This window comes from Bubalus bubalis, chromosome 3 (assembly GCF_019923935.1).
Source record: "Bubalus bubalis isolate 160015118507 breed Murrah chromosome 3, NDDB_SH_1, whole genome shotgun sequence".
NCBI classification, from domain to species: Eukaryota; Metazoa; Chordata; class Mammalia; order Artiodactyla; family Bovidae; genus Bubalus; species Bubalus bubalis.
Genome location: NC_059159.1, coordinates 160,993,300 through 162,146,732, shown reverse-complemented (window position 1 = coordinate 162,146,732; position 1,153,433 = coordinate 160,993,300). Strand labels below are relative to the sequence as shown.

At 41.6% G+C, this 1,153,433-nt stretch overlaps 7 protein-coding genes, 2 long non-coding RNA genes, 2 other non-coding genes and 1 pseudogene across 33 annotated transcripts; 7 read left to right on the top strand and 5 right to left on the bottom strand.

Moving 5' to 3' along the window:
- Positions 1-52,247: 52,247 nt before the first annotated feature.
- MUSK (muscle associated receptor tyrosine kinase) lies at positions 52,248-151,476 on the bottom strand. Of its 6 annotated transcripts, XM_044940426.2 has the most exons (17): positions 150,999-151,476; positions 138,026-138,152; positions 133,479-133,630; positions 128,152-128,279; positions 126,603-126,744; positions 116,755-116,784; positions 106,476-106,505; positions 96,270-96,394; positions 89,551-89,710; positions 78,616-78,622; positions 71,674-71,937; positions 66,403-66,578; positions 65,702-65,725; positions 61,076-61,277; positions 60,373-60,564; positions 58,867-59,015; positions 52,248-57,607 (listed from the first exon to the last, which is right to left on the bottom strand). In XM_044940426.2, the coding sequence occupies exons 1-17, from the start codon at positions 151,075-151,077 to the stop codon at positions 56,925-56,927; spliced, it is 2,670 nt and encodes an 889-aa protein (XP_044796361.2). In that variant the 5' UTR covers positions 151,078-151,476; the 3' UTR covers positions 52,248-56,924. The 6 variants fall into 6 exon arrangements, with proteins under 6 accessions (XP_044796361.2, XP_044796363.2, XP_044796362.2 ...); XM_044940428.2 differs by lacking the exon at positions 116,755-116,784 and having other exon boundaries at positions 150,999-151,475; XM_044940427.2 differs by lacking the exon at positions 65,702-65,725 and having other exon boundaries at positions 150,999-151,472.
- Positions 151,477-232,149: 80,673 nt separating this feature from the next.
- SVEP1 (sushi, von Willebrand factor type A, EGF and pentraxin domain containing 1) lies at positions 232,150-436,748 on the top strand. The gene is made up of 48 exons (XM_044940425.2): positions 232,150-233,280; positions 268,058-268,313; positions 271,926-272,102; positions 303,909-304,067; positions 305,011-305,190; positions 309,719-309,898; positions 318,540-318,737; positions 322,057-322,175; positions 324,463-324,592; positions 330,195-330,302; positions 331,047-331,178; positions 331,827-332,021; positions 333,256-333,377; positions 335,513-335,621; positions 340,095-340,259; positions 341,081-341,314; positions 343,161-343,322; positions 344,578-344,739; positions 355,763-355,924; positions 356,663-356,754; positions 358,109-358,205; positions 359,917-360,030; positions 360,862-360,975; positions 361,765-361,966; positions 366,550-366,707; positions 369,373-369,574; positions 371,440-371,615; positions 375,167-375,291; positions 376,468-376,591; positions 377,393-377,563; positions 378,939-379,112; positions 379,535-379,654; positions 381,526-381,702; positions 382,119-382,203; positions 383,281-383,472; positions 384,778-384,945; positions 397,893-398,565; positions 400,544-403,335; positions 405,294-405,519; positions 408,087-408,242; positions 413,998-414,061; positions 415,609-415,782; positions 416,956-417,132; positions 422,101-422,271; positions 423,469-423,564; positions 425,272-425,367; positions 431,212-431,305; positions 436,363-436,748. Exons 1-48 carry the CDS (start codon positions 232,744-232,746, stop codon positions 436,382-436,384), a joined length of 10,719 nt encoding a protein of 3,572 aa, XP_044796360.2. The 5' UTR covers positions 232,150-232,743; the 3' UTR covers positions 436,385-436,748.
- Positions 434,815-434,886, bottom strand: TRNAC-ACA. Its single transcript has one exon. It is a non-coding gene; the product is annotated as a tRNA-Cys (tRNA).
- Positions 436,749-464,677: 27,929 nt separating the features above from the next.
- TXNDC8 (thioredoxin domain containing 8) lies at positions 464,678-497,999 on the top strand. Of its 4 annotated transcripts, none has more exons than XM_044940424.2 (5): positions 464,700-465,108; positions 468,409-468,513; positions 475,635-475,694; positions 479,455-479,520; positions 496,971-497,759. In XM_044940424.2, the coding sequence occupies exons 1-5, from the start codon at positions 465,085-465,087 to the stop codon at positions 497,097-497,099; spliced, it is 384 nt and encodes a 127-aa protein (XP_044796359.1). In that variant the 5' UTR covers positions 464,700-465,084; the 3' UTR covers positions 497,100-497,759. The 4 variants fall into 4 exon arrangements, with proteins under 4 accessions (XP_025138000.1, XP_044796359.1, XP_025137995.1 ...); XM_025282210.3 differs by lacking the exon at positions 496,971-497,759 and adding an exon at positions 497,782-497,879 and having other exon boundaries at positions 464,730-465,108; XM_006048675.4 differs by lacking the exon at positions 496,971-497,759 and adding an exon at positions 497,894-497,999 and having other exon boundaries at positions 464,731-465,108.
- A 21,963-nt stretch (positions 498,000-519,962) lies between these two features.
- Positions 519,963-534,945, top strand: TXN (thioredoxin). The gene is made up of 5 exons (XM_006048676.3): positions 519,963-520,119; positions 524,203-524,307; positions 524,757-524,816; positions 534,213-534,278; positions 534,733-534,945. The coding sequence occupies exons 1-5, from the start codon at positions 520,096-520,098 to the stop codon at positions 534,793-534,795; spliced, it is 318 nt and encodes a 105-aa protein (XP_006048738.1). The 5' UTR covers positions 519,963-520,095; the 3' UTR covers positions 534,796-534,945.
- On the bottom strand, positions 526,994-582,189 carry LOC102408483. Of its 3 annotated transcripts, none has more exons than XR_006550152.2 (3): positions 581,919-582,189; positions 557,476-557,741; positions 526,994-527,217 (listed from the first exon to the last, which is right to left on the bottom strand). It is a non-coding gene; the product is annotated as an uncharacterized LOC102408483 (long non-coding RNA). The 3 variants fall into 3 exon arrangements; XR_326686.4 differs by lacking the exon at positions 581,919-582,189 and adding an exon at positions 559,203-559,469; XR_006550153.2 differs by lacking the exon at positions 581,919-582,189 and adding an exon at positions 559,203-559,469 and having other exon boundaries at positions 557,476-557,738.
- Positions 582,190-582,557: 368 nt separating this feature from the next.
- C3H9orf152 (chromosome 3 C9orf152 homolog) lies at positions 582,558-587,647 on the top strand. The gene is made up of 2 exons (XM_006048678.4): positions 582,558-582,761; positions 587,094-587,647. Exons 1-2 carry the CDS (start codon positions 582,569-582,571, stop codon positions 587,603-587,605), a joined length of 705 nt encoding a protein of 234 aa, XP_006048740.4. The 5' UTR covers positions 582,558-582,568; the 3' UTR covers positions 587,606-587,647.
- Positions 587,648-588,517: 870 nt separating this feature from the next.
- LOC123332950 lies at positions 588,518-593,177 on the bottom strand. 2 transcript variants are annotated; one of them, XR_006550155.2, is made up of 2 exons: positions 592,440-593,177; positions 588,518-589,282 (listed from the first exon to the last, which is right to left on the bottom strand). It is a non-coding gene; the product is annotated as an uncharacterized LOC123332950 (long non-coding RNA). The 2 variants fall into 2 exon arrangements; XR_006550154.2 differs by lacking the exon at positions 592,440-593,177 and adding an exon at positions 591,534-592,431.
- A 20,433-nt stretch (positions 593,178-613,610) lies between these two features.
- PALM2AKAP2 (PALM2 and AKAP2 fusion) lies at positions 613,611-1,128,730 on the bottom strand. Of its 12 annotated transcripts, none has more exons than XM_025279197.3 (12): positions 1,128,575-1,128,730; positions 988,173-988,218; positions 905,061-905,141; positions 898,656-898,786; positions 853,149-853,263; positions 852,063-852,084; positions 845,541-845,642; positions 833,583-834,278; positions 767,679-767,764; positions 645,817-648,223; positions 628,262-628,440; positions 613,611-617,561 (listed from the first exon to the last, which is right to left on the bottom strand). In XM_025279197.3, the coding sequence occupies exons 1-12, from the start codon at positions 1,128,577-1,128,579 to the stop codon at positions 617,463-617,465; spliced, it is 3,969 nt and encodes a 1,322-aa protein (XP_025134982.2). In that variant the 5' UTR covers positions 1,128,580-1,128,730; the 3' UTR covers positions 613,611-617,462. The 12 variants fall into 12 exon arrangements, with proteins under 12 accessions (XP_025134982.2, XP_045021096.1, XP_044796349.1 ...); XM_045165161.1 differs by lacking the exon at positions 1,128,575-1,128,730 and adding an exon at positions 1,007,729-1,007,747; XM_044940414.2 differs by lacking the exons at positions 988,173-988,218; positions 1,128,575-1,128,730 and adding an exon at positions 984,520-984,564.
- On the top strand, positions 708,523-708,625 carry LOC112584061. The gene has a single exon (XR_003108417.2). It is a non-coding gene; the product is annotated as a U6 spliceosomal RNA (small nuclear RNA).
- LOC102409575 lies at positions 958,604-959,161 on the top strand (annotated as a pseudogene).
- Positions 1,111,209-1,112,673, top strand: LOC102405076 (U1 small nuclear ribonucleoprotein C-like). Its single transcript, XM_044940582.1, is given in 4 exon segments — positions 1,111,209-1,111,237; positions 1,111,906-1,112,252; positions 1,112,255-1,112,278; positions 1,112,281-1,112,673. Coding segments are annotated over 4 exon segments (564 nt in total). The 3' UTR covers positions 1,112,445-1,112,673.
- Positions 1,128,731-1,153,433: the final 24,703 nt, after the last annotated feature.

The following is a 1,153,433-nucleotide window of genomic DNA, read 5'->3' as shown; positions in this document are numbered from 1 at the left end:
TAGTTGCTACCTCTGATATACCTACAGGGAGATCTATTTACCCCTGAACATAGGGCTGAGTGTGTGTTAATATGTTTTCTTATTAAAACATACTGCTTAAAAAACAAATACCACTTTTGTATTTGTTATAGTCCCTTCTCGGCTATAGCCACCTTGGGCTTCCCAGGTGGCTCAGTGGTAATGAATCCTGCCAAGCAGGAGACCCAGGTTTGATCCCTAGGTCAGGTAGATCCCCTGGAGAAGAAAATGGCAACCCACTCCAGTATTGCCTGGGAAATCCCAGGACAGAGGAGCCTGTCCTGGGGTGGCAAAGAGTGAGACACAACTTAGTGACCGAAACCACCAGTGCATATTCCCTTCTCACTATGAATGCATTGATATTTCTTCTATTTCCTCTACTTTTTAATTAGCTTTGGTGGAGGATGTCAAATGTATTAGTATTTTCCAAGCGATAACTTTTGGGTTTTATTATTCTTCCTACTGTCTTCTTATATATGAATTTAGTAATTCTTGATCCTATCTTTGTTAATTCTTTTCTTCTCATATCCTTGCCTTATTTGAGGACACATGAGTTGAATGCTTCATTCATGTAAACATTTGGGCATGTTGAAGATGCAAATTTACCTTGAACCCTGAATTCAGATTTGGAGCGATCTATTAGATTTTGTTTACTTTAAAGTTACTTTACTGTATAAAATTTAAATGACCATTTCAAAGAGAATAATAGAGAAAAGAATGATGTATTCAGAATAATGATATCCGTATATGCAGATAAATTAGCATATTTTAGTTTTGAAACTATCAAAAATAATAATCATTAAGAAGTATACTAATTGTCCACAGCATTCATTTATACAAGTATACTGGAGCAGAAATGGCATGGTAGACTTCAAGTATCGCCTATACTAGTGAGGCATTGGCCCCACCCAGGCCATTAAACAGGAAGAGTTCCGGGACTTCCCGTTATGCTGAAGCCAAACCCAACTAAAGTCCAATGTCACTGTCACTATTGAAGATATTTTCTCTCCTTAATGTGTAGAGCACAGGTCCATAGAAGCAGCAGAATGGTGCAATATAGCAGCTCTCAGTTTTATCAGAGCCAGTGCCTACCTTTATTAACAATTTTTAGTTGAAAAAATTATTACTGTCTTGAAATGAGATTCTTAGTAATGCAATCTACCTAGTCATATTTCTTTTTAAAAAAAATCAATATTCTTAATTCTCTAGCAGTAATATAATGGAAAACATATGAAAGGAAGCTAATTTACAATAAAATAATTCTTCAATATGTAAATGCTCAGAAAAGTGCTATAGTAGAGGACATAAAAAAGGTAGTCAGATGTTTGCATATTCGGATGTTGAATAAGTCCAGATTTAAGAGAAACAAGACAGTGCTCAACCAAATATTGTAAATCCCAACACTGAAGTCCAACAAATGTAATTACTTTCAATGCAGTATCAGGTTATTTAAAGGTCAATGAAATGATTAAGACAAGCTGCAGGGAACCTTCTGAGATTTCCTGGGTTTGCTGCACGGGTCAAAGCTGTTGCATCCCTAGTGTCCTTTGGAGCCTCCTGGTGGCAGTTGCCCTGCTCCAACTTAATACTGATGGGAAGAATTCCAGATCCTACTCTTTCAATTTTCCTTTTTTACTGGGTTGTAACATCTTACTGGTTCCCTCATGAATTAATGAGCTAAATGAAATATTTGCTGTGTGTTCATTTTATTTTTGGATGAGAGTCACGCTTTTTTATCTCCTAAAAAACTAATCACTTGGCATTATCATCCCCCCAAAAGTCATGTTATATTCCACAAATTGAGTGATGTGATGGATGGGAAAAGACTGAGGATCGGGGATGGAGGAGATAGAATGCACAGGAATTCGTGGCCTGAGTACCTGTCAGAACCACAGACAGCAGCAGGGCACACTGCAAACGCACAAAAGCAAGGCATGACTGGCTGCTTGTATCTGGTGTCAATCCTTAGACACCAGGTGGGATAAGCCTGGAATCATTGCAAGTCTCAGAGACAGACACTATTTCCAATGCCAGGAATTCCATGAGTTTCCTCTTAGGTGAGAAGTTTCCAAGAAAAAAATAGAGAAAATGGAGTGAGAAGTTTTCCAAACCAAACAGAGTTAAGCTTCAATAAACTAAACTTTAAAATAATTTTCTAAGTTACTCCGCATGAGTGAGTGATTTTTTTTCTACCACTGAATGGAAATAGAACCTCAGAAGATCAAATTCAGTTATCAAGAAAGTTAGATTTTTGCACCTCCAATATGTAAAAGGTATTTTTGTAAGGCAAACATTGGATTATGGCATACATATTATAACCTGTTTTTCTCCCTTATTTTGGACTGCTTTCATGCATATGGATATACACGTATCTCAACTTTTAAACTGCTGCATAATATCCACTGAGTGCATGAACTGTAATTAAAATAATGCTTGGTGAACATTTAACTGGAACAAAAATGCTGGAATAAAAAACTCCAGAATCCTTAAAAAATGCTGGCATCCATATGGATCTTTGCACACTTTTCTACTTCCATAAGATAAATTTCTGGAAGTGAAATTGCTGATACAACAATTGAATATGGGCATTCGATTCTACTTAACTGGATGTCCATGAAGATGTCCAGTTAGAGGGCCTATTTCCCGTGCATTCATAAATATTGGTCCTTAGGCATCTTTTGATTCTTAGCAAAATTGTAGGTGTTTAACCATTTCTAACTTTAATTTTTATTTCTTCATTTACTGATGAGATTGATGGTTTTTTCCTAAGTTTCTTATTTTTCTTTGCATACCCTCTTTCAGTTGCTGGTCATTTTAATTTGGAAGTTATTACACTAACCTTTTGTCTTTTTGTCTTTTACATATCAAAGCTAAATTTTCCTAGCTTTGAATGTAATGTCTTTGGCTATATTCATTTTCCCTTAAACAATTCTGTATTATTTTCATTTATAGTTTCTGAATTTTGTGACAAGATTAGAGATATTTTGTCCTCCATCATTTTGTAAATACATCTGAACACCTTTTGTTCCATGTACTTTGTGCTTCTACTATTTTTAGTGGTAAAATACTTAATCTTACTGCAGTTTTTAAGTGTATGGTAGGAACTGAAGATGCACCTTTATTTTTTTCAAAAATAAAATCAACTTTTGTAACATCAATGGTGCAATTGTTCATATATGTACAAATAAATATATGCTCTATAAATATACATGCACATGGAGAAAGAGAAAGGATGAGAAAGAAAAAGTCTGTTGCTCTTAACTCTTTTAGTTAAATAATTTATATATAATAATTTAATATTTGTTTTAATTATTACAATGTTAAATGTTTTAATATAAGATGTTCACACTATTCCTATGTCAATATTTTCCCAATGTTCTTGAACATTTTTTCTATATACAACTTAGAATTAACGTGTCTAATCCCAAAGTACCTTGAAAAGTATGTGAGATCTTTGCTAGATAGAGATCTATGTTTTCTTTCTAATTAAATTTGTGACTGCTATATTTAATTTAATATAAACTATCCTCTTTCACTTTAGGTATCACATTAAGATGGTTTGCTATTGTGTCCTGTTATTATTGTGATTTTGGCCAAATTAAATGTGTATGGCGTAGACATTGTTGGACCATTGTTTTATATCAACTTGATAGCACAGAATTTTTTGTTTGTTTGAATTTAGACTTCTCCAAATGTTAGTATTTCTGGGCCTGCTGTTTCTTTATTCGTTTTCTAGCTCTGCATTATTTTGTTTTGGGTATGCAGTTTATAGGAGCTTTCCAGGTGGCTCAGTGGTGAAAGAATCCACCTGTCAATGCAGGAGACACGGGTTCCATCCCTGGGTCAGAAAGATCCTCTAAAGAAGGAAATGACAAGCCACTCCAGTATTCTTGCCTGGAAAACCCCATGGACAGAGGAGCCTGGCAGGCTACAGTCCATGGGGTTGCAAAGAGTCGGACGCGACTGACCGTGCATGCACATACAGTTTATAAACAGTAAAAACTTTAGTTTTGTTTTACTATTCATTCCATGAAGTTTTGTATAATAGAGTTATTTAGTTGATTCTTTTTATTTTTCTTTACTATGCTTTTATATATCCTTATTTTTCTTTGTTCTAATTTTCCATCTTGAAATTATAATGCTTTTCTAATCTCTTTGAAGTTATATGTTTAAAAATATTTTTAAGACCTATTAACTTTTATTAATAAAAAAATACATGTTTCTCTTTTCCAAGTTCAGAAGTTTATTAGTTTTACTTCCTTCCTACTCTTTTCTCTGAAATTCTGGATCTATTAAAAATCTGCATATTTATTTTCAGATCTTTTTCATAATGCAGTTTTTCTTTGAAGGATCTTTGCTAACATATGCCAACAAGTCCTTGGAAAGTGGTATTTGCTAATTATATAGCTCATTGGGTTTTTAAATTTTTATTTATTTTTTTCTGGGCAAATGTTATTTATTTTTAATATAAATTTATTTATTTTAATTGGAGGCTAATTACTTTAAAATATTGTATTGGTTTTGCCATACATCAACATGAATCCACCACGGGTGTACATGTGTTCCCCATCCTGAACCCCCCTCCCACCTCCCTCCCCATCCCTCAGGGTCATCCCAGTGCACCAGCCCCGAGCATCCTGTATCATACATCGAGCCTGGACTGGTGATTCGTTTCACATATGATAATATACATGTTTCAGTGCCATTCTCCCAAATCATCCCCCCTCCCTCTCCCACAGAGTCCAAAAGACTGTTCTATACATCTGTGTCTCTTTTGCTGTCTCACATACAGGGTTATCGTTACCATCTTTCTAAATTCCATATATATGCATTATTATACTGTCTTGGTGTTTTTTTATACTATGTCTTCCTCTTTCTTTACTTATTTGTGCTGAATCATTTTTCTTTGGACTTCCATGAATGATATTTTTCTTCCTGGAGGTGTACTTTGTACGTGTGAAACCATGTTTCATTTTTCCTCTCACATGAACATTTTTTTGGCCAAGTTTACAATTCTTGAGCAATAATCTTTTTTCTTAATAAATTTTTAAACATTTCTCAGTTATCTCTAACATAGAGTGTTGTAGGAGTGATAAATGATGCCAATATGTAACATTATTATTAAGTGTAGGATATAATCTTTATTTTAGAATTCGGAAGTCAGGAGCCTTTATCTTAGTATCTTTTTTCTAAATGTCTTTTGTAGGCTTGAGAAGAAATCATATTTTCTAATAGTTGAATGCAAAATTTCATGATTTCTCTAGGTCTACCATATTCATTATATTTTAATATATTTGATATTTTGCTGTTTTCTGCTTTTTCTGTCCATAATTGAGAAAGATGTATGGAGGTCTACTTTGATTGTGTGTTTTTCCTGTGGCTGGGGGTGGGGTCTGTCCATTTCTACTTTATGTATTTTGAGGCTATTTCATATTTAAAAAGATCTTCCTAGTGAATTAAATCTATCAGTATGTAGCAATTTCCCCCCAGTAGCTCAGCAATAAAGAATCCACCTGCAATACAGGAGACCCAGGAGACATGGGTTCAATTTCTGGGTTGGAAAGATGCCCCGGAAGAGGAAATGGCAACCCACTCCAGAATTCTTGCCAGAAAAAATCCCATGGATGGAGGAACCTGGTGGGCTACAGTCTATAGGATTGCAAAGAGTCAGACATGACAGAGCATGCACGCAATAATGCTTTTTAACGTGCGTTTTTACATTTGATATCGAATGCTTCTTTACCATTTTTTCTCAGGATTCAGTGAGTCTTTCTAATGTAAACCTCAGTTAGCTCAGATAAAATTTCTTCTATTGTTTTCTTCATGCACTCTGTAGTTTCCTGACAGACCTAATTATACAAATGTTGGGCCATCATCATCTATTATTCATATTACTGAGCATTTCTCTTAGGATTCACATAATGTCTTTTAGTTGCTCTAAATTCTGTAATAATTCTACTAGAATGGAGGCTCTATGGGAGCAGGGATTTGTTTGCTTCTTGTATCCCCAGTGTCTGGATATAAGCCAGAAGAGAGAGCAGAGAAAATGTTTAAATAATATCTACTGAATGAATTGTTGGTGTGCTTAATTTGTTTTCAGCAGTCTAATGTTAACTCTGATATTTCTGGCCTCTATTACCTATTTTTAAATTTGATCAATCATCTTTTTTTTTTCCCAACAAGAACTCCTTCTTGTTCTCTGATTACTCCTTTTCCCATAGAACCCTACATTAATTCTATGCATCCATATAATCTATTAACTTGCACTGAAAATACACTTTATGGTTTTTTTTTTAAGTTTTTTTTTCCTTTGCATTTTTTGTTAACTATTTCTCCAGGAGGAGTTGCTTAAACACTAAGCTAGTGATCCACTTTATTGCAAGGTACTTTGATGAATATCTTTATCAGTGAAGGGTGAGCTTGGTCTGACCTGTGCTCTTTCAAGGATTGTACATGTCATTTTTTGTGTGTGTGTCCGGGTGTGGCTCAGTCTGATTGGCTACTGACTGAAAGAGTCTGAGTACAAGCTTTTCTCTGGGTATGTTTAATGGAATGAGATTCTAGAATTCATGCAGTGTCAGTTTCCAATCAGAATTATTGAACTTCACCATTCCTCTAAGTCTTGCTATTACAATAAAGTTGAGGAAAAGGAGACAATAAATTTTTGAGGGCATAGGGTTCTTTAATGAAGAGAACTTCATGCTGGGATAGAATGTTAGACATGCCTCTACTCTTTAAAGACGGAGGACTTGAAAGAGAGGTGTCCGGGCCTTTCGCTGCAGTGGCCTCTCCTGCTGCGGAGCACAGGCCCAGAGCATGGGCTCAGTAGTTGCTGTGCATGGCTTGGTTTCCCTGCTGCATGTGGGATCTTCCTGCACCAGGGATCAAACCCTTGTCCCCTGCACTGGCAGGTGGATTCCTACCCCACTGGACCACCAGAAAATCCCAGTAGCCAAGCTCTGACTCCAACTTGTATTTCTAATTATTCCCTGAGAGGCTCTATCCACATAGACATTCTTTCTCCTTTATGGTCGCAAACCCAGAGGTGTGGTGGAGACTCATTCCTTCGTGTAGACTGAGGAGAAGAGGGACATCTAGTGGTAGTCTGCAACCAGGAGGACTGTTGCTGAAAGCATTAGTTGCTCAGTCCTGTCGACTCTTCATAACCCCATGGACTGTACCCACCAGGCTCCTCTGTCCATGGGATTTCCCAGGCAAGAATACTGGAGTGGATAGCCATTCTCTTTGCCAGGGAATCTTCCTGACCCAGGTATCGAACCCAGGTTTCCTGCATTGGTAGGTGGATTCTTCATCATCTGAACACCAGGGAAGCCCCTATGCTATGCTATGCTATGTCCGACTCTGTGTGACCCCATAGACAGCAGCCCACCAGGCTCCCCCATCCCTGGGATTCTCCAGGCAAGAACACTGGAGTGGGTTGCCACTTCCTTCTCCAATGCATGAAAGTGAAAAGTGAAAGTGAAATTGCTCAGTCGTGTCCGACTCTTAGCGACCCCATGGACTGCAGCCCCCCAGGCTCCTCCGTCCATGGGATTTTCCAGGCAAGAGTACTGGAGTGGGGTGCCAACTGTTACTTTGGTGCCAAATATCAGAGAGCTCCTGGAATGATATTCCATTAAATACTGAGCCAACTGTGTCTGCTTCTCAGAAATTTGCCCATCCACCAGCATCAAGTTGAGTTGAGTGGAGGGAGCTGTGGTGGTCCACCTGGAAGCCTCCAGAAGCACATGACAAGGCTGAATCCCAATCCCCAATAGAAGAGAGGGAAAGCTAGGTTGTAAATAAAAAGAACTTCTGGGATGCCCACTTAATATAAGAATTTTCTTGTGTATGTATATATGTGAGTGTTGAGGGGGGTGTAACTTTGACAAGGAGGAAGAGAGACATAGTAAAAAATTATTGGTCTATGTAAATCATTTCCAAATCCCATCTTACCCAAGAGAAAGCTCTTATCTCACTTGGTTATTCCTGATCTTCTCTCTGAGAAGCATTTTTCTCTGTATTACCAGCTTCTGGAAAGAGTGAAAGGGCAAAGAAAACTCTCAGGGTGGGAGATGAAGAGGGGAGAAGAACTTGGGAAAAGATATGAAGTTAATCTCCATAGGAAAAGAAAAGATACACATTTTGATTTGGGTACAGCTGTTTGCTTTTCCTCTGTTTTGAGTTGCATGTTTAAGATTGAAACTTTTTAATTATTGTTTTTGGCTGTTTTAAGTGTGTTTCCTTGAAGATGACATTGTATCCAGGAGCCAAATCCATTTGGGTCCAAGATTCACATTAGTTTCAGCTTCTGTGCTTGCTGCCATATTCCCACTGCTGCTTATTCTTAACCTGAGTTCAGAACTCTGTCTCTTTCCAGAAATGGTTCTCTAAATCTCAGCACACGGACCTCTGACTCTGACCTCTTTGTCTCTATCTTAAGAAGAGCCTGACCCTTGACTCCCCAGCTCTCACTTTGGCCCATCTCCAAACTCTTCCTGCCAAATCCAGTCCTGATCCTCTCTTCTCTCCATTCTACTCCCAGTGTTTTTCTTCAGACTGTTCTGTAGGCTCTGGAGGGTGAGAGGCATGTTCCTGTCCCATTGTTTTATGATTTTACTCTATTTCCTTTCATTAGTCCCCAAAGAGAATCTTTTCTTAAAAAGCACTCTTTTTAGCAAAGTTCTTTTCTAAATAGCTGTTTTGTTATTCCTACAGCAATCTCATACTAATTCCTTTGTTATTAGAAGCTGGTTGTTCTGTAAATAGATTACTTCTAATCTGTTATTTGGAACAGATCTCTATTAGCACAAAGATTGTATTGATTACATAGCATTATGCCAATTTTGTGATATCCCATAAAAGGAAATGACTTTGGAAGAGAAAGATATCTTTGCTTTCTTCCTCTCCCCATGCCATCTACATTCTGTCTTACAGACAAGTGATGCTGGGGATTGATGCTGGGGATATTTGCATCAATATTGAGTATTCTTTTTCGATAGCTTCAGTTTAATACCAGTGGGGAGCTATTCACAGGTATTCGAAAAAAAATTCATTTCTCTCCTGGCAAACAAAACCTCAGAGGCAAAGCCAAACAGAGCAGGTGAGTTCAATTTAAATAAAAACGCTAATGGACCATTTTAACATCAAGCCTGTGAAGGGTTACATGGGATTGGGACCAGCTGCTTTCGCTCATGCTTGTTAAAAAGCAGGAACAGGAGCAGATAGTACGGGGTCTACCAAACAGGAAGGCTTGGCTTTGGAGAAGCAATCTGAAAATTCATCCTCTGCAAAAAAAATGAAAAGGAAGTTTCCAGTCTCTGTGTATAAGCACTCAGAGTACTTTTTCTGATGAGCTATTTCAAGACCTTCGGCTGAACACTCAGGTATGTCCCGTGTTTAATCAAAACAAAACAAAAAGAAACAGTCCTCAATCTGTAACTGGCATGTAATCGAAGTAAACAGTCATCTTCTCAATTGCAATGTGTTGGAAGAATGGCAGTCTGTGTGGAGTCCAGAAATTGAAAGCCAGAGAGTGAGTCATGTATCTCCAACCCAGTTTGGAGATGGGACCACATCGACTGAAATGAGAGAAGTGGAGTCCTTGATAGGAGTATCTCTGTGGGGAGACTTCACGCTTCTTTGTTCTGGTTCAGTGCTCACTGAGAAACTTTTTAAACTTTCAGCGTTTACTTGTAGATGCTGCTTTATGTGAGTTACGTTTTTACATGGACTGTTTTGAAAAATAGAAATTTTGAAACTGACTCTTCGCTTCACTTGTCTAACAGCTATTTTGGGCATGTATTTTTTTTTTTTTTTTTTTCCAGTTTGTTTTCTAGGAATATGTGTGAGCCATTTTGTTTTCTGTTTTTTTTTTTTTTTTCCATTGGATGTTCTATCAGAAGCATGTCCCATACAGCCAAAACATTTTCATAACTACCGCTTTAAATATCACTGCACAAATATCACAAAAGAACTCCGGCAAATACACAATTTTTGCACCAGCACATGACAAGTTTCACGCTAGAGGTTGTCCATCTCAGCGTGAGTCTCCCTGTGCCTGGGGCTAGCTCCCTGAAGCAAGGCAGCAGTGACGCTTTATGACTCTTAAGAATTGGGTACCGAGGTGCCTGATGCCAAACTCATTCTGGGGGTCCTCTGCTTGTGTATTCATCCGGGTTTGGTGATGAGTTTGGACCATGACTGATCTTTTTGATTTAGCATCTCCACAAAACAGTGCGTTGGAGATTTCTCCTCTCACTGACAAATCTCCAAGCTATCATCACCCTTGCAAGATACAGACTTTTTGGAATACTGAGAGCTCATTGGAGTCTAATGCCCAGCCCCTGACCTTGTGGCAAGGACAAGCTCAGATAAGAGAACTAGGAAAATAAAAGTATTTTTGCTTGTGAAGTTTTTTGAGTTACTCCACACTTCAAAAGAGCTGGGATCCCTAAATAACCAAGGTTAAATTAGCTTTTTAATGGCAGGAAAGTATGTTTATTCACTTGATTATTGTCTATAAATAAAGGTTTGCATATACATGTAGGCATCAGTCTTGTAAAAGTCAAGGGTAAAATTGTTTTGAATAGAGAGTTAATAAACTAGAGAGCTCAAGTCTTCCTGTATTTTTTCAAGTTCACTCTTCCTAGCAATGCTAGGCAGGGTGTTCTTGTTTTTAAAAAATTATTTTATTTATTTTTGGTTGCGCTGGGACCTCGTTGCTGTGCGGGCTTTCTCTAGTTGTGCGGCGTGGGGACTACTCTCTAGTTATGGCTCAGTGGTGTGGCACACTGGCTTAGTTGCCCCAAGGCATGTGGGGTCTTCCCGGATCAGGGATTGAACCTGCGTCTCCTACACTGGCAGGCAGATTCTTCATCACCGAGCCACCAGGAAAGGCCCTGTTCTTGGCCTTCAAAAACAACTTAGAATGCAAAGAGGAGTTTTTTCCCCTCTGGCTGGAGTCTGTGATACGCTTAGTGGTAATACTGGCAGCTGGGCCATTTTGCTTTCTTGTCTTGGAGAGAAACAGGACAAGAGTGTGCAAGGATGCTCTGAGAGGACAAAGAAGAGACAAACCACACTGGCTTATTAGTTAATCTATTGCTATAATGCTGCCTAACAAGCACCCACAAAATCTCACTTCCATTTAACAGTGAGAACTTATCTCGCAGGTCTGTGGGTCCTCTGAGGGTTAGCTGACAAAACTGGGCTCGGATCAGCTCACTGCAGAAGTCTGACTCCATGAGTTTCTCCTGCTGCTATGGAAACAGGGTCAGACATGTTCTTCTTGTACTGATGTCAGAAGGTTTTTTAAACGGACAAGGAACTGTCCCATTATCATCTCTGCTTCTATGTTATTGGCTGAAGGAAGGCACAAAGCTGCCCTCAGAGTTAAAGTCCTTTGTTCATGCTGAAGCCATGGCAAAAATGTCAATGGACAAAATGGTGAAGAACTTTGAGCAGGAATGTAACCTGTCACACTGAGGCTAAGGGAAGACTTTTTGCTAAAGGGATGAATGAACTGTTCTAGGAAGATGAGAGAAGAGTAAGCTTAGGGTTTTGGAATGAGATTGCAACAGAAGGAAGAGAGAGTTGGTGGACAAGTGTGCATGGAACAGCATGATGTGTTTGGGAAAATAGAGGTAATCCCTGGAGGGGCAAAGAAATGTGGGTAGGTGACTACAGATGAAGTTCTAGAGATAGGATGAGGGCAGACCATGCAGGATCCGGTGTACAAAATAAGGGAGCTGAAATAATTATAGAGCCATGGAGAGACAATGAAGAGCCTTAGATTTGCCTTTGATAAAGTTAAGGAGTATGAGGAAAAATTAGCATGGTCCAGAAAGGTGTTAGAGAGATTAGCAGAGAGAAGATGTCATAAAATCTTGAACTAAGGCAGTGGGGTGGGGATGAGGAGGAGTAAAAGGATATTAACAAGGTGGAATTCACAAGACTTGACAGTCTGGTTGTTGGGACTGTAAAAAGAGGCCTTAATTCTCAAACCTGGCTATTCAAAGAACCATCCACTGGCCAGCAGCATCATCCTCACCTGGGGAACTTGTTTTCAGATTTGGACAGTGTGGGAGGCATGAGGGTAGATGTTTATTTAGTTTATCTGGGATCTGTTGTGTTCTAAGTCTCTATGGCTTGTTCCAGTGGAGATATCCTGTCTACCATTCTGGGTCTCAGGATAAAGATCTGGGACTTGAATCTGTGAATTTGGATGAGGCTACCTGGAGAAAGCGTTTTAACCTAAGTAACTGAGTGCTGAAGTCAGATCCTCGATGTGAGAAGTGAGCTAATGAATAAGAAGAATCATCTGACAGATGGGAGGAGAATCAGAAAGGTGAAGGTCTGTAAACCCAAGGGAGAAAGGGGATCGGCAGGGTCCAGAGCCATGGAAAGTTTTAAGTGAGATTTTTAATAAAAGGATCTATTATACTTGAAAACTGGGAGGTTATTGTTGACATTTATGAGGATAATTTTAGGTGAATGGTTGGGGGGGTGGGTTAAGTGGCTCAGCTAAGATTATACATGTGTTTAAATGGATAGTCTGAGATTCAGACTAGGGTTCTCACCCCAAGTCAATTTTCATCCTGTGCACCTCAGCTATTGATCTGTTTCTGAAGGTAAATTAATATATTGACAACTTAGCACAGAAGCTTTTATGGGAGGGAGGAGATAAAGATGCATAAATGACAATTTATCAAAAAAATATTTGGTAAGTTCATTAGTTCGAAGCTCTTGAAAGTCCTAATTGCCTCTAGTTGAACAGATACGTTTGGACTCCAGGACAGGCAAAGCCATGGATTCCCATCTGTCTGGATCCCTAGTGATGCCAGCAGTCTGTAAGATGTTTCAAGATATTGTCACTCTGTAGCTTCCTCAGATACATGGAGATTAAAGGAAGGGCCCTTTCTCTACGCTCCTGGAGGTTTTAACTAGTAAGTCAGGGAAGAAGGGAATATGTATTGTTGCCCCTTAGCCTTTCCACTCTTCCTTTGCAAAAGTTCTTCTTTTTCCACTTGGGTGATAAATCCTGTAACTAATAAAATGTCTAAATCACTGTAACTTAAAGATTCATGAAAAATCCTCTTCTCTTCCTTCTAGCTGAAATACTGAAACACAAAAATAAATGATCCATCTAACATTGTGGTTTCAAGTATTTTTCTGGGCAAAATAAACAAGGAAAAAGAATGTAAAGAATCTTAAATGGGATGCATTCTTGTGAGGTGAAGCAGGACTTAATGATTACAGGGACTGTACAGGCTGAAAGACAGATTTGAGCCCTAAGCTGACTCTCAGGCCAATCCCACACACATTTATCCTGTATTATTTTTCATAATGTTCTGTGAAGTTTCTTAGATTACTGGAATGTTGTATTACTGAAAATGATTTAGAAGTTGATTTTCTAGTATTTTTCTACTTATGTAATCTATTCTCTAGAAATAATTTTTTGCATTTTCTTTTTCAAAAGAAAATTCAATTTTTTCTTTTTACTGACTTACTGCACTGGATGAAACTTCTAGAATAAATTTATTAGGGTAATGATAATGGACATGTTTTATTCTTTATTACTTATGTATTACTTCATTGTGTCATTATGAGGTATTGTATCTACTTGAGATGGTGTGTAAGCATTCTTCTATGCTTGTTCAGGAATTTTTTCAATCTTTTTTCCCCACTGGAAATGGATATTCAATTCAGTTCAGTTCAGTCACTCAGTCGTGTCTGACTCTTTGCGACCCCATGAACCACAGCACGCCAGGCCTCCCTGTCCATCACCAACTCCCGGAGTCCACCCAAACCCATGTCCATCGAGTCGGTGATGCCATCCAACCATCTCATCCTCTGTTGTCCCCTTCTCCTACTGCCCTCAATCTTTCCCAGCATCAGGGTCTTTTCAAATAAGTTAACTCTTCACATCAGCTGGCCAAAGTATTGGAGTTTCAGCTTCAACATCAGTCCTTCCAATGAACACCCAGGACTGATCTCCTTTAGAATGGACTGGTTGGATCTCCTTGCCATCCAAGGGACTCTCAAGAGTCTTCTCCAACACCACAGTTCAAAAGCATCAATTCTTCTGCACTCAGCTTTCTTTATAGTCCAACTCTCACATCCGTACATGACCACTGGAAAAACCATATCCTTGACTAGATGGACCTTTGTTGGCAAAGTAATGTCTCTGCTTTTCAATATGCTGTCTAGGTTGGTCATAACTTTCTTTCGAAGGAGTAAGCGTCTTTTAATTTCACAGCTACAGTCACCATCTGCAGTGATTTTGGAGCCCAGAAAAATAAAGTCTGACACTGTTTCCCCATCTATTTGCCGTGAAGTGATGGGACCAGATGCTGTGATCTTCGTTTTCTGAATGTTGAGCTTTAAGCCAACTTTTTCACTCTCCACTTTCACTTTCATCAAGAGGCTCTTTAGTTCTTCACTTTGTGCCATAAGGGTGGTGTCATCTGCATATCTGAGGGTATTGATATTTCTCCCGGCAATCTTGATTCCAGCTTGTGCTTCTTCCAGCCCAGCGTTTCTCATGATGTACTCAGCATATAAGTTAAATAAGCAGGGTGACAATATACAGCCTTGACATATTCCTTTTCCTATTTGGAACCAGTCTGTTGTTCCATATCCAGTTCTAACTGTTGCTTCCTGACCTGCATACAGGTTTCTCAAGAGGCAGGTGGTCTGGTATTCCTATCTCTTTCAGAATTTTCCACAGTTTATTGTGATCCACACGGTCAAAGGCTTTGGCATAGTCAATAAAGCAGAAATAGATGTTTTTCTGGAACTCTCTTGCTTTTTCCATGATCCAGTGGATGTTGGCAATTTGATCTCTGGTTCCTCTGCCTTTTCTAAATCCAGCTTGAATGTCTGGAAGTTCACGGTTCATGTATTGCTGAAGCCTGGCTTGGAGAATTTTGAGCATTACTTTACTACCATGTGAGATGAGTGCAATTGTGTGGTAGTTTGAGCATTCTTTGGCATTGCCTTTCTTATGTGTTGGAATGAAAACTGACCTTTTCCAGTCCTGTGGCCACTGCTGAGTTTTCCAAATTTGCTGGCTTATTGAGTGCAGCACTTTCACAGCGTCATCTTTCAGGATTTTAAATAGCTCAACTGGAATTCCATCACCTCCACTAGTTTTGTTCGTAGTGATGCTTTCTAAGGCCCACTTGACTTCACATTCCAGGATGTCTGGCTCTAGGTGAGTGATCACACCATCGTGATTACCTGGGTCATGAAGATCTTTTTTTGTACAGTTCTTCTGTGCATTCTTGCCACCTCTTCTTAATATCTTCTGCTTCTGTTAGGTCCATACCATTTCTGTCCTTTATCGAGCCCATCTTTGCGTGAAATGTTCCCTTGGTATCTCTAATTTTCTTGAAGAGACCCCTAGTCTTTCCCATTGTGTTGTTTTCCTCTATTTCTTTGCACTGATGGCTGAGGAAGGCTTTCTTATCTCTCCTTGCTATTCTTTGGAACTCTGCATTCATATGGGTATATCTTTCCTTTTCTCCTTTGCTTTTTGCTACCCTTCTTTTCACAGCTATTGGTAAGGCCTCCTCAGACAGCCATTTTGCTTTTTTACATTTCTTTTTCTTGGTATGGTTTTGATTTTTGGAATAATTCCTACTTGTTCATGCATTTTAATTTTGTAGTATAATGTGGTGACGGTGGCATTATATCATGGTTAAGAGAAGTGCTCTGAAGGCAGTCTGCCTAATTTAAGTCCCAATTCTACTGCTGGCTGGTTCTTTAAACGTGGGCAAGTTTCTTAACCATCTGTGGCTCACGTTTCCTTTATCTGTGTGGGGGAATATTAGTCCCAATCATGCAGGGTTGTTGCAGAGGTACAATCGATTTGGCGTCAAATATTTTGTCTAGGGTGATTGGTGGAGGTGGGTGGTGACAAGTAAAGTGGACTTTCTTTTTGGGGTAAAATGAAAATGTTCCGAAATTATTCGTGATGAAGGATGCACATATATGTGAATATATTAAAACCCGTTGACTGGTACACCTTAAGTAGCTGAATTGAATTGTTATTGATATGTTGGTGCCCAGTAATTGTTAGCTAACAAGAACTTAACATTAAATACTGATATCAACATTAACACTGTTAGCTGTATTTTTGTTTTGTTTGTTGTGAAGATGAGGCATCCCGCACAGGGTGCTACTGGTGGTTGGGTGATGCCGGGTTTTGTATTCAGGTGGTTTCCTTTGTGTGAGTTCTCACTGTTTGACACTCCCTAGGGTTAGTTCTCTGGTAGTCTAGGGTCTTGGAGTCAGTTCTCCCACTCCAAAGGTTCAGGGCTTGATCTGTCTCCCTTCTCCTCCCTTTGGCCTTTGCCCTGAGATTCTCCTTCTGTTACCTGGTCACTGTAGACTCATTGGTCTGTTTCTAGAAGATACCTTTGGAGTCCCATCTCCAAATAGAGCCACAATGGGTTTCAGAGTTTCAGCATGTGAATCGTTTTACACCTTCCTGCGAAAGGAAGAAAAACGAAACCCTTGTCTGTCAAATGGAACTAGCGCTTAACCTTTTTTGCGTGTTAGGTTCCTTCATGTAAAATGAAAATAACAGTGTTTACCTCTTTGGTTGTTATAAAGAATAAATATATTAATACATTTAAAGCACTAAGAATAATGTCTTGTCAAATAGTACATTCTCATTATATGTTAACTTATTAAAAATATTTCTTAGCTAATATTTTACTTAGGATTTTAAAAATCTTTATTCTAAATTATATTGATTTATCTTCCTTTATAAAAAGGAACCTTCTTTTGTAATAAAAGATACTATGTTGTTATATATCCATTTTAAAGTTATAAACAAAAACAAACAAACAAAAACAAAAAAAATAAAGTTATAAACAAGGTAAAAGAAATAAAAGGAACCTGTAATCCCATTGTTCTGAGATAGTCAATGTTATCATTTTGGTGTATAACCTTTTTTCTCTTCACTCTCATTCTATTTCCCCAAATAAATATGTGTGTGTGGTGTGTGTTTTGTTCTAGAGCATCAGTTGAATATATTACATATATCTATTAATGAGTATAACACAGTTTATAGGAATATTTCACAAAATAGAATTATACTCCTCATACTCTTTTATCTGATTTTAAAATTCAGTGACCCCACTGTGAATATCTTTTAATATCATTCATTATCCTCTAATTCTTTAAATGGATGCCTGACAGTCCACATGTATACCATAATTAGGCTATTTCATACTGAGATATTAGGGCTTTTTCCAGTTTCTATTAATATGTATCACATTGCAAGTCACAGTATATTTAAATATATCTGTATTTTGTTCTACTTTCTAACTTGGTTCTCTATTTGCAAATTCTCTGAGGGTTGTTTTGGTCTGTGTGAACTGGTTTCTCTTCCAATGCACCTCTTGCACTGTACATGTGGGAAAGCTAAAAGTCCCCTAGTATTTATTCACTTCCGTGTAGCTTATTCCTTGAAAAGAAAGTTATGACCAACCTAGATAGCATATTGAAAAGCAGAGACATTACTTTGCCAGCAAAGGTCCGTCTAATCGAGGCTATGGTTTTTCCAGTGGTCATGTATGGATGTGAGAGTTGGACTGTGAAGAAAGCTGAGCACCGAAGAATTGATGCTTTTGAACTGTGGTGTTGGAGAAGACTCTTGAGAGTCCCTTGGACGGCAAGGAGATCCAACCAGTCCATCCTAAAGGAGATCAGTCTGGGTGTTCATTGGAAGGACTCATGCTGAAGCTGAAACTCCAATTCTTTTGCCACCTCATGCGAAGAGATGACTCATTGGAAAAGACCCTGATACTGGGAGGGATTGGGGAAAGGAAGAGAAGGGGACGACAGAGGTTGAGATGGCAGGATGACATCACCAACTTGATAGACAGGAGTTTGGGTAAACTCCGGGAGTTGGTGATGGACAGGGAGGCCTGGCATGCTGCAATTCATGGGGTCGCAAGGAGTCGGACACGACTGAACTGAACTAAACTGTGTAGCTAGTATTTCTGATGTGATTTAGGTTTTGTGAAAGAGATGTACTTGTATAAGACTTGACTTTGCAAGTGAATTGAATGGGGAGAAAGGTAAGGTATACTGCAAGATTTTACCAATAAAGAAAATAGCAAATGTTGTACAGTTTTAGATCTGGCAATAGTAGAAGAAATTTAGCAATTTGGCACCAACTCTCTTAGCCTAGACCCTCCATGTGGCTTTAGTAGTTACTCCCAGAAATATAGCCCATGTTCTATTTTTTTTTTTTTTTTTGCAGTACTCTTAATAATTCTTTAAGCCATTTAGTATTATGCAATAAATATGCTTCTGCTTAAACTGGCTAGAGAAGATACTGGGTTTTTGTAACCAAATGTAACAAATACATATTGGTTCTAACTGTATTTATCTCAAATATAATTTGTTAGTAGTTCTTTCTCTTCCCATTGATTTATAATCTAACCTTTGTCATATGCATGGCATATATACATGTGTGTGTGTGTGTGTGTGTGTGTGTATACTCTTTTTCAGTCTGTCTTTTTTTTTCATTGAATTTTTTTCTGTTTATTCTACTGCCAGTACCACCCTTTTGTGATTACTATAGCCTTATGGAAGTATTAGTCACTCAATCATGTCTGACTCTTTGCAACCCCATGGACTGTAGCACTCCAGGTTCCTCTGTCCATGGAATTCTCCAGGCAGGAATATTGGAATGGGTTGCTGTTCCTTCTCCAGGGAATCTTCCCAACCCAGGAATCAAACCTGGGTCTTCCACATTACAGGCAGATTCTTTACCATCTGAGCCATATAGTATGCTGGAGTAGGCATCCTTTTGATGGATGAGCTGTGGACATCAGTGGGACCATAAGAAGAAGAAAGCCTTATGGGTTGGGTGATTTCCTTGAGACCCAAGAGGTAGCTACTGTGTTATGTATCTCTTAGCCTCTGACACAGCACACACTCATCCACCCTTCTGTCCATTCATTCCAAAATCCCCTTGTTTAGCACGATCTTACTATCCCATATTTAGCCACAGATGATCTCATAATTTTCCCACCAGAAGATAACACACATTTATGTCAATAGGAGTGCTTGTTCCCTAAGTCCAAAAACTCTCCCTGATATCCATTCCTTCTGTATTTCTATGGCAAAGCCATCAACTGCAAATGCTATTTTTGCAGATGCCAGCCATTAGAATATAAAAGAGAGTTTGTAAAGATTTGAAAGAATGGAAATATCCAGAGTTAGTAAGAGTGGAGGAAAACAGACCCTGTTGTTGGATAAATGAATCCTGATGAACTTTCTGGAGAAGGACTTGGCAATTTGCTTCAGGGTCTTTATAAGGAGCATGTGCTATGTCAGTTAAAATTCTTTGGTTGCAAGTAACAGGAAGCAACTGGAGTTGACTTAAAGAAAAGGGGTCATGGAGTTTATTATAAGAATACAGAAGTCTCACAGGCTATTCAAGGGCAGAGTTGCAGTTGGCCTTAAAACAGTATGAGAACCAGGATTAAGGAGGTGTTAAGATCTCAGCTCTTGAGCCTCATGTCTCCCCACTCTGTGCATCTGTTTCTTTTATCTGTACTTGTCTGTTATTGATATTTGTTCTTGTTATGGAGTTTGCTTCTCAGATTACTCTGCATGGCTTCTGACACCCAGCATGTACTCCTTTAAATTCTATGACCATGGCCTTAATTTTTTTTTTAATTGAAGTACAGTAAATTTGCAATGTTGTGTTAGTTTCTGGTATACAGAAAACTGATTCATTTTTATATACATACATACATACATACATATATATATATATAGTGATTCAGTTATATAAATATGTGAGGATGTATATTCTTGGGTTTCCCTGGTGGCTCAGATGGTAAAGAGTCGCCTGTAATGTGAGAGTCCTGAGTTCGACACCTGGGTTGGGAAGATCCCCTGGAGGAGGGCATGGCAACCCACTCCAGTGTTCTTTCCTGGAGAATTCCATGGACAGAAGAGCCTGGAATGCTATATAGTCCATGGGGTTGCAAAGAGTCGAACACGACTGAGTGACACAGCGCAAGGAGATATATATATATATATATATATAAAACTGAATAATTATATGTAAGGGTATATATATATATAGATTCACAAAAAGTCACAAAGAATAAGACCTGACTGAATGACTAACTACACAGTCCATGGAATTCTCTAGGCCAGAATACTGGAGTGGATAGCCTTTCCCTTCTCCAGGGGATCTTCCCAATCCAAGGATCAAACCCAGATCTCCCACATTGCAGGCAGATTCTTTACCAGGTGAGCCACAATGGAAGCCCAAATGACTAACACACACACTCACATACAAATATATCCTTCCATATATTAATATATATTATTTTTCAGACTCTTTTCCATGTTAGGTTATTACAAGATACTGAATAAAGTTCCCTATGCTATAAAATAGCTTAGCTCCCTATATTTAATTATTTTATATACAGTAGTTAGTATCTACTAATCCCAAACTCCTAATTTATCCTTCTCCCACTCCCTTTCACCTCTGGTAACCATAAATTTACCGTTATATCTAGACCATTATATCTACTACTGCGGGCAGGAATCCCTTAGAAGAAATGGAGTAGCCATCATGGTCAACAAAAGAGTCTGAAATGCAGTACTTGGATGCAATCTCAAAACTGACAGAATGATCTCTGTTTATTTCCAAGGCAAACCATTCAATATCACGGTAATCTAAGTCTATGCCCCAACCAGTAACGCTGAAGAAGCTGAAGTCTAACGGTTCTATGAAGACCTACAAGACCTTTTAGAACTAACACCCAAAAAAGATTCCTTTTCATTATAGGGGACTGGAATGCAAAAGTAAGAAGTCAAGAAACACCTGGAGTAACAGGCAAATTTGGCCTTGGAATATGGAATGAAGCAGGGCAAAGGCTAATAGGGTTTTGCCAAGAGAATGCACTGGTCATAGCAAACACCCTCTTCCAACAACACAAGAGAAGACTCTACACATGGACATCAGCAGACGGTCAACACTGAAATCAGATTGATTATATTCTTTGCAGCCAAAAATGGACAAGCTCTATACAGTCAGCAAAAACAAGACTGGGCCCTGACTGTGGCTCATATTAAGAACTCCTTATTGCCAAATTCAGACTTAAATAGAATAAAGTAGGGAAAACCACTAGATCATTCAAGTATGACCTAAATCAAATCACTTATGATTATACAGTGGAAGTGAGAAATAGATTTAAGGGGCTAGATCTGATAGACAGAGTACCTGATGAACTATGGACAGAGGTTCATGACATTGTACAGGAGACAGGGATTAAGACCATCCCCATGGAAAAGAAATGCGAAAAAGCAAAATGGCTGTCTGGGGAGGCCTTAAAACTAGCTGTGAAAAGAAGAGAAGTGAAAAGCAAAGGAGAAAAGGAAAGATATAACCATCTTAATGCAGAGTTCCAAAGAATAGCAAGAAGAGATAAGAAAGCTTTCCTCAGCGATCAATGCAAAGAAATAGAAGAAAACAACAGAATGGGAAAGACTAGAGATCTCTTCAAGAAAATTAGAGATACCAAGCGAACATTTCATGCAAGAATGGGCTCAATAAAGGACAGAAATGGTATGGACCTAACAGAAGCAGAAGATACTAAGAAGAGGTGGCAAGAATACACAGAAGAACTGTACAAAAAAGATCTTCACGACCCAGATAATCATGATGGTGTGATCACTCACCTAGAGCCAGACATCCTGGAATGTGAAGTCAAGTGGGCCTTAGAAAGCATCACTACAAACAAAGCTAGTGGAGGTGATGGAATTCCAGTTGAGCTATTCCAAATCCTGAAAGATGATGCTGTGAAAGTGCTGCACTCAATATGCCAGCAAATTTGGAAAACTCAGCCTTGGCCACAGGACTGGAAAAGGTCAGTTTTAATTCCAGTCCCAAAGAAAGGCAATGCCAAAGAATGCTCAAACTACCACGCAATTGCACTCATCTCACACACTAGCAAAATAATGCTCAAAATTCTCCAAGCCAGGTTCAGCAATATGTGAACCATGAACTTCCAAATGTTCAAGCTGGATTTAGAAAAGGCAGAGGAACCAGAGATCAAATTGCTAACATCCACTGGATCATGGAAAAAGCAAGAGAGTTCCAGAAAAACATCTATTTCTGCTTTATTGACTATGCCAAAGCCTTTGACTGTGTAGATCACAATAAACTGTGGAAAATTCTTCAAGAGATGGGAATACCAGACCATTTGACCTGCCTCTTGACAAATCTGTATACAGGTCAGGAAGCAACAGTTAGACCTGGACATGGAACAACAGACTGGTTCCAAATAGGAAAATGAGTACATCAAGGCTGTATATTGTCACCCTGCTTATTTAACTTATATGCACAGTACATCAAGAGAAACGCTGGACTGGAAGAAGCACAAGCTGGAATCAAGATTGCTGGGAGAAATATCAATAACCTCAGATATGCAGATGACACCACCCTTATGGCAGAAAGTGAAGAGGAACTAAAAAGCCTCTTGATGAAAGTGAAAGAGGAGAGTGCAAAAGTTGGCTTAAAGCTCAACATTCAGAAAACTAAGATCCTGGCATCCGGTCCCACCACTTCATGGGAAATAGATGGGGAAACAGTGGAAACAGTGTCAGACTTTATTTTTCTGGTCTCCAAAATCACTGCAGATGGTGATTGCAGCTGTGAAATTAAAAGATGCTTACTCCTTGGAAGCAAAGTTATGACCAACCTAGATAGCATATTCAAAAGCAGAGATTACTTTGCTAACAAAGGTCCGTCTAATCAAGGCTGTGGTTTTTCCAGTAGTCGTGTATGGATGTGAGAGTTGGACTCTGAAGAAAGCTGAGCGCTGAAAAATTGATGCTTTTGAACTGTGGTGTTGGAAAAGACTTTTGAGAGTCCCTTGGACTGCAAGGAGATCCAACCAGTCCATTCTAAAGGAGATCAGTCCTGGGTGTTCTTTGGAAGGAATGATGCTAAAGCTGAAACTCCAGTACTTTGGCCACCTCATGCGAAGAGTTGACTCATTGGAAAAGACCCTGATGCTGGGAGGGATTGGGGACAGGTGGAGAAGGGTATGACAGAGGATGAGATGGCTGGATGGCATCACCGACTCGATGGATGTGAGTTTGAGTGAACCCCGGGAGTTGGTGATGGACAGGGAGGCCTGGCGTGCTGCAGTTCATGGGGTCGCAAAGAGTCAGACACGACTGAGGGACTGAACTGAACTGAACCATGAATTTGTTTTCTATGTCTGTGAGCCTGCTTCTGGCTTGTAAATAAGTTTGTCTTTTGTTGTTTTTTTTTTTAATTCTATATGTAAGTGATATCATATGGTATTCATCTTTTTCTTTTTACTTCACTTAGTATAATAATCTTAGGTCCATCCATGTTGCTGCAAATGGCAATATTTCACTCTGTTTTCTGGGGAGCTTCCCTGGCGGCTCAGATGGTAAAGAATTTGCCTGCAATGTGGGAGACCTGGGTTCAAGCCCTATGTTGGGAAGAACCCCTGGAGAAGGAAATGGCAACCCACTGCAATATTCTTGCCTGGAGAATCCCATGACAGAGGAGCCTGGCAGGCCACAGTCCATGGGGTCACAAAGAGTCAGACACTACTGAAGCAGTTTGGCACAGCACATGGCCAAGTAGTAGTCTCTACAGCCTTAATCTTGAATGTCCCACTTTGACCATGGTGTCTAGACTTCCCTCTATGACACTTGGTATTCTGAGCTCTTCATTTTTTACTTCGGTCTGTCTTCAGCTTTTGCTCAATATTTACATATTGCCATTCTATTATCTCCCAGGTGTCTGACCTTGGTTGCAAGCTTTGTTCCAACTGGTTTAGCAATTAGCTATATCGGACATTTTATCACTAAAGTGCCTAAAACTACTACTTCAACATGGGGATAAGTGATATTTTATAACTTCTCTTCCTACTATACATCGATCCTCAAAATAAATTACTGGCCCCTTCTGTAATGTGAAAAAGTGTTAACAGATTTTGTACCAGTTTTGATGTGGAGTCTACTTGAAAGGGAAATGGAACCAGTTCAAGCATCATTCAGGTTTGGGGTTACCAGGCTTTGCCCCAGGCTAGTAAGGATGCAAGCCAGCTGAGTCTCCCATTTCATCTTTCTTGGCTTATAATAATGAAGTGACTCAGCCTGGGATTTTATAAAACAATGAGTCATCCCAAACTATGAAATAAAGTATAACACCTTTGTTTAACAACCATAATCATCACAGCCTACTCCCTACCCACTTTCTCTCCACAGGAATATCTGTATGTCTCTGTTGTTATCAATTCTTGTCATTAGGTTATTGATTAAACCCTAAACCTAGGTCTAGGCTGGTCTTCCCTGGACACCATGTCACATGGGATGTACCATGTTAGTTACCTCTTGAATTCAGATGAGACAAAACGATTTCACAGCCCAAAGTTGGTAACAGACCAAAGTTTAGTCTTTAAGAAAATTTCTGCTGTGACTACATGATTTTCATCAACTTTTCCCATTACTTTGGCTCTTTGTGAGTTCCTTTTGTTATCTATGAAACGTAGGGACGCTGGAATTCTGTCTGTTCCATAATGTTAATGATTCTGGGAAGAAAAAACAAGCTGTTAAAAAAATTCCTGAAGCTGTGATGGGGAGGGTTTAGTGACTTCTCTGACTTAAGGCGGGGAAAAGAATATCTTTCAAGTAGGATGTTTCCTGAAAGACTTGCTCCCATTAATCAGAAGCTTTTCTTCTAGGATTGCTTTCTGTTTACAAATATTTAACAGCCCCTTCACAGCAGGAGGTAGGATTAAAAACTCTGTACTTGCAACTCTTTTATCCATTTCTCAAATAATGCTGCTGGTTTTCTAAAAAAAGGAAAAAAGTTCATTAGTTAACGTCCAACCTATTTATGGTTTTAATCATTGTATTATTGTGTGGGCTGATGTTTCAAATGTTCACATGTATGGGGAAAGATATTTCTAAGAAACAGGACATTTCATACAGTGATGATAATCTATCTTTATGCATGCTTGAAGCAATGGGATGTAACAATTTGAAGTCATTAAAAATGTCTCTCATTCATTTTCGATAGATTTTCCAAGAGACTGTTAGTAGTTATCCTTGTCTGTTGAGTAAAAGAGCATTTAGAGAAATTAACCATCACTCTCTTTAAAAATTGTCTTGAACAGGTTTTCTTCTTTTTTTCAACCAAAAAAGTGACGTTTTATAATGTTGATTATTTTAGTTAGTAGTTAACTCGCCCTTGCAGTTAACAGACATTTGGTATGGAAAGTTAACTGGTGCATTCTTTCAATAAGACTTCTTCTCCATGACCTGAAAATTAAAACTTTGTTTTTTGGTTTTGGTGAGCTATTTGGTACACATTCTCTCCTAAGCTTTTCATATGTGCGTCAGCTGCTGGTTCCTATCCAAATGTGGAGTTCATTTAACTAAGCCCTGCCAGGGCCTTTTCTGTGGGATTCCCCCCCTCCCTCCCATTTCTGGAGACTTCTATTCCTCCTGAATGCCCCTGTCTGGGAAAGATTATCTTGGCAGAGAAGGGGGACGTTGGGAAATAGAGAGGGCAGCTCTTTGTTGCCAAGAAGAAGCAGTGGCTCACTGACTTCAGAGAAATATGAGCGGGTGAAGTGGGGAAGAGTTTTCAAGAAGTGAAAGTGACCGCGTTCTTTTCCTTAAATGACTTCAATCCTTTAAAGCAAGAGCAGTGCCTGAGAGCGTGATGCTGAAGCTCAGCAGTCCTCGTTTTACATTGCCACCGATATGAGATCCAGGAATAGCATTGGAGGATTTGGGGGTACCAAGGTGATACTGCTGACCACTCACAAATGAGTCATATGATGTATTTGTCCAGTTTATGGAACTTTGTTACTGTCGTACAGTTCCATTGCTGTCCTGATCACCAGAGTCATCTTCAAAATGTGTGTACCAGAGGCTAACTCAGTTGTTAAAATATTAAAATACAGTAACACACCCCCCCACCCTTATCCAAAAAGGATATATTCCAGGACCCCCCAGTGGCTGCCTGAAACTGTGATAGTACAAAACCTTACATCTGCTATGTTTTTTCTATACACACACACAACCCACTATGATAAAATTTAAATTTAAAAATTAGGCACAGTAAGAGATTAACAACAATAATAAAATAGACAGTTATAACAATATACTGTGATAAAAGTTATGTGAGTGCTATCTCTCTTAAAATAGTTTATTGTACAAATTTAATGCTTTTCCACCGTAACTAAACACTTACGCACTGTGGCCATAGCTTCTGCTGTTTAAGGTAGAACCGCAAAAGTAGCACAAACTTCTCTTCTTTGCAGTTTCACAGCTGGGAGATTTGTCCTCACTGTGGATCTTAGCAACTTCAGCATACGATTTTTTTCTTTACTTATCAAGTTGATAACTTGTGTGTGTGTGTGTGTGTGTGTGTGTGTGTGTGTGTGTGTATACACACACATACTTGATTTAAGCACTTTACAGCTTCTCTTTGGCATATTTGACTTGCCAGCATCGTTACTTTTGCACTATGGGATCACAGTTAAGTAAAATCAGAGTTACTTGAACACAAACTCTGCCAAGACATTCTATCTGATAACCAAGACAATGAATAGTCCTGGACACTGGACAAAAGGATGAATCATGTCCTGGGTGGGACAGAGCAGAGTGGTGTGAGATTTCATCACTCTACTCAGAACATCTTGAAATTTAAAAGTCATGAATTGTTTATTTCTGAAATTTTCCGTTTAATAATTTAAGACTGCAATGATGGGGTAACTAAAATCAAGGGACGTGAAACCACAGGTATGGGGTGGCTGCTGTACTTGAGGAATTCTCTGGATCTTCTGTAGATCAACTAAGTGTCATTCATCTAGTAAGAGGGTGTCCTCCAGGTATCCTGTGGATGGTGATCTCCCTAATTTGCCTAATATGGCCCATATCAGTTGGTAAATATTTTGACTATCACTGCTAATAACCAGTCTTCTTTCCAGTTTTTCTTTCTGCCAACTCATTCATTCATTTTAAAATTCATTTATTTAAGAAATCCTTACTTATGACCTGCTAAATGCAAGACACTGTTGTGGATACTAGAGAAACACTAGTGAGGAAGATGGACAAGGTCCTTGATCTGATGGTGTTTTCATTCAAGTAGAACAATCAATCAACACGAACACAAAGATATAGACAAGGTCATTGAGTATGATGGATCCTCTTTGAATAGTTGGAGAATGCAGTGGCACCCCACTCCAGTAATCTTGCCTGGAAAATCCCATGGATGGAGGAGGCTGGTAGGCTGCAGTCCATGGGGTCGCTAAGAATACAATTATGTAAAGTTTAAAAATAAAATAAAAAAAAAAGGCATTATTTCAAAAAAAACTAAATAAATAAAATTAAAAAAAAAAAGAGTCAGACATGACTAAGCAACTTCACTTTCACTTTTCACTTTCATGCATTGGAGAAGGCAATGACAACCCACTCCAGTGTTCTTGCCTGGAGAATCCCAGGGACGGCGGAGCCTAGTGGGCTGCCATCTATGGGGTCGCACAGAGTCGGACACAACTGAAGCGACTTAGCAGCAGCAGCAGCAGCAGCAGCAGCTTTGAATAGTACCTTTAGTGATGAGTTAAAATTGCCCAGGAGGGATTCATCAGGTGGAGATGTCAGGAAAAGCCTTCCTAAGGAGGAGTGTTATCTGAGACTTGAATGGGCAATTCTTCAAATGTCAACTGAGCTTGATAGTGTGACCAAGAGTTGGCAGGCTACCAGCATGAAGCCCTGCCCATGCAGCTTTCTCATACACCCAGAAACCTAACTTAGACATTTCTATGGCAATGGTATAAATGGAAGTAAGGGAATACATGTCTCTCAAGATTCTTCCTATGTTGCTTGTTAGCATCCATGGCTAAGGGAATGCACCTGGACAAACCCAGAGACAAATAGGAAAAGTCATCATGATATTAAATAGCAAAGGGTGTGCATAAAATGAGAGATGAAGAAATGAGATCATTAATTAATAAATTGGTTTATTAATTCAATTATTCAACCATATATTTTTTCTGTTAACTTTTCTCTTTTAGCTAAAATATTTTTAAAACCCCATTGTTTTTCTCTCCTTTTCTATAGCAACTGTTCATATAGTTGTTAGTTTTCATTCCAATTCCACAGAAGGGTAATGCCAAAGAATGGTCAAACTACTGCACAATTAAACTCACTTCACATGCTAGTAAGGTAATGCTCAAACTCCTTCAAGCTAGGCTTCAACGGTACATGAACCAAAAACTTCCTGATGTACAAGCTGCATTTAGAAAAGGCAGAAGAACCAGAGATCAAATTGCCAACATCCATTGGATCATAGAAAAAAGCAAGAGAGTTCCAGAAAAACATCTACTTCTTTTTCATTGACTATGCTAAAGCCTTTGACTGTGTGGATCAGAACAAACTGTGGAAAATTCTTAAAGAGATGGGAATACCAGACCACCTTACCTGCCTCCTGCAAAACCTGTGTGCCAGTCAAGAAGCAACAGTTAGAACCGGACATGGAACAATGGACTGGTTCCAAACTGGGAAGGAGTACTTCAAGACTGTATATTGTCATCCTACTTATTTAACTTATATATACAGGGTACATTACATGAAATGCAGAGCTGGATGAAGCACAAACTGGAATCAATATTCTTAAGAGAAATATCAGTAACCTCAGATATGCAGATAATACCACCCTAATGGCAGAAAGCAAAGAGGAACTAAAGAACCTCTTGATGAAGGTGAGAGTGAGTGAGTGAGTGAGTGAGTGAAAGTCGCTCAGTCATGTCCGACTCTTTGCGACCCCATGGACTATACAAATCCATGGGATTATCTGGTCCAGAATACTGGAGTGGGTAGCCTTTTCCTTCTCCAGGGGATCTTCCCAACCCAGGGAAGGATCTTTACCAACTGAGCCACAAGGGAAGCCCAAAGGTGAGAGAGAAGAGTGAAAAAGGTGGCTTAAAACTCAACATTCAAAAAACTAAGATAATGACATCCAATCCCATCACTTCATGGCAAATAGAGGGTTAACAATGGAAACAGTGACAGACTTTATTTTCTTGGGAATCACTGCAGATGGTAACTGAAGCCATGAAATTAAGTGACACTTGCTTCTTGGAAGAAAGGCTGTGACAAACCTAGACAGCATATTAAAAAGCAGAGACATTGCTGATAAAACTCCATAGAGTCAAAGCTATGGTTTTTCCAGTAATTATGTACAGATGTGAGAGTTAGACTATAAAGAAGGCTGAGTCCTGAAGAACTGAGGCTTTTGAACTGTGGTGTTGGAGAAGATTCTTGAGAGTCCCTTGGACTGCAAGGAGAACAAACCAGTCAACCCTAAAGGAAATCAACCTTAAATATTCACTGGAAGGACTGATGCTGAAGCTGAAGCTCCAATACTTTGGCCACCTGATTTGAAGAGCCAACTCATTGGAAAAGACCCTGATGCTGGGAAAGACTGAGAATAGGAGAAGGGGACGACAGAGGATGAGATGATTGGATGGCATCATCGACTCAATAGACATGAGTTTGAGCAAACTCCAGGAGATAGTAAAGGACAGGGAAGACTGGTGTGCTGCAGTCCATGGGATTGAAAAGAGTTGGACCTGACTGAGGGACTGAAAAACACCACCTCAGTATCATTTCAAACTTTTAAGAGAAAACAAATTACAGTATCTTTTTTCTTAGATTTTTCTCAATTATGTGAAAAATGACTTTTTCCTCAAGGGTCATTATTATATTTTAGTAATTTGCTCATCTTCAGTTCAGTTCAGTTGCTCAGTTGTGTCTGACTCTTTGCAACCCCATGGACTGCAGCATGCCGGGCTTCCCTGACCATCACCAACTCCTGGAGCTTACTCAAACTCATGTCCATCAAGTCATTGATGCCATCCAACCATCTCATCCTCTGCCGTCCCCTTCTCCTCCAGCCTTCAATCTTTCCCAGCATCAGGGTCTTTTCCAATGACTTAGCTCTTCATATCAGGTGGCCAAGCTATTGGAGTTTCAAATTCAGCATCGGTCCTTCCAATGAATATTCAGGACTGATTTCCTTTAGGATGGACTGATTGGATCTCCTTGCAGTCCAAGGGACTCTCAAGAGTCTTCTCCAACACCACAGTTCAAGAGCATCAATTCTTTGGCGCTCAGCTTTCTTTATAGTCCAACTCTCACATCCATGCATGACTACTGGAAAAGCCATAGCTTTGACTAGATGGACCTTTGTTGGCAAAGTAATGTCTCTGCTTTTTAATATGCTGTCTAAGTTGGTCATAGCTTTTCTTCCAAGCAATAAGCATCTTTTAATTTCATGGCTGCAGTCACCATCTGCAGTGATTTTGGAGCCTCCAAAATAAAGTCTGTCACTGTTTCCATGTTTCCCCATCTATTTGCCATGAAGTGATGGGACTGGATGCCATGATCTTAGTTTTTTGAGTGTTGAGATGGTGAGACAAATCCATGTGTTTCCTCTTCCATTTTGAACTGGAAGGTCATGGAAACCTTGAAAATTCTACAACAAACCCCTTCCAAATGAAGATTACCAAGCATTAAAATTTCAAGTTGAGGAGTATAAGTAAATCAATTTATACATTCATCCTTCAGGATCCATGGAGGGTTGGCTCCAGGACCCCCACAGACACCAAAATCTGAGGATACTCAAGTCCCTTATGTAAAATGGCTGGTCTAGTCAGCCCTGTGTATCCATGGATACAAGACCCACAGATATGGAGGGCTGACTGTATTAACATTGTCCATTTTCTATCATTTATATTACCTTATTGTTCAATTTCTCCTTTACAACATCAACAAAAGTGATATTAATTTTAAAGACTTCTTTTCAAAAGGCACATACTCATCAAATTCACTCTCTGTTGCCTTTTGTTGCTAACTATTTCAAGACCAAATAAGTGAAAGTGAAGTAAAGTCACTCAGTCGTGTCCGACTCTTAGCGACCCCATGGACTGCAGCCTACCAGGCTCCTCCATCCATGGGATTTTCCAGGCAAGAGTACTGGAGTGGGGTGCCATTGATTGCAGGTTTCATTTAACTTTAACAGAATAGTCTTTCCCTTACTCTTCCACAGCCCTTAGCAGCATCTTTAATCTAGCTGGGAAAGCTTCATTTAGACATGAATGAGGATTGTTTTGAAATCTCTCTGCTGAAGAAAAAAAAAACCTCAAGTAAAGTAGACCCTTCAGTCCTCCACCCTCCTCCACCTGCCCCCAGCAAAGATATTTCCTGCAGATAAACTTTTGTCCAGCCAAGGGTTCTGCCCAAGAGATTCCAGGCTCACAAGTGCTTCAGGCAAATTGCCCGTCATTCAGGGCTGGTCCGCAGCCAGGGGTTGTCCAGCAATACAAAGCTCTGGTTTAGTTGTGCCCATCTTGAAGGTTTAGGATTTATGGAGGGTGAGCAATTCTTTCATCCCTTTGCCTTAAAGTTTTGATAGGAGGCTTCTCACTGTGCCCTGATTTGAAATAAAATGAAAGAAACTCTTGATTATATATACACGATGTCATTGTCAATGGGTCTAAACACATATAAAATAGCATGCCTGTTTTTTCCAGAACTTTGGAAAACTTATTGCTGGCTGGAATTTTGTTTGACCATTGAATCATGAAAGGCATATAATCATAATTCCTAGAATGTAAACAGAACATGTTTGGGCTTGTTTTGGAATCTGTTCATTTCAATGAACCAGTCCATGCTGATGGAAGAAAAGAGCATATAGTAAACCAGTTAGGCCTTCCATTAATATTGTCATTGTAATACCCTGTGGACACTCTTGTGCTATGAATATCTCCCAACATTGTTCGTTCATTTGTACTATTTCCAATTCAACTACTTTATTCAATTGAACTTTTTTCCCTTTTATTTACAATTGGTATAGAGTGTTTGAGAGGGGGCCAAATGGCTTGGACCGTCTTCTCTGGTTTTATAAGATACTATATAACCAGTTGTGCATAACTCAGTGGTCACTAGTCCAGGGGACACATACACAAGCTTTCTTTGGGGACCAGCAAAGATCCAGGGGTGCAGCATGCAACCTTGGACCCCCTTTTCTTGCTTTCATGAGGTCAGCAAATCTCTTTGCCATTTGCTCAAATACCACCCTGAAGAGGGAGGGAGGTTGGGTAAAGTCATCTGACAGGTGATGCCAAAAGTTGGCCTCCGTGCACTGGTGCTAAATTGAATTCTGGATACAGAATTTTGGGAAAAGTAGAAAAGAATAGCTTTATTGTTTTGCCAGGCAAAGAGGGACACAGGGGTCTGATGCTCTCAAAATTATGTGTCCCAACTTGGGGGGGATTTGGTGAGAAGTTTTAGAGTGATAGTTCCAGGGTAGGGTTGCTAGTAAGGATCAGGATGTGTGCAGGGCCTGCATTCCTTTAATCTGGTCTCAGGGGTCTCCTGATGAGTTTCTGTGGTTCTTGAGGTCATCAAACCGTGAACTTCTCTCTCGAATGAGAAATGCTTGATCAAGTAGTTAATATCTTCCATTTTTGGGAGTTTTAGTTCTTCAGAGGAGCTCGCAGACACTGTTATGTGTGTCCTAGAGGTTGAACCAGGACCCTGGCCCAAGGCTGCAGTAGTGTTTCTTTTTCTTAAGCTTATTTAGTTTTTTATTTTATTTTTGGGGGGCTGGGTCTTCATTGCTGCATGGGCTTTTCTCTAGTTGCGGCAAGTGGGAGCCATTCTTGCACTGTAGTGCACGAGCTGCTCATTGCAGTGGGTCCTCTTGTTGTGGGGCCCAGGCTCCAGAGTTGTGGTGCTCGGGTTTAGTTGCCCTGTGGCGTGTGGGATCTTCCCAGATCAGGGATCAAACCTGTGTCCTGCCCTGGCGGGCAGTTTCTTTACCACTGAGCCACCAGGGAAGCCCTGCACTGTTGTTAATTTATTTTTTAATCTAATAAAAATATTTTATTTATTATTTTAATTTTGGAGAATAATTGGCACAGGGAACACAATATTCTGGGATAACCTTTTTTTCTATATGTATATGTATAACTGAATCACTTTGCTCTACCCCTGAAGCTACCACAACATTGTAAATCAGCTGTGCACTACATTTGTTTCTTTTTAAAACAGTTAATTTATTCATTTTAGTTGGAGGCTACTTACTTTACAATATTGTGGGTTTTGCTATACATCGACATGAATCAGCTATGGGTCCACATGTGCACCCCCTTCCTGAACTCCTCTCCCACCTCCCTCCCCACCACATCCCTCTGTGTTGTCTCAGAGCACAGGCTTTGAATGCCCTGCTTCATGCATCGAACTTGCACTGGTCTCCTCCTCCCTTGTCTCTGCATCCGCTCCATTCCTGATTAGCAACTGATTAGGATCTGCTCTTTAGACCTCAGGGAGGGTCCTGGAAGCTGAAGCCTATTCCCTACAAATAAGAAATGGGGGACACAGAAAGGCTTCCATGCCCAGGAGCCACAAAGGGTCCTGCTTAGTTTCACAAACTAAAGAATTTCATATGAGGTGCCTACATTCCTAAAGGGCTATCTAAATAATGTTATTGGGCCAGGTTTACTATGGTAAACTAAACCATAGGTTTCCCCTCTATTCAGCTGATGGGAATACTCAAGAAAGCAATAAAGAATTTACATTTTATCTATTTTCTCTGCACTGCATGTGAACAAATCCATGATTCTGATAGTGTGAATATTTAATAACCTATTTCTCCAGCTTGGGGTGCAAATACATTCCCATTTCTTATTTTTCCAATCATTAATTCAAACCCCCATAGATTCTTCCTCTTGAGTTCTCTCTTCTTAGGTCCTCAATGGTCAAGGACCCCAAGCAGAAGGGGCCAGCTCTGTCTTAACATTCCAGAGGAGGCAGGAAACTGGAAGGATGGATTGGTCCATCAGTTCTGCTGCAGTTGCTGCTGATGGAGATCTGGCCTGCTTGTCCACTAGGGCAGAGGCGTCTCTTCTGGTCCAAACACATCTCTGTGCTTGGGCAAGAGTCTGAATTAGCAAACCTTTATGTGTGTCACTGACACAGAACTGCTTCCTTCTTCAGCCTCATGCTGTACAGAACCAGCCTCCCCTACTACATTTCATAGCTCTACGAGGAGGTCTGATACCATCCCAAACTTCCCTTCCCTCCTGGTGGGGGCAGCAGTGACTTTATTATTCTTTCCTGATGGCAGAACTTGGTCAGACCATCACAATCCATCCTGAACAAGTTCTCCAAACTTTGAATGTCAGGCATAAGGAGTTGAGTATCTTCCAGGACACCCCTGGCTTCCACACAATTGGTCCATCTTGCCTGTGGGGTGTGTTAAAGTTGCTGTTCAGTTGCTAAGTCGCGCCCAACTCTTTCCCATTCCAGGGGCTGCAGCACACCAGGCCTCCCCTGTGCTTCAGTATCTCCCAGAGTTTGCTCAGATTCATGTCCATTGAGCTGGTGATGCTATCTAACCATATCTTCTTGGAAAAGCAAATTCAAAGGACAAAAAGTTCTCTTTGCCCTTCAAATGTGAAATCAATGACCTCATTCTCTATTTGTTTAACTAAGAAGGACCCCTCAAATAATATCTCATATTTCTGCTGTTTGAAATCTATCCCAAGAATATAGGCACATATATTCAATACAATGAATTTTTATAGTGTTGTCTAAAATAATGTAAATATGTAATAAGTCAAATATCCTACATGATTGTTGAGGTACTACTTTGCATTTTCTTTTTGCTGCTGGAAAACTTAGAGATATTTGAGATGGCTTTTCCCTCTGAAATTTGTTCCTAGTCTAAAAGCCATCGTTTCCTTTGCCACAGATATTTTCTCAGTGACTAAAGCCTGAGCTGCTTGTACAGTCTTTCTTCTTGGCCCTTGAGAAAGCCTAAAATAATTGGAGAGATTAGGTGTAAGAAATCAACAACAGAAATGACGAGACTCTCCAAGGCTGAGAAGGGGACCAAAGTCTTTGGTTTCTAACTGTGATGGAGACCCACTCTCTAGATGTCCTGGTGAGAAGGCAAGACCCCTAGGGTGAATGGTGCTTAGAGAAACTAAGAACATTGAGCTGGAATGATTCTATGATGATTGGAATAGATATAATTAATATATACTAATAATGCTAATTATAGTATTCTGTATTAATGCCATTACACAAATGCACACAATTAGAATTCTGGAACTCTTTGGAGCTCCCTTCTAGAATGTGATAGTATGGGAAGAACTGAACTCTGAACTGTCATCTTTTTTTCTTTCCCATCCTGGAGTCTGCCCAGCACATGAAGTATCTCATGCACACATCAGTGTTAATATTTTCAGAGCAGCTGCGCTTTGGTGCATATACCAGAACTGTCCAGTCTGGATTAGAGGAAGTGAGAAAAAGCGTTGTGCCAGCTCTGAAATTCTAGGGTGTCTGATACCTGGAACATGGTTTAAAAGGAGGGAAATTTGACTCTAGGGAGGCATATCTCCTTGGCAACTTGGACTCCTTACCCCATGAGAAAGGTCATGTTCAGAGAAGAACCAGAGTGGGGCCCAAGTCAGGGCCCCCTTAGTCCAAGAAAAAATTGGTACTGATCGTGTTGAGTGAGACTGGCTGGTGCCATTTGATAGATTACATTGTTTAGTGCCAAGCTTGGAATTTTCCTTGCTGAGCAAGTTCTTTTGTGGTATTTGCAAAATATTGTCAAATCTGTTCTGAGAGCTTTCCCAAGTGTGAGCGAGGCTGTGAAATCCTTGACAACAGGAAGAGTTATAGTTAACTAAACTTGAACTGGGATACTTCCCCTTTTGTATTTCCAGCACGTAGAGGCATAGACTCCAGAAATTACATATATATCAGAGCTACAGAAAAATTTCTCAATTTCTTCTTAAAATGCTGACAACACAGTTTGGATCCAGGACAGAAATTAGGGACACGTGATGGTTTGTAAATAATGAGGAAGGTAGAAGATTCTCTCGCTACTTCTTCTCATTTCTCTTTCCTTGTCTCTTATTGGCAATTGTGGTACTTTGAGGACTCCAAAAGCCTGGGGGAATGCACCCTTCCCTGACTAGGAATCAGTGGAAGCGTTCTTGTAAGAAAGAAGTCCAACGGATGGGCTAAATACATGCTATTAGTATTGCGTAGAGAAAATGGGCAGTAGGCAGTTTCTATCTCATTCATTTGGTAGCCAGCTAAGGTTGAATTTGGATCATTCTTTCTTTCTCCTCAAGTTCAGCTGGTGCTTCAGCAAGAAGGGAGGGCTGGATCCTGAACCATCTTAAAAGGTAGATTGTGTTACCAGGATTTATGTCACACCCACTAGCAGTATGAGGGGAAGTGTTCAACATAAAAAGTTAAGGTGTCATGATACTTAAACAAGATTGCATCTGCCACTTCCCAGTGTGCCCAGGGGCAGCTTCTAGCCCAACGCTGATCAAAGCACAGGTTTAAGAGTACATTGCCTTTATCACTGGGTAGGCCAACCTCTTGGGCTTCCCTGATAGCTCAGTTGGTAAAAAATCCGCCTACAATGCAGGAGACCCCGGTTCAATTCCTAGGTTGGGAAGATCCGCTGGAGAAGGGATAGGCTACCCACTCCAGCATTCCTGGGCTTCCTTTGTGGCTCAGCTGGTAAAGAATCTGCCTGCAATGAGGGAGACCTGGGTTCAACCCCTGGGTTGGGAAGATGCCCTGGAGAAGGGAAAGGCTACCCACACCAGTATTCTGGCCTGGAGAATTCCATGGACTGTATAGTCCATGAGGTCACAAAGAGTTGGACACAACTGAGCAACTTTCACTCACTTCACAGGACAACCTTTGGGATATACTTCATGCTCCAGACCTCCTAGTGAGGTCAAGCTGAGTCACACTTTAGCTGAAACCACCCCATTTGCCCAGTTCCTTTGCTGCCCAATTCTGCTTCCTTCCCTCCCTAAGGATTCCCTCCCTGCCCCCCACCCCTGCCCCAAACATTTCCTTAAAAAATCAGTGGCACAGGAATCCTCATCTTCAGTGTGACTATTATGGAACCTGACCTAAAACAGTGGCCTAGAAGTGGTACCAGAAAGCATCTCTAGGGATGGGAATCTAGAGTTGCACTGTTTGCCGATGGTGATGAGATCTCCATCACTTGGGGTAGGTGTTGTATACACCAGGGGTCTCCAATCTCTGGGATCTACTGTCTGATGACCTGAGGTGGAGCTGATGTAATAATAATAAAGTGCATAATAAATCTAATGCACTTGAATCTTCCTGAAACCATCCTCTGCCACCCAGTCCACGGAAAAATTGTCTTCCATTCAACCAGTGCCTGGTGCCAAAAAGGTTGGGGACCACTGGTATAAACAGCCCTTGTAATGCTATATATATATAGTTAATATATTTATAATATATATGTATAGTTAATACATTTTGACTATATGTATATAGCTAATACATTTATTTGTGATGTATGCACAAATTCTCTGCCTTCATGGTGCTTACTGCTATTTAAAATGATCACCTTTATGTCTTTCTTTTCAAGTTTACTGTTTTCCATTATGATAGAAACTACCACCTCCAAGACCTTGCGCATTTATTTGTTCACTCCTGTTTCCCCAGCATCTACAACAGTGCCTAGCATTTAATAGCCAATCAGTGACTCCTGGTCATATGAATGAAATAACAAATTAGTGGGTGGGTTAGAGGAGGAAGGAATGACTGAAAATTTGTTATTAGGTGTGGTGGTCAATGGCACCCCACTCCAGTACTCTTGCCTGGAAAATCCCATGGATGGAGGAGCCTGGTAGGCTGCAGACCATGGGGTCGTGAATCAGGCTGCCGTCTATGGGGTCACACAGAGTCAGACATGACTGAAGCGACTTAGCAGCTTAGCAGTGGTGGTCAAAATATTTACTTATAGGGCCCAGGTACTGACAATAGAAAGATCACCATTCATACAGCCTGAATTACCCTCTTTGCAAGGTAATAACACTTTAGTTAGTAGATCTAGGGAAATAGTCACAAGGGGTGAGCCAAGAAGAATGCTTACCATGTCTACTTCATCCTTCTTTTATTTCCTCTGTTCTGTTTTCTGTCAGCATGACTCCATCTGCTTTCTGTCTTCCAGAAATGTATCAAAATCTATAGTCCACGGAGACCCCAGGTGGTTGAGGCAAAGACATGTGCTCCCTCTCCCATCTTGAGCAGGAAGCCCATCCAAACCTTGAAAATCCCACGATCACTGCACTTCATATAATTATTAACATGCTAGGGCTTAAGTCTGCCATTTTGTTTGTTACTTTCTGTTCTATTTCTTCTCTCTCTTTTCTTTTCTCACTTCCTGTGGGTTACTTGAACAATTTTTAGAATTCCATTTTGATTTACCAGCAGTGTTTTCAAGTATATCACTTCATATAATTTGGTCAGTGGTTGCTCCAGATATTCCATTATATGTTTGTATGTAACCTGTCACAGTCTATTGGGGTTGACATTCTACCAGTTCAAATGAAGCATAGAAACTTTGCCTCCCTTCACATTCTTGTAACCTCCCTGGTTTATAGTTTACTTGCCTCAAATGCTTCCTCTGCACACATTTAGAATCCAGCGGGAATGAAAGTCTTAGTTGCTGGCTTGTGTCAGATTTTTCCAATGCTACTTCTGCAGGGTTTAAGCCCCTCATTATGGACGGGTGAGGGTGGAAATATAGGCCCCCTTTCAGCCTTTGCGGGCCTTGATGGGAAAGGACTATATTTTTTCTGTGGTATGGAGGAAGAATAGAGCAATTATTGTTTCAAAGTTTTCTGTCTTAATTAGTCTGCCCTTTTTCCTGGCTATAGAGAGCAGGCTTTATTTAGGGCCTTTAGGGGTGTATGTGCATTGATGCTTCTGGGTTTCCAGCTTCTTCAGCTCTGAATCTGAGATATTTGAAGCTAGATGAAAATCTAGGAGACTCACCATGTGTCATTCCTCCTTCTGAACCAATTTGCCTACTTTTCTAGCTTTTCATAGTCTTACCTTTGTTTTCCATGTGACGGTCAAGGTTTTTAGTTGTATGTAGTGGGTGGAATAGGGAAAAGCATACCTCCTCCATCTTTCCAGAAATGAAAGTCTGCTGTATAGATTTTTATAACTTCTAGAGGTGGATTCGTGTGAATATATTATTACTAAAAATAATTCAATAAAAATAATAATGCAATAGAAATAGTTAAAAGCAGCTTGGCTCTTTACATAAGAGATGTAATGAATGAAAATCATTTATCCTATCCCAGAGGAAAATGATATGAAATTAATACAATGAGAGTAAAGATAATGAATATAAAGTTATGCGTTCTAAGAGATTCCAAAAAACCTGGAACAGATGAAAGACAATCAGTTGGAAAGAAAAAGAAGTGCGTACTTGACAATTTACAAAATGACCAAAAAAACAGTTGATAAGAATATGTGAAAAAAATTTGCAGTGTCTCTAGGAATTAAAAAAATAAATAATATTAAAGCAAGGAGATAAAATTTGTCCCTTATCAAAATGGATAAAAGGTACCCTGTATAAGAAAGTGTTACTTACATGTGTTGCTGTTGGTTGTGTAAATTGTTGCAAGATTTCTGGACTCAGGGGTGGATTGGCAGGTGGATTCTTTACCACTGAACCACCAGGGAAACTGTTGTATTCTTCGGAAACAGTAAAAAGATATGTAAAAAGGTATGTGCAGTGACTTAGCTATACTTCATGGTGCTGCTGCTGCTGCTAAGTCGCGTCAGTCGTGTCCGACTCTATGCGACCCCATAGACGGCAGCCCACCAGGCTCCCCCGTCCCTGGGATTCTCCAGGCAAGAACACTGGAGTGGGTTGCCATTTCCTTCTCCAATGCATGAAAGTGAAAAGTGAAAGTGAAGTTGCTCAGTCGTGTCTGACACTATATTTCATGGAAGCTATACATTTAGCTATGATTTATGGCAGCTTCCTATGTAATAGTAAATACTAGACACATATTAGCAAATTCTTGGTAGTATATCCTATGTATCGGGCACTTTTCTAAGTATTGTCCATTTTTAACCCATTTAATTCTTCAGCAAGCTAGGAACTAGGTCTTATTCTTATTTTATAAACGAGGAAAGTTGAGGCATAGAAGGCTAAAGTTAGTTGCTGGGACTTGAGTCAGTGCCTGCATCTGTGTCTTTTGCTGCTCTCTCTCATGTCCACCTAGATAACACTTGTGAGTGTGTTCAGTCGCCCAGTCATGTCAGACTCTTTGGGACCCCGTAAACTATAGCCAGCCAGGCTCCTCTGTCCAACGAATTTTCCAGGCAAGAATGCTGGAGTGGGTTGTCATTTTCTACTCTAGGGCATCTTCCCGACCCAGGAATCGAACCTGAGTCTCTTGTGTCTCCTGCATTGGTGGGCAGGGAAGCCCAGATAACACAACATGTATATAATGGTTTATTATACAAGCATTAAAATAATGTTCATATTTAAAATATAAAAATATTTTCCCAATTTGTCTTAAAATGGAAAACCGGCGGGCTACTAAATAATACAAGGCAATCTTAAGGAAAAAAAAGTCTACATGGATTTTTAAAGTGAAGAATCTAAGTGTAAAAGATTCATGTCAAAGGGTTAATCATTTTAACTTTTAAGTTGTGATATATTAAGGTCATCTTGATTGTGCTGTAGATACATTGATTTACCTAGTCATGATAAGTTCTGGGCAAGTGCTAGCTAAATTCACATGTACTGCAATGAGAAAGGAGGCTTTTCAGAAGAAAAACTGAATTCTCTCCAAGGTTTTGAGAAAATTGGCTGAGTAGAGGCATGCTCCCTTCCAAAACTGTCTTGTGTTTGAAAATCGAAAACGATGATTTCATCAAGCTTTGGAAAACTGATCTCATAATTGGACACTGAATTTTTCAGCCATAGAGACTGAGGTAAAGAAGTTTTTCCTAAAAAAAATTAGAGACTTCTTATTAAAACTTAAAAATTATAGTTTCTTAGGCATTTCCTGGTCTTTTTTTTTAGCATCTTAGACATTGAACTTACCTGTGGATCTTTGCTTACTCAACGTCACCCCTCTGCAGACTCTTCTTCAGTTATTTTATCCCTCATTGCCTGTCACTGCTGAGAGTGTGGGGGATAGACTGAAAGCACAGTGATTCTTACTTCAGGTTGCCATAAGCAGTGACCTGAGCAGAGTAGTGTGGACAGAATGATCCTGAGATCTTTCTTCTCTCCTGAGAAAGGTGACTTCAATGAGTGAAGACACTCCATAGACTGTCTTTAGTCAGTCAGTTCAGTTGCTCAGTCATGTCCAGCTCTTTCCGACTCATGGACAAAAGCACGCCAGGCCTCCCTGTCCATCACCAACTCCTGGAGCTTACTCAAACTCATGTCCATTGAGTCAGTGATACCATCCAACCATCTCATCCTCTGTTGTCCCTTCTCCTGCCTTCAATCTTTCCCAGCATCAGGGCCTTTCCAATGAGTCAGTTCTTCACATCAGGTGGCCAAAGTATTGGAGTTTCAGCTTCAATATCAGTCCTTCCAATGAATATTCAGGACTGATTTCCTTTAGAATGGACTGGTTGGATCTCCTTGCAGTCCAAGGGACTCTCAAGAGTCTTCTCCAACCCCACAGTTCAAAAGCATCAATTCTTCAGCTCTCAGCTTTCATTATAGTCCAACTCTCACATCCATACATGGCTACTGGAAAAACCATAGCTTTGACTAAATGGACCTTTGTCAGCAAAGTTATGTCTCTGCTTTTTAATATGCTAAGTTTATCATAGCTTTTCTTCCTTAAAGCTAGACTTCCTTTTTAGTCTTTAAGCTAGACTTCTTTAAGATCCTTAAATATTGGATTGGCCCAAAAGTTCATTCATTTTTTCCATAAGATGTTATGGAAAAACCTGAATGAACTTTTGGGCAAACCCAGTATGATACATACCACTAATTTAAAAAACCAAAATAGAAAAAGCAGAGTTGGCTCTAAATCATATGTTTGGTTCATCCTTGAGTAAAAAAACATCAAATGAAATAATAACGAGCATCATACAAACCACTTTGGCGCTAACACGGCTGAAAAAGAAATGCAGAAAGCAGCGTCATGCCTACACTTCTAATTTTAATCACAGCTCCAAATAGTTAAGAGCACACCCAGAAAATAACAGCGTGTGTCTCAGTCTGGAGTGCTTTGTGGTTAGATCTCTCTGACATAACTTTAGGTAGTGCAGGTGGCTCCTCTTAAGGGCACTGCTCGAAATGTGGAGTATACTTTCCAGAGCCTGTGGTTTGAAAGGGGAGGAGTGGCAGCTACTTGCATAATTACAGGTATGAGGATGAAGTTTGTATGAAGAAGTACCTCTTTCGGATCTCTTAGAAGTTTTAATTAAGAAGGACCCCATAAGGAAGACATGTAAAGGTTGAGAAGTCATCATTATTTCTCTCTACTTTAATTTTGTTTTATATTCAGATAACATAGTCTTTTAGAAGGCAAAGCAAACATCTAGACACACATATGTCTTTGTAAGAAATGCACTGGCAAAGACTTTAAAAATGTAAAAATTTGTTAACTTTATTATTTTTAAATTATTTTTTATTGACGTATAGTTGACTTACAGTGTTGTGTTAGTTTCAGGTGTACAGCCAAGTGATCCAGTTACACACGCATGTCTATTCTTTTTCAGATCATTTTCCCTTATATGTTATTACAAAATATTAGGTATAGATCCCTGTGCTCTGCAGTAGGTCCTTGTGGTTATCTGTTTTACATGTGTATATGTTAACCTCAGGAGAAAGCAATGGCACCCCACTCCAGTACTCTTGCCTGGAAAATCCCATGGACGGAGGATGGGCTCCTGGTGGGCTGCAGTCCATGGGGTCGCTGAGTCGGGCACAACTGAGTGACTTCACTTTCACTTTTCACTTCCATGCATTGGAGAAGGAAATGGCAACCCACTCCAGTGTTCTTGCCTGGAGAATCCCAGGGACGGGGGAGCCTGATGGGCTGCCGTCTATGGGGTCACACAGAGTCGGACACGACTGAAGCGACTTAGCAGCAGCAGCAACATGTTAACCTCAAACTACTAGTTTATCCTCCCTACCTTTCCCCTTCAGTAACCGTAAGTTTGTTTTGTGTCTGTGTGTCTATTTCTGTTTTGTAAATAAGTTCACATATATCATTCTTTTTAGATTCCACATAAAAGTGATATCATATATTTGTCTTTCTCTGATGTACTTCACTTGATATCATAAGCTCTAGGTCCATCTGTGTTGGTGCAAATGGCATTCACTCTTTTTTTTATGGCTGAATGGCAAAGACTTCATTAAAAAGCAGACCCTCTTAGCCTATGAGTCTTTCCTGCTGATGTAGATTCCAACCACATCTCAATGTTTTGATGACTCACGTGACTGAAAGTCACTAAGCGAGTGGCACCATTGTTTCTATGCTCATCAGCACCCAAGTAAAAGTTTATGGGTGCATATGTCTTGATATCTGTGCCACTTAAACTTGGTGTCTGTGCTACTTAAATAGATCTAAAACAAGTAAAAGAGTGATGACCTGAAATACATTTGCTGTGAAGATTTGAATCTACAAGAAAGGGCAAATTGTCCCCGCAATAAGGAAGATTTTGCTTAAAGTGGTGAAATGAGCACAGCATCAAGTTCTCCCCTCCCCAGTTTTCCTAGTGTGACAAATAGACCATGTTTTTAAAAAATGCAACATGTACATCAGCACTGCAAATCAGAAATGAGAAACAGCTCACTGCAAAAAAAAGAAAAACTGGTAAATTTCTGAAGCTGCAGTAGAAGTGGGAGAGGGTATTGGAAGATATTGAAATGCTTCCTTGAGAAAAAGTACCAAGTCTGCTGCAGTGTCTGGACACGAAGTGTGCTCTCATTTAGGAGAGGCTCTGAGACTCCTTGATATGAGAGGCAACACCAAGCTGTGAAGCACTTTTCACCTTTGATCATAGATCATGCACAGAAACAGGCCAGAGAGCCAGGCGGGCGGGTGGCGGCAGCGGGGATGAATTTGAAGCTCTCATCTATAATAGTTTGTTAGAAGTATGAGTATGAATCTGGGGAGAGGGGTTTGAGCTAACGCTAAAAAATTTGGCTCATAGGTGGTATTTATAGCCATGAATGAGGTGACTGGATGTGATCATTAAGGGAGACAATACATAAAAGAGAGATCCACCCCAGGGACAGAACTATGTATGGCATGGCCCAATCTTAAGAGGCTGATAGAAGGAGGGAACACAGAATCAATGAAGAAGATTGAGAAGGAGTGAGCAGGTAATTCCTAAACTGCAACTCCTCCAGAGAGGCTTCTTGATCAAAATGGCAGGCTGACTGAACTCCCTCTTTTCCTTTCCTTTCACTGATATGACAGTAAATGTGTGTGCATGAGAATAAATCTATAAACATGCCCAAACCAATCTACGTCCCATCATGTCGACAAATATGTGGACAGCAGAGGGTATCTAATGTTCTTATTCATAAATAACACAGAAAACCATCAACTACAGCCTGCAGCACACAGGAGCCAGCTGTTAGGGAAGATGGGGAGTGACCTCACATGAATAAAGACTCCAGGCTCCAAGTCAGCAGATGCAGTCAGGGATGGGCTCTGGGTTGTCAATCAGAGTGATCACCTCGAGGCTTGGATATAGAATAGGTGGACGGAGAGGCTTCTCCACCAGTTGGAGCTGCAAGAAATTGCTCTCTGAATAGACTGGAAAATTTGCCTGGGAAGGGCACTTGTGTGTTGAATCTAGGTACAGAGGTAGAGTAGAATACGAGGAAATCTTAGACTCTCATAGGGGATGAAAATGTGAAGGAATAATAGTCCTCTCCAGAAGTGAAATATACTTAAGTACTGTACCCTCAGAGTAGAGTCCTTTTTTTTTTTTTTAAATCACTTTGGGGATTGTGGAAGTTCTAACTCAGCTTGTCTATGCCCTCCTCATGAGCCACGTTCGCAGAGCCCACAGGGAGCCATCCTGTTAAAGAGAGGCCATGCTATGTACACATTCCAATGAAATTGCAGAGGAACTACCCTCCTGCCACCAATATGAGTCCAAACAATCTTCATTTGCAATGGTGTATGTTAAATTAACCATCACCATACTTTCATAGAAAACAAAAACGTGAGAAGGAGGGAGAAGAAAGAGGATGACAAAAATAATTTAAAGAACAGAAGAGAACATAAAATATTGTGATATTTTAAATTATATTTCATCCATGACATAGAAGAGGTAAAGTGTTAATGGATATTAAAATATTTTATTAAAATAAAATAATTACCACAATTTGTGTGGCAATGCTTAAGTATTAACATAATCACACTGTTGTAGGTATTTTGTTTTGTTTTTTTCCCATGCTTAGAATCAACCTACAGTCAATACTCAAATCTTTATTCATTGCAGAAAAAAGTACAAACATTAAAGATCCTGACAGCATAGAAACAGCTGGACAGCCTAGAAACACATGCTAGAAGATGAAGGAGAGGGAAAAAGTGGTAGAAGGAAGTGTGGAAGCTTTAATTGCATCTTCCATAGTCCAGAGTCAATGGGTAAGCTTTGTTTAAGTGTATTTTTTAAATATTTCTTTTATTGATGTATAGTTGATTTACAACATGTTAATTTCTGCTGTACAGCAAAGTGATTCAATTATACACAGTCTCTTTCATATTTTTACGGTTTATCACAGGATATTCAGTATAGGCTCCTGTGCTATCCTGTAGGACCTTGTGGTTTACCCAGTCTCTATGGAGCAGTTTGCATCTGCTAATTCCAAACTCCCAGTCCAACCTCCTTCCCCTCTTTCTGGCAACCATAAGTCTATTCTCTATCTCTATGGATCTATTTCTGTTTTATAGATCTGTGCATTTGTGTCACATTTAAGATTTCACATAGAAGTGGTATAGGGTATTTTTCTCTGACTTACTTCACTTAGTATGATAATCTCTAGGTGTATCCATGTTGCTACCATAGCATTATTTTATTTCCATTTTATATAAATATATATACACATATACACACATATATATAAAGAAGCTATAGTATGTATGTGTACACACACACACACACACACACACACACACCATATCTTCTCTCTCCATGTGTCTGTTGATGGACATTTAGCTTGTTTCCATGTCTTGCTTTTGCAAATAGTGCAACAGTGAACATAGGCATGCATGTGTCTTCACATTATAGTTTTCTCCAGATACATGCTCAGGAGTAGGATTGCAGAATCATATAGCAACCCTATTTTTAGTTTTTAAAGGAACCTCCATATGTTTCCCATAATGGTTGCACCAATTTACATTCCCCCATCAACAATGTGAGAGGGTTCCTTTTCTCCACATTCTCCCAAACATTTGTTAACTGTAGACTTTTGAATGATTGCCATTCTGACGGATGTGAGGTGGTGCTTCATTGTACTTCTGATTTGCATTTCTCTGATAATTAGCGATGTCGGACATCTTTTCATGTACCTGTTGGCCATCTGTATGTCTTCTTTGGCAAAATATCTATTTAGGTGTTTTGCCCATTTTTTTGATTTTCCTTTTTATTGAGTTGTGTGAGCTGTGTGCATAGTTTAGAAATTAGCCATTGTCAGTTATATAATTTGCAAATATTTTCTCCCAGTCAGTAAGTTGTCACTTGGTTTTGTTTATGGTTTCCTTTGCTGTACAAAAGCTTGTAAGTTCAATTAGGTCCTATTTGTTTATTGTTGATTTCATGTCTGCTGTCTTGGGGAACTGATGTTTAAGTGTATTTTTTAAAGTTATAATGATAAATAATTTAATTAAAATAAAAGCTAACTAACAATTCAGAAAATTGAGAGATGTCTCAGTAAAAGTGCTCTAACCTGCTCATTTTTTGTGAAGGGAGGTATTACATACCTTTTTTAACTGATGAATTCAGAAAGAGATTTAAGCATATTTGTTAGAATTGCTGTGGTCATTGTCAGCAGAACCGAAACCAAAAGGGGGTAAACTACTAGTAAGTAGTTTTTACTTAAGCTGGAACTAGACATTTGGAAGAGGTGACTTTTTTATTTGTATATTTCTTCAGCTCAGTTCAGTTCAATCGCTCAGTCGTGTCCGACTATTTGCAACCCCATGACCCACAGCACGCCAGGCCTCCCTGTCCATCACTAACCCCCGGAGTTCACTCAGACTCACGTCCATCGAGTCCGTGATGCCATCCAGCCATCTCATCCTCTGTCATCCCCTTCTCCTCCTGCCCCCACTCCCTCCCAGCATCAGAGTCTTTTCCAATGAGTCAACTCTTCTCATGAGGTGGCCAAAGTACTGGAGTTTCAGCTTTAGCATCACTCCTTCCAAAGAAATCCCAGGGCTGATCTCCTTCAGAATGGACTGGTTGGATCTCCTTGCAGTCCAAGGGACTCTCAAGAGTCTTCTCCAACACCATAGTTCAAAAGCATCGATTCTTCGGCACTCAGCTTTCTTCACAGTCCAACACTCACATCCATACATGACCACTGGAAAAACCATAGCCTTGACTAGATGGGCCTTTGTTGGCAAAGTAATGTGTCTGCTTTTGAATATGCTGTCTAGGTTGGTCATAACTTTCCCTTCAAGGAATAAGCGTCTTTTAATTTCATGGCTGCAGTCATCATCTGCAGTGATTTTGGAGCCCAGAAAAATGAAGTCTGCCACTGTTTCCACTGTTTCCCCATCTATTTCCCATGAAGTGGTGGGACCAGATGCCATGATCTTCGTTTTCTGAATGTTGAGCTTTAAGCAACTTTTTCACTCTCCTCTTTCACTTTCATCAAGAGGCTTTTTAGTTCCTCTTCACTTTCTGCCATAAGGGTGGTGTCATCTGCATATCTGAGGTTATTGCTATTTCTCCCGGCAATCTTGATTCCAGCTTGGGCTTCTTCCAGCCCAGCATTTCTCATGATGTACTCTGCATAGATGTTAAATAAGCAGGGTGACAATATACAGCCTTGACGTACTCCTTTTCCTATTTGGAACCAGTCTGTTGTTCCATGTCCAGTTCTAACTGTTGCTTCCTGACCTGCATACAGATTTCTCAAGAGGCAGGTCAGGTGGTCTGGTATTCCCATCTCTTTCAGAATTGTCCACAGTTTATTGTGATCCACACAGTCAAAGGCTTTGGCATAGTCAATAAAGCAGAAATAGATGTTTTTCTGGAACTCTGTTGCTTTTTCAATGATCCAGCAGATGTTGGCAATTTTATCTCTGGTTCCTCTGCCTTTTCTGAAACAAGCTTGAACATCTGGAAGTTCAAAAGACCCTGTGTATGTATTGCTTTTATTAATAAGACTGAAGCAACTTAGTAGTAGTAGTAGTAGTAATACTTATTTTTAATAAACTTACAAAGATCTAGAAGAAGAAACTCCTAAGTTTTGGAAACTATCATAATCAATGAAACTAAGCCATGATGTGTGGGCCACCCAAGATGGACGGGTCATGGTGGAGAGTTCTGATAGAATGGGGTCCACTGGAGAAGGGAATGGAAAACAACTTCAGTATTCTTGCCTTGAGAACCCCATGAACAGTATGAAAAGGCAGAAAGATAGGACACTGAAAGATGAACTCCCCAGGTCAGTAGGTGTCTAATTTGCTACTGGAGATCAGTGGAGAAAAAACTCCAGAAAGAATGAAGGGATGGAGCCAAAGCAAAACAACACTCAGTTGTGGATGTGACTGGTGATAGAAGCAAGGTCCGATGCTGTAAAGAGCAATACTGCATAGGAACCTGGAATGTTAGGTTCACAAATCAAGGCAAATTGGAGTGGTCAAACAGGTCAAACCATGGCAAGAGTGAACACTGACATTCTAGGAATCAGCAAACTAAAATGGACTGGAATGGGTGAATTTAACTCAGCAGACCATTATATCTACTACTGTGGACAGTAATCCCTTAGAAGAAATGGACTAGCCATCATAGTCAACAAAAGAGTCCGAAATGCACTACTTGGATGCAGTCTCAAAAACAACAGAATTATCTGTTCATTTCCAAGGCAAACCATTCAATATCATGGTAATCCAGTCTATGCCCTGAACAGTAATGGTGAAGAAGCTGAAGTTGAATGGTTCTATGAAGATCTACAAGACCTTTTAGATCTAACACCAAAAAAAGATGTCCTTTTCATTATAGGGGACTGGAATGCAAAAGTAGGAAGTCAAGAAACACCTGGGGAAACAGGCAAATTTGGCCTTGGAATACAGAATGAAGCAGGGCAAAGACTAATAGAGTTTTGCCAAGAGAACACACTGGTCATAGCAAACACCCTCTTCCAACAACACAAGAGAAGACTCTATACATGGACATCACCAGATGGCCAATGTCAAAATCAGATTGATTATATTCTTTGCAGCCAAAGATAGAGAAGCTCTATACAGTCAGCAAAAACAAGACCAAGAGCTGACTGTGGCTAAGATCATGAATTCCTTATTGCCAAATACAGACTTAAATAGAAGAAAGTGGGGAAAACCACTAGACCATTCAGGTATAACCTAAATCAAGTCCCTTCTGATTATACAGTGGAAGTGAGAAATAGGTTTAAGGACTAGATCTGATAGACAGAGTGCCTGATGAACTATGGACTGAGGTTCATGACATTATACAGGAGACAGGGATCAAGACTATCCCCAAGAAAAAGAAATGCAAAAAAGCAAAATGGCTGTCAGAGGAGGCCTTACAAATAGCTGTAAAAGAAGAGAAGCAAAAAGTAAAGGAGAAAAGGAAAGATATACCCATTTGAACGCAGAGTTCCAAAGAATAGCAAGGAGAGATAAGAAAGTCTTCCTCAATGATCAGTGCAAAGAAATAGAGGAAAATAATAGAATGGGAAAGACTAGAGACTAGAGATACTAAGAGAATATTTCAGGCAAATATGGGCTCAATAAAGGACAGAAATGCTATGGACCTGACAGAAGCAGAAGATATTAAGAAGAGGTAACAAGAATACACAGAAGAACTGTACAAAAAAGATCTTCATGACCCAGATAATCACAATGGTGTGATCACTCACCTAGAGCCAGACATCCTGGAATGTAAAGTCAAGTGGGCCTTAGAAAGCATCACTACAAACAAAGCTAGTGGAGGTGATGGAATTCCAGTTGAGCTATTTCAAATCCTGAAAGATGATGCTGTGAAAGTGCTGCACTCAATATGCCAGCAAATTTGGAAAACTCAGCCTTGGCCACAGGACTGGAAAAGGTCAGTTTTAATTCCAGTCCCAAAGAAAGGCAATGCCAAAGAATGCTCAAACTACCACGCAATTGCACTCATCTCACACACTAGCAAAATAATGCTCAAAATTCTCCAAGCCAGGCTTCAGCAATATGTGAACTGTGAACTTCCAAATGTTCAAGCTGATTTTAGAAAAGGCAGAGGAACCAGAGAATAAATTTCCAAGATCTGCTGGATCATGGAAAAAGCAAGAGAGTTCCAGAAAAACATCTATTTCTGCTTTATTGACTATGCCAAAGCTTTTGACTATGTGGATCATAATAAACTGTGGAAAATTCTTTAAGAGATGGGAATACCACACCACCTGACCTGCTTATTGAGAAATCTGTATACAGGTCAGGAAGCAACAGTTGGACCTGGACATGGAACAACAGATTAGTTCCAAATAGGAAAAGGAGTATGTCAAGCCTGTTTATTGTCACCCTGCTTATTTAACTTATATGCAGTTAAATACATATAACTTAAATACACATAACTTATACACATCATGAGAAATGCTGGACTGGATGAAGCACAAGCTGGAATCAAGATTACTGGGAGAAATATCAATATCCTCAGATACACAGATGACACCACCCTTATGGCCGAAAGTGAAGAAGAACTAAAGAGCCCCTTGATGAAAGTGAAAAAGGAGAGTGAAAAAGTTGGCTTAAAGCTCAACATTCAGAAAACTAAGATCATGGCATCCGGTCCCATCACTTCATGGCAAATATATGAGGAAACATGGAAACAGTGACAGACTTTATTTTTTGGGGCTCCAAAGTCACTGCAGATGGTGACTGCAGCCATGAAATTGAAAGATGCTTGCTCCTTGGAAGAAAAGTTATGAGCAACCTAGACAGAATATTAAAAAGCAGAGACATTACTTTGCCAACAAAGGTCTGTCTATTCAAAGCTATGGTTTTTCCAGTAGTCATGTATGGATGTGAGAGTTGGACTATAAAGAAAGCTGAGCACTGAAGAATGGATGCTTATGACCTGAGTTGTTGGAGAAGACTCTTGAGAGTCCCTTGGACTGCAAGGAGAGCCAACCAGTCCATCCTAAAGGAGATCAGTCATGGGTGTTCATTGGAAGGACTGATGTTGAAGCTGAAACTCCAATACTTTGGCCACCTGATGTGAAGACCCTGATGCTGCGAAAGATTAAGGGCAGGAGGAGATGGGGATGACAGAGGATGAGATGGTTGTATGGCATCACAGACTCAGTGGACATGGGTTTGGATTAACTCTGGGAGTTGGTGTGGACAGGGAGGCCTGGTGTGCTGTGGTTCATGGGGTCACAAATAGTCAGGCACGACGAGTGACTGAATGGAACTAAGCTCTAACAGAGAAAAAATTGATAAACTTTTAATTCCATGAATTTATATATATTGATGCGAGTAAATGTTAATAAATCAGATTTGGTAGTAAGTCAAAAGACTGATATGACACCCAAAGAGAGTTTATTCCCAGAACATAACAATATTTCAACATTAGAAAATCAGTTCTTACATTTCTATATAGTAACAGATTAAGGAAAAAGCCACAGTCATTTCAATAGACTGAAAATGCAACATTCCTTCCTGATTAATAAAATCTTTTACTATCTTAAAAGACAAATAGAAGTGTCCATTTTTAACATGATAAAAGTGGTTGAAACATGTATGACAAAATTTAATTCCTTAATATATACAATGTTTTTATAAAGTAGCAAGAAAGAAATCTACCCAAGAGAAAAATAACAGTAGGAGGCAAATCACAGAGTAAATCAACTATCCTCCAAACACTGAAAAAATTTTCAATCTTATTTAAAGAAATGTAAGCATAAGCTACAAAAAAATAAAAAAGAACCCCTTCAACTGTTATACTGGAAATTATTAAAATGCTCATGCTCAGTATTGTTGAAATTGAAAGAAAAAGACTCTTATCTGGCTGGAAGATTGTATACTGATAATTCAAGAAGGTAGTTGGTCAGTGTACTAAAAGTTTTGAAAGTATATCCTTTGATCTAGAAATTCTATTTGTAGGAGTTATATATAAAGAAATCACTTGAGCTGGATGCTCACAAAATTTAACTATAGGATTATAAAAATACTGTATTTTATAATGAAAAACAGAAACAAACCAAATGTCCAACCTTGGAATAATAGTTAAGTAAGTTGTAACTTCATATAACAGAACATCATGTTACACATGACTATTTGTTGATGTTGAAGATGTTTGATACACTCTGATAAAAACAAAGCTTTAACCAATAGAACAGACTGATCTTGTTTTAATTTAAAATGGTTATCTGTCAGTCTATATCTCTCTCATCTACTCATCTACCTTCTTACCTACATGAAAAAGACTGGAACTATATTCATCATGAGTTAATGTTAGTTACCACTAGTGGTGATTTTTCATTTTCTTTATTTGTATATTATTGATTTTTTTTTCAAAAAAATAAACAAATATGCTTTTTCAATAATGAAGCAAATGCTATTTTAAAATAAAAGTTATATACATATTTTTCTGTTTTGTGCAAAGTATAACAAAGGTTTACTATTTATTAAATAAAATGACTTACAAATCAATCAGAAAATGAACTATGTCATAGAAAAATGACTTATAGATGATTCCCAAAAGAAGAACTATAAAATGACCTAGAAACAAGGAAAGTGCAATCTCATAAGTAATTTAAAAATAAAAATGAGATCATCTTTATTTATAATCAAGTAGACAAAAGCCTTCTAAAAAACAGAGAATTAATTCTCTGTGTATGACAGCATATGTTTAGGGCTATGACATCCCCTGTACAATGCAGAGATGGGAACAGTGTTTCTAGAGGATATGACAACACGTAACAAAAGCCTTAATTTTGTGCATGCCATTTGGCTTGGATATTCTCTTTCTCAGAATTTCTATAAGGAAATAATTAGGGCATGTCCAAATGAAGATGACCAATGCAGTATTGTTTGTAATAGTGAAAACTGGAAAAAACTGAAATGTTTTCAGTTCAAAAACCCAAATGTTTTAAAAATAGGAAAATAGCTAAATTATGGTACATCCAAAGAAAGGAATATTATTCGGAAATTAAATTGTACTCTTAGAAATACACCGAATGACATAGAACAGGTTTATAATATCCTGCAGACTGGAAGGAGGGCCCCTTTCCTGCTCAATTGTGATACCAGCAAATGCATTCTTTTGGCACTATGCACAGTCCCTGGAACTCATCACATTTAATATTCTGCCACTTAATATCACTTGCGGGTGCTTTACTGCTGCCGGTCCTGTCCATTGGTGACAACAGCCCTGTAAATGTCTCTCCTGATCTCTCTCTTTTTCAATTTATACACTGATTTTACAATGGAAAAAGAAATCTGTATTTACAAAAGAAAACAATACTGGTAAATACTGGGCCCTTGTCCCTGAGATACAGAACCTTGGGACGAGCACCAAGGAAATAAGACAGTGATCCTGACATAGCCTAAAAATGCATTTAGAGCTCACAAAATATACACATTTCATCATTTGGATTTTTTTTTATAAAAGCAACAATGCTAAAATATACATTTTGTTATTCAGTGAAAAGAATGGGATAGAAAATTGGTGGTAGAGGGATATACTGTATGCTTTGAAACCAGATGCAAATTATAAATCATCTCCACAGAGTCATCAAGTTTCAGTTGTTTCCTCTGGAATCATTAGAAGCACCTTGGTATGGTGACTGAGAATTCAGCCTCTTGTCACAACCTAGGCTCTGCTGCTCTGTGTGCTTAGGCCAGTTACACAACCTCTCTGTGCCCGTGTCCTCACCTAAAAAAGGGCATAATGATGCTACAACATCACAGGGATGTTGTGTTTTAAGTTAATACATTTACTTTAATTGAAATAAATACATATATTTAGAGGCCTTAGAATATATGTGGTAAGTATTCAAGAAATGCTAGCTGATAGTATTACTAAAATTATTGTCATGAGGATTCTAGTTGCTATTTTAGTTTTCAGTTCCTTTAAATATTTAATAAAATTGGATGGGTTCTATTATAGTTACTTGCTTGTCCACTTATTCATTCACTATATTTACCGATATATCTATGATTATTTTTGCTTTGAGATCTTGAACACTAGCACCTAAAGGGCACACAGACAGAGAATCTGTGAGGCTGTAGAAGGCGTGAGGAAGAGCCAGGAAAGTAAGGGCAGTTACCCTGCAGTGGGAAGGGAAGCAAAGCAAGCTCAAAGTGGCAGACAATGGAACAAGCCGGTGGAAACCTGGCTCTGAAGGGCAGCACAATCTCGGCTGCACCAGCCCCATGGCAACTCTCACTATCCTGACTCTGCTTTCCTTTTCTTTGTTTTAAATTTATTTTCATTTATTTCATTTGGCTGTGCCATGTCTCAGCTACAGCAAGTGGGACTTTTAGTTGTGGCATGTGGGATCTAGTTTCCTGACCAAGGATGGAACCTGGGGCCTCTGCATTGGGAGCTCAGAGTCTTAGCCACTGGACCATCAGGGAAGTCCCCCTGCTTTTCAATAGAGTAGCTTTTCTGATTGGCCTGACTTCATGGCTTTTCTTTTATAATAAAACTCTGTCAGCTGAGGAAAAAGATGTCTTTGAAGTTTTCAGAGCCTATATGACACACGTGTCACGCCATAGATGTCTACAGGAAAGTTCCAGACTTGATGGTGGCTCACCCCAAGTTTTCTGCTTTGCTGGCCTCTTGGCCTTCTGTCTTAGACTCATATTGCAACCTCATTCCTCATCAGCTCTTTGGATGACTGTCTCAAAGCACAATTTGAATCTAAGGCACCTCTCAAGGTCTCAGTCCTAACTCCTGGCTTCCTTATTTGTAAATCAGAATTGCGAGTCATTTTGTTTTGTCATAGCCCATGGAATCTTATCTGGCCTGAAATGGGAGAAAGATGAGAGAAGAGACAACAATAGGGTTTGAACAGTGGGTGGTCGCTTCGAAGGGGAGGTGGTGTGTGCAGGAGGGCTTTAGAAAGTAAAACTGGTAGGGTTTTCACTGGTGAAAGAGAGGGAAACTGTTTTTGTCTCGGTGGCCTGCAGTGACTATGAACAAGGCATTGCAGATTTTCTAGAAAAGATAACAAAGTTGTTGTTTGCAGGTGCAATTGGAGATATCAGGTAGAGCCCTCCAGAGGACAGCAGGAAAATCTACTTTCAAGAATTCAGACCATTTCTCCACTGTCCTTACTACCAATTAGGTTGAATCAAAGTCAACTGGCCACAGAGTAGCCTGCTATTTTCTCTTTCCCATTTCTTTGCTTTTCAGGAGACTCTGTGTTATATAATATCAGGAAGAAACTCATATCCATGTTGGCCTCAGATAAAGATATATTTTCTGGACTCCATTGGGAAATCTTGTGCACCAAGAATCTGAGTTTCAGAGGGTTTTGTTTTGTCTTGCTTTTTTCTTTTTAAGAATCATAAGATGTAACAAGACAAGCGAACAAGTCATGCAGAAAGTTGGTGAATAGCACTATATTAATCCTGCTACCTATCAAATTGGTTTCTAGAAGGGAAAAAAATGTCAGAATGAACAAAATCAGTTGGAAATAACTCAGTCACATGAGCATCTTGTGAATTCCCATGTTATAAACTGTGGAATACTCTGTGGCAATAAAATTAATGAATGACAACTTTGAAATGGGTAATTTCAAAAGCAGGTACAGAAGAAAATAGTAATAGTAATATACTTTGGAAAAGGCATATATGTAACAGTCCATAATGTTACTTAGAAAGTTATTATTTCTGCCAAGGTGTTTGTTGTATAGGTGAAACAAAAGGAAAAAACAGCCAAATAACCAAAAAGGAACCAAGTCCTAAATAAAGAAAGATGAGACAAAGAAAAAGGTACCAATAAAATTTTCAAAAAGAAAAGGTAAATAGACACAAAGACATTTTCAGAAAAAAAAAAAAAAAACCGTAAGAATAAAGCAAGCAGATTAAATTCATGACACGTGTGCACAAAGGAAAGCTTCTAAAGAAACAAAGAAAAAGAGAACTAAAATTCACAATAAAAATATAATCTTGCTGATTATCACTTTATTCCTTGGAAACTCTCTATCAATAAAGTAAACCACAACTCTGTCGAATACAAACAAATATAAAAGTGTGCATTAAACTCAAGAAAGAAATTGAATAAAAAACCAACACCCATCTTTGGGTGAGGAGACAATGAATGGTTTTTCCTTCTTCGGAGTTTTCTGTGCTTGAGCTAAATTTCTTACAGGAAAATACACTACTTTCCTAATGGACAGGAATGAACTCTATTAAAAATGAAGCTCTCAACTGCAGTTCATATTAATTTTTAATACAGCAGAGCCTTATTCTGCTGCCAGCTAATTCAGGAACTGAACAGGATGGCATTCTTTCCGGTACAATATGTAATACAAACTTTCCCCGTGAGGAACAGTAGTTACCTCCGGTTATTTGACACGTTTTCTCACCTGCCTTTCCCTTCACCCAATTTCCACCCACTCCAGGAGTTCTGCCCAGTCTTTTTTTTTTTTTTTCTTTCTGAAAAACAAGCAGCATGGTACCCTTGTCTGCTACTCTTTGCTATCTGGGTCTCCTGGGGGCTCGGGCGTTGCACTCCTCTGGCTCCCAGAGTCTGAGAAGAGACTGGAGATTTCTCTTTGCCCATCTTGGACCTCAGACACCCCCACTGCCCTCCGCCCGCTCACACATGCGTTCCAGGATTCGGTGGATGCTGCTGAAACTGGGTCTATCTGCAGGCACCTTGCTCCAACACAGACGCATGAGATTGTACAGTTCCAGGGGGCAGTTCTCGGGGCAGGAGAGGATGTTGCCATCCCGCACGTAGTAGATGACCTCCTCGTGGGCCATCCCGTAGTAGGGCTGCAGGCCGTAGGAGAAGATCTCCCAGAGGACCACCCCGTAGGCCCACACGTCAGACTCCGTGGTGTAGCGGTTGTAGAAGATGGACTCGGGGGGCATCCAGCGGATGGGGATGGCGTCATTTTCATTGGCTTTGTAGTAGTCCGCCGAGTAGATGTTTCTAGAGAGGCCAAAGTCGGCGATTTTCACCACCATGTTCTCACCCACCAGGCAGTTCCTAGTGGCCAAATCGCGGTGGACGAACTTGCGCTCGGAGAGGTAGGCCATGCCCGCGGCCACCTGCCTGGCAATGCACAGCTGCTCCGCGCAGGAGAGGGGCGGGGGCCCGGGGCTGGAGGCCTGTGAGCCGGGGGACAGGTCGCTGGGACTGAGGCCGCGCCCGGGGTGCGGGGCCATGCTGCGGAGGAACTCATTGAGGTCTCCGTAGGCCATGTATTCAAAGAGTAAGCACATGGGCTTCCCCACTGCACACACTCCTGCAACCAAAATAGGCCCCTTGTTAGAGGTTGCGTTTCTAAAGTCCACATTGGAAAACATTGTCCAAAAGCAAATGACCAGATCAGAAGAAGTGGGGCCTTGGTTTTCTATTGACAGCATCATAGTCGAACCCTGACCCCCTTTCTTTGTGTAAACATCTACTTCTCTTTTAAGATTCAGTTGATTTATCCCTCCTCTGAGGGGGCCTCTGTTCCTGACCTTTCCTGGATCAGATTTTCTTTCCATTATTCTTTATCCTTACTTAGTCCTGCGTCCTACCTACCAGCCTGTTATAATTATCCATTCAGCTGAGGTTTTTTCCCCCCAACATTTTATCCCTTTAAAAATAGAGGTTATGTCTTAAGTCTTCTTTCAATTCCACACACCTACCACGTTTCTGGCAAGTACTCCATAAATATTAAGCAAATGAATTTATGAATAGATGTTTGCTTTGAGTATGTAATACAATTGCTCTGTTTTTCTGCTTCCTTTCTGAGGAACGATGATAAGGAAACTATTTTGTGAATTTGAAAAATGGGAAAAAAGTCAAAGATCTTAGATGAAATATTCAGGTTACTGCAGTTAAACATTTAGGTAAATTTACAAACGTTTATTTTCCAGAAAGAAAAAAATGTTAATATAAATAGAACCTTAGATTTAGTACCAGAAAGTTCAGTTCAGTTCAGTCGCTCAGTTGTGTCCGACTCTTTGTGTACCAGAAAGGCATTTGTTAATTCTAAAATCTTTCTGTATTTAAGAGGGAAACTGGACAACTTGAAATATTAGGTCAGATGGTCACAATTTCACAACAGCATACAAATAGATTATTAAAGCTATTATTTTTTCAGGCAAAAATTAGAAGTCTCTGTTCAAAAAGGAAAGGAAATGAGAATGCTGTTATCTTGGCTTGTTTCTTTTGGTGTTAGCTTTTAATTCTAGGGACTTTAGCAATTGGTATATTTATATGAACTATATAAAATAAATGAACAATTAAAATATAAAATTGGTAAATGACAGTTAATGAAGTGACAAAACATTTATCTGAGAAAATTTTTAAAACTCCAATTCTTTGAACTTAGGTGATTTAAGGAAATATTCTACTCCCTGGTACAGAAAATATTCTATGGGGAGGAACAGAGGCATCTCTCTGATCAAGGAATGAAAGAATAAACAGAAGTGAAGTTTAAAGGAGAAAAAGCTTGCAAGTCTCTCTTTTCTGATGCATACATTTCTCCACTTGTACCTAAGAGTTTCATACCTAAGAGTTTCACAATATTAGGATGATCAAATTCTGCCATGAGGGCTGCCTCCCTCTGAAAGTCTGCTTGCATATCTGCTGAGGCTTCTTCTTTGAGCATCTTCACTGCCACCATTGTGAAAGGTTCATAGGGAAGTAAGCCTGGGGCCCTGAGAGATACATTTAATGAGCAAGAAATCAAAGATCAGAAGTATTACACATAGTCACATGATAACTACGCATGTTTGTACACATCCCCCCACTCATGCAGGCTTTCCCAAAGCCACGGAACCAAAGAAAGATGGTCACACTTAAAACTTCTTGACTCCAGTTAAAAATCACTAGTGTTATTTTCAACACAGATTAAGGTTGAAGATGCGTTATTTATAAGTAACAGGAAATCAGAAGTGCCCAGATGATCATTATCATTGTAATCCCTTAATCGCTGGCTAGAATCTAAATTCCTAGAAGGCAGGAACCATGACTTTTTCCTCTTTATATTTACAGGCCTATAAGTGCGCCTTTCAATTTTTTGCATTCATGCTAAGTAGCTCAGTCGTGTCCGACTCTTTGTGACCCAGTGGACTGCAGCCCTCCAGGCTCCTCGGTCCATGGGGTTCTTCAGGCAAGAATACTGGAGTGGGTTGCCATGCCCTCCTCCAGGGGATCTTCCTGACCCAAGGATTGAACCTGCGTCTCTTTCGTCTCCTGCACTGGCAGGCAGGCTCTTTATCACTAGTGCCACTTGGGGAGCCCTTCATTTTTTTTTTTTTTAGTTCCCAATAAATATTTGTGTGAGATTTTCATTAATCATGTAACCTCCATACTAGGGCTACTATATGTAGAGGTAATGTTGTGTCCTGCCCAAGAGCAACAGGCCAAAGTGACATCGGTGATTAAAACCAAGTCTACATTTTGTAGTCAAGCTGTGTGTCTGTGGAGCTACATGAAGAGAAGTTATTTTATTCCAGCTCATACAAAGACATTAATTGGGCTAGCATTGGCGCTAATACATACTCCTTTCTTGAGCACATTGTTCTCTGCCATTTTTACATTATTTTTTCCCTTTTCTGTCTTGCCATTCTGTGAACATCTATTTAATATCTACGCATATCAGGCTCTGAGTTCTTAAACTGAAACATTAGTTCAAAGAAAATTTTAAGTGAAGACTATAGCAATTGAAAATGGAAGAGATTTTAGAAATAATACTAAAAGCAATGCAAGAAATTGATTTAAAATGTCTGACAAAATTCTCTTCTGAAAAATATTCAATTTTGCAAATTGCTTATCATGAGAACACTCTATAAAGATTCTCTCCATAAATACAACCCTGTTTTCCAGCAAAGAGGGAAAATTATCAAGACTCAAACTACAGTACCCAAACCAATAAGGTGAATGATGTGAAGATTTAGCTAATTTGATAATAAATATATACATAATTACATAGACATCAAATTTACGTCCTGGTAGCTGTTCAGACACAAGGTGTTTTAGTGAATAGATTTTTTTTGAAGTGGATAACTTTACCTTGCTTGAAAGACCCTTCCAAATGCTCCCTCTCCGATATCTCTCACATATTCAATGTTATTCCTGGGATACTCCAGACTGAGCAACTTGGGATTCAAAAGGAGTGGCATCCTCTGGTACATGGGGTTGGGGTGAAGTCTGTCTAGCAAGAGCTCAGAAGGAAGAGTGGTGAGGGTTACTGCTGCCGATTCTCTGCAGGTAAGACAGGTAAGATCAATAATGAGCTGAGGACCAGGTGAGAGCTTTGTACTCAGGTTCAACAGACACATAGGAGTTTAGGAGGAAACAAAACAAATTATGCCAAGTTTATGAAAGATCCTTCTGTTTTAGAGCAACAAAGGATTTTGGATTGGAGTCTAAAGAAACTTTTTTTTCTTTTTCTTCAGAAATTTTGTCACCATCCAATCTGGTAGTGGCAGTGGGGCTGAGGGAGCTAATGGGGAGCAGGAGCAACCATATTCTTGCAAATTGTGGTTTAGAGTCTATCTGCTGCAAGAAACTAACCTTAGGACAAGGGATCCTATGCAAAAAGTCATTGACATTTTTAAAGATCGTGATGGGGGTGCTTAACTTTAAAACAAGGCAATGGGTGTCATAAAGAGACTGTATATATCCTTCCTCCCATCTCCAGCTTCCTCCCATCTCCAGTGAAATAAATAAAAATTTTAAAGTGTTAAGTGATTAACTTAAACTAGAATCTCACCTTTTCTTATTTTTCCATTGTTTTCGTCTTCGGCAGCAATAAAGAGTAGTTATGGTAAGAAGCACAAATATGGCAAAGCTAGACATGATGGAGATGATTACGGTCATAGAGTACGTAGGTGAGACAGAGAAGGAGGGCGAGGAGGAGGAAGGCGCATTTGGAATGTCCACACTCGGCTTTGAGGACGTCATTGGCGGGAATGCTGTAAGTCAACAACAGTGTTTTCATTCATTCTTAAATGTTTAAGAAGCAACTTTTGTATTTAAGAAATCAGTAAACTAAACTTAAGACCATGTGTTTATGTATCAGGTTCTCCCTGGTTTTATATCTATAAAGTGCAATTGTAAGAATCCAGTGAAGTCCAGTTGTAAATAAATCCAGCTTATGTGTGTTAGCCACTCAGTCGTGGCTAACTCTTTGTGACCCTACAGACTGTAGCCCACCTGACTCCTCTGTCCTTGGGATTCTCCAGGCGAGAATACTGGAGTGGGTTGCCATTACCTTCTCCAAGGGATCTCTCCAACCTAGGGATCGAACTCGGGTCTCCTGCATTGCAGGCAGAGTTTTTACTGTCTGAGTTATCCAGCTTATAGGCTCATAGAATTTTAAAGATAAGACACAGAGAAAGAACATGTTTTATCCAAGACAAATGCAGATCCTGAGCTAGTGTTCTTTACAAGCATCATATTGTTTATGACCTGACAACAATCATGGAAATTGTTATTAAATAAAATATTTTTATGAAATTAAAGTCAGGATTGTCTGAAGCTGAGCTTTTATATATATGTATTATTGCTTTACAAAAACAAATGGAAGAATGTGGAAAATGGAAATAGTAGGACACAATGAGAAAGCTGGTTCATCTAACAAACTCATTTCAAACTCCTTTTAAAAAGGTCAGTGCAACATACAAATCAGGTAAAATCTGCATTACTGCTGGAAACCAAAAATATGTGTGTTAGTCACTCAGTCGTGTCCAACTCTTTGCAACCCCATGGACTGTACCCCACCCCCCCAGGCTCCTCTGTCCATGGAATTCTCCAGGCAAGAATACTGGAGTGGGTCGCCATTCCTCTTCTCCAGTGAATCTTCCCACCTAGGGATTGAACCTGGGTCTCCTCAGAATTGCAGGCAAATTCTTTACCATCTGAGCCACTGGGAAAAGCCCTGATCTCATACTAAATCTCACTAAATCTCTTTTCCATCTGAGCCACCAGGGAAACCAAAAGATGTCATACTAAATCTCTCTGTTCATGGGGTGCAAAGTCCATTGTATATCTATTAAAATCACACTGTCAATTATATTTTAAATCCGTTCATTTGATTGAGTAAAGACAACACGGATAGAAAATATTTTAATAATCAACAAGAATGTCTTAATACTAAAGAATGAACTTTGTACCCTAAAAAGAGAGATAAACTTTATTTTTAAATATTTGTGGGATACCAATAGACATAATCTTTTTTGTCAGGTCATAATTACTAAGATTATGTATCCAAGTAAATTTTAAAAGAAGAAATTATGCAGATCTATTCTTTGATCAAAATGCAATTAATAGTAGATTAAATAAAATCCAATAAGACATTAAAAAAAAGAAAGAAATTGATAACCTTTCAATCAAAGAGTAGAAATGAGCCATAGTTACAGATTACAAAATAACTTCCTAACAGTGTTTATGAGATTTGGCCAGAGGTGTGCTCAGTGATAAACTCATAGCATTATCTCCTTCCATTAAATTAAAAGAATGAAAGTGAATGAGCTGAACATCTAATTCAAGACATTGGAAAAGAAACAAAATCGACAGAAAACAAAGAAAAACAGGTGATAAAGTAACAGCCATGTACAAGCAGAAATTAATAAGTTAGAATATACATAACACAAATGATAGACTTAAAAATAGGTCAATAGTCTTATAAATATTTATCAAGTAGTCTAATCAGTGGCATTTTAATTTTAAAAGAAAGAGAAAGGCACAAACATACAAAATTAGAAATGATAAAGTCATTTTAACAATAGATTCAAAGGTCAATAAATATGAAGTAATATATAACTGTGGAGTTACATTTTAAAAATCTTGAGGGAAATGATAGAAACATATTAATTACCAAATTGAAGAATTAAAAATCTGAAAATAGTCATAATCAGGAAATTTAAGTCATTATGGTATTATTATTACATTCTTTCCGTCTTAGAAGAGATAGAGTTTTATAATATGTTCCAGTAAGAGACAAATCTTTCAGGTTGTTTCAGGAAGTTATAATACTAATATCACAACCTGAAAATGTTAGCACAGAAGAAAAGTGCAGACATAGATTATAGAACACAGATTTAAAAGATCCTAAATGAATATTAACAATTAACTGCAATATAGTAAACACACACACACACACAATGATTTCATAGAGGAGCTATATTAATATAACACATCACAAAGTCAAAGGAAAACTTTCATTGCTGTCAATGCTTGAAGCCGTTTGAAATAGGATACTTGTAAAAGCAGAGATTATAAGGGATGCCCATGTATGACTTTTTAGTCTAGTTGTGGACACAGTGATTTTTCCCTGAGCACCAACAGCTAAGTAAGTGGGTTTTAAAGCGTATGGAGACCGAGTTTGGTCACCCCTGTGACTCCAGCAGGCACCTGGAACTAGAAGAAAGTCCGCACAGCAATAAAATAAAATAAATAAAATATCTGTGCAGGACCAATGATAGCATTTCTCATCAAGCGTCACAGCAGTGATGGACATTACAGACTTCCCAGGTTCCTCTGTGATGGTTTGAAAGCTGCTCTGACTTTCTTTGGACTGAGACACTCAAAGATTTAAAAAATCAGTCCAAGATGAGTGGGAGTGAAGTGTGAGTGAAAGTCGCTCAGTCATGTCCGACTTTTTGCAACCCCATGGATTATACAGTCCATGGAATTCTCCAGGCCAAAATACTGGAGTGGGTAGCCTCCAGGGGATCTTCCCAACCCAGGGATCGAACCCAGGTCTCCCACATTGCAGGCAGATTCTTTACCAGCTGAGCCACCAGATGAGTGGGAAGGGGGATTTAAATCGGAGAGCTAACCTTCCTGCTAATAAAAAAGCAGGACCAATCATTAAAAGAGAGAAGGGACTATTATTGTATCTGCATTTCACCACAGCCATTCATACCATATTTAACATGTGAAGGAATGTAATAAAATTTATGAAATTGGCAGTGTAGCCTTATTAGTCTATAAAAAGGTAATTTTTTATCAATACTATCAGAAAATGGAATTAATTGCATAGTAAGAGAATAAGCCATGATGATTTAGTAAGATTTTTTTCAAGATGAAAAATTGGCACAGGTTCAACAAGAATTTTATGCATTTAATTGTTTATGGGTTTAATTGTTTCTTCTTCCAGGAGAGTTTTACTTTCTCAGTTCTTGTTTTTTGTTTCTGATCGACTTGCCCTCATCTTCCCTAGAGCAATATCAATTATCTCTTTGGGTCCACATTATCGATTTCAGTCTCCAGTTCTTCTCTCATCAATTTTATCTCTTTATCCTTTGCCTTTGAACATCAGAGGAGTCTTATTCACTCATTCATCCACATATTAATGGACTTATTAAATGAATATTGATTATTAAGTGTCAAGGACACTGTGGTGGACATGACAACTCTCTATGTTAAAGTACTTAGCTGGGAAGCAATTAGAAAACAAATAATTACAATAAAATATAAAGAGTGTTACAAGAGTGGTGAGAACAAGGATGTTTGTGAGAATCCAGGGGTAGCCCGAGTCCAGGTTTCGGCATTCTGGCTAGGTTTCCTAGAGTAACTTTTAAGTTAAATATTAAGAGTGAGTAGGTGTAACTGGTTGAAGGTATGCGTGTGGGTGTGGCCATGGGGTATTTCACAAAAAAGGAATAACATGTGCCAAAGCCTGAATCAAGCAGTGCCCCTGCTTTTCTAAAAGGGTACCTACAAGTTTCATTGTTGAGTTGGGGAAGGTCTATAGATAAGACTGCAGAATTCTTTCCTAGAGATTTTGAGATGACCCCTTTAAAACCATTTGACCCTGTAAACTATATACTGAAAACTAGCTGTTTTAAAAAAAACACCTATCTTCCAAAAGAAGGACCAGTTGTCACAAAGAAAGAGCATGAATTGGCTCAATGAAGAGAGACTGTACTTTAAGAGAAACTATACTTCTGTCCTAGACATCATGAAATATGGATGTAAATAGATGTGCATGAATCCAGTTACATACACATAAGGTTTCAAGGGCACAAAACACTTTTTTCCTCTATAAAGAATTAGGTGATATAAAAATCATGAATGTGAAATGAAAAGATGATAATTTAAATTGGCTTATTTTATGGCCATAGAAGGGACAACGCTGCTCAATAACTTTGGGATGGAAATAGGATTTATATCATTCACTAAATATCGTGCTCTCCATGGCCTAATTAGGAGCTGTAAACTGGGATCTCCAATGATCTGCCTTCATATTCTACCCTGGATGAGTATAGTGAAAAGCCTTTAAGAGAGAGAAACTGTACTTTGTCCTAGACATCATGAAATGTGGGTGTAAATACGCATGCATGAATCCAGTTACATACACATAAGGTTCAAGGGCACAAACAAAAATACTTACTTGATAGGTTTTCTTTTTTATAATCTGAAGGGGAAAGGATAAAAATTTGTTTTAGGAACATCCAGATAGCTCCTATGTTCTGTGAGAGAGTGCTAAGAAATACAAGTTCCCTTTCAGCTTTTTAATATACAACGGGAAAACATTTTTTGCATTCAAATGTGAAAGGATTGCGTCTTTGGAATGAATCCAGCTGTTAGGGCTAACCACATAGTTCCTTACAAATGAAGTTCATTAAAGCAACATGCAGCCATTCAGCTTTGTTTCGTGAGATCAGCATTTTCAAACATGTGGCTTATTTTTGCATGCTGAAAAATCTGCTTCCTTGGCTAAGAAAGAGGACTTTATTTCTTTATTCCACTTCTCTGACAAAATATGAGATGTTTCTTAGCCTTTGCTCTGCATATTCCAAAAAATGTTATAAGCTGTCATCAGATCTGCTTATGAAGTAAGGTAAGATCTTCAACAGCTCTGAAAAGTACTCTTTAATTTCTTTTAGAACAAATGGAATAAATCCTTATGCTGCTAACTGGTGCAATTAGGATAGCCGTAGGATTCTATTATTAGGTATGGAAGGAAGGCAGAACTAAAAAAAAAAAAAATTAGAAATGCCTAGAAATGATAGGAGATTTAAATTCACATCTCAGTTTCCTCAAAATAGTACATTTCTCTGAATCTCCAAGGTCTCAAGAGAACTCTGTTACCTAAGTATGGCAGTCTGGTACAGGCCATGGGGTCCCAGTGCATGCTGGGGAGTTTGTTGCAGTCTGGCATGGAGAACAGAAGCATCCCAGATCTGTAGAGTTCCCTGTGGGTCTTTTCTTCCACCACCAGCCATTCTTTTGCACAGAAGAGCTCCTTTACTGCCAAGCAGTATTCTCTAAAATGATTTAAGGAGAACAAAACTTAATGAATCATAGCACCCTGAAGCCAAATTGGAGCCTAAATCCTGTATTTTCAAAGCATCATTGTAGTATACTCTCTGTTCTTGCAAAAGTGTCCATGTATAGATCCTTTTGTAAATAACATGAGACTTAATGAAATATATAGTATATTATCCTGTGAGATGAAATACTATCTTGTTTTTAAAACATCACTAATGCTACTGGAGGAAAGAACTTTCAAGTTCAAAAGATAAAAAGATTAGAAATCCCCGGTATGTTTTCTCTCAACTTCATATTAAAATCACTACAAAGGTTCAGAAACAAGTTATACAGAACTTTAAAAGCACACACACTAAAGTCAGGGATCATTGTCAAGCAGTCTCCAGCCTAAGAGGTTTTTCTATAATCTCAGGGCTGATGGGCAGGGCTTGAGGAACACAGTCAGTGTCTCTGTGTGCTTTGTCCTTTGAAACAGAGTAACAGCACCTTCCTGGATGGTTATAGAAGAGCTTGGGGGTCCATACCCTGCCCTGCCCTGCCCTTGGAGAAGCTGAGTCCTGTGCCATTGCTGTGCGTGCTTTGATCTGAGAGAGCTGGAGTAACGTCCATGTGAAAATGAAGCTGTAACCGTCATCTCTGTGTTGCACTGTGAGTGGAGACTCTTCAGAAGGAAATGACTACCCACTCCAGTGTTCTTGCCTGGAGAATTCCATGGACAGAGGAGCCTGGTGGGCTCCAGTCCATGGGATCTCAAAGAGTCAGACACGGCTAAAAGACTAACACACACACAAGTGAAGAGGCTGAAGAAAGACGAGATAGACTAGTTGGATTCTATAGAATTTTGTGGCTTAATATTTGTTTAAGTTTATCTTATAGAAAATAAGATAGACTACACAGGAGAAACCAAGTTAGTTCCAAATTAAGATATTTGGGATGCATCATAAGAGGATATTAAAGATGAATGAAATTAAGGATAATAGCAGTGTTATTCATTCAATATTTGAAGTATAGAGTAGGAAAGTATGTGTCCATACATGTGTATGTGTACCTACATATACATATGTGTTTTTTAACACTCAGGCCTACACTCCCACTTTTCCAGGCAACCACTTGTCAATATGGACCAAATGAACATGTGTGAAATGACTGGGCTGTGCATACAGATGTGATGGGATACAATGAGGGTCATGAGTATAACAATGAGATGTAGATTCTTAATATGTCTGCAAGAGAAGGGGAAGCAATGGGACTTTCAGCCTTCTGAGAAGCTGAAGAACTGTAGAAACCTTGCTTGGCTTGCTTCTAACTATGCTTGGTTCCATCCTTGAGTCACATAAGCGCATCTTTTTGTGTTCAGATGTTATAATTAAACTGTGCAAAAGCAACATGGGACATATGAGAAAACTAGCCCCACATTACGTGGAGAAAGCAAATACCTGGGCAAGTTGTTTTTTATTATAAGTTAAAAAACACTAGAGAATTAAAAAATGTTTTTTTGTTTTCATTGACATGAAGCCTTTCACTGAAGCATAGCCTTTACAGAAGAGTTTTGCACAAGGGAAAAAATCAAAAGGAAAAGGAAAGTAGACTGAAAACTCGGTTAAGTTAAACATGACGGTGACTGAAGAAAATAAAGACTACAGAAAAGTAAAAACAACTTGTTTCACTGAAACGTGAAATCTCCATTGAAAAAGAAATGACTTGGCAAGATATTGAACAAATGATAGAGGAAAACTTTAGAAGTTCTAACTGAATGCAGAAAGAAAGAATGAAAGATAAAAATGGTGGGTAAGACGATGAGGAGAGTGAGAATCCAGCAAGAAATTCAAAGTACAAATTAACAATGTATCCCAACAAGAAATTAGAGCACATAAAAAAGATAGAAAAATGTTCAGAGATACACTATAAGAAAACATTCTTAAAATGAAAAGGATATAAATCTGATGAAGAAAATATATTAGCCATTACTTTTATATTACTTATAGGAAAGAAATCTACTCCCAGGTGAATTTTACAAGTATTTTGAATCTCAAGAATTAAAGAAATAATCTTACTACTATCTGGCAAGAAAAAAATATTCCCCACAAAGGAACAAAATTCAGGATTGCCTTATATGGTCTTCATTACCGCGCAGCCCCCACAACTGGTCCGTATGGAAGAATTTTAAGGAAAACTGAAGGTAGCACAAGACTTAAGTACCAGTCAAACACACATATATGTAAGGTTATAAAAAATAAGTTTTTACATGTAATGTGTAAAACCTCTATTCTAGCTGAACAAGAGGTGAATCAAAGTTGAGAACTTAACAACAACAGGATTTTTCTATGGAACAAATGACTGAGATCAGGGATAAATAACACACAGAATTCTTCCAGGTACTTGCTGTATACGTGACTATGCAATTATGTAAAAGCTAAGAATATTCCCAGAATGCAAATACAACATAATTGACTAACACTAACCTGGTTTATAATTCCACAAAATGTTTCAAAAAGCAAGCATGGAGGGTTCAGTACAGTTACCCTAACTAATTAGAACTACCTGTAGCGCTCTGTTTTTAAGTTTACTTTTGGAACTTCCTAAATACGACTGAGCGACTTTACTTTCACTTTTCACTTCCATGCATTGGAGAAGGAAATGGCAACCCACTCCAGTGCTTTCGCCTGGAGAATCCCAGGCACGGGGGAGCCTGGTGGGCTGCTGTCTATGGGGTCTCATAGAGTCAGACACGACTGAAGTGACTTAGCAGCAGCAAATATAACTTTTGGCACTTCTGGGGCACTTTTCCCCTTTCCTATGACACTTAATACCTTCTAAGGTAATATATAAATTGTCTATTTATCATGTATCCTTGCTCACTGACTTCTGCTGCTGCAATATACACCCCATGGACAAATGCCCTAGAATAGTGCTTAGAGCCCAGTAGGAGCGCAATAAATGTTTACTGAATAAATGAAATTCCTTATCATCCATTGAAAGAGGCACAAGTTATTGTTTATGATTAGAAAACCAGGATGAATAGTATATGTTTTAAAGTCTTACAAATAAGTAGCAGTAAAATATAACGTGGTTGGAGACTTCTGAACCACCTTGAAATATCAAGGCAAACAGAAACTATTATAAAAGATATAATACAAATGCAAGGAGACAAAATGAGAATATCTGAAGAGCAAACTTACTAGTTATTTACAATGAGCCCAATTTTAATCCTAATGTTATTGGTACAAAAAGTAGAAGTTGCCAGGACTGCAGGAAAATTTTCTTAGGAAAAAACAGTTATTGTGGAAGGGTTTACTGTGTTGAATCAGACAGGCAAAACTCGTTTAACAGCAGAAAGGATCGAACAACTTAATTACTCATGACACTAATACCTATATAATCTATATGAATTTTGTACCTTAAAAGCAGAGACCAAGTCTCTTTAAATGTCTAATTTTTAAGCAATTATTAACTATATTTGAGAGAAAAAACAATAAAATGTGAAAATTTCTAGACTTATTTTTTTGATCCCAATATTAATAAATTGTTTATAAGGATTAAAAAATTGAAACAATTTTCAGATTAAAAATACTTGTTTAAATAGCAACTGGAATTAGGAAAAAACATTTAATGGCTTCCAGATTTAAGAGATAATTACGCTATTCTAATAAATTTGACATCTCAATGACAGAGATTTTTTTTTCTGAAAAAGAACAATTTTTTTTTTTTTAATGTAAATTATATTCAACCCTGAGAAAGGACATCTGTGGCCTAAGCATGTAAACTGGTCTAGGGCGTAAATGTTGAAAAGTTACTCAATAAATTTAGTTTGCTCTAGCGTACGAAAGACACTTCAATTTAATTCTGGTTGTTCCCTAAGAGATATCTAGATGTCATATCTGATGAAAACATACTCTTAACTGAAGAAATAACAAATTACATTAGTCTTAAAATGTCTCCAAACCTTCAAAATCCACAGTAAGTTGAAGAATGGAGCACTGTGTTTTAATAACTTCTCCATAGTCCTTGTGTGCTAAATAGAGCACTTAAAAACTATTTAGTATTTAAATAGTTCCTGGTTTTATTGAAACAGATGGAAATGGTCTATGTTGATAGTCTTCCTGTTTCCTTGAAAAGTAAAAAGCATCTATCCAGTTTCTAATATATGCCATGGATGCAGTTTATCTTTTAATCTTGTCAACTCTATCTTGCGAATGAGGAAATTGAATTTAGCCCAGATCATATACATCTAGAAAATAGTACAAACAGTATTTGAACTTTGTTCTAATTAGCTCAAAATTCATGTCGATTCCTATCTTTGCTATATAAAATGTAAATAGAGGCAAAGATAGTTCTATTGAACTTGGATTTATAAATGTCAATGCTTAAAGAGTATGGGGGATTTAAAGAAATATTTATAACTACTTCCACCCCTCCCATGAGACAAGAGTGTCAGTACTTAAATTAGAATATTGGGTGGAATGTGTCTTGATATTCTGAAAAGCTCACGAAGATCTCATGTTTATTGGCAAATAATGTTGAAACTCTTTATAGTCTTTATTTTCTCTATCTGGGTTTACCAATGAAATCCATGTTAGTTTGGGATTTTGTTTTTTACTTCCTAGAAAGTAGGGATATCAGTGAATATGAAAATGATGTAAACAATAACAAATATCATAGAATATTATACCTTTTATGACATTTTCTAGCTCAATGTTAAAGCATTAGTTGCTCAGTCATGTCCGGCTCTTTGTCACCCCATGGACTGTAGCCTGCCAGGCTCCTATATCCATGGAATTCTCCAGGCAAGAATACTGGAGTGGGTTGCCAGTCCCTTCTCCAGGGGATCTTCCTGACCCAGGGATCAAACCCAGGTCTCCTGCATTGCAGGTGGATTCTTTACCATCTGAGCCACCAGGGAAGTCCCATGTATAATGTTGTATCAGCCATCAGAGATTTACAGGGTAAGAATTTTGTCCAATTAATTACCTTGTAGTCTGGACAAAAGCTAGCTTTTGCCTTTACTCCTGTACATGACAACTTCCTCTTTTGAAAACTTTCCCTGTTTGCAGACAAACAGAATTTCCCCATTTATTTATTTGTTCATTTTACCTGCAAATGGGCATAGGAGTAGGTACCACCCCAGGGTTGCATTCTTGGAAGATGTGGTTACACAGCAAAGCTTCAGCAGCTGGCCGGCAGAATGGGCTCACTGCTTTCAGTTCATTCCAGGCAGCATGAACCAGTAGTTCTTGGGCCTCCTCAGGGTCTGCGTAGGAGTTGTTGAAGAAAACAAGAGCGTCTTGTGCCAGGACAGCATTGCACACCTCCCCTCTGTACTGGCTGCAGTAGCCTTTGTTATCTTTCTGTGGCTTGCTGAAAGAAGCAGTGAACAACATTCCGGATCACATGCTGTTTCTGAGCATTCAATCTGCCTTTTTGTTTATTTTCCATTTCCACATCTGCATCACAGAAATAGAAGATTGTCCTGGCAAATTGGTTGAAATGTTCCATCTGAATATTGTCATTTCCAGCAGCAATTATATTACCTCTAGCTACTCCAGAGGTTATGATGAAGATTCAAATTGATAACCATGTGGAAAGCTTTGGAAACTCTCAAGGCCAGAATGTGTGGGAGTATTTTTTATTAGTTCCATCATAAATAAAATTTGACTCCACATTTCTTAGAAATAAGCTGACGTAGCAATAAATACATCTACAAAACACATTCATCATGATGATTAATAAGTGGTTGAGTGTAGTAATTGGTCCGATCCAAAAACTTGCAGCTTTATGAACGTGAAAAGTGAAAAGTGAAATTCACTCAGTTGTGTCTGACTCTTTGTGGCCCCATGGACTGTACTGTGCCATGCTCCTCTGTCCATGGGATTCTCCAGGCAAGAATACTGGAGCAGGTTGCCATTCCCTTCTCCAGGGGATCTTCCCAACCCAGGGTTTGAACCTAGATCTGCATTGCAGGCAGACTCTTTACCAACTGAGCCTCTAGGGAAGCAAAGCGATAGTTGCTCAGTCATATCCAACTCTTTGTGACCCCATGGATTCTAGTCCTCCAGGCTCCTCTGTCCGTTGAATTCTCCCATAGTTTATTTAAATGTTATGATAAGTAAGCATTTTAATTTTGTGGCACACATCTTCAATACTCGGATCCTACCACCCACACATCTTCCCAACATTCCATTAAAGAATAAGAGGAAAGGCACACAGGGAGGAGAAATCACTGGACTCTCAGATGAGAGTCTCTAGGACTCTCAGAGGAGCTAAGTAGCATCTTCAATTTTGCTATTTTCTCACCACATGTCTTAGGGAAAGTCATCTGGTCGCTTAAGATGCCATATTCTGTAAAGTGATGTAAATAATTATTCTGAGCCCAGGTTATTGTGTATTCATGGGTAGTAAAAGTACTGGCATAAAAATAAGATTAAAAACTTATCTGTTATAATTATTGAAGAGGACAGTAAGGAAAATGAAAATACTGCTGGTGCTCTCTGCACATATCCACTGTTCCTTTAATGCAGGGCTGAGAATTATAGCTCCTCAATGGCACCCCACTCCAGTACTTTTGCCTGAGAAAATCCCATGGACGGAGGAGCCTGGTAGGCTGCAGTCCATGGGATCGCTAGAGTCTGACATGACTGAGTGACTTCACTTTCCCTTTTCACTTTCATGCATTGGAGAAGGAAATGGCAACCCACTCCAGTGTTCTTGCCTGGAGAATCCCGGGGACGGCGGAGCCTGGTGGGCTGCCGTCTATGGGGTCGCACAGAGTCAGACACAACTGAAGTGACGCAGCAGCAGCATACTCACTTGACAAATATTTATTGAGCACTTGTTATGTGCAGGCCCTGTAATGGTCTCAGTATATCTTTATGCCTTCCATCAGATATATTGTTAACAGTGATGGAAAATTCAAATTGCTGTCTCATTTAGATTTGTACATCTGTTGGAATTTAGCATTTCATTATCTTTATATAAAGGATTTCAAGAAAAGAAAATTAAACAACTGGAATTTGTTCAATTGAAGTGTTTTAACTGCTAAAAGATCTCATCTGAATTTGAAAAATTGATTAGAAATTATCATTGACTTGTCTTTGAGGCAAATCTATTAAATGAGATACAACTCATTTAGGTAAAGCAATGAACTTCCATGAAATATTATATTTTAAAATAATGTTTTCTAATATAGAATCATTTTCTAATTCATATTAACATTTTACTAATTAGTTAACATGAATTTTATTGTATTACTTGTAGTTTATTGGGGGTTTTAAAAATGAAGGTTTTGAATAAGGGAACGCAAAACTCCCAAGAAAACCTGGGCCCTATAAGGTTGAAAAAATACCAGAAATACCTCATTACTCAACTTCTGAGGAAACCCAAGGTAGGATGACACTAAGAAAGTTCGAGAGAAGCAAGGATACTGTGCTTTAAGAAACTGAGTAATAATACCTAATAACTGGAAGTAACTCAAACTGTTTTACAAAATGGTCATACATATTGATAATCCTTCCTTAAGAGAGGAAGGTGACTATTTTCACTTATAAAAAAATGTATCATGTAAAAGTTAAATATTTATTTCTCCTGGTCTGAGTTGAGAATTAATCATCTATGTTTCATTGTCATATGATAACTATTCAATAACACTCCTTTATTTTTCCACTAATATTTTTAAATAAAAAGTTCATGATTTTGTTCTTTAATTACATAAGCAAAAACCATTTAAAAAAAATTGGAAACTAAGAAAAATTACACAAAGGAAAAGTTATAAAAGTAGCCTTAGAGATAAGAGTTGTTAATAATGAATTAACCAATTATTTTCTCTGATTTCTGCTGCTTTTCTTTTAAAAAGCCCTAGAAAAATCTTTAGAACAACCTCAGTGTGAATTAATAGTACTGAGTCCTCATTGATTTTTGAGCACTAGCTACATAATGCAAAAGAAAAAAAAAAAGGCAGAATAGGCTTTTAATAGAAGGGAGAAGATCTTGGTTTTAATTTTGGTTTGTCTTCATACCAGCTTGACGATAACTAGCCTGTGAAAACCATTTGCATCCTGGAAAAAACCATACAAAGTGTATGGTTCTTGCTAATTTTCTGTGTCTTGTTGATGTTTTGGGAGCATTAAAGACCGCTTTTGTAGATTATCGTTGCTTTATTAGCCCACAAGGCAAGGGATATTTAGCATCAAATATATATGTGTGTGTGTGTGTGTGTGTGTGTGTGTATACTATGTAATATATCTCCCTTATTTTGGCAACTTATAAACCTCAAATTTTATGTGATGATCAAATTTCAGAGGCCAGATATAGAAGCCAATTGGGCCATTTTTTTCCCCCTCAACCTCCTAACCTCATCACTTAAAAATTTCTTTTAAGGAGCTCACAGCAAAACCTAGGGAAAAAGATGAATGCAAAAAATTTCCACTGGTGCCCTCTGCCTTTTGCAAGTGATGAGTCCCCTTTCTGTCCAACTGAAGTCATGTTTCTCCACATGTAGCTCTTGAGACTGCAGATGGAGTGACAGCAGAGGCAGCCAGTCCTGTTGCCCATTCAGCAGTGGGACAGAGGTTGCAGGGATCTGTTCACAGAGTGCTAGTCGTTTCGGAATAATCTGCCAAACTTCCTCCAAAAATTCTAGTTATATGTTAATATGCCACTTGCGGTCAGTCCCTCCCTTGCCTCCTGACAAACTAAACCTGACTGACTTCTTTTTCTGTATAGTTTCTTTTTTGGAGTCAACAACTGATGTTTGATCCCAGCCTTGCTAGTTTCTCTTGTAACAGACAAGTCTCCTTGACCAAATGAAATATTTGAAGGGTTCTTACTGCATTATCGCTTTTATTTTCTCTCTGCTTTAGCACGTATGACTCCCTTTCAGTAGAATACAGTTGACCCTTGAGCAACACAGGTTTGAATTACTTGGATCCACTTTTACGCAGTTCTTTTCAATAAATACTACAGTCCTATACCATCCCATGTGTTGAATCCAAGGATGCAAAATGTGAATATGGAGGAACCACATAGACATAGTGCCGACTATAAGATACTGATTGGTGCCGCTAACCACTGAATTGTTCAAGGGTCCACTGTTTAAAATGTGATGCTCCAGTTTCTATGAGAGAGACATCTACTCCCTTTGAACACATAATACATTGTCCAATGGCACATTCAGATGACCAGGCATGCCATGGTTGGTGGGGACAACCCCACTACCTCAGTGGAAATGCCACACCTTCTTTTCCTGCCCTCCCATGTGAGAACTGTACCTCTCCTTCGATAGTGACACACCTTTGTTATACAGCAACTGCCCAGCCTCTCATGGTACTTATGCCATGGTCAAGGCTCTACATCCCTCTCAGTCTCCAAAGCAAACTGGAATTGTTTTTATCCTTTCACGTCTAATGTCTTTGTGTATGATTGTGTGGCTCGGAGATAAAGAATCTGCCTGCAACGCAGGAGCTGCAGGAGACGCAAGTTGGGTCCCTGGGTCAGGAAGATCCCTTGGAAGAGGGCATGACAACCCACTCCAGTATTCTTGCCTGGAGAACACCATGGGTAGAGGAGCCTGGCATGCTGCAGTCCATAGCGTCGTGAAGAGTTGAACACTTAGCACACAGCATGCACATTCTCTAAGATGGGGGTCAGCAAATAGAAGCCACAGGTCAAATTTGGCGCTCTGCCTCTTTTTATATCACCTGTGAGTTAAAAATGGTATGGTTGAAGAAATCAAAAGGAGTGAAAATTACATGAAATTCAAATCTCAGTATCCAGAAGTTAAGTTTTATTGGAACACAGCCCAGTTCATCCATTTCCAGATTGTCTATGGTTGCTTTTGTGCTGCCATGAGTAGTTACAACAGTGACTGTATGGCCCACAAATCCCTATACTTACTGTCTTGTCCTTTACAGAAAACCAAAAGTCTTTGTGTTATCACAAGCGAAAAATGGTATGGGAGTTTCTTTAGTTAGCATTTAGTTGACTGTAATCAGTTAATAATTTTCATTTGCATTTAGTTCTATGCGAATGATTTCTGTCCTTGAGCCCTTAGGGTTTGTGCATGCTTCCATTATTACGAGGTTCTGTAATTTGTGTAGGGGTGTGTGTATGTGTGTGTGTGTGTGTACACGTGCTTAATCGCTCAGTCATGTCAACTCTTTGCAACCCTTTGATTGTAGCCCACCTGGGTCTTCTGTCCATGTGGTTTTCTGGGCAAGAGTACTGGAGTGGGTTGCCATGTCCTTCTCCAGAGGATCTTTCAGACCCAGTGTGTGTATGTATATGTCCCCTAGTAAAACATCAATTCCTTGGGTGCAGGGAATACATAAAATTTCTTTTATTCCTCCACTTTCCAATATAGCGCCAGAATTAGAGTTAGTGTTGTTTTTTAACAGCGTAATAGTATGTATTTATATTTGGCTACATCAGGTCTTAGTTGTGGCATGCGGGATCTTCATGACATCGTGTGCAGCCTTTCATTGCAGTGCATGAAACTCTCTAGTTGTGTCACATGGGTTCCAGAGCACGTGGGCTCAGTGGTTGCAGCACGTGGGTTTAATTGCTCTGTGGCGCGTAGGAACTTAGTTCTCCATCCAGAAATCAAACCTGCGTCCCCTGCATTGCAAGGTGGATGTTTAACCACTGGACCACCAGGGAAGTTTCCTAGAGTGAGTAGCTTAAAGATGCATAGAGAAGACGTGTGCTAAAGGGATGAATGAATGAAAGATGACATCTCTTCTATGGGTGACCTGCATTTCAATTTACCTTTTTCCACGTATATGCCACATATCTCTTCAGTAAATATTCAGCTTCTCTATTGTATCCTTCAGGTCAGTATGCTGCTGTGATAGCCACCTAATTCTCAAATACCTGATAATTTTATTTATCAGGTAAACAAATGCATCAAAGCTATATGACTTGGGAAAAAGATTGGGAACACACTACATTTTCTTAGGCTATGAATTATTATTTATGCTATGAATGATTTCACTCCATGGAATTACAATCAATGGCTTGAGTTGTAGGTCCTGTTTAGTTGCTGTGTTGAATGGGTTAGCACTATAGTTATGAATCTGTTTTTGACTCTGACTGTCTGAGCTCAGATTGAGGTTGTGTAGTTAGCTATGTGGTCTGGACAGCTCTTTGTGCCTCAGGTTCCTCAGATAAAGAAGGAGGGATGATAGTTCTTGTCCCATAAAGTTGCTGAAATATTAATATGAAAAAGTGGTGCTTTAAATGTCTGCAGAACTTAACTATTATTATTATTTTAATTAACCATTTTGATGGGGGCTTCCAGGTACCACAATGGTAAAGAATCCACCTGCCAATGCACGAGACTCAAGAGACACAGCTTCTATCCCTGGACTGGGAAGATCCACTGAAGTAGGAGATGGAAACTTGCTCCAGTATTCTTTGCTGAAAAATTCCATGGACAGAGGAGCCTTGTGGGCTACCCTCCACAGAGTAGAGTACAATCCAGAGTAGGACATCGCTGAGCAACTGAGTGCACACAACCATTCTGAATCTTGATTTCATCATTTGTAAAGTTAAAATAGTTACCACATATCATAGAATTTTTATGAAAGTCAATTTATGTAAATAAAACATTGTAAATTTCAGAATGTTATAAGGTGTTACTTTCTTATCTGCAGGATAAAGCTATGAGGGAGAGTTTGAGAGTCAATGGTGTTTCTCTTTTCCAAGCCTATCATTTACTTGATGTATGAGTAACTTATAGTCTCCAATTCCAAGTAATTGTCTTAATTTCTTTTCCATACAGTAGGGATAATAATAGTACCTATTTCATTGGGATGTCCCAAGGATAATTTTTTAAAATTTATGTAAAACTCTTAGCATAGTGCCTGATACATAGTAAGTACTCAATAGATACTAGATATCTTCATCATCATCTTTTTGTGAAAGTATTTAAAGGATTAGAAATTAGAGAGTTTCTGAAAGATTATAGTGCTCAACAAATAATAGATAATAAATAGCATGTCAAACAAAGCAAAACAAAACATTGGTGTAATAGCAATACCTTACCTCCATTCTAGTACCAGGAAAGGGAGTTTCCACAGGAAATCAAAGTAAAAGAGAAAAGAAACAAAGGTTAGTGCATTTTCATCTCAAGGCTTGTAAGAGATAATTTTGATACCTCTAAGTTTCTGAAAAGTTCTCTGCATCTTCCAGGAGGCCGGATCCTACATTAACAGGCATATTTGGAGAAGGAAAGTAAGAAAATATAAAATGTCTCTAAGAACTGAGTTCTTTTTAAGATGAGTCAACCATGGCATCATTAGCCTAGGCAGGATCATAGTCCGATTTTCCCTCTGTTGGCCACCCAGGGACTTTTCAACCAGAAAGCAAGGAGTGGAGGGCTGAACAGGAAAAGGAAAGAGGGGATGGATGGGGGAGCTGTTATTTTCGCAGACCCACTGGCCTCACGTGGTCATACAGGGGCTCACACTCAGAAGGGCTCCATGCTTAGTGTCGTGTTCTGCTGTGATCGTCTTGAAACACTTAATAATTTTCTAACAAGGGGCCCCACATTTTCTGGATAGAACAGATGGAAGAAACATGAGGAAATTCTTAAAGAGAAAATGGTATGTAATTCAGAAGGGGTAAAGACAGAATCTAATAGCAGCTGGACAAGGAAACCTGTTGAAACATGAAAAGACCAAGGTTCTGTATATGAAAAAGCCCTCAATTTAAGAAGAGAGAATTCTATACCATGGAGATGAACCAACACCAAAGAGAATCCAGCCATAGAACTTGGGAAGAGATATTAAACTTAGACGGGCTTCTATTTCAATGGCAAGTAAGAGGACAAAAAAAACCAAAGTTGTTTAAAAGTGCTCAGTCTTTTCAAGAATATTAAGAGAATCAAAGGATGATTCACTAGACTTCGTGTGTTTTATACAGAAATTTCTCCAGTCACATTTTCTTTGTGGGGGTGGGGGGTGGAAAGGGAAGGGCTTCAAGAACCTTGCAATTATAAACAAGTGCTTTTATCTCAAAAATAGTTATTTTTAAAATTCTAAAAATTTCCAACAGTCATCAATATTTGTAGTATCTTTTCAATTATCTGGAAAAGCCAATAAAACTTTGGCTTTCTTTTTAAACATACAGCCAATCTAATATGAAAAAGCTGCATGATTATAAAAAGAATGCTTACCTTGTGGTACTAGCTGTGGGACAGCTGGTAGCAATTTAGTGCAGCTACTGGCTGTTATTCATTTATTCTTTTCTCTTTTATTAAAAACAAAAGCAAACACCTTTAATCAGTTGGAAACCAGATGAAACCACCATAAAATGCTGAGGGATGGGGTCTGTTTTGTTGCTGAGAACACTCTCTGCCTATGGTGGGTGAAGCACTGGGTGGGAGAGGGAGTTGTGTGCTCCTGCTGCATTACCCCAGGTCTCACAATTGTGGAGAACATTGCAAGGGACCCAATAGTGTGACTATGAGACATGACAGAGAATGTGAAACATGATGGTGTATTCAATTAGCTATGGTTATTATGAAACAGAGTCCAAAGTTTTATTTTATCTGTAATAATGTGAAACATCAGCTCAAAATATAGAAAATAAAAATATGAAATGACTGGATAAAGATGTCATATATATACATATATATATATATATATATATATAATGGAATAATACTCAGCCATAAAAAAGACTGAAATAATGCCATTTTGCTGCAACATGGATGAACCTAGAGATTATCATACTAACTGAATTAAGTCAGATAAAGACAAATATCATATGGTACTTATATGTGGAATCTAAACTCTGATACAAATGAACTTATTTACAGAACAGAAATAGAATCTTTTGCACATGGTTATCTGGTTTCCCCAATACCATTCATGGAAAAGACTATCTTTTCCCCATTGTATATTCTTGGCTTTTTTGTCATAAATTAATTGACAAATATATGTGTCAACTCACATATTTGTGTAAGTTTATTTCTGGGATCTTGATTCATTTCCATTTGTCTAGGTGTCTGTTTTTATATCAGTTCTATTAAAAAGCAGAGACATTACTTTGCCAACAAAGGTCTGTCTAGTCAAGGCTATGGCTTTTCCAGTAGTTGTGTATGGATGTGAGAGTTGGACTGTGAAGAAAGCTGAGCACCGAAGAATTGATGCTTTTGAACTGTGGTGTTGGAGAAGACTCTTGAGAGTCCTTTGGACTGTAAGGAGATCCAACCAGTTCATTCTAAAGGAAATCAGTCCTGGGTGTTCTTTGGAAGGACTGATGCTGAAGCTGAAACTCCAATACTTTGGCCACCTGATGCGAAGAGCTGACTCATTGGAAAAGACCCTGATGCTGGGAGGGATTGGGGGCAGGAGGAGAAGGGGGCAACAGGGGATGAGATGGCTGGATGGCATCACCAACTCGATGGACGTGAGTTTGAGTGAACTCTTGGAGTTGGTGATGGACAGGGAGGCCTGGCGTGCTGCGATTCATGGGGTCGCAAAGAGTCAGACATGACTGAGCGACTGCACTGAACTGATAATGTTTTGGTTACTATAGTTTTGTAATATAGTTTGAAATCAAGAAGCGTGTTGCCTTCAGTTTTTTCTTCTTTCTTACAATTACTTAACTATTGGGGATCTTTTTTGATTCCATACAATTTTATAATTGTTCTATTTTTGTGAAAAATGTCATAGGAATTTTAATAGGAGTATATGAAATCCATAGATAGCTTTGGGTGGTGTAGACATTTTAACAATATTAATTCTTCTGATCTATGAACACAGAATGTTATGTTAAGTCACTTTAGTTGTGTCCAATTCTTTACAACCCCATGGACTATAACTTGCCAGGCTCCTTTGTTCTTGGGATTCTCCAGGCAAGAATACTGGAGTGAGTTGCCATTTCCTCCTCAAGGGGAATACAGGGTATCTTCTATTTATTTGTATATTTAATTTCTGTCATCAGTGCCTTGTAATTTTCAGTGTACAGATCTTCTTCTTCCTAAGTTAAACTTATTACTACGTACTTTTTTTGTTTTTGGTGCTATTGTAAATGGATAATTTTCTTTATTTCTTCTTCATATGTTAGTGTATAAAAAAAACAACTGATTTCCGTATGTTGATTTTATATGTAGAACTTACTTACTTAATTCATTGATTAGTTCTAACAGATTTTGGTGGAGTTTTTAGGATTTTCTGGGATTTCTTTGGAAGGAATGATGCTAAAGCTGAAACTCCAATACTTTGGCCATCTCATGTGAAGAGTTGACTCATTGGAAAAGACTCTGATGCTGGGAGGGATTGGGGGCAGGAGGAGAAGGGGACGACAGAGGATGAGATGGCTGGATGGCATCACTGACTCGATGGACGTGAGTCTGAGTGAACTCCGAGAGTTGGTGATGGACAGGGAGGCCTGGCGTGCTGCGATTCATGGGGTCGCAAAGAGTCAGACACGACTGAGCGACTGAACTGATCTGATGTATAAGACTGTGTCATCTGCAAACACATGACAATTTTACTTCTTCCCTTCCAATTTGGATGCCTTTTATTTCTTTTAATTGCCTGGTTGCTTGGGCTAGGACTTCCAGTATGAAGTTGAATACAAATGGTGAGAATGGGCACTCTTGTCATGTTCCTGATCTTAGAGGAAAAGTGTGTAATACTTTGCTATTGAGTACGATATTGGCTGTGGGTTTGTTATATATGGCCCTTACTGGGTTGGAGCGCATTCCTTATATCCAATTTGCTGAGAGTTTTTATTTTTAATGTATGTTGAATTTTGTTAAATGCTTTTTCTGCATCTACTGAGAGGATCATATTTTTATCCTTAAAAATATGGATATATGTACATATATTATATATGTACATACATACATATATAATGGAATAATACTCAGCCATAAAAAGACTGAAATAGTGCCATTTTGCAGCAACATGGATGAACCTAGAGATTATCTTACTAACTGAATTAAGTCAGATAAAGACAAATATTAACTGATTTGTGTATGTTGAACCATTCTTGCATCCCAGAGATAAATCCCACTTGATCATGAAGCATGATTCTGTTAATGTGCTGTTGAATTTGGTTTGCTAGGATTTTACTGAGAATTTTTGCAACTATATCCATCAGGGATATTGGTCTTCGGTTTTCTTGTATTGCCCTTATCTGGCATTGGTATCAGGGTAATAAAGACTGCTGGTAATGCTTCTTTAAATGTTTGATAGAATTAATACCTGTGTCTATTTTGATGGCCTTTGGCTCGTCCAGGACTGTGCTCATTACAGGGATCATGGGCTGTCTTGCTGGTCTCTGTCACAGGGCTGAGGGTTCTGAGGACAAAGCTCAGGCATCTTGCCAATAACATGGCATCCTGGTGAGTTTAAATGACAACTTGAGCCTTTTGAGATTGTGACTGAAGGGGAAATGGAACTTCCTGGTTCATAGGGAGAGGATCCAAAAGTTTTTCTGGCTCCTTTTGATGACCAGCAGCAAATGTAAATGAGTCAGAAAAAGTATATCAGGTTTCTCCAATAATACATATGAATCTGGGCATATGCACGGAAGAGTTTTGGGACAATGAAGGATGATCTTTATTTTTTTTGTTGTTGTCTTTCAACCACTAGAAATATCATTAGACATAATCCTGAGCCCTAGAACAGATTTTTGCATTTCCAGTTTTCCTGCTGGGATAAGTAAATAAACAGATGGAGTAAAAGCTTCAAAGTGAAACACAGAGAATGTGACAAAAAGTACCGTTGACTGCAAAACACCAGGGGAGGATGGGGGTGGCTGAAATGGGAGAAAGGAGAGTTTGAGGTAAGGAAGCATTGCCAGAGTGTCAAGGGGAAGCATCAGGCTCTGGACCTCTGAGGCTAATGGAGAAAAGAAAGAAAGAAAGTGAAGTCACTCAGTTGTGTCCGACTCTTTGCAACCCCATGGACTTTAGCCTACCAGGGTCCTCTGTCCATGGGATTTTCCAGGCAAAAATACTAGGCGGGTTGCCATTTCCTTCTCCAGGCGATCTTCCTAACCCAGGGATTGAACCCGGGTCTCCCTCATTGCAGGCAATGCTTTACCGTCTGAGCCACCAGGGAAGCCCTAATGAGGCTAATGGAGAGAGATGCCAAAAACAGAAACAGAGAAAGCAGATGTCATGACTAAGCTCTGAGAGATCTGGGAAGCATAAGACCATGCTTTGATGTGATTCTGAATTAATGTGGTTCCGTGCATCCCTTTTACACCAGAGTGGCCTCACTTTCCTGGAATATTGGTTCCCTATTTCCTGAAATAGGGAGCACCCTAGAGCTGAGATGTAGTTTCCTCAATAATGACAAGGGGGCACTTATGAGGCATGTAGCAACTTTGATTGGAAAGAACAGGTTCAGTTCAGTTCAGTTGCTCAGTCGTGTCCGACTCTTTGCAACCCCATGGATGGACTACAGCACGCCAGGCCTCACTGTCCATCACCAGCTCCCAGAGTTTACCAGAGTTGCTCATGTCCATTGAGTCAGTGATGCCATCCAACCATCTCATCCTCTGTTGTCCCCTTATCCTCCTGCCCTCAATCTTTCCCAGCATCAGGGTCCTTTCAAATGAGTCAGCTCTTCGCATCAGTGGTCCAAGTGTTGGAGTTTCAGCTTCAACATCAGTCCTTCCAATGAACGTTCAAGACTGATCTCCTTTAGGATGGACTGGTTGGATCTCCTTACAGTCCAAGGGACTCTCAAGAGTCTTCTCCAACACCACACTTCAAAAGCATCAATTCTTTGGGGCTCAGCTTTCTTTATAGTCCAACTCTCACATCCATACATGACTACTGGAAAAACCATAGTCTTGACTAGATGGACCTTTGTTGGCAAAGTAATGTCTCTGCTTTTTATATGCTGTCTAGGTTGGTCATAACTTTTCTTCCAAGGAGCAAGCGTCCTTTAATTTCATGGCTACAGTCACCATCTGCAGTGATTTTGGAACCCCCAAAAATAAAGTCTGACACTGTTTCCACTCTTTCCCCATCTATTTGCCATGAAGTGATGGGACTGGACGCCATGATCTTAGTTTTCTGAATGTTGAGCTTTAAGCCAACTTTTCACTCTTCTCTTTCACTTTCATCAAGAGGCTCTAGTTCTTCTTTACTTTCTGCCATAAGGGTGGTGTCATCTGCATATCTGAGGTTATTGATATTTCTCCCAGCAATCTTGATTCCAGCCTGTGCTTCATCCAGTCCAGCGTTTCTCATGATGTACTTTACATATAAGTTAAATAAGCACGGTGACAATATACATCCTTGACATACTCCTTTTTCTATTTGGAACCAGTCTGTTGTTCCATGTCCAGTTCAAACTATTGCTTCCTGACCTGCATACAGATTTCTCAAGAGGGAGGTCAGGTGGCCTGGTATTCCCATCTCCTTCCACACAGCCAAAGGCTTTGGCATAGTCAATAAAGCAGAAAGAGATGGTTTTCTGGAACTCTCTTGCTTTTTCAGTGATCCAGCAGATGTTGGCAATTTAATCTCTGGTTCCCCTGTCTTTTCTAAAACCAGCTTGAACATCTGGAATTTCATGGTTCATGTATTGTTGAAGCCTAGCTTGGAGAATTTTGAGCATTACTTTACTAGCGTGTGAGATGAGTGCAATTGTGCGGTAGTTTGAGCATTCTTTGGCATTGCCTTTCTTTGGGATTGGAATGAAAACTGACCTTTTCCAGTCCTGGGGCCACTGCTGAGTTTTCCATATTTGCTGGCATATTGAGTGCAGCACTTTCACAGCATCATCTTTCAGGATTTGAAATAGCTCAATTGGAATTCCATCACCTCCACTAGCTTTGTTCATAGTGATGCTTTATAAGGCCCACTTGACTTCACATTCCAGGATGTCTAGCTCCAGGTGAGTGATCACACCATTGTGATTATCTGGGTTGTGAAGATCTTTTTTTGTACAGTTCTTCTGTGTATTCTTGCCACTTCTTTTTAATATCTTCTACTTCTGTTAGGTCCATACCATTTCTGTCCTTTATTGAGCCCATCTCTGCATGAAATGTTCCCTTGGTATCTCTAATTTTCTTGAAGAGATCTCTAGTCTTTCCCATTCTGTTGTTTTCCTCTATTTCTTGGCATTGATCACTGAGGAAGGCTTTCTTATCTCTCCTCTCTAATCTTTGGAATTCTGCATTCAAATGGGTATATCTTTCCTTTTCTCCCTTTTTTTTTTTTTTTGCTTCTTTTCTTTTCACAGATATTTGTAAAGCCTCCTCAGACAACCATTTTGCTTTTTTGCATTTCTTTTACTTGGGAATGGTCTTGATCCCTGCCTCCTGTACAGTGTCATGAACCTCTGTCTGTAGTTCATCAGGCACTCTGTCTATCAGATCTAGACCCTTAAATCTATTTCTCACTTCCACTGTATAATTGTAAGGGATTTGATTTAGGTCATACCTGAGTGGTCTAGTGGTTTTCCCTACTTTCTTCAATTTAAGTCTGAATTTGGCAATAAGGAGTTCTTGATCTCAGCCATAGTCAGCTCCTGGTCTTGTTTTTGCTGACTATATAGAGCTTCTCCATCTTTGGCTGCAAATAATATAATGAATCTGATTTTGGTGTTGACCATGTGGTGATGTCCATGTGAACAAGTTAAGGAGAGAAATAAAAATGGCAGGTGTCTCATGGGGTTCGGATGTCTTATTACATTGCACTCATGAGATACCCTTTTAAAATGTGCATGAGGAAATTTTAGGAAAAGTAGAGGAGCTTGAAGTCTCATAGTAAGTGTGATGCAACAGGAAAAACAGATCAGGGATGAACAAATGGGTCTTGTGGCTTTTCATGAATTAGCTACGTAAGGGAGTGTTATTCAAAAACGGTACCTCATACTTTCCAAACTCATTGACTAAAGTCAAATCATTGCTGGTTTCATTCTACATGAAATTACAGAAAGGTGAAGATAGGCGAATTAAGGTACACATTTTATAGGTTCCTTTCTCTGGACCAAAATCCTAGAAGACAGGATATTCATAAATTACACAAAGATAAAGCAGGAGTTTTTCCTGCTTCTTATTTGGGACTCCAGAAGCAGAGAATCTTATAAGGGCCCTTTAACCTGACATGTGATCGGCCACATTAATGCAAAAATGGTAGTATGACACAGTTGGGTAGACAGCAGGACTGAGTTAGTGGTCTAAATCTTCTTTGGATTTTTTATAACATGAAAGTGATTCAGAAGTTTCTACAGGCCCCAAGAGGGATAAGGAAGGAGCTGACTTGGAGTTTAGCATGTACGGCATTGCAGAGAGAGCCAAGGGCAAAGGTTGCATAATAGACTCTAGAGAGGGAATTGATGAAGGATTTGACCGAGATGTGGAGGATTGTACTGCTACAGGAAGAGCCTCAATGGGGCTGAGCCAGAGAGGGAGGTCCTCTGGGTTCCAACCAAGCCAAGAGATGAGCTCACTAGTTCTCCAGCTGTAGACTTTACCAAAGACTAGGGTGGTCCAGAGGACACCACTGCATAAATCCAAGACTCCTTCTCTCTTTCCATGTAAGGAAGAGAGAGAAGGAGGAAAGAGAGGAAGAGACATGGCAGGGAATTGATCTTTGAATGCCTGAATAATGACCAGAAATGAAACTTTCTTCATGTTAGCAACACTTGTTTTCTCCTCTAACCAGGGGATGTGTAGGTTAAGCTAGATTAGATCAGTTTATTTTCTTGGATTTGAGTATTCATATGTAATTATTTCTCCTTCTCTCTGCACATACATATGTTATCAATATGTAGTTATATAAATATATGTTTACTGAACACTGGCTCCTGATCAGTTAACAAATAAAACATAAGATAGTGAGACTAGAATCATTCCAAGTAATTTAAAGGCATCAAAAATGTAATCATTTAATTATCTCTTGAACCTTCTCATGTTCTGTTGTTTTATCTGTTATTGTTTGTCCTAGACATTTTTCTTAAAATCTCAGACACATCTAAACTCCTTGTACCACATTCAGACACTTTCAGACCTTATCTTTTCTCTCCTGACCTGCTGTCTACCTAATAGGTTTCATGCATCTCTCCTCTTCTCTGTTTACCAACTGTTGCTGTTGCCAGAATTTCATAACTTTTCCAGACTCCTTGAATAACCTAACTGCATGCCATGCCCCTTCATCTTTTGACACCTGACATCTGTTGATTTGATAAAGAATATATCTGACCATATTCACTTGTCTCCTCTAAAAAAATTAAATAACTTCCCATTGATTAAAGAGTACAGTCAGCCTGCTCAGGCTCTTCATAATCCAGCTAGATCTCACATTTCAAACCTTTCTTCCTCTCCTCCACCTCATCTCAGTCTCCATCATGACTTGCTATTTTCTGGACTCACTTTGACCTTGTCATCTCTAACTCAAATGGTACCTCTTTTCAAAGGATTCCCTTAAACTCTCTTTTTTCCTGCTGTTGTACTTTGTGCTTCTGCATAGAACAGTCTGTGCTGTGATGTCTGTGACTGATAGGCTTCCTTTTTAGATTGAGAGTCCCTGAAAGACTTGGACTCCATTGTTGATGATCCCATTCATGAATTAAGTTTGCATTCTTTACCTAATGCATTGGACTGAACCTAGTGTACTTAATAAATGCACGTAAGAGTGCTTCATAGACAACAAATGGTATGTGAAGAGTAATCAGTTTATTATTTGTTAAAGTGAGTTGACTTTACTTTTAAGCATCTCACCCTTCTCTGGGAGTATGACTTCCCATCAGTGGAAATTCTTGAATAATTGATGTAATATCTCAAGATACAAATATATTCTTGGAGGAGAAAGCAGAAGGAATCTGGTTTTGAAATCTCTTTCCTTCGTGGGCATGCCTCAGAGGACCAGCCTTGTCCAGTGCTCCCTATGTATTTCTCTGTGTCCTTATTCACCTCATGCTAAAAATCACAAGCATTAAGAGAAATTTCCTCATCAGGGAAGATCAAAGAAGTGGCACTGTAGTAAGAAATATCAGGCTCTGGGGAACTGGCTCTGCATACCGGTTCTACCAGTGCTTACCTTACATGTGAGGCCAAGCATCTCTCTGCTGACCCTTGGACGGTAGGCATGCTATGAATATTATCATGCCTGGCATTTCCTGATACAGGGATTATTTCCATCTCTAGGAATTCCACAGATGTTCTCAGAAGCCTTTGGGACATGTAAGTTTTAAAAATAAACCTTTATAACTCAACACAAATATCCTAGAAATCCATGTGTCAGCCCTTTTCCTTGAAAATATCTGTGGATCCTGTTATCACTTGCATGAAACAAGGGGAAAGGCCATAAGGTAGATAATATATTTATAAGTAAAAATTCTGGCACAAGCATGTTAAATGTCTGCCAACTTATTCTTTGAGAGCCTTGGAAAGCTTGATTAACCCTCAGAAAGAAAGAGGAGAAAGAGAAAAAAGAGGATGGGAAGGAAAGAAAAAAAAAGGGAGGGAGGGAAGAAGGAAGGAAGGAGAGAAGGAAAAAAGTAGGGAGGGAGGGCAAGAGGGAAGAATAAGAAAGGGAAGAAAAGAACATGAAAGAGAAGGATATTGAAAGAAATGAACTCCTGGAAGCTGTTTCATATCACTTAGGCAAGCATTTAAGAATTTAATTTTTGAAGCAATGAATTTCCCCAAATCAATTATTTCAGTCAACCTTTGGAGTATCCCTATGGAGGAAGAAATATCCCAAATGGGCCTGGAGTAAGAGATTAAAAAAAAAAAATATGTTCCCTAGTGAAGGATGCTGTGGCATAGTACCAACTCTCTCGTCTCCTCAGTCAGTCAGTCAGTTCAGTCACTCAGTCATGTCCAACTCTTTGTGACCCCATGGACTACAGCACTCTAGGCTTCCTTGTCCGTCACCAACTCCCAGAGCTTGCTCAAACTCATGTCCATCGAGTCAGAGATGCCGTCAAACCCTCTCATCCTCTGTCGTCCCCTTCTCCTCTCCTGAAACAGTGCAATTGCAAACAGCCATCCTACCTGCTATACTTAGGGTGGCTGCAGCCTTGGCAGTACTGAATTTCTCTCCATGCTTATTAGTAGCTATGCATGTGTAAAGTCCTGGCTTGGTGATAAACAGCTGCAGTCTTGAGTCAATTACTCGGTCTTTCACACTTTCTTGAATAGACCCAGAAGAAACCTGGTGGAGTCAGGGGGAAAAAGAAGATAGAATTAGGTCAAGAATTTCTAATATGTTGTATAAAGTAGACTGGAAAGAAAAAGAATTAGGATCAAAAGGCATGTGGTAGATTGCGAAAATTGCCAACAACTTTTGTCTCCCATCGCCCATGACCTTACAATGTGACTTTGTTGCTTTTCCTTTCTGAGGTGGCTTCTTTCCTCATGCTTTGAGTCTTGATTGGCTTGTGACATGTTTTCAAAAGACACAGAGACTTGCAACATTCTTGTACACTGTGGCTTGCTTTCTTGTTTCTCTTAGAACCTGTGACCGCCTGTGAATAAGCCAGAGCAGGCCTGATAGAGGATGAGGCACTTATGGCCCAGTTATCCTCACTGATGCACCTGGCAGCCAGTAATAACCCCGAGATATATGAGTAAGGCCATTCTAAACCCACTAGCTCCTAGTCAACCTGCCAATCACAGGAGCTAGATCAGAAAGATCAGGCAATCCTAGCCCAAATCAGCAAAACCACCCAGTCGAGCCACGGACTTGTGAGCATTAATAAATGGCTCTTGTTTTAAGTGATCAGGCTTTGGGACATCTGTGATGTGACTGTAGATAACTAACACAAGCTAGAAAAGATACCCTGTGTGTATCCTCCAAGATACGTCTCTATGTCTTAAAGTTAGAGACAGTCAATTATGAGAGGTAATAAGAGTTTTAGACTCATTTTCATAATTCTTTTCCAGTTTCCCCCCTAAATGCGCAACAAATAGTGCATGGTTAACGAGAAAAAAATGGTTGTAAAGTCAGTCCTGTTTCTGCATCATGAACCATATCAGAAAATCAAATATCCTTGAAGAGCCAGGCTACCAATGCCATATTAGCACATAATTGACAGGTAATGTACCTAAGTGGTCTTTAGTCATCAGCGTGCCAACTCTGAGAAAGACAGCTCCCAGTGCATTCTTTTGGGTTGCAGAGTTCCAATTTACATGCTAGTTTGTCTGACCCCCAAAGTCTGTGGTTTTAATCTTTTATGTTTTACTGCCTTACCTAGTCCTAAAATTGAATAGTCATTAGAAAAGAACAGTAACAACAAAACCTCAAATCAACCATGGACAAAATAAACGTCTGACTTAAATGTCATTGTTAAGGTGGTGACATTTATTAAACTGGTGATTCTTTCTTCACTGTTTTCTTAAGCGCTCTACCATTAAAAAAAATTTTTTTTTTAATTATCATTGCTTATCTGAGGGGGAAATTGCTAATTTGAGAGAAGTGTGAATAGACTGACAATCAAGAAATCAGCTAATGGTTTACCTTGAGCAGGAGTAGGAGTGGGTACCTTGGTGGCCTTGAAAAAGATCTTTCTGTCTAGTAGTAGAGAATGAAACTAGGAGTAAGAAACTTGGAGCCAATATATTTTACTGTTTCACCTGAGGGAGGATTCACATTTAGATCAGCAAGCGGGAGGGAAGCCCCGAGGTGAGACCAACTTCCCATGCTTCTGCTGCCAGGTAGCTGGGTGGCCCCAGAAGCAAGCAGTCTCCAGCGCAATTAGGCAGTGAAAGTTTGTCCAATTAGCTCCTGTCTTTTTATTCTTTATCTGCACTATGAGTCTCCATTCTTTTAGAAACATTGGTTTATGTGAGCATCAGTTTACCTTAACTGGGGAAACTTCCCAGCTCAGATCAAGTATTGTGGCATTTTCCCCAGATAAGCAGCCTGGACGCTATGAGAAATTAACAAGGCAGAGAGAAAAATATCTTTGAGAGACACACATGCAGCTGGGAATTCAAACCGAATGCATCATTATATTTATCAGAGGTGCAAGTTCCTATGGATTTGAGTGTCCAAGTTAGATGGAAAGGGCTGAACAAGTTGAAATAGAATTTGAAAAAATTATTGGGGTATAGTTGATTTACAAAATTGTGTTAGTTTCAGGTGTACAGGAAAGTGTTTCTGTTATACATATTCATAGGTCCATTTTTTCCAGATTCTTTCCAATAAAGGTTATTACAGGACATTGAGTAGAGTTCCCTGTGCTCTATAGTAGATCTTTGTTGGTGAAATACAATTTTGGACTCTCCCCAGGTTTTAATACAAAGCAACAATGAGAAAAAAAGCTAAAGAGCTCAAACCTCTGTCAGTTAGTATGTTTTATGTTCTGAGGATATTTTGTTTATAAGTATAATCCCTTCCCAGTTTATACATGTGAAATCTGTAGAACAGTTACCTTCCTCCTTTGCGAGTTCGTTTCTTCTTTTAAGAAGTAGATCTGTAGTGCCGATGCCTAGGAGACAACTCAGAAATGAGTAATCCCCTAAATGCTGACTAAACCTGCACTATTTTCATGTTCACACCTAAGAAAGTCACTCCTCAAGGTCACCAAAAACATTCTTGGGAGGAAAGCGAAATGAGTTTTAAGCCGCCTGACCCCCGTCCTCCTGGACACCATCCAGGTGCTGACATAGTCCAGCGGGTAGACCATCAAGTTCCAAGGCTCACTGCCTGATGATGATGTGGTTCCTAAGTGCTTTTCCTCCTGTTTCCAGAGGCCTGGCTTGATTCCGTTTGTGACTCATGCACAGCAGGCCTTGTTAGTCATCATTTGAATTTGTTTTTCTTTCTTCATGGAGCAATCTGACCAACAGTTTAGTATTTTTGATGACCTAAAATTCAGAACACCCCTTTGCCCTGCATTTTGATCATTTGGCCTTTCAGATTTAAAAGCTCAAAAGGATGAGTTCAGATTATGCCTGGGAGCTTTAAGCAAGGTGTGCTGAGGCAAAGTGGAGGACTTCATTGAGGTGACTTTATCTGGTATTACAATAAATATGTTTTTTCTCCAAGTCACTCAGGCATACTGACCTGAAAGCTCTGGATAAACAGTTCTCTGTTGTGTGTGTAGGGGTGAGACTGTGACCTCAGATGAGGCCATTGAACAGGAACTCTATTAAAGAGGCATATTAGTTCACACCTGATAAAATGTATGTAAAAGCCTTCTGAAGGAGACAACATAGGTGGAATACTTTTTACATATCATTAATAATGCTGTTTGGAGAAAATTTACCCCCAGTTATGGATCCTATAACTTTATCATAATTTGACCTCTGAATGGTATTCTGGCTTCTATGACCTTGTCATGCAGCAAATAGTCCCAGTTGGCAAGGACTATCTCAGGGAACTTTAGGATGTGGCCTAATATGGTCCATGTCTGCTGCTAAGTCACTTCAGTCGTGTCTGACTCTGTGCGACCCCATAGATGGCAGCCCACCAGGCTCCCCCGTCCCTGGGATTCTCCAGACAAGAACACTGGAGTGGTTTGCCATTTCCTTCTCCAATGCATGAAAGTGAAAAGTGAAAGTGAGGTCGCTCAGTCGTGTCCAACTCTTAGCGACCCCATGGACTGCAGCTTACCAAGCTCCTCTGTCCATGGGATTTTCTAGGCAAGAATACTGGAGTGGGGTTCCATTGTCTTCTCCATGGTCCATGTCTAGGGAGTTGTAATAATGTCTGTTTATGCATCATAGAAAAAGGAACAGGTTGACTGAGAAAATTTCCCATTCTGTTTCTAATCAACATAGCCATGAATATTGACCCCTTTCAATCTGGCTGCTGAGATATCCCACATAATATATTCCACTTGATATATGTAATTATCTTGGGTTTACATAGTCAGTAAGAGAAGATGTTTCCATGGCTCATGTCCTTTAAACCAAAAAAACTGCCTCTTAAAAATATGTATAAAATATAAGTGAGCTTCCCTTTAAGGAAATTCAAAAACCACAATCTTCAACACAGATTTGGCTGTTCATTTTGAAAACTCTTCTAATAAATTAAAATGATTGAACTTTTAACATGTTTTAGGAATTATAAATATATCTTTTGGACAAAGCAAGAGAGATGTGCAAATTTTTTATTTGAATGCCAAAATAATAGAGTTGGATTTAATTTTAAGTAAATCTGGTTATCAAAATATGAGGATATTTTCTTTTAGAAAAGTAATCTCTTCTGTAGCCATACCAAAGTATTATTTCCAATGCTATAAAACAAAAGGGATATTACTGCTCACTCTGAGTTCACCTAAGACTACAAATTTTCATGAAAAATGAATGATATCTCCATAGGAAGAAAGCAAAAGAATTTTTTATTGCTCTGGGCCAATTTCCTTGCCTTTCTCTTGTTCTTTGGCTGTAAGCATTCAGGGTTTTAGTTTACTGGCATGTTCATGTATGGGGATGAAGGCTCATTCACATCTTTTAAAGTACTTATGGTACTTTAGTGTATTAGTGAAGTTAGTTCACTGCCTTATAGTTAGTTAAAGGGCACAGTTCAAATCCTGTCTTATTCTGTGCCAAATTGCTCCCTGCTCTGCATTTGTGTTAATCCTGCCCACCCAAAATGATCCCAGGTCTGTCGACTCTTCCCTGTTCTCAATAGACTTCTCTGGTTGGCTACTTGTCTGACATGAAATGCCTAAAATTGCCTCCATTTCCTGTGATTTGCATCAGCACAGGGCAGGCATCTCAGTTTCTAGCTGGATTCGGAGAGTAGCACCAAGAACAAAACTTGGCTGTAAGAGCAAACCCTCTCTGACCATGAGAACTGCAGATGTCCTTTTGCTTTCTTTCTGGAAGAAAGTCACTGTTCGTTTATTTTATTCCTGTTTTAGAATCTCCGGCAAAGAATCTATTTTGCTTTCTGATTTTTTGTGAATCACATTTTGAAAGATGAAGTTGGAGTCTCAGTAAGACCAAAACTAACTCAAACCATCTGGCTTTTAAAAATTATTCCTCAACTCCAACAGAGAATAATCATATATCTTCCAGTTCTAAACTCATACAAGCCTTTTAAAGAGTGAGACAGTTGGAGAGGGAGAGGGTGGGAAGATTTGGGAGAATGGCATTGAAACATGTAAAATATCATGTATGAAACGAGTTGCCAGTCCAGGTTCGATGCACGATACTGGATGCTTGGGGCTGGTGCACTGGGACAACCCAGAGGGATGGAATGGGGAGGGAGGAGGGAGGAGGGTTCAGGATGGGGAACATATGTATACCTGTGGCGGATTCATTTTGATATTTGGCAAAACTAATACAGTTATGTAAAGTTTAAAAATAAAATAAAATTAAAAAAAAAAAGAAAGATATTAGAAAGAGAGAAAAAAAAAAAGAGTGAGACAAATTAGTAAAGTCATATTGTCAGTTCCCCAGTTTTCTTAGGGCATCTCTTTATACTACTTTGAAAGGCTTAAGACAGCTCCTACAGCTTCATGGAAAAGCCACGAAATGTACTGTCAATTAAGATTTGAGTTGTAAATGATACCTGAAGTTTAATTAGAGAGCTAAAGAAGAACAAGATTACAAGTTACTTTAACAAGTTTAAGCCAGTCAAAGATTAGTAGTAGCCCTTGGTCCCTAGCAGAAACAAACAAAAATTCTCTGGAGAAAAGAACCTTTATCTAGACCTCAAATTAACCTCTGACATTTTTTTTTTTCCTCAAAACAATGAACGGGTAGTCAAAGGTAACTAGGCACACAAGGAAACAAAACACAATGAAAGAAAGTCAGCAGTAAAACAGACAACAGAAGCAGACCTACAGAGGCATTCCATTCCACCCAAATAAAGTCAAATGTATCCATGACCTAAGTAAGCCTGTAGGATCTACAGTCCTTATACACACCCCTTATCTCTTTCCTCTAGCCACACTGACCTACTTGCTGTTCCTCTGACATACCAGGTGTACCTTTATCTCAGAGACTTTGCCTGGTTGTAATTCCCCTGTTATGTACATAGCCTCCTCCTTCAGCTCTTTGCTTAAATATCTTCATCTTAATAAGGCTTCTCTGACCAGTTTATTGAAAACAGAATCTTCGTTGTACTTTCTCACTTCCCTGCTTTATTTTTCTCCATGGCATTGGACAGTATTCACACAGAGTATAGATTCTACTGTCTGCTTATTTTATTGTTTGTTTTTTTCCCCATGTTAGTGTAAGAAACTTGAGGATAGGAAACTTTACTTGTTCTGGGTGAGCCTGTATGTACAAAGTCTAGAATAATGCCTGATGCCCAGGAGATGCTCAATATTTGTAGAATGAATAAATGAATGCTTTTATGTAAAGTGCTTAGAACAGGGCCTAGTCATAGCAATCACATACTATATATTAGCTACTATTACCAGTATTAGAAATGAAAACAAAATGTTGCACTAACAGACATGTATTCTAATTGTGGATTGCTTTTCATCAAATTAGGCTCCAGCAGTGAATTAATCCTTCAGCTGATGACTTTTGTGCAGGAAGGAATTATTACCACTTCCCTTTTACACAAAAGTGTAAAGAATAAATTTGTTTTTTTACTATTCCCTATGATATAAGGAAAGAAGTAAACTTATGGAGTTCAGTTTCTAGACAGTGACTTCTAGAATGAAAATATTGGAAGATTTTGAAAAATAGAGATGCAGGTGAGACCAATGACAGAGATCATGGTAACTCTACAAATATGTGCTCTGCCCTCAAATTCACCACCAGTGGGTCTCCCCCAGACAAGTCCCCATACAGATGGCACTCACAGAATTTCCATTTTCAATCCAGGTGATGGTAGGCACAGGGATGCCTGTGGCTGTACAGCGCAGGGTCACAAAGGAGCCAAAGGTGACATTGTGGGATTCAGGAGCCCGCAGGATTCTGGCAAAAACTGTTAGGAAAAGAAAAGTGGTGAGCGACTCTCCCACTGGGGATGGTCAAGCTGGGGTAGTCTTGAAGAAATGCAAATCAGATCATAGTCTCCTGTGAAGGATCCTCCACATTCCTTCTATCTTAAGGATAATAGCAAATGCTGTGCCCTGGCTTCTCAGCCATTTATGCTGTGACCCTATGCTTCTCACAACTCCAGGATACACCAAGCTTGTTCCCAACTTAGATGCTGCCCATGCCATCCCTCAGCCTAGAACATGCATCCCGTACATCTTGTAGTAGTTTTCTTGTATCATCTAAGTCTCCATTTAAGTGATACTTTCAGAGAAAGGCCCTCCTGGACTGCCCAATGTAAAGTCTAACCTTTCTCCCATTCACTTTTTCATCATCCTATTTCATTGTCTTTATAAACCTTACCATGATCTGAAGTTATTTATTTTTATCTATTGTCTATCTCCCTGAAGTAGATTGTGAGTCGTCAGCAACCAAAAACCTTGCCTGTTTTGTTCAGTATCTAGCAGAGTGCCTACCAAAGTAATAATATTTAGTTGAATTAATGCTTTATGTCTTCAACTATATCATGGTAGAACGACAGACAAAATCTGTTCAACTTTTACGAGAGTGAGATGAGCATGCAGGGTCAAAAAGAAGAGGAATATTTTAGACAAAGATGGACAGAATAATGAGTAATTTTATTCTTTTCTAAGGCTGAATGCCCACTTATTAGATAAGAGGAAGTTCTTTTGATGTGAAAAGAAATTTTACCTTTGATTAAAGAGTGGAAATGAAGTTCAGAATGTACAATAAATTGAAGGATACTTAGAATCACAGAATCACTAATCTTGAGAGAGACTTCAGAAATCAGCTAATTTCTGCTCTTATTAAATAGATGTAGAAATAAAATCCCAGTTAATTTGTTTCCCCAAAGTAATAAAACTAATGGGTGAGAAATCTGAACTCAAGTCTTCTGACTTCAAATCCAGTGTTCTCTAGATCCTTATGTAATCTTTTTAATTACTCATTGATTGCAAATTTAAGTTTTTTTTGCTCTGGCCTTTTGTTTTCGAGGACTTAAGTACAAAACATAATATTAGACGGTGAAATTCCCTTAGTTCTTCTAAAATTGTAAAAAATTTGTGGATTTTGGATTCTAAAGGAAGGTACAGAAGAGGCAGTATATACTAAACAGAAGATGTACAGGACAAAGAAAGATCAAATTCAACTGCATTAAAGGTTGGTCTGATTTTTTAATAGCTCTTTAAAAGGATTGCATAATTCAAAGAGATACAGGAGGACATAATTTGTTTGACAATTGGATGCTTTTTGCAGGTTCTAATTTCAGATTTGCCTGCTCAGATTAACTCGCTTTCCTATCTTTTGATGTGGAGGACTCTAAGAGATGAAATCTGAAAGAACATGCTAGAAATACAAACATTGAATCCAAAAAGCCAGGAGAGAGAGAAAGCAAGGAAGGTACCAACTTCAATGCAAAAGTGCCAACTTTGGCACCTTCCATGCAAAGGTGCCAACTTCAATTAAAAAATAAAAAAGAGTGGATTTAATGTTTAACCTTGTGCCCCAGGTGAAAACAAAATTGAACCTGATTTTAAGTACAGGATTCTAATTACCAATATACAAAAGAATAGAGGGTTGAGGAACATGTTAGACAACATTATGAGAGGACTTCCCTGGTGGTTCAGGGGTTAGGACTCAGTATTCCCAATACAGGGGGCACAGATTCCATCCCTGGTCGAGGAAGATCCTGCAAATCGCATGCCATGTAACACAGCCATAAATAAATAAAGTAAATAGAAAGAGTATTTAGTTCTCTTAAAAAAGCCATTATGAAGATACAATTCAATCATATCACAAATACAGACAGTTGAACAGGGCAAGATATTTTGTTTCCCCCCAAAACAAATAACACTGGAGAGGGAAAAAAAGAAAATGAAGGGACTATTATAGATTGAGAAAGATTTAAGAGGCATAGCCCCGAGTGTAATGTGTGGATTCTTGTTTGGATTCTTATTCAACAGATCAGATATAAAAAGACATTTTAGAGACAACCAGATAAAAATTGCACAATCCCGGTAGTAAATGGTCTTAAGAAACGAGTGCAAATGGGGAATGGATGGTAATGTGACTGTGTTAAAAGTCCTTAAAGTACATGGGCACTGATTGAATTTATGTCTGAGATTTACTTTAAAATAAACTGGCAGCCATAAAATGGTACTTGATTAGATAAAATGGTAGACTATTGATCACTGTTGCTGTTGGATAATGGTACTGTGAGAGTTTACTATATTACTGTGTCTACTTTTTTACAAGATTAAAAAAATTTTAGCATTAAAATTTTTTTAAAGCTGCAGTGGAGCCTACCCCACAGCTCCAGAGAAACATGTCAGGGGACACATACTTCTTCTGCCATTGAAATAGTGTAAGTTACTAGAAAACCTAAAACCTGAAGAAGGGTAGGGTTCTGAGGAGAAACACTGGACACAGATCTCAGTCCTGAGAGTTCAGAAGTAACCACAGCAGTTTTTCTTTTTTAACTGGAGGATAATTGCTTTACAGTGTTGTGGTGCTCTCTGCCACACATCAACACGAATCAGTTATAATTTTATGTGTATATATATCCCCTCCCTCCTGGGGCGTCCCAAGTGGCTCAGTGGTAAAGAATCCACTTGCCAATGCGGGAGCCACAGTGAATTCAATCCCTGAATCAGGAAGATCCCCTGGAGGAGGACATGGCAACCCACTCCAGTGTTCTTGCCTGGAAAATTCCATGGACAGAGGAGCTTCAGTTCAGTCGCTCAGCTGTGTCTGACTCTTTGCGACCCCGTGAATTGCAGCACGCCAGGCCTCCCTGTCCATCACCAACTCCCGGAGTTTACCCAAACTCATGTGCATCGAGTCTGTGATGCCATTCCAGCCATCTCATCCTCTGTCGTCCCCTTCTCCTCCTACCCCTAATCCCTCCCAGCATCAGGGTCTTTTCCAATGAGTCAACTCTTCGCATGAGGTGGCCAAAGTATTGGAGTTTCAGCCTCAGTATCAGTCCTTCCAAAGAACACCCAGGACTGATTTCCTTTAGGATGGACTGGGTGGATCTCCTTGCAGTCCAAGGGACTCTCGAGAGTCTTCTCCAACACCACAGTTCAAAAGCATCAATTCTTCGGCGCTCAGCTTTCTTCACAGTCCAATTCTCACATCCATATATGACCACTGGAAAAACCATAGCCTTGACTAGACAGACCTTTGTTGACAAAGTAATGTCTCTGCTTTTGAATATGCTGTCTAGGTTGGTCATAATTTTCCTTCCAAGGAGCAAGCATCTTTTAATTTCATGGCTGCAATCACCATCTTCAGTGATTTTGGAGCCCCCAGAAATAAAGTCTGATACTGTTTCCACTCTTTCCCCATCTATTTCCCATGAAGTGATGGGGCCAGATGCCATGATCTTCGTTTTCTGAATGTTGAGCTTTAAGCCGACTTTTTCACTCTCCACTTTCACTTTCATCAAGAGGCTTTTTAGTTCCTCTTCACTTTATGCCATAAGGGTGGTATCATCTGCATATCTGAGGTTATTGATATTTTTCCCGGCTATCTTGATTCCAGCTTGTGCTTCTTCCAGCCCAGCATTTCTCATGATGTACTCTGCATGTAAGTTAAATGAGCAGGGTGACAATATACAGCCTTGACGTACTCCTTTTCCTATTTGGAACCAGTCTGTTGATCCATGTCCAGTTCTAACTGTTGCTTCCTGACCTGCATATAGGTTTCTCAAGAGGCAGGTCAGAGGAGCTTGGCAGACTATAATCCATGGGGTCCCAAAGAGTCAGACAAGACTGAGTGACTGAGCACACACATGGTCCCCGCCCTCTTGAGTCTTCCTTGCCCACTGTACCACCCCTCTCAGTTGTCACAGGCCCGGGCTTCCTGTGTTATGCAGCAGCTTCCTGCTAGCCGTCTGTTTTACATGTGATCGCGTATATACGTCAGTGCTACTTTCTCAATCTGTCTTAGCCTCCCCTTCCCCTGCTGTATCCACTAGTCCATTCTCTGTATCTGAGTCTCCATTTCTTTTCTATAAATATGTTCATCAGTACTATTTTTCTAGATTCCGTATATATGACTTAATATATGATATTTATTTTTCTCTTTCTAACTTACTTCACTCTGTATAACAGTCTCGTTTCATCCACCTCACTACAACTGACTCAAATGTGTTTCTTTTTATGGCTGAGTAATACTCTATTGAGAGTGTGTGTGTGTGTGTGTGTGTGTGTGTGTATATATATATGTATATGTATATGTACAACTTCTTTATTCATCTGTTGATGGGCACCTAGCTTGCTTCCATGCCCTGGCTATTGTAAATAGTGCTGCAGTGAATGATGGCACCCCACTCCAGTACTCTTGCCTGGAAAATCCCATGGATGAAGGAGCCTGGTAGGCTGCAGTCCATGGGGTCACTAAGAGTCGGACCTGACTGAGCGACTTCACTTTCACTTTTCACTTTCATGCATTGGAGAAGGAAATGGCAACCCACTGCAGTGTCCTTGCCTGGAGAATCCCAGGGATGCGGGAGCCTTGTGGGCTGCCATCTATGGGGTCGCACAGAGTCGGACACGACTGAAGTGACTTAGCAGCAGCAGCAGCTGCAGTGAACACTAGGGTACTTATATTTTTTTGAATTGTGGTTTTCTCAGGGTATATGCCCCGTAACTACAACAGTTTTAGATCAGAGGTCTGTGGCAGATGATTACAAGTTAAAACAAAATGTAGGCTTGAATTTTTTTTTTTACAGGCAGTATTTACAACCTGAAAAATTCCATAGCAAGAAGAATAGCAGTCATCATGGTGATCAGTAGGGTCAGTTGCAAGAGTGAGTCACCTGTATACTCTCCCAGGGCCCCATGCTTAGAGGGCCCCATACTTGGTTTATTTTTCTTCTGCCTGTGTCTTTAAAAATTATAAATGATTTTTGAATGAGAAGCCCTGTATTGTTGTTTGCAACCAGTCCACAAATTATGGAGCCAGTTCTGAGAGCCTGGTAGTCAGGGCTAAAAATGCTTGCTTAAAATAGGGAGTGAAGGCTGCACTTGTGCTGGAATTCCAGAAAAACAAGGCTTTAAGGTGAAATGGGAAATTAAAAATTGCAAATATGCTTTATCGGTTTATAGGAAGTGTCAATCAAGACTAGGTGACAGAGGCTATACCCACCGCTGCTGCTGCTGCTGCAAAGTCGCCTCAGTCGTGTCCAACTCCGTGCGACCCCATAGACGGCAGCCCACCAGGCTCCCCCATCCCTGGAATTCTCCAGGCAAGAACACTGGAGTGGGTTGCCATTTCCTTCTCCAATGCATGATAGTGAAAAGTGAAAGTGAAGTTGCTCGGTGGTGTCCGACTCTTCGCGACCCCATGGACTGCAGCCCACCAGGCTCCTCCGTCCATGGGATTTTCCAGGCAAGAGTACTGGAGTGGGAAGTCTAAATATCTCAAGAGGACAAGCCAGCTGGGAGGCGGTGTACACTGCCTTCAGAGGGACAGAAGTAGTGCTCCATCTGACCACCTGGTCGAGATTTCTCCCAACTTGGTCCTAATTCACAGGTTGTGGCCCCCTGGTGACTAATACAGAGTGATGGGCATCTGAACGAGAGTCCACCCAGGGATTCTCTTCCTTTCTCCTGTTTTCACAAAGATAATGGAGACTTAGATGGCGCAAAATACTTGAGTCCACATTTATCATTTGGCTAAAATAACTCTTGTAGAGCTTAGGGCTATACTTGTGTGTCCAGAATTTTGTGAGTGTGAGACTCCTGTGATGATCATTTTATAGGTCCCGTTGTCTCTGAAAATCTGGAAAGAAAAAAGGTAGGATCCTTGAGAGATTAAGAGGAGGATTATTTCAATTCCATGAATGCTGGAAAAGTGTGGACAGCAGCTGCTAAAGATGACACTAGTCAGTGTACCCTTGAACCTGAGTAAGAAGCTTCTGGCTGAAGATGAGAAGCATAAGAAACTGCAAAAGTATGAAATTTAGATTTTTTTCTGCTTTAATTTTCAAAGGCAATCATTTTTATCTGGGACTTTAAGCTCTTCCTGGAAATTTAGTAATAAGGGAAAGTTTATTTATTTATTTATTTTGTAATTTATGGCTTTTGCTTTTGTTTTTGGCTGGCATTACATTATTTGGAATATCATTCAGGCTCATTGCAAAACCTCTGATGACCTATATTGCACAACACAGCTAAGAATTATGTGAGATGGTAAATGAAACAGTCCATTATCATTCTAGAGGTCAACATAGCCTTGGAGTTCATTTAATTAATGTGCTGCCCTGCCCTGTATCAGAAACTTCTGGTCCAGTGAGTCACAGGAGGGTCCAGAAAAGACCACTGCTGGGACTGCAAGTGGCTTCATGAATGTAGGGTTGTGCGGACAAGCTGTTGGTCTCCTTCTCCACGGAGACAGATATACCCTTGGTTGACCATTGTTGAGCCTTATGGGATAAGAGGAGGGGAAAAGGCCAGGAAGTAAAGGGAAGCTGGTCTCTCCTGTACTCCCATCTTCTTGCCAAAAGATAAAATAGAGTGAAAGTGAAGTTGCTCAGTCATGTCCAACTCTTTGAGACCCCATGGACTGTAGCCTACAAGGCTCCTCCATCCATGGGATTTTCCAGGCAAGAATACTGGAGTGGGTTGCCATTTCCTTCTCCAAGGCATCTTCCCAACCCTGGGTTTCAACCTGGGTCTCCCGCATTTCAGGGAGACGCTTTACCATCTGAGCTACCAAGGAAGCCCATGAAAGTCGTTCAGTCGTGTCCGACTCTTTGAGACCCCATGGACTATACAGTCCATGGAATTCTCCAGGCCAGAATACTGGAGTGGGTAGCTTTTCTCTTCTCCAGGGGATCTTCCCAACCCAGGGATCGAACCCAGGTCTCCCACATTGCACGTGGATTCTTTACCAGCTGAGCCACAAGGGAAGCCCAAGAATACTGGAGTGGGTAGCCTATCCCTTCTCCAGCGAATCTTCCTGACCCAGGGGTTGAACCAGGGTCTCCTGCATTGCAGGTGGATTTTTTACCAACTGAGGTATCAGGGAAGCCCATATAAAATAGAAACTTGCCTCTTTTTTCAGTATTGAAAGATAGCTTTCACCTTTTTTCCGAGTTTACCTCTCTCAAAGAAGACGTCAAACAGCTTTTGGGTTTTGACCCAACTGTCTTCTCATAATCTTTTCTTGACCCATCCCCCTCACACCACATCATAATTTGTTTTGTTTTGTTTTGTTACAGTTTTTTTTTTTTTAGTTTTTAAAAAATATTTATTTTTAATTGATTGATGATTGGTTTACAATATTGGTTTGATTTCTGTCATACATCAACATGAACTAACCATAGGTATACATATATCCCCTCCCTCTTGAATCTTCCTCCCACCTCCTGCCCATTTCCCATCCCTCTAGGTTATTACAGAGCCCCAGTTTGAGTTCCCTGAGACATATAACAAATTCCCCTTAGCATCTCTTTACATATGTTAATGTATATGCATCAATGCTGCTCTCTCCATTTATCTCACCCTCTCCCTCTTCTCCCCAACCCTTGTCCAAAAGTCTGTTCTCTATGTCTGCATCTCAATTGCATAATTTGTGTTTTGGCTGTCTCTTCTCATGGAATGTAAGCATCAGAAGGGTGGAGCTTGCTTTATTCATTAACACAAGCTGATTGATAGATAATTGATTGATTGATTCATTGATCAATCAATCCTGAACCCGGTGTGGTACATGGTGAGCACTCGATAGATATTTGTTGAATGAATGAATAAATGAGTGATTCCTCTGATTAGTGATATTGGGAAAAGGGACTTGTCTACATGATGAATATCTCAGTCCTCTTTGGGCCATCTTTCTTCCAGCTATCCAGTGAACAAGAGGGGTATGGGGTTAATGTCCCATAGGTAGTTCCCCAGGTCGGGTTTTTCCATCCTACAATTCCAGGTGAAATGCGGAGGCTGTGGGGAGGAATCGGAAGTTACATGAATCTAATTTTTGGATGAAAGGAGAGAAAGCTTTCTTTTTCAAACTAGCTTTATCAGCAATAAAGCTGATATTTTTATACCCATCAGTATTTGTTACCAGTTCCAAGCATAAAAGGTAATGGGACAGGGAAAGAAATTTCACCACATGTATCAAACATAAAAAACAAAAAGCCAGTTGCCATTAAAAATAAGTGTCAAACTGCTCCATGGATAACAATACACCTGTAATAATAAACTTAAACATAGTTCAATAATAAACTCCCATTGCTTCAGCAGTAGCCACAAACTGAAAATTCATTTTAAGTCATCCATTTTAAAAGTAATGTGATAGGTTTCATATCAAAAAAATGCCCCCTGAATATCCCTATTTCACCTTTTCTTTGCATGAAAGACAATATAAAAGTGCTTTGTTACATAAACAAGCTGTTTAGTAGAAAGGGCGTGGAATTACTTGGTCATCTGGAAAATGTTGATAATTGTTTTGATATGGATTTAAAAAAAAAATTATTCAACTCTTATTTCAATAGATAGTCTTATTGTCATTCTCCAGTTCACCATGAGCTCTTTCCCATTTGCTTTCCTGTGGGCAAGCACATTACTATTCATTTGCAACATGTAAAACAGACATGGGCAATCTATTTATCCTTGGGTTTTCTTTCATGGTGTCTAGTCCTGAGTTTTGGGCTTTACTTTCTCTGGGATAAGTTTACTTTAATAACTTCAGGTTGAGAATCCTGTATTCAAAATGGGACTTAAGCAGCCCGTGATTCCAAGTCCTTTATAACATAACCATATTGTATTCTCATTTCCTTTATCTCTCTGTCTCTTTTTTCTCCCTCCCTCTGTCTTGTCCTCCCTCCCTCTACCCTGCTCCCTCTTTCTTGTTCCATTTTTCAAAATACTTTCAGATATATAATAAATTTTGTCATTGGTTGTCATTTTAAGGGGTAATCTGAATTTGTAATAAGGAGATGGAACATTATTCACTCTGAAATTTCATTGGTGGTGTAATGGAAAGCCTAACAGGCAGGGGGCCCAAATTAAATCTTGAAATTAATAAGCAGTTTGACTTGAAATGAATTGCCTCTCTTTTCTTGGAAAGGGAGTAGGACCAGAAGAATATTTAAGTCCCTTGTAAATTGTATTTCTCAGCAATTACTTCAAAGGATGTAATGAGCTTGCATGGATTTGCACATTTTTTTTTCTCATTCTTTTCTTTCTTTCTTATTTTCTAGCCTCTCTTAAAGAGATCTTTTGTTACTTGATTCAAACCAGCACTGAGAAGAGTAAATTGAAAACAAACAAAAACTGAAACTAAAAATAAAAAAACCCTCAGAATCATACAGATGCAGGTGAAATGATTTTATCTAGATTTAGTTATAAGCAGCGTGATGTTTAAATAGGAAAACATCTCAGATACCTTATTTGAAATACTTAGATAAGGAGGGGCTGTTTCAAAGAATACCAGCCTAGGGTTTATTCCTAAAGCCAAACTGTATTACATGAGCACTTGTGAATTTCATCCAAAATATACAAAAGTTAGAACAGTTTGATTGATTTGGTTTGGTTTGGAGCAGTTGTGTAATACTTGTCCACTTGAAGTAATAACAATAAAAATCTAAGCTGGCACCTTGACATTTTTACAAGTCTCCAAAGATTGTAACACCCTCACCTCCTGTCCCCCCACCCCCAAGGCTTTTGGTCAGAGGAACTTTCTGTTCTAGTCTGTGTGACATTTATATTCTCATGCTGATTTATGTCATTTCATTTTGTTTGCATTTTCAGAGTCTAGGATATAGAGTTTATTTCTGTTCATTCAAGCTTTTCTTAATACACGTAAATCCTCAATAACTATATTATATATAAAGCAGCCCATCTAATAACACTGTTAAATGCTGAATTAATATTCCCTATACATTGTTTGTTATTTCCTTATAAAATCATGGCACTCAGAGTTGTTTGTAAGGTCAGAGAACTAAACAGTTGAATAGAACCATACGTTTATAAAAGAAGCAGGGCAGAAAGAAAAAAAAATACCTTTAGTATCTTGCTCAGGTTCACTCTCTTCTATTAATAGGAACAAGACAAACAAACACACAAACAAAAACAACACATTATGAAAAGGAAAATCTTTGAGCACAGGAATGTTACTGTACAAGATGAATTAGGACCTGCTTGTTTCTTATTTCAATAAGAAACAAATGCAATCAAGGGAAACCACTGACCTTTTAAAAGCAAACTATCAAATGACATGAACTTTCAAACTATTGCTTTTAGGCAGGCAGTACCACACAGAAAATGAACTACAGCATACCCAGCAACATAGCGCATTCATGCATTTTCATTTCATCGTTGACAATTACCCTTTCTTTCAAGGCAACAAACTGCCTACTATTCTGATAATACTGGTAGTGATTGTGTTTCTCCTTGTTAGTGTGGCTTCTCCTCTTATGAGGCCCTCATGTGAAGGCAGTGATGTTGAATCTGGGATCTCAGCTATCATTTCTATGGCAATAGACTCCTGTTGTGGTAAACAGAGGATTAGGGGGTTTCTGCAGAACAGAGCCTACAACCAAGAGAGATTCTCTCCTCTGTATTGACTCCCAGAGGCTGCCCAGAGAGCAGAGAGGAGCTCATCATTATCTTTCAGGGAAAAAGAACAGAAAAGCAAGCTACAAAGAAAACTATAAAAATGTATAAATTGGGTATATGGAATTGAGAATTTTTCCATTTTTAAAAATCCTAGAAAAGAGACAACCACTAAATTAATTGTTCCAAAATGTTTAATACAACCAAATCAGAGATAGATCCCACATGAAGTTTTATCTTTCTATCATAAAGATGTATTTTGTGTCAATTTAGACCTTTTTTTTTTAATTGATGTATAGTTAGAATAGACCTTTCTTTGATTTAGTGATAAGCCGGGTGCAATATTTGTTTATAGTATAAAATAATGATGCTCTTGTTAATCTACTTTTAGAAATAAGAATACAGTGGTATGGTTCCTTACAGATTATGGGTATTTTCACACACATTGTACATTATCTCATTTAACTCTAGCCGTTTCCCTGTGATGATACATATCTGATATTATTCAGCCCATTTTTCAGACAAGAAATCTGAAACTCACCGATTTACTGCAGATGCAGAGCCAGAAATGCCTCTCCAGCTTTCAGACACAAAGTTTTCTGTTCTACCTAGCATCACAGTGAGAAAGCCTCATTTTTATATTTAATGCCCAATACTCTTAAATTTAGGTGAACTTATAACTTTCCAGTTAGAGTTTACTCTATCTGTCGAGTCCATGACACATTCTTATTTTATTTTATTTTTTTAATATCAAGGTCATATTGGATAAAAATGAGATTTTTCCATACTAAAAACTGGTCCATCTGGACACTAGAAAATTGCAGAGAGTCCCTGCTTGGAACAAAGACCTTAATCAGAGGAAATAAGTGAAGGTCCATAGTTGGACCAGATTGGGCCTGAAAAATTATACCTGAATGTCTTTGGGCTGAGCATGTCTTTCTAGTTCCTTAGCACAATTGTGCTTATTTCTAAGCTTGCGGGGGGTGGGGGTGGGGGGGAAACAACTGTTTTTTTGGAACCAGCAAAATAACTATGGGTGCCTGAGATGGGCAGGGGACTTAGATGGGAACGTTAAGTATCTGTGTTATTTGACTGCTATACCTCCAAAATTTTGCTCCACTAAAGTTGAAGGGCCTCAGTAGTTTTGAGAACCTTATTTGCTCATCTCTTACACTACTCTTTTTAGGGTAAAGTGCAGTGCAGGTAAACCCTCAGCCTCCTTGTAATTTTACACCAATGGTCTTTTACTGGACTGGACTATATTTTGAAGTAGACTCTGAGGTAAATGCTGATTTTTCCTTTGCTGCTTTTCACTTTATTGTTGTTATTGTTATTATTACTCATTTTGCTTGATTTGTTTGGAATTGGAAGCAGTCTGAAACAAATGCACCCATTTCCTCCACTGCAGATGTATAGAACCAATTCAGGGGATCAAAGAAGCTCTAAGATTTGTCATTTTCCTAAAAGGAAGTCTGGAAGTCCCACCAGAAATTAAACTTTGATATATCGACTCTCAAAATTTCTTTTTACACACAAATTCAAATATGTATCTCATGTGTTGTTGTTCTGGTCATGTCCGACTCTTTTGTGACCCCGTGGACTGTAGCCTGCCAGGCTCCTCTGTCCATGGGATTTCCGAGGCAAGAATATTGGAGTGAGTTGCCATTTCTTTCTCCAGGGGTTCTTCCCAACCCAGTGATTGAATCTGCATCCCCTGCACTGCGGGCAGATTCTTTATGTATATAAATATATACATATTTATATACACTATGTATTAATATATACACATATGTACACACATTCACACACATGCATAAACAGTTGAGGTTACTTTAAATTAGAGAAATTGCACACTATTCAAGTTTGCATACACTCACCCAGTGTATGAGATTATTTGTTATTTTGAGGTCAAACTGTAGTCCTGGTTTTACTGTGTATCCTGCTTGCCTACCCTACCGCCACCCCTCTTGACTTGTGAACCGACTGTTTTACCCCTTACCAATTTTACATATATTCTGTTTCATGGTCTTTATTTCTACTTAATTGATAAATTCTCTTTTAATCACTTTATGTATAACGCATCGGTCTTGTCTTCCAACGTGATTTGTAGTCTTCTTGGGGTGGAGGAGGGAGCAACAGAGCATACTTTACTTTTGTTGTGTCATTTTTTTCCCCTAAAGTCCAGCACAGCCTCTTGTAGAAATAATTGGAAAAAAGTGTTGGATAGTGATTCATTTTCCTTCTCTACTTTCTTGGGATTGTTCAGTAGAACATTTAGAATGGAGAGTCTGAGATTTCTCATATTGGAATAGTCTGAGATATAATCAACATCCAAGTTACACAGTATATCCATCATTTTCTTGAATAGTTTGATTTATGGAGAACTTAGTTTCATTGTATCAACCCATTTTAAACAGCTGTGTTTAAAAAACAGGTACATATATATATCCTGAATCAAACCAAAATCAGTCTCCTTATAATTACTACCCACAAGACCCAGTTCCTACTTCTACCTACTGGACAGAAATGAAAATAAAATCCATCAAATGTTTTCATTTTCCCAACATGCTAGCCCCAGTTTACCATCCTGACTTCTCACTTTTTTCTCACTTCTCACTTAGCTTTCCTTCTTTTCTTCAGTTATCCTCTTATCTGTGGTACCTGAAACTAAAACTAACACACCTAGAGTCTCACAAATTTGTGAGTAGTAAGACTCTTCTAAATACTCTACCTCTATGAATATAAATTTGCACAAGTTTTTATTTGCATTTCATATAATGATGCAGATAGGTCATTGATTCCACTAAAAGTCATGAATATCCAATACTCACTTTTATGTTGCTCTTATTAAAGTCTATCTCCTCAGTTTTGAATGTATATCTGTGTGAATATGACTTGATTCTAAAGAGGTAAATTAAGTTTTTCCTACTCAGTTTACTGTATTAGTTGATGGAGAGGAAAGCTGGCAGGGAGGACGGGCGGGTGGGGAATGTATTGTTATATGGGAGGAGGGAAAGCCATCAAAGTTCTCTAGTGGAGATAAAAGGAATATATTTAGTAAATTAATACAGGTCATGTAGATCTTACAGAAAGAAAGATGTGAAACCAGAAGAGAAAACAGGCACACGTGTGAGATGATTTCCATCCTTCTAACTGGAAGAATGAGGAAAGTCAAGAAATAACAGGAATTTGGCCACCTAGACTTGAAGTCTCAATGGAGGCTGAAATAGTACATTATTTGCTTTTTGTAGCATGACATTTATAATTTTCTTCTTGGGCAATATCCTAAGAAAATCTCTGACCATCTGGTACTGTAAGAATACCGTTCTAGGACTTTTTCTAAAAACATAATCAGAAATTGGGAACTCAAAATAATATTTCCTTTCAGTTGTGTACTGTACCCCTTATAGGAAACCAGGCAGGCGGCTCTGAGTTTGGGTCCTCACTCTACTGCTTACTAGCTGTTTGATCTGTGCTACTCTGGACTTCAGTGTCTTCCTGCAGAAAATGCAGAACCTGTCAACCCCCAACTTGTAGGATTATGGAGAAGAGTAAGTAAAATGATCTGTACAAAGAAGTTAATATAGCAACTGACACATAGCTAGAAAGTACTGAAGGCTGACTTTGAAGCCATCTCCTCTTGCTCTTCCTCCCTCCCTTCTTCCCTCCCTCCTTCCCTTCCTTCCTTCCTGTTTCTGTCTCTGTGGTGTCTTCCTGACTGAGGACAGCTGTTCTTCCAACTGACTTCAAAGGTAGAAGGCTATTTTATCTTATTTTAAATTTCAGTCTTCCTTCGCAGGCAGCATCCCATATATTGTAGGTGTCAAAAGCATGAGCTTAAATCCTTTCCTCAATTATCTGAGAAGAATCACTCTCAGAAAGAGAAATTCATTCTTCAGATCCCATTTTAAAACATAGATGCTAATCAATATCAGACTATTTGAATCTATGCTTAAATAGGTTAGATGTCTCATCTAGCATTGTATTTTCAGAATTACGGAGTCAGAGATGCCTGTTAGTAGACAACTACCACAGAGAACAAGAAAGATCATTTTAACTTTTAATTTTTTTACTTAAAGAAAAGTGGCTCAAGGGTGGTTGAAAAGTAATCATAGTGAGACTCTGGGGTACTTTGTTTCTGAACAGATTCTTCTTTTGTCTTCCAATCATTAAAAGAAAGCTTGACAACAGTAATAATGAACCTAAGTAAATACCTGATTTTCCTTCCTGACTTCTTGATGGCTACAGCAAAGGAACTTGATCCTGGTGTGCTGCCACTGTTTACATTTCTGTCCCCTTTGAAGCTGAGCAATGCATAAAGAGGTTTATCCACTGTGGCTCCATCTCTGGAGGAATTGGAGCACAAGCTCCTTTAAAAAAACATCCACAGTACCCTCGCAAACAGTGACTCCCACCTCATAATCAGGCTGGCCTGCCTCTGTGACATTCCTATTCTCTAAAGTGGCTTGGGTTGGGAACATTTCTGTGGCCTTTGAGATAATAACATTTTCTTAGCTTGTAAATATGGATGGTGAATAATGACTGTGAGTAAGACGTGTTTACCAAGGAAATCAGGCAAGAGCCACACGAAGTCAACTTGTTTTGATTTCAGTCCTAGATGTAACGAGAGCAGCTATTAAGAATATTTTTGTTAAAATGGTCCTGAAAAATATATTACAAGTTTAACTGTAAGTGAAGAAAAAAGTTGAATTTCGGCTCCGATTCTCTTTTTTCATTCTTAAAATATTTTCTGGTTTTAATGGGAGGAGATGCTAAACTGCTTAATGATGAGGACAGAAGCCTTTTTTAGTTTACCCTTTCCAAACGTTTTTATGTGGGAATAAATTTAGATTTACAGAAGAGTTGTCAAGGAAGTGAAAGAAAGTCTGCAGGTACTCTTCACGCAGTTTCCTCAACTGTTAACATCTCACATAGTGTGTGCATACTCAGTCGTGTCTGACTCTTCGCGACCCCATAGACTGTAGCCAACCAGGCTCTTCTGTCCATGAAATTTTCCAGGCTAGAATTCTGGAGTGGAGTGCCATTTCCTACTCTAGAAGATCTTCCCAAACCCAGGGAGTGAACCCAAATCTCTTGCATCTCCTGCATTGGCAGGCAGGTTCTTTGCCACTGGCACCACCTGGGAAGCCCCATTAACACCTTACATAACCACAGAATGTATCAAAATCTTAGCTTACTTTTAAATAACATGGTGACCTAATCTTATGAAAAGGAAGATACCTGAGCTCTGACAGCAGGCAAAGAAGCTGAAGTTTAATAAGAACCAGAATTTTCAAAACGTTTATTTATTTATTAGCTAGCCAGAAATTTTAAATGGGAAAAGAAACAGTAGTTATAACTTTAATCTTAAGTGACACCATAATATCCTGGTTGTCTCAAGTGGCTCGGTTTGGGAACATTTTGGTAGGCTTTGAAATGGAATTCTGGATACCCCAATAGGACCATAGAACCTCCAAACTGTAGGTTCCCACACCAATGAGATGGTAGATATAGACTCATTTTAAAATTATGTCCAACAAAAGATGACACAGAATATCAACTCAAATAGCTTGTGAGTCAAACTGTAGCTTGTTCTGGTTTTCATAGCACCTCTGGTAGGTACTAACCAAACTCTCTAGACCATCTTCGACTTCCTAGTTAGGAGTCGGTGTCAGCCTGTGCTTGCATGATAAATCTGCATTTTTCCCTCTCTCACTAATGCGTGGTCTGTAGCGTGAGCTGCTGTTCATCAATCAAAGCCCTGTTGGACCTCATCTCTCAAAGCTTTCCCTCACCTCTCACTCTCTCCACTGTCCTACGTGTATATCTTGCCCAAACTTCTATTTTTGCAAATATATTGAACTCTAATTATTGTAATTCTTTGCTTGCATGCCTGTCTTTCTCACTAAATTTGGACACTTTTCAAGAAATGAACCATGTCTTATTTATCTCTGTATCCTTGGGCTGTGTGTTTAGTCGCTCAGTTGTGTCTAACTCTTTGTGACCCCATGGACTGCAGCCTGCCAGGCTACTCTGTCCATGAGGATTCTCCAGACAAGAATACTGGAGTGGGTTTCTGTGCCATCCTCCACCAGAGGATCTTCCCAACCCAGGATCGAACCGAGGTCTCCTGCTTTACAGGCAGATTCTTTACAAGCTGAGCTACCAGGGAAGCCCAAGAATACTGGAGTGGGTAGCCTATCCTTTCTCCAGGGTATCTTGCCAATCCAGGAATCGAACTGGGGTCTCCTGCATTGCAGGCAGATTCTTTACCAGCTGAGCTACCAGGGAAGCCCCTGTATCCTTGGATTTCCCTCTTTTCGTGGAATATAGTAAGCGCTCAACAAATGAATAAATTTGAAGCTGTCCTAATATTTGTCATGCAAATTCTGAATAAGCTTACTTTCTCCTTGAATTGTTAAGCTTTCATCTGGAATAAAGACATTCCAGGTATAAATTCTTAAACCAATGTTTCTTGAAGTGTGGTTCATAGACTACCTATGTGAGGATCATCTGGGAGGTTGTTAAAAGGCCTTAACAGAGACCCATCAGGTCTGAGTCTCTGGGGAATGCAACCTAGAGCTGTGTCTTTTAAGAAAATCTGTGGTTGCTTCTCATGTGCACTGATGCTTGAAAACCACTACCTTCAAGCGTTCCATCAGTCCATCAACTTAGTTATTTCCATCTCTTTCCATAGAGGGTTTTGAAGTGAGTGTAATCAATGATGTGATAGTAAATTAAATAACAACACGTTCATCTCAAGAAAAGGAGACCTCTTGCTGGTTTAGTGGAACAAATATTATGACCAAGCTTCAAATTGGATTCTGAAAAACATGCAAGGTAGGGCAAAAAATAAAGTATACAGTTCTCACTACAGGAAGGAGAGCAAAAGGCCAGTTTCTCAAGAGAGACCATTTATTTTCTCCCCAGGCAGAAAAAAAAATTTAAAGCAGTTTCTTACTTAAGATGTTTTTCAGAACAGTGAGTGATCGAATGATCAATATTTTCAAGAAGGTTTTTGGCAAACAGCGATTTCTGTAGTGAGCAAAATATGATGTAAGCTTGGGATATTGCACTAAGCCTGCCTTGACTTTCATGTTGTTACACTGTTTGGGTAGGGGACATGCTGATTCTATATAGCCTCTTTCCAGTTTGCTGGTAAAGGCATATCTTCATATAGCACCTTAGATAAGCATCATTATGTCACTTGTCACAATAGGGCTAAACCAAAGTTATTAATCTCTAACAAGTATCAAGAATGCAGGGACAAAGCATTGCTGATTGAGAGTAGATTTACATTCTTTGGAAGCAAGAGAAGCAGTTGGTAATGTTGACATTCTATTTCTGAAACTTGAGAAGACTAACCAGCAATATTCTCTGGATAGAAGTCGTCCAGCTTCATAACAATGTAAACAACAGACAACAATACCAATAGCAGTATTTATCAAAGAGCTGGTAGACACATACAGTATTTACATGGTATCCCAGCTCCTTTTGAGAACCCTATGCTCCAAGTCATATTGCACCCATTTCACAAAGAGGAAATAGACTCAAAGAGGTGACATAAATTACCCAACCTCACATAACTAGTAAGTGGCAGAGTCAGAATTAACACTCTGGTCTATCTGATGCTAAAGCATGTCAGTGCTGCAGAATTCTCATCTGTGTAACATAAACATAGAGAAAGAAAAGACTCAAGAATGGGGTTATGAAAGATGTCCTGGTTTAGGGGGTAAGCCATCCTTGTTCTTGGCTAACTTGGGCAAAGTAATCATTTTTCTGGTCTCAAGTTTCATTAACTGAAAATTAGGGGATTGAGCTGTAACTTCTAGGGCCCCTTTCAGGTTTTACCGTGTTTGGTTACTCTTCTAATAAAACCAAAGTTAATAAAACATCAACTCTATTTTAAATAAAAATTTAGTTTTTGCCACTGAACTTGATTGCTTCTACCTCAAAGATGAAGACGGCATGTGAAATAAAGAGCTGTAAATGTCTTCCCAAGTGCTTAAGTCATTGCTTTTGTTGTACTAAAGTTTCATTAGTCCTAGAACTACATTGATGACCATTATGTGAGTGATCACTCTGTGCCAAGCACTCTTGTAAGAGCTTTAAATGTAGTATTTGGGTTAATCCTTTTGCAACTTATGGGGTAGGACATAGTGTTTACCTTATTTTATGGGTAGGGTACCTGAGGTACTATGAAAGGAAGTAACCTACCTGAAGTTACACAAGTGGTAAATGCTGGAGCCAGGATATGAACTTTAGCACCTGCTCTAGACTCTGGAGTCCAGACAGTTTTCTACAATCTAGAGCCCATGTTATTAGCCAGTATACTAAGTTCCTTAACTTTTCAATTTCATTTCAAACAATATACTGTCAACATTATATCAATTCTATTATCTTAAACAGCTGAAGATAAATCTTTGAAGCACATTTTTTCTTCAGAGCAATTGAAGAGACTCTAACTGTTCTTGACCTGGAAGAAACACAAGCTGGAATCAAGATTGCCGGGAGACATATCAACAACCTCAGATATGCAGATGGCACCACCCTTATGGCAGAAAGTGAAGAGGAACTAAAAAGCCTCTTGATGAAAGTGAAAGTGGAGAGTGAAAAAGTTGGCTTAAAGCTCAACATTCAGAACTCGAAGATCATGGCATCTGGTCCCATCACTTCATGGGAAATCGATGGGGAAACAGTGGAAACAGTGTCAGACTTTATTTTTTTGGGCTCCAGAATCACTGCAGATGGTGACTGCAGCCATGAAATTAAAAGACGCTTACTCCTTGGAAGCAAAGTTATGACCAACCTAGATAGCATATTGAAAAGCAGAGACATTACTTTGCCAACAAAGGTCCGTCTAGTCAAGGCTATGGTTTTTCCTGTGGTCATGTGTGGATATGAGAGTTGGACTATGAAGAAGGCTGAGTGCCGAAGAATTGATGCTTTTGAAGTGTGGTATTGGAGAAGACTCTTGAGAGTCCCTTGGACTGCAAGGAGATCCAACCAGTCCATTCTGAAGGAGATCAGCCCTGGGATTTCTTTGGAAGGAATGATGCTGAAGCTGAAACTCCAGTACTTTGGCCACCTCATGTGAAGAGTTGACTCACTGGAAAAGACTCTGATGCTGGGAGGGATTGGGGGCAGGAGGAGAAGGGGACGACAGAGGATGAGATGGCTGGATGGCATCACTGACTCAATGGACGTGAGTCTGAGTGAACTCTGAGAGTTGGTGATGGACAGGGAGGCCTGGCGTGCTGCAATTCATGGGGTCGCAAAGAGTAGGACATGACTGAGCGACTGAACTGAACTGACTGATTATATGTTTAGTGCATAATCATACAACTTTTTTATCCTTAGAGAACATTACTGACAACTCTTCAAATAAAGGACCACGTTACCATTGTTTTCTTGAAAGCACTACAGAACTTTTCAGATGAGAATGCAGCATAATCTCCCCTAAAGTGGAAATCAATGGGTCAAACCCTTTTCTAGAGCATGCACCCTATTAATCATGCAGATTTAATTTTCCCTATGATAGCCCCCAGGAATATCAAAGGTTTATGCCTCTTTTCTTTGGTTTTTAAATACACAGTGTAATCACGACAGCAAATCAAACCCGTTAGTGGCATCAAACAGATAGAACCGATGCCAGGAGCAGGGTCACTGCAAATTCTATTAAAACTGCAATCGCTGAGAGCACAGCACACACTGGGGGTTTAAATACCTCTCTCTGTGGCATTTGTCATATTAAGAGCTGCAGTATAAACAAAGGAAAAAGGCAATCAGATGTGTGTAAACATTACATGTTCACTTCCACTTTTCTAGATGCAGTAAGAAAATCTGATCTCTGGCAAAGAAAATGGACAGAAGTCTAACATTTCTGAAAACAGTCCTGATCTTTTAGATCTCTTGACATTTGCCTCGGGGTCATCCTATATAGATATGTATTTGTTTGGTCTTTTAGAATTCTACTTATTTTATATACTATGTATATCTGTAAAAAATCAACAACAGAAGCTTCCCACAGAGCAAGTTATTCCTAAGGATATACGGTGAAGCTTTTCAGACTGCAGAGAAAGGGACAGACAGCAGCAATAAGGCACCCTGACCAGTGTTGGGAACTCTTGCTTGGGAGCCAATTAAATTTGCCAGGTGGCTCACCTTTCCTTCTTACTCCCCAAAATGCCTCTCCCAGGTGTGGAGACATGGGTCTATTTTTGAGGCCTCCTGCAAACAAGGAGTTGTTTAAACATTAGAGGAGCCTACAATAACCCTCGACCCAGACGGGTTCTGTTCTCTTCTAGATCTGCTTCTACGGCTCTCATCTGCAGCTTTGTACTGGTGCCAAGTACCCTCTTCCCACTGGTGGTCACTGACTGAGAACCCTTGGTTTTAGCCTCTCTTCTGCCCAATCTTTTCCTTAATGGCTTAAAGCTCCAAGGGAAAACGAGGTAGTAATAGAAAATGCCATTGCCAGGGAGCCCAATCCATTCCAATATCCATCTATTTTAACTGGGATCTCAAGTCTTCTACACTTATCCAGTTTCTACACACAAAGCTTGATTTGTCTGAATGTTACATTCACAGAATGCATAAGATCAGTGCTCATCTCCAAATACGTAAATCATTTCATAATAATTAAATTGAAAGATATAAGGGAAGTCTAAGGGAAATATGTAAGAATGTGAGGAAAATATAAGAAAATTAGCTATTTGTAATTTTTTAAATAGATCTTTCCTAATGATTAAAAAAAATCTCAAAACAATAATCATTCTGTCTATAAAAAGACTAATATTATCATCTTAAACAAATTTAATTTCTGTGATGCTTATGAAACATATGTTTTAAAGGAAGAGTATCCCTCAGGTCAAAATCAGGAAGTAAAATAAGACTGGTACTTCAGAGGTCATTCGTAGCCTCCCTTGGTGGCAGCCTCTCCTTGATAACTCCAGCTCTGTCACTCAAATCATCATACCTCAAGGTGGTATCGCTCTGCCACTGAGTACTCAGGAGTACTGAGTGCTCTGGAGTACTTGAGAGTACTGAGTACTTAGGAGTACTCAGGGGAAAACTGTTTTAGTTAAAGACACGTAGGACAAATGATATGAATCATTCTTTGGATGCTCACATGCCTAAGATAGAACATGAAGTAGGTTGGAAAGGGAGACAAGGCTGTCTCTTGACTTACAAGGTAATTCTTTCTATAGGGCCCTGAGAAGTTACTTTGTCCATTTTCAATCAAACAAAACTAATGCAGTAAGAATCTTTGTTCAGAGGTGGCAAGTGGGGGTGAGGCTACATGGAATTATGCTGCTGAAAAAGATATTTTTACCTCTGTGAGGAACTAATTAAAAGAAGTGATCTCAACAGAAGCAATATTTGAAGTTAAATATAAAGAAATCTTTCTGGGAAATATGATTGATTTATCTTTGTTCTATAATTGTATATTCATTCTCATATTTGGAGACAGCTAAGGAACCTTCTTAGCTAAAGGGCAGAAGCCACAAATGAGGTAGGATTGCCTTTAAGCTGGGTAAGACAAATCCCAATTCCTGATATATTGAAATGCATGATAAAGAAACAAGAAATTAGCCAATGCTTGTAAGAAACCAATGGCTGGGAATTCACTCCAAATATGGTAAAATATTTTAAAATGAGCACTTAGCAAATGGAACTTTCTATGAAACATGATATGTTTCATATTTCTCTGGCCCTCATCTATCCTGCCATGAGGCCTGTCCTAAAGCCCGTTGTCACAGAGGTACCTGAGAGAGGGGTTAACGTTTCCAGGGGAAGAGCCTCCATGGTTGTGAGGTTGACATCTCTTTTCTGCCTTCCAGGTTAATATGGGATCTGGGAAACCAAAGACTTCCCTACCAAGGGCAAGTCAACATACCTATATAGTTCTCAGCCAGAAGTACTTCACTTTTCTATGGAAACTTACCTTTATTTTACCTATGAATCAATAACACCTAACCAAGTGTAGAAGATGTTCATTGAGAAATCAGAACCCAAATGGGATCCTCCAAGCCACTATAGAATCATACATTTTAGGTTTCTGCTCATAAGTAAGAAAGAAGAGTCAAACGAGAAGAGAATTCACTGCAGCCTCCACTCTCTGAAACTTTTCACTTCCATCTAATTGGCTCCCTTACTTTCTCAACTTACTGTCTTTATGGATTAATTCCTTCCCTAAGGAAATGGCAGTTTCCATGTTCTGTTTATTATGACCCCACCCTGAACATTCTTTGGTTCAGTACCCCAGTGTAGTGAATATCTAATCAATATAGGAATCAATTGCCTTTGACAAAACTTTTTCCATCCCTGAATTTGTTCTAAAGCAGAGTGGAGCAACAGAACTACAAAAATAGTATATCAAACCAATGAACAGAAAGGTTGATGTCACTTGATTAAAATAGTATATTTGGAAGAAGTAATTTTTTCCAAAGTATAAATACAAGCTTTCATTCTTTGTAGTTATCAAGGTCTCTGTATAAAAGTTCAGAAAGTCTAAAGCTATAGAAAGTGTATGATGGAAGGTAACCACCCCTCATGTAATTCTGTATGCAGAGACGATGACAGTTAACAATCTGCTACTTCTACTCCAATGTATGAAAGTGAAAGTCGCTCAGTAGTGTCTGACTCTTTGCAACCCCAGGGACTATACAGTCCATGGAGTTCTTCAGGCCAGAATACTGGAGTGGGTAGCCGTTCCCTTCTCCAGGGAATCTTCCCAACCCTGGGATCGAACTCGGGTTTCCCACATTGCAGGCAGATTCTTTACCAGCTGAGCCACCAGGGAAGCCCAATGTATAATATATACCATACTGTTCTTTGACTTACTTTTTTTACTTATGAGCACATTAATATTTCTAATGGGTTAATATTTCTAAAGAAATAAGATAGTGCCTTGTATATGGTCGCAAAGAGTCAGACACGACTGAACAACTTTCATTTTCTTTTTCACTGTACACGGTAAGCACTATATAAATATTAATTGTTATAAAGACAGCTGATAATTATATCATGCTTTCTGTGTGCCAGTAATAATTCATGTAGTCACTACAACAATGTAAGAGGTAGGTGCTATTTTTACCCCTGTTTTAGAGATGAGGAAACTGAAATTCAGAGATAGGAAACATACCCAAATTACATATATGGTGGATAGTTATAGAAGTTACTGCTGCTGCTGCTGCATCACTTTAGTCGTGTCTGACTCTGTGCGACCCCATAGACGGCAGCCCACTAGGCTCCTCTGTCCCTGGGATTCTCCAGGCAAGAACCCTGGAGTGGGTTGCCATTTCCTTCTCCACTGCATGAAAGTGAAAAGTGAAAGTGAAGTCGCTCAGTCAGGTCCGACTCCTAGCGACCCCATGGACTGCAGCCTACCAGGCTCCTCTGTCCATAGGATTTTCCAGGCAAGAGTACTGGAGTGGGGTGCCATTGCCTTCTCCGATAGAAGTTACTACTTATAGATTGATCTCATCCTTTTTAATGGTCCACACGAACTTCATCACATAATGTCAGCCTCTTATTGATGCAAATTTAAATTATATTTAAAAATTTACTGTTATAAACAATTTTGTGATAATCTTACTTTGGGTAATATACCATTATCCATCCACTGAATTTTAACTTTATATTTTTCACTTGTTAAAATTATATTTATTCTTTATCAGACTTGCCTTTCTTCTTCCTAATGTATTTTTCTTTTTTGTTGTTCCTCCTTTTGTGTGTTTTGTTTTAACATATTCATTTGAGAGTATTTGTTATATTGTGTTGTTAATTGGATTTCCTGGGGCTTAAATCTCTTTACATATTGTGTTAGCTACCTCTCACTCAAGGCAGGTTGTTTCCTGTGGATGTGATAATTTTGCATTGTGAATGCATCCTCAGTATGGCTTAATCTAAACCCTAACCTGTGTAAAGTGTTTTGTTTTTCAGCTTTTTTGTTGTTAAATTTTTGACCTGAGACTAATTTTTTCCTTTAAATTATAGTTTATTTACAATATTGTATTAGTTTAAGGTGTACAGCAAAGTGATTCAGTTATTTTTTTCCAGGTTATATTCCATTATAGGTTAAAGCTTTGAATGTGATTTGCCTATGCAATACAGTGAATCCTGTTGCTTATCTATTTTATGTAGTTTGTTAATCCCATACTCCTAATTTGTCCCTCCTTCCCTCCTTCTCCCCCTTTTTTTAACAATAAATTTGTTTTCTGTGTCAGTGAATCTGTTTCTGTTTGTATGTAGATTCATTTGTATTATATTTTAGATTTCACATATAGTGCTTATCTTCCTCTGTCTGACTTAACCTCACTAAGTATAATATTCTCTAGATCCATGTTACTGCAAATGGCAATTATTTCATTCTTTTTTTATAGTCAGGTAATATTCCAGTATGTATACACCACATTTTCTTAAGCCGATTATTTGTTTATGGGCACTTGGGTTGCTTCCATGTCTTGGCTATAGTAAACAGTGCTGCTATGAATGTTGGGGTGCATCTTTTCACACTGGGGTTTTCATTTTTTCTGGATACATGCCCTGGAGTGGGATTGCTGGATCATATAATAGTTCTATTTTTAGTTTTTTTAAGGAAACTCCATACTCTTTCTCCATAGTAGCTGCACCAGTTTACATTTCCCTCAACAGCATAGTAGGGTTCACTTTTCTCCACACCTGCTCTAGACTTAATTATTTGTGGACATTCTGATAATAGACATTCTGACCAGTGTGAGGTGGTACCTCATTGTGGTTTTGATTTGTATTTCTATATTAATTAGCAATGCTAAGCATCTTTTCATGTGCCTGTTGGCCATCTCTATGTTTTCTTTGGAAGACCTAAGACTAGTTTTTATGTTAATTTCTCTAGCTGGGGATTTCTAAACTGGCTGTGCTGGCAGCATGAACTCAAAATCAAGTATAATTGAGATATAGTCCTGAGTATTGGATATTCATTCATAAGAAAACTTCTTTTTTCTTCTTATGGAGAGATAGACAAGCCTCTGTATTGCCTTTCTTTGCTGATGGGTAGAGTATTGCTGGCTTACCTTTTCACTTCTATGGTTCTCAGCTTTATACAAGGTATCAATGCCAGCTTCCACTTCACAGGGGCAGAAGACTTTGACTTCTGTCCCTTTAAGAGTCTTAAAAACTGACCTTACACATTAAAGAAACGGGCACCTGTCTTATTACATGGAGGACAAGGTCCAACTGCCCCATGATCTTACTGCTCTGCTTTTCAAATTTCTATTCATTCCTGACTTCAGAAAATTTACGTTGTTTCCTTACGAGTTATACAACTAAGCTGGCATTTCTGAATGTCTGTAGTAGGAAGATTTTCATGTTATCTTGTCTATCATGTTGCTGGAACTCTGTGTTGGATCCCAGGTGTGTATTTAGTACATAAAGATTCCGTGAGTCATCATTTCAAGCATTCTCTCACAATATTCTCAACTTTCTTGCCCTCTTTTCTTTCCTGGCAAAGCTCCAATGCTTATATCTTGCCTTTGGATTTGGCTTTCTTTCTGACTTATACTGCTGGGCAACCCTGCAGGAAAAACCTAGAATGAAGCAAATTGCTGCCAGTCCGTATTCCTAGTCCTGTTCTCTGCTGAAACCTGCATGTTGCTCAGCAAGCTTAGTTTTCCTGTGACTCATCTCCCCCATTACCCACAGCTATTTAAAAACCTCCTCATCCCTCTGCCCCCCTTTATAGGAGTATTTTCAGAAGATAATCTTACTTCCTACTTCCTACAGGAAACAGAACCCATCAGAACAGAGCTTTCTCAAATTCCATCTACCCAATTTATGAACTCATTTATACCGGAATATACCCACTTTCTCCTTTCTCCCTATTACAAGGAATAACGTTTCTTTTTCCTATCTAAGCACAATAATCATGTAATTTACCATTGAAGCCAAGATATTTTTGAAAGTAAAAGAGGGACTCTATTAATAATTATTCTAGGATGACAGGTGTAAACCAGAACAGGGTAAACTGGGTCATGTGGTCACCCCCATAAAAAGTTTGTTGCCGAATTCATCTCTTTTCCCTTCTCCAGTACCACAGCCCCTTGAAAATTCAGCCTCTTTCCTGTATATTCAGATTTTTCTTTTCTCTGGGTTCCTTCTCATTAATATTTTAACACTGCCAATTTTTAAAAAAACATTTCAATCTTTTTTAAAAGAGAAATTATGCAAAACCACACTACCTGTGTGCCAACGAGGCCTCCAACTACTGCTCACTTTTTGGACTCATCTCTTTTCTCTGCCAAATTTATTGGGAAAAAATAAATCTACGTCTACGATCTCTCTTCTTCAACTCCCATTCTCCTTTATTCACAGAATTTTGGCTTCTTCCCCCATCCCCATTCTGATCCTAATCTTGACTATGTCACACATGATTCTCCTGTTATTTAGCAGAACAGACTGTACTTGGCATTACTCCATTACTTAGGTGACTCTATCTGTGCAGCCTTGAGTGAGTTAGTTACCCTGTGTGTTCCTCGGTTTCCTAAAACGGTACAATGATAGGCCCTTCCTCACTGACTATTAGTGAAAATTAAATAAAATAATCCCTGTAAAGCATTTAGTGTTTTAAAATGTTAGACATCGCATTGTTCATCCTTTTAGAAAGATATCCATGTTTGGTCATGGTTAAACTGGATTGTTCCATCAGTAATTTTGCATGTCACTCTTTGAACCTGTTAAGGCAAGGCAGAAAGATGGAATCTTTTTTAATAAGATAGGATAGCAAAGAGCCTGTTTGGTTTTGATTTATTTGACTGCTCTTGGTCTTAGTTGCTGCATGTGCAATCTAGTTCCCTGACCAGGGATCAAACCCAGGCCCTTGCATGGGGAGCACAGAGTCTTAACTTCTGAACCACCAGAGAAGTCCCCTAAAATATCTTTACATTGCCATTCCAGTGACCCAGCAGCCTGAGGATGGGAATCTAGAGAGGGAACTTCACTTCCGTGTCCAAGGGTATTTCTTTCACCTTTATTATGGCTGCTAAAGTTTAGTGAACACACTGTACCAAATCTATATAAACTGGCAAGGTTAACCTCATTAGATGCTCATGACAGCAGACAAACCCTGTCTTTTCCTGGCATACCTTTTTGCCATAAATGTAGCCCAACATCAAATAGCTCTTACAGGGCTCTTGTTCTGATTTGCTTCAACTGATTTGCAGCGTTACTGATGCAATATGTAACAAATGATCATCTCTCCTGAGTGACCCTGCTTCATCTTCAGCTCTCATGGTTGTCAAGACAGCAGGCATTTGCAGGCATATTGGGATTCTTCCAGTGACTTCTTAGTTGCCTTTTTACCTGCTCTGAGTTGTTGGTTTAATTGACCCTTCTTTTAAATAGGTCGTGTCTGTGTTATGTCTTGTGGACATGCCTCAACTATTTCTTTTTTTTTTTTTTTTTTTATTTTATTTTTAAACTTTACATAACTGTATTAGTTTTGCCAAATATCAAAATGAATTCTTTAAGTGGAAGCCAACCTCACAGAAAATGGCAACCCACTCCAGTACTTTTGCCTGGAAAATCCCATGGATGGAGGAGCGTGGTAGGCTACATACAGTCCATGGGGTCACAAAGAGTCGGACACGACTAAGCGACTTCACTCACTCATTCAACCTCACAGAGCTTCAAGAGTCCAAACACATTTGCTGCAATATTTATGTTCTAATAGTAATAATTTTAGTTGATGCTATTTTCTAAATGCATAGTATATACCAGCAGTTGTGCTAAGCATGTCACATGTTTCCATGTATATTGACTACTTTAATAGGGACTAGAATGAAGTAGAAATAGACATGTGTGCTAAAATGAGCTTATTACATCCTGGTAAAGTACCTTTAAATGATATTATGAGCTTTCAGTACTAGCAACTGGAATAAAATGTCTTGCATGTACTAATTGTTAACACAATGAACATGACTTTAAATGTTAGGAAGGAGAGCGTTCAGTTTTAATGATAGGCATGATACAAAAGTAAATGGCAAGGCAAGACTAAGCTGTGTAATTGAACTCCAACTAATGAAATTTGTGATAATTTTCTCTAGGCTGAAAGTAAAGCAAATTATTCCATTATCTGTGAAGACAGTAACCTAAACAATCAATGTTTTATGTCATGAATCAGAGGGCTCATATTTCATGCCTTGAAGAGAAAAATCTTCATGATATTGTTTATAAATGGCTAGCATTTGTTCTGTATCCCTCCACACATAATCCAAGGAGACACTGAATCCAGGCAGACATTCATTGTGTCTGAAAGTGTGACCAAATGTGTTTGTATGTTTATTTAATTTTCACTCAGTGAGTTACATCAGGTGGTGGTTGCATCTGAGCTTTAAATAGCATTGATCATTTATAAGATATTAAATTCTAGCAGCTGTGCTAAAAATATATCTTTTTTATGTCTGACAACCACAGTTTCCTCCAAGTTCATTCTTTTCCATGAACAGTTAATAGAAATAAGATCATTAAAGCTGTGAGAATAGCTAGCTAGGCAATAAAGATAATCTTACAGGAGCTAATAGAAAACTGTGATTGAGAAGGAAGAAATGTAGGAAGGGGTCAATTTTGGCTTAAGAGAATAAGCTAGGGGAAACTGAAACCTTTCCCAATTGAAATATAATTTGTGTCAATGTGTGATAATCACTTTATTGATCAGATAACAGTAAAGCAGAAAAGGAAGTGATAATTCTGATAGTTAACATTTGTTGAATGTTTATAAAGGGCCAGACACTGTGCTAAGTACTACCAGTACCTTATCTCACTGAGTATTCACAATAAACCCCACTTTGCAGATACGAAAATTGAGAACCAGAGAGGTTAATTCTAAGGCTTAAAACAGGAAAAGGTGGAAAAAGTTTTGCATTCCGTTTCTTCACCTAGTATAAGCATGCTGAAAGTTTCTCTTTTTAAGCAAAATTGATATAATTTCAGGTCAAGAGGGAGCTAATGACCAAATGGATAGAATCCCTAGCTCAATCTGGATTCTGATTTCTCAGTGAAGATCTTTCACAACCAGCTGTTGAATTAATTGACTTCAAGGAACATTTTAAAAAGTGTAAAATATCTTGACAGTATAACTCATAGAAGTAGGACCATTTGGAGTTATACATTTTGAGTCAGTATTTTATTTTTCTTAACCTTTGTGACAGAATACAGTCTGGAAGGAAGTTACATTTTTCTTTTGATACATTTTTAAGACACATCTTTTATGCTGATAAAGATGAGTATCTTCAAATTGGTAAACAAGGGAGAGTTGTCCAAGCCAGGAAGATATTCTAAAATGGTATCCTGTTGTTTTAGTACTATAGTCTGTTTCAGTCAATTGATGGACTATAGATGGAATATGACCTATTAAACAAAGGAAATTTTTTCCCCTTCTTTCAATTTTTGAGTGTTGACTTGATGGCCTAATATCTGGCCTAATAACTGAGGGCACTAAGCTCCCTACTGCCTGTTTTGCAAGATGAAGTACAGCCTGTACAGTAGAGCGTGAGGCCTTCTGCTAACACCGTCATGAGAAGAAACACAGCTCCTTACCCTCCACTTCCAGCTTCACCAGTTTGGAATATGCCGTCCCAAGGCTGTTTTTTGCCACACATCGATAATGTCCTGCATCTTCCTTTTGTACATTATGAATCCTTAAGCTCCCAGATTCAAGAACCGCAGTCCGGGAATTTTCCTGCCAGAGATTGGTACGTGAATTTTCCATGAACATGAGTCTGCCAAGGATACATTTGCTATTTTTCATCAGGACATCATTTTCACTCATCAGAAATATTATTTTAACATTTATTTGACATTTATTATGAATAACATAATAATAAATTAGATAGTATAAGATTCCCTTATAAAAATAAATTTTAATAACAATATCATAAGATACAGTTATTTTTATTTTCTTTCAATGCATGAGGACCCCAAGCCTTATTGGATGTCCTAAATCAACAAGCCTTATTTTATAATTTGATATCTAAAAATATCACACCTAAATTTGTTTGATTAAAAGCATTGCTCTTAACAAGCGTACTTACTGCCTATGTGGGATCCTTTTAAAAGTTGGAAAACTCTACAGAAAATACAAAGACTGGCCTTTATAATTAAAATATTACATCTATATTCTCTTTGGGGGTCTAAATTCAGTAGTATATATAGAGCCACTCCTTTTAGTGTAGAAAACATAACAAAAGGAAAGCCAGAAAATTATATAGATTATCATAAAAATGAAAATTATTTGTTTTATTTTAAATAAAACAAAGCTAATTGATACTATGTTGTATTTCAGTGAATTGATAGAGATCAACACCTATGTATCCCCCCATGGAATACTCTGAGTATAGTTATATGAAAAACATATTGTCTGTGACCTCACTGAGTTCATAGTAGATTATGCAAGGATGGAAAGAGACAATGATGATGCAGAATAGTAATTTATCAATAAATGTAGATATAACATACAAAAGCAGTACAAAATAAGGATGTGAATAATGTATTTCAAGTTTGACTACTGTATATGATTGAGGTCATTGTCAAGGTCACCAGTCTTGAGTCTTGATGCTCTAACTTCACTCCAGAATATTCTCCTTCCTCTTCTTCCAAATCTCATTTCTTTCTCTCTCCTTCTAGAAGCTATTTATCAGGTCTAAAACTTGAACCTTAGTTCCTTTTTTTTTAAAAAATCTCCTGCGTCTCAAAGATTCAATGTTAAAAAAAATAAATGATTCAAATACCAACCAACTGACCAACCAACAAAGAAGACTCTAGCTTAGCTTTGCTCTGCTTCTTTTATCATCCTTAACACTACTGGTACCTATCTCTTTTCTCTCCTACTCAGCCCCAACTGGAATGCCTTATAATTTGCATATATATATATATATATATATATATATATATATATATATATAGTTTTGGTTGCAATATTGTACATGGAAAATATTTAGATTTGGTTAAAATATTTAGGTTTGGTTAAAATGTTGTACATGGAAAATATTTTATACTAGAAGTTTGTAAGTGTGTGATTGCATGTGCAAAGGATTGTTGTATTTGAAAATATGTTGTGTATACATGCTTTAACATAACCCTCACTTACCCTGAGAGCACTGTGCCCCTTGACCCATGACACTGAGGGTTTGGGGTTGCCCATTGTAGCACATGGTAGAACTGCCTTTAATCCTTCTGTTATTTTTACATTTATGGGAGGACGAGTTATTTTAGGTTCTAAAGGAAAATAAAGGAAAAAATTAAAAAGGCAATTTGGATTTACTAAACTTGGAATTTATAACTTTATGCTTAATTCTTAATATCTATTAAAAATATTCTTAGATGTATTATAATACAGAACCCACCAAGTGCTGAGCCATGTTTTTAGTGGATATCAAGCAGAAATAATTTTTTTAAATTTAGATTACCTCTATTTTATCTTACTTGGAAAAAAATCAATTTGTAAACATATTAGGAGTATGAAATTATCATAATGATCTGCACTTTTAAAAATAGTTAATAAAAAGTTAATTAAAATAAGCTGTTGCTATAACAACTCACATTAATTCATAGCAATAGACATAAAAACGTATGAAAATAAAGGTTTGATATGTTTACATTTGTATACAATTCTGAGTTATGACCTACTGCCCCTTTAGTTTCCATCTTAATATGACCATTAAATTGATGATTAAAAATTAGATACATTTGTCCTCTAGAAAATAAATCAGATATTACTGTATTTATAATCAGAAATTCTGTAATACAATTCAGAGTAACTCTACTCTGCAAAGCAAACTTGTATATACTGTGAAACACTCCTAAATTAATTTTTTCAGAAGAAATAGTTTATGTCAGTTAATTTTTAGTCCCCAATACTGAGCTTTCAGAGGAAGAACTTATTAAATCTAATGTATAGAAGAATTGACAAGTTCACGATGCCAGTTATTTTACTATGTGAAACATTCATAAAATAGTGAAAACTAGATTTATTTCCTTAGGGATTTTATGTTACAGATAACAAAGAGAGAACTATCAAATAGAGTCTGTCTAGCAGGACAGACTCCTGAGAAATGGATGCATTTTACTTCTTTCAGGTCATGTGCCATAATCACTGTGTTTCTTTGACATAGAAGAGTAGGAAATAAGGATTTTTTTCCTCTTCTACTTCAACTGTGTCTGTGTGTTTGTGTGTATGTTGAGTGTTGAGGGGACATGGTTTGGTTGGATTTTTAATCTAGTTGTTTATTGCCATTTACAGGTGGTATGATCCTGTACTCTGGCAAAAGTACAAGACAAGCTGAAGATGACACCACCCTTATGGCAGAAAGTGAAGAGGAACTCAAAAGCCTCTTGATGAAAGTGAAAGTAGAGAGTGAAAAAGTTGGCTTAAAGCTCAACATTCAGAAAACGAAGATCATGGCATCTGGTCCCATCACTTCATGGAGAATAGATGGGGAAACAGTGGAAACAGTGTCAGACTTTATTTTTTGGGGCTCCAAAATCACTGAAGATGCTGACTGCAGCCATGAAATTAAAAGACACTTACTCCTTGGAAGGAAAGTTATGACCAACCTAGATAGCACATTGAAAAGCAGAGACATTACTTTGCCAACAAAGGTCCGGCTAGTCAAGGCTATGGTTTTTCCTGTGGTCATGTATGGATGTGAGAGTTGGACTGTGAAGAAGGCTGAGCACCGAAGAATTGATGCTTTTGAACTGTGGTGTTGGAGAAGACTCTTGAGAGTCCCTTGGACTGCAAGGAGATCCAGCCAGTCCATTCTGAAGATCAGCCCTGGTATTTCTTTGGAAGGAATGATGCTAAAGCTGAATCTCCAGTACTTTGGCCACCTCATACGAAGAGTTGACTCATTGGAAAAGACTCTGATGTTGGGAGGGATTGGGGGCAGGAGGAGAAGGGGACGACAGAGGATGAGATGGCTGAATGGCATCATTGACTCGATGGACGTGAGTCTGAGTGAACTCTGGGAGTTGGTGATGGACAGGGAGGCCTGGCGTGCTGCAATTCATGGGGTCGCAAAGAGTCGGACACGACTGAGCAACTGAACTGAACTGAACTGAAGACAATATCATCTTTGTCACTTTGCCTGCTATGTAAAGCATACAATGCTCCTTCTTATCAATGACAATGAATGTGTACATTTAGATAATGACTAGGCACCTTGATTGTGGGTAGAGTTGTCATACAGCTACTGATCAAAGCTTAGCTTGGGAGTTGATATGCCTGTGGTATAATCAAAGACAGTATTATTTATTCCTTTCATTGGGCTCCCTGAACTGATCCCTATGGCAGACCTGATGACAGATAATGTCTTAGGCAGAAAACCTTTGTTTAAAGCAAATAACTACTATCTTCCTCAGTGAAAAAGTTATCTTTGCCATCTGTTGATGAGAGGTCAGGAGAGCCTTTGTGAGAATTGATGATGAAGTAAACTAGAAATGAATTGAGTACTGATGTGGAGTGATGGATTCCCCACTCTAAGGGAGCATGATTCAGGTGGAGCCATGAGCATTGACTAATCAGAACTGGTTATCTGTTGAAGTTGGATGCTGGAGGTGTCCTGCTATGCCAAAATTGAGCCTTTAGTTGTTGGACCATAAAGAATCTAAGGGCAGGAGCCCCTAAAGAGGTCCTAGGTAGTAGGAGTAGCAATGGGGTAGGGACCTTGAGGGTCTCAGGAAACAGCTCTTAGCAAGCAGTGCAGAAGCATTCCAAAATGACAACTGGGATGGCCACACCAGTGTGTACCCACACTAGGCGAGCCTTCCCAAAGAGAAAGTGGAGAAAGAAGAGGAGAGAAGAAGAAAAGGGGGTTTGGGATGGAACCTAAATCAAGAACATTTAGTGCCAGAATGAGTACGAACAATATGCAGAGGAAAAGTAGTACCACAAAGCAGTGAAGTCCTTAAACATGCTCTTTCTGGGGAATCACACTTTCATTCATCAGCAAAATAGACCCTTCTTCCTTACTTGGTGTTCTTACTGCCCCACATGCTGAGAGAAAGCCTATTTGTAGGTACATCCTGACCTACTTACTCTCAGAATCTCCAGATCAGCTTTTCCCATGATGTCCTCGCTACTTACCTATTACAGTTAATCTCGGACATCATTTCTAGGTGTGATGAACATAAAAGATTAACAGCCCTCTGAGAAAGGCCATGAACATGAAGGAAAAGAACCAAAATAAAATCTAAACTTAGCATGAAGAAAACAGAAGCAAAGCAGGGGAAAAGAATGGTTTTAAAAAATGTATAAATAGTATCCTTAGATAAGTGAATACTGCACCATGCAACACATAGAGTTGGCTATGAAAAACAGAGCAATCAGGGAAGAAAGAACACCTGGAAATTAAAAATATGGGTTTTTAGGTCAAAGTATTTAAAGATAACAGAATAGCAGCATGATTATATTGAAGACCAAATACATGAAATAGAAGGAGAAGTCAAGTAAATCTCCTATAACATAGAATATCAAGATAGAAAATATGAGGATAAACTTGGAGTTCTAAAAAACTGAAAAAAGAAACCTAATATTGGTTGATTAAAAGTTTAAGAATGAGATCAAATGAAGAGGAAGAAAATAGATAAAAAGTGTAGCTCACTTGGGGAAAAAAAGAAACTTTGGTTTTTAGAGCAAAATGGCTCACCTAAGACTAAGTAGAAATAACAAAAGAAAACACAAGCCTGTTGTATCCTTGTCAGTTTGAAACATTAAGAATTCAATAAATAGAAAAATCCAAAAAAAATTAGGATAAACATCAGATTTATGTGTAAATAAATAAGAGAAAGATTTCTTATCTTCAACCTAAAATGTCATATGGCAATGAATTATTTTCTATTAAAATCCAAAGGAAAACCTTTTAAAACTCCCATCTCTACTGAGACAAATTATTTACTCAAGATTGGGGGCAAAATAAAGACTTTCAGCCATGCAAACATTCATAAAATACATCTCATGTGTTCACATTGAAAAGAAGCAGCAAGTGACTTGCTCCAGCAAAACAATAATAACAAAACTGAAAGATAAAAGATGAAAGAAATAGTGATGAAAATCAACAATAAAAAGTCACGATAAAGGTCACAGGCGGAACTGGATTCCACCATCCTTTGTATGGTGCTAATATGCATATTTCTGTGATTTTTCCCATCAATAGTGTGATGTCAGGGAGGAGAAAATAAAGGTTATGTCATTATAAGGTTGAGAGTTGACAAGCAGCAGGTGTTGGGGCACAAGGGTTCATGAGATTTGAGGATGCTAGTAAGGTCCGCATGATGATGTCACACCAGGTAGGAGAGCGAAGTGAAGAGAGAACTGAATGAAGTGTCCATTGGGGGGTCAATGAAACAGAGAGCAGAGAGGACTTAAGAGCAGAAGCATGGTCATGATGGTGATGGTTTGGAGTGGGAAGAAGGGCACGAGGAAGCTGGACTCTGTTCTTAGCTGAGAAAGAGACTGATAAAGTTTGTCCCTTCTGTTTGGAGGCAAGTCCTGAGTGTGAGAAACCATTTCCCTCATCAGACAGAGCTGGAAATAGAAATGTCCATGTTCAGGATGTGACCTAATGGGGTTTAATATTTGAAATATAGTCTATTTCTTGGGGTACCAAGATCATAGATTGGATAGACTGAAAAAGAGTTAAGGTTAACATCACAGGACTTGTGAAGGTCAAGGGACTATAGGATGAAGTGAATAGTGGTTCTGTTTCATGGCTGTTAAAATCCCTTAGGATAATGGAAGGAGTAGGAGTGGATAGAAAGATAATAAACCTGGAATCAAAATCTTTGAGAAATATGGGAGAGGACCTCAAAGTGAGTAGATGATGAATAGAGTTAGAGAGATTGGTCAAAATAGTATAAGCCTTCATGAAAGGAAAGGTTATGCACAGGAATACAAAATATAATGGCTTAAAAGCAGCAATGAACCCTCAGTACCTGCTACTCTTGTTGACTTGAAGTGGGTAAGAAATAAACAGCCTCCCTTTAAACAGAAAAGTCATTCAAGTTTAAAAAGTCACTCAAGAAAATAAAGTTTGAAATAAGGCAAAAGGGTAGAATAAGTGTCTGCAAAGAAGTTAGAGATTAAAGGGGTGTCTAGTTGTAATGAAACAGCTTTAAATTAAAGATACAGGGTAAAGATTTTAAAGAGGAGTTCCTGGTGAAAGATTTCATGGTGGTGCAAATAAAGAGTCATAAAAAAGGCTAGAAAATGGGAGAAGGCAGAAAACGATGAGGTTTGCCTGTAGGGTGGTGGGTGATGGCAGGAATAAAAGGTGTGGAACTGTCTCAAGGCTGTAATTTAACTTGAACTTGTCTGGCTGCCCAGCCTCCAGATATGCAAGAGGCTCTGTTTACTCTCTGCTTCAAAGTGTACCAAGTCAGCTTAGAAATCAATGGATGGTTCTCTTTCCCACTCACTCATCTTCACTTGTAGAGCTCCACAGCTCTCAGCAGCTCCTCCCACACCATTGTTGGCAATGCAGCAGTAAATGCCATCGTCACTGTCTTCCACGCTCAGGATGGTGAGGAGCTGACCATTCTCCCGAATGCTGTACCGGGTATCAAAGAGCCTGTGGGTCACAGACGATTATGGCAGGTTAGGGCCCCATCTGTGATTTTTTTTTTACTATGATTATATGATCCAGCAGATGATTTACCAGTGGATGAAGCAGATTAAAGGGAAGAGGAAACTTGAGTAAGTTCTGAATAAAAGAATAAGCTTATTTGGGAGTAGAAAGCTAACATTTTCTAATCTTTCCTAGACTGCAGTAATCAAAGCAGTGCTGAGTCCTTCAAAAATAATTTCGAAAGGTGATGTCTATTGATAGGACCCACCCAACATAAAATTTACTTTATTTAGGAAAGTATATCATTACCCAAGATATGAGTCCTCTCCCATATTTACTGGGAATAGCAGCTAGATAATGAACACACAAACACGCACATACATGTGACTTGCAGAAAGGGACTAACAGATACACACTACTATATATAAAATTGATAAACAACAGGGACCTGTTGAATAGCTCAAGGAAATATATTCAATATATTATAATAACCTATCATGGAACAGAATCTGAAAAAGAGTATACAAATACACAAACACACACACACGCACACACACTGAATCACTTTGCTATACACCTAAAACTAACACGACATTGTAAATCAGCTATGTGTGTGCTGTGCTCAGTCGCTCAGTCACGTCCAACTCTTTGTGAGCCCCTGGACAGTAGCCCACCAGGCTCCTCTCTCCATGGAATTTTCCAGGCAAGAATTCTGGAGCAGGTTGCCATTTCCTGCTCTGGGGGATCTTCCTGACCCAAGGATTGAACCTGCATCTCCTGTGTCTCCTGCATTGGCAGGAAGATTCTTTACCACTGTGCCACCTGGTAAGTCCCAAATCAACTACACTTCAATTTAAAAAATAGAAAAAAAGGGAAGGGTTAAATATATATATATATTGAATTAACTAACAGTTGACTAAGTATTTGTTCATTTATTAATCAAATGTTTGCTGAGTGCCTAACAAGTGCCAGGCACAATTCTAGTTCTGTGGGATACATAGGGAGCAAAAGAGGCTCAAACCGTAAAAATTATGTTTTACATATATTATCTCACTAAATGGCATGCAACCTGATCATTAAGAAGGGAATTAGGACAATGGAAAGAAATATGAGGGGAAATGTCAACCTAAAAGTGAGTTTTATGACCAAATAAAAATGCTTTATGCAACAAGTATATATTAAGCAGAGTAACCCCCCCTCAAAGATCCATGTCTTAATCCCCAGAACCTGTGAATATGTTAACCTTACACAGCAAAAGGGATTTTGCAGATGTCAAGAATCTTAAAATGAGTATCATGAATTATCCAGATGGGCCCTATGTAATCATGCATACTTGCATGCTACATCACTTCAGTCATGTCTGAGTCTTTGCAACCTATCAACCAGGACTGCAGCCTGCCAGGCTTCTCTGTCCGTGGGATTCTCCAGGCAAGAAAACTGGACTGGGTGGCCATGCCCTCTTCCAGGGGAATCTTCCTGACGCAGAGATCAAACCCACATCTCTTAGGTCTCCTGCACTGGCAGGCAGAGTCTTAAGCACTCGTGCCACCTAATACTGAGGGTCCTTAAAAGATGGGAGAGGGAAGCAGGGGGATCAGAGAATGAGATGTGATGAGACTGGAGTTATGCAGCTGCTGGCTTTCAAAATGGAGCAAAGGGCCAAGAAATGCAGGCAAGAAGTCAGATTTTCCTCTAGTGCCTCCAGAAAGAATGCAGCCCTGTCAACACCTTGATTTTAGCCCAAAGAGACCGATTTCAGACTTCTAAACTCCAGAACTGTGAGATAATAAATTTGTGTTGTATCAAACCACTAATTTTATGGTAATTTGTTACAGTAGAAATGGAAAAAAAATAATACAACCTGAAAACAAAAAATGTAAAGGAAATGGATTCTTGGTTTCGAATTTGATGGATGGCCCCCATCACACACTGATCTTAAAGAGGAAAAAGAGATATAGTAATTTTTGGTCTATGTGACTAAGGATGATATAATCACTGGGTAGTTCATTAAATCACATTAAATAACGGGATAGCCAAGATACTGACTCTCATGTAAATTTTGCTTTGCTTTTGTTTTTTGCTATGTTTAAGTTTGCATAGAAAATGTGAATATTGAAATATTTTGCAGATGTGCTTGTGAACTAAGAGTCCAGCCACTCTGTGAAATAGAAACTTTCAAGATTTATAATCGGTTGGATCATTGCTGCTTAAAGTATATAAATTGCTTGTAGATTTGAGGGACATAAGTATTTATAATTTTCAAAATATAAATTATTTTCCTCTTTCTTATTGAAGTATAGTTGATTTACAACATTATATTAGTTTCAGGTGTACATGGCCTAGTGATTTAGTATGTTTACAGATTATACTCCATTAAAAGTTATTACAAGATAATGGCTATAGTTCCCTGTGCTATGCGGTATATCCTGTTGCTCATTTATTTTCTACATAGCAGTCCCAAGTGGGGCTAGTGTGAAGAAGCTGCCTGCCAGTGCAGGTTGGATCCCTGGGTCAGGAAGATCCCCTAGAGAAGAAAATGGCAAACCAATGCAGTAATCTTGCTTGGAGAATCTCATGGACAGAGGAGGCCGGTGGGCTGCAGTCCGTGGAGTTGCAAAGAGCTGGACCTGAATGAAGCAACAGTATACACACACGCACACACACACACACGTATCTCTTAATCCCACACGCCTAACTTGCACTCCCCTTCCCCTTCCCTCTCCCCTTTGGTAACCATTAGTTTGTTTTCTATGTGAGTCTCTTTCTGTTTTGCACATACATTCATTTGTATTACTTTTTAGGTTCCATCTGTGGGTGGTAGCATAGTCTTTGCGGTTCTCTGACTTATTTCATTAAGCATAATATTCTCTTAAACCCATACACCCTGGTGCAAATGACAGAATTTCATCCTTTTTTATGGCTGAGTAAGATTCCATTGTAAATATATACCACATCTTCTTTACCTATTCATCTGTTATGGACACTTGGGTTTCTTCCATATCTTGGCTATTGGAAATAGTACTGCTATGAATTTGGGGTGCATGTACTTTTTCAAATTAGTGTTTTCATTTTTTTTTTGGATATATACCCTGGAGTAGAATTACGAGATCATACAATACGTATATTATTAGCTTTTTGAGATGCCTCCATACTGTTTTCCAGAGAGGCCACACCAACTTGCATTCTCATCAATAGTGTGTAAGCGTTTCATTTTCTCCATATCCTCTCCAACATTTGTTATTTGTAGACTTTTTGATGATAGTCGACCCAACAGGTATGAGGTGATATATTGTTGTTTCTCTAATAACTAGTGATGTTGAGCATCTCTTTTTGTGCCTGTTGGCTGTCTGTATGTCTTTGTGAAGGATGTCTAGTCAGCTCTTTTGCCCATTTTTTGAGTGGGTTTTTTGTTTTTATTTTTGGATATTGAGTTGTAGAAGCAGTTTATGTATTTTGGATATTAACTCCTTATTGGTTATATAATTTGCAAATATTTTCTCCCATTCTGTAGGTTGTCTTTTTATTTTATTGGGTATTTTAAATTGATTTAATAAACTGTATTTCAAGCAGCTTAATTTGGTTTATAAGCCTTCCTATTCCAGGATTTCTGAGATAGCTTGCCTGATAGAGTACTTGAAGGCTTCCATAGCCCAGGGTAATTTCCCACATTACAGCATATATAATAGGAGGAAATACAAAATTTCAGTTAGAGTTTAGTGAAAACAAACACATAATTTTTCCCCATCCAAGTTCATGGACCCCAGCCTATGGAGCAGTTAAACAGTCTAGCCCTAACTCAAGGTATGTGGCCTTCTAGAAAGCTCGTGGTTCCCTTTGTTATGGATATTTTGGAGTATTTTTGGTGAGATAGCTATTGTAATGAGGAAAGGATAGCATAACCTTTATATGCCAAGTAGAAATTTTACTGTTTGAGAGGTTACCTCACTATATACATCAGGAGTCCTTTCTGACTTTCAAAAGAAAAAGTAATGGTTACCTAGAGGTCAGATTCCTAGACAACATGCCTGACTTGATTGGGATATTGAAAGTTCAGGAAATGAGGCTGATCCCTATTAACTCCCCAGAATGTCCTGGAACATGTACCCCCAGAATTAGTATACCATGGTGTTTTCTAATTACTGTGAAATTTCCTCTAGGACCTAACCTGGAACTAGGAAACAGCCCTGACTCTGCCATATCAGTTAAATCACTTTCCATTGGACAACTCCCTTAACCTCACTGAAGTTCAGATCTTACATTTATGAAATGTGGGAGTTACATTTTAAATATTCTAGAAGGTGAACTTTAGTACTGCCAAGAGCTGTGATTGCTTTTACGACAAAGATAAATCCCAAGGCAGCCTTGGTCATTCTTGGTGAAAAAAGGCAGAATACTTACTTAATGAGAATTTTATTTCTGGTCCAGGAAATTTCAGGCTGGGGGTAGGATTCCACCGCACACATGAAAGTAGCAACTTCTTCAACTAAGGCATCCACTGTTTCAAGAGGAGTGGTGATGACAGGGGCTGAAAGGAGAGGAGACGTGAAAGGCGAGCATTCTGCAATACTGTCCTAACCCTTCTGTAAGCAGTCAGGCTTCCTTATGGCTCAGCTGGTAAAGAACCCGCCTGCAATGCGGGAGACCTGGGTTCAATCCCTGGGTTGGGAAGATCCCCTGGAGAAGAGAACAGCTACCCACTCCAGTATTCTAACCTGGAGAATTCCACGGTCTAGATAGTCCACGGGATCACAAAGAGTCAGACACGACTGAGCGAATCTCACTTTCACTGGAAGCAGAGGCCACAACGGACCTGAATAAGAATGATGTTGCCCCAGAGCAAAAATTTGCCAAAAGGGAGGAAGGATTTTATACAGAGGATTTTGTTGCTTCTTTCAAACTAAACATTTGAGAATCAAAAGAGGAGGCTCTCAGGAGAGTTGGGCTTAGAATTTATTATATGTGAGTGGAGGCAGAGCCTGGTTTTGTGAAGCCCAAAGTTAATATAATTTAGATATCCTTTTAAGGAAAAAATATATAAAATTATGGATACAAAATATCTGTTGCCTCCCTGACATCAATCAACTGGAAGGAAAGTGTCACTGATGGGAAGTTAGTGTGAAAAGACGAAGCCATCTTAACAATTCCTGTTTAAAAATAGTATTTTCCAAATTTCAATAAAACATGTTGATGTATATTGAATAAAATACAATATGAATACTTTACTAGAGACCTTTGGAGGTCTTCAAAGGGGGCTCCTGCGAATGAGAGGCTTTGAAGCTAAAGCTTCATTGGATTTATAGAGGATCCACATAGCTACAAACAAATAGATTAGGAAAAGACTCAATAATATAAAGGCAAATAATCCAAAATAACCCAAACAAAAAAAAATGAGCAAAGAAGCTGAATCAACCTGTTTCCAAACAATATGTACAGATGGACAACAAGCACATAAAAGGTACTGAACATTATTAGCCTTTAAGGAAATGCAAATCAAAACCACTCTAAGATACTACTTTACATACTGTAGAATGGTTATAAATCAAAAAATACATAACAATAAATGTTGGCAAGGATGTGGAAAAATTAGAACCTGTGTGCACGGTTGGTGGGAAAGTAAATTGGCACAGCCCCTTGTGTAAAGCAGGATGGTGGTTCCTCAGATAATTAAGCAGAGAATTAATATGTGTGTTAGTCACTCAGTTGTGTTTGACTCTTTGTGACCCCATGGACTGTAGCCCACCAGGCTCCTCTGTTCATGGAATTAATATATCATCCAGAAATTTCACTTCTGGGTATATGTATGTCCAAAATAATTGAAAGCAGTAACTCAAATAGATGGGGCTTCCCAGGTGGCACTAGTGGTAAAGAATGTAGGAGATGTAAAAGATGGGGGTCCAATCCCCGGGTTGGGAAGACCCTCTGGAGGAGGAAACAGCAACCCACTCTAGTAGTCTTGCCTGGAGAAAACCATGGACAGAGGAACCTGGCAGACTACAGTCCTTTTAGGTCGCACAGAGTTGGATACGACTTAAATGACTTAGCACACATGCACTCAAATAGATATTTGTACACTGATGCTCAGGCGGCCTAGTGGTAAAGAACCTGCCTGCCCATGCGGGAGACAATAGAGACGCAGGTTGGTCCCTGGGGCGGGAAGATCCCCTGAAGGAGGGCATGGCAACCCACTCCAGTGTCCATGCCTGGAGAATCCCATGAACAGAGGAGCCTGGCAGGCTACAGTCCAGAGGGTCACAAAGAGTCAGACATGACTGAAGTGACTTAGCAAACACGCAGAGGGTGAAAACTCCATGAAATAAGAGCAAACTGGTGCACCGGCCATAGAAAATGCATCCATAGTGGCTGGATCAGTTTACATTCTCACCAACAGTGCAAGAGGGTTCCCTTTTCTCCACATCCTCTCCAGCATTTATTGTTTGATTTTTTTGACAATGGCCATTCTGACTCGTGTGAGGTGGTACATCATTGTAGGGGAAAAAAATGCATTCCGTTTCTAAATGAAACTTATCTTTTCAGTAAACTCAGAGGCTGAGGGTCCCTTTTAACCCATATCTCTTCTATGAGTGTAAATTTTTTCACGAGGTCCAGTTCAAGTATCATCTGCTCCCAATCTCCCTGACTTGCTAGACAGAACCATATACCCTTTTCTTTACCCTTGGGTCATCCTATTTATGTCACTCTTATAGTGCTTGCCACACATATGCTCTTAGAATGATTTGTTTATGTTTCTGTCCCATGCTAAGTTATAAAAACCTTGACCTTTGGGTCAGGAACCATGTCTCAGACCTCTCTCTCTCCGGAGGGCTAGCACAGTGACTAATGTATTGTTTAAATAAACCAAACTCTATTTCTGAGACCTTTATAAAGGGCATAAATTTTCTTTAAGATTGAGAAGAGAATAGCTGAAAGAAGAGGGCAGAATTTTTAGGTGAGATGACATCTTTTATATTTTGTATCTCCTCCAACTTTGCACTAAAATAACCATTAAAATATACAGAATGCAGTACAAAGAAATAAAGAATGAAAAGTATTAATAGTTAAGAGACATAAAGATGGACAAAAATTAATAAACTTCTAATAGAAGTCCAGAAATAGCATAGAAGTAATATGTAAAAGGGTAAATTGCTGATTATTTTTCAAACTTGAAAAATAAAGCAGAATCTTCAGGTTGAAAGTTTCCACCAAGCATCAAGCCAGATAAAGAAAAATTAATTCATTCTTAGATACACTATATTAAAACTGTAGAAAATTAAAGATAAAATATTGAACCTTACTAGAAAGAAAAGATCAATTACTTTAAGAAGAATGCCAATTAGGCTCACTTGGTATTATTTGGCAACAACTGATACCAAAAGGCATTGGAGTAATAGTTTTAAAAGGTTGAGAAAAAAAATAATAACTGCTAGCCTGGAATTCTATAGCCAGCTTAGATAATCATTTTTAAAATGAAGACAAAATAAACATGCAGACAAATGTTTACCACTGAGACCTTCTCTGAAACAGTTACCCAAAGTATATAATCTCTGTAAGAAATAACTTGTACCCAAAAGAAAGGGGCCAGGGACAAGAAACTATAGTAAGCATTTGTTGTTGTTCAATTATTAAGTTATGTCTGACTCTTTTGCGACCCTGTTATCTGTAATCTGCCATGCTCCTCTGTCCATGGGATTTTCCAGGCAAGAATACTGGAGCAGGTTGCCATTTCCTTCTTCAGGGGTCTTCCTGACCCAGGGATCGAACCTGCGTCTCCTGGATTGGCAGGAGGATTATTTACAACTGAGCCACTATACTAAGCATGCTGCTGCTGCTGCTAAGTCACTTCAGTCGTGTCCGACTCTGCAACCCCATAGACGGCAGCCCACCAGGCTCCCCCGTCCCTGGGATTCTCCAGGCAAGAACACTGGAGTGGGTTGCCATTTCCTTCTCCACATAGTAAGCATAGATGGTGGTAAAATATAACTGCAATTTTAGATATTGTGGAATATATATTTTTAAAGCTCAATAATTTTTATGTTTAAAAAAAGCAGAACTAGAATTCTAGATAAACAATTATAAGATGAAAATATAGGGAAGTAGTTCAGCAGATTATTAAAACACTCTAAGTTCTTTTCTATAAGCAGGAAGATGACAAATACTGAATAACTACAAACATGGGGAGATAATATAAAGTTAGAGGCATACTGTTAAAATTTCCCTAATTCTTACCACCAAAATAATAGATTAAAAATCAAAATTTCCAAAGCAGCAGGAGAACAAAAGGAACTAAAACTGTATCAATTAAAAAAAAAAATAAAGAAGCAGAAAAGGATAAATGAGCCAAGAACATGTATGGTTAACAGAAGATACAAATTAATTTGTAATAAACATGCCCAAATACATCCGAAATCACAGTAAACACCCATGGTATGAACTGATCTGGAGAAAGACAGATACATGATTAAAAAAACACAAAAGACATATCTAATTATTTTAAAACAAATGTTGCAAATAAAGAGAATGGAAAATATATATGAAGTAAAAACTACTCAAAGTGATAAAGCAATAGAGTAATAGTACTAATATAAGATGAACTTCAATATAAAGTGATAAGTAAGCATTTGAAGAGTGAAGAAAGACTTCTTAATGATAAAAGAAACAATCCATCAACAAGATAACAATCATGACATTTAATTATTTAAAAATATAGACTCAGGACTTCTGGTAGTCCAGTGGTTAAAGAATCTGCCTTGCAATGCAGGGGATGCAGGATCAATCCCTGGTCCAGGAACTAAGATCCCACATGCTGCTGGGCAACTGAAGCCCATGCACACCACAATTGCACTGAGCCTGCAACACCACAGCTAGAGAGTCCATGGGCTGCAAGGAAACGTCCCAAGTGCCACAGCTAAGACCCAACACAGCCAAATTAAATAAGTAAGTAAGTAATTTAATAAATATAGACTCAAACAACTCAAACTTAAATTAGTATTACCAGGAGATATTATAATGAAGTAATAGGCTCAGATGGAGAAGGCAATGGCAACCCACTCCAGTACTCTTGCCTGGGAGATCCCATGGATGGAGGAGCCTGGTAGGCTGCAGTCCATGGTGTCGCTAAGAGTCAGACACGACTGAGCGACTTCACTTTCACTTTTCACTTTCATGCATTGGAGAAGGAGATGGCAACCCACTCCAGTGTTCTTGCCTGGAGAATCCCAGGGATGGGGGAGCCTGGTGGGCTGCCATCTATGGGGTCACACAGAGTCAGACATGACTGAAGTGACTTAGCAGCAATAGGCTCCAAAAATTTTAAAGAAAATTATACACACATACACACATAGGAGAGAATGGAAAAATTGATGAATTCCAAGATATTATTATCATTTATCTCCTAGTTGTGAGCATTATGTATAATTTTTTATGATTGTCTTGCTATATCTTACAGCAAAATATTATAAGACATATTATATAATATTAAAATATATAAAATTAGTATATATTATTGGGCTTCCCTGGTGGCTCAATAATAAAAACCTAACTGCCAGTGCAGGAGATGCAGGCTCAAATCCCTGGGTGGGGAAGATCCCCTGGAGAAGGAAATGGCAACCCACTCCAGTACTGGATATTCTCTTACCTGGGAAATTCCATGAACAGAGGAGCCTGGCAGGCTAAAGTCCTTGGGGTCACAAAGAGTTGAACATGACTGAACACAGACATGAATATGTATTATCTTCATAATAAAAATGATAGGACATAATCAGAATGCCACAGAAATGTTAATTTTCCAATGCAATGGAAGCAAATTTGTAATGGATAAAAGTTTTCGAAAGTCAACCTCTTAAAAAAAAGGTAGATTTTTCTAAACAACTGATGAACAAAATAAGTGATCAATTGCATAATCACATACATAGTGATTAAAAACATCATATGATAATAAGGTTGTAGGTGATGATGGGCCTGAAGGATAATGGATAATATTGAATGCTTTCATTGTTTAAAAAGAAAGACAGACTACTGAGGAGTTGCGTCCCTGGTGGCTCAGTGGTAAAGAACCCGCCTGCCAGTACAGGAGATGTGGGTTTGATCCCTAGGTGAGGAAGATCCCCTGGAGAAGGAAATGGCAACCCACTCCAGTATTCTTGCCTGGGAAATCCCACAGACAGAATAGCCTGGCAAATTACCGTCTATGGGGTTGCAAAAGAGTCAGACATGACTTAGTGACTAAATAACAACAAAACTGAGGAATTAGACAGTGAGAAGCTCTAGCCCACGGATTGAATCCAAATCCCTGCTCCATCACTTCCCATCTCCACTGAGACACTTAACTAGTTGCCTTGGCCTCTTTAGCTGTAGACAGAGATAACTATAAAACCATTGTTTAAGCTTGACATCAAGATTAAGCGACACTCTTGATGAAAGTGAAAGAGGAGAGTCAAAAAGTTGGCTTAAAACTCATCATACAGAAAACTAAGATCATGGCATCCAGCCCCATCACTTCATGGCAAATAGGTGGGGAAACAATGGAAACAGTGACAGACTTTATTTTCTTTGGCTCCAAAATCACTGCAGATGGTGACTGCAGCTGTGAAATTAAAAGATGCTTGCTACTTGGAAGAAAAGCTATGACAAACCTAGACAGCATGTTAAAAAGCAGAGACATTACTTTGCCAACAAAGGTCCATCTAGTCAAGGCTATGGTTTTTCCAGTGGTCATGTATGGATGTGAGAGTTGGACTATATAGAAAGCTGAGCACTGAAGAACTGATGCTTTTGAAGTGTGGTGTTGGAGAAAACTCTTGAGAGTCCCTTGGACTGCAAGAAGATCAAACCAGTTAATCCTTAAGGAAATCAACCCTGACTATTCATTGGAAGGACTGATGCTGAAGCTGAAACTCCAATACTTTGGCCACCTGATGCGAAGAACTGACTCATTTGAAAAGACCCTGATGCTGGGAAAGATTGGAGGTTGGAGGAGAAGGGATTGACAGAGGATGAGATGGTTGGATGGCATCACTGACTCAATAGACATGAATTTGAGCAAGCTCTAGGAGTTGGTGATGGACAGGGAAGCCTGGTGTGCTACAGTCCATGGGGTGGCAAAGAGTCGGACATGACTGAGCAACTGAACTGACTAAAGCTTGACATGATGATTATGTACAGTAAATAAATGTACATAATGCATTTAACATTGTTCTTGGCTAATAAGGAGTAGTCTATGTTATTTTATTCCATAATTTAGAGACAGAAACCTGAACTATTGAGTTATTCTCCTGGTTTCTGTGGCTCAGCAGGTAGAGAATCCACCTACAATGGAGGAGACACAAGAGAGGCAGGTTTGATCCCTGCATCAGGAAGATCCCCTGGAGGAGGAAATGCTAACCCACTCCAGTACTCTTGCCTGAAAAATCCCATGGACAGAGAAACCTGATGGGCTACAGTCCAAAGGGTGGCAAAGAGTCAGACATAACTGAGCAACTAAGCATCCCCCCCAAAAATCTCAAAATAGAAAGGTATATAGATGAATTTCACTGCACAAAACAGAATAATTGTACTCCTAACTGTACAGAAGTGGAAAAAGAGGCTCACAGCTTTGTCTTCTGTGGTCTGCTGGAACTGGCTTATACTGGCTTGCAGGTGTCAAGTGTTAATTTTTCAGAAATTTAACAAGGCAATTGAATAGAGCCATTATTTAAAACTAAATTATATAAGTTTATGTTTAAAATAACTATGTTAAAAACAAAGAAGTAATACTCAACATTTATCACTTCCTGATTATTTTACTACATTTTTGTATTATCCATGTTATTGGGGCTATTTACATCTAATATCTGTAGAAATTACATACACAGCTGTGCTACTGTACATCTCCCAACTCCGTCTTCGTTGGTACCTTGAAGTTGGCTGTGATTGAAGCATTTGCACAGCAGTCAACAAATGCAACGTATCAGGGCCTTTTTTTTTCCTCAGAGAGGCACTAACCCAGGAGCATATTCTACATTATCAATATCTTCAAATCTTACCATTTACAATGTCTGTATAAATAGCATCCTGTTTATATAACAGTTCCTGGTAGGCAGCAGAATTGCATAAACAATTATATCTATTTTTTAGGGTATTAATATGTTAATAGTCCTGAAAGTATGGGTGACTTTCTCTCTTAGACTTTTGCATATCTTGTTTTCAGTTATCATTCTTAATGCCATGTCTTATTTTTACTAAAACCCACAAACTTGATTGATTAATTTCTTCTCATTCAATATGCAGATCCAGAAGTGACAGAGGAAGCAGATATACTATTGATATTATCTTTCCAGGGAGGTGGTAGAAACTCTGTTGAGGTCAGTTAAAATCGAAATAAATCTTGGAATGTCTTGACAAACTTAAACACAGAGAAATATATGAGTTGTCACTGAGAACAGCTTCCCTTAGTGTTCAGTGGCATGATGGTTTTATGTGAGGTTTGATTCTGTTTTTAATAAGGTTAACATCTAAAATGGATTAAGAACCTACCATCAGCCACAAGTCACACTTTGCATTCATGATCTTATTTATTTATCACAATATGCATAAAGGCAGATACTATTATTATTCTCATTTGCAATTGAGGAATGAAGGCTATGCAAGGTTCAGTAACTTATCTAAACAAAATAAGAGCAGGAAGTGATAGAACTGAATTTCATGGGTAAGGTTGATTTAAAATTCTTATCTTTTAACTCTAAGCTATACCATGTCTTCAGTGTAGTACTAGTTACTCACAGACAAGGGAAAAAATAAGACTGACATTAATATCAATTTCTATAAGCAAAATATTGTTGGTTAAGCCCACCTTGCCCACACTCCAAAATTATCCAAACAAATCGCTTTTAAATTTTTACTGACACAATCACATAGTTGTATTTAATGATATTTATAGAATCAGCAGACTGTCTCTGCTTTCTTTCTACTGGCCAGTTTTCATCTCAGCCAGGGCCTATTTAAACTGGGACACTATTTCTCCCCTCTTTTCAAGGACCACATGAACAACAAATACAAAAAAATAAACCCAGTGCTCTTCTGTACCCAAAGAGTAGCTGAACTTGAATACTGGCTCTGGATGAGTTGTAATGTTATCCTTTTATGGACTGTAACGCACAGTCGTTGCCATACCAACTTCAGACTGACCATTTGTGGATTGACATAACCAAATAACTGAGTAAACAGTCAGGTGTATTTGCTCCTTTCTGATCTAGTAAAATTAGGGCTCAGACTTGGAACATATTCATGCTTTTCTAGCATCATGAATACAGTATTGTTTTTTCAGTATGAGAAAACACATGGGTATTAGAAAATTTTCAAATCCCCCACAGAAAGAGGATATTCAGTATTGCTCATCATTTGTCATATCTTAGAAAAGACACATACTTCTGGTGATGTAATCAAATATGTTATTTTTTTATTATGAAGTCTCTGGAACTTATATATGGTTCATTGATAATCTCAGTAGTTACTGTGCTATGTTGAGTCACTTATTAATGGCATATCATTAATTCTTTGTCACAGAACATACTCTTGGTCTTTGCCTTCAGAAATGACAGTGAGGACAGGAAGGTAGGAATTCTGGGTCGGTCTGTTAGAATTTCTGAAATGACCTTTCCTAGGGGCATCCCTTCGGTATTAAGGTATGATTTCATAGGGACTCATCTGAAATGTGCCTGTTCCCCAGGAGGGGTCATTTCCCCAGTGGCTGACAGTCCTCAGCATAGTGTATAACATTGTAAGCTGAACACTGGTAGGTGCTTCATCTTAGGAGAAAACTGAGGCTCACAGTGAAGGCCTCTTTTCCTGAAAGACACACAAAGAGGCATTGGGGACTAGAAAAAGGAAGTTGATCTTAACATTGTTTTCAAGGCCTGAAGTATCCTCCTTTCACTTTCTTCATTTTTTGGCTTAGACTGCATGCTTTGTTGACATATCCTCTCAGCTCCCTTACCCTCTAGTCCTTCAGCTGCACTGACCCTGGAAAGTACCAGTCTTGAACTAATCCAACCAGCTGTCCTCACTGCTCCTATGTTCACAAAGTTATTGTTGAATAAAGTAATACAAGGGTGAAGATCAGGACCACTTATGGGGGTGCAGTCCCCAACCCCAGCATGGACATGTGGTCCTTCTACATTCTCTGGTCCACTTCTCTCATCTCTCTGAATGGGATCACTTCCTTTAGGTCCTCTACTCATCCCTCACTTACCACTTTCCCCCAATAACGTCATGTCCTATTTCACCGAGAAATTGCCTACTTCACCACTGGATTTGTGGTAAAAATCTTGCCATTTCTGCACTTTGTCTGTTCTTTAAAGTCAATAATATTTAAAGCAACCGTTGTTTCCCCAAACATGGGATGAGTTAGTCTTCAGTGTATGTCAATATAAAACATTCATCCAGTACTCGGTGTCCCGGATTTCAGTGACAGCTATGTCCGTTCTGACTTAGTCATATGTCAAATCTGTGAATCCTATCCCTGTATACATATGATTTAGAAGAAATTCTTACTAACATATATCTAAAGATAAATCACTTAAGACTCAAGAACCTCTAGGTATGATAGTAATGGGATAATTTTAAGAGTGGAGTTTAGACAGGAGTTCTTCGTGCATAGAACAGATTCAAAGCTGTTTCATGAACTCCCATACTCCTACAGAAAATCCCACTCTACACTTAGTACTCCCTGATAAAGTGTTAAATATTTTTGAAAAATGTGGTTAACACGAGTGTTCAATGAAATGTTGGCTATTTTCATACATGACTGTTTATAAAATCCTCTGCCTTGTGGTTTGATACTGAGCTCATGATTGAAAGTATCACCAGATGAAATGATTCAGAAAGACAGTGAACGTTCCCTTTGTCTTTGAACATTAGGAATCTCAATTAAACTAAAACTATAATAATAATAAGCTCTTCTACAAAGTTGGTTATTAATTTTATTGAAGAAATCATATGCTGATGATCAGATAAGAATCCACGGAATACTCTTGCACTATTTTAACTGTGTCCGTTTACTTTATGATATATTATGGTGCAGATGTCTTGATTCATTCACAATAAGGGACTTAGGAAAAAGGAGTACCACCTAAAAAACCTCTTCCCATTATTGGCTTCTGCCAAGAATAGAGAAAACAACTAGAGATATTTTGTGTAGCATAATTTCATTACTGTTGATAGTACTGAAATAATCACATATTAATGTGTTTTTTGTACCAACATATTCCATGCGCTTCAACATGTAAAATGTTAAGGATTGTATTTTCATGATAGTGTTTATTCTCAGAGCTGGTAAGTGTAGTTAATAAATGTTGGCTCTTCCAGGCCTGGTGTTTTGGCTAAGGCTGATGTTAAACCCATATTAATTTAGTTTTTTCAATAATACTTAAATACTCTGTTTGAGTAGGATAGGCAAAAATATTGCTTTAATTTTTTGAGTTTACATTCTCATTAAAGCAGTAAATAAATTATAAACAAATAAACAAAGTTAGGGTAACAGTCTGGCTATTTTATTTGGGGCTCAGGATTTTGGCTTTGTTATGTTTATGCCACTATATTTTGTGACGTTTTCAAAATAGAAACAGTGCGCTTTACCTATAAAGTTTGGAAACTACAGATCATCTCTTTATAGATAGAAATTAGGAGGCTGGGTTTGGTTTTTCTCATGCATGGGATTCTAATTTGAATTAGAAAATCAATTGTCGTGTTCCTTGTAAGACTGAATGCCAGTACATTTTAGCATCTAACCATGTCATTTTTATGTAACTTTATGGTTTAGAATAGCACAAATAAATTTACAACAATCCGTAAGTCCAAACATCCAGGTGCTGCCCTTCCGGACATCCGTTGTATGATCAGGAAGTATTAAAATAATCTGAAGCCAATGTTAAGTCTTTCTGGCTATTATTAGCTATTTGAAAAGATATAGATTCTCTTTTATCTGGAGGTACCTTAAAGTATTAGTTGACAAAAGTTTAAATGCATTGAACAATACCCTTTTGTGCAGATAAAATAGAAAAAGAAAGCAATGAAACAACATAAATCTATGAAATCAGACTGTTGGTGAAAAAAGCTCTATCTTCTTAGTATGTGAATTTTGACCTTGTGGTACCAGAAATTCTAGTGAACCACAAAATCTACACTACATTTTCCATCTAACATACAATATGACTACCTTCGCTTATCTACACAATACAAACCCATTCAGTTCTTTGGTAAAGTAATATGAAGGGAAAATAATTCATTTGAATGTGTCATAAATTAACAGAACTCTTTTACTCTAGTGTAATGTGTTTAATTCCCTGGTGGCTCAATGGTAAAGAATCTGCCTACCAATGCAAGAGACGGGGGTTCAGTCCCTGCGTTGGGAAGATTCCCTGGAGAAGGAAATGGCAACCCACTCCAGTATTCTTGCCTGGAGAAGCCCATGGACAGAGGAGCCTGACTGGTTCACAAAAGAGTTGGACATGCCTGAGCTACTAAACAACAGTCCATTTAATCAGAAATCTTTTTAATGTTATTCCATTTGCTTTCTCATGTCTTTGTAAAAAGACTTCAGTGAAGCTCTCAGTCACTTTGCAAATCACCTATTTTCCTGTCTTTCTTCCTGATTTGAAATACACTAGTCTCAGTTTCATAATACGCTGGCCAGAAACTGTGGACATTCTTGCTACTGCAACAGGTGTTTGTCAGTTTCTTAAGTTGCTTTCCTTTCCCCTGAGGTGGTGTTATTTCCGGTACATTCCAAAGCCTCTGAAAAAAAAAAAACCTTTCCCAGTCTCTTGCCAAACCAAATCATGACTCCAGCCTCCTATGGAGAACCCGTTGTTCTTCAGACTTTTATAGGCAATTTGTGTGCGTCTTTCTCTAATTTTTATTTGGGCGGAACTCAAATATTGATTAAGAGTTTTGCAAAGCTGAAACTGAAAATGGAAGTGATTTTTGTTCAGAAGCAAACACTCTGGATGTCTGGGAGTGGGATTGATACATTCCTGGCAAACCTGATGTAAAAAGGTTTTCATCATCCCTTTAGACCACCCTGAAGTTTGACATAAACATAAACAAACTGACCTCAATAACTTGCAGTCTACCTGTTAATGTTTCCCTTACAAGTGAGGACTCTGTATGCACTGAGCGGCTAAACTTTTTATTGTAGAGCTTAAGCAGGGGACGGATAGCAGTAGAATGGAGACCATCCATCAACTGCTTATTTATATAGCTTTCTCTCTCTCCATATACTACACCCCCACTTCACCAAGTAAAACCCAAGCCTGCCCTCATGAATCAGTCATGATCGGAACACACGCATGCAGTTTAGAACTGTCACAAGGCAACAGGAGACAAGAGTGCTGAAACCAACCTTTTGGAAGTTTCTCAGTCCCGCTGAAGGCAACCAAAGTAAGAATATGTACCAGTGGAATGTTGACGAACTCTCTCATGATTAATCCAGGCTCAGGCAGCAGAAAGTTCTTTCTGGACAACGCAAGGAAAATGCCTCCACCGTTTACATTTTAAAGCATAGTTTGTTCCAAAAGGGTCGTCTGCTAATGACTGTTTGTGTCAGCAGCTCCGCTGGCTCTAAGTATAATCAGGAATTCTCAGACTTGGCTGTAATGATAGACACGGCCAGCTGGTGAGTATCCCCTTAGGCCAGTAATGCAAGTGTACGGCTGGAGGAACAAGGGAAAGAAAATCCCTCTAGAATCCCTTTTAAGACAGTAGCAGAAGGACAATACCAGATGCCTTTTGTAACCATCATTGTATTCCCTGAAGTATAGTTTTCCTGATCTTCTGAGTCAGCTCATCATCTCTCCTGCACTCATCTCAGAACTCTGGATGTATCTGAACATGATTCCTCCCCAGTTCTCACTCCCCCACCTGCATCCATCCCATAATTAATTCCTACAGATTGTACCAACTTGATATGCCTTGATTTCCTCCCTCCTTTGATTCTCACTAGTCTCAGCCTACCCCAGCCTCCCTTTCAGACATTCATCTTCTTGGAATGATGGTAACCTCCTATCTGTTCTCTCTGCCTGTGTCTTACTGTCCTCTCGGGCTACCATGGTGACTCAGACGGTTAAGAGTCCGCCTGCAACGCAGGAGACCTGGGTTTGATCTCTGGGTCGGGAAGATCCCCTGGAGAAGGGAATGGCTACCCACTCCAGTACTCTTGCCTAGAGAATTTCATAGACAGAGGAGCCTGGTGGGCTATCGTCCATAGGGTCACAAAGAGTCGGACACGACTGAGTGACTAACACTTTCACTAATCTCTTTTTAGATCACCTGTCCTACTCAAAAGTCTTTAGTGGCTCTTCATCACATAAAAAAATTCAAATCTCTCTAATATGATAAAAGAAGGCCTGATGGACCCTGCCTATCTGTTCAGCCTCTGTTACAATCTCTGTCTCTATTTTAATATGTAGCAACCTACTGATGGTTCACTGAATACAGCTTTCAAGCCTCCATGAATTGTTCCTACTGTTTCCTCCTCTTGGAGTGCTTTCTCCTCCTCTCCACCTGGTTCCCACCTATCTCAACTTGATCACCGTCTCCTGGGAGCTATTCCAGACTAAAACCCCCACATCTTCCCAAAGTTGCCTTAGGTCTGCCCCCTCTGGGCTTCTCTGTTCTATTGTGCATTTCTCTATCATTGCACTTATCGCATGGTTTTAAGAGTTTTTTCTGCTTGTGTTGGTGTCTCCCTTATTCTTTGGTCTCATGAGTCCACTGAGTCAGCAGTCATGAGCTGTCAGTTGCAGCAAATTCTTCCAAAACATTCTCCTAGGCAAATGGCCTTTTCCCACTGAACAGTCTGTCTTAGAGACTTTTACATGGTTAATATATAGCACTATATCATTGCTTCTGTTGGCTATGTAGATTTCCAAATCATGGATGTATAATGGTATATTTAACCACACCTCAGGCTCAGACAGTAAAGAATCTGCCTGCAATGGGGGAGACCTGGGTTCAGTCCCTGGATTGGGAAGATCCCCTGGAGAAGGGAACGGCTACCCACTCCAGTATTCTTGCCTGGAGAATTCCATGGAAATAGGAGTCTAGCCCATGGCGTCGCAGAGTCGGACACAACTGAGTGGCTTTCACTTTCAGCAATGTATAAGAGAATCCATTTCCCCACAATCTCATCAACACTTACCGTTGAATTTTTACATTTAAGTGGAATAAAAAGGGTATGGCTTTGTTTTAGTTTACTTGTGTTCCACTCTTACTGTTGGTAATGAGAATTTTTCATGTATTTGTTATTCATTTTCCTATTCTGTGACTTTTGTCTATTTTCTTCTTAAATCATTTTTTTCTTATTAATTTATAGGAGTTTTAAAAAATACCCTGGATGAAATAATTTATATCATTGATCTGTTGTATATTTTGCAAATATAACTCTACTACCTAGACATAGTGAGATGGGCTTACGCCTCAAGCTGGCTTATAGCTCAAGGTCTCCTGTTATTTTACTGGACGTAATACAAAATAAGCTCCTTCTTTTTAGATCACCACCTGTCAGGACTGGCTAAACCAAGGCTGTTGGAGGCCTCCTGCTTCATTAATAGGAAATAAGGAAATAATATGCAAAGTCAGATGTAGCCACTGATTTTCCTTGTTTTGGGAGTTAATAACTTCCTTTATTCTTTTTTTTGGCTTGGCTAATATGAATTTGATTCCTTAAATTGTGACTGAAGTGATCCTGATGCAATTTTTAATAGAAGAGATATACATTTGATGTGGTTTCTGTTCTGAGAATATCCTGTGAATGCCATGTATCTCATGCGAAACTTTGACATTAGCTGAATGAGCACTTTTTTACTTTAATGTGAAATTCAAGGATCAGCAGGATGAAAAGACTTCAGCCATTCCCACAAGTAGCACTAGAGAGAGCACGGATTTCTGGAGATTTGGATGACTGTAGATTTGTGAGCTTAAACTCAGGATCACCACCAGCCATTAAGAAAGGGAAGTCTAAGGTGAGCAACTTAAGGGACCTCTTTTTTCAAATGCCCAGGAGGAGGATTTGGGGATGAGCACTTTCATTCTCTTTCCCTTTTCCCTAAAATACAGAACCAGCGTTGATGGTGCTCACTCTGATCCAGTAGGAATGGCGTTCTCTAGACCAGTGTGACCCGCCTTCAGATTCCACCGTGACCTGAGCCTGAAGGTGGCAATAACACCATGTGAAGCTGGGGGAGACCAAACTCTGTGAGGGAAAGCCAGCATGTGTGGACGAGGGCTGGTTTAAGGTGAATCAGTCTATTTCTGTTTTGTACAGAAGTGCACTTGTTTCATTTTTACAGATCCCGCCTATAAACAATATCATATCATATTTGTCTTTGGCTTACTTCATTTAGTATGATACTCTCTAGGTCTATCCATGTTGCTGAAAATGGCATTATTTCATTCTTTGGATGGCTGAGTAATATTCTGTGGTACAAATATACCACATCTAAAAAATGATACAAATGAACTTACATACACAATAGAAACATACCCACAGACATAGAAAGCAAATTTATGGCTACCAAAGAGGAAGTGGGGGAAGGATAAATTAGGAGTTTGGGATTGACATATGGAAACTATTATATGTAGAATGGATAAACAACAAGGACTTACTGTATAGCACAGGGAGTTATACTCAATATTTTGTAATAACCTATATAGTAAAAGAATCTTAAAAAAAATGTGTGTGTATATTGAACTGAATCACTTTTCTGTATACCTAACCTAACACAACATTGTGAATCAACTATACTTCACTTAAAAAATTAGAAAAGACAAAACAATAAGTAAAATTAATTTGTTAGTTAATCTGTTTGCTAAGAGAATCCCATGAAGAGTGTGGCTTAGGGCTGAACACCGCATCAGACCCCAACATGTTGTAGCTGGAGGCTGTCAGCTAATTATGGTCCTTGCAGCAATTTCTTGGACCCTGGATACAAAATGGCCTTCCATCCTACAATACAGGCAAACCTATTCCTTATAAAGTAGGCTCATTCTGCCACAGAGAGTGGAGATGGGGTGGCAGTCAATTATTTGACTTCTTTTTGGAGCATGTGGAGAGACTATGGGGCTGATGGTGAGTCTTCCTCTTCATAAAATGCACTCAGACACCAAGTAAATTTGCCTTGCCACTTCTGCTATCTCTGCTTCTTCATCGCAAGGGCTGGCCGAGACTCCAAGTAGCACCATGCTGAGCCATATCTTGAACTTGACACTGGAATTCAAGCATACAGCAGCTGAAGAGACTGGCCTCATTCCTGCTAGAATCAACACATCACCAAGTTAGTGCTCCTGGTCTGCACCCTGCTCTCATACATCTGGTGACGTTGGCAAGGAGCCCCTTCTAAGGATCACAGAGGGCAATGACCTAGTCTTCTGCCTCACTGGTCAACAGTGGGTCGGAAATGCCATGTGGATTGCCCTTTCTAGAAAACTCCTGGGAAGTCAGAGTTCTATGTTCACAAATGAATGTGATGTCTTATTAAATATCAGGATGGCAGTTAGAAGTACATCAATGTGCTGGAAACCCATACCTTATAAAATTGGGAGGGACTCTTAAAATGATTGTTCAATGAATGAGGGGATTATACTGAACATTTGGCAGAAAGCAATGGAGCAAGAAAAAATGTCTGGTGATGGAGTTAATATTATATGATTCCATCAGTAATTAGTTCGGTTCAGTCACTCAGTCATGTCCAACTCTTTGTGACCCCATGGACTGCAGCATGCCAGGCCTCCCTGTCCATCACCAAGTCATGGAATTTGCTCAAACTCATGTCCATTGAGTCAGTGATGCCATCAACCATCTCATCCTCTGTTGTCCTTTTCTCCTCCTGCCTTCAATCTTTCCCAGCATCAGGGTCTTTTCAAATGAGTCAGCTCTTCACATCAGGTGGCCAAAGTATTAGAGTTTCAGCTTCAGCATCAGTCCTTCCAATGAACATTCAGGACTGATTTCCTTTAGAATGGACTAAAGGAAATAATTAACTAAATAGTAATCTAGAGAGATACATTATGCTGTGAAATTATACAAGAATTGAGCCTGATAGTCTGAGGGCTTGAGAAATGCTTCTCTGAGAAGGTAATAAGGAGGCTAAATCCTGCAGAATAAGTAAAAGCCAGATGACTAAACTAGGGAGGTCTGGGAGTGGACCATAACATTTAGTGGGTAAAGAATATGGAAATGACCCAGAACATGAAGGAACATGGTGATATGATGGAAATGAAAGAGGGTCAGCATGTTTGAAGTATAGAGTTAGGGTAGAACTTATAGAGGCAGGTAGACAAAGTCATTCAGGATCTTTTATGTTTCAGTAAGGCCTTCATTCTTGGAGAAGGCAATGGCACCCAACTCCAGTACTCTTGCCTGGAAAATCCATGGACAGAGGAGCCTGGTAGGCTGCAGTCCATGGGGTCGCTAAGAGTCAGACACAACTGAGTGACTTCACTTTTACTTTTCACTTTCACTTTTCACTTTCATGCATTGGAGAAGGAAATGGCAACCCACTCCAGTATTCTTGCCTGGAGAATCCCAGGGACGGGGGAGCCTGGTGGGCTGCCGTCTATGGGGTTGCACAGAGTCGGACACGACTGAAGCGACTTAGCAGCAGAAGCAGCGAGGCCTTCATTCTAGGAGCAGGAAATTGTCATGGGAATGTAGACCACAGTTAAAGCTATAAAATGAATCAGCTGATGCTAAGGGGAGAGTGTAGATGAAGAGGAAGCCCCAGAATTGAGCCTTGAAATATCCAACCCTTTAAAAGTCAGTAGAAGATACAGAGTTAGAGAAAAAGATTGGCAAGGAGCAGCTAGTGAGACAGGAAAAAAAAAAAAAAAAAAAAGAGTGTAAACAAAGGGAAGGGAAGGGAAGGGAAGAGAGCATTTCCAGGACAGCCTACTTTTCAGGAGTGTTCAGAATGCTACTGAGAGGTTGAGTAAGAAAGGTTTCCATTGAATTTAGCAGCATAGATATATTTTATGATATTGATGAAGGATAATCTCTGGGATATGGGGAATGAGGTAAGAAATCAGAGTGGTATACAGTGATTGAGAAATGAGTAAGAGGTGTGAAAATGGCGACAGTATGTGAATATGATACTCTCAAGATGAGTGATGTTGAAAGAGTAGAGAAAGTAAAGCAACTGGAGGGAGAGGTTGGATGAAGACAGAATTTTTACTTTCCATTTATTTTGAAGGTGTGCTGTGAAGTATCCTGTAGAGAGAAAGAGGTTAAAGACACAGAAGAGAAAAGAGATAATAGACAAATCAAGGTCTCAAGAAAGGCAGGTGTGATAGGATCTTATAATAGAAGATGATGAGGAATGGGGGTGTGTGTTAGTTGCTCAGTCATGTCTGACTCTTTGTGACCCCATGGGCTGTAGCCCACATGGACTGTAGCCCAGACTTCTGTCCATGGAATTCTCCAGGCAAGAATACTGGAGTGGGTTGCCATGCCTTTCTCCTGGAAAGGGTAAATATGGAAATTTATAGGCAGGAATGACAAAGAAGTTACTGAGCCCTAATCTGATGACTTCTATCAAATCTATCAAATAGATGAGGTTGAAGGAGAGTTAAAACAGTTATTCTGGAGAAGAGAGCACACAGTGAGGTTGTTCATATAGAGTTGTACTGATTCTCATATACGCTGGTGTAATTATTTTCTCTAGCACGTCTCAGCTTTCTGCGTAACAGATGTTGAATGGTTTAGGTTTATTTTGGGGATGGGGGGAGGAAAGGGTATTTGTCAGTGATATATTAACCCAGGGAAGCAGCATTCCAGAAGACAGAATGGAGTATTATGATAGGCAGCAGAGTGGATGTACTGAGTGCGCATCCATGCGTGCTGTGTTGTTTCAGTCATGGCTGACTCTTTGCAGTGATATGGACTGTAACCTGCCAGGCTCCTCTGACCTTGGGATTCTCCAGGCAAGAACACTAGAGTAGGTTGCCATGCCCTTCCTCAGGGGATCTTCCTGACCCAGAGATTGAACCTGTGTCTCTTATGTCATTTGCATTGGCAGGCGGGTCCTTTACCACTAGCACCACCCGAGAAGCCCCATAATGCGTATAGACACGATCATTAAACAAGTGGTGATACTGGCAGAACAAAGAAAGTAGGAAATGGACAATGGGAACAAGCAATGAAAAGGGAGGTATTCAAGAATGTAGGTTGGTAGGTTCAAACGAGTTTAGGAGTTCACTGTGGGAACTTAGCCCATGACCCTGGGCCATTTTGCTTATGTGTCAGATTTTTAGAGCAGAGACCAGCTCTGAAGCTGTTACTATTCACATGATGGACAAAGGTTTTAATAGTGTGGATGGAGAGGAAAGGATAGATTTAGGACAAATATGGAAAGGAGAATCAGATGGATTTGTTCATGAAGACACATTTCCAACTTGAAATAATTGAGTGAATATAGAAAATGGAGTATTTCATTATATGCTAGTAGACATCCCAAGAAGAAGAAATGCAAAAAGGCAAAATGGTTGTCTGAGGAGGCCATACAAATAGCTGAGAAAAGAAGTGAAAGGAAAAGGAGAAAAGGAAAGATACACCCATCTGAATGCAGAGGTCCCAAGAATAGGAGGGAGAGATAAGAAAGCCTACCTAACTGATCAGTGCAAAGAAATAGAGGGGAAAAAATAGAATGGGAACAACTAGAGATCTCTTCAAGAAAATTAGAGATACCAAGGGAACATTTCATGCAAAGATGGACTCGATAAAGGACAGAAATGGTATGGACCTAACAGAAGCAGAAGATATTAAGAAGAGGTGGCAAGAATACACAGCACTATATAAAAAAAGATCTCAATGACCCAGATAATCACATGGTGTGATCACTCACCTAGAGTCAGATATCCTGGACTGCAAAGTCAAGTGGGCCTTAGGAAGCATCATTATGAACAAAGCTAGTGGAGGTGATGGAATTCCAGCTGAGCTATTTCAAATCCTGAAAGATGATGCTGTGAAAGTGCTGCACTCAATATGCCAGCAAATCTGGAAAACTCAGCAGTGGCCACAGGACTGGAAAAGGTCAGTTTTCATTCCAATCCCAAAGAAAGGCAATGCCAAAGAATGCTCAAACTGCCACAGAATTGCACTCATCTCACATGCTAGTAAAGTAATGCTCAAAATTCTCCAAGCCAGGCTTCAGCAATACGTGAACCGTGAACTTCCAGATGTTCAAGCTGGTTTTAGAAAAGGCAGAGGAACCAGAGATCAAATTGCCAACATCTGGATCATAAAAAAGGCAAAGAGAATTCCAGAAAAAAAATCTACTTCTGCTTCATTGACTAGCTAAAGCCTCTGCCTGTGTGGATCACAACAAACTGTGGAAAATTCTTAATGAGATGGGAATACCAGATCACCTTACCTGCCTCCTGAGAAATCTGCATGCAGGTCAAGAAGAAACAGTTAGAACCAGATATGGAACAATGGACTGGTTCAAATTGGGAAAGGTGTACATCAAGGCTGTATATCGTCACCCACCCTGCTTATTTAACTTCTATGCAGCATCATGCGAAATGCCAGACTGGATGAAGCAGAAGCTGGAATCAAGATTTCCAGGAGAAGTATCAATAACCTCACATATGCAGATGATACCACCTTTATGGCAGAAAGTGAAGAAGAACTAAAGAGCTTCTTGATGAAAGTGAAAGAGGAGACTGAAAAAGCTAACTTAAAACTCAACATTCAAAAAACTAAAAGATCATGCCATCTTGTCCTATCATTTCATGGCAAATAGATGGGGAAACAATGGAAACAGTGACAGACTTTATTTTCTTGGACTCCAGAATCACTGCAGGTGATGACTGCAGCCATGAAATTAAAGGATGCTTGCTCCTTGGAAGCGAAGCTATGACCAGTCTAAACAGCATCTTAAAAAGCTGAGACATTACCTTGCCAACAAAGGTCTGGTATAGTCAAAGCTATGGTTTATCCAGTAGTCATATATGGATATGAGAGTTGGACCATAAAAAAGGCTGACAGCTAAAGTATTGATGCTTTTGAACTGGAGAAGTTGAACTTTTTTTTTTTAATTTTTGAAGTTGGAGAAGACCCTTGAGAGTTCCTTGGACACCAAGGAGATCAAACCACTCAATCCTCAAGGAAATCAACACTGAATATTCATTGGAAGGACTGATGCTGAAGCTGAATCTCCAATTCTTTGACCACGTGATGTGAAGAGCTGACTCATTGGAAAAGACCCTGATGCTGGGAAAGATTGAAGGCAGGAGGATAAGGGGACAACAGAGAACGAGATGGTTGTATGGTATCACCGATTCGATGGACGTGAGTTTGAGCAAGCTCAGGAGACAGTGCTGGACAGGGAAGCCTGGCATGCTACAGTCCATGGGTTCACAAAGAGTTGGATGCAACTAGCAACTGGACAACAAGGCAATGTATGTCTTATATATCTTGGGATGCTTGTCTGGGTCCCAAAACAAAACAGGTGGCCCACTCAAACAGAATAAAGGAATATGTACAAAGGTGTAAAATGTTGGGAAACCACAAGTATTAGTGTGGAAACTGTAAACCACTAACAGGTAGTTGTCCTTTGCAGTCTCTAGGCCTTAGGGCTTAAGGGGCATGAAAAGCAGATACTGGAACCTAAGAGGCAGAGATGCCTGTGTTGAGACAAATCTTCTAATAGGAGTGAAGACCTTTGATTGAGGGATTCAGCCAGCTCATGAGAGTGCCTTTGATTTTTGGTAGATTCTTGCCATTGGCCAAAACCAACAGGAAATAGGAGGGCAAGAAAGCCCATTGGTAGAGTCCAAAGAAGTTGGTTTCCACAGACACAGAGCAGGGAAGAAAAGGATCTAGAGAATAAATGGGAGGACAATCAGGTGGCCTCTTGAGGAAACCCAGCTTTTCCTGGAACACAAATGGGATAACCGGTGAGTGAAGTATGATGCTATTTCCATTTGTTGCAACAGTTTCTTTTTCGAATCAATCGTCATGTCACACTTTCACCCACCTCTCTACTTGTTCCCGAAGATTGATTATACTGCTTCTATATCAAATATCCTAGGTCCATTTGAAATACATCTTCTGTATTCCAGTGTGTTACAGGGGTTTTTCCAGATTATGGATCTACTTCTCTGGTTTTTCTAGACTATGGAACAAAAGTCTTCTCTGGGGCTTCTAGCCTGTTCATATTTCTGAATTCAGCACTTCTTCTTGGTTCATCTAACCCCTCTGGGCAGCATTAAGAGATCAGTCTGAAAGTCTATGGAAAATTCTAATATGGCTACAGTTCAAGGACCCTAAAGTTTCTATATATGACTTAAGTGGCACTGGGAGAAGTCTTCCACCCTGCCTACTGGGAATGCCAATTTCATCAGTTACCTGCTAGAGAAATGTGTGGAGCTGCGGTTGCTCTTCAGGTTTTGTCTACCTTGCTTGCCTCAGTCTTCCGCCATAGGCTGGTTAACCCCTTAATCCTGCTGCCAGTGGGATTCTCAAGTACTTTAAATAATTATCTACTGCACGCCTATTAAAATGGCCAAAATCTGGTGAGGATGTAGGGCAACAGAAACTTACACCCACTGCTGATGGGAATGCAAAATGGTACAGCCATTTTGGAAGACTGTGTGTGGTTTCTTGAAAAACTAAACATACTCTGACCATATGACCCAGCAGTTGCAGTCCTTGGTATTTGCCCAAAGGAGCTGAAAACTTATGTCCACACAAAAATTTGCACACAGGTGTTTGTGGTTCATTGTCCAGTCACTAAGTTGTGTCCAACTCTTTGTGACCCCATGAACTGCAGCACACCAGGCTTCCCTGTCCTTCACCATCTCCTGGAGTTTTCTCAAACTCATGTCCATTGAGTTGATGATGCCATCCAACCATCTCATCCTCTGTTGACCCCCCACCCCACCTCCTCCTGCCCTCCATCTTTCCCAGCATCAGGGTCTTTTCCACACAGGTGTTTATAGCAGTTCTATTCATAATTGCCAAATCTCAGAAGCAATCAGGCTGTTCTTCAGTAGGTGAATGGATAAATAAACAGTGGTATATCTAGATGATGGAATGTTATTCAGTGCTAAAAAGAAATGAGCTATCAAGTCATGAAAAGACATGGAGTAAACTTAAATGCATATTACTAAGAGAAAGAAGTCAACCTGAAAAGGCTACATAATGTATGATTCCACCTATATGACATTCTAGAAAAGACATACTTATGGTGATAGTAAAAAGATCAGTGGTTTTGAGGGGCAGGGAAAGGAGGGAAGGGATGAATAAGCAGAGAAACAAGAAATTTTGGGGTGGTAAAGATTTTCCATATAATATCATCATGATATATATATATCATCATACATCTGTTCATTTAATGTACAACATGAAGATTGAACCCTAAGGTAAGCTACAAACTTTGGATGACTATGATGTGTCAATATAGGTTCATCCTTTTTCCAGAAAAAAAATTAGTTTTGACTGCTCAGGGTCTTTGTTGCTGCATGCAGGCTTTCTCTAGTTGTGAGCAGAGGCTACTCTTCATTGCGGTATATGGGCTTCTCATTGCAGTAGGGCATGGGCCCTAGAGTGTGCAAGCTTCAGTAACTGCAGCACATGGGCTCTGGAGCTCGGGCTCAGCAGTTGTGGCACATGGGCTTATTTGTGCCTTGGCATGTAGAATCTTCCTGGACCAGGGATTGAACCTGTATCCCCTGCATTGGTAGGCAGATTCTTATCTACTGCACCACCAGGGAAGTCCTAGAAACTACTCTGAAAATACCAAGTCTTAAAAAAAAAAAAAAAAAAAGAATTTATGTAAAGAGTCAAGTACAAGACTATTGTGTTTTGATTAAAGTGATAAATATTAAAAAATGATAACTATAAATGTCCTTTTATGACCAGGTACTAATTATAAAAAACATCTTTTGCATGAAAGATATTATCTTCTAAAGTGAAATTTTGTTTTTGTTTTCAAACTCTGTATTTGAACCTCTTCCTGTGTTTGTGTGAATTCTGGTAGGAGGCAAATCTCTGCTGTCCCTGTAAACGCTAAGAAAAGTGAATACTTACTCCTGTGAACCCTGCTAGCTGGATATGGATAAGTGACCTAAGCTTAGACAGTCAGACGCCTTTGCTGGGACTGTGAATCTGGTGCATGTCTCACAAAGAAGGCGGTAGTTAGAATTCATTCCAGTGGTGGTGGCATCCAGTATTTGGTGGCAGGAGTGCCAAGAGCAGCCTGCAGCCATGGCAGTGCCTCAGCAGTATCCAGTGTCCGGTGATGGCGGTGCCAGCAGCTATGCCCATGTTCAAGTGCAGAGCTGTGTCACCCTGACCAGGCTGTTCCTCTGCTGAGATCTTGGCCTGAGTGCTTGCCACCTGACTGCCGTAGCTTCCTGCCTGACTCTTCAGTGTTCCCAGGGATTCCATAAGCTACTCAATATCCTTCCCCTAAATTCCTTTGCTCCTAAATTAACCAGAGTCATTTTTTGGTTGATTGCAACAGTAAGTGTCTACTTTGCAGATAAGAACATTAAAGCTTGGAAAGGTTCAAAACGGGGCCAAAGTTTTGCAACTAGTGAATGATGGAGGCAGAATTCTAATGCAGGTTTGTCTGGCTTCCAAGTATGATTCCCCCTCCAACCCTCAAACCACTGCATCTACATTGTAGATAGAGTACATACTTCATATGATAGGTGGTGTTTTAATGCCCAGACAAGCTTAGGGGTTAAACTAGTCAAGGTTAAGTGATCAAGTTAAGGTGATCGTTATCTTCTCTAATGAATACAAACTGAGAAATCGGGGAAACAGCAAACATGGTTATCCAGTGGCTCTGGAAGAAGGATGGAGGTGGCAAATGCTGTCCCAAGATCACTTTAGACGTATCCTGCTGGATGGAAGTGAGTCATCCGGGCTTCTTTACAAATTGCTGTGAACCGTCATGGCTAGCAGCTTGGCTCAGATGGTGATCCAGTACATCCTCATAACTACTGATGAGATCAGTCAGGTTTCTGGTGGGATTCAGCCTAATAAACCTGAAGGCAGGTAAGTGTAGGGCTTCTCCTCTCTGGGACCAAGAGTAACATCCTTAGCAGGCAAAGCTGAAATATTCCCGAACTTCTAGGAGACCAGACGATTCATGCAGGGTTTTCATCCAAGTCACTGCTTCCCTTCTACTTCCTGGTGCCTAGTTAAAAACTAAAAACAAAAACTGAGTTCCAACTGCCTTTAAACCTAATCTCACCCCACAAAGTATTCTAGTTTTCTGGGGCGATGCAGGAGGTAATGACTTCCCTGTAAGAACAGGAGATGACAGCATCCGAGATTGGCCCTAGAAACCCGGGAGTTTCTCCACCAAATTTCTGTCATTTGTGTTTGCCCATTGCTTTTGTCACTCACAGGATTATGAATGGGAGACTTCGTTATTGGATTTTAACTACTTAGCTCATCATCAGTATTGAATATGAACTTCTTGTACATTTACCTATCTTGGTGTTTTAGTGAAACCAAGGGCATTAACAATAAACTAACCTGCTTTCACCGGATCAAACGTAATTTTTTTTTTTTTTTTTTACAAAACTCACATTTCCTTCAAGCACCTTGTAGCCTAAACAATGAAAGCTTTGCCCAAGTTGTTTTTTCAAAAACCTGGAGTCAGCTGTGTCCAGTTTGCGCTCAAGCCAGTTAAGACTGGTTAGGACCGCTGACATGGGCATGCGTGGGTGTCTGCTCAGTGGCATTTTGACTACAGGGAAATCAGGGAACCTGGAGCGCCACCCTCAGAACGTGCCGCTGCCACCCTTCTGAAGCTGGTAGCTTAGCTGGCGCCTGTGCAGAACAAGGAGTGCCTCACCTTTTTCTTATCTCCATTCACCTTTCCCCATGTTCCTCATGTGCCAGCTTTATCCCAGAAGTATCCTGAGCCCTTCAACTTTGCCAAGACAGATTGGAGATTTGTTTACCCGTTTCCTCATTTGGCTACCTCCTAAATAAACCCTCTCTTGGCAGCAACTTTTGGCACCTCAGGGTCTGGCTTATTGCACCCAGGGCAAGCGAACCTGGCTTGGTAACATTAACACCTATGATGTCAGGCAAGCACACAAATGATGGAGAGGTTTGGAGGTTTGTTTTGTTCTTATATAGAAGTATGCATTTCTCCCTGCACTGGAACCTCAGTTTTACATCAATCCTATGCCTATACCTTTAGTTTCGGTAATCCTGCTTAAAACGGGAGGTCTAGACTTTAAAGGAGAATTACTTGATAGCGTTTCACTTATTCCTACTGCAGTTTGTCAAAAAGAAAAAGAGCAAGTCACAGTTTTAGCAGAACTGTTGCTCCCCAAGATAGCATGTGGCCTCTAGTTTTAAAATAAACCCAATAAAATTCCAATAGTATTTTTGGAAGTAGAGAAATGATTTAGAATCCATATATAGGAAAATGGTCAAGGAAAATTGCTGAAAAAATAGACTAACAAGGGGTAATATGTCTAGAAATGAAACATATTGGAAAGCTATAATAATTAAAAATTGTATAGTACTAGACTATAAATAGATAAATGGAAAATTAAAATGATAAAGATGATGTTTTAAGTCAGTGAGAAAAGATAACATTATGTCAACTGGGTAGCCATCTAAAATTAGTAATTTTATATATATATATATATATACTTCATGTATTACACCAAAGTAAAATTCGGGAACAAGCAAAAGTACTATAAGAATGCATGAAAAAAATAGATGTGTATATTTATGTGGAAAAGTCATATGATACATAACCTACAAGTCATATAAGGATGAATACATTTGATTACATAAAGTTTTCAAATACACCTTAGAAAACATATTGCCAAAAGGCAAAATATAAAAAAGAAAAAACAAAACTTGCTAAGCTAATAGTTATCTCAGTATGTTGCTTGAATTTTCCTCAGCATTTGACAATACTGGCCAGTTCTTTTTACTTGAAGGTCTTTTTTTCCCACTTGGTTTTTCTGTGTAGTGCTCTTTCTTGTTTTTCTTGTCATTCATTGGTGTCTGCTTCATAAAACCCTTTCTCTACCATGTAGGAATTAAATATTGATTTTTCCAGCATCAAGTCCTTAGCACTCCTTTTTTTGCATACATATTCTGAGAGTAGTTTTAACCATTTTACAGCATTAGATAATATCTATGCACATACGACTCCTTCACCTGTATCTTTAAACTAAACCTCTTTTTGGAGACATTTGTATATCTGGTCGCTTATATGACTGTCCCTCAGCAACTGAAACTCAACGGTTGAGATACAGTATTTTTTTTTTTCTGAGATACAATATTTTTAATCTTAAAAACATTTAATATACAACTATAATTAACAGTGAGATCAGAGAAGCCAGAAACCTTCAGACTTTGCTTTCTCTCCTCATCCCTGCAAGGGGCTCTTTAAGACAAAGCTGTCATTTATAGGCCATATCTCCATAATGGCTTTCTACTGTTTTCATTGAGCTAAAATATTCCTGGAAACCCACACATCTCCAGAAATAAGACTTAGTTCCAAAGTCTTATAAATGAAGATGTCAGTGGAAATTTGGAGAATACGTGTTTCCTCTAATTGTTGAGTTCTATGAAGGCAAGGTCTTTAGAAGAGTGACTGGCATATGGAATATGTCTAATAAATAAGAGTTGAACATAAATTAAGAACTTTTTCAGGCAGAAATAGAGATGCAGATGTAGGAAATGGACTTGGACATGGGGGAAGGAGAGGGTGGGGCAAATTGAGAGAGCAGCATTGACATATATATGCTGCTGCTGCTAAGGCGCTTCAGTCGTGTCCGACTCTGCCCGACCCCACACACGGCAGCCCACCAGGCTCCCCCGTCCCTGGGATTCTCCAGGCAAGAACACTGGAGTGGGTTGCCATTTTCTTCTCCAATGCATGAAAGTGAAAGTGAAGTCGCTCAGTCGTGTCCGACTCTTCGCGACCTCATGGACTGCAGCCTGCCAGGCTCCTTCGTCCATAGCATTTTCCAGGCATGAGTACTGGAGTGGGGTGCCATCGCCTTCTCCGATATGTACACTACCATGTGTAAAATAGCTAGCTAGTGGGAAGCTGCTGTATAGCTCAGGGAGCTCAGCTCAGTGTTCTGTGATGACCTAGATGGATGGATTTTGGAGGATGGGAAGGTGGTTCAAGAGGGAGGGGATATATGTATAAATATAGCTGATTTGCTTTGTAGTACAGCAGAAACTAATAAAATATTGTAAAGCAATTATACTCCAATCAAAATTTTTTTCAAGTTAATGTGGCTCTAAATTACCTGTAAAACATGACTTTCAATGTTAAAGTCTCTTTAGAGTAAGTTAATAAGAGACAAAGAGCTAGTCCTATACAGCCATCTGTATCTTTGAATAAGATAGTCTCCATTGTTTGACCCCCTATATGCTCTAATCCCTATTGGAGTAGTGGGAAGTTATTTTGGGGATTGTGGGAAGATAACTTGGGAAGGTATTATGATTTCAGAGATGATCAAATCTAATTCAAAACATTTTTACAAAGCTCTCAAAACATGGAGTCTAAATTCCTACCGACCAAAAGATCTGTCTTTAATTTAAATGAATCCAAGATCCTAGTGACAGAGGAAATTGGTCCTAAGTCCCCATCACATCAATATGTCCGATACTAAACTCATCATCTTCCCTGAAATGTGGGAATTCCTTTATCTCCTGTTTCGGTCAGTATCACCATCTTCTACTTAACTTCCCAAGTCATTAAGCTGTGTGTGGCTCATCCCTGACATCCTGGTTTTGTTTTTTTTTTTTTCCTTTAACCTTAAACTGAATGTGAGACTTACCAGATTTACATTCTGAAGGCCTTTCTAACTTGCCCCTTTCTCAATGCCCTCACTGCCTTTTAAATGTATTATCTGTTCACCACAGCAGCCCCCTGATGGGTCTCCCTGCCAGTCATTTCTCTCCACTGATGTCAGAGTTCCTTCTAGCATACAAAGTTGGCCGCATTATTTTCCCGCCTAGAATGTTTTATGGCCTCCCACGGATTTGGGGGATAAACTTCACACTCCCTAGCAACGAAAACCTCTGTTCACCTCTCCTCCCGTCCTCCCTTCTTCACACTCTTTGGGGAGTAACTGTAGTACCTTGAAATCACCACATTCTTTCTGGCCTCTCTGCTTTTGACATGGCTTCCTTTCCTATGAAATGTTTCTCTTCTGCTTGCCTTTTTTTTTTTTAGCCTATCATGGCTTGTCTTTCAAGAATCCACCTGGTTCTTATCTCCCTAAGAAGTCTCATTTGATGACTCAACCCAGGTAGGATCTCTTCTCTGTTCTCATTAGCGCTTCAACCCTGTGTTCCCCTCTCTGTCATAACACACTGTACAATAGTATTTTTATCTGCTCATGAATGTGAGCTTGTTGAAGGCTGATTTTTGTATCTTTTATTTGTGTGACTCCTATGCCTAGCAGAGTTCCAGATGTATTGTACCCTCTGGTACCTATTTTATGATGAGAAATGAATAAATGAAACAGTATCCCTCATTTCTCCCTAGGAATATTGGCCTTGGCAATAGATGCTTTTGATTAGGGAGTGAAGCATTAAGAGGCATTTCCTTGGCTTACTTTCATAGATCTTAGTTTTCTCTTTCCTCTAGAGTAGTGTTTGGAGTGTTAGGCCATGCAGAATTGCGTTTTGCAGCTTAAGAAATGATGGTTTGAAGCCATCCTTAACACCAGAGAAAAAAGCAGGACTGAAGTCCTCCGGCTAGATGCTTGAGTCTATACCTTTTGTAGAAAAGAAATATTATGTTATTTTACCCAGATCATTGGGGAAATGACAGGCAGGAATTCTAGGCATACTCTGTGTACAGGAAAAGAGTGAATTTGATTTGGGCATTCTCTGGCCTTTATCATTTGGGAGCCTGAGGAAGGTGGTAAGCAAATGTTCTCCTTCAGTTTCCTTATAATAAAGCTGGTACTTGAGTGTCCTGTAAGCTGCCCTTCTGTCTCCTCATCTCTTCTGCTTTCCCCAATCTTAAACTTCATCTGGAATTTCCTGAGACAGAGAGATGCTGAGAAGACCAAAAACCATCATCTAAACCCCTTGCAAGGATGAGAAAGTAATCCCTATTTCCCACCACTTGTATCCTTCCTTCTTCCTCATCATTGTAACTGGTGTATCCCAGATTCCTACCATATATTCCTCAAAAACATTAGACCTGTTTTCAGGGCCCTGTGGAAAAGATTGGAGAACGCTGAATTAGATCATCTCCAAAGGAAATTCAGAACAGTAAATTAGATTGCCTCCATTTTATAAGCTTTATTTCTCTGTTGAGTTCCAACCATCAGCACTGTTTACATATTCTGACCATGGCTTAGAGACATACAATTCAATTCAGTTCAACAGGTCATTACGGGGCCTCATGCCAGGCACTGGAATCCAAAAGAAACATCGACAACTGCTTCCACTGAGCCATGTGGCAATGTAAGGAGAGAAGCTCTTGGCAGGGTTTGGAGCACTGAAGAAGAATCAGGGCAATCCTTACCAGGCCTGGCCGAACAGCGTGGAGTGTTTAGACAGCCTCTTAGATAGCCCACAAACGTGGAATGCCCCTTGGTAATCCCTTTTCCTTGAGTGTGGTCTGGATTTAATGACTCACTTCTAATGGATAAAACACAGCAGAAGCAATGGTATGTCACTTCCGATATCAGGTTATAAAAAGACTGTTCCTTCATCTGGGGTGTGAGAACAACAGGATTTGGTGAATAGGAGGAGGAACAAAAGTGATGTTCATGGTTTTAGACTGAATAACTGGATGGATGTGGTGTCACTAAGATGCTGAAGATTGGATTTGTTTTTAAAGGAGAAAAGCAGCTTAAGAAGGAAAATATTCTTATTTATGATTTTGAATTTGGATGTGAAGTTTGAGATGTCTTTGTGACATCCAAATAAAAATGTCTGCTAAGAAGGTTGGATTTAGGGCCTGAGGCTCAGAAGAGAAGGTTGGGCTTCCATATGCATTTGGGTATTTTCAGCATGTTGATGTTTATTCATTAGACAGCAGAGATTGTCATGGGAAAGCACAGATGGAACATACTTGAGGCCCCAGGACTGAACTATTAGGAATGCCAACTTTTAGGGGCTATATTGAGAAGAGTGAGTTAATAAGGCAGAATAGAGTGAGAAATGATTGCCAGACAAGCTAGAAATCCTGATGTGTGTATTCTTGTGGGAAGAAGGAAGTTCCTGAAGCTGGTGCTCAGTAGCGTCTGACTCTTTGCAACCCCATGGACTGTAGCCCACCAGGGCCCTCTGTCCATGGGATTTCCCAGGCAAGAATACTGGAATGGAGTGCCATTTCCTACTCCATGGGATCTTCCTGACCCAGGGATCGAACCCACATCTCTTGTGTCTCAGCATCGGCAGGCGGATTCTTTACCATTAGCGCCACCTGCGAAGCCCTCCTCAAGCAGGAAGGAGTGGTTAACTTGGTCAAATGCCACTGGGGGTGAAGCAGTTGAGGAATGGGAGGTGTCCATCTGATTTGGCCTTGTGGTGCTTGCTGGTGACCTTGTCAGGAATATTTCAAACATGCCAATTTAAGTGCTAACATGAGCATAGAAGAAAATTTCAGACAATTTATGTGCTAAATTCTTAGGAGATCTTTATGTGTATTAAACTCCCATTTGATTTAATCTGATTTATGAAATCCTTGTTTCTGAAAACAAAAGCATGATATATTTGAACTGTTGACACCATACTTAAAGTAGCTTTGGCATTTGCTTCCCAAAATTACTAGCCCTTATTTTTGCCAGGTGACTAAACAATCAAAAAAGGAATACAGTCAGCTCTCCATTCTCCTTGCCTAGCGATAATTGCTAGTTGTACACACAGACTGTGAAAACGCTTCTCTGTGTGATTGAATTCAATCATTTTAAACGAAGTGGACAAGATGCTAGATACATCTTCTAGCATTAGCATTTCTATAAACAACACAGTACCCTTATAGTGATGTACTGGATAAATAAGGGCTCAGGAAGTGTGTACTGATGTCCAAGTGGCCTGGAAAGAATTTTCCAGTTCTGAAAAACATACCACCCCAGGGAAAGAGAAGCCTTCATTTAGCCCCTCAGCAGCTCAGCAGCACAAAATAACACTTGGAAAATTACACTGCAAACTGAATCATTATGATGTGGTCAATTTATTCATAGTCTATTTTTGTAGTGATCTCTTTGAGCTGATGCAAGGATTAATAAATGTGGCTTATGCATAACCCTGACATTCTCAGGAGATTTCATTTAATAAAAATATAAACCCACAGATAAGTCTTATTTTGTAATGTCCTGGTAATCACCAGCATTAGGGTAGACAAACCAACCGTACCTCTGGCCCTCTTGCAAAACCTGCATGTGTGTGGCCTGTGGACCAGAGGAGAGGTTACTTTTGTTTAGCTCAGTGCAAGGGCCGGACTGAACTGCGCAGACTAGGGCAAGTTCTGGAGATTCCGAGCGGCAGTTTACACAGGGCTTTAGGAGTTGCTACAATACATACTCAAGGAGACATTTTCAGTGGTTTTTTAGCTTTGGTGTGAAGTAAGATTTGGGGGATGTTTCTTTGTCAATGGTTGTACTTCTCTGGATTATGAAATATTTGAAGACTGCAGTAGTCTGATGTGATTTTTAGATACTTTGCTGCCATTTTCTTTTTAAAAATCATTTTCTTTTTTTAGCCATTTGTAGCACACAAAAAAATAAGAAAAGGAAAACAATTATAAAACCTTGAGAACAATAAAAACAATAGTTGATCACTTAATAGTACTTCCCAGACTTAGCAAACAAATATTATTGCCATCTTCATACACATTTCTCAACTTCCTTCATGTTACACGGTATAGAAAATATGTTAACATTTGAAGGATACTGCATATTGTTTTGTGTACGTATCTATGAACATTGATTATTACAGATTTTATTTTAATATACAGATATGCTGTCATCTGTGCAATCATTCCATTTTTGTTATTTTCAATTTCTAATCTTAGAAGTAAAATATCAGCATCTCATCCATTCTTGTTCATGTGATCCTCTGGCCTTTAGATAAAGAAAGAGCATGCTGCTGCTACTGCTGCTAAGTCGCTTCAGTCGTGTCCGACTCTGTGCGACCCCATAGACAGCAGCCCACTAGGCCCTTCTGTCCCTAGGATTCTCCAGGCAAGAATACTGGAGTGGGTTGCCATTTCCTTCTCCAATGCATGAAAGTGAAAAGTGAACAGCATAACTGAGTCTAAATATTTATGAAGCCTTTGATATAAATTTTAATATTTCCTTCCAGATATTTTACCAGTGTCACCAATTTTCACTCTATCATGATATCATTTTTGAACTATCTATGATAATTTTTCTTCCAGTTTTCTTGAGACATAGTTGACATACAGCACTGTATAAGTTTAAGGCATACAGCATAATGATTTGACTTACAGACACTGGGATGTGATTTTCACAATAAGTTTAGTGACATTCATCATCTCATACAGATACAAAATAAAAGGAAAAAGTTTTTTTTTCCTTTTGATGAAAATTCTTGGGATTTACTCCCAGAAACTTGCATATTTACCATATAATGATATTAAGTATATTAATCATGCTGTACATCACATCCCTACCACTCACTTATAACTGGAAGTTTGTACCTTTTGATCACCTTGATCCAACACCCCCACCTCTCCTCCTCCCCCCACCTCTGATAAGCACAAATTTGCTCTTCTTTTCTGTAAGCTTGTTTGTTTTTGAAGAATAATTGACCTACAATGCTATGTTAATTCCTGGTACACAACAAAGTGATTCAGCATTTCTATACATTACAAGATGATCACCAAGCTAATTCTAGTTACCATCTGTCACCATCCGAGGACATTACATTATTATTGACTGTATTCCACACATTGTACATTTCATTCCCATGACGCACGTATTTTGTAACTGGACGTTTGTACCTCTTAATCTCCCTCACCTATTTCTCTCGCCCCACCACTCCCCTCCCCTCTGGCAACCACCTGTTTCTTCTCTGTATCTATGACTCTGTTTCTGTTTTGCTGTGTTTGTTCATTTGTTTTTAGAATTCCATATATAAATGAAATAATAGGCTCTTTGGCTTTCTGTCTATGATAATTTTATGGGTAAAATAGGTATTTTATGTTTTTTTATGTGTGAAGTGTAACCTTTTGCAATATGTATATTGGTTGTTAATACTTCTATTGTAAACTATGTGAGTTTGTTCTTAGTCTATTTTGCCTCTAGGATGTTTGTCTTTTTCTAATTTATAAAGACCTGTAATATAGTAAGATCTTAAGTATTATATGGGCTTACCTTGTGGCTCAGCTGGTAAAGAATCTGCCTGCAATGCAAGAGACCTGGGTTCCATCCCTGGGTTGGGAAGATTGCCTGGAGAAGGGAAAGGCTACCCATTCCAGTATTCTGGCCTGGAGAATTCCATAGACTGTATAGTCCATGGGGTCACAAAGAGTCGGACACAACTGAGCAACTTTCACTAAGTATTACATACATTGCCAAACTGTCCCTCATTTATTTAGCTTGCCTTTTATGACTAAAAAAAGATTTTAATTTTTATAAAACCTAATCTATCAAACTTTATCCCTAGGCCTTCTACTGGGTCCTGCTTTTATGTTTGTATCTCTGGATCCCAGGGAAAGATAATAACCACCTATATTCTCTTCTAGACCAAATAGGAGTTTGTTATCTTTATATTAAATTTTGTGATCAATTCAGAATTATTCTTAGTATGATGAAAAGTGGAAATATATTATTTTTTAAAGTATCAATTATTAAATGATTTCTTTATTAAACAATCCATTTATTAAATAATAATCTCCATTTAATAAATTAGATTGAATAATAGATAATAATCTCCATTTATTAAAAAGTAATCTCTTACCCCTCCCATTGACCTGAGATTTCATCTTTTTATTGTATTCAATTCTTGAGGACAGTAAAATTTTGGGGAAGGAAAAGGCAAAAAGGAATTGCCTTGAGGGGTGAATTGATGGTTTCACAGAGTACTATGTTAAACATATTCTGTAACAACTTCAGGATCAGGATAGAGGGCCATGATTGATTGCCAAGGTCTCCCATGAGCACATATGTGAGAGAGTCAAAATAAAGATGCTTTATATTACATTGTGTTTCATTAATGTCTACCCATTCTTCACCCACTACCATATATTGTAGTGTCATGCACCTGATATATATATATATATATATATATTATATAAATAACATATAGCATAGGCATAAATTATATAAATACAAAGCAAAAATTTCTAGAATTACTATGAAAAATTTGCAAATCCACATCCATTGTGGAACCATTCCAACCACTGTGAAGATTTTAACACATCTCTTTGTAATTGATAATTCAAATGGAAAAATTGTAGGTTTTTTCCAGCTTTATTGAGATATATTTGACAAAATTATAATTATTTAGAGTGTACAATGTTCTAATGTGATATATGTATGCAATGTGAAATGATTTTCATTACCAAGTTAATTACATATCCATCACCTCACAGTTACCACTTTTTTGATGAGAGAGTTTACAGCTTACTCTTTTAGCATATTTCAAGTCTACAGTACACTATAGTCATCATGCTGTAAATTAGATCCTTATAACTGATGCATCTTACAACTGAAAGTGTGTTCTATTTTACCAACTTCTTCCCATTTTTCCACCCCTACAAATACAGTATTTTTCTTTGTCTGACTTACTTTACTTACCATACTATCCTCCAGGTTCATCCAAGTTGTCAAAAATGGCTATATTTCTTTGTTTTTTTTAAGGCTGAATAATGTTCCATAGTATCTATATACCATATTTTCTTTAATCATCCATTGATGGACACTTAACGTTGTTTCCATTTGTTGACTATTTTAAATGATGCTGCAATGAACATGAGAGTACAAATATCCCTGACATTCTGATTTCATTTCTTTTGGATAAATATCCAGAAGTGGGATTGCTGGATCATATGGTAGTTCTATTATGAATGTTTTGAGTAGCCTTTGTACTGTTTTCCATAGGGATCGCACCAATTTACATTCTTACCAACAATGTAAAATTGTTCTCTTTTCTCCACATCCTTGTTGGAACTTGCTATTGCTCGTTTTTAGCTGATAGTCATTTTAATAGGTGTGAAGTGATATTTGACTGTGGTTTTGATTTGCATTTCACTGATAATTAGTGATGTTGAAAACATTTTCATGTACCTGTTAGCCATTTGTATGTCTTCTTTGGAAATATGTCTACTCAGTTCTTCTGCCAATTTTTTAATTTGTTTATTTTTACTGAGTTGGATGAGTTCTTTATATATTTTGGATATTAACCCCTTATCAGATATATGATTTGCAAATATTTTTTCGCATTTGGTAGGTTGCCTTCTCATTTTGTTAGTGGTTTCCTTTGCTGTGAAACTTTTTAGTTTGATGCAGTCCCATGTATTTATTTTTGCCTTTATTACCACAAAATAAATACACGGGATTGTTGTTGATCAAGTGCTCAGTCGTGTCCAACTCTTTGTGACCCCATGAATGGCAGCACACCAAGCTTCTCTTGTCCTTTCCAAAGTTTTCTCAAACTCATGTCCATTGAGTTGCTGATGCCATCCTACCATCTCATCCTCTACATCCCTTTCTCCTGCTGTCAAAGCATCAGGATCTTTTCTAATGAGTCCTCTCTTCACATCAGGTGGCCAAAGTATCAGAGCTTCAGCTTCAGCTTCAGTCCTTCCAATGAATATTCAGGGTTGATTTCCTTTAGGATTGACTAGTTTGATCTCCTTCTTGTCCAAGGAACTCTCAAGAGTCTTCTCGAATACCACAGTTCAAAAGCATCAATTCTTTGGTGCTCAGCCTTCCTTCTGGTCCAACTCTCACATCCCTACATGACTACTAGAAAAACCATAGCTTTGAGTATATGGACCTTTGTTGGCAAAGTGACGTCCCAGCTTTTTAATCTTCTGTCCAGGTTTGTCATAGCTTTTCTTCCAAGGAGCAAGTGTCTTTTAATTTAATGGCTGCAGTCACCTTCTGCAGTGATTTTGGAGTCCAAGAAAATAAAGTCTGTCACTATTTCCATTTTCCCCCCTCTGTTTGGGGAAATAGGTGAAATTAGGGCTTCATTTTTTGAATGTTGAGTTTTAAGCCAGCTTTTTCACTCTCTTCTTTCACCTTCATCAAGATACTCCTTAGTTCCTCTTCACTTTCTGCCATAAGGGTGGTGTTCTGCATATCTGAGGTTATTGATATTTCTCCTGGTAATCTTAATTCCAGCTTCTGCTTCATCCAGCCTGGCATTTCACATGATGTACTCTGCATATAAGGTAAATAAGCATGATTACAGTATACAAACTTGATGTACTCCTTTCCCAATTTGAAACCAATCCATTGTTCCACATCAAACTGAAAAGTTTCTGCACAGCAAAGGAATCCATCAGCAAAATGAGAAGGCTACCAAATGGGAGAAAATATTTCCAAATCATGTATCTGATAAAGGGTTAATATCCAAAATACATAAAGAACTCATCCAACTCAGTAAAAATAAATAAACAAATTAAAAAATTGGCAGAGGAACTGAGTAGACATTTTTCCAAACAAGACATACAAAAGGCTAATAGGTACATGAAAATGTGATAAACATCACTTTGTTTTTGGTGTCAAATCTAAAAAAATCATTGTCGAGATTGGTGTCAAGGAGATTTTCTCCTATGTTCTCTGTTTCCTTCTAAAAGTCTTACCATTTCAGGGCATACATTTAAGTTTTACTCTATGCTATGCTAAGTCACTTCAGTCGTGTCCAACTCTGTGCGACCCCATAGACAGCAGCCCACCAGGCTCCCCCGTCCCTGGGATTCTCCAGGCAAGAATACTGGAGTGGGTTGCCATTTCCTTCTCCAATGCATGAAAGTGAAAAGTGAAAGTGAAGTTGCTCAGCCGTGTCTGACTCTCAGCGACCCCATAGATTGCAGCCTACCAGGCTCCTCCGTCCATAGGACTTTTCAAGCAAGAGTACTGGAGTGGGGTGCCATTGCCTTCTCCGAAGTTTTACTCTACTTTGGGTTAATTTTTGTGTATGTTTTATTCTGATTTCATTTTTTTCTAAAGTGAAGTGAAGAGAAGTCACTCAGTCATGTCCGACTCTTTGTGACCCCATGGACTGTAGCCCACCAGGCTCCTCCACCCATGGGATTCTCCAGGCAAGAGTATTGGAGTAGGTTTCCATTTCCTTCTCCAGGGGATCTTCCCAACCCAGGGATTGAACCCAGGTCTCCCGCACTGTAGGTAGACGCTTTACAGTCTGAGCCACCAGGAAAGCCCTATTCTTTTTCTAAAAAATTTATTGGCTGTGCTGGGTCTTCGTTGCTGCCTCTTGGCTTTCTCTAGTTGTGAAGAGTGGGGGCTGCTCTCTTATTGTGGTGCACAGGCTTCTCATTCCAGTGGCTTCTCTTGGTGCTTAGCACAGGCTCTAGGGTGCTTGGGCTTCAGTACTTGTGGCACGTGGGCTAGTAGTTGCAGCTTCCAGGCTCTGGAACACAGGCTCAGTAGCTGTGGCACAAGGGCTGAGTTGCCCATTGTACGTGGGATCTTCCTGGATCAGGGGTCACACCCATGTCTCCTCCATTGACAGGCAGATTCTTTACTATTGAGCCACCAGAGAAGCCCTAATTTCATTCTTTTGCATGGAAATATCATCTTCCCAATGCCATTTATTGAAGAGACTATCCTTCCCTCATTGTGAATTCTTATCTCTTTTGTCAAAAATTATAGCTGACTGTATGTGTATGGATTTTTTTCTTATCTGTCCATCACTGGTAGATCGATGATTTCCTTGGTTCTTGCCCTCTTAAGGGAAAGAATTGAGTTGAGAGGCATAGAGCAGTTTTAAGTAGCAAGATTTTTATTAAGCAGAGTGAAAGTAAGTTCCCAAGATAGGATGACAGAGGCTGTTTGGAAACCAGAAGCAGCTCCCCAGTAGGGTAGAGTTGACTTTTTTAGAGTGATGGTCCCTCTCTGTGTTTCTGTATCACTGGACTGATAAATTTATTGACAACTTTAGCTTATATAACATTTCTCCCAGCTTACCTAGAAGCATTCAAGCAAAACCCACAGAGAGTGGATGTGGGAGCAAAAACACAATGCTAATTTATTACAAATACAGCATTATGAATGCTGGGTTGCTTTGAGTCACCTTTTAGATCTTGAGTATGCCTCTGCCAAACTGCACCAGCAGTTTTTTTCTTGCTTGGTCCTGATATGGCTAAAAATTTAGCAGTGGTCCTTGACTAGAAGAGGGAGAATCTCTGTGCATGCTCTGATCACCAGTGCCCGGGTTGAGGAGAAAAAGATGACCCTGTCCAGGATGGGGCATGACACACTCATGTTCAACTGGCTACCTAACATGTTATTCTGTTCCATTGATCCCTGTTTCTGTTTTTTATGCCAGTACAATACAGTTTTGAATCCTATAGTTTTGTAATATAATTTGTGTGATGCCTTCAGCTTTGCTCTTTTTGCTTGAAATTGCTTCAGTCATTCAGTTCTTTTGTTGCACATGAATTTTGAAATTTTTTTTTTTTGTATTTCTGTGAAAATGCCATCTGAATTTTGACAGAGTTGAACTGAAACTATAGATTGCTTTCGGTAATATGAACATTAGTATTAACTCTTCCAATCATGAACGTGAGCTATCTTCTCATTTATTTCGGTCTAATTTCTTTTATTAATATTTTAGTGTAGTTTTGTTTTGCTTTGCTTCTTGTAAGAAGAAACTCAGCAAAGAAGATCTTTGAGTTTGGTCCAATTCTGAGACTCAGTGCACTGATTTAGTCTGTGGAATATTCATGGTTAAAATCTTAAGGACTGAAAACAGCAGAGTTCCTATATGAAAGAATAAGAAAATGAAGATTCCCAACATGGAGAAAAGGGACAAATTAAGGCTTAAATATAGAAAGGCATATCAGAAAGGCCTGATTTAGCAGGCCTGATGGTTTGCTAAACCCAAATCAGGAACTTTAACTTCCTTAAAGTTAAGGAAGGAGCAGGTTTTAATAAATAAATGTATTTTCAAGTAAAAGTACTCAGTTGTACATGAAAATAACATGAAATAGCTCTTTGAATAGGACCTACAGCTAGTGATCAAAGGATACACTTCATGTGTATATAGAGTGAGGGGGAAAAGATAGCTGTTTTAGCAGTACATTCTCATACATCATTGTGTGAGACTCTGACAACCAGGAAAGTTTTGCCTTTTAACATTATAATATATAGTTGTCCAATATGGCACATACCCCATGGTATTTATCAGTAAAACCTTTAAAACAAATGAATACGGTAATGATTACCTCTGTTGTAACAGAATTTAGTGTATTTATTTTGTTTTTCCTCTTTCCTTCCTAAATTTTACACCATGTTCACCTTGAGTATTGTTGTCCATAATTCATTGTTACAGAGGTGGCTCTTCCAAGAACTCAGCAATGAGAATAATTCAGCTGCCATTAGTTAATCTCTGTTGCTCGTGCGTAGTGGATCAGTGAAAGTGAAGTGAAGTCGCTCAGTCGTGCCCGACTCTTTGCGACCCCATGGATAGTAGCCTGCACCAAGCTCCTCCGTCCATGGGATTTTCAAGGCAAGAGTACTGGAGTGGGTTGCCATTTCCTTCTCCAGGGAATCTTCCCAACCCAGGGAATGAACCCAGGTCTCTCACATTGTGGGCAGACGCTTTACCATCTGAGCCACCAGGAAGTGGATTAGAACATATACACAAAACATCGTGAGAAGATAAAATGAATTCCAGGCTGGAGGGGCTTGGGGATGGCTTGTTTTAATATATCCACATATTTAATAATAAAGGACTTTTTTTTAATTTTATTTTTAAACTTTACAATATTGTATTAGTTTTGCCAAATATCGAAATGAATCCGCCACAGGTATACATGTGTTCCCCATCCCGAACCCTCCTCCCTCCTCCCTCCTCCCTCCCCATACCCTCCCTCTGGGCCGTCCCAGTGCACCAGCCCCAAGCATCCAGTATCGTGCATTGAACCTGGACTGGCAACTCGTTTCATACATGATATTATACATGTTTCAATGCCATTCTCCCAAATCTTCCCACCCTCTCCCTCTCCAACAGAGTCCATAAGACTGTTCTATACATCAGTGTCTCTTCTGCTGTCTCGTACACAGGGTTATTGTTACCATCTTTCTAAATTCCATATATATGCGTTAGTATACTGTATTGGTGACTTTTAAATTAAAAAGATGGTCTGCTAAACCATGGAAACATAAATAAATATCTTCAGAGATTAGTATTGATTACATATATGTCCCAGTAATGTCCCAGGGACATTGAGTTTTAGCAACCAATCTTTCAGTTTTTCCTAGAATTGTCTTTTGAAAGAAACTATTAAGAGCTAAGCCTGATTGAGTGTTTACTGTGCCAGTCCATGTGCCGAGTAATTTACATCTGTTAACTTATTTAATCCCCATTAGGATGCTGTGAGGCAGGCATGCTCGGTGTCCTCATTTCACAGATAGGGGCTCTTCTTCTGTAATTTGCTCAAGCTCCCATAGTTATTAAGAGGCAGAGCCAGCATTTCAATCTAGGGAGACTGAATCCAGCACCTGTGCTCTTAGCTATGACTCCACACAGTGTGGGGATGAACATCCATTTATTCATTTAACAAATATGTACTGAATGCTTACAGAGGTGCCAGGCACTATGGCTGGTGCTGAGAACCTTGTAGAACTCAAAACAAATATGGTGCCTGCTCTCCTGGAGTTTACGGTCTACAGGTAGACCGGACTTAGAGCAATAAATAAGTAGAGAAGCACAAACTGAGGGAAGGGCTATAAAAAGAAATTACAGAGTGCCCTGGAGTGTACAGTGAGGCCCCTTCCTTAGATAAGAAGACCAGAAAAGGTCTCTCTAAGAAAGTGATAATTAAGCTAAGATTAGATGGATTAGTAAAAGTCAGTGAAGAATGGGGGAAGAATGTACCAGGCTTTGGGAAGAGCATGGCAAAGTGTTTCTAATCTCTAACAAGACCTCATAGGGAGATGGGCATATCAGGCTCTCAGTGCCATTACTAATCAATTTCTCCCTGTCCCCTTGTTCTGACTTTATGTCCATTAAATACATTATTATAATTTAGCTTCACATAGGGCTTAATATGGAGAAGGCAATGGCACCCCACTCCAGTATTCTTGCCTGGAAAATCCCATGGACGGAGGAGCCTGGCAGGCTGCAGTCCATGGGCTCGCTAAGAGTCGGACACGACTGAGCGACTTCAATTTCACTTTTCACTTTCATGCATTGGAGAAGGAAATGACAACCCACTCCAGTGTTCTTGCCTGGAGAATCCTAGGGATGGGGGAGCCTGGTGGGCTGCCGTCTATGGGGTTGCACAGAGTCGGACACGACTGAAGTGACTTAGCAGCGGGGCTTAATAATAAGAAGAGAATGCAATTATAGGCAGACTTTTAGTGTTTTGGTTATTATCAGAGTCCTTTCTCCTTGTAAATTAATAAATTCACATTTATATCAGTCTTCAGTATGTTCTCTTCTTGTTACCAAATCTGTCAACCTCAGACCCTGAGCCTTCAAAGCAAAAACCCCAGATCCCCAGATGGAATGATCTGGATTCTGTGTGAGTTCTTGCCCAACTTCCTGCCTTTCCTTGGACAGTTCAGATGTATACACCTTATCTCTCCCATTGTGAAGTTTTATTAGTATTTAATATTTAGTGAAATGAAAGAAAGATGAATGCTCTAAGAAAAAAAATGAGTCCATGATCCATGATTATTCTGATTAGTTTTACTGAGAAGAAAATTCATCTGGGAAATGGTCTGAATGAAATCACATTTTGAATATTTAGGGGATAAAACAAACACCATTTTGTCTTAGCCGTCATGTGCTGAGTGAGTAATCCTGGTATTCTTTTACGAGATTGTTTGAGTATAAAGCTGTAGTAAACCATGCTAGTAAGTGTTTCCCCACTACAAGCCTGGAAACGAGACTTACTCATAATATTTATTTCTTCTCCAGAGTGCTTTTACAGACCTGAAACATCTGAACTAACAAAAGGCCTCCAACTTATAATATAACACAGCTGCTCCAAGACTGCGTGCGTGCATAATGTGTGTGCACGATGTATTTATTCATTTATGTGCCCTCTGGAGCAGGGGCAAGTTCAGCCCAAATGGAATTCGAAGTGTCTTTTACTGGGCATTTGTTCGACGTAAAAAGTTGGCTCATGTCTAAAGCATCTTCCAGGCAGGGTGCAGCTGAGAGCCATAAAAGACAAGACTGTATATTGTTTAGGAGCCGTGAGGCTGATGGGTAGCTCTTACACAGCGGACAATTCGTTTTTCTAATAATAAATGCAGAATAGTGCCTTTATTATAAAGAAATGGGAATTATATAGAAACTGTTATCAAAGACTATGTTTATATACTTTATTTGCTCTTGGTAACTATTTACAATGTGAACCTCTTACACATGCATTCTACTTTTAACAGAATAAACAGAAATAGTTATCAGCCCCATTATCTAGCTCTTTCTTCTTTTTTCTTCCCATTTGTCCTCCCACACTGGTTGAACAAAATGTGAGAGATCTTGCATGTTACCAATTTAGGAATAGTCTAGAGGTTCAAAGAAAAGTTTTCTTCTTGTCTTTGCTATCTCTTTCCCAAACCTGTTCATTCATTTCACTAACTCAGCTTGACCTTGGGGATCCAGCAACCAGTAACTCTAGCAGAGAGTTCACAGTCTGACTAGGGGGATGGGTGAGTGCATGACAATGATGATAGACATGAGAGAGGTGAGTTTAGAGCACTGTGGGGGTCACTCTGCATGCTGATGGAGGTCACACAAATGGTGAGGCCATTCTGAGATCATCCCTCATAGAGGAGAGCTCTTGAGCTGAGCAGTTGTTAACTAGGTAGATGGGAGAGCAGGGAGAGAAGTAAAGCTCAAGGGCAACCGCCTCTCCAAGATGTGCGGCTACGAGAGAAATGCACTACTTTTCTCGCCTCATTCGTTTTGGCCTCATACCTTTTTAAGAATGCCAAGAGAAAGCAGTGAGACAAGAACTCAAAGGAAGAGGTGAAATGAAATATAAAAAGAACAAACAGATCTTGTTGCCATCTGTGGGAAGATAGCTACTTGACAACAGATATCTAATTTCTCTTCCCAATAGCTAGTGAAATGAGCAAAGAAATGGAGAAACAGTTACATTCATATCAAAAACCAGGGCAGGTGCCATCCAAATGTTAGAATTTTTGTTAACTATGACACATATGCTATGCTATGCTAAGTCACTTCAGTCGTGTCCGACTCTGTGTGACCCCATAGATGGCAGCTCACCAGGCTCCCCCGTCCCTGGGATTCTCCAGGCAAGAACACTGGAGTGGGTTGCCATTTCCTTCTCCAATGCGTGAAAGTGAAAATGAAAGTGAAGTCACTCAATCGTGTCCGACTCTTAGCGACCCTATGGACTGCAGCCCACCAGGCTCCTCCATCCATGGGATTTTCCAGGCAAGAGTGCTGGAGGGATCTGCTTAAAAATAAATAATCGGGATTGACTTGCAAATCTCTTTTGTTAGAAATTAGAGGCTTTCAAAAATGAAGAAGAAATCCTAAGTTCCATAAATATACATTAGTTTATATGGTCTAGGGCTTGAGTTGGAAATGGACCATCAGGTCATAGATCAACCCTCTTCCTCGTATGTCTTGGGCAGCTGCATTGCCCAGAAATCTCAGAAATGAGGTTTATCTACCAAGACTGCCCACTGCCTGGATCTCTCTGCACTCAATTTGGGCTACTGGAGGAAGGAGGTGGAAACCAGCCTTCCTTATGAAGACCTGGGAGAGTTTGGGGAAGTCCAGATGTGTGTCAACACCCTATTAATGGGAAGATATACCAGGCCCCTGTCAAAAAAAATGAGTAAACAAAAAATATTTCTCTCACAAAAAGTGGAAGAAATTAGACCTTAAGAAATAGACTTTTAAAAACAAATTATTGCAGAAAACAGAAATAGATGTTTACAAAAAATATTCAAAATGTTGAAATTTCAGGTATAGATATTCATTTTTGGTATATTTGTGTGTGTGTGTGTGTACACGTGTGTATGCGTTTTGCTACCTAACACCCAGACTCCTTCCCCTCCTATTCTCAACATCTTGCTAAGGCATCAAGACCGAGCTTTACATTAAAGAAGCCCAAGTTTCCAGATTCTCCCCAACTTGCCTCCAAACTTAGGTGGGCACATGACCGGGATCAGTCAATCAGATGTTCCTGACCATGACTTCCAGTCTTAAGTAAATCAGCAAAAGCCAAAGGCACTTGAGAATTCACTCACTGACATGGCACATGGCAGCCACAGTAGAGGGTAGAGGTGCTGGTGAGAGACCTCACCAGAGCCCAGTGCTCCTGGGGTATGGCTTTGACGTAGTGCCTCCTGCCTGACCTTCCTGGGTTTTTACCCATTTTCCAAGTTTGATTCATTAGTCTTCCCGCTGATTCGGTGAACTTCACAATATTCTTCCAGCAATTACTTTTCTGCCAAGATTAGGCATAGTTAGTATTAACCAGTGGCATCTAATACAACTAGGAAGTATATTTTTAAAAAGCTCTGACTAAAGAAGAGGTCCATTTGCACTCTCATGTGGCCTTTAGGGTTTTCACAAGGATAAAAATGTGAAAACTTGCTTTTTTATTGAAGGACAGTTGATTTATAATGTTGCATTAGTTTCTGATATACAGTGAGGTGATTCAGTTATATATATATATATATATTCCTTTTCATATTCTTTTCCATTATGGTTTATCATAGGTTATTGAATATAGTTCCCTGTGCTATAGAGTAGGACCTTGTAGTTTATCCATCCTGTATATGCTAGTTTGCATTTGCTTGTCCTGAACTCCCAGTCCTTCCCTTCCCCACACCCCTTCCCCCTTGGCAACCACAATCTGTTCTCTATGTATGTGAGTCTGTTTTTGTTCCAAAGATGTATTCTTTTGCGTTGTATTTTATATTCCACATATTTGTTGTTGTTTAGTTACTCAAGTGTCCACCTCTTTGTGACCCCATGGACTGCAGCATGCCAGGCTCCCTTCCCTGTCCTTCACCATCTCCTGGAGTTTGCTCAAAGTTATGTCCATTAAGTCAATGATGCTATCCAACCGTCTCATCCTCTGCCGTCCCCTTCTCCTCCTGCCTTCAGTCTTTCCCAGCATCAGGGTCTTTTCCAATGAGTCAACTGCCATAAGGATAGTGTCATCTGCATAACTGAGGTTACCATAACCTCATATTCCATATATAAGTGATATCATATGGTGTTTGTCTTTTTCTTTCTGGCTTACTTAGTATGATAATCTTTAGGTCTATCCAGTTCTTTTCAATGGCTGAGTACTATTCATTGTAGCATTCCATCTTCTTTATCTATTTATCTGTAAATGGACATTTAGGTTGTTTCCATGTCTCGGGTGAACTTTCCAAATGGCTCAGTGGTAAGAATCTGCCTACCAATGCAGGAGATGCAAGGGATGAGGGTTCGGTCCTTGGGTCTGGAAGATCCCCTGGAGTAGGAAATAGCAATCCACTCCAGTATTCTTGCCTGGAAAATTCCATGTACAGTGGAGCCTGGTGGGCTACAGTCAATGGGGTTGCAAAGAGTTGGACACAGTTGAGGACGGAGCACACATGCACACGTCTTGGCTATTGTAAATAGTGCTGCTATGAACAGAGGGGTACATGTATCTTTTTGAATTATAGTTTTGTCTGGATGTTTGCCTAGGAGTGGGATTGCTGGGTCATAGGGAAGCTCTAGTTTTAGGTTTTTGAAGGACCTGCGTAGTGTTTTCCATAGTGGCTGTACCAATTTACATTCCCACCTACAGTGTAGACAGGTTCCTTTGAAAACTTTTTGTCATTACTCATGAAGGTTCAGTACTGGGGTCTCCCCCAGGTTGATGTCCTACTGACTTTTGCTCAGCTACCCTGTATTGTTCATGCCCCTCTCACTGCCCACGGACACATCTCCTGGGTCACAGCTGCTCTCCCAACATAGCCTTTGGCATCAACCACCTTCTGCATTCTTAGTTGGTGCTGTATTCCTCTTACCTGGTGGACAACCCTAGTTCCAACAGTTTTAATCATCATGACTTTAATGCTCGGCCCTGCGCTACACGTCACAGCTCAACTGAAATGTAACCTAATTAATTGTGTTAGAAATGTAACCTAATTAATTGTGTAGAAGAAGCAGGTCTAAAATCTCTTTTTGAATGCAAGCCAGACTCTCACAAATGGGTGTCATAAAAGCTTTAGTGAGACTTCTCCTGGCTCAAAGAGAGACATGCCTGATTTATGATTTCTTGTTAGCACTTAACATTTTATTTGGATTTAGAGATAACTCTAGACACATCAATCAAGCAAGCTGTTTTCAATCTTTATTCTCAGCTGTTCCTGGTGCCAGATTGTCTAACAAACAGAGGCACAAACAGATGTAGTTTGTGACTGGTGGAGACCATTCTCAGTCATGGAGCAGGCCAGCTGGTCGTGCAAACCACAGTCCAGTCCACGCCTGATTCACAGGCATGAATAATGTGTAGATATCACACTTACAAAATAATAAAAGTTTATTGTAGGAGATTAACATTTGCTAGCAAATTTGATAGTCAAAAATGGCATTTTATTATAACATGTATTCATACAATGAGACTGTGCAAAGTTGAACTTTCCTTGTTGTTCAGTCTCTCAGTCGTGTCCAACTCTTTGTGACCCCAAGCATTGCAGTACACCAGGCTTCCCTGTTCTTTACCATCCCTCAGATTTCCTGTCCTTCACCATCTTCCTTACCTAATAAAAAAAATATGAAGCTATCATAATTGGAAAATAGAACTTTGGCAAAAGGATCAACAGGGTATATAATTGACAATCCGGAGACATGACATATACTAATATGTAATAAACACACAGATAGATGAATATATGTATGTATATATAGCATATGTATGTGTAGAGGGGTATTGTTTTCCTTGGTTGCTTTATTGCATGTAACAAAGATCACCAATCCAATCTTGCAATGTCAAAGAAACTCAGGCTCCCACCACACAGCTCCACCACTACCACCTCCCGTGACCCTTGGTGGGGTGGGGAACACCAAAAGACCCTGAATTAGAACGACAGTGGCGAGTCCCTCACTACATGATCTGGTACATTAGTAGTAGTCGCTGAACCCTGATGACCATCAGGCAGGTATGGGGGGACACATCACAGCACATGATGGAAGAGATCTCAGGTGCCAGGAACAGCTTGGCTACCTTGGGTAGATGCTGGCAGATGGGCCATCTCAGTGCTCATCCATCACTGGTGGAGGGGAGAGAAGTTTAGACAGAGTTTAGCTGCTGTTCTTACATCTCACCATGTACTTCCGGCCCCCACTGATGGGCTGCAGCCGCTGTTGGCCATTGGCTGTGCCCACCAGCACCCAGTCCTCTCAAAGGTGGGGGTATAGGCTCATTATCTGAGACATGAGTTGGTGTTCCTGGGGCTCCCTGGCCCTCCTTGGGTCTCAGCACTGCTGGCAAGAGTCTAGACTGCCAGGTCTAGGTGGTCTGATCTTTGACACAATGCTCTTGGTTCCACTAGAGTTACCCACCGGCTCCTTACCACACCCTGGTCCTGCAGGTCCCAGATCCTGATAGTGCTGTTGGTGAGGCCATGTATACATATTTTGTAGTTTAGTATATGATAAGGTCATTGCAATTTTGTGAATAAAAAGGATTACTCAAAAATGTTCTGCCAGGCTGTTTTCTTAATTATTTGGAAAAGAAATCTGCACTTTACATCATGTTCATAAGATAATTTCAAATTCCCTGATGGCTCATATGGTAAAGATTTAAACAAAAAACCAAACTATGTAAGTGCTGGATGAAAATGTAGATAAATCTGAATGATCTTAGCATGGGAACAGATTTTCTAAGGATAAAAGCAATGTAAGGAATAAAGGAAAGCAACGATAAATTTGACTTTATAAAAATTAAACTACTTTGTATTATTAAGACACCACATCATTAAAAAACAAATTATTGGAGTTATCAAAGTTTCATAAATAGTATCCTTCTTCCCTGCCCAACAAATGAACCAGTTGAGATATAAAGGAAATGAGTCAATAGATTGAGGCCAAATACCGCATTATTATTAAGCTAATTTTGGAGAGTATTGCCAGAGAGGGAAATAGACAAGTGAGTTTGCTATCACAGAGCCCCTGAATTGGTTTATGTACCTGTCCACTCTGGAGAAGGAAATGGCAACCCACTCCAGTAGTCTTTCCTGGGAAATCCCATGGACAGAGGAGCCTGGCAGATTACAGTCCATGGGGTCGCAAGAGAGTCAGACATGACTTAGCAACTAAATCACCACCACCTGTCCACTCATAGGCAGCCTTGGAGCAACCCAAGTCTTCACATTTGGGGTTTGCACCTGTTGAACCTACAGTGTGAGAAAGCAGAAAAGAAGCTGTTCCTTTTGTCTCAGTGGGGGGGATGTTTGCTCTCAAATTAGAAAAGACTTGAAAGGGGTTGCTGTTTAGTCACTAAGTCGTGTCCAACTCTTTTGGGACTCTGTGAACTATAGCCTGCCAGGTTCCTCTATCCATGGGATTCCCCAGGCAAGAATACTGGAGTGGGTTGCATTTCTTTCTCCAGGAGATCTTCCTGACTCAGGGATCAAACCCACATTTCCTGCATTGGCAGGCAGATTCTTTACTGCTGAGCCACCAGGGAAACCCTTTGAAAACAGTACTGAGCTATGTATGCATAGATTTAGCTCCCAAACTCATCAAGTGGATCATGATCCTGCTTCTCTCTTAGGAAAAAGTGATAGCAAGATCAGAATATGTCCAGGAATCTAATGCACATAGAATTCATTATAGATATCAGGAGTGAGATAGGACCATTCTCTACCTAAGATAAATTAAGGTAAATATATGTTACAGAACTTGCAGTTGATTACTCATTCCCAAAGAGCTCATATAAACTAAAAAGAAAAAGTTTCTAACATAAAGTTCAACAAAGGACATAAGTTGTAGAACTACAAAGACCTAATAACATGAATAACATACACATTTGCACTCATCTCACACGCTGGTAAAGTCATGCTCAAAATTCTCCAAGCCAGGCGTCAGCAATACGTGAACCATGAACTTCCAGATGTTCAAGCTGGTTTTAGAAAAGGCAGAGGAACCAGAGATCAATTGCCAACATCCGCTGGATCATCGAAAAAGCAAGAGAATTCCAGAAAAACATCTATTTCTGCTTTATTGACTATGCCAAAGCCTTTGACTGTGTGGATCACAATAAACTGTGGAAAATTCTTCAAGAGATGGGGATACCAGACCAACTGACCTGCCTCTTGAGAAACCTATATGCAGGTCAGGAAGCAACAGTTAGAACTGGACATGGAACAACAGACTGGTTCCAAATAGGAAAAGGAGTACGTCAAGGCTGTATATTGTCACCCTACTAATTTAACTTCTACGCAGAGTACATCATGAGAAATGCTGGGCTGGAAGAAGCACAAGCTGGAATCAAGATTGCTGGGAGAAATATCAATAACCTCAAATATGCAGATGACATCACCCTTATGGCAGAAAGTGAAGAGGAACTAAAAAGCCTCTTGATGAAAGTGAAAGAGGAGAGTGAAAAAGTTGGCTTAAAGCTCAACATTCAGAAAACTAAGATCATGGCATCTGGTCCCATCACTTCATGGGAAATAGATGGGGAAACAGTGGAAACAGTGTCAGACTTCATTTTTGGGGGCTCCAAAATCACTGCAGATGGTGACTACAGCCATGAAATTAAAAGACGCTTACTCCTTGGAAGGAAAGTTATGACCAACCTAGATAGCATATTCAAAAGCAGAGGCATTACTTTGCCAACAAAGGTCCGTCTAGTCAAGGCTATGGTTTTTCCAGTGGTCATGTATGGATGTGAGAGTTGGACTGTGAAGAAGGCTGAGTGCCGAAGAATTGATGCTTTTGAACTATGGTGTTGGAGAGTCCCTTGGACTGTGGTGTTGGAGAGTCGCTTGGACTGCAAGGAGATCCAACCAGTCCATCCTAAAGGAGATCAGTCCTGGGTGTTCATTGGAAGGACTGATGCTAAAGCTGAAACTCCAGTACTTTGGCTACCTCATGCGAAGAGTTGACTCATTGGAAAAGACCCTGACGCTGGGAGGGATTGGGGGCAGGAGAAGAAGGGGACGACAGAGGATGAGACGGCTGGATGGCATCACCGACTTGATGGACATGGGTTTGGGTGGACTCCAGGAGTTGGTGATGGACAGGGAGGCCTGGTGTGCTGCGATTCATGGGGTCACAAAGAGTCGGACACGACTGAGCGACTGAACTGAACTGAATAACATGAAAATTCTCAAACTAATTAGTATTCAAAGAAATGTAAATAGTAAATGTTAATGTGTATATAAAGTTTCTTAGAGTTATCATTCCACCTTGGAGAGAAAAACAGGATCCATCAGCTTCTGTGCAGTTGGTATGGTGATGATAAAGTACAAGCCATGACTTGGTACCAATCAGCAGCCGGTGACTGCAAAAATGACTTAATTCCTGATATTATTAAGGCTTATCTCATCAAAGCATTAAATCAAATGTACCAGTAAGAATTGGTTCCCCATTTCTAAATCGCAAATTGAAGGAGAATGTTGGTCAACGGGCAGCATGTAATACACAGTTGTTGTTGTTCAGTCGCTCAGTCGTGTCCGACTCTTTGTGACCCCATGGAATGTAGCACACAAGGCTGCCCTGGCCATCAGTTTCTCCCAGAATTTGCTCAGACTCATGTCCATTGAGTCCATGATGCCATCCAACCACCTCATCCTCTGTCACCCTCTTCTCCTGCCCTCCATCTTTCCCAACATTAGGGTCTTTTCCAGTGAGTCAACTCTTCACATCAGGTGGCTAAAGTATTGGAGCTTCAGTTTCAGCATCAGTCCTTCCAGTGAATATTCAGGGTTGATTTCCTTTAGGGTGAACTGGCTTGATCTCCTTTGCTGTACTCCCACCCAAACCCTAACTTGCTTTACTTCAGTCTATCTGGTGGATCGTGCAATGATAGGACATTAGCTCAGGGCTGGAAAGAGCAGTGGATGGGCTGGTAAAAGTGGGTCTCGTTGGTTGACGGGTGTGTGCAGTCGGGATATAGACAAGTGTGCTGAGATAACATATCAAGACAGAACATTTACTGCCTGACTCCTTGGCCGATCACATTTACCCAAGGAAAATGTCCCAGTCTGAGTTTCCGTGAAAGCTATAAGGTGGACGTGCATGCTAAATCACTTTAGTTGTGTCTGACTCTTTTTCGATGCTATGTTGCCCCCAGGCTCCTCTGTCCATGGGATTCTCGAGGCAAGAATGCATGGCAGTCCATTCCAGTATTCTTCCTCAGAGAATCCCATGGACATAGGAGCTGGGTAGGCTACAGTCCATGGGGTCTCAAAGAGTCGGACATGATTGAAGTGACTTTGCACACACACATGCCTTCCTAATTGGGAAGTTAAACTTTCTAAAGATAATCATTGTTATTGATGACATGGTGAGACCAATACTTTCCTACACAAATGCTGGTTGTATAAATTAATTAGGATTTTTTAATTTTTTCTCTATTTATTTTTGGCTGTGCTGGGTGTTTGTTGCTGTCCAGGCTTTTCTCTAGTTGGGGCCTGCGGGGGCTATCTCTAGTTATGCTGTGCAGTCTTATTGCGATGGCTTCTCTTGTTGCAGAGCCCAGGCTCTAGGGCTTCAATAATTGCAGCACCTGGGCTCTAGAGCATAGGCTCAGTAGTTGTGGTACATGGGCCCAGCTGCTCCAGAGCATGTGGGATCTTCCCAGATCAGGGTTTAAACCCTTGTCCTCTGCATTGGCAGGCAGAGTCTTTCCCACTGAGCCACCAGGGAATCCCTTAATTGTAAATTTTTATCAAGAACTTTATAAAGATAATATCTTTTAACTCACTAAATTTCGTTTTAAGGACTCTATCCAATGCAGAGATGAAAAGACATTTACATCACTTTATGATCTAATGGCTCCCAAAGGAAAATCTTTTGAAATTATGGGATTTCAGTAGAATATAATACTATGTAGAAGTATTAAAAATTATATTTTTAGAAATTCAGACTATTATATTTTATCTATTAAATTGTCAAATGTAAGAATAAAACTTACTTATAGTATGGTTTGCAACATGCATATCCCTAGCTGGAGGAAATATTCTGTTAAGATTTTTTTTTTCATAAATAGAATTACAAATAATTTTTTTTTCTCTACTTTTTTGACTACCTAAATTCCTCACCATAATTTTGTGTTACCTTTTTTAAGAATTTATTTTATTGAAATATAATTCATCTATAATGTTAATTTCTGCTGTATTGCTTTTAAATATACATCTGCATGTATAAATTAATAAATAATTTTCACATTTATACCCATCTTTGTAGCTATGTTCATAACACTCTAGGCAATTCTATATAGTATTCATGGGTTTTTCAGTTCTGTGTCTCAAAATCATCTTGTGAATTTTGATTCATTTTTATGTTGAGTGAAATATTTTTCTTTTCAAGTAGTAGATGAAACACATTCAATAGTAGATGAGTTTGCTGAAGTTTGTATAATCAGAGAGTATCTATTGAAGTCTCCACAGGTGAAAGGCAGTGGATCTGAGTGTAGACTTTTCTTCAGTGTTGTCTGGCATCTAATATTACATAGAAGTTTGAGGCAAATCTAATTTTTGTGCCATTGAAAGTCACCTGTTTTGTTTTGGTTTTGGCTAGTTACTCTTAACAGAATTTCATTTCGTTATCATCAAAATTCAAAAATCTTTCAGTCCATTGGTCACTAATTTCACCCCTAAGAGAGACACTTATTTTTGGTTGAGGGTCAGTGTTGCTTGAAATATGGGAAGTTTGTGGTCACCAGAGGTGTCTGTACCAAGACTCTCGGGTGTATGCTTTCCCTAAGATCACCCAGGGCTTCAGCTCTGCAGGTGAAATGATAGATATCCACTCTGACTAGTTTAGTAATCACTCATGAAAAACACTATGGTGTGCAACCCATGGGTGATTCTTTTTTAAATTTTTTAAAAATGTTGTTTTATTTTCGGCTGTGCTGGGTCTTCATAGCCATGCTTGGGCAGCTCTCTAGTTGTGGTATGTGGGCTTCTCATTGTAGTCGCTTCCCGTTGCAGAGCATGAGCTCGAGGGCTCACAGTTATGGCACATGGGCTTAGTTGCCCAGTGGCATGTGGAATCTTCCCAGATCAGGATTTGAACCTGTGTCCCCTGTACTGGGGCTTTCCTGGTGCCTCAGATGGTAAAGAATCCACCTGCAATGCAGGAGACCTGGGTTCAATCCCTGGGTAGGGAAGAACCTCTGGAGAAGAAAATGGCAACCCATTCCAGTATCCTTGCCTGGAGAATTCCACGGACAGAGGAGCCTGGCAGGCTATAGTCCGTGGGGTCACAAAGAGTCAGACATGACTGAGTAACTAACACTACCCCTGCATTGGCAGGCAGACTCCTAACCACTGGACCACCAGGGAAGTCCCATGGGTGATTTTTTTTAAATCCTGTGTCAGCTATGTTCCAAGCCCTATTTTTATCATTTGCAGATGCTTTCGTGAAAAGACTTATAGGATCAGGATAACTGGATCTAAGCCATCACAAAGCATTGCAGGTCATGTATGAACTGTGGCTGTGTACACCAGTCTTTTGATTTTTGCAAATGTAACTCCTGCCAAGTAGATTATACTGCCTTTGCTTTGTCAGTAAAGCTTCTCCCCATCCCCACAGTAGAGTCCTATATTTTCTAGGCCATACTAGCAGACAGGTTGTTGTTCAGTCACCAAGTTGTGTCCAACTCTTCACAACCCCATGGACTGCAGCATGCCAGGCTTCTCTATCCTTCACCATCTTCTGGAGTTGGCCCAGACTCCTGTCCATCAAGTCAGTGATGCCATCCAACCATCTCATCCTCTGTCACCCCCTTCTCTCCCCACCCTCAATCTTTCCCAGAATCAGGGTCTTTTCACAATGAGTCAGCTGTTCACATCAGTGGCCAAAGCATTGAAGTTTTAGTGTCAGTCGTTCCAAAGAGTATTCAGGGTTGATTTCCTCTAAAATTGACTGGTTTGATCTCCTTGATGCTTTCAAACTGTGGTGCTGGCAAAGACTCTTGAGAGTCCCTTGGAAAGCAAGGAGATCAAAGCAGCAGACAGCTAGAAGTAGGACAATTTGTCAAGAAATAAGCAAAATCTTCTGCTTTCAACTTCACCCCCTCCTGTGGCATCAGGTCCTTTCTGGAATCTATCATGTTCATTGGAAGTCCCCAGGGGACAGTGTGTGTGCTTGAATTCCCAGCTGAGGCTAGACCTGCTCCTTTGCGATCATCTTCCTGTCTTGCCCCAGCTTCCTGGGTCAGCACCTTGCTCAGCCTGTCGTCAGTGCCCCTCATCACTGTCGCTGTTTCTATTGCCCACTGTAATAATGTCGCTAGGCCTGCCTGAGGGACTGTCTCCTAATACTCCCCAACCTGTGGAAACAGTCTTCACTGTGGTAGCCAAGTGCTGCCACTGGGCACCCCAGCCACCAGGTGCCAGCGATGCTGTGCCACACACTGTTGTCTTACAGAGCCTTAAATAAAATCAGCACATTAAGTTTCTATTCACAGGCCTCTCTCTCTGGCTTGGTTGTGGAATTAAAACCACAAGCTCAGATGTTTTTGCTGTGTGGGTTTGGGTCCTGGCTGTGTTACTGTGGGCAATAACTTAATCTTGCTGGTCTTCATTCCTAAAATGTTGTAGTAGAAGTAATAATAATAATAATATCTGCTTCATGGAGATGTTTTGATGAGTAAATACACCTATCCTGAAAACTCTGTCATTAAGTGAATACGATTATTTTTAAAAATCCATTGAATTACATGAGAACTATTCTATTGCAACTAGGCAGCTCCCTAAACATGAAGTGCTTAAGAGACACATCCTCTTTTATAGCATTTATATTATGGAATTAAAATTCTATTAATTTATAATGCATGTGTGTGATAAGTCACTTCAGTCATGTCTGACTCTTTGTGACACTATGGACTGTAGCCCCCAGGCTCCTTTGTCCATGGGATTCTCCAGGACAAAGAATACTGGAATGGGTTGCCATGCCCTCCTCTGGAGTTCTTACCACTAGCACCACCTGGGAAGCCCAAGACCTGCGGGACAGTTTGAAGAAGCCATTGAAAAAACTTAGGAGACATTATGAGTAAAATGTTTAAAGCTACTGAAAAGATCAAAAGTTTCTACCACTTTAGAAGCATCTCTTAACTAATACATTAATAATGTACCAATTGATGTATTAATTGGGTATACTAAGTATAATTTGAGAGCTTTTTTAAAGAAACAATTGAAATAGGTAAAAGACTTTAAGCTGAAATGCAAAATCCATTTCAGCTTGCAAAATCCATGCAAAACTAAACGTATGAGTTATTAACTTTAATGTATCAAATAATAATATAATGATATAATATATAAAGAAAAAACAAATATAACTGAAGAGAAACATAACTGTTGAAAATTTTGGCCTCTCTTCTCCATGAGAAATCAAGTAGTCAAAAATAAATAGCATTATATAGAGAATAAGAGAAATATAACAGGACTGCAAAATATACAATTATAGACCAGCCCTTTTCATAACCCCTGGGGATATTTATTAAAATTAATTATAAAACAATACTCACAAAATGTAATAAATTTTGCAGATAAATATATTTTCTAAAGTAAAATGATGCTTTCTTAAATAACTCTTGAGCTAATGGTACTGAGATATTTAGTGGCAATGATAACCTTAATATATACACAAAAGTGAAAGTCACTCAGTCATGTTTGACTCTTTGCAACCCCATGAACTGTATATTCTGGCCTGAATTCCCCAGGCCAGAATACTGGAGGGGGTAGCCTTTCCCTCCTCCAGGGGATCTTCCCAACCCAGGAATCGAACTGGGGTCTCCTGCATTGCAGGCGGATTCTTTACCAACAGAACTATCAGGGAAGCTCTAATATAAACAGACTGCTTACAAATTAAGCAGAGAAATCATGATTATTCTATTTTCCAAGAGGTGTAAAAGACTTGAATATGAATTTTCTAAAAATCAAGCAGATAATAAGCCTATTGAAATTTAGAAAATATTTAATAAAAGACACTTTTTAAAGTTAATTTTTGTACCTGCTGCTGCTGCTGCTAAGTCTCTTCAGTCGTGTCCGACTCTGTGCGACTCCATAGACGGCAAGCTCTAGGGCATGTGGGCTTAGTTGCCCTGTGGCCTGTGGAATCTTCCTGGACCGGGGATTGAACCCATGTCCCTTGCTTTGGCAGGCAGCTTCTTAATCACTGGACTACCAAGGAAGTCCACCAAGGCTTTTTAATATAATATTCAGTGTATATAAGGAAAGCACAAAGGAGAGTGTAAACTAGTATAGCCTTTCTTGTGATCGATTTGAAAACAATACCTTAAAAATGTAGATATATTTTGAAACAGAAGTTCTACTTCTAAAAACTGGGGAGACAATTCTGTTGTAATGTTTGTGACCACGGTATCAGGCACAAGGATGTTCACAGCAGTGTCATTTATGAGAACCAGAAATTGGAAATAACCCAAATAGCAGACATGTTATTAGTTAACTAAATTATGCTATAGTTTTACAGGCGTAAAACATCATGTTGCTGAGAAAAATGACATAACAATTTGTTTAAAATACCTTGTTCATTAAAAAAAAAAAAAAACCTAGTCACTAAGGTTTTGCAGGATATATTCCATTTTTGTTTAACATGTGACTATAAAACCTGGCCGCAAGATGATCCAACCAGTCCATCCTAAAGGAGATCAGTCCTGGGTGTTCATTGGAAGGACTGATGTTGAAGCAGAAACTCCAATACTTTGGCCACCTCATGCGAAGAGCTGACTCATTTGAAAAGACCCTGATGCTGGGAAAGATTGAGGGCAGGAGGAGAAGGGGACGACAGAGGATGAGATGGTTGGATGGCATCACCAACTCAATGGACATGGGTTTGGGTGAACTCCAGGAGTTGGTGATGGACAGGGAGGCCTGGCGTGCTGCGGTTCATGGGGTCACAAAGAGTCGGACACGACTGAGCGACTGAACTGAACTGATATACTAAAATATTCACAGTGATTTTATATGTTATTTATCTAATTGTAAAATTTCTTCCATCTGCTTAACTTTATTTTCTCATTATTATTCAATACTCTAGTACAATGAAAAAAATTGTGACTGTAAATAGTTTGTTTTTTTTTAAGTCGCATCTCCAATTTTTAATTCATCTAGGAATTAGTTCCTCAAGTTAGCAGTGCCATCTGCTGATCATCTTGGGGCTGTTTCCTCAGAACAACAACAACAAAATGTTTAGAACTCAGGAAAGATGGTAGTTATCAAAATTAAACACCATAAAATAAGAAAAAGAATATATATGGGGAATCTTATGGAATTTACTTTGTGCTGCGTATTTCCGGTGCTGTTAAAAACAGTTTTCAAAATTTTTATTATGGAGTCTGTCATTCTTTCATTCCTTCATTTTATTTATACTTTTATCATCTTTAATTTACAGTCATCCCTTTTCATAGCAGTAATCAAAGAGAGAATATGAATTCCAGCCAAGTGTAGCTGCTAAGCCAGCAAATTGTAATGAGCCACAGTTCCGAGCCTCATGATAAAGTCATAAATGGGAAAATGAATTGGGTCAGAAATTGGGGTAAAATAACATGAAACAAAAAAGGAAAATTTGTTTAGAATGGGGTAAAAAATGTGTTGTTGGACCTCTTTTGTAGTGAAGTGAGCACCTAACACAAATAGGTCTGCTAGTTTAGAGCAAATAAGAAAAAGATGATATTATAATACAGCCTATATTTTCCCATCTTGCCCGAAAGGGTGTAATAAAAGATTTGGCAAATGTCTTTTCAATTCCAGATTCATTATAATTCACATTATTCCCAAATTGACCCATCCTGTCAAAAAGAGTAGTCTAGCTAACCTGAGAAGGAAATGGCAACCCACTCCAGTGTTCTTGCCTGGAGAATCCCAGGGACGGGGGAGCCTGGTGGGCTGCTGTCTATGGGGTCGCGCAGAGTCGGACACGACTGAAGCGACTCAGCAGCAGCAGCTAGCCTGAGAGTACTTCTTCACAATGAACCCCTGTTCAACTAGTGCTTCATCTGAGTAACTCCAAATGCCTTCTGAATCATCCTAGAACACTACTGCTGCTGCTAAGTCACAAGAACACTGGAGTGGGTCGCCATTTCTGCTAAGTCACAAGAACACTGGAGTGGGTCGCCATTTCCTTCTCCAATGCATGAAAGTGAAAAGTGAAAGTGAATTCGCTCAGTTGTGTCCAACTCTTAGCGACCCCATGGACTGCAGCCTACCAGGCTCCTCCGTCCATGGGATTTTCCAGGCAAGAGTACTGGAGTGGGGTGCCATTGCCTTCACTACTTGGGCTCAAAGTCAAAATTGTTATAGTTATCTCGCATAGTCCATTCTGTGAAAATCTCAACAGGATTTACCCACTTGCAGTATCCTTGCAATTTCCACATGTTCCTTTGGTATCTCAAAGGTCATTAGTAGTGATTCCAGAATCGTAATAGCAACTCTTTTTGGTACACAGGCTTGAGCAGAAGTCTTAGATGTCTTCTGCTGTGAAGCATCTCATGCACTTCACAGGATGTTTTTCTGCTTTGCTTTAAAATATATATATATATATATATTTACAAAGTTACTTTTAATGATGGTAATATATTAAAATGTTCCACTTAAACTTGGGAGAATTTAGGGAAGCTAATGTGAGAGTTATAAAGAAAGCTGAGTGCCAAAGAACTGATGCTTTTGAACTGTAGTGTTGGAGAAGACTTTTGAGAGTCCCTTGGACTGCATGGAGATCCAACCAGTCCATCCTAAAGGAGATCCGTCCTGGGTGTTCATTGGAAGGACTGATGTTGAAGCTGAAACTCCATACTTTGGCCACCTGATGCAAAGAACTGACTCATTTAAAAAGACCCTGATGCTGGGAAAGACTGAAGGCGGGAGAAGGGGACAACAGAGGATGAAATGGTTGGATGGCATCACTGACTCAATGGACATGAGTTTGGGTAAACTTCAGGAGTTGGTGATGGACAGGGAGGCCTGATATGCTGTGGTCCATGGGGGTCACAAAAGAGACACGACTGAGCAACTGAACTGAACTAAACTGAAGGCAATGGCAATGATGTAAATTCATATCTCTCAACATATCCTCTTAAAGTCAGAACAACAAGAAGAAATAAAACTATACAAACTCTAGTAGTAGAGAATGTCCAAACTTTCAATCACTTGTAAAACTAGAAAAATAAAAAACAAAATACCAATGACTGCTCACACTCCTTATAGAAGTGTCAATGGAGAGCCAAAGCAGTTCTATTAAAGCTTGAAAGTGAGAAAACAGAAACTGGCAGTGGGCTTAAGGTTAATCTAGAAATTACTTCTAGAAAAAGAAAACCACACCTAAAAAGGAGTACTGACCTCATGGAAGGGACTGAGAGATGTACAGAGGATCCAAGGAGGCAATTAGAAAAAGGTAAGTTTGGGGAGATATAGGGGTTAAACAGATGGGGAAAACATCCTGGAAAATTCAGAATAAATGAGAAAAAGATGCAAGAGGGAAATTTAAGATCTTAGAAGACAACAGGAAATTAAAATATCAAAGAGCACATAATCATTCTCTTTACCCCCTATAGAAAAATGAAAACCATCTAGAAAGTTCTATTTTGCTAGACAGACTGAAGAAGATACTTTTGAATTAAGAATCTTATAATATACCCCTTTGAATGCAGAGTTCCAAAGAATAGCAAGGAGAGATAAGAAAGCCTTCTTCAGCAATCAGTGCAAAGAAATAGATGAAAACAATAGAATGGGAAAGACTAGAGATCTCGTCAAGAAAATTAGAGATACCAAGGGAACATTTCACGCAAAGATGGGCTCAATAAAGGACGGAAATGGTATGGACCTAATAGAAGCAGAAGATATTAAGAAGAGGTGACAAGAATACACATAAGAACTGTACAAAAAAGATCTTCATGATCCAGATAATCAGGATGGTGTAATCAGTTACCTAGAGCCAGACATCCTGGAATGTGAAGTCAAGTGGGCCTTAGGAAGCATCACTATGAACAAAGCTAGTGGAGGTGATGGAATTCCAGTTGAGCTATTTCAAATCCTGAAAGATGATGCTGTGAAAGTGCTGCACTCAATATGCCAGCAAATTTGGAAAACTCAGCAGTGGCCACAGGACTGGAAAAGGTCAGTTTTCATTCCAATCCCAAAGAAAGGCAATGCCAAAGAATGCTCAAATTACCATACAATTGCATTCATCTCACACGCTAGTAAAGTCATGCTCAAAATTCTCCAAGCCAGGGTTCAGCAATACGTGAACCATGAACTTCCAGATGTTCAAGATGGTTTTAGAAAATGCAGAGGAACCAGAGCTCAAATTGCCAAAATCTGCTGAAAAATTATTAATGATAAATAAATAAATAGATGTATGTCCAACTGGCAATTGAAAAGCCTACTGTTAAACGAGTTCTGCTTAATGGGTCAAAAGGGAAAAACAAACTGAAATTACAGAATTAATGAAAACCAGTAGCAATGAAAACACTATATATCAGAATCTGTTGAAGATATTTAAAGTACTGGTGAGAGGAAAACTCAAGCCTTAAACATGTTTAGGAATAAAAATAAAAGAATGAGGATAATTGAGCTAAATAGCCAGCTCAAAATGCAAGAACAAAGTAAAGCAAAAACAAGAAAAAAATAAAGGTAAACAACAAAAATAAACCAAGGAGATAAAAGTAAGTGTTAGTAAGTAAATGTTAGTCGCTCAGTCGTGCCCAACTCTTTACAACCCCATGGACTGCAGCCCACCAGGCTCTTCTGTCCATGAGATTTTCCAGGCAAGGATACTGGAGTGGGTTGCCATTTCCTTCTCCAGGGGATCTTCCCAACCCAGGGATGGAACCCATGTCTCCTGCACTGCAGGCAGATTCCTTACCGACTGAGCTACGAGGGAAGCCCTAATCAGAGACATAGGAAAGGTAAAACAGGAATTATTGAGGTTCAGAGTGGAAAATAATATCTCTAATTCACAAACAAAATCCTTATTTTGAGGTGAAATAAAATAGACAAAATACCTCTAACTTAGAAAGTAAAAGGCAAAAAAGAATGGAGTGAAAACAAAATTGAAGCAGAAGGAATTACAAATCATAAGAGACCGTTTTATATATAGACTTCTATACAAGTAAAATGTTAAAGCCTTGATAAAATGGATAATTTCCTAAAGAATGCTAGTTTCCTAGGGCTGCCATAACAAGAGTACCACAAACTTGGCTTAAAATAATTTCTCACTGTGTTCTTGGTTCACTTCTGTTGCAATAAGAATGAAAAACATCCCAGTTTTTTTTTCTTTTGTGTATGTAATCTCCATAACAGTTTTGTGTTCAGGAAATCATATTAAAGTATAATACAATTTGAACTTTAAGGCATAATTGAATTCGGTTAAAGGCCTCATGACAAATCATGAAAGTTGGGATATTTTTGGTTCTAGATTAAGATAATAACAACCACACCACAGATAAAATCACATCAGTCAATCCCGCTACTGGGTTAACTGATAGAAGGTTTACTCGGAGGAAACCAGAATTGAAAGAGATGCGTGTACCTCAGTGTTCACTGCAGCATTGTTTGCAGAGGCTCGGATATGGAGGCAACCTGAATGTCCACTGACAGATGAATGGATAGAGAAGTTGTGGCACATACATACAATGCAATATTACTCAGCCATAAAAAGGAATGCAGCTGAGTCAGTTCTAATGAGGTGGATGAACCAAGAACCTATTATACAGAGTGAAGTAAATCAGAAAGAGAAAAACAAATATCGTATATTAACGCATGTATATGGAATCTAGAAAGATAGGATTGATGAACCTATTTGCAGGGCAGCACTGGAGATGTAGTCAGGGAACAGACTTGTGGACACAGTGGGGGAAGGAGAAGGAGGGATACATTGAAAAAGTAACCTTGGGACATATACATTCAATTCAGTCGCTCAGTTGTGTCCGACTCTTTGCATCCCATGAACCACAGCACACCAGGCCTCCCTGTCCAGCACCAACTCCTGGAGTCCACCCAAACCCATGTCCATTGAGTTGGTGATGCCATCCAGCCATCTCATCCTCTGTTGGCCCCTTCTCCTCCTGCCTTCAATCTTTCTCAGCATCAGGGTCTTTTCAAATGAGTCAGCTCTTTGCATCAGCTGGCTAAAGTATTGGAGTTTCAGCTTTAGCATCAGTCCTTCCAATGAACACCCAGGACTGATCTCCTTTAGGATGGACTGGTTGGATCTCCTTGCAGTCCAAGCGACTCTCCAACACCGCAGTCCAAGGGACTCTCAAGAGTCTTCTCCAACACCACAGTTCAAAAGCATTAATTATTTGGTGCTCAGCTTTCTTTATAGTCCAATTCTCACATCCATACATGACTACTGGAAAAACCGTAGCCTTGACTAGATGGACCTTTGTTGACAAAGTAATGTCTCTGCTTTTTAAAATGCTATCTAGGTTGGTAAAATAGATAGCCAACAGAAATTTGCTGTAGGATACAGGGAGCTCACACCCGGTGCTCTGTGACAACCTAGAGGGGTTGGGATGGGATGTAAGGTGGGAGGGAGGTTCAAGAAGAAGGGGACATAAGTATATCTATGGCTGATTCATGTTGATGTATGGCAGAAACTAGCACAATATTCGGAGAAGGCAATGGCTCCCCACTACAGTACTCTTGCCTGGAAAATCCCATGGATGGAGGAGCCTGGTAGGCTGCAGTCCATGGGGTTGCGAAGAGTCGGACACGACTGAGCGACTTCACTTTCATGCATTGGAGGAGGAAATGGCAACCCACTCCAGTGTTCTTGCCTGGAGAATCCCAGGGACGGGGGAGCCTGGTCGGCTGCCATCTATGGGGTCACACAGAGTCGAACACAACTGAAACGACTTAGCAGCAGCAGCAGCAGCAGCAGCACAATATTGTAAAGCAATTATCCTCCAATTAAAAATAAATGAAATCACTGTTAGTAACTTAGGTAATATTCTTTCAGACATGTATGTGTGTGTATACGTAACACATAAAACATACACACAATACCCCATGCATATCCATTTGTAAAGTGCAAAAAAATACTTTAAAATACTTTAAAATTTTAACTCACAAAATGTAATTTTATTTTATTTTATTTATTATTTTTTTTTGGAGGTGGTAGATACGTTTATTATCTGATTGTGTATGCATACAGAATATGTGTATGTATGCGCATATATCACAGGTGTATGCATATAGACTTGTAACAAGCAAATGAATACTTAAATAAAACATAATTTTAATTAGTGAATATTATTTCATTTTATGATATTGAATTTATATAATGCATCTCCTTTGATGGACATTTATTTCAGTTTACATATTCTTTTTAAATGCTTCACTGTTATAAAAATGCTTTGGTGAGAAAATTATTCTCTTAGGATTTAGTTTTAAAAATAATTTTTCTTTTATAATATTCCCAATATATTATTAACTGAAAACAAGTTGCAAAATTACTGTGAAGTAAATAGCATATTCAAAAGCAGAGACATTACTTTGCCAACAAAGGTCCATCTAGTCAAGGCTATGGTTTTTCCTGTGCTCATGTATGGATGTGAGAGTTGGACTGTGAAGAAGGCTGAGTGCCGAAGAATTGATGCTTTTGAACTGTGGTGTTGGAGAAGACTCTTGAGAGTCCCTTGGACTGCAGGGAGATCCAACCAGTCCATTCTGAAGGAGATCAGCCCTGGGATTTCTTTGGAAGGACTGATGCTAAAGCTGAAACTCCAGTACTTTGGCCACCTCATGCGAAGAGTTGACTCATTGGAAAACACTCTGATGCTGGGAGGAATTGGGGGCAAGCGGAGAAGGGGCCGACAGAGGATGAGATGGCTGGATGGCATTGTTGACTCGGTGGACGTGAGTCTGAGTGAACTCCGGGAGTTGGTGATGGACAGGGAGGCCTGGCGTGCTGTGATTCATGGGGTCGCAAAGAGTTGGACACGACTGAGCGACTGAACTGAACTGAACTGAAAAAGTAGAAAAATTATACAAATGTTAAATAACCCCAAGAGCTTATTAAAACATTAATAAAATACACAAAATTCTAATAATGTAGTTGATACTAAGAAAAATTAATAATGTAATTGAAACTAAGGAAAACATGAGTTTGAGCAGACTCTGGGAGTTGGTGATGGACAAGTAAGCCTGGTGTGCTGCAGTCCATGGGGTCACAAAGAGTCAGACACGACTGAGCGACTGAACTGAACTGAACTAAGAAAAACACAAATATTATTATGAAAGATAAATGGGACATACATACCAAGGGGGTAAGGCAGGGTGGGATGAAATGGGAGATTCGGATTGATATATACACTATTGATACTATGTATAAAATAAATAACTGATGAGAAAATACCATGTAGCACAGAGAGCTCGCCTCAATGCTCTGTGGTGACCTAAATGGTAAGGAAATCCAAAAAAGAGGAGAAATATATATATATTCACGATTCACTTTCCTGTCAGTAGAAACTAACACATTATAAAGCAACTATGTTCCAATAAAAATTAATTTTAAAAATAATATAATAAACGGTCAGTGAATGAAAGCCAAAAAAACCAAGAACGTTTAAGAGACTATTATTCAAGATGATAGATGGTAGGTGAACAAAAAAAATAAATAAATAAAGAATCACATCACCTAGAGACATGGTGGCAGACTAGGAAGGAATTTAGACACTTCCTTGGTTAAAACTGAAAGGAAATTCCAGAAGAACTATAATAACAAAAGAAGGTAAACATTTAAAGGTTCGTTGGAGATCATTATCTAAAACTCCAGGACAAGGCCTGAAGCACAGGCGATCTGGCAGTTAGCTCACAGCCAATGTCAAAAAATTCTTTTTTTTTTTTGGAAACAAAAAGGTTTTCTCTTGCACCTACTCTAGGATGTAATTCTCACAGGCCAAGACAATACAAAAATTCACTTCTATAGCTCACCCGATTGCAAAACTGATATTTGTGATAGTATTTGCTAAGTTAACATTTTTATATATGGCACTACTCTTAGATTGCATGTAAGTTTAGCATCCCAGGCTGCTTTTAGCATGTATCATTTCTTTAAACCCTCATGCCTAAAAGCATATAACACTACCACCCTCTTTTCGTACCAGCGGAAGGCCAGAGCTATTTCTAATATTAATAAAACAGCTGCAATTACTGTTGTCGTTTTTAAAAATTCATTTATTTGACTGTGCTGGGTCTTAGTTGTGGCACACAGGGTTTTTGATTTTTATTGTGGCGTGCAGGATCTTTAGTTGAGGCATTTGGGATCTACTTTCCTGACCAGGGATAGAATCCAGGACCCCTACATTGGGGGAACAGAACCTTAGCCACTGAACTACCAGAGAAGTCCACCACTATTTCTTATGGGGAGTTTTATGTGATTACAAATGAAAAATCTATATAATCTATGAATGTACAAATGTTACTACATATTGATAACATCTGTTATTACTGCTAAAATTAAGCCTTCTGTAAATAGGAGGAGATGGATCATGTATTTGGTCTTGGGGCTTTAGTCTTGATGCACCAAGGTGGTATCTCAGAGAACAGATGCAAAACTGCCCAAGAAAACTGCCAAGCTTCCAAACCTGAACATTCATACCCCTCAAATAATGATCTGGAAATAGAAGTCTTTCAGAGTTAAGTCATTGAGCCACTGGAGGGCAGCAGAGACAGGATTTTAATACACAAACCATTTATTAATAGTATTTGTTGACCAATTGATAGATTTATTCATTTAATATTTCATGAGTACTACTGTATGCAAGGAATTTACCTTTTATTATGACTAAAGTCAGATGTGAACTTTTTCATTAATTATTTCTGTCATGATAGAACATTTTACAGACATTTCTAGGTGAGTCCCTACTGTATATAGGATGGATTGAAATCTACACATTTTTACATAGTACAATTGAGAAGTCATAAAATTATAGAATTTAAAGGTAGCAAGAAAGTCACAGATCACCCATACTACTAATCTGTCATTTGAACAATGTCATTATCTTTTCTGTTTCCTGTGTGTGAAAGTGTTGATTGGTTTCCTTTTTGACCTTTTCATTGTCAATGTTTAGGAATATATGGGAGAGTTAAAAAATGAAAGTAAAATTCAACCAGGAAATAATTTTTGTTAGTGCAATTCCTTCTTACTCTGCTTTCAAAAAGGAGGAAAAGAAAATACATTGAAGTTGATTTTGCAGTTGCCTTGTATTTTGACTCATCATAATACATCAAAGCAAGAATCAGCTCTTACTCTTCTCAGTAGCAAAGACTGATTTCAGTACAAAACATTTTAATAGTAAATTAAAATGTGTTAAAAGGGAGCATATGCTGAAGTCTGTGCGTTGTTGTTTTGTAGTCGATAAGTTGTGTCCAACTCTTTTGTGACCCTGTGGGCTGCAGCCCGCCAGGCTCCTCTGTCCATGGGATTCTCCAGGCAAGAATACTAGAGTGGGTTGCCATTTCCTCCTCCAGGGGATCTTCCTGACTCAGAGATTGAACCCATGTCTCCTGCTTGGCAGGCAGATTCTTTACCACTGAGCTACTTAGTGGAAGGAAACACCGAAGTATATGCATTTACCATCAAATATTTTAGTCCACGTAGTCAAGTAATGAGGCCAAGAATAATTTCCCTTACTTCACTCACAAGCCACTATAAAATGACCTCATGAAAATAAATTGGAAAAAATGTATTTCATTTTTCCATTTACTCATTCAGCCAATTATCACCAAGGCCCTATTTCACACAGCAAGATTTCCAGAACAAACAATTGTCCTTGAATGGTAGCCAGTCCAGTAGGAGAGGCAGAAAAGTTAATAAGTTTCTGTGTTAGGTGCTCAAGGGTGGAAAGCATAAGAGACTCACCTGATGGGTAGAACTCAGGTGTAGAGCATTTGACTGCATAAGAGGCTCACCTTACCAGGTTTTATTGCTTAGAGAAGTTTTAGCTAAGGAGATATTTAAGCCAGAAACTAAAAGGCAAGGAAAAAAAGAGACAGACAAGGAGAGATGCAAAAGCATTTGGGCTGTGGAAATGCCTACCTGCTGTGAATGCTTAGTCATTCAGTGTGGCCGGAGGTCAAGGTTGAGTGCAAGGCAGAGAGGTAAGTAATTGTGAAAGCATCAAGTCTCTGTAAACCACATTAGGGAGCTTGAACTTTATCTTAGATGTAATTTTAACTTTACAAAGTTAATTCTGGTTAGTATGTGAAAAAATTGGACCCGAGAAGAAAATACTGAAGGAAGGGAATCCAGGTGCATCTCTAAGATGATGAATCAATTTCATTTAAAATTATTAAGAAAATTATTGATTCATTACAGAAGCTAGTATAGAATCTAGACACAGCTAGTGTTTGATGTCGGAGAAGGCAATGGCACCCCACTCCAGCACTCTTGCCTGGAAAATCCCATGGATGGAGGAGCCTGGTGGGCTGCAGTCCATGGGGTCGCTGAGGGTCGGACACAAGTGAGAGACTTCACTTTCACTTTTCACTTTCATGCATCGGAGAAGGATATGGCAACCCACTCCAGTGTTCTTGCCTGGAGAATCCCAGGGACGGGGGAGCCTGGTGGGCTGCCGTCTATGGGGTCGCACAGAGTCGGACACGACTGAAGTGACTTGGCAGTGTTTGATGTATGTTGAATAATGACTAACAGGATAAATATGCATGCATGCATGCTAGGTTGCTTCAGTCGTATCCGACTCTGTGCTATCCCGTGGACAACAGCCCACCAGGCTCCTCTGTCCACAGGATTCCCCAGGCAAGAATACTGGAATGGGTTGCCATTTCTTCTCCAAGGATAAATATACTGGTAAACAACTTCACACCCACATTTGTACTTCTCTGAGAAAACTGTTGACCTATTGCTATTTCTTCTACCACAATTTCACCATCACTATCTTAATGCTGCTTCTTTCTATTTCTAAATCAACATCAGACTTGAGTTTGTACACAGTGAAAAAGTGAGCCACTTAATCTTCCATTACTGCTGTCCCAAACTGGAGGAATCTGATTCATAGAGGAAGAGTCTGTTTACTTTATCAGATTTATTTTGCTGGAATTATTGCTTTAGTCCATCTATGTCCTTTGGAGAATTTATTTTGGTAATCTAGTCATTTGTTAAGTGTTTATCTATAAAATGAATGAGACTACATGGAAATTCATCACATTTTGTGGTTCAGATTATAGAACTAGATCCACATATTTTAAGGTAAAATTATTGCACAAGTTGTGTATACAACACATAAAATACTGTTTCTTCAGGCACCATATAGCTATAAGGTCATGGGGAACATCAGAAGGGACATGTCTGATTATAACAAAAAATATGTGGCTCCATGTTTCTTGAGTAATTCATCTGATGTTTGTTAAGAAACAAACTAAGAGGAATGGAAACTCTTGTTCCAACTGACTTCCTTTAAGAAACTTGCATGGAGATATTTTAAAACTGCAGAGTCTGGGAATGAAATTTTTAAAACATGGCAAAGTACTATAGAAGCAGATGGTGCTAAAGAATTTTTTTTAATGTTGAAAAATAACGTTAAGATAAGATAGTAAGTCTAGGAAACATGTGAGTCATCTACAGTTATTAATGTTTTAATTTGATCATTTGGTATTTGTGATGTTCATTTGAAATTGTTTAAATATAAGCTTTTTCAAATTTTTCTTTAAATTGCAAGTTAGTTGTAATACACTCAGGAAAACAAAAAGGAAAAGCAATTTAGCAAATAACATTCCTGAAATAATTTTTAAAGATAAGTATACAATATAATTTCAAATATAATTATCAAAAGTACATGCTATCTCTAAGACCCAGATGACTTGAGTAAAAATATTACTGTTTTCTTAGCCAAAAGTTACAAACTTAAAAGATGGAATATTTTGCATTGTAAATTCACAAAAATATATTTGAACAAGACTTGAAATAATTACAAGACTACTGCTGAGATAAGTAGTTGTTCTTCTTCTTACTTATATAAATATGCAGAAAATGGTGATGAATGAGCGAAAAGACCACATGGATCAATGATTGTAGGTGATTCTGAATTTCACATGGATAAGTTAATGCCAGTGGTTATTATGGGGGTAATGACAAACACTGGAAGTTAATTTGGGGGGGTGTGGATAATAGGAGAGAAATGGTTGGGACAGGAGATTGAAGGGTTGTCGAAGATGATGACTTCATTTGGACATGCTGAGTTTGAAGATGCCCATGGTGATCAACATGTTGTTTGGAGGAAGGTCTGGACTGTCAGTGGAGATTTGCATGACATGGATACTTGAGAGTGGATGAGGTCACCAAGGAGAATGTGTGGAGTATGACAGTATGGGGCCAAAAAAAGGAATATGCATAAAGGAAGCATTTAATTGGTGGAAGGAGAAGGCAGAAGCCTAGAAAACTAAAAAAGAGACAAAGAGATGATCACAGTATGAGTAGTGTCCACTACCTATTGACATTTTTCAATACCCATTGACTTTTGTAACAAACATTTACCAAATAAGCTGATGATAATTTTTATCATCTATCTGTGTAATGACATTGAAATTGCTGTTGAAAACTCCCTCCAAATTGGTGCTTTGGTACTAATTTTTTTTCTCTCACTCTTTTCACAAAATCGTTTTTATTTAAGGAGTACTCTTAGTAGTTGACCTCCTATACTCTAATCTTTTGCTATAATAGTGTGGCCCAGAAGACACAGCCCTCCCTAAAAACCAGTGGCAGAGGGGCAGAAGGAAGCATAAAGGGAGGGCTGTATGTGGATGTGTTCATGTTTATCTTGTTGTTTAGTTGCTCAGTCGTGTCCGATTCTTTGTGACCCCATGGACTGCAGCACACCAGGCTTCCCTGTTCTTCACCATCTCCCGGAGCTTGCTCAGACTCATGTCCTTTGAGTCAGTGATGCCATCCAACCATCTCATCCTCTGTCATACCCTTCTCCGGCCTTCTGTCTTTCCCAGCATCAGGGTCTTTTCTAATGAGTCAGCTCTTCACATCAGGTAGCCAAAGTATTGGAGCTTCAGCTTCAGCATCAGTCCTTCCAACGAATATTTATATTTTGATGATAACCACTGATGTGTGTGCATCTCTTCGCTGTTCTATAGGAATACATTGTTAAATAATTAATTCAATGGAAACATACATCCTTGCTAATACTTAAATAGTTTCGATTAGATAATGAATTGTCTTAGAAGCATTATATTTTGTGTATTCTGTTGCTTTGTCTTGTCTTTAACTGAACATTAAGGGAATGTAGCATTTTAATCAAGACTCTGCCAATATCTTTATCTAGAGGCCTGTTGCCATTTGTGTCTTCTCTGAAATTTCTGTTGCCAAATAAGGCAGGATTATAATTTTTTCCTTCCAGATTGAGTTGCTGTAATGTATTCTTAATTATCAAAATACTCATAGTTTGGGGACTTCAAAATGGTAAATATTCATGATGTGTGAAACAGCATGATACATAATTGTATGATCTTAATTACAGAAAAATGGATGTTTAGTTGTGAAAATACACAAATAAGATCTAGAAGGGCACATCAAATGGTAAACTGCTTGTGATTATGAATGACTTTTTTAGTTATTGTGTTTTTGGGTTTCCAATTATGCACATGTTAACTTTTAAGAAATAAATGTTATTTTAAAAACCTTAAAAAAAGAAAAGTGTGGTACAGGAATCAGCATTGGTATCATCTGAGAGTGCATTAGAAATGCAGAATCTCAGATCCAATCCCAGTTGTGCTGAAGCAGGCCTACTTTTTAACAGACTCCTAGGCAATCCACTCCAGTTGCCCAGAGAATCCCAGGGATGGGGGAGCCTGGTGGGCTGTCGTCTATGGGGTCGCACAGAGTCAGACACGACTGAAGCGACTTAGCAGCAGCAGCAGCAGCAGGCACAGAAAAGTGATTCAGATGCACATGAAATTTCTCTGAAGCAGCGGTTCTCAAGTGAGGTCTCTGGAACAATACCATAAGCTTCAGCTGGGAGCTCGTAAGACGTCGCAATTCTCAGGCCCCCATCCAAACCGACCGAATCAGAAACTCTAGCAACCTATGTTTTATTAAATGTTGCTGGTGCTTCTGATCCTGCTGAAATTTCCTACACGATAGAGTCCCTTCGGTGCACAATACAGTCACCTGGGAAAATTTTTAAAATCTTGATGCACAGGCTGCAACCCATACAAGTTAAATCAGAATCTTTGTGGATGGGATCTAGGTATCCAGTATTTTAAAACATTTCTCGGGTAATACCAATGGCCACTCAAATTTAAAAATCAGTATTCTAAAGGAGAAAGACTAGGCACATTTATTTTAGTGATTACTCAAGCTGGCTGCAGTTCTCAGAATTTAAGCTATGGGGCGACATTATGTTTTATCTATAAAGAATCATTGACTGGCATTTTGATTGATCTATCACAGATGAGTTTTTTTCCTCCTTCATTCCTCTCACTTCATTTGTTTTCTTCACTTAATCTAATATAAATCCTCTAGTGACAGTCACGCCACGAGTGGGGGAAACATTTCAAAGTGCAGACCAAGTCCTAGCATTTATACTCCTAGGGATTTAGAAAGGGAAACAAGAGAACAAAAAGAAAAAATACCTGTTTAGAGAAGGGGCCGAGCATAAAGAAAGAGGCAATTATGTGAAAGAGAGGATAGTAAGCAGAGCCGGCTGCTGCCAAAAGGTAGGAAAGAAGTGAGTAGGAGTTATACTTGCTTAGAAAGCAAGATGAGCACTTGCTGATGCTGGTTCTGAAAGACAAACAAAAAAGATGGGGCAAGCTAGTGGGAACCTGTTGTACAGCACAGGGAGCTCAGCCCAGTACTTTGTGATGACTTAAATGAGTGGGATGAGGGGGTGGGAGGCAGATCTAAGAGGGAGGGGATACATGTATACTTATGACTGATTCATGCTGCTGTACAGCAGAAACGAGCACGACATTGTAAAGCAACTATACACCAATTAAGGGGGGGAAAAAAAGATAGGTTTAGGGCTCAGCTCAGGGAAGCATTGGTGGCAGCATTCATGTTTCTGCCAAGGTGGGGATCACTTTACTGAGGAACTAGTCAACATGTGACCAACAGGAAAAGTCCAGTTTTGTCGAGACCATAAACACCATGACCTGCTGGTCTTAAGGGAAGGTCTTGGATGAGAGTTAAAATTCCCAGGGAGTGTGGGAGAGGAAGGAAGCCCAGCTCTGGTGGTTTAAAGAAATCCATGTTAATTATGGGGGTGGCTCTTGGGAAGTTTAAACAGTATAACTTCATGGCTTAACTAGTGAGTCTATTGCACACTCCATTGCTTTCGTATTTTCTCAAAAATATTGCCAGGAATGCACCTTGTCATGCCTATCCAGATGCTGGCAGTTGCTGCCTGGGAACATGTTTGTCCCTCACAGGCATTGTTAGTTTGGGAATACCGCTCCAAAATTATAAGAAATCGGTAAAAACAACTTTTTTTTCACTTTCAGACAGAATTGAGAACTATGCTTTTAGGTTATTTATTTTTCATTTTATAAATTAACACAATACTAGCTGAAAAGCTGACAGGAGAGGAAGGACCCTAGGTGTTAATGCGTAAACCATAAATCTACAGACATAAGCTGTACAAAACACAGCAAGTTCTCCCTTAAATTAGAATGAAGAGTTAGAGCAGATATCCTCTGAGCATCCTAACCTTGTGTCAATTTTTCGGGCAAGGAGCTTAGTTTCTCTGAGGATTCTATTGATCTTTTAATTTATTTATTGAAGGATACTTGCTTTACAGAATTTTGCTGTTCTCTGTCTCTATTGGTCTTTTAAAGCAGGAAATAAAACTCATGAGAAAAGTCACATGCTACTGAAAACTGGTTGATTTGGGGAGAAGGGTTGCTGGATGAAGAGAGCTCCTGGATTGAGGTCATGTCCATGAAGAGAGAGGCAGGCAAGTGCTTTGGATGTGTATTAATACAAAGTACATAAATCCTGCTGTATTTAGGATTCCTGCTGAAAGTTTAAGCAGAGGGCAATGGGCACAGGGGCTCCTAAGAGAGGCTAATTGGATTCTTCAAATTTTTCTGCAAAACCTAACCTATCCAAAGTTCCTAAAAATTGTATTAATTCACCTCTCAGTAAAGAATAGTCTGGGAAGGGAAGAGGGTAGAATTAGAGGCTTATAGCAAGTGTGGACCAGTGAAAAAAAGGACCAAGATTCAGGACTAAGCTTTGATGGTAGCTGGAGCTATGGAGATGAGAACTTATCCTGAGTTTGGACAAATTGCACTCTGGGAGCAGGCTGGTCCTGAATAAAGCCCTGGAACATTTCCTGAGATAGATGCTCTACAGTTCCCCCAGTTCGGTTTGGGTGAACTTTGGTAGTTTGTAATTTTCAAGAAATTGGTCCATCTCATATCAGCTGTTGAGTTTGTGTGATAGAATTGTTTGTAGTATCCCTTTGTTGTCTTTGTGATGTGTGTAGGATCTGTAGTGATATCTCCTCTTTCTGCTGATGCTGGTAATTTGCAACTTTTTTCCTCTGCATGATCTGTCTGGGCTTGAGTTTTAATCAGAGAACCAGTCTTTGGTTTCATTGATTCTTCCCTACTGTTTTTTTCTGTTTTCCACTTCATTTACTTCTATTCCTTTATTTAGAGAGTATATGCCCCTAATAATGCAATCATTATTTCCTTCCTCTACTCATTTTGGGTTTAATTTTTTTCTTCACATGTTTCTTAATATGAGGTTAGAAAATCAACTTGAGACTGTCCTTCTTTTGAAATATAAGCATTTAGTGCTATAAATTTCTCTCTAAGTACTGCTTTAACTGCATTCCATATATTACAATATGGTGTATTTTCATTTTCATTTAGTTAAAGTTACTTTCTAACTTCTCTTGAGATTTTTTTCTTTGCTCCATGGGTTGTTTCTTTTCCAAATGTTTGGTGTTTTTCCAGATGTTCTTCTAATTTTTGATTTCTGTTTTAATTCCACTGTAGTGAGCATACTTCATGTGGTTTCAATTCATATAAATTGATTGAGGCTCATTTTATGGCTCAAGATACCATCTATGTTGATGAATGTTCTATGAACACTTGAAAAGAGTATGTATTCTGCTCTTACTGTAGGGAATGTTCTATAAATGGCAGTTAGTATTGTTTAAGTCTTCTTTATATTTGCTGATTTTCTGTCAAGTTCTTCTATTAATAACTAACTATAGATATCTCCAGGCTTCCCTGGTGGTTCAGATGGTAAGGAATCTGCCTGCAATGCAGAAGACCTGGGTTCGACCCCTGGGTCGGGAAGATCCCCTGGAGAAGGGAATGGCAACCCACTCCAGAACTCTTGCCTGGAGAATTCCATGGACAGAAGAGTCTGGCTGGCTACAGTCCAAGGGGTTGCAAAGAGTTGGACAAAACTGAGCAACTAACATATACGTATGCATGCATATATCCAACTATATTTGTTAATCTATTTCTTTATTCAGTTCTATCAGTTTTTGCTTCATGTAGTTTGAGGTCTGTTGTTAGAAACATATACTTTTAGGATTATTTTATCTTCTAGAATTCACCCCTTTATCAATATTTAATGTCTTTTGTCATCCCTAATAATATTTCCTTGTTCTAAAGTCTACTCTGTGATAAAATATAGTGTGTTAGTCACTCAGTCGTGTCTGACTCTTTTTGACCCCATGGACTGTAGCCTGCAAGGCTCCTCTCTCCATGGGATTTTCTAGGCAAGAATACTGGAGTGGGTTGCCATGCCCTCCTCCAGGGGATCTTCCTGACAAAGGGGTCAAAGCTGGGTCTCCTGCATTGCAGGCAGATTCTTTACTGTCTGAGCCACCAGGGAAGTCATTGGTGATTTCACAATGTATCTCTTACCTTCTTTTTACTTTTATCAATCCACTATATTTACTTTTAAAATGAGTTTCCTATAGTCAGCATAAAATTGAGGCTTTTTGAAAATCTAACCTAAAAGTCTCTGTTTTTTATTGAAACATGGAAATGTAGAAGCCTTACATCCACTTAAGTTCCTTATATCAAATTATTTATACTATAGATGTAACACACATTAAAAGCCCTATCAGACAATGCTGTAATTTTTGCATGTGATAGCTATACTTATTTGAAAAGAATGTGTAAAAGGAGAAAAACAGTCTACTTACCTTCATAGTTACCATTTCTGTTGTTCTTCCTTTATTTGTAAATTTTACCCCTTGGATAATTCCTGGGTTGGGAAGATCCCCTGAAGGAGGAAATGTCAATCCATTCCAGTATTCTTGTCTGGAAGATTCCATGGACAGAGGAGCCTGGAGGGCTATAGTCCATGAGGTCACAAAGAATTGGACACAACTGAGTGTGTGTGTGTGTGTGTGTGTGTGTGTATATAAAATCTTTGGGTTTTGATAGCTTGATTATGATGTGTCTGGGTTTTTTTCTTTTCAGTTTATCCTGTGATGGGTCTCAGAACTTCTTCAATCTGTATATTTATGTCTTCACTAAATTTAAGTGTTCACCTATTATTTCATATATTTTGTGTGTGTGTGTGTGTGTAGCACCAATCTATTTTTTCTCTCTCCTGGGACTTTAATGACACAAAATTAGAACTTGGATATTGTCCTACAGGTGCCAGAGATTTTGTTCCTCAGCCCCCAATCTTTTTTTGACTCTGTTCTTCAGATTGGATAATTTCTACGTGTCTATTTCAAGTTCACTGAATATTTCCTTTGTTATCATCATTGCCTTCTGCCACTGAGCCCATTGAGGAATTTTTTTTTAATTTCTGATATTACATTTTTCAGTTTTTAAATTTCTATTTGATTCACTTTTATAGTTTCTCTACTCAAAACTTCAACTTTTTAAAATACATTTTTAGAGTGTTCACCTTTATCTTATGGGACATATTTATAATAACTGCTTTACTATCTTTGATAATTCAAATATATAGACCATCTTGGGGTCTGCATTTGTTGATTGTCTCTTCCTAGGAAAAAGTGATCCAAGTTTTCTTTTTTCCTGTTTTTTTTAAAATTGATTTTGAGATGTATCCTGGAAATTTTGAATATTATATTGCAAGATTCTAGGTCTTGTTAAAATTCTCTGGAGACATCCACTTTTGTCTTTTGTTTTGTTTTTATAGTGAATAAACCCAGTTAGGTTTAGACCACACATCCTATCTCTCCTTCTATGGATGGCAAGTCTAATGTAAGGTCAATTTTCAAAACCCTTACTGTGCTGTTTAGTCTGCTTCATGCACATACCTCATAGGACTTAGTCTAGAATAATGGATACCATTATTATTGTAGTTTCATTCTCAAAGCTATGGTTCTTTGTGTCTGTTCTTGCATTTCAGCTCATGACTAAGGGTTTGGGTCAGTTCATACATAAAATTAGAAGATCTCTTTCTCCAGATCTCTTCTCCCTAAAATATCCCCTATCTGCTCTGTCCCTTATGGTTCCTCTTTCTAGTTTTTGGACTGGAAAGCCAGGGTTCCTTTCAGGTTGTGTAGCACATGCTACTGAGATGGCCATCAGGATGAAGTAGCAAGAGAAAAGAAAGAAAGAAAAATAACAGTGATTCCCTTGAACTCTTTGACCCACTGGGGCCCTTTTATTTATTCTTCTTATGTCAAAGACATAAGCTTTCTTTATGGGCTTTAGGTGCCCACATTGCCACTGTCATGGTAAATTACCTTAAAATATAGTAGATTAACACAATAAACCTTTTGTATCGAACATTCTCTGTGGCTCAGGATTCCAGGTGTTACTGGATTATCTGGCTCAAAGTGTCTAGCAAACCTGCAGCCATGATGTTGCCCAGGGCTACGGTCATCCTAGGGCTTGACAGTGGGAGGATCTGCTTCCAAGTTCACTCATATGACTGTTGATAGGCTTCAGAAGTCCTACTCTGAAGCTCACTACCCGGCTGTTGACAGACGGCAGGCCCCTGTTGGCTGTTGGCCAGAGACATCAGTTCTTTGCCCTGTGGGCCTCTCCATCAAGCATCATTAGTTACGACATCGCAACTGGCTTTCCTCAGAGCGGGAAAGGGAGAGAGTGAGCAAAATGGAAAACAGGGTCTTTGTGACTTAATCTTGAAAGTGACATCCCAACACTTTAGCCGTATTTTATTGTTGGAAGTGAATCCTTAAGAACAACCCCACATTCAAGGCGAAAGAATTACAAAGATCCAAAATGAATATCAAGAGGTAGGGATCATTAGGGTTTGTTTCAACGGTTGTCTACCACACTTTGTTAAATCAAGTGCCTGATGTGCATGATTTTTAAAATTGAAGTGTAATTGATTTGCACTGTTAGTTTCAGGCATGTAGCACGATGACTCTACTTTTATAGACTACACTCCATGTTAAGCTATTATAAAATATTGGCTGTATTCCCATGTGTACATTATACCCTTGTAACTTATTTATTTTATATGTATTTGTCTATATCTCTTAATCCCTGTCATATATCTTGGTTCTCCTACATCCTTCTCCCCTCTAGTTTGCTTTCTGTATCTGTGTCTGTTTCTGTTTTGTTCTATTTTTTGTTTTACCTTTTGATTCTACATATAAATGAAAACATACAGTATTTGTCTTTTTCTGTCTAGTTCCTTCACTAAGCACTTATTTCACTCACCCTCCAGGTGCATCCATGCTGTTGCAAATGGCAGAATTTCATTCCTTTGTATAGTTGAGTAGTATTCCATTATATGTCTGTGTATATTGAATATATATTACATCTTTTTTACCTATTCAGCTGTTGATAGATACTTAGGTTGCTTCTATATCTTATCTATTATAATGTTGCTATGAACGTTGGGGTGCATATATCTTTCTGTATTAGTGTTTTCATTTTCTTCATTTACCTACATGTGGGATTTCTGAGTCATATGGTAGTTTTATTTTTAACATTTTGAGGAACCTCCATACTGTTTTCCATAGTGGCTGTGCCAATTTACTTTTCTACCAACAGTGTATGAGGGTTCTCTTTTTTTCTGCATCCTTACCACCACTTGTTATTTCTGGTCTTTTTGATAATAATCATTCTGACAGGTATGAGGTGATATCTCATTGCTGTTTTGATTTGCATTTCCCTGATGATTAGTGATGTTGAGCATCTTTTCATATACCTATTGACCATCTGTTGGAGAAGGCAATGGCACCCCACTCCAGTACTCTTGCCTGGAGAATCCCATGGATGGAGGAGCCTGGCGGGCTGCAGTCCATGGGGTCACTGAGAGTCAGACATGACTGAGCGACTTCACTTTCACTTTTCACTTTCATGCATTGGAGAAGGAAATGGCAACCCACTCCAGTGTTCTTGCCTGGAGAATCCCAGGGACGGGGGAGCCTGGTGGGCTGCCGTCTATGGGGTCGCACAGAGTCGGACACGACTGAAGTGACTTAGCAGCAGCATTGACCATCTGTATATTTTTGGGAAAATGCCTCTTCAGCTTTTCTGTCCATTTTTTAATTGGGATGATAGTTTTTTTGATATGGAGTTGTATGAGTTCTTTATATATAATTTGGATACTGACCCCTTATCATTTGCAAATATCTTCTCTTATTCAGTACGTTGCCTTTTTGTTTTGTTGATGGTTTCCTTCACTGTGCAAAACTTTTAAATTTTGCTTATGTCCCATTTGCTTATTTTTCTCTTCTCTAAGGAGACAGATCCTAAAATATGTTTCTAAGACCTGCATTACTGACTGTACTACCTATGTTTTCTTCTAGGAGTATTATGGCTTTGAGTCTGGAGATACAGTCTTAAAAACCATTCAAACTAGCATAATTTTAAGAATATATATCTTTAGGCCTTTCCCACATAACACAGAAAAACATAAAGTGCAGTCACATGTTTTGTTTTCTTTCTTTCCTGACAAACATAGATTCCATCTGGGTTCAATAGAAATTAAGGATGTTGAAAAATGCAAGACAGACCTAGAAAGAGCCGAGGATATGGAAAATAAATCTGGGTATGTGGTTCATCATTTGAATGCTAGAATGGTTTTCTAGTCTGAATGTTGTTAGGCAAATTAAGCATAAGAAACATCTGGCTGGAGGAAAACAATGCAAGAATTAACAGGATAAACAGAAATTAGCGGAGTATGTTGCTTCATTTTAAACTGTACATGTTTGCAAACATTGTAAGTCTGAGATCAAATCACATTCCATAAGGGATAAATTGTGCTACTGCAAACTGGTTCTTTATCAAGTAGTGAAATAAGAGAGAAGTTCCTATTTTTTAGACTTTACATTAGCTTAAGACCCACTGAATGTATTAAAGCTCTTTGAAGAATTAGAATTCTCAAGTATGAGGCTGCCAATTGAAAGAGCAGGTGGGAGATTCCCAAAAGTTACAGATTTGCTTCTATAATTGAGTGACAATATATTTTTCAAAGAGGTCCATAATATTTTCCTTCCACATGATTTTCTGCCATGTGGTCTTGCTACTCCCCTATGATGAGTTAGAGTCTGTCTTTCCACCCCCTTATATTATATTATCATTATATTTTTATAATGAATAAAAGAAGAGTTGATAGCTACTGCTCTAAGATAAACATTATTACATATTTGTATGTTTACTTTTGTCATGGTTTTCTATGTGCATATTTTTTTAAAAATTCACATAACAGGGTTTTCAGCCTCCCCAGCCCAATTTAACAGGATATATTGAGTATTTTTATAACATTAAATTTTTTGAAAATACAAGCATAATATTTAGATTTTCCTTTTATGTATTTAACATGCTTTAACCATTCTATTATTATATGTTAGGATTATTTCCAATATCCCCAACATTTTACTTTTATAATTGGTACTGTAAATTCCAGCCTTGTACATAAATGTGTGTGTGCTCATTTCTGATTATCTCCTTCGGAAGGAATCCTAGGTAAAGGATATATGATCATTGTGCTGTGCTGTGCTAAGTCACCTCTGTCGTGTCTGACTCTTTGCAACCCTATGGGTGGTAGCCTGCCAGGCTCTTCTGTCAATGGAATTCTCTAGGCAAGAATACTGGAGTGGGTTGCCATTTCCTTCTGCAGGGGATCTTCCCAACCCAGGGATCGAACTCACCTCTCTCAAGTCTCCTGCGCTGGCAGGCAGGTTTTCTTTACCACTAGAGCCACCTTGGAAGCCCTGTATGATCGTTATTATACCTTAAAAAAATCATATTATTGAATCAGACTGCAAAGGGCTAACCATGTAGAATAGCTCCACTTTTATCAAACTTTAGGAATGGCAAATACATTCCATCTAGAGTTAATAGTGGTGACCTGGTACTCCTTGATGGGAAGGACTGCAAGACCACATCTGGATCCAGCAGCAAAGAATGCTAAAATAAATAAGTGGTGTTTAACCTCAGTGAGGGAGGGAAGAATGGAAGCACATGTGCTTTGTGTCTGCCAACCCAGCCTTAGCCAGTTCCAAGGTTGAATATATATTCATCAATTTTTGCCAACATGAAATGCAAAAAAAAAGCAGCTTATTGTTTTTGCTATAATGCATATTTCCATAATTATAAATGTGGTTCCATAGCTTTTCATATGACTGGTGTCCATCTGCATTTATTCTTCTCAGAATTTCTTTTCATTATCCTTTGTCTATATTCTCAATTGCCTTGCTAATGTAGACTTACAAGAATGTGTTATATATAAGGACGATAAGATATTTTTTATGCCATTTTCCAATTTGTCATTGTCCTTTTAAATTGTTTATGATATTTTATGATGATAAAAGTGTTAATGGCTATGTGGTCAAATAAGAGTTCTCTTTGTGATTTCTTCCTTTGTTTACATGCTTGAAACCTTTTACATGCTACAATCTTAGAAATGTTCATTTATATCTTCTGGTTTCTTTATGATTTAATTCATACTTGTCTCTTTAATGCATCAGATGCATGGGGCTTCCCTGATAGCTCAGTTGGTAAAGAATCTGCCTGCAATGCCGGAGACCTGGGCTCCATTCCTGGGTCAGGAAGAGCCACTGGAGAAGGGATAGGCTACCCACTCCAGTATTCTTGGGCTTCCCTTGTGGCTCAACTGGTAAAGAATATGCCTGCAATATGTTAGACCTGGGTTCGATCCCTGGCTTGGAAAGATCCCCTGGAGAAGGGAAAGGCTACCCACTCCAGTATTCTGTCCTGGAGAATTCCATGGACTATATAGTCATGGGGTCGCAAAAAGTCAGACACAACTGAGTGACTTTCACTCACTCATTCAATGCATCAGAATTCTAATCTCCTCCTCCAAAGGCATCTCAAAGAGAAACAGACTAAAAAAGGAGATAAAAAAGGCTGAGTAAGGAAATAGCAAGCAAACTAAAAACAGTGATGCTGATCATGTTGATGATAATAATTATAGTGAAGCTGAGGCATCATCCAGACACAGTGAAATTCAAGGTAAATGTATATATTCAGTGAATAGAGGCTGATTTTATGTTGTTGAAATTGTAGTTAGCTTGTTTATGAGAAGATATTTATTCACAGCGAATACAACTTTTAAAATATTTATGGGTAAAATTTAATATATCACAAAAATACAAAGCAAACCCTGAAAATATTTAAAAAGTTGTCGAAAATGACTGTACCAGATTTTAACATACTTTCAGTCTTAAACAGATGGACTAGATTAAAGTGAATGGGGATATGGAGTGTTTGAATAATGTATACAATAACATTGATTTAAAAGACAGAATAATTTATATCTTACAACCAAAACTGCTTATCTTTTTTTTCAAAATCTAATGGTATGTTTTACTGTTTGTCATATATTAGGTCACAAGAAATTTTAATAAGAACAAAAATGTACAGTTCTGTTTTCTGACCCCAATGAAGTAAACTGAAAATTAATTTTAAAATAGTTTAACAAAATACACAAACAAATACTCAGAGTTAAAATAATAGCATGAAGAGAAAAGAAATTTCCCACTTAATAATTTCTGGACCAAAGAGGAAATAAAAATCTAAATAAATGTTGCATAGGAAACAGTGGGACTTCCCTGGTGGCTCAGATGGTAAAGAATCCGTCTGCAATGCAGGAGACCTGGGCTTGATCCCTGAATTGGGAAGATCCCCTGGAGAAGGTCATGACAACCCACTCCAGTATTCTTGCCTGGAGAATCTCATGGACAGAGGAGCCCAATGGGCTACGGTCCAAAAGGTCACAAAGAGTTGGATACAACTGAATGACTAAGCCCATACACGCACACAGAAAACAACAACACCGCACATGAGGTTTAGCTGAAGTTACACTCAGTAGGAATGTTATCTTTAAGAGCTCTATTTAAAAGATAATACATGATAATGATAAAGGACTCAAGGAACTATAAAATATTATTCAGGATAAAAGCATAAATTAATGTATCAGAAAACAAGGAGTCCAAGCACTGGGTCCCTAAAAAGCACCACAAAATAGATAAAATGTTTATGAAAGTATCAAGAGAGGAAAAAGTAAAATGGCCAATGTATAACATTGGAAAGAAGCTAAATAATACCATTTATATGGAGGAGAATATAATAATTGAAAACATATGCTATTTAAAAATTTTAGTTAATAATTTTTAAATCTACATTTAAATTAAGGACAATTTCCTAACTTAGAGTGTAAATTACTAAGACTTTCTTAAGAAGAGTGCAAGTTTAAATGAACAGATAACCTTGGGAAGAGTAGTAAAGGAAAATAAAATTGTTATTTAACTGTAAAGTGAACAACTGAGCATGTAGACACACAATGATCCTAGTTCTAAGTAGGAAGATGGTGTAAGTATATCCCACCCTATCTAATGACGACTGTAACATCTTGAGGGTGCATGTAACCACTACTTGAGGACTCAGAAAAGTTAATAAAGCAGGTGACTTGGGGGAGAAGACCAGAATATAAAATACCACTGAATCAACAGTGAGTTTACCATTTTCTCCGCTCTGAAATCGCTTGCGGCTCAGTGCTATAGTCTGAAGCCACAAGTAGGCATGGGCACACAGAGAGAGATTCACAAGAGGCATTCAGGTTCAGGCTTAGCGTGGAAAAGCGCGAGCCTGTGTGTTTCCTCACCTCGTTTTTGTATTTCCCAAACCTCAGGCAAGATATAAGGAAGAATCAAGTGAAAATTGTAGAACTGAAAAATATAATAACTGAAATTTAAAGTTTACTGAATGGGCTCAATAATGGACTCAACAGAAAAAGAGGAGTACTATCAACCGAGAATCATGTGAATAATATATATGTACCCAAGCAAATAGGTACATGTATGCACACACATACACATACCAAGTGGTGAATGGGATGCTGAGCCATTAGAACGCATACATTTCTATTGTGAGTGAGCAATGCTACATGCAGCACCCTGAAAAATATCGTGGCTCTTTGTTATAGCACTGAACATACTTTACCATATGACCTAGTAACCCTACCTCTGGGTATTTATCCTAAGTCAATAAAAATTTAAGTTCACACAAAAACCTGTACACAACCTTAGATGAATTTCAAAGTTATTTTGCTGAATGAAAAGAAACTAATCTCAGAAAATTGCATACTATATGAATCCATTTATATGATTCTGCTGAATGAAAAGAAACTAATCTCAGAAAATTGCATACTATATGAATCCATTTATATGATTCTTGAAAAGATAAAAGCGCCGTAATGGAGAGCAGATCAGTTGGGTTGCCAGGCATTAGGGGTCAGGAGACAGTGTAACTACAAAAGTGAGCTTTTTCAAGTGATGGAACTATTCTGTATCCTGATTGTGGGTGTGGTTACATGAATCTGTATATGTGTTTGAATTCATGGAACTGTACACCCACTAAAAGTCCATTTTACTGCATAATAATTTAAAACTAAATTTTAGAAAGTAACTATAATTATGGCCGCCTCCACATGGGAGTGGTGGTGTCATAGTTTGTCAATAGGAAATTAATTATCTTTTCTGATCTTTCTGTATTCCACATGCTGGTGGGAGAAAAAAAAAGAGATCAAGATAAAAAGAATGTGCCTTTTAAACACTTTTATCATTATTACTGTTTGTTTTTAGCAGAGCAACCTCAAGAATTATGGTGGAGATCACAAACTGAGTTTGGTTCAAGCCTTGACCTTGGATATAATATCTATAAATATAAATGATGCTGTTTTATTTTTTACAGGTTGAAAATGATGAAAGATGAACACATTAAGCTCTTACTTCTAAGTGGGCATGAGGGCTTGTCCAGTCAGTGAATCTAGAGTCCTTCAATGCATGTCCTTCTGGAAGAGAGTACCTTTGGAAAGTTGGTTTGTAAATTCAAGGATACAGGCAATGTTTTGGGCATGCTGTTTTGTGGATGACTATCTCTGAAGGAGTAAAGGCATTCGTCACTGTAAACATAATAGCCCAAGAGCATCCTAGAAACTGGGGGTGCCTTTTGTTACCACGTGAAAAATTCTCAATCTATGTGCCTTTCACCAGTTCAAGATGTAAGTCCTTACAAAGTTTAGCTGAGGATAGTTTCGAGGATAAAGGGTCAGGTTCGAGATCAGGTTATCTAAGGCAGTGCACTATAGATACAGATGCAGTGATGGACACAACTGATGTGTTAATTACCACCTTCACTGCAAGCTTGCATTGCTAGCAAGAGCCAACACGTTAAACATGCCAGGCATTAAAATGTAATAGCAATAAACCATTTCTATTTCCAGACATTATGGCCACCTCATACAGCTCTATTTCTTCACCTATAGAAATGGAATGCCCATTATATTTACTTGAGGATTTATGGCAAGATTAAATTAAATAAGCACATAAAATGATACATATTTAAACATTTTGTAAATCTGTATTTTGTGTTAAAAGTGGGCCTCCATGGTGGTTTAGCAGTAAAGAGTCTGCCTGTAATGCAGGAGACATGGGTTCAATACCTGGGTTGGGAAGATTCCCTAGAAAAGGAAATGGCAACCTACTCCAATATTCTTGCCTGGATAATCCCATGGAGAAGAGCCTGGTGGCTACAGTCCATGGGGTTGCAAGAGAATCAGACAGGATTTGGCGACTAAACAACAACTACCACAGGGTGTTAAAGCCAGATTGATAACATTTATTTTTATTTATTTAATTGTTTAACTGCTTACAATGTCCACTGCTAGGACTTTTCCATCATGAAATCCATCTTCAGATAATTCTACTTAAACAGTCACTGTACAGGGGAGAATGTTTTTTATTAAATTCACAACTGAAAGATCAGATCAGATCACTCAGTCGTGTCCGACTCATTGCGACCCCATGAATCGCAGCACGCCAGGCCTCCCTGTCCATCACCAACTCCCGGAGTTCACTCAGACTCACGTCCATCGAGTCAGTGATGCCATCCAGCCATCTCATCCTCTGGCGTCCCCTTCTCCTCCTGCCCCCAATCCCTCCCAGCATCAGAGTCTTTTCCAATGAGTCAACTCTTCTCATGAGGTGGCCAAAGTACTGGAGTTTCAGCTTTAGCATCATTCCTTCCAAAGAACACCCAGGGCTGATCTCCTTCAGAATGGACTGGCTGGATCTCCTTGCAGTCCAAGGGACTCTCAAGACTTGTCTTCTCCAACACCACAGTTCAAAAGCATCTGTAAGATAGTCTTATAAAATACAGTCACCAGGTGGCATCTTCCTCCTGTCCCTCCTGCCTGTCGCCGTGGTTCACTAACACTGTGTGATAGATTTTAAAACAAGACTGCATGCCCAGCATGCATGGAAAGTGAAACTTTTCCTCCCTCTGCTTCCATTAACTGGACTTGATTCTTGACATCTCAGAAGGACATTTTGCTAGCACCAGTCTCTGCTTTCTTCCTTCTCCTTCCCTCTCCCCTACCTCAAATCCATCCTGTCTTTTTAGAGCACCTGCTTTAATGCAGGAAGATGGTTGCTGTGAAGGGTGGAGTGGAGGTGAATGTCCCTAATAGAAGTCCCATTGGATAGGCAGGGATTGAGGTTCAGTTTCTTGTTTATAAGTGTGCAGCTAGCGAGAGAAATATAATGTATCCCCCATCCCTTACACCACCAACACACATTGCTTTCTCACAGAAGTCTTTATGTCATGAGATGAATCCCAGGTCATTTTTCTTAGTCTGGCTATGGTGTCATTTCAGTACTTTTAGGTTGCTTCTCAGTCTTAATTTTTGCTTGAGCGAAAGTTTTTTTTTCAATTGAAGTATAGTTAATTTACAATGTTGTATTAATTATTGCTGTACAGCAAAGTGATTCAGTACATATATAACATGCATTCTTTTTAATATTCTTTCCCATTATGGTTTATCATAGGATGCTAAATATACTTCTTTGTGCTATACAGTAAGACCTTGCCGTTTATTCATTATATACATAAAAGCTCACATCTGTTAACCTCAACCTCCCCCTCCATCCCTCCCCCAGCCTCTTGTGTTTTGCTGCAAGTTTTACTTTTGTTTGAGGTTTGAAGGACTCGTCAACAAAAGAAACCACTTGTCACACACATAAACAATTTCAATATTTAGTAGAGGGTTAATTGACTTAATTTTAATATACAGTCATTAAAAGAAGAGGAATAGAAACAATAATGAATAGTAACAGCACATATATCAGCAATTGGGCTGACCAACATACAGATTTAAACAGCGCTGGGAAGTCCCTCATTAACAGCAAACTGGAGTCTCAATTGGGAAAAGGTCCCAGGCAGTGTGTTGACCCAACAGGTGAGACTTCCGATTAAAGTTTGGTGGGCTCCTGCTTATAATCCCAGACTGCAGACTGATTTATGTGCAAAACTTCAGCTCTGTTTTTACTTGAACCTTTTTACAATGCTGTGTGTTTAACCTTGTGAATCATAGCATTTCGTTAGAACCCAAGGGGCTGGCCAGACCTCCAGGGGCTCAAGAATTCCAAGACCCACTCCCTTTCTCACCTAAGGTGCTGCCTGACTTACTATGCTTGCATGTAAGCATGGAATCCAAGCAGTGTCCAGGCAGAGCAGAAGCATGTCAAAGGCTTGCTCTCCTGCTTCTGAAGGCTTTTCCATTTTAATTTCCCTAACACTTGGCAGCCAGCAGTCTGTTCTCTATGCCTGTGATTCTGTTTCTGTTTCATAGGTAAGTTCCTTTGTGTCATATTTTGGATTCTACGTATAAGTGATATCACATGATATTTGTCTTTCCCTCTCTGACTTACTTCCTATAGTGAAAGTTTATCTTGTCTTGTGTCTGTTAATTGTTGTACAGGCCAGGGTTTCTGAGCCTCGGCACTCCTCACACATTGAGCTGAATGGTTGTGGGAGCTGTCCCATGCATCGTAGGATGTTTAGTTGCATTCCCCACGTCTACACTAGATGCCGGTAGCACTGTCCCCCCCATACACACAGATCTCCAAACATTTCCTGGTCTTCCCCGATGGTAGGGGTAGGGAAGTCGGTGGGGTGCAAAATCACCCCCCAGGAGAATCACTGCTTTAGACCAAAGAGCTTAACACACTAGAGAGCTCTGGGGAGCAGTGCCAAGCACAGAGCAGTAATCTTGGTTACATACAGGCAAGATTTCTCTAAGTCTCCACTCCTTATCACAAGCATAGGTAATGTAGACCTGACTGTTTAGCTCATTGGAAATATACAATGCCAGAGTATGTTGGTCTTATGCTCTTGCCCCTAGGGCATGTGTCAGAATTATCCAGGAAACTTTAAATGCACTTAGATCCACAGCAGAACATCGTTACTTCATCAATACTTTGAAAACAAAGCATTTACTAGAATAGTTGATTGGTAATATTATTTAATAGGGTCATGAACAAGTACACATTACTATATGACAAATATAAATTTAAAGAACATTTTAATAACTATTTTAGTATAATTGGGTGGTTGTTTTGGTGCCAAAAAAAGACAAAGACTCCAAGAAGAGCTGGGATGAAAAATGTAGAAAAGAAGAATTTTATCAAATACCCACAGTTGCTCAATTACAAACTTCTGCTAGAGTTCACCACTCCTAAGTACTTCACCATAGTTATAGGTAATATAGCAGGCACCAAGTGAATTTACTATCCCCAACTAAAGATCAGAAAGTCCTTGCGAAAACTGATTTTTAACTCTTTTCTATAGGAATCTCCTCAATGTTAGGGCAGATTAAGCTTCCCAGAATTTTCTCGATTCTTCTTTTTGAACTCAGCTGTTTTCCCATTTCATATGACTCAATATTGTAATTGTTTGCTGTGTTCACCAAATGTTTCTAGCTTTCTGATTTCTAGAGCAATGTTAAGATTGTACTTCACAACCTTTGGAATTTATACATGGCCATACATCTTTTTTTGGCAATGAAATGAAACAAGTGATGTGTTTTGGACTAGTGAGTAATTCATTATATCCTCCTTTCTCTCCCATAGCATTTATGAAAGCATGTATTGAGAGGATAGCTCCCATGGCTCCAGGTTTGAGTTTATTATACAGGATCAAGTTCAGCTGAATGTAATAGGAAAACTCAAAAGGGGGTAGAGAGCCAGTCTGAGATGAGTATGGTGGTTCTGCTCTGTGAAGGGTGCAGGAATCCATGCTCTTTCTAGATTACTACTCACCTGTTGCTTGAACGTGGCCATTATTCTCATGATCCAAGACGGCTGCTAGAGGTCTGCCGCCAGATTCATGTTCCAGGTAGAAAATGGAATAAGGGATGAAAGGAAGAGACAGCAGACAAAAGGAGCAGGTGTCTTTTAAAGAGGTTTTCTGAAGCTGCCACACAAAACCAGGATCTGTATATCATTGTCCAGAACCTAGCTACATGGCTGCATCCATCTGCGATGGAAGCTGGGATGTGCAATCTTCATTTTGGATAATTTTGTGCCCAGCAAAAACTCAGGAGCTCTATTTCTCTTCTAGACCCTTCTAGAAGAGATGTACTAGATAGGTGACTGAGAGTCCCTGCCACAGTAAGCGTATGACCTCAGTTAGGGCCACCTGACTTGCCTCTTGAGAAACCTGTATGCAGGTCAGGAAGCAACAGTTAGAACTGGACATGGAACAACAGACTGGTTCCAAATAGGAAAAGGAGTACGTCAAGGCTGTGTATTGTCACCCCGCTTATTTAACTTATATGCAGAGTACATCATGAGAAACGCTGGACTGGAAGAAACACAAGCTGGAATCAAGATTGCCGGGAGAAATATCAATAACCTCAGATATGCAGATGACACCACCCTTATGGCAGAAAGGGAAGAAGAACTAAAAAGCCTCTTGATGAAAGTGAAAGTGGAGAGTGAAAAGGTGGCTTAAAGCTCAACATTCAGAAAACTAAGATCATGGCATCCGGTCCCATCACTTCATGGGAAATAGATGGGGAAACAGTGGAAACAGTGTTAGACTTTATTTTTGGGGGGTTCCAAAATAACTGCAGATAGTGATTGCAGCCATGAAATTAAAAGACGCTTACTCCTTGGAAGGAAAGTTATGACCAACCTAGATAGCATATTCAAAAGCAGAGACATTACTTTGCCAACAAAGGTCCGTCTAGTCAAGGCTATGGTTTTTCCTGTGGTCATGTATGGATGTGAGAGTTGGACTGTGAAGAAGGCTGAGCGCCGAAGAATTGATGCTTTTGAACTGTGGTGTTGGAGAAGACTCTTGAGAGTCCCTTGGACTGCAAGGAGATGCAACCAGTCCATTCTAAAGGACATCAGCCCTGGGATTTCTTTGGAGGGAATGATGCTAAAGCTGAAACTCCAGTACTTTGGCCACCTCATGCGAAGAGCTGACTCATTGGAAAAGACTCTGATGCTGGGAGGGATTGAGGGCAGGAGGAGAAGGGGACGCCAGAGGATGAGATGGCTGGATGGCATCACTGACTCGATGGACTTGAGTCTGAGTGAACTCCGGGAGTTTGTGATGGACAGGGAGGCCTGGTGTGCTGCGATTCATGGGGTCGCAAAGAGTCGGACACAACTGAGCGACTGAACTGAATTGAACTGAACTGAGGGCAATTATAATGGCCCATGCATTCCACTGCTTCCCTGGTAGCTCAGACAGTAAAGAATCTGCCTTTGCAGAAGACCTAGGTGCAGTCCCTGGGTTGGGAAGATCCTCTGGTGGAGGGCATGGCAACCCACTCCAGTATTCTTGCTTGGAGAATCCGCATGGACAGAGAAGCCTGGCGGGCTACAGTCCATGGGGTCGCAAAGAGTCGGACAGGACTGAGCAACTAAGCACAGCACATGTCCTCCCTAGTGCTGGGCTAGGGATGGGCATTTAACCCATGCATGCTTCAGTGACATCTTTCTCTAAGGTCATGGTGGTGATTTTACTGAATTGTTTTTAACTTGAGCTCCTGGGGAAAAGTCTTTCCTTTTCAGTTCATAAATCTGAAGACACAAACTAAATCTAACATTCTAAGAGAAACAGAAGCGAGAGGAAAATGGAAGACTTAGGTCGTTCTTGATTTCCTTTTCCAAGCTTTTTTGAGACAAATCCACCCTTGCCCTTTCTCCAGTTTAGTTACTGAGCCAAGCAATCCCTTCTTGTTTACAGTGAGGAGAAGCTGGGTGCCTATTGCTTGCAAGCAAGAAGTACTAAAACAATCGTCTACCTCTCTGGGTTTTCGTGGGGAACATATGAGTGAGTACACGTAGTAGTTGCCATGGTGCCTGGCACATAAAGGTCCTGAAATGTTAGCTCTTAATGATGTATTTGAAATAACACAGAGTAGATGAAATTTGGACAGACTTTCTCTTTTTCAACAGTCTCAGCTCAAATGAGGTCTTGCTTATTCCCCGGGAAGATCCAGGAAGATTGAGAATTTTTTCTTCTTGCTCCCTATTCCCCATCCTTGCAATCATCCTACTGCTCTATAATTGTTTGCAAAGTCTGTTTTCTCTTCTGATAGCCTTTGAACTTCTGGAAGATTAGAACTGAGTCTTATTCAGCTTTAATACCTCAGTATCTAATATTCTGGCATGGTAGATGGTCAAGAAATATTACTAGGAAAATAAAGATCTAAAGAGTATTCATTATTAAATGTGGAAATAATAGCAATCAGCATTTGTAGACTACATGCTATATTCTAAGTGCTAGTCTAAGAACTTTGTATGATATCTTCACAATAACTTTAATATGCTATTATTTAATATCACTCCATTTTACAGATGAGCAAACTGATGTCAAGGTCATACAACTACTGAATGGCGGAATCCAGATTTCATTCCAGGCAAAGGGACTCCAGAGCCCTAAAACTCCAACCATTATATACGCTGTGAAGATATTTCATTAAATACAGATGGAATTAAATCATCTGACATTAGGGACAAAGGAAATTCTGAGATTATTGATTTCCATCATGAAACAGATACGGAAACTGAAGCTAAGACTTGGAAGTGTCTTGGTTCAGGTGATTTATATAATTGCAGAAACGTATCTGCACAAGGCTCCTGACTCCTCACTAGAATTACTTTTGCAAAGTTTACTCCATCTCTTCTGCAAAGTTTCCTCCTTCTTTGCACTTGCACTACCCCTTTCAGGGTTTTGTTTTGGAAAAAAAAAAAAAAAAAAAAAAACAACTACCCCAAGGTGGCAACCTGTGTAGGTATGTAGTTATGTGTTAGGTGCCATTTAAAGTCAAGGAGGTAGGCCTCTGTGAGTCTCACCTATTGAAACAGGCGGCCATGGGCATATGAGAGAGGGCTGGGGGATAGAAACTCTTACTCATCATCAGATTTCAGCACAAACTTCACGTCCTCAGTGAAGGCTTCCTTGATCTTTCCAAGGTCAAGTCTATCTACCTAAGATCTTCATAGAATTTAGCATGGTCAGATGTAATTATATACATTATTTCTGAAATATCTGGTTAATGGTCATCTCACTTGTTAGCCTGTAAGTTTCTTGGGGACAAGATCTATGTCAATTTGTGTTCCTCCTTATATTCCAGGTGTCCTAGCACACAACAGGTGCTCAAAAATATTTGCTAAATGAATGAAGGGGTAACCAAATGGATAAATAAATAAATGCATGCGTGCAGCGCCACGGCAGTCATTCTATGGGCTGCATAGGGGTAGATGCAACCCCTATATATTGTGATCAGAGGGGACCCTCAAGAGGACACACACACACCCCACCACAAAAGTCGAATAAAACTTGCAGTTGGAGAAGGCTTTGAGGTTTCTCCGGACAGGGGGAAAGAGACACAAAAGGTGAGCAAGCAATTTTCAAAGGATGCTTTCAACTCCCTGGCCAGTCCGTGTGTGTTTTCCTCTACAAAGTGTTTCCAATTACTGTGGCACTCTCGGTATCTGGATCCATCTCCAGTGAATTCCTCTGCGGCTCCTGCCAGACATATGGGATCAATCAGGGCTTCGGCGCTGGTGCGCTTGCTGCGGGAATGTTGACAGCCTGACAGACGCGGGGTTCTGGTGTCATGGAATCTCCGAGAGTCTTTGGCTTGAACCCGGGAGGAGAAGGGGGAGGAGAGAGATAGAGGCAGAGATAGAGGAAGGCGAGGGGAGAGGGAGAGACAGAGGAGGGAGAGAAGGAGGGAAGCGGGAGATTCTTCTTGACTGCCCCCTTGCCTTCAAACATTTTATAGGCTTCAGGGAAAGCGAGGAGGAGGAGGAGTAAGGGGAGAGAAAAGACGGGAGCGAGAGGGGTAGCGAGCGCGCGCCTTCCCTCCCTAATCCTCGGGCTGCCGGAGGAGTCTGGACTGTGTCCCCAGTGTCAGATGAGAGAGCGCTGAGGCTCGCGGCCGCCGTCCCACGCCCCGCGCCGCGCACGCCCCTCGGCGACCCCGGCGCCCGAGCATCTCTCCGCGCTCGGCAGACGCCTGCGCTCCGGGCGGCCGCTCCGTCTCTAGCGCAATGTGGGCGCGCCTGGCCTTTTGTTGCTGGGGTCTGGCGCTGGTTTCAGGCTGGGCGACCTTTCAGCAGCTGTCCCCGTCGCGCAATTTCAGCTTCCGCCTCTTCCCCGAGGCGGCGCCCGGAGCCCCCGGGCTGCTGCCGGAGCCGCCCGCGCCCAGCGAGGACGCGGCGGCGGCGGAGAGCAAAGTGGAGCGGCTGGGCCAGGCGTTCCGGCGACGCGTGCGGAGGCTGCGGGAGCTCAGCGAGCGCCTGGAGCTCGTCTTCCTGGTGGACGAGTCGTCCAGCGTGGGCCAAGCCAACTTCCTCAGCGAGCTCAAGTTCGTCCGCAAGCTGCTGTCCGACTTCCCCGTGGTGCCCACGGCCACGCGCGTGGCCATCGTGACCTTCTCGTCCAAGAACAACGTGGTGCCGCGCGTCGATTACATCTCCTCCCGCCGCGCGCACCAACACAAGTGCGCGCTGCTCAGCCGCGAGATCCCGGCCATCACCTACCGAGGCGGTGGCACCTACACCAAGGGCGCCTTCCAGCAAGCCGCGGTAAGGTGCCCTTCCCACCCACCACCGCCTGCCCGGCAATAAGCCGGGCTCAGCCTCGGGCCAGCCATAGCACCCCAAGTCAAGCGTCCCCATCTCCAAAGTCAGAATCATACCTATCCTGTTGTGGAAGGGAGGGGGTTCCCTTGGAAGGATGGATTTTAAAGGCTTAAGGAGATGTCGGGCTCTTTAAGTGGCCTTTGAGAACTCTATTAGGAAGGAGTCATTGAGATGCTGTTCACATTCACTGTCGTGGGAACAAACTGTGGGCAAACTAACAGGTGAGTATGTTTTAGGAAGTGTCACTAAAGGTAAGAGGTGGAGCGACCTGAACATTTCCCCAATTCTCTGGGATGTGATTTTATACTTTCATTATGCACTTCGTTGCTCTGAGTCCTTTACCAGACTTTTAAAAGAAGGAAGTCAGTTTCAGATGCTGGACTTTTACTTTGCCAAAATTTAACTTTTTTTGATTACAGTGTAATGCATATTCATTTGAAGAAAATTTAGAGCCTATAGAGATGTTGGGCGCACGATAGCAAGCCAGTGTGTGTGAAATGAATGAAACCAGTGGAGGAAAAGGGGGGAAACCCTCTAATCTCATCACCCTTAAAAAGCCACTGTTTACATGTTGTTGAATATTTGCCCATTATGCACATCTGCTCATACTTTAAAACAAACTAGTGTCTTGCTGTTTTGTAGCCTACATTTTTCACTTGTTATATCATGAAATGACCTATATCATTATATATCTAATATAATGTAGTTATTATATACCCACCTTTCTTGCTAGATTTTTATAGTTTATAATCTATTTGACCTGTCATCTGTTGTCGAACAAAGGCTTTGGTAAACACAAATATTTATAGACCCCTTTGATTACTTTCTTAGGAAGAATTTCTGTAAAGTTGCTAAATTAAGAGATGTGAACATCTGTGAACTACTTGATACATTTTGTCCAGTTCTGCCTTGGAGGGTTGTATAGATTTACATTCCCATCAGCAGAGTTCCCATACACCCCATAGCTCAGTTTGTAAAGAATCTGCCTGCAATGCAGGAGACCCGGGTTGGATTCCTGGGTCTGGAAGATCCTCTGGAGAAGGGATATGCTACCTAGCCCAGTGTTTTTGGACTTCCCTTATGGCTCAGCTGGTAAAGAATCCGCCTGCAATGCGGGAGACCTGGGTTCAGTTCCTGGGTTGGGAAGATTCCCCTGGAGATGGCAAAGGCTACCCACTCCAGTATTATGGCCTGGAGAATTCCATGGGCTGTATAGTCCATAGGGTTCCAAAGAGTTGGACACAACTGAATTACTTTCATTTCACTTCAGCAGAATACCACAGCAGTAAGTTTGCCACAGGGTCACCAGTAACATGTGCCAATATTTTTAATGTCTTTGCCTATTTGGTAGGTGAACAGAGATATCATTTTAGCAAATTCAATTGTTTTCATTTTATTGTGGCATGAGTATTTTCTAATACATTTACTGGGCATTTGTATTTTTCCTTTGATGATTACCTGGTCATTGTTTTTGACCATTTTGCAACTATGGTGTATGTTTGTTTGTTGGTTTGATCATTTGTAAAAGCTCTTCATATAGTAAGACCGGTAACTATTTGTATACATGCTACAATTGTTTTTTTCCAGCTCACTGCCTTTTGCTTTTGTTTATCACAGTGTGGTTAAATGGATGATTTAAATTTGTATATAGTCAAATCTATCAAACTTTGTCTTTAAGATCCTACATTTGCTTATATTCTTAGCATGGCTTTCTCATTTCCCATATCAGAGAAATATTTTCCCATCTCACAGTTTAATCTATCAGGAGCTTATTTTAGTGTATGGTATGACAAAGATGTCTAACTGTATTTTTTAATAGTTAACCAGTTTCCCCAGCATCATGTGTTTACCAGCCATTCATCCTTTTCCAACTTAATTGAATGCCTCTTTTGTCATACACTAAGAGTTTATGGGTATTTGAGCTTCTCCTGGCCTTCTATGAATTTTGTATTATCCTGGATAATAGGATAGTTCATCCTATTATCTATCTATTACTTTTAAGCTTTGCAAAAATGATTTAATTATTATAACTTTACAACCTATTTAAATACCTGATCATGAGAAGTCTCCATTTTCTTATTTTTTTCTCTTTAAGTCAATTCTCATATATTTATTAATATGATGTTTTAATTCATTTTCACATATTACAAATGAAACCAGCCAAGATTTTGATTTCATTATAGAAAATATAGAATTAACTTGGGAATTATTTACATTTTATAATTATAGTCCTTCCAAGTCAAGACTACAGTATGTCCATTTTTAACCAGTTCTTTTCATATCCTTCAATAAAGTTATAGATTTCTAGTAATTAAGTCCTGCATGTATTTTTCAAATTTAGACTTAAATGCATTCCATTCAATATTGCTATCATGAATAGCATCTTTATAAATTAGATATTAAACAATTATTCTTTTTTAAAATTAAAAAAATTCTATTGTAGTATATTTTATTTACAATGTTGTGTTAATTTCTGCTATACAGCCAAGTGACTCAGTTATACATGTATTTTCATATTCTTTTCCATTATGGTTTATCACAGGATATTGAATATAGTTCCCTGTGCTATGTAGTAGGACCTCATTATTAATCCATTCTGTATATGCTAGTTTACATTTGCGAATCCCAAACGCCCAATCCTTCCCTCCCTGACTTCCCTTCCCCGTGGCAAGCAGTCTTTTCTTTATATCTGTGAGCCTGTTTCTGTTTCACAGACATGTTCATTTGTGTTGTATTTTAGAATCCGTGTATAAGTGATATCATACGGTCATTGTCTTTCTCTTTCTGACTTACTTCACTAGGTATGATAATCTCCAGGTCCATTTATGTTGCTGCAAATGGCATTATTTCATCCATTTTGATGGCCGAGTAGTATTCCATTGTATATATGTACCGCATCTTCTATATCCATGCATCTGTTGATGTTTAGGTTGTTTCCATGTCTTGCTTATTGTAAATAGTGCTGCTATTAACAGAGAGGTGCGTGTATTTTTTCAAATTATAGTTTTTCCTGGGTTTATGCCCAGGAGTGGGATTTCTGGCTCTTAGGGCAACTCTGTTTTTAATTTAAGAAGCCTCCATTCTGTTCTCCATAGCACCTGCACTGATTTACATTCCCACCAGGGGTGTTGGAGGGCTCCCTTTTCTCCGCACCCTCTCCAGCATTTGTTGTGCTGTGCTAAGTCACTTCAGTTGTGTCTGACTCTGTGACCCTATGGACTGTAGCCCACCAGCCTCCCCTGTCCTTGGGATTCTCCAGGCAAGAATACTGGAGTGGGTTTCCATGTCATCCTCAAGGGGATTGTTCCCAACCCAGGGATCCAACCCACATCGCTTATGTCGCCTGCATTGGCAGTAGGTTCTTTACCACTACTGCAACCTACTTGTAGATTTTTTGATGATGGCCATTCGGACTGCAGTGAGGTGTTACCTCATTATAATTTTGATTTGCATTTCTCTAACAGTTAGTGATGCGTGTCTTATTGTGTGCCTATTGGCCGTCTGTATGTCTTTGGAGAAATACCTATTTAGGTCTTTGGCACACTTTTCAATTGGATTGGATTTTGTTTTGTTACTGAGTTATATGAGCAGTTAAACAATTATTCTTGATGTAAAGAAACATTGTTAATTTTTTAAACATGACTTCTATATCTAGATTCTTGTTTTGCTCTTTGATTCATTTTTTTAAAACACATTTTATTTTACTTATAATAAGTGTTTATCTTAGAAGATAAAATAATCAGAAAAATTTTCTGAAAATACACTGTAATATTTTGGCACATATCTGTCTTGATCTTTTTGCAGTTGTCTAGGTAATAGGTATATATTCATACATGTACATATATCATGTATAAATAATGTTTACCCAAAAAAGCATCATATTGTATATTCTCTTTCTTAACTTTTCCATCATATTTTGCAGTCTTCTTTCCATAATAAGAAGTACATTTCTACTTTATCATTTTTCATGGCCACACAGTATTCCATTACAGAATGTGTGTTTATTTGTATCATGTAATTACCTATTATCATGTAGTTAGGCTGTTATAGGCTTCCCTGGTGGCTCAGATGGTAAAGATTCCACCTGTAATGCAGGAGATCCTAGTTCGATCCTTGGGTTAGGAAGATCCCCTGGAGAAGGAAATGGCTACCCACTCCAGTACTCTTGCTTGGAGAATTCCATGGACAGAGAAGCCTGGTGGGCTACAGTCCTTGGATTTACTGAGTCAGACACAACTGAGCCACTAACATACACACAGGCTGTTAAGAGCAACATGGCAAGACCAAATCTTTGCTCATATCTCTAATAATTTCCTTAATACAGATTTCTGAACTGGTGGGTATTATTCCTTCAGAGAAGATGCCTGTTTTAAAGGCCTCTGATACCTGTGCCAAGTGGCTCTGCAGAAAACGTGTACCAAATTATACTTCTACATGCAGTGCCTAGGTCCATATCTAGGATGCAGCCAATACAGGTTAGTATCATTGGAACATGACCCTCTAATTTATATGTGAAAAATAGAATCTTATTTTTATATTGCCCTTTATTAGTGAGGTTGAACACTTTTTTCATACACTTTTTGAATATACTGGCCATATATAGCTTTTTTGAAAAATTCCTATTAAAATCCTTTGGGGTTATTAACAATTTTTTATTTGAAAGTGGTTCTTTTTCTTACTGATTTGTAAATACTCTTTAAATTTTAATGATATTAACCTTTCTGTCCCCAAGTCTGCGGCAGGTATTTTTTCTCTGTGTTTCACTTGCCTTTGAATTTTGTTTATGATGACATCGTCTACCATTTTATCAGTGTATTGAATCTACTTTTCATTTGTGTTTTTTTCCCTGTCTTGTGATGTTTGAAAGGCCTTTATGAGAGAAAAGAACTCACTAAAGATGCCCTTTGTGTATTGAACTATTAACAGTTGCCCCAGGCAGGATTCAGTTTTATAGGCTGAGTTTTCTGCTGGCCTCCACTCCTAAGTGGAGAAGAACCTCGCGGCATCAGGAAGAACTTGCCATAGACCAGCTCCTCTGTTTGGCTTGGCCAGGTCTGCCCAGGGCCTCTCAGTATTGTTGATTCAAAACAGTTAAATGCATAATGAGTCAAGTACGGACTGCTCTCCTCAAAACCTACTCTGTCTTCAGCTTTCTCCTTCCAAATACTACATCCTGTCTTGGAAAGTAGAATTGCCAAAGGGGTTCCAGTGCCTTTCTTCAGTCTGGATCCATTTGTAATCCAACAAGCAGGGATTTCTCAAACGTTTGTGTTAACTGAACTTTCCCTTGATTTTATTTTCCTTTTCTCATTTTGGATGGGTTATGAGAAGGTGCAGGAGAGGGTCAGCTGGATTCAGTTCCTGTCTAACCTGGCAACCTGCGTGTCGTTATTGTAACTTTGCCAGGCCTCTGATGAGCATGCTTAGGTTTAAATGAGATATTCATGAAGAAATTTGATAAAAGATGATCAGTGTTTAGAAATGGCATTAGAAGAAGTTTCAATGGGAATTTTGGCAAAGGGATCAAAGCCTGTTTTATCACAAGATTAGTTTGAAAATGATAAGCTGTGTGGTTTGATTTGGGAATTGAGACATTTTTTCATGGAGATGAGACAGTTTTTTAGGTTCCCCTGTGTGCATAGAATGGTGATATTGGAACTGATTGTGGTCTAGCCTTGATGTGAAATTGAAAATCACAGGTACATTTTTGAGGTTTTTCAAACCTCAAAACCCCAGGAAAATGAGTTTTTCAAACCTTTTCCGTTTGAAACTGAATGACCTCACAACTATCCACAGCCACAAACACAGGCAGACAAATATACAAACACATAAACATACACGTATTGACACACTTGCGAGTACATGGCTACCTCCCAATTCAGACATCTTATTCCTCTTATGTAAAATCTCGGGATGGAGAATTTTCTTTACCAACTTGAAATTTGCTGTTATCTGTCAGTACATATGATTGACCAAACAAAAAGGATAATGGTGTTGCTTCATTTTTTATAGGGTGTCAGAGTTGTACCACTTAATGAGAGAATATATGCTTGGACGTACTTTATTTGAATGGATGAACTGCAATGTAGATGTTTTTTTCTTGGGGACCACCCCCAACACTTATCAAAGAGTACAGGACAAAAGCAGTGAAATTGGCAGTTAGTACAGATCTTTGCAGAGACACAATCAATAGAATAGGGGAAACATTTAGCACCTTGAACTTAATTACATGAAAGTCTTTTAAAAAATAAACGAAATGCTCTTCAGCTTTTCCTTTCCAAGGGATGACTATTTCAGAACAACCTTTCTTCTTGGTTTTCCTCTCCATCATGTATTTATAAATTGCCTTTCCTCAAGTGTGTTTTGGGGTTGACCCCTTTCTGCATGCAAAACTCTTCAGCATCTAAATATTTCACATTATAATGAAATCAGAGCCCCTCCTTCCACTTCACTTTTGCTATCTGTTATACAAACATAGTATGGAGCCTCCTTTGGAAAAAAGTTCTTTTTTGCTCCAGAGTTCCAGAAATATGATCCTCTGGTGGGGAATATGCTGCCTCTCCAAAAATCTGTGCTTTAGAGGGACAGAAGACTGGGAATAGATAGGCAGAAACTCCTCCTCGCTTCAAGGAAAGGAGATCATCGTTATATGTCCATACTGGTGCGTGTTCACGCCTTTACCTGGGGAGTATTCTGCTGTCAGCCTCGTAGGAAAAAAGTATCTGCTTTTATGTTTCTGATAAAACCTGGAGTTGTGTGAGAGGCTAGTAGATTAGAGCTATTGTATTTTCATACAATGAACCGATAATAGTCTGTGCAGCAGTCTTTCTGATGACCTGAATGCTGAAGGAATAAGGAAGGTGTAGGTTCTCCTTCCCTGTTGGAAAGGGTGGGAGGGAGTCATTCAGTCTGCAGTGGATTCAGCTGCTCCAGACTCAGAGACTCTTGATTTAAATGTCGAGAATTGCTCACTGTTGAGGGAGCTAAGTTCTTTTCTGATGCTAGAAAGATGAACTTTCTAAATGGGCCTCTGAAAATGGCCTATCTTTTGTGCTTCTTAAAATTTTAAACAGTTTTCATATTGCCTTGGTCTTCTATAAGAACTTCTTTTGTAATCCCATCAGTACGTTAGACATGTGAATGAATGCGTGAATGAAGCCTCAGTGCTTAAACTGAACCAGACCTCTTATATATTTCCCAGGTAAAGATGGTACTGAAAATCATCTGAGGGAGAGAGAGAGGAAGAGAGGGAGAGGGAGCACGTGCACAAATAATTATCAAATATTGAATTCCAGTTTTTTCTTAGTGTAGTATCTGCATATTTTATTAGTTTTGTTATTCCCAGCATACAGGGCACTGTGAAATGTATTCAGAAGGTTTATCTGTGTTACTATTAAAAACACATCACTGTTGGCTACCAGTATTCTATGAAGTTTGGTCGAAATGCATCATGAAGATACTTGGTCAACGACTTAAACACAGAGGAAGAGTAGACTGCTCTTTCTACTTCACTTCTGTGGTCCAAAGATAGGAAAGCCTCCCCCAGTGTCCTCGAGGTAAAAATGTTCTAGAGAGGATTTCTCTTAACAATGACTGTGAAGGAGAATTATTAAGTGTATTCATTCTTGACCAGATATACCTTTAATTTGTAAAATGACCTGTAATTTACAAAGCACTTTTATGTTATGATTTTACAGAATTAGTTTTACAGAAAAGACATGGATACAAGGAGAGGTTAGGTAACTAAATGCTACTTACAAGGCTAAGTAAAGGCCAAAGGCAGAGTCAATAGAGATATCTGATTTGTCATCTGGTCTTTCTCCTCCCCTCGCACCACCGCCCCCCACCCACCCACATCTTACTATATTACCTTCATGTGTTGAGTTGCAGCAAAAGCCAGGGGGAAGCAGGGAATTCCATCTCCAGAGCTTTGAAAGTGTTGCAGAAGATATAATGCCAGTCTAACCCAGAAGACAAAAACTGTGGCTTTAAAGCTATATTCATTCCATGGCTGCATTTCTTTTGGCCTTCAATATGTGTGATCTATATGGCCTATATGTGTATGTGTGTGTATGTATTTGTGTATTTTAAAATATATATGCATATTTAATATATGTTTTAATTTTGGCAGGCATTTTAAAATCAGGAGATAGCATTTTTTTTGAAAAACCTGAGTTTGGAGATTTACTCTTGATAGACTGGAATATTTAACAGTTCTGGGTGTGATTTCTCACAACTAATCAGCACCTGGCACTTGGGCTTCCCTGGTGGCTCATTTGGTAAAGAATCTGCCTGCAATGCAGGAAATCACCTGCAATACAAGAGACAGACCTGGGTTCCACCCCTCGGTCGGGAAGATCCCCTGGAGAAGGAATTGGCAACCCACTCCAGTATTCTTGCTTGGGAAATCTCATGGACGGAGCCTGGCAGGCTATAGTCCATGGGGTCACAAGAGTCGGGCGTGACTTAGAGACTAAACGCTACCACCTGATACTTAGAATTTCATTTTGTGATCCTTGATTGTGTTCCACACTCTAACACAGACAAATCATTGGCAGACCCTGAGATGGTTTAATCCCTTCTAGTTTGTCTTTTGCGGAGAAGGCAATGGCACCCCACTCCAATACCCTTGCCTGGAAAATCCCATGAACGGAGGAGCCTCGTAGGCTGCAATCCATGGGGTTGCTGAGGGTTGGACACGACTGAGTGACTTCACTTTCACTTTTCACTTTCATGCATTGGAGAAGGAAATGGCAACCCACTCCAGTGTTCTTGCCTGGAGAATCCCAGGGACGGGGGAGCCTGGTGGGCTGCCATCTATGGGGTCGCACAGAGTCGGACACGACTGGAGTGACTCAGCAGCAGCAGCCACAGCAGTTTGTCTTCTGAGCTTGCTTTTTAACCCAATAAATTAGCTAAGATTAAATTTAGCTGGATGTAGTAGAAAAATCTAAAGTACCACTGGCTTAAACATGATAAACAGTTGGTTCTCTCTCACATTAAGTCTTGAGTAGAAAAGTCAGAGCAAATATGGCAGCTCTGTCTTTGGGGATCCAGAGTTCTTGCTTTCAGCCCTCTGCTCTATCATTTTCTGCTTACCTCATGGTCCAAGATGGATGTTGGAGCTCCTACCATCGGGGGCTCATTCCAGACCCCAGAAGGGAGAAAGGACAAAGATAGTCACATTGGTCTTTAAGAAGACTGTACCAATTCACACAGTACTTTCACGTAGATCTCATTGCGGGGAACCTGGTCTCAATCCCATCCTTAGCTTTATGGAATTTTATTACTGAAGAGGAAGGAGAATGTGGATACTGAGGAAGTGATGAGGGGTCTTTACCAAACCAGTGTGTCAGGAAGAGTGTGTGTGTGTGTGTGTGTGTGTGTGTGTGACCAAAGAAATGTCTGGAAATCCACTTTGTTTCTTCCTCAAATGGCCTAACCCAGCTCAAGATGGCAAAGCCAGGCCTTGCCTCACTGCAGAATACCTTTGTCCTTGTGATAGATCATACTTTTTTTTCTTTAGAAAAAAGCTATCAAAGTTCCTGAGCAATCCGTTTAAATTTTGGCAACAGAAACTTCTTATCTTAGTTTCCCAGAAGCTTCTAAATAATACGGTGTTCACCCCCAAGTAAAAGATTATACTGAGCATCCCGGAGAAACAAATACATCCTACAAAATGTAATCAATATTTTATTGTCAGTTTACGAAACCCAAATGAACCTTTCTCAGGAAAATGTGGTTCTCCTTTGACTTTTCAGAGGAAGCTGTCAGGTTAAGAGACTTCTACATTAAAAGGAATTTCCTGTTCTGTATTATCTTGGTCTTTCCCATAGATTTTTAAGACTGTTCTCTAAATCTCCCCCAGCCGTATGAAGAATGTATTTCTGGCATAGGATCTGCTTACATACAGTAACCTGCTTTAGCCTGGGGGCTAATTGTGGATAGGAAACATTCTGAGATGTTGTTGGAGCCCATGGATGTTGTTACAGTGCTTCACTTGAAATGAATGATAGTGGGAAGAAAATGAAATCTGCAGCCCATTAGTAGGTGCATTTTCTTAATCTATTTTGATGAAAAGATTTTTAAAATATTCATCTTCCTTGCTCTCTGTCTTTGTCATGGGGTCATTCAAGCAATTGCCATTTTCTTTGTGTAAAGGGTCAAGCAATAACAATTTTTCAGATTCAGAGCATACTTTCTTCTTAGCTTCAGTGAATGTGAAAGCTATAACCTTGAGGAGAGAGTCTGATAACTAGATATGTTGAGATAGTGACAGCTACCTTGTTCTGTAGCTTGTTTTGCAAATAGATGTCTTTCAAAATTAAGGACAAAACTTCCTATGAGATTAATAGAGAAAAAACATTTGAAAGAAAGTTCTTAGCAGGGCTTATTATAAGGCTGAATCATTTATGGAGTAAAGTAAGTTTATAGAGTAAATGTACTTAGTCATTGTATGTGTGTGTGTGTGTGTATCTATCTGTGTGCATGTGCCTGTTCTCAAATCACTCGGTCATGTCCAACTCTGTGACTCTGGAGGACTGTAGCCCTCCAGGCTCCTCTGTCCATGGGATTTTCCAGGCAAGAATACCGGAGTGAGTTGCTGTTTCCTCTTTCAGGGGATCTTCCCAACCCAGGGATCAAACCCATGTTTCCTGCATCTCCTGCACTGGCAGGTGGATTCTTTACCACTGAGCTACCTGGGAAGCCCACTTAGTCATTTACTAAGTGAAATTCAAGTTGGGTATTTTTCCAGTTCAAGAGTGGGTATAGAAAATATATTTTGAGGTACATGAGTTCGATGCACTATTAATTCCCTCCAAAATGATCCTGGAAGTTTTCATTGTTTAATGTCCTTCCTGCTCTACTGGTTATAGGATATCCTGGTTGCTACTGTAAAATACAATTTTATAAAATTTCCAGTGATATTTAAAATGTATGTAATGTGTATACAGTTGGTACATATACTTCTAATTTTCTCAGATATGAACTCTTTCAAATTTCTAGTAGTTCCGTCTCTGTGTTTAACCATACTTGCTTACCTTTGTTAGAGTTAAGGGTCTCTTCCCTCAGTCAAGGAAGACCTTCTTCAGAACATTTCTTTCTTCTCTCTTCAAGATCTTTCTCTTAATAGCTGTGTTTCTCTTCGTATAGACATTCCCAGTACATCTGTGTATTTAAACATTGGCAGTATGTTTCCAGAGTGATATGGTAAACTGGCAGTATGTTTGCAGTCTTAAAAGTATGAACAGTAAAACTAAGTTATTACCCATCAGAGAACTAGCTTCTCATAAGAAATCGTTCAAGAAACATACAAAGATTCCTGTAAAAGGCTGTTCATCCCAGCATTGTTTGGAATAGGAATTTAGAAACCATTTGGCTTTGATTTGGGAGGGTTTAATAAATGACCCATCTTTCTTGAATTCTAAATCTGTTGAATTATAATGCAACAGTTCTAAATCAGTTGAATTATAATGCAATCTGGCTGTGATTTAGAAGAGTTTAATAAATGACACCTTTTCCACCTCTGAGTTCTGAATCAGTTGAATTATAATACAGCAGAAGGCAGGTGGAGAATCAAGAATGCCTTCATCAGGTTAATACAGAATGTGGCTCCCTAATACTGAATCTTTAAATTAGATTGACTTGCATCCCCAGAAGCAGGCGGTGCTGGACACATGGAACCTATCTTTATAAAACACAGACAGGCTGCCAAAGGCAAAATAAAAGGGGAGAGGGAGAGGCTGAGGAAGCCCCCTTCCCAGGGGAAGGATGAGAATGGGGGTATAGTGGGACCAGAGGGTAACTCTGATGACTGACGCTACGTCCAGAAACTAGAGGCAGAAAAAACCAAGTTCCAAGTTTAACAAAATAAAAACATATTCAGTGAAATATATTCAATAACATCCTATCTTTAAAGGCTATTTAATGGCCTTGTAAATTGGCCAAATATCATATTAAATGAGCCAAAACTTTCTGTGTGTTTATATGTAAAAGTCCAGTTTCATAAAACAAATTTACTCAATAAAACTGGGAATAAAAATGTCAAAATATTAACCATAGTTATCAATACGTAATATATTTATTCATTTAAATAAATCCGTTTCTTCTGCCTTTGAAAAACTAGTTATAATGAACATGTGTTACTTACTGGGAAGTGACATATCATTGCTCATCTGGACACAGATGATTGAAGACATGCCTTTGGGGCATCTGGAGGTGTAGCCTGAAGCGATTGGTCTCAAGTATAAAAATCCTTTTAAATCTCAGCTTTTACCTAAATTGTCATAAGAACTTTATATTCTATCCCACATTACAGCCCAGATTTAAGAAATAAAAATGATACTTTAGCTGATTATCAGGAAATTGAAGTAAAACAATCGAATTTTTTTTTTTTTTTTTGTCAAGCACCAAATGCTGTTCCACTGAACCCATCCGAACTGGAGCTTTGTCCTGGGTTGAAAGCGTTGACCCTACACATTCTGTTATGCCCTCCAGCTGTCCCCTTTCTCCTTCCTAGTGTCACATTGCCTCTTGAGGATCGAAACTCACATAAAAATCTGCACACAAATGATAGCGGTTGTTTCAGCGTTTGCTCAGAGGAGTTCGGATGGCTGGCCACGATGTGACACAGAGCAGAGTGCTGAGGGTGCAGCTGGTGGAAACTGACTCCATCACTTGCTGAGAGGTTAGGGGAACATGGCCCTCCTTTTGGCTTGTCACACACGGAGAGGGGTGCTGACCCACTACCCCGTCAATCCCTCTTACTTTCACTCATCAAAGACATTCTTGACAGTAACTGAGGCCCTAGCCCACTGTGCCCCCCCTTTGCCTGGCAAAGAAATAAAGCCACTCTTTCCTTCTCCTTCATTAAAAAAAAAAAAGACATTCTCAGTGCAGAAAGATGTTCTCTAATCTGTTAATTTCCTCGGAGAAGGAAATGGCAACCCACTCCAGTACTCTTGCCTAGAGAATTCCATGGATGGAGGAGCCTGGTGGGCTGCAGTCCTTGGGGTCGCGGAGAGTCGGACCTGACTGAACGACTAACACACACAATCCATTAATATCACCACATGTAAATAAATGCCTCAAAGGACCCAGTTTCCATAATCCATTCTTCCCTAGCTCTCAAAGTTCATTTTTTTTTAATTGTGATTTTGTCCTATGCAGAAACTGGCAGCCTGTTTGCTTGCCATTGTTGGTAAAGGGTGTTCAGCCGCATTCAGCTGTGTTATTTGATAGACTGTTGATAATGGCATCTCTTTCAACTTGGCTCACTCATTTTGACCTACACCAAGTGAGTCATGTCTGCAAATACAGCCTCGTCTTGATTCTGTTTTGTAGGTTTTACCTTTCCCGATGAATCTGTCATTGACTTTGAAAGAAATTAGGCAATTTTTATTTGTGTTTTTCTCAGTACTTTTTCTAGCCAAGATTTCTCTCTTTTTAGTCACAATTTCCTTTAAAATATGCATGCTTGGCTTTTAAATGTTGTTCCCAAAGTGATGATTCCAGGCAGTTATTGTTGGAAGTTTCTAGCAATAAAGATACCAAAGTTTAGGCTGTTTGTATCTAATGAGTAGTAAAAAGTCTTCATTTTAAGTACTCATCGGCAACAGGATGTGATGTAGGACTTTCTCTGTGGTCTCAGATTTGGCACTGGGACCCATGGTTTAAAGTAACAAGCACTGAATAGTCCACATTTTAAGGAGAGCCACTCACCAGCTGTGAGTGATACAGTCCTCAGAGTTTATGGATGCTGTGCAAGCCTACAGGCTTCCCAGGTGGTGCTAGTGGTAGAGAACCCAATGCTGGAGATGGAAGAGACGAAGGTTCGATCCCTGGGTTGGGAAGATCCTCAGGAGGAGGGCATGGCAACTCACTCTAGTATTCTTGCCTGGAGAATTCCCTGGACAGAGGAGCCAGGTGGGCTACAATGTGTCCATAGGGTCACAAAGAGTAGGACACGACTGCAGCGACTTAGGGCACACGCATGTGCAGCCTTAACCCAATCTCCTTCAGCCCCTGCCTAGCTCCCTCCTCTAGTTTATACCATCAGAGAGCTGAGAAGTGGAAAACTGAGACCCAGAAACAGGACAGGCATTGGAACCTTTGCCTTTGGGAAAAGGACAGTTCCTACTGAAAGGCTGATCTCTGCTGGTCCATTTTTTAGTCCTAGATACTTCTACACCATGTCTCAAAATGTCATGCTGTGTAAACTTAAGTCTGTAAATTTATTTGCCAAGCCTCAGTATAAAACATGGTCTTCCAACTAAATTAATTTATCCTGATCTGGGATACTCAGTGTTCCTCTGCATAATTACATTCCCCCCCGCCCTTTTTTTTTTAATATGCCATTCCAGCTCACAAAAGAAAAACAATCACCCTTAAGACTATTTTAGTAGTTTCTTCAGATAAGAAAACCTCACTTTAGCAATTGGCTCCATGATCGTCAATGCTTAGACAAATCTTTCTTCAGGTACCTTAGGGAATGAACTGGATTCATTTATATATTCACTGCATATTTAAGGAACATTGTCAGTGTTCTAAGCATGTATTTATATGAATTGTTTAATTCACTAGAGACTATACTATAGTAATTTTAAAAGTCAACACCTTTGAATGATGATGGATGTAAATATGACTACAGTCTTTGATTAATCACTTAAATATATACATATGATAAGTCTTTTATGCAAACTCAACTGTAAACCATTTGGGGTCTAATTACAGTTTTGTTAAAAATATGAAACACTTACAGGATAACAAGTGGGAAGCTGCTATATAGCACAGGGAGCTCAGCTCAATGGTCTGTGATGACCTAGAGAGGTGGGATGGGGGAGCTGGGAGGGAGGCTGAAGAGGGAGGGAATAAATATATATATATACAAGTGATTCACTTGGTTGTACAGCAGAAACTATACAACATTATAAAGCGGTTTTATTCCAATGATAAAAAAATAAAGAGATTTGCAAAAAAAAAAAAAAGAAACACTGTAATGGCAATTAATGTAGATCTTCATACAAGTTGAAATACAGAGCAAAACAAAAATATGTTTTAAAAAAAGAAAAAATAAACTTCCAAATGTCATTTATTTAGAATGCTAATAAATGTTACAATTAAATGTGTTTTTTGATAAATTTAGGCTGATTTAACCAAATACAATACCCAGTAAGTTCATGAACTGAGAATCTCCTCTCAACCTCCACCGTCTTTGAACCTCCCATACATCAGTGCAGTTGATGTAAAATATGTCTGGCTTTTTGAAAAGTTGGGTTGTTCCTGAAACCCCAGATATTTACAGTAGAATGGTTAGATTCTCTGTGTGTTTAGTATATTCTAAAGGCAATGGCACCCCACTCCAGTACTCTTGCCTGGAAAATCCCATGGACGGGGGAGCCTGGTAGGCTGCAGTCCATGAGGTCGCTAAGAGTCGGACACGACTGAGCGACTTCCCTTTCACTTTTCACTTTCATGCATTGGAGAAGGAAATGGCAACCCACTCCAGTGTTCTTGCCTGGAGAATCCCAGGGACGGGGGAGCCTGGTGGGCTGCCGTCTATGGGGTCACACAGAGTCGGACACGACTGAAGCAACTTAGCAGCAGTAGCAGCAAACTCCTGCTAAGGGCTTCCCAGGTGGCACTAGTGGTGAAGGACCTGCCTGCCAATGCAGGAGACGCAAGAGACACAGGTTCAATCCCTGGGTTAGGAAGATCCCCTGGAGGAAGGTATGGCAACCCACTCCAGTTTTCTTGCCTGGGGAATCCCATGGACAAAGGAGCCTGGCAAGCTACAGCCCATAGAGTTGCAAAGAGTTGGACACAACTAAAGTGACTTAGTATGCACACATGTACAAGCTCCTGCTAAGCTTTCCTTCATAGTTGAAATACCTGGTATTTCAAATATATTCAAATACCTATTGAAATACCTGGTAAAAAGACATCTTTCCTGACAGCTTTGAATCATAAATAATGTGTTTCTACTTTCTCAGTTACATGTTTACACTTGAATTCTCTACACCATGTTTCCTAGGATTTGGTGATTTTTTGGAAGGACAGTTTGACCTGATAAATTTCCAAAGCACTTTTTCTGCTGGACAGGTCTAGGCACAGCATTGAATTCTTCCTTTCCCTTGTAGCTCATTTCTTCTGTAGTCCATGTCAACATCCATTTTCCCCTGAGACTCACACCCATATTCCTCCTCAATCCTTTGTCCCCCTGCAGAGATTGTCCCATTCTGGATGGATTGTGGGTGGCAAGCCAGCGTTTCGGATGGATCATTTGTAATCTTTCTCCTGGGAACTTGGACTCAAAGAACTCTGAGAGAGTAGAACTTTTTTCCCAGTAGGTAGGAAACAGAGGTAAGACTATGCAGGGAGAACCAGAGGAATCCTGTCAGGGTGGCAGAAGCTGGAACATGATACAGCATGGCCCCAGCAGGAAAGAGATGGAAGGGTGGAGGGAGCGGCCACCTCGGTTCCTGCGGCTTGATCATTCCTGGTTCCAGTTCTTCTTAAAGCCCATTTCCTCTCCTGGCTCTTAGGTTTGGAGAAAGATTTTTATATACTTCTAATAACCCCCCTGCTTTTCTCAAGCTAACTCAGTGGATATCAAATCTTTATTGACTACCAGGCGTGGTTAAAATACCCTTCATCGATTTTTATCTTGAAATAGTCCACATACCTTTAATTCAAGGGTAACCATTGAGAGATTTTACTGACTTCCATTTGCAAGTGCTTCTCTACAAATAATTTTTGTATCTTTTCCTTATTATGTAAATAATAGATCAATTAATAGTTTTAGGTGAAACAGAAAAATATAGCTTATTATAGTTTTTGTCTTTTACTCTTTTTTTATATGTGTATGAGAACATATATAATTATGTAGTGAAAGAATGTTTTTTAAGTTTTATTTTTAAAGCTGCAAATTGAAAATTTCCCCATACAGTAAAATTCTCCAAAAATTGCCTTCCTATTTTATCACAACTGAATTTTTAAGTATTACCAGTAAGTTGTCATTTCAGAACTTTGCAGTTAAAACAGTCATCCTTGCATGCCTCTTTATCAACATTTCTCAGTATTTCCTCACAATTTAATTCTGTTTCATCTGAAAAAAATATAAAATTTTTTAATTACACATTTCCATTTCTTGCTTCATTATATTAGACTTTCCACATAGAAGTAATGAGACAGTCTAGCCTTGTTATTAAATTTAATGAGAACACTTTAAGCATGTTTTTGCCCATTGGTTTATTCTTTCTGTTATATTAAGTCAGTACCCTTGTATTCTTTGCCTCAGTCATTTGTAAAACCATAAACTGATACCCAGGTATCATTCGAGGTTGCTTTCTGCTCTGACCACTTGATGTGAGCAAAAGAATAGACTCCCTAATATCTCTGACTTTATGGGCTAACAGCTACTCAGTTATACTGTATGGACATTTAACATGTCAGCTGAAATCACTTTATAAGTTGATTGATAACAATGTTAATCATAAATTTGAATTTTTATCTTATTATTTTGTAGTAAATTAGCAGTTTGAGTGACATGTCATTTAGCCCTCTTTTGCTGTCATTTGGATTCTGATAAGTACACTTTTTGCTATCCACATTTTCTTTATTCCCGGCATGTTTTTAGAACGGATGGTGGAATTTGGCATTACTGAAAGATTGTTTGATCTTTTGCGTGTTTCTTCTGTTGATTTTTTTTACAGTCTGGATTAAGTCTACTACTCATCAACTCCCGTGCACACCATTTCTCAATTTGATATACTGTCCCAGTGGGTCCACTTTAGAATGTTTTGTGTCTGTGTTTAATAACTAAAGCATGTATGTGGGTGGAAAAACTCTGTGACCATGAATCTGAGATTAAGTTCTTCTTTGACCCTCGGGGTCATTTCTGATTTGGCTGCTGCTGCTGCTAAGTCGCTTCAGTCGTGTCCAACTCTGTGAGACCCCATCGACGGCAGCCCACCAGGCTCCCCCGTCCCAGGGATTCACTAGGCAAGAACCCTGGAGTGGGTTGCCATTTCCTTCTCCAGTGCATGAAAGTGAAAAGTGAAAGTGAAGTCGCTCAGTTGTGTCTGACTCTTAGCGACCTCATGGACTGCAGCCTACCAGGCTCCTCCGTCCATGGGATTTTCCAGGCAAGAATACTGGAGTGGGTGGCCATTGCCTTCTCTGCTGATTTAGCTAGACTTATAAAAAAATAGCCTAAATCTTACTCAAGCCAACATTTTTTTTTCAGCCTAGAAAGCCTGAGTAAATAAGACTTACTGTATATGATTGATTTTATATTAAATTATGAATAGGAAAGCTCAGTTACTGCAGAATAATCTTTCGGCTTGTGCTTTTGTCATTGCTTTATTTTTGGCTTGTTTGTTTTTAGTGAGTGGTTCTGTTGTATCATCAAATAGAATGATTAAAAATCTGTAGCACAGTGCTTGGTTTATAGTAGAGGCTCAATATAGGTTTGGTGGATTAAGTTTAAACTATAACATTCGTAAGATTTTTTCATTTCACAATTGCATAGCAAAATTACTGTACCAAAAATTTTGGCCTTTAATTTATTAGCTTATTTTGCATGTTGGACGTATAGCTAGTGAAAATTAAGACATCTGCTTGTTTATTGTTTCATCCACTTATTTCATAGTTATTTTTTGATCTTCAGTAGAGTGAAAATATGAGTCAGCCTTGCAGTAGAGTATCTTGCTAGCTTGGGATATGGCCAGATGTATGTGACTCATTAGAAAAGACCCTGATGCTGGGAAGGATTGAAGGCAGGAGAAGAAGGGTATGACAGTACAAGATGGTTGGATGGCATCACTGACTCAGTAGACATGAGTTTGAGCAAGCTCCGGGAGATGGTGAAGGACAAGGAAGCCTGGCCTGCTGCAGTCCATGGGGTCACAAAGTGTTGGACATGACTGAGCAACTGAACAACAAATGTGTTAACTGTAATTATGATGGGGTTGGTGTAATGGAAGGTAGTGGAGGACACTGAGGTGGGTTTAATGTTTGGGAAAGTTTCACTGAGGAGATGAACTTTGATCTGGCTTCCAAAGAGCTGGTACAAGTGGAGATATTCATAGTGGGAGATAAGAAAGAGTTGTTTATTTCCAGATAGAACAAACAGAAGGAAAACATGATATGTCTTAATTAAAACTTAATAGAATGATGTAGCAAGAGTATGGTGTAAGAGGTAGGTTGGGAAAGTAAAAGATAGGGATGAGGTCTGGAATATGACTGGGAATGTTATTTAAGACTAGGTGATAAAAAGATTTGTAAAGAAATTTTGACTTTATTTTGTAGATGGAGGGAAAAATCATGGAATTTTAAAACATGATTGGTTCAGTATTTCAGATGAAGAAGTTGGATGGCAGGTCAGACAATGGATCCAAAAAAAACCAATATCTGGTACCTACACCAAGCGGGGGACCCTAGGATCATGAGGCAGGTAGATGATACAGAGATAAATAGGTCTGGATGGGTTACAATAAGTGATGGATCACAAAGAAGGCATCACAGATTACTCCAAGGTTGCAGATTTATAAAATACAAGAGGAGGGAACCATTATTTGTTCATGAGAGGATATATTGAGTTTGAGGGACATATGCCATCTTCAGGCAGAGGTGTCCACTGGGCCACTCGAGCTTCACATTAGAAGTATGAGTTTATTTGAATTGATTTAGGAGTCATTAGTCTATAGGTGAGACTCAAAATTCTGAGTTCACATGACATTCCCTAGGGGAAGAATAGAGAAAAAAAGAAAGATAAATTTTGGAAATGATACAAAAGTAAAAAATAGAGGTGAATGAAACCCCGTAAATATACTACCAAGAGAGTTAACATTTTGATGTACATGCTGTTAGTCATTCTCATACATATGTGTACATACATGTATTACCTTTACACACACATGCACACTAATGTAATAAAACCATTATTTTTGGTTAGCTACTTTTTCATTTAATATTATTCAACAATATTAGTATAAGGATATGTCATGATTGCCCTGTAATTTATAAACCAGTAATCTTTGGTTGAAATTTCATGTTGTTTGTATTTTCTGTTTTTCAAGTTATTCTCAGATATTCATCCTGTTGATCACTTTTTATGAGTTTCCATGGTTATTTCCTTAAGATATTCTTAGATGTATAATTGTAGTTCAAATCACATGACATTTTTGCAGCTATGGTCACTTAGTCATGCTGTACTCCCAGATATTACCAGTTCAGGTGGCATTCTCAATAGAAGTACTGTTTCCCACATATTTTACAACTTTTAACTTAAAAAAATCTTTGACCATTAGAGAAGTGAAAAAATAGTGTTTCTATTATTGAACTTTATTTTGGTTGTTAGTATAATGTTTTTCACATTTTCTGACAAATATAATTCATTATTTGGGGTCTTTATTTTGTTTAAAAAAAAACCTTTTGTTTTAGTTATTTTTCAAAATCTTTTTGTTTAGAGATATAGAGAAGTTTTCTCTTCTATTTTAAAGGCCTTAATGCTCTATTTGATAAGCTTGATTTGATGAATATATTGTCTAGTTTTTCCCTTGCTTTCTAATTTTGATTTTTTGATACAGAGCAGAAACTTTAAGAAATGCAGTGCTAATTATGGTTTTGTCTTATTGCTTTGGCTAGAAATTTCAAAAAGATTTTAAATAAGAGTGAAAACGATTAGAATTACTGATTTGCTCCTTATTTAATTGGGAAATATGCTGGGTTTTCACAGCTGAGCATGACTTACAGTGTTTCTTTGAGATCAATACTCTATCATATTACTGAGTTATCTTTTTATTTCTAATTTTTATTCATAAAAAAGCGGAAAATTTTATTGAATGCCTTTTTAGTGCCTTAGATTATTATTTTCTTTTAATTGGCACAATTATCGTGTTGCATAATAGCAAAAGACTTAATTTTAGTCTACTTTTGCATTTGAGAAATGAGCCTTATCGAATAAAGGACAAAGATTTTTTGAATCGTATTTTTTATGTAGATTAACTTTATTTTTATTTTTATTGAATTATATTTAATTTACAGTGTTTCAGATATACAGCAAAGTGATTGAGTTATGTTGTTGCTGTTCAGTCACTAAGTCACATCCGACTCTTGATGACCACATGGACTGCAGTACTCCAAGCCTCCCTGTTCATCACCATCTCCCGGAGTTTGCTCAGATTCGTCCATTGAGTTGGTGATGCCATCCAACCATCTCATCCTCTGTTGTCCCCTTCTCCCGCCTTCAATCTTTCCCAACATCAGGGTCTTTTCCAATGAGTCAGTTCTTCGCATCATGTGGCCAAGGTATTGGGGTTTCAGCTTCAGCATCAGTCCTTCCACTGAATATTCAGGATTGATTTCCTTAAGGATTGACTGGTTTGATCTCCTTGCAGTCCAAGGGACTCTCAAGAGTCTTCTCCAGCACCACAATTCAAAAGGATCAATGCTTCAGCGCTTAGTCTTCTTTATGGTCCAACTCTCTCACCCATATGTGACAACTGGAAAAACCATAGCTTTGACTATACAGACCTTTGTTGGTAAAGTGATGTCTTTGCTTTTTTTTTTTTTAATTTTATTTTATTTTTAAACTTTACAATATTATATTAGTTTTGCTAAATATCAAAATGAATTCGCCACAGGTATACCTGTGTTCCCCATCCTGAACCCTCCTCCCTCCTCCCACCCCATACCCTCCCTCCGGGTCATCCCAGTGCACCAGCCCCAAGCATCCAGTATCGTGCATCAAACCTGGACTGGCAACTCGTTTCATACTTGACATTATACATGTTTAAATGCCATTCTCCCAAATCTCCCCACCCTCTCCCTCTCCCACAGAGTCCATAAGACTGATCTATACATCAATGTCTCTTTTGCTGTCTCGTACAGGTTTGTTATAGCTTTTCTTCCAAGGAGCAAGTGTCTTTTAATTTCATGGCTGCAGTCACCGTCCGCAGTGATTTTGGAGCCCAAGAAAATAAATCTGTCACTGTTTCCACTTTTTTTCCCACCTATTTGCCATGAAGTGATGGGTAGGATGCCATGAACTTCATTTTTTGAATGTTGAGTTTTATGCCAGTTTTTTTACTCTCCTGTTTCACCTTCATCAAGAGGCTCTTTAGTTCCTCTTCACTTTCTGAAATTAAAGTGGTATCATCTGTGTATCTGAGGTTATTGATATTTCTCTCAGCAATCTTGATTCCAGCTTGTGATTCATTCAGCCTGGCATTTCACATGATGTACTCTCTATATAAGTTAAATAAACAGGATGACAGTATACAGCCTGTCATACTCCTTTACCAGTTTGGAACCAGTCAGTCATTCTGTATAAGGTTCTAAGTGTTGCTTCTTGACCCACATACAGGTTTCTCAGGAGACAGGTAAGGTGGTCTGGTACTCCCATCTCTTTAAGAATTTTCCACAAGTTGTGATCCACACAGTCAGTGTCAGTTATACATATATATTTTTTCTTTATACTTTTTAAGATTCTTTTCCATTATAGGTGATTGCAAGATATTAAATATATTCCCCTGTGCTATACAGTAGGACCTTGTTGTTTATCTATTTTATATATAGTAGTTTGTATCTGCTAGCCCCAAACTCCTAATTTATTCCTCCCCACCTTTCCCCTTTGGTAACCACAAGTTTGTTTTCTCTGTCTGTGAGTCTATTTCCGTTTCATAGATAGGTTCACTTGTGTCATATTTTAGATTCTATATATAAGTGATATCACATGGTATTTGTCTTTCTCTGTTTTGAATATTATTTGTATTCAGTTTGGAAGTGTTTATTTGGAATTGAGCATCTGTGTTCTTAGGTGAGACTAATCAGCAGGTTTTTACTCTAAAATTTGTACTAAACTTTATTAGTTTGGGTTTTTGACATTTTGTCTCACTACCACCAAGGTGGATTTCTGTCTTTCATTGCCTTTTTGCTTTCCTGGCTTTCCTTTCTTTTCAGATCCTTCTTCTCCTGCATATTTCTGTTTTCCTCTTAGCCTGCTCCCTTTCTATGACTTTCAGTTCCTGTTTTCAGGATGCTAAGGCTTTCTAAATCCTACAGAGAGAAGTGCTGTTCCATCATGTTACTTTCCTCTTTTTTTTTTTTTTTTACTTTCTTCTTATTTCAGTATTAAATTTTGTATTCATCTGAATCTTCAAATTGATTTTGCAGGTCTTGAGTTGACAGAATATTTTTATGAGCCTACTTAGACTTTCTGTGTTTTTCCCTCCGGGGATGAGTCTGTATCTAGGCTTGACCTACATGGTCCAGCATTGTGGACACTAGCTAGATGTGGCTATTTAAATTTATACTAATTAAAATTAAATATATGAATCATAAAATTCATATGATGCATAAAATTATGAATCTGGTTCCTTAGTTGCAGTTGCTTGCTTTCAAGTGTTCAGTAGCCACATGTGCCTGGAGGCTACTTTATTGAACAGCAAAGGTAGCATGTCAGTTATCACAGAAAGTTCTATTGGACAGTGCTGATCTAGACCCTCTGTTTCTAGGCACAGTGTGTGGTTTATTTTTAACCCTCAATGGCAACCCACTCCAGTATTCTTGCCTGGGAAATCCCATGGACAAGAGGAGCCTGGTGGGCTACAGTCCATGGTGTCCCAAAGAGTCAGACACGACTGAGCGACTGACACTTTCTTCTTTCTTTCTTCACTAATCACTTCAATTTGTTTTATCAATAATAATACCAATAATAGCAAATGTTATAGCCATGTATTCCAACACTGATTTTACCCACTTGATCATTTGCTGCAAACACTTTGACTTGATATACCTCTTCACTCATGGATGAGGAAAAGGACAAAAAACTCCTATCTAGTTTCTTTGAATTTTTTTGGTAAGTAAAATAAAAATAGAGTATAACATACAGATAAAGTTCAGGAATTCACTATGAAAAACAGAACTAAATCCTCGAAAGCATTTGTTATATGTACTTACCATATGTAAATAAAACACTGAAATGGTGATGAGAAATGAGATAAACAAAGGGGAGAAAAGAAAGAAAAACTGCCTGAGAAGCTAAAAGGAATCAAGAGAAAACTATATGAAACAAAGAAACATTGTAACAAGAAAAATAAATGCAATGCTAGAATTCTTTTTTTAAAGTGCCAGTTTTTAGGTGATTTTTAAGGAGTTTTTTTTAGTTGAAGTATAATTAATTTACAATGTTGTATTAATTTCTGGTGTACAGCAAAGTGATTCCATTATATTTATCTGATTTTTCAGATTACTTCCCACTATAGGTTATTACAAGTTATTGAATATAGTTCCCTGTGCTATACAGTAGGTCCTGTTTATTTTATATACAGTAGTGTGTATATGTCAATCCCAAACTCCTAATCTATCCACCCCCTCCCCTTTGGTAGCCATAAGTTTATTTTCTATGTTTGTAAATAGATTTCTATTTCGTAAACAAGTTCACTTGCATCATGTTTTTAGATGCCACATATAAGTGATGTTATGATATTTGTCTTTATCTCCTTACTTCGCTTAGTATGATATCTGTTGATCTGGGATTCTTTTTTAATTGGAAGTAGAAGAGAAGCAACACTGCAGAAAACCAGTGATATGAAAGAAAAGCTTGAGACATTTCCACCAAATTCAGAAGGAAGTAGGATGAGATAAAAATAATAGAATGTGTCCAGAAAAATGATGAAAGAACAGATGAATAACTTTTTTCCCCAGATATACTATTCATCAATGTAAAGCAATAAACGTTCCTTGAACTGAAGAATATTTGAGTATTCAAATTAAAAATGTTAACTAAATAACAGATGAAACTTGCTGAAATTTTGCAATTTGAAGGATGAGGAAAGTAGTATAAATAGCTTATGGTATTTTTTAAAAATTGAAGTATAGTTGATTTACAATGTTGTGTTAATTTCTTCTGTACAGCAAAGGGATTCAGTTATACAAATATATGTATAAGTGTGTGTATTCTTTTAAAAATTCTTTTTCATTTTGGTTTATCACAGGATATTGAATGTAATTCTCTATGCTCTCTAGCAGGACTTTGTTGTTTATCCATTCTATATATATTTCTGGTTTGCATCTGCTAACCCCAAACTCCCAATCCATCTCTCCCTCACCCCCAACCCCTTGGCATCCACAGCTTGTTATCTATGAGTCTGTTTTTGTTTCATAGATAGGTTCACTTGTGTCGTATTTTAGATTCTACATATAAGTGATATCATATGGTATTTGTCTTTATCTTTCTGACCTCACTTAGAATGGTAGTCTCCAAATCCATTCATATTGCTGCAAATGACATTGTTTTGTTCTTTTTATGGATGAGTAGTATTCCAGTGTGTGTGTGTGTGTGTGTGTGTGTGTGTGTGTGTGTGTGTGTACACACCACATCTTCCTTGTCCATTCATCTGATGAACATATAGGATGTTTCCATGTTTTGGCTATGGTGAATAGTACTGCTATGAAAATAGGCATGCACATATCTTTTTGAATTACAGTTTTGTCTGGGGAGGTGCCCAGTAGGATTCCTGAATCACATGGCAACTCAAATTTATTTTTTTGAGGAACCTCTTTGCTGTTTTCCATAGTGGCTGTACCAATTTACAATCCCTAGGGTGTCTTGTTTGTACTTAATGTTTCCTAACATGGAAAAAAACATACATGGAAAACAAGTTGAAATACTGGCATAATTTACTAATTTTCTGCTCCCTGGAGGAAAGTGGCTTTGATAGAATCATAATAGGTATCGATTCACAGAATCAAATTTTTATTAAAAGATGGCTTATGAGTTTCTCCAGTTGCTGTCTTCAGTCAAGGTTGGCCACAGTGAGTAATTGCAGCTCAGGTTGTACTGAGGTTGGTGTTATATCTACATGTGGTTTAATTAATGGAGCCCAAGGGCAAATATTGTACCCAAGTCAGCATTGTTGTAGCCTCTGTTTTTCTTTCAAGATCATTTTTCAAAGCAGTTCTCTTATGGTCTAACTTGGAGGGTGTGGGGAGAGGGGTTGCAATCTTGTGTAATGGTGATGGATCTCGGGTGTTAGAACAGCGTTACACAACCCTGCATTTTTATCATTCTAATGACTCTTACTGGACAAGGGAAGCTTACTTCCCTGCCAGATATTTATACAAACTAATCAGAGCTTGATACAATACAGATGGTGATAACCTTTCGCTATACAAAGTTCACATTGAGTTTCTTGTTGGCTACAAAGGGTTTGCCTCATTCAATATTCTGGACAAAAAATTCCATTTCTTAAATGCTTTTCAAAGGATTGCAGATGATGTAAACTATTTCAGGAACACTAAGAGGAGAATCAAGAGTTGGTCCTCTACCACATTCCACCAACATTACCACAGATCTATTTACTTCTTAAATCTGTGGGATGAAAAAATGTTTTTATTGAATTATGTTCTTATTCAAGTATGATGAAGCCCAGAGATTGGGGGAGGGGTAAATTATTTTCAGTAAATCATCCACTCCCCCACCTCGATGGTTAAAGTACATTCCAAACCCAGATCTTGTGTAATTCTTTACTTGGACTTCTAGGCCTGCTATTCTTCTTACTATTTTAAGCTTAATATATTGTCTTGCCAACAGATATAATGGTTCCCGTAACAGCAGTTCTGTGCAAGAAAAGAAAAATAGAATCACAGCTTAAAGAATTTTATACGTAATAAGTAGTACAGCCAGAAATCTCTGCAAATCCTAACCTGGATATTAAGGAATGTTATTGACAGGAGTTAAGATTAATATTGCAAGATGGTATTTGTGTCAGAAGGATGATAACAGCACACAAAGAAAGCTTTATCTTTTTTGTGCAAACCTATACAACATACAGCACACACACATACACACACACATGCTGTATATTCCCACTGCTCAGTTAAGACCAATCTACTCAAGTAACTCTTTCCAGAAAATCCTCTAGTTAATCTGCTTCACTTATTCATTCATTCATTCACTGGATATATATTTATGAGCATATACTCTGTGCCAGGCACTGTCAAGAATATCATACAAAAAAAAAAGTTTACATTTTTTCCTCTTCTCCTCGCCATTGTCACTTTTTCAGCGTCTTGCTTACCATTCATTGCCACAGCCTTATAGAAGGGAGAGAGGAGATAAGCAAAAGCTTTTAGGGGATGTCCATAGAGGTTAGGTTATGATTTCCAAGTGGAACAACTCAGAAAGACTTTATCACTTTAAGTGCAAGGGCAAGGGTGGTGTAAACACAACTTGCCCGCATCTTGACGTACTAGAGCTAGGGGTTACCCTTTGAAATATATGTATAACTTTAAAGACACACAATAATGTCTCACTTCATGCCATCCAAAACAGATAAGTGGATTTTTTCCAAGAGGTGACACGGAACTAGAAAATGTGTGTGTGTTTCAGTTTATTTCAGTTATTATTTATATTGAGAAGACTTTTTGCTTGAGTTGTGTGCTGCTGCTGCTAAGTCGCTTCAGTCGTGTCTGACTCTGTGTGACCCCATAGATGGCAGCCCACCAGGCTCCCCCATCCCTGGGATTCTCCAGGCAAGAACACTGGAGTGGGTTGCCATTGTAAGTACACACACATTGAGTACACACACACACACACACACACACATATATATATATATATATATGTATCATACTTGATATATTTAAATTCAACTCCAATTATTATTTTTACTGATACACTTCTTTGGCCGGAAGGATAGAAGGAACTTTCTTCAGACTGGCTTCTGATTCACTTTGTTGTGTCTTTATAGCGTTTAAGTGCTTCTTTGCTTTCTGTCATGACAGAATATTCCAAGCTCATGTTGTATATTTCTTGACCTGAATTAATCATTTGTTCAAGAATTCTTGGTTCCTCTCAGTGGTAAGTGGTCAGGGTTCTAAGGATGGTCATTTCTTGTGAGGCTGGCCCTTGATTCTGTCTTTTTGCTTTTTGACCTCTGTGTCTTTGAAGAATTTGATAAACTGAGTCTCAAGCTGTATTGGAGAAGAGAATTTTCAAGGTTGACTGCAAGCTTTTTAAAAGCAAAAACAAAAGGATGTTAGACTTCCCTCACCAGATATGAAAAAAATACTATGAAGGTATGGTAACCAAAACTATGTGGTATTGACCAAGAGTAGGCAAAGAAGTCAGTAAAACAGAATAAAAGAGGCTCTAGCCAGGAAAATAACAGGTCAGTCAGTAAATGATTTGAGGAAAGTGGCTTATGAAGTTGGATAAAAATAAAGGGAGTATCTACTTCACATCAAAGAAAAGTGTATGGATTTAATAATTTTTTAAAGAAAAACAGAAGTATTAGATAAAAGAATATGAGAATATTTTAGGGAGGGGAAGCTTTCTGAAGCAGTATACAAGAAGAGACAACAGGTAAGATGACACCAAGGCTTTTGGACTGAGCGCTGGCTGTACTATGGGCTGCTGTTTATTGACTGCTGTTCACTGAGTGGAGCTATTCCAAATCCTGAAAGATGGTGCTGTGAAAGTGCTGCACTCAATATGCCAGCAAATTTGGAAAACTCAGCAGTGGCCACAGGACTGGAAAAGGTCAGTTTTCATTCCAATCCCAAAGAAAGGCAATGCCAAAGAATGCTCAAACTACCGCACAATTGCACTCAATCACACGCTAGTAAAGTAATGCTCAAAATTCTCCAAGCCAGGCTTCAGCAATATGTGAACCATGAACTTCCTGATGTTCAAGCTGGTTTTAGAAAAGGCAGAGGAACCAGAGATCAAATTGCCAACATCCGCTGGATCATTGAAAAAGCAAGAGAGTTCCAAAAAAAATCTATTTCTGCTTTATTGACTATGCCAAAGCCTTTGACTGTGTGGATCACAATAAACTGTGGAAAATTCTTCAAGAGATGGGAATACCAGACCAACTGATCTGCCTCTTGAGAAATTTGTATGCAGGTCAGGAAGCAACAGTTAGAACTGGACATGGAACAACAGACTGGTTCCAAATAGGAAAAGGAGTTCATCAAGGCTGTATATTATCACCCTGCTTATTTAACTTATATGCAGAGTACATCATGAGAAACGCTGGACTGGAAGAAATACAAGCTGGAATCAAGATTGCCGGGAGAAATATCAATAACCTCAGATATGCAGATGACACCACCCTTATGGCAGAAAGTGAAGAGGAACTCAAAAGCCTCTTGATGAAAGTGAAAGAGGAGAGTGAAAAAGTTGGCTTAAAGCTCAACATTCAGAAAACAAAGATCATGGCATCCAGTCCCATCACTTCATGGGAAATAGATGGGGAAACAGTCTCAGACTTTATTCTTCTGGGCTTCAAAATCACCGCAGATGGTGACTGCAGCCATGAAATTAAAAGATGCTTACTCCTTGGAAGGAAAGTTATGACCAACCTAGATAGCATATTCAAAAGCAGAGATATTACTTTGCCAACAAAGGTCCGTCTAGTCAAGGCTATGGTTTTTCCTATGGTCATGTATGGATGTGAGAGTTGGACTGTGAAGAAGGCTGAGCACTGAAGAATTGATCCTTTTGAACTGTGGGGGTGTTGGAGAAGACTCTTGAGAGTCCCTTGGACTGCAAGGAGAGCCAACCAGTCCATTCTGAAGGAGATCAGCCCTGGGATTTCTTTGGAAGGAATGATGCTAAAGCTGAAACTCCAGTATTTTGGCCATCTCATGCAAAGAGTTGACTCATTGGAAAAGACTCTGATGCTGGGAGGGATTGGGGGCAAGAGGAGAAGGGGACGACAGAGGATGAGATGGCTGGATGGCATCACTGACTCGATGGACGTGAGTCTGAGTGAACTCCGGGAATTGGTGATGGACAGGGAGGCCTGGCGGGCTGCGATTCATGGGGTCGCAAAGAGTTGGACACGACTGAGCGACTGATCTAATCTGATCTGATCTGATTCACTGAGTGTGTACTATTTGCCAAGCACTGTGCTAGACATTGGGAATTAAGGAATTGAAAAGTAGACAAAAATGCCTGCCTTCAAGGAAGTTACATTTGGGGACAAGACTAGGCTTTTGTCTGAAGTTGTCCTCGCCTTTGTCACCTCTGAATACATTTAAGCTGGGCTGCAAGGAGGTTGAATCAAGTGACCTCCTTCTCTCCCTCCCCCTGCCCTTCATCGCTAGTCTTTGTCTCTTCCTCTAAATAAGGTGTGGATGGTAGAGTTCTAGAAGAGTTTGTCCTATCTATTTTCTAAGATATCACAAGTTTACATCAGGAAGAGAAACTGTGTTTATTAAAAAAGAAAACATTTTCCTATCCACCAATTAAGATCTTTTTCAAGTCTTTTTTTTTTTAAATACCAACTGTCATTTCTATTTTGAAACTTCACCCGATGACAGAAAACTTCAAACAAACTTAAATCAGACATTTCTCAAGCACTTCACTGTTGGAAACTGAGCCACATTCAGGAAGGTTTTCCTCTTCCCTTTCACTCTCTAGTTGAATCTAAGCTTTGGAGCTTCTGCAAAGTGGCAGCATGGGAGGAGTTGTCCACCCCTCAGTCCTGACATTCTCTGCATGTCCATCCTCTGGAATTGTCTCAGTTCTCTCATCAGTGGTCCCGATGACCATCGTTGGTCATCTGCATATGGGTTTTTCATCTTTGTCACCCTTGGTGCAGTCATATCCTAGGGCTTCCAGGATTTCTTCCAGGATTTTTCCTCTCAGGCAGTCTGAGAGAGGCATGGCTTCCATGGTCCATGCTGTCAGCCACTCAGTTCAGTTCAATTCAGTTGCTCAGTGGTGTCTGACTCTTTGTGACCCCATGGACTGCAGCACACCAGGCCTCCCTGTCCATCACCAACTCCCAGAGTTTTCTCAATTTCACGTCATGAGTCGTGATGTGACGTGATGCCATCCAACCATCTCATCCTCTGTCATCCCCTTCTCCTCCTGCCTTCAATCCTTCCCTGCATCAGGGTCTTTTCTAATGAGTCAGTTCTTCATAGCAGGTGGCCAAAGTACTGGAGTTTCAGCTTCAGCATCAGTTCTTCCAAGGAAATCTTCAGGACTGATTTCCTTTAGGATGGACTGATTGGATCTCCTTGCAGTCCAAGGGACTCTCAAGAGTCTTCTCCAACACATCCTAAATATTGCAGGACTGCTCAGGTCCTCTTCCCTTGATCACCCCACATAGTTACGTTCTGTTGCCTCATATCACTGTGACCAGCGGCGCTTCTGTGGGACTTAGCACTATCCTAAATAAACACATGGAATGAGGACTCATACATCCCTATACCCATCCCCATAAAGGGATGTCAGTCATACTCCTTCTGTGACTGAGTTGGGAGATATGGAGAGATTGGTGTAGAGCAGAGAACCTCACAGCAATATCTAAAATTTCTTGTTCTCGAGCTCTCTTTCTCTCCTTGGAGTTTTTTTTTTCTTTATTATTTTTTACTTGTTATACAACTTTTATAGGTTACATTCCAGTTCCAGTTATTATAAAATATTGGTTTTGTCCCCCGTGTTGTACAATACATCCTTGTAGCCTATCTTACACCCAGTAGTCTGTACTTCCCACTCCCCTAGCCTTATATTGTCCCTCCCTTTGTCTCCCCACTGGTAACCACTAGTTCATCCTCCATATCTGTAAGTCTTCTTCTTTTTTGTTATATTAACTAGTTTGTTGTACATTTTAGGTTCCACATAATATCATATAGTATTTGTCTTTCTTGTCTGACATTTCACTTAGTCTAGTGCCCTCCAAATCTATCTTGCGGAAGATGTCAAATTTTCTTTCTTTTTTATGGATATGTAATATTGCAGCCATGAAATTAAAAGACGCTTACTCCTTGGAAGGAAAGTTATGACCAACCTAGATATTATATTGAAAAGCAGAGATATTACTTTGCCAACAAAGGTCCGTCTAGTCAAGGCTATGGTTTTTCCAGTAGTCATGTATGGATGTGAGAGTTGGACTGTGAAGAAAGCTGAGCACCAAAGAATTGATGCTTTTGAACTGTGGTGTTGGAGAAGACTCTTGAGAGTCTCTTGGACTGCAAGGAGATCCAACTAGTCCATCCTAAAGCAGATCAGTCCTGGGTGTTCATTGGAAGGATTGATGCTGAAGCTGAAACTCCAATACTTTGGCCACCTCATGCGAAGAGTTGACTCATTGGAAAAGAGTCTGATGCTGGGAGGGATTGGGGGCAGGAGGAGAAGGGGATGACAGAGGATGAGATGGTTGGATGGCATCGCCGACTCGATGGACATGAGTTTGAGTGAACTCCAGGAGTTGGTGATGGACAGGGAGGCCTGGCATGCTGTGATTCATGGGGTTGCAAAGAGTTGGACACAACAGAGCGACTGAACTGAACTCAACTGAATATTGCATTGTGTATATATACCACTTCTTTTTATCCATTCATCTGTTAACAGACACTTAGATTGCTTCCTGATCTTGGCATTTGTGAATAATGCCGCTATGAACTTTGAGGTGCATGTATCTTTTCAATTTTTTTTTTTTTTTTTTTTTTTTGCTTTCTTCAGCTGTAGACCCAGGAGTAGCATTGCTGGGACATATGGCAGTTCTGTTTTTAGATTTTTGCACAACCTCCATACTGTCTTCCACAGTGGTTGCACCAATTTACATTCCCACCAGCAGTGTCCATGTGTTCCCTTTTCACCCCGTTCTCACCAACATTAGTTACTTCTGTTCATTTTGAGGAGAGTCATTCAGAGGTTCTTTCCTTGTCTAGAGTGAGGAATTAGCTCTCATGTACCGAGTATTCATTCCACGGCTTCTGTCACTCATCAAGAGGGTAGATTTTTAAGCTTTAAGAGCCAAGCATTTTGATGTCGACAGTAAACAGATCTTATTATTATTAGTTTATGCCAATAAATTTGAAGCTAAATGTGGGGGGGAAGCACTAAGAATTTTGAGACTCTCGTTTGAGCCCCTTGGTATGTGTCCTTGGTTAATGTCTCCATTAGTATCTCACGTTATCCTGCAACACACACCTGTCCTCAGTTCCTGTCTTCAGTATGGCCCCTCGGCACTATTTGCTTTTCTTTATTTCACTTTTTTTTTAATTCAAGTATAGTTGATTTACAGTGTTGTGCCAATCTCTGCTCTACAGCAAAGTGACTCAGTTGTACACATGTATACATTCTTTTTTTCATGTTCTTTTCCATTGTTTTTATCGTAGGATATTGAGTATAGTTCCCTGTGCTGTACATTAGGACTTTGTTGTTTATACTTCACTTGGTTTTGGCGAAGGAGTGGAGTGAAGTGTTTGAATACCTTTTCTCAAAATGCTGGCTTTCCAGATGTTTTCCAGAGTAATTTTTAGTTTGTTTATAAATTCAGATTTAACAGCATTATCTTTTGCTCATAGACTCTAAAACAAGTTGGCAGCAATTACTGAATTAGAATACTTCTTGATTATGTACCAATGAAATACGTTTTCTATAGATATGAATCTTAAAATCTGAGAATCTAGACCTTATAGCTGAGTCTGTCCCCTAAAATGAATTGAGGCAAAGTTATTTTTAAGATCATAATATCTCCTTTTAACATTAACAGAACCCTAGGTTCCAGTGTTGCTCTTCTTGAATCACTGCCTAAAAACATGGAATTCTTTCTAAGGACTTTCCAGAAAATGTCCCCTGGTGCTTCTTTACCTTTCTGACCCATTTCTAATGAACAGCAACATCAGTGAGTTTAATTATAAACCAGGCTAACCATTGGATCTCAAAGCATCAATGGCAATAAAATATACACCTTTTTTAAAAGGTTTGGGTTTTTTTTCTTTTTATCTATGAGAAGAAATAGCTTATAACACTATAAAGCGTAACTCACTTATCCTAAAACATTAAAGCCCAACTAACAAATTGAGTGAAGCGGTAGTATTTTCTCATGAAGATAGGACACGACTGAAAAAAACAGCTGATTTTTGTGCTAATACTGGGTGGTCCAAAGAAGACGAAGTGTTGAAGCAATTCTCCAATTTTGGAAGAACAGTGGAAAAACAAATAGAGGAAGCAAGTGAGCCATGGTTAACTCTGGAAAAGATGTATTCTGCTAAATTTTCTTCTGGTCCAGCTTTTACTGTTTGAGCATGAGGTAGTTCAGCTAGGTAGGTAAATGGGTAGCTAGCTAGATATGCTAGGAAGTAGATATATAGGACTCAGATTTGGTCCAAATTTTGAGCCTGAAAATCAATTTAAAAATAGCTTAACAATAATTGATAATACAAATTCATTCCATAAACATTTGTTGCTCTTTATTAGCAAGCTCTATGCTAAGTAATTTTTATGGACTTCTACAGTGGCTCAAAGAGTAAAGAATCTCCCCTCAGTGAGGGAGACCTGGCTTCGATCCCTGGGTTGGGAAGATCCCTTGAAGGAGGACATGATAATCCACTCCAGTATTCTTGTCAAGGGAATCCCCATGGACTGAGGAGCTTGGAGGGCTACAGTCCATGGGGTCACACAGAGTCGGACATGACTGAAGCAACTTAGCACGCATGGCAATAATCATAGTGATGATGAGGATGCTGATGATGATACAGAATGCTTTTGAATTTTATTATGGTTCTGTGAGAAGACCGTTGTAGGCACTTATCTATGCCTGTTTGTTTTACCGTCACTGATCAGTGTTCCATTCCTCACGCTGTTAGAATGTTAATGCTCAACACAAGCACTCCGTTGCCTAATAAGGGAGGCGCAGAGTAGGACACACAATACAGACTCATACTAACTTTCTCTGTTTTATTACAGCAAATTCTTCGTCATTCTAGAGAAAACTCAACAAAAGTTATATTTCTCATTACGGATGGATATTCCAACGGGGGAGATCCAAGACCCATTGCGGCATCACTGCGAGATTTTGGAGTGGAAATCTTTACATTTGGCATATGGCAAGGAAACATTCGAGAGCTGAATGACATGGCTTCCATCCCAAAGGAGGAACATTGCTATCTGCTCCACAGTTTTGAAGAATTTGAGGCTTTAGCTCGCCGGGCGTTGCATGAAGGTAATGGAAGCTTAATGGCATACCACCATGCCTTTATATGGGATTTCCTTCTTGCTTACTGCTTGAAACCCACCCCGCAGGGAAGGCAATACCAAGCCCTATGGGGTCTTTGCTGAGCATGCTAGCCATGTGCCCCTTGTGTATTATGAGATGTGTTGAACTTCATACGTAGAGATGACACTCTGACCTTGCAACAGGAGTATTGTTTTGTTTTTTAACAGCTGTGATATATTTTCACTAAAATATCCATATGCTTCCACCCAGGACCATTAGAATCAGGGGAATGAATGGAGGTGTGTTTTAAGGCCACACACGGAGTCAGAAACCTTGACTTAGATTTCATCTACAGTTATCTGGAAGGATGAAGTAAACATTGAGAGACAGGCTTCGTGAATCTCACCAGAATGTTTCCAGAAATATTCGTGAAGATTAGAGGGATAATAAATACTTAACACGTATTTATTGACCTGACAGTTTGAAGAGTGATATGATATGCTTATGGGTAAACTGAAGAGCAGTGAGAGCAACAGAGGATAGCATCAGTAAATCCATTCATTAAGTTCTTTGTACACTGTTTATAGTGATGTTTAGTTGAATGACTTAAGTCAGATGATGAACTTCCAGGTGTAGTATGGGCATGTATGTTACTGTGATCCAGAAGAGAAAGTGTAGATTGGAAGTAGGGGATCGAGGATATAGCCTCAGACCAAAGCCATAGAGCAAATTAGGCTTGATCTTTCAGATATCCACGTAAAAGATTCAGTTTGATGGGTAAATCATGGCAACACAAGATTTCCTCACAATTAGTGATAAGCTTCCCTGGTGGCTCAGATGGTAAAGACTCTGTTGCAATGTAGGACACCTGGTTCAATCCCTGGGTCAGGAAGATCCCTGGGAGAAGGGAATGGCTATCCACTCCAGTATTCTTGCCTGGAGAATTCCATGGATAGAGGAGTCTGAGGGGCTATAGAGTCCATGGGATCACAAAGAGTTGGACGCAACTGAGTGACTAATATACACACAAAATAAATGGGTCGGCCCTACTGTAGTTCCAACAGAAGAGTTTGGAGCAGCATCTCAGGCTACCTATGGATATAGCAAAAAAAAAGTCCCAGTCAGTCAACTAGTAACTGAGTGGCTTTGACCAAATTATTTAGCTTTTGTACTCCTTAGATTTCTTACTGATGAAATAGGATAGAAGAAGACTATCTACTTCATAGGTTTGTTCCAAGGAATACATGGATTAATACATAGAAAGTGACTAGAAAACTTACTGAGGGCTTATAATACTAAGCTGTCAATGACTGTCCATTATTGCTATTATTTTAGGCAATTTAGCTAACATCTGTGACCTTCAGTTTTCTCTGCTTTTAAAATGGAGCTATTATAACATGTGCCATATAGTTTTGTCAAGAGGATTAAATGAAATATTTCAATTTCACCAATGTAATATTTGGCACATGGCAGAAGTTCACTACCTGGGACTTTTTTTGTTTGTCCTTTTCTCTGGGAAAAGTGATATGATGAGTGGGAAGACAGAATGGCTGTTGCAGTAGCTGGGATTATGAAATTATGAGTGTTATTAGCTTAGAGGACTTGTTTCCAGTCCTACCAGCCTTCTGTCTTGGAGGATGGGGGCCTTCTGCCCTAATGCGAGTCAGAAACTGGATGGGACAGAGTCTTCAAGGAAAGGATTTTGGTTACCATATTGCAACAGGGTTTTGAAAGGCGTAACTTTTATTACTGTAAACTAGTATCTAAAATGTGTACTACTCTGATGGAGTTTCCAGATTCTGTAATAAAAGATCCTGTTTTTTTCTGAAAAACGTGATCAAAGCAAAAGAAATTAACCTCATTTCCCCTGTCTTGATGTTCTCTGAAGTTGCATCCTTTTTTTTTTTTTTAATAGTTTTTTATTTTCATACAATTGTTAAAGGTTACTTTCCATTTACAGTTATTGCAAAATACTGGCTGTATTCCCCATGTTGTACAATACATCCTTGTAGCGTAATTCACATCCAATAGTTTGTGCCTCTCACTCCACCACCCCTCTATTGCCCATCCCCCTACTGGTAACCACTAGTTCTCTGTATTTTGGGGTCTGCTGAAACTACTTTCAATTTGGATGGATCCACTTTTTAAGATTCCCAGGGTGGCTCTAGTGGTAAAGAACCCACCTGCCAACACAAGAGACTTAAGAGACACAAGTTCAATCCCTGAGTCAGAAAGATCCCCTGGAGAAGGAAATGGCAACCCACTCTAGTATTCTTTTCTGGAGAATCCTGTGGACAGAGGAGCCAGGAGGGCTATAGTCCACGAGGTTGCAAATAGTTGGATATGACTGAAACAACTTAGTGTACTTTTGGCCTCAAGACTGTCCATGTTTGTGGCCATTCTCAGTGGACGTAGGTTCTAGAATAATAGCTTTCCCTATATACAAGTTGTTCACTTATCTCTTCCAGACCTAAATGCCAGTGCACCAATTTTACAGCTCCATTTTTCTTGCTCCCTAGACTTCCAGATCAACCTGTGTCTCAGAGGTAATTCCTAGGTGCCCATGTTGTATACCCACACCACAGTCTATTGCGTGGGGCTTTAATAGGGTACTTGGCTGTACTAGTCTCTTTCTCTTAGGGCTGGAATCTTCCTTTTACTTTGTCCCTGTCTATTATTGTTCGGGTCTTAATGCGTTGAGAGAGATGTTCCATAACTGAGGCCATCACCTGTCTCTTTTCTGGGTATTCATTAGCAGTTCATGTGTGTTGCTGAAACTCACCCATTTGAGTTCCTACTGTGAGCCCATCACTGTATCTGGGCCTACCACCATGGACCTAGTACTGAAATTTAGGCTAGGACTTTTGAACCTCTTCCATAGGGTAAATAGAACTTACTGTGTGCCTGATTCTAGGCCATCGATTCTTGGTAAGTCATAATCAACTTTACCCTGCCCTGTTAAGTCACTTTCAGAACAGGACAGCTCTGCCTGGGTTCTTGAATTCCCAGCATGGCTCACTTCAGAGCATGGCTCGAGTAATCAGTAATGGTCACCTTTTACATGTGAAAATTTATTTAGAATTGAGAGACAAACCAGATCCTAGTTCTGTGATTCAACTTGTGTGGTGCCATTGTTTCAGTCTTTAATCACATAATTATAGAAGTAAAGGTATGTGTTTTAAGTCAGTTGCCCGTAATCAACACTCTTAGGCAGCAGTCAGGGCTGCAGCTTTATTTGTTTATTTGAGCAGGGACTCTAGAAATCTGGTTACTGCTGCCTGACCTCATGCTGGTGGGGAAGCCAGGAGACTGACCTGGAGAACCGACTGCATAACTTCCTGCTGCATCTGGAGACTCCTCGCTGAAACAACTCAATTTCTGCCTGACCCTGCCTGGCCTGGAGAACTGAGGATGAGGTCCCAGACTGAAAGAGCTTAACCGGCTGCACCAAATCCCCAGCCTGTGCTTGTGCAAATCACACACTTTGCTATTCGGATGGGAGTGGGGAGCGATTGGGAATTTGACGGAAATGAAAATATCTTTCCTCGTAACAAGAGAATGTAACATTCCACTGCTCATTCCTTTTTTTTATGACCTCCCTGTCCTATGTGCTTGTAGATCTGCCTTCTGGGAGTTTTATTCAAGAGGATATGTCCCATTGCTCCTATCTGTGTGAAGCCGGCAAAGACTGCTGTGACCAGATGGCAAGCTGCAAATGTGGGACTCACACGGGTCAGTTTGAGTGCATCTGCGAGAAGGGCTATTACGGGAAAGGTCTCCAGTACGAATGCACAGGTGAGTGTCTGGTCTGTGTCAACTATATCAGTTGCCTTGTTTTGCTCTGTAGGAAAGGAGCCCCAGGCTCAATGGCTTAACCACTAAGAATTTAGTTTTGGTTTTAGATTTTTTTTTTTAATGTGGACCATTTTTAAAGTCTTTCTTGAATTTGTTACAATATTGCTTCGTTTTTTATTTTGTTTTTTTGGCCACGAGGCCCGTGGGACCTTAGTTCCCCGACGAGGGATGGAACGTGCACCCCCTCCATTGGAAAGCAAAGTCTTAACCACCGGACCACCCGGGAAGTCCCAAGAGTATTTGATATTGCTCATGAATCAGTGAATCAGTTGGGCAGCACTTTTGGTCCTCAATATGTCATTGACCCTGAGTAGGGTTGGCTGCCCTGCTGATCTTACCTGAGTTCTCTCACCTGTTTACACATCAGCTAGCTGGGGACCTGGGGACTTTCCCAGGCTTGCCCAGGACCTCTAGGGTGTTGTTTATGTGGCTTCTCAGACTCCATGAGGCCAGCCCAGTCTTGGGCACAGAGTTCCAAGAGGAAGTGGAAGGCTTCAAGGACCTCTTGAAGCCTAGATCCAGATCCGGGGAGGGGGGAAGTTTGGGGCTTTTTATGTGTAATCAGTCAATAGCCAAATCGTCAAAATATGCTTCAGCCTCTGTGAGATTGAAACAAGTGGGATTCTGGTCCTCAGGGCACCTGGGGCTTGTGGGATTGTCACCAAAAAATGTAACATTCACTTCATGGTCTTTTAGCTCCTCATAGTCTCCACAAAGGAACATCAAAAAGCTCTTAAAAAAAAAGGGGGGGGGGGGCTCTAAAAGTGACATCACTTCAAAATGGAATTCACTTCTTTGACATCTGTAACGTTACCTCTAGGTTTCCTTACCACAATACCTTTGTAATTTTAGTATTTTGTTAGAAAAACAACTTAGGATTCTTGTGTTTTAAATTACATTTTAGGAAATATTGACTATTTAGAAGTAGTGTGCGGTTTTTCTGTGACAGCATCTTATTTGTTCTACTTTACTTAAAAAGCAGCATGGTTTTTAGAGGGTCTTTTTGTTTCTTTTTAAACAACTCTTCCGTGGTTTGCTGCTTGGGAAAAATGTATTCCCATGGAAATTAACACCCACCAGGAGAATTTCCGGGCAGTAGGTTAACTTTATAGTGTCGGGTGTGGCTGTTCACGGCTTGTTTCGAGTGAACGTTGTTTCATTTTGACATTTGGAAGGTAGGTAGGTCTGCTCTGTAACACAGAAACGTGGCTCTTCCAGGGTTGAACTTCCCAGTTTTGACCTTATCTGTTTTTCTCTCTTTTCTTCTCCTTGTGGAACATTTCTTTTTGCTTTTTCTACTTTCTGTTATTTGTTTTTTAAATTTGAAGTGTAGTTGATTTACAATGTTGTTCGTTTCTGCTGTACAGCAAAGTGCTTCAGTTATACATGTATACATTCTCTTTTTTAATCCTCTTTTCCGTTGTGGTTTCTCACAAGACATTGAGTATAGTTTCTTGTGCTGTACAGTAGAACCTTGTTGACCCTTGCTATATATAAGTGGTGGCATCTGCTGGTCCCAGTCTCTGATACTGACTTTCATTCTCATTGCCCCTCATCTCCCTTCCCTCAGTTTCTTCTCCTCCTCCCCTCCCCCATCCCACTGGCTCTGATCCCATCTGGCGGGCACCCTTCCTGGGTGCAAGCATCCACGCTTGCCCAGCAGAATCACTCCTTTCTTGGCCCCGTTCCCATTCCACCCAGCAGGATTTCTCATTTAAGCGGGGAAAAAAGGGGGGTTGTAGAGAGTCAGCCCAACTGCCTCTGAGTTGGCAAAACGCCTCCCCTTGAGTCTTCCCACACTTCCATGAACAGCGCAGCTTGGCAGCCTCCCTGACGCCCCCTCCTTCCCTCCACCCGTCTGAGCCCACCAAATACAGTCAGAAGCTCTCGTTTTCTTTGCTGCATGCTGTAGTCAGCACGTCTGTTTCCGTGTGGTCCAAGATTGAGCTGCTCCCTGCCAATAAGCCGCTGCCGAGTGGCTGCCCAGCAGCCTCAGCCATGCTGTGCCCAGCCCCTACCACTCCTGGGCACTGTAATCTTGCATCCCAGGGGACAGGCTGCACGAAGAGAGGGAGGCAGTTCATAAACCCACTGCCCCCAGTTACCCAAATCGCTGTGGCTGCCACCAGTTATGCATTCCAGGCTGAAAGGCACAGCTGTCTTTAAAATGGATGCAGTGGGTGGGCCCATCAGTGCAGCCTCAGCAGAGGGGACAGAAGCACTTTGGCTGCTGGTTCTAGCCAGGAACACCAAGCACAAAAGGATTCATTTATCCATCCCTTTGCTTCAGTTAGTAAGCCTTCCTTATGTGCAAGATTTCAGCTAGATCCAGTTCATTGATATAAAAGTTGATGTTATCATCTTCGATATTTGTGTCTTGAGGATGGGAGAAAGTGGTATCGGAACTCTGAGTTGTGCTTTGCACACTTGTGGTAGGCTCTGCTCATCACTGGTTTCTCCTGCATGCTTCGAGCTAAGCAAATAAATTATAACCTTCCCATGACCTGAAAGACTCATTACTAGACTCTTACCACTTGGAAAGGCAGAAAGAAATATTAGCTCTACATCATCCAGTACTGAACATCTGGAAGCCGTGAGCCCCTTTTAAAATACAGTTAGTTAACAGATGTTCCTGAGCACTTTCTCTGTGCCAAGCCCTGTGCTAGGCACCAGGCAGGGGTTCAGTGGACTGATAGACATGGTGCCTACCTTCTAGGAACTTACAATTTAGCTACACAAAGCAATTTGTAATCGCAGACTGTGCTGTGTTAATACAATATGAAGGAGGGATCCCAGGGAAGGTTAGACTAATATCCTACTCTCTAAACCAAGATCTGAACAATGGCTGAACAATAGTTATTTTTTGCTTCAGGAGAGAATGTTACCTTTTGTTCAGAATAGTTGGAATTCTGAGCATTTATCCTCATCGTAGAAACAATGCCTTTCCAAAGCAAATCATTTCTCTTTAGAGCCAAAAGAAACCTTAGAGATTATCTGCTCTAAACTCTTCATTCTACAAGAGGAAATTGAGGTCTCAGGGAAAGGTGAGTATTTTGCTCAAGAGGGCATATCCCACCCGCAATCAGCAGGACCCAGGAAGGGACCCAGGACATTTTTCTCTAAATCCTATACCCAAGATATCATACTGCTTATTTTGCATTTTTTTTTCCTGAAAAACTTCTTGGATTCATTGCTTTTCAGAAACCATAAACACTGAATTGTACTCAAAGTGTTTAAAAATGCAGAAAGACTGGCTCACTTTCAGCCTCTGACACAAACTATGTCACTTTGAATGATTAATTCCTTCTAATTCTCTGTTCCTTCTGTAAAATGGGCTCCGTAATGGTATAGTTTTATGTGTGTGTGTGTATGTGTGTGTGTGTGTGTATTCTTTGTCATCTGAGCCATCTGGGCATATGTATTTATATGTGTGTGTGTATATATATGTGTGTGTATATATATATTCTTTGTCATCTGAGCCATCTGGGTGTATGTATATATATGTGTGTGTATATATATATGTGTATATATATATATATGTCATCTGGGTGTATGTGTATATATACATACACACCCAGTGACTCAGATGATAAAAAATCTCCCTGGCTCGGGAAGATCCCAGTGGAGAAGGGAATGGCTACCCACTCCAGTACTCTTTGCCTAGAGAATTCCATGGACAGAGAAGCTTGATGGGCTACAGTCCATGGGGTCACAAAAGAGTCAGTCAGACATGACTGAGCAGCTAACACTTTTAGTTTCACATATGTGTGTATATACATACATATATGTATGTATGTACATAGTGGGTTGGCCAAAACATTCATTCAGACTGTTCTGTAACATTGTATAAAAAACCCAAACAAACTTTTGGCCAACCCAATATATATGTATACTTAAGTATATCTGTAGACATGGGTATGTATATACATATGTATAGATAGATAGATGGTTGGGTAATTGAGAGAATACACTTGGAGTGCCTAGGACAGTATCTGGCATGTCAGTTCTCAATCAGTGGTAGTTACTGTTATGAGATAATATTGTGAGAAAACTAATGAATAAACACTAAAATGCTACTCTCAAGAACGAGATACTGGAAGATAAAGGACAGCATCTCTTTTGTAAATCCTGCTCTTCTGGGTGAGACTAGTGGCCTTCACTTGAGAAATCGTGCTGTCGGGAGGATAAGGAGAATCCTTGCATGCAGGTGAGTACCATCAAGAAGCATTGCAGCTGCTAAAAGTGGACAGCATATTGACCTAATGAGTATCCAATGAAAAGCAAGAATCCTGCATGAGAAAAGGCGGCAGGATAATGTGCCATTGTATACTGAAGTAGAGATTGTTGGCTTGACTGGGGAAAAGTTACATGCTGAGGCAAACTGTATTTGTTAATTAACTTCGTAGAAAGGCAGAATACTAGAGCTAGCTATAAGGGTCTTTCTCAACATTCACTTAGGAGATGAGGAAAGTACATCCCACGAAGGAAGTTTTTCTTTTTTGGTTGTAAGTCAGTGCTTTATGAAAGGCTGTTGATAGTTTGTCTTTAAAAAAAAAAAAAAAAACTGACATAACTCATTTTCATTTACTGCAGGTATTTTGTATAATTCAGAAGTTCAGGTATGGGATTTTAATACTACATGAGCAGGTTTAAAAGGTTGAGGAAATATCCTTCTAGGATTAGTTATTGAACTTAAGCTAAGGGAAGAAGACTGAAAACCTATGGAATCTAACAAAAAGAAGGTGCTTCCAGTTTCTAGCTCTGGGTTTACTTTCCTCATTCGTCACAGTCAACAAAGGCATTTGAAAGTGATGAAGAGGCTGATGCTGATGATGATGATAATAGCCAATATCAATATTTTAGTGGCACTTGCTATATCTCGGGCTTTCCTGGTGGCTTAGCTGGTAAAGAATCTGCCTGCAATGCAGGAGACCTCAGTATGATCCTTGAGTTGGGAGGATCCCCCGGAGAAGGGAACGGCTACCCACTCCAGTATTCTGGCCTGGAGAATCCCACGGACTATACATCCACGGGATTGCAAAGTCAGTCATCCATGACTGACTCTCACTTTACTGTGTCTCAAATACCATTTCAAGCATTGATATATATTAACTCCTTAATGTTCAAAATAACTCTCAGGAATAGTGTTCCACTTTAGAGACAAGGAAACTAGAAGTCTGAGAAGTTAAGTAACTTATCCAGAGTCACACAGCTAATAAGAGCTGATTTATGAACCAAAATTGTCCGGCTCTGGAGTGTACCATATAGCCACAGAGATAGACATTTAACAGATAAACACAATTAAAAATATAATTGCAAAGTGCTGTTATTTAATTTGACCCTTATGAGAGCATCAATATTTGTTTACTGTCAACCCACGAGGTAGTAGTTTCATGCAGTTCAATCTTATACAAGGCAGGAAAAGAAGAGAATGAATGACAGAAAGGACTAACCCAATCTTGCCACTGCTTACAGTTTTTTAACTATTACTCATTATGGAATAAGCTGGGCTTCCCTGGTGGCTCAGCTGGTAAAGAATCCACCTGCATTGTGGGAAACCTGGGTTTGATCCCTGGGTTGGGAAGATACCCTGGAGAAGGGAATGGCTACCCACTCCAGTATTCCAGCCTGGAGAATTCCATGAACTCTATAGTCCATGGGGTTGCTAAGAGTCTGCGATGACTGAGTGACTTTCACTGCATGGAATAAGCTACAAGTTCCTTAGCAGAGCACAAAGGTTGTATGATTTGACCTCTCTTTACCCTTTGAGCTAAAAGCTGGAACTAGTTATAGTTCCCCCAAAATACCACATGATTTCATCTCTCAGACCTTTTTTCCTGCTTCTTCAAGTCCCCTTTCCCACCACAACTGTTTGCCTTGTTCTACTTCATCAGACTAGTGATTTAATGGGCAGTGATTTTCTAGTTCACTGTGCATCCCCATTGCCTGCTTTCAATGCCCATCAAGAAAACAGATGTAAGTATGAGGCCAAGTTTAATACCAGAATCTTGAGCAAACAAAGAATTCATTATCTAAATCTGAGGCAATTGCCTGGTGTCCACATCCGCCTTGGGCAGCATGGGATCCTTAACACAAAGGCTCGTGATAAGACTTTTTAAGAATGTATTCAGTTTACTTGAATGCAAAATATTGACATTTGGTTAACTTTTGTCAACAATTAATCAAATACAGTGCATGGTAATGGTTAATTCCCTGGATGAGTCATTTTAAAAGGCTAGATGTGCATAGCCAATGAACTCCTCTTGTAAATCCAAGCAGCTGCAGCTGTTGTGAATTTCCCCTCAAGGGATTCGAGAGACAGTATGGAGACAATAGGCATCTTGAGGACACTGCTTTGCAGGCAAGGCTCCGTTTCAGTGAATTTGGAATGGTGAGCAGTTTGAAAATTATACCTGGATGGGGGCCAAGGCCGAGGACCAGATAATGAGCCAAAGCCCCAGTTATATTATTTTTCATAAAAGGAGGATACACAATAGAAATGGAAACACTGAAATATTTACATGGAAATATCTTATTACACATGTAAATATATGCTCACAAATCCCCACCCTCACCCTGCACACACATTTTCCTGTCTAACTACTATATCATTTCTTTGGAAAGAGAAAGGACAGAAAGCTGTAGACATTCTTGAATAGAAACCAGAACATTTGGAAATCTTGTTCTCTGAGCAGAGCGTAGCTATTTTTTTCTCCCAGAAAACTTCCCCGGCTGTGCCTAATAATGGATTTGTAAGGTGTAAGGAATTTGTACAATGTATTCCTATTCACTTTTTTATGAGGGAATGTTGCTGGCATGTTGACAGTGACTCTCATCAGCTTGAGGAGGATGGGTCACTGCTGCCTGGACGGGGCTAGTTTGGTTTGCCACTGAATGAGGTAGGGATTCAGTCCTGATGGTGCATTTTCCAGTCTATCATAATTGTTAAAACAGGACAACATGTGTTATTAGACTGTAGGTGTGAAACACTACCCAACTTCAAAGTCAGAATACCGTGTTTCAGTTCACTTATTGTCTTCTGCAGCTCTGTGACTTCTGTTTGGTACTTTACTATAGTTTCTATTTCTTGTTGAAGTTCTCACTGTGTTCGCTCAGTTTTCTTTGAGTTTGGTGAACATCTTTATGACCGTGACTTTGAACTCTTTATCAGGCAAATTACTAATATCTATTTAAGGTGTACTATTTTTTTCCCTGAAGTTTTGTCTTATTCCTTTGATTAGAACATATTTCTCTGTTTCATTTCCCTTGTCTCTCTCTACATTGCTTTCTATGTGTTAGATAAAACAGACAGTTTTCAGTCTTGAAGAAGAGGCCCCATATAGGGGATGACCTGTATCTTTCAACCCTCCCCAGCTCTTGGTTGTCTCTTGAACTTTTGTGGTTGTCCAAGCAGCTTATTTTATTGTACTTTATTATTTTTTTAAAAAATTTTACTGGAGTAGAATCGCTTTACAATAGTATGTTAGTTTCTACTATAGAGTAAAGTGAATCAGCTCTACCCGTACATATATCCCCTCTTTTTTGGATTTCTTTCCCATTTAGATCACCATAGAGCATTATTGTGGAGAAGGAAATGGCAACCCACTCCAGTATTGTAGCCTAGAGAATCCCATGGACAGAGGAGCCTGGTGGGCTGCTGTCCATGGGGTCGCACAGTCAGACACGGCTGAAGCGCCTTAGTATGCATGCATGCATTGGAGAAGGAAATGGCAACCCACTCCAGTATTCTTGCCTGGAGAATCCCAGGGACAGAGGAACCTGGTGGGCTGCCGTCTGTGGGGTTGCACAGAATCAGACATGATTGAAGTGACTTAGCAGCAGCAGCATAGCATTACTGAGTCGAGTTCCCTGAGCTATATAGAACAGCCTATTTTTATTTTTATGGCATCCGACTTCAGTACTCTTGTCTGGAAAATCCCATGGACGGAGGAGCCTGGAAAGCTGCGTCCATGGGGTTGCTGAGGGTCAGACACGACTGAGAGACTTCACTTTCACTTTTGACTTTCATGCATTGGAGAAGGAAATGGCAACCCACTCCAGTATTCTTGCCTAGAGAATCCCAGGGACGGGGAACCTGGTGGGCTGCCGTCTATGGGGTCGCACAGAGTTGGACACGACTGAAGTGACTTAGCAGCAGCATTTTTATTTTTAATGGCTCCCATTAGTTGAGGGTGTGCCAAAACCTGCAGGTGTTCCAATGGGGAGGGATCTCAGTCAGCACCTAGATTCAGGCTGTTTGGAATTCATACCTTCAGGCAGCAGCTTTTAAAGTATGCAAATACATACAGTCTACAAGTGGAAGACTCACTGGCTGCCAGAGCCAGGCCATCTGGAGGTGTCCCCAGAGTGGTAGTCACAAAAATTGGGGCTTCAGATGAGCGTCTAAACTCCTCTCCAGGAGGCCATCAGCAAGGTGTGGCGAGAGGAGAGAGCAAATAAAGATGGCATCCAACTGCTTGGGTTCCCTGAGAGCACCTCTCTAGGCTTCTGTGTGTTTGGCGAACCTGAGGCTACCCCCCAGGCTCCAGAAGAAGCAAATAGGCCTCTTTCATAGAAAAATCAGGGCAGTGTTTCAGTCTATAGTCTGTGCAGTGTCCTGGGGGTGCTAGCCTGCCAGAATAGTCTCTCCCATTGTTATAAGGCCCAGAGGACTCCAAAGCAGTTAACCCCCACCCCCACCACCATCTCCAGAGCCTTGCAATTCAGCAGCATCTCCTGGGAGGCAGCCTCAAAACCCGGCCACCAGAAGCGTGTGAAGCCTCCCTCTGGGAGATACTGGCATTTTGGTTTGTCCAAGGAGAGCATGAAGTTAGCACCTCCCCTTGGAGAGCTCTGGAAAGGATTGTAAATAGCATTTACACGTGGATTTAATTAGAAACCTGCCCTTTGGGCTGCAGCTAGAATGCTTAATTAACAGAGAAAGTCTGTGCTCCCTGGAGCTAAAGCCTCTTCCTGTCTCTTGAGGGTGGAAGCGGTTTAAGAACTTTTTCTCCATTGGTTGCTCTTTCTCCTTTGGGACCTACAAGCATAAGTCCCACCCACTTCCAGAGCCGAGCAATCTATGGGTAGCTGCTACTGAGCAGCCACAAAAACTGGGGCATTGGCCATGTTTGAAAGCTCCCCTTTTGGAGGTACTGTGGCTCTAGAGCATAGCAGAGGGAGAGAATATAGATGGTGCCTGTTGGGAGAAAGAAGGAAATAATAAAAAAGATGGTATCCACTAACCAGTGTGAGGAAGAGGAAGAGGGTAAAAGATGGTGTCTGCCAGCCGGCAGGCCTCTGTGTGGGTCTAAACTCAGACGCTTAAAGATGAGCAAATGAACTTTAGTCATATCAAATCTGGATGCCTCTGGACCCTCTGTCTCTGCGTTGAGCCCTGTGTCAGGTGAGTCATGAAAGACCCCATTAAGAGGCGTTTCTCATTTCCTTACAGTCTGTGGGTTTCTTGGACTTGAGCCCTGTTGGATTTCAAAGCTAAATGTTTTGGGGTATTGTCTCTCAGATGCAAGTGTTACAAGTTGGGAGCCCACTGTGGGGTTCAACTCCTCCCTCCTCAGGGAGCAGCTCCAGGTTTTGAGTTCTCTCTGATTTGTGGGTGGCCATGCTGGGATGGAGTTTATGATGAGGTTTTGTCCCAGCTCCTCCTGCCTGCTTCTATGAGGGCTTTGTCTCCTTGGCTCAGTGTGTGTGTGTGCATGCTCAGTGGTGTCCGACTCTTTGCGACCCCATGAACTGCAGCACGCCAGGCCTCCCTGTCCATCACCAACTCCCGGAGTTTACCCAAACTCTTGTCCATTGAGTCAGTAATGCCATCCAACCATCTCATCCTCTGTTGTCCCCTTCTCCTCCTGCCTTCAATCTTTCCCAGCATCACAGCTTTTACAAATAAGTCAGCTCTTTGCATCAGGTGGCCAAAGTATTGGAGTTTCAGCTTCAACATCAGTCCTTCCAATTATCACTCAGGACGACCTCCTTTAGGATGGACTGGTTGGATCTCCTTGCAGTCCAAGGGACTCTCAAGAGTCTTCTCCAACACCACAGTTCAAAAGCATCAATTCTTCTGCACTCAGCTTTCTTTATAGTCAAACTCTCACATCCATACATGGCTACTGGAAAAACCATACATAACCTTGACTAGACGGACCTTCTTTCTCTGGGGAATCTTCACAAATCAGGGATGACACCCGCATTGGCAGGCAGATTCTTTACCACTGTGCCACCTGGGAAGCCTTGGCCAATGTGTTGTAGTTGCTTAGATGGCCTTTAGGTTTTTTCAGAGGAAATTGTCCCATATGTATTATAGGTGCAGATTCTGGTGTGTTATGGGAGGAGGTGACCCGGGGATCCTCCTCCATCACCATCTTGAGCGGAGATCTCCCAAAGTCAGTATGTCGTTTTCTTTAGAAATATGCATAAAAATATACCCAATATTCTGAAATTGTCAAAAAAAAGGTTATAAACAATTCCTGCTTCTCATTGTAAAATATTCCTTGCTTCCTTCTTCTTTCCCCTAGTCACACTATAAGTAACTTTCCTATAGCGGTGAAAGGGAGACAGAGGGAAAACAATTAACACCTGATAAATAAGTAATCTTCAAATATTTTTGCTCATATAAACACTGAAGAAAGATTGAAAATGCATGTGCCCCTCATTGCTTTTTAAGAGGCCATCCAAACTTTTCAACAGGGTTTTTAAAGATGGCATTTCCATAGTACTGTATTGATGTTTAAAAACCATTGTCCAATTATACTCCAATAAAAATTTAAAATAAAATAAAACTGTTGTATTACTGTTAAACATTCCCACCAAAGTCTAAATACTAGAGCAAATTTGATTCTTTCTAGTAGTATCCATTTATGAACAATCACTTAAATTTTTTTATTGAAGTTTAGTTGATTTACAAGTGTTGTGTTAGGTGTACAGCAAAGTGATTCAGTTATACATATACGTATTTTTCATATTCTTTTCCCTTATGAAAGTGAAAGTCACTCAGTCCTGTCCAGCTCTTTGCAATCATATGGACTATACAGTCCAGGGAATTCTCCAGGCCAGAATACTGGAGTGTAGCCTATCCCTTCTCCAGGGGATCTTCCTGACCCTGGGATCAAACCAGGTAGCTGAGCTACACGGGAAACCCGCTTTTCCCTTCTAAGTTATTACAAAATAGTGAGTGTAGGGCCTTTCCTGGTAGTCCAGTGGTTAAGACTCTGTGCTTCCTCTAAAGGGCACAAGGGTTTGAACCCTGGTCAGGGAACTAAGACCCACATGCCTAACAGTGCTGCCGAAGAAAGAGGAAAATATTGAGTATAGTTCCCTGTGCTATACAGTAGGTTGTTGTTGGTTTTATATATATTAATAGTAGTGTGTATATGTTAATCGAAACCCCAGTTTATCCCTCTCTCACCCTTCCCTCTTTGGTAACCAAAAATTTATTGGTCTGCAAGCACCTTTTTTTTTTTTTAAGTGCAGAAACTTTCCATGTTTTATTAGATCTTCTTACTCCACTCCCACCACATAATTCTGTTCTAATGAAAGTATTTTTATGTCCTAAAGCCTTTTGTTGATTACAGACGTCTACTTCTCTGCTACAAAAATTGTTGATATCAATTGAAATTTTCACATGTTCTGTGACCAAAATGGCTAACAGATTGTTATTTTTCCAATTGTTATTTGTATATAATGTGTCAAACATTATTATACATTTTTATACTTATTACATATAAAAATAAGATACTGTTGGAGATTCATCTGCTAATAAGATGGCTTGTTCATTAATTCATGGATCCATGGATTTGTCATTCACTGTTAGAATAAGAGACCTTACAGCATTCATTTCAGTGTTTTTCATTTTTGTAGCTTTCAGTGCTGAAAACCTTCATACAGAAATGTAGATGGGACTTGAAAAAGTTGGGCTAAATTGATGTCACTTAGTTCTAGGAATTCCTCCTGAGTGGCATGCCAAAAGTAAATGAGTTATCTGTTATCAAAAAGTGATTCTAAATGATCTCTCAGCTGACAATTCCCTTAGGTCCTTTTTCAATTCTATTGAAACTAAGGAGTTGGAAGACTTTTCACCAGCAAAAGGAATTTTTAGCCCATCATTCCAGTCATTCACTTCCTCGAATTTCTGGGAAGCCCCCAAAGACTGAAGGTTTACCAGGACTTATTAAAAGACTGTCTGTTACTATTTCATTTGGAACCATTTTTGCTTAACGTAATCAATTTTGGGAAAAACAAAATAGTGCAAAGTTTAATAAACTTTTTGCCATTGAATAGTTTTTGATAAAGTAATTTTACCCTAAAATGTGCATTAATATATTCTTATCAAAATCTTGGAGCCATAGATTTAGCTTGTTTAATTTCTGAACAAATATCTACCATATCTATTTGTTAAAATATTTCTAACAGTCAAACCTATCCTCCGAATCAGATTTCTTTTCTGAGAAAAAAGGCTACATAAGCTAATGAACATTCCACTGGCAGTCATATTACTTTAGAATTCTATGATTGACAGACGAGGCAGAGATACTGCCCTGAATTTGTCAGCTGGATGAAATAAGCTGCAGCCACCTTCATTATTTAAGGTTATTTTCTCCTTTGTTTTGCCCTTGTGGGATTTTTCTTAAAAAGTGACATATGCTTTGACAGTAGTCAGGGGTTTGAAAAGGAAAAATGACGAACAGCGCGTTTACTCCCACCTCCCCGCCCTGCAACATACATGAATTTGAAAATCCCAGGAATGAACCAAAATGCCCCATTTCCGGTGTCAGGAAATGTTATTGGAAGATACTTAACTGAAATATGTGAAAGACTAGAAAAGTTTCTTTAGGACTTGTGTTGTGATCCAATGGCTATGACTCCACGCTCCCAATGCAGAGGGTCAGGGTTTGATCACTGATCAGGGAACTAGATCCCACATGCCTCAGCTAAGAGGTTACATGCTGCAACTAAAGATTCCAGATGCTTCCAGGAGGATCGAAGATCCCCATGTGGCAACTAAAACCCAGTGCAGCCAAATAAATAAATGCTTTTTTAAAAAAAAGACGAAGTAAAAAAATGTTTCTTAGAGGACCTGCTTATTGTGCCTTAATCTGAAGGGTCTCCAGATACAAGATTTCGAGTTGTGGTGGGGATTTATTGCCTTGGGGCAATATAAAAAAGATTTAGAAGAGGTGAAAAGTACATGTTGCTTTTGAAAAGGGAATGAAGGGCAGTTGTGACAAGGTGCAATAGATGCTTTCTCTGGCACATCAGTTTAGGTAAGAGTACATAGGGACGTGGAAGTCCTGGAAATTGGCTAAGAGAATTCATGCCATACCCATATGCCTCTTGCAAAGTCTTCGCCTGCTTATGTTCCTCATTTGCAGAACAGGAGACAATGGGAAAGAATGTTAAATTTTCCTAATGTCATTCATTTCTGAAGATGTCAGCGTGCAGACCCAACTCTCTGGGAGCCCAGAATCCAGCGCTCTCTGCTCCATTTTATTGCCAACAGTCATTCCATAGCACTCATTGCACTGTCCTTATCTGTCAAAGAAATGATTCAGAAATATTTTGCTGCTCTTTCCAGGCTACATTTAACATAAACCGTTGCTTCTCAGTTGTAGCTTAGCATCTCCCGTGTTTGGTTCCCTGGGCTCTGCATGGAGTTGGTGCTCACTAAATATGAGATGATGAGCCATGTTTGGATGGTAGCCAGAGTTAGCAATTTGAAAATGATAGACCAATCTAGACAAAAGGACTGATGCTGAAGCTGAAACTCCAATACTTTGGCCACCTGATGTGAAGAACTGACTCATTGGAAAAGACCCTGATGCTGGGAAAGATTGAAGGTGGGAGGAGAAGGGGATGACAGAGGATGAGATGGTTGGATGGCATCACCGACTCGATGGACATGAGTTGGAGTGAACTCTGGGAATTGGTGATGGACAGGGAGGCCTGGCGTGCTGCAGTCCATGGGGTCGCAAAGAGTCAGACATGACTGAGTGATTAAACTGAAGCTAGACAAAAGTCAGGCTCAGAGAAATAATGGACCCAGTGAGCTTGCTGTATGCTGGCAATACTGAGATATGTGATTGAGTCCTTATGTGTGCGTGTGTGCTAGGTCACTTCAGTCATATCCGACTCTTTGAGACCCTCTGGACTGTAGCCTGCCAGGCTCCTCTGTCCATGAGATTCTCCAGGCAAGAATACTGGAGTGGGTTGTCATGCCCTTCTCCAGGGGATCTTCCTGATGCAGGATTGAACCTGTGTCTCTTATGTCTTCTGCATTGGCAGGCAGGTTCTTTACCATTAGTGCCACTTGAGAAACCCTTATACAACCTTGTAAATCCATAAATCTATAAATAAATTGTTACAGATTGCAGTTAGTGACATGAATGCTAGTGATGAATTCTAGTTCTGTCACTTCCTTGCTGAGTTTTTATGCACAGTTTTTTTGACCTCTGTGAACCTTAGTTTCTTAGTCTATGAAGTGGGGTTAATAAAGTAGGATTGTTACAAAAATTCAATGAGATAGTATGTGTAAAAAGCATATTACAGTGCTTGGCATATAGTAAGTCCTTGATTAATTTAAATCATGATGCTTTACCAGTGGTGGTTCTGAACAGAGAGAGGTTTTGCTCTTTGGGGACAGTTGGCTTTGTCTGAAGACATCGTTGATTGGCACAGTTGGAAGAACTACTGTTGCCTACTGACTAGCAGCCAGGGGTTGCAAAGAGTCGGACACGACTGAGTGACTTCACTTTCACACTTCACTTTCATGCATTGGAGAAGGAAATGGCAACCCACTCCAGTGTTCTTGCCTGGAGAATCCCAGGGACGGGGGAGCCTGGTGGGCTGCTGTCTATGGGGTTGCACAGAGTCGGACACGACTGAAGTGACTTAGCAGTGACTAGCAGCCAGGGACGCTGCTAAATAGCCTACAGTACACCAAACAGCTGTGACAAGTTCCAAATGTCACCTTCTACTGAGGTTGCAACACCTGCTCTGTATTGACAAAGTGAATTAATGGTTTCATGAAAGACTGAGAAAACATTTTATCTCTCTTGAAAGTTTGATAAAAAAAGATGAAAGCCATGCGATTCTACCAGGCTTAAATAATCTCTCGGGTATGAACATTACAGTATCTTATGCTCCAGCCTTCCTAGGCTTAAAGCCCTTTCATGGCGCCAAATTTATCCTCCTTTGCTTAGAATAGTCCATGTCTTGTCTATCTGTTCAGTTTTACCAGTCCATCAGGATTCATAACAAACTCACGTTTCTTATGAAACTTTCCCTTTCATTTCTTGTTGTCCTGGCACACTTTGATCTAGATTTTTTTGCTTCTCATAAATATCTTTTTTTCTGTTAACACTTACCACACAGTATCACCATTTGTGGTATGTTTTTTTCCTTTGATATTCTCTGAATCCCTTTAGGGGAGGGATGTCTCTCTCTCTCTCTGTCCCCCACTTTATCGCCTCTGCTACATGGCTGTGAACTTGGAGTCAGCATTAATACATTTTGAGTAAATGAATGAATGAGTAAATAAAGTAAATTGCATGTTTAGATACTGGAACACAGCATATGGAAACTCTGCTTGGTTCCCAATTTCCTGGGAATTTTCCATTCCTTTTTTGGAGAAATGAAGGTGAACAAGTCTACTGACCCTTAGAAGCACTGGCTAAGAATCAAAGTCAGCCATCTGGAAGCTCAAGTGCAACAGTAGGAAGTGGCTAATCACACATTTATGCCTTTCATGTTATCTAGTTACACTGAGATTATTTTACAAATTTAGCTCTAAAACCATGGTATTGTGTATATGTATGTCTGTTTGTATGTGTAAATCTATTTGCATGTATTGATGATTCATAGTTTGGGTAGTGTTTTAATTCATAGCACAGTCAAGAGAACATTCCAGGATATTGTGGAGTTTTACCACTTAAGCAGTAGTTAACAAATACAAAGCAAACCATTTTTGCTATATGTAACATATGTTGGTGGTGGTTGAATCCCTAAGTTGTACATGACTTTTTGTGACCCTGTGGACTGTAGCCCTCCAGGCTTCTGTGTCCATGGGATTTCCCAGGCAAGGATACTGGAGTGGGTTGCCATTTCCTTCTCTAGGGGATCTTCCTAATCCAAGGATCATACTCAGGTCTCCTGCATTGCAGGCAGGTTCTTTACCAACTGAGCCACCAAGGAAGCATAGGTTCATGTTTGGGAAATTTTTCATAAAACCTTGACATTTATAGATTTTGTCAAAATATGGAAGCAGTTGTAGGAAAATAAATCATGAACTATAGAATAAGTTATGAGAAAAAAGTAATCAAATACACATTATATGTGAAATGTGAAATATGTAAAGGCATAACCATAAAGGTTAATAAGGCATGGTTACTTCTTTTCACCATTAATATTTAAAACAAAAAAGAGCTGTTTTACTATTTGCATATGATGTTATTGCTAACCTAGAAAATCCAAAGAAATCCATGGAAAACCACTAGAATTAATAGACTAGACTTGTAAGGTAGCAAGATAAAGACCTCATATCAGTGAAACATTAAATTTTAAAAATGTCATGAAATCCAATTTATAGTAATAAGAAAAAAAAAGTGTTTCCTAAGAATAATTTCAAAGAGAAATGTGTGACCCTCATGGACAACTGTAAAATTTTATAGAAACCGATAGATGCATAAGAGGTCAAATAGTAAATTTCTGTAGGAGGAATACCTCTCTCCAGTCATTCCAATAGGCGTGCATACTCTTCGTCATATTCTGTTCCATATATAAAGCAATATCCCTGGCCTGCAATCAGTCATACCTCTTTAGTGACTCAGATACTGCAGGCTCCGAGGTAAAGTTTCTGTGTCTTGGGTATTTCTGGATGCACCCTGAAATTTTTGCTTCTCTGCCTTTCACTTTTTAAATTTTTATTACACTTTTGAGATATTATTGTCATGTGCAGCTTTAAGAACTAATACAGAGAAATCCCCTATTACCATTTTCCTAATTTTTCCCAATGGTATCATCTTGCAAAGCTATAGTTTAATATCACAACCAGGATATTGACATTAATACAGTCAAGCTATAGAACAGCGTCACCACCATGAGTATCCATAACATGTCCTTTTAGAACCACAAACACTTCCCTCCTACCCCTGATTGCCCTACTTTAACCTCTTGAAACCACTAGTCTGTTCTCTTGAGTCTTTGATTTTGTCATTTCGTGAGTGTTTATAAACATTCCTCCAGCAGGGGAAGAGGGAGGAGCACCTCCAGGTGAATATAGAAACCCAGGTTCCTCATTTGCCCTGTTGACTGACACTGACATGTATGTGCGTGAGGGGATCCTCATTACTGCTGGATGTGGATGGGAGTCCATGCTCTTTGCTAGCCTCCACTGGTTCGCCTGGGATGGAAGGGGTCTGGATGCCTGCTGATTGCTCTCCATGTGTCCTCCATTGACACTGCGAGGAGGGAACCTCGTCACTGCTTGGGTGTAGTGCAAGTTCTCATATACCACTGAGCCTACTCTTGAGACCCACTCTAGTGGAGCAGGGAAGGAATCTTTGTTACTTCTGGGTGAGTATGGAAGTGAGACACCATCCTCACCCCTTTGGTCTCCATTGATATGAAAGACCCATCTCTCTGCTTGGCTTTCTCTCATACCAACCCTGGCAGACATGTGTGGGTGCCTTTCTAGATCTTTGCAGGAATGGAAATTAGGCTGTCTACTTGGCTTCTGCCTGGTAAGGTTCGGCTTGGGCCACAGGTTTTTCTGCAGTGTTTGGCTAGAATAGGGTTGATTGATTATTGTCCAAAAGTGATCTATTTTGCTAGCCTGCCCCTTTCTTCATCCTTTGGCTGATAGAAGTGTGTTTTGTTGTTTGGGGGCTTTTATATCCACCTCTGTTGGTGTTTTGAGGTTTCCAGCTTCTTCAGCTCTAAGTCGGGGCTATGTGAGGGAAAAGAAAGCGCAGGGAACTTACCAGCATGTTGTTCTTTGAATCTTGAGGTCCTTGGGGGGTCTGCCTTATCAGTGTCATTTTGTGTTTATTTTATATATAACATCTACAGGTTTTAGGTGTACTTTAGCAGAAGGACTAAGGAAAAATACATCTACTCCATCCTCCCAGAAACAGATGCCTCTACTTTTCATGTGCATCATTTCTTTCTTTTCTGTTGACACTTTTTTCCATGATGGCTGTATCAATCCAGTGATACTGTTCTTTACATGTTGTGTCTTTAGAATGGGTGGTGTCCGTTTTCCTCATATTTTATGCCCAGTGATAACTTCTATTTCTAGAAAACCAAAAATAGCCAAAAGGAAAATGGGAGTCATGGAGAAAAACAGTAAAGCAGTTAAGCAAAAAAAAAAAAAAGTTAACTATAATTAAGTTCTTAAATCATCCTTATGTATAGACATATGTGGGGGTGAGTAAGTCTTTCCATGTTTGAGGATGAATGTTATTGCCTTTCAAAATCATTCTCCAAAAGGCATCCAAGGTGATCTCTTCAAACGTCCTAACTTATTGTCATTTTTCTCATTGTTTTAAGAATAAATTCCTAGCTTTTGAAAGTGACCTATTCAGCCCAGTGGTTCTTGCACTGACGTTTCTAACCTCACCCGCCATTTCTTCCAGCTAGAGAGAACTCGGAATGTTTTCAAGCTTGTCCTCCCTTGCCTTTGAGTCTGCACATGTTGATCCCTCTGTCTGAAATGCCATCACCCTGTTTCTATATCCCCTCACTTTTATTCATGGTTCTGGTCTCACTTCTGAAATCTCTTTGACCAACAAAGCTTACCTGACCACCCACTCCTGCTTCAAGTCTGGATAACATCTCCCTCATGTTTTATTACATAACATGGTACTTTGGCCCTTTATAATCATCTGTTGAAGACTTCAGGCAAAGCTCTATCTCACTCTTCTATCCTAGGAATCCCATTACCTGTCATATCCTTTTCACCCCTAGAGAGGCTCATAACATTTTAGTTTTACAATTACTTGGCTGTAAACTTGATCACCCGTGTGTCATGGTAGAAAAAAACAGTTCTCCAATTGGTTACATAACACAGAGAAGGTCAGACAGTGTCATAGCCAGTAGTAATTAGCAGAATTCTCATCCAGGGATTCTCCCTTGTGGCTTTTGCACCACACCCTCCTTTAAGGGATGGAAAGGGAGAAAGGTGGTGTCATGGTGAAATTTAACATGTTGAAAGCATTGTAGTTGCCAAAGTAAAATACTTGCAATTTTCTTTACATGCAGATTAAAATTCAGAAAATAATCCAAACATTTGAATATGGGAATCTGAAAGGGAAACAGTGACTAAATGAGTGGAGTATTTCAAGGTGCAGTAGATTAGACCACGCAGATCATCAGAAAGAATACCAGGCAGAACGGGTCATTCTGAATCAGGTTTTGTGGAAACTATAGAAGGAAATCTTTTAAATCTGTCCATTGACTCATTTAACTATTTATTGAATATCTTTTAGGTATTTCAGAAGGTTTGATTATTACATAGTACTTCCCTTAAAGGAACTTCATATAAAGTAGGGCTATAATTATTACAAAGAAGTCAGAATGTGTGCCATGAACCAAGAGTTACATTTAATCCAGTTCTAAGCAGTTGAGGTGGAATAAAAATAAAATGTGATGTACAAAATACACATATGTGATATGTAAAATGCTATGGCTATTCAAAAAAAAATTACTTTTAGTTGTGAAGATGAACTGGGTTTGAAAAATAGGATTAGCACAGTTAGAAAGGGGATACTATTGTGGACGATGAAAAGTATTTGTGATGGGGATTGAAGTTAGCTTGTATGGATGGGAAAGTAGGTTAAATCAATAGAACAAGTGGGATTTAGGTCAAGAACGGTAAGGAGGCACTAAATTGTACTGGGACTTGAATTCCAGGCTATAGAGATGGCCTTTGGTCAACTGGCAACGATAAGCTCTTGAAGATTTTTGAGCAGGAATATGGCATTTTGAGAGGCATGTTATAAGAATATTAATTTGGTATCTGTGACAGAAATCACTGACTCTGTATATATCCTAGAACAAGAAATGTGTTTATAGAGGTTACAGCTAAATCAAGTCATAAAATAATAAGGTCCAAAATTATCACAGCAACAGTGGGCATAGCAACTGATATTTATCTGTACTTCCAAACCCCCAAAGTCCTACTGAATCGAGGTAGAGGAGATGAGGAAGGAAAACATGAAAGGCGACTATGGCCTGTGACTTTACTCATCCTCATCACTCTTTATTTGACCCAAAGGGAAACAAGTCTGACAACACCAAACTATACTCAGAATCTTCTTCCTTTCTGACTACTAAGACAAGTGTTACTAGGTCCAAATGTGTATTGTTTATCTTGTTCCTTAGGACAAGCTAATTCATAACACGTGTCTCAGTACGGTTATAAAAGTTGTCAAAATGTTGAAGTACATACATGCTTGTTGGTAAAAATAGTGTTGCCCCCAAGTCCCTAAATGCCCTTTTACTGATCTGACCCCTTTCTCTAGGCTCATTGATCTCTCCTACAATCCAGCACCTAGAGAGGTCTCATCTACAGATTAGTGTGTGTGTGTGTGTGTGTGTGTGTGTGTGTGTGTGTGTGTGCTGTAAGTTGCTCTGCTGCTCAGTCGTGTCCAACTCTTTGCGACCTTGTGGACTGTAGCCCACCAGACTCCTCTGTCCATGGGATTCTCCAGGCAAGGATACTGGAGTAGATTGCCATCCCCTCCTCCAGGGGATCTTCCCAAGCTGGGCATCAAACATGCATCTTATGTCTCCTGAATTGGCAGGCAGGTTCTTTACCACTAGTGCCATGTGGGAAGCCCAGCAGATTAGTGGGCATGCCAGAACTCTGCTTAATGCTACAGCTTATGTATGCTCTTGTTGATCAACGATCATGCCATCTTGGTAACATTTTAAATATTACCCTTAGCACAGATAAACTTTTCACCCAGAAGGTTCTCAACTTTTGTAAGCAAATAGTTAGACTTCTGTTGGGCCTACACATGTTTGAATCTCAGAGAGAGATTCGCCCTAAATTTAAGTTGAAAGTCTGTTGCATTAAAATTCTTGGGACTTCACATTTTTTTAAACTTTAAAAAATTGTATGTATTTATTTATTTTTGACTGTGCTGGGTCTCTGTTGCTGTTTGTGGGCTTTCTCTAGCTGTGGTGCACAGGCTTTTCAGTGCAGTGTCTTCTCTTGTTGCAGAGCACAGGCTGTAGGGCACACGGGCTTCAGTAGTTGTGGTACATGGGTTTAGTTGCCCTGCGGCATGTTGTCCTTGCTAAGTCACTTCAGTCGTGTCCGACTCTGTGCGACCCCAGAAACGGCAGCCCACCAGACTCCCCCGTCCCTGGGATTCTCCAGGCAAGAACACTGGAGTGGGGTGCCATTGCCTTCTCCGATGTTGCCCTTAGCTGCCCTTCTTGGACCAAATCTGGGTGCCCTGCATTAGCAGGTGGATTCTTAATCGCTGGACCACCAGGGAAGTCTGGGACTTCACATTTAAATAATGATTAATTGGTAATTTAAAAAACTGTTAATACCCAGTGGTAATGAGACTACAGTAAAATATGTATTTTTATTCTTGTTGATGGGAATATGCAATAATTTGACAGTACTGCTGCTGGGCTTAGTTGCTCAGTCGTGTGCGATGCTTTGCGACCCCATGGACAGTAGGCTAATGAAATACTTAGTAGTATAGTACGAATTTACTCTCTGAAGATCAGTGATTTTCTAGATAATCATGAAATTTAGCTTAAAGAGAATTGTCCCTTCGTTGTAGTCTGAGATATAAATGCTAAGGCTTTCAGGTTTTTTGGTAGCATTATGTTGAACACTAGGCCAGTTGACTTGTTTCTCAGGACCAATATCACAGGTGGCTCAATGGTCAAGAATCTGCCTGCAATGCAGGAGACTTGGGTTCAGTCCCTGGATCAGGAGGATCCCCTGGAGAAGGAAACCTACTCCAGTATTCTTGCCTAGAAAATCCCGTGGACAGAGGAGCCTAGAGGGCTACGGTCCTTGGGGTCGCAAAGAGTTGGACATGACTTAGTGCCTAAACAGCAACAGGCTAATGAAAAGTTAATATTATTTTGCTAAGAAAAAAAATATAGTGGATGAAAAATGTAAAGAAACAAGATGATTGTAGGAAAGTTGTTTTTAATTGTAAAAACACTTGTAAATTGTAAAAACACTTGGAATCCAACTAAATATTAAACATTTAAAGCATAGTGAAACCAGAGTTCAGCTTCCCTGGTGGCTCAGACGGTAAAGCGTCTGCTGCAATGCGGGAGACCCAGGTTCGATTCCTGGGTCGGGAAGATCCCCTGGAGAAGGAAATGGCAATCCGCTCCAGCACTCTTGCCTGGAAAATCCCATGGATAGAGGAGCCTGATAGGTTACAGTCCATGGGGTCACGAAGAGTCGGACACAACTGAGCGACTTCACTTTCACTTTAAACCAGAGTAGTATAGCTTATGGTAAATTTTATTTTCTTCTTTATACAAGTCTGAGTTATTAACTATTTTAGGAGGAATAAATAAAATTAAAGATAATTCTAAAATCTCCAGAGACCTTTCGTCAAAGTGATTACACACAGAGTTTTGTTATAAAACTCAAAATGATGTCACATTTCTCACCCAGACAGTTCATACCTTAAAACAATTAAGAATACAGAGTTTTCAACTAAAAATACTTTGCATAAATGTTACGTACTCATCCAGGTTATATTTGTGTGTGATATATGTGTTTATATGTGATATGTATATATTATGTCTATATGTGTATGTATGTGTGTACACATATATTCGTAACGTGACTCTTATTTCACTGTCTTCTTTTGCACACAGCCTTTGAACGTTTTGCTTTTTTGTTTTTGTATAGACTTGTCCTAATCCATCACTAATCTCCTTTCTAGTCAGAGCAGGTGTTTACATTTGCAGCATGGCATCCTGCAGCTAGGGTGCCATTTGCTGCTATGGCACCATGCAGTTGCCCATAATTTTGTCCAGATAACCTGTGTTCCAGCCAAATGAGTTAACCAATCACAGGGAGGCTGGCAGGATGCTAATTCATTATACACAGATTCAGATGTGCAGAATCCAGGGCAGTCAGTAGTCTCCTCGTCTAATCCTTGATGAAAATGGAAAGGATCTTGACTCTTTAATAAGAAAGTCCCTCGTATGTATGCCTAGGTCCTTGTCTGGTACTTGTGACAAGGACTGACTTAGCCTGGGGAAGCTGGTTCTTTTCTAGTGCAGTGGGTCCCTGTGTTCAAAACCCTAGCACACTATTTATAGGAATTATTGCTTATTCAGAATGAATCCATAAAGTTGAGAAGAAGCATAATATTGTAATAATAAAGAACTTTCTTCCAGGGGCCCCCTACCTAGATATAGCCAAAATGAAAACTTTTGATTTCCACAATTCCCAGGTATATTTTCATCTTCATGAATGGGCGCTCTTGGAGTTGTGTACTTCACAGCCTGAAGGGAGCTGATGCAACTGCCCTAAAACTATATTCTTTAAAGAAATTCATTAAGCTTTAAAGGGGAATTGTGCAAAGAACATAGGCTCTTAATATTTATGGAGAGTTTTAAAATTAATCTTAGATTATCAATGAGAAGGAATTTTATAAAGTGTAAGTTACTGTATAATAAATATTATTAACTGAAATAGTCATCTAAAGAATTGATAATTAAAGAATGGAGACTTCTTTAGATTTTATGAATTGCAAACTGGTTGATATTTTCATTTACTTCAGTCAAAAAATTGTGTTGGCAGAAGGAAAATCTAATCTTAGCATGTGATATCTTCAAGAAACACCCTTCCAGTAATCGTAGCTGATAACTGCTAAGATGTTTCTGAAAGGAGAAATTTTATTTTGACAACAAAAAGAACAATTTAAAAAAATACTTGGTACATTTCCAGGAAGGGAATCATTTCATACAATAAAGAAAAAAACTGTGCCCTAGTCTTTACCATCACTTGTAGAACTTTTTCAAACCAAACTTTTTCATTTTTCAACTTTTGCTTGGTTTTAGATGAGGAATTTTCTCCCTTGGGAATCAAAGAAATTGATTACACCTCTCCCACTAGAATTGTGCAATGCCTTTAAATAGTTCTCAAGTCTGTTTTCGATTATCATTATGAATTTCACAATATACTTCCAAATGTACTTTTGGATATTTTTATCCAAAACACTGTTCTCCAATGTTGTAAATTCTTTATTACTTAAAAGGTTTTGGGGAGTAACAGTGTAAGATTAATTCCTTTTTGTGTAATACCATTTTCAAATAAATTATAAAATCTGTAGATAAAATCTGACTGCTCATGTGACAAGTTTCTTTAACTTGCTTTTTAGTATTAGTCTATTTATAGAATCATTCAGTAATAGCATCAGAAAGGTCACAACCATCATTAAATGTAACTTCTGTATTTTGTAGGAAAAGAAAAAAAAACAAAACAAAAAACCCTTGGCAGTGACCCCGTAGCTTGTTAGTGGAGCAGCCAAGATAGCAACTCAATTGTCTTGACTCAGAGTCTAATGTCCTTTCACATTGCCCTGGTTGTTAGTCCCTCTGACTTCGGTCCTTCCTTCACACTAACCCGTCCTCCACCTTCTGTCCTCCTTTGCTGAGTGACTGCTGGCTCGGGCAATGGGATGAGCAAAGGCTGAGTCAGATGACCAGAAGACTCCCTAAACTTACAAGAGTGTGTTCCCCATGGAGGGACAGAGACAAGTGTGTATGTTACATACAGTGTGATAGGTGCCAGGAGAGGTGAGAGTAACATTTTCCGGGGCACAGAAATGAAGGTGACAAAACCCATCTCAAAAAGTTGGGGATGCTTTGAAGAACGAGTCATTGAGGGGTGCAGGAGTTTCACTCAGAGAAAGGACAGCATATGCCAAGGCAGAAGCTAAGTGGAAGATAGGAGAGGGAAGAGAGGGAGATAATATTTACCAAGCACCGGAGCATTTACTGGGCACAACAAGCCTATAAAAGAAGTATAATTAGCGCTTTCATGGTTAAGAAGATTAAAAGTTGGGGGCATTATTATCACATTTACTGAATGCCAACTACATGTCTGGCATGTTTCTTTACTTACATTATTTCAGTTAACCCTAGCAACAAATTTATAAGGGAATTGCACACGAAGAAACTAAATCTCAGAAAAATTAAGTAAACTGGTCCAACTGCCAAGTCCAGTATACTGAGGTGGGGGAGGTGTGGTGCAAACTAGTCTCTGCTTGAGACTTCCCTGGTGGTCCAGGGGGTGTGGGTTCAATCCCTGGTCTGGGAGCTAATATCTCACTCGCCTCATGGCCAAAAAAATGAAACATCAGACAAAAACAGTATTGTAACAAGTCCAATAAAGGCTTTAAAATAAATAAACAAACAACTAGTCTGCTCAATTCTGAAGCAGCTTCTGATCAGGATATGGAATTCACGCATTCATTGTAGTAGACTCACAGGAAGGTTACAGGTGGATCAAAGATGTCTTTATAGATCTAAGTAAAGAGAGAAGATGGACTTTCCTGGTGGCTCAGACGCTAAAGCGTCTGTCTACAATGTGGGAGACCTGGGTTCCATCCCTGGGTCAGGAAGATCCACTGGAGAAGGAAACGGCAATCCACTCCAGCACTATTGCCTGGAAAATCCCGTGGACAGCGGAGCCTGGTAGGCTACACAGTCCATGGGGTCGCAAAGAGTCGGACACGACTGGGCGACTTCACTTTCCTTTCACTTTAAAGAGAGAAGACTTCATCCTGTTGGTGAAGTTTTTGGTAGAAAGTGATTTGCTCAAATTTTATTTCAGAAAAATGTTCAGGCAGCAACATCTAAGATGGGTTAAAGAGTAGAGGTGAAGACTGAGGAGGGACCAGTGAAATGATTTTGTGAAAAATCTGAAAGAGAGGTGATGAGTTGAGATCTAAGATAAGAGAAATGCAGATGGAGAGATAGGTGAAACTTGGAGGGTTTTTAAGGAGTAAAATCCAAACAACATGGTTTTCATGTCAATATTGAAAGAGATGGAAGGAGGACGAGGAATCAAAGTGATCTCTGAGGTCAGAGAAGTAGTAACTGTGAAATGAAACATATACGTTTGAGACAATGACTTTCTCTTATACATAGTTTTCATTTACTTTGAATGTTTTGGCACAGTACCTATTCAGTGTAACAAAACAAGAAAATGTAGATCAGCAAAAATAAACAACTTGGAAGCCTCGTAATTCTGTCATGAATATATACCGTGTGTGTTGGTTGCTCAGCTGTGTCCGACTCTTTGTGACCCCATGGACCGCCAGGTTCCTCTGTCCATGGGATTCTCCAGGCAAGAATACTGGAGTGGGTTGTATTTCCTACTCCAGGGGATCTTTCTGATCCAGGGATCAAACCTGGGTCTCCTGCATTGCAGGCAGATTCTTTACCACCAGAGAAACATACCGTGTGTACATAACCTTATAGATTTGTATACATTTATTAGCCAAAAGATCATACAACACATATGGTATTTGAGACATGCTTTTATTTACACTTGACTACACAATTTTATTGACTTTCCTTGTCAACAGTTGTATTTTTATGGCTAATATGCCACTGGATGGATGTGTCGTAAGAATTTAACAGACCCTTCGAGTCTTGACATTCGTATTATCTCCAGTGCTGTGTAATGACAAACAAGAACTATACATACTTATGTGTATAATTAACAATTATACGTACTTATATGTGTAGGTAAGAAATGTTGACTTTCACTTGGACAAATTCTTAGAAATTAATTGCTGTATCAAAAGAAGGGCTCCATTTGAGGGTTTTAGTGTATACCCTCAGGTTTCCCTACAAAGTGGGAGAAAATCTGTTTGACCACATGCCTGCCAACAATAGGAATGGCTATTAATATCCTTTCAATTTTTTTCAAATTAAAAAGTAGTCATCAGTTTGCATTTCTTCATTATAAGTGAGGTTAGACTATGTATGCAACAATTATTGGTCATTGTCATTTCTTTAATCTCCAGCTTTTTTGTTCTTTGTTAACTTTTCTGTTGAAGTTATCCTATTTTCATATGTTAGAAAAAGCCCTTTATGTGTTAAACTTTTATTTCTCCTTGAGGTAGTAACTTGTTTGCTTCTTGCAGATTTTTTGGAAATATTTAACATGTCTTGGTACATCCAATTATTTTTAACCTATTTTTCTGGCTTGTTTTAAGTTTATATCTTATCAACAGGGTTAAATTATCCCATTACTCTTATTGATGGTAAATAATATGGTTGGTTTTACTTCCATTAGCTTAGTTTATGATGTTTTGTTATTAATTCTCTCTGCTATTTTCTTGTCTTATGTTTTTATATCTTTGTTATTAGTGGTTTTTTCCTCCCCCACTGATTTGATGGTTGTGCACTTTTTCTATTCATAGTTTTGTGTATTCTTTGTGTCCAAATTTAAACCTGTTTTTCTTTCAGTTTTATCATATTGGTGTATATGAAATGAGAACTTCACCTTTTCCTGTTCCCAACCATCTCCCAGTTTCTCTCAGATTTTAAATCTTTTTTCTTTGTAATTTGTAAAGATTATTTTTTTTCCCTTGGATTATATATCTTTTTAAGAAGGGGCTTTATTTGACACTTGTTTTCATTTTCGCAATTATTTTAGCAATATACTACATGTTCCACTACTTTCTTAATCTCAAGTAATTTTTTCAATACCATTTTTCTCAAGTATGAATTCTTTATTTTGACTTCTTTTCAATCAGTGAAATACATATTGATTTCCAGAAGCCATGCACATTCTCACATGTCTTTCTCTTTCCTCATATTTGCCAGTAGTTTGTCCAAATACAGAATTTGGGGTTCAAAATATTTTTTCCACATAGCTATATTTCTTATTCTTTTTCCTTATATTTGTTTTTGCACAGGAGAAGTGAAATGTCAGTTTGATTTTTGTTTCTTTCTTAGTTGCTTGTAATACTTTTCCTTTATTCTAGGTGTGAAATACTCTTTAATTCTGCTTGGAACTTGATGAGTTTTTATGGCACTAAAATTTCAAGTAAAGAGTATTTTCTTACATTAATATTACAACTTATCCAAGATCTACTCAATTCTGTTGATTTGGAATTTTATGGCTACTTTTTACTGCCTCCAATGACAACTTATTTTGCTGTTACAGTTTGTTTTCTTTTCCATCTTTGTATTTCTCTTAATCATTTTCTCCTACAGCTGCTGACTTCTGTTTAAGGGAGACAGTGTTGTCTTGCGTCTTTGTGAAGATCTGTGCAAATATTTACTGAACTTTTTATAGAAATGAATATTCAGAAATATGAATAATTCAATATTTAATGTTATGATGCTTTGAAGTCATGTTCCCCTTTTTCCTGCTGAAGTGCTTTTTATAAGTCACACATCATTATAACTATTTATAAAATAGTTATAAATTTATAAAAACATTTATAAAATGTTTCTTTCATTCTTAAATAGCTACAGATTTATCAAGTTCTGGAATTTTCTACTATGTACATGGGAAAATGTTCTCTTTCATTTTTAAATATAATCAAGAATGTTAGAAACATGAGTACTTTTTCTAAAACTAACATTATGAATCTTCTATCTCAATGCTGATTGTTTCTGGTTTTAGCATTATAGTTATTGAAACAAGGACTTTTACATCTAGGAGACCTGGGTGTGAGACATAGAACATGTAGTGATAAAAAACGTGGCTTCTGGATCCAAATTATCCTAGTTCAGATCTCAGTTTTGTCACTTACTATATAATTTTGGCTAGTTATTTAACTTTTAAGTGCTTTAGTTTTCTCATCTGTCACTAAGTCACTTCAGTCGTGTCCGACTCTGTGCTCCTCCGTCCATGGGATTTTCCAGGCAAGAGTACTGGAGTGGGTTGCCATTGCCTTCTCATCTGTAATATGAGATAAATGATACTTCATAGTGTCATTTCTATGATACTTCTTAAAAAGATTAAAAAGATAATTTACAAAATATGTGGAACAGTCCCTGGGACATAGTGAATGCTGTATAAATATTTGCTGTAAAATTCTAGCACAGATTTTCATCTCAATTTTGTTGTAAACCTTAAAAAAAAAATCTTTAAAAAAATAAGCCAGAGCTTATCTACCTAGAAACAGACCTTAAACAAATGATAACAGGAAGAGGAAAAGTTTAAATGTATTTAATTAAAAAATATTTGCTTGCTAATTACAACCAAGATTAATGTGATGTTGAATTTTCAATATAAAAATATAATAAGCCAATGTTCAGTTCAGTTCAGTCGCTCAGTTGTATCCGACTCTTTGCGACCCCATGAATCGCAGTACGCCAGGCCTCCCTGTCCATCAACAACTCCCTGAGTTCACTCAAACTCACGTCCATTGAGTCGGTGATGCCATCCAGCCATCTCATCCTCTGTTGTCCCCTTCTCCTGCCCCCAATCCCTCCCAGCATCAGGGTCTTTTCTAATGAGTCAACTCTTTGTGTGAGGTGGCCAAAGTACTGGAGTTTCAACTTTAGCATCATTCCTTCCAAAGAACACCCAGGACCAATCTCCTTTAGAATGGACTGGTTGGATCTCCTTGCAGTCCAAGGGACTCTCAAGAGTCTTCTCCAACACCACAGTTCAAAAGCATCAATTCTTCGGTGCTCAGCTTTCTTCACAGTCCAACTCTCACATCCATACATGACCACTGGAAAAACCATAGCTCTGACTAGACAGACTTTTGTTGGCAAAGTAATGTCTCTGCTTTTTAATATGCTATCTAGGTTGGTCATAACTTTTTTTTCAAGGAGTAAACGTCTTTTAATTTCATGGCTGCAGTTACCATCTGTAGTGATTTTGGAGCCCAAAAAAATAAAGTCTGACACTGTTTCCACTGTTTCCCCATCTATTTCCCATGAAGTGATGGGACCGGATGCCATGATCTTCGTTTTCTAAATGTTGAGATTTAAGCCAACTTTTTCACTCTCCACTTTCACTTTCATCAAGAGGCTTTTGAGTTCTTCTTCACTTTCTGCCATAAGGGTGGTGTCATCTGCATATCTGAGGTTATTGATATTTCTCCCAGCAATCTTGATTCCAGCTGGTGCTTCTTCCAGCCCAGCATTTCTCATGATGTACTCTGCATATAAGTTAAATAAGTAGGGTGACAGTATACAGCCTTGACATACTCCTTTTCCTATTTGGAACCAGTCTGTGTTAAGTACTAAAAAACAAACAAACAAACAAAACTCATAGCTCTATAACCTTTTAACTGAGTAACTTTAGCCTAATCATCAGGTTGCTCTAAGCCTCCATTTTCTCTTTAAAATGTACACAGTACTAATAAAAGTAATGTACTTATTCATAAAAATATTAGTAATTATTAATACTAATTAGTACTGTGAGTATTAAATGAGATCATGTATATCAAATAGCATCACACATAAGTGTACATTCCTTGGTTGTTACTTTTTAAAAATGGTCTAATGCGTGCTTGACAATGCTACATTTATTTTGCTTCACTAGGCACTGCAAGTTCTATTTCCACAATTTCTTCTATTATTGAATTCTTAATTTTCAGTTATTTTACAGAAGTGTAACTCTAGAGAGAGTAAATACAGGTTCAAAGCCACATTGTTGGTGCAAAGAGAAAATATGAAGCAAGGTCAGTTAGATCTTGCTTTCATCTTTTTTTTTTTTTTTTTTTCCCCTGAGCCTGGGAAAAGCAGAGTCTGTGATTCTCTTTCCTTCAAAGGGCCTATTTCTCATCAGTAGGATCATTTCCCTCAAGCCCTTTACTTTCTCCTCATCCTTTGTCAAGTACTTTGAACCAAAACAAAGGGCACAGTAATTTTTGCATGTCTACAGTCATTCTGTTCCATTGGGAGTGAGTGTTAGCAGCGCGGTTCTCGAGATGCAGCTGCAGAGGTTGGGGTGGGGGGTGTTAGAATATGGGTATACAGTCTTTAGAAGATTTTTTGAAGCACTGAGCATCATTGATTCCTTTCAGTCCCCTCAAGTGCACTGTTTTGAGTTTTCCCACAAATCAACCCAGCCATATCATGCTGCAGTGTGTTGTGATTGTAATTGTGGGACATTAAGAGGCTACTTCACCCACTCCAGTGTTCTCGCCTGGAGAATCCCAGGGACGGAGGAGCCTGGTGGGCTGCCGTCTATGGTGTCACATAGAGTCGGACACAACTGACGCGACTTAGCAGCAGCAGCATCAGCAGCAAGAGGCTACTTCATAACCTGCAGGTTGCAAACTGCTGCTGCTGCTAAGTCACGTCAGTCATGTCTGACTCTGTGCGACCCCACAGACGGCAGCCCAACAGGCTCCTCCATCCCTGGGATTCTCCAGGCAAGAATACGGGAGTGGGTTGCCATTTCCTTCTCCATTGCATGAAAGTGAAAAGTGAAAGAGAAGTCACTCAGTCCTGTCTGACTCTTAGCGACCCCATGGACTGTAGCCTACCAGGCTCCTCTGTCCATGGGATTCTCCAGGCAAGAGTACTGGAGTGGGTTGCCATTGCCTTCTCCGAGATTACAAACTACATCACTCTAAAAAAGAAAAAAAAAAATCTTGGTTTCTCTCCTTGCTTGAATTGTACGATTATTTCTATGGAAAGCTATTGTTTGGGATTCTTTTTCCCCCAATCAGTTTCCAGAATGTTGCTCACTATCTACTGACATATCACATAAAATGGACTTCCCTGGCTCACCCACAGCTTGCCCATCCGGGACATACAAACCAGAAGGTTCACCGGGAGGAATCAGCACTTGCCTTCCGTGTCCTGATGAAAATCACACCTCTCCACCCGGAAGTACGTCCCCTGAAGACTGTGTCTGCAAGGAGGGGTACCAGGCCTCTGGCCAGACCTGCAAAGGTAAGGATCCCACTGCTGGCAGATAGGAAATATAAAAGCTGATCTCTTTTAGGGAAGTAAGGCCAGTGTTTTCATGCAGTTCACTGGGCATGATCCTCTAATCTTATTTGGGGAAAATTCTTTGTTTTTATTATCTAGCATTTCTTATCACTGAACATAGCCTTATCTTGTTCCAGAGAAAGGAGGTCTGAGACTCCAGAAGTATCAACTATGAAAACAGACTTAGAAAAGATTTAAAATGAATGTTAAGAGAGGAGTCATAGTTTTTTTTTCAGATAAATATTTTTGGTGGGGCCATGGGATGCAGCATGAGGGATCTTAACTCCCCGACCAGGGATCAAACCTGTGCCCCCTGTGGTGGGAACAAGGAATTCTCAAACCACTGGACCACCAGGGAAGTCTTGAGAAGTCTCAAATTTAACAGCAAATTTGAATAATAAATGAGCTATTTTGGACCCTGGTGATGGTTAAATCAATTTAAAGAAAATATTTTTATAAGTAATGTCCCTTGAAATTATTCATACCAAAAATTAAAAATATTTACTTAGCCAATAATTTGTACAAGAAGCTGTGGGTCCTGGGATTGTGACAGACATGTTTTGCTGGCCTTACTCATTCCTTATTTTATGCTGCTTTAATTGAGAAGGAAAATAGCAAATGACACATGAAGGTCAAGAACTAGAAAATTTCATATTCACATGGATAAAAAAATTTTCAGGCTTAAATATTTAGTCTGTCTTTAATTAGAAACAAATACCTACTAAGCATAAGATGTAAGTGTTCTTCTAAATATGCACTTGCAAATTCATATGCAATAAATGGGAATGCTGGAGGTAGTTTAGCTCTGTGTATAAAATGTCCTCTTAAACAGGAAATGTGGGGGGAGGATGCTTTATAGACAAAGGCTAGCTTTGCTTTTTAATTTTATTTCTGTCAATGTTAGTTGTCCACTGCCCTGCCCTGAAGCCTCCTGAAAACGGTTACTTTATCCGAAACACTTGCAACAACCACTTCAATGCAGCATGTGGGGTCCGATGTCACCCTGGGTTTGACCTCGTGGGAAGCAGCATCTTCTTGTGTCTCCCCAGTGGTTTGTGGTCCAGTTCCGAAAGCTCCTGCAGAGGTATGCAGACAGCCAATTCACATTGTTTATTGATTGTCTTGCTCGATGTCCTTGATTTAAACTCTAATGGACCAGTAAATTCTTTGTTGCTTTTGATTTCATGGACCACGGACCACAGAAAGAGAAGAAATTATAGGAAGTTTAGTCAGAACTACTAATAAGTTCAATTGACCGCATCGTCATAAACTGTGCCTTCTGTGTATCTTTTATGAACAAGCAAAGGAAAGGCCTGCCTGGGAAGGAAATGGACAGGTTACCTTAAACCTCAGATTTCAGGCAGCCAAGACAGGGTCCAGGGAGAGCTAGAGGATGGTCAGCATGGGGCTTTGATGTCTATTTTGATGGCAGGATTTGGGGAACCATGCCAGTATCCTGTGCCAAGAGTAGTTAGCCAACATATACATCCCCAGCCTTGACTTTGAATAGACAGCATGCCGTAATAGTTTTGCTGAGGCTTTGACTACTCCAAGACCGCATATCACCTTGCTCACTGCAGTAGAGTGAGAAGTTCTGTCTTCTTGGCTTCTCTCAGCTCCCACACCCATAAGGGAAGCCAACCTACTCACAACTTCAGGGTCACTTGTGAACCCCAGGAGACATTCATCTTTGTATTTATCAGCTACTAATACTGAACTCATCTACAAATTTTCTTAAATCCAGGTCCTAATTCAGACTCTTACCTGTATTTACAAAAAGAACAGATTGAACAAAGGAGACTTGAAAGTGAAGATGGGGGTAATGGAATCAGTGAGATTCAAAGGCAGCTGCAATTGCATTGGTAAAGTAAGATTAGGAGTCCAAGAACTGGGATAAGCCTGAGATCGCAGTTAAAAGCCAAATTAATAAGTTAGAAAATCGACCCCAGAAATCTTTCTGAGAGTAGAGCAACATTTGAAAGATTAGAAAAAAGGTGAAAGAATCAAATGACATGAGAACAGTCAGAGGAAATAGACTCTTTGCAGACTAGGAATCCAGAGAGAAAATCGAGCAGAGGAGAAGCACTCGTAGAAGATCAAAGAATGTATCTGCAAACTGAAATCTTGAAAATACACGTGACTGAAATCCTTGATACTGAACTGAAAACCACTTACTGAGTGCCAGAAAACAAATTATTGCAAACAGGTCCATGTCTGGAAATGATCTTACTGAAACTTCTGAAAGCCTTGGAAAAATTAGAAAATTGTGCCTGTTTCACAGTTAGAAATGTTTAATAACATTACCTATGAAGGAAGGGGAATCAGACTCTCCTTGAGCCCATTACTAGCCACTCTAAATTTTAGAAGATCGGCGAATTTTCCCAAAATTCTGAAAGAAAAGAATTAGACTCTAGATCTCTAAACTCTGACAAGTGATTGTTTATGTGGGAAAGCCAAGATATTCTCAGTCACATAGTTTCAAATGGTAAAAAGCCCATTCCTGAAAAAGTTAATCATAAGAACCTCTTAAATATATTCCTGTATAGTTATTAAGTTCTATGTATAATCTCTACCCCTGCTCCTAAATACCTCATGGCAAAAGGTGGAAAGCCTGACATTTTAACTTTCCCCTTACTGGCCTTCCAAAGGAGAGTGAGAAAATCAGGCAGACAATCCCTTTAGGATAAGATCTAGCCCCTGCCTCTTTAACCCTCTACAGTCTCTATCCTGAACCTTGAATCCTATGCTAAAGCCTTAAGAAATGGCCACACCTGTCAGGAAGCCATCCCTTTGTAAGTTGTTTGAACAGCCTTGATCCTCTGGTCTATAGGGACCTGTGGCCCCTATGGATAAGCCCTCCCTATCACCCATCTCCTTTGGGATGGGATGACCTCTAACCTCCATATGTGCATACACAGACCTGTTGTGCCCTCATTCTAGCCCTTATGCTCCGTGTGTCAGGGTTAGTCAGGAAAACCCAGAAAATACCCCGTCTGTGTTATGGGACAAGAAACTTATTTTAAGAATCAGACCTTACACAATTTTAGAAGGAGCTGGAAAGTAGAAGTTTCAGAAAGAGAAACTGGAGCCTCAGAAGAGTTACTACCAACCCAAGAATCCAAGCCCAGGCAGCTGCTGTAGTAGAATCACAAGAGAGAAGTGTGTTGGGAAGCCCTCTGGCTCCTCATTAATAGATTTTTATAGGCATACTTCATTTTACTGCACTTTGATTTATTTTGCTTTGTTGATGTTATATTTTTTACAAATTAAAAACCCCACATTGTCAGATTATGTTGAACATTTTTAGCAATAAAGTTAGTTTTATTCATAGTATGGAGAAACTAGCATTTTAAAGATCTAATTTAAATCTGATTAGAAAGACAGGATAATTTTAGTTGTGTTTTTGTTTTCTTAAAAGTCTTTCTAAAAGTGAGACAGAAATGAAAGATTGGTATAAAATGTAAAACTTTTCACAAATTTCATGTTACATCCTGAATGTTTTGTAGTGTTAGATAATAACTAATTCTTATACATTCTTCATTAAGGCTGTCACAATTGGGAAATGGACAGAAAATGTGAGTCTGAGAAAAAATGTAGCAATTCTTTCAAATGAGAACCAGAACATGTTCTTAAATTGTCTGCTACCAAGTAAACCGTTCTCTTAAAATATTAAATTGCTGTTTTCGAAAGGCTTAATAAATATTTAAGGATTGCTTTAATATGAATGTCAAACACTCATTGCAGAATTTTCCAGCTTATTGAAATAAAAAACGTTTTTGAAGTTAAAACTCATATATAAGCATGTTCCTATCCAAAATGATTAAAATGATCATTCTTGGTTGAAAAGGAACATAAAATATTTAAGAACTAAATAGGATTTATTACATATGCTTTTTTTTTCCCCAGAGGAGCAATGAAAGTTTATTAAAACCAACACTTTTGAGAAGCAATATAATTTGTATGTGTATGAAACATCAGGTCTCATTTACTATCAGTTCTCTTGAGACATGTTGCCAGTTCGTTTTGTCCCAAGTTGGAAAGCTGGAATCATTTCAGCAGTTTATTGAATCGAAAAGCAGTTGTTTAATGTGATTTTCTAGATTTTATATTTCTTGATCATAGTAATTTATCTTATTCACTTTTAATCCTACCTGGCATTTGGCATTGTGCTACCCCTGATGATTACCCCAAGAAAAGTCAAAATATGAAAGGCAAAATATTTTCTATGCACTTGATGGACAAACTTAATAAAACTTCTACTTACGTGATGGACCCACTCAATAAAAATCAAAACATAGAAGGCAACATAATTATACTCATTTGTCAACTGACTTCATTTCAAACTAATTGAAAATCTAGGGCTATGGTTTAACTTCTAATTCTTGAGTTTTCTCTAAAGAGTAATCAATCTTAAATATATCTTTCATGAAATCAGAATTTATATTCTGTCAACTCACATAATTTGAATTGGTTTCTTTTGAGTAGATTCTGTCAAACCATGACTTCAGTTGAATATGCACTGAATATTTTACCCCAACTTCCTTTCCTATTATTTTAAAATTAAACTTTCATCATAAGTAACTACTTGCTTGATAAGAAAAATTGACAAATTCATAAAAGAAGGAAAGACATCTTACCCAGAGTCCCAACAAAGTTCTTGATTACTATATGGTCTGCTGGATCGGAGACTGCAATTGGGTGTAGAGTTTGATGGAGTTGAAGCTCTTGTGGGAGTAATCTGGGAAGACAGGTTGTTGTCAGAGAGTGGGGTTCTTGGATTGGTCATGGTCAGGTCTGGAGGATTTAAGACTTGGAGGGGGTGCTGAAATAAGGGAAAGGACATGATTATTGGAGGAAAAGAAGTGAGGAAAATGACTCTAGGGTACTGGAATGATCATCTATATAGATAATGAAATCACCATCGTGTGTGTGCATATGTGTGTAAAAGAGAGAGGGGAAGAAAGAAAGGGAAGAGAGAGAGAGAAAAAGAGAGAAATATAAAATTGTCAAAGAATGAGAAATGGCCTAGAAGTCCGCAGACAGTTGGGGGAAAGGGATGTTGGGTATATAATATGATACTTGAGGGGAGCTGGAGGTGTTCAGGAAGAAGGGAGAGAGAATGACCTGGGAAAGCAATAAGGAAAAAAGATGACCACTCTCTTACCTCCAGCTCTGTCTATAAGAAATGACAAGATTTTTTTTTTTAAACTAGGATAAGAAAGTAAGGAAAATTTCATAAGAGGTCTGAAAACTGAATTGAACCTGAACTCTGTCCCAGAAAAAGACCCCTTCCTTTTGTTAGAACGTAGCCTGGAGAATCACAGTAAAGGCCCATTAAGAGCTGAAAGTCCCTCCCTTTGTCAGCCATCCCCAGTCTCCAGCCATCATCCCCCGGCCAGGGCCAAACTCCTTCAATAGCTTAAGTTTCCCACATGTAGGCAGAGGCAGACAACAGGAATATTATTTAGGCAATGCATTTGATAAAATACATACTTTTAATTATCCCATTCTAATTTTAAAAAAGTATTATTTATTGCTTGCAATGTGTAGGCATTATTAAATTTATAATTTTTTCTCTGTCTTTATTGAGTGATCTAATTGTTTTTATATAGTGAGAACATGCCCTCGTCTCCGCCAGCCCAAACATGGCCGCCTCAGCTGTTCAGCTGGAGAAATGTCCTACAGGACCATGTGCTTGGTCACCTGTGATGAAGGCTACAGATTAGAAGGAAGTTCTAGGCTTACCTGTCAAGTAAACGCCCAGTGGGATGGTCCAGAACCCCGGTGTGTGGGTAAGTTCTTAGGGCATGGTGCCTTGGATGGGTCATTTCTGTAGCTCTCTGGTTTCTCCTGTTTTCTGTGAACTAAAAACTGGAACTAAAAACTGGCTCATGATGAGTATAAATACACATCCATCCTGAACACCTCCAGCTCCCTCAAGTATCATATATGTATATAGATATACATTTATACTCAAGATGAGCATAAACACATGCATGTGTACATAGAATGACGAGTATAAATACACATGCATATGTATACAGATATACGAGTATAAATACACATGCATATGTATACAGATACGAGTATAAATACACATCTATATATAGATATACGAGTATAAATATACATCCATATGTATATACATATATGAGTATAAATACACATCCGTATGTATATAGATATAGAATGGGTACATACATGAACAAGTTTGTGGTTTTACTCCTCACCACTGGTAAAAAGACTTCTACACCAGAATCCAATTTTCCAACTCCCTAAAGATTACAGCTTCTAATAATAATGAATTTTGTTATACTTGGGGCACATTTGGGACAGATTTGTTTTAAAAGCAAATGCCATGTAATTCCCTCACTTTTCAGAACAGTTATTGAAATGATGAAATTATGAACCAGTGAATCTTGGCTGTAGAATTCTGTTTCATCAAAAGATTTTTCTTCATTGTCCTTCACTAAGAGTCGTGACACTCCCGTAGTTGGGTCCAGAATGGATGCAGCTTTTCCAGTTTGCTGCTGCTTATACACCATGGACACTTGAGCAATGGTAACAACAATGATCATGATCATAATGATCATGATGAAATGATGACAGCCACCGTTTAGTGAACCTTAAAAGATGTCACATACGGTAAACCTGGGAGCACTAACAGCTATTTCATTAAATAACCAACTTCCAAAATAGAAAGGAGAATTATATGTAGGGAATAAGTTGTAATATGCCAGGATCCTAGATGGGAAGGCTTTTAAATTGGTTTCTAGGTTTGTTCTAGTATGATCTAATAGGATCCAAGGCTAAGCGAGGGTCTCCAGGAAGGATGTTGGGCTTTACTGAGGGATTCAAAAACAGTCGTAGCATTGACCCTCACTGTGCAGGCTCAGAAAGCTTATAGGGGGGTATAAAATATTAAAAATAAGTAAAGTTTATTAGCAATGAGATAGCTGTTATGGCCTACTAAAAGACGTAGGCCTGATAGGCATTGTATTTCCCAGAGGCAGAAGCTACAAGGATTCCTAAACCGTAGACAGACTTAGTTGTAGTTCAGTTCAGTTTCTCAGTCGTGTCCGACTCTTTGCCACGCTATGGACAGCAGCATGCCAGGCCTCCCTGTCCATCCCCAACTCCCCCAGTTTACTCAAACTCATGTCCATTGATTCGGTGATGCCATCCAACCATCCATCCTCTGTCATCCCCTTCTTCTCCTGCCCTTAATCTTTCCCAGCATCAGGGTCTTTTCCAATGAGTCAGTTCCTCACATCATGTGCCCAAAGTATTGGAGTTTCAGCTTCAACATCAGTCCTTCCAATGAATATTCAGGACTAATTGCCTTTAGGATGGACTGGTTGGATCTCCTTGCAGTCCAAGGGACTCTCAAGAGTCTTCTCCAGCACCACAGTTCAAAAGCATCAATTCTTCAGCATTCAGCTTTCTTTATCGTCCAACTGTCACATCCATACATGACCACTGGAAAAACCATAGCTTTGACTAGACAGACCTTTGTTGGCAAAGTAATGTCTCTGCTTTTTAGTATGCTGTCTAGGTTGGTCAAAACTTTTCACCCAAGGAGCAAGCATCTTTTAATTTCCTGGCTGCAGTCACCATCTACAGTGACTTTGAAGCTCAAAGAAATAAAGTCTGTCACTCTTTCCACTGTTTCCTCTTCTATTTGCCATGAAGTGATGGGACCAAATGCCATGATCTTAATTTTCTGAATGTTGAGTTTTAAGCCAACTTTTTCACTCTCTTTCACTCTCACAACAGGCTCTTTAGTTCTTCTTCACTTTCTGCCATAAGGGTGGTGTCATCTGCATACCTGAGGCTTTTGATAACCTTAGATTTAGTTGGCATAAAACTAAAATAAAAGGAGTTAGCTTCTCCAGATATTTCACAGAATTAAATGAAAATGATGGATCTGTTCATCATAAAAAGGATGGTTTAGCAATGGAACATTAAATCTTAATAAATCCCTTTTGTTGGAAAGTTGTCTTCCTGGATTAGATGTTCAAGCTGGTTTTAGAAAAGGCAGAGGAACCAGAGATCAAATTGCATACATCTGCTGGATCATCGAAAAAGCAAGAGAGTTCCAGAAAAACATCTATTTCTGCTTTATTGACTATGAGAAAGCCTTTGACTGTGTGGATCACAATGAACTGTGGAAAATTCTGAAAGAGATGGGAATACCAGACCACCTGACCTGCCTCTTGAGAAACCTGTATTCAGGTCAGGAGGCAGCAGTTAGAATTGGACATGGAACAACAGACTGGTTCCAAATAGGAAAAGGAGTACGTCAAGGTTGTATATTGTCACCCTGCTTATTTAACTTATATGCAGAGTACATCATGAGAAATGCTGGGCTGGAAGAAGTACAAGCTGGAATCAAGATTGCCGGGAGAAATATCAATAACCTCAGATATGCAGATGACACCGCCCTTATGGCAGAAAGTGAAGAAGAACTCAAAAGCCTCTTGATGAAAGTGAAAGAGGAGAGTGAAAAAGTTGGCTTAAAGCTCAACATTCAGAAAACGAAGATCATGGCATCTGGTCCCATCACTTCATGGGAAATAGATGGGGAAACAGTGGAAACAGTGTCAGACTTTATTTTTCTGGGCTCCCAAATCACTGCAGATGGTGACTGCAGCCATGAAATTAAAAGACGCTTACTCCTTGGAAAGAAAGTTATGACCAACCTAGATAGCATATTCAAAAGTAGAGACATTACTTTGCCAACAAAGGTCCATCTAGTCAAGGCTATGGTTTTTCCAGTAGTCATGTATGGATGTGAGAGTTGGACTGTGAAGAAAGCTGAGCATGGAAGAATTGATGCTTTTGAACTGTGGTGTTGGAAAAGACTCTTGAGAGTCCCTTGGACTGCAAGGAGATCCAACCAGTCCATTCTGAAGGAGATCAGCCCTGGGATTTCTTTGGAAGGACTGATGCCAAAGCTGAAACTCCAGTACTTGGCCACCTCATGCAAAGAGTTGACTCATTGGAAAAGACTCTGATGCTGGGAGGGATTGGGGGCAGGAGGAGAAGGGGACGACAGAGGATGAGATGGCTGGATGGCATCACCGACTCAATGGACGTGAGTCTGAGTGAACTCTGGGAGTTGGTGATGGACAGGGAGGCCTGGCATGCTGTGATTCATGGGGTCGCAAAAAGTCGGACACAACTGAGTGACTGAACTGAACTGAACTCCCAGGAATCATCTATGGTTCCATAGCTGAGCGAGCAGCTTTTCTTGTGAGGGACCCAGTCTTATATGAAAAATGGTAATATATTTAATAAGGTTGCTCTGGAGTTTTTCTTTAAAACTTTAACTCTTAAGTTTAAATTAAAATTTTAAAATGCTTTAAGCTTTAAGAATTCTCTTTAAAATTTTTGTACCTATCTCTGTAATGATTTAAAGTGGATGTCAGTTTTGGTCGGTTTGAAGTATAACCATCCTTATTTAATACAGTTTATTGGGGAACAACTCACTGTAGCCCCCAAATTCTGACAATAGCCATAATTACTATGAAATTTTCCACTTAAACATTGATGGACATGAATAGAAATTATATTAGGGATTTCCCTCGTCATCCAGTGGTTAAGAATCTGCCTTCCAATGCCGATTGGACTCGGGTTCAACCGTTGTCTGGGAACTAAGATCCCACATGCCTCCGGGCAACAGAGCATGCGGGCTCAGTAGCGGTGACACGCTTGGGTCCACAAGCCACAACCAGAAAGAGCCCGTGCACTGCAACGAAAGGTCCCTCATGCCACGACTAAGGCCTGGTGCGACAAAGAATAAATAAAAGAATTAATAAAAAAAAAGAGTATTGAGTAGACAGTTGCAAAATAGGAAAATTCTGAAGATGAAGTACAATGAGAGAGATCCTGTTCTTACCGTCATAAGACGACTATGAACACACAGTGATTAATATGGTAGGTTCATGGTACAAGGATGCAGAGAACCATGGATGCAAACATGCCTCAGAAACAGACATTAGTCTGTAGAAAAATACAGTATTCAAGAAGGAAAGTTGTAGATATCAGTAGGGGAAAACTAATCTAAAAATTAGTTTGGACTCTTGCTTCATTTAAAAAATTAAGTTCAATTAATTTTATTAATTAAATGAGGCAGGTTAAGGAGTGAAATGTAGGAAAATGGGCAAACTATGGATTTTAACAGAGCATAACTTCCTAAAAAGAAAAGGACAATAGATCTGAATATCTAAAGCTTTACATTTCAGTACTTCAGACATAAATTCTCTGTATTTAAAATGCAAACAAGAAAAAGGAAAAGTTATTTGAACCACATATAAAAAAGTCAAGGTCCTTAACATTTTCTGACATATGAAACTAGACCAAAACACAAAAATATGAAGACTCCAAAGAGGGATAAAGGAAATGAATTAAGTGGACAAAGGAGACATTTTAAAAATACAATTAAAAAAATAACAAAATTGAGAAAATTCTGAAACCATAGTTATGAGACCTAAGTTGAATTATATACTGATGTAATTTCACAGATATAAATATTTTTGTTAAACAGGAAGAATAAAAATAGCTAAACATTAAATACTAGGAAAAGAGTGATTGTAAGAGAAGTTGAAAGAAGCACATAATAGTGTAAAGGAAGATGAATTATAAAAGGAGATGGAATGCAGTAGAGTGGATGAAAGGAAAATCTTTGAATAAAGTAATAGATTGTAGAAAGAATAAAGAAAGATGCAAAAGTGGAATTTTTCTAAGAAGCTATACCAAAGGGCTATATAGAGGTGTGAGGTTTTCAAAGTAATGAAACACCATTTATGATGCATGATTTTCTAAGAAAATGAAAACTATTAAATGAACCAAGAAAAAAAGTAGAAAAGCAAATAAATACTTACCTATGAGTGATTTACAAAGTAATGGAAATATCAGAGTTTACTTAGTTGTTGCTCTTGCTGTTTAGTTGGTAAGTCGTGTCCGACCCCATGGACTGCAGCAAGCCGGCTGCCGTGTCCTTCGTCATCTCCCAGAGTTTGCTCAGATTCATGTCCATTGAGTCAGTGATGATATCTAGCTCATCTGTCGCCCCCTTCTCCCCCTGCCCTCAATCTTTCCAAGCATTTGAAAATGACTGAGGGAAATATGAAACTCTTTCAGACTTTTAAAATGAAACAATTCTCATACCATCTAATTTGGCCCAAATAGTGGAAAATTAATCAGTTCATACTATCCAGCTATTATTATTCTGTTGCCAATCTGACAACTTTTACCAAGAGGAAAAAATAAAACTATGACAGCAAATATACTAGCAATCCATACTCAAAAGATTGGTCTGCCAGGATGCGTAAAGGTTTATCCTAGGAATGCAAGAAGGGTTTTAAATTAGATATTCTATTAACATAATAAATTACTTCATAACAAATAGTAAAAATTCATATGGTTGCTCAATATAAGATAAAAATGTATTCATTATCATTTGAAACACATTTTTGATAAAATTCTTAGAAACTAATTGATAACTGACATAAAAAAAAGTTCATCTTACATCTGTATCTACTTAAAAAATGTGGACAGTCTCATTAAATCTGGAAAACGAAAAGAATGCTAGAATCATCCATGTTATTTAGTAAGATTGTCTAAGATTTAGCTCTTGTAATAAATCATAAGGTTAGAGCTTAGAGGATTCAAAATCATTTATAAACTATGTGTCTACCTCTAAAATAAAATGAGACTACTAAAAGACTGAGAGTTCATTAAAGTCTTAAGAATACCAAAGAAACAACTCCTCTGTATAAATGATAAACAGAATATGTGATGAAAAACCACAGTCAGAGATCTGTATAAAATATAAAATATGTAAGAATAAACCTCAAACAAAAATATATGGAACCTGTATTACACAAACTACAAAATATTGCTGAAATAAAAAGAACATTTTAATATATTTATAAAATTTTGTCAAAAGGCAAAGTTCTTTCCAAATATATGTATAGGTAAAATGCAACCTATTCAATAGCCCAAAAGAGATTTTCTTTTTTCCCTCTTGGAACTGGGGAGTGATTCCAGGATTCATCTGGAACAATGTGCAAGCAAAACTCACTAAAATAAGATTGAAAGGGAAGTGTAATAAAGAATAGTAAAAAGGAAGTAGTTCTGCTGGGTTTTTAAATATATACTAAATTGCAAAAATGAAGAGTATGTAAGAACTTCCATCAGATCAGTGGGACATAATAGATTCCCAAACATGAGTTTCATATATTATTAAGGCAGCATCATAGCTCAGTTGAGAAGATAAGATTTATTCAACAGATAATATAGTAAAATTGGCTCGCTCCTTGGGAAAAAGCAAAATGAATCAAAATGAAGTTTTCATATGTCTTTAATACACACCAGACACCAATGTAAATACTTTATAGTTTTAAGATATAAATTAAAAATAAAACCATTAAACGCTAGAAGAGAGTATAGTTAGTATATGTAGAGTAAATATTAATCCATTTCAGAATTTATTAAACATAAAAGCAATGGGAAAAGATTCTCCATTACATTAGAAGAGATTAAATTGCCAGTGTAGGAGACATGGTTCAGTCCCTGGGTCAGGAAGATCCCCTGGAGAAGGGAATGACAGCCCACTCCAGTATTCTTGCCTGGGAAATCCCTTGGACAGAGGAGCCTGGTGGGCTCCAGCCGTGGGGTCACAAAGAGACAGACACGACTTAGCAACTAAACAACAATAATATAAAAATTCAAAATGCCATAAACAAACAATAAGAAAGAATATTAGCAGGGAATAAAATCTTGATATGAGAGCTAAAAGGTTAATTTTCTTAATTTATAAACAACTGTCCTGAAATAAAGGATTTAAAGTCCCATATGTTGTTTATATTTGAACCACAAATTTGGCTCTGACAGTCCTCTTGATCAAAGCAGAACAGGAAATCTGGACTGTCATCTGGTACATTTGTTCTTTTTTGTTCAGTCACTAAGTCGTGTCCAGCACCTTGCCACCCCATGGACTACTGCACACCAGGCTTCTATGTGCAAAAATAAAGGAACATAGCAATTCTCAGGAAAGAATTACTTCTGTTGACAGAGAGGTTTGAAAGCAGTCATTTCAGGGAGAAGGCATGATTGTAGAATATTTGGGGGGCACACAGGTTCTGCATTTACCTGTTGGTGACGTCAGGAAAGTTAACTGCAAGAATTACTATTATGCCCCAGTGCTCTTTGGAGAAGGAAATGGCACCCCACTCCAGTACTCTTGTCTGGAAAATCCCATGGACGGAGGAGCCTGGTAGGCTACAGTCCACACGACTGAGCAACTTCACTTTCACTTTCATGCATTGGAGAAGGAAATGGCAACCCACTCCAGTGTTCTTGCCTGGAGAATCCCAGGGACGGGGGAGCCTGGTAGGCTGCTGTCTACGGGGTCGCACAGAGTCAGACACGACTGAAGCGACTTAGCAGCAGCAGCAACAGTGCTCTTGTTTGTAAGTGAAAATAATAACACTAGTCGTTCCTGCATAGGATTAAAGCATGTAAAGCACTTAGAATAATGCCTGGCACATAGTAAACACTAGGTAAACTTAGTGATTATCACATGGGAAATACAGACCACGGATGCTGGTAGTGTTACCAGTAGAATCACTACTACAATAAACGTGTACGTGGGTTCGTGTGCATATACACACATATCTTGTATTAAGTCCTCATCTGATTTTCCATTCTATCTCCATTCTACCTAATTCACCTGCTATTCTTCTTCATTTCTGAAAATAACATCATTAAGAGTCTGGGCCCTAATATAACACAGTGATTCTAGGGAGAGTATAAAAACTTTTCTCAAAATCTGCTTGCTTAAAGATGCCACCATAAGCTCATAAAAATGGAAACTGATTGTTGAATCGCCACTTACCCCATGAAAGATAGACTCTAATTCACTATTTTACACTTCAGCGCCATAATGTAATATTCTGCAAACTGAAGATTCTCTACGCAAATGATAAAAGTCACAGTCAGCATTGATTTAAATACTAGTTAGAAATCTTTTAAAGATTTGATACACTGGTAGAAAACATGAGGTAACTAAAGAGATGTGTGTGTGCGCTTAGTCGCTTCAGTCATGTCTGACTCTTTGTGACTCTGTGGACTCCACTGTGCCAGGGTCCTCTGTCCATGGATTCTCCAGGCAAGAATACCAGAGTGGGTGACTATTCCCTTCTCCAGGGGATCTTCCCGATCCAGGGATCGAACCCCTGTCACGTCTACCTGCAGTGGCAGGCAGGTTCTTCACGACTAACACTACCTGGCTGAGCATAATTAACAATAACAACGTTTGTTCCGTGTCATATGCAGACCGATTGTATTTTTCTTGAGTAAAGTGATTCTGTGGCATTTTGTAATTTGTGAGAATGTAAATAATATCTTCTTGCTCTCCTGCAATAGAACGCTACTGTGCCACCTTTCAGAAGCCCAAAGGTGTTACCTTGTCACCTCCCAACTGTGGCAGGCATCCAGCCAAACCTGGCACGATCTGTCAGCTAAGTTGCCGCCAAGGATTCATTTTATCAGGAGGCAGAGAAGAAGTGAGGTGTACCACCTCTGGAAAATGGAGTGCCAAAGTTCAGACAGCTGCTTGTAAAGGTAGGTCCCCATGTGGGTCAAGTGGAAAACCAAATTCTGTATAATGACATGTTAGTAGAGTGTCGGACTATCCTTCTTTGTAACTTTTGGTGCATACCTATGGTAAAAGGGTAGATGTCACCCTGATACATGCTATGAAGATTTTGGCTTTGGGATGGTGAATTTACAAAAATCCAGTACCACATGCCAGGCAATGATAGAAAAAAATAGAAAACTAGGGATGATATTAGGGCCAGAAATCAGGTAAGTTTTCCAATGGGAATTGAAAATCTTTGAAGAATTTCTGACTCCTATTAAGCAAGTGAGATTAAATTAATTTTTTTTTTTGAAAAAAGCAAGTCATCAGCACTTTAAAACCTGCATCTCGGTACATTCACAAGAGAACATTGCCACCTTCCTTACAGCAAGAGCAGACTGCTATGAAAAAGGAGGTATGGAGAGCAAGAAAACATTCTTAGAAGTAAAAATATAAATCTCTCTAAGAGAAGGACGAAACAGCGGAGTGGAGGTTGTTGAAAACAGTATTAGTGATTTGAAGAAGCAAATTGAGAATTCCTACAGAAGGGAGAACTGCTAAACAAGGAACTTGAGTATCCCAGTGGATCAAGTTCAAAAGATAGAAGTTAAGAGATATACCCAGGAGAAATTGAGGAATACCAGTGCCTTTTAATAAGGAGCTCCAGAAGCATAGAGAGGAAAAGGGATGGAGGGGAAGAATTTTCCTACCAGCAGAAGAAAGTTTCCCTGAGCTACAGAAAGGCTTGAACTTTTAGATCGAAAATAACCTTGGACCTTGTTGGTTATCTATTTTATATAAAGTAGTTATATCTATTAATCTCAAGCTTCTAATTTGTCCCTCCCCAACCCCCAACAGTATGGCCTTGCTGTATAGCTCAGAGAACTACATCCAATATCTTATAATAACCTATAATGGAAAAGAATCTGAAAAAGAATGTATGTATGTGTCACTGAATCACTTTGCTGTATACCTGAAACTAGCAGAGCATTGTAAATCAGCTGTACCTCAATAAAAAATAAAAAGTACCATTATCAGAGGAAAAGAGTTTGTTGATCCATAAGCACATAAACACTGAATAATGTGAGTCGAAAAGCCTCTGAGTGTTGGGCAGGCATACTTTCACTACTTTGTGAAATTTTTTAAGATCCAAAGTGAAAGTAAAGTCGCTCAGTTGTGTCCGACTTTTTGCGACGCCATGGACTGTATAGCCTACCAGGCTTCTCCATTCATGGAATTTTCCAGGCAAGAGTACTGGAGTGGGTTGCCATTTCCTTCTCCAGGGGATCTTCCTGACCCAGCGATCGAACCCGTGTCTCCCACATTGCAGGCAGACGCTTTACTGTCTGAGCCACCAGTAGGGCCAAAGGTAAGGAGAAAATCTGAAGTTTCCAGAGAGAAAAGAGGAACTTCACAAAGGAAACAAGATTCAGACTCACACTACACTACGCTTTTCCTTTGCAACTCTAAATGCCAGAAGGCTGTTCTATACATCAGTGTCTCTTTTGCTGTCTCATATACAGGGTTATTGTTACCATCTTTCTAAATTCCATATATTGGTGTTTTTCTTTCTGGCTGGGAGAGGGTGGGATGATTTGGGAGAATGGCATTGAAATATAAATAATATCATATAGGAAACGAGTCGCCAGTCCAGGTTCAATGAACGATACTGGATGCTTGGGGCTGGTGCACTGGGACGACTCAGAGGGATGGTATGGGGAGGGAGGAGGGTTCAGGATGGGAACATGTGTATACCTGTGGTGGATTCATGTTGATATATGGCACAACCAACACAATATTGTAAAGTTAAAAAATAAAAAAAAAAAATAAATAAATGCCAGAAGGAAATGTAGCAGTGTGCTAAGAATACAAAGGGAGAGTGCATATAAACCTGAAATTCCAAGTTCATTCACACTATTATTCAAGTCTAAAGGAAACATGAAATGCTTCTTTAGATTTTAAGAGTCGATATGCTCATGCACCTTTGTAGGGGGAAGTTGTCTACATGGTAGCCCCTCTGAGAAAGGGAAAATATAAATTGAATAAAACTTGTAAGAAACAAGAAAGTGAGACACAGATTAATCCGGATATATTCAGCTGCAAGTTGCAGAAGACTTAATATAACTGAAGAGAATTTATTATATAATAAGAACTTAGCTCTACAGTGAGTGCTGCAGCTGTGTGGAATGTTACCACATCTAATACAGTATCTGTACTGCAAAGTTGCACACTGCAAAAAATATCTTTGGCTTTAATTTGTTGTTTGCTTTGACAGGACATTTTAGCATACTAATTAATGCTACTTGACAGTCTGTTTTCTTTTTTTTTTTTTTTAAACTGTGGCCTCTTCTTTTATTTATTTATTTATTTTTTTAATTTTATTTTATTTTTAAACTTTACATAATTGTATTAGTTTTGCCAAATATCATTTTGATATTTGACAGTCTGTTTTCAAGCACAGTCCCTTCCTCCCACACTCAGCATTCATTTTTTTCTGTTTATTTCATTCCAAAAGTATTTATCAAGTTCATATTATATTCCAGGTACTATAAAATACAATGAAATAAGAAATCATGGCATTCAAAGAACTTTAGTTATCTGCGGGGAGGAAATTCAGTTTAAAAATGGTAAGGTGCATTATGGCTAGGAAGGACAGAGGGCAATCCGAAGTTGTGCAGTGAGCACCTAAAATGGACCAGTGGGTCAGAAAAGCTTCCTCAGGAGCTTGTGTCTAAGCTGAGAATTACAGGACAAGTAGAGGTTACCTGCCTCAAGGAAGAAGAGAGCATTGATTCAGACAAATAAAAGAGCATGAACAAAGGCCCAGGTATAAGAAGGATCATGGTGCTCTTGTGGGACATCTGGTGTGGAGACTGAGTTCTGATTGGGGATCTGTAAGTGATGAGGCTAAGAGAGAAGCTGGTACCAGTTCAGGAAGAACTTCGGAAGCCATGCTGAAGTACATTAGAAATCCTCTATGATTAGATTAGAATTAAAAATATTTCTTACCTGTCTCTTGTGGTCTTCCTTGATGGCCCAGATGGTAAAGAATCTGCCTGTCAATGCAGGAAACGTGGGTTGATCCCTGGGTAAGAAAGATCTCCTGGAGAAGGAAATGTCAATCCACTCCATTATTCATACCTGGGAAATCCCATGGAGAGAAGCCTGCCAGACTACAGTCCATGGGGTCACAAAAGAGTCAAATGACTTAGCTACTGAACATGCATGCCCTAGTCTCTTAAATGACTTAGAATTATCTCACTGCATCAGTAAGTTAACCGCTATGTGAATTTTCTGAATTAGATGTGGAAGCTCCTCAGATCAACTGTCCTGCAGACATAGAGGCTGAGACTCAGGAACAGCAAGACTCTGCTAATATCACTTGGCAAATCCCAACAGCTAAAGACAACTCTGGGGAAAAGGTAAGGTTTGAGCAAATATTTGTATCCTTTTTTAAATGGACTCTAAATACACTATAATTATGTGTGCTAGTGAAAACTTTCAGTCCTCTAATGATTGTACTGTCACTAGCTGTACTCTACTCATAAATGCAAATGCCCCATCTGATAACATCTTGAATCTTGATAAAATCTTGAATCTTTCATTAGAAATCTCAGATGAAAACCTCTAAAAACAGAAACTTTTCATTCCGTGGATTTTTTGTGTTGTGTATCCTCTAAAATTACTTGGCTAAAAATTCTTGGCCCTTTACTATGCTCTGAAGATCTTTTAAGAAAAAGAAAGATGGGAAATCAATCTTAGTTCCTGTTTATAAACATATCTTTTAAAATATGATCCTGAAATGATAGTCTAAAGAAGATAACAGTGTTTCTTACTCTGCTTTCAAAAACCAGCATTATTCAAAACACAGTATTTTAGTATTTGCATACAGGAGCTTGAGATAATTATCCATCAGATATTAGAAAAGGAATTAGGAATTTAACACCCTCTTCAGTCTGTACTTTTAGTATTCCCATACATGAACATGCTCTTAAACAGTATAGAGTTTTCACACCTGTATGTAAACATGTATATAAGTAGTGCCGTTCAAGGGTACAACAAGCAACACAATATGTTCTGATAATTGTGTTGAATATACTTAGCAATAAAGATAACTTTTTATAGTGTATCATTTAATATAACTATCACTCTGTATCTGTATTACATCTCCAGAACTTATAAGTGGAAGTTTGTACCTTTTGTCCACTTTGTCTCATTTTGACCACCCCCAGACCCGTCTTCTGGCAACCACCATACTGTTCTCTGTATCTGTAGTTCTTTTTTTTTTCTTCCTCCAGTTGTAAGAGAGATCATATGGTATTTAGGTAACCAAACTCAACTTCTAAGTCTGATTTAAATGTGATTTCTAGGCTTCTAGGACTTACTGTTCTGTAGGTGACGTGTGCATTGCATGCTGCCTCACGTGTGTTTTCCACTTCCCATTAAGAGGCCTATGAAAATGTACATGATCATCGTCAACATGGTCATTGTCATCAAACACTAAGAAGAGTGCAGGGACATACTTTAGGATCCATGAGAATTTAGACTAAATGAAGTACCTGTGTGTTGAAATATTTTTTAAAAATACAATTTTTTTAAATTGTATTTTTAAAATATTTCTCAAAAGATAAACAGCAAATAGAGAAAAATGCTTTGAATTTCTCAAATGTTAGAATGTTTATTATTCTATTAATATTCTAAGAATAGAATAATATTATTCTATTAATAAACATTATTAGAATGTTTATTACATATTATTGTAAGTTTATCTTTATCACATAATTTTCAAATGGACTCAGAGTGCAAACATATTCAAAAAGAGAAGAATACATCTATCTCATGCAGTCGTGTGAGAATTTAATCTTACCATAAGACAGTAAGAAATTGGAAATTAAAACGATGACCTAATGCCATATTTTTGATTTATCAAAAAATAATGATATTTAACATAGATCAGAGAACTCTGAATGGGAACTTTGATACTGGTCCTATCAAATACTAACAGTGGGGATGCAAATTTTTACCAAAATCTGGGAAATAAATTTTGTATTACCTATGAGTAAAATTTTAATGAATTTGAGGTTAATCTATTCCTAGAAAGAACAGAAGGACATAATAAAAATATTTTTTAAATGTCTATGCAAAACCATTTTTCCTACTGCCGCTTACAGCAGTTAAGTTTGGGATCAATTTAAATGTCCTTGAATAGATTTTTCTTTAAAAAAAAAGTACCATATACTTATTTCCTAAGTTATAAAGATATTTAACAGTCATAAGTTCTGAAAACTATGTAAGAGCATAAAAAATGTTCTAAGATATTATGTTTAATAATAAGGAACAACAATTCATATCTATCTGAACTCTATAAACTGCCTACGTAGAATAGCCTAGAAAGGAATACACCAAAGGCTATGCCTGATTTTTTTTTTCCGAACTCTATAAACTGCCTACGTAGAATAGCCTAGAAAGGAATACACCAAAGGCTATGCCTGATTTTTTTTTTCCGAACTCTATAAACTGCCTACGTAGAATAGCCTAGAAAGGAATACACCAAAGGCTATGCCTGAATTTTTTTTTTCCTTTTTACTATATGTAAAATATTGTGTCATTTTTAATTTCACTTTGCTAATAATATAAACCAAAAAGTAATAAAAGTACTATTAATGTTAACTTTAACTTTCCAAATATTTGGAAATTTCTTTCCAAAAGGTATCAATCCACGTTCATCCAGCTTTTACCCCACCTTATCTTTTTCCAATTGGAGATGTCGCTGTCACATACACGGCAACTGACCCATCCAGCAACCAAGCCAGCTGCACCTTCCATATCAAGGTTATTGGTAAGTCTTCAGATTACTTTGGTAAGTTTGTGAAAATATTCCAGAACCCCCAAAAGCTTTGCCTCTTCTTTATCTTCAGCAACTTCCTTTTCACTGATTCTCCCTTCTGTCACTGAAGCAGCTTCCTCTTTGAAACCTAAGTACCCTATAACTATCACTATATCCCTGATTCCTTTCTATCTGAGCCTTTTGAAAATTCCCCAGGGTTGCCATGTCTTTTGGTTTAACTGCCATTTATTCTTAAAGTCGCTCAATTCTGGCTTCTGTCTCCTCTACTCATAGAAATCAAGGTCATCAGGTAATCTCTAGAGTTAATCCTACTGCACACTTTTTAGCTTATTTTATACAATGTTTCCGGAGAAGGCAATGGCACCCCACTCCAGTACTCTTGCCTGGAAAATCCCATGGACGGAGGACCCTGGTGGGCTGCAGTCCATGGGGTCGCTAAGAGTCAGACACGACTGAGCGACTTCAATTTCACTTTTCACTTTCACGCATTGGAGAAGGAAATGGCAACCCACTCCAGTGTTCTTGCCTGGAGAATCCCAGGGATGGGGGAGCCTGGTGGGCTGCCATCTATGGGGTCGCACAGAGTCGGACACGACTGAAGCAACTTAGCAGCAGCAGCAGCATACAATGTTTCCATAGATTTTACATTGTTGACAATGTTCTCTTTATCCAAACTGCCTCCTTTCCTGTCTTCTCAGACACCAGTCTTTCTTGTTTCTTTCCCCCATTATTCTCATTTTTTCCCTCCTTGATTGCTTTTTTAGGTTTCTCTTCCTTAGACCAACTCTCAAATGTGGATCATCCCCAGGATTCTAGCCTTGACCCTCTTTCTTTCTCTCTAGTTTTCCTGGTAATTTTGCTAACTGATAACTCCTGGATTTCTGTCTCCAGCTCAGATTTCTCTTCTGAATTTCAAATTTATATAAAAAACTGCCTACTGAACTTTCCCATGTGCATACCCCACAGGCATTTCAAATTCACTCAAACTTAAGATATTTCTTAGCTCAGAAAACAGAGTGAAGACCTAGTTACCAGGTGAGAAATCTGGAAGTCATGCTTGATTCCTCTCCCTCTGTCACCAACATCCAATAAGTTATCAGTTTCTACTGGTTTCATCTACTTAATATCTCTGAAATCTGTCCCCATCTCTCCATCCTCAAACCCCACTGCTATATATCAGTCCTTCTTTTCTTGACCTGGTTTACTCCATCATCTCCTCCTAACTGGTGTTTGTACTTTCAGTCAATTCCATAGATACTCAATAGATACCAGATGGTACTCGGAAATGGCAACCCACTCCAGTACTCTTGCCTGGAAAATCCCATGGATGGAGGAGCCTGGTAGGCTACAGTCCATGGGGTCACAAAGAGTTGGACACAACTGAGCGACTTCACTTTTACTTTCACTCTCCAGGCAAGAATACTGAAGTGGGTAGGCATTCCATTCCCCAGAGGATCTTCCCGACCCAGGGATCGAACTCAAGTCTCTTGCATTGCAGGCAGATTCTTTACCATCTGAATCACCAGGGAAGCCCAGATAGATAGCCACCAATAAGACTTAATATGTGGGGAATATATGAATGAGGTGGTCTGTAGTGCTCAAAAGTACAGACTGTGAACACAAACTGCTTGACTCCAGAGCCATCTCTCCTACTTAAGACAGAGTGACTGACCACTTCTATGTGCTTATTTCTTCGTCCAGAAATAGAATTAATAAATATATTACCTCATAGGGTTATTTTGAGGTTTTTAATTAGTTAAGATATACAAACTACTTGAAGTAGCGCCTGACACATTCAGTCAGTTCAGTCACTCAAGTCGTGTCTGACTCTTTGCGACCCCATGAACCACAGCACGCCAGGCCTCCCTGTCCATCACCAACTCCCAGAGTTCATCCAGACTCATGTCCATTGAGTCAGTCATGCCATCCAGCCATGTCATCCTCTGTTGTCCCCTTCTCCTCCTGCCCCCAATCCCTCCCAGCATCAGTGTCTTTTCCAGTGAGTCAACTCTTCGCATCAGGTGGCCAAAGTATTAGAGTTTCAGCTTCAACATCAGTCCTTCCAATGAACACCCAGGACTTTAGGATGGACTGGTTGGATCTACTTGCAGTCCAAGGGACTCTCAATAGTCTTCTCCAACACCTCAGTTCAAAAGCATCAATTTCTTTGATGCTCAGCTTTCGTTATAGTCCAACTCTCATATCTATACATGACTACTGGAAAAACCATAGCCTTGACTAGATGGACCTTTGTTGACAAAGTGATGTCTCTGCATTTTAACATGCTGTCTAGGTTGGTCATAACTTTCCTTCCAAGGAGTAAGCATCTTTTAATTTCATGGCTGCAATCACCATCTGCAGTGATTTTGGAGCCCAACAAAATATAGTCAGCCACTGTTTCCCCATCCATTTCCCATGAAGTGATGGGACCAGATGCCATGATCTTAGTTTTCTGAATGTTGAGCTTTAAGCCATCTTTTTCACTCTGCTCTTTCACTTTCATCAAGAGGCTTTTTAGTTCTTCCTCACTTTCTGCCATAACGGTGGTATCATCTGCATATCTGAGGTTATTGATATTTCTCCCAGCAATCTTGATTCCAGCTTGTGCTTCTTCCAGCGCAGCATTTCTCATGATGTACTCTGCATATAAGTTAAAAAAGCAGGGTGACAATATACAGCCTTGACTTACTCCTTTTCCTATTTGAAACCAGTCTGTTGTTCCATGTCCAGTTCTAACTGTTGCTTCCTGACCTGCATTAAGCTCTATGTAAATAAACTAACATTTTGCTCTTTTGGTTTCATATATATTTTTAGTGTTTATTTTAAAATTTAGTACATTGAATTCATTTTAAGAATTTTACATAACCTCTTGAAATAACTAATGTGTACAAACTGGCTTCTTACCCTAGAAATGATAAGTTTTGGTGAAAGTAAATAAACTGGCTTATATAAAAATCTATGTTTATGTTCTAGTGCTTAGTTGTCTTTAATTGCCTTTTGAATGTTTTAAACATGAACATCACCTGTCACATGAAAAATATGTTGGATTTATTTTTATGGTGCTGTGATTTTAAACACGGACCTGTGAGTCAAGAGTTTGCCACGTTTTCATTTTTCACAATGAAGAGTCAGCGTGGTGAAATGTAAAAAGTATAGTCGCATGTCTAGCTAGATACTAGCTGAATTTTCAAATTCTGAAAGAGAGCAAGGAAATGGCAGGGAGGAGGGAACGGAAGAAAGGCAGGGGGAGAGGGAGACCGAAAATAGTCCAAAGCCTACATTTTCTTGTTTTCCTCAGATGACAGAGTGTTGGTGTCTTAATGATAGATGAGAGGAGTCGGAATGCTTTTGCTTCACATTCCACAGAATGCTGCCTCATGTGCTTTGAAATGGACTTTCTTTTTCTGGAGATGCTGCATCTGCTGGGACCCCCAGCTATTTGACACTCAGTGGCCTCTGCAGACTGCTCTCTCTCATCCCCAAACTTCAGTTTTTAAATGTTTGGCTAAAATCAGATAACTTTAGAAAATCTTGGAACTATTTCATTTGCACTTTCTTTGGGGAGCATAGTAAGTACTGTTAGATTTATAAATTTAACTATGCGTTGGCTTGATTCCGAATTCTCAAAGTGCACTGGCCTCCTACAAGCATTCCTTCATTCTTTTCTTTATGCAGCAGCTTTTTCTGAGCATCTGTTATGGGCCAGGTGCTGTGCTAGGCCATGGAGACTTGTGAGCCAAAGAGGCTCCATCGCTGGTTGACAGAGTTCACAGCCTAAGAAAGCAGTAAATCAAAGATCCTACACTAAGAAAATGCAAATACTAGGAAAAGAGAAAAACTGAATATTTATTCACAAGACTTAGCATCAAACAGAAATCTGTATATTCTTATAGGTACAGCTCGTTTCATTTCAGGATATGTGTTTCCATATACATAGATGCTATATCATCCTAGTCTTGATGCCTGTGACTGTAATTTACCGGCTTACTGACCTCAGGCAAGTCTTGTAAATTTGCCTGGTTTGAGACTCTTTCACCTACATAATAAGAAAAATACTGTTCATCCAGTCTCCCTCAAAGACGTGTTATTACAGATAGAAGGACGTTTTGTATATGTAAAAACCAATAGTTATGTGAAAATGTCCTCCTTTACTACTTCTTGGTTGTACTTTACTGACCTCCTCAAATTCCACCACATTCCACCCGAGTGTGAAACCTGGCTCACCCGCACCGCCTCAAACCCTTCCTTGAATGTAGATTACAGTGCCCAGCAACAGACTCACAGATCTTTCATTTCTACCGTGGCTTTCACCCCCTCTTCATTGCAGCCCCATATTCCTGTGTCCACACCCTGTTCTTTGTCTTTACCTGGAATTGATCAACCTAGGCATCTTAGACCCCAGAGTCCCACCTATGGATGTAACCTCCTGGCCTTCCAGCAATATCACATCCTCACTTTTTTTCTGACAAGGGTTCGTGTAATCAAAACTATGGTTTTTCCTGTAGTCATATACAGATGTAAGAGTTGGACCATAAAAAGACTGAGTGCAGAAGAATTGATGCTTTCGAACTATGGTACTGGAGAAGACTCTTGAGAGTCCCTGGACACCAAGGAGATCAAACCAGTCCTCAGCCCTGAATATTCATTGGAACGATTGACGCTGAAGCTGAAGCTCTAATACTTTGGCCACCTGATGCAAAGAGTTGACTCATGGGAAAAGAGCCTGGTGCTGGGAAAGATCGAGAGCAGCAGTGTAACAGAGGATGAGATGGTTGGATGGCACCACCTACTCAATGGACATGCGTTTGAGCAAACTTTGGGAGATAGTGAACACCAAGGAAGCCTGATATGCTATAGCCCGTGGGGTCGCAAAGAGTCAGACATGACAAGAAACTTAACAGTGACGACGACACTTAAGTGTCTTACATATTCTGCAGCATGACTCAGATCTCTGCCCGTTGGTCTTCCATGCAGCATCTGTCAGCCCTTCAGTTAAGAGGAGGATCATTCAAGAGATCCCTGTGAAAGCACTGCTTTGGTCATTTCACGCCTTCTCATTATCTGGGAATGTTTACTTCACTTCTGGGTGGATCAGCTCAACTGCCACTGGCAAAACTCACAAATTAAATGCTCCCAAATTTACCATTTCTACTGCTGTGTTCATGGTGGTTTTAGCAATCTGGTATTTCTTCAACAAGTAGAGTGAAGCATAGCAAGAATCAGCTTTTTCTTGTGATGTTGAGATCAGGGATGAAACATGCAAGAGTGCTCAGTTGTGTGGAACTGTTTGCGACCCCAAGGACTATAGCCTACCAGGCTCCTCTGTCCATGGGATTATCCTGGCAAGAATATTGGCGTTGGTTGCCATTTCCTCCTCCAGGGGTCTTCCTGACCTAGGGATTGAACCCACATCTCTTACAGTTCCTGCATTGGCAATTGGATTCTTTACCACGTCATCATCAAAGGGATCCCAGGGCCAGCCTTGTGTCAAGGTTCTCCGCCTGCGCAAGTAGACTTCTATTCTCTCTTGCAACCCTCCTCATCAGTTTTGAACATCAGTTGTGACTTCATCCTCTGATTTCATGTTTTTTAGATGTAGAGCCACCTAGCATAGACTGGTGCAGATCCCCGCCTCCAGTCCAGGTCTCTGAGAAGGAGCATGCTGTGACCTGGGATGAGCCTCAGTTTTCAGACAACTCAGGTGAGAATGCAAGTATCTTCTTGTCAACATGTTACCACCAAATATAAAGCTTGTAAAAAGATAAAAGAGAAATAAAAAGCAAATTACATCTAAATATAGTAGCATGGAGAATTACATAAGATGTTTTAATGCTAGGATAATTCTATATATTTTAACATTGTTAATCTTACCTGTCCATGGCTTTTCATTCATTATTCAGTGGGGATTTATTAAACTTGTGCAGTGTATTTTATTTGAAAGTGTGCTAGTAAATTCATTGAGCCTCTAAGCTTCCTTTATCCTAGAGACATAAGCTATGCATCCTATTGGCAAGTCTAATGCAGTTCTATGTATTCATACTCAGTTCTTAAACATTTGCCAAAAATGTTATAAAAGCTCATGGGAAAACAGAAAAAAGTGAGCAAATATAGCTGAAGTTCACTTTAAAGTTTTCACAAACACCCTGAAAACAAGAATGCAAATGAAATAGATTTCTTAATTAAATTTCCAGTATTCACAGAGACTGACCTAGTAAAGGAAAATAATCTATTTAGCAAGAATGCCTTCATTTAATGAGGCTTTTGAGTCAACTATTTCTATAGTTTAGTGTAAGATTTTATAGTTTATTTTCTGTTAGCAGTCCAGTTAGTACCAATAGAATGTTCAGCTGGTTTGTATAAAGAGTAAATGAAAATTCAAATCACATAAAGTGACTGCACACAATAACCCCCAGATTGGAGTCCTTTCCCCTTCTCTCCTTTTTAGGGGCCGTGTTGACCATCACAAGAAGCCATTCACCAGGAGACCTGTTCCCTCAAGGGGAGACGATAGTGCGGTATACAGCCACTGACCCCTCAGGCAATAATAGAACATGTGACATCCACATTGTCGTAAAAGGTATACTCTGCATAAGCCTCCAAAATCTAGCTGACACTTGAGATGTGTAATCACTAATCACTATGTGTAATTACTATGTGTAATCACTTGAGATGTGCACTCTTCCTTTGTGATAGAAAATAGGCTATGAACACAGCTGTTTCAAGTTAGAATACTGACGGATTATATTGAGGTTTCCAATTATTACTTCACTTCATGGTAAATACACATGCTTTCTTCTGAGCTAGTCTGTAACCACTTATTAATATTTTCTCTAAAGTTACAAAGTATTGTTGTCGTGATCCTATTTTGAATGCTTGAGGAGACAGAGTCCAAACATTTGTTGCTATGTGACGTTATTTGGTTTTCCTTTTTATTAAAAAATGCCGAAAATAACAGTTGCACATCAGAATTACTTTTAGCTTTTCATAACATATGCACAATTATGCATACGTAATTAATTGCACATTGGTATAGCTTTTTAGCTGTACCCACCTAGGAATCGAAAAGCAGAAATTGCAGCAGCCTCACACTATGGATTTATTGTGAAAGATTTTCTAGGAGTAGTGGTGGACAGGAGGAATCCTTTTCAAAATTCAGCTTAGACACTTAGATTTTGATTTATATTCTAATACCACTGTATATGAATAATTCAATTTTTTTACACAGGTTCCCCCTGTGAAGTTCCATTTACACCTGTAAATGGGGATTTTGTATGTACTCAAGATAGTACTGGTGTTAACTGCTCATTAAGTTGCTTAGAGGGCTATGATTTCACAGAAGGATCTACTGACAAGTATTATTGTGCTTATGAAGATGGTATCTGGAAACCACCATATTCCACTGAATGGCCAGACTGTGCTAGTAAGTTCTAAATTTTTCTGGGCTTCTTTAGTATGTGTGAATATGTGTTCGACTACCTATATGTGTAAATTTCTTAACATTAAAGAGGAAAATTGCCTTACTACAGGGTTTAGATTTGGTAAGTAGAAAATAGTGCCATGAATTTGAAGTATTTATAGATAGGAGAAATGTCCATCCCTCAATTTAAAATATTAGCCCAGAATCTTATTGCTGATTGGATTGCTGTAGGATAAGACTCAGTTTATGGGAAAACCGTCTTGGCCCCTTCATTATTATTCACCAGAATTGTCAGAAGAGTCAGCATGTCATTCTTGAGCTGTGAACTTGAACTAAAGTATAGTCTGATGTCTGGAGAAGAACTTATATTTAAAGTAAGAGCATGATGCAGTCGGATCAGTCATACTCTTTTTTAGAGGTGATTTAGAGGTATTCTGTAATCTTGTGTATTATTCTAAAAATAATCCAATGTCTTCATCTTGTGTATTAAAATAAATAAGTTAAAAAAAAATAAACAAACTGACAAAGAAGTAAAATAATAATAATAATAATCTCTGGAGTGAATCTTTGGTCCACTACTATACATGAAGTTTAAATGCCAATGTCTTACAAAGTAAAACCCACTTACTTGAGCTGTATTGTTCCTAAATTTGGTAAATATAAGTGATATTACTTACCTCTATCAAAGATTTAGACCGTAGGATTTTAATGTTGATATTGTTAGGAGACTGTGAATATTTTGAGACTTCTTACTGAGTCTTAACTTCTAAGCTTCTGATCCAAAGAAAAGTTTATCTCTGTGAAATTACACTTTTAAGAAATACAATTTCACATACCATTCAGAAATTTTTTAGTATCTATTGATTGAAAATATAATATAAACATATGTATTATAAACTTATATAATATCTTTGCAACCAGAATTTTTCAAAGATTCCCAGGAATATAATGAAAAAAATGTTTGTATCTCTTTCTCCCTTAAATGTTCACTTTGTCATATAATTGGAAGGTAAAGAATAATATATGAAAGCAAATATATCACCAGGTAACTGGGTACACGGCTGCTTGGCTGGTGGTTTATTATGATCGATTAATGCCTGGAAACATTCCTTAACTATCAACTTTTGTTTTTATAACAATCCCGCAAACCATGTCGGGATGAAAATACCAGTTTAATTCCACAGAAATTAAATTTGTGTTTTGAAAACACTAACCAACTGAAACTGGTTTTTTCCAGTAAAACGTTTTGCAAATCATGGGTACAAGTCCTTTGAGATGCTGTACAAAGCAACTCGCTGTGATGACACAGATCTGTTGAAGAAATTTTCTGAAGCATTTGAGACCACCCTGGGGAAAATGGTATGTCAGTAGCATTCCTTGGTTGGTTGCCATATTTTAAAGGATGCTGTTGAGTTTTCCATAGTTGCTTTGCATCACCTACAACAGAAATTCTTTGTCTTGATGATTTCCTTTTTCTTTGTGACCCAAACTTGCTCCTCATATTTAGAATTATTCATAGGTTTTGGTCTCCTGGAGTGAATTTTAAGTAAATCTGTGTTAAAGCACTTTGAACTTCTTAAAACATTCAGAAAAACTTAGAGTCCCTTTGGTTTGAGAATGTCTGCTTTGTCATTTAAAGTATGACAGAAATGCCCTTATAGTCTGTTTTTCTTTTATGATCACTGAACATTTAAAGGGTTTTCTTTTTCATGCAAGTTTAGGACTCTTTCGGGATTCCAGGAGAGCAAAGCAATGTATTTAAGTGTATTGAGCATCTTGAAAGCAGGAAATGTTCTCTCTCTCTCTCTCTATATATATGTATATAAATGTTTTATATATGTTTTTTATATATTTATATTATATATGTGTGTGTATGTATATATAACTTCTGTGAAATCATAGTCCTCTAAGCAACTTAATGTGTAGTTAACTCCAGAACTATCTTGAGTACATACAAAATATATATATATATATATATACTTGTATCCCTAACAGAGTTGAGTGGCTTAGATTTTGGATAGATTCTGAAAGTAGATGCAATAGTAATAATTTGATATAGAGTGTGAGAAAGAGAGGTGTCAAGAAGGGGTGGAGTACATAAGCACAGGTACAGGGGTGAGTCCACATGTGATATGTGTGAAAGAAGGATCTTTTGTGACTCTCTGATCTGTGCAAAAAGATGCAGAATGATCAGTCTGGAGTAAGGTTGGAGAGGAGTTGTTGGAGGTTTGAGAAAAGAGAATGTGGTACAAAATGATTTTCTAGGAGAGCATAAATGAATATACTAGAGAAATGTAGGATTGGCCGTAAGCAGGGATGTGTTTTCTCCCAGACTGTAGTTGAGCATGTGGGCACAAATGTGGAGAAAGCAGAGCAATAAATTTAACTGGGGTTAAAGTTCCCCAGACAAATTGAGAGGGGTGCATGCAAAGGAGTAATTCATGGTGATAGACCAAGGAGGGTGCGTGCAAGGGAGTAAATAATTTATGGTGATGGATCAAGACGGGATCCAAGATGGGTAAATAAGGAAGTGAAGACATCAGAGGCTGAGGGACAGTGAAGAGGTGACAGAGTCAGTGGATTACAGAAGAGGTGTTGGATTCCTGGGTCTAGGAGAGGGTGCAGTTACTGGTAATGACAAGATCTGAGGATATGACTGTGAGAGTAAGTGACAAAGTAAAGCTGGAAGATGGAAGAGGAAGTGAGAATTCAAGGTGATGGAAGGATCAGCTGGCTGAATATAGAAATCACCAAGGGCTTTACCAGGGACACTTACTAAGGTTCTTGGAATGAGGAAGTGACTTGGAATAGGTGAGGGCTGTAGGTGACGGGCACAAGGAGATCAGTGTGTGGTATAGCTTATTGTGGGAGCTTCAAAACTCAGGCTTCAAGGAGGTTCATGGGAGTATGAGCTAAAAACAGCTCTAAAGAGTGAGGAGGGCACTTCCTCACTTCCATGACCACCACCTAAAAAAACAAGGAAGTCAGGTTTCATTGAGAGCAGAAGTGAAGAGAACATAGAGGAGGTGAATACTAATAAGGGTTTGACTGCTTCTTGACTGTGAATTTCAGAGGGCACCAAGGAAAGTTTTGAGGGCTTTACTTGGAGGAGGGCGGGAGATGGGGTTAGAGAAAAGGGATCTAAAGAGTCATTAATATAAAACTGTAAATCAGCTATACTTCATTTAAAAAAAAAAACAAAACTCAATTGAGGTGAAAGTTCAGAGACAGATATCCTGGGAGTCCTGAGTTTCTTGCAGTAAGTGATGTAAACAGAGAGAAAAGGCATGAGACTGATCTTGGTGGTCCACTGTACTGAGAGGAGGTGAGGGAGGGCAAGGAGGAGGGTCAGGAGCCTTTTTAAGGACAGGGAGCACTCTGGGGTCTGTCCTTCCTTCCTGCTGATGGAGACGTGAAAAACAGGAGCATAAAGCTTATCCAAGGCACACCCAGATGTGAAGCACAGTTTGTCCTCTTCCATTTTTTATTTACAGGTCCCGTCATTCTGTAGTGATGCTGATGACATCGACTGCAGACTGGAGGACTTGACCAAAAAATACTGCCTTGAATATAATTATGACTATGAAAATGGCTTTGCAATCGGTAATGAAATTATTTAGTGTGGGTAGTTGGGGGAACTGTTGTGCAAACTAAGAAGATCATTCCAGAAGAGTGGGGCACATTAGAAAAATGACCTTTCACCTATTTATTCATCAAGAGTTCTAGGATGACTGGATAACCTGATCCTGTGCATAATGCTCTTCATAGATATGTAATTCTTTCAAAGTATTAGCCAGAATGCTTCAGGATGATAAATACTAAGAAAACTAAGTGACATTGTGATTGTAAAATTCAAATATTTGTATGATATCTTAGAATAGTAATAGTTATAAGATACTAACAGCAATTTTTATATGGAATTTAACTTAAATTGCAAGTAAGTCATTTATTCAAAAGAGTAACACATGTAAAATATTCACATTCCTCACTTATAATATTGTTAAGACTCAATCTATTCAAGTCTGATATACCTTCAAGTAGAATTTGGATGTTTTCTTCATGTAGACACTGAATGTTTTTTTCTTCTGTGTTTTTTAAGATATAATTGACATACAACTTTTATTAAGGGTACTCCAAAGTGTGTTATGGGATTTCCTTGCCCTTTCCAGAAATTATACTTATTTCATTCTTATAAAACTGTCTCTACAGAACTTGCAGAGTAATGTTTTAGAACACAGTGGTGATACCGTCCTGGTTAGATACATGAACTCTACAACCAAGTAGTAAATGTCTGAATCCTGGCTTACCCACCTACTAGGAGGCAGGGGAAGCGCTTAAGTTCTCAAGCCACCCTGTGCCTCAATTTTCTCATGTTTAAACTGGGTGTGTAAGAGTGCTGAACTCATAGGGCTGTTGTAAGGATTAAATGAGGAAGTACAAGAATAGTAAAGTGCTTAGAAGATTATTTGAAGCAGCATTATTTCACATGACAGTGGACATTCTTTTTGTTTTTGACACTAATATATTTCTCTTAGTGATTTAGCATTAAGAGTGATATTGACTGTTGCTTTAGAGTTTTTAAATTGAAAAATATTATTGCTGTATATGTCTTTTGCAAAAATTTGAAAAATACTAAAAGAATGAAATTGAGATAACCTGCAGTTCCAGAAATAATTGTTACTATATTAACTTATATATTACTGTACTGCATTTGTGTGTAGACCCATACTATTTTGTAAACATGAATTTCTAGTTAATATTTTGTTGAGGATAATTTTATGTCATAAATATTATACTTCAACGCAATTTTTTGAACTTTTTATTTTGTATTGGGGTCGGACTTTGTATTTTGTAAAGAGTCGGACACGATTGAGCGACTGATCTGATCTGATCTGATAGCTGATTAACAATGTTGTGATAATTTCAGATGAACAGTGAAGGGACTCAGCCATAAATATACATTATTCATTCTCCCCCAAACCCCCACTGCCATCAAGGCTGCCACATAACATTGAATAGAGTTCCATGTGCTGTACGTGAATCTTTGTTGGTTATCCATTTTAAATACACCAGTGTGTTCAATGCAGTTTTAATGGCTACATATTATTTTATCAATTTTCCATAATTTATATAAACAATTCCTATTGGTAGACTTTGTTTTCCAGTTTTAACAATTATATGCAACTTCTCAGTGAACATAATGGAAGTTAAAGTTTTAGATAGAAAAACACAAAGTGGCTTTGGCGGGGGAGTTGGCAGTGGCACGTCTAGAATAAGAGTGCCTAGCGGCACGTCTAGAATACCAGTGCCTCTTCGGTTACACGTGACCCAGTCCCCACTGCCCCCGGATTGTTGAGGTTGGTTGCAAGGGTACAGGACCTCACACGGAGGGAGTCGGCTGTCATCATGAGGCTTGGTGATGGGTGATGTGTGTCATCCTGTAAGAATCTGAGTGGTGTATGGTACAGGTGATACAAGTGATCCTAAGAGGCAAGCCTTCTTCCTCAAGTGTCTTTACACCTCTCACAAAATCAGTAATATTTATAACACCTTGGCATGTCATAATGTGTGGAAAATAAAGGGCCAATAAATATACTAAAATGATTAGATGTTATACTACTCATGTAGTTCAAATTAAAACTAAAATGAGATGCCATTTTTTATCCTGTTAAATTGATGAACAAATTTGAGTAAAAATCTCAATACCCAGAGTTGAACAAATTTGAGTAAAAATCTCAATACCCAGAGTTGACAAGGGTGTCATGAGATAAAAATTATACTCACATATTATGTGTAGGGAAGAAATTGAAGGGCATTTGGCAGTATGTAACTAAAGGGTTAAAAATGCTCAGACCCATCTGAGGATATTTCTCAAGATAAAAGTCATTACTAATGTATAAGCATATACCATATTTTGTAAATTCCAAGATGTACATTTTTCATTTGGGTATTTATGGAATTGGGTGGTGTCTTCTCACTGATGGTTGTATTATATTTTATGACATAGTGTATGTACAAGGATGTTCTAAAATTTTGAAATAACCTCAAAGTCTGAACATAGAAACTTGGTTAGTTTGTAGTATAGCTATAGAAAAAGATATTAAACCATCTGACACAGAAATATTATATTGTTGAGAAAATTTGAAAAGTGATTAGCAAATAATATACATATAGTATGATCTTATTTTGTTAAAAGTACAGTATGTTTATATTTAGTCTAGCTGTATGTGTGTGTGTATATATATATGTAAGGAAAGCAAGTGAAGTCACTCAGTCATGTCCAACTCTTTGTGACCCCATGGACTGTTGCCTGTCATGCTCCTCCATCCGTGGGATTGTCCAGGCAAGAATACTGGAGGGGGTTGCCATTTCTTTCTCCAGAGGATCTTCCCCACCTGGGGCTCAAACCTGGGTCTCCCACATAGCAAGCAGACTCCACCATCTGAGCTACTAGGGAATCCCCCCGCCCACACACACACACACACACACACACGCATGTGTGTGCACATAAGTGTGTATGTATGTGTCTATATATTCATAGAAAATATTCTTGGCTAAAATGTTACGGTCGTTATTTCTGTGTGGTGGAATTATAGGCAATCTTTTACATTTTTCTCTTTGTTCCTCTGGGATTTTGTGTTGTTGTGTTTTCTATAATGGCTACATGACACTTGTAGGGAAAAATGTTTAAGTGAAAAATAAAACCATTGATCTAGTTCTTTATAAATAGCTGAAAGCATGAATTAAGCTAAAAAAGAAACTCAAAAACCAACTTACTTAAGTGGACAAACCTGTGTAAATGGATTTGATGTTTAAAGCACATCACTAACAACAGTGTGCCGACATCAATATTAATATTATTTACTCTCACCAAGCTTTTAGAATGAGTCTAAAAACTAGTCTATGAGCTAGTTTGCATGAATTAGCTCAGTTATTCCACAGACCTACAAGGTAGGAATAATGATCTCAATGTAGACATAAAGAAACTGAGATAGAGAGGAATGAAAGTAGCTTGATTAAGATTGTACAGGCATATATCATTTATCAAGAAGTTACAATCTGAATCCATGCAGTTGGTCACAGTGATATGGAAGGCATCTAAAGAGACACATAGAACCATGCTACTCACTCCAGTATTCGTGGGCTTTCCTGGTGACTCAGATGGTATAAAGAATCGGCCTGCATTGTGGGAGACCTGGGTTTGATGGGAAATCCCCTGGAGGAGGGTATGGCAACCCACTCCAGTATCCTTGGGCTTCCCTGGTGGCTCAGACAGTAAAGAAGTCCTGGGTTTGATCCTTGGTTTGGGAAGATTCCCTGGAGGAGGGCATGGCAACCCACTCTAGTATTTTTGCCTGGAGAATTCCATGGACAGAGGAGCCTGGCAGGCTGCAATCCCTGGAGAGTCTGACATGACTGAGTGACTAAGCATGGCATACTGCCTCCAGCAGTTTCCTAAGTGTGTAGACATTTAGCTCATAATGCTGCCCTCAGAAACGAGTATAGCTATAGAAAAAGATATTACACTATTTGACACAGAAATACTATAATATATTGTTGAGAAAATTTGAAAAGTGATTAGCAAATAATATACACATAGTATTATCTTTGTTATTATCTTTGTTAAAAGTACAGTATGTTTATATTTAAAATATGCAGATATGCAAATATCTTGAATAATCTTCACAAAGGGAAATCTGTTTATGCACATTCAGTTTATGACACTGATATTAAAAAAGACAAGAATAGAACAAACCCTGAAGGGAAATAGAAATTGATTAAAATCTATACCTAACTCCCATTTCCTCTAAACCTATGATAATTAATTATTAGGCCAAAGATAGAATGGTTTAAATGCCTACATAGCTCTATAAAGACTTTTCCTTGTTCATCTAAATTTAATATGAAGTACCCAAGACTACAGTATAAAATTACAGGCAAAACTTTATATGTAGAACATTATGGGCAATTTAAATAGTGATCAAAGACAACGCAATTTGTGGCTGAACATTAGACCTTAAAAGCTGATAAAGATGCAACTCTACAATCTTTTGTTTCTCTACCACAACTTTTCAGGACCTGGTGGCTGGGGTGCAGCCAACAGGCTGGATTACTCTTACGGTGACTTCCAGGACACAGTGCGAGAAACACCCACGGGTGCTGGCAAAGCCAGGTCTTCACGGATTGAAAGAAGTGCCCCATTATCTGACCACAAAATTAGGTTAATTTTTAACATCACAGGTAAGAATATACTGTCTTTTTGAAAAGATTAATGTAATGGGAAATTCTTGGTTGGAGATCTGTTTTCAAACTTGCTATGTGCTGTCATTATTAGGAAATTACCCTGGAACTGTATATTAGGGCAAGCACAATCACCTGTTCTGTTATTTTTCAAAATATCACAGATATATTTTATGATTCTCATAGCAACAAGCCCCCCGGCTTCAAACTCATCTTAACATGTTGAGCTAAGGCATGTTTTTAAAAAGTGAGAGATAACAGGAACTGAATATGTAATCATTAAGAACTCTACAAAACGGTGCTGTAGATCCAGCATAGAAGAGAAGGATTAAAACAAAACATGTTGTTCATGTACTAGCTACTCAGTAAATAATATTTAAATTTGTGTGTATCTTTCCTGGAATGTTTTTTTAATTGTGATTAAAAAGGCACATAATATAAAACATACTATTTTAACCATACTTAACTGTACAATTCAGTGGCATTTAATACATTCATCATCTCCCTCCATCATCTACCTACTGGATTTTTCACTTTCCTAAACTGAAACCCTGTCACCATTCAACACTAAGTCCTCATTCCCGCTCCCCACCCGCGACCTGACCCCAGGATCTACTATTAGTGTCCTTTCTGACTTTGAGTTTGACTATTTTTGGTCCCTCATATAAGTGGAATCGAACAGTATTTGTCTGCACCTACTGTATATTGGAATGTGTTTTTAAAGTTAATACATGTCATTTTTTAGGGTAAAAACTCACTCCAAATGGCTTGCTGCAACACGGTGTGTGTGTGTGTTTTCTTCTGTTTCGTTTTTATCTCAGCTAGTGTGCCATTACCCGATGAAAGAAACGATACCCTTGAATTGGAAAATCAGCAGCGACTCATTAAGACGTTGGAAACTATCACAAATCGACTGAAAAGGACCCTTACTAAGGAGCCCATGTATTCCTTTCAGCTTGCCTCTGAAATGCTTGTAGCTGACAGCAACTCCTTAGAAACAGAAAAGGCTTTCCTCTTTTGCAGACCGGGCTCCGTGCTGAGAGGCCGAATGTGTGGTAAGATTTCTCGCTGTCACCAAAAATATTTGGTGCCTATTGGGTCAAGTGACACAGCTAGGGTCACCCTACAACTGTAAAGGGGTTTTGTCATGAAACCTACATTCTGTTATTGTTGCATGCTTTTTGTCTCAAAAGTCTAGATAACCACCAATGGTCAGGATAAGATTACTTTAGGTAAGGGACTCAAATCCTAGTTTTATTTATAGATCTTTAGACCTCACAGCTTTCAGCAGCAACTCCAGTGACAAAAACTAAAACTTTTCTGACCACCTCTGTGTGCTGACTGAGACCCTGTCTTGTTTAATGCTATTTAGCTACTGTATGAGGTACCATTATTATTAAGTGCATCTTATGCATGAGAAAACCGAAGCCAAGAGGCTAAGAACTTAGTCTTTTAAGACAATAAGTGATTCAGCTGATATACCCACCCAGGCAGCCAACACAAAATTCATATAGCATAAAATGAACCATTTTGAAGTATGCAGTTTAGTGGTGTTTCGTATAGTCACAGTGACATTCAGCCATTACCTCTATCACAGTTCCAAAACATTTCCATCACCCCCAAAGGAGACCCCAGACCCATTAAAGTGCCAGTCCCCATTCTCCCCCGCCCCCCAGTCCCTTAGCTTTTACTGACTTTACACTGTCACAATCTGAGTCAATTCCAGTCTCTTTCCTAAGTCAGTCATCATTTATAGATAGCAGAGTCTATGTGCTCAAACAGAACCAAATGGCATGAGGCTTCTGTTAATCTCTCTATAGTGTGGGATATTGTGTCCTGGTCAGAAAACCTTCATCAACAGTTCTCATTGCTATTCCCAGAGCTCAGCTAGGTTTTTCACACTGGAATAAACCCAGCTCATCAAAAGCACATTAATATTGTCATTCTGAGCCTCCTCTTGTTTCTTTCTCAACTTGTAAGTAAAAATCCGGAATTGCCTTGGCCAGCGTTCTGCATTTCTCAGTGTGGTCTTCAGACTACCTGTGTCAGCATCCCCTGAAGTGCTTGTCAAATTGCAGCTTGATTCAGGTCCCAATCCACAGGGGATGCCTCCTGACCCTTTGGGGTCAGGTCCTTGGAATCTGAAATTTTAGTAAGTTGCCTGATAATTCTTTCACACATTAACACCTCAGAATCACCCAAGTGATTCTTCCAGGTGTTCTCTCTGTAAGAACACTAACTTTGATAGTAACCTCTCAGGGAATTTAATATCCCACTTTGATTTCAGAAATTCTGCCCTCCTAGCCTGCCAAAATAGTAGACCAAATCTCCGGGGAAGGAAGGTTTTGAAACTGGCCAGTTTCCGCAGGTCCTTTGGGTCTGAGCATGCCTCAGCCTTACACTTGGCTTCAGTGGAAGCGGTCTAAGCAGGGAGAGGGGTCGACTTAACTCATTTGTTCTAAGCTCACCACCTTTGTCTGTTTTTATTTCTAGAAGTGATGCTATAATGGACAGTTTCATAGGGGAAACCATTCAGAAGAACAGCAAAGAAACCATTTTTAATATCTCAAAGCCCCAAATTAACTGCTTTATTTTTCTTCCATTAGCTGTGTGTTTCCAGAATGATCTGGTTTATGCTTTAACCCACACTTCAAAGCCCCCATCCTATAAGCTGTAAGCTTGGTCAGTTAAGAATTTTCATTTTCTAAAAAAAAAAAAAAAAAAAAATCTGTTTTTTGGTTTAGAGGACTACATTTATGGAAAGTTTATCTTGTGAGTAAACCTCTGACAGTAAAATTTAACTCATAAACAATAGTAGCTGGAAGCAGGCTTTATTAGTCTCATACCTAAGGGACAAAAGTATGTTCCATACAATATTCAGCGTTTCCTGCTTGTTTTCAGTCAACTGCCCTTTGGGAACCTACTATTCCCTGGAGCATTCTGTCTGTGAGAGTTGCTTGATGGGCTCCTATCAAGATGAAGAAGGGCAGCTGGAGTGCAAACCCTGTCCGACTGGGACTTACACCGAATATCTCCATTCAAGGAGCAGCTCGGAATGCAAAGGTAGAGGCTTAGACCAGAAGCCTGAATTTTATTTCCACTTAGGAAATCTCGCTAGCGAATAGGATGAAATTTGAGCATTACCAAAAGCAATTTCATTAACTAATTTTTTTCTTTCTTCCAGTTATAAGCTAATACTTGAATGTTTCCCTCACTTAGAGAAGTCCATTTACCTTCCTTTTGGAACAGCCCATTGCTGTCTAAATCAGACTCCACTGTCAAGAACTTTAATCTGTTTTCATCAGTTAATTCCATGTGTTTTAGTGAATCTCACATTAACTGGTAGAAGGGGCTTGCATGACTTAGCAAGCACTGGGCTGCTTTTTGTTTGAATAATATTTGATATGATGAGATTAACTCCCATTTACTTGGAAATGAATAACTACAGACCCATATGCAGATATTCTTGCTACTAAATTATCCAATCTTTCCAAAATATTGTTCCTCTCATTCTCAATGACCATTCCTCATGGAAACGTTCTCGTTCATGTTCTGGTTAAGACGCACCTAAAAGAAGGAACTGCAGGGTTGTCCTCCTTGCCTGTTGTTGCCAGTGCGGGTGTGGGTGCTTCATGACACGTGTAAGCTTGAGAGCAGTGCTGGGTGACTGCAGACGATGCTGAAAGTGAGATTAATCTGGAGGAAAAGGGCAGAAGGAGAGGCCAGGGCACTGGAGAAATCTGGCCCGAGGCCCACTCTGCTACAAAACCATTGCTATGCATTTTGGAAAGTTGCTTAATTCACCTCTCTGGGCCTGATGCTAAGACTACTCTTACTTCCTCCTCTGCCAGCCCTCAAATGAAATGGTGTCTGTAAGCACGAGGAGGTAAGAGGGCCAGTTCTTATTTAGGGTGCAAATGGTGCCAGCCTAGTTACGAGACGAAAGCCCAGTTGTGGGTTTTGTTTCTATCACTCAAGAGAACAGTGTACAAGCTGGGCACTTGTACAAGAGCAAGTCTCCCTGTAACAGCTGGACCTTGTCAGATGCAGATTTCTAACTTCACCCCAAAACTATTTATTGACATTTTCTATGTGTCCAACACATGCTAGGTCATAATAGAAGGAACTGGAAATGAGCCTATAACTTATTAGTATACAGAAGTATGAAGAGTCTAAAAGATAATGTGTCTGCCTGGAGTTCTTTGTGACCCTCATTTTATCCTAAATAAATGAAAATATGGAAAACCCTATTGTACACAGCGCTACTTTCGTACAGTTGATGTCATTATTATTAACCATATTACATTTTTCATTTTAGCTCAGTGTAAACAAGGCACCTACTCATCAAATGGGCTTGAAACATGCGAATCGTGTCCGCTGGGCAGCTATCAGCCAGCATTTGGTTCCCGGGGGTGCCTCTTATGTCCAGAAAACACTTCAACTGTGAAGAGAGGAGCCGTGGACATTTCTGCTTGTGGAGGTTAAGTCTTACACATTGCCTTTTTTTTCCCCCCAAGCCTGTGCTAGGTTCTCTGCATGGAAGAGTGGAATCTTGTTAGCAGAGGCATATGTCTGCTATATGCAAAGAATGTAAATAACTGTCTCTTCATAGAGTGTTTGCTTCTATTCAGCCAATTGGTACTTAGGTGTAAATACCCGTAATATAAACACCTTCCTGGTACTGTTAGGGATACACAAGAAGCACATGACTTGGTCCCAGCCCTCAACACTAGTAACCATGTGACCACATGGTATGAGAGAAATACTTGTCAACCAGGAACTTAGATTTTTCATGTATAAAATGAGGTCTTGTCTTATGTTCCTTGAAACTTGAAAAATACATCTTTTGGATTGTGACCTTTGTTCCCTGCAATTTGAAGATTTTCACGAGTGGTTATCCACTCTGGCTGCCTGCTAGAATCGTTGCACATTCATATCAGTATTGTAGCCACTTATTGACTAGAGACATGGTAGTACATCTTTTGTTACATGAACATTATTGACCAGAATGTTTCTATATTCACTTACATAGCAGATCACTGGGCCATGGGAGTTAATTTCTGCAAAAATTGGCCCAGTCAGTAACATGTTAAAACTACTGAAACCCATCTCCACCCCGAGAGAATTCTGGTGTAAGTTTACTGTTTTCTTCTGAAGATCACCCCTCTCCCCATGTTGTTGTTTAGTTGCTAAGTTATGTCTGACTCTTCTGTGACCCCATGGACTGTAGCCCACCAGCCTCCTCTGTCCTTGGGATTCTCCAGGCAAGACTACTGGAGGGGGTAGCCATTTCCTTCTCCAGGGGATCTTCCCTACTGAGAGATCGAACCCGTGTCTCCCTCATTGCAGGCGGATTCTTTACCACTGAGCCACGAGGGAAACCCAGAGTTGCCCCAGGTGATTCTAAAATACGACTAATTTTTGTTTCTCAGGTGTCACCATGGAGGGTTTGTTGAAACATGGACTCCTGGGGCTACCCCAGAGATTTAAATCAACAGGTCTGGTAAAGGCCTTGAGAATCTGCATTTCTAACTAGTTCTCAGGCTTCCCTGATAGCACAGTTGGTAAAGAATCTGTCTGCAATGCAGGAGACCCTGGTTCGATCCCTGGGTCGGGAAGATCTGCTGGAGAAGGGATAGGCTACCCACTCTAGTATTCTTGGGCTTCCCTTGTGGCTCAGCTGGTAAAGAATCTGCCCACAATGCGGGAGACCTGGGTTCAGTCCCTGGGTTGGGAAGATCCCCTGGGGAAAGGAAAGGCTGCCCACTCCAGTATTCTGGCCTGCAGAATTCCATGGACTGTATAGTCCATGGGGTCACAAATAGTTGGACGTTCTCAGGTGGTGCTGATTCTGCTTGGTCCAGGGACCCCACACTGGGAACCACTCGTTAAATAGAAATATGAAGATTACAGTTTCAATTTCAAATAGTTCTAACATCCTTACCAGGTACAGCTTTCCAGCAGTGTAAAACCTGGAAGACAGAAACAAAAGTAAAAGATGAAAACTTAGAGTGACAGTGGGGCTCCATCTGACAAATCAACGTCAGCCTGTTGTCAGAAAACAAAACAAAAAAACAAAAAAAAACAAACAAACAAAAAAAAAAACCTGCAGTGACGTTGCAAATTCAGTGGAACTTTGCAAAAAAATAAACAGTTGTTTACCTCTGTCTGTTACAGCACTGGGAACAGAACAAGCATGCCTGGCGAAAAGTGACTTTTAAAAATTGTGTGTCCTCCCCATTCTGTATACCCTTATTGAGAAACCCAAGGCCTATGGCAATCTGGACTTCCCAGGTGGCACTAGTGATAAAGAACCCACCCACCAATGCGGGTAGACTTAAGAGACCCGAGTTTGATCCCTGGGTGGGGAAGATCCCCTGGAGAAAAGAATGGCAACCCACTCCAGTATTCTTGCATGTAGAATCCCATGGACAGAGAAGCCTGGCAGTCTGCAGTCCATGGGATCACACAGAGTCAGACAAAACTGAAACGACTTAGCACGTATCCATGACAATCTGAAAGTTTAAAAACTTCTCTTATTGAATGAGTGATGCTTTAATAAGCCAGTCTGGTGGTTTCTGATTTCCCCAGGCTACACACACATGTATACATCTGTATCCAGTTAGAGACTGAGATTCCTGGAAAATAAATACTTAGGATGTTTTGAGTGTAGATGTGGGGAGGGGGCAGGGTATGTCCAGCATTGTGTTCTGGGAGTTGTAGTCCCTGTAAGTTAAGTGCTACCCTAAATAAATGTTTTATATGCTGCATCTGTTTGAATCTCAGAACCAGAATCACAGTGGATGAAAGCCTCTTAGACATGAGGAACTGGGCAAGTAGTGTTCATCAACCTAATGCTTCACTGAAGAAATGAGAAGAAAGGTTAGCTAGGAACTACTTGAAACTCATAAACCATGTGTGTTGTGTAATACCAGCTGTGGATTTTTTTTTTTAATTAAAAGTCCAACAAAACCTCACATTATGGTTGAAACAGAGCTACCAAAGACTCTCTTATTTTGTCAGTATATAGTCTAACTTTGGAAGAAAGTCTGCAAGAAAAATAAGTCTTCTCTCTTTCCCTTCCTCCCTCCCTCCAAATGCAAAAGCCAACTAGGACTTTTACAGTGAAATAAGTGCATATTTGACAATTTTTTCCTTGAAGTTTCCGAATAAGCCTTGAGGTTTTCTAATACCAAATTGCCGCAATTAAGAAATTGTAATTCCCAGAAAATCTTTAAACTTCTGGTAACTGCTCTATTTCTAATATTCCTAGCATATGTTTAACCACATTCTACTTGTCGTGAGTGGAAAATCAGTAGTAATTGGTAATGACACTCTCCCCTGCAGTGCTGGATAAGCACCGTTTTGTTTTTACTTTAAGTGTGTGTGAGTTCTAGAATAGCCCCTCATATACATTTCTGTAGTTTTCAATCAACCCCCTTTCTCCCCGCCCCTTCTTTCTCTCCTTTTCCTCTTTTCTCTTTCTGTACTGCTTTATTTTTATGGGCATGTTGTACAGTTTACCTTATTTTTTACTGATATATCACTTTTTGCATTATTTAGCCTTTGAACTTAAAATATGCTACTGGAGATCAGTGGAGAAATAACTCCAGAAAGAATGAAGGGATGGAGCCAAAGCAAAAACAACACCCAGTTGTGGATGGGACTGGTGATAGAAGCAAGGTTCGATGCTGAAAAGAGCAATATTGCATAGGAACCTGGAATGTCAGGTCCATGAATCAAGGCAAATTGGAAGTGGTCAAACAGGAGATGGCAAGAGTGAACGTCAGCATTCTAGGAATCAGCAAACTAAGATGGACTGGAATGGGTGAATTTAACTCAGATGACCATTATATCTACTACTGTGGGCAGAAATCCCTTAGAAGAAATGGAGTAGCCATCATAATCAACAGAAGAGTCTGAAATGCAGTACTTGGATGCAATCTCAAAAACGACAGAATGATCTCTGTTTCCAAGGCAAACCATTCAATATCATGGTAATCCAAGTCTATGCCCTGACCAGTATTGCTGAAGAAGCTGAAGTTAACCAGTTATATGAAGACCTACAAGACCTTCTACAACTAACACCCAAAAAAGATGTCCTTTTCATTATAGGGGACTGGAATGCAAAAGTAGGAAGTCAAGAAACACCTGGAGTGACAAGCAAATTTGGCCTTGGAGTACAGAATGAAGCAGGGCAAAGGCTAATAGAGTTTTGCGAAGAGAACGCACTGGTCATAGCAAACACCCTCTCCCAACAACACAAGAGAAGACTACACATGGACATCACCAGATGGCCAACACCAAAATCAGATTGATTATATTCTTTGCAGCCAGAGATGGAGAAGCTCTATACAGTCAGCAAAAACAAGACTAGGAGCTGACTGTGGCTCAGATCATAAACTCCTTATTGCCAAATTCAGACTGAAATTGAAGAAAGTGGGGGAAAACCACTAGACCATTCATGTATGACCTAAATCAAATCCCTTATGATTATACAGTGGAAATGAGAAATAGATTTAAGGGACTAGATTTGATAGAGTGCCTAATGAACTATGGACGGAGGTTCATGACACTGTACAGGAGACAGCAATCAAGACCATCCCCAAGAAAAAGAAATGCAAAAAAGCAAAATGGCTGTCTGAGGAGGCCTTACAAATAGCTATGAAAAGAAGGGACATGAAAAGCAAAGGAGAAAAGGAAAGATATACCCATTTGAATGCAGAGTTCCAAAGAATAGCATGGAGAGACAAGAAAGCCTTCCTTAGTGATCAATGCAAAGAAATAAAGGAAAACAATAGAATGGGAAAGCCTAGAGAGCCCTTCGAGAAAATTAGAGATACCAAGGGAACATTTCATGCAAAGATGGGCTCAATAAAGGACAGAAATGGTAGGGACCTAACAGAAGCAGAATATATTAAGAAAAGGTGGCAAGAATACACAGAATAACTGTACAAAAAAGATCTTCATGACCCAGATAATCAGGATGGTGTGATCACTCAAACTCACCCAGAGCCAGACATTTTTCCTGGAATGTGAAGTCAAATGGGCCTTAGGAAGCATCACTGAACAAAGCTAGTGGAGGTGATGGAATTCCAGTTGAGCTATTTCAAATCCTGAAAGATGATGCTGTGAAAGTGCTGCACTCAATATGCCAGCAAATTTGGAAAACTCAGCAGTGGCCACAGGACTGGAAAAGGTCAGTTTTCATTCCAATCCCAAAGAAAGGCAATGCCAAAGAATGCTCAAACTACCGCACAATTGCACTTACCTCACACACTAGTAAAGTAATGCTCAAAATTCTCCAAGCCAGGCTTCAGCAATACATGAACCGTGAACTTCCAGATGTTCAAGCTGGTTTTAGAAAAGGCAGAGGAACCAGAGATCAAATTGCAAACATCTGCTGGATCATCTAATAAGCAAGAGAGTTCCAGAAAAACATGTATTTCTGCTTTATTGACTATGCCAAAGCCTTTGACTGTGTGGATCACAATAAACTGGAAAATTCTGAAAGAGATGGGAATACCAGACCACCTGACCTGCCTCTTGAGAAAGCTATATGCAGGTCAGGAAGCAACAGTTAGAACTGGACATGGAACGACAGACTGGTTCCAAATAGGAAAAGGAGTACGTCAAGGCTGTATATTGTCACCCTGCTTTATTTAACTTAAATGCAAAGTACATCATGAGAAAGGCTAGGCTGGAAGAAGCACAAGCTGGAATCAAGATTGCCGGGAGAAATAGCAATAACCTCAGATATGCAGATGACACTACCCTTATGGCAGAAAGTGAAGATCTAAAGGGCCTCTTGATGAAAGTGAAAGAGGAGAGTGAAAGTGTTGGCTTCAAGCTCAACATTCAGAAAACAAAGATCATGGCATCCGGTCCCATCACTTCATGGCAAATAGATGGGGAAATAGTGGAAACAATGGCTGACTTTATTTTTCTGGGCTCCCAAATCACTGCAGATGGTGACTGCAGCCATGAAATTAAAAAAAACGCTTGCTCCTTGGAAGGAAAGTTATGACCAACCTAGATAGCATATTAAAAAGCAGAGACATCACTTTGTCAACAAAGGTCCGTCTAGTCAAGGCTATGATTTTTCCAGCAGTCATGTACCGATGGAAGAGTTGTACCATAAAGAAGGCTGAGTGCCAAATAATTGACGCTTTCAAACTCTGGTGCTGGACAAGACTCTTGAGAGTCCCTTGGACTGCAAGGAGATCCAACCAGTCCATCCTAAAGGAGATCAGTCCTGGGTGTTCATTGGAAGGACTGATGTTGAAGCTGAAACTCCAGTACTTTGGCCATCTGATGCGAAGAGCTGACTCATTTGAAAAGACCCTGATGCTGCGAGGGATTGAGGGCAGGAGGAGAATGGGACAACAGAGGATGAGATGGTTGGATGGCATCACCGGCTCAATGGAGATGGGTTTGGGTGGACTCTGGGAGTTGGTGATGGACGTGGAGGCCTGGCGTGCTGCAGTTTATAGGGTTGCAAACAGTTGGACACAACTGAACAACTGAACTGAACTTAAAATATCGTTAATAAATATAGCAATTATATTTAAGTATATTACTATGTTGGGCTTCCTAAGTACCTTGGTGGTCAAGAATCTGCCTGCAGTGCAGGAGACCTGGCTTCAGTCCCTGGGTCAGGAAGATCCCCTGGAGAATGAAATGGCAACCCACTCCAGTATTCTTGCCTGGGAGAATCCCATAGCCCGAGAAGCCAAGGAGGCTACAGTCCATGCAGTTACAAAGAGAGTCAGACACGACTTAGCTACTAAAGAAGAACAAATATAACTATGTTAGTATAACGTAATATTCTTTATACACTTCATCTATTATCATGTATTAGGATACTCTTGCCTGGAGAGTCCCATGGACGGAGGAGCCTGGAAGGCTGCGGTCGATGGGGTCACTGAGGGTCGGACATGACTGAGCGACATCACTTTCACTTTTCGCTTTCATGCATTGGAGAAGGAAATGGCAGCCCACTCCAGTGTTCTTGCCTGGAGAATCCCAGGGACGGGGGAGCCTGGTGGGCTGCCGTCTATGGGGTCGCACAGAGTCGGACACGACTGAAGCAACTTAGCAGCAGCAGGATATTAAACAGTCTTGAGTCCTTGGTTAACAGTCTTGAGTCTTGGTTATAAGAGTCTGAAGTTTTTCAGTTTTTTAAAAATGAGTTTTACCAAAATAATAAGTTCCACAAATGGCTTTTGGTTGATGGTGTTGTTTACATATGGTGCCAATAGAAGGAAAGATTATTTGTGGAACAAGATAACAACACTTCTTACCTTGACCATCTAGGATGAAGTTAAAAGGAGGCTCAGAATGAGAGGCTTTGACTTCTGGCTTTGTCATCAGAAACCAGTGTCTCCAAGACTATATTTTTCCTTTTATACCATCACGGGACAGGCCTGTGGGGTTACATTTTTCCCTGTTCATTTTAATGCTCTATTTTTAATTCTATTTTTATATCACTTTTGGCATATTTAAATATTTTTTTCTCCTTCTCTACAATAAAAGAGGTAAGAAAGATTTTGTTTCATTTTTCTTGACTTAGAAACCATAGTTTCTTTGTCCAAGATTCAAATCAAAAACTCCCCTCTTTCCTTGTGATGTTAATCCATTGGGAACTGTGTCATGTATGTGTCATGTCTGTGTATTTAATACTGTAGTAGATAGTGCTATTATTATGTATATATGTATGTTATACATTCATATGTTGTATGAGTGCGTGTTAAGTCACTTTAGTCATGTCTGATTCTTTGCAACCCTTTGCACCGCAGCCTGCCTGGTTCCTCTGTCCATGGGATTCTCCAGGCAAGAATACTGGAGTGGGCGGCCACATCCTCCTCCAGGCGATCTTCCCTACCCAGGGATCGAACCCACATCTCTTATGTCTCCTGCATTGGCAGGCGGGTTCTTTACCACTAGCACCACATGTGTGCCTGTGTATGTACGAACTACATATATAAATTATGTATTAAATGCTGATTATCCACGCTTGGGAAGTACATTTGTGATGACAACTGTTTGCCCTTGGAAGGTAATTTAAACTAATTTCCACGTGAAAGTTCATTTTGCACTTTCTGGATCAAAAAGCAAAGAATAGACATCACAGTACTGTGTTTGCTGTTTTGAGATGACAACTGGCTTATGGATTGTTTCATCTTAAGATTTTATTATTATTATGTCTTAGTATAATTGTTGGCTAATATAGTATAATTGTGTACTACAGCTGACAGTATAGTTCTGCCAGGTTTTAGGGCACAGTCTTTTTTTCTTTTTAAAAGTGAGGTTGTACTGAAAAAATTATATGAAAAATGTAGTTTAAGTCAGTATAGTATCTTGAGTTTTACAGGTAGCATTTATATTTCTAGCATATGATACACATTCATAGATGTCTTTTCAAACAGAAAATTTATACTTCTATCAGTGGAACATTTATGCTTTCAGTTAATTATTAACAATTAGCTTTTTGGAAAATATTAATACCTCTTCTAAATAGGCAATCATTTTTGGAAATTTGAGAATCACAAAACCTATTATAAACTCCTGTAAGTTTAGTTACCTCTCCCACTCCAGTTCTCTTGCCTGGAAAATCCCATGGACGGAGGAGCCTGGTGGGCTGCAGTCCAAGAGGTCACTAAGAGTCGGACACGACTGAGCGACTTCACTTTCACTTTTCATTTTCATGCATTGGAGAAGGAAATGGCACCCCACTCCAGTATTCTTGTCGGGAAAATCCCATGGACGAAGGAACCTGGTAGGCTGCAGTCCAAGGGGTCGCTAAGAGTCGGACACGACCGAGCGACTTCACTTTCACTTTTCCCTTTCATGCATTGGAGAAGGAAATGGCAACCCACTCCAGTGTTCTTGCCTGGAGAATCCCAGGGACGGGGGAGCCTGGTGGGCTGCCGTCTATGGGGTCGCACAGAGTCGGACACGACTGAAGCAACGCAGCAGCAGCAACAGCAGCGGCAGTAACAGGGTAGATTATTTTATTCTTGGTGAAACCAAGATATTTAGAGTTTAAAACTTTTCTTGAATGTGGCAAATGTAGCCACCAGAATGTTTTTTCCAAATATGCATTAATATCTATGTTATCTTCTGCCATCTATTGATTCAACTCCTGAGTTTTGTCAGTTGGGTACATAAAAGAGATCTTTTGCAAAAGATTTGGCTGGCTGTTTTTGCTTAAAAAATTTGATCTAAGCATCTTGAGGTTATGACAGACGTGTTGTCATTTATTTCATGTTTATTGTCCTACTGATGAAGGGATGCCACCACTTGGAGTATCCTGCTTCCTTGAGCCTCAAGTGTACCTCTAAATCTTTCAACCTCTTTGGTAATTATTTCTGCTAAACTAATTTTTATTATCAAGAATCCAAGACCTAAAGCATAAGTATGCTGATACACTGAGTAGCTGTTTTCCTGTGTTCTATCTTCCATGCCTAATTTTATACAGTTGGGTCTTAATAGTTATAGTAGTTTTCTCAGCTTGTCATGACTTTCGGGCTCACCCAAATGACTCCAGTTCACACACTCCACCTGAATTTGTCTTTGGATCATTGTCTAAAACCCCAACCCACAGATTTAGTCATGGATAATCTACCTCACTGCCCCTCTGCCAAATGTAACCAAAATTTATTTAAGAAAATCCATGTTATGTTTGGAGCTCTTCTCTTTTTAATTTTATTTATTTATCTAATTATTTTTTGGCTGTGCTGGGTCTTTGTTGCTTCTCTGGGCTTTTCTGTAGTTGCGGTGAGCAGGGACTGTTCTCTAGTTGTGATGCTTGGGCTTCTCATTGCGGTGTCTTCTCTTGTTGCAGAGCACAGGCTCTAGGGCGCGTGGGCATCAGTAGTTGTGACTCCTGGGCTCTAGAGCACTGTCTTAATAGATGTGGTGCATGGGCTTAGTTGCTCTGCGGCTTGTGGGATAGTCCCAAACCAGGGGTCAAACTCCTGTCTTCTACATTGGTAGGCAGATTCTTTACCACTGAGCCACCAGGGAAGCCCGGGGCTCTTTTCTCATATTCCACCAAATATTAGCAAGAGAATTTCAAACTTGGTTAAATGATAATATTCAACTGCATGTAATATATGAAAAGCATTTAAAACACAAAATAACATTAAAAGGTTTTAAAATAAAAGACCCCCCAATACATAATAGACAACTATACAGGAGCAATAACCATTTCAGATAAACATAAAAATACAACTTCATATATCATGAAAATGCAAATTAACAGAGCCGTTCCATTTTTACCTTCAAATAGAAAAAAGGTGTCATTTTCAATGCTGATGAGCATGCAATGAGAAGGATAATTTCATACACTGCTGATGGGGCTGTAAATTAAATTTTTTTAATGATTCAGGCAGATGGTGACTTCAGCCATGAAATTAAGACACGTACTCCTTGGAAGAAAAGTTATGACCAACCTAGGTAGCATATTCAAAAGCAGAGACATTACTTTGCCAACAAAGGTCCGTCTAGTCAAGGCTATGGTTTTTCCAGTGGTCATGTATGGATGTGAGAGTTGGACTGTGAAGAAAGCTGAGCGCCGAAGAATTGATGGTTTTGAGCTGTGGTGTTGGAGAAGACTCTTGAGAGTCCCTTGGATTGCAAGGAGATCCAACCAGTCCATTCTGAAGGAGATCAGCCGTGGGATTTCTTTGGAAGGAATGATGCTAAAGCTGAAACTCCAGTACTTTGGCCACCTCATGCGAAGAGTTGACTCATTGGAAAAGACTCTGATGTTGGGAGGGATTGGGGGCAGGAGGAGAAGGGGATAACAGAGGATGAGATGGCTGGGTGGCATCACCAACTCGATGGATGTGAGTTTGAACTCCAGGAGTTGGTGATGGACAGGGAGGCCTGGCATGCTGTGTTCATGGGGTTGCAAAGAGTCAGACATGACTGAGCAACTGAACTGAATGATTCAGGCATGATATATTTATGGCTTTAGATTTTCATATCTTTAGCTTTAACTAAAGGCAAGTGTTATCCCAAGGAAATAATCAGAGTTATATAAAAAATGTGTATAGAAAATTTCATGTCAGCATTGTTTATAATATTAGAAACAAATAGAACTAGTAGAAATAACTAATTGTTCAGTAGTAGAGGAAATATGAGAACAATTATGGTATGCCAGTGAGATGTAATATGTTTCATTTATTAAACATCATGTTATTTAATGATTTGGGGAATGGTTTGCTTGTGATATAAAGTGAAAAAATCAGAGTACAATATTATATGACCAATTCTGATTTTTATTAGGTTAATGTGTGTTGTTAAAGATGGGAAGGAAGCAACAAAATATTTACTTAAGTGGTCTGAGTATTACTTAATGATCTGGGTATTAAATACGTGCAAGAGAAAATATCACCAAAGTGATAGCTTTCTTATAACCAAAGGTTAATGCACTTCTTTTAGAAGGTAGGGTATACTGCTTTATAAGCACAAATGATTTTTTCTTTCTTTTGCAGTGCCTTGTCCAGTGGGAGAATTCTCTCGTTCTGGGTTAATGCCCTGTTATCCATGTCCTCAAGACTACTACCAACCCAATTCAGGGAAGTCCTTCTGTTTATCGTGTCCCTTTTATGGAACTACAACCATCACGGGTGCCAGATCCATCACAGATTGTTCCAGTAAGATGATACTACTTCATTCCTCACGTTATCCTGTATGGGAGAGTTTTATCTCTGCAGTTACTTTAATTGTGACTGTTATATGTTCAGTGCCTTTGGGTGTCTGGATGTAAGCTGTCCTTTTGAAGGGGTTTTTGATGACAATAACTCAGATTCTTCACTCTGGGAATGGCGAACTTCATAACCTCCAAATTTCTAAGAGTCTAGAATTTAATGACATATCCCATCTGTCTCTTATGTTCTGTCTTTTTATATGACTAAAGGAAAATATATGTGGCTTTACTGACTCCGAGAAGCAAAATCATGACCGTGGCATTTGAATAGAGTCTATTCGTAGAGAACAGACTGTGGTTGCCCAGGGGAAGGGGGTGGAGGGAGGAATGGAGTGGGAAGTTGGGAGTAGAAGAGAGAAGCTCGTATATATAGAATGGATAAACAGCAAGGTCCTATTGTATAGCACATGGGACTGTATATTCAGAATCCTATGATAAGCCATAATGGAAAAGAATAAAAAACACATCTATAAAAAATATGTTAAGTTACATATATATTCACTTTTATATATATATACATATATTTAAAACTGAACCACTTTGCTTCCCAGCAAAAATTAGTGCAACATTGTAAGACAACTATACTTCAATTAAAAAAGAAAAAAGAAAAAATAGAATGCACTTAATTGGCAATATCTACTACACCAAATACGTTTCTCAGGTATTTTCCCTTTAACTTTGTTAGGCTTTAGTTCAACTTTCTCAGCAGCAGAGGAAAGCGCAGTGCTTCTTGCTTCTCCTGGACATGTCAAAAAGAAGTATGAAGTCAGCAGTCAGGCAAGTTTACTTTGTATTTGTAAAATTTTCTCTAATGGAGTGCTTGGAAAACAATTTCTCATTATACATGTCATACAGAGGAAAACTACCAGACTTGAAATTTCAACTAATCAAGGGTCATGAATATTATCAATGAGTAATTGCATTTGCTTATGACTTATAATAGGAACTTTCCAAGAATGCACCATTAGAAGTCCTAAGTACCAGAAATTGGAATGTTTCCCCGCGATGTCTGGTGTAGAGAATTGTGGATGTGGAGAGTCTTTTAATTTGCTAATAATTAACATGTACCATGAGCATAACCCATCAGTTGAGTAAGCATGTTGGGATTAGCCAAAGGCCTTTTCTTATTAGCAAGACAAGTTACTCAACTTCCATGAGAGATATTTAAATTTTTTGTCAGTGGGAATGGGGGGGAATCATTTATTGGAGAAAAGTTGTGACTGTTTTAAAAATTAAGAAACATAACTCATAAACATAATTGTTCTCCATTTGTTTTAAAAACTAGTTAAGACCAATTATTTAGAGTGATTCAGCCATTAATCTGAATGCACCTTGCCCAATGTCATAATAAATTCCTAGGTTTTAAGTATTTTTAAGGAGGATAATGAAGTTATATTTCTTATTTTAACTTCCTGCTTCCAAACATTCTCACTTGTAAGGGCTTCGTAAATGAAGCTTTGAAACTGAGCCTAATGGACATAGAACCTCTAAAGACATGACTATCACCTCTGGAGACATATTAGAATCCACTGGCTAACTTTTTAAAATAATGATGTGCAGATATAACTTCCAGAGATTCCTGATTTAGCTGGTATAGGTTGGAACCCATCCTTAGTAAACTTTTTAAATGCCTTAAATGAAGTCTAACATGCAACCAGCATTGAGTGACACTGCCTGGGTTTAGCAGAGTATCACTCAAGAATAGTATGTAGTATTTGTGCCCATATATGGCAGGTACCGGAGATGGCAACCCACTCCAGTACTCTTGCCTGGAAAATCCCATGGACTCTGGTGGGCTGCAGTCCATGAGGTCTCTAGGAGTCGGACACGACTGAGCGACTTCACTTTCACTTTTCACTTTCATGTGTTGGAGAAGGAAATGGCAACCCACTCCAGTGTTCTTGCCTGGAGAATCCCAGGGACGGGGGAGCCTGGTGGGCTGCCATCTATGGGGTCGCACGACTGAAGTGACTTAGCAGCAGCAGCAGCATGGCAGGTACCAGTGTTATGCAGGCAGCCGTCCTGCTGGACTCACTTGGAAATAGGAACCAGCTAATGCTGTAAATCTTCTAATTCCCTACTCAGAATTGCTTTGAAATGAACTTGTCTCGGATAAATTTTCTTTTCACAGGTTTTCCATGAATGTTTCTTAAACCCCTGCTACAATGGTGGAACCTGCCAGCAACTGGGCCGTGGTTATGTGTGTGTCTGTCTGCCTGGATATACAGGTAACACGGAGGAATGCAAATTTTCATTTATCTTTCATACTGCATCATTGTAACTTCAAGTTACTTTAAAAATAAATGCCACAAGATACATTAGACTGGGGACTTCCCTGGAAATCTGGTGATTAAGATTTCACCTTCAAAAATGCAGGGGAGACAGGTTTGATCCCTGGTCGGGAAGCTAAAGATCTCACATAACTTGTAGCCAAAAAACCAAAACACAGTACAGAAGCACTATTATAACAAATTTAATAAAGACTTTTAAAATAGTCTACATTAAAAAAAAACAACCTTAAAAAGATAATGAATGATGCACAAAAATTTGGTTGAACAAGACAAACCAATATGTGAAAAAAGTATACAGATCTTACAAATGACAGTTTTCTTTGCATATTTTGGAGGAAGAATAAATCAGCTTCTCTGTGAAAAAATCACATCATAACTTACGATTTAAATTTGAATACGGTTCCAGAGGTCATGTCCAAGGTTGCATTCTAACACAAATTAAATGCATGACACTCAACCTAGAACAGATTGTCTAGCATAAACATTTTTAAACAAACTCCAGTTTCTCTCATTTGTTTCACACGAATGGAAGTTCTTATGGCCATGATGTGTTGTTTATTTCTATTTTTATGCAAGCTGTGCTTAGGAAAACAGTATGGCTTTGAACTTGATTATGTAGGAATTATGTAAGAATTGTGTTTTCTTGCAGCTTGGTTCAAATTCCAGTTCAGTACAGAAAGATAGTGTTTTTGAGGAGAAATGAACTATATATTAAATGCTGCAGTTCATTTAAAATAATTTCCTGTTTTCTTCTAGAAATGCAGTTTTTCCTTTTTGAGTTTTGTGTCACCAACATGAAGTATTTTAATGAGAAAAGTGATATTTAGATAAAAGAATTCACCATGAAAGAAAAGTTGGAAGACAAAATACAGAATATTATCCTTCCACTTATTTCAGCATGTGCACACATGTATGTGTGTGTATGTTTCAATTTTTACAAGAATTTTTGTCCCAACACTTCGTAAGAAATAATAATCTTGTCCTAGAATTTTATAAATGAGAGGTCGTTGAGAAAAGCATAGTATAGGACAGTGATTCTCAAATTTTGATGCTCATTAGAATCATCAGGAGGATTTCATAAAACAGACTGTGGCATTTCTGTCACATTCCCAGGGGATTACTGATGCTATTGGTCCAGAGACCATTCTGTGAGACCTCCTCGTGTAGAAGAACATGGATTTCAGCAGAATTAGTCCATAGAAAAAACTGTGTGTACCCTATGAGAAGATAAACCCTATTCTAGGACACCTGGCATATGAGTTGAGATCTGGCAGGATTTAGCACCACCCCCTTTCCTCAGCCAAGTGGCCTTGGTAACAAGTACATGTGACTTTCTACTTTTGACTTTGGAATCAAACTAATTCCTGGCTCCATTTCATGCTTCCAGATTTCCCTCTTTCCTCTCTACTTCTGACTTGGGATCTTTTGCTGTCTTTTATGTATCCTTGTAAGGATAGCTTAAATCTATTTAGAAAGAGGTAATACCTTTATGAAATGCTTAACTTTAGATGGTAATTCCTAACATACTTCCTTTTTATTCACCACTGCCACTCCCTATAAATTCAGGTTATTGTGATAATTACCTTTAAAGGATGGTTCTGTTTCTGTTCATCCTCTCTTTGATTGACCTTCAGTGTTTGCATTTTAGGCTTAAAATGTGAGATAGACATTGATGAATGCAGCTCACTACCCTGCCACAACAATGGAATTTGTAAAGACCGAGTCGGAGAATTCATTTGTGAATGCCCGTCTGGTTATACAGGTAAGGAAAGAGTGTCTCATTCTTACAATATAAACCTTTGAAACCTTAAAATAATGAGTTACCATCTCACACCTGTTAGAATGGCTATCATCAAAAGGTAAGAGAGAACAGTGCTAGTGAGTCCATGAAGAAAAGAGGACTATTGTGCACTCTTGGTGGGAATGTAAATTGCTTCAGCCATGGTGGAAAACAGCATGGAGGTTCCTCAAAAAATTGGAAATAGAATTACCATACAATCCAACAGTCCCTCTTCTGAGTATCCATTCAAAGAAATGAAATCACTATCTCAAAGAGATATCTGTACTTCCATGTTCATTGCAGCATTATTCACAATAGCCAATGGCCAAGATATGGAAACAAGCTAAGTATATATCAAGAGATGAATGGATAAAGAAAATGTGAGGTAGGTAGGTAGGTAGATATCCTTCAATGCTATGTCGCTTCAGTTGTGTCTGACTCTTTGTGACCCTGTAGACTGTAGCCCACCCGGCTTCTATGTCCATGGGATTCTGCAGACAAGAATATTGGACTGGCTTGCCATGCCCTTCTCCAGGGGGTCTTCCTAGTGGGAAGGGATCCAACCCACATCTCATTATGTCTTCTGCATTGGCAGATAGGTTCTTTACCACTAGCACCACCTGGGAAGCCCTATATATAACATGTATTGGGATATTATTCAGCAAATATTTGGCAAAGAGAATATTTTTTTCCACAAACATTAGTCTTGATTTCCAGTTTCTCTGCTCTTACACCTGAACAACTTGCCTGAAACTATTAGTCTTAAATTCCTTTCAGTTTTCTCAAATGCAAATATTCTGTGATTCTTTACAGGTCAGCTGTGTGAAGAAAATGTAAATGAGTGCATCTCCAGTCCTTGTCTAAATAAAGGAACTTGCGTTGATGGCCTGGCTGGTTATCACTGCACGTGTGTGAAAGGATACATGGGTAAGACGTGTCCGTTCTTCCTAGTTGTCTTAAAGAGTTCCGTAAAGCCTCACAAATCATGATATTTACTGTTATACAAGTGACATTATATAAGTTAATGTTAATTATCTGATTTTATAACTGCACCATGATTTTATAAGTGAAAGTCCTTATTTTTGAGGAAATTCACACTGAAATATTTAGAGGTAAAAGAGCATCAGGTCTAAAATTGACTAAAGCAATTCAGAAAAAGTAATATGTTCTTGTGCATGTGTGTGTATATATGTATATGTAGGGACAGAAAGAGAAGACTTGAGTTTATATGCTAAGATAAACACTCAAGAAGTAACTGGAGATGATAAAATATTATTATAAGTGAATGCTAAATAATAGAATGTGTGTATGTGAGTGTTTGTAAACACACATATATAACTGGTAAAGAATAAGTCCAAAACAGAAAATGATCAGTGACAGAAAGAGGCAAGATCAAAGATACAGGTGAACATTTTGGACTCTATGTGCTAGTTTCATTTATGTTTAAACATTTTCTCAGTTAGGCGTCCATTGCTAATGTTAGTTCCAGAAAAAGGTAAGGTTAAAAGAGCAGATTATCAAAAATACAGTCCTAAAATGATTTAGAAAAGCCAGAGCTTATTTAAGGATAGGTCCCAAACCTGTTTGGTCTCCCAGTGGCTCCACAGCCTCCATTTCATCCTTTCAAAGCAGCATCCTCCAAGGAGTCCTCACCTTGATTCCAGTTTTCCAAAGGGGTTAACCTTTGGGCTGTCTCTCATCCTCATCCATCCCCAGGCCTACACTGTGAAACAGAAGTCAATGAATGCCAGTCAAGCCCATGTTTAAATAACGCAGTCTGTGAAGATCAGCTTGGGGGGTTCTTGTGCAAATGCCCACCTGGATTTTTGGGCACCCGGTGTGACATAAACATGGATGAGTGTCTCAGCCAACCATGCAAAAATGGAGCTACCTGCAAGGATGGTGCCAATGGCTTCAGGTAACAGACTAAGCCTGGCTCTTTTCGCTGTTTTTATTGTCTTAACTGTTCAGTCATTCTGCCGTCTTTACAGAGTATTACTTTGAATCCCAGGCCAGCCCTTCCCAAATCCTAGCCCCAGGATAAGCTATGGTAGAATCTGACTACCACCTGATGTTCTGATTTCCTACCTCTTGGGTAAAGTCTGTAATTTTGTAATAGACAATCTGTATGTTTTAAGTTCTCCTGTGTTTCTGAAGCACAGCCAGACTTTGAAACCACTATTCTATACTTGGGAAGTCATAAAAGATAAAAGGAAGGACATATATTCAAAAGCAAATGCAGAATCACTATTCAAAACCCAGTTTTTAATGTTTTATATTTTAGCTGGAGTTTTCCCACCAACTAAAATCAGAAGGAATAGTGCAATTCTGCTGTCACAGAGCCATTCTATGACCATGGTTTTCAAACTTTTTTTTAGTTTTAGTGTCCCTTGTTTCCAGGGAAATCAGAGTGTAAATAAAAAATTAAAGCTAAGCTTTTGTGGTTGAAAATAGTGGTGTTTTGAGGGAGAAAGACTGGCTTCCTAAGACAGGTCTTGGGGTACCAGTAGAAAGTGGTGTGAAAACCAACACTTTTTTTAAAATCACTACCAAGTCTGCTTTATTCCATTCACTTCCCCTTGCAGGATCTGTGGCTTCTGCAGTACAAAAAGACAGACTGGCTTTGCTTGCAGAATTTTAGAGAACTTTACTGTCCTCAGTAAGTAACTGGTTCTGCAAGTTTTCAAAAGTTAAAAGCTTAAAAAAAAAAAATTCTACCTCAGTTGCAATATTTCCCAGCCCCCTTCCATTACCATCCCCCAAGACAGCTAGGACACTATCTGGAAGAAATAGGGAGCCAGTTTTGCCAGTGAGACTTTCACTCTCAATGTGAAAATGAGATCTTAGTGTAGCATCAACTTTTCATAGGTTTTTTTTTTTTTTTTATATCTTCAGGCATATAGCACCTAACCATAGGCAATGAGACATTTCCAGATGAACAGCACGAGTGCCAAACTCTCCCCAGGGTCCAAAACAATCGATAAATACCAAATTTGTCTAAATCCTAACTAGAGGAAAGGTGAAGAAGGCAAACTCTCCACTTCAAAAGGAGTGCTAGTTGCCACTGAAGTGAATCTGTTTCACAAAGATACTGAACTACTGTAATGATATCAAACATGGACAAATATACATCAGAAATTAAAACAACATTGTAAATCATCCAACCAGTCCATTCTAAAGGAGATCAGTCCTGGGTGTTCTTTGGAAGGAATGATACTAAAGCTGAAATGCCAGTACTTTGGCCACCTCATGCGAAGGGTTGACTCATTGGAAAAGACTCTGATGCTGGGAGGGATTGGGGGCAGAAGGAGAAGGGGATGACAGAGGATGAGATGGCTGGATGGCATCACCGAATCGATGGATGTGAGTTTGAGTGAACTCCGGGAGTTGGTTATGGACAGGGAGGCCTGGCATGCTGCAATTCATGGGATCGCAAAGAGTCGGACATGACTGAGCGACTGAACTGAAATTAACTATACTTCAATAAAATTTAAAAAACAAGTGTTTTTAAAGTATTTCCAAAAAAAGGCATGGACAGATAAAGATGAGTGAAATTCAGCCAAAGTAGGTTTACCATCAAATACACAGAACTCCATAAAGATGCCCACCAATTCCAACTGAGATTTTCTTTTGAGCCTCCAAATACCATTTATTTATATTATTACCAATATAAAAGAGGTCCCCATATAAACATGCTGCTGCTAAGTTGCTTCAGTTGTGTCCGACTCTGTGCGACCCCAGACGGCAGCCCACCAGGCTCCTCCGTCCCTGGGATTCTCCAGGCAAGAACACTGGAGTGGGTTGCCATTTCCTTCTCCAATGCATGAAAGCGAAAAGTGAAAGTGATGTCGCTCAGTCGTGTCACTCTTAGTGACCCCATGGACTACAGCCTACCAGGCCCTCCATCCATGGGATTTTCCAGGCAAGAGTACTGGAGTGGGGTGCCATTGCCTTCTCCGTATAAACATGCTAGTAGTAATATTAACTACATTTATTGGGCAGATCCTTTTTAATTAAAGATATTTCAGATATACTGAAAATTACAAAGAATAATAAAAGTCATACACTCACCACAGTAGTGATCAGTCCTTAGCCTTTTGCTATATTTGGTTCATATCTTTCATTGAAATGAAGTACACTGAAAAAAGACGAAAGCACTGGAGTTATACAAAAGATAGTGCAGTTGGCACAGTGGAAAGACCTCTCGAAGCTAGAATCCAATCGTGTCGCTTTCAAGTCCAAGATTCCCATTTACCCAGTGTTTGACTTTGGACAATTCTTTAAAAAAAAAAAATAAATAAATAAATAAATTCTGAAGATAGATTTGGAGTCCCTCCAATAAGCGTGTACACACACACACATTCCTCTTCTTCCCTAACAGTAACCACTGTCTTGAAGTCGGTTTATAGCTTTCTCATTCAGACTTTGCTTTACTACATATATGACTTCATAAACAATAAATAGTATAGTTTTACATGTTACATAAGTAGTATCATACTATATATATATAATCCTTTTGTATTTTGTTTTTCCTTTTGACACCGTATTATCAAGGTTGGTAATTTGCCTCTAGTTTGCTCATTTCAACTGCCAATTAGTATTCTATTGGATAATTATACCACAGTTTATTTTCCCAGTCACTTCTTCATGAACATGCAGAATGATGCTGTTGTGAACATGCATAACATTTGTCCTTGAACACCTGGCAATCATCTCCTAGAATTCATACTAGAAGTGGACATACAGGGCTCTGGAAATGCAAACCCTCCACTTTCTTTGACATTGCCACATGGTTCATGACACTTGTCAGTATTTGACATCATTGGATGTATTTTCCATTTGGAGGGGTTTAGATGGCTTCTCGCATTCCCCAAAGACTATATGGCATCCTGATTGAGATCAAAGTCCTTCACCACCACTTAGTATCAAGAGGACTTAGGCAAATTAACCTCTCTGAGCCATGATTTACTCATCATAACTGGGAATAATAATATTCTTCATCATTATAAGGATTGAATTAATGTATGTGGGGATTCCCAGGTGGTGTTAGTGGTAAAGACCCCACCTGCCAATGCAGGAAGACCATAAGAGACACGAGTTCAGTCCCTAGGTCAGGAAGATCCCTTGGAGGAGGGCATGGAAACCCACTCCAGTATTCTTGCCTGGAGAATCCCATGGGCAGAGGAGTCTGGCAGGCTATAGTCCATGGGGTCGCAAAGAGTCAAACAAGCTAAAGCAACTTGGCATGGCATATGTAAGTGTTTAGAAGAGCATGTGAACTTTTTATATTTTTCCTAGCACTTTGTGGTGAGAGAAATTGCCAGTGTGTGAATAACCAGAACTAATTTATACTCCATTTTTACCACTACAGCATTTCAAGTACATGTTGTCTTCAGTTCAGTTCAGTTGCTCAGTCATGTCCGACTCTGCGACCCCATGAATCACAGCATGCCAGGCCTCCCTGTCCATCACCAATTTCTGGAGTATACTCAAACTCATGTCCATCGAGTCGGTGATGCCATCCAGCCATCTCGTCCTCTGTCGTCCCCTTCTCCTTCTGCCCCCAATCCCTCCCAGCATCAGAGTCTTTTCCAATGAGTCAACTCTTCGCATGAGGTGGCCAAAGTATTGGAGTTTCAGCTTCAACATCAGTCCTTCAATGAACACCCAGGACTGATCTCCTTTAGAATGGACTGGTTGGATCTCCTTGCAGTCCAAGGGACTGTCAAGAGTCTTCAACACCACAGCTCAAAAGCATCAATTCTTCGGCGCTCAGCTTTCTTCACGGTCCAACTCTCACATCCATACATGACCACTGGAAAAACCATAGCCTTGACTAGACAGACAGACCTTTGTTGGCAAAGTAATGTCTCTGCTTTTTAATATGCTATCTAGGTTGGTCATAACTTTTCTTCCAAGTAGTAAGCATCTTTTAATTTCATGGCTGCAATCACCATCTGCAGTGATTTTGGAGCCCCGAAAAATGAAGTCTGACATGGTTTCTGCTGTTTCCCCATCTATTTCCCGTGAAGTGATGGGACCAGATGCCATGATCTTCGTTTTCTGAATGTTGAGCTTTAAGCCAACTTTTTCACTCTCCTCTTTCACTTTCATCAAGAGGCTTTTTAGTTGTCTTAAATAGGTTTATTTGAATGAACTTTAAAAAGTAATAGTTAAAGCACCGTTTTAATGTGGAAAATGAGTTTCAGCATTTCAGGATTTTTTTAAAAATTCAGTTAAACTGAAAAAAAGAAAAAACAAAAACACTTCACCCATTTTTCCCACCCTATGCCTCTGGCAACCACCAGTCTGTTTTGTAGGCTGTGGGTGGGTGTGGGTGGGTGTGTATACACGTATGTATATTTAGATTCCACATGCAGGAGAGCTCATGTTAGCACTAAACTTTCCCGAGTCTTTGGAGACGGCGCTGTCACTAACGGGAGGCTGCTTCTGACCCCTCTGCAGCTCTTCTGATTGTCACGACATTGTGTGTTCTTTCAGGTGCCAGTGTGCAGCAGGCTTCACGGGGACACACTGCGAGCTGAACATCGACGAGTGTCAGTCTAACCCCTGTAAAAATCAGGCCACCTGTGTGGACGAATTAAATGCATACAGCTGTAAATGTCAGCCAGGATTTTCAGGCAGCAGGTGTGAAACAGGTATATGTGAGCTTCGTGTTGTTAAGAACGATACCAAGTATAGTGATAGTGAAAGTGGAGTCTCTCAGTCATGTCCGACTCTTTGCGACCCCATGGACTAGCCTACCAGGCTCCTCTGTCCATGGGATTTTCCAGGCAATAGTACTGGAGTGGATTGCCATTTCCTTCTCCAGCGGATCTTCCCGACCCAGTGATGGAACCCAGGTCTCCCGCGTTGTAGACAGACGCTTTACCGTCTGAGCCACCAGGGAAGTCCAAGTATAGTGGTAACAATGTCAATTTCTACCTGCACTAAGCACAATCTATATACCAAGGACTATGTGAAGCATTTTGTATTTATTTAACCTTCACAGCCATCCAATAAAGTGGGTCATGTTATCTCCAGTAGCACAGAGGAGGAGGTTGAGCTTAGAGATGTGAAGGTGAAATGGAGAAAATCGAATTTAGCAGAACTCTTCACATTCTGCATGTTTAGAAAGGACACTCGGATAAGTCACTTGATTTAGAAGGTTAGAGCCCATGGATATGTTTGAGAATTAATGCTAAACAGCTTTCTCAGAGCATAGGAGTCTTCTAGCTATAGGACTTTGGTTCTGTTGACTGGGATATGCAGGATTGGGGCTCCTGAAATGGGGAAGAACCAGGGCCCTGAGCAGGAATGGCCTGTTGCCCTCGCAGTGGACCCCCCCGCCCACCTTGTCTCCTGCAGTGTCAGTTACTCCACTCTCTTGAGTTATTCCCATCAGCCCACAGGTGCTTAGTCTCTCATCTTGAATGACTCCCCAGCCCCACCTCTCCTTCCAGCTATTCTGTTTCGAAGCTTCCTTTCACTGCTGAGTGCTTTTCCTGTCTTGGATATTCACTGTTGGTTTTATTTAAACCAATTTGTTGAACAAAAAGGAAACAGACTTACAGAGAACAAACTAGTGGGTACTAGTGGAAGGGGGAAGAAAGGAGGGCAAGATGGGTATAGGGATAGAAGAGGTACAAATTACTATGAATAAAATAAATAGGCTACAGGGATAAGCATAGGAAAGACAGGGAGTATTTTATAATAGCTATAAATGGAACATAACCTTTAAAATTGTGAGTCACTGTGTTGTACACCTGAAACTGATTTAATATTGTAAATCAGTTATATCTCAATAATAATAAAATACATACAAAATACTAAAGTAATATGTTATTTATTTCATAAGCAATATGTATTTAATTTTGAAATTGCTTCTCAGATTATCATATTTACTGAAATGAACTTCTTTGACGATAGTATTGCATACTTGCTACTACCTTAGACAATTGAAAAATGCTTCACAAGTGCCATGATATTTTCTTTTTATTAAAGTGTAGTTGATTTACAGTGATTTGTTAGTTTCTGGTATACACAGAGTGGTTCAGTCATATATGTTTGTATACACATGTATATATATTCTTTTTCATATTCTTTTCCCTATACTATATTACAAGATACTGAATACAGCTCCCTGTGCTAAACTTGTTCATTTTATGTACAGTAGTCTGTATCTTCTAATCCCAAACTCCTAATTTATCCCTTTACCGTCTTTGGTAACTATGGTAACTATAAGCTGGTTTTCTGTGTCTGTTAGTCTGTTTCTGTTTTGTAAATAAGTTCATCTGTATCATTTTTTTTTAGGTTCTACAGGTAAGTGATATCATGATATTTGTCTTTTTCCATATGACTTACTTCATTTAGTGTAATAATTTCTAGGTCCATCCATGTTGCTACAAATGGCATTACTTCATTCATTAACAGGCTTCCCCGGTAGCTCATAGGGTAAAGCATCTGCCTGCAATGAGGGAGACCCGGGTTCAATCCCTGGGTCAGGAAGATCCCCTGGAGAAGGCAATGGCAACCCACTCCAGTATTCTTGCCTGGAGAATCCCATGGACGGAGGAGCCTGGTAGGCTACAGTCCACGGGGTCACAAAGAGTCAGACACGACTGAGCAACTTCACTTCACTTTACTTCATTCTTTTTATGGCTGAGTAGTATTCCGGCACCCCACTCCAGTACTCTTGCCTGGAAAATCCATGGACGGGGGAGCCTGGTGGGCTGCAGTCCATGGGGTCGCTGGGAGTCGGACACGACTGAGCGACTTCACTTTCACTTTTCTCTTTCATGCATTGGAGAAGAAAATGGCATCCCACTCCAGTGTTCTTGCCTGGAGAATCCCAGGGACAGCGGAGCCTGGTGGGCTGCTGTCTATGGGGTCGCACAGAGTCGGACACGACTGAAGCGACTTAGCATAGCATAGCATAGTATTCCATTCGTGTGTGTGCCACTGTGAGCACTGAAGTACATGTATCTTTTAGAATTAGAGTTTTCTTCAGACATATGCCCAGGAGTGTGATTGCTGGGCTGTACGGTAGTTCTGTTTTCTGGTTTTTGAGGAAACCTCCATACCATTTTCCATAGTAGCTGCACCAGTTTGCCTTCCCAACAGTCGAGGAGATTCCCTTTTCTCCACACCCTCTCCAGCATTTATTATTTATAGACATTTTAGTGATGACTCTCCTGACCATGTGAGATGATACCTCATGGTAGTTTTGATTTACATTTCTCTAATAATTAGTGGTGTTGAGCATCTTTTCATGTGTCTCTTGGCCATCTGTATGTCTTCTCATTCTTTTCTTATTTGTTGCAGAACAGTCAGCAGGCTTTAACCTGGATTTTGAAGTTTCTGGCATTTATGGTTACATCATGCTGGATGGTGTCCTTCCAACCCTCCATGCTGTGACCTGCACGTTCTGGATGAAATCGTCCGACGACATTAATTACGGGACGCCGATCTCCTATGCCCTGGAGAATGGCAGTGACAATACCTTCCTCCTAACCGATTATAACGGGTAAGCAGAGACATCAGGAAGGCCATGTTAGGACTTATCCTGGCACCAGGTTAGAACTGACATGGGAGGGGATGGAGCAGTAGGAGGGTCAAGTGTTCCAACAGGACAACAGGGTGACGGTAGTCAATCAGAGCATCTGGACAGGTCCTATACGAAGGCAGCATTTCAGTGGTAGTACCTTATACATGGATTGTGTTTTGCTATTTGCTAAATATTACCATCTGAGCCACCAGGGAAGCCCAGGTATTTTCTTATGTATTATTTCATTTGAGCTTCACAAGGCCTTGAGGAACTGATGCCCCTTTACAGGTAAAATAATGAGAAGCTAAATGCTTTCCCTCCCAAATCTCACACCACGGGAGTGGCAGAACTGTCAAACTGACTGTTCAGACCAGTGCTCCTTTATTTACATATCAGAGTGGCCAAAGGTCAAAGGATTTCCATGGCACTGTTGGTCCTTGGAAGACCCTTGTATTGAATAAGAATCCATTTGAAATCTCCAGGGCGCAAGATGACATTTTTTTATGTCTTTTTGGATCAATTAGTTCCAGTTCGGGGCCCCATCCCTCTGGGCTGATAGGAAAGTCAGCTTCAGCTGTTTCTCTGATTTCTTTCACTAGTAACTGCTTATCCTGTCTTAGATACTCATGGATCATCTAAAACCCACAGAGTTTTGCTAAAGAGCCACAGACAGGCTCAGGCAGGACTTCGACCACTGGTTGTCTGTCCACCCTGCTGATCACTGAGCTGTCCGCTACCTCTGCCTCTGTGGTCCTTTCAGAACCTCGGCTGTTCGCCACGTGTGGAGTCCTTGGCAAGGCTGAGAGTTTATGCCTTTTGATTAAGAAAGATTCTGTGGCACACCACATGGCCTTTTCCTCCCAGGTCCACCCAAACGTGTGGCCTTTTGCTCTGAACAGGTTCCAGGCTTCAGGGACAACACATTGAGCTCTCCTTCCTTGCCTCAGTCCATGAGATTCTCACTGTCCTGGTGAAAATCTTTCCATCCTCAAACCCTGTCCTTCTTAGTGGACTTGAACAGTCAGAAACAAAATGTAAGAAATTTCAAAATCCTCCCCCGAGACAGATTGTCTAGAAAGAGAAAAATCTGTTGCCTGCTTAAGTTTGGGGAGAAAGAACGGTGGGGAAACAATTTGTGTTTTAGAAATATCTTTTCATAAACATCTTTGAATAGGGGTTTAGAAGATGCTGATACAGTTACTCAATGACTTCTTCTTTATCAGTTTCCCCTAATCTTTTCTTTTTCTCCATTTGCTTTTGAAGATACTCCACTTTCCACTGCTTCTTAACTTGGACATTTCTCTAAGTGACATGGTTGTTAGAACCCTTTTGTAGCTGGTCACCTCTGTTTAGTTCCAATTATTCTTTCCCTTGCATCAATGTACTTCATCTGCCAAATGACTGTTCTGGCAACAGAGAGATAGGACTGATTTCCTAGGACATCTCTGAAGTCTTCCAAGTTGTAGGAACATACATCCTAGAAAAAAGAAACCAGACTGACATTTGCGAAACTCTCATTCCTTCCATTCTTGACTCATTCTCTCTAGAATAGACAGTTGGTGAATTATCTCAAACTGGGCCAGTTTGTTTCAGTTTGTCCTAAGGCATTTTCCCTACCCCTCAGTGTTTAAGAAACACAAACCAGTTTTCAGTAAGCTACAAGACAATAAAAGGTAATTAATAATCAACTCTGCTTCTATGAAACATGACTCAGATGGAGAAAAAGAGGTAATGGTTGTACCCAAAGTGCTTTACCCACAAAAAAGGAAGAAAGATAGTAACATGCCCCACATAAGGGATTACAACATATGACTAATGATTGTATCCCTTGAATCTTTGTGCAGCTGGGTTCTTTATGTAAATGGCAAGGAAAAAATAACAGACTGTCCCTCTGTGAATGACGGTAATTGGCATCACATTGCCATCACTTGGACGAGTACTGGTGGAGCCTGGAAAGTCTACATCGATGGGAAGTTATCCGACGGTGGCATGGGCCTCTCTATTGGATCACCCATCCCTGGTACGTCTTAGCAAACAGCATATACTTCCATTCCATGCTAGAGGCGGTGGTGCTCTGATGAACAGCAAGTTTGCTAAGTTCTGTCTCCCATTTACCACCTCCTGATTATCCAGACTGTGAATTATTAGAAGCTTTTCCTAGGTGAGCTGTGTGACTCTGTATAAGAAATGCCTTTGGGATCTAAAATAAGACTACCAAGATGCATGCTGAACTGACTGCGTGATTACTAAATTGTCTTCCAAGAAGGAGATGAATTGCTGGTGTTCTGTTTGTTGGTTTTGTCTTTTTTTTTTTTTTAGGTTCGGTTTGTGATCAGTATACACACTAAACAAGTAGGTTCAGAATACAAGCTGGAGCACTGCTAATAGTTCTCTATCTTTTATGCCCTTTTTCTCATAGAACTCAAACTCTCTTCTAAAAATACTTTTAAACAAATATTTAGAGAGTTGAGTTTTGAAGGAATGCAAAAGTATTAAGTGTTCCAGGGTTCTCGGCATTGTACCTGGCAGTAAGCCTACTCTATCTAGGTTCTTCTGTGACTTCTGTGATGTATGTCATGTGAGGAATAACAGCTGGAGGCCCCCTGTAGTAAATAAGGAAACATTAAAAGTGTTTCTGCAGGAAGTGGTGTTATCCTGTGAAGTGAAGTGCTGGCTTCTTTTTGTGTTTAAAGTGTTGTTGTTTTTAACTCTCCCTTCTCTGGGTGGTGAGATTGCAGGTGGCTTTTATATTTCTTCTTGGTCCTTTTCTGATATTTTTATAATGAGCATTTATTTCATTTATGGTAAAAAAAAAAGTTTCTATTTTAAAAGAATTGAAACTATAATAGTAGCTACCCACAGGGATGGTTCTCTGACCACAGCAATAAGAATGAATTATAGTCCATAACTATTGCAGAACTCCATTTGACAGACCCTAGTGAATGACTGACTGTGGTTTGGGTGACCAGATTTATTGAAGACTGTGTTAGGTGAGATAGAAATTCTTGGGAAAGGACCATTATTAGAGCAAGAATTAGGGGTAGAGGAAGATTCTGTATTTGGTTTTAGACATATTGAGTATGAATTTTAATCCCACAAATGTATGCAGCTAAAAACATAATTTGATACCATTTTATATCAAAATGACAGAATTGTCTTTTAGTGATAGGTTATGTTTGTCAAGAATTAAGCATGGTAAATGCTCTTATAGAGTCCTGGGGGATGTGAAAATTGATCCAGACTTTCTGGGAAGATATTTAGAAACATTTCATCAACAACCTTAGAGAAACTCTTTGCATGGAACCAACAATTCTCTACCAGGAATTAATCAAAAAGAATTGGTGATCTGAACAAATATCTATGTATCTATATATTTAGTTCAGCATTACCTTGGTACCAAGCCTGGAAACAACTCCAGTATCCATTAAGAAATAGTTGTTAACTTAGTTAATTAAGAAAATTATGGATTGTTGCACATTCACATGATAAAGTAGAAGACTCTTGAGAGTCCCTTGGACTGCAAGGAGATCCAACCAGTCCATTCTGAAGGAGATCAGCCCTGGAATTTCTTTGGAAGGAATGATGCTACAGCTGAAACTCCAGTACTTTGGCCAACTCATGCGAAGAGTTGACTCATTGGAAAAGACTCTGATGCTGGGAGGGATTGGGGGCAGAAGGAGAAGGGGACAACAGAGGATGAGATGGCTGGATGGCATCACCAACTCGATGGACGTGAGTTTGAGTGAACTCTGGGAGTTAGTGATGGACAGGGAGGCCTGGTGTGCTGCAATTCATGGGGTCACAAAGAGTCGGACGTGACTGAGCAACTGAACTGAACTGAAAACTCATGAAATGAAAATATGTTCAAGAAAAGCAAGCTTCCAACATCATGTGTAGTAGGATCCTATGCTGTGTATTTTAAAATCTCTCTCATACACACATACTAAAAAAATAATTTTAAAAACATATAATCTAGAAAGAAATACACAGAACTGTTAAATGATTTTTCCTGAATAGGAAGAATTCCTTATACTTAATTTTTAAAAATGTTCTTCCATGTGTATATATTCATTTTTAATTATTACTTTTATAAGAGAAAAATATAGGTTGGGAAATCATGAATGAGGGCTCTACAGACATGGATTGGCAGGAGATCACATGGGAGAATAAGTGAAGGAAGAAGAGAGGAAGCCAGGGTAGAATCCTGGGTGCATCGGAATCTAAGAGGCAGGTGGAGAAGGGAGACTGAGGATGAGTAGAAAGGTTCAAGGAGAACCAGGGGAGGATGCTGTCATGAAAACCAGCTGCAATCAGGAGGGCTCCTGGCAGGAAACAAGTGACACACACAAGAAAGATAACTGAAGAATTCAATGAAAGGATTGTTTTCAAAGATATGGGCTTCCCAGGTAGTGGTAAAGAACCCGCCTGCCAGTGCAGGTAGATGTAAGAGGTGTGGTTTTGATCCCTAGGTTGGGAAGATCCCTTGGAGTAGGAAACGGCAACCCACTCCAGTATTCTTGCCTGGAAAATCCTATGGACGGAGGAACCTGGCAGGCTGTGGTCCATAGGGTCACAAAGAGTCAGAACACAATTGAAATGACTTAGCATGCTGTCCTGGGCAAGGTTAAGAGAACCAAAATGAGGTAGTAAAATACCCCATGCCTAGTAGCGATGGAAAGTCACAAGAGATGTACATGAAGTGACAGAGAGTGGGAGTTGTCACCAGAATGTAGGTGAACCTGTAGTGATGGGGAGAAATCACCCAGTGGGAGCAATGATGCAAGACAGAGGAAAGCAGCCCCTTCCAGCCCCTTCCATCTGTTGCCTGGGGGAAGGTATCCAGGAAGTTAAACTTGTTTCTCATCCCACTTTCTTACCTTGGGCTGGTCTCTCCATTGGCCAGACAAACAGAGGCCAGAGGACTGAAGAAACCAGGTGGTGTAGTCCATGGGTATCAACCTTGCGGCCACAAAGCAGAGTGGAGAAAGGGGAAGGGTAGCTCTCGAGGGGTACAGACCTTTTAGAGTGCCAGGAAGGGCAGTTTAGTAGAATGAAATGCTTCCAAGAAACAAGTGATACAGAGAAGTCACCAGAGGTGAATATTGAAGAGTTTCCATTGGATTGGGTCATTAAGCAGCCACTGGAATGAATGTTCCTTGGAATTGGTAATAGAACTTTAAGCATTATAGGCTAAAGAATAAGACGATGAAGAGCAGCTACTGATAATCTGTCACGGAGGGTAATTTCCTAGAGCGAAAGAGGCAAAGTAGGACTTAACTACTTTGTTGACATAAAATATTATATACATATATATGTATATATGCAGTTTTATAGTTAAATATTTATAAATCTAATCGTGTTCCAAATCCTCTTTGACTGATTTTTCAGTTGCTATATAAAATGTCGAACTCATGTTACTGTTAAATCATGCAGTGAATGTAGAGAATTTAGCTTCTCAATAATTTCCCCTGAAATTATTTGTATAATTTGTATAGGCTGTGCCTTCGTTAAGTTAGCGTTTTAGAAAGAACAGCCAGGCCACTCTTCTTCCTTTTTTCTTTCCTTTTCTAGGTGGTGGTGCATTGGTTATTGGGCAAGAACAAGACAAAAAAGGAGAGGGATTCAACCCAGCTGAGTCTTTTGTGGGCTCCATAAGCCAGCTCAACCTCTGGGACTATGTCCTGTCTCCACAGCAGGTCAATTCCATTTTCAGTGTATGACAGTAATGACATGCAAAGGTACAAACCAGTACAAACGTGCACAGCCTAATGCTACCATATCTATGCCACCGCTGAGTTTTCAGAACTTAGCAGCAGTATCATTTGATGCTATGATAGTAGACTAAGCTAGGCAGAGGTTATTTACAATGTCTTGGTGATGGTTTATAATTTTATTGGACATGACTGTTTCATAAAATCTTGTGATTTCAGAACTAGAAAGAATCATAGAGAAGAATATTTCCAATCCCTCTGACTCAAGAAGCAGAAATTTAGGGCTGGCACAAGATCACACATACAGAGTAACAGATGGGCTAGTGGTTAAAGCCAGCCTACAGTCCAATGGCCTGGGTTCAAGTTCCAATTTCACCATGAACTCACTCTGATGATTTTGAACATGTTATCCCATCTCTCTGTGCTTCAGTTTTCAAATCTATTAAAGATAAACAAATAGAGCTGTATAGTGGAGCTTTGGCAGAATGGAACAAAATCCTGCCTGTAAGATTGAGGTATTGTTTGGCACATAGTAAGGGCTTGACAGGCTTCCCCGGTAGCTCAGTGGTAAAGAACCCACCTGCCAATGCAGGAGCCGTGGGTTCGATCCCTGAGTCAGAAAGATCCCCAAGAGAAGGAAATGGCAACCCACTCCAGTATTCTTGCTGGGAAACCCCATGGACAGAGGAGCCTGGCAGGCTGCAGTTCATGGGGTTGCAAAGAGTTGGATATGACTTAGTGACTAAACAGCAGCCAAAGTGCTTGATAGATGTTTACTCCGACTATTATTTTGGCAGAACTTGCCTGAACCTCAGCTTTCTCACCTCCAGATCAGGGATAGGAGGCCAGAGAGGAAGTGCCCCTCAGCACCTTAACAAACTGCAAAGCTTTAGACAAGAAATTCTATATGTAGAATTTCAGAATTTCCAGCAACTGTGAAATATTTGGTAAAAGGAATGGTGCGGGTGGAGGGGAGAGAGAGAAAAGGAAGAGAACTTTCCTTTGCCCCTGAAATCACCCCCTACATCCAAAACTCTGCTTCCCGCCCCCCACCCCTCACAAGCCTGTGAATGTTTTCAGCAGGACCAGATTAAGATATAATAGCTCTGTCTTCCAGAAACAAGTGAGATTTGTCTAAAAGATGGATTTGTAAACTTTCAGGTGAAATCGCTGGCCACCTCATGCCCAGAGGAACTCAGTAAGGGAAACGTGCTAGCCTGGCCTGATTTCCTGTCGGGAATTGTGGGGAGAGTGAAGATCAATCCGAAGAGCATATTCTGTTCAGGTTATAGATTCCTTCTTCTTTAGATTCTGCTGTCTCTTGATTACTCTGGGATTTTCTAGCAAAAGGAGACATTTGATTCTCTACTGGTCAAATAGCGTGTGCTTGTCAGTCTACTGTTTACCTAATAATTCATGTTTAGCCTACCTTATCTAAAGGGTCTGTTATTTTTTTTATATATACTTAAATACCTTCTGTATAACACAGTACAAAATAATTGTGCAGGAAACTTGAACAAAGGTAAAATAAGGGAAATAGGATGAGCAGAGGGATATGGTTAATTTTTTTTAAATGCCCATCGAAGTCCTGTCCCCCAGTTTGAGATGGGGTACTCTCTTGGCTCTGTAATTACTAGCCATCATCCACGTGCAGGTAGCACAGAGGGGAAAGAAACAGATGTAGTAATATACATACTGAGTGGCCAAACTCTGAATGGTCCCAGCTGCCTCCTAAAATTCAATATATAATAGTTAAAGAAGTTTCTGAAGGTATCCTAGAATTCATGGCTTTTGTTAACTCATAAGAACATTTTATTAATTCTGAAATACTATTTGTAATTCAAAGATACCATTTTCCTTAAAAATATTCAGCAGACTTCTGCTGAAAGAGGAAAAGCTGTTTGTTGACTCCAGTAGTTTTTTTCTAGAAATTTTGCATGCCAGAGATCTGGTTACACGTTATCTTGTTTTAGTATCAATAGAGTGGCTCTCAAATGCTGGTACAGTATATGATTTGAAACCCTTAACCTGGTGATGTTGCCTTTGTGTTTCTGACAAGCTCTGAAGCAGTGTTCTTTGCCCTCAGATTGCCCATCTTTAGAAGGATCAGTACCTCATCTGCGAACTGCATCAAGAGACGTAAAGCCAGGCTCCAAAATCAGTCTGTTCTGTGATCCAGGCTTCCAGATGGTCGGGAACTCTGTGCAGTATTGCCTGAATCAAGGACAGTGGACACAACCATTGCCTCACTGTGAACGTGAGCAGCCTTTGTTGAAGGCATTTCAGTAGCTCTTGAAAATTACTGAAACCCTAAGAACACTTTTTGAGGAATGCTAGATAAAAGTGAAGTACTTCTTAACAGCCAATATAGCAGATACTCATTACTTTCTTTGTGTAATGAAGTGTGCTGGGCACCATGAGGGAGGTGGGAGATGAGGATACAGAGAGCACACCACCCGTGAAGGCACCTAAGTGGCCCAAGGAAATGAATGGAGGGAAAGACAGGTGTGAAGCCTGGAGCCCAGAGGGAGATGGGTCGTTGCTGGGTGGGAAAACAGGGCTATATCGCTTTAAGTTGGATGCACCCATTCATTCATTCATTCAACAATTTTGAAAGTACCTAGTATGTGCTAGACACTGAACTAAGTTCTGGAGATACAGCAGTTGGGGAAAGTCTCTCTTTTTGTGGAGTTTACATTGTAGTAGGAAGGGCAAGAAATAACAAGTAACATTATTATTTACAGTAAGTAAGAACAGCAAATGCCAGAAGTAAAGGCTTTGAAGAAAACTAAAGTGGGGTGGTACTGTGGTGGTTTGGCCGCTCAGTTGTGTCTAACTCTTGGGACCCATGGACTGTAGCCCTCCAGGCTCCTCTGTCCATGGGGTTTCCCAGGCAAGAATACTGGAGTGGGTTGCCATTTTCTTCTCCAGGGGATTTTCCCAACCCAGGGATCAAACCTGTGTCTTCTGCATTGGAGGCAGGTTTTTTAGCGACTGAGCCACCAGGGGAAAAGCAGGATAGGAAGATATAAAGTGAGAGGGGTGGGTGGAAGCAGGACTGCTATTGTAGACAGGGTGATTGGGGAAGTTCCTCCAGAACATCTCTTCCCCCCTGGGGCATATTTATTTGTTTCGTGTATCTCATCTCTGACTAGACACTACACTTTGTAAGGCAGGGATTTTGTCTGTTTGGTTCAACCTAAGCACCCAGACAATGTCTAGCAGGTAGTGGGGTCACCATAATTTTTTTTTTCAGTATTTATTTATTTGGCTGTGTTGGGTCTTCGTTGTGACACTTTAGATCTTTACTTGCGGCATGTGGGATCTAGTTCCCTGACCAGGAATGGAACCCGGGCCCCCTGCTTTGGGACCGCAAAGTCTCAGCTACTGGACGACCAAGGAAGTCCCTCCATAATATTTTTTTTAATGAATGAATTGCATGCCCATTGTGAGCCAGACGCTGTACTTGATGCTCTGGGCGCAAGCGTGGCTGCAGCCTGCCACCACCCCTATAGTGTTTCCAGTGTACTGTTTGTGTGCATCGAAGAGTTCATGCTTAACTCAACTACAGGTTTAATATAAATAAGATGTTCATTGAGGATTTTGCTCCTGAAGTAGTTGTCGCATTCCAGGCATTAGCTGTGGGGTGCCACCCCCTTTGGAGAATGGCTTCTATTCAGCCGAGGACTTCCATGCTGGCAGCACAGTGGCCTACCAGTGCAACAATGGCTACTATTTGTTGGGCGATTCAAGGATGTTCTGTACGGATAACGGGAGCTGGAATGGCATTTCACCATCGTGTCTTGGTGAGATGAATCTTGGCAATTACTGCATGCCTTTATTCTGACTCTGTGGGAGATAATTGTCCCAGATTCCTGAGGCTCTTGTGGCATGCCTTTGTTAATTTCATCTCGTCCTAGTCAGCTCTGGGCAAGCCATAGTGACAAAGCAGCTGTCCCTGGACATGCCAAACGTGTTTTAAATTTTTACCAGGCCCAATATAAGGATATCTTTTTCTTTCTTTCTTCTACTTATCCACCTATAAACTGTGGAAATAGCTTCTATTGTAGATCTGCAATGTGATTATGACTATTACATCTAAACTTCATGAAAAATATATATAGTGTGATGCATTAAGTGATACATGATGATTTAAAAGTGAAAACAAATGTTTGCTCCATGAGACAAATCCATCAGCCTTATGGCCTGTAAACCATCTCTGTTTTAGATGTTGATGAATGTGCAGTTGGGTCAGACTGTAGTGAGCACGCCTCCTGCCTGAATACAAATGGATCCTACGTCTGCTCATGTATCCCGCCCTACACAGGAGATGGGAAAAACTGTGCAGGTAACTAGGCTATGTGTAATTGGGAAGTCTATTTCAATTGTTTAATTCAAGTATATAGTTTAAATGTATGTCATATAAAAATAAGACAGTATTTTCAACTTCAAAGGGGTTAGGAAGAAGAAAAATCATCTTTGAAAAGATACTTTAAACAGAGAAAGACAAACACATGATATCACTTACATGTGAAATCTAAAAAAATGATACACTTTAACTTCTTTACAAAACAGAAGCAGACTCACAGGCATAGAAAACAAACTTATGCTTATCAAAGGGGAAAGTGGAGGGAGGGATAAATTAGGAATTTGGGATTAGCATATATACACTATAAATAAAATAGATAATCAAAGGACCTACTGTATAATACAAGGAGCTATATTCAATATCCTATAATTATGTGTAATGGAAAAGAATCTGAAAAAGAATAGATATATATGTATAAGTGAATCATTTTGCTGTACATCTGAAGCTAACACAACATTGTAAATCAACTTATACTTCAGTAAAAAGTGTGTAAAGATACACAAGCAACAGTTGGAGGTGCTTTAAGCTATCACCGTGCTTTTCCTAACTTCACAAATTCTCGCACCCAAGTACTAACCAGACCTGATCCTGCTTAGCTTCTGAGATCAGACGAGATCGGGCGCAGTCAGGGTGGTATGGCCATAGATCCCAATTTCTGAAAAACAAAACTGAGAGCCAACTTTATCACCTGACTGTTGAAGAAATGTCTCCATAATAGAAGAATAATAGAGTGGATCTAGAAATATAAGCTGTGGCCTCTACTGCCTTCAGTCAGAGCAAAGAGGTTACTTCCATCACCTCTTCACTTTCAGAATCTTTCCTCTGCCTCAGCCACACAGAATTATATCATTGGGGAAAAAAAATAGACATCCTGCCTTACCACTTGCTTTACCTGTATTTTGTGATGAGGTCGATAATACTCAACCCATCAATGTTTTTCTATACTAATTGTGAGAAAGCAGCTACTAGAAAAATTAGAACTTAATGAGGAATTCTCAAAATGAGTCTTATAATTGCATTTACTTTTTGCGAGGGTTCCATGTAAAACCCAAAAGATCTTCAGAAAGATTGAATCAGTATATATCTCCCTTTTTTGAGAATTTCAGTTTTCCTTTGGTCCCATTATTCAGCTCTAGCCCTAAATCTCCCTTTCTGTAATTCCCCTTCCTAGAAGGGGTGGCTGACCCTGGATTTGCACATAGCAGACTTTGATCTGGGAGCTGTTTGAAAGGGGAGGCAGGGAACTTCCCCTCAGTATGCTTTGTGGCTGTCTTTATATCATCTTGAGAGAAAGTCAGTTGCACTTAAAAAGTGGTCTTTTCATTGGAAAAGACCCTGATGCTGGGAAAGATTGAAGGCAGGAGGAGAAGGGGACAGCAGAGGACGAGATGGTTGGATGGCATCACTGACTCAATGGACATGAGTTTGAGCAAGTTCCAGGAGATGGTGAAGGACAGGGAGGCCTGGAGTGCTGCATCCATGGGATCGCAAAGAGTTGGACACGACTGAGCGGCTGAAAAACAACAAATGAGGTTGGGAGGAGGGGCTGAAGGCCTTCTGAGCCATGCCCTGGAACCACCACGAATTCCTCCCTAAACAGTTTCCTTTGGGGACAGAGACATTTTGCTTCTTTTTCTTATTCATTGCTGTTTCAAAATACTGTTTTTCAAATGCCTATTAAATCATCTGGTGTGTCCTTGGAATTCATGCCTTTCCCTTCAGAAGTTTTTTCTTCCCCCTTCAAGATTTAATTGGTACCTTAACTGCAGTGGAATTCTTTTGCTATGAGACCTCATGTGGTTATGTGAAAGACCCTGTTGACCCACAAAAACTGTTTTCTCTCTTTCAAGAACCTATAAAATGCAAGACTCCAGGAAATCCAGAAAATGGCCACTCTTCTGGGGAAACTTACACCGTGGGTGCCGAGGTCACGTTTTCATGTGAAGAAGGATACCAGCTGGTGGGGGCGGCCAGGATCACATGTTTGGAGTCTGGAGAATGGAGTCATCTGATACCATATTGTGAAGGTATGTTGAGTAAATTCCCCATGTTTATGGTGTACAGCCGTGCTAGAAAGTCAGGGTGGAGAAATGCCAAGTGTGGTCCCAATATTTTTTATATTTAAAGCCCAATATTGGACTGATATTTATTTTTGTAAAGATTTTTTTGATGTGGACCATTTTTAAAGTCTTTATTGAATTGGTTCCAGTTTTGTTTCTATTGTTCGTGTTCTGGTTGGCCACAAGGCATGTACATCTTAGCTCCCTGACCAGGGATCAAACCCACACTCCCTGCATTGGAAGGCAGAATCTGAACCACCAGACCACCAGGGAAGCCCCTAGGCTCATATTTAAACGTGACCAAAATCCTGGAGCTGCCCTTAAAGAGACTTTTACACATACTGGCTAAGAAAAGTAATGCCTGTTGGTTTTCCTCCTTTAAGCTGTTTCCTGTGGTGCACCAGCTCTCCCAGAAAATGGTGGTGTTGATGGATCTGCATTTACCTATGGCAATAAAGTAATATATAGGTGAGTGTCTAAGATTAACGCTGCATTGTAGATGTTGTCGATAACATGCTGGCAGTGAAAGAATACTGGTAAAAAAAAAAAAAGAGTAATCCCAGAGGATGTTTTCAGATTAATATGGAATTAATTGAATTCTATATTTGGGCTTGGATCCAAAGCTCCAGTTTATAACCAAAAATATTCATTAGCTTGTAGGGCCTTCTTTCATAGCATCTTAAGGACTTATTTTAGACAGGACCATTATCAAACCAGGGATTTTCTGTTTGCCAGGAACAACTCACAGACATGGAGAACAGGCGTGTGGTTTTTCAAGGGGGAGGGGAGGAGAAGAGGGAAGGATTGAGAATTTGGGATTAGCCAGATGCAAACTATTATATATAGAATGGATAAATAAGTTCTTCCTGTATAGCATAGGGAACTGTATTCAATATCCTATGATAAATATAATGGAAAAGAATATATGAAAGTGAAAAGTGAAAGTGAAGTCGCTTCAGTTGTGTCTGACTCTTTGCAACCCCATAGACAGTAGCCTGCCATGCTCCTCTGTCCATGGGGTTTTCCAGGCAAGGATACTGGAGTGGGTTGCCATTCCTTCTCCAGGGGATCTTCCCGACCCAGGGATTGAACACGGGTCTCCTGCACTGCAGGCAGACTCTTTACCATCTGAGCCACATATATATGAATATCTATCTATCTATCTATCTATATGTATAACTGAATGTGTACATACATAAAACTGAATTACTGTGCTGTGCAGCAGAAATTGACACAACATTGTAAACCAACTAGACTTCAATTAAATTTTAAAGAGTGAACTTTCTGTTGGCAGATGCTAACCCATGACACAAACTGGAGGCAAGTCAAATGCTTAAAATCTATCCTGCTATTTATTACCCAGCAGGGTCCCTGTGGGCAGAATGCATAGTATTCAATATTGAAAAAATTTTTTCAAAACATTATTTGAGTAGGAAAAAAATATTCTAGCAATATGTATAAATTCTTAGTCTTTTTGGAGTTTTTGGCACAGATGAAATTATGCAAAATGAATTCTATTCTGTCATTTTCTTTTATCTTCTTTAGATGTAATAAAGGATATACTCTGGAGGGTGAGAAAGAATCATCGTGTCTTGCTAGTGGTTCTTGGAGTCAGTCTCCTCCTGTGTGTGAACTGGTCAAGTGTTCTAGCCCCGAAGATGTAAATCACGGGAACTATATTTTGAGTGGGCTTACCTATCTTTCTACTGCATCGTATTCATGTGATAATGGATACAGGTACAGTCCTAGACAGAAGTCCAGCTTCCTATGGTACCCTGTTACTCATTATTTACTCAATGGGTTTCACTTCCATGTGATTGCTGCTGCTGCTGCTAAGTTGCTTCAGTTGTGTCCAACTCTGTGCAACCCCAGAGACGGCAGCCCACCAGGCTCCCCCGTCCCTGGGATTTTCCAGGCAAGAACACTGGAGTGGGTTGCCATTTCCTCCTCCAATGCATGAAAGTGAAAAGTGAAAGTGAAGTCGCTCAGTTGTGTCCGACTCCCAGCAACCCTATGGACTGTAGCCTACCAGGCTCCTCCGTCCATGGGATTTTCCAGGCAAGAGTACTGGAGTGGGGTGCCATTGATTGGCTGGCTTTAAATACAAGCTTCTAAGTGTAAAAGATATTCTTAAACATGTTTGCTTCTTAAAGCTCAGCCTATAGTAAATGCTCAGGGAAATATTCCATCTAACTTTGAGAAGCTCCAGTTCAATACTATAAACATTTAGACACTAAACATGAAAGCAAAAAATGTTTATGAAGCATAACATAACACCTAATAAAATGCTTTGATGATGGTTTTTTTTTGGTAAACAAAACATTGCATAGAATATTGTTAAAAAATCATGTCAAGATAAGGGCCTGAGTCTTTAATACCGTTAAGAGGTTAATTTGATTAATGTTGTGTGTGTGTGTGTGTGCATGTGTGTGTGCTCAAAAAGAAGTGAAAGAGTCAGGCTGTGATCAAAAACTTGGCTAACAGATCAAGTGAATGGAAAATGTAGTGAGTTGTACAATCAAAATCTGGTTGGCAAGTGAGGGTAGGTAAAACCATGCTGAAGAGCTCCTAGGTTTTTAAATTCAAAGGCAGACCAGAGGTCAGAGTGATGAACAACACTGTTCAGATGCCCAGACTCATGGCAAGGACGGTGCCCTTTGATTTGAATTACTCTGACTTCCTGGGTGTCTGTCTCCCTTATCACTGGACCCTAACCAGCCTAATACTGCTCCAAGTATTACAAGCATCCAAGTAATCCACTAATCCAAGATTTGGAGTACTTGACAACATCACCAATGAGCACATTAAACCATTTTATTTTATACCCTGGTTGTTGCTGTGTTATTTTAGCCTACTCCTAGTTTTAAATGAATCTATAGCCAAACTCAGATTTTTGTTTTTATATAAAGCAATAAAACAGAAAGAAAATTCATGTGTTAAAATTCCCAAGTGGCCCCTGTTCTCTCCTAAGTCCTTCCTAGTTCATCTCTAGAGCAGTAAGTCAATAGCCAGGGAAAGAAGTGGCACCTTTCTTTCCTGTAGTTTGCAGGGCCCTTCGGTCATTGAATGCTCGGCCTCAGGCAGCTGGGATAGAGCGCCACCTACCTGCCATCTCGTCTCCTGCGGAGAGCCGCCGGCCATCAAAGATGCTCTCACCACCGGGAGTAACTTCACCTTCGGGAACACTGTCACTTACGCTTGCAGAGAAGGGTGAGTAAACCCGAGGAAGGAAAGGATTATTGGGAGAGGGTGGTCCCAACTGCAGATGGACCCCATTGAACACTAAATTAAATTTCCTGGCAGCCAAAGCCAGAGAGAGCTTGATATTCTTTTCTTGTAAGAAAGGGAGCATATTCTCCTGTAAAAATAGTGTTTTCCTGGAATTAAAGTAATTTATCAAATTGGGCCTTGAAGAATGGACATTGGGCAGTGCAGTGGAAAATATCTTGATACTTTAGTTATAGAGGCAAAAGCACATTTAAATAAGCATTTGTGTCTTGTCCCCTGCAAAACCAAAGGTAAGACTTCAGGTCACAGCACAAAGATGCCACATCTGCATGAATTAAAGTTCAGACTTTTACATTTTTACTGCTCTCATTTCATGTAGAGATGTAAGCAAATAGGAAGCAGTATATAAAGGTGCTTTCCTACTCCTTGTCTCATTTTATCCCCGCAAAAACCATGTAGGACACAGAGAAAGGAAAGGTTCCCTCTGGGCCAGTGATCAGCCTAAGGTCTCAGGCAAGGAGTAAAGAATTGAAGGATGATTAAATCCCAGATCATCTGGCATTTAATTGCTCGTTTTTTCCTGTGCTTCCTCAATAAATGTTTTAGCAGTGATAGTTGATAGCGTTCACACTCCAGATTTACTGTTACTTTTCATACAGTTGTAACGAGTGGCAGCAGAGGGCTTGCCATTTCCTGGATGTGTGTCTCAGTTCTGACATTTGCTTACTGTGTAGCCTTGGGAAAATGCTATAACCTCTCTGTGCTGCTTCTACAAGTTCATTAAAGGTTCGTACTCCTTAGGGCCATTGTGAGGAATAAAATTATATAAGGCATGGACTAGCCAGAAGACAATCTCTCAATGAACGCTGCCATTATTATGATTTTAGAAGAGAGGACACAGTTTCTAGAACATGACTGTTGAAGTTCATTTCTCTTAGATAAAAAGACCATCCCACTAATACAGGCCGCCAGAAGGTGGAGACAACATTTTCTTGCAAAAAGCTCTTGAGTGTCAAATACTCAAATAGTTGACAGAAATCCCAGATCTTAACATTTTAACATCATTTAACATTTGTTAAGTGATCTTAACACTTAACAAGTGAAAAAATAAATCTTGAATATTAAAATGTTAGTGTAGGAATTAGCTTTTCAAAACTTATTAAATATAGTTGATTTACAATGTTGTGTTAACTTGTAGAAGTTAACTTCTGATGGCCTCATCTCTCCCCTGTGGATTGACTCATTTAAAAACTGCTTCCTAATGAACTGCATAGTACTATATAAGATTAGTCACTTAAATGTTTGTGAAATCTTTTCAAATATGGATGTTTCAAATAATAACTAGATATTGACTACTTCTGGGTTCTTTTCTGATTACAAAAGTAACCTATTACCACTATATAAAACTAGAAAATAAAAATATATTTTTTAAATTGCCCAAAGATAAATGCTGGTAATAGTTCACTATATCTCCTGCTAGAACTTTGTCTTCACATATAGTTTTAAAGTTCATCTCTTATAAAAATTCCCATATTTTCTTTTTTTCTGTATAAATCATTCATTTGTATCATAAGAAGAGTTCTGTATCCACCTAATGTTAGGTCTATATATTATTGAAAAAAAAGGATTTATTAAAAGACGAACTAAAGATAACATTGAAAATGATGATAAATCCCAGGCTTCGTAGAGGGCTTTGCATTCTTCAGAGGAATTATCTCTGAATTATCTGTGAATTATCTCAGGTGTTCCCTTCCGCAAAGAGGGGGTTTTGGCCGAAGAAATATTATCCCCATTTTATAGTTAAAACAGAAGGTGTTGGGGTCATATTGTCATACAGACTCCTTCAGCTCTAAGCAAATAGACACTCTGTGGGAGCTTTCTTCTCATTGGAAAGATGGAAACCAAGTCTGTCCACCTAAATGATATGGCTGTTAAAGGGCATGAGGCCATTTTTATTAAAGTGCTTTATATATGCAAGAAGTGCTATGGCTTTATCAGTATTTTCTGTATTGTTGTTGGGCATCCCTGCTGGCTCAGTGGTAAAGAGTCTACCTGCAGTGCAGGAGATGCGGGTTTACACCCTGAATCGGGAAGATCCCCTGGAGAAGGAAATAGCAACCCACTCCAGTATTCTTGCCTGGGAAATCCCGTGGCCACAGGAGCCTGGTGAGTTACAGTCCATGGGGTTGCAAGAGTCAGGAGCACGCTGAGCACGCATGCACCTATCATCATTATCATTATGTAAAGAGATGACATTTTAATAATATAAGGGAAACTATCTTAACCAAATTAGTAGAAAGTACATGCAGTCACAAATCACTATCACCCATGTTTTTTTCCTAAAAGAAAGAAAATATTAATAGCTATTAAGAGATAGCTTCATGGTTTTGAAAGTAAAACTTGATGCGAGGAAGAACAGTTTTGCCACTTTACATACATTTACTCATCTTTAGAGTGTCACGAGGGTGGCCAGACTGTAGAGCTTCTGTCTTATTCCTTTTTTCTGGGCAAATGTCTAATGAAACATTTAAATATATAAAAGAGCACAGAGCCAAATTAAATAATCTCTATTAAAATTACCTGTGTATCCACTGCTGACATAAAACAGCATGTTAAATTTTTGCCATAGTTATTGCAGATTTCTTTTTATAAAAAGACATACAATATTACAAAGATAACTGGAAGCCATGCTCACCACCTACACTTTCCAAAGTAAATGTGTATCTTTTCTGTACTATATATATAGGTCCTCAAAAACATTTATATTCATAAATATTTTAATTTTGTGTATGTTGCTTCATATTCTGAGTATCATTTTGAGGCTTGATTTTCATTTAATAGCATATTTTTATATTTATCTCTATTGATATATTGGAAAAATCCCTGATGCTGGGAAAGATTGACAGCTATTAGAGAAGGGGGCGGTAGAGAATGAGATGGTTAGATAGTATCACCTACTCAATGGGCATGAATTTGGGCACCCTCTGGGAGATAATGAGGGATGGGCAAGCCTGGCATGCTCCATAGTCCATGGGGTTGAAAAGAGACACGACTTAGAGGCTGAGCCTAATGTATAACTATTGATACATGTAAATCAACAGAATTCATTTGAATTTCAGAATTCATTTTAATTTCCTTGTAAGAATGAGCAATCTCTAAATTACCCATTTCCCTACTGGTAGAGGGTTAATTGATTTCCACTTTATTTGCTGACACAACGATGCTGATGTAAACTTCCTTGTACAGGTTTCCTGGTCCATAAAAGGAAGTATACCTCTGGCCTACATACTAAGAGTTGGAATTATTGGGTCCTGGAAATTGCTTTTTCCATCCCCCTCCTTCCTTTTGGGTTTAATGCTTCTTCCTGAAGTACGTCCTTTATATTCTTCTTTTGGCATGTACTTCAGACAATCTTTGTCTGAAAATAATAGTATTTTACCCTTGCTCTTGAATTATAATTTAGCTGGGTATGCATGTGTACACGCCAGATTGCTTCAATTATGTCCAACCCTTTGCGACCTACGGACTGCAGCTCACCAGACTCCTCTGTCCTTGGGAGTCTCCAGGCAAGAACGCTGGAATGGGTGGCCATTTTCTTCTCCAGGGGATCTTCCCTACCCAGGGATCGAACCTGCATCTCTTACATCTCCTGCATCAGCAGGCATGTTCTTTACCACTCGTGCCACCTGGGAAGCCCCCAGCTGTGTATACAAGTCCACATTAATAGTTTTCTTCCATAAACATTTTTGAAGATGTTATTCCATTGTCCCATGACTTTGAGCGTTTCTGTTGAAGATTCCATCAATCTAATTTGCTGCTGCTGCTGCTAAGTCACTCCAGTCGTGTCCAACTCTTAGCAACCCCATGGACTGCAGCCCACCAGGCTCCTCCATCCAAGGGATTTTCTAGGCAAGCGTACTGGAGTGGGATGCCATTAGTGGTCCTTAATCAGGGGCAATATTGCCCTTCAGGAGCATTAGACAAGGTCTGGAGATGGTTTTGATGTCCCAGTTGAGAGAAAGATGCTATTAGCAGTGAGCAGATATACTCTGGGGATGCTGCTAAGACATACTACAATGCATAAGACAGACCCCCACAAGAAAGATTTGTCTGGTCCAAAATGTCGGTAGTGCTGAGGTTGAGGAAATGGTTGAGTTGTTCCTTTACACACAGTGTGTTTTCCCTTGGATTTTTTTTTTTTTTTTTTTTTTTTGTCTTTTTGTTTTGGTGGTTCTCTATGTTATGACTAAAGCTGCGTTGATTGTCGTTCATCTTGTTCAGGGCTCACTGTACTTCTTACATCTGAGGATTTGTATCTTTCACCAGTTTTAGAATAAACTCTTTTTCACTTCGGATATTCTCTCTTCTTCAAGTTCACTTTTCTCTATTTCTAGATATATATTAGTTTTATTAGATATATGCTATCGCTTTTATTTCTGTTTTACATGTTCATTTATCTGTCACATTTTCCATATCTTTAAACACTTGAGTTGCATTTGGGTAATTTCCTAATTTATATCTTCCAGTTCACCAGTTTTTCTTTCTGCTGTCTATAATCTGCTTTTGAAGTGTGTCCATTTTTTAAAAGTTTCATTTTCTGTATTTTTCTTTTTAAACTTACTCTTTATTTTTCAAGTGTCTTTTTACATAGTCTTTTCTTTTTAAATAGAATTTTGAGGCTTTTGTCTTTAATTATTTGAACATATTTATTTCATATTATGTTTTAAATTCTAGACCACTTTTTCTATTATCTTAATTTATTGGTGCCCTCATCTTGCTGTTTGTCTACTGACCCATTCATGACGAAAAATATGCATGTGTTTTATAATTTTATATTGTATCCTTATGGTATTGGGGCTTGTTTTATCTATGATAGTTCTTTAATGATCTGAGTATATGGACTATTTTTTCTACTACATACCCCAAGAATATCACCAACCAAAACCCAATTTTACGTTTATTTATCAGTTTGAAGGCTTTCCATACAAAATGATTGGTATAAAGTCTCTCAGTCGTGTCTGACTCTTTGTGACCCCAGGAACTATATAGTCCATGGAATTCTCTAGGCCAGAAGGCTGGAGTGGTAGCCTTTCCCTTCTCCAGGGGATCTTCCCAACCCAGGGATCAAACCCAAGTCTCCGGCATTGAGGGCAGATTCTTTACCAGCTGAGCCACAAGGGAAGCCCAAGAATACTGGAGTGGGTAGCCTAACCCTTCTCCAGCGGATTTTCCCGACCCTGGAATCGAACTGGGGTCTCCTGTTTTGCAGGCCCATTCTTTACCAACTGAACTATCAGGGAAGCCCGATTGGTATAAATCCTATCCTCAAATCCACATGAGATGCACCCCTGGGTTCTGCTACCTTAGCTGGAACTTTGTTTTTCTAACCAGATTCCTAGCAAGTGCAGGGATCTCACTTGTCACATCACTGGGCCTCAAGGTGCAAATTTTCTAGTGAATATCCTTTCACTGAATGTCCTTCCAGGACATGGAATCATGCCAGAGACTCAGCTATTACTCTCTACTTCAACCCCAAGGTTATATGTACTGCCCTTACTTCCCTTTCCTGTCCAACCCAAGGGCAACCATAGCATTTATTCACAGACTTTTCTGTTTTTAATTTCCTCTTCATTTCTGGCACATTTGTTGTCAGCTTAGCTATGCATTTAAAATAATTTTTGTTGTATTTCATTAAGTATTGCACAGAGGCAGTTTTCAGACTATATTACAGCCAGAACAAGAAGTCAGTGCTTGTCCTTATCGCTTCACTTCTTTTCCATCTCTTCCCCCACAAAGGAAAGTGCATAGAACATGCACTGTGTCTGTTACAGGATAGAATCACTGTGCTTATGTCACGGCTTTTGTGTAATGGCTTTCGTGTACTGTCATCTCCTCCTGTTTCCTAAAGTGCTGTTGGCCTGATGAGAACCTGTTTCCCTCTCTAACCCTCTCAGCTTCCTCTTCTCCCTTGGGCTACCTAATGCAGGCCACTGCCCTGCACAGTGTGTGAGCTCCCCTCTCCTGCTTACCAGGTGCACATACACAGCTTCTTGCTTTGGTCTCAGTGTTTTTGTCGTCTTATACCAGTGTTGTGCTTTGCATGAGCCTTTCCTTGGATTAAGAAGGGCCAATACCCTCTCAAGATAAGGATGGAAGAGCAGAGACTTTAGGAGCCTAGAGTAGTAAGATGAATGGGAGAAAAGAAATGTCTCATTTCTGTCTCCTGCCCTGAAATTGGCCTTCCAAATCCATCTTTTATTAAAACAGTACACTGGAGGTTTTTAGCTTTCTGCCCCAACTTACAGAATGATCACTTATTTCCCATTTTCCTTTTCATCCTTACATATTTTCTCTTGGTAAGAAATTCAACAGGAAGGAAGGATTATTGACAACCTAACATCCTGATAGAATGTTTCCTTTTTGAGTCTTCTCAAATAGAGACTTTTAAAATGCGATTACTGTATATACTACAATAACGTTTTTATAATATTTTTCAATTGAAAACAGAATTACTTACTGATACAGATTTATACTTTCTGCTGATCTTATTATATTGCAGCTTTTTAAATATCCTGTATGCTGCTCTTTTAAGACTTCTTAAGAGAAGAGCTAATAACCCACTCATAAAGTCGTCTCATAAAGCTGCCCAGGCCCATTAGTAAGTGTTCATGCCATGAATCAAACCACTGAAAATTGCATCTGGAGATTACTCTGCCCATTTTCAAAGGATTTTTTTTAATCATTCCAGAAGTATGATAATGCATTACAGCCAGTTCATCCTAAAATGTTCCTTCTATGGCATCACTATAATATCAGTGGGACAGTTTTCTTAGGAATTACAGAAATTTTTCGTTGTTTTAAAATATATATGGTCTGGTTTTAAATAACAGACTTCAAGGGTGTCCCCATTGTTTTTTTGAATGAGACTACAAAATGTCACACAGAATAAAATTAAATATTTCAACGTTTTAGATTTTTACCAATTCCAATTTTTCCTGTTTTGGTAGCCAACATTTATAGGCCATATCTTACCATCAGTATAAAACTTCATCATTTTTAAATGATTCTTTTACATAAGCGGGTTAACTATGTCCTCCAGAAAGCTGAGCACTCATTTAGATTTCTAACATAATGGAATGATGTGGCAGTTTGATCAAAGACCGGTTATAGTTCTATCTAGGCAGTAACTACAAGTTAATTCCTCTTTTTGTCGTTCAGAGAACATATGCTTCTTTAGCATCTTAAAAGACTAACTGATGTATCTTAGAAGACAGTTATTTTTAATAAGCTCCTGACCTCATCTTCATTGAATATTTTATCTAGTCTAAAGCACTGGCTTTATTTCCACCTTTTGAAGTTATTCAGTATAAATTTCTCTGCTTCTCTGAAATGCCAGCCATTCAAGTTTTGATGGCTTGGTCCCCAGGTTCTCCTACAAATGGATCATTGGAGCTAATTGAGAGGTTTCAGAAAGGGATCCCAGCCCTTCATACATTCCCATGACTTAAAAAAAAAAAAAAAAAAAAAAAGATCCTACACTCTGGTTAAGATGTCAGGCTCGCAGCATTGGAAGTGAAGATGTTGGGAGACAGACATTTCAGCCAGTTCAACCTCAAATCTGCCTTTCTCTTTCTCATAAATGAAAGTGATTCCAAGTCTGTTCACTCTCAGAGTCCTCTGAGCCTATTCCAATAGGCCTATAGCCATTTTTGAACTGTGATACCCAGAGCTGAATCTACACTGACACATGCATATTAGAACATAACTACAACAGCAAAAAAAAAAACACTAAATTTAGGGACTGGAGCATGGTACTTAAAACATAACTGTTTATTTCATCTCTCCTCTTCTCTTTCTGAATAAATGAGTTTCTAGAGATACAGATCACATCAGATCAGTCGCTCAGTCGTGTCCGACTCTTTGCAACCCAATGAATCGCAGCACGCCAGGCCTCCCTGTCCATCACCAACTCCCGGAGTTCACTGAGACTCACGTCCATCGAGTCAGTGATGCCATCCAGCCATCTCAGCCTCTGTCGTCCCCTTCTCCTCCTGCCCCCAATCCCTCCCAGCATCAGACTCTTTTCCAGTGAGTCAACTCTTCACATGAGGTGGCCAAAGTACTGGAGTTTCAGCTATAGCATCATTCCTTCCAAAGAAATCCCAGGGCTGATCTCCTTCAGAATGGACTGTTGGATCTCCTTGCAGTCCAAGGGACTCACAAGAGTCTTCTCCAACACCACAGTTCAAAAGCATCAATTCTTCGGCGCTCAGCCTTCTTCATAGTCCAACTCTCACATCCATACATGACCACAGGAAAAACCATAGCGTTGACTAGACGAAGCTTTGTTGGCAAAGTAATGTCTTTGCTTTTGAATATGCTATCTAGGTTGGTCATAACTTTGCTTCCAAGGAGTAAGCGTCTTTTAATTTCATGGCTGCAGTCACCATCTGTAGTGATTTTGGAGCCCAAAAGAATAAAGTCTGACACTTTCCACTGTTTCCCCATCTATTTCCTATGAAGTGATGGGACCAGATGCCATGATCTTCGTTTTCTGAATGTTGAGCTTTAAGCCAGCTTCTTCACTCTCCACTTTCACTTTCATCAAGAGGCTTTTGAGTTCTTCTTCACTTTCTGCCATAAGGGTGGTGTCATCTGCATATCTGAGGTTATTGATATTTCTCCCGGCAATCTTGATTCCAGCTTGTGTTTCTTCCAGTCCAGCGTTTCTCATGATGTACTCTGCATATAAGTTAAATAAACTGTATTCTAGAGATATAGTAACCCTTTTAAGGCTGCCACCATTGACTCACTCAATTCGTTTGATGAAACTAAAGTCTTTTACATGGGCTGCCACTAAGCCGGGTTTCCCTCCATGCAGTTTTTCTTTGTTATCTATATACAGGACCTCTATTTTATCTTTGTTAAATATTACCTTGTAAGATTAGAAACATTGAACTGGATTATTAAAACCCTCATCCTTCACCCTACACTTATGTATGTTTACAAACCAGTGGGCTAAGGACAGAGTTTTGTGGCATTCACAAGATAGGAAATGCCCAGCTAGCTTACTTCTGTTAACCAGTACTCTTTGGGTCATCCAGTTAATAAACCACTTAAATATCTTTCTGTTCCAGCAGCATTTTGTCAGCTAAAATCTTATGAGACACCTTGTCAGAGCAACTGTCAAAAACAGTTTCCAGTTCCTTTATGCCTGCCACACTTTCACTCATTAGCCATCAGAAGTTGTCAAAAAACACACGAGATCCTAGTGACCACTGCTTCCTTTTCCAGATGTTCATAAGCCGTTCCTGTTTGTAAGTCCGCAGAAGGCCTCAGCTATGCCACACTCCCATTTCTTTGCTCCTGTTACTTTACATCCTTTCCTGCTTTCTTCATGACTCCTCTCAAAAGCTGTTTCGTCTGGGACACGGATGTGTAAACAAGTACAGGCACTGGCATTGCCTTGTGCGCTAGGGGAAGGGATTCTAGCACATAGCATCCACATTGTCCAATGAAGGACTAAATGTTGATGGAGCGTGATAAAGAAAAGTCAAGACAAAGGGATGGTGTCCATTCTAGGAAAGTATGGATAGTATCAAAAATGTATTCTTTAAGTTCATTTGTTCAAAATACAAGTATTTAGTGGTACTCTCCCACTACATTACAAAGTGCTTTTTTGCTGTGATTTTCCCATTAGGAAAGAGTAGTTAGTGGAGATTTTCCAGCAGATCAGAGGTCAGAGGCCTAACAACATGCTGCCAGATTACAAAGCACCGTTTTTGTGTCCTTAAGAGGCTTTGAGGAATAAGGAAGGTTCTGGAGGTAGAGGCTTCTGCCTCAAAGCAGCTAGTCTCATGACATAAAGGAAGCAGTTTATAGATGGCACAATGGATCCTCATAAATCAGGGATGTCTCAGGTGATGGCTGTAAACTTCAGTCAATGAAATATAGTAGCAGCATTAAAGGACCTTGTAAAAATGATGATACATGGTTCAGAGTGTTCCAAGGATGTAAATTTGTGCCATAAAAATATAAAACATTGAGAATGTCTACAAATGGAGCACATTCTACACAGTAATAGCTGAAGCTAGGAACTCAGACCTTGGACAATGGATTTTTAATAATAAAATTAAACTTTTAATATACTGTCTTTGTATATCTTCCCAGACCCTTTAAGATGGAAGCCATCTAACAGTTTATGAAGTTCAGATTCTTATACAAAGAACTGAGCTAATCCACAACATTGAGCTCCCGCAGACCCCAACTGGAGACTCCTTAGCTATTGAGTACAGCTATGAGTGTTTGCTTTGGGACCATTTCTACCCACAGCATAATATATGATTATTATAAGTAGGGAGGTTACAAACATCTCTTATGTTTCTCGATCATTTTTTACCTGATCTCTGTTTTCTATAGATTTCATAAATCTTACCAACAAAGATAAAGAAATTCCACCCTCTCTATCATAAGTGAAATTGGAGATGTTAAGTAACGGATGATTTAAGAATCTGCTGAAGAGTCGGTCAAATAATTTGTACTAATAACACTGACATACAGTTTCCACAGGATACCCACCGTCTGTGATGTAACTGATCTCATTTTAAGGAGAGAAGAAGAGAGAGAAGACAAAAGTGTTAGAATTCAGGAAACCAAAATCAGACCCTAATTCTGCTGCTTGCATCTGTGTGATTCTCAGCAGATTGTGTAGCCTTCTGAACCATCACTGTAAAATGAAGAAATTAGTATTTCTTAGCAGAGTTCAATTGCTACCAAATTATTTCAGTCCCCTTACCCTTCATTAGTATCAGAACGACGGACCGATCAGATGTTAGGCATTCCTTTCAATCTCCTCATCCTCTTTCTCTTCAGTAAGAAAGTGAAAATGAAAGTCAGAGTATAATTATTCTAATTTTGCATATCCTAATATTGTGTTCTACTTCATTGAAAGAGTACTTGAGAATAATTTAAGATTTTTGTAAGTCATCAATCTACCATCATATATGGTGAAAAGCCTTGTACGTAAAAAAGACTGAGAGTTATTAAGCTAAATGTGTTTGTCTTGGTCAAATAGCCATATTCAGACACAGCTTTTAATGCTAACAGTGTGGTTAAGGCCTTAGGAAACATTGGAGACTGAAATTATAATCTCTCCTTTAAAGTTCATTGATTATAAGTAAGAGAATAACTAAGAGTTACATAGAGGCTACCTATGGTTTATCAGAGCTTTTAGGACTGATGATCAAGTTCAGAAACTGAAACTATCTGTAGACAGATGAAGTTCCAGCTAAGTTGAGTCAAACAGAACCATAACTTATTCCTCATTTTTATTTGTAAGAAAATGTATAACAATTTTTAGAGTTTCTTAAATAGCAAAAATCCACTTCCCTTTCTGAACAAGCCCTAGTATTATTACCAAGATGTGTATCTTAAGAGAAGATGATTTGGTCAATAAGCTCAAATTCAAACAGTAAATACTGTTGTAAAGGATAAAGAATAAAAGTAAAGTGCCGAGGTCCAGCCCCAGCTGATCCAGGGTATTTGAAGGGGAGACAGCTTCGGGGAGTTCACTGGATACAATAGCTTTATTTAAATATTAATTAGAGATATAAAGAGTAATAGAATGAGGATAGCTCAGTAGGAAAATTCAGCGGAGAAAAGAGGCTGAGTAGCTTGGTTTACGCGGAAAATCAAAATAACCTGTAATATCAGGTTAGCTCTGACCACGGAGGCCACAGACATGCTCTCGAATAGCGGAAGGTGCCCCACCTTAGGCACCTTCTCGAGTGGGTCTTAGAAGCCCAGGCAAATAAATGGTCGCAGGGGACCTCCGCGCTCCAGATGGAGACTCAGCCGGAATGTGAAAAGAAGGAATGACATGGGGAGACCAAGCTTCGGTGAGCAAGGCCTGTAGCTTTATTTTCAACAGGGGCTTTTATACCATAAGTTGTACATAGAGGATAATAGGGGGCGTGAAACCATGCAAAGTCAGCAGTCTTTGATCCTTATCAAAACCAGGGTTTCTTTCCTGCAAATTTATCGTATACAAATGGTTTAGGTGATTTACATCATTTTCTGGCCAGAAGGCCTATTAACATTTTATGACTCTTGACAAAGGTTTGTCAACCGTAAGACTTATTTTCTCTAAGAGTGATTATTTTAAGGTTTGGCGCCATCCTCCAAAGGTGTTAGATAAAGTTGCATTCTATAGGGCAGAGGTGCAGTGGGTTTACAACAAAGGAAAGAATTTATTACCTTAAGGGTCTAAAGTTGCTAGCACCAAGGCCACTACTTATTTTTTCTACATACCAACTATATTAATCAATACACATTCAAGGATACAATACAGGGGATGTGGAAACTTGGCAGCAAGCATTGGCTTTTACTAGTTTTATTCTGACAGTTTCTAACTCTCTGAGAGGCTCTAAGCTATTTGAATATCTTAAGCTTCCCGTGCCTCTTGAGGCTGAGAGACTGTAAACAATCGTATGCATAGCTGTAGGAGTCCGGGTAAACTTGTCAGGCCAGTTAGAGAGCTATCTGAGGGGTTTGGATTTAAACACTCCTAATGCCCAGGAACTTATTAACTGGAGCTGTAAGTTAACTCTTTATCAGAGAGAGCGAGATGGTGGTGGGGGACAGCCCCCAGTAAAGTCAGAGGTAAGAGCACAAAGCAGTAAAGTAGGCAGACTCTGGTTTTTGGGGGTAGATCCTCAAGAATTTCCAGGGGGACTCCTGAGGCTCGATCCCGCCTTTGCGTATGTCAAGCCTTCTTCCTCATGACCTTTGCCACGGGTGGAGGTCCTCACGCCGGCTCCCTGCAGTAAAGTTATTGTTGGAAAGATCAAAAATAAAAACAGAATAAGAAGATGCAAATACCTTTTCTCAAATATACTTTAGTTACTGTTTCTTTCTCCCCAATCTCATAGCTACACCCTTGCTGGTCCTGACACTATTGAGTGCCTGGCCAGTGGCAAGTGGAGCAGAAGTGACCAGCAATGTCTGGCCGTCTCCTGTGACGAGCCGCCCAGCGTGGAGCACGCCTCCCCAGAGACTGCCCATCGGCTGTTTGGAGACATTGCGTTCTACTATTGCTCAGATGGCTACAGCCTGGCAGACAACTCCCAGCTCCTCTGCAATGCCCAGGGCAAGTGGGTTCCTCCGGAAGGTCAGGCCATGCCCCGTTGTATAGCTCATTTCTGTGAAAAACCCCCTGCTGTTTCCTACAGTATCTTGGAATCTGTGAGCAAAGCAAAATTTGCAGCAGGCTCAGTTGTGAGCTTCAAGTGCATGGAGGGTTTTGTACTGAATACCTCAGCAAAGATTGAGTGTCTGCGAGGTGGGCAGTGGAGCCCTTCCCCCATGTCCATCCAGTGCATCCCCGTGCGCTGTGGGGAGCCGCCCAGAATCATGAATGGCTATGCAATTGGATCAAACTACAGTTTTGGAGCCATGGTGGCTTATAGCTGCAACAGGGGCTTCTACATCAAAGGGGAGAAGAAGAGTGCCTGCGAAGCCACGGGGCAGTGGAGCAGCCCCATACCCACGTGCCACCCTGTGTCTTGCAGTGAACCACCGAAGGTTGAGAATGGCTTTCTGGAGGTAAGAGACTGGTTCACAGGGCCAGCCCACTATGTGGCTTACTCAGAAGCAGGGGTGTGGAAGGAAATCCGAGGAAGAGGGGATATACTTGCACATGGGACTGATTGACTTTGCTGTACAGCAGAAACTAGCACAACATTGGAAAGCAACTCTACTCCAATTTTTTTAAAATGCTATTGAAAAATAAAGAAGCAGGGGCATATAATTGAACAAGAGACTAAATCTATAGGCAGTAAATATTGGAGAGAATCTGAGAGGTTATAAATCCTTTTAATCTATAGCTTTCTACCTTCTGCTAGCATACAGACACTTCAAATACTTCTTAGCAGTATCTTAGCCCTAACCATGAAGTTACAATAAAACAGTTTTAAGAAAATATTATTTTGCTTTATAAAAGTTGTTGCAAGATGGATGTATTATTTATTTTTATAGAAATCAAGGTCGAAAAGGAACCTAGAGAAATCTATTATCATCTCTAATTTTTAGACACAGGTAGGGCGGTAAACCATCCATTCATTGTAGGACAGCTTCTGTGATTTTCTTTTAGGGCACCTAAAGGTAATTTTATCAGGACAAAGCATTATATCCTATCCACAAACGTCCTCCTTTCTCATTAATATGTGTCTGCTCATTAGATCTATCAAGAAATCAGGAATAAGAATCTATTCCCCCAAATCATGGGCCATTTTAAGCAGGTTATATTCTAATTAAATACTTCTTAAAAATTCACACATGCATATAGCACCGTTTCTCCTTTATATTTTAAAAGAGTGAAAGCCTTTGTCTAAGACCTTTGTTCAGATGTATTAACTTTCCATTGAAATGAGAGTGTCTAGTATATGTAAGAAGGCTTTCTTCATTTATTCATTTAGCAAGTATTTCTGGAGCTCCTACTAGGTATCAGGTAAGCAATCGAGATCTGCTGCTGCTGCTGAGTCACTTCAGTTGTGTCCGAGTCTGTGTGACCCCATAGACGGCAGCCCACCAGGCTCCCCCGTCCCTGGGATTCTCCAGGCAAGAACACTGGAGTGGGTTGCCATTTCCTTCTCCAATGCATGAAAGTGAAAAGTGAAAGTGAAGTCGCTCAGTCGTGTCCGACTCCTAGCGACCCCATGGACTGCAGCCTACCAGGCTCCTCTGTCCATGGCGTTCTCCAGGCAAGAGTACTGGAGTGGGGTGCCATTGCCTTCTCTGAATCGAGATCTAGTATTTAATAATTCTGAATAGGTCTGTGATTAGATCCATCATGGTGTTTACGTGTATGTGGGGTACCCAAGAAATAAATAGGTGAACAAAGTAAATAATTATGTCCAAATACTGGGAGGTTTACTGCAGCACAGAAGCTAGACTTTACCATGATCACTAACAAAAGAACCATTGTAATGTTTTTAAAGTTTTCATAACTCATTCATCTTAGTATTGCCTAAAATGATCTATTATTATATTATATACTTAGGTATCTGAATGTTGAGCTCATGAATATTATATTTTTTGTTTAAAAGATAGAGTACTACTTTTTATTTTCTACCCTTATGTTATGGCAGCAATTTTTTTTTAACAGCACAAACAGATGTATCTTTGTGTTGTGTATGTTTTCTTTTCTGTGAGTAAAACAACAAACTATAGCATTGTGAGATTTTTTTGAATTTACCAAGCAGTTTATAATTTTTGATATTGCTCCATCTACTCATCAATCAATTTAGAGACTTGAATTTTTACTTATTATGGTCTTACCACTGTGGCTAGTATTTCTGCTGTAGGGACTGATTACTTAGTTTGACCTTCTACCATCCTTTTTGTTTATTTAAATTGAAAAAATAGAGTGGACCGATTGGAAAAATACAAGTCCTCATTTGCTTATGTTTTAATTGATTTATTTTAACACAGTCCTTTTAGTTCTTTACTATGATTCACTGTATTTTGTCAGTTATATTATCTGTTAACAAACTGTGTTTACTTGTCTCTCCCTGTTATCCAGCATACAACTGGCAGGACCTTTGAGAGTGAAGTGACGTACCAGTGTAACCCAGGCTATCAGTCAGTTGGAAGTCCTGTGTTTGTCTGCCAAGCCAATCGCCACTGGCACAGTGAGTCCCCTCTGGCATGCATCCCTCTCAACTGTGGGAAACCTCCCCCGATCCAGAATGGCTACACAAAAGGAGAAAATTTTGAAGTAGGGGCCAAGGTTCACTTTTTCTGTAATGAGGGTTACGAGCTTATCGGTGATCATTCTTGGACATGCCTGAAATCTGGCAAATGGAATAAGAAGCCAAACCAAAAGTGTGTGCCTGCCAAGTGCCCAGAGCCACCCCTCTTGGAGAACCAGCTCGTATTGAAGGAGTTGACCACGGAGGTGGGAGTGGTGACATTTTCCTGTAAGGAAGGGCACGTCCTCCAGGGCCGCTCTGTCCTGAGATGCTTGCCATCCCAGCAGTGGAATGATTCTTTTCCTGTTTGTAAGATGGTTCTGTGCCTCCCACCTCCCCTCATTTCCTTCGGCGTCCCTGCTCCTTCTTCTGCTCTTCATTTTGGAAGTACTGTCAAGTATTCTTGTGTGGATGGGTTTTTCTTAAAAGGAGATCCTACCACCTCCTGCCAAGCTGATGGTACCTGGAGCTCTCCACTGCCGGAATGCGTGCCAGTAGAATGCCCGCAGCCTGAGGAAATCCTTAACGGCATCATTGATGTGCAAGGTCTTGCCTACCTGAGCACAGCTCTGTATACGTGCAAGCCAGGCTTTGAGTTGGTGGGCAATACCACCACTCTTTGTGGAGAAAATGGTCACTGGCTCGGGAAAAAACCAACCTGTAAACCCATTGAGTGCCCAAAGCCCAAGGAGATTTTGAATGGCAAATTGTCTTATACAAAGCTACACTATGGGCAAACCATTACATACTCTTGTGACCGAGGCTTCAGGCTCGAAGGTCCCAAAGCCTTGACTTGTTTAGAGACAGGAGATTGGGATGTGGATGTCCCATCTTGCAATGCCATCCACTGTGATCCCCCACAACCCATTGAGAACGGGTTCGTAGAAGGTGCAGATTACAGCCACGGTGCCATGATCATCTACAGCTGCTTCCCTGGGTTCCAGGTAGCTGGTCACGCCATGCAGACCTGTGAAGAGTCGGGATGGTCAAGCTCCATCCCGACGTGTGTACCCATCGACTGTGGTCTTCCCCCTCACATTGATTTTGGAGACTCTACTGTGGTCAGAGATGGTCAGGGATATTTTAACCAAGAAGATGACATGATGGAAGTTCCGCATGTGACTCCTCACCCCCCTCATCCTATGGGAACAGTGGCTAAAATCTGGGGAAACACAAAGGGGTCTCCTGCTATGCATTCGGCAAAATTTCGATACAACACCCTGGTTTCATACAGCTGTGATCCGGGATACGAACTCCTGGGGAACGCTGTGCTGATCTGCCAGGAAGATGGAACTTGGAATGGTAGTGCGCCCTCATGCATTTCAATGGAATGTGACCTGCCTGTTGCTCCTGAAAATGGCTTTCTGCATGTTACAGAGACGACCACGGGCAGTGCCGTCCAGTATAGCTGCAAACCTGGGCACACTCTGGTGGGCTCTGACATCAGACTTTGTCTAAGGAACAGAGAATGGAGCGGTGCTTCCCCACGCTGTGAGGCCATCTCATGCCCCAAACCAAATCCAGTTACAGATGGCTCCATCCGAGGAAGCAACTACTCGTACCTGAGCGTGCTGTACTATGAGTGTAATTCTGGGTATGTGCTGAACGGCACCAGCAGGAGAACATGCCAAGAAGATAAAACGTGGGATGGAGATGAGCCTGTTTGTGTTCCTGTGGACTGTGGTTCACCCCCAAGCTCAGCCAACAGCCAGGTAAAGGGAGAGGAATATACATTCCAGAAAGAGGTTCAGTACACTTGCAACACAGGTTTCTTGCTGGAGGGGGCCAGCAGCCGTATTTGTCTTGCTGATGGAAGTTGGAGTGGAAACACTCCCATCTGCGTGGCCGTCCGGTGTGCTCCCCCATCACAAGTGGCAAATGGGGTGATGGATGGCCTGGACTATGGCTTCGGGAAGGAAGTGGTGTTCCACTGTCAGGATGGGTATGCGTTACATGGGGCCCCCAAACTCACCTGTCAGTCAGATGGTAACTGGGATGCCCAGGTTCCTGTCTGTAAGCCAGTCAACTGTAGCCCTCCTGAAGATCTTGACCGTGGCTTCCCTAATGGCTTTTCCTTTTATCGTGGGGGGCAGATAGAGTACCAGTGCTTTCCTGGTTATAAGCTCCATGGAAGTCCTTCAAGAAAGTGTCTCTCTAATAGCTCTTGGAGTGGCAGCCCCCCTTCCTGCTTGCCTTGCAAGTGCTCCCCACCAACCATTCAGAGTGGAGCTGTTAATGGGACAGATTTCAGTTGTGGAAAGGCAGCTCAGATTCGGTGCTTCAAAGGCTTCCAGCTCCTGGGACTGTCTGAGATCACCTGTGAAGCTGATGACCAGTGGAGCTCTGACTTCCCACGCTGTGAACACCCTTTTTGTGGTTCTCCTCCAACGATACCAAATGCGTTCATCGTTGAGAGGGGTTCATTGGAGGAAAATGTAATAACTTACACCTGCAAGCCTGGGTATGTCATCCAAGGCAGTTCAGATCTGATTTGTACAGAGAAAGGGACATGGAGCCAGCCTTACCCAGTCTGTGAGCTTCTGTCCTGTGGACCTCCACCATCTGTCTCCAATGCAGTGGCAACTGGAGAAGCACACACCTATGAAAGTCAAGTGAAGCTCAGGTAAGACCGTGCGTGGTTTCAGAGTCTCCAAGGGGCGCAGAGAGGAGGGTTATAAAATGAAAAGCGATAAATCAGAAATTAAGCTGGTTGGGAAGAAAACATCTTCTCTGGGCTGTTCTCTGAAAACTGAAACTTTTAACACTGGGCCTTATTCTGCCCATAATTATCCATAGATTGGCTTGTAAAAGTAAATTTCCACATTTTCAGATTATAGTTTCTAATACAGTTATCATAATTAATGTATTCTGTTGAGCTTCTTGGGCCAGCAAGATCCTCTAACTAGCTTTAATACCTATTAAATCATAGGCTCTTTTTTGAATGATACACTGATAAATTTCTTTGCTATCACCTAAGAATTACATTCATATATGTAAATGTTGGGGAAATAGGGCAAAAACTGAAGAATTCGGGTCAAAAGTCACATACTTTCAACGGGCAACATAAATAAGGAGATAGTCTTAAGAGGACGTCTAACATATGCTATCTGAGCAAACTAAGCATTTAATGCACAAATGGAGACTTTTTGCTGACAAATTCTCTATTTAAAATGTACTATTAAAAAAAGATGAGAAAATATGGAATGAATGTATAATTTAGATTTTTATTGGAATAAATGCCTGTAATGTGCAAATATATCTCAGCCTTCTAAATCAATTTAGATTTTGTTGGTATCTCTGAAGGAATTAAGGATTATTCTTCACATATTGACTTCTTAAGTTTTATGAATAATAACTCTTCTTAAGCCTGTCTGTTGTAGACATTTTAGCCCTTCATTTTCTCTTACTTGCAGTAAGAAACAGACCCAAGGGAAGATTGTCAGTGAAATGAAAGCTAAGGAATAGTGGGTTATGCACCTAGAAGAAAAACAAAAATTATTCCTTACTTTTGAAGTGCATTTGCAGTTTTCTATTTGGATGTTCGTGTGTCAGATAGCTTGAGAAATCACAATACCACCTGCTTCCTAAGACTGTCCTGTTTGTTATTCCTTGTGTGTTGACAATCTTCAGATCTTCACTTGATGGTAAACTGATCATTCCAAGTTTGCAAACCTGTGACTTTTACCTAGCCTGGTAGTTTGTGAAATTTTGAAAATATACCCACCCAATAAATATTAATTAAATGGTTTCAGTATAGTGGTAAAAGCAGGCCTCTAGAGCCAGATTCCCTAGGCAGGAATCTCAGCTCTGCTGCTTCCTGGAGAAGTTATTTAATCTCTCTGGCGTCAGTTTCTTCACCTATAAAATGGGAATAAAAATAATCACACCTATTTATAGAGTTGACATGAAAGTGATTAAATATCTGTAGAGCAATTAGAACAGTGAGTGGAATTTAATAAATATTCTGTAAACATTTGTTGAATGAAAAAAATGCAAAATTTTCAAAATCACTGAGCGTTTAGAGTCAGATTGACTTGAGTTTGAACACCGATACTGCTGTTACATGATGTTACATGCTACTAAACAAGATTAAAAGACATACACTATGTAGAGGACTTAGAACATTGCTTGGAGCAAAATAGATTCCCAGTAAATACTAACTGTGCTATATTCTTACTATCTGAGTTTATTTTATCTCAGATACTATTTTATCTCAGATACTATTCTTAGTATCTGAGTTTATTTTGAACCTTGTCTAGAATTTTTTGAACTGTTAGGTATTTTCAGAATAAAAATGAATTCAATAATGGTGTTATCCAGAGCAAAGGTAAATCATGCCAACAGAATTTAAGGCAAGTTTAGGCGTGGCTCCTCTTTACTGTGAATAACTGAGGATTGATCTGCTGGTCGTTGTTATCCTGGTGTTTTTGCATGGCAACACCATCTCCCTGACATTTGAGTCCATTTTAATATATCATATAAAATGTGTGCTGAGCTTTGTAGCAACTTCTTGAATCTAAGAACAAGTCACCAACTACATCGCACTCCATTTAAGGCACTCACTTTTCTTTTCCATTGCAGGTGTCTAGAAGGTTATATGATGGATGCAGATATAGACACATTCACCTGTCAGAGAGACGGTCGTTGGTTCCCTGAGACAATTTCTTGCAGTCCTAAAAAATGTCCTCTGCCATCAAATGTAACACATATACTTGTTCATGGAGATGATTTCAGTGTGAATAAGCAAGTGTCTGTGTCATGTGCAGAAGGGTATACCTATGAGGGAGTTAATATATCAACATGTCAGGTAAGATTTTCTTAATTAGAACATGTAGAGTGTAACTCATCTATATATATATATTATACTGTATGTGAGTGTGTGTGTATGTGGATATATATGTAAGTGTGTATTATGCTCTGTGTGTGTGCATGTGGATATATGTGCAAGTGTATAATTAAGTGTGTGTATAAGTATGTGGATATAGATATAGATATATCCACACAGGCAGTATCTTGTTATCCTGAAAAGAGAAAACGCCTCAAGTTTGCAATCCTGTCAAAGAATTTGAGGAGTTTTTTCATAGAAATATAAAAACATGTATTTCTTTCCAATATTCTCATTTTTAAAAATAAAGTGCCAAGGGTACGTGAAAAGTACCAAAGATAGATAAAATGTTCAGATATCTATAACAAAAGATTCATGACAGATTAACCATGTGAATGCTTTACACATAGACAGTCTTTGTGTAGAAATGAGCCCTGATTGTTACCACATATGTTTCAGGTTTTAGTAGAAGAGCAGAGGCAGAAGAAACAAATTGGAGTCAAATTCTGCCTCTGCTTACCTCACTTTATAAAGTTACTTAGAATTGCTTAGCTTCTATCAGCATGGCATTCCTAATCCAATGCTGGATTGTCAGATGACTGCAGCCATGAAATTAAAAGACACTTGCTCCATGGAAGAAAAGCTATGACAAACCTAGACAGCATATTCAAAAGCAGAGACATTTTGCTGACAAAGGTCCAGATAGTCAGAGCTACTGTTTTTCTAGTAGTCATGTATGGATGTGAGAGTTGAACTATAAAGAAAGTTGAGCACCAAAGAATTGACACTTTTGAATTGTGGTGCTGGACTCTTGAGAGTCCTTTGGATTGCAACAAGATCAAACCTGTCAATCATTAAGGAAATCAACCCTGAATATTCATTGGAAGGACTCATGCTGAAGCTGAAGCTCCAATACTTTGGCTACCTGATGCAAAGCCTACTCATTGGAAAAGACCCTGATGCTGAGAAAGATTGAGTGCAGGAGAAAAAGGGAACGACAGAGGGTGAGATGATTGGATGGCATCACTGACTCAATGGACATGAGTTTGAGAAAACTCCAGGAGACAGTGAAGGACAGGGACGTCTGGTGTGCCGTAGTCCATAGGGTTGCAAAGAGTCAGACACGACTTAGTGACTAAACAACAACATATCAGCATGGCATTAGTGTGAAATTTTTTAGGAGAAATGAATGAAATGGAAGAAATTTTCAAAAGCAGATCCTAATAAAGAAATCATGACAATTTTTCCCACTAGGGGAAAAGTTAATATATGCTAAAATAAACTCCAGATACATCAAAAGAAAATAACTGTCTTCAAGGGAAACATCTGTGTGCACCTCTTTGCACACCCCCAAAAGAAGACTGGAAGATGTTAATACTAATTGTGGTGGTGGGGGAATAAAGTAAATGTGTGTTTGTGTTTGGTTGTTCAGTCGCTTAGTCATGTCCAACTCTTTACGACCCCATGGACTGCAGCACACCAGGCTTCCCTGTCCTTCACTATCTCACAGAGTTTACTCAAACTCATATCCATCGAGCCAATGATGCCATCCAACCATCTCATCCTCTATCACCCTCTTCTTCTCCTGCCCTCAGTTTTTCCCAGCATCGGGATACTGTCCAATGAGTTGGCTCTTTGCATCAGGTGGCTGAAGTATTGGAGCTTCAGCATCAGTCCTTCCAATGAATATTCAGGGTTGATATCCTTTAGGATTGACTGATTTGATCTCCTTCCAGTCCAAGGGACTCTCCAACACCACAGTTTGAGAGCGTCAGTTCTTTGGTGCTCAGCCTTCTTTATGGTCCAGCTCTCGCATCTGTACATGACTACTGGCAAAACCATAGCTTTGACTCCACAGACCTTTGTTGGCAAAGTAATGTCTCTGTGTGTGTTGTTGTTGTTTGTTTTTTTAACTTTGTGACTTGCTCACAATATGTCATAGAATGTTTTCAAGTATTCGTGTTGACATGGAGAAAAGGAAGCCATCTTTTTAAACTTTGGGTGGTATGCCTAAACGTGTCTATTTCTTATCAGCTTTAGATTAAAATGTAGAATTATGTAAAATATAAGGGTGTATTAAGTCATGAAATATTTGTATCTGCCATACAGTTCTCATCATAATGAAGACGTACTTCTTCGTGTTCTTGATTTTTTTTAATGGATTTTATTAGGAAGAAAATGCTTGTTTTATGAGTTTTAGAAATGTCTAAAATTGTTTACTGATGACCATCTGATAATTAACGTGTGTTTCTTAATGTCAAAGATAAGTAGCAGTAGTAGTAGCAAGTTCTAGGTCCTTTGACTGTCATTTGAGGATTATCCTGTTATGTGAGCAGTATTTGCAGATGTCTTCATTCATGTGCCATTTCCCCTGGAGGAGGAAATAGCAACCCACTCCAGTATTCTTGCCTGGAAAATCCCATGGGCAGAGGAGTCTCGCGGGCTGCAGTCCATGGGGTCGCAGAGAGTCGGACATGAATGAGCGCACACTCACTCACACCCATTCATGTGCACTAATTCCTACGTGTAACTTATAATTTGTTATTTAGCTTGATGGCACCTGGGAGCCCCCATTTTCTGATGAATCCTGCAGTCCAGTTTCTTGTGGGAAACCTGAAAGTCCAGAACATGGATTTGTGTTTGGCAGTGAATACAACTTTGAAAGCACAATTACTTATCACTGTGAAACTGGCTATGAATTAGAGGTAAGCAAACAAATTGTTTAACTAGAATTAATTTGTTTTTCCAATATACCTAGGAATATTTTTCGGAGAAGGCAATGGCACCCCACTCCAGTACTCTTGCCTGGAAAATCCCATGGACGGAGGAGCCTGGTAGGCTGCAGTTCATGGGGTTGCTAAGAGTCGGATATGACTGAGCGACTTCACTTTCACTTTTCACTTTCATGCATTGGAGAAGGAAATGGCAACCCACTCCAGTGTTCTTGCCTGGAGAATCCCAGGGAAGGCAGAGCCTGGTGGGCTGCCGTCTATGGGGTCGCACAGAGTCGGACATGACTGAAGTGACTTAGCAGTAGCAGTAGGAATATTTTTAGTATTACACCATTTTATCTCACTGATTTGAGTCCTAAAAGACTTTTTTACACTTTTTTATACATTGTTGCCTTATAGCTTAACCTTTTCTTGGAAGTATTTAAAGTGACTTATAATTTTAAAAAGCAGAATAAGTTTCAAATTAAAAAACCAAAGCCATGAAAATAATGGAGTTTACATACCTGCCCAAGACTGACAGTGTTACTTTAGTTGGTCACTTAAACCTATGTTTTGGCCTCCTGTTAACCATATTTTGCATAATCTGTCACCGTGGGGCAGTGTCTACAGGGATTTAAGTATGCACAGCTAGAATTTCCTCAAGCCATGGGCTCAAATACCTTGGAGGGTTGTTTATTGAGATGCCGGTTTCCCTCAAGGTAGGTATAGCCTGAAAAAAAATCCCCAGAGCTGTTTTAACCAAATGATGGGTCTCAAGATCACACCTGCCTGGTTTGTAATATTGAAGTCCTATTAGCAGCACCAGTGTACTCTGGTGGGGGTGCTGCCAGCAAAACATGATCACATCGTCAAACTTGAAATATAAGAGGCCTTTTTCATATTGTATAATGTTGCCCTTTGATTTTTCAGGAAGCTTTATTCCCTGTTTTTGTTGTTATAATGGTATTAAATGCAGGTTTTGAGAAGTGTTCATTGCCAAAGATTTGTTAAATGTGCATGGTGTGTTCCATTATTTTCCTGCTGATCATAGAATCAGAGAATTTTCATAAGCAAGGTCCATGAAAGATGAAACGAGGCTTATGTGGATCTTGTTTTATTTCCTCAAAAGATTCTTTTTTAGGGGAGACAAGGATGATAATGTAATGGTTGATGGCAGTTGGAGAGCTGTTCTGTTTTTGAAACTCAGTTGTTCTTCATGTGAGAGTACTAACCTTGCATTTGTTAAGAAGAAAAGTGGTGTAAAATCTAAAGCAAACTGATGGGTCATTAAATTTGAGGAAGTGGATGATTTACCTTAAAATTTTTGGAAATATCCCAGTGGTAACCACAAAATTGAAAGAGATGTTATAGCAACTGTTATTATTCCAAGCTACATGTTTGAAGCACCTGAGAGACTGTCTCTAAATATTTATGTCCAGTTATTTACAAAAATAATCAAAGCCAGGTCTGGAACAGGGTATGTAAAAGATTAGCCTAGAAAATCTTTATCATATGAGATAGGAGGGAATCTATCAAAGGCAATATATTTAAAAAAAAGAAAACTCAGGAGATGGACTTCCCTGGTGGCTCAGAGGTAAAGAATCCACCTGCCAACGCAGGAGACATGGGTTCAATCCCAGGGACAGGATGATCCCACATGCCAGGATAACAACTAAGCTTGTGTGCCACATCTATTGAGCCTTTGCTCTAGAGCCCAGGAACTGCATCTTCTGAAACTCTCTCACTCCAGAGCCCATGCTCTGCAACAAGAGAAGCCACTGCATTGAAAAACCTAGAGAGTAACTAGAGAGTAACCCCCTCTCACCTCAACTAGAGAAAAGTCAGTGCAGCAACAAAGACCCAGCAAAGCCAAAAATACTAAAGTTTTTTTAACAGACCTCAGGAGCCAATTGGATAAGGCTCCCAAGATGGCCAAGATGAAACCTTTTTAGCGTCAGTAACTTTAATGGACACATCAAATACTTCATGAATGACAGACTCATAATGATACTAAAAGATTATTTGGTAACTTTTAGGGGATTCCCATGGGCAAATTCATTATTTTGAAAGTACATCAAAAAGAGGAAAAGTATCTTTTCAAGGCTAACTGAATGACTCTTTGAGACCTCATGAACTATACAGTCCCTGAAATTCTCCAGGCCAGAATACTGGAGTGGGTAGCCTTTCCCTTCTCCAGGGAATCTTCCCAACCCACAGATTAAACCCAGGTCTCCTGCATTGCAGGCAGATTCTTTACCAGCTGAGCCACCAGAGAACCCCAACTGAATGACTAGATAACCAAATTGTAGATGAACTCCAGTCAATAACGATAGAATTCAAATCTCAGAATTTGCAACTCTTATGAATTAATGGATTTAGGTTTTCATCAGCATGGCTACTGATGTCAAAAATAATCATAATAATCATAATGGAGCCAGACATTATGCCTCTCAGTGGAAAAACATACCATTGGGGGAAAGTCTTACCATAAAAAGAACTTTTGAATTTTTGCATTTCTTAACAAGTTCCCCCAGTACCAAAGGTCAGTGGCTGGGAAAGAAGAGGGACTTAGTCCCAGCAGACCTCTGTTGCATGCTCTCTGCTTTTGCTGGATGTAAAGATGCTGGGGAACCTCTCTGAACCTCTGTTTCATCCTGTCCAGTATGTGATAACCACCTTTACAAAGTTACTGTAAGGACTAGTGATAAAAGAAAGTGGCAAGTACTACACTTTATACAATGTCTGAGCTCAATAGAGGGTAGTAATTGTCATTACTCCTAGTATTCATATGATTACCAAAGTCAGACAAAGCAATTAAGACAACTAATATAAATCATGGTCAGTTTTCCTACTCTGTAAATGTTATCATTTTTATATGAGGATTACCAACGTTTTTGAGACATCTAAATCCCTCAAATGTCACTAGACATGCGATCATCTTGAAATATAAATCCCTACAGTCAACTACTCCTTGGAAGGAAAGTTATGACCAACCTAGATAGCATATTCAAAAGCAGAGACATTACTTTGCCAACAAAGGTCCATCTAGTCAAGGCTATGGTTTTTCCTGTGGTCATGTATGGATGTGAGAGTTGGACTGTGAAGAAGGCTGAGCACCGAAGAATTGATGCTTTTGAACTGTGGTGCTGGAGAAGACTCTTGAGAGTCCCTTGGACTGCAAGGAGATCCAACCAGTCCATTCTGAAGGAGATCAGCCCTGGGATTTCTTTGGAAGGAACGATACTAAAGCTGAAACTCCAGTACTTTGGCCACCTTATGTGAAGAGGTGACTCATTGGAAAAGACTCTGATGCTGGGAGGGATTGGAGGCAGGAGGAGAAGGGGACGACAGAGGCTGAGATGGCTGGATGGCATCACTGACTCGATGGACGTGAGTCTGAGTGAACTCCAGGAGTTGGTGATTGACAGGGAGGCCTGGCGTACTGCGATTCATGGGGTCGCAAGGAGTCAGACACGACTGAGCCACTGAACTGAACTGAACTGACAGTCAACTAAGTAATAAATTAAAATAAAGAACACAAAAATGGGATAATCGTGTTCTAAAATTGCTGTTAATGAGCAGTAAAGTGGTTTCTATGATGCTAAAAATTAATATAGCTATCTAAGTTAATTGTTGATTAAACATATATTATGTCGAAAATAGTAACTTGATGCTAATCTGGATCTAAAACTCCAGCTTAATCATCAAAAACAAGATATGTAAAGGAATAGAGAGAGAAAAAGAAAGAAGGGAAAGTAAATAATAAGTCATAAAATAATAAATAGTAAAACTTGCAACTTTTTACAGCAATAGCTACAGAAAATAGAATTTTATTGGAACAAAAATTGACATGATTGAAACAGAATATTTATTATGCAAAATATTAAAGAAGGAACAAAATTAGAAAAATACTGTTGGCTTAAATTAACTACTTGAGTGTAGTCCACTCTTGGAGAAGGCAATGGCACCCCACTCCAGTGCCCTTGCCTGGAAAATCCCATGGACGGAGGAGCTTGGTAGGCTGCAGTCCATGGGGTCGAGAAGAGTTGGACACGACTGAGCGAATTCACTTTCACTTTTCACTTGCATGCATTGGAGAAGGAAATGGCACCCCACTCCAGTGCTCTTGCCTGGAGAATCCCAGGGATGGGGGAGCCTGGTGGGCTGCCATCTATGGGGTCACACAGAGTCGGACACGACTGAAATGACTTAGCAGCAGCAACAGTCCACTCTGGAATACCCAAATAGGGAGCTGACTTCAATAGCTTGTCATATACTTGCTAAAAATTAATAAATAGTTCACAAACTAGAATGTGTATTTTCCTTTGCATATGTAAGTATATAAGCACAGGAAAAGTACAGCAAATATTAACAGGGTTTATCTCTGGATGAAGAATTCTAGAAAATTTTTTACTTCTCTTTCATATTTTCTAAGCCTTCTATAATCAACACATATTACTTTTTCAATAAGAATAAAATAATCTATATTTTTTAAAACATTTACTTTTTTGGGTTCGGTTATTTTTTGGAAAGTCAGGTGAGTATCCTTCCATAGATGTCAGTGGAGTTTTTGTAGGTGAAGCTTTGTCAGTAAACTCAAACAAAATACCTTTGAGTAGTAGAGGATTAGGGATGAAAGACAATAGGTGAGCAGATAAAAATCAAAGTAGAGGTGATAGCTCCTTTTCAGACATATTGCTCATTTAGAACTAGCTCTGAGAATGTGTATCCAAAGAGCTCTGAGGATTGAAAACACATCACACAAAACCCATGTGCTGCAATTCATAAAATTAAAGCCAAGCCCCTTAATACACTATTTAGAACCCATAATGTTACAGAATTTTATTTATCTTATTAATTGTTCCATAGCAAATTAGGAATTTAAAACATAGGAAAAAGTTATCATTAGAAACTGTTGTGATTACAAGAAAAGATAAACCACAAAAAAAGAGGACGCATAAAAATTGTATCCAGAAATAAAAACACAATAATCTTAGCCTAGCTCAGCATATAGTAACTCTGAGGGGTAAATAGCTGATATCCTCCCCCTTCCCCCTACCCCACCCCCACCCCACGCCTAAGGGCTGTGGGGTATTGGAAAATACATCAAAAGTCCATTGAGGATAACAACTATAAATGATTTTTCAAATAACTTTATATTATTTTTACCCTTATTTCAGAAGGCAGGGAAATAAATTTTTAGAAAGATTTTTGCTCAAAATATTTAAAATTTTACTTGCTTGGGCCCTTAATAGGGTAAGTTTAGATATAATGGATAAGTTACATTGTCAAAAAATTCAATCCTGATCTCAATAAGATATCTTGACCTAGTTCATGTCCAAGGGTATATATAAACAAATTCACTTCTTTGCTGTACCTCTCAGATACTGAAAAATAAACTCAATTCAAAATATTTTTAAAAATACTCAGCAAATAGACCTCTCAGACATTTCGGACACATTCTACATCGCTCTTTGCTACCGGTTATAATTAGTTGTCATTTAAGCAGAAAGTGAAACAGTGTCTGTACCTGAATTACACTGGCCAGCCAGAATATGAATTTTGAGGTAATTTGATGAAAACATTTTTGAAAGTCTAAACCCACTTCTTAAACTGTATTTATTTAATGAACTCATTTAGCATCCCAATGCCAAGAATTTCCGGATCCCCGCTGAGTTGACTTTGCACTCTCGTATTTTTTCATTATAGAGGTATCGTCTTGTCAGTGATGGTTTTTATTGATCCACAGGGGAGCAGAGAACGGGTGTGTCAGGAGAACGGACAGTGGACTGGAGGGGTGGCGACATGCAAAAGTAAGTCAAATGATCCTTGGTCCCCAAACGATACTAAGGACACGGAATAATAGTGTGGCCACATTTTCTTTGCAAGTTGTTTCCAATTTTGACTCCATGAGCTGTATGAAAACCTTTTATGGGCTTTTGCTCACAGGCACCAAAACAATAAAAGAGTGAAAAACTGGGGTAGAGATTAATGATTAGATTGGAACAGAACACAAGATTGCTGGCTCTGGAATGGCAAACATTTTGTTTTGAAACTAATTATTGAGTTTACTTGCCTTCTTTCTGTGGGTTTCCCCCGAAATAATGATAATTTAGAAGACTTAGAGCTGTTTCCTTGGTAACAGTAGTGGGTAAAACTGACATCTTCTTAACATTGCCACATCTGTCCAACAAATGAATATTCACATTTTTGCTGGAATTTTGCATTAATTCATTGTATGAGGACAGCCAAGTTTATTTAGCAAGATGTGGGGGAATTCAAGTGACTCAGTTCCTAGGATATGGCTCATATGATTCCTCTGCCAAAAAGCAATGTATTTAAATGCAATAGTTACAAACCAGTCAAATGGCAAGTTTAAAATTTTTTTTCTCTTAATAATTCTGGAGGAGTTATCAAATTTTCAAACCAGAAGAGACTTCTTGGATAATCTAGTCTACCCGCTTCAGTTAACCAATGAGAAAGAATGAACTAGGAGAAGGGATGTGACCTGCCCAGTATCAGAAATGAAGTTAGTGGCAAGCTAACACTAGGACTTGGGTTACCTGAGTTTTGTTCACTTTGTTTTGAATGTAGATTAATGAGCTGATTTTGTATGCAATAGGAATCCTAAGTCTTTTAAACAATATTATATGGCTAATGTTCAGTGGAGAGTCTGACTTTGTAGCTCTAAAAGGGAACTCTGTGTGTGTGCATACAGAAAGACATACATAAACATTGAGTAACATCTCAATATTCACATCAATGGGCATTCCAGATAATAGCATTTTTTTTGTTTCAGTCGTTCATGATCAAACAGTGCATGATCAAAAGTGAATGTATGTACGGAGGAGGGAAGAGGGGAATGAAAAGGAAATGTGTCTGAAATAGGAAACTGCTACGGTGGGGGCTTCCCTGGTGGCTCAGAGGGTAAAGCGTCTGCCTGCAATGTGAGAGACCTGGGATCGATCCCTGGGTTGGGAAGATTCCCTGGAGAAGGAAATGGCAACCTACTCAGTACTCTTGCCTGGAAAATCCCATGGACGGAGAAGCCTGGTAGGCTGCAGTCCATGGGGTCGCAAAGAGTCTGACATGACTGAGCTATTTCAGTTTTTTTCTTTCTTTCTGGGGTTGGTGAAGGGATTGTTTTCATTTTGCAGCAGGTTTAATTCAAATTACAATGATAATGGTTTGTATAGCTTTTATCTCTGGAATGCAAGATAGTAATAGAACACTGTTTGTGAATCCTGTTATTCTCTGTGGTTTTTTCTTTCTAAATTATCAAATAAGTGATGTAAATTCCTTGTATAAAGAAGAGGGTTGGGAGAATCATTTAAGATGAGGCTTTGCTTTTTCTTCTTAGAGATCATGTGTGAAGCTCCACTTGAGTTTCTGAATGGGAAAGCTGAAGTTGAAAACAGTACCGCTGGGCCCAGCGTGATATATTCCTGCAACAGAGGCTACAGCCTTGAAGGGGCGCCCGAGGCTTCCTGCACAGAAAATGGGACTTGGAGCCACCCTGTTCCTCTCTGCAAACGTGTGTGTTGACCATAGGAGGGGTTTAAATCAGATTCAGTTTCCCCGTATGTCTAAAACATAGTAGAAACTCCATTGATAAGTGAGATTGGCCCAGAGAAAGAAATCTGTGCATATCCAAGCTGAATACTATGGGGTGTTTTAAAAATCAACTGTATTATATAAAATAGCCTGTCTGAGAATCAGCTTTCATAAGATTCCTTGGATGAGTACAAGTCCAAAAACACTCACAGAAAATGCAACTTAATTAAAAAAATTTGACATAAATGTATAATGAATTGCATGTGATAGGAGTGATGAAAGAAAATATATTTAATGTTCAATATTAATATAATAAAGTAAACATAAATACAGTGTATGAAGATAATTAGCTATAGCCACTGGAATGAAAACAATATTCCCAAGCAAGGTATAAATTGAGAAAACTCTAGCTATTGTTTAAAGTATTACAACGCATTAATCAAACCTTTGGAATTCAGCTGACACCCTTCTTACGAACAAAGACTTCATTTGTGCCCATTGAAAATTAGAAAAACTGAAATTGCGTGAAATCGGTGTTGTATGTGCATCACACTCTTACATTAAAAGCAACACTTCCTGTTTTTCCTTCAAACCCGTAGAAAAATGAGTCCATTTTTACCAAAAAGCCTGGGAAACTCTATAATTTAAGCTCTGATGCTCTGATAGAGTAGTGTGGGTCTAAAGTTATATTCAGCTCTCTGAGAAATGTCTGACTTTTCTCTGGCTCATCCTTCTGAAGGATGTTCAGTAAAAGAAAGTACAGGGACAGTAGGAAGCGTTCATCCCACGTTCTGAATAGTCTTCAGATATGAAGGGGATGTTTGATATACTCCTTGGTTTCTAGCGCAGCTTTGGTTTCACTGGTGAAGGGCTGCAGTTGTGAACAAGCCTTTAATTTTCCATCTTAGAATTTTAGGACCACGCATTAGTGGTTGAATAGCTTGATGTTTTCAGATCTTACCTATTTTATCCTGACAGATAATTCCATGGAGATGCAAACTAAGTCTATGTAATGTCTGAAGTTCTATATTTTGAAGCCTCATAGTATCATCACTGGGAACTCAGCTCTGGCAGAGTTCATACTCTGCCTTCAAAGAAACAAACTAAAAAAGGAGAGAAAATATCAGTAAGCATTTTCTTTTCTTTTTAACAGCAAATCCATGCCCTGTCCCATTTGTGATCCCTGAGAACGCTGTGCTTTCTGAAAAGGAGTTCTATGTTGATCAAAACGTGTCTATCAAGTGTAGGGAAGGCTTCCTGCTCCGGGGCCAGAGCACCATCACGTGCAACCCCGACGAGACGTGGACACAGACAAGTGCCAAATGTGAAAGTAAGTGGACACGTACGAGCCAGTGAATTTACTCAGTGGGGAATGAAATTTTCTCATCTTCCTGAGATTATTTTCAATCAAGTAACTTACATGTAAATATTTAGATCTCTGTCTTACCATGGTCATCAACTTCTGTGTCCTATTTTAAAAAATTTTTTTGTATTTAATTTGAAATCCAAACATAAAGAGACACTTAACAGAACTAGGCTAAAACCTGCCTGACCAGGATTCACTTGAATAGATTTTCAAATCACACTTTTCTAGGAATGGGCAGGATGTTAAATCTAAAATACGTATTTTTCGCCGCATTGTCGAGTCTCTAAACTATCCATTAATGGGCTTTGGAATAGAAAATTTATTTCACAGTAGTTCTCCAACTTGAGCGGATAGCAGAACCACCTAGCAGGCATGGTACAAACAGGGCCCACCCTAGAGTATCTGACTCAGTAGGTCTGGAGTGAGGCCTGAGAATTTGCATTTTTAACAGTTTCCCAGGTGTTGCTGATGGCATTACTGCTGGTCCTAAAAACACACCTGGAGAACCTGTGGGCTAGCACTGTGCTGATACGTATCAGTCTGGCAGCTTCTCTTGCAGCCTTGTGACAACTCTTGACATGTCTTTGTGGGTTTTTTAATATTTTAATATACATAAGCATTTGCTGTTTTATTTTTTTCTTTTACTGATGTATACTAGATTTACAATGTTGTTAGTTTCAGGTGGACAGCAAAGTGATTCAGTTACATATATCTGTATATAATCTTTTTCAAATTCTTTTCCATTATAAATTATTACAAAATACTGAATGCAGCGCCCTATGCTATTTTATATATATATGTGTATATATATATATATATATATATATTATATATTTCTGTGTATCTGTTAATCCCAACTCCTAATTTATCCCTCCCCCTCCTTTCCCTTTATGACTTGGATAACCTTGATTAACCCTGTCTTGACCTGGATAACCACAGTGGTGTGGTCATTCACCTAGAGCCACACATCCTGGAATGTAAAGTCAAGTGGGCCTTAGGAAGCATTACTATGAACAAAGCTAGTGGAGATAATGAAATTCCAGCTGAGCTGTTTAAAATCCTAAAAGACAATGCTGTTAAAGTGCTGCACTCAATATGTCAGCCAGTTTGGAAAACTCAGCAGTGGCCACAAGACTGGAAAAAGGTCAGTTTTCATTCCAATCCCAAATAAAGGCAGTGCCCAAGAATGTTCGAACTACTACACAATTGCACTCATCTCACATGCTAGTAAGGTAATTTTCAAAATCCTTTAAGCTAGGCTTCAGCAGTATGTGAACTGAGAACTTCCAGATGTTCAAGCTGGATTTAGAAAAGGCAGAGGAACCAGAGATCAAATTGCCAGCGTTTGCTGGATCATACAAAAAGCAAGAGAATTCCAGAAAAACATCTGTTTCATTGACTACGCTAAAGCCTTTGACTGTGTGGATCACAACAAACTGTGGAAAATTATTAAAGAGATGAGAATTATTGAAGACCACCTTACTTACCTCCTGAGAAACCTTGTGTGCAGGTCAGGAAGCACCAGTTAGAACTGGACATGGAACACAAACTAGTTCGAAATTGGAAAAGGAGTATGTCAATGCTGAATACTATCACCCTGCTTATTTATATGCAAAGTACATCATGTGAAATGTTGGGATGGATGAATCATAAGCTGGAATCAGGATTGCCAGGAGAACTATCAACAACCTCAGATATGCAGATGATACCATTCTAATAGCAGAAAGTGAGCAATTAAAGAGCTTCTTGGTGGTGGTGAAAGAGGAGATTGAAAAAGCTGACTTAAAACTCAACATTCAAAAAACTAAGATCATGGCATCTGCTCCCATCACTTCATTGCAAATGGAGAAAAAATGGAAACAGGGGCAGATTTTATCTTCTTGGGCTCCAAAATCACTGAGGACAGTAACTGCAGCCATGAAATTAAAAGACACTTGCTCCTTGGAAGAAAAGCTATGACAAACCTAGATAGCATATGAAAAAGCAGAGATATCACTTTGTCAACAAAGGTCCATATAGTCAAAGCTATAGCTTTTCCAATATTCATGTATGGATGTGAGAGCTGGACTATAAAGAAAGCCAAGTGCCGAAGAATTGATGCTTTCAAAGTGTGGTGCTGAATAAGACTCTTGAGATTCCCTTGGACAGCAAGGAGATCAAACCAATCAATCCAAAGGAAATCAGTCCTGAATATTCATGGGAAGGACTGATGCTGAAGCTCAATACTTTGACCACCTGATGCAAAGAGCCAACTCATTGGAAAAGACACTGATGCTGGGAAAGATTGAAGGCAGGAGGAGACGGGGGTGACAGAGGATAAGATGGTTGGATGGCATCACCAATCAATGGACATGAGTTTGAGCAAATGTCAGGAGATAGTAAAGGACAGGGGAGTCTGGTGTGCTACAGTCCATGGGATTGCAGAGTCAGACACAACGAGCAACTGAACAACAGCTCCTTCCCCTTTAGTGGCTGTAAAATTGTTTTCTGTGTCTGTGAGTCTGTTTCTGTTTTGTAAATAAGTTCATTTACACCCTTTTTTTTTAGATTGCACATATAAGCAATATCATATGATATTTGTCTTTGTCTAACTTCACTTAGTATGATCATTGCAAGTTGCTGCGAATGGCGTTATTTCATTCATAGCATTATTTCATTATTTATTAATAATAATATTATTAAAATAATAGCATTATTTCATTCATTTTTTTTTAGAACTCTTGATGCTTCTTAACACACATAATGCATCTTTCCTGCCCAATATCCTACCCTCCTGGGTTTGAATTCTATCCTCAAAATGTCCTAATCCTCAACTTCTTTAGTTGGTGCCCTAACTTCTTTAATTTTGGAGTTCTCATCTGTAAATAGTACCAGAAATTCCTATCTTATAGGTTTGTTTTTAAAAAATAAATGAATTGATATATATTTTTGATATTGCTATCTCCTGATAGAAAGTGTAAAATAACCCCAAACCCCTGAATTTTCAACCAGCAGCCTACTGCAGCATTAGAATTTTGATTTTACTCCAGGAAAGTGTTTATCATACTTTTAGCTGGGGATTTGGTTCCCAAATCCTGATGAAATCTACCCCCAGTTAAGTGAGAAGAACTAAATATGTATAAGCCAGACTGTCTAGGCTACTTTAAAGCCATTAGCCTGAACTAAAGTGAGCCAAGTGGCCTGATTCTACCCACATATCCTCACGTTGGTCTTGGCTCCCAGAGACTTACTACTCAGAGCACCGGAAGCACCAGCAAGGAGGGACATGCCTTTATTACAAATGTCCTTTCAGTGCATGCTTAATCACTCCTCAATATTCTTGAGAAGATCAGGGGTTGCCTAGGAGAGGAGACACTTTCCACAGTTGTTTGTTATCCCCAGTCCCTCTTTTGCATTTTCTATTAGACAGGAGGTCTGTGGCTTAGAACAGATATCCTTCCTGAGACTGAATTAGCCACCTTCCTCATCCTTTTCACCTCATCCTGCTATTTATCAGTACAAATCAGTGATTAATATTCAATGGGCATAAGAATCTGCTGGAGAGAGTATGTAAGATACAGACTCATAAGCCAGAAAGCCCAGAAGTTTGCATTTTTAATTAGAATCCAAGCTGATTCCCACATAGGTGGCCTGAAATCTGCTTTGATAACCACTTCTATAAACCAACCAGCAGCTCACTGTTATCTCTCTACCTACTGTTCCTTTAACCTGGGAGCCATAGTCCTCTGATTCACTCAAGTTTTACAGCCTAGTCCAAAGACCACTGTCACTGATAATCCCCTGGGCATAATTAGTTACACTGACCTCAATTTTCTGCAGTATGGTAACCAGGCCTCTAATACAGCTGTTTTTAAATTATGTGACTGTATTTCTTTATCTGTCTTTACCCATTTGAGCAAAGGTACCACGTTTTCTTCATTTATTTCTTTCCAGTTTCTTGTACACAGTAAGGCATGAATACATGTTTATTTGATATGTGACTGATTGAATTAATGTTTTTAACTACCTTAGAAGGAAAAGAAAATTTAGAAGAATCAGAACATTTGATCATGGCCTCTGGCAAGTTTTTAAATGGTGTTATGGCCAGAAAGTGGCCTTTTAAAAGCCAGTTCATGAAAACTCATCTAAAAGTTAGCCTTGTACAAACTGGAAACTGATGAGAATCCTGGCTCCAATCCAGCCCTTGTTGTATGAGGCACTGCGGAACAACTCTAGTTATCTAATTTATCCCCATAAAATTCCCAAAGCAAAATTAGTTATAAACATTTTTATTTAAATATTCAAAACATGCACTTTTAAAAGAGGATTATCCTTCAGTCTTACATATTCCAAAAGAAGAGGGTCACTGCTTATAGTCTTGAAAAGAGGGAAACTAATGTGAAAGCTTGAATTTCATAAACCCTGTCAAGCTGTGTAAATGGAGTTATCTTTAGGTTAGAGACAATATTCCTTCCTTTACTCATTTTTCAAATATTTATTGAGAGCGCACTGCGCCAGGCGCTGTTCTAGGCACTGATGAAACAGCCATGATGGAATCTGTATTCCTGCAAATCGTGATCTTTAAAGTGATCGGCTGTAAATAATCCGCATCCACTTCTCTTCTTATCTGATAAGCTAAGCACCCTGAATTGAAATTCTTATATCTCTTTGGTGAGGTATAAGAAGACAAGACTTCATGCCTGGAGTATAAAGTACCTCAGCTTCAACACATGAATCAGAAGGCAAAATCTTTGATCTTGTACATCTAATTTTTCTAGAGAGCAGCAGGTGATGCTTTTAGTTTCTGGTGTCTTTTAGATTTAATGTAGTTTAAAAGGTTACCTTTTTGTATTTTATCTTTCTTCTTTAAGTCCTAGAGATGAGACTATGCTCTCTCTCCACTGGCTGGGTTAGTATCGCAAGCTTATTTTTTGTTTGTTTATTTTCCTATAGAAATCTCATGTGGTCCACCAACTCACGTAGAAAATGCAATTGCCCGAGGCGTACATTATCAGTACGGGGACATGATCACCTACTCCTGTTACAGTGGATACATGTTGGAGGGTTCCCTGAGGAGTGTTTGCCTAGAGAATGGAACCTGGACATCACCTCCTGTCTGCAGAGGTAAGGAGATGTTTGAATGGTTAGTTATTAGTGAAGCTGTAGGAAAATGTATATGGAAGTCTGATATGGCCAACAGCTAGTAGGCATGCTATTTCATCTTTCCTTGGCTTTCAGTTTTCTCTTATCCTGTGTGTTACTTTTCTTAACTTTACAAGTTGGAGTTTTGAAAGCTTGCACAAAGACCTTTGGCCCAGTACCTGGCCCCTTTCTGAGTCAGTCATGGCTCCTTAAGCAAGTCTTCTCTCCAGACTTTAGGAGTGTTCTCCAGGCGCTAGGCAGAGCTGTGTCATGACTGGGTCATGAGGTCAACCTCCTGGACACTCAGGTGTTTCAATACAGATACCAGTTCTAACCAACCATCCTTAGCAGACCCCAGTGCCCCATAAGGAATGAGGCCCCATTTGGGATCCTATCATGACTAATATGGTAAATTTTTAAATCTTTTAAGGAGCTTCCACATTGTTCTCTATTGTGGCTGTGTCTATTTACATTCCTACCAGCAAGATAGGAGGGTTTCCTTTTCTCCACATCCTCTCCAGCATTTATTATTTTAGACTTTTTGATGATGGTCGTTCTGACCAATGACCTCATTATAGTTTTTATTTGCATTTTTCTAATAACTAGTGATAATGAGCATCTTTTCATGTGCCTGTTAGCTCATAAGTTGTAAGAAAAAATGCAAACTCCTCTTGAGAGGGGTGCTGAGGAGCTACCTCCTCAAGAAATAGCTCAAGTGTCACTTAAAGTCAGAAGTCAAATGAGAGTTGTGTGTCTGTTTACTTGTTTGTATCATCACTTCTTTAAGAGAATGGGGAACCCTGGCAGCACCAGAGAGCTATTAGCCATCAAAGGCTTCCTTTAAGGGAATTTTCAAATCTCCTAGAAAGGCATTTCCCCTGGTCCAGATAAACGGAGACAATCTTTTATAAAAACCACTTTGTTCTCTTTTGCCCTGAATCCCCAAACTACTAAAATGTTTGATAGTTATAATCTCAGAACTACCCAAACTTGTTTATGTTCCTCCTGAGCCCCTCACATTCATCCCCAGCCAAATCTTGAAACTGGGTTTCGTTTCTCTTCGTTAAGACTTGATTCAAGGGAATAGTCTGAAATGTAAAGGATCAATCCTATTTTCTGACAACCAGCCTTGCCTTCCCGAATCCCCTATGTTTATGACCCATTCTGCTTGTTTTTCAGCTGTCTGTCGATTCCCATGTCAGAATGGAGGGATCTGCCAACGCCCAAATGCTTGTTCCTGTCCAGACGGCTGGATGGGTCGCCTCTGTGAAGAGCGTGAGTCTGTCCTCATATCTTACAAATTGTGTCCTAAGATTTTACTTTGAGTTCTGATGGTTTGCCTGGAAGCTGTCAACTTAGGGGCATTACTAGGAACTGGCTTTACCAGTGGCAGGAATTTTCTTGCTTAAATCCCGTAACAGACCAGACAAAGGGCTGAGAGCTTATCTACATATGTCATTTCGTTGCAGAAGATCTAGAATATTACAGACCTTGAAAATACAGTTATCAAGATCCATCTAAGGCCATCTCCACCTGCCTACAGATTTCCAGGAACCTTCTTGGGAAGCAGCTTATAATAAAGGGTTTCCCAACCTTGGTCTCCCTTTATCTCAAGTCCATTTATCTTCTGTGCTGCTTCTTGCTACAGTTAGTGTAAATTCATGGCATTGCATAAAATTGTACTTTGCAGGTAAGATAGGGAGCCCATCATTCATTAAGGGTAGCTCTTTCCAATTAAAAAAGAATAAATTGGTACTCCAGTAGCTAGACAATGCTTGATACTTTAATACAGAATTTCAGTCCTCAGAAAAAAATACATTTAAATTTGAGTTTCCAGGAGAAGGTGAAAAAGTGGCTTTAATTTTTTTAATGTCTAAACTATACTTTGTTTCAAAATCTTTATATATACACATGGATAAAATTATTGGGAGTATATTAATCACATTGAATCATTAATATGATGGCCATTGGTCTATATCAGTTTTTCCTAAGGCCAGACATTTTCTTAGAAATTCTGAAACTTTTTAAAGTGTAAGTATTTCAACTAATCTAGAAAGGAAGATATACAATGGAAATCAGTTTAGGATGCTAATTGCTCACCAAATCAAGTGTTCTCACAGTGATTCAGAAAGAAGAGAATTTTTCCTTCTTCTTCTCCCCAGTCCTACCTTCCTACTTAGGGCTTCCACGTGTGACCTGCTAGAATGCCAAGGATCATGACAGGCCTGGCTTTGCTGAACAGGTGCTTGTAGTGCATTCAATCAGGGCTTCCCAGGCTTTCCTGTGCTTACAGACAACCTAGGAGAGGGTCAATGCGGGTTCTGATTTGGTAGATCCAAGACAGGACCTGAGAGTCTGCATTTCCAACTAAGTCCTATGTAATGCCAGTGTTTTGGTCTTGAGAACCATGCTTTGAATACCAAGTCAGTAAACAGTCTCAGTGATTTCTAGTAGGAGAAATGATTGCCATGGAGAATGTCAGGGAGGCCAGATTCAGTCACCATTAGGCCTCAGCTCCAAGGAAATAAAGGGTAGCAGCTACTAAAGTGTTGCCCACACCAGCCCACGGAAGAGCTTATTTGACTGCCATTTTCATATTTAATTACAGCCAAGAAGAGAACCTCAAGGCAGCCAAACCCTCTTAGAGCATTTTATGTAATTTGTAATGGAAATTTGAAATGATAATGAATGAAAAACATTCTGCTTATTTTGTGAAGAGAAAGCACTTAGCGGGCATCGATTTCGGTGTGTCCTCTCAGAAGGAGTGCATTTGGCATTGGAATCATTACACGAGGCTAAGGGTCCAGACTGACTTTCTGGATTGTGTTTTCCCAATAGTACTGATTAATAAACACAGCATATATGGGAAGGTTATCTAGTGGGTCATCTAAGGTTTTACTCCTCCTGGAAAATATCTTTGGAACACTCAATCATGTCTGAGTGTGTGGGTTTTGATCCAGTCCTTTTTGATCTCCTTTCTAGCGATCTGCATTCTTCCCTGTCTGAACGGCGGTCGCTGTGTGGCCCCTTATCAATGTGACTGCTCACCTGGCTGGACAGGATCCCGCTGTCATACAGGTAGGCGTCCTGGCATAGTTGGTTTTCTTGGTGCCTGGGTTCCATGAAACCCTAGAGAACACCAATGAGTGTGACTCAGATTCAGAGGTGGCAGTAAAACAGAAGGGTATCAGGGTTTCTCACAAATTCCCCAAGATGGTCCCTTGAATGGTGGTCTCAGTGCTCAACCTATGTCTACCTCAGAGACACCTCTCAGGGTTGTATGACAAATACGAGCATCTGAGTTAACTCATTGGTCAGCCTTCTTCATGTCATTTGCTCTATGTTGCAGAATGTAGAGAAAACATAATGCGGAAGTTCAGAAGAATATTGATTTAAATCTCTATGAAGCTAAATCACTAAATTCATAGTAACTCTTTAGAAAGAACAGGCTCTAAATAAATACAATTGAAGTTAAAGTGAAATAACTCAACAACAGATGGTTCCTTATCATGGAAGACAGTAACAAACTGTTGTTGATTTGTGATAAACATGTCCTCACAGCGACCCATGCTCAAATACCTGCCTATCCGCTATACTTTGCTGTCTGTTTAATTGCTTGATTTTGATCTTTCCCTGCCCTCACTAGATTATATGCCACTGGTGGACAGGGATATTTGTGATCTTTATATTCTCAGTAGCTAGCATAGTGCCCGTGTATGACAGGTTTTTCAGTAATTGTCTAAATAATCCCACAGTCTAAAATGATAGATTTTTTTACCTTTTTAATGTCCTAATTGTCAGGCAACTGTTAAAAGCATAGAACTCACTGTATTTATTTTGCATTAACTCTAACCCTTATTATTCCTCTTGTAAATAATAATTATACCACTTCCTAGTGAGGTTAATTGTAAAACAGAGCAGGCCAACTGACACCAGAGCTTGTCACGAACTCTAAGGCTCAAGTGACTATATAATTTAGCCTCCAAACTGGGAGGTTTGGGAGGATGAAAGGGGCTATTAAGAAGCAAGTCAGGGAAATGGGAGTCAAAGTTGCAAAACCCCAAAATCAGATGTACAGCAACCCCACATAAAGCTGAAAGTGAGCCATCCCTGAGTGTAGGAAAGGAACAATGTAATACTGGAGGCTAAATTTGAAGCTTTTATTTGAAACTCTTTTTTTGGTTTTGGTTTTGTTTTTTTTTTTTTTTGCATTTCTCCATTTTTATTTTCATCAGAGAAAAGACAGAGGTCAAATGAAATGGTACAGTGGTTGACTCCTGATTGTATTATCACTAGTGCTCTGTTGTGAACCTTGTTGATTTTAGAGTACCATAGATGAGCTTTGGGTGGTGTAGGAACCCATGACATTTCACTCTTATATTAAAAGGTTGACTCATTGGAAAAGACTCTGATGCTGGGAGGGATTGGGGGCAAGAGGAGAAGGGGATGACAGAGGATGAGATGGCTGGATGGCATCACCGACTTAATGGACGTGAGTCTGAGTGAGCTCCGGGAGTTGGTGATGGACAGGGAGGCCTTGCGTGCTGCGATTCATGGGGTCGCAAAGAGTCGGACACGACTGAGTGACTGATCTGATCTGATCTGATGTATGTATCTTGCCGCATAAGTGGGCTCATAACTTTCACTAAAGTCTCAAAAAAGCCTGTAACACCCCTTAAAATCTGATATCACCATCTCATGTTCTCACTTATTATTTAATAAACTTTTATGGAAAACACAGACAACTTTTAGATTCCTTTAATGGCTTACATTGGTTATGACTCTGTTGGTTATAGAGGAAAGGAACCAATTTGAAATACCTCAAGAAAAATTGGGATAAACAAAATGAGATAAAAATAAAAGAAAAAGTAGGGCTAGAGCAAGGGGTATTTGAAAGTCTTAAAGTAATGTTTGGTATTTCTTTATCACAAATCAACCTTGTTTTTTTTTAATTTTTTATTTGTTTGTTTGTTTATTATTTTGCTCTGCTGGGTCTTTGTCGCTGTGCGGGCTTTCCTCTAGTTGCCGCAAGCAGGGGGCTCCTCTCTAGTTGCGGTGCTCCGGCTTCTCACTGAAGTGGCTTCTCTCGTTGCGGACCGCAGGCTCTAGTGGTCTACTTGGCCTTCAGTAGTTGCAGCTCCCAGGCTCTGGAGCGTGGCTCAGCAGTTGTGGCACACAGGCTTAGCTGCCCCTAGGCACACGGGGTCTTCCCGCATCAGGGGTGGAACCCATGTCTCCTGCGTTGGCAGGTGGATTCTTTATCACTGAGCCAGCGGTGGAGCCCCAACCTTCATATTTATCTATATTTCTCATGTATACAAAACTGAACCTACCTGCAAACCAGCTTTGCCCTTTCCCAGGCATCTTATCTCTGTAGCTGTTGGCAGCATGCTTCCAGATGGAGACACTCTCAAGTCGCCTTCCGCCTTCATCTGCCAGTATCAGCACTCCTTTCTGTTTCTTCCCACTCCATATCTCTTGCATCCTACTCTATCTCCACTATTACCAACTAGTAGAAGACCTTTCCTTTGGATCACTGCCAGAGTCTACTACTTAACCTTCCCATTTCTATTTCCAAGATAACACCATTACACACAGCTCTGGGCATATCTTTGCCCTGTTTAAGAACCTGAGATGGTTGCTTGTTGGCTCCACATCCAGCCCAGATTCTTCTGCCTCCTGAGGTGCTGCGTGGACCGGCAGCAGCACAGCTGATACACTTACTTCCCTTCCTGCCAGTCGCATCTTGTCCCCTGAAGACATGGCTACTGCCTGTTCCAACTCACCTCCAAAGGCCTGCCTAAGTTTCCTGTTATCCCTAAACTTGCTCTCTACCACGGAAATCTCTTTTCTAACATTCCATCTCTAGATATTACACAGTTAGCTAGAACCATGCCATTTAAGGATCTTCCCTGGTCACTCAACAGTAAAGAATCCACCTGCAATGTAGGAGACTCAGGTTCGATCCCTGAATCAGGAGGATCCACTGGAGGAGGAAATGGCAACCTACTCCAATATTCTTGCCTGGAAAATCCCATGGACAGAGCCCAGCGGGCTAAAGTCTACAGGGTCACACAGAGTCAGACACGACTGAGGGACTAAACACACACACATGCCATTTAAAGCTCAATTGATCTGACTTATTTGTATTTCTTTTAGTTCCTTAGCTCCCTGACATTAAGCACCTGCCTGACATGAGCCATACAGTCTTGATGTTTTTCAGTTTTGCTGCAGCTACCTCAGCAAAGATCCCACTTACATCCATTAGGTAGTAAACATACAAAAGGGTATAAAACAGGAGATCTTGCTCTCCAGAATCCAGCCTAGTAAAGAAGAAGGGATGTAGAATGGCCTATAGCAGAATGGCCTATAAGTATGTGACTGGAGGCTAATTGAACTCTCTACATATCAGTAGTAAAATGAGTAAACCACCCCAAATGTAAAGTGAGGTCACTCAGTCGTCGACCCAGGGATCGAACCTGGGTCTCCCACATTGCAGGCAGGCACTTTACGGTCTGAGCCACTAGGGAAGTCCCAGTAGATGTTCAGAAAAGGCCTCACAAGTGTAGAATCAAAGGAAGAGCAAGAGGAGTCCCCAGGTGGAGCTCATTCCAGACAAAGGCATAGAAGTGTAACACAAACTTGATCAGCTAACTAGAGCCAGAGCAGAAGCCATAGAGGCCGTGGAGGGATATGACCGGAAGTGAAATATAAAGCTAGGCAGAGCCAGATTAGGAAGTGCAGTGCATACTTAATTATGTCTTCTGAGCCACAGAAGCTGTTAAAGGGACTTAAGCAGGAAAATCATATGATTAGATTTTCTTTTAGAAAAATTATTTTGGGAACAGTACAGAAAAGGGCAGAAAGCAAGACTTAAAAACAGACTTGTTGAGACTTATCCCAGCCTGAATTGGCAAGAGGTAAAGAATCTGCCTGCAGTGCAGGAAACCTGGGTTCGATCCCTGGATCGGGAAGATCCTCTGAAGAAGGGATGGGCAGCCCACTCCAGTCTTCTTGCCTGGAGAATCCCATAGACAGGAGCCTGGCAGGCTGCAATCCACAGGGTCCTAAAGAGTGGGACATCACTGAGTGACTAACACTTTCATATTCAATGAAGTCTAGAGAAATGGTGACCAAAAAGGATATATTTGAGAGAAGATAGATGAATCAACACTACCTGGCTATAGATTTATTGTGGAAATAAAGGTCTAAGGAGAGTCCAGTTTAGGCTTCTGAGTGGAAGATGGTGCCATTTACTGAGACAAGGAACCCAAAAGGAAGAGCTTTGAAGGTACAGATAAGGAGTTAAGTAAGGACAGGCTGAGTTTGAAGATACAGATAAAGAGTTAAGTAAGGACAGTTGAGGTTGAAGGTACAGATAAGGAGTTAAGAAAATACATGCTGTGAAAGAGGAACTGGAAACCCATTCCATTATTCTTACCTGAAAAGTTCCATGGACAGAGGAGCCTGGCAGACTACAGTCCATGAGGTCACAAAGAGTTGGACGTGACTGAGCACGCAGGCATGCATGCGCAAAAACACACTGAGTTTGGAACACACAAGGGAGAGGTCTGACAGGCACTTGGATGATGTATCTCCCCAGAAGATACACTACATTAAAGATAGATATTAGTCATCACTGGAAAACTTTTGTGGAGGAAAAGAAAACTGTGCAGAAGGTGGCATGAGAAGGTGCCCAGAATGGAATGTTGATGTCACCCATGTTATAGGGAAGGAGGAAGGTGTTAGGCTTTTACATGGGGAAGTGAAAAATATTAATTTTTAAAAATTATTAGTACAGTCAGTTACTGCTAAATCATCATGGTATTGAAAAGGAGTGATTTTCTAATATTAGCAAACAGCTATGGAGAATTAGTTGTAGATTACTGAGTTTTATTTTTGCTATTCTTGACCCTGCTTCATCTCATAATTTCCTTTTTGTTATATTGCAAATATGTGCATTTTGTTGGCTTGCTTGTCAAGAAAGCTCACCAAGAGCAAAGATTGGTGTTTTCATTCTTATCCTCTCTGAATGCTTATCAAGTGCCTGGATTGCTGATGTTTTCCCTATATTTTACGAATGAGTGATAAAGAAGTGACGTTTCTTTATCTCTCACCAAAGATGAGCTTTTCATCTGGGGAAGCCTGCATTTCCAAGCTATAATGAGACTGAAATGTTTCTCATGTCCAACTTTCTCCTAACAGGTATCTTATTTTTTTCTTTGATACGTTAAACTGGCTGGTCTTCATCTGTTTTTAGTGTCCTTAGGTTTTTTTAACAAGTAGATTCATGGAGAAGAAGAGTTTGACCCTGAGACTATGGACCTGTGAGAAAGATGGCTGTAGAGTAAATCTCTCAGCTTTCACTCAGGGTTACATCAGTGGCTCATTTTTAACTCGACCCCAGGCTCTGTAATTCCAATTAAAGTTGGTAAAAGCCATGAAATACATTTCCTAGCAAGCACAGAGGGCTTCTGAAGCATTTGTTATGTTAGCCAGTCTATGTGCCTGATCTACTGTCATAAGAATTAACATCTGATATAACGACTTCATCAGTCATAGAGTTCATTGCTGGCTCTCTCAAAAGCTCGACAGTCTCATTGAGCATATGAATAATGTTCAGTTCAAAACTGTCAAATTAGTTGCATAAATAATTAAAGAAGAGAAACATTAGTGGACTCAGAGTATGCAGGTAGAACTTAAGCTGGGATTTAAATATAAAGATCGATTCTTGCTTGGAAGTACAGAGGGAGGTGATACCACATAATAATGTGAGATTGAGCCAACTGGCAGGATACAGTCCATGAGGAATGGTGGCAGCTGGAGCAGAGAGCAGAGTCAAATCTTATTCTGCGTGTCTTCATGAGTATCTTCATGATTGCTTAGTATTCATTAAGTAAATACATGAATTTTTCATCCCAGCTGTCTGCCAGTCTCCCTGCTTAAATGGTGGAAAATGCGTAAGACCAAACCGATGCCATTGTCTCTCGGCATGGACAGGACATGACTGTTCCAGGTAAGACAACCAAAAACTACTATTTATCTACAACATGAGAAGACTGAAATTCAAGTTAAGTTGCCCCAAGAGCCAGAAGCTATCTCAGGTTTAAGGTAAGCATTTTGTATCCAGAAATATCCATTTTGAGATTTGAACTAAAGCCAAATGAAGAAGTATTACTTAATATTTGACAGATAAAACAAAGATTTCTCAAAAACACACATTTATTACAGCACAAATACTAAAATTGAAGCAACACAATTTTAGAGGATTAGCATAGCCTTTGCACAAGGAGGACATGCAAATTTGCAAAGTTTTTTGGCAAAGAGAAAGGGGTTAATTAAACAAGTTAACGCCTTCTTGAATGGTAGATTGCACCCTTCATAAGAAAGGATGCAAATAAATGGTAAACTCAATATGGTTTACTGATATTCATTTGCATTCCTATTTATAATAAAAATAGTATGGAAATTGATGATAAGGAACATTTATTTTTAAAGTCAAAATTTTTGTTCCATATTTTTTACAGTATATATAGTCAGTATTTAATGGACTAGAAGAAAATTTATGTAAAAATGTGTTCTAGCAATTGATTTCTCATTTGTAAGCAGATAAATATCATAGTTGAGAAAAGATTATCCCAAAATACAGGAAAAATAGTTTGAAAGTTTAACTATCATAAACTTTTTATTGAAGTGTAATGGACATACAACATTATATTAGTTTAATATATTAGTATAACATGGTGATTCAGTATTTCTATATGTACATATTGTGCAGTGATCACCCAGTATAGTTAACTATGTAAGTCCACGTATGTAGTTATAACAATTTTTTTCTTGAAATGAGACCTTTTAAGATCTGCTCTTAGCAACTTTCAAATGTGCAGTGTGGTATTATTAATTATAATTGCCATGTTATATATACTATCCCCATGACTTACTTATTTTATAACTGGAAATTTGTGCCTTTTGACTCCTTTCACCCGTTTTGCCCAACCCCCGACCCACCTCTACCTCTGGCCGACCACCAGTCTGTTCTCTGTATCTGTAAGTTTGGTTCTGGTTTTTGTTTTAGATTCTACATATAAGCAAAATTATACGGTATCTGTCTTTCTCTTTCTGACTCATTTCACTTAGCCTATTCACTTTCACTTTTCACCTTCATGGACTGGAGAAGGAAATGGCAACCCACTCCAGTGTTCTCGCCTGGAGAATCCCAGGGACTGGGGAGCCTGGTGGGCTGCCGTGTATGGGGTCGCACAGAGTCGGACACGACTGAAGCGACTTAGCAGCAGCAGCAGAATGACCTCAAGGTCCATCTATTTGTCACAGTTGACAAGATTTCATTCTTTTTATGGCTTAATAATATTCCATTATGAGGTGTGTGTGTGTGTGTGTATTTATAAAGAAAATTTTCTTTATCTGCTCATTCATCAATGGGCACAGGTTGTTTCCATGTATTGGCTATTGTAAATAATGCCAAAATGAACATGGGAGTGCAGACATCTTTTCCAATTAATGTTTTCATTTTCTTCGGATAAATACCCAGAGAGTTGCTGGATCACATGGTAGTTTTATTTTAAACCTTTTGAGGAAACTCCATAATATTTTCTACAGTGGCTACACCAACTTATACTCCCACCAACAATGCACAAGATTTCCTTTTCTGTACATCTTCAACAATACCTGTTATTGCTTGCCTTTCAGATGATAGCAATTCTAACAGGCTTGAGATGACATCTCATTGTAGTTTTAATTTGTATTTCCTGATGGTTAGTCAGGTTGAGCATCTTCTCATATATATCTGTAAGTTCTTTATGTAGTTTGAACATTAACTCATAGGATATATGGTTTGGAAATACTTTCTTCTATTCAGTAGGTTGTCTTTTCATTTTGCTGATGCTTTTCTTTGTGGTGCAGAAGCTTTAGGTTTGATGTGGTCCCACTTGTTAATTTTTGCTTTTGTTGCCTTTGCTTTGATGGCAAATCAAAAAAAAAAAACATGCTAAGGCTGATGTCAAGGAGCCTATGGCCTATGTTTTTCTCCTAGGAGAAAGAAGAACTTATGGTAACTTCTTTTACCATAAGTTAATTGACCATATATATATGGATTTATTTCTGGGTTCTCTATTCTGTTTCATTGATCTATGGTCTGTTTTTTTATGCCAGTACCATATCATTTTGATTACATACTGCATCATACCATTGATAAAATATTTTCAATATTATAACATTGTCCTCATACATAGTGCAGTGTTGGAATATTACCAGCTCTATTTAAAATTTTTAATATACATCATTATATTACATCACTTAGATTTGTATTATGTACATTTACTTCTATATTATAGGAATCATTAAAAAATGGGTATTTCCATATTCATTTTTTTAAGTGAAAAATTCAGTTAACTGAAAAGAGTATTTCTTTTTTCATGTCCTTTTACTTAATTTTGATTAGACTATTAAAGTCAACTTGCCAAGACAACGGAGAAGGCAGTGGCACCCCACTCCAGTACTCTTGCCTGGCAAATCCCATGGATGGAGGGGCCTGGTAGGCTGCAGTCCATGGGGTCGCTAGGAGTCGGACACGACTGAGCGACTTCACTTTCACTTTTCACTTTCATGCATTGGAGAAGGAAATGGAAACCCACTCCAGTGTTCTTGCCTGGAGAATCCCAGGGACGGGGGAGACTGGTGGGCTGCCGTCTATGGGGTCGCACAGAGTTGAACACGACTGAAGCGACTTAGCAGCAGCAGTAGCAGCCAAGACAAAAATCTATTTAAATACAAACTTAATTATTGAAAATATCTGTTTCATGCTAATGAATTTCTTCATATCAACTCAAGTATATGCATCTCTGCAGAGAGAAAAAAAAAATTGAACCCTGAAGGACAAATTTGGATTGTACAAGTATATTTAGAAGTTTCTAACATAAAAATGATAGTTTTACCTGAGAGCAGAGTTGAAAGAACCTAAGAAAATGAGAATCAAACTGGAGAGGATTTCTGGGGAAATAAAAAAAAAGCAAAGATAGAAACAACAAGAATGACCGTGACTCAAAAAGGAACCGGAAGTATTTGTAACATTCTTACTTTAAGCTTTATGTTTCAACTACTTCATCTTACAGATAAATAAAGGAAGCTCAGAGTTTGTGTGGTTCCCTAATATCAAAATACAATTGACCCTTGAACAAAATGAGTTTGAACAGCATGAGTCAACCTATATATAGATTTTTTTCCAATAGATCCACAATATAGATCTATAGAATCTTCAGTTGGCTGAATATGTGGATGTGGAACCACAGATACAGAGGGCCAACTGATTGTAAAATCATCCACCAATTTTTGACTGCTCAGAGGGTCAGTGCCCCTCACCCCTGCATTATTCAAGAGTCAACTACCCTTATAGGAACTTTTTCTTGACCAGAGGATGTCCAGAAATAACTTACTTATCAGGCTCTTCAGTCCATGGGATTTTCCAGGCAAGAGTACTGGAGTGGGTTGCCATTCCTTCTCCAGGAGATCTTCCCAACCCAGGGATTGAACCTGGGTCTCCTGCATTGTAGGCAGACACTTTACCATCTGAGCCACCAGGGAAGTCCCTATAAACAATAAACAATAAAATGCTATTAATAAAGGTAATAACATCTGGATTTTTTAATTCAAAAGCTTGATAAAGGAATAAAAAAAAAAAATGATGGCAAATTCAAGGAAAGGTCAACCCAGAAGACCCAGCACGCCCCTCTCCTTATACTGTGATGGGTTTTTCTAGGAGACCTGTATTAGCTAGGACTCTCTTATTGCAACTCCAAGTGGCTTAAGCAAAGAAAGGAATCTGTTATCACAATAATGGGACCTCATATGGAACCCCATATATGGGTTGGCTGAGCATGAGGGCAAACAGACTGAGGTCTTGAAGACATCTGAAGTCTCTCCCCTCCCATCTCACCTCCTGTCTCCAGCATCTTCTCCATCCTCCCGCTGCAGAGCGCTTTCCTCTGCTTCTCAGTTCATGTGGAAGGACCCACTGCCCACAGAAACAGTGTACTGACCCATTTTAAAACTGCAGGAGAACAACTCATTAGCCCAGATTAATTCAAGGGCCTACCATGGATCAGTCAATGGTGATCCTAGGTTGGGTTATTCTAATGTAAAAGTTCATTTTGCTAAAACTTTTACCATGCCTTTGGGTAAAGGGTGGAAGAGACTGACAATTCATTGATGAAAGAAAGGTGGAATATAATTTCCTGAAATGGGATGGAGAGAAAGCTTTTCTGAGAAATCAAAGCAATAAATGTTTACAAATACTTCTTTCTCTTCCACAAGATTGAGTGCCTTAAAGATTGTCTCCCTCATACTTAATAAAGAGATAAAAATTGATGCTCACGGTAAAGAATCCACTGCCCGTGCAGGAGACCTAAGAGATACGGGTTTGGTCCCTGGATTGGAAAGATCCCCTGGAGGAGGGCATGGCAACCCACTCCGATATTCTTGCTGGGGAAATCCCATGGACAGAGGAGGCTGGCAGACTGCAGTCCATAGGGTCTCACAGAGTCAGACATGACTGAAGCGACTTAGCACAGCACAGCTGGTTGACAGAGCAATTTTCAGGCATCGTGACAGCTGGTGGAGAAATACCCTGTGGCATTAAGTCCCTCAATCTGTAGCCTTCTCTACTGATGAATTATTCCCAAATTGTTCAGTCCTCAAGGAAAGATACTGTGTTTCCTCTGACTATGCACACAAAATGGATCCTAAACAAATGCCATAAATAAAAACCGTAGACAGTTCACGCTGTAAGAGACCTTTAGGTTCACGAAGTCCAAAGCCCTCATTCTACAGATGAGCAGATTATCAGAGCAGATTAGTGACAGAGCCAGGACTAAAACTCCAGTGTGCTGGTACGTTAGTACTTTTTCTCCGTGTCCCTTCGTTTTCTCAAGGAATGACCCCCATCCATCCAAACCACATCACAGATGACGCCAGGTATCTGAGACTTTCAATTGTGTTTTAATCAGCCCCCAAACAGCTGTTCCCCTTTCTTTACTGTTGAATCTTCGTTTTTTGTTCTAGGAAAAGGAGGACTGGGTTTTAACCACCGCACAACCAACCAGCTCTCCTGAAATGCAGGATCATCTCTTCCTGGCAGTCCTGGACATCACACAATTTACGTGAAGACTTTCCAACACGGTGCTGGGTCTTATCTCGTTTCAGTCGACTTGTTACTTTGGGTTGACCCTTTTATTTTGTGTTATAGTTTGTTATTTCTTGTGACATACCTTCGTACATGTTTCCATTTTTAAATATGCCTGTATTTTCTATATAAAAATATATTAAATAGATGCTGCTCCACTCTCACAAAATGTACATACTCTGCTGTCTATTGGAAGGTTCCTGGTATACATTTTTATTCAGTTACTTAAAATGATTTTTCAATTAAAATATATTTTGCTACTAAATAATGTTTTCCCAGTAGTGCCATTTTGTGAGGGAAAAAAGAAGAGGATTCGTGACTGGTGCCCCTAGCATGTTATGAGATTACATCAAATGTACTGAGAAATGACAGTAAAGGAGACCCCTTCATGCTGGATCCACCATGTCTACAATATCTGTAACAGTAAAAGTTTCCTTTTATTTAATTAGAAAGTAACTATTGCACCTACTATCCTCCATGCAAAACACTGTTCTGGTGCTGAGAGCAGCCTGACTAATTCCTTCTCCAGCATTTGGAAAGCTGTGGGCCTCAACTTAGTGGATGGGGGGTGGGAAAAAACCATGACCATGGTTCACAAACTAAAGTGCTTCACTTCCTTCTCTCAGCTGGAATAAGAAATGCAAGAATTGGAAGATTAACAGAGAGCCCATTTCTGGGTCATAATCCCACCACTCACTGCTTTGGGAGAAAGGAGATTGGAATAACACAACAGAAAAGGGGACAGGAAAAGGCAAATGGGGGAAATTGCCACAATTGTGCTCCTGGCTTCACCTCCAAAAAAAACAAAAAACAAAACTGAGTTTGCCTAAGGCAGAGCTGAGCTGCCCCTCAATTCCCACTGCTTCCCCCTAACTCCATCATGATCCTTCTACCAGGATAAAGATTTTCTCAGACTTTGGGGGGTGGGAAGGAAGCCGCAACACTGGATTTTGTTTAAAATAGGAAAATCACAGTCAATTCATCTCATCCTTTGGGATAACTGCTTCCACACAAGGCACAGAGCTCACTGTAACACTGTGAAGAGACGTACGATAAAGATCTTGACTGCCCAAGTGGTTCTCTTCACTGTCTCCACCTCTCAGCCACTGACTCCTCTTCCTTATTTCTTCCAACAGTCACCCTCTTGACCAGTCTTCCATGTTTATGAATATTCGTTTTATTTAATTGATGCCCCCATCGACTCCCAAACTATGTTGATTTTTGTTATTTATGATCATAAAACTATCCTAAATCTAATAAAAAGCAGGGTGATACCAGAAATTTTAAGCTAGGGAAAGCTACTACAGTTGAAAGCAAAACTCAGTTCTGAAAATGTACCTACTGTGTAAAATTTGTATTGGGTTAGTTTGAATAGATTAAAAGATCTATACCTAACAGTAAGTTATATTAGTTGAGTTATGCAGACAGGACAAGGAAATAAAGCATCATATGAGTGAGGTTTGCAAATGATATGAGGATCTACATAACTAAAAATGTGATTCACAGGGAAATAATATTAAAAGCAGTTGAAAAAATGTTATTTATTGCGATATAGTTGATTTGTAATGTGTTAATTTCTGCTGTGTAGCAAAGCGATTCAGTTATGTGTGTGGTTGCGCGCACATATGTGGGCACGCGAGTATGCGTGCTCAGTCATGTCCAACTCTTTGTGACCCCATGGATTGCACCCACCTGGCTCCTTTGTCCATGGAGTTCTCCAGGCAAGAATACTGAAGTGGGTCGCCTTTTCGTACTCCAGGGGATCCTCCTCACTCAGGGATTGAACCAGTGTCTCTTGCATCTCCTGCATTGGCAGATGGAATCTTTACCACTGCAGCACCTGGGAAGCCAATATATATTTATATAGTATATGTTTATTATACTATATATATATATATATATATATATATATATATATATATATAGTATATATCTCCTTTGTACTCTTCTCCATCCTGGTTTATTCCAGGATATTGAGTACAGTTGCCTTGGGTATACAGTAAGACCTAGTTGTTCATCCACTCTGTATATGATAGTTTGCACCTGCTAGTCCCAAACTCCCAGTCCCTGCCTGCCCCACTCTGCCTCACCTTGGCAACCACAAGTCTGTTCTCTCGTCTGTCTGTGAGTCTGTCTCTGTTCATTTCTGTCATGTTTTAGATTTTGCATATGTGGAATAGCATCTATTTTTCTTTTTCTGACGTCAGTGTGATATCTCTAGGCCCATCCATGTTGCTGCAGTGGCATCTTTCATTCTTCTTTATGGCCGCGTAGTGTTCTGTTGTATACACGCCGCATTTCTTTATCCATTCGTCTGTCAGTGGACAGTTAGCTTGCTTCCCTGTCCTGGGTTTTGTAAACAGGCTGCTGTGAACATAGGTGTGTGTATCTTTCTGAATTATGGTTTTCCCTGGGTATATGCCCAGGAATGGGATTGCTGGCTCATATGACAACTTTAATTTTAGCTTTTTGAGGAACCTCCGTAGTATTTTCCAAAGTGGCTGTACCAATTTACAGAACAATGTTATTTTTTAAACCTTTAGTACTAAATATATTCACAGTGAATTCTTCAATTTCTAAGAAAAATGAAGTAAGGGTGTTTCTCCAGTATTACAATCTGTAGGAATTAAAGTGGTGCATTCTGGATTGAGAAACATGAAAACATCAGTGTGAATGTCTATGCCTGCAAGTGTAAATATTCTACTTAAAAACTCAGAAGTCATCAGGGAAGCATCAACAACCAGTGACAGTTTTGTTGTAAAACATTAGAAAGTTAGGTCACTGGCATTAGACAGTAGATAAAAATTTGAAAATCCTTTCATTTGTATTCTCACCACATAGAAATAAATTCAGGGTGGATTGGGGAGTTAAATATTGATTATCTAAAAAAAATTAAAGACTTAAAATAATCTTCTAGTTTAGAAGTTACAGAAAAATTATGGTAGGAGTAATAGATTTGATAGCATCAATAAATAAAAAGTTTGGGCTGTCATTCAAAAAAACGTAACCAAAACCAACCCTTGGTGGCCCAGCGGTGAGGATTCCTCTTTTTTCATTTATTTTGGCTGCGCTGGGGCTTTGCTGCCACCGGGTCTCTTCTCTAGTTGTGAATGAGAGCTATTCTCTAGTTGTGGCGCTCGGGCTTCTCGCTGTGGTGGCTTCTCTAATTGTGCAGCACAGGCTTAGCTGCTCTGAGGCATGTGGGGTCTTCCTGGACTAGGGATTGAACCCGTGTCTCCTACATTGGCAGGTGGATTCTTTACCACTGAGCCACCAGGGAAGCCCATGGACTCAGTATTTTTTACTACCAAGAGTATGGATTTGGGATCTTCCTGATCAGGGAATTAAGATCCCACAAGCCAAGCAGTGTGACCCAAAAAAAAGAGGAAAAAAGGTACATAAAATGGAAAGATATATTTTTATGACAGACCAAATATTAATCTTTATTATAATGGTTTTATTATATAAATTGAAACAATTTCTGGACCTGCAGAACACAAACAACTCACCAAACAAATGCCGTAGACTCGTGTGTGTGAGAAAAGTCAGCCTCACAGATACGGAAGAGACGTTTTGTATATCGGATTAGCAGTGACTTACTTTTAGTGCTGGCAAGCATGGGATAAAACAGGAAATTTTATATATTGTCAGTTAGAGTGTAAATCAGTATAATAATTTTAGAAAGCACTATGATCTGTATCTCTAAAAGTATTTTTATATTTGAGCTAATAAAACAAGTTTTAGACATAATAAAGCTCATCACAGAATTTATTGGTGAAATGTGGACATAGATGAAAGTCCCAGTAAAGAACTCTGTGCTACTTCAAGCACAATTCTCAATCATATATTATACCAGCCTTCAAAAAGATAATGCAATAACATGGAAAATGTATGTAGTATAAGAATAAGTGAGGAAAAGAGGAAGATATAAGATTTCCCATATTCACATGGTCAGAAATCTACAAAAATAATACAAAATGAGGATGAAAAGGAAAATGTCCAAGGTCACAAAATTTTACATTTTGTAACTTGAATTAAAACTCAGATGTGCTGGCCTTAAATACCTGTGTTTTATCACTGTGTTCAAAGACTGCTTCTTAACTTTGGAACATCCATATGGCAAACATAAAACAGTTAATGATAATAGATAAAAACAAAGTCAACAATCCATGACAGTCAAATGGGATATGGTTTCTTGTAACAAGAATGAACAATTTGTCCAACTATAGTAAAATTGTTCCTACTGTATATCATAGGAACGTCAAGTACTAAAAGCCATATGATCATTTCAATAGATGTAGGAAAACCTTTCAGAAAAATTTAATATCTTTAAAAAAAATATTTATGTATTTATTTATTTGGCTGAGCCAGGTCTTAGTTGTGGTGTGCAGGATCTTCGATCTTCGTTGTAGCGTGTGTGGGATCTTGAGTTTTGGCCTGTGAACTCTTAACTGCACCATGCTGGGTGTAGTTCCATGACCAGGGATCAAACCCTGGCCCCCTGCATTGGGAGCAAGAAGTCTTAGCCACTGGACCACCAGGGAAGTCCCTCTGTTTTTAACAATCTCTAAAACTCAGACTAGAAAGATGATGTAAGAAGGAGTAGAAGCTGAATAGTAAATTAACCAAAGTCAGTGGATTAAGGTGTACTATGAACAGATAGATTTTAAGTTCCTCTGGTTTCTCAAAAAAGACAAAGGATGTAGCAAAGCCAAATATGGTCAAAGGAGACAAAAAACAAAGGCTGACATTAACCTTGGGAACCTTGAAGCTATTATGCTAAGTCAAAGAAGCCAGACACAAAAAGCCCTATAGTATCAGATTATTTTTATATGAAATGCCCAGGATAGGCACATCTATAGAGAAGATGAGAGAGGAGAGAATGAAGAATAATTGCTAATAGATATAGGACTGATGAAATTCTCTGCAATTAGATAGTGTTGATAGCTACACAACTTTATGAATAGCATGCTAAAAACCTCAGAAGTATATACGTGAAATTTTTTTAAGTAAAAATTTAAAGGACCCATGCAGTAAATATGTTTCACTACAAAAATGTGGGAATTTCTCTCTTAAGTTGAAATTTAACACAAACTGCATTGTAAAACCAAGCAGAAACATGGCTGACAAAATAATAATGCTCTAAAATCTTATGATCTAACAGATAACTATAAGAAAACTATGTTTTGGCAGAGAGATGAGCAAGCAGTTCACAGGAGAAGAAATATAGGTAGAAAATGAGCAGCTTCATTAATTATAAAAGAAATGAGGTAAATTTTCACCTACCCACTTGGCAAAGATTGTGGTGGTGGTGGTGGCAGTGTTTGTTTAATGACTGTATGCCGTTGGCTGTTAGGTAAAATCGTTTTCTTGAACATTTGTAGGGGATATAAACTGGAACAACCTTTCTTCCAAACAATTGGCAACTTGTATCAAAATTTTTTTAAATGCATGACATTTGCTACAGTAATTCCTTGCCTGAAACACAGTCTCATTTTTTAAAAAAATCAAACTGAAAAGCAAATATTTATGCACAAGATAATTATCACAGCATTTTTTAATGTTTTATCTATTTATTTACTACTTCATGGGAAATAGATTGGAAACAGTGTCAGACTTTATTTTGGGGGGCTCCAAAATCACTGCAGATGGTGATTGCAGCCATGAAATTAAAAGACGCTTACTCCTTGGAAGGAAAGTTATGACCAACCTAGATAGCATATTCAAAAGCAAAGACATTACTTTGCCAACAAAGGTCCATCTAGTCAAGGCTATGGTTTTCCCAGTGGTCACGTATGGATGTGAGAGTTGGACTGTGAAGAAAGCTGAGCGCCAAAGAATTGATGCTTTTGAACTGTGGTATTGGAGAAGACTCTTGAGAATCCCTTGGACTGCAAGGAGATCCAACAGGTCCATTCTAAAGGAGATCAGTCCTGGGTGTCCATTGGAATGACTGATGTTGAAGTTGAAACTCCAATACTTTGGCCACCTGATGCCAAGAGCTGACTCATTTGAAAAGACTCTAATGCTGGGAGGGATTGGGGGCAGGAGAAGAAGGAGACAACAGAGGATGAGATGGCTGGATGGCATCACCGACTCGATGGACATGAGTTGAGTGAACTCCGGGAGTTGGTGATGGACAGGGAGGCCTGGCATGCTGCGATTCATGGGGTCACAAAGAGTCGGACACGACTGAGCAACTGAACAGAACTGATACTAGGCGTTCAGTGCTATGCCTGGTCTTTCTCGAATTGCGGTGAGCAGGGTCTTCTCCGTAGTTGCTGTGCACAGGCTCCTCATTACAGTGGCTTCTCTTGCTGCAGAGCACAGGCTGTAGGGCACTCAGGCTTCAGTAGTTGTGGCTTGCAGTTCCCAGAGCACAGGCTCGGTCAGTCTGTGGCGCAAGGGCTTAGTTGCCCCGTGGCAGGTGGAATCTTCCCAGACTAGGGATCGAACCTGTGCCCCCTGCATCATCAGACAGATTCTTTACCCCTGAACTACCTGGGAAGTCCAGCATTTTTAATATTAAAAATCAGCAACAATTTATATGACTAAAATTCCTGGAATTGGTTATGGAATTCATGGTATTGGTTATGGAATTCATAAGATTAAATATTATTAAGCCATTAGGTATTATGTTTACAAAGAGTTTTAATAACAGGAAAAATCATCATGGCATAGTGTTCAGTGGAAATCACTATATAAAATGTGTTTATAATGTGCTTTCAATTGCCTACAATATCCATATGCAATATTCATAGAAATTTACAAACTTTGTTAATAATGATTTTCCCTAAGATAGAAAACAATGGTGATTTTTATCCCATCCAATTTTCCCATTATTTCTATTTTCAATGAACATGTATTACTTTTACATTCTTAAATATACTTTAATATTCATACAAAATAAACTTAAATTCATGAAAATGAATTGAAGTAAAAGCCCCACATGAATGAGTATAATATCATCTTTCTGTTTTCCCTAATTAGCCTGGCATATGCATTGGCATGTATTGTATAAGTTTAAAAATCATGCCTCCATATAATTTAAACTCTCCTTAGAATGACACTTTAGACAAAAATTCAGAGCAAGATGGTTAGTAGGTTAACATAAAAATGGGAACTGTTACCAAGAGGAGATATCAATCGTGAGCTGTTTATATATACACCAAAGGGAAATATTTGCTGATGATCAAATTAAGGAACTTAAATCAGTTATTAAAACTCTCAGTGTATTTATAGAGTATATGCTTGTGCTTTATGCTCCAGGGAACATAAGAGACCAACACTTACAATACCTGAAATTTACCAGCCAAGTTACATCAGAATTGTACTTCCTTAACAACTAACATAGCAACAGCATTGCTTTTTTGTTAGGAGGAATTATACTTAATTACTCATGATTCTGTCCTGACTCTGAACTTAAAACAGTGACAGTAACTTCAGACTTTTGCTGCCCCCCACCCCCCCCCATCCCCTGGCTAATCATCTTATCAATCAGCTCTTCAAGGTCCCTGGGTCAAAGTGTAGCATTGGATAGAGCCTGAAAGAAATGCACTATTTTGAAAATAATAAAAAAAGCTGCAAACATATTGTAAGGGCCACATGTCTTCAGCTGGTTCTACAGCTACCTCTTCCAGCCACAGTAATCGGCAGGCAAAGTCACTTAAAATATATGATCCTCAGTGGAATATTTCTGGGCTGTTAAATTCTGTGCACACAGCCAAACTGCTTAAAAGAGACCACATAGACTGAGGCTCTTGGGGTGTCTGTAAACGTTACAGTACAGACCGCTGTTTCTTTCTCTTCTGAGAAAATGCTGATCACACCCGCTCCTCATAGAAACCACTCTGTAGTGTTTGCTCCACCCACATGAGTCCTGACCTGTCTAATTACACACCTGATCCTTGCCCTTCTGAATCATTAAAGTTCTTGCTTTCATTACATCCACTGTATCTTTTACTTTCCCAGCAGTGTTCAAGGTCATTTATGTTTCTCCAAGTTAAAGTGTATTCAGTCAGCAAGGATAATAAACACAAACTGACAAACTAGAAAAACCTGAAAGAATGGAGTAAGAAGAGGATCACAAAGAAGGAGCAAAAACCACTTGTATGCATTTCTCAGTTCTGCCACTTTCTTCAAAGAAAGCTGAATCCTTTATTGAGAGTCTATGAAATGTATAGTCAAAAGGGAAAGGTTTCCAAACTTTTTTTTGCACACCTGAGAGTTTGTATTCTGTTTCATAATTTAAACTGTATTTTCTTCTTTGTCTCATAAAGTTGTGAGAACGGGAAGTCACATGGGTGCCTGGCATTTAGCAGTGGCTGGATGAATACCTGCATCCCTCATGCTTTTCAGGCCCTCCCCACCCCATTTCAGCTAATTCTGCAAAGCTCCCTCTTTACATTTAAGAAAACCGAGGCAGTGAAGCAATGCCTACAAGATCTAGAAATTATTGCCTGACACCTGAAGACCAAGGCTGAGGTTCAGAGTAACCAGCCACAGCACATTCTCAACCTTCAGGAACCTTTATAACTACGGTACTTTATTATTACAGCCTGTGTTTCTGAGGTTTGCGAAAGAAAATGTTCCTAATCACAAAGCAACCTTGGTTTTCCTAGGAGTCCCACCAAATAACTCCAGGCTGTGTTTAAAGGACGGCTCAAAGTGTTCCATAAGTCATGGCTGCATCATTGAAAAGGTATCATGACGAATAGCTTTCAGGCCTCTGGATATCCATGGTCTCATCTTGAAGCCTTTGCACAGGCATTTCCTTTACCTGGGTCACTTTCCTCTGCTCCCAGTTCTCCCCCAACCCCAGCATCAGCAACAGCACTTGTTTTTGAGCCTTCAGATGCTGCTGTTGTCCTTGTTCTAAATCCTCCTGCCTCAGTCCCATTCTCACTTCTCGTCAACATTGCCAGTTAGCAGAACAGACAAACCAACATTGCTATTCAAGTATAGAATGAATGCTCTGGGTGTTTGTGGGTATGGGTGTGAAAGATGTAAGATTCAGGGGAAGAAACAATAGGTTAGATATATCTGGAAGTGGTATTACATACAAGTGCATGCACACCACAAACCATTTTATTCCTACCAAAATAGTTCACAATCTTGGTCCTAAGATTCTGCCCAACTTGCTACACTTGAACCTTGAGTATACCCCCAAAATACAGAGATGGCCCCCAGAAGCCTGTAAGCATGGTGTGAAAGGAATATGTGTATACTTTAACAGAGTAGACACTTGGGTGCTAAGGTGTCTCCTGTCGAAGTAAAAGAACAGGCACTGAGCTCCAGTTGATTCCTCATTGCCCAGGTTGTCGAGATGATCAAACTCTGATAACTCCAAGTGGATCAAAGGAGTCGACAGAAGGGCCCACCCACTCGTGTGTATTCTTGGCCTCATGTACATTATTATGTGAGTATTTGACTAATCCTGCAGTAGATTGAAGGAAAACAAATCTACCCAAGTCATGGTAACCATCATCCTACTCCCAAAGAAGCAGTATAAGTCATTGTGTTTTCTCCTCATTTCACCTTCTGATATATAAAACACTTTATCAATTCAACTCTCTCTCTGTCTACTTCTAAACTTGATACGTTTTCTTTCTCTCATAGAGTAGATTACCCTTCTTATTTTTCTCCTGATCAATAGTTGCCCCCCCACCCCCAATCTGTGGTTCTGAGGCTAGGCCATGGTACATAGTATCATTTGCCGGCCTGCCTCCCTCCATGAAGGCAGAAATTGTGTCTTATTTATCAATTTATCCTTGATGATATTTTCCATAGAATAGATAGTAAGGAAAGAATGAAATAGTAAAGACCGGTGGGGAAGAAAAGCTTTCATACAAGATAACAAAAAAGTATTTAGGGGGAGTCTGGAATACAGTATCATAAAAATATGATATTTTACATAATATTTGTGTGTGTGTATAATTTTTCCTCAGAGGCAAAAACCCAGTTTCTCAATCCTTTTTCATAATTTGCCTTACCAAAGTCAAAGAAGAAATCTGAAAAGTGAAAATGGTGATAGCTGGATTGATTCAGAGGATTCCTAGAAGGGTCCAGCATCCTTAACAGTTGGTGTCCTGAAGAGGTTTGGAAAGACATTTGATAGTGACAGAAGTCCTTCTGATAAAAGCATGTTTATTAATCAGGAAAAATTAGACATAAACTAGGTATTAGATGAACATTTGGAATTATTGTTAATTTCACTGGTTGGTATAATGGCATTTGATTATTTTTTAAGCCTTGGTAGTTTAGACAGTCACACCAAAGTATTTACTAATAAATTATATGCATGCTTAGATTTGCTTTCAAATGCTCCAGAAAAAAAAGGAGGGGACATGGTGGAAGAGGAGAGATAGGTATAGCTAAAGCAAGAATAGCAGAGTGTTGATAATAGGTGAAGTTGAGTTAGGGATACTTGAAGTTCATTATCCTCTCTTCTCTACTTTTGTGAGTGTTTGAAATTTTCCACGATCAAGAAAAACATGTTTATGTCTCATTTATTGGCTAGTATCGATGAATCTCAGGTTTAATAATCAGGAGTCTGGGAGTAAAAGCATTGTGATTGGAGCCACAAACAAGCAGATACACGGTACTTTGGGAACCCGTAAGCTGAAATTATGGAACAATGAGATATGTTCCTTCTTTTATTTTTTAAAAACATTTCTTTCTTTTTGGATGTCTTTGTTGCTGTGTGCAGGCTTTCTCTAGTTGCGGCGGGAGGGGCTGCTCTCTAGCTGCAGCGCAAGGGCCTTTCATTGCTGTGGCTCCTCTCGTTGCAAAGCATGGACTCCGAGATGCTCAGACTTCAGTAATTGCAGCTCACAGGCTCACTAGTTGTGTGTCCCTTCTTTAATATGTTCATCGCAGCACTGTTTATAATAGCCAGGACATGGAAGCAACCTAGATGTCCATCAGCAGATGAATGCGTAAGAAAGCTGGGGTACATATACACAATGGAATATTACTCAGCCATTAAAAAGAATACATTTGAATCAGTTCAAATGAGGTGGATGAAACTGGAGCCTATTATACAGAGTGAAGTAAGCTAGAAAGGAAAACACCAATACAGTATACTAACGCATATATATGGAATTTAGAAAGATGGTAACAATAACTCTGTATGCGAGACAGCAAAAGAGACACAGATGTATAAAACAGTCTTTTGGACTCTGTGGGAGAGGACGAGGGTGGGATGATTTGGGAGAGTGGCATTGAAACATGTATATTATCATATGTGAAACAGATCACCAGTCTAGGTTTGATGCATGAGATAGGGTGCTCGGGGCTGGTGCACTGGGATGACCCAGAGCAATGGGATGGGGAGGGAGGTGGGAGGGGGTTTCAGGATGGGGAATGCATGTACACCTGTGGCAGATTCATGTCAATGTATGACAAGACCAATACAATATTGTAAAGTAATTAGTCTCCAATTAAAATAAATTTATATTAAAAATAAATAAAAGGAGAAGAAATACACACATGAGAAAGAACATTGAATGTGAGATTAGAAAACCTCAGTATTATGTTAACAACTTAAATGGAAAAAGAATTTGAAAAAGAATAAATACATGTATATGTATAAAAAAAAAAGATAGCTGAGTCTTTCTCCTGCTTAGTTTTCATATTAATATGTAAGATACATAAACTTAGTTGCTTCATTCTCTGGGTTCCGTAACATTCCGTACATATGTTGATTAAAGCACTTTTGTCATTCTATCATGACTGATTTATGTCTGAATCTCCTTAATGGCAAGATTGAGTTCTTATTTATGGGTGAAGTGAAGTGAAAGTCGCTCAATTGTATCCCACTCTTTGTGACCCCATGGACTATATAGATAATCCATGGAATTCTCCAGGCCAGAATACTGGAGTGGGTAGCCATTCCCTTCTCCAGGGGATCTTCCCAACCCAGGGATCGAACCCAGGTCTCTGGCTTTGCAGGTGGATTCTTTACCAGCTGAGCCACCAGAGAAGCCCAAGAATACTGGAGTGGGTAGCCTATCCCTTTTCCAGGCGATCTTCAACCCAGGAATCGAACCTGGGTCTCCTGCATTGCAGGCAGATTCTTTACCGGCTGAGCTACCAGGTGCAGTTGATTAAAAGCACACGCCCTGGAATTTAGTCAACCACATTCAAGTGCTAGCCTCTTGCTTTATAAGCTGTGTGAATTGAACAAGTGCCTCTCTGTCCTCATCTGCATAATGAAAGACCTGCTCCAGTTGTTGTGAAGATCAAGTCTCACAAATAAGGAGATACTCACAGAATTTACTGAGTCAGTCCATCTTTGTCAATCAAGTACATTTCCTTGTGAGTTTCACTACTATGCTAACAGTCAGTGGGTCAGTAATCCAGGTTCTTTTATCTCCTAACCTCATATCCAGTCTGGGCCACTGGGCTAGACTCGAGGAAACCTGGCCACAATACTGAAAGGCAAGCACTTCAATGGAAATTGCAGGCAAATTAGTCCCAATGCAACATTGCTGATGCTCTAGATGAGTAAATATGACATTTTGTGGATCTTAAAGATTTGATGCCTGGATGACCCCAAACCTTTTTCACTAAAGAAGGGACAGTATGAGTGTGTGTGTGTATGTGTGTGTAACTCAATCATTTTGCTGTACAGCAGAAATTAACATTGTAAACCAACTATACTTTAATGAAATACTCTTTTAAAAAAAAAAAGAAAGGACAATATTGAGATAAGGGCACTACCAGCATTGGGAAGTAGAGTTGAAAAGCACTCTTATCCTTGGCCTGTTGTGCCATGCTATCAATTTGCCAAGACAATCAGTTTTCCTGTTGCTACCCAGTGCCCCTGCTACCAGCACACTACCATGACCCTCCCCACTTAGTTCTCCTGGCTTGGTGTGTAGGATTCTGACCCAGGTATCACAATAAGGCCCTGAGAATTAATAAACTCTTGGCCAGAGTTGCCTCACCACATCCCTAGATAGTATAACAGTGCTATGGTAGCAATTAAATAGAAATCACAGTATTCAACAGGATATTAAATATGCTTCATTCATCCTAAATGCATGTGTTTTAACATCTTGGAACTAGGAATACCTCTTAAAATGGCATTGTGTGGTACAATTGGCATTTTAAGAGTATACCTTGCCATCATTGTAGCTTAGATTCTGTAAGAAGTGATCGAATGACATCTTCAGTTCCTGGCATTGTATCAATATAACATTTGAAATATGGAAACTTATAAGCTTAGGTGAATTACGACCCAGAGCTCTAGAGATATTTCCTGGGTCTGTGAAAAGCCATGTGGAGTCTCTGTGTTCTGTAAACCCTTCTATTTCTAATTAAAAAAAAAAAAAGTAAGCATCAAGATAGAAGAAAAACATGTAAGTTCTTTGAAACTCTGAACTTTGATTTGAGAAAGGCTCTTTCCTAAGCATCATTGTTAGTATGAGTCATTGTGGAAGATCTCTCTAGACCCTGACCTGTGTCTACCCTGGCCCTCAATTCTGTCAGTTTTTCTTACGGCTAAGTGGAAGCTATGGGAAAAAGGAGTTGGTTAAATCCATCTTCTTTCCACCTAAGATCCACTTATAATAGTCATTCCCTTTCACGTACTTGAAGTACCTTCTCCGCCCAGTATCTTCCTTGTCATCAAGTTCCTGGGTGATTCGCATTAGCATGAACTGGAGGGCTTGTCTGTTTGGCAGCGGTATCTGGACTACACCCCTCCACCTTGAAGAGGAACATTTAGTCTTCCTCTTTTTTTGGGGGCGGGGGAGTTGCATTGGGTCTTCCTTGCTTCCTTGCATGGGATTTCTCTAGTTGCAGTGACTAGGGGCTGCTCTTTGTTGAGGTGCATGGGCTTCTCATTGCGATGGCTTCTCTGGTTGCAGAGCCCATGCTCTAGGTGTGCAGGCTTCAGTGGTTGTAGCTTACAGGCTTAGCTGCTCCACGACATGGATCAGGGATCTAACCCATGTCGCCTGCATTTGCAGGTGGATTCCTATCCACTCTTCCACCAGCGAAGTCCTGGTCTTCCTATTGCTAATATGGTCATTTTTCCCTTTTCTCTTGGTGTGCTGACCTTGAGCTTTATATTCTTCTTTCCTGCTTCTGCAGTAACAATCACAACCAATCAGTCCTGCTAACAGCACAGCTCTCTGTAATATTGTTGTTACTGGAAGGGATACAGACTTTAGTGAAGTTCTTAAGGTCCTTGAGAGTCATGGACTCTCTTTACTTTTAGATTTTTTTTTTTTTTACAATATTGTAGTGGTTTTGCCATACATTGACATGAATCTAACACGGGTGTACATGTATTCCCCATCCTGAACCTCCCTCCCACCTCCCTCCCCATCCCATCCCTCTGGGTCATCCCAGTGCACCAGCCCCGAGCACCCTGTCTCATGCATCGAACCTGGACTGGCGATTCATTTCACATATGATAATATACATGTTTCAGTGCCATTATCCCAAATCATCCCACCCTCACCCTCTCCCACAGAGTCCAAAAGAATGTTCTATACATCTGTGTATATTGTGTATACACAGTGTGCTGTGTATACTTTTAGATTCTTAAACATGAAGCTCAGGGCTGAGGAACTTACACAGAGTGACATCATCATTGTCAACAAAGTAAATAATAGAACCTTGGCGACCACCATTAGGGAATAGATACCTCTTCCCTGTATTTAGATGAGTTGATGCTTTTGACCTGTGGTGTTGGAGAAGACTCTTAAGAGTCCCTTGGACTGCAAGGAGATCCAACCAGTCCATTCTGAAGGAGATCAGTCCTGGGATTTCTTTGGAGGGAATGATGCTGAAGCTGAAACTCCAGTACTTTGGCCACCTCATGCGAAGAGTTGACTCATTGGAAAAGACTCTGATGCTGGGAGGGATTGGGGGCAGGAGGAGAAGGGGCCGACAGAGGATGAGATGGCTGGATGGCATCACTGACTCGATGGACGTGAGTCTGAGTGAACTCCAGGAGTTGGTGATGGACAGGGAGGCCTGGCGTGCTGCGATTCATGGGGTCACAAAGAGTCGGACACGACTGAGCGACTGAACTGAACTGAACTGCAGTTTAAGAAGATCAGATAGACTGCAGTATTGAATAGCTATCATCCTCTTTGTAGTCATTCTGGATCATAAAAGGGTTTTGTTTTTTTTTCCTCATAAAAGGGTACGAGAATGCACTGGATATCACTGTTATCACCCAGAATGTGATGACTTTATAGGTGCAGCAGTGTGGTTGGGAAATGGAGCTTGATTTGCATAGGATTTCACTGAAGATCAAGAAAAAATCAATTGTCCACATCAAAGAATAGAAGGTTTGTGGAAAGGGCTAAAGCACGTCCCACACTGTAGTCTAGGCACCCTCACCTCAGTCAGGCAATAGGTCCCTAATCTTTGACCCCTTAAATGCCTTCACCACTTGAGGATCTCCCCTGGTTGGATCCATTCATGATCATTCTTTCACTACAGTAAAATTATTTAACATGGACTTGGGGATGTATTCTTCTCCCCATGCTTTTAAAGATCTTGAAAGTCTACATTCCTTCTTGAACAAAAATACACAGGAACACACACAAAATTCAAAGAAGATCCATTTCTTTTGTCTCAAATAAAGCTGTGACCAACCTAAAAAGTGAAGTTGCTCAGTTGTGTCCAACTCTTTGCGACCCCATGGACTGTAGCCTGCCAGGCTCTGAAGAACCTCTCAGTCCATGGAATTTTCCAGGCAAGAGTACTGGAGTGGGTTGCCATTTCCTTCTCCAGGGGATCTTCCCAACCCAGGGATCGAACTTGGGTCTCCCACACTGCAGGCAGATGCTTTACCATCTGAGCTACCAGGGAAGCCTTGGTGACCAACCTCGACAGCATATTAAAAAGCAGAGACATTATTTAACCAACAAAGGTCCACATAGTCAGAGCTATGGTTTTTCCTATAGTCATGTAGAGATGTGAGAGTTGAACCATAAAGAAATCTGAGCACCAAGGAATTGATGCTTTTGAACCCTGGTGTTGGAGAAGACTCTTGAGAATCCCTTGGATTCCAAGGAGATCCAACCAGTCCATCCTAAAGGAAATCAGTCCTGAATATTCATTGGAAGGACTGATGCTGAAACTGAAGCTCCAATACTTTGGCCACCTATTGAGAATAACTGACTCATTAGAAAAGACCCTGCTGCTGGGAAAGATTGAAGGCAGGAGGGGAGAAGGGGATGACAGAAAATGAGATGGTTGGATGACATCACCTACTCAATGGACATGAGTTTGAGCAAGCTCTGGGAGCTGGTGAAGGACAGGGAAGCCTGGCTTGCTGCAGTTCATGGGGTCACAAAGAGTCGGGTATGACTGAGTGACTGAAGTGAAAGGAGATAAAATCCCTTCCCTGGTGGCTCAGATGATAAAGAATCTGCCCATGATGTGGGCAGTGCCATTGTTGCAATAATCTAGCATAATGATTGCCAAAGGGCACTGCCCACATTTCCAACATATTATGAAATTTGTGTAAGAGATCCAGCTCTTTTGTGACAAAATTCCCCTGAGACTCTGCTCCCCAAATCCTCCTGAATGTTTGGACCATGAACAGGGCTGGAGCCTCTGGGTTCCTGCTAGTTTTGTGATGGTCAAACAGAGAACCAAAATTAGCCCAAAATTCAAGACTGAATACTGAAGTAAGGTCAGTAGCCATCACCTTATACTCTGATGAGATGGGCTAGATCACCCTGGAGGGCTTGTCTCCAAGACCTGAAAGGATGAGGGCAGTTTGACCCTTTTCCTCCTCCTACATAAACTGATGATAGGGACCTCCCAGGAGGAAAACCCCCATTAGAGTTTGCCCTGCATGGGACTTGGGGAGAGTGGAGGGAAGCGAAGATCACCTGTAAGTCAGAGCACATGACCAGTAATCACAACTGGATTCTCCATCCACGGATTGATGGATAAAAAAAAAAATATATATATATATATATATATATATATATGTATGTTTGGGTTCTCCTTGGGAATTATTGTAGAGAAAAATGATGAGGACAGTCTTTTGGGTTTAGTTATGGTGAGTTGAGTGGAAAAGGGGTATTCCTGTAGCCCACACAGTAGGAGAAAATGTTCCCATTTTGATCAGTGGTATTAGTAGCTCAGACGGTAAAGCATCTGACTGCAATGCAGGAGACCGGGGTTCGATCCCTGAATCAGGAAGATCCCCTGGAGAAAGAAATGGCAACCCACTCCAGTATCCTTGCCTGGAAAATCCCATGGACAGAAGAGCCTGGCAGGCTGTACAGTCCATGGGGTCACAAAGAGTCGGACACGACTGAGCAACTAACACACATTACTAATATAAGGCTCGTAACAGTGGCATCCTCTCTTTCTTGTCCCTTGTAGACTAGAGTATATAGAAACAGTAAATATCTGTTGAACCAGTGCCATCATTTCTATTTTACATATGGAGGGCACATTGTCTTCTGCTCCATTGCACTCTTATAAAATTTCTAATTCTACTATAGATGAATTTCTATAATTCCCAACATGCTCCTCTGAATCAGTGTCTCTGCCTCTAGCCTGTATAGGACGCATGCTCAGTCGCTTCCAACTCTTTGTGACCCCATGGACTGTGGCCTGCCATGGAGGGCCATGGGATTTTTCAGGCAAAAATACTGGAGTTGGTTGCCATTTCCTCCTCCAGGGGATTTTCCTGACCCGGGGATTGAACCCCTGTCTCCTGCTCTGGCAAGTGATTCTTTCCCACTGAGCCACATAACATTAGTATAAAAATCCTTCCTAAAGTATGCTTTTCCACCATCGCTGTTTCTTCTCAAGAACCTGTAATGTTCTTCTTAGCTGCTTTTAACATCAGACTCTTCTCTGTGAAGTCCCTTTGTAATCTGACCACAGTCTACCTATCCAGTCAGTTTTCTTACAACTCATCTCCAAATTGCTCTTCATAGAGGGATACAATGTTCAAACATCTTTTTATACAACTTTTATACAACTCACATTTCCACTTCATGTATTAACAGTCTATTGTCCTTCATGTGCAAAAGCTATTTTTTTTTTTTGCTTTCTTTTTATTTAATGCAAGTATAGCTGATTACAATGTTGTATAAGTTTCAGGTACCAGCAAAGTAATTTAGTTATACATATTTTTTGAAGATTCTTTTCTGTTGTATGTTATTACAAGACATTGAATGTAGTTCACTGTGTTCTACGGTAGGTCCTTGTTGGTTATCTATTTTATATGTAGTAGCATGTTTATCAGAGAAGGCGATGGCACCCCACTCCAGTACTCTTGCCTGGAAAATCCCATGGACGGAGGAGCCTGGTAGGCTGCAGTCCATGGGGTCGCTAAGAGTCAGACACGACTGAGCGACTTCACTTTCACACTTCACTTTCATGCATTGGAGAAGGAAATGGCACCCCACTCCAGTGTTCTTGCCTGGAGAATCCCAGGGACAGGGGATCCTGGTGGGCTGCCGTCTATGGGGTCGCACAGGGTTGGACATGACTGAAGCGGCTTAGCAGCAGCAGCAGCAGCAGCATGTTTACGTTAATCTCAAACTCCTAATTTATCCCTCCCTCACCTCTTTCCCCTTTGATAAAGGTAAGTTTGTTGTTTGTGGGTCTGTTTCTGTTTTGTATATAAGTTCATTTGTATCATTTTTCTTTAGATTGCACATATAAGTGATAATGTATATTTGTCTTTGACTTATTTCACTTAGTATGATAATGTCTAGGTCCATTGGTATTGCTGCAGATAACATTATTTCATTCTTTTTTATGGCTGAATCATAGTCCTTGTATAAATATACCATGCCTTTCTTATTCTTATTTATCCTTTTTCTGTTGGTGGACATTTAAGTTACTTCCGTGTTTTAGCTATTGTAAATAATGCTTCAGAGAACATTGATGTGGATGTATTTTTCATTATAGTTTCCTTTATATGTATTCCCAGGAGTAGGATTGCTGGATCATATGGTGGCTCTATTTTTAGTTTTTTAAGGAGCTATTTTTTTATATAACTTAACAGCACAGATTTTTTTCCAGACCTCTTTTTCTTTTCTTTTTCTTTCTCATTGATTTACAGTAGTTGCTTTACAATATTGTGTTAGCTTTGAGTGAACAGCAAAGTGATTTATTGATATATACATACATACATATATGTTCTTTTTCAGATTCTTTGTCATTATAAGATATTTAATGTGGTTCCCTGTTCTATACACTGGGTCCTTGTTGTGTATCTGTTTCATATGTAGCAGTGTGTATCTGTTAATCCCAAATTCCTAATCTATCCCTACCCCCCCTTTTATTCATATCTAAGAAAAGTTTACAGTGGAAAAGTAATATGAGTTTTTGTATTTTAATTAAATGTGTGATAAACACATGTAGGTCTGGTACAAGAATAAATACATAAAGCAGTGGTAGAAAAATAGAAATGCTTAAACGTGCCCTGTCAGATATTATCCCAATAGGTTATATAGGAAATATCATATAGCAAGGGAGAAAGATTGACATTCCATAAATCGGATCAAGGAAAATGTAAGTATACCCTCATCTGTTCCTCAACAGCAAAAGAAATGGTGAAAGTATTAAAAAGCAAAGTGTACATGGACACAATGGGGGAGGAATATATGTGATATTCTGTTTGTTGAAGGATGGGTACATCCTTTGTCCTTTATGTATTATGATTGCCCTGGGTTTTTATAATTAGTGTTTTCATCATTACCAAAAAAAGTTTAAAAACTAAAATTACTTTTTGTTATCAGGAAAATTATGAGTATTCACTAATAACCACAAAAAGAGGGTATCTTTCCTAGTATACAATCAGTGGAGCAATGGCAAAATACACTATCGACAGATTTGACTAAAAATTTAATTTCTGTGCCTAAAAAAAGTATTAATTACCAAAAAACCTAAAACATAAAGAGACTCTCACAAATTAAAAATCAGACATCCTAATAAAAAATTAAATACTGAATGCTGCTAAGTCACTTCAGTTGTGTCCGACTCTGTGCGACCTCATAGACGGAAGCCCACCAGACTCCCCCATCCCTGGGATTCTCTAGGCAAGAAGACTGGAGTGGGTTGCCATTTCCTTCTCCAATGCATGAAAGGGAAAAGTGAAAGTGAAGTCGCTCAGTCGTGTCCGACTCTTTGCGACCCCATGGACTGCAGCCCACCAAGCTCCTCTGTCCATGGGATTTTCCAGGCAAGAGTACTGGAGTGGGTGGCCATTGCCTTCTCCACAATACTGAATAAGTTTATATAAAAAATAGAAATATGTTCAACCACATTAGTAATCAAGGAAATACAGCTTTAAACTATAATGAAATAACATCTTATCTATCAATTTACCAGAAAGTAAAGTCATAAAAATCAGTACTAATAATTAAAAAATGGTGAGATGAGCAAATTCATGGACATGGTGACGTAAGTTACTTACTGGCACAAGCACTCAAGAAGGAAGTTTTGCGTAACACATCGAGATTCCTTAAAATAGTAAATTCCTAGGAAATTACTCTCAGAAAATAAAGAGTTTTCACAATTACTTATTGGAAAGACACTCATCACAGTTTTATGTGATGCTTTGTGACTGTGAATTTGTAAAGAACATAAGAAAAAGTCAATTAAGATACAGCAGAAACTAGCACAACATTGTAAAGCAAGTATACTCCAAAGTAAATTAAAAAAAAAAAACACACAATGCACACAATAGAATGGTATGCAACAATGGCAAATTATGCAGTCTGAGTTCATTAGATAATCAGGAAATGTCCCTAGCATAACATTAAGGGGGAGAGCAGAATGCAGAACCACACAGTAATAAAATGGTGATTTGATTAAACTAAATTGTGTGTGTGTGTAAAATCAAAATATGAACAATGGTGGTAATACAATCTTGGAAATAAAACCTCCATTAATTATTTTTCTAGTTTCCTGTTCTCAGTATTTTGAAATGTTTTTTTTTTTAATAAAAAAGCAATCAGAAATAAACAAGTAACTATAGATTTTACAAGAAGCTTTGGGAAGTATGGGAGGACTGTAAGCCACCTGTGGACGTGAGAGAAGTAAATGAAGACTCCAGTGTTCTCTGAAATAAGGAAAACAAAGGGGTCTTTCAGTAGGAAAGAAGCTATGGCAACGTTTTAGTCAGTTCTTTTCCTTGGCTATCCCCTAGGCCTCAGTTTATCCAAGAGAACACTGATTTTTCTTTTTTTCTTACAGAACGTTTGCTGATTCAAGCAGATGGTTTGTTTTCTAAACCGACTCCCTTGTAACTTCTCCCTCACTCCAAGTAACAGGCATTTCCTTGACCTCAGCTTGTGTTCCAGCTCTTTCCATGCCTGAAAGAAAATCCAAGGACTTTTAGCATCCAAATCTAAGAAGTCTGGGGTGATGATGTACGTGTTTTCCCTCACTTTTACCACAGTGTCACATATCTCACACCCATGTACTGCAGCCACAGCCCACAAAAGTCAGAAGCATGAGTTTGCCCCAAGCTGGCAGAAATTGCCCTGTGATGGTTATATTAATAATTACCCTAATGCTAAACAACTCACCTTTGTGAACACTTTGCCTTTGGCACAGTTTTTGATACCTACAATTTCATTCACTTCCCTGAAGGCTTGTTGTGGGGGGGTTAAGAGATGCTTGAAAACTTTCTGTCTTGGTCTTTCTGTGAGTCCTTGGCCTCTTGCCTTTCTTTTTCTCCCCACTATCTGAGCTCTGTACTATTCACACTACCCGCCATTGTGACTCTGGCCCCATAACCTTGAGCTAGTACCAAGTGCCTCTCAAGTAGCACAGCTCCTTCCTGCTCTGTCCCATAGACTAGCCCTCAGCCTAGGGACCTAGCTGAGTTTTGCTTCCTTCTAGTAAAGGGATCAGGCTTCCCTGGTGACTCAGATGGTAAAGAATCTGCCTGCAGTGCTGGAGACTGGGGTTCGATTCCTGGGTTGGGAAGATCCCCTGAAGGAGGGCATGGCAACCCACTCCAGTATCCTTGCCTGGAGAATCTCCATGGACAGCGGAGCCGGGAGGCTACATTCCATTGGGTCACAAAGAGTTGGACACAACTGAGCCATTAAGCACAACACAGTTAAGGGATCACAGAAGGTTTTATTCCTATCTCAATGTGAAAGCTCTAAGCAAATATTTCTCTTGGTAAATAACAACTTCTGAATGTTACAATTGCCCTGGATATCTGGAAAGAGCAGTTGTTGCATTTTTCATCAATATCACGAGGCTGATCCTTAGTTGATAGGTGTGGGAATGGCTAGCTGAACCAGTTGTTAAACTATGGGAATTGTAGGCTAATACGCAGTCTCTGCCCTCATGTCCCACTTCATTGAGGTTGCCCCAGTATCTCCCCTAGGACACCCTGGATCTCCCTACAATCCAGCAACTTGGTTAATACAATCCAGTATTAACCAAGGGGTTAATACTTGGCCAGGCACCAGCTAAGCTGATACAAATTTGGATTGATCAGTGGCCAAGGCACTCAGGGTGTAAGTTTCCTTTGTTTGTTTCCATTCTTTTCCTTTGTTTTGCTGCCTCTCACAGCTTATGGGATTTTAGTTACCCTGATAGAAGTCCTAACCACTGGATAGGCAGGGAATTCTCAGGGTGTGATTTTGATTGCTGCTGCTTCATCATCAGGCTTCCCTCGTGGCTCAAACCGTGATACATCAGATGAATGGTTAGTCACTTGGGTATATCTGACTCTTTGTGACCCCAGGATCTGTAGCCCTCCAGGCTCCTCTGTCCATGGGCTTCTCCAGTCAAGAATACTGCAGTGGGTTGCCATTCCCATCTCCAGAGGATCCTGGATCCTGACCCAGGGATTGAATCTGCATCTCCTGCATTGCAGGCAGACTCTTTACCAGCTGAGCCACCTGGAAAGCCCAATACACCAGATCAATATATAAATCAATCCCTTTGTTATAAAGAACTTCTAGCCAGCTTGAGCACCCAGCAGAATCACCTGGAGGGCTAGTTAAACCACACATCTGGGCCCTACCCTCAGAGATTCTGATTCATTAGGTCCAGGGTGGGGCCTGAGAATTGGCATTTGTCACAATTCCCAGGCAACCCTGAGGCTGATGCTCCCGGTCCTCTGTTCCACAGACAGCTCCCTGATCTAAAAGGATCTCTAGAGCAGCTTCTCAAACACCAATGTGCATAAGAACCACCTGGGGAATCTTGTAATCCAGATTCTTATTCAGAACATCAGGGATGGAGCTTGACATTCTGCTTTTCCTTTAAGCATCCCAGGCGATGATGCCACTGTCTGTATGACCTTGAATAGCAAGGTCTTCTAAAGAGAATTCATACTTCTCATCCACATAATGAAAGTCCTCCCTTACAAATCCTTTATCCTTTCTGTACACAATTCCCTTCCCATCCTTCCTTCTTTCACTTATTACTCTTTGTAGTTCCTGTAGCTTCTTTCATTCTTTTTTTCTTTAATGACAAATTCACGGGTGATGCTAATACTGTTAGTCTGAGAGCATCCTGGAGAGTAAGACCCTAAAATGGCTTTAATTCTAGGCCTTGGTTGCAGAGCCCTTCAGAACAACCCCTTCTTCCTCTCATGTTGTTGTTTAGTCGCTAAGTTGTGTCTGACTTTTCTGTGACCTCATGTACTGTAAGCCCACCGTGCTCCTCTCTCCACGGGATTTCCCAGGCAAGAATACTGGAGCAGGTTGCCATTTCCTCCTCCATGGGATCTTCCCAACCTAGGGATTGAGCCCAGGCAAAAAAAAGAAGTCACTCTTGCTTGCAAACGTATCCTTGAACTTCTCCTCACCACTCAACTAAAAACGAAGTCAACTCAAAGAAGGTATCACCCACTGGAGTGTTTGGTAAGAGAGAATCTGATCTTTTTTTCCTTAGGATAAAACTAACCATGATCTGAATCTTATATTAATACTAAATAGTCCTTCACATGTTGGCATGTCTCTGTAAGTTTTGAGGTGGATTGCAAGTCATGTATATCAATGATTTATCTCTTTATTCTTATTTTTTAGTTATCCTTTTAAAAATTATTTTCTCTTGGCCCTCTTTTGCTCTTCCTCACTCCCTTTTCCTCTCACTGACTTTCTTTTCTTTCTTTCTCTCTTTACTTTTCTTCCCACTCTGGTTTTTTTTTTTTTTTTCTTGTTAATATTTTTAAGATTTTAAATTCTCAACCAATGCTTAGGATTCCATCCCTGGATAATTTTTTTATTTTATTTTAATGCAACCCCAAGTACTCAGAAAGAGACTCCACCCAGACTGTTTTGGAGCTTCATGATTCCAACAATGAGGTCAGAAATGGGTCTAGGAAAATACATGTGAGTGCGTGTTGGGGAAACAAAGAAGACAGTCAAGTACAAAAGGCAAAGCTAGAGCGCCCTTTTCCAGAAAATACTTGACTGAGAGCTTTTATCCAGGACTAGAAACTTGTACTTCTTACCAACTAAGCACTTTTTCTGCAAAACATAAAAAAGGTGTGTTTTTATGAACTTGGTCATTCATTTCCTGGACCTTATAATAGTGCTTAATTCCAGTTGGATATAAACAGACTTCTGAGATCCGTCAGCTCCTACTCTCCCTGCCCTTGGGCTGGGCAAGCTGCTTTGCTGCAAATTCTGTGGAAAAATCTGCAAGCCCTAGTTCTAAAAGGCAGAAGTCCTAGCCCAACCTTGCTCCACATCTGGGAACCCAGGGACATGGCAGGAGTTTGTTGGTTTAGCAGCTTGCCTAAGAGTTAAATCTGTGCCATCTCCTTTCCAAGTGCAGTGGAAGGAAGTTCAAGAAGAGCTAGTTCCATAAGGAAAAGGATAGTGGAGATGGTAGATACCTTATTGTTGTGGGGAAAAAGAGGGATTCACTGCATTCAGTTCATCCAGTACTAACTGGCTCACTAAGAGACCTGCAGATTCATCAGCTGACCTTATGTTCCTCCCTGTCTGACAGGTGACCCAGACTTGAATTCAAAATTAATTCTGGCTAAAATAAGTTGTCTAAGCTTGCTGCTGCACCTTGATCATCTCATCTGTGGAGTGGACACAATCACCTCAACTAGAAGAGTATTTGTAAAATAACAAAGTGATGCCAAGAACAGAGTCCATACTTGGAAACAGCGTTTCTCAACAGGGGGCTTGGAAGATGTTCAATATGTACCAATATCTATCTTTCCTTCTTGAATGAAAAAGGAAAAAAAGGAGAGATAATGGCAGGATCTTCAGTGGATAACCATGAATAAAATTCTGGGCGTGATGGTAAAAGCATCACAATCAGCAGGCTCAAACTCAAATGCCAATAGAAGCCAGGCAAGTAATATTAACAAGCAAACCACCCCCAGAACAACAACAAAAAAAGAATACAGAAGATACTGGACAGAGATATTAGAAATGCTTCAAGTACCTATTATCATGGTAGAAGACAAATAGCTGCACACCCTCAACGAAAATGGCATCTTTCTACTCCACCCTGGGTTCTTGGAGCAATGGAAGATGATAAGGACAGGACCCAGCTGGAAAGAGCATGCTCATTCTAGCAGGGCAACCACTGCTTTTCGTTTGACAATCGAGGCCCAGGGTTGCCAGATCTTAGGACTCCTTGCAAGATGAGTAAGAGGCTTTGTTTATTCCTAAAGTATTCCAGTTTGTAAATGTTGGTCAACCCTATGATATGACCAGCAGTGGGCCATCAGGGGCTTGTGGACATTAGTCTACAAGCCACGTTGCTTCTCCTTTTCAGAGATCTGCCAGCTCAGAAGGGAGCATACAGACTTGCAGTTTGCCTTTTGTGCACTAAGAGGTAAGAAAACCCTTTCTGAAGTAGAAACTTGCAAGGCCAGAATGATACATGCCTTTGCTGACTTGAGCTAGGAGCTCTTTTTCATATCTGTTTATATCTGTTAATTATCTTGTATAATTATAAAAGCATATATAATTATAAAAGATATAAAGAAATAATCATTTTAAATATACTTCTTTATATCTGTTAATTATCATCATATCCCTAGGAGGTACTCACTAACTCCATTTTGCAGATAAAGAAATAGAAGCTTAGATAAGCAATCATTTGCTCAAGAGCTCACAGTAGCAGCACTCAGGTTTGAAACCAAGTTGTTTCATCCAAGTCTGGTGCCTCTCATGTATTGCAAAGTGGAAAAATAACATTTGTCTGAGTCTAAAGCTTGTTTTCCTTCCACCTTCTCCCTTGATAAATATTAAGCAGTTAGGGAAGCTCAGAAAGAAACTTAGATGACTGGAATGCCGGTTGGTAAATAGTTATTTCAGAGTAGCAATGAATATTTTGAGTCTGGACATATTGCAGGACAGAAATTAGATTCCTCAGTCCTAAAGTTAGATTTTGCTCTACTGTTGTATATCTTGAATGAGAGATTTTTTAAACAGCAGTGGCAATGTTGAGTCACAGTTCTTGCAGTTTGACCCAAGTGGAGAAATTCTATAATACTGTATCTGAGTGGTTACCAGGTAATTATTTGAAATTCCAACTTAATTTGGTTTAAACTATAAAGGGATTTGCTGTCTATGGAAACAAAAATTCCAGGCTTTGATTGAACTTCTGGCAATATTTCATCCTGGGGACCGAGAAACCAAAAACGCAGGTTTCCTCTCTGCTCTCTGAAACAGTAGTAGTAGGGTTAGTTACTCAGTCATGTCCAACTCGGTGACTCCACGGACTGCAGACCACCAGGCTCCTCTGTCCATGGGATTCTCCAGGCCAGAATACTGGAGTGGGTAGCCATTCTCTTCTCCAGAGGGTCTTCCCGACCCAGGGATCAAACCCAGGCCTCATACATTGCAAGCACATTCTTTACCATCTGAGCTACAGGGAAGGTCTGAAACATTGGTATTACACAAAGACTGGGTTCCTGCATGTTTTATAGTAGCTTCCAATCAGCATCTTGTTTATATCTGGATAAAGAGGAAATTTCAGTAACTGTCACAAGTGCTAGGAATTGCTTTCTCTTGTTTTCTTATCTTCTCTTGGGTAACCCTTGGTCTAAATATAGGATTGTTGGTTGGATTAAGATCATTAGGTCAAGGGAGTTCCCTGGTTTCCCAGTGGTTAGAGATCCATGCTTCCATTGCAGGGGCATGACTTTGATCCATGGCCAGGGAACTAAGATCTCCCAGCCACGTGGTGTGGCCAAAAAATAAAAAAATCATCAGGGTTGAACCCTGGATTTAGGGTTAGAGTAATCAAGGAAATGGCAACCCACTCCAGTGTTCTTGCCTGGAGAATCCCAGGGATGGGGGAGCCTGGTGGGCTGCCGTATCTGGGGTCGCGCAAAGTCGGACACGACTGAAGCGACGTAGCAGCAGCAGCAGCAGTCCCATACAAAGTTCATAGCTGCAATAAAATGGGGGAGGGATAAATTTGCCCACAGAAAATCAGGGTATTTTTGGTAGAAAGAGGAAGAAATGGGTACTAGAAAGCAACTGACAAATATCTGCTACAAAAAACAATTTGGCTGAAGCTATACAAGAAATATTCATAGTTTTCCATCTAGCACACACACACAAAAGAAAGGCGGATAATTCATTCCTGAGAGGCCTGAATGGAGGAATGGAAAAGCTAGAAAGAATAATTTTGCTGGGATTTCAGCTAGCAGTGGTGGTTGCTGTTGCTCTGAAGAAGGTTTAAGGAGTTGCTGCTGTTTTTATAAAGCCCAGCAGTTAAAATGTATCATATCATATATGAAACGAATCGCCAGTCCAGGTTCGATGCATGATACAGGATGCTTGGGGCTGGTGCACTGGGATGACCCAGAGGGATGGTACGGGGAGGGAGGTGGGAGGGGGGTTCAGGATGGGGATCACATGTATACCCGTGGTGGATTCATGTTGATATATGGCAAAACCAATACAATATTGTAAAGTAATTAGCCTCCAATTAAAATAAATAAATTTATATTAAAAAAATAATAAAATAAATTTACATTTTAAAAGATTGTGAAAACAAAGAATATGAACCAACAACTGCATGTTGTCCATAAAGCCCCCAATATTATCTGGTTCTTGACAGGAAAAGTCTGCCAACCCCTGGTCCAGTCAGTCCATAAGAGTGAAATTTCACTACCTCCTAAATAATTAAGGCAAAATAACAAAGTTTAGGGAATCTGGGACTCAAAAAACCAAATTTACAAGAAGCATTATTTTAGAATTAAGGCTTTAGTATCTTTCTCAACTGCAAAATAATTCCTTCAGAATCCTAAATGAAAATAACTTTTCATCTATTTAATACATGAATACCTTGCTTATTTCTCATTTGATGGTTGCCAGGACTGGGGGAGGGAAGGAAGTGCATGGAAATAGGTAGTAGGAGATTAAAAAGAGACAGACACATTATTGATTCTGCACACAAGGCCAGCAGTTGTCAGATTCTTACTGACCACATACTGACCAAGTAGTCATGGCATGCAAATGAAAATAGCTCCATGTCTTCCAAAGTTCTAGGTTCTAAGATGTCATGTTCAGTGATGTCATAGAGAAGGTACCCTTATACTCCGGCCAGGATGCTATAATTGGTAAGAGACAGCTACAGTCTGCCAACTGAACCAACAGGAGAGTTTTGTCAGCAATTCCCAGGTGTAAATCATGGTGCAGAATATTAGAGACATGGCAAGTATTTATTTGGCTTCAAGAAGTATTTCAAAAGAGACCGTCTTGAGAGCAGATTTGATTAGCTCTAAGTAATATTTCCTCCATGCAGTACTCCTTTGTTGCTCCGAGGCAAGAAGAGTTTGTTTTTTTAATGCTTTTTCTTCATGCTGTTTCTTGAGGGATGGCATTCTGTGGAGAATAGCCAAGAGCAAAGTTGATCAAAAAGAGTTTTATCCCTTCCTGCTTCTCATTTCTTGCTTTTACTCTAGCTAGATCCAGACCAGCTTGTAACATATCTCATCCTATATCTGATCCTACCAATTTTACTTTGATTGTACCTGGAAATTTTTCTGGAAGTTAAATAGTCCACATTTTTCTCTTATCCTAGGAAAGAGAACCCCTAGACATGCCTGTAGAATGGAAAGGGGGCATTAATAATTGTTGAGGTGGTATTTCATAAAGCCACTTGCCATCCATTGTCCAGTGGTACTGCTGTAACAGATCTCAATACATGTAAAGGCCAGGGATAATTATTTATAAAGAAGAAAATTGCCTTTAAAAGAGTAGAGAGGTGAAGCAGGCATTAGCATCCAGACATTCTGATACCCACTCATTTCAGGGGGACCAGGAGCTGGAGGAAAGGGGGAGGTGTAGGGCCTGGGTCTTCCCTCCACTAGCACCTTCAGACTTAGACTTTTGACACTTTCCCAAACTGGCTTGTGTTTAAGATCACAAATATGAGACCAGCCAGATAGAAAGAAGGTATGGCCATGTAACTTTGGCTTAAGAAAATGTTTTAAAAATAGCATACACTTGCTAATGATTTTACTAATTTTTTTCTTTTCTTTTTTTTTTTTTTTTTGGTTTCCTGGGAATCTCACAGAGAAGCCCTCTCCATCTCCTCCTTCACCTATTCTGAGGACCTATTGTTTCCTTTATGCCTTTATTCAAATATTACATCGAGGTGGTCCTTGGCCACCCAGACTGAAATTGTAATCCAACTCTCATCCTTCCTTCTTATTTTATTCTTCTCCTTTTTTTCTTTGGGCTTCTCTGGTAGCTCAGCTGGTAAAGAATCCACTTGCAATCTGGGAGACCTGGGTTTGATCCCTGGGTTGGGAAAGATCCCCTGGAGAAGGGAACAGCTACCCACTCCAGTATTCTGGCCTGGAGAATTCCATGGACTGTATAGTCCATGCGGTCACAAAGAGTTGGACACGACTAAGCTACTTTCACTTTTTTTCTTTATTAGCAGTGATCACAAATTTACTATATATTTCACTTATCTCACTGTTGCTGCTGCTGCTGCTAAGTCGCTTCCGTTGTGTCTGACTCTTTGCGACCCCAGAGGTGGTTACCGTTGACTTTCCCCTAAATGCAGACTTCATGAAGGGAGGGGGTGGAATGTTTTGTATTTTTGTCCATGCTGTATCCTAGCAGTGTGTCCAGTACCTGGCACAGAGTAGGCCTTAACTGGTACATGTGGGATCACTCTGTACCATGGAGTATTACCTACAGAGAACTTAGCCAAGTCAAGTTCGTGGGACCAACTAGGTCAGTTTATACCCTAACAACTACTGGGAAGTGAAGAGTTGGGGGTTTCTGAGGATGACATCTAACTTACAACTTCAGAAGCAAGTGAGAAGTGGAGGTGGCGTGGCTCTCTGAAAAGTTAATCACTCCTCTCTTGGAGGCATATTATTAAAGGAAGAATGTGTCTTCTTTGAGTCATCAGTTTAACCTCCTGAAAGGAAGTCAAATGACAGTGTAATTGTCAGGACTCCCCTATTATAGAGTGTATTCCATCTGTATGGAATAAATCCCATCCCTGTTTCCAGTGGTAGGCCCCAATTGATTTAACTCAATTACTGATCCCACCCCTCCATCTTAATTAGTGGTCCAGGGATGAGTGAATGATGGCATTTGGGCTAGACAGAGAGAAAGAGAGTAAGCTCCATTACCGTAAAGAACTCAGGAGGCAATTTTCTATAGTGGTTAAGGAAATGGATCTTGGAGTCAAACTAGTAAGGTTAGTAACCCCAACTATGACACTCACCAGCTGGTTGACCTTGAGAAAGTTTAAAAATGTTATTTTATTCATCTGTGAAATGGGGATAATGATAATAATACTGCATAGGGTGGTTGTAAAGATTAAGGAAGAGAATACCAGTCACAGAGTAAATTAGGTACTATTATTGCAATTCCAGTGAGAAAAGGAAAAATAAATCCTTAACGGAACACTGTGTATTAGCAGATTATTCATTTAGTCAACTAAATGCTCCCTGAGTACTTAACATGTGCCACTTAGGGGCCATGAAGGCACTGAAGTGAATCAGGATTGGGCTCTGTGGGGGACTTATTGGAAAGCCAAGTCGTGTAGGACATTGTTCACAAAGCAATCAAGCATAGATACCATGACATGAGGTCCCAGAAGGGAAATCTTACTTTATTTAGATGATACAAATAGCTGATAGAAAATTCACTTAAGACATTCAGCAAGAAGCATGTCTTATCCTTAAATGTATGGTTTTAACTATAGCTTTAATAATGATCAGCCTCCCCCCGCAAAAACAAACAAACAAACAAAAACAAGAAATGATTAAAGGTGCTGAATTAGCTTCTGTTTAGATTTCTCTGTTAATGCATGTTTAGGTCCTTGTTTTAAAAAATTAGATATAGATATCCACCTTGAACACCATTCATCCTCACCCTCTACTCCTCATCTCTCATTGACCAGTCTCAGTCTCTTGCCAGAGGTATCCAGCCATTATCAACCATCATTACCAATCCATCTGGTAAATAGAATCCTAAAGTTTTTGTGGGGTCGCAAAGAGTTGGACATGATTGAGTGACTGAACTGAACTGAACTGAAAGTTTTTGGCACCCCACTCCAGTACTTTTGCCTAGAAAATCCCATGGACAGAGGAGCCTGGTAGGCTGCAATCCATGGGGTCGCTAGAGTCGGACACGACTGAGCGACTTCACTTTCATTTTTCACTTTCATGCATTGGAGAAGGAAATGGCAACCCACTCCAGTGTTCTTGCCTGGACAATCCCAGGGATGGAGAAGCCTGGTGGGCTGCTGTCTATGGGGTCGCACAGAGTCAGACTCGACTGAAGCGACTTAGCAGCAGCAGCAGCAGCATGTATACTTAGGAAGATAAATATATATATATGCCCTCAGGGACATTTAGGAAAGATTGCGTTCCCTGGAGAACAATGGGGTGGGCACCATAACTATGCTGTCATTTTGTGCCTTGCATGACTATATGAGATTCAGTGACTGTACACATTTCCTCATTTATGTTCTGGTCTCAGGATGAATTAAAAGCATTTTTGAAAGCTGCTGGAAACAAACTTGTGGTAATTGAATTCTCAGCAAAATGGTGTGGTCCTTGCAAAAGGATTTATCCTGTTTTTCATGTAAGTATCATCAGTGTCTATTTCACAGTTTTTTAGAAGGAATTTAAAGTCCTCGAATACTTTTCCCAATAAATCTTAAAAGTTTGGCAGTTATGAGCCATTATGGGGTGATAGTTTTTCCCCCACTTAGTGCCCACTTCTTTATTACTATTGTTATTTTAATTTTTAAAATTTTATTGATGGATAGTTGATTTACAGTGTTGTGTTAGTTTCAAGCATACAGCACAGTGATTCACTTAGACGGATAGATAGGGTTATAGAGACATATTTTTTTCATATTCTTTTTTCTTATAAGTTATTATAAAATATTGACTATAGTTCCCTGGTCCTTGTTGGTTATTTGTTTTATGTATATCAGTGTATATGTGTTAATCCCAATAAATAATCCCAACACAAACTTCCTAATTTATCCCTCCTCCTCCTTTCTCTGTTAGTAAGCATAAGTTTGTTTTAAAATAATTGTACTACCCAAGGCAATCTACAGACTCAATGCAGTCCTCATCAAATTGGCAATGGCTTTCTTCACAGAGCTAGAAAAAAAATTTTTTTAATTTGCATGGAAACAAAGCAAATAGCAATCTTGAGAAAGAAAATTGGAGTTGGAGGAATCAGGCTCCCTGACTTCAGACTATACTACAAAGCTACAGTAATCAAAACAGCATGGTACTGGCACAAAAGCAAACATAGATCAATGGGACAGGTTAGAAAGCCAGAAATAAACCCACATACCTATGATCAATTTATGAAGATCAGTTTATCAAGAGGCAAGACTATAAATGGAGAAGAAACTGTACAGTCTCTTCAGTAAGTGGTGCTCAGAAAAATGGACAGCTAGATGTAAAAGAATGAAATTATAGCATTCACTAGCACCATATAAAAATGGTATTAAAATAATAATCTAAATGGATTAAAGATCTAAATGTAAAACCAAATACCATAAAGGAAAATATAGGCAGAACACTCTTTGACATAAATTGCAACAATATCTTTTTAGATCCATCTTCTAAAGTAATGAAAATAAAAACAAAAATAAACAAATGGGACCTGATTAAACTTAAAATCTTCTGCATGGAATCAGGTTTTTTTGGAAGCATCCTGCTTAACCTGAAGATAATTTAGTGAGATCTAATTAGATCATTAGTACACACACCAGATTAATACTGTTTATTTGTGGATAATTCTACAAGGATCATCAAAATGTGCGAAAGAGTATAGTTGTATAAAGGAATGGATTATTCATAATAATGGCATTTTACCAAAGTTCTAGAGTTGAGAACTTCCAAATATTGGAATAGATTACAGATGAACATGGTATTTTTTAAACTATAATAAAAAAGAATAAACTACCCCCAATCTTTCAACCCCATTATCAGAAGAAATCCTATGTCTTACTTATTCCTTTCATATCTGAGCTCCTTTATAAAATTTCTTTGTAAAATATTCCACTTAATTGTAATCATATGTTTATATTCAGGTCTTTTTCCATCTACACATTGGTTTATGTTTTTATCAACTCTCCAGATTATACTTTCCATGTCCATACAGTGTTTCATCTAGTTAATTTTTCTGTTACCCCATTTAAGTGTTTGCACCATTTGGTGGGGGGATTGTACAACATGCTGCAGAAAGAAACCCAGGGCATTTTCTTTTCATTTCTCCTTACTGCACAGAAGTTTCACATTTACGGTCCATTTTGTGCAATTTCCTACTTCAGTTATAAAGTTCAGATTTCTCTACACAACTGAAAATATATTATTTTTCATCAGGGTTTGTAACATTTCAATTTTTTGACTTAAACTCTTATATCTACTTGAATTCGTTCTATTCAGTCATAAACTTTGATATTTAAAAGAAACATATTCAGATAATGAAATTCGCTACATGACATCAGTTCAGTTCAGTCACTCAGTCATGTCTGACTCTTTGTGACCCCATGGACTGCAGCATGCCAGTTTTCCCTGTCCATCACCAAATCCTGGAGCTTACTCAAACTCATGTCCATTGAGTCAGTGATGCCATCCTACCATCTCATCCTCCGTCATCCCCTTTTCCCTCCACCTTCAATCTTTCCAGCATCAGGGTCTTTTCCAGTGAATCAGTTCTTCGCATCAGGTGGCCGAAGTATTGGAGTTTCAGCTTCAACATCAGTCCTTCCAATGAATATTCAGAATTGATTTCCTTTAGGATTGGCTGGTTAGATCTTCTTGCAGTCCAAGGGACTCTCAAGAGTCTTCTCCAACACCACAGTTCAAAAGCTGAATCAGTTCTTTGGCACTCATCTTTCTTTATACTCCAACTCTCACATCCATACATGACTACTGGAAAAACCATAGCCATGACTAGATGGACCTTTGTTGACAAAGTAATGTCTCTGCTTTTTAATATGCTGTCTAGGTTGGTCATAGCTTTTTTTCCAGGTAGCAAGTGTCTTTTAATTTCATGGCTGCAGTCACCATCTGCAGTGATTTTGGAGCCCCCAAAAATGAAGTCTGACACTGTTTCCACTGTTTCCCCTTCTGTTTGCCATGAAGTGATGGGACCAACTGCCATGATCGTAGTTTTCTGAATGTTGAGTTTTAAGCCAACTTTTTCACTCTCCTCTTTCACTTTCATCAAGAGGCTCTTTAGTTCTTCGCTTTCTGCCATAAGGGTGGTATCATCTGTATATCTGAGGTTATTGATACTTCTCCAGGCAATCTTGATTCCAGCTTGTGCTTCATCCAGCCCGGTATTTCACATGATGTACTCTGCATATAAGTTAAATAAGCAGAGTGACAATGTACAGCCTTGATGTACTCCTTTCCCAATTTGGAACCAGTCTGTTCCATGTCGGGTTCTAACTGTTGCTTCTTGACCGGCATACAGGTTTCTCAGCAGGGAGGTCAGGTGGTCTGGTATTCCCATCTCTTTCAGAATTGTCCACAGTTTATTGTGATCCACACAGTCAAAGGCTTTGGCATAGTCAATAAAACAGAAATAGATGTTTTTCTGGAACTCTCTTGCTTTTTCAATGATCCAGCGGATGTTGGCAGTTTGATCTCTGGTTCCTCTGCCTTTTCTAAATCCGGCTTGAACATCTGGAAGTTCACGGTTCACATATCAACATCTATTTTGTGCCTAAAATTATTGGAATATCTACAGCAAATATTTTAACATCTGGCAGGCCTCTCTATTCAGACACTTAAAACTTAAGGGTCTCCAATGTTTAGCTTTAGGAGTATAAATATCCTCACCTGCCACAAAGTCAACACTGATCAGATTTCATTGCCCAATAGGCATTTTAGGCTCAGGCTTAGTAACCTCTTCTTCCCTTCATACCTTTAGGCCCTGAGAATGGCTGAGGTTGTGTCCAGGCTCTCACAGCTCCTCCACACCCATCCTTAACTTTACAGTTATTTACAGTTAGCCCTTTGGTGATAAACTTCCCTAAATTATCCTAACTTGAATGTGCTGTTTTCTGTTGGAATCCAGACTAATGTACACACAGTTTAGTTTGGTTTTTTTTTTTTTTAATTTGGGTGTATCCACACTCTGAAATACTATTCAGATGATAAAAAGAGTCAAGTAGACCCATACATAATGATGGAATTCTCTCCAAGACAACATAGAATTAAGTAAAAAGAGAACAATATAGGAAAATTTATGGACTATAGTACCATTTATGTAAAGCAGAGCTAAAAATCCATATATATATATATACACCAGGGCTCCCTGGTGGCTCAGACAGTAAAGAATTCGCCTGCAATACGGAAGACCTGGGTTCAATCCCTAGGAAGATCCCCTGGAGGAGAGCACAGCAAACCACTCCAGTATTCTTGCCTGGAGAATCCCCATGGACAGAGGAGCCTGGCGGGCTACAGTCCATGGGGTCACAAATGAGTGACTAAGCATGCAGGACGTATCTGTGTGTATGTATATATCAGTATGTATGTAGACAAAGAGGAGCAGAAGATACATAGCAAATGGTTTTTTTTTTCTGTGAAAGGGAGTGAAAATTGGAGTAGGGTTGAGAATAGGGAAATTTCATATTTTGCTTTATTTTTCTTGTGATGTTTGAACTTTTACAAGAGAATGTATTTATGTATTCTGTGTCATTTTTTTAAAACCCACAGTACATAATGGATTTGGAGAAAAGGCTTTTATTACTCTAGGGCACTGTATCAGTCAGAACTCAAAAACTGGAAACAGGAACCAAATTAGACAGAAAAAAACTTTAATACAAGGAATTAAATGCTCATAAAATCATTATAAGGCTGGATGAATGGGCTCCAGACTGGAACCCCAAGGATGACTCAAGAGCACCACAGACCCATTTGAGGGGATCCTAACTTTGCCATAATGAGATATGAGAGGAGATGAGAGGCTACTACTGGGAGGAAAAAACAACAATAGCAGTTGGGGAGTCAGAACCAGAATCTGGAAGCTGGTGCTGGGGCACTGGATCCTTGAGATCCAGCAGCATGGAGGTAGCATGATCTTGCTCTCCAGCAGGAACATCCAAAGACAAAAAGAAAGTAGCTCCGTCTCACTTCTGCCTTCCCAGTCTTACCTGCATGTGTCTCATTGGTGAAACCAATTTGCATCCAGAACTGTAGCTGCAAGGGAATCCGAGGAATCTTTCCCTTTTCCCTTTTCCAGGCTCTGCAGGAAGGTGGAATGGAAGTCAGCTGACAACACCATTACTCTAGGTGGGGAAGAATCCAAGATATTTTCAAATACACAAAAACTGAAAGTTGACCACCCAGAGTCTCTACTAAAGGATGTCTGGTAATAAGAAAAAGTAAATCATAACCAAAAGTGGTTTTTAAGAAGTGATTTAAAGCTTTTAAGTCTTAAGTGAATTCCATGGTCCCATTTGATCTGGGCCTTGAGGACTGAAAGCAAGGGCCAGCAACCTTGTCTGTAGAGGTTAAAGACAGTCAATATTTTCAGGTTTATGGGCTGTATGGTCTATAGTATATATACTCAGCTTTGGTGTTGTAGCACAAAAGCAGGCAATGGCAATATGCAAATGAATGGGCAAACGTGTCCCACTAAAATTTTGTTTATGAGACCATATGGAGTCCTGGATTTGGTGTATAGGGTAAAGATTGCTGACTCTGGGCTAGGAGAATCACCAGGCATAGATCCCCAAACAGAGCATTTTTGAGAAAAGGGAGATTATAAATTTGTTGAGAAATTGTATGGTTTGATCATGAGAAGGCAAGTACTCTGTGAGGCTAGTTTTCAGTTTATACAGTGGAAGTGGCAACCCATGAGCCTTGAAAGGAAGCTGAGCCCAGAGGGGAAAGACCCTTGTATTATAGCTTAATGAGTTGCTGTAGAGTCATAACCAAGAAGCCAATGGCTCCTCACTCCAGTACTCTTGCCTGGCAAATCCCATGGATGGAGGAGCCTGGTAGGCTGCAGTCCATGGGGTCGCAAAGAGTCAGACACGACTGAGCGACTTCACTTTCACTTTTCACTTTCATGCATTGGAGAAGGAAATGGCAACCCACTCCAGTGTTCTTGCCTGGAGAATCTCAGGGACGGCAGAGCCTGGTGGGCTGTCGTCTATGGGATCGCACAGTCGGACACCACTGAAGCGATTTAGCAGCAGCAGCAGCAGAGTCATAAAGAATGTTAAGGATTTTGCAATGATCAGCTGTGAATTTGGGGGAAATACTTTTGGCAGTTTGTATAAGAATGGGCTAGAAAGGCTGAGGCAGGTAACCCAAGTTTGACAACGTCAGTGATGGATTTATCAGAACTAGGGTGGTGGTTTGGGGAGAAAAAGGAAAGATCAAATTCAGGAGACAATTTAGAGTGAAGATCAACAGAATAGGTGACTAGATGGTAACCGATTGTATGGGAGGAAGAATAGAGCAGAAGGAGGAGTTTTTGTTGAGGACAGAGGATGGTTTGTTGTGGATGGTATGGCATAGAGAGGGAAGGAAGTGTTCATAAGGGACACCAGTCAGTCTAGCAAGAAACCCACATCTGTACCAGGTCTTCTGGCTACTACTCAGTACAAAAATGACAGCCCTATCCATTTCCTGTCAGACTTGGGAAACTCTGAAAACTTCATCAATAGAACCTGACTCTGGAATCAGATGTCCATATCTGTCAAATCCGTTTCCCTGCCTGACTGCTACCAGGGAACATCCACATATCTTAAACTTGAAAAGCACAAGTCAGTTTCCCCAGAGTTCCTGGGCATCACCATCTTCTTGCCAGGCATGGAGATGCTGCCAATCAAAATCAGCATCTATTTTTTAATCTGAAAAGTACTCTAAAATACCAAAGGCCTTCATGTTTATTATCCAAGAATTTTCCCCTAATTTCCCCATCTTGATGAACCACTGAAGAAAGAACTCCCACTTAGGGCACATTCTATGGACATACAATTGGAGAGAATCCCTTCAACAGAGCTCTGCACCTACTGTCCACCTAATCAGTTCATGTCATGCTGCTTCCTGCCTGTCCATGGGAGCAGCCCCCAGTGACAGCTCCGTCTGCTGTTGCCTCTACTTGGCCATGCTCCAAACACCTCACACCACCGTGGAAGAGAGGTTTCATTTGAAACAGCTCGATGGGAATGCTTGAGATATGATGTAATGCCAACAAATCAATATCCCATTAAGTACCTTTAAAGAATAAGCACAGCTGTCTGGAAAAAAAAGAATATCCCAGGAGCTGACATTTACAGGCTGCTTCTGCATCCATTACCGTACACCCATTATACCACCACCATTATCTCCACCACCGTCAAAGATGCTTCCAGAACGTCTGGAACAGAAGCAGAGAAGAGTTGTTTTTCCCTATTCCCATTTTCCATTTTCCTGCAAATGCTTCCCATTGGTGGAACCTAACAGGAAGACAACTGGCAGAGTATTCTGGGAAATCTAGTTTTGATACATAACACAGACTTTAGACTCTGGTTCTGCCATTGATCTTTGCTTGACTTGGGCAACACCCAGCCCTTGACTTCTGTCCTTAAGATTCTAGGCAGTAGTGCCAGGATGATGCTTAGCTGTCTTTTCTCAGCTCTTTTGTTTGGTTCTTGCTGTTGCTAAAAGACACTGCTAGTGTGTGATTTAATCTTAACATTAAGCTAATAGGAAATTTTTATTCTTTTGAAGGCAATGTCTGTGCAATACCGAAGCGTCATGTTTGCTAATGTGGATGTGGACAATGCTCGGGTAAGAATCTTAAATCCCTCCTTGTAGAGTCATAAAATCCAGTGTGATGTTGAAATGCTGTCTCAGTGATTATACAAGCAGTTTAAAGTGTAATGAAGCAGTAAACGCCTTCATAAGGTTCTTGTATGTTTTGTATTCTTTAAAAGACAATAAATATGTGGCTCTCCTGCTGTGTGCCCTTCTCCCATACTATGGTAGAATTCACTGATCAGTCCACTGATCAGTTTTTTGTCAATTGCTCTTGACTCTGCCCCACAGTCCTACCCAACAGAGTTGCTCTAGACAGACAATACCAGTTGGTTAGAGTTGGGCTCAAAGTGAAAAATGATTTTCACTCCTGTTGTTGTTCTTCAGTTGCTAAGCTGTGTCTGACTCTTTGTGACCCCATGGGCTGCAGCACACCAGGCTCCTCTATCCTTCACTATCTCCTGGAGTTTGCTCAAATTCATGTCCATTGAGTTGGTGATGCTATCTAACCATCTCATGCTCTGCTGCCCTCTTCTCCTTTTGCCTTCAATCCTTCTGAGCATCAGGGTATTTTCCACTGAATCCGCTCTTTGCATTAGGTGGCCAAAGTATTTGAGCTTCAGCATCGGCCTTTCTGATGAATATTCAAAGGGTTGACTTCTTTTAGGATTGACTAGTTTGATCTCCCTGCCATACAAAGGACTCTCCAGAGTCTTCTCCAGCACCACAGTTTGAAAGCGTCCATTCTTCAGTGTTCAGCCTTCTTTATGGTCCAGCTGTCACGTCTGTATATGGCGACTGGAATAACCATGTGTGGTTAGTTGCTCAGTCATGTCTGACTCTTTGCGGCTCCACAGACTGTAGCCTACTAGGCTCCTCTGTCCATGGAGATTCTCTAGGCAAGAATGCTGGAGTGGGTTGGCATGCCTTCCTCCAGGCAATCTTTCCAAGCCAGGGATTGAACCCAGGTCTCCCGCACTACGGGCAGATTCTCTACCATCTGATCCACCAGGGAAGCCTAAGAATACTGGAGCAGGTAGCCTATCACTCCTCTAGGGGAAACTTCCCGACCGAGGAATCGAACCAGGGTCTCCTGCATTGCAGGAGGATTCTTTACAAGCTGAGCTACCCGGGAAGCCCAGGCCTTTGTCAGTAAAGTGATGCTTCTCTTTTTAACATGCTGTCTAGGTTTGTCATAGCTTTCATTCCAAGGAGGAAGCATCTTTTAATTTTACCCCTGTGATAGATTATTAATAAATTTCTAAAATCCAATTCTGTGCATTACAGACATTTTTATGTACCTTGCTTTCCCCTTTCTATAGCTTATGCTTTTTGTGGAGTTCTGTTTGTGTGTGTGTGTGTGTGTGGAGTTTTTTAAGCATCACAGAGAATTCCAGGAAACCTTTCCCTTTTTTCTCTAGAGTCTTTCTTCCTCACCCCAGCCCCACCCCCGCCACCAAATAATCAGCCTCATGTTTTCAATCAACATGTGCTTATTAATACATACAATGTGTCTAAAAACTTATTCTTCCTAGTATTTTTTTATTTTAAAATGAAGAAAAATAGCAGTAATAAGTGGCCTGTACATACATTGGATTGAATTTAAGCTTTATAATTAAACAATCTATTATTTACCCATTCTGCCCTTTAACAGTTTTGTGACCACTTATCTGTTAACTTCTATAAATGTCAGTTTCTCTATATGTAAAACAAAGTAATAATATTTAACAGAATATGAAAGAATAAAAGACACAAAATATATGGCATTATACCCAGAATGTAATAAAAGTTCCATTTTTCTATTTCCCTCAAAGTGCGACAGTGTTTAATTGTCCTTTACGCTGAATCGTGTACCATGCATTCAGAATAAACAGCTAGGATTATTATCTGTCAGATATTCAAAGACTTGTGCAGCTATCAGTACAATCAATTTTAGAAGGTATTTACAACTCCAAAAAGAAATATGCCCTCGTTAGTAGTCATCCCCCCTAGTTCCCTGTATCCACCACCTCAACCCTAGGTAACTGCTAGTCTACCTTGTCTGTAGACTTGCTTATTCTGGCCATTTCTTATAAATGGAATTATAGAAAATGTGGTCTTTTGTGACTGGCTTCTCTCACTTAACGTAAGTTTGCAAGATTCATCCATGATGTAGCATGTATCAGTCTTCCATTCCCTTTTATTGCTGAATAATTTACTACCTCTTTTTTATCCATTCATTCTTTTATGGACATTTGGTTTGTTTGCAACTTTTGGGTATTATGACTAATACTGGCATAAACATTTAAGCATATATTTTCATTTCTCTTGGCTATATATCTAGGAGTGGGATTATTGGGTCATATGATAACTCTATATTTAACTTATTGAAGAATTTATAAATTATCATACAAAGTACTGTACCACTTTACATTCCCACCAGCAATGTAAGAGGTTTCTTATTTCTCCGTATCCTCAGCAGCATTAGTTACTGTTTTACTTTTTGATTTTTATAGCTCTTTGTCTCTTAAGGTGAGACAAAATGCACAGTTTTCTTTTCTAATAATGTATTCATTGTTGTCATTACTGTGGTCATGAAAATTATAATTTAGTGTGTGTTGGGAGTAGGGGTGGGCAGTAGGGGAAAGATTTGTTTTGATCCTGTGGGCAGCCATGAAATTAAAAGTTGCTTGTTCCTTGGAAGAAAAGTTATGACCAACTTAGACAGCATATTAAAGAGCAGAGATGTTACTTTGCTAACAAAGGTCCATCTACTCAAGGCTATGGTTTTTCCAGTAGTCATGTATAGATGTGAGAGTTGGACTATAAAGAAAGCTGAGTGCCAAAGAATTGATGCTTTTGAACTGTGGTGTTGGAGAAGACTCTTGAGAGTCCCTTGGACTGCAAGGATATCCAACCAGTCCATCCTAAAGGAGATCAGTCCTGAATATTCATTGGAAGGACTGATGCTGAAGCTGAAACTCCAATACTTTGGCCACCTGATGTGAAGAGCTGACTCATTTGAAAAGACCCTGATGCTGGGAAAGATTGAAGGCAAGAGGAGAAGGGGATGACAGAGGATGCGATGGTTGGATGGCATCACCAACTCAATGGACATGAGTTTGAATAAACTCCTGGAGTTGGCAGTGAACAGGGAGACCTGGTGTGCTGCAGTCCGTGGGGTCACAAAGAGTCGGGCAACTGAGCGACTGAACTGAACTGTGGGTGGCTAACTTTCGCTTGACTCTTAAACAAGATAAACAAAAAAGTGATACTTGAAATCAGGTTGTAATGGATTAGAACAGTTGGGATTCTGATATATTTTCTTATCTCATGGCTACAAAATCTTTTACAGAAATGGGCAGCGAAAAGGTGTAAGGCATATAAAAAAGAAACACACAAACCTTAAAATGCACGATATACCACTCCATGTCTAAGTGTGAGTTGTAAAGAGACCTTTACTCATTCTTATTTCTTTGCAATATGCTCCTTCCATACTGGGCTCTGCTGGGGCCTTCTGCAGTCTTTCACAAGCTCTTTTAAATACAGCTCATTTCATTCCTCAGTCCTTCTGCTTTGGCTCCTAGAGCCCATCAGTGAGAAAACTCAGGAATGCTGGAAACAGTCACTTTATGTTTTAAGATTCCTGGAGGCTTTAAGGATATGTTAGGAAAGTTCTTGGCAAGAGAATCTGTAAAGTATCAGCTATCCCTGGGCTCTCAGACATGCCTCCTGAGATGTCACCAAGTACCATTCTTGGTCCAAAAAGAGGATACAAAAATGATGACTTCATTCCATTTCTTTTCTTTTCTAGGAGTTGGCCCAAACTTACCACATCAAAGCAGTACCCACATTTCAGTTGTTCAAGCAAACCAAGAAGGTATGTTTCTTTTGTAGCTGGCAGGTTGAAATTGATTATAAAGCCATCAGAGTCTAAAAAAGGCCTGCGGTATCCTGGATGGATGAAACAACTGTACTTATTTTTATAGCAATGCAATTCTTAGTTTCTGCACTTACATATTGGCAAGGAGTTAAAAAAAAAAGGGGGGGGGGTGAACTGTGAGAAATCTCCCATTCAGACCATTTGAAGTGTCCAAATCTATACGAAATACCCCACTCTTATCTCTCTCTGGGGGCATGACCATTAAAAAATAACCTTACAACAAAAGACATGATGAAATTCTTGCACAAATGTATACGCATTTTTAACAACACTTGAGTGAATGTCAGTCAAAAGCAATCACAAGGTAATATGGCCTACTGGTTGACCAGGCAGGGTCTGGATTCCAATTTCTGTGGTTCAAAAACCAGTTCTTCCATTTCCTAGCAGTTTACTTACTAAGCTCTTGGTATCTTAGTTTCTCTATCTGTAAAAACATGAATCATAGCAAGTTTCCCCTTCCCTTATAGGATTGTTTTGAAAATGAAATCAATTATCACAACTAAACTTTTTAGAGCCTTCCTGACCCACGGATATGTTATGTTAGTTGTTATCTTGAAGATATTAATGGAATGAAGTGTCTCAAATACTTTGTGTTATGAAACTAGTAATAATGTATATGACTGAGAGCATGGACACCTGTGTGTACCTTATGAAAGGTGATTTTGCAACATACTTAAGAGGAATAAACTGTTCATTCCCTTTCATACACCATCCAATTTTGGGGAACTTTTGCTGATGAAAATACCTCATGGAAAAATAAACATCTAAGTGCATGGTAATTGTAGCATTATTTCTAACAAAATATGGAAGCAATGTAAATGACTCTTTTTAGTAAAGTGGCTAAGTGATTTATGATACATCTTGTCTATGTGTGTGCTGAGTTGCTTCAGTCATGTCTGATTCTTTGCGGCCCTGTGGAGTGTAGTCTGCCAGGCTTCTCCGTCCATGGGATTCTCCAGGCAAGAAACTGGAGTGGGTTGCCGTGCCCTTCTCCAGGGGATCTTCCTGACCCAGGGATCAAACATGCACATCTAACGTCTCCTGCATTGGCAAGCGGGTTCTCCGCCACTAGCACTACCTGGGAAGCCCATCTAGTCTATGAAAGAGTAGACAACTAAAAAGAGTTGTGAATAGAAAAGAAGCAGACTCACAGACATAGAAAACAAATTAGTGCTTACGGGTAGGAGTGCAATATAGGGGCAGAGGAGTGGGAGGCACAAGCTGTTGGGTGTGACAGGCTCAAGGATGTATTGTACAACATGGGGAATAGGGCCAATATTTTATAATAACTATAAATGGAAAGCAACCTTTCAAAATTATAAAAATGTTTTAGAATTTTTTAAATGCGTTAAAAAGATTCAATAAAATAAAAAGAGTTATAAGGAATATATATAAAGTAAAAAAATTCATACTTTACTTTTAAAAAAATTATGTCTACAGTATAAAGAATGAGATCATTTGATATGCTAGCTGTAGAATTTTATTTTCAATTTCTGCTTGTCCATATGTGCTTGCTGTAACATAATTGAGGCAATAGATTTAAATAATTCTTCCCCCAAAAGATAACACTACCTGTTTCCTCTCTTGAGTTTTTACTTGAAAATTGAAACAGTTTAACACATGCCTTCTCAACTCCATTTACTTACATTATCAAATTGTTTGTGTGTCATCTTTTATTATCTTCTCTTCTCTTCCATCTCAGAAATGAAGAGGCTTCCTCCTTTGAAGTCAGTTCCATCTGTCTCTTGACCGCATCCCTCCCATCTGTGCCCTGCCTTTATCCATTAGTTATCCTGTTTCAAACCTGGTCATTGGACTCTTACTGTTGTTTGCTACCCAGCTACCATTCTCCATTCCCTGTTAGCAGTTCTCTGATTCTCCTCCAGGAAACCAAGCCCTTTCTAGTCCTTAGTCCATGTACTTCCTTAGGAGTCCATCTCTAGGTGTAGACCAGTCGGTGAACTCCATCACCATCAGGAATGGGCCCTTCACTCCAGTCAAGCCAATCCAAACCCAACCAGAGCTAATTCCAGGATTTTGCTTAAGCAACTCGGTAAAAGTCTCTTACTTTGATTGCACTGAATTTGAACTTGGAAAGATATAGTGCTAAAGCTCCTATAGCTGGCTTGCCACCACAGGGAACCTAAAAATGAAGCTACCATACAGAGGAAAGCAGAATCAGGCCAAGGAGTGCCCATGGCATTGACGGAACCCTGAATCTATGTATGTCTGAAGCCTGAACTACCTCCATAAATTCTTCAGTTATATAAACTTTGGGTTGCTTTTTCTGTCATTTGCAACCAAAACATTTCTAATGAATATATCTGTTCTCTCAGACTATTCTCTTTTATTCATAATCTAACTCTTTAAAGAATTAGATGTATTCACTGCTTCCAATTCTCATTTTCCACTCATTCCCTCATCTACGGTCTTGAAAGTTACCAAGGATCTTCTTGCACCTAGTTTAAATTCCCGTTTCTCAATCCTAGTATCCCTTGCTTACACCAAAGTGCATTAACTGATCAGTTTCTATACCCGGGAAACTTCCTCCTCTTTTGGCTTTGATCCCTGATTCCTCCCCAGGTTTTCCTCTGGCTTCTTTATTTCCAGCTGTTCTCACATGTAAGTGTTTTCCAAGGCTCTATCTTTTTTCCATTCTACCTCTCTCCATTAATAATTTCATCCCCCAATTCTAATTCTAGCTATAAATATCTTTAACTGAAACAATAGCCTCAAGTTCACACCAAAGCTCTTGTTTTCTTTTCCAAATAATTCCTTGCTCCATGTATGTCATCCTCTTATTTAAATTTTTATACCCCCCCTCTGCTGTTACCTATAGAATCAAGACTAGACCCTTGTATTCCAGTCTGAGTCGAATTTCTCCATTATTTTAACCCAGTCTATGTTCCCAAGCCCATTTTTTGTGTGACTCAGATCTTAACTTCGTATATTATTCTCATTCTCTTCCAAGTACTTGGAGTTGTTCATGTCTGATTTGAAACCCCAGTGCCTAGGAGAATCCCCCCTCTATAGAAAACACACACTTTGTGTTTGATGGTGACTCAGTTGGTAAAGAATCCACCTGCAATGCAGGAGAACCAGGTTTGATCCCTGGGTTGGGAAGATCCCCTGGAGAAGGAAATGGTAACCCACTCCAGTACTCTTGCCTGGGAAATCCCATGGAGAGAGGAGCCTAGTGGGCTATAGTCCATAGGGTCACAACAGTTGGACACTACTTAGTAACCTAGCCATCACCAGTGAGTGAACAAATGAATGAATGGGTGAAGAAGTGAATCTTGCTGTCTTTCCCCTGCATCCCCCCACCAGCTTTGTCTCCCTTCCTGATTTTGTCCTTGTATTAATCAGAACCAGAGAAAGTTTCTTGCCAGCTCAGAACAGCTTTCTGGTTTCCTTCTCTTTACAGATGATATTGCTTGATGGCTGCTGCTACTCAACAGTTTTTTCCCTGTTTTATAAAAATAAAACTTTGGATTCTCAGTTGATTCTGTATCTAGGCTCTGGAGCAAATCCATAGCCATGCTTTTGAGGAAAGACTTGATCCTGTTTGGTCTCAGTTCTATCTGGAGGTAAAAGAGCCCTGCCCTAGGGGTGGAGCAACCTCTTATCATCAAGTATTTCTTAACTGGTGTCTGTAGGGTATGGATCCCTTTTAAATTAATGGAACAGAATACCTGTATTCTAGGGATCACTAAGGAGCTTAAATTTGAATTTTATGAATTTTATGCTGATTAGCTAATGGAAAATAAAGTCAAATGACCCTGTCCATTAAGCTGATCTACCTCCCTGTATTCTAACTGCAGAGTCATCCAGCAAGCCTTTGATTATCACATGGATATTTATCTCCCAAGAAATTTTCTTGAGACTAGAATTTCTTGTTGAATAGCACTAAATTAGCATGCTGATTATAGAGTTAATTTTTAAAACTTGGTATGTTTATGTCATGATATCAAATGTTCAGATGCTAAGTCATGTCCAACTCTTTGCAACCTCATAAATTGCAGCATGCCAGACTTCCCTGTCCTTCTGTGTCACCCACAGTTTGCTCAAACTCTTGTCCATTGAGTCAATGATGCCATCCAACCATCTCATCCTCTTTTGGCCCCCTTCTTCTCATGCCCTTGATCTTTTCCATCATCAGGATCTTTTCCAAGAGTCAGCCAGACTTCCCTGTCCTTCTGTGTCACCCACAGTTTGCTCAAACTCTTGTCCATTGAGTCAATGATGCCATCCAACCATCTCATCCTCTTTTGGCCCCCTTCTTCTCATGCCCTTGATCTTTTCCATAATCAGGATCTTTTCCAAGAGTCAGCTCTTCGCCTCAGGTAGCCAAAGTATTGGAGCTTCAGCTTCAGCATCAGTCCTTCCAATGAATATTCAGGACTGATTTCCTTTAGGATTGGCTGGTTTGATCTCCTTGCTGTCCAAGGGACTCTCAAGAGTCTTCTCCAGCACCACAATTCAAAAGCATCAATTCTTCGGTGCTAAGCCTTCTTCATAGTCCACCTCTCACATCGTACCTGACTACTGGAAAAGCCACAGCTTTGACTATATAGACTTTTATTGGCAAAGTGATATCTCTGCTTTTTAATATGCTATCTAGGTTTGTTACAACTTTTCTTCCAAGGAGCAAGTGTCTTAATTTCATGGTTGCAGTCACTATCCACAGTGATTTTGGAGCCCAAGGAAATAAAATCTGCCACTGTTTCCATTTTATTCCCCATCTATTTGCCATGAAATGATGGGACCAGATGCCATGATCTTAGTTTTTTGAATGTTGAGTTTTCAGCCGGCTTTTTCACTCTCCTCTTTCACCTTTATTAAGAGGCCCTTTAGTTTCTCTTCACTTTCTGCCATATGGGTGGTGTCATCTGCATATCTGAGGTTGTTAATATTTCTCCCAGCAGTCTTGGTTTCAGCTTGCGAGTCATCCAGCCCAGCATTTCACATGCTGTACTCTGAATATAAGTTAAATAAGCAGGGTGACAGTATACAGCCTTGACATACTCCTTTCCCGATTTTGAACCAGTCCGTTGTTCCTTGTCCAATTCTAACTGTTACTTCTTGACGTGCATACAGATTTCTCAGGAGACAGGTAGGGTATTCTGGCATTCCCATCTCTTTAAGAATTTTCCATAGTTTGTTGTGATCCATACAGTCAAAGGCTTTAGCATAGTCAATGAAGCAGAAGTAGATGTTTTTCTGGAATTCTCTTGCTTTTTCTGTGATCCAGTGGCTGTTGGCAACTTGATCCCTGGTTCTTCTGCCTTTTCTAAATCCAGCTTGTACATCTGGGTCATGGACTGTTGAGCCTGGCTTGGAGAATTTTGAGCATTACCTTGCTAGCATGTGAAATGAATGCAATTGTGCAGTAGTTTGAACATTCTTTGGCCTTGCCTTTCTTTGGGATTGGAATGAAAACTGATCTTTTCCAGTCCTGTGGCCACTGCTGAGTTTTCCAAATTTTTTTGTTTGTGTGTATATGTAATCATATCTCCAGAAGGATTCATATCTGTAGCAATTGAGATATCATTTGAAAACCTGTGGAAAAGATTTGTAATGCTGGTTCCAACTGACAAAAAATGTCAATCTTCTGTGCAAAAGACAAAGGCATCAAAAAAATGGGGTGGGAGAGAAATATAGACACAGTATTATAAATCTTTTGGGCTTGCCCAGTGATCCAGCTGGTAAAGAACCCACTTGCCAATACAGGAGATGCAAGAGACTCAGGTTTGATTCCTGGGTCCGGAAGATCCCCTGGAGAAGGAAATGGCCACCTACTCCAGTATTCATGCCTGGAAAATTTGATGGACAGAGGAGCCTGGTGAGCTACAGTCCATGGGGTTGCAAGAGTCAGACACGACTTAGCGACTAAACCACCACAACCAGCACTACCACCAGCGAATTTACCCCCACCTGTCAATAGGAAGGCTGCCTGTAACATTCACCATTTTCCTGGGGTGGCGAAAAATTCAGTTCAGTTCTCAGAGACCACTTCCATAAATGTTCTCCTCTTTCTTCTGGCACGGCACACCTGAAAATTGACTTATGGAAGCAGTTAACTGCTACTTATCTAGTATTTTTAAAACCCCTAGAATTGAGCTGTTATGAAGAAATGTTATGAGAAATGTCTTTACATTTCTGGTAAAACATCTGGCAAAGAGCCACTGTCCATTAATGTCTTTTAAAATGTACACTGTATAAAAAACCTTATGGTAATTCCTCATAGGACTGAGAGTTAGGGGAATGTTCGCCTCCCTTGAAAATATGATCAGCTTCCTCTCATTAGACCAGAAGACTTAGGGAATCCCTTGGGTTTCTCTCTTTTCATTGCTGCCAAAAATCTCAGGATTACCTCTCCTACTCAAACACAGTAGTCTCCCTTACCTTCAGTTTCCTGGCGTTTCCTAACTGCCAACTCCACCCTGGATCATCCTTTAATGGTTTTATTATATATTTTTGGATACTTTTATGTATTTTTGGCTGTGCTGGGTCTTTGTTGCTGTGCAGGTTTTTTCCTCTAGTTGCGGCAAGCGGGGGCCACTCTCTGATTGCTGTGTGTGGGCTTCTCGTTGCGGTGGCTTCTCTTGTTGTGGAGCATAGACTCTAGGGCAGGCAGGCTTCAGCAGTTGAGGCATGGGGCTCAGTAGTTGCAGCTCCCTGGCTCTAGAGCACAGGCTCGATAGTTTTGGCACACAGGCTTAGTCGCTCTGCTGTATATAAGATCTTTCCAGGTCAGAGATCGAACCTGTCTTCCCTGCATTGGCAGGCGGATTATTTACCACTGAGCCACCAGGAAAGCCCCTGGTTTTATTATCTTAGCCTCTTGAGTCTTGCTCATTCGAAATATTCACAAAGCGCATAGACTATCCACAAAATAAAACTTTAAAACTCTAAATCAAATGAAGCTACATAACCATGACCTAGGGTTATGGTGGATAATGGGCCTTCCCTGCTGCTGAAAGTTTCCATGCAGAGGTTGGGTGAACATCTGGCTGGGATGAGCTGTAAACAACAGCTATAATTATTTTACAGTTTTAGGCCAAAGGCCAGCCAAAGCAAATTCCAGATAATAAATACAGTGGGATTGTTCTTTCCTGCTCTGCCCCTGAGTGTTTTCATCTAGGCCATCATAGTGTGTTCCAGTAAGATTCACTGTGGTTAAAAAAAGAAAGAAAGATAGCATGGAAACATATATACTACAGTGTAAAATAGATAGCCAGAGGGAATTTGCTGTATGACTCAGCGAACTCAAACTGGGGCTCTGTAACAGCCTAGAGGGATGGGGTAGGAGGTGGGAGGGAGGTTCAAAAAGAAGGGGCCATAGGTGTACCTATGGCTGATCCATGTTAATGTGTGATAGAAATCAACACAATATTGTCAAACAATCTCCTTCAATTAAAAATAAATAATTAAAAAAAAAAACTAAAAAGAGAAAGAAAACAAAAAATAAAAATGCATTCCTCTGGCGTCTTTCAGATGGGACACCCAAAATCTTGGCTGATTTTTGTGACCAGAATATTACACTATATTCTGTTAACAGTAGTTCATAAACTTGTTTATAGACCCTCTTAAAATCCAATGGAGACTATAAACTCTTTCCATAAGAATATATGTATGCACCTAAATCGAAATGTGCATATATTGCTAGGCTATTCAGTGAGCCTGTGAAGCCAATCACTAGATCCCCTATGTTCATAACATTGGTTCCAGACTGAAATTGGTAGAAGTCTGTGGAGTAGAGAAGGAAGAGTAACAGAGATTTGCCAGGTCTTAGTCAACTGCTTAAATATGGGCCAACTCTAAAAAATTGGTTCCATCTTTTCATCTTTTGGGCTTCCCTGATAGCTCATTTGGTAAAGAATCTGCCTACAATGTGGGAGACCCTGGTTCGATTCCTGGGTCAGGAAGATCCCTTGGAGAAGGGATAGGCTACCCTCTCCAGTGTTCCTGGGCTTCCCTTCTGGCTCAGCTGGTAAAGAATCCGCCTGCAATGCGGGAGACCTGGGTTCGATCCCTGGGTTGGGAAATAAATCCCCTGGAAAAGGGAAAGCCCACTTGAGTATTCTGGCCTGGAGAATTCCATGGACAGTCCATGGGGTCACATGGGGCCACAGACACAACTGAGCAACTTTCACTTTCACTTTTTCATCTTTTGATATGAGAGTAAGATGGTTTCCCAAAGCACTTAGGAAAGCTGCGAGTGAAGGGATGTAAGTACATAGATGTTAACAAATGAGTTATTCACAAATGAATAATTCAGAAGAACTGAGCTCTCATTTTAAGTGAGAGGAAGCTCTTGCCCTTATGGGTGTGAATTGTGGGCTCCAGCTGAGGACACGGATGTCATTTTCAGCAAGCGCCCTCCTTGAAGGAGGCACAGAGATGAAAAGAATCCCAAGTGGGCAGCACCACTAGGTGCTGGAAAGAGGATAGTGTTGGAAGCAGCAGTCACATACTCAGCATCTTCAAGGGCCAGGCAGGGACAATAGATGAGATAGTAGAAGTGAGGAGAATGGTGGTCCCTGGAGAATCACCCTCCCAAATGGTCTTTGTTCATCTTCATAAAAATGTTAAAATGTATGACATCAGATTTCAAATACATTATTTTAATGCATTTGAATGTGGTTATTTAAACAATGTATTGATGGACTTATTGGATATTGCTGGGGGAAAAGAAGTTTGTAATCACGAACTTTATTCCAAATAATAAAATTGTCATTTTACTTGTATTAAAAAAAAAATATATATATATATATATATGCTGCACCCTAAAAAAAAAAAAAACAGCATTTGACCCACCACTCCAAAAAAATGTCTATGGCTGACTTGCCATCTTTGGAATCAAATGATGGTAAGTTAAATTCCAGGTCTGCTTCTTATTAGTGAGGATCTTGGGAATGTACCTTAACCACCTTTAGGCTCAGTTTCATTCTTTATAGCGACAACATCATGTGTCTTTGAACCTTGATCATGAAAATTTGTGACAATGTAAATAAAGTACCTCACGCTAGACTTGGTGTATACTATGAAGTGTAGCTATTATTCGAGCCCTAGGACCTAGCTGTGTACCTATCTCCCTGAAAAATTATATGTAAATAGAAATATAGAAATAAAGGTTATTGGAGACCTCTAAAGCTCTTTGAGTAACTACAGTATGCATTTAAGCTAAGTCATCTTAGTATTCTGGAGTTACCTACCCAGTGGTTTCGGTCTTAATAGATTGTGGCTTCCCAGGTGGCCAGAGAGGTGAAGAACCCACCTGCCAATGTAGGAGACATGAAAGATGCAAGTTAGATCCCTGCGTCAGGAAGATCCCCTGGAGGAGGGCATGGCAATCCACTCCAGTATTCTTGCTTGGAAAGTCCCATGGACAGAGGAACCTGGTGTGCTCCTGTTCATAGGGTTGCAAAGAGTTGGACACAACTGAAGCAACTTAGCCCACACAGTTACAGAGGCATTCTGCATGAGGGGAAAAAGAAAAGAGCTTTCACATGGTCTTCAGGGCTCTGAGAGGTGTCAGTGCCTAGAAGGGATTACATATCAGCCCCATGAGCATCTAATGTGTTGGCAGAGATTAATTGACTGGAGGAGGCAAGAACTAAGTGAACATGAAGGGAAAGCCAGAGAAGTACAGCAACTATTTATCACCATTTAGCAACCTTGCTAAAGATTGCTAAAGATACAGCTCTCAGCTTTAGCAACTTAAAGGCAGTAATTACTTGTGTAGTATGTCTTTTCTCCAGGGCAGGGTTTTGGGTGAGGCAAGATACTGTACTTACTGGGTGGAAACGTGTCTTCATTTGAATTTTTGATGTTTTGTTTATCATGGGTTTTTTTGCATTAAATTTTAATACTTTTTTTAAAGTACTAAGATATTATTTATCTTCATTACTAACATTTTTTGGCACCCCTTAAATTTTCCACCCTAGTCCCAGCCCTGTTCTTCTCTGAATTTTAAATTTGTTGAAATTATAGGAGTGTTTGATTCAGTGATTCACAGAAGTTTTAACAAGACTCAATAAATAGCATGTTATAGTCATAGCTAAGATTTATTACAGCAATAAACATAGAGTTAAAGCAACAAGGGAAAAAAAGATAGGCATTGTTGGAGTCTAGAAAGGTCCAGCACAAATTTCTGATGTTCTTCCTTGTCCAGGGCTACTTAGCAGTACCTAAGTTTCTAAGTACCCCTGGACAGGCACTCCCTAGCAGGAACTTCAAGGATATGTGTGGAATATCTCTGCCTAGGGATGCCTTTTTGAGTCTCTGGGTCTGAGTTCTTTTATATGGGGACTGGTCACAATGACATAACTTGCTAAGCAAGCATTGCTTCACAACCAGCCATAACAATGGAAACTCAACAGTAAAACCAGGTGCTCATCATCATTATAGATGTTTATGCAAAGCAGCTTAATAAGCCAGCAATGGCATAGTCCATTGCTCCTGAGGTATATACAACAAAATCATCCATCACTCACGCAAGAAACACTTGGAGGACCACAATCCCCGGGACTAAGTGAAGTCATGGTTCTCTTGGAGACACACTAGGAATAAGCAACCAGCCCTGTTACGTTAACCTTTTTTCTCACATGGATTCATGTGGAAAATTGAAGTGTCACCTTTATTAAAAGTAATAAAGTGCAAATTGTGGTAATTGAAGAACATGGCTTAGATCCATGTCAAAAGACTTTCCACTAGATTCTTGGAACCTAGACCTTGAGATGACCCATCTATGGGTGAATCTGGAACTGTAGAAGACACAGTTAACCCACCCAGGTGGAGGAAATACTACTGTTTTTGTAATGGTGAAAAAAAAAGTGTTAGTTATTCAGTTGTGAACGACTCTTTGAGACCCTGTGGACTGGAGCCTGCCAGGCTCCTCTGTCCATGGAATTCTCCAGCCAAGAATACTGGCATGGATAGCCATTCCACCCTCCAAAGGAATCTTCCCGACCCTGAATGAACCTGGGTATCCTGCCTTGCAGGCAGATTCTTTACCATCTGAGCCAAAGGGAAGCTGCTTTTTGTAACTATTTAGCCCCCAAAGGGAGGGTGATAGCTTTCCAGAGCTATCTTTAAAAGGCAGATTTAGGCTTACTTCCAATATGCTTTCCAGAAGGAGACAGACCTGTCCCTTGAGTAGACAATCCTATAAGGAAGAGGAGGACAGGCATGAGCTCATTCCTTTGTCTAGGCTCAGCTGATAAACTTACCTTTGAACTTAGGGAGAAGAAAGTGAAGGAATATAGTGAACAGGTATATTTTCCCAATGCTGGACAGTTGAGCAGATTGCTTAATGGAAACGTAAAAACAATAGTATATGCCATTGAAAGGAATGGCTCCAAAACTATTTTTATCCCCGAGAACAAAATTCCCTCCCACTCTTCCAGTAATGGGCAGGATAACATTTTCTCTGGCCAGAGTCCAAAATCACTTGTCATACTTTCAATGTAGCTTAACATAAATTCCTACAACACTAGATTCATGCCTCTTTTTTCCCCTCCAACAGAAAGCCACCTTGTCCTGAGTGACTGACTTTCAGGCAGCTTCAGTTGATGGCATAGTTATTCATAGTTGGCAAACTATGGCCCCAGGGACAAATCTGACCCTCAGTTTTACTGGGACACAGCCGTGCCCATTTGTTTAATTATCTACAACTACCTTTGCACTACAATAGCTGTTTTTGTTGCAGGAAGGGGGACCCCTTCCAGGGCCTAAGAGTGGCCTCTTGTCTAACACTCGGAAATGAATTGTCTGAGGAGATGCATGTGTTGAAAAGCAAAAGATTTGATTGGGAAAGCGTGCCTGAGCAGAGAGCAGGAAGGTAAGGGAACCCAGGAGCACTGCTCTTTGATGTGACTCGCAGTCTCAGGTTTTATGGTAATAGAGTTAGTTTCCGGGTTGTCTCTGGCCAATCATTATGACTCAGGGTTTTTCCTGGTGGCACGCGTATCTCTCAGCCAAGATGGAGTCAGTGAGAAGGATTCTGGGAGGTTGGTAGGACATATGAACTGGCATCTCTTCTCTCCTTTAGACCTTTCCCAAATTCTTCTGGCTGATGTAGCTTGTTAGTACCACATTCCTTACCAGGACCTCCTGTCATAAGATAACTCACCCAAGTTGTTACTATCATGCCTAGCCAGCTGGGGTAGTTTTAGTCAGTGGTTCTCCTAATAACTTGAGTAGATTTTTCTTTAGTAAAAGGAAATTTATTGCTGCATTATCATTATAAAAATTATACTGTATTTTCAATATTATATAACTTTATAGATTTATAGAGAAAAAAATTTAGATTTACATAAAAGTTGCAGATAGTACAGAGAGTTCATTTAAGTAGTTTCGACAGAGACCATATGGCCCGTAAAACCTAAGATGGGTATTACCAGGTCCCTTACCGAAAAAGTGTTTATGCCACCAGTGTTCTGAGAAACAGGTGCATAGGCAGTTTCTAACTCTACTACAGGAAAATGAAAGTGAATTAGTATGTTATCAAAATCTCACTACTGGAACAAGTTGAGAAAAGGGCCAGTATAGATTAAGGAAAGATTAGCTAACAGATTACTTTATATGCTTTTTTCTTAAATTCAGGTGCAAGTAAGTTCAAGTTGTTTGAAACAGACTATTTCAAAGAGGCTGTGTCTTCTTGGTTAGATTTTGCTCAGCTCCAAAAACCTTAATTTACCTGCTTGCATTTGCAGAGTCTGCCCTGGGTGTTGTGAAAGTGAAAGAGGAAGTGTGCAAATACCTGCAATAAGATGCAGATGGTTCTGAGGAAAGAATGAGTGTGGCTGGAGTCAGAGAGTCAGAGAAAAAAGCCAAGATAGGAACCAACTGTAATTAACCCTATCCACCTCTCAGTAGAAGGCTGAGGTACTTTTAAACATTCCTTTGTTGGATATACCCTTTTCATTTTATTAATCACATATAATTTCTTAGAAGAAAAAGAGTATCATATTATTTCAATTATAAACTTGTATTGTTCATACAAGTATTTCCACAGCCCATCCCCCAAGAAGTATCTTGTGTGGGTTAGTTTGGTTGGGCTTTTTGGTTTATGTTGGTTGTTGCTGTTGCTTTGAGAATTTCATTGCTGCTGCTGTTGTTTCTAACTACAGATGTCTGAAATTGTTGAACTTTCACACAAGTGGTCCAAATGTAACTTCAGTATTCACTCAGTTGTGTATCAACTGATCAAAGTATTTTATACTTATTCTATAAGGACATCACTAGCCAGACTCTTTGATGTATATTCTTAGCAGTCACTGCCTCACCAGCACCCTTGCATTTTCCCAGTGGCAGGAATAAACTCTTTATAGGTGATTGCTTGTCTTTGGCATAAAAAACTGCCTCTGGTTGCACCTGGGTGGTGGGTAAATGGGGGGGTGGGGGGTGGTTCATGTTATTATTCTCTATTTTTGCATATGTTTGAAAATGTCCATAACGGAAGTTTGGGTTTTCTATTTATTTATTTATTTGGCTGTGCTGGGTCTTAGTTGAGGCACGCAGAATCTTTAGTTATGGCAGGTAAACTTTTAGTTGTGACGTATAGAATCTACTTCCCTGACCAGAGATGGAACCTGGGCCCTCTGCATTGGGAGCATAGGGTCTTAGCCACAGGACCACCAGGAAACCCTGGGGTTTTTCTTTGCACTGATTGTTGGACATAGTTGGTGGTTCTCTAATGCATGAACAACCACCACATATTCCACTGGTCTTTGCAAACTGGAGCTTGAAATTTTCATTAGCAGTCATTACTAGGGGGGCAGCTGTACAAGAAAAACGAAGACGTTGAGAAGAGCAAGGTTAACACTACTTCTTAATGCTTCAATGTAGAGCATGCTTTGAGAGGTACAACTAAACATTCAGGTTAAAATGAAAAAATATTTTGGGCAGAAATTAGATATTAATGGCCTTGCAAATATATCCCTTCGAAAGAAAGCTACTTGTGAAATGAGCCCTTATCAGTAAACTGCTCCTCATTTGTTACCTACATTTATTAAACTCCTGTATGCTAAGACCTGTGCTAGACCGGGAGACACAAAGATAATGTTTGCCTTTGTCAGACTGGACAAAGAAAGAGTAAGATAGATAACACCTAATCCCCGAAACTCAGCACTGAGTCTTGGACCCGGCCCTCAAAGACCAGGATTCAGCTTAGCTCATTCACTTCAGGGTTGCTGCTGCTGCTGCTGCTGCTGCTGCTGCTAAGTCGCTTCAGTCGTGTCCAACTCTGTGCGACCCCATAGACGGCAGCCTACCAGGCTCCCCCATCGCTGGGATTCTCCAGGCAAGAACACTGGAGTGGGTTGCCATTTCCTTCTCCAATGCATGAAAGTGAAAAGTGAAAGGGAAGTCGCTCAGTCGTGTCCGACTCTTCGCGACTCCATGGACTGCAGCCTACCAGGCTCCGCCCATGGGATTTTCCAGGCAAGAGTACTGGAGTGGGTTGCCATTGCCTTCTCCCACTTCAGGGTTAATACCATTCTAATAGAGCACCTACTCTGGGTAAGGTTCTGAGCTAGATACTAAAACTGTGGAGGAAAAATATAGTCCCCATCCTTGGTCTAGTGGAGAAGATGGGTAATAAAATCAACTCTTGGATTCTGGAATTGCACTGGCTACTCTGAGATGACAGAAAAAGACTTCAGGGAAGTCTTCATGAGTTAAATCTTAAAGGATTACTAAGTTTAGCAAGTGATTAAAAATGAGCAGAAGCAGAGAGTTATAAAGTGTCTCTGGTATGAGGTCAGGAATTATTTGGTAATCATCCACCAAGAGTATTTAATTATCACTAGAACGTGAGCTCTGTGGTGGGATTTTGTCTTGTTTTGTTCATTGTATGTCTGGATCGTGTAGGCACTCATTAAGTATTTATTAAATGAACAAACAAATCCAGCTATAAATTGTTGCTTGAGTCCGGAGTTTATGGTAGAGAACGACAGTGCGGGTTGAAAAGATAAAATCAAGGAATCCCTGTAAGAAGCTTGAATTTTATGATGATGGAAAAACACTCAAGAATTTCACAAAGAAAAATAACATGGCAGGATTTGTGTTTTTGAGCTTTGAGAGGAAGAAGAAGTCTCAGGGGCATAAGACTGGAGAAGGAAACAAATTGTTCAGTTCAGTTCAATTCAGTTCAGTCGCTCAGTCATGTCCGACTCTTTGCAACCCCATGAATTGCAGCACGCCAGGCCTCCCTGTCCATTACCAACTCCCGGAGTTCACTCAAATTCACGTCCATCGAGTTGGTGATGCCATCCAGCCATCTCATCCTCTGTCGTCCCCTTCTCCTCCTGCCCCCAATCCCTCCCAGCATCAGAGTCTTTTCCAATGAGTCAACTCTTCACATGAGGTGGCCATGGTATTGGAGTTTCAGCTTTAGCATCATTCCTTCCAAAAAGCAAAGTGTAAACTGTTGCTAAAATCCAGGGGAAAGTTGATTGGGTAAAAACCATGGAATTCAGACACAAATTCAATGTCACCTAAAGCCACCAAATGGTTAGCATGAAGAAGACTGGCAGTACCAAGTGCTGTCAAGCATGTGGGACAAGCAGAACACTTATCCCCTGCTTGTGGAGTTTACATTGATGCAATCTCTTTGAAAACCTGTTGGGTAACTCCTACAAAAGCTGAACTCAGTAATCCCCCTTTCAGGTAAACTACAGAACCCAACAAGAATGGGTGTTCATATGCCCCCAAAGATGTCTGCACAAAGGATGTTCCTAGCAGGACTCTTGGTCATAGCCCAAATGGATAAACTGTGTTATAGTCATGCAATAGAATACTAAAAAAAAAAAAAAAGCTGAAAATGAATGTATGGCCGTTACACAGATAAATCTCAGAAACATCATGTTGAGTAAGAAGCCAGGCGCAGAAGAATACACACAACATACTATAGAATTCCATTTATAAAAGTTCAAAGACAGACCAAGCCCATTTGTGGTGAAAAATCTGGAGTAGACTTTGGCTTTGGGCACAGGGCAATGCCTGGGTGCGAGGAGCTAAGCTATATCTACGTCCTGATCAGGACATGGTTATACGAGTGGGCTGTCTCTTGTAATAACTCGCCAAGCTGTATGCTGCCATTTGTGTGATGTTCTGAATATATATGAATGTTTTAAGTGGCCTTGGTTTCCTGGCTCAGGTACCTGGGTGGGTGATGGTGGCCCTGTATTAGATTCAATGAATCTAGAAGAAAGAGGAGTCAAATTCCACGGTTGCCAAGGCTCTTAGTGCATTTGTGGCTTCTGGATGCCCAAGTCATAGCATGGGCATACCACAATCCCTATGGTCATGGAAATCACCCCTCCCTGGAAATCTCCCTTTGAGGTGAGCCCTCCTGTTTCTAATATCCCTACAGATTGTGCCACCCCTCTATTCAGGGAACTCTCATCCAAAAAGAGAAGCCCATTTTTAGGGGCCCCCAAACTCTTTGGCTCCATGCTGCTTTTTGGCAGTGGGGGAGATCCTAAAATAAGGAGTCAGAATCAGATCTACTAGAATCATTGCCATAAGAATGATAAAATAGCATCTCCTAGACTACCGGGGGTGCGGGGGACTGTCTAGAATTACGTGGCAGTGGACATGGGGAACAGACACACCTTGGGAACTTCTCATCCCTTCTTTGCCAGCGCCTTTCTTCTGCTCAGCTATTGCGTGTGCCTTCACTGGAGTCAAGCCACTCCTGAAGCAGAGGAGTAGAGGATAGAGACTCAGGAGGAACCTTGGACAGAAGCCACAAGGAAGGATAAGTGGGAGCCACTACAAACATAGTTAAAAGCAGGGGGAAAGACAGACTGAGACTGGAGTGAACCCCAAACCTCTCCCACCCTGCTTTCCACCCCAGCATCGGTTAGAGACCAGGGACAAAGTTCCTTTCTGACCAGATTGAGCTGTCTAGGAAGTCCTAATATCCCCAAGTGAAAAGAGTGAAAAAAGCACGCCCAAGCTCCTAGCTCCCAGCCCCCAGCTTCATGGAGCATGCCAAGCAGGCAAAGGCTGGCTTCCTTTGCCTCATCTTGATCAGGAGTTTCCTAGCAATGGGTTCAGTACTTTGGTCAGTTGGCTAAGCTTACCATCCTTTTTCTACCCCTGGCCAAGCTGGTCATTCAGGTGACCAAGTCCTACCTATGTTACTGCCAAGACTTCTTGGCTTGGTACCTCCCCTAGCCTGAGAGGAGCATGAGACTCCCATCATGCCCTAGAGGCTCCATCCAGCTGCCACTGACTGTTAAGAAAGAGCCTTTTGCAGATCCTTTCTGACACCTTCCTCCCCTGGTGGCCAAGGCCAAGAAAACTAGTTATAGAGGAGATGGCTACAAACCAGACAATCCAGATAAAACATGAAATTCTGCACCCACACTTAGGTAACCCTATTCTCGAGAATCAAAAGAGCAATTTGCTGTTATAGAAGTGGATCCCTGAGCGAGCCGGTAAGTGAAATGGGATCAAGACAGAGGCACAAGAGTGGGGTTGACTTTCAAGAAATAGAATGAACCATGATGCCCACAGGCGCCATGCTGCTACCTGGGAAGCAGAATCAGTACATGTGGGCGTAGTTTCTTCCCTGTTGCACACAGAGCACTGAAAGTAGTTCTAGACTTTTCTAACCCCTACCCCCAAAGTCCTAACACCATTTCTGGCTGCTGAAACCTCCCTCACTAGAAACTCAAGTCTTCACCAAATCTCAGCTTCAGTTTACCCACACTCTTCCTTTTCTCCAGCGCACCTCAAACAACTGGTACAGAACTGATCATGAAGAGTAAGGGTCTTTAACTTCCATATTTCATCAGATATAAGATGTTCATTGATAGATGCACCATCCTAATTCAGAGATGTGAAAAATTGAAAAGAAAATGTGCTTCTTAGAATCATTATTATTACCTGAACTAAAGTCAGGGCATGGGAAATCACAAGCCATTTGACTTTAGGGGATCATGTATATGAATTAGCAAGCCCTCAAGATCAGTGTATAAATGCCCTGAGAAGTTTCGATGATCAGCTTTCCTCATTTCCAGCAACATGATATATTTTAGATCTTAGCTTAGAGGAATATCATGGAAAATTACATAAATCTGTTAGCATAAGCAATTTTGAAAAGGTGCCAAAAAAAACATCAGAAATTTAGTGTGTTAATGTGTATTTCTATCTAAAGTTTATCTAATTTCTATCTTGCAGACGATGGAAATGAATAGTGGATAAATTTATAAACAGGAACAAAATTCCACAAAGCTTCATCTTTGCCATATTTGAACCAATAAATATTTCACCTTTGTGTATTTGTGAACAGATTTTTGAACTTTGTGGAGCTGATGCTAAAAAACTGGAAGAAAAGATTCGAGAATTCATGTAAGCTGATCTCCAAGACAAAATACACTTGCAGTGTTTTAAAAGGCCACAGTGAATGTGTTGTGTTTTTATTTCCAGCAAACATTGTGGTGTTCTATGGATCGCTCTCCTGATGCTTTACAGGTTGAATTCCATATCGCAATCTCACTGCAAAAATCGTCAAAACTCTTGTGCTGTCAGAGATCGTGTCATTTCCATTCTTTTAGCCTTGCACAGCTAAGTAATACCAGTTCAGTGAGAAGGTTTTCCAGAGATGGCAGAAGACGGGATCTATCATAGCAATCAAGAAACATATAGAAGTCTTATTGGCTTGGTGCACTCCAAATATATAGCAGACTCTTCCCAATTGATCCATTGTTTGTGGTACAAAATTCTTCTCCAGTGCATCACCTTGTATTGGAACCATGTCATTGCATAAAAGAAAGCAAGGTGTATAGCTATGGTTACATGTATAAATACTTACTGTGTGCTAGGCAATATGCCAAGCCTGTAGCTGAGATTTGGCCGCTGTACACCAATACCAAATGGAACCTTAGAGACAGAGTTTTGGGTGAAGCAGGGGAAAAAAACAAAAACAACTGCTTTATTGCTTTACCAGGCAAAGGAGGCCATGCCCTCAAAACTACACGTCCTGACCTGGAGAGGGTAGTGAGGAATTTTATAGTAATTGTTCAAAGAGGAGGGTGTGATCAGCTCATGGACATTCTTCTGATCGGTTGGTGGTGAGGTAATTGGGAGTCAGCGTCATCAGCCTTCTAGTTGCAACTGGCCTGGGGTCTTTGTGCTTGTACGCAGCATATAGTTAACTTTTCCCACCCGGTAGGGTTTCAGTATCTGTAAAACAGCTCACATTGCTGTGTGTATCACTTGAGGGGGAACCAGGACCCTGCCCCAAGGCTGCGCTGCTGTTTCTTGGCTGCTCCTCCCTTGTCTCTTTCCCTTACTAGCAACTATTTGAACCTTCTGTTTGGAACTCAGGAGAGGGCATGGAGGGTGAATGAAGCCTATTTTCTACAAACAAGAAACAGGGGACACAGAAACATTTTTGTGCCCAGGAGCCCCATGGGATCCTGCTCAGTTTCAAGTCCTTTGCATCCGTCGCCTCATTTAACATTGGCAACAATCCTGTAAGTAGACATGTATGAGTAAATGTTTAATGGGCTCTCTGGGTGGAAAAAGTTTGTAGTGATTGCCAATTTCTGTGGTGTAAATACTTGGTAGATTTCAAGCTACCAACATGATGTCGAAAGTGTTTAACTATGTCTGGGACTTGAACCCACAGTCCTTTAACTGGGATACGGACTTAATGAAGCTCAGGCTCTTGGTGTCTCACCACAGAAAGAATTCAGTAAGAGACAAAGTGATAGGTAAGAAGTGGTTTTATTTAGAGAGAAACACTTCAGAGACAGAGTGTGAGCCATCTCTGAAGGTGAGAGCAGCATCAGGGTGTAAAGTTGTCAGTTTTTATGGGGGTGGGTAACTTCATAGGCTAATGAGTGGTAGGAGCATTCCAGCTACTTTGGAAAAGGGGTGGGGATTTCCAGGAATTGTGTCACCCCCAATTTTTGATGTTTATGGTTGGCCTTGGATCTGTCATGGTGCCTGTGGGTGTGTCATTTAGCTTGCTGATGTGTTACAGTGAGCATATACTCAGGCTTAAGGTCTGATGGAAGCTGTTTGCCATGTTTTACCTATTTGGTTCTAATCAGTTTATGTCATGTCCTTGGGCTATGTCATTCTTAAGCCCTGCTCCCTTCCCTCCTGTTACACCTTCATGGGTCCCAAATGTACATCCTCCTGCTGTGTGTTCAGGTCGTTCTGCATCTATAATAACTTTTCACTTCAATGCTGACAGTGTATTCTTTTAAAAGACATTTTAAACTGCAATTAAAAACTCCTAGGGCAACAACAATGCTTCTATTCAGGTGACCACACATGAACAGCTCCGGCCAAGTCTGTGCGCACACAGTGACAATCCAAGTCAGACCTGCCACCTGGTCCACTAAGATTATGAGATGCCACTTCTTGTCAGAGACATATCCATTTCAAAGATGTTACAATGTGCGATAATGTAAACTTGGAGTACTCGGCCTCCTTGATCTCCCAGTTAAATGTTAGCTCAAGAGCAAAAGGTTAAAAGCAGTCATAAAAAGGTTGTACTTCTTCTGAATGATAAATTGATCTCAGTCCCCAAGTACCCACCTGTTTGCTTCACTAAGGAAAGCACAAACAGGAGAAGGACAGCAGATCAAGAGCATAAGGTTAAAAGCAGTCATAAAAAGGTTGTTGTACTTCTTCTGAATGATAAGTTGATCTCAGTCCCCAGGTACCAACCTGTTTGCTTCACTAAGGAAAGGACAAACAGGAGAAGGACAGCAGAAGGGAGCGGTGAGGGGTACCAGCTCTCTTGATCTCTGTTGAACCTTGAGTTGCTTATCTTGACCCTTACAGTGTTTAGGCTGAAACATTCCCATAGGATGGGAGCATGTTATCTTTCTCACCTCTAATTCTCTGACATCCAGCCCAGGGCACAGACCAGAGGAGACCCACAAGACATGAAGCTAAATGCAACATGGTACCCTGAATGGGAGCCTAGAGCAGAAAAGGGGCATAAGTGGGAAAAATGATGAAGTGTAAGTAAAATCTGGTGCTTAGTCCACAGTAACATACCTGTGTTGGTTTCTCAGTTTTAACATCAGTTCAGTCACTCAGTCGTGTTTGACTCTCTGCAACCACACAGACTGCAGCATGCCAGGCTTCCCTGTCCATCACCAACTCCCAGAGCTTGCTCAAACTCATGCCCATCAAGTCAGTGATGCCATCCAACCATCTCATCCTCTGTCGTCCCCTTTTCCTCCCGCCTTCAATCTTTCCCAGCATCAGTGTCTTTTCAAATGAGTTAGTTTTTTGCATCAGGTGGCCAAAGTATTGGAGTTTCAGCTTCAGCATCAGTCCTTCAAATGAATATTCAGGACCAATTTCCTTTAGGATTGACTATTGGATCGCCTTGCAGTCCAAGGGACTCTCAAGAGTCTTCTCCAACACTGGACAGCTTCCATACTAGAACATGGAAGCAACCTAGATGTCCATCAACAGATGCATGGATAAGGAAGTTGTGATACATATACACAATGGAATATTCAGTTCAGTTCAGTAGCTCAGTCGTGTCCAACTCTTTGCGACCCCATGAATCGCAGCATGCCAGGCCTCCCTTGTCCATCACCAACTCTTGGAGTTCACTCAGACTCACGTCCATCGTGTCAGTGATACCATCCAGCCAATGGAATATTACTCAGCCATAAAAAGGAACACATTTGAGTCCTAATGAACTGGATGAACCTAGAACCTATTGTACAGAGTGAAGTAAGTCAGAAAGAGAAAGATAAATATTGTATTCTAATGCATATATACGGAATCTAGGAAAACGGTACTGAAGAATTTATTTACAGGGAAGCAATTGGAGAAACACATGTAAAGAAAAGACTTATGGACATGGGAAGAGGGAAGGAGAGGGTGAGATGTATGGAAAGAGTGGAAACTTACATTACCATATGTAAAATAGATGGCCAACAGGAATTTGCTGTATGGCTCAGGAAACTCAAATGGGCTCTGTATCAACCTAGAGGGTTGGGATGGGGAGGGAGATGGGAGGGAGGTTGAAAAGGGAGGGGATATATGTATACCTATGGCTGATTCATGTTGAGGCTTGACAGAAAACAACAAAATTCTGTAAAGCAATTATCCTTCAATAAAAAAATAAAAAAAAACCTGGTTTTTAAAATTACTATGATTTTTTGAATGCACTGAGACTTCGTTGCTGTGTGGGCTTTCTATAGTTATGGCAAGCAGGGGCTACTTTTTGTTGGGGTGCAGGGGCTTCTCTTGTTTTGGGGCACAGGCTTTAGGCACGCAGGCTCCAGTAGTTGTAGCCCTTGGGCTCAGTTATTGTGGCTCATGGGCTTAGTTGCTCCACGGCATGTGGAATCTTCCCAGACCAGGAATTGAACCCATGTCCCCTGCATTGGCAGGCAGATTCTTATCCATTGTGCCACAAGGGAAGTACTGCCTATTAATTTTTATGTACACATAAAAATAAAATTAAGGGTTTTAAATTGAACAGCAAAAAAAAAAAAAAAATAGCATTCTCCCTGTGTCAAAGCTATTTAATACCACATTCCCCATACCACCCCAAATCATCAGAAATTACTACTTGAAATTATCTCTCATGGTCATATGGGTCTGTGGCTTCCATTTTGTGAAAATGTAACCAAACTCTGATTATATGAAAGAAAAAAAAAAAACACAAGAAGTGGAATGGTTTCCTGTTGACGGCAGAATGAAATTGTGAATCATTCCTCTTTCTGCCAAAACCTCATGATCTGGACCTAACGTTCATGTTTGCCCGCCTCCCATTGTCCAAGGACTCCGGGCATTATCATTATGTCACGCTCTGTAGTCTTCGCTGCATTTGAAATTGCCTCCTCGCATCTCTGCCTGCCAAACATTCTTCAACATCACTAGCAAACACACCATTCCTTCAAGTGAGTCCACACAGTCCTGCGAAGCCTCCCTCCACGATCCCACACGGGAAGAGCATTCCTTCTCTTGAGTGTCTATGGAGCTTTGTACGCACAACCATTAGAGCGGCCATCTTTTGTGGGGTGTGGTGGATTTTTTTGTCTGCCTACGGTGCCAGATAATATACATGGTGCCTAGTAAAATTTGAATTTCATATTTTTTAGTATAAGTATGTCCCATGTAATAGTTAACTGAGTGCCCTGTATTTTTTATTTGCTAAACCTGGCAACCCCATGTCTGTCTCCAGTGAGACTTAGCTTCCTAAGAAAAAGGTAGTGGCCCTCCATCCCTGTGTGTGCGGTGTAACTAAGACCAGGAATACATTTTTATTCCTGCCTAGAAATGCAGGTTTGGAAGAGGGAAAGATAACATGCTCAAATCTAATACATTCATAATCTACAGACTAGACCCACTGTTGACACTACTCTCTAGCTTGTCTTTAACACACATAATAACAAGTTACAGACTGCATGGCTTCTACTGACATTTCTAGTCTATAGGTGTCTCCCACACAGATCACATGGTGAGGGTGAGAACTTGGTCTGCTGAATCCAAAGTCAGGCATGATAAATAGCAGCTGCAGCCAAGGACAAATCTACTCCATGTTGGGGCCAGTTCTGTCCCTATTAATCAGGTAGGCAATGAATCATGGTGTTTTGCTTTCAGGCATTCCTGTGAGGGCAGCGTGTGATGATAGAAGAAATCACAGGCTCTAAAGTCAAATAAACTTTCATTTGCAGGTCTGACTCAGCCACTGCCAGGCCAGAGGTATCTCTGGAGCTGTTTTCTCATCTGTAAACAGGGCCATCGTGGATACCTCCAACAGGTCAATGTGAGTATTAAATATAATAATATACATGAAGCATCTCTATGGCACCTCTCCACAGCATGTGTTCAAGTGATGATGGGGATAAGGATGATGATGTTTTATGTCTACTATTCCAGCCAGAATATAATCTCTTTGAACATATGAACTGACTTATTTATAAACTTCTTTTGTATTGTCCAACAGCCTCTAATACCATAAGCAGTGTTTTTCCCTCCTATAGGCATCCAAAGAGACCAGAGTGTTTCAGATGTTCAGTGTTTTAGTGCCTTTCAGAAAACTGATAGTGTTTAACCACAGTAGGGTAGAGTAGGGTCAAAAATTAATCCAGGTGACTTGTGGACTACACACCATCTTTTACAAATCCTTGATAGACCAAGTTTGGGCAAATTAGTACTAGAGACATTGAAAAAGTAGGCATTTCTTTCTTAAAATAGTAAAGAACAGTTTTGGCATAAAAACTGCCATGTCCATATTTCCTGCCAGAATGTTCTATTGAACATATACCCTAATCCCAGACACTCACCATCAGGAACACACTTCCATGAGGTCACCACCTTACCAGCTGCCCTTCTCACCAGCTGCTCAAGAAAATAAGTTCAGAATAATTCATAATCTACTCTCAGCAAACGTATATTCACCATTTAGAAGGCCTTCTCCCGTCTTAATCTTTATGTGTTCCTAGCTTTATTTAACTATAGCTATCATTAAACTTGCATTCCCATATTAAAACACCTTGAGTTAAACCTAGCAAAGTCCTCATTGGCACCTGCCTTTATAACAATGTTTGTCTCTCGTACACATACACACATACGTACATATTCATATATACCATCGTCTTCTTGGAACTCTGTGGCTTTGAACAATTTACCTGGGATAGAATTTTTCTCACCTGTACACTGAGAAAGTTGGAATTGTGTGATCTCTAAGCTCCCTTTCGGCTCTGTATCCTTAGGATTTGATCCTGTTTTGTCACTGCTTCTCCTTTAGTTGATCCAGAGTCCAACCCCCCTCCTCACCTTTTGGGGTGAGGATTTCAATATACGGAGGCAACTGCCCAGAATTCTCTGCCGGTGTCACAGAGGGTAAGGAAAGCCCAGAAACAGCTGCTATTTGGGAGCTTGAGAAAGAAATTGGCCATAGAGGTGATAGAATATTACTCAGTCATAGAAAATAATGGAATAAGGCCATTTGCAGCAACATGGATGGACCTAGAGATTATCATATTAAGTGACTTAAATCAGAAAAAGACAAATATCACTGGTATCACTTACATGTGGAATCTAAAAAAATAATACAAATGAACTTATTTACAAAACAGAAACAGACTCATACACAAAAAAAACAAACTTACAGATACCAAAGGGGAAACACTGGGGTTGGGGAATGGATAAACTAGATGCTTGGAACTAGCATATACACACGATTACATATAAAGCAGATACTCAACAAGGACCTACTGTATAGTATAGGGAACTCTACTCAACATTCTGTAATAACCTATATGGGAAAAGAATCTGAAAAACAATGGCTATAGGTATAATGGAATCACTTAGCGGTGCACCTGAAACTAACTAACATTGTAAATCAACTATGCTCCAATATAAAATAAAAACTTAAAAAAATACCACAGACTAGGTAGCTTGTAAACAACACAAATTTCTTTCTCACAATTCTGGAGGCTGGAAGTCCAAGATGAGGGTGCAGATATGGTCGGGTGAGAATCTTCCTTGTGGTTGCAGACTTCTTGTATCCTCACCTGGCAGAGAGTTCTTTTATTAGAGCACTAAGCCCTTTCATGGGAGAAGGCGATGGCAACCCACTCCAGTACTCTTGCCTGGAAAATCCCATGGGCAGAGGAGCCTGGTGGGCTGCAGTCCATGGGGTCACTAAGAGTTGGACACGACTGAGCGACTTCACTTTCCCTTTTCACTTTCATGCATTGGAGAAGGAAATGGCAACCCACTCCAGTGTTCTTGCCTGGAGAATCCCAGGGGCGGTGGAGCCTGGTGGGCTGCCGTCTGTGGCGTTGCACAGAGTCGGACACAACTGAAGCGACATAGCAGCAGCAGCAGCAGCAAGCCCTTTCATGAGGGCCCCGCCATCAGGACATAATCACCCCACAAAGGCTCCACCCGTTGGTTTTACCAGGACTATGCACTTAACAATGAAGAGTTCTTTACAGCTCAAGGAAAACTGCCACACCCTTTTCCTGCTTGTCTGCTTCCCAGTCTCCCAAGTTCCTGTTTTACCAGTAGGATCCATGTAAGTTTTTTCAAACTTGATCCATTTTCCTTCTGAAATTAACTCCTCTAAAATAACCGACTTGTATTTTGGGAAGAATCTGTTCGTTCTTGGCTTTCCATTTTCAAATGAGTTGATCTTCATAGTCTTTAGACAGGAAGTTCACATCTAAGATGTGGAATGGAGGGGTTCACCTTTGGGAAGAGGGTGAAAAGAGAAGATGAAGGCAGCAGTTTCAGGAGATGCGATGCTACTGCTTTTAGAGCTTAGGTGGTTGTGAGAATTACACTTGAGAATACAGAATGCATGGTTCATTCATCTGAAATCCTGGACAGACAATAATGGATCATCATCTCCCAGCAGATATGATCACCTCTCCCAGGCAGCCTTTAGCCTCAGGGTCTTTCCTTGGCCACCTCTGGAAGCACCAGGCCAACTGATATTTGCACAGACTCGCACAGCTCTCAGATGAACTCATCTTTCATTCATTATAGTAAGAGAATCAGGAGCTGGGAGAAACTCAGGCCTTTTCAACTGTACAGCTGGGGAATTACAATGACCAATAGAACGCCAGTACCATGAGGGCAAGGATTTTCGTCTGCTTGCTCACTGCCATCATCCCAGTGCCCAGACAGTGCTGAGCACCTAGCAGGTACTCACCACTCAGTTGAATGAGTATGTGAATAACTTCATAGATATTTACAAGAGTTAATAATGGTGAGATGAGAGAACTCACCTCATAGAGATGACTCACAGCTGAGCTCAATGTGAAAAAGGCTTTAGTCTTTTCTCTAAAGCCTTTTCTTTAGAGTCTCTGCTTTTCTCTAACAACCTTTAAAATACCCCAGTTTTATGGGGCATTTTACTGGAGATAAACTTAATAAGTTAAAGTTACATAATTAGTTATACTCAGCTTCCATTATAATTACTTATTGATCCAAGGCTGCCCATGGAGCACCTGGCAACAGTGAAAGAAAAACAGTAGCAGGTGTTTGGACTTAGTTCATGCTTGCTAACAAATTAGATGAGGATTTTTCCCCCCCTGGAAACCCTAAGCAGTCTTCATTTGGCTCCAGAATTGAGAGTACAAACCCAGAGGCTTCAGCCATCTCTGTTTCTCTCTCTTGCTTCTGGACTGGAAGACATTCTAGCATTAAGATGCTTTCGCATAAAACTTATGTTGTTCATTAGAAGTTGATTTTACAGTTTAAGTCTCAGTATTCTGACGATGCCAGATTTTACACAGTGGGTGGACTAGAGTCAGAGTGTAAGGGTTTGAGTCACAGCTCTCCCTTGTACTGAGTGTCCTTGGCTATACTTAACTTTTCATTGCTCCAGCTTCAAAACCTATAAAATGGGGATAACGATGATATTTACATCACTAGATTATAATGACAAATAAACAGTGCCTTGGACACAATAAATGCTATACATGTGTTCCTCAATCACAAAACTACTTAAATTTTAATGCTTTAGTTCCCAGTAAAGTTTTTGTTAATAACTGATTATCTGGTCATTTAGGAACATGATCAAAGTTGTTAATAAACAGGTTTATAGCTGACTTATATTCACATATGCCTAGTAAAAATTAAAAATGTAACTCCTCAGTGAAGGGTTGGTTGTATTCAAGGATTGTTTAGGCAGAGAATGTCAGCTAAGGTTTTTGACAACCTACAAGAGAAACTCAGGCTGACTGCTTTAAGTAAAGCCACTGGGGAGGCCCCCCAGTATTAAGCCTCGGGAAGGACAGGAATCACATTTCCAGGCATCTCAGGAACATACAGAGAAGGCAATGGCACCCCACTCCAGTACTCTTGCCTGGAAAATCCCATGGACTGAGGAGCCTGGTGGGCTGCAGTCCATGGGGTCGCTAAGAGTTGGAAACGACTGAGCAACTTCACTTTCACTTTTCACTTTCATGCATTGGAGAAGGAAATGGCAACCCACTCCAGTGTTCTTGCCCGGAGAATCCCGGGGATGGGGGAGCCTGGTGGGCTGCCGTCTATGGGGTCACACAGAGTCGGACATGACTGAAGTGACTTAGCAGCAGCAACAGGAACATAAATTCATGGAGAAGCCCTTTAGGAGTGACTCCTGTGATTTTTCCCTCTTGCATTGCTTCTTGAGTAATCATTAGCTTTGAGAGCTAAGCTCTTCTGAGAGAGTTTGATTGGCCTGAAGTCAGCTGCCCATGCCTGGGCCTAGTGGTAGGGGCAGGTGTGGTACCTGACTGACTAGTCCCAGCAGAATTACAGGGAATGGAGGGGAGAGTTATCCAAAGGAAGTCATTGCCCAAAGAAATGGGGAGGGTTGTTAGGCCAAAGCAGCAGCTGTCCCCTGGGTGAAGAAAGAGGAAGGGAGGGCAGTGTTTTCTAAAATACTAGTTACGTTTGTTTTGGAGGCCTTTCCAGGAATTTAAATACATCTCTTTCCCTCGGAAGCTGGCTCATCCTCTTGGGGCATTCATGCAAAAAAAGCAAGAATCTGGCAATAATCATAAACTGCTTCTTTCCCTGGCCTAATGAAGCAGATCTCTAGTTGTTTGTGTTGCATTCATTTAAATACTAATCTTTGCCTCACAGTTTCGTAAGAGCAACCATTCCTAGTTCAATCAAAACACACGATGCTGAACTTTCAGAATTCAACAGATGATAAGTTTATGAAAATGGCTTACATATTCATGAATCCTTTTCTCAGTCAGGTTTTTTGGGCTGTAAGTGCCAGAACATCCAACTTGAAGTTGCTGAAGCCAGACAGAAATGTATTATTAACGCAGAACTGAATGTCCAGGTGCAGGAGAGGCATCAGGTGGTGGTGGAGTGGATGGGTTTCATCCAATGGTTCCAGCCCTTGTCCTCTGTGATTACCATGATGCTTTCTGCCTTGTTTTCTCTCCATGTTCTTCATCTCAGGATGGAAGTAAGATGGCTCAGAATATCCCAGCCTTACAACTACAGAACACAGTATCTGGAGGGAAAATGAGATCATTTCTCAATGCAGATCTCAGGAATAAGGTAACTTTCCCCAGAATCTTCTAGCAAACTTTCCTCTCATCTCCATGGTCCAGATTGGGTCATATACCCCATCCTGAAACAACCCTGGTGGTCAAGGAGAGACCTGGGTTCTTGAACCAGTCAAACTGGCAAAGAAAACGACAGCATCGTGCCTGGTTCCCAACTCACCAGACAAGAAAAGGAAAGCTTGCATGTTAAAGAGAAAACAGAGTCAGCATTTCTCTTTTTTCTCCCCAAATATCTGAACCTCACTGCTGCCCCACCTGTATGTCTGAGAAATTTAAGATTTAGTGGAAGACAGAGGCCACTTTGAGTTACCAAGCATCATTTATTTAAAATTCAGCTTTAGGCATCCTACATTTATCCTAGACCTAATCCAATGGAATCCAGTTTCCAGGGGCAACCAAGTGTTCAGTGGCAATGGCAGAAGGGGCCTCACCAGACTGGATTTTTGACTTGTTTGGGGTTGCAGTCCAGCCTGCTGTCTCCCTCCCTGACTCCTGCTCAGTTTCCAAGCCTAGTTCTACGTGACCAGAAATTCTGTGCAAATAAACCATACTAGGTAAGCTTTGGTTGCTTGCAACTCTGAATTCTGATCATCTAAACCTCAACAACTACTAAAATGTGAACCAGTCCTTTAGCATTGATGTCAGTATGAAACACAAAAGGGGAAAGGACATTTTTAAAGCAGAAGTAGCATGGTACTGCCTTCTGAAGCCTGGGTCTTAGAATAGCAAACTTCGGCTTAGTCAGTGCCTTAAGGAATTTCCCAACAACATCTCCTGTGTCAACTAACCTAAGGGTAAAATGGAAACAATTCTGAAATGCTCAGTGACTTAAAAGTTAAGGCTAACAGAATTCTGACATAAACAGGCTGAAGTCCCTTACTAGGACTTTCCCTTTCCTTTTGAAAGTGAAGTGAAAGTGAAAGTCACTCAGTTGGGTCTAACTCTTTGTGACCCCATGGACCCCATGTGACCCCATGCGTTCAACTCTTTGCGACCCCATGGACTATACAGTCCATGGAATTCTCCAGGCCAGAATACTGCAGTGGGTAGCCATTCCCTTCTCCAGGGGATCTTCCCAACCCAGAGATCAAACCCAGGTCTCCCACATTGTGGGTGGATTCTTTACCAGCTGAGCCACAAGGGAAGACCAAGAATACCTGGGCTTGGGAGTCAGTAACCTATCCCCTATCCAGCGGATCTTCCCCACCCAGGAATTGAACCAGGGTGTCCTGCATTGCAGGCAGATTCCTTTACCAGCTATCAGGGAAGCCCTCCTTTAGCCTATCCTGGCTAATGAAACAAAACTATTTTCATATATCATAACCTAACTCCTACTACATTTAGCAATTTGAAGATAACAAAAACCTGTAGCATGAAAAACATAATACCTTTTGGCTCCTAAATTAAACTGTATTCCTATTAACTTCGGAGAAGGCAATGGCACCCCACTCCAGTACTCTTGCCTGGAGAATCCCATGGATGGAGGAGCCTGGTGGGCTGCAGTCCATGGGGTCGCAAAGAGTCAGACACGACTGAGCAACTTCACTTTCACTTTTCACTTTCATGCATTGGAGAAGGAAATGGCAACCCACTCCAGTGTTCTTGCCTGGAGAATCCCAGGGACGGGGGAGCCTGGTGGGCTGCCATCTATGGGGTCGCACAGAGTCGGACACGACTGAAGCGGCTTAGCAGCAGCAGCAGCAGCCTATTAACTTTGTTACATTCTCAGAATAAGACATATTTATGATCTGAATTCTGTTTGGATTGGGGGCTGGTGCTAATTTATCAGTTGTCATTGGGTAGTATAATAGAGAAGTTCAATGACACTATTAGTTATAGACTGGAAACACTGCCCTCCTTTCTTCTTTAGACCATGAAAGAAGCATCCTGGTTCTAGCTGGTGACATTTGCACCCTGCACACACGCCAGGGGACAGTGGGATGCTTGGGCTACTGACTTGTTAAATGATGATAAAGGTTGTTTGTTGAGGTTGAACATGGTGCTAATAAGCTGGGCACAGCCTCTCCAGCCTTTCTCAGCTTCACTCTCTCACAGCTGGCATAGTTCTGGAAGCCAAATATGAAGCAGAGGTTCTCTTAACAATTGACGGTTCCAAACATGAACAAGCTCCTAAAATTAAAACACAGGGGTGGTGTTTTTTTTGGTTTTTTACCCCTATTCAGCAACCATTCCTTTTTTCTGACATCCCCTGATTTCCTCCATAGAAAAGTATTGCTCCCATGCAATGTGAAGTCTACGAGACACAGTGAAACCAAAGGCTGCCATTTTCCTGAAGAAGCTGAGGGGGATCCCTGAAGGCTCCTTCTACAGGGTTCTACCTCTTTATAGTCCTAGCCTAGTCAAAGGGGTAGAGAATGTGACCTGGGCCTGGCCCAATGTGTGGCCACGTTGACTCGTCCACTCAATCTGAACCAATAGGACATAATAAAACCTGAATATTGACTCCTGAGGGGGGGATTTTTTTTTCTATCTTTTTCACTGGATTTGAAGGCCTAGGAGGTTAGGTTTGAAACTATAGCAACCAAACTGCTACCATAGGGAAGAGGCTTGTCTAGAAACAGGGCTAATCAGAGGCTGAAGAATCAAAAGAAAGTAGGTCCTGGTGACATCACTTGACCTTCTTCAGCAAGTCATAGCTGAAGCCAGACCTACCCCTGGAATTGCCAAGTTCTGTTTTTCAATGTCCATGTGGTTCCTGTCCCAGGGACAGAGGTGAAGTGATCCAGCTGGTTTTCCCTCCACATGCAGGTTTAAGACTGTCCAGGGTGAAGAATAGTCACAGCCAGGCCTTGGACCAAGGCCTTGGATCTCTAGGCAGAGTCTCATCCAGGGTCTCCTGCTGTTAACTTCAGGCACACCACCTCGCCTGTCTCCGTCTCTTCCCTATCAAAGGAATGTTCCTACTTGCTCTAGAGATTCATGTGGCCAAGGTAGGGAAAGCAATATGGAAGCAACTGATATGGAAAGTCTGCAGTATTATTTTGCTATAATATTATAGTATTTGCTTTCCAAGAAATCTGAGAAGCTTTACCAAAAGAAGCAACTCCGGAGCCACACTTCTTTGTGTTTTTATTTTTCCTGTAGGGTTTAATTTCTTCCAAAATCGGAGAGTTTACAAGATCAACTGCCTTTTATTTTTTCATTTGTATTTTTTCGGGCTGTGTCATGCAGCATGCAGGATCTTAATTCCCCGACCAGGGATTGAACCTGTGCCCCTGGAGTGGAAGTTTGGAGGCCTAACCACTGGACCACCAGGGATGTCCCTCGACTGCCTTTTAATTCAGTCACTTTGCAGTTCATTTTTTGCTTCGTATTTAAGTGTTGTGGTGGTCAGACCACATTTCCGCTAAGAGTTCATGGCTTGTTTTCAGGAGAGAATGGCTAAAAGTTCAATATAATTGCATGCGTTTGAGGTCTATGAATAACTGTGATAAAATGTTCAGAAAGTGAAAATGCCGCCCTCCACTCAAAATTAAATGGAGTTGACACAGCTGGTTTGTTTGATTTGGGGATGGGCAAATGGGGTTGTGCTAGATTGTATATTTCAGTTATCAGATTTCTCTAGAAAAACGACTGGATTTCTAAATGAGTTTCCTGAGAAAATGACTAAGTGTGTGAATAACACTAAAATAAGTTTCCTGTACATTGCAAAATGGATATTGAAGGGGAAAAAAGGCTCACTGTGTCATAGTTGTTTGGAAATTGTTTTAGCATGGAAATAGGTACCATAGAACATAGAATAACTTTGTTATTTGACAAAGTAGTTACTGGTTTCTGCCATCAAGAAAAAAGACAAAAAGGGATCTAAAGTAAGTAGAGCTAATATCCCTATTCCCCAGTCCTTGTATTTTTATGAGGAAATCTTGGCTTCTGACAAGGTCTGATCAGACCTGCACAACTAAATCTGTTTTTCCATTTTGTAACTGTGGGTGGTATAGAGGGTTTCAAGCCGAGGAATGACTTGCTCAGATGTGCATACTGTTGTGTAAGGAATAGGTCATAGGGGAGCAAGCATGGTCAGAGTGGGATGAGTCCTGAGTGTATGGCTGTGGTCCGGGTAAGAGAAGTGGTCTGGAGGGCAGTAGCAGTGAAGTAGAAATGAAGAAAATGCTTTATTGGAGTAAAGATATCCTTTATGAGCAAAACAAAGATGACCTCACACCAGGAAATGTTACTTACAATGATTTATTTTTTAAATATTGTGATCTCTTTAGTTACCTTTGCTGATAAACATTCTAATTAAACACTAACCCTGTTTTTTTAGGAGGAGGATCATGAGAGAACATGGGCCTCACAAATGTGTGCCAAGAGACAATGGTAAACAAAAGGTAAGGGCCAATGTAACAGAAAAATCCAACTGATAATGTGTTTACATCTTTGCTTGTGATACCTTGACTTGTACCCTCAAAGTTATCAATATCAGGAATAATTCTAAATGCATTTGTTGGACCATTAAATTACTTATTTTTAGTCAAGTGATTACTGAAGAGTTCTAGAATCAGACAGCCTAGACAATCATGTGTTTCAAATGAAATCTTATTTCTTTTATGTCTTGAGTCTCCAATCAAGTAAAATCCCTTTATGCCTTCAGTTTTCTTTACTTAAAGGTTATCTTCTGGGAAGGATTCTTGTGCATATTGTTCTTGTTGTTCAGTTGCTAAGTCGTGTCTGACTCTTTGTGACCCCCATGGACTACAGCAGGCCAGGCTTCCCTGTCCACTGCCAACTCCCAGAGCTTACTCAAACTCATGTCCATCGAGTCTGTGAGGCCATCCAACCATCTCATCCTCTGTCGTCCCCTTCTACTCCTGTCTTCAATCTTTCCCAGCATCAGTGTCTTTTCAAATAAGTCAGTTCTCTGCATCAGGTGGCCAAAGTATGGAGTTTCTGCTTCAGCATCAGTCCTTCCAATGAATATTCAGGACTGATTTCCCATAGGGTTGACTGATTGGATCTCCTTGCAGTCCAAGGGACTCTCAAGAGTCTTCTCCAACACCACAATTCAAAAGCATCTATCCTTTGGTGCCCAGCCTTCCTTACGGTCCAACTCGCACATCCATACATGATGACTGGAAAAACCATAGCTTTGATTATACAGACATTTGTTGGCAAAGTGACGTCTCCTTTTTAATCTGCTTTCTAGGTTTGTCATAGTTTCCTTGCAATGAGCAAGTGTCTTTTAATTTTGTAGCTTCAGCCACCATCTGCAGTGATTTTGGAGCCCCCCAAAATAAAATCTGTCACAGCTTCTACTTTTTCCTGATCTGTCTGCCACGAAATGATAGGACCAGATGTCATGATCTTCGTTTTTTGAATGTTGAGTTTTAAGCCAACTTTTTTACTCCATCTTTCACCCTCATCAAGAGGCTCTTTAGTTCCTCTTCACTTTCGGCCATTAGAGTCGTATCATCTGCATGTCTGAGGTTTCTTGTAACATGGTTGGATTGTTAACAGAGTGCCCATGAACAGTAGATAAGGAACAAATAATCAAAAATATGTACTTCTGGTTGTTTGGTGGTTATAGATAAGCAAGTTGTCCTCCCCACAAGAGTCAGGATCACTTTTAGCTCTGGATCAGTTGTTAATGGCACTGAGCAAAGAGAATATACCTATATTTTATCTCTCTGCCTTTTGAAGATATAAAGTTTCTAAAGTAAGGAAATGGATTCAGCTGGCTTCTGTAGGAAGGGTCATTTCTTTTTCTTCTTTTATAATCCACAGAGCATATGTATTTTTATTAAATGATTTGGTGAAGGCACAATGAATATCTTTATCCCGTTTTTATTTGTTGTTTAGTCAAACAGTCGTGTCTAACTCTTTGCAACCCCATGGACTGCAGCATGCCAGGCTTCCCTGTCCTGCACCAGTATATTTACACCAGCATTAAAAATGTGGAATGTATTTATATGTTCATTAGTTTTAAAAATTGAAACAGTTAATAGTTGAAGTACCTAATCAGGAGTCCACTCCTGGGGGTGTTTAAATCAGCATCTGAAAATCTCCAAGTATGATGTTCTAGAGGGAGTTTCTGCAAACTATTCAAATATCCTTAGAGTTCGTAAATTAGAATAAGAAATGTTAGATATTTTTCACCGGTGACATGAAGGATATTCAAGATACATAGATGGGCTGTGCTGGTACTTCCTTTCTTTCATGAACAGAGTATAAGAATTGGTACACATTTCTTGTGATCAGATTGATTCACAAAGTTGTGTAATTATCACCATTCCAGAACATTTTCAAGATTTCAAAAAGAAACTCCACACCCATTAGTAATCACTCCCCATCCCCTACTTCCTGCCACCCCTGGGAACCACTAGTGGACTCTGGATTTGCCTGTTCTGGTCATTTCAGATATACTAATGGCCTTTTCTATCTGACTTCTTTCACTTTGCTTGTTTTCAAAGTTCATCTATATTGTGGCATGTATCATAACATCACTCCATTTTGGGTTTATTTTGAGGCTATTTTGAATAAAGTTGCTATAAATATTCATATTCAAGTCTTCGTGTGGACTTGTGTTTTAATTTCTTCAGGGTAAATATCTAGAAGTGGAATGACTAGATCATATGTTAAATGTATGTTTAACTTTAAAAAAAAAAAAAAAGGGAAAGCAAAACAAACTTACCAAATTGTTTTCTAAAGTACTTGTATAGTTTTACACGCCTATCAGCAATGTATCAAAATTATTTCCAGTTAATCTACAATCTCACCTCCATTTGGTGTTACCAGTCTAGTGGGTACAAGATTGTCTCATTGTGGTTGTGAATTTCCCCAGTGACTAATGATGTTGAGCATTTTTCTGTTTGTGTACTTTCGATCACTTAGATATCTGCTTTGGAGAAGTGTGTGTTCCAGTTAGTGCTGTGTTTTTTTACCAGTTGTTTAACACTGCTTTTCAAAGAGCAGAGGTTTCACATTTTAATGAAGTCAAATTTATTAGGTTTTTCTTTTTTAGTTAGGAATTTCTGTGTCCTGCCTAAGAAATATTTGCCCCAAGGTTGCAAAATTTATTTCCAACATCTTCTTCTAGAAGTTGTATAGTAAATTTTGAGTTATTTTGTTGTATGGTGTAAGGTAAAGGTCAAGTTTCTTACTCCTTTTTTTTTTTTAAATAGAGATATCCAGTGGCTTCTGGAGAAACGGAGAGTCTGAAAGGAGCAAGGAGAAGTGTTTGCTTGACCTCCTGGGCGCCTATGTACATGGAGCCCACACTTGAAAAGAGCAGTATTCTCAGGTAAGACAAAAGAAACATCTGAGAAGAGGGTCACAGTATTTTGGTGCTGCTGAATCCAGCTAGTTTCAGCAAGGGACACAGTGAAAAGGGACACAGGGAGAGGGACGACTGCACCAGATTAAGGAATGTAAAGAGGGTAGGCTACTCACAGGGGTTATTATACTATTTGAAATTTACATGAAAATACTTAGCATTGAAAATGTGGCATGTATTTATATGTTTGTTAGTTTTAAAAATATAAACAGTTAATACTTGAAGTACCTAATCAGAAGTGTTTAGATTTAAACACTCCTGGGGTGTTTAAATCAGCATCTGAAAATCCCTAAGTAGGAACTGATATTCTAGAGGGGATTCCTACAAACTATTCAAATATCCTTATAGAGTGTGTAAATTAGCATAACAAATGTTAGATACTTTTCACTGGTGACATAAAGGATATTTCAAGATCTGTAGATGGGCTGGCTTGAAAACTGTGTTGACACTTCCTCTCCTTCATGAACAGAGTATAAGAATTGGTGCACATGTGTTGTAACCAGATGACCTCCTTGGATCTTGATTTTCTCCTCGGTAAAATGGGAAGAATTAAACCTATCTCCTAGGGGATGTTGAGAAGAATGATGCAATATACCCAGCTCCAGGTCTGGTACTGAATGACCGTTCCACACTTGTATTTGTTTCTTTTCCGTTAACCATCTTCTTTACCATTATATTTTGAACTCTCAATTTTAGATCGCTTACATGTTCACTTTTGTGTCCTCATCTCAACTCTCTTGCTAGACCCAGTCTTTACATGTCACTAGTTGCTGGCCTCTCTTCGGAGATCCCAGGGCAAGTTTATCAAATCTTAGTGTACCTAATCACCTGGAATGCTGCTTTAAAATGCAGAGTCCAGGGACCTACCTCAGAAGATTGTGGTTCTATTAAATCTGTCTGGGTGTGGTCTGGAAATCTGCTGAATCATCAAGTACCTTGAGCTGTACTGAATGATGCAGTCAAGGGCCACACTGAGAAACCTGTGCTCTGAGAAAAGCTTGCTCAGAAGCCCCAGATCTGCATTTCCTTCAAATTTGAACCTAGACAAAGACTGCAAACCTCGTTTTCCAGTCCCCCAGGAAAACTCAGACTGAGCTGACCCAGAAACCTGAAGCAAGCTCATCACTCAAGCTACTCATTTCTGCTCTTCTTGACAATGAAGAAATACCATTTTAGCCTATCCAAAGCACATTTCTCCTTTCTCTGGCAACCCCTCGAATTTTCCTCACTCCTAGCTGAAACAAATGGTCCAAGCAAGGCTGATGCCCTCCTCCACCCTCCAGCTAAAGTCAAATAAGGTCAGCCTCCAGGGCACTTACTAGAAAAAGGCAGAGGAATGCCCTTTCTTCTGGGACACTAAATCAGCAGGGACCTAAGCCTGGAGGGGCGAGTCTTAGGTGGAGAACCCACTGAGAATGAAACAGCTGTGGTGCTCTTATGACATCTTTAGGCCCCTGGAGTTGAATGAGTTACTAATTCTTTTTACTTTGAACTGGAATTTCTCCTTACACCTGAGAGTTCTGACTAATACACAGAACCAACCCCCGCTCCCCCAAGTGAAGGCCTTCATGACACCCTGTGTTCTCACCCCTACCTTTCTGCACAAACAGATCCTCCCTTACTGGGCTGTCCCAATAATTCCCCTGCACCTCCCTCTCCCCACAGAATGTTACCACCTTGTCCCAACTGAAATACTAAGGACTTGAGTGTCCCATGAGCTTGTAAGTAGAAGACCTTCCTCTTTGGGTAGGGACAAGTCTAACCTATATTCTTTCACCCTCCGAGGGGAGAGAATCCTTTTCCTTTGAGAGATTCATGTTATAGAGCACAGTCTTCATTACGAATTTCCTGATAACTTAATTCACTTAAGACTTTGACACCTGTTTTACAGTCTTGCCTTCCACCTCTGCCATCATTCCACAGGGATGTCACCATTCCATTAATAGCCTGTAATTATAGTTTATATAGCACTTACTCTGTACCAGTGGAGAAGGAAATGGCAACCCACTCCAGTATTCTTGCCTGGAAAATCCCATGGACAGAGGAGCCTGGCAGGCTACAGTCCATGGAGTCGCAAGGAGTTGGACACAACTTAGCAACTACACCACCACCACCACCGTGTACCAGGCATGGTTCTAAGCACTTTACATGTGTTTTAGCTCACTTGACCCTTCTAATAGCATGGGGGTATTATTGTATCCTAAGGAAACTGAGGCAGAGAGACTATTTAAACTTGTCTAGAGTTACCCAGCCATCAAATGGTAGAGTGGGGATGAGGACAGGAAATCTAATTGCAAAGTCCAGGCTTTTAATGCATGTGCTAGACTCCCAGTTACCTGCTCCCTATAATTGTAGCATCCCCCCCTATCCCCCTCTATATTGGTCCTGGACATTGGAAAGGTCCTTAAAGAGGTGTCAGCTGGGAGAAGTTTAGATTGTCAATGGATATCTGTACCTCTGTTTCCTATAGCTCAATTATTTATTGTCGTCTCCTAAGTAAATGTACCAACTAATAGGCCCAAAAGCTGAGATGTATGTTGGGCTGAAGACACAGCAGCAGCAAAGCAGATTATGTAATGTGCTCTTGCTACTCCTTAAGGCCTCTTCTCTGCCCACTGGTCCTTATTTTCTACGGGAAGTTTGCTGCATTCAGGCCAGCCTAGCCTCCCTCTGTTAGGGCTGTCCTTAGAATTTGTCCCTTGTCTATATCCTTACCCATGGCCCTGTGTTCCTCAACTTTCTAGAAACTTTGCACAAGAGGATCAAAACGTCTGGTTTCCTTTCCTCCTCTCTGAAAGAGCAGAAAGAAGGAAGCCAGGGGGCTGTTTCACCATCCCAGCTGATCACACCTAGCCGTAGCTGCGTCCAGAGTGCTCCCTCTGAAAAAATCATGCTCTGCTTTCCTGCCCCAACATCATCCCACTCCTGTCCCATCTCCCCACTTCCATTCCCCTCTCCAGCTCAACAGCTTGCCCATTTCCACTTCCAGCTGCCCTCCTGGCTTCACATGCTCACCTTCTACAATGCCCAGTCCTGCCAAACCCAGCCTGCCACAGGAAACCCGGTGTCAGCAGGAACAGCCTACTTCTCTGTACACACACACGTGTGTGTGTGTGTGTGTGTGTGTGTGTGTGTGTGCACGCGCGCCCACTGATGCCATTATAAACTCTTCAAGCGTGCCCACCCCCATGACACCAAGCACGTCTAATGACTGCTCCCATCTTTAATTAATTGTAACTATTTTTTGAGTGCCTACCATGTGTCAAGCACTCTCCTAATCACTTTACAGGAATTTTATTTAATCTTCAAAACACCACCGCCAGGAGTCAGGGACCATCCTGATTCTGGGAAATCGGAGGAACCGGGAGGTCAACACCTGCTCAGGGTCACAACTGTGTCACTCCCTCAGGACTTAACAACCAGCATCAACTCTACCCGGCATGAGCCCGGTCAGTTCACAATGGCACTAAACTGCTGTGTCATGATGCAACAGCAGGTTCCCGGGTGAAAGTGAAAGGACAGGAAGAAGGAACCAGGAGACCGTCGCGGTACATTCCGGACAGGAGGCGGCGAGGGGGAGTGGGGGCTCACACCAAGAGACACGTCCTGGTTATCGTTACTCAGCATTTTGTGGGGGTTCGCTAGGCTGTGGGGCCGTGGTACGGCGGGTCTTTCCGAGAAACCGTAAATGGCCTCTTCTCTGGGCGCGTCCGATTAAGGCCTGGCTGGCCCCTTCCCAGGTGACCCTCTAGATCAGGGGGTGGCCGCCGGCATGCGCCCTTTAGGTCACCTGATGGCCCTCCCGCCTTCCCACTCCCAGGTGGGGTACAGGTGGACGATGCCGAAGGTTTCGAACCCAGACGACTCCCAGAAGCTCGGTCCCGCGCTCGCGCCTGCCCGGCCCTTCCGGCCCCGCCCCTGCCAGCGGTCCCGCCCCCGCCAGCGGTCCCGCCCCCACCCGGCGGCTCCTGGAGGCGGGGCCTAGCCCTGACGCCGGCGCGGGCGCGGGCGGCCCGAGCGGGCGCGCCCCCGCCGCACGCACGCCGCGCGCGCCCGCCCGCCCCGCCCACCGTTACTATAAAGGGAAAGCTGGCTGCGAGCTGGCTAAGCTCTGTCCGGCGCCTCGGATCCGTGTCCATCGTTTGCACCGTCAGGTCGCTCGTCAGACCCCCAGCTGCCAAGATGGTGAAGCAGATTGAGAGCAAGGTACGCGTTCCGGGGCATGCCAGGGCGCGGCACGAAGCTCCGGGCAACTGGGGTAGGCGGTGGGCCGAAGGTGGGCAGTCCACCCCTCCGCATCCCTCGGGGAAGGGGACTTGGCGGCTCGGCCTGGCACTGCGGGAAGCCCGGGCCTGGGCGCGCCCGGGACGGTGGAGCGTTCCCTGGAGGAAGGGAGGAGACAGACAGGTTTCCCTGGAGGGCAAGGTCCAGGTGACCCAGTGTGTCTGGAGGATGCACGCGCGCGGAGAGCGCCCGGGAGTCCTCCACTACGCCCCCTCCACCCCTCTTGCCGGGAAGCCGCGATTGGGTGAGGGAGGCTGCCTTAGGCCCCCCCATCTTTATCCGGACACGGGCCTGGGCAAGGAGGTGGAGGGCTTCTTGAAGAAAGCCCGGGCTTGCTGGCCGCCACTCCTTCCTCGTGGAGCCGCGTGATCCACCCGCGCTTTTGGGTGCAATGAGCTCCCCGGGGAGCGGGTCTAGGCCGGAGACCCCCCTCCCCCGGCTGCCGGGTCGTAGAGGTGACGCGTGCTGCAGCCGCGTGAAAGGGAAGGTTCCGGGCTGGAGACACCCCCACCCGACCCCTACGAGTCCGGCTTTAGTAGTCCAGGTGGCGGCAAGGAAGTGAAGTCCGGGCCGCGCCCTCGGGACTCCTCCTCCTGCGACGCAGGGCGTGTTTCCGGCAGCGCTGGCTTTGGAATGACTCAGTCCCCAAGGCTGGGCCCGGGGGCCTCCACTGCCCTACCCATCTGGGATTCTTTCTCGGTCTGTGGGGTTCGCTGGAGCCCGGAGTCCCCTGGGTGCGGCCGCGCCCGGCTATGTGCTCGACGGCGGTTGTGTCCTTTTAGGAATGCCCAGGGCAAAAAGTGTTGCATATATCGAGAGTTATTGCAAACTTAATACTCTCCTGCTCTGAGAATTCAGAGCCTGAGTGTCTGGTGTACTGTGCCCCCCCCCCCCTCCCCGCCCGCCCCAAGAAATGGATGCTAATCCAGAGTCAGAAAAGTCAGTGGGAGAAAACTTCCCACCCCAGTAAAGCCGGAAAAGGCGAGTGGAGTGCCCGTACTTGGTTCAGATCTGAGGTTGGCTTCGAGGAATGGAGGTTTCAATGTTAATGGTTCCTTTTTTTCCCTTTTACGATCAAGAAACATAAAGATCATTGCAGGAAATCTGGGAAGAGAGAGATCTGTTTCCTAGAAGCAGCCACAGATAATTGACGTTTTTATTTCTGAGGTGTGTGTTTGTGGTCTCATTTAGCCTGAACTCGTTCTGTGCAATTAGAAGATTTTGGAATCATTTCAATAATTGAAGACATTGCTGGACATTTTAGGCAGTTTTCCATGCTTCGATGAATGTTTCTGTTACTGACGCTTTATACAGTGTTGAGGCTGTTTCCTCAGGTTAGGGTCAACATCGGTTGTGTAGTTGTGAAGTCGCGTCGACTTGTGACCCCACGGAATGTAGCTCGCTAGGCTTTTCTGTCCATGGGATTTCTTGGGCAAGAATACTGGGGTCGGTTGCCATTTGCTTCTCCAGGGGATATTCCCAACCCAGGGATCAAACCCACATTTCCTGCGTCTCCTGTATTGGCAGGCGGGTTCTTAACCATGAGCCACTGGAAAGCCTGGGGTCACTATCTACTGAATGACTAATAACAGTCTATGGGCGGGGCGGGGGGTGGGCGGGGAGTAAGGGGTGATCCTCTGTAGAGGCTGGCGACTTCTTCAGTAGAATCTCTGAAAACCCATGAAAGGAGTGAAAAATCTTTGGTCTAGCTGATGTGTCTCAGAATCCATACAACTACAAACCAAAAATTGATTGATTCCTGGAGCACAGTCTTTTCAAAATGCAGTCTTTTCCTATTTTAGTGGTCGTATTTAGTTTCCTATTTAGTTGTGGCACTTTCCTCCCTTCATTAATGGCAAGATGTACAAGAGTGACAGGAAGTTCATTACTCAGAAAAAGCACTGATCTGGGGTTGTAATCAATGGGTCTTCAGAACTATGATCTAGAGTCAATCAAAAGGTAAGCTGATTTGAATGTTTCTTGTAAATATTGAGTACACTTTGAATTTTCATCCTGATGGACTAAAATTGGTGCCATTGGTCATCCAAGACAGCTGAGGTTTTGGTAGTTCAGAGCCACTGGGGTCTATTTCAGATCCAAGTGGGCTACCTAGACTGTGAAAGTGAGGAAGAAAAAATCAACAGCTTGTTCCAAGAATAGCTACTGCCGTTTCTTGAACTCCTAATTTGAACACACGGGCACTTTTACTGAATGCTTTACAAACCACTCTTAGGCTTGTTGATTGCCTTTGGAATGGGTGTGTTTAGGAAAAGAGATGCTGGAAGCTACTCTTACTTATCTGGCCCAAATATGAGTGAATTGTTTTGTTTTCAGAACCTTTGTGTCAGTGATGGGAACCTTTATCAATGCTCATTGGTAGTTTCTGGAAGCTAGAAATTATGGTTTGCTTCTTAGTAAGATGATATTGACTCATTTTCAAACTGATGTCTGTTTTAGGCAAACTTAAGTGGCCAGAGAATAGAATTTGTCATGAAGTCTTACCTATACCTGGCTGTGTGACTCATGTTCAGTGAAGCCAAAATTTATTGCTGAAAGATATTCTAGATTGAAAGTAACCTCCCCAGTATTTACTGAGAGCCAACCATGTTCACAAAACCATGCATTCATCTGAGCAGACACTGTCATTCCTTATTTTCTTGCCTTACCTGGATCTTGCAGTAAAGAATGGCTGGTTTGACCTAAAAAAATCACATTAGGGAAGGCTTTGAAGGAAATTCCTCTGGAAAATATAGGTGATGGTTTGGAAGAATAATTTCTATACTTTTTACTGTGTGCTCCTACCTTGTCATACCCAAAGGTGTGGTGTGTTTATTTGCATGCTGGTTTGTACCTGCACAACTGCAAACAGAAACCCTGACCTACCGTCCCAGGGAAGCACCATTTGTGAATTGTTTCCTGAAACATGAGGTAGAAATTATAAATCTAGAGAAATAACTTCAGAGGAATTCACTTAAAAAATTTTTTTTAATGGTGCTTTATTTACTTTCCTTCTTTACTGGACCAGATCTGACCTGATTCTTAGCTTTCAAAGCAAGGGGGTGGTTGTGTGGGTTTTTGATTAAACCAATGTGACTGGCACCTTTTCCCTTGAAGAAAACTGAGACTTCAGATATAGATGTTTGTGTTTTGATTTCTCTTCATGGCCATGGCTTTGGTCAGCAGGAGCTGACTAATTGTGGTTAAAAATGAGTCCCTTGTTAACTAGAATGTTACGTTGCTAGGGTTACAGTATCAAGGCCATTGGTAAATAATTCAGGGAGGTTGGTGGTGAGGAATTTCTTGATCATTTCTGCTGGTGGAATTCTATTCAACAAGCATTGCTTGTGAAAAATAACAAAATTCCCTTCATGAAGAACTAAAACTTTCTTAGTTGGTCAACGATGGAAGCAGAAATTAATGATAAATCAAGAGTATGATCTCAATTCTGGACACCGCATTAAAAAGAATATAAGGATATATGCTTAAAAGTCAACAGTAATTGAGTGTAAGGGTGTGGAGAAGTTCTTTTTTTTTTTTTTTTTTTTTGAGCTTTTGAATGTTCTAACATAGGTAAAATTAGCTTAATCAAGAAGTTTAGTTGCAAAATTTTGTGCGTTTGTGACATTCAGTTGAAGAGTGACTCCTTGAATCAATCAATAAGCAATTAATGAATGTCTACTATATACCTAGATTTGATGTGGAAGCACTTTTAATACACATGTCTTTATTTTCCTTTCATTTACTTAGTTTGGATGTGGATTAACCAAATAATATGTTGTATTTGTGAAGACATGAATATTGATACACATCATACTTGTTTCGTTCTTAGCAAGTAACACTACACACCACAGTAGGATTTCTTCAGTTGATTTGCTTGGTTTTCATTTTTTTAATTAAAATACAGGCCCTGAAAACAGGACCTCCAAATTGTGCTTTGTGTCCATTTTATCAAGGCTTTTGGAAATAAATGTAATTTAACATCAGCTTTCCTCTTTCCCTCCTTAGTACGCTTTTCAGGAAGCCTTGAACAGTGCAGGAGAGAAACTCGTAGTAGTCGACTTCTCAGCCACGTGGTGTGGGCCTTGCAAAATGATCAAGCCTTTCTTTCATGTAAGTATTAGCCAGCTTCTGCTTTTGTAAGCTGTTTGTTTGGGGTTGGTGGTCACAACACTAGGAAAGAGGTTTTGTTGTTGGATCTTTCATCTAAAGTCATAGCATAACAACTTAATTTAGAACTTAAGTTTGATACATACAGCCCATGGAAGACAACTTTCAAAACTTAATTTGGTTGTCTAAGTGATTTTGTTTTTCTTCAAGTTGAAACATGGGCCCTACTTGAAGCTCAGGAATCAAAATCAGTGTTCTAAATTATTTTATACTAAGAAGAATTTGATTCAGAGAAAATGTCCTTTATGCTTACCTGTCCCTAGTCTAAATATCTGGATCTTTAGTCCCTACTTTTAAGTTTCCATTTAAGAAGCTTAAGTGTGTTGACTCCCACTACCCAGTGGTAAATCTTAGTGGATTTTTTTTTTTTTTTTTTTTTTTTAATTCTCCAGTCTCTCTCTGAAAAGTATTCCAACGTGGTGTTCCTCGAAGTAGACGTGGATGACTGTCAGGTATGTGGCTAGAAATCCCGAATAATGCTGAACTTTTTGCCTTGCCCTTTTCCTCTGAATTGCACATTGCTTGTTCTCATAAATAAGAAAAACACTACAACTACCACCCTAGCTAAAAAGTTATTTCAGAACAGGTACTTGTGCAAATTTTAAGCTTAATTCTAGCTGGCAGGAGCTATGTATATCACATCCTAAAACAAAATCATTGAGGCATCTATTACCTGACTTTAGTAGTCCTCTTTCTAAAAGCCTACATAGTCTACCTAACAATCCAAGATGCTCAACAAATAGAAACTGAAAAGACCAAACACCAGGGTACCTTGATAGAGAGCTGAGAAAAGAAATATGCTTAACACTTGAGGTCAGGCAGACTGTTCTGTGCACATTGTCGTTCAGTCGCTCATTGCGACCGCATGGACTGCAGCACTCCAGACCTCCCTGTCCTTCACCACCTCTCAGAGCATAACAAGTGTGAATTCATTTCATCCTTGGTCCTGTCACATTGCCCATTTTACAGATGGGAAAACAAACAGGTTGGCCACAGAGTTAGAGTAAGTAGCAGAGCTGGGATTTAAATGTGTGTGGGCAGGTTCACCTAACCTCAGAGGGACGAGAGTGGGTTAGGTACAAAGTGGCAACAAGAGTGCTAGACCCGGGTACCAGTCCTGGCCCAGTGGCTTCTGCTTTAGGCTCATCCTTGGCTCCTCTGAGCTTGGTTCCATTGTCTGTGACCACATCTAATACCTGCCCTACCAGCTTTGTAAGGTTGCTTATTCACTGAGCAAACATGGAAAACTCTAAAGGTCCAGAAGGGTCTATAAAAAGGGGGATGTAGCAGTAGTTCCTAAGCCTGTGGGCTCCACCCTGTAGCGCATTGCTTATTCCCAGCACGTTTCTCATCTCTTGCCGGACAAACTTCTGGACGTAAACTTCACATCCTCTCCAGGAATTCTCTAGTTACTGCCTTCTATGCCCAGAATGGCTTAGTTCCCTTCCTCTGTGTTCCCCTGGTGTGTTCCGCCCTTCTTTTTCTTGGATTGAATGTTGTGGGATCATGTCCCTTGTTAGCTGTGTGTGCTTGGTAAAGCTCTGTTCTGTGCCTCGGGCTGAGCCTCTAAAATCACAGCATTGATGCAGCATCGCAAGGCAGTTGTCAGTATCTTATAAGACCTGTGAGTGTTCAGAGTGGTCGCTGGTACATGATAGGCTCTCAGTGAGCTTCGCTGTGACTATGCTGATCTTTGCTTCTGTCCTTCATTATGGTCTGTCCGTTTTTTTTGAATCCGAGACCTTGTCTTACCTTTGTTTCCTGTTTACATAGCACACCTGTCGGGCTATAGCAGGTATAGAATGAATGAATTTATATGGTTGTCAAGATAGTTATTCTGATGTGTCCTGGGTTTTTTAAATAAAAGAGCAGACAGTATGTGTTTGTGAAAAAATCTTGCTCCCTGTTTTAACCTAATTTTTTTTCTCTTAATCTGGTCACTTTAGCCAGGTACAAATGGCACCTGGAAGGGACTAGAAAGCCCTGTACCTGTATTATGTCATTTCATCCAGCTAGTAACCAGCAGCAGTGTTTTTATCAGCACCCCCACTGCACAGGTGATGAGACTGCAGCACAGAAGGAAGAAGGTCAGAGGCAGAGCCTGGGGATTTGGCCCCTGTAGTACTGTGCCGGGCCCAGGGCAGATGCTCTCTGCCTCAGTCCAGAACCTCTGGGAAGTCGGCGTGTGGAGCAGGCCAAGATGTCCGTATGACAGTCCCTCCTTTAGGCCTGGTGGCATCCTCATCGTCACCCTCAAAGTGTCTAGACCTTAAAATGAGCCTCTCATAAGTGGACCTTTTGCTTTGAGTAACATGTAGGTTTTTTTTTTTTTTTTTTTCTCCATACTTTTAGTGACAACTCGGAGAAGGCACCCCACTCCAGTACTTTTGCCTAGAAAATCCCATGGACGGAGGAGCCTGGTGGGCTGAAGTCACTTTCACTTTTCACTTTCATGCATTGGAGAAGGAAATGGCAACCCACTCCAGTGTTCTTGCCTGGAGAATCCCAGGGACGGGGGAGCCTGGTGGGTTGCCGTCTATGGGGTCGCACAGAGTCGGACACGACTGAAGCGATTCAGCAGCAGCCGCAGCAGTGACAACTACTCTGCCATCTAAGTGCCTTATCAATCTTTTGCAGCATTAAAACCTGAATTCCAGAACTCTTAGGTTGTCCCATACACATAGTAACAGTCAGTCTGTTCCTACACACCTGGTCAGTCAGCAGAATTAGCAAGGGAAGTAATGCAAACAAAAAGCAATTCATTGTCATTCCACGAATTATTCCCCGATTCCAGGAGTGGATCCTCTGGTTGCTTTGGAACACTGTAGATAAAACCATCTCCTCATTTTGGTTCTAAAAGAATGCAAATGAAAGATAACAGGGATATCATCATTTTGAACATTAGATCATATCATAGATGGAATGTTTTAGGAATGAATATTTTTTTACATTTTTTAATGCAGATAATTGCTGTCCATGAACTCCAAACCCAGGGCAGTTAATGTTTATAGTATTTGGGGGGGCAAACAGCACCTAGTTTTAATAGAAGAATCTCTAAACACTTGAGCTGGAAGAGATTATCTTTCAGGTGTAATAAACCAAATGGACAGTCAGAAGGCAAACAACTCTGTATGCATAGCAAAGTGTGAATACTACTTTTGCAAATCATAGACTGATCTTATTTCCTTAAGAGTAGCCTCTCCTCCCAGGTCTCCAGAGTATGATACTTGTAAGTTAAAAGAAACAAAGTAACTTAGAATGCCACATGTCTCCATTTTGATTAGAACAGCAGGAGTGAGTTGATGAAAGGTGACAAGAGCAGGTTTAAAGGTACGTTGGTCCTCGGTGCTCAGTTGCTTAGTAGTGACAACTCTTTGTGACCCCATGGACTAGAGACCAGCAGGTTCCACTATCTTGGGATTTTCCAGGCAAGAACATTGGAGTAGGTTTTCATTTCCTTCTCCACCCCATTTTTCATCCTGAATTACTGGAATTGGTACAATTAAAATGTTACGATCTTCATTATGGTTTTAAACAAATGTTCTTGCTAATTTCCACGTAACTCTTGCTTTCAGTAAGTATTTGGTGCCTGGAATGTACAAGGCATTCAGTACATTACTAGCCATTTTATTGCAGCCTTTACTGCCCTGTGCTGCTTGGTGTGCAGTGTTTAAAGGTTATCAGGAGAAGAACCGCACTTGTCTGCCACCCTTCCTGCCCAAACTAGCAACAGTACATGTGCGATTTCATAAAGATGTAAAGCCACACTTTTCTTCCAGTCTCAGAGGAAGAGGTGAAGTTAGGCTGCTTCTGTTGACTGGTGGCTCAATCTCAGGGCCCCTCTGTTTTTAACTCCTGTGTTCCTCATTGCCAGATCCCTGGCTAGAAGACACCACTGTGTTTGTACCAACCTTGCTTTCCTGTGAAAGTTCTTTGGTTTCTGTTCTCCTCCCTCCTCCCTCCCCATTCCATCCCTCTGGGTCGTCCCAGTGCACCCGCCCCAAGCATCCAGTAACGTGCATCGAACCTGGACTGGCATTTCCTTCTCCAGGGGATCTCCCTGACCAAGGGCTTGAACTCACCTCTCTGGTCTCCTGCATTGGCAGACAGATTCTTTTTTTTTTTTATTTTTTTTTATTTTTAAACTTTACTGGGGTGGAGAGTTGACAGGAAGATAGTGAGCTGCACATGTCAAGGTTCAGGACCTTGAGGGTGAGTAATCAGGAGAGACCAGGCTTTCCAGATAGTGCTAGTGGTAAAGAACCCATCTGCCAATGGGGGGACACAAGGGACGTGGGTTTGTGCCCTGGATTCAGAAGGTCCCCTGGAGGAGGACATGGTAACCCACTCCAGTATTCTTGCCTGGAGAATCCCACGGACAAAGGAGCCTGGCGGGCTACAGCCCATAGGGTCGCATAGAATTAGACACGACTGAGCAACTCAGCAGGCATGAACAACCAGGAGACCCGAAGATTAGAAGGGCAGGGGGACTGGTTTAGCTAAAAGATTAAAAAATGGTTGTCTATGGGATGAATCTGGTCTAGATAGGTTGCTTGGTTCATGTAAGTACTTAAAAAAAAAATCTCTGAACTGGCAACTCATTTCATACATGATATTTTACATGTTTCAATGCCATTCTCCCAAATCTTCCCACCCTCTCCCTCTCCCACAGAGTCCATAAGACTGTTCTATACATCAGTGTCTCTTTTGCTGTCTCGTACACAGGGTTATTGTTACCATCTTTCTAAATTCCATATATATGCATTAGTATACTGTATTGGTGTTTTTCTTTCTGGCTTACTTCACTCTATAATAGGCTCCAGTTTCATCCACCTCATTAGAACTGATTCAAATGTGTTCTTTTTAATGGCTGAATAATACTCCATTGTGTATATGTACCACAGCTTGCTTATCCATTCATCTGCTGATGGACATCTAGGTTGCTTCCATGTCCTGGCTATTATAAACAGTGCTGCGATGAACATTGGGGTACTCGTGTCTCTTTCCCTTCTGGTTTCCTCAGTGTGTATGCCCAGCAGTGGGATTGCTGGGTCATAAGGCAGTTCTATTTCCAGTTTTTTAAGGAATCTCCACACTGTTCTCCATAGTGGCTGTACTAGTTTGCATTCCCACCAACAGTGTAAGAGGGTTCCCTTTTCTCCACACCCTCTCCAGCATGTATTACTTGTAGACTTTTGGATCGCAGCCATTCTGACTGGTGTGAAATGGTACCTCATAGTGGTTTTGATTTGCATTTCTCTGATAATGAGTGATGTTGAGCATCTTTTCATGTGTTTGTGAGCCATCTGTATGTCTTCTTTGGAGAAATGTCTATTTAGTTCTTTGGCCCATTTTTTGATTGGGTCATTTATTTTTCTGGAGTTGAGCTGTAGGAGTTGCTTGTATATTCTCGAGATTAGTTGTTGGTCAGTTGCTTCATTTGCTATTATCTTCTCCCATTCTGAAGGCTGTCTTTTCACCTTGCTAATAGTTTCCTTTGATGTGCAGAAGCTTTTAAGGTTAATTAGGTCCCATTTGTTTATTTTTGCTTTTATTTCCAATATTCTGGGAGGTGGGTCATAGAGGATCCTGCTGTGATGTATGTCAGAGAGTGTTTTGCCTATGTTCTCCTCTAGGAGTTTTATAGTTTCTGGTCTTACGTTTAGATCTTTAATCCATTTTGAGTTTATTTTTGTGTATGGTGTTAGAAAGTGTTCTAGTTTCATTCTTTTACAAGTGGTTGACCAGAGTTCCCAGCACCACTTGTTAAAGAGATTGCCTTTAATCCATTGTATATTCTTGCCTCCTTTGTCAAAGATAAGGTGTCCATATGTGCGTGGATTTATCTCTGGGCTTTCTATTTTGTTCCATTGATCTATATTTCTGTCTTTGTGCCAGTACCATACTGTCTTGATGACTGTGGCTTTGTAGTAGAGCCTGAAGTCAGGTAGGTTGATTCCTCCAGTTCCATTCTTCTTTCTCAAGATCGCTTTGGCTATTCGAGGTTTTTTGTTTTTCCATACAAATTGTGAAATTATTTGTTCTAGCTCTGTGAAGAATGCTGTTGGTAGCTTGATAGGGATTGCATTGAATCTATAGATTGCTTTGGGTAGTATACTTATTTTCACTATATTGATTCTTCCAATCCATGAACATGGTATATTTCTCCATCTGTTAGTGTCCTCTTTGATTTCTTTCACCAGTGTTTTATAGTTTTCTATATATAGGTCTTTAGATTCTTTAGGTAGATATATTCCTAAGTATTTTATTCTTTCCGTTGCAGTAGTGAATGGAATTGTTTCCTTAATTTCTCTTTCTGTTTTTTCATTATTAGTGTATAGGAATGCAAGGGATTTCTGTGTGTTGATTTTCAGACAGATTCTTTACCACTACACCATGTGGGACAAAATGCTAAACTAGAAACCACCAAAAAGAAATTGAATAAGGTAAAATATAGTGCTCAGTCATGTCCAACTCTTTGGTAACCCTGTGGCCTGCATCCTGCCAGGCTCCTCTGTCCATGGGATTCTCTAGGCAAGAATACTGGAGTGGGTTGCCATTTTTCCTCCAGGGGATCTTCCCAACCCAGGGATTGAACCAGCAACTCATGCATTGGCAGGCAGATTCTTTACCATTGAGCCACCTGGGAAGCCCTGTTATACTTAACTAGTAAAAACTAATAAAAAGCTGAGATTTGGGAAACCTGTGGTGATGGAGAACAGATCAGGGGTGGGGTGGGGTGGGGTGGGGTGGGGTGGGGTGGGATAGGGTTTGACCATAAAGGAGCCACTGAGGAGGTTTTAGGGGAATGAGGAAGAGTTGTGTATCCTGATTATGCTGTGACTACATAAATTCCAGATTGCTTTTTTTTTAATGGCAGGAAGTTGGGGTGCCATTAGGGATTGGCTAGCTTTCTGTTTTTAAATGAAGGAAGTGATCAACTCAGGATAAAGGATATTTTTAAAACCACAACAGTAACGCCTTAATTTTAAAGTGTGCGTGTCTTTTCAAATCCCCACAGGAATGGGCAAATTAGTGCATAGAACAAGTAATAGAAAACAAAAAAAAGTAAAATAAAACAGTCACAGAGGTAATAGAGATCAAATATTAGTTACAGACTACTAACCTTTTGGGGCTTCTCTGGTGGCTCAGTGGTAAAGAATCTGCCTGCCAGTGCAGGAGATGCAACTTTGATCCCTGGGTTAGGAAGATCCCCTGGAAAAGAAATGGCAATCCACTCCAATATTCTTGCCTGGAGAAACCCATGGACAGAGGAGCCTGGCGGGATACAGTCCATGGGGTTGCAAAGAGTCAGACACAACTTAGCAAGTAAACCTCAGTAATCTTTACTGAGGTCATTAAAAATCCAGTAAAGCCCATGCTTTCAATGATGGGAGTAGGGAAGGGCTGATGGATCTGATTACATGCAAAGTCAAACTGGATGTCAAAAATCATGATACATACTGATAAATTGATACATTCAAATTGCGAAGTAGTTTAACCATGTGTATCTAGGGGGTTTAAAATGAATATTCGCATTCCCTTAGCAGCTCTTACTTTCAGGGATGGGGATTGAAGAACACTGTAATATCCCTTTCATACCCAGTGAGAGAATTCTTTATGCTTTAACTAAAAATCTATCATGTAAAGACTTAGACTGCAGTTTTAAGACATAAAACGTATGAACATGATTAAAACACTCAGAAGCTTTCTCAAAAGCATTCGTGTTTTCATGACTTAGCTTATTTTAAGTTAGGCAGTTGTACCAGTGCAGGAGTGCCAGGCTCTGACTGGGTGAGGTATCCAGAATCTGAGAACAGGAATGAGACTATCATTTCCATTGACTGGGACCCCGTGTTTTCTGCTCAGAAGGCTTTGGGAGTAGCTTTCTCACCTGAAAGTTGTGATCAGTGTCCAAGCCCTATTGTCTTTGGATGTGGACTATCTTTTTTGGTAGCTTCCAGTCTTTCTTGATGGTCATGTTCAGCAGCTAGTTGTGATTCTGATGTACTCAGGAGAGGAGTTGAGCTCGAGATCCTTCTGCTCCATCTTCCTTATCTCCAAGTCCTGCATGTTCATGCTCTCATGGGTGATGAAGGTCAGCTGTACCACCTGTATGTTTCTCTGATTAGAAGTTATGGAAAGGGTGGCTCACCATTTCAACCCCATTGCCCTTCTAACACCCACCTCTTCTGAGGCTTCTGCCAACTGCTTGCATGAAAGATGATACCCACCTGGTGACTTAAAAGTAAGAGTGAGGGAACTGCAGTAAGCAGCTGCTTTTCCAGTGCTAGGAGGAGCCAGCCAGTGTTCCCAAATATTCAAGCAGTTCAGAGATTTTTTTTTTAAGTACTTACATGAACCAAGCAACCTATCTAGACCAGATTCATCCCATAGACAACCATTTTTTAATCTTTTAGCTAAACCAGTCCCCCTGCCCTTCTAATCTTCGGGTCTCCTGGTTGTTCATGCCTGCTGAGTTGCTCAGTCGTGTCTAATTCTATGCGACCCTATGGGCTGTAGCCCGCCAGGCTCCTCTGTCCGTGGGATTCTCCAGGCAAGAATACTGGAGTGGGTTACCATGTCCTCCTCCAGGGGACCTTCTGAATCCAGGGCACAAACCCACGTCCCTTGTGTCCCCCCATTGGCAGATGGGTTCTTTACCACTAGCACTATCTGGAAAGCCTGGTCTCTCCTGATTACTCACCCTCAAGGTCCTGAACCTTGACATGTGCAGCTCACTATCTTCCTGTCAACTCTCCACCCCATTTTTCATCCTGAATTACTGGAATTGGTACAATTAAAATGTTATGATCTTCATTATGGTTTTAAACAAATGTTCTTGCTAATTTCCACGTAACTCTTGCTTTCAGTAAGTATTTGGTGCCTGGAATGTACAAGGCATTCAGTACATTACTAGCCATTTTATTGTAGCCTTTACTGCCCTGTGCTGCTTGGTGTGCAGTGTTTAAAGGTTATCAGGAGAAGAACCGCACTTGTCTGCCACCCTTCCTGCCCAAACTAGCAACAGTACATGTGCGATTTCATAAAGATGTAAAGCCACACTTTTCTTCCAGTCTCAGAGGAAGAGGTGAAGTTAGGCTGCTTCCGTTGACTGGTGGCTCAATCTCAGGGCCCCTCTGTTTTTAACTCCTGTGTTCCTCATTGCCAGATCCCTGGCTAGAAGACACCACTGTGTTTGTACCAACCTTGCTTTCCTGTGAAAGTTCTTTGGTTTCTGTTCTTCACAGCTTTTGCTAACCACACAGTTAAGAGTGCATGGTTCTTTGTGCATTTCTCTCCCTACCCTCTTTGAGTGCTGAGCTGATGTTTTGAATCCCTAATGGACCTGTTCACTTGACACTCTAGTCCAAAACATTTTCATGGAATCTTCCCCCCAAACCTGGTGTGAATAAGGTGTGGAGAGTGAGGGGTGGTAAAAGCAGAAAAGTCTGTGTGGAGCTGTCCTGTAGGTTACCAAGACTTTCTTCTTGAACAAGTCCTTTGTAAACAAATTGTCCCTCTCGCTAATGCTGAACTTTAGCCTATGATCATCATCTACGTACCTCACTTCAAGAAAACAGAATAATTCTCTTAAACTGTTTGAGTCACTGTATATGAAGATGAGAATACATATTTTAAAATTTTAATTGAGAGTATAACCAATTTGGCTTTTGTGCCACGGTATCATTGTATATGCATGTAAACATTGACACAATGCCCTAATGTTGAGTTCTGGGTATGTAACAGGAAAAAGAATCTGGTTTTAGATCACAGGTGTCAGAGCTCAATACTCAGTCTTGTTTTTATCTTCTTGCCTTTTATCTTCTTACCTCTCTTCCCCTCAGGATGTTGCTGCAGAGTGTGAAGTCAAATGCATGCCAACCTTCCAGTTTTTTAAAAAGGGACAGAAGGTAGGTACATCTGACCTTGAAAACCAGCTGGGTAACAGGCTAGCGTGGCATATAAACAAACAAGGGACTTACCTTTCACATTGGGAAGCACATCCCCATTTTTTCCTTTTAAGAATATTTAAATGTGTCATTCTTCATTAAGTACATAATGAGACACCTTATTGTTAATTAATCTCTGTTAAGTCACAGGGATTTGCTGATTAATCCCTGTGATTGGTACTTCATATTTATATCACAATGCATTTATCTTTGTTCAGAGGTATTTGTGTAGAAAAATTGAGCCTTGACTTTTGAGGGTGGGTTTTGTTGTTGTTTTTAAACTTAACTGAGTGTTATCCATGGATGTATAAGTATATACTTCCTGTCTTCCCCAGACCCATTCTGTGGTCATATCTGATACACAAAATAGGGATGCAATGCTACATCTAATGGCAACTCAATATTCTCTCAACAGGTGGGTGAATTTTCTGGAGCTAATAAAGAAAAACTTGAAGCCACCATTAATGAATTAATCTAATCATGTTTTCTGAAGACATGACCAGCCATTGGCTGTTTAAACTTGTAATTTTTTTTTTATTTACACAAAGGAAAGATCAAGTATGAAGATTATATACCTTACTGCCATCTGATAAGTGACAATAAAATATTAACTCTACACTTTTTAAAACTGTCTCATGCCTTTACCTAGTTTTCAAAATAAATGAAAACCGGCCATTTGATGGTATTTAACGTCCTAGTTACTTTCATATGTTCTTGATTCTTTTTTGGTAAATTTGTAGGCCACTGGTTTAAGGGGTTTTTTGTGTGAATTTCTAGAAAAATCTTACTGAGGGCAATGCACAGGTAACAGTAGTATGTTAAAATTCTGTTGTTGTTGTTTTTTTTTTAATTTATGCACAGAGAAAGTATTTTATATCTCCTGTGTTCTCTGAATGATCCTTATGACCAAAATTGATGTCTGCCCATGAAGAAATTGTTTCTCTCTGATTTGAGATTTCCTGTCTCAGGTTACAATGAGCTGCCAAGTTTGGTAACAGAGTCCTATTACCAGTTAGGAATTTTTCATAGGTGGTTCACAAGGGAACTCCTTGTGAGCAAAGATTACAGTGGGAATTTTGATTCTAAGTAAGAAACTGGTTTTATAGGCCAGATAGAAGTTCCAACCTAAGTGGCAAAGAGTGTGGAAGTTACCATTTATTTCATTCAAAGAACACTTGTTTCTTTGTTCTAGACACAGCAAAGGGCTGAGGAATGCTTGCAGAAACAGTTTTTAAATTTGTACAGTAAAAAATAATCATAGAATTAAATCATATGCCTCTTACCATCCTTATAATTTAATCTTTGCAACAGTCCTATGAAGTAGGCACTGTACTCCCCATTTCCCAGTGAGGAAACCAGCAAAGAGGCTGAACAGTAGCATCACACTAGTCAGTGGCTGATCAGAGATCGAAACCAAACAAGTCTCGAGGACAAATGCTCAACTATTACCCTGCTGCCCTGTACATTCTAGAAGGCAAACGAAAGACTGATAGACTGGTATGTACTATGCGTGCATGCTAAGTCACGTCAGTTGTGTCTCTGCGACCCTATGGGCTGCAACCTGCCAGGCTCCTCTCTCCATGATTCTCCAGACAAGAATACTGGAGTGGGTTGCTAGGTGCTCCAGTGGGCTGCCATGTCCTCCAGGGGATCTTCCTGACCCCGGGATCAAACCTGCGTCTCCTGCATTGGCAGGTGGGTTCTTTATCACTAGCACCACCTGGGAAACCTCATATACTATGAAGCCAAAACAAATGGGCACAGATGATGGAGTGGTGAGAGAGAAAGTGACTCAACATTTAGGAAAGAATCCAAGGACTCCTACAAGCAGGATTCCAAGGTAAAGAACCAGGTTTTTGGGTTGAACAAATGGGTGGTTGGGGTGCCAGGTAATGAGTAAGGTGGGGATTGGAGGAGGCAGGTCAGGTGCTCTTGGGACATGTTAAGACATACTTTTATGGTGTACATTTAAGATGAATGATTTCATGCAGACTGCTAGGTGCTGGTCTGGACTAGAATAGGAATTTGAAAGACATCATAATGTAGATGGCTAAGAACAGATGTACGGGAACATCCAGGATAGAGCATCCAGAGTAGAAAAGGCTCAAAACATCTTGAGCTCTCAACATTGAGAGCGAGTAGAGTGGGAACCAACAAAAGACGAAGGAAGCCAGAGGGAAAGGAGGAAGCACAAGAGGGTGGTTTTTTTAACCCCTAAAGCAAAAAGAACATTTCAAAAAGGAAGGTGTGTTAACTCTCAAGTGCTGCTGTGAGCCTAAGATGATGGGAAAATAAAACGCACAGAGATTGTGACAGTTCTTATGGAAGAACAGGGATGGGAGCCAGGGTGGTCCCTGGAAAGGGAGTGAGCAGAAGTGACTTTTAATAGCCGTCCCGAGCAAAGTAAGCAAAGTGCCCAAGGATGATTGTTGCAGCGGCGTTTGCAGCAGCATGGAAATGGACCCCTGTCAGTACAGACATTGTTAAATCCAATATGATAAGTCCTTTCTAGGTAATAGAGGATGTGAAATAAAGTCCATATTTATGGCAAGGCAAGGAGAATTTAAACATAACAATTCTCGGACCTTTGGCCTCCCCTCCCCTCTCTGCATCATGTATTGGCCAAACCTCCCCCATCAGTAGGGATACCTGCTCAACTCTAAAGAGCAGCATTCTAGCATCAATTAGACAACTCCTTAAAAGATACCATTCCTTCTTATCTTGTAAAGGGTCACATGACCCAACACTAATGGGTCATGTGGTACTTAAATCTGAATTATGTAAACTATCAATAATCATTTAATACAGCCTCTTCAATAAGTGGAGCTAGGAAAACAATGGCTACATGTAAAAGCATATTAGAACACTTCCTAACACCACATAAAAAATAAACTCAAAATGGATAAAGACCTAAGTGTAAAGCCAGAAACTATAAAAACTCTTAAATAAAAACATAGGCAAACACTGACATAAATCACAGCAATATTCTCTTTGACCCACCTCCTAGAGTAGTAGAAGTAAAAACAAGCAGGATCTAACTAAAAACACTTGCACAGCAAAGGAGACTATAAGCAAGATGAAAAGAATGGGAGAAAACAATTGCAAATAAAACAACTTAAAAGGATAATCTCCAAAATACACAAGCAGCTCACACAGCTCACTACCAGAAAAACAACCCAGTCAAAAAAGGCAGAAGACCTAACAGACAGTTCTCCAAAGAAGACATACAGATGGCCAACAAACACAAAAAGATGCTTAGTAACACTATATTAGAGAAATGCAAATCAAAACTACAATGAAGTATCTCCTCACACTGGTCAGAATGGCCATCATTAAAACAATCTACAAACAATAAATGATGGAGAGGGTGTGGAGAAAAGGGAACACTCCTGCATTGGTGGGAATGTAAATTTATAGTCACTATGGAGTGATTGATACAGTATGGAGATTCCTTTAAAAACTAGGAATAAAACTACCTTATGACCCAGCAATCCCACTACTGGGTACATACACTGAGAAAGACACATGCACTTCAGTGTTCATACAGCACAATTTACAATAGCTCAGACACAGAAGCAACCTAGATGTCCATTGATAGATGAATGGATAAAGAAGTTATATAAAATGGAATGTTACTCAGCCATAAAAAGTCATTGAGGTGAATGAACTTAGAGCCTGTTACACAGAGTGAAGCAAGTCAGAGAAAGGAAAAAAAACATTTTGTATATTAACACAGCTTCCCTGGTGGCTCAGACGGTAAAGAAGCCGCCTGCAATGCAGGAGACCTGGGTTGGGAAGATCCACTGGAGAAGGCAATGGCAACCCATTCCAGTATTCTTGCCTGGAGAGTTCCATGGACACAGGAGCCTTGCGGGTTACAGTCCGTGGCGTCACAAAGAGTACACACAACTGAGTGTACTCACTTCACTTCACTTCATGGAATCTAGAAAAAATGGAATTAATAAACCCATTTGCAGGGCAAGAATAGAGACACAGACATAGAGAACAGACTGGACACAGTGAGAGGAGGAGAGGATGGAACAAATTGAGAGAGTAGCATTGACATGTATACACTGCCACATGTGAGAGAGAGAGAGCTAATGAGAAGCTGCTGAATAACACAGCTCAACTCCGTGCTCTGTAACAACCGAGAGGGGTGGGGTCATGTGTGCTTGTGGCTGGTTGCAGTTGTATGGCAGAAGCCAATGCAATATTATGAAGCAATTATCCTCCAATTAAAAATAAAATTTAAAAAATATGTCATTTAATGTACAGCCCTCTGTCTCAAAAAACTTACAAACTATGTCGACTTCTAACTGGTAGAACAGGTTTTGGCATTTTCTTAGATGCTTTTTCTGGGTTGTAAGTCTTAAATTTGGCTCAAAAATTTTTCCAATAGTTTCTTAGATTAACTGATTGATTAGTCAATTCATTGATTAATTCAGTTCATTAATTTTTCACCAGCAAGAATGAAATATTAATACAAAATAGGAAAATTTCAAAGTCAGTGGGTGGAAAAAAAGTTACAGAATATGAACAATACAGAACAGTACAATTTTATTTGTGTAAATAATAAGACATGCTAGATAGCTCTAGGTCAATCTAAGTGTAAATTAACATGAGAAGATCTTGAAGGAAACATTTCTAACTAATCACAGCAGTCACTTCTGGAGAGAATAGGTAGAGATTGATGGGTTTTAGTTTTATCTGTAAATGTATTTTTCATAATAAGAATGTACTCATACTTGACTTAAAAGTTAAAACAAAAAATTTTAGTAAATAGATTAAAAAGATGAGGAAGCAGGGTCTGTAGAACTCATGCAAAAATTTCTCTAAAGGCAAGCTGAGAGACCCAGCTCATGCGTTATTGACCAGAGACATTTCAATATTCACATACATAACAAATTGCTGGCCACAGGTGTTAGTTTCTGTAAAAATCCTCCAGTCAATAATGTGTTAATAGCATTTTGTGTATAAGACAGTGGATTGCTAGTATGCAAATGGAAATGATACCAAAATAGAGATCAATTTTATGGGAAAAAGGATAACTGAGAAAGGGAATTCCTTGTGTAGTCAAGAAAGAACTGGGGAGGGTGTGGAACTTTCAGAAGACAAGATGGAAGAGTTGGACAACTCTGAGTTCACCTCCTCTCATGGGTACACCAAAATCACAACTAACTGCTGAGCAACTATTGATGAAAAAGATTGAAATCTACCTGAAAAAGATATTCTACATCCAAAGACATAGAGAAGAAACCACGAGACAGTAGTAGGGGTGCACTTGCAGTATAACCAAATCCCACACTACTCAGGGGGGTGGAATTACCATAAAGTAGACCTTCTCCCACAGAAGTGGGAGCTGCACTTCTCTGGTGGTGCAGTGGGTAAGAGTCCGCCTGCCAGTGCAAGGGGACACAGGTTTGATCCCTGGTCTGGGAAGACTCCACATGCTGCAGGGCAACTGAGCCTATGCACCTTAGAGGCTGCAAGCTACAACCAATGAAACCCACGTACCTAGAGTTTGTGCCCCACAATAAAAGCAGCCACTGCAAGGAGAAGCCCACTCACAGCAACTAGAGAAAGCTCTCATGCAGCAAGAAGACCAAGGACAGCCATAAACAATCAATGTTTTAAAAAAATAAGTGAGAGCTCTGAGTCCCACACCAGGCTCCCCAGCCTAGAAGTCTGGCATCAGGAGAAAGAGCCCCCAGAACCTTTGGCATTGAAGGCCAGCAGGACTTGCAGGAGCTGCAAAGGACTGGAAGAAACGGAGACTCCTCTCTTGGAGGAGTCTCACACACAGTCTCACATACACCAGGTTCTGGGACAAAAGCAGCAATTCCATAGGAGCCTGGGCCAAACCTACCTGCTTGTCTTGGAGAATCTCCTGGGGAGGTAGGGGGGCCTCTGTGGCTTTCCCTGGGGTCAGAAAGTCTGGTGGAGGGGCCTTCATGAACTCTAGCTGGAGGCAGACATTTTAGGTCCTTGGCACAGAGACCTGGCCCCACCTAAGAGCCTGTACACATGGACATCACCAGATGGTCAACACCAAAATCAGATTCTATTCTTTCCAGCCAAAGATGGAGAAGCTCTATACAGCCAGGAAAAATGACCAGGAGCTGACCATGGCTCAGCTCATGAGCTCCTTATTGCAAAATTCAGACTCAAATTGAAGTAAGTAGGGAAAACTACAAGGCATTCAGTTATGACCTAAATCAAATCCCTTATGATTGTACACTGGAAGTGACAAATAGATCCCAGGGATTAGATCTGGTAGACAGAGTGCCCAAAGAACTACAGATGGAGGTTCATAACATTGTGCAGGGACAGTGACCAAAACCATCCCCAAGAAAAAGAAATGCAGCAAGGCAAAATGGTTATCTGAGGAGGTCTTACAAATAGCTGAGAAGAGAAGAGAAGTGAAAGGAAAAGGAGAAAAGAAAAGATATATCCCTCTGAATGCAGAGTTCCAAAGAATAGCAAGGAGAGATGAAAAAGCCTTCTTAAGTAAACAATGCAAAGAAATAGGGGAAAACAATAGAATGGGAAAGACCAGAGATCTCTTCAAGAAAATTAGAGCTATAGATGGAACACTTCATGCAAAGATGGGCACAATAAAGACAGAAACAGTATGGACCTAAAGAAGCAGAAGATATTAAGAAGAGGTGGCAAGAATACACAGAAGAACTGTACAAAAAAGGTCTCCACGACCCAGATAACCATGATGGTGTGGTCATTCACCTAGAACCAGACATCATGGAGTGTGAAGTCAAGTGGGCCCTAGGAAGCATTACTATGAACGAAGTTAGTGAAGGTGATGGGATTCCAGCTGCGCTATTTCAGATCCTAAAAGATGCTGCTGGTCAAGTGCTTCACTCAATATGCCAGCAAATTTGGAAAACTCAGCAGTGGCCACGGGACTGGAAAAGGTCAGTTTTCATTCCAATCCCAAAAAAAGGCAATGCCAAATAATGTTCAAACTACCACACAATTGTTCTCATTTCACATAAGAGCAAGGTAATGCTCAAAATCCTTCAATTTATGCTTCAACAATATGTGAACTGAGAACTTTCAGATGTACAAGCTGAAATTAGAAAAGGCAGAGGAACCAGAGATCAAATTGCCAACATCCATTGGATCATAGAAAAAGATAATTCCAGAAAAACATCTGCTTCATTGACAACACTAAAAATTTTGACTGTATGGATCACAACAAACTGTGAAAAATTCTTAAAGAGATGGTAATATCAGACTACTCTACCTGCCTCCTGATATACCTGTATCAGGTTATGAAGCAACAGTTAGAACTAGACATGGAACAACAGACTGGTTCTAAATTGGGAAAAGAGTACATGAAGGCTGTATATTGTCACCCTGCTTACTTAACTTCTATGCAGAGTACATCATGCGAAATGCTGGGCTGGATGAAGCAAAGCTGGCATCAAGATTGTGGGGAGAAATATCAATAACCTCAAATATGCAGATGATACCACCCTTATGGCATAAAGTGAAGAGGAACTAAAGAGACTCTTGATGAAGGTGAAAGAGGAGAGTGAAAAAGCTGGCTTGAAACTCAACATTAAAAAAACTAAGATCATGGCATCCGGTCCCATTACTTTATGGGTTTTCACAGAAGGGGAAAACACGGAAGCAGTGACGTTTTATTTTCTTGGGCTCCAAAATCACTGCATATGGTGACTTCAGCCATGAAACTAAAAGATGCCTGCTCCTTGGAAGAAAAGTTATGACAAATGTAGATAACATATTAAAAGCAGAGGCATCACTTTGCCAACAAAGGTCTGTCTAGTCAAAGTTTTAGTTTTTCCAGCAGTCGTACAGATATAAGAGTTGGACCATTTAGAAGGCTGAGTGCCAAAGAATTGATGCTTTTGAATTGTGGTGCTGGAGAAGACTCTTGAGAGTCCCTTGGACAGCAAGGAGATCAAACCAGTCAATCCTAAAGGAAATCAACCCTGAATATTCACTGGAAGGACTGATGCAGAAGCTGAAGCTCCAATACTTTGGCCACCTGATGCAAAAAGCTAACTCACTGGAAAAGACGCTGATGCTGGGAAAGATTGAGGGTAGGAGGATGAGATGGTTGGATGCATCATCAACTCAATGGGCCTGAGTTTGAGCATGCTCCAGGAGATAGTGAAGGACACGGAAGCCTGGTGTGCTGCAGTCCATGGGGTTGCACAGAGTCAGATATGACTGAGCAACTCTACAATAACAACAGCCTGTAAGCTCTGCTGCTGGGAAGCCTCAAAAACAAACAACCAACAGAGCAGGAACATAGCCCCACTCATCAGCAGACAGGCTGTTTAAAGACTCATTGAGCCTACAGCCACCTCTAGATATGCCTCTGCCCATCAGGGCCAAAACCCAGCTCTACTTACCACTTGGCAGGCACCAAAAGCAAAGAAACTATGATCCACAAGCCTGCAGAACTGAGTCTGCAAACCCAGATCAGTATCTACCCTGGGACCAGCTGGTTCCTAGCCCTTGCATGACAGAATGGGAGTGTACTGCTGGGAAACAGGACATTCCCTATGGAGGGCCACTTCTCCAAGGTTGAGAAATGTAACTAAGCTACTACATATATAAAAATACAAACAGAAATTTAAACAAGATGAGATGGCAAAGGAAGATATTCTAGATGAAAGAACAAGGTAAAACCCCAAAAGAACAATTTAGTAAAATGGAGAGAGCCTATCTTCCTGAGAAAGAGTTCAGAGTAATGATCACAAAAATGATCCCAAAACTTGGGCAAAGAATGGATGCACAGAGTGAGAAGTGAGAAGTTTTTAGTAAAGAGTTAGAAAATGTAGAGAACCACCAAAAAGAGTTGCAAATACAATAATTGAATTTTAAAAATACACTAGATGGAGCCAATAGCAGAAATAAATGAGGCAGAAGAAGAAATCAGCGAGCTACAGCGTGATGGAAATCACTGCCATACACAGATAAAGAAAAAAGAAAGAAAAGAAATGAGAACAGTTTAAGAGACCTCTAGCACAATGTCAAAAGCACCAATATTTGCATTATAGGGGTCCCAAAGGGAGAAGAGGAAGAGAAAGGGCCTGAGCAAATACTGGAGAGATAATAGCTGAAAACTGCCCTAACACAGGAAAGAAAACAGTCACCTAAGTCCAGGAAGTACAGAGAGTCCCACACAAGATAAACCCAAGAAGGAACATGCCAAGACTCATATTAATCAAATGGACAAAAATTAAAGACAAAGGAAATATTAAAAGCAACAAAGGAAAAGTAACAAATAACATACAAGGGAACTCCCATCAGGTTAGCCGTTGATTTCTCAGCAGAAACTCTGCAGGCCAGAAGGGAGTGCCACAATATATTTAAAGTGATGAAAGAGAAAGACCTGCAACCAAAAATACTCTACCCAGAAAGGCTCTTATTCAGATCTGATGAATCCCAAAGCTATGAGATTTAGAAATCAACTAGAAGAAAAAACTGCAAAAACAAAAGCATATGGAGGCTAAACAATATGTTATGAAACAATCACTGCATCACTGAAGAAATCAAAAGAGGAAATGATTTTGATAGAGACAAATGAAAATGAAAACATAATAATCCAAAATGTATGAGACACAGCAATAGCAGTTCTAAGAGGGAAGTTTCTAGTGTATAAGCTTACCTCAGGAAAGAAGAAAAATCTCAAATAAACAGCCTAACCTTACAACTAAAGCAACTAGAGAAAGAATAACAAACAAAATGTAAAGTTAGTACAAGGAGAAAAATCACAACCCTCAGAGCAGAAAGAGAGACAAAGGAAACAACAGAAAATCAATGAAACTAAAAGTTGGTCCTTTGAAAAGATAAGCAAAATTGATAAACCTTTAGCCAGACTCATCAAGAAAACAAGGGAGAGGGCTCAAAGCAATAAAACTAGAAATGAAACAGGTGAGGTTACAACAGACACCACAGAAATACAATAAGAGAACCATAAGGGACTATAAGCAACTATATGCCAGCAAAATGGACAATCTAGAAGAAATGGACAAATTCTTAGAAAAGTGCAATCTTCAAAGACTGAGCCAGGAAGAAATAGAAAATATGAACAGACCAATGAAAACTTCTGAAATTAACACTGTGATTCAAAAACTCCCAAGAAACCAAAGTCCAAGGTCAGAGGACTTCACAGGCAAATTTTATTGAACACTTAGAGATGCGTAAAACACCTATCCTTCTGAAACTATACCAAAAAATTGCAGAGAAAGGAATATTTATGAACTCATTCTATGAGGCAATCATCACCCTTATTCCCAAACCAAACAAAGATACCACACACACAAAAAAATTATAGGCCAATATCACTGATGAACAAAGACACATCTGTAGTCAATTAATCTACAATAAAGAAGGCAAGAATATAAAATGGAGAAAAAACAGTCTTCAATAAGTAGTGTTGGGGAAACTGTATGGTGACATGTAAAAAAATGAAATTAGAGCATTCTCTAACAACATGCACAAAATAAACTCAAAATGAATCCAAGACCTAAATGTAAGGCTGGACACTATAAAACTCAGAGGAAAATACAGGCAGAACACTCTTTGACATAAATCACAGCAATATTTCTTATGATCCACCTCCTAGAGTAATGAAAATAAAAGCAAAAATAAACAAATAAGACCTAATTAAATTTAAAACATTTTGGCCAAGAAAGGAAACCATAAACAGAATGAAAGGACAATCCACAGAAGGGGAGAAAATATTTGCAAACAAAGCAACTGACAATGGATTAATCTCCAAAATATACAAACAGCTCGTGCAGTTGTATTTCAAAAAATATCAAACAACTCAATCAAAAAAAAATGGGCAGAGGATTTAAACAGACATTTCTTCCTCTAAAAGACATACAGATGGCCAAAAGGCACATGAAAAGATGCTCGACCTCACTATCAAGAAATAGGTATCACCTCATGCTGGTTAGAATGACCATCAAAAAATCTACAAACAATAAGTGCTGGAGAAGGTGTGGAGAAAATGGAACTTTCCTATAATGTTGGATCCAACAATCCCACCCCTGGGCATATATCCAGAGAAAACCAAATTCCCCAAAATACATGCACCCCAATGTTCATTGTAGCACTATTAACAATAGCTATGACATGGAAGAAACCTAAATATCCATTGACGGATGAACAGTTAAAGATGTGGTATATACGCACAATGGAATATTACTCAGGCATAGAAAAGAATGAAATGCCATTTGCCACAACATGGATGGACCTAGAGATGATCATACTAATTGAAGTAAGTCAGAAAGAGAAAGACAAACACCATATGATATCACTTATATGGGGAATCTAATTTTAAAAAATCATGTAAGTGACCTTATTTTAAAAACAGAAACAGACTCAGATTTTTAAAACAAAGTGATGGTTACCAAAGGGGAAATGTTGGGGGGGAGATAAATTAAGAGCTTGGGATTAACATCACACACAATACTATATATAAAGTAGATAACTGACAAGGACCTTCTGCATGGCACAGGGAACTCTACTCAATGTTCTGTAATAACTTTTATATGGCAACAAATCTGAAAAAGAATGAAAAATGGAATCACTTTTCTGTATATCTGAAACTAATATAATATTATAAATCAACTCCAATAAAAATTTTTTTTAATTCACGAGGACCTAAATATATAAAGCCAATATATATTTTGGAGAAATAGACAGCAATGTAATAACAGTAGGGAACTTTAATACTCTGAGTATGTCAGTGAGTAGAATAGACCAAAAAAATAAGGAAACATTGGCCTTTAATGGCATATTAGACCAGACAGACCTGACATATAGTAACATTCCACCCATAACAAAATACATGCTTTGTTTTAAACAGTCCCCAGGATAGATAACATGCGAGGCCACAAACCAAAGCTTTTTAAATTTAAGGAGACTGAAATTTATCAAGTATCTTTTCTGACTATAATGGTATGAATTTAGAAATCAATTACAAGAAGAAAACCAGAATATTCACAAATACACAGAGATTAAACAATATGCTACAAAACAACAATGAAACAAATAAAAAACTACCTTGTGACAAGTGAAAATGGAAATACAACATACCAAAACCTACATGATGCAGCAAAAGCAGTTTTAAGACAAAAGTCCATAGTAATAACACCTACTTCAAGAAACAAGAAAATTCTCAAATAACTGTACACCTCAAATAAAGAATAAGCAAAGCCCAGTGTTAGCAGAGAGAAGGAAATAAAGAGCAGAAATAAATGAAATAGAGACTAAAAAGACAATAGAAAAAAAGAAAAGGAAACCAATATTTGAAAAGATAAATTGACAAAACTTTAGCTAGACACAACAAGAAAAAGAAAACTCAAAATCAATAATGAAAGAAGAGACATAACAATTGATGCCACAAAATGTAAACTGATATAGCCACTATGGAAGACAGTATGGAGATTTCCTTAAAAAAAACTAGGAATAAAGCCACCGTGCGACCCAGCAATACCACTTTCTAGGCATATAACCTGAGGAAACTAAAACGGAAAAAGACACATGTACCCCAATATTCCTTGCAACACTATTTACAATAGCTTGGACATGGAAGCAACCTAGATGTCCATCAAAAGGATAAAGAAGTTGTGGAACATATATACAAAGGAATGTTACTCAACCATAAAAAGGAATGCATTTGAGTCAGTTCTAATGAGGTGGATGAAGTGAAGAGTGAAGTAAGTCAGAAAGAGAAACAAATATCATATATTATGGAATATATGGAACATATATATGGAATCTAGAAAGATGGTACTGATGAACCTCTTCACAGGGCAACAATGGAGAAGCCGACATAGAGAACAGATTTACAGACAAGGGTGAGGGAGAAGGAGGAGAGGGTGAGATGAATGGAGAGAGAAGCATGGAAGCATATACACTAACATATGCAAAACAGCCCCTTCAAAGATCATGGCCTTGTCATGGTGAAGGGGTTTGGGTAACTCAATGAAGCCATGCGCCATGCCGTGCACCCTAGATGGACAAGTCAGGGCACAGAGTTCTGACAAAACGTGGAGGGCACAGCAAACCACCCCAGTATACTTGCCATGAGAACCTCATGAACTGTATAAAAGACCAAAAAGATATGACATCAAAAGATGAGTCCCCCAGGCCTGAAGGTGACCAACATGCTAGTGGGGAAGAGTGGAGGAGAATTACCAGCCACTCCAGAATGAATGAAGCAGCTGGGCCAAAGTGGATACGATGCTCAGTTATGGATGTGTCTGGTGATGAAAGTAAAATCCAATGCTGCAAAGAACAGTATTGCATAGGAACCTGGAATGAGGTCCATGAATCAAGGAAAATTGGATGTGGTCAAGCAGGAGATGGTAAGAATAAACATCGACATCCTAGGAATCAGCAAACTAAAATGGATGGGAATGGTCAAATTTAACTCAGAAGACCATTATATCTACTACTGTGGGCAAGAATCCCATAGAAGAAATGGAGTAGCCCTTATAATCAATAAAAGAGTCTGAAAAGTCTTGGATGCAACCTCAAAAATGACAGAATGATATTTGTCTGTTTCCAAGGTAAGCCATTCAACATCACAGTAATGCAAGTCTATGCCCCTACCGCCAATGCCGTTGAAGTTGATCAGTTCTATGAAGACCTAGAAGACCTCCTAGAACTAACACCTTAAAAAAATGTTCACTTCATCATTGGGGATTGAAATGCAAAAATAGGAAGTCAAGATATACCTTGAATAACAGGCAAATTTGGCCTTGGAGAACAAAACGAAGCAGGGAAAAGACTAATTGGATTCTGCCAAGAGGATGCACTAGTCATAGAAAATATCCTTTTTCAACAATACAAGAGATGACTTTACACATAGACATCACCAAATGGTCAATACTGAAATCAAATTGATAACATTCTTTGCAGCTGAAGATGGAGAAGCTGTATACAGTCAGCAAAAACAAGATTTGGAGCTGACTGTGGCTCAGATCATCAGCTTCTCATATCAAAATTCAGGCTTAAACAAAGGAAAATCAGGAAAAACACTAGGCCATCCAGCTATGACTTAATCCCATACGAATTTGAAGTAGAGGTAACAAATAGATTCAAAGGACTAGATCGAGTTAACAGTGTGTCTGAAGAACTATGGACAGAGGTCCAAAATACTGTATAGGAAGCAATGAACAAAACCACCCCAAAGAAAAAGAAAAGCAAGAAGGCAAAGTGGTTATCTGAGGAGGCTTTACAAATAGTGGAAGCGAGAGAGTAAATTCCTAGGCAGGTTGATAAGAAGTCCAGGATCAGAAGAATGGGGTCAGAAGTCCAGGGTCAGGGAGAGAGGGAAAGATACATTCAATTAAAGGTAGAGTTCCAAAGAACAGCTAGAAGAGACAAGAAATCCTTCTTCAATGAAGTGCTTAATAACAGAAAAAAAAAAAAAAAAAAGGAGAAAGACTAGAGATCTCTTCAGGAAAATTGGATATATCAAGGGAGCATTCTGCCCAAAGATGGGCACAATAAAGGATAAAAATGGTAGAGACCTAGTAGATGCTGAAGAGATCAGGATGAGATGGAAAGAATACAGGGAAGAACTATATCAAAAAGATCTTAATGAACCAGATTACTACAATGGTGTGGTTAGACACCCTGAGCCAGACACTCTGGAGTGCAAAGTCAAGTGGGCTTTAAGAAGCATTGCTGTTAGTAAAGCTAGCAGATGTGATGAAATTCTGGCAGAACTATTCAGATCCCTAATGAAGCCATCAAGGTTTTGCTTTCACTATGTCAGCAAATCTAGACGACCCAGAAGTGGCCTCAGGAATGGAAAAAGTCAATCCTCATCCCAGTTTCCAAGAAGGGTGAAAGTGAAAGTGAAGTTGCTCAGTCGTGTCCGACTCTTTGCAACCCCATGGATGGTAGCCTATCAGGCTCCTCTGTCCATTGGATTTTCCAGACAAGAGTGCTGGAGTAGATTGCCATTCCCTTCTCCAGGGGATCTTCCCCACCCAGGAATTGAACCCAGGTCTCCCACACTGCAGCCAGATGCTTTACCGTCTGAGCCACCAGGGAAGCCCCTCCAAGAAGGGTAGTACCAAAGAATGCAGACAATCACACTCATCTCCCATGATAGTAAAGTGAAAGTGAAAGTTGCTCAGTCATGTCCAACTCTTTGTGAACCCATGGACTATACAGTCCATGGATTTCTCCAAGCCAGAATACTGGAGTGAGTAGCCTTTCCCTTCTCCAGAGGATCTTCCCAACCCAGGGATCAAACCCAGGTCTCCCACATTGCAGGTGGATTCTTTACCAGCTGACCCACAAGGGAAGCCCAAGAATCCTGGAGTGGGTAGCCTATCCCTTCTCCAGCAGATCTTCCCAACCCAGGAATAGAACAGGGGTCTCCTGCATTGCAGGTGGATTCTTTACCAACTGAGCTACGAGGGAAGTAAGGTCAAGCTTAAAATCTTGCATTTTAGGCTTTAGCTTATGCAAACCAAGAACTTCCAAATGTCCAAGCTGGGTTTAGAAAAGACAGAGGAACTAGAGATCAAATTGCTAACATTCGCTGGATTATAGGAAAAACAAGGGAACGTCAGGAAAACATTTATCTCTGTTTCGTCAACTATGCTAAAGCTTCTGACCATGTGGACCATGACAAACTGTGGAAAGCTCTTAGAGATGGGAACACCAGACCATCTTACCTGTCTCCTGAGAAATCTGTATAAGGGTCAAGAAGCAGCGGTTAGAACCCTGTATGGAACAACTAATTGGTTCAAGATGGAAAAAGGAGTATGACAGGGCTGTCTGCTATCACCCTGTTTGTTTAACCTATACACTGAGCATATCATGAGAAATGCCAGGGTGGATGAATTACAAGCTGGAATCAAGATAGGCGGGAGAAACATCAACAACCTCAGATATATGGATGATACCACTCTAATGGCAGAAATCGAAGAGGAACTAAAAAGCCTCTTGATGAGGGTGGAAGAGGAGAGTGAAAGAGCCAGATTAAGACTATATATTAAAAAAAAACTAAGATCATAGCATCCGCCCCCATTGCTGCATAGCAAATAGAAGGGGGAAAGGTGGAAGTAGTGACAGATTTCTTCTTCTTGGGCTTCAAAATAACTGCAGATGGTGACTGCAGCCATGAAATCAGAAGACAATTTTTTCATGGCAGGAAAGTTATGATAAACCTAGACATTGTATTGAAAGGCAGGGACATTCCTCTGCCGACAAAGGTCAGTATAGTCAAGGCTATGGTCTTCCCAGTGGTCATGTAAGGTTGCAAAATCTAGACTGTAAAGGCAAAACAATAAATAACTGATGCCTTTAAGCTGTGGTGCTGGAGAAGACTCCTGAAAGTGCCTTGGACAGCAAGGAGATCAAACCAGTCAATCTTAAGGGAGATCAACCCTGAATATTCTCTGGAAGGACTGATGCTGAAGCTCCAGTATTTTGGTCATCTGATGCAAACATGACTCGTTGGAAAAGTCCCTGATGCTGGGAAAGATTGAGAACAAAAGGAGAAAATGGTGTCAGAGGATGAGATGGCTGGACAGCATCACTGATGCAATGAACATGAACTTGGGCAAACTCTGGGATATGGTGAGGGACGGGGAAGCCTGGCATGCTGCAGTACATGGGGCTGCAAAGTCGGACACAACTGGGTGACTGAACGACAACAACATGCAAAATAGATAGCCAATGGAAATTTGCTGTATGACTTAGGGAACTCAAACTGGGGCTTTATAACAACCTAGAGGGGTGGGAAATGGTGGGAGGGAAGTTCAAGAGGGAGGGGATATATGTACACCTATAGCTAATTTATGCTGATGTATGATAGAAATCAAGACAATATTGTAAAACAATAATCAATTAAAAATAAAAATAAGAAAAAATATTGATTTTTTTGCCACAGAAATATAGAAGATCATAAGAGACTACTATGAACAATTATACATAAATGGGACAACCTAAAAGAAATGAATAAAGTCTCAGACAGGAAACAAGAAACTGAATCATGAAGAAATGCAAAATATGAACAGACTGATTACTAATAAGGAGATTGAATTTGTAATCAAAAGCCTCCTAATAAGAGTCCCCAACCAGATAGCTTCCCTGGTGAAATCTATGAAACATTCAAAGAAGAATTAATAGCAGTCCTTCTCAAACTCTCCAAAAAAAGTAGAAGCAAACTAATTTTACAAGGGCAGCATTACCCTGGTACCAAAACCAGAAGAAGACACTGCAAGAAAATTACAGGCCAACATTCCTGATGAATACAGATGCAAATGTTCTTAACAAAATATTGGCAAACCAAATTCAACAATGCACAAAAGGATTATAAACCATGATCAAGTGGTATTTATTCCAGGGACACAAGACTAGTTCAGTTCAGTCGCTCAGTCATGTCCGACTCTTTGCAACCCCATGAACTGCAGCACGCCAGGCCTCCCCGTCCATCACCAACTCCTGGAGTCCACCCAAACCCATGTCCATCGAGTCAGTGATGCTAGTTCAACATCTGTAAAAATCAATGTCAGTTCAGTTCAGTTCAGTCGCTCAGTCGTGTCCGACTCTTTGTGACCCCATGAATCGCAGCACGCCAGGCCTCCCTGTCCATCACCAACTCCCGGAGTTCACTCAGACTCACATCCATCAAGTCGGCGATGCCATCCAGCCATCTCATCCTCTGTCATCCCCTTCTCCTCCTGCCCCCAATCCCTCCCAGTCTTTTCCAATGAGTCAACTCAACGTGATACAAAAATCAATGTGATACACCCAACAAAGTGAAGGATAAAGGATAACAAAATGAAGGATATGATCACCAATAGAAACAGAAAAGGCATTTGACAATATTCAAGATCCATTTATGATTAAAAAAAAATCTTCCAAAAAGTGGGTGCAGAGGGAATGTACCTCAATACAATCAAGGCCATAAATGACAAGCCCACAGCAAACATACTCAGTGGTGAAAAGCTGATCAGGAAATAGACAAGGATGCCTACTGTCAACAGTGGAGTATTAGAAGAGTAGAGTATTAGAAGACCCAGCCTGAGCAGCTAGAGGTGGGGGGGGCAGGGCGGCGGGGAAGAAACCAAGGGAATACAAAAATGAAGAAGAAAAACTGTCACTATTTGCAGATTATATTTTTTATATATAGAAAGCCCTAAAGACTCCACAAAAAAAAAATCTGTTAGAATGAATGAATTTAGAAAATTTATAGGATACCAAAACATAGAAGTCTGTTGCATTTCTGTACACTAATAAACTATAAGAGAAATTAACAATCCTATTTACAATTACATCAAGTAGAATGGAATACCTAGAAACAAATTTAACCAAGGAAGTAAAAGACCTGTACACTGAGAACCATAAGACCCTGATGTAAAAACAGAAGGCACAAATAAATGGAAAGATATTCTGTGCTCGTGGATTGGAAGAATACTATTACAATGTCCATTTGAACACTACCCAAAGCAATCTACAGATTCAATGCAATCCCTACTAAATTTAAATGGCATTTTTCACAGAAATAGAACAGACAATTCTAAAATTTATATGGAAGTACAAAAGACCCCAAAGAGCCAAAATAATCTTGAGATAGAAGAACAAAGCTGGAGGCATCACACTCCCCGATTTCAAACTATATTAGAAAATTATATTAATCGAAACAGTATGATATTGGTATAAAATCAGACACATAGTTCAACAGACCATAATAGAAAACCTAGAAATAAACCCATGCATAAAGATGCATGCAAATTTAAACAGGATTGTGGGTTTGGAAATAGGAAGATGGAATTTTCATCTGATAGCTGCTATTTTTTAAGATGGAAATTAGAGGAGAGTAAGAAGGCAATTGTAAGGAAAAAGTATGAAATAGTTTTCAAAATGAGGAACAGAGCACCGTTTCTGGGCAGGGCTGAGTGCAGGATAGGAGGTTTATTCACACTTCAAAGCCCTGTTCTGTGCCTCTCCGGTCACATTCAGCCGCTTCCGTGCAGGCAATCGAAGGTGGAGAGTCAGAGTGCAAACAGGAATGTGTCTTAGGTGATTCCAATAGAGGGAGAATGCAAAGGAGTTGGTAGCACTTTTGAAAGATTGACTATACTGATACAGGATAGAATCAAACTTAGATGAGTACAGAGGAGAAACCAGAAGGAAGCTGGTGGAGATGGAAAAAAAGTGATGGGTCTGGGGAATCAGAGATCTCAACAAATCAAAGAAATGTGGCAGTGGGAGTGACTAAACAAGCAAACTCAAAAGACAGAAGATGGTGGGCAGAGGGGGATTTAAAAAACAGATTTTAGAGGTAATGCATTTTCTAACACAGACAAGGATTAAGGTGACCATCAGAGGGTGGTGAGGTAAGGGTAGGGAAAGATGGTCAGAACTCAGTCAGCCAAGGATCTGAGACCAGGAGACTGGATGGGCTGCTGAGAAGAATATGGGAAGAGTGACAGAAAGCATCTTTGAGGTAAACCATCTTCAGTGAATGAGGGGGGTGATACTCAGCAGATGGCACCAATAAGAATGGTAAGAATGGCATGAATGAGTCTCAAAGCAGTAGATTTTACAAGTAAAAGTGGTTTGTGTGGGGTATTGGGGACAAGCAAAACCCCAGTCACCTCCTGATCTAAGTACGTGGGGTATCAAAGGCTGGGGAGGGAGAATCTTTGGGTGATTCCTGTTAAGGAGGAGGTGATGGATTCCTAAAACACTCTGAAGATACGGAGAGAGGTCCTGATCTGGATTCCAGGAGATACCATCAGAGGGACTGGGCAGGAAGGAGAAAGCACGGGGCAGGCTTTGGTAGATAGGGCTGTGGCTCTCAATCTTGGCAGCACATTGAAATCAACTAGAGGGCTTTAAAGAAAAGAAATAGGGTTCAACCCCCAGAGATTTTAGTTTGGGTCTTCGGTGTTACCTGGGCACCAGATTATCAGATATGCAGACAAGGCTGAGAATCAACAGTTGAGGAGATGTACAAGACAGCCAGGGGACGAAGGGGAACTGCCTGAAGCTCAGACTTCTCACCATGACTGTGGTCAGTGGGTTTCATTCTGATAGTCTCTTAGAGTGAGATGGGGAAACAGCCAAAATGTCACAGAAGATCATCAACAGATAACCCTTTAACTTCAAAAAGCATTTCAGGAGATGAGCATATCAGGGTCTTTTTTCCCCTTCTTCATAGAGTTTTATAGATCTTTTCTGCCAGTCTCCAAACAAAATTTCATAGTTGCTAAGTTTGGTTGCTTTACCACTGACCAAGTGGTTACATGCTTCATACTGGAAGTATACATCATCAGCTATTTAAAATATTAAAGATACTTGAGTTCACTAAAGACTGTATAAAAATCTCAGTAACTGGACAGCATATTGTCACATAAGATGTTTTCCCTGATGTGGATAACTAATAAATCTAGAGATAATAGCAAGCATTTTGCACTTGTTACCAAACTCATGTAATAATGAAGGTGAATATATGATTTACAGTTTCATAGGCTATAGAATAACTAATGTCATGAGAAGAAAGCAAATGCAGTATTCCACTATATGGATATACTGTACTTTACGTATAGCACACTGCTCTAGAGTTGTTCGTGGTCTGGCAGAGGAAAAAGGTGAGAACAACTCACCATCTGATTTATTTGGTCACCACAGGGGGTCTGGATGGAGTAGGAGATGACAACCCACTCCAGTATTCTTGCCTGGAAATCTATGGACAGAGGAGCCTGGTGGGCTACAGTCCACTGGGTTGCAAAGAGTTGGACGCAACTGAGCACACGCATGTGTGTGCACGCACACTCACACATACATACACACACACGAAGGGTCTGGAAAAGAATGAGTTATACTGTCTTGGAATAGAGAAAACCCTTTAAAAGGAGGTTGTGTTTGACTAAAGCCTAAGAGAAAGAAAGAAGGGCATCCCTTGGGACGGATGTGGCATGGTGGTAGCGTAGGTTTAATGGCATGGTGGTGGCTTTGGAGAAGGGCAAGGAGTCCAACTGGAATGTGGAGCAAGGCAACAAATGAAGCCATGAGGAAAGGCTGGGACCTGGAAGGCCTTTGAAATAATCTGGCTTCGAGGTCTCTGCATTGAAATGTGTTTTATGTCGCAGTACACACGTAAACAGTAATTGAATAGCCCACTGGGCTAAGGTACATAAGGTGTGGGGACATCTCCATGCGTGATTGCTCAGTGGGTAAAGAATCCTCCTGCAATGCAGGAGACACAGGAAACACAGGTTCCCTCCCTGGGTCACGAAGAGACCCTGCAGGAGGAAATGGCAACCCACTCCAATATTCTTGCCTGGAAATCTCCAGAGGAGCCTGGTGGGTGACAGTCCACTGGGCAGCAAAGAGTTGGATTTGACTGTGCACATATTCCATGTGTCTTAGTGAAATTCTAATATTTTACTTACAAAACTCAAATACAAACTATTAGGAAGGCTATTAAATATTGAATTCATATAAAAATTCCACAAATCATCTTAGTTTAATGTGCAACTTCAAGCTTATTTTCTTAGATACACTTGTAAAAGAAGACACATGTGCAAATATAAATGAGATTATTCTAAATGTACTATTCTGAGAGCTGCTCCTTGCACTCAGTCTAATGCTTCTGAGTGTCACCCATGTTAACATGCCACACTGTTGATCCTTTAGTTTTCCTGACTGTATAGTATTCCATTATATGGCTATACCATAATTTGTCTGTTTTATTCTGCCATGAAAGAAGTTCTTTAAGGCAGAGTTCCCCAATCCCTGGGATCTAATGCCTGAGGATCTGAAGTAGAGCTGATGTAATAATAAAAGAAAGAAAGTACAAAATAAATGTAATGTGCCTGAATCATCCTGAAACCACCCTCCATGCCAGTGTGTGAAAACATTGTCTTCCACGAAAGCCGTCTGGTGCCCAAAGGCTTGGGAATCACTGCTTTAAGGTATACATGCGAAGCGGAATCAGTAGGTCATGGAGCAGTGCTTCTCAAACAAGCATGCACATGAAGTCAGCTGGAGATCTTAAGATGTTGAGTAGGTCTGAGACAGGGTCTGCAGATTCTGCAGTTCCAACAAGCTCTCAGGTGATGCCAGTGCTGCTGACCACACACCATGAGCATGAATTTGCTCAATTTTATTAGGTAATGCCAGTTTTACCAGGTACTTACAGAAATAAGAGCTCTTGTTACTTCACACACTCACCAACACAGTATTCTCAGATTTTAAAATTTAAATGAGAGTAAATCCAATTTAGTAGCTGTGTAATTTTATTTTCTGGTTTTCTTTTGTATTTCTGTGATTTCTAATAATGTTGGGTATTTTTAATATGCTTAATGACTACACAAAAGATTTTCTCTTTTGTGAAGCACTTGTTCAAGTCTTTTCCCCTCTTTCTCTACTGTTCATTCTTTTCACTGATTTTTCATTGTCCCTTTTCCATTCTAGACACCAGCTCTTCATTGAATTTATGTTGCAAATATGTTCCCAGCTTGTGAATTTTCACCTACTTATGTTGCAAATGTGTTCCCAGCTTGTGAATTTTCACCTACTTCGTAGAGTTTTTTGAGTAAACTGTAATATTTTTGTAACATTACAGTAAATTGTAATATTTTTTACAGTTTTGAGTAAAACTATTATTGTTGAAAACTTGAGGTCTGGTAGATAATTGTCTTTAATATTTGGGAACATTTTTTTGCTAGGTTGCGCTACACATAACAACTCTTAATCACACTTTTCTAAGTTATCTCTTATTACAGCTAGTAACCATCAACCGAACACAAAAAACATTTTAATCGCATAAGCAGGTGCTAAAACTTTAAACAACGGAACAACTAACATCTGAAATACTGTTTGAAAGAAACACTTTTTCCTCTTTCATTGCACAACAGTGTTCAAATTGAGATAAGGCCAAGAAATTTGAAACCCATTTTCAAGCTCTCAAACCAAATCTTTCAAAAGAGCAATGCAACTTATTTCTAGAACACACATGCACAGTTGGAGTACTCACCCTGTAACCATGCAGAGAGCACGTCAACAACCCTTGGGCCAAAGAACAGAATACATGCAAAGACAAACATCTGGGCCTACTGCGGCAGCTGAGCCTTCCACCCACCCCACGCCCTTCCCTAACCAGCCATACCTCGGGGTTGAGCTTCCTCGGCACCGGGCCATGTCCCCTTCCGCATCTTGATGGGTACCTCTCTGCCACAGGCAGTGGTGAATAGAGTGGAGGAGAGGAAGACAAACGTGACTCAGCTCGCGCTCCTATCCATGGAGCCACAGGAAACACTCCTCGTCCTGCAGCCCACAGGACCTTGAGCAGCCTGATTACTGGCCCATCAGTGTCCTAAAGTGCCACACCTGTAGCCTGTGTGCCTTCTCTTCGATACAGGCTGGGAAGCTCTGCTGGAGAAAAGAAGAACTCTTAGAATACTTTCGTTTTTTGTGTAGTGGCCAAGTCATGTCTGACTCTTTTGCGACCCCATGAACTGTAGCCCACCAGGCTCCTCTATCCATGGGATTTCCCAGGTAAGAATACTGGGGTGGGTTGCCATTTCCTTCTCTAGGGCATCTTCCTGATCCAGAGATTGAATGCACGTCTCCTGCATTGGCAGGTAGATTCTTTACCACTGGGCTACCAGGAAAGTTAGAATACTTTAAGGCAGGGTGAAGAGACCATGGGAAGCAGTGGATGGATTGGAATGGTCATTCTCAACTCTGACTGCAGAGTCAAATCTACTGGGTTTGCTTTGTAATTATTCAGGAATCTGGGGCCCTACTCACAGGGAATATAACTTGATTGCTGTGGGTGAGGCACAGGCATCAGTAAACATTTTAAGGTTCTCCAGGTGATTTAAATGTGTAGCTGGTAATGAGGATCACAATATTAGCATGGCTCAGGGTAGGGGTATTAGTGGGGAACCTATGCAGGGAGAAGTTGGAGGACCTGAAACGTTCCTGTGCATGGAATTGAAGAGGTGCTGGTGTAGACCAGTAGTTTCTTAGAGTGTGGTCCCAGGAATGTTTCATAAATGCAGATTCCTGGGCTTCATCTACAGAATTAGAATTCCTGGAGGTAGGACCCAGTGATTCTGCATTTTAAATAAGCTCTTTCTAGGTGACTCTCAGAAGGCTAAAGTTTGAGAAATGATAGATATTATGGAGGTAGAACCAATAGGACTCTATCATTACCTACAGGTATGAATATAAAAAAGATGACTTTAAGAATTCACCAATGTTAAACTCCCCCAAATATGTGCTTATATTCACCAAAATGCATGCACTGGAATGACCCTCAGTGAAACCAGTGAGGAATATATCTGGTGAGCTTCTGCGAATTAATATACCACTGTTCTTGTAAGCCTCTGTTTGTTTGTTTGTTTGTTTTTAGGCATAGTCATGTGGGATCTTAGTTCCTCAACCAGGGATCGAACCTGTGCCCGCTGCATAGAAAGCTCAGAGTCTTAACCACTGGACCACCAGAGAAGTCCACAAGCCTCAATTCTGAGTTTGTTTGCATTGTCACAATCTGAGTAGAAGTGTGACATATGTGGGTTGCTGCTCATGCAGGAGATGGTTCACTTTAGAGTACAGGGAGGAACTGGATGGAAGAAGCACTAGGAAAGAGAAAAGAATGATGTATATTGACTCTTATTTTAATTGACGTATAGTTGATTTACAATGATGTGCTAGTTTCAGTTATATTATTTTTCAGATTCTTTTCCCTTATAGGTTATTACAAGATATTGAGGATAGTTCCCTGTACTATAAGGCAGGCCCTGCTGTTTATATACAGTAGCATGTATCTGTTATTAACTCTTCTCAATCTTGAGGTGGTTGGTTCTTCCATTGCAATGCATAACTTACCCATAAAGCTAGAGGTTTCTTCTTCTTGCTCCCCTTTAAGTTTTAATTCTCAGTTCCTGAGGAACTCACAAAAGAATGTACTGTTTGCACCAGCTGCATGTGGCACCCCAGGAACATTCTGCAAGATTACAGAATTTGTATTGCTCTTGAATTTATATAAGCATATAGGCCTACGTGTAACACATGAGTGCATATTCAGTCACTCAGTCATCTCTGACTCTTTGCAACCCCAGGGACTGTAGCCCACCAGGCTCCTCTGTCCATAGAATTTTCCAGGCAAGAATACTGGAGTGGGTCGCCAATTTCTAGTCCAGGGGATCTTCCTGACCCAGGGATAGAACCCTTGTGTCCTGCACTGGCAGGCAGATTCTTTACCACTGAGCCACCTGGGTAACATATGAACTGTGACATTAATGATAATTCTTTACAAGTAGACAGATTGACTAATTAGTCAATTGATAATTGACTAATCCTCAGTTGACTAAGAGGATTGAGCAGTGTTGTGTTTTATAAAAGTATTTGACGAGGGCTTCCCTGATGGCTCAGTGGTAAAGAATCCGCCTGTCAGTGCAGGAGACATGAGTTCGATCCCTGATCGGGTAAGATGCCACATGCTGTGGAGTACCAGCTGTGCCACAACTACTGAGCCTGTGCCCTAGAGCCTGTGCTTGGCAACAAGACAAGCCACCGCGATAAGAAGCCTGCTCACTGCAACTAGAGAGGAGCCCCACTCACTGCAACTAGGGAAAAGCCTCACAGCAATGAAGAGCCAGCACAGCCAAAACCAAATAAATAAAATTACATCAACTATACTCCAACCTATAAAAATGTGTTTGACAAGATTTAATTTCACAAATAAGTAAAAAATTTGCCTTTGATAATCCCTTTATTTTTGTCCCTCACTTTTTGAGGCAATTGTGACTCTTTAAAGAGAAAAATAACTTTTGAAAATAGGCTATTCTAATTTTTTAATTTTCTTACTCTTAATTTACACTTTTAGATAAACATATATTCAAATTTTGAATATTTGATAACAATCACACATTTTTAAAATCCTTTAGATCACTGAAATCAATATAAGTCAAGATCATACTAGAAATAGATAATACAAAAGAAAAATAGTGAAAAAGTGAAGTCGCTTAGTTGTGTCCGACTCTTTGCGACCCCGTGGACTATAGCCTGCCAGGGTCTTCCGTCCATGGGATTTTCCAGGTAAGAGTACTGGAGTGGGTTGCCATTTCCTTCTCCAGGGGATCTTCCTGACCCAGGGACTGAACCCGGGTCTACCCGCATTATAGGCAGATGCTTTACCGTCTGAGCCACCAGGGAAGATCCCCCCAAAAAATACTGAAAGGGACAAATAGAAAATTTCTAAATAATAATGCTACTTACATTTTAAAAACTGGCAACAATAAAGATTAGCAAATTTTATTGAACATAATCATGTAAAATCCAGAATAAGGCATTATAAATTATTTATTAACAAACACTTAATTACCCATGAAAATAATGAAAATGAATAAAATAGTTATTCTTATCAAATCCATACCTTGAACTTCAAGTCAGATTAAATCCTTGCAATTTCATATTATTTGCTAAATGATTCTTTGGCTACAAATTAAAACATTGAAATGTATACACATGTATACCTGTGGAGGATTCATTTTGATATTTGGCAAAACTAATACAATTATGTAAAGTTTAAAAATAAAATTAAAAAAAAAAAACATTGAAATGGAAAACAGATTATTCAGGTCAAACGCATAGTTCAGAAATAACAAATGTGACCCTGGGTTGCTCCTTGCAAGATAAAGAAAATATATCCATGAAACCAGCAAAATCAGTGAGGAGAAAACCTCTGGAATGTTACTATGTTGTTGCATGATGATACTGAAAAGTAACTCCGACCCTCTTGATAGCATAAAATTATTTCTAGCAAAACACAAATATGCTTCAGATTAATTGTTATAATTTCCCATTGTAGTAGAAAATATAGTATTTCATTAACACAAAGTCTTTCAAACAAAGTGTATTAAGCATGTCTTTTTATTCTGACGTTTTTACATCTGGGGGCTTCCTGACCCTGAAGGGACTGCCCCTTCCAAGGCTAGACAATTTCTAGAGCTAGGACAGGACTCATCTCCAGCCTGCAGGACTCACCAGAGCCCACACGACACACAGCCTCATCTACCAGGCTCTCACACTCAGAGCCACTATCCACCTGCCCTAGCTACCCCAGAGCCAAAGAGAAAAACAAATACTGTATTAAAAAATCCAGGGACTTCCCTGGTGGTCCAGTGGCTGGGAGTCAGTCTGGCAATGCAGGGGGCTTGGGCTCCATCCCAGGGTCCGGGAAGGTCCCACATGTTGCAGGGCAATTAAACCCGGGCACCAGACCTAGGCCTCCGGGCCTAGAGCCCGCGCTCCGCAGCAAGAGGAGCCGCCACAGTGAGAAGCCCCCGCTCGCTTCAACTAGAGAAAGCCCGCATGCAGTAATGAAGACCCAATTCAACCAACCAATAAACCAATAATTTAAAACAAATCCATAGTGTGACTTCTCACCATGTGTCACAAGCACAAAGGACTAAGGTTTCCCCACAACTTCCCCAGCTGTATCTTCCACCAGTATGATATTTGTTCCCCCGGCTGAGAACTGAATTCATGGGACCCCACTTCCCAGCCGAGCTGAGCCCAGAGCGAGGATTCTGAAAATCCAGGCCTGCCATCACCAGGCTGTGATGCCAGGTACCGGGCAACCAGGGACAGTCCCTTTGCCTCTGAACCCACTGAAATCACTCAAACTAGCCTCCTTGAAGCCTGTTTACCCTGCCTGTCCTCCTTTTCCTGTGGAAACCCTACTAACAGCTCTGGTCCACATTTCTCCGCTCTTTCTGCCTCCTGACCCTGGTGCTTCCCTGTGTGGTCCGTGCAGGACATGGGGTGCCCCTCTCCTTGAGAACTGTGACTAATAAGCTATCTTTTCAATGACAGATATCTGATCTGCTGGCCTCACCACATCTTACTGTAGAAATCATAAAATTTACATTTAAAAACACTGTAGGAACTGTAGAAACTGGCTGTTACGATCAAAGTTCAAGGGAAAATGTTTTATTACTCCTGTTAATGTGTTTTACAACCAGTCTTCAGGAGTATGTCTGGCCAATGTTGGTATTTATGACTGTAAACTGGATTGTACATTAAAGGGATATGAAACATCATTTGTGCACAAAAAGAAGCACATAGCAATTACTGCTGCTGCTGCTGCTGCTAAGCCGCTTCAGTCGTGTCCAACCCTGTGTGACCCCATAGACAGCAGCCCACCAGGCCCCGCAGTCCCTGGGATTCTTTAGGCAAGAACACTGGAGTGGGTTGCCATTTCCTCCTCCAATGCATGAAAGTGAAAAGTAAAAGTGAAGTCGCTCAGTCGTGTCCGACTCTTAGCGACCCCATGGACTGCAGCCTACCAGGCTCCTCCGTCCATGGGATTTTCCAAGCAAGAGTACTGGAGTGAGGTGCCATTGCCTTCTCCACGCAATTACTAGAACTGACCAAAAAGGTGAGTAAACAATTGATGACACTGAGCAAAGACAAGTCCATGCTGACATGGAATATTGGCTCGAAGTTCTTAAAAAACAAACAAACCAATGTTAACCAAGAATTCTGTGTCCTGTTTAAGAAATCTCTGCTTAACTGACTGCACAATATCTATAGGAAATAACGGAAAGTAGTATGAATCATTGGAGAAGGAAATGGCAACCCACTCCAGTGTTCTTGCCTAGAGAATCCCAGGCACAGCGGAGCCTGGTGGGCTGCCATCTGTGGGGTCGCACAGAGTCGGGCACGACCGAAGCGACTTAGCAGCAGCAGTATGAATCATTTAAAATTTGGTGGTAGAATGACCAAGTAAAACATAGTAGAACAAATGATTATTATCCCAGATAGAGAATTCAAAATGGAATTTGTATCAATAGATAGAAGAGATGATCATAGTTTCAAACAAAAAATTTATATTCAGTTCAGTTAGATTATGGCAGGGACAAATTTCATTTCAACTAACAGTTATTATAATGTATTGTTGAACTACCAGACAAAAACAATAAAGTTGAGGTGAATATTTCATTCATCTTATACCTATTGTAAAAAGCACAGCTACTGGAACTTCCCTAGTGGCACAGTGGATAGAAACCCACCTGCCAATGCAGGGCACATAGGTTCAATCCCTGGTCTGGGAAGATCCCAGATATCACTTGGCAGCTAAGTCTGTGCACCACAACTACCGAGCCCATGCTCCAGAGCGGGGAGCCACACCACTGAGTCAGCAGCTACTGAGGCCACAAGCCCTCGACCCACCGCAGAGAGAAGCCCGGGCACTGCAGTGGAGAGTAGCCCGTGCTTGCCGCAACTAGAGAAAGCTCGTGCAAAGCGAAGAAGACCCAGCACAACCAAAAATAAAATAGTGTATCTAAACAAAATTAGAAAATAAAAAGCACAGCTACTGACTTTAGTGGTGTGCAGTGACTGAACATTTTCTGTAAGCTTATTGGCCTCTTTTTTAAAAGTATCCGTTTAAGTCTTTTGACTATTTCTGTATTGGATCTCTTTTTATTTTTTGATTTATAGTTCTTTATATTTTCTAGGTACGTATTTACTGACTGATGTTTGTATATCCACTGTGTGACTTGCATTTTTACTTTTAATGGTATCTCCAATAAGAAATCAAGAATTCCTCAATTTTAATGTAGTCCATTTTACCAATAATATCCTTTATAAGTAGTTGTTTTTGTTTTTTTTTCCTGTCTTGTTTAAACATTCTTTGCCTTCCCCAAGGAAATAAATATTACTCTATGATTTCTTCCAGAAAATTTGTTTTTTATATTTGGACCTACAATTCATCTAGTATTGAGTTTGGGGTATAATTTAAGACAGAGGTCAAGATTACTTTTTTCCCATGGGATATTCATTGACTAAACACCATTCATTAAAATGATCATCTCTTCCACCCCCACCACTCTGCTACCTTTGTTATAAACATTTTCAGCTGTTTTATTTCAGGGGAGTTTTGTTTTGACATAGTTAAAGGTGACTTGATGTCTCTTTAACTTAGGTTCACCTTCTGCTTGGACCCCCTAAGTGAATTCAACACAGGAACTTTTGGGGGGATATTACTGTTGTCAGTAAACAGAGGGTGACCTCAGGTAGTATGTCAATTAGCCTTCAAGCAAAGTACAAATTCCAGTTTCTGGATGGACCAAAACTTTTCTCCAACCTCTTACCCCATGCCTCCTTGCTTCTACAGATGGCAGTAGGGAGAAGTCAGAGCTATAAATGCCTGGTTCTCTCTCCCTCCATATTCACAAGCTTTCTAAAGGCCCGTATGATCTACATTTTAAGTCAGAGACCGTTTCACTGCTTTTCTCCTTCTCCTTTGACCAATGACTGGAATGCCCCCTCTCCCAGGAGAGCAGGGCTAAATTTAGGGGCACAGAAGCTAAGTAGAGACTCAGAAAAGGCTTATTCCTTCATGATTCACCAGTGAAGAAGTAGGAGGGCTGCTGGATCTATCTCCACCCGGAGCTTCCGGGGAGAAAGAACCAAGCAGCCTGGGACAAATGGAAAAATAACTTCCAGGAGGTTAAAGGCTCAGCCAGTGTTTAACCTGACTCCAATCCTCAAATGCCCTTATGTTCCTGGGCTCATCCCATCTCCAAATCCACATAATACACAAAAATAGCCCATCAGTATATCCAAAAGTCAAGTTAAATATAAAAAAATCAATAGGAAAATTATGCCAAATTGAGCAACTCTCAAGTTGGGTGATTTCTATGAGCCCATGGGGGCTGTTAACAATACCTCCTGGGATTCAAAAGACAGAGATGCAGTTGAAATCTTTGGTAAAAACAGACTCAGAGAATAATAGGACTTTCCACGCACTTCACTGGTGTTTACTGCATACATCTGGATTTGTGCACAAATGAACATGCTGTTCATCCATCTACCATGCTGGCCAACAACAGAGCAGAGCCTGCGACTTGGATAACACATCTGAGCAGAAACTCATTGCCAGGGTAACAAGACAAGGCAACATTTACAGATCGAACAGCTGTGGGTAAAGTCCAGACTATCGGTCTGTGAAATGAGATCTGCTATTTTCCCCTGAATGTGTACGAGGTCAAGAGACCAGGCAGCAGAGCAGAGGGCCCGGGCCACACCTGTGTTAAGATGAAGCCGACAGCTCAGGCCTACAGCACATCCCTCCTTTCATGCCATCCTCCCTGCACCATCCCTTCATAAAAAATGCATCTTGGCAAACAGATTATGGGGCAACAGGTCAAACTGTTCCTAAATGTCAGCATGTTTTTAAAGCTTGTACAAAAATATTATCTGATGACCTGATTGAAGCTGTTTAACCTAGTTATTTTTATTTAAAAAATTTTTTTTAAACTTTTTACTTTATTATTTTTTATTATTTATTTTACTTTCAACATTGTATTGGTTTTGCCATACATTGACTTGAATCCGCCACGGGTGTACCTGTGTTCCCCATCCTGAACCCCCCTCCCACTTCCCTCCCCATTCCATCCCTCTGGGTCATCCCAGTGCACCAGCCCCAAGCACCCTGTATCATGCATCAAACCTGGACTGGTGATTTGTTTCACATATGATATTTTACATGTTTCAATGCCATTCTCCCATACCATCCTGCCCTCGCCCTCTCCCACAGAGTCCAAAAGACTGTTTAATACATCGCTGTTTCTTTTGCTGTCTTGCATACAAGGTTATCATTACTTTCTTTCTAAATTCCATATATATGCGTTAGTATACTGTATTGGTCTTTTTCTTTCTGGCTTACTTCACTCTGTATGATAGGCTCCAATTTCATTCACCTCATTAGAACTGATTCAAATGTATTCTTTTTAATGGCTGAATAATATTCCATTGTGTATATGTATACCACAGTTTTCTTATCCATTCATCTGCTGATGGACATCTAGGTTGCTTCCATGTCCTGGCTTCCATGTCCAGTGCTGCGATGAAACTAGTTACTTTTTAAAAAGATCTTTGCTAAAATCAAATGTGGGAGAATATGTGATCTCATGTTTCCATTTAAGTCTGGTTTCAACATGGTGGAATATGGGTTATGGAGTAGTGGAATATGTGGTCATGTATGGATGTGAGAGTTGGACTGTGAAGAAGGCTGAGCGCCGAAGAATTGATGCTTTTGAACTGTGGTGTTGGAGAAGACTCTTGAGAGTCCCTTGGACTGCAAGGAGATCCAACCAGTCCATTCTGAAGGAGATCAACCCTGGGATTTCTTTGGAAGGAATGATGCTAAAGCTGAAACTCCAGTACTTTGGCCACCTCATGTGAAGAGTTGACTCATTGGAAAACACTCTGATGCTGGGAGGGATTGGGGGCAGGAGGAGAAGGGGACGACAGAGGATGAGATGGCTTGATGGCATCACTGACTTGATGGACGTTGAGTCTGAGTGAATTCCGGGAGTTGGTGATGGACAGGGAGGCCTGGCGTGCTGCAATTCATGGGGTCGCAAAGAGTCGGACACGACTGAACGACTGAACTGAACTGAATGAACATGAACTTTGAGAGCAAGGTGTGAGTTCTGTGCTGCTAGTTCTTAGCTGTGAGACCTTGGGTAAGTAACTCAACCTCTCTGAGCTCCTAAGACAGCGATGATAATACCTGCTTCTCAGGAGGTTGCAACAAAGAAATGGGTTGAATATTCAAAGCATCTCTGTTGGGTTCTTTAATATTGGAACTACCTGGGTTAACTCAGTGACAGTAAAAATATTCTGGGAAGGTAGGAAAAAGGCAACAGTCATAACTCTACCTGGACTTGCCTGGGGGGGTGATTGCAATATCTTCGAAATGGGAGGCAGCCCTGGCTGGTCAATAGGAGGCATTCTTTGCTCTGACACTTTGCCATCCTCATGGTTCAAATACTTTCCATCTCTTTTCTCTGACTGGATTAATTGGCTCTGTCTTTATATGTTTTGAAGGCTGATTAGCCGGGCCTATCACCCTCCTGTAAGGAAAGCCTTATTCAGTAGCGCTTTTATCCCAGGCCACTTCATAGGCCACTGACTAGCTGTAGATGGTGCCCATGGAGGATGGTGAGGCCACATGCCACCAAGCATGCATGAGGAGGCCCTCTGGAGGAAGTAATGTGCATGTGGGTCCCTGTGGCTGGCAAGAGTCTTGCATGGTTTATCCAGTACTGCACTGGGCATCTCAACCAGCAGAAGCTCATTAAACAGCTGATGAAACATCAAAAGCACTCAACTGGTAGCTCAGACAGTAAATTATCTGCCTGCAATGCTGGAGACCTGGGTTTGATCCCTGGGTCAGGAAGATCGCCTGGAGAAGGAAATGGCAACCTACTCCAGTACTCTTGCCTGGAAAATTCCATGGATGGAGGAGCCTGGTAGGCTATAATCCATGGGATCGCAAAGAGTCGGATACGACTGTGCAACTTCACTGGTGGTGGACTGAGGTCCTCAGCTGCTTGTGTGGCTATGATTCAAAGTCCCCACTAGAGGGCAGGAAACTTTAAGATGATGGATTTTTTTTAAACAGGTGAATACACTGGATAAATGATAATCATTGCAATAATGAATAATCATAGATAACTTATAGTATGTATTCAAAGGATCAGAAACTCCCCTAAACAGTATACATGCATTATTCATTTCTAATATTCTCTGCACCTAGTTCTTCTGAAAAACTGTAATTACACAATTGTTAACTTGTTTTTCATTTCTATCTCTACCACTGGATTAGAAATTCCATGAGGATAATGTCTCCTTAGTTTACTATTCTATACTTATTAGTGAGTCTTGAATGTGGTAGTTGCTAAGTACTTTGAATAAACCAACGGTGAATGAATTGAATCTTGACGTCAAAACCAAAAGTGCGGGTAGTTATTATTATAGTATATGGTGTTTTGTCATTAGTAAATACTGTTTTTAAACTTTGTAATATCTTTTTAGGTACTTTAAATCAGGTATTAAGTGATTGTTCCATAATGTTTCTTCAATAGCATTTGTATGTTATATTTTCGGGGAATAATGTTCTTTTATAGGGAAAGGTGAAAGTGAAAGTGTTAGTCGCCTTCCTGTCTGATTCTTTGCGACTCCATGGACTGTAGCCCACCAGTCTCCTCTGTACATGGAATTCTCTAGGTAAGAGTACTAGAGTGGGTTGCCATTCCCTTCTCCAGGGGGATCTTCCTGACCCAGGGACTGAACCTGAATCTCCTGCATTGTGGGTGGATTCTTAACCATCTGGCACTGTTAAAATTAAAATCCATAAGATCATCTAGAAAACCCAGAAATAAACCCATGCACCTATGATCAATTAATCTATGACAAAGGAGGCAAGACTACATAATGTTGGAAAGAGAGTCTCTTCAATAAATGGTGCTGGACAGCTACATGTAAAAATAACATTTTAGATCATTCCTTAACACCATACACAAAAATAAGTTCAAAGTGGATTAAAGACCTAAATGTGAGACTGGACACTATAAAACTTCTAGAGACAAACATAGCCAGAACACTCTGACAAAAATTGCTGCAATATTTTTTTATGATCTGTCTCCCAGAATAATGAAAATAAAAACAAAAATAAACAAATGGGACCTACTTAAACTCAAAAAGCTTTTGCATAGCAAAAGAAACAATAAACAAAATGAAAAGACAACCCACAGACTGGGAAAAAATATTTGCAAATGACGTGACTGACAAGGGATTAGTCTCCAAAATTTACAAACAGCTCATGACACTTAACAGCATCAAAAGAAACAACCCAATCAACAAATGCGCAAAAGACCTAAATAGACATTTCTCCAAAGAAGATGCACAGATGGCCAAGAAGCATGTGAAAAGACATTCACCATCGCTAATTATTAGAGAAATGCAAATCAAAACTACAATGAGATATCACTTCACACCAGCCAGAATGGCTATTATCAAAAAATCCACAAACGACAAATGCTGGAGAGGCTGTAGAGAGAAGGGAATCTTCCTAAACTGGTGGTGGGAATGTAAATTGGTACAGCCACTATGGAGAACATTATGGAGGTTCCGTAAAAAACTAAAAATAGAGCTACCATATGACTCTACAATCCCATTCTTGGGTATATATCCAGAGAGAAACAGGGCCCCAAAAGATACATACACCCCAATGTTCATTGCAGCACTGTTTACAATAGCCAAGATATCGAAACAACCTATGTCCATAGACATACACACACACACACACACACACACACACACAATGGAATACTACTCAGCCATTAAAAAGAATGAAATAAGGCCATTTGCAGCCACATGGATGGATGCAGGGAGTGTCACACTGAGTGAAGTAAGTCAGGCAGAGGAGAAATATCATATGACATTCCTTGTATGTGGAATCTAAAAAGAAATGATACAAATGAACTTACAAAACAGACTCAAGAGACTTGGAGAATGAACTCATGGTTGCCAGTGGGGAAAGGGATAGTTAAGGACTTTGGGAAGGTCAGGTAAACATTGCTATATTTAAAATGGATAACCAAAAAAACCTATTGTATAGCACTTGGAACTCTGCTCACCCTTACGTGCCTGCCTGGAGGGCGTGAGGATTTGGAGGAGAATGGAGACAAGTACATGTATGGCTGAGTCCCTCCAGCATTCACCTGAAACTATCAGCACATTATTAACTGGCACCCCAATACAAGATTTAAACATTTAAATTTAAAAATCCATAATATCCTCCTTTGAAAGAACCTGCATTATTTTCTTATTATAATAGGTACTGTAATTATCGGGACCAATTTGTGAATATGCATTCAATAAGCTTTTTCAGGGCAGACCTCATGCTGGGTAGTGCTCTAAGGACTTCACATCCTTACAATGGTACTATTATTAACCCCATTTTACAGATGGGAAAACTGGAGCACAGAGAGATTAAGAAACAAGATTTAAAATTATTAAGTGGTAGACTTAGGATTCAAACCCAGGTTGGTTTTTCCTGTGGTCATGTATGGATGTGAGAGGTGGACTGTGAAGAAGGCTGAGCGCCGAAGAATTGATGCTTTTGAACTGTGGTGTTGGAGAAGACTCTTGAGAGTCCCTTGGACTGCAAGGAGATCCAACCAGTCCGTTCTGAAGGAGATCAGCCCTGGGATTTCTTTGGAAGGAATGATGCTAAAGCTGAAACTCCAGTACTTTGGCCACCTCATGCGAAGAGTTGACTCATTGGAAAAGACTCTGATGCTGGGAGGGATTGGGGGCAGGAGGAGAAGGGGACGACAGAGGATGAGATGGCTGGATGGCATCACTGACTCGATGGACGTGAGTCTGAGTGAACTCCAGGAGATGGTGATGGACAGGGAGGCCTGGTGTGCTGCGATTCATGGGGTCGCAAAGAGTCGGACACAACTGAGTGACTGATCTGATCTGATCTGATTCTGACTGTAGACTTCAGGCACATAATCACTACACTGCTGTACAATTCGCTTAATGATTTTACACAATCATTACATAAAACAGTAATCGCATAGGTAATGTTGGGGCCCAGGGTGGGCCACCTCAAAATATGCCACAGTGGCATATTGATTATTTTGGATAGGGCTTCCCTGGTAGCTCAGCTGTTGAAGAATCTGCCTGCAATGCAGGAGACCCTGGTTCGATTCCTGGTCGGGAAGATCCCCTGGAGAAGGATAGGCTACCCACTCCAGTATTCTGGCCTAGAGAATTCCATGGACAGAGGAGTCTGGCAGGCTATCGTCCATGGGGTTGCAAAGAGGCGGACATGACTAAGGGACCTTCACTTCAAAGTTATTTAAGAAATAGCCAGCACTCTGTGACCCTCCTCTCTGTCTCCCTGAAAGCAGGAAATAGACCTCTCATGTGAAGGGTGTAGTCTCTGTACCTGTAGGTAGAAAGACTCCTTTACCACAGAGATAGGAATTCAGGCTGAGGAGCTTGTATAAACAAGTCTTGTTACTTTAAATTATTACTCCAAGCCCAAACTCTGTTTAGATTCTTCACTAATGAGCACCCAAAACCCAAGTTCCTTTGTCTTGTCAATTCCTCACAAATTTATTGTTTGTCTAAAAAGTATAAAGGTTGCCTTTCTTAGATACTTCTTAGTACTTAGATACCATTTCTATGAGACCTCTGTCTACACTAATTCCTTTTTCTCCTGCTAATCTATTTCGTGTCAATTTTATGATGAGTTCAGCCCCAAGAACTCAAGAGGTGTACAGGGAGAAAGGCAATCCTGGTCCCAACAGTAATAATTCTGATAGGTCACAGCAAAACAAATTTGGGAAAACTTCTGTGCATTTTTCACAATGAAATTTTAATCCACTTGAAATAACATTGTTGGGAAAAGAAGGACAAAGCGATCAGAAAATGTCCTTGCCTCCCAAAATCTTGTTTCTAGACAGGGAGTTATTTTGTCGCTGCATGATGAAAAATTAAGAGTCTCTTTTAGGGGGAAAAAAAAAAAAAAGCCAAACACACAAACCTACTAACAGGTAAAGATCAGCCTGCTACAGTGCAGAGCTCTTGACATATCAACAGGAAAGCCAAAGCCTACAATGCAAAAAAGACCTTTTTAATCTCATCAAAAGGCAAGACATTTTTAGCCAAGGAAGTTTTGCAATGAAAACAATATGCTACAACCATATGACTCAGCAATTCTAATCCTAGGTGGAGGACCCAAAGGAACTGAAAAGAAGAATTCAAACAAAAACCTCCACGCGGATATTCATAGTAGTTCTATTCAAAATAGTGCCATTCACAGCAGCCAAAATGCCCATCAACAGATGAATGGATAAACAAAAGGTGATGTGTTCATACAATGGAATATTGTTCAATCATAAAAGGAATGAGGTGCTGATAACAGGCTATAACAAAGATGAACCTTGAAAATATTATGCAGAGTGAAAGAAGGCAGACACCAAGGGTTACTTATTGCATGGTTCCATTTTCATGAAATATCCAGAAAAGGAGAATCCATAGAGATAGAAAGCAGTTAGTGATTGGGAGGAATGAGGGATACAGGGGAAGGGAGAGTAACTCCCTGGGTATGAAGTTTCTGTTTGGGGTGATGAAATGGTCTGTAACTAGATGCAGGAGGAAACAGCAACCCACTCCAGTATTCTTGCTTGGGAAATCCCATGAACCCAGGAGCTTGGTAGACTACAGTCCCTGAGGTTGCAAGGGTAGACACGACTGAGCAACTACACAACAACAAATTACAACACTGTGAATGTACTACATAACCTTAAATTGTTCACTTTTAAAAGTTAAAAATGTGAGCTTTATGTTATATGAGTTTTACCTCAATAAAAAGTACAAGTTGAAAATAAATTTTAATTTGCCCTAAATGGGAGGGAAATCCAAGGAAGAGGGGCTATATGCATATGTGTGGCTAATTCACTTTGCTGTACAGCAGAAACTAACCCAACATTGTAAAGCAACAATACTCCATTAAATACATACATTTTCTCTGTTGTTTCAAGACTGTAAAACATTCAGTTCTGTCCATCCTATGCACCCCACCAAGACACCTACATTCTTTTGGTTAAAATACAACCAAGCATCAAAGCACTGTCATTTGTCTCAACTGCTTAAAGTATTTGCTAAAAAGATAGCAAAGATCATAAAACTCCCAGAAGAATATAGATACTCAGATACTGATAAGATTTCTTTGAACAGTCTTATAATTTAGTGTGATGAACTAACTGTGCCCCAGTGGGCTATGGGGTAATGAACGCAAAAGATGTTTTGGTTGAAAAGACAGCTTGCATTATGCAGCATACATTTAAAAAGCATTCTTTTTTAACTTCTTGAGTCTTGAAAAAGTCATTGAGAAAGTAGGACGGGTGGTTCATACTGTGGATTGCTTTTCTCAAAGTCAAATTCAGTCCTCTGTTATCCTAATAAAGCCTGGGAAGCTTTAAAACAACTACATTTCCCAGGCTTCCTTGCAGCTAGGATGCTTTTCACTTAGTACAGATGCTCTGGGTTCCACCAATCAGATGCACTTTCAAGAATTTTTACTGGCACAGAGGCAGAATGCATGTGTCCATTTTTAAGTGTGGTTCATGGAAGAGATGGTGTGACCTGAAGTCTAGAAGTTGTCGTGGCAGCTTCCTCATTTAGCAGGGGGTTTCCCAATTTAGTAGTTTGAGCAGCAATAATATATTCAGAGTCAGGATTGTTCCGGTTATCTGTTACTGTGTAATGAACCATCTCCAGACTTACTGAATTAAAACAACTGCATATTAATATTTCTCATGCATTTACGGGACTCAGGTAAGCAATTCTCCCTTGAGGTCTCTTATGAAATTACATTTAGATGTTGGCTGGGATGCAGGTATCTGAAGGCTCAACTGGGCTGGATGTCCAGGGGGCTCACTCACATGGCTGACAGTTGATACCGGCTATGGGCTGGTAGTTCACCCGGCAATGTTGACTGAAGCACCTACATGATGCTTTTGCAGCTTCTCCATGTTGCTCAGGCTGCTCACAGCATAGCCTTTGGGCTCAGAGAAGGAGCAGCCCAAGAGAAACATTTCAAAAAAGCAGGAAGCCAAAGTCACCAGAAACTAAGGGCTGTGACAAGAACAGGCACAGCATCACTTCCCCTGCTCTCTGTTGGTCAAATGATGTCACACAACCAACCCACATTCACAAGGATGACAATGCAGTCTCCATCTCTTGGTGAGGGAGTGGCAAACTCAGTTGCAAAAAAGCATGTAGGATGGAAGTTATTCTTTATGCCTTCCTTGTAAAATATAATCTGTTACAAGGATAGAGTGATTTGGAGGGCTAAAATTGCTCTTTCTGCTTTTCTAAGCACCTACGTCCCTATGTGAAATCTCCTTCTGCTTAACTTAGCCAGAGTGCGGTCTGTTGGCTACAATAGGATCCTGACCAATACTGGAGGGTGAGGCTTCACTGTCCCCAGGCAAAAAGCATTCCAGTAAATTACTCTGTACGTAACTGAAATAGAGCAGTGATGCTCTGGGCTTTGAGCATCTGCAATTGGAAAGTCTTGGTCTTGGCTAAGCCATGTATCAGGAAGTCGCTTACCCTCACCAAGCCTCAAGTTTCCCGTCTGGAACACGGAAATGCACATGATAATAATATGGCACCTAACTGCATATAATTACTGTGCAGATTAAATGAACTCAGGTGGAATATCACCACAAAGTCTAGCCCATGGGAGGTAATGCTAGGTGAAGTTTGTTTTGGTTGTTTACTCAGCTCATACTGCCTCCCTCTCTTTGGGAATTGCTCTATCGGTAAACACAGTGAAGAAGCTGGCCCAAAGGCATCCTGCTAAGAGTAGGGAAGACAGGCTACAAATCCACATAGTCTGGCTCCATAGTCTATGCTCCTAACTCTGAAGCTGAAAACTGAAGCTGACTGCAAGTCAGCTAGGAAAGAAGCGGGCACTGCAAAGGGTGGGGATGCCATGGAGATGGGGCTGGAGATGAGGGTAAGTAGATGAGTATTTTAGAAGACAGAATGGTGCACAGCAAAGCTCCAAGGAGGAAAAGACATCAAGGGCGTTCAAGAAAATGAGAGAAGGCTAGCGTGGCAGAACTTTCCCCCCTTGTTCACACTGTGGCCCACCTAGAAAATGTTACTTTTTGTATGGGCCATGGGATTAGATAGATGAGCTGTTGGTGGCTGGAGGCATCTGCCCTGGGGTCTGTGGGTCTCCATCTCAGGCACGTTGTATAATATATTTGTAGGAAATATGGTTTAGAATGTAGAAAGCAAGAGGAAAGTCAACCAAGAGATGTGTGGTAAGACAGACCCAGGATATGCATGACCTCATAGAGAGACTTGAATGCTAGTCTGAGACCACCGGGAAACTACAGATCAATTTTAACTAGGGGGAAGACATAAGTCAATTTGCCTTGTGACTTCAAGAGAAGAGGTTGACTGCTGAGAAGAGAATGGATATGAGAGCATGGTATAGCAGCAGGGAACCAGTTACAAGGCTGTTGAGTGGTCTTGGAGAAAGAAATGAGAAAAAGTGAGACCAAGATGGTGGCTGTGGAGGTCTAGACAAGTGTACGGGTTTGAGATATATTTCAGGGAAGAACTACCTGGGCTGGAGATGAATTTGATATAAAAAGTTCAGGAGAAAGGATGGTGATGTTGTATCTCACAGTGTTCTCAAGAGGGATTAAGTCTGATTCCATACACATTTCTCAAAAAGTTAAACAAAGATTTACGATACGATCTAGCAATTCTGCTCCAAGATACGTATCCAAAAGAACTGGAAAAAAGGATTAAAATACTTGTGTACCCATTTTCACAAAAGTATTATTCACAATAGAAAAAATACACAAACAAGCCAAATGTCTATCAATGGACAAATGGATAAACAAAATGTACTATATTCATAAAATAGAATATCATTCAGCCATAAACAGGAATGAAGTACTGATACAGACTGCAGTATGGAAGAACCTTAAAAACACCATGCTAAAAGAAGCAATCCAGACACAAAGGGAAAAATAATGTATGATTGCTCTTATATGAAGTACCTAAAGTAGGCACATTCATAGAGATAAAGCAGGATAGAGGTTGCCAGGGACTGGGGGTGAGGGTGGGTGGAAAGGAATAAAGGGTTATTGCTTAATGGGTACAGAGTTTCTGGAAATGGACAGTCATGATGGCTGTATGACTTTGTGAATCTCCTTAATGCTGCTGCTGCTGCTGCTGCTGCTAAGTCGCTTCAGTTGTGTCCGACTCTGTGCGACCCCATAGACGGCAGCCCACCAGGCTCTGCCATCCCTGGGATTCTCCAGGCAAGAACACTGGAGTGGGTTGCCATTTCCTTCTCCAATGCATGAAAATGAAAAGTGAAAGTGAAGTAGCTCAGTTGTGTCCTACTCTTAGCGACCCCATGGACTGCAGCCCACCAGGCTCCTCTGTCCATGGGATTTTCCAGGCAAGAGTATGGAGTGGGGTGCCATTGCCTTCTCTGTCCTTAATGCTACTGAATTGTATTCTGAAAATGGTTCAAATGGTGAATTTCAAGTTATGTACATTTTACCATAATAAAAAACTGATTATGTTCATGGAGTGATGAGCACAGATCTGGCCCACATTCGTCCGGACTCAATGAATTAAGCCACTGTTTTCATAGGTCTGATACACACTCTCCTTTTCCATAGAGGAATCGCTCTCATTCCATAAAGCTGGGAACCTTTAAGAGTCTGTCTGCCCTGGAGAGGGTTTCCCTGGTGGCTCAGTCAGTAAAGAAAGCACCTGCAATGTAGGAGAGCCAGGTTCTCTCCTGAGTCAGGAAAATCCCCTGGAGGTGGGTATGGCAACCCACTCCAGTATTCTTGCCTGGAGAATCCCGTGGACAGAGGAGCCTGGCGGGCTACAGTCCCTGCAGTTGCAAGAGTCAGACATGGCTTAGGGACCAAACCACCGCCACCTGCCCTGGAGCACTCTTTGACATCCTGAGTCCTTTCCCATTTCACCAGGATTCCTGCCTGTCGACATGGAACCCCAAGTCACAGTCCACTAGATAGGCTTGAGAGAGTCAATTTCTAGGTATGTTGATAAGAAGTCCAGGGTCCCCAAGGAGGAGAGAGGGGTCTGGGGCTTTCAGGGAGGGGATAGGAAGTCTGGAGTTCTCAAAGAGGAGAAAAGGACAAACTTTTTTTTTTTTTTTAACATTCCTTAGTCTTAGTCACATAAAACATTTTTGTCTTTAAGCCCAGAGCTGATGATTACACAACAAAACAACTCAGCTTAAACTCTGTACTAAGGATTATATAACAAGAATGTATCCTGCTTGAGGACTTGTTTCTCTTTCTTGAGAACCTTCTGACTAATCCTGTTACCTTAAAATGTATACTATGGGAGTGGGCTTCCCTTGTGGCTCAGCTGGTAAAAATTCTGCCTGCAATGCAGGAGACCTGGGTTCTAATCCCAGGGTTGGGAAGATCCCCCTGGAAAAGGGAAACGCTACCCACTCCAGTATTCTGGCCTGGAGAATTCCACTTACAGTCTATGGGGTCAGACAGGGAGTAGTAAGATCTTTCTACTGTTAGTTCTAATCCTGTCATCTTAAAAGTAAACTGTGGGAGTTGGTCTAGTAAGACCTTTACAACCTTGAGACATTCTTTTGATTTACTGTAATAACCAATTTAAAAAAGTATACAGCTCCCTTGCTAAGACTAGTGAGGGGGCACGCTCTGTCCCCCTTCTGATGTCTATGTCAGAAGCTTTCTCTCTCCCTTTTTATACTTTAATAAAACTCTGCTACACAAAAGCTCTTGAATGATCAAGTCTGGTCCTGATCCCGAAGCTAAAGCTTCTTCTTTGGAGATCACGAATCTGGCATCATTCACCAAAAGCGATCAGGCTGAGCCCCCTTCTCACTGGACCCAGCAAGAAGACACCCAGGGAGGATCCTATCCATCACCATCTTGTCCTTTTGGTCTAAAGCTACATCACCAAGCTGTGGGGTGGGAAATTAGTACAGAAAAGAGGAAAAACTAAAGAGCAGGGTATCTTAAGCTTTTCCTAGAGTCTCTAGGGGAAAGGACTTAAGTCCTGCACCAAGATGGAATCCACTCCCGTTGACCACCCACTCCTACACATACCTGGCTCTCCTGCACTTTGGCTCACAAACCATCTCCCCTGTGGGCTTCTTCTTCAAGTCTCTGAATCTCCACCCACCCTTGGCTGGCCTTTATAGTGCCTCTGGTCTGAGTGATTCTCTCTGGAATAGTATTCTGGTGATAAGTGACACCTTTGTCACCCATGTCTTATAGAGGAGCTGGGCCCTTTGAACTGGAGTGGACTTGGATCCTCTAGGTCTCATTTCCTTTACTATAAGCTTTCCTGAGAGCTCCAGGGAAAGCGGTTCCTTTCATCAGAGACCTTGTTAGATTACACACGTGCTTATCTCTCAACACGGACTTTCATTTTCAGCTTCACTACAGTTTAAACCATATGGAAAAGAGAAAAAATTTTTTTCAAATAACAGGGCATCTCATCCCTTTCTGGTGTCTTGAACCCTAAGCAAGCTTTTTTCTTGCTCTGCTGGTGAGTCCACCGGCATAATAAATCATGTCCTTCCAGTAGTAGCTGTTATCATTTTTCAAGAAGGGCTACAGGTCAATCATATTTTTATTTCAGAGGACTCTCTGGGATGGGATACCATTGCCAATTTTTTTTTCTTACACTATTATTTCTGTTATTGCAGATCATGGGGAAAGGGAAGTTTATTCGATAAGTGGTACTCTGCAACAGGGCAATTATTTGGAGGAAAAAAAATAGCTAGATTCATGCTTTATCTAAAACTCTAATACTAAAATCAATTCTAAATAGATGAAAGATTTGGGTATTAAAAGAGAGAGAGGAACCATATGAATTAAGGAAAGAATTTAAGCTTCTAACAGGCAAGCAGCCAGCAGCTGGTAGCCTCTCCTAATTCCCACTGGAATACCTACAAAGATTCAACCAGAGAAAAGGATAACAGTTACTATTAAAAAATGAAGACTGACAGATGTCAAATGCAGTAGAAATGGAGTCCAATTTTATGGCAGATGCAGCTGGACTAGAATGGAGGGGCCCGTATTATCTTCAGCTCCAAGTAGAGAAAGGAAAAGTATTGGTCGCTCAGTCATGTCTTACTCTTCGCGACCCTATGGATTGTATAACCCACCAGGCTCCTCTGTCCATGGAATTCTTCAGGCAAGAATCCTGAAGTAGATTCCATTTGTTGAGAAGGAAAAGTGCCATTTCCTTCTCCAGGGGATCTTCCTGACCCAGGGATCGAAACTGAGTCTCTTGCATCTTCTCCATTGTGGGCAGATTCTTTACCATCTGAGCCACCAGGGAAGCTGCTGCTAGAGAGGCTCCCTGACTAAAAAAAAAAAAAAGGAATAAAGAAGCTTGGGCTATTTCCCACCACTGTCTCTCAACCAGTAACCCAGAGACTCGAGAGTCTGGGCAGTTAACTCTCCAGAGCAGTGGAGAATTTTAGACACACACCAATATCCAGACACCACCCCAGACTAGGTGAATCAGAATATTTAGGGGAGGCACTGCAGCATGGGTGTTTTTTTTTAAACTCCCAGGGTGGGGGACTTCCCTGGTGGTCCAGTGGTTAAGAATCCTCTTTGCAATGCTGAGGATTCAGGTTCGATCCCTGGTCGGGGAGCTAAGATCCATTCCATAGAGAAACTAAGCCTGCACGCTGTAACTACTGAGCGCGTGCACTCTGGAGGCTGCACGCCTCAACTAGACAGTCTGTGTGCCACAACGAAAGACCCAGTGCAGCCAAATAAATAAATGAATGTTAAAAAACAAAAAAACTCCCAAGGTGGTTTTGGGACTTCCCTGGTGGTCCAGTGGCTAAGACTCCAACCTCCCAAGGCAGGGGGCTGGGTTCGATCCCTGATCAGGGAACTGGATCCCACATGCCACAAGAAAGATCGAGGATTCTGCATGTCGCAACTAAGACCCAGCACAGCTAAACAAATAAATATTAAAAAAAAAAAACAAAAGACCTCCCAAGGTGATTTTAATGTGTAACCAAACTGAGAACCAGTCTTCTGTATATATTTCTCAGGTGCTATTCTACAGGGCCGGAAGGGAGATCAGGAGATTCTGTCTCTCCAGTTTTGGCCACCCGGGCTCTTTGGTGACATTTCTTTCCCTCCTGGCAGTATGGGATGCCCCTCTTCACTGTTTTTTCTCCAATCGTTTTGATTTCACCTTTTATGTTTTTCAACATTACCTTCTTACTTCTACCTGCCCCTTAAATATTGGTCTTCCCAGAGCTTGGTATCTTGAAATAGCCTCCTAAATTGGAAATTTCATTCAATCCTAAGACTTCAGCTGCCACATATGAGCTGAAGACTTCCATTCTTAGGAGGTAGGGTGAACATTTTCACCTTCATAACCCTCTTCCTGGAGTATATACTCTCCCATTGATGGAGCCCTCCTCAACCCAAGCCAGGATAATTGTGGAGGTCTTGAGGAGGTGAGGGAAAGACAGTGAGACCATTTAAACAAAAGGTTAGCACAGAAATTATGTTAAGACGTAATCTTGTAGAAGCTACACTAGCCTAGACCATTCATCCCCTCTCTCAATAGCTAGAACGTAATGACAGACCAGAAGCCAAGACAAAGAAGTTAGACACTGGGACAAGAGAAAAGAAGAAGGCGGAAGTGCACAGGAGAGACCTCTCTTCTACCCATCAAACATGAACTTGAACAAGCTAGAGGGGACTGAAAGGGAAAAGAAAGCAACTTTAGACCATCTCTCAATCCCCTGTATGCATGACTGTCTAATGATAAAACTTTTCCAATAATGAACTGTATCTTTTTCACAAATGATGACATCTGCATCTCCCTACCAAGCTTCCAGCTCCCTCCTGATGACTCAATGAACAGAGGCACTTCAAACATCACATCTAAAACAAATCCCTCTTCCTCTCCATTGCCCCAGTCTGCTCCTCTCCTGTGCCATCTCCATGACGGGTCTACCACTTCTCTACCTGGTAGCAGTTAAAGTGTGATCCCCAAATCCAGATGTTGAAGTCCTAACTAGTACCTCAGACTGTGACCTTATCTGGCAACTGGATCATGGCAGATAGAAATGCTGACTTAAGATGAGGTCGTTAGCATGGGTCCTAATCCAGTAGGACTCGTGTCCTTATACCAAGGGTAAGTTGGACTCAGAGACACACATACAAGGAGAACATCATGTGACTACAAAGGCCAAGGTCAGGTGATGCTTTTACAAGCCAGGAAATGCCCCAGGTTGCCAGCAAACCACCAGAAGCAAAATGAGAGCATGGAACAGATTCCCTCTCAGATCCCAGAAGGAACCAACCTTGCTGACACCTTGATCTTGGACTTGCGGCCTTCAGACCTGTGGGACAGTGAATTCTTGCTGTTGAAGCCAACTCGTTTGTGGTACCTTGTTACAGCAGACACAGCTTACAGCCTCCATGCGCATGGCATGTGTGTGCTGTGTGCGTACCCTCCGTCGCGTCTGACTCTTGGCGACCCCATGGACTGTAGCCTGCCAGGCTCCTCTGTCCATGGAGTTCTCCAGGCGAGAATACTGGACTGGGCTGCCATTCCCTTCTCAAGGGGATCTTCCCAACCCAGGGCTTGAACCTGCATCTCTTACGTCTCCGGCACTGGCAGGCGGGTTCTTTACCACTAGCGCCACCTAGGAAGCCCATATGGCATATATCACCTAACAAAGATTTACGCTCCATCTCTTGTCCAATATCCTATGGCTAAATACCATCCCACTGCTTTCCAAAATGTCTCTAAATTCAGCTGCTACTGTTTCCACTGCCTCTGCAAATACTTTGGGTAACTGTGTTAGGAGAAGTTAGAAAGCTTTATCGGTCAAATGGAGCCCAGGATAGATCAAAGCTGATGTGTGTGAAAGAGAGACCGAGTTTAGGATTCAAACCGGATGTAGGCATGGTGGGGCTGCCAAGCAGAGGGGGAGGGTGCACCCAGCTGTGGGTAAGACAAACACCAACCTGACTGGTTGGGAAACGCTGAGACCACAGAGGCTACACTGAATGTCAAAGGGGGTGGGGCTGGCTGGAGGCCACGGCTCGCTGGGGCTGGGCTTTCTCCCGCGTTGCGCACCGTGGGGGTGAGTGGAGGTCTCAGGGGTACCTTTGCTGCTGGGTCGGTCTCCCTCTGCCCAATGCTGGTGCATATCCCCTGGGCACCAGCTCCTTTGCCAACTGCCAACCAAACGGGCAGGTTTGCTGACAAGCATCCGCGGTCCAGTCCGAGAGGCGTGAGCCAAGTTGGGCACCTGGCCTCCCTCAGCACTAGCTCCAGCTCTGCCAGGAAACAGGAGGCGTCATGGGAGCTCCTGGATTTTGCACTTTAGGATCAAGCAGCGAAGGACCTGGAGCAGGACATCCCTTGGATGCTAAAAGGATCTGAGCAGCTGGGCTTGCCTTTCGCTCTGTCCCCAGCTCCTCAGTTTCTCACTTCTATTCACTCCCTGCCCTCTTCCTCCTCCTGCTGCCCTCCAGTCCTCACGCTTCTCCGCCGTCCATCTCTACTGTCACCTTCTTCCTCCATTCTGTATCCCCTCTTTGGACCCCCTCCTTCCCTTCCCTCTCCCTCAATTTCCCTCTTGCAGCCCCCCGCCCCCCAACGGGCCCTTTCCACCCCATTTCCCCTCCTCCATTTCTCACTCTCCCTACCTTGCTCTCCACGGGATCTGGCTACCTTCCTCCTCACTTCCCTGAGCCCCACCACCCCCTCGCCCCGCCCATCTGTGTTTGCTTTCCTCCCTGATCCGGATCCGGATGAAGGGGTTGCCCTGCCCGTGCCCCGCCCTGCCCCACTTCTGGCAGCTGGGGTCTTGCTACATGGCCGAGGGCTCCGGGCCTCCGGCCCCCCGGAAAGGGCCCCTGCTTAACATCCAGCTCCTGCGAGCCCAGTATGAAGGCCTGAGACGGAAGCAGAGGGCCCAGGCCCACGTTGTGGTGCTCCCGAAAGGTAGGGCTGGGCAGGTGCTGGGGGCAGAGGACCTGGATGTGGGCAGAATGGGTGGCAGAGCTGTGGGCAGCGCAGGGCCAGGCCTCTGCGGGCCCTCCCGGTGGACAAACGCAGGGAGACAGGGCCAGAACAGAGGGGCTGGTTTGGGTGCCAGCTGAGGCAGGGGGCTCCAGCAGAGGGGCTGGCAGGCTGTTCCTGGCCTCTGCTCTTAGATTCTGATCTTGCTGAACTGGTCTGCCTGGTGAGCCAGGCTTGGCCCCCCCGCTAGGCCACGTGGGGAGATGGGAGCCGTGCTTCCTGGCTGGGTTTCACTCGGGCACCTCCTGCAAACCAGGGAAACGGGCTCTGGAGAGAGAACACGTGATGTTTCCAACAGCCTGGGCATCGGCCAGAGGAAACACAGGGCCCAGGGACCCAGGAGGCACCCAGGCTCACCCACCAGCTGGAGAAGCACTGAGATATAGAAGCCCCTCCTTCAGGGGAGAAGCCTTCCTTCCATTAGGAACTCAAATTTATTCCAGGAGGAAGTTAGGAGCACAAGACTCAAATCTCAGCCCCTCATCCTCTAAACCCAGAGGAACCAATCAAGAGAAGAAGGAAGACCCTCTGAGAGGTGTAGTCTGTGCCCCAGGGAATTTCTGTGGTTGTTTATATCGTTCATACTCCCTGGGATCCCACCCTGCTCTAGGCTGGGCTGGGAGGGAATCAGGGGCCAGAGGGACTTCACTGCCTGGGAAGTGACAGGAAGTGTGCTGCCATGGGCTAAAAGCGCCCCTCTTGTGTGACTTGGGCCAACCAGTGGGATCTTTCTGCACTGACCTGGCACAGCCAAACAGCACCCCCATCTGTGCAGGGAGAGCTGACAGTTTCCTAAAGTTTTCCCATCCTCAAGGGTGTTTATTCACTCACTCACTCAACAAACATTCATTAAACCTGTATCAAGTGAAAGCTGATTTAACACACCTGTGATTCAGACTCACAAAACTATGTGATGTGCATGTCCCAAAGATATCACAAACTCAGCACACCGCATAGCATTTACCACCCCTGCCCCAACCCTCCCTGCTGGCCCCTTCTCCTGCATCCTGTAATTCAGAGCTCCTGCCTCCATCATCACCACGTGATGAGTTACCACGTCATGAGTTAGGACAGGTTAAGGCAAGGGGGAGTGCTCAGTCACTGCTTCCCCAGGGAAGACTTCTGACCCACAGGCTCAGTCAGGGTCTCTCGGGGTACTTCTTTCACAGCAGTCTGCAAGTTCACATCCCCGCTCTAGCTGTGAGAAACGGTGTGCTGTCTGATGGGATGTCCCTGTAATTGGTCACTGAAGGACAGCCTGAGCCCCAGCTTTGCCACTGACTGACTGCGCGGCTTTGAACAAATCCTATAAATTCCTCTGTGACTCAGTTCCCTCATCTGTCAATCGGGAATAACTATAGTCCCCAAAGTATAAGATTGTGGTGGGAACGAAACAAATGAATATGGATAAAGCTCCTTGAGACTTTCTGTGCTGATCGGCTAAGGACCAGGTCACTAGGTCATATGAGACTGAGTTGGAAGGACACTTGAAGCACTTGGACTGGGTGTGAGGATTAAGGTGGTTCTCCAGGGAGAAATCAGAGTCCGATTACAAACTGTGAAAGGGTTAGCTGCTCAGTCGTGTCCAGCACTTTACGATTCCATGGACTGAGCCTGCCAGGCTCCTCTGCTCATGGAATTCTCCAGTCAAGAATACTGGACTGGGTTGCCATTTCCTTCTCCAGGGGATCTTCTGACCAGGGATTGAAACCGAGTCCCCTGCATCGCAGGCAGATTCCCTGGTGGCTCAGACAGTAGAGAATCTGAGCGACTAACACATTCACTTTCAGATTATAAAAATGAAGTGAAAAAATGATGGTAAAGGCAAAAAAGCAATTCCGCCTGCATGTTAGCAATAGGGTGCATGGTGATACCACCCAGTAAGATAGGGAATATAGGAGAAAAATATTTCTGATAGAGAGAGATGAACGTGTGAATATGCTACATTCGAGGACTTCCCTCGTGGTCCAGTGGCTATGACTCCCAACACCAGAAGCCTGGGTTCAATCCCTGATCAGGGAAATACATCCCACATGCCATAACTAAAAATCCCGCATGCCACAACTAAAGATTCCATGTGCCACAATTAGGACCCGGCACAGCCCAAATAAAAATTTTTTAAACAAGCTGCATTTGAGGGAATTATCTGTAAAGCTTCCAACCAGCCTGGATCTCAGGAGAGTAATTTGGGCTGGAGATATAGGTTTGGGGTCATCAACAAATTGTTGAAGTCACAGGCATGGATAAAATTGTGAGGGACCAATGCATAAACTGATAGGAGGCTGGGAGGACAATTAGAGGTACAGAACGCTAAATTATTGAAGGCACAAGCAGAGGAAGAAAAGTCAGAGAGGACAGCAGTTGAAATGGTAGCAGATGAATACCAGCCTGAAAAACGGAAGAAAATTCATACATGCTGAATCTTGAATGAACCCAGATGAATCTTGAGGATATTACGCTAAGTTAAATAAGCCAGTCACAAAAAGACAAACGCTGTAGTGATTTACTCATATGAGGTACATGGAGTTATCAAACCAGAGACAGTAAGTAGAATGGTAGTTGCCACGGTGGGGGTGGAGGAGATGAAGAATTGTTTAATGGGTATAGTGTCAGTCTGGGAAGATGAAAAAGTTCTTGAGATCAGTTGTACAACCACGTGACTGGACTTAACACTATTGAACAATACACTTCAAAATGCCTAAAGGTGGTAAGTTTTATGTTGTATGGGTCTTGCCACAATTTATTTTTCTTACATGGAGGAGAAAACCAGGAAATATTAATTCCATGAAGCCAAGCAAGTAGAGGGAATTTAGAAGACAGGAGTCCTCTGTGTCCAGCACATCTGAGACCCAGGAAGACAGAGTGGTTATCGAGACTGGCTCCCACTAAAACTCGATTTCAGCATCTCAAGACGCGGAGTTGTATCCAGAGGGGCAGGTATTCTGGGAGCTGATTAACGGCAGGAAGGCTCTGGAATTAGCTTTCCTCTTAACATTATGGGATGTATTAAGGTTCTAGAAATGGCAGGTGTTTTGGATCCCTAGCACTGGAGTTCCAGGGCTCCTCCTGGCTTTACTTCTTCAGCAGCATCTCTCTACTCCCACTGTGGACGCTGTCACTTGCAGGGCCTTCTGCAGTGACAAATATCAGAATGCCCAAGGGTGCTTTGCTGACATTTCAGAGGCAATTCCAGGCTTGTCACAGGCCTCCTTTCTATAGGAAAATGACATTCAGTCATTCCTCCAACCCCCCACCACCAAGCGTTGACAAGAAACTCCACGTTCCACAAAGTGGTAAAAAGATGCCCCTGAGAAGGAACAGAGGCATCAGCCCAGCTGCTCATCCCTGAAGCCAGGGCAGGAGAGCAGACGGGGCTGCAAACATGTTTCCAGGACAGTGGCTATGAGATAAAAGATAAAGACCAGTCCTCCGAAAGGAGCTGCTTCAAGCACAGCCCCTCCTCCTCTGCCTTGGATGCTAAACCCACCATCAGAACTCCAGAACACCAAAGAATAACCCCTTTCCGCTGGCCAGTGTATATGAATCACACCTGTGGGTGGACATGTGCACGCCCTTGCTTCTGGTTGTTCTGTCAGCCTCAACTGTGAGTTCCCCAGCTCTCCCTAGGGTTCACTCCCTCACCGCCAAGACTGAAGTCTATTATTAAACTCTCTCATTCTTGAATTTTCTTCCACAGCACTGCTTACCATTGGAACTTTTATTACCATGTTTGTTTGCTTATTCCTTTTCTCCTCCATTGTTTATTCCAGGACTTGGGAATACAGTAATGAACACCGAGACAAAACTACCCCTTTATGACGTGGTCTAGTGGAGTAGAAAGTGAAAGGGTTGGGTCCCTGGGTTGGGAAGATCCCCTGGAGAAGGGAATGGCAACCCACTCCAGTATTTTTGCCTGGGAAATCCCACGCACAGAGGAGCCTGGTGGGCTACGGTCCATGGGGTCACAAAGAGTCGGACACGACTCTGCGACTAACACTTTCACTTTCTACTTCACTAGGCCATATCATGAAGGGGTAGATTTTGTCTCAGCCTGGCACATTATACTTAATAATGGAATGAATGAATAATTGTGCATGAATGGGTGTGTGTTAGAGATAGAGCGTGCACTGGGGATCTGGCCTCCTTGATGTCCTGGGCATGGACTTTCTCAGCTTGAAAGCTCTGAGAACCCCCCAACCAAGGGCTGCCCTTGTACCTTCCAGCGGTGACCCTGTCGGTGCCTTGCTTTCTCAGGAGGGAACCTGCCCGCCCCAGCCGAGTCCATGGTCAGTGCTGTTTGGATTAACAAGGAGAGAAGGCATTCCCTGACCGCGGAAGAGGCGGCTCCTGAGGCAGAGGAGACGCTGGAGGAGGATGGCAAGGGCTGTCTCCAGACCCCCGAGTCTCCGTGGCACACACACCTAGAGATGCACCGCCTGGTCCAAACCTTCCGCCAGGGAACCAGTCTCCACGTAAAACACAAGGACAAGTTCACGGGGCCTGAGCAAAGGCTTCCAGGCTTGTTTGAAGACACTCAGATGACTCAGCAAGAAACCACCATCCCAGAAACAGCCCAGCCTGAGTGCCAAGCGGACAAGTCACAGACAAAGACAGTGGGATCTGGCTTCCACATGGGCACTCAGGGCCCTCCTGCCATAAAGAGGCCACACCGGGCTGGAAAACCAGCTCACTATCCATTTCCCCAGAGGAAAACTCCCAGGATCTCCCAGGCCGCCCGGAACCTGGGCTTGTATGGTCCAGCCTGAAGCTCTCTACTCAGAGGCCTCAACTTTGAGGCCACGTATGGCCTCATCAAGGAACCTGGGAGGCAGAGGCACAACTAAGGCCTGGAGCTGTGAGCAGAGCCGAACGACATCAGTTGTGGGTCAGACTGTGGGAAATGAACTTCACAGTGGACACAGGGTCTTGTGCCACAAAAAAAAAAAGAAAAAGAGACTGCCCAGACCAGACTGCTCACAGCTCAGGATGAAACGGTGCTGTCCCATCAACACAGCCCCATTCTGCTCATATAAGAATACAGTGCTGTGGACATCAGCTCGATCCCTGGATCTAGAGAATTCTGAAACATAAAACAGAGACCCTAGTCAATGGAAGCCTCGGCAGTGCCCTGGAGTCAGCAGGCATGGGCAACCATGTTTTCAGTAGCTTCTGAGGGTTCCTCACATGTCCTGGAGAAGAGGAGCTCTGAGAACTGTGTCCTTCTGGTTGCTATGCCTGGAGGCCGGCACACTTAGAAGTCATTCCCGTCATTCACAGTGACCACAGCATTTCAGCCCTGGCCTCCCAGAATATAGTCACCCTGGGTAAAAAGGGTCAAGACAAGGCTACCTGCTGTTCTGTGTGCCTAAGGGTCTTTGGGAAGAGTTGGTCTTCTCTCCCCCCTCATTGAGACTGCACATTCCAGCCTCATTATAGATTTATTTCCTTTTCCCCTTCTCCCTCCATCCTTTCTTCTTTCCTATTTGTCTTCTCTCTCCTTCTCTTCCTCAATCTCTCTCTCTCCAAATTAAACATTGCCCATCACTGAAGATATATAGTAACAGAAGCCTCGGAGAAGAAAACAAAGCAATGTTCCTGCTTGGAAAAGTATATGTTCCTCAAAAACTGCCCCCTTTTCAGCCACATTTGAATCATTCAGATCCTTCCTGGTATATTTTAAACCAAAGTGAAGCAACTGTTACTTGGTTAGTGGGGAAGAAAGCATCTTCCCTGGTTACCTTTAATCAACACACTTAAACACACCTAAGGTGACTTTTCCCCATGCTAGCTTCTCTCTCTGTAAAGTTTTACCCACATCTTCCTTTTTCCCCGTGGTGCTTCAGTCTTGCCCACCCACATGGACAGTTGTTAGCTAGGAGCGTCATTTTCTCTCAAAAACACGTATGTGCCTTCTCCTTGAGCCACCCTGAAACTCCCTCCAACCTGGGGATTCCTTTTGATTCCTTTTGTGAATAATTAATGAGTCAGTTGTTAGTTTTTTACAGTCTAATAAAAAACAAGACATTTTGCTGAAAACAAAACAACTTTATCCTTTGCTTTTATTTTAAAGAGGCTTTCCACAAGTCAGTCCTCTTTCTACCATGGTAATCAGGATAGGATATGTTTTGCTGAGTAACAAACAAGCTCCAAATCTCACCATACAAGCTTACTTTTTGTTCACTCATAGACATCTCACTGCGGATATGGGCAAACTTCCAGCCCAGCTCTCCTACAAGTACGACTACTAATTCAAGCTTCTTCAATCTTGTGGCACCACCTTATCAACACTGGTTTCCCTAATTACTGTAGCAGAAGAAGAAAGTATATTAAAGAGTCAGGAACCAGCTCTCAAACCACTTTGCTTATGTTTCATTGTCCAAAACAAGTAACACAGACATATTTCCACTTCATGGGTATAAAGGAAATGCAATCATTCCATGTGCCTGCAAGGAGAGAAAGAACAGAAATATGGATGAGTAAAAGGAAATATGGATGAACAAAAGTAATGACCAACACTGGTAGTGAGGGGCTAGGTCACAATATTAGATACAATCAATTATTTTGAATATAGTAAGTAGCTGTTAAGGGATTTACAAATGAGACTAAAATGATTTGACCTGCAGTTTAACCAGATGACTCTGGTTGTTCGTGGAGAATGAGTTGATGGTCATGCTAAAGAGCAATGTCAGGGAAAAGAAGGACCAGGGCAAGTTCAGTGGAAAGACACTGTTAGGTAAAGCATGAGTGGGAGCAGAGAAAGCAAATGAAAGTAGACACATTTGACATAAATATATTTTGGAGATAGAATCAACAGGATTTACTGAAAAATTACCAGCTAAATTCGAAGGATACTGAGTTAGAGATGCTTAGAGACACACAAATGAAAATATCACATAGGCAAGTATTTAAATGAGACTAGAGTTCTGGGCCGGAGAAGGCAATGGCACCTCACTCCAGTACTCTTGCCTGGAAAATCCCATGGATGGAGGAGCCTGGTAGGCTGCAGTCCATGGGGTCGCTAAGAGTCAGACATGACTGAGCGACTTCCCTTTCACTTTTCACTTTCATGCATTTCATGAAGGAAATGGCAACCCACTCCAGTGTTCTTGCCTGGAGAATCCCAGGGATGGGGGAGCCTGGTGGGCTTCCGTCTATGGGGTCGCACAGAGTCGGACACGACTGAAGCGACTTAGCAGCAGCAGCAGCAGCAGCAGAGTTCTGGGCTAGACATAAGAACTGAAGTGTCATGAGTATGTAGAGGTGCTTAGAATGAGAAAGGTGCACCTATGCAGAGTGTAGAGAGAAGACAGGGTCCAGAATGAGGGCCAGAATGAAAACTCCCAATGCACTTAGTTGAAAAATCTCTAAGGATTTTTCCAATCCTTACTCAGAAGAAGTGGGGTAGAGGGAGGAGGAGACAGTCAAGGATACTGAAGAGAAGTGACCAGGAGAGAACGGGGGTCCCGGATGTCCAGTCTCAGAACTCAGAGGCAAGAGATAGAACAAGATTTTGCACGAGTCACTCCCCTAACTGCAAACCTCCAAATGCCCACTTTCTAGAGTCCGCACCCTTCCTCTGTCTGGTTTAACAGGCCAGAGTCCAAGAAGCAATGCCGGATGTTAGCAAGTACAAGTCAGAGCCAGCTGATGTCCACCAAGGCTGACAGCGTCTTTGCCCCCAGAGGCATGGCCTTCTCCTGGGATGGGGTCATCCTTGTGCCTGGGGAGGAGTTGAGGATTAAGTGTTCCCTGTGGTAGAGCTTGAAGGGAGAGGGGCAAGAGGAAGGCTGGCTTTGAATCCTTCCACTCTTTCCCACAAGGCTGCTTCTGCCAGGATCATTAGACCAGAACAATCTTTGTTGCTCAATTATAGGCAAACCACTTCTCCTAACCCACAGGCAGTCAAACCTGTGTGGCAAAGGGCTCAAGTGACCTGTGGCCTGTGGCCACCCACTCGATTTTGTCTCCCTTGACAGTCAGGGCTGGAGCTAACCTTCTTTTTCCACATTCTCCCCAGGATTGGCAGAAGGTTTTCCTAAACTAGAAAATAACTCCTGCCTCCAGTCGCTTACCTTAGGGTCACTGAGTCTTCCAGCCCACGTGCCGTCTTCAGGGGCTTGGAGGCAGGTGCATCTGGGCTCCAGTCTCAGCACTACCATTGGTAGACCTGACCTGAGCTCAGTTAGGCTCGGAGCCGCAAATTGCCCAGTTGTAAAATAAGGTGATAAAAGGCCGTGGAGTGTGGGAGGTGGGGAAGGAAGGATCTGTCACATTAGCAGTCAATTCTAATCTATCCCCGCTAGGGGGCAGGCTCCCCTCAAGCCTGCTCCTCTAACTTATCCCTTGATTGTTCAGTCGCTCAGCCCTGCGACCCCATGGACTGCAGCACACCAGATTACTCCGTCCTTAAAGCCCTTTCATCCTAGTTCTTAAGACTTGAAACGATTCGAATGTAAAAGTCTACCGCCATCCAAGTCAGATCCCACCAACCTCCCCACCCCCAAGCACAGCCCTGATTTACACCTTTAAGATTAGAGGGAGGGGCGTGGTCATCTTGCTCACACACCCCTCCCCCCTCCGTGTGCACAGCTTTTTGGCTTTAGGGTAGAAGGACACAGGCCACAGAGGGAGGGCCCTTTGTGTGACGGGCTGTGGTGTAGTTTGGGTCTCTTTTGCCTTGATCTTTACACTAACCTAGCTCGAGGTCTGCAGGTTGGTGTGGACAGGCGGTGGCCGCCACAGGCTCCTGCAGATGAGAAACTCCACAGCAACAGCTCCCTTTGCCTTGGCGGGGGGTGGTGCGGGGGCTCCCTCCTGAGAATGGTTATGCTTGGTGGCGCAGGCAGCCACCCACCCCTATAATTGCATCAGAGGTCCACATCTCTTTGTACCTTCATAGCCAAGGTCTCATCTACCCTCTGCTGGCCCACTTAGGCTCGTAGAAACAGACGAGGTATCGTAGACACAGACGAGGTATTTTCTGCACCTAGATGCTATAACCATCCTTACACCTTATCCCCTTGGAGGTTCCATATTGACTTTTTCCCCTCTGAGGTCTCTCCCCTTCTCTTGGGGCAAGCCTACTTGCTGAGCAATCATCCAATTGGGGAATAATGTGTCACCCCGCCCCCTTTCTTGCAAATACTAACAACCTAAAAAAGAAAAAAACCTCTTTGAACTTCAGGCCTCTCTCTCTCTTGTGCTCACTTCCAGGGATAGGGAAGAGGGAATGGCCTTTATGCAAATACTGAATGTCCTGCAAAGGTCAACGAAGCGGGACACTAGTTAAAGTGCTAGGCACAGATTTTCATCACTAGTTCACTACTGCAATAGGGGACTGAAAGCTTCCATTTGTCCAGCAAAGACTGAGTGTTTTAAGGGGGGGAATGAGGAAGTAGGGAGGTGGGGAAGTAGGGATCCAGTGGTCAGGAAAATGAAAACTTATAGAAAGGAGAATTGCGGGATGGGTCCATGTAAAACCCATCTGGGTTTGCTAACTGGCACCTACCAAAATTAGGTTCTTATGGGCTTCCCAGGTGGCGCAGTAGTAAAGAACCCACTTGCCAATGCAGTGAGACATAAGAGACTTGGGTTCAATACCTGGATCGGGAAGATCCCCCTGGAGGAGGGCATGGCAATCCACTCCAGTATTCTTGCCTGGAGAATCCCATGGACAGAGGAGCCTGACGTGCTATGGTCCATGGGGTCGCAAAGAGTTGGACACAACTGTGGCGACTTAGCATGCACCCACCTCCCACAGAGGTCAGGAGACAAGGGCCCTGTTTTCCTCCAGGCGTTGGCTGTAACAAAATAGTAAAATTCTTTTGGCATCATTGTAATTTCTCAGACAGGCATTTTAAGGGGGGCTTGGGTCCCTGAGGATGCTGCCTTAGAAACCATGTTCACATGGGCTCAAGTCTTCAAAGGGCAAAGCTGAGGGCTAGTCAGAAAGAAAGGACCCAGGGGAGCCTAGCTAGGGTTTGGTCAAGGAGGGAATCTTTGTCAGTCCTCAAGAGCAGCTTCCTGCCAGTCTCATGCCCAGTCCATCAAAACATTAAGAGCATCTGTCGCCCATCACTGGGCTTCTCAAATGTGGGCAGGCATCAGAATCACCTGGACGGCTTGTTCAACCACTGCTGGCTGATCCCCACCCCATCACTCTCTCAAGCAGCAACTGTGAATGGGCGGGGCAAGAATCTGCATGTCTAACAAGGTCCCTGGTGATGCTCATACTGGGAAACACATTTTGAAAACCACTGCTCCTCGGATTCGGAGAAGACGATGGCACCCCACTCCAGTACTCTTGCCTGGAAAATCCCATGGACGGAGGAGCCTGGTGGGCTATAGCCCATGGGGTCGGGAAGAGTCGGACAGGACTGAGCGACTTCACTTTCACTTTCACTTTTCACTTTCATGCATTTCATGAAGGAAATGGCAACCCACTCCAGTGTTCTTGCCTGGAGAATCCCAGGGAGGGCTGAGCCTGGTGGGCTGCCGTCTATGGGGTCACACAGACTCGGACACAACTGAAGTGACTTAGCAGCAGCAGCAGCTCCTTGGACTATAGCTGAGCTACAGACCTGGCAATTCTTAACACGTGGGGATTCTTTGTGCCTTTTGTTTTCAGCTGTGGATCACAGACACCATTGGGGGAAAATGACGATTCCATGGGCACCACGACTCTCATATTGTAGCAGCTGTTCAATAGGGTAGCCCCTGTCCCAACCCACCTCCTGGATGTATCAGACTGAGTGGGGGCTGTGAGCAGAGGTAAGACACTGTCACCACCCTGACTGTGTCTGGACTGAGATGACTGTTTCTTCTTAGTAGGAAATTAATCCTGCAGTAGACCCCTAGGTGGCTATGCACGTGCGCACACACACAGAACCCTAGGTGGAAGGGAGAATTTACCTCCAGAAGCTGAGCTGTTGATTGGGCACACACAAAAAAAGTACCAAAATCCCCAGCCATTTTCTAAGTCGAGAACTTCCCAGGCATCTGGATTCCAGGCAAACTGACAGGAAATACAGCAACCTGTCCACGGCCCATCTGGCCTCCTCCCTATGCACTCAGGCTCCCCAGGGAGGTGCCTCCAGCACTCTTGCTGCCATGGCTCACACCAATTTAAGAAAAAGGGTTTCTTCCACAGTACCTGCTTCCTCATAAACTAGGGTTTTGTTATGTTACTACTGACTGGGAGATTTTTGTAGAAACTAATGCCTGTGGCTGGTGATTTTTATTTTGGCCAGTCAAAAATTATTGTTATTTCATGACCATTTTGCGGGTTATTACATTCAATTGTTGCTTTTGAACTGTGGTGTTGGAGAAGACTCTTGAGAGTCCCTTGGACTGCAAGGAGATCAGTCCTGAATATTCATTGTAAGGACTGATGCTGAAGCTCCAATATTTTGGCCACCTGATGCAAAGAGCTGACTCATTGGGAAAGACCCTGATGCTGGGAAAGATTGAAAGCAGGAGGAGAAGGGGACGACAGAGAATGAGATGGTTGGATGGCATCACCGACTCGATGGACAGGGGTTTGGGTAGACTCCGACAGTTGGTGATGGACAGGGAGGCCTGGCGTGCTGCTGTTCCTGGGGTCGCAAAGAGTCAGACACGACTGAGCGACTGAACTGAACTGATTGAACTAAACATTCAATTGTTACACCCAACACATCTATAAAGTCTTCTCCAGCACTGGGAGTTTCATCCTCACTTTCCGTATCAAATCAGTCACTAAGGCTTTCTGTCTTCTTATTGATCTAATATTCACACTGTCTGAATCAGAACTATATTCTGAAGAACTCTCATCTTCTGAGACACTAAGCCTATATGTCGCTCAATCAGAGAAAGTATCTGCTTAAAATTCACTGAAAAATTCTTCACTCACAATCTCACAACGTGTCACTTTTGAAAATTCTACGGTAATAGACTTGCATTTAAAATATACAGGAGGCTGGAAAAAAAACCTAATGGTGCAAGGTGTGAATGATGATGACAATCCTAAGTTGTGTAGTGAACCCTTGATCAAGTCTACGCTCTAACGACTTCACACGGTGATGTTAATTGCATTGCTCTGTAGAGACGTATTAATACGTCTCTGGTCAACAGTGTGCTGACACCTCTGCGTGTATATGGTGAGGGAGTTCCCCCACAGTGGCTGATAAAGGAGGCTGGTGGGGATGATGGAAGCAAGGGCACTGATAGTTCAGTTCCTCCCATCCTTGGGAGCTAGAGTCAAATGCTGCGTCTGAATGTAACACCCTCCACGTGTCCCGCTGGCTGTGCGAGAAACAGTGCCCCAGAGAGGCATCACATAACCACTACCTAACACTTCATGCCTGGCCTCTTTTTTTGACCTTATATATTATTTTGGGGGAAAAAAAAAGGTTTTAAACCTGATTTTATTATTTTCTTGGGTTTTGAGAGAGGCATTCAAACATTCTTTTGGCTTTCTGGAAATGTTAGAAATGTTCTGTAGTGTTACTACCTCTAGGAGCGGGTCCTTCCTGAGGGAACCTTTCTTCTTGTGGGGGGGGGGGGGACTATCCTGTTTAAGATCTCTGCATCCCAGAAAAACCATATATTAAACGCATATATGTGGAATCTAGAGAAACGTACAGATGAACCCATTTCGAGTGCAGGAATAGAGATGCAGATGTACAGAAGGGACATGTGGACACAGGGCGGGGGAAGGGAAGGGTGGGATGAACTGGGAGAGCGGCACTGACATCTATGCGCGGCCATGGGTAAAACAGAAAGCTAGTGGGGAGCCGCTCCCAGCACAGGAAGCTCAGCTTGGTGCTCTGTGATGACCTAGAGGGGTGGGATGCGGGTGGCGGTGGGAGGTCTAAGAGGGAGGACATATGTATACATATAGCTGAATCACTTTATTGTACAGCAGAAATGAATGTAACACTGCAAAGCAATGATACCCCAATAAAAGAAAAAAATAAAGACCTCTGCATCCCAACTTGTGAGTGGTGTACCCTCAATTTAAGGCCATTAGTTCTAACACGGTTATATAACTTGTTCAAGGTGGCACACCCAGCAAATTGCAAAACAAGAGGTAACCTCAGGCAGCCACATTCCAGTATGTTAGGTACACTGTTGTGCTCAGTCCTGTCTGACTCTTTGTGACTCCATGGACTATAGTCTGCCAGGCTCCTCTGTCCATGGGAATTCCCAAGCAAGAATACTGGAGTGGGTTGCACGCCCTCCTCCAGGGGATCTTCCCGACTGAGGGACTGAACTCACATCTCATATCTCCTGTACTGGCAGGTGGGTTCTTTACCACTAGCACCATCTGGGAAGCCCTAAAACTACCATACAATCTAGCAATCCCACTCCTGGGCATATCCAGATAAAACTATAATTTGAAAAGATACATGCACCCTCAATGTTCATAGAAGCACTATTTACAATAGCCAAGAAAATGGAAACAATCTAAATGCCCATTGACAGATGAATGGATAAAGAAGATGTGGTACCTATATACAATGGAATGGTTCAGTACTGGTAGGTTTAGTCGCTCAGTTGTGTCTGACTCTTTGCGACAACATGGACTGGGAACCTTCATGTTCAGTTCAGATCAGTCACTCATTCGAGTCAGATTCTTTTTGGCCCCATGAACTGCAGCACACCAGGCCTCCCTGTCCATCACCAACACCCAGAGTCCACCCAAACCCATGTCCATTGAGTCGGTGATGCCATCCAACCATCTCATCCTCTGTCATCCCCTTCTCCTCCTGCCTTCAATCTTTCCCAGCATCAGGGTCTTTTCCAATGAGTCAGCTCTTTGCATCAGGTGGCCAAAGTACGAGTTTCAGCTTCAGCATCAGTCCTTCCAATGAACACCCAGGACTGATCTCCCTTAGGATGGACTGGTTGAATCTCCTTGCAGTCCAAGGGACTCTCAAGAGTCTTCTCCAACACCACAGTTCAAAAGCATCAATTCTTCAGCACTCAGCTTTCTTTATAGTCCAACTCTCACATCAATGCATGACTACTGGAAAAACCACAGCCTTGACTAGATGGACCTTTGTTGGCAAAGTAATGTCTCTGCTTTTTAATATGCTGTCTAGGTTGCTCATAGCTTTTCTTCCAAGGAGCAAGTGTCTTTTAATTCCATGGCTACAGTCACCATCTTCAGTGATTTTGGAGCCCAAGAAAAATAGTCTCTCATTGTTTTCATTGTTTGGAAACGATGGGGAAACATTCCACTGTTTCCCCATCTATTTGCCAGGAAGTGATGGGATAAAATGCCATGATCTTAGTTTTCTGAATGTTGAGTTCTAAGCCAACTTTCACTTTCATCAAGAGGCTCTTTAGCTCTTCTTTGCTTTCAGCCATAAGGGTGGTATCATCTGCATATCTAAGGTTATTGATATTTCTTCTGGCAATCTTGATTCCAGCTTGTGCTCATCCAGCCTGGCATTTCGCATGATGTACTCTGCATATAAGTTAAATAAGCAGGGTGACAATATGTAGCCTTGACATACTCCTTTCCTGATTTGGAACCAGTCGGTTGTTTCATGTCCAGTTCTAACTGTTGCTTCTTGACTTGCATATAGGTTTCTCAGGAGGCAGGTAAGGTGGTCTGGTATTCCCATCTCTTGAAGGATTTTCCACAATTTGTTGTGATCCACACAGTCAAAAGCTTTCAGTTCAGTTCAGTTGCTCAGTCATGTCTGACTCTTTGCGACCCCATGGACTGCAGCATGCCAGGCCTCCCTGTCCGTCACCAACTCCCAGAGTTCACTCAAACTCATGTCCATTGAGTCCGTGATGCCATCCAACCATCTCATCCTCTGTCGTCCCCTTCTCCTCCTGCCCCCAATCCCTCCCAGCATCAGAGTCTTTTTCAATGAGTCAACTCTTCGCATGAGGTGGCCAAAGTATTGGAGTGTCAGCTTTAGCATCAGTCCTTCCAAAGAACACCCAGGACTGATCTCCTTTAGAATGGACTGGTTGGATTTCCTTGCAGTCCAAGGGACTCTCAAGAGTCTTCTCCAACTCCATGGTTCAAAAGCATCAGTTCTTCGGTGCTCAGCCTTCTTCACAGTCCAACTCTCACATCCATACATGACTACTAGAAAAACCATAGCCTTGACTAGACGAAGCTTTGTTGGCAAAGTAATGTCTCTCCTTTTAAATATGCTATTCAGGTTGGTCATATCTTTCCTTCCAAGCAGTAAGTGTCTTTTAACTTCATGGCTGCAATCACCATCTGCAGTGATTTTGGAGCCAAAAAAATAAAGTCTGACACTGTTTCCACTGTTTCCCCATCTATTTCCCATGAAGTGATGGGACCAGATACCATGATCTTAGTTTACTGAATGTTGAGCTTTAAACCAACTTTTTCACTCTCCTCTTTCACTTTCATCAAGAGGCTTTTTAGTTCCTCTTCACTTTCTGCCATAAGGGTGGTGTCATCTGCATATCTGAGGTTATTGATATTTCTCCCGGCAATCTTGATTCCAGCTCATGTTTCTTCCAGGCCAGCGTTTCTCATGATGTACTCTGCATATGAGTTAAATAAGCAGGGTGACAATATTCAGCCTTGACATACTCCTTTTCCTATTTGGAACCAGTCTGTTGTTCCATGTCCAGTTCTAACTGTTGCTTCCTGACCTGCATACAGGTTTCTCAAGAGGCAGGTCAGGTGGTCTGGTATTCACATCTCTTTCAGAATTTTCCACAGTTTATTGTGATCCACACAGTCAAAGGCTTTGGCATAGTCAATAAAGCAGAAGTAGATGTTTTTCTGGAACTCTCTTGCTTTTTTGATGATCCAGTGGATGTTGGCAATTTGATCTCTGGTTCCTCTGCCTTTTCTAAAACCAGGTTGAACATCAGGAAGTTCACAGTTGACGTATTGCTGAAGCCTGGTTTGGAGAATTTTGAGCATTACTTTACTAGTGTGTGAGATGAGTGCAATTGTGCAGTAGTTTGAGCATTCTTTGGCATTGCCTTTCTTTGGGATTGGAATGAAAACTGACCTTTTCCAGTCCTGTGGCCACTGCTGAGTTTTCCAAATTTGCTGGCATATTAAGTGCAGCACTTTCACAGCATCATCTTTCAGGATTTGAAATAGCTCAGCTGGAATTCCATCACCTCCACTAGCTTTGTTCATAGTGATGCTTCCTAAGGCTCACTTGACTCCTCATTCCATGATGTCTGGCTCTAGGTGAGTGATCACACCATCATGGTTATCTGGGTCATGAAAATCTTTTTTGTATAGTTCTTCTGTGTATTGCTTAGTCGTGTCTGACTCTTTGCGACCCCGAGGACTGTAGCCCACCAGGCTCCTCCATCCAATGGATTCTCCAGGCAAGAATACTGGAATGGTTGCCATTTCCTTCTCCAGGGGGTCTTCTGGATCCAGGGATTGAACCCAGGTCTCCCTCATTGCAGGCAGACACTTTAACCTCTGAGTCACTGGGGCAGACTCCTCATGGAATACTACTGAGCCATAAAAAGGAATGGACTAATGCCATGTTCAACAACATGGATGCAAATAGAGATTTTTATGCTAAGTGAAGTCAGTCAGAAAGAGAAAGATGAATATTATATCCCTTATATATGTGACATCTAAAATATGATACAGGCCTTCTCTGGTGATACAGTGGATAAGAATCTGCCTGACATTCAGGTAACAAGGGGTTGATCCCTGGTCCAGGAAGATTCCACATGCTGTGTGGCAACTAAGCCCATGTGCCCCAACTACTGATCCCGAGCTCTAGGGCTCTAGAGCACAACTACTGAGCCTTGTGTGCTGCAACTACTGACGGCCATGAGCTTACAGCATGTGCTCTGCAACAAGAGAAACCACCACAGTGAGAGGCCTGGCACCCCAGCAAAGAGCAGCCCCCACTCTGCACAAGAGAAAGCCCATGCAGAGCAACAAACAGCACAACCAAAAATTAAATAAATAAAAAGATATGACACAAATGAACTTATCTATGAAACAGAAACAGACTCACAGAGAGCAGACTCGTGGTTGCCCAGGGGAGAGAGGGAGGGAAGGGTGGGGAGTAGGGGATTACAACTATTATACATGGGATGGATAAACTATTATATACAGGACAGATAAACAACAAGGTCCTACTGTATCACAGAGGGAACTATATTCACTATCCTGTGATAAATCATGATGGAAAAGATTATTAAAAAGAAAGTATCAGTCAGTTCAGGTCAGTCGCTCAGTCATGTCTGACTCTGCGACCCCATGAACTGCCGCACACCAGGCCTCCCTGTCCATCACCAACTCCTGGAGTCCACCCAAACCCATGTCCATTGAGTTGGTGATGCCATCCAACCATCTCATCCTCTGTCGTCCCCTTCTTCTCCTACCCTCAATCTTTCCCAGCATCAGGGTCTTTTCAAATGAGTCAGCTCTTCACATCAGGTGGCCAAAGTATTGGAGTTTCAGCTTCAACATCAGTCCTTCCAATGAACACCCAGGACTGATCTCCTTTAGGATGGACTGGTTGGATCTCCTTGCAGTCCAAGGGACTCTCAAGAGTCTTCTCCAACACCACAGTTCAAAAGCATCAATTCTTCAGCGCTCAGCTTTCTTTATAGTCCAACTCTCACATCCATACATGACTACTGGAAAAACCATAGCCTTGACTAGATGGACCTTTGTTGACAAAGCAATGTCTCTGCTCTTTAATATAGCAGATACTAAAACACTGTAAATGAACTCTACGTCAACTAATTACCAGTTGTCTGGTAAGAATTGTGATCAACTCTGACAAATGTCAGAAAATATTTGTCCTTAAGGAATCACAACTTGCTTTTTGGTAGGGGTTCTATAAATAGACCAACAGGAGTTATTTTAGAGTAACGTCTGATATGTACTCTCAGTTTCTGGCAGATATTTGCATGATCAGGTCAAAAGGTCAGATTCCATACAGCTGAGCCCTGTACGTCACACTCCCTTCATGGCCTCTCAGGTCCACTTCAGAGAGCTCTTGTAGCAATATGAACCGCATTTTGATTTTCTTTTCGCATGCGAGAGCCCAACCTCACTCCTGCCCCAGCTGTGGGTTCCTGTCCCTGCCTCGGGCTCCACCTACCAGATTCTCCAGGAGCCTTGCAGTCCTCTTCTGATGCTGCCCTCAATACGTGAGGCTAAACTCACAGCCTGAGGCAAACTGCCCCCTCAGTACCAGGCTTGTCTCTGCTGACCACCCACCACAGGCTGGCAAGATCCCCAGACCAGTCAACCATCACCACCAGTGCCAAGGAAACTCAAGTGCCAAACCCCAGTGGGTTGGACCTCCCATTAACTGTACAGTCCCTGTGACTCCTCTTCCCTCTAGCCTGAGGTTCACACCAAGGTTGGTCCTGTCCTCCAAGACAGTGCTTCTCAACCCTGACTGCACAAGAGAATCATCAGGAAACTTGGAGAACATTCCATTAAATTACAATCTCTGGAGTAGGGACTGAGCATTGGTCATCGATATTTTGCATTTTGATCAGGCATAGAATATGAAAATATGGGAAGTGAATTAATCTTGTATTTAGTTTAAAGGTTCCCTTTCATGTATACTGCTAAGTCACTTCAGTTGTGTCCGACCCTGTGTGACCCCATAGACGGCAGCCCTCTAGGCTCCCCCATCCCTGGGATTCCCCAGGCAAGAACACTGGAATGGGTTGCCATTTCCTCCTCCAATGCATGAAAGTGAAAAGTGAAAGTGAAGTCGCTCAGTCGTGTCTGACCCTCAGCGACCCCATGGACTGCAGCCTTCCAGGCTCCTCAATCCATGGGATTTTCCAGGCAAGAGTACTGGAGTGGGGTGCCATTGCCTCCTTTCATGTATATATACACTTATTTTCACAGATACAAATATACACACTTATGTGATGTAGATCAAAATATACCATTTCCAGTATTCTAGGAAGTTCCCTTTAGCCTCTTTCCAGTAATTAGTCACAATTTACTTTTTCATTGCCCTGTTTCTTTCCTTTTTTTCTCCTGTTTCTTTCCTTTTTTTTTTTTTTTTTTTTTTTGGTCATTGTGAATAAAGCCAGTATTACTTTTACAGGTCCTTTGGTGGACATTTGTTTTCATTGGTTCATTTCCTGCCCCCCTCTTCTTTTCACATTTGCCTGTCTAGGTGGGCTGGTCCTCAGGATGACCTTGAAAGGGTCCCCTGGATCTGTGCGGGCAGCAGTCAGACCCACTGCCTTAGGACCACATAGATTGAAGACTAAGCTCCTCAAGGGGCAGAGGTTTCTGGGGGCTGAGCGCCAGCTGCGCTCATCAGAATTTTCATGGTTGATATTCATGAGGAGGCCTGTCGCTTTTCTAAACCTTCAGAGAAATGGAAAGCGCTCCTCCTCCAAAGTCACAAAACATGGAATACATCCTGTCTGGTGTAATTTATAAAACAAACAAACATGTCTGGCTTCCTTCAAAGGTAACACGTCTTCCTCCGCAGGCCCGGGGGTGGATGTCCACAGTGGGAACGGGTAGGAAGCTCTGCGAACTGCTCTCCCACTGGGGCTCTAGCCCCGGTCCCAAAATTCCTAACAGAGTGTCTGTCCTCTCCAGGGTTGGGAGTGGGTAGAGGCTGGGAGGGAGGGAGGGAGGGAGGAAGGTGAAGTATGAGCTTACTTGATTAATATTGTCGTGAGATGAGCAGGTACTCTTGCCTGGAAAATCCCATGGACAGAGGATCCTGGTGGGCTGCAGTCCATGGGGTCGCAAAGAGTCGGATACGACTGAGCGACTTCACTTTCACTTTTCAATTTCATGCATTGGAGAAGGAAATGGCAACCCATTCCAGTGTTCTTGCCTAGAGAATCCCAGGGACGGGGGAGCCTGGTGGGCTGCCGTCCATTCGGTCGCATAGAGTCGGACACGACTGAAGCGACTTAGCAGCAGTAGCAGCAGCAGAGATGAGCAGGAAGGAATTCAACGCGGACACTTTGTCTTTCTGATTTTGGAGACTCACCTTCTCAGCGTGGGGATCTTCGCTGACCCGGAAGGCGCACCTCTGCTCCAATGTTCGCTTACCACCTATCTGCAGCTCCTCATCACTCACGCACAGCACGCACACATGCAGGGCACGCACGCACGGGTACGTTTCCACCTTCTTTCTGCCGCTTTCCCCTCCCCGCTGCAGGCAGCCCTCGGGTACATGATCCAAGCAGACCTCACTGGCGATCCCTCTTACACAGGAAGCCCAGCTCTGCTCCTGGGGAAAGGGGCACCATATCTTATGCCCACAGTTCAGGAACGGGAGACAAACTCACAGCGACCTCTCTTCGCTGTGATGTTAGGGAAGCTGCCTGCTCCAACGTGGAGCCCTTCGGAGTTCTCAAGCGTGGTGCGTGGTACTCACGTTTCCCTTGCTCTCCAGGGAATATTTAACAAGATGTTTGAGGGTTCTTTTAAATCCTCTTTCCCTCAGCTTGAGGAGAACCAGGCCCCTCCTACCCTCCTCTCTGGTTGGGTGGGACTCTGAGCTCTTTTAATCACTGACTCAGGGGATTAAAAGTTAGGTATGAATACAATGCAATATTACTTAGCCATAAAAAAGAATGAAATAATGCCATTTGCAGCAACATGGATGGGTCTAGAGATTATCACATTAAGTGAAGTAAGTCAGAAAAAGACAAAGATAATATGATATTGTTTATATGTGGAATCTTAAAAAATGATAAAAAATGAACTTTTTTACCAAACAGAAATAGACCCACAGACATAAAAAACAAACTTATGGTTACCAAAGGGTAAAGAGATGGGGAGGAATAAATTAGGAGTTGGGGGTTAACATATACATACTACATTGTATGAAATAGATGACCAAAAATGAAGTGAAAGTCATTCAGTCGTGTCTGACTCTTTGCGACCCCATGGACTATACAGTCCATGGAATTCTTCAGGCCAGAATACTGGAGTGGGTAGCCTTTCCCTTCTCCAGGGGATCTTCCCAATTCAGGGATCGAACCCAGGTTTCCTGCCTTTCAGGAGGACTCTTTACCAGCTGAGCCACAAGGGAAGCCCAGATGACCAAAAAGGACCTACTGTATAGCACAGGGAACTATACTCAGTACTTTGTAATAACCTATAAGGGACAAAAAATCTGAAAAAATTGTATATATATATATATACACACATACACACAAATATATCTAAATCACTTTGCCAATCCCTGATCCATTATAAATCAACTAGGTTTCAATTTTTAAAAAGGGGAAAAAAGTATGAAAGTAAACACAGAATTACCATATGACCCTGCGATTCCACTCCTAGGTGTGGGCCCAGAGTAATTGGAAACAAACAAGCACCTGTACATGCATGTTCAGAGCAGCACTAGTCACAAAAGTCAGATGCTGAAACAGTTCAGACAGTGAATGGATGGATAAACTAAATATGGTCAATCCATACAATGCACTATTAATCAGCCTCAAAAAGGAAAGAAGTGCTGATTTATGCTATGGCACAGATGAACCATGAAAACGTTCTGCTCAGTGAGAGAAGCCAGCCATGAAAGGTCACCTATTGTGTGAGTCCATTTATATGAAATGTCCAGAACAAGCAAATCCATACATCAGTGGTTGCCAGGGGCTTGGGGAGAGGAGAGAGAGAGAGTTTGATTCTGGGGATGATGATTCTGTTCGGGATGAGGAAAATGTTTTGGAACTAGCTAGAGGCTGAGTGTACAGCACTGTGAATGTCCCAAGCGTGCTGACTTGTTCAATTTAAAGTGGTCAATTTTATATTTTGTGACTTTCACCTCAATACGTTATAACGTTTTAACTTACGTATTGCTTGTCCAGCCAACCATCTGGTTCCCCTTTGACCTCTCAGAATGACCCTCTCTCATCCACATGGCTCTGCCCCGGGGCAGTCGGCCCTTTTCAGAGCCGCCTTCCTCCGCAGAGAGCTGGCCCGGCCCACGCATCCCTTCTCACTTCTGTATAGGTGCTTCAGTCTCTGTGAGCGATCTAGCCCTACTCACCTGAAGCCCAGGATTCGTTCTAAATGGGCCCCTGGAATGGGATATTTTAGTCTGAAATTTTATAATTTAGTCTGAGAGTAGAATCCGCTCTATGCTCTTGCTCCTCAAACTTACTTTTTCCTTCACTTTCAAAATAGGCTCAGGGGACCCAGGCAAAGTCTCTGAGGGATGGACTTGAAAAGAGAAGTTCTGACGTCAGATGACTTGTACTTGCCTCCAGCTGCCCAGTCCTCAGTTTCCTCTGTCTGCCTGGAGGGCGCTCTGTGCCTTCACCTCTCACTTGCAAGTAGAGATCACCTGAATTCTGTTTGGTAACGTTTACGAAGCCCAGAGAGTTACTGTTGAGAACCTGCCTCATTCCCCTTACAGGGAGCCGTTACCTTTCCAAGTCTCTGGACTGATTGCTAAGGACCAAGTGCACCCGGCAAGTATGGTTTAAGTGACATTAAGATTAGGAGCATGGGGCTTCCCTGGTGGCTCAGTGGTGGAGAGCCTGCCTGCCGATGCAGGAGACATGAGTTCAGTCCCTGATCCAGCAGGATCCCACATGCTACAGAGCAACTAAGCCTGCTGCTGCTGCTGCTAAGTTGCTTCAGTCGTGTCCGACTCTGTGCGACCCCATAGACAGCAGCCCACCAGGCTCCCCCGTCCCTGGGATTCTCCAGGCAAGAACACTGGAGTGGGTTGCCATTTCCTTCTCCAATGCGTTAAAGTGAAAAGTCAAAGTGAAGTCGCTCAGTTGTGTCCGACTCTTTGCTACGTGGCCACAACTACCGAGCCTGTGCTCTAGAGCCCGGGAGCCACAACTACTGAAGCCCATGAGCCCTAGAGCCAGCGCTCAGCAACAAGAGAAGTCACTGTAATGAGAAGCCCACGCTCACCACAAGTAGAGAAAAGCCCATGCAGCAACAAAGACCCAACCCAGCCAAAAATAAATAAAACTATAATAAAAAAGATTAGGAGCATGAAGCTGTATCAAGAAGATATGTGTAAATTACACATTAATTACCTTAAATGTTCTACTGCTGAAAGGACTCACAGTTCTGTTTATCCTCAGACCCCCTTGTTACAGGTCAAGGGTACAATACAGCCACAGGAGAGAGCCGCATCAGAGGGGGCTGGCACTCCCAGGCACAGGCTTCTCTGTCCTCTCAGCACAGAGTGGTACAGGTCTCACATCAGCACCATCAGTGCACCTGCAAAGCACCTGAGAACCAGAAGCCCCAGGTCTGCTTGTAGCAGGGGTTTCTTATCGTGAGCTACCTGGTCCTCTAAGCGCATTCCAGTTACACGACCAGCCTTAAGTGTCCAAAGCCCTAGATTCCATCAACACCAGATGCATGTCATAAACCCAAGTGTTATTATTACTGAGCACTGCTGGCCAGCTGGTCCATCCCTCCCTGAAACAACTTATGAACCCATGGAAAAGAACGCCGTTTATCTCGAGTTAGTGCAGCCAACAGTCACTGCCATACTCCAGCAGCTCTGGAGATAAGCATGAGGTCATTCCAGATCAGCTGAGATGAACCCAGACTGAACAACATGGCAGCCACCAGAAGCTTCTTCAGGTCGATCAGCATGGCTGCAGCCAAAGCAGAGAAACCAGCAGAGGTATAAGCAGCTGTGTGACCCTGAGAGGCACGGAAAAGCCTCCTCAGCTGCCCTTGAGTGACATGCAGGTGGCGTGACTGACGGACATCTGAACACTGTTAACTTATTTGTATCTGTGTGTGTCCTTGTGGCTTCATAGCCTGGGCCAAACACCCCTTTAATTCCCTTAAGCATGCCAGTTCTGTTCCCATCATACGCAGGGCTTGTGGAATGTGGGTATGCAATGTGATGTTTGGGGAGCACAAGGAGTCGTGCATTAGCCTTTGTGCTAAGATAGAGGGGCTATCTCAAGCCATCCAGAGGATTTTTCAGGACCAAAGGGTAGTTCTACATTAACCTGACCTGGTAACTATTCTTCCTGCGGTTTGTGCAATTATAAATATAGGAAGAGATAAACTAGATGTGGACTGTGTCATGAAGGAAGATGTGCAAGTTTTAGCAACTTATTTAGTCCGTATTCCTTTGGACTTCATTTGAGCTGTGGTTGCAGTGGAAATCCTAGAATTATATTAATCAATCCTTAGAAGCTGGTGTGCTGTCTCAATAGATGCAGGGAAGCCATGCCTACAGAGGATCCAGGGGACAGGCACACCTGGGTTTTCAGTAAATGGCTTTACTGCATCTTACCAGTTCCGAAGGCTGGACCACACCGTCTGTGACAATAGGTCCTGAGGATACGAAGAAGTGTTTGACTGTAAACGACAGCTTAAAACAAATTGCCCTTGGACCGCAAACGCTCCCCTTGGACTGTACTGTGAGAGAGAAATAACCTTCTATCTTCTTTCAGCCACTGAATGAATTATTGGCTCACTTTGTTGACAGTCTACCTGTACCCTACCCGATAGGGAAACAGACCCTTAGAACTGGGGTGATTCCACAAAATGTGTGACCACTCGTAGGAGCCAAGAAAACAGATGCTTCAGGTTGGAGAGCTGGAGATTATTACTATGACGCTCCAAAATATTTACGTAACTCAGTAGGTATTTGTGGTAACTCGGAGGGCAGAGCACTCGCCTAATGCTCAGGGAAGCAACTGGGAAGGGCCACATTTTTGTTGCGTGTTGGCTTTTAGTGACCGCGGCTGCCTTTAACAGAGACTGTCCATGTCCTACTCACATCTCCACACTTCTGCCACTTCAGTGTACAAGCCCAATTTTCAACTGTCATAGTTCCATCTCCCTCTTGATGCTGAAGACAAGCAGAGCCAGCTCAGGCCCAAGACCAGAGGTCTAAACAGACTGAATCAAGTCGGTGAGAAGGAAAATTGGGGAGGTCGGTCAGACTCAGACTTTGGTGCAGACTGCCTGGGTTTGAATTCTCCTCTCACCTTGATCATATCCTCCAGAGCAAGTTACTCAACCACTCGTTTGTGAAATGGAGCTAATATTAATAGGTGCCTCAAGGAAGTGTTTTAAAAAACTTCAGGAAATAATCCATGTAAAGTACTCAGCACAGTGGCCTGTGAAGAGCTCGCCCTTAAGAACTACCGGCCCTACACCCATGGTTGATTCATGTTAATGTATGGCAAAAACCACTACAATATTGTAAAGTAATGAGCCTCCAATTTAAAACAAACAAGAATTACCGGCCCTGAGTGGAGGAAGCATGCGGGAGTCTGCTGCCATCTGGTGGCAAGCATCGGTTTTCCACTGAGGTGTAAATGTAAGTGAAAGGCTACATTTGACCTCCATGTATTGTGCAAGTGCGTTTTCATTGCAGTGCTTTTGGAGTAGCTATATGTAGATCTCCACAGATTTCTGTCTTGTACGACGAGTAGGAAAGCTCCTCCTGACCCCCTAGGAAGGGTCTTGGCTATGGAATCTGCTTTTAGAGACCACTGCCACCTACTGGCCACCTTGCATACTTGCAGCCAAGGTGAGCGTCTTGAATTGAATGGAAAACGTTGAGAATATTGAGAGGAATTCCACCAACCCCACGATCTGATTCTGCAACTTTTAAGTTCATCTTGGGAAGTTCCTTCCTAAATCTCTCCTTGAAAGTTCCTTCCTAAATATATCCTTGTAAGTTCCTAGACCTCTGACTCCTGGGATCTTTCTGGCTTTTACAAAACATCTTAATCACTTGGATAGTTCTCTCTTGCCCAGAATAGAATATGGGTTCCCCCTAACGTGAGAAGGAAAATTAAACGCATCTGAGGCACTATAGGTGACCACAGGGAGGCCCTATTTAGTAGGCGGGTGTGGAAACATTGCTTGACCTTGCAAAGAACCATAGCATCAGACAATGACACTCAAAGTTTGCTCTGTGTTACAGTCCCCTGGGATGCTTTTAATTTCTACTGATGCCTGGGCTCCAGCCCACACCATTTGCAAGCATGCTAAGTTGCTTCATTCGTGTCTGACTCTGTGCAACCCCATGGACTGTAGCCCACCAGGCTCCTCTGTCCATGGGATTCTCCAGGCAAGAAGACTGGAGTGGGTTGCCATTTCCTTCTCCAGGGGAGCTTCCTGACCCAGGGATCGAAACTGTGTCTCTTATGTCTCCTGCAGTTATTTTTCAGTTTTAATTTGGACTTCCCTGGAGGCTCAGACGGCAAAGAATCTGCCAGCAATTCAGGAGACCCAGGTTTGATCCCTGGGTCGGGAAGATCCTCTGGAGAAGGGAATGGAAATCCAATCCACTATTCTTGCCTGGAGAATCCCATGGACAGAGGAGCCTGGAGAATCCCATGGACAGAGGAGCCTGGAGAATCCCATGGACAGGGGAGCCTGGAGAATCCCATGGGCAGAGGAGCCTGGAGGGCTACAGTTCATGGGGTCACAGAGTCGGACATGACTGAGCGACTAACACACACACCTATGTTGGCAGGCAAGTTCTTTACCACTAGCGCCACCTGGGAAGCTCCTACCAATTGAATCCAAACGCTAAAGTTCTCCAGGTGATGCAGATGGAGTCAGAATTGAGAAGAGCTGCATTAGATCAAGTCATCCTGACCCATCATCTTGCATCTCATCATCCTGACCCCTCATCTTGCATCTCATCTTAAATTATGCAACCATGTTATTCAAACAAATGCGTGTCACTGAGTCGATGTTGCTATTACTCTACAAAGTAAGACCTTCCAAAGCTCTAACTTCCCTTGATCTCACCCTGAAATTAAAGTCGGAACATATACACTTTGTTCTCAGCCCTGGTTAGAAGGTTCTCAAACAGTCTAACTGAAATTCAGATCCTGCTTCACCAAGACCCACCAAGTGGTAGGTTGCTGTGCTGGGCAAACAGTGGCCCCAAGAATATTCAAAACCATCCCCAAACCACATGTATCTGCAGCTTATAAATCCTTCATCAAGTCTCCAGTTTTCAAACATAAACTGTTTGCCCAGACCCTATTCATCACTTACACTCCAGACCAGCGATTTTCAAAGTGAGGCCCTTTGGACAAGCAGCAGCATTCCAGAAGACTAGTTAGAAAATTCTTAGGCTGCATACCCAGCCCTTCAGAATCAGAAACTGCATACAAGTCCAGGTCTCTGGTTAACAAGCCCTCCAAGTGTTGCAGAGGTCCACTCAAAAGTTTGACAAACAGCTCTCCTCCTCAGAGGTGAATCACAGTTACCAGCTGAACGCCACGGCAGAGGCAGAATGTTCTCTAAATGGGAGGGCAGGGAAAAACCAAAGAAGGAGAAGAAAGATTTTTAATTTTACTTCTCCAGGAAACCAGTGGATCTGCTCCACTTGTGCAGAGCCCACCACCTGTGGACTTGGAGCAAAGCATCTGGTTAATCCTCCCATAAGGTTAATTGACACTGAGATCACTGTATCTTGGTGGAAATTTTTAAAAAAGTCTCTATCAGGCAAACATTTTTTCTCTGAGAGAAAGTATCTGAAATGCTTGGGTGACAGCTAGGAATTGCTGGTGTGGACCTTGGAATTTCCCAAGGTCCCTTCTTTGTCTTAATGTCATCGGGTACACTTCAAACTTTTTGAATTCTTCCTTTTAATTCCCCACTTGTTCTCTGTCCCCCTAAGAGCCCAATTCTGAGTTTTGAGTGGGTTGTGTGCAGAGAGGGCTATAGTCACCACCCTCTTGTGGCCGAAGGAGCTCATAATTAAAAGGGGCAATGCATCAAAGGAACCTCATTATTCGTCTCTTTGCACCAGTAAAACCAGGGGAGCTGATGAGGAATCTAAAAAACAAATGATACAAATGAATTCATAGACAAAACAGACCCACAGACATAGAAAACATGGCTTTGGTTACCAAAGGGGGAAGCATGGATGTGGTGGGGCTGGGCTGGGGGCGGTTAAACTAGGAGTGTGGGATTAACATATACACACAACTATATATAAAATAGATAATCAACAAGAATCTACCGTGTGGCACATGGAACTATACTATTTTGTAATAAGCTATAAGGGAAGAGAATCTGAAAAAAATAGAATTGTATGTATAACTGAAGCACTTTGCTGTACCCCTAAAACTAACACAACATTGTACATCAACTTTACTTCAATTTTTTTTAAAAAAGAAAAAAAACAGAGGAGTTGAGCGCAGGGTAGTGGCCATAGGTCCCCTCCAGCTTCCCACTGATGCCCTAACTAGGGAGCCAAAGGCCTGCACACCTGCCCTCTGTTCGTGACAGGTTAATCCCTCACATCGCTGGGTTTTCGGGAAGAGCCTCGTCAGTAAAAATCACCCCAAATTCCTTTTACTCTGACCGTTATCAGGCTCCAAGTTCCACCCACTCCCTGGCGCTACACAGCCTGAGTGCCCAGCAGCCCTGCCCACCGAATCTGTTCTGTTTGCCTGAACTCACCTGGCACTGCCTGATACCCTCAGGTGTTAGCAGTGATGGATGGAAAGAGGACCAGGATGCTTAATCCATGGATGATGACAATTCTGCTCTTGGTTCCCGGGGGCGAATCTCAAGGACAGCAAGATTTCTTCATTAGCTGGTGGCTGAATGTTGGCCTGAAGAACTCCTCTTTTCAACCTCAGGCTGCGTGGCCTCCTTGGTTCCTTTGCCTGGATTTTTCTTCCAGTTCCTTGAGTCCCCCATCCTTTTGTTTTTTGCTACGGCTTTCATTGTGGTGTAACTTACAGACCATTAGATGTACTTGTTTCCAAGTGTACTAGTCAAAGATTTTTAATAAATGTTGTGCAACTATCACAATTCAATTTTAGCACCTTTTGATCACCCATTTGCAGTCACTTCTGGTTCCTTTTTGGCAATGGGAAGCCTGGGTCATCCTTTCCCACTATCTCCTGGGAGAGCTGATCCCAAAGGAAAGAGCCCAGAGACAGTTCATTCAAATTAAGAAACTTTATCTGAATGAAGTGGCTGCCACCAAAACTCTGCTCTCCCCCAAGACTCCAGCCCCTATCACGGCTTTGGCCTTGGTTCACAAGAGCCCACAGCAGGAGGAGGTGTGGTAAGGTCCCCCAGACCCCCACACAGCATCAGATCTACTGCATCTTGCATGTGAAGTTGCCAATGTGCATTTTTATGGGAAGAGTGGGTAAGGTAACACTTGAATCAGAGTGCCCAGGTTAAAATTCAAGCGCTACTATTTATGAGCTCTGTGGCATCTGTTTTCTAACCTGTCAAGTGGATATCAAAACAGTTCAACCCAGGGAATTTCCCAGGACTTCCCACTCTCAATGCCAGGGCCTGGGTTTGATACCTGGTCGGGGAACTAAGATCCCGCAACCTTTGTGGCTCACTCAAAAAAAAAAAAAAAAAAAGCCCCAAAAGACAAACAAAAACCAAAACAGAATGCCCTATGGAATGTCCTAAGAAATAGATTACATTTGTGGAAATTGTAGAAAATGCCTGTCACTTTCTCAGTGCTTCATAAATGCTGCCTATTCATCTGCCGTGTATGAAATGGATAGCTAGAGGGGAGCTGCTGTGTAACACAGGGATCTCTGCCTGGTGCTTTGTAATGACCTGGGAGTGGGGGATGAGGGGTGGAAAGGCGGTGCAAGAGGGAGGGAGTACATGTATACTTATAGCTGATTCATGTCGTGGTCAGGCAGAAACCAACACATTGTAAAGCAATTATCCTCCAATTAAAAATACATTTTAAAAATGTTAATACGTTACTGTTTATAGAGTTTGATCAAATTTTTGAAGGGGCCTGATCCCACTCCCTTCCCCTCAAAATTGGGAACTCCCATCACACAGACTGGACATGATGCCGTAAGGAAGAACAGGAGAATATGACTGGAATCCTGGGTGGTGTAGGGTAGGGGTGGTGAAAACTGGAAGAAGGTACATAAATGGGGAGAAATGAAGAAAGCAGCAGCTGAAAGGAGACCCCAGGGAGAGAGAGACAAGAAGGTGCTAAGGAAGAACAGGCAACTGAAAGTCTGGGTGCAAGTTAGTTCCAGGGGTTAAGATGTAAAACAGCCTAGCGTGGCTAGAGACTCGGGATGGGGGTGAGGAAGTGGAGGGTGGGCAGGAGGGAATCAAGGGAGGAAGCTTTCTGGTTCACCTGTGGTCTCAGATGCTTGGTAAAGTCTGAAATTCTCTATGCCTCAGAGGAGAGCCCATAGCGTCAAAGAGTTGAACACAACTGAAGCAACTTATGGCACCCCACTCCAGTACTCTTGCCTGGAAAATCCCATGGATGGAGGAGCCTGGAAGGCTGCAGCCCATGGGGTTGCTGAGGGTGGGACACGACTGAGCGACTTCACTTTCATGCATTGGAGAAGGAAATGACAACCCACTCCAGTGTTCTTGCCTGGAGAATCCCAGGGACAGGGGAGCCTGGCGGGCTGCCGTCTATGGGGTCACACAGACATGACTGAAGCGACTTAGCACCCACGCAGAGCCAAATGTGGGTGCTGGGAATGGAATGGATAATAAAAATTAGAGCCTAAGGGCAGAGTGTGAGCATCACTGCTCATCCTGCCCTTCGCCCCACCATCTCTGACCTTGGAATCTACCTCCCTCCTCAGGAGGCACCCGTGTCACGTCTGTCGGTCCCATCAGTTTCCAGTCTAGCCAGGGCAGCTGGACCCAACATGGCAAAAGGGGCACTGCCAACAGCCTGTCAAAGGTCTGCCCCACCAGCTCGTGTTGCTTTCTTGGTTCCAAATATGCAAGAGGCAATGTTCCCCCGTGGAATCAGAGGCGAGGGCACTGGCATGCCACCCTCGGGCAGTGCGGTCCTCCAACTCCTCACCCCAGTCAAACAAGTGGCCATCACTTACAAAAACACAACACACACTGGGTTTTAATGAGAAAATAATTGTATACTTGCATTGAATGCCTCACAATCACTATAAAACCAAAGCAGGATAATAACATTGAAGTGGTTAACATACACAGGAGAGCCAGAGTATCATTTTCAAACACAGTATTGCTGCTTTTTTGCCCCCTCCTCCAAAAAAGGGAAAAAAAAATGTCATTTGGGTAAAGAGCAACACAAAATCAAAATTGGCAGCTCACTCACTGAATGCTTAAAATTCAGGAAATTGGTTCTGTCACTAAAACTGGATATAGTCACCATCTCTAAACACGTAGGTTATTATTTTTTTTCCAATACATAGTTTAATGACATCCATTCTTTAGTTGGAAAAAATGTTAAATTATTTGTCTTCAGAGACAAGAGTCAACACTGTTTTAGTGTTCCTTGTTATGCTGTGTGTGTGTGTTGCGTATATATGTGGACACTGAGCTATATATGGTTTATACATCACTGTCTACGGTGGGCAGCATGCACAGGTGTAAAAAGGCAAGGAGACTGCATGTGTCCTTCACGCTGGACACAGCCCAGCCTCCTGCCACTGACAGACCCTGTTTCCATAATTTCTGGATGAGAAAGCCAAGGAATGTCAGTAGGTAATCAGTTCCGGAGGAAAGTGGACATCTATAAACACTGTGGAATGGAATACTTTCAGGAAAGCTTTTAATATGTACGGAATCTAAACATTTGTTCTAGCTGAGATTAACAAGCTTGCGTGCTATTTGGGGGCAGGGATGAGCATCAGAGGCCGACGTGTGGACAAGCCTCTTCCTCTGAATGGATGAGGCAGGAGTGATTTTCCTCCAGGTCTGCTGCATCTTCACACAGTTTAAGGGGTTCATTTGGGATCCCAAAGCCTAGCATAGTGATATGTACAAAGCCATGGCCCAATGTTTCTTAAATGAGTAAAAAAACTCAAGAGCGCAGAGAAAACCTGGCTCTTCCAAGGGAACTGTAATGGGCATTTTAACAGGGTTGTAACTGAGTGGAACAGCAGTCATCAGAAGGCAGCAGAAGGGAACAAGCAAAGGCTGGAGATGTGGGGGCCACAGTTAAACGGCTTTGTGACTGTGAGGGGGTCACGGAAACTCTGCATTTGTTGCCTACTCAAAGCATGGACCAGAGGATCCCAACTCTGTAACTCGACGCAATCGGTGTGTCTGGTTCAATCAACTGTAGTCAAAGACCGATTTATCTGCCTCCACAGCAAGTGCAGGAATTGCGTGGCCTTCTAAGCTTTCTTTTCAGCTGCCCATTCTCTTCTCAAATGGAGGTTTAAGGTGGGTACACATTTTCCTTCAAAACAGAACCAAACACTTCAGGCAAGTCCTGAGGATTGTTTCCTCTTTCGAATCTAGTCTATGGCCATGACCAGATCCAGAGTTAGTCCAGAAGTCATGAAGCATAGAACACTCTGCTCTCCAGGCATCCGAGCAGCCTGTGTCCCTGGGCCACACGATGCTACCGTCGCAGCAGTGGTCATTCCCGTGCCTGTCTTGGGAACAATGCTGGAAATCCTCAGGGTACTCTCCTGTCACTGGTCAGGACTCCTCATCTCATTTTCCTGGGAACGTCTGTCTCTGTGCCAGCCTCTCCCACTTGAAAAAAGAATTCCTAACAGCAGGCATCTTATTTGGCATCTCCAGTGGCTAGCACATTTTGTTGACTCTTCATTCGGAATGCTCAGGGGCGTGAGCCATTTGAAGACGGTGCTAATTACCCATCTGTAGAATTTGGCTTCAAATTGCAGGTTCCCTTGGCAGTTTCAAAGTTGTAAGTTATCCGACAGCTCCATTTCTACTTTGTGTCCACCACTTGTTTACGAATAAACTTTCCCCTAAAGTCGACATTAGTCTAATAAAAGAAGCAAAGATAGTGTGCATGACATCTACATACAAATTTTGTGGAACTGCTACTTGTCAGAATAACCTATTAGCGCTTATGACAGAACAATATAAAAACAAAAAGGAATTTTAGTGAGGTCTAACTTACTTATTGCTTTTTTTAAAAAAACACAGTTTTAAAACAAAGGGCACAATATTGTAAAGTGATTATCCTCTAATTTAAAAAAAAAAAACAAAGGGGACCAAAAAAAAAAAGAATGCTGGTCAGTATTTTTCTCATGGCCAGAGTTAAAAAATTTCTCATCCAGAAATTGAGGGCATTTCATGATTGAATGCCCTGATCATATTGCTTTAAAAGACAGAAAGAGTAAAGCTGGCATCCTTTAGCCTATACTAAGCATGAATACAAAGCATGAGAATAGATATGAAACTTTCCTAAATGTCAAATTACAAAACTGCTCAAAACTTTGCCATTGTGACTCATGCAAATACCATGTTAGGTCAACTTAATATTACAAATACAAATACTGTATCAGCTCGGAGCCTCTATATCCTTTTCATAAAAAAGAAATTCTCGCTCACTCCTGATGCTGGCAAACAGCTTTGGAGGAAGTAAGTGGATACCTTTGTCCCATGACCATTCTGGAATTTTAATCCTCACACACACACACACCCTTACTCGTGAGCACTCATGTGCTTTGCGAAAATACACAAAGGCATGTGTGGACACATAGGCACGTGTGTGCATGCGCACACACACACACCCATCTTTAGGATTTGTAACTGTGCACTTAAATTTCTATTCTATATTTTTCTCTGTATCATCCTGAAAAATACTGGTTGCTCAGCAAAAATAATCTCTCTTACTTCCTCATTTTCCCACTCTTTCTCCCTCCCTTATTCTCTACCTTTCATGAGCTTTCTTTACTGTTTCCTTTCCCTGACTGATCCAAAATAATCTATCATCTTCCTACTCCCTTGAAGGTTCACTTTATATATAAAATATAGTTATAAACACCTCTTTATTTCTCATCTACCTCTCCAAGGCAGAGTTCGCCCTTGTTTTGATTATTGCCATTCTAAAAACACCCCTCCCCTCTTGAACCATGCTGTTCAATGTGTACAGGTTTTATACATGGATAGATTCCCCCACCCCATCATAAAAATAGTTGTTGCCCCCTAAATATAGTCTTCATATAAAGAAACAGAATTGTGAAAATGTGTTCTCATAAACTGTAGCTCAGTCAGTATCATAAGCAGACAAGACCCTAAAGCTAAAATAATCTATTTGGTTTGGCTTTCTGCCCCCGCTTCCTCAACCTCCTAATGTAGAACAGATTGTGTTTGCAACAGGAAGAAATCTTGTCTTCAAAATACGGATTGTGATCATTCATGGCTCCTAATTAAAAACAATTAAATGAAAAAGATATGGGACGATAGTCGCCTGTTCTGGGCAAACGGAGAGAAACCTTATTTTGTGGCTGCTGGAGTAAATGGAGTTGGTCCGCCACCTGCGATGCGGTCACGGGTGGGAAACTGGTGCAGGCGCAGGGAAGTACCCTCCGCCAGGTGGACGGCGCCAGCTTCTCAGATTCTCCAAAGGGCCACATCTCCACTGTTTTCCTCACCACCCAGGCAGCCTGGTCTCTTCTGCCTGGAGCAACCATGTCGGTTTGCTCATAATTTCTTTGTCCTTTTGGATCAACTGTGGTCCAAACCCAGGCGATCCTTTTGAGTCACACACACACACACAATCCTTTTTCTTTTGACTCCCAGGAGTTCGAGTTTGGTGGGTGGACTGCTTTTTCATGTTATTTTTTCATCACTGTAAATTATAACTTCTGGCCTGCATAAGGATTGCTGAGTTCATTTGCACTTTAATAAATATTCTATTAAAATGCTTTGATGTGTTGATTTCTTGGTTTCTTGGGAGCCCAAGCACCAAAGAAGCTTCCTGGGTGGAAGGAAGTTGATTATTCATTGTCTTCTTCCTCTTGGTTGGCATAGATCCCCGCCTCCCAGCGCAAAGCCAATGCGCTCTTTCTTCGATTAACCCGTGTGGCCTCAAGGACCTAAGAGAGAAGGAAAAAAATTACACAGAGTTCATGGATATCAATCACGTACACAAACTGACTTCTCTGTTTCTTTTCTCCTTTCCCTCCCTCAACAGTATCTACTGAATGAGGAAAGTGGGAAAGTGTCTGAACCAGCTGGGAGACTGGAGAGAATGAAAGTGAGGTGGGTGGTGGGAGGTCCTGGGGGCGCCGTCATCTCACAGCCAAAGTTCACTTGCCATCTGACCCATCATTCTCAGTATAGAGAGATTTAATTTCCCTGAAATGTTCTGCAAGTTTTCTAGAACTAAATTTGGCCCTGCATCAAGCTTTTTGATAACAAAGCGATCGCTACACGCTCTAGATGAGTGCAGTCTGTTGGCAATGTTCTGCATCTGGACTATCCAGTGTGGTAGCTACTGAGTGCTTAGAACATGGCTCGTGTGGCTGAGAAACTACATACTTGATTGCAGTAGCCTCTTGGATCTAGTGACTCCCACGTTGGCACAGCTATGAATGGTCTTAGTCTCCAGAAAAGAATTCCAAACAATGGAACCAGTGTGGAATCATTCCATCAAACTTTATGGACCTATGTAAGCTGTGATCTTATTTATATCACAAAAATCTACTTTGGTACAATTAAGCTTGCAAGAGGAATTAAGTGGGGGAAAAAAAAGAGCTGAAGCCAATAATAAAGGAATCTGAGCATACTGATGTAGCATCAGGGCTACAGGTACTCATTAAGGAAATGGAAGGTGACAACGTTGAGAACAAATTGGTTCACCACCATCGGGGTGAGCCACCCTCCCTCTGGTTCCCTAGAAGAGCCTGTGGACTCCGGGGGGAACCTTCGGCCAGTCTGCTCCTGCTTGAGTTTGATCCAGATGACATCCGCATGAAGGACATTTAGGTTGCCAAAGCAGGAGAAACGGTTCAATTTCACAGTGCTATGCCAAAAGCAAGCCCATGCACACCAGTCAGTTCAGTTATTGTGGCTCTGGCTTAGGATGCGCAGTTTCTGAATTTAAAGAAAAGTCCAGTAGAGCCAAGACTGGTTGGTTATCCAACCAATATGGAATGAAGCTTTTGTTTACGTGAAGAACAATCATTCTGGCAAGCGACAGAGATGCTGACAACTTCAGAGAAGCAAGGAGATAAAGGTTTACAAGCAGTGGTGGGAGCCCAGACATAAGCAGATTCTGGACAGATAAAGGTCTAGGCGGGGCAAGCGGAGCAGGGAGAGGAATCTCAGTTTGCTTCTCTGCACCTCTGATAAATGAATGGACTTCTCAGAGCCGCAGTGCACTTGTCTCCGGGAAGGCTTCCCTAGTCCTCCTAGGAGGGACGGCTGGACAGGACATATGGGACACAACTCGGTCAGGTCTCCTGAAGGGATGTTCATCATGAAGAACATAAGCCATGTCCTAAAGTGTTGGTGTATAAGCATGTCATGGTCACTTAGGCAATATCTAAGAATAAGACATCAGTAGAAGGATGCTTCCAAGTCTGGCAGAGTTAAATAGCAGTCTTCAGGTCAATGCATGGTAGCATGGTACTGGGAGGCAGCGAGGGACTGGAATGGCAAGTGCTGAGCTTTATTTCTAGCTCTCTGCCTGGAACGTGTTGCTGCTGTTCATGGCATCTTGTGTCTCTTAAACCTTATGTATAAAGAAAGTTTATCTATAAACACAACACCTGCCCTATTTCACAGGCTTTTTCAGGAAGAGGGATGGACTCTGAAGTCCAGGCAGGTCTAAGGTTAAATCCTAGTAACTACATGACCTTGGGAAGGTTTATTATTTCTGTGCCTCAGTTTCCTTATATGTAAAGTGGGGATAATAAAAACTATAGTACCAAGTTGGTCTGAGGAATAAATGAGGCAATGCATGTAAAGCGTTTAGCATAGTTTCCAGGGCATAGTAAGTTCTCAAACAGTAGTTATGCATTTCTCACATCATGAGAAAGGGCTTTATAAGCAATCAAGTGGTATTCTAACATAAGGCATTTTGACAAGGAGCTCTCCTTATGTAAAACAGTCATATGTTTGCCCTGCAGACTGCATATACAAAACAAATGGTCTACATAAGAGCTAAAAATCAATCTAAGGTTCTGAAAAAGAGTGTCCCCTTCCATTTCAGATGGCCTTAGGCCCCGTTTTAATTCTCAATCATGTTGAATAAATTTACTGTACTCTGTTCTTTGGGAACCTATATCAATCCAACTATCCAACCATCTTACAGATATTTCTTGGCTTTCTACCAAGTGTCGGGCATAGTACTTCATGTTTAGGACAGAAGAGTCTCTTCCCTCCTGGAGCTTAGTCACCAGAAAGTGCAATGGGCAGAGAAATGATATTTATAATTATAGAAACATTCAGCACAGCTTGGGTTTGAACATCTACTTGTGGCAACCCAAATAATTCATCTGTACCAATAATGAGCCCTCTTTTCTTCTTTCATTCCCCTCATTTATATGCTACTTATCATGAGTCTGGATTCCTGATGAAATCTAAAGTTGTTAGTAAAGGCACAGATCAGATAAGCAGCAGAGCATAACTAAAAGAGCCAGTGACCTTGCTATAAAATTGTCCTCAGGTCCACGAGGTTTATGATCGGACTGGCTCAGGAGTGAAGCCATCCTACAACTGGCCTTTTGAAGATTCAAAAGCCAAGCCCTTGGGGAAGGTATGTAGATGAGTCTCTGCTGCACAATTAATAGAGTACTGTGTGTGTGTGAATATAGCTCTAGCAAATCTAGAACTCTTGTTCTAGATCTTTGCATATTAACTTTGTTTCCTAAAGTCTGTTCCTTTCCTTTCTGGTTTAAGAAAAGCACTTGCCTCCAGGGCTCTGATAATAATAAATACATACATCACAGGTACCATGAACCAGCCGGGGTTTTAATCCTTGCTACTATTCTATGGGGTTCATACCATTACTATTTGCATTTCACATATGAAAAAACTGAACCAAAAGGAGGTTTACATAATCAGACTAGTAGAAGGAAAAGTTAACATCTGACCCCAGAACTCTGGGTATGGAGTCAATGGTCTGGAATACCATGTTCCACTACTGCTCAGTGGCTGGGAGGAATCTGAAGGAGGAAGAATCAGAAAGGACAATATACATTCTCCACAGAAATAGAGAGAAAAAAACATAGAAAGACCTGATTTAAGGTTTTATCTTCCACGAATTCATTCAGATTTAGGTCTGGTGGGAGAAAGAAAAAAATCAATTCTCTCTGAACAATCCACTAATATTAATTTTTCTTTCCAATGCTTAGGGAATTCAAGTGAATCGCTTCACTTTGAGTAGCAATCAGCCTAGACAACTTTATTTTGGGGATGTGAAACAAAAGACAGATGTGTTAAGATGTGCTAATATTTGACCCCCCATCTCTTCCACAGAAGGTAGATAGGGCCCAGTTTTATCTTCCTTGGGTGGATGAGACCAGATTTTCATCAATCTTATGTTGACTCAAAGGGAATGTGGGCTTAGGGTCTAATTCTTAAACTACCTTCCCCCAACTGAGAACCACAGTTAGACACTGAAGAAGGTCCATGTGATGATATGTGCAGTATTCATTTTATACTTTCTGGAAAAAAAAAAAAAAACATCCACTGATAATCATCAATTCATATCTATAGTTAACTACATTTATTTTGCTAAACATGGAGATATAAAATATATTGTGTTGGCCAAAAAGATTATTCAGGTTTTCTGTAGGATGGTATAGAAAACCCAAACAAACATTTTGGGTCAACCCAAGATATTGTGCTATAGGTCAGCACAGCCAATCTGAAGAATAATTTGTAAAAGGTAGTGAATGTGAGTCTGTATAAGCCCCAGAACAAGTGCTTTTACTTCTAGATATATTTGTAGACCTTCTTCCATGGGTCACACAAAGAGCTATGTACAATAACATTCATTGATTCATTGTTTGTAATGGCAAAGAAAAGATACAACCTACAGTTCGATCACCAGAAGGATAATCAATACATATGTACTCATTCAATGGAACACTATACACGGCAGCTATGATGAGTGAAGTAGAGCTGAAAGTATCAACATGGACACATTAAAAAATGATGCAGACAGAATAAAGATTACTGGGTGCTAAAATATGATATATTTATGGAAAGTTCTAAAACATGCAAAACCATTAGATATAATTTATGTATACAGACATATAGTATATAGTATAAGGATAAAAACATGCATGGAAACAATCAATGCCAAACTCCAGAGAAGTTTTCTCTCAAGAGAGAAAGAAATGAGAGCTGGGAGAAGTAACAAGAGGGCTTGAATGGTATTGGTAATATTAATCTCTTTATAAAATATTAAACAAATACTACAAATGACAAGAATGGACAAGGCTGGCCTCATTATTTCACTCTGTCATATACTTGGCACACTGGCACATTCTTGGCTCCACGGGATCACGGACATTGTTCAGGTGACTACTATCTTCTCAGAACCTAGAAAGTGCCTGATGTGTAATAGGTCCTGGATAAACTGTTAACCAGGTGAATGAATAAATGATTCTCTACAATTCTGTACATCTGCAATAATTCTTTTAAAATAAAAATAATGCTATAGAAATAAAAAATATAAAAACCAATATGCTTTCTCATAGCACATAAATAATATATATGTGAAAAAAATGGAAAACATTTTAAAATGTGCTTTTTCATAGTACAGGTTTGAGAAATTCGTGTAGAAGGAAGTTGTAGGGTCAAGGAGGAGGCTTTTGGGGAAATATAATGCTTGCAGGAGCGTCCAAAACAAAAACATAGGTTTAAAGATGGCAGGGAGGGGGACTGGATTGGTTCACAGTTGGAATAAGTTATCCTAAAGCGATGGCGTGGAGCTCTCTGGGTTTATGTTAAGCCAAACCAAGGACTGATCCAACCCAACAGCCCCCGTCCACTTGAGCTACATGATTTTCTAACCAGACCAGAGCAGATTTGTTATCAGCTTCTAAAAGAACAAACAAAAATCCAAATAGCCCATTGGTGTGCCCTCTAGTCCAAACATCTTCCAGATCCATGAGCATGGCAAGGTCTTGTCCAGCCCAGCACACAGCACAGCAAAGCACAGTCTCATATACCACTGTTGCATAGACGCCAACATTTCAAGGCAATCATCCCATTCAGAAAAGGAAGGGAGGAAAAAAAAACCATCAGGAAACGGCAAACCAAGACAGCATGCACTTGGGTCAGGCATGCAGGAAGACCAAGACAAACAAGTGGAAAAGTACCTCGGAAGTCACCTTGCAAGACAGTAACTTAGAGGTGTACTGGCAGAGAGGGAAAAACCAGGGTTAGTAAATGGCAGAGACACGGGGAACACCCCTCAGCTGGCGACCAGCACCACGTGGGGGGGTAGGGGAGGGACAGGAGGGGAAGTGACGTCAGGAGACCAGGACACACCCACACCAAGGCTTGCTTCATCTGATATCAGTTTATTAAAAAGTGTATCTTTTGTAGCAAGCAGATACCCTATTATTTATTCATAAAAATATCAGATAAGCCAGACTTTGTTAATTCAAGATTTGTCACTTCCATTTGCTATGATCTGAATTAACAAGATTCTTTCCCCTGTTGTTTATGCAACCAGCTGCCCCCCAGCAAGATCTTTAAGGGTCATGTTGGACTTGTTAGAATCTGTAGTCATCTGTAGACAAACAGCCCTTTCCTCTTCCTGTAGGCCTCTCTGAGCCCAAAGTAGTCTTGTAATCTGTTGTCCCATGAAAAGAAGACCCTAACCACAGACAAAGAATGGTTTGAATGCAAGGTTTGTGCAGGCAGATTCTCTGAACCTGATCTAAGGATGGCACTGCCATGAGACAGCAAGCAGCCTGCTTCATGTCTACCTTGGGGGGCTTAGATAGGTTCCTGAGAATGGGGTGATTATGTTGGAACTAGAATGATCCTTTAGTTCCTCTAGGAAACTAAAAGTCACTGTAAAGAAAGCTCAGTGAAAAAATGTCCTGGCTGTGGGTAATGAGTTAGAAGGACCGACTTCTGACAGCTCCCTTCAGACTTGTGGTCCTGACCTTGCATTTACACCACACGGGACCTTGAAGGCACTGACTGGTTTCTGGCAGGGTGACCATAGGCTGGATGGGGGATCATATGACTGTGATCACTGGCTGCTTCTTAGGTGCTGCATTTGGAAAACGATGTTGCATCACGATCAGACTGATGACCAGGGGCTGATGAATGTGGAGTGTTCCCCTCCCCTGCACGTTCCTAGGGTGTGTGTGAGAACTTGAGCAAGCTGGGGGCATGAAGCATCACTGAGGGTGAATGAACTTTCAGCCTGCGGTGTAGGGGCACTGGAGGCAGACAAGCTTCCTCCGCCCACCCAGGGACAGTTCAGCGAGAATTCGTCAAAGATGTCTTGGTCTGGAAGAAGTGTGTGTCAGGAATTCTTGGAAAAGTAGTGACTTCTAGCCCAGGAATTAACCCAGGAATCAAAGAGACCTTGGTTTAACCCAGGAATCGAAGAGGCCTTCTCTTATTCCAAGACAGGCAGGAAAGGCTGAAAGCCCTCTCATAACTACCTTGGGGGCAAAGGAGAAAGAAAGAGAACACAGGAAAACCCACCAAGGGCAGATTCTGTGCGAGGCCTGGGGATGGGGCTAAAAGCCCAGGAGGCTGTACTTTGGACTCAGCACAGCATCCCTTCCACTGAGAAAGGGAAAGCAAGTCTACCAAACAAGTTCAAGAGCACTCCTGATTCAAGAACTCATTGCCTTCCAAGACTCAGGTCAGGTTGGAGGAAAAACTGGCCAGAAAAACAGTGTTGCCTCAATATCCTTCCTTTGCAAGGTACCAAGAAACCCTACAAGAAATCATGATTCATCAGGACCTTATGAGTTGCATGACTGACCAGAGACAGCATCAGGCCCAGATAAGGGGACATTTCCATGTAAGATAACATTTCGGGGTAAGAGGAACCTATACTGCGAGCAGGACGGCTGCTCTGCACAAAAACACTAGGTGGGGGATGGATGAGGTTGAGCTCAGTGCCCCCGGTCTCCTCCCCAGCTGCACAGCCGACTCAGGACTGCATCCTCACAGAGTTTTGGAAAAGCGTGCCTTTTCCTAATTCTCACAAGAGTCCTTAAAGGCTGGTAAACAGCCCGGTAAACAGCCCAGGGTAAGTGGGTAGGGTTGGGGTTAGCAATCCTCCTACCCCTAAATTAGCCAAGGGGGCCACTAAGAGGTAGAGCCTGGCTGAACCTCAAGCATGGTGACACTCATCAGTGACCACGCCAAGCAGAAGGCCCCAGCCCAGGCGGATGAAGACCGTTGCTACTGAAGCGTTACTGTGCCCCAGGTCTGAGCTGGGAAACAAGGATGGCTGTTTGGGGGTCACTTTTTCAGAAAAGGGATTTTTTCCTGGTTCCTTGTCACTGACTTCATCCCCAACTGCAAAATGAAGCAAAACATCCACAGATGACTTTCACATAAACTCCTGGGCAGATGTTCCCAGAAAGAGAGATTCATGATTTCATATTTCACCTTCTGTCGTTCTCTGAGCCCTCACTTTGGTTCGAGCAGGAGAGAGGCTAGCTGAAGAGTATGAAAAAGAGCACTATATACTCCGCAGCTGCCTCAGTTCCACCGCCTGCCAGGGACTTATCCCACATATGATATTTTATCAAGTGGGGAAATGGAAGGTCCTGAACTAGGGACAGGTCTCCAGATGCCAGCGCCACTCTGGGGTGGATGGATGCTATACCTGTTTTGATGGTAAGGATCAGTGTTTTTCCCCCAGGTAAGTTGGCAAAAACTACTCATGCAAACTGCAGGCACAGCTACATTTGTCTTCTCTTTCTTCTCTCCTCCCACCCTCATTAACATCACTGTACCCAGCGCATCACTACGCACACATCCCAATTTTGGCTTTAAGCCTGCCTTCTCCTTGGGAAGTACAGTATGTAAGAATTCTCTTCATTCAGTTCAGAAAGAACTTGCCACTTCCTAAGGGTGAACACTTGTGGTTGGGTCCTGATCACACGTGAGTGACTCATAGCTGCCGAGTGGCTTTGGGGAAGAAATGGTGGCAGGCCCAAGTGCTGAGTCACAATGGACCCAGATGAGTTAGGATGATAGAAGCTGGAGGAGCTAAGAAGCCACATCTTACCCCAAGGACCATGTATGTGGATGGAGCAAGGAGAGAAGAATTACCAGCTTCTGGGGCAGGGACTTACCCCGAGGATCATGTATGTGGATGGAGCAAGGAGAACAGAATTACCAGCTTCTGGGGCAGGGAAGCCAGCGACAAAATTCAGGCTTCAAGCCATCCATCTGCTCCCTATGGTTAATATTTTGGTATGAGAGACAATTAAAGAAAGGCCACAGATCAGCTAGGAAAAGAGATGAAGGCTTGGTCATTCCTACAGGTAAACTTCAGCATATTCTGCAGTGATTGATGGCGACACAATAGAAAGAGTCCCTGAATCAAAAGGACTAAGACAGGGTAACAAGCGGCTCTGAGAAGAAGTCTCACTGATAATCATTCATTTGCTTTAGAAGCAACTGGAGTATACTGTTCTTTTGTTTCTTCCAGATTTGGGTCTCTTAAAAGAGATACAGTAGGTTGGATAGATTTGTTTTCTATCCCTAAGAACTTTCAACAGCGAAAAACTTGGTTCTCTTGCAGTATCAACAACAGTGCAGAACACTTGGCCTTGACTTTGAGATCTGGGAATATGAGCAGTTTGCTTAGTAGGATTCTTCCTTATCTAAAATGTTGATATACTTGAAAAAAAACAAAAAAAACAAAAAAACAAACAGAGACAGGAGTGTGTAAGTAAAGGGCAATCAGTGTTACAAGGCCGATTCCAAGCAGCTTCCTTCATGCAAAGGGGGAAATCCAACCTGAGTGGTATACGTCAGGTGGCTGCCTAAGTGTCAGAGTCTGTTCATCTCTGCCTATAACATGAGTGCGAGCAGGCTCTTTACTTCCAGGTATGGCGTTTTCCCCTGACACCTGCCCTTCAACACAAAAGGCATGCACAAGAGATACAGAGAAGGTGCTTCAAAATCACTCGTCTAGGTCACATGCAAAGTAATCCATTAGTTCCTCCGTATCCCCACATCCCAGCCAACTTCCACCAAGGTTGCCGATATACAGTGTGAAATTGTACATACAGCCCTAAGCTTCAAGACGGTCACAGGCTCCAGAAAATACCTAAAGGTTAACTCCATAATTTTAAGAAGGGCTCAAAGAAGGGCAGAAAGGGTCTTACAGGCTCAGAGAAGGAGCCCCAGTGGTGGAAACCTCAGCAGCAGCCCTCAAGGGCCAGGCCCATCCCACTGTACAATACAGGGAACAGCCCAGAAATATTCCAGCCCACCAGAGGAGCTGGGTTAGCTTTTGAAGCAACTGAGGTACAAGCTCAGGTAAGAGGCTGAGAGACACCAAGTGGGTCATTCGGCTGCCACAGGCACGTTCACTTTCTTTACCACTAAAATGCTCAGTATCCTTTCACTCAGCCAACTAGAATATGAAAGGCAGTTAATCAGCACGGAACTCCTACTGTGAGCCCCATCGTGTTCAAGTTTAAGGTGAGCAGAGAATTTATCATCCAAACTGGGGCACTTTTAAGAGGGAAAGGGGATGCTATTAATAATTACACGAGGATAAGAGGTAGAAACCAGGACTGTCCTGGGTCAACTGGGGCATATTCTCAACCGACCTGAGCTATTTCAGGGGAGGAGGTAGTTACCTCAATAAATGCTAAGAGACAGAAGCCAGCAGACTCCAAGGAAGCTGCCATGGACCCCTGAGGCTGATCCCCAGGCTCCTGGCTGTGCAGGCTGTGGGGCACAAGGGCTCTGAAGTCTCTTACTAGAGAAAGAAACCACAGAGCAGATGATTTCCTTCGTGGCTGATGGGAATGTCACATGCAAAGTTTTCGGAGTTGAGGGTAGCAGGGTAGCTGTGTGGTTTTTAACTGTCATTTTAAAAGGCTCTTTCCTGACAAACTGTACACATGGGCTTGGTAGCAGCCCCAAACATACTGAGTCTTCCGAGCACTGGGTACCATTTATAGGGATTGCCCGGAGCCGACACTGAAGGATCAGCCTCATCATAGTTCTCTGCAGCGATCCCTGACCTTTTTGGTACCAGGGACCAGCTTCACAGAAGACAATTTTTCCATGGACCAGAGTCGGGATGGGGGAATGGTTTCAGGATGATCCAAGTGCTTTACATTTATTGTGCACTTTATTTCTATTATTATTACATCAACTCCATCTCAGATCATCATCAGTCATCAGATCCCAGAGGCTGGGGACTCCTGCCTAGAGAAATAACATCTATACAGAGCAGGCGAGCAATGGCTGTGGTCAGCTCCCTGGTGTCTGTGGGTGGTTTCAGGGAGCTTACATCCTTCCTTCTGTGTTCCCCCTGCGTGGTATCTTTCTACACATCCCATATCTCATGGACAAGCTGTGCCAGTAGATTCAGACCAAAACTTGGCAGTAAAAAGACCCACTCTTTGCATGATCAATGTTTTTGAGAAACAAGACAAACCCCAACCCAACTCCAGGCATGTTAAAACCACACATTTGAAAATTGGTGCTGGTCCCATGATGCTGGCCAGACAACCGCACACACATCAGAGCCTGATCCACAGTACCATACACCAGGCCGACGTTTACCCTTGGATGCAGGAAAGAGGAAAGAGGAGAAACTTACACTACTATCATCCATTCTCTCGCGCCTTTTAGATTTGTGTGTCTCATAGTCTTCCATGAGGGTCTGCATCAGATTCTTGGGCCGCTGCGATCCGGCAGCCTCTTCGGGGGCTAAGTCAGGCTGCAAGCTGGGACCTTCAGGTGTGGGGGATGGAGGAGGTCTGACTTTCTCTATTTTCCCTGAAACAAACAACACGAAGAGAACACCCTTTCTAATAAGCTTGTCTGCTCATGACAGCTTTTGGAAAGAAGAGAACACTGGCAAAAAAGCAACCTGTGACATAGAGCGTGGTACCAGGATGATGGTTAAGTGCAGGTCATTTTATTACAAGGATCCAAGTGCTTAAGGATTAATGTCACAAATGCATCCAACAAAGACCTCAAGGAAACTGGTTCTAAAGTCAGTTAGACCAAAGAGACCTGTCAAGCATTTCGCAAATATGTCAGACAGACAGACAGACAGACACATAGACAGACATTGGCTCTGGTTGTTTTGGGGACATGTATTCTATTCGAATCTTAAAGATCCATTTCCTACAGATAAGGAAAACTGAGGCTCTGCAAAGGGAAGGCTCTGCTGAGTCACCAGGAGGCTGGCAATGGTATCCAGGTCTCCTGGTTTCCTTCCCAGGCTCTTTCTCATCAGAGGTCACCGATGGTCAGATGGCCAGCCCGAGATTTTCGTATGGACAGCAGGGGTTGTAAAACCCCTGAGCGAGAACTAAGCCTGTTCTTCCTGGTCTTACATCGATCAGCCAGCTCCACTTTTTACCTTACCTGCCATGGTCCTGAAAGCATTTAGGTTTGAGTTCCCAGATCTTAAGGAATGAATGCCAACAACCGCAGGTTCAATGTTGTAGGAAAGGGGTGTGACAGACTTGGGAAAGGTGAGGTTCCAGCTTTTGAGATGCCAAACAGGAATTCTCAGGATGAGATCAGGTCCTCAGTCGCAGTGGTGTGGTGATGTCAGGCACTGCCGCCACGACTGCCTGCATCCCACCCTCCCCGGAAAAGCCTGGCCCTGACTTCTGGCCCAGGAAGGAGTGGGTTTTATTGCCAGAGCCCCAAATGCACCTCTGAGAAGTAGCTTCAGGTTCAACAGTCATGATGTTTTCAACTATGCCCCTTGTGGGAGACATAGGGACTGTAAACAAGGAATGTAGAGAAAACACACAAAATATATGGGGCTATTAAAGCACAAAAGTTTGGAAACGACCAGGGGAGGTTCAAGACCCACTTGACCCCCCTCCTGTAGACCCAGGATGAAGGCAGGTCATCTTTCTTTGCCTTACTCCCCAGACTGCCTGATGTAGCCAGCCAGAATCACAAGTGAAGCCTGGGGTCTGCATCTCTCTGTGGGTGGCTATAAGACTTTACCAGGCAGAGCTCCTTTGATGGGAGGTGGGAAGCCCCTCAGAGTTCAGGAAGCTTGGGTTTTAATTTCTGCTCTCTCATGAACCAGCCATGAGGTTGGCTGTAGACAACCATGTTATGTTCCCACTTTAATCTTGGATTGATCACTTAGGTTCTCCAAGTTTCAACTTCCCTAGCTTGCCTGGAAAACCCCACGGACAGAGGAGCCTGGTAGGCTGCAATCCATGGGGTCAATAAGAGTCAGACACGACTGAGCGACTTCACTTTCACTTTTCACTTTCATGCATTGGTGAAGGAAATGACAACCCACTCCAGTGTTCTTGCCTGGAGAATCCAGGGACAGGGGAGCCTGGTGGGCTGCCCTCTATGGGGTCGCATAGAGTTGGACACAACTGAAGTGACTTAGCAGCAGCAGCAGCAAGGAAATGAGAATATGGGGAGACGCTGTCTTGGAAGTCTACTCTAACTCAAACATTTTGCTATTCTATCAAATATATTTGGCAAGAAGATCAACCTTTACTGGTTTTAAAAAAAAGTATATGACCAGCCCATTTGGCAATTATGTAGGAAATGATTTTAATACATTGGCACCGTTAAATTAGTAACTTAATGAAACTCATTGCTTTGATCTCAATTACCCAGATCATTGGTAAAAAGTCTTTTGATATTAACAGTAAGGGTACAAATATTTGAAGGTCTTGAAATCCTCTGGAAATGGTTTCTATTTTTTATTATGAAAATTAGGAAATGCTATCATGATGCCAATGGACTTGTCAATTATATTAACATTATCAAGATTTTACCACTCCTGTTTCATCTATGCTACCTGCCTGTCTTCCTCCCACCCCTCTGTACGAAAATATTTGAAGCAATCTCAGACCTCAGGCAATATAATTCTGGAATACTTAGTATGTATTTCTAAAAATTTTGATTGACTTTTATAATGAAGCTTTGAGAAATAATACAGCCCAGTGGCCAGCACACAGTTCTAGAGCCAGTGTGCTTGGGTTTGAATTCATTACTTAGCAGCAAAATACCTTGGGCAAGTTACTTGTTTAGTTTTTTTAAGTTTTTCTATCTGTTTCCTAATCTATAAAACTGGCATGTTGATAGAAGTACCTACTTCATACGGTTGGTACAAGAACCAAATTAATATTTATAAAGTTAATCTTTAGAACAGTAAGCATCCAATGAGTCTAGTCATTATTTATTTGGAATCTCAAAGAATAATTATGTCTATGGAGTAAGAATGAGCAATTTTCTAGGAAATTTTGCATAAAAATTTTGCAACTCTTTTAAAACTAGAAACAGATACCAAAAGATCAGGTTGGTCACTTTCCAACTGACCTCTCAAGAGGTCCCAATCATCTCCTACTAGACATTCCTCCAGTACTAAACTCCGAGAAAGACAGTCTGTATTCACTGCCTCAAACTTCACCCCTTCACACATACCACAGTAGGACCCCTGACTCATAACACTTTGTTTATACTTCTGTAAAACCTTTTTCACACATTGACTTGTGTCATATCTGGTTGTTTAAACTTTTCTTCTCAGTTAAGCTATAAAGTCACCTGAAGATAGGAATCAGTTCAGTCGGAGGCTAAGAATTCCCCTAACTCATCTGAATATATACTCTCTAGAGCAGGACCTTGTCTGCCCTGGTCACTGCAGGATCCCAGCACCAACTGCAGCATCTGGCACAGGCAGGAGTTCATGGCTGCTGAATGAACCAGTAAGTCCATTGAAATACACATAGCAGCCACTAATTAAATAACTTGTGGACTGGGACAGAATTCCCAATACAGAATCTGAGCAAAGAGTTTAAATGTCTTCACCAAAGCACATGAAATAAAACAATTGTGGTCTACAGAACCACAGACAAGAACAGCTTTGGAGTAACAGCAAACACATTTATACAGCATTTCAATGATAGGTTTCTTCGTGTCATTTGACCCTTAAAACAACCCTGGGATGTATAGTAATCAGGGGGGATGTCATGACATCTCTGAACAGTTTAGACCCTGGAGGCTCAGATGCTTAACATCAGTCCAAATTATATTAGCTAGCAACAGTCAAGGTTAGGTCTGGAATCCAAATTGTGTCGACTGTTGCTAAACTATGTAATTGGGTGTGTGCTGAAAGAGAGTAACAGAAGGTGAAAAGTTACTACAGAGAAGTGGTCAGCTATTAAACATTAAAGCCATTTCCTGCTCCTCCATCCATGGGACTTTCCAGGCAAGAGTACTGGAGTGGGGTGCCATTGCCTTCTCCGGTTCATTTCTTAGTATTCCAGCAAATCCATCCAGGAAGCCAGTTTTACCAGTTACAACCACTAGAGGACACATGGGTAACAGGAACCAAAGACTGCCTTAGCAGGTCTGCAGTGGCGGCTTCCAGAGAAGGTGGCTGGGACGCCTGGGAGACAACAGGTTTCAGATAACCAGGCTTACGTCTGAGCCTCAGGAGAAGCAGTCACAGGTCCCCAGAGAAAGAAGACACTGCACTCCACCCTCAGACCTCTGGTCTGGTTGATATCGGGGGAAGTCAGCTTGGTGGGGCTTCTCTGCTGTGATCTCCAACCACCCTGCCTCCAGTATGGTTCCAACTAAGCCTGGAATTCTCACACCATCTTAGGAATCACACAGGTCATCAAAAACCTAGTTTGCAGCTCAATCAAGTTTTCCCCTTGATTTGTTGTCGTTCAGTTGCTAAGTCATGTCCGACTCTTTGGGACCCCATGGACTGTAGTAAACCAGGCTCCTCTGTTCATAGGGTTCTCCAGGCAACAATACTACAATGGGTTGCCATTTCCTTCAGGGGATCTTCCCAGACCAGGGATCGAACCCATGCCTCCTGCACTGGCAGGAGATTCTTTACCACCGAGCCACCAAGGAAGTCCCTTTTCCCCTTGATCAGGATGGTGAAAAATGTCTCATGCTCATCCCCCAGCAGTAGACACTGCAGACACCACCGTTTGGGCCTCATGACACAAACAAGTAAACAAGTGATGCAAGTAATTTGCGGTAGAGGCCCGAGAAGTCTCTCTCATCCCTGTCTACAGCCCTGGGGAGCCTCTTGAAATTCCCTGGCCCTTAGGACACAATTCATCAGGATCTTCAAACAGTGATGGTTATCTCTGGTGTTTGCTGGCATGTACCCAGATTCCGCTACCCTCAGGTTCCATCTCCACTTGTCTCACCAAAACTTGTTCTCAGTCTGTTCAGCTGGGAAGGACTGAACAGCTGACAGTAGCTGGAAGTGTCCTCTATTTCAACGATAAACATCCCGTTATCTAGTTTCATACCTGGGCAGAATACTCTACAAAACATTTCCCTTAAAGGAGCCCAGTTGGCATCCCTGGGGTGTCACGTAGACCTCAGGGCAGGCCTGTGTTGGTCTTGGCCAAGAGCTGCTACCTGACATTTACAGAGCAGGGGTAATGTGAGTTTCACGACTGACATAGGAACCAAAAGAACAAAGCTAGATTGCAATTCGGAGTGGAGGGTAGAAAATGTTCTCAAGTTTACATCCTACACTTGATTTTGTCCAAACTATTCCATCTAGAGTGATTTTAGATTTAAGCATTTAAAGGTGTTTGAGGATAAGCAGCTTCACTTGGCAGGATGATGCCAAAGCTGTGTTTCTAAAATCATGTCCTATTACCTTAGCTTTGTAAGATAGTACTCAATGCTGCAGACAGTCAAAAAATCATTGGTCAAATAAATTTGAGACATACTCGACTAAAGAAAGTTTTAAAGATAAAACAAGATAGACTTTCTTTACCAGAGGACTTCTCCGAAGTTTTAGTGCTAATATGATTGTGAATCTCTAGTTTAAGGATGGGTGTACAGCACTTCTCAAATTTATTTAATTAGAGAACCTCATTTCATGGAAACCCTATTAACATCTCAAGTTTGGGAAATTACCAGTTTGGGAAATTACCATTCTATACTAGGTAACCATTAACCACCAATTGTAGGCACAGGTTCAGCTAATAATTAAGTATAGGCACAAAGCTTATGTATAAGAACTTTTATTACTGTTTCTTTGTTTATAATTACATATGTGGAACAACAAAAGCATCTGACTATGGGACAAGGGTTAAATTAGTTATGGCTTATTCAGATGTTGGTGTATTATTTAGCCATAATAAATCATGTTTTAGTCTCCCAAATTTAAAGGAATAGTTAGAGTCATGGGAAGATACTCAAAATACATTAAGAGAAAAAGCAGATTACAAACGCAGAAATATTGCAGGGGTTGAAGTGTGCAGGCTCTAGAGCTCGACTGCCTGGTTTAAATCCTAGCTCATTACTTATTAACTGTGTAAAAGTTAAAAAAAAAAGTGCACACATGACACATAGTAAAAGCTAAATCAGGGTAAGATGAACAGTCTATGGTGGGCAGAATAAAGGCTTCCACAAGCATACCCAAGCCCTAATTTCCCAAACTTGTGAATATATTACTTTACATGGCAAAAGGACTTTGAAGGTGTGATTAAGTTAAGGACTTTGAGATGGAAGACTATTCTAGATTATCCAGTTTGGTGAAATGTAATCACAAGAGTCCTCATAAAAGAGATGAGGAGGATCAGAGAGCAGGATCTGAAGATGCTATGCGGTTAACTTTGAAGATGAAGGAAGAGGTCACAAGCCAAGGAATGCAGGCAGCCTGCAGAACTGGAAAAGGGAGGGAAATGGTCCTCCCTAAGAGCCTCTGGAAGGAACACAGCCCCACCAACATCTTAACTGTACCCTAGAATGACTATATTTTAATCTGTTTGAAATGCTAAAATCAAATACCCCAGATTTTGTGGCTTTAACAGCAGAAATGATTTTCTCATCCTTCTGGAGGCTGGAAGTGTGAGATCAGCACAGGTGCCAGCATGCTCAGGTTCTAGGGACAGTCTCCCTCCTATCGTGCAGATGGCTAACCCTCCTGCCGTGACCACACATCACAGCGAGAGAAGGGGCTCTCTGGTCTTTCTGTATAAGGGCACTAATACCATCATGAGTGGCCTCACCCTCATGACCTCATCTAACTCTAATTATTCATAAGGGCCCTGTCTCCAACTACCATCACATCAGGGTTTAGGCCCTCACAACTTGAGGGGGGCAAAATTCAGTCCACAGCTGACACATTTCAGATTTCTGACCTCGAGAACTGTAAGATAATAAATGTGTGTTAAGTCATCATGTGCTGTGCTGTGCTCAGTCATGTCTGACTCTCTGTGGCCCCATGGACAGTAGCCTGCCAAGCTCCTCTGATCATGGAATTTTCCAGGCAAGAATACTGCAGCAAGTTGCTATTTCCTACTCCAGGGCATATTCCAGACCCAGGGACTGAAAACCATCTCTTGCATCTCCAGCATTGGCAGGTGGATTCTTTACCACTAGTGCTACCTGGGAAGCCCTGTTAAGTCACTATATTTGTGATTTGCTACAGCAATAGTAGACTAACACACATACAGACCTAATGTTATCTTCCATGCACGTAAGTGCATGAGAATAATTAGACATGTAGTGGTTAGGATTACAAATCACTTTTACCTTTATCCTTTGTTCTCTAAATTTTTTCTGCAATAAGCATGAATTAATTTTAAATTATACAACAAGCCAGAATTTTTTTCCTTTAGGTATTACTACTCATGCTAAGAAGAGTAGATAAAGTTGAGGCTTTAAACTTCATGGAGTAGGCAGATCCAGACTTTCTTGTGTCTCACCAGCTAGCACAGGCCCAGGGGAACCCCTGGGCTAACCCCTCCTGGAGGCCTCAGAGAAGCACTGGTCTTGTCTGCATGACATGAGAGGCAGACTGAGGAGCAGAGGGGGCAGCAGAATTTCATTCCCAATTCATAAATGCTGTCTCCCATGATGGGTGGAAGAAAAAACCAGGAACCATGAATTTGGGTTTCCTGTTTATTATAAATAGTTAAGACACTTTCTGGTCCGGAGAGAGTGAGCCACGCCTTGACTTGCTTCTGGCTTTTCCAAACAAGATGGATTTCCCTGTGCTGATGGGGGAAGAGAGAAAACCCCACAGTTCCTCCCACTCAAGGGAACCAGAGTGGAGGCTGCATGTCCTGGGTACACAGGTGCTGCCTTTTCTGACGGCCCACACCCTCCCTCTTCAGGAACTAACTTCAGGACTAACTTCTATGAAGCCAAGAGGGTGGAGTCCTAAAGTTTAGAAAATTATTTCGGTCAAACATTAGCTTTCTGGTGAGTATCATATTCTATATACATGGCGTCTAATGTCTTAAAAAGATCCTTTGTTTCTACATTTCTCAAAAGAAAAGAGAAAGCCATCACCCACTCTTATTTAAAAACCAAACCGAACAAAGACGCCCACCAAATAACATGCCTTGGCCCAAGCCTCCTTCAATGATCTCCTTTCTTCACGGAGCCTTGGGGTGCGCTTGCAAACATCTAAACGACTCACAGATCACCAGAAAGAAAGGAGTCCAGACTTAGGTTTTGCAATCCATTTCCTCCCAGTACAAGGGAATATCCTGCTTGTTGGATCCCACTGGCTTGTATGGTTCCAGCTGTGACCCACACACCCTTGCTCCTTTCATCTCCTCCTTTGAAGGCCCCAGGAGTGGGAGAATGTGATGATATGAATCTTCACACTATAAGTCTAGCTCAGAAATGAGAAATGAGAAATATCCCTACCTGCTGACACAAGTCTCAGAAACTTCCAAATATTACTACTTCAGGGTAAGGAGGGATGCGTTGGGATGAGTTGTCATTTCTCTGAACGGAGCTGGAAAAGGAAAACTGGAGAAGGAAAGAGTTTTGTATCTCCAGGGCAAATATAGTTTAAGACCAAAAAAAGAAAAAAATTTAACTAAACCAGTAAGAATGAAAATCATGGTAAGTAGTGAATCCTGGGCCAAGATCTTTTGGTTAAACACATTTCTACCAACATGGTGAGCCTGGCTCTATGAAGAAGACAACCACCCACTAAAAGAAAATATTTTCATGGTGATTTGTAATTTCATTCTCACCCAATATGCTTAATAATGGCCTTTGTTTTTTGAAATCACAGGTGACTACTGAAAGCTAATTGTGAACTCAGATGTTATGAGAGAAACTAAATCTAAGGAAATAACCATGAATACTTCTCAGGACTAGAATGCAATTTTATAAAGCAAGCTGTGCCATTTATGTCAGGCTCCCAATAGCTACTGAATAACTCTTAAGTAACTCTGCTAAAAGTTTTCTAAGTCTTTTCCTAAAACATAACAAAAACTGCAATAACAACAAAAATAATAATAACCCTGAAGGGAAGCCTTTTGTGCGCTGACTGTATGAACTTATTGATGAGGCTGATGCTATTTTATTCCCATTTTACTGGTGAAGAAACTGAGATTTAGAGAAGTGAAGTAAGTAAGTTACACAGCTAACAAGAAGCAGAATCAGGATTTAACCTTTAGAAATGAATCCAGAGAAATGACTGTCACATTTAAGCACATAATTCTCCTTGCCCATCTTTAGTATGAATTTATATTTGAGTAATGAGAAATAAAAGATGGACTGAGAACACTGTGATGTCAAAAGCATACAACTTTTGGGGAAACCTTTGATGTTTACCAAGGCCATGAGAAATAAAATACCATTACAGGTGATATGGATGTATTCCCCAGGGCTCTAATGGCCTGTCCTGCACACACTTCCCATGACCGTCCATGGTCCTCCACCCTGTAAGTAAATAGTTTATTCACAAAGATGAATTGGATCTGAAATACCAGTCTCCCTAGGGAAGCACATGGCAAGTCTCCATAGTTAGTATGAAAGTGTCATATCCTGCCCTAAAAGCTAACCGTCATGACGGCTATCTTGCTCCCGGGCCTGGTTTAGATGAAATCTAGCTCACATTTCTGATGAGGCATTAATTAGAGCAGGAGTTTTACAAGAATTAGGTCCTTTGATTCATCTCTGCATTCTCAGCTCATGACTGCATATTGATTTGCATGTGACTGAGTCTGAATCTTTGGAAGCAGCTCTCCTAACTTGGAGCACAGAGTAGCCAGACTCAGGAAAAGGACCACCACGAGGTGTCCCCAGCAAGGCAGGTGACAACCCAGACAACCCTGGGTATACCAGAAGACCCAGCACAATCAGCGATGATGGCAGAACCTGCTGCAGAAGGGAGTGCTGGGAAGTGTTGCTCTTTTCCAAAGTTCTATAATCCAGAATACATGATCATAGGCTTGTCACAGAACAAAGACCAGAGTCTGTATCTTCTCAGAAGTAAGGCTGATGGGTTTAACCATGGCAGTGGCCTTTTTAAACCACTGAAGGCAATGTCCAAAAAGAACTTTGAATTCTGTAACTTGAGAAGTCCTGATTTCACCACATACCTTCATCCCTTGCCAAACTATTTTGATCTAAACTTTCTCACCAATTCCTTCCCAAATGGCATGCATTTTTTTTTTTAATGAACCTATTTGCTGGGTTCAGATACAAAAAATACAAGGAGTTTCTGGTTCAAGGCAGAAGGAACTATCTTATCTTAAAGAGCAAAAGAGAACAAAAGCAGAGAGCAGACATGGTGTTCAACGAACACTAGTAAATGAATTTGGTCAGCTCTGGCCCCACTTTGCCAGAAGTGTTCAGGCAATGGAGTGAACACTTTTCCCCCTCATCCTCAGATTAAGAAACAGATTCCTTGCTTGAGTGCCTGTTCCTTTCAGACAATGAGCCTCTCTCTGGAGTGAATGACCAAGTTTCCTCCTGGGCATAAACATTCAGGAAGAACTCACAAGAGCAGCCAGGCTAGATGGCTGACGAGGATGATGTTAGTCCCTAGGCCATCTGCTTAGATCTTGGGACAGAACCAGAAGTTTTCCCTACTGTAATTTGAAGCACTGGAATTAAGTTCTGAAAGCACAAAGGAACCATCCTAGCTCACTAGGGTAGCACTGTCTCATGGCCTCTGCAAGAAAATTCATCCACCTAGACCACTGGGAGCAGAGGACTCCAGAGCAATCATGGCTCCAAAAAGGAGAGGGAGGAGGACCCAGAGAAAGCAGGGGTTAGCCCTGAGACTGGGGAGAGGGTAGAGGGAGACTTGAGTGGAGAGAGGGACTGTTACTATGCACCTCATAGACCTCAGAAGCAGACGAGCAGGTCCAGCAGAGGACAAGAAGTGTACAAAGACTATGGCCTCTGAAGTCAAACAAGCCTGAGCTTGAACCTGGCTTTTCCACTTGCTAGCTGGGTGACCTCAGGCAATTGGCCTAATCTCTCTGGGCTTTGTTACTGAAAACAGAATAATACCACAGGTTAATGATCTCTTAAGCGACAATTCCAACCCCCTCCCCGGCCCCACCCCACCCCCAAAAAATTTTTATCATAACTTCTTTGGCAACAAACCCTGATGTGAACCAGCATGAGCTTCTTCTTGGTCTTTACTGATTCCACTTAATAGAACTAACTCTTCCTAAGTTTCACAACAGAAATCGAATTTGATGACAGGTGTTGCCCTGGACCTTACTGGGTATGTTAAATACTATTACATGCATTGAACGGCTTTTCTAAGTAATGGTACATACACTTTATGGCCTTTCTAACATAAGAAAAATGTGGACTATATCTGGAAAAATATGGAATATACTCTCAAGAGTTTGGATAATTTGGATTCTATCTTGGAGGGCTGTTGGGGAGATTAAATGTGAAAATGAAAAGGTGTAAACTGTGTATGAAGGAATTAGAGTAGTACTCAACGTTAAGGTCTTGGTGAGTTGTAGCTACCATGATTAGGCTTGTGTCACCAGCGAATGTTCAGGGAACATGTTGGTAGATATAACTGTCTGTAGGACACCACATTCAGCTGTAGAACCTTTACACAAGGACTTCCCTGGAAGTCCAGTGGATAAGGCACTTCCACTGCAGAGAACATGGGATTGATCCCTGGTTGGGGAGTTAAGATCCCATATGCCTTGTGGCATGGTCAAATAAACAAAATTGTAAAACAAAACAAAAAAAGAACCTTTACACAGTCAGCTGGGCCCCTGGAAGCGGCACAATTTGTACTTGCCAGCAGGACAGGGAAATCCTAGGCACTCCTGAAGGACAGCCCTCTCTTAGCTGGACCTGGGCAGGGGAATACTTCCATCAGTCACACACACAAGGTCTTCTACTCTGTGGAGGACTGGGGGCATCTCAAGTGAGACTCATACAAGGAGATCAAAGGAGTCAATCCTAAAGGAAATCAACCCTGAATATTCAGTGGAAGGACTGATGCTGAAGCTCCAATACTCTGGCCACCTGATGTGTACAGTCAACTCATTGGAAAAGACTCATGCTTGGAAACATTGAGAGCAGGAGAAGAGAGGGTGGCAGAGGATGAGACAGTTAGATAGCATCACCAACCCAATGGACATGAATTTGAGCAACTCCAGGAGATAGTGATGCACAGGGAAGCCTGGAGCACTGCAGTCTATAGGGTTGCAAAGAGACATGACTTCACAACTGAACAGCAACAAGTGAGACTCAACCTAATCCAGCTGTTTATCGTGGAACAAGGCCACCAAGCTCTGCTGTGTGAATACTGTGCTGATATAAATACTTTTTTCCACCTAGGACATTTTTTTTGTGACAGTGGAAGATAATGAAGGGAAAAGAAAAGTACCCAGTCCAAAAACTTTATAATAACATAATGTAATCACACATGCAATCTTAATTCAAACTGACCACAGAAGTCAAAAACCCTTGGAAATTTTATTTTTATAAGGTGTATAACTATTACATCTTTCCACATATTAAAAGACCTCAACAGACAAGTTATGGGACTCAATATTCATATCTTTGCCTTGACCGCTATCCAGAATGTCCTACTGGGCACTGACTTGGTAAATCAATTCAACACCAGGCATGAAAATGCAAACTAGTTCAAAAAACTATGCTAATCATCACCTAACTAACTGGGTTCTCTAGCCTGCCAAGAACTGGGAAGTGTAATCAGGATATCTAACAATAGACACAGGCCTAAAGAGAGAACTGTCTGTTGACACCCTTCCTATGAAAACACATTTTGAAAAGGTCTTGATTGTAACTTGAGTAAAATGTTTGGGTTTCCCTCCCAAACTCATTCCTCAAGGGTGTTTTACGGCAGTGTGGGGGTTGAGTACCTGCTGAAGAGCTTCCTTTATTCTCTAAGTACCAACCCACATCTTGGGAGCATAGCTTCTCTTATAACCCAGGGCACTCGTCAAAATGGTGGCAGGCCTTTAGACCTACGTAGAAAAGAAGCCCGTAGGACAGACTCGGGAGAGCGGAATGACTTTTAAAATCCATCAATTCCCGGATGAAGGCAGGATAGCTTTAGTGGTGTGGAGATAATCACCCCTTTGAAAAGTCCTCCCTGGCTTCCCACTGACCACAGGATAAAGTGTAAAATCTAAAACCTTTAGCGTGATTCACATAGCTCTTCACTGTCTGGCTCCAAATCAACTTTCTTTTGTTTTGTTTTCTATCTCTTCCTTTAACCCACCCGAACTTTATTTAAGCACCTCAAATGTGTTCTTCCTTTGGGGCCTCTCTAAGGGCCCTTCCTTGTGACTGGAACATCCTTTCCCTTTCCCTGAACAAAACTTCCACACCTTCAGTTCAAAGCTTAGATGATAGTTTCGAGAGAAAGGAAGACTTTGGTGACCCTCCCCATAAGGTGGTCTTCCTGGCCCCACACTAACACAGGTCTCCACGCTCCTCTGTGATGAAACAGCTATCTTTGTTGGCTGCTTCTATTACCGAACTAAGTTCCCTGATGGTGGGGACTTTATCTGCCTTTTTCATTTCTGTATGAACAAATGCCACACAAACTCTATTTAAACTCTTCTTCCTTTAAAAATCACATTAGAGGGACTTTCCTAGCAGTCCAGTGGTTAAGACTTCGACTTCCAATGCAGGGGGTGGGAGCTCCATCTCCGGTTGAGGAGCTAGATTCTATAGGCCTCATGGCCAACCCACCCCTGACCCGCAACACAGAAATGATATTGTAACAAATTCAAAAGACTTGAAAAATGGTCCATATTAAAAAAGAAAAAAAGCTTTAAATAAAAAAATTACATAAGAACCAAGGAGATTAAATTTCCATAAAATTTCTCCTAATAATTCGTCTTTGAAAATGATTACATACTTTTGAAAACAGAATCCCATCATCTTCCAGTCTCAAAAGGGAAGAGAACCAAATGCAATAACAAGTATCTTTTCAACACCCGGGGAAATATTTGGAAAGCACTTCTCTTTCCTTATCACATTTTGGCTCTCAGTGAATTTTCCTTGCCTTAAGATTTTAGGATTCCAACATGTCACCAGCCTAATTTCTACTATAGATGTTAAAAAGTGTATTTGTCATCACTTAATATCAAATTGTCACTATGAGTCATTCAATGGACTGGCTGAATCCCCTCTAATGGCATGAAACATAGAGTAGTAGAGTAGGGACTCAGCAACATCTCCATTCACAAAACCAAAACTGGAACCAACAGTTCTGATCCTCACCATGAATGGTCCAGTTTGGCGGCTCAGAGTGATGTGTCAGCCTCCTTCCTGATCACGAATTAAGAAGCTGGCTGGCCAAACAATAATCTAAACATTTCCAGGCATGGATAGAAAAAAATTGCCTTTTGCATTCAGTTTCTTTCAGTCCATGTTGTAATTCTGGGAAGTCCTGCCATCTTCTTTCAGGGCTCTAGAGATAAACATGAAGAAATGAGCTGCAAAGCAGGTCATTATCATGACTGTGCTCAGTGTGACAGACAGACCCAAGCAGACTGCAGGGATGACTGACCATTTACTAAAGGAGCAGGATCAACCCTGTGGGGATGGAATATGGGCGAGGAGATTAACATGAGCATAGGGGGAAGTATAAAGAAATCAATATGGGGCTGCAGGGGGCATACCTTAGGATTCTGTCTTGTTTAAAAGTCTGGTGGGAAGCCTGACAAACCACAGCAGGTCAGGAAAAGTGTTGAAATGTCTTAATTTTTGTTTGTGTGCTAGAAAAATATGGAAGCAAGATGGTAAGGGGTTCAGTTAAGAGGTGGAGAGGAAAAAACTGAAAATACCACTGAGCATATGCAATGTACAGAAGGTTCTAGGTAAGTGGAACAGCTGTAACTGATCAGAGCCATGGAATCTGCCTGCCATGTGAGCAGAAGTTGCTGAGGTGCCTGCAAAGACTTCCTCCATTAGTGAGACTGCAGGCTCTTATGGAGGTCCTTTACAATCACACCCTTGTGATGGTAGGCTCCCCAGACTGGGCTGAATTCAGTGGTACTAAACCTTTTCCCAGAATATCATATAGAATGCCCAACTGCATCTCTGTGCCAAGCCAGCCCACAAGAATTTGAAGTGAACTTGACAAGTAAGGACCTTTAGGGAAAGCCAGCAAGTCACCATTAAGCAGAGACCAAAAAAACCTCCCCTGAAAGTTTTCTGTGCCTCACTCACTCACTCACTCAGTTGCCTATTACCCTGTAACTTGAAGGAATTAAGAAACATATCAGGAGAGTCACCATGCTATTCCTCTTCCTGCTCCCTCCCCTTTCCTTCCTGAACAATTTAGTCCAAAAGCCATTAGGTGGAGCTGATTGAGACAGGTTTCTGCAAGGAGCGGGGGAGGAGCCACAGTGGCCCAGAGTGGTGTGTGGGAGCCAGAGCAAGGTAGGCAGGGAGACGAGTGACCCAATATAGGGTGCTGGGGTCCAAGATGGGTGAGGAACGTGCAGGGGACAGCAGTGGCTACCTAAAAAGTGACGCTGGAGTCGATGTTTGGTGAGGAAAACAGTAGATTGGTTTCACAGGGGGGAACTGATCAAATAACAAATAAATGAAGAATAATAGGAACCAGGTATCTTGTTGCCAAGGAGAAGGTTACAAATCTGCAAAGATAGAAAATGAACCATGTGGTATTAGATTAAAATTAAAGGTATCAGGGTTTTCAGTAGGTAGGTAGGTAGGTAGGTAAGATACACTTCTGACTATTGAGAGTGCCTGGGAGCAGTGCCTATCTAATAGCAGTGAGCACACCAAGCACCCAGATCTTGGTTTCTAAATACCAGTAAAAATACCACCATTCTCCACTAACAAGAACTAATGCTCTTTATCGAAAGGGCTGATTCCAGGGTTAGGAAAGTACAAGATGAGACTGAAACATTTTGCAGCACCAGAAAGTAAAGATATGCCCAAATAATGGAGACATGTCAAAAGGGCACTACAGTGAGCTTGAAAGGGCTCCTATGAACTATATTTGAGTAATTAAGGATAAAAATAACAACAGAAATGGATTATAACCTACTAAATATAACAGGAATCCACGAGATCATCTATTATAGAGAGGGATGAAGATCACATACAAAGCACCAAAGTATTTCCCCACAGAGTATTTGTTAATCACAAAAAGAAAAAGTAACTTTACGGTGTAGAAGCCTGGCAAACACTCCTTCAATCAAGCCATCAAAATCAGTATTAAGTGAAAAGAGTTAACATCTGCCTCTGTAATGGGGCAGACTGACGTGATACCCTACCTGATTGAATACTATGAGAGTCAGCATCCGTTCTGTGTTATTCCTACCCAAGATGCATAACCCGAACATAATCACCTGAAAATATCTGACAAACCCAAACTGAGGGACATTCTACAAAACTGGGGGTGATTGAGCATCATGCTGGCAGCTTACTCTTAAACATTTCTAAATAAAAACTATATTGGTACTTCACTAGGGGACTTTCCTTTAGCTTCGACATTGTTTTCAAATTTAAAGGTTAATAAGGAAAGAGTTAACTTGTGTCATTATAGATTTGATCTTGATTAAGGAATCAAGATGGGATTAAGGTCTGGAAGAAGAAGAAAAGGAGAAAGATAGTGCGAAGCCGTGTACAACTCTTGCAACCCTATGGACTGTAGTCTGCCAGCCTCCTCTGTCCCTGGGATTTTCCAAGCAAGAATACTGGAGTGGGTTGCCATTTCCTTCTCCAGGGGATCTTCCTGACCCAGGAATCGAACCCAGGTCTCAAGCATTGCAGGCAGATTCTTTATCGACTGAGCTACGTGGGAAGCCCAAGGTCTGAATAGACCTGGGAAGCCCAAGGTCTGAATAGACCAAGCTAAATACAGTAATTACACGGCAAGGCAACACTTCTGAAATTCTCTCCAGTGAAGGAATAGTTTTTCTGCCCTATCCATTATGGACCAATACTTTAAAAAAAAACACAAAATCCTACACTTGGATTTGAAGACAGTATAAATTGCTCCAAGAGTTTTCAAACTCTTTACCAATGTCTGGACTGATCTTAGCATGGACCAAGAATAGTCATAAATGAGCTCAGACCACACTTTGAGCAGCCCTTCTCTGTGGCAGGATGTGCGGTTCCCCAAGTAACATCATATCCAAATGGGAAATAAAAATTACTGGTCACACTGTTATCCATAATGGTAGCAACAATAGTTATCACTGAAATTCACATCAACCATCTATACAAAATATTCAAGATAGGGAACTGTCCAAGCAATGGGAGGAGATTAGAGGCTTGTCTTTTACATAGAGAACTCAACTTCTCCAAAAGGGTCACAGAACACAAATAGATATGATGACCCTGATTCCAAAGTAATTGCTTTATGGTGATTTAAGGAAAGACAAATCCCATTATACAGAAGATGGACAGAAACATCTTCTATGGGTCAATCTGCAATACCAACCCATAACTGTCATTGCTGGGAAGAGACTCAGCATCCAGAAGGGGTTAGGAGAAGACATTCCCAAACCAGATAAGCTTGATTTAACTGCAGATACAGAGGGTCAAGTTACTGATGTCAACACAGTCCACACGATGGCCGACTCTAGGTCGGCACCACATACAGCCTAGCTCAACCAAGAGAGAACAATAAACAGAGAACAACTCTCCATATTACAGGAAGGCCAGAGCAGAAGGACAAGAAAGGAGCCATTACACCTTCTGGGGAACGGCGAACACCATCCAGGCTCAAGGGTCTTCCAGAAGACACTCTGACATCCCCATTGTGTGCCTCTGAACACTGGGATCCCCGGACCAGTGTCTCCGTGACACTGAGATAGCCACGCACGGAGGTGGCTCCACACAGAACACTGTAAGCTGGAATCAACAACACTGATTTCTGCAGCAACTGTCTCTGGCCTGCGACACTTCACTTACCTGGAGCAGTTTTGTAGCACGACGCTCGGGAGGGCAGTGACGGGGCGTTCTTTGCCTTGGGGCTCTGGGTACTCTGCAAGACTTGTCTCTGCCGCTTCAGCTCCTCTTCCCTTTCCTGGGCTGCTCGGATCTCTTCTTCAATCATGGACAAAGTCCGCTGCTTTCTGGACCTCAGCTTGAAGGGCCCAACCATTACATCAGACTCTTGAGTGGCCAGGAGCGAGGCTGTGCTTCTTAACTCAGCCGCTTCCGAGTACTTGCTGAAGTAGCTCCCTTCCGGTCTGGTCTCCTCCATGTTTATTGGGCCACTGGGCTGTACCGCCGGCAGTGGCTGGGAGGGCCCCCTTTCCCTGAGTGCCCTGTCTTCAGTAGACAGAATCTTTGGCAATACATCCCTTTTCTCTTGAACAGGGGAGGACACCTGAGGTGGTTCAAACATGCTCTGAGGCTTCTCTGAGCTGGGAACCCCGGGGCCAGCTTTCTCTTGACTTACTTGAGGTCCCTGTTGTTCTGCTCCGCCCTTGGTGGTTTCAGACCCAGCTCTGTCTACTTGCTCGGCGATGGCTTGTTGAATGGCATTCTGCACCAGGAGACCAGCCTGATATTCCAAGGGGTCATCAACTGACGCAGAGTCTCCCAGTGTGGACAAAGGGGAATAGAAACCATGATCACTGAATGACTTGGAGACCCCTTCTCCTCGGCCCTCTGAGGGGTTGTCAGTCTGGGGAGTCTGGGGCAGAGAAAAATCGGCCAGTGAATTCTCCTGCAGGGCATTGGTTGTCTCATTGGAGGCCCCACTGTCACTGATATTGTCCATGCTGAAGTCATTGGACAGGGTCTCCAGGACAGTGGTATCCTGGGATCTCACCGACAGCTCATCCAAACCAGAGTCCAGCTCCTCTTGAGTCAAAGAGACATTGACTGACCTTGAAAACTGATCCAAGATCCCAGGGTCGTCATCCTTGACCACGGTGAGGACGGCCCGAGCGCTCGTGAACTCACCATCCTCTGCCCACAGTTTGGATAAGGGCCCGCGTTTAGAGGGCTCACTGTACGGCCCTTCCTTTCCCTGGGGAGCTGTGCTGCCCTGGCCCCCTCCTCCAGAAGACTGACTCTCTGGGGCACAGTGGGCTTTCTGCCCCTTGGCTGCTGAGGAGTCTTCAGGAGGTGCCCCGACAGAAGCTGGTCTGGAGATGGTCAGTGTCTTGTCTGAGTTGATGGACCCCAGAGGTTTGTAGAAGGGCTTGATGGAGAAGAGCCTGGGTGTACTCTGGCCCCTGGCCACTGTCTGCCTGGAATTCTCCATCTGCTGGAACTGTTTGCGTGCCGCAGAGAAGTCTATCTGCTCCGTGACGATGTCCTCCTTTGGGTGGTCAGTCACAGAGGGACGCTCCTGTGAGAGTGCAGGGGCCGTGCAGAGCTGCGGTGGGGGCTGCTGCTGCTGCTGCTGCTGTTGCATCAGCAGTTGCTCCTGCTGCGCCCTCCTCTCCTTGCGCTCCTTGTACTTTTTGTGCGACTCCAGATGTTCCTCATCCAGTTGCTCCTCGATGGTCTTCTCCTGCGGAGGGTTCCACCATTTCGCGGCGATACCAGGGTTCTTCTTCACAGCCTGACTCCGGATGAGTTCCCGCCTCTCCTTTTCCAGCTCCAGCATCTCTTCTGAAGGCCTCACTTTCCTGACACGGTACTGTTCTTTCTCACTCTCGTCGTCCTCAAAGAGCTTGGAGGGCTTCTTGTCCTCGTGGAAGGCACGCAGCTCGAACTTGGCTTCCTTCTTGAGCGTGGTGAGCGTCACCTCCCCGTCCCGGGAGGAGCATCGTGAGCTGGTGGAGGAGCTGGGGCTCACGGGCACCTGCAGGCTGTCCCCCAGTACGTCTCGGGGCTGCTCAGCGGGGTGGCCGTTGGCTCTTCTGCCCTCGGCCATGGTGTCAGAGTCGCTTTGATGGAGCTCCAGGTGCGGAGGAGCCTGTCTGCCAGCTGCCCTCTCGGTGACTTCCGGCTGGACAGCCTCGGGGGCGGGCGGGCTTGGGCTTCCGGCCAAGATGGCTGCTCCAGGCTCCGGGGAGGATGTGCCGTTGTAGGTTCCGTCCACAGCGGAATCACAGCAGTTGGCCTCCAGCACCTCGTCTAGATATCGGATCTCTCTGGCCACGTCATTATCCAGAGATTCGTGGTGATCAGCAAGGAGGCCATTGTGGGGGGTTGAGTAGAAAGGGGAGGGGTGGTCCATGGAATGTGGAGTCGAGGTGATTCCGGTAACACTCTTACATTCTGCAACAGAGACCTCAATTTCCATGTTCTTGTGATCTGGGGGAAGAGAGCTGGTGATAGATTCCAGGGCTTTGGCACTACAGTTGTCTGTCTCGTGTTTTAGCCGGGTATCATCCTCAGAAAGCTCGGGAGGCTTCTGGAATAAAGAGAAAACAGAAATCAGAGTTAGCGACGTCATTGCTTATGGATGTGAACCTCAGAGGAGCTGATAATTAACTGGAAGGAAAACTGAACAACAATGGCAGAATCTTTTGAATAAAGGTTTCTCTTCTAAAAAGGCCTTCATATATTCATTTTGTTACCGTAACAAGTACCTAAACTTTCTTAATTTTACAGATTCCATTTTGCTTACCTGGTGTCCATAAAATTTTCATTAAATGCTAGTTCCATTTTTACATTTAAAAGTAAATTGGGATTTGGATCATCTGATGACATTGCTCAAATAATTTCTCAAGTGGAAGAGATGAAGTATCAATTGTACCACAACTTTTCAAAATATTTCATGGCAGATTTTCTGCAGAAATGTTAAAGAACTATTTGTAATGTCCCCAGCTATAAAAAAGAAGGCCCTTTTGCAGGAACCAATCTTGAAAACATGATTCTCTGCCAGATGTAATGCAATTATTCTGTAGACAGGAAACTTTTAGGAAAATTTTTCCAAAATAAAATACTGGAAAACAGTAAATCTCTTCAATGGCCCCTTGAGAGCTACCGTATCCCACTGCATGGCTGAAATTGACCATGTGCATTATAAACGCAGAACCAAAGCCACTGACTCACACAGTTCTGTTCCCTGGAACAACATCAAAACAATGCTCCTTAGTTAAGGAGTGAATGTTGCTTTGAAAGGCTAGACCACAATACCTCCCATCTAGTTCCTAAAATGCTTTATATGTGACAGCTCCAATTTTGTGATTAAATAAGAAAACTGTATCTTTTTTAATGTTTTTAAATGCATCATATTTTTCATTAGTTATCTATTGCATGTCAGTTTATTTGGCATTAGTTAAGATTAATTTTCAAACTGTAGGATTGTATTTTTTCATACCAAAGGTCTCTGGTTTATCTCAGAAAATTCAGCGGTAAGTTGTGAGCTTAATTTGAATTCCCTCAAGTATTTCACTAATACTTTTGTCAGCTCTGTTTCACGTCTTAGGTCTAGAGGGTACCTGCTATTATGGATATAATACAGTGCAAATTGCAGTATTATATAATTTTTTATTTAAACATTATTAAAGACTTAGAACATACTATTAAAACACCACCTAGGATAATCGTCAGTGGATTAACTTCAGAATTCTTTCAAGAAAAGTGACAATTATGGATTTGCTCATAATATCTAGAAAAACATGGAAGCTCACGCGATATGCTCTGCACTGCTGTCAGAATGTTGAGAAACTCTCACCGGTCAACCATGAACTGGAAGGTTATCCACAAACTGAGGAGGGCTTCCTTCACTGTTTCCCACCTTCTTCTTTACAGTTAATCAATCAAATAATATGTATTCCTTCTTCAATAATAGACAATAATAATAAATATTCCTTCTTTGTCAAAACCTTCTGGTCTCAAAGGACCTTCCACTCTTGATCTGGTCTTTGTCAAAGTCTGATACTTAAGATTTATAATCTCTACTACCACACAATTGCACTCATCTCACATGCTAGTAAAGTAATGCTCAAAATTCTCCAAGCCAGGCTTCAGCAATATGTGAACTGTGAACTTCCTGATGTTCAAGCTGGTTTTAGAAAAGGCAGAGGAACCAGAGATCAAATTGCCAACATCCGCTGGATCATCGAAAAAGCAAGAGAGTTCCAGAAAAACATCTATTTCTGCTTTATTGACTATGCCAAAGCCTTTGACTGTGTGGATCACAATAAACTGTGGAAAATTCTGAAAGAGATGGGAATACCAGACCACCTGATCTGCCTCTTGAGAAATCTGTATGCAGATCAGGAAGCAACAGTTAGAACTGGACATGGAACAACAGACTGGTTCCAAATAGGAAAAGGAGTTCGTCAAGGCTGTATATTGTCACCCTGTTTATTTAACTTATATGCAGAGTACATCATGAGAAACGCTGGACTGGAAGAAACACAAGCTGGAATCAAGATTGCCGGGAGAAATATCAATCACCTCAGATATGCAGATGACACCACCCTTATGGCAGAAAGTGAAGAGGAACTCAAAAGCCTCTTGATGAAAGTGAAAGAGGAAGAGTGAAAAAGTTGGCTTAAAGCTCAACATTCAGAAAACAAAGATCATGGCATCCGGTCCCATCACTTCATGGGAAATAGATGGGGAAACAGTGGCTGACTTTATTTCTCTGGGCTCCAAAATCACTACAGATGGTGACTGCAGCCATGAAATTAAAAGATGCTTACTCCTTGGAAGCAAAGTTATGACCAACCTAGATAGCATATTCAAAAGCAGAGACATTGCTTTGCCAACAAAGGTCCGTCTAGTCAAGGCTATGGTTTTTCCAGTGGCCATGTATGGATGTGAGAGTTGGACTGTGAAGAAGGCTGAGTGCCAAAGAATTGATGCTTTTGAACTGTGGTGTTGGAGAAGACTCTTGAGAGTCCCTTGGACTGCAAGGAGATCCAACCAGTCCATTCTGAAGGAGATCAGCCCTGGGATTTCTTTGGAAGGAATGATGCTAAAGCTGAAACTCCAGTACTTTGGCCACCTCATGCAAAGAGTTGACTTATTGGAAAAGACTCTGATGCTGGGAGGGATTGGGGACAAGAGGAGAAGGGGACAACAGAGGATGAGATGGCTGGATGGCATCACTGACTTGATGGACGTGAGTCTTAGTGAACTCCGGGAGTTGGTGATGGACAGGGAGGCCTGGTGTGCTGTGATTCATGGGGTCGCAAAGAGTCGGACATGACTGAGCGACTGATCTGATCTGATCTTTATTTTATTTGGGACCACCGTTAACTAGTGGCTCTTTTATCTTAGCTCACTCACTCAGTCCTATCTGATTCTTTGTGACCCCATGGACTATAGCCCAGCAGGTTCCTCTGTCCATGAGATTCTCCAAGGCAAGAATACTGTAGTGGGTTGCCATTTCCTTCTACAGGAGATCATCCCAATCCAGAGATCAAACCTGTATCTCCTGTGTCTCCTGCATTAGCAGGCAGATGCTTTACCACTGAGCCACACTTTAGAATGAACTAAAAAGACATGACAAAGACAACTGCTACTGTCCTTTAAAGAACATTAATTAAACATTCTTCTGTTAAAGTGATTGTCAGTAACTTCTACGTCATTTAAGAATTACAGGAAATTTGAATGCGTGAAACTTATTGGCTGCCATTCAAACGTCAGGAAAACCTAGGTCAAAATTAGCCTGCTCCGTGGAAAGCTGAGCAACAAAAAGAGACACAGTACTGCTATGGTAAAAATCAGACTGCCATGACGCTCCCACCTGCGGCTTCATTTGGCCAACGATTCACTAATATTTTCATGGGAGTAAGTAGAGCTTTCCTTCTATCCCTTTGGCTTTGGGGAGGGAAAATAGGTAGGAAAATAATAGGAAGCTGCTGGGACTGAAATATGGTGAAAAATATTGCTCTACTGAAACAGAAAACACTTTACAATAGTTGACATGACAAGAAAAAGGGCACTGTGACATTGAAAGAAGCAGAAAGGCATGTAATTAATTCTATAGTTCAGTTAGTCATGGATTCATTCATTTAAAATGCAGGAGGCTTATTCTTTAGGGCCATGATGAAATTAGCAGCAACAATAAGTTCCAGGAGACAACACCCTTTTCTTAACAAAAACTGGATTTCCCATACTTCCTAGGAAGTCATAAATCTATTTTGGGGTTTACTTAGTCTGGTCAGGTGAAGTGAAACACTTGCCTGTATTAACCTCTTGTTGCTGATCACAGAGATTGGAGTAACTAAGCCTGTCCCCACAGCATCCCCAGGAACACTCCGTCAGCATCATCCCCTTCTCCTGGGTGCTTCATGGTTTTCACGTTGGATCATGAAGGAGCAGATGCTCTACAGCTTTTTTTTTTTTTTTTTTATAAAGAACTTTAAAAACTCTATCCTTTTTCCAAGGATATATTCTGAACTAGCAACAACTGTCCCAATTCAAAAGTTTAAATATCTTGAGAACATCATTTGACAGTACATTTTTGCAATATTAAAAACAAAACAAAACAGCTTTAGCCTTGACTTGGAAATAATGAGTCTCACCAGTTATATCTGAGATGTGGCAAACATTTTAAAAATGCTAATTACAGGCAAATTTGGAGTCTCAGTGTAATCTGAGGTGACTGCTTTCCAATACTGTCCACAAAAATCTAGACACTGTGGAGTGTAAACAGGAAAGAGGCTCTCCTTCCTGTTAGTTACACGAGGCCTCAGCTCCTTTCCACAAATTCAGAAAATTCTTCCTGAGACTTGATTCTATCTACCTCAGGGAGCAGAGTTCTAAACCCTAATCAGGGCAGAAGTCCTTAAAGAGATAAACAACTCTGCATTGCTGGCTTACAATTCTGCCTCAGAGTTCCTGAGTTTTTGTAAAGTTAGGGAACAATTATAACCAAAGAGCAAATTCCTGAGTTTTTGTAAAGTTAGGGAACAATTATAACCAAAGAGCAAATTCCTGAGTTCTGTCTCAGCAGGCAGAATTTACCTTTGTGCTGGATGGCCTGATGTGATCAAAGCCACCACGTCATTATACCAGGTGAGTGGAAGTGGCCTAGGAACCCCTCTGTGCAAGGATCTGGCAGGAGTCTGGGTTTGATGTCATTGCTGCTGCCGCTGCTGCTAAGCCACTTCAGTCGTGTCCGACTCTGTGCGACCCCATAGACGGCAGCCCACCAGGCTTCCCCCGTCCCTGGGATTCTCCAGGCAAGAACACTGGAGTGGGTTGATGCAATTAAACGATGTCATATTTAAACCAATAAATACTCACTGCTCCCTTTGAAGATAAGACCAGAATTTTCTCCATGCTTCAGATAAGGTTAGCCTGACTCCAAATTCAGATAAAATGAACATTCATTAAATGGACTGTTAAGCTTTTCTGAAATAGACTACGCATGTGTACCTGTGTGCTCAGTCACTCAGTTCTGACTCTTTTCGACCCCCATGGACTATAGCTTGCCAGGCTCCTCTGTCCATGGGATTCCTCAGGCAAGAATACTGGAGTGGGTTGCCATTTCTCCTCAGGGGATCTTCCCAACCCAAGGATCGAATTTCCCCAGGTGGAGGGGGACCGCCATCTCTAGGTGGAGACCTAACAATCTGGCATGTAATATCTGCCTGCCCTGCTGGCCTCCTGGTTTCCCAGAATAGCTAACAGCTGGTCAGGATGTCTACAATTTACTTTAAAATACTCAGGCAGACACAATATAATATAGCTGTGTGTGTGTTTTTCTGAAGTTAGCTTAAATTACATTCCAGGAGCAGACACCCTAATCTGGAACACATACGCCAAGAATGGTCAGCCAGGATCTAATCAGAAATCCCACGTTCCATAGGCACCTGCTCTCCTCCAGGAGTTTAGCGCTCTTTAACTCCCAAGGGCCCCTGCTGCTAAGTCATTTCAGTTGTGTTTAACTGTGTGTGACCCCACTGGAGAAGGCACTGGCACCCCACTCCAGTACTCTTGCCTGGAAAATCCCATGGACGGAGGGGCCTGGTAGGCTGCAGTCCATGGGGTCTCGAAAAGTCGGTCACGACTGAGCGGCTTCACTTTCACTTTTCACTTTCATGCATTGGAGAAGGAAATGGTAACCCACTCCAGTGTTCTTGCCTGGAGAATCCCAGGGACAGGGGAACCTGGTGGGCTGCCGTCTCTGGGGTCGCACAGAGTTGGATATGACTGAAGCGACCTAGCAGCAGCAGAAGACCCCATAGACGGCAGCCCACCAGGCTCCCCCGTCCCTGGGATTCTCCAGGCAAGAACACCGGAGTGGGTTGCCATTTCCTTCTCCAATGCATGAAAGTGAAAAGTGAAAGTGAAGCCGCTCAGTCGTGACCGACTTTTCGAGACCCCATGGACTGCAGCCTACCAGGCCCCTCCGTCCATGGGATTTTCCAGGCAAGAGTACTGGAGTGGGGTGCCAGTGCCTTCTCTGAAGGGCCCCTGAGGCTTGTGCTAATTGGCATAATTAAGGGGAAAATAAAAGGTTTAGATCAAGTGTACTATATATCCTTCTACTTCTCTGTATATTCATCCTATTAATTTTTGAGAGTTTGATATTGAAACTCCCAACTAATTTCCAGGTGGTGCTAGTGGTAAAGAACCCATCTGCCAATGCAGGAGACATAAGAGATGTAGGTTCCAAGATCCCCTGGAGGAGGGCGTGGCGACCCACTCCAGTGTCTTGCCTGGAGAATCCCGTGGACAGAAGAGCCTGGCGGGCTATAGTCCAGAGGGTAGCACACGACTGAAGCAACAATGCACGCGTGCACATAGTGGAACTATATGTAACCTTGTTCTGTATTTTCTAAGTCTCATATAAATGTGTTATCATACTTTCAAAATTTTAAAAAGTAAAAATTAAAAAAAAAAAAAAGAGGTTTAGAGAGATTGTCCCAGGATCCCCTGGCTAATAAATGGCACAGCCAGGACCTGAAGGAAGGTCAGTTCTTCTGAATTCTATCCCAGTACCTCAAAAGGTATTCTCCATGACTGGAAGCTTCCAAAATGACAAGGGAAGTCTTATGAAGGTGTATGGATCTGAAGATCATTTGCGTGGATTTCGGGCTGATGGTTTGCACACTTGAATCTCTAGAAGTCACAGTATACAACTTGGCTTCACCAGTCGAGGACCCCTTTCAAAACCAACCAGATGCCCTGGAGACCTAGTTTCAGTTCCTGTCTTCTGCTCTACCTGCAGGATAGAGTTGGGGATGCGGACCTCCTGCTCAGTCTGCGGATCTGGCCTCTGAGGCGAGTCCTCTGCTTCCTCTGATGCCATCCAGAGGCAAAATTTGAAATCCCACATCCCAGTCATGGCAGTGGACAAGGCTGCGACTTCTCCCCAGCACCAGTTAGCAGCACAGGTGAGGTGCTAGGAGCCATTTGATTTGCACAGAGGATACATCAGGACCCTGCGGCCTGCTCAGTTAGGCCACAGATGACTGTGTGCTCTTTCTTCCCAGGACACCTGGGCCTGTGGCTGGGGGCATCAGGCACGGAGAAACTTGTGAAGGCAATGCATTTTCCTTAACAGATCTGGCTGGGCCCAGGGGGATGCCAGAAAGGTGTCCTTTGCTACAAGGTCAAGTGAGAAGTAGATGCTTCTACTCACGTCCCAAGTCTGTTGTGCTTGTCACTTCTCTACCTCCCTACCCTACTCTTGAGCTTCCCTGGTGGCTCAGATGGTAAAGAACCCCCCTGCAATGCAGAAGACCTGGGTTCGATCCCTGGGTTGGGAAGATCCCCTGGAGAAGGGAGTGGCAACCCACTCTAATATTCTTGCCTAGAGAATCCCATGGACAGAGAATGCTATGGACAGAGGAGCCTGGCAGGCTACGGTCCATGGGGTCGCAAAGAGTTGGACACGACTGAGCAACTAACGCAACACTCTACTGTTAACGATGTCTGTCACCAGCTTCCCAGGCTCCTAGCCTAAATGCACTGTGTGACCCAAATTCATTCAAACGTCAGCCGCCTGCTGCACAAGCAGGGTTCTCTGCTCTGAATAACCCAGATTACTTCCTACTAAAGCCACGATATTTAAATTAGAAACACATTTCCCCAGGTAATAAGTGACCTGATCCTTTAATCTAGTTATTTTAAAGTTCCACCAAAAGTATGAACTCGTTCTTGGCCTAGGAAGAGGGGCACGGTACGAAGAAAAACTTCCTCATGGCTGTGAAACCAGAGGGCATCTGTTTCCCTTTCTTGTCCTGCCTCTCTTTCCTAAGTCGAGTTTTTAAGACACAGGGCACAACTGCTGTGTTCCATAGGCCATGAGTGGCTGTCGTTAATGGTTTATTCAGGACTCTATTTTCTGGCCAAAGTTTCCATCAGGACGGCAAATGGGAGGAGAGGGTGCGACCTGGCAGGGGGATATGCCCAGACACTGGGAAGATGTCCACCCGGGGCTGCTGAGGTTCATCAGCCTTGGAGGCATGGGGTGGAGCACCAGTCGGGAGGTCTGGGGGAGACAGACTGAAGCCCGAGGGAACCCAAGGAGCGTGGAAGGGGAGCACAGAGGCTGAAGAGGTAACAGTGGATCTCTGCGGCACATCCTGAGAAATTGTAGAGTGACAAGCCCTGTGCCGGGGCCTTGGGAGGACCCTAGGGCTCTGGAGTGCACCTCACGCTGCAGCAGGGAGCTTACGGCCTTGCAGAGACAGAGAGAGGACAGATTCACATAAAGACAGCAGAGACAACAAGTGGAGAGAGTGCTACAACAGTAACTAGAAGGAAACCGCCTGGTCTGTTCAAGGTGGCAGATGGGGCAGGCTGAGAAGAACGGATGAAGGAAGCTGGGAGCACCAGGGTTCCTCAGTAGCTGGCCTGCACCTCCTCTTCCACCCCCACCCCTACTAGAGAAGCCGCTGGGACTCTGAGTGGCCCCTTCCACCCACCCCTGTGAAGGTACAGAGAGTGGGAATGTCTGAGGATGGCTTGCTTCCTGGGTTGGGCTCCAGGCTTCTGGGCCAGGAAGTGGAGGGGCGCGACCCCGGAGTTAACCTGGACCGCATTCCAGTCCCAGGCAGAACTTCCTCTCCCCCCACCCCACCCCAGCAGAGCGTCTTCCGGCCTGTAACACCAAAGGCCGGTGTTGACCGTGGGAAGCCAGGAGGCGGGCCACTCCCCAAGGAGTCCAGAGACCCAGCTCCTGGCTGACAAGAGGCAGATCTAAGACCCCCAGCATTCCAGGGTACTTACAGCTAAATTTAGACTGGATGGGCTCAGGGATAATGACATGACCCCTAATAGAGAGGGCTAACACTAACTCTGCCTCTAGGGTTTTCTCCCCCCATCCCACCCTCCTCCACTGACCTCCTGCCATGAAGCCATTATGGCTAAATGTAACTCTGACAGTCCTAAAAAGAACTTTCTGTTCCTACAGGCTCAGCTTTTCTTTCTGAGAGCTTCTATGGTCTTGGTCAACTTAGCAATCACCCTCCTGCTATTCTCTCTGGCTCAGGTCTCAGGTCCAGGCTTGCAGATGACGGCATGAAAACACTTCTGGAACCCCCTTCCATTGGAAACAAGGCTGGGCGATGTCTTGACTCGATGGCAATCCTGATAAAGAAGTGGTCCCTTTGTAGTGTAAGGGGAATCTCCCCACGACTGCAGCCTGCCCTATTAATAGCATCCCCTTCACCCTGCTAAAAAGTCAGTGGCTCAGATGTCAGGCTGCACATCTGGAAGATGTTAAGGTGTGGTTTGATGAACACATTTACAGCTTGGGCTCTCTCTGAAAGAAACGAAAAAGTTTATGTGTGATGGGGGTGTGATGGGAGGAGGTGAGGAAAGAAGCTGTTGCCTCTTCTGCAGCAGCTAGTGAAAGGTTTATTTTCTTCAGTCACTTGGAGACCCATTCCCTACCAAAGGGATTGAGAAACACTGGGAAATTTCCCCTGAATGAGGCGAGATGACTTATTTCATCTCCAAGAAAGGCAAGTTTTGCTTCTTCCTTGATGGGATACACTCCAAGCTCTTTATCAAGGAGTCCTCAGATGCTCTTCCCACAGAAGACCCTTTTCACTATGAAGCTATCTCATAGAACAGTCCTCCACCTCCAGAATAAACCAAGGTCAAGGCCACAGAGGGAACTCTGGCTCCTGCAGCCTGAAATTTCTAGGGTAACTGATTCTGCTGAAAGCAAGTCCCTGGCTTCAGTCCTGTATAACTTAGCTGTGTCCTTCTTAGTTTTAAAATAGTTCAGGATCTTGGATTCAGGCCTGGCCAACCAGTAATGGCAGACAGCAAAAGCTGGGCTCCACCGTGGACCCGGCAAAAAATCCACAGTGTGAACGCAAAGCCAGGAGCAAACGGTGCCAGAGGCTTTTGAGATTAACTCTTTGTCCACAGATGAGTCCTGTACTTAGGAAGAGAGCTGATGCAGTTTTCTTCCCATAGCCCTGGGTCCCAAGCATATGGGGATACATGTTCCCCCGCAAAGCCTCAAGTCACTCTATGAATGTGCCACATTCTGCAATGGGGGCTTGTAGATTAAATAACAAGATAAACAGTCACCAGGACTGGTGGGCCACTTGGTTCTGATGTGGAAAAGGGGACACACACACACACACACACACTCAGGCATGCACAGGCACACACTCATGCACCATCTTCAAAGCATTATCTGGCAAAGAGGAGGTGTGTGCCTTTGCCCGCGCTGTATGTGTGGTGCGGAGCTCCTGCTCTGCCGGTTAGCATGAAAGCTGGGAGTCTGACAAGATTAGTAAGAAAAGAAGCAAGTCTCCTGTCCAATCCCGGCTGCCCACTCTCTCTCCAGCAGGAAAGGCGTCCACAGCACAGCACCGCAGTCCCTGCCCTGAGTGCCTCCTCCATAAAGACTCTGGCCTCATGAGGGAACCCTCTCCTTGCAGATCAGAAAGCAAAGGACAGTAAGTTAGGTCAGCAGACTCGGCTTACCCTGCCCAGAGTGCCCGCTTCACACGTCCCCGCTCAGAACTGCCTCTTTTTCCAGGCAGTTTCCTGCGCCCTGGCTCAAGCTGGACAAATTCCTTCTGAGTCTCCTGACAGAAGACTGTGAGGTCACGGCTGGCCCTCCCTCCGCTCCCTCAAAGGCCATTCACACAAAGAAGGACTTTAACCCCCTTCAAAGAGGCCCGGCCCCTCCCTAGCTGGCCCGAGCCTGGAGGGCAGCAGCCAGTCAGCCAGAGGCCGCGCTCGTCCACTCCCTGCGTCTGGGGCTGAGTGGGAAGGTGGGAGGCTAGTGATGCTCAAAGGAACCAGTTAGGGCTGTCTTCTTGGAAAGTTAGAGATGGGCCTTGGGCAGGCAGGGAATGAGTATCTCAGTGATGTTAAAGGCAGCCAAGCCAAAAAACAAAAAAACAAAAAAACTCACAGATCCTGAAGATCCAGGTAAACAGACTGCATCCAGTTAGAGGAACTTCTTAGGACAGCTTACGTATGTGTGTTTGAGAAGGAAATGGCAACCCACTCCAATATTCCTGCCTGGGAAATTCCATGGATGGAACCTCGTAAGCTACAGTCCATGGGGTCACAAAGAGTTGGATGACTGAGCAACTTCGCTTTAGGGTTCATATATGTGTGTATAAAACAATAAATGCTCACTGTAGAAAATTTGAAAAATAAAAGTCATTCATCTTCCCTCCACTCAGAGGAAGGGAGCTAATCATGCAGTCTCCTTTTAGAAATAGGTATTTCATAGAGTTGAGACCACACTACAGGCAATCTTGTAGCCAAATTTTTTTTTCACTTCACATTATCTCACAAGCACTTTCTATGTCCTTTAAGGATCAGGGTCTGATATATTTTCAGTGGTTACATTATATCCCATGTTGAAATGGGACAGAATTTGAAGACAGGGATGAGTGCTAAATTCATGGGATGTCTGGGGGGAGTGGTTTCCCCTTTCTCAGGGCTAACTAGTATCTTCTGCCACGAAGAAAAAAAGAAAAGATCCACGTGTGCCTTGGGGAGACACAACTGCCTCACCTACATCCCTCGCTCTTTCACCAGAGAAGCAGACCCTTACCACCACACACTCAGGCTCATGCTTCATTAATGACTGGTTCCCAGCACTGCCTCGGGGTAGACAAGTTTCCACTCACCTGGTCACCCAGAACCCTGGGTTAACCTGGGAAGTCTGGGGCATAATTTAGGGTTCTGGCTGACTGGAAAGTCAATCAGAATTCCAGGGCTATCAGGGCCATGCAGAATTCATTTTCTTCAGTTAAGATTTTAGAAGAGACAAAGAGCACAGAGATTCACAGTGAACTAAATAGAAAGAGGAGGACAGATATCAAGTATAGTCCTGTGGGGCCATCTATTTTGGGTCAGTTTGGGAGCAGTCACCCTGGTGAAGCAGCGAACGGTCAGCATCGCAGATCCCTGCGACTCTCCCGGGAACACAAGTCTGGGACGGAATCACCAGCGTGGATGAAGCCCGGGCAGTCTCTTTTGACAAGGAAGCTAAAGTGAAGTCGCTCAGTCGTGTCCGACTTTTTGCAACCCCATGGACTGTAGCCTATCAGGCTTCTCCGTCCATGGGATTTTCCAGGCAAGAATACTGGAGTGGGCTGCCATTTCCTTCTCCAGGGGATTTTCCTGACCCAGGGAACGAACCCGGGTCTCCCGCATTGTGGGCAGACCCTCTGAGCCACCAGGGAAGCTTAATGTTTAGTGTACTTTAACTGTTTACAACATCCACATGACATTTTTAATGAGCTGAATTTTATTTAGAAATATCCGGGAGTTTCTTGGTGACTGGGTGATACCCAAGTCTCCAGGGAGTGCTATGCTATGGAAACTCTGATGTTAGGCTGCCCTGCCCTTTGGAATAACTGAATGTTCTACTGTAGGGCCAAATGCATTTCAAGATGCTACTTAGGGTCTAAAGTAAAACGTGGAGAGGACATCCCATACCTAGAGTGCCACTGCTCTGCTCGGGAATGAGAGAGCAAGGCACGGGCCTCTGTGAAGAGGTGATTCCGAGCCAAGAGGCAGGAGTGGTACCCAGGACCCACTACATACTCATACCTGCCCCAGTGTACCCACGAGGTGTGTAAAAAATTGTTTTAAATCTTCCCTGTTGGCAAAAGAGGAAATCACATGTGCTCTTGCAGCCTCAAGAGCAAGTGGGCTTCAGCGGTTGTGATGTGCAGGCTTGGTTGCTCCAGGGCATGTGGAATCTTCCTGGACCAGGGATTAAACCCATATCCCCTGCACTGGCAGGCGGATTCTCAACCATTGTACCACCACGGAGTACCGCGTGTGCTCTTAAAGTGCTAGTACCTAAGTTACAGATACATTCTTGACTGGAGTCTGAGATGTCATGGTTTATCACACAAACACACAGATATACATGCACATTGTCATGAGTTGAATTGGGTTCCCTCAAACCAAACTTCGTAAGTTGAAGTCTTAACATGCAGGACCTCAAAATGTGACCTTATTTGGAGATAAACGTCTTTACAGAGATCATCAACTCAAGTGATGTCATTCAGGTGGGCCTTAATCCAGTGTGACTAGTGTCCTTATAAAAAGAGGAGCTTTAGACACAGAGGCACACCCAAGAAAGAATATGAAGCGGCCAGGAGAGAAGACAGGGGTCTGTCAACCAACAAGAGGGGTTTGAATAAGCCTTGCCTGTGGCTCTCGAAGAAGCCACCTCCGCTGACACCTTGGTTTGACATGTCTTGTCTCCAAACTGTGCAACAATAAATTTCTGTTGCTTCAGCTGCCCACTTCATGGTCTGCTGTCACAACAGGTCCAGCAAAGCAATACCCGTGCTCACACGTATGTGCACCTGTGCACACACATACGCACATGCATCACTCATATTTGTACACACCACATACCCCTCCCTCTGGCTGCAAAAATATGGTGAAATTAGGAAAAATGCTCTGTTGCAAGATGCTCCAGAAAAAATGGTTTGTTCTCAGAGGCAAAGGGAGAAATGAAGTCGGCAAGCTAGATGGAGACCACAAAAGTACAAACGCAGTCACCTGAGTTGTTGGCAGGGGATGATTCAAGAGGCAGCGAGGTGGGCGGGGGAGGGTCATCTCCCGATGGGAAGGGACAGAGCAGAATCCAGCAGTATCTACACTTCGAGGCTACATGTCCATCCTCCTCCCTCGCATCACAGACTTCACGTTTGGGGGTGGTTTTCTGAGTTTATGAAAACAAACTGTGCACCGCCAGTTTAATTCTCCAGCTGCTGTAGCCTGATCTGTTTTAGTCTCTGAGGTGCCCTGCACTGGGAGCAAGGAATCGCTTTGGAAACTTGGTCCTGCTTGGCTGGGAAGGTCATCAATCTACTGCGATCGTCACCCAGCGAAGGTCTACCGCCCGCCTCCTGGGGGCCGCCCTGGGTCACACATGCTCACATAATTTCTCTCTACCCTCCTTTGACCAGCTGCAAGGTGGAGATCCTCACCCATTCCACCAAGGGGCGGGCCTCAGCCTCAGGAGCCACGCCCCCCCCCAGGGTCACACAGCTGGTTGGGAACAGAGATCTGGCTGGAATCCACAAATCCCACCCATGAGGCAGGGCTCTGTCCCCTGGAAGGCACCCGTGGCAGTTCAGGATGGAGCAGACTCAGCAAGTACGCTAAGAATCAAAGGGGAAGAATTAAAAAGCGAATTGCTGGCAATAACAGACTGCCTTTGAAACCACGTGCCTGCTTCTCCATGACCCTAGGAAGACCAGGCTTTTCTTCTGGGTCTGTTTTCTGCTCTGTAAAATAAAGGAGCCAAGCTAGATGAACCCCTCCAACTGCATCTCCTTTCTGCCCCTAACCTCTCTTGTTCTGTGATACTGGCATGGCCCCTGGACAGAGATGAAGCCCAGGATCGTTCTGAGCCTGGTGACCATGTGGGCAGAGTCAAGACAAAGCCAGATAGCAGATGGGGGCAGCTGCTTCCTTTGAAACTGCTCGAAACCTTTGCCAAGAGATTTCAAGGATTCCGGGAAGGAACTCCGCTCTGTCTCTGACATTCCCCTGGTCAGAACTTTATCTCTTTAGTTGATGGAGTTTATTCTGCTAAATAGAGCCATCCCATTTATGTACCTTCAGTGTGATAGAATGTTCCAAATGGACTTGCTGAGATGCAGCAGACAATGGAGGGAGAGGCTGGCTTCAAATGGTCCTACCCAGCCTGCTGCCTGGAACTGTAAAATAGGGAGGGATGAGGTCAGCATGGGGTAGGCACCCTCTTCACGGTGCAGAGAAGATGGAAGTTGGCAGCTTTTCAAATTGCTCCGAGACCTAATTCAAGCAACACGCTGAAGGAAGCTTGGGTCTCAGCTTCCTCAGATGTCAGCTGGGGCATCTCCACATGTCCTTTCTAAATGGCCATGGCCACCTCCTCCTTTCTGGGCTGCTGCCCTCCCCCACTTCAGGGGGGTGCCTCCTTCCAGTCCCACCTCCAAAAGGTGCCACATCTCAGCATGGAGCCAAGGGGTTTAGAGGAATTTGCACTTAGACATAAATTTGATGGGAATACTTACAATTTAAAATAGGAGCTTGTTTACCCAGAAGAATCTCTAATTGGCTTGAAGTGTAGGGAACTAAGGGGCTTCCCAGGAGGCCCTGCTAAAAGAATCCACCTGCCAATGCAGGAGATGCGGGTTCTAGCCTGGCCCTGGGTTGGGAAGATTCCCCTGGAGGAGGAAATGGCAATCCACTCCAGTATTCTTGTCTGGGAAATCCCATGGACAGAGGAGCTAGCTGGTGGGCTACAGTTGATGGGGGTCGCAGAGTCAGAGACGAACTTAGCTATTAAAAAACAACAACAAATGCAGGTTCATTCCTGGGTTGGGAAGACCCCCTGGAGGAGGAAATGGCAATCCACTCCAGCATACTTGCCGGGATAATCCCACGGACAGAAGAGCCTGGCTGGTTACAGTCCAAAGGGTCGTAGAGTTGGACACAACTGAGCAACTGAGCACAGGCACACGGGAAGCTAACATAACCAGACCTTAATTTATCGAGAGAAAAGGGGTGATACGGGAACAGAACAGTAACTTCCCTTAAAAGGCTGCAGGAAATCTAGACTCAGTGGCACCTCCTCAGTGTTCAGGACCCTGAAAGCCACAGAGCAGGGGGTGTGGGAGAACACACGAGAATGTACAGACCATCCAGCTATGTTATGTACCATGATCGCATTTATTCCTGGAAGAAATATTAGTCTACAGAAAAAGGAATCGCTCACCGACTTCCATGCCCTTCGACTTTCCACTGCACCCTCTAACCTGCCTCCAATACAGATCAAAAAGAAGGCTTTCGAATGGAGGAGAATCTGGAATCGAAATATATGGTATGCTTCATTCCACAACCAGAGGAAGCTAGTGGTGACCATGTATGGGAAAGGGGCTGAAAAGTCTAGAAGGCCAATACAGTACCCCTAAGCTGGGAACCTCATTTCTGCCCTGAGTCTGTTTTGGGTCCCTCCATCAAGGATCATAGATTCAAAAGGTCCCTCTGTTAGCTCCTTCAGACACTGTACCCTTATCTCCTGCAGGAATATTGGTGCCATTATGGTGCATCTTGGAGAGCAAAGCTTTAGGAGAAATGTATCAACTGCAATTTTGTCTAGAAAAGTAAAAACCTGCTGGCAGTGAAAATGTGTGGTCATTAAAATCAGCACCTGAAAACTGCAATTTGCTGAACTGATGGAATGCTGGTCAAACTTTAGAAAGGATAGTTCCAAAAGTGCCTGGCAACCTGGAATGACGCTATATTAATATATTGTGTAGAGAGGGGTACAAAGTTCTGGTTAAGAATGGGCTTTGGTATCTAACATGCCTGGGCCTCTCTCTGTAAAAAAGGATACAAAACTACTGCTACCTTAGGGAGTGGACATGAAGTACGATGACCGCTAGGGGGTTTGTCCTACAATAAAAGGACTCAGTGAATGGTGGCTAAAATAGAAATAAACTGAGAAAATAGTTACAACATGTCACAAGAGTTCAATATTCATGATTTATAAAGAATCTGCACAAACCATAGGTAAAAGACTAACAACCCAAGCACAAAAAATGGACAAAAGACATGGAAAATAGCTGACACACAAAAAATATATACATTATTCTTAGAAAAAGATTCCTAATCCCACTCATATAAAAGAAAAGCTAAACTATGAGATAAATTTTTCACCAAGAAAATTAGTTACGAAGATCATGGCATCCGGTCCCATTACTTCATGGGAAATAGATGGGGAAACAGTGGAAACAGTGTCAGACTTTATTTTTCTGGGCTCCAAAATCACTACAGATGGTGACTGCAGCCATGAAATTAAAAGACGCTTACTCCTTGGAAGCAAAGTTATGACCAACCTAGATAGCATATTCAAAATCAGAGACATTACTTTGCCAACAAAGGTTCGTCTAGTCAAGGCTATGGTTTTTCCTGTGGTCATGTATGGATGTGAGAGTTGGACTGTGAAGAAGGCTGAGCGCTGAAGAATTGATGCTTTTGAACTGTGGTGTTGGAGAAGACTCTTGAGAGTCCCTTGGACTGCAAGGAGATCCAACTGGTCCAATCTGAAGGAGATTAGCCCTGGGATTTCTTTGGAAGGAATGATGCTAAAGCTGAAACTCCAGTACTTTGGCCACCTCATGCGAGGAGTTGACTCATTGGAAAAGACTCTGATGCTGGGAGGGATTGGGGGCAAGAGGAGAAGGGGACGACAGAGGATGAGATGGCTGAATGGCATCACTGACTCGATGGACGTGAGTCTGAGTGAACTCCGGGAGTTGGTGATGGACAGGGAGGCCTGGTGTGCTGCGATTCATGGGGTCGCAAAGAGTCGGACACGACTGAGCGACTGATCTGATCTGATCTGAAGGGAGGAAAAAGGTACCCTCGTCCAATCCCATGAAGTTGAACGGCAATTTGGCATATGCATCCAGCTTTAAAATATGCAATGTTCTTCACCCAGTAATTCTACTTTCAAGAATTTATACTCAGGTATAGTGGCATGTGTATAAAATGACCTCTATCCAAAGATCTTCAATGCAACACTTCTTGCAATAATCAGTTCAGTTCAGTTCAGTTGCTCAGTCGTGTCTGACTCTTTGCGACCCCATGAATCGCAGCATGCCAGGCCTCCCTGTCCATCACCAACTCCCAGAGTTCACCCAAACTCACATCCATCAAGTCAGTGATGCCATCCAGCCATCTCATCCTCTGTCGTCCCCTTCTCCTCCTGCTCCCAAGCCCTCCCAGCATCAGAGTCTTTTCCAATGAGTCAACTCTTCGCATGAGGTGGCCAAATAAAAGACTACAAGTTAGAGGCCTGGACTATTCATAAAATGGAATATTATATGCAACCTTTAAGAGTACAGCTCCCAGCTCTCTGAGAATTGGTATCAAACAATTTCAAAGATCTACTGTTAAGTGGCAAGTGGTACAGGACAGTGTATATGCCAGGCTACTTTAGTTGTTAACAAAAAATGAAGGTGAATATATAATCTTATACATATTTGTATTAGTTTCTAGGTGTATATAATGTGTATGTAATAGATGTGTGTATGTGTGTTAGTCACTCATCGGTGTCCAACTCTTTGCAATCCCATGGACTGTAGCCCACCAGGCTCCTCTATGCATGGAATTCTCTAGGCAAGAATACTGGAGTGGGTTGCTATTCCCTTCTCCAGGGCTGCTGCTGCTGCTGCTAAGTCGATTCAGTTGTGCCCGACTCTGTGCGACTCCATAGACGGGAGCCCACCAGGCTTCCCCGTCCCTGGGATTCTCCAGGCAAGAACACTGGAGTCAGTTGCCATTTCCTTCCCCAATGCATGAAAGTGAAAAGTGAAAAGTGAAGTCGTGTCCGACTCCTAGCGACTCCATGGACTGTAGCCTACCAGGCTCCTCCGTCCATGGCATTTTCCAGGCAAGAGGACTAGAGTAGTCCTTCTCTCTTGCCTTCTCCCTTCTCCAGGGCACCTTCCCAGAAAGCATAACTGTGAAAGAGACAACAATGGTTTTCTCTGGAATGGGGTGGACTGGACATGTGAGGTAGCTGTTAACAAAAAAATGAGTGTGAATAGAATTGGACACGGCTTAAGTGACTTAGCACGCACACATAAACATTTATATTAGTTTCCAGGTATGTATAATGTATAAATACTTTTTTTCACTGTATTCCCTTCTACACCTTTTGAATTGTCAACCATGTGCATATATTAACTTGTAAAAAAATTAAGTACATTAAAACATAAATAGTGATATGGGCAAGAACTAAAAGGAAATATGGAACCATGATGGCAGATTATACACCTGTAGATTAATCACTTTCTCAAAGCCAAGGATACCATTTATACACATATTATTTGAAAGAATCACATCAATATATTAACTGGTCAACCCTGGAGAATGCGGAAACTCAATGCTGAGAGCAGAGTGATAAGCTGAAGTGAAACTTATAACTTTTATAAAGGTTTATATTATTGAGCATGTATTAATTTTATAATTAGAAAAGTAATCACTGAAAGTAATCATACATCAATAAATGTTACAAATTTGACCTTGAGATATACACAGTCTTAAAAAAGACCATTTTGTCTACTTGTTAGGTATTGCAATACCTCTCAATCTCCAATTTCCATCTCCGTGGTAAGAAGGGAAGCCTTTACTCAGCCATGATGGACAAGTGTGCTTCAAATGTGACCTTCCCTGGAGGAAGTTATGCTTTTTGTGCTATAATATATCATATACTCACACTACACAATCGTGTGACACTGTAATCTGTTATAGATGGACATTTTCCTTCCATGAGCTGTCTATTCCCAGAAAAGTTGTGAAACACTCTATGAGTAACCAAATTCCTCTCTGGGAGTCAAATGTCATAGAGTTTCATGAACTGTGTCACAGACAGGATATGTCATAGGAAAACCCCATTAAAAAGTTTTCCAAGCTCTGATTAGCAAGCAGAGAACAAGAATTGGAGGCTGACCTGATTTGTTATTCTAAACAAGTCTTTTTTTTTTTTTTTTTTTTGCACTGCACTCAATTTAATTGTGCAGTGGAGTCAATCAAGTAGCTTCCCATCCACCTATCAGACAGACAGCTGGACAGATACACAAACAGGGACTCAGTGAATTTGAATCAATTTTTTCTGTTCTTGAAATGTAGTTCAAAGCTTTGAGTCATTTTAAAAATAATATTTTGGGTTTGCTAAGTCTAGTCTTCTGTAAGCAAAAACACCACATCTCACTAATGTTTAAAGTATGTCCCAGTAATGCTGCTGGGACTTCCCTGGTGATACAGTGGTTTAAGACTCTGCTTCCAATGCAGGGGGTAAGGGTTCGATCCCTGCCTGGTCAGGGAATCAAAATCCCACATGACATGGAGTGTGGCCAAAAAAAAAAAACTTTTTTTTTTTTTTTTTTTTTTTTTTTTTTTTTTTAGTAAATAAATAAATAAATAAAGGGAGTGTTGGGAAGATGGGATGCATGATAATTCTGCAAAGCAATCTTTAACCCTGGACCCAAGTGCCTCAGGATCCCCTCCCTCTGTCGCCTAGTTCCAGCCCTCAGGCCAGGCCTGAACATCTGAGGTCAGCAAGAGGACTCAGCATGGAGCCGGGTCCTCTTTACAGGCTCACCCACCAAGTTCTTCTCCACTCAAAGGCAAGAGATGTCCCACAGGAAGGCTTTACTTCCCCAAGACAACACTCAGAACTCTGGAGAAGAACGAAAAGCCCAACAATCAAAGGCACCCCTTCCATGAAATACCTGATGAGCTCGAACAAAACTCAGCAAAAGGATCTACCACTTACCAACAGAAAAGAGGTCTGATCCTATTGAGTCAGGACCTGTGGATTGCAAGGGAACCAGCGGAAGGCTCTAGAAGGTTTAGACTCTCATCCACACAACAGGCCTCATCATCATGCTTATCAGTGTCACTACGAACTGACAGTCTGAAAACTCACAAATGGTACTTTCTTAGTCTTCTTCAAAAGCACAAAGTCAGGCTGTGCCGATCCAATTCACTCTGACTTGCTTGAGCAGGAAGAGAGGACCCCAGGACAGTCCAGATGATCAATTTTGAGTGTACTGCTCTGGATTGGCGCATGCGTTGGGGACACTGGCCTGATGAAGAGCAGGGTGTAAGTGGGTAGCCAAGAAGCACTTTGAAAAGCTCAAGCCAGGCCCACAAAATCTTCTGACTCCACCTCCTACAGTGAACTGATGCCACTGATTCTGTGGGATACTGAGCCCAAACCAAGAGAAACTTCCCCATGACTCTGAGGACCTACCCTGGTTCTGACTCTGCTCTAGCCCCATGCTTTAGCCAGAAACCGGGAGAGCCTGTGATATGACCCCCCACCACCACTACCTTGCCCACAGCTTTGTGCTTCCCCAGTCTTGCCCGGGGCCAGCTATGCTGGACCACATACTGGGAAAGGTTTGGGCAGCCTGAGCCTGGCTCTGCCGGAAGCTGAGGGCCAGTCACATGCTTCTGTGGCTCTGAGTGCCAGGAAGGAACCTCTCCAAGAGAAGAAGAGCATGGAATTTCTCCATCCACCAAGGAGATGCATGATAAACATTGACTGGCAGTTAGTCGGGGCAAGGTGGAGTCACAGAAGGTATTTGACTTTGCACAAAGAAATGTGCTCCTTCCCTTGGCTTACTGTCAGCCCTTCAGGTCCCATTTCTGAGGATTCTCTCTGCAGGGCTGTGGAATTCCAGGAGCAAGCACTGCGCTTGAAAGCCAACAAGTTATACTAACTATGGAAACAGGATAAAGTCTGAGAACCAGAAACAAAAAAGGGGGGAGGGGTCTCCATTCACTCGCACAGTCTCCGTTCATCCTGTTTACCCTCCAGAGCCCGCCTTTGATCCAGTGACCAACTGCTGCTCACCAGTTTGCTGCCTTAGTTTTTTTTTTTAATCTCCTTATTTTATTTTCTACTTACTTGTGAGTGGCAAGATGATCCAATGGGGAGAACTCAAGTCTAAAGAAAAGGTCACAGTTTGAATTCTCTGGTATCACACAAACTGTGTGATGCTATGTAAGGGATTTTCTCCTCTCTGAAACTTGGGTTACTCCTTTATTAACAGTGTATAATGGGCTTCCCAGGTGGCTGGGTGGTAAAGAACCCTCCTGCCAATGCAGGAGACACAGGAGATGTGGGTTAGATCCCTGGGTTGGGAAGACCCCCTGGAGGAGGAAATGGCCCCCCACTTCAGTATTCTTGCAAGAATAATCCCATGAACAGAGGAGCCTGGGAGGCTATAGCCCATGGGTTGCAAAGAGTCAGACATGACTGAGCAACCAGACAAGAAAGGGGTATACTAATTACTGTGGTGGCTGAAAGGGTCTCTCCCCCAGAATTCACATTCACTGGGAACCTCAAAATACGACCTTATCTGGAAATCAAGTCTTTGCAGATGTAACTGATTAAGATGACGTCATATCGGATTAGGGTGAGCCCTCAGTCCAGTGACAGGTGCGGTGTTCTGATAAGAGGAAAGAACATACAAAGACATATACAAAGGAAAACGCTATGTGAATACAGAGACGGAAATTGGAGCGATTCATCTACAAGCCAAAAAGTGCCAAGGATTGTTGGCAACACTCGGAGCTAGGAGGAGACATGAAACAGATTGTCCTTATGTGCCACCAGAAGGAATCAACCCTGATTAAATTTATGGTAATTTATGATGGCAGCAAAGGGAAACAAACACATCTCCCTTCTAAGGCTGTAACACAGATTCCCTACGAGACAGCACGTGAAAGCAGCTTGTCACCTGCCCCGGGCAGGGGAGGCCCTGGACACAAGGCAGGCAGGTCATTCTTGCTCTGTCCTCTGGCAGCAGGCCAATAATAGGGCTTTCAAGTTTTGCCAGAGGCGGGTGGCCACAGGATATATGCACTTTTGAAAATTTATGGACAAACTGGGTAGAGCAAAGAGATACTTGTGGAATCAGGGCATCCTCAGGTAGTACGGCTGCGGGCAGAAGCACTCGGGAATGCTGGTGATCAGCGAAGACTGAAGCTGCAGAGTCCTGGAGCTGGCGATGCATATGCGCCTGTCAAACTAGGCGGCCAGGAGACCTCAGGGGTCGGCTGAGGCGATGATCAGAGGATGAAAACCTTACACTGAGCATTTATGACATACCAGGCATCGGACTAAGCCATCTGAAAGCAGAATCACGTTTATTCCTCAAAACCCACCCTAGGAGGCCAGGCCTCTTCCTAGCGCTATTGTACAGCTCAGGAAACTCAGACTCAGGGACTTTTAAGTGACCTGTCCCCCAGACATACAGCAGTAAGTGGTGAAGCTGCTCGTCTCAGGAATTTTAACTACCATCTTGCCTCTTGAAGAAGCCGGAACAGTTGGACTTATCACACGAGAAAGATGAGCCCCAAGATTCTTTGTCTACCTCACCACATACCCTAAATGAATCCTAGAACACTTCCCATGAGCTCGCTGCCTCAGTTGTGTGCCAGTTTCCTTTACAGGAAATAGAACTGATATGGATGACAATGGTCACAACTATTAATTGAACATTATGATGTCTAGGCATTTCACTATGCCCTTTACATACATTATCTCAAGAGAGCCACACAGCAATACCCTAAAGTAGGGTATAATCTGTTTTGCAGAGAAAGACATTGAGGCTCAGAGCTTCAACAACTTGCCCAAGGACACAAAGCAATGAAGTGACAGGGTTGAGCTCTAAGCCCTGGTTTGTCCACCTCTTTTAAGTTCACTATAAAGAAGCAAATGTTGACATCTTTTTTGCGTCCCAAGACACAGGATGTTCCACGGCTCACTGAATCTAAGAATTCACTCTGAGTTCTTAGGTATGTCTCAGCTTAGTCTTAACTGTGTCTGCCATCTGCCCCCACTTCAGATGCCTGGACTTCTCTTCTAAAGGCTCAAGGTGAATGACTTTCTCTTCAGTGGAGTGGTTGGAATTCTCTAGATAATGTCTGGCCACTCCCAAGAATGTCTCTTTGTCTGGTACAGTTTGGACCACAATAGCAAGGATCTGAGGGCAGCCAGTCCATTCCGGATGTGGACCCCTCCCCAAGCGAGCAGGGCAGAAGCTGGGGCCCCAAGTCAGGAAATAACAGGGACTAGGCTTGGGGTGGGAGGAGTGTTCAGTGCCTTGGGAACACAACTAGCAAACATCTCAAGTGTGAGATGCTAGAAGGCTGATGGAACAGAGTGAGGAGCGTTCAGTGCCTTGGGAACACAACCAGCAAACATCTCAAGTGTGAGATGCTAGAAGGCTGATGGAACAGAGAGGTTGCCTTGAGCCAAGATGTTGCTTTGCTGTATTCTAAAACATTCCATCTCCCGTATTTTCCCCCTAAGTTTTTCTGAGCACATCTTATGCAAACTGAGCAAATATAACATCAAGCCATGCTCCCTGTGTTTGTGATTTCAGGCTGAACCTCAGAATTGGTGCAGACAGTTAAAACTCCTGTATCTCCAAATGAACTTACTTACAGAACAGAAACAGACTCACAGACATAGAAAACAAACTTATGGTTGCCAAAGGGGGAAGGGCGGGGGGATAAACCAGGAATTTGGGAGTAACATAAGTACACGGCTATGTATAAAACAGATAAACAACAAGGATTTACTATATAGCATAGGGAACTCTACTCAGTATTTTGTAATGAGCTGTATAGAAAAAGAATCTGAAAAAGAATTCACTTATTTATTTATAAAACTGAATCACTTCGCTGTACACCTGAAACTAACATAACACTGTAAATCAATATTGCAATTAAAAGAAATTTTTTAAAGAGTTAATACCTGCAAAAAAAAATTCCTGTATCTCATCTTGGCAGGGCATGGTGGCCATTAAGAGGATGGGGCAGGGACAGAGAGCAAGGCTTTACCTGCAAAAAAACTCCAGTGGCACCAAGAGGTTTGTCACGTCCTCACCAAGTCAGCCCCCCTCCATGTCAGCATGCAATGCTGAAAGGCTTCCTTTCAGTAATGTGACTGAGACTGTTATAAGAAGTATTTCTTCAAAATCACTGCTTGATTTCACTCTCTAATTCATGTTTAACAAATCAGGTACTAGGCCAGTTAATTTCAGAGTTGGGATAAGAACACAAAGGAAGCACTTGAGAGAGCATGAGCTGTTTAAAACATGGAGCCCAGTTAGGTTCACACAACTAGCTTGCCTTCCTCTTTGTAAGCCTGGATCCTTCTTTGCAGTACTTAAGAATTCAGGAACATAAATGTACCGTAACAACCACTTCTGGGACTGGAGGTTCCCAGGGGCAAAGGAAGTCAAGTGTGTGGTCCAGAAAGGCAACCCTAGTTAGTGATCTGAACCCCACCCAGCTGGAGATCAGGAGTGCCACTGTGGTTTGCATCTGGATCCTCCTTCCCCCACCACAGCTTGGCCCAACTAGGACTGTGATCAGCGTCACTTGGACTATTTTCTAATAGAAACCTTTGAGTCTGGAATTAAGGGCCCTCCACCCTTCTCCAGTATTCTTGCCTGGAGAATTCCAGGGACGGCGGAGCCTGGTGGGCTGCCGTCTATAGGGTCGCACAGAGTCAGACACGACTGAAGCGACTTAGCAGCAGCAGCAGCAGCACCCTTCCCAAACCCGATCTGCTTTCCTTCTTTATTTCTGGGGGCAACGTTGCTTGGTACATGGGATCTCAGTTCCCTGACCAAGCACTGAAGCTGCGCCCCCTACGTTGGAAGCGCAGTCTTAACCACTGGGCCACCAGGGAAGTCCCCTACTTTCCTAAGTTTATCCCTGGGTGGCCCCTCAGACTTGGCCCTTCCCTCCCTCACGTCCAACCTGCTCCCCGATCCATCCCAAGTCTCTGGGTGTGAGAAGCAGCCTTGTAGAATGAATGGCTCTGTGAATTTCCGCTTCCTCCTAGAGGACTTGCTGGGTCACGGCTGGGGCTCCCTGAGGGCAGGGTTCTCCTCACCTGAGCCTGTGAACCTCACTATCAGCCACCATCAATCAAAGACTGTTGGCACTGCCCTCAGAGGCTTCTGTGTCCCTGGGAGGGTTTTAATGACCTCGACCTGAAACAACACTTCTCAGCCTCCAAGGTTTCTGATGTTATAATAACATGCCATCCCACTGCTGAAACTTTCCCTCCAAATGACAGGTTTATTGCAAACCCTAAGCAGTATCGAAAAGTTGAAGTTTTTGACTTCTGTGAAAAATAAACTCCACACTAAAATTTCCTTCCAGCCCATAGCAAACTCTGAAATCTGTCAATGCTTTAATTCTCAAAACAGAAAAAAAAAGAAAAAGAAAAATCAATCTGGAGGCATATCTTCAAATCTTTCATATACTTTTTTTTTTTACTGTGGTAAAATATTTATAAGTTGCCATTTTTACTATTTTAAGGGTACAAGGCATTGGCATTCACAATGTGGTACAACCATCACCACAGATTTTTGTCATCACCCCGAAGAGAAACTCTGTACCCACTAAGCAGTTAGGGAGTATACTTTTTAAAACATTCTGTGAAGCTAACCACTTTGGAAGCAGAATCTAGGTAGACAGATTATATCTTTGTAGCAAACACAGGGGAAAAAAGACTAGAAGAAAATAAAATAACAATTAATTGCATTAATATTAGGATAGTGGACTGACCACCCTATTTTGCTTTCTAAATATTTGCAATTAAATTTTATAGCCCCTTGCTGGTCTCATAAGCACGCTAGAAAACTAAAGGCACAATGAAAAAAATAACAGTGAAATAGCTTAACTTATTTAAATGATATTTTCTGGAAAAGTTGTAAATCAATGCCAGTTTGTCAGCATTTGAAAGCATCTGGGGGAAGGAGAAAAAAAAGCCTTGTTCTGACTTGCAAATCCCAAGCACACAATTACAGGTTTGCTGCATCTGCACTATGCTTAAATTCACAATATTGCTAACAGAATTCTAAAAATAGATGGTTCTGTTATACTTTGTTTTTAAAAAAATAACACCCGAATAACTTAATTGTATTAGGACCAATTCTTGAAGGCATTAAAATGCTAACTTCTTTGGGAAAGGCCATGGTCACCTCTACCCCAGCCTCAAGTGATCTAAGATCCAATTTCTACAGTGACTTTAAAAACAAAACAAATAACTAGAATACTTTTGCACCTTTGTTATATAGGTGGAGATTAAGCCTTGGCGTAAGAATATATCTCAGACAGATAACGTCAATCAGTGGTTAACAACTCAGAGATAATCCCTTCTTTGAAAAGTCTGTTTTCAGGTGAACCTTCCAGTTGGGTTAATTGATGACTTATCTTCCACTAGGAGCACCGTGCACATCAAAGCATTGTTTAGGGACAGAGCAAAGCAGACAGGAAAGAGGGGGCTCTTTAACCCTCAGGGCTAATGGCTGGAATTGAATATTTCCTAATGGAGATAGCAGTTTGCGGTTTAATAACCTCACCATTTGTTTGAGAGCTGAATGGCAACCAATTCCTGGGCTGCTGATGGATGTCCAGGAGCACACGTGCTTGTGCTCACACACAAAGCGACACGAGCCTTGGGGCACCTGCGCTGGGACTGAAAAGGCACTGAGCACCCATCCTCCGTCCTCCCGGTAGCTTTCCTTTAGCACGAGCCCAAAGGGAGGCTTCTCTTCTCCCCTAAGAGAGGTCGCAGGCTTACATGTCCACCAGAGGTGATGCTGGGAGAAGCCTTGAGGTGGTCAGACATACGGTCCCTCCCCTTTAAACCTCACGTCACACTCCCAGAAGCTGCCTTACTGGATTAGAATCTTCTTCCTGCCAGCCACCTCTGGATCTGGCTCTCAGGACTTCTGGTTTCCTTTGTAGTCAACTCTCTCAGACCTTAGTCACAAGGTCTCATCATCTGGGGGTCAGAGTTGTGAGCCTGCTGTGACCCAGAGGATTCCACCAGCATCTCGACCACAGAGAAAACCAGCCTGACGGACCCGAGGTTTACCTCTTCAAAAAAATCTAAACCGCTTGCCAGAGAAACACAGTCGTCAATGCAAAAATATGCAATGTAGCCACTTGATAATTTCTCAAATCACTAAGGCTCTTGGTGACTTGTAATAATTTGTGTGTTTATATTGTATGTAAGAGGGATAAGGGAGTTTGAAAGAATCTGGAGAGGTAAAAAAGAGCATTAGACTAGACAGGGAAATATAGAAATTAAAAAAAACTGGACCACACCGCTTCATCAAGCAGAGCCTTCTTACATTAGGCAAGAAGCTTTGGAATAAAAACCAAATAGATGATTGTGCAAAATTAATTAACTAGCTGAGGGAATTTGCAAGTCTAAAAGGATCCTTGTAATAAAGTTAGTTCCTCATGGATTTGCCTGCTGATAAATTTTATGTCTACCTACATTAAAAAAAAAAAAAAAACAAACCAACTCCCTAGAGTAATGAGCTGTGAGCCATAGCAGTACTTAGGCATTTCATTAGCCTTGCTGTTCACCACCAATCAAGAGCAGAAAATGAATAGGGATCAAATAACAGGGGCTTTAAAACATATTAATTTGTAGTCACCAAATGGACATTATTAAAAATTAACTCCTAATTATTTTTTTTAACAATCGAGTGAGTCCTTTAAAACAACTACCACCTGTTAATGACAAAGAAAGAAAGAAAGATAGTGCTAAGTCGTGGCTGATTCTTGCAAACCTATGGACTGTAGCCTGCCAGGCTCCTCTGTGCATGGGATTTTCCAAGCAATAATACTGGAGTGGGTTGCCATTAATGACAAAACCTGCCCCAAACTATAGAAAAAGCAGAAACTTTGGTCAAGTGCACTGAAGTTGATTCAACTCCCATGTAGGAGTTACAAAGCAACCAAATTTTAAGTTGCAATAATATCAACACTTAGATGCTATCAGGGAACCATGAGCATAGATTATTGCTATTGCATGGGAACTACAATGCAAGCATTTACATCACACATTCATGCTTTCCTCGTATAAATAACCCAAGGAGTTTACTGCAAGCCAGTCTCAAAAGAGCCACAGGATACATGTGTATTCAAGCTTCTGACTTACTATCTTTCGAGGTGAAACTCCAGAAAACTAAACATTAAGAGGTATATAGACCCTTGCCTGAATTTACAGTGTAGAAGGAAGGGATTCTAGCCTTGCTCCTTCCGCCATCTCTATTTCTCCTCCTGTAAAATGGGGATGCTGGGTAGGATGACGCAGTACATCACTTAAGAGACAGTATCACTAACTTGAACAAGTTGATCCATCTGTCAACTAAGATCTCAATAGAGAGAAAGGGCCCAGATAGTCTCAGGATACCATTTCATACTTATGAAGCACCAGGAAGATAAAATCAACATTTTGAAGATGTCAACAGCACCCTTATGAGATAGCTTGGAACTATCTATATTGTTATGTTTCACAGGTAAATCCACAAAGAAGCATTATTCCAAGGTTCAAAACATTCCAACCAGGTGCAAAAATTTCAAGGGAGTCCAAGTGTTAACTATTACGACTAAGCAGAAGAATCAGGTTTAGAAACTGGTTTCATTTCACACCTGGGAGCCTTGGCTGCTCTCTATCTTGATTCTGCCTTCTTGGAATTCCTAAGCTGAGCACACTCTGCTCATCCCAAATATTCAGGTCTAAGGCATTTCCAGACCATTGGAGCTGATAAACCAAGGCCTTGTATCAGCTATGAAAACCAGCCTTCAGACCTTGATAAAAAGAGGCTTCAGAAGTGTTGATGCTTAGTTTTCAAGTCACTAGAACACAAGCAGATTAATTGTTAACTGTTTCTTCTGTGAGTGTTTACTGGGAACACAGAGATGGAAGATTCAAGAACTGCACTTAGGGGAGCTTCAAGTGAGGGACCATTTGTGCTCTGGGAGGAATCTCAAACATTAGCAGATCTGGACCTGTTTCAATATAGTTCTCAGTTTGTTTGGGGCTAAACCTCTGAAACCCAAACAAGAAATCTGGACAGAATCCAGTTTGAGACTGAACTGAACTCAAGATATGACACCTTACTGTTCAAAAAAAATGAAAAAAAAGTTGAACTCTTGTAAATTTCCTAGGCCGCATTTAGATTACAAGCAAGGAGAAAAAAGGAGAACTGTGTCCAATTGACAAATATACAGAAACATGGGAGCTTCCAGGGGGCAATTCAAGAGGTTCTACTGATTAAGGATGAGACCCTTGAGAAATCCTACAACATGGCACCCCTTTAGATGGTCAAGGGATCACGGCACAGCCATAAAGCAGACGGGAACAATGGATCCAAGTTCATAAGGCCAAAAGAGAAAGCTGAGCAAGAAAGAAATAAAAATTAAAAATGGATCTTTTGCCAAAAAAGTGAATAATTTCTCTCCATTCAGAAGGGTTCAGTTCTAACCACGGAGGTCTTGGTTCCAGTGCCTCTATAGACAGCAGATCAAATTTCAAACAAAAATAAACCTGTTAGGGCAACTTACATACACAACATGGATTCATAAGAGACATTTGCCGTCAAGATAAAAATTCAAGACAAAGTAGAAAAAACAGCCAGAGGGAAAACTGCAAAGAAGAATCTCTGCAACAGCCATACTCTAGGTTCTAATTCCTTTCTAAGCAGAAGTTGCATGAGGTGGAAGATCAAGGCTTTATCAAAAGCTGCATCTTTGGAATTCCCTTCTCCCCTGCTGCTGCTGCTGCTGCTGCTAACTCGCTTCAGTCGTGTCCGACTCTCTGCGACCCCATAGATGGCAGCCCACGAGGCTCCCCCGTCCCTGGGATTCTCCAGGCAAGAACACTGGAGAGGGTTGCCATTTCCTTCTCCAATGCATGAAAGTGAAAAGGGAAAGTGAAGTCGCTCAGTCGTGTCCAACTCTTAGCAACCCCATGGACTGCAGCCCACCAGGCTCCTCCATCCATGGGATTTTCCAGGCAAGAGTAATGGAGTGGGGGTGCCATTGCCTTCTGCTGAGGTCTAGAAGTCTGGAAATTTGAAGTGAGACATGGCTAGCTCTCCTTTTATATTCTTTTCCATTATGGCTTATTACAGGATATTAAATATACTTCCCTTGTGCTATATACTAAGACCTTGTTATTTATTTTATACATAATAGTTGTATCTGCTAATCCCCAACTCCTAATTTGTCCCTCCCCCACTGCCTCTCCCCTTTGGAAACCATAAATTTGTTTTCTGTGAGTCTGTTTCTGTTTTATAAATAAATTCATTTGTATCATTTTTTTTAGATCCCACATGTAAGTGGTATCATTCTTATATGATACTATTATAATCTCTTTCTTACTATAATAATCTCTAGGTCTATCCATGTTGTTACAAATGGCATGATTGCATTCTTTTTTATGGTTGAAGCTCTGTTTCTAAATTTAACACCACTATTAAGACATGTGAGCTATTCATTTACTTACTGTCTCCCCAGCTGCAACTTTATCATAGACTCCACAGTCTCCATGAGCAGGAGAGCTGGATACTGGGGGGAGAGGAGGGCCCGGTGTATGGGGGGGGTGCTTAGCTGCACCCATTCACTTGTTCTGGCAAACGGGTACCTTCTGTGTTTCAGGTGCTGGGCTGGGCACTGGGACACATGGGGAGAACCAGGCATGGAGCTGCCCTCTGGAAATTAATGGGAGTGGTAAAGCAAGACGTTTTTTCTTCACAAATACATGTGAAGTTGCATCTGTTATAAATGCTTGGGGAAAAAGGCACTGGGTTCTTTGACACTCTCTAACAGGGTGATTGAGCTAGTCAGGGGGCTAGGGGAGGCTTTGGTGAGGAAGTGACAACTGAGCTGCCATTTGAAAGATGACGAGTTGACTAAGCCATGGTGAAAACTGAAGCTTGTTCCAGGAAGATGTGAAAGGCCCTGGGGTGGGGGCAAGAGAGGCAAGGACAAGAAATGGCACAAAACATCGGCAGCTGATAAATGGTATCAGGATTGCCACCCCAAAGTATGGTCCTCTGGCATAGGCTTATTTTGAACTGAATACAACTGTGAAGAGGCAGATGTGAAAAAAAAACAAAAACAAAAACAAAAAAAACACACAACTCTCTCTGCTTTTCCCTTATTTGTCCAGAAGCAGGACATCAAGGGCTTCCCAGGTGGTGCTAATGGTAAAGATCCTCCTACTAACACAAGAGATCCAAGAGACTCAGGTTCTATCCCTGGGTCAGGAGGATACCCTGGAAGAGGAAAAGTCAGACACAACTAAACACCTATCAACAGCAGCAGCAGGACATCATTTGCAAAGGCATCCCCCTTCTTCTCTCTACCAGGAAGGACAGAAGTTAATTACCAGAGGCAACCCTAGACCCTCATCAGCTCAGAGATGGCCCTTAACAATTCTTAGCCCTGATCTACCAGTGTGTATGCTCAGTCACTTCAGTCGTGTCCGACTCTTTGCGACTCTATGGACCGTAACCCACCAGGCTCCTCTGTCCATGGGATTCTCCAGGCAAGAATACTGGAGTGGGTTGCCATGCCCTCCTCCAGGGGATCTTCCTGACGCCCCTGACCCAGGGACTGAACCCATGTCTCTTATGTCTCCTGTATTGGCAGGTGGGTTCTTTACCACTAGCGCCACCTGGGAAGCCCAATCTGTCATTAGTCTCCCCATATAGTTGCCTTCTCACAATTTGCTAACCCTCGAAGCTCAAAGTCCTTTTCTTTTGTCTTGTCACTTCTCTACAAAAGAATTGTTCTTTGCTAAGATAATACAGAAATTCAAGGTCAAACCACCCCTCTGAGTTACTCATCACTGAGTACTCCCATGTGTATTGCACGGAATGCACACATTAAAAAATATGGTTCCTTTTCTCTTGTTACCCTGTCTTTTCTCAGTCTAATTTGCAAGACTCCAGCCAAGGAACCTAAGCTGCAGAGAGGAAAAGTCTCCCCTTTACCCCTTCCCTGCCTTGGGATGGAGCAGGGGTTTTATGTTGGAAACGATGTCTAGAGAGGTGGATTGGCCAGACCATACAGGATTTGGGTCTTAAGTTCAGGTGCCATGGAGCATAGGAGTGGTTTATGATGTACCATTTGCTTAGCCAGCCTTGATTTTCTGTCCTGATAGAGGCTTGCTTTCTGGCTAACCCCCAACCACGCCAGGAGTCTGGTGAGGGAATGGAATCCCAGTGGTGGCCATGGTGTCCTGAGGCTCTGAGAGGCAGTGGTCCAAGGACTTCAGGATTGCAATTCAGTGGTCCCATGAAACCAATAAATTTGAAGCCAGGAGTGAAGTAACACATTTACTGTTAAATGTTTGATCTTGTTTTCTTAACTTAACCTTTCTGATCCAGCCCTGAAGATAATACAAACAAAAAGTATGTGATGCCAGTAACACTGGACAGCAAATTTTCTCTCATTTGATAAAATTTATACTCTAATAAACAGAATAATAAATCTCTGTATTATTTCCAAACACATTGCATTTTTCTATCAGTTCAGTAAACATTGTCTTGATTACAGAAGTAAGCCTTTAGGCACTATTCTGTTAATAAGAATATTCCTGCCCTCAGATGGTGCTAGATGAGTAGCTGAGGCTGAAAGTGCTGATACAAAGCAAACCGAACTTCAGAGGCAGAAAGAGTGTGAAAGTGTTAGTCGCTGAGTCATATCTGACTCTGCGACCCCATGGACTGCAGACCGCCAGGCTCCTCTGTCCATGGGATTCTCCAGGCAAGAATACTGGAGTGGGGTAGCCATTCCCCTCTCCAGGGGATCTTCCCGACCTAGGGATTGAACCTGGGTCTCCCACATCACAGGCAGAGTCTTTACAGTTTTAGCCACCAGGGAAGCCCTAGAAAGAGCATGGGATTCAGCAATAAACAAAAAAGTTTTTGATCCTGGTTCTGTACCTGCTTGCTGGAGAAGCCACTGGACCTCTCTGAGCCTCGGTCTCCTTATCTGAAAATGGGATATGGTCCTTAGAGAGACGTTGTATCCAAGGAGATCCCATACATAACATGCACAGGGCAGGGGTTCGGCTTGCAAGACTGTCATGGTGGCAAGAAGGCTGGTGCTGGTAGAATAATCTGGAGAAGACAGCCACAGCTCCCTGTGGGCCAGCAACCCACCCAGCTGCCTAGTAAGTAGCTTATATATTATATCCCAAGGGAACTGGAACCATGAAAAGGAAAATATCTCATACAGAGAGTTCCCAGCTTAACCTCTGCAGAAACGCCTTTATTCTCATCTTGAAAGCACGCAGCAGCTGCAGATGGTTTCAGGCAGGCCTGCAGAAGTCGGCCGTGTTCCCTCCAGGGAGGCCAGTGGGAATAAGAGCAGCTGCCAGGGGTTTCACGTGGAGAGCTGCTCACATCCAAAAGTGGCCAAGTGCAAGTGTGGCTGCCTCCGTTGGCCCCGCTCTGGCCCGTAACCTTGAAAAGCACTGAGAGATTTTCCTACCCTCGATTTCTCTTTTGAACAGACTCAGAAAGTGGCCATGAGAGATGATTCCCTCGGGCCAATGTTCAGGACACAGTGAGGGGGGCCATTTCCAGACCTACAGCCTTGGCCCCTGGGGCACTTAGGGACTGGGGCATGCAGGACCGTAACTCCCAGGGGCAACCCTATATCCTGCCTGCCTGGTTTTTGTTTTGTTTTACATATTTATTTCCTTATTTTAATTATTTGGCTGTGTCGGATCACAGTCGCATCATGTAGGATCTCTTGTTGGGCCTCGCCAGCTCTCTAGTTGTGCTCCCCCTGCTCCGCAGCTCCGAGGATGTGAAATCTTAGTTCCCCGACCAATGATTGAACCCACATCCCCTGTACTGCAAGGCCAGTTCTTAACCACTGGGCCACCAGGGAAGCCCTGCCTGGTTTTAAGATCTCTACTTTAGCAAGGTTTGATCCCTAATTTGACAGAAAAGCCTGAAAAGTCACCTAGTCACATTAGGGACCTTCAGTTGCTTGATGAAGGTTTATTGGTTCTCAAAAGCTTCCACTCCTGTAAGATGTTCTTCATAACCTCTATTCCCATTCCTTCCATTCTAGATTTCCAGAAAAGGTCTGCTGGAACATCATTTTGACGTCAGGAGGCAGCATGACTTGGTTTCTGGGCACAGCTACCCTTGGCTCACTCAGCAGAGCGCTTCTGCCTCATGGAAAATCCTCAGACTAGCCCCTTCAAGTCACCTGTGAAAATACACTCCTTTTCTAGGCTGAGATGGGCCCGCGCCAGCCTCAGGTGTTTTTATCATGTGTCCAAGATAAGGACATCATAGGAATCTTCGGAATTATTCAGGCTCTCTAAAAAGGTTCCTTGAAATAAATTCTAAAAACCATCCCTCCTTCTCTAAGAGTGCCTGGGTGGCCCTCAAGGGGCCAGGGAGCAATATAGGGTGTCCACATATCAGGGGCTACATGACACGGTCTTCTGCCTGTTTGGGGCATAAGGAGCTTCTGTGTGGGACACAGTAAAAGAATGAAAAGTAAGCCATCCATTTCCAGGCCTTTCTCAGGCTACCCACTCCTGCCCATGTAATCTTGAAGGGAATCACCCTATTCTCTGAACAAAAACCTCAGCCCATTTCTTATAAAATGATTCTGCAGAATCCTATGATAAACTGCCTCAGTTTTCTCCATGTGACTGAGAAGAGACTAGATCCAGAGACCAACAGAGAAGCAAGTAGACAATTATTAGCTTCTTCTACGTGGGTGGGGGGCTGCTGCATGACCTTGTTCATCACTGTCTCATCTTTCTAAAACACCAGCAAGGCAGCCTCTGCCTCCTTCTAGGCCCAAAGATATCAAGCCTGCTCTTTCAAACCTCAGCTTAAGTCAAGGTTAAATGTCTAACCCTTGGAAAAGAAAGGAAGTGTTAGTCTTTGCAACCTCATGGACTATAGCCCGCCAGGCTCCTCTGTCCATGGGATTCTCTAGGCAAGAATACTCGAGTGGGTAGCCATTCCCTTCTCTAGGAGATCTTCTCGACCTAGAGACTGAACCCAGGTCTCCTGTATTGCAAGCAAATTCTTTACTGTTTGAGTTGCCAGGGAAGCCCAACCCTTGGAAAGTCAGATTTATAAAAGGCCTGAGATTGCTGGCTGAAGGGAAACCCAGTTCTCTGTACCTTTCTTGATAAAACAGTTTAAGTTAGAAAAAAAGGGTGCTGTGTGTTGTTTGGATGATTCTCCGCTATCATCCTCATTCCCGCCCCTTCACTCTTTCCCTCCAGCTCTCAGCTTTCAGGGCCAAATTATATGCCTCAGAGGCTACAGTCCTAGAAAAAAAGAAGAGAGAGGAAAGGGAGATGGGGAAGGTGAAAGGTATTTATAATCGGTTTTGCTCCTCCCCATAAGAAATGGAATTCAATTAAAAGGCCGCTGCATCACAAAAATGCAAAATTACTCTGCCCATCACCTGCCAAGTCAGAGCAACCTCAGAGCAAACCTGATTAGCTGGGTAGCCCCAAATGACAGGCCCATTTTACCATTTTTCGTCTTTGAGATTTTGTTTTCTCAGAACTCCTGAATTGATTCATGCAAAGCAAATGAGATTTCATAATAGACTCTGGGACAATTCCACCCCCTGGGAGCAAACCTATTCACGAACTGTGGGGTGAGGTAATGCCGCCCATCTGCTCTTGGGAAAGCCGGGTGCCCTCCGGGCCACTAAAGGAAGAAGAGCTTAAAGCCCATCCTGGGGAAATGGGGGCGCTGAAGGCTTGCACCTTCTCAGGTTTCCTTCCTCAAGATAGTTTCTCGGGACACTCAGAAAAACATCTCATTCATAACTGTCTGGAAACTTGAGCCATTTTTTTCTTCCTGATAGTCATTTCACTAGTTCGGAGGAAGTGACTTTCCCTTATCCTGCAAACCAGATGTCAGGCGAAGGAAGAGATCTCATAACTAAGCAGATGGCAGAAAAGGCAGGAGGCTGATGCGAGCCGAGGGCTGCGGGGTGGCTCCGGATCTACGATGGTTTCTATTTACTTTATAAATGGATTCTGCAGGAAAAAACAAAACTATCTTTTTTCTTTTCTTTTTTAATTTATTTTTTAATTGGAGGAAAATTGCTTTACAATGTTGTGATGGTTTCTGCCATATAACAAGTCAATATCAGCCATAATTATACATATATCACCTCCCTAAGCCTCCCTCCTCTCCCCCAATCCAGGTCATCACACAGCACCCAGCTGGGCTCCCTGTGTTATACAGCAACTTTTCACCAGCTATCTATCTTACACATGGTAGTGTATATATGTCTTTGAAAACTATCTTATTTCTAAAACACTCCTCTCTTCTTAAACTTCTTAAACTGTCTGGATCTTAAGATGTAGCTTGGAAATCTCAAGAATGAGTAAAGTTTTCTTCACCACAGGGACAAATTTGTTATTAGTTTTTGTTAGTGGTGGTAAGCGCGGGTAATTTTTAAATGCTGTCCTTGTCCTGCAGTGAGACAAGCAAGGCAGGGACCGCATTCCATCCTGCCTGCCTTCCTTCCTTTCCTTCTTTCCTCTTTTTTCTTCTCTCTTTCTTTCTCTCCTCCTCCTATCCTTCCTTCCTTTCCTTCTTTCTTCTTTTTTTAAGAGGAAGATCTAATTGTTAAATGTCAAAAAGTGGTTATGAAAGTAACAGCTCATTGAAAAACCTAACTGAACAGTCTCTGTTCTATATATCCAGAGCTGGGGTGGGGAGAATGTTGGCATCTTTTCCATAGTGTATATAGGTATTTAAACCTGGCTGAAATCTTGGGAAGCACAGAGGTGTGTACAGCAGGTAAGGGGAGTTGCTGCAAAGATCTGGTGACCGTAGATGGTCTAAGGTCATACTACTTTCTTTTTTCTTTTAAACTGAAGTATAGTTGATTTACACTGTTATGTTAATTTCTGCTGTACAGCAATGATTTATTTTTTAAAATATTATTTTCTTCTTTCTTAACTGAAGGCCTGGTTTTGCAAAAGGACAGAAATTCAGCTTCTAATCTGAATTATGATCTTCATGTCATTCCTGACAATAGTTTGAAAAAAGCTTGGCTTGTGTGCCAGGAATCTGAGCTCTAGAACGGTCTCTGACACTCACCTTCAGCAGGTCACTGACCTGCTCAGTTTTAAAAGGCAATGCAGGAGACGTGGGTTCAATTCCTGGGTTGGGAAGATCCCCTGGAGAAGGAAATGGCAACCCACTCCAGTATTCTTGCCTGGGAAATTCCATGGACAGAAGAACCTGGCAGGCTACAGTCCATGGGTCACAAAGGATCAGACACAACTTAGCATAAGGCTGCATATAGTAGGTACTCAATTTATTTTATTTTTCTAACAGCTTCATTGAGATGCAATTCACACAGCATAAAATCCACTCTCTTAAAGCCCACAGTTCCGGGAGTTTCAGTATATTCACAGACGTGTGCAACCGTCACCACTACTCATTTTTTGAGGAATGCAGGAATCAGAGATTTAAAGGTAACATGGCTTTAAGTGCCAGGCCATATTCTGAGCCCATTTTGTAAAATAATTACGTGATCTCCCCCAAAAATCTATGAATCTGGTCCTATGACAACTTTATAGTCAAGTCAACCGCGGCTTATGCCCAGGCTGTCCAGCTGGAAAGCCAGCATTCTGAACCAGTTTGAAAATCCTACGATCCTATTAAAAGAGTCTGACATAGTGAAGTTCCTTATTTATTACATTATTGCGTGAGTGCTCAGTCACTTCAGTTGTGTCTGACTCTTGGCAACCCCATGGACTGTAGCCCTCCAGGCTCCTCTGTCCATGGGATTCTCCAGGGATACTGGAGTGGGTTGCCATGCCCTCCTCCAGGGGATCTTCCTGACCCAGTGATCAAACCCGAGTCTCTTATGTCTCCTGTGTTGGCAGGTGGGTTCTTTACCACTAACGCCACCTGGGAAGCTCTTTATGTCATAAACACAATAAATAAAAATAACAGCCTTCCTTTCTCATGTTTATGACAAATTTGCTGTCCTGAACCAAAAAAATGTCTCTTTCCCAGGAAATGGCAGGAGGGTGGCTACACCCCTGGACACAGGGGCACATCTGACTGATTCTGGGGTCTCTACATTTGGCCCTTAGTGAAATCCAATAAATGACTGACAGGTTAAGAACTGTGCCTGCCATGCATTATACATGGACCACCTAGAAGTTTCCATTTAAGCTAGTCAGAAGGAAGAGTCAGGTGCCTATAGCAGACTTAATAACCAAACCCAAATCACATTAGCCATCACCAACTGGTGCCCAGAGACCCTGGGACCTCAAATTGGCATTAATGCCGCAGACTTGTTGTTGTTTTTTGTTTTTTGTTTTTTTGAGCAGTAAGAATGAATCAGTCTGGATAAACCAAGGAGAATCATATCACCCTTCATAAACAGGAAAGTACCATGAGACTGCCTGGCTCTCTCCACTCTAATTGAAAATCAGATTTGAGCGTTTGATTTCAGACATCACAGGTTCACTGATTTGAGGGGCTTGTTTGAATAATGTTCTATCAATACATTTAAGCTGGCTGGGAGGAGGGGAAGACTCAGAGATGGGCTAGTTCGATGCCATGCCCAGCCCTACTCCAGGATCTCAATTCTCCTTCCTTCTAAGGCTGTAACAGCCATCCCTTTGCCATTGCTATGGCTAACTGCTGTGATTCAGCCCTAAGAAAAAAGCAAATGTCCTGATGTCAATAAATAGCACAATACGGGCAGGGGGTGATGGGAGGGAAGAATTACAGTAATGCATTTTCATGCTTAAAAAAAGGTTTTCTTCCCCCTCTCCCACTTGCTTTGTGAAACTTCTCACGAACAAAGGGCTATTCTTGTGCGTGACGGCTGGCCATATGTGATCTGCTTTCAGAGCTCAGGGTCCATGTGAAATCCCAGGGTGAAAAGGAAACTCAGCCGGAAAGCCTGGGGTGGCTGAAGGGAGAGCTGGCTCCTTTCTGTTTCTAAGGCATGCCACCAACCCAAACACAAGCAGCTGGAGTTCAAAGCAGGCCTCCTCGTGGGATTCTCCCCCGACGGAACTCAGAGCTAGTAAGTCTGTGCAAAGAAAGACTGCCCGAGTCCTCTAAGTCTGCAGGATTTAATAACTAGGTTTCCATCCTACATCATCTATCCGGGATGACCCACTTAGACAAAGTCGTCCATTTACAGTGGCTTTCAGAGAGGTCTCTGGGAAGATGTTATGAGGATTCCTGACATCTCTTTGCCCCTCAGTACAAGTTCCAGGGAAAAGCGGAGCTGCTACCTTACAATGATGTTTATAGAGAGCCAGCAGTCACAACACTAAAGATTCACTATTTCTGTTCTTAGAACCATCACTTTCTGATCTCCCTGCTTTCCTATTGAAGTTCATCGATTCAGATCCCCACACATGTGGTAGGAAAAAGTGTAATTGTCAGAAGTAAACATCAGCAGAAATCTTGGCCAGAAGTAGCTAAAAGATGTGGTCAGGCAAGATATAAAACTGGACAGTAATCCAGGTTACCCAAAAAAGTTGAAAGGGAACCCAAATTGATATTTGTACATTAATGTTCATAGCAGCACTATTCACAAAAGCCAAAAAGTAGAAACATCCCAAGTGTCCATCAAAAGGTGACTGGATAAACAAAACGTGGTACACACACACATGAGTATTATTCAATTGCAGATAGTTATGACTCTGCAATGCATGCGTGCATGCTCAGTCGTGTCCGACTCTTTTCGACCCCATAGCCCACCAGGCTCCTCTGTCCAGGGGATTTAATTCCAAAACATGCTACAATATGGCAAATTTGAAAACATTTTGCTATATGGAAGGATCCAGGCAGAAAAGGACAATTACTCTTTGATTTTGTTTGGGATGATTAAAAAGGTTTGGAAAGATGGTGGTGATGGTTGTATTACATTGTGAAAGTACTTAACACTACTGAGTTTTGCACTAACAGGTGGTTTAAATGATGAAATTTTATGTTATGTGTACTTTACCACAATTTTTTTTTTAATTAGATGGTAAGACTCTCAGAAGCTGAAATTCTGTCTTCGCCATCTTTGCACCTCTAGCATCTAGTATATTCCAGGCTCAGAGGGGGCACCTTCACAGACGTCTGCCAAACAGACCACATATACAGTAGAATGGTTTTAAAGTTAATGCTATAGGAGTTTATGAGGCACGCCGACCCAGGTCTCTGACATCTCAGGGTCCAAACCACATCAGAACTATCATTCCAAGAATTCACAAAATGATCTCATTTGCAGAAATAAAATTTCATCCAGCTATATTTCTCCAAAAGCGTTATGTCCATAGAGATTCTATACAAATTCACAGAGATTTTATTTCTCATCCCACAGAGGTGAACGTTGGCATTATAGCCCAGGTCATTAACAGTAACATTAAAAGGGCCCCAGACCCACATCTACTTGGCATAAGACAGAGGCAGCTCTTGATAAGATTTGAAAGTCACCTGTGCAAAAATGCACAGATTTGGAAGAGGTCTATTGAGGAATTTTCCCCACAACCCTAAACAAAAGCACAAGGATGGCATTTATTCAACACATATTTATTGAACACCTAATCTATGCTGTGCGTGTGCTTAGTCGCTCAGTAGTGTCCGACTCTTGCGACCCCACAGACTGTAGCCTGGCAAGCTCCTCTGTCCATGGGATTCTCCAGGCAAGAACACTGGAGTGGGTTGCCACTTCCTTCTCCAGGGGATCCTCCCGACCCAGGAAACGAACCCTGGTCTCTTAATCGACTGAGATGCTAGGTGCCCACCCTTCAAGGATGTGGTGTTTAGTGGATTTTCTCAGATTCTCAGTCTGTGACAATCAATCTAAACAGTTAGCTCATTTCTAAATCATTCCTGGCCAGAGGACATATTACATTAAAAAAAAACGTTCTGCTCACCAATTCCAATGTGCGTGTGTTTGAGCGGGGAGCAGAGGGTCCTTCCACCACCACCCTCCCCCACCAACAAGCAATTCTAGGACACCAGCTAGACATCCTGCAGTTCAGTTTTGACATTATCTACCTGGAGAGAGCATCAGATCCCACATGTTAAGGGCTCAGTCCTACAAGACAGTCCCTGCTCCATTTCAAATGCCAACTGCAAGCCCAGACCATTATCTGTGCTTTTGACCAACCAGCTATGGATCCGAGATTCCACGACCTCCCACCCTTGTGCTCAATTAGCTTGCTAAGGCAGCTTAAAGAACTTGGGAAATCTAACTACTCCCCAGATTACTGACTTGTTATAAAAGGATCTAACTCAGGAACAGGCGGATGGCAGAGATGCAAAGGAAAGGGCAAGGTGCTTCCACGCATCTCCAAATGACTACTCCTCTGAATCTCCATGAGTTCACCAACCCAGAAACTCTCAGAACCCTGTCTTTGTGGTTTGTTATGGAAGTTCCATTACATACATGTGTTGTCTTGATTTGTCTGCCCCTTGTGTGTGTGTGTGTGTGTGAGCATACACTCAGTTGCTCAGTCATATCTGACTCTTGGTGACCCCATGGACTGTAGCCTGCCAGGCTCCTCTGTCCATGGGATTGGCCCAACAAGAATACCGGAGTGGGTTGCCACTTCCTCCTCCAGGGCATCGTCCAGACCCAGGGACTGAACTGGCGTCTCCAGCATCTCCTGCATTGGCAGGAGCCACCTGGGAAGCCCTTGTCTGCCCCATGATTCCCCTTAAGGAAACACACCTTCTGCCACTACCTCCTTCTGCCCTGTGGTCCAGAGGAGCTGACATCCCTTCAGCTCCAAGAGTGTGTGTGACCCAAGCCTGGCCAAACAGAACACTCTGTCTTCCCCCCACATCCTCCCTCTGGAGCCACGAGGGGTTAAGAGAACCAATCAGAGCCAAAGAGTCTCCATCCTGAGACTGGTTGGGACTGAAAGGAATTGAGAAAATGGGATAAAAGGCTGGAGCTGCTGTCATCTTGATACCACCAGGAAAAGAGCCTGCCAAGAATAGAGCCAACACAGAGGAAAACACAGCTGAACGGGGCTGGCAGGACACTGATGATGTCATCTGAAACCTTGGATTCTGCCCTGCCTGAAACCCATCCCTGAACTTTTCAGTGATCTGAGCTTTTGATCCCCTTCATAAGCCAATTTGAGTTATGAAGTCCTTGGCTTCTAGAAGCATTTCACTTCCCTTTAAAAAAAAAAAAAAAAATCACACGGAACTCAATTTACATTAAAAAAAACAAAACCCTAAACTGCAAAAAGCATGAACTTTTTTCATTTTTACTATATTACTTTTACTAATTACAGTACTTATTATAAATTTCAGTTATTTTGAATATATTGTACAATTCATTATGACATTCTAATCCATTCATTATAACAGGAAGAAGCAACTAATTAGATATAGTGCAATTTTCCTATTTATAATTCTTTGAGGAAAGAATCAGGAAATGAGACCTTGCTTCTAATATCTCACTCAACCTTACGCCTGGAAAGTGTCAGATACAGCTGTGTTATCTGTTACAAAATGGTTTGGCTCCATCTTCAGAAGTAAGAGTAAACTCAATACCAAAACACGCCAATAGAAATTCAAAATACAGAGAAAACTGAACTGTTCTGTACCTTGTCTGCAACTGTATGCATTTGTCCAAACTCAACGATACAGCAAAAACAGAGAGTTTTTACTGTGTGTAAATAAAAAGTGAATGAATCTTAAACAATATATATATTTTTATATATCAACAACACAAAACTGTCCAGGATCTGAAAAACCACAAGGATCACACATATTACTTTAGAAATCAGCACACGTGAATCTGAAAGAGTTCTGAAAATGAAGTCATCTGTCTAGAATGAAGAGGATATTTTGAAGTCTCTATTAATCACGGACAATACCGGATCTTTGTGAACTTGTGTGTAACTCCATGCTTCCTCTCTTTACTTCACTCTCACTAGAGGCAGTATACAGATATTTCCCTCCACTTTTTGACCTGGACTAGGAGCAGCACACAAATATGGAAACTGTACCCCCAAGCCCTGCAGGGGACAGGATGCCTCGCCAGAAGTGGTTCTGAAAAGAAGCTCCTCTAATAGTTTTTAAACCCCAAGTTTTCAAACCGTAAAGTGTATTCTTTCACTTGACCCCTATGTTGACCTACCTTGCCAACAGGTTCAAGGTCAGTGGCAAATAATTTGATCAGATTTGAAAGCTGGGCCTGTATAGCTTTCATGTATCCAAAGCTCATGAGCTGTATACTTAGCTTTCTGGCAATGCATCCGCAATCATTACTAACTAGTTTAGAACTAATTATAGCATTAAATCATCAGGTTAAAAGCCCAGAGAACGTTCCCACTTAAGCATGCCTCCCTGAGAAGAAAAGTGCTATATAAATGGAAAGTCCTAAGGTATTACAGTAATTACGAGAGAAAGAGAAATAATTCACAGCAAAATTGGAACTTGACACCAAATACCATTTTTGCAGCTGTTCTGATTTGGTTTTCTTAAAGTCACCCAGAGAAACACACCTTCAGCTATTTAGAACTTTCCAGTGTCTGAAACGTCAGAGATGTGCCTTTTTCTTTCTGGATGACTCCAGTGCCTGGAGTTCAGAAAGGTAATTTTCCTAAAGAATAACAGGAAATGTGCCTTTGTGAGTCTGAAGCCCTAACGGTGTAAGTTCCCTGGGCGGGCACCCAGCAGAATTCCACAGTCCAAGCAGGCAACCCAGGAGACCTACCTTAAAGAGAGAAAAGAACATCCAGGTGGCAATCATGACCTTGACTATCCCTCAGTTACGACCTGATCTTGGGAACCAGCTGCTTCTAAAGCTTCACCTCCGGTTTCCCTGTCCTCAGTCGGACGTCCGACGTAAGGACACAGCCCTCTGCAAGGTCACAACATTGCAGGTGAAGCGGCACAGAGCTGGCAACCTGTGCGTACACGTACCTGGTAGACACTGCCCCAGAAGAAGCGTACACACTGCAACGTGAACCGGCCCGACTTCTCCGGTTCAAAGGTACCGTTTGGAACCGTGTTAGAGCCTTCAAGGGCAAATGAAACAGGAGTGTATTTACTTGTAAGCAGCTACTAATTATCGGATTACACTTTATCAGATCAATTATGATTTGACAAATTTGAGCTGGTAGTTGCATTCAAAGGCAATGGGATAACAGAACCCTGGAGAGGCAGAGGATAGTTCCACTGTTTTGTTTTGGTTTTTTAAATTCTGATGACTTATTTTATAATACAGACACCAGAAAGTGACCTTTAAGATGGTTTCCCTCCTGCAAAGCCCCTGGCTCTGCACAGTAAGAGTCGTCACTGGACACTTGTTTACAGTAAAGACAAGTTACTATTAATTCAAACAAAGGAACCTTCACAAAGAGAGGAACAAAACCCGTTTAGCAAAGTGGCAGGCATAAAAAGAAATGAGCCCTTCATGAAAAGTGAGACAAAATGAAGTCAAGACACAGATGCTCCTGTTAATGGGACAGGAATATAACTCTTGCCAACTAAGACAAGAGAGTCAAAAATCCTACTTTTTAATCGGCTATACCCCAATACAAAATGCTTTTGGTATTAAAAAAAAAATAAAATAAAAATTTCAAAAATCCTACTTTTATTGAGAACTACTATTAAGGAGGATTAAAAATAAACAACAAACAAAAAAATACCATCATCCTGTTTTTAAGAGATTTGGGAGAACAACATGGGAAGTTATATTCTTGGCCTCAGTCAGAATGGCTAACTCCCTGCTTCTAAGGCCAAGGGGCAGCCCCTCACCCACTGGCCACCAGAGTCAACCAGTACTTCTCACTGAGTCAGGACTTGCTATATTCTTGCCCTATTTTTTTTTAATTGCAGGATAATTTCTTTACAGTGTTGTGTTGGTTTCTGCCATACAACAATATGAATCAGCCAGAAGTAGACATATGTCCCCTCCCTCTTGAACCTCCTCCCCGCCCCTTTAGGTTGTCACAGAACACCGGGTTAAGCTCCCTGTGTTAAACACCAATTTTCCACTAGCTATCTAGTTTACATATGGTGAAATATCTGTTTCAATGCTACTCTCTCAATTTATCCCACCCTCTCCTTCCTGAGCTGTGTCCGCAAGTCTGTGCTCTATGTCTGAGTCTCTGTACCTGCCCTGCAAATAGGTTCATCAGTATCATCTTTCCAGATTCCATATATATGTGTTAATATACAACATTTTTTTTTTCTCTTTCTGACTTACTTCACTTTGTATAAGAGGCTCTAGTTTCATCCACCTCAATAAACGGACTCAAATTTGTTCCTTTTTATGCCTGAGTGCTATTCCATTGTATACATGTACCACAACCTCTGTATCCATTCACCTGTCAATACCTTGCCCTATTCTGCAATAGGTCTTTTCTCAAGCAGTTTTACCTGCTTTATAACATTTCTAAGACCATTTTCATTCTCCTTTAAAAATTCTATCAGACAAATCCTGTCTTGACTTCAGCTCCAATTTCAACAAGTAAAATTAAAAGAGGAAGTTCTTTGAAACAGACACACATGCTCTTCTGCCAGTCATCTCTTTTCCCTTTCTCCTCAGACATCACAGGTTCACTGATTTGAGGGGCTTGTTTGAATAATGTTCTATCAACACATTTAAGCTGGCTGGGGGGAGGGGAAGACTCAGAGATGGGCTAGTTCAATGCCATACCCCACCCATGGTGGTCCTACTCCAGGATCTCAATTCTTCTTCCTTCTAAGACTAACAGTCCCTTTCCCCTGAATGTTCTTGCTCTAGCTCAGCTCTGCCCAATAAAATGTTTCTGCAATGATAGAAAAGTTCTATATCCGCTCTGTCCAATACGGTAGCCAGTAGCCATATTCTGGCTATTGACTACTGAAATGTGGCCAGTGTGACTGAGGAACTGACCTTTTAATGTCATTTAACTAATTTAAATGCAAATTTGAATAGCTACATGTGGTCAGTGTCAATCAGATAAGACTGCGCAGCTATAGCTCTTCACTTGATCAACCTCAGCCCAAAGGCTGGGGTGGCCTCCCCTGATCACCCCACACTCCCTTTTCTTCTCTTCTCAGCACTTATTAAACACCTGAAATGATTCTGCCTGTTTGCTTTGTATTGTTTGCGTCCCTCCTTAGAATGCAAGGTCCCTGACGGCAGAAATCTTGCCTCTCTGATTCTCTGCTGCCTCCCAGAACAGTGCCTGGCATAGAGCGCACACTTTGTAAATATGTGCTGAGTCAATCAATGAATGAATCAATGCACTGGCCCAGGTGCTCCCTTCCTTGAGGGAATGGAAAAAGAAGGAAGTCCACCTACCTTGGTGAGTGAATTGTGAATTGCTTTATCAGAACTTTGACCTATGGGACCATGTTACACAGATCATCCAGAGCAGCCAGCTGTGCATTCAAACGACAAGGAGGTAAAGGAGCCTCCAACCAGGATCACAAGGTTGGAGACTTGGAGGCCACAGCCTAGGGATCCTTCAAGAACAGACAGGAAGCTCCTCCCATGGAGAAGAGCCACCTCTGATGAAATGGCTGGAACCCTGAAGACCCAAACCATTAGTGCCAGTTCTTGTGGGAATGAGCTGTGTCAGCTACTGAGCACAGGGTGCTGATCAAGACAGACAGGATCCCCCATCCTGTGGGTGCTCACCTCCTCTGGAAGAGAAGGACACATCAGCAATACTAAGATGATGCATTACCTCTGAGACTCCGTGAGGGGGGCTTGGATGAAAGCACAGAAGGAAAGGAGATACTTCACTCAGTCTGGGGTAGTCAGGGAAGGCTTCCTGGAAGAAGATTTGATTAATCTAAATCTTGAGGGGGATAGAGTTAGGGGTGCCATAGTGGTATGGGTTAGGGGTTGGATGTAACAGGTTACTGGGGAATGGCTATTCCATGCAGGAAAAATAGCAGGAGCCAAGATACTTAGGTGTGCAATGGCAAACTACTGATACAGAACTGTAAACACTCTGGTTTTACTGGTGTGTAAAGGGTAACAAGAAATAAGACTAGAGAAATGGGTGGAGGATGACATCACAGATCATACAGGCCTTGAATGCCCAGGATTGGGTTTTATTTTTAGGGCAATGAACAAGAGACTTTAAGGAGAAGGATGAAATGACTATCTGCTCTCTAATGATCTTCATGATCATAGAGATGTATTGGTAGTGAAGGAATTGGAAAGGAGTGCGACACTTGAGACATATACACTATGTAAAACAAGGTATGGAAAATACTGCCAGTGTGTCCAGAAGCCTGATGCTGTCAAGTGGGCCAAGAGACAGGCTGCCAAGACAGGCTGATGCAGTCACAGCCTTTGGACTGACTTTACAGCCTAATGCATGTGCATGCAAACACACACATGGGGGTCATGGGCCTGCTGACCAAGGTACGACAGGGATAATCCGCCCGGCGAGAAACACCTTGACCTTGGAAGGTCAAGAAATGGCCAAGTTACTCTCCGCAGCTTTGCAAGGGACTGTCTCTAAGTGGGACTGGTTGCTTCAGATGCAAATTCATCTACTTAGATAAATAGATCTACTTATTGAGAGCTGACTGTGTGCTACGTGCTCTTCCAAACACAATCTCCTTCAATAGTCACAATAAAAAATGCACCTCTTAACAAGATGAAAGATCCTTTATACTGAACTAACAAGACTAAAGATCCTTTATGCTGCCCACACAGCTACATTGTGATTTTTTTCCTTTTTGCTATTTTTAAATATTTTTAATCTTCATTAGACAAAAAGGCACAGAGCAGGCACATGGTTTTTAAAAATCAAATGGCAATAGAAGGGTTACACTGTTCAAAAAGTTGACTCACTGCCTCCCATCCCTTAGTCTTGTATGACTGTCAACTCTTTAGAGCTATTTCTTATGTTATTTGCCAAATTTTTCTATGTTTATCTTATGTTGCTATTTTATATTTAAATTTATTTTCAATTGGAGGATAATTGCTTGACAATATTGTGTTGGTCTCTGCTATACATCAGTCATAGGTATACATATGCCCCCTCCCTCTTGAACTTCCCTCCCATCTCCCATCCCTTAGGTTGCTTATTTATCAGTTTTAAACATTATCCGTTGACTTCCCTCGTACTTGTTCTCCCGATATTTTTGTTTACTTCACAAATTTTGGTTATTTCTTCCTCAGTCTTCACATTGCTAGAGTCATGTGAAATGTGAAACTCTTCCCACAATTCCAGAAGTTCTGTAAAGCCTCCCAATAGCATCTGCTAAACAGCTGGGTGGATCAGAAAATGAATCCACTTCACTGTGTCCACAGCCCCTCAACCTCCTGTTCCTCTCTTGCCTGGTTGATGGCTAGACTTCACTTTGCAGGATTCCTGGTTTTCTGTACACTGCCCACTTTTTTAATTTGCTCCCTTGTTTTACTGGAGCATATCCTCCTGTACCTTTCTCCATACTCACTATAATTTTAGACACTATTTTCTTACAGTTATATAAGCACATGATTTAAAGTGCCTAATAGTTCTATGGATTTTACTCAATGCCTTAACTCCATCCCTCCACTTCCCTCTAATTCTTCCTCCCAAGAAGTAAACGTTTTAACTTCTTTTAGATAATTTTCGGTAACAATTTTAGATTGCTTCTTTGCAGTTTCTCAGTTGCTGGCACTGTTTATTGACTTCCCGATACGGAAAATAAGGATCTATGTCCCCACCACACAAGTGTGCCTTTCCCATGTCCCTGCTTTCCCAGTATGTGCTCAGTTGATCAGTCACGTATGACTCTTTGTGACCTCATGGACCGCAGCCTGCCAGGCTCCTCTGTCTATGGGATTTTACAGGTGGGAATACGGGAGTGGGTTGCTATTCCCTTCTCCAGGGGATCTTCCCGAGACCCAGGGGTCAAACCCATGTCTCCTGTGTCTCCTGCATTGGCAGGTGGATTCTTGACCATCTAAGCCATCAGGGAACCCCATCCTTTTCCAGCATATTTACACTGAAAATTTTAAAGATCAATATTATTATGGTTACATAACACTACTTTCAGGTGAGCCATGTGGTAAAGTATGATCACTTTTCTGAATATCTTACTGTTTTCTCTAAAATTGATAATAATCCTTTGCCCCCTTTACTTAGTATTTTATATATTTCTCAGTAGTTCAAGCCCCAGATTTTAACCATATCTTTATCAGATATTCTATTAATTCCACCTTGGGAAAGAAATCACTTCCTGAGTCTGCTGACACATTTTGGGAGCAGAGCTGCGAGTTCCCACAGACAGCTTCTAGAAACTTCCTTTGCCTCTTTCATGCCGGATCGCCTATTTCCTGCTTCACTTGTAGTTTTCTCTCCTGGTTTACTCTTTTATTTCAGTGAACCACCTCCCTCCAGCTGGTTCCTGAAAAACTTGTATGTCTGACAATGTCATTATTCTGCCCTCACACTTGCTTCCGAGTTTGGCTGGATAGAAAGTTCTAGCTTTTATTTTCCTCCAGACTATTGAAGACAGTGCTCCATAGCCTTCTAACTGCCAGCACTGCTGTTGAGATGTGAAGACCCATCCCTGATCTTTGCATGTGATCAACTTTTTTTTTTTTAACCCCTGGAAGACTATAGGATCTTCTCTTTGCCACCAATGAATTCTTAAATAAAACTCTGGAGGACAGAAAGCAGACACATAAGTAATAAAAAAACAAAAACACAAAACTTTGCAGACCTGACAGGATCCTAAGCTGTCACTGGGGAAGGCTGAGAGCCAAACAAGTCATATGAAAGACTGCAACAGATTCAGGAATGTTTAGACCATCTCACAACAGACCAGTCCTCCTATTTTAACTATACATCTCCTTCACCTTGGTGCCCAAAACTGTATTCCTATCATCTCCTTCCCTATTGTCCTCACGCTTGTAGATTTATGCCTTCACAAAAATTGCCTTAAGTGAAAGAAGCCAGCCACAAAAGGACAAATACTAGTGATTCCAGTTACACGAGGGACGCGGAGGAGTCAAACTCATAGGAGACAGAAAGGAGTGGATGGTTGCCAGGGGCTGGAGGGAGAGAGGGATGGGGAATCTGAATATAATGGATACAGAGCTTCAGTTTGAAAAGATGAGAAAGTTCTAGAAAAGGATAGTAGTGATGCTTGTATAACAATGAGAATGTATTTACTACTAAACTGTATACTTCAAAATGGTTAAAATAGGAAATTTGATGTTACACATGTTTTACCACAATAAAGTAAAAATATAATAATACCTCCCTCTGAAAGGTTTTGTTTGGTTGGGAGCAAAGGGAGATGAATGAGTTCAATCCTCTCTTGTTATGCAGAAGTCTTTTGCGATAAGATTTTTTTTTTTAACAATTCCATTCTTTAGAGCAGATCAGTAGTTTCAAACCTTAGGATAATAAGAATTATTGTAAGGGCTACAGACACCAAACCTTGTGTTTCTTCTATAGATTGTACTTCACGGGTGATTCCAGGGGTGATCTTTATTTACCACACAATGCTTCTCCCTTTAGAGTCTGACCCTCCCATTTTAAGATATTACCTTCAGCCATATTAACAAAAGTGTAAAACTAAGAGCCAGAGAAGTGATGTTCTAGAGTAGGACCAGGTTCCTTTCTTGATTCCATACATTAAGATTAAGGTTGGTGGCAAAGGGCTTTAGCTACCAAATGAAATACCGATGGAAGAAGGGGGCCATGGTGGAGAAGGCTGGGTGGGCTAGAGGTAGTGCGAGCATGAAAACGTTCCTTCAGATCTCTAATATCCTAACTGCACAGACTCGGTGAGACTCCCAGCACTGATGAAGCACAAGAAGAGACGCCAACATGAGGTTCCAGTTCATACAAGGGAGGATTTTCTGTCACCTGGGCACTGTCCAAATAAAGCCTGGATGACCACTGGAAAGTCAGGCTCTAGTTGTTGGCAGAAAGACTGCTTGGGAAGGGGATGCTGGGACTGGACTAGCTGACCTTTAAGAGCCCTTTCAGTCCTGGGATTGTCTGTGAAAAGGTTCATGTCCACAGACCATAAGCCCAAACTGTAAACAGATGCTGTGCCCCGCCAAGCCAGGTAGTAAATGCGGTGTGCTCTATTTTAAGAATATAATCCACTAAGAAAAACAGGTTCCTAAGAAAAGGAATATATGATTACAGGCAACATACAAGCCGCAATTCTAGTCCACCCTTGCCTTTCCAAAATTTCTCTTTTTAACAATGTGAACCTCCAAATGCAAATGACAGTAATTCTTGATGAAATGCTCTCATGCAAGTAATCAATGTTTCCCCTGAGAAGAATATCACTGGCTCCATTACTTTCCATCAAGGGGAAAACCTTCAACCTAAGCTAGTATGGCTGATTTTCCAAAACAGGTATCTTCTAGAAGGCTTTGGAAAAGTAAGTAAATACAGTGTCGCAAGAATCACCTTTTCTTGTTTACTAAAAGGTACACAGTCTTTCTGTAACACTCCCAAAGCACTTTCTGCATGTTACCAGGTTGAAGCAGTATTTCTTTCTACTTACTGGATTCACTTTATTTTTCAGTTATTTTTTAAATTTTAGTCCCTTTTAAAAACTGAAGTATAATTGAGTTACAGTGTTGTATATGAAGAACACCCTGGCAGGTCAGTGGTTAGGTCTCTGCACTTTTACTGCAAAGTTATGTTAATTTCAGGTGTACAGCACAGTGATTCAGGTATATAAATAAATATAAAAGCTTTCAGATTCTTTTCCATTATAAGTTGTAGAATATTGAGTATAATTCCTTGTGCTATACAGCAGGTTGCATTCACTTCTTTTTTCAATGTACCTTCCATTTCATCTCTGGAAAGATGCAAAATAACACAACCACAGACTCTTAAACGTTCTGTTTACTGGTTTCCTGAGCTCAAAATACTTTCAATATTCAGCCTGTGCGAGTCTTTCTAAGTTACCAGCAAGCACAGCTTTTGCACACAGAGGGATCAGAAAAATGACTGGGGAAGACAGTGCTCTAAATACATGCTTCCCACATCCAATCATAACCACTACGTGTGCGAAGTAGACAGGCTATGCTGTACTCCATCGTTTATTCTAGCTGACATCACATCTCTATGATTTTGATTACCTAAAACTGTCAATCTTCTTGGCAACTTCTATAGAATCTTTTCTTAATGGTATAAAATGTAAAAATGAAAAACTGATGGATTATATGACTTTCCCACCCTCCAATTGTTTTTTTCTTTTCTAAAAACAGAAGCCACTGAAGACCTTGCCTGCCAGTATGCCAGTGACTACCACTGGTCTCCCTTCTGGGACGCAGCAGGTTAACACTAGTGATGAATTCCGTGTTTCTATCCCCAGGGCAGCCTAGCACAGTGCCTCGCATATGGTAGCTGTCAGAATGTTAGGTTCATGAAACTGAATGATGAAGAGAGGGAGACGAAAAGTATTTTTTGAGACAGGGAACCTCAAGCTCCCAATCCAAGTGGCCATCTATCTCTCCCCGTAGGCAACAAGAACAGAGAGACACGCACAGAGCGGTGCTGTGCTTCCCCCTAAAACGGAGCAGGACGATGCTGTCCATCCAACGGCCGGATCACAATGATTCTATCCACGTCTTTTCCATACAATTCCTCGTGGGAAAACCAAAAGTGATAATTAACCTAACATCTCAGTGTGAAGATTAAAATAAGCTACATAGAGGCATTTCCTGGCAGTCTAGTGGTTAAGACTTTAAGCTTCCACTGCAGGGGGCACAGGTTTAAGCCCCAATCAGGGAACTAAGACCCCACAAGTCGCATGGCCAAAAATAAAATTTTTAAAAGCTACATGTTTTCACTCCCTGCTGTACAACAGGAAGGTATTATTCGCTGCCTTTCAGATGAAATGCTGACTGCAGCCAGGAGATTCTGTGAGACTTCCATCAAATTCTACAAATGGGAAATAATAAATCTTGGCAGGCTGATACAGAATAATCATTGAAGGCAACAAAGCACTGATTTTAAAAGCAAACCTCTTTATTCAGCCATGGTTGGACTGCCCAGGGAAATATTTCAAATTAAGTACGCAAATTTCCTTAAACAAGTTGTCATATGGGGTTGCTTTCATGGATCAAATACAAATAAACGCACTGGCCTGAGGGTCAAGAGGCTGCCACTACCATTTTCCACACCACAAGAAATATTCTTGGAGCAAACCCCATGTGTGTCCACAAGCTGGTTCTTATCTCTGTCACAGAGTAGTTGTTTACTTTTGAAAGAACAAATGTGTCTTCAGCCCTTACTTTTTAAATTACTTGAGTCAACAATAGTTTAAGAGTGCAAATGAGATAGCCTTCTAATTAAAACAAAAGCAGTCTAAATCCCCAAGGAAAGTTTTTATTAAAAATCACTGTCACTGCAAGAGAATGAAAATCAAACAGCCAACTGATACCTAATACTATGAATATCTAAAAAAAAGTTTGCATAAATTTGCAAATAAGAATTCTTTTCCCAATCTGCTTTTTATGTCATTTCAGAATGGCATGCTGCAAAAACAAAACTAAAAATTCACAGATGCTAAATATACCATCATCTTTTTAAAAAATATAGGCATATACAACTTTAGAAAAATTCTCCATAGGAAAATATGGACCGATAGAAGAAATTCTCATTGTATTTGCCAAGCAGTGGTGGCCCTAGTGGTAAAGATCTCACCTGCCAATGAAGGAGACATAAGAGACTCAGGTTCCATCCCTGGCCCCTGGAGGAGGGCATGGCAACCCACTCCAGGATTCTTCCTTGGAGAATCCCATGGACAAAGGAGCCTGGTGGGCTGTAGTCTATGGGGTCTCAAAGAGTCAGACAAAACTGAAGCAACTTAGCACGTTTGCGCTCATGCACTCATGTACCTACTAAGTGCCAGGCCTAAGCCACTGGTGCCTTTCTCAAGATGTCTGAGGATTCAAAAAAGATTCATACGTGGCCAACATAATGAAATCCCCTTCCCCCACCATCATCTCCAGAAGTATACTGACTGTCTAAATCAGGGGTTGATTAAGAAAATACAGCCCGTGCAGGAACCAAATCTGGCTGCCATGGGTTCTTGTAAATGCCATGTTACTGGAACAAAGCCACACCCTTTTATTTACATATTGGCTGTGGCAGTTTTCAAGTTCTAAAGGCAGAGTAGAGGTCTGTAATTGCAACATGGACTGCATGGCCAGCAAAGCCTAAAATATTTACTGCCTGCTCTTTACAGAAACGTTTGCTGGTGCCTGGTCTATATCAAGACGTATCCTGGGTTGATTCAACGTTTGCCCAAACACGTTTGGACTTCCGGGTATAGTTATGAAACAGGCGGATCTCAGGAACAAGAGCCTTGACCTGTGAGTCAGAGAACAGAGATGTCCTCCCAGCCTCACACACACAGCCTTGGCAGCTCACAGCTCAGTTTCTGAGCCTGGGATTTCCCATCTATCTAAGGGAAGAACTAATACCTGCCTTACCCACCTCACAAGATGGAAAAGTGATTTTGCCACTGCATAGCACAGCCACAAGGTGAATGTAAGGTCACAATAAACATAAAAGTGAACACTGAATGAGCCCCACTAGGAGCTTTCTATGTGTTATTTCATCTAGTCCTCACAACTACTGTATTAGATGGGTACCACTATGATCCCCCTTTTACAGACAAAGGAATCAAGGCTCAGAGAGGTTAAGGGATTGCCCATTGTCACACAGTAAGTGGTAAGCTAAGACTTATAAGTAAATGGTAAGTAAATGGTAAGTCAAGAGTCAGACTCCAGAGTTTATGTTGTTAATTACTAAGAGCACTGTTTCTCAAAACTCTGACTGAGAGCTTGCCACCAAATGTATCCACTTCATAGAACAAAGGTCTACTAGCATCATTTCTGACACAAGTGCCATCATACCCTCTGTATGACTGCCTTGAAAGTGCAAGTGCAAGTCGCTCAGTCGTGTCCGACTCGTTGCGACCCCATGCACCAGTTCATGGAATTCTCCAGGCCAGAATACTGGAGTGGGTAGCCTTTCCCTTCTCCAGGGGATCTTCCCAACCCAGGGATCAGACCCAGATCGCCCACATTGCAGGTGGATTCTTCACCTTACTCATGTGCTAAATGTTAAGAAATGCCCATACAATAAACATTCAAGCTTTATCTATACAGGCAGTGAAAGGGAGACCCAACAAAGATACAAGTATCTTACCTCAATAGAAGCCAGGATCAGTTTCAAATGAACAAGCAACCCAGAACAACTGGCTTGCCTGCACACTCAGAAGCAGCTTTGGTGACCCTGCTTTCTCTATACTTCTAAACATGTGCGCATAATTTAGGACCTTGCATTTTTATGTAACACAGCCCATCTAACAGAAATGTAAGAGAAAACTTGAAAAACATTAACAACATAAAATATATTCCATAGGTACTGATGTGGTTTCTTTATTGCCCTTTTCGCCCTTTTCACTCTTCTGAAAAGCAATTTGGAAACACGTTTTCATACCCAAGCCTATTTACCCAGCATTTTCTCCTCTTTTTTTAAAAAAGAAACCAAGCAGTTTTTTTTTTTCCTTATTAGAGGGTAATTTACCCAGCATTTTCATTTCCAGGATTTCATTAAACAAAAATAATGAGGACTGCTTACAAAAGCTTTAAGTATAAGGCTGTTCACTGCAATATTATTTATAAAGGCAAACATCTGGAAGCCACCAAACCACCCAACATAAACCATTATCTAAATAACTTTCAACAGAATGTTTTGTAGCTACTGTGACCATGTGTAGGGGACACTGCCTATACTCTTCACAAATGTCAATGTCAAGAGAAGGGCTGAAAAACTTTTCTTGATGAAAAGAGGCTAAGGCGACATGACATCTAAATGACCCTGAATTGGATCCTGGTTTTGAGATTAAAAAAATATTGCTATAAAGGGCATTTTGGAGAAAAATTGACAATATATAAAAATGGAGTTTATATATTAGTACTGTATCAGTATCAAATTTCCTGAATTTTCATACTTTATTTTGATTATATAAAATAACATGAGGTCTTCAACTTATTTTTAAATGGTTCAGAAAAAGGAGTATTAAAATTAATATCTAAATATGTTGTGTCTAACTCCTTGCGACCCCATGGACTATAACCACCAGGCTCATCTGTCCATGAAATTCTTTAGGCAAGAATACTGGAGTGGATTGCCATTTCCTTCTCCAAGGGATCTTCCCGACCCAGGGATCGAACCTGGATCTCCCCCATAGAGGGGCAGATTCTTTACCATCTGAGCCACAAACTCCCAAATATGTATAATAATACATTATATATGTAAATTCACATATACATGAACATGAAGACAAAGTAACTATGAAAAAGTTGGCTTAAAGCTCAACATTCAGAAAATGAAGATCATGGCATCTGGTCCCATTACTTCATGGGAAATACATGGGGAAATACTCAGACTTTATTTTTGGGGGGCTCCAAAATCACAGCAGATGGTGACTGCAGCCATGAAATTAAAAAATGCTTACTCCTTGGAAGGAAAGTTATGACCAACATAGATAGCATATTCTAAAGCAGAGACATTACTTTGCCAACAAAGGTCAGTCCAGTCAAGGCTATGGTTTTTCCAGTGGTCATGTATGGATGTGAGAGTTGGACTGTGAAGAAAGCTGAGTGCCAAAGAATTGATGCTTTTAAACTGTGGTGTTGGAGAAGACTCTTGAGAGTCCCTTGGACTGCAAGGAGATCCAACCAGTCCATTCTAAAGGAGATCAGTCCTGGGTGTTCATTGGAAGGACTGATACTAAAGCTGAAACTCCAATACTTTGGCCACCTCATACAAAGAGTTGACTCATTGGAAAAGACCCTGATGCTGGGAGGGATTGGGGGCAGGAGGAGAAGGGGACGACAGAGGATGAGATGGCTGGATGGCATCACTGACTCGATGGACGTGAGTCTCAGTGAATTCCGGGAGTTGGTGATGGACAGGGAGGCCTGGCATGCTGCGATTCATGGGGTTGCGAGGAGTCGGACACAACTGAGCAACTGAACTGAACTGAACTATGAGAAATGTTAACAACTGGTGAGAGAAACATGAAAACTCTTTATATTAGTCTTGCAGCTCTTTTCTAAGCTGAAAGTTATTTTAAAATGATAAACTTAAAAAATGTATCACAAACCTCTGAAGTTTGACAGGAAACAACAAAATTCTGTAAAGCAATTATCCTTCAATTAAAAAATAAATAAATTTTTAAATGAAATTTTGTTAATGAGAAATTGCTTAGGCTAAAATGAATAAAAACATTAGGATATAAAACTAGTGTTTTATATTTTTGAATTTAATATTTTTTGGTATTAAATTTTTTGGTATTTAATATTTTTGAATTGTAGTAAAAACTATATACTCAGGAAGACATCTCAAGAATGGGTACAGTTTAAAAATATATATATTAGAAATAAATAAGCCTAAATATTACCAGTGGCCTGTGGTTTCTAAGTGGTGATATTCTATTTGGACTTTATTTTCTTCTTATTGTTTTATACTTCTTGTGTATCTACAGTTTTTGTAGTAGTATTTTGATAATCAGGAGAACAAGTATTATAGATAAATTATAAGCTTATATGAATTACACACACATCTAATTTAGTCTTCGAACACTTCTACGTACAGGCTTAATACTTCATGTCAGAGGAATCTGAAGATAAGACCTCTAAGCCTTAAACAGATTAAATACTGTTTACAGCAGCAATTTCACACTAGTAAATTTCACAACATATTTGAAATTACTTTCCACTCAAATCTCAGAAAAGCGGGGGCAGACTACAGGATCGTGCATGCAAACACTGGCACTCCCAGCCTCAGCCAGAACTTTCTCAAGCTTGTGAAACTGACGGCAGAAATCACTGTCCCCTTCTAGTTCATCTCCTACAATAATGTCTGTTACCTTAAGACATTATTAGAATGCATGTGTATGTAATTTTTTTCTAAACCATTGGAGCCAATTGTAAACCTAAGGCTCATTATTCCTAATACTTCAGTGTACATTTCCTAAAAATAAGGACTTTGTCTTTTTTTAACCTACCTAGCCACAGTACAGCTTCCAGATCATGGAATTAACACTGACAGAATCCTACCATCTAAACTTTAACAGTTATCTCAATGATATTGTTATCAACAAAATGGTTCAATCTAGGGTCCCATGTGGCATTAATTCTCATGTTTCTTTAGTCTCCTTCAATTCGGGGCACTTTCTTGGTTTTTTCATAATCTTGATGCTTAAAAAAAAATTACAAGCCAGTCATCTTGTTGAATGCTCTTCAGTTTGGCACTATCTGATATTTTCTCATGGTTAGAGCCAAATCACTGGTTTTTGTAGGAAGAGCACAGAAGTGATGCTGTGTTTTTCTCTTGCTCATTTCATTGGATGGTGATCAATGTCAGTTTGTCTAATTACTGATGGTGTTAAATTTAATTTGTGACTATGGTGCTGTCTGCCAGGTTCCTCCACTTTGTATTTACTCTGTTCCCTCTGTAATTAATATGTACTTTGTGGAGAGATACATGAAGTTATATAAACATCCTGATGGAACAATAGGACAGTTAAAAGTTTATGCAATCAACGTACCCTTCAGAAAAAACTAGATACATCTGTATAATATATTTGCTAGTTATATTTAAGAAATATAGTACCCCCCCAAATTGTTTTTAGAACCTACACAGAGAAAAGACTTTTAAGGGAAATTTTTTATATAGAAGTGATGATGTCTGGTTGTGAACCCAAGTCCCTGGAGAAACTGTGAAAACTTAATATTATTTGCCCTTTAGTTCTACCCTTGGAGCTGGCATCTAAAATACATTCTTTTTGAAAGAAACAATTTTATTGAAATATAGTTGATTTACAATGCTGTGTTAATTTCTGATGCTGCTGCACAGCAAAGTGACTCATTTAGACACATTCTTTTTCATATTCTTTTCCATTATAGTTTATCACAGAATATTGAACATAATTCCCTGGGCTATACATTAGGACCTTGTTTATCCTTCCTATATATAATAGTTTGCATCCGCTAATCCCCGACAGAGGATGAGATGGTTGGATGGCATCACCAACTCAATGGACATGAGTTGGTGATGGACAGGGAGGCCTGGCGCGCTGCGGTTCATAGGGTCGCAAAGAGTCAGGCACGACTGAGTGACTGAACAGAACTGAACTGAATCCCAAACTCCCGATCATTCCCTCCTCCATTTCCATCCCCAGTGGCAAGCACAAATCTGTTCTCTACATCAGGGAGTCTATTTTTGTTTCATAGATAGGTTCAGTTTGTGTTGTAGTTTAGATTCCACATATAAGTGATATCATATGGTATTTGTTTTTCGCCTCTGACTTACTTCATTTAGTATGATAATCTCTAGGTCCATCCATGCAGCATGCAAAAAGCATTACCTCATTCTTTTTAATGTGTTAGTAGCTCAGTCGTGTGCAGCTTTTTGTGACCCCATGGACTACAGCCTGCCAGGCTCCTCTGTCCATGGAATTCTCCATGCAGAAATATTGGAGTAGTTAGCCATTCCCTTCTCCAGGAGATCTTCCCAACCCAGGGATCAAACCTGGGTCTCCTGCATTGCAGACAGATTCTTTACCATCTGAGCCACCAGGGAAGCCCTCTTTTTAATGACTGAGAAATATTCCACTCCAGTTAGAACCAGACATGGAACAACGGACTGGTTCCATGTTGGGAAAGGAGCACATCAAGGCTGTATATTGTCACCTTGCTTATTTAACTTATATGCAGAGTACATCATGCAAAATGTCAGACTGAATGAAGCACAAGCTGGAATCAAGATTGCTGGGAGAAATATCAATAACCTTAGATATGAAGATGATATCACTCTTATAGCTGAAAGTGAAGAGGAACTAGAGTCTCTTGATGAAAGTGAAAGAGGAGAGTGAAAAAGCTGGCTTAAAACTCAATATTCAAAAAATGAAGACCGTGCTCACTTTGGCAACACATATACTAAATTGGAATACAGAGAAGATTAGTATGGCCCCTGCACAAAGATGACACGCAAGTTTGTGAAGCATTCCACATTTTTAGGTTTGACAGAAAACACAAAATTCTGTAAAGCCATTATCTTTCAATTAAAAAATACATAAGTTTAAAAAAAAAAGATCATGGGATCCGGCCCCATCACTTCATGGCAAATAGATGGGGAAATAATGAAAACAGTGACAGACTTTATTTTCTTGGGCTCCAAAATGACTGCAGATGGTGACTGCAGCCATGAAATTAACAGATGCTTGCTCCTTGGAAGAAAAGCTGTGACCAACCTAGACAGCATATTAAAAAGCAGAGACATTACTTTACGGACAAAGGTCCATATAGTCAAAGCAATGGCTTTTCCAGTTGTCATGTATGGATGTGAGAGTTGGACCATAAAGAAAGCTGAGCGCTAAAGAACTGATGCTTTTGAACTGTGATGTTAGAGAAGACTCTTGAGAGTCCCTTGGACTGCAAGGAGATACAACCAGTCCATCCTAAAGGAAATCAGTCCTGAGTATTCATTGGAAGGACTGATGCTGAAGCTCCAATACTTTGGCCACCTGATGTGAAGAACTGAGTCACTGGAAAAGACCCTGATGCTGGGAAAGATTGAAGGTGGGAGGAAAAGGGTACAACAAAGGATGAGATGGTTGGATGACATCACTCACTGGATGGACTGGACATGAGTTTGAGCAAGCTCTGGGAGTTGGTGATAGACAGGGAGGCCTGGCATGCTGCAGTCCATGGGGTCGCAAAGAGTCAGACACGACTGAGCAATTGATCACGACTGAGTGATTGAACTCACTGAATTGAATATTCCATTATATATATGTACCACATCTTCTTTATTAAAATACATTCTAGACTCATGTGCAGAGAAGGCAATGGCACCCCACTCCAGTACTCTTGCCTGGAAAATCCCATGGATGGAGGAGCCTGGTAGGCTGCAGTCCATGGGGTCACGAAGAGTCAGACCCAACTCAGCGACTTCACTTTCACTTTTCACTTTCATGCATTGGAGAAGGAAATGGCAACCCACTCCAGTGTTCTTGCCTAGAGAATCCCGGGGACGGGGGAGCCTGGTGGGCTGCCGTCTATGGGGTCGCACAGAGTCGGACACGACTGAAGTGACTTAGCAGTAGCAGACTCATGTGAACTTCCTTGTTTGTTCTTTCAACAAAAGTCTTTTAACTGAGATAAAGCAGGCTAGGCTAACCATGACCCAAGTCTGTGGATCACAAATAGGTCTTTGTAGAACACACTATAAATGTGTCAGCCATGGCAACGCTTAGGCCAGGTCACAAGACTTGTTTCAAATGTTTCTGCTGAGAGAGGCTTCAGGAACTCCCATGGGAGATCAACCCTTAGTCTTTTTACTTAAGCATTTTTCCCCCCAAAGCTTTGTGTTTATCTGAAAACATAAGACCAGCGATGACACATTCTTGCTCAGAACAGGGAATCTGTCATTAAGATGGACTTGCAGATAGAGATAGAAGTTTCAGGGTTTTACACAAAGGCTCATTCTATGCTTGAAAATGTATGATGAGGATATTCTGAGAGCAATGCAGAATCAATTGTAATTTTCCTTTCTTGTACCTGGCAAGCACAGTGGCAGAAATCTTTCCTAAGGCAATACTTAACAGTTTGAGTTGGTTGCTGTGTGGATTCTTGGACCTAAGGATAAACAGGGATGTATTTCTACTCTTCCTGATTGTCTCAGATTTCCATTTTCTAATGAAATGCTCCTAGAGTCTCACATTGAAGTCTACATGCTAAGTGAAGCAAGGAATGAAAGAGGAAAGCCAGCTGGCTGAGCCCAAGAAAGAGGGTCATTTGTGGTAACGACCAAGGTGGAGTTGGGGCCAAACTCTAGAGGGGAAATGAATTAAGTAGCCTATGAGGTGACAGCAAGATTTAAGGAAGAGTCATTGAATCAAAGTGTAGGTCTAAGAGCTGGCTGCTGTCTGAGGTGGGATATCTGGGCAGGCATCAACATGGAAGATTATGCCTCCTGGTGGTCCATATACCTCTAGAGCATTTACGCTATATAAACACTGCTTCCCCAAATAAGACATGGCTTCTGCACATAAGGAGGACTGTTTCCTAATTCTGTCAACCAATGTCCTCCCCATCCTCATCCCCTTCCCTTCCTTCAAACCCTTAGTGCCATTCTCAGACCACGGAGGACCCAGGCCAGGTCATGTCTCTCAGGTCCCCCTTCAGTTTTTTTTTCCCTTTTTCACAAATGACACCATAGGCAAATTCTGTCACCGGCATGATTCTAGAACAGTCCAAACTTAGCAGAAGACAGTTTTGGGAGACCGCTGATCAATCAGGGACTGTCCCATTCTGCTTGGTGACCTGCCAGGCAAGATGTGGAGCTGGTCCAGAGTGAGTTCATCACTCCAAACCATCCCAGCATGGCTACAGGGTGTATGGAGAGGCTCCTTTTGCCCTCGTGGTCTAAGCTCAGCTCTCCTCCGTCCTTCACACACAGGCAGAAAGCGCAGGGCTACCATGAGCCCTGATTCAGTGTTAGCAGTCTGGTCCTGGACATCCCAGCCTGTTTCTCTTATGTGCCACCTTGGCTGATGGGCATTGGTTACTATTTATGAGAAGCAAGAATTCACTGGGTAAATTCCCAGAGCATAAGCTAAGGGCATATCTTGAAAGGCTGCCATGGAATCCTGCCCTCACTCACAGCAGAGAAAAAGACAAAAGGAGGAAGAGTGGGAAGGGAGCCAAGGAGGGGTCACGTGAAAGGCCAGGGGAGAACAAATGTGTTCTTCTTTGTTGCCCCCTCCACCACTGCCCTCAGAAGTCCTCACCGGCCTTGGACCACCTGCAAGCACCCCCAAATCCATTCTCTAGTGGCCACCTGGGAAATGTAACTAAATGATGAAACTTTTAAAAAAAGTTTGAATGTTACTACCTTAGATCTGGTTTCTTAATAGCGCATCTAAGGAGGACTATTTCCTAATTCTCTCTCAACCCATGTTGCTCTCAACCAACCTGATCCTTTCATATTTCAGTATTACCGACTGCCACTGCTGCACTGGACGTGGTGGAATTTATTCTTCCAATTTTCCCATTTCTTCTATTTTCTGTTTTTACCTAGATTATAAGACTACTAAGTTGCCTAATAATAAAACTGTGTAAACAAGTAAAACAGATGACATATGTCTGCAGTTTTAATGAAACAAGATAAATCTTGAAAATGTGTGCAGAGTGACATGTATCACCCAGGCATCCGAAGTTGTTGACTGAGTTAAATTTTACACAAATGTCAGCTTCCTTTTTCTTAATCATTCAAAAGACAACAAACAAAAAGGCATAGCCTGTCACTTTAGGGAGTAGACAATTGGGTTGAAGTCTATGGAAAATGATGAAGATAAAGATTTTCTCATTTTTCTTTTCTATTTCTCCACACATCCCGCCCCCAACCTATGTCAATGGTTTTATAATGAAACATGGTTGAAAGTTCTTTTATCAACTGGATTAAGCAATACACTTCCTTGAATGTAGTGTTATATTGGTTCAGAGAAAATTTATGATCATAAAACACTGGAATACAATACAATGAAATAATAATATGAACTAATAATAACTCACCCCTCAGTGTTTCCCTACCACTCACTCTCTGCACTATCTATGTATATTGACAAGAAAAAATCATAAGCAAGCATTTTTTCTTACTTACAATGATCTTATAGATCTTGTATATTGTTAAATGAATCATATGGAGTCCAAGGCAAAACAGTTAATATCACAGTGATATCCAGAACACAGGTATCCCAAAAGTCATCCACAGGTTCTTAGAACTCCATAATACTACTGCGTCTAAGTGAATTTTATAGAGTTTTAGCCAAAATTTACCCAATAGGAAACAATAACAGTACCAAAAACCCTGAGAGTATACTCATTTTCCATGCATCAGTGAGGCAGGGCAGCTGTTGCGCAGAAAAGTTTCTAACCTAAAAATAATTGATCATCAATGAAAGAAAACCAGAAGGAGGAATTATACAGGACCTGACCCCAGGAGCAACAGAAGAAAGTCAACTGAGCCATGAACTACCAAAGACATCAAAAGATGAAACACGTCCTGTGGTGGGTGGTGCTCAAGTAAGAAGGCTTTCCAAAGGCAGTGAGTACTTGTAAAATTTAAGAAAATGCAGAGTCATTTTCATCTTTATAGTTTCCTTGAGAAAAGAAAATATTTGGGACCACTCTATAATATCCATAAAGATTCTATTTCATCCTGTATTACAAGTTGAACAGTTACTATTTACCAAGTATCTATTGCACTCTTTATATTTTCTTGTTGTATTTCAGTCTCTAAGTCATGTCCAACTCTTTTGTGATCCCATGAATTGTAGTCTGCCAGGCTCCTCTGTTCATCAGATTTCCCAGGCAAGAATAGTGCAGTGGTTGCCATTTCCTTCTCCAGGGGATCTTCCCGATCCAGGGATTAAACCCGAGTCTTCTGCATTGGCAGGCAGGTTATTCACCACTGAGCCATCAGCGAAGCCCCCTTTATATTTTAGGTTAAACTATATGAAATTTCTAATACCGGACCATCTTAATCTACAAAAATGGTAATTTCCAATGGATTCTACTAATTCACTGCATCTAATGTCTAATTCAAACCTTGCAAGATGGGAATTATAATTCCCATTTGCAGATGAAGAAATAGATGTAAGGAAGAAGGGTCATGTGCCCCAAGGTCATGAAGGTACCAAGAAGCACCAAGTTCCCACCCGGGTCTCACAGAGCCCAAAGCCAAAGGTCAGAAGCCTTTCTGTCAACAGTACAGCCAGAGTCATCTGGGCTAGTCCAGGCAGGTAAACATGCATTTAGTAGAATACAGAGCTTAAATAATCACACTTCGTCGACTAAATTTTTGAAATATACTTTGTACCACATGTCAGTTTGTGTATCACCCTGACCAAATTACTTAACAACACAAGTCTTCTGATCCGTAAAAATGAGAGGACTGAACTAACAAAGGCACATAAAGGATAGAAAAGGTATGGACCTAACAGAAGCAGAAGATATCAAGAAGAGGTGGCAACAATACACGGAAGAACTGTACAAAAAAGATCCTCATGACCCAGATAACCACGATGCTGCGATCGCTCACCTAGAGGCAGACATCCTGGAATGCGAAGTCAAGTGGGCCTGAGGAAGCATCCCTAAGAACAAAGCTAGTGGAAGTTATGGAATTCCAGTGGAGCTATTTCAAATCCTAAACGATAATGCTGTGAAAGTGCTGCACTCGGTATGTCAGCAAATTTGGAAAACTCAGCCGTGGCCACAGGACTGGAAAAGGTCAGTTTTCATTCCAATCCCAAAGACAGGCAATGCCAAAGAATGTTCAAACCTACCGCACAACTGCACTCATCTCACCCGCTAGCAAAGTAATGCTCAAAATTCTCCAAGTCAGGCTTCAACAGAATGTGAACTGTGAACTTCCACATGTTCAAGCTGGATTTAGAAAAGGCAGAGGAACCAGAGATCAAATTGCCAACATCCATTAGATCATTGAAAAAGCAAGAGAATTCCAGAAAAACATCTATTTCTGCTTTACTGAATACGCCAAAGAGTTTGACTGTGGAAAACTGTTAAAGAGATGGGAATACCAGACCACTTTACCTGTCTCCTGAGAAATCTGTATGCAGGTCACAAAGCAACAGTTAGAACCGGACATAGAACAATAGACTGGTTCCAATTAGGAAAGGAGTACGTCAAGGCTGTATATTGTCACCCTGCTTATTTAACTTATTTGCAGAGTACATCATGTAAAATGCCAGGCTGGATGAAGCAAAAGCTGGAATCAAGACTGCCAGGAGAAATATCAATACCCTCAGATATGCAGATGACACCACCTATGTGGCAGAAAGCAAAGAGGAACTAAAGAGCTTCTTGATGAAAGTGAAAGAAGAGAGTAAAAAAGTTGGCTTAAAACTCAACATTCAGAAAACGAAGATCATGGCATTCGGTCCCATTACTTCATGGCAAATAGATGGGGAAACAATGGAAACAGTGACAGACTTTTTCTTTTGGGGCTCCAAAATCACTGCAGATGGTGACTGCAGCCATGAAATTAAAAGACACTTGCTCCTTGGAAGAAAAGCTATGACCAACCTACATAGCATACTAAAAAGCAGAGACATTACTTTGCTGACAAAGGTCTATCTAGTCAAAGCTATAGTTTTTCCAGTAGTCATGTATGGATGTGATAGTTGGACTGCAAAGAAAGCTAGCGCCAAAGAATTGATGCTTTTGAACTGTGGTGTTGGAGAAGACTCTTGAGAGTCCCTTGGACTGCAAGGAGATCTAATCAGTCAATCCTAAAGAAAATCAGTCCTGAATATTCATTGGAAGGACTGATGCTGAAGCTGAAACTCCAATACTTTGGCCACCTGATGTGAAGAACTGACTCATTTGAAAAGACCCTGATGCTGGGAAAGATTGAGGGCAGGAGAAGAAGGGGAAGACAGAGGATGAAACAGTTGGATGGCATCACTGACTCAATGGACATGAGTTTGAGTAAGCTCTGGGAGTTCGTGATGGACAGGGAAGCCTAGCATGCTACAGTCCATGGGGTTGCAAAGAGTTGGACATGACTGAGCGACTGAACTGAACTGAACTAAAGGATTAATTAGGTCCTTTTTCAATTCCTTAAAGTTGAATCATAAACATAAATATAACACATTTTTAGTTTTAAAAACAATTATCATAACTCTTTGGAAGCTATCCAGCCAATAGAGAAAAGTTTAAAGTAGAAAGAGAACCTCTTTCTAAATTTCCCATTCTCCTCTAACTTTGGTGCTCTGTACCCATCTGAAATATCATCAGATCTAAGTGTGGGATGCTAAGCTATTCCCTTAGCATGTCTGAGACTCAGTTTCTTACTGTGCAAAATGGGACAGGGTGATGTCAGCTCAGCCTCCTCTCAGGGAAAGAGGAGTGTATTAACGCAGGTCAAAGTGTTTCCACAACGAGTCGTCTGCAAGGTTTTAGTAAGACTTTGCTGGAAGTCGTGTCACATGCTCCCCTCCCTAGAATTTTCCAGGATACCCATCAGGTGGGAATGCCTGCCAACCCTCTTCCTCCCCAGGGTCTCCCCATTCATGAGCAAGCAGCTTCCCTCAATGAGTCAGGACAATAAAGTTCGGATTCCCTGAGCTAATCAGATAACATTAGAAAAAATGGAAAAAGCCACCAGATATGATTCAACCACAAGAAGAATTCTCATAAAACTATTTCTGAATCATGTTCACATCATTCCTGATAAATCAGACTAAGTGGAAAGCAGGGAGTGTGAGGGGACCACTGGGAGTCACTTCATTATGGCTCTAAGTCTGCCTCACTTGTCTTCCCAGAGCCACAGGTTCTATGAGGCCGATAGGCTGTTTGGAAGCTGTCATTTCATCAGTGCCTCCCAGTCATCCTACAGCTTTAGAACCTACTTGATTAAAAGAGCTGAAGGTTCTGTGCCATTGAGAATATGGAAGGGTTGAAACTACCCACATTAGTAAGCCACAAGAAAGACAGGCAGTGGTTTTAACATACTAAAAATGCACCTGTCTCATGATCAAAGGATATTTTTCTCTATTCCTAGGACAAACAAATGTTTAAGTCAACTAAGAGTCAAATAATAATTAATATCCATAGTTTCCAAAACACTTCTACATGGCAACTTACTTGATCCTGAATGGTTGAAGGAGAGAAATTTACATTTATTAAAAGCATATTATTGAAAATGCATGTTTTCATTTCACCAGCTACTCTGGATTGGTTCCTGCACAGAAACCACTAATCATCTGTATCATTAGCCCCATTTTGCAGTTTGCAAAATCAAGGCTTCGGGAGGTAGAGTAACTTGATCAAGTTGTTCTGAACGCCTCAGTTCTACAGGATTCTTTCCCTACAACCTAGCCCTTTGACTAGGATTATTAGTCTGTGGATTACTCTATAGCTTTAGAACATAACAGTTTGCAAATTAGGTCGAGCTGTCACTGAAAACAGTCAACTTCCTTCCTACACTCTATTCTCGTTTCTGTATTCTAAGGTCCTTCCAAGGTGGGCCGTCCTACACTCTGTTAACCAAGGGCTAATATTTCTGGTGCCCAGAAGTGAGACAACCAACGGAAGAGCGCCTCTCCACCACGGGAGAGCACCCCAGACCCACAGCTGGGGCAGCGCAAACAGGGGTTCCTATATCGCTTTAGTATTGCCATCAGATAATATCAAGCCCAAATACCTCAAGTAACTGCACCACCACTCCAAATCTTTACTTTCACCCTATTCAGTTGCCCATTTCAAGGGGTGTTGGACAGAAGTCTGATCAGGAAAGCAGGAAAAGAACAAAATTGGCCAAAGAATGAAATTAGCCAAGAAACCTGCTGGAGACTTCATCCTATTTAGACAAGCCATCATGAAAGTTTATTTGAGTAAAATATACAACCCCAAAGGATTACACATTCCATGAAATACGATCTGACCCCAGTTCTGCTGATACTCAAAATTATGGTATTACAGGGGAAAAAAGTTTGGAACATAAACAAATATGAATCTAAACCCAACCTGGGAAATGCACTTGCTAAATCCTCCCCCGGTAAAAGCCACAAAAGTATTTCAAACACCGCGGCCTTATCCTTCTTCAGAGATTTTGACAAAAAGAAAAGTCTCCAAATTTAAATAAAGAAAAGAAATCTCCAAGTTTGATTTTCACGTGTAATGGCAAACATATGAGTACATTCAAAGGTAGCACAATATTCCTTTACCCACCCCAGCAGGCTGAATAAATCAGTAAGTAAATAAATAAGCAGACCGAGTAAATAAATAAATTCTTGATCAGAAAAGCTGATCGAAAGACACCAAGGGGTAAATAGAACTCCAGGAGGAGTAGAAGAAGCCTGGGCACCTTTAGCTAATTGAAGCAAAGCCCCCTAGTCTGAAACCTAAGGACAAACAGGTCAGCTTTAACCAGCATATGCTGGAGGGAAACCTTCATTAACACTAGTAAACAAAATTACAAAGTGGCATGGCAAGGAAAGTTGAGACCTTGACTGTTTTTCTCTCTCACAATATTAGCTTACAGCTCAGCAACAGTGAGGGTGGAGGAGGAAATTCCTATGTTCGCACCCACTCCTCTCAAATGCCTTTTTTTTTTTTTAAAGAGAAATCTATTGTTGGGGCAAGGCAGACTCAGTTTTTTTTTTTCCATGGGTAATAATGGATTCAATTGCCTTGAAGTCCGTGGACCTCTGGGTAGGAAATACCAAGCAGACAAACAGGAACAGAGTAATGCAGCAGCCAGATGTATCCTAGACCTACATTCTAGAATACCTTAGGGCACCCTCATATAGAAAAATATTTACTTAGCAAAACCATCAATTTGATTTTTTTAAGTTTTCTTGTGCTCAGTTGTGTCCAACTCTTTGCTACCCCATGGACTGCAGCCCGCCAGGCTCCTCTGTCCATAGAGATTTCCTAGGCAAGAATACTGGAGTGAGTTGCCATTTCCTTCTCCAGAGTATCTTCTCGACCCAGGCATCTTGAACCTGCATCTCTTCCATCTCCTGCATTGGCAGGAGGTTTCTTTACCACTAGAGCCACGTGGGAAGCCCCCAAATTTTAAGCATTACTAGAAAAAATGAGAGTATTTCAATATTCAAGATGAAAATAATCTAAACATGAATTTTTTAATTGTGAAAACAGCCACAATAGCATTATCTACATGGGCAATGTTGTCTATCAGACCTACATTACCAAGAGAAGGAAGCTCGCCTCCCCTTCTAACAGGTCCAGAGCTAGAGAAAGCCAACTTCCTCATCAGTTAGATGAAGGTTATCTACTAACGGTCATTCCTTTCCTCATTCTATATCCTCCTGTGGATATGAAAGCCAGGCCACATCCACTTTTATTATCAGTTATCTGATAAAAACAGTTTATCCTTACTCAATAATCTGAGAATCTCTAAAATCAATTACCATGCAAACGATCATAATCTTAAAGGGAAATGAAGAGGAAAGACAGGATAGGAACCACAAATACTTGCAAAATTGTGGCAAATGCAGATACCAGTATTTAGTCATATTAAGAGAACAAGAACAATATATTAAAAATAACTGACTGGCATTAGTGGGTAATACATATGTTAGTCTTGAATGCGAACCACATGTCAGGCTCTCTGTTAAACTCTTTTTCAATGTTTTCCCATTTAATCCTCCCAACAATTCTATGGGGAAAGTACTATTATCCCTGTTATAGGAAACAGAAGCTTAGAGATTCAACAATTCACCCGAAGTGACCTGGATACTATGGACAAAGCCAGGATCGGGGCTCAGGCTATGTACCTCTGGAATCCATACTATAGCATACACTCCCTCTAAGCCATCTGTTGTACAAACCCACATCCACTTATGACACATCCTGGTCGGATGTCTCATGTTATATGACTTTTGCTCTGTGATTTCCTTTTTCCTGTAGTTGTACTTCAGCACTTGCTAGAGAAGTGAACTCCTTGAAAGTAGGGACTAGGGAATTCTTTTGATCTCTAGAGGACTTCACAGATAGATAATGCCTCTCAACAACAGGAGTGAGAGAAAAGGGGAGAGCAGGACACCAGGTGTCCATCAACGGATGATGGATCAACAAAACGTGGTATAGGCATATTCTGGAATATAATTCACCGATATTAAAAAGGATGGAAATCCTAGTACCTGCCACAACATGGGGGAACCTTGAGGACGTTGTTGTTCAGTTGCTGAGTCACGCCCAACTCTTTGCAACCCCATGGCCGCAGCACACTGAGATTCCCTGTCCTTCACTGTCTCCCGGAGTTTGTTCAAACTTATGTCCATTAAGGACATTATGCTAAGTGAAACTGCCAGTCACAAAGGAGAAATAGTGTTATACTTAGATGGGTTACCTAGAGCAGTCAATCTAAGAGGGACAGAAAGTGGATAGTGGCTGTCAGAGGCTGGAAGGTAGAGGGGAAGGGAAGGTGGTGTTTAACAGGTAAAGGCTTTTAGTTTTACAAGATGAAAAAGTTCTGTGGATGGATGGATAAAGATAGTATCACAACAATGTGAATGTACTTATTGCCACTGAAAATGGTTAAGATGGTCAATTTTTTAAAGAAAATCTTTTTACCTTAGTATTTTTATTTTGTTTAAAGGTTTAAAGAAATTTATTTACGTGGTCGTGCTGGGTCTTAGTCGCAGCATGCAAACTCCTAGTTGTGGCATTTGGGACCTAGTTCCCTGACCAGGGTTCAAACCAGGCCCCCCGCACTGGGAGCATGGAGTCTTAGCCCCGGAGCACCCGGGAAATCCCAAGATGGTCAGTTTTATGTTCTGTGTATTTCACTACCATGAAAATGAGAAACAAGCAAGCAAGAGGAAGAGCTAGGAGTGTCCATCACTGAAATGCCCCCAGCAGACTTCTCAGGCCCGGCAGGCAGAAGGCACGTGCTGTCAGGAGCGTCAGGGAGCTGGCCCTCCGCCTGGAAGTCACCCTGCTGGGGTGACATTGAAGCCCACTGACAGGGAAGAGCCGTCCAGGGCTGCCCCCAGAGTGTTTCCACAGCCTCGCAACCCCTGGCTTACTCTTGGAACTTGCCCCTCCGACAGCCAGGGAAGCATGAGGAGACAGCAACTTTAAGAACAGGTGTCTCTGAGACCTCGACAGGCACCTCTTCCCGTTTCAGAGACTGGGCCGGTATAGGCGCAGACACGCGGTGCCCTGGATATGCCGGAAGGCAAGCCCAGGCATCCATCATTTCCCTCCACATGGAGCCAGGCTGGGAAAAATAAAGGGGGGAGGCATAGTTTTCACCTTGGCAATGTGACAAGCCAGGATTAAACTGCAAAGAAAACAATACTGAAAAATGTGACGGCTCGGGATTCCTTGGATGACAGAGGGGTGGTAATTATGGAGGTGCCCTCATCCCAGGGCCAAAGAGCAGCCTAGACAGTAGGAAAACACAGCTCAGCTCAAGCCCTCCTCTTCAAATCAGTCCTGTGGCCTCCAATGAGGGCACCATGAACCACAGGTCCATCCCACAGTGTTCATCAAGGAAATGTTTGGACCCTCAAACCACTTGGACCCTCCAACCCTCCCTGAGTCAACTCACTGAGTGTTTAGGTCCCGCTGTCTTCAAGAACAAGGTTCTCCTTTGGCTTTCAAAAGATAGATTTTCACGATCTTTTTGTTGATGGTGGTGGTGACATTTATCTTCTATTTCTGCCATTTGGATTTATTTTTTGACTATTTTTTTTTGTAAAGTTAAAGTTAATACAAATGAAACAAAATTTCTCTGTGGATGCCTGATGTACTGTGGTAAAATATACAAACATAAAATTTACCATTTTAACCATTTTTAAATGCACAGTCAGGGGCCCTAAGGATACTCACATTGTTATGCTACCATCACCACCATCCATCCAGAGAACATTTTTCAAAAATGAAATTGTACCCATTTAACACTAACTCTCCATTCCTCCTTCCTTCTAGCTCCCAGCTCCTGGCAACCACCACTCTAAATATTTCTAAAATCTTAATAAATAGCTTCTCCTTTTACTTTCTCTCCACCTTCCTTCCCCTTGGGGAGGCAGGCTGGCTGCCAGGAGGATGCTTTGCTTTGGGGATCTGGTGTCAAGGAGTCAAGGTTCTTCCTGGCTTTTGTAAAAAAGCTGTAACAAACTCAACATATTAAAAACAGAGACATTACATGGCCAACGAAGGTCCATCTAGTCAAAGCTATGGTTTTTCCAATAGTCATATATGGATGTGAGAGTTAGACCATAAAGAAGGCTGAATGCTGAAGAATTGATGCTTTCGAACTGTGGTGTTGGAGGAGACTCTTGGGAGTCCCTTGGACTGCAAGGAGATCAAACCAGTCAATCCTAAAGGAAATCAACCCTGAATATTCACTGGAAGAATTGATGCTGAAGCTGTAGGTCCAATATTTTGGCCACTTGGTGCAAAGAGCCAACTCACTGGAAAAGACCCTGATGCTGGGAAAGATTGACAGCAGGAGGAGAAGGGAGTGAAAGAGGTCGAGATAGTTGCATGGCATCACTGACTAAATGGACATGAGTTTGAGCAGACTCTGGGGGACAGTGAAGGACAGGGAAGCCTGACATGCTGTAGTTCACGAGCCTGCAAAGAGTTAGATGGGAATTAGTGACCGAACGACAACAACAAGCTACTGACAAGATTAAATATTCATTATCATAATCTCAGCGTAGCTGCTCCTATGGAAGATTCAACTCACTAAAGGAATATGAAAATTTGAGCTTTTTAAAGTTATGCTCTTTGGAAAGAAAGTTCATTCCAATTTGTGGATGAAAATGGGTCCGTGTTAAAGGTTCAAGGTTTTATTCAATTGTACATGAATTGTCTTCCTCTGTTCTTACAAACTCTGCCCTTGGTTTGGAGCTATTCTTCATAAAGTGCCAGTAATTGTTACTTTGAAAGGGTCCAGGGATTTGCAGTAGTCAATTCTGTGACGATTCTTACTAGCAGTTTCCAGACCAATTTTTGAAAGGCATAAATTGTAGCCTGAAGAGTTTGGTGAATCTTGCAAAAGATGGCATACATTATCAAACCCAAGAGGGCCCTGGAGGTGTTCATGAGATGCGACAGCACACTTAAGGGTGTGTGCTGGAGTCTGGAGGGGCAGCTCAGGGCACAAAGGCCTCTGTGGTTTTCTTCGTCTGGTTTATATACCTTTAAGACTGAGCTTAAAGACAAGTTTGTTTCTAATGCTGATTTCCCAATTATTTCCTCAAAACAATTACTAGGACTCAGTTACCAGGTGTCAAATCTCCCCTTTTTGTGACATAACTGATAATCCTCCACAGTAAACTGATCTCCTGTTCTCTGATTTCCAGTATTCCCTGTAATTCCACATTTCCCAATTTAAAGCCCTCTGGAGCAGATCAGGTGGTCTACTGGAAAAAACAGGCTTCCCAATACTGGGAAGATGCATTCCACTCTGGTTGGAAGCCCAGGTTCATCTGCCCTGGCCTCTGGATCCAAATGCTGGAGCTGGACATTCTGTGTAGCCCACTGGCCACTCCCCAAGGCCCTCCGCCTTTTCATTTACAAAGGATCACGAGAGTCATGAAAAGAAAGTACACATAAGTTGCAAAGACATTTTCTTTTCCTTCGAATGCCTTGGTGGTAACTCCAGTTTGGTTCCAAAAGTTGTAGAGAACAATCTACCTCATGGATTATGTTTATTAAAAAGGACAGGAAAATGAGTGTTATAATACCAACAGTGAAAGAAAACTGGAAAACACACCACAACCCATAAAGAACTCTGTTTTCCAATTCTAGAGCTCAAAAAAAAAAGCAAGTTTAATCAGTATAAAACAAGATAGTAGGTACACATGTTCATAGCCATTCTGAAGGAGATGAATGACAGGGATTCGTTATTGGATAGAACTTCAATTCAAAACTTATTTCCCCCTTATTACACATTGGATATGCTAGTTTCACTTCCCCAGTCATGGTTCAGGCTGATTTTCAGCTGAAAATGGAGAACAGAGAGAAAAGAAGGGAGGGAGGCAGAGGGGATGGAGGAGAGAGAGTTCCAGATGTTCTGGACCAAGAATCTAGAGAGAGAGAGAGAAAGGGGAGGAGAGAGGAAAGTTTGTCAGTGGAGGTGCTGGAATTACAGGAGCTGAGTGAGAATATGAGAAATGAGTTGCTTCAGTCGTGTCTAATTCTTTTTAACCCTATGGACTGTAGCCGCCAGGCTCCTTTGCCCAAGGGATTCTCCAGGCAAGAATACTGGAGTGGGTTGCTATTGCCATCCTTCAGGGGATCTCCCCAACCCAGGGACAGAACCCAGGAATGGGGGAGGTGAGTAAATCTCAGTAGGCTGGGAGGCAAGGTGATGGGCAAGAGGCTTTGGCTCCCTTCACCAATCTTGCTGTTTATTCCCTTCCCTCCCCTAGCCTCCAGGTGGCACAGCAGAACAAACACAACAGGCCTAGGGGCTGTGAGCTAGAACAGAGGCCTGAGCAGGTCTAGGGAGTAAAACAAAGAAGCAAAATGCACTGTTGCCAGGCAGGACTGGGGAGGGGGGTGTGACCCCCAGTACGGTATTCTCAGCACCTGTTCAGAAACATTTCCACTGCATCCTGGGTACCACTGTCAAAACCCTAATGGAAATCTCTCATGCTGCGATTGCAGCATGAAATTTACTCTTTGCAAATGCCAGTAAAGAGAATCACATCTGCAAAGCAAAATGCAATCAGTATCATCTCATTTAAGTTAGGCTTGCTAGAGAGCTCCACTGTGCCTCTAAGGCTATGAAAACATATCTACAGGATGTGAATTCCAGATCTGAACAACTGGATCAGAGTTTCTCAGCATCAGCACTATGGACGGCTGGGGCAGGATAATTCTTCGTTGCAAGGGGAGGCGGCGCGTCCTGAGTGTTTTAGAATGTTTAGCTGCATCCTGCTAGATTCTAGTTGCACCCATTCCCCCTCCAGAGAGACCAAGCCCTCAAGTCAGCCTCCTGATTGCTGTCCTGAGGCTTGGCTAGTTTTCACAATGGTATCCACACCTTCCTCCTCCAGGTCCAGGGTAGCAGAGCTTCATACACTATAATGTGCACACAAGTCCCTGGGGGGTTTTGTTACAAATGCAGATTCTGACTGGGAGGTCTGGGATGGAGCTAAGGATGCTCTAGTTTCAACATAGCCCCTGGGTGATGCTGATGCTTCAGGTCCTCAAACCACACTCAGCACTGGTTTAGTAACAGGAGGAGGGAGCAGCATAGGAAAACTGGCTGACATCCCATAACTTGGCTGGTTACTGGGTAACCTCTCGGTGCCTCAGCACCCTCACTTGAAAACCTGGGGTGATTGCAAGCATTAAGTAACAGGGTGCAGACAAAGCAACTGGTTTGGCATCTGGCACTCGGAAAATGTTAATCCCCTCCCCCTTTCTCTGAGCTCCTCCCAGCACCGTGCCTAGAAACCTCAAGGTCAAGGCATCCCTGGGGATTACAGGGAATCCCCTAGAAGAAAAAACTCAATTCCATTCTGAGTGGTGGTTGGCGAGGGAGGGATTTCTTCCCTTTTCTTTCTTCCAGCTTACACTCTCTCTGTTGGTTACACCATAACATCTGTCACCCGTCGGAGGCTGTGAATTGTTGAACTGTTTTCGTAATGAAGCATACGATGAAAAGAATATTTAAAAACAATGTACACATTGTGATTTCATGCAAAAGCAATCTCTCCCACTCTCTGGGCCCATCTCCGAGCTGCATTTAACACTGATTTAAACTCTTCTCAAAAGGAAAAATTGATCTCAAACAGGGATCCACTTTGGATTGGATCAAAATTTCCAAAACCATTTGTGCATATTCCTCCCCAAATGAATGAAGTCTACTCATCTGGAATTGTGTCCAGGGAGAATCCTTGCTATCCTTTGTAAGGATAAAATGTTCTGATGCAAAAATACTACTCTGCCAGGCTAAATATAGCCTTTTGGGTTCACAGAGCACATGGTACATGGACCTTGATTTTAATACACATACAGAGAGAGCTTTTGAATTCAGAGTTGTGCAGATTTTTCTAGAATATTAACTAAGATGAATTCCTTTGGGAAAATCATTCCCTCAACAACCCCCCTGCCCCCCCCCCACATATGTAAAGGTCTCAACAATGGTGTCTTTCTCTATTTGTAGGCTGTATCAAAAAAAAAAAGTATGTGAGGCATTACTCCAAACAAAGTAAGTTTCTGCATTATTCCACTGTGCAAATGACATCATGTGAATAGAAGCCGAGAAAGTCAGCTGCCCCAGTAGTTAACTGCCTACAGGAAAGTGTGGTTTGGCCTTCCTCACACTTACACCCAGGTGCAGGGCTCAGTCAGCCCTGGCATAGCTCTGCATTCGAGCCCAGTCAGGCTGCGGGGGAAGAAAGGCAAGCAGGTGTCCTTCCCTCTCTCCTATCTGGGGGTTAGGGCTTCCCCAGAGTCTGCAGGGCTGGTCTCTGCTAAAGGAAACCCCAGCTTCAGCCCTGGACCCCCAGGATCAGCACGCACACCTTGGGGAAATCACAGGGATGGACAGATGGCCACCTAAAGAACTCCTCTCTCTTCACAGAACTTGGAATGGTATGGGCAACCCGGTCCACACACATGCGCTCCTTCTAACCAAGAAAAAATGAAAACCCTGGAAGGCCTGGCAAAATTCTCTAAACCTCACTAACCCAGGGCATTCTAAGACCCGTGGGGTAACATTCAACCCAGTGCCCTTTGACAACCCAGGAAAAACTGCTCTAGCGTCACTGTTTATCCTTGCTCAGCACAGTAATCATCCTTTCCAAGGCTTCCTCACTAAATCATATGTAGAGCTTATGAAAAAAACATCTGAGAAGAGAGCTTAACAGTTCTGGGCTGGCACTGGTATACACTGATTTGATTGCTCACAAGCCTATCTAGCAGATACGGAGTTTGGGGCACTCAACAGCATAGAATGCTCACGTAGAGTTCTGCTGATGGAGCCCCAGGATTGCCATCATCATCTGCTCTTGGTATCACCAGTGGAACCGGTTTAAAAGGCAGTATTCAGGCTCCTCCCACAGGGATGATGCTGACAGTCTGTATCACATAGACACTGTCTGCTCCTCCATGGACACCTGGCTGAGGAATCACATGTCCAGATATACTGCTCAACTGTAACAGGCAAATTCCTAGGAAACTGGGTCTTTATGCAGGGCTGAGGCCCCTAGACAGAGGACAGACACTGGAGAGTCACGGGCCCTGAGATGGACAGTGCCCACTTCCAGAGATGTTTTAAGGAGGGACTTTCCTCCAGTAGACAGTGACTAAAAAGTAAACTTCTCAGGGGCATTGTAAAGTGGGTTAGGTGCTACAATGTTCTGCTTTTTTAATCATGTTTTTTGTGAATCCCCAACTGCTTTTTTCTAACTGATTCACTTCCTTAAATACATACAGGCTTGTTCCAGTCCAGGCCCCCAACGCTGGCTGGCACCCTGAATTTGGTGGAAAGGTCTGGACCAAGGGTGAAGGTTACCTTTTATTTATTTTACAATTTTTATTGGAGTCTAGTTGACTTACAATATTGTGTTAGTTTGGGGTGTACAGCAAAGTGAGTTAGCTATACATACACATACATCCACTCTTTTTTAGATTCTTTCCCCATATAGGTCATTACAGAGTGCTGAGTAGAATTCCCTGTACTATGAAGTGGGTCCTTATTAGTTATCTATTTTATATAGTAGTGTGTATATGTCAATCCCAATTTTCCAATTTATCCCTCCCTACCCTTTCCCTTCTGCTAACCACAAGACTGTTTTCTACATCTGTGACTCTATTCTGTTTTGTAAATAAGTTCATTTGTACCATTTTTTTTTTCCCCTAACATTCCACATATTAGCAGTATATTTGTCTTTCTCTGCCTGCCTTACTTCACTCAGTATGACAATCTCTAGGTTCATCTATGTTGTAGTAGTTGGTGTTATTTCATTCTTTTTATGACTGACTAGTATTCCATTTGAATGCAGAGTTCCAAAGAATAGCAAGGAGAGATTAAGAAAGCCTTCCTCAGCGATCAATGCAAAGAAATAGAGGAAAACAATAGAATGGGAAAGACTAGAGATCTCTTCAAGAAAATTAGAGATACCAAGGGAACATTTCATGCAAAGATGGGCTCAATAAAGGACAGAAATGGTATGGACCTAAGAGAAGCAGAAGATATTAAGAAGAGGTGGCAAGAATACACAGAAGAACTGTACAAAAAAGATCTTCACGACCCAGTTAATCACAATGGTATGATCACTCACCTAGAGCCAGACATCCTAGAATGTGAAGTCAAGTGGGCCTTAGGAAGCATCACTACGAACAAGGCTAGTGGAGGTGATGGAATTCTAGTTGAGCTATTTCAAATCCTAAGAGATGATGCTGTGAAAGTGCTGCACTCGATATGTCAGCAAATTTGGAAAACTCAGCTGTGGCCACAGGACTGGAAAAGGTCAGTTTTCATTCCAATCCCAAAGAAAGGCAATGCCCAAGAATGCTCAAACTACCACACAATTGTACTCATTTCACATGCTACTAAAGTAATGTTCAAAATTCTCCAAGCCAGGCCTTAGCAATACGTGAACTGTGAACTTCCAGATGTTCAAGCTGGTTTTAGAAAAGACAAGGGAACCAGAGATCAAATTGCCAACATCCGCTGGATCACTGAAAAAGCAAGAGAGTTCCAGAAAAACATCTATTTCTGCTTTATTGACTATGCCAAAGCCTTTGACTGTGTGGATCACAATAAATTGTGGAAAATTCTGAAAGAGATGAGAATACCAGACCACCTGATCTGCCTCCTGAGAAACCTGTATGCAGGTCAGGAAGCAACAGTTAGAACTGGACATGGAACAACAGACTGTTCCAAATAGGAAAAGGAGTACGTCAAGGCTATATACTGTCACCCTGCTTATTTAATTTATATGCAGAGTACATCATGAGAAACGCTGGGCTTGATGAAGCACAAGCTGGAATCAAGATTGCAGGAAGAAATATCAATAACCTCAGATATGCAGATGACACCACCCTTATGGCAGAAAGTGAAGAAGAATTAAAGAGCCTCTTGATGAAAGTGAAAGAGGAGAGTGAAAAAGTTGGCTTAAAGCTCAACATTCAGAAAACCAAGATCATGCATCCAGTCCCATCACTTCATGGCAAACAGAAGGGGAAACAGTGGAAACAGTGGCTGACTTTATCTTCTGGGGCTCCAAAATCACTGCAGATTGTGAGAGCAGCCATGAAATTAAAAGACGCTTACTCCTTGGAAGGAAAGTTATGACCAACCTAGATATCATATTAAAAAGCAGAGACATTACTTTGCCAACAAAGGTCCATCTACTCAAGGCTATGGTTTTTTCCAGTAGTCACGTATGGATGTGAGAGTTGGACTATAAAGGAAGCTGAGCACTGAAGAATTGATGCTTTTGAACTGTGGTGTTGGAGAAGACTCTTGAGAGTCCCTTGGACTGCAAGGAGATCCAACCAGTCCATCCTAAAGGAGATCAGTCCTGGGTGTTCATTGGAAGGACTGATGCTGAAGCTGAAACGCCAATACTTTGGCCACCTGATGTGAAGAGCTGACTCATTGGAAAAGACCCTGATTCTGGGAAAGATTGAAGGCAGGAGGAGAAGGGGATGAAAGAGGATGAGATGGTTGGATGGTCTCACTGACTCAATGGACATGAGTTTGGGTAGGCTCCGGGACTTGGTGATGGACAGGGACGCCTGGCGTGCTGTGGTTCATGGGGTTGCAAAGAGTCAGACACGACTGAGCGACTGAACTGAACTGAGTATTCCATTCTGCATACATAACACATCCTCTTTATCCATTCATCTGTCAATGGATATTTAGGTTGCTTCCATGTCCTGGATATTCAAGTGCTGCTATGAATACTGGGGAGCATGGATGTTTCGGAATGATGATTTTCTCCAGAAATATACCTAGAAGTGGGATTGCTAGATCATATGACAGCTCTATTTTTAGTTTTTTAAGGAATCTCCATGCTGTTCTCCATAGTGGCTGAACCAATTTACATTCCCACAAACAACATAGGAGGGTTCCCTTTTCTCCACACCCCTCTAGCATGTACTGTTTGTAGATCTTTTGATGATGGCCATTTTGACTCGTGTGAAGTGATATCTCATTGTAGTTTTGATCTACATTTCTCTAATAATTAGTGATGTTGAGCATCTTTTCATGTGCTTTTTTAACCATCTGCATTTTTTTTTTAAGAAGTATCTATGTAGAGCTGCCAATTTTTTGACTGGGGCTTCCAAGGTGGCACTAGTAGTAAAGAACCTGCCTGACAATGCATGAGGTGTAAGCGACGTGGGTTCGATCCCTGGCTTGAGAAGATTTCCTAGAGGAGGAAATGGCAACCCATTCCAGTATTCTTGCCTAGAGAACCGCATGGAGAGAGGAGCCTGGTGAGCTACAGTTCATGGGGCTGCAAAGAGTCAGGCACAACTGAGCGACTTAGCACAGAGCACATATACACATTTTTTTTTTAATTGGGTTTTTGTTTGTTTGTTTGTTTGTTTTTGTTATTGAGCTGCATGAGGTGTTTGTATATTTTGGAGATGAATTATTTGTCAGTTCCTTCATCTGCAAATACTTTCTTCCATTCTGTGTGTTGTCTTCTCATTTTGTTCATGGTTTCCTTTGCCCTGGGAAAGGAACGCACCTTTTATGTGGGTTTGTTTCAAAGAAAGATTTGTAGCACTTAAGGATTAACTCAAAATGATGTCTCTGGTGTGTCCGCCTCATCCAGGTGCTAGATAATCATCTATCCAAACAGCCAACTCTACTGCAAATCCATGAGAAGTTCAATGGTGAGACAAAAAGGACTGAATTTACTAGGCTTCCCAGGCTCCTCTGAAAACCTTTTTTATTTTAACCCTCATGGCAAATCTTTACTTAATACATTCATCCCCATTCCTCCTTATGACAGAGTAAGCTCATTAGAGCTGACAAAAAGTCTTGCAGGAGTTGGTGAAGGGGGATCTCAGTGACCCGCATCCCACTGCCAGTCACCAGGTAAGCTGAAAGCCTAGGATTCTGGTCCTAAAAATTGGGGTCCATTTTCCGATTGAGAAACAACTTCTGATCTACTCAAAGCATCACAAGGGAGCAAGCAAAGATGACTGGAAGAAGTCTCAATACAACAGTGCAAGTGCTTTGTAGGGTAGGGAAGGAGAGGGATGTCAGTGAGATTCTCCAAGTCAGAAGGAGGGGCTGTGGGTGGCATGGAGGTCGGGCCTGGAGAACCTCCAGGCCCAAACATTCTTTATCTGATCAGTGTAAATGATGAACAATTGATCTGCTACACAATTGCTGGAAGTTTTAAAGTTAACTTTAAAAACTGTTTACTTATTTGTATCTGCCACAAAAATGAAAGAAGACTCTGGTTAATTTAAGAAAACAACCAACTTGGGGAGGAATACACGCGCAAGGTGCTTTCATTTCTATCTCATTTAACACAAGTTTTAAAGTAGGTAGGTTTTGGTACCCTCATATTTTACAGATGAGGGAACTAAGACTCAGTTTATGTGATATGCTCTAGATCTCACAGAGAATTTGGCCAACACACTAATGCATCCCTGGTGACTCAGTGGTAAAGATTCCTCTGGCAATGCAGGAAATGAAGGTTCGATCCCTGTGGGGAAGATCCGCTGGAGAAGGAAATGGCATCCCACTCCAGTATTCTTGCCTGAAAAATCCCATGGCAGAGAGGAGCCTGGAGGGATACAGTTCATGGGGTTGCAAGAGTCGGATGCAGCTTAGCGATTACACCACCACCACCCAATGAATGTGAGCCCTGCCACCCTCTGGATAACTGGGGTGGTATGCTGCTGCTGCTGCTGCTGCTAAGCCGCTTCAGTCGTGTCCAACTCTGTGCGACCCCATAGACGGCAGCCCACCAGGCTCCCCCGTCCCTGAGATTCTCCAGGCAAGAACACTGGAGTGGGTTGCCATTTCCTTCTCCAATGCATGAAAGTGAAAAGTGAAAGTGAAGTCGCTCAATCGTGCCCAACTCTTAGCGACCCCATGGACTGCAGCCTACCAGGCTACTCCGCCCATGGGATTTTCCAGGCAAGAGTACTGGAGTGGGTTGCCATTGCCTTCTCCGGGGTGGTATAGTATATGCATATTTGACTCTGCTCACCCCATCTGGTCCAGTCAAACATCAAACCAACCATGAAATCCCTGAAAGGAGGAGCTCAAAGGACAGTGACATCCCCACCAAGTTCTACGGCTTTGTCCCCTTCCCTAGCATTCACACCATGACTCCCTCAACTCAGACATGGATCCTCCAAGGCAAAGAAACCACCTATAGGAAGCTCCATCATTTCATCCCCACCCCATCCTCTGCCTGAATAAGGAAACCCTCAGCATTCTACCTCCAAAGGGTATCTTTTCCAATCACATGGCCCATGGGGTCTTTCTGAGATTCCAACCAACAAGGGAACAAATGCCACTTACATGTCCTTTGATCCTACTCAAATGTGTCCCCCCACATCCTGGTAACACTCCTTGTTCTTAGATTTGAAAGATAAGTTCCAAAGAGAAAGAGGTCAACGGGCCCAAGGATGCTCTCGGTCCCTCTGCCTATGCTGTTGTCCTCTTCTGCACCTCCTCAATCTCAGAATTGACTTCAAAAGGCAAAAAGAACCTCTGGCTAAACCCTGGAAAAAACGCATCCTGCTTTACTGTAGGAAGAAGGCAAAGTCTTGATTAACTCATTTTTCTGGTGCTCAACTTTCATAGACTGGGGCAAAGAACAGGAACTACATTTGTATTGGGATTTCTGTTTTTTTTTTTTTCCAAAAGCCAGCCTCTAGAGCCTGTCCTGGACTAGGTTTGGCAATTACACTTCTGCCCTCCTATAAATTATAATTCATATCTATGCTAACATCACACTAAGACTACAAAATCCTGAACGGTCAAAAGGAGGACAACAGTATATGCACCAAGGTAAACTCATTAAGGCAGAAAGTCATCAAAGTGGGGTAGTCATTTAATACATCTTACAAACAAATTCATCAACAACAGTTGGAAAAAAAATTTTAAGACTTGGTTTTAAACTTTAGTTACTGTATTAGAGCACTCCATTTCTTAAGTATTCTTACTAATCAAGTCCTATTTAAATCACATAAACATACTCTATAACTTTCTTTTTGAGCAAAATATAGGTTTGCCCCAATATCTGAAAGTAGATTATTCCTATGAAACTTTTGGTAAGCTGAAATGGCATAAAGTAAAGAGAATACCTGACTTCACATTACAGCAGGCATTTCACTTTTATGAAAGACTCATGTTATAATTTAATAATAGCTTTTTTCATAAAAATGAAAATCTTTGGATTTCTTTCAGTGAGTGAGATGTAGATCCTGGGTAAAAGCTAAGTGAAAATAATCCCAACTTTCAGAAAGTGGGAGAAACCTGTAGTTGTTTTTCTGTTAGAAAAGAGATGCTTTCCACTTTCTATGATACATTTCTGGAAAATGTATTTGAAGGACATATGTCCAAAACTCAACAACAGTCATAAATTCTTAGGAGGTGATTCTCTAACAAAGATATTTCTGTCTCTCCCTCTCCTTCTCCATCTGTTTCCTATGATGGTTCAAGGAGACACTGCCTCTGTCAGGCCCAAGCCACCTCCTGGACGAGGCTGGTGCTACTGCAGGGCCCTGAAGCTTAAGCTTTTTCAGCATCACAGAAAATCTGCCTCTAGGTGTCAAGTTTACACAGTACAAAAAAAAAAAAAAAAATTCAATCTTTTAGCAAAACTTACTAAACTTGTTGAAACTGATAAGTGTATTAATCAATTCCTTGAAATTTCCAATAGCTTGCGCAGCATGTCTGACCAATAATCTAAGCAAACGGTGCCTCCCACGTGTCTCAAGATCCAAAGGACAGCCATTCCAGAGGCTAATTCATGAGAGATCATACCAGAGTTGATAAAATGGATTAAAATAAAAACCAGAACTGGTTTTCAGAAGTCAATTCTCAACATGCTCCTGTTTTCATCATTAAAATCCCTCAACACAACTCCCATCCAAGTTCAATTTCATCTTTATCTGAAACATTTCTCATTGTCCTGATAAGTAGAGACTTGTGATGACAACCTTGATATAAATCTAGGACACGGGTGCTTTAAGAGTCCATCAAATTTTAAAGACAGTAGAATCTAGACAATAATTGTAATAATTAATTAGAAAGCCTGGGGTATTAGCATTTAAAAAAATAACATTTAATAGTGTAATTTCTACATTAAAATACTGAAAGGTTTAGAAATAAAACAACCAGTGGATCACTTCCCCCTCACTTGATAACTAAATTAAGACAATCTGTTCCATTTTATTAGCCAGAGATCCTGAGGCTAGTGAGTCAGAAGGAGCCACTTTGAAAGTGAAATAAATTCTGACACTACCCTAAACTCTCAGGCAGGAAGCCGTTTCAACTGTCATGCCAGAACTATGAGATAATGGGTATTTCAAAATGTTTGTCCCATCTCAAAGCCCGGTCTCACACTAGCATCTTGGCATCCCAGAAATAAGTTGAAAATGAACTCCACTGCCAGAGAAACATCTCAACACTTAATTGCCCACTTAATCGTTAGTAAGGAATCTAGAGACTCAAGTGCTATTACTTTCGTTTCTCCTGGCTCATGACTAATTTTATTGGTGCAGCTCAAAATGACTGCTGGGCCCTCAAGACTCATGGTGTGCCCACTCAAAGGAGAAGATGCCCTTTAAGCAAAGAACCTATGTCAAAACTGGGAAGGAAGGGGCTGGCAGCGGACAGTCATTAAGAAGGGGCTTTAAGGCAGTTTCAGTTCTTACAAGACTTTATGTTTAAAGAAGCAGTGGACTCCTTACTAAATATGCCTCATTTACTAAATATGCCTCATTTCTAGACCTGTTACTCTGAAATTTTATTGATCAAATTTGAGGAGGCTGCCAGAAGTAGGAGAGTGTCTAACTGGGAACATTTCCAGGAAGAAAAATGTGATGCTTAAATGAACTCAACTAGAGCAAACCAAGGAAACAAATCCCCTGAGATTACACCAGTGAGTGGTGGGTTTGTACTAATTCAGTCACCAGGTGCCAGTGACTGGGGGTTAAGATGAAGGGCGCTCCCTAGGAGTTGTTTGCTGGCTCGTATATACCATACAGATGTGTGTATCTGTGAGTGCGCGCAGTCTTTTCGAAGGTACATACTTTGCCTGGGAAGCGGGGGTGGGGGTGGGTCCGCAAGTTTGCCCAAATTAACGGTGCTGCACTTAAAACTGCTCCAGGGAAGGGTACAGATTTGCCAATGTCTCACCACAAAGCCTATCAGAACCAAACTATTATTGCCCCACGCGGAAATTGGCTTTACTGGGTCTGGAGAAATAATCCACCATCGCTCCAAATGAGTCACTTCTCTCCCAGATGCTCCATTTTTGCGGACTGGGGAGAGAGTCCCCAAGGCTGCTCATCTGGCACCCGAGCAGGGGAAGCTCAGAAACCACCTTGCGAGGTCCGCTCCCGCTGGTCCACCCGCCGCCTGGTTCCCTACCACCAGCAGCCACCGCTTCGCCTTCCGCGCTCACCGACCACCAGCGCCAACGCTCCCCGCCCGCCCCGCCTCCCGCCACGGGCTCCCAGGCCGCCCGCTCTCCCAGACTTCCATTCAGTCCCATGTTCTCCACTAGAATTTCTCTAGAATTTCTCAGGGCCGCCAGTATCTCCTAGCTCCTATCCCAGGAGGCGCGCCTTCTTTTCTCCACCGCGATAACAGAACACTTTGTCCAGCTCGCCACCACGACCCGCCCCTACGACTCCCCCACAGCGTCCCCACGAAGGGGGCAAAGACATAGCCTCCAGCTTTATCCGTCATAAAACACCAGATCCTAATAGCTGGGCTCCTGGCCTCAGACCAAACTTCAAGGCTCAGCTCGGACTCGGATTCCCCTCCTTCAGCAGCGTCTTCCCAGAACGCGTGCCCCCAGAGGCTCTGGCTGGTTGGAGACCCGGCCGTTTTCGGCCTCGGTCTCGCTACAAAGCTCCTGACTTCCGAAATCGCCCCCAGCGCTGCCATCTAAGGAGTCAGGACCCGCGCCTTCCTCGCGAGCTGGAACCAGCGGCTCCATCCACCACTGCTCCCAGGTTTGGAGAGGCAGCTATGGCCCTTTGATTTTTCTCTGCCTTTCCTGTACAGCCCGGCTCTGCTTGTGTTTGGTGGAGGGAGTGGGAGGAGGGATTCCTAACCTTATTATTTTTTAAAAAACATATATAAGTGAATAAGTATTGAATAAAGCAGCCAAACGCTGGCCCTCCCCCAAACCTAGGAATTCAAAGCCACATGGTCACAGCCCTTTCCAAGAAAGGCAGGCCCCCTCTCCGCACACGCTCCACTAGGCAAGGACCATAAAAGCCTTTAAAGTTCTCGGAGCATCCTAGGGCTTCCCAGATCACCAGTCCCTCCCGAGCCACCCTATCCCCGCGCCAGAGGCCCCAACACCAGGAGGGCGACCCGGGGACTAGGTGTCTGAGGCCGCCGCGCCCCAGCTTGGACACCCACCTTTGGGCGCCGGATCCCGGGGGCTCTGTCCTCCGGCTGCGCTCTGGCGCGGTCCCTGCCTCCTCGGGACGTCCGGGAGATTCCGCGGAAAGGCGTTCAGCTGCCCCTGCCTGGGGCAAGCGCATCTGCCGAGAGCCGCGGCCACCGGGCGCGCTGGAGTGCTGGGAGCGCCGCCCGCCGCCTCCCGGAGCCCGCCCCGTCCCCGCCCCTTTCTCGGCGCCCTGGACCTCGGTCCGCCCCTCCGCTTCCACACCCCCTCCCCAACCACCCACACCTTCCGTCTGTGGTTTTGACGGAATCGTTACACAAACTGAGAAATCAAGAAATTGAGTGGATGGATAAATTGGAGGGACGGAGGGACGGTGGCATGGGGCAAGTGAGGCCGAGTATATCCTAACCCGGGAGAGGGCTCTGTGTCTGGGTCCGTGGACTTGTGTTCGCGCAGGGGTGGGCGTGTTGGCGTGTGTGCATGTGGACGTGTGTGTTGGTGTATACATACATGCATATGTGTGTATATGGGTGTGTGTGTGTCCTTACAACGCCGAAACTGCCGAGTTCCTAAACGAGGGGTCGAGTTCCTCGGGACTGACTATGTCTGGTATGGAAGGCAGCCGGGAGCGGTTGGGAGGCGCATCTTTGTGATGCGGCTGGCGGCTCCGTGTGTTTTGGGCTTCTCCCTGATGTGGTCCAGAGACTGAGACTCGGACCAGGATGCTTCCGGTCACTGGCCTGCCAGAGCCTCACGCTGCCCTCCGCGTCGTGCCAGCTGGTGGCCTGTTGTCAGAGCGCGTGTGTTAACAAAGCCAGCGGTGGGGAAGGAGGCAGCTGATACACAGCGTGGGACTCGACCCGATCCGGAGAGCGGCCAGCCATCCCCCACTCCGGAGCTGTCTGAAATTTCAGCATGTCATACCCTCCCTCACTATGAATATTTAAATAATGTTAATGACCCTTTGTAAGTGGACCGTCTAGAAATCCCGAGAGGACTCAGAAACACCTCACACACACAAAACATTATTTTTAAAAGCAAGGCGTTCTCCTCAGAGGAAATGTAATATGAACATAATATATAGTCCGATTTCTTGAATTCAGCTCTCCACTAGGCATGGTCAAGTTTTCCATTTTCCCAGGGATTCTCTCTCTCCAGCTCTGCAGGTCAGAGCCCCTTACTCTCCCAGCTTTCATCCTCTGTTGGCCTGCTCTTTTCTGAACCTCTGGTCAAAATACTGGGGTCCTCTTTTGAGACTCAATTCTGCGTGCCAGGGTCCTTGATTTCCTATGGGGTTTCCCTGTGGCTCACGTGCTGCCTGCAATGCAGGAGACCCAGGTTCGATCCTTGGGTCGGGAAGATCCCCTGGAGAAGGAAATGGCAACCCACTCCAGTATTCTTGCCTGGAAAATCCCATGGACTGAGGAGCCTGGTAGGCTACAGACCACTGGGTCGCAAAGAGTCAGACACGACTGAGCGACTTCCCTGAAGGGGAGGTGGGGGGTGGGGGTAAAGACTACAATGCAGACCTCAGCTGTTCTCCGCAGGGTTCCTGAAAGTCTATAGGCTTCTTTTTGTTGGCATTTAAGAATTGTTTCACCAGCCTTTTTGCATGTTTGTCTCTTTGACTGTTGAATTTCAATAGAATTTACTGATGAGTGGCCAAGATTACAAAGCTTCAGCCTCAATAAATCCCTTTCCTTCCTTCCTTTCTTCTTTTCTTTTTTCCTTTCTTTCTCTTTCTTTACTTCTTTCTTTCAGTTCTTCATGTCACTGACTTGAGTTAAATATTTGGTGCCCTACATCATGATCTATTTTTTACTTTTTTAATCTATTTTTAACATTTTATTTTTTATATGTATTTTTAAAGTCTTTATTGAATTTGTTACAACAGTCCTTGTTTTTTATGTTTTGGCTTGAATTCGTAACTCCTGCATGGAAGGCAAAGTCTTGATCACTGGACAACCAGGGAAGTCTCTTAACATTTTAATATCGTGTGAAAACTCACATTGAAATGAACATGTTTGGGGACAGTTATTTATTTATATGGACCATAGATTCTTCAAGGAAAGAGTCTAACAATACAGAGGTGAGATTTTTAAGAACAGTATTAGGGGCGAGTGCATCGTCACTCTTTCTTCCTATATTCTTAAATTCAGTCAGTTCAGTTCAGTTCAGTTGCTCAGTCGTCTCCGACTCTTTGCGACCCCATGAATCGCAGCACGCCAGGCCTCCCTGTCCATCACCAACTCCCAAAGTTCACTCAAACTCGCGTCCATCGAGTCGGTGATGCCATCCAGCTATCTCATCCTCTGTCGTCCCCTTCTCCTCCTGCCCCCAATGCCTCCCAGCATCAGACTCTTCTCCAATGAGTCAACTCTTCGCATGAGGTGGCCAAAGTACTGGAGTTTCAGCTTTAGCATCAGTCCTTCCAAAGAACACCCAGGACCGATCTCCTTTAGAATGGGCTGGTTGGATCTCCTTGGAGTCCAAAGGACTCTCAAGAGTCTTCTCCAACACCACAGTTCAAAAGCATCAATTCTTCGGCGCTCAGCTTTCTTCATCATTTACAAATCAAATTTGTTTCATAATTAGAAACAGTACAGCAATTTATGGGCTTCCCTGATAGCTCAGTTGGTAAAGAGTCCTCCTTGCAATGCAGGAGGCCCTGGTTCGATTCCTGGGTTGGGAAGATCCACTGGAGAATGGAAAGGCTACCCAACTCCAGTATTCTGGCCTAGAGAATTCCATGGACTGTATAGTTCATGGGGTCACAAAGAGTCAGACACAGCAATTTACACCAGCTTTATTCTGAATTCTTTCCTAAAGCAATGTCAGTGTTAATATTACTGTAATATTATATGTAAATATGAATTAATGCTAATTTTCTGTTAATATTAATTTTAAAGTTCTGGCATATCCTACAGAAAACTATGGGGAATATTAATTTAGGAGAAATACATATTCAATAGATATTAATTTACAAAAACATTTCCTTTTCTTTCATCTTATAAGATATTAAAGAGAAAGCCATGATTAAATTACCCTCTTTTAAAATATAAAGGCATGGTACATACCAGGACTCAGAAATATTTGTTTAATTTGTTCTATGAAATCAATGCAAAGGTATGAACATGTGCTGCTGCTGCTGCTGCTGCTGCCAAGTCCCTTCAGTCGTGTCCGACTCTGTGCGACCCTGTAGACGGCAGCCCACCAGGCTCCCCCATCCCTGAGATTCTCCAGGCAAGAACACTGGAGTGGGTTGCCATTTCCTTCTCCAATGCGTGAAAGTGAAGTCGCTCAGTCTTGTCCAACCCTCAGCGACCCCATGGACTGCAGCCTTCCAGGCTCCTCTGTCCATGGGATTTTCCAGGCAAGAGTACTGGAGTGGGGTGCCCTTGCCTTCTCTGCATATGAAAGTAAAAACTGTTTTAAATTAACATTTTTTTCCCCTAGGTCGGTGGTTCTCAATCAAGGGTAATTTGACACCCCAACCCCCACATGCACCCCTGGACAGTTTTGGCGATGTCTGAAGACATTTTTTGATTGTCATAATGGGTGTGGGGTGCTACTGATAGAGGCCAGGGATGTTGCTAAATGTCCTGAAAGGTACCGCACTGTCACCTAACGACAAAAGGGTTATTGCATCCAAAACATCAAGAGTGCCGAGGCTGAGGTATCTTGCCCTGGACTCAAAGCCAGGACTAAGGGAGCTTATCTGGTGGTGCAGCAGGTAGGAATCTGCCTGCCAATGCAGGGGACACAGATTCGATCCCTGGGCAGGGAAGATTCCACATTCCACAGAGCAGCTAAGCCTGTGCACCACAGCTACCGAAGCCCATCCGGATGCCTAGCCTGTTCTCCACAACAAGAGAAGCCCAGGCACCACCACTAGAGAGGAGCCCCACTCACTGCAACCAGAGAAAGTCCACTTGCAGCGGTGAAGACCCAGTGTAACCAGAAATAAATACATAAATAAGATTTTTTTTAAAAGCCAGGACTAAGGACCACAGATTTCAGGACCACGTCTGTGTTTATTAAAAAGGCAAATTCCTGGGCTCCACCTTTACCTACTAAGTCAGAATCTCTGGGGGCAGGACCAGGGAAACTGTGTTAACAGCTCCTAGGGATTCTTAAGAACAGGAAAGGGAGAAACACTGGAGATAAGAAAGGCAGGCTTTACTACCCAATGCATGCTTATGGGCTCATCGCATCATATGTGTCTTAACATGATAATAGTTATTAGAGCTGAGAATGTTTTATGAAATATATTGGCTCTTTGATCCATGTAAGAAGCACTTAGGAGGCAAATAAAGGGCTATTGATTCTGTAAGAAAAGACAAACAAACATAGCTGGGATATGGAAATATTAAATGCTCCCTACATCATTAGGGCACAAAACCGTCTATGGGACTGTTGTTTGGCAAGAGAGGAAGTCAGGACTTTTTGCCCTATGGTCTAAGTGTACGTTTTTGCTTATGTACCATGCCATATCACCTGCCCATTTTAAATGGTGGCCCTGAGCAAAAGTGGCCTCCAGGGGACCCCAGAAATAGAATGTACTTAGTAGAGAAACACCAAAAGTAAAGGTTGGGTGTCTGGTAAAGGAGTCAGCCTAGACACAGATTGACAGAGCCTCTTCTTACTCCCCAAGCTTATAGAAGAGTAGAAGCTGGGGAAAAAAAAAAAAAAAAAAAAAAGACCTATGAGTGGCTCAGAGAGCTGAGCTAAAAACCCAAAGAAGGGGCCAAGACTGGTCAATCATAAAAAAGAATTTGCCATGTCCTACTTCCAGCAAGGAGAAAAACATCAATAAGCATCAGTTAGGTATAATCAGCTGGGTATAATCCTCAAGCACAAAATGTGTCTCATAGAAAACAAAGGTTTGCTAGAAAACAAAAGAGTAAGAATAAGATGGAAAAGCAAACAAAACTGACACCAAAAAGGTTGGCCCCTATCAAACCAAAAGCCCTAGATCTGTGGGACTTTCCCACCAAGTACCAGGTAAAGTCATTGGAATGTAAGGAACAATCCCAAGCCCAAGGACATCCCCATGGGACCAGATGCACCATTGTAAATCTAAGACAAGAAACAAACGGGGAAATATTTGCAACATACATAACAATGTTAATATGCAATCTAATATGCAAAGAGTTCTTACAAATCAATATGAAAATTGAAGAAAATTACCAACTCTCTAATAGAAAAAAATTAACCAGTCACTTATAGACAAATAAGTATAACTGGCCATTGAACTTAAGAAAAGATGCCCTAACTCTTCCTCATCTAAAAAAAAAATACAAGTGAAAAATGTGATATATTTTGCTTCTGATATCAGAAAATACATTAAATACAAATATCTATTATTGGTGAGAAAAATGATGAAAATTAACTGTACATTGTTGAAGGGAATATAAACTAATATTAATAGATTGATAAATTTGTTAGAGAATTTGGTACTAGCTCTTAAAATTTAAAAAAAAATGTTTATACCATTGAACTTGCAGTGTACTCTTGGAATTCAGAAGCTTATAAAATCTGTGAGTCAGAAGACTAAAGTTGTGAGAAGGAGTCAGCAAATGAGAAATTTCCGATCATAGAAAAGGGCCAAAATAAAGAAATTACTTAATATAAACTTTTAAAGTTGCTTGCTGTGTAATGTTGTGATGTAAGTACTTCGGATATCTCCTCAACCTCTGATAACAGCATTTATTTGGAGAGCCAAAGGCAAGGGGCTTATATATGACTTGGTGCGGTTGGATATCAGGCTAAAAGGATGTGAGATTAAGAATTCAGACAAAAGAGGGCTTCCTTGGTGGCTCAGTGGTAAAGAATCCATCTGCCAATGCAAGAGACATGGGTCTGATCCCCGGTCAGGGAAGATCCCACATGCCTTGGGGCAACTAAGCCCAAGGGCCGCCACCACTAAGCCCGCATGCTGCAGCTGCTGATGCTCGCACGCCTGCAGCCCGTGCTCCACAGCGCGGGACGCCACCGCAGCGAGAAGCTGGCGCTCCGCAATTAGAGAGCAGCCCCCTCTTGCCACAACTAGAGAAAAGCCGGCACAGCAATGAAGACCCAGCACAAATAGGCTATTTGTAAAAGGAAGAAGAATTCAGACAAAAGAGGAAATCAGAACAAGAAGTGACCAGTAAAACCAACTCCATCCCACTTGAGTTAACCACCTGAGTAAAAAAATCCATAAAAATAGTGGGGGTAGGCAGTGGACCACCTCTAACATTTTGTGGGTAAGGTCCAAGTAATTTTAATTTAAATATAAAAGGAATAATTTTCCCTTGCAGGCTGTGGGACCTGGGATAGCCAGCCAACAAACTCCTAGGATGTACTCCTTTGGCTTATTTTCTAATTCTGATAGTGGTAAAACCAGATGACTAGGATGTTTTGTTCCATTAAGCGAATTTCCCACTTAAGATATTTCTCCACTCATTTCTGACTCTTATAAAAGGGCAAAAACGTATTCCCTAGGTAATGTAAGCAGTGATGCCATCCTTGCCTTTTCCACAGAAGAGATATTCCATCCATATAATGTTTGAACCATCAGCTTTATGAATGAATACACAACATATAAGACAGGCTGTGGACTGTTTGTTTTGACTTGTAGTTGTTTTACCAAATGGAAAACACTCTCCTCAAAACCATCTCTTCTCTAGGGTCACGTCTGGTTGCTGAGTGATGGTCAGCTCTTAAGACTGCATCATCTGAGGACTTTCCTGGTGGCCCAGTGGCTAAGACTCTGTCCTCCTAGTGCAGGGCACCTGGGTTCAGTCCCTGGTTGGGGAACAAGATCCCACATGCTGCAACTGAGACCTGGTGCAGCCAAATAAATAAATAAGAAAGAAAAGGAAAAAGGAAAGACTGCATATCAGTGTTTCCCAAGCTAGCCCATGTTGAGAGTAGCTGGAAAACTGGGGGAAAAAAAATCAAAGAACAAAAAAAAAACTGAATTAATTTCCCTAGACGATCTGGAGTTCAGGAATCTCTGTTTCAGTTTCTCACGTGATTCTATGACACAGCCTGGTCTGAGACCCACTTGGGGTGGACACAATTATCCTTGGGCAGGGGAAGGAGAGAGCAAGTGAACACCGGGACATGGATGGCTGTCACATAAGAACACTTGGCTCCTGGACCACGTTCACTCCCGTTCTTGGCCAAGTTTGTGGCCGCCTGCCTTTCCTTCATTTCCTCTCCAGGGTCTCTGGCTTCCTGTGCCCGAGGAAGTTCCTTTCCAGCGTGTTCCACATTTATTTCCTTCCCCTGCATCCTCACACTTGGCCTCTCCTCTGCCAAACCCTCTAACACAAGGAAATGGTGACCTGATGACATTCACCCCAAGGCTTGAGACTCCTTTTTTTTCCCCCAAAGACTTTTATAAACCTTCCACAGAAACTTTCCAAAAGCCAAGCAACTTCTGCCCATATGACTGCTTTCATTTTGTCCCACATGGTAGAGCCGGACTTGTGCCTTCTCTACATTGACAAAGCTGTGCACCCAGACTGCCCCTGATAACAAACATTCTTAAACGGTATCATTATAAAGCGCAGGTCTCTAGTATTCCAAGCTAAAGCATCAATGAAATGCAGCAACATGGGAGGCCCCTGGCTGGAAAGGATGGAGGGAAAATGCTATTTGTGGAGAGGAAAGGCAGAGAGAATGCTGAGGAAAGAGTCGCCCTCTGAGGGAGGTAGGAAGGCACAGATGGGATACAGGGAACCACTGTGGGGCCCACATCTTCAGAGCCCTCAAAGCTTTGTGTTAATGACAAGAATGCACTCATGTATTGCTTTGGTAATTGACAGCAAAGCCCAGAGGCTTAAGTTCTTTGTTTCTTGACTGAGAACTTTATCTCATTTAACAACTGAAGCATTTAAAAAATCTAGTAAACACTTGGGAGTTCATGCCCTAATGGAGACACAGCATAAAACAAGGCACTTTTTAAGCATGGCACTACAAACACAAAATCTGCCAAATATACTTGGAATGTCCAGGAAGGTACAGAGTGTGTTCACAGACAGGACGATGGGAGCAGCACGCCCAGTGCAGAGACCAGTTTCTGCTGAGTAAACCCGGTGAATTTGCTTCTCATTAGCGATCTGTTTTATTTTATTTATTCCCTTTTTTGGACTGTGCCGCATGCTTTGTTGGATCTTAGTTCCCCGACCACGATGAACCCGGGCCAGCAGTGAAAGTGCAGCGTTCACCCAGGGATTTCCCAGATATCTGTGTTTTAAATACAAAACTACCTTTCTTTCTGGCAGTGCTTAATTCCTTTTCACTTGAGGTGAGAATGATTTTTTAGTTTTTAAAAAAAATGAGACTAGCATTTTCCCAGTCATGCTCAAGTGTTTTCCTCAGAACTTTTAAGTACAGGCTGTTAATTTATACAAAAGAACCATAAGGTTTTTCAGTCTTATTAGGGGAAAAAAGACTAAACTTGACATTTTAAATTTTAATCATTCTGATTATCGCAGAGGGGTGGTCTGTGCAGTAAGAAGTCTCTCACTTATTTGTCAAGTGTCTTAATACGGAGAGCAACCCAATGAGAAGATAGACTTTTCCTTCTACACTTTTGAACATATTAAATTACTCATCCTGGTGTGAAGATGAAGACGATGGGGAAATACTATGAACGCAGTTTATCTACACCGAGTAAGTTAATTACTTAACTAAATAATCACAAAGATTGTGAAATATTAAGACCATTTAGATATGGAGAATAATAACAGCTTCTTCTACGTTGGAAGGGGGCCACGATCCATGTAAAATAAAATCACTTTAGAAACCATAATAGCTTCTGAAAAAGTCAACTAAAGCATAAAATCCCAGGTCACCCACGAAGCGCCTCCAACTCCTCCTTTGCCTTCTGCTTCCTATTCTCCCTCTTGCCCTTTCTCTCTCCTTTAAAAAATTTTTTTCATTGGGGTCCAGTTGGTTTGCAATGTTGTGTTAGCTGCTGCTGTAATAGCAAAGGGAATCAGTCAGACATATACACATATCCACGCTCTTCTAGGCTCCATTCCAATACAGGTCATTACAGAGCACTGGATAGAGTTCCCTGTGTTATACAGTAGGTTCTTATTCGTTATTTTTTATATATGAAAGTGAAAGTGTTAGTCACTGAGTGGTCTCCAGCTCTTTGCAACTCCATGGACTGTAGCCCACCAGGCTCCTCTGTCCATGAGATTTCCCAGGCAAGAATACTGGAATGGGTTGTCATTCCCTCTCCAGGGTACCTTCCTGACCCAGATATTGAACCCATGTCTCCCACACTGCACATTCTTTACCCATTGAGCCACCAGGGAAACCCATCTTTTATATATAGTAGCGGAGCCTGGTGGGCTGCCATCTATGGGGTCACACAAAGTCGGAGACGACTGAAGCGACTTAGCAGCAGCGGTGTATATATGTCAATTCCAATCTCCCTCCTTTCTCTATGTTCTTTTCTCCTCCCTCGCTTCCTTCCCTCCCTCCCTCCTTCCTTTTCTTCCTTCCTTCTCTCTCTACCTCCCCTCCTTGTTCCTTTTCTTTTTAGACCACAGCCTAGTTGATTTTAGGAGCAGGCCCTGCAAACTCAAATACCTTTCAAAGCCAGACAGATAACATAAATGAGTAAAGCTGCCAGGTATCAGAAACAGTTTGTGACTCCTGTGAAGGGCTGCTAAGTAATTTATAGACTGGCTGAGATAAGATAGGCCAGCACGGAGAGAGAACAGTGTGTTTAGATAGATGGCTGCCACTGCTTCTGTTTTATATCAGGCATTTTCTTAACTTGCTTGAAATGGATGAGGGCATAACAAAATGTCAGAGACAGAAGAATTGGAGCTAGGAGGAACATTACGTCACCCCAGCCACGTACCTCATTTTACAATGTAGCAAAGTGTCAGTGAATCCAGGGTGTCTGGAGCCCAAGACCAAGGCTTGGACCCTCATCTGCCATTCATTTGTTGTGTGACCTTGGGGAAGTTGCTCAGCCTCTCCATCCCTCTGAATCCTCACCTTTAAAAGGCAGATCATGAGAACCTCTACCTACAAATGTCACATCTACAACATGACTGTTGTGAGTATAAAATGAGACCATCCATGTAAAGCTGTAAGCCCAGGGCCAGCTACAAGGTTAGTGGTTATCAGTGAAGGCAACTGAATCCTGGGAGGGGGATGGGACTTACACAGAGCCACTGGGCAAAACTGGGTCAAGGTCAGGACTCAAGCTCAGGCCTGCTTTCTCCTAGATCAGGGCTAAGTTCTCTGCTGTAAGCTTGCTTTCTTTGGTATTTTTATTATTTCTAAAGAAAACAGCACACAACAACAATTACCTGGCATGGTATGAGGAAGCTCTGGTTAATTGTTTTTAAGGCCAGAGTCATATCTATGGCATATCTCTGGTGGCCTTGGCCATGAGGCCAGACTAGTGCAAACGCAGCGGTTACCAGCAGTCTAGGCAGTCCAGGAACCCAGGACGGCTGTGCTGTCAGCGTGGTTGCCCATCCACCATCGCGATCACAGTATCCTAAACATATTTCCCTCTCGGCCTTTTGTCCCAGAGTTTTGTTTTCAGTTCTGTTAAAGCCCCCAGCCTGTTCTCAATACTCTGGAACATTCTGCAGATACAGGATGCTGCCATGTTCCTGAACATCAGAGAGGGGAAGTGAAGGCTTCAGACTGATTGTGTCCTGTGGTTTGTGACCACTCTCTGGACGGGGTCCCCACTGGGCACTCTATCCAGAGGGCTTGGTTCCCACAAGATGGGGGCACCATCTCACCCCAGGGCAGGGCCCTGCCGGGGAGAAATGAGCTCCCACTGCCTGGCCCCTGCTCCCCTCTCCTTCCAACCTTGGCTCTATCTTTTGCTTTCATTTTCTCTGGGTCGGGATCATTCAGTCAGCTCTGGATCCACCAGTTCTTTCACCCCTCTACTCACACTCTGCTCTTTACCTAGAAAGTCCTTCTCACCAGTCAAGATCTATGCAACTCCTTCCCTCAAGCCTGCCCCCAAGGCTGCTGTTTCCAGGGCTCCATCCCCAATCTCCTTCCCCCATCCTTATTATCCTGACCCTCCCTTTGTCAGAGACACTCTATCTGAAGTAGCCTAGAGTCTTACTGGAGAAGGCAATGGTACCCCACTCCAGTACTCTTGCCTGGAAAATCCCATGGATGGAAGAGCCTGGTAGGCTGCAGTCCATGGGGTTGCTAAGAGTCGGACACCACTGAGCGACTTCACTTTGACTTTTCACTTTCATGCATTGGAGAAGGAAATGGCAACCCACTCCAGTGTTCTTGCCTGGAGAATCCCAGGGATGGGGGAGCCTGGTGGGCAGCCATCTAGGGGTCTCACAGAGTCAGACACGACTGAAGCGACTTGGAAGCAGCATCTTACCTGGGTCTCAGCATCTTCCCTGGAATACCCGTCAGACACACAGGCTGCAGCCCAACTCCTTCCTAGCAAACCCCCTCCACTCATTGCCTTGTATTTCCTGACCCCGGGGTCCCACAATCCCCAGGTCACTGGCCGTCTTCCTCACTGTGGTCCCCTCTTACTCTCCCCACTGCCTCTTCATAGGTCCTTCCTTCCTCCTTCCCCACCTGGCACATTCAGTGGCCTCTCGAAGCAGATCTCTCTGTACTTCGCCTGTCCCCATTCCTGCTCACCTTTCATAGTGTACCTGAATTAGCTTCCTAAACAACCTGTTGCCAAAATAGAAACTGCTTATCACTCAGTCACTCAGCAGATATTTATTAAGACCTTCCCATTTGTGAGGCCCCTTTGTAGGTGTGGGGGATGCGCCAGTGAACAAAGTCAAGTGCTTTCTCTCTCATCCTCACACCACTGGGCGGGAGGTGGAATGGGTGCTCTCCCTGTTCTTCACTGCTTCTTCCAGACTTCTGTCCTCCTTTCTCATTAAAACCCCCTTTCCCCATTACCAGAAGACTTAAGCATCTGTCACTCTCTCTGACAATACTCGAGCCAGGGACTTCCCTGGCTGGTGGTCCAGTGTTAAGAATCCACCTTGCAATCCCAGGGACTTGGGTTCAATCCCTCGTTGGGGAACTGAGATCCCCCATGCTGTGGAACAACTGATAAGCCCATATGCCACAGCTAGAGAGTCAATGCGCCACAGCAAAGGATCCCTTGTGCTGCATCTAAGACCCCACACAGCCAAATAAATTAAAAAAAAAAAAAGAACAAAAATCCAGCAACATTCTAAGTCTTAATGATTATAACACCCATGTGGATAAGTCTTAAATACCCCAGCCACTTAGATTTTAACTTTATAAAAAATACTACTGTCTTCCTACTTCAGCCTTCCAGTCTCATGGTCCTAGTCTACACCTGGTTATTACCAACAACCGTCCAGCCTTCCTAATCTTAGTTCCAAACATTCTATTCTCTAACCATCACTCTTTCTGCTGCTGCTGCTGCTAAGTCGCTTCAGTCGTGTCTGACTCTGTGCGACCCCATAGACGGCAGCCCACCAGGCTCCCCTGTCCCTGGGATTCACTCTTTCTACTACTATGCCAACTCCAATAATTCTCCAACCCATGACCAAGGCTAATCCAACGATTCTACTATGCATCATTGTTCCTCATCCCTCCCGGTCTCCCTCTTTCTGCAGCTTAGATTCCATGGTCTATCCTTTGTGTACACTCTCAACTCCTTTATCTCGCCCTCCCTTTGCCATATTAAGCCTGTAATCAGTAATCCCGGATCAGTCCAACTCTTTGTCCATTCCACATCTGCATTCACAGGCTGACATGCTTAAGAGAAAAACATAACAACTGTCCGGCTAGTCTCACTTAAAATGGATCACTCACTTTAAGTGGTGCCTGGAGATGCTATTTACATTTCCCCAGTTCATTCATTACCCCATTCTTGGAATGACTAGGTACACCTCCTCCCTTCCCCTTATATGCTTCTTGCTCCATGTCACACTCATCTGATGACCTGACTTCCCATCTCACTGAGTAAGTAGAAGCAATGGAAAGATGGCCTTCCCTCTTCTTACCTCTTCCAGGACATTGCTTCCTCAATTGTATCCTCTTCTGCCACATAAATTTTCTCTTGCCTCATCAGATCTGCTGTGATCTCTTCTACTTATTAAAAAAAAAAAAAAAAAAAGTCTCTTGACCCTACAGCCCTCTGCAGCTACCACCTCAATTCTTTGCTCCCCCTTAGATCAGACATACTTAAAAGAGCTATTTCTATTTACTGTCTCCATTTCCTACCCCTACCATCCCCATTCTTTCTTTTGTCCCCATCACCCCACCAACAGAGCATTGGTCACAGTCATCATGACCTCTCTTTGGACTGCCAAACCCAGTGATCATTTCTCAGAACTCATCTTACTCGACCTCTCAGCGGGATTTGACACAGATGGTCCATCACTTCTTTTTGAACTGCTTCCTTTGTTTGGTTTCCCAAATACTCCTCTCTTGGTTCCACTCAGACCTCACGAGCCATTCTTTCTTGGTCTCCTTTTCTTCCTCATCTTCTGAACATTTAATATAGACTGATCCAGGTTTAGTACCTTGATTCCTTCTTTCCCTCTGTGATCTCAGCCCATCTTGTGGCATGCACGAATGAATCCCAGAGTTCTATCTCTGCCTGCCCTCTCCCTCGAAATCCAGACTCACACCTGACCTCTCCACTTGGATCACCAGAACACATCTTAAACTTAACAAGCACTCAGCAAATCCCAAATTTCCTCCCCAGATCTGCTCCTTTCATAATCCTGTCTGTTTTATTAAAGACAGACCTCATCCTTCTAAGCCATAACCTTGTCACTCCCATCCGACAACATTCTGATTTTTCTCCAAATCACTGTCTTTAATATAATATACTTGCTTGGTTCTTTGTTTCTTATCTATTTCCCCTTACTAAAAAGTAATCTACATGCATACAGGTATATAGTCTCTTTCATTCTAGACGCCCATAGCTTGGCATAGAGTAGGCACTAATCAAAATTTGTTGAATAGGACTTTATTGGTGGTCCAGTGGTTAAGAAACTGCTTGCCAATGCAGGGGACACAGATTCGTTACCTGGTTCAGGAAGATTCCACATGCCATGGGGCAACTAAGCCTGAGTACCACAACTACTGAGGCCAAGTGCCCAGAGCCCATGCTCGGCAACAAGAGAAGCCACTGCAGTGAGAAACCCATACACCGCACCTAGAGAGAGCCCATACGTAGCAACGAAGACTCAGGCCAGAGAAAAATAAATACATAATTTTAAAATTTTGTTGAATAAATGAAAAAATGTGTTCATGGCTCTTACATTCTAATACAATATGAAGAATGGAGAAAGATTAAAAACAAAACAAAAACAGGGAGAAGAATGTCAAATAATATAAAATAAAATAATAGGAAAGAAAATTAAAGGTCAACTGAATTAACTCATGTAGCTATTAGAACTATACTAGTGTCAGGAGATGGTAATTGTTATAAAGAAAATTAAGGCAGGGGAAAGGATAATGATGACAGAAGTGAAGTGAAAGTCACTCAGTCATGTCTGACTCTTTGTGACCCCATGGACTGTACAGTCCATGGGATTCTCTAGACCAGAATACTGGAGTGGGTAGCCTTTCCCTTCTTCAGGGGATCTTCCCAACCCAGGGATCAAATCCAGGTCTCCCATATTGCAGGGAAATTCTTTACCAACTGAGCCACAAGGGAAGCCCAAGAATACTAGAGTGGGTAGCCTATCCCTTCTCCAGTGGATCTTCCCCATCCAGGAATCAAACCCAGGTCTCCTGAATTGCAGGTGGATTCTTTATCAACTGAGCTATCAGGGAAGCCCAATGGCAGAGTGGAGTAGGTGTTATTGTACATAGTATGGTCCGGAAGAGACTATTTAATGAGGTGATATTTGAGCAGAGAACTGGAAAATGAGGAGTGAGCCATGTAATATTGAAGGGAAAAACATTCCAGCATAGGGAACAACCTCTGTGGAGACTCAGACCGACCATGTGTGGAACAGCCAGGAGGTCTTCACAGTCAGGAGGAGGAAATGAGAAGGAGGTGGCAGTGAGTGAACTCAGAAAGGAAGAAGGCCAGGGCAGATCATGAGGAGCCCACAAGCCTTGATAAGTACTTTGGGTTATTTTTTTCCTGAATAGGATGCAAAGCCACTCATTTATTTCAAATAGATCAACAACATTCAGAAAACTAAGATCATGGCATCTGGTCCCATCACTTAGTGGCAAATAGATGGGGAAACAGTGGAAAGAGTGGCTGACTTTATTTTTCTGGGCTCCAAAATCACTGCAAATGGTGATTGCAGCAATGAAATTTAAAGACGCTTACTCCTTGGAAGGAAAGTTATGACCAACCTAGACAGCATATTAAAAAGCAGAGACATTACTTTGCCAACAAAGGTCTGTCTGTCTAGTCAAGGCTATGGTTTTTCCAGTGGTCATGAATGGATGTGAGAGCTGGACTATAAAGAAAGCTGAGTGCCGAAGAATTGATGCTTTTGAACTGTGGTGTTGGAGAAGACTCTTGAGAGTCCCTTGGACTGCAAGGAGATCCAAACAGTCCATCCTATAGGAGATCAGTCCTGGGTGTTCATTGGAAGGGCTGATGTTGAGGCTGAAACTCCAATACTTTGGCCACCTGATGCGAAGAGCTGACTCATTGGAAAAGACCCTGATGCTGGGAAAGATTGAGGGCAGGAGGAGAAGGGGATGACAGAGGATGAGATGGTTGAATGGCATCATCGACTCGATGGACATGGGTTTGGGTGGACTCCAGGAGTTGGTGATGGACAGAGGGGCCTGGCGAGCTGCGGTTCATGGGGTCGCAAAGAGTCGGATATGACTCAGTGACTGAACTGAACTAAACTGAATGACTTAAGGTTTTTAAAGATCACTATGGTTGCTTCTGTATGAGGTCTGTGCTACAGGGGAGAAAAGGAGTGGCCAGGAGACCACTCAAAAGCTACTATAGTAATTTAGGCAAGAGGTGACAATGGCTTAAACTAAGATGGTTGTGGGTAGTGGGGACAGTAATGGTGGAATCTGATCGGATTTCAGACGTAACTGGAAGAAGTGGATGAGCCAGGCACGTGGCACAGAGCATCACACTTAGAAGACACTTAATGCCTATTTATCAGACGCATGCCTGTGTACTTCTTATTCTCATGACAATAAAATGTTTTTATTATTTAAAAAATCCCCATTTGGTTATTTTTCTAAGAAATTCCCTTTTTTTTTTCAAATTTTTAAATTTTTTGGCCGCACTGCATAGCATGTGGGATCTTAGCTCTGACCACAGCCTGAACCCAGTCCCTCTGCATTGGAAACATGAAGTCTTAACCACTGGACTACCAGGAAAATTCCTCTAAATTTCTTTTCAACAAAATACCAACGCACCAAAACAGGCTTTTAAAGTGCATTGGGTAAAGTAGTTCTTGAACTTTAGGTAAAAAATAATTGTACTTTTGAAACACTACAATAAATTCGATTTTCTCATAAGATGATTTCCAAGAAGAATTTAGTGTCTCATGTGAAAGGATCACATTGACCCTTAAATTTCTGACATTTATTATGGGTGAGTTCAACTGACCTTTCTTCTTTTTTCTCTTATTGTCTGTGGCATTCTCCCCTTAACTCCTTCATTACAGAAACAGCTCTTTTCAGACATGTCACTTGCACAAAGAATGTCTAGCTTGACAGTTATTGATTCCTCCCCTGGGGAAAGCAGATTCCCTTGCCTTTTCTTCGCTCTGGATCTGAACTGCAAGTGAATGGTTGGTTGGGAAGTTAACTGGCTCAGCATCTCCTGAGAAGAGGAGGAGCGCATGTAGATCTCAGGCAAGAGGTGGTCTGATGTCATAGGTAGGAGGGCTTGTTCTGGGTGTCAAACCTTCATCCCTTCACTGCTTCTGGGTGGGACCTTCCACGGGTGACTTTCCCTCCCTGTGCCTCAGTTTCCTAGTCTTTAAAATGAAGACAATGATATAGTATCTATATCATGGGCTTCTGGTGAGCACTGGTTGAGTTAATGCTTACAGAGGTCAAAGAATCCACCGGCAGATTCTCAGTAGATGGTAACTATTTGTTATTATTCATCTGTGCGAGTCTGCTGCTCTGCAAGCTCCCTGTGGGCCAGTCCAAAGAACCAGAGCAGTCTTAGATGAGAAGGGCTGTTGACTAATGCCTTCTCTTGGGGGATTACAGCTATTTTCCTGTCATAAACTTTTTTATTGAGTTATAGTTGATATACAGTGATTCAGGTATACAGCAAAGTGACTCAGTTATATATACACATATTTTTCATATTCTTTCTCAAATAGATTATTACAAGATATTAAATATAGTTCCCTGTGCTATACAGTAGGTCCCTGTTGTTTATTTTATATACAGTAGTATGTATCTGTTAATCTCAAATTCCCAATTACCTTCATTACCCCTCCCCCTTCCCTCTTTGGTAACCATTAAGTTTGTTCTCTATGTCTGTGAGTTTACTTCTATTTTGTAAGAAAGTTCATTTGTATTATTTTTTTTTTTCTGGTTTCATGTATAAGCAATATCATGTAATATTTGTCTTTGTCGGTTCTGTCATTAAATTTTAATTAAACTAACTTCCTATTTATTAAAGAGATACTCACTGAATGGAAAGCAATAAACTGCTGGCTCTGGAATATTACAGACCTAGGACTGAATCCTGGCTCCATTCTTACAAGTTTTGTGACCTTGGGAAAGTCACTTTTTCAGAGCATGGAACTCTTGAAATAAACAAAATCAGGGTCCCTGTTTCATGGTGCACTTGTGAGTCTTATGTGAAATAACATAGCATCTGACCCTTAGTAAATGCTGGGAAAAGAAAGGGAGTGAGGAGGGAAGGAATGAGGAAGGAAACACGGAAGGAAGGAAAGGAGGAAGAAAAAAAGAATAAGACAAGGAAGACCAGGGTAACAAGGGTGAAAGATGAGAAAAAATAGGAAGGGTGGGTCAAAGACTATTATACGATAAGAAAGTTTGACAAAATCCATATGGAGGAAAAAGATTTATTTTAGTTAACTGTCAAATACTAGGAAAAATGCTTAGAAACAGGATGCATATTTTTATTTGAAAAAGAAAGATTCTTTTCCTCTTTTGCAATGCCTTTTCTCTTAAGAGGGATTTTCCTATGTCACTCATGGGATAAATTTAATATAAACTTGGAAATTTTTTTCATATTTGGGTTTTGTTCATATTTTCTTTGTAGGGACCAACATATTAAAAATAATAATTCTTACTGGATGAATGTTTGTCTATTTCTCAACTTAAATAAGGTTTATCTTTTCAAATTTTCCAAAGGATTTATTGCCATTAGTTTGAAAAATCACCCTCAGAATTTGAATATGTTTAAATATAGTATACCACATATATGAGCATGCACCATAATATTCAGTAAGTTTTTTTTTTAACCTAAAAGTTAAGAAATGCTGTATAACACAGAAATATGGATATCTTAGGAAAACTGAAAGAAGAAACTGCTCCAAGCTCAGGCATGGTGGGTATAGTGGTCTCCTAATAAATATTGCAGTACATCTGTAGGCTGAATTTATCCAGATTCAAAGCAAAGTCTATTTATTCACTGTCAGCCCTGCTTCCCTTATTTATAGAAGAGCCAGTTCTGTTTTTATCATATTCATGAATCACTGCAGTTGAATGATAATGAAAATGTAATCAGAATGTTGATAGGATGAAAACCCAAGGGCAAGTCTGAAAAACAACCAAATCTCTGGGATGAAAATCAAATCTAATTCCACCAGGTAAACTCCAGTTTTGCATTTAAAGAACAAATGCAAGCAGAACTACATAAAAGCTCCTATATTGATCAGGGGCTATGAGACCTACTTTATCTGTTTGCATAAGAGCATCACCATTTTGCTCTACCGGGAAAGTAGTAGTTGTTAAGGACAAGGGCTGCCTGGTTAGATCTGGGCTCTGAGACTGGGCTGTGCATCCTTGGACAAGTTACTCAGTGTCTTTGAACCTTTCTTCCTTTGTAAATTGTAGATACTCATGGTACCTGTCTCATATAGTTGCGGTAAGTATTGAACATAATACCCCAAGCAATTGGCGGATGCTCAATACATGGAAAGTTCTCAATAAATGTCAGCTATTATTCTCATTCATTTCTGTAAACTGAAATTCACTAGAAAATTCATCATATTAGAGATCAAAATGCACTATCTCTGAGCATGTAGAGAATATGATGACTGATCCACCACTTTACCTTCTACAGAGCCCTTTGGGAGAGGGAATGGGAATTGTGGCTACTGACACTTTTTTTCTTTTCAGAAATATACATGATAATGTTGAGCTGAAATAAATGTCACATCTCCACTGGCTCATTTCTGAAGAAGGAACAATTGTTGCAACAATAGTAAGCTCAAATGACATCAAAACAGCCCAATTTCTGGTGTATAAATCACCTTGCATCCTATTCTAGCCAACGCAGCCATCACCTAGTTTGAGCACATTTTCTGTTTTTTTATACAATTTACACGTGTATCAGATTTTCTTCATGTTAACTACCAGTAGTCACTGCAACAGAAAAAAGCAAGGAGGAAGGTCATTAAGATGGGTAGAAGAAAGACACAGAAAAGGAAGGCATTGATGATTTACCAAGAGGGACTCTAGATGCTCACTTAAACTATCTGAAGTGCTTATATAATGAAGCAAGATTTTTCTACCAATGAATCCAACAGATACTTCCTGAGAATTATAATTACCCTAAAGATTTATGAAACCTCTGTGAGACTAGACAGAAGGACAAAGCCTATTGGAAATGGCCACATGAATAATTTGTTTTTCAGGAATAACTTGTGACCATTCCAAAACTTCTCAGACACTAATGGCAATTTATTCATAAATTAAACGGATAGGCAAATTCTCACCTAATGGGAACCAGTTGGCAACCTTCCTAGAGCGCCAAAGACCGATGGTTCCTGACAGCGGTTCTGCGTTTTGGTAACTGCAAATGAGCCCTGCTTCAAAGCTAAATAGACTGGGGCAGATCATTCATGGGAAGACAGGTCTATCTGCAAAGGGGCTCTGACGTACAGGACAGAGACTATTCTAGAGCTTTGTCATCATTAGTCGCTCCCACCCATGGAATGCGAGAAATGTGCATCGGAGGAAATGCACTGATGTACTCAGGAAATATTTGTGAATATGTTAGGACTTTTGCTCGGCCTATGTAGGCCAGTGTCATCTATTTCAGGAGGTGACCACCCAGAGAGAAGGGAATTTTACCAAGCAATAAAGTTGCTAAAAGTACAAGAACATTTCATCATTTTAAAACTTGGGATGAAGCTCTCTATAGACAATGAAATCACTGATAGCCCAGCTAACGTGAAAATCCTAGAACAGACTTCAGAAAAATCATAACATGCCCAGATTGAGGAAAAGTAGTTTTGTTTTGTTTTTGTTTTTTGTTTTGTTTCAAGAGAAACAAACCGGGGGCAGCATTTCCCGTGCTTTCACTTCATAGAGAAACCAATGAGGTACTGATCTCGGCATGGGTCGGGTTTGGAACCCTTTATTTCTAACGGGAAAAAGTGGATCAGGAGAGATCTGTTGATCAGTTATCAGTTTATTGTACAGACTGAACCTGCATATCTGTCTGATTTAAAGCTTAATATAATGAACTTAATACATTATCATCCTGAAATGAACAAAGTCACACTAACAGAAGAAATATAAAACCGCAAATAATCTCAAACCACGGTAATCAAATGGATTAGCCTTTTTCTTTACCTCTTTTGCAATACCCCTCCTGCCTAGGGCTGCCAGACTAAGCAAATTAAAACATAAGACAGCCAGTTACATTTAAATTTTGGTAACCAATAATCAATTTCTTGGTATGTCCCATGCAATATTTGGGACATACAAATACTAAAAAACTACTTGTTGCTTATCTAAAATTTGAATCTAACTGGTTGTCCAGTGTATTATCTGGCATAACTTCTCTTGCCTCAAGGTTGGGGCTACTCTGCTTTAGCTGATGGTAAAACTAATTTGCATTCATCAACACTCAAATAGAGAGGTTATAAGGTGCCTTTTCACCCGAGTTCCAATGCTCATTTTGAAATCTTGGATGATTCATGTAACTTTACTGTGCTCTAGTCACCACATGTGTAAAATGGGATGAATAAGAGTTCCTCCTTTGCAGGGCCATTTGAAGGACTATATGAGATGGTACACATAAGGGCCCAGCACAGTACTCAGTTCATAGCAAACGCTCAGTCGATATTAGTTATTATTATCAGTAGGAGAACACGATGAATAAATGAAATGACAGAGAAGAAGGTGCCTGAGATCTTTCATTTGTGGTAATAGTCCTTATCTATACATATAACATAAGGAGAGCTATGAATTGTGACTTCACTTATTTGACCTTCACTTTATTTGACACATAGGGAGCAACACACAGGACTGATAGTAACCAATATTGTTACACCACAGTGTGCACCAGGGCCTTTTTGCACTATTCTTTGACATAATGCAAAATGTATATTAAAAAAAGATAAGACAGTGATCCTCGTAGAAGGGGTATGGTAAACGTTGAGCCAATAGTTAGTCCTGGAATGCCTTTCATCCCCCACCCTCAATGCCAACCCTCTTTGAGTTCCAGCACTTTGAATAGTTTCAAGGGCGACAAAAATCTGCCATAAAAAGTTTCTTTGGCAAGGGAGCAAATTTAGAACCATCTTTGTGTATGTACCCGATGTGGAAAGGACTGCTGGTCCCAAATGTATTTTTTTGTACAGAGCCTCTGCACAAATCATCCTTTATGTCGTCATCAGCGAATACAAAGGACAACCAGTTAGCACGGCTGGCAACAGAAGGTCCTCAGTAGAATGGCTTTTTAAAAGCAACTTCCAAAGAAAGCTGTAACCTGTGGCCTCTATTCACCACCGGAAGAGCCTAAATGTTTTTCCCCTTTTGTAACAGAGAACATCTGTCGGTCCAGGAGAACAGTCACCCTCCCAGCAGTAAGTTTTATATACAGAGGCAACATCCTCTTTTTATGTGGTTCTGCCATGTCCTTGGTTAGGAAATGCACCCCTTTCAAACAGTTTGGCAGCCCTCACTTGCCTAACTGATAGCCATCCTGTTTCTTGCCTAAGCACAACTGAAAAATATTATCTATGTGGTTAAATGAATTAAACAAGGAATCCAAGGGACAGAGATGGCTCTATTGCCATGGAGAATTCCAGCAGCAAACCAAAATTTAAGCCTGTAAATGCCTAATGGTTATGAAATCAAAACCCCAAACAATGCAAATGGCCAGTGACGCTTTAAGTTACAGCCAGTTGATCAATTTCCTTTCATTGCTCCCATCTTTTCTCTATAAAAGTCTCTCCTCAGCTCCTCTGGGCAGGGCACCACTAACCGCTTCCAGTTTGATGCTGCCCAACACACATGGGATTTTGCTCAACGTCTTAAAATTCTTACTATGGCTCAGTTTATCTTTTAGCAATGTGAATAAGTACAAGATGTCTTTCTGAGAAAAAATCTGAGGTATGTACCAGAATGTTCTGTGCTCCTTTTTGCAAATAGTTTTTAGTCTGTATATAAAAGAAGATCATCAAACCAGTCAAGCCTGAAGGAAATCGACCCTGAATATTCAGTGGAAGGAAGCTGAAGCTGAAGCTCCAATACTTTGGCCACCTGACGCAAAGAACTGACTTATTTGAAAAGACCCTGAAGCTGGGAAAGATTGAAGGCAGGAGGAGAAGGGGATGACAAAGGATGAGATGGTGGGATAGCATTACTGACTCAATGGATCTGAATTTGAGCAAACTCTGGAAGATAGTGATGGACAGGGAAGCCTGGCGTGTTGCAATCTATGGGGTCACAAAGAGTCAGACACAACTTAGCCACTGAAAAACAGCAACAAATGTAAGAGTAAAGTGAAGAGGGCATTTGGGAATTAGCTGGTATATTTCAAATGGCAGTCAAATCATTTTATATCAGCCCAAGAGATACTTCTTTTAACATGGATTGATGTCGTTTTGTACAATCATCAAATAAACACAATTTGAGAAAACAATGCAGATCCAGACAGGTGCTATATCGGTGGCTCCAGCAATGAGCCAGCTGAACAAAGGCAAGACACTTCCAGGATGCCAGCGCTGGGCAGGTTACTCCTCAGAAGAACAGAAGCTCTGTAAGCAGCAAAGTCCTTTAAAAGCTGGCATGCAGCCGCCTCCCAGTAACTTTATTTTGGAACACTGTTCTTGTATGCATGTAAAATGACTGCCTTTCTAGGTTGCCTTGTCCAGAGGATATTAAAATGTTAAGTTGAGGTTTAGCCATCTTTTTTTGCTTTTTATTCTTCAGTTCAGTTCAGTCGCTCAGTCGTGTCCGACTCTTTGCGACCCCATGAATCGCAGCACGCCAGGCCTCCCTGTCCATCACCAACTTCCGGAGTTCTTAGCAGGATGTATTTAAAAGCTGCCTTTGAGAAGACAGCTAGGTATTATTACATATAAATTGTAACACTGAAGTGGTTGCTGGGAGCTGAAGAGAGGAGGGAATGGAGAATTAGTATTTAATGGGTGGAGAGTTTCAGTTTGGAATAATGAAAAAGTCCTGGAGGTAGATGGTGGTAAGGGCTGCAGAACAGTACAAATGACATAATGCTACATAAAAATGGTTAAAAGTGTAAAATTCTGTTATGTGTATTTTACCACAATAAAAAATATAACATTGATAGCCTAAAAATGATATTTAAAAAGCTGAGATGTAAGAGGAAAATAACCAGACAGAAGAGAGAGAGAGAGAGAGAAAAGAAAGGGAAAGAAATGGAAAGAAAAGATTGATGAGACACTCCCACTTCCTCCCAGGGCACTGGTGGGAGAGGTGTCAGTGATCCTAAAGGGGAAATGTGAACTGAACCCCCTCCCCTCATCCTTAAGAAGAGGGTCCCTTACTCAGAAAACACTGACTACACACCTGTAATAAGAGAATAACAGAACGTACTCTCTCGTACATAAAGGAAACCAAGCCATTGAAAAATTAACATATACAAATGGTGAATAAGCAGATGAAAATATATTCTGCATCACTAGCCTGCAGGGAAATGTACATCAGAAGCACAGTAAGGTGCTGCTTGACACCTAGTGGGATGGTTACAACCAAAACACAGACACTAGCGAGCGCTGGTAAGACGTGGAAAAGTCAGAGCCCTCATCCACCGCTGGTGGGAGGTCAACATGGGGCAGCCACTTTGGAGAACAATCAGACAGCTCTTCCAAAAGTTAAACACAGATTTACCACGTGACCCAGCAATTACACACCTAGGTTCATATCCACAACAAATGAACATATGCATCCACATAAAGATTTGTTTGAGAATATCCGTAACAGAATTATTCGTAATAGCCAAAAAGTGGAAACCACCTCAAAGTCCACTGGCTTAGGAATGGACTAGAGAACAAACCGAAACTCTGGTGCGTCCCTGAGATGAAATCCTACTCAGCATTAAAGGAAACACCGATAGAGACTGCGACACGGATGGACCTCAAAAATGCCAGGCGGAGCGAAAGAAGCCAGACACAAAAGAATTCCATTTTCCTGAAATGTTCAGAACAGGCAAAGCTACAGAGACAGAAATCAGGTTAGTGTTTGCTTGGGACTGGAGGTGAAATGGAGGCAAACTGATAGCATAGATGAGGGATCTTACTGGAGTGATGAAAATATTGTTAAACTGGATTATGGTAATCATTGGTAAATTTACTAGAAATTATTGTATACTTAAATGTGTGAAATTTATGGTATGTAAATTATGGCTCAATTATGTTTTTAAAAAAGGAACTGTGAAAAAAAAGAACTGTGATTTAGAGGCTCTAAGAAGTGAAAAACAAACAAAATATAAAGGAAAGTAGAATACGAATCGGAGAAGGCGATGGCACCCCACTCCAGTACTCTTGCCTGGAAAATCCCATGGACGGAGGAGCCTAGTAGGCTGCAGTCCATGGGGTTGCTCAGAGTCGGACACGACTGAGTGACTTCACTTTCACTTTTCACTTTCCTGCATTGGAGAAGGAAATGGCAACCCATTCCAGTGTTCTTGCCTGGAGAATCCCAGGGATGGGGGAGCCTGGTGGGCTGTCGTCTCAGGGGTTGCAGAGAGTCTGACATGACTGAAGTGACTTAGCAGCAGTAGCAGCAGCAGCAGCATATGAATAGATAACCGACAAGAACCTACTGTACAGCACAAGGAACTATACTCAATATTTTGTAATAACCAAGATGGAAAAGAATCTGAAAAAGAACATACACACACACACACACACACACACACATATATGTATCTGAATCACTTTGCTGTACACCTGAAACTAACACATTATTGTAAATCAACTACATTTCAGAAAAAAAAAAAAAATTCTAGCATAAGAGAGAAGCAGGGAGGTAGAAGAGACAGACTATCAGGTGAGAACAAGGGAGTAAGTAGGCTTGAGGAAGGCCAGTGGCCTCCCTTAACTGCAGTCTAGAGAGATGTGTCTTCATTTGTTCATTCATATATTTGCTCGTGCAATAACTAACACTCTCAGTTAGGTGCTGGGATGCAGGTCCTCACAGAGATGACATTCAGGCAGGGAAGACCAAATCTTGTTCAAAGACACTGACGGTTATTTATGTGCCTGGCTCTGTGGAAGAAACACTAGGGCCTGTGAGAGCATGTGACCAACAACACTGGTCAGAAATGGCTAACATCTGAGCCAGAGACTTGAATATAAAGGTGGGTTTGCCAGGATGGGAGAGAGAGGAAGGAAGAGGAAGAGGAAGGAAGCCTTGAAAAAAGCCATGGGTTTTTAAAAGACACAGCACCTGCCTAAGCTAGGTCTTTGGTTCTAATGCAACTGGAAGGCTGGCCAGGATTTAAGCAGGGGCATGTTATCAGATTTGCCTTTTTTTGGTCTTTATTTTTTAATTGAAATATAGTTGATTTACAATGTTGTGTTAGTTTCAGGTGTATAGCAAAGTTATTCAGTTATATATATATGTAAATACATATTCAGTTTTATATATATGTACATATATACACATATACTTTTAGGCTATATAATTATAGGTTATTACAAGATATTGAATATGCACAGTTCACATATTGAACTGTGCAGAGCACAGTTCCCTGATGCAGTAGGTCCTTGATGGTTATTTATTTTATACAGTGGTGTGAATTTATTAATCCCAAACTCCATATTCCTCCCCTCTGGTAATGGTTAGTTTGTTTTCTGTATCTATAAGTCTGCTTCTATTTCACTGATAAGCTCATTTGTTCCATATTTTAGATTCCACATATAACTGATATCATATAGTATTTGTTTTTCTCTTTCTGACTTACTTTACTTAGTAGAATAATCTCTAGTTGCATCCATGTCGCTGCAAATGGCATTATTTCATTCCTTTAAATGGCTAAGTAGTATTCCATTGTGTATGTGTGTTTGTGTGTATCACATCTTTTTTATCCATTCATCTGCTACAGACATTTAGGTTGCTTCCATATCTAGGCTATTGTAAATAGTGCTCCTGTGAACACGGGGGTGCATGTATCTTTTCAAATTAGAGTTTCCTCCAGATACACGCCCAGGAGTAGGACTGCTGATCATATGGATTGGCAGAATGATTTAAAAGATCATTCTGGCTACAAATAGGCTGGGTGCAAAGGGCAAAGATGGATCCAGAGACAGACATAGTAGAAGATGGGACTAGAAATGAAATTGCAGTTCTGAGCCTTAGTCAGTTGTAGCCAATTGTCTTAGCCAGCTGGACAACTAGAAAGCCAAGGGCAATGGAGGGATCATATGACCACACCCCATAGTGCTTTAGTGAAATGCAAAACAACATTTTCCCAAACTGATCCCCCAAATCACCAAGCACTTGTTAAAAATGCTAATTCTCACACTCTGTTCTTCTGGATCTGAATTTTGAGAGGAGGAGCCTGGGAAGTTATTTATGTGTATATTTAATACTGCTGCAGACAATTCTCACGGTCAGGCAAGTTTCAGAAAGTATTGATCCATACTTTCGTTTTAAAAGCAATGTCTAAACAAGCAGCAAAACAGATGAAAACATAATATAGAAGTCATCCCAAAATATGATGACCCTTTTCTTCTAGTGAATCGTGATTCAGGCTGAAAAAGGTTAATGGCTCTTTCAAACAAGAACATTTAAAAACAACTTGTAAAGGGTGTTGTTGTTGTTTTAGTCACTAAGTCATGTCTGACTCTTTTATGTCCCCATGGACTGCAGCTCTCTAGGCTCCTCTATCCATGGGATTTCCCAGGCAAGAATACCCAGGGATGGAACCTGCATCTCCAGCATTGCAGGCGGATTCTTTATTACTTAGCCACTTGGGAAGCCCTGTTAAGAGTGAGCATAGTATAAGAAAATGGTGATGGACATGTATAATACTGGCTTTTGGCCTCTATGGTTTGACAATCTAGAAGAGTAGGTATAATTCTGGGGTAGATCTGAGCATAGTGGTTTCCTAGGGCTGCTGTAACAAATTACCACAAACTCAGTGGCCAACATCAACAGAAACTGCATCTCTCACAATTCAAGAGGCCAGAATTCCAAAATCACGGAATTCGTAGGGCCCTGCTCCCTCTGAAGGTTTTAGGGGAGAATCCTTCCTTGTCTCTTCCAGTTTCTGGTGGCTCCAGGTGTTCTTTGCCTTGGGCTGCATGGAGCGCCAACCTTTGTCTCTGTGTTTCCTCTGCTGTCATAAGAACAGCGTAAGTCCAGTGTGTCACTGGACTTAGGTCTACCTGGTTAACCCAGGATGATCTCACCTCAAAACTCTTTTCTTATTTACATCTGCAAAGACTCCTTTCCCGAATAAGGTCATAGTCACAGGTACCAGGATTTAGGACTTGGACACATGGTTTCGAGGGGAAGGAAGGGATTCACCATTCAACCTACTAATAGTGATTTAAAATTGTTGAGCAAGCCTACACGATGCTCTTACCTGTGTCAGTGCATCTACAGGGTGTTTTAAATATAAATGCTCTTAGTTCAACTTTGGGCTTCCCCAGGACTGGGGGATCCACTCTATACAGTATACTCCCTCTAAGCCGTCCATTTTGCAAATCCACACCCCCGAAGGCTCAGCAGTAAAGAATCCGCCAGCAATGCAGGAAACACAGGAGACTCAGGTTTGATCCCTGGGTTGGGAAGATCCCCTGGAGAAGGAAACAGCAACCCGTTCCAGTATTCTTGCCTGGAAAATCCCATGGAAAGAGGAACCTGGTGGGCTAAAGTCCATAGGGTCACAAAGAATTGGACACAACTGAGCATGCCCACACAGTTTAACATTGCTCAGAATGACCCGTTTATTTATAAATGAATTCACTCATTTGAGCCATGCATATTTTCAGAAGCATGACTTTGTCGTTTCAAAATAAGACATGGTATTAAAAGGCTACATATAGTAGACAAAACCACATTCAGACCACTGACATCACAAAAAATGCTGTGCTTTTTTCAGAAAGAAAACTTCTACACATGAAGAAAGGTACGTCTATTGCAAGAAGAGTAATAGGGAGGAAACCAAACAATTTTAGTGGTTTCTGCTGATACTCCCCTTGGGAAATGTCAATGGATCAACTTTTACTGTAATAAATATTTTAACAGAATATTTTCTTTTCCCAGGGCCAAAAGCAGGGATAGGTGATATTACAAGGGTATATGAAATAGCTATTAGAAGCAGGAAGAGCTGTAGACATATGAATGCACGCTGAGTTGTTTCAGTTGTGTCTGACTCTTTGTGACCCTATGGACTGTAGCCCACCAGGCTCCTCTTCCCATGGAATTTTCCAGGCAAGAATACTGGAGTGGGTTGCCATGCCCTTATCTAGGGGATCTTCCCAACCCAGGGATCGAACCTGCGTCTCTTACATCTCCTGCATTGGCAAGTGGGTTCCTTACCACTAGTGCTACCTGGGAAGCCTGTAGTGACATGAATGAAAGTGAAGTCCCTCAGTCGTGTCCGACTCTTTGCGACCCCATGGACTGTAGCCTATCAGGCTCCTCCACCCATGGGGTTTTCCAGGCAAGAGTGCTGGAGTGGATTGCCATTTCCTTCTCCAGGGGATCTTCCCGACTCAGGAATCAAACCCGGCTCTCCTACATTTCAGGCAGATGCTTTACCATCTGAGCCACCAGGGAAGCTGACATGAATATATGATGAAGTAACATGAATATATGATGACAAATCTGTAGTTAACAAAGATCAGGTACTTATAGACACAGAAAAAAAAAAATACTTTAAGACAGACACAAGAGGGGGACTTCCCTTGCAGTCCAGTAGTTAAAACACTGCTTCTGATGCAGAGGGTGTGGGTTCAATCCCTGATTGGAAAACTAAGATCCCAGATAGCACACAGCACAGCCAAAAAGTAAAAATTAAAAGAAAAAAAGACACAAGAGCAGGATAGATATATAAAGCAGTGTGGGGTAGGAAAAAGCATAGTACCAAAGGAAAAAAAAATTGATAATTTTTTATAATTGGGAAATCTAATGAAGAAGAATCTAAAAGAAGTATTTCCCTAAATTACATTCATCTAGAAGTTTCAAGAATCCTTTATTGAGAAGAAATTGGCATTAATAAAGGAACTTAATATTTATAGGGACTTATTGGAGTATTAAATATATTTGTATCTTGCTTAACTTTTAAAGTATATAGTGTTCTTTCTTCTAAGTAGATTCAGTTCTTGTGAACTAAAAATCCTCTATTCTTATAAAATCAGAGAAGGCAATGGCACCCCACTCCAGTACTCTTGCCTGGAAAATCCCATGGATGGAGGAGCCTGGTAGGCTGCAGTCCATGGGGTCGCTAAGAGTTGGGCACGACTGAGCGACTTCACTTTCACTTTTCACTTTCATGCATTGGAGAAGGAAATGGCAACCCACTCCAGTGTTCTTGCCTGGAGAATCTCAGGGACAGGGGAGCCTGGTGGGCTGCCGTCTATGGGGTCTCGCAGAGTCGGACACGACTGAAGTGAGTTAGCAGCAGCATTCTTATAAAATATTCCCAGGTATTCAATAAAAAAGGATTCCTAAGTGGATCAGTGGTAAAGAATCCACCTGCCAAGAGACTTGGGAGATGCGAGTTCGATCCCTGGGTTGGGAAGATCCCCTGGAGAAGGAAATGGCAACCTACTCCAATATTCTTGCCAGGGAATTCCCATGGACAGAGGAGCCTGGCAGGCTACAGCCCATGGGGGTCACAATAAGTCAGACATGACTAAGCCTGCACACACGCATGCACATTCAATAAAAAAAGACAGAAAGAGAGGTTGAGGATGACATCAAACAGACCCAAATACAACTTTAGTCAAGATCTTCATACCAGGAGCATGCTGATTATGCAGTAGCCTTATAAAATGGGACTTGGGCAAAATCTGTTTATATCCAAATACACCATTTGCTTTTATAAAAGAAACTCTGCAGGTACACTAGCAATACATCTCAGAAACTAATTCTTAAAATCATGACAAATTTCAAAATAGCACATCTAAATCCATCAAATTCTACTATCAGCATCTACTTCTCTCAATTCAACACGGCCAAAGATTTCTCAAACTTCTCAGACTTTGCACTAAAAGCTAGGAAAATACCAATACATCATTACAATATATATTTTTATCTTATAAGTTCAACTAAACATAATGACAAGCAAACAAATTTTTAGCACTGGATAATTATTATCTAGATTAGTTGACTCATTTAACCAACAGGCTATTTTTCCATCTTATAATACATTTCATGATTGTATTTTTCTTTGCTTTCTCTAACATTTTTAACAGATAACACAAATTCAGCCATCACATTACAAAGAAAAGCTTGAATAAATTCATCCTGTATATTCTTTCGTACAACTTCTACTAAAAAATCCAGAGTGAAATCTCTAGTGATATCTCAATATTAAAAAAGGACATTACATTTCCATTTTCCAAGAAAACTTTCGACGTGGCATTTATTTAAATTCTATTCATTCAAGCAAAAATGTTAGAAAGCCCTCCCACTCCCAGTCTTTATTCAGTTCAGTTCAGTCGCTCAGTTGTGTCCGACTCTTTGCGACCCCACGGACTGCAGCACGCCAGGCTTCCCTGTATAAACAGAATTCCAAGAGAGGAAGACTGTTCCTTTGTGTCTATTCCAGTAATAGAAGGGAAGTAATTGTGTCTGATATATTTTGCTACAGACTCCTTAATCTAGGCAATGATTACAAATTCATGCATTTAATTTGAACAGCGATAATTAGGTTGATTTCCAGATGACTCATTTTGTAAACCTTTGGCCATTAGCGTGTTCCGTCTGGAGTGCGCCATGTGCTGCCTTCCCGCTGAGATCAGTGGAAATCTTGAGTCAAGATCAAAGCTACTTTATGCCTCTGACCTTTCTTCACAATGCACAGTGGGGCCTGAGTTTCTCAGCTCAGAATTTTCAGAGTTGCTTTGCTATCCCCATGGGGTTACAGTTGCAGACAGTCAACCTGTAGACGTTTACTGAAGACCCTACAACCAGTCCATTGGAAATCACAAGTCTTGGATTCTAGTTTTCAGGTGATTTCCTAATACAGGCCCCAAATTTCAGCAAATCTTATTCTAGTTGACCCACTGAGGTCAGTGAATAGAAAACCCTAGTGGGGTGAGGGGCAGTACTCATTTTACCCCCAGAAATCTGCCATAGGCTCACTTTCCTCTAGAGCCGCGGTCCCCCACCTTTTTGGCACCAGGGACCAATTTTGTGGAAGACAATTTTTCCATGGACAAGGAGTGGGGGGTGGATGGTTTCAGGATGATTCAAGTGTGTTACATTTACTTTCTTTTTATGTAATGCCAATGTTGATCTGATAGGAGGTTACTGGTAGCCCAGGGGTTGGGGACCCCTGCTATAGAGATGCACGTAGAGAATCACACTAGACAAGGGATGCCTTACCTTGACAGTCATGTCTGCGCTGGATGATGCTATGGCCTCTGAGGTTATATCATCTCGTGTTAGCAGCACACTCTCCCACCCAACTCCTGAAAAAAAAAATTAGTGCCATTTGAGCCAAGTGCATTCAGTTGGCATGGATGGAAACTATTTTGCAGCTTTCAAGTCCATGTGACGTGTAAAGGAAATCAGTGATTATCCATAGTTCACCTGCCTGGCAGTTAACAGGAAAGCTTCCTTTCAGAAATGTGGTCAGTCAGCACCTCTTGTTTTCACCTAATCTCCAAGTTTGGAGTCGTCATCTAAATCTTGTATGTTATGGTTTAATCGCTGTCATGTCCAACTCTTGCCAACCCATGGACTATAGCCCTCCAGGCTCCTCTGTCCATAGGATTTTCCGGGCAAGAATACTGGAGTGGGTTGCCATTTCGTTCTCCAGGGGATCTTTCCAACCCTGGGATCAAACTCAGGTCTCCTGCATTGCAGGCAGATTCTTTACCGACTGAGCTACCAGGGAAGCCCTAACCCCAGGATATATATATATATATATATATATATATATATATCTTGTATGTTATAGAAAGTGCTATTCCTAGTCCAGAGTGGAGAAGACATTAAAATGAACTCCTCTAGAATCCAAGCCTCATACTGAGGTCTTATGTGGGGCTTAAAGTGACTCCCATAACACAGAAATCTGTCCATCTGAATCTAATTCAATACCCAATAGAAATGACTCCAGATTATTTACTGTCCTAGATTCTACACACCTGCTGAAAAGAACTGAGTTTATACTCATGTTTAAAATCTATATATGTTTCTCCCCAAGTCTTAATACATGTTAGTTCCTTTTTTCTTAAGCTGTCAGACAGGCTCTGAGAGGAGACATCTGGCAAGAGACAAGGTTTTGCTCTCTCCAGCCTCCAAAAAGATATCAGGGGCTTCTGTTTGAAAATACCCACATCACAATATAGTAAAACTACACTAATTTAAATGCAGTTATGTGTGTGCATGGAGGTGGAATTGTCTATAATAGTGAAAAGTCTGAAGTAATGACCAGTTATTTTTAAAAACAATACTGCAAGTCAAGTCATCTTCCTAAAAGCTAAGAAAGTAACACTTAGTAGAGTTTCTCAGGGTCTACTTCAATAAGCAGATACAAATTTTATAACTGGTATAACAACTGCCTACTGGGATATGAGTGTTCATAGCCTAAAGTATTAAAAAGATTATTTTTTAGAACAGACTAAAACTATTTAATATTAATTTACAATATTGATTTTCTTGTATAATTTTCCCTAAGGAAAACTCAAGGGCAATATTCATGCCAGACCTGTGTGAATCACCCAAATTCGACATTTCAACTGTCAAGCATTATGTTAAATGAGAACTGGAACGTTTTTCTGTTTGCCACCTAGTAAATATTTTAGGTTCTGTGGTCAGACCACTTCTGTTGCAGCTTCTAAAGCTGCCATTATTGACAGAAAGCAGCCAGAGATAACATATAAGCAAATGGACACGACTGGGTTCCAATAAAACTTTATTTAAAAAAAAAAAAAAACAGGCATTGGCCAGATTTGGCTCATGAGACGTGCATTTCCAGCCTCTGTGCTAAGTCAAGAAACCAGAGATGTATCTAGGAAAGATTGTTATACTTTGGCATTTTTCTAAGGATCAACTGGACAATCAGGGGTGAAACTATAGGAGTAGTTTGCAATTACATGACACTTTAAATAAACTAATATGAGATTAATTCAATTTTAATATGTTAGTACTGATTGCATTGCCTTATTTTATATTCTGAATCCTTGAGAGTTTCATTTCACAGGAAATGTGCACCATGGATTACTCAAGATCCATGGGGTATAATTTATTGCAGAGTGTAAACAGTTGTCTCTCACTGGGTTGTAGAAATTGGGTCAGAGAAGTTTGATGACTTGCCCTACAATTTCCTCTCAGGAAAGTTGTGGGCTTTGTCTTAAATGCACATTTCTGGGAAAGAAATCTTGTTTCCACATGAACAGATTATTTCCCAGACATATCTTGCATTTAACTAAAACCCTTTCTGGTTTAAGCCACTGTTGGTACCTACTGGAACTGGCCAGCAGAGAGACACAGATATTGGGCATGGACAAATATATGATTTTTAATTATAGAATAATTTGACTTTTTTTTGGCTGTGCTGTGTGGCATATGGGATCTTAGTTCCCCATCTAGTAATCGAACCCGTGCCCCCTGCTCTGGAAGCACAAAGTCCCGACCATTGGATCTCCAGGGAAGTCCCTAATGTGAATTATTGTTCAGCAAATATTTGGCACCCTTCTCTCCCACTGTGGGAGAAATTTTCTTCCCTGTCCTACTGATGTTTGCCTTGGCAAATAGGATGTTAGTGGATATCATGCAAGCAAAGGTTTGAAATGGGCTTGTGTGGTGACATTTGCCCTCTTGCTCTTCTGCTCTAGCATGAGAAGGACATGCCCCAGTTGATCTGCAAGGAAATGAGAGTCATGGGGAATTGACTTGAACCTGGTCTGCACCTTGAAGCTCAGCCAAGTCTAGATCAGCCAATCCCCAGCTCAACTGCATATGCATGATAATAAAAGTGATTCCGTTTTGAGATGATTTGTCAAGCAACATTATTCTAACAGTAGCTGAACGATATAATCTATCACCAAAATTATACATTAAAATCATTTAAATAAAGCACTTTTATCTTTAACTATGCAAATATAATTCCCTTTGTTGCATATAATTCATTTACAAGTATTAATTTCCATTTCTATATATTATATCCCACCTTGGGAACAATCTTTCCTCTGCTACAATCATTCCTTTCGTAAGCAATACTATATTTATTACAGGATATATGGCCATAAGAAAGAGACATGAGACATCAATTCATATGTATTCTCAATATATAATTTGATATATAATATAGAATATATGTAATTCACATAGTGTAGTTTTACCTACTGTACTTTCAAATAACCACTTTTATAGCTTCCCTTCTCCCTTTGCTCAATCTTACTTACAATTTTTTTTAAAAAACCATATTTTATATTATTCATACAATCCCTAGCAATACTATATTATTTTTATTCCATTTTTAAAAGGCTGGATCAAACCTTCAGGAAAAAAATAACCTTTCTCTCCCAGAAGAGAATAACCTTGCCTTTCTCTGTAGTGGAAAAACTGAGACTCATCTACTTGTAGCTAAGGGATTCTTATAAATACTCCATCAGGGAGAGCTTTATAAAGATCTTGCAGCAATAAATCATATCTGCCATGAATTTGTTGTTGTTGCTTTTTATATACCTCCTTATTTAGCTTCACAGTCAGAAAAATACATCCCTTTGCCCAAGCTTCCAGTTCCCTGGCGCCCACATCCCTGGGCCTCTGTTCCCAGGGTGCACTCTGCTGATTGTCTTGGCCCTTCTCTGTTGATTTCAGTTGGGAACAATACATGTATTGTTGACAGGATAGTGCAAGAAAAAGGAAGGAGGCTTGGTGAGGAAGCAACTGATGGCATCCAGGGAACATGGGCTGACTTCCTTAATTCTGATCCTGGCTAGTACTGAAAATAAATAAAAATGAAGGGTCCAAGGCCCAGAGGGAAAGGGGAGCACTGCACGGGAGGGTGCCGGTTGTGCCCAGACCCCCTGGAATCACCGTGTGTCACGAGGTGAAAGCAGACTAAGAAAGAGAGAAAGACAAGTCAGCATAGACTCCTATATGCAAGAGAGTGGACCCCTGCTCTAGCCCATCTATCCACAGAGATTTTAGATAGATCGTTGGACAAAGCAGGGGGCTGAGGGGGTCACTAGTGCTCTTCGCCAAATGCTCCCCCTTATTCCTTCCTCTCATGGACACATAACAGGATTTCACTTCCTAACCTCCGTAGAGTTGGTGAGGTCATGTGACTAGTTCTGGCTGACGGGTATGGGTGCAGTGGCATCGATCACTTCCAGGCTGGAACAGTTAACTGCTGATGACAGACCCTCCAGGGCACCCTTCCCCTCCAAAAGGGTGAAAGGCAGTGTCCCAGACGGTGACAATTTTGTTAGCGTAAGGCCCAACTAAGAGAGTAACACAAAGCACAGATATGGCCAACCCATAAGGGCCATCATGTCAGATGCGTGAGAACTAAACCTTTATTATTTTAAGCCATAGGCCTGGGGCTGTTTATTACACTAATATAACATAGCCTAGCCTTAGGAAAGGACGGACAGAGCCCTTTCAGACCTGCCATCCCCACCCACCTCCACTTCCTACCCACCTCCAGTTCCTATTATAGCAAGGCCTTTAGATAAATCTGTGTTCTATCCTCTAAACAAATTCTACCCTTTAAATTTTGTCTCCTAAGCAGGTTTTAACGGCCCATACTTTCCTTGGGGGCCACTCTCTGACTCCACTGTGTTCAGCGCTTATTACACAGGTCAGCTGCATCTCATGAAGGATTTCGGTTCTAAAGACAAAAGGCACAAAGCTGCATGATCAAAACTGCCCTTGAAAATCCCTTAAATCTCCCATACAGTCCAGTTAGCACCATACTTCAGAAAGCCCAACAGAACCACTTCTGTTCCAGCTTTAGAACAGACCATTTCTCCTTTTAAGTATGAGATGTTGCTGTTGGCTTGTACTAAGGATCATGTTATACAAAAAAATACAGATCTTGAAACTCTAGGATTTCTCTATGTTTAGAGATGCCCAAACAGAGAGATAGAAGGAGCTAAGACCACTAGCAGAAACAACTGATTAACACCTTCCTTGTCATCCTCCCACTGGGGTGTGTGATATAGAAGGTAGCTCAGACAGTATAAAGAATCTGCCTGCAATGAGGGAGACCCAGGTTCCATCCCTGGGGCGGGAAGATCCCCTGGAGAAGGGAATGGCTACCCACTTCAGTATTCTTGCCTGAGAATTTGTGGACAAAGGAGCCTGGAGGGCTACAGTCCATGAGGTTGCAAAGAGTTGGACCCAACTGAGCGATTTTCCCATTCTATTGTTTTCCTCTATTTCTTTGTGTTGATTGCTGAGGAAGGCTTTCTTATCTCTCTTTGCTATTCTTTGGAACTCTTCATTCAAATGGGTATATCGTTCCTTTTCTCCTTTGCCTTTAGCTTCTCTCTGTAAAAGTGCTGCACTCAATATGCCAGAAAATTTGGAAAACTTAGCTGTGGCCACAGGACTAGAAAAGGTCAGTTTTCATTATAATACCAAAGAAAGGCAATGCCAAAGAATGCTCAAACTACTGCACAATTGCACTCATCTCACGCGCTAGCAAAGTAATGCTCAAAATTCTCCAAGCCACGCTTCAACAGTACATGAATCGTGAACTTCCAGATGTTCAAGCTGGATTTAGAAAAGAAAAGAGGAACCAGAGATCAAATTGCCAACATCCGCTGGATCATCAAAAAAGCAAGAGAGTTCCAGAAAAACATCTACTTTTGCTTTATTGACTACACCAAAGCCTTTGACTGTGCGGATCACAACAAATTGTGAAAAATTCTTAAAGAGATGGGAATACCAGACGACCTGACCTGCCTCCTGAGAAATCTATATTCAAGTCAAGAGGCAACAATTAGAACTGGATGTGGAAAAACAGACTGGTTCCAAATCGGGAAAGGAATACATCAAGGCTGTATATTATCACCCTGCTTATTTAACTTATATGCAGAGTACATCATGCGAAATGCCAGGCTGGATGAAGCACAAACAGGAATCAAGACTGCCGGGAGAAATATCAATAACCTCAGTTATACAGCTGACACCACCCTTATGGCTGAAAGGGAAGAAGAACTAAAGAGCCTCTAGAGTGACATTTCCACCTCCTCCCTCTGCTGTGAACTCACATCCCTGGTCATTAGCCCTACTTTTTGGGCTTGAGCAGGAAAAGCCCTTAAGCGTGTCTGTCTGATAGAATCGGCTCCTTCATGCCGCCTTAGAAAGCCCTTAGCAACTAACCATAAGGACCTGTGGACAGGGAGTGGACCTGATGCCCAGTCAGTCTCCGCCAGTGTCTGTTAAATGAGCAATGTTAGTTTGGGGGCAGCCAGGTTAGAGGGGGAGCTTCAGAGTGGGGCCTAGTTAAAAGCAGAGTTCGCTCAAAGGAGAAAAGAGAAACACAAAGGAAAGGGTGTGAAGGGGGCTGGTGATGACAAGGGCTGGGACCCGGGACCCATTACCGGAGTGCTTGCCCCTGGACAAATCTTCAAGCAACAGAAACAAAGAATAAGGAACTAAAAATAACTGCACGCTTGCACATTTGGGGCAATTATGAACAATAAGATACAAAAAGGCCACACACTGTCATTTCTGAGATGCCAGGAGCAAAGGCAGGGTGCTGAGCACGATCCCCCACACACAGCACCACCAAGGGGATGGGCAGGCCACCTTAGCTCTGCCTCCTGTCCAACCCATGGACCCACCCCTGTTGTTACCCCTTTTAAGGACCCAAGCAGCTCCTCTCAGGGAGCCAGCAACGGCACCTGTTCCTTGTTATCACCCTGTGGTGCAGCAGGAGTCCCAGTAAAGCCTTTCCTACAATTCTCATCTGGCCTCTAATCAATTTCTATTGAAGGACGAGTCCAAGGATCCAGGCTGGTAGCAGTTAACAGTCCCACTTTTGAGCTGATTCACTCTAGATGCTGAAGAAACAGGCTGTGATTGGTCCTTTCTCCCAGAGGCAGGCAAGTCCTAGTGGCTGTAGGTACTTGCCATCAAACCCCTGGAGGTGCGGTCACCAGATAGAAAACATCTGGGTGGTGAGACCCTGTGTGCCTCAAAGACAGGGCTGACCCTTCACCAGCCCCACCTCCATGCCCACCTCACCCTTTGGGGCTGCAAAGAGTTGGACATGACTTAGTGACTGAACAGCAACAACCATCTTATATACAAAACATGGACCCATTGTGAAAATTTCACTCATCACAGTGAAAGAATGGGGTTAGGGCCTGGGTCCCTCTGTGTCTAAAGTCTCTTCCTTGTTCAAGTCTTGGAATTGAGACTCAGCTAGATACTTCTTTTAATCGTTGGCTCCCTTTGGGTTTGGAAAAAAAAAAAAAAATCTCACTTTGTTCTTTGAGAAGTTCTCAGCATGGTGGTCATTAAAACTTAGCGGAACTTCAGAACAATGATTTGCCTCTAAACACTTGGCTTTGGGAAACCCCACCCAAGGATTAGCTGATGGGACTTGCTTCCTCTGGATGGGAAGCCCCACCCGGGTGCTTGGAGGAGCAGAGCAGGATGTGACCCCACCCCAGTTCACCCAACTCCAGGTGGTGGCTCATCTTTGCCCCAGAGCCCCAGCTTTCTCTTTCTTGGGGCAGATGGAAGGGCCAGGTCCTAGGGTCTCTAGAAGCAATGGTAGCAGGGGCATTCCCCTCCTCTCTTGGCTGCTCTCATTGAGGAGTTGTTGTTGTTTAGTTGCTAAGTCGTGTCTGACTCTTTGCAACCGCATGGACTGCAGCATGCCAGGCTTCCCTGTCCTTCACCATCTCCCAGAGTTTGGTCAAACCCATGTTCACTGAATTGATGATACCATCCAACCATCTCATCCTCTGTTGCCCCCTTTTCCTCCTGCCCTCAATCTTTCCCAACATCAGGGTCTTTTCCAATGAGTCAGCTCTTTGCATCATGTGGCCAAAGAACAGGAGCTTTAGCTTCAGCATCAGTCCTTGCAGTGAATATTAAGGGTTGATTTCCTTTAGGATTGACTGGTTTGATCTCCTCTTTGAGGAGAATTCACTGGAAAAGAGAAAGTTTACCATTTGAACTATGAGTTATTTTCCTCAAACTCACTGAGGCCACTGGTCTTGCCTTCCCCTGTCCAACTCCTATACCTTCCCAAGTAAGGAAAGTTTGTCTGGGTGCCTCTCAGGGGTAGATGTTCAGGGAGCTCAAAAATAAGACCTCAATGTCTTGTTGAGTGTTCCCCATGCCCTCTCTACTCCACTGCTCTCCCCACCAGCATGGCCACAATAATATTAATCATGACAGCTAAACTGATGAGTCAAGCACTTGGTTTTCATAGGTATCACCTCATTCAATCCTCATACAATACAGGGACATGAGGCAAGTATAATATTATCCCCACTTTACAGAGGAGAAAACTGAGACTTAGAAAACGTACAAGTAATCTAGCAAGTGATGCAATGAGCACTCTGACCTCAGAGGTTATCTGCCTAACGAGTTACCTTACCACCACCTCCAAAGATCTCTTGTTTTCAGGGATTGGTAAACAGGAAACTTGAGGACATATTGGAAAAAAACAAGATTTTCAGAGGGGAAATTTTTTTCCTGGAGGTTCCCATTCAAGATGGTTTCTGAGCTCACACTGAGCAGATCAAATAAAGGCTTTGTGGTGGGGTTTCTGGAGACACGTAAAGCTGAGGCTGACACTGAATCCAGCCCAGGGCAGTTCAGCAAACAGTCATGAGGGGTTTATAGGGCCTCTCTGGGTCAGCTAGGATGGGGCGGTTCTCCTTTCAGACAGGAAAAGCTCCGGGCACAGTCCTGTGGGATGCTGTGATAACCAAGTTCTGCAGAGGGTGCCCTGCACGGCAGAACCTCTGAAAGATGGACAAGGATTAAGACTCTGAAAGAACTGAGTGCCTCTGAGCTCCACCTTGGGTTCAGACAGTCCACAAAAAAACCCTGGGATAAAAACCCTGGGTGATCTCAGAGGCAAGCATGCGGTAGAGAAGAAGTGGAAACTCACAGCACTCTGGGCTGGGGAAAAAAAAAAAAACCAAAAAAAAAAACATAGCTTGCTCTCTCCCTGTAAGCATGTGGTAGGAAGGAGTAACAACAATAATAATAGCAGGTTATCATTTCCTGAGAGCTAATTATGTGCTCTTGATTGTGCTTTAACATATATTACCTAACAATCAGAAACCCTACATAAAGTACGCACTATTTTTTTAAATTTATTTATTTTTAATTGGAGGACAACTGCTTTACAGTATTGTGTTGGCTTTTGCCATACATCAACATGAATCAGCCATAGGTATATATATGTCCTCTCCTATTTTTAATCTTTATTTTTTGGATAGCAAAAATGAAGCTTAGGGAAGTAAATAATTTTCCCAAGAACACATAACAGTAAGGAGCACATTTGGGATGTGAATAAAGCTCTATACGAGGCTGTTACTAATCACTTCTGCTCACTAAGGCGTCCACAGTGAGAAGGGCAAGGATCCTCTTGAGACTGGGACAATACATGGACACACATACCTGCCTGTCACATGCACACACTTTTATGTACACACATGTACACACACACATACACACATAGACACCTGTGCTTGTGTGCACAATTGCAGACCCACGTATATACATATGCATAACCCATGAAGTGTGAAGCTGCAACAACTTTTCAGCTATGATCTGCTATATGCTCTGGAGTCTTAGACCTCCTTTTAAGAAGAAAAAAGCCTTTCTCAGTGACAGTATCTGAAGGTAAATGGGAAACTAGGTGTTTCATCTCTTGCTCGATTCTCAAAGGTGAATTTTATATGAAGTGGGAGGCAGATTCCAAATGCACAAAAATGAGCGCAAAAAGGATCACGCTTGTGTTGAAAATGAGTTTTACAAGGCACTGGAGGCCCGAGGCAATTTTGAAAATGGTTTGTTTGGGCTCACCCGAACCAGTTCTCAGAAATTAAAGCCTTTTTAGGCAACCCTGCTCCTTGTAGCAAACTCAAGGGACTGTTCACAAACAGGGTCCCTGCTGAGAGGTTGGGCTTCCCAGGTGGCGCTAGTGGTAAAGAACCTGCCTGCCAATCCAGGAGACTTAAGAGATGTGGGTTCAATCCCTGGGTCAGGAAGATCACCTGGAGAAGGAAATGGCAACCCACTCCAGTATTCTTGCCTGGAGAATCCCTTGGACAGAGGAGCCTGGTGGGCTACAATCCACGGGGTTGCAAAGAGTCAAACACGACTGAGCGACTTAGCACACTCTCAGAGGTTAGAGAATTAACAGCTTAAAGCCTGGTTTACCCTCAAATTAATCTGCAGATATTATCACTCAAGGGGGCTCCCCCAATAAGTCCAATAAGGATTCTGTTATAGTCTCCACTTAATATCCTAACTATTAGCTTTGCCAGCCTGCTTTTTAAAATATTTATTAATATTTTGTGTGACTGCCCCAGTCTGAGTTGTGGCATATGGGATCTAGCTCCCTGATAGCGATAGAACCCAGGCCCCTTGCATTGGGAGCACAGAGTCCAAGCCCACGGCACCACCAGGAAAGTCCCTGCCAGCTTGGTTTATAGGTTGGAAAGATATTTGATATTTAGCCCCCAAACATGTCATATAAAATTAAATAATTAAACATACTGTAAATCATCTATACTTCAGTAAAAGATAAAAAATAAAATAAAACTGGCAAAGAGTGAAAAAAATTATGTACAAACCCAGACCACCATCTTGGATCTAGTTCTTGTGCAAAGGAGATCCACTGAAGACAGGGTATAGTGACATGGACTTATTTAGAGTCCCTGGGCTCTTTGGCTGGCTTCCCTGATAGCTCAGTTGGTAAAGAATCTGCCTGCAATGCAGGAGACCTCGTTCGATCCCTGGGTTGCAAAGACCCACTGGAGAAGGGATAGGCTACCCACTCCAGTATTATTGGGCTTCCCTTGTGGCTCAGCTGGTAAAAGATCCACCTGCAACATGGGAGACCTCAGTTTGATCCCTGGGTTGAGAAGATCCCCTGGAGAAGGGAAAAGCTACCCACTCCAGTATTCTGGCCTAGAGAATTCTATGGACAGTCCATGGGGTCACAAAGAGTCGGACACGATTGAGTGACTTTCACTCACTTGGACTCTTTGGAGGGTCAATCACCCAGTTGGTACCCTTTCCCTCTCTTGGTTGTGAAAAGAGTGCCATGGACGGAAGGCACAGTGGAGAGCATGGCCATTGGAGACATGAAGAAGCTGGGCTCCACCATGCCTTTTCCCACCTGCTGCCTCCTCTTCCAGCCTCACTTCCACTGCACCAGTTCAGGCTTCCAGAGGTCTCCCAAATCAGATCCGTCTTCCATATCATCACCACCATTACTTTTCAGAAATGTAACTGTGTTTACATCCCTCCCGACCTCATTGCATTTCTTCTCTGCGTCTGGCATAGTGCTTGGGCTGGGGAGAATCAGGTGGGAAGACCTGGTTCCGGGCCCTCAGGAAGGTGGTGGTCTGGAAGGAGGTTTTCTCTGGGCCATCTGCTTTATAGCATTGCCCCACTCCCTTATTGTATGGGGCATCCCTCAGCTGGGCGGCCAGGATGTTACATTTCCTCCCTGAGTTGTGGGCATCCTGCCAATGACTCCTCTGCTTCTGCGGGGTGGTGGGACACTGTGGTGGTATCAGGTAACCCCTGGGAGCTCACTCGTCCATTCAGAAAACCCACCTGAATCAAATAAAAGTATATGGGGGTGGGGAATATTTTTAGAAGAACCTTCTGGAAAATTCAGAAAGGTTCTTAGGACATTGGTCCAGAAGCTACAAATCCTGACCCTTCTAGCTTGTAGGTGTCCTTTGTCAAGTCTGCAAGTCTCTGTTGTTGCTTTAAGTAATTTAGTTGCCAAGATTCAAAATTCTTTAGACTTGACACAAACATCTAGTATCTCTTGAGAAAAAGGAGAAGATTTGGCAAAACTAGGCCCAGCAGCCACTGCTCTGCTGCTGCTACTGCTGCTAAGTTGCTTCAGTCGTGTCTGACTCTGTGCGACCCCATAGACGGCAGCCCACCAGGCTCCACCGTCCCTGGGATTCTCCAGGCAAGAACACTGGAGTGGGTTGCCATTTCCTTCTCCAATGCAGGAAAGTGAAAAGTGAAAGTGAAGTCGCTCAGTCGTGACCGACTCTGAGCGACCCCATGGACTGCAGCCCACCAGGCTCCTCTGCCCATGAGATTTTCCAGGCAAGAGTACTGGAGTGGGTTGCCATTGCCTTTTCCAAGCCACTGCTCTACCTGGCAGCAACTGCCAAGAGCTGTGTAACTACCTTTATCCATGAGATCTGCCTGCTCTGAGGCCTCAGTTTCCACCACCCTCTGATTTTATTTGTGGGTTGACGTCACTCACTAATGTTAACTGTCTGGCCCTTAACGGCATCTGAATTTGCCATCCCAATCTGGTTTAAATGCCACAATATCCCTCATGAGGAAACTGAGAAAAGTTGTGAATTAATCCCATTTCAAACTTTTTTCAAAAAAATTGATGTCTAGTTGATTTATAAAGTTGTGTTAGTTTCAGGTATATAGCAAGTGATACACACACGCACACAAACAAAAGATGCCCTGGAGAAGGGAATGGGTACCCACTCTAGTATTCTTGCCTGGAGAACTGCATGGACAGAGGAGCCTGGAGGGCTACAGTCCACGGGGTCGCAAAGAGTCAGACATGACTGAGCAACTAACACTTTCACTTTCATATATATATATATATATTTGTTTTCAGATTCTTTTCCATTTTAGGTTATTGCAAGACATTGAATATAGCTCCGTGTAATATACAGTAGTTCCTTCCACTTTTTAAAAGATATTTTGAAGTGGTTTGGATTTAAACCATCAATTGAAAGAATGGATTTGACCAAACCTGGTCAGTAACTTATTACTGAACTGGCAGGAGAACCACACGACCATGGCAAGTTATGTCACCACTCTAAGCCTTACTTCTCTTTACCTGTAAGATGAAGATGGCAATAGAAACCTCTTAGGGTTTTGCTGTGGACAGATAACTCCTCAGTTCAGTGCCAGCGACAGAGCAAACAAACACTCAATATATGTTAGTTGTTATTATTTTTTATTCTGTGATGCCATATTGACTTCCCTGTTAAATAAATGGCTTCTAGGAATATACAGCAAGGCAGATTGTAGCTAAGAAAAATGCTGCCAGGAGAAAAAGCAGATCCCTGGTTCTAAATCAAAGTTTTCAATGTCTACATGGCTGGGGTCATAATTAGTGCCTCTGCTAACTTGCTCAGTTAACTATTTTTTCTACAAATACCAGTGATGATCTGGTCCCTTCCTTGTCCCCCCCAGATTACTGTAGTTCTTAAATAGAAATGACTTTAGCTCCATGGGAATTTCTGTAGAAATTTCTGCAGAAATTATTTTAGCTACATTAAAATCATAATGAGATTTTAGCAGATTTGTGGGCCTGTAGGTAGCGAGGCAGCTAGTCTGGTGCTATGGGGTGAACTGTGGTCCTCCAAACTATGAGTCAACGATGTTGAAGCCCTAACTTCTAGCTCCTTAGAATGTGAATATATTTGAAGGTGGAGCCTTTAAGGAGGAGATTAGGTGAAAACGAGTCTGTCCAAGTGGGTTAGGGTTAACCTCATCCGACCAGTGTTCTTTTAAGGAGAGGGTGTTCGGACACAGAGTGACACCAGGGTGCACACAGTGAGGACCACACGAAGACGCACGGAGAAGAGGGTCACTGCAAGCCGGGCAGAGAGGTCTCAGAAGAAACCTGACCTGCTGACACCTTGATCTTGGACTTCGAGCTTCCAGAACTGTGAGCAAATAATAGACACTTCTGCGATTTAGGCAGCCCTGGCAAATGAATCCACTTGGGTAACAGAGAGTCAGGGCAGAAACCAGAAGAGCCTCTGACCTGTAGCTGACAGACGCAGAGCCGCGGACAACCTCCAGAACGGGGTCCACAGCGGGCCTTGGCATCAGAGCCTCCCCTCGGGGTCAGAGAGTGAGGAGAAGCGAGACTCATGATGAAGGATGGGGAAGCGGGAGGCGGCCCGGATGGATTCCAGAGACAGGGCCAAAGCTCTTGGCTGGGATGTTAAATGCTCTTAGCAGGCTGTTTGTGCATGTGGAGCAGGGGTAAGGGAGGCGGCCAGCCAGTGGTTATTTACAGAGTTTGAGTCTGAACCGCCACGGGGCTGAATGTGTTGAAGGCAGAAGGCACAGATATTAATTAATTTTTATATTGTTTTATCAGCCTGTGTTATTTTCAATTCAAGAGTGCTTATGTGGTTGGAAACAAACAAGCCTGGTGTTTCTCAAGTTTAAAAACCCATTTGGGAGTTTGGCTTGATCCACTAAAGAAGTCTGGAAGTTGAAACACAGATATTGTTTTGACTTTTGGGAGGCATCCATAACGCTGCATCAGAATATTTATACCCTGAAGTCTCCTTTCACCATCATGGGCAAATTTATCTACTGCTTTTCTGGACACAGATGCAAATTTTTAAAGCACCCATAACTCAAAATGACACAAGCTCACTCTGGTGATTTGATATATGATGGGGACAAAATTATTAGTGTGACTTTCTCCCTTCTTCCCTCCCCTCAGCTGTTACAAGGAACTGAGTCTTGGTTGGCTCCATTTCTCTTCCTTTCTTGCCCTTTAAGGAGAGATCAGCATTTGCCAGCTCAGTAGCTAGGCATTTATAATCCAGAATTGGGGAAATAAGTAGGAAGAGACAAGCTGGAGAGGCAGGATGAATCAGATCAGATCAGATCAGTTGCTCAGTTGTGTCTGACTCTTTGCGACCCCATGAATCGCAGCACGCCAGGCCTCCCTGTCCATCACCAACTCCTAGAGTTCACTGAGACTCACGTCCATTGAGTCAGTGATGCCATCCAGCCATCTCATCCTCTGTCGTCCCCTTCTCCTCTTGCCCCCAGTCCCTCCCAGCATCAGAATCTTTTCCAACAAGTCAACTCTTCACATGAGGTGGCCAAAGTACTGGAGTTTCAGCTTAAGCATCATTCCTTCCAAAGAAATCCCAGGAGGAATAGGGGAGGGCAAACCAAAAGAGAGATGTTAAGCTGCCTAGATTTTAGATACATAGAGGGATGGATAGATAGCTAAATGGATGGATGATGGATGGATGGATGGATGGCTAGAGCGATGGATAGACAGATGAATGGCTAGATGATGAATGGATGGATAGACAGATGGACAGACGGGTAGACAGGTAAAACCCAGGCAACTTAGCATGTCTTTTGGTTTTCCCTTCCCTTTTTTCCTGTCTCTCCAGCTTGTCTCTTCCTATTTGTTTTCCCGGTGTCTATCTATCTATCTGTCCATCTGTTTACAGAAAGAAACCAGTGGCTTGAGGGAAGGAATAAAGGAATCATAGTGGACACTGTTGCTGTCCTCCCCAACACTGATTCCCTCTTGTTATGTCAATAGCACCCCAATCTCCCTTTGGGGATGCTATCATTCTCTATTCCTAGTGTGTGTGATTCACATGGGGTTACCTCCATTCCTCAATTACCTTCTTCAGGAAGTGAAGAGAGTCTCGATGATGAGTTTAGGATGAGCATGTGACAAATGCAAGGGGACAGGGTTGGCTCAATGAGAGGCAGCCCTGGGGCTCTGCTTAGAATGCTGGAAAGGGAGACCTTTCCCAGTGGGTTTGCTAAACTGCTGAGATTCAGCCTAAGGGTACTGGTGGTCATTTATGGACAAAGCTTTCCAGAGAATGAAGCCAATGCAGAGGAAAGTGGAGCTGAGAAATGGAGTCTAAGTCAAAAGAACAACTCCTGGACTTCATGATTTTTGAGAAAAGAGAATATTTTATTTGGAAACTACTTTGAATTAGGATTCTGTCATGTATGACTCAAAGAGTGCTGACTGAAACACAGATTCCAAGAGAAGCAGCTGCAGGGAACGGAAGAAAGGCCCGCCACTGATGCACTTCAAGAATGTGAAATAAAGATCCAAATGCCTTTGAATGATATTTGGAAGCTGGACTGTAATACTGTGCATGTGACATCTCACCAAGACCAGACTAAGGGTGGTCCCTGGACTTAGTAGAGCCCTTTAGAACAGGACTAGGAGGATTAGGAAATGTCATGCTTGAACGAAGATACTAGAAGTCATCCAGTCCTGTTTTCTATTTAATGCTTAGATCTCTTTAAGCAACTTGAAAAGGAACTCACTCTGATTCTATTTACACACCTCCAGGGATAAAGAACTTATTCCCATAGAGGCAGCTCGTCATGGGTTGAATTGTGTTCCCCCCAAAATATGTTGAAATCCTACCCGCCAGCATGTCCCCATATGACCTTATATATAAAATAGGGTCTTTGAAGATATAACCAAGTTAGGATGAGGTCATTAGGCTGGGTCCTAATCCAATGTGACTAATGTCCTTACAAGAAGAGAGGCATATACACAGAGAAGAAGGCCACATGAAGATAGAGACAGAGGCTAGAGTGATGCAGCTACAAACCAAGAAAGACCTGGGGTACCAGAAGCTGGGAGAGGCCAGGAAGGATCTACCCTCAAAGACATCAGAGAGAGAGCAGAGCATTGACAACACCTTGATTTTGGATGTCTAGTCTCTAACACCATGAGAGAACTCATTTCAACTCAGGAAAAAAAAAAAGGCTGTTTTAAGCCACCCAGTTTCTGGTGTTTTCTTATATTAACCTTAGGAAACAAATAAACAGTTACTTTCATTTTCAGCAAGTTTCATATCAGAATGCACTTCTTGATACTGAGCTAAAATTTAACTCTATGCAACTACTGGCCTCAGCTCAGTCTTCTGGAGTCATATTTATTTTTCCCTCTACAAAACAATCTTCAAGTATTCCAAGTTGTGATTATGTCCTAACTGACACATCTCTTCCTTTATGTTTCTAGGCCGTTCACATCTTCCTGCTTCTCCAAGCCTGGTATGGGTAAACCATCCTTCAGTGGCCACCACAAACATGATTCAAGGAATCTTCAGTGTCTCTTTCAAGTTATGAGCTAACAAGGCTTGGGTTGGACTATAACCCACTATTAGGGTAGCAGGTGCTACTTCTGAGAATCCTACAAAGTGATACCTTTTCATTCACAATTTTAGAGAAATATGGTGATGGTTAACACTATGATGAAAAGCTGTTAGAGGAAAAAGCTAAACCATGAGACATAGAGAGAAGCTTGTCAAAGACAGCATTTTAAAAATACCTTGACTTATTAAAAAAAAAGAATTAAATAATGCCATTTGCAGATGGACCTTGAGATTATCATACTAAGTGAAATACATCAGACAGAGAAAGACAAATACCATATGTTGGGGGCCGGCGTGAGGCACTCCGCCCATGGCAAAGGTCATGAGGAAGGAGGCTTGACATACGCAAAGGCGGGATCGAGCCTCAGGAGTCCCCCCGGAAATCCTCAAGCATCTACCCCCATAACCAGAGCCTGCCTACTTTACTACTTTGTGCTCTCACCTACACCTCTGACTTTACGGGGGGCTGACCCCCACCACCTCTTTCGGAGAAGGAGTTAACCTAGAGCTCCAGTTGATAAAAACTCCTAGGCATGACAAGAGTGTTTTAACCTACAAACTCCTCTGAAGGTTCTCTAGCCTGCCTGACAGGCTTGTCCGGCCACATGTGATTGCTCACAGCCTCCCAACCATGAGAGGCACAAGATGCTTTAAACCTTCTAAAAACAGGTTCCTTAGAAAAGTTAGAAAATTATTAGTATAAGTATAATGGGCTGATTAGAAATCATATTGGTGAAGGGTTTTTCATTTGTTGAGCCAATGTTTACTGCTAAGTCTCCACATCCCCTGCCCTTATACACATTAATGAATATATAGAAGAAATAAGTATTAACCTTTGATATTAATCACGTTAGACCTTAGGCTAAGTAAATTCTTTCCTTAACTAAAACCCACTACACCCTCACCCTATAGGAATGTAACTTTATTTGGGTGGCGTCTGTTTTAAGAATAATCACCCCTGGAGAAATAAGTGTCCTGGTTGACTGACCGCTGTCACAAGGAGAGGGTCGTAAATTGTCAGCAGGCCCCCTGGCCAGAAGATGATGTAACACCCCTAAGACCTCTGTATACATTTGTATGAAGCACCTGACTTTGATAAAAGTCAGGACTGCTGACCCCGCGTGACTTTTGCATAACACCTCAGTGTATAAAAGTAGACCATGGAAAATAAAGAATTGGGATCAGTTCCTCGAAAGACTGGTCTCCCCATGTCTCTCTCTCTCTCTCACTCTGGTTGAGTCTCCATCTGGAGCGCGGAACCCACCATGCTTACTAATTATGCCTGGGCTTCTAAGATCCGACCGGGGAGGCCTCAGTGTCTCCTCTCCTTCGGGAGAACGGAAGGACGCCTGCGGCCTACGTAAGTGGTGCAAGCTTCTTGTCTTGAAGTTTTATTGGTCCCCCGCGTAAACCAAGCTACTCAGCCTCTTTTCTCCACTGAATTTTCCTACTGAGCTATCTTTATTCTATTCCTTAATTAACGTTTAATTAAGCAGTTGTTCCCTGACCCTCGCCTAGCCGTCTCTCCTTCGAATACCCTGGATCAGCTGGGGCTGGACCCCGGCAACCATATATCACTTAGATGTGGAATCTTAAAAAAAACTGATACAAATAAACTTATTTTAAAACTTATTTTAAAAATAGAAGTAGACTCACAAACATAGAAAACAAACTTATGATTACCGAAAGGGAAAGGTGGGCAGAAAGATAAACTAGAGTTTGGGATTAATACACACATACTACTATATATAAAATGAGGCTTCCCAGATGGTGCAGTGGTAAAGAATTTGCCTACCAATTCAGGAGACACAGGAGATGTGGGTTTGATCCCTGGGTCAGGAAGACCCCCTGGAAGAGGAAATGGAAACGCCCTCCAGTATTCTTGCCTGGAAAATCCTATGGACAGGGGAGCCTGGAGGGCTGCAGCTCATGGGGTTGCAAAGAGTCAGACTTGGCAACGGAGCACACCCACATGCACACACACATATAAATAAGTAAACAGCAAGGATCTGCTGTACAGCACAGGGAACTATACTCAATATCTTATAATCACCTATCAACAGAAAGGAAAGTGAAAGTGAAGTTGCTCAGGCGTGTCTGACTCTTTGCCACCCCATGGACTGTAGCCTGCGAGGATCCTCCATCCATAGGATTTTCCAGTAAGAATACTAGAGTGGGTTGCCATTTTCTTCTCCAGGGGATCTTCCTGGCCCAGGGATTGAACTCAGGTCTCCAGCATTGCAGGCATACTCTTTACCCTCTGAGCCACAAAGCCACCAGGGAATCCCTAAAAGAAAGGAAAAGAACCTGAAAAGGAATACACACACACACATATATAACTGAATCACTTTGCTGCATACTTTAATAGGATATTGTAAATTAATATATTTCAATAAAAAATATTTTTAACCTTGGCTTTTTTCCCAACCAGGGACTCAGGGATCTTTCTCATGGAGCCAGGTCCTCTCCTCTCCCCCACTGCAGTGAGAACCTTGGAGAAAGAGGAATTGCCCTCAGAGAACCCATACCCCTTTCATTTAGAGGAAGTCCCCACTAATCAAGATAAAGTCCTACGTTCATGGAACAAAGTTCCTTGACCCTGAGAGGAAATTTAGAAAATAGAAAGCCTCTTACCATCATCTTATTTTTTTCTCCAAGAGTCAAAATATTACAGCAGAACTCCAGGATTCTAGGCACATGCTGATCACACAGCAAACAACAAGGCAAGGCGTTCTGACAAGTGTGCCAGTTTCTGGTGATGCCACGGACGCGGGTTTGCACTCCCACACTCTGACGACTTGTGGCCTTGCTGATGCCTCTTGGGGTAAAGGGAAGCTGCCTTTGTCCTAATTCACCACTTTCTTTACTGTTGCTTTGATGGAGGGTTCAACTGGGCGGCCATTTAAAAGGTAGCTCTTGCAGCTTGGATGACTAAGGATCTGAAAAGCTGGTTCTGGACTTTCTCAGGGGCCCATCTTTAGACTGGGGTCATCTTGGGGTCACTTATGGAAAGTGCTTTGATAACACCACACGGAAATGAATTTATGCACCATGCCATCCACTGGTGTGGACACAAGGAGAGGCAGCCTGCTGCATCTTTGAGCGGACTTCTTTCAACCAAACCATAAGGAAATGAATTAAGCGGTGATGAGCATCAGGAGTTTGTTTTTCCTTAAATTCTTTCCATCCTGGTATAAGAAGAATTTAGGAAGTAATCACATTTTCCCTCCTTGGTGGATGTTTAGGAAACAATGGAAGTGGCAGTTTAGCATTTAGATTAGGGTGGGATCATTGGAGACAGATTAAAATATGATCTATGCGCCCACATGGCCCATGGTGAAGGAGGAAACCACCTCCAGCAACTCACAACTTAGACAGAAATAGAAGGGATGGACCGGGGACTTCCCTGGTGGCCCAGGGGTTGAGAATCCACAACTACTGAGCCCACAGGCCACAACTGGAGAGTCTGCGCTGCAGTGAGATCCCTCAGGATGGAATGAAGATCCCGAGTGCTGCAACCAAGACCTGACACAGCCAAATAAATAAATATTTTTAAAGTACTCTTAAAAAAGAAAGGATGGACCTAGTCTGGTGCTGGGAGAAGCTTGCAATGTTCCTCTGGGCCGACACCCAATCAGCAGCTGAGACTGGGGCAGGACAGAGCTCTCTGTCACTTCGCCTGTGTCATCCCCGACAGGAGAGAGCTCCTCTGTGCAAGGTCTCTTACTTGAAGAATGTATTGAAAATAACCTACTTGCAATGGTAAACATTAGAGAAAAAGCTACAATTGCAAAGAGGATAATGACATGAAACAAGACTTACCTTCCTACCAGCCTGCCCACAAGTGAGAGGCACGTCTGAGTAGTGCTGCGTGCAACCAGAGAGGAGAAGTGAGAACCTGACTGCAACATCCCTCTGGGGCTGCAGAAGATTTATGACAATTGGCAGCAGATGGTCCCCACTGCCCGCCTTTCCATCATTGTGGGGCAGGATGACAGGATGGCACAATTTGATGTTTACATAAAGGGAGGAGAAAGCCACCTGGCACTTTGCCAAAGGGGTGGGTCTCCTTTTTGCTCTAGACTCATCTGTCCTTCAGTACCCATGTACCCAGAATTCTTTGGCAGCGACGACCTCCCAACACACTTTTTCATTCTTTCGTTTTTCCCATTTTTCTCTTATTTCTGTTTTTAAACTTTAGTACCTTCTAAGGAAGATTTCCAGCAATATAAGGTTACTTAGTAGATATGGTCTCTGACTCAAAAATCATCTAGGGATCGTAAGTGCTAGCAAATGCCCTTGTACAATCACTATATAAAATTGCTTGAGTTGGGGTTTTCAGATTCAAGAAGCGTGAAACACTAAAGGAAATGAAAACAGACTTACTCATCCTAAAGAGACTGCATATCCTTTATCATCAAGAAGCATACCTTAAAACTGTATTTATTATACAACTACCTTTCAGATTTATAATAGTAAGTAAAAGTGATAGAAACTTAGCTTAGTCCAAGAATGAGCACGCTCTTAGACTTGCAGGTTGCTGCTGGAAAGTGGTATTCTAATCTAGAGTACATGTAAGGAAGTGTAAGCAGAAACCCTGCTTCCCCTGTAGAACAGAGCACATCCGATCCAGGTAAGCTGCTGTCCTCCACATGGCCCTGTGTTTCACTAACTCAACCATAGAAATCCTATGCTCCTTGCCAGTGACTGGTGTAGGAAAGGTACTTGCCAACAAAACATTGAATGAACAATGAAACAGAAGCCTGATAGAGATCTTTGGGAAACATTTCCTTGCTCTTTAAAAAAGACACGGTTGAAAGAAACTTCCCTCTCATCTTCTAGTGAGCACTATCAGATGTATGAGGACTAGTGATGCCTAGACTGTGGCAGTCATTCTGTGACCATGAGACCAGAAGAAACATGACAGAGATGACCCCCTGAGGACGGAGGAACAGAACACGGAAGTAAGCTGAGCCCTCAAGGGTGTCACCATATTGTGAGATTAGACCACTCCAGGCAGTCCCACCACAGGAGTCCTTCTTATGGGCAATTATATTGTTTGCTTATTATTTAAGCCAATTAAGATAAAATTTTCTGTCACTTGTAGCAAAAGCACTCCAGGAAGCTATTAGATTGTATTCTTTGATATAATAATTCATCTTGGAGAAGACATGTATTTTGGAGATGTTCTGACCACAAGATTAAACATTGTTTATCAAAAACTAGAAAATACAGAGACATATGTACATGAAAAATCACACAATGAAGAAGAAAAGCAGAATATAAAAGGATAGGGACACAATCGTAACAACGTCAATACACACACAGCTTCTACCAAAGATCAGAAGAAAATCCAACTCTGCAGTGATAGCTGATCAACAAAGGTTCACTAGATTCTGTTTCTATCAACTATTACTCCAATTGAAACCTTTATTTTAAAGTCTATGAAAAAGTAGACAATATCAGATCTCGAATAGGACCTTCTGCACAAAATGAATGGCAGAGAAAGGTCTATGAAGGAGGAGTGACATGTGTTTTAGGAAATGCTTTTAGAACAAGTCATTCCATGTCAGTGATCTGGAGCTTTCTCCCTTGATGTAATTACCTATTACAATAGCTCAAATGTATGAAATATCTTTTCAAAAATTGTCAAATACACAGACTTCAAAGAAGAGAAAGGGTAGGATTGTAAAACAGTGAGGAAAGAAGACAAAGGAAAAACAGTATGGGAGACAGTCACCGTCTCTTACACAATGAATTTCTGAAAATGTCATAAGCGTAGCCTGAGTTGTGCTTTAACTGGATAAATACAAGGGGAAGAGCAAATCTAAGTCAGAGAAGCTATTGCAGTAAGAAAACTGTCTGCATCTGCCTGAACAGCAGAAAAGACAAGGAGCAGGGAAAAACCAGACAAAAAGAAAATCCGTCAAATTCATATCAGATGGAAAGGCTATACGAATATTTTTGTTGTAGGCAGTTATAGAGCTGTATTTTCGGAATTCCACTCTCAAGAGTCACCACTGAAACTGAGTTCTGTTATTCATAGTATTGACAGCTAAAATTAAGATAGATCAGAAAAATCAAGGCCAAGCCAATTACTGTCATATTGGGAAGCTTGCCTTGAACAGCAGCAAAAACAACAAGAAAACACATTTAATTACATTTCATCGAATGCACTCCCACCTCCCTAAGCTTTCAGCCAATTCTCTGTCATTCAATCTCTCAAACGTTGACTCAAGGAGCACATTATATCAAGGCCTTATTAAACGTTAGCTTTCTTTTTATTTTGAACTGCTGCTTAAGATTGTTTTCAGAACTGGATTTTGGTGTGGGAATCAGATTTCTTTGGAATTTGATGAAGTCTTACCACCTGAAGCCCATCTAATGACGCAAAAGAAATATCAGGTTGTGCGGTTAGAATAATCATTTTCTTAAAAAGTCGGAGAATTTAACAAGCAATTAAGCATATTTCATAAGGAGGAAAAAAAGCCCCTCTATTTTACCTCATTATAGATAGAAATGTTTACTGTAAGAACAGTCAACAGTAGTGCCTTGCTTTCTAAAAAGTTAAATGTACTAAATATCCAAAGTTGCAAAGCATGCATTTTTTTTTTTTTTTTTAATTCCAAAAGGAGCCATCTTGTGTTGTTTTTAAAAGGTCAGTTTTCTGCAGATTTGCCATTATTACACATATAAGGAGATTTCCTGGAATATACTCATTAAAGACCCAATTAAGATACTGACATACTTCACATTTATTTTAGCCACCCCAAATAGTATGATTAAAAATAGAGAGGATTAAGGATTTCAGAATGAAGAGAGAATTTAGCTCCAAAAAAACGGTCAAGACTGATAAGAAGGATGAAGTCATGTATATATTAGATGATTTTTAGTATTCCCATCAGAACTATTTCTTCTTAAATGATTCTTCTCCTCAAAATTGAAAAAAGACATAAATTAGGGTGATTTATGCAATAAATTCATATCTCAATACTCGTTTTCTGAATAAACAATTTCCTAGATGCCACTAGCCACTCTGACTCACAGTTTTAAACTGAAATACCTTGTGGGCGTTCCATCTGGAGAGTCTGGCCTCAGGCAAACCGTGAGTTTCCTAGTAACAAGGATTTGCCCTGGTCTCAAGCCACTCACCGTCAAACCACAGGGTTCTGAAGAGCGTCCTGTAAGGCACAGGCAAGCTCCATAAGAAGATGAGAGCCCACAGCATGCTCTCAGCAAAATGGACAGAGCCAGAGCTTGGAATACGGGCATCCACACAATGGAATATTATGCAGTTGTGAGCGTGTAAGTTCACATGCACTGACATGAAAAACTCTCCAGAATATGTTAAGTGAAGGAAAAAAGGTACAAAATATTGTATTAGTATCACACTTTTGGTGTAAAAATGGGAAACGCATGGAATGTGGTTTTGAGTTTTATTATATTTGCATACAGGAACACATTGATAAAAACATCTACTGAAAGTGATTCCCTTTGGGGAGTGACAGAGGAAAGAATAGGAAACATGCATTCAAAATAAGACAATGGGTACCTCTGCATAATATTTAGATTTTGAATCATGTGAACATATCAGGTAGTAAAAAACAATAGGAATTGTTTTTGTCAATAAGAAACAAAGTCAGCAATGCTCTTCCCATATTGCAGTTTGGGGTGATAAATCATTAAAAAACCCTAAACCTGATTTTCCTAGTTTGTAAGCTATTTCAAATGCTGTTTTGTACATGGGCTACTTTGAGGGCCACTGACTTAGGTTCAAGAATGTTCTCAGAATCAAAATGGCTATTCCCTACTCAGGCTGGCCTTAGGCATTTTAACAGCCACTTCCTTACCTGCCTGTTCTAACAGAATTGACTCTTAATACGGGGGAGCCTGGTGGGCTGCCGTCTATGGGGTCGCACAGAGTCAGACACCACTGAAGCGACTTAGCAGCAGCAGCAGCAGGCAGTCAATTAAGGCAAAAGGACCTCACTGAAGCACAGCAAGACAGCTGTGAATATCTGCCACTGAGTGTAAAAAATCCAGGTATCTAAACTGCATCTACATCATTGGGATCTTATTTTTTGCGATCTTACTTATATTCTTCAATGCTGGTTTCCATTTCTGCAGGTCACCCAAAACTATTTATTGAATATGAGCATTAGGAAAATAAGAACTGAAAGATGGAGCCAAGGGGAAGGGAGAGAAGGAAGGAGGGAGAAAAAGAAGACATGAAGAGTGATAACAGTGAAAGATGGGGAGAGATGGCACAGAAAAAGTAGAGGAGAAACTGAGAGGGAACCAGCTTCTCTTTTGTATTATGTATTGACAAAAGCCACCTCATTCACTAGGTGTTCAGAACCATGGACACACTTTCTCAAAGGAACAAATTTAGGTTTCCAGGCTAGCCCACAAAAGCCTGAAGAAATTGAACATGGCTAGCCTAAGAGCAGAGGTTTGGTAGAAGGGTGTCCACTCTCACCCATAGAAGAAGACCCTTTTCTTATGCATTCCCGCAGGCTTGACGAGTTTTAGGGGAAACTTTTGAAATAGACAAGACCATTTCTAGTTCTGAGCCTTTCTTCCATATCTTGTCTTCCCCTCCTTAGGATGAATGGGGCCTGGTTTCATGAGGCTTGAAGACCCTCAGGGAGCCGACAGCTCTTCCCCCTTTAAAACCAGATCAAACCAGAAGGAAATAAAACAAAAATCCTCCCCTCCACTCACCTTCTTTGTCTCAGTTTGACATTACGGAGAAGTTTGCTAAGTTACATTCATGTATTAATGATTAATTAACCTGTTCAGCAGCATTTCTCTGATCAGAACATCTTTATGAAAGTTTTATGGCTGGTGGGGCCAGGTGGGCAGCCCAGCCAGGCCTCGGCAGGTCCCATCTCCCTGGTGCCATCTCCCAAGACCAGCTCCTGCCATTCAAGGCTTCTCTTCATCCACCACCCCTGTCCTCTCCACTCTTTCAGCTCATCCCCACAGCTTACAGGCAGGTTCAGTTGTAGTTAATAACACCCACTGGCATCCTCCCAGGACATCCTGTACACACCAGTAAACATTCGATAAATACTTGCTGGTTGACTGGGTTCCAGGCACTTTTACTGCTTTATATTCAAAGTGGCTTTGAAAAGTAAGCAAAGATTAAGTTCCTGAAAGTCTGGAAGTGAAGCCAGAAAACCTGAGTTAGGGCTGTATCCTGGCCATTTACTGTGAGATCCTGTACAAGTCTACCTCTGGTTTCATTGTTTGCAAATAAATAAAAATTTACTAAGCACCTACTCCACGTCAGGCACTCTTCTGTGTACTTTCTGTATATTGAAGTCTTTACTCTTGGTAACAACACTGCAGGGTGGGATATGATGTTTATGTTCCTTCTAGCTCCAGAACTAGGTTTTTAATGACTGTAAGCTTCTACCTGTCAAGTAAATAAGGCTGAGAAAGTGCCTTATATATTATAGAAATGGGTACAGATGCTACAGAAATGGCAGAGATTAAAAATAACAGAGATGGGAGTCAGGAGAAGGTGCAATCGGGACATGAGCATGCGTGGTGCGGCCTTTCGACTCTTAGTTAGGAGCATCCCAAGGACACATATTTCTCGCCTCTGTCTTTCAAACAACAGTCTACTCCTTGGGGAGGCCTTCCGTTATCCAGACCTGTCCGAGACTGGGTAGGAGAGCTGAATTCAGGTAAGGGATGTGTTCAGCCCATAGATCTAAACCATATTCCCTAATCAGCTTCACCACCACAAGCTCACTGTGTCTTATTTTTCAACCAATTCTGAATTTAAAGCAAATGTAAGAGGTGTTCTTGATTATCATTCCTCAAACACAGCAATATCATAGGAAACTGGCCAAACAAATGCTGTTCCTACTGCACCTCTTTCCTCTATGTGAGGAGGTGAGCTGGTTTGCCCGTTAGTTCCATTTGAGGGGTGGTTCATTTACTGAACCCCTGTTGTGCGCAAGCACATGCTGGAAATCAAGGAAACACAGATAACAAAAGCAGTGACCAAAAGGAAGCTCCTGGGAAGACGGACACAGAGACTGGTACTGCCAGTGTGGGAAGCACAAAGATGGCTCTAGACAACTTGAAACCTGGTTGACTGTATTTTTACAAAAGTTGGTGGGGGTGGACTGGGGCCAGTGCTTTGGCATTCCCACTGGAAGAAGAGAGATGGGTGACGTGGATCCCATCCACACTGCCACACCAAGTTCCTGAGCCACAGTGGTTCTCCGTTCTGCCTCTACCTTCATGGCCAGTCTCTTAGGATAGGAGACCTGGAGCAGAGAGGCACATGGAAAAGACAGAAAGGGAAGCAAGGAGCCCGATGCTCAGTGTCACCAGCCAACCAGCTTAGCTCTCCGAGAAACGGGGTCAAGTGTGTTCACGACAACACAGTCAAATGACTGGGGAAGATGTACAATGACTGAGGTTTTCTTTAGAAAACTCTGGAAGCCACAGTTTAGGATAGCAAGGAGACCCAGGGAGAATGCCAAGGAAGTCAAAAGAAAGTACGTGAAAGGATGGGAAAAAATCTCCACTCCAGGATCCAGAGTGAGTTTGCTGACTCTGAAGGCCGCAGGGTGGACTAATAGTCCTCTGTGACTTGGACCACGAAAGCCTGAGTTGTTAGAGAAAGAAGACGTGACACCATGAGGAGGGTGGGGATGTCACTAGCCAAGATGAAGATGCTCCTCAGGGAGCTTTACAAACACCTTTGCAAGCGGCTGGCTGATGGGGGACAAGGGTGACACCACCTTAAAATATCCCGGTAAGTTCATTTAATACAGCCACGTTGTACTGAATATAACTCATGGTGGATGCTCAACAGTTGGCTGGTGGGTGAAGACCTAAGTTCGGCCAGGAGAACCTAGGTTTTCTCAACCCATCTGTGACAGCTAAGTGTCCTGCTGTAAACCACAGAAATTCCCACCCAGCTTTACCGACATCCACCGCATGTCTTAGCTTGCTTTCTAGACTCTGAGCTCCAGCAAGGCTGGGGCTTTCCTGGCTTACCTCTCTCCACCTGATACAGCTGCCGACTCTGTCTGAAGCTGAGAAGGCATGTATCCTTCCATTCACCTGCTCACTGACCTGTGGGATTTTATTTTTTTCACCCGGTATCTCCACCTCTGACTTCTGGGAAATGCTCCTTCACTCATCACAACGTTATGGTTTGCTGTTGCTGTTGTTCAGTTGCTAAGTCGTGTCTAACTCTTTGCGATACGCAGCACACCAACTTTCCTGTCCTTCACTTTCTTCTGGAGTTTGCACAAACTCATGTCCACTGAGTCAGTGATGCCATCCAACTATCTCATCCTCTATCGTCCCCCTGTCTCTCCTGCCCTCAATCTTTCCCAGCATCAGGGTCTTTCCTAATGAGTTGGCTCTTCGCATCAAGTAGTCAATGTATTAAAACTTCAGTATCAGTCCTTCCAATGAATATTCAGCATTGATTTCCTTTAGGATTGGCTGGTTTGATCTCTTTGCTGTCCAAGAGACTCTAAAGAGTCTTCTTAGGGATTTGAGGGGCAGTCTAACATCCTCTAAAATGCCTATCCCACTTCAAACCAGATTTGGCACGGGTGGACATCTGAAATGATCCAGGGATGAACCACTATTCAAGCTGGGCCACTCAGAGCCCTACCCAGAAGCCAGGAACCATGTCTCCATATTCTCATTTGGAGATGGGACTGAAAACAGAGGGCTGGAGAGTGAATGGCAGCCAGCTGAGCAGAGAGAGCCTGCCTGCAAGGCTGCTACTGACACTCAGAAAGGAGCAGAATCAGGGGATGAAGAGCCAGTGGCATGTGGAGTCCTGGGTGGGCATGCCTGTGGCCTAGCTGCACCCTCACCCTTCCTGTGACCAGGCTCTGTGAGTCAGTAAGTGCCTAATTTTCCCAGACCATCCGTTCAAATTGGGTTTTTGCCACTTGTAGCCCAAAGACTCCTGACTAACACATGGAAGGAATTACTATTTGGTATAATTAGGCCCCTGCAGAGCCTTAAGAACCACTGGGAAACATGTAATCACCAAGCTCCTCCCCTCACACTGATGGTCGGAATCTGCGTCAATCCAGGAAACATAGCCGACTTGGAACAGAGGTGGTGGGACGCGGGCTGCCTAATTCTGAGGAAGCACCAGCACGTGGGCAGAGCATGAAAGTTCACAGGAACAGAGAGCAATACTAAGAGCCTGGAAAATTAAGAACCTCAATGTAAGCATCACAGAAAAGAAGTGAAAGTCACTCAATCATGTCCAACTCTTTGCGACTCCATGGACTGTACAGTCCATGGAATTCTCCAGGCCAGAATACTGGAGTTGGTAGCCTTTCCCTTCTCCAGGGGATCTTCCGAACCCAGGGATTGAACCCAGGTCTCCTGCATTGCGGGTGGATTCTTTACCAGCTAAGCCACAAGGGAAGCCCAAGAATACTGGAGTGGGCAGCTTCTCTCCTCTCCAGAGGATCTTCCTAACCCAGGAATCGAATCAGGATCTCTTGCATTGCAGGCGAATTCTTTACCAAATGAGCTATCAGGGAAGTCCAGAGAAAAGAAAGACAACTGGGAAGAAGAGAGGTTGAAAGCTCATCAGTGGGTTGTTTCTGATCTATGTACCAAGAAGGAAGAAACATTCCTCCAATTTCCGAAGTATTTGTGTTTCCCAGTGTAGCCGAGGATAGCAGAGCAATTTTACTGCTGCTAAAAGTCAGTGCAGTACAGAGGTTCTCAGTGTTTGGTTCCAGGACCAGAAAAGAAGCAGCATCATCAGAACTTGTTAGAAATGCAAGTGACCGGCTTTACCCCAGACCTGGCAAATTATACTCTCTGGGGGTGAAGCCCTGCCATTTGTTTTAACAAGCTCTCCAAGGTGACTAGCTTCCCCATGGCTCAGATGGCAAAGCATCTGTCTGCAATGTGGGAGAGCGGAGTTCAATCCCTGGGTTGGGAAGATCCTCTGGAGAAGGAAATGGCAACCCACTCCAGTATTCTTGCCTGGAAAACTCCATGGACGGAGGAGCCTGGTAGGTTACAGTCCATGGGGTTGCAACGAGTTGGACATGACTGAGCAACTTCACTTGCCAAGGTGACTGTGATGCATGATGAAGCTGGAAGAACATGGGCACAGTGTTTTGGCAGCTCCGGTGCCAAGTCCTTGGGTTTTGCACAGACCACCATCTGAACAGGGCCCTGGAGGTACGTACAGTGGTGGCCCCTCAGTTTACATTCTGGCTTAGCCACTTACTATCTGAGCAGCCTCGAGCAAATTACTTAACCTCTTTGAGTCCCAGACTCTTCATCTGTAAAACAGAAATGAGAGTAGTAGCCATTAAAGAGTTTTGAGGATTTCATGATATTCATAAAGTACTTAGTTCAATACCTAGCACCTGGAATAAGCACTCCATAAATGTTGGTTATTTGTATTATTTTGTTGCTGTTCTGATTGCAGGGCAGGGTCTGGGCCCAGGAAAACCAGAGAGAACCTGTCCAGAGGGTCTGTTCTTCTAAAACACCCACTATCATAGCCTGTAAGTATATTTTCTATCTAGCAAATTCCAAGTTATCCTTCAACACCCTGTTCAAGGTCACCGCCTCTGTGATGGCTTCCCAGAGCTCATACTTCCTTCCTCAGGCCATCCTTCCTCAAAGGCCTCAGAATGCTTGGAGATGACCCCTGGCTCTGTCCCTTCCTAGTTGACTGATCTTGGCAAAGCTTCTTCCCCTTTCTATGCCTCAGTTTCCTCATCTGAGAAATGGGATGAATAACTGTATTTACCTATAGGATTGTTGGGAGGGATTAAATGAGGCAATACGTGTAAAGGTACGACAGTACCAGGCATACAGTAAATGTTCAATAACTGTTAGCTGTGTCTCCTGGTGCCTGTCCCTCTGTAGGGGTAGGATGGATGAGGGAATGATGAGTGAGTGGATATGGGGCAGGACCAGGTCTAGGGTGAGGTGAGGGAGGGCTTGCCTCATGTATAAGACTTCATGGGACACAATAAACTCAGTCCCAATAAGGGTTCGACTCATTCCAATTAAAAAAAAAAAAAGGTTTCAATAAAACTTTATTTACAAACACAGGCAGATGGTCCACGGCCATAGTTTGCTAATTTTATTTTATTTTTTCAAACACTGTATTAAAATATGACTTGTCTTGAGTACTGAGGCATAGGGCATGGAATGCCAGGATTGGCTCTGCTTTTTCTCCCCTGGTGGACCCTGAAAACACAAGCCCTGCTGGAAAATCACACCCAGCACCCAGCACCGTGAAGTTCTTCCTGCTTCATGGTCAGTCTCAAGGTCAGATCTTCACGACCCAGATAATCACGATGGTGTGATCATTCACCTAGAGCTGACATGCTGGGATGTGAAGTCAAGGGGGCCTTAGGAAGCATCACTATGAACAAAGCTAGTGGAGGTGATGGAATTCCAGTTGAGCTATTTCAAATCCTGAAAGATGATGCTGTGAAAGTGCTGCACTCAATATGCCAGCAAACTTGGAAAACTCAGCAGTGGTCACAGGACTGGTAAAGGTCAGTTTTCATTCCAATCTCAAAGAAAGGCAATGCCAAAGAATGCTCAGACTACCGTACAATTGCACTCACCTCACATGTTAGTAAAGTAACGCTCAAAATTCTCCAAGCTAGGCTTCAACAATACGTGAACCATGAAATTCTAGATGTTCAAGCTGATTTTAGAAAAGGCAGAGGAACCAGAGATCAAACTGCCAACATCCATTGGATCATCAAAAAAAGCAAGAGAGTTCCAGAAAAACATCTATTTCTGCTTTATTGACTATGCCAAAGCCATTGACTGTGTGGATCACAACAAACTGTGGAAAATTCTGAAAGAGATGGAAATACCAGACCACCTGACCTGCCTCTTGAGAAACCTGTAGGCGGGTCAGGAAGCAACAGTTAGAACTAGACATGGAACAACAGATTGGTTCTGAATAGGAAAAGGAGTATGTCAAGGCTATATGTTGTCATCCTGCTTATTTAATTTATATGCAGAGTACATCATGCAAAATGCCAGGCTGGATGAAGCACAAGCTGGAATCAAGATTGCCAGGAGAAATATCAATAACCTCAGATATGTAGAGGATACCAACCATCCTTATGGCAGAAAGTGAAGAAGGACTAAAGAGCCTCTTGATGAAAGTGAAAGAGGAGAGTGAAAAAGTTGGCTTAAAGCTCAACGTTCAGAAAACTAAGACCATCGTATCCAGTCCCATCACTTCATGGGAAATAGATGGGGAAACAGTGGAAACAGTGGCTGACTTTATTCTTCTAGGCTCCAAAAGTCACTGCAGATGGTGACTGCAGCCATGAAATTGAAAGACACTTACTCCTTGGAAGAAAAGCTATGACCAACCTAGATAGCATATTAAAAAGCAGAGACATCACTTTGCCAACAAAGGTCCATCTAGTCAAGGCTTTGGTTTTTCTAGCAGTCATGTATGGATGCAAAAGTTGGACTATAAGGAAAGCTGACTGCTGAAGAATTGATGCTTTTGAACTGTGGTGTTGGAGAAGACTCAAGAGTCCCTTGGACTGCAAGGAGATCCAACCAGACCATCCTAAAGGAAATCAGTCCTGAATATTCATTGAAAAGACTGATGTTGAAGCTGAAACTCCAATACTTTGGCTACCTGATGAGAAGAACTGACTCATTTGAAAAGACCCTGATGTTGGGAAAGATTGAAGGAAGGAGGAGAAGGGGATGACAGAGGATGAGATTGTTGGATGGCATCACCGACTCAATGGACATGAGTTTGAGTAAACTCTGGGAGTTGGTGATGGACAGGGAGGCCTGGCGAACTGCAGTCCATTAGGTTACAAAGAGTTGGACATGACTGAGTGAACTGAACTGCCCTTTCTACTCCATGGGCCTGTGTCCTGGGCCTGAGTCGGTCTGCTTAGAACGGGCTCCTATCTAAACCCCAAGACAGTTTCAAAGGGAATATAAACTCAAAGCACACCAGTTTCCATCTGCAGCTTTCAGATCAGATCAGAAGAGTATTTATACATATTCACATATATATGCTTAGTCACTCAGTCATGTCCAACTCTTTGCAACCCCATGGACTGTACCCCTCCAGGCTCCTCTGTCCATGAGGATTCTCCAGGCAAGAATACTGAAGTGGATTGCCATGCCCTCCTCCAGGGTATCTTCCCAACCCAAGGATTGAACCCAGGTCTCCTGCATTGCAGGCAGGTTCTTTACCATCTGAGCCACCAGGAAAGCCCTTCACATACATAACCATCCATATGTCTATTTAGATTTGGTTTTGGTATGGTCTAAAGTTTTGAAGGATGTACATATCCATAGCAAACTGGTAACAGTCACCTCTTTCTAAAGCATAAGTTCTCCCGTTTCTGATGCCTTTCTCATCCCGAGAGGGACAGGCTGAGGCTGTGGCAGCTTTGTAGTGGGGCCTTAGTCCCTTTAAGGAACAACCTATCTCAGACCACACACCATCTTTGTTGGAGGGGCCACTGGTTACCACTTGATGGCTTGGGTTGACAGAGGCAGGCCTCATTCTGGGGCCCGTGTTTCCACAAAAAGGAAGTTGTGAGAAGAAAGGGGTTTTTCTTACAATACTTGGGTATACTTTGCAAATCATGGCAGGGGATTTCTTTCTTTCTCCTTTTTATTATCTCACCTGGAAAATGAAAGCCATTTAGGGAAGTGAATGTCGTGTGCTTTGGTTGCTTGGGCCACGTAAATAACATGTTTCATGGTGCTGATTCAAAATCAGACCAAATCTGGGTTTTCCTTTCTCTCTCAGACTGACTTTCAAGTCTCTAGGTCTTTGTTCTTTGTGGCAAGCATGGCTTAGCCCCCAGGGGAGGGCAACAGGGTTTGGATCAGACACGATTGCAGCATCCTGCCATACACCCACTGCCTTGGCAAGGTCCATTAGCAACATGCTGGGCACGTGCTCATCAGCGTTGAGCTCCTGGGCATGCCCTTTAGAGTTCTGAACCCAAAACTGGCCGTGGCACTCCCCTTGCCAGGCAGGGCCTTGATGAGAGTCATGTCCCACAGTCCTCGAGCTCTCAGCTTCCGAGCTGTTATCAGAGACGTGCCCCCACCCTGGGCTCTCACCCTGCCCTGATCTCTCCTCTGGATGCATGCTAATGCCTTACATCCTTCTTGTTTACCTCTTTCCACCACTGGACTCTAGACACGAGGGGTAGAAATAGCCTCTGCCATGCAAGTCACTGTTTCCAGCATCTGGTACAGTGCCAGGCACATAGCAGGTGCTTAATAAATATTTATTGAATGACAACATCTATATAAAAATGGGTCAACAAGAAGCTTGCCCAGGTCAAGGTCCACACTATCATAACCAGCTTCACTGCTGGCTTCGTCCTCAGCTAATTAGTTAGCCATGTGTGAGTGCATGCTAAGTTGCTTTAGTGTCTTAGTGTGTCCAACCCTATGGACTGAAGCCCACCAGGCTCCTCTGTCCATGGGATTCTCCAGGCAAGAATACTGGAGTGGGTTGCCATGCCCTCCTCCAGGGGATCTTCCTGACCCAGGGATTGAAACTGCATCTCCTGCAACTCCTGCATTACAGGTGAATTCTTTACCGCTGAGCCACTGGGGAAGCCCCTTAGATAGCCATACCAAGACTTAATTTTCCACTCTGTAAAATGGGGATAATAACTACCTCATAGGATTACTGTGAGATAAAAATCAGATACACAGACCATATCTTATTTTGGCAGACTCTATTATTATTCCCAGTTATTTTCTGCCTTCCTGGTAAGGCAGATTATAATCCTGGTAAGAGGATTATATGTCTTCACACATGACCAAGAGGGCAGACAGACTGAAAACCACAGTCACAGAAAACTAACCAATCTGATCACATGGACCACAGCCTTGTCTAGCTCAATGAAACTATGAGCCATGCCATGTAGGGCCACCCAAGACAGGCGGGTCATGGTGGAGAGTTCTGACAACATGTGGTCCACTGGAGAAGGGAATGGCAAACCACATCAGTATTCTTGCCTTGAGAAGCCCATGAACAATATGAAAAGGCAAAAAGATAGGACATGAAAGATGAACTCCAGAGGCCAGTAGGTGCCCAATATGCTACTGCAGATCAGTGGAGAAATAACTCCAGAAAGAATGAAGAGATGGAGCCAAAGCAAAACAACACCCAGTTGTGGATGTGACTGGTGATGGAAGCAAGTTCCGATGCTGTAAAGAGCAATATTGCACAGGAACCTGGAATGTTAGGTCCATGAATCAAGGCAAATTGGAAGTGGTCAAAAAGGAGAGGGCAAGAATGAACGTCAACATTTTAGGAATCAGCATACTAAAATGGACTGGAATGGGTGAATTTAACTCAGATGACCATTATATCTACTACTGTGGGGAAGAATCCCTTAGAAGAAATGGAGTAGCCATCATAGTCAACAAAAGAGTCCAAATGCAGTACTTGGATGCAATCTCAAAAAAGACAGAATGATCTCTGTTCGTTTTCAAGGCAAACCATTCAATATCACAGTAATCCAAGTCTATGCCCAGACCTACAAGACCTTCTAGAACTAACACCCCAAAAAGATGTCCTTTTCATTATGTGGGACTGGAATGCAAAAGTAGGAAGTCAAGAAACACCTGGAGTAACAGGCAGATTTGGCCTCGGAGTATAGAATGAAGCAGGGCAAAGGCTAATAGAGTTTTGCCAATAAAACATGCTGGTCATAGCAAACACCCTCTTCCAACAACACAAGAGAATACTCTACTCATGGACATCACCAGATGGTCAACACCAAAATCAGATTGATTATATTCTTTGCAGGCAAAGATGGAGAAGCTCTATACAGTCAGCAAAAACAAAACTGGGAGCTGACTGTGGCTCAGATCATGAACTCCTTATTGTCAAATTCAGACTTAAATTGAAGAAAGTAGGGAAAACCACTAGACCATTCAGGTATGACCTAAATCAAATCCTTACGATTATACAGTGGAAGTGAGAAATAGATTTAAGGGACTAATCTGATAGACAGAGTGCCTGATGGACTATGGATGGAGGTTCATGACATTGTACAGGAGACAGGGATCAAGACCATCCCCAAGAAAAAGAAATGCAAAAAAGCAAAATGGCTGTCTGAGGAGGCCTTACAAATAGCTGTGAAAAGAAGGGAAGTGAAAAGCAAAGGAGAAAAGGAAAGATATAAGCATCTGAATGCAGAGTTCCAAAGAATAGCAAGGAGAGATAAGAAAGCCTTCCTCGGCGATCAATGCAAAGAAATAGAGGAAAACAATAGAATGGGAAAGACTAGAGAGCTCTTCAAAAAAATTAGAGATACCAAGGGAACATTTCATGCAAAGATGGGCTCAATAAAGGACAGAAATGGTATGGATCTGACAGAAACAGAAGATATTAAGAAGAGGTGGCAAGAATACACAGAAGAACTGTACAAAAAAGATCTTCATGACCCAGATAATCACAATGGTGTGATCACTCACCTAGAGCCAGAATCCTGGGATGTGAAGTCAAGTGGGCTTTAGGAAGCATCACTATGAACGAAGATAGTAGAGGTGATAGAATTCCAGTTGAGCTATTTCAAATCCTAAGAGATGATGCTGTGAAAGTGCTGCATTCAATATGCCAGCAAATTTGGAAAACTCAGCAGTGGCTACAGGACTGGAGTTTTCATTCCAATCCCAAAGAAAGGCAATGCCAAACATGCTCAAACTACCACACAACTGCGTTCATCTCACACGCTAGTTGGAGAAGGAAATGACAACACACTCCAGTATTCTTGCCTAGAGAATCCTGTGGACAGAGGAGCCTGGTGGGCTGCTGTCCATAGGATCACATAGAGTTGGACACAAATGCAGTGACTTAGCAGCAGCAGCACACTCTAATAAAGTAATGCTCAAAATTCTCCAAGCCAGGCTTCAGCAATACGTGAACTGTGAACTTCCAGATGTTCAAGCTGGTTTTAGAAAAGCCAGAGGAACCAGAGATCAAACTGCCAACATCTGGTGGATCATCGAAAAAGCAAGAGAGTTCCAGAAAAACATCTATTTCTGCTTTATTGACTATGCCAAAGCCTTTGACTGTGTGGATCACAACAAACTGTGGAAAATTCTTCAAGAGATGGGAATACCAGACCACATGACCTGCCTCTTGAGAAATCTGTATGCAGGTCAGGAAGCAACAGTTAGAACTGGACATGGAACCACAGACTGGTTCTGAATAGGAAAAGGAGTCTGTCAAGGCTATATATTGTCACCCTGCTTATTTAACTTATATGCAGAGTAAATCATGCAAAATGGATGAAGCACAAGCTGGAATCAAGATTGCCAGGAGAAATATTAATAACCTCAGATAAGCAGATGACACCACCCTTATGGCAGAAAGCAAAAAAGAACTAAAGAGCCTCTTGATGAAAGTGAAAGAGACTGAAAAAGTTGGCTTAAAGCTCAACGTTCAGAAAACTAAGATCATGACATCTGGTCCCATCACTTCATGGCAAATAGATGGAGAAACAGTGGAAACAGTGTCAGACTTTATTTTTGGGGACTCCAAAATCATTGCAGATGGTGACTGCAGCCATGAAATTAAAAGATGCTTACTCCTTGGAAGAAAAGTTATGACCAACCTAGACAGCATATTAAAAAGCAGAGACGTTACTTTGCCAACAAACGTCTGTCTAGTCAAGGCTATGGTTTTTTTCCAGTAGTCATGTATGGATGTGAGAATTGGACTATAAAGAAAGCTGAGCACCAAAGATTTGATGCTTTTGAACTATGGTGTTGGAGAATACTCTTGAGAGTCCCTTGGACTGCAAGGAGATCCAACCAGTCCATCCTATAGGAAATCAGTCCTGAATATTCATTGGAAGGACTGATTTTGAAGCTGAAACTCCAATACTTTGGCCACCTCATGTGAAGAACTGACTCATTGGAAAATACCCTGATGCTGGGAAAGATTGAAGGTTGGAGGAGAAAGGATGACAGAGGAGGAGATGGTTGAATGGCATCACCGACTCAATGGACATGAGTTTGAGTAAACTCTGGGCGTTGGTGATGGACAGGGAGGCCTGGCGTGCTGTAGTCCATGGGGTCGCAAAGAGTTGGACCCGACTGAACTGAACTGAACTGATGACCAAGAGAATTGACCGTGCAGCCTTACAGGAGGAAAATACTTCCTACCCTACTAATGCAAAGTTGGGTCACATGATTTGCCTTGGCCAATGGAATACAAGCTATACATGCCACATCAAAGCATGCACTTTAAGAACCATTGACGTTCTGTTATTCCTTTTTCCCACAGTCATGAAAATAGCTTGTGCTTTATAGAGGCTGCTCCTTCTCCCTGGGTCCTAGAATGATGACACTTGGACCAGAGCTGCAGCCACCCCACAGCTGATATAAGGCGTAAGTATAATATAATGCATAGAATGCATAAGTGAGAGAGAAACCTCTGGTGGGGCTGCCTGTTACAGCAGCATGATACAAAGAGAAAGCTGACTGATACACAAGGCCTGGCACAAAGCCTGAGTTTACTAAAATTCTGTGGGATGAACACGGAGAAGGCAATGGCACCCCACTCCAGTACTCTTGCTTGGAAAATCCCATGGATGGAGGAGCCTGGTGGGCTGCAGTCCATGGGGTCGCTAAGGGTCGGACACGACTGAGCGACCTCACTTTCACTTTTCCCTTTCATGCATTGGAGAAGGAAATGGCAACCCCCTCCAGTGTTCTTGCCTGGAGAATCCCAGGGACGGCAGAGCCTAGAGGGCTGCCATCTATGGGGTCGCACAGAGTTGGACACGACTAAAGCGACTTAGCAGCAGCAGCAGCAGCAGTGGGATGAACAAACACATACCAGGTCAACTGCTCCAGCACTTTGGGTTCGTTTGGGTGTGACATTTAATCACTAGAATAAATTCAAGTGGCATTTTCTGGCATAGAAAGAAAGTATATATATATATATATATATATTTTATGGGATGCAAAGCTGACCCTTTCTATTAGGGCACGACAATGCCTGCAGCCTAGAAACCTTATCCAGGGCATCCTTCACACTATTCATTCCAACTAATAGTAGTTTTTATTTACTGAGTCTTTTAGCTGATGTTTATCGAGTCCTTCTTGGACAGCAATGTTCCAAGTCTGGTTTTACAGCCTGTATACATGTTACCTTGTTTAATCGTCACCATTCTGTTGTGAGATATGGAGATACAGGAAAAGCACATGGTGCCTGGGTGAGGTCATGTCTGCGAGCCTCCTCTCCCCACAGCACCATGCCAGAATTTGCAATGATTAGAATCTCTGTGGCACTCCTAGACTGGCAGTTGGTCATATGTACCCCTCTTGGCTTCCTCTTCACTACGCCCCTAGCAGGGGAGGCACTAACATTACCCACATTATACAGATGAGGACATTGAGGCTTTGAAAAGTGACAAACATGCCAAAGGCCATTCAGCCATGCAGCCGCAGAGCTGGGAAATCAGATGCACCTGACTTCAGAGCACTAAGCCCGGTGCCAGGCTGTCCACTCTGTTCACCCACAAACCATGGTCCCTTCTGCCTCCATTTCCAGACCAAGGAAGCTCCACCCTAAGCTGGCACAGTCCTTCAGATGGGACCCACTGTTGCCCCTACACCATCAGATTGCTCGGAAAATACCCATGACTAAGAAGGAAAGAGAAATGTGGTGCCGGGACACTTGGCACAGGGTTTTCATTTCCTCTTCTGGTCTGCACCTACATTTGGCTGAAGGGAAGCCTGTTGACCTTACACTTGCAGGTGGGGACCCACCAATGACTTCAACCCTGTGAACATTTATTTATATGCTGGGCCCCGCATAAAGCATTGATGCTATTCAGAGGTGTTCCAGATGTGGCCCTTGTCCTTAAAAAAGGAACAGACATGCAAATAGTTTGCCAGCTCACAAGGCCTTCTGAAGTACAGAAGAGAGAATGATTAGATGCAGAGAAGAGAGATGAACTCTGGCTGAGTATCGGGTGCATGGAAGCCTGGCTTGGTAGACTGAGTCATCTTTAAACAGGTAGGCTGAGAAGGGCCTCTGGGAGGACCTCCAGGCTCAGGGCAGGGCAGTACGGCTGGGCAGGAAAGCGGATGGTGGATCCTTTACCTAGAAACCCAGGTTGGAACCAGACTGGGGTCTAGATCTCAGCCCAAGAAGATCTGGTCTTACACTTGGAAAAGATGTATCTTGAGTTCCAGTCTTAAACACCTTGACCAGCAAGGCCTCATACCTGAGAGGTAACTCAAGTGTTTCTTGAATGTGCTGGGCTTTAAGACAAAAGCCTCGAAAGGCCTGAGGCCTGAAAAACACTAATCCCACAGATCAGTACAGAGGACCAACAGATGCCCACCCCCCGCCCACTTTCTGTAATGAAAAGTTAAGAATGGATTCACGTGGCTGTCAGAAGCTCAGCATGGAGCAGAAGATTCATTCATTCACTGAATAGATATTTAGTGAGCACCTACTATGTGCCAGGCAAGGTTCTAAGCATTTGGGAAATGTCAGGGAATAAAAATCCCTGCTCTTCTGAAGCTTTAATTTGAGAGAAGCCCTTAAAAAATTATTTATTGAAGTTTAGTTGATTTACAATGATTTAAAATGTGTTAATTTCAGTTATATATGTATATACATGAGATGAGATGGTTGGATGGCATCACTGACTCAATGGACATGAACTTGGGCAAACTCCGGGAGATAGTGAGGGAGGCCTGGCCTGCTGCAGTCCATGGGGTCACAAAGAGTTGGACACGACTTGGTGACTAAACACCACCACACACACTCTTTTTCAGATTCTTTTCCATTATAGATTATTATATGGTATTAAACATACTTCCGTTTGATATACAGTAGGTCCTTATCGTTTATGGAGGAAACCTCTTAAAAACAGCACGCAGGCATTACTATTTTCCAGGCATAAGTCTATATGATCACCCACTTACTAACCCATCCAGTATTCACAACCGCCCTATGAGATTGTACTGTTATCCGAATTGTACAGACGGGCAGCCGAGGTTCAGAGCTGTGACCTGACCCCGGGTCAAGGCTGTCAGCATGCTCCGGAGATGGCTCCAGACCCCTAACCTGCCTGCGTGTCCGTAGTAGAAGCAGTTGTAAAGGAGGCTGAATTTTAGTTTCTTGGCTCAGTGGTAAATGGGTGGGCCTACTTCTAGCTTCTACTTGCACCCCTTACAGAGTCTACACTTGACAAAGCTCCACATTTTTGGGTGTGAGGAGACCCCACCCCTGTTTTTAATCCCTCTAAGGCAGTGATCCTCAAAGTGTGTGACCCACTAATTTTCGCTCCTCCATGGGTGGTTATTCCTCTGTGATGAGGTCAGTCTAGAAATCCAGAGAAATGTTTAGAAACTTTCATAGCAATTTGTTGAATCTAATTAGAAAAACTTGGTACCTATATTCTCCTGACCTTTTTATTCCATTTCATTAAAAAAAAATTATGCAAGTATTGTTCTGAGATGAATTGGAAATTTAAAGAGAAGAAAATAAAATCTGACCCGTTGTCACAGCTGGTTAGAGAAGCATTGTTCTCAGGGAGTTCAAGTTCCCCGGGGCTGGGTGGATTGCATCTCTGAGAACAGAGAAACCCTATTGGCAAGGTCCAGGAAACATCTGGGTGGGTACTTCCTATGTGTCACTCTCCTTTCCAGTTGCAGCAGGTGGGTGAGTTTTGTGTTCTATTGCTGGGGGCAGAGGAGGGACTGTGGGAGAAGCTGCTTTTGGTCAGTGGTCCTTCGGGTCTTTTGCAAAAGCCGAAATTCACGAAGGAGATAACGCTAGGCCTGGGCGGTGGTGGTGGGGTGGTGGGGTGTACTTTCCTCCCGGAGCTGGAGCTGGAGGAGAGGTCAGTTTAGCCACACTGGGGTGGGAGGAGAGAGATGACAGGTCAGGGAGGAGAGAGATCACAGGATGCTGATGCTTGTGTACACAGGGAACCGGATGCTGAGTCCCAGGGCTCCCAATCTCTGCCTCGTTCTTGTCCCCAGGCCTGGCTCAGGAGCCATGCAGACTTTAGCCCCACAGGGACTGTAAGGGCCAGAGCACCAGACAGAAGTGAGGGCCAGGGATGGTGGGCCTGTACCCCGGTGAGCATGGCACCTTGGCAGGAGTCTGAAAATGGACTCCCAAGAATGCCTGGGATGGGGTGTCTGCCAGGCCAGTAGCACTGAGACTCAGAGTCCCCCATCATTTGATTAAATTAAGTGTTATTTCTTGCACAGGAATTTGTGGACCAATATTGTTACCTGCTCCCCTTTGGGAATGAATTTAGGAGTGACAGTGGATGGGAAAGATGCTAGCAGGTTAGAATAGGGGTGGGGGAGGGGATATTAAATGAGATCAGGCTCAGAGGCCCAGATGTGGGGAAGCAGAGGGTGTGGAGGGAGCCACAAGCTGTCCTCTCCGACTCAGACCTCAGCAGTGGAGCTGTCTGGCCTTTGCGACCAGCATCCCTTCTGTCTGGAATATTCTCCACGTGGTTGCTCTTCTAGTTCTTCAAGTGTCAGCTGAAGGTCTGATTTTTCTGGGAGGGGTGTGTGTGTGTGTGTGTGTGTGTGTGTGGGTGGGTGTGTATGATGAGGGGAGTGGTGTACAGGGAAGAAGCGTCAGGTCACAGGGCCTTGTAATTTGCAATCCTTCCACTGTTCAGTTGCTTTTCCGTCACCGTTTTCTCTTAGCTCCTAATTCCCCGAGTGTCCTTCTAGCTGTGTCAAGCTCCAGAGTTTTGTAGCCATGATAGGAACTGGGTCTAGGGCCACTCTCTGAAAATCTGGGGATCTTGTTCTGTCACTGGAGGAAATCCTGAGATTCCTCTTGTGAGGACAGATGGCCGGCCACAGACAGCCTTTCCTCCCAGGCGTTTGAAAGTGAAACGCAGCTGCCCATGCAGCCCAGCCAGAGATCCACACCTGCAGCCCCCGCGGCCGCCCCCCTCCAGTGCCCTTGCACCGACTGACTTCACATGCAGTCCCCAGGATTCAGGGGGTGAGAATCTGGGTAAGAGGGGTGGATGCTGAAGGCCAGACGCAGAGCTGGAGGCTCCTCTTTCACAAACCCGCATTGCCCACCCCAGCGAGGACACCATCACACCTGCCAGGTTGGCTGAACGGCAAACATCTGTCTTGGCAGAGTCCTTACGGTTTCCTGTTGCTGATCTGCCTAGAAATCCCCAGAGGAAAGCTTCGCCTCAGAGGTTTGGTCCCTTTGACTCTTCTGAGGCTATAAACAGGAAGTGGAGAGAGCAGTTTAGGAGTGAGATAACCTAAGAATCAAAATAGTCGCTGTTGATCTTCATTGTCTCCTGCAATTCCAGTTTCAGTTTCTATTTAGTGGAAGAGTGAGGTTTCCCAGCAAATCTAGGTCTCCCACGGCCCCCTGCCCCCTGACCCACAGCATAGACCATACCCCAGGGCCACAGGGGTCTCTGCGCAGACCCAGGAGTCTCTCCCTCCTTAGGAGCACTGCCCCTAAGGCCAAGCCTGGGAAAGGCTGCCAGAATTCCAGACCCCACAGTCTAGGACCTAACCATCTTCCCATTCATTCATTCATTCATCCAATAAATATGAACTGGGTCCTCTCTGTGTGCCAAGTGCTGTGCTGGACCACTGCACTGGGACTATCACAGAGAAAAGAGCCAAGTCTGTGATTTCAGGAAGCTAATAGTCTAGTGATGGAGACAGATATACACATGTCCCTGCCTACTGCAGGAAGAGCCCCGTTTGGCCCACCAGGCACTTCAAACTCATGAATTTAAACACAACCATGTCAGCTTTCCCTAGGACACTCATCCTCAGCTCTCTGTTCCTGCCAGAACTTCCTTAAGCAAGGAAGCAAAACCCCTGAGGGGTTTTAAGACAGAGCTCCAAATCCTTTGGTATTTCTCCCTTCAAGACATACAGCCCTCCCCTGTGTATAGGCTAGCTTTCATGACTCACTTTTTTTTTTTTTATCCTTGAATATTTTAATGTTTGGGCATCCAGTCATTTGGCCTAATCACTCAGGACCATTATTAGTCGCCTGCACTTTTGTTTTGGATCAGTGATGACTCCTCTGTCTGATGTGAAATGTGCCCACCCTTTCTCTGGATTTCTTATTCAACAACAAATTACCAACAATCATTTGAGTCACAGGCACTTTGCTGGGCTCATTCACATACTTTTCAGATCTCCAAAGAAGAAAAACCTTTTACAAGATGTAGAAATGGAGGCCAAAGTACAATGCTATGCATGGGAGTTTCCTGCCCAGTGAAGGGTAGAGTTGGGATTTCAGCCCTGGCATTTTAAATCTAAGACCAGTGCAACCCTCATGGACACAGCTTCTTTTCATTTCAAAATACATATTGGGTCACTTTTTCTCTCATTTCTATTTTGTGAGAACATTTAAGATCTAGTCTCTTAACAACTTTCAGGTATATAACTATTTTTGGATTATATACTCTCTCTACCTATATAATGGCTTCCCAGGTGGCTCAGTGGTAAAGAATACACCTGCCAATGCAGGAGACTCAGGAGAAGCAAGTTCAATCCCTGGGTTGGGAAAATCCCCTAGAGGAGGGCATGACAACTCACTCCAATATTCTTGCCAGGAAAATCCCACGGACAGAGGAGCGTGGCAGGCTACAGTCCATGGGGTCACAAAGAGTCAGACATGGCTGAGCACACACACACTCGCATATGTATATAATAATCATTTCCTATAATCACCATGCTGTGTGCCAGAGCCCGACTTGCTTCTAAAGACTAGAAAGTGGCAGAAGTGACACTGAGTGACTTTAGGCTACGTTAGAAAAGGTGACACAGCTTCAGCCTGGCTCTCTCTCTGGGGATACCTGTTTTTGGAACCCAGCTGCTGGACTGTGAAGAGCCCCGTGCCGCTTGCAGAGGTCACAGGTAAAATTCTGGCCGACAGCCCCAGTTTGAGGTCCCAGGGCACGGCAAAGCATGAGGGAGCTTCAAGATGAGTAAGCCCCAGCTACCATAAGATCCTGAGCAAGAACCGCACAGCTGAATTGAGTGAGACAATAGTAACAATAACAAAGACAATAATGACGGTGATATTAACAAATACTTGTTTTAGTTTTAAGCTACTAGCTTTGAGTGATTTGTACTACAGCAGTGGAGAAGGCAATGGCACCCCACTCCAGTACTCTGGAAAATCCCATGGACGGAGGAGCCTGGTGGGCTGCTGTCCATGGGGTCGCGAAGTCGGACACGACTGAGCGACTTCCCTTTCACTTTTCACTTTCATGCATTGGAGAAGGAAATGGCAACCCACTCAGGTGTTCTTGCCTGGAGAATCCCAGGGACGGGGGAGCCTGGTGGGCTGCCGTCTATGGGGTCTCACAGAGTCGGACACGACTGAAGTGACTTAGCAGCAGCAGCAGCAGTGGATAACCAAAACAGTCCTCGGTCCTGGAAACGTCGATGGACCTAGATTCCTTTACAGCCTTGCTGCTCAGAGTGGCCAGTGGGCCAGCAACATTGGACCATCTGGGGCCCTGTTAGAAATGCAGAATCTAGGACCTTGCCCTGGGCTTCCCAGGTGGCGCAAGTGGTAAAGAACCCACCTTAAATGTGGGAAACCCGGGTTCCATCCCTGGGTTGGGAAGATCCCCTGAAGGATCCACTCCAGTATTCTTGCCTGGAGAATCCCATGGATAGAGGAGCCTGGCGGGCTACAGTATATAAGGTTGCAAAGAGTAGGACATGACTGAAGCCACTTAGCATGCAAGCAAGGACCCTGTCCCCTACCTCCTGAACCCCAAACTGCCTTTTCACAAGATTACCAAATGTTTCACAGGCATGGAGGAGTTTAAGTAATCTAGCTCTGCAATATCTCTTTTTGAAGGACATTATTTTAAAGCAATGCTTAAAAAATGAAAATACAAAAAATAACATAACCCACTCTAGCATACCTACCACCTAGAGCTGACAGATAACAGTAAGCATATATTCTGTACTGAACACTATTTTAACTACAAATATTAACTCATCCAACCTTCATGACAGCCTCGTGAGAGAGATGCTGCTAGATCACTCATCCCTATGTTATAGATGAGTAAACCAAGGAAAAATGATTAGGGGAGGTACTCAAAGGCCATGCAACTTGTAAGCAACAGAGCTGGTGTCTGAATGCCCTGGCTTCAGGGCTAAGCTATTCTTTTTTAGACACTGAACACTCTGCCGCCTCCTCCCTGTCCCCCTGTATGTTAAGTCTATCAGATCTCCCTTGATCAGAGCCGCTAATTCATCCCTTCCTTTTTGCATGACAGTCATCCTACTTTATCTAGCGGTAGCCCCTAACTGGCCTTCCTGTCTCATTCTCTGTCTCTAGGTGTTCATTTGGCAAACTGTGGCTCTGACCAGAAATCTTCAACCTTTCCCCCTAGGATTGTTCAGAGGAAGGCCCACAAACTCCTATAACAACCAGATAGGTCAGGTCAATGAGGGACACAGCTGTCGTGTAAGACATTGGGGAGGGACACAGCTGTAGAGTAAGATGTTGGGGATTGCAGCCAGGCTCACCCCGGATGTTTTCGAGCCTGGGAGCAAGCACACAAATAGAGGCCCACATTCAAACTGTCTCAGTACTTAAAAGTTGGAAATCAAGCTCAAAATTAGTAAAGAAACTGCATTCTCTCCTCCTAAGTTGGCAAATACACTTCATACTGACTCTGAAGGTCAAGTTCATGTGTTCTCAGGTTCCTAGGAGTCCCCTGTTGAGACTCAGAGGTGCCCAGTGAGATCCTCTGGCCTGTTACGCATGTCCCTTTTCTCCTTACTCCCCGCCTTTGTCCTGCAACTCTAGGGGCATTGCAGCCAGGGCTGGACAGCCCAGCCTGAACATCAAAGTTCTATCCACACACACTGTACCCCCAACACAATCTGCTTTCCCTTCGTACACCCCTCAGCCATAGGGAAGGGGCCCATGGAAGTGAGCTTGGCCCTTTTGGCAGAGAATTCTGAGTCCTGGTATCTAAAGCACAGCCTAGAGATGAGGAGTGGTACAGGACAGTCTCCTGGGCCTCAAAATGTCTCCCCTCATGGGAAAGGGTTTAACCAGAGCAAGGCCTTATTAAAACCAAGGGCTCAGGACAAGGACTCCCCTCGATTGGGTCTAAGGTGGTACCAATCACACCTCATCCACAGGAGGTAGTTGGCCTCATCTCCAGCTGATTCTTGCCTCCTGGGAACGTCCAGTATGGCTAGATCTTCTGCTTTTTCAAGAGGAGAAGAAGAAATTGTGGAATTTCTTGGTTGTAAATTCAAATTTAAACCAAACCAAACAAAATATCTTTGTATGAGTCAATAGAATAAAGGCCAAACACAATACAGCCACAGGCCTGGCCCTGAACTCTCAGTTGCAACTTCTTCCTTGAGGAACACCCTGTCCCCCCCCACACTGGCCTCAAGCCACTTCTTCCGCTGCACATCCTCCCACTCATTGGGCGCCTTTGTTCCACCAAAACAGAGGAGCAGACAGCCTCCACTTCCCCCCGTGGGCTCTTTGATCAACAAGTTCCTTCTGCCTTGAATGCCCTCCCAGGGTCTCATCCTTGCGTACTGACAACCACACTCATTCTTTAAGGGCAAATGCAAACCCAACTCCTTCAGGTTGTCTGCCTTGATGACTCCTGGAATTGTGGATCAGGAGACCAGAGAATGAACTCTGGCTCTGAGTTTTAGACAAGTCACCAGTGCTCTGAACCTATGTAAAATAGGGGCACATTTCTACTGATCTCGAAGAGCTACTTCTTATAAAAGTTAGTAAGTTATATTAAAAAGTGTAGTACAGTTCAGGGTATTTCCTCAGTGTTCAGCAAATGCTAGGAGAATAGGAACGCACATTTGAGTAACTGCAAACGTTTTTTGTAAAGTATTAGGCAATTCTGGGGGCTTCTCAGTGGCACAGTGGTAAAGAATCTGTCTTCCAATGCAGGAGACACAAGAGGTGTGGGTTTGATCCCTGGGTCAGGAAAATCCGCAGGAGTGGGAGTAGCACATGGAGTATTCTTGCCTGGAAAATTCCTTAGACAGAGGAGCCTGTTGGGCTACAGACCATAGGGTCTCAAAGAGCTGGACACAACTGAGCACAAGCACAGAGTATGAGACAGTTTTTTAAGTTTCAGTGGGCCATATGGCTTCCTTCCCTAGACAGTGTATAAACACATGGCCAGAGATGAATTCTAATAAAACTTTATTTACAAAAATGGACAAAGGGCCGGATTTGCTCCCCAGGAATAATGGTTCCTGACCCCTGCTTCTTACCATTCCAGGGTTTGCTCTCTAATTCTCAAGGCTGTGGTTACTACTCCTACCAACAGCTAATAGTTTAACTCTGCCTGTGATTTCCAGGCAGTGTCCAAAAACACTTCACAAGAGATTTAATGCTCATCACCACTTTATGTATAAGGAACAGAGGGACATAGAAGTGGCAGCTGGACTCAAGAATCAGAACTCTGAGCCCCCGTGCACCATGGGTTCAGGTCCCGGGCAGCATCTCCACTGTCTCGTGTGAGTTTCTTGATGGTTGTCGGATGAACGTACATCTGCAAAGGTCTTTAAGTCACCCTCCTCCCTCTCATGTGCTGTCCATGGTAATTATAACTACTGAACACCCCGAACAATGCATCTTCTCTGGCAACAACTGAGCAGCAGGCAAATGGCACAAGCCAAGAGCCAATGTCCTCTGTTGAGTCTCTAGCTGGCTAAGAAGTACCGGGTCTGAGAATGTTCTGCTTTCTGTCTTTAATTCTTCCTCTTTACTGAGTGCCTGTAGTGATATGGAACTAATTATAAATGGCAAAGAAAAAAGGAAGTGATTTGATGTGATGGTGGACTGTCCATAGCACTCTGACCTGTATCAGTCTATCTGGAGAAAGGGCTCTCGCTGTGCCTGGAGTGTTGTGTCTACAACACTGTGTCCATATCCCAGGAGCTGCCAAAGGATCAATGGAAGGAAAGGCCAGTCTTGGGGGTAGGGATGCTGACCAAGCAGAGAGGCCCATCTGCGTGTTGGAGGTAGTGTGACCATACACTTTACCATCCCTGCTGTAACACTACTGAGAATGAGGCTGGGAAAACATCCAAAGTGGGACATATGGTCACTCTGGTCGAAGAAAGATTTTTCATTGGCCACTGGTGACTGTTTTGTGCCTGGGCAATACCTATGTCCTAGAACAAAGAGCAACTGGCCCCTCTGCTCATTCTGGTCCCTTTTCTCAGTGATGACACCATGACCCATTCATTCATACCCTGTGATTATTACTGCGCTAAACTGGAGGAAAATCAAGGAAAAACAGGCCTGGTTCCTAGGAGTATGTCTTGGTCATTGGTTCTAAAGAGTTAGTCTGTAGTCCTCAGAGTTAAAATTGGCTCTTGTACCCTGACACACTACAGCAAGTTTACTATGGGTTTAATGCTTTGTTTGTAATGTAAGTTTCTGGGTGATTTTCACCTATGTGTTTTAAAGACTCTACATACTACTTAAGCATGTCTATGCCTAAGCATGTACAGTGGGCACATCGTGCGATGCACAACTCAAAGAGCACCATTCACACCATCCTCTATGTGAATGGAGCCCTCTAGGATTATGCAGTGAGCAACCTGAATGACCATACACAGTAGCCCTGCTGGGAAACTCTAGTCCCATTTCCCATCAGCCTGAACTGGTGTACTTCAGCAGCCTAATCCTTACAGAGCTAGACATCCTCAGGATGATGTGACTGTCTGCTTGCCCAGCCATTGCTAAAGTACTAAGCCCTCACTCACCCACACACCCTTGTCCTGCGAGGCACGAGAAAACTATTTTGTCCATGCTCTGCTTTAAACTTCTCTGGAAACTGCTGATTTAAGTTCAGTCTCTCCTCTTGCCTGACAAGAGAAGACCCATGGCTGTCAGCACAATACCAAGCCTCTTTCTTACTAACCAGGAGAGGAAAACTAAAACAAAAATTCTCCCCATTTTTTTTTTTTAACAAAGACTCCTGCCCCATGCTTCCCACTGAGATTTGGGAGCCAAGAATTAGTTGGCATTAAATCTTCATTTGTGTTTTCAACCCACAGTCAGTAAGTCTGTGTCTTAAGATGAAATCAACAAATTTCAAGAGAAGAAATGCTAATCCTGATCCATTTCTGGAGCTAGAAAAGGAGTCTTTGGCTATGTGAATACAGAAGGCCCAAGTAAAGGCACGGCCACGTAGATGGACACAGGAGTTCAGAGGAAGGCTGGCAATGAGGGGTCAGAGGCAGGTGCAGGGGGCAGAATGAGACGAAGGCATTCCAGCTGGGTTGAGATGGATGGCTAAGACTTCCCAAATGTGGGGAGGAAAGGGCCTATCTAGGTGTGTCTGAAACAGCATGAATAAAGCTGGGTGAGAATGTGGCCAGTGGAGGGTGATGGAGGACTCCTTTGGTAAAAATGCAAATTTATGTTAGTAAGCAAGGGGACCCGAAGTTTGGTGGAGAACAGAGATGGAGGAGAAGATGTCACATTTTAGCAAATTTTGAATTTCAGAGAGAAGGATTCTAGAAGGAAAGGATGAAGGAGGAATTCTCTGTTTTATTCAGCTGGGAGCGGGGTGCCTTGGTGATGATGAATGTCTCTATATATGCAATGAAGGATTTCATTACCCAGCCACGGCTTCAGGAAATAATCTGAGAATTCTCACTTCTCCTTTTGGCAGCCAGAAAGGGGAATTCTCTCCTGGGACATGAAAAGACTTCAAACCAAACTGTCCTCAGCCAAGCTTCAGCCAATGAACCTTGTTGAACTGGAACTTCCTTGACGGGCTTTTAATCTACTGCTTCTGAAGCTCTTTGCATCAACACCAATCTGCCTGTGCTTAAACAGTCTTTGGTATACTGTAGAACACAAAGGCTAAGAGCCTGTGCCCCAAGAGACAGAGTTGTCAAGGAGCAGAACTTGTTTATTGATTTCAAACCCTATTACACTGGACATTCAGCTTTGGAGCACAAGAGAAGGCGTTCCTATTTCACCCAGAGCGAAGCACTGTCATTCTGTTGCTCCAATCCTTAAGGTTCCTATGAAGAAACCATCTAGAAAAGATAGGCAGTGGTATGTATCTGCTGCCCTCAACTCCCTGTAGATTCTAGGTGTGTCTTTACCAATCCTTCAGAGTTTTCTGGATCAGGAAAGAGAGGGGCACATAGATGTCAGGCCCCTGATAAGGCCAGTCTGTTTATATTTTTTAAATGGAATCCAAATTCTTCTTTTCAACCATGATAAACCATTCAGTTCAGTCGCTCAGTCGTATCCGACTCTTTGCAACCCCATGAATCGCAGCACGCCAGGCCTCCCTGTCCTTCACCAACTCCCGGGGTTCACTCAGACTCACATCCATCGAGTCAGTGATGCCATCCAGCCATCTCATCCTCTGTCGTCCCCTTCTCCTCCTGCCCCCAATCCCTCCAGCATCAGAGTGTTTTCCAATGAGTCAACTCTTCGCATGAGGTGGCCAAAGTACTGGAGTTTCAGCTTTAGCATCATTCCTTCCAAAGAAATCCCAGGGCTGATCTCCTTTAGAATGGACTGGTTGGATCTCCTTGCAGTCCAAATAAGTCTTAGTAAATCAGGTATCTGCCCACTGAATTTCACACACAGGAAAATGGCTACTGGTTTTCCACTGGGCTTGGAAAGGCCCTGGAGCAAGGCAGTGATGGGGGATTTGCCCAGGAACTCCTAGGGCCAGGCCAGGGCTGCAGAGGATTGTCTATGTGTTGGCTTTTAAAGGCCAGTGATTTTAGCATCTTTTAGAAAAAACACTTCTGGACATGACTGAAGCGACTTAGTAGCAGCAGCAGCATGATGTTTTTTTCCTTTTCTTTCACTATAGAGAAATATCTTTGATGTTGACATCCACCTAGAATGTCACTCACAGTCCTCTTAACGGTCACCCAGTAAAATTACTCATTTTTTAGATGAAAAAATTGGGGCCAAAAGAGGAAAAAGGACTTCTTCTAAGTCACATAGTGAATGGCATATCTAGGAGAGAGCCCAGACCCGGGTCCCTCACACTCCAAATGCCAATTCTATCATCTCATGTTTTTATTGTTTTAAAAACAGACCCAAGAACTTAGAATTCAGGGGTTTGGTTTATAATCATTAGTAGTATTGTGTTGTACATTTTACAAGCTGAATTGCTCAAACAAATGGGAGAAAGAGAAATAAACATTCAGAAATCTATGCTAGATTGAGGCCTCTAGTTTCATTTCATTTTTTTCTTGACTTAATTTCTCTATTTTTCTCAGCTGCCTTTCCCCCCTACAACCTTCCTCACTTTTCTTTTGTAATGAGAGAGAAAGGAGAAAGGAAAAGCAGAAAGAAAAGACTTTAAAACATTCCCAGTAGGAGTCCTACAGTATAGGTATTATTCTCCTTTCATGAAAGGAGAGGAAACCAAGACTTGTTGAATTGAAGTAACTTGCCCCCAAATAGGAGAAAGCAATGGCACCCCACTCCAGTACTCTTGCTTGGAAAATCCCATGGACGGAGGAGCCTGGTAGGCTGTAGTCCATGGGGTCGCTAAGAGTCGGGCACGACTGAGCGACTTCACTTTCACTTTTCACTTTTATGCTTTGGAGAAGGAAATGGTAACCCACTCCAGTATTCTTGCCTGGAGAATCCCAGGGACAGAGGAGCCTAGTGGGCTGCCGTCTATGGGGTTGCACAGAGTCGGACACGACTGAAGCGACTTAGCAGCAGCAGCAGCAGCAGCCCCCAAATCACCAAGCTGACCAGTGACAGACTTGGGACTTGATTTTGATTCAGATGCCAAAGCGTACTTTTTTTTTTTTTTTTTTTTTTTGCTTGGTTTGCAGAGTTGAGACAAGGATTCCAGCCTGGACCACTCCTGCCTGCTCTGGGATCTTTTGTGCTGTGGTTTCCAACCCTAACTACCCATGAGAATCACTTGGAGCCCTTTAATAAATGCTCCAGGCCTCATCCATACCAATTAGATCGGAATCTCTGAAGTGGGGCCCTAGTATAATTATATTTTTAAGAAGATGTTCCAGTAATGTGCAGCAAACAAGAAACGAGGACCAGAGAACATGGTGCTTTCTGAGAGGATTAATGAACTTTTTGAGGTCAATTCATCCTACAGTTGGGAGAGTACCTTGTGTCAAAAGCAGACTCATTCAATAGAGAAGAAAAGAGAAGAAAGAAGGGAAGAGGGAAAAGGGCAGGGCAGGGCAGGGGAGGGATGGGAAAGGAAGGGAAAAGAAAAAGAAAATTAAGATGTCCATGAGTGATTCTTTCTCCATTAAGTTCTGCTCATTCTCCAGTGCTCAGTCAGTTTTGCAGCCTCCATCGACTACATCCCTGACTCAACAAGAGTTAATCAAGAGGTCTGCTGAGCAGGAGTGGGTTTACCAGAGCTCAGGAGAGGTACTGAAGCTGAAGGCCAGAGTGCCTTACGGTGGAGGCAGCCACTGGGCCCATGTGCTTGTCTATTGCATCACTTTCCTGCTCTATCTGGAGCAGGAATCTGATTGTGCAACTTTGCTCAAATAAGGCAGAAAGAGCCCAATTAGATCTGATCCCTATCAGTGCAAAACTGCTTATGCCGGAGACAGCTCTAACTGGAACAGATGTTACTTTTGTTTGTTTAAATGATGGAGAGCTTTCCTGGAGAGTTTTAAGTTTGCTGCTGATGTGTTCAATTCATTCCTTGTAAAAGGAATGGCATGATGGGCACCTGGTAAAACAGAAAGAATCTGAAGTCATCCCAACTTGGGCTTGAATTCCAGCTCTGTGCCTCTGCTCTTATTTCCTGTTGCTTTGAACAAGTCACTTTGTATTTCTCATCCTAATCTTCAAAATGAGAAACTGGGATTTTTTAAGGGAATGCAATGAAGTAAGGCAGTGCTTCCAAAATTTTAGGGGGTTTATGTGCTGTATCACTTCAGCCATGTTGGACTCTTTGCAACCCTATGGACTGTAGCCAACCAGGCTCCTCTGTCCCTGGGATTGTCCAGGCAAGAATACCAGAGTGGGGTGCCATGCCCTCCAAAGGAATATATAAGATGGCATTAAACAACACTGAACCACACAGTGAGACAATGATTATGGTTTTCACTATCTTTCACGCCATCTGATTATATCAAACAGATGGGGGTATAGTCACTAATCTGGCTATTCCTCTTACAATGAAAGAGTTGGTCTCAGGTAACTGTATATGTTATTGGGCAACTGTGTGCAGCTGAAATTTAATAATGCTGATTTATTGTTTCAACAGTTGCTTTTATGGCATGTGCTACCTACTTGGAAGTGAAAGCATTAGTTGCTGAGACGTGTCCAACTCTTTGCAGCCGCATGGACTATAGCCTGAGAGGCGCCTCTGTCCATGGGATTCTCCAGGCAAGAATACTGGAGTGGGTTGCCATGACCGTCTTCAGGGGATCTTCCTGACCCAGGGATCGAACCCAGGTCTCCTGCATTGTAGGCAGATTCTTTACTGTCTGAACCCCAGCTATTTACTTATCATAGGGTGACAAAGTTACCTTTTAAGTAAAAAAAAAGTTGTTAAAAGAGTAAATGATGGTCCACAGGTGGTACACACAGAGGACAGAAATAATTAAGGTGATACCAAAAGTCCAAGTTTAGGAAAAACTGAACTAAAATACGAGACAGCATCTCATATCATGCCTCTGAACAGAGTGAAGATTTAGTCAGTCTTCCAGAGAAAGAAGACATGACTGAATTGCTCCTTGCACTCTGATTTGAAATAAGCTCTTTAAGAGAAAGAATATGAGTCTGCATATTCTGATGAACAATTCACACTGACTACAGGATTTATGTCACCTCTGGGTTGTTCTTGGGTTGACCTAAGAATCCTGGCCTTAAAAGGGTAAGTCTGCTGCTCATATTTTCTATACTTGGTGACTCTGAAGTGGGGGAAAAAAAAGTTGGAAAATGTAATTTATCATCTTATATTAAAAAGAAAATACATTGATTTTTGATGACAAGCTCTGAGAGAAAAGATCCATATTTCATCAGGTCTTTGAAATGTCAAATTTTCTACTGATTATTACACTTAGTAAGATAAGAAAGTGAAAGTTAAAGACTATTACTATTCTGTGACCACATGATCACAGAAGAGACTAAGATCACACAATAAGAGACTAAGGATTAGGAGGGAAAAGAAAATCACATTTAAACTTAAACACATATGGCCTTTGCATCTTGATACTTTTTCCTAGGAAGGGATACAAAACCCCAGAAATAGTCAATGGTTGTTGACTACAACAATTTTTATTTTTCATGAATGCAACTTTCAACCATAAGACATGATGCCACAAAGTTCTGAAAACGTGACATGATTCATTTAACCTAAGAAACAGTGGAATAATCTATATACTAGAAGCTGTCATAGGAAATGAACTTTTTTTCCTCTTGAGTGGTAAATGAGTTCACCAGCCTTGGGATAATCTATTATTATAAAGTCATGTGGGTCCTTCTGGTAAAAAGCACAAGCATCAAATTCTGATATTGGCTTTCTGCTTATGGGCTATTCAAAATTTTTTAATGCTTCCATCAAATTCAAATCCAAACCTAGTGCAAAACCTTATTTTTCCAAAGGAATTCAGAAGTTCAGCTCTGATTCTAGCTATGCCATCTCCCTTTAGGTAAGTCTTATCTTGGAACCAGCCATAAAATGAGTAGGTTATGGTAGATTCCCTACCATACATCAACAGGTGCCAGGCAGGTAATACATGCAAAGGAAACTGGCCAAGAGTAAGGTAATAGGAAGTAGGGGTGGGGATGGTGAGCAAGAGAGTGTGACTCCTCTGAAGGAGGCACCCACCATCAGATTCAGGTACTTGTCAGCCTGGAAAAGAGGCCCATGGTTGACAGAGCCTCTGAAATGTCAAGAGAAGCTGGAAATCCATCGCTGAAATCACACTCCTCTTAATTTATTATTATTGGCAGTGAATTAAAAATGGTTTTAAAACATGATGCAGGCAAAACCAACGTAACCACAGGTTATAACCAACATAACCACAGATTCAGCCGGTGGCTAACCATTTAGTGACTTCTGCATTAGATGATCAACCTGAGCTCTCATAGTCTTAAGTTCTAAATAGCAAAGTTAGGCTTTTGTGTGATGTCCATATAGTGGAGGATTTGACACTGATTGAGAAAAACGGAAGAGGATCTGGGTTGTTGGAGAGACAGTGTGTTCTACTGGTGGTTGCAGAAGGCTGATACAGCAAGAGGTATTTGCACAGTGCCATAGAACACTGTTCCTCTAAGCTCTTACAACAGGGGCAAAATAATAACAATATTAACAACAACAACAACAACAAAACCTCCTTTGCTTATTTGAAAATGGACACGCCGCTCCTAGATTTTAAATATTGTTCATCCTTTTTATGAATGGAGAAGGAAAAATGTCAAGCAGAACAAAAGGACTCCAAACAACCAGGTAGACAAACAGATAAGCATGACTGCTTTCCTTTAGGGAAGGAAGTGCTGCATAGACACCTCCCATCCTCCAGAGGGCAGTGTTATTACTGAGCCGTTGCTTGAGTAGATAAAGGTACAAAATAAGGACTGGGGCCATTTTTGTCTTGTGTGTGTGTGTGTGTGTGTGTGTGTGTGTGTGTGTGGCATAGATGGCTCTGTTATCCAAATCCTTCTGTAGCCAGTTTCAGCTGTATCCCCACACCACTCTCATAACAAGAGCTTTCTGTGTGGAAGAGAGCTGAGCCTGAAACTTGTTCCCCAACCTCCATTCTAATTTTTAGCTGTATGTTGAGCAACATCCTTACTGTCTCCTTGATTCCGTTTCCTCATGTATTAAGGAGAATATTAGCAATGTCTACCTCAAAAGGTCGATGTTAGATTAAAGGAAATCCTACCTATCCAGGGGAAATGCCTAGTTTTAAGTACACAACTATGTTCCCTTCCAAAGTTCTTTCCTCATCTAAATTCCTCCTGCTATAATTAGAGTTTATCTGCTAATCTTTTGCCCTCCATGATGGGAAATGATCTCTGATCTAAAAGAATTATTAGATTGAATTATATGGAACTGTCACCATTCCACATTATTGATTTATTAAATGGCGACTTCATATGGTTCAATATAATATGTCACAAACCCAATGGAGGAAAAGCAGCTTCCTTTTCAAACTGGTTCTGAAACACATCTGAACAGCTTATTATGTTTACATTTGAGAAAAGATCTTTAGTAGAGGAACAGACACTTTCTCATCACAAGTAAACTTCATTCATTATCCACTTCCAGCTTACAGAGTGCTTTGTGTAAAAATAACTTCCCTTAATTCACAGCAACACTGGGGAATGGATATCAGCACACTACTCAGCATGTCACTGTGGATATGCCCTAGAGTTGGGGGTGTATAACGGTCTACCGTGGTTCCAGCCTTTTGTTTAACAAGTTTTTCAATTAACAAAAAGAATAATGTCAAGAAACCCTTGCCATTCACTGTGGAGGATAGACTAGATAAGATGTGGTTCCACAAACACTCGGATCAAATGCATAGATGCCCAGGGACCACCCAGATCTCACATGCCCAGTGCGCTTCCGACAAGGACAAGGGGGCCTTGCACTTCTTTAACTTCTATTGGCTGAAACTCTTGTTAATTTCAGCTTGGTAGTCTGAAGCACCATTCCAGTTTCAATCCTGAGTTACTTTCCAGGCATAAAGACACGCAAAAAAAACAAAACAAAAAAAACCCAGAAAAATATACTATAAGACCCAACAGATGAGAATGCCCCAACGAATTCCGTTTGTTTCATAGCCACAAAGAAAACAACCGTGACAGTTCTGCAGGTGTCATCAGGCCTGTCCTTTGTTCATTCTTTCATGCAATAACTTTTAAACTTTTCAGTGAGTTCCAACTATGTGCCAGGCTCTGTCTGAGGCCAGGGTCAGCAAACTACCTGCCTGAGGGCCAAATCTGGCCCCCAGTCTGTTTTGGTAAATAAAGTTCATGCAACATAACTACACTCATTCACTTACACGTTGTGTATGGCTGCTTCCTGGTAGAGCTGAGTAGTTGTGACGAAAATCATGTGACCCACAATGCCAAAAATATTTACTCTCTTGCCATTGACATGAAAAGTTTGCTGACTCTATTCTAGAGAAAGAGGATATAGCATTAAAGAAGAGAAACAAAGTCCCCAGGTGTCTTAAGAGGCTCCTGTTTAGAAGACTGCTGGATGAACACTTACTACTTAAACTAAGGGGCAGACCGAGCTTGACCCATGGGATCAAAGTCAGTGCCATTGCTGAGGGCTTATAAGGAACAAGAACAGGGGTGACATGTGTGGAGACAGATGTGCAAGAAGGGGTTAGAGAGAGGATTAGTTAATGTGGAAACCAGCTGGAACAGGCAGGCCCCGGGATTCCCACTGAGAGGTCCCCAAACACATGGCTGGGTTAGATGGAGTATGTATCAGAATCACCTGGAGATATCACTAAACAGGCAGGCTACTGGGCCCCACCCCAGAATCTGGATTTGAGTCCCTGAGGTGTGGCTAAGCATCTACATTCTTAGCAGATGCCACCGGGTGATGCTGAAGCAGGTTTAGGTTTGAAAAGCACTGGATTAGCGTGGAGTTTTAGTGAACGGTCGGAGGTGCTCCCCACGAGGTCTGGCCTGAAGTCCGCTCGTGGCAGGTGAGAAGGGGGAAAGAATGTGGGCACAGACACACAGAGGTAGATGCAGTGAAAAGGCAGTTTATTGTCTATTAACACTGTACAGAGGAACAGAGAGAAGCTACAAGTACAGCATCGGCTGTTGCTGGCAGTGTTATTTCTGAAGTCAGCTTTTGTTTTGTTTTTCATCTGAAGGAGACAGAACAGTCAAAGTACACTTCAGGTTACAAAGTACAGCAGCTAGTCCAGCAAGTCTAGTTCAGAGTAAGCACGACAGTCTCCCGCCCCACCCATCCCACCCCCAACCAACCACAAAATGGATATATTTACAGAGATGTCACTCACCACGAGTGAGCTGCTAAAGCTGAACATTCCAATCAACAACCTACATTCACTGAAAAGCTGCAGCAGACACAACATTTTCTCGAACCCCTGTGTGATGGGATTAAGTCAGGAGCTTGAGAGGAGGAATGAATGTTCCAGGACTCCACCAAGGAGAGAACGCTTTCCAATTACCAGAGTGGGATGTCACAGAATTGGAGTTGGAGCTGCACATAGAATAGCTGAGATCAGGCATTGCCCGGTGGCCTCTTTGTACATAAAGACATGCACAACCGAGTGACTGGATGTCTCCCTGACCACCTCATCTTGAAACTGAGAGGTTCCCATAGTAACAAGAGGCTAAGGGCACACTGGCTCTCCCTACCACTCTCAGGCAGTTACATAGCTCTTTCATTTTTGGAGTTGTTGTCATGACAGTACGGTTCACAGATGGACTTGAGTTGGGCCTGTTGGAGGAATTCTGACAATGGAAAAACTAAAATGATTTGTCTGGGAACCAGAGGGGTTATTTTTCTTGAAAAGAAGAGTGTTTAGGACCCTGTCTTATTGGAAAAAAGGATCTTGGTCTTTTAGGGTAGCAGAAAATGACTCCATCCTAGGAAAGGATGCTTCCTGGGAGAAGAGTCTAAGAGGAAAAGGGAGCAGATGCTGAGGCTTGACCTCTGACCTCTGGTGTGAGTCAGAGGAACAGGTGTGAGTGAAGATATTCATGAGCCTGAGTATGACTGTGACGGGAACTCAAGAACTTTGGTAGAAAATTAAGGAAAAAATCTAAGAACTCTAAAAATTCAGTATCTCCTTTGTGGATGGATAAGGATAATCCTTTCCAGTCTCTACTTAACTCTGGAAATAAGATGCAGCCTCGTTGATATTTACAAGGCCAATAACATTTGGTAAGTTTCATACTGTTGGTTTATACATTCATGTATATTGTGTACATTATGCAGATGGCCAGATGCCTCTGACTCACCATTTCACATAAATAACTCAAATGTACCATAGTATTATAAATGGTCCCTTAACCTCGCAAGTCGCAATTACTCCTTAAATACGTGAAAGAGTTAGACTTTGATAATTGCTGGGCTTGGCTTTCATTTAAAACAGCTATCTCCTTCCAAAAGATCATTCTACATTATTAAAGGTGTGGTCCAGAGAGCTATCAAGCTGTATAACAGGTTATCTAATGACAGGTATAGAAAGTTTGATCGTACAACCTAGATCTGCTGGTGTAGGGGCAGGTCACAGGACCTCTGCTCATGCCTCCCAAGGTCTGGGCTAGTGTTACAGAACTCACCAGAAAGTTGCCTTAACGGAATAGAGAAATAACTCAGTCAGTCAAGGGTGTTTTCAAAGTCAAGCTTCATAACTCATCTAGATTTCATTATAAAAATATTTTTCCTTAAAAAAATAAACATAAACTATTCCATTTCTATAACCACTCCCTATTCCCCTCTATACCATGCCACTCATCTTAGACTACAATGAATGGCACACCCCTCAGGGAAGGCTCAATCACAACATGTGAGCCCACCTCATTTGCTTTGCTTTTTGAAGCTCTGCCGACTGTGCTTAGAAACAGGCGCCCAGATCTAGGTAGGGGGTCCACAAGTTCACCTCCCTTAAGGTGGGAAGGACTGCAGGAGGTCACACCTTGCATGAGACCCACCCCAGGAATGTCAGAGTGGGAGAGTGCAGGCTCAGATGGGAACACGAGGAAGTGTTTGATTAGCAGACAGGCAGAAGCAATGCCCAAGCTCCACCTACTTTATTCCCCCTGGGTCAGAACTGCAAGGTTCTGCCTCAGGCTCCTGGGAGGAAATTCACAGCTCTAAAGAAGGGCTGGGTAGGGGTGGGGAAGAGAATGTTGTGCTCATACAGCTTTGGAATACAACCTGTGATTTTGAAAGGACAGAAAAGAACATAAACAGCGATGCTAAGGCAAACTTTCAAATGGCACATCAGAACTCATTTTTTTTTTTGTCATTCATTTTGTTAACATCACAAGGCAGATACATTCTGTAAACATATATACCATACAGTACATTAACCATAGGAACACAAAAGCCACCCTGTCATTCATTTCTTTCTGTGTTTCTGTTCTTTTACTCCAGAAGGACTGCCTGAAGTCTAGAGGGAATTTTGTGGTTCATGAGATGTACTTTTCTTTTGATAAAAATGCAATGACTTGCAAAAAATAGCCCCAGGTGACTAGTAAGAGGCAATATGGGGAAAAGATGAACCTGTAGAAACTTAGAAAATAGTCACAAAATATAAAAAAGTCATTAATTTCCGGAAACATTTTGTTTCCCTGCTTAGTAAAAGAGAGCATTGAAAATTCTTTTATAAAAGTTAAGGCTGCCCAGATCTTTGATGCAGAAAGTCTGTGGTCCCCCCAAAATACATATGGTATTTTCACACTGACAGCAAGTTTTTTGTGCTACAGTTCAGACCTTTTAGACTGGAGTGGAGAGGGGACACAGAGGCCTATTTAAGTCATATAAAAATTAAGGGGTGGTAGGATGAGGCTGATCCAAGGATTCCCCAGGGAAATTACCCCTGGAAACTTTCAGGATGTAATTTTTATTCTAGCCTTTCTACATTCAAATAATAAGTATTTTGGTTTCTATTAAAATGGGGATTATATTATGGAGTTTGCTGAAGCCATGAAAATACAGATATATAACAGCATCGTGCTCCTCATAAAAGATGGACTTTTCTTTTTCCCAAGAAAATGCAGGGAAGTTTTCCTGATAAGACCAGAAGAGGTCTTCACAATGAAGATGAACTGGTCCCAGGAATCCAAGATCTCATCCTGCTCATTACTTGGAATTGTTTTGTGATATACACCATCATTTCATGTATGTGCTGGGTCGTAATAATACTATCCAGTAACACAAGAGGTGCTTTCTGGTTCCTCATCAGCGGAGCTACATATACCTTGATTAATAAATTGAGGAGCTTCTAAAAGATTACATATCTACAGAGTTTCTGAAACTTCTCTTTTAACCATGCTGAGAATTCTTGGTTTCAATGATGAATGTGCACACTGCAAAAGTACAACATAAAACTGTTCTTGCCTTGGAATGGTTTTTGTTGTAAACAAAGTAAAATTGCAGGAGATGAGAATATTCCCACAAGGTATGGGCCCTTTGGTGGGTTGAACTCCACAAGTGGGTCTGGTAACAGAGATGACTAAGCTTCTAGATTTTAAGTGAGAGCAAAAGTAAGTCCTCCATGCATATTTTGCCTGTGTTCGTCTGTGTTTTACACTGACAGAGTTAATTTTTTTTTTTAAAGGAAGAACTGATTTAGTGATTCAGTTTTTGCCTCTATCACCATATTCCCACCACCTCTTTTGCTACTCACTGGTTCACTGGCATTAAATAAATGGTCATCATCAAGGGTGTTCTATGATCCCTTGAAATGAAATTCTGAACGAAGTGAAAAGAAATAAGCTGTTTTCAGACTTGGCCTCAACATTTTGTTCCAGAGATGATACTGTATCTCTAGGAAATTATATAGAGATATTTCCCCCCTTTTAAAAAAACTTACCCCTAACCAAATAAAAGTTTCCTTGCATTTAGGAAAAAACATTTATCACCAGAAAAAGCAAAATGGACTAGGTGAGAATCAGAAGCCGATACGCGTCATTAACATTTCAGAGTCAAATCAAATCAACTCTAGAATTTGTTTGTATTTTCTGAAAGCCTTTGGATAGTTTTAGGAAACCATGATTGGGGTTTGGCCAGAAAGGAATTCCTAATGTCTTGTCCTCTTTACTCTCAATATTAAATGACATCACTGGACACTGTCAAATCACTTTTAGAGGCAACTAATGTTGCTTATATAAGGAAAATAATATAATTGTAAGTAAATAAATCACAGACTGAAAAAAGAAAATCCCCTTTCTTTTGTCCTATTGCACATCAAAGGGAAAAAAAAAAGTCGAGGGTATACAAGTCACCATGATTTTTCAGGATATGCAAGATTTATGTTTACCATTTTAACTCTAAAAGAATCTTTTAATTTCATGCCATTGAGAATCTACTTATAAGTAAATGAAATGTCCCTCCTTTCCCTCTTCCCATTTAAAAGGGTTCTATGATTTGGAAAGTCCAACTATGACCTCATAAATGACCATGGTTTTATATTGATAGCTTTCTTACTGATTCTCTAATTAGTCTGGTGATGTAGGTCAACACCCTGAAGTTTTGAAGGGCGTGATGCCATACATCATGAAGTTTGTACAGAGACAATGCCAGCACCAGCAGGAAAGGTAGAACGTTGACAGTCACAATTCTGTTTATATATTCACTATGAAAGACAGTTCCTTTTTGCTGTAGATGCGATTATAGGTCTCATCCCATTAAAGAACTGGCTGACTCTGAATCCCCCACTGTGACAGGAAAACAAGGCAAGCTATACAAATATATATGCCATATTCAAACACATCTTCATTTTTTGTGGCCACACATAATTTTTCATAAAGGTAACACATCTTACTTGAAAAACCACTTAAATCATAAGTTTCCCTAGTAAAAGCAGAGAATGAGCTTTAATTCATATAATCTGCTAATCCCTATACTAATTATTGATAAATGAGAGCACAGAATATCACTGGTCTGTTAGATCTCATGTGTGGTGTTGTAGTGAGAGGTACAGAAACTTTTCTTCATGAAAAACTAACTCACTGATGGGAGCTTAGGTCAGATCAGGGAATCATCTGTCCTGAGAGACTCTGGTTCTGTTTATCAAACAACACGCCCAAGGCTAAATTCTATCATTCCACTCACTAACTGTGCTTTTAAAAACTCATACTGAATAGTCTTCATCCTCAAGTGAAGGAAAAAAAAAAAAGATATGGGAAACGTTTAGATTATTTCTTTCTAAATAAATTATTAAAATCAGAGATTGTCCAAAACATTGAAGCTGCTTTCTTTTTCTATACAGATAGGTTTCTCTGGCTTGTCTTCTTCTAACTTTTTAAATGATGCTTAAACAAGCATTTACTGAGGAACGTGAAGCTGAAAGTGGTGAGGTTTATAGGCAGCAAAACCAGATATTATTTCTAGATAATTGAGCAGTTTTATTAAAAAACAGCTGCTTTGCTGAACCTGAGATTTAGAGAGAATTCCCTCAGCTGTTCAAAATCAAGCCATGGATGGAATCACCTTAGAAAGTAGAACTTAGCTCATTATTTTTTCCCTTTTTAAACTTTTTTTGGTTTACATATTGGTGATAAAATGACTTATTTTGTGCTTGTTAAATGTAATTGTTTGAAAACTAAAAAATATTGTTTTTCCCCCTTCTAACTGGAATGAGTACAATTTCAAGCCAATATATTAAAAATAATCAATTTAGCACTAAAAAAGCTATTTAGGACAAACTGAGTTGGTTCTGTAATAAAATTCTCTCCAGGTCACTTTGCTTTTGCCTCCTCTCAACACTCTTCACAGAAGTAGAACTTGATCTAGTACATCTTATCACATATTTTTTAAAATTAGGTTCTATGGAACATGGATAAATTTGTGAATTATCTGCAACAATACTAAGAACATTTGGCAAAAAACTTAAAAGATATATTTGTTTTAAAATCAATTCAAATGCTACAGCTTTATTTCATTGCTCTATTATTATTTTACTATATTGCTTCCCTTTGGTTCTTTTATACCTGTGGCTATTTGCTTTGGGAGAAATGCTAAGAATTTAAAGAACTGTTCATTGTGTTCCAGATAAAAACCACCCTTGATGTTCTGGAATCTTTATAAGTTGAGGAAACGATGCTTGAAGAAGCTCAGTTATGTGCCACTCACTCCATCAGTATTTGTGGAATGAATTAAAAGTACTTAGGGTGATAAGACAGATCTTTCTTCATCTTTGAAACTTTTTTGTCTCTCTACATTTTAAAGTTTAATTTTGCGGGGTGGATAAACCTACACGGTGAAGGTACAGGTAACATTCTCTTGGGGACATAAAGAAAAGAGTCCAGATGGAAAGCTCTGGAATCAACAGGGCAGGTGAATGAAGAATTAATTCAGGAACAGCACCGTCCACAATGGATGGACCGGAAGCATCCCAGCAACCACTGTAGGTCAGAAGGAGTGTTTTAGAAATATGGTCACTACAGAGAAACTTCTCAAAACGACCACTTCATTGAAAATAGATTAATGGAATATATCCATGAAAAAGAAAACAATATAAAAATTTACACTTTTTTTTTTTTAGAGAATAAAAGCAAGGTTCGTGGATTCGCCTAAGTTTGGAGATCACTAATGATGCTCAAAACAATGCTTGTTTCATGTCCTTAGAAAAAATGGTGCTTCTCATATAAAGGGTCCATCAGTTAAGTCATAAGAAAGAGAGACAGCTGTTGATGGGCAGGTTATGGAATTAGTCCCTACAATTCAGCTGTAACAAGCACTCAGTTCTTTTTCTTTTACATCAACTTCATTTCAGTTTTAACAGAAGGAAAGCCAGAGATGCACGATACTGTAACCTGGAAGCTTATGTAAGGCAGCAAAAAGCATCACCCTAGATCGAACAAACTAAGTAAGGTCCACTTTTGGCTACACCAGCATCTGGCTAGACCCCACAGCATTTTGCCACATAAAATATAAAAGTAAAGATCCACAGTAAGGGAGGCAAGTGAGAAATCAGCAACCTGGCGATGTGTGACTACATGATAGGAACACGACAAAATGATTCCCCTGGTGCCCACGGGTTCAATTCCAGTCAAATGAATTAAGGCTACGAGATCACTGGCTGATATGAAGAGTCCATTCCAATCGAGCAGTAAGGAACCAATTCCCTCTTGAAGACACAAGAAAAAGTTTAGAGGAAAAGCAAGTTCTTGGAAAGAGTGAAGCACACACATGCATGTTGTCTCTGAGCTGAGGAAACTGGAGAAAAAAACGAAAGGGGGAAAAAAATAAGAGGGATCAAAGCAATCCAACTGCAAGGCAAGGCAGGTGTTTGCTTCCAGTTCACAGTATCGCAGTTAGTGGTACAGTGAGGTCTACATAAGTGGTGGACAGCACAGAGGCTGCCCGGAAGAAAGGGGGAGAAAGAAGTGGTCACATGACAACACAGCATTGACAGCGCTTTTTCTTTTGGGTACCTGGGGCTGGCTCCGTGGCCAAGCTCTCTTCCTTCCCTTCAGGGGATGAGGGCTCAGTGGTGTCTGAGATGGGTCTCCCGGACACCAGCTCGGCTGCATTCCCATCAATGGTGGATACGTCTGTCACCGTCTTCTCCCTCAATGACTTCTCATCATCTTCATCAATGAGGACCAACTCAGCCTTGATGGTTTCATCATAGCCTAGCACCTTCTTCGTCTCCTCTTCATCCTCGATATTTTGGTAGCCCATGAAAATCATGGTGACTGGCTGATCCAAGTTTGCCTCCGGCCCTTCAGTGCTGGGGGCTGGAGCCTGCTGCCCTGGGTTCCCAGAAGAATGATCTTTCCTAGACTTATGGACCATTTCTAACTTGGCTTCTTTGCAGAGCATGTGTTCCTTAGGGTGGCTGAGGCTCCCATCTGCAATCCCAGTCCTTTCTGACACGTGCCCTCCTCTTAAGCTTGATTGTCCAGCTTTCTGAATAAGCTCTTCTACATCCTTTGAGCTTAATGTGTGCACTCCATTTTCTACTATGGTGCCTCCTGAGTGCACCTCATACACTACTTTGGTACCATCATCAAAGACTTTGACTCCTCTCTGATGGACCCCCTCTGGGCCAATGGTGGATGTAGAGAGAGTCTTGGTCTCTCCTGTTTGTTTGTCTTTCTCCACATTAATTTCCATGGCGTACACAGCTTGAATGAAAACAAGAGAAAGGAAGTGCATGTTACAACAAAAAAAGCCAGTGAATGGTTAATTGCCAAACAGACAAAAAAAAAACGGTGTTGTGCCCTTTCTAGTCTAACCACCAAGCATCTTGAGTGTTAGAGTGAGTGCACTGTGGACAGAGGTGGTTATATATGTGTTGTAATACAGCAGCTAAATGCACTGGGAAGACATGTGTACAGAGTTACCATTTCACAATGGCACTCAAACTTCCAAGGAAGAGGAGCTAAATAAAGCCACGAGCGACTGTTGAGATCGAGTGCGACACATTTCAGGGAAGCAGATGACATTCGAGTTCACCTTGATTGGGAGCATACCCTAGACTTAGACCATTTTAAAGTCCTTGGTTAGGATGTAACCTAGTTCCAAAATCTTAAATCTTTTTAAAGAACTCTTTTACCAAGTGTTCTTTTTTTTTTTGTTTTGACATTTCCCTTTTCTGTGAATGAAGATTATGCGAAGGGTTTTGCAAAACGGCACATGGCCATCCTTTACTGTACTCTAGAAGGGGACATTTGCAAAAATGGAAAGCTGTGAAAGGAGTCAGATCATATGCTCTGTGGGCTTCAGTCACTTAGCTAGGTTTCTAAGACAAGAACTAGAAGAAGAAAGACTGGGAGGGGGGCGTTATCCCATGACACGGGAATTCGAGGACAGTGCTCACAGAAGGCCTCTTTCTTCCCCCATGCACACACTGCCAAGCCCTCAAGGTTCTGCCCCATGCTGTCACCCCCAGCTGCTGCCTCCTCTCTGTTCCATTGTCATCACTCACCTGAGATACTACTCCCTCTTTCCAAGATGATGATCACAAGAGCTTCCTACCTGGTCTTCCCAGGTACCACTCTCAGCCTCTCCAACATCCCAAATCCTGGGGCCAGTCTGAGCTTCCCCAGGACCAGCTCTTTCCTGTCCTGTAGACTCTCACGACACTCCATACCTTCTGACCTATTGCCTCAGAGGCTCCCCATGAGGCACATGTTCTGGATGGGAGGACACTTGGCCTCAGACCCATGGAGCCAACTCTCCCTTGACACCCGTTCCCTGAATGACCCACAGATACATCGACCTCTGCAGCTTCAAAACTGAGTCCATCTTCTCTCAAAGCTCCCCAGAGTTTTGGTGAGAGCAAAGTCTTGGTGGGACAAGCATAGTCTTGGTGAGAAGTAATACCTAGTCTCTCAAGCAAGAAGCCTCAGAATCATACTTGACTTTCCCTTTTCTTCCTAATTCCCCATCATCAAACAACTGCTGAAACTAATTCTACTTCAGATCCATCCCCATGCATCTCCTCACCATTATCTCTATCACCACTGCCTTAGACCAGACCTTCTGCACAACAACCTGTGTCTGATTTCTATCTGCTACTTCTGTCATTTCACTTCCAGAGGGCCAAAGGAGAGGAAAATGGTTTTTACAAAAAAAAAAAAAAAAAAAAAAGAATTCATGTTGATGTACAGCAGACATCAAACCAATATTGTAAAGCAATTATCCTTCAATTAAAAATAATTTTTTTTAGAAAAAGAATTGCTATAGGAAAGAAAAAACTTACAAGTAAAGGCAAGAAAGAATTTAAGAAAGAGAAAAGGAAAGAAACAAGAATACCCAGCAGAGATTATACATGGTCCACAACGTCTAAAATATTTATGATCTGGCCCTGTATAGTAAAAGCCAGCTGACCACTGTTAGCCTAGGCTCCACCCTGCCCACAGAGTTATCTTACTTACCAACTCTCCATCAGCTCCTGTGTCTGCAGAGGGTAAACACCACACTCCTTAGCTTGGCATATAATTCCCTTGGCATTTGTCTGCAACCTTCCTTTCTTATCTTGCTTTGCCTTGTAGCCTCTCTCATTCCACATGCACTCAGGCCATAACAGAGGTCTCACTGTTCCCAGGACATCTTTCCACGACCATTTAAATCTATGCTGTCCCTCTGCCTAGACTGTTTTGTCCCTTCTCCACTGACAGACTCTAGAGTCTGGTGTCACATCTCTGCTTGTCATCGCCGTTGAGTTCCTATCTCTTTCTGAACTATAAGTTCCCCACTGTGTTAAAAAGATCCAAACTATCTTTCCAATCAACGTTTTGTTGTTTCCTCACCCTGTACAGCAGCTAAAAAACACCATCTCACACCTAACATTTCCTGCTTTTAAGATTCCTTTCTCTTGAAATGTCCTACTTTTGAGTTTCTTTATATCAAAATGTGACCCATCCACTGATCCCCAGGTCAACTGCACCCTCTTCCATGAACTTTCTTTGATCACCCCATTTCTAAGTTATCCCTCTCTTCTCAAGATTCTCTGAACACTTCTTCTAAACTGAGGGCACTTAACACTTTCCAGTCAGTAATATAATTATTTGTGGGAATGTTTTATTAGCTCCACAGATTTTTAGGATCCTGGAAGGCTAGCTTTTTGCCTGGCATCTTTCAGAGATTCCCCCCGCCCCAAACACCTACCATAGAGCCTTTTGGATAGAAGGTACCTGCTAACCATACCTGTGAAACCAATACTACTAATTGAAAAGTCTAATTGGCTGTTTTAATCTAGTGACAAATAGTTTATATGACACTGATGAAAAGGTAAACACAGTGATTAATGCTTGTACTGGGTGAAAAATAACAACAGTATTTCGTCTGCTTATAAGATACAACTGACATGGTTAACACTTAACTAAGAAGATTTTGAAACAAATTCCAATGTTTTATTTTCATTGTGTCCGTTTTGAAAGTTTCACTTGCTCAGCACAAAGATCTTGAGTTTCTTCAAGTGACACAGTGGGAAGCCAACCAATATTTGTCAAAAAGGTACATCAGCTCATACAATGACGGTGATATCAAGAGAACTATGTCTGTTATTTCCTGATTTTCCACAAAATGTGTTATCAAATAGAATAGGCATTTAAAATCTTTTTTTCCAGTGGTCATGTATGGATGTGAGAGTTGGACTGTGAAGAAAGCTGAGCACCGAACAATTGATGCTTTTGAACTATGGTGTTGGAGAAGACTCTTGAGAGCCCCTTGGACTGCAAGGAAATCCAACCAGTCCATCCTAAAGGATCAGTCTTGGGTGTTCATTGGAAGGACTGATGCTGAATACTTTGGACTGAACTCCAATACTTTGGCCACCTCATACGAAGAGTTGACTCATTGGAAAAGACTCTGATGCTGGGAGGGATTGGGGGCAGGAGGAGGAGGGGACGACAGAGGATGAGATGCCTGGGTGGCATCACTGACTCGATGGACATGAGTTTGTGTAAATTCCGGGAGTTGGTGATGGACAGGGAGGCCTGGCATGTTGCGATTCATGGGGTTGCAGAGTCAGACATGACTGAGCGACTGAACTGAACTGAATGGGCTCCAAGAACCTGTTCTTTAAATATTACATTTATATTAAAAGGCACAGTTTTGGGATGAAATATTGCATCCTATCACTATTAACACACTCATGGGACATGCTTGTAAATAAGCAATGTAATAATGATGGACAGAGGAGCCTGGCGGACGACAGGTCCATGGGACTGCAAAGAGTCAGATGTGACTTTGCAACTGAACTGCAACAGCAGCAATAACGATTGTCAGTTAATAGATATAAAACCCCAAACCATCCAGTAATATGTGAGCCAAATGATACACTGAGCTGTAATCAATACAGAGTATGGAATAAAACATTTCTACTTTTATATCCATATCTGATAGGATATACATTATTAACATAGGAATCTTTAGGGATATCCCTCCCTCTCTCTGCCCACCAATGAGAATGCTATCATTTGTGGTCCAATTTTCCCTTCTCTACCATCCTAATTTCCAAACTCAGCTGGTCCTTGCCTATTCCTAGAATCAGAGACTGGACTAAAAGGAGGGATAATGGGGAGAATGTCTTTGCTGCTGCTGCTAAGTCCCTTCAGTCGTGTCCGACTCTAATGGTTAATCAGATCCATACAATTAAGAGCTGAGAAAGGAGGAGTTTAATGGAAGAGGCAGTAAAAGCTCTGTGAAAGATGGCTACTGCTACTACTGCTAAGTCACTTCAGTCGTGTCCGACTCTGTACAACCCCAGAGACGGAAGCCCACCAGGCTCCCCCGTCCCTGGAATTCTCCAGGCAAGAACACTGGAGTGGGTTGCCATTTCCTTCTCCAATGCATGAAAGTGAAAAGTGAAAGTGAAGTCGTTCCGTCTTGTCTGACCCTCAGCGATCCCATGGACTGCAGCCTACCAGGCTCCTCCATCCATGGGGTTTTCCAGGCAAGAGTACTGGAGTGGGGTGCCATTGCCTTCTCCATGAAAGATGGCTAGGGAGGGGATATTCTGTGGCAGTGAATGATGCTTTGGAGAGTTACTTGAGGAGGGAAGAAAAGGGAATGTGAGAAGTCCTTCTGGGTGGAGATATGAATTGGATGCCTTTCAACATCCTTCAGGAGAAACAGGTAAAAAAGAACAGAGTTTCTTTTCAGTGGGTTTTCTTTTTTTGCCTGTGATTTTATGCTACATTTTGTGAAGTGTGAGATAACTCTGAGTGTGAACCACAAATGACATAGATTCATTAGGGTTACAGATTAATATTTATATGATACACACTGTTCTTTCAATATTTCTAGAATTTGAGAGTAGAATAAGACATTTTTATACTAAAAAAAGCTTAGATAGATTATGCCATAAAAGACAACATTCATATGTATTTTTTTCCCCCAGATAAGACCTAGGGCTTTAAAGAAACCACAGATTTTTAGTAGATTTCTTCAGGTTTGGTCTCACATTCCTTGTCTGCCTTCACTCTCTTCTATTTAGTAAGGCAACTCAGGCAAACACTTCAAGAAGCTCTAGCTTACACAAAGGCAATATTTTTGTTTATTTTTTTGGTTTTCTTTTGAGATTTATTGAGATATTATTGACATATAACATATGTTAGCTTAAGATGTATGATGTGATGACTTGATATACATATATACTGCAAAATGATTACCAAAATAAGGTTAGCTGGCCCCTTCACCCCCTTACATAATTGCCAGTTTTAGGGGTGATAACTTTAAAGATCTACTCTCTTAAGACAATATTTAGACTTCATGGATACACATATGAGAATGTTACTAGACATTCAGAAAACCACAAAGGAAGTGTGAACATTTTTTCTTAAATGTGTTGTTTGTGAATAAGTATTTCTATTTTGCTTCAGCTCTCAGCCAATAATATCCCAAATATGCACGAGGGTGGATATGAACCAGCAGGAAGATAAGATTTACATTTTGTTTAGGAGGCATGCACACAATTTTTAAAACTCTTCTACTTTTTACAGCTGCCAAAGACCTCTCCCTTACATCATGCCCTCATCTCTAACCACAATGAACACTCTCTAATCTGCCCTTTTCTTCCACAAGTTTCCCCATGCCGCAGGTACACGACAATGAGGATTGTAAGGGCTTGGTATCTGTGTTCATCTTATTGGGGAAAAAAAATGAGGAGAAGGGTACTTCTCAGGGGAAGGAAACTTTCTGGAGAGCCCTTGAAAGGATTTTGAAAGAGCTGCATGGACATAAAGAAAAGTATTTGAGGAAGGACCAGGTAACAGAAAAGAAAAAGGAAAGAGTCCAGTAGATGTTCCAGTGATGGGTTGATTGGAGTCTGGAAGTATGTTTTTATAAAATGGTATAAGTATTGGTTTTCTAGTATTACACACTGGTGACAGTGAGACTGGAGGATACAAGCATGTTTGTTCTGCCTTCCACCATCCCAGAGAGAGAGCAAGTTTTTTGCTAATGAAGAATAAGAACCGAAGGGGCCAGTTTCTGCAAAGGGATACAAATGGATGACATCACTGGTACTGTGACTTTGAACTCTGTGTTTGGTTTCCTTGGTTTTTCTCCCCCACAGCTCTTTCATCCATAGAAGGGCCACCTTGGAGAAGCAGAGATACCCTAATGGGGTTGATGAGCCTAGTTTCTAGGTTCTGAAAAGACCCAAGTATGAGCAAGAGTGGAAGGCCTGCAAGAAAGACACCCGGACACCATAGGGCCCAGAAAGAGGGTGTGAAGAACACAGAATGCTTGATTCCAGGTCAAACCTGCTGCCCTGGCTCTTTGTGCCCTCTTGTCCCCTGTCACCTTCAGCCTGGACAAACACAGCAGCTGCAAGGGCCCTAAGGGACCCAGGGGAAAGGAAACAAGAGTGCCCGACACAGGTAAGTGGAAAGTGACACAAACTGGCGAGATTCCATTTCAGAATCAAGCCAAGAGCACACAAGACAGAACCCTGCCCCATGAAGAGGGAACTTTTGATCATTGTTAAATTCCTTGACCCGGGCTGCTCCCAGCTCGCTTCCCTTGACTCACTGTGATCAGTGGGTAGAAGAATCAAGTTGAGGGTCCGTGTGTAAAGTATAAAAATCATGTCCCATCGTCATCAGTCATCATATGGGAGGTGTCACAGGAAGGGAGAAAGTGAGTCTGAATTCCTATCCAGGTCACATCTCAATTTGGGGCCTCATTTTCCCTATTGGTACAATGAAAGGTAAGTAGCTCTTTTTTTTTTTTTTTTTTTTAATTCAAGTATAGCTGATTTACAATGTTGTGTTAGTTTCTGGTGTACAGTGAAGTGATTCAGTTATAGAAATATTAATGCATATATATATGTGTGTGTTTGTGTATACATGGTATCTAGCTTTGATATTCCACGCTGCCATGAAGAGCCCATGTGGCCTGTGAGTCAGTGATGTATCAAATCCAAGAGAAGGGAGGGCGATGGACAATCAGACCATGACCACCACACAGAAGTGAGATCTTCCCTGTGTAATACACATCAAGTGGCTGGCAATGTACCATGTGGAAGAAAAACAATACATACGCTTGGCTTATTGAATGAATATATATACATGCATCTCTTTGAGCATAAGACTATATATATGCATTTATGTTCACTCCTCTTGAGGTGGGAAATATAAAATTAGCACTGTGATGTAAAGAATGATGAAAATGAGGATATTCATTTAGAGTGAATCCTTCCTCTCATCCCAGAGAGCAATCTCTAACTTCAAAACCCAAAAATCAAACATTTCTTCAAATCAAATGTTTTCCTAAGACACTGTGGTTTTAACAAAAATAAGTCAGCAAGGGCATAATGTTGAAGGACAGCAAAATTCAGTTGCTCAGTTGTGTCTGACTCTTTGTGACCACATGGACTGCAGCATGCCAGGCTTCCCTGTCCATCACCAACTTCCAGAGCTTACTCAAACTCATGTCCATCGAGTTGGTGATGCCATCTAGCCAAAGCCAAAGCCAATGTCTCATATTGACTTTGCTTCAGTCTTTTTGGTCAAGAAGGGCAATTTACATCTTGAGAAGTGTCGGAAAGAATACTGCTAAGAGGTAACTGAAACCCAGGACTGCTAGGAGGTAACTGAAACCCAGGTGAGTAGAGAAGATTGGAAGATAATAAAACTCCCAGGGATACAAATGCTCACAGTGCTTTGGGTCCTGTGCCCCAGTTTCCACATCAATGAATTTGTCCCAAGGATTTCATATACCAGGAAAGGCACTGGAGGCAGAAACGCCAAGTTCTAATTTTCAAAACTGAGAAGGAAGGAATTCCATAAACTATATATAAATAGCTGGACATCATGGCTGGTTAAACTCTAGAATCAATTTTGAAAGAGCAGAAGCTGGGCACATTAATCTCAATTTTTTTTCCTTCAAGGTCTCTAGACAGATTAGACAAATGACAGAGATAAAGCATATTGGATCATCATCAAGTCCCTATTGTCCTTATGTGGACGAGACAGAAACATGTGCCATGAGTATTAGGACAACAGCCAGAACTTGTCACTGGTTGAAAAGCCATGCCCCATAGGTGCCGGGTAAGGATTCCCCAGGGCCAGGAGGATCCCTAACGGTGAGCCACAGGCTTCTGACTTTTTATCAAACTGTGCAACAATTTTATCAGTGAAATGATGGTAAATAATGCCAGTTTGCTTTTCAGATCTGAGATGATACTAAACAGAGAGGAAAAGCGAGGGTGTGTAGAGCCCCAACCATGAGCTGTAAAAATCCTGACAACAAAGAGAGTTTTCTCCTTTCAAAATGGTTAAACCCTTTATTCAAATGAAACCTGATGCAGAAATACGATATGGAAGCACAAGGCTGGGGAAGCCGCTGTGCTTGAAATGGGAAGGAACACCAAGTCCCTCACCTCAACCCTTTCCTTACCTTCCAGAGACTCCTTGGTGACCCCAGGGGCCCCTGACACTCCTGAAGGACACTTTAACAGGAAGAAACTTAACAGTCATATAAAATCTACCAAGGGCCGAGAGGCGCATAGCTCATCCTTATTTTTGTCTCTTAAGATTAGAAAGAGAGGAATTTGCAGGCTCTTCTGCATGTGAGAAGGCGAAGTAGTATGTGCACAGTTGTGGGGAACAGACTTCTTGCTGCCGCTGGAATGACTGGATCGATGGCTCCGCTGGACAGAGGGAAGGAGGCCCGGTAGTGGCGCAGGCCACTCACTTCCGAGGCTGTGCCTGAGAGCCTGAGGTGGAAAGGCCATGAGGACCGCCAGGAAGTCACGTGGCTGTGGCCTCTGTGGGGTGACTGCTCAGCCCAGACTGTGCTGGGCAACTCTGAGTCTTGCCCTTCAGAGACCAAGCGGGGCGTGTTCACAGGGGAGCAACAGGCACGGCTAAGGGGGTCCAAGAAACCTACCATCTCGGGACCAGATGAACCGACCGGGGCTGCGGGCATTAAGGGGATGGAAAGTGAAGGCCTGGGAAAGACAGGATGTGATAGCCGTTTTCAAATATTTAAATGGAAGGGATGGTATGGGGAGGGAGGAGGGAGGAGGGTTCAGGGTAGGGAACACATGTATACCTGTGGCGGATTCATTTTGATATTTGGCAAAACTAATACAATTATGTAAAGTTTAAAAATAAAATAAAATTAAAAAAAATAATAAATAAATGGAAATAAGAACTTAGGTTTGTTCTGAAGGGCTCCTAAGATACAAACTTCGGTTTGTATCTTAAGGATATGTAAAAATAGGTAAAAGATGAAAGCAGCAGACTAATGAGAGCTCCATCTGAGGACGAACTTCCCAGCTGTCAGAGCCAATTACAGACAGAATGGGCCATCTGTAGGGAGACCCAGGTCATGGTATGTGCCTGTGGTTTGAAGGCCTCATGGCAAGGCTCTGTCCCCGGGCTTCCATGTTTGAATAAGGAATTGGAACAGATGCCTCCTGATTCTGCAAAGCAAAGATTCCAAATAAATTCCCATTTATACAGAACCCAAAACCTCCCAAACTCCAGACAACCAGAATATTTGTCATAATACTGAGTAACGACCAGTGACTTTTTTAAAATGGCCCTAAGACTGTGCAAATTTTCAAAAGGATGCCCCTAAAGCAAGATGGATGATACCTATGAGAAAGAATTCCAGGGGCGACTGCCATTCATTTGTAAACTGTCCATGCTCTGTGTAGTCACTGCTAGCCATAACTGATCATTAATCTGGATGCTCTATTTCAAAAGCAGCCTGGACGAAGCAGTTAACCACATCAAATGCAATTCCTTTCAAGCCTCTGCATCTGTATATTTCCACAGTAGATACATTTATGCATATTGGTTCTTAACTGATAAACAAAAGTACATGTAGACTTATTTTTTAGAAGACTTTGAGCACATAATACTTTTTCAAAAAGGCATTTGCTATCTGGATTCATTATGTTTTCACAGTGTCTTCTGAGAGGAAGGATCCTAGCTTGTGAAAGTGTGTGTATTCCTATGCACACAGAACTTCAATCCCAGTAACATATCATTCTTGAAGCTCACATTCCTTGACTGCCAATGCTGTTCAAATCCTGTTCATATCTCTCAGTCCCCACACACTGGCCCTACCGCCTTCACGAACTGATCGTTAGGTAGGTCATATTGCATGTCCTGTGAGTCGCAGAAATGTGGAGAGGAGCTAGAAAGCTGTTTACCCACAATTACTGGGAACTACCAACACTCTAATAACACGCAGGGAGGTATGTGCCTTTTGAAGAATTGTTATCCCGAGTTGATCTCAGAAGTGCATCTTGGAGCATTTAAAAGAATCTGCAGCTTAAATCACTGCCAATGGTCCCTTCGTAGGACGACTGTAGCTACAAGTTTTTTAACTATCCTGGGATCCTAGCTTGAGTTTGACCAGATACCATTTACAGTACCCCCCCCCAACTCTAGAACCCTGTGAATCTGTTTGTAAAATAATATGCTAAGATATTTATAGAGTCCCCAGAATACTTATATTTTGCCAATGTGTATGACAATTATGTCAATACCTGCAGAATTATTTTACTTCTATGTTAAAAGGAAGGCTAACATAGAAGTTTGCTATGTTTGCTTCATAAAATACTGCATAAATAATTTCCTCTGACTTATTAGTCCATGCTTGTTTTATAAAGGTACCCTTCCATGACTTCTTTTAAACATAAATTTACCTGGATTACATAAAGCATAAATCTGATGCTCAAATTCCAGTTCGCCTACATTATGACAAACTCTGCAGCATTGGTGGTCATTTTTCCATCCAGCCCCTGCTCTCAGTGCCTCTGTGCACGAGCAAAAAGGATTGCTTTAGTGATTTATTAAGCACGGCGCCCAGCTCTGATTTCTGGGGCACATTCACATTGAACAGAGCAAAGCAGAGTTCTCCATATGTTTTACACTCACAAATGTATTACTCGCTACAATCCACAAGTGTGAGGAATATAAGCAAGAAGCATACATTCATTAAATTGCTCCTTTTATTTTCCAAATATACCACAGGAGGTAAGAAATAACTCCAGCAATGAGGAGACTTGAGAATCTATATGTTCACAGTGTACAAACAGCTCAGTTCCCAAAGGATCACAGCAACATTCTCGCACACTTTGAAAATAGTCCCCCCCCCTCACCTTCCCAGCATAGCTCATTTGATCTTGTAGAATGAGGACTGATATAAAGACCACAAACACAGATTCCTCCAAAGTAGGAGGGAAAGAGCTCTATGATTTTCTCAATACTCCCTCCCCTGGGCCCTCAGAAGCCCCTCAGGGACCAGTGCCCGCCCTGTGTGGCCACTGTAAGTTCTACATCTGAAGCTGCGCTGAGGAGGGGGACCCCCCTCCATGTCAGAATATCTGGGCATCCCTCATTAATAAAGCTCAGAGGAATGCAAGCCCCACGGTCAGTCCTGGCATCAAAAGCAGACAGCTCCCCAGGACTTACCAGCTGCTCTGCTGGTTCCGTCCTGCTCAGGTGATGGTTCTGCTGTTCGTGAACAGAGGGTTGGCAGGTCGGGGAGCTGGGAGGAAATGTGATTTACTGCATCTGGTAGCAGAGAATAGGGAATACAATTAGGCACAGTGTTGAGAGGCCCGATGGGTTCACTGCCGAGACAGCAGCTTGTCTGCCCTACATAATGGACCACAGAGGTGGCCATTGCAAGAGAGGATCAGGGTAAACAAAGACCAGCATTTGCCCAGTGACTGGTATTCAGTAGAGTAGCTGAGGTAGGAGAGATCCCGGCCAGAAAGCTCAAGCCCCAGAACAGCTCTATGTATTAAAAGATTCAACAGAAAGCTCTAGATTCTAAGAGTACAATGTGTTCAGAGGACCAAAAAAAAAAAAAAAAAAAGAGGGAGAGAGATGAACTAGCGAGAGCCATTATCAACTTGATGCGGGTGCGTTCTCAGTCGCTCTGTTGTATACAACTCTTTGCAATCTCATGGACTGCAGCCTGCCAGGCTCCTCTGTCTGTGGGATCTCCCAAGGAAGAATATTGGAGTGGGTTGCCATTTCCCTCCCCACAGGATCTACCTGACCCAGGGATCAAATCCAGGACTCTCACACTGGTCTGAGCCACCAAAGAATGGGATTGGGCCAAGTATGGGACTTCAAACTAGAAACATGGAAAGTGAAAGTGAAGTCGCTCAGTCATGTCCGACTCTTTGTGACCCTGTGGACTGTAGCCCACCAGGCTCCTCCGTCCATGGGATTCTCCAGGCAAGAATACTGGAGTGGATTACCATTTCCTTCTCCAGGGGATCTTCCTGACCCAGGGATCGAACCCAGGTCTCCCACATTGCAGGCAGACGCTTTAACCTCTGAACCACCAGGGAAGCAGTAGAAACATGGAAGACATATCTTAAACAGAATTGGAAAACAGATTTGGGAGTCTTTCCTTAAACTGGAAATATCACTTTATGTGCCTGATTCATTCCAAAGACTAATAGGCATAAAAAATTTTTTTTTCAGAATTTATCCCACAATTTCAGTCCTTCTGTCTGGTGTTTCAGCTAGAAAATCTAGAGATTCCAAATAACAGCACCAGTGAAACACCATGAGCTCAGCTGCAAGAAATGTGGCCATGCAGAATAGAGAGAACGGCTCTGCTTGGGAAAATATCTTGAAAGTTCATTTAGGGAGATGGAGGCCATGGAAGTCAATAGGTGTGTCGAAGTATTAGAGGAGAGGGGGAAACCACTGGGGTGAAACAGGGGAACAATCTGTGCATGCCCCAGAGAGCAGGGGGAAAGTGAAGGAACATTCTAGAAAGCTGGACTCTAGGTGATGTGATTCCTTCCATGTGCCACAGACACACCTCATTATCCTGGAATATCGATCACTGGTCAATGATCATGTCTAACTGCCTACCGCATATTCTATTCAATAGCCCACAAATCATCTCAAGCTCAACATGTCCAAAATAGAACTCTCATCTCCACTCATCTGCTGCTTCTCCCATATGGCGTGTCTCAGCTCACTGGCACCACAATTCACCCAGGATCCTGGGCGGCGCCCCTACCTCCTGCTCCTGGTATCCAGTCAGTCCCCCAGCCTTCCCACATCCATCCCGTCCTCTGTATCCCCACTGATGCTGACTTAATTCTGGCAGGTTTCTGTTTTCCTTTTTAAATTTCATGTAGGAGAGGGCTGTGACCAGACACCAAATTAGGATTGGTTGAGCTCTGTACTGATGAGGTCACTGCGGACTCACATTCAGCCGAACGACCAAGGATGTAGTGACACTGGACCACCACGTTCCTAGGGCAAAGGGAAAGGATGGGGTGGAGCTTCTCTAAGAGAATGGGTTTATCTGTATCAACCCTTTGGGGAGACAGAACCGGAAGTCAGGAGTCGGCAGGCAGGCCCTGGGTTGGAGTGAGGCTCAGGTTACTGTTTCTCCCTGGGGCCTCATGTGTGCTGGAGTTGGGCACTGGGTCAGACAGACATAGTTGAAGGCCCTTCACTGCAGGGAAAGAAGGTGGGCCTTTGAGATGATGCTGGGCTGGAAGACAGCCAGGAAGCAGCCTATAGAGACCTTCTGAAATGGCCTGAATTTGAGCCAGGGCCTCAGAGTATGGTCACATGTCTGAATTTGCCCTTTATTCTCCATGTTGAACTGCTCTGCCAGTGTTCCTTAAGTTAGCTGGGAGACTCTGCTCTCACTCTGGAGAGTTGTGGGAAGGGTCAGGACCCTACGCCATACAAGGCAGGACCAAAGAGAGCAACAGTTGGGGTAGCAGGGCCTGAGCAGGTAGGGGGAGACAGTGGTCCAGGGGAAGGAAGAGTAGCACAGTTTAGGAGATGGGAGAAGACCAGAGCAGATGTGCACAACTTCTGAGTTTCCCTGAGGATTTCCAGAAGTCTGTGGAAGGGCAATCTCAGTAAGTCTGACTGCCTGCGTTCAAATGAGATGCATTTGAACTTCTCAAGCCATTAAGACCAGGTAAGACTTTGCAGACTGGTCACACGTGTCTGGAGCCTTCTATGCTATATACAGAATTTCCAGGACATTTCTGCATACTGAAAGTTTTAGCAGCCAGAAGTAAAAGCCACCTGCAGGCAGGGGATTCTGCTCATGACTCCTACTGCTTACATTTCAGCCTCCCCCAGGAGGCAGCTCCCCAACAGAAGGGAGCAGGTGATGGAGTTACCTTTGCCCAGTGGTCACTGGCTACAGGCTCACGGACTACAGCTCTTATAGGGCTGGGGCTCCATGGTTTCTGCTCCTCATAAGAGGTGGCAGGGGGTGGGGCCCAAGGGAGAGGATAGGGTGGCCCCTCTATATATCATTAAGTAGTAATTCCTGAGGTTCTGCAGCCCCAAGGGGTCTGATAGACCAACACAAGGAAAAAGAAACAGAGCCCCCAAGGCTTCCTGGGGGAGAATTCCTTCACATGATCTCAGTCAGTTAACTGCCCTCTTCCTGACAAGGTCTGGGTGGCCTATCATGCTTCTTCCTCCCTCTGTCTGAGGAGGTAACAGTCAGTTACAGAACAAAGAGGAAAGGGGAGTCCTTCCCATTACCCAGCACTGCTAAAATCGTCACCGTATGAAGAACATAAATAGCCAACGTTAGAGAGAAACAAAACTGATGAAAACGCTCCTAAAATCATGACTTCTGGGCAAGTGAAGACACACTAGGTCCCAACGATTGGTATGAGGGTGTTGATGCAGGAAAGGTTCCAGGCTGCCCCAGACTGGGATGGGTTGGAAATCTACAAAGTCTCAAACAGCAAGGACAAGACAGGCCCAAGACAAACGTTTTCCTTTGCCAGTTCTGGCCAAGGGTTTCACACCAGCTCCCCAGTGGGTAAAGAACAGAGTTAGTTCTAGGTATATACTATGTGAAATTTATACTTACACAAAACACTGTGCCTATTTAGGGCAGTAAAAACAACCCACCCAATCAATTTTGACTCCACCATATAACAAGGATGTATGTGGGGTAGGGAGGAAGTGAGGGGGGATCATGAAGTACGTGGCCAAGAAATTCTACTCACGATTAAAATACATTGCTCTTGATTGCCAAGGCTACCATGTAATCAAAAAACATTGGTGATTCAGCAGTCTAATATCTTTATTTCCTCTGAAAAGCACAGGGGGATGTGCACAGGGTACCTGAAGAGGGGTCATCACACAAGCACACACTAGCAGCCAACTCCTTGGCAACTCATCACACTGGCAATGCTTTTGCCGACCTCTGCAGTGTCTGGTACAGTTATATAACTTCAGCTGGACCTGGATTCTGTAATCATCGTGTTTTAGTATTAGGTATCTATCCTAAGGCATTATTATTCTACAATCATTTTTTGTTAGGTCTTAGCACCTAGATAACATATTCAACAGCAGAGACATTACTTTGCCAACAAAGGTCTGTCTAGTCAAGGCTATGGTTTTTCCAGTGGTCATGTATGGATGTGAGAGTTGGACTGTGAAGAAAGCTGAGTGCCAAAGAATTGATGCTTTTGGACTGTGGTGCTGGAGAAGACTCTTGAGAGTCCCTTGGACTGCAAGGAGATCCAACCAGTCCATTCTCAAGGAGATCAGCCCTGGGTGTTCTTTGGAAGGAATGATGCTAAAGCTGAAACTCCAGTACTTTGGCCACCTCATGCGAAGAGTTGACTCATTGGAAAAGACTCTGATGCTGGGAGGGATTGGGGGCAGGAGGAGAAGGGGACGACAGACGATGAGATGGCTGCATGGCATCACCAACTCGATGGACGTGAGTTTGAGTGAACTCCAGGAGTTGGTGATGGACAGGGAGGCCTGGTGTGCTGCAGTTCATGGGGTCACAGAGAGTTGGACACGACTGAGCGACTGAATTGAGTACCAACTGGTTGATTCTAAGAGGGTCTTGGTAACTTTGAAATCAAAGGAAGAGGAAATAATCAGACAGCCCAAAGTTCCTAAACTGGATGTGCTTCATGATGGGTTTTTACCCACAGAGTGACCTATAAACACTGACCACGTTCTTGGAAGGATGTGTTCCCTCCTTCAAAATGCTTTCTTTGCTAACAGATGTGGTGTAATGGAAAGGTCTCCCCAGGCTTAGTTATAATCAGACATGGAAGTATCACCATCCAGGGCAATAAGGAAGATTATGGAAACTTTTCCCTGGCCATTTCTTGGGACTCCTGAGACTTTTGCATCCTCTTAAGCCTGAGTTCACTCATCCTGTAAAAAGTAATGGAGGATAAAATCACGAGGGCTGTTTTTCTCTGCAGACTCCTTTCTAAGTCATGATTGGATTTCTTACCACCTCTATGAACTACTTAGGTGAACAGATGAAAATAGTGGGAAGTACATGGAGCAGGAGGAAATGAGAGAAGTTCAGGATGAAAACAAAAAAGAGAGAGTGCTGAGAGTTTATGACATGACTTCATGGATGCTTGTTAACGAGTCACATACTACATGGGTCTCCATGGCCCACACAGCCTTCCCTGGGACACAATACGCAGGTTCCATCCCTTCCCTAATTAGAGAGAGAAGCCTAAGAAAGGTCCTGGTTTGAGACGGGAAGAGAAAAAAAAGAAGTGAAAGCAAAAGAGGTTGATGTGCATGCCTCCTGTATGTGGGTGTCTGTGGGTCCATGTCTGATACTTACTGTGTTACTGCTAATCACATACATGACCTCAGGGTAGCCCTAGCACGAGGGAACTCCACTATCTTTCCCATGCTGCCACCCCCAACTCCCCAAAACAGGCAAGGCCACCTCCTCAGTCTATACTCCACCCCCAAAGCACAGAACAAGTGTCCTGACTAGGCCATACCCTAGAGAAAGTTGTAGAACTATCATAGGTGCTCTTCCTGGAGTTGCTGTGGGCTCGACCTGGACTTGTCTCTGAGTATATGCACTGGGATCATGAATTTAATACCTTCCCAAAGATCACCCAAGGGGCCAAAATTAAGATCCCCTGCCTTTCATTTGTTGGGTGGGGGGACCTGAACAAACCACCATTTTTTCTTGTTTATTTTCTGAAATGAAAATTATCCTTATTGTAAGGATCTTTGCTAGACATTATAAGAAAAATGCCTATCCATCTCTGCATTTTAAAATCTTTAACCATACATTTCCAAAAGACATTGGGAAAATACTGATGCCAACGCTTATTCTACCTTCTGCATCATCTTCCTGGTTTAGAGGCTGAAACAGAGCAGACAATGTCTGCTCCTTCTGACAAGATCTGACATTTTAGGACAGGTTGAGCTAAGGGTCAGAGTGAAAAGTGGAAATCACGTGGTTTTCATGAGTTTGTAGCTAAAGTTAGAGGAGCAAGGTGAAAGCTGAGAGGCACACAACCTCAAATTCATCCCAAGGCCCCAGCGAAGGACAGCAGGGAAGCAGGGGGCAAAGAAGGGGAGAGAGAGCAGAGGAAGGCCCACTCTTGCCAGGAGGGGGTCAGGAAGCCAGGGCCCTGCTCCTAACCTTCATGTGCCCCCAGCCAACCATGCCCCACAGGGAGAGACGTTCTGTGAAGCCCTGGTTCCCAGGGAGGCTGGAGAAACTGTGGTTTTCTGATTCAAAGTAAAACCAGAGGCCTTAGGAAGGTTTCCTAAACATCAGCTGATGGGCTCCTGATGTGTATTGTTACCTGGAGACCTAACCACCAGTTCCAGTGGGCTCAACCCTGCCAGAGAACTGGTCCTGAGGCTGGTGCTCTAGGCTGAGTGTATTTCAAGAGAGATCCAAGCAGTGAACCTTGGAGACCAAATGGGAAGAAGAAGAGCTGGGCCAGCTGTGTAAGACTAGGAAAAGTTGGTTGAGAAGTAGTCCTTGAAGAGGAGAGGCAGAGGAGATGGGGACATGGCCCTCCCGAGCATTCGCAAACAGTGCTCCCCTTCTTTCTGATGCCCTTCCAAACCAACACAGCATATCTCCCAGGGAGCCTGTGTTAACGAGACCCACTAAGCTGACAGATGAGAACATTCAGGTACAGACAGGGAGAGAGCGCTTATACTTACCTCCATCTGCACTGGAGAAGCTCTGTGGAGACAAAAGCAGGGCAGAGAGTCACTATATACACGGGGAGATGACCCTTCACTCATTCAGCCCGTCTTTCTCCCCCAGAATTTGACTGTGGTGGGCAAACCCCATGCTCTCTTTCCTTCTGGGAAATCTGTTTGGGATTCCGAAATTTAAGGAAAAGGTTTACCCTTTGCACCTTATTTACTTCAAATTTCTCCCAGTAGACATTTATGTCAATTATCCAGCAAATACCCTTGGTTGTGCTGGAGAAGTGGTAACAGAAAATCCCGTCCTGTAATGAATGTGTTTAGACTGCTTTCCTATCACTGCTGGGTACCTGAGGAAACAGGAGTTGTAAAATAGAGGGAAGGCGGGTCCTGAGTTATTCAGAACCTGCTGGCATTATGGATTCTCTCTTTGCTACACAGCACCGTGTGTCTTCATAGACAGGCACACCTCATTTTATTGTGCCTCAATATTGCCTTTTTTTTTTTCCACAAATGGAAGGTGCCTGACAACCCCCAGTTAAGCCAATCTGTCAGCACCATTGTTCCAACAGTATTATTTTTAATTAAGGTACGTACATTGTTTTTTAGACATAAGGCTATTGCATACTTCATAGACTAACAATATAGTGTAAACATAACTTTTATACGCAGTGGGAAACCAAAAAATTCATGTGACTCACTCTTTGCAACCTTCACTTAATTTCAGTGGTTTGGAACCAAACCCGCCATATCTCTGAGGCATGCCTGTGCGGTAAAATTTCATGTTTCACTGACACTTTCTTTTTTGGAATTCATGCCCATTTGATATGGCTTTGCCCCTAGCCTTTTTATCAAAGAAAGACTTAAAGCCACAGGGAGTCTGTTTAACCGGCTTCATAAGAATTGGTTTTTAGACCAATTCGCCACTCTCAGCGTCAGAGACAGCTCTGGTCCTCACGCATCTACCCCTCATTGCAGGGTGTGTGGTCCAGGCTTCTTATCCAGACCAACTGGCCTCTTCTCCAATTGGCACTGTCGTGGTGTGCCTGCTTCCCCAGGGGTATAAGTGAGAGAAATGACGTTAGTTTTCTTCACCTTCTGAAAGTCCTTGAAGGATTTTTCTGTTTCCTTTAGCTTCTCTAGGATGATTTGCTCTTTGGCAGATATTTGGGACTCTTCACTTTCCAGGGCTTGTATTTCCTGCTCCAGCCTGGAAAACACACAAACAGAAGACAGGTTACTTTATCTTTTGGCCAGAGAGCAGCTTCCTCCCACTGGGTGGCCTCCTGGTGGTCTCCATTTTACATGATGGTGTGGTACCTGCCAGGCTTCACCTTACAGCCTGTGGCCACCTTCGCCACTGAGCAGACACTGGTCAAAGGGAAACAGCCCAGAGCCCTGCCACCCAGTCATTGCCACCACCTTCCAATACGCTTTCGTGCCTTCCTTTCAACTCTTCTCCTGTGCATTCTTAATTTGGAGGTAATTATTTTTCATAGCATGGCTTCCCAGGTGGCTCAGTGGTAAAGAATCTGCCTGCTAATGAGGAGAGGAGACATGGATTCATTCCCTGGTTGGGGAAGATCCCCTGGAGAAGGAAATGGCAGCCCACTCCAGTATTCTTGACTGGAAAAATCCCATGGACAGAGGAGCCTGGTGGGCTACAGTCCATGGGGTTGCAAAAGAGTTGGACACGACTCAGCAACTAAACAACAACAACTGTTTTTCATAGGTTAATACATACTATCTGAAGGAGAATAGCTTCATATTCTGCAGGGCTAAGGAATTAGTTTACTGGTACAGAGCGTTGAAGCTAGGGTTTAAGCCAGGAAGTATAACTCTAGACCCTGGTCCTCACCATCGTGCCAAACTCTGGTCACATGGTACTTACACCACAGTACTTCACATATGCCCTGCCTTTTTACACACGGAGTATGCTGACTTAAATAGGGTGGTACTGTAATGTACCAATGTTTTGGGGTTATGAAGGGATGGGTGTTCCCCTACCTACAGGACCCCATACTATGATGCTTCCAAATCATTTGGTCTGAATTTATTCATTCATTCATTCGCCTCTGCTTTTGCTCTCCTCCCCCTCCGTCATGTTGGAAGCTTCGCTGCAGAGTGTGCCTGCAGATGTTTGTCCTTTCCCTCCCCCTCTCCTCGTCTATTTCTAATCTGCTGCTGGGAACCGGCTAACCAGGTGTGTTCAACTGAGACCTACCCTAAAGCGTTCAGAGTGAGACCTTCTGAAGAGTAAGGCTCAGACGGTAAAGAATCTGCCTGCAATGCAGGAGACCCGGGTTCAATCTCTGGGTCAGGGAGATCCCCTGGAAGGGAATGGCAACCCACTCCAGTATCCTTGCCTGAAGAATTCCATGGACAGAGGAGCCTGGTGGGTTACAGTCTATGGGTTCACAAAGAGTCAGACATGACTGAGTGACTAAAACACGGAATACCAAGATATGGGCATGAAATTATTCCGGGATGCACTGTGCCTCTCAGAGGTCTTTTCTGTTTCCTTCTTAGGCATCAGAAAAATAACTTCTGGATGGATGATACTTTGTAGCAATTACTTTGGGTTATGAAGAAACCCAAACAGGGCTTCCCAGGTGGTTCAACAGTAAAGAATCCACCTGCAATGCAGGAGAGACGGTTCAATCTCTGGGTTGGGAAGATCCCCTGGAGAAGGAAATGGCAACCCACTCCAGTATTCTTGCTGGGAAATCCCATGGACAGAGGAGCCTGGTGGGCTACAGTCCATGGGGTGGCAAAAGAGTCAGACACAACTGAGTGACTGAACATGAAGACAAATGCTATAACTATACTCCCTCCAGATGAACACAGTTTCAGACATACTGAATGCTTCCCTCACAGTAAAAGTAGCAGTTCTTTTCATGACTAAGATGGCCCTACAGCATCTAGCCTCCTAGTACCTATAAGAGCCTCTACTCTTAACAACGTGCCCATTTCATTTTATGCTTTGGTTAAACAGAGCTACTCCTTATTTGCCCATCTGTGACCACTGATTTACCCTTCTCCAGAAAATCCATCTCCAAACCCTAGCCACTATTGAAACCTTAGCTCAGATACCACCAACCTCATGAGGCTTTCATAGATTCACCATCAGAAAATAACAATATCAGCGGTCTTATCAAGTCCACTATATGTTAGAGCATTGGTTTTCAACCAAAGTGCTTTTGTCCCTTAGGGCATAGTTGGAGATTCTGGAGATATTATGGTTACCCATTACTCAAGCAGAGTGAAGTTGGTGCTACTGGCATTTAGGGGGAAGCAGTTTATAAACATACTACAAAGTACAAAACATCCCCCACAATAAAGAATGATTTGCCCCCCTAAAACCAATAGGGCCAAGGTTTAGTAACTCTAAACCCTGCATCAGAGTATACATAAATTATTAATTTCCATTAATAGAGTATAAATTCACCATGGGAAAGGCACAGATAGTCAATACAAGTATGTTGAATGAATGATAAAAGATGAATCAAGTTGCAAAAAGTCATATAGCTCAGCCAAGAGGAGATCTTCAGGTTTCTGAGACCAGGGTGAATTCTTCAGCAAGCTTTGACTTGAGAGGTTGTGTGTGGGCTGAGAGGCAAACAACCCAGAGGAGAAGGCCAAGCAGCATCAACAGATAAACAGAGACATAAACCTTTGCTCTTCCAAATGTTTATTACATCTTTTACTGATACATACATCTGTGTCAATTACTTTGGGAGGAATCAAGGAAAGGAATAGGAGCATGGAATAGGGATAACTCAAGTGATCTAAAATGGAACCAATTCAATGGGTAGGGGAAGCTCCAGGCTAGAGGTTTCCTGGAGAGATTGGCCAGGTGAGTTTTGAGCAGATTTCATTTGAATCTCAAAAAAACTGAGTACCTCAGCAGATATCTAGAATGTGGGTTGACTCTATTCTCAAATTCCCTCCCTTCCCCCTGCATTTTCATGGCAAAAACACATATGTCCCCCACCACTGATATTGGTCTTGGCCACATGATTTGTTTTGTCCTCATGGGAGGTGGGATATACTTCCCTGCTCTTGAATTTTGGAGCAGCCATGTGACCTGCATTGGCCAATGGGATGCTAGCAGACATGACACAAGCAGAGGCTTGGAATGTATCCGCCCAATCAGGTGCATCCTCTTGAGCCTCTTCCGGCACCAAAAGTACAGCTTCTCTGGGGAGCTGCTGTTCCTTTAGCCTGAGCCCCAGAAAGAACACGTCAGGAGTAGACAGGAGCTCAACCCAGAGTCAGAAGCCATGGCCAGTCATATCTGCACCTTCCATTAGAGCCACTCGGCTAAGCCCAGCCCAGATTAGCAAACACCCAGTCTTCTTCTCACAGAAGAGTGAGCAAGAACATATGATTTTTGTTTTGAAGCACTGAGTTTGAGAGTCATTTGTCACAGAGCACTATTTTGGCCAATAGCTAACTGACACAGCTCAAATATGTATATGTTTTATACATACATATTATATATGTATTGTATATATTATGACCAACCTAGACAGCATATTAAAAAGCAGAGACATTAACTTTGCCAACAAAGGTCCGTCTAGTCAAGGCTATGGTTTTTCCTGTGGTCATGTATGGATGTGAGAGTTGGACTGTGAAGAAGCCTGAGCGCTGAAGAATTGATGCTTTTGAACTGTGGTGTTGGAGAAGACTCTTGAGAGTCCCTTGGACTGCAAGGAGATCCAACCAGTCCATTCTGAAAGAGATCAGCCCTGGGATTTCTTTGGAAGGAATGATGCTAAAGCTGAAACTCCAGTACTTTGGCCACCTCATGCGAAGAGTTGACTCATTGGAAAAGACTCTGATGCTGGGAGGGATTGGGGGAAGGAGGAGAAGAGGACAACAGAGGATGAGATGGCTGGATGGCATCACTGACTCGATGGACGTGAGTCTCAGTGAACTCCGGGAGTTGGTGATGGACAGGGAAGCCTGGCGTGCTGCGATTCATGGCGTCGCAAAGAGTCGGACACGACTGAGCGACTGAACTGAACTGAACTGAATGATATATCGGAGAAGGCAATGGCACCCCACTCCAGTACTCTTGCCTGGAAAATCCCATGGACGGAGGAGCCTGGTAGGTGGCAGTCCATGGGGTTGCACAGAGTCAGACACGACTAAGCGACTTCACTTTCACTTTTCACTTTCATGCATTGGAGAAGGAAATGGCACCCCACTCCAGTGTTCTTGCCTAGAGAATCCCAGGGACAGGTAAGCCTGGTGGGCTGCTGTCTATGGGATCACACAGAGTCGGACACGACTTAAGTGACTTAGCAGCAATGATATATATTCCAACAGTATATATTCTATCTATATAAATATGTGTGGGCTTCCTAGGTGGCGCTAGTGGTAAAGAACCTGCTTGCCAATGCAGGCAGATGTAAGAGACAAGGAATCAGTCCTTGGATGGGGAAGATCCCCTAGAGGAGGGCATGGAAAGCTCACCCCAGTATTTTTGCCTGAAGAATACCAATGACAGAGGAGCCTGGTGGGCTACAGTCCACAGTGTCACAAAGAGTCAGACACAAATGAAGTGACATAACATGCACACATGCATGCAAATATATGTGTATATGTGTGTGCATATATCCTAATAATAATACCTGAAGCTGAAAGATCAGAGGAACTATAAACTACCCTCTCCCCATTTCCCCCAATCCTCAGAGAAATCAATAAGAGTACAGGGCATCCCTTCACAAATTTTAAAACTGAGAAACTAGGAAAATATCAGTGGTGGTTATTTTTGGGTAACGAGACACTGTTTTTAATTTTCTTCTTTATGATTTTCAATATTTTTAATATAATTTAAAAAATCAGATATTCTGTATCTAGGCAAAATAAAAAGAATAAATCACATTTAAAAAATGCCACCTCTGGTCTAGCACTGAGAAGGCTGCCCTTCATGGGCTGTGGCACCAAAAAGGAGCTGAGGTCCAGTGGGGTGTTAAAATAAATACAACATCAATTGGCACTCAGTTCCACCAACGCTGACGGAGCTTGTCCAGCTGAACTGAGTCAGGCACTACAAGGAATTCTGTAATAAAATTAGGTTAAAAATTTCTGACTTAAAACAAAAAGGTTGACTCTAAGTAATTCACTACTCCCAGTGAAGCAGCCTCAAGTGATTAAGAATTCTCTGTGATGTGATGCCCACTGACTGGCCTGATCATCTCCACTGCCTGGGCCCTATTGGTTTCAAGGCTCTTGGCTATATAGCTCAAGTGCTAAAGATTTGGGTCATGATACTGCGTAACTGAGAAGGAACGCGGGGCGGGAGGAGGGGGGATGGAAAAAAGCAACAAAACTAGGCTTTTAAGATAACAACAATTGCGTTTCATCCAGAGGGAATGAACTCAGGAAATCTACAGTTTGTATATGTCCAAATGAGTCAGATCCAAATAGCAGATTTCTCTACAAATGCACGTGCGGGCACTGGAAAGCCCAGACTGCCATCTTTCCATGGAAAGCCTGAGTCACAAGCCTGAGGAGCATCCCAAGAAACCAAGTGTCGTGGGGTTAATAAGACTCATTCCAGCTGGCTTAGAAATGCCAGTATTTTCTAGCTTCATGACCGAAATCTAATGCAGACTTCCCAGGAGGAACCAAGGAGATACTGCTCAGCTAAAAATAAAGAACAGGCAGGAAGTGTAATTTACACTCAAGGTTAACTGAGGCTCTTTAGGCTGAGACAGGTGTACATTACAGCCTTTGACCAGCTTGCTGAGTTTCTCTGGAGGAAGAAGCAGACTGTAATAGACAGTAAAGAAAAGTGACACACCGCAGCTGTGCAGCTTCAATTCACTGGAGATGAGGTTGTGATCCTGGCCAAATGGTCTTATAAAATCTAACCTAACCCCAATAGACCTTTGTCACAAGAAAATACAAAGGACCTATGGCGCTATGAAGTACATCGATCATTCTCTCATTCAAAGTCTATTTATACGTCCATCTGTCTAACTTAATGCAAACACCTACCTTCTAGCAGGCACTGCACTGAACATCAGGGACAGAAAGCTTAATCAGCCATGGTGTCGGGTTGGGGGACCTCTTAGTAAAGTAATGAGAGCAGTCAAGTAAACACATAAATTGCAAAAGAGCCCAAAAAGAGCTGGAAGAAAGAATAACGATTTGGAAAATTGTCAGTTCTGCTGGGGAATGTGGAGGGACTCCAAGTTGCCTGTCCCAGATCTATTCTCCCCTTCTCCCATGCTAACAGAATCCTTATTTTATGGGGGATGGGTAGCAATGTACCCAGCTGAAAATTTACACATCCCAGCTTTCTTTGCATAGAAAGGTGGCCATAGGACAGTTTTGGCCAGTGAGATGTATGTGAACATTTTGGGTAAGACTTCTGGGAAAGCTCCTTCAAAGGGGGAGAGTTGATTTAAGTGGCACTTGGCCTTTCCCTTCTTTCTGCCTAATACAGGGACCTGGTGCTAGAGGGATATACTAGCTTCCAACTGCTGCTGTAACAAATGACACAGACTTAGTAGCTTACAAAATATCAATTTATTATATTACATTTCTGCGGGTCAGAAGTTTAACAAGGGTGTCACCAGGTTACAATCACAGGGTGGCAGAGTTATGCTCCTTTCTGGATGCTTTGGGGAAGAAGTGCTTCCTTGCTTTTGCCAGCTCCCTGAGGCCACCCACAGTCCTTACCACGTGGCCCCTTCCTCCACTGTCAAAGTCAACAATGCTGTCGTTGTTCAGTCATCGAGTCATGTGTAACTCTTTTGAGACCCCATGGACTATAGCCCTCCAGGCTCCTCTATCCATGAGATTCTTCAGGCAAGAATACTGGAGCAGTTTCCATTTCCTTCTCCAGGGAATCTTCCTGACCCAGGGATTGAACCTGCGGCTCCTGCATTGGCAGGCAGATTCTTTACCACTGAGCCACCAGGGAAGCTCTCAGCAATGTTGTAAGCTGACTACTCTTCCCCAGTCACATCTCCCTCCGACTCTCCTCTTCCACTTTTAGGAATCCTTATGATCAGACTGAGCCAACTCAGATAATCCAGGGTAATCTCTCTATGTTAAAGTCAGATGTTTGGAGACCTTAATTCCTTCCAACTGTAACCTTAACTCCCCTTTGTCATGTAACCTAACATAATTACAGGTTCTAGGGGTTAAGCTTTGGGGGTCCATCGTTCTGCCTACCATAAGGAATATGATGCTCTAGGTGGAGTGTCACCTTGTATCCACATGGACAGGAGTCTGCTAAGGGTGCCTGGGTTCCAGTTAGCATCCTGGAGTGACTACACCAGCTCTGGACAGTTCACTCCAGATTTTCTGCTGTGAGTTTAAGCCACTGTTGTGATCACAGCTAAATGCAATTTCCTCCAGATACAAAGTGGTGAGGAAAACTTGATTGAGTACGTGTTATGTTAGCTGAGTCTTGAAGGATGCCTTCATCAGGTGGAAAAGAGAAGAAAACGGGCCAGGCAGAGGAGATAACACAGGCTGAGGCCCAGAATATCATATGTCCCTCCCTCACCCAGGAGCATGTGGCCTTGCGTGGCCTTTTCAGGGACTGCACACTCTACCCTCCAGAGGCCATGGTTCACCAGGATGCCTCAGAAAGGTTCTCAGCTTCCAGGTCCCTCATCCCCACTGCTCACTCTATGCTCTCATTCTGCTGGGCCTTGGATGGCCCAGAAATACTTGGCCTTCCAGGCCCTGCGGGGACCCTTCCTTCCTTCCTTCATCTTCAGTGGGAGAAAACAAGGCTCAAACAAAGAGAGAGGAGAACAAGAGAGGGGCCCTGGGCCACTGATTCTCTAGCTCCTGCTTGCCACGGTTCTCTGAGGTATCTCTGCCTGTTGAACTTACAAGAGCCAATCAGTGCTTCCTTTGTGTGAGCATCTCTCAGTTGAATGCAAAAGGTGCAGACTCATTTGGAAAGACCCTGATGCTGGGAAAGATTGAGGGCAGGAGGAGAAGGGGACGACAGAGGATGAGATGGTTGGATGGCATCACCGACTCAAAGGACATGGGTTTGGGTGGACTCCAGGAGTTGGTGATGGACAGGGAGGCCTGGCGTGCTGCGGTTCATGGGGTCGCAAAGAGTCTGACATGACTGAGTGACTGAACTGAACTGAACTGCATACAGACTGGGTTTCCAACAGCCTAACCGTTTGGGGAAGCGTTTGCCAATAAATTCAGGTGTATTCCATCTTTTCTTTCTCCATCAGTGATGGTGAGAATGATTGTTACGAAACTAAGAATTCTAACATTGTCTTTGTTATGTATATATTGTTTGTATGTAACAACAATAATAATGAGGAGGACTGTCAAGTGCTTACCATGTGCTAAGCACTGTTCTCCCTGTTTCACATGCATTACGATACTTAATCTTCATATCCTATCAAACAAGAATTCTTTCTCTTCCTTTACGCAGATGAAGGGCTGAGATACAGAATGCTACTGACTCGCTCAGGGCCACAATCATAATGAGGCCAGGATTCGGACCCTGGTACTGGAGAACTAGTCCTAGAGAATCAGGACTCTTTGCCATTGCTTTCGGCTACCTCTCTAGGATCACGTTCTTCTTTTTCCTCACTTCCTCAAGAACTCATAGTGCAACACAATGGATTTTTCATGCTCATAGAACCACAGAAGGTCACGCTGGAGGTAGAAGCCATTTAACCTAATTGATTTCCAGAAACACAAAGCCCCTAAATTGTTCTCCACCCAGGATTTCTGCTTGAAATCCTCTGCACAGAGGATTTCAGACACAGAGAACTCACCACCTCTCAAGGCAGCCCTTCCCTCTTTGGACAGTGCTGACCATCAGCAGTGTGAAAAGTTGACCAGCTTCCACTCATGGTCTGAGTTCCAACCCTTGGAAGTGCAGAGGTCAAGTTTAGCAAACACCATGACTTGTAGGGCTCCACTTGGGAAATGGGAAAACCAAAGGCAAATGGAACTTACTATTCAGTGGGAAGCATGCATGATATGAATTGGGGCCTAGATTCCCGGGTGGCTCAGATGGTAAAGAATCTGCCTGCAATGCAGGAGACCTGGGTTCAATCCCTGAGTTGGGAAGATCCCCTGGAGAAGAGAATGGCAATCCACTCCAGTATTCTTGCCTGGAGAATTCCAGGACAAAGGAGCCTGGTGGGCTACAGTTCAGGGGGTTGCAAAGAGTCAGACATGACTGAGCAACCAACAGTTTCACTTTTTAGCAGGGTCGGGGGTGGTGGGAAGAGCAGAAGGGGAAAGGATGGAGTGACCAAGAGGAAGGAGGACTTCTGGGCTTCCTCATAGAACCAACTCAGCACCAGCTAAAAGCTGAAGTGAGAGGAGTAGTAAACGTTTTAGGGACTTCCCCGGTAGTCCAGTGGCTAAGACTCCATTCTCCCAAGGCAGAGAGCTCAGGTTCAATCCCTGATCAGGGGACTAGATCCCACAGGCCAGAATTTAGAGTTCGTGTGCCACAACTAAGACCCAGGGCAAGCAAATAAACAATTAAAAAAATAAATTAAAAAAAAAAATTTTTCACAAAATCCTGGGGACTCTAAGTACATTTCTGAACAAAGTCTGAGCAAGACCAGCCTCTTGGTGACAATGGACCCTTTATAATTTTCCCGTCAAGGGACCTGGGCCCAGGTCACAGACATAGACTGTGAAGAGGTCAACCACTGCTGCTCAGTTGACATGTATTAGAGATTCGGTAAATTCCCCCAGAATAAAAAGGAGATGCTGACAGACTGGTCCAAGGTGCTGAATTTAGACCTGTTCTTTCCCCTAGAATTGCAATTTCATAGTTGAGCAGTCAAGTGGGGGTGCCTGTCTGACCAACCTGCCAAAATAAGAACCTCAGGGAGAAAGTTTGCTCCTCAGAGGAGAGAGCTGCCTGTTTATGCATCCAGCATGAAGCACACTGTAAAAGAGGCTGTGAATTGTTCACCGAGACCCGCCCTCCCCTTCTCTCACTACAACATAATCCCTAAAGTTAAGCTGGGCACAAGGCACACAGAATAATGTCCATACTCCTTAGCATCTTTTGTAACCACGGGCAGCATGTTCTGGCCAAAGGGATGTGAGTCAAAGTGTGGTAGGCAGCTTCTAGAACCTTCTGTTTCAGCCCTTCCTTCATCCTTCTGCCTGAAATGCAGAGATATGAGGGTGAAGCTCTCACTGCCATCCTGGACTCTGAGAACAAAGACAGGAGTGGGAAAAGCTAGACGAAGGCTTGGTCCCTAAGGGCTTCCCAGCTCACAGCCACCAGAGAGTGCTTAACTGCCTACCTATGGATTTTTCCTGGAGGGAGAAATAAACATCTTGTGTAAGGCACTCTGACTGTGGGTCTTTGTTACTTGCATCCACATTTAATCCTAAGTGATGCAGTTTACCACATAAGCATTTGAATGAAGGCTTATAGAAGTATGCGGAGGATGTGGGGCCAAAGCTAATTACAGCCCAGAGCCTCATTAATGTCTCAGCAGCAAAAGAGGGGGAAAAAATGAACAATCGCGAGGCTTGCAATCCATTCCTGCTAATCAACTCTTATAAAATGGGGCTTGCTTAGGGCTCTGCTTCACTCCACCCAACATCCTGCTCTATCCAAAGCCTCAGCGGGGAAGTTCCCACTCTTTGCGCAATGACAATCATCCAAGTCTGATCATCTCTGGTATGCTGGGGCTGTGATGTTTGTGTCAGTCTGATGCTCACAGCTTCTGCCAGCTGGATTGTACCAGAAACAGCCAGGACTGGGCTGTCCACATATTTGAAAGACGGACCCAGAAGAAAGCCTTGCAGTATAGTGAGCTAATTACCCCTACACAGGAGACTCGACAACACAGAGCTTACCTACGACCCTGGAGTTCTGGTTACAGAGTGGGATCAGAACACATATTATATAGGTGGTCCAGAAGTGAGTGAGGTGACAGATGCTAAGGTGGTGGGCATTACTAATTTCAGCTGCCCAGGATCCCTGCCCCTTTCCTTTGGGGAAGAGCATGCAGCTCCTCCACTGGGAAATAGTCTCTCTGGAGTACCTTGTGGATTTGGTGAAACTATTAATCAAAGGGTCCCACATCCCTGGCCAAGGAGTAGGTCAACTGGACTCCTGTTAGAAATCTGCATCTTGGGAGGAGTAACCCAAGAATGGGTAATAATGGTAGGGGTGTGGATAATCATTCCTACAGCAGGATTCTGAAGACTGCCCTGTCAGTTTTTGCTGCCTGGATCCTCAGTTCTACCTGGGACCTGATTATGTAACCCCTCCATTCTAAGAATATTTAGCTCTATCTATCTGACCATCTATCCATCCATCTATTCATCTATCTATTATCCATCCATCTGTCTGTCTGTCCATCCATCCTTCCACCTATCTATCTTAAGAGCTTTCTGTTTCCATATTCCAGGTAGGACACTGGGCAGAATACTATCTCCTTTCACACAACTAGATGCTACAAAATTCATTTTCCATATTTCAGGAAAACAGTGCACTTGTTTCTATGGCACTCCCCAAATATTTTTCATTTGTGACTCAATTTGCAAGGAGACAGTTTCCTTTTATTTAGATGAGTATATCTGGAATCATCACAGATCATTTGGTATTTTACTGTGAAAAAGGTTAATGGCCTTTAAATAAACAGAGGATTTCCACTTCTCCTTGTGAAAGAACAGGACCTTCCTTGACTGCAAGGTGTCAGTGGAAACTCAAGCTCGTTTCATTTTTTCCCCCTTCGTCATCATGGAGACAGAAATATGGCCAAGAAGAGAATGGTGCCTTTAAGAATTCCTGAAGTGTAGCTCATATCCTTTCCCTTGTTGAAAAGTTGATGGTTGCCCATCATCTCCTTCCCGAATCTGATTGACCTTCTTAGGCTGGAAGGTTACACCCTCCATGCTCTGCTCTCACCCCTTCCCGGCCTTACACATTCCCGTGTCCCAGACAGAACAGAGAGCATGCTGCTCTGTGAAAAAGCCTGGACTTCCCTCTATCAATTCTATCTACTGGAAACATATCTGATAATCAAAGCCCAAACTGTTGCCTTAGTAATGTTTTTCTTCAACCCACTCATCCTAATGTGTTCACGCCTTCCCAATCCCCATCATGGCATCCTTAGAGAGCTAAGAGCATCCTTAGCCCTCTTTAGTTCATTCAGTCACTCAGTCGCGTCCGACTCTTTGCGATCCCATGAATCACAGCACACCAGGCCTCCCTGTCAATCACCAACTCCCTCTTAGATACCTGGTATACCTCACCTGGCACTGGGGCACTAAAAATGTGTCCATCCTCCCCAACCTGTACTATCCTCTCCTGAGTACAAGCTTACTGAGAAATACGACAATATTTTATGAATATTACTGTACCATATATTTTTTTTCCCCTTATATTCTTTTCTGCATACAGAGAGGCCCAATAAATGTTTGTTGAGTGAATGAAAAGCAAGGCAAAGCAAGAACACATTTTTAAAGGATTCTATAGTGAAACTAACTTGGAGATGGTGCTATTCAACATGTATACCTGTGGTGGATTCATTTTGATGTATGGCAAAACCAATACAATATTATAAAGTTAAAAAATAAAATAAAAAACAAAATAAGACAGAGTAATGCAAAAAAAAATATATATATATATATTTTGTAAACTCTCAGCTTGGTTTTGCTACTTTCACCACTCCCTCAAACGTATTAAAATTTGTATATTCATTGAAAAAAATCAATACTGGATTGCTTTCTATATTTATCTGAGTGAACTGCTGGGACATATTAGCACTTTTCATTATTGATGTTGGTACAATCAAATTTAATCAAGTAAATATGAATGAAAATTTCTCTGTCAGTTTTTCTTAGCCTCTGGAAACCAGCCTATTCTTTTCTTGTATATTTAGCTCATCTAAAATCACATGGCTCATACTGTCACAATCTATGCAAGTTGATTTCTGCTGCAGAAAATCATTTCCAAGCAGGCGCTGAGCCTTGATGTCTTGGGTGTGATTCTCGTGTGAGTCTGTTTCATCAGAAATACAGAATTTTGATTACATGAAAATGAGATGATCTCCTTCCAAAGCAATACATTTCTCAGTAACTTAAATCCTATCTTCCCAAGAAATATTTTTCTCTGCAGGAAGAGAAAAAAATATCTCATCCAGCCTTTCACCTCCAGCCTCTGAATCAGGGACTCTCCCAGTGAAGGTCAATGACTCCATCTGTGGACCTGACCTTGTGCAAATGCCTCTGGATGGCACTTTATCAAAGACCCCTTCTTCGCTATAGCTTCAACTTATCTCCAGGATGCCTCCTTCCCGTTAGTCCCTTTAGAATAAATTCTCTCACATCAAAAATAGGTGAACTTCTCTTGACCCTGAGTCCTGTTCCTATTACTGCTGAATCTGTCTTCCAGATTTCCCCAATAGCACTTGCCTGCCTCTTGCTGTCTCAAATTCTCACACCCTAGTCACCTCTCAACCCGCTCCACTCCACCTGGGCACCTGCCATGCTGTTGAATCTGGTCTTGTTAAAGTCCATGACATCCTAACTGCCACATCTAATGGACACCCTTCAGTGTGAACCTACCGACGTCTTCCTTTTATAACACTCTGAGAACCACCCCTCCTCCCCTTCAGAAGCTGAGATGCCATATCCTCAACACAGGCGCCTCTTCTACTTCTTCACTAAATGTTCACTTGGCTGGATACTTTATCCTTGGCTAATCACGTCCACCCTTGAGTTTTAATTTCCACCTAAACACTGACTTATATCTACCTAACCGATACCTTCAGCCTCTCTCCTAACTCCAGCCTCTACATAACAATTGCATTTTCAGCGTCTCCACCTGAATGGCCCATAAGCATCTCAAATCCAACATATGTGAGGCCAAACTTATTCTCTTCAAAGAGCTCTTCCTCCATCTGGCCTTCTTTAGTTCCGCTGCTGGTACCACCACGAATCCATCCTACTTAAGATGGAAACCTGGATGTTATCTTGTGTTTTTGTTTAATTTTTCAAAAAATGTTTATTGACGTGTAGTTGATTTACAGTGTTGTGCTAATCTCTGCTGTATAGCAGAGTGACTCAGTTATACATACACATATTCTTTTTCAAATTCTTTACATTATGGTTCATCACAGAATACTGAATATAGTTCCTTGTGTCATTGTGCTAGTCAATAGGACCGTGTTGCTTATCCATCTCAAATACAGTAGTGTGCATCTGCTAACCCCAAACTCCCAATCCATCCCTCCTCTACCTTGCCTCCCCCTTGGCAACACAAGTCTGTCCTCTGTGTCTGAGTCTCTGGATGTTACCATGACCTCTGACTTGCCCCTCTTTGGTAAACACCACACACCTATACGAGCCACTAAGTTCTGTCAGTTTGTTCCCTGGGTTATCTCTACTTATTAATTTGCTTAGGTATTTCCTCTTTCTGGAAGTCTTCCCTGACACCGTTCCCATGCTTGCTTGCTGCCATATCTTATAGACATATTTCCATCACCAGTCGTATGCCATTGTATTTGAATCACTTTCTTATGGATCTGGAGTTCCATCCCCAACTCCCATTTGCAAAACACTTGAGGATAACAACTGTCTCTCCTTTATCTTTCCTTGAATTTATGGCTTCTAGCATCAGGCTGCTGCTGCTAAGTCGCTTCAGTCGTGTCCGACTCTGTGCGACCCCATAGAGGGCAGCCCACTAGGCTCCCCTGTCCCTGGGATTCTTCAGGCAAGAACACTGGAGTGGGTTGCCATTTCCTCCTCCAATGCATGAAAGTGAAAAGTAAAAGTAAAGTCGCTCAGTCGTGTCCGACTCTTAGCGACCCCTTGGACTGCAGTCCACCAGGCTCCTCTGTCCATGGGACTCTCCAGGCAAGAGTACTGGAGTGGGGTGCCATTGCCTTCTCCAAGCATCAGGCTACCTTGTGTCTAATAAGAAACCTGGTTTAGTGAAAGTTCTCAAGAAATATCGGCTCTATAAATGAATGCATGAATTGTTCCTCAGTTCGAAATAGCTTCAAGACAGATCCTTTTGCTCAACTCCTTTGGTCAAAAATGATTCTTAAAAAAAAAATTAAAAATAATGGCAACTATGGATTTGGTACAAAGAACTGATTTAAAAAAAAACTTGTCTTATTCGCTTTCTCTGATATGACACAGAAGGTAGCTGCTGTGATTTCTAGACTTTTCACTCTTTCCCAAATATCTCAAATAAACAATTTCACCTAACTCCATGTGTGTGTGTGTGTGTGTGTGTGTGTGTGTGTGTAACATACTGTTCTTATTTACTCTGGGGCTCACCTAAATAAAACCTCCTGTGGAGGAGAAACAGATGTGCTGAAATTGGACCAGAAAGAGGGGCCATCTCTGTACTTACTTCATTTCCCCCTGTGATTCTCTTCGAATTCACTCCTTCAAGCAGGAAGCACATGGGCTTTCATCTCTGACTGTGAAAATTGTTTGTGTGGCACATTCCTCTCTTCCAAATCCCCATTTATTCATTGTTTTTGCCTAAATCCAGCACTCTGTGATAGTTTTCCTGCTGAGTGAGAGTTTCTCATCAGCCTCTGGATGCGTGTGTGTGCGTCCACATGGCTGCAGCCACAGCTTGTATAAATGCCCACTCTGGGGGGTAATCAACACATTTCTGCCTGTTGCCCTACACAGGAGGTTACTCTGGGGAGGCTGAGAGCACCTTCAAGATACTTGAGTTAGTACATTAATGAGTCATCCGTGGAAAACCATTACTTAATGTCCAAGAGGAGCAGCAGTTAAATAGCTAACATTAGGTGAGCATTTACCATGGGCCAGACAACGAGCTACACGGTTTGTAAGCATTATTCAATTCTCTGAAAATCTGCATAGGAACTACTCCTATAATCCACACTTGACAGGTGACAGACCAGAGGTTGAGAAAGGATCAGTAACTTGTGATCAGCCACCAATAGAAGGTAGAGCTAGAGTCCAAACCCAGGTCTGCCCCTGCTGGAGCCTAGCGTTTTTATTTTTTTCTTTTTCTAAAATGGAAGCATAATTGATTTACTATACTGTGTTAGTTTCAAGTGAATTAGCAAAGCAATTCAGATACATGAGTCTGTGTGTGCGCGCACAGTCAGGCTTGTCTGACTCTCTGCGGCTCCATGGATTGTAGCCCTCCAGGATCCTTTGCCCGTGGGATTTTCCAGGCAAGAATACTGGAGCAGGTTGCCATTTCCTGCTCCAGGGGATCTTCCCAGCCCAGGGGTCGGTTGTGTCTGTTGTGTCTCCTGCACTGGCAGGCAGATTCTTTACCACTAGTGCCACCTGGGAAGCCCTATATATTAATATATGTATATATGCTCCTTTTTTTTTTTCAATTCTTTTCCATTATGGTTATTATATTGTAGAGCCTAGGATACTAATTGTTGCCCTGTGCTTCCTCCTTCCAAAAGCAAATGAAACCACCCCTACTCCCAAACATTTTTGGTTTCTTCTTTTTGCTAGAATTTTCTTTTCCAACAATTTGATCAGGGAGAGCTGTCCTGGTTGAGGCGTGAGCTGACGGGGAGCCCCTCCACCTCCTCTCACCCCATCCTTGCCTGGGGTGGCCTTTCCATAGCGCAGAATGCAGTTTGGCAATCACTGTGCTGTGAGAGTAGGAACAGCAGCTGGTGTCTCGCTACACCCCTTTGCAGCGCCCGCAATTCTGTGCACAGCCGGTGCTCAATCACTGTCTCCCGCAGGAATGTGGTTCTGAGAGGGGGCATTACCGCCTGCAGCCACTGACAACTTGAGCTTCCATGAGCCGCCAACAGGGCACCCAAGGACAACAGCGCCTCTGGCCTTTGAGCTCTAGAGGGAGAACAGTCTCCATCCGGAAGGCACAGGTGTCCGCGCAACTGCGCCCAGAGAGGAGACTCCAGAGGAGACTGCCCTGGGATGTCTTGGCAGGAGCTGGGAGGTGGGGGAGTAGCCTGCTAAACTCAAACGGATCTTCCTAAAGGGATCTTTCTTTTAGGCTTTGTTTTTTCCCAATCGTGTTTTCCATGCTTGACATTACCAGGTGACAGCTCCTCCTCCGTGGAGAAATTTGTTATCCCACTGGGATAATTCCAAAGTTATTCTAAGAGTTCCTGCTCAGAACAAATCAAGCCAATCAGGAAGCTCCTCCACTTGGGCTGTGCCTGGCTGATTGTTTCCCACTTGGACACTTCCTGCCATTGTTCGCTGGCCTGTTCTCAGAGGCGCAACCATGGGGCCCTGCCCCTTCCTCTCTGGAGCCCAGGGCCACACTGGTGGCTTCGGGTTGAGGTATATATGAGGCTCAGAGATCAGGTACTTGGCTGGGAGGAAGATGCCTACAAAGAAAAGAGGGGCAGTTTCTGGCCCAGGCGGTATTCAGAGGACACCACAGTGTTTGGGTCTCTGTGGCTTACCGAGAGATGCTGAACTAGACTGGGTCTTTCACTGACTGCTTCAAGCATGTGTTGAACTAGTACAGCGGTAGCTTCCCAGTCTTTTCCTTTGAGAACTTTATCATCTGATGGAGAAGGCAGGTGTATAAACATTTACCAAACAGCTCTCTGTGGAGCTCTAAGGGGGCCTGGCCAGGGCTTGTTGGGGATGCAAAGAAGAGAGCTTGACTAACCCTGGTCAAGAAGCAGGAGGGGCAGGATTCCAGGAGTTTGGGACATTTCAGTAGGCTCTAGAAGGATGAGGAAAAAATGATCAAGGCAGAGAGGTCTTTAGAGGGAATGATGGGCCAAGGCGACAGCATGGACACAGATGCTCTGAGGCAGAAATGGGCAAGGAGGTGTAAGCATCTCTGTAGGACCAGACTCCTCCAAGTGTGTTCATGACGGGGAGCCAGTGATGGGGAGAGGAGGGTTCAGATGTGACGGCTCTCGAATGCCAGACTCAGGAGTTTAGATTCGACCCTAAAGGCAACAGGAAACCATTTTCTTATTGGTCTGTTTCAAGAGGGTGATCCTATCAGCCATGTTCCAGAGGGACCATACTGGCAGCTGTGTGAAGGACAGAAGTGGATGGAGGGCAGAGGAACAAAATGAAAACAGAAAGACCAACAAGGATTAATCCAGGTGAGAGATGAGAAGGCTGTGCTTGGCATGAACTGCTATGGGAAGCGAAAAAGGGTTCCACTGATTGATACTGATGCTATAATGACACTGAGGATGTCTTAAGTCAACCTTTCTGCATGAGTGCGGGCCCACAGGCTGGGCTGAAAAAAAAAAGGAGCAACATTCAACTCTGAGACTACGAGCCAAAGTGGCTGAGGGAGCCTGGGGCCTAGAGTCTACGAGGGGTTAGCAAGAGCCTGGGCTTCCCTTCTTGCCCACCTCCCTCTCTGGTACTTTCCAGCAACTGCCTGACTGTTAGAGGTGCTAGTGAAAGTTGCTCAGTCGTGTCCGACTCTTTGCAACCCCATGGACTGTAATTCTCTAGGCCAGAATACTGGAGTGGGTAGCCTTTCCCTTCTCCAGGGGATCTTCCCAATCCAGGCATCAAACCCAGGTCTCCCACATTGCAGGCAGATTCTTTACCAGCTGAGCTACAGGGGAAGCAAGGGAGGGACATCTTCTTGGGACAAGGTGGGGCAACACGGAAGCAGCCATCTGCACCCCCTTTGATGGTCCACGGTAAAGTCACAGCCAAGGCATGAGTTTGAACGCCATGTCTTGAGGCCCTAATTAAAAGTGTTCCAATGACTGAGATGGTCTCAAATCAACGAGTTCTACAAGGAAAACCAGCCCTGGGCCTGATGAGCTGTGTACTGCCCTCCCACCCAATACCCAGCAGCCGGAAAGGACTTAGAGTTACAGACTAATAATCGTCACAGCTTCTGGGCAAATGCTGAGGCTCCCCTCTCCCCTACAGTGGAGAGACCGAGTCCTCACCAAGCACCGAGTCCTCCTGGAGTGTCCTGTAGGGGCTGTCGGCACATCGTGGCCCCGCACTATCGGTGTTTCCTTGGCACGTTCACAAAGTCCTTCTAGTATATCCCTGTTATTTTTCCACCTGACACCCACAATAGAGACATTTTGTCTTTATGTATGTATACCTATGGGCTTCTCGGGTAGCTCAGCTGGTAAACAATCCGTCTGCAATGCGGGAGACTTGAGTTCGATCCCTTTGTTGGGAAGATCCCCTGGAGAAGGGCATGGCAACCCACTCTAGTATTCTTGCCTGGAGAATCCCATGGACAGAGGAGTCTGGTGGGCTACAGTCCATGGGATCACAAAGAGTTGGACACGACTGCGTGACTAAGCACAGCATGGATACCTATGGCTGATTCATGCTGATGTATGGCAGAAATCATCACAATATTGTAAAGTAATTATCCTCCAGTTAAAAATAAAATTAAATAAAAAAAAAAAATTCCAGGGAGAAGGCCCGGTGGGGCCCCTTTCCAGTGGTATATCTGGTTTTGAGAAGCAGCTACATCCCCTGTGGTCCTGGCTCATGGTGCCCCCTAGTGGCCTGGAGGCTGGGTGGATAGAGAATGGCCTTGGTGGATGAACTCAGCAGGCCTGAGCTCTAGGAAACCCTGCTTAAGACAGCTGAGTGGACCCATGTCCCACACAGGCACTGCAGAAGGTAAAGAAAGCCACACACACACCACATTTATTACAGGATTCTGGGACAAAAACGTTCAGAACTAAAATAAACTTGTAAATATTTTCTCTGATGAACTTTATTCCAATAGACCTATCAGCCCTGATTCTGTTTTACAACAGCTAGTATCTTGAGACGTCAAAGGAGAAGGATGTATATTTCTGAGCTTTCATATCCCCAAGGCAAACAGGATCTTTCTTATACCAAGAGTCTGCCAATGAGAACTTCCAGATACAAAATGAGTCACATGCAGGGATCAGAGCCCGGGTCACAAAGCATTATGTAAGCCACAATAGCGAAGCTCTTAGAAGCAAGACTTGCATCAGGTCCAAAGAAGAAGAATGCCCTTTAAATCTGATGCGGAGACTTGGGTTTTAATCGAAGCTTCTGTCAAAGGGACGATCTGATTTGCCATTTGAAATGGAAACTCAGAAACAGTACTTTGTGCCCCAAAATAATAATTAAAAAAAAAAACCCTGCCTCATCTTGGTGGTTTGGCTTGTAGAGAACTGGCATGGGCCATCTCTGTTCAGGCTGGGGTCCCACCCCTGGAGTTGGCCTGCCACAGTCTATTATTTCTGGATCCTGAGGCTAAGCCAGAATCACCTGCTGAAAGCACAGGAAATCTCACTCAACATTCAGCTGAAGAGAGAGCTCAGGGTAGACCAGATTCGGTGATGAAACAGTACAGGCACCTCAGTGTGGGAGCTCTCACACAGCGGCAAGGAATGTTTTTTGTGTGAATGAGGGAAGGACCACAGGCTTCGCATATGAGAGTTCTCATATTCCTACAAAACCCCATATTGTCCCCCCAAATAATAACAGCAGACATGTGTGTAAGGTTTTACAGGTTACAAAGTCCTCTCACAGCAGTTAGGGACTTTTCTGTTCCTATGCTACATATAAGAAAGTCGAGACAAAGGAAAAATAGAGAAATCAGAATTCAGATACCTCTCATGCCACCACCCGATTTCTGTGAAGCCTCTCCTGATTGTCTGGACCAGTGGGATGCAGGAGAATGCACCATGGAGTCACTCAGTTGTGTCCAACTCTTTGTGACCCCAAGGACTGTAGCCTGCCAGGCTCCTCTGTCCATGGAATTATCTAGGCAAGAATACTGGAGTGGGTTACCATGCCCTTCTCCAGGATTTTCCCAACCCAGGGACTGAACCCAGGTCTCCCACACTGCAGGCAGATTCTTTACCATCTGAGTCTCCAAGGAAGCCCAGAAAGTACTGTAAAGGAGTCCAGATCAGGAGGAGTTGGATTAGTCTGCCATTTACTGGCTAAAACAATGGGGAATCTCCTACTTTTCTTAGTTTCCATTTCCTCGTCTATCAGACGGTTATAATGATGTGGTGGAAAGTGTGAAAGTCGCTCAATCGTGTCTGACTCTTTGTGACCCATGGAATTCCCGAGGCCAGAATACTGGAGTGGGTAGCCAGCTGTTCCCTTCTCCAGGGGATCTTTCCAACCCAGGGATTGAACTCAGGTCTACTACATTGCAGGCAGATTCTTTACCAGCTGAGCCACAAGGGAAGCCCATAATGATGTGTATGGAAGAGCTATTTCTAAGCTCTGAAAATTAAATGAGTTAATATTTAAAACATCTTAGAACACTGCCTGCCATCGAGTGAGTATTAATTTGTGTTCTCACTTTCTCCTCTGGTGTCTTAAAAAAAACTGAATTTAAAAACTATTTTGTTAAACACCACATGCACTACTTTACAAGACAGACCAAAACTACTATTTAATGGAATAAATTCAGTGCAGCCTCTGAATCATGACTTGTGGTCCATAGTATTCAAGAATACCCATAGATTCTTTACATTAAACCAAATTTCCAGAGAATGTGAATAAACCCATCATTTGAATGCTAAAAGGAAAATTAAAGAATTGATGATTGTGTTAGGATTTGTGTGTGTGTGTGTGTGTGTGTGTGTGTACATGTTTTTAAAAATCCGGAAAATCTAACTCAAGTTCTCAATGTAGGAGAGGCTTATAAGCACATGGGGCGCCGTCTAGTGGCGGGTAAAGTCATAGTCCACCAACTGAGGTAGTGTGTTTGGGAATTTATGTCATGTCCGACTCTCTGCGACCCCCTGGACTGCAGCACACCAGCCTTCCCTGTCCTTCACTGTCTCCCGGAGTTTGCTCAGATTCATGTCTACTGACCCAGTGATGCTATCTAACCATCTCATCCACTGTCGCCCTCATCTCCTTTTGCCTTCAAACCTTCCCAGCATCAGGGTCTTTCCCGAAGAGTCGGCTCTTTGCATCACAACTAAATAAAGGTCTTAATGCAGGAGAAGCTTATACGCACATGGGGCGCCACCTACTGGCGGGTAAAGTCATAATCCACCAACTGAGTAGTGTGTTTGAGAATTTCGACCTGGGAGGAAATTGCTGTCGTGTACTTGAGAACAGAAAGCTCAGCGTATTAACGTTAAAACGTCCATTACTCTCCATGCTTTGCTCCTTTGCTCTCCAAGGAACAGTGTGCTTGAGCCTAGTTGTGTATGCACAAGTCTCCAGCCAAAGCCTGTGAACCTACCTTGTTAGCTGCTCTATAACAGGGAGAAACACTGGCTAAGAAGATCCTGAGGTTCCAGCCTTCAGGAGGTAGTGGCTGGGAGTCTTTGAGTCATCTCATTTTTATAGGAGTCACGTCACATAAGCCCACTGACATCATCAGTGGGCTACGGTAGGTATCCCCAAAGTCGAGTGATGAACAACCTAAACAGTGACCCTGTGGTCCAGTACAGCCAGCCCTTCCCAAAACCCATGTCCTCCCTACCCTGAAGGCCCGTCACTGCGCTGACATGGACCCCGAGGCCCCTGGCTCTTCCCACTTTTGGAAAGCAGCAGCAAGGCCCTGCAGGGTGTTCTTCCACAGAGTCCCCACCCTGAGGCTGAGGCTGGCTCAGCACACTCTCCAGCACATGGGGGTCCTTAGCCCTTTGCTTAAGGAACAGCTCTCATCTGTACATCTGATAACACCCAGAGCCAGGAGCGACACCTGGTTCCTGAGGTCAAGCACAAGAAGAGGTTCATGAAGCCTATGAAATTCCAAGTGCAAAAGCCAGTCCATTGTCATCTTAGGAATCCCAGCACTCATCCTAAGGACTAGCACAAAGGAGCTCCTGGATGCCCGTGGCATTGAGTGCAGGCTTGCACCCCTGTGCGCACCTTCCCTCCATGTTCTCTCCCCTGGACCAGGGTAAGGGTTTAGCTGGGATCCCCCTGGACAGGGAGTTCCTCCCAGAGTGAATTGGTCACGTGCATCCTTGGATCTCCAAGTCAGCCAGAGCCAGTGGCACCGTACATGTATGGGGAGAGACCAGCAGGATCTATGATGGAGCAGTAAAGGTAAAATGAGGAGATGGCCCAGTTGACTTTATAATGAAAGAACGCTACTGTTCCAATCACATCCCTCCCATTAAGGTTCTGCTACTGGCTAGAGAGAAACAAGATCCACAGAAGGACAAGCTCTGTGCTGTAAGAGGAGAAAGACAAAAGGGCACTAACAGGAGCTGGGACCTGTGATGTGCTAGGCATAGACACTTGATGCATATTAACCAAGTGAAACCTCACAAAAGCCAAAGGAGATACCTATTATTGATCCCTGCTTTACAGATGGGTTAAGCAGCTTGCCCAAAGTCCCATGCCATAAACCAAGTGCAGAGCTGAGGCTCAGACCAAGGTCAGTCACTGCCCAAGAACATACTCTTTTCACTGCATCTTGTAATAATCCCTGCTCAGTCATTCATATGGGAAGAGGAACCCCTAATATATGCGAGAACTCTAGGCTCAAGATTTGCTGAGATCAATAGCAATGATAATAATATAGAAGAGAAGGAGGGGGTTCAGAAGAGAGGGGGAGATAGGGATAGGGAGAATGAAGCGGAAGATGATGGCAGTGACCGTGAAGATACGACTGAGCAGGTCTAGGATTGGTTCCGAGGTTGCAAGTGGCCCTTCATGGTGCACCAGTGCCTCTCCAGAGCCTCGGGCCGCCTCTGCTTGATGCTCAAGCATGAGGCTCTTGAGATTAGTGAGTGACCTGTTTTATCCGCCTTCTGGTGCCCTGGTCCATCTTCTGTTGGTAGGTTGTCTTCCTCAATCTTACCAATTCAACATAAACTAGTCGCCTGCCCAGCTGGTTCCCAGTCTACCCTTGACTTCTCTGTCTCCCCTTTCCCTAACTGCAGCAGTGAACCAGCGTCCCAGTTTCACTCTGGGTTTATTCCAACTCCCCTACTCTGAAACAGTTAATCATGCTCCATGGGCTCAAGGATAAATTCCAAAGGGTCAGTATTCAAAGCCCTCTCGGATCTGGTTCCAACCTGTTATTCTAGTCTTTTCTCCAGAGCTGCTTCTATAGTAAGGCCTGTGGTTCTCCTGTCTTCAAAGAGATGGCAGATTCCACGCAGAAGGAAGACCTCATGCTAGCCACGCCTGGCCACCGCTCCTGATAAAGAGGGTGACTCCATGAGAAGAGCAATGGGCTGGTTCCTGTCCTCGCTGTGTCCACGCTCCCCTCCCCACTCCAGGCAGAGACAACATGCTAGAGATAGTAACAACCTCCAAGTGGAGCCAGGCCCCCCCAGCTGTTTACAACAGGTGGCTGGGCTGTGACAAGCCAAGCGAGCTTGGTCAGCACGGAGCAGCCATGACAACCAGCTGACATTGCCAGTGAAGCTCCATTCCAACACCCACATGGCCGGTGTCCTTGTGATTGCATCATCCAGTAAATCAAGTCCAGCTCCAGATCTGGGATCCAACGTGGGGCTACAAGAGGCCAAGGCCTCACTGAGGTCAAGGAAGGGCCCCCACTTCCCTGTCTGGCTACACGTGATGCTATCCATGTGTATTTGCCCCCTCTGAGTGGCAGTCATTCAGCTCATGTCCCAATATTGTAGTTCATTTCCAACAAGGCTGGAATTTCCTTCCAATGACTTGAGGCATATTAAACGGGATTATTTTTTAGAAGTGGAAACAGTACTTATTTAAAAGATTCAAGTGTTGAAAGTTCTGAGTTGGGACCATTCTGTGCTGTCTGATGATGAAGTCACTCAGTCGTGTTCGACTCTTTGCAACCCCATGGACTGTGGCCCACCAGTCCTGTAGCTCCTCGGTCCATGGGATTCCCCGGGCAAGAATACTGGAGTGGGCTGCCATTCCCTTCTCCAGGGGACCTTCCCCACTGGGGGATGGAACCCGGGTCTCCCGCACTGCAGGCAGACGCTTTACCCTCTGAGCCACCAGTGCTCTGAAGCCAAGGTTAAGTCTCTTGGTGGTAGGAAGTACTTCTTGGAAGGGGGCCTCCTCAGATCAAATGATGGGAATCATGAGCAACAGAAACACAAGTGCAGAAGGTTCAGGACATCTCTGAAAACTCACAGTTAAAGAACCTTGAAGAGTGGTCTTCCATTATAATTATAGGTCTCCTGAGGGCAGCAACTGTACCATTTTCCTATTTCTAACCTAGCTGCTTGGCCTCTATCATAAGCATTTCGATAAATCTTTATTGAATTAATGAACCCATGTTAGAAAGATTGATCTCATCCATATCCCACCAGGGTAAAAGCCTCAATTATAAGGCCCTCAATGATGATTCCTTTCTCTGAACTTCTACTCGCTAGATAACAACCATGACACCTCCCAGCACCTGTCATATGTATATTCCACCCTTGGGATGCCTAAACTGTTAGATCCTAAGAGCAGGGGAGAAGACTATGGCCTGTTTTGTATAATTCCAACATCTTGCCCACTGCTATGTATGACTCTCAGTGAATACCTATTTGATAATATAGTTCCAAATGAATATTATGCCAACCCTTCAGAGCAATGAGTAGTAAGCATGGCCACTTGCTCAGGACAGTACTTGTCCACACTTCTAGGTAAATAAAAGCCAGGCCAAGGAAACAATCTCCTTCCTTTACTTCATGTCATGATGAAATGTCAACCAAAGTAATGGAGACAAAAGCATCAAACTCAATAGAAAATGCTCATCAGAGAGAAATTTCACCAACATTTATATAATATATATATATGTATTATATATATATATATATATATAAAAATATATGTATAAGTTCTAGGCTAACAATGCTTCTGGTGGACATCAAACCAGTGTTCAGGGCTTAGTGAAAGTAAGTATCTTAACTCAGGCCTGAAGAATCAGTAGGAATTAGCCAAGTGAAGAGCAGCTGGAGAGTGTTCCTGGAAGAACATGAAGAACACAGCATGGAGAGAGAACCTGACCCAGAGAGAGCATGGTCTCTACAGGAAATTGCAGAGAGTGACTGGAGGGGGTGGCCAGTGATTGGAGAAGAATGAAGCGATGATGACGCAAGGCTGGGAAGTAAGCAGAGGTCATATTATAAATATGAAGGAGCTTGGACTTTATCTTCCAGTCCAAAGGGAACGGGGGAAGGTTTTTAAGCTGGAGAGTGATATCACCAGAAATTCTGAAAGCTACTTTTGGTGGCTGGATAGTTTGGGTTAGAAGGCTACAATACTAGCGAAAGGGAGATTGGGTAAGAGGCTGTTGAAGCAATCCTCAGGAGAGGTAACGATGGTCTGGACTAGTGTCATGGCAGTGGGGATGGAAAAGAGTGGAAGGACTCTAGAAATGACTGCAATATAAAATTAATGACTATACATGGGTTGAGAAGAGGAGAGGAATCGAGGATGATTCCCTGGGCTTAGACTTGGGCATCTGGGTACACAGCAGTACTGTGCAATAAAATTAAGAACAAAAGACAGGAAGCAAATTAGAGAAAGTAATCAGCTCAATTTCTGACATGTCAAGGTTTAGGTGTCCAGGTGAAATCCAAATGGAGATGTCTAGGAGAAGGTTGGCCAAATGCATAACTCTGGAGAAAAAATTGGGATGAAAGAATATTTGTATATCAGAAGTCATGCAAACAGATGATACTGCTTATAGAGAATAAGAGAAGATGAGCACCCAGATAAGAACCTCAAAGAACCAACATCTGAAGGATGACAGAGGAAGAGGGGCCAGGAAATTAAAGGTATTGTCATACCTAATACGCCAAGGAGGGAAGATGGTTCAAGAAATAGGGAGCATTCAGGAGTCTCATCTGACGTTTAACAGTCAACTAAGGTGAAGATTAAACACTCTCCCTTGCACTTAGCCACTGCAGATGTGGCAAGTGCAGGGTCAGAGGTCACACAGGAGAGCAAATGGGAGATGAGGAGGTGGAGATGCTAAGTGTGGCTGATGCTCCAAGAAGCATGGTTCTGAAGGGGAGGAGAGAGAGGACAGTTAGTGAAGGTGGGGTATGGAGTCAGTGGAGTCTGCCTGAGGATGGGGAGAATGTTTTACAGTGAATGGCTGTTCCAAAGTCAGCTATGCATTCCTAGAATCTTCACGAGTAGTATCTTGTTTTTAATCAAGATTCCTAATTTTCACTTTCGAGATTGACTTTTTAAAGGTGCAATCATTCAACAAGCAATGTTGAGCCTGTTCTATTAAAGGAAACACCTGTCTGTGCTTATGAATGTGAACATAAACTCATCCAGGCAACACACATTTCTAACATATATAAAAGCAGAATCACGAACTCAGCACTCCGCACAATGGCTTCAAATGGCTGAGAAAGACATTGAGGTCTGTTTCCTCACCCACAAAACATCATGGTGAGAAAATTTTGGAGAACGGGAGAGTGTGTGCACGTGTGTGTGCAGGGGTGAAGTACATTTATACCTGACGTTACTGGGAGCTTGACCTTGGTGTTGCTATGACCTGGGGCAAGTGTGAACAGTATAACTGTTACAAATGAAGTAGGGTACCACTGCTCTTGTGCCCTTTTGTTCTAATTATTTTTTTTTTTAAAAGGCATATCCAGTATTAATTCTCTTCAGAGAATAGAGACAACCACTAATAGATTTCAAAGGCACTTCAGTAAATTATTTTTTGCCCTACTAAATAAAAAATCTTTCTGGTTGGCTAATGTGATTAACTAACAATTTATTTTGGAGAAGGCAATGGCACCCCACTCCAGTACTCCTGCCTGGAAAATCCATGGACGGAGGAGCCTGGTGGGCTGCAGTCCATGGGGTCACTAGGAGTCAGACACGACTGAGTGGCTTCACTTTCACTTTTCACTTTCATGCATTGGAGAAGGAAATGGCAACCCACTCCAGTGTTCTTGCCTGGAGAATCCCAGGGACGGGGGAGCCTGGTGGGCTGCCGTCTCTGGGGTTGCACAGAGTTGGACACGACTGAAGTGACTTAGCAGCAGCAGCAGCAACAATTTATTTTAGTGCAAATTCCCATACTCTAATGATTAAAGAAGATCTCATCTAAACAGGAAGTGGGCATACTGTCTTACTGAATGAGCTGGTAGCAAACACCGTGGAATTTCAGAGAGAGGAGGTGAGCAGCACAAGGAACACAGGGCATTTCTAAAACAGTGATGTGGAGTCATTCCCAATGCCTTTCCCCCAAAACCCAACAACTTTGTATCAATACTTACTAATACTGAACAGAGTGAATATGACCTGGGACAGAATTCAGGACTAAATTAGACTCCCTTCTAATAAATGGACAGTGAAAAAACTTGGTCTGAGAATCATTCCATTCACTTGAAGCAAACCTTAGACTTTGGGTCATGGTAAAAAGAATAGCAGCTATCATCCTTGTCAGACACTATTTTGAGCACTTAACTGCATGTGTTAACTCATATCATACTCTGAACAATGCTCAGAGTCTATATACTCTGAGTATTTCCATTTTGCAGATGAGAAAACTGACAGCAACACAAGATAAGCAGTCCAAGGCCATGAGAAGTGGTGAAGTGAGGATTCAAGCTGAGTGAGAATGCTTACTCTTAACTTTAAACCTTCCATAGAGGATGAAGGGTTGGCCCTAGAAATCTCTGCTAAAAAGTCAAGGGGTGAATATTTAAAATTGTGGAAAATCCACATTTCCAGTTACTGGAATTCTCTGTTTAGCCTGGGATTCACATCCAAGGATGCAAAATGAACTTGGGATTAATTGCTAAATGAAGCAAAAGATGGCTGGAGAAAATTCCAGGAAGAACATGTGAAAACCAAGGAGCATTTTAATAACGTTCTTTATCACAGCTGCATCGGACTCCACGAGACACAGGACACACTTGGAACCTAAGTGCCACCATCCTCGAGACATGAGGATGCCCCCTCTGAGTCTCCCCAAGAGGACCATGGCCCGAGGACGGCTTCCTCCCTGCCTGGCTCCATTAACACTGTCAAGGCCCTGACAGTGCTGGCCAAAGGAACTCAAGTGTAGAATCTCCCTTCCTTCTTTAAAAGTAGGAGACACGGGCATGACTCCGAAATGGTGTAAGTGCAGTCCTACCTGAAGGCAGGGGCTGAACACACCAGCTGCCAAGAGTCTTCCAGATGATTCTTTTAACGAGGCAGAGAGTCTTACCGAGGATTTCCCAGGCCAATGATGATCTCTCTGGGCCTCCTCTTGAAGCCCAGCCAAAAATTTTAAGATGTCCCCAGGGAAAGCAATTTTATTTTTATTCCTATGTACAGATTCACCCAGGACATTAACTGATTTTCTCAAGATGACAAACACCAAGACATCTGTGTGGCTAATGTTCAAACGTCAGTGTCTTACAGTCCGTCCTCTGCTTCATAGAGCAGACCCCAGCAGCAGCACATTACCCTATATGGAAGGCCTGAGATGCCCCCAAGTCCTATTTATAAAACAGCTGCTCCCAAGAAAACCACATCACTCTGGGGCATTACTCTGGAATTTGGGATTCCTCATCAGGGGCTGCTACTTTCTTTAGCATTCGCTACAGGCAAAGATGGTAGCTCTGAAAGAGCACCAGGAACCTGGGTTTAGCTGCAGGAGGATCATTGGCTGGCTGGGGCATTCTGAGAGTTCCCAGGTCTGTCCTGGCTTCAGGCATGGAGAGGTGCTCAGTCTAAAGACTCTGCAAGGTTTTTTCTAGATCTAGAGATAAATTGGTGTATCCTATGGGGAAGTTAGGGAGTTTGGGATGGACAGGTACACACTGCTACATTTTAAATGGATAAACAACAAGGACCTACTGCATAGCACATGGAATGCTGCTCATTGTTACATAGCAGCCTGGATGGGAGGGGAGAGTGGGGAGAAGAGACACATGTATATGTAAGGCTGAGTCCCTCTGCTGTCCACCTGAAACTATCACAGCATTGTTAATTGGCTATACCCCAATATAAAATGAAAAGTTAAAAAAAAAAGACAAATTGGTGCAGAGAGATGGCAATGACAATATTTAAACATTTAGTCAAAAACTGTGATCTTGGGGCATATATATATTTACCTTTTGTTCTGAAAAATACTTCATTGAATTGAAAACTGTTTGCCACAAAAATGGCAAAACAAAACTTATGAAAGTTCTTAAAAATTGATTGGAAAAATATCAACACTCCAGAAGAAGAACAAAGTATACAAATAGGCGGGCTTCCCTGGTGGCTCAGTGGTAAAGAACCTGCCTGCCAATGCAGGAAACTCAGGTTCGATTCCTGGTTCAGGAAGATCCCCTGAAGGAGGAAATGGCAACCCACTCCAGTATTTTTGCCTGGGAAATCCCATGGACAGAAGGGCCTGGAGAGCTACAGTCCATGAGGTCACAAGAGAGTTGGACAAGACCTAGCAACTAAACAATAACAAGGTAAGTACTAATAGGTAGTTCATAAAAGAATAAATACAAACGCCTGTTAAACATATCAAGAGGACCTTGACCTCTTTATATTCAATGAAATGCAGATTAAAGTCATGACATACTTTTCACAAGTCCAACTGGGGATATATGTTCTTCTCTCTGATGTTTGCTTTGTAGCAGTGTGCTCAAGGACTAGGGCTTTATCCCAATCCATCACAGACCAATATGACACTAAGCTCATGACACAAGCAACTCACCAAGGAATGCAACAGCCCACAAACTGGTCCATTCAGTAAAATGAGCCACTGAACATCGACTTGGTTGTCAGGACAATGCCAGATTGTCATAAGGCTTCCAAACATCCTTCTGGCAATTTCTGTCCTTATCTTGCCATGAAAGTTAAAGTTAAGTCTCTCAGTCGTGTCCGACTCTTTGCGACCCTGTGGACTGTAGCCCACCAGGCTCCTCCGTCCATGGGATTCTCCAGGCAAGAACACTGGAGTGGGTTGCCATTTCCTTCTCCAGGGGATCTTCCCCACCCAGGGATCGAACCCAGGTCTCCCACATTAGAGGAAGATGCTTTAACCTCTGAGCCACCAGGGAAGCCCATAGTCTATCTTGCCATAGACTGATATTACTAGTAATGAACAGTTGCCTGACCAGAAGTGATCCCTGGACATGCTTTAAATAGTAGTAGACTTAGCTGTTTTTCTCTAACAAAGCAAAGTCTCCTAAGGACCTGAGCAGGGTATCACTCTAACAATCAAGATGATTTTTTTTTTAATAAGTAACTGGAAAGCACAAGGTTACATTAAAAAAAAATAAAAATAACCTGCTGAGATAACTCTAACTTCTCACCTTTCAACTGGGTTTGCCCCACAATTAGTCTGAGTTCTTCTCAAATCTCTCTCTCGTATTGTCCTACTTCTTTTGCCCTTGGAGTTGTTCTTTTTCATCCTCCACTTTAGCTGACTGGTTCTGGAAAGCCCTGGAATTCCTGCTGAGGGCCATAGGGTGACAGACATGAGCTGATCAGAGACAGAGAGAGAGGGAACCAGAGAGGCAAGCCGCTATCCTGGGGACAGAGGCTGCTTCTTGCCCTCAAGGCAGCAGCTATGAGGCCTGTGCTCTCGGCCCCCTCTCCTCCTCTGCCTGGGACCTCCCAGAGGTGCGGGCCGGTGCTTCCAAGTCATCAGTGGATTTGTATGTCCAGCTGCAGCTGACTTTTGAACAGTGTGCTAAGCCTAGGGCAGAGGCGTCCCTCTCATCTGTTTGAGAACGGAGACGGAGTCCGGGAAAATCAACTAATTTGGGGTTGTTTATATACTGTGTATTGTCACATCACTCTTTTATTTTTACAATAAAAGCTAAAACCTATTGTGCACCAAGTCCTAGGTTGTTCTAAGTAATAAGCATTCCGTATATATTAGCTTGTCACCACTACCCAATAAAGTCTGTCTTGTTATTATTTTATTAACTTTTCTTTGCAGTAGAGGCAAGAGAAGTAGAGACCATCTAAAGGAACTTGCCTAAGATCACACAGACAGCAAGTGGAGACCCTGGACTTGAACCAGCAAGTGGGATGCTGATGCTCTCAGCCGTAACTACAACCCTACACTGTCTCTAGACATAAAGCTTGGTTTTGAACCTCATCACAATCCTTTAGATGACCTAAATCTGATACAGATCAATTAAATTAAAAGGTATTTACTCTATCACTACACCATGAAATTTTTGCACCTTGTTTTATGTCCCTGGATGTGTTTCAGTGTCTCCTAGTTCATAGTCTAAGGGAACTTGAATAGAATTAGCATCCTACTGTTGTGAAAATTATATAAGTTTTAATTATGTTGATAAAAAAACATTTAATGAGAGCAGCTTAGTAGACACCAGACAGTATTCTAGGTACTCGGGACATATATATATATATATATATAGCAGGTGTAGTGAGTTGAATGCATGCGTGCATGCTCAGTTGCTTCAATCATATCCAACTCTTTGTGACCCTATGGACTGTAGCCCACCAGGCTCCTCTGTCCACAGGATTCTCCAGGCAAGAATACTGGAGTGGGTTGCCATGCCCTCCTCCTGGGGATCTTCCTGATTCAGGGATCAAACCTGCATCACCTGTGTCTCCTGCATTACAGGCAGTTTCTCTACCCACTGAGCCACCTAGGGAGCCCAGTGGGTTGAATGGTGGTCCGCAAAAGATATGACCACATTCTAACCCTGGAACTTGTAAGTATGACCTTATTTTGGGGCAAAAAGGGTCTTTGTAGATGTAATTAAAGGATTTTGAGATGTGATCATCTGGGGTTATCTGGATGGGCTCTAACTCCAATGGCAAGTGTTACAGGAGACAGAAGACGACACGACACCAGGAGAGGAGAAGGCATATGGAGGCAGAGATGAGACTGATGCAGCCACAAGCCAAGGAATGCTGGGGTCACCGGAGGCTGGAAGAGGCAGGGAAGGATCCTCCCCTAGAGCCTCTGGAGAAAGCGCAGCCCTGCTGGCACCCTGATCTTAGATTTTTGGCCTCTAGAAGTGTGACAGAATACATTTCTGTTGTGTGAAGCCACCAAGTTTGTTCTAATTTGTTACAGCACCCTTAGGAAACTTACAAAGTGAGCAACCTGTGAAGTCCTTGTGCTCCTGGAATTTACATCCTAATCAAGAATGAACATAATGTAACACAATGTAGAGTAATATAAGGTAACACGGTGTAATGTAGTGTAAAAAGATAAAACCATTTGCTGAAAATCAACAGCAGATAAAATCAAGAGCTAAACACATTCTCCTCACACTTCACACTAGGATGTCTTACCCGCACTCCCCGATCTGAGTGTTAATGACCCCTCCCCTCTACAGGCTCCCACAGGCCCTCTTTGAACCTTCATGACAGGAGCTATCCCACCAGCTTGTAACTGATGGCTTAGTTGTTTGTGTGCCCCAGTGGCCTGTAAAAAGTTTCCTCTCCCTCCCCTCTGGCCTTTACCTGAGACTAAGGATGGGAGGAAATTGAGACTACCTTAGTGACCAATAAGAAGGAAGCCAGCAGAGACGAAGAAGTAAGCAGGACCACTGCACATGCGTGTACAGCTTATCTCTGTCTGAGGACATGAGCCAAGAGAGCAGGGAGGCTGGAGTCCGGCCCGGAGGCCTTTCTAAGTAGTGGCCTCAAGTGGAGCTGCATTTGCTAATTGGCACTGAAGAGTCATGTGATCCACCAATGGCCATGAATGCCACTGGTGATTAGAGATGCCCAGTCCTTCCAGCCAAATCTGGTTATGGTGGCAACCCTCATGCCACATACCATGGCAGTGCGTAAAATCCTTCCTCCGGGCACCCTGACTGGGGTGCCAGTCTGTGCTGGCAGCGATGTCCCTAACCTCACAGATATGCTCTGTGAACTGGCAATGTTCAAACATTATTCACTTTTTTCCTTTGCCTTTTCACATGGGAGGAAAAAACATGAGACTCCGACATCCCCGGAGTTTGTATTATTCCAACAAAGATTCTGTTTCAAAAGAGATCAAAAGCCTTAGCAGTGAGGAGAGGAGGGTGCTTTAAGTCAGCAGGGAGCACAGCGGTCTTGTCACTTTACATGAGGTTTTAGGTAAGTCATTCGGGGGCCTCTATTCCTTTATTTTTTAACTGCATTAAAGAAGATTTTGATATTCATAAAAATAAAGAGGAATACAGAATAATAATAAACGGAACACTCAAACAAAAAACGCGAAATAATAAAGACTAGGCTTCAAACGCACAGCAAACAATATAGGCTCTGAGGCAGACCATATTTCCTGAACAGTCCATAAAAGTCTCTTCCATCTCACACGCTCGTCAGCAATGTGACCTTGCCACTCCCACCAAGATGTGGATTCTCACTTCTCTTGCCTTGAATCTGAGTTGGCTTTGGTGGTGGAGGTAGTCACTAAGTCGTGTCTGACTCTTGAGACCCCATGGACTACAGCATGCCAGGCTCTTTTGTCCATGGGATTTCCCAGGCAAGAATACTGGAGTAAGTTGCTATTTCCTTCTCCAGAGGATCGTCCCAACCCAGAGAACAAACCTGTCTCCTGCATTGCAGGTGGATTCTTTACCAACTGAGCCACCAGGGAAAAAGCTTTAGTGTTTAAAGTTTTAGAGTTGGATTTAGTGGTTCAGTTGAAACCAGTAAGATGCAGTAGAAATGATGAGACCAGAGTTCTGAGGGGCCAGGATGGAAGAAGTCTTACAACTTCCTCCTGGCTCCCTTGGAAGAATATCTGCTCTCTAGACTAACCCCTTGTGGTGCTGCTTCTCAGAACCCAGCTGCCACGCGGGGAGACGGCTAGCCCTGTGGAAGGGCCACGGGGAAGTACAATGGATGTTAGTACCACCCAGGCTTTGAGGCATCCTAGTTCAGGCCCTCGGAGAAGGCAACGGCACCCCATTCCAGTACTCTTGCCTGGAAAATCCCAGGGACGGAGGAGCCTGGTGGGCTGCAGTCCATGGGGTCGCTAACAGTCGGGCACGACTGAGTGACTTCACTTTCACTTTTCACTTTCATGCACTGGAGAAGGAACTGGCAACCCACTTCAGTGTTCTTGCCTGGAGAATCCCAGGGACGGGAAGCCTGGTTGGCGAAGCCTGGTTGGCTGCCGTCTATGGGGTCGCACAGAGTAGGACACGACTGAAGCGACTTAGCAGCAGCAGCAGTTCAGGCCCTAGACATGCGATGAAGGTGATTCCAGCACCCAGCCCCTTGAGTCATCCCCAGCCATGTGTGGCTGGGGTCCCAGCTGAGGTCCCACACTGTGAAGCACAGACAAGCCATTACTGCTGTTCTCTGCCCAAACTCCTGACTCAGAATCTGTGAGTACAATAAATCTTAATTCATCACATTGCAAGTATAATTGCACATGTGCTCCAAATGTTCTCAAAAATAACGATAGTTTCGCCAAGAAGGGATGGGAACAAGGATGTTGGCAAATCCCTCCTAATAAACATGGCCTAAAACCTAACTCATCCATTGCTGCATACCCTTTTTCTCTCACCTGTCCTGAAATTCCCATTCTCAAGGTTCACACCTTGGGTGAGAAATCTAAAGAACCCTTGGTGGCTGAAGTTGCTTTGGCTAGGGGCGGGGGGAGTAAGAAGAGAGGCATTTCTTCTAGTGTTCTCGCAAGTCTGTTGGGGAACTGGAACCCTAGACCAGGAGAGGGTTTGTGCAGCTTATCTCCCCTTTGTTGCCTTGGAGGGTTCAAGGCTTGGACCTGATCAGGGAAGAAACTAGAAAGGCCACGAGAGGCAGCCTTGCAGTGTTAAGTCTCAAGCAGCCTGGAGTCCCACTGCATTCTTCTCTGGGCCTGAGCAGTGAAAAAAGCATATCAAGCGGGGTTGTGCCCAAGAGATCGACGACGCTGCAGACTGTGCTGATGGAGGTGTCAGGTCAGCCTCCCTGCAGGTCTTCTCCCCATCAAAGCCTGCCTGGGTCCCCATGACCACATGACTACTGAACCTCAGCCATCAGACTTGACTGTAAGGCCCCCATGTTATAAGATCATAGACTGTCCTTGCTGGGAAGGACCTGGGAAGAGACCATCCATTGCCTTCAGAATGCACAACTGGTAAACAGTTGGTAAAGATCATGGAAGAGACTACCAACAGGACCACTGATGCTTTTGTTCCATTAAGAATTTAGAGGGGTTAGAAGTGACCACATTATAAGCTATTGGGGTAGAAAAATACCATTTTCAAAGCATTTGTAGAGAGGGAACTTAAGGCATGGCAATCATAGGGCAAAAATCTTGGGACCAGCTGCCAAGAAAGTTGAGTTTGCATAATTCCTTCGACTAGAGCAACTGTTCTAAGGACAGGAAAATGCAAGCAATCCCCCAATGTGACTTTTACATGGTCTCAGTGTATGGGTGGAATTCTCCCACTATTTTCATCATTCTGGGCACTTTAAACTCAATCTACCTAATCAATGAGGCAACTATAATGGACCCTATAAAACCTGAGTAAGGCAAGATGCTTGGGAACATCTAGCAGTAGGCTTTTCCACTACTGGCCACTAGGAAATTCACATGCAATGCAGATGTGCGTGAATGCAATTTCAGAGCGCTTCCTAAGCTGACCACAACTCAGAAGCCTCAAGATTTCAGAATCTTATAAAGAGGGACTCTCCTGGGGGCAGGGTAGGAACCTTAGAGCAGGGGGAAATTGCAAAGAATGTAACTTTCATCCCAAGGGAGGATTCTTTGCAATAATGAGCAGTTGTTTCAGTGTGGACTTCAGTGTTACTTTGTGAGGAAATGAGCTCCCTGTCACTTTCAGCCTCTGGGGAGAAACTGTCTACTGACTCCCACTCACTGGGTTCATTGCAAATTGTGAAGTATCAGATAAAAGCTGATTCAGGTAACAACACATCAGTTATGCATACTCCAAGATTCTGCAATTTCATGAGCTGTCATAAAATCACTGCCTTTGCAAAATCAGCACAGCATTGGATGCCAAAAACCAAACCAAAACAAAGGAAAAACCAACTATTTCTTTTTAACACAGAGCTGACTTTCATGGCGCAGCATTTGACATTTCTGTTTTCAATCAACTCAAAGCCTTTATGTCATTCTGCACTGAGAATCACTGTTATCTTCAAAAATCTTTTTAGGATTCTGTATTCTGAAGATGTTTGACAGGGTGATTTTTATTTCAGTATCAACACCTGTAACTCCAGGTTTTAGAACAGTGGTTATCAATTAGGGGATATTTTGAAGACATTTAGCCATGTCTGAAGACACTTCTGAGTGTCGTGCCTGGGGGTGTAGGGGTACTGCTCCTGGCATCTACTGGGTAGACATCAGGGATGCTGCTAAATATTCTGCAAGTCACACGACAGTCCCCCACAAAACAGAGAATTGTCTGGCCCCAAATGTCAATAGTGTTACTGTTGGAAACCCTCTCTAAAAGGATAGAGAAAATAATAACAATAGCACTATGCTTACTTTGGGCTTCCCTGGTGGCTCAGCTGGTAAAGAATCCACGTGCAGTGTGGGAGACCTGAGTTTGATCTCTGGGTTGGGAAGATCCCCTGGAAAAGGGAAAGGCTACCCACTCCAGTATTCTGGCCTAGAGAATTCCATGGACTGTATAGTTCATGGGGTCACAAAGAGTCGGACACAACTGAGCCACTTTCACTTTATGCTTTCTTCCTGACAGGCTGCTGCACGGTCCCTTCACACACGCACATGGTCTCTACACACGACAACTCTTCATGGTGGGCATCGCTATCCCCAGTGTATGGGTGGGAAAATTCAAGTCCAGAGAAGTTACAGGGCTTGTCCAAGATCAAACAACTTGTAAATGCAGAACTAGGGCTCAAACCAACTCCAAAGTCCAGATTCCTAATCACTACACTCTGCTGGGGGACCTTTGCATCACCACACATGGTTTCCAACAGAGATTAGGTTGTATACAACCAAGAAAGTGTCCTTGGGAGCCAAGGGCTTTAGAAGGCTACAATGGAACCTGTACTTCTTGAAAGAATCTGAATGGGCCAGCCTCCCCAGTCATGATGCTCACTCACAATGGATCCAAGCCCAGACTCTTCCAGGTCCTTGAGAAGGGAGAAGGAGTATGTCTATCTGTCCATCCACCTATACCATGAGGTAAACTTTGGTGTGATCTCAATCAATATCACAGGTCTCAAAGACTTTCAGCTTAAAATAACCACTTCTGTTGAAAATTTTGGAGTTAGGCAGAGCTGAAATCAAACACTGGCTCTTAATGGGGTCATTCTGGGCAGCAAGTCACTTTATCTCTCTTCTAAGATTCAGTTCTCCCAACTGTATAATGGGTATCATTATCATCACAACTATTTCATGAGAGTGTTCTGGGGATGAAATGAGAATATTAATGAATTCATGGAGGCCCCAAAGTTAGGTCAGTACCCAGGACAGAGGACAAGACCAATGCATATTAGACAATACAGTCCATTATATCATCATATGTTTTACAGTCTATACGGATATATTTTGAAAAGGATGGGAATCAGACCAGGGCTAGATGGCTGAATGCTCCCAGGAGTGCTTAGATGTGGAATGCCAATGTGGCATGCTCCATGCCATGCTGAGAAAGAACAGTGCATCATGGACTTAAAAATAGCAAGCACAAAGAACACACTGAATCTTGAGCAAGTATCCTTTGTGATTCTAACGAACATTTCTGCGGTTGCCTTTTCTAGTACAGCTATTTGTGGGTGACTGTCATCTCTCTGGTTGCCAAAATCCCATAATATAACACACACATGCTTATGCCTGATGTCGCCAGTCTTCTGCTTTGAGTGCCTCAAGAATGTGGAAAATTAAGTGAATTCTGGTATCCATCAGAGACTAATGTAGGCACTCGAAGAATCTCGAGTCAGAAATAGAAATGAACCAGGCCACTTGCGTCTTGAATTTTATTTCTAAAAAGTTGTATGACCCTCTACAGGTTAGCAATTGAGACTTGAATCTTTTATTTAGTGAATATTTTGATGTCACATATTTTAGAACTGATGGCTGTTGAGATGAAATTAGTCACCTCTGGGATGAGTCAGTTACACGTGGAGCTTTTGTTTCCTGAGAATTTAGCCTCTTTCCCCAATTCTGGCCTGTCTCCAAAACTACTTCCTTCTACAATAGTGATATTAATATTTCACTGCACAGGTACATTTGTTTAGGAGGGATTTTTGGCCAACCTCCCAAATTAGAGGATCTCAGAATACCATAGCTGAAAGATCCCGAGAGACCTCCCACTGAAAACACGAGGGAACCGCGACCAGAGAGGATGAGAGATTTACCGCAAGTGACACAACGAATTGGCTGCAGAGCTGGAATCAGCACCTTGGCTTTGGCAGTTTCTTACTTTTTCATTTACCACTGCATGAGGTTTCTCATCTTCTTCGGGGGTAATTCTAAGGTGAGTGGACAAATTTTCTCTATATATCTCACTAATGAAAGAAACGTAACATTATATTTCAAACACTTAAATAAAACTTGGTTAAACAAGAAAGAATCTTAGGTGGAAAACCACAAGGCAAGTGACAAGACTTGTTGATTGGAGCAGATGTGAAATAGACAGAGCTGGTGTGGCTTTACCTACCTAAAATGTCCAAAAGCATTGATGAGAAACCCACTTGTGGCCCCCAGGGACCCATCACCTCCAGTGACGGCATAGACAATGGTGGGTGATGGGCCCAAGCCAGAAACAATCCTTTGGGCTTTCTCAGTATGGAACTTCAAAGGAAAAGCAGACAGAAGATATGATATTCAAATTTTTAAAAAAGAGTACAGCGTTTTCTTTCAACGATTCCAACTTTTTTTTTTTTTAACCCTGTTTTGCTCCTGGTTTCTAGTGAGCTGAGAATACAACCAATAGACTGACTGGGCCATCCCAACACTACCTCATGAAAAGCTGTGCAAGAGAATTTGACAATCAATATATCCATTATACTGACCAGTTCTCATCTTCTTTCCCTGTCACCTTGATGTCATCACTTCAAGGCTATTGTGCTGTTAATTTTAGCCAGAAACCTTTGAAAATTGGTAGAATTTTCTGGCCTATGTGAAAGTAGCCATCTTTCCTGGTCTGTATCAATTTGCATTTGGTGAACCAAGGCTTCCCTGGTGGCTCAGGTGGTAAAGAATCTGCCTGCCATGCAGGAGACCTGGGTTCAATCCCTGGGTCGGGAAGATCCCCTGGAGAAGGGAATGGAAACTCACTCCAGTATTCTGCCTGGAGAATTCCATGAACAGAGGAGCCTGGAGGGCTACAGTCCACGGGGTCACAGAGAGTCAGGCACAACTGATGACAAACACTTTCACTTCAAACCGAGGCTGTTTCTAATCAAGTTCAGATGAAAGCGTGGCTCCACCATGGGGCCTATGGGGGAGAGACCTCAGCCCAGTGCCAGAGAGACAGCTTTATTCCCACCTATTCCCAGGTGGTGCTAGTGGTAAAGAACCCGCCTGCCAATGCAGGTAGACGTAAGAGACAGGGCTTCGACCCCTGGGTGGTCAAGATCCCCTAGAGGAGGGCACGATAACCCACTCCAGTACTCTTGCCTGGAGACTCCCATGGACAGAGGGGCCTGGCAGGCTACAGCCCAGAGGGTCACACAGAATAGGACACAACTAAATGGCACCCCACGCCAGTACTCTTGCCTGGAAAACCCCATGGATGGAGGAGCCTGGTGGGCTGCAGTCTATGGGGTTGCAAAGAGTCGGACACGACTGAGTGACTTCACTTTCACTTTTCACTTTCATGCACTGGAGAAGGAAATGGCAACCCACTCCAGTGTTCTTGCCTGGAGAATCCCAGGGACGGGGGAGCCTGGTGGGCTGCCATCTCTGGGGTCACACAGAGTTGGACACGGCTGAAGCGACTTAGCAGTAGCAGCAGCAAAGCAACTTAGCACGCACGCACGCACAGAAGTCCCAAAGCAGGGTTCAAATTTCCCTGAGTCAAAGCCTTCAAATCAGTCTGAAATCAAGGGTCAGGGTTGTCCTTTATGTGTTTGGATGAAATCAATTTTCTTACAAACACTGTTTACTTCTCACTTCCCTTAGGGGTTTATAGGAATTAAAATGGGATTTCACTTATGAGCTATGCTTTTTACCATTTTAGAAATTGTTTTTGAACCTGACCATGCAAAAGAAGTACCTGGAGCGGTGTTTGAAAAACATAAATTACAGGACTCCTCACCTTGGCTCCCTTGTGGCGCAGCTGGTAAGGAATCGGCCTGCAGTGCGGGAGACCTGGGTTTGATCCCTGGGTTGGGAAGATCCCCTGGAGCAGGGAAAGGTACCCAGTCCAGTATTCTGGCCTGGAGAATGCCATGGACTATGATCCATGGAGTCACAAAGAGTCAGACACCGCTGAGCAACTTTCTCTTTCACTGTCACCGTGGTCACTGAATCCAAATTTCCTGGAATGAGACCTGGGCATTTATATTTTTAAAAAGCTTCCCAGGTGATTCTAATGCCTAGATTTAATAATTTGGTTACATTTTGCCCTCCCTCCCTCTCTCCTTCCCTCTGTTTTTCCTGTCTTCTTTGTGGACTGCCCTCAAGACCTAAGCAGCACAAATTATAGTTTTAAAAGACAGACAACATTCTTAGTTCCAAGTCACCACCAATTTACAAACAACATTTTGGAAGAAAACATGTCTGTTAACCTGGAACTGCCTGTATGGTTACTGGCACTGCAAAGGGTTTTCAAATCAGAATTAGAAATGTGGTTATGTTCTTTCCTCTTGAAGATATATCTAGTGAAACAGACATATGTCTAAGTACAAGTTCTCATGCTTTATTTTAAGTCTTTATCATATTCAGAATGGCCCAGACATAAGAATTCAGATGTGACCTAAATTCTACATATACATCAAGTTCTGAGTTAGGTTGCTACCATTCTCTTCTCTTGTTCTAAACTAACCGAGCCTGATTTCCCTTTATCTTTCCTTGTAGGCATCCTCTACTGCTCCATCAGGTTCTTCAAGCTACTCCGAAATCACCAAGAGGAACTAACACACCTTCAGAGCACAAATGTACTAATATACTTTATTATATTCATATTATTATTATGTATTAATTCAATTTGAAAGGAATTCATAGATCTCTTTAGGAAAATCTAATTTGTTGCTAGGGGTGAACTTAGACGAGTGGACCCAAATGTTAAGATCTACAAATTAATGTTCTGTTTCAAACAAAGAAACTTTCCTTTAGAATTCCTTTATTTAGTGGTTCTGCAGAGTTTCCAGGATTCCTATTATGTAAAGATCAGATCTGACTTCAAAGCCACTCATATTTTCCTTTATTCTCTTCTTCCTTTTCCTCTGAATTCCTGAGTTATTTTAGTTCATCCCCTTTCACATTCATTTGCTTTTCTGTACTTTTCCTCCTGCTGACCAGTTTTCCCTCATGTTTGCAGTTTTCAATGAAATAATCACGCTTCTGGAAGATTTCAGGATGAGTCCACATTTTCACCCTTTCCTGTATCTGTACTCTACTATATCTGTATCTGTACTCTTCTACTAAAGGCTGACTGTCCATCTCTTCCCCTGGATTTGGGGATGAGCCATCCACCCATCTTAGCTAATGGCTCGCGGGCAGTTCTGAGCCTATGCATTATGCCTGTTCAGCCCCTCTGCACCTCTGCCATTCCCATAAAAGGGAATTGTCATGATTAGTTCATTCGTGCAGGGAAAGTATGAGCAGACTCATCCAACCTACAGCTTAGAGTCACTTAGCCAAACTCAGCTAAAATGAGCAAAGCCAGGCTACCCAATCCACACAGACTCTGTAAACCTGGAGGATGCTTCAGTTTACAGTGAGCCTTTAATGCAGTTCCAGGGATTAAGAATGTGAGAGAGAACCAGTGTTTGACTTCAGGGAAGTGTCAGGTGACTGAACATCCTTTAAGGGAGGAGTGGGGAAAAAGCTCTTTTCTTTCTTCCCTTGGGACTGGAGCTTAGCGATGCTAAACACCACAGAAGACAGAAGATGTAAGGAAGATGAAGGGAAGCAGAAACTGACATCTAGGGTAGGGAGAAGCTCCTCCCACAAGAGGCCCTAAGGAGGAAATGATGCACTGGCAGCCCAGCTCCTACAGAAAAGCAGCTCCAAGGACCACAGCTCATCCCCCAGTGAATGGCCAGTGCCCATCTGGCTGATGTCCAGCAAAGCCATGATTGTGGCGGAAAGAAATAGCCCTGAATCTAGGCCTAAGCACCCCACTCCTAGCCCCTTAGTCTGTTAGGATTTCTTTCCTTCTGGCTTGGGAATCTCTCTCTCAAATGGCCTCCAGGAGATTGCACGCATTGAATGAGCTCTTTCCTCTACTTATTCAAAAAATGAAAAGAGATTTTCTTTATTTTTTTGGAATATGGTCTTGCCCACCTGAGCCACAAACCAGCCCCTCACTCTTATATCTCGCTCCAATGATTAATTTAGCCAAAACTGAGTCTTGATTTAAGACTCTACTTCCACCTGTTATGGCTCATCTGACAGGTGAGAGTTACTACCTACTGGGCCAGAACAATAATATATTTGTATTTAAGTCAAAGTGAAACTGCCAATGTGGCTGAAGACCACGTTTTCTGATGCCAATTAAGAAAACTAGAAAAGCTTATAGAACTAGTTTTATCCTACTTTCCAAATCCTGTCTGCCTTCCATCTGTAACAACACCTACTACATGACATGAATGTACATGACGGGCTCAGTGAGAAAAGACATCCGGGTTTTAAAAAACGATTTTTAAATCAGATTTTCTGCCCATCTGTGTGTACCCGGTCTCCCTCCACTTCAGAGGGGGCCTGCAATTTTCATCTCTGTTTCTTCATCCTGCCTGGAACTCCTCAGGAGTATAATGCTGTCCCATGTGAGCCCGAACCACAGTTCTTGCTGTGACTAGGCTGTGCCCAAGTCACTGGTTCCTAGGGTTTTGCTAGCTTGGACTGGAGAGTAGCTCCCCAGGCTCCCTCTGCCAGGCAGGTCCCCTGATGCCTGGTGCACCCAGCCCCAGTCTTTTCATTCGGCAAACAGCTATGGGGCATCTACTTGGTGCCAGACCCATCTGTCCTGATTACGTGAAACCAGCAAGAAAGAGACAGGAAATGGACTAGAGCTTTTAAGGAGAGTAAAGACAAAGAGATGCTATATGGTCTCAACTGTTATTGCAACTGAAAGCACCATGGACTTGCCACTTTGAGACTTAAAAACAACCTCCTACAAAACCATTTCTCAAAAGAAAAAAAAAATTCTCAGAGCTGTCTTTTCCTCTCTAACTTACTGTCGCTGTTTCCCATTATCCTTGGCTCCCTCATCTTGTCTAAGATGCAGCAAGCTGAGCCACTTTTGAGGAGAGGCAATCCCCAAAGCTCAGGACTCTGAGCCACTCATTCTGCACCCTCCTCTTTCTGTCTTTTGGGCTTCTAACATGAAGAAATCCCTTTTTTACCCTGGGATCCTGCAGGTACTTATCCTCACAAGCTTGAGGTCAGCATTCACATAATTAAAATTTCTTCTTATGATATATATATATAAATAATTGGGTTGGTCAAAAAGTTCATTCATATTTTTCTGTAACATCTTATAGCAAAACCCAAATGAATTTTTCAGCCAATCCTACACATACACACAGAGACATATATATATATGTTAATATATAATTTAGCCTTTCCAATATTAAATATATGTATACATATATCACTTAGCTTTTATCCTTTATATTTTAAGAAAAATGTGCTTGTGTATGTATATGTATGTAGACACACACACACACACACATCTCATATAAACTTTTTCTTAGCAGGTTTCCCCTACAAGCAAAGCTTGGCCAAGCTGCTCCAAGAACTCTGTAAGGGGCCTTAGGGATCAAGTAAAGCAGGGACAAGGCCTTGGGACCTTACAGTCAGTCTGCTTTTCCCTTTGGTGATGCTATTGGGGTCCCCAAGGTATTCTCACCAGCTTCATTCAATCTTGGGTACAGACGACTGGAGGCAAGTTAGCTATTACTCTTTGTATTTTAAAAAGAGTTCAAAACCCCAGGAGAAAGAGAAGACACTCTCCAGGGTGAGATATCTGGCAGAATTTGGGGGATGAGGTGGAGATGGAGATTTTGTTCTAAGGCAACTCCACTCACCATCTTCCGCACCATCTCACATCTCTGGCTGGGTGTCCTGGGACCTGCTGTGGCTACAAATCCCAAATGGAAACATATATTTGTTTTGCTTCTGTATGAGTCTGGCTAGACACTGGACATACAGGAAGGTCACTTATCTCCTAGACTGAAATGTTCAGAACCTGCTTGAGGACCACAGAGCACCCTCTGAGCATTATACTTTGTGAATCTTTTAGAGCACAGGCACACAGCCTTCAGAGGGACCGTCAGTTTCAATTCCAAGACCCTTGGCTATAGATTTCCCACTTCAAGTTGCTCAAAGGTAGTAAATTTGGCAACAGACTAAGCGCTAACAGCCTGAGTTCAAGAAGGAAAAAGGCAAGAGCTGACAGAACTCAAAAGGGGGACATTTAGTGAAGGGGCAAGCTGCTCATCACATTAGTTGGTCCATGAAGACACCACTATACTATGTGACAGCCCAATACAATACTTAGTCCTCAGAGTAAAAATTCTGGATCATCTGGGAAAGTTTCAGTGGAAACAGTGTACATACTCTGTTTAGGAAGATAATTCTAAGGCGCTGGGGAAAGGTGATGGCATGCAGAAACACCTAGAGGAGAATGGCAGTTGCTGCATCGTAAAGCCACAGCATGTGGCCCTGGACTGGAAACCACCTACCTCTGAATGTTATCTTCAAGCTGTTTGACTCTGAACTCATCCTCCTCAGACTGCCGCCTCCTGGCTTCCTCTTCTTCCGCGGTTCCAGCAGGTATGCCCTGCAGCAGCCATTTTTCTCGAAGTACTTTAGACTGTGGGAATGAGCAAAGAGAGCAGACTGACGATACCTCTCAGTTCACACCGTCCTCTCCCTCCAAGGCCCCTCTGTTTTAGCTTTGCCCCTCATCAGTGGTCCCCTACTTGCTCCTACCCTATGTCCAGAGAGCCACCAGAAGGATTGATTCCCATATTTTCTATGATTAAAAAATTTGAAAACATACAGAACAGAAAAAACTAGATGATGCATTCCTATGTAATTTCATGTGCATTTCACAATTATAAACATTTTGTCATATTTCCCCATATATTCTTCCCACAGAAGCATTTTAAAGTAAATAACCAATATCAGGACATGGGATTCCATGGCTCCTCTGTCCAGGAAATTCTCCAGGCAAGAAAATACTGGAGTAGGTTACCATTTCCTCCTTCAGGGGATCTTCCCAACTCAGGGATTGAGCCTGGGTCTACTGCATTGCAGGTGGATTCTTCACTGTCTGAGCCACCAGGGAAGCCCTTCCCACTGAAGCCTCTTAAAGTAAATAACCAACATCAGGACATTTCACCCATAAATATTTCAGTATGAGTCTCTAAAAAATAAGGACATTTTCTATGCAACTGCAGATTGATTATAAAATTTCCCAAGATCACTTAATATCCAGTCCATCTTAATGTGTTCTTTTTAAAAGATTAAAAAGTATTGTTAAAAAGTACTTAAAATTTATGGGGCATTGTTTAATAATATAAAATCAGGTGTGAAAGCTTGTGGTACAATTTGTGTATGTTGGTGGCTCTCTTGCCGGCTGAGTTGTGTCCCCCTAGTGGGCTGCCATCTATGGGGTCGCACAGAGTCGGACACGACTGATGCGACTTAGCAGCAGCAGCAGGGGAGAGGAAGAGGGGATCTAACAGAATGAGACAGTGAGCCGGTCTCAGGGAACTCAGCTTCCCAAAGGTGTTCTGACATTACAAGTTCCTTTACACCATGTACCCTGCCTGCCTGGTCAATATTTTCAAATTTGAACTTGGCTTTTCATACAGACTAAAAACCAAGAAAAGTCTAAAAACAGTTTGAATGGTTCACAATTGTGAGAGACACAATCGTAATGTCTTTGCAAGCAAGGCTCCTGATACCTTCAGGCTTCTCAGCAAATGACCCTGGAGTGTTGATCATAAATATCTCACAAGGTCACAAGTCCGTCTTTGATTTGTTTTTTTTCAGTCTTCTGGAGAAAAAAGGCTGTGGTTTTTTAAATATAAAAAACATGGTTTTTCATAGCTTGGATTTAGAAGAAAACTCTAGTCAGTGTACCTGCTCATGAATAAATAATTCAAAGGCAGCTTACGTACTGAAGATGTGGTTATGAGAAACTGGATTCTGACCCTGCTGATGTATCATACAAACCTTTATAAGTGTGACAGTCCCAGAAGGATTCACATGGCAATCTGTACTGAGGGCTTGCTATTGCTGGGACCTTGACATGACAGATGAAATAGACAAATCTCAGGCAATTCAACCAAGGGGCAAAGGGAATATTAAATTCAGTCTGTCTGGTACAATCCAATAGTTGATTTACTGTTTTAAACTCACATGATCACGAGTTACATAATAAAAACAATAAAAATAAGTAATTGTGTCCATAGAGTTAAAAGCCAAGACAATTTTTCAAAGGAAGAAGAGTGATGGCTCTTGCTGCATGAAATATTATGAAATATATTAAATGGCTAGAGGGATTCAGGAGAATGAAATTAGCACAGGAATGGCAGATTAATGGAATAAAAAGAATCTATAAATGGCAGACTTGAATGTAAGTGAGAAATACGTATATGACAAAGAAGACATTTAAATCTGTGGGGAAAAGGATGAATTAATCGATAAATCATGTTGAGGCAACTGCCTCACCATCAGGGAAAAGTAAAGTTATTCCTACCTTATTTCTTATAGGAAAATATATGCTAGATTTTAGTCAACAAACTACTGAAGTAGAAGAAACATCATAGATTAAGTGTTCAAGATGAAGATGTTCTTTCCAAGGATGACATCAAGGTCAGAAATTGTAAAGTGAATGTTAGATGTGAGTTCATACAAATTATAAAGTTTTGTAGAAGAACTTCAAAGAACCATATACAAAAATCAAAAGGGAGATCAAAGTTAGTGAATTCTGCATACTAATGTTAATGTAATTTCATTTTACTCACAGGCTGATGAGGCCTATAGTAAGGGCTCCATTATCTTACTCTATAAAAATATATTGGATCATATCTGGGTGGTGAGTGGACAATTGATAAGTTTTTGCTTTATATTTTCCTGTACTTTTAAATTTCACTCTTGAAATGATTACACACTTCTTATTTTACAATCAGGAAAAAGAATATATCTATTAAAATTGCTTGCTGGTCCCATACATGAGCATTTCTTAGAAATTCTTAAGCACAAATATTAGATACTCAATATATCTAAGGATCTTACAAAAAGAAATCTGAGTTTAATTTGACCAGGACCTCAAGATACCCAGAGGTTTCCTAATCACTGGGTTGTAGCAGCTAATATTTCAACACCTCCTTCATCGCCTTATAGAATTTGCTTGTCATTCACATAAAAAGTAATGATATTTCATTTTGTGACGCTACTATATAGCCCTATTGCAATTAATAAGTATATTAATCAAATATACAAGTATCAACATGATTGCCTTACATTCTATTTATTTGCTTTGACAAGAGACCAGTGAATGTCTAAATAATTCATATTTCATGGCATAAGAATAAGCATCCAAAGACTTTGATAATGAGAATTATATCTTAATAAAAATGAAATCAAATTCTAATGTTTTTCCATTTAAATTTGCACTGATTATTTTTTTCTCCCTAAGAGCACATCTGGGATTTTGAAAAATGGTAAAATAAACAGTAATTACTGACCTATTTTCTACTTCAAGAAACTACCAATCATCACTGCAGCATATCTCCATGTGGTCCAAACTTTCCAGAGCCCATGAAAATATATTTAGAGTAAAAGAGACACTGAGGAGCATGATTGACGTCTCTCTAGACAAATTATTTCATTTGAAGAAAACAGTCTCCTGGAGAAAGCATGATTATGGAGACAGTACTGGGGTTCAACTGGGCTCCCCCATTTAGAGTTTCTACGTTCTTGGGCAAACTACTTGATCTCACCAGTTTGTTTTCTCACATAACCCAGGGGGAGTAGTATCTACTTTGGTGTCATTATTGAGGGGATATATTTAAAGTATCACACACACATTAGGCACTGAAAAAGACTCTTGAGAGTCCCTTGGACTGCAAGGAGATCCAACTAGTCCATCCTAAAGGAGATCAGTCCTGGGTGTTCATTGGAAGGACTGATGCTGAAGCTGAAACGCCAATACTTTGGCCACCTCATGTGAAGAGATGACTCATTGGAAAAGACCCTGATGCTGGGAGGGATTGGGTGCAGGAGGAGAAGGGGACAACAGAGGATAAGATGGCTGGATGGCATCACCAACTTGATGGACATGAGTTTGAGTGAACTCCGGGAGTTGGTGAAGGAAAGGGAGGCCTGGAGTGCTGTGATTTATGGGGTTGCAAAGAGTCGGACACAACTGAGAGACTGAACTGAACTGAACTGATTATTATTTTTTTTTAATCTTTATTGAATTTGTTACAATATTGCTTTTGTTTTATGCTTTTTTTTTTTTTTTTTCTGGCCTTGAGACATGTGGAATCCTAGCTCCCTGACCAGGAATCAAACCTGCACTCCTGCCTTAGAAGGTAAAGTCTTAAAGACTGGACTACCAGGTAAGTCCCAGTGATGACGGACAAAGGGATGACATGGCTGCTGTGTTGCCACCAGGGTGCTGGCTGGGTCTCCACCAAGAGCCCAGGGGGAACTATAACCTCAATGAATGTACTACCATTCAGAGGTGAGGCTGCCAAGCTCCAAAATGAATGATCACAGGGAAGATGACTCATGCTATTTAAGGTCAGTCCACAGTTAACTGATTTAAAGTAGAAGCTATTCCTTTCTGGTGTCTGCAATGATCATATGTCTCAGTCAGGCACCACCTTCCTTATAGTAAAATAACTCTTATCATTTTGGGGTGGGTGGACTGGGAACAAAGAGAGGCGGTCATGAAGGAGTTCCACCTGTGTTGCAGCAAGGCTAGCGACTGTCCTCACCCAATCTCACCAGGGCAGAGAAACTCGGGACCTCCCAGAGCTGGCATCTCTCTCCAGTGTAACACCTGATAAACCACATTGGAGATCTCTGAGCTTTCTTTTTTTGTTGGTCAAGGCTCACTAGTAAGCCTTTCCTAGTAAGATAAAATTATAGTGCATTGGTCTCCATTTATTAAATTTTCATCATTTCAAATCCTTTTTCCCCAGATATAGGAAGGTAACCTTGGTGAAAGTGCCATGTGCTTCCTCAAATAGTCAATCTCATCAACTGTGTGAAAATTTTACCAGGATAACCATAGAGAACTATCTTATTCCCTTGTCTCCAAGTCTTTAAAGGAATCTCACTGCTTTCCTATGCAATACTAAGTCATTTGTACTGTTATTTTTATTGACTGGATGAATGGGTGGATGGATGGCGGACAGATGAAATATGAAATAAACACTGTAACACTGGACTGGATCAGCAATGAATGAATCCTTGGTATCTTATTTGACACCCAGAAAGATGAGAAGTGAGACAAAAGAATCTTGATCTTCTGATATATGTTTATTGCCTGACTTTTGATTCAACGAATGCAGATACAAAGAACTTCACTGAGCTGAAAGAGGAGAGAATCTGTCTAGTCAAAAACATCCTCTCATTCTTTCAGTATTCTTATTCAAAAGTTCACCTTTTAAGCAAGAATTCATTGAGGTTTAGTACATTTTGGTTTCTTATCAGGAGTGAATTGACTGTACTTTGAGCCAGAGACCCAGCTCTGTCCAGATTGACCTTGAACAATTCACTTGGTTCTGTGAAGTAAGCTTAAGCCACACCTCTCTGTAAAAAGAAGATGCTAACTTCGGCCCCCAGTCCTCCCTGAGGAACATGGTCAGGAAAGAACAGTGGCATAGAGCACAGATGCAAAGCTTCCTACAAGGAAAGGTCCATAAATGGATTTACATGATAAGCAGTAAGAGAGAAAAAGGCAATTTTCACTACTGTGCCGCTTTCTTTCCTTTTAAACACCTTTCTCTAGTTCAAGTTAACGGTGAACTGATAAATATGGGAAGCAGATTTAGGTCATGTTGCTATTTAAAATCATGTTGCTGATGATTTCATTCTGAGGATTCATATAGCACAACCCTGTCTTCTAGAAAAGAATGGGAAATGCAACTGTAAAGGTTCCTCTTGCTAAAAAAAAAAGTCCAAATAATCCACATCTAGCATCACCCTGAGAGTCAGCCCCGCCTTCCCAACTAGCCCTCTAAGCGATCCAGTTTCTCTACGTGCAATGTCACGGCAACTTGGGGTGAGCAGGAGAAGCCTTTTCTCAAAAAGCCAGGGGCAGTGAAAAGCCAGCAGCACCGCCCCGCTGGCCACTGGTCACACTATTCTCTGAGCCTGCAGAAAGCAACATTCTGCAGCTGGTGGAGTCCCTGTGACGGTGATAGAGCTTTCTCCTGGGCTGCCATCAATTATAATGCTTAAGTGCATTCTGTTTTAAAGAAAAATAAATAAATAAACATCTCTCTCTTCCCTGTGGTGCAATGAAAACCAACCAAGTCAAATCATTTCAATACTATCTTTTGAGAGTGCTCTAACAGGACACTTTGAAAACTATTAAAGTAGAAATAAAACACATACATAATCTGGCATGCACAGCATTGCTTTTTTATCAGACCACACTGCTCTGATCTCCCTCTCCTCCATATCAAGAAAGAAAAGATTGATATTTTGAATTTAATAAAGAGCACTATGTTAAATGTATCACCTCTGCACGCATGCACACACACATACCGCACCTATGGATTACAGATATAGCCCTGGAACTCTGCCTCACTCACCATGTGGAAATTCTCCTCCAATTTCTATATATAACCACCACAGTTCAGAGGCACACCCCACCCCCTAAACCGGTCCACAGGCACCCTATCATCTCATCAGGCTTGCAGAAATTGGAAGGCTGTGTAACAATGCCCTGAATTTGAGAAATTCACAAGAACAGCCCAGGGATGGTTTCCTGACTGAATGAAAAAGGGCTGGTGCAGCCCTCGGCAGTGCCTTCACCCAGGGCAGGCTCTGCCCAGCTCCCTGGCGTGTGATCTGCATGTCTAATAACAGACAGGTTCGAGGGATCAGCTGCTTACCTTGGAATGCTGCAGCAGAAGTATCTGCTCGTCCAGCTCTTGGCGCTTGCCTTCTATCTCCGTCTGCCTCTTTCTTTTTTCCTTGAAAATAAAAGAGAGAGAGAGGCTGTAAGAGTGGGTGGGTGTTGGCTCCGGGAATCTGACGGCAGGAAGCAGCAGCGGCCGCGTACACATCTGCAGAGACCCTTCCAGAGATGCTGGGCGCACACCGTTGTCACCTGCCCCTCCGGGTCTGGGTGTGTTGTAAGCAGCAGCCTTCTCCTAACATGTCTGCTGTGGGCTCGGTGAGTGGGAGAATTCTCCTCACTCAGCCAAGCTGCAACAATTTAATCCAGAAGAAAGCAGCTTCTACACACACACACACACACACACACACACGAGTCATGGTCTGTGCGGTGTTAATTTAGAGACAAAGAATAAAAATGTCTCAACTGTGAAGACAGAGGTTGTTCTCAACTGCAAAGATGATAGAATAAAACTGTGGGAAATTCTGGGCTTAGATTCCTGTTATCAAAGCCCTACATATAAATAATGCCATGCAATTTCAAATTTTGTAGGACAAATCATCCAGCTGGACCGACCAAACAATGCAAATTAGATGGGTGGTCTTTGTTTAAGCTCCTCTTGGAGGGAGCATTTCATGTGGGCAAAGGCTCACTCAGGTTATGGTCAATGTGAAGTCTGGACTGGGGCTGCCTGGGTCCAATTCCCAGCTTTTCTATTTGTTACCCGTGTGACCTCCCTGGGTCTAAGTCTTCTCTGGAATAAAGAGAAGATAAGAACTGTACCTAAACCATATAGCTGGGCCCCTGATAATGAGATGATGCATGTAAAGGACGTAGAACAATGACCGGGCACATAGTAAATGCTCAATAAATATTCTTTGCCGTTACACTTACTGTCACATATTTACTTCTAGACAATGCCTAGAGATGGCTTTTAAAAAAACATATTTCCCTTGTATTCACAGCATAACTGTTTTACTGGAGTGTACACTTTGTATTTTTCTTCTCTATACATATCAAATAGAGACAATAAACATCACATAAAGGTGATTAATTTCTTTTCTTATAGAAAGGCCTGCCCTTATGATAGCTTACATGGTCAATGTTTTGTTTCCAAAGTTCATAAGGGTGTGATTTACTGACACATTTACTGCACTAGATTATTTCCTTTTATTCACATAAGCAGGGAGAAACTTGTTAGACAAGATATAATGGTGTTTCACACAACAGCCAAAATCCTGGAGACAACAATAATGTAAAAGCCTGGTTGTCCTGCTCTGTGTGAAGGGAAGCTTTTATTTCATGCAATTGCTATGTTTCTGTGGATGTGCATGTACCACTGCTGTTCAAATCAACACCGTAATTATTTGTTATAACCAAGTTCTGTGTAATACACAGACTTTGAAGAAATAGTAGTTTATAATTTCAAGCCACTGGGACATAATATCCAAGTCAGGGACATAATCTCCTATGAGACCTGAGACCATTCTAGGAACTTATTATTTACCAAAGAACTCCAATCCATGGTGCATCATCGATGCTGCTTAATCCCAGAGGACGTCCAAGAATACACAATATATGGAGGTAGACGGGAAAAGAAAGGACCAGTGATAACAACCCACCTGTCCAGCATCTCAAAGGTACCACATGATCAAGCAAAGACCTCTAGAACCACTATCTCTATATTCTAGGATTTCTCAAGGGTAAGTTTACTGGAGTTTATCTTTCATTCCCATGGGCTATCAAGGTATACTTGCATACATGCACGCTCAGTCACTCAGTTGTGGCCAACTCTTGGCAACCCCGTGGACTGTAGCCCACCAGGCTCCTCTGTCCATGGGATTATCACGGGAAGAATCCTGGAGTGGGCTGCCATCAGAAGTTGCAATTAATGAGCCCACAATCATGAGTCCTAGAGCCCATGTTCCACAGCAAGAGAAGCCCACACACCACAGCTGGAGAGTAATCCCCACTCCTGTAACTGGAGAAAAGCCTGCACAGCAATGAAGACCCAGCACATCCAAAGATATAATAATAATAAAGCATCAATAATTCCACACATGTTAACTGAGTGCTGTGTATGCTACAGACTGTTTGCATTCTCCCTCAAAATTTATATGTTGAAACTTAACCCCCAAAGTGGTGATGGTATTAGGAGGTGGGACCTTTAGTAGGTGATTAGGTCATAAAGGTAAAGCTTGTGAATGGGATCAGTGCTCTTATAAAAAGAACCCAGAGAGCTTTTCATTCCTCCCATTATGCAAGGACACACCGAGAAGACGGCTTCCTGTGAATCAGGGAGCAGACCCACATTAGAGACCAAATCAGTGGGAGCTTTGATCTTAGACTTCTAAGACTTCTTAGGGCTGTGAGTAAAAAATTCTGTTGTTTATAAGCCACCCATTCTATGGTAGTTCATTAGAGGAAACTGAATGGACAAAGGGCTTCCCTGGTGGCTTAGATGGTAAAGAATCTGCCTGCAATGCAGAAGACCCAATCCCTGGGTTGGAAAGAGCCCCTGGAGAGGGGAATGGCTACCCACTCCAGTATTCTTGCCTGGAGAATTCTATGGACAGAGGAGCCTGGTGGTGTTCTAATTACAGACCTGGTTATTTGCAAATCTTCCCTAGGCCTTCCCACCTCTGAGTCTTTGTTCATGTCAAGTTCTCCCTGCAAGTTGCCATCCATCATATTGATGAACTATGTTTTGAACAGAAGAAATATCACCAGATGGTACAGGCAGTGAACCTTAATATAAGTAGACTCACTAGTGGTCACTGTGAACAGACACAATCATGAAAGATGCATGACTTTAAGTTAGTTCTCTAATGAATAAACCCAGGTAGGAATTAGGTAGGTTCAGTGAATCAGCAGTACATTGCAGGGAACGTGTGAGCAGGGCTGAAACACAGTGCATATTCCAGGGACTAAGGAAATAGAAGGGAAATAAAACTGAGATGCAGGGCTTGCCTTTAGTAGAGACCTCTGAGACCTTGGATGCCAGGCCAAGACCTCTGGATTTTATTATATGAACAATGTAACACCATTGTGGGTCCTAATCCAGAGAGTAACATGGTGAATTGGCATTTTAGGAACACCATCTTGCACAAGTGCAAAGGATGGATTAATAGGGGTTAGAACACATCTCCTGTAAATGGCCACATAGTACACATTTTAGATTTTGTGGAATATACAGTCTCTGCTGCAGCTACTCAATGCAGCCACTGCAGTGCAAAAAATAGCTGTAGACAACCTATAAATAAATGCACGTGTCTGTTCTAATGAGCCTTCATTGACAAACACAGGTGGTGGACCAGACTTAGCCCATGGTCGTAGTTTCCTGACCTCTGGATGAGAAGATCATTAAAAGTCTTAGGAAGATATCTTACATTGTTAGTGGGAATGTGCACTGGTGCAGCCACTATGGAAAGGACTCTGGAAGTTTCTCAAAAAACTAAAAATAGAGTTACCTTATGATCCAGTAATCCCGCTCCTGGGCATATATCCAGACAAAACCATAATTTAAAAAGATACATGCACCCCAGTGTTCATAGCAGCACTATTTACAATAGTTGAGGTATGGAAACAATCAAAATGTCTACTGACAGATGAATGGATAAAGAAGATGTGGTGTGTCTGAGTGCGTGTATGACTGACGTGACTTAGCAGCAGCAGCATATATATACATATATATATATACATATATATATATATGTATATATATATATTGATTTTGGTGTTGACATCTGGACATCACCAGATGGTCAACACCAAAATCAGACTGATTATATTCTTTGCAGCCAAAGATGGAGAAGCTCTATACAGTCAGCAAAAACAAGACTGGGAGCTGATTGTGGCTCATATCATAAACTCCTTATTGCCAAATTCAGACTTAAATTGAAGAAAGTAGGGGAAACCACTAGACCATACAGGTACGACCTAAATCAAATCCCTTATGATTATACAGTGGAAGTGAGAAATAGATTTAAGGGACTAGATCTGATAGACAGAGTGCCTGATGAACTATGGACTGAGGTTCATGACATTGTACAGGAGACAGGGATCAAGACCATCCCCATGGAAAAGAAATGCAAAAAAGCAAAATGGCTGTCTGGGGAGGCCTTACAAATAGCTGTGAAAAGAAGAGAAGCAAAAAGCAAAGGAGAAAAGAAAAGATATAAGCATCTGAATGCAGAGTTCCAAAGAATAGCAAGAAGAGGTAAGAAAGCCTTCCTGAGCGATCAATGCAAAGAAATAGAGGAAAACAACAGAATGGGAAAGACTAAAGATCTCTTCAAGAAAATAGAGATATCAAGGGAACATTTCATCCAAATATGGGCTCGATAAAGGACAGAAATGGTATGGACCTAACAGAAGCAGAAGATATTAAGAGGTAGCAAGAATACATAGAAGAACTGTACAAAAAAGATCTTCACAACCCAGATAATCACAATGGTGTGATCACTCACCTAGAGCCAGATATCCTGGAATGTGAAGTCAAGTGGGCCTTAGAAAGCATCACTACGAACAAAGCTAGTGGAGGTGATGGAATTCCAGTTGAGCTACTTCGAATCCTGAAAGATAATGCTGTGAAAGTGCTGCACTCAATACACCAGCAAATTTGGAAAACTCAGCAGTGGCCACAGGACTGGAAAAAGTCAGTTTTCATTGCAATCTCAAAGAAAGGCAATGCCAAAGAATGCTCAAACTACCGCACAATTGCATTCATCTCACATGCTGGTAAAGTAATGCTCAAAATTCTCCAAGCCAGGCTTCAGCAATACGTGAACTGTGAACTTCCTGATGTTTAAGCTGGTTTTAGAAAAGGCAGAGGAACCAGAGATCAAATTGCCAACATCCACTGGATCATCAAAAAAGCAAGAGAGTTCCAGAAAAACATCTATTTCTGCTTTATTGACTATGCCAAAGCCTTTGACTGTGTGGATCACAATAAACTGTGGACAATTCTGAAAGAGATGGGAATACCAGACTACCTGACCTGCCTCTTGAGACACCTATATGCAGGTCAGGAAGCAACAGTTAGAACTGGACATGGAACAACAGACTGGTTCCAAATAGGAAAAGGAGTACGTCAAGGCTGTATATTGTCACCCTGCTTATTTAACTTATATGCAGAGTACATCATGAGAAACGCTGGGCTGGAAGAAACACAAGCTGGAATCAAGATTGCCGGGATTAATATCAATAACCTCAGATATGCAGATGACACCACAGAAACTGAAGAACTGAAGAGCCTCTTGATGAAAGAGAAAGAGGAGAGTGAAAAAGTTGGCTTAAAGCTCAACATTCGGAAAAGTAAGATCATGGCATCTGGTCCCATCACTTCATGGCAAATAGATGGGGAAACAGTGGAAACAGTGTCAGACTTTATTTTTGGGGGCTCCAAAATCACTGCAGATGGTGACTGTAGCCATGAAATTAAAAGACGCTTACTCCTTGGAAGGAAAGTTATGACCAACCTAGACAGCATATTAAAAAGCACAGACATTACTTTGCCAACAAAGGTCCATCTAGTCAAGGCTATGGTTTTTCCAGTGGTCATGTATGGATGTGAGAGTTGGACTGTGAAGAAAGCTAAGCGCCGAAGAATTGATGCTTTTGAACTGTGGTGTTGGAGAAGACTCTTGAGAGTCCCTTGGACTGCAAGGAGATCCAACCAGCCCATTCTAAAGGAGATCAGTCCTGGGTGTTCTTTGGAAGGAATGATGCTAAAGCTGAAACTCCAGTACTTTGGCCACCTCATGCGAAGAGTTGACTCGCTGGAAAAGACTCTGATGCTGGGAGGAATTGGAGGCAGGAGGAGAAGGGGACGCCAGAGGATGAGATGGCTGGATGGCATTACCGACTCAATGGGCGTGAGTTTGAGTGAACTCCGGGAGTTGGTGATGGACAGGGAGGCCTGGAGTGCTGCAATTCATGGGGTCGCAAAGAGTCGGACACGACTGAGCGACTGAACTGAACTGATACATATATATACACATACACACATGGAATATTTATTTAGTTACTAAGTTGTGTCCAACTCTTTGCAACCCATGGACTGTAGCCCACCAGGCTCCTCTGTCCATGGGATTTCCCTTCTCCAGGGAATCTTCCCAACCCAAGGACTGAACCTGAGTCTTCTGCTGGCAGGTAGATTCTTTACCACTGAGCCACCTGGGAAGCCCCACTATGGAATACTACTCAGCCATAAATAACACATGGGTGAATAAAACATGGGTGAGCCTAGAGATTATCATACTAAATGAAATAAGTCAGAAACAGAAAGAAAAATACCATATGATGTCACTTATATGTGGGATGTTAAATATGACAAATGAATTTATTCACAAAACAGAAAACAGAGTCCAGACATATAAAACAGAGTTGTGGTTGCCTAGGGGGAATGGGGAGGGGAAAGGGTAGATTGCCAAGGTAGGGGAGTTTGGGATTAGCAGATGCAGAATATTACATATAGAATGGATAAACAAGGTTCTACTGTTTAGCACAGGGAACTATATTCAACATCCTGAGATAAATCATAATAGACAAGAATATGAAAAAGAATATATATATAAAACCAAATAATTTTTCTGTACACCAGAAATTAATACAACATTGATAATAAACTATATTTCAGCTAAAAAATACAATTAGAAAACATTTTAGGAGGATGCTACATTCACCCTGGGGAACAGTGGAGATGGATAAACTAACAAGCCCGTCCTGGCTCAGAGCTGTTTCAATCAGGCTAATACCGTGTTTCAGGTTTAAAAATAAAATAAAATAAAAAAAAAAAAGAAAAGTAAAGGACCGACACAGAGAGAATTGCTGAGGCTCAGGACTAATAGGATCTTGAGGGTGAGGCAATGTGGTGTCTTGGCTTTGAGCCACACAGACCGTGTTGATGTAGGAACGGGTAACAGAGGGAAAGTGCCACTTTCCTATTTATTCCGTATTCATATCTTCCCTTTGGAAATTCCATATTGGGCTAAAGCTAGAAACAAAAGAGTTGTTAACATATAAACTGGGCATCAGCCTCTTCTCATCTGTGTTCTATCTGATGAAGACTTTGGGCTTAGTCCCATCACAAGAATACTTCTGCAACCATGACTCTTGTGGGGAGTCTTTGATGACCCCTTCCCACAGTGATGGAGTTAGGTCTTGAAGTCACTCCCAACTGTACAAGAGGTAAGATGTACAATCAGCATGTGTACACAATCGGATATGAGTCATAGCACAGCAAGCTCAAGGGGGTCACTGCTGACTTCCTATTGCATGTTTGCTTGGGCCAGGCCACGCACTGCACCTGGCTAGCCCACTGCTTCCCAGACTTCTCCTTCCCTTAATCAAGACAAAACCACTAGCTCACTTCTTCTCAAATGTCTAAATGCAGACATTTAGTCTACACGATATCCTTTACTCTCAACAACTACACAACCTATATAATATCAGTATAGACAGCTATCAGATCTATATTTTCAGCCTAGATTTCTCCTCTGAGCTCCAAGTTTCCATATCCAACTGCCAACTGTTCATATCCAGCTCCTCAAACCAAACCCCTGAGTCATCCTGCTGGCCATCCCTCCTCCCCTGCTCTCACATCTGCTCCTTCTGCATTCTTTATCTCAGAAAATGGCATCATCCCAATGGGAAATCTGATTTATTCTGGACACTCACCAAGCCCTGATGCTTCTGCTTGTCATTTTCCACGCCTTCTACTTCCCCACCATAAAGTTTATTACAAGCTTAATCCTTCCTTGTTTACCTCCCCACCCCAATACGCAGACTACGTCAGTGTCTTCAGCACTCTACAGAGCTGAGCTGTTTATACCCTCTGGCTATCTGGATTACCGCAGTGATTTCCTCACTAGTCTTCTTGTCCCTGAGTCTTGGCTCTGAGCAAGGCACCCTCTACTTTGCTGCCACAGTAATGTTTTAAAATGGAAATCTGACTGCTTCCATCCCTGGCCTAAAATCCCAGGATGTCTCCCACTGCCTACAGTGCAAATAGTTAAGTTCCTTCTCGTGGCCAAGAGGCCCCTCCTTATCTCTGTTTCATCTCAAGCCATGCCTGCCCCCACCCCAACCACATGCTCCAACCTCAACACATGATCTTAAGTTTCCTGATTTGCCAGGTGGGTTCAAGCCTTCCAATCTGATTTTGCTCTTACTGCTTCCCCTAACAATAATGGATTTCACTCACTCCTTCATCTGACAAAAACCTTTTCTCCATGACAACCAGGTTAAATATCCATGAAGCTAGAATGACCACCTGACCAGTCTTCCTTTCTCTGGAGAACCCACCTACCCTCACTGTAAACGGCATTGATGGAAACGCCAGACACACTCAGGCACATAAAGCCTGATTCATCCTCACCACGAGGGCTTGTGTGTGACACAGGTTAGGACAATCCAACTACCTTATCCTATTCCAAGAGGGACTGGTCCAAGGAGCAGCTAAATGACTGAAGCAGAACCTAGAAGAGACATTTCTAAGGATAGACACATGAATCCCAGGAGAGAAAAGCTCCCTTTTCACTAAGGTCAAGCCAGGATGATGTCTGAGTGGCAATTTTCCCAAGCCACATCCATCCCAATAAATACATCCATGCTGGAGAAAGATTAATCTGTAGCGAGCGAGGCAGAGCTAGAAGACAGAGAAAGGAGGATCCGAGTGAGACTGAATCCCAGATCTAGTTGCACATGAAGCCGGAACCATCCGTGGGCTTCCTAAATTACATACACTCATAAATCTCCCTTCTGATTACGCTAGTTTGAGTGGTGTTTCTGTCACTTGCAACTCAATGAGTTCTGAAAAGTACAGAAGCCTCTTCTGCTTCATCCAAATAGAATTCATTACCCCTTCCTTCTTTCTTCCTTTCATGGGTTATAGATCTTTCTACTTTAGTACCCTGAGCATTTTAGGACTTTATGTACTTAACTGTTTACACATCTTCTCTTCCTACCAAACTATGGGCTCCTAGAGGACAAGGATCTTGGCCCATGCATCTCCAAACTTTAGAGTGAGACATGTAACAGACACTCAGTAAGGATCTCTGAATGAGACACTGTTCTCCCATTTTGTTTCTGTTTGTCCAGATCCCTTAGTCAAAAACATCATAAACCTGCACTCATGATTTCAATAGCAGTAAAACCGAAACACTGAAAACACGGAAGTGTCTTTCTGTTAGCCCACATGGAATAGACCCTTATTGCTCTGCCTAGAAGAAAAGTTTTAAAAAGCTCATTCTGAGAAGAAATCATGGAAAGCTCATTCTGGGGAGAAAGGCCAGGGGAAATAGAAATTCCAGGGAAAGCATAATGAGCTGACAGTAGCAAACTATTCAGGAGGAATGTGCCTCAGGAGACATTTGGAATGAAGTGATCTCAATCATTAGGAGGATTTCCAGATCTTTCCACGATCTGGGAGGCCTAGCAAACCACTTTCATCATCTTTCTGTAAATTATGTATTTTCCTGGCAAGTGTTTTCTGGAAGTATTGCAATAAGATGAAACCGCAAACTCTTAGTGTAGTAAGGCACCCCCGTATAGAACACAGGACAGTCTGTTCAAAGGTGGTTAATAAGTATGACGGGAAGACCAGCATTACAAGGAGTTAGAAAGCCTGTGTCCACCCTGGTGCCGCTTCAGGAAGACTCCCTTTTCTCTCCTACTGCTTGCGCTGCAACCCAGGCTTTGGGGAATGCAAGGGGGTGGCTGGGGGAGGGGTCCCCATCGAGTCTCTGAGAAATAGTGAGAGAGGGAAGAAGCTGAGCAGGAAGGCTGTGAGAGGCAGGGAGACAGCGCTTCCTTTCCTCTGCTGGGGGCCATTGTGGCTTGGGCTGATACCTCAGGCCCCAGGGCAGAGCAGGGGGCAGGAACCGGAAGTCCTCCTCAAGGTACTATTGCCACTAAGATATCCCAGAATTTTCATGAGGCGGAAAACAGAAAATAAGTTATGGATGGACTGAGAGTTTATCACACTAAAGCGAAGTAAGTCAAAAAGAGAAAGACAAATACCATATGATATCACTGATATGTAGAATCTTAAATTTGACAAAATGAACTTATTTATGAAACAGGAACAGAATCAGGGACAGAGGGAACAGACCTGTGGTTGCCAGGCGGGAGGGGGAATGGGGAAGGGATAGATTGGGAACTTGGGGTTGGCAAATGCAAACTAGCACATATGGAATGGATAAATAACCCAGTCCTGCTGTATTACACAGGGAACTATATTCAATATCCTAATACATTGTAATGGAAAAGAATATGAAAAAATATATATGTATAACTGAGTCACTTTGTTGTACAGCAGAAATTAACATTGTAAACCAACTGTACTTCAATAAAATTTAAAAAAAGAAAATAAGTTAAAATTGAAACGTTGCAACCTCTTCTTATACTGCTAGAGAAAGCAAATTTTGTGTTGACCCCTCCCACTGTGAGCTTAAGGCAACCATGTTCCCCCCTCCATCACACAGGCCTGTAAGTGACTGTGGGCTAGCTGGTTCCTAGGCTTTGGTGATGCAACATCAAGGAGAAAGTAGAGTGCCAAAAAAAATGTACGAACCAGACTGCATTAAGTAGTTTGCACTTGAATAGGGGAAAGGGAATATACTAGATACAGGGGGGAATTGAAGATGGAAAAAAGGAGAAAAGGGATGACAGAAAAAGAACCTAAAGGAGTGGGGACAGTTTTTAAAATTCAAGAAATTAAAAATAAGGAAGCTGAGATATTAAGGCCAAAACACCAGGGAGAGAGAATCTTCAGATATATTGTTGTGGCTTATGAAATGAATTACCTTTAACATTCTCCAAAAGATGGCCGTAAGGATACAGGACTTTTGTCGACTAGACTGTATTTCTTTGAACATGCTCCATGCTGAAACTAAATTACCAGAGTGTCAGGCTTTACACAGGTTATGCTAAGAAGGCGACATTTTTTAAAAATTGAAGTACAGGTGATTTTAAATGTCTTGCTATAATATTTTCAAAGTATACAGCATACCGATTCAGTTACATAATACATGAGAGACAGTGAAGTCACTCAGTCATGTCCAACTCTTTGTGACCCCATGGACTGTAGCCTACCATGCCCCTCCGTCCATGGGATATTCCAGGCAAGAGTACTGGAGTGGGTTGCCATTTCCTTCTCCAGGGGATCTTCCTGACCCAGGGATCGAACCCAGGTCTCCTGCATTGCAGGCAGACGCTTTACCATCTGAGCTACCAGGGAAGCCCCATATTATATATATATATAATATTCATTTTCAGATTTTTTCTCTTAAACGTTATTATAAAATATTGTGCTATATAGTAGGTCCTTGTTGGTTATCTATTTTATATATAGGAACGCATTTATGTTCATCTCAAACTCCTATTTATCCCCCTTCTCCTTTGGTAACCGTAAGTTTGTTTTCTAAGTCTGTTAGTCTACTTCTATTTTATAAATAAATTCATTTGTATCCTTTCCTTTTTTAGATTCCACATGTGTGTGTCTATATGTTAGTTGCTCAGTTGTGTTCAACTCTTTGCGACCCCATGGACTGTGATATAGAGGAACCTACCAAGCTCCTCTGTCCATAGGATTCTCCAAGAAAGAATACTGGAGTGGGTAGCCATTCCCTTCTCCAGGGGATCTTCCCAAACCAGGGATCAAACCCAAGTCTCCCACATTGCAGGCAGATCCTTTACCATCTGAACCACCATATAGGTGGTATTATATGATATTTGTCTCTGTGGCTTACTTCGCTTAGTATGATAATCTCTAGGTCAATCCAAGTTGCTGCAAATGACATTATTCATCATTTTATTATTCTTTATGGCTGATATGTATATATACACACATATATAAAATATATACATTAGAATATTACTATGCTATAAAAAAAGTATAAGGAGACATTCTGAGAATTAAACTACAGAATGTCATCTCACTCATGGATGGATTATAATTCCTTGTTTAATTCTGCTGCAGAATCATTCTACTGCATAACCAATGTCATCTATATATCTCAGGAATAAAGGAAGGTGGTCAGTCTGAAAACTGAGAAACTGAGGTATAAAACAATCCAAGAGGTGCCCACTTAGTCTAGTACAGCTGCCTGTCCAGCTACCTTGAATGATGAATTTGTTCAGCAAGACACATCTCCATTAGAAATCAGTAATCTGATCTCAATGCCATTAGATATTGAGACCCTCTCTCCTGGTTCTGACTTTAAGGTCACCCATTAGGATGTTGATTACATTCAGGCTTTGCAAGTAGTTACCTCAATGGAGAGATAACACTTGTTAAGCTCCCTGTAATGTCCATCCACTCTAAAGTAAATAAACTGGCACTTGGGTTCATAGTTGAGTATACTGAAAACTAACTTGGTATGTAAGATCAGAAAACTAAGTAACAGAATCTAGAGTCAGTTTAAAAGACCTGATCAAAAGGCCAAGTAATTCAGCTTTCCTGTGATACACTGTCCTGCTTCGTTATGCACTCATCCGACCTTCAGCATCACCACATGGAGTAGTGAATACAGCTCTACTCATTCCTCATTGCTTAGTTCTGATTAGCATTTCCACCTACAGAACTTCTTTATTCACCTGATTACTTGGCCTTGAGCTTACCATCTACTGGTAAGAAAGGGAAGTGCTTGTTTAGTATTGTTTTTAACAGATATTTTAAAGTCAATAGAAAGAAAGAATTTTAAATAGAAGACATTGATTAATTCAAATTTCATAACTTTAAAAAAATAATTAATTTATTTATTTTTGGCTGTGGTGGGTCTTTGTCACTTCACTGCCGACCCATCGCTTCAGTAGCTTGCAGCACGCAGGCTAGTAGTTGTGTGACATGCCCTCAGTTGCCCTGAGGCATGTGGAATCTCCCGACCTAGGGATGGCATTGCAAGGTGGATTCTTAACCACAGGACCGCCAGAGAAATCCTCACCACCGGTTTTTGAAAGAATAAAATAACATTTAAAATTGTAAGAAACATCTTACAGAATTTGGATGCAAAATTGTTACTACTTATACCAAGTAATTGATATTGCTAGTCTGTTAGTGCCAAGTCAAATGCATAACACAGGAGAGTTTCATTTTGAAGTCTTTAGTAGATACTCTACTAGCCATATGAATTATATCTTAAGCCTATTTTTAGGGTCTGCCCACAGCATCACTCTTTAAATAACTGTTTAAATATATAGCTACATTTTTGCTTTAATGGTCATGATATGATAACTGACAAAAAATTTGATATTAAGTGAAATAAGTTAGAGAAAGACAAATATCATATGATATCACTCATATGTGGAATCTAAAACAAATTATACAAGTGAAATTATTTAAAAAACAGAAACAGACTCAAAGACATAGAAAACAAACATAGTTACCAAAGAGGATGTGGGGGGGGGGATAAATTAGGAGTTTGGGATTAACATATACACACTGCTAAATACAAAGTAAGTAAACAACAAGGACTTGCTGTATAGCACAAGGAACTATACTCGATATGTTATAATAACTTATAATTGAAAAGAAAAGAATCTGAAGTGTATATATATATATATATATATGTATGTGTATAATTGAACCACTTTGCTGTACACTTGAAACTAACACAACATTGTAATTTAACTATACACAAAAAATAGTTCTTTATGCTATGAGAGCTTCCCTTTAGCATCCTTCTCTAGTGACTAAGAAGGAAAGTAGTCTGATATAGCTCTGGTGAGAAACAAACCTGCATCTTGATACGGTAGTCATAAGCCCACTGTGGTGAAAACACTGAGCACTTTCTGTACAAAGAGACTAGAAGACAGCTCTGAGCAAGTTCCAGATGCCAGAAATAACATAATTAGATTCACATGCAGAGGACAGTCTTCCTATCACCACTCTCAACCAATTGTGTTATTCCCACCATGAAGCCACATAAGTACTGAACTTGGAGTCAGGATGGCTGGCTTCAGGTAGAAGATCTGCCACTCACCCCTGGGTGACTTAGACAAGCCCCTTACTGTTTCTGGATCTTAGATTCCATGTGTCATATGAGCAAATTGGACCACCTCTGCTCTATGGTTCCTCCCATTCTAGGATTCTATGATGTTAAGGAGACCAACTTCATGTGCTAGACAACCTACGAAACGCAAGAAGATATTTGCAAATGACGTGCCTGACAAGGGGTTAATACCCAAAATATATGAACAATTTATAAAAATGAATATCAAAAAGACAAACAATCCAATCAAAAAATGGGCAGAAGACCTAAACAGACACTTCTCTAAAGAAGCTATACTTACTATGAGCCAGGCATCCTTCTAAGGGTTTCCCTTCAGTTTTTCATTTGACCCTCAGAGCACTTTGAGGTAGGTACCTTTAATATCCCTGATTTTGTGAAAGAGAATAGTCAAGGCTTGGCTAGGGTAAGTAAACTTACTCAAGAGCCAAGAAGTAGCCAGGCAGGGGTTGAAACTGAGACAATCTGACTCAGGGCACTTTATCCTGAACACAGATGTGTGTTGGTGGCTAAGATTTGTTTAGCTCCACACAGGACACATGAAACACATTCTTTCACCATCTTCATGCTTGTGTGCCAAAACCTTCCAGAGTAAATGAGATGTTGAAAATGCAAAACACTCTGCTGTCAAATCCTTCCACTCCTAAGATAGGAAGCCTCTTACAAAATCCGGGGGCATCTCCCAATTCCAAACAAATAGGTCCAGGCTGGACTGGAACCTTCAGTAACGCCTGGTGAACCAATATAGTCTTCTACTTTAATCCCCGTGGGAGACATTTCTGGGGGACTAAATGATAAGGCGAGAAAATGCAGAACATTTCGCTCCCATTTTCATTGCAGAGGGACTACTTGAAATGAGGCGGCAACTGGGAAAGCGCTCAATTCACCACATTGGGATCATGAAAACTCTCTAAATCCGGGCTTCTCGATATCAGAATATATCTCCCTAAAATTAGACGACAGGAAGAGAAAAGAGCAGAGATGTCCATTACGTTGACGGCCCAATTCTAGGAAGGTACCGCGAGGCCTGGAGGAAAGATCCCTCCGCAGGAAGGAGGCGGGGCTACTGTCTGGACCTGGCTATAAGCAACTTTCCCATTGGCTCCTTGCAGGTCTCTGAGCAGCAGCCCACAGAGACAGCAGAGGAGCTGGGGCAAAAGTGCATACAGCTGTGGGGATGGCAAACGTAAAATGAAGTAGGATGCACAAAAACAGACAACATGATGTTTCTGATAACAACAAACGACTGCGAACTGAGGTACACACCTTTTATGACTTTGGCCAATTGGGTTTTTGTTTTCTTTAGATACCGACCTCAGGAGAATATCTGTATCTCCCAGATAAATATAGCATTTAAAAATATAATATAAATCAAACTAATGTTTTGTAGGAAAATTTAGACAATACACAAAGAAATAAAATGAACAGCTGAATTTCCCTTCACTCCATCTCCATCAATTTCTTTCCTTTAGACTTTCTATGTATCCTACTTGGGGAAAAAATAATGAATCTATCAACCTGTTACCCATATGCAGCTTTTATTCTGTACATAAAAGCAATCATACCATAGGTGTCCTATTTTCAGCTTACTCTTTCTATGCCATTTTCCCCATTGGGTCCCTCCACCACCCTTGTAACTGCCACATGGGAGTTCACAAATGTCCCTTAACTTCTTTTACCAGTCTTTTGTTAACAGATTTAGGTGGTTCCCGGGTGTTTTATTTGCTGTTATAACCTGGGATGCAATGAATCTTCTTCTACATATATGTACTTTTTGACAATATCCAGAGGGTACATTTCCAGCAGCACAACTGCTGTGTCAAAGGATTTGAGCATCTAAAACTTGAATAGGTCCAAACTACCCTCTTCAAAACACTTTCTCCGTGTTTTAAATGATATAAATCTGATTTGAAAACAGGACTCAAACAACTAATAAGAGTTTTGATGATTTTTCCCCCCTTTATGAGTCATATCCTTAGTGACCCAGGGGCATTTTAAATGAAAGAAAATATCTATCATCTTATTAATAACTGTAAGCTGTTCTTAAAACACACGGGTGATCTGTCCTTATCATAGACTACTACTCTATGTTTTCAGGTTTAAAAAATGATTTTTTTTACCTCATAAACAAGTCTGTTATGACTCCATCAGTTTTCTAGAAGGAACCAAATTTGTACTTCTTTTCCTTGCACTGTTAATATTAGAGTTATCTCATAGCTAAGTTGTGCCCACTTATCCATAATGAAAGAGGATCTATTCCTTCTGCTGTTGTTGCTATTCTCCATGATTTAAAATACAAAATTTTCCATCTACCAAAATAATCTCTAGGTGGACTAAAGCAATGTAAAAACTGGAAACATGAGAAAATAGAATGACTATCTGATTTTAGGGTAGAAAAGGCCTTTAAAAACAAAGCACAGGAAGAAATCTGGTGGTCCAGTGGTTAAGACTTTGCCTTCCAATGTGGGGGGCACAGGTTTGATCCCTGGTCAAGGAACTAAGATCCCACATGCCACGAAGTGCTGAACAACAAATGGCATTAGAAAACTTGAATATCTCTATGCAAAAGAAAAAAAAAAAAAAAGCAACAACAACAACTGATCATATCTTGCACCATATACAAAGACTGACTCAGAATGGATTACAGACCTAAAATATAAAAACTCTTAATAAAGAATAAAAAAGAAAGAAACCACAAAGAACAAAAGTGATACACTTCATTACATAAAACTTAAATTAAAGCTTTGCTTTTTATGGTACCAACCACAGATAGCAACTCAAAGGCAAGTGCCACCTGCAACATATATATGTCAAAAGACTAAGACCTGTAGTAAATATAGGGTTCTTATAAATCAATATGATTTATAGAGAAAGATATAAACAGTTCAATATAGGAAAAAGAACAAAATATAGGGGAAGTCTTCAACATTATTAATAAACAAAGAAATAAAAATTAAGGATTGAGGTGTCACATTCCACCTATGAAATGCATTCTCTCCACCCCACCAAAGTATATTTTAAAGTATCATGTGTTCTGTGTTGGGGAGGGTGTGAAACAAAAGACCCTCTCTGTAATCTGTCAGAATTATAATGAATAGTTATAAAAGTATAACTCTGTTGGAATTATAAATTGTCTTTCCAGACGGCTATTTCAAAAGTTTTGATCCACTTTATCAGAAAGAGTTTACTAGAGAAAATGCTCTTCAATATGTTTGAAGATTTTTGTAAAGAACATTCAATACAGAGCTATATGCAAGAGCAAAAAAAAAAAAATCAAAGCAGCAAATAATTGGTTAAATAAGATGACATCTTACAAACCACCCAATGACTCCCCTTTTGACTTGAAATAAAATCAAAGCAAGCCCATTCCTGGTCCATTGCCTGCCTTTCTCAGGCCCCTCACCTTGTCCCTCTCTCCTCCTCACTTTCCACTCTAGCCACATTGGCCTTACCCGGAGATCTGCCATGAAAGAGGCATGGAGGGCAGGCAGGCAGGGTGGGATCCCCCTAAGTCTGGCTCAGAATCAAGGGGAACTTTGCTCTTCCTTTGCCATTATTCCCCATGCGCTAATCTCCCTGGGGAACCCTCCAGAGTTCTGGCTGCAGTCTGGGGCAAGATGCAAGATCTCTGGCTATTAATACCACCTAAGTGGTGCCCTGACCCCATTATTAACATCTGACTTCCAGTCTCATCCAGTTCTTAACACGCATGAGCAGCTGGATGCCACCACACTTTACCTTAATTCTTCCCCCAGTGCAAAACCCTAGATGACCATTAAGATCACCCGAGAGGAACATTAAAAAGTACCAAGCCCAGGCCCCACCTCCAGAGACTTTGATTTTATCGTTCTGGGCATTGGAGGAAGCTGTAAACGCTCCCAGGAAGTTTTAATGTCAGCCAAGGTGGAAAATCATTGCTGGGCATGTGGTAATCTCATGGTCCAGGCTGATAAGCAGTTCCTATGGCTTAAGCTGGTTTGAGCTCTTTCTTCATCAGTTTGAAATAAGCTATTTGGTTAAATTTTAGAAGACAGCACTGGGTCGGTCATTTTTCTATTTTAGCAATTATGTCCTTGCTTCCTTTGCTCTTCAGAGTCTGGGTTTCAACCACAGGTTAATGGGGGTTTTGACACAGGCCTTGGAGAGCTTGTTCTGATCATGTGGCTTTCAAGAGTCGACACTGCTTTATTATTGTAGGATTTATCAGCTGGTATCTCCTGTCTCTCACCATCCTCTGATGCCCCTTCTCGGGATTAGTTTAGCTGATAATTTCTACCCTACGTCATGAATGATTAACCAGGTCAGAACGGACAAGGTGGAAGGTTGGATACCGAATCACAGAAAATGCCTCAGATGAAGATCAAATGGAATCTGGCTTTGATTTCAGGTAAACACGTTGTGTGCTTTAAAATGCTGCACTAAATTTCAAAATTCAGAAAGACAACAGTTAAGAAAAAGATTATCCTTGAGAACAGGTTTGTTCTATGCAGGCTCCACTTATGACAACTGCAAGGGCTGAGAAAGAGCAATAAATATGGCCTGAATAGGTCTTCAACTAGCTTTGAATTATAGGTGATAGATCCCACACGTGCCTCCAAAGGCTCACAGGGTCCCTCTTTGGTGACTGATGACAGCTGGAGGCAGGCAGAGGGAATCAGCTCTCATGAGGCCCTGGGAGGCCATGGGTCTTTCTCAACTGACTCAGCCTCCCTGGGGTGCCTGACACATAGTGAACAAGTGGACCATCCTATCCTCCACTGTTCCCACACTTTCCAGGGTCTTAACAGCATTTGTGTCAGGCAAGTTCCTGATCAGGGTAAAGACTGAAGAACACAGGCTAATAATGGTCTAATTTAATGGCGGGGGTGGGGGAGGGGGTGGGAAACAGTGCAAGAATGGGACATGACAAACCTGGCAAATGGCACCCCTATTATTACATAGTCCTACTTCTCATTTGCTTTTTTGACATGTGAAAGCCAACCGACTTGGAAAAGAAAAATGCTATCCAAGAAACAAGACTATATTAAGTGATGCCAAATAGTCATTTCTTGATCTGTTTTAATGGGGAAGGTGTCTATGTGCAATCCCCAGCTGGTGCCTTATATGTAGGCTCACATTGAGATGCCTGCCTCCCTAAAGAGTTATTAACGAGTGCCAGCTGGGAGTCCTGAGGCTCTGGCCCCTGCTTTTGACCCCTGGAAGATTCCCGCCTTCAAGCAGAGGACTAAAGGTACCAATAGGGCATTAGTACCAAGAGGGCGAAAGTTCGATACGGCACTGCATTTGTTAGGAAAGAAAGGACTTTGTGAACTCTGAGATCTCTCTCCCACCCTCCCCTTCCCCATCTCCCTTCCACTCCTTCTCTCAGAGTCCACGTTCCAGCCTATATCGCTCTATCCTCTAGTTTGGGAGTTGGCTAACTTGCTCTGTAAAGAGTCACAGACTAAACACTTTTGGCTTCACCGTCTCTGTCACTGCTTGAGGAACCCTGCAGGATCCTGCAGGGCCTTCCCGAGAACACACCCCACCGTGTCCCCCACCTCTCATTGGTAGAAAAGCTTTAGGTTTCTAGTCCATCCTTGAGTTCAAAGAAGAAAAATTTAATCAGAAAAGAAAAAAAATAAAAATAAAAAACAGAAACCAAAGAAAACAGTCAAGGAAGACAAAATAATAATGGTTTAGCCATAAACAAAGTCAAGGACCTTTAATTCCTCCTCAAGGGCTATAGATAATACCCTGAGCCATGTCCTTGGGTTGTTTTGCAGATACTAAACCTGCCCCCCCCCCACCTCCCAGGGGAAGAGGTTAAGGGCATGCTGACACGAGCACGTAGACCCGAACTGGTTGGAACCAGAAGGTTAATGATTGAAGTCCTGAAACTCTTCACCCTGTTCCCTCCACACCAACTAGTCAGAAGGAGGGGTTCCCTGAAAGTCATCAGGGAGTTTAGGGTTTTGGAGCATGAGCTGCCCATTCTTGCATGGCCCTGAGATAAATGCTACACTTTTCTTCACCACAACCCAGTATCAGTAGATTAGCTTTAATATTCATCGGATGAGTAGACCCCATGTATGCCTTGGTACTCAGCTCTGCCCTTGTAGCAAAAAGCAGCTACACACAATACAGGAACAAATGGGCATGGCTGTTCTCCATTTGGCCAACGGCTGTAGTTTGCAGACCCCTGGCTCCAGGTATCAGCACTCAATCATGCCAGGCTTCTCTGGCAGCTCAGTGGTAAAATAAATGCCTGCCAGTGCAGGAGACACAGGGTCGATACCTGGGTGTGGAAGATCTCACATATTACAGGGCAGCTAAGTCCATGTGCCACAACTCTTAGGCCTGTGCTCTAGAGCCTGAGGAGAAGGCAGTGGCACCCCACTCCAGACTCTTGCCTGGAGAATCCCATGGATGGAGGAGCCTGGTGGACTGCAGTCCATGGGGTCTCGAAGAGTCTGACACGACTGAGCGACTTCGCTTTCACTTTTTACTTCCACGCATTGGTGAAGGAAATGGCAACCCACTCCAGTGTTCTTGCCTGGAAAATCCCAGAGACGGGGGAGTCTGGTGGGCTGCCGTCTATGGGGTCACACACAGTCGGACACGACTGAAGCGACTTAGCAGCAGCAGCAGCAAGAGCCTGAAAACTGCAACTACTGAAGCCTGTGTGCCACTGCAGTGAGAAGCCTGCACACTGCAAGTAGAGAGTAGCCCCTACTTGCTGCAACTAGCAAAAAGCCCACCCAGCAACGAAGACCCAGCACAGCCTAAATAAATACACAAATAAAACTTTATATATATAAGAACCAGTCATTCCTGAGTTCTGCTATTGAGCTCTAGGAGGCTGAAGTCTGATCAACAAACTGTGTGTGCATTTGAGGTGGTGGTGGTGCTAGTTAGGCTTAGCTTACGTAGGTAAGCCACAGGGAAAGGAAACATGAGAAATACAAGGTCTCATGAGTCTTGAATTGGTGCACGCCTTATACCTAGATGAAAAGAGAGGTCAGGAAGGACTTAGCGGGAGGATTCCCACTGAGTAATAAGTGCACCTGGAACTGTCAGGTGTTTTTCAAGTCTTGCAACAGAGAAGAAGGTTGCATGGTCCCTACTTTGCAGCTGCTGCTGCTGCTGCTGCTAAGTCGCTTTAGTCGTGTCCGATTCTGTGCGACCCCATAGACGGCAGCCCACCAGGCTCCCCTGTCCCTGGTATTCTCCAGGCAAGAACACTGGAGTGGGTTGCCATTTCCTTCTCCAATGCATGAAAGTGGAAAGTGAAAGTGAAGTCGCTCAGTCGTGTCAGACTCTTAGCAACCCCATGGACTGCAGCCTGCCAGGCTCCTCCGTCCATGGGATTTTCCAGGCAAGAGTACTGGAGTGGGGTGCCATTGCCTTCTCCACTACTTTGCAGAGGAAGAAGCTAAGGCTCAGATGAGTGAAAGCCCGGAGCACAGAGGAAGTGATGGTGCAGGTATTTGCACCCAGCTCTGTCTCTGAGCCTTCACTGTGTTTTCCCCAAACCCAAGACTTTGTTGATAAGGGTAGTTGGGTGTGGAGCCTTCTCCATTCTAACACTGGCATCCTCCCTTACAAAGGTTAGTGCAGGCCAGCCAACAGAGGTAAACTCAGGCAAGAAAGAACCACCATGGTCAGAGACTTCTCGTATGATGCTGGATGCTCACCAAGGAGGAGGCCCCACCTGGGAACCTTTTTTCTTTGATCTCTGCAGCAGCCAGGAGGAACACCTACCTGCTGCTCACTTCCCTTCCTCTAGAGGCAGGTCCCTATTATGGTAGGTACTCCCCTGGGTGCCATGAGCTTCTCTCCCAGCCTAGACCTCTCCTTTCTTTCACTGATGTCCTTTCTCCATTCCAGAATCCAATCCAGGATCCACACTGCACCTGGTGCCTTTCTATTTGATGACTAAGGATGGCACTCCCCTTCAGTCCTTACACGATGGGCTTTGAAAAAGGAGGAAATGGCTCTCGGGCCAATGAGATGCTGGGTTTCTCGCTTTCCTTTTCTGTTTACTTTCTTTGAGTAAAATTACTGCTCTGGGTCTCAGTTTGCTGGTGTGTAAAACAGAGCTAGTAAAAGAACTGATTTCACAGGATTGTTGTGAAAATTAAATAATTCTGGAAAGGTGCTTGGCTGAAGGCTGGGCATACTATGCACTCAGTAAATGTTAGCTACTGAGATCCTCCCTTAACAGTGACAGGAGTGACTGAATCCTGTGTTCAGATTCACCCACGCATGAATGGCCAGGAGTCAGCTGGAGGAGCAGACCCCACATCTGAAAAATGTAGTTTCTGTGTACAACCCACAAAAGCACAGGGTGTGGTTGTTGGGATCCAGAACCACAGCTTTGAATCTTAGCTGCGGCTTCTTGACTGTGTCTGGTGGATGGAAGCCGGGGCTGTGACAGCTGTGTGGTGGTGACAGAAGAAAGCCCCTCATGGGCAGCCAGCTGGTCTCGTCCTGGCTCCTACAAATGATTGGAGCTCCACATGAATAGCTGGAGTGGGAACAGACCCTAGGGTAGCATAAGCTTTGGATGTACCTCGTACCAAAAATCAAACCAACAACTCTTTCATCAGCAAGGTTCACTTAAGTACTATGAACTCCATTCCAGGGAGGAAGAGGATGAAAATCAACACTGCTGGCCCTCGTGTGATGCGTGCCAGAAGTGAAAGTTGCTCAATCGTGTCTGACTCTTTGTGACCCCGTGGACTATACAGTCCATGGCATTCTCCAGGCCAGAATACCGGAGTGAGTAGCCTTTCCCTTCTCCAGGGGATCTTCTCAACCCTCCCTGTACATATATTATACATCAGAGTGGTCTTCAATTTTTTTTTTCTTTTTCTGTAAATATTTTGAGTATGTACCACCTGAATACATACAAATAATAGATTAACAAAGTCTACATGCAAACCAGTCAATTCTAAAGAAAATCAACCCTGAATATATATTGGAAGCCCTGATGCTGAAACTCCAATACTTTGGCCACCTGATGCAAAGAACTGACTCATCAGAAAAGACCCTGATGCTGGGAAAGATTGAGGGCAGGAGGAAAAGGGGGGCGACAGAGGATATGGTTGGAAGGCATCACCAACTCAATGGACATGAGTTTGAGCAAACTCCAGGAGATGGTGAAGGACAAGGAAGCCTGGTGTGCTGCAGTCCACGGGACTGCAAAGAGTCAGACACGACTTAGTGACTGAATAACAATGAAAAACAATATACACCAGTGAACTAACATGTACATTATGGAATAGGCATAAATGAGTGTTTAAGATGGGTAATTTGTAGATGAAATAAGAAACGTGTTAAATCAGTTCAAAACTCACAGGACTGTCCATATGAGTACAGGTAAGTGGTGAGTTCAAAAAGTCTTCCATTCTGCTGGGGATCCTCAGCCAGACTGGGAGGTCTGTATCAGCACACGTCATGCTGAATTCATCTTTGTAAACTCCAGACCCATTATGGCGTCTACCACACAGCAGGTGCTCAAAAAGCTGATTTTAAAAGGTGAGTCACTTTGCCTTTAGTGGAGCATGCTGGCTGGGCAACAACCCTGGCATGAAGACCAGAGGGCACCTGCCCCAAGGACAGCAGGTTTTGCAGGGCTGGAAGGAACCCAAAAGCCTAGAGGAGAATATCCCAAAAAGTCATCTACTCATGTCCAGCATCACAATGCGTATCTCCAGGCCACACACGCCTCTCTAGGGAGGGGGCTCAGGAACAGCAATTTTGAACAAGCTCTTATGTGAGAAACACATCAGAACTGTGTCAGGTAATCTGTGACCAAGGAGTGGTTTCGCTGGGATCAAGGACGTGTGGGGCTTGTGAAAGCTTTGTCCCTAGTGCTGTGGGAGTTTCTGGATCAGAAATCTGTATTTGTGAAAGTCTTCTTCTGTCTGGGTCCTTCCATGAAGGCATGGAAATTAAATGAGAAATTCAATTTCTAGGTATAATTTTCTTAACTTTAACATTCCTTTCAAACACAGAAATTGGCTTTGGATTATTATTAGGCAGGAAAGAGGGACTCGTGTAAGCCATGAGACTAAGTAAGAAAGTTCCAGAAAGCTATTAACCTTCAGTTGAGCACCTTGTGTGAGTCCAACCCTGTGCCACATGCCGACATGGATTTAATCCTCATAACACAACATCCTTAGGAACTGAGCGTGGTTACCATCATCCCTATTTCACAGGTAGTGAAACTGAGGCTTATAAACACTAAGTAACTTGGCCACCTTTATAATATACTTCAGTAGGTGAATGAACCAGGATTCAAACTTAGGCAGTGAGACCTGCAAATCTCAAGCCTGGACCGTCTCCAGCACCTTCCATGCAGCCCAAACAGCCCAAATGCCAGATCCCATGAGAAGATCAGAGTCTTGCTTCTGCACGCACCAAATCTTTACACTGGCCCAGCGCTGCCAATTAGGGAGGCTTCCCTGTGTCACATGCCAGTGAGTGGAGGTGGGGCACAGCAGTTATAATGACATAGAAAGAATCCGTCAGATTTCCCCCAAAAGGAAATATTTACACCCTGGATGGTTGGTTGGCTTCCAGTCTGTGGCTTTCAAATTTGTAAGGCTCTACTGCTTAAAAATAATTAGCTCTTTAAATTTAACTGACGGCTCCAGTCACCCTAAACGAGGTTGTTTTAGATTATTTTCTCTACCAAGACAAAAGATAACTAATTTGGCAATTTAAAAGTTAGTGTTCTATACTGCCTAAGACAGTTGGCTCATCAGAGAAATGGACTGATGACATTGAGCACTAAAAAGCTCAATGTTTTCCAGTAATTACCTAGAAATGCTGGGCATATCAATTATAAACAACTAAAAGGGCCTGCATAATTTTAGGCATCTTTATTCTGTTCCTCTAACTGCATCTGTCACTAATTTTGTGCTAAGTCCGGAAAGCAGCCCATTATCTCAAGGCCTGCAGAAAACTCCCAGAAGATAGAAAGCATGTCAACCTCCCTCAGGGAACTGGCTTTGCTGGGAACGTTTTTATTGTGATTTTTTAGAAGTTACCCAGCTTCATTTGATAGGTATCCACATAGCTGGACAGACGGTAACATAAGGGTGTCAAGTGATGATTTAGCTTGTCCAAAGTTACCCCAAATCATCAGGCCAGGAGCCAGTGGGGAGAGGAGGCTCAAAGATGAAGGAGGTGCACTCTCTGGACCCTGGGGGAAGAGTTCTTACCTGCGAACACCCTAATACAGAACAAGGTTCAGTCTCAGAGAGGCACCCATGGCGGTGGGCTGGAGATGGGGCAAGGAAGGAAATTTTACATGGGCAAAAATACACGCCCTGTATGTGAGTGTATGTGAGTGTGTATGTTGACATAAAGGTGAACACTCCTGTACATGACATGTGTGTGAACACTCCTGTACATGTACGTGTTGTTGGGGGAGAGTATAGTCACCCATGGGAAAGAAATGACTTCATTGGAACCCCTACTCTAAACACCTCCTAATTCCATCAGCAGGTTTTCTCTCCAAGGTTCTGGGAACCCAAAGACTCACAATCCACTCCTTTTCCTGACATATAACCCCTAAACCTGATGTTCCACCTAAATCTGGGGTGGTGCCCAGGAGTCTCCACCAGCCTTCATTTTGTGCCAGTTTTAAGAGCTGCAATGAGAGGAAGTATAGACTTTGGGTTGAGACAGACCTGGGTTCCAGTCCAGACTTTGTCAATACTGACTCTGTGACTCAGGGGTTCCTGAACTTCTGTCACAACTTTGGCCCGATGGAGAGAGCTGTCCCTTCCACTAAGGACTGGCATGTAATTAAACACAGCATACAATGTCCAGCGGGCACTAAAAACCAAGCATCCTATCCTCTCTCCTTTTCCCTCAAGGCCATTCTGTTATTCCAGCCCAGATTTGGAACTATTGGCCAAGACTTTTCCATCCAAATTAAAATTTTAAAAACCATTCCTTTATTAAATGGAACTGCTGCTTAGCTGAAACCATTGCGTATTCTTTCCTTTTCCTTAACAGTTTTCTCTGACCAGTACAGGAAAGGAAGGCATAAAAAGGCTTTGCTCAACCTCGGCCAGCAGCTGGACCAAGATCAGAATCCTAGGCCTAGAGATGTTTTGGTGATCAAACATTAGCACCAGCCCTTTATCTGGTAAACAGACCTGACATCCCTTCAGCCCTACACACACACACACACACACACACACACACACACAGCGTGTTCAAAAAACCTGCCAACCCTAAAGTCTATCCGGACAACAAATTTTGTGTCTCCAAGAATGTCATTGTCTGTTTCTAGTCTGTGTATAAGGTGAAATTCATCAAAATTATCCTTCAGAATCCATTAAAATATCCATAAGGCATCTGGCAGCAGTGTCTCACATGGAGTTCAATGCAATCGCCTCTTCCTCCTACTAGGAGCCAAGTCGTCGCCTTTTTGTTTGACCATCAGATAAAGAAGCTGGCTTGTTGTTTAGGAGCTGAGAAGAATGAAAAACAGACTTGCATCTTTAAACACTAAAATCATAAACAGAGGCCAGTAGAGATTTCAGCAAATGTATCCATCTTCTACCTGATACTGACCAGGCAGGGCACAAGCTCACAAAGAATCATTCACACTATTCAAATAGATCATTATTTTTCCTTCTCTCAATCTCACCTTTCTTTCAGTTTTTTATCTGTTTGCCTAACTGAACTCACTTAATGTTAAATGTTTGCATGATCAAATTCTAAATCAAGGTTTATTTTGTATTGACTCTTTTCATAAAAATTAATGTTTGATCGAAGGATGGATTTTTATAAGTGAACAGGATTACCAAGCAAAACCGGTTATCTCAGTCCTGAGACCTTAATCAAGGACACTGAAAAATTTGCTTGAGCACACTCTAAATGATGCTCTGGCTGGGATACAAGATGTATAGCTTGGATTTAAAAAAAAAAAAACAGAGAGAAAGAGAAAGGAGCAGGACAGATTTTAAAACTGTGAAATGAATGACTTCTGTAGGTGCACCAAAAAAACCTTCATACATCTTCATCCCAGAATGCTGGGGCAAATGGAAAACTTTTAACCTCAGCTTTTATTCTCTCTCCACAGTGAGCAGGGCAGTCCCAAGGTTCCTTGAATTAAATTTGGCATAAACACCTACAGTGTGGCTTGCTCTTTGCTCCAGGGTGCTGGGGAAATTAAGGCAAACAGGTCACTCTCCTGGTCCTCAAGGCACTATCTAGTTGAGAAAAGCAGGTAAGGAGATAATAAAGACACTAAATGTTATGGATATAACAGGACACATTTGGATGGGATACAAAATATGGAATTGTGAAAGAGGATGGCCCTAGGGCCTTAAAGGTGAGGTGATACAACAGGGTCTGTGCTCTCCAGGCCAATGGAGAAATGAGGTGGACATCTCAGGGAAAGCAGAGCCTATACAAATAACTAAGTTTAACCATGAGGAATTTTTGTATCTTAAAAATTTCTTTAAATAAGTAAGCAATATTTCTTCTGTGTGTTAGTGGCTATGAACAAGAGCTGAAGCAGAAAATAAACTCCTATGAAATTGATAACTAAAGCATTAGAAAATGAATCATATTTCTTGCACCTAACTCGATAATTTGGGGGGAAAATAGAGTACATTCACAGAAAAAGCTCTACATTCCATCACTATATCATCACCTTTTAGAAAGACTCTTTCAAGATCTATTTTCTAATCACTATAAATTGAGCTTATTTTAGGTCTGTTTCTGAAGAGTTACTGTGTTCCCTTTAAATTATTGATTCACAAACAGATATTATTCTTTCCATAAGGTCAGACAACATGAACCCATGAGATCAATGTCACAAGAATCACCATCTCTTAAGAAATCCCAAAGTGCAATTTCTCTCTATGAACACATCATCTATATGAAATGAATTCCCATTTTGTGAAGTCAGGGTGAAAGTCAAACAAAAAACTTTGGTTACCAGTACAGCTGCACCAGTAGATAGAGTTATTGTACATCTATCATTCTTACATTACAGAGCAGGCTTGAAATGATTCAGAAACGGTGCAGAGAAACTCACATGAACAGATGCCTTGTCTGGCCTGTCAATAAATCACTGACTGACATTTGATGAGCAGAACTAGACTACAATATTGCTCTGATTCAAGGAGCTTCATGCATGGATTCATCCTGAGGAAATAAACATGGCCACTCCATATCTGTCCTATAAATTCAAAGTACAGGTATAGAAGGCATTTTGATCATGTCACATGGAAAGCTGGAATGAGGATAAGATATCTCTTTATTAATTAGGAGATAACCTGGTAGACTGCCATGACAAAACAAAATTAACAAATCAACCAATCTAGATTCCAAAAAGAACACAAATTCTAGTTTACCATGTTCTAGGTAACGACTACAATTCAAATGCCCTGAAATTTCTGAATTTACAGTTTTTCAATCTGTACATTGTCATGGACACTACTGATCTCATAAGATTGAAGTGAGGATTAAAAGTGATAACAATATGAAGTACTCCACATGTGGTTAGGTAGGTACTTAACAAAGGTTGGTTCCACTCCTATTGCCCTGTATGAATTAGTTATCCTGTTATTTTCTACAATGTTTGGCCTTTTTAAGGGAACAGTATGTGATCTTTGAAGGCAAAGACCTTTTTATTTCTTCTTATTATTTTTAAAGTGAATTTTTTACACTCCATGGTACACTGCACAATGCTGAAACCATAGTGCATTTCCTAGGTCAGCAAGGCTCTGGCTCCAGGGATGAATCTTCACAAACCTGTCTCCTTTGCCAGCAGCTCGTCTCGGGTAGACACATGGATACGTTCTAGCCAATGAGATGAAGGCAAAGTTTGCTGGGGAGAGGGTAATCCCTGCTGAGTACACCATCATGGAGTCCAGCAACTCATAATTTTTAAATGCACTACAGACAATTCCACAGCCTTGTGGAAAGGACCACAGCCTTGTCTAACTCAAACTATGAGCCATGCCATGTAGGGCCACCCAAGACGGGCGGGTCATGGTGGAGAGATCTGACAGAATGTGGCCCACTGGAGAAGGGAATGGCAAGCCACTTCAGTATTCTTGCCTTGAGAACCCCATGAACAGTGTGAAAAGGCAAAAAGATAGGACACTGGAAGATGAACTCCCCAGGTCGGTAGGTGCCCAATATGCTACTGGAGATCAGTGGAGAAATAACTCCAGAAAGAATGAAGGGATGGAGCCAAAGCAAAAACAACACCCAGTTGTGGATGTGACTGGTGATAGAAGTAAAATCCAATGCTGAAAAGGGCAATATTGCATAGGAACCTGGAATGTTAGGTCCATGAATCAAGGCAAACTGGAAGTGGTCAAACAGGAGACGGCAAGAGTGAACATCGACATTTTAGGAATCAGTGAACTAAAATGGACTGGAATGGGTGAATTTAACTCAGATGACCATTATATCTACTACTGTGGGCAGGAATCCCTTAGAAGAAATGGAGTAGCCATCACAGTCAACAAGAGAGTCCGAAATGCAGTACTTGGATGCAATCTCAAAAATGACAGAATGATCATAGTTCATTTCCAAGGCAAACCATTCAATATTACAGTAATCCAAGTCTATGCCCTGACCAGTAATGCTGAAGAAGCTGAAGTTGAATGGTTCTATGAAGACCTACAAGACCTTCTAGAACTAACACACCAAAAAGATGTCCTTTTCATTATAGGGGAATGGAATGCAAAAGTAGGAAGTCAAGAAACACCTGGAGTAACAGGCAAATTTGGCCTTGGAGTACAGAATGAAGCAGGGCAAAGGCTAATAGAGTTCTGCAAAGAGAACACACTTGTCACAGCAAGCACCCTCTTCCAACAACACAAGAGAAGACTCTACAAATGGACATCACCAGATGGTCAATACCAAAATCAGATTGATTATATTCTTTGCAGCCAAAGATAGAGAAGCTCTATACAGCCAGCAAAAACAAAACTGGGAGCTGACTGTGGCTCAGATCATAAACTCCTTATTGCCAAATTCCGACTGAAATTGAAGAAAGTAGGGAAAACCACTAGACCATTCAGGTATGACCTAAATCAAATCCCTTATGATTATACAGTGGAAGTGACAAATAGATTCAAGGGATTAGATCTGATAGACAGAATGCCTGAAGAACTGTAGAGGGAGGTTCATGACATTGTACAGGAGGCAGTGATCAAGACCATCCCCAAGAAAAAGAAAAGCAAAAAGGCAAATTGGTTGTCTGAGGAGGCCTTACAAATAGCTATGAAAAGAAGAGAAGTGAAAGGCAAAGGAGAAAAGGAAAGATATGCCCATTTGAATGCAGAGTTCCAAAGAATAGCAAGGAGAGATAAGAAAGCCTTCCTCAGCGATCAGTGCAAAGAAATAGAGGAAAACAATAGAATGGGAAAGATTAGAGATCTCTTCAAGAAAATTAGAGATACCAAGGCAACATTTCATGCAAAGATGGGCACAATAAAGGACAGAAATGGTAAGGACCTAACAGAAGCAGAAGATATTAAGAGGTGGCAAGAATACACAGAAGGCGGTCTGATATTCCCATCACTTGAAGAGTTTTCCAGTTTGTTGTGATCCACACAGTCAAAGGCTTTGGTGTAGTCAATAAAGCAGAAGTAGATGTTTTTCTGGAATTCTCTTGCTTTTTCAATGATCCAGTGGATACTGGCAATTTGATCTCTGGTTCCTTTGCCTTTTCTAATTTCAGCTTGAACATCGGGGATTTCTTGGTTCATGTACTGTTGACGTCTGGCTTGGAGAATTTTGAGTATTACTTTGTTAGTGTGTGAAATGAGTGACATTGTGCAGTAGTTCAAACATTCTTTGGCACTGCCTTTCTTTCAGATTGGAATTGAAGTATAGTTGACTTACTAAATTGAAACATAGTTGACTTACAATGTTTCAAGTGCAGAGCAAAGTGATTCTACTCATATGTATATGTATACATATATTCTTTTTCAGATTCTTTTCTATTATAGGATACTATAGGATATTGAATATAGTTCCCTGTGATATACAGTAGAACCTTGTGTTTATCTATTTATATACAATAGTATGCATCTGTTAATCCCAAATTTCAAGTTTATCCCCTTCTCCTTTTCCCTTTGGTGATCATAAGTTTGTTTTCTATATTTGTGAGTCTATTTCTTTTTTGTAAATAAGTTCATTTGTATCATTATTTTAGATTCTACACAAAAGTGATATCATAATATATTTGTCTTTCTCTGAGTTATTTTACTTAGTATAATAATCTATACATCCATTCATGTTGCTGCAAATGGCATTATTTCATTCTTTTTATGGCAGAGTAATAGAGAATAACTTTTCTAAACCAATGACTGTCAAACTTCTGTGATCACTGCCCACTTTGGTCAGTCTGCACCCTGCCTACACATTTCTCTTTTGCTAATTCCAGCTATCTACACAAATGCTGCATCATAGGAGCTTTGTTACTGAATAGCAGCTAGATTTTTTAGTAGAACTAAAGAGTCCTTGACTATTTAGAGTCTATGTTAATATGACAATTTGAGTTCAGAAACACCTTTGAAAACTTACTTAGTAGTTTATTCTAGAAACCCTCAGTCATATGTAAAAACTGGCATTTGATGGGACTGTTCATTATTTATCAAAGCAAGAATTTGTATTTTTATCTTAGTTTATAATCAGTCAGGAGGATATTTTGAGAATCTCGGTCCTAAAACATAATTATGTGTTGAATCAATTGTGCCCACTTAATGAAAGGTGTGAAAAACTATATGATCTCAATTTCAATCACCCCAATAGCAAGTCCTACGAGACACATCCACCCTGCACTGCCCTCCCTATTCACACTCTGAGGCAGTCCTTCTCACAAATATTGACATTTTCTTTAGCTTTCTCCTCATTCTCCCTTTTCTCCCAATTCTTACCAATTAATTCAGAGAAGTTTTTTTTTTCTCCCTATCTTCTTTTTGCAAGGCACAAAATCCAAATAATGTGAACACACGTAATTATTACTGTGTCAAAAGTATGTTTTCTAGTGCAATTACACATAACAATATACCAGTGTCTCTATCTTCTAAACTCTTGAGAGGTCCAAGAATCTCAGAATCTTCATGAAAGATTTCATCTGCTTTCTTTAGTGACTTGAATTAAACACATCTCCCTCAATCACCAACCTTCATGATTAAAAAAAGTAAACTGTTTCTTAAAATTCAAGTTTAGAATTCTACTTTATTTCACTGCTAGAGTTCTAAAACTTCTTTCTTTCCCAAGTTTTTTGGAAATATGGACTAATTTTGCTACATTATTTGTTAAAACTGATGACCGTGGACTAGTCTGGGAAGGTAACTATTTTTACATTAAAATACTAAATCACATGTCACATCTCTATAGGTTGGCAACTCCTATAGTGAAATCAATGTCTTACTTAAAAGACATCATTAACAGCAATAATATGAAAAACATAAAACAATACACCCAAGAGACCTGAACCTATATTTTATACTTTAATTACATAGCAGATGTAGCTGTTAAATTTTTTAATATTTAAAAAATTTATTGAAAAACAGTTGATTTGCAATATTGAGTTAATTTCTGCTATACAGCAAAGTGATTCAGTTATACTTTTTCATATTCTTTTCCACTACAGTTTATCACAGCATACTGAATATAGTTCCCTGGTCTATACATTAAATCTATTTATAGATGATAACTATGTAAATATTTCTAGATTTGTACTATGGCTCAAATGGGCCTCCCTGGTGGCTCAGATGGTAAAGAATCCACCTGCAATGCAGGAGACCTGGGTTTGATCCTTGGGTTGGGAAGATCCTTTGGAGGAGGGCGTGGGGACTCACTCCAGTATTCTTGCCTGGAGAATCCCCTTGGACAGAGGATCCTGGCGGGCTACAGTCCATGGGGTCGCAAAGAGTCAGACATGACTGAGCGACTAAGCGCGACACACGGCTCAAATGTGTACCCATACCTGCTTCTGAACGGCCAAACAGCTCCACTGAGTAGCAGTAAAAACCAGCCAGAGGTGGGTAAAAACTGAAAGCCATGCAAATATCAAAGCACTCTGAGGAGATTTAACAAAAGGGTCCATCTGAAGCGAGTATTTGAGCCCAAAGACACAAAGAGCCAAATATGCCAGTGCCTCAGAAAGGGAATTCAGCTAATACACCCTGTCAAAAGCAGAACAGCCCCACTGTCTCAGCTCTTCAAACTCCAGCCAAGACTTTGGAAAGAGAAAGTGACAATATCAGAGGTTATGGTCACAGAGACAAGGATAACCAAACGTCAGCAACACATAGCTGAGAACCAGAAGGGGCATCCTATCAATAGACCCTCACATAGGACACAAAGGGAGATTTGAAAAATCTGCGTTCTCTCCTATCCCCACCCCTATTACCTTGAGAGTCCAGCAGGGAGCAGAAAAGACAAAGGAGTTGAGGAAAGGAGAGCGAATTCCAAAAATGAAAGTGATGGGGCTAAGAGCAACCAGCATTGTGTTCATTAAGAGAAGTGCATGTCATTTACACCCCCACCTATCCCTTCTTCAGGCTTGGAAACTCTTGTGACATAAGCACTAAAAACCATGCTTCAAAGGTTTAAACAAATGTACAAAGTGAAAATATACTTTTTCTCCCTTGTAAAGACCATAAAGAAAAGGCACACAGCACTCAAAACCCCCCTACACACACATGCACAAAAATAATTCTTTTAAGAAACAGATTGGGAGATTATCATACTAAATGAAGTATATCAGAGCAGGACAAAATTATATGGTACTGCTTATATGTGGAATGTAAAAAAAATGATACAAATGAACTTATTTGCAAAACAGAAACAGACTCACCGATATAGAGAACAAACTTGGTTATGAAGGTGGACGGGTGGGAGAACGGATAGATTGGGAGTTGGGAATGACATGTACACGCTGCCATATTTAAAGCAGACAGCCAAGAAGGACCTATTGTATAGAACGGAACTCTGCTCAATATTCTGTAATAACCTCAATGGGAAAAGAATTGAAAAAGAATAGATACATGTATATGTAAAACTGAACCACTTTGCTATACATGTGAAACCAACACAACATTGTTAATCCATTTGCCCCTATGTGACATAAAATTGTTTTTAAAAATGGGCCAGTATTTCCATTTTGTAGATCATTTTTGAGCTTTAGTGACAGGGAATGCCAGCTTCAGAAAGCAGCCAGTTCTAGGGTCTGTGCAGCCTGATCGTAAGAAAGTTCTTTGGATTCTTCAGCCACTGTGATCACTCTGTAGTTTCCTGTCCTTTTCACTCGAGTACTAGAGAGATAACATGCCTGTTCCTTCTCCATTACTATGGCCCTTCACGTTGTTGAAAGCTGTCTCTGTGACTCTCAATGTAAACAGAAAATGAAGGTTCAGCTGGCGTAAGAACTTGTCCAAGTTTTGGTGGATCCATGACTGGATCCCAAGTATTCTGGCTCAGGTTCAGGACTGTTCCCAGAATCTCCACAAGAGCCCTGTGAATTGTGCAGCTCGAGTCTGAACCATATCCTCTTACACAGGTTCAGGGCAGAACCCATTGGATCATCTCTAGGTAAACGTGTGGCCATCAAGGAAGAGATTTTGGTGTCTGGGCTACGTGTGTGTCTGTGTATGTAGACCCGGGCACATTAGATACCTTTGGGCATGTCTATCCTGATCAAACTGTGTCCCCCTTCTCTAGAAGTTAACGCACACCCAGCAGCATGACCTGCAGGAACCATTTTGGAACAATATGACCCTGGTCCCCAACCACATCTGGTTTGAAGGGAGTCCCTGTGCTGAGGCTGGACTTGTGACAGGTCAACGGAGAAACTGTAGGGCAGAAAAATTTGACTGACCACATGGAACAGAAAGGCAGAGGCAGTGAGGCAGAAAAAGAAATGTTGAGCAGAGGAAGAGAGGGGAAGAAGGGAAGGGGAAAAGATGGATGGGTGAAAAAGATAGACAGACAGATGGAAGACAGTGAAAGCATTCCAGTGACTGTCTGCTTCCCAGCTTTGATGCTCTGCTTCAGCCCTGACACATTTCTGTTTCTGATTCTGCAAGACACCCCTGCATCTCTTATAACAACACACCTCTTTCTCCCTCAGCTAGCTCGATCTGGTCTCTATTTCGTAGAACCCCAGGCTTCTAACTAATACATTTCTCATGTAACATGCTGAGTCTGGTATTAGTTTACCCTTCAAATCTCTTAGCTGCCCGGGCAGAGGATGAATAAGAGAAGGGCACCCAGGTCTAGAAGGAAAAACATTAGCTTAGGAAAAACTATTTTTTCTTAAAAAAAAAAAAAAAAATGGAATGCCTTTGGTCCCAAACTTTCATTCTAAGCAGTGGAATCTGAGGCATTTTACTTTTTTACACAAGCAGATGAGTTTATCAGGTGCCCAAAAGAAAGGGCTCCCCATTCAACAGAGTCATGTCAGGGAGGAGATGAAGACAATAGAGGTGTTAAACAGGTGCCAACAGTCCTTTACTGATCGGTGAACACAGGGAAAGCAACACCATTAATCCGTGGGGACATATAACACCCCACACTTATCCCAGAGTCTCTTTTCTGTTAGATTGTGAAGTCCTTGATGGTGGGAACCATGCCATTTCCACCACCGTATCCCCATAAGCACAGTGTCTGGTACTTAATCAACACCTTTTGTTGTATGAATGGATGGATGCACAATGGCCTTAGAGAGATTCCTAAATGAGGTGCATCCCAGGAGCTCAGTTACAAAGGCTCTATTTGTAGGGGAGGAGACTCATTCATGTTTCCAGATTATACAAATGTTTGTTCATTGGGCCATTTGAGGAATAATATTCGGCACCTACTCTACATATGGAGACATCAGGTGGCTCCAGCTCTGGGTACTCCCTGGTCCCACCTGGCAGCTCACAAGGCAGCCACCTCCACCGGCAGTTATTGGAGTTGGAAATGGTATCCGTGCCTTGTGCAGCAATGGGGCAGCACTTTGAACATGATCTGAAACTGGGGAGGCTGAAATAGACGGACTTATTAGATTGAAATCAGGATGCTATGTTACAGCTAAGAGTTGCTGGGAGTAGTTGAGAGCTCAGCTGGGACAAGCTTGGAGCAGCAAACTGAAGTAAATGAATAGAGCATAATGCACTAATTGAAAAGTCCAGGCAGCACCCATAGCTGCCCCCAGATATGATGTGTCAGTAATGAACACCAAGTCTATGAGCCATTAGTTATGCATTGTGCAAATTGCTGTTCAAAGGAAGAGTCTGGATCCACTTTCTCTAGTCACTCCAAGGATTCCTCCAAAGATGACAACTGAAAAAGACCAGTGGTTTCCTCTGATGGGGGCACAAGATCTGCTCAGTAGCCAGAATTCAAATGACAAAGAAGCAGCTAACACTGCCAGCATTTTAATGAGTCCCTTCCATTGACTGTCTGGGCCTGGTGGTATCTTGAATAAGAAATTTTGGAATAAGACAGCATCTGCTTTTGAGCTCCCAGGAAGTTCCGAGATTGGCTGGCATCTAATGATTTCATCTTCTTGCCCCACAAGGGCCTTGAGCTAACAGTGGTCACAGAGGGATCGATACTGAGCCCTAAACCATGGCAATCAACCAACACATTGGACTGAGATGATAGCATGCCACCTGGACAGCACCCCAGACAGACACACAGGAGATTGATTTCCTCCTTAAACCCTCGTTTGAAAAAGTCTTTAGATTAAAATGTCCAACAAGACCAAGAATTCAGGTTACCGTCAAAGCTTCAACCACACAGGTAAGTTTACCCCTACATAAAATAAAATAACTCTGAGAAAGTAGATTCCAAAAAAGGTTTAAACTTAGCTAATTTGATTTTTTTAAGTTATACAAGTAATATATGAACACAATTTTGATATTTAAAAAACCTTAATGATATAGACTCTGATGCTGGGAAAGATTGAGGGCAAGAGGAGAAGGGGGCAGCAGAGTATGAGATGGTTAGATTACATCACTGACTCAATGGATATGAGTTTGAGCAAACTCTGGGGGATAGTGAAGGACAGGAAGCCTGGCATGCTGCAGTCCATGGGGTCACAAAGAGTAGGACATGACTTAGCTTCTGAACAACAAATGATACAGAAAAGATCAAGTCCCTGTTTCCCGCCCTCTCTGAAATCCCCAGCCCCTCATTTACATATTTACATAAGGTATGTACATAAATCTTTTCATGTCTGAATATATATATCTACTTTATTATTTAAACATAGATTATGAACATACCATATTTAGCCATTTTCCTTTTTTTCTATAGAACTGTCCCCAATGTTTTTTATTGCCAACAATGCTAAAAAACAACAACAAAACCGCACCCTTCCTAATTTATGTTTCTCCAGGCACACACTCTCACTTCAATTTTAATGTTTCTTTGAAAACTTAGTTTTGGGTTCACAACACCCAGAACTGTCTCACAACACCAAACAAATAAGGACAGTTTATTCCAACTCAAAGTGGTTGATCTCCAAATACACAATGCTAGAGGGTGGAAAAAAGGAGTACACACATAAACCCCCAGCTTAATACATATAACATGCGTGCTTGGTCACTTCAGTTGTGTCCAACTCTGTGAGATCCTATGGACCGCAGCCTGCCAGGCTCCTCTGTCCATGGGAGTCTCCAAGGCAAGAATACTGGAGTGGGTTGCCATGCCCTTCTCCAAGGGATCTTCCTGACCCAGGTATTAAACCCATGGTATCTTCTGCATCTTCTGCCTCACAGGCAAATTCTTTACTGCTGAGCCAGCCGGAAAGCCCAATATATACAACACACACACACACACACTTATAATTTAGTCTTCACTTCAGAGCATGTGTGTGTGTGTATCCCAACCACTGTGAGGTTGGCGGAGTTCCACGATGCGCGCAAAAGAGTTGCCTCTGGAATGTGTGCTAACACCACATCCTGTTCATCCAAGAGGCCAGATCTGTCTGGGATAAGGTAGAAAACATGAAGAGAGATACAAGACTAGTTCAACCAGATCAAAATCTCATTTCCTAATCTGAGAACCTAGAAAAGAGTCCTTGCTCTTCCCAAGCCTCCCTCCCCCACAAACAGCTGATGAGACATTATGGAAACTTGGCAAGCACTCCTGGAATCAATTTGGGTCTTTCAACTTCCTTGCCTTTTTCTCATTTCTCATCTGGATTATACAAATGTGAAATCCTTTGTGAGATTTCCTTTAAGGGGAAATTTAAAATGCATTGTGTCTTGAAGAAATTTTGTTACAACTGAATAACTTAAACTATGTTGGATTTACTATTACAATCCCATGTTGGTTTGTTCTCACTTATATCACTTCTAAATAATTTCTCCTGTAAAATGGAGTTTTCACCTTTGGAAGAAGCAGTCAAATATGTCAGCATTACTAATGCCTCTGTTCACCACACTTTTAAAAGAAATGTAATTTTTAAAAAGTTGGGACTCTGCAAAGGATTTTTCTAATGGATGGATGCCTTCCTAAGTAATTCTTCATTTCTCTCTCTGACTGGTCACAAAAATGAACTTGTAGCCTACATGGTCATTTCCATGGCAACTGGCTGTTTCAAGTGCATTACTGATTTGGGGCTTCTCTGAAGAGCTTGGAAGGGGGAATTCTGTGCCACAGAGAACATGAAAGCTCATATTCAAATACACAATGAGACAAAAATACACAGTCCACTATCAAAGCATGATACGTCTATTGAGGTAAAGAACTTACGCTTGAATGATGCCACAGGCATGTCAAAGCAGACATTATCGGTACTTAAAACTTATTTGGAAAGTATGATGAAATAAAGTGTCAAAACCATACAAGCCTTAGCATTTATGGAATTTCTCTGAAAAGGGCTATAAATTTAGGAGATGGTGTGTTTGGTCAAAAGTTTCCATAGTCTGACCTTCCCATTAAATAACAGATACAGAAAACACTATAAAATCAATGTTTAGTTAATGAGCTCTTTTGAGGCCAATACCCTTGTAATCATCACCCATTCAAAATAAACAGTATCCACCAGTCACTTCCAGAAGCCTCTCCATGTATCCCATCCCATCTGCAACTCTTCTCCCTTCACTCAAAAGTAACCACAATTCTAGTTCCCATATTATTAATCCTCATAGCCTCTGTAAGTTATAAGATGCTATGGTTCAAAGTAATTTTTTCACCATTAAAATTTACTGTGTAGTAAATTAAATTCGTGAAAGGCTTATTTACACCTTTCAGTTTTACTGCTACCCACATTTAATAGATACATTCATTCCTGTATTTGTTACAGAATAAGGTTGAATGCATGCCAAGAAACTGGAGAAGGAAATGGAAACCTACTCCAGTATCCTTGCCTGGAAAATCCCATGGACAGAGGAGCCTGGCAGGCTACAGTCCATGGGGTCGCAAAGAGCCGCACACGACTGACTTCACTTCATGCCAAGAAACTGCCTCCACTAGGCGGCGCTACATCCCTTTATGTTCCCAGATAGCAAGGCCATCCTTGGTATATAGCTCAGGAATCAGCACGTTTCTATGAATGAAGTCACAAATGCACGAGTAGGAAACGACTTCTTTACCCTGCCACATATCACAAACAAGATTCACTGTCTTAAATTCAATACTCGAGGGTTCCCAGAAGTCCTGGTGAGGGGCAGTCTCAGCAAGACTGAACCTCTATTTTAACAACTACTTTCCCACTAACAACCCAAGTCTATGAAATTAAGGGAGGGGGAAAAGGCTGTCTGGAACAGACAAAAGAACTCTGTTTCCAAGTATCGATGAATTACAGCTGGTTTACAGCTGTGCTACCTTCCTCACTGTAAGTCAAGTCACAAAACAGAATGAAACTTTCAGTGGTCACCACCATGATGTTAAGGAATTCTGAGGATCCCTAGGAGAATTCCATGGACAGAAGAGCCTGGTGGGCTACAGTCCATGGGGTCGCAAAGACTGAGCAATTAACACTAACACAGGAACTCTGAGGCAACCAACTATTTGCTTTCTGGATTCCATTTTTCAACCCATATACATGCACAGCTCATCACAGAGGCGCATTTCCACTGCAAATGTACACAGCCGATATCATCTACTTCCACCTAGATGTTTGCTTTGTGCTTTTGTTTTTCAGATAAAAAAATCGGAGTAACAGAGCTATGGAATCTTGAATCATAGAAGTTTGAGAGGTTTGTTAAAGATTAAATTTGCTGCCTTTGTAACTCACAGCAATTCTCTGGTCTGATAGTTCTCAGCATAGCAGATAGGTTCAGATGCCAAGCATGCAGGGCATCATGCATACACAAGGGGTATTCCTAGTTCAATGCCAGCCTGGGGTCAGGCCAAAAGGCCAGCAACTGTGCCCAAGCCATAAAAGTGCCAACTGGAATGTTTTCACATGTTAAGTGTCCACTGCAGTCTAAATTTTAAACAGATTTATAAGATAAGCTTGATTGATTTAAGGAGTTTTGTGGTACAGGTCATTCTATTTCCATCATGATTTGTCTGTAAGATTTAGTCTTTAAAATATGGACTTGCTGATTTGGAAAATTCAGTAGAAGTGAACAAAGTTGGTTGAATAAAGCTGAGAATAGACTACTTCCGATAGCTTTTTTTTTTTTTTCTTAGAAAGATATAGGTAAACTGAAAGTTATCCTTCAGATTGAGTGAACAATACAGAATAGTTTTAAGAATATGGGCTTTTAAACCAGATAGTATCAGGATCAGAAGCAGGTCCAAAGATTTTTTTTTTTTACTCCTTAGTGTTGCTTCCAGACCACCGCTGTCCTCCTTGGAAGTCTGGCTTGTTCCCTTGTTCTAATCATCCTCCTCTCTGTCACCAAGTGACCTCTCTGGTCACTTCCTCACACCCACCGGTGACTTCACCCCTTGGCTCACAGTATACCTATCAAATCCCACCATCATCGTGGTCACCTCAGTGTTTATGTGCGTGACTCATCTAGCTGTTATTCCCACAGTTCCTTGACAATCTCATCTCAGATAACCTTGATCTCCCCTCGTCAACCAGCCCTCCCGAGGACTGACATCTGGCCTCATCACTAAGTATGAAATGTTAGCTACGGAGGCCCAGGTTCCAGCCACAGCCGCCCATCCTCCCCTCTCTCCCCCTGCTTGTCCTCGCCACATGTGCTTTAGGATCTTTTCAAGCCCCCTCATCTATGGCTTTATTTTCTCCCCACTCATCATAGCTCTGCTGTCTTCTTCCCTTTCATCTCTTTTTGGCTAGAATCAAGTGAACGATCATTTTCAACCACTGTCTTCCTGTATTCTCATCCACCTCACATCCTCATCCTTTCGCTATACCCATCTAGCAGAATTCCAAATCAGGGTTCAATGCCCATCCTGATTTCCAAGATTAAACATCCATGCAGGATACCACATCCATGTAGGGTACCATAACACTGCAGAAGATAGCCACGACAAATCTGTGGTCTTAAGCCTCAGGTGGGCTCCTGACACTGTCCAGGAATCCTTGTGCCTACCCTTTGTCAGTCTGTAGCTTCACTAGGAGACACTTCCTTCCCAGCACAAGCCTATATTTAAATAAGCCTATTTTTAAAATAAGTATTTTTTTCTGTTTGTATATAAAAGGCTCATCACCAGTGCCCTGAATTCCATCATCTCTCAGAGACCCAATGCCATCATTAATCCTTCCACCCACCTGTAGTTTCCACTTCTTTACTTTCAACTAGCTCTTTCACCTAAGAATTTAGACTTCTTATGAGAACCTACTATATAGCACCAGGAACTCTATTCAGTGCTCTATGGTGACCTAACTGGGAAGGAAATCCACAAGTTCAGTCATTCAGTCGTGTCCGACTCTTTGCAACCCCATGAATCTCAGCACACCAGGCCTCCCTGCCCATCACCAACTCCCGGCGTTCACTCAAACTCACGTCCATCGAGTCGGTGATGCCATCCAGCCATCTCATCCTCTGTCGTCCCCTTTTCCTCCTGCCCCCCAATCCCTCCCAGCATCAGAGTCCTTCCCAATGAGTCAACTCTTCACATGAGGTGGCCAAAGTATTGGAGTTTCAGCTTTAGCATCATTCCTTCCAAAGAACACCCAGGACTGATCTCCTTTAGAATGGACTGGTTGGATCTCCTTGCAGTCCAAGGGACTCTCAAGAGTCTTCTCCAACACCACAGTTCAAAAGCATCAATTCTTCGGCGCTCAGCTTTCTTCACAGTCCAACTCTCACATCCATACATGACCACTGGAAAAACCATAGCCTTGACTAGACGGACCTTTGTTGGCAAAGTAATGTCTCTGCTTTTGAATATGCTATATCTACGTTGGTCATAACTTTCCTTCCAAGGAGTAAGTGTCTTTTAATTTCATGGCTGCAGTCACCATCTGCAGTGATTTTGGAGCCCAGAAAAATAAAGTCTGACACTGTTTCCACTGTTCCCCATCTATTTCCCATGAAGTGATGGGACCAGATGCCGTGATCTTCATTTTCTGAATGTTGAGCTTTAAACCAACTTTTTCACTCTACTCTTTCATTTTCATCAAGAAGCTCTTTAGTTCCTCTTCACTTTCTGCCATAAGGGTGGTGTCATCTGCATATCTGAGGTTATTGATATTTCTCCTGGCAATCTTGATTCCAGCTTGTACTTCTTCCAGCCCAGCATTACTCATGATGTACTCTGCAAAGAAGTTAAACAAGCAGGGTGACAGCCTGCTTATTATATATATGTATATAGTGTATATATATATATATATTATATACATATAATATACACACATATGTATATTATATATGTGTTTATAATATATATACATGTATATATGTATATACATATATATGTATATAATATACATATGTATATAATATACATACATATACTCTGCATAGAAGTTAAATAAGCAGGGTGACAGCCTGCTTATAATATATATGTATATAATATATAATATACATATATATATATTATATATATGTATATAATATACAGCCTTGACATACTCCTTTTCCTATTTGGAACCAGTCTGTTGTTCCATGTCCAGTTCTAACTGTTGCTTCCTGACCTGCATATAGGTTTCTCAAGAGGCAGGTCAGGTGGTCTGGTATTCCCATCTCTTTCAGAATTTTCCACAGTTTATTGTGATCCACACAGTCAAAGGCTTTGGCATAGTCAATAAAGCAGAAATAGATGTTTTTCTGGAACTCTCTTGCTTTTTTGATGATCCAGCGGATGTTGGCAATTTGATCTCTGGTTCCTCTGCCTTTTCTAAAACCAGCTTGAACATCAGGAAGTTCACGGTTCACATATTGCTGAAGCCTGGCTTGGAGAATTTTGAGCATTTCTTTACTAGCATGTGAGATGAGTGCAATTGTGCGGTAGTTTGAGCATTCTTTGGCATTGCCTTTCTTTGGGATTGGAATGAAAACTGACCTTTTCCAGTCCTGTGGCCACTGCTGAGGTTTCCAAATTTGCTGGCATGTTGAGTGCAGCACTTTCACAGCATCATCCTTCAGGATTTGAAATAGCTCAACTGGAATTCCATCACCTCCACTAGCTTTGTTTGTAGTGATGCTTTCTAAGGCCCACTTGACTTCACATTCCAGGATGTCTGGCTCTAGGTGAGTGATCACACCATCGTGATTATCTTGGTCATGAAGATCTCTTTTGTACAATTCTTCTGTGTATTCTTGCCACCTCTTCTTAATATCTCCTGCTTCTGTTAGATCCCTACCATTTCTGTCCTTTATCGAGCCCATCTTTGCATGAAATGTTGCCTTGGTATCTCTAATTTTCTTGAAGAGATCTCTAGTCTTTCCCATTCTGTTGTTTTCCTCTATTTCTTTGCATTGATCGCTGAAGAAGGCTTTCTTATCTCTCCTTGCTATTCTTTGGAACTCTGCACTCAGATGCTTATATCTTTCCTTTTCTCCTTTGCTTTTTGCTTCTCTTCTTTTCACAGCTATTTGCAAGGCCTCCCCAGACAGCCATTTTGCTTTTTTGCATTTCTTTTTCTTGGGAATGGTCTTGATCCCTGTCTCCTGTACAATGTCACGAACCTCAGTCCATAGTTCATCAGGCACTCTATCAGATCTAGTCCCTTAAATCTATTTCTCACTTCCACTGTATAATCTTAAGGGATTTGATTTAGGTCATACCTGAATGATGTAGTAGTTTTCCATACTTTCTTCAATTTAAGTCTGAATTTGGCAATAAGGAGTTCATGATCTGAACCGCAGTCAGCTCCCAGTCTTGTTTTTGTTGACTGTATAGAGCTTCTCCATCTTTGGCTGCAAAGAATATAATCAATCTGATTTCAGTGTTGACCATCTGGTGATGTCCATGTGTAGAGTCTTCTCTTGTGTTGTTGCAAGAGGGTGTTTGCTATGACCAGTACGTTCTCTTGGCAAAACTCTATTAGCCTTTGCCCTGCTTCATTCCGTATTCCAAATTTGCCTGTTACTCCAGGTGTTTCTTGACTTCCTACTTTTGCATTCCAGTCCTCTATAATGAAAAGGACATCTTTTTTGGGTGTTAGTTCTAAAAGGTCTTGTAGGTCTTCATAGAACCACAGGAAATCCACAGAAGAGGGGGATATATGTACACATATAGCTGGTTTATTTTGCTGTACAGCAGAAACTAACACAACTCTGTAAAGCAACTATACCGCAGTACAAATTTTTTTCCCATACAAATTTTTTAAAAAATTAGACTCCTTTAAAAACAATCCATATTATATATATATATATATATATATATAGAGAGAGAGAGAGAGAGAGAGAGAGAGAATGCTCAGTCGTATCTGACTCTTTGTGACCCCACAGACCATATAGCCCAGAAGGCCCCTCCGTCCATGGAATTCTCCAGGCAAGAATACTGGAGTGGGTTGCCTTTTCCTTCTCCAGAGCATCTTCCCAAGCCAGGGATGGGACCCAGGTCTCCCACATTGCAGGCAGGCTCCTTACCATCTGAGCCACCAGGGAAGCCATATAAATCTTACGCCCGCTCTAACTGAAGTTCATTTCTCTTCTTTTTCCACAACCGCACCACGTGGGGAGCCAGTCTTCATTCAGCGTCCCCACTTGCATTCAGCTCAACTCCACACCTCACCGCTCTATTTGACCAGCACTCCCGTTCTGTCTGGGCCACCAGTGACTCCCAGTTGGCATGCTCAGTGGACACTTTCCAGAAGCCCTGTTATTGTCTGTCAGCATCATTCAATATCATGCATCACTCCCTCCTTCGTGAAAAGTTCTTTCATCTTCACCTCCCACCCTCCTACCTGCCCTAACCGTCCTCCCACTCCTCTAGCCACCCTCATCCCTAAATGTGTGAGTCATCAGGTTGACTTCACATGCTACATTCTCTCCCTGGAGAGCTTCAATCACTCCCATGGTTGAAGTTACTATTAAATGCAGATTTTTAAGTCCCCACAGTGGATCACCATCCTGCGATCTAGACCTGCATGTTCATATGCCTACCAGGCATCTCACACGTGTGTCCCAAAGGCATCATGAGCTCATCGTGTCCAAACTAAACTCACCAACTTCCCCTCAAATATATTCCTCTTCTTATGTTCCCTTGGAGAAGGAAAAGGCAACCCACTCCAGTACTCTTGCCTGGAAAATCCCATGGACAGAGCAGCCTGGAGTCCATGGGGTTGCAAAGAGTCAGACACGACTGAGCGACTAACACGTCTTATGTTCCCTATCCTGAGGAATAACACCATCAACCCATCCACTTAGCTGTGCTAGACACCTGGCTCTCTCCTTTATTTCTCCATACCTTTCATATCACATTTCAATCAATTTCAAGATCTGTCAGTTAACATCACCTTGAAAATCATAACTCAAAACTATCACACCCATGCCTTCTTCAGCATCTCCACAGCTACTCTACTTTTTTGTTTTATTTGGATTTAAATTTTTATTGGAGTATAGTTGCTCTGTTAGTTTCTACTGCACAGCTAAATGAATCAGCCACACATACACATATATCCCCTCCCTTTTGGATTTTCCTTCCTATTCAAGTCACCATAGTGCATTAAATAGAGTTCTCTGTGCTATATAGTAGGTTGTCATTATATTATCTGTTTCATACATAGTATCAATTGCATATGTGCGTCAATCCCAACCTCCTCGCTCCTCCCACCCACCTCCTTACTCTTACTTTGGACTATTGCTATTTCATTATGGGATCAATGAAACCATCTCTGAGTGGTCCCTCTCTCTCCCATCTGAAACTACTTTCTATCCTATAGTAGGAAACTCTCTCAAAAATGCATATGCAATGAGATCACTCCCTCAGAGCCTCCCATCACCTACAGGACAAAATCCAAACCCCTTACCTAGCAAAAGCTTGGTCCCCCTTCCCACCATCGTTTCTCACTCTTCTGTCTCTACCCCGCCATGCAGTTACAGGGAAATGCTTGTGAAGTACTGCAGGTTAGTGACTGATAGGTGAGTTTGGGCATCAGACAGACATGTATTCGAAGTCTAGCCCTGTCACTCACTAGTCTGCGACCATGGACAAGGTACCTATCCTGAGAACACCACAGGCTTCTCTCTTTCAGAATACGCACTGCCAGCATCATCTAGTAGACCCTCGAAACTAGTCCATCTACCCTGCTGGCTGTCCTAGAATCCCCAGCACACAGTGAAAGTGAAGTCACTCAGTCGTGTCCAGCTCTTTCTGACCCCATGGACTGCAGCCCACCAGGCTCCTCCTCCATCCATGGGATTTTCCAGGCAAGATTACTGGAGTGGGTTGCCATTTTCTTCTCCAGGGGATCTTCCCGACCCAGGGATCAAACTCAGGTCTCCTGCCTTGCAGGTAGACTCTTTACCCTTTGAGCCACCAGGGAATCCCAGCACACAGTAGGCCATCAATACTTATTCTGCATATGAATAAATGCAAAGAATGAATCAACTGTTTCAGTGACGGGATGCTCTCTTCTCAATATCTCTCTTGGCATCTGATTGTTACAAAGTTCTACAAAGAGGGCAGCCAGGGCCTTACAATTCTACCACAGTCATGTTCAGACCCACACAGGGTTTCTAGGCCTGTACTTGGATGCTGCTTAGATTTTCCTTCCCTTGAAAACTCCATCACTGACACCTGTATATTTAGATATGTACACATTTACACTTCCACATGCACATGGGTGAAAAAGGCCAGCAGTGCAATGGAGCCAAGGTGATGGTGCAAGTGTGCACTGTATCTCTATCTTCATGTGAACTATGCTCACCCACCACGTTCTAACGTGCAACTGGGTGCTTTCCGATGTTGTCACCAAAGCCACTCCAAACTCCTCCGACATCGCACATAAGAGTCAGGGAGTGTTGATCGGCCCCATCATCGTAGTGACACAAACCCAAAGGGCAAAGGTGGAGTCAAAGTCAGCTTCAGGGCCAGGGGTTCAGAATGTGGGAGAGAGGAAGGTTGACACAACAGCAGTGAGGAGGATCCTGGGGACTATCACATACCATCCTGTGGTGACCGTGCCTGACTTCGATCAGCTGGGGTGCAAGGCGTGGTATATTACACGCTTTGCAGACCTGACATAGGGCTTCCCTGGTGGCGCAGATGGTAAAGAATCCGCCTGCAATGTAGGAGACCTGGGTTCGATCCCTGGATTGGGAAGATCCCCTGGAGGCCATGGCAACCCATTCCAGTATTCTTGCCTGGAGAATCCCCATGGACAGAGGAGCCTGGCGGGCTACAGTCCAAAGGGTCACAAAGAGTCAGACATGACTAAGCAACTAAGCACAACACAGCACAGCACAGATCTGACACAAGATGAGAAGAGTTTGGCTCTTGGGTCTTCCCAGGATGCTCTGGAATAGCTCCCACATCCCTGGGTCCCTCAGATTGGCCCCATACCCTCTGGTGCAGAGAGAGAACAGCTAGCCAGTTCTTGGTTTCAGGACTAGCTCTCTGGGTCTCCCAGGTCAGGGCCCACAACAAAGTTCCTCTTGATGCCACTTCTCATCCCTACTTACTTAAAGGGAGGCAGAAAATGGGGAAAATATTGACCTTACAGCGTGAGGCATTAAAAAGCAGCAGTTTCAGCAACAAGCTGAACACTTAGTAGCTAAGGGAAGGATGATGCAACCAGAGGCTGTTAAGGCTCGCTGGCAACTGGGGCTGAAATCTGGCCATTTTATTCTATAGATTTGATTTACACATCTCACTGGCTTTGAATTCAATGAGCCCCGGCTCATTAGGGTAAGCTGAGAGATGGGCAATCTTTTAATTCCATGTAGACCTCATGTAGCTCCTGACAAATCAAGCCCTGGCAGCCACAGGGTGGTTTTTCTTTCACTTCCTGTGGGGAAACTTCTGGGAAAAATCTAGGTCAGTATAGCCTACCGCTTGATTTACAGCAACAACTAATTTCTAACTTGGCTTTATCTGATCTGTCCTGGACAATGTTTTCAGCTGCTCTGGGCAGTCCTGTTAAATTGTGCCGACCTGCAATCATTTTTAGAAATCACTCAACCATCAAAGATTTGATTTGGTCTGCTTAATCTGTGCTGACCTCACTTCATTTTGCAAGGTTAGGGCTTCTGTATCGCCACCTACTGCAGAAGCCTTCCAGCTGCATCTACATCATCATGCTTTTCAAAGCACTTCCGTATCTCTTATCTGCCACTACTGAGAGACCAGGTAATGCTAACTCCTTATCAAGGATGAGAAGACTCAAACATGGAAGGATCTCATGACGAGACCATGATACTGCTGCATTAGAATCAAGACTCATGCCAGGAAGAGTCACCCCATTTCACGACACTTAACACATACATACCGGCCCTAGGCAAGAATAAGCTCAGTGAGGCCAAGAAAATGACCTGTGGTCTCCCTTTACCCTGTCTAATCATGCATGCTAAGTCGCTTTAGTCATGTCTGACTCTTTGAGGTCCTAGCAGTAGGACCACCAGGCTTCTCTGTCTAGAGGGTTCTCCAGGCAAGAACACTGGAGTGGATTGCCATGCCCTCCTCCAGGGTGTCTCCCCAACCCAGAGATCGAACCCTCGTCTCCTGCTTTGGCACACAGGTTCTTTATCACTAGCAACACCTGGGAAGCCCCTTACCCTGCCCTGACTTCTGTTAAATATGGACAATGGAGCCAGATGAAATAAACACACATTTTGCCATGGATGATATAAATGGTGTGCTGGTACGGAAACCTCCCATCTGCTCTGAGGGAAGAGAACAGCTGTTCCTCGTCAGCCCCTCCTCGCTTCCTCCACCCCTGCTTTTCCCAGGTTCTACAGCTAGATCGTCAGCGCCCCCATCCTCAGGCTCAGTCCTACCCCGTGTCTCGGCCAGTGAAGACCACGGTGGGAAGGATGTTCAAAGGTAAGAACCACCCCCCACGCCCCCACCCCCAGGTTCCTTCCTTCCTTCTGAGCAACCTCTGGGGTCTCAGTGATTCCACCAACAACCCTCACCTCCAAATCTAGGCTTGGTAACTCGGGAGGAATGGCTGGAATTCCACGCTGCCCCTCCTTTGCGGTTTTATTACACTGCCTACCACCCTGCTCCCTTTACAGATGGGCGTTCCCATCGCCCACTGTCCTCAACTCTCAGCAGCTCCTCAGATCCTGGCTCCAGATAGTGGAGACTGTGAGCAGTCTCTGCACCTCTGACCAGGCACATCATCAATCCCTAGTTCTGTTATGTGACCAAGACGGCCACTCCTTGGCCAGTGGGGCACCTGCTGCACGTTCCCGTCCGGGCCCGGGGGCTGGGCCAGTGACCCATGTCACCCATGGCTTCTGCTCAGAGCCCTCCCAGTTGGCCAGCTGCCTTATATTCAGAATGCCTTATATCCAGCTTCTTCCAGATATACCGTGACTTGCTTTAAGAAAACACAATACACGCCACAGTGGCTGCGTCAGTTTATATTCCCACCAACAGTGCAGGAGGATTCCCTTTTCTCCATACCCTCTCCAGCATTTACTGTTTGTAGATTTTTTGATGATGGTCATTCTGACTGGTGTGAGGTGATATCTCATTGTAGTTCTGAGCTGCGTTTCTCTAATAACTAGAGATGCTGAGCATTTTTGTAAAGCAACGATACCCCAATTAAAAAAAAATAATAACACACACACAAAAGAAAACACAATGTAAATAGAAATACCAGCAGATAATTATTCCTAATGCAGAGTATCATGAGAAACGCTGGGCTGGAAGAAGCACAAGCTGGAATCAAGATTGCCGGGAGAAATATCAATAACCTCAGATATGCAGATGACACCACCCTTATGGCAGAAGGTGAAGAGGAACTTAAAAAGTCTCTTGATGAAGGTGAAAGAGGAGAGTGAAAAGGTTGGCTTAAAACTCAACATTCAGAAAACGAAGATCATGGCATCTGGTTCCATCACTTCATGGCAAATAGATGGGGAAACAGTGTCAGACTTTATTTTTCTGGGCTCCAAAATTACTGCAGATGGTGCTGCAGCCATGAAATTAAAAGACGCTTACTCCTTGGAAGGAAAGTTATGACCAACATAGATAGCATATTGAAAAGCAGAGACATTACTTTGCCAACAAAGGTCCATCTAGTCAAGGCTATGGTTTTTCCAGTGGTCATGTATGGATGTTAGAGTTGGACTGTGAAGAAGGCTGAGTGCCGAAGAATTGATGCTTTTGAACTGTGGTGTTGGAGAAGACTCGAGAGTCCCTTGGACTGCAAGGAGATCCAACTAGTCCATTCTAAAGGAGATCAGCCCTGGGATTTCTTTGGAAGGACTGATGCTAAAGCTGAAACTCCAGTACTTTGGCCACCTCATGCGTAGAGTTGACTCACTGGAAAAGACTCTGATGCTGGGAGGGATTGGGGGCAGGAGGAAAAGGGGACGACAGAGGATGAGATGGCTGGATGACATCACTGATTCGATGGACGTGAGTCTGAGTGAACTCCGGGAGTTGGTGATGGACAGGGAGGCCTGGCGTGCTGCAAGTCACGGGGTTGCAAAGAGTCGGACACGACTGAGCGACTGAACTGAATAATACAGAATGTTTCACATATGCAAACTCACTACCTAGTTTTTAAATGTGACTAACTTTCCATCATGCATTGGAAATATGATTTAATTTATAAAAGACAACCCAATTCATAAAATACAATATTCCTTTTATGTTGTTTTGATCCGATCACCCTTTCACTGCCCTTTCCCCACCTCATGCCCTCACTTCCCTCTTTGGGAAGCTTTTAGATTCCACCATCAATAACCATGACCACAGTCTTTCAAAAACCCAACTCAGATGAAATTCAACACTTTGCCTGTATCTGCACATATTCAGCTGAAAATGCTGGAGGAAAGCATAGGACCATGTTGTCTGGTTTTGTTTTTGATTCATGAATTTAAATTGTAGGGAGGCCTCAGAGGTATCCAGAAATCTGTATTTCCCTAGTTTAATTACTCTTGAACTGTCTCAGAGAATGATATTACACCTTCTGTCTCCTCAAATTTCCAATGCCTCTTCCCCCTTCCTCACTGCCGGTGGCTGACCTTGCTTCCCATTTCACTGCGAAACCGGAAGCAGTCAGAAAGCCTCCTCCACACCCTCCACCACGGGCTCCAGCCTCCTCGCTGGTCCCACAGGCTCTACCATCACTCTCGGAAGACTCTCCTTCATTTGTACCCTTGATGACATCCTCACTCCCTAACTCAAGGATGTCCTTCCAGCAATTGTCTCTCTCTTTTCCTACCTCAGCAACTTTTCCAGTCTCCAGATCATTCTCAACAGCCCTCAATCATGCTCTACCATGTCTAAAAGCAGACTCCTTTAAGCCCAAATTCTTCTTCGTCTACCTCTCCCTTTCTCGTTTGCCCTTTACGGCAAAACTTCTTGAAAGTACCCGTTGATCACCCACTTACTTATTTTGTCCACCTCCCAATTCTCTTCCCCTTTGGTTACTAATCTGATCTCTATATCTAGTCTCAGCACCACAGCTAAAGTGATCCTTAAAAAAATTTAAAAATAGGTCAGATGATGCTCAAATAAATCCTCCAATGGATCCTCATTTCACCTAAAGTGAAAGCCATCCTGGACTTCCCTGGTGATCCAGTGGTTAAGAATCTACCTGCCAATGCAGGGGACATGGGTTCGATCCCCAGTCCGGGACGATCCCACAGGCCCGGGAACAACTAAGCCTGTGCACCACAACCGCTGAAGCCCACGGACCTAGAGCCCACGCTCTGCGACACGAGAAGCCGCTGCAACGAGAAGCCCAAAGAGTAGTCCCCACTCGCTCCAACTAGAGAAAGCCCACATGCAGCAACAAAGACCCAGCACAGCCAAAAATAAAATCAAATGAAGAATTCAGTTATATAAGAAAAAAAAAACCCATGCTGCCTGAGTTACATAAGCTTAGACTCACTAGTTTATCGATCCCACTTACTTTATAGCTTTAAGTTCACAGAAAACGAGTTTAATGAATGAAACTTTCCATTTTAGCAAGTCCATTCTGCAAATAAATCAAAGGGTCAATGGTTTTCACGTTTCTCCTCGTTTTACAACTGAGTTATGTCAGAGGCCACACCATCCTTCCCATGAGGCACATGCATATTTTGTTGGCACAAAAGGGGAAATCCACGGCCTCTGGAAAAATAATAGTGTCGTGTTAACAGGCAGTGAGGAAAAAGACATGTGTAACTTTGGATGAGGCTGCTTTATAAGCCAGGCAATGGCTTGGAAGCCCAAGACAGGGCTTTCCTACGGCACTGGAGCCTGGAGCCTGGAAGGTGAATCCACCGTGTCTGGTAATCACTCTACCAGCTACACTTCAGGTAACTAATGAGCAACGTGGGAACAAGGCTCTACCACACAGCCAATACCCTAGGTGCTTGGGGAAGTACTTTAGCAAATATACCCTAATTTTTAAATCATGGAGATGTATATCGATGGTAGAGGTCACCTGGTCCACTTCACCTGATCCATAAAGTGCCTCTTCTACCTACATACCAAGTTATCTGTTCAGTTTCTGCATCCTGGGACAGGTTGTTCATTATCCCATGAAGGAGTTAATTTCAAACAGGGCCAGCTCCAAACACTGAGGAATTTTTCTTTATCTTGTGTTGACAGCTGCCTCCCTGAAACTGATATCCACTGGTTTGGATGCAACTTTCATGACTGCTTGGTTGTACATCTGTGTTTCCAGCACCAAATCAGGAGGTCATAAATGGAGCACAGTCCTTTAAATCCTGCCACTTGTCAGGCAGCAATCAAAGTGGAATTCGGAAAAAAGAAATCCATGGCCCTTTGACATGGTAATTGGAATTCTGACCACTTCTTCTAAGACATATGCATATCTTCACCAGAGAGCCTGGAAAGGTATCAACTTGCCTGCCCAGATTTTTTTTTGAGTGAGGGTGATCATGTGACTCAGTCTCCCCAGACCATAACTTCCTTCTCTCTCTGGGAAGGCTCATGCCTGGTACCTGGCTGCCTTCCCTAAGGATAGCAGAGCATCAGGATCTCCTCCTGGGCTGCTGTGGACTGTGGGCCGCGAGAGTCGGTGAAGGATCTCAAGATGCCTGGATAGAAACTTGCTCTAAAAGCCATTGACTGGGTAGCTTCTGGGGGGACCATCCCCTGAAACCAAGAAGGCCTTTGCTAATTCCCTGAAATCCTGGCACGAGTCCCTCAACTCATGAATTGAGTTGGTTACCCTGCCTGAGAAGCCACCTGCCATCGACTGGGTTTCCTATATGGCCAACGAGGCAAAGTCTGGCTTGGTGGGTGACTCTGAGAAGAAGTTTAATGCCCTGAAAGTTCCTGTGCTGGAGGATAAATTATACTGCCAAGGTGGATCCTGAGGAAAAAGAAGATATGAAAAGTTGTGATGAGTTTTTGTCTCTCTCAAAGACCAGGATTCAGGAATATGAGAAAGAGCTGGAGAAGATGAGGAACATAATTCCACCTGATCAGATGACCATTGAGGACTTGAATGAAGTCTTCCCAGAAACCAAATTAGACAGGAGGAAGTACCTGTACTGGCCTCAAAAGCCATTTGAGAATTTATAAACTTGAGTATGGGAGAAAGTTCTGGTTCTCAGATTATAAACTCTGGACATTAAAAATAATTACATAGTGCAAAAAAAGAAAAGCTCCAAAAAAAAAAAAAAGAAAAGAAAAGCTCCTTCTGCCTTCAATGAGCAGTCTCCCTACCCCAAGAGCATCCTCAGTTGTTCCAATTTTTTCCTTGAAGCTAAAAAATCTTAAGCTATTGTTTTTCAGGCTTTCTGATACAGCCAAATGTACTCCTTGCTAATAATTATGTAACCAACTAAAATTCTATTTATGAAAATCTCATAACAGCATGAGAAAACATTCATGTAAATGTTAAGTGAGAAAAACTCAAAGCAAAATGCATATGGAGTCTAATTACACCTACATAAAATCGATGCCAAGAAAATCCCCCAAATTTCTTTGGTGTCGAAGTCAAGGGCATTGTTTTTCCTTTTAGAATGCTAAAATATTTATTTAGTGTCAGGACCCAGGCCAAACACTTTTAAATGATTTCATTCTTTTCACTTGTTTGCACATTTCACGTTTTGTTTAGAATGAGAAGATGTTACTAAATATAAGAATTCCTCTGTCCTGGAAAACTCAAAGGAAAAAAGATCAACCAGTTATGATTCGGGAAAAGATCCACAGACGTGAACTTTGCCAGTCCTCTCGGTACTACCATCATTAGGGTTGTCAACTAACCAGGAAAACACGTGCTGGAGGTATTGGAAGACTGGCAGGAAATTGACAAATTAACCTCAACTACAAGAAAGTCATATATCTGCTTGATTTCATTAGTATTGCGTAAATAATAATGGTTGTTGAAAACGAGGAGAAAACAACCAAGTTTTATGATTTTAGCTCTAGAACGACAGGCTGCTATGGGGCTTCTTAATATTATTTTGGAGGAATAAGCTATTGAAATGCAGATCCATTCAAATCCGACTGAGATTACAGCTTGGAGTTAATTAACTGAGTTCCTATTGTGTGTAAACTGAATTTTAAAATATAATCAAAGTATGTAGCTGATACTATTTCTGACCCGCTGTGGTGCCATGCTGACTATCTTATTTCCTTGATGCCATGCTCCATTTCATGAAAGAAACTGCAGGAGGGTGTAATGCATTTTCTCCAGTGATGAGGTGACATGGACATAATGCCACCTGGCCAGGTGAAGATTTCTGCTTAACTCAGGGTAAACCAGGAAACTTAACTGCATTCTTAAGCCCCCCGGGGGAACCATCCAAGCAGTTTTGGCAGCGGCAATGCCACAACTCAGCCATCTAATTCAGCTGTGGGAGCTGTGCTGGGAGTTGTCCTTCTCTGGAACCACCTAGAAAAAAAGTGGGGCTTCGAGGGTGGCCAGACAGTTATATTATATGACAGTCATTGATTTTCTTTGGACTCTATGTGTCTGGTCTGGGACACAGCCATAGGGCTCCCAAGCTCTAAGGAGTATGTGTATGGCAAGTGTCTTCATTTAGACATGCATTAATCTCATCTACTTTTTAATTCTCAAGGTGCACATACCAATCAAATGCAGACACTTTCCAAGCCGCTGTCTCCATCTCCTCTCTGCACTGGGTCTGCTATGGGAGGGAGCAGCACGGTGAGGGGTGGGGGATTAAAGCCTGTGCGCCTTCTCCTCCTGTTGATACTAAATTGCTTTTGTCCCTTCTGCATCCTTCCCATGCAGCTGATACACACACCTGCATCAGGCTGTTGAGCCGATGAGGACTGAATGGGCTGTGTCTAGTCATAAAGCTTGGTGAAAGCTTCCAGGTCTCTGATCTCTGCTTGGCAACTCACCAGCATTTCAGGAGATGAAATAATAAATTCGTCTCCAAGGTAACCCTCTTTCTGTCTTGGATCCAAATAATCTGAAGGGTCCCCCCAAGCTTGCATAACATACACAACCAGAAAATAAGGCTCAGCAGGATGAAATCAGCAGGGAGAGAGCACTGTCTGCCAGGACCAATGAGTCTGGGCAGCAGCATTTTGAGTCCACCTCTGCCCGACCTCTCACCTCAGTTCTGACAACCAGATTTCAGATGTCTCTGGGGCCTGGAGTCCTGGCCCTAAAGCCCAGGCCTATGCCTCAAGTCCTACACACTGACTGATGACAGGCTCTAGAGGCTGCTAACCTAAGCTGGATTCGTCTTTTCTTTTTTGAAAAAGTAAAGCAAAAAGGTTCTAATTTTATTGAATGTACCCTGTGTTGATGATCCCTATGTGCTACCTTTCATCCATTTTAACTGTTCAATTCCACTGCAGTTCAATTATCTGGAATCTTGAAGAAATCATGGCAGCACAGAGTGTTTCTAAGCAATGCATCTCTATTCCTCTTTCTCTATGTTCCGGTTTTTTGATCTCGACCAAGAACTTTGTTCTGAGCTGCTGCGTAACACAGGGAGCTCAACTCGGTGTTCAGTGATGACCTAGAGGAGTGGGAGGGGGTGGGGGGTTGGAGTGGGATGGGGGTGAAGAGGGAGGCTCAAGAGGGAGGGACATATGTAGGCTTATAGCTGATTCACATTGTTGCAAGCAGAAACTAACACAACACTGCAAAGGAATTATACTCCAATCTTAAAAAAAAAAAATAAGAAATTACTTCTAGATGGATTGCTATCTCATTCTATGGCTGGGTACTAGGTTCCCCCTTTGCCACCATTCTGGGAATCCTCTTCCCCTTTCTCGTGTCTGAGCTTGCTTTTAAGGACTTCCTCTGGAGAAGGGAATGGAAACGCACTCCAGGATTCTTGCCTGGAGAATTCCATGGACAGAGGAGCCTGGTGGGCTACACAGTCCATGGGGTTGCAAAGAGTCGAACACAACTGAGCAATTTCCACTTTCCTTTCAGTTTTTCTCTCCATTGGAACCTCAAGCTTCCATGAGTGCTAAACTCTGAGGACAACAGGTTTGCCAGCTGAGGTGACATTTCTCAGAACAACTAAAGAGCAGCAAGTTTCTCCAGAGTTGGTCCCATCATCTTGCTGTCTTAGGCTGCCTACCACATCCGCCCATCCCACCTCACCACCCTGCTGTAATTAATCAGACTGGGCTATTTAAAAGGTTGGCTGCTATAAATGGCCAAAGTTCTTAAGGCTCATTCTCCATCTCCCAGTCACCACTGCAGACACCCACACATAAGCCAATTGTCTAATCAAGGCTTGGGGTCCTCAAATGTCATTCTTCCCTCCAAGGCAGTCCGAAACCCCTATTAAAGAATACAGAGTCTCCACTGACTGTAAAAGGAAACTGTAGTGAATGCTCTACTGCTTCCAAGTGTTTAGAAAATAAAAGGCTATAAATAGAGCTGTAGAAATCAACAATAACAGATTCTCCAGACTTAAAGTCTCCATTTTGAACTAAAGCAAAGATAAAATTAAGATGACAGATGGGCTTTATCTCAAGTACTAAGCTGCTAGGTTGGTCACAGTAACTCTACTGAGAGCACTGTGTTGAGAAGGATTCTGAGGCCAAATCTGAGCTGAACTGGCAATAATCCCATGATCAATTAGTGATACACAGGACCAAGTTAGTCAGTCACTCAGTTGTGTCCAACTCTTTGCAGCCCCATGGATTGAAGCCCACCATGCTCCTCTGTCAAGGCAAGAATACTGGAGTGGGTAGTCATTCCTTTCTCCAAGAGATCTTCCTGACCCTGGGATCGAACCCACAAGACCAAAGAGAGGCAGTTATTTGCCAGACCTGGAGTGATCCTTTGCATGGGCTTTGGAGCCAGATCTGGGGTCAAATTCAAACTCAGCCACCTTTGCCTAGAATAATATTTAACTTCGAGTTAACATTTCCATGCCTACTAAAATAGTGATAACAGAACTATACCTTTAACAGAGTATCAGAGTTCCCATTAAATGTTTGCAAAGCAAAATATGTTGTATTAATACATATTAAATGCCCAATAAACAGAAGCACTTAGAATACTAATTCTTAAGCTCCAAATCAGTTCTCAAATGTAAATGCCCTAAAATAGGCTCCTCTGACTCAAAGGTTTATTTACGTTGATTCCCATCTTGTTTTCAAATCAATAAACCACATGCTGGTGTGTAGGAGGCACTGGGTAACAGTTGATGATAAATACAGCATTTCTGCTCAGCTTCCTCTCCACCAACAGCACCTCTGCACTAGCAGGGACGGAGGACTATGAGTGGCTCTAGACTGAATTCTCAGCTTTTCCTAAAAATAAGCTCACAGACTGAGTCACCCCTTTATTCCCAGGCTCCTCTGAAAGTTGAACAGGATGTCACAGTGTCCAGAAATAGCCTCCACATTCCAACTCTAAATTGGCCTCCATCGACAATCAGGCTTTCAGCTGAAGTTGGTTCAGATGCTTCTTCTGGGTTTCCGTCTACAGAGAATGACACGAGCGATAATAAGAGCTAAAGGTGACCCCTGCACAAAACAGAGAGGCCACCTCAGAAGCCTGCAGCAATTTACCACCTCCAACAGCAATGGGACACTGGGCAAGCAGGCAAGCACCCTTGCCTCCACTCTGCCACCAGAGCAATCTCTGATAAACTCTGGGTCTTCGTGGCTCCACCAACCACGGGACCGAGTCCTGGCCCCTGAACCTGGCACGCCTGGCCTTCTGTGACCCAGCACCCACTGCCCTTGTGGCCTCACTTCCTGGCATGCTCCAGCCACACCCACCTCCTCTCATTTTCCTGCTGCTGCTCTGCTCCCTCACGAGCCTTGAGCCTTTGTCCACGCTGCCCGTTTGGCCTAGAACTTGGAACAAAGATCATTCTCATCTTGGCCACCCTCACCAGGCCTAGGCTACTTTTGGGCTTTTTAGGGAGGACAGGAGGGGCTGAATGGAGCCCTGGGGCAGAGCAAGGGAATGAGCGAACCTATGAGACACAGGCCACATGGACCACACCGTGGGGACCCAGAGGAGAGGTGGAGGGTCCCGGGGTAGGTGTGCTGGAGGCAGAGAGATGTGCAGGACACAGCCCTGCATGAGCTTGGACAAGTTACATAGCCGCATTGATGTTTTCCCTGAAATGAAAGGCAGAAAATGACACCTGCCCTGCTCTTTGATGCACAAAAAGAGCATGGAAGTGAGAGAATTCTGCAAACGCTAAAAGAGCTATGAATCCACCGGGAATGTTTTCGTCATTCTTGGTGATGAGGAAGGGGACAATCCAGGGCCTTGAACGAAACAGCCCTGATGGTTACTGAGCTGATATTCTGAGTTCTGGGATGTGGTCTAAAGCTCTACCCTCTGTTTTTAACTGGCTTTTGTGGAGGGAATATTCACCCTTTCTTCATCACATCTTCCCTGGTGGCTTAGATGGTAAAGCATCTGCCTGCAATGCAGGAGACTCAGGTTCGATCCCTGGGTCAGGAAGATCCCCTGAGGAAGGAAATGGCAGCCCACTCCAGTACTCTTGCCTGGAAAATCCCATGGACGGAGGAGGCTGGTGGGCTACAGTCCATGGGGTCACAAAGAGTCGGTCACGACTGAGCGACTTCACTTTTCATCACATCTTAGTGTGAAATGCTGTTCTTGGCCTTGACTAGAGGCTTCGAAGATAAACGGCTTCTACTGGAGACAGAGGGTGAGGAGACCCTGAGGGTCCTGGGTGCTAGAGGAAGTCAGGAGTGTGACAAAACGCAGAGGCTTGAGTCACTCATGGCGGATGGCATCCCACTACTCTTGAGTCCCTGGGCCACTTCCCTTGGGACACGGTTTCTACTGCCACAGCCAGAAGCGGACTAGGATGCAAATGGCCATTACTGTGAGATGCAAGTGCCCCTGACAGTAAGCAGAGACCCTGGTATGGGTTGAATTACGTCCCTCCACCACAGACACAGTGCAACCCTCAGCCCTCAGTCAGTTCAGTTCAGTTCAGTCGCTCAGTCATGTCCAAGTCTTTGCGACCCCATGGACTGCAGCATACCAGGCCTCCCTGTCCATCACCAACTCCCGGAGTCCACTCAGACTCACGTCCATTGACTCAGTGATGCCATCCAGCCATCTCATCCTCTGTTGTTCCTTCTCCTTCTGCCCTCAATCTTTCCCAACATCAGGGTCTTTTCAAATGAGACAGTTCTTCGCATCAGGTGGCCAAAGTATTGGAGTTTCAGCTTCAACATCCGTCCTTCCAATGAACACCCAGGACTGATTTCCTTAAGGATGGACTGGTTGGATCTCCTTGCAGGCCAAGAGACTCTCAAGAGTCTTCTCCAACACCACAGTTCAAAAGCATCAGTTCTTCAACCCTCAGCTTTCTTTATGGTCCAACTCTCACATCCATACATCACTAGTGGAAAAACCATACCTTTGACTAGACAGACCTTTGTTGGCAAAGTAATGCCTCTGCTTTTTAATATGCTATCTAGATTGGTCATAACTTTTCTTTCAAGGAGCAAGCATCTTTTAATTTCATGGCTGCAGTGACCGTCTGCAGTGATTTTGGAGCCCCCAAAATTAGTCTGTCACTGTTTCCACTGTTTCCCCATCTATTTGCCATGAAGTGATGGGACCAGATGCCATGATCTTCGTTTTCTGAATGTTGAGTTTTAAGCCAACTTTTTCACTCTCCTCTTTCATTTTCATCAAGAGGCTCTTTAGTTCTTCTTCGCTTTCTGCCATAAGGGTGGTGTCATCTGCATATCTGAGGTTATTGATATTTCTCCCAGCAATCTTGATTCCAGCTCGTGCTTCATCCAGCCCAGCATTTCTCATGATGTACTCCGCATATAAGTTAAATAAGCAGGGTGACAATATACAGCCTTGACGTATTCCTTTTCCTATTTGGAACCAGTCTGTTGCTCCATGTCCAGTTCTAACTGCTGCTTCCTGACCTGCATACAAATTTCTCAAGAGGCAGGTCAGGTGGTCTGGTGTTCCCATCTCTTTAAGAATTTTCCAGAGTTTGTTATGGTCCACACAGTCAAAGGCATAGGCAGAATATGACCTTATAAATAGGGTCTTTACAGAGGTGTTGGGCTTCCCAGGTGGCGCTAGTGGTAAAGAACCCACCTGCCAAGGCAGGTGACATAAGAGACATGGGTTTGATCCCTGGGTTGGGACCATGCCAGCCTAGGAGGAGTTGGGCATGGCAACCCACTCCAGGATTCTTGAATGGAGAATTCATGGACAGTGGAGCCTGGTGGGCTATAGTCCCTAGGGTCGCAAAGAGTCAGACATGACCAAAGCGACTTAGAACACACACACACATGCACAGAGGTCATGAAAATTATGTCATTATGGCGGGGCTTAATCCAGCATGATTGGTATCCTTATGAAAAGGGGAAATCTGGACATGGACACATGTAGAAGAGCTTGTGAAGGGATAAGACAGGGGCAGGGACAAGACAAGGAGAAAGGCCTGGAGCTGACCCCACCCTCACAGCCCTCAGATGAAACCTAGCCTGCTGATACTTGATCTCGCATTCCAGCCTCTGGAACTGGGAGACCATACACTTCTGTCACTGAAGCCAACCCAGTCTGTGGCACTTGGTTATGACAGCCCTAAGAAACTAACAGGGCCTGTTTATAACAATCCTGGGGAAAAAAGAACTTCAGAAGCCACAGTAGTCCAAATTGTTAGACTGTCCATGGGTTCAGTGGGTCAAAAACACAGGCACTAACCCCACGCAGGACATTCTGGAACCTGCTGACCTTACTGTCACTAACTCCAGTAGCGGCTCGTTTTTATTTATGTATTTTGAAACTCCCTTGTGGCCATCCTGAATACCCAGGCTCCTGGTTCATAGGCACGACTCCTGCCTTGATGGTCCACAGCATGCAGTGGTCAAGGATGCTGCTCACTATTGCTTTCAAGGTCACAGTGGGTGTCCAGCCCACTCTTTTCTCAAGGGGAGATCGGTAGATCTCCAGGAATGAGATGAACCAGACTGAAAGCTGCTGTCGATGTGGAAGGAAGGCATCAAGAGGGGACTGAACTCAAATATTATTGTGGATCAAAAAACTGTCGCCTGCCATTCCAGTAAACAAGGCTGCTGCCCACCATCAAGCCATCAGCAACTGCAGATGCCCCAGAGGTGTACCCTGAGGGGAATTCAAGAAGGAGAATAAAAAGGATACTGGCCCCAGATAGTTAAGATGCATATCAAAAGAAATTTCAAGGAGCCAAACTCTTGCATCTTCTCATACATAGAAAAACACTAAAATCTGGGTTTGTATGTGTGTGTGTGTGAATAGCCATCTTTTGATGTTGAACTACATGCTTATTTCATCAGCAAAAGCTCCTATGTATCCTGCCTCTTCCCTCACCTCTTTGGAACAGTCCCTCAGGGCTGTCTGACAGGCTGCCATCCCCAGCTACAGTGCTCAGTACGGTCACTGAAGAAAACATAATTCTCAGCTTTTAAGTTGTGCGATTTTGGTGAGGGCAACACAGCCCAAGCATCCTGTCATGGCCCCAGATAAAAGGGGAAAGCTGGTAAAGTGACCATCTCATCTGAATGAGCACTTACTGGGTATCCAGGATGTGATGGCTTCTCTCAAACTTGGGAACCCCAAGTGGGGGCCGGTGCTTCCTTGCCTTTTGAGCTTAGACAGGAGACAAGAGACACAACACACCTGGGAGAGTTTAGATGGAAAACTGTACAGAAGGAGGAGCCTGGGGAAACTCGCTAGGGAAGAGCCTCAAGCAGGTGGCTGGGGTGACGTCAGGTGAGGGACAGTGCATGTCTGTGCTGTCCAGCATGTGGTGTCCAGCTCTTTGTGACCCATGGGTGGCAGCACTCTGTCCATGAAATTTTCCAGGTAAGAATACTGGAGTGGGTTGCCTTTTTTCTACTCCAGGGCAGAGAGGGAGCTTTAAAGCAGACACCTGGCTAAGAAAAAATTAAGGGGAAATTCTCTGACTGTCTGGCGGTTAAGACTCCGCACTTCCACTGCAGGGGTCAAGGGTTCGATCTCTGATTTAGGAACTATTTAATAAAATCGTGCATGCCATGTGGCACCACCAAAAAAAAAAGATAAAAATAAATAGTCATACCTTATTAAAAAAAAAAGAAATCAAGGAGTCCAGGGATGAGCCAGAATCATGATGGCCATTTAAAGGCTATTATCACTAACCTGTAGCTGAAATATTGCATCACCTTTAGTTACAAACAGAAGGACAAGCCTCAGAAATATCTTCAGTTCCTATGACTTTGTCATAAATAGCAATCACAGGTATTGTCATATTACATTATAGTTGTGGGAGATGAATATCACTTATGTTCATCAATAATTAGAAATCGGAGTATGTATTGGAATAGTCACTTCAGTTCAGTTCAGTCACTCAATCATATCCAACTCCTTTGCAACCCCATGGACTGCAGCACACCAGGCCTCCCTGTCCATCACCAACTCCTGGAGTTTACTCAAACTCATGTCCATTGAGTCAATGATGCCATCAAGCCATCTCATCCTCTGTCGTCCCCTTCTCCTCCTGCCCTCAATCTTTCCCAGCATCAGGGTATTTTCCAATGAGTCAGCTCTTTGCATCAGGTGGCCAAAGTATTGGAGTTTCAGCTTCAGCATCAGTCCTTCCAATCAATATTCAGGACTGATCTTTAGGATGGACTGGTTGGATCTCCTTGCTGTTCAAGGGACTCTCAAGAGTCTTCTCCAACACCACAGTTCAAAAGCATCAGCACTCAGCTTTCTTCATAGTCCAACTCTCACATCCATACATGACCACTGGAATGCCACTAGCTTTTATTTAATACAACAATACAGAAGCATGTGCTGTGTGGTCGGCCATGTCCGACTCTGTGTGACTCCAAGGACTGTAACCCACTAGGCTCCTCTGTCCATGGAATTTTCCAAGGAAGCATACTAGAGTGGGTTGTCATTCCCTTCTCCAAATATAGAAGCATATACATTACCTATCACAATTTTCTAATAATGACCTGCCTGTATTTCAATGTAATTGGTCATCTTTTTAATCCTATGTATTTTATCTTGTGCATTGAAGCATTATTCTGAGTCCACAAGCCTGGGAAGGAATCTGAGACATAAAACAGTTTAAGAACCCTGCTTTAAGGTTAATAAAATATCAATAACCTCATATATACAGATGACACCACCCTTAAGGCAGAAAGCGAAGAAGAACTAAAGAGCCTCTTGATGAAAGAGAAAGAGGAGAGTGAAAAAGTTGGCTTAAAACTCAACATTCATAAAACGAAGATCATGGCATCTGGTCCCATCACTTCATGGCAAATAGATGGGGAAACAGTGGAAACAGTGACAGACTTTATTTTTGGGGGCTCCAAAATCACTGCAGATAGTGACTGAAGCCATGAAATTAAGACACTTGCTCCCTGGAAGAAAAGTTATGACCAACCTAGACAGCATATTAAAAAACAGAGATATTACTTTGTCAACAAAGGTCCGTCTAGTCAAAGCTATGGTTTTTCCAGTGGTCATGTATGGATGTAAGAGTTGTACCATAAAGAAAGATGAGGGTTGAAGAACTGATGCTTTTGAACTGTGGTGTTGGAGAAGACTCTTGAGAGTCCCTTGGACAGCAAGGAGATCCAACCAATGCATCCTAAAGGAGATCAGTCCTGGGTGTTCATTGGAAGGACTGATGTTGAAGCTGAAACTCCAATACTTCGGCCACCTGATGTGAAGAACTGTCTCATTTGAAAAGACCCTGATGCTGGGAAAGATTGAAGGCAAGAGGAGAAGGGGACGACAGAGGATGAGATGGTTGGATGGCATCACCGACTCAATGGACATGAGTTTGAGTAAACTCCAGGAGTTGGTGATGGACAGGGAGGCCTGGTATGCTGCAGTCCATGGGGTCTCAAAGAGTCGGACATGACTGAGCGACTGAGCTGAACTGAAAGTGGCTTGGGCGCAATGTGAAATGCACTGTGAAGGCGGCAATGAACCGTGGGGACTCTGACACTGTCCTTGTCCTCCAGGAGCTTCTGATCAAATGGAAGGAAAGAGATGGGAATTACTCTCTGTCCCCTCCTCCTTGTGCTTCCTGCTGCTTATTCCCATCAAGCCAATTACAGCACCTCTGCCAGTCCATATGGCAGCTCTGCGGGATCTAGAAAAGATACCTCTTCCTCAAGGCACCTTTCTGGCACCTGCTAGAAAACTGCCCTAACCAATACAAAGCCACAGTGAGCATGTGCGAATGGTGCCCCTGGGAGGAGTTACCACCCCAGACGAGGGTCTGGCTGATACATCTCTGCAGAGACACCAGGTAAGAAGGCTCCTTATGAACAAAGGGTAGGCAAGGATGTCCTTATCCCCCGGACATAAGTACCTCAAAGACAAGGCATCTTCCCAAGACAGTCAGAGTTGACATGGGATGAAAACCACTTGTTCTCTCAGGCTCAGGGCTTTACCCTTTGTGAGAAACTTGTATTTTCATGGGTGATTCTGGAAACTAAAAAAGCCTCCACGGCTTCAAGGAATGAATCCTGCGGGGTGAAAGGGAAGACTTAAAGCAATGAATCTCTAATGCTGAAAGTATGGGAACTATATTTGGTCAGATAACCCTTACATTATACTACATTGGTGGTTCTCAAAGGGCTTATTTTGTCCTCCAGGGAACATTTAGCGATGTCTGGGGACACTTTTGATTGTCATGCTGGGGCATGGGCAATACTACTGGAATTTACTGGCCAGAGAGCAGGGATACCGCTAAACATCATACAATGCACAGGACAGCCTCCGCTCCCACAGTAAAGAATTATCTGGACCAAGCTGTCAATGGCGCTGCAGTCAAGGAAGCCTTACACCAACCCCATGCTCGGCTTCCTATTCTCCCAGCAGCTGCTCAGAAGTTATCCAGAAAGAGAATTTCAGGGTCTGGCATATGTCTGACCAGAAAGGCAAAAGCCATCCGCTGATCGAGGGAGGATCCACAAGTGTCCACACCACGGCTCCACCCCTCATCCCCCCCATGCTCACACGGCCGGTCCAAGTATGGCAGTAATCCCTTTCTAAATCTGATTTCACAATTGTGGCTCTGCTATCTCTCCAAACCTTGGGCAATTTGAAAATATTTACTAAGTCACCAAAGTCCCTTTGGAAATTTCCAGGCAAACAGGACTCAAAATTGCAGCTGGCTCTTTTGGACAAGACAGGGAAGGGGGACCGAAAGGAAACAGTTGATGGTTCAGGGAGGTCAAAGTGGACTCTGCTGCCATAGGCCATAGGCAGCTTTGACCACTACTGGTCACTTCATTTGCAAATGAAGCCATTTGCCCTATGGCTTCCATAAGGTAACTGACCCTCCGCCAAGGGCTAATGAACGACAGGGCACTGGGTCAGAAGCCACTTTCCACTGGCTTCCTGCTCTGACTCAGGGAATGTGGTAGGCATGTTCTCTGACTCCCATTCTAACACTGCACCCTTAAAATCCCCCGGGGAGCACAGCATGACACTCCTGGCAATTTCTGGGGAGAAATAAAAATGACATGAAGAATCACCAGTGCTTTTCCTCTACCCTCTTAACCCCTGTCAATGGAAAAAAATGGCTTTAAACGTAATCATTTATTTTTAGACGGGCCAAACTGATACCTCTAAGAGATCAGATTTTCTGGTTTTCAAAAGAAAACACATAGTTGGCTAGAGAGCGAGGATATAACAAGAAAACTCTAGAGAAGCAAAACTCAACATGTGAGCATTTCAGTAACTATAAGCCTTTCATCACAGTAGCCCAGAAGAGAGTGAAAAGGGTGTCTATGCTTTACTGTTTTTCTTTCTCATTCACTCTGCTTTCTTGACTTTAAAAAAAAATTTTATTGAAATATAGTTGATTTACAATGCTGTTAGTTTCAAGTTTGGTGCATAGCGATTCAGTTTTATATATATATATATATATATATATATGCACATATATATATATATAATGTTTAACTTCAGTATATATTCTTTTTCCTTAGAGGTTATCATAAGATATTGTGTATAGTTCCTTATACTATACAATAGGCCTTCGTTGTTTATCTATTTTATATGTTATAGTGTTTATATGTTAATCTCAGCCTAATTTATCCTTCCCTTCACCCCCGCTCTCTCCTTTGGTAACCATGTTCGTTTTCTATGTTTGTGAGTCTATTTTGCTTTTGTAAATAAGTTCATTTGTGTCATATTTTTTATATTTGTCTTGCTGATTTACTTCCATCCATATTGTTACAAATGGCATTATTTTATTCTTTTTTTGTGCTATACTGTGCTAAGTTGCTTCAATCATGTCCAACTCTTTGAGACCCTATGGACTGTAGCCCGCCAGGCTCCTCTGTCCATGGAATTCTCCAGGTAAGAATACTGGAGTGGGTTGCCACGCCCTCCTCCAGGGGATCTTCCCAACCGGGGGATAGAATCTGCATCTCTATGTCTCTTGCACTGGCATGTGGGCTCTTTACCACCAGCACCACCGGGGGAGCCCACGTCTTGGCCACTGTAGATAATGCTGCTGTGAACACTGAGGTGCGTGCATCTTTTCAAATTAGAGTTTTCTCCAGATATGTGTCTAGGAGCTTTACTGTTCTGAACTGTCAGCAACCAGACAACAGTCACATCTTTAGCCAAAAGATTCCTAGAACCTTCATAGGCAGAACTCTCTGACATAAATCACAGCAGCATCTTTTTTAATCCATCTCCCAGAATAATGGAAATAAAAACAGAAATAAACAAAGGGGACCTACTTAAACTCAAAAGCTTCTGCACAGCAAAGGAAACAATAAACAAAACAAAAAGACAATCCACAGGTTGGGAGAAAATATTTGCAACTGATGTGACAGATAGGGATTAGTCTCCAAAATTTACAAACATCTTCTGACACTTATCAGCATCAAAACAAACAACCCAACCAACAAATAGGCAGAAGACCTAAATAGACATTTCTCCAAAGAGGACATATAGGTAGCCAAGAGGCACATGGAAAGATGTTCAACATTGTTAGTTATTAGAGAAATGCAAACCAAAACTACAATGATATATCACCTCACACCAGTCAGAATGGCTTTCATCAAAAAATCCACAAACAACAAATGCTGGAGAGGATGTGGAGAGAAGGGAATCCTCCTGCCCTGTTGATAGGAATGTAAATTGGTACAGCCACTATGAAGAACAGCATGGAGGTTCCTTAAAAAGCTAAAAATAGAGCCACCATATGACCCTGCAACCCCACTCCTGGACATATATATGGAGAAAGATGATCCAAAGAATAATGCACCCCTATGTTCACTGCAGCACTGTTTACAACAGCCAAGATATGGAAGCAACCGAAATGTCCATTAACAGAGGAATGGCTAAAGAAGATGTGGTACATATATACAATGGAATATTACTCAGCCATGAAAAAGAATCATATGACGCCATTGCAACAACATGGATGGACCTAGGGAGTGTTGTACTGAGTGAAGTAAGTCAGGCAGAGAAGGAGAAATACTGGATGACATCCCTTATATGTGAAATCTAAAAAGGAATGATACAAATGAACTTACAAAACGGAGACTCGCAGACTTAGATGAACTTACAGCTGCCAGGGGGAAGGGACAGTTAGAGAGTTTGGGAAGGTCATGTACACACTGCCATATTCAAAATGGATAACCAACAAGGACCCACTGTATAGCACATGGAACTCTACTCAATGTTACGTGCCAGCCCGGATGAGAGTGGGGTTTGGGGGAGAATGGATACATATATATGTATGGCTGAGTCCCTTTGCTGTTCACCTAAACTTCTACAACATTGTTAATCGGCTATACTCTAATACAAAATAAAAAAGTTTAAATTTTGGGAAAAAAAGATTCCTAGGACCTTAAAGGCAAACACAACCATAGAAGATATGGAGTTTAGAGCAGGAGTCAGCCCTAGCTTTTCCATGAAGGGTCAGAAAGTAAATGTTTTAGGCTTTGCAGGCTACACGGTCTGTGTTGGAACTACTCACTTCTGCTGCTGTAGTATGAAATCAGCCATAGACCATGTGCAAATGAATGGTAATGAGTATGTTCTGATAAAACTTTATGTGTGGATATGGAAATCTAAACTTCATATGATTTTCACATCATGAATTTTTTTTTTTTAATTTCCATTTACACATGTAATAACCACATATTGCTCACAGGCCTTATGAAGAGAGACTGAGGGCCAGATCTGACCCACAGATTGCTGTTTACTGATGCCTTGGTCTAGACAGAAAATGGGAATTTACATTCATTCTTCATTCTGAAGGTACTCTATAAAATTGATTTTCCTTCTCGTCTCACTGTGATTCTGAAATCACACTAGTAAAGTTGATAAATGAAAAAACAAACAAACAAGAGAAATCAATCAACCATCACAGCATTCTCAACCAAAACATCCAGGCTGGGAATGAGCTGAGTGTGAGCACTGCATGACTCACAGACGACACACCACAAGGCCACATCTTGCTCAATGCAGTATAAGATATACCGGCTGCTGAAGGCTAGCATTCCAGTGATTATTTTCAAAATCACCCAGTATGAACAATCTCTTTGTTTAGTCTTCACAGTTTTATGTTATTCAAAGGTTGGGCTAGGGGAGGGGGTTGGAAGAGGGCTGGGAAATGTCCTAATTTCTGAAATCCAGTTGTCCTCTGTCCTCCAACACACACTAGTCCCTTTCTTATTCTCCAGAAAGGACATGTCTAGTGTCTAGTGGGTTCAAAACATGTCTAGTGGGTTCAAAACACATGGATGTATTGATGAGATCCTCTTAACCTTTCAATACATGCCCTATCATGTCACAAATGTATCACTATATAAAATCAATGAGTATCGATAGATCGGGAGTTTGGGATTGACATATACACATTGCTATATTTAGATAATCAATAAGCATCTACTGTATAGCACAGGAAACTCTCCTCAATATTCTGTAATAACCTAAATGGGAAAAGAATTTGAAAATCAGATACATGTACATATATAATTGAATCATTTTGCTGTACACCTGAAACTAACACATTTGTTAGTCAACTATACTCCAATAAAAATTTTTTAAAAATGAAATAAGGAAGAGAAAAAAATAAAACCACTGAGTATTTTCATATTCACATGGAAGAGTGAAACACAGACCCAGAAAAAGTGGGTTCTGAACTCAGTTGTGAATGCAGCATATATGTGAAGGGGATGAGCTTGCCAGATAAAATATAGGATGCCCAGTTAAATCTGAATTCAAACAAACAACAAATCATTTGTTTAGTATAAAAGTGTGTCCCATGCAATAATTGGGCATCCTATAATTTTAGTTGCTAAATGTGATAACTCGAGTAGAGGCTAGAGCAGAAAAAACAAACCAGGCTGAAGCAGAAGGTATTTATTGGGGAAAAGCAAGAACTTGTTCTGGTTAACCCTCTAACCTCTAAGTGATTTTCAGAAGCCTTAAAGTCAGGGTACAAGGTGGAGACAAGGAGAACTATTACATTCCAACATTCCAATGTGTACAGAGTTTGAAAAACAGTGCTTCCTGGGGGAGTCCTGAGGGCTGATGGACTGTTCTGCATCCTGAGTGTCCTGGCAGTTACATAAATCTACATCTTACAAAATTCGGAGACGTGTACATCAAAAAGGTGACTTTTGCTCTATGTTAATTTCATTTTTAAGGAGTGTTTTCAGTTGTTATTTCTTACAGAGTACAGGGGAGTTGGCCCAGCATGCTGGATAAGGAACAGATCTAAGTAGCAATACTGACTCTACCTGAGACTACATTTTTCTTATGGTCCTCCTAAGGTGGTCCTCAATGGGTTTCTGGCAGGCTGCCCATTTATTTGCCCAACAGGACTAAACACACCTACATTTGACTTAGCTTCAACTGTAATACTATCATCCTATCATCTCCGCATACTACCAGCTTTAGAATTAAATACAATATTGTTGTGCAAGGCGAAGTGGGAAACTGGGGGCCTGGGGTGGGGATCGGGAAGGGGTCAGGGGTGAGGAATGAATCCAGCCCACACTGGATTAAAATCTGTGTTTGGTTTGCCCACACAGTGCTTCAATGGTTATGATATAAATATCAACAGACTTCCTTCAAAAGCTGGATTTCCAGATGCCCTTGAAGAATACAAGATCCTTGAGTTGTATTCCCATGAAGTGCCCATTAGCTGGAGTTGAGTACTGCCCGGGGAGCCCACTCTCTCCAGTCACCAGAGTCCCACAAGCTCGGCCACCACGTCAGCCTGCCACCTGGGCTCAATTGAGGTTTTAACGCCCAATATAAGGCATTCAGCCAGCTGTCTGGCCCAAGGGAAACTCTCAGGAACTGGGAGACCCATCCTCCCACTGAAAGAAAGCTATAGAATCAAGTTGCCATCTTTGACTTGCTTTCTGAGCCCTGGGGTGCCCTGTCTCCCTATAGGGGAGATGCTCCCCTCCTGTTCCCACCACTGCTAAGCCATTTTGCTTCAAGATTTGCTCTGTGGACCTGAGATCAGGGCAGATGAGAACTGGAATCCTCTAGAGGCCGGGACATGTCAGGACAGAAAGCAATGATGGCAGGAAGAGAAGAGAGCAGACAGGGACTGAGCAATTGAAATTACTTTCACCTTAGCCTCCTCTGTGTTGTCAAGCCCAGCACTTCCTCTTCATCATGGCCATCAGATCCAATGCTGATCAGACATTTATCATTCTCACTCCCGTGTGAATAAGGACGGGGAGTGATCAGGCTGCCAGAGTCTTATTTCTAGTAGCTGGCAGAGTTAGAGAGTATATTCTTTTTAAAATTAATTTTTATTGGAGTATAGTTGCTCACAATGCTGTGTTAGTTTCTACTGTACATACAGTAAAGTGAAACAGCTATATATATACATATACCCCCTTTTTTGGATTTCCTTCCCATTTAAGTCACCACAGAGCATTGAGTAGCATTCCCTAAGCTATACAGTAGGTTCTTATTATCTATTTTATGCATGCATGCTAAGTCACTTCAGCTGTGTCTGCTCTTTGTGGCCCTATGGGTTATAGCCCACCAGGTTCCTCTGTCCATGGGATTCTCCAGACAAGTATACTGGAGTGGGTAGCCATGACCTTCTCCGGGGGAATCTTCCTGACCCAGGGATCAAACCCATGTCTCTTGGTCTCCTGCATTGGCAGGCAGGCTTTTTACCACTAGCGCCATCTGGGAAGCCCTCAACAGACTATTAATAGCGTATATATGTTAATCCCAGTCTTCCATTTCATCCCACTCCCCCCTCCCCCTTCAGGGTCCATAAGTTTGTTCTATACATCTGTATTTCTGCTTTGCCATTTTTCTAGATTCCGCAAATATGCATTAATACACAGTATTTGTTTTCTCTCTCTCTCTTTTTTTTTTTCTACTTACTTTACGTTGTCTGACAACCTAGAGAGTTATATGAATAGTCAGCCTCCCAAGACCTGCCCTGCCTTCTGACCCATCCCCAGAGACCTATCTCAGTTACTGTTAAATATCTTTTGGGTTTTGCTGCAACTTTTATTTGATGACCAGCACTAAATTCTAAACACATATGCTCAGATTTCACTGTTCATGGACACGGCTGCCTACATACCAGCTGGAAAAGAAAAATGAGCACTCAGATGATGGGCTTATCACTACCTATAGTGTGTGTTTGTTTCCTGGATAAGCAGTGTTTCCTTTCAAGGCCACTCATAACTTCAAGCTTTCCAGATCATTTTTTTAACAGATCATTTTCCCCCAGCTTTAAGGTATGATTAAAAAAAATTGTCTATATTGACAGTGTATAACATATTTTTGATATACATTGAGAAATAAAGATCATAATTAAGCTAATTCATATATCCATCACCTCACACAGCTACCATTTTTGTGTGTTTAATGATAACACATGAGATCTACTCTCTTGGCATATTTCAAGTATGTAGTAACATGGTTTTTAACCAGTCACCATGCTATATATTGGGACTCTAGAACTTATTCAATTTATAATTGAAAGTTTTACTTTTGATTAACATCTCCCCTTTCCCCCACTTCCCACCCTCTAATATCTACCACTCTCCTCTCTTACTATAAGTTCAATATTCTTTTAGATGCCACATATAAGTGAGATTACAGGTATTTATCTTTCTGTGTCTGGCTTTTTTCACTTAGCAGAATGCCCTCCAGGGTCCATCCATGTTAGTCACAGATGGCAGGATGTCTTTCTTTATAAAGGCTGAATAATACTCCACTCTAGATATACCACATTTTCTTTATTCTATCATCTGTCAGTGAACACTTAGGTTGTTTTAATCTCTTGGCTACTGGGAACAAGGCTGCAATGAACATCGAAGTGTAGATGTCCTTCCAAGATAGTAATTTTGTTTTCTTGTAATATATACATAGAAGTGAAATTGCTGGATCACATGGCAGTTTTATTTTTAACTTCTTGATGAACCTCTACACTCTTTTCCACTTTTCAAATCTTTATGTCTCACAGTCCCACTGCGGCAAGAAAATTTTTGAACCATTTCCTGACCCATTAGACGCAGCAAGTATCATCAGCCCAAGCTAACAAGTCAAATCCCTTATCGGGAAACTAAGATCCCATGTGCTACACAGAGTGGCCAGAAAAAAGGTAAAATAATATATCACTAACAATAAAGATGATCCTCAACCATACTGTTTTTGCATGTGTTTAAAAAAAAATAAAAGATGAACCAGGAGCCCAGGGGGAGCCGCTGAATTGACCCCTTGCCTCTTGGCCAAAAGGTACCTCTCCCAGATCTGGCTTCTCTCTCCATCACATAAGGACATACATGTATCACAGGTCCCAAGCCTGAAGCCCCATGTGATATTTACTGGTCTCAAAAATTGTTGGCATCATTGCTCAAACTCAGAGAATGAGGATCCCATAGCTACCACCAAGGGGTTAAGTTTTCAAGCCTATGTTTTTCTGTTAAGAATAACATTTTTTATAACCCTCAAAGTTTTAAGTTTCAGCCCTGACTTTAAAAATAAAGTGAATCCTCTGATGACTGGTTATAATTTAGAAGAAAGGGGGAGAAATCCCACCCACCTAGAATAGTAAGTAAATCGGTATCATGCAGCGAAAAACTAAGGGCAGGTTTCACAAATGCCTTGAAGACATTTTGCTAGTGAACAGACTGTCAAGAGCCTAGAAGCCCGCAGGGTAATGAAATAGGCTGCCAGAGGGGAAACGAAGAGCTGGAAGATGTGTTTTGAGGTCTGGCTCATAGCCTTTGCTAGGGCTTTTATCTTGGGAGCGCATGTGGCTTTTCTTTCCCCCTCCCATTTTATGCAAGGGAAAGGGACCAGGTTCCCTATTTCCTTCTTCTAGCTAAGCTCAGAGGATGCTACAGAAACATGGATACTAGAGTCAAAGACTGGCCCCAAAGTATTTTTAATATATGTTCAAGCATTATGTAAATAGATTAAAGGCTTGTCTCTGTCCGTCTCTCTGTGTATTTAATAATCTCCTTTTGTGGATTCTAATTCAACATGAGACTAATGGAAAAGACTGCCATACCCATTAACCAAGGACATATGCAGCTCCAACATGCACCCCCACCCCCACAAACCTCTGCTTCTGCCGGCATTTCCTGCCAGAAATAGGTCTCAGCTGTGCGGTATTCACCCAAACCCACAGCGCTCATGTGCAAACTTTCCTCTACAAAGCTCCTCATGCTGGGCGGCCATCACCCAGCAGCCCGTCCATGTTCTCTTAGGTCTCATTCTGCGACGTGTGGCCTCTGTGCTTTGTGTTTTAAGACAAATTAAGAGCCTGGGTGAGGCTGAAACCATCTGAATAAGAAGCATTGGTTCGCACAATGGATGCTACAATTAGGATGAGGGAAGATTGGAGGACATCTTGGGGAGAATAAACTCCTCTTTGACACGCCAATGACAAGCCCGGTTTGTGCACACAGAGTGACTTAGGAGAATCACTAACCATCATTTAGTAAGTGAACCTCAGTTGCCCTGGCCTCCTATTAGAGTTGCCCACGTGAGAAGCAGCTGCATTGAGAATCAGGCCTGCAGGCTGGAGAGGCTGCTACAAGACTTGACTGCTGATCTGCTCTGGGACTTCTCCATCTAGAGCATCATACACATTTCGTGTGAGCTTCCCAGGTGGTTCAGTGGTAAAGAACCCTCCTGCCAATGCACAAGACGCCAGAGACACGAGTTTGAATCCTGGGTTGGGAAGATTCCCAGAATAGGAAATGGCAACCTGTTCCAGTATTCTTGCTGGGAAATCCCATGGGCAGAGGAGCCTGGAGGACTATACCTCTTGGGGTTGCAAAGAGTCAGACGTGACTGAAGCAACTTAGCACGCACGCACTCACGCACGCAAATAGATTAAAACAAGTACCCAAGACAAACAAAATTTCCTCTTGAGCAGCCAGTTGATGTAAGAGGAACACAACGACATCACTTCCACACTGAGCTAGGTTTGTTATCATTGTTTAGTCACTAAGTCACGCCCAACTCTTTTGTGACCCCATGGGCTACAGCCCACTTGAATTTGGTCTCTTATTCCGTCTCATCTCTTTAAGATATCCATACTTCACAAACTCCTGGGCATGTTGCACTGGGTGTGTGATACTTATGAAGACCCAGGCCATCATCTCCCTTGGCCTTCTATCACTTCACCAGCGGTACTCAACGTGTGTTCCTAAGAACAGCAGCTGCAGCTAGGAACAGCAAACCCTGGGAACTTGTTAGCAATGCAAATTCCCAGGCCCTACCCCAGATCTGCTGAATCAAACTCTCTAGGAGGAGGACCCTGCAATCTGTGTTTCTAAGGAGCCCTCCAGGTGATCCTAATGCACTGCAGTTTGAGAATCACGGTTCTGTACCACTGCTGGCCAAAAGTCTATGTCCAGTAGCAGCTGCTGCTATTATTAGGAGCCCTGAGCCCAGCTGAGTCACCCCACACTGTCTGTAATTCAAGGCTGATATATTAAAATCGTCTCAAACACCTGGTAATATGTGACGCCTCAAATTTGCCTATCCTTTTTTTAGAAAAATGTTTTTATGTGGACCATGTTCAAAGTCTTTATCCAGTTTGTTAAAATACTGCTTCTGTTTTTTATGTTTTGGTTTTTTTGTCATGAGGCATATGCAATCTGAGCTCCCTGACCAGAGATCAAACCTGCACCCCCTGCATTGGAAGGCAAGGGCTTAACCACTAAATGGCCTGTCTATCTTGTTAAAGATGCTTCTATGATAGTGGAGTTTCCCACATCAAGGTGCTGTATTTTAAGCTTTTCTGTCAATTTTGAGAAAGCCATCATCTACCTAGACATGAATTTTGAGTTATAATAATGTCAGTGGTTAAAAGGAGCTAATATCAACATATAGCAAATATGCACTTTTCCCAATGATCCAAACATTTGGACACCAAGCTCACAAAGCCCTGCTGAAAATACACCCTGCTTTTGTAACATTATGAAAGATCTAAGAGGGACTGGTAGTACTACTTCATAGCACCCTTATGAAACCCAAATAAGCCCATGCATAAAGAAAGCATAGTGTAAAGTTCAAAGCTCTACTTATATTTGGAGGTCACAAAAGGTCAACCTGTGGACCAAAAGAAATTTCGTTTCATCCACAAACTTTTAAACACTTTTTAAGCCAGTTGATTTTGAAATAGGAGTTCTCACATTTTAAAAAGGAAAATTTCTGTCTCTTGAGAATCAGTGGATGTGACAACATAGGACCCACATTCACACCTGGTATAAATGGACTGTACCTTCACTGAGAAGTGGTATCTTCCCTTCAGGTCCTTACAATTTCCCATTCAATCTGTGTCACTCATTTATGTTACATGCTGGCTCCCAGGTCCTTCTGGGCTTGCAAATCCTGTTCACTGTAAACAATCCTTTTCATTGTTATTATTAGTATCCTCCTGCACTGCAAAGGTGTCACTATATTCATGAACTTTCCCAGTGTGGCAATTCACCAGTTGAGGTGAAAAGAATTCAGTTTTCACCCTTTGCATCCATTTTCTCCTTAAAAATGTGTGCGTTATGATTTGTTGACTCACTTACTATATAAAGAAAACTTTTGTTGAGTGATTTCTGTAAGCTTGCACTGAGTATTTCCCATGAAACCTGTCAAATGCCCTTCAGAACAATTCCAGGAGACTAGTACTGTCATTATCCCCACCTTATAGATGAGGAAACCGGGAACAGCAAGGTCACACAGATACTAACAGAAAGGCTGCCGGGATATGAGCCAAGGCTTTCGGAGGCCAGAATCCATGCTTGTTACTTGCCAGATTGCAAGGCACTGGCAGCCTTGGGGACCACTGTGTCTGTGCATCAATGCCATTTGTTCTCTCAGTCAATATCTCAACACGAGGACCAACTCCTACTGCCAAGGAAGTTGATCCACATCCTCAAGAAGCATCAGTGATGAAATGTGGGTAGTTCAAAGGATCAACAGTGGTGGTCCCCAGTGCACTGGAAAACCCCAGAGAAATGTAGAAGGGCTATTACTGAGCCCTGGATTCCTTCTAAATATTGACAAATCATCACCCAAAAGCCCCCCTGCTTGGCTTTTTAAATGATGACCGGTCTATTTCACAGGGCACTTGCCAGAGCAACTGCTCTTTGTCCCAAGAGGCTAAAGCCTGAAATACTCAGAGGTACAAATAACTGGTCAGAGAGGTGTATGACCCTTGGGCATATTTGTGTAAGGCCTGCCTTGGCACTCTCAGACCTGGCAACGACCCTGAATGTGCCCCAAGTGCATCGATCCACTGGGCGGTCCTGCAGAGTCATCTGGGTCAAGCCCTTCCTCAGCACCACTGTCCTGGGCAAACCATTTTTTAAACTTCAGCTTGAACTTTTAGAAGCAGGGTACCATTTACGTGGAAGAAGATGAACAAATGTATGGCTGGCATCTTCAGTTCTCCCATCCTCTTACCAGCTGCCTGCCAATGCAGAGGTTCACAGGGGACGTGTACAGGGATGGTCTCCCCAAGGACCACAGTTTGTTTTACTATAAGTCTTGGATTTGAGTCTCTAGAACCTCTGAGGGATCCCTGACCTGGGAAGCTAGGCTGGACTGGATCCCATGCAAACGGCAGCCAGGATTTCTGCCCGAGCCAGGTAGGCCAACCCAAGTGGCCTGGATCAGAGCAGGCTGACTGGTTTCCTGAGCCTTTGGTCCACATTCCAACTCTGATACTCAAGGTCTTCCTGCTCAGAGGCAAGAACAACACTGAGAGATGAAGCCAAGAAAATGCCTTGTCTCTTTGCAAGTACAGGGCAGAGCCAGCCTGAGCCACCCACCTACATCCAGGCCTTCTCAGGACAGAAAATGGGAGCAGGTGGAGGCCACAGGCCACTAACTGCAACCCCTGGGGGAGAGTTTTAAGGGGGAAAGGGGCCCAAAGTGAAATCCCCAAAGGGCAGATTCCACAGAGGCACATCCAGGCACACATACCCCAAAGCTCACCCCCTCTCCTCCGACCCCCGCCCCCAGTTAAAGGATCCTAGAGGCAGCTCTCACCCATAGCAGAGCACCCTGCGCCCAAAGCTAGACATGCCACAAATACTAGGAATCAGGAGTCAGGAGAGAGATACAATCCTTCTACTTCTCACTGTGTGAGCCCAGACACCTCTGCATGCTACTGCTGCTGCTGCTAAGTCACTTCAGTCGTGTCCGACTCTGTGCGACCCCATAGACGGCAGCCCACCAGGCTCCCCCGTCCCTGGGATTCTCCAGGCAAGAACACCGGAGTGGGTTCCCATTTCCTTCTCCGAGGCGTGAAAGGGAAAAGGGGAAGGCCAGTCGCTCGGTCGTGTCCGACTCTGTGCGACCCCGTGGACTGCGGCCCACCGGGCTCCTCCGTCCACGGGATTTTCCGGGCAAGAGTACTGGAGTGGGGGTGCCATCACCTTCTCCGGACACCTCTGCATACTCTATTGTAAAGTGCAGACAATGAGTCCTGCCTAGCACAGATCAGAATTAAGGTAATACATGCAGGTTTTTGTCAATTGTAAAGTGCTACGCAAATGCCAAAGATCGTTTTTATTATTCCAGAGTTCGAGTTCTTAATAAGCAACCAAATACCCTAAAAAGCCAGTGTAGGTTGGATTGGCATCTTGTGAGTGTGCCAAGTCGCTTCAGTCGTGTCTGACTCTTTGTGACCCTGTGGACTGTAGCTCGCCATGTTCCTCTGTCCATGAGATTCTCCAGGCAAGGATACTGGGGTGGGTTACCATGCCTTCCTCCAGGGAATCTTCCCGAACCAAGGATTGAACCTGAGTCTCTTACGTCTCCTGCATTGGCAGGTGGGTTCTTGACCACTAGCGCCACCTCAGCACATACAGCCTGAGAACCTCTCTGAGGGCTTTTACTCAAGACAATCTCTGAAACATTCAGTTATCTTCACCTGAGCCCAAGGAAGACCCTCTTCTTGTGACGTGCAGACATAACAACATTCTCCCCCCAAAACTGGTTTGCACTGAGATGCCGTGGCTTCTTCCCCGAGGGAACGGGTTACTCACTTGGTTAGAGCTTCCACCGGGTATTTCCATGCGCTGGAAGACTCTCAAAAGGATGTGGCCTCCTGGTTTGTCTCAGCCTTTCCCGATGCTACTGAATCAGTCTTCTCCCTCATCCGCTCCCACAGGGGCTGCCAGAACCACCCACACAGCGAGCTCATGGGCGGAGCTCAAGATGCTGCTACCATCTTGGGGGGTGCATTTCTGGGCAGTGGTCAATAAACAGGCTCCAGGGCCCTGCAATTTGGGTTCTGATCCTGGCTTTGACATTCTCTGTGTCGGGCTCTTTAAAACATGGATAATCTAGACGTTCCTCCCCCATTAGCTCATCAGGATTAAATGACATCATCCGTGTTAAAAATGCACTTGAGTCTTATTACTGAGTTGGTGCCTTTGGCTACTGACTTAACTTCACGTGGTTGGCTTTCCCTTTCTTCTACTAACTGTTCCAAATAGATGATAAACTAACAACAAACAAGTAAATACATCCCTTCTGCTCATGGGGAAGTATGTGTGTTATTCTATATTTTATGATACCAAATCTCCACGGCCCGCTCTTCTACAGCGCCTTGCTTTACCTGCTCTGCCTGTGTGCTTATTTGCATAAGTACTCCTTCCACTGGCTAGAAATTGCTTATGTTAAACCATTAACTTGAGGTTAAGAAAAGAAGCATGACACACAGGGCCTTGCTGAGTAGAAGATGGTCAAGAAATGGCAATTGTATTATTATTCCCTGGAATAACCACCCACATTCATCCTGCCTCAGAATTATTTTGCTTTCTCCTAAAATGCCAGCTTTGGGAACATCCCTACTGATGGAATGAGAGCCTGGGAGTAGAGACACTTGTCAAGATTTGCTCCGCTTTGGGCAGGAAATAGGATGAGATTCATCTTTTCTCATTGATTAATCTCTGGACTTAACTGGAAGATTCAATTAAAGCACTCATAGTTTCTGAGTATTTTATTCCCTGGAGGTGGCAGGGGGAATCCCACCAATGATCACGTGACATAGGTCACAGGCCATTGGTCCTTTTCGGAACTTAAGTGTGCAAAGGGCAAAGTCTTCCCTCTGATGACCGAAACTTAGGGACACTGACTTTTTGGCATTGTCACTTTCTTCCAAGAGGCGACACTTTGTAAATACCTGCTGGATGGCTGAATCCTCCAGTCATATCTCTGCACCTGCGTCTGAGGAGCTGATGGAATTGATGCTGGGCCAAGCCCTGGCCTTCAGTTGAGTAAAGGAGAGGATACAGAAGGTCGTTCAAGCTCTTTATGTTTCAGAGATGTTTCCTCTTATCCTCATAAGGACGAGGCAGCAGGGTAGACAGGATGGGCGGCTCTGGCTGAAGATCATCGGCTGGCCCCTGCGTGCCAGGCCCTTCACCTGCACCATATCTAAACCTCACAGCCAGCCCCTGGAGCAGAACTCATGAGCCCTCTTTACAGATGAAGGGACCAGGGTGTAGACTGAAGAGTGTTCAAGAACCTACAGATGAGAATCTCCTCTTGGAGAGGCACCCAAGTTGGTGAAGAGATAGAGTCATTGCTCTTCCTCCTTCACATCTCCAGAGAGACTTCAGGAGGACTAGGCTCTGGGAGCAGGCTCATGAGCTCCTGAGGGCCCCCTGAGAACCCTAGGAAGGTGGCAGACAGACTCAGGGTTTGCAAATTTTGGAGAGTATGCATTAGGTCAAAGCAGGGTACAGAACAGCTGACATGGTCACAAGCGCCTCCACCCCCTCTCTCAATTCCCTCTCTCTCACGCACATACACAGAGTTAATTTGCTGTTAGAAAATCTGCACTAAGATATGTTCGTTGAGGCAGAATCATTCATGAGAATCATTAACAGTTTCCCAAGTACAGGACAAACTCAATTCCACAACTGCACGGGCGTAAGAATCCCAGAAGGCTGGCTAGACCCTTCTCAAAAATCCATTTAGCCTCTGCTGGGAATGACCCAGCCTCACGTGGAAAAGGGTGGCCCAAGTGTAAGCTGCTACTGGCTCCCTGTTTGGAAAGCGAGCCCTTTCATGAGGCCCAGCTGTTCCTCAGGCATCCAGACAAGCTGGTCATGCAAAGGCAGAAAATGTTACAACTGTTGGAAACCTTCAGCAGCCACTGATGGGAGCAATGGAATGCTCTCTGGAGCAGCCACTACATGGACAGTAAAAGCAGCCTATTATTCAGTTTATATAAAACATCCACCAGCTACATGGCACCAAGAACTGAATATCTCCATTCTTGCCCAGTTCATGACATACTGGCCACACTGCCTGGCCACAAACTCTAGAAAACAAACAACTTCACTAACCATCAAAATACACACACTCAGAGGGAAAGGGGAAAAAAGGTGGGGCAGGAGAGGGGAAAGCCTTCCTGAGTTCTGAACACCCAGTTCAAAGATTGCCCAACAGACAAAAAAAGCTATAGCATTCAACAATGCCAACAAACGTCTTTCTCGCTTCAGCTGTGAAGTCTCCAAAACATTGAAGATTTGAAGACTTTGATAAAGAGGGTCTCAGAGCCACAGAGACCACATCAAATGCTTCTTTAAAAAGAAAAAGAAGAGCCTGTGTGCATTTCCCAGTGAAGAATCCGTCCAAAGGATTTTGAAAACATTTTAATATACTTTGCTTCCAAAACATTACATGCTGTTTCTCCAACAAATTCATATGTGTTTCCAGGGAACTCCTGGACAAAAAAAAATTTTACTTAGGTAGAAGAATGTCTGGAGATTCTTTTATGCCAATATGTTAACGGAGCTTCTCTTTTAATTGCTATTATTTCATAGAGCAGCAGTAATCATTCCTTCATCTGCAAAAGAAATATATAATCCAGCTGTGGTAGCTCTAGTAAAAATACCACATCTGTGGATCATTGGCAACACTGGGGCAGGACCACTCAGATTTAGGCAGCCTTGGAGAGCTCTCCTTTATACTCAAGATGCACATGGGTACACTTTTCTGAGAGTGCACTTAAACTTTGCCCAAGCTGGTTGTTCCTTTGTATGCTGAAAATAGGTTGAGGAACCACAGATAAGAAGGAAGCTCTCTTGGAATATTATTCCCAGGACCCAGTTGTTCCAAGAAGTCCCCAGACCTTCCTCTCACCCAAGGTGGTGGCTTTGTGCCAGTGCCCTTGTCAATTTCAAACAGAACAGGGAAAATGAATACTCTCGGTTTCAGGGAGGAGGTTCTACCGCGTGGCTGGCAGCGGAGTGGACTGCTGGTTTTTCACTTAGCAGACCAAACAGCTTCCGCAGAGAGCGTGGAAGTCACAGTTTTTGGTGACCGTTCCCGCCTTCTCCAGCATCTGAAGTCAGAATATTAGTGAGCACTGGGTGGTAATATTCTAGGAATTGTCCCCCCTCCCGCCCCATGCTTCTCTTCCGTCTTTCCCCAAAGCCCAGTAGCAAGCATCTTATTTCTAAGCCAATCTTCCACATTCAAATCCCCAGCCCAAAGCACGCCCTGGGGCTTTCCATCTACAGACTATAAAATAAAACGCAGCGTAGCTGAGCCTTGACAGACTTTTATCCCCACAACACATGTCCTGGGGCTACTGTGCTGGAATGTCGACGGCCCCGCAGTGCTCGGGGTCCTTTCCCATCCCAGACAATAGAGCAAGAAAATAAAATGAAAGTGGACTTACTGCTATGGCTTGCAGCCTTTCCTTGTGCAATTCCGCCTCTGCCATCCTGGAGAAGGGCACACAGCGAGGGAAAGAAGAAAGAAAAACAAAACACACGCTGTAGTCAACCCGAGGAAATTGATGGGCACCCCGGGGGGGAGCTTTGCTAGAACCCCACGGAAAGCCTACGGGCGGCCGGGGATCTGCTCCAGGGGTGGCGGGCAGAGCTGTGCGCGGCTGGCTCGCCCGGCTCAGCGTCTGGCCCCCGCCCGGCCCGCCGCCTGGCTGCGCCCCAGCGCTGCCGCTCCCTGCATCTCCCGGCCGCCGGCCGCGCCAGTCGGGGACGTGGGCCGCGGGCAGCCGCCGGGAGGGCGCGCTCGCCCCGCGCTCGTTCTCCGCCCTGACGTCTCCGCGCCTCGCTCCGCCCCTGGGGTGTGGGGGACCCGCGGCCACGGCCCCCGGGCGGCTCTAGGCGGGCGGGAGCCACCCGGGCTGAAGCCGCAGGGAGTGGGGGCTCCCTCGGGAGCGGCCAGGCACCGCGCGTGCGGATGGGCACCCGGGGCGCACGGGAACCGCTAGGGCGCAGGGTTGGTGCGCCCAGGTGGACACGTGCTCACTGGGGACCTGCAGACCCCAACCCAAGGGCCTCAGGTAGAAAGCTGGGCCCCAGCACGACCTGCTTTCTGGCTTGTGCCAAAAGCCTGAACTCGACATGGGGACATTTCCCACTGGGAAGGGCTGCCTTGCCCACATGCCTCGGATGGCAGGATCCTCGGCGGTCAAGTTGGCCAAGGACAGCGTACAGCTGAACATAGGCCATCCCTCTGTGGGGTCAAATGTGGGTTAGAAAGACAACCACGAGTTTGTAGGTGCAGATTTTGTAGTTATAGGTGCTTCTTTGGCCAGGTTTGACCACTTAATACCTGTAAAGCCTTGGGCAAGTCATTTAACCACTCTGAACCTCAGTTTCCTCATCTGAAACGGGAAGTGCTGAATGAGATAAAGTATATAAAGGTCCTTTGTCAAGGGCAATCTGTTCTTAACATTATCCTGCAATGTTCTGGGCTGAAACACTGAGAATTGTTACTTCTATACTGTCTCTGAAAGGAAAAGTAGGATCTGGTCACTAAAATATTTTACCTCTTCTTTACTAAAATGGGAGACCTGGGTTCAACCCCTGGATTGGGAAGATCCCCTGGAGAAGGGAATGGCTACCCACTCCAGTATTCTGGCCTGGAGAATTCCATGGACAGTATAGTCCAACGGGTCCCAAAGAGTCAGACATAGATGAGCAACTTTCATTTTCAGTTTACTAAAACAGGAGACAGTACTAAAGTGCATCCTTTATGCCAGGCCCTGGGCTGGATATGAGAGATGGAGAAGATCCAGTCTAAAAGGAAATAAAAGGCAAAAACAAACAAAATACCTCTTACCATCCAGGAGGAGGCTGCTAGAATTTCCAACATTCATAAGCAAACTTTCCTCCATAAAATGAAATAAACATGAGGTGATAGGGTGGGGGAGAAACCAATGTGACCTATTCAAGTGCTTGATCTGATAAATGCAAGACTTAAGGCATTTTTAAAGGTATGCACATCAAATTTCTTTAAATTACCTCTTTCCTGGGAAAATTCTTACAATTTCTACTAAATCACCTTTTCAACGTTCAGGGAGGTTTCACCTGTCACTTGAAGAGCAATTACTACTCTTCCCAAAGACTGAAGCAGTTTAACTGATTGATTGTTTTCTCTTTCTTTTCATAACAGGCATCGGTGGAGCTGTTTGGGTCATAAATCCAAGCCAACACCAGATTTGACATCCCTCTCCAGTATATCCAGAACTTCTTTCTGGCTGAGACCCATCTCTTTCTTCAAATGCTGCATTTTCTCTTTACTTCCAGTGCCATCTCCAGAGGACAAGTCTTTTGAGAGTGTTTGCTCACAGATAAACAAAGCTGTCATTACTTCAGCAGAGTGATGGTGTACCCAGCTAGAGCAGAGAATAACAAGATGAGCAAAGTGAGACCAGAGAGGTTGAAGGACTCAGTCAAAGTCACCGAGCTGGGATTTCAGCTCAGCTCAGACCCTCCGGAGCCCACATTCATAACCACCAGGCACCAGGCTCAACCAGTCATATGAAGGTGAGGCAAGCCTCGGTGGTGAATAAGTGGTCCTTTTCCCTCCAGTAATACAGATATTGAAAAGGAATTAGAAGAATGCAATGATGTGAATGGACCTAATGTCACTGAACTGTACTCTTAAATGATCAGTTTTATGTTATGTATATTTTACTATAATAAATTTTTAAAAGGCATGATGGAAGGTGAGATGCCTAAGCCCCCAAAAGGCTTAGGGACCTTTGGGAAGTGACCAGTTTGAAAGCTTTGCATCTCAAGATAGAAGAATCAGGATTGGGAACATGCATCTGGCTATCATCTGCGTTGTGGTTCTAGCTCAAGAAATGTGAATGGCCAGAGTGAGAAAACAGAACAAACAACAAGAAGAGAAAGCCCAGCAAAGGAGGCTGAGGAAGTGTCATCTGAGGATGAGAAGGAAAAATCAAGATGGATGTTTCTACGAAAAATCACAATGGGAAAAAAAGGTTTTTCAACAGGGTCAGATGGTTTGGGGAGGTTTAAAAAAATGATGCAGACCAAGCCTTGGGCAACCAGGAAACCATGGGTAATACAAAAGAGCTGGGTATGTGTACAGGGTGAGCCTATAAGCAGTGACAGAGAGTTAAGAATGAATGAGAGGTGGGAAAGGAGCATCCTTGAGTACAAAACACTCTTTTAAGATCTTTGGATATGGAAGATGAGGGCATTGGGGAGAACTGGAAGCAGTCTATGGGAAGCAAAGGCAAGTTAGAGGGTTGTTATATGAGGTGAGACTTGAATGTTTCAGAATCAAAGGGAATTAGGTATCAGGGAAGTGAGACCAAAGACATAGTCAAAAGGGAAAATAAGTGTTAGGTCTCAGATTAGATCAGAGGGCATTCAAACAAGCCCTGGTGGCCAGCTTAGCCTTGGAAAGAAGGGAAAATGAAAGAGGACAAAAGATGGAATGAGTAAAGGTGAAGACATTTTAGTTGAAGGAGAGAGAAGTTGAGTGAGCATATATCAGAAGCCTAGTTTTCTCAGCTGATGGAACTGTCTTTGGTTGAGATAGGTGGGACTTCAGAGAAATAGAAATGGTTGGTAAAGAAACTGTGGGATATGGGGAATATTAAGACATGATTCTTAATCAGAAATATGCATCAGAGTCTCCTGGGTCACATTTCTCTGGATACGTGTATAGAATTAAATATCTATGGGGTGAGGTAGGGGTTAGGGATGAACCATTGAACTAATTGGGTTTACTAGGAATACTTAGAAAACTCTTTGACCAGTTGTGTTTACTTCCTCAGTGGCTTTCAACTGCCTGGGACCAAAGATATGCAGTGGTCATGTTCACTAAGTGTTGAGGACTGTCAAAGCAGCTATGGCAAAAGGTCAAAGGGGAGAAGAAATTCAGAATGCTCGACCCTGGGGACATGTCCAGGTGGAAATGTAGCAGACTCTTCCATATTTTTTGGCTGCCCAATTTGTGAAGCCCTTTCCATCTTTAGGGGAATTCCCATATCACAAGCCATAGAGAGAGTCAGAGACAGTTCCCAACACAGAAGCTGGGAAATGCCAGGCTCTTGCTTCCCAGGTGCCCTGGAAGTTATGACATGGCACGCAATCCAGGTTTTGAGGTACGTACACTGGCCAAGGGCCTTGAAGACACAGCATTAGAGAATTCTCTCAGGCTTCTGCTCATCTTTGGTCCTGCCTATTGCTCAAGCCTCTTCTCATCTTCCCAGCTATTCTTCAAACTACGTGATAAATGCACTTTCAATTTATGCCTTCTCTGCTCCTAGCAACTCAAATCAGTTTCTGTTGCTTGTGACTAAGAACCCTAAGTGAAACAGGAAGACATGTGAAGAGTAGAGGGAAAACATTTTCTCCTCTTCCAGCACTTCTCCCCTCAAATCTCTAAATTTTAGCATTTTAAAATCATCAAAACCATTACAAACACAGACATTTAGAACCCAAGTTGTACCACTTCTTTCATAAACTTTTATTGTGTAGTTATTCTATACTAGACATGAGGCAATGGCTTGGTATTACAAAGAATTCCTAGTCTAGTGCTAATATGGGTGACTTTTTGCCCTCCACACATTTGAAATCTCAAAAGATCTATTACAATGGGTGCATAATGTGTGTAACAAATCACTAGTTCTTGCTGGGACATTAAACCACATTGCATAAGCACTACCCTTATTGTTTAATGGTTTTTCTGATAGATGCTGTATTGCAAAGCATTGTATGGAGAGAATACAGAATGCTCGATTTGCAAAATAGATGCTTTGGTAATAAAAATTGCAGAATCTATTTTAGGGCATGAGTCCTTTGGGAACCACAGATGATCAAACCTATTCTCTGTGGGGAAAACACAAGTTCTGAAAACTGAGAGGGAAATGACTTGCCAAGACCCACTGAGTGAGTTAAAGTTTTGCTGAACAGACGCTAAGAGTGTGAAATTTCGGAGTAACCTGAAGCTTTCCTTTGACAAAAGTAATTTTCAAAGGAATGCCAGGTGGTCCAAAATGCTTGTATTTGTATCAGCTCTCTTTTGCCTAAGATCTGTGAGAATCCATGGTCATTCAAAACATATGGCTGCACAGAATCAAAAGGACGGGAATGGTGCTGAGAGCCCTTTTGGCTCCTGTGGTTGTGAACAATTTGGGGAAGTTGATGGGATTTCAAGTATGTGATGTTTTTCTCAATGGGATTCAAATGACAGGTCCATAGAGAGAGTCCCCATGGTGCAAGAAAGATAAAGAAGTTAGAAAACAGAGCTCCAGTGTGGGAAATAAACTAGGCTGGATGTCCCTTAAAGCATAGACTGTTGAAGCTCTCTACATAGAAGAATCACAATGAGAAACTGGAAAACCATCTAGAAATGAACAGTAGAACTTCCATTTGATGGCTTCCTTTTCTCTGGGCTAGCCTTGGGAGTTGTTATTGTTCAGTCACTAAGTCATGTCCAGCTCTTTGCGACCCCATGAACAGCAGCATGAGCCTTAGCAATGTCAGCTGATCAACACTGAATTTCTAGAAGAAACCAAGGGCTATAAGGAGAGAATAGAGGAACAAGATCTGGATGGTTAGGGGTCATCCCACCTTCACCTTGCTGGAACATTCAGATATTGATAAACATTTTGAAAAGTGGGATTAGGAGGTATGTATGACACAGAGAAAAGGCATGAGCTGTAAAGACAAGTTAGAATCCCGGTACTGGAACTGACCAGTGGCACAAATTGAATTCCCTTAGCTCAATATCCTCATCTGTAAAATGGAGGAAAACAACTCTAACCTCATAGGGATATTGCAGGGAATCAAGATAGATTGAAAATTCACGAGACTGACCACAGTTGGTGCCCTAGTGATGGCAGGTCCTAATTATTCCAACTGCCACTTTGCCGTCTCAGACCAAATCAAGCAAGTGACTTAACTGTATTTACGTTAGCTTGGTTTGTTTTTGTTTTTACAATGTAGGCTTTTCTTTTAAGGAAAGGGGTGAACTATCAATAGTCTTTAAGTCCCCCACATGACTAGGTACTTCTCTTTCATCTTTCAAGAGGAAGGATTCTGCTCTGTGTCATTTATTGCCTAGAAATTTCATTACCAGGTTCTCCCTTTAATGATTCGTAGATACCTACAGCCTTATCTTTTGGACTGAGTCAATTTAATAATTATAAATAAGAAGGAATGGCAAGGGAATACTTAAGAGGACACAAATTAAGTCCAAGGAAAAGATGGAAAGAAAAGCTTAAGTGTTTAGGAAGTGGAGTGTTGAGGAAGAAAGCTGCTGCTGCTAAGTCGCTTCAGTCATGTCCAACTCTGTGCAACCCCACAGACGGCAGCCCACCAGGCTCCTCTGTCCCCGGGATTCTCCAGGCAAGAATACTGGAGTGGGTTGCCATCTCCTTCTCCAATGCATGAAAGTTAAAAGTGAAAGTGAAGTCGGTCAGTCATGTCCGACTCTTCGCGACCCCATGGATTGCAGCCTACCAGGCTCCTCCGTCCATGGGATTTTCCAGGCAAGAGTACTGGAGTGGGTTGCCATTGCCTTCTCCAAGGAAGAAAGCTACATGCCCACATATGAAAGGTGCTCCTTGGTGGAAGTGATTCAAGGTTTGGGAGTGAATTAGCTACAAAGTGGAAAACTCTTTGGGAAGGCCCATCTGGCTGTCTGATGCCAGCGGACACAATCAGGTCACAGGCTTCTCAGAGAGCTTAGGGGCCAGTCTAGTTTGCCTTAGAACAATGACCACGAAGTGCCCCGTCAGCTTCGAATCCTGTTTTGCAGTGTGGCCATCGACGCTTTCATTGTTAACCATGATGTGCTCACACCGTACTCATCCTGCAAGTCAGCACTGCTGACGAGAGAGATTTTCTAGGGGGTTGTCTATGCAGGGACAGCGACCTATCAGTTAAATCCTGTGTGCCCTCCTGTTTGGAGAATGAATAATGAAATTGGGAAAACCGAGCTTCAGCTCCTACCACTTACGTATGCTGAGCCCCTCTGATGCCCTTTGGAAGTCCAGCGATTCAATCCTGCATGCTGCCCCCCGCTGCCGTTGCCCACCCTCCATACACTGGCAAAATGGGTCCAACTTGGGTTTGGCCCCCTTAGAGCTGTTCCCACCGAGAGGTAATAGCCAGAAAGTCTCAAAAATTGCTCCTTCCTGAGGGCATGGAGAAGAGAGAACCCTCCTACACTGTAAATGGGAATGTCAATTTGTGTAGCCACTATGGAAAACAGTATGGAGGTTCCTTAAAAAAAAAACTAAAATTCGAGTTACTATATGATCCGGGCATATCCAGATCAATCCCACTCCTGGGCATGTATCTGGAGAAAACTCTAATTTGAAAAGATACACACCTTCCTCGATGTTCATAGCAGCATTGTTCACAATAGCCAAGATATGGAAACAACCTAAAATATACATTGCCAGATGAATGGATAAAGATGTGGTACATATATATATACACACACACAGATACACACACAGATACACAGATACACACAGATACACACAGCAGAATATTGTTGTTGTTGTTGTTTAGTTGCTAAGTCATGTCTGACTCTTTTGTGACCCCATGGACTGTAGCCTGCCAGGTTCCTCTGTCCATGGGATTTCCCAGGCAAGATTACTGGAGTGGGTTGCCATTTCCTTCTCCAGGGGATCTTCCCAATCCAGAGATTGAACCCACATCTCCTGCATTGGAAGGCAGATTCTTTATCCCTGAGCTACCTGGGAAGCCCACAATAGAATATAACTTAGCCATAAAAAAGAATGAAATAATGTCATTTGCAGCAACATAGTTGGATCTAGAGATTATCATACTAAGTGAAGTAAGTCAGACAGAGAAAGAAAAATATCAAATATCATATGATATCACTAATATCAAAAAAATGATAGAAATGAACATGTTTATGAAACAGAAACAGACTCACATAGAAAAAATTTATAATTACCAAAGGGGAAAAGAGGGGGATACACTAGGAGTTTGGGATTAGCAGATACAAATTACTATATATAAAGTAGATTAACAACAAGGTCCTACTGTATAGGACCTTATACAGGAAACTATAAGATATTCAATATCACTCAATAACCTATAATGTAAAATAATCTGAAAAAGTATATTTATATACATGCATATACACATGCATACATATTACTGAATCACTCCAGAAATTAACACAGAATTATAAATCAACTATACTTCAACAACAACAAAAAATTGCTCCTTACCCAATGTAACCCTTCCAGCTGGGGCATCATGGACAGACAGCCTTTCCTCAAAACAGCTCAAGGTAGAATGGGAAGAGCACCAGGCAAAATCTCAACACTAGGTCCTAATTCTAACTCCGCCACTTTCTGTGTGACCTCAGAAAAGTCACTTAACTGCTCTGAGCTGAAATTTTCTATTTGTACACTGGGGAAGAGATAGCTAACTACCACACAAGGTTCTTATAGGGATGAAAGGAACTCATGAATGACAACATGCCCTAAGAACTAGAAATGCTTTCAGAGGGGCAAGGGCAACAGTCAAAGAGATGCCTTGGAAGTCAGGAACTCAGAGAGGTAAGGACTGGTCAGTGGGGTGGCGGCAGGGGTTGGGGGGGTGAGGTGATGTCTTTAAGACTGCAACATTCTCTAGCAGCCACTGGCTCAGCCCACCAGGAGAGGAGACTCGGCCTCAGCCCACCAGGAAAGGAGACTCGGCTAATAGATAAGACAAAGGAAGCTTCCAGGTGTCTGATGAGTTTCTACGACCATCAGATCAGTAAATGAAAATGTCCGATGCAACCCAAGGCTCTCTTTGACTCCTTAATGTTCCTCAATCACTCAAGTGATTTCTGCTTTATCCAGTCAAATAGTTCACATCCTGATCTACATATTTAATTAGCTTTGTGGAATGCAGAGAATAAGACACAGGGTCTGAGCATGTGATGGAAGCAGCAGAAAGAAGGAACCAGAAATACTTGAATCTTTTCTGCCATCTGTGTGTCAAACTTAGATTGGAAAGCTACCTGGTCCGTGTTTACATGACTGTGCCCTCCTCTCTCATTCATTCAGAGCTAAATTTATCCCACGAGAGGGAATGGCATACTTGGGGAGGTGGGGGTGGAAAAAGAGTTGACGCAGAGGCGTCTGCTTGACTGGGAGCCAGGAGCTCTGGGGGTTGGGGAGAGCCCCTCAGGGAGGCTCCGAGGATGGAGCCTGTGCTGACTTGACAAAGGAACGTGTGTTATGTTCTGCTGAGGAGGGAGTGAGCATGAACAAGACTGCAGATCCTGAGTTAGAGAAAGCAGTTCCCTGAGCTGCCCTGAACCTTTAGATCTGGCTCAGTCCTTTGGGAAATGGACACTCAGACACTTTCCAGGCTTCTCCCCAGTGAGAGTGGTGTCTGTCCCCTGGGGAAAAGCAGTTGGCAGAGCCACGTCGAAGGCACAGCTGAGCCTGCCTTCTCTGCTGATGTCACTCCCATCATTTCGTCTCCGGGGACAGCCTTCTTGGGCTGGGCGTGGAGGACGAAGAGGTTGCTGCCTTCTAGGATCTGAGCTGGATTCCGTGCTGTGCACCTGCATTTGGGTGTCAGACTGTTGATGCCTGTGCTAGGACCCAGGTATCTCCTGTTGGTCCTTAATGATTTCCACTCAGTTCCTCTCTTTCCCCCTCTAGCTCCTCACTTTCACTCTTCCCTAAGTCAAGCCCTAGTGATGCCATGTGTTGCCAGTGGACAAGCCATGGAGATTGAGATGGCGTTTCCCGTGGCTGCAGAGCTCTCTGCTAGAATGGAAGATCTCCCTCTGTAGACGGGCAGTCTGTTTCCAGAGCTCGGTCCCCTTTTGGCATGGAACTCCTCTTTGCTGGGATGGGGGAGGGGAGGCTCCTAGGGTTTGGGATGGTTCTCCTTTGTTTCAGTCTCAGAAGTCACTGTACATCTTTGTCAGAGCTTTACCCTGTTTTTAGCCTCCAGTCCCCCTACTCCTCCCCAGAGAACTTGACACCTTCTTCATCTGTTTGTCCCATTCCAAATTTGGTGCTTTCTCATACCATGAGCTATGCCTGGAATGCAGACTCCTCCTCCCTTTTCTAACTTCCCAAGTCCCCTCTTGTTAACTCCACAGCGGTCCAGAAATCCCACCCCCTCAGGGTCTGCATGGTGGTCCTTTTGGGAAGGAAAAGTGATTATCCCTCCCAATTCCTAACATAGTGTGTGACTAACAAATTATTTACTTGACTTGTCCCTCTCGGTTAACTCTAAAAATGATGAAGTCAGAGTCCTGAAGGAGATCTCAGATTCATCAGCATCCTACAAGCTACTTCAATGGTTGTTTGCATGTAACAAAGCTACTAGGTTGGCAGGAAGCATGGATTGGACCAACTGGACCTTACATCTCAATTCTACCACTTAATGACCTTGAGAAATGTACTTGACTTCTCTGAGCTTAAGTTACTCTTACTCTGTCTGTAAAATGGGAAAGATATTAGTATCCATTTTACAAGATTATCATAAAATCAGGTGATTATAACCCAGTGATGCCATGTGCATGCATGTTAAGTTGCTTGAGTCGTGTCTGACCCTTTGCCACCCCATGGACTGTAGCCCTCCAGGCTCCTCTGTCCATGTGATTCTCCAGGCAAGAATACTGGAGTGGGTAGCCATGCCCTCCTCCTGGGGATCTTCCTGACCCAGGGATTGAACCTGCAGCTCCTGCAGCTCCTGCATTGAAAGTGGATATCTTACCGCTGAGCCACCTGGAAAGCCCATGTGATGTTATGTATTCATCGTGTAATGTACCTCCTGACATATTGAAGGTGGTCATGAATACTGTTTCAAAATTGTGAACCTGATCTTATTTATTCATCCATCTGTGTCACTCTGGATGTGTTTTTACCTAGATATGCTTGTATCCAAGCAAAGATTCCGAGTCACTTGTTCAGCCCATCACCAGGTGCTATGTTCATGGCCTAGCTCCCAAATTCAAATGTTGAAACCCAAGTCTCCAATGTGATGGAGATGCAGCCTTTGGGAGATAATTAGGTCATGAGAATGTAGCCCTCATGATGGGATTAAAGAAGAGACAGTAGAGAGCTTGCTTTTCTCTCTTGTCCCACCATATGAGGACACAGCAAGCAGATGGCCATCAAGAGGGCCCTCACTAGGAACCCAATATCTCAGTACCCTGATCTTGGACTTTTCAGCCTCCAGAACTGGAAGAAATAACATTTGTTGTTTAAGCCACAAATCTGTATAATTTTTCACAGCAGCCGAAGCTAAGACCCCAGGTATGGCTGATTCGGCCCTCAGACTAGACCAGCACTGACTCATGAAAGCTCTGGACTCACGCTTCTTGCCTCTAGAGTGGGCTCTCCAAGGCCTTCTGATGCTGTGCAAACCTTTCTGGAATGTTTTGACTTTGCCAAATTCTGCACCTATCATGAGGGACTGAAGGAGACAAAAGTGCAATGTGTCCTAGGGGGTGATCATGCTACCATCTAGAACAGTGATTCTAAGCTTCTCAGGAGGGCAGATCAGAGTCCTTTAGAGGATCTGGTAAGAACTATGGATTTAAAGGCAATGAACACACCTACAACATTTTGTATATAATCTCTGAGCTTTCAGGAACCCCTTGTATTCTTCCGTGGACCCTCTTAGAAGATCCATGGACCTCTGGTTAAAAAACAAAACCAAGAAAGAGTCTCTGGAACCTAGAATATTAGAGGGAGGCAAGAAAGAGATGAGAGAGAGTGGCTTTATGAGGCAGGAAGTTCAACCTGGTTATTAATGCAAGAGACTGGAAGTCTGGGTCCCTCCTGCTCAGCCCTGTCACCACCACCTCTCCCCTCCCTCACCCTCACCAATGGCTGTGCAACTGCCCGTTCTCCACACTGAGAGCTGCTGCTGCTGCTGCTAAGTTGCTTCAGTCATGTCCGACTCTGTGCCCCATAGACGGCAGCCCATCAGGCTCCACTGTCCCTGGGATTCTCCAGGCAAGAACACTGGAGTGGGTTGCCATTTCCTTCTCCAATGCATGAAAGTGAAAAGTGAAAGTGAAGTGGCTCAGTCGTGTCCGACTCTTAGCAACCCCATGGACTGCAGCCTACCAGGCTCCTCCGTCCATGGGATTTTCCAGGCAAAAGTACTGGAGTGGGGTGCCATTGGCCTGCTTTAATTCCCTTCCACAGTTTCTGCAGAGAAAAGGCACAGGCACCAATGAGGGCCCACTGGGCACGAGCTACCTCCACAATGTTTCTCCCACCCCAAGGCTTCTTCTGACCAATATGTATCCAGCCCTTAGTCCTTCTAGAGTGGTCACATGATGTGAAGAGTGAACTCATTGGAAAAGACCCTGATGCTGGGAAAGATTGAAGGTAGGAGAAGAGGGCGACAGAGGATGAGATGGTTGGATGGCATCATCAACTCAATGGACATGAGTTTGAACAAACTCTGGGAGATGGTGAAGGACAGGGAGGCCTGGCATGCTGCAGTCCATGGGGTCGCAAAGAGTCGGACACGACTGAGCAACTGAACAGCAAGAGTGACCTTCACAGGTTTCCCCCAGAAGGGGCTTGTCTTGCATCTGTGTATGGTAAGCATCTTATGAATCCCTTCTTGCCTCTGACATTCATGTTGAAACTGCTTTCTAGTCTAGGTGGAAACAATAAAAAAAAAAAAGAAAACAGGTATCAGTTTGAACAGACTAATAAAATGGTTTGTCCACATCACCTTCAAAGGGTTAGGCTCTATCCTGTCCGGCATCTTATGAATAACCTCCAGTATTCAAAATCCACTTTCCAAAGGCCTGCCCCACTTTCCTGCTTCCACCACTGCTGGCTGAAGTCATCTGACTTCCATTTTGGAACTTCCCACAAGAATTCAAGCTTGGTCCAAAACCTCTCCAGCCTCCAAGGAAAACAGACCATTGCTGAATTAAAGACACTGTTAGGTCGGTTGGAGCCAAAATAAATGGAGCCAGCTTTTCCTTAATGAGGGGGAAGCAGCCTTTCCAGGGTGGTGACCTAATGAGGCAAGAGACAAATGGGTGTCAGGTTTCAAACCCCAGCCCCTTGGAAAGCCAGGCAAATGATATTTTCTTTCAGGAGGAACTTCAACAGGCTTGGAGGCAGCCTGGAGATTTCACACTTGCCCTCTGAGCAAGTGAAGCCCTAAATTCGATAATCCTATTATTTAAAAAACATTGTAACAGCCCTTGTCCATAGAGGAAACATTTATGTGGTAAGAATATGACCACTGATGGATAAAAATGGGCAAAGATACTCTTTTGCTGTTTTACCATTACCCTATTAAGAGGTACAAAGTAGTATTTTCCAAGTTATAATAGAGCAGGAAGAAACTGAGTTAAGCAAAAAGCTGAAAGTTTCCAAGTTTATTTCTAAATTAAATGAAGGTCTAAGGAGTATTGGAGAGAACAGTTTGAATTTGAATGTAAAAGGTTTTTTGTTTGTTTGTTTGTTTGTTTTTGGTTTTTTATCTTTAATAAACACTGATGTGATACTTTGTCCCTGAATCCCTTCTATTAGTAAGTGCTTTGGAAACATTAACAAGTGTAATCCTCACAATGACTCAAACAGTAAAGGTTCCGCCTGCCAATGCAGGAGACCCAAGAGATACGGGTTCAATTCCTGGGTTGGGAAGATCCCCTGGAAAAGGAAATGGCTATCCACTAGAAGATCCTGGTGAGCTACAGTCCATGGGGTCGCAAAGAGTCAGATACCACTGAGCAACCAAACACACAATCCTCACCACAGCCCTCTGAAGGCAGTACTACTATTACACCCATCTTACAGATGCGCACACTGAGACACAGAGAGCTTCTGGTCACACCGCTCCAAGTAGCAGATGTAATAATATCAGGTAATCAGCTCATGCTGCTGGAAGAGTGTATCTGTGTGGGACTATTTAAATGTTGGGAGAATTTATCTGCATGAATAATATGCATTTAAAAGAGGTGAAATGATTCCTTTTGAGGTACTTAGAATATTATCTTCTCTGAGGGTTAAGACCTCAGATAACAACCACAAAAGGGGGAGAGTGCTAAGTCAACTTCTTCCATCTTTCTCCTTCCTTTCTTTATAGAAAGGGCACACGTATTGGGCATGTACTGTATATCCAAGCATCATCCCAAGTGCTGGGGTTCAGCAGAGAATGGGACAAAGAAGCTGCTTTCTGCACTTCCATTCCAGGGAAGGGAGAGAGACATTAAAAGTAGAAAAATCTACAATCTAAGTCCATCCTAAAGGAGATCAGTCCTGGGTGTTCATTGGAGGGACTGATGTTGAAGCTGAAGCTCCAATTCTTTGGCCACGTCAGGTGAAGATCTGACTCATTTGAAAAGACCCTGATGCTGGGAAAGCCTGAGGGCAGGAGGAGAAGGGGACGACAGAGGATGAGATGGTTGGATAGCATCACTGACTCAATGGACATGAGTTTGGGTGGACTCCAGGAGTTGGTGATGGACAGGGAGGCCTGGCGTGCTGCGGTTCATGGGGTCGCAAAGAGTCAGACACGACTGAGCAACTGAACTGAACTTCAGAAATATTCCAAAGAGAAGCACTGAGGGGAGAGAGTGGTATGCAGATGAAGGAGTGACACTCCATCAGAGACCTGAATGGAGTGAGTGACAGAGCCATGAGAATATTGAGGCAAGAGCATTCAGAGCTGAGGGAACAGCACACGGGAAGTCTCTGTTCCATGAGTGTGCTCAGATCCACTGGAGGACCATGGAGGGGACCAGTGTGACGGGGGCAGGAGAGGCGAGGAGTTGAGGTGTGACAGAGGAGGCCAGAGAATGATCCAATCAGGTCATGGCCTTGGGAAGGTTTAGACAAGCTGTGAAGGGATGTATTTACACCTTAAAAAAATCACTCTGACTGCCAGTGACAAGGGAGAGAAGATGTGAGTAGGAGATCGGATGGAGGACAATGCAGGATTCCTGCGACAAAACAATGGAATGGCGGGATAGTGGTAGACAGAATAATGACCTCAAAGATGTCCATGCCTTGGTCCCTGCAGCCTGTGACTGTGTCACCTTACATGGAAAAGGGGGCTTTGGTGGAGCGAACATAGGTGGGCAGTGATGGAACTAGTGCCTAGACAGATCCAGGAAGCCTTCACTCCAGGGCTGGAGGAGAGGGGTGGCAGAGCACAAGGAACCAATGTCAGTGCAGGAGAGGTCAACAGACCCCGTGAATTCAACCCCCAGTTTACAAAATAGAGTATAAACTGGGGGAAACTGCACAATTTCTCTAAGATCAGGCTCCTTTGACCAGGAAAGGAAATTAATAGTGACTAACCTGTAAGGGTATTCTGAGGACAAAGGACACAATCTGTGTCAAGCCCTGAGCCTGGCAGGTACTAAGTGCTCTCACCAACACCGAGTGGCAGCATTCCTGTTAAGAGCACTGGTGCCAGGATGTTCTGGGTTCAAAATCAGCTCTATATTTACTAAATGGGGGACCCTGGGAGAGGTACTTACATTTCCTCAATTTCATCCTAGGTAAACTCAGGTTAATATTATGTACCTTACAGGGTGCATGGGGAGGCCTGTGTTGGCTTTTATTACTCTGGTGATGAAGATGATAAATAATGCATGCCTTCTAAAATTGTAATTAATGTTGATTCCACTTCTTTGGAATCATAAAATATGAAATGAAAATCTAAAGGATAGGTTTGTCATGTAAAAAATAAGTCTTTGTTAAAGGATATTTGGGATCCCCAGGTGGCTCAGAGGTAAAGCATCTGCCTGCCATTGTAGGAGATGTGGGTTCAATTCCTGGGTTGGGAAGATCCCCTAGAGAAGGAAATAGCAACCCACTGCAGTATTCTTGCCTGGGAAATCCCATGGACAGAGGAGCCTGGTGGGTTACAGTCCATGGGGTCACAAAGAGTTGGACTGAGCAACTACACAACAGATATTTCAGTGACTCACAATTTTGCCTCATCAACACGCAGTTTAAGGACAATGTAACAGGAACTACATGCACGGTGAGTGAAGATGCTCTCAGCTCTGCCTTCATCCGCGTGGCTTCACGGTGCTGTGAAGCCGCCTCGTACACCCAGGCAGCGAGGGGCTCTGCTTACAACAGCAACCTTGCAGTGGCTACTTGGAGAAAATCTCAGTGAGCTTTCAAAAAGATGCAGATGCCATCTTGGAGAGTTAAGAACTAACTCCTACACCTGTTAGCCGGCTCAGATTTTAAACTCCCACCCCCTCCCCAACCTGGTCTGACTGTAGGTCTCCAAGCCACTACACCTGGGCTGTATCAAGAGCCAGGGACTTCAGCACTTACCCATGGCTGGAAAACCCTCAAGTCGTTTGTGCCAAAAACAGAGGCAACAAAACGATGATCACCGCTCGGCAGTGTAATTGACTCAGCAGTTGAGACACAAACAAATGGCCCTTTCGTGGGCAAGATGATGACCCAGAACTCTGAAATCTGAAGAGCTAAGTGCTAAATGTGCAGTATTCCCTTAAATGCCTCTGAAAGGACTCCTGGGACTGTAATGAATGATCATTTGACATATCTTACCAAGGAAGTCAGAGAAAGCCTGCCTGCCTCTCCTCCCAGGGTCTGGCTGAGTTTGTGAGGGATGGGGGAGCTTCCGGGCAGTGGGATGTGATGGACCTGGGTGTAACCAGCAACCACATGGCCTCTGTCACAATCAGTCCTGGTGTTGACATCAAACCCCCGACCAAACTGCAGGTCTCATCTGCTTGGGCTCAGGGGTTTACTCCAAAGTCTCACTACTCCTTGTGTGGTCTGTGGACAGCAACAACCGTGTCAGTGTTGACATGCAGCTTCTCACTGGCCTGAAACGTACTGAATCAAAATCTGCATGTTTATAAGATTCCCTGGTGATCTTTGGGCAGATTCAAATTTGAGAAGCTTCAATCTAGGGCCAACTCAAAGGTCCATATAGTCAAAACTATGGTTTTTCCAGTAGTTATGTCTCACAGATGTGAGAGCTGGACCATAAAGAAGGCTGAATGCTGAAGAATTGATGCTTTTGAACTGTGGTGTTGGAGAAAAGTCTTGAGAGTTCCCTGGACACCAAGGAGATCAAACCAGTGAATCCTAAAGGAAATCAACCCTGAATATTTATTGGAAGGACTAGTGCCTGGTGGGCTGCCGTCTATGGGGTCGCACAGAGTCGGACACGACTGAAGCGACTTAGCAGCAGCAGCAGCAGGGGCTGAAACTGAAGTTCCAATACCTTGGCCACCTGCGGTGAAGAGCTGACTAATTAGAAAAGACCTGGATGCTAGGAAAGATTGAGGGCAGGAGAAGGGAGCGACAGACGATGAGATGGTTGGATGGCATCACCGACTCAATGGACATGAGTCTGAGCAAACTCCAGGAGATAGTGAAGGACAGGGAAGCCTGGCGTGCTGCAGTTCATGGGGTCACAGAATCAGACAAGACTTAGCGACTGAACAAGAACCATCTAGGGCTGACCGGGTCTTAACTGTGACAGCATAGTAGACCTGGGCTGCTTTAAAGTAACACCCATCCCTGGGGCCCCACTCCAGACCAACTATAGTAGCATCTATTTTCAAATTTTATTATGCAGCTTGGATTAAGAGCCATTGATCTAGAATTTCACTGATCATGATGACAGCAAAGATCGCAGGTAACCTTATCAAGAACTTACACATGTCAAACTCTTGTTATCACTATATTAACTCATCCCAGTCCTACAAGGAGGTACTATTATTTTCTCCACTTCAGAGATGAAGAATTAAGAAACCATCTAAGGTTACAGAGGTGGATGTGGCAGAGTGAAATCTGTGCTTTTAACTTTTCCACAAATCATTGAGCCTGTCACAGACTGACTTGATCAGAATCTCGGGGGGTGAGACCTAGGGAGCCACAGTCTAAACTTATGCAACAGCTGAATCTTTTTCATACTAGAGTGTAATATATGAGAACCACAATTTATCTACTCCCTAAGGGGCTTCTTTAATTTAGGACTTTGGAAATTGAGGAGAATCAGAATACTCCAGGGAGCTGTGATGAATTTTCTTAGTAGTTACTTTGGATATTATGTACTGGAATGTTTTAACACATACCTGTTGGTAGTTTATACTACTCAGATACGAGCCTTGAGTAGTCACATTCAGTCCTCTAAAAACTGGTCAGATCTTTTAACCACAAATAGTCCCAGATTTAACCCAGGTTTCACCCTGTGGTTCTGCATGATCCCTGACTCAAGAGTTTTCCTTTACCCAGTTGTTATTCATCCACCCATCCATCCACATCTATCCATCCATCCCCTCAATGTCATCCACCTATCCATCCATCCATTCATTCATCTACATAGACATCCAACCATTTACCCATTCATCCATCTATTTATATATCTACCTGCCCATCCATCCTTCCATGCAACCAACCAACCAGTATTCAACACTTTACTGCCTGGCTTTGAGGTATACAGTTGAGTAACGCACAGTCCTCAAGGAGCAATGGAAACATTAAACATACCTTTACAAAACAATGAATGAAGTTTGATGACAGGGATAAGTTCAAGAGGCACTAGGGGTAAAGAGGAGGAAGCCAATTCCTCATAGCTGGGGATGCTGCCAGGGGAGGGTCCAGGATGGCTTCCCAGAGTGGGGAAAATTTGAGAACAGAATATCAAAGGATGTGTAGGCCCATTAGGGAGGAGGATGGTCCATAGGGAGGGGTGAGGCTGTGCAAAGGCCAGGAAGCGTGAGAGACGGCCATGTGTTTGGGACGCTAGAAGCTATCCTGTTTTGAAAAGGGATGTGTAAGATGGAAGAAGGTGGGAGATGGTACTGCTGAGATGAGGCAGGACCAGGTCACAGCCCTGCTCAGCACATCACATGTCCTCTGCGGGTGATGGGGAGCCACCAAAGGGGGTAAACAGGGGAGTCACTTTGGAAAGGTCACTGGGGCTGCTTATTAAGAACAGATGTTTGGGTAAAGCCTAGAGGCAGGGAGACTATTTTCAGAGTCCAGAAAAGAAATGAGAAGTTCCTGAATTGAAAATAACAGCTATGACAACTGGATTGGATTGAATAATCCTTGAAAGATACGTCCAAGCTCTAGTCCTCAGTACTTGTTAACATGACCTTATCGGGAAACAGAGACTTTGCAGATGCAGTTAAGGATCTTGCTATGAGGGCATCCTGTGTTGAGGGTAGATCCTAACCCCAAAGACTGGTGTCTTTATAAGAGAAAGGAGAAGGAGATTTGAGACACAGAGACCCAGAGGGAAAGGCCGAATGAAGACAGAGCCAGAGACAGACTCAGTTAGGCAGCCAACCGGCCAAGGGTCGTCGAGGATTCTGGTGATAGTCACCAGAACCTAGGAGAGGGACACAGGACAAATTCTCCCTCAGAACTTCTGGAAGGAATCAAGCCTGTTGACTCCTTGACTTCAGACTTCAGAACTCTGAGAGAATACACTTCTGTCATTTTAAGCCCACTCCTCCCTCTGTCTGTGGTAATGTTACATTTGCCCTAAAAAACTAACACAGTGACTAAAATCTACTACCGACTCTATGCCAGGCGCCTGGTGAGTGCTGCAGAGGTTGCTGATTCATGGAGCACCCCAACATTCCCTAAGGTAAGTACCAGTAGCAGCATTCCCATCTATCAGATGAAAACACCGAGGCGGAGGGAGGCTTGGTCCTTTGCTCAGGGTTGTAAACCAGTAGGTGGCTGAGCAGTTTTCTCACGCAGGCCGTCTGGGAGCACAGCCTGTGCTTTCAGCTCCCTGGCCTCGTGTCAGGCAGAGGAGAGGAAGGAGAAGACTTGAGGAGGTGGGAAGAATGACCGGCACCTGGCAATTCAGTGGGCATCTGCAGGGCAGGCAGGAGGAATCGAGCCTCCCAGATTTCAGGTGCTGTCGTGCCCCCATCCTCTAGTTTCCATCAGCCTCTGTTTTCCCTGCCACACCGCCCCCCCCCAGATGTCCTCACCTGCCAACTCTCGCCCTGCTCTTTGCTCTCGCTTCTCAAGAAGTCCTCCTTGGCTCTCCCCAGATACGTCCTCAAAACGGTTCTCTTCTTGTTTATTCCCTGGAAAGTGGCCTCACTGCCCACTCTCCTCTGTGTCAGCTCTGGCTTTTCTTACATCTTTCAGCTCTCTCCCAGCACAGAAACTTCTTCTGATCCCAGGGTCTCGTGTTTATTCTGGTCTCTGCTCTCAGCGTCCCTGCCTCTCTCCTCCCACCATCTCAATCTCCCTGTAAAACGAGGAGGCAAGGCATCCAGGTCAAGGGCTGGGAGGAAAACCATGTCTTCCAAGGGAAAAGGTAACAGCTTCCTCAGTGCTATTTACTTCCTCTTTCCCTTTAAAACATTTCCCATTCTCTCAGCTCAATGCTGGGACCAAAAAAAAAAAAAAGCATGCAAAAATACTTTTTGCTCCTTTATAATAACTTAGGTTTTTTTCTTTTTTCCTGGCCCGCAGTGAGTGTTATATGAGTCTGGGCTACAACAATAAAGCACAGAATCTACTGTGGTATTGCCATATAGAGGTATACATCGCTATTTCAGGGGCTTCTCCAGTGGTTCAGCAGTGAAGAATCCACCTGAAGTGCAGGAATCACAAGAGACACAGGTTTGATCCCTGTTAGGAAGACCCCCTAGAGAAGGGCATGGCAACCCATTCCAGTATCCTTACCGGGAGAATCCCATGGACAGAGGAGTCTGGCAGGCTATAGTTGATGGGGTTGCAGAGTCGGACACGACTGAAGTGACTGAGCACAGCACACATTGCTATTTCAAGAAATAACCAGCTCCTGCAATTTCCTCTGTGGGTCTGTGATGGCAAATGTGCCAGTCAGCATAACTGATCAATTCATTTAAAGGTGGATATTAGCATGATTCCACACATCTAGTATTAAAATGGACTTTTATTAAATACTCCGAGATGAAATTTCATTGGAAGGTCCAGGATATTAAAAAGATAAATATTTTAAATTAAAAAAATGGACACAGATCTACAACCCAGGTGCCACCACACTTCCACTGAACCAAGGTCATTGCCAAAATGGAACCATTTCAGAGACATAATTATGTAAAAGAATAATGAGAAATTCAAAGGCTCAAAAACTCAGAGTTCCCTGAAATACTGTAAAACTCCCTTCAGGAAGCACACAGGTTTATAGGATATAATACAATGTTTTACATTGTTTATCTTTGTTCTCAGATATCATTTCACAACATTTTACCAAGTGGAATTTTCAACATTCCTGACATTTTCATCTGTTTTCAAACATTCAGATTGTTTTTAGAAAAGCAGTCATCTTATTTGGGAAGAAATTTGCCATGTACCCAATGGGCTTGCCAGCAGCTTAAGATACTGTAAGATTAGATTTTCCTTTCATTTCAATACTATTTTACATATAGCCTATTTTGTATTCAAATATATCTAAGACACTAAATATTTACTAAAATCATTTCTAGGTATTCATATTAAGTCCATTTTACTTAAGGGTGACTTTTACTCCTCATGATCTAGCTATAGAACATAGTAAGCAAAGATTAATTGACTCATGCTTCTGGAGTGGTCTTTAATGAACCCAAACCTTCACTCAAGTGACAGACAATCCAAAAGAGAATAGTTGGAACTCGCTTACACTCACTCAATCCATGTGCTAGGATGACACCAAATCATAGGATTGAGAGATAATTTGCATTTCCTTTGAGTAAAAAAAGGATACCTTAAAATAAAAATGTAACCATTGGAAAACTCCCAGTGAGCTAGTGAGGGAGAATACTCATTGCATTTGCATTGGGCAGATCAGAAAGATAGCTTCCTTTTATTGGTTGATTTAACAATGTTTAATGAGCACGTGCTATATGGTGGTCTCAGGGCTAGCTTTTGGGTTTCTAGCGAATGAGTTTCCATGTGAATGCAGAGAGAAACTCTTCCCTGGAGAGTGGATGGGTCTTCCTGTCAACTCCTCCCCAGCTAGATTCTGTGGGGAAAGGAGCCTGGAGAAAGCCACAAAACAAAGTCTTTCAAATCAGAGCTCACTTCATTGTCGGTACTCCACTTACTAGGTAGGGTTCTGCTTACAGAATCTGAACCTCAGCGTCCTCATCTGCAGAATGGGACTAATAACAAGATATGAGATTGTCATGCAGATTACACAAAACAATGGCCACACTGGAAGTGCTCCTTGCAAAGTAACATGTTCGAAGTAGTAAAGAATATTACAAGAAACATTAAACTTCCTTGAGTTTCTGTCTCTCCCTCTTTCCTTTTCACTCTGCCTTGTGGCCATTGCCTAGCCACTGGTATGATTTTGGTGAATTTTGGTATGATTTTGCTTGGTGGAATTTACTTAGCCTAAATCCCACAGAGCAATGAGGAAATTGTTTTCTCTGTGTTTAATTGAAAAGTACTGTGGCTGAGAGTGAAAATAGCCACACACAAAAAGTTACAGAATGAATGATTCCTGTTATGTGACATTCTGGATAAGGCAAAACTATAGGGTCAAAAATCAGATCAGTGATTGATAGAAGCTGAGAAGAATGGAGACAGGGAATTGATGACAAAGGGGTCAAGGGAACAAACAATTTGTGAGAATGGAAATGTTCTGTATCTTGATTTCTCAGGTGGGCTGCCATCTATGGGGTCGCACAGGGTTGGACATGACTGAAGCAACTTAGCAGCAGCAGCAGCAGCAACATACCTGTATGTATTTGTCATCATTCACTGAACTGTATACTTGAAAAGGGTGACTTTTACTGTATGGAATTTATATCTGAATAAACCTGACTTCAGAGTAAAAGAAGACTGTGGCTTGGGACCATCAAGATTTCCTTTAAGAAAAAAAATCTATGATCAGTACAGGAAATGAGCAATGCTCCTGGGAATACTCTTCTAAGAAACTGACTATAATAAAGACAGACATTGATACTCCTCCTAAACAAGTTCTCCGGGAATGAAGAGGTCAGAGAAACATCCATCCAGGACACCAAGACATATATCATGGAAGAGATTGCATTTAAACTGATCTGAAGAGTACAATTAATCACTGAGGTTTTTTTGTTCTTCTCTACCAACTATGATCAATATCTTAGACTCCAGTCTCTGTTTATAAATTGCTCATAAATTTTACTGTAACTTTGATTATTATTCTATTCTAAAAGTTTGCACATTGTAATGCATTTACCAGAGATTAAATGATTCACATTATCTTGCCCCTTAAAAAACCATCACAGTTTTGAGGCAATGTTTCCTGAGTTTGTGGTCCATAGGAAATTATTTTTGCATGTCCACTTATAAATGTTCTTCCATTCAATGAAATGAGGAAAAGCAGAAGGTCACTAGAGGAGACAACATGTCCTAGTGTAAGAGGTTGGAAAGGGGTCTGAAAACTTAGATTGTGTGACTCACAAGTGACTCTGTAAATCAACAAGAAAAAGATCAATAATCCAAAAGAAAAAGGTGGGAGGGTGAAGGAAATTATGTAAATAGACAGTTCAGAAGAGAAAATACAGTGGCTCTTAATCATATAAAAAGATGTTCAACCTCAGTGTAATTAGTCAAATGGTTACTTCTCTTAATACGCACCCCTATGAATTGGTGAGACATGATCAACAGTCCCGGAAAAAAAAAAAAATGGGCAAAGTAAATGAATAGACAGTTCATAGAAGATAAAGAACAAATAGCCTTGAAACATATGAAAAGATGCTTAAACTCACTCAGGCTAAGAGAAAGGCAGATTAAAGCTGCACTATTTTGTACTCACTGGGCAGGTAAAAAAAAAAGTTTACTAAGTTTGTTAACACAGTATAGGAAACACCCTCAATAGAGAGTTTAGGAAAAATCAGCTACTCCTGGGACAACCTTTATGCAGAAGCATTCGGGGGATGTCTATTAACATTACAAATCACTATGATTTTGATCCAGCAATTCCTCTTCCACGAATCTTATCCTACAGCTTATCCATGTGCAAAATGATCTGTACCATGTTATTCACTGCAGTTCCATCTGTAATAGTAAATGCATGCCCCTCCTTGGGTTAAATGAGTTTTTATACATCATTCCAGAAAACACTACCCCACTGTCAGAATGAGAAAGCTCTTCATAGGCTGATGAGAGGCAATCATCCAGATATATTAGAAATCCAGACTCTGAGGCTCCCCTCCAGACCTCTGGAATCAGAATCCTCAGGGTAAGAAAACCCCCAGGTGATTCCTATGCACAGGAACGTGTATGAAGCCCTGATCCTTCCAGTTCCTACTCATGGTCACTCCAGGCTTGACCTCCTTCCGGAAGTCTTCTCTTACTCTACCGTCCTTCTTCCCTAATCTATACTGAATGCCTTTCCTGGTTGACCATTATCCTACGTGTTTCTCTCCATATCATTTGCCACATTTTAATTTTCTGGCCTCTTCTCTCACCCCCACCAGGAGGTAGTCACTGCTCACAGTACCTAGCATAAAGCCTGGTAATATGTAATAGATGCTAAATAAATCTTTTTGAATAGGCAAATGGATGAACCAGGCCAAATAAAAGTGGGAGTGGAAAAGTCTGCTGAGTGATCTTCCTGCCATTTACTTTTTCTTCGATTCTTCTTCATTCAGGAGAAGCTGCCAACCAACCAAGAAAGAATAGGGAACCCTTGAGAATAGCTCCTCTCCCTTTACTCCCCCAGGCCAATAGCTGCAGGCATTTAAACAAATAAGTCTTCCAGCTCATTGCTTGGCTATGGATTTAGCTCAGATTAGAAATAAAAGCTTTGGGTTCAGATGACATTTTCGAAGGGCCAAAAATTCCCTGGAAATCCTAGCTTCACCTTGCTAGGAGATGGGTTTCCTGAGTTGATTCAACTTTATTCAGGAGCATTGGCTAATGGTTGCTCAAACTGCTGCAAAATTCCAACCACACAGGGGGAAAGGGCCCTAGGAAAAGCCCAAGCACGTGGCGCATCAGAAAGGATTTACACGTGCACGTGACTTTCAGGAGTGAAATGAAAGGATTGCTGGCCAAGTCACAGCACGGCCGGAGTTCCCTCCAGAGGCTGGCGGCACTGATGGGGAAGGAAAGCAAACAAAAGAAACATTCTTCCTACTTGTGAGTGAAACAAAGATCCCACTGAGAAAACTGAAGTGAGCAGGAGAGCTGTTAAATCAACAGAAATGGGGGGCTGTCTGTGGAGGAGGCATCTGGTTTCAATGTAAACATCCTTAAAATGTTTCAAGAATGAATGTCCATTTGAATAATTTATTATTACACTTTTTTTTTTCTTATCATCGTTATTTAGGGCAGATTTAGCTTTGAAGATATCCTTCCATATGCCCAACTCAACTGGAGTTCCCACCAGTTTAGACATTTTCTGAGTGGAATACTGAGAGGGGAACTAAGTAGAGGTGCCTGGACAAATCTAGGATTGCCTGGCTGGATGAAGGTATATTTTGAAAGAGTCACGTGGACATAGCACACTAAGTAGATTGTACGCTTTGTACGGGAAACCTGAAGTGGGGTGCCTGCTGGGCAGAGGTATAAGAGTCTGCCTGCTCTGGTTTCTGGCTGGAGTTTCTTCATCGGGTAAGAAATCTGTCTTAACTTGGCACTTACTCCTTCCCATCATGAACTGAATATAAAAAGTTCTGAAAGATGCTCTAGAAAAGAGGTTGCCAATTAGTGACCAAGACTTGCTTTGTTGGGGCCAGATGATGTCTTTAAAAACAATGTCTTAAATTGGTTGCCAACATTTTACAAATTTCTGCATGGCAACAATTGGCTGGAGTCAAGTAGAATCCATCTGCTAAAGACCTTTAGAAAAGACACACAACTAAGTTTGTCCTAAGCCAACCATTCCCTTTCTCTAGCCCAAGTTCACACACCCAGGCTAGCTGCCTGGTATACACACACACCTATACACACACACACACACACACGTGTACACACACACACAGCCCTCAGGATGAGAGGGAAATGAGATTTATCTCTACTGGTTGGCCACCTTTGGGCATTCTAATTTAGGTACCTTTCTTGATTCCTTGGGACTACATGATTTTTTTCATATGACACAGAACATTTTATTTTCTCTGTTTCTTTCTCTTTTCCGCTATTTTCTTAACATTATATCACGTCATGTCATCTAGCTGCTTAGTCATGTCCAACTCTTTGTGACCCATGGTCTGCCATGGAATTCTCCAGGCAAGAATACTGGACTGGATTGCCAGTGCCTTCTCCAGAGGATCTTCCCAATCCAGGAATCAAACCTGGGTCTCCCACATTGCATGCAGATTCTTTTCTACCTGAGCCAACAGGGAAGCCCCTACATTATACTACTTCTGCATAACTACATGAATGTTAAATTTTTATATATTTTTTCTTTATTTTCCTTTCTTAACCAGGAACCAAAATGCTAATGTCAGGGGCATCTTTGTAAGCTGTCTTTATCTAAACGGTAAGGGAAGTAATAGACTTTTCTGTGGCATTCTCTTATTTCATGTGGCTCCTTTGGTTTCTTGTCTTTCTGTGCTTAAATATAACCATGTAGGGGTTTATTTACAATCTAGACTTCGGGGTTTTTCTTGGTAACTCAGGAGATCTGGCAATATTGGCCCCACAAATCACTGCTCTGCGCTCAGGCAGATTGAAGGAGCAATCTTCTCTCGTGGGAGCAATAAAGCTGTGTCAGTGATGTCTACCAGCCTGGAGCTGTTTGGCTCTAAATGCCAAAGGGCAGCCAGGAATTAAAGCCATGAGCTCCAACGTAGGAACCTTTGACATTAGCCAAGGTGTCTGAATACACAGAGACAGAAACAGATTGACTATGGTTCTTAGGAACAGAAGACCAAGACGTATTTGCCTCTGAATGACTGCATCCTAATTGCAGTGCTCAGCCCTGGCACCTTGTATAGAATTAGTGCTCAGAAAATATGTGTCAGATTTACAAGCTGGAGATCACAGGTTTAATTCTAGACAACAGCAAAACGGTCCTGAATCATTCTATAAGATCACCTAATACTTTAACTTTTATCATGAAAATATGCTGTAAAACTGCAATTTCTTAAGCACTAGATTCCTAGGAAATAATTTTTTCCCCAACTATGAAAGCATATTTGTACTTTCTAGAGCAATTCACAAATAGCCGGTCTTAGAAATCATAAAGCTCATGATATCCTAGATAAGGAAATCAGCTCCAGGTAAGGAAAAGACTTGCCCAAGAGCAGACCAGTGGCAATCTGGACAAGAACAATCTCTTAATTCCAAGGATTGTTTCCCGGCCCTAGGGCTTTGCACAAGCCCAAGAAAGTGGTTCTAAGAAGGCAGGGTATGTGACCAATTTAAACAGTCTGCTGAAGAAATGTGGAGGTGGCCCAGTACATATTGTGAAAGGCCTGGGTTCTTCTGAAGGTCACCCTGACCTGTTAGGCCAACTCCTGCAAAGGCTAATGGGCAGCCCCGGGGGTTGCCATAGAGATGGCAGTACAAAAGCTGTGCTATGGCCTCACTCTTAAAGCAGGTGGCCCCACTGTCCTGGGGGCCCTAAGAGGAAACACGTGCCATCCCAACATCAAACTGCAGTTCCCCAACCCAGAGCATAAACCTGTCACTGCCGGTCATAATAAGACACACCACAGGACAACACACGGAGTCAGCCAGTTAACCTATGAAACATCAGGACTCTGTTTCTAATTTTTTTTTTTAAGTCTCTCAGTCATGTCAGACTCTTTGCAACCTCATGGACTATATAGTCCATGGAATTCTCCAACCCAGAATACTGCAGTGGGTAGCCTTTCCCTTCTCCAGGGGATCTTCCCAACTCAGGGATCGAACCCAGGTCTCCCGCATTGCAGGCGGGTCCTTTACCAGCTGAGCCACAAGATATTGGTACAAAGAACACAGGGTCTTTTATCGACACAGAAAAAAAGCAAAGGTTTGCCAAAGGGATCGCCATCTTGCAGACCTCCCCCACCCCTGGTCCCTTTTTCTTGTTCCTCTTATAGCACCTGATTGCTTACAGACCTTAGTGTCCTATTGGGAACCAGGACCTGGGCAGTCTAGACATTATGTGTCCCCAGCATAGAAGAGCAGTGTAGAAGAGCAGTTCAACTCACCAAGCTCAAAAGGAAAATTGCACAGGGGCTGGGTGTGTCCGCCCGGGCTCACAGCCCCTCTTCCCCCACATCTACCTGGTAAATATTTTGATAAAACTGGTCAAAATAATACCTTTGGTGGAGCCATTTTGTGGTCTTTAAAATTACATTGTTATAGTCTTTTAGAAATGGGAGGAATCTTACTTCCTGACTCAATATTTACTGGACCTTCCCCACAGGGTCAACATTTAGGGACATCACGTATGATTTTGTCTTTTACTTAGAAATGTTTCTCTGTGACTGGCAAGAAAAACTGCTTCATTCTTTAGCTCTTCTTATGATTTTGCATGATTGTGGATGGTTTTATATCAAAGTCTGCTTAAACCCAAAACACTGTTACCCAGGCATATTTATAAGGGATTACTCAGAAATGGAATCAAGTAGAATTTGAATACCATTTCTGGAGTAAAGCATCTATGTAGGAAGGCATTGTTAATGACAGACCCAATACCAGAGATTTTTTTAAGCTGAAAATCAGTGTAGTAGCTAGACGTTAACCACTTGTAGGTCAAGGGTAAAGAAATGAGGCTGGTGAATTTGACCATTTTAGGTACCTGCAAAATAGAGCTAGACTATTACATATTTCGTTCAGATGCCATAAACAATTTTAAAACTAGAAACTTTAAACTTTAAAAACTAGAAGATAATGGTTTGTAGTAGCAGTGGCAGCCATAATAATTATGGAGCACTCACCTCAGCATTCAAGGCCCTCCGCGATATACTGGCACCTTACGTTTCTGGCGTCATTTCCCACCACCCTCTGACACATGCTTTATTCCAACCAGACACATGCCTGTTCCCTCCTCCCTGCTTTTGTTCTTGTTCCCTCTGCCATCTCTGCCACACCCACTGAGCCTCACCCCTATGTCTGTTAAAATCCTCATGGAGCTAGATGGCCTGGGTTTAAACTCTAGGCTCCTGTGAACCAGCTGTGTGACTTTAGACAAGTTTCTTAACCTCTCTGTACCTTGGTGTCTTCAGCTGCAAAATGAGGAAAGAACGCTACTACCTCATCGAGTTGCCGAGATGATTTAACAAGATACTAGCTCTAAGACACAACAGTGCCTGAACCAGATTTATGCCATCCTTCCTTCAACCTCCAGGGACTACGGTTAGTGCTTTTGCTATTGGGCTAGAACCCTGGACTCTGCATGTGAGGACACTTCGATATGGTTCTTTTGTTGTTGTTCAGTCGCTCAGTTGTGTCCAACTCTTCGTGACCCCATGGACTGAAGCACAGGCTTGCCCCTCCTTCACCATCTCCCAGAGTTTGCTCAAACTCATGGTCCGTTGAGTCGGTGATGCCATCCAATCATCTCATCCTCTGTTGCCCCCTTATCCTCATGCCCTCAATCTTTCCCAGCATTAGGGTCTCTCAATCTGGTTTTAATCATCATTAATTAATAAGAATTAATAATTAATAAGTAAACTTATTTCTGTTAACTCTGACCTAAAGATTGAATCAAATTAAATGATTAAATATTAGCATATAAATTTAGCATATTAAACAACAAGGTCCTACTGTATAGCACAGAAAACTATATTTAATTTCCTGTAATCAACCATAATGGAAAAGAATATGAAAAAGAATATGTTTATGTACAACTGAATCACATTGCTGCACAGCAGAAATGAACCTCATTGTAAATCAACTATACTCCAATAAGATAAACTTTTTAAAACATTAGCATATGTGGTCAAGCACCTACACTGTACCTTGTATTTTACTCTATTTCTTCCACATATTTGGGGCTCCTTGTGCCCTGTGCTTATTAACTAACTCACCAGGGTGAGGGGAAGACATTCTTCTGTGCTCTCGAAAAGAGAATTATCAGGCGAGAGTTTCTAAGTGACTCGTATTTCCCTCCAAACTTACTGGCATTCCCAAGTTCGTTATCAGAGAGCAGGCTCAGAGACCAATAGTTCGAGGTAGATAGGACATCCTGGGACTGAGAGCAGAGTGGATTTTTTGCTGTCAACTGCTCCTCCCTGGCTGACAGTCTAAGTGGTTGTCATTCCCTTGTGCAGAAGAAAAATACCATAAAAGGCAAGGCCTTTGGGCAGGCCGTTAAGCAGTTTGAAGTGTTCCTCAGGGCTGTGAACTCTCTCGGGAAAGAGCTGCAGACCCCTGGCAAAGATTACAGCACACTTCGCAGCAAACTTGTGGAGTAACAAAGCGCACATTGTTACCTCCTAATGCCAAGCGCCGCAGGCTAGTAAAAATACGTAGTGTACCTTTTTAATGGGGTGAGGGAAGTTGGCTTCCCTGGAATGATTTGGATGGAGTCATAACACAAATAAACTGTATTCTGGGGTCTGAATTGATGAAGCCCAGCGCCAAGCTGCGTGGTCACAAATGGGGCAACCAGACCATTGTGTAAATCAAGTGCATAGGCCGGGGAGGTTTGGCAGCTCCACCTCTACACACTCTTTGGGAGAAAAGATGCCTTTGAAACACTTCCCAGCGGCCTCTACTGTCAGCCACTTTTTCCCCTAAATGTATTTATTGTTTATAGTACAGATGATGTCTGCCCATTACTATTGTTGCTAAAAATCTGGCAATGGAGTGACTTTTTAGACAACCTGGAGTGGGATCTAGCAAGACAGGAGAGGGTGTGCCTGTTCTGACTGGTGTAGTTCATGTCTATTCCTTCTTGGAGCTAAGTCTGTACATGTCTGCAAACACACACACACACACACACATCCGGCCACTAGAATTGACTCCAGAGATCAGGGAAAAGGAGAAAGAAGGGAGATAGGCAACAAAAGTTACAAGGGAAGTGAAAACTGTGAACAATGAGCTCCTTTTCAAACAGAGCCCATAGCTATCTCTGGTAAATGGTGGTGGTGGTGGTGGTTTTGTAGCTCAGTCATGTCCAACTCTTTGCAACCCTATGGACTGCAGCCTGCGAGATTCCTCAGTCCCTGGAATTTTCCAGGGTTGTGGGTGAAAAGTGAAAGTCACTCAGTTGTGGCTGGCTTTTTGCCACCCCATGGACTATACAGCCCATGGAATTCTCCAGGCCAGAATAATGGAGTGGGTAGCCTTTCCCTTCTCCAGGGGATCTTCCCAACTGAGGTATCAAACCCAGGCCTCCTGCACTGCAGGTGGATTCTTTACCAGCTGAGCCATAAAGGAAGCCCAAGAATACTGGAGTAGGTAGCCTATCCCTTCTCCAGTGGATCTTCCCAACCCAGGAATTGAATCGGGGTCTCCTGCATTGCAGGTGGATTCTTTACCAACTGAGCTACTAGAGAAGCCTGATAGCAATCAGGGTTGGGGGGTGGTGGGTGGTGGGCAACGCTAAATGATTTGGGTCTGCCATCTTATGTAAAGTACTTCCTAAAAGCTAACTCTTTACATTTAAAGTACATGAAGTACTTTACATGTTCAGTTCAGTTCAGTTCAGTCGCTCAGTCATGTCTGACTCTTTGCGACCCCATGGACTGCATCATGGGCTCCAGGCCTCCCTGTCCATCACCAACTCCCGGAGTTTACTCAGACTCATGTCCATTGAGTCGGTGATGCTATCTAACCATCTCATCCTCTGTCATCCCCTTCTCCTCCCGCCTTCAATCTTTCCCAGCATCAGGGTCTTTTCAAATGAGTCAGTTCTTCGCATGAGGTGGCCAAAGTATTGAAGTTTCAGCTTCAGCATCAGTCCGTCCAGTGAATATTCAGGACTGATTTCCTTTAGGATGGACTGGTTGGATCTCCTTGCAGTTCAAGGGACTCTCAAGAGTCTTCTTCAACACCACAGTAGGGCTCTGAAAATGGGGATTGTTGAAACCTGTGTTCACTGATGAGATTTTATTGAAGCCTTAAGTAAGCGCTCAGAAAATTTGCTTGATGAACAGAAAGGATAAGCTGAAAGGAGGGGCTGAGGGAGCCAACAATTATTGCAGGGCTTAAAGGAACTTTTACAGGGACATACAGACTTATTAGGAGTTCAAGGAGAAGAGGTCTTGCGCCCTAACTCTTCTGTAAGAGAGAAACAGAGCAAGACGTGAACGCTGCCGGAGCTGTGAGGTCCCGCTGTTATTAGGAGAACATCTGGGGAGCTTATAACATTCCTGGAATCCCAGTTAACACCCTGGAGCAAATGATGTTAAAGGGGAAATACAGCCTGGGTTGGAGGGACTTAAACCGAACTCACCTGCTTCCTCTTTCTCAAGTGTGACGTTAAAATAATCATCATTTTAGGCACTCAAGTCCTCAAAACGTTTATGACATCATAAGATAATCAAGTCTAAGCAGGGACCTAGTAACTTCCTACTAACCGTTTCAACATGAAGAAACTGAGGCTCAGAAAATGGTTCCAGGCCATGAAACTAGACAATGTCCACAGAGATTTGCAAGATAATCTGCTTTATCCGTGTGTGATCCAGAAATATGGTCATTCATTTTGCCTGCAGTGTGACAACCATATTCTTAATTTCAGTACAGAAAATTGTTTCTTCAGAGTTTTTACAAGGATTTCTGTTCTGGTTATTATAACCAACTCAAAAATACATACAGTTTTTAGGTTGGAAATCCATTCCTTGCCTGTAATATGTAACAATATCTCTCCTGTCATTTGCGTATCTTTTCCCTATTCTGTGCATTTTGAGAGAGATTTCTAATTTATCTTCTTCAATAATGGTTCACTTCTGCATTGGTTCAGTTCAGTTATTTACTACTTCTAATAAGGGTTTTAATACTGCTCTTGAGATTTTTGCTTTCAGGCATATTTTATCCATTTCTCATTTCCATTTTCATCTCATTCCTCCACATTCCAATGACCTTGTGGTTTTTCTATTTTTAAAGGCCACAGGGAACATAGACAAATGAGTACATTCACATACTAAACAAGAAAAAAGAGCCCATTTGTCATTTTCTGGAATTCATTCATTCATTCAGAATCTAAGACATACCAAGCACCACACTAGGTTCTAAAGCAAGATATGCCCCATGTTATCAAAATGTATCAGGAAATAAATGTTAGAAACAACTATATTGCAAAATAGAAAACGTTAGCTGTCTTAAGAAAGGTTTAAATCTCAAAAGATATTATGAATACTATACATTTTGGAGGGAAATTTCTGGTTCCTGCATTAGACAATTTTTGGAGGTCTTATTTTCCTCTAAACTTTTAAGATCAATGCTCCCTTTCTTGAGATCTACGGCAATTTTTTCCACTGGCTCCAAGTCATCTTTTATACTATTTATTTTTTTCAGGATGATCACTTAAATAATACGAGCCCTCTCTTGACTTAGAGACAGCAACAATACATGGTATGGACTTAGCCTCGTCCACACCCCGCCTCTTCACTTGTATGATGATCTCATGGCTACAGCTGGACCGCAGGTGGATATGCAGTGTCTACCCAAACTCCAGACTCTAACACAGCTCTGTTCTCCTGGGGGAGCACCCCCTCCTGCCTCCGTTGTCTGTTTCTTTGAGATTCTGACTAAGTGTACATGAAAAACTCCAACTCTAGCTTATAGAGTACTTCTGGGATAAATCTTAAATTCTCGAGCTCATGTAAGTCTGAATTTTTGGAACTATACTTCCTAAGATGCAATTAAACATGCTTCAAGAGAGGGGAAAAAATGCCCCTCCCTTTTTTCCATCCTGTTGGGTTTGGGGGAATTGTTGAGGTTGGGTGGGTAGAGAAAGAAGGAAGGGTGAATGGGGAAACAGCTTTGTGGCCACTGAAAAAAGCAGCAGCCATTCAGAAGTAGGAGGGGGTACTCAGCTTTCTGGCTGAAATAAACCAAGGGTTTCTGTAAGAGGAAGACTCTACGATAGGTGTCAAAAGCTTTTTCCCCTCCCTCCATCTCTGCTGTCCCCTTGGGGAGACTAATCCTGGATCTTGGCGATAGGCTGTCTGACAATCATCCTTTTCAGGGCTGTGGTGAGCATTCTTTCTTGTTTCTGAGTTTTTCTGGGCACTTTGGGAGAGTTGGGAGAGCTGCAACCAGGCTGCAATCCAGATGCCAGTTCTCCGTTCCACATATGCTTTTTAATCTTCTTTACCCAAATAGGACAAGTAGACATAGGAACAAAAATAGAAGCTAAGTTAACCATGCAAGGGGCCAGTATATGTTTATGTGGCATGGGTCAAAGAAATACATATAATCCTGCACACACATTAGAAATGCCCTATAAATCTGGGACTAACAAAGCTAGAGGAAATGATCACAGTCTGGGTGGGAGCCATATGGAACCCAGACAAATGAGTATACCCACGTGCTACACTGTGCAGGGGCCGGGATCGGGGGCGGGGAGGCCAATTTGTCATTTGTTGGACTCCATCCATTCATTCACCAATTACCATGACCTGCCAAGCACTGGGCTAGGTGTGAGGCTGAGGGTAAAAACCCAAGCAAGATATAGCCCCAGTTTTCAAAGTTTGTGTGGATGTGTTTTAAGGCATGCACATAAGCAATTAGAATACAAGGTGAAAAGCATTAATTGCCTTCAGGGAGCACTTCAAACCCCCAGCAGCTTTCTTCTCATTTAGGGTGAAAACAAACTTCTTCTGCTGAGACAATTCAATGGGAAAATCCATGTTTTACCAACAGTGCTGAAACTATCTGCAGCTTATCCCCCCTTACTCTATTCAAAAAATTAATTCAAGGTGGATCTCAGAACTAAAACCCAAAGCAAAAACCATAATCTTTCCAAACACTTCCATGACCTTGGAATAGACCAAAATTTCTTACACAGGACACAAAAAGTACTAATCATAAAAGAAAAATGATAAAAAAATTTCGTGCCTATTACAAATCCTACCTAGCCAAAGATGCCATTAAGGAAGTAAATATGCAACCTGCAGGCTTTAATTTAAAAAATAGAGACAGATACATACATAGATAGGTGAGAGAGAGAGAAAGATCTGTTAAAGGCTCTTACCAAAATCTACCTTTAAAACTGCTTCAAATAACAATGAAATACAAACAACCTGATTTTAAAAGACTGAGCAAGACATACGAACAGACACTTCATCTAAAAAAGGATATGTGTGTGTGCTAAGTTGCTTCAGTCATTTCTGACTCTTTGCAACCCCATGGACTATAGCCCACCAGGCTTCTCTGTCCATGGCATTCTCCAGGCAAGAATACTGGAATGGGTTGCCATGCTCACCCCCAGGAGATCTTCTCAACCAGGGATCGAACCTATGTCTCTTATGACTCCTGGATTGGCAGGTGGGTTATTTACCACTAGCACCATCTGGGAAGCCCAAAAAGGATATGCAGATGCCCAAAAGCTCATGAAAATGTGCTCAATATCAGTAGTCAGCAGATAAATGCAAATTAAAACCACAGTGAAGTGTATTTCAAACTGTGTAGAACAATTAGAACAAAACCAAACAAACCCACCTGACAATACCAAATGTAAGTGAGTATGTGGCACAACTGAAGTACTTAAACACTGCTGGTGGAGGTGCAAAGTGGCACCGTCACTTGGGAAAACGCTTTGGCTGTTCAGCAATATGCGAACCGTGAACTTCCTGATGTTCAAGCTGGTTTTATAAAAGGCAGAGGAACCAGAGATCAAATTGCCAACATCCACTGGATCATCAAAAAAGCAAGAGAGTTCCAGAAAAACATCTATTTCTGCTTTATTGACTATGCCAAAGCCTTTGACTGTGTGGATCACAATAAACTGGAAAATTCTGAAAGAGATGGGAATACCAACCACCTGACCTGCCTCTTGAGAAATTTGTATGCAGGTCAGGAAGCAACAGTTAGAACTGGACATGGAACAACAGACTGGTTCCAAATAGGAAAAGGAGTACGTCAAGGCTGTATATTGTCACCCTGGTTATTTAACTTCTATGCAGAGTACATCACGAGAAACGCTGGACTGGAAGAAACACAAGCTGGAATCAAGATTGCTGGGAGAAATATCAATACCCTCAGATATGCAGATGACACCACCCTTATGGCAGAAAGTGAAGAGGAACTAAAAGGCCTCTTGATGAAAGTGCAAGAGGAGAGTGAAAAAGTTGGCTTAAAGCTCAACATTCAGAAAACAAAGATCATGGCATCTGGTCCCATCACTTCATGGGAAATAGATGGGGAAACAGTGGAAACAGTGTCAGACTTTATTTTTCTGGGCTCTAAAATCACTGCAGATGGTGACTGCAGCCATGAAATTAAAAGATGCTTAGTCCTTGGAAGGAAAGTTATGACCAACCTAGATAGCATATTCAAAAGCAGAGACATTACTTTGCCAACAAAGGTCCGTCTAGTCAAGGCTATGGTTTTTCCTGTGGTCATGTATGGATGTGAGAGTTGGACTGTGAAGAAGGCTGAGCGCCGAAGAATTGATGCTTTTGAACTGTGGTGTTGGAGAAGACTCTTGAGAGTCCCTTGGACTGCAAGGAGATCCAACCAGTCCATTCTGAAGGAGATCAGCCCTGGGATTTCTTTGGAAGGAATGATGCTAAAGCTGAAACTCCAGTACTTTGGCCACCTCATGCGAAGAGTTGACTCATTGGAAAAGACTCTGATGCTGGGAGGGATTGGGGTCAGGAGGAGAAGGGGACGACAGAGGATGAGATGGCTGGATGGCATCACCAACTCGATGGACGTGAGTCTGAGTGAACTCCGGGAGTTGGTGATGGACAGGGAGGCCTGGTGTGCTGCGATTCATGGGGTTGCAAAGAGTCGGACACGACTGAGCGACTGAACTGAACTGAACTGAACTTAAACATATTATCATGGGCTTCCCTGGTGGCTCAGATGGTAAAGAATCTGCCTGCAATGCAGGCAACCTGGGTCCGATCCCTCGGCTTGGAAGATCCCCTGGAGGAGGGCATGGTGACCCACTCCAGTATTTTTGCCTGGAGAATCCCCATTATCAGCCTATGACCCAGCAGTTCCAGTACTATGTATGGGCCCAAGAAAAATGAAAACACATAACCACAGAAAGACCCGTTCAAATACTGGGCTGAGAACGGATTGATGGTTGCTAAAGGCAGGGGATGGGGGATGGGGAAATGAGTGAAGGTGGTCAAAAGGTACCAGAAAAAAAAATTCATGGCAATTTTATTCAAAAATATTTAATAAATACTCATCAAAACTATGGATAAGCTAACTGTGATATATTTATTCAATGGTATATCACTCAGCAATGCATGCATGCTAAGTCACTTCAGTTGAATCTCTTTGCAACACTATGAATTGTAGCCTACCAGGCTCCTTGGTTCATGAGATCTTCCAGGCAAGAATACTGGGGTGGATTGCCATTTCCTATTCCAGGAGATCTTCCCAAACGAGGGCTTAAACCTGCGTCTTTTACATCTCTTGCATTGGCAGGGGGGTTCTTTACCACTAGTACCACCTGGGAAGCAATGAACTACTGATAAAGACAACTTCATGGATGAGTCTCCAGAACAATATAGTGAATAAAAGAAATCAGACTCGAGAGCATACATACTACATAATTCCATTTTTTTGAAGTTCAAGAACAGTGATAAAAATCAGAACCCTGTTTACCTCTGGGCTGAAGGAAGAATTGACTAGAACATGTCATGACAACTTTCTGAGGTGAAACATTCTACATTTGGCTTTGTGGTGGTTACAGAACATATATAAGTACCAAAGCCCTTCAAAACATATAATTGACATATCACATTTTATTATTATACATAAATTATATCTCAAGTTTTAAAACATAACTTTAAAAAAGGGAAAGTCCCATAGTTTTTAACCTTTTTTTAAAATTGGAAGATAATTGCTTTACATACTGTGCCAATTTCTGCCATACATCAACATGAAGCAGCCAGGCAGACACATGTCTCCTCCCTCTTGACCCTCCCTCCCGCCTCCCACCCATCCCACCCCTCTAGGTTGTCACAGAGCACCAAGTTGAGCTCCCTGTGTCACCCAGCAAATTCCCACTGGCTATCTATTTTACATATGGTGACGTATATGTTTCCATGTTGCTCTCTCAATTTGTCCCACCCTCTCTCTCCCTCACTGTGTTCACAAGTCTGTTCTCTGTGTCTACATCTCCACTGCTGCCCAGAAAATAGGTTCATCAGTACCTTCTTTCCTGATTCCATACACGTGCATTAATATACAATATTCATCTTTCTCTTTCTGACTTACTTAGCTCTGTATAATAGGCTCTAGGTTCATCCACCTAATAAGTTCATCCACCTCATCCACTAACTCAAATGTGTTCTTTTTTAAAGCTGAGTAACATTCTAGGCCCTACATGACCTGATCTTGCTACCTCCCTGATCTCAGCTCCTCTGACTCTTCACCTCACTCCCTCCACTCCACCCACGTAGGACTTCTTGCCATTTCCTGAACATTCAATGCTAGGAAAGATCAAAGGCAGGAAGAGAAGGGGACGACAGAGGATGAGATGGTTGGATGGCATCACCAACTTGATGGACATGAGTTTGAGTTAGCTCCGGGAGTTGGTGATGGACAGGGAGGCCTGGCATGCTCCAGTCCATGGGGTCGCAAAGAGTCAGACATGACTGAGTGACTGCACTGAACTGAACATACCAAGCAATCTCCTAACTCAGGGACCATGCTTTACTGTTACCTCTGTCTGGAAAGTTCTTCACCCAGATAGTGACTTGGCTTGTTTCTCCACTTACATCAGGTCTCTGCACAAATGCCACCTTAGCAGAAGAGCCTTACACAAGCATCCTATATAAATAACATCACAATCACCACCACCACCCACACCACACTCCCTACCCTCCCTTTCCATGCTTCTTTGCCATAGCACTCATCAACATCTGATATAAATTAATTAGCAAAAAATGAATTACATCTTTGTTTATTGTCTCTTTCCCCTGGAATGAAAGCCTCTCGATAGCAAGGACTTTGTTTTGTTCACTTCTATTTCCCAAGTAGCTACTATAGTTTTTAGCATGTAGTAAACACCTATTAAGTAGCTGACAAATGAATGAATGAATGAATGACTGAATAGGAGGTTAGGGTACTTAGTAGTGTAGTGAAAGTGAAAGTGAAGTCACTCAGTCGTGTCCGACTCTTTGCGACCCCATGGACTGTAGTCTACCAGGCTCCTCTGTCCATGGGATTTTCCAGGCAACAGTACTGGAGTGGATTGCCATGTCCTTCTCCAGCGGACCTTCCCAACCCAGGGATGGAACCCTGATCTCCCATATTGTAGACAGACGCTTTACTCTCTGAGCCACCAGCAAAGAAGTCGCTCAGTAATGTCCAACTCTTTGCGTCCCCGTGGACTGTAGCCTACCAGCCTCCTCGGTCCATGGGATTTTCCAGGCAAGAATACTGGAGTGGGTTGCCATTTCCTTCTCCAGGAGGTTAGGTAGATCTGATGGAAAAAATCACATTGGATTGATATACTTAATTTTGATTAGACTTCTCTTTCAAATTGCTGGCTAAAAAACTTGCATTTCAAAACACAAATAAGATGAATAGCAGATGTTTCAGGAAAAATAAACAACCTACTTCAAAGAACTCTGCAATATTTTTAAGGACCTATGTGGCCAGCTTTGACAAGTCCTTTAAGATGAGAAATCATAGAGCAAGATGACCTATGCGATGTCCTCTGTGCTCACAGTGGGAAGCTCCAGGGGATGATACGGCCCTGGGAGCGACCCACATTCTGCAGTACCCTCTCGTGGCCCCACAGTGGGTCTGGTATGGAGTTTCTAAGCTGCTGTCATTTGTATTCCAAAATCATAACTATTTAGAAACCAGAGACCTGAAAGTTAGTATTAAAACAAATACAAACTAGATACTATTGTATATAGGATGGATAAACAACAAGGTCCTATTGTATAGTACAGGGAAAATATATTCAATATCCTGTAATAAACCATAATGGAAAATAATATAAGAAAAAGAATACATATGTATAGCTGAATCATTCTGTTGTACACCAGAAACTAACACAACATTATAAATCAACTATACTACAGTAAAAACATTTTTAGTACAAACTAAAAACAGGGAAATATTCCCAAGCGTGGGGTATAAGACCACAGAAGTAGACTGGCGTCTGGCTGTAGACTCTTAAGACCAATTCTGTCACTAATTGGTGGTGTGACCATTAGGAATCAGCTACAATCTTGGAGCTTCTGCTCCCTTCCCTAGGAAAGAGGAGGTTCAGCCAGAAGGACTCTATAATCACTTTCCAACTCTGAAATGTTTTGAGGTCATGATCTCTATAGTTATAACCTAGGAGTTCAGCTTCTCACGAGTGAAGCTTTCAGTCATAACATCTACAATTTAAAAAACGATAGGCTTATTACAGATGAGTTCACATTTCTTTCTACAACAGATGGCATTCTCTCAAACATGAGGCCTACCTTCCTCGTCTCCATCCTCATCACAACGCTGATGCAGGTAAATGGATGTAACAGTTTGCATTTCCTTAAATATACTCCAGAGCTCAGATGTTGTCTAAGTCAACAACTCAACTGCTTGAATGAGTAGAATCAGTCTGTTGGCCAACCCTGTGCTCTTTGTGAACTGATGTTTTTGAAGCAAGTTTTTGTTCCATTTCTAATCCTGCTATGTATAAGCAGCATGACATTGGTCAAGGCAAAACTATTAGGTATAAAATAAGTTACAAGAATATAATACACAGCACAGGGAATACAGTCAATATTTTATGATAACTGTATGGAGTACAGTCAGTAAAAATATCTATTACTGCGCTGTACACCTGAAACTAATGTTGTAAGTCAACTGTTCTGATGTGAAGAGCTGACTCGCTGGAAGAGACCCTGATGCTGGGAAAGATTGAAGGCAGGAGGAGAAGGCGGCGACAGAGGATGAGACGGTTGGATGGCATCACTGATTCAATGGACATGAGTTTGAGCAAGCTCTGGGGGATGGTGAAGGACAGGGAAGCCTGGCGTGCTGCAGTCCATGGGGCACAAAGAGTCGGACACAACTGAGCGAGTGAACAACAACAAAGTCAGCTGTACTTCAATTAAAAAAAAAACCATTTGAGCCAATCTACATATCAATCTACAAAACAAAATCATCTGAGCCTTTCCGTAGCAGCAAGCCATTGTGAGGATCCAATGAGGTAACACATGGTAAAGCTTAGTAAAACTATTATGTGAATATGAGATAGTGTTATAATATTGGACTTTGAAAGCCAACCTAAAACCAAATGGAACTGCTGAGAGATCAGGAAGAACCTTTGAACCTTCAAGTATTTGAATAGCATGTATATCAGATTTCTCTCCTTTCACAGTACACATGCAGAGAACAGGGATGTTGTGGGGGAAAAAAAAGAGAGTTTTGAGTCAGAGGCCAGAATTTCACATCCCAGCTTATGAGTTTATGAGCTGTGAGGTTTTGGGAAAATTCATCACTTTGGGCCTGTGTAAAGGTTTGTTTGAGGAGTCTCAACTCTTCAGAGGTAAAATGAAAAACACTTTTATTTTATTAGCACCTGTTCTGTGTGGACTCCTCTTTTATGCTGGACTGCAGATTCCCTCAAGGACAAATTCTCCAGATTTTACTGCTTTCCAGGTTTTCTATTTGTATAAGACCAACATTTTAAAATCTCATTTCCAACTGTTCAATACCAATACACAGAAATATAGTGGTTGTTTGTATAACAATCTTCCATGTTTCAGTTCAGTTCATTCAGTCGTGTCTGACTCTTTGCGACCCCATGAACCGCAGCATGCCAGGCCTCCCTGTCCATCACCAACTCCCAGAGTCCACCCAAACCCATGTCCATCGAGTCAGTGATGCCATCCAACCATCTCATCCTCTGTCGTCCCCTTCTCCTCCTGCCCTCAATCTTTCCCAGCATCAGGGGCTTTTCAAATGTGTCAGCTCTTCACATCAGGTGGCCAAGGTATTGGAGTTTCAGCTTCAACATCAGTCCTTCCAATGAATACCCAGGACTGATCTCCTTTAGGATGCACTGGTTGGATCTCCTTGCAGTCCAAGTGACTCTCAAGAGTCTTCTCCAACATCACAGTTCAAAAGCATCAATCAATTCTTCAGCAGTCAGCTTTCTTTATAGTCCAACTCTCACATCCATATATGACCACTGGAAAAACCATAGCCTTGACTAGACAGACAGACCTTTGACCTTGCTAAATTCATAGTTTGAGCAACTTTTTGAAGGTTTCTTAATTTTCTCTAGAAATAATCATTATTCTATGAGAAAAGACGGGGTTTTTTTCCCCCTAGCTTTTTTCTTCTATTCTTCTTCTATTTATGTTTTCCTAGTATGCCTTTCAAAAAAAATTAATTAATTTTTATTTTGGCCATGCCTAGGATGCCTTTTATTTCATTCTTCAAAAGTGATGCACCCATCAGAAAGCCCTTAGAGGCAGCTGTTGTTTCTCTAAACTAGACATTCTCAGCAGCAGGCTCTAGGGGCAGCTGTGAGAAAATGGGGAGGAAGGTTCCACTTGACACCTTACACACAGTATCCTTATCTTTTTTACATTAATTTTATTGAAGGGTACTTTAAAATTTACAACTTTACCATGTTGCATTCATTTCTACTTTACAGCAAAGTAAATCAGCTATACATCTACACATACCTTCTCCCTTTTGGACTTCTTTCCCATTCAGGTCACCACAGTGCATTAAGTAGAGTTCCCTGTGCTGTATAGAATGCTCTCATCAGTTACCTATTTAATACGTAGCATCAGTGACGTATAGTGTCAATCCTAATCTCCCAGTTCAACTCACTCCCCCTCTCCCCCTTGGTTTCCATGTTTGTTCTCTATGTCTGTGTCTCTATTTCTGCTTTGCAAGTAAGATCATATTTTTCTAGACCATTTTTCTAGATTCTACACAGATATATTAATATAAAATATCCTCTTCTTTAGATTGGGAATAGTAATTTACCCTTCCAGGTATGCTAGGAGAGAAACACAAGGTCACATAAAAAAAAAAGTGTGGCCAATGCAATACAGTGCACACAGTTGCTGTTCAGGAAATGAGTTCTAATTTTTGGTGATACTGGTGTCAGGAACATTCTCAGTTTAGAAGCCAAGTATATAATGATTGTCTGTGCCTCTTGCCACCTGGAAGACAGAACTGAGATTTTCCATGCTTAGACACCAAAACCATGTTAGGCAAGTTGGTGGTCCTCTATTTGGTCTCAGACTTTTTAGATCCAATACCTAAATGTTGTAATGATTTTGAAAAAACATAACAAGAACAAAACCTTAAAACTAGAAAGAGACTGCCCATTTTACAAGTAGTAATAATTTTGAACAGGTTTCTTTAATCTGGTTCTTTGAAAGCTCAAGCTTCGGAACCCAATGAGTGAACTGCTTATAGATTTGCTTAACAACGTAGGGTCAAAATTCACTAGTTACAGTGCATGTTAACTAGTTATTTTCTTGTTGGATTGTCAATTGCTCTTACTATGAGAGCAGTGAATGCATCTAGCTAAAATTAGCAACGTCCCAGTTTTATTCTTGGTCTTGTTTTCCTTTGACTTTTCATGCTTGTGTGCCTGGCTTACTTCTTTTTGTCTGCGGCGAGGCCTGTGGCATGCTTCAGCTCACTATACAGTGGCTGCTGCTGTTGCCTCTAACATTTCATTCGCTTCTGCCTCTTTTCAGATATACACTTGGCAGAGTAAGTGACACTTCTCCACATTATCATGCCAGATGCCACCCTTGGCCACATGGTCAGGGAGTCAATGAGTTTATTAGGCACTTCCCCAGGTTTTAAAGGACACATTCCAAATCTGCTGTCACAGGACACATGGATCCACTGGTCACTTCCTTCCAGCTTTGACTGGCCATTCAGGCTACTGGGGATGTTGGTCTGTGTGTTGATTAGACTGACCACTGGTCCTTAAGTCTTTTCCAACACATCTCTGATCATGTGATTTCCAGGGTCCCTCTGATGTCTTTTGATCCAGAACAGTGATCCCCTAACAGTTTTTTTTTGTTTGTTTCTCTTAGGATTTAGGATGAGAAGGAATGCTTCCACACAAAATCCTTCCCAAGTGGTATCTCCCTAGAGATTAAAGAATCTTTTGCTATGTTGTCTTATCCTAATCAATTTTCAAATGCTTTCTGGTTCTCCCACAATGATGTCAAATATCAGAATGACTGAGCTTAATGTGCAAAAGATATGGCTTAACTGGGCAACCATTCATGCTCATAACTATTCGGTTCGTTAAAGCTATTTAACTCTTTTCTGTCAATTGCACTTGGGTTGCACATTCATACCAATATTTTAGCTGTGGTCAAGGGAAAAGAGGCTTTCTCTAGCCTTCATAAAGGGGCCATTAAATCTTTTCATTTATGCAGTAAACTTAGCATATGTCACTGCCTCCCACTAAAACTGAAGAAAGGATCGCCTATCTTGCCTGGGCTATTGTTTGGCCTTGGCAACTGTCACTTAAGAGTCTTATGACACCTAGACCACTTTTTGAACATGCCTGGTTATATATAAACTCATTCAACTTAAATTTAAATGATCAATCGCTCTCATGTTCATAGTCATGGTAGAATAAAAGAGATTGCTTCCACAGTGTGTGGTTATCCATACACTCACAAGTGTATGTGGATTTGGGACCATTCTTTTTTTTTTGCACAGCACTAGACCTATGAGACCTGTTTTCCATATAGATAACTAAGGGCAAGACAAGACGCAGGGCATTTTAACCCTGCTTATGCCTTGAAGAAGTCTGATCCAATATGTTGGGATGGTTAGTGATTTTCCAGACTCCAGAAATCAGTGTGAATTTGGCCCATAGCCCACGAGCAGACAACTTTCTCGCACTAGGAAATGACCTCAGCATAGACTAAAGATAACCACCGTGGGAGAAACGCCCACATGGCTTTTTTCTTTACGTTTGGCCCCATTCCTTAACATCTGAGAGCCAGAGAGATGGCCTGTCTTCCAAAGCCTGTTTCACATGAACAGAAGGCAAACCCAAGTCACGAACTAAAAGGCTGGGAAAAAAAATGAATCTTTGTCCTGCTTCTCTTCTTCCCATCATCAACATGATGATGAGATGCATAAGGTCCAACTTGCCATTGATGCTTTGAACAAAACTCACCAACATTCCAAGGAAAATCGATTAAGTGATAATTAGCATCTGTACCATCTGTCCCTTTCCACTAGGCTCACGCAGCATCTTTGGAGAGTAGAGCAGAGTGAAGGGAACAAAGTTCTTAATTATGTAACAGGAATTTCAGTTTTTTTAAAAAGTGATTTCTTGACTCCGTGATTAGCTTGCTGCATGACTACAGGCATTCATCAGGCCTTTCTATGCTTAATTCCACAGCTTTAAAAATGGAACTCACTGGACTAAGGCCCTGGCTCCCTGTAGGACATAATTTGAGCAGGGATTTTGCTCTAGGGAAGTTGTCTTTAATTGAGGCTCAGCAGATGCAGGAAGTCTTAGAACCACAGCTTCCAACAGTTCTCAGAGAGCATGCAAATGTGCCTATGCACAGGGAGTTCTTCCTCAAATCACTAGGAGGCCATAAAGGATGGTGGATCCAAGCTCTGCTTGAGGCTGAGTTGCTGGAGAACATGATCAGCATCAGCCACAAAGGAGCTTCAGGAAAAGGCCTGTGGATTTAGTGTCCAGGGCAATAAGCCAGGCCCTGAGGACAACTTTTGTCTGAGTGGCAAGAGTAGCACAGAGAGCTGGAGAACCCTCCAACTATGCTTAGACAACAAGGTTAAGTTCTCATCAGTCTCTTGACCAAGGTAGTACTTGAAAGAGAGTTGCTAGTATTCCTGTATGCTCTTTGACAAACAGCTTGACCCCCAAGAGAATGTCATCCTTGGGAAGGTGTTTTGTTCCCCACATTGACTGAGGAATGTAAATGTGTTTGTCAAGATGGACTTGAAGAAGCCTCGATTTATTTCTCCAGGGATGGGAATGGGTGAGTTCATTGCTGTAGGGCCTTGTGATTACTCAGTAAACGGGCCCTCTTTCTACCTGCTACATTGCTTTTGACCACTTTACAAAATATCCTAAGATCTTGGGAATACAAACATTTTGGAAACTGTAGAAAAGTTAGCTTCATTTTTCTTCTTCTGGGGTAATTAGTTGTTTCCAACATACAGATCCATTGCTGAAGATGTCAGTGGCTAAAGGGTTTGAAGTTAAAATGTCATGGAAACCATTTGACAAGAACTTCTTGCCTCTTTACACATTCTAAGGAGCTCTTCTTTTGATTCCAAGATTTAAAACTCCTAAGGCAGGCTGTTTAATAATCACCTGAAATGAGGGAAATAGTCTATATCTGTGCTTTCAGTATCGCAGACACTAGTCACGTGTGGCTACTGAGCACTTGAAATGTGTCTACTGTGATTGAAGAATTGATTCTTAATATTATTTCATTGTAATTAACTTAAATTTAAATAGACATATATGCCTAACAGCTATATTAAATAAGGTTAAGCATTCAATTTATAATTTATTCTCTTGGCACCAGCTACTAGATGCTAGTTATGATGCATTATTTGTGGTCATCTAGATTGATTCCCCAGGACAAGGCTAAAAGGAAAAATGACTCTAAGATTCTTAAAACACTTAACACTATCTAAAAAGGAAGTAATTGAGCCTATCAACAGATGAATGGATAAAGAGGATGTGGTAAATATATACAATGGAATGCTACTCAGCCATAACAAAGAACAAAATAATGCCATTTGCAGCAACGTGGATGCAACTAGAGATTTAAGTGAAGTAACTCACAAAGAGACAAATACCATATGCTATTGGAATCTAATATATGGCACAAATGAACTTCTCTACAAAACAGAAAGACTCACAGAGAATAGACTTGTGATTGCCAAGGAGGAACTGAGGTGGGCATGGAAGGACTGGGAATTTGGGGTTAGTGGATGTAAACTATTACATATTGAATGGATAACCAACAAGGCCCTACTGTATAACATATGGAACTATATTTGATATCCTGGGATAAACCATAATGGAAAAGGGTATAAAAAATGTATAACTTAGTCACTTTGCTGTACAGCAGAAATTAACACAACATTGTAATTTTAAAAAGTCAATTAAAATATAAAAATAAAAAGGAGATCATTGAGTAGAGGAAACACAATAAGTGAAATGAAAACAAAGTGAACTCTAGACTCTGCCAAGAAAAAGAGAAGTCAGTTATAATTATGGTCTCTCCCTTGTGCTTACAATAAGTCAAGGTTAAATCATCTAGAATCTGTTTGAGTTGTTCTTTAATCAAACTGCTCAAACATGGTTGCATCTCTTCTACGCAGTGATGTTTTAACCACTGAATTTCAGCTACCCAGACCATCTTCTAGTCTCTTACAAGCCTTCTTTTGTGGTGCAAAAGCAATTATGATTCTAAGTGGCTGACGGCAACAACTTTCCATTTCCTGCAACATCAAAAGCAAAAATCTTTCCTGCACTGGGCTGCACAATTGCTATATGTGGTAGCAGTAGAAAGAAAAAAATTCCCTTATGATTTCCAGATTGATTCCCAAATGATTATGCTAAATGCCATGATTAAAACTGAGGGCAAATTTACATAGAGTAGGTTGCCTTCTCTGGGAGATGAAAAGCCACTGGGTTATAAACGGTCAACCTTGGAGGGATTCAGCCTGGTTCAGTGTCATTCAACAAATGAGGAATTGGCCTTAGATACGAGTTAAAAGCAAAGCCAGGTTGAGCTATGAGGGGTGGGAAAAAAGGCACACTTAATGGGTTTATGTTCTGCGCCCCACTAGGGTATTTATCCATGTATCACAGCTTCTATTCTCACCCTGCTTAGCCATTAAATCAGAGTACTTCTTCACATTCACCATTTGGGATGTACTCCCCTAAAGTATTGTTGACCAGTGCAGAACTTTCTGAAGGTTCTCTAGCAAGGGAGAGGTGTGAGCTTCCATCACACACCACACTCTGAACAACCAAACAAACATTCCTTGTCTGTTTCTCTCCCACCCAGGCTCCCCCTTTAGTGAAGCCAATGGGAAGACAGAGTAGAAGACATGTTTCTCCACAACTCGCTCCCAAGAAGCCTCCTGTCTCTTGTCTTTAAGCTCCCTCATTCTCTCTTCCAAGCTTCTAAATGTCTCTTGTCTTTCTTAAACACAGCATCAACCAGCATATTCTTTTAAAAACCTTCAGTGGCTTCCCAACCCACTTAGGATAAAATTCAAACTCCTTGCCCAAGCCTCTCTACATAATCTTCCCTGCCCACCTCTCAACCCTATCACTTACTAGGCATCCCTCCCTCTACTCACCCCGTCAGTTGATCTCCTTGGGGAATTCCATCAAACACTGCAGGCTCGTTCCAGCTACAGGGTCCTTGTACTGCAGAGACTTCTGCTTAGAACTCCCTTCCACCCTGGGTTGTGTATGTCTTTCTCCATTGGCTCAGACAGAAGCCATCTCTGAGTATCCTTTCTACTCCAGGCATTCTAAAATTCCTGCTCTGGCTTTATTTTTCCTCCCTAGCACTCATCATGAGGCACATATTATTCATCGTTTGGACTATTTCCTTATTATCTGCCTCCCTCAACTAGAAGGTAAATTTCAGATTATCAGGGTCTTTGTCTGCCTTGTCTGCCCATATCCCAAATGCCCATTTTTGAACACTTCCAAGCTTATATACTCACCACCCATCCATCTGATAAGCAAACAAAAAATCCTTCAACTACTACCATCTACCTACCTTAGATGACAGCAATAAATCATAAATAAAATAAAAATTCTCCCAAGGGGTATGTCATTAATCATCATAGAAACTTGTCAGGGAGATGTTATTACATGTATTGAATATATGAGGACATGATGAGGATACGGTGGGGCTGAGCTGCTCACAGTCATACAGCTGAACTTCCTTCCTTTTTGCCTCCAATTCTGGTACTGTTTTCATCACACCCTACCCTCCCAGTCTTCTGAATCAATGTACCTGAGAACTTTGGGGAAAATACAAAAGCAGGGAACACATGGAGGGATCATTATTCTTATGTGTAACGTCTTTCACCAGCGTTGGTCTTGTATGTCGGTCCTTGCATACTTTCCAAGCCTACAATGAAGCAGGTGTCTCGAACTTGTTTTGAGGAAGATTGGTCTCATAGGGGTTTTCCTGTCTCGTTGTCCTTTGTGCCATGGTGGCTCCTGCTAAAGACACTAAGATGCGGGGCTTCCCAAATCACTGACCTGGCTGTATACCCACCCAGAATGTCATTTATGGCACTATCTACCATCCCCATTCAGCCCTGTAGCTGGAACAAGAATTAAAGCCACGGTGCTCTCACTTGGCACCTCAGGCCAAACAAGGTAGAGATCTTCTCTTCCTCCTCTCTGCTGACACACATGTCACATATGAGTATTATCCTGCATCAGGGTAGTGCCAACTTCCAACCAGAAAGCTGCCAACTCCAACTTTACTGTCCTCAGAATACATATAGGAGTACAATAAGATCAAACCCTAGATCATAAAACTCACACTTAAGGTCCATCAAGATAAAGGATAATTAGGCAGTCAGATAATGCAAAGAAAAAAATACCCTAATTTACAACTTCAGTTTTGTGTACAATTCAGTTCACTGTTCTTTCTACTGAATACAAAAAGGTGATTGTATTGGGGACACAGGTAAATTTTTTCATTATTTTCAGAAAGGATAGAAGATGGGACAAACAGGGTAAGGTTAGATTCGCTGAAAACTAACCTACTTCAAGATATTTGAGTACTACTCCCATCATTTGACATGGAAAAGAAAGGAAACATGGCCAATATAAGTCAGTTCATTCATACAGCCTTAGTGATTCCTTGATTCATTGGCAGGAGGGCAGATATGGGACCGTTAGGAAAAACTCAGAAATTAAGGCAATTTTCTCTGTAATTATTTAAGAATAGTTCAGTGTGTTTCAGTAGGTATATGCACATATGAGTTAACTTTAATATACACTCTGGGTGTGGTTAGTAACATCTGCAGTGTATAATAAGAAATTCATATTTCAGAATGATTGTTTAGCTTTTGATAGGACCTTACTGGAAGTTGGGCTTCCCTTGTAGCTCAGTCGGTAAAGAATCTGCCTGCAGTGCAGGAGACCCGGGTTCAATCCCTGAGTTGGGAAGATCCCCTGGGGAAGGAAATGGCAACCCACTCCAGTATCCTTGCCTGGAAAATCTCATGGACAGAGGAGCCTGGTGGGCTGCAGTCCATGGGGTCGCAAAGAGTCGGGCACGACTGAGCAACTAACACTTACTTACACTACTGGAAGTCATAGGCAAGCACTTCAAGAATAGCTAGCTAAATCTACACCAGATGGTTTGTTAATTAGCACAAGGGAAGCTACACCTTTTTTTCCACTAAATGAGTACTACTCAAGATACATGGTTGGTTAGAAAGACTGCGGACACCCCTATCTTTGCATAAGTAGGATATATGATCTAATGAACCCAGCAGACTGACCTTTGCAAATGACTATGTCTCCATTCTCTCTTCTTCAACCTTTTTATTTTGTACTGGAGTATAGCCAGTTAACAATACTTTCATAGTTTCAGGTGGGCAGCAAAGGGACTCAGCCATACATGTACATGCCTTGTTCCCTATTCTGTTTCGTGAAGCATCCCGGGGTAAAGGGTGACTGTCATTCCTTAAGGACTCTTTGTATGCATATACCAACTCTCTGAAAAGGCAATAGGTGTTTTTTAAGAAACGGTGATTTCTAAAATTGTCTTAGATTTCTTAAGCCAAATTCAAAGTCTCAGAAGTACCCTATTGGCAAAAACACGGCAGTTAGCCAAAGGCCAACTGTAGAAGAATTAACTCCTGGTAGTGCAGTCCCAGGCAACATTCTAGACCAAGTCAACATTATGCAACAGCCTTATTAAAAACTGGCAGGGAGGAACCTGCCAACTTCTAGAAATGGTTCATCACCTCACAAAGATAATTGGCCTAATATAATTCTTATGTTGTGGCTAAAGTCCAACTTCTGGCCAATGTCCACAGCAGGACATTTATGAATTGGGGTTTTATTTGCACTTTGATTGTGAAGGTTTGTCATTTATTACCTTATGCAAGATTTTATTCACGGATTCCTGCTACAAATGATTAGACGGCTGAAATTCATGTCTCCATTCCTTTGCTCACGCTGTTGTTCTCTTTGACTATAATCCCTTTTTCCTCCATTCCCTCTTCCCTTCTTTGACCAACACCTCCTACTCAATCTTTGATACCCATTTCCAGAACTCTCCTCTGGAGACTGTCTGGTTTCTGTTTCCTCAAGGCATTTGCTTCCCACTATAGTGCATTTATTCATCCAAGAGATAATTTTTGAATGCCTGCTGTATGCAATCACTGTGCTAAACTATAGGAACTCAGCGGTGAGCAAGACAGAGTCCCTGCTCTTTTATTAATTTGGAAGAAAATCAACCGTAATATAATTTAAGACCAAATCATAGCATTCTCATTCACAAACTTTCACAATACAAATTCCTCTCTTTTAGGAAACAAATGGTCTTCTGGGGGCAGAAATACATTTCCTGGTAGCCTAATTGCACAGAAAGGATAACAGGTCCTCCAAGAATGCCAAACTCTAGCCAAGGGACTACCTCGTATTCTGGGAGAATTTGCTTTCTTGTGTTTTTGGCTGAATAGCCACAATGCAGGTGCTTCTAATTAATCCCCAGCTTAAGCTGAGGTCCGTCATACACTGACAGCAGAATTACATTCAGTCTCCTCTGCTAAAGGGCTGACATGGTAGGTTTGATCATAATTATCCCCTCAATCAAAAACCGCCTGTGGAAGAGATCAGGTCTTCAAGATATCTTTGGCTATACTGGTCTGTTTGTGCTTGTAATGACCTGTACTGATGTTTTCAAAGAATTAAGCAGCAGTTTGAAATGTTGGGAAAGTGTGTTCCCATTCTAAGTAGCCAGCACCCTATTTGGGACACATTAAGTTGGAGGTGTTTGGTGGAGGTCCAGGTGGCTGCCATGGGTCAGTAGGAACACACCTAGAGTATGAATGCAGCCCCTCTTTGGAAGGTTTATTACCTGGCTGCGTGTCACCTTTGATGAAGGGAAATGAAATAGCATGAAATATGGAGCAGTAGAAAAACCTTGTGTCCTCATAGAGACTAAAAAAATCCCAATAGGATTTGAAAAAGAGCAGTTGCCAACAGAGACCAAAACAAAGCCCTTCAGGGATATCTCAGTTCAACATGTTGTTAAAATATCCCGAGACCTTTCTCAGCACATATATTATGTAAAGGTCAAAAAATTCCTTGTGCAAATACCTAAAATATCTACGGGATGTTTCAGCAAAATGCCACATTAAATTATTTCTCCAGTACAGTTCAAGGCTTTGGTTGCAGAATGGGGGGAGGGGGAAGCGGGGTGGGTCTGACATCCAGCCAGCTCTTGGAGGCCATCTTGGGGGTAAGGTGGTTTTCACTGGCCTTACCCAGGGGAAAGAAGTATTTTCCTACATATTCCTGTATTAAAATTTTTGCACAAGGTCATGTATCTTTGTGTTGGTAACATTAATTAAAACAAGTGTAGGCGTGGTAAAGATGACAGAAAAGAAAGATTTCAAGTTCATCTCCTCCCACAGGTGGGCTTTCCTGTTGACTCAGATGGTAAAGAATCCACCTGCAAGGCAGGAGACCCAGGTTTGATCCCTGGGTTGGGGAGATCCCCTGGAGAAGGAAATGGCAACCTATTCCAGCATTCTTGCCTGCTGAATCCTATGGACAGAGGAGTCTGGCAGACGGTAATCCATGGGGTCACAAAGAGCTGGACATGACAGAGCAACTAACACTTTCAGTTTCGCTTCCTCCAACAGGCACAGCAAAATTATAATTATTTACAAAACAAATATCCACAAGAATAATCTGGAGACTAGCAGAAAATATTTTCCACAATTGAAAATATAAAGAAAGAACTGCAACGAGACAGGTAGGAGAGGTGGAAGTGCAGTAGAGTCAAGACCCTCATCCCTGGCTGCATACGTGTGTGCTAAGTCACTTCAGTTGTGTTCAGCTCTTTGTCAGGACAGCCCTCCTTTGTCCATGGAATTCTCCAGGCAAGGATACTGGAGTGGGTTGCCATTTCCTCCTCCAAGGGATCTTCTCAACTCAGGGATCGAACCTGCGTCTCCTGCATCGCCTGCATTGGCAGGCAGGTTCTTTACCACTAGAGCCAGCTAGGAAGTCCCTCATCCCTGAGTAGGCAACCTATAAGTAATAGGATATTACAATTGCAGAGGTTTTCCCCAAAGAATGAAGGGTCTAAGCCCCAAATATGGACTCCCCAACCTGGGGTCCTGTATCATGAGTGCCAAGAACATCTGGTTTTGAAGGCCAGAGGGCTTATTCACAGGGCTTCCCCAGTGGCTTGGTGGTGAAAGAATCCACCTGCCAATGTAGGAGGCACAGATTCGATCCTTGGGTCAGGAAGATACCCTGGAGGAGGAAATGGTAACCCACTCCAGTATTCTTGACTGGGAAATCCCATGAACATAGGAGCCTGGCAGACTACTAGACTATGGGGATCACAAGAGTCAGACATGATTTAACAGCTAAATCACCACCACCACAGGGCTTATTCACAGCACACCCAGAAAGCAGTAGGAATCGGAGAGTCCACTCTTAAAGGGCTCATGCAAAACTGACATACTGTGAGACCCAATGCAGAGGCAGTAATTTTATTTTATTTTATTTTTTTTTTGAAAAACAGGTGTTATCTGATATTTTCTTTATTTTTTTTTTTAAACTTTACATAACTGTATTAGATTTGCCAAATATCAAAATGAATCCGCCACAGGTTTACATGTGTTCCCCATCCTGAACCCTCCTCCCTCCTCCCTCCCCATTCCATCCCTCTGGGTCGTCCCAGTGCACCAGCCCCAAGCATCCAGTATCGTGCATCGAACCTGGACTGGCAACTCATTTCATACATGATATTTTACATGTTTCAATGCCATTCTCCCAAATCTTCCCACCCTCTCCCTCTCCCACAGAGTCCATAAGACTGTTCTATACATCAGTGTCTCTTTTGCTGTCTCGTACACAGGGTTATTGTTACCATCTTTCTAAATTCCATATATATGCGTTAGTATACTGTATTGGTGTTTTTCTTTCTGGCTTACTTCACTCTGTATAATAGGCTCCAGTTTCATCCACCTCATTAGAACTGATTCAAATGTATTCTTTTTAATGGCTGAATAATACTCCATTGTGTATATGTACCACAGCTTTCTTATCCATTCATCTGCTGATGGACATCTAGGTTGCTTCCATGTCCTGGCTATTATAAACAGTGCTGCGATGAACATTGGGGTACTCGTGTCTCTTTCCCTTCTGGTTTTCTCAGTGTGTATGCCCAGCAGTGGGATTGCTGGATCATAAGGCATGTCTATTTCCAGTTTTTTAAGGAATCTCCACACTGTTCTCCATAGTGGCTGTACTAGTTTGCATTCCCACCAACAGTGTAAGAGGGTTCCCTTTTCTCCACACCCTCTCCAGCATTTATTACTTGTAGACTTTTGGATTGCAGCCATTCTGACTGGCGTGAAATGGTACCTCATAGTGGTTTTGATTTGCATTTCTCTGATAATGAGTGATGTTGAGCATCTTTTCATGTGTTTGTTAGCCATCTGTATGTCTTCTTTGGAGAAATGTCTATTTAGTTCTTTGGCCCATTTTTTGATTGGGTCATTTATTTTTCTGGAGTTGAGCTGTAGGAGTTGCTTGTATATTCTCGAGATTAGTTGTTTGTCAGTTGCTTCATTTGCTATTATCTTCTCCCATTCTGAAGGCTGTCTTTTCACCTTGCTAATAGTTTCCTTTGATGTGCAGAAGCTTTTAAGGTTAATTAGGTCCCATTTGTTTATTTTTGCTTTTATTTCCAATATTCTGGGAGGTGGGTCATAGAGGATCCTGCTGTGATGTATGTCAGAGAGTGTTTTGCCTATGTTCTCCTCTAGGAGTTTTATAGTTTCTGGTCTTACGTTTAGATCTTTAATCCATTTTGAGTTTATTTTTGTGTATGGTGTTAGAAAGTGTTCTAGTTTCATTCTTTTACAAGTGGTTGACCAGAGTTCCCAGCACCACTTGTTAAAGAGATTGTCTTTAATCCATTGTATAGTCTTGCCTCCTTTGTCGAAGATAAGGTGTCCATATGTGCGTGGATTTATCTCTGGGCTTTCTATTTTGTTCCATTGATCTATATTTCTGTCTTTGTGCCAGTACCATACTGTCTTGATAACTGTGGCTTTGTAGTAGAGCCTGAAGTCAGGTAGGTTGATTCCTCCCGTTCCATTCTTCTTTCTCAAGATCGCTTTGGCTATTCGAGGTTTTTTGTTTTTCCATACAAATTGTGAAATTATTTGTCCTAGCTCTGTGAAGAATGCTGTTGGTAGCTTGATAGGGATTGCATTGAATCTATAGATTGCTTTGGGTAGTATACTCATTTTCACTACATTGATTCTTCCAATCCATGAACATGGTATATTTCTCCATCTGTTAGTGTCCTCTTTGATTTCTTTCACCAGTGTTTTATAGTTTTCTATATATAGGTCTTTAGTTTCTTTAGGTAGATATATTCCTAAGTATTTTATTCTTTCCGTTGCAATGGTGAATGGAATTGTTTCCTTAATTTCTCTTTCTGTTTTCTCATTATTAGTGTATAGGAATGCAAGGGATTTCTGTGTGTTGATTTTATATCCTGCAACTTTACTATAGTCATTGATTAGTTCTAGTAATTTTCTGGTGGAGTCTTTAGGGTTTTCTATGTAGAGGATCATGTCATCAGGCAGTAATTTTAAAGAAGCCTGGGTTAGACCCACGTGCAGATGTTGGAGAGCCTTCTGGAAGGACAACTAGGACTCCTCCAGGGGACACAGATGGAGGCAGGAGCCATATTCCGGAGCTCATTCTACCACGAGGTCACTAGCATGGGTAAGTGCCATTTTGAAGTTCTCTCTCCAGCCTTCTAGTGTTAGGGGTTTACCCACCCACCAGCTGATGGGCACCAGATCTGGGACCACCCCCTCCCTCTACTGGCCATGCAGCCAGCTGCATGCAGAGCCAGCCCCAACCACCAATAGGATGGGACCTGCTTCAAGTCACCTGGGCTCCATAGAGTTAGTCACTCAGTTGTGTCCGACTCTTTGGGACCCCATGGACTGAAGCCCACCAGGCTCCTCTGTCCATGAGATTTTCCAGGCAAGAATACTGGAGTGGGTTGCCATTCCCTTCTCCAGGGGATCCTTTCCAATCCAGGGAACAAACCCAGGTCTCCTGCATTACAGGCAGATTCTTTACCATCTGAGCCACTAAATAATGAAATCTTGCCATTTGCAACAACATGGGTGGACTTACAGGGTATGATGCTAAGTGAAATAAATCAGACAAAGACAGATATCATATGATTTCACTTATATGTGGAACTTAAAAAAAGAAATGAACTAGCATAACAAAACAGAAATATTCTCATAGATAAAGAGAATAAATCAGTGGTTGCCAGAGGAAAATACGTTTGAGGATGAATGAAATAGGTGAGGGAGATGAAGAGATACAAACTTCTGCTTACAAAATAAATGAGTCATGGGATGAAATGTACAGCATGGGGAACACAATCAATAACACAGCAATAACTTTATATAGTGGTAGATGGCTACTAGACTTATGGTGATAATAATTTTGTAATGTACAGAAGTATCAAATGTTTCTATGTTGTGGACCTGGAACTCACAGAGCTGTAGCTCAACAGTGCTTCAAAAAATAATAGTAGTAATAAAATTTTCAAATATTTTAATTATAAAACCCAATCTACATCAAATAGATTTCTTGAGGATGCAAGTGAAAGAAAAACTGACCCCTAAAAGCTTTGACTGAACACTCAAAACTTCAAAGTACAGGCTAGAACTGACTTGGGCTCAATCAATTTTCGAGCTCAATTGCTGTCAGCAGGACAAGATTTTTCTCAGCTTCCTTTACCTCTTCCTTCTGTGTGCTGCAATCATTTTTCATCTGCATGGGGTAGCAAGATGGCTGTGCCAATTCTAAGTTTCAAATCCTCACAACTTTATGCCCTTGATTAACCAGAGCTATAAGGCAAGGCAAGTTGCTAAGACCCTCTGTGCCTCTGTTTCCACATCTGTAAAATGGAAATGTCAATAAAATGTTAAACACATAGAAAATGCTGAAGGAATGTTAATAACAATTAAGTCAGCTTCCCAGGTGGCTCAGCAGTAAAGAATCCTCCTGCCACCACAGGAGATTTGGGTTCAATCCTTCAGTCAGGAAGATCCTCTGGAGGAGGAAATGGCAAATCACTCCTGTACTCTTGTCTGGAGAATCCCATGGACAGAGGAGTCTGGTGGGGCTACAGCCCATGGGGTCTCAAAGAGTTGGACATGACTGAGCACTCACACATGGCAATGACAATTAATACTATTGCTATTGTGACACAATTGAGAAACATTCATTTTCCTACCACAAAATTCTAGAAATGAATTAAGCTACTAAATCTGCAAGGTTTAATACTCTCTCACCAAGAATGCCCTTGCTTCTCAAAAAGCTTTGGCCTAACATTTGGTGACCGAAGCTGTGGGAACAGTAGGTTCAACAGAGATAGGCTGACACTGTGTGTGTTTGAATTCCTGACTAGAAAGCCATTTGCTCAACATTACTTCACTGAGATGTACCACGTGGCTAACCTCAAGGGGCAGCATTGAAATATGTGTTTGAATTTTTTTAAAGAACACAGTAATTTGGAATAACAATTTAATCACTTTTGGATAGACTGTGTTCCCATAGCAAGGAATGAATTGTCAAGCATGAAGCTGGGCCAATCAAAGAGAAAGTGTAGATTTAAAACTTCGCTTATTTACAAGTTGCTTCTGAACATTTAAACATTAACTACAGTGCAAGAAAAATATGACCATCGGGTAATTTGATAAAGAGATTGTAGCTTCTCAATTTGCTTTTCACATCCTGTGCTTTGCCACCAGTAAAGTGGGCTACTGCACATCAAATCTTGAATAAAGACTCATTGTAGATTATTCTCATCTCACCTCCCAGACCGTTTCCCACCAGCATCAGAACTGTAGTCTCAGCTCCCTTGAAGAGATAATAAATAAAGTCTTTGGGATTCCATTCGGAATAATAGGATTTTTGAATGTTGATAATGGACAAGAATTTGGCAGTGGTCTCATTCTACTTCTTCAACTGACTGGTAAGGAAACTGGAATCTAGAAAGATGGAGTAATTTCTCAAAGTCAACTGGCTAGCATCATAAAATTATCTCATCTCAGGGTTCATTACAGACCATCGACATGAACCTTCCACCGCCTTCACATGATATGATTATGCTTACAGCAACCCTGTGGAGTTGGCAGGCCAAACACTATTACCAAAGACTTAGAGCATATGCCCAAGTAACTTGAATGAATTCACCAACACAGGTGTGGCAAAGAAAGGGAGAGGAGGGAAAGAGAGGTCAGAAAGCAGAGAACAAGCAAGTAAGAACAATTTAAATGGTGCAAATATAATACACCCAAGTCTAGGTATCAAGATTACCTACCTGTTAACATAAAATATCAGTGATATGGTCAGATGTTGCACTGAATCTATTCCAGAGTGCTCTGATTCTCGCTGATGATTCAGTGAGGAGGGCTGGTGAGATCTTAAGATCTCTCTAGATTGTGCAGCCCAAGAGACCTTGTTGGTGATCATGGAAATGTTCTAGATCTCACTGCCCAATATACTACCCACTAGCCATATTTGGCAACTGAACACTTAACATGTAGTTAGTGATACCGAGAAACTAAGTTTTAATTTTATTTACTTTTAATTGATTCAAATTTAAATAGCCACATGAGCCTGGTAGCTACTATATCAGACTATGAGCCTTTAGATGAATTAAAGCTGCCCCAAAATGTAACAACTTGACTTGACCTATCAGTTGTTTTTCTCTGATGGACCTAAGTAAAATAATGAATGTTGACATCGGATCTCTCCATAAAATTTATACATGGCAGCTGCTGCTGCTGCTGCTAAGTCACTTCAGTCGTGTCCTACTCTGTGAGACCCCATAGACGGCAGCCCACCAGGCTCCCCCGTCCCTGGGATTCTCCAGGCAAGAACACTGGAGTGGGTTGCCATTTCCTTCTCCAATGAATGGAAGTGAAAAGTGAAAGTGAAGCCGCTTAGTCATGTCTGACTCCTAGCGACCCCATGGACTGCAGCCCACCGGGCTCCTCTGCCCATGGGATTTTCCAGGCAAGAGTACTGAAGTGGGGTGCCATTGCCTTCTCCATACATGGCAGCACCCAAAGTAAATGCACATGAAGCAGGATTCTTCATTGCAAACAATGGAAAATAAACTTAGCTAATTTAAGCAGAATAAGGGGTTTATGATAGTACCTTAGGTCAATCACAGAGTTTCTGGGAAGCCAGAAAGCCAGGATTGGAGGGGAAAGTGGCCCACCCTGTTAACCCCAGGCTGCTGGATACTGAGTCCCAGCACGAGGATCCCTGCCAGAGCTGCATCCAGACCCTGGATAGATCTGCTGCTGTCACTGCTAGATTGGATTCCATACGGCACCTGATGCTTTGAGTTGCTGGTTTCAGATTCCCAGTCTGGGGCTGGGGCAGTTGATTGAGCCAAGGTCACATGCCTGTGCTCTAGCTGCAAGGGAGGCTAGAACAGCAAGAATCTGGCCTCTGTAGAGGGGGACAGGCTCATGAGCTTAGGAGTTCCCTTAACCAAAGGGAAGTACACCTGCCTCCTAGGCAAGATGGCTAATGTGTTAGAGGTTCTAGGCTTCCCAGGAGGTAAGTGGAGCTACAGAATTAAAGGTGTGGGGGTTGGGGGAGGGGTGTGTGTGGCATATGAGGCACTATCCACTGTCACTTGGAAAACAGAATATGTGAGAGAACTAGGAGGGAGGGGTGATTTGGCAAAACAGAGAGTTTTAAGAGAGACAGTCAAGAGTTTTAGAGTAACTGCCATAATGAGTGAGATTTTGTGAAATGTAATATTTCCTTTGGCTAGTTTTTCAAGTCACTTCAGAAAAACTTTACATTACCCTTTGAGACTTTTTTGGAGTTGTGTGTATGTGTTGCCTAATTGAGATTATTGTACACATATAGTTCTAGACATTCATGCTTTTTAATTTACTCTTTAATACAATATATGCCTTTAAATATACATACCTCTATGTCATCCTTTTAAGTGCCTGCATAATATCCCAAGTAAGATGGTAGGCACTGAGAGAGGGCATCAGAGGGCAGACAGACCGAAACCACAATCACAGACAACTAGCCAATCTGATCACATGGACCACAGCCTTGTCGAACTCAATGAAACTAAGCCATGCTATTTGAAGCCACCCAAGATGGACAGGTCATGGTGGAGAGGTCTGACAGAATGTGGTCCACTGGAGACGGGAATGGCAAACCACTTCAGTATTCTTGCCTTGAGAACCCCATGAACAGTATGAAAAGGCAAAATGATAGGATACTGAAAGAGGAACTCCCCAGGTCAGTAGGTGCCCAATATGTTACTAGAGATCAGTGGAGAAATAACTCCAGAAACAATGAAGGGATGGAGCCAAAGCAAAAACAACATCCAGTTGTGGATGGGACTGGTGATAGAAGCAAGGTTCGATGCTGTAAAGAGCAATATTGCATAGGAACCTGGAATGTTAGGTGCATGAATCAAGGCAAATTGGAAGTGGTCAAACAGGAGATGGCAAGAGTGAATGTGGACATTCTAGGAATCAGCGAACTAAGATGGACTGGAATAGGTGAATTTAACTCAGATGACCATTATATCTACTACTGTGGGCAGGAATCCCTTAGAAGAAAGGGAGTAGCCATCATAGTCAACAAAAGAGTCTGAAATGCAGTACTTGGATGCAGTCTCAAAAACAACAGAATGATCTCTGTTCCTTTCCAAGGCAAACCATTCAATATCACAGTAATCCAAGTCTATGCCCCAACCAGTAATGCCAAAGAAGCTGAAGTTGAACAGTTCTATGAAGACCTACAAGACCTTCTAGAACTAACACCCAAAAAAGATGTCCTTTTCATTATAGGAGATTGGAATGCAAAAGTAGGAAGTCAAGAAACACCTGGAGTAACAGGCAAATTTGGCCTTGGAGTACAGAATGAAGCAGGGCAAAGGCTAATAGAGTTTTGCCAAGAGAACGCACTGGTCATAGCAAACACCCTCTTCCAACAACAAAAGACAAGACTCTACACATGGACATCACCAGATGGTCAACACTGAAATCAGATTGATTATATACTTTGCAGCCAAAGATGGAGAAGCTCTATATAGTCATCAAAAACAAGACCGGGAGCTGACTGTGGCTCAGATCATGAACTCCTTATTGCCAAATTCAGACTGAAATTTAAGAAAATGGAGAAAACCACTAGACCATTCAGATATGACCTAAATCAAAACCCTTATGACTATACAGTGGAAGTGAGAAATAGATTTAAGAGACTAGACCTGATAGAGTGCCTGATGAACTATGGATGGAGGTTCGTGACATTGTACAGGAGATAGGGATCAAGACCATCCCCATGGAAAAGAAATGCAAAAAACCAAAATGGCTGTCTGACGATGCCTTACAAATAGCTGTGAAAGGAAGAGAAGTGAAAAGCAAAGGAGAAAAGGAAAGATATACCCATTTAAATGCAGAGTTCCCAAGAATAGCAAGGAGAGATGAGAAAGCCTTCCTCAGCAATCAATGCAAAGAAATAGAGGAAAACAACAGAATGGGAAAGACTAGAGATCTCTTCAAGAAAATTAGAGATGCCAAGGAAATATTTCATGCAAAGATGGGCTCAATAAAGGACAGAAATGGTAGGGACCTAACGGAAGCAGAAGATATTAAGAAGAGGTGGCAAGAATACACAGAAGAACTGTACAAAAAAGATCTTCACGACCCAGATAATCACGATGGTGTGATTACTCACCTAGAGCCAGACATCCTGGAATGTGAAGTCAAGTGGGCCTTAGGAAGCATCACTACGAACAAAGCTAGTGGAGGTGATGGAATTCCAGTTGAGCTATTGCAAATCCTGAAAGGTGATGCTGTGAAAGTGCTGCACTCAATATGCCAGCAAATTTGGAAAACTCAGCAGTGGCCACAGGACTGGAAAAGGTCAGTTTTCATTCCAATCCCAAAGAAAGGCAATGCCAAAGAATGCTCAAACTACTGCACAATTGTACTCATCTCACATGCTAGTAAAATGATGCTTAAAATTCTCTAAGCCAGGCTTCAGCAATACATGAACCGTGATGTTCTAATTTTCCAGATGTTCAAGCTGGTTTCAGAAAAGGCAGAGGAACCAGAGATCAAATTGCCAACATCCGCTGGATCATGGAAAAAGCAAGAGAGTTCCAGTAAAACACCTATTTCTGCTTTATTGACTATGCCAAAGCCTTTGACTGTGTGGGTCACAATAAACTGTGGAAAATTCTGAAAGAGATGGGAATACCAGACCACCTGACCTGCCTCTTGAGAAACCGATATGCAGGTCAGGAAGCAGCAGTTAGAGCTGGACATGGAACAACAGACTGGCTCCAAACAGGAAAAGGAGTACGTCAAGGCTGTATATTGTCACCCTGCTTATTTAACTTATATGCAGAGTACATCATGAGAATCGCTGGGCTGGAAGAAGCACAAGCTGGAATCAAGATTGCTGGGACAAATATCAATAACCTCAGATATGCAGATGACACCACCCTTATGGCAGAAAGTGAAGAGGAACTAAAAAGCCTCTTGATGAAAGTGAAAGAGGAGAGTGAAAAAGTTGGCTTAAAGCTCAATATTCAGAAAATGAAGATCATGGCATCCGGTCCCATCACTTCATGGGAAATAGATGGGGAAACAGTGGAAACAGTGTCAGACTTTATTTTTCTGGGCTTCAAAATCACTGCAGATGGTGACTGTAGCCATGAAATTAAAAGACGCTTACTCCTTGGAAGGAAAGTTATGACCAACCTAGACAGCATATTAAAAAGCGGAGACATTACTTTGTCCACAAAGTTCTGTCTAGTCAAGGCTATGGTTTTTCCAGTGGTCATGTATGGATGTGAGAGTTGGACTATAAAGAAAGCTGAGCGCCGAAGAATTGATGCTTTTGAACTGTGGTGTTGGAAAAGACTCTCGAGAGTCCCTTGGACTGCAAGGAGATCCAACCAGTCCATCCTAAAGGAGGTAAGTCCTGGGTGTTCATTGGAAGGACTGATGCCGAGGCTGAAACTCTAATAGTTTGGCCACCTGATGCAAAGAGCTGACTCATTTGAAAAGACCCCGATGCTGGGAAAGATTGAGGGCAGGAGGAGAAGGGGATGACAGAAGATGAGATGGTTGGATGGCATCACCGACTCAATGGACATGATTTAGAGTGAACTCCGGGAGTTGGTGATGGACAGGGAGGCCTGGCGTACTACAATTCATGGGGTCACAAAGAGTCGGGCACAACTGAGCGACTGAACTGAACTGACAGTATTCCAGTGCACAAATGTACCATACTTTAATCAATCTCCTACTGATGGCCAGTTCAATTTTTCAATTTTTTTCTTCTATATTGTGTGTTTTACAATGAACATCCCATAAATATATCATTGGGTACTTGTTCAGTCATACTTTTAGGTAAAATTCCAAGAAACAGAATTGCTAAGTGGTGGTTAAGCAGGCCTAACATGTTGATTTTGCAAATCATTCTCGGGTAGTAATAATTTCTTTTTCCATCCAGGGCTTACACTAGGATGAGATACATAAGGCACTTTGCCTTGGACAAAAAATGTAAAGAGGAGTTAAAAAAACTCAGTAATCAAATAATATTTTAATGTGATATTTTAAAAATCAAAATTAATGCAAATATTGATAAATCCATGATGAACAAAAATCAAAATTTTACATAAAGGCAGAATGAATATTACTGATACTTAAGAATAAATATGATCAAGGAGGTGAAAGACTTATATGCTGAGAACTATAAAACATTTATACAGGAAATTGAAGATGATTCACTGAAGATGATTCAAAGAAATGGAAAGATATTCTATGCTCTTGGAAGAATTAATATCATTAATATGGCTCTATTGCCTAAAGCAATCTATAGATTTAATGCAACCCTTATCACATTACTCATGACAGTTTTCAAAGAACTAGAACAAATAATCCTAAAACTTTATGGAACCACAAAAGGCCCAGAATTGCCAAAGTGATCCTGAGGAAAAAGAATAAAACTGGAAGCACAATTCTCCCAGACTTCAGACAATATTAATAAAGCTACAGTAATCAAAACAGCATGGTACTTGTATAAAAACAAGACATGGATTAATAGGATGTAACAGGGAGCCCAGAAATAAACCCACACACCTACAGTCAATCAATATTCAACAAAAGAGGCAAGAATATACAATGGGGAAGAGACAGTCTCTTCAACATGTGGTGCTCAGAATACTAGACAGCTACTTATAAAAAAGTGAAATCAGTACCTTCTCTGACACCATATGCAAAAATAAACTCAAAATGGATTAAAGACCTAAATGTAAGACCAGATACTATAAAATTCCTAGAGGAAAATAAAGATAGAACATATAAAACAGAAAATATAGACAGAGGAAAATATAGACAGGTTTATATGACATAAACCACAGCAATATTTTTTGCATTCATCTCCTGCTGCTGCTGCTGCTGCTAAGTCACTTCAGTCGTGTCCAACTCTGTGTGACCCCATAGACGGCAGCCCACCAGGCTCCGCCATCCCTGGGATTCTCCAGAACTCTGGAATAGGTTGCCATTTCCTTCTCCAATGCATGAAAGTGAAAAGTGAAAGGGAAGTCACTCAGTTGTGTCCGACTCTTTGCGACCCCATGGACTGCAGCCCACCAGGCTCCTTTGTCCATGGGATTTTCCAGGCAAGAGTATTGGAGTGGGTGGCCATTGCCTTCTCCATTCATCTCCTAGAATAGTGGAAATAAAAGCAAATATAAACAAATGGGGCTTAATAAAATTTTAAAACTTTAGCTGTGCAAAAGAAATCATAAGCAAAATGAAAAGACACTTATAGATTGGAAGAAAAAATTTGCAAATGATGCAACTGACAAGGGCTTAATTTCCAAAATACACAAACAACTCATGTAACTCAATATTTTAAAAAAAGCAATCCAAATCAAATAATGGATAGACATTTTTCTAAAGGAAACATACAGATGGCCAACTGGCACATGAAAAGATGCTCAGTATCACTAGTTATTAGAGAAATGCAAATCAAAACCACAAAGAAGTATCATCTCCCACTGGTCAGAAGGGTCATCATTAAAAAGTACAAATAATAAATACTGGAAAGGGTGTGGAGAAAAGGGAACCCTCTTACATTGTTGCTGGAATTGTAAATTGATGCATCCACTATGGAGAACAGTATTGAGGTTCTTTAAAAAACTAAAAATAGAGTTTCTATGTGATCCAGCAATCCCCCTCCTAGGCATATTTTCAGAGAAAACTCTAATTTGAAAAGACACATGTGTCCCAATGTCTATAACAGCACTATTCACAACAGCCAAGACATGGAAACAACCTAAACGTCCATGGACAAATGAATAGATAAATAATGAATGGAATATTACTCAGTCATAAAAAATGAAATAATGCCATTTGCAGCAACACAGATGGACCTAGAGATTATCATACCAAGTGAAGTAAATCAGACACAGAAAGACAAATATCATATGATATCACTTATACATGGAATCTAAAAATAGTGATACAAATGAACTTATTTATAAAACAGATACAGACTCAGATGCAGAATATAAATTTATAATTATAAAAGAGGAAGTGGGTGGGGGGGAGGGATAAATTAGGAGTTTGGGACTAACAGGCATACACTACTTTATATAAAATAGATAACAAGGACCTACTTTATAGCACAGGGAGCTGTACTCAATATCTTATTAATATAATAACTTATAATGGAAAAGAATCTGGAAAAGTATATAACTGAATTACTTTACTGTTTACCAGAAACTAACACAATATCATAAATCAACTGTACTTCAATAAAACAAAAACCCACTGTGAGATATCCCTACACATATACCATAAGAGTTAAAACAAACAAACAAAAAAAACACCTGAGAATACAAAGTGTCGATGAGGATGAGGAGCAACTGAAATTCTCATACACAGCTGTTAGAGCATAAACCGTTCATCCGACTTTGAAAACTCCTTGGCAGTATCTCCAAAGGATGGACATACACGTACTCTATGGCCCAACAATTCCCCTCTTAGAATTCTACCCAACACAGATATGTACGTGTATTTGGACAAGAATGTTCAGAGCGGTGTTCTTTGGAAAATCATCAAGTTGGAAACAACCCAGTGTTCACCAGTCGGGGAATGTAAAAATAAAATGGGATATATTTTTCTAATGGAATACTATTCAGAAATAAATTCAATAATAGCCACACAAAATAAAATAAAATGAAGGCTTTGAGTCATAAAGCCTGGATACCACTCACTGGCTGGCATGTAGTATCATCTACATGTGCTTTGTCAGATGTAAAATGGGAATACCAATAGGACCCACTCACACAGACTTTTGAGAATCAAATGAGTAACACCAAATGCATAGAACAGCGCTAAGCACATAGTAAGTACTCAATAAATATTGGCTATCATCATATGCTAAGTGTATACACACACGTGATTTTGTTTCTGGATATCCTATTCTGTTCCATTATTGTGAGTGTTCTTGCTCCAGGACCATCCTGTTTTAATTATCATAGATTTATATAGTGACTTTTGATGTGGTTAAGCAAGCTCCCTTCTCATTTTTTGGTTTTTTCAAGTTTTTCTTGGCTGTCCTCATTCATTTATACATACAAATGAATTTTAAAAGCTATTTGTCAAGTACCACAAAAAGCTACTGGGATTTTAACTGAAACTGTGTTAAATTTATATATTATTTTAGGGAAGCGTGACATCTTTACAATATTGAGCCGTCCTGTCCAGAACATGGTGTTTCTCTTTATTTAGTCAAGCCTTTTTTTACCCTTCTATCAAGCTTTATCGTTTTCTTAATGAACATCTTGCACATTCTTGTTTTACTCAGTATTTTACATTTTTACTGTTATCTATTTTATTACTGGCAAGTATGTGTATGTATAAATGGGCAACGTTTGCATGTTTATTTTGTATCCAGCCTTCATTTTGAGCCATTTTATTCATTTTTCAATAACTTTCTGTGTTCTTATCCAAAATGAATTTCTAATCACAATACTTATCAGCCTAAAATTCTTAAATAACCCTTCAGGACAAAGTCCAAATTCCTGGACCTGAAATACATTGATTCCTTTTTCATATACAACAAAAATATGCTGTGAGCCTCCTTCATGCCAGCACTATGGCACACCAGGGATATATCAATAAATACATAAAACTCCCTGCCATTAAGAAGCTTACATTCAAGAGGAACTGGTACTGTGTTTTAGCTTTTGCCTATGGATCCATCCTCATCTCCTTTGTTTCTCTATAAGTGCTGTGTACCTTAGCTAAACTGAATTAGTTGTAATTCTTCTGAAACATTTTCCTGTTTGGCTATTTCTTTCCCTTGTTCTTATTCCACTTGTCATGATGAAAAACTCCTTTCATAGCCTCATGACTTGTGTCAAGTTCCGTCTCCTCTTAGCAGCTTCTCCTGATGCCCCATGCAGAGTTAGGTGGTCTCTCTTTCATGTCTCATTCATCTCCGTGATGGCATCCTCATTTAAATATAATTGTTACTTTATTGGCCCATGAGTTCCAAGAGGGCAGGAATAGAGTCTTGATCATGGTTTTGCCCCCTGGTGACATGGTAGCAAGGTGGTGTTCAATAAACACTTATTGAAAGCAACAGACACATTGAGTTGATCGGGGAGCATAGCACCGTCATATATGTCAAGGCAAGTGGCCAAACAAGCCCTGCTGTGGGCAGTCACAATAGGACTACAAGAATTCACAGGAGGACATCACCAAGGATGAGTGTGTAGACATGGTTGCCTGGGGGGAAGTAGAACTTTGGGTGAATATTGAAGGAGCTTGAGACTTGCGTCCACTCTTTCCACCCCACCCCATCTCCTCCTCTCCCTTAAAGGGTCTACGGTCAAGGATAATACCCACCACCCACACTTCCGAAAGGGAATACAATGGATAGGTCCAGTCTGAGGTTACTGACTAGGTCATGCGATGAAAATCTAGCACAAGGGGCATCTTCAAACCTACATGGAAGAACCACAGTCCTGCTCTTACTGGGATGAACACTAGGGTTTAGGTCAAGGTCCTCCTGGTAATAAAGGATCCACCACCCCAGCCTCACTTCAGAGAGGCACTCTAGCATAATGATCAAATGCCTGGCCTCAGGATCCAGACTGTCTGGCTCCAAATCCTGGTTTTGCCACTTATAAGCTGTGTGAGACCTTGGACATTAAGTCAAATTGAAAGTCAGTGGTTTAAAAAAGGGGAATCATTTATGGAGATCAAAAAGTCATTCCAAGAAGATCACTGTGTTAGTAATGGCTTGCAAGGCACTTGGTAAAGTTCGCTTAGTGTTTAAGGGCTTGGGAGACAGACTGTGGTGGGTGGTAAGTTGCTGCAGTCATGTCTGACTCTGTGCAACCCTATGGGCTGTAGCCCACCTCTGTCCACAGGATTCTCTAGGCAAGAATACTGGAGTGGGTTGCCATGCCCTCCTCCAGAGGATCTTCCTGACCCATGCATTGACAATATCTCTTACGTGTCCTGCACTGACAGGCGGGTTCTTTGCCACTAGCACCATCTGGGAAGCCTACCTGGGTTCAAACTCCAGCTTTTCCACTTTATACCTATGTGTCTTTGGGCACGTGATTGACCTCTGTGGGTCTCGGGTTCGGTTGTGTATCTGTAAGATAGCAACACTAATACCACCTACTACATAGAGTTACTGTGAGGATTAAATGAATTAGTGCATGTGGAGTGCTTGGACCAGTGCCTGGCACAGAGTGGACACCTAAATGTTTGCTAGCTATCATTTCATCATTATTATTCCAACATCTTATTGTACCTACTGTTCCGGTGAACAAAGAGAGCATGCACATATTGTGCCATTGAAGGGGCCAAGTCCCACTTTGTTGTTGTTAAGTCACTCAGTCATGTCCAGATCTTTGCAACCCCACGGACTGCAGCACACCAGGCTTCCCTGTCCTTTACCATCTTCTGGAGCATGTTTAAAACCCATGTCCATAGAGTCAGTGATGCCACCCATCTCATCCTTTGTCACCCCCTACTCCTCCTGCTGTCAATCGTTCCCAGCATCAGGGTCTTTTCTAATGAGTCGGTTCTTCGCATCAGGTGGCCAAAGGATTGGAGTTTCAGGGTCAGCATCAGTCCTTCCAATGAATATTCAGGATTTATTTCCTTTAGGATTAACTGGTTTGATCTGCTTACTGTCCAAGGGACTCTCAAGAGTCTTAGAGCCTTCTCCAACACTGCAGTTCAAAAGCATCATTTCCTTGGCACTCAGTTTTATGTCCAACTCTCACATCCACACATTACTACTGGAAAAACCACAGCTTTGACTAGATGGACCTTTGCTGGCAAAGTAATGTCTCTGCTTTTTAATACTCTGTCTAGGTTTGTCACAGATTTTCTTCCAAGGAGCAAGTGTCTTTTAATTTCATGGCTGCAGTTAACATCTGCAGTGATTTTGGGGCCCAAGAAAATAAAGTCTGTCACTGTTTCCATTGTTTCCTCATCTATTTGCCATGAAGTGATGTGACCGGATGCCATGATCTTAGTTTGAATGTTGAGTTTTAAGCCAGCTTTCTCACTCTCCTCTCTCACCTTCATCAAGAGGTTCTTTAGTTCCTCATTGCTTTCTGCCTTAAGGGTGGTGTCATCTGCATATCTGAGGTTATTGATATTTCTCTGTATTAAAAAGCAGAGACATTACCTGGCTGACAAAGGTCTGTCTAGTCAAAGCTATGGTTTTTCCAGCAGTGATGTATGGATGTGAGAGTTGGACCATAAAGAAAGCTGAGCACCAAAGAATTGATGCTTTCAAACTGTGGTGCTGGGAAAGACTCTTGAGAGTCCCTTGGACTGCACGGAGATCCAACCAGTCAATCCTAAAGGAAAGCAATCCTGAATATTCAATGGAAGGACTGATGCTGAAGATGAAGCTCCAATAGTTTGACCACCTGATGCAAAGAACTGACTCATTGGAAAAGTCCCCAGTGCTGGGAAAGATTGAAGGCAGGAGGAAAGGGAATGAGAGAGCACGAGATGGTTGGATGGCATCACCAACTTGGTGGACATGAGTTCGAGCAAGCTCCGGGAGTTGGTGATGGACAGGGAACCTGGTGTGCTGCAGTCCATGGGATTGCAAAGAGTCAGACACAACTGAATGACTGAACTGACTGACTACATACATACATGAATACATACCCATTTTCACAAACGTTAACTTTTTCCATTTGACAGTGGAGTTTAGAGATCATTGCCGTCAGTAAATAAAGAATCTCCTGTTTCATACCTGCACAGTAATCTACTATATGAATGAATAATAATTTATTAGTCCTGAATTAATGGGCGTAGTTATTTCCTGTCTTTTGCTATTATATATAATGCTATGATAATTTTTGCAAAGAGGTGTTTTTGCATGACTATGACTATATTTGCAAGATAAGTTCCTAAAAGTAGTCATCACTGGGTCAAACAGTTGACTAATGTATTGGATTCTAATTTGTAATAGGGATTTGTTGAAAGTTACTGGATGAAGGATGCATGTGCAAACAGTTTTTAAAGACTCTGATTTCATATATAACTAATTAGATATGACAGATGATGGAAGAGGAAAGAGTCAAGGGTTGCTTCAAGTTCATTAATAAAAAGGACAGGACAGCCAACACTTTGGTCAACTTGAAGTATTGACTATAAAGACTATTTCCTTCCCATCTCCAATACCATTCAGGCTTTCAGCTAGGTCTCTACCAGACAATGGAGAAAAGGCAGAGAAGAAAAAGTTTCCTGGATGCGATATTAAAGAACCAGAGAGATTAGAGACACCGATAGATAGCATCATTAATAGAAATAGCACATTTTGGAGATGGAGTTGGCTTATTAGTAAAGGGGACCCAAGCATACTAGCCAGAAGTGGAAAAGATCTTGCATTCCATTGCATGCGTGCTGAGTCGTGTCTGATATTTGTGACCCCCATGGACTGTAGCCTGCCTGGCTCCTCTGACCGTGTAATTTTCCAGACAAGAATACTAAAATGGGTTGCCATTTCCTACTCCAGGGGATCTTCCCAACCCCGGGATCAAACCCTCATCTCCTCTTCCTCCTGAATTGGCAGGCAGATTCTTTACCACTGTGCCATCTAGGAAGCCTGATCTAATTATCTGAGACAATTTTAACCAAAAGAAAAAAGTCTGGAGGCAATGATAAGGTGGAAAGAGAAAAGGTAGATTTGCTTTCACTGTGTCTGGAGTTGGAATGTTCCGACTTTGAATTAAAATGAAAGAGTTTCCAACAGACAGTGATCCCTGCAGGCTTTGTCCTCACAACCTGCCAGCTCAGATTCGAACCATGACCTCCGCTGCTCCCCTGTCACCCAGCAATGATGGTGTGAAGGCTGATCAAGGTCTTGCTGATGCCTCTGCAGTATGAGCTCAGACTGCAGATGCCCAGCTCCTTACTAATGTAAGACAGATGCCAAACCAGCTCAGCTTACTGATGAGCTGGGAACTCCTTTATGGGAAGCATACTTTGGCTAGAATCCTGTAATTCAACCATCCAGTTAACCTTTTAAGTGAATAAAAGACAAATACAACAATGGGGCCAAAGCAATATGTTGGTGGTGATGACAGGCATCCTTTGAGGATAAGGAATCCTGGCCCAGTAAAAAATACAGACTGGACGACATTCTGCTCTACCTTGTGGGGAGCAGGCTTTATTTAGTGGGGTGTGTACGTATGTGTGTGTATGTGTGATGCAGTGTGCCACACATAACTCCACTCAGGAAGACACTTGACTGGTTTTGTTCCTTGCTGTATCCTCAGTTCAGTTCAGTTCAGTCACTCAGTCGCGTCCGACTCTTTGCGACCCCATGAATCGCAGCACACCAGGCCTCCCTGTCCATCACCAACTCCCGGAGTTCACTCAGACTCACGTCCATCGAGTTGGTGATGCCATCCAGCCATCTCATCCTCTGTCGTCCCCTTCTCCTCCTGACCCCAATCCCTCCCAGCATCAGAGTCTTTTCCAATGAGTCAACTCTTCACATGAGGTGGCCAAAGTACTGGAATTTCAGCTTTAGCATCATTTCTTCCAAAGAACACCCAGGGCTGATCTCCTTCAGAATGGACTGGTTGGATCTCCTTGCAGTCCAAGGGACTCTCAAGAGTCTTCTCCAACACCACAGCTCAAAAGCATCAATTCTTCGGCGCTCAGCTTTCTTCACAGTCCAACTCTCACATCCATACATGACCACTGGAAAAACCATAGCCTTGACTAGAATGACCTTTGTTGGCAAAGTAATGTCTCTGCTTTTGAATATGCTATCTAGGTTGGTCATAACTTTCCTTCCAAGGAGTAAGCATCTTTTAATTTCATGGCTGCAATCACCATCTGCAGTGATTTTGAGCCCAGAAAAATAAAGTCTGACACTGTTTCCCCATCTATTTCCCATGAAGTGATGGGACCAGATGCCATGATCTTCGTTTTCTGAATGTTGAGTTTTAAGCCAACTTTTTCACTCTCCTCTTTCACCTTCATCAAGAGGCTTTTTAGTTCCTCTTCACTTTCTGCCATAAGGGTGGTGTCATCTGCATATCTGAGGTTATTGATATTTCTCCTGGCAATCTTGATTCCAGCTTGTGCTTCTTCCAGCCCAGTGTTTCTCATGATGTACTCCGCATATAAGTTAAATAACCAGGGTGACAATATACAGCCTTGACGTACTCCTTTTCCTATTTGGAACCAGTCTGTTGTTCCATGTCCAGTTCTAACTGTTGCTTCCTGACCTGCATACAAATTTCTCAAGAGGCAGATCAGGTAGTCTGGTATTCCCATCTCTTTCAGAATTATCCACAGTTTATTGTGATCCACACAGTCAAAGGCTTTGGCATAGTCAATAAAGCAGAAATAGATGTTTTTCTGGAACTCTTTTGCTTTTTCCATGATCCAGCAGATGTTGGCAATTTGGTCTCTGCTTCCTCTGCCTTTTCTAAAACCAGCTTGAACATCTGGAAGTTCACGGTTCACATATTGCTGAAGCCTGGCTTGGAGAATTTTGAGCATTACTTTACTAGCGTGTGAGATGAGTGCAATTGTGTGGTAGTTTGAACATTCTTTGGCATTGCCTTTCTTTGGGATTGGAATGAAAACTGACCTTTTCCAGTCCTGTGGCCACTGCTGAGTTTTCCAAATTTGCTTGCATATTGAGTGCAGCACTTTCACAGCATCATCTTTCAGGATTTGTATCCTCAATGGTTAGAATAATTGAAGCACATACTAGGTGCTCAGTAAGCATTCACTGAAAGGATGAATGCATTTACTGTGAATGAATGAACCAATTCACCATATGTGTGTGCCCTTGCTTTTATCTATGTATGCCATTACAAAACACAAATCATATCTACACTTGGATATCAATTTGTCTTATGCTTTTAACTTATGAAAGGACATTAAATCACATTGTCAAAAGCCCCAAATGATCCCAATATATTTTGTTAGCTCTATCTCTTTGTCAACCCCTGAGTTACTGTTGCCCTGAGTCCATGCTTGGCTTATTCTTTCAGAGAAATCTTGTCCATTGCTCCAAAGCTCATCTGTACAAGCTAATGACCTCCAGCACTCTAACCTCAACTTCCTTCCAGACCTGGGTACCCATTTAGCATTTCCTTGTGTGTGTGTGCAGTCGCATTGGCAGGTACGTTCTTAACCACTGGGCTACCTGGGAAGCCTCTCAATGTCTCAACTCAAATGTCTCAAATGCCTCAGAACTGGTGTGTCACCAACTGAATTGACTGTCTCATCCCCTTCAATTATGCACCTCCTCCTTCAGTCTGCAGAAGGAAATGGCAACCCACTCCAGTATTCTTGCCTGGAAAATCCCATGGACGGAGGAGCCTGGTAGATTACAGTGCATGGGGTTGCAAAGAGTCGGACACGACTGAGCGACTTCACTTTCACTTTCCTTCATTCTGGATTTTTTTTTAATAGGAAGAAAAAAAAAAAAAGGAGTATTCTTTTTAGTAGCTATCATGTTTATCGTGTAAACCATCACTCTCCATTCTACAGTACCTTCTGCTTTCTAGTCCAGAACATCCTGAATGACTGCGTTAGAGGTTGATGTCCAAGTGATTAATCTTCTTGGCTCTCAGCACATCTGGGAAGAACCCTGGGCAGCTGAGCACTAAGGCCAGGTGACGTAGGCTTGAGCATCCTCCTCTGTTTACCTCCGTTTTGTGTGTGCACCTCCTCACTGGAGGATTCAGATGCACTGATCTTGCCTCAGTCCTCAAAATCTCCACTCATTCTCACCTATATATTTCATCAGCACCACAGCTAACATTCGTATTGGTGGCCTTATCTACAGCAAGAATCTAAATGCCAAGTGAATCATCAGAGGTGCTGTGTGTGTCGTGTACAGCTCTGTGACCCCATGGTCTGTAGCCCGCCAGGCTCCTCTGTCCATGGATTTCCCAGGCAAAAATACTGGAGTGAGTTGCCATTTCCTCCTCCAGGGGATCTTCTTGACCCAGAGATCAAACCTGTGTTTCTTACGTCTCCTGCATCGGCAGGCAGGTTTTTTACCACTAGCACTACCTGGGAAGCCTGGATCATCAGATACTACTACTTAAATGTCTTAGTGTTTAGGGGGATGTGTGTGTGTGTGTGTGTGTGTGTGTGTGTGTATAAAAAAGAGAATTAGGGGAAAACCTTCACGCTCTCTCTTACTCCATTTAGGATGCTATAACAAAAATGCCATAGACTGGGTAGCTTTATAAACAGCAGAATTTCATCTCACAGTTCTAGAATCTGGGAAGTCCTAGATCAAAGCTTTGGCAGATTCAGTGTCTGGTAAAATCCTTCTTCCTCATAGAGAGCTGCCTTCTCACTATAACCTCACATGGCAGAGGAGCAAGAGAGCTTTCTTTGGGGACTTTTATAATCCAATTCAACTGGCTCTGCCTTCATGACCTAATCACCTTCCAAAGTAATACCACCTCCTATTACCATCACTATGGGATTAGGTTTAAATCTATGAATTTTGTGGGGACACAAACATTCAGGCCATAGCGCTGACTCTATCTCTCATTTACAGGTGAAGACATCAGACCTGAGGGTAAGTGACTTGTCTTAGATGACCCAAATCAGCCTTAAAAGCTGGAAGAAGATGCCCCGTCCTGTGTTCTCATGCTCTCAGGACTACACCTTGCTGACCCTCCAGAGCCTTCTTTGAAACTGAAGTTTTTTGCAAACCCCCAGTGATGGTCTATTTAACCTAAATACTTAAACTAAACATGCTCTGCCCTTTTCATGCCAACTAACAGAGCTTTATTGTCTTTGTTCCTTGATATCTAATTTCCAGACTGAATCAGTGATGAACTGAGTCACTTTCAAATGGCTTATTTTTATGAGATGATGAAATTCCAGACGTCAGCCTTGAATTTGGAAAATGAATGTTTGTATTTTATCCCCAGTAGTATATTTTTCCTTGCCACAACAATGCATGTCTGCCTCAGTTTCGATGTTAGCTGTGTGAAAAAGCATTGAGAGAGTTTATTTTACATGGAAGAATGTAAATAAAGATGTGGTCAATGTAAAAAGCAAGTGAGAGGAAAACACCATTTAAACAGGGACCACACACTGATACCAAGGACTAGGGAGCTAAAGTTCAGGTTTAAAGGCCAAGGGAAAACGAGGATCTGAGGGGAGCATCTCTCCATTGCCTAAGACCTGGGTACTTAGAAGTACATTTATAAGTTACTCTAAGAAGCATTTAGGGACATTTTCCTGAGCTAATATAAATCAATCCAGGAAAGTAAGGAATATCTTATAGAAGTTGGCAATCACGTTGCAAGGGGCTTTCCAGGTGGCTCAGTGGTAAAGAATTCACCTGCCAATGCAGAAGACACGGGTTTGATCCATGGGTCCCAAAGATCCCCTAGAGGAGGAAATGGCAACCCACTCCAGTGTTCTTGCCTGGGAAATCCCATGGACAGTGTAGCCTGGTGGGCTATAGTCCATGGGGTTACAAAGACTTGGACACGACTGAGTGACTGAGCAAACAATCACATTGCAAACATTTTGAGGGCAAAATATAACTTAAATACAAAAATATAAGCTAAGAACGTCTAGCAAAGACTCATCTTCAGAATGTTCAATCATAGTGTACAAATCAGTGCAACAAAAGGTGAAAAATGTTGCTGCGTTTGTGTGGTTTCTTTCTCTCTTTCCCTATCTCTCCTTTTATCTCCTTTCCTTTCTCTCTTTTAATCTCTCATTCATTTCCCCAAAACTCTCTTTTTTGTTAGCTTTGAGGCACCAAATGTACTTGGATATATTCCTATGACTTTGTACAAGGCATTAAATGCAATTAATCAATTGAGACCTTGGACCGAAAGGAAACATGGACCTTTCTGCTGAGAACTTAGGCTGCTCCACCTACGAGCTCTCCTCAGTGAAAGCCTTTTTAGGACAGGTTCCCGCTAAGCCCAGCCAGAGATCACCCACAGCCTACAAAGCCTATTCCCACCTTTTGAGAATTGTTTCTGTGTTTCAAAGGAAAAGACCTTTATGGCTTCTAGCACTATCTTTACATGATGACTCATCTGCCTTTCTGGCCTGTACTTTCCTGTTTCAGCCAGCCCTGCATCTCCAACTGTTTCTGCTGCTTTCTTTAAATGCTATCTGGTACACAGCCTGTTCTCTGTCCTGCACCCCTCCCTGTCACAAGCAAAGGCAATTCTGCGGCTCTTCCCTGAGGATCCCCTGAGCTATTCAGATCATGGCTCTTCCATCGTTTTCCTGGACTGGACACCTCCTGGACCCTGGGCAGCAGGACCACAGACAGGACATGAGCTGCCTCAGGTCACTCCTGAGATAGACCCAGGATCACACAGGCTGTCCACGTCAGCCAACTGATTTTCTAGAGGTATGCATGTGGGGCCATCAGTCTCATTCTCCACCTTCCACAGATCATTGTTCACATCCACCTCCCCAGATTGTTTCTGTTTTTCAAATGGAGAACACATTTTGATGGGATATTACTTCGACCTTCTTCACTACCACTAAAAACATGCTCTTGACTTGCGGTTGCCGAGGAGGAGGGAGAATCAGGGAGAAATAGAATGAGATTTGGGATTAGCACATGCAAACTATTACACATAGAATGGAGAAAAAACAAGGCCTGACTAGCAAAGGGCACTATAGTCACTATCCTTGAAAAACTATAATGAAAAAGAATATGAATACGGACAAATATATGGACTGTAGCCTATCAGGTTCCTCCGTCCATGGGATTTTCCAGGCAAGAGTTCTGGAGTGGATTGCCATTTCCTTATCCAGGGGATCTTCCCCACCCAGGAATCAAACCCAGGTCTCCCTCATCGCAGGCAGATGCTTTACTGTCTGAGCCACCAGGGAAGCCATATATATATATATATATATATAACCGAATAAATAGCAGAAATTAACACAACTTGGGCTTCCCTGGTGGCTCAGTGGTAAAGAATTCCCCTGCCAATGCAGGAGACATGGGTTCAATCCTTGGTCTGGGAATATCCCACATGCCATGGAGCAACTAAGCCCGTGGGCCACAACTACTGAGCTTGTGCTCTAGAGCCTGAGAATTGCAACTACCGTACCCATGTGCCTCCACTACTGAAGCCCACGTGCCCACAGCCACGCTCCACGGCAAGAGAAGCCACCACAGTGAGAAGTCCACGCACCACAACTCGAGAGCAACCTCTGCTCACCACAACTCGAGCAAAGCCCTCACGGCAGTGAAGACCCAGCACAGCCAAAAAGAAACAAATAAACACAAGTCAAATTAAAAATAAGAGGGAGAAATTAACACAACATTGTAAATCAACTAGACTTCCACAAAAATAAATAAATAAAAAGGGGATAATGGAGTAGAGGAGGCATCTTCAATGAAATGAACTCTACTTTAATAAAATAAATATTTTTAAAATGCTCTTTCTTCCCTGCTCTAAAACTTTCCTCCATGACCCGGTTTTCTCCTTGGAGGAAGACAGGGTCTTCCCAGGTTTTTGCCAGCCTACAGTTGCCAAATTTAGCAAATAAAAATGCAGACTGCCCATGAATATTTGAATTTCAGATAAACAACAAATAACTTTTTAGTATAAACACGTGACATACTTTTAGTTAAAACAAAAATTGCTGTTTATCTGAAATTCAAATGTAAGTGGGCATCCTGATTTTACCTGGCAACACTTATGCCATCTTAAGTGGTATTCAGACAATAAATCTTGATGTGGAATTCATGAGTCCAGTGGGGATTAAATGGGAATCACACACAGTTGAGCTCTGCTTCATGTGTTTTTAATCCTCAGTAATATTATAAACACAGGAGGACATATCAAGACTTTCTGGGCAATGATGTGACATATAAGGGAGAGAATTCTGACAGTTATCACAATAAAAAACCTTTACTTTTTCGCATTTTTACACAATTCTCACTCCTAGAATTACATCATGGAACAGTTTGGGCTTATTTAAAATCTTAGTTCTGCCTTGGCTGACATAAGAATCACTCACATAGGAAAATATTCAGACAGTTCAGTGATTCCCCAGCTGCAGATGATAAAATGTTCTAGCCATTCCAGTCAACCTGGCAGAAAAGTCCAGAGCCAGCAGCATCCGAAAAATATGTAGAAATCACATGCACACCATAGATGCGGTAATAAACAGAGACGAGAACATCTGCTCCACAAAGTTGGTCAAACTTAGCATTCTGGGGTCTGATATTCCAAGGAGCACTGATGCTACATAAAAGTGACATGCTATGATGTCAAGTTCGAGGTACTTCTGATCTTCTGAGCAAAGGCAGAGGAGAAGTGGAGGAAGAGGTGAGCTGCTCTCCAGGAGCTTACATTCCAGTTGACTCAGTAGAACCCACTTCTGCTCAAGAGATGGATGGGAGGGTACCATTTATCACATGTTCATAGAAGAGAGAGGCCAGCCCCTATCTCCCCAGGACATAGTATTGAAGGAACACTTCAGATTCCCCTCTACCCTCATTGCCCTGGCTTCCCTGCCTGCTTGGCGAGATTAAATTGGTCTGGTCTCTTCCTCTCTTTCAGACCTGGCCAGAACTCACAGAACTCACACAGAGCCTGGGCTCTTGTTCCCTTCCTACCCTCTGTCTATACCTGTATCAGGCACCAGAGTCAGATTTGGGGAAATGGGTAGGAAAACAGAGCTCTTTCTTCTAAGTCAGTATCCCCAAATCTGAATTTTTGCATAATAGATTCAGTACTGTATTTAGCTTCTTGTGTCTTTTCATGATTAATTCAGGATATAAGTGAGATTAGAGCCTGACCCCAACCAAATTTTTAACTCACTGAAAAGAGCTTTCCAAACTCTAAAGGCAGCCTCCTATAAGATATGATTGATGACAGATTGATAGCCACACTGAGGGTTTAAGTACTTAAGGGGGGTGAATCCTTTTACTTGGGGTGGCATTAGAAGGAGGTATATTCTGGGACTTCCCTGGTGGTCCAGTGGCTAAGATTCTGAGCTCTCAGTGCAGGGGGCCCAGGTCCAATCCCTGATCAGGGAACTAGATCCCACATGCTGTAACTCAGAGTTTGCATGCCCCAACTAAAGATCCCATGTGCCACAACTAAGACCCGGCACAGCCAAATAAAGAAACTTAAAATAATTTTTTTTAAATAAAGGAGACGTATTTTTAAACTAACTGAAATGGATATGATGGCATGGGCTGATGAATGGGGATTTCTGAAGGAGAAATAAGACACAGACAAAAGGCAGGTACAGACAAAAGGCAGGTGCTGAGCTGAGTTACACTGAGTGAAAGGGATGGAAAGCAGAGAAGCTGGGTTGGGATGGAGGGCTCCTCTGTGGAAGGAGAGTGAACAATGTTGGGGCCTTGGGAGTACGACCCATGCCTCCTGGCCCCACTCAGCCTCTATCCCCTTGTACCAGACGTGTCTCTGGGAAGGAAAGGGTAAGTAAGAACTCAGTACTGAGCCATACACGTTCTAAGCTATCATTTTGCCTCCCTGCTAACACTTACTGGGCTTCCCTAAGTCCAAACACCTTTGTGACTGGACCACTTCTACACGTTCCCAACTTTGTTTTAATTCTCAGTATTCTTATCTAGAAAGCAGCCCTATGTCACAGGGTAGATGTCAAGTAGAACTTATATAAACGAAATAACTTAATACAGCTCCTGGAACCTAGAAGGTACTCAAGAAATATCAACTGTTCTCCCCTACACCCACCTGTTTCGGAAATATAGTGTGTGTCAGGGGAACAGCACAGACTTAAGAGTCTAATTGACCTTGGATGCTGTCATTGACATGGTTCCCCATGAAGCAGATGCCAAGATGGAGACTTGTGTGCAGGAAGTTTATTGGATGGTTCACGGGGAAGCAAGAGCTGTGGGGAAGTAGAGGAGGACTCAACTGTGATGCGGTCACAACACAGGCAGCCAGTGCCATCGGGGAATCGGCTCTGGGGCCTGGATGGCTCTTCTGAAATGTCCTGCTTCAAAGCTACGAGGTAGGGCCCCATAACTCCCTTGACACCAGTCACTAGGTGTGGTCTAGCCCTGAGAGGTGGCTGTCTTCAAGTGACAGCGATTCTTAGAGAGGGACCCATCTGAGAGCTGCCAGCCACCAACACTCACAGCAGCAGGCAGAGGGGGATGAGGGACAGCCTGAGCACAGGCACACACCTTTGTGTCCTTGAGAGTTGGACTATAAAGAAAGCTGAGCGCTAAAGAATTGATGCTTTTGAACTGTGGTGTTGGAGAAGACTGCTGAGAGTCCCTTGGACGGCAAGGAGATCCAACCAGTCCATTCTAAAGGAGATCAGTCCTGGGTGTTCATTGGAAGGACTGATGTTGAAGCTGAAACTCCAATATTTTGGCCACCTGATGTGAAGAGCTGACTCATTTGAAAAGACCCTGATGTTAGGAAAGATTGAAGGCATGAGAAGGGGACGACAGAGGATGAGATGGTTGGATGACATCACCAACTCAATGGACATGAGTTTGGGTAAACTCCAGGAGTTGGTAAGGGACAGGGAGGCCTGGTGTGCTGTGGTTCATGGGGTCACAAAGAGTCGGACACAACTGAGCAAATGAACTGAACTAATAATGATCTTTGTTGAATCAGCCAGTGGCTGATGTGTGTCGAGGTCCCTGTCCTGACCTGGTGAGCACATGAAATATCCACGTCTTTACCACAACATCCATTTGGATAGCTGGGGACAGAGATTTGTAAATTCTCAAGAAGAGGAATAATGTAATGAAATTGACATTAGCACATTATTTTAACAGATCTTGGTGGATAATCTTAGAATGGAGGAGAAGTTATAGATAAGAAGACCACCCAAGAGGCTGTCAGAGTAGCACAGGCTTGGGGTGATGAGTGCTCCTCGTCCATGGCAACAGTTGTGAAAATTCAACAGGCCTGAGAGAGGAAGAGGGGAAGGTGGAGAGGGGTGAGGAGGAACAGTAGGAGTTAATAATAAACTGAATGTAGTAAATTGAGGAGTAATAAGAACTCAAAATCCTCTAAGATGAGTCTGAGGACCTCAGAGGTTGACAGTTGGTGGTAACTGGGTTTTGGTTTTTGTTTTGTTTAGTCACTAAGTTGTGTCTGACTCTTTTGTGACCCCATGGACTCTGTCCATGAGATTTCCCAGGCAAAATACTGGAGTGGGCTGCCATTTCCTTCTCCTGGAGATCTTCTCCACCCAGGGATCAAACTTGTGTCTCCTGCATTGGCAGGCACCTTCTTTACCATTGAGCCACCAGGGAATTATGGCAGGGGCGGAATGCGATTAATTGGCTTTGCCATGAAATATCCTCCCAACAAATGGGGATATGGTAATAAATAAACAGATTGATGATCTACCTAGATAATGAGATTTTTCTTTTAATTAAACGACTTTTTGGAGCAGTTTTAGGCTCACAGAAAAATCGAGCATAAAGCACAGTTTCCGTATGTGAACATAAAACACAGTTTCCCCTTCACTTACCCACCCCCAGTCTCCCTTATGATGAGTATCTTGCATTAATGTGAAACATTTGTTATAAGACATGAGCCAATATTAATACATTATTATTAACTAATGTCCATAGCCTACATGAGGGCTCACTCTTTGCACTGTACCTTCTGTGGGCTTTGACAACTGTATAATGAGGAGCTACCATTATCGTGTTACCCAGAAGAGTTTCACTGCCCTAAAAATCCCCTGTGCTCCATCTATTCATCCCTCTCTCCACCTGAATCCCTGACAACCACTGATCCTTTTACTGTCTCCACAGTTTTACCTTTTCCAAAATATCATATAGTTGGAATCATAGATGATCTAGTCTTTTCCGACTGGCCTGCTAATGAGATTTTGAGTCCGATTTTGATTTCTTTTAAAATTCATTTGATTCTACACAAGGCAATAATAAGAGCTTTGGGGAGAGGGTATTTGAATCACCTTTACTCTGAAAGTTATTTTTAAAGCAAACTTTATATCACTATCAGACCAGGAAAAATAGTATCACCTGCTGTAATTAAAGACAACTATGAGATATATCATTTAAATAGATATATTTAAATTTAAATGGTAAAATGATCATCCAAGTGCTATCTAAAAATAATCCTTCTCAATGCCAACACCTTACTAAACACTGATTTAGCTATTTCCCAGCCCCCTTCTCCTCTCCAGTCCCTACTTTCCACTCTATCCCTTTGATCTGGAGCTTAGCAGCTGGGAAAAGAGGAGACCAAAGGGAAACAGACATGCTGCCTTAAAGCATCAGAAGAGCTGCCAAGGAGGAGGCAGACCAGGAACTTTCGCTAAATGCTCATGATATGCCAGGCACCAGGAGGGGTGTTTAAAATATACTATGTGGTCCAAAACCTACAAACAGCCCAGGTGATTGGAATTCTAATGTTCATCTAAGAAATCAGGAAGCCAAGGTTCTGATAAATACTAAATTGGCCAGCTAGTCAAGTGATGGAGCAGGGTCAAACCCAGTATCTCTACCTATCTGTCTAGCCCACAGGGTCCATCCTGGGGAATGAGATTTATTCTTTGTTGCTTCAGGAAGCAGAACTAGGACCAGATGTCACATACGCACTTTCCTTGTGCACAGGAGAGCTTTCCTTGCGCTCTTGTGGCCTCGCAGTAGAAACAGACTGCCTTGAGAACTGGTGAGCATCCCTTTCCTGTGTGCAGATACTCTCCTGAGGGAAAGTCACAGAAGACATGGCTCAGCAATAGAAGTTGGATGTAGAAGCTCTAAGCCCCTCTGGGGCAAGCACTCCATCACCCCAAGCTTCTGTGGCTCCTCGCGTTAATGCATAAACTTCCAAAGAGGAAGGTGCTGACTTGTCTGAATGTCAACAGGGCATTAAGTGCTACCTTGGGACGCCTCAATCTTTCTGCAAACAATATTCATTCTGTAGGGGTCACGTGAAAGATATAAAGTATCAAAACAACCGTTTCCAGATGGACCTGACTAGCTGAATTATTTGCAAAAACATGTCAGTGGAGGGCTGACAAGCTTCTGGAGAACAAGAAAACGTATTCCATAAGTCTATCAATACCACCTTGGAGAGAGATAAAACAGCCTCCCTGCAAACAAGTACGTTGAGATGTGACTGGGCTTTAGACTGCAGTTTAGGGAAAGGCTCAGAGATTAATCTCTTTTGTTGGTAGGTATTGGCACTAACTTTGGCATAACACGTGGTTAATATTTAATCCTTTAACATCTTTATTTAACTACCTTTTAAGCAATGAACTGCCTGAGAGTTCCTCAGAATGCTGAAATGGGGCATAAAAACATAGAAGATTCTTACATTACCCTGGCTTTATTGGGTGAACAAGTTCAAAGTTCTAACATACATTCATCAGTCGGATCAGAAGGCAAAACTAATCCTTTAAGCTGACTTGTTACATAACTTGTTCATATATATGTACACACACTCAAGCATAAACATGCATAAAGACAGGCACATCCATAGTGATAGCTCATTTGGAATAAGCCTTCATTGATAAGTATGTACATAAATACAAGAAAAGCCAGGATTTTGCAATCCCCTGCTCTGAAAGAACCACAAGACCCTAGCCATTGAACAGTCTAATGCCATCTCATTAAAAGTCGTAGTGAAGTCAGTAGAAATATGTTCAGATTTCTCTAGACATTGATGTGGGAGGCGGGGCAGGGGATGAGCAGGGAGTGTAGGGATGTACAATGTACAATTAGCCCTCTCCTCTGCCCACCCCACTTTGCTCCACCACCGGTGGACACAAGCTTTAATAACACAGACTGCAAAGGGACACAAGGTACCGCCATCTCTTTCTCCTACTTGTCATCCCTGAACTCAGAGGACTGCAATGTTGGGCACCTGAGCACCTCTATAACCAGGGCACTCAGGACCAACCTTGCAACTCTCACAAATTCCCCAACTCAGACTCACAAACCACCCTCCAATGTCACACTGCAATTATTATCTCCCTCTAAAATTAAAGACTTCAATTCCCTTTATCTATCAAACAGTTATAACACAACACCAAAAACATAGTCAAATGAAAAATATACAAGTGGCATACATGTCATTACTTGATCTATGGAGACTCTTCACTATCTCTCTCTCAAACATGATTCACAAGAGTATTTTAAATCATCAAAATCCTCTCAATAGTGCATATTAATATTATATTTCAACAAAATCTTCTGTTCAGATTCAGAAGATTCAGAATATTCCTATGCTTCAGAATAACCAGACAGACTCGACTTGGTGGAAAAGCAAATTAATTCTCCTCTAAATGATGGCTAACTCCACCATCTTTCCTTTTTAAAATGAAAACAAAGGCATTCCCCCTGACTGGCAAAGGCAACAACATCCAAATAAGGGCATACTGGAATTGAAAAGAAAAAAAACTTTTCCACTTGAATTCCTATTGAGAACCAAATGTGGTTAAAATGCTTGTGCTCATCATGGAGAATGTCTTAAATCAATTGTGCATGTACCGAGTATTACATCTGAAATAAATATGCAGAGTAGATTTCAAATTATGACCATGTTGGGGAAACAGAATTTATAAACTGCACTCCTTGCTTTATTTGTTCTCTCCCCTCTCTGCTACTGCTAAGTCACTTCAGTCGTGTCCGACTCTGTGAGACCCCATAGACGGCAGCCCACCAGGTTCCCCCATCCCTGGGATTCTCCAGGCAAGAACACTGGAGTGGGTTTCCATTTCCTTCTCCAAAGCATGAGAGTGAAAAGTGAAAGTGAAGTAGCTCAGTCATGTCCAACTCTCAGCAACCCCATGGACTGCAGCCTACCAGGCTCCTCCATCCATGGGATTTTCCAGGCAAGAGTACTGGAGTGGGGTGCCATCGCCTTCTCTAGAAAGCACTTTTATCTCTTTCTCTCTGCAAGGTCCAAGAAGCCAAGGCCAGATACTACTGACTGCCATTTAAGAGGTCCCAAACTTTCCTGAGCTGAAGCAATGCTGTGACATAGATCCAAGCAGCCTTCCTGCTCCTACAATATGGATGCTATGCTTAGCTGCTCAGTTGTGCCCAACACTTTGTGATGCATGGAGCCTGTAGCCCACCAGGCTCCTCTGTCCATGGGGATTCTCCAGGCAAGAATACTGGAGTGGGGTGCCATGCCCTCCTCCAGGGGATCTTCCCAACCCAGGGATTGAACCCAGGTCTCCCACATTGCAGGCAGATTCTTTACCATCTGAGCCACCAGGGAAGCCCATACCTGTTACCTAAGATGGGAAGAGGAAAAGTAATAAGTATCTCTTGAGGAAGGATTGGGCTTCCCCAATGGTTCAGTTGCAAAGAATCCACCTGCAATGCAGGAGCCATAGGATGCAGTTTTGATCCCTGGGTTGGGAAGATCCCCTGGAGGAGGGCATAGCAACTCACTCAAGTATTCTTGCCTGGGGAATCCCATAGACAGAGGAGCCTGGCAGGGCACAGTCCACAGGGTTTCAAACAGTCAGACATGATTAAAGCAACTTAGTACAAGGAAGGATGGGGCTCCATGCCCTGTAGATTTTCGTCCAAAGCTGACAGCTATCCAGTGAAGTCAGAGGAATAAAAATTCCTAGAAAGTGATCAATAAATGTCCTCTCCCTTCTCATACCCAACTTGTGGATAAGAAATGATACTCAAAGTCCTATTAACTTGTGACAGTGTCAGAATCCCAGGCTTCTGTCTGCCTCCAGAATTCATTCTTTTCCTACTGCCATACACTGAAACTCTTTTTAATTTTTTCTATAGATTTGGGTTCTGGTTCCACAGTCTCCATCACAGCCTTGATGAGAGGCTGTGCAATGTATACCTGTGTCATGCTCAAAGAAACGAGGCTGGACAAACCCACAGTCAATATAATACTCAAAGGTGAAAAGCTAAAAGCCTTCCTGCTAAAATCTGAATAAGACAAGGATGCCCACTCTCACCACTTCTCTTCAACATGGTCTTGAAGTCCTAGCCATAGAAATCAGACAAGTAAAAGAAATAAAAGTCATCTAAACTGGGATAGTTATCCAAAGGGAAGAGGTAAAATTGTCACTATATGCAAATGACATGATACTATATAGAAAAACTCCTATAGCTGATAAATGATTTCAGCAAAGTAGCAGGATACAAGATTAACATTCAGAAATCAGCTGCATTCCTTTATACTACAATGAATATGTATATGAAATACATATACTACAATGAAATATGTATGATTTTTCCAGTAGTCGTGTATGGACGTGTGAGTCGGACAATAAAGAAAGCTTAGCACTGTAGAATTGATGCTTTTGAACTGTGGTGTTAAAGAAGACTCTTGAGAGTTCCTTGGACTGCAAGGAGATCAAACCAGTCAACCCTAAGGGAATTAGCCCTGAATACTCATTGGAACTTTGGCCACCTGATGAGAAGAACTGACTCACTGGAAAAGACCCTGATGCTGGGAAATACTGAAGACAGGAGGAGAAGGGGATGACAGAGGATGAGATGGTTGGATGGCATCACCAGTTTGATGGACATGAGTTTGAGTAAGCTCCAGGAGTTGGTGATGGACAGGGTGCTGCAGTCCGTGGGGTCACAAAGAGTCAGACATGACTGAGTGACTGAACTGAACAATGAAATATCAGAAAGGGAATGCTCCCCCCTAAAAAAAATTCCTTTAAAGGAACTGCTGAGGGGCAGGAAGGGGTTTAAAGCAGCCTGCATTCTGCCCAGGAATGGGCAGAACCCATTCCTGGAGTATATCTTAGGACTGCTGCAACATATCACTGTAAACTGGGTGACTTAAAACCCTGGAGATTTGTTCTCTCATTGCTCTAGAGGCTAAAAGTCTGAAATAGAGATGTCAGCAAGGCTGGCTCCTGCTGGAAGCTCTGAGGGTGAATCCCTCCATGCCAGTCTCCTAGCTTCTGGCAGCTCCCAGTGATCCTTGGCCTTCCTCGCTTGTAACTGTGTAATTCCAATCTCCTCCTCCATCACCATATAGCATTCTCTCTGTGTCACCTCCATGATTCTCTTCTTCTTATAAAGATACCTGTCATTGGACTTGGGGCCCACCTTGTTAATTCAGGATGATTTCATTTCAAGATTCTTAATTATATTACAAAGATTCTTGTTCAGGATAAGGTCACATCTACATGTATCAGGGGTTAGGACTTGGATGTATCTTTTCGAGGACCACCATCAACCCACTTCAAAAGTGAAAATGGCTTCCCTGGTGGCTCAGATGGTAAAGAATCTGCCTGCAATGCAGCAGACCCAGGTTCTATCTCTGGGTCATGAACATCCCCTGGAGAAGGGAATGGCAACCCACTCCAGTACTCCTTCCTGGGAAATCTCATGGACAGAGGAACCTGGCAGGCTACAGTCCATGGGGTTGCAAAGAGCCAGATACGACTGAGTGACTGACACTTTTACTTTTCACTTTTATCAACCCACTTCAGGTTCTTTTCATCTGGAGAAAGTGTAGCTTTTGTTAACTGTTCCACTCAGAAGCGACGTGGTTTTCCATTTCACACACAGACACCTATGGGCTAATGGATGCCGTGGTCTCCTCGGTGTGTTCTCTGATTCCTACTGTCCATTCAGCTAGGATTCTGACCCATTCTGTCTAGTCATGGTTAACAGTCTTTAACCCATGACAGCATCCACAGCTCCTGCTAGCTCTCTGAGTAGAGCCTGGTGGAGTCAGCACATGGTCAGGGTCTGAAGTTAGGTCTGCCTGCAGGATCTTATGGTGGGAAGACAGGCCATTAACAGAACCGGCTGTACCTGGCAGGAGGTTGTGAAGGACAGTACTGATGAAAAGCCATGGCCTTAACAACAGACCCTGACCCAGTGGAGCAAGCAGCAGCCAGGAGGGCTGATCACTGGTCTGAAGGCTTATAGTAGCAAGAATGGAGTGATAGTCATCTTGGGAAATCATGTGGAGGGGAGCATAAGGAGAGAAGGGGCAGGTGTCAGTCACTCACATGGGCCTAACATGAGAATTTGACCAGACACTCTCACTGTATCACATTCAGGGCCCAAAGTTAGGGCCAGACCCAGCAATAGAAAGGCCACGTTGCAGTGACTCAGAACATGGGCTGTAGACCCTTCAGTCCCTCCTGCTAAAGGTCAAGATCTGTTTGGACCCCCAGTGGCCTCACTGGAGGAAGAGGAGTCATACAAGGCTCGTTTGACCGGCTCAAGCCCCCTCCCCCTTCCCCTGGCTTTCCAGTCTATCTTTGGCATGTGTAGTCCAGTCCTCCGCATTCTCCTGCTCAGAATTCTGGACTGGTTTTGGTTCGTACTATCTGTGATATTGTGATTTATAATAAAACCATATATATATGGTCTTTGTCCAGTTTCTGGCACAGAGATCCGAAAACTGAAATTTCTAAGAAATTCCTGTGATAAAAGAGGAAAGGTGTCTTTCATTATGTTAATGACTTTTGGAAAGCCCTCAGGTCACCTAAGGAGGGGGTTGATTGCCAGGAAACTCAACTGTGAGATCAGAGGGTTAGAACTTTCAGTTCCTGACCTGTACATGCAGAAAGGGGGAGGAGGGTTGGAGACTGAGTTCAATCGCCAGGGGCCAATGATTTACTCAATCATGCCTATGTAATGAAGCCTTTATAAAAACCCAAAAGGATGGGATTCAGAAAGTTCTGGGTTGGAGATTTGGGGAGAATTGTGTGTTAAGAGAGGGAATAAAGCTCCAAACCGTTTCCCCATACACTGCCCCGTGCATCTCTTCCAGTTGCCTGTTCCTGAGTTATATCCGACTGTAATAAACTGGTAATCTAGTAAGTAAAATGTTCCTCTGAGTTCTGTGAGATTCTCTACCAAATTAATTGAACCCAGGGAGAGGGTTATAGGAACCTCAGATTTATAGCCAGTTGGATAGAATTATGGTCTTTCCAGTAGTGATATACAAATGTGAGAAATGGACAATAAAGAAAGCAGAGCATCTGAAGAATTGATGCTTTCGAACTATGGTGCTGGAGCAGACTCTTGAGAGTCCCCTGGAAAGCTAGGAAATCAAACCAGTCAATCTTGAAGGAAATCAACACTGAGCACTCTTTGGAGGGGCTGATGAAGCTCCAATACTTTGGCCACCTGATGCAAAAAGTTGACTCACTGGAAAAGACCCTGATGATGCTGGGACAGATTGAAGGCAGAAGGAGAAGAGGGTGTCAGAGGATAAGATAGTTGGATGGTATCACTGATTCAATGGACATGAACTCGGGCAAACTCTGGAAGATGGTAAGGGACAGGGAAATCTGGCGTGCTGCAGTCCATGGGGTTGTGAAGAGTTGGACCTGACTTGGCAACTGAACAGCAATAGGTAACAACCTGGACTTGTGACATGTGTCTGAAGTACAAAGAATGGTTCACAAAACCTCCCATCTATAGACTGTGGGTCAGAAGCACAGGTGGTAACTTGGGCTGTCAACTAGCGCCTGAAGGGGTGGGGCAGAGGTACAGTCTTCTAGGACTTAACCTGTAGAATCTGACGCTGTTACAGATAGATAATGTCAGAATCGAGTTGAATTCTCAGACATCCTGTTGGTGAACAAGAGTCGCTTGCTGGTGTGGAGGAAACAATTGTGCTCACGTTGGAATTGGGGGCAGAACCACAAATACCATCCTAGACCTAGCTTTCAACTACTTAATGGCAATGGGAAAGGCAAAGGAGAATTTACAAAGTCCCTGAGTTTCCTGGGAAGATTTCCAGTACATCTAAAGCAGGAAGCAGGCAGAACCTCATGATGATTTTATTTGGGGACATTTTGCCACCAATATAAGTAAGAATAGACATTCAAAGACTTTCTAAGAATGCTTGTGTGTAGAAAGGCTTCCTTGGATTGATTTCAGAAAGCCAACCTAAATTCCATTCCAAGAATTGTATAGCCTTGCAAGTTCTGCAGCTTCTAAATAAAAATCCCTGGGAATCTAATAATAAAGTCTTGATGGTACACATGTCTTTGCAGTGTTTATATTTAGCAAACATTTTCCACTCTGAAGTGATTTCCTGCCAAGAATATCACATTCCAATAGACTTTGTCATATGATGCTTGATGCTTATTTTATTGTTCCCCACATCATCGCTGCCACAGAATCTGGGGTTTACAATGGAGGAGTGAATTCAATATTTTGTCTTTAGTCTGTCTCCAGACTAAAGAGATTTATTAAGGGCCTACTGTCTGCAGTAAATTGAGCCAGACTAAATGAAAACAGGGTTTGACCTTTTGGCATGAGATGGGCTTGTTGAGAATTAGTGAGAGATGTGGCCAGAGAATAAGGAAGCATGTGATGTGAGCACAAATGCCTTTCTGAGGTCTGAGCATCTAGAGAATAGGGAGTAGGTATAGAATCTTTTTTTTGGTTTATTTCCTAATTTTTTAAAATTTAGGTATAATTGACAAAAATATTGTTTCAGATGTATGACATAATCATAATTGATTCCATTTATATGAATGGAACTATACAATATGTAGGCTTTTGTGACTGGCTTCATTCACAATGTTTTTGGGGTTCATCCCTATGGTAGCATGTATCAGTATGTCATTCTCTTCATGGCTGAATAATATTCCATTATAGGGATATCATATTTTGTTTATACATTCATCAGTTGATGGACACTGAGATTGTTTTTACTTTTTGGCTATTATGAATAATGTTGCTGTGAATATTTGTAGGCAAGTTTTGTGTGGACAGATGTTTTCATTTCTTTCGGGTAGATATCCAGGAATAGAGCTGCTTGGTCATGTGATAACTCTATGTTTAGCTTTTTTGAGAAACTGCCAAACTGCTCTCCAAAGTGGCTGCACCATTTCACATTCCCACCAGTAATGTATGAGTATTACAGCTTCTTCATATCCTCATCCATACTTGTTTGTGTTTCTAAATATAGCCATCCCGGTGAGCATAAAGTAATAAGCAAATTTTCAAGCTTCATTGTTTGCTGTGGATATCCAAGCAAACCTATCCTGATGCACTTAGCCATCATCATCATCATTACTGAGAAATCAAGCTGATAAAGTTTTTAAAAAGTGACATTTTTTTCTCCAAAATTACAATAAGCCTTTTAAAAATATTCTTAATTTCATCTTGGACAGGTTTCATAGCTTTCCAGATATTTTCTGAGAAGTTATTAAAAGCCCAAGTCTCTTAATCATTTCTATTTCAAATGTGATTTAAATTTCATCTCCTCCCTACCCTATTCTCCTGGACACCTCTGACTCTTAGCTGCAGAGATCAGAAGTGAGCAGAGAAATATGGTTTATTCCTTCACTGTCACTCCCCACTACTCCCCTCCTGGGACTGGGGGCAAGGCAGAAAGATTGGTGAATTACAAAGATACTGCTGTTGTTCTTGATAATGGATTCATTTAATCCACTTGCCCCATGCTGCTAAGTCACTTCAGTTGTGTCCGACTCTGTGCGACCCCATAGACGGCAGCCCACCAGGCTCCCCCGTCCCTGGGATTCTCCAGGCAAGAACACTGGAGTGGGTTTCCATTTCCTTCTCCAATGCATGAAAGTGAAAAGTGAAAGTGAAATCGCTCAGTCATGTCCGACTCTCAGCAACCCCATGGACTGCAGCCTACCAGGCTCCTCCGTCCATGGGATTTTCCAGGCAAGAGTACTGGGGTGGGGTGCCATTGCCTTCTCCATGCCCCATAGGGTAGGTACTATTGTTATCCTTATGTTACAGATGAGAAACCAGAGGCATGGAGAGGTTGAATTACTAGGTTAAGTAACTCAACTAGAGGCATACAGTTTGTCAGTGGCAGAGCCAGGATTCAAACCAGGTGGTCTGGATCCAAAAATCTGTGCTTTTAACCATTTTCTTGGATTTGGAAAAGGACAAATATCACTTAGTTACCTAAGCAGTTTTGTCTCATCATGGTGAGTCATGGGGAGGTATCCAGCTCCAACTTACATTGGCTATTCTCTGTGGAGCATTTAACAATGACTTGTCCCACTCAACATCCGGTGAAAGCTCCCGGAGTGAACTAGTACAAACACAAAGGCCGAAGTGTTAAGACATGACCCGGAAGTGGAAAAGACAGTGACACACAGCCGTGGATGGTGCACGATAAAGCGAGGGAGGGCAGTGTTTCAAGAAGTGTTTCCGAGAGCATCAGCGCTTGCCTGGAGGCCAAGGGAGGCAGCAGAGAAGATAACTGTGGGAACAAGGAACCTGAGCCACTAACAATGGCATCCAAGAACACAGGGTTGCAGGTACATTTTAGAAAAGGTGATTAAACAGACATAAAGAGCGATGTGTGGAAATTATAATCAAGTAGCTGAAGGGGAGTATGTAGAGGGTGCTTCATTTTCCAAGTAAAAGGAGGAATGAAATTGTTCACTCGTTTGGAGGGAGGTTATCCACAATCACAGATGATAGTAACAGCTTCTGGCCTTCATGCATTACGAGCTTTCCAGATATTCTCTTTGTAGATTCACAAATGCTCAGAGACTAAGTTCTATTTATTACAATCTTTGTTTTCTGGGAGCAGTTTAGAAACTTGGCAAAGGTCCAGAGAAAACTATAACTCGAAAAAATATATGCACCCTGACATTCCCTGCAGCAGTATTCACATTCACCAACACATGGAAGCATCCTAAATGCCCACTGACAGATGAATGGATGACGAAGATGCGGCACATATATACAATGAAATATTACTCAGCCATTCAAAAGAAGTAAATAATGCCATTTGCAGCAACATGGATGGACCTAGAGATCATCATACTAAGTGAATTAAGTCAGAGAAAGACAAATATAAATGTATCACTTACATGTGGAATCTAAAAAAAAAAAAATGGTACAAATGAACTTATTTACAAAACAGAAACAGACTCACAGACATAGAAAACAAACTTGTGGTTATCAAAGGAGAAAGGTTCTGAGGAGGGATAAATTAGAAATTTGGGAGTAACATATACATAAGTAAGTGGAGTCACTCAGTCGTGTCTGACTCTTTGTGACCCCATGGACTGTAGCCCATCAGGCTCCTCTGTCCATGGGATTCTCCAGGCAAGAGTTCTGGAGTGGGTTGCCATTTCCTTCTCCAGGGGATCTTCCCGACCCAGGGATCGAACCCGGGTCTTCCGCATCACAGGCAGATGCTTTACCCTCTGAGTCACCAGGGAAGCCCAACATATACATACTACTATATATAAGACAGATAAAAGGACAAGGACCCACTCTATAGCACAGAGAACTCTACTCAATATTTTATAATAACTTATATGGGAAAAGAATCTGAAAAAGTATATATATATATGAAATATATATATATATGAATCATTTTACTATACTCCTGAATATTGTAATACATTGTAATACATTCAATGTATTATGTATTATACAATGTATTACATTATAATATATTCAATGTATTACAATGTAAACAATGTTTACACAACATTGTAAATTATACTTCAATTTTAAAAAACAGAAACTTGATGAAGGTTCTATGACTGGTAGGACAAGCTATTGATGTCCCCATCCACATTCTCACACATTTTACTATCTTAACTCTCAGCAGGAATGTTTGTGGGGGCTAAAAGAGAGGAACAGTTTAAAATAGCCATTTTGAAGACCTGCCAAGGAGAAATGGAGAGAAGGCTTGTCAAGCACTGGTGAGAGCAAAGTTGAAGTGAACAGCAGCTCATGCGAGCTAGGTCTTTATGGTTATGTGAGTCTTACATCCTTTGGGGCAGGCGAGGGCAGGAATGAGGAAAGCAGAGGGCAGCAGAGGTAGGTTTGGATATTGTTACAGGTGTGAAAAGAGACCAGTGGGTGAGATGCCCAAGATGACAGAAAAGGCAGCCCTGAAACAGTGACCAAAGGCCACCTACTGGATCCCCACTGAGCTCCCTATGGTCTTGGTGGCCGCTGTAAAGATGACTTACTGAGCGTCCATGCATTGATATCCTGTGAAGGCATACATTTTTCCCATCAGAATCCCAACTCTATACTATCAAGTCTGAAAATTTCTCTCCCTGCAATGAGTTACCAAGAACTACACTTTGCTACTCTTCCCCATTTGCTCGAACCATGTCAATAATTAATACATTTATATCAGTGAATTCAAAGTCATGGCTCTGGTTTCAATCACTTATACACTGTGCATAGGGTGGAGTACATCATGAGAAGCACTGGGCTGGAAGAAGCGCAAGCTGGAATCAAGATTGCTGGGAGAAATATCAATAACCTCAGATACGCAAATGATACCACCCTTATGGCAGAAAGTGAAGAGGAACTCAAAAGCCTCTTGATGAAAGTGAAAGAGGAGAGTGAAAAAGTTGGCTTAAAGCTCAACATTCAGAAAGCTAAGATCATGGCATCTGGTCCCATCACTTCATGGGAAATAGATGGGGAAACAGTGGAAACAGTGGCAGACTCTACTTTTGGGGGCTCCAAAATCACTGCAGATGGTGATTGCAGCCATGAAATTAAAAGACGCTTACTCCTTGGAAGGAAAGTTATGACCAACCTAGATAGCATATTAAAAAGTAGAGATATTACTTTGCCAACAAAGGTCCAGTCTAGTCAAGGCTATGGTTTTTCCAGTGGTCATGTATGGATGTGAGAGTTGGACTGTGAAGAAAGCTGAGCGCCGAAGAATTGATGCTTTTGAACTGTGGTGTTGGAGAAGACTCTTGGGAGTCCCTTGGACTGCAAAGAGATCCAACCAGTCCATCCTAAAGGAGATCAGTCCTGGGTGTTCATTGGAAGGACTGATGCTGAAGCTGAAACTCCAGTACTTTGGCCACCTCATGCAAAGAGTTGACTCATTGGAAAAGACTCTGATGCTGGGAGGACTGGGGGCAGGAAGATAAGGGGACGACAGAGGATGAGATGGCTGGATGGCATTACCAACTCGATGGACATGAGTTTGAGTAAACTCTGGGAGTTGGTGATGGACAGGGAGGCCTGGCATGCTGTGATTCATGGGGATGCAAAGAGTCGGACACGACTGAGCGACTGAACTGAACTGAACTGATACGGTGGTCATTCAGAGCCAGGAGCTGGTTTAGCTCTGACTTTATGGGCTAAAAGGCTGAGAAACTTGGAAACGAATCTGAGGGCTTCACAGTCATGGTCTAGAACCTGCCACATCTGAGCACCAGCCCTCCTATCTAATTGATGATTCCCTCTCTAAGGCTCCTCCCCTAAAAAGGACATCTTCCATTCTTCCTTTCAGCCCCTGGGCCCTTGTTTTTTTTCCTGCCCTAAGCTCCATCTCAGGCTCCCAGAGCCAGGAAACCATCTATCTGTTCTTTCAGAGGTGTCTCCTCAGCACTGTCCCAAGGCTGGAAGGCTCCCAGAATGAAGGTTCAAGACAAAAGGAGATTTTCAGAAGTGGTCAATGTGGACGAAAATGAGCACATCCTTTCCCAGTGGTCCGGGCCCACTGAAGACTCCTGTACCTTTTTGTTTTTTAAAAAAAACCCTTAGTAAGAAGGAGTGCAGAGGGCCCACAAAACCCATTGAAATAGAATTTCCCCAGACATGGGTATAGAGGCTTAGAGAAGATGAATAATATTCTAGGAAATAAAAATATGAGTTTTCTGGTGTCCAAGAGTTGTGTAGTCAAATTAACGTCCTTCATAGATTAACTCAAATATATTCAAGTTATCTTCCAGGTTAAGAATACTTTTTTTTAACTTCTTCAACTGCTATGAAAGATCTTCATTGTCTATCACTCTGAACACTTATGAATATTCAGTTTATAAATCTAAGGTTTCTTTTCCATGAAATACAACCATACTGCATAGCCTTTCTCACTAGCACACACTATTCTCCTTTCTTTCACATGATGTTTTCTTATTTGAATAAGTATGAAAATTATTTCCAGGAATTAGCCATAAATTTCAAAAGAGGTTTTGTCTAATTCCCATTTTTCTTATATAAAACAAAGATGTTATTTTGAAAGAAGTACAAATCTATGAACTTTCCCTCAAATTTTGCCATTACAAAATCCCACTTGAAGACATTTTCAGGACATAATGGAATTATTAGAACAACATATTGGCTGAAACATACTGAGTATGCAATAAGTGTTTTGAATGAATGAGACTATTCTATGATCTCATATAGTGAAAACTTGCATAATAAGAAAAATCCTTCTTTTTAGTCACAACACAAACACACACCTGTTCCTAAAACTGTTTCTGCCAGATGAAGCCTGAAAAATATTTTTGTGATGAGTTACATAATGCTCAATAATTTTCACCAGGAATCATGATCTGAATATCCACAACATTGCAAAATGTATGTACATATAAAGGTATGTACATTTGAATTCCTAAATTCAGCCAAATGAGAAGTGTTCTTAAGATGGTTTTTTTAAGTTCCATTATCCTGTTCAAGGATTTATTTTGTAGCCATAAAATGTTGTAGATTGTTCAGTTGTCTCCAACTATAATGTTTATATCCCAATCTTATATTATCTCATAAAATTTAATACTGAATGAAAAAATCTTCTTTTAAGAATTCCCTTTTTCTCAGCTATAAAAACTTGCATTTCAGTCTAAATGTCCATGTCTACCATATGTGATTTTCCAGACTCTGTCCTTGTTACAATTCCAGTCATATTATTGCCTTAGTGTATTTTTGCCAACCATGTTCATGTTTTGATTTTCCAATGAAAGGATAATTTTATCTGCTGTTCAACTGCACAGATTGAAAACATAAGGTGGCAGAGCTGAACAAAAAGGAAATAGGAAATAATGCATCTGGACTAAAATAATGCATCTTTCCTGGACCTTCTCACCCCTCCACCTTTAATGAACCCCAGGTGTCATTGGGACATCCAACAACTTTAAAATATATATGTGAGGATGATAAGAACTTTTCAGTTCAGTTTTCATTCCAATCCCAAAGAAGAGCAATGCCAAAGAATGTTCAAACTACCACACAATTGCACTCACTTCATATGCTAGCAAGGTAATGCTCAAAATCCTTCAAGCTAGACTTCAACAGTATGTGAACCGAGAACTTCCAGATGTTCAAGCTGGATTTAGAAAAGGCAGAGGAACCAGAGATCGAATTGTCAATATCTGCTGGATCATAGCAAAAGCAAGAGAATTCCAGAAAAACATCTACTTCTGCTTCATTGACTACACTAAAGCCTTTGAGTGTGTGGATCACAACAAACTATGGAAAATTCTTAAAGAGATGGGAATACCAGACCATCTTACCTGCCTCCTGATGCATGTAGGTCAAGAAGAAACATTAGAATCGTACATGGAACAATGGACTGGTTCCAAATTGGGAAAAGAGTATGTCAAGGCTGTGTATTGTCACCCTGCTTATTTAACTTACATGCAGAGTATATCATGTGAAATGCTGCGTTGGATGAAGTGTAAGCTGGAATCCAGACTGCCATGAGAAATATCAATAACTTCAGATATGCAGATGAAAGTGAAAGAGGAAGTTGCTCAGTTGTGTCCGACTCTTTGCAACTCCATGGACCCTACGGTCCAGAATATTGGAGGCCAGAATATCTCCAGGCCAGAATATTGGAGTGGGTAGCCTTTCCCTTCTCCAGGGGATCTTTCCAACCCAGTGATCAAACCCAAGTTTCCTCCTAATGGGAGAAAGTGAAGAGAAACTAAAGAGCCACTTGATGAAGGTGAAAAAGGAGAGTGAAAAAGCTGGCTTAAAACTCAACGTTCAAAAAACAAAATCATGGCATCCAGTCCCATTACTTCATGGCAAATAGATAGGAAAACAATAGAAACAGTTACAGATTTTATTTTCTTGGGCTCCAAAATCACTGCAGAGAGTGACGACAACCACGAAATTCAAAGATTCCTGTTCCTTGGAAGAAAAGCTATGACAAACCTAGATAGCATATTAAAAAGCAGAGACATCACTTTGCCGACAAAGGTCCATATAGTCAAAGCTATGGTTTTTCCAGTAGTCCTCTATGGATGAGAGAGTTAGACCATAAGGAAGACTGAGCTTCATTATGAAGACTGAGCTTCGAAGAACTGATGCTTTCAACCTGTGGGGCTGGAGAAGACTCTTAGAGTCCCTTGGACTCCAAGGAGATCAAACCAGTCAGTCCTAAAGGAAATAGCTATTTCTGGTGCACAGTTTTGAAACTTCATGTAGTCCAGTAATCTAAACATAGGTATATATAATGGCTTCCCTCATGGCTCAGATGGTAAAGCATCTGCCTGCAATGCAGGAGACCCAGGTTCAATCCCTGGGTCAGGAAGGAGAAGGGAATGGCAGCCACTCCAGTATTCTTGCCTGGAGAATTCCATGGACAGAGGAGCCTGGTAGGCTACAGCCTATGAAGTCACAAAGAGTCAGACACAACTGAGCAACTCGCACATGCACAGGCATATATAATAAATACACATAATTACATTTTACACACATGTGCCCACATCTACCTTGTTTCTCCTTTCTTGTACCTAAAAAGGACATTTGTTTACTGTCTCTCATTTGCTTACTGTCTTGCTTAAGATGAAGTCTAAACTCCATGTGGCTAGGTATTATACCCACCACTATGCACCCTGATGTTTAGCCCTACGCCTAGCATGTACTAAGGATTCATTAATGTTGACTGGTGGAGAAGGCAATGGCACCCCACTCCAGTACCCTTGCCTGGAAAATCCCATGTACAAAGGAGCCTGGTAGACTACAGTCCATGGGGTCACAAAGAGTCGGACACGACTGAGCTACTTCCCTTTCACTTTTCACTTTCATGCAGTAGAGAAGGAAATGGCAACCCACTCCAGTGTTCTTGCCTGGAGAATCCCAGGGACAGGGGAGCCTGGTGGGCTGCCGTCTATGGGGTCGCACAGAGTCAGACACGACTGAAGTGACTTAGCAGCAGCAGCAGCAGCATTGTTGACTGGATGAATGGAAGAATACAGTCCACCTGGCCAAGATGCATTCACACCAGTCTTTCCACCCTGTGTTTTGTGAATGGATATCACTAATGTGGCAGGAGTGAGAGGTGGGGAGGGGACCTGGAAGAGCAAAGCACTGTGAGAGACCACTCACCTGCCTCCAAAGGCAGGATCCATGTAGTTGAAGGGTAAAAGCCAATTTTCTGGTCTCTGGGCTGAACAGAGAGAGGCATGCATATCTCCTATTATGTTTTAGCTGCAAAAAGTTGTTTTTTTTTTTTGCATAGCCATGACCTCTTTTATAAGAAAGATGATATGCGGTCTCAAGTCTCCACACTATGCATTGTCGTCACTTTCTGTGTTTAAGCCCTAAGTTCAGCATGTTTGATCTTTAATATAATGTACAATTCACAACAAATATATGTGTATAATTTGTAACCAAAAGCCAAATATAACTAATAATGGTGTGGTATCTATTTGGTCATAGGCATGAAGGAGGCAGGATATCCATCATAATTAATGCAGTAAAATGAATAGTCATTAAGTTCAATTTCAGAAAAAGCACATTCATTTGTATGAAGATTCTTGGCAATTTGATAATTTGGAACAGGCCAGTTGGAAGTTGCCATGGCATTACCTGTAAGAAGTGTTTACTAAATCAATTAACAAATTGCAGACAGAATCCTTAAGATACAGATTATTAGATAATTTTTAAGCTTTCTCCAAAGACTTAAAAAACATTTAGGGTACCGACATGCTAATTTTTTTAAATGTAATCTATCCCTGAGGGCAAAAGAATTCTGAGAAGTAACATTCTCCTAAACCTAAGTGACTTGGTAGCATAATGCTTTTTGCTTTAATATTGTTGATATAAAATAATAGGTAATTCATTTCCATGGAAGGATATTTAAATAGTATATAATATACAGTGAACTCTCTTCTTCCCTCCCATCTCACAGACCCCAAATGGGCTCCCCTTGGCATCAACCAAAGACTATCATTTGGCTGTACTTACAGAGATATTCTGTGCATATTCAAACATATTTGTCAATTGCATATATTAACATAAATTGTAGTGTATTACACATAGTTATTTGCAACTTGCTTTTTGTACTCTGTTTTGGAGATCATCCCATTCAGAGAGCTTTTGCTTCTCTTCTTCACGTCTAGGAAGTATACCATTATGCAGAATACTATAATTTAGCTGGTCTCTGTGAATGAATTTCTTAGCCTGAATTCTCCAGAAGCGGAGCCCAAGATGGGGGTTCATGTGCAAGTGATTCCTTGAAAAATATTTTCAAAAGAAAGCTATACAGAAGCCAGGGAGAGATACGGCTGGGGAAGAAGCTAAGGTATGATGTTAGTCATGTCTAACCTCAGCCTGATCCCCCGGGGAGCTGAGGAGTGTGCATGGCACCAGCAAAAAGCATCGAGCTTTTGTCCCACCATATATATATGTCAAACATTGACTTTGGGCTCCATCTAGGCATAGCGTTCCAGCCATTTCCAGGTAAGAAGGGTCCTTGTCAGTTGAGAATAATTCTCTGGAATGGGGTGTGGCTATACACCATTAATGGCCAATACTTAGAGCAGCTGAAGATGGATATTCTAGCTCAGAAAAGGTGATCTAGCTGGGGCACCACACAGACATTGCGTCCCTTCCAATTTTACAAGTACAAGCAATCCTGATATCCTCATAGACACAGCCTTTGTATATGTGTCGGTGCCACTGAAGTGGATCAATGCCTAGAAGTGGAATAACTGAGTTAAAAGCAATAAACACTTAAAAATTGTGGTATATGGTCCCATGTTGCTCTCCAATTTACCCTCCTACCCAAAATATGTGAGCGTTTCTGTCTTCTCCCACCCTTGCTGAAAATATATTACTAAATATTTCATCTTTGTCAATCTGACAGAAAATGGCATCTTGTTGCAATTTCTCTTACTAAGTGAAGCTTTGAACATATTTTAGTATGTTTCAATACTAGCTTTATTTATTTTTCTGTGAACTGCCTGCTTATGTCCTTTGCCCATGTTTCTATTTAGCTGTTGGTCTTTTTTTTTTTTTTTTTAACTGATTCCTGAGTGCTCTTTATATTAATGGCATTAGCCCTTGGTTGTGGAAAAATATATATACACATAGTTGAGTTTTTAGTTTGCTTAGGGTATTTTATAAGAAAATGTAAAATATTTTAATAATTAATGTATCATTCTTTTTAACACCATCTCAGTTTTATGTCACACTTCTAAAGGCTCCACAATTATAAAAAATACTTCAGTGTTTTTTTTAAATTGACATTTGTAGTTTTATTTTTTACACTTAAACCTTTGATCCAGCTGGGATTTATGATGATGTAAGGAGTAAAGGAAGCTTCCAACCTGAAAAACATTTTTTTTCCAGATGGCATCACATTTGTCCTAACACCATGCAGTAATTAATTAATCATTTCCTCACTAAAATGAAATGGTACCTTTATGGAGTAAGTTTCTCTGTTTGTTTGCGTGTATTACCAGACTCTTCTTTATCAATGATGCCTCAATAATATACAGTTTAAATTAAGATTGTTTTATAATATATTTTAATATGTGGTGAGTGAGTCACAGATTATTGGTCTTCTTTTTTTAGAATCTTGGCTACACTGGCAGATTTATCTTTCCTTTTATGCTTGAGGAACCTTTAGTGTTTCTTTGGCATTATTTTAATTTTATAGATTAATATTGAAAGAATGGGTACCTGATAGTATTGAGTACCCTTTTCTAAGAGGCATTTATTCAATTTAACTTTTGCATCCTTTAATCATGTTTTGAAAATTTCCTCATATAGATCTTAAATATTTTTGTTAAGTTTATTACTAGATATTTTATTTTTCATGTTGCTGTTGCAAATGAGATTTTTCCCATCATATCCTCTACCTTGTTGTTATCTGTGTTTCTCCTTTCCAATTCTATAAAAAAAATGTCTATAAGTGAGGTGGATTGGCATTTTCCAGAATTCTGAATTAAGGAGCAATTGTGTATGACACATAAGAAAATCATCTGGACTTAATTTAAGAAGCAACTGTGTATGATACATAAAAATTATTTTTCTTAGACACTGGTTTTTTTTCTTTAGAGACATATTTAGAGAAATATATACATGACAAAATTTCACATTTTTTTATTCTAACCAAGGAGAAGTTTTAAAGTATTCATCTGAGCACCAGGGTGTAACCTGTACATAACTTCTAGCATACAAGTTCTCTTAGTGTTTTGAGGATAGTTACATAAATTCATTTATGTGTTTATTTAATCATTCATGCAGGCAATACTTGAATACCTACTGGCTGTTAGGATCTGGGAATACTTGGAACAAGACAGTCAAACTCTTGCTGTCTTAGAACATACATTTTAGTTGTGGAGTAAGGATGGGGGGAAAGAAGAAATAAGAAATAAAAAATAAGCAAGGTAAACAAATTCATTTACAATAAAATACCATATAGTGGTAGGTGATATGCAACAAATGAAACAAGTTGTTGTGATAAGGAGTGGAGGGAAATGGATGGAAGGGAGATATTTTAGATGACAAGGGGAAGGAAGACTCTTTGAAGAAGGGATATTTGAACTGAAGCCTGAGCATTATGAAGGTGTCAGATGCAAAAGGCCTAGGCCATGAGAAAGACTGGGTATCTGAGGACAGAAAGGCCACTGCAGCTGGAGTTGGTGAAGGAGAGAAGGGTGGAGAGACACATACTGGGGTCAGAGACATAGCGGGGCCCAGATCACCAAGGCCTTACATGCCGTGCTTGGCGCACACTATAAGTTTCTTATCCAACATCTGCCCCTCCTCCCTCCATTCTGAAAGAACTCCAGGTGTCTACACCAGCTCCTGTTCCACATGGCATGCCCTCGGTGCCATCCGTTAGTCCCAGATGCTCACATGTCTTATGATACAGTGGCAGGTTTTCTCTCTCCTCCTTACTGAGGACAGAAGCATGTAGCCCAGTGAGTGGTTGACAGCCATCTCTTGATAAGGAAATAAATTGACTTTAAAATAAGACCAACCCTTCCTCAGGGTTTCTAGGCTCTGAGACAGAAAGAAGCTGGATCTTAGAAGACACCCTTGGACTGTCACGGACCTTCAGATTTATAACACAATACATTTTCTTATCACTTAGAGCTACATTAGACAACTTTTTATTTACTTGCAGCCAAAAGCATCCAAACATGTATACAAGGGTAAGGAACTGGGATTTTTACCTATCTACAATGGAAAAATCATGAGATCATTTTAAGGATAAAGTCATGCTCTTACCTATATCTTCTAAAAAAATCAATTTAGCTGCTGTGTAGAAATGGATTACAGCCGGACAAGAGTGGAAGAAGGTGCTAGTTATACAGATGGGCATTTGGGTGAACTAAGTGTGGTAGCTGGAGAGCCTAGGAGAAGTAAACGGAATCAGGATATGTATTTTTGCCATGTTTCATCAAAGGACAACACTAGTGTTTATTAAAGCAGTGTATGATATCAAGCAAGGGATTCAGGTCAAGTCATGTAAGCCTCAATTTCCTCATTCATGAAAGAGAGATGATGCCCTATATACCACACTGTTAAAAAAAACATATATGCTAAAGGAATAATAAGCCTATACCAAATATTACCTAAAGTATCCAAGAGAGTTAAAGATTAGTGACCTTCAGTACAGAATTATACAGTCCTTTGTCACACTTTGACATAAACTGAGGGTCCATCTGGCATTTAATGTACATCTGTTTCTTTGTTCAACAACTTAAAATTTTTTTAGACTCACTTGGACCTAATATAATGTACTATTTAAAAGACTGCAATATACCTTACTTTTATTAGTATAACAAAAACCAGCCAATACTATTTTTCCCTGGGCATTTTTTTCCCTATTTTTACTTTTAAAGCATTTGTCTTACAAATGGAGAATATTTCAGTGATACATGTCTCTAGAAATATTGGCTCTGTCTCCCAATTTGAAAAAAAAAAAATGGGCATATGGTTTATACCATTCACTGCAAGTAAAAACTCTTCCTTATGCTATTTCACATATTATTTTATCCCTGCCTGAGGATTAAAGTTCACAGAAAACTGCTTTACAAAGACATGATCTATCTTTACAAGCTGAGTAACAAGGCGGAAAAATGGCACAAATATACCCAAAAGTTGGATCCAATTCTACCGTGACTGCAATAAAACTGTGAGGATCAAAGACTTAGAGGGAGTAAGGAAATGATAATGAAGCGAAATAAATTAATTTGGGTTGAAATGACTAGTCACTCCCCACAGTTACCATGATACTTCAGTTTTCAAAATTTGCAAATTGCTGCAAAACAGATCTTTGTATTTGGTTGTAATCAAAAGAACTTTATGGGTTTAATTTCAGGAGTATTATTTCAGAAGTCCAATCTACTTGATCCTGGGTAAAGATAGAAATGGTACTGAGGAAAAAAAAAAGAATATTCAGGAAAAAAAGTTTAATCATAGTTGAGAAGTTATAGATATATTTCTTGAGAATTAAAAATTACTTGAGACAAGTATGTGTGGCTAAAATTGAACTTGTAAATTTTTAGATTAATCAAACAGGGGTGGAGGTTACTCAAAAAACAGCACATTTTCATAGGATGAAGGGGACAGCAGCTAAGCTGAATTGGGATAAAGAAGAGGAAGGAAGTTTGATGTGATGACAAAATTATTAACGTTTAAAGACTGAAGAATGATTTTGCTTTCATTAAAGGTGGAGCAACAGAGACCAGATTTGCTCTTCTTTCCTAACCAACCAGAAAATCAAGTTTTCATACATTGAATAATAGGCAGAATTGAACTGTATCCTCTTGGAGAAGGATAACAGTGAAGGGAAGTCCTACTATTGCAACAGCTGACTGACTGTAGGCAGAATCCAGAGCCTGGAGGTCTCACTGAGTAGAGGGGGCTAGCAGATCCAGAAGGTATACAGAACCTGCTGAATAGGGTGCCACAGAGAAGGGAGCTGCAAATACACTGAGCATCAAAGATCTGCAGAGGGGTCACCTTGACTCTGGCTGACTCCGGACCTGGCATTCTCAACAGAAAACAACGTTAAGCCAAGAAAAGAGCCACCAGAAAGAAATAGGAAGAGTAATTCTTGGGGATCACACAGAGCTACTAAATAGTTTTCTCCCACCAGGCAGAGTAGAAAGGCCTTGTGATATGTGGGCCTCAGGTAGAATTCTCAGAAAGGTATTGCCTTAGCTGTGGGGCCGAATTAGCTCTAGACAAGATGTCATTCTAGGTACACCCTTACAACTCTTAAAATTAAGCCTCCAAATGAGGTTTGGAATAGAATTCCAACTGATTTCACATAATTTAAGTGGCAATACTATTTAAAGGAATATAACAAAATCCAGGAAGCAACAATAAAAATTTATCATGTCTGGCATCCAGTCAAAAATTACTAGGTATTCAATGCAGGAATATATAGCCCATAGTCAAGAGAAAAATTAACCAAAGACTCAATCTAGAAATGTCAGAGATGATGAATTTAGCAGACAAGAAAGTTAAAACGGCTATCATAAATGTTTCATTATTTCTCAAGAAAGTAGAGAAAAACTTAATATGAGGAAGAGAAAAAAAAAAGGATAATATAAAAAAGGCCCAAATGGAATTTCTAGAGATAAAAAAATGTTTAAAATGAAAAACTTTCACTGTATGGGTTGAACATTAGACTAGACACTAGAAAAAAAAATGAACAGTGAGTTGCAACCTATAACAATAAAAACTATCCAAAATAATGCACAAAATGAAAAAGACTGGGAAAAAAATTAACCTGCCCTCAGCAATATGTAAAATAACACGCATGTTAACAGAAAATCCTAAAAACAGAAGGAGAATAAACGAAAAGAAAAAAATAAAGACCAAATTTTTATCAAATTTGATGAAAACTCTAACCCAACAGATTCACAAAACTCAATGAACAAGAAATAGAATAAACATTTAAAAAAGTGAAAACAGACCAGGGTCATCATAATCAAGTTGCTAAAAACAGGTAAGAATTTTAAGAGAAAATCTTAAAAGCAGCCATAGAAGAAAGACATATTACATATACAGAGGAGCAAAGATATGAAAAGAGAAAATCTTAAAAGCAGTCACAGAAAGAAGACATATTACATACAGAGAATCAAAGATATAGCTGACATTTCATTAGGAGTTATGAGGAAAGAAGACAATGAAATTCAATCTTTAAAGTACAGAGTGAGAAAAAGGTCAATCTGGAATTCTTTATTGTTGGACATATCTTTCAAAAATTAAGTTGAAGTACATTTTAGACAAATGAAAGCAAATTGAATTCATTCTCAGATCTGCTGTACAAGAAATATTTAGGGTGGAAAGGAAATACATTAGGTGGATATCTGAATCTACAGACAACAGTAAAAAAGACAATAGAAATGGGAAATGCGGAATATATAAAAATCTCTTCATTTTAATAATCTCTTAAAATAATTGACTATTTAGAGAAAAATAATAACGTGTTATGGAATTCACATCATATTTAAGAGAAAATTATAGACAATAAATAGTGTAAAGATTGGGAGATGAAAATGGTAGTATAGTGTTCTAAAATAATATTTGTGAACTGACATAATATTCTTTGAAAGTAGAATATGATAACTCTATATGTTATAAACAGTAGATAACTTCACACACAAAAAAATTAAAGCAAAATATATAGCCAACATAGAAGATGAAATAGATTAATGAAAGTATCAGTTAATCCAAAAGATAGCAGGAAAAAAGGAAAAATAAAAATATATGGGTCCAATAGAAAATAAGTATCAAGATAGTAGATTTATACCAAACCATACTAATACTTGAGTCTGGTGGGCTACAGTCCACAGGGTCGCAGAGTCAGATACAACTGAGCAACTGAGCACGTAACACTGATAATTAACACTAGTAACCCAAATACCTCAATTAATAAGCAGAGATTGTCTCATTACTTAAAAAAAGTAGGAACCAATTTTGCACAGTTAAAAAAAAAACTAGGTTAAATATAAAAATAGAGGTTAAAAGTAAAATAATGGAGAAGATGTAATCCAAAAACATGAGCCTAAAGAAAACTGGAATGACTATATTAACAGCGGACATAATAAACTTTACAATGATGACTATTATCAGGGAGAAAAAAAGGGATATTTTACAAGGATAAAGGGATGAATTCAACATAAAAACATAATATGAAATGTGTATATGGTAAATAATAAACCTTCAAAATACAGGAGTTCAAAACTTACAGAAATACAAGAACAGACAAATCTACAGTTAGATTGATGATTTCAATGCTTCCCTCTCAAAAACTGATAGAATAGCTAAATAAGAGCAGTAATGATATAGAATACCCAAACATACTACTCATCACCTTGACTTAAATGACATTTGTAGAACATATTACCCATTAGCAGCTGCTGCAGATCGGATGGCTGTGTTTTCCACAAAGTCATATGTTAAAATCCTAACCACCAAAGTGATGGTATTAGGAGGTGGGTCCTTGGGAGGTGATTAGGTCATGAGAGCAGAGACCTCAGGAATGTAATCAGTGACCTTATAAAAGAAACCTGAGAAAGCTCTCTTGTCCCTTCCATCGTGAGACCACCCAACAAGAAGTAGGATGCATGCAACCTGGAAGAGAGACTTTACCAGCACCCCACCATGTCAGCACCCTGACCGTGGACTCCCAGTCCCCTACACTGTGAGAAATAAATTTCTCTTGTTTATAAGCCACTCCATCTGTGATGCTGTTACAAATAAAACTGAACTAATTTGAAATACACATTCTTTGCAAATACACATTCTTTGCAAATACACATGAAACATTTACCAAAGATGTTATGTGGGTGTGTGCTAACTTGCTTCAGTCATGTCCAGCTCTTCGTGACCCCATGGACTGTAGCCTGCCAGGCTCCTTTGTCCATGGGATTCTCCAAGCAAGAATACTGGAGTGGGTTGCCATGCCCTCCTCCAGGGGATCTTCCCAACCCAGGGACTGAACCCGAGTCTCTTATGTCTCCTGCATTGGCAGGTGGGTTCTTTACCACTAATGCCGCCTGGGAAGCCCCAAATATGCTATACTTTGGTCCACAAAAGGCATCTTAATATATTTTAATAAATTTATTTGACCATAATGAAATTAAATTAGAAATCATTATTAGAATATATTTAAAAGTCCCCAAATACTTGGAATGGAGAAGGAAATGGCACCCCACTCCAGCACTCTTGCCTGGAAAATCCCATGGACGGAGGAGCCTAGTAGGCTGCAGTCCATGGGGTCACTAAGAGTCGGACGCGACTGAGTGACATCACTTTCACTTTTCACTTGCATGCATTGGAGAAGGAAATGGCAACCCATGCCAGTGTTCTTGCCTGGAGAATCCCAGGGACGGAGGAGCCTGGTGGGCTGCTGTCTGTGGGGTTGCACAGAGTCGGAGACGACTGAAGCAACTTAGCAGCAGCAGCAAATACTTGGAAATTAAGCAACACATTTCTAAATAACCCATGAGTCAAAAAAGTAATCACAAAGAAAATTAGAAAATATTTAAAACTGAATGAAAATAAAAACACAATGCACCAAAATTAGCGAGAGGCAGCTAAAGCAGAGGGTAGAGGGAACTGCAAGCACAAAATTAGAGAAGATGAGTTTAAAATCAACATTCTAAACTTAAGGGACTAGAAAAAAATTAACTGAACCTAAAGTAAGCAAAGAGAGGAAATAATAAACATCAGATCAGAAATCAGTGAAATAAAAAACAGGAAAACAATGAAGAAAATCAATGATACCAACAGTTCTTTGAAAAGGTCAGTAAAATTGATAAAACACTTGCCAGACTGATAAGAAAAAAAGAGCAGACACAAATTACCAGTATTAGTAATGGAAAGTGGGAAATTTCTCAGAGATTCAATAGACATTAAAATAATACGGTAATATCTAAGAAAGTTTGTGGCAATAAATTTGACAATTTATATTAAATGGACAAATTATTTTAAAAACACAAAGTATCAAAGCTCACTCAAGAAAAAAATAACTAACCTGTATAGCCCAATAGCTTTAAATAATTTGAATTCATAATTGAAAACATTCCCACAAAGAAAATACCAGGTCCAGATGGCTTCTCTGGGTAAATTCTAGTAAACATTTAAGGGACTATAAAGCCAATTCGACATAAATCTTCCAGAAAAAAAAAAAAGAGCAAACACTTTCAAGCTCATTTTATGAGACCAGCATTATTCTGTTAACAGAACGATCCTAAGACTGCTTTAAAAAGGAAATCACAGACCAATATCCATTGTGCACAGAGATGCAAAACTCCTTTTAAAATGTTTAGCAAATTAACTAATATAGGAAAAGGCGGTTGACCAAGTGGGATTCATTTCATTGGATTCAAATGGGGAGAAAGGCAAGGTTTAACATTTTTTAAATAGCTTGACTACACTATGATAGTTAAAATTACTTCACTAAATTCAATACTCATTCATTAAACTAATTATCAATAAACTGAAAGTTGAAGTACATTCTGCAGTTTAATAAAGGGCATCTACCTGTAGCTATATCATACCTAACAGTTTCTAAGTTCAAGAACAAGTCAAGAATATCTGCTCTCATCACTGTTATTTACCAGTTTACTGGAAGTTTAGTAATGATGCAAAATAAAGAGATAAAAAAATAGAGATAGAGAAAGAATTAAAACTGTTTTTAAAAAATTCCATGAGTGTTTTACGTAGAAAAAACTATGAAATCTGGAAAAAAAAACACCAAATCCATGAAATAAGTACAAATTTAGCAGTATATGTAAAATCTGTCCACTGAAAAAATTTTAAGAATTGTTAAGAGAAGTTAAAGAATACAGAGATAGAGAGATATATATTAATACCATCTTTACAAATTGGAAAACTCAATATTGTTAAGATCAGATCTCCCCTCAAAATGCCATTTGTTGAACTGTGCAAGACTTGGATATAAGTTGGACAGAAAAGACTTGTTGCAACGTGAGAAGTTTCTTCCAACATTTTAAAAAGTTTTTACAAGAGTGGGGCAGGGAAACTAATTTATTTCCTTTAGTTCTAAAAGACTGAATAAAAGCAAAGGGTAAATATTACAGGGAGAGGAAAGTCAACTACTTGTATCTACATTAGATACAAGTTTTCCTAATTGTTAGCACGGTCTGCAAAGAGCACAGGTATCCTATGATTTCAGAACTCATCCTTAGGCCCCTTCAAATAGAAGTAGGAAGACCAGAATTTGGAATGGTAGGGAGAAAACTAAATTTGGTGGGAGATTATACCAGTTCCTTTCCAAATGTTTTTCCCTCTCCCACGATCCATGTGGCTATAGTGGCTAAGAGGGTAAAGAATCTGCCTAAAGTGTAGGAGACACAGGTTCCATCCCTGGGTTGGGAAAATTCCCCTGGAGAAGGAAATGGCAACCTACTCGAATATTATTACCTAGGAAATCCCATGGATGGAGGAGACTGACAAGCTACAATTCATGGGGTCACAAAGAGTCAGATATGACTAAATGAATAACACTTTCACTTTCATGTTACAAATAAATAGAGTTAAATTATTAAAGGAAGAAAGAAAATCAAAGGCGAGGAAGAGAAATGTTTCTACTCTGCTCTTCAATCAGATACTGGATTCAACCTCATTTTCTCTCACTAACACAGCTTTTGCCCTGACAGTTTATGGCTACCTACAGAATATATGAAGCTCTGTGTGTGTGTGTGTGTGTGTGTGTGTGTGTGTGTGAACTTCGATTCAAATAATACAACATTCATGCATCTCAGAGATCTAAGCGCTCTAGAGGAGAACATTAATATATTGTATATTATGGTAATATTTGAACTTCCTCTGATGGTATGCCAACAGTCAATTCTTCCAACTACCCCTTCAACTTTCCCCCTTTCAAGATTTTTACAGGCCCTTTGCAAGGGCACTTAAAAGCCATTTTTATAGCTTTTGTTCTGAAACATACCCATTCATTCTTCATTCTGAGAAGTGGCCAGTGTTCTCATGCTGAAATCAGGAGAAATCTCTCAGACAGGCAGATGGCTGTTGCAGAAAGTAGAACACATAAAACTAAGATCTTGTTACTGTACAGCACAGAGGACTATACTCAGTAGTTTAAGGGAAAAAGATCTGAAAAAGTATATATATATATATATATATATATATATATATATATATATACACACATACACACACACACATGGTGTGCATAAATGCCCAGTTGTTAATGCCTCTGCAACCCCATAGACTATAGCCTGCCAGGCTCCTCCGTCCATGAGATTTCCCAGGCAAGAATACTGGAATACGCTGCCATTTCCTACTCCAGGGGACCTTCCCTACCCAGAGGTTGAACCCATGTCTCTTGTATCCCCTGCACTGGCAGGTGGATTCTTTACCACTGGCGCAACCTGGAAAGTGATTCAAATATGTATCTTTGAATCACTTTGCTGTGCATATGAAACTAACACAGCATTTTAAATCAACTATACTTCAATATTGATATTTCTCCCAGCAAACTTGATCCCAGCTTGTGCTTCATCCAGCACAAGCCTTATATAAGTCTGCATATAAGTTAAATAAGCAGAGTGACAATATTCAGCCTTGACATACTCCTTTCCCAATTTGGAACTAGCCCATTGTTCCATGTCTGGTGCTAACTATTGCTTCTTGACCTTCATAAAGGTTTCTCAGGAGGCAGGTCAGGTGCTCCGGTATTCCCAACTCTTCAAGAATTTTCCAAAGTTTGTTGTGATCCACACACTCAGAGGCTTTGGTGTAGTCAATGAAGCAGATGTTTTTCTGCAATTCTCTGGCTTTTTTATGATTCAACGGATGTTGGCAATTTGATCTCTGGTTCCTCTATCTTTTCTAAATCCAGCTTGAACATCTGGAAGTTCTCGGTTTACATGCTTTTGAAGCCTGGCTTGGAGAACTTTGAGCATTTCCTTGCTAGCATATGAAATGAGTGTAATTGTGCAGTAGTTTGAATATTCTTTGGCATTGCCTTTCTTTGGGATTGGAATGAAAACTGACCTTTTCCAGTCCTGTGGCCAATGATGAGTTTTTACTATTTGCTGTCACACTGAGTGCAGCACTTTAATAGCATAATCTTTTAGGATTTGAAATAGCTCAGCTGGGGAACACATGTATACCTGTGGCAGATTCATTTTGATATATGGCAAAACCAATACAATATTGTAAAGTTAAATAAAATTTTAAAAAAAGGAAAAAAAAATGAAATAGCTCAACTGGAATTCCATCACTCCACTAGCTTTGTTCATAGTGATGCTTCCTAAGGCCCACTTGACTTCACACTACAGGATGTTTGGCTCTATGTGAGTGATCATACCATCGTGGTTATCTGGATCATGAAGATCTTTTTTGTATAGTTCTTCTGTGTATCCTTGCCACTTCTTCTTAATATCTTCTGCTTCTGTTAGGTCCATACCATTTCTGTCCTTTATTGTGCCCATCTTTGCATGAAATGTTCCCTTGGTATCTCTAATTTTCCTGAAGCGATCTCTAGTCTTTCCCATTCTATTGTTTTCCTTTATTTCTTTGCACTGATCACTGAGGAAGGCTTTCTTATCTCTCCTTGCTATTCTTTGGAACTCTGCATTCAGATGGGTATATCTTTTCTTTTCTCTTTTGCCTTTCACTTCTCCTTTCCTCAGCCATTTGTAAGGCCTCCTCAGACAGTCATTTTGCCTTTTTGAATTTCTTTTTCTTGGGGATGGTCTTGATCACTGCCTCCTATACAGTGTCAGGAATCTCCATCCATAGTTCTTCAGGCATTCTATCAGATCAAATCCCTTAAATCTATTTCTCACTTCCACTGTATAATCATAAGGGGTTTGATTTAGGCCATACCTTAATGTCCTAGTGGTTTTCCCTACTTTCTTCGATTTAAAATTGAATCACTGCAGATGGTGACCACAGTCAAAAAATTAAAAGATGCTTGCTCCTTGGAAAAAAAGCTATGACAAACCTACACAGTGTATTAAAAAGCAGAGACATTTCTCTGCGAACAAAGGTCCATGTAGTCAAAGCTATGGCTTTTCCAGTAGTCATGTATAGATGTGAGAGTTGGAAGATAAAGAAGGCTGAACACCAAAGAACTGATGTTTTTGAACTGTGGTGTTGGAGAGGACTCTTGAGAGTCCCTTGCACTGCAAGGAGATGAAACCAGTCAATCCTAAAGGAAACCAACCCTGAATATTCATTAGAAGGGCTGATGTTGAAGCTGAAGCTCCAATACTTTGGCCATCTGATGCGAAGAACTGACTCATTAGAAAAGAGCCTGATGCTGTGAAAGATTGAAGGTGGGAGGAGAGGGGGAAGATGACAGAGGACGAAATGGTTGGATGCATCACTGACTCAATGGACATGAGTTTGAGCAAGCTCCGGGAGATGGTGAAGGATAGGGAGGCCTGGTGTGCTGCAGTCCATGGGGTCACAAAGAGTAAGACACGACTGAGCGACTGAACAACAACAAAAAATATTTCAATAAAACAATTTTTTAATAAAAAATTTTTTAAACTAAAATCTTTTATCTCACAGTTGTGTAAAACAAGGTCCTAACTTTGTAACCAGATCCAATGTGTGTTCACAAAAGAAAAGGGTCTTTGTAATTTACACATTTGTAAGTTACATTTGTTAAGTACAAATGTGTACTAGCTATTTAGAACATTTAATCCTGGGTCTCCACGTACCCTACTTAATTTTATCTTTGAATTCAGTTTGGCAGAGAAAAACCCTAAATTTATATATGAGAACAATGGCAATGACATATCTATTACAAGCTGTGAACACAATGCGTTCTCCCCAATTATACAGTATTTAACTGCAATGATGAAAGGAAAATTGAAGACCATTTCAAAATTATGAGGAGTTTTAAAGCCAACTGGATTCTTTGAGCTTGAGAGACATAAATTTAGAGCAGAGATTAGATGCGCCTTTGCAGGAGTATGTGTGACAGAGAAAAGGAGAGATTCAATCTCCTTTTTAAACCAGCGTCCAGAAGAAAAAAAAAGATTTACTCTTCTAACTTCATAATTACCAAGATATAATTTACCTATAGTTGATTTCTTTCAAGATCTTTTGCCAAATACTATAGATTTTTAAAGAACATGTTTCTTGTTTGTGAACTAAAAATATTATTGCAACACAAGCAAGACAGGATGAAGTGTTGGCTAGCAGTGGGCTGGTATGGATAACAGTCTTGTCACGATAAAAACAGGACTGACCTGATGACCCAGGATTCCCTTCCCATAGGAGGAAGGCTATTCCATGGCTGAGCACAGGCTCAGCCCTAGTGAATTAACAAAACAGAAATATATTCCAAATGTTTCTATTCATGTGAAAGAAGCTCTTTTTCCATGACACTCACAACCTCGGTCCACCTCTCGCTCACTCTTCCCCAAGGAGTCCCTCGGTTGAGTAGTGAATTTGGAGGCAGGATTTTGACATGCATAATCCTGCCTCTTTATCTCAGAAGTGGGCCAGGCCATTGGAAACCTGTGGCTTGCTAGGCTCCTCCAGAGACCCTCCCAAAGGCAGGGTCCAGTGTAACCTGAGGCAGGAAGGTTAAGTCTGTCCCATGCAGGGATGCAGCTGCCTCATGGTCGTCTTCTATGAAACTATGGACTCCACCTTGGCCTTTACCAGTATCACAGAGGTGATATTTCTGTCTTCTGTCTATTGATTTTTTGGTCTTATTTCTCAGTTTGTTCAGAACTCTAGCAAGTCATAGAGGTGCTATGTATTATATCACAGCAATCTCATGTTGAGAGCTTGAAAAGACTTTGAGGAAGGTGTAATTTTTATTCATCTTACAGATGAAAATTGGAGAATCCCAAGGATTAAGGGATCTAGAGTCAACCACTGCTCACTTGTTCAGTGAATTTAAAACTGTGGAAAATTCTGAAAGAGATGGGAATACCAGACCACCTGACCTGCCTCTTGAGAAACCTATATGCAGGTCAGGAAGCAACAGTTAGAACTGGACATGGAACAGACTGGTTCCAAATAGGAAAAGGAGTACGTCAAGGCTGTATATTGTCACCCTGCTTATTTAACTTCTATGCAGAGTACATCATGAGAAACGCTGGGCTGAAGGAAGCATAAGCTGGAATCAAGATTGCAGGGAGAAATATCAATAACCTCAGATATGCAGATGACACCACCCTCATAGAAGAAAGTGAAGAAGAACTAAAGAGCCTCTTGATGAAGGTGAAAGAAGAGAGTGAAAAAGTTGGCTTAAAGCTCAACATTCAGAAAACTAAGATCATAGCATCTGGTCCCATCACTTTATGGCAAATAGATAGGGAAACAATGGAAACAGTGTCAGACTTTATTTTTTCGGGCTCCACAATCACTGCAGATGGTGACTGCAGCCATGAAATTAAAAGACGCTTACTCCTTGGAAGGAATGTTATGACCAACCTAGACAGCATGTTAAAAAGAAGGGAACATTACTTTGCCAACAAAGGTCCATCTAGTCAAGGCTATGGTTTTTCCAGTGGTCATGTATGGATGTGAGAGTTGGACTATAAAGAAAGCTGAGCGCCGAAGAATTGATGCTTCTGAACTGTGGTGTTGGAGAAGACTCTTGAGAGTCCCTTGGATTGCAAGGAGATCCAACCAGTCCATCCTAAAGGAGATCAGCCCTGGATGTTCATCGGAAGGACTGATGCTGAAGCTGAAACTCCAATACTTTGGCCACCTGATGTGAAGAGCTGACTCATTTGAAAAGACCCTGATGCTGGGAAAGATCGAGGGCAGGAGGAGAAGGGGACGACAGAGGATAAGATGGTTGGATGGCATCACCAACTAGATGTACATGGGTTTGGGTGGACTCCGGGAGTTGGTGATGGACAGGAAGGCCTTGAGTCCTGCAGTTCATGGGGTCACAAAGAGTCGGACACGACTGAGCGACTGAACCGAACTGAACTGAGTCCTCTGATTGGAATGTGATTCTTCAGTGGGTTGGATGTGGACCTACATCCACCCCACTGAAGAGACAGAACTAAGGCCTTTCAGAGTGATGGTAGTGACTAGAGTCTCAGAACCCATAATTACAGAAGGATACGTTAGGCTTCACAAAGGTTATCATGGTATCTGCCTCTCCTTAAGCATTTCGGTCTTCTCTGTATTTATCCTCTCTGCAGTGCCTAACTTCTTGGCAGCCTGAGTTGGACCACTCTGCACTTTTTAGAAGCAAACATTTATCAGCCTTTCATTCAATCCGTAAGTATGGATTAGCATCTGCTTTGGTTCACAGATGGAGAATCTGTTCCATGCCTCTCTCCTGGTTTCTGGTGGCTGCCAGCAATCTTTGGCATTTTCCCTTGGTCCTTGTAGCTTCATAACTCCAAGCTCTGCCTCCTTCTTAACATGACCTTCTCCCCTATGTCTCTGTGTATCATATCTCCCTCTGCCTTTCTCCTCTAAGGACATCCAACATTGAATCTGGGAGCCGACCTAAGTTCAGGATGATCTCATCTTGAGATCCTTACCTTAATAACATCTGCAAAGACCCCTTTTCAAAATAAGGTAATGTTCACAGGATCTAGGGGTTAGGATATGGCTGTATCTTTTGGGAGGGCTACCATTTAGCCTCTCACAAGAAAGAAGTTCAGAAGTAAAGGCAAGAAATCAGAGGAGAAGGAAGGATATTTCATCTAGGCCGAAACTTCTCCATTTAGCGCAAAATACACAAGGCTACTTGGTCAGAATTGCCCAGGAACCTGGCAGAGAAACATGTTCTCATGCAGCGTAAGGTACTCCAAACAAATAAAAGATCAAGTGCTAATTGCCACTGACAGCAGCGGAAACTGTTTTATTTAAACAACCTTAAAGGTTCTCTTGATTTAATAACGTAACAGTTCTTTTGCTCTGCTGTGACATTTTTTGACATCGATAAAAGGAACATCAAAAAGAAATGCAGTATGTGAGAAGTGTTTTAGACCAACTTCAGAAAGTGTGAATAAATACATATTCATTCAAAAAAAGATCAAGCAAGCTAAAAACCCACATATGGGGTCAACCTTGAGTGGGGCAAAGGCATTGGCCTGGGTCTTATCCAAGGTCCACTCTTACAGAATTAAATGACCTTGGGCAAATCTTTTTTTGTCTCTCTGGATCTCAAAGTCTCCTTTTATAAAGTAAGGCAATTGCCCTAGGACACTTTCAAGTCCCATCTACACAAATATTTCATTATTCTATACACTCAAAAGCCACAGATGTACTTAAGACAATTATATGAAAAGCATATTTTTGGTAAAAGATGTAACTGTTTCATTATCTAGTGAACCATGTACAAAGCAATATTTTTCCTAGAGCAAGCAAAGCAACCCGATCCAGAAACATCAGAACAGCACATATTCTGAGAAATGGTTCCATTTATACCATTCGGGTCACTAGCACATTGGTCATTAGAGTTTACAAATTACATTTTGAGCTACATTAAACTGCCAGACTTCACTATAAATCAAGGCGCTTCTCATTAAAACACACAGAGGCCTGGCATGGATGAAGGCTCCCTAATGGTCTTGACTAGTCTAAGAGAATAAAGTTGTATCAAATCACTGTGTTATCAATCCTGTTAAATTTTTCATTTGGGAAAATTACCCTGAACCACTATGATGATGCTTTACCAGAGTGAGAGCAAAGCATGCTTCAGATTAGCATTGTTAGCTTGGTCACATATGGCCCTTAGATGCCTCTGTTCCCATCAGAAATTCGGAGTCACCTGAATTCTTTGAACAAGACTTCAACTGGGGATGAGGAAAGCAGTGTTCATTAATCTTAAAAACTCAAGAATCATTACGGTGTTCAGTGAAAGTGAAATTCACTCAGTCGTGTTCGACTCTTTGCAACCCCATGGACTATACAGTCCATGGAATTCTCCAGGCCAGAGTACTGGAGTGGGTAGCCTTTCCCTTCTCCAGGGGACCTTCCCAACCCAGGGATCGAACCCAGGTCTCTCACATTGCAGGCAGACTCTTTACCAACTGAGCCACAAGGTATTCAGATCAGATCAGATCCGATCAGTCGCTCAGTCATGTCCAACTCTTTGCGACCCCATGAATTGCAGCACGCCAGGCCTTCCTGTCCATCTCCAACTCCCGGAGTTCACTCAAACTCACGTCCATCGAGTCGGTGATGTCATCCGGCCATCTCATCCTCTGTTGTCCCCTTCTCCTCCTGCCCACAATCCCTCCCAGCATCAGAGTCTTTTCCAGTGAGTCAACCCTTCGCATGAGGTGGCCAAAGTACTGGAGTTTCAGCTTTAGCATCATTCCTTCCAAAGAACACCCAGGGCTGACCTCCTTTAGAAGGGACTGGCTGGATCTCCTTGCAGTCCAAGGGACTCTCAAGGGTCTTCAGTGGCCCCCAAATCACGATCCATCTGCTATACAGTGACTAGAAGGGGGCATACCATTGAGAACATGTACTGTTTTGAGGACAGCAGTGGTGTTTTTGAACTATGCATGTAAGAAGTCTAAAATACTTGGCTCTGAAATTCAAATCTCAACCTTTTCAGCCTTTTCTTCTTCCCTCTTCCTTCTCAGGCTTTCGTTCCTTTCAAAAATCCACCATTTCCAGAAAAATATCCTCCATCTGCCCCAGTGCTCTTTGTCATGCTGACCTTTAGTCTGTCTTGTCCAACCTGTCTCACGATTAGGTCTATATGTATCTTCCCCGCTACTGGATCATAAGCCATCTGCAGGCAGGAATCATTATCTGTTTCTTCTCTATATTCCCCAGTGGGCCACCGCTCCTGGTGTAATGCCCACCAAACGCTAATGATATTTGAATTGCATTGCTGAATGTGGGTAGTGCATACTCTCAAGCTTGTTGTATTAAATGACAATTATATCCTTGACAGGCAATAAAGAACAAATGGCACCTATTAGATAGAATTCTGCTAGACATTAGTGAGGACTCTCTCTTTCTTATCTGATAGGATATTACAAAGCTAAGCAGATGATATTTTGAAGACATTCTGACTTATTCCAGACATTATATCATATGGATATTTTAATTTGAATTGACTGGGCTCCTGTATCATAGGGAAGTCTGCGTGTCCTCAAAGAGTCCATGGGAGGAAGACAAGACAGTAAATGCATGAAAGCAAAGCAATGCTTTTGTTAGTTTCTTCAAACCAACAGATATTTACTGGAGACAACGTATGAAAAAAGCTGTGCTAACCACCAAACTAAATCACATTTGTTGTCAATTGTTTGAAATGTACTTAATATTCATGTAACTGTACATTGAAAAGGTAAGCTTTCTATTTTTCCCATACTTATCTTTTATTTTGCTTTCATTATCAGCCAAATCTAGGGTCCCTCACCTGGGACAGAATTCAGGAAATTCACAAACTTGTATAGAGAAAAAAAATGACATATTTATTTTCACTAATTTCTAACTGAAATTTCGTATTTCTTCCAGTTATGAATGTAAGTCACAAACCACAGTAGGATAAGGATGAGAATTGCCTCTGACTTTGTCACTAACAGAAATCACAGATATTTTCACTGTTGCAGATATATAGAAATAACTGATATACTCATCATTTAATTGTAGTTATTTCATCTGCTGTTAGGCTTGGCATTTAACGCATGAATAAAAAGTACATGACTTACTATACCATATTTTTAAAAATATTTTAATGGCTATATTTCAGTGTAAATGTTTCTAAATTTTGTAATCCTACAAATTCTATGGGATTTTTTAAGGAATCCATAAGCTTCATCAGACTGCCAGAAACATCTGTGGTACCAGAAAAAAAAAAAAAAAAAGGTTTAAGGACCTTGATCCATGCCCTGATAGTACTTATTCTTAGCACACAACTGAGATCTTTCTCTAGGGTAACTTCCAAAGGCAGGTCTGGGCTTTGGGCATAGTTGCACATGGACTGTTCTCCTGCTGTGGACCAGTGATGGGAGCAGATGTGAGAGCACGGTCTGTGCCTGCCCCCCTCCCCACCCTACCCGTGTGTGACTGTCCCGCTCTGCTCACCCGGGAGCGAAAGTGGGCCTGGGAGCATACAAGTGTCCCTCTGCAAGGGAGTCCGGGCCTGTCTGTGTGTGACTTGGCTTCAATAACAGAGAATGGAGTTTAAACAGAAGCTGCACCATTTGAATCAAAACCAGACCACACACATCGCAGGAAGCAGCAGCTCAGCAGACCCAGGTGTAGCCAGAACCACCTGGGAATCTTGGTGGACTGTAAGGTAAACGTGAGTCATCAATGAAAATTGGTTAGTTCCCAGAAATAAATGTCAGTAAAATATAAAATAACATCAGCACATAAGAACTTAAAACATTCTTTCTTCTTGCCTGAATCTAGAGAGAGGATTACTACTCCATTTTACAGATGAACAATTCAGAACGAACAGGGGGACTTTACCAAGTCACACTGACAGTAAATGAAGCAGCCTGCCCGACATAATTAGAGGAGGGACTTCCACCTCCAGCAACAATATTTCTCATTGCCAAGAGCATCTTCTTGCCTAAAAGTAATGAAACATTCTTATCATCAACCAGAGGAATTTCTTAACCTTGGGAAGGGGTGCATTTTTAAAACGTGGGTCCAATTGTAATGGAGACCACTTACCTCTGAGTTCACACATCCATAAGCCAGATGACCGTTGAGCTTTAGAATTCTACACTTTGGGGTTGCTCTGGCTCTTCCAGCAGAGCATGAAAAAGTCAAGTATAATTAGTCTAAACCCTATTAAAGTGGCTTCTGAAGCCTGGAAGACTTTCCAAACATCACTGAGTATAAGTCAAGAGTTGCCAAAGACAAAACTCAGTAGCAGGTTACATGGGTCCCTTTCCAAGAGGGAGGTGGTAGTTTACTTCCACTGATGAAGGGCAAGATCAGCAACCATGAAATAGCAGAGAACAAGGGCATCTGGCTGGTGAAGGAACCAGCTCTTCACATGACTTCTTGTTCCACACACTGACTGTTCCCATTCTCATACCACTGGTCTCTTAATGTGTCTTTGCTCTTGTCACTTCTGAAACAGCTTCCCCCCAACCTGCTACATCTACAGGATGAAAGCATTTTCATTTAAAATAGTGCTGTCAACAGGACGCCCTCCACAGCCACAGCTTGGCAATGTGCAACCTGGAACTCTCCCAGGAAGAAGCCTCCATAGAAAGCTGATGGAGTTCCAGACACCAGGAGGCCTTGCCTATAACACAGACACAGTACCAGGAGGGTTTGGGGGTGTCTGGAGGTTTCTAAAATGATGCTCCAGAGGTGAGGAGGGACTTCTGTGATCAGATAGACCAGGGTCGATGGAAACCCTAGACAGGAATCTGCCTTTGCCGTATTGCCTTTATCAGACTTCTCACCTCAAAAAACTTTACACATTGAATCTTATACTTAGATAAAAGATTTCAAAGCAAACATGTTATTACTTGCTGAAAAAAATATATATTGATTCCCGGCCACCTCTGCATTAGCATCCGTTAAACTCATTAAGCCCAACCATCAGCACTATAATTAAATTTAGGTTTACTTTTAGCTGGTGGGGAGGGGGGAAGGCTACTATAACATTTGGGCCAACAGTGATTTCCTCTTCCCAGAACTTTAATTTCCTCTGTCTTTACCTTGTCTCTGCTGGACACTAGGAAGGCCCCAAGATTATCTCTGCTAGGCAAGTATGTGCCCTGAGAAATGGCATCTATTTGAAAATCGTAATGATTGTAAATGAAACCCACCATTATCAGCTCCCAGTACCAAGAGCGTTGCTTCTCTTAGATTGAGTGTAAAGCACAGTCAACAATGAGAAAGGGAACTGAAACAGAGATCCTTTCTTCATCCTTTCTAAAATGAAATGCAGATCATGTTTATTTCAGGGGTTTTAAAAGATGTGAAAATTAAGGGTGAAACCCTGAACAAAGACTGTGTAAGGAACTTTTGCAGGGTAAGTAATAGGACCTAGGAAAGTAGTTGGAACCTTTTAAGTATTTAGTACCCATTAATTCCCCCCACTGATACTTCATTCTATAAAAAGCAATGCATACTGTGGTTTTGTCATCCACTTTCAGCAAGGGGCACTGCAAGGAAATTCTTGTGAATTTACTGTGGGAACGTGGAGAGAAATTTCTCTCAAGTCGTGGGCCTAAGAAAAACCGTTTTCCCCTTAATAACTAGTTTATTTCTTTCCTTTAGGCATTTTGAACCTTCTCTTTGTTCTAGCCACTGGCAAGACTAGAGTCAAACGTGCAGCCCGCCTCTGCAACAATGAATGGAACAATGTGACATGCATTTGCCATGTCCTAATCTTGCTCAGCCTTAATCTATATTCTCAGACCTAATTTTCCTTTTGTCTTGATTCTATCACCCATTTCTTTTTATTCAATTCTATTATTAAAATAAATATCTATTAAATCACCTCAAAGCCTGTTTAAAGTGAAACAGCTTTTACTAGGTTGGTCTGTTAATGTTATTAATGTTAATGGTTGTCTGCGGCAGTTAGGGGGTTTGAGGTAGAAGAGACCTCTCTCTTAATAAGATCGCAGCACTATTTCAATAGCCAAGACGTGGAAGCCACCTAAATGTCCATCAACAGAGGAATGGATAAAGAAGATGTGGTACACCTATACAATGGCATATCACTCAGCCATGAAAAGGAATGAAACTGGCTCATGTGCAGAAACATGGAGGAGCCTAGAGACTATCAGGCAGAGTAAGTCAGAAAGAGAAAAACAAGTATCGTATGTAACACATGTACGTGGCGTCTAGAAAAATGGTATAGATGGACTTACTCACAGAGCAGAAATAGAGACACAGACGTGGAGCACAAATGTATGGACACCAAAGGGGGAAGGGAGGGTGGGATGGACGGGGATATTGGGATTGACATATATATGCTGCTGCTGCTGCTGCTAAGTCACTTCAGTCATGTCCGACTCTGTGCGACCCCAGAGACAGCAGCCCACCAGGCTCCCCCGTCCCTGGGATTCTCCAGGCAGGAACACTGCGGTGGGTTCCCATTTCCTTCTCCGAGGCGTGAAAGGGAAAAGGGGAAGGCCAGTCGCTCGGTCGTGTCCGACTCTGTGCGACCCCGTGGACTGCGGCCCACCGGGCTCCTCCGTCCACGGGATTTTCCGGGCAAGAGGACTGGAGTGGGGTGCCATCGCCTTCTCCATATACATGCTGCTATGTATAAAATAGATAACTAGTGAGAACAGAACAGCAGAAACTAACACAACATTGTAACGCAACTAGCGTCCAATAAAAATAAAATCAAGGACAAAGCCAACATTACCCTTAGTCTAGCAAGAATTCTTTGGCCAAGTCAGACCTTACGTTAAAGCCGTCTATGATCCCTACAGTACCATAATTTGACTTAAGAACTAAGGGATCAGAAAAAATCTACTGGCGGAACGGAGTTGCCAACGGCCTGTGGAGCAACAGGCCTAAATTTTATCGTGACTACTGCAACATGTGCCTCGCCCATGATTCTCCATCTGTGAGAAGGACACGCCGCAGTAGCAGGAAGCACACAGGGAAGGCGAAAGACTGCTATCAGAAGTGCACGGGAGAGCAGGCTCAGAGCCTGATTGACAAAACAGCTGCTGCATTTCAACAAGCAAAGATACCTCCTACTCCATTCTCTGCTCCTCCTCCTGCAGGGGCAATGAGCCCACCTCCCCCTAGTCTCCTGGGTCCTCCTCGCCCTGGGATGATGCCTGCACCTCACATGGGGGCCCTCCCATGATGCCGATGATGGGCCCCCTCCTCCTGAGATGATGCCAGTGGGACCTGCTCCTGGAATGAGGCCGCCTATGGGAGGCCACATGCCAATGATGCCCGGGCCCCCAATGATGAGACCTCCTGCCCATCCCATGATGGTGCCCACCCGGCCAGGAATGACCCGACCAGACAGATAAGGAGATTGGGGAGCCTCTTTATATCAGTTTTATATTACTTGTACTTCACCAGGAGATCATGGTGCTGTGACTCGGGGTGTTTTCTAACAGCATGATAAGGAAAACTTGTTCCCCCTTCCTATCAGAGAGAGTGGTTTTGGAGGGAAGTAGTGGGACAGAAAAAACAGTTTTCATTTGTATTGTGAAATGTGAAAATAAAATTGTCAATTCTTTTAGTTAAAAAAAAAAATCTATTTGCATCCTGTGAACCACAGAGTAAGTGATTTGCCAATAAATTTACCTGTTCCTGTCTAGGTCCACCCATAGAAATCATTCTCTCTTCAATATTGATCTCACTTGCTTCTTTCTCTTGAGAATATAAATGTATTCAAGTCTTCCTCATGAACAAAAGAATTCTCCTGTGATCTTACATAATATTCTAGCTGAGGCTTCCCTAGTGGCTCAGATAGTAAAGAGTCTACCTGCAATGCAGAAGACCCAGATTTGTTCCCTGGGTTGGAAAGATCCCCTGCAGAAGGGAATGGCTATCCACTCCAGTATTCTGGCCTGGAGAGTTCCATGGACAGAGGAGCCTGGCAGGCTACAGTCCATGGCATCACATGGAGTCGGACATGACTGAGCTACTAACACACACATACACACAGAACCTTCTAGCTACTGTCTGTTAGCTTTACTTTCAAAGTCAAATTTCTAGAAAGACTTATGTGACCCTTACTTTGCCCCTCTCATTCATTCAACCCATGGGAATCTCATTTCTACCCCTATCATTCCTCTGAAATTTCTTTGCCAAAAATAATCAGGGTATAAAGAGTACTCAATTCCAGCAATCAAGTCTCAGCACTCATCTTACTTAATCTTACTTAATACATACATTCAGTTTACATACTTATGACTTGTATAATATGAAACATTTGACATTGTGAACTATTTCCTCTTTCTTGAAGCACTTTACTTCCTTGGACTCTGAAATACCACTTTTTGCATGAAATTCTCCCTTCACTCCTCTGTGTCTCCTGTGTGTGTTCCTTTTGCTTTGTTTGAACTTAAAATGTTGGTGCCCCATGGGGGTTTATCCAGGGCCCTTTGCTCGTCTTTCATCCATATCCTTGACTTCAACTACTACATGTTTTCCAGGCCCATATCACTTCTGACTTATAGTCCAATCACATGGCCAAGTTTATTCCAGTTATTCCCTTGGATCTATTTGAAAAGTCTTAATGATTATAATTAAATCTAAAAGTGCCTCACATCTTAATGATCTTAGTAAAACACCACAGGAGCCTCAAACTCAGCAAGTACAAAACTGCACTCATCATCTGTCACCTAAGTCTACCCTTGTCTCCTCTAGTCCCTATTTTAATGAAGCTACCCACATTCAGCCAATTATCGCTTCTTTGTCTTGCAGTACTTTTCTCATTAGCTACACTCCAAGATTACAGTGGACAAGCAATAATTCTTTGTTTTCTTCCCTGTTTTCTGGGCATAGCAGTCATTTAATATATGCCTTAAAATGAAAAAAAGTTGCCTGATTTTCTGCCTGTACAGTCAATTGAGCAGAGAGTGAGGGAACGGGAGAACTCTCTCGACCTTGTTCTTGGGATGTGAGGCTACTCCCTTTTCCAGAGGCAAGGCATGGGTAGGACACTGAATTCTGTCCTCTTCCCAATTCTGCTGGCTTCATAATTAGTGGAAATTCCTTCCAGAGGGTGACAAAAGGTGATTTGTCTCAATCTGGGGTGCTGAAATTTTCTTTTTATCTTCTTAGTATCTTCTGGATACTTTAGTAAGACATTTTGCAGAACAGATTGCCTTAGGAGGTGCTAAGCAGATACCACTTAACATGGGAGTCCCTCATCATCATTTCAAAAACGTCTACAGGCACAGTGAAAGTGAAGACTATGTGACCCCATTACAAAGGAAAGAACAGTCAGCTGAAACAGGCCCACAGAAGACCCAGATACTGGAATTAGAAGATAAGGAGTTTAAAATAACTATGTAAATAAGTCAGAGGATCTACAGGAAAATGTGGATATAACTGATGAAAAGATGAGAAAATTCACAGAGATATGGAGATTAGCAAAGCACCAAAAAGAAATCCTGGAACTGAAAAACAAAATACTAAAAAATTCACTGGATGTGATTAACAGCAAATTGGACAATGCAGGGGAAAAAATGAATGTGAAAATGGATCAAGAGAAATTATCAAAATAGAAGCATGACACAAGGAAAAAGCTTTAGAAAACCATTGCCTCAATGACTTGTGGGACAATACCAAGCACTCTAAAATATGAATAATTGGGGTCCTAAAAGAAAAGGATAAAGAATGAGTGGTTAAAGTATATATGCTAAAAGTCCAAAACCCTATAGAAGAAACATCAAGAAAACTACATTTAGGTACATCACAGTCAACCTAAAAAAGATCCCTATGACAAAAACAGAAAAATTTGAACAAAATAGTAATGTAGCATTGGATAATAATAACCTAATTAAAATATAAAGTAAATAACCATGAGCCTGTGCTGATATCCATAAATGATTGAATAAGCAAATAAATGGTGCGGAAACAATAAATCTCCCTACAGGAGAATTCCAAGTAAATTATCCAGTTACCTCCCTCAAGGAGGTGGGGCACACCCTGGAAAAGGTGGGAAAGTAACTTTACCAAGAAGAAACTTGGCAAACACTACCTCGGCCACATGACCAAGGGTAACATCATCAACGTGATGAGTCACATCGATTGTTCATACCCCTGAGATGATGTGATGAGACTGGCACTTCCCCTCTGTGGTCCTCGTCCAAAAAGCCATAGCCCCACTCTAACCATGAGAAAAACATGGGACAAACCCAAATGGAGGACAACTCTATAAAATACCTGACCAGTACTCCTTGAAACTGTCATAGTGATAAAAAAACAGAAAAAGTCTGAGAAACTGTCACAGACTGGAGGAGGGGAGAGAAAGAAAATAACATCCTGAATTTGATAAAGGGAACCTATGAAATACCATCTATGAATTATTTAATGGTGGAAGAGACTCCAAATGTAAATCTATTCATAAGCTTAATACCTAAGTGTAGGTGAGTTTTCTTCATCAACTGCAAGCCCAAACTTCCACTCCAATATAGGCAAACTTCAGGCAATGACACTACCTCTGATCTCCGGTTTATGCTAATCCACCCTACAGATCTTTTATTCTGTGAATCAAAAGCAGTGACAACCTGAGCTTTGAGAGTATCAAGATAGGCCTCTAGCTATCTTGATAGCTACATGGTACCTGCATCTTAGTACCACTTAGAATGTCAGGGTCTAGGGATACAGCTTTACATGTTATAGGAGACTGTTGTGTGCTTTGGAAATGAATCAGAGCTCCATTAGGTTCCAGGGTGACATCACCAAGATGATGACATGGGAGACCTAAGCCTCCGTCTCCCAACAAAGATCAGCAATTAGACAACTATCCATGAACAAAAATAGCTCTGGGTGAGCTCAAGGGTCTACTTAAGAAACTTCAATAACACAGTGAAAGAAAAATAACCAAACAAAAGGGAAGACAATTCATTTTGTCTGCATTGACTTATTCCCCAGGCTGGCATAGTTCAGTGTTAAGGGAACTTCCCAGCTAGACAGAGTCCCCCTCACTGGGAAAGAGAGATCAGGATGAACCAACAGCTTCCCCACCATTTCAGGGCACTACATGAAGGACCCATTTGGTTTTCATCCCATCCAGAGACCAGCAAAGCTGAGATGCACAGAGACAGAGAGAAACAAGAAAGAAAACCAGAGGTTATCAATATCAGCCAGGCAGTGGGAGTAGCCAGTTTCCAGGGGCCTCCTCTGCAGACCACCCAAGCAGCTTTCCTTACTGAAAAAACCAACAGGTTCATCCTGTGTTTCTGCATCACAAAGTCCCTCCCCACTTCCTCTCCCACCCTTTCTCCCTAACCTCCCTATCCCCGCCAGAGCCCAGGAGGAACACAGGCAGCCAGTCCTACTGAGGCATGCCAGATGCCAGCCTATATCCCCAAGGATGACCAGTCCCCTGAAGCAGGCAAATTTAGACAGTGGGAGACAAGGGCCAAAGCTTTTCCATGGGCCTCAGGATTTTGGCCTTAGGAATCCTTTTATCATTCCCAAGGTAATGCATGGGGGAAATGGGAAAGTATCAAAATAAGACACAGATACACATTTTAGAAGGAGGCCTTTTAAAAAAAGAGTTTTACACACACACACACACACACACACACTCCCTCCAAATCTCTGTTTCTGCAGGGCATGACACTCCTACTCTTCTTGCACCGATGCCATATGCACATCACCATAATAGAATATAATGCTTCTAATTTCAAGACCTGGAGTGACTCTAACAGGAAGGCACGTGGTATAGCTGACACAGGCTGGTGGAAGACAAATCGAGAGCCGTTAAGAAATGTGTTTAATTCACGCAAATGTAATTAGGTTTGGAGAGCCATCATTTTATTAAGCAATCAAGAATCCATAACTAAACTTTATTCTGTACAGTTTAATTCTCGAACATGTATTGTTCTTAGACTATTTAACTCCCATAACAAGGAAGGAATTTGGGGGATAATTATCATCTCACATAAAAAGCCAACATAATAACATGTTTAAATTATTCTTTATGAAATCAGTCACTCTTCCCTGACTTTCAACAGTAAGAATCCCTAAATTTGTCGATCTTGTCCAAAAAATATAATACCACAAGCTTCTTGCCCTGAACATTTTGTATTCCTATTAACATGACTAATATTTATAGAATCATAACTTGACATTTACACCCAGATTTTACCGATTTGCAAATACTTAGAGGTAAGTAGATTCACTAGTTATTTTTTAAACATCAAGGAACTGGCTAAAGAAATTTTTTTTAGATTTTAAATTATTTATGACCCCCACACTTTAAATTCATATTTTTAAAAATAGATAAAATTCATGTTTACCCCTTAAACACTTTTTTTCCACAACCCCCATCCTGCCGTAACTTTCTAGAAAATAAAGGCTTTATCCACATGGAACTGCCAAGTTATACCAACTAAAATGAAGAGCCTAGTTTCTGCTCCATAGACTGCTGAACTCCAGTTCATGGCAGCAATCCTCTACCAGGAGGGTTGTTGGTGGGGAGGACGTGTAGAAGGACGAGATGCTCACTTCTTGCATTATATAGAGCCCTACGCTGTGTCTTTGTGTTGTAGGCATTGCCACTCAAAGTATTGTCTCCAGAGCAGCAGCATCATTATCATCTCCTAGGAAGCTTGTTGGGAGTGTAGACTCTCCAATCCCACCCCAGATCCACAGAATCAGGAACTGCCCTCTAACACCATTCCCGGGGGATCCACTGAACCTTCCAGTGTGAGTCTCTGAAGAAATAAACCTTTATTGTTGGTGTCATCAGCTTTAAATGCTGGACACCTCTGTCTTGGAAAATTAGGTAAGGAAAGCACTGGAAAGTTGGAGAACTTTTGTTTCTAAACCAACTTCTGTAGTTCTTCCCTAGAAGACTCATAGCTATAGGGTAGCACATCTTAATGCTCTTCAAAAGTGAGAGGCTTTGGACATGATTTCAACAAAGACAGCTAAAACAAGTGAAGTATCCAAAAAGGTTTAGCAGCACACAGCAAATACGTCTTCATGTGGTTTTGTCTGTTAGTTCTGTTTTGTTTCCTTTCTGTTCTTTGTTTTGCTTTACTTCCTTAGTGAACCCTCTTCACACTATTATCTGAAAAAATGGAGTTTCCGCTTCCTCCAGGGGGGCAGACGTTTACCACTGCACTGTAGTGGTTGCGGAGGGGGCCTCAGCCACAGGCTTGTTAGTGAGAACAAATGCTTTATATTTGAAGACTATCAATTATTCAATCTAGCTTTAATACTGCAATTAGCTTGGCTAATTTTTTTTTTTGGAAAATGACTTAAGCAGTTGTAAGATGACTAGTTCAGATATTAAAAAAGCTTTTTTTTTTTTAAATGCTAACTTAATTTGAGGGGCTAAGAATCAGGCTTGAATTTTGGCCCCATGTAGGATCTCTGATGGAGAAGACACTGGCACCCCACTCCAGTACTCTTGTCTGGAAAATCCCATGGGTGGAGGAGCCTGGTGGGCTACAGTCCATGGAGTCGCTAACAGTCGGAGAGGACTGAGTGACTTCACTTTCACTTTTCACTTTCATGCATTGGAGAAGGAAATGGCAACCCACTCCAGAGTTCTTGCCTGGAGAATCCCAGAACAGGGGAGCCTGGTGGGATGCTGCCTATGCGGTCGCACAGAGTCAGACACGACTGAAGCGACTTAGCAGCAGCAGCAGCAGCAAGATCTCTGAATGCTTAAGATTCATTTAGATTCCTGTCCCCTTGTTATGTGCTTCAGACAATATTTCTTCAAACTTTCCCCTAGTACAACACTTAGCACACTTTATTAAAATTACATAGCCAGTTATACTTGTTCCTCATAGATTGTAGCCTCCGTGAAGGCAGGAACTATGTCATATTTGTATTTGTATCACAGGGACCTAGAACAATACTTAGCACCAAGTAGATATTTAATAATTATGAGTTGAACGAATGAATAAATGAACATAACTGACAGAGAAATAGTGGTACTCAAAGCAAAATGATAAGCAGTCTAAAAAACTTACTTCCTAAGTATGAAATACTTATATAACTAGATGGAGTATAATATCTTTAATTTAGAGCCCATTCATTCAGAACTTGTAAAATATATCAAATGCAGATAATACCACTCTAATGGCAGAAAGTGAAGAGGAACTAAAGGGCGTCTTGATGAGGGTGAAAGAGGAAAGTGAGAAAGCTGGCTAAAAACAACATTCAAAAACCTAAGATCATGGCATCAGGTCCCATCACTTCAGGGCAAACAGATGAGGAAAAAGTGAAACAGTGACAGATTTTATTTTCTTGGGCTCCAAAATCACTGTAGACAGTGACTGAAGCCATGAAATTAAAAGACGCTTGCTCCTGGGAAGGAAAGCTATGACAAACGTAGGCAGCATGTTAAAAAAAAAGACTTTAGTTTGTCAACAAAGATCTATATAGTCAAGGCTATGCTTTTTCCAGTAGTCATGTATGGATGTGAGATCTGGGCAATAAAAAAAGCTGAACCCCAAAGAACTGATGCTTTCAAGCTGTGGTGCTGGAGAAGACTCTTGGGAGTCCCTTGGACAACAGGAGATCAAACCAGTCAATCCTAATGGAAATCAACCCTGAAAATTCATTGAAAGGACTGATGCTAAAGCTGAAGCTCCGATACTTTGGCCACTGATGCAAAGAGCTGACTCATTGGAAAAGATGCTGACGCTGGGAAAGATTGAGGGCAGGAGGCGATAGTGAAGGACAGGGAAGCCTGGCATGCTGCAGTCCATGGGGTCGCAAAGAATCGGAAACAACTCAGCAACTGAACAACATTCAGAACTTGTAAGATATACCTTCTGATTAGATATATTTTATGCTCTTGAGATAGCTATCTGTGAAGAATAAGAGCAAACAAGATGGGACATATTTTATTGATTTGGCAGCAGTTTAGGAAGCATTCACTTACATACTATTGATTAGTTAAATTATCACTTATGTTTAAACAGTAGTGAAATACAATGAAGTTCTGTGCACAAAAACAGAATTTTGACTAGTAAGATTCCCTCCTTTAATGAGAAGAAAATTTCACTTCTTTAAATAGGATAAAATTCTAATTCAACCTCTCCATAACTGAGCTTAGTCTTCCTCTGAGGAGTCAAATTAGGGGAATTTTTATTATAGGTAATAAGAAAAATGACATTTTTCAATGTGAAGCAAACACACACTTTGGTACCTTGTGGAACCGAAGCTTCTCCTTAGTAAGTTCATGGTAAACTCATAACAACTGTCAACACTCGTGTCATATTTTGGAGCCTTGCACGCCAATGACCAGAATGTGTGTACAAACAAAACCTGTCAAGGTCTTTCCTGGAAATGTGAAGTACGTTTTTGTAAGACTTTAAAACTTTTATCCTTTGAGAGTTAGAATCCCAGCTGAAAATAGATGGCACACTCAAACTGGATAACTGAAGTGAGCTTAATAAAGGGACTGCTTTACAGAGACATGGTCAGAGTGAAGAAAAACCAACAGGGATGGTGAAGCACCAAAGGCTAAGAAAGTAGGGAAGCCGGGGAGGAGACTTGGCGGGGGTGGGGTGGAGAGGGGTGTCAGAACCGGAAGAGAACTAGAGCTACAGATGTGGGACAGGCTGCAGGCAGCGGCTGTGGCCTTCAGAAAAGAAAAGCAGCTACTGCCAACCCACTTCCTTACAAGAAAGGACATGATGCAATAAATGCTTTGACCTCACTCTCCTTCTACCCTGCTCATGTCTCCCCTTGATCCAATCCAACAGGAAACCAAAGGGCAGGAGAGCCTGACTGATGCAGACCACAGAGGCCAGCCTCCTAGGGCACAAATCAGTGTGGGAAGAGGAGACAGCAGATTTGATGGGCAAGATGAAGAATATCCACCAAGTATACCCTTTCCACGGAGAAGGCGATGGCACCCCACACCAGTCATCTTGCCTGGAAAATCCCATGGACAGAGGAGCCTGGTAGGCTGCAGTCCATGGGGTCGCTAAGAATCGGACACGACTGAGCGACTTCACTTTCACGCATTGGAGAAGGAAATGGCAACCCACTCCAGTGTTCTTGCCCGGAGAATCCCAAGGGTGGCAGAGCCTGGTGGGCTTCAGTCTATGGGGTTGCACAGAGTCGGACATGACTTAGCAGCAGCAGCATACCCTTTCCAAAGCTCTTCCACTGCAAAGTATCTATAATATCATTCACGAACTTACTATGACATAGACATTCCTAAGAATTCATTGGAAAAAGATATGTATGATTTTCTAATAACAATGACATTTGGTAGTCTCCAATATTATTTTCATAGGAACACAAGATTCATTGATTCATTCAAAGATATGGTAAAGGCAAGTTTTCTATCTGTAGGAAACTTGCTGAAAGGAACTAAAAGAATGAAAAATCATAAATAAAAATTGATCTACTATGAAGCTAGCAAAGAGCTAGGATTCTCAAGTCGCAGATTATAAGAATTATCTGCCAAAAAGAGACAATTTTTAAAAGTTTTTTTATTTTGTATTGGCATATAGCAGATTAACAGTGTTGTAATAGCTTCAGGTGAACAACAAAGGGACTCAGCCAAACATATACATGTATCCGTTCTCTCCCAAATCTCTCTTCCATCCAGGCCACCACATAAGTGGTGGAATTGAGTGGAGTTCCATATGCTATACAATAGGTTTTTGTTGGTTACCCATTTTAAATATAGCAATGTGTCCTAACTATCCCTTCCCCCTGGCAACTATAAGTTCATTTTCTAAGTCTATGAGTCTCAAAAAGAGGATAATTTTTATTAAATCAACAGACAACCCTAAAAGGTGATCTCTACCTCTGTACATCTCAGAAGGTTTTAATATTTCTTTTGTAACTAAGGAGACAGTCCAGAGAGGCCCAGTGTTGGAATGGTGGGATGTGATGTGGAGGTCACGGGGACATGGGGAACATCTGTGTGGAGGGGCTGGTTCCACACCGGAGTAGTGCAAGAAGTGACACCGAGCCCTCTATCTTCATTATCTATGAAAGCTTGAAAACTTAAAAACTAAACACAGACAACTAGTCTGGAGGCAAGAGATGTAAGAAAGAAAATAACAATTACCTTTGAAGATGACTTGCCCCCTCCCCTTTGTCTGGGATGCTAAACAGAGTCAATTACGCAATGATAAATAAGCACCAAGCAGCTGTCTGTCTCCCCACCCCAACCCACAGACACACACACACACACACACACACAAGTAAGCTGAGATGTGCGATGTGTGTGAGTGACGTGTTCACTCACTGCAAGGTATTTTTAGACCAGAAAACATTGTAGAGTTGTACGAAATGTTTACGAGACAAAACATCTCATCTAAAGTCATTGTGTTCCCCCAAACACTGCCCTATCCTTGTCACTTATTCTTGGACAAATAGCAGTTTTTGCTAGAATTACCTGCATTTGGAAATGAATAATAAATAAAAATTTATCAACGTGCATAGATTCTATATATTTAACTATTATTTAAAAAAAAAAGGAAAGGAAAGATTTACAAGCAAAAGGCAGGTACATGTATTTCAGAAAGTGACACAAGAAATGGATGAAATTTTCAGATAAACTCTTCTCCACATATTCAAAGAAATTAAGCAACATATAAACGTTTAAAAAAAAATAAGTGCAAAATGGACTGGCAGAGCCAGAAAATGAAGAGAACAACAAAACCATTAAGGAAGTGAAAGCTACATTAAAATGAGTAAGGACTAAACAAATACTGCTAAAAAACAGTTACCTAGGGGATAGATTTTAAAATGTCACAAGAACTCATGGGAAAGTCAGGGGGAAAAAATGAAAGTGATTCAAAACAGTTATGATGGCAAGGAGTGAGTAACAGATGCACCTGCAGCAGATAACAGAATAAATTTTTTAATTGCAGGCTAGGAAGAAAATCCCTTTACAAAAAATAAAGGAAAATATGGATCTTCAGCAGAGAAGGCAATGGCACCCCACTCCAGTACTCTTGCCTGGAAAATCCCATGGACGGAGGAGCCTGGTAGGCTAGAGTCCATGGGGTCGCTGGGAGTCGGACACGACTGAGTGACTTCACTTTCACCTTTCACTTGCAAGCATTGGAGAAGGAAATGGCAACCCACTCCAGTGTTCTTGCCTGGAGAATCCCAGGGACGGGGGAGCCTGGTGGGCTGCCGTCTCTGGGGTTGCACAGAGTCGGACACGACTGAAGCAACTTAGCAGCAGCAGCAGCATGGATCTTCAGATCAAAGGAACATACCATTTTCTAAGAAAAACTGACACAGTGACTTATAGTGAGAAATATCACCAAAAAAGTTGCTAAACTTTGATGTTTAAAAATATTTCTATCAGCATCAAGGCAAAAAATATGAAATTGCCAGAGGAATTAACCAGGCTAGCCTCTGACTTCACCAGATCAACAGTCAAGGTCAGAACACAATGGAAAAATCTTATAGAATTATGGGGGGTGGGGGGAGGAATATGGTTGTATAATTTTATGCATTCAGTTTGTTTGTTCATAAAAGCCACAGAAAGACTTTCAGGATATAACACCCTTGAGCCCTTCTAGAAAACAAAACCTTCCAACTGAACACTTAATCAATACAAAATGCTCAGGAAAGAGGATGCCATTGGTGAAAGGGCTGATGGTGATCTGCACTCTGTTTAGATCCAAGATGAAAACGAAGCCCACAAAGCAGGATTCTGCCTCAGGACCTTTGCAACTTGTCTCCTTCTACAATGGGTCAAGCTCTCACTTTGTTCAAGTCTCTATTCAACTCACCAACTCAGAAATCTGTTTCCTGACTGCTCTGTCAAAAGTAACCCTCCCTTAGGGGTGGGAAGGAACGGATTGGGAGTTCGGGATTAGCAGATGCAAGCTATTATATATAGAACGGATAAACAACAGGGTCCTACTGTATAGCACAGGGAACAATATTCAATATCCTGTGATAAATCATAATGGGAAAGAATACAAAAAAGAAGATATACATACATATATATGTATAACTGAGTCATTTTGCTGACCAGCAGAAATTAATTCAACAGTGTAAATCAACTATATTTCAATTAAAAAAAAAAAAGTAACCTGCTCTAATCAGCTTCCAATCTCCTACTGGGTTTTACTTTTATTCTTAACATTTATCACTTCCTGACATTAACATTTATATACATGTCCTCCACGATTAAATAGAAGCTCCGTGAGGAGATGATCTGGCTCAGCTTTGTTCACTGTTGTAATCTCAGCACTTAGAACAGAGACTCGTACATAAAGAAAACTCAATTAAGTGAACTATGAGAATTATATTCACAGTTCAAAACTGCAAATGTTCAAAACTTTGAAAAGGTAAAACTCACAATATAACTGCGACAAATGGTAAATAACAAGTGATGGTCTCTCATTTCCTCAGCTGTCAGAGTAAAGAACCTATCAAGTCTAAACTGGACACACTCTAGCAATTTAAAGAGTTCCCATGCTCTGTTCTCTTTGCCTTTTGGCTCCCAGACTGTTCTAGAGAAGTGTCTGGCACAACCTTTAGGTGTGGAATCAAATTAGTATCTACAGTTCATGCCCACAAACACCCCGATCTTCCAATTGACCAAAGAAGGAGGGCAGCCAATTACAATCACCTAGGACCCTCTGGGCTTGTGATAGAGATTTTTTCCCCTCATTTTAACTAAGATGCTCTTGTTTTATTAAAACCAATCATTTTCATGAATAAATGATTTTGCTTTTATTTTAACTCAGTGTCATTTTAATTAGTGACCTTGGCTTACTCAAAACGATCAGCTATGGGCACATAACAGTCTAGCTTTTAAAACTGATAATCTCTTCTCCAGTTGCAGACATTTAAAGCATTCTCATACTTGGCTATGACACATTCATTTTATAAACTTTTTATTTTATATTGGAGTAGAACTGATTAACAATGTTGTGATAGTTTCAGGTGGACAGCAAAAGGAACTCAGCCATGCATATACATGTATCCATTCTCCCCCAGACTTCCCTCTCATCCAGGATGCCACACAACACAGAGTAGAGCTCCCTGTGCTATACAGTAGGGCCTTGTTGGTCACCTTCAGAAGGAAAGGTGCCGAAAGTTCTTTGGTGGCTCCACACACTTAGCCATCTCTGAACCATCATCCCCTCACTGCAGAACTCCAGCCACAGTTCTTCCAACTTGCTGAGGTCTCTCCTGTCTCAGGGCCTCAGCACATGCTGTTTTCTCAGCCCAGAGTGCTTCTTCCATCTACTCTTTAGCCAGCCAATTCCTACATTAGATTCTCCTTTAGATGTCACATTACATTTCAGTTCCTCAGTGGGGCTTTGCTAACCCCCTCAGTTCAGTTCAGTCACTCAGTCGTGTCCGACTCTTTGCGACCCCATGGATCGCAGCACGCCAGGCCTCCCTGTCTATCACCAACTCCCGGAGTTCACTCAGACTCACATCCGTCGAGTCAGTGATGCCATCCAGCCATCTCATCCTCTGTCATCCCCTCCTTCTCCTGCCCCCAATCCCAACCCCCTAACCTATATCCTCATCATTTTCTCTGTGTTTTTTCCTCCATGGCATTTATTGCACTTTACCAGTCAATTCTAAAGGAAATCAACCCTGAATATTCATTGGAAGGACTGATGCTGAAGCTCCAATACTTTGGCCCCCTGATGCGAAGAGCTGACTCATTAGAAAAGACCCTGATGCTGGGAAAGATTGAAGGCAGGAGGACAGCAGATTGAAAGATTGAAGGGGACAGCAGAGGATGAGATGGTTGGATGGCATCACCGACTCAATGGACATGAGTTTAAGCAAGTTCTGGGAGTTGGTGATGGACAGGGAAGCCTGGTGTGCTACAGTCCATGGGGTCGCAAAGAATCAGACCCCAGTGACTGAACAACAACATAGATTCATTTGTGTTTACTGGTTTAACATCTATCCCTTCATTAGACAATGAACTCCAGGCAATAAGAATCATGACTGTTTCACTGACCAGTGCTAACCTCCACAAATACTTGTTGGTTAAATGAAAAAATAAAAGAAAAACATGAATTTCATTCCCTCTTTTAGTATTTTTTTTTCCATAAACCTGAATTGGACACAGTAAGAAAGGAGAATTGAGTCCTTATCTCACCCACATTTAAGGCAAGCTGTCCTATCTAGGATGAATTTTGGAGCTGGTTTAGATTGAGGGGAAGGACAGGAAGTGGCAGGTGGGAAGATTCAAGTTAGGACCAAAAAAAGGTGGTATTCTGAAAGGGGAAGTAAAGAGTTAAAAAGCAAATCATACTAATGACGCAAAGGGAGTGAGGCAAAGAACAGATAAACAGTTGGAAATTGCGGGAGGTTAACTGGGAGGTAAGGAGGGCTTTGGAACGTCACAGGGGAAGGGGAAAGCCAGGGCCAGGCCCATGGGGAGGAGGAGGCTGGATGAGGCCCCAGTTGGGATCCCACGGAGGGAGCAGAAGGGTATAATGAGAAAACTCTTTGTTTTCAAGGAGTTCCAGGTGGGAGACAGGCACACCTGGAACTAAGCTTAGTGGGAGATGGAGAGGAAATAGAGGGAAGGTCTGAGGAGGTAAATGGACAGATCCTATACAGTTACTAAACTCTCACCTCTAAGCCTGGCAGATGTGTTATATACATTAGAGTGTTAATATTAATGTGAAATCATAAAGATGAAAATTACTCCCCTAGCAAATAACTAGACCTACATTCAATCTCTTAAAACAGACAATCTCTGGGTCAGAAAACAGCCATGATAATGGCAAGGTGGCCAGTTTCTGCTCTGTATCCCCAAGCCTGCTGTGTCTTCTGGTTGTCTGCATCTACAGTGGTATCTTAAAACTGTGCTACTCTCAGTTGCCCTTGGGAGAGTGTGTTTCTTTAGCAATTGTCTGAAAAACAAAGCTAGGTGCCAACCTAAGACTCCATCAGATGTCAGTGGAAAATGCTGGAGACCATAGTAGTAATAATAATATTGGTAATCGATGCTATTGAGTTTAATTTGTGCTAGGTTCTGTTCTAAAAAACTTGGTATGCACCAAAGGGCTTAATCTTCACAAAAGTCACATAAAAGTGTTGTTATTATTACCATTTGTTTCCAGAAATGAGGCCCAGAGAGACTAATGTCATGGCAGCAAAGTGTAAAAGGACTCAAACCCTGCAAACTGACTCCGGAGCCTTGATCATTAGCTGCTTAAATCTGCATATACCTTACAATTGACAGAGCCCTTTAGCACAGAAAGAAACATCTGATCCTCTCAATACTTCAAAATGAGTAAGGAACATCTTTACCTCCATTGTATAAATAGGGAAACTGAGGCTCAGAGACATCAAATTACTGGTGTAGGAAATCAACAGCACAAGGACCAGCCAACGCAGAGGCTGAAATCTACAACTCCTCATTGCTAAAATGCCACACCATCCCTCACTTCTGCGTTAGCAGCCTTGTTGGTGAGGATTAAATTGCATCTGCACAATCAGATATGAAAGGACGGAGGGAACATACTAGCTGCATCTGGGGTTTATTGGGTTTGGCATGAAAGCCCTAGTACCTGAAAACAGGACATTATCTCCGGGCTGAAATATGATTTCATACAGCGTCAGTGTCAGGGAGTATCCGTGGGAAGAAAACGGGAGGAGAAGCTGACCAAGTGAGCCGGTATCTAATAGCTGGCTCCCAAAATGACTCTTTCTTGGCGCCTGTCGCCTCTCAGAGTGGCTCTGCTGCGGCAGCAGCCTGGAAGAGTGACCAAAAAACAACGCAGGGAGGCCAAGAGAGAGGAGAGAGGAATCCCAGTCCGCACCTCCACCCAAGACCTTCATTGTGTCTTTGCTGGTTAACGCCCCTCTTGCCTTCGTGCCCTCTTCCCCATGCCTCCCATGCGGTGCCCACGGTGCCAAACGTTGTAATTCAACCCTCGGCTGCTGGTCCTACTGTTCTGTCTCCTTTCTCAATTACTCCAGGAACAAATCAATTATTTGGGGGTCCTCATGGTTTCCAGTAGCCGGGGCACTGCAGCCCTGGCTCATATTCCCCACTAACTCATCATGCTTCCATTACACGCTTCATATCAAGCTACATTTGCTTCTGATCCGCAGTGACCCCCTCCCCCCTACACACACTCCTTTTTTTTTTTTTTTGACTGCAGTCCAATAATGCTGACAAGGTTAGGAATCGGAAGTAATGGCTATTGCGGCCAACTCCCTGAGTGGCAGAAGCTTGGGGCAGGGACGGGAAAGCCTAGAACGTGCCTCCCTCTTCAGCAACATCGTCCCCTCCCGAGGCCCTGCTGGCCAAGGGGCAGCGGCCAAAACCACGCATCCCAGGTCTGGCACCCCTTGGCTCCTGCCTCCCCGGCTGCTGCTATAGAAACGCCAGGCGTACACACGGGGCTGAAATTAAACACCCATCCTGGACCGGGACCCAAGCCGGGATCAGCCGGCTGCCTCGGTCGCCATAGCAACATGCGGAGGGGAAGGCAGCTAAAGGCGCGCGCGGCGCGGGTATACTCACTCCATCGCGGGGCTCTGGGCTGCTGCGGGGTTTTCCGGCGCTGCTCGCCTCTGCCGGAGCCGGGCGCTCTGGTCGCGCCGCGCGCGCGAGGTGGAGCCGGGAGCGTCCCCCCTCCCCACCCGCAATTCCTCCTCCCCTTGAGGGTTGAAAGTGAACGCTCAGGCTCTCTCAGCTCCCAGCCTGCGAATAAAACGGGAAGCAATTGGATAATGTTGTTCGCTGGGCGCTAGACAAGCCACTCCACTTAAGTGTTTGGGGAGGGAGCGCGCCGGCAGCTGCGCGCCGGGCGGTGTGGCCACCAGCGCGCAGGGCCCGGGCGCCCGAGGCGCCAGGTGCGCCAGCGGCTCCCCTGGGACGGGCGGCGCTGCCCCGAGACGCCGGGAACCGGTGGGAGGCGGGAGATGTGCGGCTGTGGCGAGTGGCACAGCCCAGAGGGTGCAGGGAAACGATTGAGTCATTGGCAAGGTTGCAGCTCTTGCGGCTTGGAAGTTGCAAGAGAACGAAGCGCCTGGCCTCTGCAACTAGCAAGTACTGCCCACAACAGACTGGCACAGGTTCGAAAACGCCATTGTGCCAGCTCAGCGGCCATTCAGTTTGGGTTTCCCAAGGAAAACTCCAGTTGCGCTGCGGCGCGTTAATGCGGTGTTCCATCACACTGGCCATCCCACGCCCTTCTTACCACTCCACGTTCCGCGTATTCCCGCCTGCCAGAAAGATATTGCCCAGAGTTACCTTCCCTAGTTGGTCCTTTGAAAACAACAGATAGACTGAACATTGTTTCCCAAATTACCACGGCCCAACCCCAGAGTCCTAATCCTCTCCGGGAATATATTCCCTTCCTACAATCCTTCTGAGAATCCTCTACTCCTAATGGTTTCCCAAGTGGGAACCTGGCTCCCATCCAGGGGTCTTGCACCTGCTGCAGTGAAGAGTGGATGAGACAAGCTTCAAGCTTTCATTGCATCTTACTTCGGGATCCCTCTGCGAGCAGGTGTCTGCTAGGTGCTGGAGATGCAGCCCTAAGCTTAGCCATCTCAGTCCTTGTCTTGGTGAAGCTCAGACTAATGTAGAAGGACAAAGTACAGAGAAAGAAAAATAAATAAATAAACAGATCATCATAGGCTGAAGATATTGCTATAAAAATTAAGCAGTAAAATGTTGTGATGAATGTCTTAATATTAATTTATGGGGCTTCCCTGGTGGCTCAGTGGTAAAGAATCTACCTGCCAATGCAGAAGACATGGGTTTGATCCCTGGTCTGGAAAGATTCCACATGCTGCGGAGCAACAAAGCCCCAGAGCCACAACTATTGAGCTTGTGCTCTGGAGCCCGGGAACCGGAACCGCAATTACTGAGCCCACCTGCTGTAACTAGCGAAGCCTGCTGTGCCCTAGAACCGGTGCTCTCCAATGAGAAGCCACTGCAATGAGAAGGCCACACACAGCCCCCACTTGCCACAACTAGAGAAAAGCCCACACGGCAATGAAGACACAGCACAGCCAAAAAATAATTATAAAAAATAATAAAATTAATTTATGATGATACAGAGCTCTTGAATTTACTAAAAAGCATTGAACTGTACATTCTAGATGAATTTTATGGTATATAAACTATATCTTATTTTGGCAGTTTAAAAAAAATATTCTGATGGAGACTCAAAGGGAAGTACCCCTCCACAACCCACCCTTTAAAGGACTGGCCTGAGAAGGGGAAGGTTGGGAAATGCAAACCACAGCGGGAAGGGCATTCTAAGCAGCCACCAACTTGTTTGGTGGCTCTAGACTAGACAGGGAAGAGCTCTACACACTCAAGAGACTGAAAAGAAACCAGCACAAAGTGTTCTGCATAGATTCACTCCCTTCCTTTCCCTCTGGAAAGTGAGCCCCACAGTCAAACCCAGTGATGACTCACAGAGACATTTTGTGGAAAGAGATCCTAGATCTTCTCCAGGTTTCCATTCAGAGGATCCAGGGTGAATCTGGAGATCAGAAAACCCTTCCTCAGCCCACGTCCCTCTGCAGCTACCTTCCTATGTTTACTCTTCTGCTTCATAGTCAAGCCTCTTGAAAGGGTTGCTCATACTCACCACCTTTACATCCTTTCCTCGTATTTACTCCCTGTAGCCTATAGAATCGGAGAAGGCAATGGCACCCCACTCCAGTACTCTTGCCTGGAAAATCCCATGGGCGGAGGAGCCTGGTAGGTTGCAGTCCATGAGGTCGCACAGAGTCGGACACGACTGAGCAACTTCACTTTCACTTTTCACTTTCATGCATTGGAGAAGGAAATGGCAACCCACTCCAGTGTTCTTGCCTGCAGAATCCCAGGGACGGGGGAGCCTGGTGGGCTGCCGTCTATGGGGTCGCACAGAGTCGGACACGACTGAAGCAACTTAGCAGCAGCAGCCTATAGAATTAAGTTCATCTGTGAGGAATCAAGAGGCTTAATCAGGAAACAGATTTGTTCTTCTACCTCTTATAACTTTAGAGACTTGGATCAGTTTAGCAGCTCTCAACGGAGAAGGCGATGGCACCCCACTCCAGTACTCTTGCATGGAAAATCCCATGGATGGAGGAGCCTGGTAGGCTGCAGTCCATGGGGTTGCTAAGAGTAGGATACGACTGAGCAACTTCACTTTCACTTTTCACTCTCATGCTTTGGAGAAGGAAATGGCAACCCACTCCAGTGTTCTTGCCTGGAGAATCCCAGGGACGGGGGAGCCTGGTGGGCTGCCGTCTATGGGGTCACACAGAGTCGGACACGACTGAAGCAGCAGCAGCAGCAGCTCTCAAAGAGCTGAGACCCAGCCTCCCCCAAAATGTTGCTCTTTTACTTGTGGTGTCCCTTCCTAAAGTCATTTCTCATGAGCCAAGTTACTTTGCTGCTTAGACTCCAGCCATCATGTCTGCATTCCATTTTCAAGCACAAACAGTAGAAAAGGCAAAGGAAGCCTGTCAACTTTCTTTTAAGGAAGGCTCCCAGAAACTGCCTCAGGACACTTTCATTTACATCTCTTTGGCCAGAATTCATTCACAGGACTTTATTCAGTTTCCAGGGAGCCTGGGTGGAGCAGTCTTCAGTCTGTATAGTCATGAATATTGCTGAAAGTCAGAGACTCCATGCCCAGGAAAGAAGAGGGAAGTGGGACAACCAACCATCTTTGCCAAACTCCTCAGTCCTCAGTCCTCAGCTTCTGCCTCATCACAGACACTGCTCCCCCTAGAGTCACCAAGGTTGACTGCAATGCACATCTCTCCATCCTCTTCCCATGTGACTCTGGACCAGGGTTTGACATTTTGACCACTCCTTTTTGTTGTGGTTTTTTTTTTTACTTTAAGTTGGGTTTTTCGAGGCATAAGTTACACTCGTCTTTTTCAGGTGCACAGGTCTGTGAGTTCAGATACATTACCCAGTCATGAGGTCACCACCATGGTGGTGGTGGAATATGGAACATTACCATCACCCCAAGCAGTTCCTCTCACTGCCTTGATAGCAAGCCCCTCCTCCCACCTCCCTGGCAACACTGAGTTGATTTTTGTCCCCATGGTTTTGCTTTTTCCAGAACGTCATGTAAGTGGAATCAATCAATATGTAGCCTTTTGTGTTTGGCTTCTCTCACTTAGCAAATGCTTTTGAGAGTCCTCCGTGTTGTGAGTATAGGTAATTCCTTTTCATTGCTAAATTGTATTACATTCTACAGATGCACCACAATTCATCTTCACCAGTTGATGGATATTTAGATTGTGTTAAATACTAATAAAACTGCTATACCCATTTGTGTACAGGTCTCTAAAGAAATGGCAACCCTCTCCAGTACTCTTGCCTGGAAAATCCCATGGGTGGAGGAGCCTGGTGGGCTACAGTTCATGGGGTCACAAAGAGACAGAACTGAGCGACTTCACTTTCTTTCTTTATGTGAACATGTTTTCATTTCTTTGGGGTCAATGCTAGGGTCACCCCTTCTGCTTTGAAACACTCTCTTCTATGAAGCCACACTGCTTCAACTCTAGCTATGCCTTACCTGCTACTTGTCTCTTAAATGTTGGGGCTCTGCTGGGTCTATCTTCAGTTTTCTTTATTTGTTACTGTGCATGCCCTCCCTGTGCCATTTCATTTATTTCTGTGGCTTTATTTACCCACTGACATGGTGCTCACATTCCAAATGAAATCTCCAACCCACATCACTTTTAAATTTAAAATTTTAAAACTGAATACTCAAAGGCCATTGTAACATCTTCACAGACACCTGACACCTAATATGTCCAAAATTCACTCATCATTTTCACCTGTAAATCTCCTCCTAATATAAGAAGAAGTAGCAAGAATACACAGAAGAACTGTACAAAAAAGATCTTTACCCAGATAATCACGATGGTGTGATCATTCACCTACAGCCAGACATCCTGGAATGTGAAGTCAAGTGGGCCTTAGGAAGCATCACTATGAACAAAGCTAGAGGAGGTGATGGAATTCCAGTTGAGCTATTTCAAATCCTGAAAGATGATGTGTGAAGGTGCTGCACTCAATATGCCAGCAAATTTGGAAAACTCAGCAGTGGCCACAGGACTGGAAAAGGTCAGTTTTCATTCCAATCCCAAAGAAAAGCAATGCCAAAGAATGCTCAAACTACCACACAATTGCACTCATCTCACATGCTAGTAAAGTAATGCTCAAAATTCTCCAAGCCAGGCTTTAGCAATACGTGAACCGTGAACTTCCTGATGTTCAAGCTGGTTTTAGAAAAAGCAGAGGAACCAGAGATCAAATTTCCAACATCCACTGGATCATTGAAAAAGCAAGAGAGTTCCAGAAAAAAAAAACCTATTTCTGCTTTATTGACTATGCCAAAGCCTTTGACTCTGTGGATCACAACAAACTGTGGAAAATCCTGAAAGAGACGGGAATACCAGACCAACTGACCTGCCTCTTGAGAAACCTGTATGCAGGTCAGGAAGTAACAGTTAGAACTGGACATGAAACAACAGACTGGTTCCAAATAGGAAAAGGAGTACGTCAAGGCTGTATATTGTCATCCTGCTTATTTAACATATGCAGAGCACATAATCATGCGAAACACTGGGCTGGAGGAAGCACAAGCTGGAATCAAGATTGCCAGAGAAATATCAATAACCTCAGATATGCAGATGACACCACCCTTATGGAAAAAAGTGAAGAAGAAGTAAAGAGCTTCTTGATGAAAGTGAAAGAGGAGAGTGAAAAAGTTGGCTTAAAGCTCAACAGTCAGAAAACTAAGATCATGGCATCTGGTCCCATCACTTCATGGGAATAGATGGGGAAACAGTGGAAACAGTGTCAGATTTTATTTTGGGGGGCTCCAAAATCACTGCAGGTGGTGACTGCAGCCATGAAATTAAAAGACACTTACTCCTTGGAAGGAAAGTTATGACCAACCTAGATAGGATATTCAAAAGTAGAGACATTACTTTGCCAACAAAGGTTCGTCTAGTCAAGGCTATGGTTTTTCCAGTGGTCATGTATGGATGTGAGAATTGGACTATGAAGAAAGCTGAGTGCCAAAGAATTGATGCTTTTAAACTGTGGTGTTGGAGAAGACTCTTGAGAGTCCCTTGGACTGCAAGGAGATCCAACCAGTCCATCCTATAGGAAATCAGTCCTGAATATTCATTGGAAGGACTGATGCTGAAGCTGAAACTCCAATACTTTGGCCACCTCATGCTAAGAGTTGACTCATTTGAAAAGACCCTGATGCTGGGAGGGATGGGGGGCAGGAGGAGAAGGGGACGACAGAGGATGAGATGGCTGGATGGCATCACCAACTCAATGGACATGAGTTTGTGTAAATTCTGGGAATTGGTGATGGACGGGGAGGCCTGGCATGCTACAGTCCATGGGGTCACAAAGAGTTGGACACGACTGAGCGGCTGAACTGAACTGAATACCCTGCCTGTGTGTATGTGGTTAGTGCTCAGTCAGTCGTATCTGACTCTTTGCGACTCCATGGACCCGCCAGGCTCCTCTGACCATGGAATTTTCCTATGCTAACAACACAGATGGAAGGGTGCTTGCAGAAACCTGGGCTTTATCTTTGATCCCTAACGTCCTGACTTGCTGTATGCAGTCAGTCAGCGAGATCAATCTGGGCTACCTCCTGAAAAGTCACAAAGCCACTCTTGTCCTTATGCTTATCCTGTTGATAAAATAAGCTCCCTCTTGGCCTCCTCACCTCCAGTCACATCTAGTTCCAACCCATTTAATTGAACAGCCAGAGCAACCTTTCAAAAGCACAAATCTAATCATATAATCATCTTGCCTAAAATCTTTCAATGTGCTTAATCACTCAGTCGTGTTAGACTCTTTGCAACTCCATGGACTATAGCCTACCAGGCTCCTCTGTCTAAGGGGATTCTCCAGGCAAGAATACTGGAGTGGGTTGCCATGCCCTCCTCCAGGGGATCCTCCCAACCCAGGGATCGAACCCAGGTCTCCAGCATTGCAGGCAAATTCTTCACTGTCTGAGCCACAAGGGAAGCCCAAAATCTTTCAATGGGCATCTCTTAACTTTAAGATAAAGGTTAAATTGAATTGTAGGTGCATCCTAAGTTCTTGGAAGTTCAATTCAGTTCAGTTCAGTCTCTCAGTCATATGTGACTCTCCACGACCCCATGGACTGCAGCACACCAGGCTTCCCTGTCCATCACCAACTCCCAGAGTTTACTCAAACTCATGTCTATTGAGTCAGTGATGCCATCCAACCAACTCATCCTCCACCGTCCCCTTCTCCTCCCTCCCTCAATCTTTCTCAGCATCAGGGTCTTTTCAAATGAGTCAGTTCTTCGCATCAGGTGGCCAAAATATTGGAGTTTCAGCTTCAGCATTAGTCCTTCCTGTGAATATTCAGGACTGATCTCCTTTAGGATGGACTGGTTGGATCTCCTTGTTGTCCAAGGGACTCTCAAGAGTCTTCTCCAACACCACAGTTCAAAAGCATCAGTTATTTGGCACTCAGCCTTCTTTATGGTCCAACTCTCACATCCATACATGACTACTGGAAAAACCACAGCTTTGACTAGACAGACCTTTGTTGGCAAAGTAATGTTTGCTTTTTAATATGCTGTCTAGGTGGGTCACAGCTTTTCTTCCACAGAGCAAGCGTCTTTTAATTTCATGGCTGCAGTCACCATCTGCAGTGATTTGGGAGCCCCCCAAAATAAAGTCTCTCACTGTTTCCATTGTTTCCCCATCTATTTGCCATGAAGTTATGGGACCAGATGCCATGATCTTAGTTTTCTGAATGTTGAGTTTTAAGCCAACTTTTTCACTCTCCTCTTTCACTTTCATCAAGAGGCTCTTTAGTCACTTTCTGCCATAAGGAAGCTAGTGAATTGGAAGCTTTCTTGGAAGTTAGTGGATTGATTATTACAATTTTAAAAAGCAATGGAAAAATGAGAACTTATTTTACAGGACTGGCTTAGACTTTGTTAAGAGCTATAAATACGTTATTTGCTATATTTAGCTTTAGGGGAAAAAAATTACAAGACTTTAGAGTCAAACAAACTTTGGTTAAAACTCCAGTTTGGTCATTGACTAGCTTTGTGATTTTGGACCTATTATGTCTCAGGTTTCTTTCCCTATAAAATGAAAACAATAAAACTTCTCTTTAAAGGTTAGTTTGAAAATTAGATACAATATGCATAAATTGCCTAGCACTGTGCCTGGTACTTAGTAGACAATGAACAATAGCTATGCAGTAATAAGCTATCATGATCATTATCATTATTGCACTGTAACTTGCCTTTAAAATCTCAATTTAACAGCCATCAATATGTATCTTCATAGTATTGAAGAGAGGAAATCAATACAGATAAAGGTAATAGATGATCAATTTGTTTATTCTCATTGATTAAGTGAGGATGTTACATACACACACACACACAGAGACATATATACAGCAGAGCTACAAAGTAGCAGGTTATGGCTGTGTGGAACCATTAATACACACTGTGTAATAGTTTATTCATTTAAGCTAAACTCACCAAGTACTGTTAATACACCAAATACATATTTATGACTTAAAATCAATAACATAACTATCTGAAATCTAGTCTAGAACTAGAAAACAGATAATAATATCGTAAAGTCCAGCCCATAAATAATTATTCTTAACCTTCTTAGGGTCATAACCTTCTTAAGTATCTGATGAAAACTGTGGCCTCTTAGTCCATGAAAAACACACAAACCCACATTTTGCTTTTAATATCAGGTAGTCTGTGGACCTATGAAGTCCATCCATTGTCTATGAACCTCAGGCCAAGTTCTAGTTGTCTGGAGTTTCCAATTTGCTTGCGTATACATTGTTTTATATTTATCCCTCGATCTTGCTTTGAGAGATTATTATCACCATTTTACAGACTAAGAAACTGAAGCTTAGAGTAGTTAAACAACTGAGGTTATATGTTAGCAAGAGTCAAATTCATCAACAGAACCAAAATCTTCAGCCTCTTGGTCTAAAAACAGAATGACCAGCTCTTAGAGAATATCTAACAGGATTTTTATATAGTTTTAATGAATAAGCTTTAGAAACAGGAATTTTTTTCAACTGGGGACCATGGTGGGCTTCAGCAATCTGCCTGAGATTATAGGCAGAATTATGGGTTTGGGGCCAGGTGTGAGGGATAGAGAATGAGGGGTTCATACCTTAGTGTTTCATAATCCAAACCAAACAAAACTCCTAACACAACTACTTCAGATATAATTCCGAGCCTGTTTGGTGAAATGTTTTTCTGGTTTACTAGAAACAGAAACACACAATTAGAAGAGGTTGGAGAAAAACAGGAAAGGCGTTACTTCAGGTAGTTGTAGTTAAAACTGAGGAAGAAAGGTGTGAAAATGGGCACAGGACAACAAAACAAAACATCATTTTGGAGTCCTTCAGTCTAGGAACACACGACCCTACACATTACAGTAACTCCCGAGACTATCATAGGATAATCATGGCCAGCGCTTTGTGTTAAAGACTGCCCTGGTGGTCCAGTGGTAAAGGTTTGGCTCTCCGGTGGAAGGGGTGTGGGTTTGATCTCTGGCCAGGGAACTAGGATCCCACGTGCTTTGCAGCCAAAAATCCAAAACATAAAACAGAAACAATATTGTAACGAATTCAATGAAGACTTTAAAAATGGTCCACATCAAAAAAAAAAAAATCTTTTAAAAAAGTAAAAACAAAACAAAATGACTAAATGGGCTTTCAAAATTTTCCATATATATTAGGCTGTTAATGTTTATACCTTGCCCAGACTGAAATTTAGTTTCTTGGAAAGTATGTTCAGGATTCATCTTCACTTTCTTTCCTTGTCAGTGATGGATAAAGATATTACTATCATTTTAAGTCTACCTGGGAAGGAAGAAAATAAGAACGATCGCTTTGTCAAGCTCCAGGCACCATCCAAATATATCCACAAACCCAAAGCAAACCATTAGGTTAATAATTAAAATAAAAAAACAGCAGCCTTCTAATTTGCTTGGCATTACTGGATTTCAACTATACTCCTAGAAGTATTATGTCCTGTGAGCTTTATGTACTTTTCATATTTTATAACAAGGATCATTCTACCCTTTTACTTTCATGTCAGTAATGTTACTATTAGAGACATTGGTATGTAGGAAAGAAATCTACCTCTAATAGAAATTGGGTATTTGTTCATCTAGAGCTGCTCATGTGTGTGTATGTGAGGTGGGGGTGTAATTACATAATTTACCAAGTTGCATTCATCTGCAGACCAGCCCCCCACCGCCTTGGTTTACAGAGCTGGAATTAATATCATGGAGTCACCATTATCCTTCATGTCTCACTCTTCTTTCACCATTAATTAGTTCTCTCTGAAAATATGTCACCCCAAATAGCTTCCTGTGAATCTACTGATGCTTGTGACAGGAGGGATGCAAAATGCAAAGAGCTCTTTTCTTTGGTTAAACATGGGCAAACGTTATCCCTCTTTTTCATAAGTCTTCTATTGACTTCCCTCTATATGTGAGTCTGCTCAGACAAGACTCTGATGGCACTGACTTCTGATTCATGGATGATTCTTGCAATCACAGTCTGTTGATGACTGGAGGGATTCTGGGGGTTACCTAGTCCAACAGCCAACACAAACTTCTATGTCTGACCTGGGACTATCCTCTGTGTTGAAATACACTTATTGTTTTCTTTTAGCTCAAAAAGCTGAAAAGGCCTATTTGTTTTTTGTTTTTAGAATCCTCTCACCCACCCACAAGATGACGTATGTGTTCAGAACAGCCCATGATTATGCGTGTACAGATGTAGCAAGAACACTTATTTCACCACTGCCAAGTCTGACCTACGACGGAAGATGAACAATGACCTCTCAGAGATAACCCAATGACACCATGGACTCATCAAGGGGACTTTGCCAAGGAAAAGCTGCCCCTTAAACACACATGGGAGAGAAACCAGTCCAATGTCACCCAAACACACTGCTCATTGGTTAAGCCAAGAGCCAGAAGAGCTAAATGATGTTCAATTGCTATAAAGCTATGGATGCTTAATCTAGCATAATCTTTTCAGCTTTCCTATGCTGATAAAGCTGGAGAAGCTATTTGGTTACTTGGTGGTATCTCTAAAGGTAGGCTTATGTATCTCTTCATTACGTACTTTCATCTCCTGATATAAATATTAAATGTCAACATCAAAAGTAACACTACCTAAAATCGCCCACAAGATTTTTTTTTTTTTAATATGCTTTGAGGAGGATCATTGGCAAGTTGGAAAACATTTGTCTCTTCTGGAATTGGAAACTTTGATTTATCCTTGAAGGGAGGATCTTTATCTTTTGCTCTCAGGAAAATGTGAGGCGAATATTTACTTATGCGAATGCAATTAAGTATTCATTAGAATGTAAGCCCTATGGGGGTGAGGATTTATTTTTCTATTTTGTTCACTTATATGTCCCCTAGAACAGTTCCCAGCACATAGTAGGCTCTTAATAAATATTTGTTGAATAAAATAATGTAAAAATTCCCCTTGAGCAAGATCTCAAGAAATTGTACTTTACTGGACATATCTTTTCTCAGATCCAAGTCTTTACAGTTGATGGTCTCCACAGATATGTATTATGGCTTCCTCAGTAGCTTAGTGGTAAAGAATCCTCCTGCAATCCAGGAGATGCACAGGAGATGTGGGTTCGATCCCTCGGTCAGAAAGATCCCCTGGAGGAGGAAATGGCAACCCACTCCAGTACTCTTGCCTGAAAAATTCCATGGACAGAGGAGTCAGGCAGGCTATGGTCCGTGGAGATCACAGAGTCAGAAGCAACTGACTCTTTGTATTTCAAAACTGAAATACAAGGTTATAAGGTGGTTACAAAGGTAAGGCTGAATGGAGAAACGGGAAAATCTTGCTGGAGAAGCTGATGCTCAGGCTATGTCTTTAAGGATGAATAACATTTAACCAGAAGAGCCTGGTAGGCTGCAGTCCATGGGGTCGCGAAGGGTCAGACACGACTGAGCGACTTCACTTTCACTTTTCACTTTCATGCATTGGAGAAGGAAATGGCAATCCACTCCAGTGTTTTAGCCTGGAGAATCCCAGGGACGGGGGAGCCTGGTGGGCTGCCATCTACGGGGTCGCACAGAGTCAGACACGACTGAAGCAACTTAGCAGCAGCAGCAGCAGTGCATGTGTTCACATGTCTGTGTGTATCTCTGTGTGTCTGTGTGTCCAAGGAGGTGAGGAAAAGTAGTGAGAAGATGTTCTAGAAAGAAGGACCAACAAAATCAAAGACAAAGAAACAGTAATCAGCAGGGTGATGTCTACTTGTTTCTGGCATTTGCTGGAATGGGAGGCAAATAAAAGGACCATAATATCACTCCACACCAGAACCCCCTTTTACATACAATGCAGTATAATGCTGCCCCGTGAGTTGTGCAATGCCACGGTCCTGAAGAAGGTGCTTAAGGATGAGGCTGGAGAAGGTCAGTAAAGGACCTTGCCTGTGCAGGCTTCACTAAGGGACAGGATGATGCTGGCAAACGCAACACCCCTTCTTACCTCCAAATCACAAGGAGAGAACTGTAACTGGAGACACTCAGGGTCTCTCTTAGTTTAGGGTGGACAGCTAGTTAGAAGCCTGCTGCCACAGTGTAGACAAGAAATGATAAATAGGGCAGCCATATTTAGCATGGGAAAGAGAGAATTAAAAAATACTCCAGGACACAGAAAGTGTGGGTAAGAGAAAGGCACCAAGCCCGATTCTCACGGCTCGAATGACTGACTGAAAGATGATAAGACCAACTGAGACACAGCATTCAAGAGCAGCCTTGAGGTGCCACCAGGGGATTCAGACCTCAACAAACGAGAAGCTGATCCTCATTTCCCTCTGGACTGGGACCACCTCGTATTTTGTTGTGTGACCAATGAAATACATGCTCCCTGGAGAGCTATGCAGAGAGGTCAGGAGAAAAGTAATATCTGAGAAACCAATGGAACTTAATTTTCTACTAATCTGGATTGCTGTGAAAGTACGGTGTCAGAGGACTTAGGTGAAAGTGAGTGATTCAACAGATTACTCAAACATTGTGTTTTTGATTATATGTTAAATAAGGTAAAATACTCCTGTTAGGGGAAACACACTGATTGAAACCGCCGGCCCTGGCCAGGCAACATAGTAACCATTTGCGTGAGTTGTTTTATGACAGGAGATCCTGATGAGGAATACGGAACTAATAAGCCACCAGCAACCGGAAGAGTTCAGGAAAGGTCGAAAGGAGACACCGTGTGTCCGTCCACTTCCCAGAATCCCTCTCACTAGCATCCATCTTGGCTGAGTGATGCATGCGCCACCAGGAAAGACTGAATTCAAATGATTTGCCAAAGACCACCTGCAAACTAATCCCATCACCATAAAACCCAAGACTTCGAGCCGCGCGGCAGAGCTGTTCTCCTGGGTTCCCTTACCCTACTGCTCTCCACCTGGGTGCCCTTCCCAATAAAATCTCTTGCTTTATCTGCACATATCTCCTTGGACAATTCTTTTCCGAGTGTTAGACAAGAGCCCAGTTTTGGGCCCTGGAAGGGGTCCCCTTTCCTGCAACACTCCCAATAAGAAATCATTTGATTTTCAGGTAGCAAAAGTGCCTTCATTGGAAGGATCCATAAGTTACACACCCTCCTCCCAGCTGCCATTTCTCCCCTATTAAGTTTCCATTCTGGATACAATTTTTAAATATCCTCCTTTGAATCAAGTGAAGCATACCAACATTTCCATCCCATCACCTTTGTCAATTACACTCAATGACACTCCTTGACCCCCTCTCTTGGCTGGTGTCATCCTCATATCCCATGAATGCCTTATGTAAACCCTTTCATCATCATTTCCTGACCTCCTCAAAATCCAACAAATTTACTTCCGTTCCACTCAAGGCAGCTACACTCGTCCGATTTCACGTTGTAATGCCAAACATGAACACAGCCTATTTTTAAAGAAAAGGTAAGTAATAGTCTTGTTTTACTTTCTCAGATTTCCAAAATCCATATTCTTCCATAACCACTCCCTCACCCCGCCCCTGGCACCCCTACAAACTTACTGCACAATGAAAACAGCAGGGGTATTCCTGGGTTGAGGTCGAAACCTCAGGAAAGAGATGGTGCTGTAGCATCTCCACCCTCTTCTGGCTGTCTCTCTCCCAGCCATGCTGGATGTGTGAGCCATTCCTGGGGCCCCAGATTTGGGGAACAGAAGCTAAGGAAAAGTATGGGATGAGATCAGTTTATCTTCTTGCTCCCCAGACCTACTATTCTTGGTCCTGGAACTCTCAGACCGTTTAGGAAAAACAGAAGTACACCCTGGCCTCTTTCCAAATGAGTGAAAGAGAATATTTCCATGTATATCTCCAATGTTGGCCCAGTGAGTATGATACACATGCCTACCTGGGCAGTGAGCTTGAGTCCTGAGAAGGTCCAAGTCTGGCTCAGGCTAAGATTTGAAGCCTGCACAGTGCGCGTCAGGTAAACATTTTGAAATGGAGTGATTTTGTTTTTACAGTCTTCCCCACTCCTTTTCTAACCTCTATGCCATTCTCTCAAAGATGCAGGCCCAGGATAGTTTTAGGTGAGTTTTGTAACTTAGCACACAAACACCAGGCATGTATTTTATTGATTTATATTTTTATTATTATTAAAAAAAATTTTAAACTGTTTCCTCTTTTATTTTAATTAATTTATTTTAATTGGAGGCTAATTACAATATTGTAGTGGCTTTTGCTATGCTGCTTCTAAGTCACTTCAGTCGTGTCCGACTCTGTGTGACCCCAAAGACGGCCTCCCACCAGGCTCCTCTGTCCCTGGGATTCTCCAGGCAAGAACACTGGAGTGGGTTGCCATTTCCTTCTCCAGTGCATGAAAGTGAAAAGTGAAAGTGAAATCGCTCAGTCGTGTCCGACTCTTCACGACCGCATGGACTGCAGCCTACCAGGCTCCTCCGCCCATGGGATTTTCCAGGCAAGAGTACTGGAGTGGGGTGCCATTGCTGAATCAGCCATGGGTGTACATGTGTTCCCCATCCTGAACCTGCCTCCCACCTCCCTCCCCATCCCATCCCTCTGGGTCATCCCAGGGCACCAGCCATGAGCACACTGTCTCATGCATGGAACCGGGACTGGCAATCTGTTTCACATATGATAAGACACATGCTTCAATGCTATTCTCTCAAATCATCCCACCCTTGCCTTCTTCCACAGAGTCCAAAAGACTGTTCTTTACATCTGTGTCTCTTTTGCTGTCTTGCATATAGGGTCATCGTTAACATCTTTCTAAATTCCATATATATGCATTAGTATACTGTACTGGTGTTTTTCTTTCTGGCTTATGTCTCTCTGTATAATAGGCTCCAGTTTCATCCACCTCATTAGAACTGATTCAAATGCATTCTTTTTTAATGGCTGAGTAATATTCTATTGTGTATATGTACCACAGCTTGCTTAACCATTCATCTGCTGATGGACATCTAGGTTGCTTCCATGTCCTGGCTATTATAAACAGTGCTGCGATGAACACTGGGGTACACGTGTCTCTTTCCCTTCTGGTTTCCTCAGTGTGTATGTCCAGCAGTGGGATTGCTGGGTCATATGGCAGTTCTATTTCCAGTTTTTTAAGAAATTTCCACACTGTTCTCCATAGTGGCTGTACTAGCTGTACTAGTTTGCATTGCCACCAACAGTGTAAGAGGGTTCCCTCTTCTCCACATCCTCTCCAGCATTTACTGTTTGTAGACTTTTTGATAGCAGCTGTTCTGATCGACGTGAGATGATACCTCATTGTGGTTTTGATTTGCATTTCTCTGATAATGAGTGATGTTGAGCATCTTTTCATGTGTTTGTTAGCCATCTGTGTCTTCTTTGGAGAAATATCTGTTTAGTTCTTTGGCCCATTTTTTGATTGGGTCGTTTATTTTTCTGGAATTGAGTTGCAGGAGCTTTTTGTATATTTTTGAGATTAATTCTTTGTCAGTTGCTTCATTTGCTAATATTTTCTCCCATTCTGAAGGTGTCTTTTCACCTTGCTTATAGTTTCCTTCGTTGTGCAAAAGCTTTTAAATTTAATTAGGTCCCATTTGTTTACCTTTGCTTTTATTTCCATAAGTCTGGGAGGTGGGTCATAGAGGATCCTGCTGTGATTTATGTCAGAGAGTGTTTTGCCTATGTTTTCCTCTAGGAGTTTTATAGCCTCTGGTCTTACATTTAGATCTTTAATCCATTTTGAGTTTATTTTTGTGTGTGGTGTTAGAATGTGTTCTAGTTTCATTCCTTTACAAGTGGTTGACCAGTTTTTCCAGCACCAGTTGTTAAAGAGATTGTCTTTTCTCCATTGTATATTCTTGCCTCCTTTGTCAAAGATAAGGTGTCCATAGGTGCGTGGGTTTATATCTGGCCTTTCTATTTTGTTCCATTGATCTATATTTCTTTGTTATGCCAGTACAATACTGTCTTGATGACTGTAGCTTTGTCATATAGTCTGAAGTCAGGTAGGTTGATTTCTCCAGTTCCATTCTTCTTTCTCAAGATTGCTTTGGCTGTTTGAGGTTTTTTGTATTTCCATACAAATTGTGAAATTATTTGTTCTAGTTCTCTGAAAAATACCATTGGTAGCTTGATAGGGATTGCATTGAATCTATAGATTGCTTTGGGTAGTATATTCATTTTCATTATATTGATTCTTCCGATCCATGAACATGGTATATTTCTCCATCTATTTGTGTCATCTTTGATTTCTTTCATCAGTGTTTTATAGTTTTCTATATATAGGTCTTTTGTTTCTTTAGGTAGATTTATTCCTAAGTATTTTATTCTTTTTGTTGCAATGGTGAATGGAATTGTTTCTTTAATTTCTCTTTATGTTTTCTCATTGTTAGTGTATAGGAGGAATACAAGGGGTTTCTGTGTGCTGATTTTATATCCTGCAACTTTACTATATTAATTGATTAGCTCTATGAATTTTCTGGTGGAGTCTTTAGGGTTTTCTATGTAAAGGATCATGTCATCTGCAAACAGTGAGAGTTTTACTTCTTCTTTTCCAATCTGGCTTCCTTTTATTTCTTTTTCTTCTCTGATTTCTGTGGCTAATACTTCCAAAATTATGTTGAATAGTAGTGGTGAGAGTGGGCACCCTTGTCTTGTTCCTGACTTTAGAGAAAATGCTTTCAATTTTTCACCATTGAGGATAATGTTTGCTGTGGGTTTATCATCTATGGCTTTTATTATGTTGAGGTATGTTCCTTCTATTCCTGATTTCTGGAGGGTTTTTACATAAATGGACGTTGAATTTTGTCAAAGGCTTTCTCTGCATCTATTGAGATAAACATATGGTTTTTATCTTTCAGTTTGTTAATGTGGTGTATCACATTGGTTGATTTGTGAATGTTGAAGAATCCTTGCATCCCTGGGATAAAGCCCACTTGGGTCATGATGTATGATCTTTTTAATATGTTGTTGGATTCTGTTTGCTAGAATTTTGTTAAGATTTTTGCATCTATGTTCATCAGTGATATTGCCAGGCATGTATTTTAAATGAGCAAAGAGGGCCCAGTAGAGGGACAATAGAAAATCATAGGGACTATGACCAACCATGGGGACCATACACCATCTGAAAGTGCTACTCTCGACTCAACCCCAGCCAACTACCACCATGGAGGAATATAGGTCTAGTGTGTCTAGATCTTCTCAGTTTTCTCATGGGAAACAAGAAAACACCTTTACTTTTACATAAAATCTCCCCAAAGCAAATGGTTAGTGACTACTAAAAATTTTTAAATAATCCCATGGATCAGAGGCTATATTTGCCCTTTATAATCTCTGTTTCAAGGGATCAGCTGTGATGGGTTTGAATGTTCACAAACCACAAATGTGGATGTTTCATAGCTTTCCTGCAGAGTCACATAATTGGCTACACGGCTACCTAGGAATGAATAGGCAGTGAGGGGAAGCCTCTGGGCTTCTTTAAAAGATGCTGGTTGTCATAAAAGAGGAGAAGTCAGGGCATACACAAGTTTTCTTGAGGGAGTTATGGGTTTCAGGATAAGTCAGAACAAGCCACTTAACACACCTCTAAGCAGATGAGTGACAGGAAGGGAATAAGGACACTTCTTACGAAACTCAGAGGTGGCAGCAGTTCTGGAAGCTTCCACTCACCCTCTTCCACCCAGATGACTGGTCTGAAGCCCATTCTCTTGACTGTATGTAGGTGTGACATACAAGATGGTAGCCAGAAGCCTATATGTCCCAACTGCGAGACCCTCTGCCTAGGGTAGCATTTCTGCCTCCCAAGCTGTCCTTGAGGCCTCTTCAAACTACATCCACATTCTCCAGCCCCCTAGGCTTAACTCATGGTTCTAGTTAATGTTGCAGATGACTTTTCCCCTGGGCATTCTCTTTAACTTGAACTACAGCCCTCTGCACCAGCATCTTAAGCAACTTACAAAGATGAATTTGACTAAGTGTGTTTGTCTCCAACAACACATCACCTCCTCCCTTTTCATTTTCCATATTCATAAGCATCATTTCCATAGCACTCTAACACCAAAACATTAGAAAGTGTGTAAGTCCAAACAAAACTAGTGATCAGGAGAGAAGCTGGATCTGAAAAGTGAAATCAATCTCAAGGACCTCTGAACCTCTCCCAGCCTCACAATCCTCCCATGGAGATTCCTATTTCCACAGAGGGCACTTAAGGACCCAAAATATTTTAGAAGTTCCTTTCTTCATCAAATGAATCTCTGGTGCTCAGATTTCAGACACTGTGACTGGTCTTGGGAAAAATATTTGGGTACAGGGTAGTCTTTCAAATAATATCAATTTTTGAATGAATATTAAAGTTCAACATAAAGGAACAGATGGATCAAATATGGCACTGTGCAAATCATAGAATTCTCCCATCCAAATTGCTAACAATCAATGCTTTTCAGAATACTTCTGGGCTTGAACTTGCTGTGCTATAAAGCAAATACATTCTAGAATATATCTTGCTTCTGTGCCACGTACCTTTCAATTTCCTTATGAAAACAAAAGAGGCCTGTGCCCCCATTTGCACTGCAGGAGCCAGGTCAAGCACCAAAGCAAGTACAGACTGCCAAGTTTAAGAGGGGTGAGGGGAGGACACAGACTTGGGGACAACCTGGGGTCAGAACCAGCAAACTTGAGGAGGGGCGAGGTGAGGATACCAAGAAACCCAAGAAAAATGTTTGATCTCATGAGTGGATGAATCCAAGTACAAGGAAGTGGAGAGGGTTAGATGGGGAAACAAGCAAGTCTCAGGAGTCTTCCTGTAAGCATTCCACAGGGTGGGAGCACAGGAGAAGTTTTCAGGTGTGGTTTGTGTTGCTAATATCAGAGTTAGTGTAAAGAGTAAGCACTTCTGAAAATTTGGACAGTTTTGATTTTAACACACTCATAGCCCATTCTGCCTTGCCAGAATCCCAGAGCCCATACAGACAATGGTTACTTGTTGGCAGATCAGATATTGGGAGCATTTTCTTTAGTTTTGGCTTTAATTTTAATAACTTTTTTTTCAGCTATTGAGGTGCCTCTAATAAGTTATTATCTTTTTTCTTGTATTTTTACACCATATCAAAATCTCAACCAATAAAGAAGATGTGGTATGTACATACAATGAAATATTAGCTATAAAAAAGAATGAAGTCTTTCCATTTGCAGCAACATGGATGGACCTAGGGGATATCATCCCAAGGGAAGTAAGTCAGAGAAAGACAAACATCACATGAAAGCATTTACATTTGGAATCTAAAAAATAATATCAATGAATCTATTTGCAAGATAGAAAGAGACTTACAGACATAGAAAAACAAACTTATTACCAAAGGGGAAAGAGGTAGGGATAAATTAGGAGTATGGGATAACATATACACACCACTGTGTATAAACTAGAGAAGCAACAGGGATTTACTATATAACATAGAGACCAATATTCAACTTCTAATAACCTATAATGGAAAATAATCTAAAAAATTACATGTGTGTATATACATACATAAAGTTGAATTACTTTTCTGTATACTTGAAACTAACACAATAATGTACCTCAACTATATTTCAAGAAAATCTTAATCTGAAGACATATCCACTATTGGCAAAAATGCTAATGCTTGAGTCTCTAGTAGAAGGCTGTCTGAATAGAATGAGGTATAGGTAACTATATATATATAGTAATATATTTTAAAGTTACAGTACATCAGAACTAGGTACACCTTAGTTGTTTTTAATATATGAGACATTATCAAATAATACCATATTAGATTGAGCTTCCCTGGTGGTTCAGGTGGTAAAGAATCTACCTGCAATGCAGGATACCAAGGTTCGATCCCTGGATCAGGAAGATCCCCTGGAGAAGGAAATGGCAACCCACTCCATTATTCTTGCCTGGAGCATTCCATGGACAGAGGAGCCTGGCGGGCTACAGTCCATGGGTTTGCCAAGAGTCAGACACGGCTGAGCAACTAACACACACACACACACACACCATCAGGGTAGATAGAATACGAGGCATATCAAAAGTGAAGATGATGGCATAGATTTGAAAATGGTCACTTATGGAAGATTGAACAAATAAAGAGGTACATGTGGATAATATGAGTCTGGTTTCTCAATGTCAGAAAATGAAGTAATAAATGTCAAAAGAAAAACAATAAAATCTATGGTGTTGGACTGAAATAAGAGGTTTGGTGTTAACTCACAGTTCTCAATTTATATATAGATATATAGAGAGATAAATAAAGATACATAGAGAGATAAATAGATAAAATTTATATATAGATATATATAGAGATAAATAAAGATATATAGAGAGATAAATAAAGATGTGTGCATATGTAGGGGTTCCCTGGTGGTTCAGTCAGTAAAGAATCCACCTGCAATGCAGGAAACTGGGTTCAGTCCTTGGGTTGGGAAGATTCCCTGGAGAAGGAAATGGCAACCCACTTCAGTATTATTGCCTGGAACATTTCATGGACAGAGGAGCCTTGCAGTATATGTAATACATACACACAAACATATATTCCCTATTCCCACCCACAAAGAAAGAGCCTGGGAACAGTAAAACCTCAATAAAAATCAGGACATCTAATCTCCAGGTCTGGGTTTCTAGACATCATTCTCCACTAAAAGGGACCAGTGCTTCTTGGAGAAATGTCTTTTTCTAGAACTGGAACTGGGAAAGTACAAGATAAACCTGAAACAATTTATGAAGTACTCAAATAACGATGGAACGTATTGGAAGGACAGGCACCAATCTGAACTGATTTGGTTTCAGGAGCCAAGTTGAGGGCAACAGAAATAATGATAGAAACAGATTATAACCCATTGAATAAAACAGAATTCTATGAGTTAATAATAGTGGAAAGGAAAAAAATGGGGAAAAGAGAGAGAAAGAAGCTTAGCTGAATGACAAATGGGCTATTGAGAAGAGAACTTTATAGAGGAAAAACCTGAAAGATTCCATCTTAAACAAGTGATCAAAGTAAACATCACCAGTAATGGGACCAACTGACACCCTTCTCCACCTGATGGGACACTGTGAGAAGAACAAGTATCACTTCTGTGTTATTCCAGCCAAAGATGCATAACCTGTGTTCAGTTCAGTTCAGTTCAGTCGCCCGGTCGTGTCCGAATCTGCGACCCCATGAATCGCAGCATGCCAGGCTTCCCTGTCCATCACCAACTCCTGGAGTTTACTCAAACTCATGTCCATCAAGTCGGTGATGCCATCGACCTGTGTTAGTCATGAGGAAACACCAGGCCAAACAGATTGAGGGACACTCTACAAAATAACTGACCAATAATCTTCAAAGGTGTCAAGGTCATGAAAATCAAGGCAAGTGTGAGGAACTGTTCCAGGTGAAAAATACATGACAACCAAGTGCAACTCATGATTCTGAACTGGGTTTTTTTCCTATGAGAAAGTGTGAAAGTGTTAGTTGCTCAGTTTTGTCCAACTCTTGGTGACCCCATGGATTGTAGCCCACCAGTCTCCTCTGCTCATGGAATTCTCCAGGCAAGAATACAGGAGTGGGTTGCCATTCCTTTCTCTAGGGGATCTTCCCAACTCAGGGATGGAACCCAGGCCTCCTGCATTGCAGGCAGATTCTTTACCATCTGAGCCACCAGGAAAGCTCTTTCCTATACAGGATATTATTAGAAAGCTTGAATGTGGTCTGAGGATTGTATAGTAATACAATAACATATAGTAATAGTAATAATGCATCTAAGTTAATTTCCCAATTTCGATAGTTGTATTGTGGTTTTATGGAAGAATGGCCTTGTAGGAAATATTGTACACATGAGACAGAGTGACAGGACATAAGGCTGGCAAATTACTCTCAAATAGTTCAGGAAATGAGAGGCCTTGGCAGTATTTCCAACTATTTTGTGAGCTTATGATTGTTTCATCTGTTAAACATATGACCGAGAGACTAACACACATGTATAAAATGGGTTTCCCTGATGGTTCAGATGATAAAGAATTTGCCTGCAGTGCAGGAGACCCAGCTTCAATCCCTGGGTCAGGAAGATCCCCTGGAGAAGGGAATGGCAACCCACTCCTGTTTTCTTGCCTGGAGAATTCCATGGGCAGAGGAGCCTGGTGGGCTCCAATCCATGGGGTCACCAAGAGTTGGACAAAACTGAGCGACGAACACTTTCACACTTTCTCATAGGAAAAAACCCAGTTCAGAATCATGAGTTGCACTTGGTTGTCATGTCTCTTTTGCCTGGAACAGGTACTAAACATTTATTAAATATATTGATCAGTTGAAAAATAAAAACATGTAATTAATCACCATTTGTTCCTCTTGGGAAACGCAGTGTTGAAAAATATGTGTAAATTTCTGATTTTTCTCTCTGGTTTTACCAAAAGTCTTTCTCTTTTTTCTAGTATCCATACTTTTTTCTTTTCTTTTTTTTTAAAAAAGCAATAGCAATAATCTCCTCTCTTCAGCCTTATTTTATAAATCCTGAACAAAGTAATTTGGGCATTATTCAACTGTTAAGAATAACCAAAATAGATGGTTGAATACTAGGGCTTTAGCTTCCTTTTAATTTTTGGTGCAAGAATTTTAACTTAGCAGACATTGGCCTGATTAGGATCATAATAAATGTACATGAAAAATGATCAGAATTTTGAAAGAAGGAAAAAGGCTCTGAGCATGAGGGTCAGAGGAAGCCAAATTGACACAAATCAGAACACATAAACAGAGAGAACATTATTAGTAGAAAGAAAACCACCAAAAGCTTTTCAACTTTGCACTCAAGTGCCAGGAACAATAAGAATCCTCAGGCATACAACCAAAGAAGGGTCATGGACATTAGACTACTGATTCTTATCAACTGCCACTGACAGAAATCACTTAAGCTAGGTCGTAGAATTGAAACTCAGATGCCGCCATTGTTGCCACCAGGGTAAATTCAACTCACTCTGTTCAACCAGAGCCAAGAACCAGAAGCAGAAACAGGTGAGACCAGGCATCAGTTTAGCGTGTGAAAGCCAGAGAGCCCCGTCTCCACACTCCACACTAGCCTTATCACAGGAGGCAAGAGAAGATGAGCCAAGGACTCAAGGGGTCCTGGTCCAGACAAGATCCAGGTGCACTTTAATCTACACATTTCTGTGATGGGTGTTATCACAGTGGAGCCTTCAGAATAAGAGTCAAAGAATAACTCAAAGGACATACAGTAAACTTATTAGCATACTATTTAATTATGCATGAGGGAAAACAATAAAAAATTGTTTTATTTATTGTTCCTCTAACAACAAAATAAATGACTTAAATATGAGAGAGAATGAGAGGAGACAAAAATAAACAAAAAACAAACAAACAAACAAAAAACCTGAGCTACTTTTGATTTCATGCTTTGGGTAAAATGCTGATCAGCTGGCAGCCAGCCAGAAGGTTCTCTGGGGATTTTTACCCTTGGGCAGACAAATGGGTCATCAAAGGAAGCAATTTCAGTTATCTGTTTATTCTCTGGAAGACCTGGGGGGCTAACTTGGACACAGACAAAACAGGCAGTCTCTGCACTAAGTCCTGCAGTGTATCCTTTGCCAGCACCTTCAACTCTAGGACTGCACCATTTCCTTATTTGAATTGCCCACTGATAAGCACACAGGTAAATTAATAAGAAGTCAAGAAAATTAGATTTCAAATGAAATTAAAAAATAGAATGCATCTTCACCGTTGAAGGTGGAGGAAGTCTTGACTGGACTTGCCTCCCCACATTGAGACTCTGCCTCACCACTCTGCCCTTCCTCGTTCTCCATGGCTAACAATCTTGCCATCCTGTCTTTGTTCTCCAAGGTGTGCCTTTGCTGGCTACTCTTAAAATGACCAATTTCCTTTGGGTTTCCTGGGACTTCCCAATTTAGCACTGAAAAGTCTGGCAACCTGAGAAGGCCCTCAATTCCAGGCACAGTGGGACACCTGGTCACCCCAGTATTTTCCCCTTGAACTATAATAATCAGGCCCATACTGCAAGGGTAATAAGATCCAAGAATGCTGTATTTTGAAGACATTTCTGGAAGCATCCTGCATTTTCCATCAAGCTCTTTTGGTAATTTCTATTTCTGCTTTATTGACTATGCCAAAGCCTTTGACTGTGTGGATCACAATGAACTGTGGAAAATTCTGAAAGAGATGGGAGTACCAGACCACCCAACCTGCCTCTTGAGAAATCTGTATGCAGGTCAGGAAGCAACAGTTAGGACTGGACATGAAACAACAGACTGGTTCCAAATAGGAAAAGGAGTATGTCAAGATTGTATATTGTCACCCTGCTTATTTAACTTATATGCAAAGTACATCATGAGAAATGCTGGGCTGGAGGAAGCACACACTGGAATCAAGATTGCCGGGAGAAATATCAATAACCTCATATATGCAGATGACACCATCTTTATGGCAGAAAATGAAGAAGAACTAAAGAGCCTCTTGATGAAAGTGAAAGAGGAGAGTGAAAAAGATAGCTTAAAGCTCAACATTCAGAAAATAAAGATCATGGCATCTGGTCCCATCACTTCATGGGAAATAGATGGAGAAATAGTGGAAACAGTGTCAAACTTTATTTTTGAGGGCTCCAAAATCACTGCAGATGGTGACTGCAGCCATAAAATTAAAAGACACTTACTCCTTGGAAGAAAAGTTATGACCAACCTAGTTCAGTTCAGTTCAGTTCAGTCACTCAGTCATGTCCGACTCCTTGCAACCCCATGGACCACAGCACACCAAGCCTTCCTGTCCATCACCAACTCCCAGAGTCTACCCAAACCCACGTCCATTGTGTCAGTGATGCCATCCTACTATCTCAACCT

Bases quoted from the DNA above. Each gene is read 5' to 3' on its own strand.
- MUSK (XM_044940426.2), bottom strand. From the start codon at position 151,077: ATGAGAGAGTTCGTCAACATTCCACTGGTACATATTCTTACTTTGGTT. The intron at 106,506-116,754 runs GTATTTAAACCC...TCCTATTAATAG, and splicing joins GACAAATGCCACAGAGAGAG to AAGAGAGTGAACCTGAGCAA. The intron at 61,278-65,701 runs GTAAGTATTTTT...GTTGACTTACAG, and splicing joins TAAAAAAGAAAACCTATCAA to CATTCCCGCCAATGACGTCC.
- SVEP1 (XM_044940425.2), top strand. From the start codon at position 232,744: ATGTGGGCGCGCCTGGCCTTTTGTTGCTGGGGTCTGGCGCTGGTTTCA. The intron at 360,031-360,861 runs GTAAGGAAAGAG...GATTCTTTACAG, and splicing joins ATGCCCGTCTGGTTATACAG to GTCAGCTGTGTGAAGAAAAT. The intron at 371,616-375,166 runs GTACGTCTTAGC...TTCCTTTTCTAG, and splicing joins TATTGGATCACCCATCCCTG to GTGGTGGTGCATTGGTTATT.
- TXNDC8 (XM_044940424.2), top strand. From the start codon at position 465,085: ATGGTGCAGAATATTAGAGACATG. The intron at 465,109-468,408 runs GCAAGTATTTAT...TTCTGGTCTCAG, and splicing joins TGCAGAATATTAGAGACATG to GATGAATTAAAAGCATTTTT. The intron at 468,514-475,634 runs GTAAGTATCATC...ATTCTTTTGAAG, and splicing joins GGATTTATCCTGTTTTTCAT to GCAATGTCTGTGCAATACCG.
- TXN (XM_006048676.3), top strand. From the start codon at position 520,096: ATGGTGAAGCAGATTGAGAGCAAG. The intron at 520,120-524,202 runs GTACGCGTTCCG...TTCCCTCCTTAG, and splicing joins TGAAGCAGATTGAGAGCAAG to TACGCTTTTCAGGAAGCCTT. The intron at 524,308-524,756 runs GTAAGTATTAGC...TTAATTCTCCAG, and splicing joins TGATCAAGCCTTTCTTTCAT to TCTCTCTCTGAAAAGTATTC.
- C3H9orf152 (XM_006048678.4), top strand. From the start codon at position 582,569: ATGAAGGGGTTGCCCTGCCCGTGCCCCGCCCTGCCCCACTTCTGGCAG. The intron at 582,762-587,093 runs GTAGGGCTGGGC...TTGCTTTCTCAG, and splicing joins CGTTGTGGTGCTCCCGAAAG to GAGGGAACCTGCCCGCCCCA.
- PALM2AKAP2 (XM_044940413.2), bottom strand. From the start codon at position 915,945: ATGTTCAAAGAAATACAGTCTAGTCGACAAAAGTCCTGTATCCTTACG. The intron at 767,765-833,582 runs GTACCCAAAAGA...TTTTTTTTTCAG, and splicing joins GGCCACGGAGCCAGCCCCAG to GAGTTGGGTGGGAGAGTGTG. The intron at 648,224-767,678 runs GTAAGGCATCCC...TCTTTATTCCAG, and splicing joins GCGCAGACATGACTGTCAAG to AAGCCTCCCGAGCTTTCTGA.